Here is a 998,963-nt window from a genome sequence, read left to right as displayed (position 1 = left end):
TGTGGTTCATCAGAGAGAAACCAAGGCAGACAAGAGGGCAGTGGGAACCAGGAGTAGCTGGACCAAGTGGCAGGGGCTGCCAGCCCAGAGAGGTGGTGGAAGGGAAGTGGGTGGGAGGCAGATGGGAGGGCTGGAGGAGAGCTGTTATCGGGGATGTGGTGTCTGCAGCTGGGGCCAGGGAAGAGGTGTGCATACAGCTGATAAGGGACCTGGGAGAAGCAGTAGAGGGATCAGTTGTGTGCAGAGGTATTTTAAGCCAGAAATTCAAGGAGGGAACTGGGGCTCAGTAGAGAAACAGTCTGAGCTAAAGACAAGGAGAGAGGAGAGTCTCAGTGGAAATGCAATAAAGAGCAGAACACACACCATTTTTGACATTGACGGACTGAAAGCCTTGAACTGAGCAGGGAAACATGGGAGAAGGCAAAAAGAGTGGAATAAAAAGGAAGAGATATTCCAGGAAGGAAGGAATTTAAGGATACAAGCCTCTATCAACCACTACAGGCTCTGCTAGCTGAACCCCAAGAGAGCCCGAGTCTCATTCTGTCCTCTGCTGTCATAAAAAATACTCAAGAAGACTTTTATGCAGCATGTGTTTCAACCCCACAAGACCACAGCTTCCCACCAACCAGTCATCCTGGGCTCCTGGGACTCAGCTGGAAGAAGGTGGTGATGGTGAATCATGCAGACTGAATAAGCACTCAGTTTTGATCAGTTGGGTACTGTTGGGTACAGTTGGGTACGGGGAACTGCTCCAGAAGTACATATTAAAAGAAGTTTATTAGGGCTTTAAAGTTCTACCCTACATTAAAAAGTGCTAACCTGAAGTTAACTCACTCCAACCATTTTTCACTCATTTGGACCATGCGGTGAGCTTTGCTTAACTTGTGAGCAGCTCCTGCATCTTCTGTTTTCCTCTCTCTGCTCCTTGCTTGTATCCACACAGCTCAGCCCTGCTTCAAGGCCCATCAGGACCTCAGCTTTCCCAGGGCAGTCACTATATCCCAGCAGGAGCACTTCTCTTGGATCCCTTTTGTATTTGGAGCAGGACAGCAGGAGGGAGACTTTATTCCCTCCCCAGCTTGACAAGGAGTAAAATCTTCTAGGTCTCCTACTTCATGTGCTGTTTTTCAGAGGACTCGATATGTTCAAGTTCAGCTCATCCAGCATTGTACACTGACAGTGAGAATGTTAAGATAAATCTCTCAAATTAAATCCTCTCGGTAGTGCTTGGTCACAAAAATCAATTGAGAGGAAGTTTTACACTTAGAAAATAAAACAGTGCATACCCAAAGCAGGTAGGTTCCAAGCCATACACGCGGCTCTAGCAGAGATCATCAAAAGATAAAGGAGTTCCTATAGGAGGCAGCAGGTCTACCCAGTACTTGGGTACACTCAGGTACAAAGTATAGGGACATTTAGCTGTCTCTTCTCACACAATTGTCAGTGCAGGCCTCCTCTGCTCAAGCAAGGTGTAAATGTAAGTAAGGAACAAGCCAGTCATCATTAAAGTCAGCATCACTTGGCACTGAAGGAAACCAAGGCCAACTAGAGGGATATTAAATCCTCCCGGTGATACTGATTTCAACAGAGCCAACATTGGGGTGAGAATGATAGTAGAAGGGAAGCCCAAGGTACAATGAGCCTTAGAGATGATAACAGGGGGACCGCATATTCTGATGGGAATTATAGGGCCTGCAGTGAGGCTGCTCTTCTTCTCACCCAGAGAACTTCAAAGGCCATTCTGAGTGTGTTTTCATCATCGACTCAGTGTCTGAGATAGGGGCACATCTCTAGAGAAACAGATTTGAATGTGTGAACCACATGCTGGACATGAACTGACAACGCAGGCTATTAAGCAGAACATCTGGGGCACAGCTCAGATATCTAAAACTGAGTGTCTCTGAGGTGCCCTGGGCTACTCAAGCCTATTGGCAGATCTGAGACTTCAGGAGAGTTTTGCCTTTCCAAACAGCAGCCAGATGTCATGCAGGGCACTGAGGACATCTCAAAGGGCCTTATGCACCTACCTTTAGGCAACAGAGTCTAGCCTTAAAATAAGACATCAGTGTGTTTTAAATCCCGTGCAGTATGTCTAGTCACATCTTTCTTTACTCAAAACTTTGATCTGTGTCTGTTCTTTCAGATGGCTGAAAATGACTCTTAAGTCATTTGGATGATTTGGAAAATGTTATAGGTATCAGGCCAGATCCAGCCAGGAGTTTCACCTGTCTGGCCCTAATATTCTTTTCTCTCAGTTTTTACCTTCCACACCATAAATCCTTATCTGCTTCACGTGGGCTATGAATTGATGACTAATTAATGTTAAGTAAGTGCTTCCAGACCTCCAATTCATGCAGCTATACATAATTGCAAAATAATAATTCCTGTTTACTTATTATTGTAAAGCCAATAGCAAAACCAGCTCCTTATCTGCTTCAGCCATGACTCAGAAGGAAGATGAATGCTGATAGATGAATAGAGTTCGGATGATCCTGTATAGTGACACATGTGCATTTGTGTGTGTGTGTATGTGCATGTGCAAAGGCATCTGACAGCCCAAACTGGGCCACGTGGATGTCAAAGCCATGAGCACACTGAAAGTTCACAGAGATGAGCAAAAGTCCATCTTGCTGAAGAGCTCACTGGGGAAATGCAGGTCTAGCAATGTCTCCTGTGTTTTAAAATCATGTCTTTGAGAGAGAAACACCACATGACATGGAGAATTACAATAATAAATTAGTATGAATCGACACATTACTGCAGAATGACAGATGTGAGTTTTGAGCTGAACTTTGAACTGGCTTGTGGTCAGAGGACAGGAGCAGGGAGGGTGTTCTAGAAACAAGGACCAAACAGGTGGCATGCTCTGATTAACAAGTGTTTAGGGCTTACAGTGTGATGGAGCAAAAGTGGCTGACTTTATTGACAAAGAGGCAAATCTAGTCAAGTTCTAGTAGGTAGATTTAGGACTCTGAAGAGGGATTGGTGGCACTGAGCTCACTGAGGTAGACAGGATCTAGAGATTCTTGGAGGGAAGCACAGGCTGGGTTTGGAAAATACAATTAAGAGTTATGGTGCAAAGACTTCCATGGATTTTATAGGTACCTTGAAATTACTGTGCAATCTCAAAGGACCTACCATATCTCTTAGGTATTCTATCATCTCTAAACACCTCAACGTGCAGCCTAGCACTTACACAGATGTATAAAATTATCTTCCTAATGAGGGCATGAAAGAGCAACCTGGAATCCTATGGCTGCGCCTCCTGCTTGGCTACTTGTAGAGCACCAGCAGCAGCCTTTGAGCTATGGTGACTTTCCCCACTGTTCTGCTTAGTCCCAGGTGCATATATGGTACACAGCCTGGACAGCTCTCATATACTCAGGAAAGTACACAATATGCAGACAACTAAACTTCCCTGGAGAGGTCCTTAGGAGAACAGAAATGGTCCTAAGCTACAAATAAAGGATCCATGTGTATAAGCTAATTTGCTTTTAGGAGTCTTTTGTTAATACGAGTGACTATAATGTATTGGTCCAGAGGAGTTACACAAGATGGTGCTACTCTGTAATGTGAGAGATGAAACTGCTGACAAGCCATGAAATCAGATGCAGAGCAGGAATATTCAGAAGTCAATGGCAATGGCCATCAGTGTCCTTCACATGTAGAGGTATTAGCAAGTCACAAACTGCTTCATGGTCAAGAATCCATGGGCCCTCAAGCAATTTCCTCTCTTCCTTCCAAACCCCCAAACCAATTAGACCTAATCTAAAATGTGTTCTCCAGCTAGAGAACAAGGCCAGAAGACATGGTAGAGCCAATTGGTTTTGGTATGGAGATAGTGACACAGCTGTCACTGCAATACTCTGAGCAATTGTGTATCCCATCCATCATTCACCCGTGGTGGAGGACTAATGAGAACTGATGCCAAAGCAATCATGAGAGTTTTTCTGTGAGTACTTTAGTTTGTTTGGGCTTTTTTTTGTTTTTTTTTTGTTTTGGTTTTTTTTTTTTTTTTGTTTTTTTTGCTTCTGATTTTTGAAATTGGCTAATTTCTCAGAAGAAACAATAGTTCCCAATAGGAAATCACTTTTGTTCTCTGAGACACAATGATATAAGAACGTATCTTAGAGGTGTGGGGATCTAGCTCATGACTCTATCACTACCTCTGAGAAAAAGGACTAGCCTAAGGAGATACACCTAGGCCTCAGGGTGTCTGGGAGATATGATCAGTCTGGGAAGCCCCAGTCTGATTTGGAAGTCTCATTCTTATACTGAAGACAAAACATAGCACCCCTCCAAAGCTAGTCAGAATTGGGCACTCAAATATCTTTTGTCTGCAACCTGAACTAGCACACTGTTGCCTTTTCAGCCTTGTTGTACATATTGATTCCCCGTGCTCCTGGCTATGGTGAAATAAGTTTGAGCATCCTGAGCATCACAGATGTTAAATATTCTGCTGGTGTTTTCAGGATCACTGTTTGCTCTCAGTTACAATGCTGCTTTTAGGAGCAATGTTGTTCCTTATTACTTGTGGCTATCAAGCCTCCATCCCTCCACTATCACCTTGAGATTCCACCAGGTCTCTTGCACTCCCGGGATCCCATTGAAGGTTTGAGATGAACTTAATCATTCAGAGAACAAATATTTTGAAGATGGCTTGGCTTTCCAGGCATATCGTTTTATATGGCTACAGTGTTTTTTTTTTACTCATCTGTTAAAAGCACTTGAAACCATACATTTCCTAAATGCCTCAATGAACAAACTTTTAATGCCTTGACAATCATGCCTGGGCCCAGATCTCCATTAAGGGCTAACATTTATTGGGTTGCCTTCTCATGCAAACCAGCTGCTTACTTTCAACCTGAGAGCCCTCACCAGTTTTGATGGAAAATCTAAGTCTTAATAAGCAGAGTTTATTCTTGCAGCCTGACATGTCCATGCTTTAACACCAGTTCAGTCACAAAATCTAGGCCAATAGCTTTAATTACTTCAGTATAAGTAAGACTAAAGTGTGCTAAACAGAAATGAATGGATTAAAAGGTAGGCGTTGCGTTCAACTCTAGGCCTGCAGTCTGATCCTCTTCTGTCTGCTCTGCCTGGAGGTCCTGAGAGGAGACATGCCAGTGGCCACAAACACTTCTGACTCTAGGGTGTGGATCTTGAGATTACAGCAGAGATCATTAAAGAGGGAACTTGCCTGGCCCCCCAGTGAATGCAGAATCAAAACGTAAATTGCAGACATCCAATCTATCCCTTACTGTTCAAGAAGCAAAAGTAAATAAATGGTGAGTCACAGCATCTTCCTGTTTATACTTCTTCAGCAAAGAAGAGGTAGATTTCCATCTGAATAACTCCACCCCATCTATCTATTGTCTCGTTTGCCCTGGCTCCCATACTACTTTTGCACGCTCTCACACACCCCTTTGCATCTCATCTTGTTCCCTGTATCCGTGTTTTTCAAACAGGTGACCTCAGTTCACTTCAGAGAAGCTGAACATACCCCAGTGCCCTTCGTAAGGAGATTCCACTAGAAAACTCAGCGGTGCTATACATTGAGCCCTAGAGTGGACCTCTTTTTAGTGTTTCTGTGTTCAACTCAACCCTACTGATGAGGGCACGTTAGATCTAGCCATATTTTAGAAAATAACATCTACAAATTGTCCTGGACCCTTGTCAGGAGCATGCAAATATCCGAACTCTGCTCTAGCCGGCTTTTGTGCCATGGTGAAAGTTACAACACAAATGCAGAGAGGAAAGGAGGAGAAAGGAAATACCAATGCTGCCTCATGAAGGTGAGGCCACTTAATCCTCACCTTCCACCATCTATCAGATCTCACAGCTTCCTCTTCTAGACATCTCAAGTGGCTCTGACCAATGAGTTTGCACTGGAAGATGCCTCTGTCAAAACAGACAGGACTGACAGCTGCCTGCAGCATGTCAGGTAGAAACTCTCTTGTACGTTCTGCAAGCCAGAAGAGGCAATGACAAAAAAAACAGCAAGTTCTTTGCTTTTTCTGTCGGATCAAATTGAGCTGCCCTCTGCCAGCCTTCCTGTGTCACTTGTGCAGTTGGATCTCATGTGGCAGCAACAGAAAAAGGACAGAGACTCCAAACTGTGGATAATGTTTGGATAATGATATCCAAATGTGATAATGTTTGGGTTTTTTTAAAGGAGGTATGAACAAACTTGGGGAACTTACCTTAGGAAATAAAAGCCTAAGTCAATAAAGGAAGTGCAAGAGAGTCTGTGTGCTACCGAAAGATGTTATGAATTGTTTTGCATCATCACAGGAGATCAATTAGTGCATCAGGAGTCATTACAGCCAATAAGCTGGTGTGACAATTGACTGTATGCAAAAGATTAGTCCATTGTAAATGAAATTAAATGGGTTTGCTTAACCCAGACATGGAGGTGCTTAAACTAGCCCATTTAATTTCACAACCAGGACAGGCTCAAACACAGGGAGAGAGTCAATTACTATATTTCAGCTGACAGGTAATAATTTCTTATGATGTGTTGACTTAATTCTCTAGCAATCACATGAATATGCCCTTAGTTAAGCACGAAGACAAACTGTCCTGATGCACAAGGAAGAGAGGAAGTACAGGAATTGTTTAGACTGACAGCATCAGACGCCACTTGGTGACATGGGAATCACAAAGCAATTGTACAACAAATGGAAATGCTGTCATACATGTAATGATGAGCACAAAGGAAAAGCCCAGGGAGGCATGGATAAATTCAGATAGGCTGAAACACATGACAATTACACTGGAATAAGCAGAAGATGAATTAATACAGACCCATTATTTACAGAAAAGAAAAAAAAAATAATAGTAAGGAAGTGAGAGAAAGACGGTACAGCTGATGCTGTGCTTCACATCTAGGAAAAGGTTAATGGGCAAGCTGCTAGCAACTGAAATTGTTAATAAGGGATTGGAGAAGGATTCAGAACAGGAAAAGCACAGGTCGAATCCCAGTGTGCACAGTCTAATAAACTGAGGGTACTTAAGGAAACACATGGAGACACTTTGGACCCATTAGTGATTATCTCTGAGATCTCTTGGCATTCCCATTGGACTGCAGCAAGGTAAACACAATATCTATCTTTAAAAAACAGGCCCAGGAGGACATCAACAGACCAAGCTCGGTCAAGCTACCCTCTATACCTGGAAGGATCCCCAGCTGCTCTATTATGTGCTCCATTTGTAAGTGCCGGGAAAGCAATGAGATGATAGCTGCACCAACATGGGTTTGCCGAGAAGAAATCACGTGCAATCAAACCTGTTTCCTGGCAGATTACCCCATGTTCTGGAAGGAATCTGGAGATGAGATACCACTCTTGGCACTGTCCTGCATGAAATTCAACAGAGCACAGCTGCAATTCTGGTTAAAAAAAAAGCCTGTGTTCAGAAATATTGTTGTTACAATGCATTCTCAACTCTGGGAATGCCTCAAACAAAGGCTGAGATGGGAGCAGCCTTCTGGTCTGAGCTTTTACTAATTCACGGGCGGAAAAATAGGATGCTTACAAGGAAGTCTGGGAGAGCTCTGAAGAACAGGCTTGGGTAAGATATAAATGACCTTCTTAAACCAAAGGAAATCCAGGAAAATCAAATTCCACAGTCGGAGAGGAGGACGCAGATGCAAGATAACAAAAGCAGCATCTGGAGTCAGAGCAGGCTTGCTCACAAACTACAAGGCTTGTGCACAGGCAAAGAAAGGTAACTATTTTGTGGGTAATGTGGATCTGAGAGCTGGATCTGGGGCACAGGAAGCCGCTGTTTTGCTGTGCCTGTCACTGATGAGGCTGGGGATGTATTGCAGTGTTCAACTGCATATGCTACAACTCCAAAAAAGCACAGACGAGCTGGGGGAATCAAGGATGGACATGCAGACAGGGCTGGGGCACCTACAGAAGCAGGGGGCTCAATGACCCTTATGGGTTCCTTCCAAGTCAGCATATTCTGTTCAATGCTTCTCAGACAGAGTGAGGGTCCACAGTCACCGCCAAGGTGCTAATGGTGGCATTTGTGCTCTGCCAGCTCCAGCATGTGCTGGTATCACTTTCACAAATGAAGGCTTTACAAGTTGCTGAAAATGCAGGGGAAAGCAGCACTGGGCATACAAGGGCTTTGCATGGGAGAGGTATCTTTGCATTGCTCAGACAGACACAGGCACTGTGGTTTCCACTAGTCAAGACCCAACAGAAACTCTGTTTGTAACCTGCCTTCTCATATAAACCCAAGGGCAGGAGCCCCTGACTGGGAACCAGACACGTGCATGTGTTCAGCAGCCTGCATTTGGCTGAGGCAATACAGGGCAACAGGATGCCAGTGAGAGTGAGGAAAGTGCATTAAAAGGAAGAAGCAAGGAGTCACCACCACCCCTCTCTCCTGTTCTCTGACTAATGCCCTGCCTGCTACAACATAGGTGATTCAGTGAGGAGAACAGGACCGATATTACCAATATTACAGCACCCCTCTGCTTGAGTCCCAGCACAGGGACTCCATCCCCTTTCCACTGCCAGGCCCTGCCTTCACGCACTGATGGAGTCATGTCAGGCTGCTGCTGTAGTAGTCCAAATAAGAACTATGAAGGAGACTTCCCATGGGCTTGCTCCCAGGGAATATATTCATAGTGCAGAGAAATAACTTTTTTGTAGAGTTCTTTGGAGATGAGTCCATCTTTCAGACAAAACCACAACAGAACAACAGACCCCTCGGCACACTCAGCATGGTTTGCTGTACCCCTATTTATAAGGTGGAAGCAGTTACCCAATTATTCTCAAAGTCATCCCCAAATTTACAGGCAGAGTGTGAGAGACATTCTTCACCATCCCATCCACAGCTCCTTTGTCCTGAATGTGGATCTTTCTTGCACGTTCTTGTCCGAAAGTTGAAGGATTTGGTCATTATCCTGAAAGATAAATTTCAGCCCTACCCACACAGCTAGCTGGAATTTCAATCAAGTACAAGATAGCTGGGGCCACTTCCATCTTTTTTCCTAGCTATTCTTGTTCAGCCTAACCCTCTTCTCCATATCCCACAAAGAGGTAGGACATGTATGTAAACAAGGTTTGGTAGGAAACATTGTAGGAGCGGTCTGAAACCCCAGTGCTTCTGCATAGGTGATGTATTTTGGAAGCCATGAAAAATTCAAGCTGTTTTGTGTCCAGATAGAAAAAGAAACACAAATGACTCCAGGTGACTTGTGATGTAGTTTGGAAAGCAGTAAATTAGATGCTACCTTCTAGTCAAGACATAGAGCTGGAGTGTGTATTAATAGGCATGCAGAGCAAAGAAAGATCAAGACATTCACCTGTACTTGGTTGCAAGCCAAACAAAATAACCTTTGCAACTTGTAAACATAGCAGGTTTTAAAACCAGGGACCCTTTAGTCCAAAAGACAAGGAAACAATTAATTAATGTCGTCTTATGGAATGATACCTCCTACGCAGACATCAGATTTAATAGAGACACAACATCTACATACAGAAAGCAAGCTTTGTAAGATATTTTCAATGAGATCCTGTTGTGCAAGAAATATTACATGGCTTGTTGGCTGGGAGCAAAGAGGTAGGAAGGTGTTATTAGAGTCATTACCTGTGTCAGAAAAAACACAAGCCCACGTTCTCCTTGAGAAAGATGTTGGTTAGAGAAAAACAGTAGTTTAAGTAAGGAAACACATCTTGTATGAAAAATATATTCTGCCAGAGGAACTTTATAGCCTTGAAATATCTAAAAAGTGTGAGTAGTTGGAAAATTCTCTGCAGAATTTGGTTACCTTTCTGATTCAAGATTCTATATTGCTCTTGGTTATTTCTTAATAGACCATGATGACAAAACCCTTTGAAGAAGTTTAGTGTGGATTTTATTTTTTTTACCTGGCACAAATACTTCTGTGTAATTACCCCTTCATTGCTTGACTGTGTAAATCTGGGAAGCTGTATGCTGCATATGGCAAACTCCCTAGAAAAACAATTTTAAGCATGATCACTAACAGAATACTGAGCATTTGTATGAATCAGGAAATTGTTTGCTTGGCAGAGTGCAGACAACTTCCTTAGAAAATTCAGAAAGATCTGGAGGATTTCAGGAAAAAAAAAAAAAAAAAAAAGTGGATTTTTTAAGAAGGTGTCAAGAGCTTCTCTAATTAATGTCATTAAAAAGATTATATGCATGCTGGAGGATTTTCATACCAATAATACTGTCCTTCTAGTTCATCTGGAGTAAAATTTCCACACCTGTAAGACTCTAAGAGGTCTAGAATTACATCTCACCAATTGAAATCCTTTCACACGACCTCCCTGCTCAAGAAGAAAGGGAAACAAAACTTGCTTCTGCAAGAATGAAAGAGTCCAAAAAGCCACGAGCTGAAAATTTCAACAAGTTAATGCCATGAGGACACTGAGTCATCATAAGGACACTGAAGCAACACAGCATCTTGCTTCAGATCCAGACAAGAAGAAAAGAACTGTATTTTCTTTCTTCTGTGGGTCTTTGAAAAGTAGTGATTGTAAAAAGCCCTCTGAACTGAACATGTAAGTGTGTCCTCAATCCTCATCCCTCAGCACTTATCACACCCACTCTGCAAACAACCCTGGCAGGAGGGACAACTGAAATAAATGAGTTTATCTCGTAGCACAATTGTAAGACTCAGCAAAGTTTCAGCAAAATGATGTATTGAAGACTTCTCTAGTATGGGTGGGTCAAAGCTTTTAAACACCACCCCAGAATCAGATTGACGTCTTGATAGATGTTAATGAGTTTTTTAAACATTCTGTCTAATTCAGTGCCTTCCTGCTAATCTCCTGATTGTACGGGATATGTTTTCCTTGAGATGAAGCATGAACAACATTTCAATGAGAAGGAAAACCAACATGATTTAGTTTGTGCTTTGGCCATCATAAGATACATTTTTAGGTGACTTCTTTTTTTTTTTCAATAACAGGGTAAGACAAGGTCTTTGATTTCATGGCAATGATTAACAGCACTCATGCTTCTCCACTGAAACTAAGAGTTTATCCTTGACACACCCACAAGGATTCTCCAACAAGGAAATAGTACTGCTGTCTGAGAACCCTCTTTGCTACTGATGACACGATGCTGCATCTCATCTACTAATTTGGGCTAAAAGGTGAGCCTGCTTAGAGCCATAATCCCCACAAAGACTTTCTGGAGCCAATCCTTCGCAACTAGCATGAAACACCACTTTCTGTCTGCTTCAACAACAAATCACCCTACAAAATATCTTTGCCTGTGATCACAGAAGTCTTGGTCAGAGATACAAGTGAAATTCTCTGGGTTGGAAAACCCTGTCCACAAATCAGGATTAAAAGAGACTCTGTTAAGAAAAATCAGGCAGCAAATAGAAGTGCTTCCAGTGGTGTATGCACTGAGGTGAGATCCACTTGCACCAGCACCATTAAATCAGTGTGAGGCAATGAGTTACTGCACACTGAAAATGTGAAACGGCAATAATGCCCGCCCCACTGCTAAACTGTGCTACAGCTTTTCAAATTCTCTCAGACACAGCAGTGGAGGACTTCAGAGACAAGAAGTGAGCAAGAAAAGAAGCAGATGAACTGCAGTGAACGTATCTGAAATAGAATCAAAAGAGCAAAGAAAGCAAGCCCCAATCCCTGCACTATTCAGAGTTCTTGAACCTGTTCCTGCAACATGCAAGTGTCTCACCTCACCTGCCTCATCCTCATCTGATACACCTTCCAGGTCCATCAGCTCATCCATTCTTTGTCCTGCCTCTTGGTAAGGTCCCTCACAAAATGCATTGCTTCTCTAACAGAGCTATGTGCACAACAAGGCTTTTGCTCTGTTTCAGCTATCTCTCAAGTACCAGTATTGTTGTGAATAATTGCAACTCTTGCTTTCTTCAAACCACAGCAAATGTTTTTTGGGGGGAATTGGATCTTACTCTAGCGGAAGCAAAAGCATCACAGCCAAAGCGATGCCTAAAGGCCTGCCCTTCCTGGAACTGCATTTTCTGGTGCCAGGTCAAATTCAAACAGCACGAAGCAGAGGAGAGGTGGATAACACTATGAGAAATTAGCCTCAGATCAGATGCTGCAAACAAAGGGTATATGAGGTCACTCTATTTAACTCTCAGGATCAACATGCCAGTCTTGTGATGCAGAATCATAGAATAATGGAGATAGGGAGGTCTGCCCAGCAATTTGTTGATACTTGGGGTTGGATTAGTGTTGCTCAATACACTTTTGCTAATCCTGAAAAGGAAGCAAGCAGTTAGGTGATAACTTGATCATTGCTCACTTCCTTCTCAAGAGCATTTATGAATATATTGAATATCAGAGACTGCAAATTAGAACTATTTATAAAATAATAGAGAACTAGGATGCAGGATAACCTTAAGTGCCAGATTACTGAGAGATGTTTATCCCTTCTCTTTGAGATCCCTATGTCAGGAACCTCCAGACTGCCCCAATAAGACATTCCAGTACTTAGTAGTCCTGCTCTCTTTAACTTTTTCCCCCCTACCTCTCTACTGCTACAATGGAGTCAGAGCTGGGTTCAATCCTGTTCAACATCTTCATTAGTGACCTGAATGAAAGGGTAGAGTCCACAAAGCTCAGAGAAGTGGCAGAAACACTAGAACACTGCTACCATTCAGCTAGTCCTGGTCAGACTGGAGAACTGGACTGGGTGGAACCCAGTAAAATCTAGCAAGAGCAAGTGTAGAATCTTGCACCTGGGAAGGAATAATTGCATGCACCAGTACAGGTTAGGGGCTGACCTCCTGGAGATGAATTCTGGAGGACCTGGGGGTCCTGGTGGACAGCATGTTGGCCTCTAGTCAGCATTGTGTCCTGGTGGCCAAGAAACCAGTGATATCCTGTGGTTCATTAAAAAGAGTGTCACCAGCATGTTGAGGGAGGTGATCCTCCTCCTCTACTCTGCCCTGTTGAGGCCAAATGTAGAATACTGTATTCAGTTCTGGGCTCTCCAGTGCCAAGAAGACAAGGATCTTCTAGAAAGAATCCAGCAGAGGGCCACAATGATGATAAAGGGTCTGGAGCATCTCCTTTATGAGGAAAGACTGAATAACCTGGGTCTGTTCAGCCTGGGGAAGACTGAGAGGGGATCTGATAAAAGCTTATAAATATCTAAAGGGAGGGAGGTGGGAGGCAAATGGGTGAGGCCAGGCTCTTCTCTGTGGTGTGTAGTGATAGGACAAAGAGCAATGGCCTAAGACTTGAATCAACATGTGGAAGAACTCCCTTACAGTAAGGGTGACAGAGTCCTGGAGCAGGTTGCCAAGAGAGGTTGTGGAGTATCCCATGGAGATATTCAAGATCCATCTAGATGCCCACCTGTGTGACCTACTGCTTTAGCAGGGGAGTTGGACTCAACAATCTATTGAGGTCCCTTCCAACCCCTGCAATTCTGTGGTTCTGTGACTCTGTAGTGCACTCTCCTAACTTCCTGCCCTTCTCACCAGGAGCACAGCTCTCATCAGTCACATTTCATGCATTCAGAAACAGGCACTGTTTTGCACTTGAAGCCGTCTCTACAACAGCAGTAGCCTGCAATCTCTGAATTCAACATTGGACCCCAAAGAAGTTTTTCCGCAAGTACAGACCATTTTAGAGATATTGTGCTTGTAGACAGCTCAATAGCACATAGTAGCATGCTGCTCTGGGTTACCTCTCCCAGACCCTTTAAAAATAGACCAATAGACAACAGACCAGAGAACGAAAAATCTCTGCTCTAGACTAAACAACCCCAGACTCTCCAGTCCTTCTTCATGCGTCATGTTTTACACCCTCCAGTCACTTGAGTCACATTCCTCTGGACACTCTCCCAATGGTACATATCTTTCCTGTACTCTGGGCACTGCCCAGAGCTGGTCACATTACTAAAACACAGGCATTGTCTACAACAACAGCCTGTTGGAGCCATTTCAGGTGTCCTGTGAACAATCTGCTGTTTACACTTCTCAGGGATGTTTAACTTTTCCTTTCTTTTTTGCAACACCATGACACTGTTGACTTACGGTCAGCAGATAATTACTATAGCACTTGCAAAGCCTTTATGACACAGACACAATCTTCCAAACTGCTTGTCTTCTTCTCCCCCGTTTGTAAAAGGGACAGTGCCTTCATCCATACTGAATGCTGAGCCATAAGGTTGGAAAAGTCCTCTAAGATCACCAAGTCCAACCACTGACCCATTCCCACCATGCCCACTAACCATGTCCTTCAGTGCAGCATGCTGTACAGTGGTTTCTCCTATAACACCAACAGATGAAACCCTGTAATGACATCCACGAGGAAAAAAACAGCCTTTGAGTTATTCAGAACATTGCTTACTTTAACCACTCCATGGAGAGACCTGACCAATGCACCCTGTTCCATCTGCAGTGAGTCACACTGCTTATTTTTTATTTCAATCTTTACTTCTAAGTTGGTTGTTCTCTCAACACCTGCTGATTCTCTCATCTTTGGATTATGATGGCCAAAGAATGCATGTTTCATAACAACCTGCACAAGTGAACTTGTGTTTGTGATGCTGGCGTCGCAAGGTTTAAGTTGTCTTTGGGGAGCATAGAAGTTCACACAGAGATTCCCAGAAGCAGATGAGAAAAGCATGGCTTTCCTAATGCCCAAGCCATTACCCAGCACAACCTGCTCCATGGCAACACTCAACAAGGAAATCTGGCTTTGACATAACATTTTTTCACCTAACATTTCACCTGTACAAAGTTAATGACCTTGTGAGCTCCAAGATGGGGGGAACTTCCTGAGGCTCTGTGCCTTTGTAGGTAAGGTGGTTGAAAAAGCAATGGTGTCTCTCAGTAATCATGACCAGGAAACCATAATGATCTTGTAGGTCCTTTCCAACCTTGTGATTCTATGTCTCTATCTTCTATGTCTTCTATGTCCAGAACACAACACCTCCAGCAGAGGTGGTCAGGACAGGCCAAGCAGATCCATGAAGCATCAAGTAATGCCCATCTCATGAAATTTCCCTCTCTGATTTCTTTTTGCTCTGAACGATATTTTAACTCGTATCAAGCTTCTCAGACATTTCAGGTAACAGATTAATGTAAAGCAAAGGTCCGCCTAATTATCAGCATAACTTCCTTGCTTCTCATAATCACTAGGATTTCCCTTACTAATTAGGCTTCAGTTACTGTGGGGTGAGTGTTTTAGCACCCAAAAGCCCTGCAGCCTTCCCCACTGTTTTTTGTGCTCACACACCTGAAAACCCACCAGCCTCCCAGCTAACACACAGCCAAGTGTTAGGTTCTCCTTCCGCATCATTGTGAAATGCTTCTTATTTCAAGGAGCACAAAAGAATATGCCGTCCCCTATTTTACTCCACAAACAGCTTCTGCAGCACAAGAGAGAACGATGAGGACCCCCGGGCACCATGAAGCTGTGCAACCCACCGCACTTCAAGGCCCCTTCCAGCACATCCCCAGTGATCTCAGCAGGACCTGACCTCTTCCCCCAGGGTGAGGAAGGCTGCAAAGCACTGCTGGCAGCTCTGGGAGGCTGTGGGATTCTGTGCTGCCCCATTTTATCACTGCTTTCCTCAGCCCTGGGACAGCTTGCACACATCTGCATGAAGGCCCAGCAGCACTGCTGAGCCAGAGCATGTTTCATGAAAGGAGCCCAAAGGCCCTATAGCTATTTTTTATTATTTTTTTTAAATTTGGCATCTACATTTGCTGTTTCCAGCCCATTAGCTGTTCTGCCACAGCATGGGTGTGGATGCTTCCACTCCTCAGGCAAGGATGAGGCCCCATTCATGGATTAACCACCTCAGTGGGCAACGTGAACAGCGGACACGATTTGTGCAGTCAGGCTACAGCTGCCAGGAGGGACTGGGTTTTAATCTCATTCCACAGGGGTCATATCCTCAGCTTACAGCCTGAATCATATCCTCATTCTCCCACCTTACATTCCTGACCCAATTCTGGTACACTTCCAGCCCTCTTATTAGAGAGGAAGAGGTGGGGGTTGACTCCAAATGCCTCGTGATGCTGCCAGGAGGAAGGCTGTGCCTGGGCCTCCCTCTATAAGCAGAGGTTACAGCTGGGCCTCCTCCAGGCCTGGCCCTCAGAAGGAGCGACAGAAGCCTTCCCAACCTGGCACTCCAATCTGCATCCTGAAAAAGAGATTTGCTGCCTTCTTAGGAGAACTTTCTGAAGGTGGATGTGGACCAAGAGTCCCCGAACCCATGGCTAGATGGATTTGCTTCCACAGAACTGTGGATTCATTAAGACTGGAAAAGACTGCTAAGATCAACAGTACACATACCACCAATATTGCCCATTAAACAATGTCCCTCAGTACATGTTTCCTTAATACCTCCAGGGATGGTGACTCCACCACCTACCACCCTGGGCAGCCTGTTCCAATGCCTCACCACTCTTTTGTATACTCCCTCCAGCAGTGAGCAGACCAGAAATGATAAACACATCCCTGGCCATCCGCTTAGCCCTCTCCCATACACAAGGAATTGGTCTTTGATTCAGTGAATGCCTTGCAAATAAATTACATAAGAAAACTGTGATTACATAAAGTGCATTGCACAATGTATTATATAAAGCTCAGGTCATGTCCCAATCAACCACACTCGGCTCCGTTACATTGAGAACAAATAATCTGAGGAGCAGCAACGAGGGGAAAGGTAGAAGGAGGATGCTGTTCCCTGAAGCAGGTATGTGGCACACTCATGGCAAATGGGCCCCCCAAGTGCCCAAGAAGGGCAGCACCCAGATAAACCCCAGCTTTTGGCTCTAAGCCTGCCTGCAGGATACCTGAGCTTTTCTGGTTTGCTTTTCTGCAACTTCCTGATTTCAAACCAGCAGGTAGTAACTGTGAAGAATGTTTGAATTCTGAAAGGAGCAGAGCAAATTCTGTACCAGCAGATGGAAATCAAAATCAAGTGGGAATGCTCTATTCAGTCTAGTTGCAGAGATAGCCACAAGATGTACAATGAAGGCCAAAGACTTATTTATGTGCTCCAGTATTTGGATTTTTCCAGAAAAAAATTAGTTGGGATTCATAGATTTTAAAGCCAAAGATCTTAATAAAATTAGACCTGGAACTTCCAATCAATCCACCATAGGGACTGCAGGAGGGAATCTCTCCTTCTGGAGATCATAAAGCTACGTGTGGTTTTAGGGTTTTGTTGTTGTTTGTAGCTTTGACTGGTTTTGGATAAGATTTTGTGCTTGAAAGCACTTCGGGGCATGAAACATCCCTAAAGCTTCCATTGTGCCTTAGAAGGACCAGACCGAATGAGCAGGTATCTCAGTGCAGTTAACATGTTGCTGTTGTTTTTAGTGATAACAGCGTACATTTTAAAGGAAAAGCAATAGATCAAAGAGGAGAAGATAATCTTCAACAGTTGTGCCTTGAAGTACCATGGAAAGACAGAGGCAAAGAAAGGCTGGGAACCACTTGGTACATTGAGTCAGATCTGCAGAGAAGCTTCCTGTGCCAAGAGGGTGACTGAAAGGTGTCAGGAGATGAGAAATATCCTCCTTGGGCACTGGCTTTGCTGCTGGGCTTCTAAATGGAAGGCGATTTTCTGAAGAGCAAGAGGGAATTGTATGGAACAGCAGAAGTAGTGTAGGGGATTCCTGAGCATTGGAAGTAGGTGATATCTAGCAGCTCCTCCCTTGAGGAAGACCATGAGGAAAGCTGTGGTTCTGTGCATCATATCTCAACATTGGAACATTGAGGTGGCTAACAGTATTTAAAAAAATAAAATAGAATCCATTCCCAGCATGAAATCTTGCAAGCTGGAAGGAGACCCAGAGCAATTCCCCATTCCTTGTAACCAGCCCTCCCTACCTGGGGAGGGAGTTCCCAAGAGTCTCCTGCAGAAGTGAATGAGTCAAGAGTTTGTGCATGCAAATGCACACAGGCTGAGCAGGGATCCCAGCTGCCATCCTTGGGCAATGGAAATGGTGAAGATTATTCACGAGGCCTTATTACAGCCAAGAACTCCGTAGGCTGGGTCAGACAAGTCCTCAGGAGTGCAGACACCACAAGCATGTCCACATGCCAGCATCTGACTACAGAACGAGGCAAAACTCATAAAGGTGATGCCTACTGAGCTTGGTGGCCCTTGCTTCCACCCACCCTCCTTTTCTTCACAGAATGGTTTTAGCAAGGGGTTATTGAGTACACAAAGGTTTTTCTGGGCCAACGTTAGTTCACTGAGTCACTGGATGGAAAGCAAACCTGTGGCAGCAAGAGATAAGGGAGTGAGCTGCAAGCTTGCATAAGGTGCTCATTTCCCAATGATGACTGGCAGAAAGCTGCCAACTTTTGTACTCGAAGTGAAATTCCCCTGGAGGAGATGAGATGTGCCTGTGGGATGCTCTTGCTGGCTTCTCCTCTAGCTCTTCCAGCTGGCAAACTGGTTCTGAGGCAGGACCAGAGAAATCAGGCCATGGTGGTGCTCATAACAAATGCTCCTTTTGCATGGAGGGAGCACTGTTGAACAGCCACCTCCACTCACGCTTTCCTCAAAAAGACAAATTTACCACCCACACATCACAGACAAATCCTGTGTTCAGGAGATCCCCACTAATTACCAACGCAAACAGACTTCACTCTGGGACCTGCACAAGAGCAGGTAGGTAATCACAGGTCACGCTATTCTCATTAAGATCAGGCACGAAGCTCTTACTAACACAAAGCCCATAACTAAGTCAAACAAAAGACAAGAGATTTAGGCAAAATGGTCTCATAGTTGGTCCTGGCAAGCTTTAGGGAAAGTTGAGTAACCCAGATTCCCCACCTGACACACAGGGTGATGCACTGCAGGGCTTTTTGTCACCATGGGCAGCTGGCAATGGCCATGGTGTACAGGGTAGGGGTCCTTCCCTCCATGAAGTTAAGGAGAATGGAGATGGGGCATTTGGCTTAAACACCTTCATGCTCTGACTGCAGAACCTTGTGAATTTGGGTAGCATGGATCCCCTGCTGTGCACCACACAAAGGCCAGGGTCATTAATACCATTTATCCAAGATGGAGAAGGCTCCTGGGACTGGAGGTCATCCTGTCACATAGCAGTCCCCTTCTCCCCATTTATCTCTTTGCCTTGGAGGTACTGCCAGGATGGAGCTGTGCCACTGGCTCATTGCAGAGACTCACAGCAGCAGGATGGAGGTACAGAATCACTGGAGTCACCCACCTCCCTCTGGACCCAGATATGCCTCAAGTTGCCTGCTGGAGACAGGGTAAAGTATGGGAAGACCTTGGAAGCCAGTCCATGCTGTGAGGCCAAAACTAACTTCTCCATGGAAGCAGCTTCCACCCCCACCCTGCCAAAGACCCTGTCAGAATAAACTGTTTTTCCCTCCCATTGTACAGTCTGACTAAGGTATGGCAACAAAAAAGTGATGTATGTGTATATCTGGGGGAATGCAACAATAAAATTCTATGATTCTGTGACATTCACACTTACCATTGCCACAATAAAGTATTTTCCATTACCTCCATTAGTTACAACAAACGTTAGGGTGATTGCAGGGCTCTGATTTTCAGGCACAAGTTCACACACATTATGAAGCCATTATGGAAATGGTGCACACTGCATATTGGCAGAGTCCATGAGCTTGGCTGCCTGGTCCAACTTATCCAACAGACTTCTGGGTTTTAACAGCACTCCTGGTGCTGAGAAAATAGAGAACACTCTTAACCAAAAAAATTGTGTGCCTGGTTTTGACCAGAGCAGAAGCATCCACTGCTGAGCAGAGGCAAGGAGCTGAACAAGTCTAGTGATGCCCAGCTGTGGGGCTGGAGCCAGGCAGGGAGGGCAGAGCCACTGCTCTCTCTACTCTCCTGCAAGGGGCCTCTTTGGTCAAAGTTAATGAGGTGTTGCAAAACAAGTGAGGGTAACGCCTTCTTGAAGGCATCAGATATAGGCAGCCATGGACAGAGTAGGCAGATCACAGATGTAACATCGGAGCACTCACCCCCCTTCTTCAGGTCAGCCAGGCACTCCTTGCACCTCCAATTTGATGTTCACCCTCCTGGCTCCGCACACAGGCTTGGCTGCTCCTCACATCAAAATGATCAAAGTGGGGAATAAATAGGTAAAATAACTTGAGAAAGATCAGCTCATCACACCAAGTACAAACGCTGTCTACTCATCCAGACGCACCTTGCAATCTGCAAGCAGGAATGGAAAGAGATCCTCTTGCAATGGCTGAGCCTCCATACCACAAGCACACTGCCCTGGCCAAAACCACCTTCTGCATAGCTGGGTGTGAGTGCTGCTATCTGCCACCCCATCACAAATAGCCCAAATCTCTCATGGGCTACGGGGAACTCTCAAATTAGGGAGAATGGCAGCAGTGGCATCAGGTCTGTTGTCCTCCTTAGTTGAGCATGGCAGGGAAGATCACAACAAGAAAGGAGAGGGAAGAATGAGTTCAGAGAGCATTTGGACAACACTCCAAGACACAGAGTTTGAGTTCTGTGTGGTCCTGTGTCAGACTCAATGAGCCTTATGGGCCCCTTCCAACTTGAAGCAGTCTGTGATTCTGAGAGTCCAGGAGGGTCACCTGAACCCCACGGGAAATACAGAGGTGGGGAGGGTGTCCAGCGAAGTGGGTGTCCTCGTGCCTCACTCCCACCAACCACATTGGAGGAGAAAAGAACATCTTTTGGATCACTCAGGGAGAGGCAGTGTGGCAATGAGGCAGCAGGATGAAGCAATGATGTGGGCAATACAAGGCATAAGAAGGAGAACCTGCTCAAGGGTCAGATTCCTTAGACCATACCAGGGGACCCAGAGACATCCCATTCCTGACATTACTGTCACTGAGCCCTGCGGAGCAAACACTGTCACACAGAGATCTGACTCGAACCTTCAGCGCTGACCTCCAGCATCATCTAGACCAAGAAGCTCCACACCCAGCATTTCCTGCCCCAAGCAGCTTTTTCAAAAGGCCATGTCCCCCATGGTTGTGCTGGACAGAGAGGCCACAGCCAGCCTGCACAGTGTATGGCACCTAGAGGCTTGTCTTGCCTGACCAACATGTGCTGGGGCACTTCCCCTCCACAGGCTCCCACACCCCCAGTGTGAAAGATGCTCAGAGAGAGAGAAAAGCAAAGCAGCAGAGGACCTTCATCTGTCTTAAAAGGGCTCTGCATGAAACAGACCTGTTAGGGGTTCAGCTTAGAAGGTTCCAACCATTCTACCTTTCCCAGCCTCTCCCTGGTGTCCCGTAAGGCACAGCAGGATGCAGAAGTAAGTCACCATGACTATTGGTGTTGGTGGGAGCCAAGGGATGCAGGGGGTCCCACTCACCCCCAGGCCTAGAGTACACTCACCCAGACCCCAGAAGGATGGGGACAGGCAGGTGCTGACCTCCAGCCTGCCTGGCTGCTTCACCAGCTGAGATTACACTGCCCTGCAGAGGGTTCAAGGCATGAGCTCAATGGGCTCAACTTCTGTGTGAGTTTCTCCTCTCGGGATTTTTGTGGGTAACGCACCCTCAGCCCATCCCTTGTGAAGCCCGAGTTGAACTGTGGATGGGCTACAGAAGATACAACAAAAGTAGCATGAGTGAAGCAGAAAGTGCAAGCTCTCTGCTCCTCTCCCAGTACTACACCTATGTTCACCAAGCAACTGCCACTGTGAGGCTCTCTGCCTGGCCTGAACTCAGGTTTTCTTGTTAATTTGGCACCAGCGTATTGTAAACTCAATTTGGGGGCAAACAAAGCAGGTGTTAGAGCCACCCCAGCAGCTGCAGCACAGTGCTCAGGATGGTCTGTGTGTTGCTGGTTGATAGTTTATCTTGGAGAGTTTCTGAGCACCAGCAGTCCCGCGCCCCCAAGAACAAAGCCCTCTTGGCTGCTGCAAATGGCACTGTGTGTGCAGCAGCAATGACAGTAGGTTAAATATTGCCATGTCATGGAATGAGCTACTTATCAAACTCTTCCCATACTGCAAATCTCCCATACAGCTTCAGATCCTTTACAAGAGGGGACAAGTAGCTTGAGCCATTTCCCTGCTGCCAGCTGCTTGCCACGTGGTTCACCCCATGCCTCACAGCACCAGCTGAGGCAGAAAGATAAAGGCAACTGCGTCCCAACACAGCCAGACCCTCACTATGCTATGTTTTTATGGTGCTTGTCACAAACAGGTTGAAAAAAGGGCTCAGCAAGTCTTCTTGGTGTGACTCAGTATAAGAAGGACCAGCAGCCATCCTGTGATTCTGCTCCATCTGCCCTGGGTGACAAGTTCCCTCCACAGTGGCTCATTCTAGGGCTTCCCACCACAGCAGAACTGGGAAGTGCCACCCCATCCCCCCCCAAGACCCCACAGTCTCCACAGGGAATGCCCTTCTCACACTCCCCCAGCTGCCAAAGAGGTGATGGGGAAGGTGCAGGCATACCTACCCCGATACAAGAGACAGGCTTATCCTGAGGAAGGAAGAGATACATGAGTTATATTCTGAAGGGCACAGAGGAAAGAGAGGTCCATGGAAAGAATGGACCAGGCCTAGGTCCTGGTGCTACCAGCTGCAAGACCTGGAGATTACCCCCTCTGGAGCCCCAGGTTGACACAGGAGAGCGTGTGAGATTCATTTGCCTATTATTCCACCTGGCTGAGCCTTTAGAAAAGCTAATCCCCACCGACAAGATGTAACAACAAGAGCTGGCTCAGCCGTGTGCTGCAGGATGTCCTTCACACCAGTTCTACAAGTCCTGACTCCACTGGGTGAAGGACATGCTTCATCCCCTGTGTTTGGTGCAGTGCCTCATCTCAGTACGTGGTCTGTAGCTCCCTGGTGGAACTAGAAAGATATGAGATATTCCTCTAGCCATGCCCTGTAACACTACCACAGCAGAGCCACCACTGCTCTGGAAGGAAGAGACCCAGACCAATGCTCAATGGGAGCAAAGGGGAGATGCAGGCCGAGCAGCATCCCACGTTGTCCTTCTGTGAGAGCCCACTGCAATACCTTCAGCCACACACAGCACCTCCCCACCATGTTCATTTTGCTTCTATTGGCTGCCCAGCCTTTAGCACTCGTACTTGCTGCATAATCTGCATCCTGACACCTGCCAGTGATCTTACAGTTTAAGAAACCCAGTTTCACCCTGCTCCAGCTCACAGACGGGATGCCAGAGAACAGCATCACTTCCCCTGCTACAAACTGCTCTTACTTTGCCAGCCTCTGCCATGATGCCTCCAGCTTCAACCCGAAACACTTGTCGATCCCTCATCCACAATCCGCAGTACAGCCCATGAAATTCTATCCAGCCTCAAGGCCATCTGTGCACAGACTGGCCCCATCCTTAGAGTAAAATCCACTGAACCTTCAAAACTGGGCTGGCCACATCTACAACAGCCCTTCAGCAGCCAATATAGCACCTGGGAACTAATAGAGCAGTGGTGGTCAGCACTGTCCAAAACCACACAGTTTTGCTACCACTGCCACGTAATAGAGCCATTTTGCTATCAGCACCGCCAGGAAGCAACCACCTGGGCCAGGAAAGAAGATTCAGGTTCAGAATATTTTCCTAAGAATGGAATGCTATCAAAAAAGCAAGCTCCAAGCTGCTATAGGTTGCTGCGTAACTCCTGGGACTGTTCCTGTTTCCTTTTTTTTTTGCCAAGAACCAGACGACAACTCTTTCCGCAGCCAGCTGTGGCAACTCAGACTAAGTGGTATGAAGAATGACCAGTAATTCTGGCAAAATGTTCCTTGCAAATGCCTTTATTTCAAGGTAATACCCATCATCCTGCAGTCAGCCAAAGAGACCCACAACACTTTCAGAAAGATCTCAGCTGCCCAGACCAGCAAGGGTTGACCAGTTCAGCAGACCAGCAAGCCCCAAAGTAGTCAGACAGCTTGGATGAGATCAGTATCTTCCCAATCAGACACCCCACTCCCAGCTGCATCTTATCAGCTTGTTTCCTCAGTGTTGTTTCAAAAGTCCTGTGAGAGCTGCTGAGAGCTATGATGAGCACTGGGCAAACACAGGCCTGCTGCAAGCGGAAAGGTTCTGTCCATCACCCTCTCTTCAAAGCCAACACCAGTTGCCTCCCAGCAACTGCTTTTTTGTAGCGTATCTTTGGCAAAACATGAGTTGACCCTTTTAGGAAAAAGCTGCCTGAAGCTCAGATAGAGTTCAGATAAGACACATCATCTTTTGGGAACGTAAGCCAGAAAGCAGATACTGCTGAAACCTGCCTCAGCTGACCCTGTCCACTCCCCAAGCGTACCAACATCCCCTTATCACAGCCCAGCCTTTGCTTTGATTTGGGAGCACCTCTCCTTTTGTACTCATCCAACATGCACAAGACTCTCGGTAAAGAACTTCAAAGGTTTCCCATCATGTTATAGAATCAATATGGCAGCAACACCTGCACACTCAGACTGTCAGAGTGCTGACAATATTTTAAAACCCACTGCCATCACGTTTAGCTCCAGCACTTTTCTCCCCCAAGTCCTGCCTCTTGCACCATCCCACTGCTCTCGAAGGGCAGCTTTGTATACAGCTCTCGTTTCTCAGCAGACCACAAGTAAGCAAACACAGACAAACTTGCAAACAATTGAGTGCCCACTCACTGGAAGTGGAAACCCAGAACAGTTTGTCATCAAGCACGCTCTGAATAACCCAGGCCCTACCCCAGCTTTCACAACAACTATTTGTCAGGACACACCAACGAGCTGTAAATCAGGCAACAGGAGTTTGTGAGACCTCACTTGTCCTCTCTTATGTTTGTGTTGCCCAAGAGATCAGAGAGCATCAATGTGCAGTCAGTCCTTAAAAGAACCACAGAGAATGACGCCATAGCTTCCAAGATCCTTTGGCTTCACTAGTCCCTATAAGGGCACCTTTAGGAAACATCTGAGTTTCCAGAAACTTCAGAGCTGGTTTGGTCAAGTAAAGGAGCCTTATCCATCACCTCAAGAAAGACTGCCATTGTGGCAAGCAATCAATCTCTCATTCTCCCCATTATCCCAAGACGTGCTTCTCAGCATCATTCCCCAAGCTGAGGCTGATCCAGTGCTTCACATCTCCTAGACCACATCTGCACCCAGCAGGCTTTGGTGGTACTGAAGTCCTCTTACAAAAATCCAGCTCTTGAAGCAAAAGTGCCAACCAGGCCAGGTCAAGGAGGCCACAGCACTGACGCAGGGGATTCATCTTAACCTTGCATGTTCTTCTCTTCCCTTCCCACTTCTCTCATATGAACTTCTTTACAAAACAGTGGTTTGCTCAGCAAAGCCACCATCACGACCTTACTTTCACACAGCGATCATCTAAGCACTTGGCAGTGTCCCAGGTTGCCACTGTCCACCATCACTGGCCAACAAGACTAACTCTAGCTGGTGACGTGATCCAAAGCATTTAAAACATTTGACCTTGCAAACATGGGCTCCAGTAATGGCTTTTATATACTTGCAAACTGGGCGATTTGGGACACTAAGGACTTCCCTCTTCCTCTGAAAGAAGAGGGAGGAACCCATGGATCAGTCAATGCTCTGGCAACATGAGGAACACAGCTAGTTGGGTTAACATACTTGGGCAGTTTCTGCTCGAAGATGGATCGAAGTAATGACAGCTGGGCTAGCAGTGACCAGTGTTCCTTGTCTTAAATGTTTTGATGCCATTGCTGAAATACCCATGTCAGCCTCCAAAATGGACACTTAAAGCAGCAACCATCTGCACAGGCCTGACCTCAGCTCACAGCTGGCTGCTATGGCATAAGCTTGTGAAATACTAGCATGCTGGTGCTTGCATGAGGGATTGGTTACAAGGGAGTTCACTCATCCTCAGTTAACTCGACGTCATTATTTTTATAGGAGGCTAGACTGGACACTTCCCAGCCTTTTGCTGCATGCTGCAAACAGCATGTTCTACCCAACAACAAAGAGGACAGAGTACGGCAGTGCAGTCAGAGGTTTTACATCTTTGTAAGAACAAAAAGGGAATGGAGTGTAAAAACAATATCAGACATGGTAACACAAGCATATGAAAGGAAAGGTGTGCAGAGCTTCCCTTACAGGTTATATATTTCACACATCTCACAAACTGCCCTGATGGGGAGGACAGTTTAGGGAGGACTACAGAATGGTCCAGCTGCAGAAGCTATAAGCATCTCCCCGTGGCAGGGAACTAAACTAGCAAGCAGCAGCACTTCCTCACGTCCCATCCTATGACAGCCCCAGGAAAGGAGGGAAACAGGAACTCCCAGTTGGGGCAGAAGGTTTGGAGGAGCTCTGTTCCCCTGCAAGTTAACATGGTCTGCACCACATGCCTTTGGGTCTTAAGGAAAAGCACCCACAGATGCAGCAAGGAGAGCACCCCAGTTCCAGACTATTTACATCTAAAGCATACAGTAAGTGGAAAAGGAAGAGTATGACAGAGCACACAGGGAAGAGAACTCCAGCACATGCAACCAGTGCAGCAACTTGAGAGCTGTCCAACTTTTGTTGGCAAACTGACAGGATCACAGTGTCAAACTATAAAAGGCAGATAGGCACAAACCTGAGTACCCAGGAAGATTAGCCATTGCTAAAGGCAGACTGGGCAATACAAACACCTAGAGGACGATAAAACAAAATGAAGAAGCTTTAGAGATTAATTATTAACTGCTTCTGAAACCTGTTGAAATCACTGCCTGCATCATGTTTGCTAATAGATTTGTCATCAGTATCTTAACTACAGGGGTCACAGTAGCAACAGAAAGTGCCTCTTTGTTCTCAGATTTGATGCGTGCTTTGTACACTAAGTACTTTGGGTGTTTTCAGTTTAGGTGTTCCCAAAAAGATCTTGCAGGTAACAGATGTACAAAGGTTTTTACCCACAGCCTCTCTCAGCCACTGAGCTGGCACAAGGAAGAGAGAAAAATGCTTTTTGAGGCTTTAATAAACTAGGCATGCCCACTCCAAAACTAAGGATGCTACACATAAGTATCTAGGTCCCATATGACACACTGACACCAAACACTGGGCCAACGGGCACTAGCCATGCGGTATCAGCCCAGTATTCCATTCTCACCATAGCTTGCTTTGAAATGCACTTGAAGGAACACTTTCAAAAACATATTCCATCTTTATATTTTCTTCAAAATAAAAAGACAATAGTATTCTTAAAAACAATGAAGGTCCCAACACTTTTCTGGACAAGGCATACTAAGATAAATACAGTCAGATACACAATTCTGGTATTTAAAAAGCCAAAAGCTTTTCCTTGGATTGACTTATAAAATAAAATGGTTCCAGAGAGAATGAAATCTGCTTCAGGACAGGTCCTTCTTGAGCTTCTTAGTGGCCTCAGATAGTCCATTTCTCTGTACGAGCTTCTACTCTTTTGACCAGGCCTTCTCCCAATACCTCAAAGTCCTCCAGAATTGCTTCTATGTTGGGAACACAAACCAGCTCATTGTTCTGAGTTGTCACAGTATGTCCTTTCATATTGGAGACCTGCAAAGCATAAACAAACATCATACAAATGGCAACACCAGTTCAGAGCTGCTTCGCAACCTTTACAAACCCAAAATAACAGATGTAAATTGCTCTTCTGCCTTGTTATATCCAAACCCCACCACACCACTATACCACTTCTTGTCACCATCACTGCTCAGTGTTAGAGGTAATGCTGTGCCCTTGGAGCTGCAGCCTAAAGACTGCAAGGGAAGAAGAGAAACAACTGCCAGATACGGCGAAGATAGGAAAAGAGTATGTAGGCACATGGAGAACTCTGTGTGAACAGAACAGACGCAGAATGCCAAAGGCCAGGCACCACACCATGACCAAGGATTAAGAACTGGCTGAGCTCTGCTCTGTAGCTGGGTGTCAAGACCTTGAGTTCTGTGAGATTGCTAGCTCCACTAGGATAAGGAAAAAGAAAAAAAGAAAAAAAAAGAAAAAACACACCTCAGGTCTAATCAAGCTATACTCAACTCAGATGCCAGCATCTCCTCCTCTTATTTCACCACCATGAACAACCAGGTTTCACAACTTCAGCTAGGCTGAATGGCCAATGCCCCCTAGCCATGAAGAGGGGAGATAAATCACCCAGAGACTAACAGCAGAAGAACCTGGGCTGCCAACTCCATATTGTGAGTCACTTGTTAGTTTCTTTGCATCTTTCCTTCATAGAAAGCACCGTGAATCATTTCAGCATGTCTCACACCTAGTTTAATTACCCTCTGAAGATCACCAACCCACACAGCATGGATGGAATGCATCTCCATAGATTTACAGGACCTGAGCACTTCAAAGCTGGACCTGATACCTTAACCTCTTGTAGACTAGATGTTTCTGTTAAGAGACACCCAGAACCATGAGAAAAAGACAGCATGCTTCACACACCAAACATCTTTAGCAAACAATGCACTGCCCATCTACCAGAAGGGGACCGAAGAAGAGCACTTGGGACAGCGAGCTCTGTTTTGACAAAGTGATCACAATGCTACGGCTTGTCCAAGGACATAAGTTCCCCTCTTGACTCTGTTGATGATTGTAGGGAAACCATGGCCACATCCCTGCCCTAGTTTCACCCTTCCTAAGTCAGGGACAGAAGCATTTGTTCTGTTTCTCAGAGGGCTTTGGGACTGAGAGATGAGAATTCTCTGATGAGAATTAGACAGCAATTGCAGAAAAAAAGTCCTTCAAGCTTTTGGGGTATGAAGGCAACATGCCTTTAGCAGAATCAAACACTTACCTTAAAAGGCTGAGGCTGAAAGCTCGAAGGTTTCCACAAAACTGCAATCACTTCCCCACCATGCTTGTCATAGAAGAATAAGGCGAGATCACTGAAGGCTTCCTGGAGTGAAAACAAAGAGGTTGTGTCAGATAGCCCACAGTACCTCTGCATGAGCCGGGACCAAGCAGACAACATTTCCAGTGGATTAACAAGAAGGAAAACAGCATAAGGACAAATCGTGAATGCCTCCTGCTGCCTCTGTTCCCTCTGTTTGACATTCAGAGCCTCCAAGTTCTGCATGAAGATCTCACCTCTTGCTGTCCAAGACAGCCACCCTCCTTTAGGTCTGCAAGAACACTTAGAAAATGGAACCAAATTTAGACAGTTGGATCCCTTTGGCAGCAACACATTCTTCATCACTGTCCCCTTATCATCTGGACTTGGTAAGACCAAGCCTTCCAGACCTGAGGTCCAATTGCTGTGTCTAAGACACCACAGTACATCAGATGGTATGGGGCAGATCCTGCCCAGCAGGCCAATCAGACACACACAGTAAGTTTCACTAGAAGGTAGCAAAGATAAACCACAGACAAACCAAGGACCTATCACTGAAGGGCAAAATCTCAAGTCCTGCAACCTGTGCACCTAAAGTATCAAAAATCCTCCTTCTGCAGGACAAATCCCAGCTGCTCCTTCCTGTCTGTATGTATGTCTGGGATTCCTCTGGCCCAAGTGTAAAACCTTGCACTTTGCTATGTTGAACCTCTTCTCCTGGTGATCAACAGGATCATAGTAATCGTATCCCTTTAGCTTCCCCAGCTACACTGCTGTCATGACCTTACAAATGATTGTATTTGCTGGCATCATGTATGATGATATCTTCACACAGGTGTGCTTGGCAGAAAAAAAAAATTAAAAAAAAAAATCAATAAAAGCACATTTAACTTTAATGGACATGGCAGAATGGCAGTATGAGGTGGATTGAGTTGGTATTACCACTGATCCCAAGGGGTGGGGTGGCATTTTAAGTGTAAGGAGTCAATTAGCAGAGAGGTGCAGTGTTGTCTGCAACCTTCATAGACAGATTTATGAGTTTGGACTTGAACTAGCACAAAGAGGGCAACATGATTAGGTCAGCAGGCTGGGATGGTCTACAGAGCTGCCAGCTCATCCCACTCCATGGGATTTTCATGGAAGCAAGGCTGGTCAGAGCATTAACTGACCAAACCAGCTTGAAAAATCACTGTCTATAAATACATTGACAATGAGGATAACTTGCCCTGGTGTTTCTCACTTGAGATTAATGGGCATTGCTCACAGCCCAGTCTGAAAACTCCTTTCCTAGCTGGCAATCTAGGCATGGCAAAAAGCAAATGGAGAGAGGGAAGGAAAGCACAGCCAGTAAATCACTGAGCAGGCTGATTGCCATCATGCAGGTTTCCTCATCCAAGGGGACCAGAGCATGTGAGAACCTGAAAAAGACCCATTCATTTACTGTGTGAGGTCTCAAGTGCCGCACACTGCTCCTTATATTTTTACAAGCGTATCTTGTTGGACAGAAACCAGGAGCATTTGCAGGAAGGGAACCCTCCCAGGCTCAACTCATTTCCCGGTAAAGCCGTTGCTCTGCCTGATGCTCAGCACCTTTTAGATAAACAGGAGGGAGCAGAGAACATCAGAACAGCAGTGCCCAGTTCTAAACCCTGGCAAAAAAGAACCTCCTGCACATCTGCTGCTCCCAGAACTGCCCACAAGACAGCACTTCAGGCCATCTTCACCAAACTGCAGAGATGCAATTCAGCTCTTGAGAAACTGCAGCATCAAGATCTGGTGTGTTAGTCAACACGTTTCTGTTTGTTCACAGGCTTGAGGAACAAAATCAAACAGAGTTTGCTCCTTTTCCATTTCCCATGCCCTGTGCCCAGGGCCACTGGGCTTGCTTGTGCTTCCAAACACCTTTCTCAAGGGGAAGTTCACACACAAAAAATAAAATACAAATAAATCAATGAGAAAATGGTAGGGAACACATCTAAACGCATGGTTCCTTCTCACGCTGTTCTGTCTTTGGTCAGCATTCAGTTTTAATGATCCTACTCAGAAAGATCCCTACCACCAAACCCTACAGCCAGTTTCCTGCTTGCAGAGGTAAGAAGGAGCTTTACCATCCAGGAAAGGGCGAGCCTAAAAGACTAAACTCCCTGCAATCTGCAGGGAGCTGCCTGGGTGGAAGGACTGAAGAGACAAAGAAAGGTGGGGAGTAAAACAAAACCTCCCCAGAACATGGGATTACTGAATTTAGCCTTTCAGGCTGAAGTGTGGATTTTACAGTGAGTTAAGAACTTACACTACTTAAGCAACTACATTACTGTCGTTTAGAGGTGAGCATGGTTTGTTGTTGTTTTTTTTTCTTTTTTTTTCCAGCTAATCATTTATCCACTTATTTTTTTCACTGTTCCTACTTAAACCAGGAAACTGGGCTCTCATTGCACCACATCTGTTACAGAAACAGGAACTGTCTGTGGAGACCTCAGAAATGGGTCTGGCAGTTCTTGTTGGTGCAAGACAGTTCTGAAAGCAAACATATTCATCAACATTTGCTTAGTGCTCAGGACATTTTAAGTGCTCTCAATCAGATGCCTGGCATTATAAAACTATTAAAAGTAACTTACTTCCAGCAAACAACCACACGTGGTTAACACTTGTAAGTTCTTCTTGGTTTATTCAGTCCATCCAAACTGTTCTACCTTCTACTTGCTCGCCAGAACCACATGAGAATCCTGCTATGAAGGATTCATTTTAATGGAAAACAAGTATGGCAGGAAGGGAGGGGAAAATAAACCACCACAAAGAAAAAAAAAGGCAAAGAAAGAGAGAAAAGCAACCCTACACCTATGATCTCCTGGTTCCATCAGTAAATACACCTTGTCCAAAGATCCATGAGACAGAAGTCTTCAGTTTTTAACAAGGGATGAAGTAAAGCATTACCAAGACAGAAATGGGAGCAGAGCTGCCTCCTGATCTCAGCAGGAGCAGATGCTTCTGCTTCAGATATTCAAACACAAAGATTTACTCCATGTCATAAAAGCCAATAGAGCTTTTTAATTTTGCCTTTGCCTCTTCTGAAAAACACTATGGGAGGAGTCGTGCTTGTCCATCAAAACAGTAAAGGAGTAGTTTGACCTGAAATGATTTCACTGGTTCCAGCTACATCCCATAATCACAGCTGCTACACTGTACGCAATGCAGAACTTCTAACATTGTTAATTCATTCCTAACAAGCACTAGCAAGATACACATTCCTACACTGTGGGAGGAATAAAGGAAAGAACTGTAAGTCTTCCAAACAGGTCTTGTCTGAAGACGTAAGAAGTGCAAAACATTGCCTTAGAGGAAAGGATGTTTACTGTAAAGCAGGAAACATACTACTGCTCATCCGTGCAGAAAAAATCTCTTCTGTACAAGATGGGCAGCTCCTTTGCCATGAGCTCTTTGATAGGCAGGTGCAGCTAAATCTCAATGAAAGAGTGCTTCATATCCACTGATCTAGTAAGACCAATGACCTGGTAGAAAGAAGAAAAACAATTCCGTAAACACCCATTGCAGGTACAGAGACTTACAGGGCTCAGACAGCTTCATCCAGCTTTCCCTTTGATAAGAGAGCTGCTCTTTGTGGGACAGTAGGATTATTTGGGCTTTGTGAGATCCCAAAAGCATGCAGACAGACATGATAACTGCATCCACAGACTCAATGGATGCAGGCAGATTTTCTCTTTAAGAACAGAGGACCTTGAGCAAGAGCTGTGCTGACTGTTCCTTCCTATGCCACATACCCAGCAAACTCAGCAGATACAGAGGCAGTCCACAGTTCTGCTTGACAGCAGCCACAACACAAACCTACAGTCACAATGGGGGAAACCTTGGCTGAGTTGCTTAAAAACATAATTGTTTTGCTTGAAAATCCCTGTCAGGATGTGACCAGCTGTTTGATCACCAAAGTTCTCAGGACTGTAGGCAATGGGGAGTCTGGTTACAGGTCAAAGTTCCAGGGAAGCCCTCTTTGTGGGATGTTTGACACCTGCTTTGCTTCAAATCCATGTCTACAGAGTCTTCTCATCTGGACCAGCTCTCAGGACAGATCACCTTTTCCATTACATCTGTCTTGGAATTCAAGCATTCACTGTCTGAATGCCACAACTGGACTTTTGTCTTTACTCAGTCTCTCAGGCATGAGTGCAACTTGATCAGATCAGCTCCTGTAGCACATCTCCTTGAAGAAGGACAAATTGAAGCACACCCTCCTTTTATTTCTTCCTCTTAGACTGCTTAGGAAAGGCATGCAGTAACCTTCCAGCTCCAGAGCACTCCTCCTTAGCCTACCCCTTTGATTTGATAAAAACAGGACACAGAAAGCATAGAGAGAGGAGGCATGGGTCTCCTGGTTACTAGAGAAAGGTGCTCCTTGCCCCTTTCAGCTTAACATGTCCAGGCATCTAGAAACCTTTTCACGTGGCACTCTGAAAAGATGTTTCTTTTCCAGTCATAAAAGAGCACACAATCCCATAGAATTGCTGCATGGCAAATATCTCCCTTTGTTGTTATAAAACCACTACAGCTACACTGTCAGACACTACTAAAACCCCGTTGCTCAATTCTGTGGTTTGTGCTATTAAAGCAAAGCAAATTACTCTGAGTCAAAGCCAGCCACTTCTGTGTCCAAATGCCTTCTCAACCAGAGTCCCTTGTAAGGACTCATGGCTGTCACTGAGCTGTTCTCATAATCCCTTCCACCATCTGCATCTTGCTGCATTCACACCAGCCCAAGGGCTCCCAGCCTCATAGACAAGGAGGAGCTCAACACTGCTTTGAGCAGTAATAAACGGGGAAGGAAAAACACAAGGAACAACACAAAGCTACAACAAAGGCCTTGCTTCTAAGCAACATTAGCACCATGAGACATGGGGATGGACGACTTCTGACAGGGCAGTGTCTACCAACAGCTCCCCATCAGCTGATGGTGTTTGTGCACCATCACTCTGACACAGGTAAGCATGGCTGAGTAATCTGAGAGCAAAGGTGCCCAACAGCAACTCCTTCATGTGCAGCTGCTACCTTTGATTTTTCCAGAAAAAATACCAGTTTGCCCAGATTGAGATATTCATCAGCCTGATCCAGTCTGCCTGCTGCTGACCTGGATGCTCTGGGAGCAAAGCGAACTGGTATTGCAGGATACCTCCAATAAAATGGCCACAGGGAAACACGGATTGGTCTTCTGGGAAATCAGTAACCAGTTCCTGCTCTGCTCCTCCCAAACACTCTCAAGCTAAAGAACAAGAGCTGCATGCTCCTCTTTGGGAATGTAGCACTTCTTCCAGTGATGCAACATAACCATGGCTTTTATCCATGTTTCCTCACTGGGATGTCAGTATATTAGGGCCAGCTATAATTTGTAATCAAAACCAAACCCTACTCCAAGCCTGTTACTACCTGTGTAGGCAATGAAAGGCAGTAAAAATTCACTGTTTGGGTGCCATATTTGACTGGATCAAACAGTTTTGTTTTGTTTTTAAACAGGATAATTAAAACAGCTTTCCAAGGAAATTTCTTCTGCACTTTTCACTTTCTGGAGCCACTGCTGACACCTCCTTGAAGACATCAGGTTGACTGGAAGCACAGAAAAGTACTGTACACTGTTACGCGCCCTGATGAGTTTCCTTACAAAAGTTTCCTTGTAAAGCCAGATTTGCTGCAAGCCTATTAAAAACCTCCTCAAGGAGCCTGCTTTCCCCATCAGCTTTGCCAGTAGTCTCCAATTCCTCTTCAAGTAAGAAATGAACCTCTTGCCAGGTTTCCATAAAAGTCACTTAGCCCCGACCTCTCCGAAGTAGCTGTGCAGTAGCTCTGGCCTTGTTCACCTTGGCAGCTGCTGAAAGACTCCACTCAGCTCTAATCCTTCAAGTGTGGGATGGAGACAGATTTCAGGCTTAAGAAACTTCACTTCCTACCCAGATTCATGCCTCGTTTTCCAAGTTTTATGGTGGTAGGGGAAACTAATCATCAGGAGAACCAAAGAGGGGAGGCCTGGACCGATACTCCTCAGATCCAGACATCAGTAGAGAGTGAAATAACAAACAGCTCCCAGTCACTGGGCTTTCTGCTCCATTTCAGAAGTGCTGTACAAAATATTTTTTCCTCTTCTTGTATATCCTGGACCCTTAGAAATCCCCCAATGGTCTCTGCAATCTGAGCTTCCCAACCACCTTCTTTCTTGTAGGCAGGAGACCTCCTACCTCTCTCCTCCATATCATTCCACTTAAAAAAGCAGTGCCACTTGCAGGGACATTAGGGGACAATTACGATGCTTTCCTCAACTCGAAGACACCTTGATTACACTCCTGTCTTTTTCCTCCTCCCAGACAGCCTCAATCTGCTGTGGGTGACTGAGCATGCACACTGTTGTGTCTGACAGTTCTAGTGAAGCCAAAACATACTTACATGGACAGGGTGGAAATCAGTACACAATATGGTTGGCAGATAGGCCTGGGAGGTAATGAGGCTGTGCCCAGAGTGTGGAAACCCACAAAGAAACCTCCAGTTTCCTCTGGCAACCTCCTAAGCTATTTGATTTAAGGTGAAGGGGGAAGCTGCATGAGAAGGGCTCAGCATTTTCCAACTTCAATGGGAGTTTAAAGTGAAGCAGCTCTGCAGTTCCCTGTTTTGACCTGCAGGCCCTTCCTGCCATCTCTTTTGCAGCTACTGCCACCATCAAGCCTGGTAACAGCAGCAGTGAAAAATGCAGTGGCTGTGCACCATTAGGCAGCCCAGGGACAAGTAAATGCTGAATGCTGCAGGCGCAGAAAGATTAGAAGAGTACCCAAAATCTGCTTTCTTTTGTAGGCACATCTCCTGCCCTGACATGAGCTTGGAGAGAAACTGATACAGAACCTTCAGGCAAGCAAAGCACATGGGAAGGCAGACAAAGCCCTCCCAGCATGTTAGCTGGGAGAGGGGCAAAGGCCCCAGCACACCCTCACACCTGCCAGGAGCTACAAGAGCACAGCTCAAGTCCCCAGGGCTGACAGACCTAGTTTTGCCTTGCAAAAAGCCACCCCCAGAACTGTACAGCCCAGATGCCGCAGTGAGTTTCAGGAAGCAACATGCACTGCAACAACAGAAATTGTAATTAGATACTAAGAAGCAAATATTCAGAATACTGGTGACTAAATATTGGAACAAAGGATCAGGGGAGTGGGAAATTTCCAGACCTGGAGATATTCAGCACTTAGTAGGATTAGGCTTCTCTAATGTCAAAGCTCAATCTGCTCGCAGTGGGAAACAAGACTGGAAACCTTTGCAACACCTTCCTGCCAGACACAGCTTACAGTTCTTGTGTTCTAATACTGCTTACAACACTGTTGTAGGAGACAACAGCAGTTGAAAACCTTAGACAGTGTTTGAAAACAGGGCATCACAGCCTCACCTATATGCACACTGACATTCAGCTACTGAAAGCAAGGAAGGGAAATGCCAAAAAGCCATAGGCTGCACATCTGCAGAGCTCTGGCTTGGAAATCACCAGTGTCACTCAGCATCTTGCACATCTATTATGGCCACATGGTGGAAAAGCACTGGGTTGATGACTTTCAGACATAGATGTTTTCCGTTTACTCCTTTCACCAACTTCCTCTGTCATCACACATACAGCAAGGCCTGGATAAACCAAACCTGTGACTAGCATTCACCCCCTATGGCTCATGCAACCATCTGCCTTACAGCAGTGGGCCTACTGTTACCACACCATGGTTACTTATGGCAGACACTGCCTTGTACATCACCCCAGAAAACATGGGTAATTCTGCCTGCAATGCACTCCAGCTGGAGCAAGAAGTCAGGAAGAGTCAATTAATCGAATGGAAAGAAATGGCTTAAAAGATACTTATGCACTGAAATGTCATATTCCTCAAAAAAGCTCCAGATGCCTTACATCTGAGGTCATTCTCATTGCAGCAATGCTCATATTTCTAAGGAATGAGTGGTACGCTCAGCAGGTTTTCTGCTGAAGAACTGATTCCAGAGCATATAAAGAGTAACCATCACATGCAAAATACAAAGAATTGTGAAATGGTATTCATTGGAAGGGACCTTAAAGTCACCATGGCTAGTGACACCTTCCACTAGACCAGGTTTTCCAAAGCCCCACCCAAACCAGTCCTGAACACCACTAGGGATGGGGCATCTGCAGCTTCCCTGTGCAGCCTGTGCCACCACCTCACCAGCCCCTGTGTAAAGAATTTCTTCCTTACGTCTGATCTAATCTAGCTTCACCTGCAATGGCAGGCAACGAATGCCCTAAATCACAAAACACAGCTCTCCCTTAAACAGGCAGCCCATGTACCTTCCCAAAGGGCTATACTTACTCTCAGGTCCTGTAGGTAGCACTGTACAGGGTCATAATCCACCACAGGAAAGAGGATCCGCGCTGCAGCACTGTTCTTCACCACTCCCCGGGAAAATGACTTCACTGGCCAGTCCACACTCTCCAGATGTCGAGGAATCTGATTGGAATTCAAGTGGATGAGGACATCATAGAGGTCCAAGGGAGGGCGGAAGACAATCTGCAGGGAAAAAAAGGCCAGTACCACTTAATAGAGGACACAAGCAAGCAGGAGCGACGAGAGAGATTTGTCAAGCTCTTCTTCATAGAAAGCAGTGAAATCAGAGTTGAACTTTCATGAGAGCATGTCAGAAGTTTGCCAAAACATCCACAAGAAAACATGTCCATGGTGGACTGACATGGAGCTCCAAACCAAGCTGAAACACAACATCCCTGTCCCAGCACGAGCTCTGCTTATAACAGAGGGATGTGACCCTCACTCCCCTACACCCCATGTAAATGCTCTTCTGGTATACTGGCTACATGTTTCCTGGACCAGAAAAATGCACTGGGAAGGTTTCATGTTACTCCTGCAGTCCAACTGTCCAGAAAGCTGAACCCTTTAACAAGGGTGCTGCTCCCTAATCACACCAGACATCTAGACAGAAGGGCTACATCTTCTACCCTACTGATCTCCCAGATCTGCAGAAAGAGGTGACCATTATCGCCAGGACAGTCCCTAGAGAAGAACTTTCAAGAAGACCAAGCAGGTCCTCTCTAGTTCTGATCAATCTCCAGGAACATCACATGAAAGCACAACAGTGGGGTGGGAAATTCAGCAAGCTAAACAAGGTGACACATTGAATGCAGAGTCCCAGAACAAGAGAAAGAAACTGAGAAGTTAACAGAAGCCAAGCTAAACCCCAGAGGACACAAAGAGCCATCTAATAGGACAGCCCCATCTGCCCAACAGGCATTGCCCCAAGGGGCAGGAGCATCTTCCAGGAAGCAAAGAGGATGAGAACAAGCCCTGCTAATGGAAGAGAGCAATTCCAGACACAAATATTTGGACAGGAGGGCTCTGACATTCTATATACAGCTGTATTAAAATGGGAATCCTAAAATTATCTGTACATTTTCATAGAAGTGATGTGGGGACACATACAGAGCACTTGACAACACTCAGCATGAGTTGGGTTGTAGCCAGGCTGGGGAACACACATTAAGAACACTGACCAACATCAAATCTCAATGGTGGCCCAGCGAGAGCTGCTCTCCAACTCTTTTTAAGTCCACGGCTTTACTGTATTCTTGTGAGAGCAAAAAAGTGGAGCTCACAAACCCATTTTCTGCATCCACATGAGAACTGGCAGATCCTCAAGTGACCCAAACATAAGGGGCAAAAAATAAAATAAAAATAAAATTGAAAAGCCTTGAAGGACTCCATTATACATTTAAGAAGCACCTCCAAGTTGCTGTGGAAAGTTTTTTCCCCCTGCCCCAAGCTCATGCTTTGCTTACAAACAGATTAGCAGCCCTGGAAACACTATCCCAAGTTTATCCCCAGGGAACATGATAGGCCTGGGAGGACAGTGGTATAGACCAGAGAGATGAGGAGGAATCTCACTGCAATGGCTAAGAGGAAGGAAATGGGCTTAAGGACTGAGGAGACCAAGTCGAGGGTTTGGGAGAATGCTACGGTCAGTCAACAGGTTGTTTCAGGAACCAAACCCCTATGAACCCACCTCAAATGCATAGTTCTAGTCTCACATCTCTGCTGTGATTATGCCACACCAGGCAATTTCTCACACAGCCAACTCCTTACATACTCCTCCCCACAGCTCAGTTCAGACCTGAAGTCCTGAGAAAGGCCAGGTCCCCAATTCAGGTAACTCACTCTCGTCTCAGCACAATATAGTTGTAATGTGAGGTCAACTGTGAAAAACTGACACCCAAATAAGAGTTCTGTACCAGACCAGCAGTTGCAGTGATATCTCCTCCCTAACTCTGGGCTGTTTCTGTTCCTTACCTGTGCTGAACCAAAGGCTCCTGACAAGCAGTGGGTGGCCAGGACAGATGGGACTCAGAACTGAGGAAATGTTCCTGAAACCTTTTCCAAAGTCACTTCCCAGCCTCCAAACAAATGATGCTTTAAAAGGGGAAACTCATCCCAACAGCAACACTGCTTTGCTCCACCATACACAAAACTACCTGAGTTAATCTGCTATTTTCAGCTGCCCTATGGGCACTCACAAAACAAAGCAATGAGTTCAGAAAAAAATAAATAAATTCCTTTACAGCTCTGTAACAGACAATGCTCCCACCTCAGGTAAATTTCACCCCAGTGAAATTCTAGCAAAAGACAAACCAGAAGTGAAAGCAGTATCAGCAAGTCCATTTTTCATTGTCCAACCAGAAGAACAGCCATTCTAAACCCAGTATCTCCTATATCTAGATACTCTCAAAGCACGGCTCTCCAAGCCCTCTCAACTTCAACTGTCTACAACTTAGAACACCAAGACAAGCTCCCCTCCAAGACTGATGTTATCTCTTTTCAATGAAGAAATAAATGTAACTTAATCCTCCACACCCATTTGAGTAATGGATGTTTCAATCTCACAAAAAAATAAAAATAAAAAAAAATTTAAAAATCAGTGAGAAGGCAAATAGGGATAAAATACATACAGCCTTTCTCCTGTGCTCAAACTATAATAAAGCCTGCCTAAAGTGTACTAGCAAAACCCCACCACCCTGGGCTCAGACAGACAAGCACACAAGTCAAAGCTGCACAGCTATGCCAAGGCAGTGTCAGGTATTCTTTCCTCCAGCCATGCAATGTGACCAGTTCAGCACACAAACATCAAGCAGACAATCAGAGAATACAAAAAGCTTCAAGGTAAGAAAGTTTGGATTAAATATCATCAGTTAGGGCAGAGCTGCTGTGCACAGTCAGGTCTGCCAGAAGCCAAAGCACCAGCCTCTGTGCTCCCAACACAATTGCGCATGGCACAGGGTGAATCCTACTAAATGCTTCCCAACTGTCATGAGTAGAAGACCAAAGTTTGTGCTTGTCTTTTTGGTTTGATTTTTTTTTTAACCTAATGAACAATTTATTTCCTCCTTCAGACTATGGCTGCAGCTCAGCTTACCACAAACCAGACTCCTATTTGGGAGCAGAAGAGCTGGCAGATAAAGGGAGATGAAATGGCTGTTGATGGAGCTCCCTCCATCAACAAAAGCACCACTGGCTCACAGGCACAGAAGATGCCTTCATCTCTCCTCAGGAACTGGTAACTCAGCCTTGGCCAAAAGCAGATCCTCAAAACACCAGGATTCAGAACACCCTTCTGACATCCTAAATAGTAGAAAATAAGCCTGAAGCCCAAATTATCATTGTCATGGCCAGACACTGCGCAACTAGCATCAGCAACAGGAAACACTACACTGGATATGTCCACCTACCAGCAAGTCCAAAACCTCTTTTCTTCCCTCGCTAACATCACTCATACATCCATTTTCTAAAGTACAGGGAGTGTTGCAGGTAAATTCATCCCTCAAAAAGGCATCAGGAGCCAGTAGGTTTGTTTCCTTCAGCAGTAAGTAACAATGCAAGGAACAGAAAGCTACTAGTACAAAGCTTCCCCCCAAGGGGCTGCTCCAAGAAACCCACCCCAGCCCTAGGATCAGGACTAAAATAGATATCCAGAGCCCATAATGATACACAAGGGTGGTCAAAGTATTACAGGTAGCCATAATGCTAATTACAGATGACAAAGTGAAGCAATGGGAGGATCCAGGCAAATCTCAGCGGAAAGCAGCATATGGGTGAACGTAAGGCCCCTCTCTGGTGCTTCCTATTTTAATTATTGCGGGAAACATCACTACTGGGGCCACAACCCACCCCTGTGACCTCGGCCCTGACCTTTCTTGAGGCCTTGTACTGAGACTCAGTCTTCAGCCTAAATACAAGGTGTCTCCCACAGGACGGACTGACTGCAAATCGAGGCCCTTCTACCCAACTATCCAGGAGCACAAGAAGACCCTATCACCACCTTGCCTAGGAGCCAAGTGCAGGTAGCTGCAAATTCACACCAAGGGCAGACAATAACCACCCCATAACACAACATCCTGGATCCTTTTCAATCTGGAATTTGTCTGGCCATGAATCAGAAAGGAAGAGTAGTTACCGGCTATTCTGCCTGTTATCATCTTCCTCTTCCTCTATCCCACAATGGCCTCCCAACAGAAGGGGATGTAGTGGTTACTTGGTTAAGGGAAGGTGCAAAATCCGTATGCAGTGCCCAGGCAATCACCTTGCTCCATGTAGCTCTTCACTAGAAAGCAGCACACATCTTGGATGCAAGGAATGAATGTGTACCCTGCCTCTATCCTCACCCCTCCATGCCAAAATACCCTCATCCCCCCTGAGAAACATCAGGTTCAATTGAAAAGGCTTCTCAGCGCCCAAGTGTATGGCAGGAGTTATAAGAAAAGAATACATGTGGAAGAGAGGAGGATGCAACACCAAGCACTGCTACATGTCAGAGTCTCCTCCTCCTACCTGCATAGACCTTCCTCGTACTATTCTCATCCTCCTCAGAAGAAAATGCCAACTGCAACAGTATCAGCACCCGGGAGAGGAGGTCCAACAATCACAGCCATTCACAGCTCTTGGACAGCACAAGCCACTATTAAACATGAACAGCGCTGCCAAAAACAGCAGCGCCTGGCACAGCAGCCCTTCAACATCAGATCCACCAGCCCAGATCTCTGCTCAGCCACACTGCTCTTGGCTTTACAAGCAGCCCCATGCAAAATTAAAGGCTCTCACAGTGCTAAGCTGGTTGCTGCACTGAAAAATACTGTTTTGACAAACACTATGCATTGTATGCTGCAGATCTTAATGTAGGAGTTAGGTGTCTCAGAACATGTGTTTTATGGAGAAGCCTGGTACACTAAAACCAGCATCCCAGTCCCAGTGACTTCTGAGGTCAGTGACCTGGTCATGAGACAGGCTACAAAGCCAGCACTGAAAGCAACCACACTACAAATCGGAATAAAACCACAGAAATAAAGCACCTGTCGCATGGGCACAGAAAGAAATGATGCTCTTGTTTAACAGAAGAGGACACCAACAGAGACCTGAGGATTTTGCTCATGGTCTTGAGAGACAAGGAAAGAAACCTGATTTCCACATTTCAACTTGCTCTCCATGCAGCAAAGATGCAACAACTTGGATTTTAATTCGGCTGAAGGACCGTGGCTCAGGTACACAGGGGAACATACAGAGTTGAGCCCTCACTTCTCAGTCACGTATTTAAAGCATCTTTCTTTTTAAACCAGTTTAGGTAAACAGCCTGTTTGAAAAAGGTTAAAGGAGGCTGGAGGAAACAGGTAAAAAAAACTCCACATTCCTCTCACAAGTTTCTAACTGAAGCTGCTTCATTGCAAAAGTGCAGACCAAATTAATTTCAATTCTTTTGCTCACTGTTAAGACAACAATCAGGTCACACAAAACTAAATGCCATCAGAAGTTCTGTAGCAGCATTTGCCGCTGAGGTTAGTACAGATTAAACTAGAAAGGCTGGGGAGAAGCTTCTGATGCTCTGCAAAGTCACAGGACAAGCAGGGAGCCAGGATGAAATCTTATTCCACTGCAGGAGATGTGAAGAGAGAAAGGATTTACAAAATTGCAACTAAGCAGAAGTTTTGGAGCTCAGGCTGTGCACACATGACTGCACATGGGGTCAGGACTGGTTGGGCAGCCTCCAGCTTCTCTGGATAGATGGAACTCCCCCATGACCAGCTCCTCTCCCAGTCTGCTTTGCCAGAACCTGGAAGCCCTCACACTGTGGCCCAAGGGATTACCTTCACATCCTGACTGCTGAGTGGGTCCATGAGCTGCTCCTCCAGGGCCCGGACAGACTCCGAGGCCAAAACAAGAAGGCGCTGCAAGATCTGTGGGGGAAAAAGTTGGAGGGTGAAACTCATGACTCCTTGGATATGGCAGGAATCCCACTTAGCCACTGGGCTGGGTGGACTCACCAGCATTGGGAATATAGAAAAGCCCCCAGTGCACAGACAGAGGGCCCCAGCTCACCTGTGCAGAGGGTCGCTCCTGGGTCCATATTGAATTCCACTTGTCTTTAGGGGTGGCGATGAACATGACAGGAAGGCGAGAGCGAGCAGCCACAAACTTGTTCTTGATCTCTGTGCAGTCAGCATCTAGAGAGGGCAGGCAGATGGGTGAGATGCTCCACTGAGAGGTGGCAAGACCAGCAGCAGAACTACCTCTTGCCTATTCCCACCGAGCCTTGGCTGAAGCATGGCCTTAGCACTGCTCTGCTGGTGTGGCCATGTGAAGCTGGATGATGCTGGGGCAAAGACTGACTCCTGGATTTGCTAGGAAAGAAGCTAGTGGCACCCACCAAATGTTGAAGGATTTATCTCTACAGTAAAGCAACGATACCAGAAAATGCTGCAAGTGCAGTAGAAATTCTTTACAGTAAAGGTACTGCAAAAGATCGCCCAGAGAGGCTGTGGAATGTCCTTCTGTGGAGTTATTCCAGACCCTGTCTGGATGTCTAACTGCAAACTCATGTAGGATACCTGCTCTAGCAGCAGGTTAGGACTCAATGATCTCATGGTCCCTTCCAACCTCTGCAATTCTGATTCCCTGCTCTTGCATTTCACTCTGCGTTTGCTAATAAAGAACTGTGGAAACAGGATGCAAAACTCACTGATCTTTGCTCTGAGCTCATCTAGGCACTTTCACATGGGTGCAGTCACTGGGACTAGGATGAGCTGGGAACTCAGGCTGCAATCTAATGAAATAGTTGGTTCCCTAAATAATCTTCTGTTTCACAGTTGGGGACTGGTGACAGACCCTATGATGCGTGCTGCTCAGGAACCAAGACAGAAGGAGGCTTCAGACTTTCTTGTTTAAGAGCCCAGCTGCTCCACCAGCAGCCCAAAGGTGACTGGCTCCTCCCACACAACAAAATATTTGGCCTCAAACAATCAGGACAAAGCCTCAGGCCAAAATGCTGGCTATAGGTGAGTGGAAGACTTTAGAGACACAACTGCATTCAACACCGCCCAGTCTCATCTCAGATCTCAGCAAGAACAGAAATGGCAGAGCATTATAACCAAAATTCAGCTCTTCATAGGCAGATATATGGGGACAGGGAAGAAAGAACCTATTAAAAAATGAAAAAAACACACACAAACCCCAAAGCCAAGTTATACACAGCAAGATAAGAGGGAAGGAATGTACAGTCTTCTTGCCTTATCTAGAGGCTGTAAAGCCCTACATATTCAAGAGCCCTGGAAACAGTGCTGACCAAAGGACACAAGACCCTCACACTGTGGCCCTCCTACAGCTGTGGCCTGTGTGCTTCCTGCTTACCTGTGAGGCCAGCATTCAGGTTGACGATGAGCGGGCTATTTCTCCAGTCATGGGTTGCCAGCAGGTTGAGGAAGCGCAGAAACCCGACCTGTGGAGAACTAAGGCAAGACATACAGTTCAACACCAGCACTTTAGGTTTCTCCTAACTTGACACCCCCTTCTGGAACAGGGTTCAAGAGTGTCTTAGCACTGCCTAAACCACAGACAGCCCCTGAAGGGATTTACAAAGTGAATGGGGAAAGCCCAGGAGTACAGGGCACTTACCCCTTCACCAGGACATAAGTGAGAGTTCTTTCCCTTGTTCTCCCATAGCCCATGCTAAATGGCTTAAACTGGAAGATGGTAGGTTTAGACTAGATATTAGAAAGAAATTCTTTACTGTCAGGCTGGTGAGACACTGGAATAGGCTGTCCAGAGAGGCTGTGAATGCACCCACCCTGGAGGCACACAAGGCCAGGCAGGATGGGGCCTTGAGCAACCTAGTCTAGAGGGAGGTGCCCCTGCCTATAGCAGAGGAGCTGGAACTAGACATTAAAGGTCCCTTCCAACCCAAACCATCCTACAATTAGTCCCTTGTATATCCCAAAACCCAAGATCTCAGGAATGAAGCAAGGTTAAACTAGAGACAGGGCTTGTCCCATCTCCAGTACAGATCCAAATGATGCTGGGCAAGCCCTCACACCTGCCTTCCTGCAACCCAATTCACTCACAAAGCAAGGGATCTGGGAAGGTGGGGTTCTTGCTAGCAGTGTATTTTAGGACACAGGAAAGCTTTCCTGACATGTTGCTAATTCAGGAAGGAAAACAAATCTCTAGCACAGGTTAACATAACCTTTTGCCTCCACACAAAGCACAGAAGCAGCCTAACTTGATGCTTTAACATTCCACCTGCCAGAGGACAGCAAGCAATAGGCCCCAAGGGGATTATTTCTCAACACGCTGCTCTCTTCACCTTTCAGTGGCTGACCTTCTGCCTTTCCCTTGGGAGTTCTTCCCAGTACAAACACAAGCTGCAGCCATGAGCACTGCTTCCCAGGGAATCAATGAAGGCCAACAGTCTGCTTGCCACAACAGAGCATTCACCCCTGGTTCTCCCAGCAGTCACCCCTAGGACAGGGAGCCCCACCAGTCCTCAAGAAAACAGAAAGCACCCAGAGCCCACAAGGATGCTTGCTCCCATCCTAATCTGCCTTCCCCTCGCACACAGGGAAGTATATCCCCACAGCACCAAGTATTTTTCTCCTGTACTCATTCTGGCAGCACTGGCTCACAATTCACTGCTCCATGTCCTTCCAGCACCACCTGCCTGGCAGCATCACATCATGAAAGAAAAAGGCACTCAGTGTCCATTATTCCTCTCTGACACCTCATCCTCACCTGGGTGGCGTGAAGGGGGCTGGTTGGAGGAAGAGAAATGCCACAAGCAAGTCCACACACTCCTCAGAGATGCTGTCACTCAGGAGCTGGGCACTGATCCAGCGCTTGGCCAGCCGGCAAGTGCTGCCAAAGACAGGATGCTGCTGCTGGAGTCTGTAAGAAGGCAGACAAGTACCCATGACTGTTCAATAGATGCATCCCAGGACCCCAGACACCCTCTTTGCATTCAGGAGAGAAAAGAGAAATAAATCACTGTTAGGAACATGAGTCCAGCACCACAAGCATGAAGTACTCTGTGGGTGTTATGATTCTGGAATAATAAAGGGGAAATGCTGCTACATGCTTCCCTTTAACCATACCACTCTTTGGTACTTGATTTCCCATGCCAGCGGCCTTCCACGTCACAAAAGAGACAGCCACTTCCCCTCTCCCCTTCCACTAGCTTGCACAGAGGGTTGAAGAACTACTTCCATAGTAAGCTTCTCTCCCCATCACTGCCTTCCACCATGCAAGAGCACTTCCACTCTATACAGCTCCTGGCTGTACCCTGCAGCCCAGACTCCCCGCCTTGCCTACCCATGCAGTGAGCTGGTTAGATAGGGCTGATGCAATGTCTCGAGCTCCAGCCGCTGAGACTCCTCTGTGTCCTGGTACTTCAGCATCCCTTCTGGAGTGACTACTTCCTTCAAGATTAGAGGCTCACGATGATAGGCCACTTGGAGACGGAAAACATAGCCATCCTGAGGTGAAGACAGGTGGTGAAGTCAGCCTTGGTGCTACTACAACCAGACTGTTGTTTTATGCTGCACCCCAAGAAAACAACAGAAGCATCCCAGCAACACAGCAATATTTCAGTGCTACCAACTAATAAGCCAAGCAACCACATCCAGTTTTAGTTCACCATGACTACCACCATAACCCCCTGCCTATCTCCTCTACAGATCACCCATGGATATAAAGTAAGTCTCCACCAACTCCCCTACCTTGTATATGTCAGTGTGGGTGACTGCAGGTCTGCAGATCAACTGGTGCTGCTGCTGGAGAAGCTCAGCCAGCTGGAGGTGGAAAGCTGCCTTGATGCGCTTGATGGCATCTTTGTCCTGTGGCCACTGGCCACTGCCTTCCATGTGGCATATGACTGGATGCAAAAAGACAACAGGAAACCAGTGAGGCTCATGTAGAAGTGGGGCGCTGGATTTGGGTGGCTGGGACTAGAGGTTATGGCAGGAATGCAGGATGAGCTGGGGATTTGGTCCTGCCCACAGCACACAAACACAAAACTCAGCAACACCACTTCCCTCTGTTTCCCCCCACCAAATCATCTTCTGTTCACATCTCTCTCCACACTCACTTTTCAAAGGGGTTATATAAGCAGGACAGGGCTTCTCCTCTGAAGGAAGCAGCAAGTTCCTGGTCTTGTCTTGCTTATGGAATGAGTAAATTGGCTTCATTGGAATAGGAGGGAAGACCTGTGAGAAAGCAGTCATCAGGGCAACCGAAAACACATAGCACAAACCCAGTAGCACCACACAGCATCACCCCTAAACGTCCTGCAAAGCTTCCATATGAAGGGCTTGGCAACTTAAGCACAGTCAGCCCCACAGGCTGGACAGGAAAGAGCTGCATCACCCCAAGCACTCCCAATAAGCACAAAATAATGAATAATTCCCTCTATTCCCCCCCTCAATCCAAGACTCAGAATCAGAGTATCCCCCCAGTTCCCTACAGGCTATCCCATCTGTGTGCCATGCCCAGGCATACGTACATCCGTGTACCGAAGGGCCGGGTGGACACCTTGTACAGCTGTCACTGTTAGTGGCAGCCCCTCCAGGTTCCATAGCTTGCGGCTCAGGTCATCATAGGAGCAGACAACACTGACCATGTCCTCCTCACCCGTCCCTAATGCCTGCAGACATAAAGGGAAACTTTGCTTTTACTTTTACTCATGTGGCACAGGCACTCACCTCGCATTACTCATGGGGTGGCATTACAGCCAAGTTCTGAGGAACTGGGACTGCACCCCCAGCAGCTCCTGGACAGTGCACTCAGCAGAACAGGGAGGCAAAGGGGAGAGGAAACCCAATGGATAATCTTGTCTGGTAGCAGTTGCAGGCATACAAGACGCATTTCAAAAGGAAAATGAAACAATTTCTTGTGCAAGATACTAAAGCAGCAACGTGAGTTTTCTCCCTAGAAAGGGAGAAGACTGAAGTGATTTGGGGATAAAGAGATCACACACTACTTAAGAGTTCTATTGCTGCCTCCTGTTTGGTTGCTGCATCACAACCATAGGCAGCAGTTAACAGAACACTACTCTGACTACATCCTTAGAAAAGGCAGAGCTGTAAAGCATGGCAGAACCAAAGCCAGAAAATACCCAGAGCATCTCAGGAACCCTCAAGAGAGTATACAAGAAGCGCTGAAGGGAAAACTGCTGCTGTCTTTGCTGCTTCTACCATCCTGAAGAACATCAGAAAGGCCTAAAAGAGGAGGAAACATCACTAGTGTGAAACAGCTCTGCTCAGATACGACTGAATGGATACATACGCATTTGGCTTCCCCAGGCTTTACAGCAGAGCAGCAGCACCCTCTGCGGGGTGCACCACAGATGACAACCCCTTGCTGTGAGAGACTGCCTATTTCTAGAGCTGACTGCACTATCCATCTCCCCTCAAACATACCCTATGACCAAAAGCTCCCTAGACTGCCTGTACATGAAAATGAGAAAAGCAAAGACAATAAGACCCACCGACAGTCAGCATAAACAGGAATACATTTCTGCTTTGTTCCTGAAGGACTGGTTATAATCAGACTCCTGAACACCTTTCAGGCAAGCATCCCTTCTCACTATGGGATTTGTCAACCCTGCTTATCCCAGGCTAGTTTACAGCGAGAAAACGCACACAGATCTTACTGCATTATCACACAGTCAATACAAACTGCCATCTCATCCAAAAAACTGACACATGGCTCTGCCAAGACTGCAAGTGAAGTTTATTTCACATCACCAAGCTGGATTTAATAATGGTTCTGGTACAGAAGACTCATCAATCGCATTTGCTACTCTGTACTATTACAAAGATGAAAGGAACCCATTTCCTCTTCCCTTCAACAACCAGATAAAAGCCCCGGCTTTTACCAAACATCAGTAAAGTAGAGCTAAAGTACTTACACATCATCTCCAGACTTTAAGTTCACACCTTGAAGAGCAGAAGTACAGATGTGGACATTTCCTAGCCTACAAGGTGTATTTTCTCTGTTTCGAAGTGACATTTCTTTGTTTCAAGTGCACATTCACCAGCAGCACTAGGCAACACTAGGCATACATAGAATCATTGAATCACAGGGTTGGAAAGGACCTACAAGATCATTTAGTCCAACCATCCTTCTATAACCATTGCAACCATGGCTATAAACCGTATCTCCTAGCTCCCTATCCAGACGCCTTTCGAACACTGCCAAGGATGGCGACTCCACCACCTCCCTGTGCAGCCATTCCAGTGCCTGACCACTCTCTGAGAGAAAAAAGTTTTCCTGTATGTCTAATCTAAACCTCCTCTATTACAACTTGCGGCCATTTCTTTGGGTTTTTTTGTTGCCTGGGAGAAGAGGCCAAACCCCTCCTCATCACAACCTCCCTTCTGGAAGTTGTAGAGTGCAATGAGTATGTTGCCTTTGCTTTTTTGATCTGAATATGGGAAACATGGCAAGGAAAAGCCAGCTGCTTTGTCTGTGAGAGGCTGTTGAAATTGATCTGCAGGAATTTGGGCATTAGAAATGTAACCTGTTAAAGGCTTTTATGAAAGATCCCATGCTATTCTGGAATTTCATGTGTTGATCTTATTTTTCTACTGAGCTTTCATACAAGCTTTTCCAGCCTATGTTCATTATTTATTAAGCCAATTCAGGAAGTCTTTGGACTTCATGTATGGAGTCCTTCTGTGTTTGCCTATACATCAACTAATCTGACACAGTTATTGTATTCAGTGAAGAAGCTCTCCTAGGGTATTTTAACTGTTCTTTTGTTACAGTTTACCTGCTGTCCTTTCCTTAAGCAGGCAGCAATGAAGGAACAACTGATGTGTTGTGTATTATCCTAAATAAGTACTTTATTCAAGTGCACTGAAAGCATAAAATCCTTTATGAAAATTGGATAGGGGAAAACTTCTCTGAAATCAACCCTTCTAACTTTTCAATGATTCTGTAATACTTCTCAAGTATTTAGAAGCTCAGTAATCAATTGTTTATTTTCCCTAATTTTTAGTACATGATAATTTCAAATCTGTCTCTAATGTACTTGTGCTAATTATCTCTTCAGTGTCGCAGAGTGTTATGGCTACTTATTTTAGAGTAGCGTCACCGCGTTCTGTTCCATTGCATTAAAGAACTGTACTGAAGTAATCAAATCACATTGTGTGCTTTACAAAGGATGAGAATAAGCAAAAAAAAAAAAAAAAAAAAAAAGAAATGGGGAGCTCAAAGATTGCTTAAACTACATAATTGTATTTTGAGTATTATGGAAACTATGTGGCAGTCAACTGTTTTCTTGAAGTTATCCGCTTAAGGGGAGTTTGTGCCTTATACAGTGAATTCATCTGACCTGTATGTTTTTCTACTGGTGCTTAAAAATTCATGACTTGGACTTTTTTATTTTTAACTGACTAAAACATAACGTGTGTGTTTAAGAGCAGTTTGGATGCAGTGCTCAGAGATCACAGAATGACCCGGGTTGGAAGGGACCTCAAGGATCATGTAGTTCCAACCCCCTGCCTGGCAGGGCCACCAAACATACACCTTTACTAGATCAGGTTGCCCAGGGCCCCGTCCAACCTGGTCTTGAACGCCTCCAAGGACGGGGCATCCACAACCTCACTGGGCAGCCTGTTCCAGGGCCCAACGACTCTCCTAGTGAAGAACTTCCCCCTAACATCCAACCTAAATCTTCCCTCTTTTAACTTAAAACCATTTCTCCTAGTCCTGATATGATTTAGCAGAGGGTTGTTAGAGTTAGGGTACTATGGTTAGGCTGTGGTTGGACTTATGATCTTTCCAGGTCATTTCCAACCTGAGTAATTCTGATTCTATGATTCTATGAGGTCTCCCCTGAGCCTCCTCTTCTCCAGACTAAGCAATCCCAGCTCCTTCAGCTGCTCCTCATAAGCCCTGTGCTCCAGACCCCTCACCAGTTTTGTTGCCCTTCTCTGGACACGTTCCAGGGCCTCAATGTCTTTCTTGTAGTGAGGGGCCCAAAACTGAACACAGTACTCAAGATGCGGCCTCACCAGAGCTGAGTACAAGGGGATGATCACCTCTATGCTCCTGCTGGTCACACTGTTTCTAATGCAGGCCAGGATGGCACTGGCCCTCTTGGCCACCTGGGCACACTGTCAGCTGGTGTTCAGATGAGAATCGACCAACACCCCCAGGTCCCTTTCCTCTTCACAGTCATCCAGCCACTCAGCCCCAAGCCTATAGCGCTGCATGGGGTTATTGTGGCCAAAGTGCAGGACCCAGCACTTGGCCTTGTTGAACCTCATCACACTCACCTCAGCCCAGTGATGCAGCCTATCCAGATCCCTCTGAAGGGCCTCCCTACCCTCAGGCAGATCAACACCACCTCCCAACTTGGTGTCATCTGCAAACTTCAAACTGCATGACCAAGTACTTTGCACGGTGACAGGAAATACCCTCCTCCTGGGTTTCCCAGGTGAACTTGCAAGATGAAAACATAGCAGCAACCAGCCAGTGCCCTGAAGGATGCAAAATATGATGAGGTGCAGCCAGAGGATCACAGGAGGACCATGATGTAACCATAGATTATGTGGATATATCAAACACAAGCAGAATTGGAAAGCCAGAGGAATGCTTAGAATCACAGAATAGCCCAAGTTGGAAAAGACCCATAAGGATCATGGAGCTCAATTCCTAAAGCTTGCAGAGGATGCTTGCCAGAGCCAGGGTACTTCAGCGGCTATATCTCCAGTTAGCAGAAAAGACTTTGAATATCTACTGCCCTGCCTGTCTGAGTGCCTTACTCTCACTACCACCTCAAAACTTCCCTATCTGTGCCTGGTCCACAAAGCAAAGCTCTCTACAGCTCTTCTCAGATTATCTCCCTCACCCGAGAAACCAACAGCCCTATTTGGTGAGCAACTGTACCTTCTTCCCATTCTTGATCACAGACTCCAGCAGCGCTCCTGTGTAGCAGATGGATGATTCAGGAATGTCCGCATGGCTATGTGAAGGGAAACAACTGAGCATTAGAGCTAGGGCCTGCCAATCCACCCACCCTGCACTGGCTGCAGAGACAGGTGACAGCCCAAGCTAAGAAATCCCTCAGTACAGGAAAGTCATGGTGAGGAGATTAATATCTCTGAGTTCTTCGCATTCTCAATTTATCCCCTGAAAGCAGCACAACTCGTGCAGCTTCACAGGGCCCAAAGCCAAAGCTTGACAATACAGCCTTTCCTTGCAGAACTCCCCCTCGAGCTGGGATAAGAGGCCTAGGTCACCTCTTTTTAATGTGCAAGATCGTCCCACTTTTGACAAGTCTAAGCTTACACAGGTAGGGTCTTGGGAGATCCAACCTTGTTTACCATTACAGGGTCTCAGATTACTTCAGGAAATGTCCTAGGGTTAAAATGGAGTCTCTTCCCAGCACTGCCAACAATAAATGTCCCAACAGCCCCTTGGCATTTAAGGCAAGAACATTGCTTCCACCTTCCCCTTATCATATTGCAAGTAGCAGCTACTGCACTAAGCGCCTATTCTCACTACCACCTCCTAGAAAACAGCTAGCAGTATCAAGACCACAATACTGAAATGAATTCCACACTTCACAAATCTGAGATGACCTACAACTTTCCCCAAAGCGCAAATCTGTCAGTGGGGTTACCTTGGCACGAGCCAAGGAGCACAACAGTGAACTCATATACAGCCACAAGCTTCTCAGCCTCTGCTGCTGCTCAGCATTACTTACAGCTTCAATAGGTGCCTGACAATCTGCTCAGGAATGAGACGTTTCTGATGGCTGGTGCTGGCCTCCCACACCACAGCCTCGCAGATAGTGCCATCCTGGAATCGTCGCAGCTCAGACTTCTCCCCCCAGAAAGTCCGGAAATCTGTGGCCTGGTGGAAGACATTGGCCAAGACAGGCCAGGAGCATAAGTCACAACAGGGGCTGACAAAAGTACCCCTGTGACTGCCAACAACCCCTGCAGCTACTCATAGCTATAGCAGGGCACCTGGTATGCTCCAGCCCTTTAACTCCCTTAACCAAAAGGAAGTGTCAGGATGGGTGGAACAAAAGATCAGCTCTGGGGGCCTCCCACTGTTTCATCCATGCCCCATCCCTTCCTAATTATCATCCATTTCACAGTAAAAAGCCTCCTCACTCCTCACTGCTCTCCTCTGATACCTCTCAGATCATTAGAGTACTATCAGCTCAGTCTCCTCATCCTTGACCTACAATGGTTCACCCAAAGCAAGCACTCAAAAACACACATGACATCCCAAAAGCCACGAGTCTCCTCCATCTACTGCCATCCCACTCCACACACAGAAAGCTACACTCACCTCAGGGCGATCAGCCTGTGGTCCCTTCTCTAGTGTGCTAGCAGCAAACTCAGGGACAAACAGGATCCCAAACATCAGAGATCCGATATCCTTGTGTTTGGGGGGTTCAGTATCAATTGGCCACTGAAAAGAAACAGAATACGATGAAATACGAAATCATTGCAGTAGCAGCTGACAAGACAGATGCCTTCTGCTACAGAGGACATATAGAGACCATATTTAACACATCTTCCTGACAAGAAAGCCAATTCTTTTCACCCTGCAGCACTGCTGGGACAGGACTTCTGCCTAGACCTGGTTTCCCAGCAGTACTCTATACCAAAGTCAAGGGCTCCAGTCCCTGTGTCCACCACAAAAGTCCATTTTCTCCCCCGTGACCCAAGATTCCCGCCCCAGCATCCAGCAGTGCCACAGCATATATAAAAGACCTCACAGGCAGCAAAGGGTGCCGTGTCACTGCCCACTGTGTTACCTCAGGGGTCTGGGGCAGGGAGTGAGCCACAAGCAGTGCTCTTTTGGCCAGCCCACGGGTCAGCAGTGAGACAATGAAGGGAAGAGCTGCAGCCACATAGTTCCCACCCCGATCCATCAGCTCATTCAGCAGCTTCATCTTCTTGCAGGCACTTTGCAGTTTGGAGACATGTTTAAGGCTGCAGGAGGAGGAGAGAAGCCAGTTAACTCTGTCCCTCTGACACCTCCAACAAATCCCTCCTGAGACAGTGAGGCCCTAGAAGATGAGTGAAGTGAGGAGAAGAGGATCCCTGCCCAGGATGGGAGCTACAAGAAGGGAACAAGGAACTTTGGAATCCCAGGATGAAACACTGTCACCCTATTTCTCGGAAAAGTATCTTGGCAATAAAAATGGAAGGGCCAAATACAAGAGATACCATTATCCACCCAAGAGCTAGCAGGGCTATCTCCCATCAGACAGGTCTGAGTCCACCTTGGCTGGAAACAAGAAGTAGCCCACTCCTCTCCAAAGAGGCTCCCTCAGCACCACACAAACATGAGGAAACTCACTGGAAGACATGGTCAAAGGTTCTAAGCATGGGCTTTGAGGTCATGAGCAGTGCCTGGAAGCCATCCACCATTCTGTCATCCAGAATTTCCATGGAGCATTTGGCTTCAAACTGAACCTGAGCAAAGAGAGCAACAGCACATAGGGTGAGGAGGTAAGCAAATCATTCCAACAGCAGTTACCAGTGCTCTCCCATAAACTATGTTCACCTCAGCTCTGTGGTCACCAGCAGACTCTGAATCAAGAGAGCCTCTATCCTTAGCATGCTGTCAAGTGACCAGCATACATGCTGCTGTCCAAACAGCTGCTCATTAATATCTCTACCAACAAGGTACATTTTTTTCGGCTCTGAAACAATTATTTCTGCTAAACAGACACTCAACTTCATCCAAAGGCACCCACACAGAATAATTCTCCTCCACCATTCAAGCAAAATAGGTAAGCTGCAAATCCAAGACTTAAAATTTACTTCTAAGTCTTAGAGCTATGGAGAGATGTTAACATCTTAATATGTTCTTGTAAACCATCAGTACCTGGTGATATTTGCTGGCTGTCATATCCGCACAGAGGTTCACCAGTCCAGAGGGATCCACAAAGACCACTTCAAATGCATGGTGGAAGTCGGCCAGTGCAGGCTAAAACAACAGATTTTCTTCTTATTGCTAAAGCATAGGTACCAAAGCACCACCATGCCACCACATCCCCACAGCGAACATGTGCTTGTCACAGAAGTACTGACTGCACAGCCAAACACATACAGTTAGACAGCTACTCACCAGGCAGGTATCTGTGTCCTTTGCAAGGCTGATCCCTGTCACACTCAGGTCAGTGGTAGCTGGAGAAAAAGAGGAAACAGCAAGTCACGCTGCTATTTATTTCTCCTGCACAGGTCAGGGTGGTACAATCATTTACCATCTATAACTACAGTTGACTCAGTAGCATTAAACAGCGCTGGAATGTGATGCTGATCTCCACCACAGGAGATAGCATCTACCCATCCCACTCCTGTCTGTTCTACCTAAAGAGGGAGAAAAAACAATCTTCCCCATCCTCCACCCTGTTCAGGCATCATACAGACTCTAATGACACTAGCCTCCCATTATGCAGAAAGGCCCCTGGAAACTCACCTAGGAACTGCAGGACATTTCTCAGCACCTGGTACCCACTCATCACCTTGACAATCTTGCGTTTCACCACCAGGTAGGCAACAAGCATGGAGGCCAAAAAGCCACTGAAGCATCCGAAGCCCTGTGAAGGCAAACAGCTGAGTCAGCAAGAGCTCAGAAACACCACAAGCTGCAGAGCCCAGCCCAGACAGCTGCTCCTGGCCTCTCATTTTCAGCAAAGCAGCCCCAGAGCCCCAGCCCAGAAGATGTGGTGGAGAAGTCTTGTACAACAAGCAGAGATGTGGATCCCCCTGCACAAAGGCAACATTTCAGTATGCCAAGAAATGGAACAAGTCCCCTGACTCCTTTCCCACCATCCCACCCCTAACCAAAAAAAGAAAGCCAAAACACTACATCACTTCCAGGATCTCAACAAAGCATGAGCTGCTGGTTCACACAGACCCATCACAACACACAGGGCAGGACGGAGCTACCTGAAAACTAACTTAGCTCCAATGAGAGAACACCACCATCACCCACTATAGCCAAACTATCAGCTTTCCACCATTAGGAAGACAGAACACGCAGGAGGCACATTTACTGGGCAAAGCCTGCCCAGTCTCCTGAAAGGGAACTCACCTTGCTGAGCTGCCTCTGGTTCAGCCACACTTTGAGAAGCGCCAGGCCATCCTTCATGCCTGGAAAGTCAGTGGACACGCCAGACAAGAAGTGCAGGTGGGACAGCAGCACCGTGTCACAGAGAATGGAGTTGTTGTAGTGTGGGGTAGCAGGCTCAGGAGCTCCTGTGCAAGGAGATAACAGCATGCTGACCCAAACACAAACCTCCCATTCAAAGGAAAGGACTGCAGTGAACACAACTCCCAGCACTCTCTACAGGCTGCAGCTGAAATGAGCAGTCTCATGCTCCCCCAGCCCCAAGCCCTACCTTCTTTGGGTGTGCTCTGCTCCATGAACCAGGCTGTCCGGACATTGTTCTTGCTAGGATAAAAGCGGCTTGGCTTGAAGAAATCTGGGGCAGGACAGGCATGAAGTCGAACAGTAACCAGCTTTTCATCCTTGCCTGTAAGCATTAAGTGGCAGATACGTGGGAGGAAGAGATGACAGAGACCCAGAGGCTACAACTTAAGAAAAGGAAGCAGGCCCCAGCTGGAAAACAACAAATCTTCTTCCCAATGAAGCTCAGCAGTAATAGAAATCAACTCGGAGCAGAATGACCACATCCCAAAGCCAACAATAATCCATTGTTTAAGTGCAGTCATCCATCCCTGCTGACCAGTCAGGTACACATGCACTCCCCCAGGACCCTCTCGCCTGCAGTGACCTTGCCATACCATTGCCTGACCCAGATCCAAACCTGTTCTCTCTTTGGGTATACAGAAAACACAAACAACACTTAGTAGTCAATGCACTTCACATCATCTCAGAAAAGTGCCAGACTATATATAACAGTCTTGTGAATGCAATAGGATAGCAGTGAACAAGGAATGAGAAAAAGGGACAAGAAGAACAGTGCTAGACACAGCCATGTTTCTGTCTGCTTTACTTCATATAGTTCCCAAAGGGTGGTCCAGCCAGCAAGGCTGGGAGTACAGCCAGGCTGAAAAAACAGCTCAGGAACTGTATGAGCAAAAGAAACCTTTAAACTTGCACATGAGTAAAAAGAGAATAGAACCAAAAGCATCAAAGCTCCAAAAATTAATACCAATTGCAAGGACAATCCCAAAGTGACCCATCATCAAGAAGCCTGTTACACAGTGCAAGACCACTATTCTACACAGGCAATGCCAGTACCAGATTACAATCAACTGGGGTGAGAGACAAGCACTACCTTGTGGCCTCAGGAGCAGAATGGGCTTGAGATGGTTGCTGTTCATGTAGGCAAACTTAACGCTGCCAAAGATATTCTCCTTTGCTAAATGGTGGGCAATGTGGGCCAGATACAAAGCTCTCTTGCGGTGGTAGCGCTGGTTCAGGTTGTCTTTGTCCTGTAAGATCTCCTGCAAAGAGATGGAAAAGGGAATCAAACCTTTCCTGCCCCTGGAGCCTGATTAAGCCTAAGGCACTATAGCACTCACAACTTTCCATAGCCCCACAGAGCCCTGTCTCAGACATGCATCTACAGGCACAGAGAGTCCCAAGTCAGTCAGGAACACTACCTTGCTGACAGCTCAACACGCTCTAGAATCACAGATCGGAGCCATGTAACTTAGCAGGACATTATGATATATGAAATGCTGTTAGAACAAGAATAGACAGCAAGAAGATAGAACTCTGCTAACAGCCTACAAACACTCCTCTCCTTTTAACACAGACTTGGGAGTAGGGCCAAAGTGCAGTGCAGTACGAAGTCAAACTGCATCCAACATCACCAGCAGCATGGAAGTTTCAGTTGAAGCAGAAAGAATGAAGACTGTAAGGAGCTAAAATCAAAGCAGTTGAAAGCTTTAGATCTAGCACAAGTACTGAGATTGCATTGCCAGCTTCTCAGGAAAGATGACATTCTGGGTATTCAGACACTTTAACATTACTCACAAATCGAGACACAGGGCAAGGACCACAGGGAAAGGGAAGGGACGGGACTCAGGTAGGCACCAAGCTGCTTAGGAACCTTCACACCCAGACTCACCCGTGGCATGGTCACCGCCACATCCACATTGATCTCCGGCTTAATGCAGGTGCCCAGCAGGTAGCTGCCCACCACGCTCAGCTCATCTGGGGGAAGGAAGTGGAACTTCCCCTTCACATTGAAAGGCACTTGCAGGAATGGCACCTTCACACCATTGGGAAGCCAAGTCTGGTCAGTGATCTGAGAATAGGACAGATGAAATGCTGTAAGCGTCACCAACAACACAGACCAGCAACTCAAATGACACAGCTGGGTGCTGGCAACACCCGCACCCAGGTGATGGAGCATTCACCTCCTCCCTCCAAAGGAGGAGGGGAAAGGCCCAGTCACCAGCAGTGCCTCCTCCATCCCTCTAGCACCTACATCAGTTTCTGGAGACTCTGGGATGGCACTCAACAAGTTGTTAATTTCATGGAGGAAAGCATCGATCTTCTTCTTCTTTGTCTCCTTCAGTGTCACCTCCTTTAAAAGTTCTTCAATCTACAAGGGAAAGGGGAAAATTAAAGAGAGCTGCGACACTGAAACTGCACCTGCCATTCACCTTGGCTTCTGGCACTGATAATGAGCAAAGCAAAAACATGGCAGATGAGCAGTGAAGTATTCAGTTATCTCACAAAAGCACAAAGGGTTGGAACAGACCTCTGGAGAACATCAAGTCCAACCCCATGTTAAAGCAGGTTCCCTAAAGTAAGATGCACAAGTGAGGATCCAGATGGGTTTTCATTATCTCCTGAGTCAGTGACTCCATGACATCTCAGGGCATTCTGTTCCACTTCTCTGCCACCCTCACTGTAGAGTTTTCTCACATTTTTGAATGAAACTTCCTCTCTTCCAGCTTGTACCCAGTGCCCATTGTCCAGTCACTGGGCAACACCTGACAGGACTTGGTCTTCTCCACCAGACACCCACCCATAGAAATCTGAAAGCATTTATGAGATTGCCCTTTGAGACTTCTTCTCCAGCCTGAAAAGCTCCAGGTCTCTCAGCCTTTCCTTATAAGAGAGATACTCCAAGCCCCTCATTATCCCCATGTCTGTCTTCTGGACTCTCTAAGTTCTCCCTCTTTCCTGAACTGGGGAGCCCATACAAGACACAGTACTCACCAGGACAGAGAAGAGGGAGAGAAGAACCCTGCTGGCCATGCATCTTTTAACACACCCACGATATCACAGGCCTTTTTGTCCACAAGAGCACGCTGCTGGCTCATGGTCTACCTGTTGTCCATCAGGACACCCAGGTTCCTTCTCTGCAGAGCTCCTCTCCAGCAGGTCAGCCCCAACCTGTACTGATGCATGTGGTTTCTCCTCACCAGGTGATGGCCCTGCTGAACCTCATCAGGTTCCTCTCCACTCAACTCTCAGCCTGTCCAAGTCTTGCTCCTAACACAGACTACCTGTGTTCCCAGAACATGAAAGATTATGTCTGTGACATTCAGCTGCACCTGGTGACGTTACTTCCCCAATAAGCAACAGAACAGCCCTGGCTGGAGAGAGGCCTGATCGAGAGGGCTCAAGGGCCTGGCTGCAGCCGGGTGCTGCTTCTCACACAACACCCACACCCATTATGTGTATGTTTGGTGGCCCTGCCAGGCAGGGGGTTGGAACTACACGATCCTTGAGGTCCCTTCCAACCCGGGTCATTCTGTGTGACACCCCGTGCCGCGCTGCGGGCACACGCGTGTGTCTGACCTGCAGCCGGAGCAGGCTGGAGTGGAACAGGTCCTCGGTCTCCTTCAGCCGGTTCAGCTCCTCGCTGGTCGGAGGTTTGTACAGCTCGGCCCGGCTCAGCTTCACCGCCTGCAGCGCTGGGGCCGGGGCCGCCGCTTTCCTCTTCTTACCCCGCGCAGCGCCGCGCACTGGGGTGTGTGGGCCCTGCTCCACCTCCTCGGCCTCCGCCGCCTCTGCCGGCTCCTTAAAGCCCTGTGAAGAGAAACCAGCATCACTCAGACCGTCCGATCCCGGACCGACCCCACAGCCACCCCGACCCCTACAGCCACCCATACCGCCATGGCCGCCCGCTTCAGCCGCGTGCAGCAACACCCGCCCCAACAGCGGCGCCACGCCGCGCTCCCATTGGCTCCCACTCCGCAGCGCAACGCTTCCGATTGGCTGCGCAACGCTCCTCATCCCGCCCACGGGGCGGCCGATATTGATTGGGTGGAGCCTTCTGTCACTTTGCGGCATGTCGTGCGGGGAGCGGAGTGCTTTACGGCATGTCGTGAAGGGAACGGAGTGCTTTGCGGCATGTCGTGAAGGGAACTGAGTGCTTTGCGGCAGCGCCCCCTAATGTCGGGTGATGAAGGGGCGCTCTGAGCCATGGCCGCTCAGCAGTGGGACATGGCAGGCGGCTGATGCTCAGTTTGCCCTTCAGTTTGCCAGCCCCAGGCAGCTTCCTCCTGCAGGCACACACACTGCCCTGTGTGCATGCTGTACATATCTACACATACACATTACATACACACACACTGCCCCATGTGTATGCTGTACATATCTACACGTACACACTTACACACGTACACATTACATACACACACACACTGCCCTGTGTGCATGCTCTACATATCTACACATACACATTACATACACACACACTGCCCCGTGTGCATGCTGTACATATCTACACGTACACATTACATACACACACTGCCCCGTGTGCATGCTGTACATATCTACACGTACACACTTACATACGCACACACACGTGCTGTCCCAGGGTGGCCCGGCCGGCCCTACAACAGGTTATTTAACAAAGTGCTTCAGCACCAGCAAGTCATTAATTACGCCCCATCCTAACATGCTAATGCTAATAATCATCATTAAGAAATGACTTCCTATTACGCCACTCCCCTGTCCGCCCTCGCAAACACTGCTCACCTCACGCCACCGCACCAAGCCCAAAAAGACGTGGGATCCTATGGGATCCTATGTTGGGCTGTGCCCCAGGTCATCTCCCAGACAGCACCAGGGCTGGGAGGGATCCTTCCCCTGGCTCCAACCCCAGAAGCTCAGGGGTTTCCAGTCCAGGTGGTGCCATTCCCAGAGTGATGCCAGCATCACCTTGGCACAGCACCCCTGAGCTTTCCTAAGGGGTACGGGCAGGCAGAGAGCCAGCATCAGCACACACCTAGGGAAATCCTTCCATGCCAGCTATTCAGATGCTCTAGTCAGCTTGGCATCTTACAAATGACAAAACTCCAGAAAATAAAATTCATACTTCCTTATAAACTTCTAAAGTGCACTAAAGAAACCACAACACAGCTGCTGGCTATCGTCATTTGTCCTTGGCCAAGTCACCCAAATATGTGACCTGTCCCAAAATCCCAGAAATCCTAACACCACCAGCCCTTCCTGGGGCAACCACATCCCTTTGTTCCACACAGATAGAAACTGCATGGGGGTACTATGCAGGGAACAGGGTCTCTGAATGGGCTGAGACCCAGTGACAGCATCACATGCAGATGTCCCACATTTCCCACATGATAAACCAGCTCCCTACATGAGTTTTGCATACGGCCCCCCTGGTCACCCCATGGCCATAGAAAGTCACAACCCAGCCACACAAGGGAATGACACTTCTGGCCATGACTGTCCTGTGCCTGATCTATGCAACCAAGCCAAAAGTCAAATAGTATGGAGCTCACTAGTGTTTGGCTCTTGTTCTGATGTAGATCTTGCCAAGGTCACCCAACCCCAGGTCAGGTGCTACTCGAGTGATAGGCTGAAGGACTCAGGTCCCCATAGGAGGAAAGGTTGCAGGTCTTCTGCTGTGTCTCACCTGCACCAGCCACCATTAATGGCATGGCAGGACCATGACCTGCTTCATAGCACTGGGGTCCAGGTGATCCCACAACATCCAGAGCCCTCCTGGGGAGGAGCGTGCTCCAAGAGACCGCGTTACATGTTCCTCCTATGCAACAACAACAAAAAGAATCCTAGAAGGTGAAAAAAATAGAGAAAAACTATTCATGACTGCTCGAAGCCAGCAGCTCCAACAACTTTATCACAAAACTTGGATGACCAGAATTGCTCAAAAAGAACTGAAGGAAAGTTCTCATTTCATAGCATGCTACTAGCATCTATCTGCTTTTAAATTGCCACTTTGTTTTTTGCATAGATGGCTTTGTGTCCTTGTTTTTATTTGCTGCCTGCTTTTGGCTTGCTTTCTGTGACAGGCTAGAGAGTGAGCCTGTCTGACTTCGCTGCTGTTGCTGAGGGCTGTACACATAGCAACAAAGAGAAAAAAAAAACAAAAAACCTTTCTTTTTTCTTTTTCTTTTTCTTTTTTTTTTCTGATCCTGAGAAACAACCTGCAGCCTCCAAAAATCACACCAGGGGCGCCAAGGGATGGAAGGGACCTGCAGAGCTGTGATCCCTCTTGCTTTGCCATAGTGCAGAGCTTTATTGGCAATACTTTGTTTGCCACGATCCCACCAAAACAGCCCTTGGCAATCTCCCTGCAGCAGAATATTACTCCAATTTCCAAAACAAAGAGATAATTCAGTCTCTATGGCAGGTCCTGTGAGTGGCTGTGGTGGAGAGAACAAGGAAGATGAAATGCAGTGCTCATTCACCATGGCTTAAACCTGCCAGTCCCAAGGCACTTGGTGATGCACACATTCAACATTCCCTCTTTCGTGTGGTGCAGGCTGGAGTGGACAAATGGTGCTGAACTGGGGTGAGTGGTGCTAGTGTGAAGGAATCACCTTGGCAATAAGGAAAAGCATCAACAGGGTGAGGAAGATGCTGATGACTTGATTAATTGAAAGCATGCTTGGTTCAGATTTAACAGCTCTGGCTCTTCCCATCTCTGTCCTATTTCACTGTGGTCCTTCAAGACTCACCAGATAGAGAAACTGAGACACGGCAGAGGCAGGGATTGCCAGGGTACAAGAGAGCTGAGCCAGGGCTGGCACAGGTGGTCAGGCAGCTCACTTGCAGCTCTCATTCTGCTCTCACCTCCCACAGGAACAGAGAGAGATGATACAGCTATGCTGTTGTCACTGCCAGATTCTTCTTTGCTCTGAGCTTTGAATCCACAGAGCAGCTTCACCCTCAGGTGCAGGCAATTTAGAGACGTGCTGTGGAAACAACAGCTTAGCTGTGAGGAGAAGGACCAAAGGCATTTTCTTCACTAACAGGGAGCTTGTGGGTTGTACTCAACTGTATTAGCAGCTGCAGGAGGCTATACACAAGAGGGTGCTACTAGAAACCAGGTCTCAAAGCTCTGCCTCTCCAGAAGCATCTTGCAGAAGTGAGCAGGTACTGCTGTGCTCTGTACTCCCCAGTTATTTCAGGATTCCTTTGCCTCCCCAGTGCCCATTTTATGCCAACACAAATAGACAAATCACTCCAGTGCTGCAACCTGGGATAATTTTAAGATACCTGGGTGGTGACATTCACTTTGAGACATTTTCTCTTTCTTTATCTGTTAGACAATCTGTGAGTAAGGGGTGCACCCAAGACTCATGATCCTTATTATAAAAGGGATGGAGACAAAAGGGAAGTCACCTCCAGGTTATTTTAACACTGTTAAGTTCTCAGTATCAGTTATGCAGACTGTGACTCTCCTGTTCATGCAATATATGCAATGTGAAAGGTTATGGCAGAGTCCATAAAATTATGAGGGGCAGAAAACAGTTGGGTATAACAGGAGTGGTCATCATCTCCTCCAAAGTAAGAATGAGGGCATCAAAAAGGTGGCAGGATCAAAACAAACCAAAGGAAATGATTCTGCACCCAAACAGGTCATTAGACTGGGCAGCTATTTGCCACAGGATGTTGCAAATGCTTAAAATTTATCCGGCTTCAAAAATAACTATACAAAATTCCTGGGAGAAAAAAAATCTACTGAAGACTATTACATACAAAGACATATGGTGACTCAGGGAGAGGAACATCGCATCTTCTGACATCCTTCCATGGATGTTAAAAGATGGGCTTTCATGAAGAGAGGCATCGGGCTTGACAGACTATTTCAGCATTCAATAAAATGAAGATGTTTCAGAACTGGTTGTGATTTCCTTTTCTCTGCACTCACCACTGCAAATCCGTCTTTCTGCTGTAAGAGGAGATTGGGTCAGTTAACCACAGGCAGTAAAGTGGTCCCAGTTTCCCAATACTGAAACACCACATTGGTCATGATAAGTTTGTTATCTAGCTGTGCGAATGCAGCCTTGAAGCTCAACACAGAGCTGAGGCACAGAGCTTGCTTGGATCAGGGCACAACCAGGTGAAGCCTTCCCAAATAAACAGCACATGCAGACAGAGAGAAATGCTCTATAAAGAGCTGGAAGAGCAAATGTGCTGAGGGATGAGGGACACTGACTTGCACCAGCAAAACTTAAAGCTCTGGCAGCTTCAGAACCAGAACTTCAGGATATTTTCTGTCTGCAGAGCTGGGCAGCCATCTCTGGGAGGCACACATGAGTGGGAGGAGGAGATAGCACCTGTTTGGGGCCGTGTGTTCTGGCTGCCGAGATAGAGCAACATGGGATATCACTTGTTGCAGGAGCTTGATAGAGCACTAGCTGCTGAGATGCCGAGCCTGAAAGCCATGAGATAACACAAGAGAGGAGATCTGGCTTTGACCTGGCCATGGGTAATTCCACATCTCCCTTCTTGTTCCTGTAGTGTGGAACAAAATGAGTAGGAGAGAATAAGACAGGACAGAATAGAACTGAACAGAATAGAGTAAGTTTATTTTGTTGGGGACCTTCAAAGATAGCTGAGTCCAAGTGCCTGACCACTTTAGGGCTAGTCAAAAGTTAAAGCATGTTATTGAGAACATCATCCTGTACTGACAGGCTTAGGGCATAAACCACCTTGATAGGAAGCATGTCTAAGTATCCTCACAGAAAAAAGTAAAGGGAAGTGTTTTGTGCAATTAATGCACACTCAAGCAGGTCTAGTCCAGCTTAGGCTTCCCCAGACCTTAGGGTCTCAGGTTTCTTTATAGCCACCTCTAATGTCAGCAAAATGCAGTCAGCCATACTACCAGCAGGGTAGCCAAGAGACCAGGTGGTTAATGCCCCATCCATGCTGACATTCAAGATCAGACTGGACCATGCTCTGAGCACCATGAGCTCTGAGCTGTAGATGCCCCTATTCATTGCAGTGGAGCTAGACTAGATGGCCCAGGCCAAACTCTCCACTAACTCTCTACCAAACTCTCCCTTCTAATTTTCATTGTTCATACTTGTTCAGGTAAATGAAAATATGGCTCACTCTAGAAAAAAACTCTGCATTTCTGAGTCTGAGCAGGTGCTGTGCTGCCAAGGGAAGCATCTGAGTGCCCTGGCAATGCTCACCAGTGCTGCTCTCAAAGAGGACAAATAAAGGTAGAAATTTACTAAAAATAGATGCCAAGAGAAAATCACCCTTGAGACCGAGTAAAGAATTTATCCAATTTCTGTGGCCTTCACAGTATTTTTCATGCTTTGCAGTAGGAGAGATTTGCTCAGTGCACAATGTTTGCTTCTCCATGCAATTCTCTGTCTCCAATCCTTTGCCCCTCTCATACAAGAGGCAAACATTTAATACTTGCCTTTTGGGGTCCTTCCCACCAGCCAGCAAGTGCATTCAGAGGTGTTTTATTTTTCCTAGGGCAAGAGCAATGAAAGGTCCCCTGATGGTCTTAGAGATAAGGGCAGCACAAACCAGCCAGAACTGGGCTGCAGCCAGTTCACCCGGCTGAATGCCTCCTGCAGTGCTGGGAAATGCATCAGCCAACCTAACTGCATCCCAGCCTCTAGAGACAAGAACAAGGAAATTTTGTCTTACACCAGTTGGGCTGCAGAAATTAGGGTCCCGATGCAAAAGTTTGTGTTGGCTTTTAATCACCCTCCCTCCAAACCCTCGGGATTCCCTCATAAAGGTACAACAAACCCAAATGAAATAAAATCCTCCAGCTGACTGTTTCAGCAGCATCAGAGCCTTCCCCAACTCTGCAAGAGACCAAGGGGCTGGTGAAGAAAGGGGGACCAACATGGAGTGGCAGAAGGAAATATGAGGTGTATGGAAGCTGATGGGAACTAGGGACAAGACTTCAGCCCCTGACCTTGCAAGCTAGCAGTGAGCCTCATGTACCTGCATGGACTCTTCAGGAAGGTGTGTGAGCACTGCTCTGCCAACTGCACAAAGTTGGAGGCTTTAGGCCTTGTAAGATCAGACCAGTAATTTTCTGGATGATTTTTAAGACCCCTTAGAAGCACATCCCAAATTTCCAAAGTCCCTGGAGCGAAGATGATTGAACCATTCATTGCGTTCAGGTCAGGTAGCAAAACTTCTCCAGACTTGTTTGCCTGTCAAGGGAATTTGCATTAATTACCTGTTTGGTGATTCAGTCTCCAGCAGGAGCATTCAGCCTCCTCCTAGCCATACATGGACACACAGAGCAGAGTGCTGCTGCAGCAGTTCTCCCCCTTTATCCAGCCCACTGCTTCTGAGCAGGGCTTCACACACACCACTGTATTCAAGAGCTTAGAGCCTGATCATGTGCATGGATGAGTGAGATATTGTATCTGTCACACAAGCCCTGCAAACATTTCTTTAGAGGAACATCTCATTTTAGGAAGCTGGAAGTGGAGACTCAAAGGTAAAATCTTCTGTCTCATCTCTGGACCTTCTCACCAAAGCCAACCTGGAGCTCAATAGTTACAGTGCAGTTTTATTTCTTCCTTCTGAATCTGTTCATGATTGTTGTGAGAATGATTGTGGAAAAGCCAAAAGATCCTGGGCAGGATCTGAGTTGTGCATCTTCAGCTCCAGGAGCAATGTGAGTCCCAGAAGAACTTCCTTCTCCTGCTTGGTAGGTTTCTTTTTGCACTGTTTCAGGATACTCTGATGAGATGTCAAAGGAACATTTATCTCTGATGTAAGTATTATCACAGAATTGTGGAACCATGGAATGGCTTAGGTTGGAAGGGACTTCAAAGATCATCAAGCTGCAACTCCCTGCTGTGAAGAGGATTGACCCCCACCAGATCAAGCTGCCCATAGCCCATCCAACCTGGCCTTCTCATGTCTTTTCTCGTTTGTGCCTCCAAACCCACCTCTCTAACTTCCTGCTGCCATCTTCTCTAAGCTCTCCATCCAGCAAAGTATGAATGCATGGTATCTTCAAAGAAAAGCAGAGGTTACCAGTGGGATTTCTGGGTTACTGAGGTGCATTGCCTTCCCCTGACACAGGCAAGAGACTGATGCTGTTTTGAAGATGAACACAGGGTCTGATGCACACAGGAGCCCACCAAGCAACTGCCCCATGAGCTCTGGCCCTTGTCATCCCTCTCCCAGCACTTGCCTTGCCTGAGGATGGGGACAGTTGGAAGGCCCAGCCCAGTAGTTATGCATTCTAACAGAAAGTCATCCTTCCCCAAATAAACCACACCACCAGTCCTCAGCACGTAAACTGGATTGCATGGATATATTCAGGGACATTCCCATCAACAAAGTGAGACATTCTCCCAGAATGGAAGAAATCAGATCAGGAACCTCTGTGGACCACGGCACGTGCCAACACAGCTGGAGGACTGTTCCTGCAGCCAGCAGGTCCCACAGGCTCAGAGTGCACCGAGCACAGAACAGGAGGCGTAAGATGACCTGAACAGTGGGTTACACACACTCTTTGGAAATACAAACCACAGTCTGACAGGCATAAGGTCACCGTCGTCATGCCCCTGGGCTCTGGAATCACAGCTGAAATAGCATTGTAATGTGCTTATAATTTATTCATCAGCTGAACGAGAGCAGCAGAAGGCATTTTCATGGCACTCTTTTATCAAACCCTTCATCCTTTTAAAAGACCAAACTAGAGTAAAAAGGAAGGCAACTTTATTCCATTCAAATTTAAACAAGCAAGAGAAAGGGCAAATCAAAATGAAGAAAAAGAAAAAATATATACTTTTTTTTTTTTTACTTTTTTTTTTCTTTTCTTTTTTTCCATTTTTCTTCTGCTTTGTTCTGAATCTCTCAAACTTTGCATTTCTTTCCTGGTGGCTACTTTGATGCCTGAAGCCCCTGTTAATCCAGATGCTGCCAACTGCCTATCTAAAGCATCTCTTCATCTCTGTGGCAAATTCTACCCGAGGATCTGCTTGTCCCATTTTTAGGTGAAGCAGAGACAAAAGCTGAATTGTGACCAGACCTTTACCCTCAGAGGTTCACAGCTGCTTCTCCTCTCCCTATCACTATACATGTGAGAATTTCATATTGATTCCACTCACAAAATGCTTGGAGAGCTTTTGGAGAAATATTTCCTTGGCAATGAGACCTCAGTGCTTGGGATGAGCTCCATCACCATAGTACTGGGTTACCTCTGGTCTGGGACTAAGGTTTCAGCTGTACTTAACAGAAGAGATGCTGATGGTGGTAAATAATGGTGATAGATGGACAGTTGGACTGGATGATCTTGGAGGTCTTTTCCAACCCTGCTGATTCTGTGATTCTATGATATTCCTCTGTCACTGTTTTCTCCTTGGCAGAAAACCCAGTCTGTAATGTATGGTGGGAGATCTGCACCAACATGGATGACAGCACTCCAGAGAAGGGGTAGAGGAAATACACCCTGCTTGTTCTCCACATAACATCCATCTTACAGTGTCCAAACCCACACTGGGTTCCCAGAGCCCAAAGGGTTCTTGTTGTTGCTTCATCAGAGCAGATGATCAGGGAAGAGGCAGTAGGAGAGGAGATGGCTTCATCTTTTAGCCTAGTCAGGTCCTGTTTCCTGGAGGAAGGAGCAGATGCCTCATCCTCAGAGCCACTCAGGAAATAAACTGAATAAAGCTCTGCAGAGAATTATGTGAGATGATTGTGCCCTGGGATCTGAGCAGTGTAGGTGGGATTGGCCCTGTCTACCCACATCCTGTCCCCTCACTCTTCCAGCTTGTGGGGCAGCAACCCTCTAGTGTGACAGTGATGATGCATTTGCATTTTCAAAGCTCCTGTGGCAGAATTCTGCTGTTGCTAAGCAGAGGAGTTAACTCTCAGTTTGTCATTGTTTATGAATGCAGCACTCAGGAAGGAGGAAAGAGAAGAGGAAGAGAGATATTAAAAATAGATGAGAAGAACAAAGCAGAAAGGGCTTGAAGAGAAGTTTTCATCTCATTTTTACATAAAAGTCCTAGTGGTACCTGAGGTCAATCCAGTGTACAGCCAGCTCTGCACTGGAGTCTGGATGGAGGGCACATGCAGCTTTCTCTCAGCTGCTGCAGTTTCCCTTTACTGGAGCCATATTTTTCCACACCAGATTCTATTCCTCCTTTTCCAAGCCCAAAGAGCAAAGCAAGTCATTCAGAAAAATAAAAGCAAATCTGGAGAAAGAACAAGAGTGAGGTGTGTGAGAGCACACCACACTGAAAGATCAGTGCCATGGCTTCCCAGAGCTCTGTTTCTGTGACAGTTTCTATTTTCCTGTGAGAAGGGGTTGTTTCTGTGAAAGGGAGAAAAAAACAAACAAACAAGAAAAGAAACGAACATGTTTGAGGAAAAAGGGCAATATTCTCTATATATTATAGTCCTGACTGAAAAATTTCAGCCTGTCCTACTGAATACACCAGGGCTTTCTTTTCTTTCTGCATTGCATGACTACTTTGTTAACATTCGAGACAGGCAACAGTAAGTGCCTAATGGCAACAAAGTGCTTCTCCCATCTTTCCCAGCATTGGACCAGTTCTGACAAGGCCTGCAGTGGAAGCTAGACACAAGGAAAGGTGAAACTATCACCTTCAAAGTAGAGGCAAGCACAGTCCCAAAAGGGTTTGGCTTCAATCAGCTGGATCAAACTAAAGGGCTGAACAAAGCTGTTGTTTCTTCAGCAAGCTGTGGCATCATGTTAACAGAGTGGATAAGGACAGCAGTTATGGTCTAACATCAACAGTGAAGGGCACAGCACAGTGTTGTGGGTTGAGTGCTTTCCCAGACTCACCAGTGATGAAAGCAAAGCACATGAAAGGGCAACTAGAAGTAGACGCTGAGGCCTGTATGTCTAGGAATGATGCTGGCCATGGCACTAAACCTAGGTGTTTGGGAGATTAAGATGGTGAGGGTAGAAGTGTGAATGGTTCTAATGAGGCTTAGGAGCAGATGGGAGTAGGATGTTGGGCTTGAGGAGAAGTGGGATGAAACCAGAGTTTTGCTGTTGGATGGGGATGGGACAGGAAGGGATGAGGTGGGATGGGATAAACAGAGAAGTGCCTTCTCTGACTGCTGAGAGGCTGGAGTCCTTCCAGATGTGGCCAGATGTTGAAGCACTGAGAAGGGTGGCCAAACTTGCAGCACAGACTGCCCCAGCCACACCACACCACCAGACGCATGACATCCATCCCATGCATTCAGGGAAGCCCATGGGTCTGGAAAGGGCAGATGACAGTGCAATGGTCACCCATGCTGCTGTCCTCAGGATGGGAAAGCAGTGAGTGGTGGTGGAACAAAGTCAGAGGGGTTAAGCTACACAAGGGTAGGGGGATGGCTGGGCCCAGCTTCTTCACGAGTGTCCTGCTTGTGAGGGCCACTGTCATATGTAGTAGAATGAAAGCAGCACCTCTAACCTTAAGTTTGAAGTCTCCTACGAGTCCCATTCCTACTGAAGTAGTATCTGCTACAACTGGTACTCTTACAGTAAAGACACAGGTCTTGCTTCCAGTTCACAAGTAACATCCTGCAACAGCGAGTCCAGGGAAGGAATTGTTCTCTGTTACCATTTCCCAACTTCTGGGCTGTCCCCATGACTGCTCTGTTATTTTTAATTAACCTCATCTTTAAAGTAAGCTAGCCTCAATCCCTCTCTACACAGCAGCACCTCAAGGTCTTTAACCGTTTTATCCCCGCACTCTATGTAAACCAATGCCACTGAGGAATTACATTATTTTTACTTCTAATCATCCACAATTTTTATTTGTCCTCAAGTACAAAGACAGCAAACACTTCATAGAATTAAAGAATAGCTTGGGTTGGAAGGGACCTTAGAAATCATCCATTTCCAACCCCCCACCAAATCAGACTGCCAGGGCTCCATTGTGCAGCCCGTGCCAGTGCCTTGCTACTGTTTGAATAATACAAAAAAATCTTCTTGAATGAAACCTTCAACACCTTGCACTTAGCCTTGTTGAACCTTCAGATAGCTCTGGCATTTTGGGGGGCAAGGTAACTAAATCAGAACTCATCATAGCACATCAGCTATTAAAACTACTGCTGTTAATAATCCGATAAACCCCGGTTGGGGCAGGGCTTTCAGCACACTGTGCCCCCACATGCTGACAGACAGGTGTGTGCCTCAGTGCTTTCAGAAGCGAAACGCAGATCGGTGCCATCTGCAGACACGTTGTGCTGTTTGTCCTCCTTCTGGATCATTACTTTGTTATTTAATTTGTAAAGACTTGCTGCAGCACACTAGCTCTCTAAGAGGTCTGTGCTATCAGCTCTACCCGTGCAAGGCGATGCCTGCTTGGCTCTGGAAGCTTTTATGTGCCTCAAGGGGAATGGCAGGAGCGAGCCCAACTCTAATTCAGGGCTGTGGTACTTAGTGTATCTGTGGAGCGTTATGGAAACAGAGCCCATGTCTGAGCCAACATTCAGACCCACTGTTTCACTGCTGTTTGGCTGTGTGCTTGCTAAGGGATGCTGGCTCAGCACAAAGCCACTTACTAAGGCCTCTGTCTGCAAACTGCTCCTCAGCATCAGCCTCCCTATCCTCACAGCTCAGACAACGCTATGCTGGGGTCTATGCTGGGGTCTGTGCTGGGGTCTGTGCTGGGGTCTGTGCTGGGGTGGTGGCTGCCGACCATGCGTGCAGCTCTTGGTTCCTGCAGTCTCTGATCAGCAGGAAAGTGAACAGGCCGCTCCTTCACGACCGAGTGCCAACATGGCCGCGTACCACAGAAAGGACCTGACCTCACACACACGACCCCCCCACGTCACTCATAGGACCCCCCACGTCACTCATAGGACCCCCCACGTCACTCATAGGACCCCCCCCCCCCCCCCACGAACAAGATGGCGGCCGCGCTGAGGCGGCGCTGCCCCTTTAAGCCCCCCGGTGTGGGCGTGGCGTCTCGCGAGAGGGGCGGCGCGACGTGGGCGGGGCGCGTTGCGGCGCGCTGAGGTCAGCGGCGAGCGGGCGCCGTCACAAAAGGAAGTGGCGGCGGCGGCCGTCAGAGCGGGGAGGGGCGGGGGCCCGCGGAGCAGCGGCGGCAGCGGCGGCAGCAGGAGCTGAGGTCGGGGTTGGAGCGGCGGGGGCCGCGCCATGGCCCAGCAGCAGATGAGCAGCTCGCAGAAGGCGCTGATGCTGGAGCTGAAGTCGCTGCAGGAGGAGCCGGTGGAAGGCTTCCGCATCACCCTGGTCGACGAGTCCGACCTCTACAACTGGGAGGTGGCGATCTTCGGGCCCCCCAATACTCTGTACGAGGGTGGCTATTTCAAGGTAGGGCCCCGGGCGTCGTCGCCGCTTTCCGGCCCTCCCGGCCCCCACGGCTCGGCGGTCAGGGCCTGCACCGCGCGGCCTCGCTGTGGTCCCGGCTTTGCAGGGGCCCACCAGGCCCTGTGTGCGGCCCCCGGCGCTGGGTGGGCTCTCTCAGGGTTGTTCTTTGTGATTTACGTTGTTATTAACCTTGTCTTCTTACGAACTTCAGAGGACAGCCACGAGGGTGTTTAGCTTGTGGGGGTAGATACATGCTTTCGATTCCTCTCTCAATTTTCCTGTTTTTCTAAAAAATGAAGAAAAAAAAAAAAGCAGCAAACAAACCCAAACGAACAACTTTTGTGGTGGTGATTTCCCCTCTTGTATGTAGAGAAAGAAACAAATCTGGCATTTCCTTACCCAAAAAGAACTGAAGGGAGAAGACATGAAGAAGAATTGCATGGTTTCTTGAGAAGAAACAAAAGCTTGGAAGAAAAGCACTGGGCATATCCCTGTGCATTATGTGCCCACCTGGTTTCTGACAAAACAATGTCACCCCCAGCTCCTGTCTCCCAGTTTAGTTCCCGAGTCTTCCTTTCCCTCCCTGTCATGCTGGAAGAAAGCCTGGATGATGCCTTTGCTTGGCAAGCATGCATCGTCGGTGGCTCTTGGCCTCTGTGGATCGAGGTTTAAGCACTCTGCTCTACAAAACCAAAATAACCTGTAGCTTGGGGAATAATAGATTTGAGTCACGTTCAGTTTGGCCTCGTTGTTTGGAAGGAAGGGAACGTTTTGGCACAAGGCTTTCCTTTTGTGATGAGTTGGCTGGCTTACTCATGTAGGTGTGATGTGTGTATTCTTAGACTCACCTCCATTATTCCTCCCTCAGGAAGTCGCTGCAGTCTTGGATCAGTAACTGGGTCATTTGTGCATCAGAATGGACTGGTGACCTCTCTCTGCACTTACATTACTCATCAATTTTTCAGAAAACTCGCAAGGGGTCAAAATATTTGTTTGGTTTAGGACCTGCCTGGACCTTATGTCTGTAATCATTCTTGGAAAGTAAGCTGAAGCAGCCAGTGCAATAATCTGAGGATGTGCCTTCAGCAAGTGCAGGCTTTGGCAAGACTAGCAGTGTTGCCTTACCTCAGCACTGTGACTGCAGTGGCTTTCTGCTGTTTGTTGTCATCAAGCTGTAGTGCCTTTCGTCTAAATTCTTCTCCTCTATAAACAGTGATCCTTTGATACTAACATTGAGAATGGGAGGTTGCTTGATGCTTTTATCCTCTCTGCAGCTCAGCAATTACCTTCAAGCAGCGTGTTAAAGGTTGCTTTATGGAATTAATTTGCCTCTTTTTTCTCTGAGAAACCATGCCTGGTGGTTTTATTTTTGTAGCATGTGATCTTTGGTAATTCATCTTAAATTCTCCATTTCTGAAAAGATCAGTCTCAGCCCCTAATTCTGTCAGGAGAGTGAAGATTCCTGTTCTAATTGTGAAGTTCTTTGTTTGTCTTTGTGCTGGGTCACTAAGGCAAAGCTTTAAATATGTTTGGCTTGGCTTACTGAACATCTCGAAGTTTAGGATGTCAGCTGTATGTGATGGAGTTAATTTCATGATGTACACTTATATTTGAGGTGAATACTGGTTCAAAGACAGTGTATGGTGGGTTTTTTTTGTTTTTTTTTTGTTTGTTTGTTTTTTTGAGGTTTCTTGGCTTGATGACTTGAATATCTCTGCATTGTTTTGTATTTTAGGTTTCCCAATATTAAGTAAGTAGGCTTAGAAATAATAAAAAAAAAATTACATCCTGTAGTTGCATAGAACTTTGTGGCAACAAGGGTTTGAGAGCTTAGTTCCATTTGCTTGAGGTGTGTTTTGAGGGTAAGAGATGAAGGGAAAGCACAGAATCTTCTAGTTAAACTGAAGTGTAAATATTTTGAGGAGTTTGTGCATTTAAAGTGACTTTAATACAAAATAAACAAATGCTTGGTTCACGTTCGTGAAGCTTTTACCAGCATTGGCACCTTATTTATCCTTGGAGAAATATGACCTTTCTCTATGGATTGTTGAGCTAGCTGAATTAACTGAAATGAGGAAAGTGCTCTCTCTGCACCTCTTTGAGAGGCGCTACTGCTGTTCAAAGCTGGTGTAACATTTCAGCAGACTCTGGTTTCAGTTGCTAACCCAGGAATTGTACCAATCGATACATTTGAGCAGAAAACAGGTCTTGCTTAATTTTTGCAGGTAATTTATATTGGCTATCAGGACCTCAGTACAGGGCATAGTAAAATGAATAAGGACTTAAACTTTAGCGGCTGCTTGCACAAGCTTCAATCACTGATATCTATGTTGTCTTGCTCTGCTGCAGGGCCTCTCATCTGGGACAATGTACCCAAGTGATTGTTTGTGCAGAGTGTGGTATGGAACAGAGCAGTTCTGAACCACACATCCCTGTTACAGAACTAGCTGAAGTGGAGATTGTGCCATGACCCCTGGTGTGTTGGCGTGGCTTTCCTCTCTCCTGTTAATCTCTTGCTTACTTATTGAACTTAATACATAGCCATCCAGTACGACTGGGAATGTTTTGAGAAACCCTTTGCTTGAGTTCTGCACTGCCACCATCAGGGGGGCTGTTTGATTGTTTTGTCCACTGGCTGCCCCTTGTTCCTTGCAAAACTAGCTCATGGTCAGTGATGTGAAATCTTCCTCCAAAGAGGTCTCATGGTGAGAGCAACCATCTGATGATTCTCAGTTGCTGTCAGAAAGGACCTGTCCTTGGGTTTGACCAAAGTTTTTCCCTGTTTTACGGCCACAATCAGTTGCAGTTGGCTGTGGGTGCTTGATTGCTGCATGTTAAATTTCTTAATACCTGGTTTACTGAGTTTGCTTAAGCAAAAGGTGGGTAGACTTCACATATTTAAGGTGAGGATTTCCACACAATTTATTCAGTTACTGAGCTCACACGACATGTTCAGTCACTGAGTTCACAATTTATGACAATGTGACTGTTTCTCTGGCTTTGCAGTAGACAGCCAAATTGCACCGTAGTCTGCAGAACTGCATGTAAACAGTTTGTCCATGCTGTCTTTAAGCCATAGGCATCTTCACTTGAAAGGGCTCTTTACAATGTGGCTAGAGAACCCTTTTTTTTTCCCCCTTTGTTTGGCACCAGCTGCTTAAATAGGTAGCGATAGAAGAGAGGGTTGCTAAGCTGAAATCTGGTGATAGTAGGTGCTGGTTGTGATACTGTTTAGTAGTAGAGGCTTGTGTATGGTGGAACTTTCCCTGTCTCACTTCTCCCTTCTATGGATAACGTGTTCCTTTATCCAATGTCTTTCATGCTGGAGCCTTTGAAGTCAGTTACAACAAATGTTGTAACTGAGTGATGGTCTTGGGATACCAGCAGAATTACTGGAACATGCTTCCTGGTGGCTTACTAAGAGGGTCTGCACGTTCAGTGCAGTTGCGTCTTTGCAGCACATTTTTTGACTGCTTTTTTTTTTTTTTTAAATACTGGTAATTTTATAGCTGAGTAGTATTTGCTTGTGCTGTGAGCAAACCTTTTGGGTATTAAAAAAGAAACAAAAAAACTATACAAATAAAAACTTCATTATTAATTACATAGCACTGCCTAGAAGCACAGTTTGACCAAGAAGGCTGAGTCAAGAAACATGTTTCTTGTGGAGCAAGAGTCAATATCAAAAGCTCCTTCAGAGGTGATTTAGGCTGAGTAGATGAAAATGAGTACACACAACATGAAAGGAAACAAGTAAAATTTAAACTATATTGTTAGGGTTGCTATTTGATAGTTCTTTACTTAAGGCAATTTAATTCACAAGGTATTTCTGCTGCTTGAAGGAGCAAGTCTTGACTCATAAGTTGGATGAGGGGGGAAGCAAGCATTGTGCTTAATTTTCTTAAGTAAGGTGGGGGCTGGGATATTATTTTCTTTTTCTTTTTTTTTTTTTTTTTTTTTTGGTTTTTTTTTTTGTATATTTCCTTAGCTGTGGGCTCCTTTGAGTTTGGTGTTGTTGGATCTCTGCTTCTTTCAGTGGATTGGTTTTGAATTCAGAGCAATTTGTAGTATGTGAGAAAATGTTTTTCAGAGCAGGAGATCTATATAGAACTAGAAGATATAAAGGGTTGTGCTTAAAAGTTTGGCATCGTAGGTAACTTCCCTGATAGCCTGGAATTGGGCAAATGAAAATTTCTTGAGCACTTGAGTGTTCTCCTGGTTACATAACTCTTAACTTCACAAAAATATTACTTCATGCCAGGGAAAAATTGTGTGGTGCTGTCTGTACAAAATCTGAGCTCTGTGAGCCTCCTGGAGAATTTCTCTTGGTGTAGTTAATTTTCTGTTTCCCTTGCCTTTAGGTATCACTGATGCTAATAAGCAGAGGTTTGCAACAAAAGGGAATGGAATGGCGCATGAATTGTGTACAACTACTGCTGCAAATCTAAAGTGCACCCTGTTCAAGGACACTGTCTCCATAGTAAAAGAAAAGCTAAGCTGTCCACAGGCAGGGAAGGAAGAAATGAGTTTATCTTACTGACACTAAGCGCTGTTACGATCCCTGACTCTTAAAGCCAAAGAAGTACTTGTCTGACTCCTGCTCTGTTGTTGCATGTGGGTTTGTCTGATTACATTTATGGGCTGCATGGACTCCTCCAAATTGTGCTCACAGCCTGTCTGGGGCAGCTGCCTCCCCTCAGCAGGTAGTGGGCTAGGCAATGGCAGTAGCCAGCTCCTACTTCTTTCCTAGGGCTTTTCTCTTCCAATTCGAGTTATTGTGTATGCTATGGAGATTGATAATGGTTTGCTGTTCTGGTACTGCTTGAAAATACAAGTATATGTGCAATCTGACACCACTGTATGGCAAGAGAAGAGCTGTGGTGCAGCCTACCTCTGCCATTAGGCTTAAAAATGGAAAGCTTTCCATTTGGAAAGATTGAATATGTTAGCTTGCATATTTTTTTCCATTGTTTGGCTCTATTTCCATGAGCTTGCACAGAATGATCCTTGGAAAAGATTAAAAATAACATTTTTTTTTCTTGGATAGCAATGCAAAGAACTGCCTCTTGAAGGTTTGTGCCAGTTTGTTCAAGAGATAGTCTGAAACCATCTACATTCTTTGAATTACTATACTGTGAATAATTGGAAATTCTTTACTTTATAATGCTAGGAATGCATTCTTAATTTTTTTGTTCACCTAGTAAATCTTCAGGTTCTCAATTATTGCAATGACATTATGCAATGAATGTCAAACTTCCAACATTTAGTCATCAGTGTTCATTATTATGAATACCAGAGGACAGCCAAAAACTACATAGCCAAACTGCACATCACCAAAAACACCTCAGTTAAGGATCAACAGAGTTTTTGGGTTTTTTTTTCTTTTTTTTTTCTTCATGCAAAGTGAGCACCATGCAATGGAGACATAAAATGCTATTTAAAACCTGAATATAGTGGAAATTTGACTGAGATACAGATGGGTTGTATTGTGGATGGATTACGGGTTATGTGACTTATAACTTGGGGTATGTGTGACCAGATGTGCATGCATAGACATATATATGCAGAATTAGCTTTCTATTTCCAGTGTTCTAGTACTTCATTTTTAAAACCTTAGTATTTTATCCAGCAATATGAGTTAGAGGAATTATAGTTAATCTTACTAAGCTTTTGCTGTAGCTACTTGTGGAGAATGTCTAGTCTGACCAGACAAGTTTAACAGTACTAACATTGGTACTGTGTACCTTCCCCTGAAGTAGTAGTAGCTATGTCTAGCCTACCTGATTTTCTGAAATAGTTAAAATACATAGCTTTGACAAAAAAAGTCTGTAAATGGAAGGAAAAAGTGAAGCTACCAAATGGGGTGCCTGTAGGATACTTCATGATCAACTTGAAATGTGATTGTAGGACTTGCTGAAAATTATTTTTTGAGATGAGTCTGTCGCACACAGAACAAGGGGATCGTACAAGGGCTGTTGTAAGTGAATAACACTCTCAAATATTGTATCTGTGATTAACAAAGGCTGCCTGGCAGGCAGGAGATGTCTTAGTCCTCAAGGTATTAGTACTGAAGGAACATTGAGAGAGTGGCATGATATCCCTACTGGTCTATTTTCTTCTCTTAGAAGTATACAAGTAATTTAGAACTTCAGATGAAAGGCTTTTACTGAGAGATGAAACTTTGAAGTTGTAGGCATGTGACTCATCCTAGCTAAGATATATGTCCTGGATAAAGAACTTGTACATTTTTGTTAACTGTAGCAAAATGTTTGGAATGGTTATGAAAAACTGTCAGAATACAGAATAGTGTAAAGACTTAACAGGTTGTGCCACTTTGAATTTATCATTCAATAATTTTTTCTGTTTTGCGAAACTTCTTGGTTTTGAATTACTCCTTATGCTTTTCCACAATTGGAAACCTTCACTGTTCAACTTGAACAAAGGCTGAAGCCAAGATTCACTTCTCTATTGCTCCATTTGGCCTTGACAAAGCAGGGCAATGCAGTGGAGTATCTCCTGCTTGTGGCACATTCCATGAAGATGCGTTTGTTCCTGCATAGTCTGCTGGCCTACACTTCTAATTTATGGATGTAAACTATGCTAGTGTAAGAGCATTTGCTTATCTTGGCGAGAGTAACTATTTATAAAAGCACTCACCTCTTATTAGAAGGAAAGCCTTCTTATAATGTACTGAAGAAAACAATTTAATTTTGGTGCTCCTGTTTCTCTTGCAGAGTAGAAACTGTACCCATTTAGTAACTGGATGCCTTTCAGTAGTGCTTTAAGTAGCATAACCTGAGAGGTTAACATCTCTTTTGTATCTTCAGGTGTCCTGTAGCTATTATCTAAATCCTTTCTAATTTTTTTTTCATCTGGTAACAGAATGTCTAGATCTTTCAGATAAAGATATGTGGCACTTAATGATAAAGTTGGAAAGAGAGGGTCTTGTCTGTTCTTAATGATACTGCCACTTCAGCTGAATCTGTCTAACCTAATCTTTAAAATTTTCTGGCAGCAAGGCATATTATGGCCACAAGTTATTCAAAATGCTAAACAAAAAACGACGTGGAGGCTCAACTTGTCTTGAATACTTAAGTGTTAAAATTCTGTGAATGACAGTAACACTTCTCCTCTTGTATAATTCTGTAAGTGTCAAGTATCTGTTTCTTGGGAAAACCACAGCCATGTTTAAACAATCCTCTATAGAGGACCTGTTGTCACTTCCCTTATGAAAGTCTGGTGAACTTCTAAATGAAATTAGGCATCTTATATTGCTGGATGAAGCGTATAAAAATGAAAGCTCTGAGACCAACATATGGAATGATTTCCATTTCTCGATGGCTGCCAGAAACCCAAGAGCTTATGTGCTTCAAAATTTGACTAATATGCTTCTTATGAAATGTAACTTTTTTTTTTTCCCATTTTTCCATTTCCCTGCTGGTAGCAGCCTTTCATTTGTATGGAAGAAGTTTTAGCTGCCTTTAACCTGAAATACAGCAGTAGAAGTGCTACTAGGGGAACCTGAATAGGTAGACTTAAAGTGAGTGAATGTCTGGGCTTCTACACTGTGAAGCAGGCTGGAATATCTTTGAAGATTCATTATTAAGTTTGTTTTGACCCTCAGAGTTTTATGGGCAGACTCATCAGGAGCAAAACATCAGCCTAGGCAGGATATTTGTAGAAAGTCACTCTGTTGGAGTTCCGTTTTAAATGGCAGTAATAGCACAGTTCACTGTCATAAACACATCATTGATGGCTGTCCTCCAGTTGGAAAGATGCTGTAGTTGTATTGGCTTCTACTGATGAGAGATGAGATCAACAGGCAGCTGGTCTTGGCTGCTTTTTTTATATATATATATTATTCAATAAATCTGGTTTATATTGCTATTAGGGGTAATATTCAGATTTCACTGATTTGAAGCAGCCTACTTAAACTTTGAACAAATTTAACTTATATCCAAGTTGTAAGAATATCCTGTACCTACTAAATATGTAGATGTTCATTTCCCTGACGTAAGGCATATTCTTCCACTTTAACTTTTGAACTGAGGACCACATTTGACCTTCAAGGGGCAATTAAATAACATGCTGGTGGCCAACAGAAGCTGAAAAGCCATCCTCCTTGAGAGAAACATCTGTGGATACCACAGCTAAGCTGCCTGCAACAGGTACTGTATACCTGAGCCAGGGAGCTGCCTTCTGGAAGTGCAGATATGGTGCTGAGTGATGGATGATCAGGCTGTGTAGGAGCAAGAGTTGTGAGTAACCATTTCAAAGTGTGGTATTGCCTGCTCCTAGGCCTGATGAGGATACATTAAAATGCCACATTTTCTTCAACAGTTTTTGGCACACCATGTTTAAAAACTTCATTGCTGTCCAAGTAGATGTCACTTCACACTGTGAGGTCATGTGTTAATAGGTTATGATCTGCTCAGTGGCATTTGGGCATGGTTGGCCTTGAAAGATCTAGGGGTTTCTGGGGTCTTTTGGAATCCAAGCCCATCACAGGTGCCTTCCCTCTTCCTTCATCTCATTTCATGTACTGCCCTGACTATACTTAAGGGCATAACTGAAGGCTGACCTAAGGCTGCCACATGTGACCTCATGAGAGCTCCTGGTGACCTACCTGTGGTCTGTTGGTTCTGGTTTATCTTTCTTTCTGTAGCTATCAACTTTGCTGACAATGTGGATGACTTGCACCTGCTTTCAAGAAAGCAGTGAAGTATTTTTGGCCTGTCTGCGCTAATCAAGACTTCTAAGATGCCTAGTTTCTGCTATTAAAACAAGAACAAGTTTGCGGGTGAAGTTGGAGAAAACCTGCAAATTATGCTTCAGCGAGTCTAACAAAGCTCCAAGTGGAGGCTGGTGAACAGAACGATGCTCTTCAAGTGTTGGAGACTGCACTGATTATAGATTGAACTCTTGTGTGCAAGGACTTGTAACTAGCTGTACTGTTCAGTGTGAATTAATAGATGGGAATATTGATGAATGTGTTTTTTTCTTAAGTATAAATAAATTTTGTGTTCTATCAAGAAGATACATCATTTTTCCTAGATAAAACTCTTGCGTAAATGTCTTTTTTATTTTTATTTTTATTTTTCTTTTTTTTTTTTTTTACATTTTTGTAACCTAAACTGTTACAGCTTGCTTCTTATAATATATATGATACATGTACCCATATTTATATGAAGGATGCATTTTGTATCCAAAGAACATAATGATAGCACTGGAAAGAAGACTCTGTGTACTTAGCTGAGATATAATATGTAAATTGTAACTGTGGCGATACAATAAAACTGAGGACAAGAACATTTAGGCAGACCTTAAAGCCTGCTACCAGCTACCAATCCGTAGGTCATAATTTGCAGATTTGGAACTGGATGATGTCAACTAAAATGAAAGGGTTTTGGAAAGTGAACTTCTTCCTTTTAGGTGAAGGTTGTGTTACCTGGTGCTTTTGGAGCCAACCAAATATGTTTTTTGCAAGCCAGGAGAGACCTTCTTCAGACCTTGTTTTGTTGGTTTTTATTATTTTTTTTTTTTTCTTTTTTCCTTTTTGTATAAAGCTATTAAATACTGCTGTGTCTGGCAACAGTCTGATGTTAGACTGGGTGAAAAGGATGCACAGTCCAGAATTCATCCTCTGTTAGGCCCTTTGTGTGAGTGAAGCATTGCGCTAGTTGAGAACAGTCTGTGAACACTACAAAAACAGGATGAGATAACAATACATTGTTCTGCATTTGTTGATGTAAGAGGTGCTCTTCTGAAGTTCTTCTGGGGCTAGGATTAGTATAGTCCTGTAGAAATGTAAGGGTTTGGCATAAGCATGCCTCAGTACAAGGTAGGGCCAGAGTGTGCCCTGATGATAATAAGAGTATGATTTAGTGAACAGGTTATGAATTAAGTCTCTTATCTCTAATGGGTTTGTGTATATAATCTTTGAAAAATTAACATTTTTATATAAAATGGGTATATCTTACAATAGCCTAGTTGACTAAATCTGTAGATGGAAAATGTTTTGCTTATATATTAAAAATTAGTATGTTGGACAGCTTTCTTTCTAAGTAAATACAACATGTAAGTACAGTTAAATTTGGAAGTGCTGGAGAAGTTGTTAAGTAAATAACTTACAGGCTGCATAAGCACAAAAACAAAGGGTTTTTAGAATAAGAACAATAAGAACTTGTTATTCCTGGTATAAATAAAAAAGGGGGGGGGGGGAATAAATAAAGTAAAAACTGAGCAGTTTTCTGAGGCACCCCAGCACAGATCCTGATGTACTGACAAGTCACACTCCTCTGCACAGACTTTGTCCATGAGGCAGCTGTAGCAATTCTCTAAGAGCAAAAAATAAAGCTGGGGTTGTGTAACTTAACCTGGGGGAGGAGGAGGACATTCCTGGTGTTGAAGAAAAAGCTGTCAAGGCCTGGGCATGTAGGCTTGCTGGGGGAGACTTATGCTGTGCAGGCTTCACAGTTCTCACAAGCACTAGATTGGGAGGTAGTCTGGGTGAACTTCTGAGTGCTGGAGGAGGCAGATCTATTCCTTGGCTGTCTCATTGCTTCAAATGTCAGAGGGATCTGCACTGATTTCAGATCTACCCAGCTTCTGCATTTCTCACCTCTGGGATTCCTGTCCTGTACTGTCTTAATTGTTCCAGCTCCTGTGCTCTTCTACTAGAGCTGCCCCAGGACTTCTCTCCTGTGCTTTGAAGATTAGGTTCAAAATAAAGCCTCTCAGTGCAGTGAAATTGGCACGCAGGATTTGTGTCAAGAGTGGAAGTGTGGCACATCTCACAGCACTGTAGTATGGCCAGGAAGCAGCCTGGTGCCCTGCTTCATGGAGCTGGTGCTCTTGCAGAGTAGGATTGGTCTCTGGTAAGTTAAGATGGGGTTTAGAGTGTGTTATTGAATGCCTCTGAGTTCTGTTATGCTTGTCACCCCAAGTGCAATTACCCAGGCTATGCCACAACGCTGAGCTTAAAACATATGGGCAGAAAGCCAAATTCTACACTTAGCAAGCACTTTAAATAGAAAACTACAGCACAACTGACCTGCAGGTATGTTTTGTAAAGCTGGTGTTCCTAACTAAGGGCTTCTTCATTTAATCTTGATTGCACTGATAAATGCTCTTTCAAGAGTATGTATTCATCAAAGTAGTGTTTGGTCATAGCTTGAAGTAACTGCATTGTTGTGTTTGAGTTTTAGGCAGAGTATAAAATCTTTACCTGTTCTAATTTAGTTATGTTTGTATTATTAGGTACAGTGACAGGAACGCTCTCTACTTACTCTTCTAGCATTGTATAAACCATGGCAAATAGTCAAGGTTTACAGCACTAGACCATTTAGGTCACGTTATAGTGTTTAAGTATGTCGGCACTGCAGCAGTGGTGTAATGTACCCATCTCAAGCACTACACGGCCTGGCAGCAGCAGCATGGTATTTAAGACTGATTGTGAGGTGACCCAGTGTGCAAGTTGGTTTTACAGTCTGTACCTAATCCCGTGTTACCATGGCTAAACAACCACAAGAGCTGAGCTCATTGGGGCAGTGCTTGTGCAGGTGCTGTAAATGAGCGTGAGAGTTGCAGCCACAATAGCTTTGTAGGTGTAAACCTGAGAGACTGCTCTTACACTCCTTCAGGTGCTGATAGTATGGTAGCTTCCTGGCAGAAGAACTGTAGCTGGTTGCAGTGTTCCTGCTGGCTTTTCCTACATTTTAAAAGATGTAAATTGTGGTCAAAGTGTTGTACAGGGTCTCTTCTTCCCAACTTCTGTTTTCATGAAAGTAGTGGAATCTGAGGTCTTGGTCCCAGGCAGCAGCTTCCATGGTGACATAAGGATCAGAGGATGACAGGAACAACTTAGGCCTTGCTTTGTTAAAACATACACATCACTGTGGGGATTACTTAATTATTAATGTATTTGTGGAAGTTAGGTGATATTGAAATACAAATGTATATGGGCACTTATTTTGAAGACCTAGCTGAGTTTGACTGTTTTTTTTTTTAACACACTGAGTCACTTTCTGCTTTTCATGGTAACAGAAAACAAAGTAGAATGAGGCTTCAGTAAGTAATTGAAAGCTACTGCACAGGCATGCGTAAACTTGATTTAAAATTTAAAACCTCTGTGATCACAGTCTTCCCCTTTATCACCTCAGTACCCTGGAATTTAAGCATCAGGCTTCCAGCTTTACGGGAATCCTCACTTCCGAGGATGTAATCAAAACAAATCTGTTTCTACAGAGGAGGAAAAGTACCTATTAAGGGAATTTGAGTTTCTTGGGACAGGAGATCTCAAAGGCTAATAAAAGCTTAGGAAAGAAGGCTGATTTCAAAATGACTGCTGCTGGCACCCGGTTTCATAGAAGTCATGGTGAACTGAAAGGAAGCCCAAGATAGATGAGCTGAGGTGCTGGTGTTGATGAAGCAGTTGTCTTGGCAACTGCAGTCACTTAAATATCTCTAGGAAAATAACTAGTGAATATTCAGACTGGGAGATGTCAGAACAACCCGAAGTAATGAGTGGCTTGATTTATACAAGGAATGCACTTGACTACAATGGTAAGTAGCTGTTTTCAGTGGTGGGGTCCTTCAGCCATGCAGTGCTGATGGCTCTCCCTGTATAGCCATACCATGTCTGTTCGCTGTCTTGCTGCATGAAGCAAGGTCCTTGCAGGGGAAAAACATTGACCTCTCTGGATGCATTCATGCCCATAGTAATGGGAGATGAATGTACTGGGAATTCTGGAACTACTGGAGTGCTTCATTTTGTAGCCCTGCTGTTCAAAGGAGACACACGAATACTGCAGTAAAAACTGTTGTGTTGCATAGTTGCAAAAAACAAACAAGCAAAAACCTACATATGAGTGTTGTATTTTATTGTCAAATTGCAGAAGCTGCAACTGAGTCAAAAAACCTTTTTGAGGCTCTCTCAGTGCTTATCATGGTGAGAAATTGAGACTTCTTACAACGTGTATTTTGTTAATTGTGACAATACATGCTGTTTTGTGGTTCAGTAGGTAAGTTTTAATCTTTTCCTTGTGGAGCACTTAATTCTCCTTTATATTGGCACAAAAAACAAACCCCAGAGAAAGGCTGACTGAATAAAATGAGCAGAGTTTGAGCCAATTGTTTCCTGCTGCCACAAGCACATAACTGCCAACTATGACAGGTATTTCTACAGGCAGTGAATCTTAAGCAGAACGCCAGGTGCTAGTAGATGTTAGAGAAGACTACATGTACATTTTTTGCCTCTCATCTGAGAGCTGGCTTGTGAGCTTCTTTGTGTAACTTGTGTAATGTTGTGGTCAAAATCTTTCAGGTAAAGTGTGAACTCTGAAGTTGCTACTTATAGGAAAAGATAGTGTGGAGTGAAAGCTGGTGGTAGGATCCACTTCCTATCAACATTTTAAACTTTCCTGTTTTAGCAAGAAAAACCAATTTCTGCTGCAATAAGATCAATCATTATAGTCACATATGTCATTTTCTTGTGTATGTAAAATCTACCTGGCTCTACTGATGGTGTACAAGATACTAGGCGGGGCTGAAGTTCCTGTGATACAGATCCAGTTGGTGTTCTAGTTAATTCAGTCAAAGTATCCGCCATTTGATCAGCTATTTCTGCTTTAACTGTGCTAAAAAATACAGCAAGTCTCTTCTAACTTTCTCTACTAGCAATGTAAGCCAGTGTTACAATTTATAGTTGATTGGACTTCTGTATCCTTGCCAAATTAGAGGGAAGTTTTCCTTGGCAAGTGACATCAGCTTCTGCAGTACTGAAATGTTAAAGTGAAAAAATTCCAGTCCTTGGCATAATGCAGATAATGATGGCAGGTTTGGTTTTTTGGTGGTGATTTTTACTTATGTATTTATTTTTGTGACTTTAGCTGAAGGTGCAGTGGCAGAGATGCTTAGCCGTTTTTCCCCCTGTCTGGTTAATAAGCCTATAACCTCCTTCACATCTTCCTCTGAGCTTCCAAGGTGTTCTTATACCAGAGAGGTGCTAATAGCAGATGGTGTGCTTGAAGCTTTTAAGGCTTCTGAAACTTCATCTCACACTGTGATTAAGGTTCAAAAATCACCTTTGCAAATGGTGCTGCATCTTCCAAAATCATCTTATTGTGGGCAAAGAATACATTAATAAAAAGTGAGAGTACAGGATGAAATCTATATAACCTGATGTGAACTCTTTGAATTCTGCTCTAATAGTGAGCTGCTCAGCTGTTAGGATCTGCTGTTCTCATTTTGTCTACTTTGACTATTTTAATAGCTGAAAGTTCCAAAAAGGCCTGGTACAATCAAAACCACCCTCTTGTCAAAATGAAGCTCAATACAGGGAGCTTGATAAGCTTTGCTCATGAGTAGTCTGGGATTTCTGAAAAGAGCATATGGTAGCTGACACTTCAGTTGGAGATGACTTAGTAATTATAGCTTCTTTGTCAGAATTCCTTTGCCATTTCATGGGGCTAACAGCAAATTAAGCATCCTTTTGTATATGTAAGGAGAGGCAAGCTGCTAAAAATGTTTGGTTTCTGCACATCTTCAGTTATTCTATCCAATTGTATTGGGCCAAAAGCCTGGAGTCAAAGCTATGAGTTCTTCTAAAAAGTGTGAGTAATTCTATGGGTTGCAAGTTTTCTTCTGAATGGAGAGGGGTCTTTATTCTGTGGTTGAGCTGTTCAGAGGCACTACAAGGCAAACATGGTATTTATTCTGTGATTCTGTTATATGACTTTGTCATGAGTCTGTGATTTCCTAGAAATATTTTGTTTTAGTTTTTTATTGTAGCTTTCTGTAGTAGCTCATCACCAAAATCAGCAGTGATGATTTGGGTTGGATTTTGGTTGTTGTGATGATCAAGCTTTGAGGGTGGTTCCATCCATCAAATAGACTTAAACGTCTCTTTAAGTTCTACCTTATGTTGCAGGTGTTCGTCAGGTAAACAAGGCCTGAGTTGCTTTTATTCCTACATGAATGTAATTGCCACTGAAAAAAGCTCATGTAAATTTGAATCTGAGCAAGTGAAGTCTAGTTGTTTGGTGTGTTTTTTTGTAGTCTGATCCTTGGTATGATTTAGTGAGCAGTTGGTAGAACAATGAGTATGGTCTATACTACGCTACACATAGCAGAACAATCCAAAAGAACAATTAGAACAATTTAACTATGATATACTGGCTGACTCATGCCATAGAGCTTGGTATTCCTTTAATCCTTTTATAAACTGTTTTATCCTGGCTAATGTGATTGTGGATATTCTTATTGCCCATATAATGTCTAATCCCTTTTGAATTCTGCTAAACTGTTGACCTTAATGTTTCTTAGCAATTATTAACAAAATACAGGTGTTTTGTATATTGCTTAAGTGTTGATCAAAGCTTTGAGGTATTTTTGTGCCGACCTGTTACACGTAGGTTAGTAGTATTCCACTGTTTAACATGGTCTGATGGGTGCTCATATCAGTCTGATTGCCAGCCTTGTTCTTAGATGCTTTTTCTTTGGACAGTTTGCATTATGTTTTGCCCATGACATGGAAGGCTTTTAAGAGTGCTTGATGGTGTCCCTTCTAAGCTATGGAGTACTTTATACGCATCTTCAGATGCACTAAGAACACAAAGCATCTGCATCCATTTTTAAGCACACTCATGAGCTGCACAGCTGGAACTCGCTCTGCTATTTCCAGTTTAACACTGAGGTTAAGCTGAAGGATGATGCTTTTACCTGTGTAGCCTCTGTAGGGAGCCTGCTTTGCAAGAACTCAGTGATCTCTAGAGGTTCCTTCCAGCCCCTGCAGTTCTGTGATTCTCTCCTTCTGGGTGGCACTGATAAAAAAGGAATGGTAGCTGTCATTCCAATATGGTAGGTATCTGACCTGAAGAACATTTCGTTTTGCTAGGACTTTGGAGGAATCCTTGTGTTCTTGATTCTTGATGAATAATATGTTTCTTTTTCAAATGTGTTTCTTGGTGAATGAGACTGTTCCTCAAATGTGTTTGCCTGATAGGCAAGATTTGGTCTTTGAGGTCAAAGTTGTATTCAAAGAAAAGGAATAATTCACATTTCTAAAGTAAACCTTGCTTCATTTGTTCCAAGATTTTTATTATTTGCAACTCTCATCAAAGTTCTAGAAAAATCTCTAGTTAAAGTGAGAAGAAGAACTAAAATTGTGCAAAACTGCCAAGTGTGAACAGGTTCAGAATTGGTAAGCAGTGGTGAAGGCCACCCCCACCTTTTTAGGGTCCCATCTTTTTAGTGAGACTTGAAAGGGTTTCACCATTGCTTGTTTGGGGACAACTGCCCTACTCAAGGCTTTGTTTTGTACAAGAAGCTCAGTAAGTGGCTCTCAGCCAAAAGCAGTGGGTTATTGCTTAGAGAGAGATTCATTTCTCTCCTCATCTTGAAGAAATGAAGCCCTTTTCTGGGTGAGCATCATAGCCATGAAGCTGTCAGTTGCTGCAGGGTACTTTTTTATTCCATTTCCACTTGCTGAAACTTCACCTTCTGCGCAGGGGTGGGGCTGCACAGTGGGGTAGGATCAGCTCCCTTTCCAGTGTGAAATATTTATAATCCCAACAGCTTTTTTCCAAGCCCTGTGCTCTGCAGACTCCCCTGGCTCGAACCTGAGCATTCCTGTCTGGCCAGGAGCCTGATGCCAAGGGGCAGCCTGGCAAGCACTGTGCTCCGTGTCCTCCAGGGCAGGCTTCCACTCAGAGCTGGGCAAGTTCAAGTGCATTTGAGCCAAATGACACACTGCTAGCTGGGACTGAATAAGATGTCCCAATTTAGCTGCTTTTTGAGGAAATAGGCCAATCATCTGAACTGAATACGTGGTGAAGTTGGTCCTGTACAGGATTTCAGGCTCTGAGTCAGCCTTGTACCTCCTGGTAACCTTGAGTTCAGGATTAAGTTCATTGAGTTTGGGACACTTCAAGGCATTTCCTTTCCTGTCCTGCTATTGGGCAGTTCATCAAGCATTACTGAGGAGGGGTATATAGAGGATCCTGTGTTTAGGCTTGGGATTTCCTGTTGTGGATCCCTGGGTCAGCACTTGTCTCTCTGACGTACTCCATAAGTTCTGGGCTTGTAGTGCTCATCTGTCTTTCTTGCTTCAACACTGTCCAGATCTGTCTTTCCTGCTCCAGCACTGTCTAACTTGTCAAAGGACAAGCTACTTGTAAATAGCTATTAGTTAATAGCCTCTTCTGGAGAGTCCTTTTTGCTTGTATGTGTATCTTTTTGGAAGACACTGAGGGGATATGGGATAAGGCAGGAGTCTCAGCCATTTGCTGTTTTGAGCTCAGTGCTGTTGTGTATTTATGTGAGAAACAGTTTCATTGTAAAAGGAAGATGACTTTAAAATCCATCCTTAAATACCTTGTGATTTTTCTAATTTTATTGCAATTTTTATGCATATTTCATGTGGCTGACTTATTTGCATGTTAATTTTTAGTGAAATTTTCTGTTTGGTTTGCTATAGTCAGCTGTCTCTTGGATGAAGTTTTGGCATTAAAGAAATTATTTCACACTGGAAGCAACTTTAATGTCCTGTGATAACATGTACAAGAATGTCAAATCGGTCAGTGTTTAATTTGCAAATTAAAAATCTTGTTGTTGTGGCTTATTGTGTTAAGCTACTGAACTGTAGGGATAATGAACTAGTGATGCAGACTGCCATGATCATTAAACTGATATTGTGTTATCTGTGTTTTAGAGCAACTCTGCAGCAAAAAAGCAAATGAGCAATGTGTTACCTTAGATATAATTAGATATCCTGCTTTGTATGTTTATTTTAGAGAGTAGAGCAGAAGCACAAAAACGCCTTTGGTACAGTCTGCAGTGCCCATTGCTAAACTGACTGTACAGTGGATGTGAGTTCTGCAGCTCAGAGCTTAGGTAACTGTGTGAGTTACACGGCTTTGGATTTTATCAGAATTATTGTGTTTTTTTTTCCATGCTGATATGAGACTGACAGCATTTTAATCCTCCTGGATGTGCCCAATAAAATGGTCCTGCACAAAACATGCAATCTGTTGTCCTCACATGGGCTGCTCTAAAAGGCTGAGCATTATTTCAGCAAACACAAAGGAGCTCGTGCTGCATATGTTATATTCATATGCTTGAATATTACTGAGGTCACTTCCACAGCATCTGACTCCTTGGTTTTCCCTTTGAGGAATATCTGGAATATCTTTTGAAGCCTGAAATGCCATCCCATTTGCTATTACTGTGGGCTGTAAACAGCCACTATGCTCAACCTTTGTATCTCTGCAGGATTTTTATTTTGAAAAGATGGCACGACTTTGCTGAACTACTCTAAGCAGTAGTTAATTATGTAGATGTCTTCCAGATATTTGTTTCAAGCTAAGCACTTTGAAGGCATGAAATGTATTGGATCTGCAGCAACGCTGCCAGCACACTTGCCTTTAGGATGAGAGCCATTTTGCCTACAGGAATGTTGTTTTTCTTACATCTAAAAAATAAAAATTAAAAAAATTGCACCTTAACTTGCAGTTGAAGTGCTGTCACCAAGAACCTTGCAGTTTACTGCCCCACTATGGAATGCCTGAAGGTATATTCCTGAAACAGGGGCAGTGTGCCAGAGGCACTATTCTTTTTGCAGCTTGAGAGCACAACCATTACAAAAGGCTGCTGAGGTTGGTGTACGTGCTCACATGTACAGCTGTGATTGTGCACAGACAGCTGCAGTGTGATAACTGCTAGGGATAGTGCTAGAACCTGCAGTACCAAAACAAAGCTTGTTTGGCTTTGTAGTCCTCCAACAAGTGAGAAATAACAGGGACTATGTAAGCAGCTGGGTGCTCAGCAGGACAGCTGAGCACAGGATCCCAATCCAGAAACCCAGCACCACATTATATGTGGCTTGTAACACTGGGACAGAAGCAGAATTAATAAACCAGAGTTACCAAGCCAAAAATTTTTATTAAAATCTGAGTGAATAATGACATAGCACAGGTAGGACTGATACAGGCATCTGTACTCTGACCTGTCCCAAACAGAAGTGTGTGAACTGTTGTTTCTGCTCCTTGTACTGAACTGCGCTGTTATAAATCCTCAGTAACAATTCTTAAGGAAAAAACAAACAAAAAACCACTGTGTCCAAACACTGTAAGTTCTGAACAAGAAGTACAGTACATTGGGAAATGAGTACAAGTCACAGGAGCAGTTCTTCCACCTGAGCTGGCTTTAGTACTAGCACAGCAAACGAGGAAGTCACTCATTTTAACTTAAATTATTAGTGATCACTTCCAGCTTTATTTCCTAGATATGTATCAAGACTGTTGGCATAAGACTCTTCAACCAAGTTTACACCTTTTTTTTCCCCAGGTACTTATTCATGGGTTTCCTTCCTCCATCCCAATGCATAGGCAGGCTTGTGGGTAGTGACAGGGTGGAATAACTAAGTTAGTGACTTGCTCTATAGTGATAGCCAAACCAGCAATTTTGGCCATGCTTAGTGGTCACTTGATTTACAATGTAGATTTGAAAATTACGGCTTCAGCATCATCTGTTCCTCTACAGAGCATGTCATTAATGTGCCATGTTTAACTTTATGAAAGAATAGAATACACAAGTACTTGCCAGAAGCCAGCTTTTACATCACTTAGTTATAGCAAAAACCAGTCTTCTGTCAGCAACCTTCAGAATACACTGGCTTTCCAAAGAGCTTTGATTTACTAATGTTTGCATACCATAAGCTGTACAGTAACCAACGTATTTGCAGTTCATTAATAGCCCCTGACCTCTTGTTGCATTGTGGGCTGGCTTAACTTCCCAGATTTGGGAGCATCCAAGGACTCATGGCACTGAATTTTATGCCAGGTAATGCACATTTTGCCCCTAGGATAAGCCAAGGTTACTGTAGCCTACTGCAGCAGAAGGCGATTTACATGTTTCTTTGCTCTTATTATTGTTTGCTCTATTATTATAGAATCTTAGAATCACAGAATGGCCTGGGTTGAAAAGAGTCATAATGATCATTTAGTTTCAACCATCCTGCTATGTGCAGGGTTGCCAACCACCAGGCTGTCCAGAGCCACATCCAGCCTGGCCTTGAATGCCTCCAGGAATGGAGCATCCCCAGCCTCCTTGGGCAACCTGTTCCAGTGTATTGCCATCCTCTGAGTGAAAAACTTCCTTCTAATATCCAATCTAAACCTTTCCTGTCTCAGTTTAAAACCATTCCCCATGTCCCATCACTATCCACCCTTGCAAACAGCCATCTCTCCTTCTGTTTATATGTTCTTCAAGCATTGGAAGGCCACAATGAGGTCTCCCTGGAGCCTTCTTTTCTCCAAGCTAAACACTCCCAGTTCCCTCAACCATTCTATACAGGAGAGGTGCTCCAGCCCTCTGATCATCTTAGTGGCCCTCCTCTGGACCCGCTCCAAGAGCTCCATGTCTTTCATGTGCTGGGGGCCCCAGGTCTGGACACAGTACTGCAGATGGGGCCAAACAAGAGCTGAGCAGAGGGAGGCACTCACCTCTCTTTCCCTGCTGCCCACCCCTTTTTAACACAGCCCAGAAAACAGCTGGCCTTCCAGGCTGCAACTGCACACTGATGGTTCATGTCCAGCTTCTCATCTGCCAGGACTCCCATGTCCTTCTCCACAGGGCTGCTCTCAAGGAGGTCTTACCCCAGTTTGTATAAGCACCTGGAATTGCGCTGGCCCAAGTGCTGCCTCCTTTTTTCCAGTCGCTGTGGACTTCACTGGACAGCCTTGATTTTTCAAATATGATGGAGAGCGGCTTGGCATCCACTCCAGCCATCTCTTTCAGAACCAGCCTTGAGTACAAGATAGTTTGCTGCTGATTGAAACACTTAAGTTACTGCACGGTATTTTCAGTTAGCCTCTTCTCAATAAGGGATCATTCTAAGCAACCATCAATGTACTTGCTTAGAAAAAGAAAGGAAAAAAAAACAAAGAGAAACTGATGCAGGGCTACATATTACAATAAAATCTGGAACTGACTATATAACTGCTGGTGCTGTGTTAGTTTCAGCTTCAATTTCTTCTTTCTTTCTTCCTTTTTTCTTTTTCCTTTCACATATTGATGATGGCTTAGGTAGCAAGCAAGCTTGGTGCTTAGAAGCTGCATTATGTTCTTCAAAGATAGGTGAGGAAGGAGGATGTCTTTGCTAAAAAGAAATAAATGTACACAAGTTCAGGTTTCAGAAGAGATTTTGGACCTGTTTCAGTAGAGATTTATCAGATAGTAGCATGGAGACTTTTTGCTGTCATTTCTCCTGGAAAACTGTAACAGTAAAAGTGCACCGTGTTCTCTTGCCATTACCTTCTTAGCATTGAAATTTCTCTCTTCAACTGAGAAGATAGATACACATCTTTAATCTCCTTTTAAAACTTGTTTCTGTCTCTGTTCACCATCCGCTATGCCTTGAGCTTCCTGAGTGCTTTAATGAGTTCACTACAACGCTTTCTGTTATTTTAAAATGCCTTCTTGCTGTTGACAGGCTCCTCGTGCTATAGAACACTGAAGCTGATTGCACGGAAGCTAAGCTTGAAAAAATCTCCAGGTCTGTTCTTGGCATTAATATGCAGTTTCTTCTAAACAGCTGACACTTCAGTCTTGTCGTTATATTTTAGTTTGTTGTCTTTCTTGATACTGATTTATGCAGTAAATCAAAGTTGCGTGTCTTCACAGTCCACTATTCTGTTCCTGATACTAGCACATCTGTTTTTATTGAAAGGTAATGCAGCTACACTTGTATTGAGCTGCATATACTGGAAGGGAGGAAGAGAGTGCTAATAGAAAAGCTTTAGAAAAGAAGAAAGGCTTCAAGTACGGCTTGGTCACCTTGTGTAAATGATGATAGACATTTGTGCGCACAGTTACTTTCAGTATCAGATCTGCAGCCCCTTCTGCAGACATTCCAGAGACCTGAGGCTCAGTTGGGGTCTTTGCAGTGTTTTGATTGCCACAGTGCAGTGCAGGACTTCTCATCTCTTTCATATTTGCTGCAGGATAATTCACTGAATATCTCAGTTAACCTTATAAATCTGAATTTTCCCTCAGTCTTTTTTTTTTTTTAAACCATGTCATAACTGCTTGCTAAGTATTACTTGAACTGTGTAGCATGCTGAAAATAATATTGCTCTACATATGTATTTGTAAATGCATCCTTTAATGAGGACTCAGAAGTCAGTCTTCTGGCATTTACATAGTCTGATGTTTACCCTTCTGTATGAGAACTCCAGGGAAAACTCTTAAAGGCTGCAGGGTGGTAGACTGAAATGGTGTACATACAATGGCAGTGATTCTGTGAACATAATTCTTTGAATTACCTCGATTTCAGACTAGTCTATAGTATTCAAACTACTTTAGAATGTAGTGACCTAGCAGTTCAGTGAGTGGAGTTCATAGCACTTAGGACACTGAAATTTCAGGCTAAATACTACCAGGTGGAAAAACCATCCCCAAGAAGTTTTTTGATCACTGCCTAGGATGGGGTAAATGTTGATGAAGATGATAAGGAAGTTTCCTACAGTAACATGATCAAGGGGTGACAGGGCTATTCCAAACTAACAGGCTAGATGACCACTTGATTTCTGATAGCTTGCCATCACAAGCTCCCATGCTTCATTAGGCTGATCAGTGCAAGTGAGCTAGCTTTTATATTGAAGCCCCTGTAAATCTCGTGTAGTAAGTGCCTGCTACAGTTCAGCTGATGACCTAGCTGAAACATTTCTGAGACTGGAATGCCCTGACTTCACAGACATACTTTGCAATTGCATGCACAGCTCATGCTGCAGGTTCTACAGAGGAGCTGCTGCTCTGCCTTATAAACACTGCTTAGCAGTTGAAGAAATAGTGATTATTGGAGCTGAATTGCAGACATTTTTGCCATAGCACACAACTTGAACCAAGCAGCTGCAGCTGGTTTCCTGGGGTAGCAGAGCAGAGCCCTTGAGCAGGTGAAATATTCCCCTAGCTGTTGGACTCACTGACTGGTTTGTCAGTGTTGTCTAATCGCCTTGCTTTGCAGAGCCTCTCTGAAGTGTACAGTATCTGGAAAACATCGGCAAAATCAATGTGATAGCTTGTTTTGTAGTACATAAAATTGAAAACTGGTAATGCAGTCACCAGCAGTCATCTATCTGCTGTACTTTTGTGTAACTCCCTGGTATTATGTTAGCAAGGTTAAACATTCCTGGCAATGATGTGTATTAGGGCAAATGTGGTCTCTCTTAACACAACACATGATAACTAGTCAAGCCGTCTGCTTTTTTTTGATACCAAGATGACTTGTGTACTGTTCATACTTTAATACCAACACTTGCTTTTAGACAAGCTTTGGCCTGGCTGCTTCAAACGCTGAGAACATGAAAAGAACTCCTGAAGAAAACTGGTCTTTTTTAGAACTTCCCTCATAGTGGATGCAGATTGATAACCTTCAGTGTAAAGCTACCAGTCAGGAATGTGTAGGATATCTCCTGCCATTTGTGATGGTAATTGGAAGGAGAGCTCCAGCTTTCCAAACTTCAAAGCATAGTGTGCTAATTTGAAACTGCATTGAGTGTATTGAATTACAGTTAAATTAAAAAAAAATAAATAAAAATCTTATCCTGCTGCTAAAACCTAGATTGATTTGAATGCATACATAATACAGCCATCAATCAGAAAAAGGAGGGGTGACAAAAGAAAATAATTAGGCTGTAACTTTAGTTATGCATTCCTGTGCAAGGTGCGCTGTCCTTATGTGAACTAGAGTTGATATGTTTTGAAGTCCATCAGTATTGGAGTGGCCACGATATGGTGGCTGAGCATCCAGAGGTCTGTAGCTGGTGCACTCTTTGGGAGGGCAGAAGGTTCTTGTTGAGAAAGGTTCCTTCATTTCATCAGATTCTAAATCTGACTTGAAACAAAAGTATATATCATGAATGTTGTTGACAGTATATGCAGCTTCTTCTACTTCCTGTTACAGTAATTGCTTTGATACCCTCCGAAGTTCACATACCAGTGGTAAGTGAGCTGTCTCACTCTCCATCAGGTTTCAGAAAGCACCAGCTTCTGCTGACCTGATTGATGCCAAAGGTGATAATTAAGCTTTCTAAAAAGCTCTGAAGGCAGTCCTATTTGAGTAAGTATTCATGACTGTACTAATAGGTGGGCGCAAAGTGGGAGTTAAAAGGGATTCTCTTATCTCTGTGAGATTGCTTCACCATTGCCATGCAGGGGAGGAGAGCTCATCTGTTACTGCAGAGCATCTTGTAGTAAGGAGATCATAGTATTAAAATAGAAGCAGTGCCTGTGGGTATTTTCAGGTGCACCAAAGTGTAGCATTAAAAAAAAAAAAAAACACAAAAAACACACAAAACAAACAAACAAACAAACAAAAAAACCCAGAAAATAGCATTTTTACCTTCCGACTTGCAAGAAATTATTTTTTGATAACCAAATATATCCATTTATAAGAGCGGTGTGATTTCTTCCAAAATTAACAAGTTCGTGATGATAGTGCTTGTGAGCATTAAAATGAATGCAAGCAATGTTATTTGTCAGTGAACTTGGCAGCTGTTACTGTGTGCCTTTTTGTTGAACCAGTTTGTCCTTTAGATTGTGATAGGGTTGTTGAGTTCAAGAGGTTTGGTGTTTAAAAAAAAAAAAATAGCAAGTTTTTTGTCCTTCAGGGGTGTGAATTTGGGCTTCTGGTGGGATAGTTATACAGCAGGAGGTACTGCAGGATACTCTGGAACTAAAGTAAGCATGATGCTGAGCAGGCATGGATGGAGAATAAAGCTCAAATGTGCAGCAGGTTCTTACAGGCTCTCGTTGAGCTCTTCACATGCCCAATGTGGAAAATGAGCCCAGTGGCACAGCCAGGATCTGATAATCTGAAATCCTGCCTTGGTGTACCTTATAGGCATCACCAGGACTGTTTCTAGGAGACACAGCATCTTTATTTTGCAGGGCCATTTCGGGTGGGAGGGATATGGAGGCAGACTGCTGATCCATGACACCCGTATGCCTTCTGGTGCAGGAAGAGGGGCTCTCAGGTCTGACACTCAGCTCTGACTGCCAGCAAAGGTTACTGCTCTCACTGTCTCTGGTGGAAACCATTATGCTCAGCTGAAAATACTCCTCCTGAGAGGCTAAAAAAACTGGGACAGGGTGGTGTAGGAGAGACTGAGCTTCAGTTATATTCAATGCTGAATTCCCATGAGCGTGAACAAGAATGATTCTGGTGGTTGGTTTTTTTTCAGGGGAAATGTTTAGAATCAGTTCCTGCAACTGCCCCCCCTGCACCCATGCACAGGTATTTCCAGCATCAGTTACTCTTCAGCTCTGTGCAGTGTGATGGTTTGGTCAGCCGATCATGTTCTACAGTTGGTCCTTGTGGAACCAATGGTTAAATACTGTTTTAAACCAGAATCATATGTATAGCATAGTGCTCTTTCTACCCTAAAATTTCCATAACTTAGCTCTGGTTGCACAGACACAACTGAGTGAAGCATGGAGTAACATGGAACTGCAGGAAAGCAGCTGACAACTGTTGGTTCTCTCATCCCACTAAGTGGCACGTTGACCTCCCTCCAAATCTTCCAAGGCATGCCAAGCTCTAAATGTATGCTGTTGCATCTTTACTCCACAGCAGCATGTAAATTATTCTTTTTTTTTAAAAAAAAAAAAAGTAAATAAATGTCATGCAAGAGCATAGTTGTGACTAACCGGAACTATAGATTTGCAGACTACTTAGAAAGAAATTGTGTTTGGCTTCCAGTCAGTTTGCGGTGTAATTTTCATCCAGAGATCTAACAGAGCAGCAGGGTTTATTGTATTTATAATTTAAATAATACATGATACTTAGCTTTTTTATATATTATTTATTAAGCAGAGAATGCCTTAAGAGCTACACTTTCTCTTGTAGTATACCCAGGTCTTGTAAAGCAAGTCTTATCAAGTGGCAGTTGATGTAAGCACAGTGATCATGTGTTGATGGCTTTTCACTTGGTCTGCACGTAACTGTGTACTTTCTGATAGTATTTGAAAGATAATTTAACTTCAGTTCTGTTAATGATTTTTTTTGTGTGTGTGTGTGGAGTGTGTAAATTTTAGTTTGTATATCAAGTACAGTCATGAAGAAGATAGAAATCTTCAGTTTCTTGTGAGATAATTCTTCCAGCAGCTGAAAACCAAACCGCTCCAAAGTGCTTGGATATTAACTAGTCTGTAGTTGCTGTTGCGTAGTGCTGGAGCAGCATTAACCTTTGCAGCATCCAGACTTTTTAGCAGAAGTCAGCTGTTTTGTTCAGTACCTGATGCCATATGTCCCTTAAGTCCTCCAGTTCTTCAAGGATTGGTAGTGGAAAACAAATGGTATGCACATGGGTGCAAGCAAATCTCTGAATTATTTTGGACTTGGCTTTTTTTGCCCTGATGAATAAAGCATTATGATGTTGCAATTAGCATTTACTAAAAAGTACAATGTTTCCAGGCTCCCTGAAGGAATGAAATCAGATTGCAATATCCGAGAAATTGTGTAGCTTCTTTGTGTTCTCAGGCTTGCCAAATGTGGTGCAAACAAGAGCACTTAACGGTTGATACTGTCAAACAAAGTGCATGCTTTGGAAAAGTCATAGCAGCAAAGCATTCATTGGTCTGAGGATTTGTTTTTGCAGTGCACACCTTAATCATCCTTACTTTCTGTGTGCATAGTCACAGTTTAATTAAAAATAGTTTTCGACCTGTCAGTATGTGACTTGTGTAAATCAGATGCAATCACTGCTCCATGTGCTGAAAAACTTTTGGAATTCTTTGCTCGGTTTGTATTTTAAATGCAATCTGTAGACTGGGGAGGACAAGAATCTTCTGTATTGAGTCAAGGCAATGCAAAATTTGCAGGCAGAGCACCACTTAAGCCTACCTACTGGGTACCAAGTGTTATTCTGGCTTCCAGTTGCTGGCAGTCTGACTAGGAGCAGTGCATCTGTTGGCTAGTATGAGTGCCTGCAAGGTTGTTCACTTAAACTGGAGTATCTGTTAATTCATAATCACATCTGCTTTATCACCACTAGAGGCTCCTCCAAGTCATGCTTTGGATTTGTTTGTCTGAGGGGAAGCAGCTTGTTCTTTAAGTAGGATGCAGGTGTCTGACTCTGCCAGCCTAATACCTCTTTACAAGCAATGGACTAGTTTCTATTAAAAATAATAGCTCAGACTTTTGATGGAGTAGTTGAATAGGAATCATCAGTTGGAAATAATTACTATTAGCTACTGGTGAACTTTAAAATGGTGTTGAGTGGAAACTTGTAGAGTTGCTTACCATTAAGTAGAAAAAAAAGCTAGCACAAAAATGTTCGTGATGTTGAATGTGGGTAAATCATTTTCTTTTGACATCAACATATTTTATCATGGCGTAGATAAGACTATGATTACCAAGGCAGATTACTTCAGAGTTCAGATGTGTGTTGAGGGTGGGTTTCCCCTGGTAGGGCTGTGTACATATGTTCACAAAACATTGCTAGCTTCTGCTGCAGTCTGATTGTTACTGCTTTGCCACTTGGTAGGATGTAGGCATTTTACATCAGGTGCTGTCAAGCCAAGGTGCAAGGTTGCATCAAACAGCTGGACAACATTAGGACCAAGTCTTCAAAAATTAATGTCTTTGTGTGTTCATGGCTAATATACAAATCAGGATGCATCTTCTGTTCTCAGGCATTCCTGGGTTTTGATAGCCTCAACTTGGTCCATATAAAAGCCAGCAAGTCCTTTGCTCAGGTCGTAGGCTTCATAGATGTGCAGGTTTAGATTTTCTTAGAATTAAATAAGAGGTGTTAATTCCCAAGTGGATCATGTAGATGCTACATTTTGAGCACAACAGAATGCTGAAGCATGTACTGGAGACAGTGTGCATTCTTGTGGAGCAAGTGGCAGTGATCCATAGTCACAGATACTTGTGTGTGTTAATCATACCACTTTTTTAAGCAACAGAGGAGTGTTTAGATGAATCTTTGGAGGAAAACACTATGGTTTGTTTCTGTGGAGTCTTAGAAATATAAACGTGCTATGTGGTTTCTGTCATGCATGGGAGCACTTACAGGAAGGCTGGCTCTTCAGCCTTCAGCTAGTGTTCTTAAACTCCAGTGCCTTACAAAGAAAAGCTGAAATTGAAAAGTAGATCTTGCAAGATCCACTGGAGGGTTCTGGATAGAAAGCAATATCTCACAATGGAGAACTTGCTCTAAGTTCTTGAAAAAACAATTTCTTCAGGCACGACCTACTGCTGCACATCTCCATAAACACAGCTGTATCATATCTTGTTAAAAGTTCTATTTGAATCTACCTCTGCTGTTTAATCTTGCTGCTCCATGTGGATAGCACTGTTAGATTTTTGTTGCATCTTTTTCCAAGGTAGTATTTGAAATTGTTTCTTCAGCCACACTCCTGTTCTCACTAAATGCACACCATCAGTCTGCGATAACCAACCCTTCTCCTTCCTGATACGATTCTCTCCTTCTGTATGATTGCTTATTTGTCACTCAAGGTTCATTCAAAGCTAACTCAGACCTGCCACTTTAAATCAAGTGTATTATCTGTGACATACACTTAAATACAGAAACAAAATTAAGTTTAATTTCCTCCTTGTTCCTTTCCACTTACAGGTAGGAACTAGTGTGTAGTGTTGGAGCTGACTGAGAGTCATTGCTCATGCAATTGTTCAGGTTTCCTCTAGCCATCAGGCAAGGTCCAGCTTTCTCTGTGCATACACTCAGCAAGCCTGCATGTTCTCATCTTACACGTGCCTCCCTGCACTGCTCTGGTTTGACCTTGAGGACTGCTTGACCTGCAGTAGTCTGCACTGGTTCTTCCTGGCTGTTACTTTTACTAGCTATGCCTTACAAATTTAATATAAATGATTAAAATTAATTAGATATAACTTCGATTTCAAGGATATTTGTTCATGTACATAACTCAGCTTTTATCATCTTGCCTCTACTTTAATCAGAAGGGCAAAGGGTATCTGTGCTGCACTGCAGAGGAATCAGCCTTCCTTTCAACATTTTGCCAATGCTTTCAGGAGGTATTTCAGGAAACTGCAAATTCTGGCTTTATCTAGTTGTCATATTAGCCATTTACATAGTAACTTGTCGAAACACAGGTATGAATGCTAACTCTCAATTCTGTGTTATACTTTCTCTCATCAGGCCTGAAAGATGTTTTATTAATCATCCATGTGTTGATGATCAATAACAACCATTTTATAGATATTTTTCTCTCTACCTAATCTTGTAATTGGATTTTAAATGGTCTGTGGTCGCTATAACAGATGACTTGTTGGTGATCCTCTGAAGGTGAGGACTGCACAGGAACTTCAGTAACTTTTTCCATAAGGCCACTGCAAACATAAGGTCTGTACTACCCTGTGAGCTCCAAATCATCTAAAACACGTGGCAGGGTTGAAAAGAGGTAGAGAGTGACACAATGCTTAATGCTTCTTTAATTTGACTCACAACTAAAAAGAAGGAAAAAAAAAAAGCACCCTGTTACCATAGAAACAATAGCCTGAGGCATGAGGGTGGGTGTGTATCAGTTAAAGCACTTATTTTAGCTTAAACCTAAACTTGATCTCTTTGAATACCCTATGATAATGGAGCTGACAGGCACATCATTATGCAATAATTGAAAAAATGCTCAAATGTAGGCTTCTCAAGAGTGATTACCTCATGACTTGGTGCTGTTTTCTTCAGCCAGCTAGGGGACACTCAGTAGGAAGGCATGGGAGTATCAGAGTTTGCTTGCTTATACAGAATTAGGGACACTCTGCAGACAGCTGCATCATGCAGTTGCATTGGTACAGGATTATCAAGCTGCATGAATTTGGTCCTTGTCTCTGCTTTAGGAGACAGTGCTGATGTATTTACCTCTCTGGGTTGTTAGTGGTAGAGCCCTGCAGATGTGTTTGCTACTGCTGCTAAGTGTTACCTGCCTCTACTTGTGACCAGTTCCAAACTGAACAGCTCACAGCTGGTAATGCAGTGGTTGAAAGGTAAGCAGCATGGCTGCCCAGTGCTGTGTTGGCTTCTGTGTGTCAACCAGCTTAGGTAAGTTTCTTAGAGACTGCATTTCCTGAGTGCTGCAATTCAGTTGCTAGAAACTTATAAGTCTTGTTTAAATAAAAGCTGGTACACGAGCTTGAGAAATCTCTTGAGAAGAACTGCTGCTGGCTGTGATGAGAAACGCAAAATTGTGTAACACTGCAGCACTGTGCTTTGGTTTACACTTGCAATGCTATAAATATTCCTTTCCCCTTGCTGCTTATGAAAGAGGTGACTGCATCGAGGCCTGCCCGGAGTTTTTAGCAGAACATGTGATTGGTTTCCCTTGAGGAATGCTTTCCTCTTCATACAGACTGGATTGCATATGAAGAGAATCAAGGCAATTAGTCATTGACTGACTCATGAATGGTTAGGCTGGTATTTGTTTGAGAATTCTCTAAAAATAGTTAAACAGGCTGAAGCAAATGGTGTTTATTTATGAAACCAGTTTGGACATCATCTTCTGCCTCACTGAAAAATAGGATAATATACTGCATTTTAGTGAATGTGCAAACTGCTGGAGTGAGCAGTGGAATTCATAGAAACTCTGTCAAGCCTGACACAAAAGGTGGTGAAACTGATCTGTTCTGCTCCTAATCACTTGAATTTGTGCAAACTGAACTATAAAAATGACCAGGCTAATTCCCGAGTACGTCCTCGTGTCTGCAGTTCAGCTGTTCCATGTATGCTTGGAGTGCCTCTGTGTAAATCTGCTTACAGGAACTTACCAGATCACGGAAATTTAAAATGTGAGATTGAACAGGATACTGAATATGCTGTAGGCTAATGCAGCTCCTAATGAGATGTTCTGCTGGACCCTGAGGCCTGGCAAGTGGAGGCTGATGCTCTGGACTTACACACTTAGCTGGAGAGCTTTCAGACATGCTGCCAGAGATGCCAATAATGCAACACAAACCTTTCAATAAGCAGCTTCAAATATTCACAAATCTTGATTACTTTGGAAACAGAGTTAGATGGAAGCTTTAGGTGCAGCACTGCTGGGTGTCGTTAGCTCCTTCAGTAAGACCTAGACACTACAGGGAGACCTATGTTTCACACACTAGGAGTTATTCTTCCTATTCTGTCCAAACAAGGAAGTCTGTATTTTTGTACAGATATAAATAAGGAGTGAGTCAGCTGTTTCTGCCTGAAAAATAGTCACAGAGACCAGCCTCTTTGCAGAACACACTCCAAGTGAACCTGACTTTGTGTGATACATATTGTGTATAGACGACAGGGAAACTGGAAGCCATCAGTCCCAAGAACTTAGCCTCAACGTCAGGACTTCAGGGATCACAAAGGTCGTGTCATGTCTGGTCTGCCAAAATTTGATCCTGCTCTTAATCAGACCTGATTCTGGAGCAAGACTGAACTAGAAACAGAATCTAGTGATATTTCAGCATGGAAATTCCCAGGAAACTTCAGTGTGGCATCAGCTTTTTCGTGTGGGAATGTGAAATTGCTTTATCATTTGGCTACGTGGGTGAAGTTCAGCAGAGCTGTTGGGCCTGTTTGCAGTACAGAAGAGCACTAAGTCATTCTGTTTGGTTTTATGTCCTGTATAGTTGCTGGTAGCTGCCTCTTTTGTGATGAGATGGCAGACAAATGTAAAAGCCAATTAGGAAATGGACAGGTTGGAAATTTTTGTCTCTCCGTTTCCAACTCAGTAACTGTTTCTGGATGCTACCTCTCCTGCAGCCTAAAGCATGGTGCTGAGGCAGGAAAAACCTCTTTGCATCAGTGCTCAGGTACTGCAGGTTTGAATCCTGGGCAATTGGCAGTGGGCACTGGCTGGTGAAGCTGTGCTCAGCATTGTGATGGGGTATGAAACATCCTCACAAGTATGCAGGTGGTGTGCTGCCAAGGGCAGCCATTATTTGGTTTTCAGCTTGTCCCAGTCTCTCTGTCTGCAATAAACTTTCCAAAATCCAAGTGCTCGCAGCTGCCTTGTCTTCAGCTGGATGTTCCTAGCCTGAGAGCGCTGACAAGGAGCACTTTTAGCAGGAGCTGAAGTGGCTGTCTCAATTAGCTGGACAGTATTATGGAATATGCCTGCAGTAAAACTCACTGCAGGAAGGAAGGGTGTTCTCTTAACTGCTAAACTGCGTGAGATCCTAAGTGCAGCTGGCTGGTGCAGGCTAACTCAATCTCTCAGTGAGCAGCAGCTGTCACGGCCAGTTATCACAGTAAGGCTAAAATCTCCAGACTGAATTTCTAGGATATCAAACAGCAACAATATTTTAAAAAACAAAACAAAACCCCTTCTGTTTCTTTTGAGTAATGTTAGAAGAAAAAGGTCTGTTTTCCAGGCACTGCTTGTTCTGACTGACTTCATTGTTTAGAGCAGTTTTATTTACTCAGATCCCTTGAGATGCTCCAGACAGCTGAGCGTGAATGTATGAGATCACAGGAGCCTGGATGCAGTCCAGCTGAACAGGGATGCAGCACGTTCCCCACTCCAGGACCATTCAGTTTAGCCACAGGTTCATGTCAGTCGTTAGTGCTGTGATTTCAGATTGAAGAAGCTACTGACTGACATGGTGTTCAAAGCCATTACTTTAAAGGTATAATTGTACTTTGATGGTCGTATCACAGACTTGCTGCTTTGGTGTAGGTTTTGTGACTTAGCTGTCCCAACATATTTTTTTAAAGTTTTGCTTAAATGAATTCTGTTCTGTGTGTGAGTAGCCTTCTATTGAAGATGTTTGGTAATGCCCCAGCTAATTGCAATAGAAGAAATATGTAAGATATGACTTAGTTGGAGCAAGAATGGACTCTTCTGCCTGTCAAACCAGTCTCTGCTTTTGTAAGTTAATCTCATTTCTTGAGTCATCTTTGGCCTACCCACTTGTTGCTCTGTTATTTATTTTTTTTTTTACTTTGTTGAACTTAGTGTCTTTTTTGAGTTCTAGTTCACTTCACTTTCAGGTCTTCGTGATTTAAATTCCCTGTGAAGCAGATCAGGTGATACGTACCACAAAGCATGTAATGCTATTCGTATGGCCATTGCAGGGAGTTTTCTGAACTTGGAAGGCATAATTCTTCTAACCCACTAACTTGCACTAGAATCATAGAATCATAGAATGATTTGGGTCGGAAGGGACATTTAAGATCACCTACTTCTAATGCCCTGCTATAGGCAGGGACACCTCCCTCTAGACCAGGCTGCTTAAAGCCCTATCCAGCCTGGCTTTGAATGCCTCCAGAGACAGCACACCCACAGCCTTACTGGGCAACCTGTTCCTGTGCCTCACCACCCACACAGTAAAGAATTTCTTCTTAATACCTAGTCTGAATCTACCCTCTTTCATTTTAAAACCATTTCTCTCATTCTGTCACTATGTGCCTTATAAAAAGCCCTTCCCCTGCTTTTCTGTAGGCCTTTCAGGTACTGGAAGACTGCTATAATGTCCCCCCCCAGAGCCTTCTCTTATCCAGGCTGAAGAGCACCAGCTGTATTGTCTTGTCCTCATTAGGGAGGCCTAGGTAGATTATATCAGTTGCTCTTAAAGCTTTATCCACTGGTGCTGTAACTCCATCATAAGAGGTCACCAAGTTTGTCACCCACCACTTGCCTTTGGTGAAGCCATGCTAGTTACTACCAATCACCTCATTTTTATTTGCCATTTGCCTTAGTAGAGCCTCCAGGAGGGTCTGTTCCATGATCTTGCCAGGCACAAAGGGAAGACTGACTGGCCTGTAGTTCCCTGGATCTTCTTTTTCCCTTCTTGAAAATGGGGGCTAATATTCCCCTTTTCCAATCAGTGGGGACTTCACCAGACTGCCATGACATTTCAAATATGATGGACAGTGGCCTGGCAATTTCGTCTGCCAGTTCCCTCAGAACCCATGGATGGACCTCATCGAGTCCCATGGAGTCCTGCAGCTTCAGGTTCTTTACGTGGTGGAGATGTAGTCCTACTACTCTAAAATCACAGTCACTGTCAGTGCAGTGATCTGGTGCTGCTGGGAGGTGATGACAGAATGCGTAGAATCTCTGACTTGCTGTAGTTGGATGGGACTTAAAGAGATTGAGTCCAACCTCCATGCTAAAGCAGGTTCCCTGCAATAGATTGCACAGGTAGGCATCCAGATAGGTCATCTGCATAGGAGGAGACCCTACAGCCTCACTGAGCAACCTGTTCCTGTGCTCTGTCACCCTTACCATAGAGAAGTTCTTCAGCATGTTATTAGGGAACTTCCTGTGTTCAGGTTTTATGCCTTTGCTCCCTGTTCTGTCACTGCACACTGCCAAAAGGAGCCTGGCCTCACCCATTTGCCTCACTCCTCCCTTTAGATGTTTATAAACTTGTACCAGATCCCCTCTCAGTCTTTTCCCCAGGCTGAACAGACCCAGGATACAGACCAGGTTGCTCACCAGGGTTGTCCCCAGTTCTGCTACAGTAAGGTGCTTGGATCCTAGGTCACAATATCTGGAGCTGAAATAGCAACGTTGTTCTTGCATCCCTTATTACCTCTTCCAGTAATTGATCATTATTGGAAATTTAATATTGAGCCATTGCAATGTAGCTAGCCTTAGTGCTGCTTTTCTGGTTCTGAAGCTGAAGGACATCAGGGCGCTTTAAACCTCACTGGTGTGCAGAACAGGCTGCTGACCTCCACTAAACGTGTTTTCCAGCACATGGTGCTTAATACTGCATGCCATAATCCAGGCTTAATGTGGAAGAGGAAAATCCACTAGATGAATTGTATAAATGCTGGATGTGCTACGAGCAATAAAGGGCATTTTGTGGGATTACACATTAACACTAAACCCTGTGGTGGTCTTGTAGTTCCTGCTGTTGTTCGCTCTCTCTGTGTTAAATGTATGGTGCAGGTAGCACTGTGCTGGCAGGAGATGCACAAAATATATTAAAAATTCTCTTTGTATCTCAGCGACAGTTTTCAGGAGATGCTCAGTTTAACTTGTGCTGCGTGTTCGTAGGGCTTGTGTTGAGCTGGTGTTGTTACAAAATAGAAATTACATTAACCAGCACTGTCAGAAATGTCAAAAAGCTGCAGTTTCCATTGGCCACAGTTAAAAGCTTCTGGCTTTCCCACTATCACCAAATCAGGTCAGTTGTTGTGATGCTGGTGGCTTTCCAGGAAATGGGTACTCCCCCTGCTTCCCCCCTCCCTTGCCTTTATGCAGAGGACAGATAGCATGGATTCACTGTTCCTGCCTTCACTGCCTGAAAATGCAGCAAAGTTTTTCTCAGTATGAGAGAAGTAAACAAAAACAGTGTCAGACAACAAAATGTCATAACAGCTGGGCTGGAATAAATACTGGATTTCTAAACAGCCAAGTTAGGAGTGAGTCCTGCTTGTGTTAGTGCACCCCACCAAGAGGGAGATGGTATTAATATGTAAGTGTTGATTCAGTTACATGGCAAGACCTCTGGAAACTAGAAGTCAGTGCACTAAGTTATTCATAGTGACTGAATCAGGACTTACTTCAGCAGCTGGTAGAAGAACTGGGTTTGCATTTTCAGTCTGTTGTCTGACTTGGATATCTAGTAGGATTTTATTTTTCCTATGTGTGTATATTTCACTGCGGCTGTGCCTTAACAAATATGGAGTCTGAAGAAAACTTAAACAAATCTGAAGTGTAATCACCACTGACAATTCCAAGGAGCAGCAAGGCAGTAGAATAGGAAACAGCTGAAGTGAGGGTGCTGTCAACAATAATCTTAAAATGCTCTGTGGTTTGACTTGGAGGTTCAAGCTCTTGTGCAGTAGCAGTAGATGCCTGCAGAGGGCTGAATCTTCTGCCAGTCTTGTCTGTGTGACATAGCAGTCAGGGAGTCCATGCATTTCTTTCTAGGGTCTGTAAGTATGGCAAGGCATAAATTGGGGTGGGAGGAATGGATGAGTGACCTTGGTTCTGTCAGGTGCTTTCTGTGGTGCTGAGGAGCCAAAGGTGAGAAGGCAGCTGAAATCAGGACTCTGAAATAGGATTATGTCGGTAGGAGTGAAACACATGGTAAATGCAGTAGTGGTTGGAAACTTCTGGAGGTGTCTGTGGATGGAGATGAGTTAAATCTCGAGTACTAAGTTCATCTGTCTGGTTGCAGGCAGGCTGACAAAGAGCCGCCCTGCAGTTCTGCCACTTTCAGTATCTAGCAGTCCTGACTGGGCTTGCTGGGAATGGGAAGCAGTTTTGAGAGCTCAGCTTGAAAGTGTAGGAGGAACAGTGAGCTATTGCCTAGTTTCGTAAATAAAGTTATTGCCTAATTCAGTCTTTTTTGTTTGTTTGTTTTGTTTTGTTTTTTTTCCTCTTAATATTTTTAGCTTAACTTTACTTAAAACTTAAACTTAACTTTACTTTAAAAAAAAAAAAAAAAAAAGACTTGTGGCTGTTGCTTTATCTTTGCAAGCAGTCTTGCAGTTTGTTTTGGAAATTCTTGGCTAGCTTAGCCAATCAGGAACTCAAACAGCATTCGATGACTATGGAGTGGTGTTACATAATGTGGGATTTTCAGTTACAGGAGAGATGCAGAATAATTCTCTGGGTCTTGTTTGTAATGCTATGGAAAAACTGCTATTTCACTTTTCATCTTCTGAATGATCTCAGCATGGGGATCTGAAAGTGGCACTTACCAGGAAAAAATCCCTGCTTATAATTTGGAGTTTCCTGCTCCAGTGGCTTGTGGCTCTAGAGGTGCAGAGGCTTCATTTGCTTTATGCTTCAGCACAGCTTCATAATGTGCTGAACATGCAGGCTTGCTAGAAGCATCTCACAGAGTAGCCCTATGTTTCCTCTTAACAGGGCTGATTACAGGCAAGCTGGTGTCTCAGCTGCCTCTGCACGGATAGAAGTTTTCAGGAGCATTTTCTGGAGCTTGAGGTATTCTTCCCATAGTGAAACATCAGCTTTCATTAATTCTGTGATGATTGCTATTGCAGGCAGTCAGTCCAATTGCCCTGTTCTGTTGCAGACTTGTGACTGCAAAACAGTCCACAGAAACTAGAAGCCTTCTTCTGGTGTCTAAAACTTCATCATGACTCTGCCATGCACAGAGGCCAGAAGTTCTGCCTTGGTTTGGCTTTTCCAGTAGTCTTCCTGGGATGAAACTTTCAGGTTTAGATAACATGAGAGCAGAGGGTCCATACTGGCTTGAATGAGGTCTTCTTCTTAGCCCCCAGCCCCCCAAGGCTGAAATGCTACCAGTGAGGTTTTTTTTCAGTCAGTTAGGAACTGTATCTGTATGTAAGACACACATACAGCTCCTGCCAAGAGTTCTTCTAGCTAGCTCCATCCTGAGCTTTGTTGTCTCTTGTGTTTTTAATTTCAGTCCTTGGGCTGTTTCATGTCTTAGATCTCACGAAACTGCACGTAAGCACAGGAGTGGGCTTGGGAAAGCCCCAGTGGTCTGGAGGAGTCTGCACCTATGAAATGCAAGCACTTGAGCTGAACTAAACCTGCCCTGCCCTTTGTAAATCTTTGCTCCGCTCCCAGTCCCGGGCAGCACATTCCAGCTGCCTTGCTGCAGCACTTGCTTCTACAGCAGCATGGTGATAACAGGCTCTTGCCTGCTCTTATTGGAGCAGTGCCATTCATGTAACTGACCTTAAACCATGGGCTAGGATTGTTTAAGAAGATGTGAATCATTTGGCTGTGAATGTGTCAGGGCAAATTCTTGTGGTGTAAGGGTTTGATACTGCTGTAACATACCCATGTGCATTCACTAGCATGTGTGCAGCATGTAAGCCATGTGAGCTACTGAGCTTTTATTGACATTAGTTCTGCACTTGGTTACATGGCATTTTATCTTGATAAAATTTAAGGGTGGGGGGTGTTTCTCCTGGGTATCCCATCTGAGGCTGGTGGTGGGGCTCCAGGCAGGTTGAACTGTGCCGGGAACCTTTGGAGCTCTGCAGTGCCTGAGCTATTCCCTACTGGCTGTTTTTTTTCTGGCTGTTCTGAATGGCAGGACAGCATAGAAGTTAATAACCCAGCGCTGGGATCTCTACAGTCTCTGCACAACAGACTCGGTTCTGAGTCTTGTTCCACCATTGTCTGCTGACAGCACAGGTATGGGATGGCAATCTTTGCTGTCCTGGCCCATCAATATTTGGTTCATTGGTTTGCACAGATTTGTTAAACAGACACGAGGAGTGTTCAGGCTCGTTTGTTGTGGCAAGAAATACAGTGCTAGGAGCCTGGGCAGATGGACCAGTCCCTTTCTCATAAGAAAAGCAAAACCCCTTGGGACTCAGCTAAGCAAGTGTTTAAATCCCTTTTCCCCACAAAAAAGATTAGTTTAAAAGTTTTGCACTGGCGCATGTGAAACTGATATTCTCACTACAGCACATGTTTTTAGCCTGTTTCTGAACACAGTAAGAAACAGTGATAGCTTGAGTTTTGTCCTTTTGCATCTATTTTACCCTGCTGAACAACAGATGTTGGATAGTGGTGTTTGAATTAGGACATGGTAAATACCCCTTTTGTTTGTTTTCAGGGTTGACCTTGAGCTGCTAGAGCTCAGGCGCTCGAATTTTTACCTTGCTTAGTTACTGTTCTGTTCTGTCTGAAACTGTATTGTTGTATTGCAAGTCCGTGTGGGCACTGGTTTATAAAATGACTTTATGGCCTTGATGGAAATGGTAATGGTAGCTTGTTATCTCTCCTTTTGTCCTAACTAAGATGTTTTGCTTTTTCCAGGCTCATATTAAATTCCCTATTGACTATCCGTATTCACCACCTACTTTCAGATTCCTGACCAAAATGTGGCACCCCAACATTTATGAGGTAAGGGTTTGTTTGTCTGTTTTTTAAATAAGTTTTTTGCAGGCACGTGAGAAGGTTTTCTGGCTTTTGAAACTTATGTTGTTGGTGCTCAGTATCTCTGGCCATAACTGAAGCAGTTAGCTGGTTATGTTAAATTCCAGCTACGTGGTTGAACAATTAATTCTAAAACCTGTATGAAATACTGTTCCTTTAGGCAAGGATGGAGGCTTTATTACACTGGCAAGTTCAGCTGGCAGCCTCAGGTGAAGCACTGTACTGTGAATGCCAGCAGTTTAAAGGGGTTCTTGAATCAAGATGTCTTACCCTTCTGTGGTACATAAGCAACAAATGGTTGTTGGTGTGCTTTCATCCCACAGAACTGTGTAAAGCAACAATACAAAACAGGGAAAAGTCTTCTGCAGCAACAGGCCTACAGGGGGTTTGGACTTGGGGCACTCTGACTGCAGGAGAACTGGAGCTGAGCTGGAGTCCAGCTTCAGAAGTCTTGTGCAGCCTGGCCTCCAGTATGAAGCAGCCCTTAGGTCAGTTTGTGCATCAGTCACACTCAAAGGGTAATACCGTGGACTGACAAATCAATGTCTGCATCTTGATACGACTGATGGCAGCTTCTGAAGTGGAATATCTTTATATAAATGCTCTGTGTCAAGCAGCACGCCCTAGCTTGAAAGCATTGTCTTTGTGATGCAAAGTTGCTTGGAGCAACTTAAAGTGATTAGTGCAATTGGTTCAAAACCAACCAGTTTCAGAAGGCCATATTTGAAAGTTGAAGACCTGCTGTAAATCAGAACATGTCTTAAGCTTTTAGAGGCCAGTCAGATTGCTGCTAAACTTTTGAATGCTTCAGCCAAATGTCAGCCTGCTAGGACTGCTACCAGAATACTTCTCAAGATGCTAAAGGCCTTTCAAAAATGTTCCTATCACCTTGTCCTCCTGAAAGAGATTCTGCCGGCTTCCTATGGGTCCAAAGAGGAATGTCATTTGTCTTCCTCACTGTGAACAAACAATGGCTTCATTTGATGCCTTGGGCTTCGAAGGCCCTTTGCTAACAAGTCACTGCTGCTGGATGTTCGCCCTGGATGAGTGCTCTCCAAATGTCACACTGAACTTCACTGATCTTTTAGTCATAAATAGCCAAAAGCGTATCCAAACTCCAGTGCAAAACAGGATCGTAATTAGCTGTAATTACTGGATGCACAGGAGGACTACTGCCTTGTTATGCACAGAGTCTTCCTAAAAATCAGTCATCTGATAGTCTGCTGGCTTCAGTTTTGGACCTGACACCAAATCTGACATGTAGCCAAGGATAGCATTTCTCTTTTAGGATCTTTTTCAGTAGCATGAGAGTTCGATCTGTAAATAAGTTTAAAAAAAAGAAGTAAGTCTCAGCACCTGAAGATTATTGCAGAACTGTAGTGTGGATGTCTGAATCCGGACGTTCTCATGCAGGAGGTGAGTGGGAAATGGTTACCAAAATGAGTCTTGGAAAGGGCCTCTCCCAGTGTTAGTGGGAAAAATGAAAAATTGGCTCTAGAAACAGCTGAAGGTAGGAGGAGAAACTAACCCAAAACCTGATGGGTGTTCTTTGGGGTTACTCTTCAAATACTCCAACACTCATCTTTGTTCTTTATGTTAGTAGCGATATTTTTTGGAGCTGAGGGAATCTGAAACAGCTTGCAGGCTGTTTTGGAAACAACATTTAAGCATTGAAGATGAGGCACTGGGATAACTCCAAATGAAACTGAGAATAAATCAGCGAAGGGCTTGAGGTTTGAGGGTTTGTCAGGAGGGAAAAAAAAACATCTTTCAGTGTAGTGAAGATGAAAGAAAGTAACAGTTTGCAAAATCGGCTGGTGAGACCAGATGGAGAGGTTGAGGCTGACGTTCCAGTTCTGAGCAAAGACTTCAGTAACTTTGTATGTTTTCCTCATCACATTTGCTTGGTCATCTAGTTGAATTTCATTAAACTACACTGAGCTTTAGGTTGTTGTTTTTTGGTTTGTTTTTTTTGAGGTAACACAACCTTCTCATTCCATCATAATGGAGGTTTTATAAATATAGGCTTTTCCTTCCTCTGGTTGATAGAAACAAGGAAAGCGATACATTTATCTTTTGAAAACATATATAGGATGACTGCACTATCTACTTGACTACACTAAATCCTCGTGCTGACTTCATCAGTTCCCACCACACCTCTGCTCCTTCAGTCTCAGCCTTGAACTGTTTGTAGTCTCAAACATATAGCACTGACTGTAGCAAAAGAGAAGAATCCTTGCATCTTTCTTTATATTCTTACAACAGATATTTGCTGGCCCAGGTATTGCTTAACCTGATGATATGAGAGACTTCCTACAAGTGCTGCAGCTCTTTCTCATGGTCAGCAACACTTTTTCCGGGTCAACATCACTAAATTTTCCTGGGGAAATGTTTAAAGGAGAACCTGTGTAGACAAGAGGGAATTTGGAATACAGACAGAAGATAACATAAACATTACTTGAGTAAGGTTAATTTCACCTTAATGTGATAATAAAAATATTTATAGGTTGCACTAGTCTTTTGAGATCCAGAAGAAGAATCTGCCTTGTTATGGCAAATGGTTCCAGCAACATAAATGTGTGCTTGGGTATTCAGCAGCTCCAGGTGTTACTTAGCTTTTTGTAGTTCTGTTCTCGATGAAAAGATGCTTCAAGATTATGACAGCTTGCTAAATTAGTGTACCTGGCAGGTTCAGTGAGTAGCTGAATTCTGGATACCGATCACAAGCCTGCAGTGTTGAAGTAGGATCTCATTTGGCTATAAAACAAATGTCATTGTTTCAGCTTACTACGATGAACGTTTGGGGAGGCTCTTCAGGTGAGCTGCTGCTATCTGCAGCCGTGATCACTGGCTGGAGCTCAAAGGCACAGATGCTATCACTGAACATTGCTGCTTTGTGCTCCAGCTCCTGTGGGCAAAATAGTGTTTGGAGAGTCCTCAGGATGCAGCCACTTGGGAAGTTGCCCTACCAGTTTTCAGTCTTGGACCAAGCTCATCTGCAGTTCTTGTGTTGACATTATCAACCATTAGGTCGGGGTGACAAGGGGACAGCATGAACACTGCATAGGATGCCTGTGAGAGCTCATGAGTAATTCTCATAGCTGGCTGCAAGAGGCAGTAAGCCAGCAGAGCTTGGAGGCGTTGTCTTGGCTGGACATGAACCCATCTGTAGCTTCCTTTCATCCTGCACAAAGACACTCGGTGTCAGCTTTGCTGGGAAATGTCAGCTGTGATAGATATTGCTACAGCACTCCTATGAAGTAATCATATCAGGGTGCTGTAACAAGCAGAGAATTGGTTTTACAGGCTTCTTTAAGTATTTATAAGTTGTAGGCATTATGAAACTTTAAATCTGTATTCAGGCTATGGCATTGGTGAGTGAAACACAGGTTGAGGATTATGTGGCTGTATGGCTTCCGTATGCTTCCAAAATATTCTTCCTCTTGCATGCTGGGACGATTTTCAGTGGAACCTTCAGAGAGCATCTCCTGCTTTTTCACCTGATATTTCAAACAGCTCTGTCATCAGGGAGTAGCGTGAGCCTGCCCTGCACCATCTGTTTGACTTGGTACATCCCAGAGAAGCACTGCTTTGATACCTGAAGTAGGATAGCGTGCTAAATCCTTGGATTTAAAGATTCCTGTTGCTGACTTGGTCATCACTGGGGGAAAAAAGACATGAGGACATGGGGTCTCATGTGACTAAAGTTCATTTCTGTTACTGTGGTAGTATATGCTATCTAGAGACTAATAAGGTTTTATTAGCTACTATTGTTTTTGTTTGCTTTGCTACGTTCTTTGAAAACTCGTGGCCTGAGATTGTTTTGTACCAATCTGTAGACAAGCTCTAAGCAAGGAAAGCTTTTGAACGTGTTGATACAGTAGACACAGGAAGAACTGAGAACTGTTTGCAGTTCCTGCATGGTTTTTACTGTCTTTTGGGATGTTCATATCAAAGAGACTTCTATTTAAACATAGCCTGAGATTGAACTGAGTCTTCAGACTGTTAGCTGGGCTATTCTGAACGTTTTTCATTTCTGTCTTTCAGAATGGAGATGTATGTATTTCAATTCTCCACCCACCTGTAGATGATCCACAGAGTGGAGAGCTGCCATCTGAGAGGTGGAACCCTACCCAAAATGTCAGGTAACAGTGGGAAGCAGTGATACACAAAGCTGACCTCGAATTCCTGTCATCTGTCTCCTAAACTAAAACCTGTATTGGGAAAAAGCTTGGAACATAATCTAAGATTTAGGGAATGGTTTCAGGGCTTGAACCAGGTAGGAACCAGACTTAGCAAGCTGTCTGAAATAGTAGACACTGCATATCCTGCTGCCAGGTTAACAATGTAGAGTCTTCTGTACTCTTCACAGGCTTTCATGTTCTTAAAGCAGACACTTCCAAACCCTTCTAAGGTATCGTTCATCGAAAAGGGCATCCTTTAGTATTGAGGCCTGGTAGGAGTAACTTTGTGCATAATCCTACCTGTTGTGTACTGTCTAGTATAGGCCCATATCTCTTTCCTGTAGTTTGGTGTTTCGAGCAGCTAGCTATGTGTTTCTCTGGTACCAAAAAGAAAGGATCATTGGGCACCAGAGGCATTCAAGGCTAACGCTCCCATTTTTAAAAGCATAGCTGGGTTTTGTTCTAACCTTAAGACACTGCCAATAAAGAACTGACAAAACAAATATCAAATAACAAACCACTGACCTGTGTAGCAGTAGTGATGTAGTGGAAAATCCTTGAACTCGGGTATTTCTGTTCCAACTGTTTGATGCGATACATTATCCAAATAAGGTTGAAATAATTGCCCCTAGTTTTTCCCATATTGCATGGGAATTATACTTGTTTTCAGAGTGATTTGTTAGATGTTGGTTCTTTAAATCTCATTTTAATTGGTAGATCCAGCCAAAAGATCTCAGTCCCTGTGAGGGAATGCAGCAGTTTGAAAAGGGTTGTCTGAGAGTTTGGCTCTGCTTTTATCTGACTTAAATTAAAATCAAAACGAAATTAAATTCATTAGAAAAGAGGCTTTGTCAAAGCAAAGATCTAGCAAAGGGAAATTTATTGGATTCTTGACCCTTGGAATGGATTTGTAACATGCACTGCTTAGTGCTGAACTAGAACTAACATGGCAGGGAACTAGGGAAAGTTAACAGCAAATTTTAACAACTGATGCTCCCTCCTGGAGCACACTACTTCAGGGTTGAAAAGGCTCAAGCAGAATGGTGCATTTCAGCTGTGTGAAGCTGTGGAGGTCAAGGCAGGTGTTACCCAGTCCATCTGAAGTACAAGTCAGCATGAAGCAATCTTTCAAAAGTTCCATTTGAGATTTGTTTTTAATTTTCGTTTAAATAGCTTTTAAACTGTGTGTCACTGGGCTACATTCAGCTGTCCCTCTGCTCACCTGGCTGTTAAACTGTTCAGATATTTGATGTGGTTATCTCCTCCAGTTCTGCCGACTAGACAAGTCTCAATTCATAGCTAGGAAACAGATTAAGGCATTCATTATTTAGGTCACATGCACATTTTGACTATTTCGTCCTATGCAACACAAAACTTGACATGAGACTTAACCTTTCTGATTCTGATTGCTGCTTTTTCTTCCTGTGATGCAGTTTCCAGTGCTTATTCTCCCAGAAGGCATTGGCTTAAGGAGAAAGTGTTCTTTTTGGGGGATAAAACATTCCTCAGGTGCAAAATTTGTCCTTAACTGATGCCCCACTGCCAACATCACCCACTGGCCTAAGTGCTGCATACAGACCTTCCTGCTGGGGTCCCATCTGGTCCACAAGGCTCTGGAGTCTGTCAGATTGGAGGCAGAAGGACTGGAGGTGCATGAGGGAAGCACGTTTGTGTGTAATGAGCTGTGTGCACAGTCCAGGGCTTCTCTTCATTTTCTAAGTCCTGCTGAGTAGTGGCAGCTTACCACCATGCTTGAAGTGTCTGTAGCAGGGGGATATCATTCTTAACTTTAAGAGCATCTGTGCTCCCACCTGTGAAGGTGTCAAGCATAATTGTATTTTAAGCACAATTAATACAGACTTTCCTGTCACTCACAGCTGGATGAGTCATATATAAGTAAATTCAGCAGAAGTCCAGCAAGTTGTAAAGGAATGCTGCAGTTAGTGCTGCTCCTTCTCATGTCTAATGGGCCCAACAGCTGAGGAGGTGGTGGCAGGGCTTGGGAGCAGGAGACCTTTGATCATATTTGTTGCCCTTCTCAGTGTCTCCCCTGAGTCCACTGTGCCCTTTGGGGTGTTCAGTCCACAATATTTATCACCAAGTGCGTGCAGCCAGCACAGTGTCCAGGATGCTCGTGCTTCCATGTCTTGTGAAGACAGGTGATGCCCTGCCTTGCTGTTCTTTGCTTTCTGAGGATGCTAATTCCTCTTGGCTTTTTCAGCGGCCTTAGTGCTCACTGGTCTGATTGCAGAAGCTATCCAGACCTAACATTACTGTCAGTGAAGCCAAAGCCAATATTTTTTACTGGAAATAAGAATGTGCTGTACTTGCCTCTGACAGTGGCTCTGACAGAGTGACTGAATCCAGGTGCTGACTCCTCTCTTACCTGGATCTTCCCCAGTCTGTGCTCACTCTGCAGGAAAAACACTGCTGGAGCTGACCTGGCTTCACAGCCTGCCTGCTAGGAATCAAGATTTTAGATGTATCCTTGAAATGAAGTGGAGGATTCTTCTGCACATCATTTCAGCCTGGCAAAGCAGGTTTTTTTCCAGAGATGTCATTCTCTTCCTACTGAATTATATCTTTTGGAAAACGATCTGCAGAACACTCTTGGTAGCTGTGCTGAGCAGTCCGGCCAGATGTAAGTGTTTAGTTTCAAAGCCTTTCAAGGAGCAGAGCATCCAAATGACCGAGCATTTCCTGGAATTGTATCCCAGTTACGATCTGCTGGATGTGCTCAGCATGCAGTGCTCTGAGTGCCCCTCTAAATCACTGTGAGTACAATGGGGGCTGAGTCTCCTTCATCAAATTTTGCAGAGCAGTTGCTGTGTTCTGCTGTATTTCAAGCCACATTACTTGTCTTTGCTCTTTCCTTCCACTCAAGTGGCAGTGAGGCTGCTGCAGAGAGTCATAGGAAATGCAGGGGCTGGGTGAGAGGTGGTGCTTGCAGAGCAGTGTGCCCAGATAGCTCTGTGGACAGAAACCCAGGAGAGTTCTGTGCCAGGGCTATGCAAGTGGTTCATGCTGGTGTTGCTGAGGTGTTGCAGCTGAATCCAGCTGGGTGCTTCATGGTTTGCCTGGGTGTTAAAAAAGAACAAAAAAATCGGCATTGCCTTCCTGCTCCTGTGCTTGTCCATAAGTGCGTACTTTCCCTTCAGCTGTTGTTCGCTTATCCTTAGGTTAAGTTTTGACTTCAAACAATATGTTTTGATGCTTTTCTGATGCATCACCTATAGAAGCTGCCAGCACCCAGAGTTCATGAGTGCTTTTGCTCTGACCCTGCTGTTGTGGTTGCCTTTTTCAGGACTATCTTACTGAGTGTAATCTCTTTGCTTAATGAGCCCAACACATTCTCTCCTGCCAATGTGGATGCATCAGTCATGTTCAGAAAATGGAGGGACAGTAAAGGAAAAGACAAGGAGTATGCTGAAATCATACGGTAAGCAAGTTGTGCTGTGTGATGCTGTGCTACTCGCCTGCTGTTCTGAATCCTGCAGAACAGACTGCTCGCATAACTTGCTGAGACCAGCTCCCCTCTGTGGCTACTGCTTTAGAAATTAATTTTACAGTCTTATTCCAAGCCCAGGAGCGGGCAGGAGGGGGCAGCCTGACCCCTGATGCCCTAGAATCATAGAATCATAGAATCACCAGGGTTGGAAAAGACGCACAGGATCACCCAGTCCAACCGTCCACCTGTCACCAATAGCTCCCACTAAACCATGTTCCTCAACACAATGTCCAAACCTAACTTGAACACCTCCAGGGTCAGTGACTCCACCACCTCCCTGGGCAGCCCATTCCAGTGCCCCGTGGGCTGGTAGAGCTCCCCAGTATTGGGGTGCATCCATGCTGACTTTGTAAGGGTGCGTGCTGCAAACAGACTTGGAGTGCTCCCAGACACGCAGCGATGGGAACTCAATCTGTTGCTGCTGGCAGTGCCTCAAGTGGCTGCAGGCTGTGGGAGGTGGAGCCCCCTGCACCCGCTCACCCTGCTCTGTCCTCCCCCAGGAAACAGGTGTTGGCTACCAAAGCTGAGGCGGAGAAGGATGGCGTGAAAGTCCCCACTACGCTGGCAGAGTACTGCATCAAAACTAAAGTGCCTTCCAATGACAACAGTTCAGATTTGCTTTATGACGACTTGTATGATGACGACATTGATGATGAAGACGAGGAGGAGGAGGACGCCGACTGTTATGACGACGATGATTCTGGCAATGAGGAGTCGTGACCTGCTCCCTCTGTGCCCCTGTACTGCCCTGCCAACTCAGGCCAGAAGGGAGCAGCGGTAACCTAGCAGCAGTCCAGCAAAAAAGTGTGGGGGGGGGATCAAAAAACTTTTGTCTCCTGCTGTCTCCTGTTGTATGGATCTGTTTGCTCCTTTTTTATGGACCTCTTAGAGACCCTCCACAGAATGTCTGAATTCTTGCATTCTTAACCCTTTCATCACTGTATTACGATTTCTTTTTGAAAAAGAAAATCCCCTTTTCACTTCTCTACAAAACGCTCGCGGCAAAAAAGGTTTGCTCACATTTAGGTTCTTGAATTCAATACAGTCTTGCATTGGGGTGTTTGTTTAATGTATTTAAGGCTGGAACAAACACATTGGAAGGTGTGTTTTTGGGAGCTCAAGTGCTGCATTTACTGGGAAGAAAAAAATCCACACAAAGCAAATTGCCAAGGTTTAGCTGCTCCATTTACAATAATAGCGTGTGTACATTCGTTTAGCCTTGTGATGGTGGCTTTTCCTTTATAAGGTGGAGGGTGGAGAGTGTAAAGCTGCTGTGTGTTGAGCTTGATGGGATGTTACTGAAAGGTACAGTATTCCTTTTCAGCCTGCTCATGATAAGAAAGAGGTGGCTTGTGGTATGAACCCTAAAATAAACACTTAACACTTCATGTCTGTACAGCTGAGCCCTGGATTGCTATTTACTTCTTGTTTCCAGCCTAAGTTAGGGTTAAAAAGAAAGCCCCATTTAGCTATGCTGCTTCCAGAAACCTGCAGCCGGTGCTTATCCCCCAGACTGTCTTTGGCAGGGGGAGAGGCTGATGGCCACCTGTCCCTATGCTTGCTTGCGGCCCTGCTTCCTGCAGCCTGAATCCCGTGCTGGCCTTTTTCCTCTTACTTGTGTAGAGCAATGCTGTGCTGCTGTGGGCTCTGGGGGCAGGCAGAAAGGAAGGCTCCTGCATGTCCCTACGAGCTGTCAGCTCAGCTTGCAGCCCTCTTGGGCAGGGGATCCTACACACTGTCTTCTGCTGCACCCTCCTGTTCAGTCCCTCCACACCGTGACTCTTTTGCCATGTGCTCTTGTTTGGCTGTTGTGTTTTGGCTTGAATTGACCCTTCGGGTGGTGTTCAGCTTTCCTCCTGCCTCCACCCCAGCAGGGCAGACTCCCTGCTGAGACCGCCAGGCTCAAGCAGATGGTTGTGCCCTTTGTCTGCTGCGGTGTTCTCATGGTACGGCACCATCTGCAGCGTGGTGGTGGGAGCAAGCGCCGTCCTGGGTCTGCATGCATCCCCCAGAGCAGGCTGAGGGCAGAGTGGGATGCAGAGGGGCAGCGAAGCTGTTTGCAGAGTGCTGCAGCTGGGGGAAGGAGGGATGGAGGTTGGTGGCACCTCAGCCTGCAGCCCGCAGCGCGGCTCCGCTGCCCCAGCGCCATGTGCCTGCGTCCCACCTGCAGCCTCCCGCGGGGCTCGGGGCCGCGCTGCTGACCTGGTTGGAAATGAGGATACTGCATCTTTCAGGAGCTCCCGTGTACTATTGACCGTCTTCACTGTATACTCTCCAGTGACTCGTATTTTCAAGCTTGGTGTTGTAAGATGCATTATCATGATTCTTCTGTTACCCCTTTTTTTTAAAGACAAAAACAAAAAAAAAAAAAAAAAAAAGGAAAAAAAGAAAGAAAAAAAACCCCTTTTTTGAGAGCTCCTGCGTTACCCAGAGTGATTTCTCTTCCCGCTGTCCCTGCAGGGTCATTGCTTGTTGACTTGCTGGTTTCCTTTTTTAGAGATACAAACTGAGTGTGAGGGGTTTTCTTTGAAACTATTTAAGAGACGGAGGAGAAATGTTTACCTGAGCTGCGTCCCGGTTTTTCTTAACCCCCCTCTCCCCATCTCAGCCCATCTTAGCGTTTACATTTGCAACCACAGCCCCTTCAGATGCAGTTTTCACCCATTTTGAAACCAGCGGGTACCTTTAGGGTTCTTGGTAGTTTTCTTAGCTGAAACCCCAGATATTTTCCTTTTTTTTTTTTTTCCTTTTTTTTTTTTTTAATCCTTCGATATAATTTACCAGAGAGAATTAACTGATGCATTTTTGTGTTGTCTTCCCCTTCAGTAGTTATATTTTGTCTTTTCTGCACATCTGTCTACTAATAAAAAATGTGAAATGAAAACACCGCTGTTGAGTCACGTCGCTGTTCCTCGAGCTGCTGTTTGCATGGGGTTACTCAAAGCTTTGGGTCACGGCCGCGCTCTGTGTTGGGCATCTCTGTGCCGCGCATACAGGCACAGGTGTGGGGTGTGAGAGCAGCGGATCTGCTGCTCGTGAGCCCTGAGCAGGGATCTGAGCTCTTGGAGCAGTGCTGGGTTGGAGCCGAGTTCCCCCAAGGTGCTGGTGCAGGGTTGGGGGCTGTGCCCAGCCCATCCAGCAGGAGGAGGGACAATAAACGGATTTGGGCATGTTGGGTGCAGGGAGAGCTGCTTCTGTCATTGGTGGCCAAGTGCAAGCGGTGGGAAGCAGTGATGTATGGAGCTCGCTGCCAAAGTGATACCTCCTACTTGTCTCCATGGAAACTACAACAGGTACAGAGCGCACAGTAACGCTGCTCGATAGAGCAAGTTCTCAGCTACAAAACATGACACTCAACTTTTCGACAATAGTCGTCACTGTGAGCTCTGCATTTCTGACAGAGATGGGCCGTGCTGACAACAGTCTGCACCAGCAGAGGTGACCATTCGTCACTGCTGAATGCAACGCAGCACCCACTGCCTCGCTGTGCACAAACAGCCAGCAAACATCACTGGATGTTGGTGCGTGGTATTTTTAAATCTAGTCAGGCTGAGCAGTGAGCCCAGCTGAACCTGCTGAGGCTCAACAAATCCAAGGGTGAGGTGCTGCACCTGGGTTGTCCAACCCCCACTGCCAGCATGAGCCGGGGGATGTAGGGATAGAGCACAGCCCTGCCAGAAAGGGAAAATTAGGCTGGATATCAGAAGGATCAAGCACCACAGTCACGGTGGTGAGGCTCTGGCACAGGTTGCCCAGAGAAGTGGTGGATGCCTCTTCCATGAGACATTCAAGGTCAGGTTGGAGGGGCTGCGAGCACCTGATGCAGCTGTAGGTGTCCCTGCTCACTGCAGGGGAGCTGGACCACAAGGTCTCTTCCATCTCAATCCTGCTTTTTCCACACAAAGGAATAACAAACTAAGAAGCATTACTGCAGTAATGTAAGTGGAGTAATGGAGCTGCAGTAAGGCAATGTGGTGACACTGCTGGAAGCCCTCAGGGCTGAGCACACCTAAGGCCAGAGCTGGTGTCACCACCCTGTTTATTTCATCCTCCTGAGCTCCATGTCTGCTGCTTGGCCAGATAGAGCTGCACAGTGCGTGCTGTCACAAGCACTGCCAGGCTGCCTCTGCCTGCAGCAGCTCTGCCCCATGGGCACGAGGCCATGCTCCCTCCCGTCCCCTCTGCAGGCACCAGAATGGACGTGGTTGGAGCTGAAGGCAGGGTGGGCTGGTGGCAGGGTGCTGTGCCACAGCTCTGCTGCACCAACACAACCTTCCTTCAGCATCCTCCGTGTCCATCCCTGCTGAGCTTTGCCAGGAGGGCTGAGAAAATGGACACAGATGGCAGCGATACGATCAGAACTTAGGTGGAAGAAAGGCTAAGGAAATAAAATGAAAACTCCTAAAGCATCCACTGCACCGTGCGGGACCACAGCAGCGGGAGGTGCTGTCCTGGTCTTTGTTCAGTGAAGATCCATCCAGGAGCTTTGGCGCTCCTGGGCAGGGGGGGCTCAAAGCAAAAACAGGAACCAGACACAGTTCAGACTTTTATTTAGGAAACCGCTACATAGTTCTGCCTCACATGATGCAAAGGAGGTCGCAGGACACACTGAGCCATCCAGAGTCCCTGGCTCAAGGCAAAAGAAAAAAGAAAAAAAATAAAATAAGAAAAAAAAAAAAAAGTCATCTTTATTATTTATTGTATTCATTTATTTAGAAACTTGAAGAAAGAGGTGAGGGCAGAACTCCCCGCTCAGCGGCACTTCACTCACTGCGGCCGCTGCAAAGGGAGGAGGGAGACAAAAGAAAGTGGAAGGCCTAAAAAGCATCATCGTTTCTTTTTGCTGCTGTTTGTTTAAGAGTAACAGCTACACCGGGGCGTAGGAGCAGATATCCAACCCACAGGACATGCCTTGTTTGAAGGAGCCAGGCCTCCTTAATTGCCTGAATTTAGAACTGCATTAAACAAATGGGCTCTCATCAGCTCCACTGAGAATGGTGTGGTTTTGTTTCGGACAGTGATAGAAAGCCCACGGAGCTTAAAAAACAAGGAAGGATGTCCTGGTGCAGATGGGAAATGGATAATTAGTTTTTCTACAAAGAAAAAGACAGGCTGCAAGATGCAGAAAACCACATTTAGGCTCTATTACATTTACAAATACATACATAAATATATTACATAAACAGCAACTCAAAGAGGAAGCAGGCGAGTCACACAGAGGATGATGGCTGCAGTTCTCCCCGCACAGACATTTGGCTGAGCAGTTACTTCTCCTAATAATTCCAGGAATGAGCTTCGGCTTCTTTTTCTTTCTTTTCTTTTCTCTCTTTCTTTTTTGTTTTCTTTATTTCTTCTTTCTCCTTTCTTTCTCTCCCCCCTCCCCGGTTTCGGATTTAGTTTGTCCAGTATGCAGAAGTGCTGTAGGCGGTTTTGGTAGCCTGAGACTTTTGCTGCATGGTGCTGGGCTGGTTGCGCTGTCCAGATCCTCCCTAGAACCAGAAAGGAAGTGACACTGAGGCCATGCAATGTATCCAGAGCGGGGAAACAGCTGAGAGGGGTCTGGAACACAAGTCTGGAACACAAGTCTGGAACACAAGTCTTATGGGGGGGAACTAGGATTGCTCTGTCTGGAGAAACGCCAGGGGAGACCTCACCGCTCTCTTCAGCTCCCTGAAAGGAGGTCATGGAGAGGTGGGGTCGGCCTCTTCTCCCAGGTAGCAGTGACAGGATGAGGGGTGATGGCCTCAGCTTGCACCAGGGGAAGTTCAGGTTGGATATTAGCTAACATTTATTTTCTGACAGCGTGGTAATGCATGTACGGAGGGTGGTGGTGTCACCATCCCTGGAGGTGCTCAAGATACACGGATCTAGTGCAGACGGCTGATGGGGATGGGTTGGGGCTGGATTTGACAGCCTCCAAGGTCCTTTCCAACCTCATTGATTCTATGACATCAGTCACGGGACTGTGGCACCCATAGGCTGCACCTCTCTGTGCTGCTCCTGGCCAGACACGGGGCCAGCAGAACAGAAGGGCTGCAGAGGGTCCAGGAGCACTCTCAAGGCTAATGCAGCAGCCATGGATGTCAGCACACAGAGGGAGCAGTCATTTCCTCTTTATGGACTCTACAGCAGAACAGTTTTTTGGTTTTTTTTTTTTTTTCTCCCTCAGGGAAAATTTATAGTGAGGAAACACTCAGGCTGATGAAACCAGAAACTGGAGCTGTGATGCAATCAGCAAGCAGCAGTGCAAATGCTCGCTTCCAGAGAACAGCAACAGCTCACCCCTCTGCATCCACATCGCAATGGCCTCTTCTGAGCAGGACTCACTCCACAGCCCTCCCCAGTAACAAGCCTGCAATCCTGCCAGGGCACCTTCCCAATGGGCAAAGCCAAAACCAATCAACTCAGAATAAAGCAAAGATCCCACACCAAGAGGCGGGTGAGCACAAGGTGCACTTTGTGAAGGGGCTGGCTCACCTGCCCATCCTGCTGAAGGTGGTGATGCAGCATCTGGGAGTGAGGCTGCTGATGTGCAGGCAGGATGTGGAGAAAAGGGGCTGGAGCGTAACCCGGGGCAGCACCAGGGTTCAGGGGCCCAGTAGATCCAAGAGCAGAGGGCAGGCTGAAGGGAGGTGGTGTGCCAGCATGGAATCCCTGCTTGTCGAACGTCTGTACAAAGAGGCAACATGGACATGGTCAGAAAGCAGCAGGAATGTGCACAGACCAGACGAGAACAAGAGAACACAGATCCCTGTGCCTTTCCTACACCCCACGAGCAGGTCAGGCCAAACACCCACAAGCACTTCGGTAGATGATTTTCAACTGCTGTTCTCACTCCTATTTCTACTCTAATGCCTGTAACTTTTAAAAAATATCTATACTGCATTGATTACTGTGTTGCTTCCCCTGACCTCTTTTCACTTAGTGGGACACAGGATGGCAGCTCCCTGATATCGGCTCTTCACACCCTGAGAGGGCCAAGGCTACTCACGACAGCCTATCAAAAGTGCAAGAAATTGCACTAGCATTTTCCCTCCCCAGGCCAGAGCTCTGCCCTTGATGCTAAGCACGTCATGGGTCTGACCTGCAGTCGTGAGGCCCTGGCACTGCTGTCCAGGGGAGCTGTGTTGCCCCATCCCCAGAGGAGCTCAAGGCTGGGTTGGATGGGGCTTTGCTGGGCAGCCTGAACTGGTGGGGGCAACCAGCCCATGGCAGGAGCTGGGGCTGCATGCACTTTGAGGTTCCTTCCAACCCAAGCCATTCTCTGATTCTACGATCACAACCAGGCACATGGTGGGTCCCACTGTCCTGACAGGAAAACAGCAGCAAGGAGAGCCAGACCAAGGAAAGCCAAAGCTTCCTTGCCACTAATCAGCCTGGGACATGTTTCTGAGTAGCAGCATCCCACTGAGCCACTGGACAAGCCACTGAGAGGAGGGTCCAACATTCCTCACCTGAGTCTTGTTATAGACTGAGCCACTGATGTCAGGCACACCTGTGTTACTTGAGGTCACAGAAACACCTGGAAAACAAAAAGGAACTGACAATGAGAAAGCCAAGCAGCAGCCAGCCTGAACCCTGTGTGCTTGCTTTGCTGTTGGCGCCTTAGTTGAGGCACCCAAACCTGCAGCCTCTGCCCCATGCGCCTCCTGCTCTGCACTCTGAATCCCACAGCAGTGAGAGGATGGGCACAGCCTCTGCTCTTGCTGCAAAGCAGCAAACCAGCCCACTGGGATAGGTCATCCTCTACTCGTAGGTTACAGCTGGGATTCAAACTCACTCCTAGCTGTGCCAAACACTCATTTAGCTCACAAAACAACAGCTCTCTCCTAAGATTAGGGATACATTTGGCTCTATCACAGTGTTCAGGAGCTTTCCGGTAATGCGCTCACAGTGAGCCTCGGCATCTGCTACAGGCTTGTGTCCCTGTCCTTACATGGGAAGCTGAAGGGTGAGATCTGCAACATCCCTCTGCCCCTTTAGAATCAATATCACTGACTCTGGCTGGCTACACACAGATTATCCAGTGACACAGAAGGCTCAGAAACACTCTCACCAGCAAGTTGACTCAAATTGCCACTAATTCATGGGCTTACAAAGACAGAATCTGACAGCTTCTCCTGCATCACTACAAAAGCAGTAGTTTCTCCAACCAATGAACCACAGGCCCGGACCCAGTGGGTTGACACTGCCCTATGCTGCACCCTTCCTAGGAGACAGCTCATTTGCAGGCCACTGAGCAGAGCACCACTGGCTTTTGGTTGAAGGCCTGCATACTGACCAGCTGGTGTTCCAGATGCACACAAACTCTTGGTATCTGCTTAAGCCCAAAGATGAACTCGTTAGTGCCAAGCAATTCAGTATAAATTTCTCAGGTCTAACCAGCGTGTGCAGAACAAAGCTGTGTACATTCCTTAGCCTTGGCAGTTACAGAGGGAACATTTCCAGGCATGAAACAATGCAGTGAGTTACGGAGCATAACGGACAGCAGCTGAAACAACAGCCCAGAGATGTGTGAGCTGCCCTGCTCACTGAACACACTGCTAACTGAGGTGCCTACCAACAAACCCAAAATCCAAGTCAGCATTTGGCAGCTGACCATTTCAGCAGCAGCACCAGCTGCCTTGTCTTCAGCGACACAGCACTGCTGCAAGACTGCTTATTCTTCACCAAAAACAACTTTGGCAGGGAAAGCAGCTCACCACTTCTCCCACGTGTAACTGAGGACAAAGCAGTGCATCAGCCACACAGACCGTTATGCAAAGTTCAGGCATCAGGTTTAGAAGGAATTCTTGGGCCATTACAAGAAAAAAGCATTTTGTACACGGGAGATGGAGAAACAGCTTGGATCTTGACCCTCTTTAAAGCTGGCTGCTATGCTGACTGCACAGCACTGGCAATACTGGGAGTTTGCCCTGCTAAATCCCACTCAAGAGTAACCTCAAGTCTCATGTGTTACCTTTCCCAGGTCCAGTGCCAGCAGATTTGTTTTGTGCTTGAGATGACCCACTGTAGCCTCCTTTGCTGTAATCTCCAGCTGCCGTTCCCTGCGTTAAGTCATCATAGCCTGCCGGTGTGTACAAGACAATGTGTTACAGTGTGCAAGCAGCTCTGCAGACACTCCAGTGAAAAGCACAGTGATGAGAATACCTGCTCCGTAGCCATGCTGCCCGTAGCCACTCGCTTGCTGGAAAGGAGTCGAGGCAGTGTTCAGGTTGACTCCATGCTGCTTTGCTGATGCTGGAGGTACCTGAACAAAAGAGGAAATGAACAAAAGATGCTGTTGGCTGGGAGCTAAAAGCAAACTCCCTCTGCCACCTAGTGGGGAAGGCACCTTCAGCTCACACGGGAAAGGTAATTTGGAGCTGGAAACACACAACCACGTGGGAGGTGGTGCTCATGCTGCCAGCAGTAGATTGCTGCAGCAGATCCTTGCAAGACACAAGCCTCTTGCTACAGCTGCTTTGGTCCTGCATCACATGGCCTTTCTTCCCATTGCAGTGCAATCATATCCCAGAACAGGCTGCACACTTCTTTCATACATGTGAAAGTAGGAATCAGGTAAATAGGGGCCTTCCATGAAGTAAGTATCCTAGGCTTTGGAGAATGTCAGAAGAAAAGGACTAGTGGGACATGTCGACATTGCTAATACAGGTGGGATAGCACAGCTGAGTCTATAGTTAGGACAATACAGCTGGAAGAGAAAGGTAGCCAAAGAAACTGGCTTTGACTGATTGAGTAGAGGAGCTGGGTCAAAGTAACCTGAGGAAGACTTCTGACTTCATCCCAACGACCACCGGAGCGAGACCCCCACTACGGACTGTGCTCGCGTCAGTAGGAGGGACAGCATGTAAATGAGTTCCCAGATAAACAATGAATATGTTAATGATTTCTCAGAAATTTGATGAATATGTATACACTTGCTCAATAACTTTGTAACGCTCCTGCCTTTCGGTGAGCATGATAGGAGGAGTGATCCCCCATGTGCCCAGCGCTGAATAAACACATACCTGCTTTATAACCTATCTCTGGTTATAGAGTCTGATTCCTCACGTCACATGTAATAAAACTAATTGCAGGCAGCAAGTTCTTACCCAGAAACCGAAAAGGAGCAACCAAAATGCTCTCCAGAATCAAACAACACAACAACCAGTTCCCACCTGAGGCTGTTTCATAAAACTCAGTCCTACAATGTTCTAAAACAGATTCACCTACAGTTCTGCCTGAAGAACCAGACCCTGACAAATAATTTCCTCCCTCCTGAGACTACCAGTGCTGCTCCACTGCTTCATGGGGCGTCACTTCCTCTAAAAGATGCCGTAGGCACTCTCAACAGGCTGACTCAGCTTTTGGTCTCTGATTCTCTACAGACTGAGGGATTTCAGGAACACTAAAAATCCATAAGCTGCAGCTACCTGCTACGTACTGTAACCTGTGCCCATGGCCTTTCAAATTTCCTCTTCTCTTGGGGAAGGGCAGTAATTATTTTATCAAGCTTGAACTAAACTTTTGGAGATCCCTTGCAGGATGGAGAAGGTTTTGCTGGGAGAGTAAAACCAGAGAGGCACCAAGGCGAGTTATAGCCAAGGCTGTGACACTTACAAACATGGTTGGCCCATACTGGAATGCACTGGGTACACCTGGAACCCCAGCATAGTAAGGTAGCCCAGTGTAGCTGTAGCCTGGTGGCAGGGTTGGGTTGAGGAAGGGCTGCTGAGTTGTGTGGTGAGTCTGTGTCTGGTTCTGCTGTGGCTGAGCTAGCGTGGTTGCAGGAGCAGGAGAGGCAGAATCCCCACGGCCAAATTTTGTTACATCACCTGCAAAAGAACGAACTGATCAGAAGAACGATCAAAGCTTTTCCACGAGGAACTTCTGTGCACAAGTAAACAACTGAAAAGAAAAAATTAAACAAAAAGAGCACATCCTGTACTTGAAAGGCTGTGGGTTTCCATGGGAAAAACTCTCCTGGTTTCTGTTCCTGACAGTGAAGGCACATTGCCCTTTTGTGGCACAGAACTCTGTGCTGTGACTAAATACAGACACTGATACTTAGCTATTTCACACACTCTGAGTAGTTCATTACCATTAGACCATTGCAACAAAATACGCTAAAAGCAGAAGTATGGTAAATAGCCGAAGTGCAAATGGTTGTTGGGTTAAGTGTGACTCTCCTGGAGGTTAAACTGATTAGCCAAGCTTCATGGGCTGAGAGCAGTTAGGATTTAGAGGCAGCGATGGGCTTATTTTTGTCAGTGTCTGTTTATTTGTGAAGCATGACTAGTTAAAATATCTGGTTCCTCACACCACCAAAGTTCTGGAGACAGTAGCTGAAGGCCAGGAAAGCAAGGCTTGCATCGCGGACCACCTTATTGAAGAAGCAGGAAGGGAAATTTGGTTATTAACCCAAAATCAGCCTCCCAAGAGAAGTGACTATGATGCAGAAAACTTAAAAAAAAAAAAAAAAAATCTTCCTAATTTCTGACAGCACTCAGAACAGCCTGTTTATGTGTTTGGTTTTGTAACACATCTGCCACACATCTGTCTCCTCCTGACCACTCTTCCCTTTCCCTGGTTGCCAAGAAGCATGACAAGATTTAATACCCACATCAGAGAAATTATAATTCATATGGCTACAGTTTTAAGCTGTAATCAGATGGCAGCAGAAGAAAACCACTTGCTGAACGTGCTGCAACATAATCTCTGCACACTGATAAATGGAGAACAAATGCAGAAATCGAGATAGGGCTTCTTAGACCACTTCTGAGAATGAAGTCCATCAGATCAGGAAGAGGGCAAGTGACTGCAACAGACAGCGCCTGGTGGGGATCCTGAAGTGATAAAGTAGCAATAACTAAGAACATGGAGCTGCTGAGAAGTTTCTGAAAGGGTCTATTCCACTGCCAAAAGAAGCAAGCAAGCCAGAGCAATTTCAAGAAAACAGATTAAACTATCAGCTATTTTCCAAGCACCTGTATGTGCACGGGAAGGGCATGAGATGACACTGACATTTGTATTTTTAACAATTTTGCACTTGTTCTCAAACACCACCCAACTTCATCCCAGAACAGGCCCCATATGAATTATCAATCAGAACCATGCAGAAAAATCCATGTCAAAATAGCAAGTGAGAAGCTTGCTTTTATTTGCCTACTTTGCTTGGGTGGGTGTAATTGCCTGCAGAAGGAAAAACAACTTCTCTTTCAGCAACAGCTGGATGACCTGAATTTAAAAACCAGCCCATCTCACTTATCTCTGACTTTAAGCAGCACTCACCTGAGTATGGGTTGTTAGCAAGGCTCCCATCTCTGCCTGTCAAGGTTGCAGGAGCAGGGAATGTAATTCCATAGTAATCCTTAAAAAAATGAAACATCATTTATTAATAGTTGAAACCACAAAAGACCTGAATAGTTCCTACAAATTCTGTCTTCCAAACATAACAATTGCCACGGGTTAAGTGAAAATCTACCTGTAATGCTTCCCTACAATACGACACGATCCATTTGTGAATAGGGCAAATTTCATTTTCTGGTAGCTCATTGTATGGTGGGGCCTCTTTATGGTACCAGGAGTGGGGTTCAAACCCATGCGGACATACAAAACCATGACAACAATGTAAAAGCAAGAAGAGAAGCTATAAGGTCAGCTTCTGCTCACGCTTACAACAGAGCTGAAGATTTACTTGGATCCTTGATTTGAAACAATGAACAGAGACACACACAGCCAGATCCAGTCTTGCCTTGGAAGTCTCGAGGCAGCCTGTTCCAGTGCCTCAACAACCCCACTGTAAAAGACTTCTTCTTTGTATCTAACCCAAATCTACCCTCTAAACGGATGAACCCCTTTGGGCTCCGTAGTCTCACATGCATCTAGCCAGAGCAGCAAATCCCAAACAAGTTCAGAGCTCACAGGGCGCTTATTGTAATCCTAACTCATGATCTTCCACTCTGGGGGTCTCAGGTCAACGCTGAAGATGCAGTAAAGATGATACTAAATATCTCTGCTCAGACTATGCCCATACTTGTGATGTGATCATCCTCATCTAATAACAGACCTATGTTACCCTGGGTACGTATTAGGCTGTTAACATAACTTCAGAAGTACCAACCTATTTCAAACAATATAGCTATAACTTGACTAAGGCGTGCAGGAGAACACATCAAAAGTCAAAAAGGAGACATCAGGAATATTTCCTGAGAACAAGTGTGAGAGGAAAGGACTGAAAAACAAGAAGCGGTCTAACATTACAATTTAAACTTAATCAACTAGCACGTCAAGTACCACGCACACCAAAGTCTTTGGTCCCATCACCATGCTACCACACAGTCAGGCTACAACAGAGTAGAAGAAAAGATTACAGCAGACAAGATTATATAATCCAATAGCAGTCAGAATTTATCATGCTAACATGTACATTAAGAAGTTGAGTTTAAATTTAAAAAAAAAAAAAAAGAAGAAGAAGAAGAAAAGGCACAGTCCCCAAAAAGGTTGCATTCTGGTTGCATCAGTGCCTCTCATTGCTGGAAATATCCCAGATGTGGTGACGTCTGCAACTGAATCCCAGCCAACTTTCGTTTTCAGCATGCAAACAGACTGGCACCTTGAACACACTGGTATTCCCTGCTAGCGAATATGTTGTCTGCTACATATTGAGTAGTAGGAATTTCCCCCAGTGCAAATGCAAAATATAACAAATATATATGTATTTAAAAAATTAAATTAAATAAAAAAGAAACATAAGAAAGAAGAAGAAAGTAACAACCAGAATGAACACAAGAATGACTGATGACAAAACCTTCCCAACAGTAACTCAGATGGCACAAGGGAAATTACACTGGATTTTGGTAGGCAAGGAAGTGTACAAATAAAACTTAGAACTCTAAGTCCGTGAAAGCAACAAAAGAAAAACTCCAAAGCACACAAAGCGCAGTTGCCTCAAGAGCATCTGCCCCAGTGCTTTCACATCCAGCACTCAACCACAACAGCCTGGCTGCAAGCCAGCCCATAAGCAGGCACAGGAACATACTGCCTCTGCCTCCAATACAGCCACCACGTGGTCTCACCTTGCCTGACTCAAGAGAAGCCTGAAGGAAAAAAGCAAAGAGAAAGCAAAACTAAAAAGGGAAACAAGGGAACTCTCTGGATAATGATGAAAAGAAACATGCAACATCTCATAAAGCTGGCCTCACAGCAACACCTCAAACACCATCATGAAGATTTACCAGGCTGCTGCCCAGCACAACACAAGTCCCTCCAAGGCAATGCCTACAAAGCCTCAGACCCCAGGGAGGCACAGCATCCTACTGCTCTTGCTCTTTCTGCCAGCTTCCACCATTGCCTTCTCCTGCAACCACCTTCGCCACCAGGATGCCAACTTCTCTTGGGAAAGCCTCCAGCTCCTTAAGAATGCAGCTCCACCTCCACCACAGCCTTGCCCACAAGAAAATGTGCCTCTTCCATTTCCGGAAACCCTTTTGGAAAGCAAGGACAAGAAGCAAGCTGCTATCACCACGCTCCTCATCCTCCAACACCTCTTCAACTTGCTTAGCAGCCCACGCACTCCAGCACACTGGATTGACCATGCACACCACAGCCTCCTCAACAAGATACAGCACTACACCCATCACATTGAAAAATGCTTCGCAGACCAAAGCGTGCGCTCCCAGAGACGAAGGCCTCGCAACTCTCACCTCAGCATCAACAAATACTTCAAATCCATCCACAGCTTCCTCCAGCACAACAACTACAATGCCTGTACCTGGGACCATGTCCGCCTCCAGGCTCAAGACTGCTTCCGACACCTGGACACACTCATACGACAGATGAAAAGTCAAGCTCCTCTCACAACCCATTCCAAACGTCTCAACACCCAGTGACTGTCCCCAGCCAACAGCAATGGCCACCTATCAAGAGGAACCCGCCACAGCACTATTCACTCAGCCTTCCTCCACCCAATGGCTGCAGCAACTGGGACATAGGCATGACTGAGCCCAGCCCATTGGCATCATGTCACGGACTGAGCCTGGCGATGGCACAGCCCATCCTGCCACAGCACCTGGCCCACACCACAACCCAAACTTGTTTGGAATGGGAGGATGAAGTCTTTGCGATGCTGCACACCTGGGAGAGTGGGGATAGGATCAGCATTTACTTCTGAGGAAGTCTTGTAGACAGCCTCCCCTGATGGAGGGGGAAGGTCTCAATGGACACTGTTGTACTTGCACAGGCTGATGACTTGCTATTTATGACAGCACTTTATTTATTTGCCTATTTGTCCCTCATTCTTTTTTTATTATTATTTATTTATATTTATTAATTGGTTCACTTATTTATTCTTTTTTTTTTTTAAAATGGAAATAAAGACTTGATATTAAAAAAAACAAAAAGACCCCGTCATTCTGTACACATGCACAGAAAAAGGCAGGCTTCCTACCCATGGGCAGAGATTAGCCTCCTGACAGCTCCAGGCTGCTGACCGCTATCATGGACCACATGGCTTCAGGAGAGCAGCACATCCATGTACCCACTGACCCCAGGCGCTTCTCCCGCGGCAACAAGACCCCAGCAGTGCATGCCCACCACAACCACATATAACCACTTACGTTAGAAAAAAACCTCTACAAGTCCATATGCTACTCTAGAAATACTAAGTTCAACATTAAGCCATAGACATAAAACATTTTATATTACCTCGGCCACACCTAGTGAGAAGGAAATGTTTTGGGCTGCATATAACATAAAATATATAAATAATGTATATAAGTAACAAAACTTAATAAAAAATATTTTATTCCTAAAACATGCAACAAAACCAGTGGGATATCTGATATTTTCGGTGAAACTAGTGCACCAGTGTCGTTCAATGGAAGTGACCTCAATTTCTAGTGAGTTCTCAATACATTTGTCAGATTTTTAACAAAATTTTACTGTTTAGACTTAAACCTTGAAAACAGTTCACAACTGTAGGTACTGCCAGAAGCAACAACATGAATGTGGTGTGAATGGGAAATGCTATTAACACTGTTAATAGCATTTAGTTAATAGTTAAGCTATTAACACTGAACTGACCCAACACTGTAACCCCAACATGTACTGGATACAGCAGAGGTATTTACTGCTAACAGCACACAAACATTTGGCTGCAGCACAAACTGCATGAAGGGCCAGGCCACACCACTCAGTGTGGAAGAGTCATGGCTGTGACTGTGGGAGGCACGGGTAAAGCTGCAGGATAGTCTAGATTCCCATTCATACCAATCACACCTGTGAAAAACAATTTAAAAATATTTCACCAAAACATCCCATGGAATATTGCTGGAACAGGCCAACCTGTATAACCACATCATGCGTAGAAGATGATGACTACAAAATCACACCAGTCCCTATTCAAAAACATGCAATAAGTAACAAGCTCTCACCAGACAATCGAAATCTCTAGGCTATTTAACAACAACAGATTCAACCACCGTTTGAACAGATTCTCTATAGACCAAAAACCATCAGCTTCATAGATATACATGGAAAATGCAACCTGAACCCATATCCCAAAGCCACTGCTCTTCAACATCTTCATCGGCCACACAGCTGACGGAATCCACTGCACCCTCAGCAAGTTTGCAGACTTCACGCCCCAAGCTGAGCCATGCAGCTGACACGGCAGAAGGAACGGAGGCCATCCAAACGCACCTCGACAAATGCAAACCCACCTGGGCTCATGAATACCCAATGAGGTTCAACAAAGTCAAGTGCAAGGTGCCGCGCTTGGGCGGGGAAAACGCCAGATACCTACACAGCATGACAGATCAACGCCTTGACGGCAGACCTGCCGAGAAGAACTTAGGGGCCCCGGTAGATGAAAAACTTCAAGCGGGCTAGCAGCGAGCACCTGTGGCCCCCAAGGCCAACCGCATACTGGCCTGCACCGACAGGAGCGGCCAACAGGGTGGGGGAGGTGACTGTCCCCCAACGCAACCAATCTCCAATGCCCTCGCGACACCCCGTCTGGAGTAATGCGTTCAGGTCCATGGCCACCAGCTCAGGAAAGACGGGCAGACTTTGCAGAGAGGGCGACAAGAGCAGGGCCACAAGGATGACCAGAGGACTGGAGCACTTCTCCTACCAAGACAAGCTGAGGGAGCACTGCCTCTTCCGTCTGGACAAGACCAAGCACCAGGAAGACCACGTAGCAGCCTGCCGGCACTTAAAGGGATGTCCGTCATACGCAGGAGAGAAATCAACTTCTCACACGGGTAGGCAGTGATAGAACACGGCTTTAAAATGAAAAGGATCACGGTCAGATGCCAGGGGGAGACGGAGGTCAGGCACCACCGCGCGATGCCCAGGGAAGATTCTGGATCCCCCATTCCCCCAACCCGGAGGGGTTCGAGGCCAGGCTGAATGCAGCACTGGGAAGCCTGCTCTTACAGCTTGAGTTCCGCGGTCGGCAACCGTGCCGCCAGCAGTGAGTGGGAACAAGGTGACTGCCGAGGCCCCTTCCAAAGCAAGCCATTCTTTGACTCAAAGGGGGCCTACGGGACACCCGGAGTGGGAAACGTAAACACAGACTGCCATGGTAGGACAAGGGCCAGTGGCTTTCAACTAAAAGGCAGGAGGGTCACACTAGACGTCAGCAAGAGACTTTGTCCTCTGAGGGGCAGTGGAGCGCAGGAAAAGGTCACCCAGAGAAACCGAGGACGCCCCGGCACTGGAAGCCTCTCACAGCACGCTAGATGGGGCTTTGGGCACCCCGCTCTAGCGGAATGCGGCTCGGCCCACGGAAAGAGGGTGCTGGAAGCGCACGGCAGTTGTGGGCCCCTCCAACCCAAACCACCCTCTCACTCTGTCATCTCCTCCAGTCTCCTCATCCTCAAAAGGTGCTTAAAGAGCTACGGTGCTGGCCTCAGCTCCATCACGTTTGCGGACTCCTCCTGGAGAGCGACAAATCTTCGGCCTTTGCAACGCAAGATCCCTGGCTTACAACTGCCCGCCTGCTGCTACGTTTCCTCCTTCTCACCCGATGCCACAGGAAGCAAGGAAAAGACCATGGAGGAAGGCGACGCGTCGCCTGACAAGCACCACAGCCGCAGGCCACGCTCGGAAGGATACCTTCCCTTTCTCTTTCTTCCTCAACCACAAGCCTTTTCTACATATCCTCAGCAGCTTCCGACACAGGCGGCGCTGCCTCCTCCGACCGCAATAGCAGCCGGCCCAAAGTTCCTCACGCCGCCGGAAACTACCCAAGGTTCTTCCATCACGCATCGCTTGTCAATGCTTTGTGAAAAACAAACAGAAACGATGCACGGGAAGCAAACCACGGGAAACACACATCTCACTCAAGTCGAAAGACCAAGGCCAATTACAGCATTATGGCATTACGTAAGAAAAGCAGAGTCGAACAGGAAGAGGGATTTCACTGAAGGAATCACCACAGCTCTCGCTGCCCGCCTAAAGGAAAGGATGAAAAAAAAAGAAAAGTATCTGCACAACAGCTGGCCCAGAACATTCCGCCCCACCACTTTCACATCCCCCTTCCAACCCTTGCAGCCAGCCACCCCACAACACACCGCCGGACAAGCACCTCCACCAACCGCCCCACACACAGCCAAGCCACTTGCTCGCAGACCACAAAAACCAATAGCCAAAAGTGAAAGCCACGGGCAAAATCTCTCGGCAACAGGAAAGCGAGGAAGGGAAAGATGCCACACTACATAAAGCCGGCACCGCGGCAGCACACAGACCGCTGCCACCACCGGCACCGCCACCGAGCCCCACCAGCCTCCTGCCAAGCACAACGCCACTGCCACCATGCCTGTGCCTGCAAGCCCACAGCACCCACGGGGGTACGGCATCCTGCTCCTCACGCTCCTTCTGAAAGCTCTCGCCACCACCGCCACCGCCTCCGCCTGCAGCCACCTTCGCCCCCAGGACGCCACCTTCTCTCGCGACAGCCTCCAGCTCCTAGGGGACATGGCTCCCAGCCCACCCCAGCTGTGCCCACAGCACAGCGCGTCGCCTTGCTCCTTCAACGACACCATCCTGGACACCAGCAACATCTGGCAAACTGACAAAACCACCCACGACATTCTTCAGGACCTCTTCAGTATCCTCAGCGGACCAAGCACTCCACCCCACTGGATCGAAAGCCAACGCCAAAGCCTCCTCAGCCACATCCAGCGCTACACCCAGCACCTCGAGCAGTGCCTGGAAAAAAACAGCGACACGCGCTCCCGGACACGACGGCCTCGAAACCTTCACCTCACCATCAGCAAACACTTCAGCTGCCTCCGCACCTTCCTCAGCGATAACGACTACAGCGCCTGCGCCTGGGACCTCGTCCTCCTGCAAGCTCGTGAATGGTTCCGGCGCATCAACAACCTCACAGGCAACACGCGCACTTAGCCCCAAACGCACCTCCCACCCTCTTCCTACTTATCTATTTATTCAACTATTTATACAAACGTCTATTTATTCACCTATTTATTCTTTTATTTATTCCGACAAAATAAAAGTTCTCCTTTACAAAACTGCCTGCCACTGCCTCCTTTCGCTCAATCTCACAAGCCCCTTTCGGGGGAAACCCACCCCACGACTCTCACGCGCACCTTTGAAAACTCGCGTCAGCCCTGACGGTGGACGGACATCCACGAGTTCGGCACAAAAAGCAGCCAAAGGAGGGACACCCGCGGCGGCACGACCGTCCGGTTATGGCTAACGAGCTCGAAGGAATAAGCTGATCACCCCTTTCAGCACAGAAGCTCGATGGTCACAGCAGTACCGCAGTGACGGCTTGTGCCTCATTCGTGTGAAATTAGCCCCACACTTGACTCGCGTCTTGAGAACCACGACGGAGAACACGAAGGCGGCGTATGACCGCAGCGGTTGACTCTTCACGCAAATCCTGTCACACTCTCATCCCACAAAGAGAAACCCAAAAGCCTCAGCTTCTACGGGGAGGCAGAGCTATCTTGGGGAAGCAGAGAAGAGAAAGGCAGAGACGAGGAAGGAGACAAGAGAGCTAAGAGATGGGAAGCTACAGTCATCTTACGCCACCAAGACGGGGGCGCAGGGGGAGGGGATGCACCTGATTGGCAACCGCTCCGTCTCCCCTCTGGGTAGACAACCCGGGGACAGCATGCATTTGGATAGCGCTACGTCTTACTTTCAGCTGGGATAGAATGCCTTCCTTCAGAGCGCCTGCCACGATGCGGTGCCTTGGTTCTAGGAGAAAAACAATGCTGGTAACACTCCGACGCTTACTCGTGCTGCCAAGCGGTGCTGCACAGGGCCATAGCCATTGCCAGCAAAAGGCGCGAGGAGCTGGGAGGGAGCAGAACTAGGACAACTGACACCCCCTACCACACGTCATCAACAGAAGCAGTTTTGGGGAGGGTGGGAGTTCAACTTGTGCGCTCCTCCACGCCTCGCGTGGCTGCAAAGCCGCTCTGCGCCCTGTCAGAAAAGTCACGGCTGTCAGGCAAAGTCCCCGGTGACTGCAAAGAAGAAAACATCCCTCCCCGCTTTATGAAACGGAGGAAGGAACACGGCGGGAACCACGGGCCGGTGAGCCTCACCTCTGTGCCTAGGAAGATCATGGAGCAGACCTGCCAGGAACAGAGGGATGAGCAGGAGACCCCAGGCAGCCTGCACGGCTTCACCAAGGGCACATCGTGCCTGACTAACCAGGCGGCCTCCAACGACGGAGTGACCGCATCGCTGCACAACGGGAAGGCAACCCATGCCGTCTACGCTAAGGATTTCTGCAAGGCTTGCCCCGCACCCGTATCACTTAACTGGACAGACGTGGCTTCAAAGGGTGAGCTATTCGCTGGATGAGGAATGGGCTCCATGGTCGCGGCCTGGCGCTGCTGTCAATGGCTCTACGCCCAGGCGGAGGCCGGACACGAGCAGCGTCCCGCACGGTCCGGCCCGGGGCCACTGCTCTTCAATATCTTCATCGGCCACACAGCTGACGGAATCCACTGCACCCTCAGCAAGTTTGCAGACTTCACGCCCCAAGCTGAGCCATGCAGCTGACACGGCAGAAGGAACGGAGGCCATCCAAACGCACCTCGACAAATGCAAACCCACCTGGGCTCATGAATACCCAATAAGGTTCAACAAAGTCAAGTGCAAGGTGCCGCGCTTGGGCGGGGAAAACGCCAGATACCTACACAGCATGACAGATCAACACCTTGACGGCAGACCTGCCGAGAAGGACTTAGGGGCCCTGGTAGATGAAAAACTTCAAGCGGGCTAGCAGCGCGCACCTGCGGCCCCCAAGGCCAACCGCATACTGGCCTGCACCGACAGGAGCGGCCAACAGGGTGGGGGAGGTGACTGTCCCCCAACGCAACCAATCTCCAATGCCCTCGCGACACCCCGTCTGGAGTAATGCGTTCAGGTCCATGGCCACCAGCTCAGGAAAGACGGGCAGACTTTGCATAGAGGGCGACAAGAGCAGGGCCACAAGGATGACCAGAGGACTGGAGCACTTCTCCTACCAAGACAAGCTGAGGGAGCACTGCCTCTTCCGTCTGGACAAGACCAAGCACCAGGAAGACCACGTAGCAGCCTGCCGGCACTTAAAGGGATGTCCGTCATACGCAGGAGAGAAATCAACTTCTCACACGGGTAGACAGTGATAGAACACGGCTTTAAAATGAAAAGGATCACGGTCAGATGCCAGGGGGAGACGGAGGTCAGGCACCACCGCGCGATGCCCAGGGAAGATTCTGGATCCCCCATTCCCCCAACCCGGAGGGGTTCGAGGCCAGGCTGAATGCAGCACTGGGAAGCCTGCTCTTACAGCTTGAGTTCCGCGGTCGGCAACCGTGCCGCCAGCAGTGAGTGGGAACGAGGTGACTGCCGAGGCCCCTTCCAAAGCAAGCCATTCTTTGACTCAAAGGGGGCCTACGGGGCACCCGGAGTGGGAAACGTAAACACGGACTGCCATGGTAGGACAAGGGCCAGTGGCTTTCAACTAAAAGGCAGGAGGGTCACACTAGACGTCAGCAAGAGACTTTGTCCTCTGAGGGGCAGTGGAGCGCAGGAAAAGGTCACCCAGAGAAACCGAGGACGCCCCGGCACCGGAAGCCTCTCACAGCACGCTGGATGGGGCTTTGGGCACCCCGCTCTAGCGGAATGCGGCTCGGCCCACGGAAAGAGGGTGCTGGAAGCGCACGGCAGTTGTGGGCCCCTCCAACCCAAACCACCCTCTCACTCTGTCATCTCCTCCAGTCTCCTCATCCTCAAAAGGTGCTTAAAGAGCTACGGTGCTGGCCTCAGCTCCATCACGTTTGCGGACTCCTCCTGGACAGCGACAAATCTTCGGCCTTTGCAACGCAAGATCCCTGGCTTACAACTGCCCGCCTGCTGCTACGTTTCCTCCTTCTCACCCGATGCCACAGGAAGCAAGGAAAAGACCATGGAGGAAGGCGACGCGTCGCCTGACGAGCACCACAGCCGCAGGCCATGCTCGGAAGGATACCTTCCCTTTCTCTTTCTTCCTCAACCACAAGCCTTTTCTACATATCCTCAGCAGCTTCCGACACAGGCGGCGCTGCCTCCTCCGACCGCAACAGCAGCCGGCCCGAAGTTCCTCACGCCGCCGGAAACTACCCAAGGTTCTTCCATCACGCATCGCTTGTCAATGCTTTGTGAAAAACAAACAGAAACGATGCACGGGAAGCAAACCACGGGAAACACACATCTCACTCAAGTCGAAAGACCAAGGCCAATTACAGCATTATGGCATTACGTAAGAAAAGCAGAGTCGAACAGGAAGAGGGATTTCACTGAAGGAATCACCACAGCTCTCGCTGCCCGCCTAAAGGAAAGGATGAAAAAAAAAGAAAAGTATCTGCACAACAGCTGGCCCAGAACATTCCGCCCCACCACTTTCACATCCCCCTTCCAACCCTTGCAGCCAGCCACCCCACAACACACCGCCGGACAAGCACCTCCACCAACCGCCCCACACACAGCCAAGCCACTTGCTCGCAGACCACAAAAACCAATAGCCAAAAGTGAAAGCCACGGGCAAAATCTCTCGGCAACAGGAAAGCGAGGAAGGGAAAGATGCCACACTACATAAAGCCGGCACCGCGGCAGCACACAGACCGCTGCCACCACCGGCACCGCCACCGAGCCCCACCAGCCTCCTGCCCAGCACAACGCCACTGCCACCATGCCTGTGCCTGCAAGCCCACAGCACCCACGGGGGTACGGCATCCTGCTCCTCACGCTCCTTCTGAAAGCTCTCGCCACCACCGCCACCGCCTCCGCCTGCAGCCACCTTCGCCCCCAGGACGCCACCTTCTCTCGCGACAGCCTCCAGCTCCTAGGGGACATGGCTCCCAGCCCACCCCAGCTGTGCCCACAGCACAGCGCGTCGCCTTGCTCCTTCAACGACACCATCCTGGACACCAGCAACATCTGGCAAACTGACAAAACCACCCACGACATTCTTCAGGACCTCTTCAGTATCCTCAGCGGACCAAGCACTCCACCCCACTGGATCGAAAGCCAACGCCAAAGCCTCCTCAGCCACATCCAGCGCTACACCCAGCACCTCGAGCAGTGCCTGGAAAAAAACAGCGACACGCGCTCCCGGACACGACGGCCTCGAAACCTTCACCTCACCATCAGCAAACACTTCAGCTGCCTCCGCACCTTCCTCAGCGATAACGACTACAGCGACTGCGCCTGGGACCTCGTCCTCCTGCAAGCTCGTGAATGGTTCCGGCGCATCAACAACCTCACAGGCAACACGCGCACTTAGCCCCAAACGCACCTCCCACCCTCTTCCTACTTATCTATTTATTCAACTATTTATACAAACGCCTATTTATTCACCTATTTATTCTTTTATTTATTCCGACAAAATAAAAGTTCTCCTTTACAAAACTGCCTGCCACTGCCTCCTTTCGCTCAATCTCACAAGCCCCTTTCGGGGGAAACCCACCCCACGACTCTCACGCGCACCTTTGAAAACTCGCGTCAGCCCTGACGGTGGACGGACATCCACGAGTTCGGCACAAAAAGCAGCCAAAGGAGGGACACCCGCGGCGGCACGACCGTCCGGTTATGGCTAACGAGCTCGAAGGAATAAGCTGATCACCCCTTTCAGCACAGAAGCTCGATGGTCACAGCAGTACCGCAGTGACGGCTTGTGCCTCATTCGTGTGAAATTAGCCCCACACTTGACTCGCGTCTTGAGAACCACGACGGAGAACACGAAGGCGGCGTATGACCGCAGCGGTTGACTCTTCACGCAAATCCTGTCACACTCTCATCCCACAAAGAGAAACCCAAAAGCCTCAGCTTCTACGGGGAGGCAGAGCTATCTTGGGGAAGCAGAGAAGAGAAAGGCAGAGACGAGGAAGGAGACAAGAGAGCTAAGAGATGGGAAGCTACAGTCATCTTACGCCACCAAGACGGGGGCGCAGGGGGAGGGGATGCACCTGATTGGCAACCGCTCCGTCTCCCCTCTGGGTAGACAACCCGGGGACAGCATGCATGCATTTGGATAGCGCTACGTCTTACTTTCAGCTGGGATAGAATGCCTTCCTTCAGAGCGCCTGCCACGATGCGGTGCCTTGGTTCTAGGAGAAAAACAACGCTGGTAACACTCCGACGCTTACTCGTGCTGCCAAGCGGTGCTGCACAGGGCCATAGCCATTGCCAGCAAAAGGCGCGAGGAGCTGGGAGGGAGCAGAACTAGGACAACTGACACCCCCTACCACACGTCATCAACAGAAGCAGTTTTGGGGAGGGTGGGAGTTTAACTTGTGCGCTCCTCCACGCCTCGCGTGGCTGCAAAGCCGCTCTGCGCCCTGTCAGAAAAGTCACGGCTGTCAGGCAAAGTCCCCGGTGACTGCAAAGAAGAAAACATCCCTCCCCGCTTTATGAAACGGAGGAAGGAACACGGCGGGAACCACGGGCCGATGAGCCTCATCTCTGTGCCTAGGAAGATCATGGAGCAGACCTGCCAGGAACAGAGGGATGAGCAGGAGACCCCAGGCAGCCTGCACGGCTTCACCAAGGGCACATCGTGCCTGACTAACCAGGCGGCCTCCAACGACGGAGTGACCGCATCGCTGCACAACGGGAAGGCAACCCATGCCGTCTACGCTAAGGATTTCTGCAAGGCTTGCCCCGCACCCGTATCACTTAACTGGACAGACGTGGCTTCAAAGGGTGAGCTATTCGCTGGATGAGGAATGGGCTCCATGGTCGCGGCCTGGCGCTGCTGTCAATGGCTCTACGCCCAGGCGGAGGCCGGACACGAGCAGCGTCCCGCACGGTCCGGCCCGGGGCCACTGCTCTTCAACATCTTCATCGGCCACACAGCTGACGGAATCCACTGCACCCTCAGCAAGTTTGCAGACTTCACGCTCCAAGCTGAGCCATGCAGCTGACACGGCAGAAGGAACGGAGGCCATCCAAACGCACCTCGACAAATGCAAACCCACCTGGGCTCATGAATACCCAATAAGGTTCAACAAAGTCAAGTGCAAGGTGCCGCGCTTGGGCGGGGAAAACGCCAGATACCTACACAGCATGACAGATCAACACCTTGACGGCAGACCTGCCGAGAAGGACTTAGGGGCCCTGGTAGATGAAAAACTTCAAGCGGGCTAGCAGCGCGCACCTGCGGCCCCCAAGGCCAACCGCATACTGGCCTGCACCGACAGGAGCGGCCAACAGGGTGGGGGAGGTGACTGTCCCCCAACGCAACCAATCTCCAATGCCCTCGCGACACCCCGTCTGGAGTAATGCGTTCAGGTCCATGGCCACCAGCTCAGGAAAGACGGGCAGACTTTGCAGAGAGGGCGACAAGAGCAGGGCCACAAGGATGACCAGAGGACTGGAGCACTTCTCCTACCAAGACAAGCTGAGGGAGCACTGCCTCTTCCGTCTGGACAAGACCAAGCACCAGGAAGACCACGTAGCAGCCTGCCGGCACTTAAAGGGATGTCCGTCATACGCAGGAGAGAAATCAACTTCTCACACGGGTAGACAGTGATAGAACACGGCTTTAAAATGAAAAGGATCACGGTCAGATGCCAGGGGGAGACGGAGGTCAGGCACCACCGCGCGATGCCCAGGGAAGATTCTGGATCCCCCATTCCCCCAACCCGGAGGGGTTCGAGGCCAGGCTGAATGCAGCACTGGGAAGCCTGCTCTTACAGCTTGAGTTCCGCGGTCGGCAACCGTGCCGCCAGCAGTGAGTGGGAACGAGGTGACTGCCGAGGCCCCTTCCAAAGCAAGCCATTCTTTGACTCAAAGGGGGCCTACGGGGCACCCGGAGTGGGAAACGTAAACACGGACTGCCATGGTAGGACAAGGGCCAGTGGCTTTCAACTAAAAGGCAGGAGGGTCACACTAGACGTCAGCAAGAGACTTTGTCCTCTGAGGGGCAGTGGAGCGCAGGAAAAGGTCACCCAGAGAAACCGAGGACGCCCCGGCACCGGAAGCCTCTCACAGCACGCTGGATGGGGCTTTGGGCACCCCGCTCTAGCGGAATGCGGCTCGGCCCACGGAAAGAGGGTGCTGGAAGCGCACGGCAGTTGTGGGCCCCTCCAACCCAAACCACCCTCTCACTCTGTCATCTCCTCCAGTCTCCTCATCCTCAAAAGGTGCTTAAAGAGCTACGGTGCTGGCCTCAGCTCCATCACGTTTGCGGACTCCTCCTGGACAGCGACAAATCTTCGGCCTTTGCAACGCAAGATCCCTGGCTTACAACTGCCCGCCTGCTGCTACGTTTCCTCCTTCTCACCCGATGCCACAGGAAGCAAGGAAAAGACCATGGAGGAAGGCGACGCGTCGCCTGACGAGCACCACAGCCGCAGGCCATGCTCGGAAGGATACCTTCCCTTTCTCTTTCTTCCTCAACCACAAGCCTTTTCTACATATCCTCAGCAGCTTCCGACACAGGCGGCGCTGCCTCCTCCGACCGCAACAGCAGCCGGCCCGAAGTTCCTCACGCCGCCGGAAACTACCCAAGGTTCTTCCATCACGCATCGCTTGTCAATGCTTTGTGAAAAACAAACAGAAACGATGCACGGGAAGCAAACCACGGGAAACACACATCTCACTCAAGTCGAAAGACCAAGGCCAATTACAGCATTATGGCATTACGTAAGAAAAGCAGAGTCGAACAGGAAGAGGGATTTCACTGAAGGAATCACCACAGCTCTCGCTGCCCGCCTAAAGGAAAGGATGAAAAAAAAAGAAAAGTATCTGCACAACAGCTGGCCCAGAACATTCCGCCCCACCACTTTCACATCCCCCTTCCAACCCTTGCAGCCAGCCACCCCACAACACACCGCCGGACAAGCACCTCCACCAACCGCCCCACACACAGCCAAGCCACTTGCTCGCAGACCACAAAAACCAATAGCCAAAAGTGAAAGCCACGGGCAAAATCTCTCGGCAACAGGAAAGCGAGGAAGGGAAAGATGCCACACTACATAAAGCCGGCACCGCGGCAGCACACAGACCGCTGCCACCACCGGCACCGCCACCGAGCCCCACCAGCCTCCTGCCCAGCACAACGCCACTGCCACCATGCCTGTGCCTGCAAGCCCACAGCACCCACGGGGGTACGGCATCCTGCTCCTCACGCTCCTTCTGAAAGCTCTCGCCACCACCGCCACCGCCTCCGCCTGCAGCCACCTTCGCCCCCAGGACGCCACCTTCTCTCGCGACAGCCTCCAGCTCCTAGGGGACATGGCTCCCAGCCCACCCCAGCTGTGCCCACAGCACAGCGCGTCGCCTTGCTCCTTCAACGACACCATCCTGGACACCAGCAACATCTGGCAAACTGACAAAACCACCCACGACATTCTTCAGGACCTCTTCAGTATCCTCAGCGGACCAAGCACTCCACCCCACTGGATCGAAAGCCAACGCCAAAGCCTCCTCAGCCACATCCAGCGCTACACCCAGCACCTCGAGCAGTGCCTGGAAAAAAACAGCGACACGCGCTCCCGGACACGACGGCCTCGAAACCTTCACCTCACCATCAGCAAACACTTCAGCTGCCTCCGCACCTTCCTCAGCGATAACGACTACAGCGACTGCGCCTGGGACCTCGTCCTCCTGCAAGCTCGTGAATGGTTCCGGCGCATCAACAACCTCACAGGCAACATGCGCACTTAGCCCCAAACGCACCTCCCACCCTCTTCCTACTTATCTATTTATTCAACTATTTATACAAACGCCTATTTATTCACCTATTTATTCTTTTATTTATTCCGACAAAATAAAAGTTCTCCTTTACAAAACTGCCTGCCACTGCCTCCTTTCGCTCAATCTCACAAGCCCCTTTCGGGGGAAACCCACCCCACGACTCTCACGCGCACCTTTGAAAACTCGCGTCAGCCCTGACGGTGGACGGACATCCACGAGTTCGGCACAAAAAGCAGCCAAAGGAGGGACACCCGCGGCGGCACGACCGTCCGGTTATGGCTAACGAGCTCGAAGGAATAAGCTGATCACCCCTTTCAGCACAGAAGCTCGATGGTCACAGCAGTACCGCAGTGACGGCTTGTGCCTCATTCGTGTGAAATTAGCCCCACACTTGACTCGCGTCTTGAGAACCACGACGGAGAACACGAAGGCGGCGTATGACCGCAGCGGTTGACTCTTCACGCAAATCCTGTCACACTCTCATCCCACAAAGAGAAACCCAAAAGCCTCAGCTTCTACGGGGAGGCAGAGCTATCTTGGGGAAGCAGAGAAGAGAAAGGCAGAGACGAGGAAGGAGACAAGAGAGCTAAGAGATGGGAAGCTACAGTCATCTTACGCCACCAAGACGGGGGCGCAGGGGGAGGGGATGCACCTGATTGGCAACCGCTCCGTCTCCCCTCTGGGTAGACAACCCGGGGACAGCATGCATGCATTTGGATAGCGCTACGTCTTACTTTCAGCTGGGATAGAATGCCTTCCTTCAGAGCGCCTGCCACGATGCGGTGCCTTGGTTCTAGGAGAAAAACAACGCTGGTAACACTCCGACGCTTACTCGTGCTGCCAAGCGGTGCTGCACAGGGCCATAGCCATTGCCAGCAAAAGGCGCGAGGAGCTGGGAGGGAGCAGAACTAGGACAACTGACACCCCCTACCACACGTCATCAACAGAAGCAGTTTTGGGGAGGGTGGGAGTTTAACTTGTGCGCTCCTCCACGCCTCGCGTGGCTGCAAAGCCGCTCTGCGCCCTGTCAGAAAAGTCACGGCTGTCAGGCAAAGTCCCCGGTGACTGCAAAGAAGAAAACATCCCTCCCCGCTTTATGAAACGGAGGAAGGAACACGGCGGGAACCACGGGCCGATGAGCCTCACCTCTGTGCCTAGGAAGATCATGGAGCAGACCTGCCAGGAACAGAGGGATGAGCAGGAGACCCCAGGCAGCCTGCACGGCTTCACCAAGGGCACATCGTGCCTGACTAACCAGGCGGCCTCCAACGACGGAGTGACCGCATCGCTGCACAACGGGAAGGCAACCCATGCCGTCTACGCTAAGGATTTCTGCAAGGCTTGCCCCGCACCCGTATCACTTAACTGGACAGACGTGGCTTCAAAGGGTGAGCTATTCGCTGGATGAGGAATGGGCTCCATGGTCGCGGCCTGGCGCTGCTGTCAATGGCTCTACGCCCAGGCGGAGGCCGGACACGAGCAGCGTCCCGCACGGTCCGGCCCGGGGCCACTGCTCTTCAACATCTTCATCGGCCACACAGCTGACGGAATCCACTGCACCCTCAGCAAGTTTGCAGACTTCACGCCCCAAGCTGAGCCATGCAGCTGACACGGCAGAAGGAACGGAGGCCATCCAAACGCACCTCGACAAATGCAAACCCACCTGGGCTCATGAATACCCAATAAGGTTCAACAAAGTCAAGTGCAAGGTGCCGCGCTTGGGCGGGGAAAACGCCAGATACCTACACAGCATGACAGATCAACACCTTGACGGCAGACCTGCCGAGAAGGACTTAGGGGCCCTGGTAGATGAAAAACTTCAAGCGGGCTAGCAGCGCGCACCTGCGGCCCCCAAGGCCAACCGCATACTGGCCTGCACCGACAGGAGCGGCCAACAGGGTGGGGGAGGTGACTGTCCCCCAACGCAACCAATCTCCAATGCCCTCGCGACACCCCGTCTGGAGTAATGCGTTCAGGTCCATGGCCACCAGCTCAGGAAAGACGGGCAGACTTTGCAGAGAGGGCGACAAGAGCAGGGCCACAAGGATGACCAGAGGACTGGAGCACTTCTCCTACCAAGACAAGCTGAGGGAGCACTGCCTCTTCCGTCTGGACAAGACCAAGCACCAGGAAGACCACGTAGCAGCCTGCCGGCACTTAAAGGGATGTCCGTCATACGCAGGAGAGAAATCAACTTCTCACACGGGTAGACAGTGATAGAACACGGCTTTAAAATGAAAAGGATCACGGTCAGATGCCAGGGGGAGACGGAGGTCAGGCACCACCGCGCGATGCCCAGGGAAGATTCTGGATCCCCCATTCCCCCAACCCGGAGGGGTTCGAGGCCAGGCTGAATGCAGCACTGGGAAGCCTGCTCTTACAGCTTGAGTTCCGCGGTCGGCAACCGTGCCGCCAGCAGTGAGTGGGAACGAGGTGACTGCCGAGGCCCCTTCCAAAGCAAGCCATTCTTTGACTCAAAGGGGGCCTACGGGGCACCCGGAGTGGGAAACGTAAACACGGACTGCCATGGTAGGACAAGGGCCAGTGGCTTTCAACTAAAAGGCAGGAGGGTCACACTAGACGTCAGCAAGAGACTTTGTCCTCTGAGGGGCAGTGGAGCGCAGGAAAAGGTCACCCAGAGAAACCGAGGACGCCCCGGCACCGGAAGCCTCTCACAGCACGCTGGATGGGGCTTTGGGCACCCCGCTCTAGCGGAATGCGGCTCGGCCCACGGAAAGAGGGTGCTGGAAGCGCACGGCAGTTGTGGGCCCCTCCAACCCAAACCACCCTCTCACTCTGTCATCTCCTCCAGTCTCCTCATCCTCAAAAGGTGCTTAAAGAGCTACGGTGCTGGCCTCAGCTCCATCACGTTTGCGGACTCCTCCTGGACAGCGACAAATCTTCGGCCTTTGCAACGCAAGATCCCTGGCTTACAACTGCCCGCCTGCTGCTACGTTTCCTCCTTCTCACCCGATGCCACAGGAAGCAAGGAAAAGACCATGGAGGAAGGCGACGCGTCGCCTGACGAGCACCACAGCCGCAGGCCATGCTCGGAAGGATACCTTCCCTTTCTCTTTCTTCCTCAACCACAAGCCTTTTCTACATATCCTCAGCAGCTTCCGACACAGGCGGCGCTGCCTCCTCCGACCGCAACAGCAGCCGGCCCGAAGTTCCTCACGCCGCCGGAAACTACCCAAGGTTCTTCCATCACGCATCGCTTGTCAATGCTTTGTGAAAAACAAACAGAAACGATGCACGGGAAGCAAACCACGGGAAACACACATCTCACTCAAGTCGAAAGACCAAGGCCAATTACAGCATTATGGCATTACGTAAGAAAAGCAGAGTCGAACAGGAAGAGGGATTTCACTGAAGGAATCACCACAGCTCTCGCTGCCCGCCTAAAGGAAAGGATGAAAAAAAAAGAAAAGTATCTGCACAACAGCTGGCCCAGAACATTCCGCCCCACCACTTTCACATCCCCCTTCCAACCCTTGCAGCCAGCCACCCCACAACACACCGCCGGACAAGCACCTCCACCAACCGCCCCACACACAGCCAAGCCACTTGCTCGCAGACCACAAAAACCAATAGCCAAAAGTGAAAGCCACGGGCAAAATCTCTCGGCAACAGGAAAGCGAGGAAGGGAAAGATGCCACACTACATAAAGCCGGCACCGCGGCAGCACACAGACCGCTGCCACCACCGGCACCGCCACCGAGCCCCACCAGCCTCCTGCCCAGCACAACGCCACTGCCACCATGCCTGTGCCTGCAAGCCCACAGCACCCACGGGGGTACGGCATCCTGCTCCTCACGCTCCTTCTGAAAGCTCTCGCCACCACCGCCACCGCCTCCGCCTGCAGCCACCTTTGCCCCCAGGACGCCACCTTCTCTCGCGACAGCCTCCAGCTCCTAGGGGACATGGCTCCCAGCCCACCCCAGCTGTGCCCACAGCACAGCGCGTCGCCTTGCTCCTTCAACGACACCATCCTGGACACCAGCAACATCTGGCAAACTGACAAAACCACCCACGACATTCTTCAGGACCTCTTCAGTATCCTCAGCGGACCAAGCACTCCACCCCACTGGATCGAAAGCCAACGCCAAAGCCTCCTCAGCCACATCCAGCGCTACACCCAGCACCTCGAGCAGTGCCTGGAAAAAAACAGCGACACGCGCTCCCGGACACGACGGCCTCGAAACCTTCACCTCACCATCAGCAAACACTTCAGCTGCCTCCGCACCTTCCTCAGCGATAACGACTACAGCGCCTGCGCCTGGGACCTCGTCCTCCTGCAAGCTCGTGAATGGTTCCGGCGCATCAACAACCTCACAGGCAACACGCGCACTTAGCCCCAAACGCACCTCCCACCCTCTTCCTACTTATCTATTTATTCAACTATTTATACAAACGCCTATTTATTCACCTATTTATTCTTTTATTTATTCCGACAAAATAAAAGTTCTCCTTTACAAAACTGCCTGCCACTGCCTCCTTTCGCTCAATCTCACAAGCCCCTTTCGGGGGAAACCCACCCCACGACTCTCACGCGCACCTTTGAAAACTCGCGTCAGCCCTGACGGTGGACGGACATCCACGAGTTCGGCACAAAAAGCAGCCAAAGGAGGGACACCCGCGGCGGCACGACCGTCCGGTTATGGCTAACGAGCTCGAAGGAATAAGCTGATCACCCCTTTCAGCACAGAAGCTCGATGGTCACAGCAGTACCGCAGTGACGGCTTGTGCCTCATTCGTGTGAAATTAGCCCCACACTTGACTCGCGTCTTGAGAACCACGACAGAGAACACGAAGGCGGCGTATGACCGCAGCGGTTGACTCTTCACGCAAATCCTGTCACACTCTCATCCCACAAAGAGAAACCCAAAAGCCTCAGCTTCTACGGGGAGGCAGAGCTATCTTGGGGAAGCAGAGAAGAGAAAGGCAGAGACGAGGAAGGAGACAAGAGAGCTAAGAGATGGGAAGCTACAGTCATCTTACGCCACCAAGACGGGGGCGCAGGGGGAGGGGATGCACCTGATTGGCAACCGCTCCGTCTCCCCTCTGGGTAGACAACCCGGGGACAGCATGCATGCATTTGGATAGCGCTACGTCTTACTTTCAGCTGGGATAGAATGCCTTCCTTCAGAGCGCCTGCCACGATGCGGTGCCTTGGTTCTAGGAGAAAAACAACGCTGGTAACACTCCGACGCTTACTCGTGCTGCCAAGCGGTGCTGCACAGGGCCATAGCCATTGCCAGCAAAAGGCGCGAGGAGCTGGGAGGGAGCAGAACTAGGACAACTGACACCCCCTACCACACGTCATCAACAGAAGCAGTTTTGGGGAGGGTGGGAGTTTAACTTGTGCGCTCCTCCACGCCTCGCGTGGCTGCAAAGCCGCTCTGCGCCCTGTCAGAAAAGTCACGGCTGTCAGGCAAAGTCCCCGGTGACTGCAAAGAAGAAAACATCCCTCCCCGCTTTATGAAACGGAGGAAGGAACACGGCGGGAACCACGGGCCGATGAGCCTCACCTCTGTGCCTAGGAAGATCATGGAGCAGACCTGCCAGGAACAGAGGGATGAGCAGGAGACCCCAGGCAGCCTGCACGGCTTCACCAAGGGCACATCGTGCCTGACTAACCAGGCGGCCTCCAACGACGGAGTGACCGCATCGCTGCACAACGGGAAGGCAACCCATGCCGTCTACGCTAAGGATTTCTGCAAGGCTTGCCCCGCACCCGTATCACTTAACTGGACAGACGTGGCTTCAAAGGGTGAGCTATTCGCTGGATGAGGAATGGGCTCCATGGTCGCGGCCTGGCGCTGCTGTCAATGGCTCTACGCCCAGGCGGAGGCCGGACACGAGCAGCGTCCCGCACGGTCCGGCCCGGGGCCACTGCTCTTCAACATCTTCATCGGCCACACAGCTGACGGAATCCACTGCACCCTCAGCAAGTTTGCAGACTTCACGCCCCAAGCTGAGCCATGCAGCTGACACGGCAGAAGGAACGGAGGCCATCCAAACGCACCTCGACAAATGCAAACCCACCTGGGCTCATGAATACCCAATAAGGTTCAACAAAGTCAAGTGCAAGGTGCCGCGCTTGGGCGGGGAAAACGCCAGATACCTACACAGCATGACAGATCAACACCTTGACGGCAGACCTGCCGAGAAGGACTTAGGGGCCCTGGTAGATGAAAAACTTCAAGCGGGCTAGCAGCGCGCACCTGCGGCCCCCAAGGCCAACCGCATACTGGCCTGCACCGACAGGAGCGGCCAACAGGGTGGGGGAGGTGACTGTCCCCCAACGCAACCAATCTCCAATGCCCTCGCGACACCCCGTCTGGAGTAATGCGTTCAGGTCCATGGCCACCAGCTCAGGAAAGACGGGCAGACTTTGCAGAGAGGGCGACAAGAGCAGGGCCACAAGGATGACCAGAGGACTGGAGCACTTCTCCTACCAAGACAAGCTGAGGGAGCACTGCCTCTTCCGTCTGGACAAGACCAAGCACCAGGAAGACCACGTAGCAGCCTGCCGGCACTTAAAGGGATGTCCGTCATACGCAGGAGAGAAATCAACTTCTCACACGGGTAGACAGTGATAGAACACGGCTTTAAAATGAAAAGGATCACGGTCAGATGCCAGGGGGAGACGGAGGTCAGGCACCACCGCGCGATGCCCAGGGAAGATTCTGGATCCCCCATTCCCCCAACCCGGAGGGGTTCGAGGCCAGGCTGAATGCAGCACTGGGAAGCCTGCTCTTACAGCTTGAGTTCCGCGGTCGGCAACCGTGCCGCCAGCAGTGAGTGGGAACGAGGTGACTGCCGAGGCCCCTTCCAAAGCAAGCCATTCTTTGACTCAAAGGGGGCCTACGGGGCACCCGGAGTGGGAAACGTAAACACGGACTGCCATGGTAGGACAAGGGCCAGTGGCTTTCAACTAAAAGGCAGGAGGGTCACACTAGACGTCAGCAAGAGACTTTGTCCTCTGAGGGGCAGTGGAGCGCAGGAAAAGGTCACCCAGAGAAACCGAGGACGCCCCGGCACCGGAAGCCTCTCACAGCACGCTGGATGGGGCTTTGGGCACCCCGCTCTAGCGGAATGCGGCTCGGCCCACGGAAAGAGGGTGCTGGAAGCGCACGGCAGTTGTGGGCCCCTCCAACCCAAACCACCCTCTCACTCTGTCATCTCCTCCAGTCTCCTCATCCTCAAAAGGTGCTTAAAGAGCTACGGTGCTGGCCTCAGCTCCATCACGTTTGCGGACTCCTCCTGGACAGCGACAAATCTTCGGCCTTTGCAACGCAAGATCCCTGGCTTACAACTGCCCGCCTGCTGCTACGTTTCCTCCTTCTCACCCGATGCCACAGGAAGCAAGGAAAAGACCATGGAGGAAGGCGACGCGTCGCCTGACGAGCACCACAGCCGCAGGCCATGCTCGGAAGGATACCTTCCCTTTCTCTTTCTTCCTCAACCACAAGCCTTTTCTACATATCCTCAGCAGCTTCCGACACAGGCGGCGCTGCCTCCTCCGACCGCAACAGCAGCCGGCCCGAAGTTCCTCACGCCGCCGGAAACTACCCAAGGTTCTTCCATCACGCATCGCTTGTCAATGCTTTGTGAAAAACAAACAGAAACGATGCACGGGAAGCAAACCACGGGAAACACACATCTCACTCAAGTCGAAAGACCAAGGCCAATTACAGCATTATGGCATTACGTAAGAAAAGCAGAGTCGAACAGGAAGAGGGATTTCACTGAAGGAATCACCACAGCTCTCGCTGCCCGCCTAAAGGAAAGGATGAAAAAAAAAGAAAAGTATCTGCACAACAGCTGGCCCAGAACATTCCGCCCCACCACTTTCACATCCCCCTTCCAACCCTTGCAGCCAGCCACCCCACAACACACCGCCGGACAAGCACCTCCACCAACCGCCCCACACACAGCCAAGCCACTTGCTCGCAGACCACAAAAACCAATAGCCAAAAGTGAAAGCCACGGGCAAAATCTCTCGGCAACAGGAAAGCAAGGAAGGGAAAGATGCCACACTACATAAAGCCGGCACCGCGGCAGCACACAGACCGCTGCCACCACCGGCACCGCCACCGAGCCCCACCAGCCTCCTGCCCAGCACAACGCCACTGCCACCATGCCTGTGCCTGCAAGCCCACAGCACCCACGGGGGTACGGCATCCTGCTCCTCACGCTCCTTCTGAAAGCTCTCGCCACCACCGCCACCGCCTCCGCCTGCAGCCACCTTCGCCCCCAGGACGCCACCTTCTCTCGCGACAGCCTCCAGCTCCTAGGGGACATGGCTCCCAGCCCACCCCAGCTGTGCCCACAGCACAGCGCGTCGCCTTGCTCCTTCAACGACACCATCCTGGACACCAGCAACATCTGGCAAACTGACAAAACCACCCACGACATTCTTCAGGACCTCTTCAGTATCCTCAGCGGACCAAGCACTCCACCCCACTGGATCGAAAGCCAACGCCAAAGCCTCCTCAGCCACATCCAGCGCTACACCCAGCACCTCGAGCAGTGCCTGGAAAAAAACAGCGACACGCGCTCCCGGACACGACGGCCTCGAAACCTTCACCTCACCATCAGCAAACACTTCAGCTGCCTCCGCACCTTCCTCAGCGATAACGACTACAGCGACTGCGCCTGGGACCTCGTCCTCCTGCAAGCTCGTGAATGGTTCCGGCGCATCAACAACCTCACAGGCAACATGCGCACTTAGCCCCAAACGCACCTCCCACCCTCTTCCTACTTATCTATTTATTCAACTATTTATACAAACGCCTATTTATTCACCTATTTATTCTTTTATTTATTCCGACAAAATAAAAGTTCTCCTTTACAAAACTGCCTGCCACTGCCTCCTTTCGCTCAATCTCACAAGCCCCTTTCGGGGGAAACCCACCCCACGACTCTCACGCGCACCTTTGAAAACTCGCGTCAGCCCTGACGGTGGACGGACATCCACGAGTTCGGCACAAAAAGCAGCCAAAGGAGGGACACCCGCGGCGGCACGACCGTCCGGTTATGGCTAACGAGCTCGAAGGAATAAGCTGATCACCCCTTTCAGCACAGAAGCTCGATGGTCACAGCAGTACCGCAGTGACGGCTTGTGCCTCATTCGTGTGAAATTAGCCCCACACTTGACTCGCGTCTTGAGAACCACGACGGAGAACACGAAGGCGGCGTATGACCGCAGCGGTTGACTCTTCACGCAAATCCTGTCACACTCTCATCCCACAAAGAGAAACCCAAAAGCCTCAGCTTCTACGGGGAGGCAGAGCTATCTTGGGGAAGCAGAGAAGAGAAAGGCAGAGACGAGGAAGGAGACAAGAGAGCTAAGAGATGGGAAGCTACAGTCATCTTACGCCACCAAGACGGGGGCGCAGGGGGAGGGGATGCACCTGATTGGCAACCGCTCCGTCTCCCCTCTGGGTAGACAACCCGGGGACAGCATGCATGCATTTGGATAGCGCTACGTCTTACTTTCAGCTGGGATAGAATGCCTTCCTTCAGAGCGCCTGCCACGATGCGGTGCCTTGGTTCTAGGAGAAAAACAACGCTGGTAACACTCCGACGCTTACTCGTGCTGCCAAGCGGTGCTGCACAGGGCCATAGCCATTGCCAGCAAAAGGCGCGAGGAGCTGGGAGGGAGCAGAACTAGGACAACTGACACCCCCTACCACACGTCATCAACAAAAGCAGTTTTGGGGAGGGTGGGAGTTTAACTTGTGCGCTCCTCCACGCCTCGCGTGGCTGCAAAGCCGCTCTGCGCCCTGTCAGAAAAGTCACGGCTGTCAGGCAAAGTCCCCGGTGACTGCAAAGAAGAAAACATCCCTCCCCGCTTTATGAAACGGAGGAAGGAACACGGCGGGAACCACGGGCCGATGAGCCTCATCTCTGTGCCTAGGAAGATCATGGAGCAGACCTGCCAGGAACAGAGGGATGAGCAGGAGACCCCAGGCAGCCTGCACGGCTTCACCAAGGGCACATCGTGCCTGACTAACCAGGCGGCCTCCAACGACGGAGTGACCGCATCGCTGCACAACGGGAAGGCAACCCATGCCGTCTACGCTAAGGATTTCTGCAAGGCTTGCCCCGCACCCGTATCACTTAACTGGACAGACGTGGCTTCAAAGGGTGAGCTATTCGCTGGATGAGGAATGGGCTCCATGGTCGCGGCCTGGCGCTGCTGTCAATGGCTCTACGCCCAGGCGGAGGCCGGACACGAGCAGCGTCCCGCACGGTCCGGCCCGGGGCCACTGCTCTTCAACATCTTCATCGGCCACACAGCTGACGGAATCCACTGCACCCTCAGCAAGTTTGCAGACTTCACGCCCCAAGCTGAGCCATGCAGCTGACACGGCAGAAGGAACGGAGGCCATCCAAACGCACCTCGACAAATGCAAACCCACCTGGGCTCATGAATACCCAATAAGGTTCAACAAAGTCAAGTGCAAGGTGCCGCGCTTGGGTGGGGAAAACGCCAGATACCTACACAGCATGACAGATCAACACCTTGACGGCAGACCTGCCGAGAAGGACTTAGGGGCCCTGGTAGATGAAAAACTTCAAGCGGGCTAGCAGCACGCACCTGCGGCCCCCAAGGCCAACCGCATACTGGCCTGCACCGACAGGAGCGGCCAACAGGGTGGGGGAGGTGACTGTCCCCCAACGCAACCAATCTCCAATGCCCTCGCGACACCCCGTCTGGAGTAATGCGTTCAGGTCCATGGCCACCAGCTCAGGAAAGACGGGCAGACTTTGCAGAGAGGGCGACAAGAGCAGGGCCACAAGGATGACCAGAGGACTGGAGCACTTCTCCTACCAAGACAAGCTGAGGGAGCACTGCCTCTTCCGTCTGGACAAGACCAAGCACCAGGAAGACCACGTAGCAGCCTGCCGGCACTTAAAGGGATGTCCGTCATACGCAGGAGAGAAATCAACTTCTCACACGGGTAGACAGTGATAGAACACGGCTTTAAAATGAAAAGGATCACGGTCAGATGCCAGGGGGAGACGGTGGTCAGGCACCACCGCGCGATGCCCAGGGAAGATTCTGGATCCCCCATTCCCCCAACCCGGAGGGGTTCGAGGCCAGGCTGAATGCAGCACTGGGAAGCCTGCTCTTACAGCTTGAGTTCCGCGGTCGGCAACCGTGCTGCCAGCAGTGAGTGGGAACGAGGTGACTGCCGAGGCCCCTTCCAAAGCAAGCCATTCTTTGACTCAAAGGGGGCCTACGGGGCACCCGGAGTGGGAAACGTAAACACGGACTGCCATGGTAGGACAAGGGCCAGTGGCTTTCAACTAAAAGGCAGGAGGGTCACACTAGACGTCAGCAAGAGACTTTGTCCTCTGAGGGGCAGTGGAGCGCAGGAAAAGGTCACCCAGAGAAACCGAGGACGCCCCGGCACCGGAAGCCTCTCACAGCACGCTGGATGGGGCTTTGGGCACCCCGCTCTAGCGGAATGCGGCTCGGCCCACGGAAAGAGGGTGCTGGAAGCGCACGGCAGTTGTGGGCCCCTCCAACCCAAACCACCCTCTCACTCTGTCATCTCCTCCAGTCTCCTCATCCTCAAAAGGTGCTTAAAGAGCTACGGTGCTGGCCTCAGCTCCATCACGTTTGCGGACTCCTCCTGGACAGCGACAAATCTTCGGCCTTTGCAACGCAAGATCCCTGGCTTACAACTGCCCGCCTGCTGCTACGTTTCTTCCTTCTCACCCGATGCCACAGGAAGCAAGGAAAAGACCATGGAGGAAGGCGACGCGTCGCCTGACGAGCACCACAGCCGCAGGCCACGCTCGGAAGGATACCTTCCCTTTCTCTTTCTTCCTCAACCACAAGCCTTTTCTACATATCCTCAGCAGCTTCCGACACAGGCGGCGCTGCCTCCTCCGACCGCAACAGCAGCCGGCCCAAAGTTCCTCACGCCGCCGGAAACTACCCAAGGTTCTTCCATCACGCATCGCTTGTCAATGCTTTGTGAAAAACAAACAGAAACGATGCACGGGAAGCAAACCACGGGAAACACACATCTCACTCAAGTCGAAAGACCAAGGCCAATTACAGCATTATGGCATTACGTAAGAAAAGCAGAGTCGAACAGGAAGAGGGATTTCACTGAAGGAATCACCACAGCTCTCGCTGCCCGCCTAAAGGAAAGGATGAAAAAAAAAGAAAAGTATCTGCACAACAGCTGGCCCAGAACATTCCGCCCCACCACTTTCACATCCCCCTTCCAACCCTTGCAGCCAGCCACCCCACAACACACCGCCGGACAAGCACCTCCACCAACCGCCCCACACACAGCCAAGCCACTTGCTCGCAGACCACAAAAACCAATAGCCAAAAGTGAAAGCCACGGGCAAAATCTCTCGGCAACAGGAAAGCGAGGAAGGGAAAGATGCCACACTACATAAAGCCGGCACCGCGGCAGCACACAGACCGCTGCCACCACCGGCACCGCCACCGAGCCCCACCAGCCTCCTGCCCAGCACAACGCCACTGCCACCATGCCTGTGCCTGCAAGCCCACAGCACCCACGGGGGTACGGCATCCTGCTCCTCACGCTCCTTCTGAAAGCTCTCGCCACCACCGCCACCGCCTCCGCCTGCAGCCACCTTCGCCCCCAGGACGCCACCTTCTCTCGCGACAGCCTCCAGCTCCTAGGGGACATGGCTCCCAGCCCACCCCAGCTGTGCCCACAGCACAGCGCGTCGCCTTGCTCCTTCAACGACACCATCCTGGACACCAGCAACATCTGGCAAACTGACAAAACCACCCACGACATTCTTCAGGACCTCTTCAGTATCCTCAGCGGACCAAGCACTCCACCCCACTGGATCGAAAGCCAACGCCAAAGCCTCCTCAGCCACATCCAGCGCTACACCCAGCACCTCGAGCAGTGCCTGGAAAAAAACAGCGACACGCGCTCCCGGACACGACGGCCTCGAAACCTTCACCTCACCATCAGCAAACACTTCAGCTGCCTCCGCACCTTCCTCAGCGATAACGACTACAGCGACTGCGCCTGGGACCTCGTCCTCCTGCAAGCTCGTGAATGGTTCCGGCGCATCAACAACCTCACAGGCAACATGCGCACTTAGCCCCAAACGCACCTCCCACCCTCTTCCTACTTATCTATTTATTCAACTATTTATACAAACGCCTATTTATTCACCTATTTATTCTTTTATTTATTCCGACAAAATAAAAGTTCTCCTTTACAAAACTGCCTGCCACTGCCTCCTTTCGCTCAATCTCACAAGCCCCTTTCGGGGGAAACCCACCCCACGACTCTCACGCGCACCTTTGAAAACTCGCGTCAGCCCTGACGGTGGACGGACATCCACGAGTTCGGCACAAAAAGCAGCCAAAGGAGGGACACCCGCGGCGGCACGACCGTCCGGTTATGGCTAACGAGCTCGAAGGAATAAGCTGATCACCCCTTTCAGCACAGAAGCTCGATGGTCACAGCAGTACCGCAGTGACGGCTTGTGCCTCATTCGTGTGAAATTAGCCCCACACTTGACTCGCGTCTTGAGAACCACGACGGAGAACACGAAGGCGGCGTATGACCGCAGCGGTTGACTCTTCACGCAAATCCTGTCACACTCTCATCCCACAAAGAGAAACCCAAAAGCCTCAGCTTCTACGGGGAGGCAGAGCTATCTTGGGGAAGCAGAGAAGAGAAAGGCAGAGACGAGGAAGGAGACAAGAGAGCTAAGAGATGGGAAGCTACAGTCATCTTACGCCACCAAGACGGGGGCGCAGGGGGAGGGGATGCACCTGATTGGCAACCGCTCCGTCTCCCCTCTGGGTAGACAACCCGGGGACAGCATGCATGCATTTGGATAGCGCTACGTCTTACTTTCAGCTGGGATAGAATGCCTTCCTTCAGAGCGCCTGCCACGATGCGGTGCCTTGGTTCTAGGAGAAAAACAACGCTGGTAACACTCCGACGCTTACTCGTGCTGCCAAGCGGTGCTGCACAGGGCCATAGCCATTGCCAGCAAAAGGCGCGAGGAGCTGGGAGGGAGCAGAACTAGGACAACTGACACCCCCTACCACACGTCATCAACAGAAGCAGTTTTGGGGAGGGTGGGAGTTTAACTTGTGCGCTCCTCCACGCCTCGCGTGGCTGCAAAGCCGCTCTGCGCCCTGTCAGAAAAGTCACGGCTGTCAGGCAAAGTCCCCGGTGACTGCAAAGAAGAAAACATCCCTCCCCGCTTTATGAAACGGAGGAAGGAACACGGCGGGAACCACGGGCCGATGAGCCTCACCTCTGTGCCTAGGAAGATCATGGAGCAGACCTGCCAGGAACAGAGGGATGAGCAGGAGACCCCAGGCAGCCTGCACGGCTTCACCAAGGGCACATCGTGCCTGACTAACCAGGCGGCCTCCAACGACGGAGTGACCGCATCGCTGCACAACGGGAAGGCAACCCATGCCGTCTACGCTAAGGATTTCTGCAAGGCTTGCCCCGCACCCGTATCACTTAACTGGACAGACGTGGCTTCAAAGGGTGAGCTATTCGCTGGATGAGGAATGGGCTCCATGGTCGCGGCCTGGCGCTGCTGTCAATGGCTCTACGCCCAGGCGGAGGCCGGACACGAGCAGCGTCCCGCACGGTCCGGCCCGGGGCCACTGCTCTTCAACATCTTCATCGGCCACACAGCTGACGGAATCCACTGCACCCTCAGCAAGTTTGCAGACTTCACGCCCCAAGCTGAGCCATGCAGCTGACACGGCAGAAGGAACGGAGGCCATCCAAACGCACCTCGACAAATGCAAACCCACCTGGGCTCATGAATACCCAATAAGGTTCAACAAAGTCAAGTGCAAGGTGCCGCGCTTGGGTGGGGAAAACGCCAGATACCTACACAGCATGACAGATCAACACCTTGACGGCAGACCTGCCGAGAAGGACTTAGGGGCCCTGGTAGATGAAAAACTTCAAGCGGGCTAGCAGCGCGCACCTGCGGCCCCCAAGGCCAACCGCATACTGGCCTGCACCGACAGGAGCGGCCAACAGGGTGGGGGAGGTGACTGTCCCCCAACGCAACCAATCTCCAATGCCCTCGCGACACCCCGTCTGGAGTAATGCGTTCAGGTCCATGGCCACCAGCTCAGGAAAGACGGGCAGACTTTGCATAGAGGGCGACAAGAGCAGGGCCACAAGGATGACCAGAGGACTGGAGCACTTCTCCTACCAAGACAAGCTGAGGGAGCACTGCCTCTTCCGTCTGGACAAGACCAAGCACCAGGAAGACCACGTAGCAGCCTGCCGGCACTTAAAGGGATGTCCGTCATACGCAGGAGAGAAATCAACTTCTCACACGGGTAGACAGTGATAGAACACGGCTTTAAAATGAAAAGGATCACGGTCAGATGCCAGGGGGAGACGGAGGTCAGGCACCACCGCGCGATGCCCAGGGAAGATTCTGGATCCCCCATTCCCCCAACCCGGAGGGGTTCGAGGCCAGGCTGAATGCAGCACTGGGAAGCCTGCTCTTACAGCTTGAGTTCCGCGGTCGGCAACCGTGCCGCCAGCAGTGAGTGGGAACGAGGTGACTGCCGAGGCCCCTTCCAAAGCAAGCCATTCTTTGACTCAAAGGGGGCCTACGGGGCACCCGGAGTGGGAAACGTAAACACGGACTGCCATGGTAGGACAAGGGCCAGTGGCTTTCAACTAAAAGGCAGGAGGGTCACACTAGACGTCAGCAAGAGACTTTGTCCTCTGAGGGGCAGTGGAGCGCAGGAAAAGGTCACCCAGAGAAACCGAGGACGCCCCGGCACCGGAAGCCTCTCACAGCACGCTGGATGGGGCTTTGGGCACCCCGCTCTAGCGGAATGCGGCTCGGCCCACGGAAAGAGGGTGCTGGAAGCGCACGGCAGTTGTGGGCCCCTCCAACCCAAACCACCCTCTCACTCTGTCATCTCCTCCAGTCTCCTCATCCTCAAAAGGTGCTTAAAGAGCTACAGTGCTGGCCTCAGCTCCATCACGTTTGCGGACTCCTCCTGGACAGCGACAAATCTTCGGCCTTTGCAACGCAAGATCCCTGGCTTACAACTGCCCGCCTGCTGCTACGTTTCTTCCTTCTCACCCGATGCCACAGGAAGCAAGGAAAAGACCATGGAGGAAGGCGACGCGTCGCCTGACGAGCACCACAGCCGCAGGCCACGCTCGGAAGGATACCTTCCCTTTCTCTTTCTTCCTCAACCACAAGCCTTTTCTACATATCCTCAGCAGCTTCCGACACAGGCGGCGCTGCCTCCTCCGACCGCAACAGCAGCCGGCCCGAAGTTCCTCACGCCGCCGGAAACTACCCAAGGTTCTTCCATCACGCATCGCTTGTCAATGCTTTGTGAAAAACAAACAGAAACAATGCTCGGGAAGCAAACCACGGGAAACACACATCTCACTCAAGTCGAAAGACCAAGGCCAATTACAGCATTATGGCATTACGTAAGAAAAGCAGAGTCGAACAGGAAGAGGGATTTCACTGAAGGAATCACCACAGCTCTCGCTGCCCGCCTAAAGGAAAGGATGAAAAAAAAAGAAAAGTATCTGCACAACAGCTGGCCCAGAACATTCCGCCCCACCACTTTCACATCCCCCTTCCAACCCTTGCAGCCAGCCACCCCACAACACACCGCCGGACAAGCACCTCCACCAACCGCCCCACACACAGCCAAGCCACTTGCTCGCAGACCACAAAAACCAATAGCCAAAAGTGAAAGCCACGGGCAAAATCTCTCGGCAACAGGAAAGCGAGGAAGGGAAAGATGCCACACTACATAAAGCCGGCACCGCGGCAGCACACAGACCGCTGCCACCACCGGCACCGCCACCGAGCCCCACCAGCCTCCTGCCCAGCACAACGCCACTGCCACCATGCCTGTGCCTGCAAGCCCACAGCACCCACGGGGGTACGGCATCCTGCTCCTCACGCTCCTTCTGAAAGCTCTCGCCACCACCGCCACCGCCTCCGCCTGCAGCCACCTTCGCCCCCAGGACGCCACCTTCTCTCGCGACAGCCTCCAGCTCCTAGGGGACATGGCTCCCAGCCCACCCCAGCTGTGCCCACAGCACAGCGCGTCGCCTTGCTCCTTCAACGACACCATCCTGGACACCAGCAACATCTGGCAAACTGACAAAACCACCCACGACATTCTTCAGGACCTCTTCAGTATCCTCAGCGGACCAAGCACTCCACCCCACTGGATCGAAAGCCAACGCCAAAGCCTCCTCAGCCACATCCAGCGCTACACCCAGCACCTCGAGCAGTGCCTGGAAAAAAACAGCGACACGCGCTCCCGGACACGACGGCCTCGAAACCTTCACCTCACCATCAGCAAACACTTCAGCTGCCTCCGCACCTTCCTCAGCGATAACGACTACAGCGACTGCGCCTGGGACCTCGTCCTCCTGCAAGCTCGTGAATGGTTCCGGCGCATCAACAACCTCACAGGCAACATGCGCACTTAGCCCCAAACGCACCTCCCACCCTCTTCCTACTTATCTATTTATTCAACTATTTATACAAACGCCTATTTATTCACCTATTTATTCTTTTATTTATTCCGACAAAATAAAAGTTCTCCTTTACAAAACTGCCTGCCACTGCCTCCTTTCGCTCAATCTCACAAGCCCCTTTCGGGGGAAACCCACCCCACGACTCTCACGCGCACCTTTGAAAACTCGCGTCAGCCCTGACGGTGGACGGACATCCACGAGTTCGGCACAAAAAGCAGCCAAAGGAGGGACACCCGCGGCGGCACGACCGTCCGGTTATGGCTAACGAGCTCGAAGGAATAAGCTGATCACCCCTTTCAGCACAGAAGCTCGATGGTCACAGCAGTACCGCAGTGACGGCTTGTGCCTCATTCGTGTGAAATTAGCCCCACACTTGACTCGCGTCTTGAGAACCACGACGGAGAACACGAAGGCGGCGTATGACCGCAGCGGTTGACTCTTCACGCAAATCCTGTCACACTCTCATCCCACAAAGAGAAACCCAAAAGCCTCAGCTTCTACGGGGAGGCAGAGCTATCTTGGGGAAGCAGAGAAGAGAAAGGCAGAGACGAGGAAGGAGACAAGAGAGCTAAGAGATGGGAAGCTACAGTCATCTTACGCCACCAAGACGGGGGCGCAGGGGGAGGGGATGCACCTGATTGGCAACCGCTCCGTCTCCCCTCTGGGTAGACAACCCGGGGACAGCATGCATGCATTTGGATAGCGCTACGTCTTACTTTCAGCTGGGATAGAATGCCTTCCTTCAGAGCGCCTGCCACGATGCGGTGCCTTGGTTCTAGGAGAAAAACAACGCTGGTAACACTCCGACGCTTACTCGTGCTGCCAAGCGGTGCTGCACAGGGCCATAGCCATTGCCAGCAAAAGGCGCGAGGAGCTGGGAGGGAGCAGAACTAGGACAACTGACACCCCCTACCACACGTCATCAACAGAAGCAGTTTTGGGGAGGGTGGGAGTTTAACTTGTGCGCTCCTCCACGCCTCGCGTGGCTGCAAAGCCGCTCTGCGCCCTGTCAGAAAAGTCACGGCTGTCAGGCAAAGTCCCCGGTGACTGCAAAGAAGAAAACATCCCTCCCCGCTTTATGAAACGGAGGAAGGAACACGGCGGGAACCACGGGCCGATGAGCCTCACCTCTGTGCCTAGGAAGATCATGGAGCAGACCTGCCAGGAACAGAGGGATGAGCAGGAGACCCCAGGCAGCCTGCACGGCTTCACCAAGGGCACATCGTGCCTGACTAACCAGGCGGCCTCCAACGACGGAGTGACCGCATCGCTGCACAACGGGAAGGCAACCCATGCCGTCTACGCTAAGGATTTCTGCAAGGCTTGCCCCGCACCCGTATCACTTAACTGGACAGACGTGGCTTCAAAGGGTGAGCTATTCGCTGGATGAGGAATGGGCTCCATGGTCGCGGCCTGGCGCTGCTGTCAATGGCTCTACGCCCAGGCGGAGGCCGGACACGAGCAGCGTCCCGCACGGTCCGGCCCGGGGCCACTGCTCTTCAACATCTTCATCGGCCACACAGCTGACGGAATCCACTGCACCCTCAGCAAGTTTGCAGACTTCACGCCCCAAGCTGAGCCATGCAGCTGACACGGCAGAAGGAACGGAGGCCATCCAAACGCACCTCGACAAATGCAAACCCACCTGGGCTCATGAATACCCAATAAGGTTCAACAAAGTCAAGTGCAAGGTGCCGCGCTTGGGCGGGGAAAACGCCAGATACCTACACAGCATGACAGATCAACACCTTGACGGCAGACCTGCCGAGAAGGACTTAGGGGCCCTGGTAGATGAAAAACTTCAAGCGGGCTAGCAGCGCGCACCTGCGGCCCCCAAGGCCAACCGCATACTGGCCTGCACCGACAGGAGCGGCCAACAGGGTGGGGGAGGTGACTGTCCCCCAACGCAACCAATCTCCAATGCCCTCGCGACACCCCGTCTGGAGTAATGCGTTCAGGTCCATGGCCACCAGCTCAGGAAAGACGGGCAGACTTTGCAGAGAGGGCGACAAGAGCAGGGCCACAAGGATGACCAGAGGACTGGAGCACTTCTCCTACCAAGACAAGCTGAGGGAGCACTGCCTCTTCCGTCTGGACAAGACCAAGCACCAGGAAGACCACGTAGCAGCCTGCCGGCACTTAAAGGGATGTCCGTCATACGCAGGAGAGAAATCAACTTCTCACACGGGTAGACAGTGATAGAACACGGCTTTAAAATGAAAAGGATCACGGTCAGATGCCAGGGGGAGACGGAGGTCAGGCACCACCGCGCGATGCCCAGGGAAGATTCTGGATCCCCCATTCCCCCAACCCGGAGGGGTTCGAGGCCAGGCTGAATGCAGCACTGGGAAGCCTGCTCTTACAGCTTGAGTTCCGCGGTCGGCAACCGTGCCGCCAGCAGTGAGTGGGAACGAGGTGACTGCCGAGGCCCCTTCCAAAGCAAGCCATTCTTTGACTCAAAGGGGGCCTACGGGGCACCCGGAGTGGGAAACGTAAACACGGACTGCCATGGTAGGACAAGGGCCAGTGGCTTTCAACTAAAAGGCAGGAGGGTCACACTAGACGTCAGCAAGAGACTTTGTCCTCTGAGGGGCAGTGGAGCGCAGGAAAAGGTCACCCAGAGAAACCGAGGACGCCCCGGCACCGGAAGCCTCTCACAGCACGCTGGATGGGGCTTTGGGCACCCCGCTCTAGCGGAATGCGGCTCGGCCCACGGAAAGAGGGTGCTGGAAGCGCACGGCAGTTGTGGGCCCCTCCAACCCAAACCACCCTCTCACTCTGTCATCTCCTCCAGTCTCCTCATCCTCAAAAGGTGCTTAAAGAGCTACGGTGCTGGCCTCAGCTCCATCACGTTTGCGGACTCCTCCTGGACAGCGACAAATCTTCGGCCTTTGCAACGCAAGATCCCTGGCTTACAACTGCCCGCCTGCTGCTACGTTTCCTCCTTCTCACCCGATGCCACAGGAAGCAAGGAAAAGACCATGGAGGAAGGCGACGCGTCGCCTGACGAGCACCACAGCCGCAGGCCACGCTCGGAAGGATACCTTCCCTTTCTCTTTCTTCCTCAACCACAAGCCTTTTCTACATATCCTCAGCAGCTTCCGACACAGGCGGCGCTGCCTCCTCCGACCGCAACAGCAGCCGGCCCAAAGTTCCTCACGCCGCCGGAAACTACCCAAGGTTCTTCCATCACGCATCGCTTGTCAATGCTTTGTGAAAAACAAACAGAAACAATGCACGGGAAGCAAACCACGGGAAACACACATCTCACTCAAGTCGAAAGACCATGGCCAATTACAGCATTATGGCATTACGTAAGAAAAGCAGAGTCGAACAGGAAGAGGGATTTCACTGAAGGAATCACCACAGCTCTCGCTGCCCGCCTAAAGGAAAGGATGAAAAAAAAAGAAAAGTATCTGCACAACAGCTGGCCCAGAACATTCCGCCCCACCACTTTCACATCCCCCTTCCAACCCTTGCAGCCAGCCACCCCACAACACACCGCCGGACAAGCACCTCCACCAACCGCCCCACACACAGCCAAGCCACTTGCTCGCAGACCACAAAAACCAATAGCCAAAAGTGAAAGCCACGGGCAAAATCTCTCGGCAACAGGAAAGCGAGGAAGGGAAAGATGCCACACTACATAAAGCCGGCACCGCGGCAGCACACAGACCGCTGCCACCACCGGCACCGCCACCGAGCCCCACCAGCCTCCTGCCCAGCACAACGCCACTGCCACCATGCCTGTGCCTGCAAGCCCACAGCACCCACGGGGGTACGGCATCCTGCTCCTCACGCTCCTTCTGAAAGCTCTCGCCGCCACCGCCTCCGCCTGCAGCCACCTTCGCCCCCAGGACGCCACCTTCTCTCGCGACAGCCTCCAGCTCCTAGGGGACATGGCTCCCAGCCCACCCCAGCTGTGCCCACAGCACAGCGCGTCGCCTTGCTCCTTCAACGACACCATCCTGGACACCAGCAACATCTGGCAAACTGACAAAACCACCCACGACATTCTTCAGGACCTCTTCAGTATCCTCAGCGGACCAAGCACTCCACCCCACTGGATCGAAAGCCAACGCCAAAGCCTCCTCAGCCACATCCAGCGCTACACCCAGCACCTCGAGCAGTGCCTGGAAAAAAACAGCGACACGCGCTCCCGGACACGACGGCCTCGAAACCTTCACCTCACCATCAGCAAACACTTCAGCTGCCTCCGCACCTTCCTCAGCGATAACGACTACAGCGACTGCGCCTGGGACCTCGTCCTCCTGCAAGCTCGTGAATGGTTCCGGCGCATCAACAACCTCACAGGCAACACGCGCACTTAGCCCCAAACGCACCTCCCACCCTCTTCCTACTTATCTATTTATTCAACTATTTATACAAACGCCTATTTATTCACCTATTTATTCTTTTATTTATTCCGACAAAATAAAAGTTCTCCTTTACAAAACTGCCTGCCACTGCCTCCTTTCGCTCAATCTCACAAGCCCCTTTCGGGGGAAACCCACCCCACGACTCTCACGCGCACCTTTGAAAACTCGCGTCAGCCCTGACGGTGGACGGACATCCACGAGTTCGGCACAAAAAGCAGCCAAAGGAGGGACACCCGCGGCGGCACGACCGTCCGGTTATGGCTAACGAGCTCGAAGGAATAAGCTGATCACCCCTTTCAGCACAGAAGCTCGATGGTCACAGCAGTACCGCAGTGACGGCTTGTGCCTCATTCGTGTGAAATTAGCCCCACACTTGACTCGCGTCTTGAGAACCACGACGGAGAACACGAAGGCGGCGTATGACCGCAGCGGTTGACTCTTCACGCAAATCCTGTCACACTCTCATCCCACAAAGAGAAACCCAAAAGCCTCAGCTTCTACGGGGAGGCAGAGCTATCTTGGGGAAGCAGAGAAGAGAAAGGCAGAGACGAGGAAGGAGACAAGAGAGCTAAGAGATGGGAAGCTACAGTCATCTTACGCCACCAAGACGGGGGCGCAGGGGGAGGGGATGCACCTGATTGGCAACCGCTCCGTCTCCCCTCTGGGTAGACAACCCGGGGACAGCATGCATTTGGATAGCGCTACGTCTTACTTTCAGCTGGGATAGAATGCCTTCCTTCAGAGCGCCTGCCACGATGCGGTGCCTTGGTTCTAGGAGAAAAACAACGCTGGTAACACTCCGACGCTTACTCGTGCTGCCAAGCGGTGCTGCACAGGGCCATAGCCATTGCCAGCAAAAGGCGCGAGGAGCTGGGAGGGAGCAGAACTAGGACAACTGACACCCCCTACCACACGTCATCAACAGAAGCAGTTTTGGGGAGGGTGGGAGTTTAACTTGTGCGCTCCTCCACGCCTCGCGTGGCTGCAAAGCCGCTCTGCGCCCTGTCAGAAAAGTCACGGCTGTCAGGCAAAGTCCCTGGTGACTGCAAAGAAGAAAACATCCCTCCCCGCTTTATGAAACGGAGGAAGGAACACGGCGGGAACCACGGGCCGATGAGCCTCACCTCTGTGCCTAGGAAGATCATGGAGCAGACCTGCCAGGAACAGAGGGATGAGCAGGAGACCCCAGGCAGCCTGCACGGCTTCACCAAGGGCACATCGTGCCTGACTAACCAGGCGGCCTCCAACGACGGAGTGACCGCATCGCTGCACAACGGGAAGGCAACCCATGCCGTCTACGCTAAGGATTTCTGCAAGGCTTGCCCCGCACCCGTATCACTTAACTGGACAGACGTGGCTTCAAAGGGTGAGCTATTCGCTGGATGAGGAATGGGCTCCATGGTCGCGGCCTGGCGCTGCTGTCAATGGCTCTACGCCCAGGCGGAGGCCGGACACGAGCAGCGTCCCGCACGGTCCGGCCCGGGGCCACTGCTCTTCAACATCTTCATCGGCCACACAGCTGACGGAATCCACTGCACCCTCAGCAAGTTTGCAGACTTCACGCCCCAAGCTGAGCCATGCAGCTGACACGGCAGAAGGAACGGAGGCCATCCAAACGCACCTCGACAAATGCAAACCCACCTGGGCTCATGAATACCCAATAAGGTTCAACAAAGTCAAGTGCAAGGTGCCGCGCTTGGGCGGGGAAAACGCCAGATACCTACACAGCATGACAGATCAACACCTTGACGGCAGACCTGCCGAGAAGGACTTAGGGGCCCTGGTAGATGAAAAACTTCAAGCGGGCTAGCAGCGCGCACCTGCGGCCCCCAAGGCCAACCGTATACTGGCCTGCACCGACAGGAGCGGCCAACAGGGTGGGGGAGGTGACTGTTCCCCAACGCAACCAATCTCCAATGCCCTCGCGACACCCCGTCTGGAGTAATGCATTCAGGTCCATGGCCACCAGCTCAGGAAAGACGGGCAGACTTTGCATAGAGGGCGACAAGAGCAGGGCCACAAGGATGACCAGAGGACTGGAGCACTTCTCCTACCAAGACAAGCTGAGGGAGCACTGCCTCTTCCGTCTGGACAAGACCAAGCACCAGGAAGACCACGTAGCAGCCTGCCGGCACTTAAAGGGATGTCCGTCATACGCAGGAGAGAAATCAACTTCTCACACGGGTAGACAGTGATAGAACACGGCTTTAAAATGAAAAGGATCACGGTCAGATGCCAGGGGGAGACGGAGGTCAGGCACCACCGCGCGATGCCCAGGGAAGATTCTGGATCCCCCATTCCCCCAACCCGGAGGGGTTCGAGGCCAGGCTGAATGCAGCACTGGGAAGCCTGCTCTTACAGCTTGAGTTCCGCGGTCGGCAACCGTGCCGCCAGCAGTGAGTGGGAACGAGGTGACTGCCGAGGCCCCTTCCAAAGCAAGCCATTCTTTGACTCAAAGGGGGCCTACGGGGCACCCGGAGTAGGAAACGTAAACACGGACTGCCATGGTAGGACAAGGGCCAGTGGCTTTCAACTAAAAGGCAGGAGGGTCACACTAGACGTCAGCAAGAGACTTTGTCCTCTGAGGGGCAGTGGAGCGCAGGAAAAGGTCACCCAGAGAAACCGAGGACGCCCCGGCACCGGAAGCCTCTCACAGCACGCTGGATGGGGCTTTGGGCACCCCGCTCTAGCGGAATGCGGCTCGGCCCACGGAAAGAGGGTGCTGGAAGCGCACGGCAGTTGTGGGCCCCTCCAACCCAAACCACCCTCTCACTCTGTCATCTCCTCCAGTCTCCTCATCCTCAAAAGGTGCTTAAAGAGCTACGGTGCTGGCCTCAGCTCCATCACGTTTGCGGACTCCTCCTGGACAGCAACAAATCTTCGGCCTTTGCAACGCAAGATCCCTGGCTTACAACTGCCCGCCTGCTGCTACGTTTCCTCCTTCTCACCCGATGCCACAGGAAGCAAGGAAAAGACCATGGAGGAAGGCGACGCGTCGCCTGACGAGCACCACAGCCGCAGGCCATGCTCGGAAGGATACCTTCCCTTTCTCTTTCTTCCTCAACCACAAGCCTTTTCTACATATCCTCAGCAGCTTCCGACACAGGCGGCGCTGCCTCCTCCGACCGCAACAGCAGCCGGCCCAAAGTTCCTCACGCCGCCGGAAACTACCCAAGGTTCTTCCATCACGCATCGCTTGTCAATGCTTTGTGAAAAACAAACAGAAACGATGCACGGGAAGCAAACCACGGGAAACACACATCTCACTCAAGTCGAAAGACCAAGGCCAATTACAGCATTATGGCATTACGTAAGAAAAGCAGAGTCGAACAGGAAGAGGGATTTCACTGAAGGAATCACCACAGCTCTCGCTGCCCGCCTAAAGGAAAGGATGAAAAAAAAAGAAAAGTATCTGCACAACAGCTGGCCCAGAACATTCCGCCCCACCACTTTCACATCCCCCTTCCAACCCTTGCAGCCAGCCACCCCACAACACACCGCCGGACAAGCACCTCCACCAACCGCCCCACACACAGCCAAGCCACTTGCTCGCAGACCACAAAAACCAATAGCCAAAAGTGAAAGCCACGGGCAAAATCTCTCGGCAACAGGAAAGCGAGGAAGGGAAAGATGCCACACTACATAAAGCCGGCACCGCGGCAGCACACAGACCGCTGCCACCACCGGCACCGCCACCGAGCCCCACCAGCCTCCTGCCCAGCACAACGCCACTGCCACCATGCCTGTGCCTGCAAGCCCACAGCACCCACGGGGGTACGGCATCCTGCTCCTCACGCTCCTTCTGAAAGCTCTCGCCACCACCGCCACCGCCTCCGCCTGCAGCCACCTTCGCCCCCAGGACGCCACCTTCTCTCGCGACAGCCTCCAGCTCCTAGGGGACATGGCTCCCAGCCCACCCCAGCTGTGCCCACAGCACAGCGCGTCGCCTTGCTCCTTCAACGACACCATCCTGGACACCAGCAACATCTGGCAAACTGACAAAACCACCCACGACATTCTTCAGGACCTCTTCAGTATCCTCAGCGGACCAAGCACTCCACCCCACTGGATCGAAAGCCAACGCCAAAGCCTCCTCAGCCACATCCAGCGCTACACCCAGCACCTCGAGCAGTGCCTGGAAAAAAACAGCGACACGCGCTCCCGGACACGACGGCCTCGAAACCTTCACCTCACCATCAGCAAACACTTCAGCTGCCTCCGCACCTTCCTCAGCGATAACGACTACAGCGACTGCGCCTGGGACCTCGTCCTCCTGCAAGCTCGTGAATGGTTCCGGCGCATCAACAACCTCACAGGCAACACGCGCACTTAGCCCCAAACGCACCTCCCACCCTCTTCCTACTTATCTATTTATTCAACTATTTATACAAACGCCTATTTATTCACCTATTTATTCTTTTATTTATTCCGACAAAATAAAAGTTCTCCTTTACAAAACTGCCTGCCACTGCCTCCTTTCGCTCAATCTCACAAGCCCCTTTCGGGGGAAACCCACCCCACGACTCTCACGCGCACCTTTGAAAACTCGCGTCAGCCCTGACGGTGGACGGACATCCACGAGTTCGGCACAAAAAGCAGCCAAAGGAGGGACACCCGCGGCGGCACGACCGTCCGGTTATGGCTAACGAGCTCGAAGGAATAAGCTGATCACCCCTTTCAGCACAGAAGCTCGATGGTCACAGCAGTACCGCAGTGACGGCTTGTGCCTCATTCGTGTGAAATTAGCCCCACACTTGACTCGCGTCTTGAGAACCACGACGGAGAACACGAAGGCGGCGTATGACCGCAGCGGTTGACTCTTCACGCAAATCCTGTCACACTCTCATCCCACAAAGAGAAACCCAAAAGCCTCAGCTTCTACGGGGAGGCAGAGCTATCTTGGGGAAGCAGAGAAGAGAAAGGCAGAGACGAGGAAGGAGACAAGAGAGCTAAGAGATGGGAAGCTACAGTCATCTTACGCCACCAAGACGGGGGCGCAGGGGGAGGGGATGCACCTGATTGGCAACCGCTCCGTCTCCCCTCTGGGTAGACAACCCGGGGACAGCATGCATGCATTTGGATAGCGCTACGTCTTACTTTCAGCTGGGATAGAATGCCTTCCTTCAGAGCGCCTGCCACGATGCGGTGCCTTGGTTCTAGGAGAAAAACAACGCTGGTAACACTCCGACGCTTACTCGTGCTGCCAAGCGGTGCTGCACAGGGCCATAGCCATTGCCAGCAAAAGGCGCGAGGAGCTGGGAGGGAGCAGAACTAGGACAACTGACACCCCCTACCACACGTCATCAACAGAAGCAGTTTTGGGGAGGGTGGGAGTTTAACTTGTGCGCTCCTCCACGCCTCGCGTGGCTGCAAAGCCGCTCTGCGCCCTGTCAGAAAAGTCACGGCTGTCAGGCAAAGTCCCCGGTGACTGCAAAGAAGAAAACATCCCTCCCCGCTTTATGAAACGGAGGAAGGAACACGGCGGGAACCACGGGCCGATGAGCCTCACCTCTGTGCCTAGGAAGATCATGGAGCAGACCTGCCAGGAACAGAGGGATGAGCAGGAGACCCCAGGCAGCCTGCACGGCTTCACCAAGGGCACATCGTGCCTGACTAACCAGGCGGCCTCCAACGACGGAGTGACCGCATCGCTGCACAACGGGAAGGCAACCCATGCCGTCTACGCTAAGGATTTCTGCAAGGCTTGCCCCGCACCCGTATCACTTAACTGGACAGACGTGGCTTCAAAGGGTGAGCTATTCGCTGGATGAGGAATGGGCTCCATGGTCGCGGCCTGGCGCTGCTGTCAATGGCTCTACGCCCAGGCGGAGGCCGGACACGAGCAGCGTCCCGCACGGTCCGGCCCGGGGCCACTGCTCTTCAACATCTTCATCGGCCACACAGCTGACGGAATCCACTGCACCCTCAGCAAGTTTGCAGACTTCACGCCCCAAGCTGAGCCATGCAGCTGACACGGCAGAAGGAACGGAGGCCATCCAAACGCACCTCGACAAATGCAAACCCACCTGGGCTCATGAATACCCAATAAGGTTCAACAAAGTCAAGTGCAAGGTGCCGCGCTTGGGCGGGGAAAACGCCAGATACCTACACAGCATGACAGATCAACACCTTGACGGCAGACCTGCCGAGAAGGACTTAGGGGCCCTGGTAGATGAAAAACTTCAAGCGGGCTAGCAGCGCGCACCTGCGGCCCCCAAGGCCAACCGTATACTGGCCTGCACCGACAGGAGCGGCCAACAGGGTGGGGGAGGTGACTGTTCCCCAACGCAACCAATCTCCAATGCCCTCGCGACACCCCGTCTGGAGTAATGCATTCAGGTCCATGGCCACCAGCTCAGGAAAGACGGGCAGACTTTGCATAGAGGGCGACAAGAGCAGGGCCACAAGGATGACCAGAGGACTGGAGCACTTCTCCTACCAAGACAAGCTGAGGGAGCACTGCCTCTTCCGTCTGGACAAGACCAAGCACCAGGAAGACCACGTAGCAGCCTGCCGGCACTTAAAGGGATGTCCGTCATACGCAGGAGAGAAATCAACTTCTCACACGGGTAGACAGTGATAGAACACGGCTTTAAAATGAAAAGGATCACGGTCAGATGCCAGGGGGAGATGGAGGTCAGGCACCACCGCGCGATGCCCAGGGAAGATTCTGGATCCCCCATTCCCCCAACCCGGAGGGGTTCGAGGCCAGGCTGAATGCAGCACTGGGAAGCCTGCTCTTACAGCTTGAGTTCCGCGGTCGGCAACCGTGCCGCCAGCAGTGAGTGGGAACGAGGTGACTGCCGAGGCCCCTTCCAAAGCAAGCCATTCTTTGACTCAAAGGGGGCCTACGGGGCACCCGGAGTAGGAAACGTAAACACGGACTGCCATGGTAGGACAAGGGCCAGTGGCTTTCAACTAAAAGGCAGGAGGGTCACACTAGACGTCAGCAAGAGACTTTGTCCTCTGAGGGGCAGTGGAGCGCAGGAAAAGGTCACCCAGAGAAACCGAGGACGCCCCGGCACTGGAAGCCTCTCACAGCACGCTGGATGGGGCTTTGGGCACCCCGCTCTAGCGGAATGCGGCTCGGCCCACGGAAAGAGGGTGCTGGAAGCGCACGGCAGTTGTGGGCCCCTCCAACCCAAACCACCCTCTCACTCTGTCATCTCCTCCAGTCTCCTCATCCTCAAAAGGTGCTTAAAGAGCTACGGTGCTGGCCTCAGCTCCATCACGTTTGCGGACTCCTCCTGGACAGCGACAAATCTTCGGCCTTTGCAACGCAAGATCCCTGGCTTACAACTGCCCGCCTGCTGCTACGTTTCCTCCTTCTCACCCGATGCCACAGGAAGCAAGGAAAAGACCATGGAGGAAGGCGACGCGTCGCCTGACGAGCACCACAGCCGCAGGCCATGCTCGGAAGGATACCTTCCCTTTCTCTTTCTTCCTCAACCACAAGCCTTTTCTACATATCCTCAGCAGCTTCCGACACAGGCGGCGCTGCCTCCTCCGACCGCAACAGCAGCCGGCCCAAAGTTCCTCACGCCGCCGGAAACTACCCAAGGTTCTTCCATCACGCATCGCTTGTCAATGCTTTGTGAAAAACAAACAGAAACGATGCACGGGAAGCAAACCACGGGAAACACACATCTCACTCAAGTCGAAAGACCAAGGCCAATTACAGCATTATGGCATTACGTAAGAAAAGCAGAGTCGAACAGGAAGAGGGATTTCACTGAAGGAATCACCACAGCTCTCGCTGCCCGCCTAAAGGAAAGGATGAAAAAAAAAGAAAAGTATCTGCACAACAGCTGGCCCAGAACATTCTGCCCCACCACTTTCACATCCCCCTTCCAACCCTTGCAGCCAGCCACCCCACAACCCACCGCCGGACAAGCATCTCCACCAACCGCCCCACACACAGCCAAGCCACTTGCTCGCAGACCACAAAAACCAATAGCCAAAAGTGAAAGCCACGGGCAAAATCTCTGATGCTCGATTTGTGTAACTCCTTTTCCACTTTTCAAGAACTAAAGCTTAAAGAACTAGTTCCCATTTTCATCTCTTTAGCAGCATCTTCTGCCTTTATAGGTAAATGTAAACTACACCACCTTTCTGACACAAACGTCCATGGAAAAGTGTGAAGCAGGACATAAGCATGCTCCTTTCTACCAAGAGCAGCCAGAGGCTCAGACATGGGTTTGGAGCAGCATACATCTTTCTGTTATAGGAGGACTGGGTGCCCACACTGACCACAACCCAGGAAAGCCCACAGCTCTTGCACGTCTTGCTCATCTGTACCATGCACACTGCTGAGCCCAGACCACAGTTAATATTTGCACTCTCATCTCACATTTTTTTACCCATAGTGCACCAACCAAGGAACCCTTCCCACATTTCCAAGACTTTCTGTTCACTGCCTTACATGAACTAAAGTCAACACAGCTCTGTTTTGTGAAGTGAGCATCTGTTCTATCATCACAAACCTACTTTAACACTTTCTGCAGCACAGCTTTCATTACTAGTAGCTTTTCTATTTTTATCCAAGCGTGTTCTTGCTTGTGTCTGTTGCCCATTTCTTTACCTCACATTCATCAGATCAAATATTTCTCCCATACTTATTATTATTATTATTATTATTATTTTTCCCAATGCCACAGGGTTGTTTCTTGCTTCAGTACTACTACTCTTATTACCCTATTTCATTACAGGACCTCTGTGACTCCATCTTGTAACTCCATCTGTACTCCATCTGGCTAACTCCAAGACTCCGCACAGAAGACCTGGTACTTACTAGAACTTGACGAACACATTCACCCAATAATATCTCTTCTCTTCAGATCGCTGCTCATTGCTCCATTATTTATTTATTTATTTATTTATTTTCCCCCTTTATACACACATTGCACTGCTTTATCCTTTTTATTTTTCTGAGTTATATGCTACCATCCTCACCTCAGTTTTCAGGGTGAGGGGTAACAACTCTTCACCCTTTTACATTGTAGGCCAAGGATCCTTATGAGTCTAACTGCTTAGAATCTGAGTTTCTCTAACATGTCCTGTATATTCTGGAGTCAGTTTAAAAAAATTTTTCATACTTTCCCTTTTGCTGCTTATCTGTTGAAGTGTTTGCAACCATATCACATACTGCAAATATGTCAGATTCTAATAGCCTTCACAATATGTAACATGCACACAGTGGTTGTCAACGTGTATACTATGCCATTACAGATACCTGTTTGTGTACTATGTCACTCCTTGTTAGAAGTTCACACTCAGATTTCAATTAGAATTGATGATATTTCATACTGTTGTTTTAATACAGAAAAAAAGAATTCTAGTCAAAGCACAGAACATGCTTCTATATTCCATTTGCAGATGGTCAAATGGAATAATCGCTCTATATCAGTCTACAACATTTAGTGAAATCATTTCTAGATATTCAAAAAAACAGAACATGAAACATGCGGATAAGCTCTTAATCACCACTATATGAAGTAATTTGAATTGTACAGTAATTTGTGTGGCACAGATGATCAACACTGAAGATAACTTGTTGATAATGAAACAAACTCAAGCTATTTACTTACCATTGGCAGCCTGGATTGAAGCATCTGAAGATCATCATAACCATAAATCTGCTTGAAGACAGATAAAAATACAAAATTATAACACTTTTCTCTGATGTTGATGAATTCAGGGCTTTAAACAGCTTGATCTAGACTCAGCCTCAATTAATGGTGTAGGGCTAAATCTTTCACTGTGCAATGACAGAGCACCAAAGAATTTCCAGGCAAATAAGAGTCAGGCAGAGGCTGAAATGTTCTATCACTCTAATGTAGCTCAGTCAGGTCCGTAGAAACAATCCTGAAGTTTTCTATTATTATCAGTGAGCACCAATAAATATAATTCCTATTTCTTCAAAGTTTACAGCAAAAATTCCAGGTGCAATTCCTGTCAACTCAAATGCCTTGGCATAGACAGCAGCAGGTCTGGAGGGCCCACTTGCATCAAGGTTTAAGGACAAGTACAATTAAATTGCTTACTGGGTAGGCAGGTAGAAGTCCTCCAGGTCCCACAATATACTGGTTATGCAACAAGGGCGGTACACCCTGGGGCAGGTTGGGGGGAGCTTTGCCTGCAGAACCAAAATACAGACACTTAAAAACAAACAAACAAACAAAAAAATCTTTAGAAAAGGCTTCAGCACTGAGACAAGATAGCTCACAGGCCCTGGAGCTGCACTATCTCAGCTTTTAAAGAGCAGAACAATACAGAAGGATTTAATGCCGGTTAATTTAATGCTTCACATCCACATGTCAAGGAAAGGAAAGCACAAACTAATTTAGGCTGAAAACAATCCCATCAGGGAACAGTCCAATTTTGTTATTTAGTTCGGCAGAACTACAGGAAAGAAGTTCCCACAATTCTTAAGGTCTCTCTTGAAAGCAAAACTTTAGGCAATGCTCTTGATCTGAAAATAAATTCTTTCACTTTCTGCTCTGTCAGTACATTCCCCTTTGCTGCCAGCAATGGACAAGTAAGCACTAAATGCTGCAAGTGTACCTTTTGTGGGGAACTTGTTGCAGCTGGGAAAAGCAAAGAGAAGACTGGGACAGTTTCAGTTGCTTCCATGAAGCAGAGGGTAAAAGAAGGCACTTCAGTCAGTAAAATACTCAATTTACAGAGAATGGGAAATGACAAATTCTCACGTATAATTTTGATTTAAATACTTAAATTGTTCACTTCCCTCCACAGAGTCTCCTTTTAGCAAGTTAAGTTGATCAGAGAAGCAAGAGAGACATGTAGTATTGCTTCTACTTCAGTACAAGAAGCCTCCTGAGCTTCTCTGTCAGTAGACCCTTTTTCCAATATGGTTATTTTGCTGTAGAAAAACCCAAACATCCATCAGATACTTCTTTCCTCTATATATGTGGCAGTAGGGACATGATACAATAATCAAGCCACAGCAATGTATTTTAATACTGTCTAATGAACTCAAGTCATAGAGAAGTCTGAAATTAAAGCTAATGTGAACTCACAGTTAAGAGCTAATTACAACCTGGAATACGAACCAGGTAGATCCTAGTTCAAAACAAGTCAGAATTGTTCATGTCAATTTATAAAGTCTCTGAGGATAGAATGTGCTATGTAAGAGCCACACCACACCCTAACAAATTTCAAATACACAAAAGCAAGCAACTTTATTTTATAAGCCAGCAAATAAAGCATGCTGAAAATGCTAGTCAAAGAGTGTGGATTTCTTAGCACAGTAGTTATTGCTGGTGAGATGCTTGACTGACAGCCCTGCAGAATGAAGTCTTCTGTCTATCCACGTGATCTGTTAATACTGCGAACCTGAAGACACTAAGGGAGCTGCCCTTGTGGTGGCAGCTGGCATAGACACACTGGTAACGCTCAGGCCAAGGCTGTTTGTAGTGTTCATACTGCTTGCCATGCTGACAACCGATGATGTGGTGCTAGTGGCTGAGGTTGAAGCAGCTGAAAAGGTTGTTGCGGGTTGGAGCGAAGTTGTGTTCTCAACACTAGTGTGCTAGAAAGAAGACAAAAAGGATGAGGATCACAGAGCAAATAAACCACAGTGAAAGATGTTGAGGGAAAAAAACAACCATCTTTTAAGAAACATTAGCATGTGCAAGAGAATGCTTAATAGCATATGCAGTAAGTACATACCAAGCAAGCAACTAAGTCGCAAGCTTGTGATTTTTAAATATTCATGGAAATTCACTACAATAAATTCAAACAGCTATGAAATTAGAAAATTGTATCACAGAACTTCAAATGTCTGTCTATTGCATTATTTCTTGCTCTTGAGCTGCTATTTAAGCTAGCTCTTCTGTTAAATAAGCTCTTATATTCTTTTAAAAGATGGTAATGTTTTCAGAATTCAGTACAAAGCTCTTGGGATTTCCAGAGTGCACTTGTGCAACTGGAAAGATTAAAACTGCAACACCCCACAACAGACACAATGTGGTAAACAAATAGACCAGGTATATTACAGTAACATGTGACAGTAAGGGAGTTCATGGCTTGAAACCAGCATAATACAGTGCCTTAACTGTAAAAGCTGGCCACACTTGCAAAACACAACATCATCATCATCACCACCACACAGAAGCTGTAACAACTCATGCACGTGTCCTTCCTTCCTGTTGTGTGAATTTTCAAGTTACACATTCATTCAGAATAAAGAACACAAACTAAAATACACACACAAAGAAAAAACATACCTTAACTAAAATTGCACAGAAGTGTTCCATCACAGAACACCAAAGCCTGACTTATGTTTGTGCAACCTCATTTACAGCACTGTGTTCAATACCATTTGGCTTTTCTCAGAACTATTAAATACTCACATAACAACGCCATGTAATAAACTCTAATACCACCTGTCACGAGGCACTGTCATGATATATACCACTCTACTACTTGCATTTTCCCAGTTAACTTTTTTGGTGGAGATTGCTAGTATTCCACCTTTCAGAGCAGTTCCTAACAGCCACTTTTAAAGGCTATTTTTAATATATTTATTGCACGAATTCTCTCATTATTGCATTTCCCCTTCCTGGCACAAAAATATTCTCTACAGCTATGAAACTGGTCAGCCTCTAACAGTTATTCTCAATCGAGTACAAATCGTAACCAGTAATGACAACTAGAGGGCCAACAGTCCTCCTGTCCTGAGATAAACCTCATCTCAGTTCTTGCTGTACTGGGACACAACAAACTTCCTGATAATTAAGAATGTTTCAAAGTGACCATATGCTAAGTATATATTAAATGCTAACAGGACTTACTGTATGTGATGTGCCTGAAGATAACACTGAGACAGGGGAGAGGCTGCTTTGATGATTAGAAAGAGAGCTAGAAAGAAATTGCATAGGATTAGTACAATGAATTCTTCTTAGAAAACTTACATATACACACAACTCTATGTATACAGGGACATTCACATACGCATCCCTACAAGCAACCTTTTCTTGAGCCAATATCAAACTGCCTCATGCTTAAAAGCACCTTGTACAATGATTCAGAATAAATTACACACTCTGACTTAATAGCAAATGCTTATGTCAGTCCTTGAAAGCAATGGACCCCAGTAGCCTTGGCAATTTCACAGACTAGTCTTGCTTTAAGTGCTTTAAACTGTTCTCCATCTGCAGGAAATAGGACAACATCATTTCAGGCAGCAAGAAATGGTGAAGTCCAGCATATAAGAAGCTCCAACCCATCATCTGACGTACGGCAGTGACTCAAACAAGCTGCAGCACAGCCAAGCCAGACACACTTGGAATTCAAGCATCACCCTTTCATGGCACTCGGTGTTTGCTCAACTGTTAACAGCCCTCCAACCAAAATTTCTGCTAACATACACACAGCTTTTCAACAAGCTTAGGGATATGTTTTTTTCTTTTTCCCTAATTTTTGATGAAAACATTTTAGTTTGCTGACACTTTTACCATTTTATTCAACATCCATTAAAAGCAAAAAAAAAACCAAACCAAAACAAAATACCAACACTAGTGTAAAAGAGAATCCACCACACTCCATCTAGCCTACAGATGTGTTATCCCAACAAATTAGTTTTATTACATCAACAAATAAAGTATAAATGAGAGAATACAAACATGACAAATCAGTATAGCTCCAGGATGTCACCTCCCTGAGGAAAAAGCTTAAGTAACAGGGACAAAAAAAATGAGAGTGTAAATGAGCAGTTCTGCATAAACTTCGAGGAACACCAACCTCATATTTCAAGTGTCTTAAGGAAATGACTTACTGTGTGGTGTTTTGTTCATGCATAAATTCAAGCATAAAGCAGACACTGTGAACAAAGCAGGAAAAGCAAAGTGGAAGAATCAATTCCGCTAATTTAGCTGGTGATACTGAAGCAAGAGCCCATTGAAACATAGAAGCATTAATATGCCATGAAAATTTGATGGCAGCACTGTTCTGTCATTAACAAGCAGCCCATATTACCTACTCTGCAAGCAAAAAAACCTAGTCTCTTCTGAATCTGTCACTAAATCATAATTCATAACAGTAAAGGGAACCTCATTGTCTGACAGCTCCTATGTGCAATCACCCTTATATACACCTCTTACCCAAATTTCACTCCCTTCACAGTTTACCACAACTTCCACTGTACCTGCTTAGCTGGGAGAGTGAGCTGCTGGCCAAGTCGCTGGACTGAGGCAAGCTGGGCAACGTTGCCACATGCTGTGATGCTGAAGGCAGAAGCGCTGTGGTACTGGATACCACAGTAGGCAGCAAACCAGCAGAAGGTAGTGAGGGAGAAGGCTCTGTCTTAGACACTGAAACTGATGAAGTAGCTGCAATGAGTTGAAAAGAGACATTCAAAGACAAATTCCAACATATCTGACTCCCAAGGTGGGTTCAGAAACACCACATATAAGTATTTTACCTTTGTTTTAGAGAAATCTGACTGATAGGAGCCAGGGTCAGAATTAAATTATCTGGCTACTACGGAATGAAGGAATGACGACACAGTGATCAGTTTCTCTCCTTAAGTTCCTCACTTAGAATATGTTTGTGATTTTCACTGATACACATATTGTAAACTACAATCTTCAGCACATTATTTGCCACTACCTGCTCACGTGCTTCTGTTCAAAAGTTCACCCTCACTTTAAAATTCTTAGCATTACAGTTCAGTCCCTTTCCATAAATAAAAGTTGCTTGCACTCTTTAAGGTACTGCAAAAATCTACTTGTATCTACAGCTCCAGTTCTTCATTTCAACCTACAGTGCACTTTTGATGTTTGGGATTTTGATAGCTTGAGTACAGAGGCACAAATAACTAATTTGGAGTACTGATTCAAACGTGCATTGCAGTAGTATAAAAGAAGCTGTAATAAAATGTCAAAGCTGAGCAAAGCATTAAGCACAGTCAAACAGTTGTCAAATATTGTCTTTATTTAATCCAGACAACAGCAGGTGGTTAGCATTCCTAGCCTATATACAGTAGAACTTGTTTACCATAAATGTGCATTTACCATTACTAACATAATTCCCAACTCTTTCTCTCGTCCTCTGAAGAAGGATAATGCACAGAATTAGCCAAACACCGAAAGAAATCTTAGAAATAGTTGAGCGCCGTCACGTATAAGCCCTGCCAGGACCATGCCCTCACTCACCACCAGAGGGCACTACCGAGTTGATCTCTGGTATCTCACAATGCTTGTGAAATCACACACTCCTAGAAGCTCAACCTAAGTCAGATACTTGAAAAATGCTTCTGTTGACACTGTTCTTTCCCCTGAAGGACCCAAGTCAGTTTGCCAGACTGGGTGCCGTGCAAACAGAAAGCCAGAGGTCTTGATCTTGGCAATAAGCACAATGATGGCTGACAACAAAGAAGGAAATACAATTGATAAAATAAAAAGAAAGAGGGAAAAAAAAAAAAAAAAAAAGCATAGTTGAGGACACAACTGTATTACCTGAGAGCTCCTGATAACATTCATATTGTTATGTATATGAAGTAAACACTACTTAAAACTGTAATACATTTGTGCCAGGATTCACTTGAAATCAAAGTAGATGTCCCTAGTATGAGGGAAGAGTATCGCCATCTACTCTAAGACCTTTTAAATTATGCCTGAATATGGCATGCAAGAAAACTACGAGACAAACAGGATTGTCAGAATTACGATACTAACTTGTTCTGAGTTGCTATGAGCTTAAGAAGAACGAGACCTGGAAATTACAAAGCAAGAGCAGGAAAGACAAAGGATGAACAACAAATAATACTAGGAGCAAATATAGAAAACAAAAAGCCACTACCTTCAAGTGTTAATAAAAAGCAAGACAGTTTGGATGCATGAAACAGATACATGGGAGAAAACTGACCCCAGTATATGGGCCTGAGATAAACAGAAGTACTGTCAAAAGGCAGCTGGCACAGAAAAAGTTTAACTTAATAGCTATGGATTAACTACTGAAATATTAGAATTTCTCTGATCATTGCTTTCCATAGCAAAAACACAAACCCAGTAGTGAATTTAAAAATTCAGTTGTTAATTCTGTACATGACAAAGTTTTCTATGTCCAAAATTGTCCTGCGTATTACAGTCTTTTATAAGGTAAATCTTTGGACATGTATTCTCACTCCTGTTTACTTAAACTCAACCTGACATGAATAAAAAAAACTAATAAAATAAGTAGGTCTAAATACTCGAGCTCTTTCCATGTTGAAATTCAAAAAAGCTGGGCTATCCGAGAAGTTTAAGGGGAGAATAGACTAAGAAATGAAATGCTGCAATTCTAGAAGATATTTATTCAAGCAGCTGAGCTTGAAAATTTCCACAAAGCAGCATACAAAGGCCAGGAGAGCAAGAACTATATTTTAATTATTTTAACCCCAGGAAGAAAGCTTTAGGAGTGTGATTCTCACATAACACATGGTGACTGCTTATCTCTTTTGTAAGCCTTAGGGACAGAGATCTGCAAAGTCAGCACAAAACACAAATGAAGGAAGGAGTCTTTCAGCAACAAGCACAGTCCCATTTTGGCTAAAGCTTGCAGGAATGAACTGCTTGCGTTTCAACACAGAATCTAAAAGGCCACAATGCTCGCCTTTCATTTCATTAATATAAAACAAATATTAAGGTTAACATCCTTCAGTATGCTAATGAGCTTTAAGAAGAACCTGCTAAACACGTGACACATAACATGATACTCAACCCCCAGTGCACCCCTGTTAAACCATCACCCCATGGAAGGAAACAGACATGGCTTTAGTTCTAGGAGAAAGAAAGAATCTTGAAGGGGTGCAAAGAGGAGAAGAAGGAAGAGAAAGGCAGAGAAAACAAGGAGTGCAGAAAGTTAAGAGATAGGATATTGAGCTCTTCTTCCTCCACCAAGATGGAGACACCCCCTTGGAAATCACTGAGCCTCATCTTTGGGTGAAGAATAGCTGGGATACCTTGTGTTTAGCTAGCACTATTATCATATATTACTGCTACTACAGCTACAGCATTTATCAACAGCAAGCCCAATATGTCATGCCTGTCACTTCAATAAAGCATCTGTTCTTTTTTAAAGTTTGTGAAACTGTCCACTGAAAGCCCTTGTCTTGGGGAGGCTGGCAGGGAAAAATCAAAACTATATTCCTAAAGAGACAAGGAGTGTTACAAGTAAAATACCAGTCCCCAAGAGAAGAAAAAAGGGCTAAGATGAGAAGAAGCGCATCAAAGCACACTGTACTATTCCTCTAATGCAAGACTGCAGCCACCCAGCAGAGGGAGCATGCTGGTCACTGTTATTCTCTACCAGATTGCAACTGGACAACTGAGCACTATGCTCAACAAGAGGCGGTTTCAAAGAATGTGACTGTTTCTTTATTAACTAAAATGCTATGCTAATTGAATCTTTCCAAACAAAAATTGGAAAAAAAAAAAAAGTTAAGAAACCGTATATTAAATAGTTTCAGAATTTTTTTAAAGGAGAAAAAGCAGCAAAGCAGCTTTTCTAATGCTCAATACCGCTCAGTGTTGCATAGTAGGTATAGATTCTACAGAGCTGTTTCCATTTTTCAGCCTTCCAATAAGCAAGGAGTACATCCTGTGCAAGTGCAAAAATCAAGTCAGATTGATTAGTCAAAAAATTAAGCAGGGAGAATTACAGAAAGTCTTCAACCAGATGTCACTGCTAAAATTGCATGCATACCAAAACTTAAGGAAAGATTAGAAGGAGTCCTGTTAACAACCACACTCTGTAAACTTACTGTCAAGAGTTGCCTGTGTTCTGACACCGCTGTGCCCGTTCTGTAAACAAAGGAGAAATTAACACATTATCTTAGAAGTATGTTACACTTTCAGAATCAAACACACATGTAACATGCTTCATGCAAAATTTGATATTCATTCTAAATTGAAAGACAAGGCAGAAAATTAGCTTTTTACTGCCTTGAACAAAACCACGTAAGTTCTCAAGTGCAAAGTGTCCTGAGCATACATAATCCCACACACAGCCCATACGACACCCATCAGCAGGAGACTTTCCCTTGTACTGTATATTACAAACTTCAGGTTCACATCAATATGAAAGAATTGCATTAACATATAGGAAATGGTTGTGCTTTTGATCTAATGCAACTCACAATTTTAACTATCCAAGTTACACAGAGACGACAATTTTTTTCCATTGAAAGATAAGACTTGAGAAGCACCAGTTGCTTTTTGGATAACGCTGGAGAACAGAAGTGGATAGTCTATGCTTGATCCTCACCAGTACATAGGAGCTAGTGCAGAAGACAAGTGTGACTGAGCCATTACATAACACAGGCCAGAAGTAAATAAACTTATAAACTCTCACAAGTTCCTTAAATATTTAATAAATTCTCTTAAAACAAATTTACAAGAGCACCTACTCTCTCTGTATATGGAATGAGCATCTCCCAACAGGATTCCTCTCTGTCCTAAATCAGATCTCATCCCATGTGTTTTAAAATAAAACAGTATTAATTCCTAATGGTGTCTAAATCCAACAGAAGAATAATGCTGGAGGGGCCACAAACAGTTTGAGATCTATTGGCTAGATTCCTTAAGATTTAAAAAATTATTTACCTTTGGAAAGAAACCATCAGGTTACAGCAAAACACTGTGAGTGCTATTCACATAGAGAGTCTCCTTTTTAAAACCTAAGCCTCAGGAAAGGAAACTTAACTAGAATGTTAAGTACTACTAAAGGAAAGGATCAAACATCAACTTAGGATGCCAAGACCCACAAAATCAGAAGCATACACATTCTAAATACAGCATAGCCAAATAAAGGCTACACAATAGGAAAAGGGAACACAAATAACACAGCAGGTATTGGGAATCAAAGAAGCCACTTGGATTGGTTAGGAGTACTAATATAACAGGGTAAATTAAAGACTAAGAGGTATGAGAATATTTCACCTTTTCCAAAGTCTTTTTTCTGAAATTCACTCACCGTAACTGCAACTAGAGTTGGTTCTGATGGAGCCACAGAGCTTTGGTATGGTATCCTACTATGCACAGAGGTCTGCTCATAGGAAGAAGTTGTTGCTATTGGGCTAGTGCTCTGGGATGAGCAGGTTAGACTGGAAGAGGTGATGGCCGAGGTTGTGTAGGTGGACTCCTGTACTGTATTGGATATTGGCAAAGAGGTATTCAAAGGATCACTGGAAAAAGTAAAAATTATTTACCAAGATGGCAAATTAGATCTCAAACACCTTCATGAACATATCAGCTCCTACACAGGAGCTAATAAAAACAGTTAAGTAAAACACATAGTCAAATTTGCATTTTTTGTATTAGAAATTCTTGAATAAGTATATTCCTTCTCTGGCCTCCAGTAATCACTTCTCCTAATCCACCAGATGGATTAACCATCATTCACCCTCCTCCTACCAGACCAACCAAAACAAGAGTTGATACAAGCAATTTTCAGTCATTTTTCTCCCTCTCAAATGACAAACAACAATAATCTCTCTCTCTCTTAAAAAATTAGATCCACAAAGTCTGGTATATGATAAGAAACACCAAACCTCTTTTGACAATAGTATTCTATCACTGCAGTAACTATCTAACAGAATTAACTACAAGAAAAGGAAAAAAAAAAAAAAGAAAAAATACTTTGAAACATGCATTATGTTTTACTTTCTAAATAGCTTAATTCATTTATAAAACTAGAAATAAATGTGGAGGTCCACTTGTATTTCTGTATAAACTTCAGGAAGCTTTTTACCAATGACACTTTGTGAACAAGTAAGGAGGAAATAACTTTTTGATAAATACAAATGTATCAATATCAGTGTTAGCATTTCAGTAAAAGCTTCTGCATACTTAAAGTCTGGCTACTTTTATGATTCTGTAGGAGCATCATATCCACAATTTGCACCATCTACTGACATGAAGATGGTACCACGTTCAACTCTCCTTGATCAAATGCAAGAAAACTTGCACTGAGAGGAAAAGCCCTCCAGCAAATTTGAAAATCATGAAGCAATTACATTAAGACTAGCTTGCTTAAAGATTATTTACACTCAAGTCACCTCCAGCTTCAAATCAATCCATCTGGAAGATTTTGGCTGTTATTAAAGAGACTTCTCTTTCAACACAGTGTCCAGACAAAAGAAAGCCTTACAAGCCATCATGTTTCCCCCTTCTAATAGATGGCAATTGTGTCTTGACACATTCCACACAAATTTGATCCCTAAAGAGGATGTTTAAGAAGGTGAATGGGGAACGTGCACATACTTCACAGATTTTGAGTACAAGCTATTGTTGGTTGTCTGGCTGGCATTCTCGCTGCTAGAAGGTGATCCAAACTCGGGGAGTGCAGGCTCTGATCCAAACTCCAGAGCTCCAAACTGAACATTTAACCCTGTCATATCAGCTGATCCCGGCATCTCCACTGCAGAGGCAGGAATCTTAAATGGAGAAAAAAAAAAGCCACAACTTTTTATTTGCTATCTACATTAACTCCAGTAACTACAGGCTTCTTCAATTACTACCTCAGTCGTTGCTGGCAACTACATGTGTCACAACCCTCCAGTTTACATCACATAATTTTATTCTTGTAATCTCAAATTCACTTACTGATTCTGTGCCTTGATCTGCAGCTGAAGCCTAAGCCATGCTGCTTTGTGAAATGCAAGTATCATAGACATCTGCCTCCCTTCATCTAAGATTTACTTTTCGGCCATTTAAGTCAATCAAAAATCACTAAGCAACAGTCATTTTCCACATAGTGCAATCAGATATGTGCTTGGAAAAGACAACATCATTGTATTTTGGACTGTTGAGATATCTACTTAGAAATCCCTACTTCATAAACAGGAAGTGTGATGTCTTAACTCCTCTTCTCCCTAGTAACTCATGCGCATTTACTAAGAATCAGGTGCCAACAAATTACCCACCTTGGATGCTGGAGTTATTCTCCGCTTTGGTGGTTTTATTTGTTTCTGCTGGTTGTGATGGGGTGTCACTGCCTGGTTGTCCACAGACATAGTGGGGAGCTGTAACATCTTGCTGACAGTTGTGGAGGTGTCTACTGGTGAGGGCTCTCGCAGTTTTACCTGGGAGGAGAAGGACTCCAGCCCAAGAGGAGGTACAGGGAAAACCTGTGTTTGTTGCTGCTGTCGCTGGGTCAGCTGGCTCAGAATTGGGGATGGTTCCGGCTGGGATTTAAAGTCTGGGCAGAGTTTGGGAAGAGAAATCAAAATAGTAGCATTAAACTCAGCTCTTCATGCTCCTGCTCCTTAGCAAAAAATTTGTGACCTGACACACTTGAAAGCCAATGCTGCAAGTCTGCTGCAAGTCTCTTCCAAAAGTCATTACACAAGCTCTACATAGAACATTATCCTTGCAACAATAAGGCCAATATATTAAGTTCAGTACCTCAAATGACCAGTTTTTGTCAGGTATTTAGTTTTATTTAAAAATAAGGAATTAAACCCATTTATACAGTTTCATAAAAATATGCATTAGGTAACAAAAATTTTACTCATTATTTTGCCAAACGTGGTGCATTTCAGTGCAAGTAAATGTGCAAATAAACTCTGATAAGTTTCAAGGGGTTTGGACTTGCAATTTAGAAGTATTATGAGTTACAATTTCTTGCTTTACAAAGATTTTCAGCACAAACAGCAACTAATCTAAGATCTCCATGTGCTTGAAAGTCATCAGACACGGGACATCTACAACTTTTTCCCCAAGTCTTCCTCTTCCATAATTTTCAGATGCTGAAAGCCAACGAACAGGTTGGAGCACTATCTAATAACTGTAAGAGATCCAAAGCACTCATAAGCCAAAGGGGCTCTTTTATTCAGTTGCTTTTAATGCACTTTACCAACTTAAAATTTACATTATTTTTTTTTTTTTTTTTTTTTTTTTTTACAGAATCACTGCATACAAAAAATTACATATGTTACTAAACTGGCTGCTGATCTATTTGGCAACATGCACACACACACTCAGGATAGTAACAAGACACTCTTTACAGTGAGAACACTGCTATGAACTGTACAGCAAAAAAAAAAAGTTCCTGTCACAGTCACTACTGTTTCTGCCAATTATACAGAAATGAAAAATCTGTACAATTCCAAACTGACAAAATGGTTAATTTGCAACATTTTCAGCACATGCAGACTTCACACAGGGGAAGAACAGCAAGAAGATGCACACTATGACAACATTATGTAGTACTCAAAGTCCAAGTCATAGTTAAGAGAGAAAACAAGGAAAAGACAACAAGATACAAACTTGTATTCAGCTAGAAGCAGCAAAGGCAGAAAGACCAAGAGACTTATTCTCCTGGAACTGCTGAGAAACTAAGTCACATCAGAGCTCCACTTAAGTAGTCAGGCATGCTCAATTAAAGATATCACTACATGAAGGCTCCACAACCTCTGTAGACTAACACATTCTATGGATTCTGTGGATTTTTATGCCAACCAAAACACAGTTCGTAATATATTTTTAACAACTATTACCAGCAGATAAACTTTACTAAAATTTTGAAACCAGTTGAATCATTAGCATTATGTTTAAAGCAAAAAGCCTTTCATCAATGCAATTTTCAGCTGACATGAGGCTGAAGAGATTTTACAGACTAATAGAGAGAGATTATGTCAAACACTTACCAAACTGACTAAGGACAGAGGACTGAGAAATGGGCACTTTTAGATCCCAGGACGATGGGGTAGTTGTAGTAGTGGTGGTAGAGCTACTATTGGTTTGTTGAGAAGTAAACTGGCCCAGACCTGGAGATTTCAATTGGTCCAAAATTTGGGATCCTGTAGAGTTTGCCAATTTGGAGGATCCAAGATCACCAAAGCCAGAACAGAGAACTGCAGACTGACAAAAAACCAAGAAAACACAAAATAAAAAATTTAAAATAAACAAAGGCAGGGAGAAGGGGAGTTAAGTATTTCATTAATCATTTGAACATAATCATAAGGTCAGTGCCAACAGCTGCTATTTGGCAACAAGTAAAACCTCTTCAGCTCCAGATTGCTAATTTATAACAAGTGAAAAATTCAGCAGTTGTAGCACATGCCTGGATCCTCCTGTTATTATTGATACACAGGCTGTAATTACTTGAATTACAAGTAATTCAAAAAGACATTTCAAAAATACATTTGATTACTAATAGCTGAAAAGATTTTCAAAGATTCAACAGACCAATTTTAAATTCTAATAATTGTTAAAGAAGGGATGTCTTATCACTCCATATAAACTCAGAAATACTCATGTTCCCTCACAAAGCAGTCAGATACGTGCTTGGAAGTATTACATCGCAGTTTTCTGGCACTGAGCTCTTCATTATAAATAAATGATTTTGTTCTAAGTCCGTGTGTAAATGCACCTTTCTGTATTCAGAAGTTAATACAATAACTTCATGAAAACCAAGGAACAACTACACAGCAAGAACAAAGGAAGGCTTGTTTGTGAATGTGAAAGGATATCCTCAGTCCCATTTCTGTAGCATCTATAACCTGAATTTTACAAACTCAGAAGCATTTCATGAAATGACCGTTACTGGAGACACTGCTTAACTTGTAATATTTGCTAATGAAGAGTATTTAGAAAGCATAAGACAATTTTACCAGGCTCTGAGGGGAATAGGAGTTCACAGCACTGGAACTGCCAGCTCTTGATGCCATCTGGTTGCTGTGCTGAGAATTTGTGAAGACAAGTGCTTGGCCAAAGGTCTGCTGCCGAGAAGCCTCAAATGAGTTGCCTTCTGTCACTTGAGAAATCATTGGCTTTTGAAGCAGTGCCACCACATCAACACTGTAAGGAAAAGTTTGGCTAGAATCACAGAATTGCTCAGGTTGGAAAAGACCTTGAAGATCATCGAGTCCAACCAAAACCTAACCATGCTACCCTAACTCTAACAACCCTCTGCTAAATCATGTCCCTGAGCACCACATCCAAATGGTTTTTAAACATACCCAGGGATGGTAACTCAACAACCTCCCTGGGGAGCCCATTCCAGTGCTTTACAACCCTTTCTGTAAAGAAGTGTTTCCAGATATACAACCTAAACTTACCCTGTTGTCACTTGAGGCCATTTCCCCTCATCCTGTCACCAGTGAGACCAGCCCTGCTCTCACTGTAAGAACCTTTCAGATATTTGAAGAGAGCAATAAGGTCTCCCCTCAACCTCATTTTCCCCAGACTAAACAGCCCCAGTTCCTTCAGTTGCTCCTTGTGGGGCACATTCTCTAAGCCCTTCACAAGCCTTGTTGCCAAACAAATAGAAAATAAACACATGCTGAAACTGAAGACAATAGTAATGGTGTTAGATAAAGCTTCTGTACCAGCCATGTACCTATTGCATGGTAACACAAAAAGCCACAGAAGCAACTACCTGGAAGCAAGAGTTTTGCATTTAGCTTAACCACACTCTGACAGAGGCCATCCTCACATTATATCAACCCACCATTTGCTTTAATATGTACAAACTAACACTGCTTCACAAAGAGCTTTTTTTTTTTTTTTTAAGATATAGGAGAAAAAGCACAAGAGTTTACCTTTGCCCAGGAGCCACATGATTCTCAGCCGGAACAGAAGAAGCAGTAAAAACTTTCGTTTCAGAAAGCTGAAAAAGATTTTTTTTAAAAGAGTATTTTAATCATTCACACATTCATATTTCATTTTAACAACATTTTGAAGAAACTGTGTCTTGGTCATATACTTCCTGACAAAAGTAAATGTCAAGCAACTGTTACAGCCAGGTACACTGCAGCTCTAACAGACAAAAACAGTCAAATTTCTGCAAAGTCTTTTCCACAAAATCAAGAACCAATTTTACTGAAGTGTTCAGAAGTTTCATCTCTTAAACACATGGTGATATACCATGGTACCTACACGAATTTGGGCAATAACAACTGAAAAATATATACAAGTAGAAACTAACTAATGTGAGAGCTGGTATATCATCAGCATAAAAATACCTTACATAGATAAAATTTAAGATTCTACAATACAGCTCTTATAAATCATGTTGCAGAATTCTAACACACTGTACTGTTTCCATGTATATGTTCCCAGTTCATCTACTCTGTTTCATATTTCAGTTCATACTAACAGTGGAGGCAGATTTGCACTTGAATGTACATAGTGAGCTAGCATTCAGTGTTCCTTATTGGCAGATTTGCTAAGGGAAGCAGTAATGTCATAAACTGATTGCTCTGCAAGCATGAGCTGGAAAACAATGCATTTATTCAAGTACAACCAGTTACTCCATTCAAAGCAGAAGCCTTTACTGTTTTCACTTAGCGGGTAGCAAGGAAGAGAAAGGCTGGTTAGTTGGCATTCTAGGGGACTAAGAAGGTCCTGTTTTCTTTTTCAATACTTCTTGTTTTTTATTTAAAAAAATAGCATGATAGCTACAGCTTTATTGGGCTAACTCATGTCTATTGGCAGGAATGCTTACAAGCAGAACACATCTTAAACCAATACAGATTAGGTTTAACACGACAAAAAGCACGTCTGTGTAATCATCCTTTTCTGTATTAAATTTGCACAGAATCACCTTTATCTATTCAAGTATAAACCTGCTTTTAACCTAAAGTATAACTGACCTACTCAAAAAGTTATTAGGAATCCCTTTGGAATGTGACATTTGAATACAGTTCAAAGGATATTACACATTCTTAGTCCTGTATATTGCTACTGGGCCTATTTAAAGGGCATCACAGACACCAACCTTTTTCAACTGCCATGACAAGGACAGCTCTACAGGAAGCAAGTATATCCATACCCACATTCATCTGATTGAGATTCTCCTTAAAAAACACTGGTGATTTCAGAAGGACACAGCAGGGCTGAGTGGCAGCTATCATGCAACTCTCAGAAACAGCATCCAAATGTTCCCACACTGCCCAGGCACAAAGCTACCCCAGTGTCATGATTTAAAAAAAAACAAAACACCTTACAGAGTCTCCTTACATTTCCTTCCTTTCCCTTGAAGTTAATAAGATATACTTTATCCCCATCTTTCTGAAACACATTTCAAATCCATCCTACGCACAGAGCTACCAGCCTGAAAATCTCTGTACTAACCAAGACTAACAGGGAACTTTCAAGGTTATTAAGAGGCTATCTCTCAATTGTTTAGTCTTTTCCCCGCTGCAAGTGTTATTTTAGAACAACATGTACCGTACTTTTTACGGTGTTATGAGATTCTGACATCTTGCAGCATAAGGAGGTCAGATAATGGCAGAACAGTAGCCTATGATCTGCAATCTGTTTGTTAAAGATTAAATTCCTTGCAGTGTCAAAAACTCCTCATGCCGAAATAACCCAGGATAAGACCAGCTGTAGCCATAACACTGATGAATCCCCAAAACTAAGCAAATTAAGGAGCCATTCACAGAGTATAACGAAGGAAAAGTTCTCTACAAGTAAACTATCACGCAAAACAACTGCCAAGTCTCCAGTAAACAGTTCTACAACATTTAAACTTATCACACACTGTCCTTGGAGCAAACTAACTGCCACATACTTAAATCAGGCAATTAATTCTTAAGTCTGCAGGACTAATGGCATTCGTTAAAATACACAATTTCTTCAGCAGTTGAAAAAGGTTGTCTTTTGATTACACGGATGTATTTAACAGTTACTAGAGGTAGTATAATTATCTAAAATATTTACACCAAACCTAAAAATCCTTCAGCAAGGCAATGGCAATTTCGCAGAACAGAATTCAGGGTCATGACCTATTCACATACGGCAACTTCATTAGGGTATTTACTCCATCTGCAGTGAAATGCCCGGGCTTTTCTGCCTTTGTTGCTATGATAAACCCATTCTGCAGTAATTCAGCAGACAACATATCTAAGAATTAACTACCAACTCCGATAAACAGCCAATACACAACAGGAAACAGAAAATATACTTGAGCACCCTCATGAAAGTCCAACCTCTACAAATCAGAAATAATTAAATCTCATTACTGCTTCACACTGAAGTTAAGGCAATTGAAGCAAGCTCTTGTTCTGCTCCTAGGAAAAAAAAAACTATCACTAAAAAGCAAAGACAAACCAACCAGTCTGTTCTGAAATGTTTATGCTTCAAATCAAAGCAAAGAGCACTGCTATGGTGCAGAAAATCATTGTCTCTTTAAATATATTTGTACATTCTCCCTCTCCCAATTGTTTCTATGGTTAAATTACTTACTTTGATCAGGTGAATATGATCATAAATTTAATAGGAAGCTCCAGAGCTGTCAACAGCACTTCAAAGTTTGTCTTTACATTGTCATGTCCTGAATGCCTCATCAACAAAATAAAGTCTCCTATTTTCACCGAAGCAGTTTCCACAAACAAATAGAAATGTAAGCAGAGCACTTGGCTCCTCTGCTGTATTAAACTGTTTTTAATTTGAGCAGGTCAAGTCTAGCAGAAATACAAACTTCTCTCCATGAAAGACTCACTTTTATTCACTAACCTAATAAACTCAAAACTCCCCGAACATATTCATAGTTATTTTCTTTTTCACTTCCAAAGCATTGATAAAGTCACCAGACAGCATCTGGCCTGTGTCTGGGTTCCTTTGTAGCTCCCCTAGAAATTGTCCACGTTCAGCTCAGATACTGATGCAAAACTCTACGTGCCAAAACTGGCAGGACAGATCATTACCTACTAGATGGTTTTTCTGACATCCTGGGATTATTTGTTTTAAAAACAAAAGTCATAAAATCAAATGTCCTTTAAGGAAGTACTCCATCTTCACAGTTAACCTGTAACTTATTTAAAGATCAAGATCATCTTTATTAGAAATAGATTTGTTTTTCATAAAAAGATCATAAAATTGTAGAAAAATAAAACAAATAGCACAAACTGTACAAACTGTATTCTCTCTTTTTTTTTTTTTTTTAATAACGAGCACCCTCTATTTTTCCCAATTTGACTGCAGCTCTACATTTGATTCATTCTAAGCATCACCACATGAATAATCTTGCTACATTACAGGGACTTTCCCAGCATTCCAAAATTAATGGAAACTAACAACAGGCTTGAGATTTCACCTGCACCCTTCCAAAAGTCATATACAAACTACTCAGATTTAATAACGAAGAAATACATATCCCTAGGAAGCACTGCTCAATGTTTCTCCCGTGCTACAAATGCTGCGCTGTACCAGTGCCAAATAGTGTCGAGAAACAAAGCCAGAAATTCTCACTATCCTTAGCCCAACATTAGTAAATACAGAATAAAAAGGGGACAAAATAAAAAACAAGAACACAATATTTGATAGCAGCAACTGATACCAATAAGCTCAAACTAGTTAATATGTTTTTTGAATTCCTCTAATTTTCCTCAAAAGACACAGCAAGGAGTGAGGAGTTTTCCTATTTGTTAACGACCTGTTCACTCATTCCCAGGGATAATGGGATATCCCATAATGGGAATAATGACACATCACACTACAGAAGAAGGTAAATGGAATTCATCCAAAAATAATTTTGAGTTAATTGGTAGAAGACACTTCCACAGGAGATGAAAAAGGAATGAAACGGTAATGCTTCCTCTCCATATTTCTTGCTACCTCATTTGTTTTTGAGCTGCCTCAGCTTTATTACAATACACTGCAAACTCATAACAGCAAACGTTAGATGATAAATACATCAAATATTTTTCAGGCATGAAGCAGCGTCTCCTACCTATTAAAGAACAAACATTGCTACAGTACTTCAAACAACACAACATGATGAAATAACATAAATGAAGAAATTAAGTGCTAATTCAACACACTACTACCTCCTCTTAATATTCTGAACACAAAGATAACTAACTGGAAAAAAAAAAACAACGCACATTTCAAGCAAAAAGAATCATTAATAAGTCTAAACTTTAAAGTAAAGTAAACTTTAGCGTTTAAATAATTATATAAAGACTTGCCATAATATGACTTTTAAATTCCTACACAACATTAGGTGGAAATATGTAGATAATATCCATCACCATTATGCATTAAAGAACCATAATTCACTAATACTTAATCAGGGATAAAACCTAACACTTATTAACCATACATAGGCCACCATTCAAAATAAAATAATATTTATTGATTCAATTTTATGTAAGATTAAAGCTCATCCAAATATGTACTCTTTTAAAACAGAATTACAGCAGGAAGTGTTGTAAGAAGTGTCACTGCATAAATACAAGAAATAATACATTACAACATCTAGTTCTGAAAACAGTGCAGCGATTCTGAAAAGGTAAATAATGAATGCCACCTGTCCAAGAAGGTACACTTACATCCTCATTCCAGTCTTCTGCAGTCCATTCCTCTATTGAATTTTTCCATGCACCTAATGTAATTTGGGGAAGGAGAAAAAAAAAAAAAAAAAGCAGTTACAATCTGCAAGTACAATTACATATATCAACCCTTCTGCACTACAAACAATCTGTTTGGATTATTAGTTGAAACATGAAGTGAAGAGATGTTGGTTGGAAACATGAAAAGCCACAGAAAATTGGTCTGCAGATTTAAAAATTTGGGAGGTGTTTGGTTTTTTTTGTTTCTTTCAAACTTCAGTGTACGATTTCAGGCAATTCCTAGCCAGTATAGTAGTGGACAGTTTGTACAAATGCATGTCTGCAGCTGGTGATAAAACACTAAATATTGGCAAGAGCTCCCTCCTACACCTGTCACTGGTGACAAGGAGAAGTTACTCAGTCTCTCTCTGAGCTCCATACACAATTCCACACAACCAAAATACAACCAGAGCACTTGCTCTTACATTCATAATCCTATTTTTGACAAGCTCAAATTAAAAATCCAAGCTATTCCTCTGAAAGCTCCTCTGTTAATGCTCTCCTTAGGCCAGAACAACACACATCATTTCTTCTCACAAGATGATTTTTATCTTAAAACGTATAAAGATACAATGTCAACAGAAAAGTCAATAAGCTACCACTACAGATGCAAAGCTTTTCTTCCCAGCAGTATTTTGGCAAACATCAGAGCACGGTGTCTGACCTGCGGCATGCATCAAAGGTCAAACTGAACTAAGTGAGCCCGTGGGTTTAGAAACCTACTCCCTCCTATAGGAAACAGCAGACCTAGACATGCAGGAGTGATGAATGGACTGATAGCCTTGCCCACCAGCATGAGCACAGAGAAAGGGAAATCAGCAGCAGTTTAAGCTTTCACCTCACCTCAATCACAAGCCAACGAAACACAGCAGTAAAGTTTCTGGTACCATCCCCTCTGAACACACATAAAAGTAGAAGAACTTCTACCTTAATCATACGTAAAACTAGGAACCCTTTGAGATAAATTCTTTCCAAAACAAAGCCCCTTGAAGACAGCATCAATTGCCACTTACACTAAGGCAAACACTCACTGTATCAGCACAGTCTTTGTCAGGCTTTGAGCAAGCAGCACCCAGACCAGAACAGGGCAGAATGTCAGTAATCCCATGCCAGGAGCAGGACAACCACAGGGAGTTACATATGAGTCGAGAAGGGAGAGATTTTTTTACCTGTGGATCCAAAATTATTTGGTAGGACCTGAACAAAGTAACATCCACTCTATGCTGGTTCAGTGGGGCAATATAAGATTGCCTGAAACAACTCTTGCTCATCTTTTTACTAATCAGCTAATTAGGTGTTTTGGTTTTTTCTTACTGTAAAATACTGATGCAGTTGAAAAATAACTATGATTATAGGATAGCACATCAAAATTGTTACAATACCTCAAATTACTAGACCAACTCACATCTCAACAAAAGATCCTGGAAAGTAGACAAAGCCCTTTTAGCAGTACTACTGAGAAATTTGATATTGTTCTCCCTTCTCTTGACCAGAACAGGGTACCTTTGATGTTCCTTTCCTTTAAACAGATTCATCCCTGTATTTGTCCTGCCTGTATTTATCTCACATTGGACAGAGCAAGACTCATCTCTGCAGAAGATGAACACTTTGCACTACTGCCAGAAATCCAAGAGTAGAGCTCAGTCAAACAAAACCAACAAGAATAAGCCTTGGCAGAGGATACTCCACTTCTGTCTTACCCCCATAAACCTTTGAGAGATACGAGTTGTTTGGAACAATACGTAAGACATTTCCCAAACGTTACACATTGCTTCTAGTGATGATGCATTTCTGTGCATTTACTCTTTCCAAATATTTGACACAATTATTTTTATCAAGTTATTATTTTATCAAGTGTCCCTGGACAAGTTCGTTACTGTCACATATAACATTCTATGTACCAAAGTCAACCTTCCAGCCTCTGTTTACATGATCTCTGAATTTAATCCATACTGCTAACAGTTTCCTGGTATTGACAGGATTCTATTCACAAGTGTAACAATTGCCTTTTTGTTCAAAATCCACCTTGGCAAGAGTGTAACTCCACATATTCTCTTCATAACCTTTAACCTCATGCTCTGCAAAGTATTTCTATATAACAGTTCTGTTTTCCACTGAAATTATGCTTTGTTTTCAAAGATCCTTGTCATATCAACCTCAGCTTACACTTCCATCTGTGACCACTTTCTGCTCACTTCTGCAACAAGTTTAGTTATAGAAAGTTGTAAAGCTAAGAAGTATAACATAGGGTTTTGCCTCAACTGGAACTATTTTTTTGCCAATCCCTCACTTCATGTCACACTTTTTCCTCCTTTTTCAAATTATCAGCTAAATACATGTATTGGCACCCAGATTATTTTATCATTGTTCATCTCAAACTTCTGCACAAATCCTTCTCCATTGCTTCTACATTCCAGAATGACCTGAAGGATTCCTTAAAATGTTCCTCCCGACTTCTATTGCAATCCTAAATAAACAACTTCCTTGCAACTTTCAATTCCCTTCTATCGCCTGGACAGAAAAACTATAATTTCATTTCTCTTTGTTGGTTGTTATCCTACAGTTTCAGAGTCGTTTAAGGCTGTTCATAACCAAGATGAGATGAAGTTTTTCTGTGAGATTTATGAAACACTCAAAAATAACACATCAGTACTCCCCATCTTTCTGAAGGTAATCAGCACGATGCCTTCATAAACAAAGAGGAAATGCACTGAAGAACCATTCTCTCTGACAGTGAGAACTTGTAAAGCCAATCATGCCCACAGTGGGGGGACTGCAATTTTTTAAGTCCCTCTCAACCAAAACCATTCTGAGATCAGTAAGCCACCAACATGGATTTTATAATCTACTTTGAGAAGCGAGCATTTCCACCCTGATTTATTTTTAATCACTGATGCTATTTGTTGTTTGAGATCTCCCATTGCCTTGTACATCAGAAAAAGTAAGAACAAAGACTCAGAATGCTACTAGGGAAATACAAAACTGTTCAAGTACATCCCCTCTTGGAAGAGCACTGGTCATTTTGTTTCCTCCTACATGACCACTCTCTTTGACTCAACTGCTACACCTATAAGAACTAGGATGCTGGATACATTCAACACAATTACAAGAGAAAGTTATGAACCACTAAGATTCAACCTGTATTATCTTTCTATTTCAACTACCAACTCTAAGTTTTAGAACTATGGAACCAACTAGCCTTTCTATAAAATCACACAACAGTGCTTACAGAAAAACCTCTCAGGTTGCCAAGATTCCTCCCACATCTGCAATGATTCAGGTGAAGAAAGACCACAGCACTTCGAGAGCATGTGTGGGGCAAACTACACTACAGACACATACCATGTATTTCTTTTCAACAAGTTAGTCCTCTCACAGCACTGACTTAAAGAAGAATGATTCAATTTCACAAATGATTAAAATTCATAGCATGAATTTAAAAAGCATTTTGATTCAAAAACTGGTCTAGCTTCCCCAGGTAGTTGCCCACTATCTCCTTTTCAATTCCCCGAGTAGCAAGAATAAGCTAATTTTGTTTAGAAGACATCTCGCATTTTCTAACCCACTGCAGGCTCTCCATACAAATATATGCCTCATCATTCATCATTAGCATATACACATCGTTACATTATTACTGGAACTGCTAATATGTAATTAACAACACAGCTCTGTAGACTAAGAGGAACTAAGGAAAAAAAAAAATGAAAAGAAAAAAAGAGAGTACTCACACTTATGATTAGCAAACCAAAACAACAGCTCACCTTTGACCAGCTCTCTCCCAGCCCCATATCTCCTCTACCACTTCTGTTTCACCCCTCCTTCCCAGCACTGCTACTTCTGCTTTACAACAACCACCACATCTGCAGTCTCTTCTTAGTGACCCTTTAGTATGCTTCCCGGACAGCAGTTGGAAGTGCTTCCATTCTTGATTAAACTAAACAATTCTATTTTAAAGCATACTTTATTTTTTGTTGTTGTGTTTTGTTTTGTTTTTTAATTTTGTTGGGGAACAGCTTAGGGACTTTTCTGACATTTTCCAAGGACTTGCCTAAAGAAGCAGCTTTATAAATAAAACTCACTCTAAGCTGATATATACAGTTTAGTCAGCAATGGCAACTTCTCACTGAACGTAAAGCAAGATTAGCAGTAAAAAGGTACTTTGTGTCTATACAGAACTTCTACAGTAAACTACATAAAATTCATCAAATTATGATGAAGGACACTCCCTACATTAACAAACATTTCCTACGCTGCAGAAAAGTGCACTCACACAATCACTCATCCACACCCTGAAGGACCCAACAAAGCCAAGGAAACCTCTCACTGTGCTCCCCAAATTCCTATATATGCCTTAAGCTGCTTTGCTGAAATTCTGCACTGTTCTCACTGATGACTGTATGGTATAAGAGCAAAAACAGATGTGGCATTAAAAAGTTGCAGACGCAAGCCAGTACATTTTCAGTTTCCACTGATTTACTTAGCAACAAATCCCTTGTACATGGATTCATGCACTCTGGGCATTTGTTTAGCCACACCCAGCCACTCTATTATTCCCAAGTAAAACTCTTCTATTACTGAAGACTGAGGAGATAACCACAATAAGAAACAGAGTAGGCATACAATAGCTACACGGGTTACAAGGACAGTCAAAATATTCAAACTCACTTAGGAAGCAGAATTCAAGTCCAAGTTGTAAACCACAGCCTCCTAGCTGTGTGCATCAGTGAATAACTAGAGAACCTTTAACTCTGTCCCTGTCTCCAGATGCCTTTCTTGACTATTTCTTCAGTCAGTAAACTTATTGTTTCTCCAGGACTTGTGACAACACACAGTCTTCCACTACTGTGCAGCAAATACAAGCATATTCTTGCAGGTATTTGCAAGTCATTAGCTGCCCAACTCCTTACCCAGTAAATTAATTGAAAAATTAACACAAATTACATAAAAGATATGTTCCTGTTTGCACTACAGCACCACATCATTTTAAAAGTAATTCCCTGAAAAGACGCCATGTTTAGCAAGAGTTCCTTTTCAATAGCCATTAGAGTACTCAGCACCACCCTCTGACAGCAGACTACCAAACAGTCAGGAGTGAAACTGCCGAATAAACCCAACTAAACAACACATCCGACTTTTAGCTTCTCTGTTTAAGTGAAAAAATGGCTTTTTTGAAGTTTGTAAAGCTGCATCTCAACAGCACTGCAACGTTCAACAAACAAAACACCGATCTCCAGTATCAGTCTTTTCCTTCAACACTTGACAAAGGGGTTGTGAGAAAAGAAAAAAACAGTCAGCTTCAGCAATGAAAAAAGAAAGAAAGGTCACCCTTCCTGGCTGTTGATCTATTTTTTTTTAAATTCATCTGTTTGTTTAGAGTAGGGTTTTCTTGTTATTTTATTTTTAAGAAGTATCTTCTGTCAGCCAGTAGTTCCCAGGTGTGTATAATAATAATGTCATGGATCATGACATGTCTTGGCATCATGACACAGGCTTTCCTTTGTCTTCATCTCCTGCCATAGAATATGGGAAGCAGCAACCCATCTTGCTTTTTTCCAAATCACAGATAAACAGGCCGCATTCTTCAGCTCTGAATCACCATGAGATCACAGTTAAGAGGTTTCTTTCCAGTCTGTATTGTCTCTTGCCTTTAGCCAGGAGTGCACATTTAATACTCGAAACTTCATTTAGAAACACACATATGAATGCCTCTATCTTCAGGGAGGCAGACTGCCTTTCTGGCTTCCATTCAAGTGCCCCCTCTCCTGCTTTAGTAATTACTTCTTTTCAAAGGTGTCAGATATCAAACCTCTCCTCCATACCAGAGGAGACACTCAGGTTCTTATCTTGTATATATGGGGCTTCCATAGCCATCTCAGTGTCACCAAGTGGATTTACATTCATCAACAGATCTTCCATTTCTTTCTTTATTCTTCCGCTTAGGTATTCAGATGCTACAGCTCAAAGCCTGTGAACCAATCACTTTTAGTAGTACTTATACTCTTAACTATAATAACCTGAGATCCTAGGACGTACTTAAGATAACTAAACAATTCTTCACATATAAGGTTCTTCTGGTAACTCTTCAAAATCCCTTTGTCTCTGAAGGGATTGTTAGCATTAAACAAAAAAACTGCAATTACCTTCCACTCAATTGAACCAGAGTTGCTTGGGCTGCAGCATGTGCTCTGTAATTTAACAGCAGTTAAGCCACAAAAATGAACTAATACCTGTGCCACGTGAGATGTCTTCACAGTTTCACAAGTTAACGGAACACTAACAGAATGGTTATTTTAACTGCAGTTTACTACAGCTCTTCATTCCAATCCTTTCACTTCTGGAAGCATCTTACCAGTTCCATCATCTGCATCATTCTGACCAGTCTCCCAAATCTCTGATTTTGTCCCAAAGCCATCAGTGGCAGAAGACTCCATATAGTCTGCAGGGTTAAATGTCCTAGAGTTTTAAAAGTTGAGAAATGGAAGAGAATACATGGGTCATTCATTGTACACAAGTGCCATTATTTTTACTTGAAGTTGTGTTAGATTTAATATCTTGATTTCCACATATTTATCTTGACATTTTGGTTTCCAAGAGAAAACTTTCCTCTATCAGCAGACACGGATAAAAAAGGGAAAAAAGAGAAGTAATAGGAAGGGGAGGGGGAAAAGCAAGGAGACTGTTGAGAAACTGAACCAGAACAAGAATTCCTGAAAAAAACAGTTAACAGCAAACCTACTACCCCTCATCCTATAACACATCAGTTTATATGGTCAGCATTAAGCCTTTCTCAGTGGCAGACTGATAAGAAACCAGTATTATGTACTTTAAGAGCACCAGACTTGTGCAGGACAGCAGTCAGAACATCACTAAGAATTCAGAAGGAACTCCTAACACCAATGCCAAAAAACAGATGCTTGTGACAGATGGAAAGGACTAATTCAGAAAAACTTCCTTTCGGTTTATCACTGAAACTATGAACAATAAGGATCATTAGAAAAGTAAAAATACCCTTTTGTTCATTGTGACACCACTGGTGTTACATGAAATGTCATTTCAAGCAAACACTGAAAGCAGTGGAGGCTATGCTTCTCTGAATCAAGTTATTCTGACAAAACTGAAAATAATTTTTAGAACTAATGACTAACTTCCTTTGATTCTGTTTCAGAGCACATGTATGTCCAAACAGCCAAAGCACAAAAGCTCAAAAACAGGAGAAAGTTTATAATCACTAGTTGTTGTTTTATTTAGGGCTCACATGTTTCACATTACAATTAAACAAATATTTTTAAATTGGCTTTGGACAATAACCACTTCAGAGAACTTTCAGCCTCCTAGGCACTATGTGGCTGTTACTGACAGGTACAAATGAATTTGAGTTTGACACATTAACATTGAGTAAACTAAGATTAGGATATCCAATTAGAAATACTGGATTAAAACAATAGATTTATCATCTAACTGAGCTGTGAATTTCTGCATACATTCTGATTTACTCTACATACATCAATACGAATACATACAGTGGTGACCAATATTGCTGCTGAGCTTGAACCTCCCCAAAATCTGAGCTCTGCATGTTTCTTACCCCATGCCTTGGGCTGAAAACCTCCCCGCTCCTCTCCCTCTGCCACGTCCAAACCCTAGGAGAGAAAACACCATTTAACAGCAAAAGCAGAGAAGGAGCCAGTCACTAGTCTGTCACATAAGAAAATACCATGATTGAAGAGTAAACCACTGCAATTAGTTAAATATATATTCTCACAGGAGAACATTTCCCTAATATATGCAATCCCAGGCAACACGGTCTAGTACTTCATCTACCAGTAGGCAACCCTACCCATGGCAGGGCGGCAGCAACTAGATAATCTTTGAGGTCTCCTCCAGCCCAAGTTACCCTATGATTCAATTAAGTCACAGTTTACTGAATGCCTCAGCAGGACTTGCAGTTTGTTGGGTTTTTTTTTGCTAGCTTTCCTGTATCTAGAGAAGTAGCACAAAATTCTAACAATAGGACTTACCTAAAGCCTCATCACAAAGGAGGCTGCCATTGCCAAGTCATTAGACAATGCTCAAAAATTTGTTCCTATTTTCTCACTCCTGCCTTAGAGGCTCTAAAATCACAGCCTCCGTGCATGCTCAGAATGCTCCAGAAATGCTCTGCCCATGTGACAGGGGTGAGGGAAAGAGGGAACACAAGGGGAGAACTGTTTCAACAGAGGTCATCCCTACCTGGGACCCTATGCTCAACTCCCTTACCTGCACTCAGTTTTGCAAATACAGCCACAGATAAACCACAAAACCACCAACAAAACAGTTCACTGTTGGATGGGTTCTCTGAATCGGATCCCTCCTTGCTAACTGCCAGACAACCGGTCAACTTTTCATTTGGATAATTCACCAAAAATCAGGTAAATCGCTATTGCGATGCCTTCCTGCTTTTACTTTGTTGTTTGGTTGGCTTGGCTTTACCTTTTTTTGGCTTCCAGGCAATCTTCAAATGCAATAAGAGACACACAGCACCAACTTCTCTCTGCAGTAGTATCAGTTTATGCTGTATAAAGAGTACAACTAACAGTACTCTTAAAAGTTCTATGGATGCTTTCCACCATAAAGGTCAACATTTGCAAAAACTTACTTTTTTCTTTTCACATTTTGCTATTCTTCTACCAATATTTTATAAGAGAACAAACGACAAGACAGTAGCTCATTGAATCTTTCACTGAGACTGAAGGAACAGATTTTCTTACAACCATGCAGCATACTGAGCAAAAAGCAAACAGTGGACATTACAGAAAGAATAAAGTAACTGCCCCATCTCACACAAACACTCATAAAATTTCTTTCCACTTGGATCTAAAAGCAACAGCCTAAAATAAAGTCAATGTAATTCAGTCACCTCTGTTTCAGGAAACCAGGACTAGGGACCTATGCTTGAAGGTGATTCCAATTAACATTCCTATTACTATCCTACCCAACACCATAATTTTAAATGAACTATTTAAAATATTCTTCTGTTTCTTTAAGCTTTTAACTCTGCAAACCAGCATACTGTTAGTTCTCCTCCTCCTTTCCAGCACACCGCTTTCAGTCAGCTAGGTTCACTCTGGCTATAACTTGTTTTCATTTCAGTTCTCCAGCATTCACTCCAAAGCAGAAACAGGTGTTGAGTTTTTCTGACTCCAGTAAAATGCACTGGGGATTCAAAACTTCAATTATCAGAAAATCACCCCTGCACAGAAGGAATGGTTCATCCACTTCATTCAGAATGATTCTTCTCCTAACCACATGCTCACTTCTGGGAAGCACAAGATAAATGTAGGATTATCCACTAATTCTGTCTGTTTTGTAGAACACAGCTTAGCTTACAGATCTAAATTCCTCCCCTAGAACACATGCTCCACCTCAAAACTAAGAAAGGAGAAGAATACACAGGGTGGAACAGCAGATAATACCCCAAAGATGTGTTTATCTCAGACTACATAGCAGTTGGACAGACCAAGCTTCTGTTCTGGAAATGCAGAGCAAGCCAGACACTGAGAGATGAGGAGATAAAGGTCTACCACTTACAAATAAATAGCAAGGCAAATAAATAAATAGATGGTTTTCTATTCTGGGTATTCCATACTAAAAAAACAAACACTGAGGTTTTATCTGCAGAAATTCAAATCACAGTTATTATTAATCATCATAAAACTAGAAGCATTGGGTCAGTTTTATATACTGTATATTCTCTATTAACCATTTGGAAAAGCAAATGGAGAAAACTTCCAGTTCCACACTTAAACTGAAAAGAAATAAGTGACTTATGTTAAAACAAAGCAATGAGGAGAAAAAAATGAGGGACAGTATAGAAACACAAAGAGCTTTCTTGCCAATGCAAGCTAACTGCAGGAAAACTAAACAAACTTCAGACTGTGACCTCCCGAAGGTCTACTCTGCATTCATGTTTCAGGGAAGAAAAAAAAAAGCAACATCTTTGCTAGTTTTGGCAAAGAAAATTCAAAATATGCTCTATATGTTCTGTGCCAACTGTGCAAAGCTTGCTTTTTGTTTTTGTTTTTAAAGGAAAAAGAGCCTTTAGACATGCAGCTCTGGTTACAGAAGCTCATTTTCTTCCAGATAAAATCTTTCATCTAACAAAGGTTGTTTGGCCCATATTTTTTGTTGTTCCTAAGAGAGAGAGACAATGTACACAAGCTGAGCTGGTCTGATACTGACAAAAACGGTCAGCTGCTCTACTTTTTTTTTAAATATATCCAGAAAAACTTATAGAAGTTTGAAAGGCTCATCTGCAGGACCTTTCAAGCCCAAAATTAAAAGCTCATGTTTTTCCCCTTCACTTTTATTTCTGTTCTGCTAGAAGGAGCTCACTGTTGGTACTCTGATAGAATGATAAGGAAGATTGGTGCAATAAAGTGACAAATTCACTTTACAAATGAGGAAAATGACTACATATGAATCTAAAACTTTCTGTGCTAAACAAAGACCACAAGTACCTGCTATCCTGTTATCATCTATTAACTGTGAGATTTCTGTGGAACCATGCAAGAGCTGAAATCACAGCATAATCCCCCTGGGCATTCTCCTGGTCTTTAGCTATTTGTTGCTCAAAGACCCCATTTGACAGATAATTCACATAATTCATAGCTCTGGTTGGGTATTGGGTTGTGGTTTGTTGTTGTTGGTGGCAGCAGTGGTTGGTCCTGTCTCTTCACTGTGGTTCTTTTTTAGGATGATTTTGTCAAGAGTCTGCACATCTAAGTCTCCAGAATCTGTAACATCTTATAATAAAAATTTATCAGGATAACTACCTATAAGAACAGGTAGTTATCTCTGTATGCTCATTTTGAACCTGTAACATAATAATTTACTATTCTCTCATTCTCACATCAATTGATTGATCAATTTATTTACTCATAGAAAATTTCCTGCAGAAAATTTACAGATCCCTATCATACAAACATTTAGCCCTCTGATTTGCAGGCTGCAAAGCCGTATGCTGCCTGCTCCTCACAGCCCATAAAGGCCATCTTCCCAGTACCTCTCAAAGCCTTCTGTAATTCTGCCACTCCCATTTCAATGTGGGGCAGAGGACAGTGGGAAAAGCAGATGTAAGTTTAAAACCGAAGACGTAAGAACAGCACAAAACACCAATCTGAAAAATAAATACTGTGCCTATAAAATCTGTCAGTTTATATACAGCACTACAGCTGAATAAAACACAAATAAGTAAACAATCCTAAAGTTGCAATCTCCTCTCTTCCCAGTTCCTTCAGGAGATCCTATTCCAGACAGTTACAAGTCTTTACGCCAACAGAGAAATACAATTGTTACTACTATTATAGTGTTGTTTTTTTAACACCTAAATTACACTGATTCAAGAAATTCAGTTCTGAAAAGAAATACAGATGGGAAGGCCACCTTAAAAACATGAGTTCCTTGACTCTTTTCCAAATCAAGGTTTACAATCTGCTTAGCAAGCAAAGATTAGCAGCTGAGAAGCAGAGCGGTCCCAGCTGGGATGTGTCACAAAACACCTCCTGTGGAGCACTTTTGCTTTCTCTTCCGTGGTCAGTTAACACTTACCTACTTGAAATCCCTGATCTCATGCATGCCAGCAACCAGCACTGTTTGTACACTGTATACCTACCATCCCATAAAGTTGCAAGGAATGTCACACAGTCATTAACGGAAAATCTATTGTGTAAGGAAGTTAATGCCTATAGCACTAAGGTAAAATTTCTCAGTATCATGATTGGTGTTTTCTTCCCCAAGTGAACAGTGTGCTATCACCACTGAGTTAATTCAATTTCTTCTGTTCTCAGAGTGTCCTTTCTTAACATTAGATTCTTCTACAATGAAGCAGTAATACAGTGGGCCAACAATTTTCCCCATAGAAAGCAGCCAGTAAGATAATTCCAGCCTGAGACAGTAGCTTAAAATAGAGGAAGAGTGCGTTGCTCAGATATTAGCTGACCCCTACTTTTATACGATGCCTACACTCCTACACACCAAATGAAACACTTCTAAAAAAAGGGACCTGTGGTGATTACCAACCATCTATTTACTTTTAACTGAAGTACTTCACCCCTATATTTCCAAGAAGCTTTTATTTAAAATAAAACCTACTCACACTGAAAGAAAGTCACACATCCCTGAAATACTGAAAAGTAAATTATACAGCTTTAAATAATCTCCTGCGGATTTTGAGGGCTCACATTATAAAAATAAAATTCACTATTTCTACTGTATAATACACATACTTGTAACATAATGATCAGGAAAGCCATTCAAAGGGTTTATCACAGTTGAAAAGACTTCATCAAAGCACTTCACTCACATTAATGTAGAGTACGAAATACTTGGTAAAGAGGTACAGAAATGCTGTATACACTAACCCAGTAACAGAAACTGAATAAAGTTCTTCCCATTTCTTCAGTCAGGTATATTAGTTTGATACTGATGACTAAAAGCCTTAGCTTGAAACACAATATTCACCTGGAGGGTTTGTGCTGACAACAAATGCAATGTATTGTTCATGTGGCTACAAAAATACATGTGGCCATAAAAATACAGACTGAACTTGAAATTAACCTCAAAATTTCACACACAAAAAGTCCTACCTTTGTATTTACAATACGCATAAATAATTACTTTACAATAAAAACTAAAGCACTTAAATTCCGTCTGTGAACAGTGCATTATACCACAACCTCCTCTGCAAAGCTACTCTGTGAACATGTCATTTCTCAGCACCTCATTGACGTGCACAACAGAGTAATTCTCACAACCCTCATGAAGCTGTACATCTTTCCACTTTTCCATTCCTTCAGTATGGAAGATTTGGAGTATACAGATTTGGAGACAATGAGGTTTGATGTTCCAGTCAATGAATGCCTTGTTACTGGATATTCCAAATAAAAGAGTCTTTTGTAGGTAGAAACTCTTTTTTCCCCTATAAGTCAGACATTACTTATTAAGCTATTAGCTCTCCTGTGCACTTAACCAGTTTCACTTCTTTAATACCCATTTTCCCCACACAAGCTGTGCAGTTCCCATTACTTTTGCGCTAAGAAAAATGTTTCTTCCCACTAGCTCAAATGAAAATCTAAACCAACTATATATCTTGTTTCCACATCAAACAAAGGCCACCATCATTTCTATCTCTTCTAGAGACTACAATTACAGTTGTACCTATGAGTCCACAGGACCAAGTCCTTCCCTAGCTCTGTTCATCAATACTCTCATGCCAATTCTTTTTCTAAACAAAAAACCCTTAAGGCCACCAGTGCTCTCCAACTGGGTACCAAAAACAGAAGGCAAACCTAACAACAGGATCCACTACAACAAAATGGCACAAGAACATGTCAAATCCCTCCACAAGGGTTCTACAAAAGGAATCCTGCACTCTCCTGCTGCCAAGGTACATCTTGAGGAGTCCATTACACTACCACAGGCAGGAGGCTGTCACAAGCAAATTTGGAGATGAGGTCTCCATAGCCAGAAGACACAGGTCTATTACACAAAAAAATGCCATGAATGTGATGTGCTGATTCTCTTAAGCCATTATGAGACCAAATAATGGTCTCATTGTGGTTAGGGATGTCAAACAATGGTTGCAGAGGGAGAGTATCTAAACTTAAGGTGTCTGAGGTGCTCATGGATTCAAAGGATAACCAACAGATGCTTAAAAATAAGCTTTTAATCCAACACATGAGGGAGTTTCATTTCAGGAGATGAAATCACTCCCACACCAATGCCACCAATCTCACCTCTCCCACGGCCACGTTTGCCACGATCTGAAGGCCTTTCTCCTTGATTGTTGTCCACTCCATTTTCTTCAGTTCTGACTGGGGAGAGAAGACAGCTTAAGAGAAACTTTAGAGACTCACACAAGACAACACAGTCATCTGCTTAAGTTGAACCAAATAAGTCTTTGAGAGCACTAAAAGTCAAGATATCTCAGTCATCCTCTTGTTTTTGCAGCCCCAGACACAGGCAAGTTGTTTACTTTAAACTGGACAGCAGGAAGCAAAATATCTTTTAAGAGGGTTATGTCTTCCAGCAGACATAGCACTTGATTTTTAAACCCTGGTCTCAACTATCTAAAGAGGCAAGAAATTACCCTGCCTCGTGCTTGACTTTCCTGATAACATGCTGGTTGGCAACAGCAGAAGAGTGAGATAACCAGTAACACCAACTCTTCTCCTGTCCTTCAGTCCTGTGCCACATCTTCTGACTCCCTTAGAGACGAGGCTGGAAAGTGACTGACTACTTAGAGCACTGCTGAGAATTTTGTACTACACAACATATCCAGGTAGCACCATCATAACCATTAAAGAATGTACATAAAGGAAAGAGGAAAATATTAAGATTTGGTAATCATCCTTAGTTCACATTTCAAACAAGCAGCATATGGCCTTGCCAAGAAACGCCTCTCCGCATTTTCATTCTTCTACAAAGACTCACAATGCCTCCACTGACTGGCACAGTAACTGAATATATTACAGCTATGAGTTACAGAATTTTAGCTCAAACTGTAAATATTTGTCCTGCTTCTAAAGGAAAAGCTGTGGTTCTTCTGGTTGTGTTCTTTTTTATCCCCTCCATTTTCTACTCATTTATTAGTGTTAGGATAAATGTTTATGGATATCATAGGAGATACTGGTACCTTAGATAATTTCTGATAAAAACTTAAAGAAAAAAAAGACAATCTGTATACTCAGTGGTGATTTAATGAGATTCTACCTAATTCGGAAAACATCAGTTCTCTTTTGCACAACATACTGTTGTATCTGTATAAATGAGCAATTTAAATGTTTCTGTTCACAAAGTACTTCCTCTGTTGTAGAAACTCACCTGCAGCTGGGTTACATGAGTAGTATATGCCATAATATTGTTCCCAGCTTTTTTATTCCCTTTATGAGAACATGAGAACATCTCCAGGTTCTCTCACTAATAAAAGGAGATGGAGCCAAGCTACACTTTTTTTTTTCCATTAGAAGAAACAAAAAAACTATCAGCTGTGCAGTGACACATATTTGCTTTCAGGCAGTCATACAAAGACTCAGTTCTAAACCTTACATAAAGGACAGCAAGTTGTAAAAGACTGATTAACCAAAACCAACCCATTTAAATCAAACTGAGCTGTCTCAGACAAACAAAAGTAAAGGCCATCCCAAAAATCAAGTAGATAAATCAAGTATACCTGTCAAATAAACAAGGTATAATCATTTCAGTACTGAGCTTCAGCTCTGACAGACTTTGTTCCATTAAACATTCACTTTCAACCAGTTTCAGCTGCAGGAAAAACATCTGAGGCTTTTAAAATGAACCCCTATACGTACACTCTCGTCCACGGCTGCCTCCTCTTCCCCGTCTGTTGGAACTTCCCCGTCCACGACTCACTTCTCTGTCTCCTCGTTTTTCTCTGTTCTCTTTGTTTTCTGAACTTTCCTTTCCAAGGCTTTTCTTCTTTCCCCCTACAGTCTCCCAAGATGTCTATTCAGATAGAACAGAATTAGATACAGAAGTCAAAAAGGAAGAGAGCTCTCTATAATATCAACCCACACCTGTTCACTTCAAAGGAAAAAAGCAGGTATTTCTATAATAGTAGTCAGTAATACATACCAAGAACTACACTGGTATAACAGGAAAAATCTAGCTCTATTTTTGCAAAGATATGAGAAAGAAACGAGTATTAAAACTTAAATGCAGGCTAAGAACTTGAGAAAACACGGGTGGCCACAAATAACCAAACTACCCGCTCTCACAGCCACAGCTCATCACAGAGAGCAGAAGCCAAGAAATACTGTGTCTAGACACGAAAATAGACTAAGGTCCAAGACATCAGACCTCGGTTTTAATATAAAAATCCACCCTTGACATAAATTCAGTGATAATACAAGTTCCACATGAATATGTGTATGAGTTGAAAATAAAGTGACCGAAATACTTGCTAAAAACAATACAGTAATTTGTGCATTGTGCAATTGCATGGTTAGTCTACAGAGCAGAGTAAAAAAGAAAGGAATGATCTGCAAACAGTAAAGATGGCAAATACTTGCAACGTTTCTCTCTCTAAGAACCTATTGTCTAGATACAGCTTTCATACAGGAAATCTGCTTATGTAGTTAAGCTGCCATTAGCTATGAAGCACTAAGATAAAGACCATGATCTCACACCAACCACTGATTTTGGTAGTCTTATTTCTTCTCAATTCAACAACTAGAAGCCTTCACAAAGTAAGTAATGACCAGCTAATCCAGCTTGCCTAGAATTAAGAAAACTAGTGTTACTGAGCAAGCAGGTAGCAAAACAGTTCTCAAATGTTCCAATGCCCTGTCGTAGACAGTAAGCATTAGAACAGTCACAATTATTTTTTGAAGAAATGTGAGAAAGAAGGCTGAAATCACTACTCAATTTAATATCCAGTATTGAGAACTACACTGTCATAAACCAAGGGTGAAGCACAGCTGCTTGCAGATTAGAATCACAAAACAGTTGATTTGAGCAACACTTATCTGTGAGACAGAAAACTCAGCCTCCTCCAGTAATTACTGTATGAGGCCAGGCTCTTGTCTGTGGTGCCTGGTGACAGGATAAAGACCAGTGGCCTAAAATTTAAACATAATGTTCTGTACAAGCACCCAGAGTAACTTCTTTACTGTAAGGGTGATGGAGCATTGGAACAAGCTGTCCAGAGAGGTTGCAGCGCCTTCTTCTATGGTATTACACAAGACCCATCTGGACATCTACCTATGGAACCACTGTAGTGAGCCTGCTTTTGCACGGGGCATGAACTTGATCTTCCAACCCCTGCAATTCTCTATGCATGTGATTTCACCTGTCGTAGTGTGTAATGCAGTTACACAGGCTAAGTCACAGCAGAAGTACTAGAGATCTTTCAAAAGAAAATTAAACTTTTAATAAAACTGGCATCTGAAGAACCAAACCTAGATAGTTCAGAATGCACTATTATTTCATGCAGCACCAGGCTTTTAATCATTTTAAGAAATTTCCCAAACTGAAAGATTCTGCAAACCATATGTAAAAGTGGACACTCTATTAAAAAAGCTTTGTATAACCTGAAAAATATCAGTAAAAGGACAACAATGGAAGCATCACATTTCCACGCTTTCCCACAAATGAGGATTTCAGGCAATCACAAGATCTGGCAGTGTACCAAAGAATTTATAAATAGACACTGCCCACCACTCCATGCTCTTCTAATTCCTCAAACCGTATAGATATATCTATTAAATGAGGTAAAAATATTATTGTCCACTAAAGCAAAGTTCAAAACAGATTTGGCAATCAGTACTCAGGACAAGTAGCACCTCTGCTCCCAACCTTATATTATGCTGTTCTGGAGTACAATGGCCCTGCAACAAACCATTTCAAGCTGTGGGTCCATAATTCCACAAAGAATAATAAATGACTTCACACACTGATGCAGAGCTTGATAATTAATATCCTGTCACCCTTCCTCACTGAGCCCTTTAAGTTCTCTGTATTTCTTTGTGAGTTGCATTTCTTCTATGGAGAGCAATGTCTTCAGAGGGACTCTGTCCACAAGTGAAGGTATTGTATCCTATTGATAAATGAATTCATAAAGTTTATAACTTATCACCATCACTTATAACAATTTGCTAGGGTAAAAAAGCTTTTTTTTTCCCCAATTAAAAAACTCTTTTTCAACTGGAATATTACAAATACAAGAGGAGACAAAAGACAGCATGTTATGAAGCTTGTTATAATCAAGGTGAGTTGGTCTCTTCTAGTATAAGCTTACTTACATACTCAGCATTACAAACTGCTGTGCATTACGTGACTTCAACTCTTACGAATGAAAAAGGATAGAATAGAAAGTCCCCTTGGTTAGAATGTTATATGACTTAGATCTGTAGAGCACAAAGTAAAGCTTCCTCACTAACAATAAGCACACCCTGATAAATCACAGGAAGTAGTCAACATTCAACACTACGAAAGGAAGTTCAGATTTCTTTCCTGATTTATAAGAGATAGTAAACTGGATTCCATTTCAGATAAACCGTAAGAAGCCCCTCCAGCAAAAACTTAAAGCAGTTTTGTGAAAACCCCCTGTTGCCATGCACCAGTAAGTGATGTTGTTGCCACACATAGCTTAGATTCCTCTTTCTGTTACTCAATGATATCAGACAAATGAGCAACACAGTAACAAAAGAATTACTTGCTGTATCCTCTCTTGCTATTATTAGCTTTCTACTCATCTTTCAGATACAGACCTCAAAACTCTCATTACATTCCAACAAGAATTACATGTCTGCAAGTACATCCCTATCCTTTGAGATTTGAAGAGATTGTGGCAAACACATTACTACCTAAACCTCATGACTCACGACTGTGGAGGTGCTTCAGACCTGTGGAGGCTTTATGCTGACCTCAGCATAAAGCAAAAACACGTTCCAAAGAAAACAGATACACCTAAATAAAAGATGGAAGACTGGAGGACAAACACAGAAAATCCATGACTCTACTCTAAGGTGTGCACAAGGCAAAAGCTGCTTTGGTTCTCTTCATTTCTTTCAGAGGAACTTCAGTGGAGATATACAAATTTAAAGCTTCTAAATAGGACTTTCCCAATCACTATCTCAAAGTAGTAAGGTACAACAAGCAAAAAGATTAGTTGAATACTGAAGTAAAACCTTACCGTGTCTGAACTTCCTTCCAGCAGTATGTTGATTGCTCTGTTCACATCCCCATTACAATCATGTAGTGCCACTATGCACTCATCCTGGTTTTTCCCCGTCACTTCCATAAGCTGGCAGTAAAAGTCACACATGTTAAAATATTCAAATTACCATTATCTAGTTAAGAGTTAGTACCACCACAGATTCCAAACAAGTGTGCAGCTACTGTGTCAGAGCAATTTAAAATCCTAGATAAAGGTATCTACCTTGTATAGACCTGCTTAAAACTTAGATAAGAGACAGGTATAAATAACTATCAAGTAAGCATGGCTATACTTTTTTTTTTTCTTTTATACTTCATGCCTTCAACACGTGCTGTTATCCCCAAGACAACTCTTTATGGGTGTAAAAACACCCTCACCACTTGATCCCACTGTGTAAGCACAGCCATCAAGTAAAGCATGGTGGAGAATTCAGATCTAGAAAAACATCCAGAAAAGTTAACTTACTCAACTAGATCAGCTCCTTTGATCTATGTTAGCATGACCATGCAAATAGGCTAAGTGATGTCTGCTCAAGAAGAGCTGGTACTGAATAATGCCTTGTGGACCTGCTGTATGCACCCTGAGTAGTATGGGATAGATATAAACAAGTTCTGTCATGGGGTATCCAGTATGTTCTACCCACCAAGAAAAACAAAAACAAAAAAACAGCAACACATGATAGAAATAAACATGGACAAATAAGATTTTCTAGAACTCCTACAAAGAATTTAATTCTTAGCCTTCTGATCAGCAGAGCTACAGGCACTATTTCAGGGTCCTTAGGATCTACAGGACTTCACTCCTGGCATAGAACAACTTTATAGAAAAGAAAAACAAAAAGCAGTTAACAGTGCCTCATAGGAGGCTTCAGAAAGAAAAAAAATAAATAAGAAGCATGCTCCAGCTGCTGCAGCAATGAGTTTACGACAGCTCTTATTCTAGGTGTGCTCCTACATTCTACATGATCTGTGACGTGCTCACAAAGGTAAAATAACCAGTGCACTGAGCCAAACAGGTGTAGCTGAGTCCTCAGTACTCAGCTATAGCTGTGCAACTGAAGTCTGAAAGCATAAACTCAATGTTCAACATGATAGAGGAAAGAGTGTGATATTTCCCTTTAATGCACACACAAATCCAGGAGGTCAGGTTTTAAAAGAAAAAAAAAACCCACACCACTTCAGTTCACCTTTTGCTAATATTAGATTTTTGCTTCTCCTGAAAAACAGATGGTAATTTAGCAAACTCAGCTTACATTGGTGACCCGTTTTTCCCACGTGCATGTACATGCAGACAAACTGAACGCACTCATTAACTCTGAGACAGCTAAGCACCAGGACCATAGCAGAGACAGAGTTTGGAAGAAACATCAGCACAGATGGGTTTTGGCTAAAAGCCTTGTTTACAAAGGGAAATGCACCAGTATAACTATACAGTCAGCATTACGCTTCTACACAGTGTCTTACAAGCAGAATTTTACAGTGCAATAAGAGCACCTATTGCTAATTAAACGTTTATCAATCTGAAAATGGCTTCATCTAAATAATAATTGGTCACCCTAACTCCAAAATGTAAACCATCCTAGGAACACCTTATTTGCAGGGCATAAAAACTCTGTACCATAAGAAACATACTTGTTTCACTTTATCTTCAAAATCAGCATCATTCTTATCGTAGATCATCTGAGCAAGGCGAATCTGTTCTGCTGTTGCCTGAAAAACGCAAACACCCAATAAAGTTCACAGACTGTAACAATGTTCTTTAAGAGTATCTCCTAGAGTAACTATTTTTCTCTACAGACTCTCAGAAAGAATATATGCAGCAAATACAAAAGAGCTACAGAGAAGTGATAAACATTTTCTTCTCTATGTCCATTTTACAGTTAAAAAGTTTATTAGAACAGAAGCAATTTCAACATGCGGTTCTGATGTCCATGCCAAAGCTAAAAGTCACCACACAGACAATTATGTAATAGAATTTATTACACAAGTTTGTTTTCATATTATTACTTTTAGTTTTATATAGTATCACTCCAGAGTTGTTTTTATCATTAAAAAGCAGTAATGGTATTTTCCTAAATTAACCTATTCTTTAATGATTCCTGTTCCCATCACCTTCCCTTGACTCTCCAAATCTGACTCTGTAGACTTATAAATACTTAAACAGCAGGGTTGCACATCCAGATTCTGCCTGTGGACAGCTGCACTAGTTCTGGCCTCTGGAAAATGCTAAAGGATCTTACTACTTATGAAATATTTGGTGCCTCTGAAGCATTTCTGGACCACATAAGTACACTCACAACTTCTCCAGAAGTTGTCAGACTGAAACAGATGCAGTAAAGCACCATAAATCCTACTATGTGATGGATGCCCCACAGACAAAACTACTCAACACCGTTAATGTCTCCCCACACAGGGCTACTCTTCATAGCATGGCATTTGCAATCCACTTGAACTGCATTCCCCTGAAAATACCAAAGATAACTGTATGCTGCATGATCCTGGACCTAATTTGATTTCTCTCTACCGGAAAAAACATGCTATGGAAGGCTGATATTGAAGAGAACTAGTACCCAAAAAGCAATTAGAGGTGCTGCAAAATAATTCTTCATTAAGAAAGGGACCAGTTCATCCACTGAAATTCTTGAACAGAAGGATTCACCCTGAGTAGCTGGTCGAACCTCACCTTTTGAAGACTCACTTCAGAGAATACCAACATGAAGTTCTGAGCCCCAAGAGTTTGACTCATCAGCCTCAAATTGCATCGCTGTTGGAGTTTACCACAAATACAAGCTCTGGAGAAGGTCGCCAAGCACAAATGCTGAGAAGAGTCTAAAAATTACTCCACCATACACCATCAGCTGCTTATTTGCTGAGAAGTTACTGCAGCTGTCTCAGTTCCTTGAGGGAAGTGACATTTGCCATGCCGAGAGGCAATGTTCCAAGACAATTAGTGTTTGTAACAGAGTTAAGCACTCTGTGCTATTTCACATTTCCAAAGTATCATGCTGACAGCTTCATACATCAACTGGTAACACAAACGAGAGAATATTGCGGAATTCCCAGCTCCACGCCTTGTATTTCCCAGAGCACACCACACCTTCATGAAAGCCTCTCAGTTAGTAGGGTGCTCCGTGCAAAAACCCCCTTATTGGTGTCTGCCAGGTGAGCAGCAGAGAACAAAAAGATGTCCACCAGTTTCAGGACTTATGCCCTGTTGACACATCCTCTTCCTCTGACCAATTTCAGTTTCCTTGGGCCCACCACAATGTTTAAACTCAAGGCATTTCCTTTACAGGCATCCAAAGCAGAAAAATTCAGACAAGGTAATTTCAGTATAGACATGACCACATATTTGACCAAAAACAGGAAGCCATAAAAAAAAAAAAAAAAAATTGATCTTAAGTCCCCATCAGATGACCAAAATATACCAATTTAGTAACAATATAAAATGTGACAGCATCGTATTTTTTCCTGTGTAAGCAGAGGGCTTGGAAAACCACCAATATTTATGCCAGTGGACTACCTCCATAGAGAGCTCAAGATTCTAAGGAAAAATAAAGATGTCTTTATTACACAAACACCAAACCATTGTCACAAGTTTGGGGATTTTTTTTTTTGTTGTTGTTTTGTTTTTTTGCTGAATAACTTGTTGTTCTTCATTTTTTAAGACACCATCTTTACAAGTAATATTTTATTATCCTATAAAATAGTGTGAAACTTTACTCAGCCTTTCAAGATACATGATCTTTGCAGCGTTAGCACACAATATTGTGAATCAACAACTTACAACTCCCAGAAAACAGAAATGTACAAAGCACAAAATGAAGTGACAGTAGTAGGCCCAGATCTTATAAATAAAATGTTGTATTTATTATCCAGATGATACAGAAAATATCAGCAACGTAACTTCTTATCATAGGATTCTTATCATAGGATATAACAATGAAGAAATTTCCATTTAGGTAAGCAAAGTTCTTCTAGATTCAGAGAAAATAATCAGTAGTGATTAAACAGTAAAACAATGCATCTTTCTATTATCTCTCAGGTTTGCCTAAGTAGGAAAGTTCATCTGATTTCTAAATAATAACAACATACAGTGCAGTAAAGCTAGTTGTTGTATATTTTATGATCATCATTTCTACTGAACTGAGCAAACAAGTGTTTGTTATGCAAGTAGAAAGAATAAATGAATAAAACCCAGAATACATGCAGTGAGACCAAACCTCTGAATCATACCAGTTGGAAAGGTCCTCCAATAATACTTGTGCAACCTTCCACTGAGGGCAGGTCCCCATCAGAGAAGTTGCCTGGGGTCAGACAGAGATCTCACCACCTCTCCAACCCTTATCTCAGTATCTGTTAACTGTGAAGGCTGACTTTTTTCCCTCCCTCTCTCTTTTAACAGCTGGAGTTCCCAGTGTTCCAGCTCAAGCCATCAGACTTGATTCAGACTTCACCTCTTCCACAACCTCAAATTAGACATCTGAATAAAACCTTGCCTTTCCTGAAGGCTGAGCAAACCTAGCCTTCTTGATCACATCTTAATCATCTAAACTAATTTAATCATCTCTGGTTTCTCAGCCACTTCTTTACTAGACTTGCTCCCATCTGCTCAACACCTGTCTTGTATATGTCAGAAAAATAAAGGAGAAATCGTAACAGCACAGAATATTATAACAGAACGGTTTGGATTAAAGGGACCTTAAAGGTCATTCACTTCTAATCCCCTGCCATCAGCAAGGACACCTTCCAGTGGATTGTGCTGTCCAGGGCCCAGTCCAGTATAGCCATGAATGTCACTGGGGATAGAGCATCCACTTGTCTGGGCAAACTGTTCCTGTGCCTCACCATACCCATTGGAAATAATTTCTTCCACATCTTATCTAAATTTCTCCTTTTTTACTTCAAACCTATTGCTCCTTGTTCCATCACTAAACTTTTTATCTGGAAGTCCCTACCAGCTTTCTGGTACTCTTCAAGGCACTGGAAGGCCACTATAATGTCTCCCCAGAGCCTACTCTGCTCTGGGCTGAACAAGCCCAGCTCTCTCAGGCTGTCTCCACAGAAGAGGTGCTCCAGCCTCCTGTGGTCTCCATGCCCTTCTTGCGCTGGAATTCCAAAGCTGAATGCAGCACTGCTCTTCCCTTGGCCAACACTCAAGTTAGTTAGGTATGATTTGTCAGGCCATGCTAACCATTCACAGTCACCTCAATGATTTCAATGTGCCTTAATATGACTTCCAGGAGAATCTGTTCCATTGTTCTTCCCAGGCACAGAGGTGAGGCTGGCTAGCTTGCAGTATCCTGGATCTTCCTTTTCACCCTTTATAGAAATAGAGGTTATGTTTCCCTTTTTCCAGTCACTTAATCACAAGTTTTCAAGTAGTAGCTCAACCACTTCACCTGCCAGTTCTCTCAGGAACTGGGCAACTAACAGTGAAGACTGAGGCGAACAGCTGAGTATCCCAGCCCTCTCCATGTCAGTCAGAGTCAAGACCTTAACTCGCTCAGAGGCGATTTATCTTCCTTTGTTACCTTAGGTATCTGGAGAAACCCATCTTGCTGTATCTTACATTCCCAGCCAAGTCTAGCTCTAGGTACGCCTCAGATTTCCTAATCTCGTCCCTACACTTCTGAACCATGTCCTCCATGACGCTTGTCTCTGTCTACACATTTATTTTGTGTGCTTCTGTTTGGTTAAGAAGTCAACCTGCTCACCACCCCACTGCACACTAAATTATAATCAATCAAAAACAAATTCAGCTTCATCTATTGAAAGTCACTTTCATAATCCACATATTAGCATGAATCACCACTAAGTAAAACACTGCAATGCAAGGAGACTAGGGCTTGAGCTCACACAATTAATACTGTACAAAACAGGAAGGAAGTCTCTCTATGTTAAAGATCAGTCTGGAAAACAATAAAAGAGACTACTTCCCAAGGGAGCACCTCTAGACTGATGCATTCTTTGCCAGCAAAGAACTGAGCCAATTCTTGAACCGAGTCCAGTTTTGGAGAAGTACCTGACAGGAGAATAATGAGTTGCCAGAAGCAGAGAAACTCTGCACTCTCTGTAACCCAGAGAAGCACACAACTTAACTACTTGGTTGCTAGAAATCAAGACAATGGGCTAATCTCACATATGCTCTAAATACTTCCAGTCTACTGGTGGACAATCTTCACCATTTCACTTTGTGTGAAGACACTGCATAAGAAATACAGTATTATGTGACTTACAGATCTGCTGAATCATGCTGTCAAACACAGCATGTCTCTAATAAAGTTTTCCCCACCCACCCAAGTGCCTGCAAGAACCAGGAATCTTGTTGCACCATGAGGCTAGCATATGGAAGAGCTAAAATCTGAAGATGCTGAGGTCAAAGAATAAAAATCTTGACACACGCATAAGCACAGAATTCCTCACTGATGAAAACATTGCTGAAAAACACAAACTCATTTAGAGACAAGAACACAGGAACAATTAAATGCTGTGGTAAATTACTAGACAATTAAAGTGAGATATCAAATATTCTTCCAAAATAAGGCTATAATTTATTTTTTTTAGTTTTTACTGATTTTCGGAAGCACATTCCATTACATACTTTCAACTTACAGATTATTGCTCAGTAGCACATACCTGTACTACTTGTTTCACTTGTATTGGCTGTGTGGTTGAAATCTGTGTTCTGTCCCGAGTGCCCCGGGTACGTTCATTGCCCACCGAAGTCATCATATACAGTATATACAAAACAGTGTATGTACAAAATAGAAAATCTGAAAGAGAAAAAAAAGAGTGTGAGTTAAGACATGGCACTGATTCAATAACCAGGTAACATACAATGCAGTAGCTGTGGCTTTACTTGCCTTTAACAGGAACACTACACAAAGATTCCTGTGAAAGCAGCTCAGAAACACTACTACTGGATTTATCACAGTCTTTATAGTAAAAGGGAAATCTAGGGATAAAAAGTTTTCAGTTTTTCAGTTTTCAGTTGATCGGCATCTGTCTAGATCTGCAGATCCAGACAACAGCTACAACTCCTGGACTTTTCTTTCTGTTGCTCTGTTGAGATCGACAATCTCAACATGCATGACTCTAAATTTCTGCAATATCTCCTTTCCTGTTCTGATGCCTGGAACTTGAGCACGCTCATACCCATTCAGAACACTAATTAAATCATCGTTTTCACAAACCAGACAGATCCCTATCATTAAATCTCTTTTCTACATGTATAAAGAGGTCGCAGCTAGCATCTACTCCTCATCCCTCTCTCAAAAGAGAAATGATGATGATCCTTGCCTTTAAAAACAGCCTGTGGCAGTCAGCTTCTAGTTCAATGCATTTGATCATTAGAATAATAATCTTTGAAACAATAAAGTTATTATTTCTCCATGTACGTACAGCACCTAGCACTAAACTGACTGATGAAAAAGGTTTTTGGTAGGTATAACTAAAAACAGCTCTCAGAAAATTCATCTTGCTTGTTTTCTGTCCCTGCAACACTCTGAACCAAAACTACAAATACAGGGAAATAAAGATAATATATGCTTGCTGCCACCTGGGCAGAAGATGAGCAAAGTTGCAGCAAAGACTTTTCACTACTGCCTTGGTGCAAGAATGTGTCTCAGCACACAGCCTGACAGGGCAAGTAGCTTCAGCACAAGGCTGAGCTCATTCAGAACAAAATAACACTACAATTGAAACCCAGCAAATAACTGTGATTATGTGGACTAGGATGTGTTCAATATCCAGTTGCTCACTAGCCTTTACAAGCAATGCGTACTCTAAAACTGAAGATGCAATGAGATGTTTCTGATCTACAGAACTCAGAAGCCTCACCTAGATAACAAAGACAGTTAACACTGTTACGATCTTCAACTTAGAAATATGTTTTTGTTGGCCAAAATTGAACTCAACCCTGAACTGTTTTATGTGATTGTTAAAGCTATCTCAGGCTCTGTGCCTGATACATATTTCCACAAACTCTTACATATTTAACAAGAAAAGGCCTGCTTTTACCAGGAACCAGACATAGTATGATCAGAACAGGGACACAGTGTTTCCCCAGTTTTATGAATACATTCACCACAGCCAGTATGATTTGCAGTTTCTTAAGGTAATCTACCTTCACTGTCTTTTAAACTCATAAACAAACGGGCTTTCAGAGCGCTCTGCCTTGACATCTGAACAGCCACATACAGTCAGAAGTAATTCAAGCTCTTGCAAAATGATCCATGGAAAGCAAAATGTGAAGTAGCCATGGAGACAGTCTGAACAACAACTTCAATGCTTACCACCTTCTCTGGTCATAATCAGTGTCTGTCCACTGATATTTTAGACATTCCACACAACGTCCAATGAGTCTAAGTACTAAACTCAGAATGGCACAGAACACTAAGCATTACTTTCACTGTGTTAAAATCCATCGTAAGCTATGGTGACTGAACATCCAGTGCCTTAAGACTAACTCCATTTTATATAATGCCAATAATGACCTTTGGTTTTGTTTGAGGGTTGGCTTTGTTTTGTGATGAGCTGACTGATACTTTAAAACAACTTCAATAGGGTGATTACAAGTAATGATAAAAAGCCCTAGAGAGAATAAGGCAGAGAATAATAACTCATATGAAAGAGCAGCTAATAAACTATGACTGTCTACAATCCACACAGTGGATTGCTGAGGAAAGGGAACACCACTGGGTTTAAATCTGCTCATCATTTCTGACTTAAAGTTGTGCTCACAGAGATTTTGGTATCTAAAAAATTTCACAGGCCTAATTCTCTACTTTTGCTAAACAAAGCTCTTAAAAGTATTGAGATTCAAGCTTTGGATGTGACTGGAGTACACACATGTTAAGACAAGGTTTCTATCTGTAAAACATCTGTCTTGCCATGGCACACACTTGTGAGAGCTAGGCAACATGTGGATACAGGAAAGGATTGAACCTTTTCTGCCTATCCTAACACATGGTATGGTGCCTCGGTATCACAACTGTTTAAGTTATTATTGTTTTTCACAAGGAAAAGATATTTTAAGGAAAAAGGAAAGCAAATGACGTTTGAAACACTCCTGGGGAATGATGCTATGTAGCAAGATCAGCCTGCCAGTCAGAATGGAGCCAGATAATCTTATGGCATCACAGGATCTTTAGGTAAGATCCTAATCTTGCTGATCACACAGCACTGTGAGCAGCACCATGCGATTACACGTCTGAAGCAGAAAACAGCAAAGGTGAGAGCCTCTCTCCAGGAGCAGCATGGACTTGCTTCAGGCAAGCACAGAAACAAACACACCCTCAGTCTGAAGTTCCCATCAAGCCAACGAGGTCATGCTACAATCTATTTCAGTCACAAATCAGTTGTCTTAAAAGCACTGCTGACAGCAGCCACAGCAAGCCCCCAAGCAGCTGAAGGGCTGTGTCACACTGCTGGCAGTGCAGCGAGGAGAAACGTCCCACCATCCCACACCTCACAGCCAGACACAGCTGCGAGGTCCAAAGCAGCAGGCTGAAAGGAGGCAGATAGCCACTGCCTGCTAATTACCACAGTGACTAGGATGTCGAGCACTAAGTGGGATATTATTAATATAATTAATGAGATGGATATGAACAGGAACATTTCCTTGCTCGCAAAGCAGTTGTCATAGCAATAAGGTGGATATCACAAACTGATGTACTTAATTTGAACTGTACATCAGATGAGAAAAGAAGATTTGAGACTAGAGGAAGACAAACTCTTAATTAAAAATCTGTTCAATAAAGATTAAAAAAAAATATTCAGACAAGCAGATGTTTCAGTTTCCACACCAAGGTCCAGCTCAGGGCAAAAGTCCCTTATTCCCAGCTAGTACTTGACCTTGTAAACACACTGAAACTCAAGCAAGCAGCCAAAACAACTGTATTTGGAAGAAACAGATATATGTGAAACAAAACAGACCTTCAGAAAACTACCAGAAAGGAAGAACAAAGCATAGGAGATTAAAATTCCCAAAACTGTTGTGTAAAGTAACCACAGTCTCATAACTATAAAGATACATCTGTTTATAACACTGGAAAATAAAAGGTTTGTAATATTCCACTACCTCCACAGGAAGACTGCCTTTACGCAATGAAAAGGGAAACAGAAACCATAATCAATATTTACCAGAACTTCACTTCAACTATGTTTAATGTCTCACACACTAAGATACTCAAATCTCAGCCAATAACTACATTTTACACTTAAAAGTTAGAAGAAACAATCATTTAAAAGAAAAATCATCCTAAGTATCCAGGTTTTGTTGTACAGCAAGCCTTGTCCAAAAGCAGAGATGTGACTGCAGAAGTCAGCACCAGACTGGTAACAGAAAGGTAATGGTTATTTTAATGTCCAAAACCAGCTACTAAATATTGGTACCCTACAACAAACACTTCTAAGACTACAGAACTCCATCCCTACCAGTCTCCACACCAGAGTCACATTCAACACAGCTGCATTTTTGCAGTACACTTGAGAAAGAAGACCAAAAAAATAAAAATAAATCAAGAAGTAACAGAATGCATTGCCAACACAAAAAGCAGGTTTATCCTAATACTTTCTTTGATCTTTTGTTCAGCCTCCCTGGGCAAGAAATCTAGACTCCAGAAGTCAGAAAAATGAAGACACACTGAATATAAATCATTATGGCAGCGTGGCTGTCCCTGCAAGACACAGACAACCTATTGGTGAAATTTAGGGACAGACCCAACCCCACACAACGCCACCTGACTTTCAAAAACCCTCCTGAAGTTAAACATTCACTTCCACAACATAAATAAATCATTTGCAGTTTCAGTTCTCTTCCTGAGGCAGCCTCAAACAAGCCATTCTCTTGACTCTGGACAAGGAGGTGCAATAAAGAAGACTGCAGACACCTGTGTGAACAACACAGAACCACAGCTGTCCTTCTATCCTCACATCAAAGCTACTCAATCAAGAATCTATTACAAAGATATGGTTGGGAAATGGCTGCAGGATACTGTCTCATGATGGCATGACTACCATACATGTGCAACAAGTCCAGATTTTATTGCTAGGGCAATAGGGGGACAAGAGCATGAGGAAAAAGCACAGGGAAAAGATGATGGCTGGGAGTAGATCTCCACTACTGGCAGAACACCATAGGAGATGAAACTTGTACTATCTGTATGCTCTCATGTTGCTCCATGAAAATAAGAGTGCTGGGAGTGTCCAGCAGTCAGTGCAAGTACCAGCAAAACCCAACATACACACTCCCAACTGTCATCTAAAGCTCTTCCATTCACAAAGCTAAGGGAAGAGGCAACTGTATACTCTTAACTACCTTACTTATAACCAACTAAGTAACTGCTTGAAATTACTATTCTGCAATCCACTTGGTAAACCTGTAATTAAGGAAGAACACACCCCAGAGCTACAGAAATCCATCATTTCTCATCACGAGATTAAAACAAAAGGGGAAAAACAAAAAGAACAGGTGCTACAATAACAGACAGCATCCTTCCGTGAGAAAGAAGTGACCAGTTTTCAAAACACTGTACATTCAAAAAGGCTGGCCACGTATCCAGGGCACCTCTAGAAAGAGATGTGCTGGGGCAATGAACAGTGTGTGCTTGTCACTACAGCAGGTGTCAGCCATGAAGATTAAGTAATGCCATTAAGAAAATCTTCTAATCTCATAATATCAACCTTTGCTATTATCCTAGTGTTTCTGCTTAATAGACAGCACTTTACATTTTCTTACATGCTGGTGATTATCCCAGTTTTCATCAAAAATCTGCCAATTACATCCAACAAATTCATCCCTGTCCTCATCAGTTGTTCACAGATGTTCAAACTTACACAGAAACTCCAGAAGGGATAACCTGTACTCCCAAATCAGTAACATAACAGTCATACTAAACAACAGAAAATCCTTTCTTTTTTCATACTGCAAAGGTAATCTCCAGAATGAGAAAGCAGGAAGAAGAACAAAAACCAGCAAAAACTGCCTGGCTTCCCTGCTAACAGAGGACATATGTCAACAGTGATTATGGACAGCCAAACAGCACAGCATCCTAAAGATCCAGAGGATTCTGCCTGATGTTTCAGCCATCAATTCCCTACAAAGTCACTATTCTGAACTGCTGCTGCCATTCTACTGGAAGAACATGATTTTAGATAGAGGTTGGCTGGATTTCCACAAGCAAAAAAAGAACAAAGTCTTGCTGCCTGTCCTAACTATTTATAAACCCCATGTTCGCAAAGATTTGCCAGATGCATTAGTTATCTGCACTTAGCATCAACTGTAACAAAGCTTTAAGAAACAAAGAGACACAGAAAGAATAACTGAATGCTATTTCCCTCTAAGCAATCCCACTAGACTGTACTGAAGACCAGAACACAGTTGTTGACATGGACTCAAAAGAAAAGATGCCTGTGTTTGTTCACATATAAATGCAATTTACAGACAATAGGAACTCTCTTGAAGAAGCAGCCATCTACGGGTATCCTGTTAGCAAGGGGCAACAGTGAGATTACTTTTGAAACAGTTGTACAGTTCTCTGTCAAGAAATATTTAAAGAAAGGTCCCTTCCTGATATTCTAGCACCTGAAGGGAAAATCATGTGCAAGTTCTTGCTATCTTCCATAGAAAGACTTCATTTCTCATCCTCTTTCACAGAAACTGATTTCCTGAAGCTAACCCTCTCTAAATATCACAAAAGTCAAAGAGTCAGTCTCTTCATCACTGACCACGCCACATGCTCACCCTGAACTGTCAACTAAATCACCACCTTGGGCTGGGAAGCACATCAAGACAACAGTGGCTAAGAGGCTCCTGACACTGGCCCAGCCTCACACATACCCACATACTTCCCTAGGAAGTACCTACGGAAGGAAACTACCTACCCTATGGAAGGAAAGCAACACCTTTATTTCCAGGTGCTCAGGTCCCCTATTTCTAGCCTATGGAACTAGAATATTGGCCAAGTCAATACACATTATACACATAGTTTACTCCATCAGTTCTATATTCAGTGGTGAAGAACCAACAGTGTTTGCAAATCTCTTCATCTTTTTCTCCGGGTTTGCCTCATACAAATCAAAACACAAACAAACAAAAACCCACACAAACAACAACCTGATTAAAAAAAAAAGAATAGAAGGATCAGATCAGTTCATGTCGATAAAGTAAGTAAAACTCCTTGTCATTTTCCCTTCCAAAGTTTTCTAACATCTAACAAAAAGGAACTACAGCATCTTCTATTTCCAACAAAGAATCTGATAGCAGAACAATATTATGGTGCAGTCACCCCCTGCAACAAGCACTATGAATGATATCCTGCAATACTTACTTGGAAGCCAGTTTAAAATATATATATATATATTAACAAGTACTTCACAAAAGGAAAAACTGAACTAGCAGGTTTTTCAGGGTTGAAAATCATTACCTTCTGCAGACAGAACTAACATAAACCTTGACAAAGTCACAAGTAAACCAGGGACAGCTGCACAGTTTGGGACAAAATCTCCAAAGTTTTAGTTTTCCTGTGGAATTTCACTTGACGGGGATTTGGCTGTTCCATCTGTAGTGAGGGCAGAACCCAAAACATTTATTTCACTATGATGATGTTTCACCTTGCATTTAATACCAAGTACCAGCAGCCACCAAGCATGGCAGCCGTGCTCCCGGGCTCCCAACCACATAATATAGCTACTTCACTTCAGACCAACTAATGATCATGCAGCTGCAGAGCGAGTCAGTTCAGTAAGCTGATCCAAGAGCAAACTAAACCCCCTAAAACAAAACAGCAAGTCATTTGAATAAGTTTATCCAATGGAAAACTATGTGGCTATACAATTGCTGTATCTAACACAAGGGATAGGGATCATGTTCATGAGGAAAGAAGGAACCTGCACTTCAGCAGCCATGTGTCAAAAATAACACTTTGTTTTGTCTTTGCAGGATCCAGTACAGCAATACTTAATGCTAATCAGGCCCTCTGCACATAACAATAAAAATCACTAAAAGGCCTCAGATGGGGGGAAAAAAAACAGAACAAAAAATCACACAACCAAGCTTCACAGGAAAGGGCTATGAGCAGAGTGACCTTGAATGCATCACTATGTCAAAGCATACACACTCTTTTGATCACCAGTAAGATAACAGGGACTTGGATGATCTTTGATGAGGGAGGATTCTTCATGCCAAGGCACCCGGATGCCAGTTAGCATTCAGTAATTTGTAAATACTAACCTCACAAACGTTTGGAATTTCTTCCATCCAAGCAGGAAAGACGGATACAATCAACCAACATAAGGACAGTTTACCCAACACAGAATACGTAAATCTAGAATTCACTTATTACTCCAAAGTGCAGAAGCATCTTTCTGCATTCAGTTTTGGGCATTAATTCTAGAGACTCAAACAAGTTAAAGCAATTTTAATGGCAAGAGGAATCATTCAAGAATTTGTACACACCAACTTAGCTTTCACAGGACTAATGCACTTAATACCCACCCTTAACCCATCAAAAGCACCACCTTGAAAGGGCTGCTCCTCTGCCACTTCATTATCTCACTATATTCCTTCCAAGGGGAGGAGGAAAGACAGACAGACATGTTTGGAAGGACGGTGCCAGATGACTTGGGAGTTCTTTCAGCAAAAAAGCCACATGGCAAAGTCTCCCCCAGCTTTCTCTTTCACTTGAGTTGAGCCTGGGGGTCAGCTAGACACCCGGGTCAGTTTAGAGCACGTGAATATATTATATATCTAAAAAGCAGTTTAAGCATGGGCTACATCAGGATATTTTTATATATAGACACGCAGGTGAGGAAACAGCTGCAGAGTAAAAACTAAATGGGTTAGGTGTTATTCTCAAAGAAAACAGAGGAAGAGCATACAATCTTAGGTCACACTCTGATTATCAATACTACACAGAAGAAAGTATTTAAGTAGCAAAAGCACCTCACATACAACAGACTTAAACCACTAAAGCTGCACTGTGGTGTGTTCCCATACTGTGACTGACATCTCAAAACCACCATTACCCACACATCTAGTACCAGTGTCAGCAGGAACTTTCAGAACTGTTTAAATGTGGGCTACATCAGCACATACAGCACTAGCTACAAGCAAACATCAAGGGCATGTCAGGCTTGCATTTGCCAACATTGCTGAGATGTAAAGCACAACCATCAAAAGCAAATATTCAGTGCATCGCTGAACTACCAATTACCACAATTACAACCAAGTTAGCTACACTCAGAATCTGAGTAATTCTTGTAACACAAAAATAAACACCAGTTGTTAAAACACACACAAAAATAACTTATTATGAAAACTAATTACGTTAAAAACTGATACCAAATCTACCAAAATATGATGAACTGGGGTGGAGAGAGGGGTGTGTTAGTACTGTCAGCTTTGGCTACTGAAAAGCAGAAACATATTTCAGTTACTTGCTCTGATGCAGCTATCTGTATCTGAACAGCCTCTAACTGGGGTTATCCAGTTCAAACACTAAAACAAGCCTAAAAAGAACATAAAAGTTGGAACCCAGATACCCCAAATGACAGAAAGAAACAGCTAACGTGAGCTTGAAGACAGGACAACATCCAAAGCGAAGAATTTTCTTTGACAAAGGACCTTACAAAGAAGGTGGCATGCAGGAAAAGCACTCTGCGTAGGATTTCACACTGCCAGCGACCCACTGTGCACCCCTGCTGTCCCTGCCCCCGCCAGCTCAGTCCTGCATTGCTGAAACATGTTCTCCTCAAACAGCTTCCAAAGGAATTCTCTGAATAGAAACAGATACGAGCAACAGGAGTAAAAATAGCCAAGTAAGAGCTGAGACATTTATGACGTCCTCAAACTTGCAGAAACATGCTCAATTGCCTCAAAAACGGGCACACAGCTAATTCATAATGCCACTGACTGACAATGAGGAACAAAGTAGAAAGTGTCACTATTTAAAAAAGGTTGGAAGGGGAGGGGATAATTAAGACTTGCAACACCATCACCAGATCACATTACTACACTCAAGACAAAAAGCAATGGTTAAGTTACAATCCACAAGTGATATGACAGCAAACCAGTAGGTTGCACCTGTGATACGTGAAAAGCTCAAGACAGCAAATTTCTATATTCCATAGTATCTTTCTGCAGTTTACCTCAACACCACAGTACTCCCCAAGGTTCATCTCAAGAGAGGAATCTATCACAGTAAAACCATTTTTTTTTCCCAGCAAGTTATACCACTGAATAAAAAGTTCCCAAACAAGCAAGCTTCTAAGGCAGTGTTACAGGTTCACTTCATTAACAATCTTGTGCTCTTACTGTGCATAAAATATTGATGAAAACTCACAGCCTTTTAGTACAGCTTAGTTTCCCAAAAGTGAGAATCAAGAGCTCTTTTTTCAAACCTTCTGTCAGATGTTCAGACGTGAGCAGCCCCAGAAATGAAACAGACCTGAAAATCACATAGAACCATTTCAACTCTCTGCCCATTCCGGATTGCCCCTTCCACAGTGATGAACAGCATTAACATCTGTCAAGCTTTACTAGTTCCCTATGACATTAAACAAAATGATACTGAACTACAGAAGGATGCAGGATTAACAGCTTTCCCTACTTCCAACATACCAGAGAGGAACAGGCAAATAAAACTGTCCTCCAGACAGAATTCAAACCTAATTGGGACTCAAGTCATCCAGACTTGTTCTTGTGTGGTCAGTATTAAAACATCAAAACAAATTCTCTCTCTAGTGAGCTTCCTTTAAACAAGATAACCAAGGAGATGAGCCATTTAGACAGCATGTCAATCACCTAAGTTTTATTACATTCATTTATTTTCTCTCCAGTACAAGCAGGGAGAAAAAAACAGTCACCCTTCATTTCAACCCACACTCACTGTTCCAGCCCTCCACTTCCACCTTATTCTGCAAGTTCTGTCCACCATTCACTGTCTGTCAGTGATGAGAAGCTCTCACACTCCTCTACAGCTACTCTGGAAGAGCAGCTTATAATCCAACTGAAGGATGTGTACAGATTTGTTTTGCAAAATATGACTTTTTCCTTCCAAAACAACCTTCCAATAACTAGACTATTATAAACTTTGATTCCATGTAAGTTTACCCACTACTTTTTCTATTACTTACGTTCCATTTTAAATGTCTTTGTATTCTGGAAGGTCATTTATTATTATGCTAAACTGAACTACCAGTCTCAATTCCGCAAAGGTGAAAACTTTTCACTATGCAATGCAGCAGTAAAAGGTTTAAGCAGGAAATAAGTTTCTAAAACTTCTTAAGGTATCAGTCATTTATCTGTTCCACCAACCAACCTTTGCTGCAAGATCACTTGCGACAAAAAAGGTCCTTGCACTCTTCACCCCTCACAGTCTCTGATCCAGATAGCTTATTTATATTAATTGCAGCATCTCAGCCTGAACACACATGAATCCTGAGGCTGTGTGTGGAATACACATTCTCTTAATTGTAGCATAAAACTCTAGCAACAGCACTAAATAATACAGGTATCAGCTTCAGATATTATACTGCACCTATAAAAACGTCACTGAACAAATGCTTTGTCAATGATAGTCTTTAAAGCCATTTCAGTGCATATATTGTAAACATCAATCTTCTCCCAGTAAACAACACTGTATGTACATGAAAGTTAAACAAGGGATGAGCAAGGGATAAGCAAGATAAAAATTATAAGCTTTAAAAGTTGCATTACTGGGCTAATTAAGAACTTCCTAATCACAATAACAACTTTCAGACACTTACAGAATGTTACATAGAAGGGACTTGCTGTAAAAGCCACAATTACACCATAAATAAATGAAGAAAGTAAATGTAAGCAAGCTTTAGATGGAAAACATTTTAAATGTGTTTTTAATTTAACACACCAAGGTTGTTTTCATGTTTAGTTAAGCATCCTGCTCAAAAACCTGGCTTTTAACAACTGGTAAAAACAACCTGATACACTGGCATAAGGTGAAGATAATGCTGTAATTAAGAAAAAAAATCACACCTCGTCATTTTACATTCCTGTCCCAACAAAAGCAAAATTCCTTATAGAGAATACACATAGGAAATAGGGCAGCATTCACCAAAGGCTGTAATTAACAGCAGGTAAATGGCTAAAAAACACTCAATGTGTCTCCTTCCAGACACTGGTATACAGATATCCACAGGAGTCTGGGGAGGTCTTTACATGTAAATGAGCCTTGTAGATACAGGTACTGCTTGTTTCGGTCCCTACATTTTCACACACCTAAAATTTGAAGCACCATGCTTGCCAACCCTTCTGCTGTACCCTAAAGCTGCAGGGCAGACGGCATTAGCTTTTCTATAGTATTGTTAACACAGAAAGTACCTTGCCATGCAGTCCTATGGTTTTGACATCTGCAGTCATGAAAGTAACTGTAAGATCACAGCTACATCACCAGGATTTCTCCCCACAATCAAAAGTAAAAAACTCACGGGATGTGATAAAGCAGCTCTCAGTATTTAAACATTTAAACACCACTGAATGCATGGAACCCCGGACAGCAATTTTAAGGAGAAACTTTCATAAATATGTGGAAGTCCACGTGAACAGATGTGAACACATCCAAGAAAAATATTGTGCTCTATACAGTTTTTTTTAGGGTTTGTTTGCTTTTTTTTTTTTTTTTTTTTTCAGAGGAAAAGGAAGGGGAAGGAAAAAGCATGTTTAAATAGATTATCCTGTTCTCAAAGCCGAAGACATAAGGGAACTTCCCTTAAACCATTCTGACTTCTCAACAGTTATTCCCACTTCAAAAAATTCAAAGAATACAGAGCATCAGGAGTAAGGCCCTCCATATCAGTTTGACATCATTAGTAAGTATTATTAATTAATATTAATTTTCTAATATGCAACAACATTTGAGAACAAAGAACTTTGTTCAACTGAATTATTACAATTCCCATCAAATTATAAAATAAAAACAGAGCCAGAAGAATGCAATGGAATTAGGTGAGCATAAAGAGGAGAATTAATGCGAGGAACCAGAAATCAACAATATACACTCGTGTGAATCCACAGAAGGTTGTAATTTTACTTGAGAGGGAACTATAAATAAATGTTTATCTGGAACTCATTTGGCAGTAGAGATTTCAACATGAGTGAAATTCAAGTTGCTGTTCAAAAGCTAGGACACTGTTGTCAATCTAAAGTCCTCTTGCCATAAACAAGTATTTATTTGGCCAAATATCTAAAGAAATATCTAACTGCTGTGGAAGATTTAGAAGCTTAAATTCAGAGTTCCTTTTAAAAGAAAAGTCTAATCCTCGGTACCAGAAACTACCTTTCATCATCAGAACGATGGGTATTTTTAAACCACAATTTAATACTTGATCTATTTTATTACATTCAGTTTCTATCAAAGACAAGCACAACACTTTTAGTTAGCTTCAGATTCTTGGAGTCATTACATTTCAGATTTAAACTCAATTGAAAAAGATTCAAGGCATCTTCTTTGAGATGAGTTTCAGGAAGGATTTCATTATTATTATTATTCAAAACTTATTCTAAGTTGATTAAAATCTTCAATTTATATAGTTCTAGGAAAAAATATACTGATGGGTTCCTTCCACAGTTTATTAGAAACCTCGATTATTTTAAAAGCAATATAACTTTTGAATTAAAGGAATGGATGCTAAATACAGTAGGTCAGTATTTTAACAAAATTTGATACATCTCAGGAGCTGAGCTACTTGAAAATTCCATTTTAAACAGGCTGGAATAGCTAGGCCTGCCACTTCTTCCTCACTGCTCTTTAAAGATTTCAAGAAGGCAGTGCTCTCCACTGTTCTACCCATAAGATTTCATGACGGTATAAATGTGACAGAATCATAATATATCCAAAAATACCTTTGGAAAAAAAAAACAAAAACAAACAAACTAGTGTAAAACTCCATCTTTAGTCTCTCGGGCATTGCTGTCAGCTGAATCTTTGTAGGCTTTAACTATAATAAAATACATACAGCTTAGGTTCACAAATTAGCAAAGGTGTATCTAAGCTCTGCTTAAGTGAGGTATCTTCACCTGGAAGAGAAACCAAGAAGTCTGAAGTCACAGCTTTTCAGGAAATGTTAAGGGGTAAGGTGTAGGTTAGGAGTTCAATTTTAGCAAACAACATGAATCTCACCAACATTACAAAAAATACCAAAAGACAGCTTGCCCCTTTTCAACATTTTTTCCTCAAAAAACAACAAAGAGAAAAATCTTGGAGAAAAAAAAGACAACAGTATTTCAGTTACTCTGTTATACATAAACTTGTGGGGAAAAAAAAAAACCAAAAAAACAGTAACTCATCAACACCACACTGCATATATGTAAATACAGAACAGAAAAACACATACAGGAATACCAGGAGAAATAAGACTACACAAAACCCTGAACTTTCCATCTTGCATGACGGCAGCCCTAGCTAACAGAGCAACATCAGCTCTGGACAGAAGCACAGTCACAAGATCAAGCATTTCACTGTGTTGACTGAGCAACACAGGCAATGCAGGGAACAGGGGCCTCCTCGTACCTTGTGCTCTCCATAGCTATGCCAGCACCAGGATGGTGAGCCTTGCTATTTCACTGTTAGCTTTCATTGCAGCTCAAAGTAGGAATTCTGTTTGTTTGCAGAGACACACCTAAAGTTCCCCAGAATTAATGACTTCATTAGCAGCCAGACTCCAGATACCTCCAACACGAAAATCAAAGTAGCAGCCTATTCTATCAGAACAACATCAAACTCTTACCCCACTCCTTTCCCTCCCCAAAGTTGCCATGTAATTACCCCAAGCCACATCCACCTCCGCCGGCTCATCCACACACCACTCATTTTGTCTCTCAACATACCTCTTCATGACCTGTTTAGTCAGAGGGAAAATACTATCAAAAGAACACCCAACCATTCCTAACTTTTCTCTAACACCAAGCAGTAACTGGAAGGAGCACAAGAGCTGTGTGTCAGCCTTCAGCCAAGCTTTGTTGATGAAAGGAATTATAGCCATAAAAACAGTTCCTGGTCACCCACTGCTCCATCAGGTCCTGACGAGGAAAACAACTACACCAGATGCTCAACTCTCCCATCTGTTCTCTACTACATCCAGTTCCCATCCCAAAGAGCAAATTGTTGTTTGATAGATGGAAAAGCTTTTACTGACTCAATGTTCCAAACTTGCTTGTTCTAGCCCGCAAGGTGAGATGTGTCACAGTATGTTTTTACACTCAAATTTTGCTTAAGCATTAAAAACAGATAAAATTGGACGGTTCTGAGGTTCCTTGCCTTATGTTTCAGTGCATTTTCTAATAAGTAAATTTATAACTCAGAAACAATTAGTATGCCTTCTATTTATGTTATTCTAATGCTTTTTTGGTTTTTACAGAGGGATATACAAAAGCTAAAAATGTTTCTCCTCCCTCACTCCCATGACTCAAGTACTCAGAGCACTGCCCAGAAATCATCACAAACAGCAAGGCATAAGTCATAAATATTTGAGATAAGTTTCCCAGCAGAAATTAAATCTCACTGGTGTTTCATTTCAGAGGTCTGCACAAAAAGAGCTGTCCCAGCATTTCTCAGTTTCAAGAGCCCTAACCATGAAGCAGCTTTAGCCACCTAACTTCATTAGAACCTTTATCCACAGTTGCGGAAGTTGTAAGAGTAAGAAAAACAGGCAGATTCCATTCACTTTTGCTTTACCCAGATATGCCTAAACTATATAAAGTTCTGGGGTTAGTCTCATTAAAAAATATTTTCAAAAATTGTTTTATTGCATAGAGCTTTGTAAAATGAACTGCTCAGTAAAAAGAAGTACAGTAAGATTTCTGTCTAACTTTTCATGAACACTATGTGCACATTAAACCACCATTTACAATCCACATGATTCCTAAACATAACATACATAGGTAGGACTTGGGCAATTTTATCACTCTCAGGCAATCAAACACTCACCCTGTTTCCCTCAGAGAACTACTAAATTACAATCCTCAGTTCAGCTAGCACCAAGACACCCAATTATTCCTTATCTTCAAACAAAGAAATTACTCAGACTTCAAATATGCACCTTATTCCATTTTCATAGTATTCTTGTATGTGCATATCCATTCACCTTTCCGCCTACGAACAGTCAAGAACAACTTGTTACCACCATTCAATCCACCATCCACTGCCATCCAAAAGGTACATAAGGACACATGGCCTGAAGTTTGCCTGAAGGACTGCAGACTAGTTGAGAAATTTAACCTAGGGAAGGCAAGGCTCAAAGGTGGCAGCTCTCACTGGCATCTACAAATGCCCAAAGGCAGGGTGCACAGAGGACAAAGTAAGGCTCTTTCCAGTGGTGCCTGGTGTCAGGACACAAGGCAATGGGCAACAACTGGAACACAAGAGGCACCAACTGACCAAGAAGAAATGCTCCTTTACTGTCCAGGTGGCAGAACACCAAAACAGGCTATCCAGAAGTTCTTCAGTTACTCTACTCTTCACCAGTCTTCAACAGCCATCCAGATGTGGCTCTGGACAACCTGCTGCAGGAGGCTGTGCCTGGGGAGGGCTTGGGCAGCCCCTGCCAACCTCAGCCAGCCTTTGGTCATGCAAAGTGAAAAGAGAAGAAAGTCCTGAAGTTGCAAAGTTGTTCTCAAGGTTGTCTCACAAGCATCAAGCTCTACCTTCTAAGCTCAGATAGTCACAAAGAAAAGCGAAAGTCTAGCAACTAACACTGTTTCAACCTCCTCAAAAATGAATTTGAGATACCTGCCTTATAGCACTTTATCCCAGTTCAAAACACTCAGAAATCCATTCAGTCACTATTGAAAGAAAGAGAAGGACAAGGCTGGCACTGCTCCTCAGCACGTTTAGGCACCTGCAGTTGACATCAGTAAGTTAGGCCACTCTCCATCAGTGTCAAAATAGAGCACACCTGAAGAACATGAAAGTCAAAGTTGAAATAAAAGCCCAGTAACATAAGTCACCAGCTCCTTAGGGTACAGCCCAGTCAAAGCATGGACCAGAGTTTCCCAAACACAGTATACTACACGCTCTGTGTACAGTCCTGCAGTGTTCGGCATCAGGATTACTTCTGGATTCACACAGCTAAAACAGCATCTACAAAAACTTCTTAAAAACAAGCAAAAATGAGAAGGCAAAATTTCAAGCAAGAAAAAAATATATATCAATAATTTCCTCCAAGCACCAGAAACAAAGAGTGTAATAATAAGAAACATTACAGGCTTAAGGTTCACCATGAAATGGCCATGATTCCATTAGCATTTCAAACCAAATAGAAAAAGAGGAAAGAAAAGCCTTCTTTAATTAAAAAAATTATATGCTCCATTCCACATTATATCAACCGTTCTCAAAATATTCAACAAAACAAATACAGTAGCAAAAAACAAAGCAAAAAAAAATAACATTCTCTCTGCTTAAGATGAATCTCAATACAGTCTCTAAGGAATAATTCTTTGACCATCTACTTCTAGGAACAACACTGCAGTCACAGGAAATACAACTAAAGTGTTCAACACAAATCCACAGTGGAACTGTAGGACCTTCTTCCTGTGCAGCAAACCATTAGGAATATTAAGAAATGTGGATAACAAGCACAGAATTCAAGTCTTACACATTCAGCCACCGAGCTGCCTAACACAGTAAGGACTTATTTTCCATTAGATTAAAGAAGGGCAAATCTGATGGCTCAAATCTGCACATAACTTGAAATTCAAATACTGAATGATTCTGCTGAATCTGCATGTTCTGCAGATCTGGAATAAATTGTGTTTCCTGTATGATAAAGCAAGAAAAAAAAATCCATAATGTTCACCACACAAGTGCTATGTAGGGCAAGCCTCAGGTGCTGAGGAAGACCAAAGCTCTCCCAGTGTGGGAAACATTTCATTGTTTTTAATGCAAAAAATACCAGGACTAAACAAGTCAGAGACTCCTCCATGCTCATCTGCTGGAAACCTTGATTTCAACAAGCTGGGGAGGGAGGAGAAGAACACCTGGGAAGTTTATCTTCCAAAGAAGGTCAAACAAAAAAAGCATTTACAAAGAAAGCCACACAAAAGAATTTCCAGGGAACTGAGAGTTAGAAAGAGCTCCATTCAAGGAAGCAAAGCTGTTCATATAACCCATCCTGCCAGTTTTACAATATCCAGAGAATATCAATAAAACAACAAGCTCAGCAAAAGAGTTGCAATGTAGGAAAAGCAAGCTGAGCAAGCGATGAGATCTCAGGCGTCAGACCATACCACCTCTAATCTGTCTTAAGTCATCGTTCACTCTTCAGAGTATTGGGAAGTCACAGGGGAGAAGGGCTGCAGGTAACTCATAAAACAGATCAGAGGAACCCTGATGGCTGGCAGAAGTTGAAGAGCACAACTTCCATGTTAGAGCAGCAGAGAAAGCTTTCATACAATTCTTGGAAAATATGAACCTTGAGTAATTGCAAAGGAGCTACCTCAAAACCCTTCATCCCAGATCTCCCTTTAATGAACATAACCTGTTTATGGAAGCCATATGAAAAACAGCACAAATCGAAGCCAGGTCTCTGAGAAGCAAACAGGATGCATTGGTCTACAAACCAGCAGACTGTATCGGGGAGAAAAAGAAACAAAATAAATAAAATGTTAAGATTCAGCAGACCACCAACACTAAAGTATGGTTATTACTTGTATTTCCTCACACCTTCCCTCAACAGCTTTGAAGTACACAAATGTAACACAAAGTCTCTTCCAATCTGGCCTTTTGTAAAGGAGACAGTCCCTCAGCTTCTACCAAGGATATCAGGGCTGCTCCTGTGCTCTTACTTAGCACGAAACAAAGATAAGAAGATCCATATTTGTGTTCTCTCTTATTCTTTCACAAAGAACCTGGTCCAAGCACTGGTACTAACCATAACTGAAAGTACAAGTAAACATTACTATTAATACCAATTATTAACGTAATATCAATATTCCACCATGCAAACATCTGTCAAGTACCATCAAACAGCATATTGTTCTGCTATGAGCACTATCAATAGGGGGACACCAGCAACAAATATAAAACATACTAAGAATGGTGTCTTATGAGGAAAACATCACATAAAAGTGCATGGAAAAAAATAAAATATCCCAAAAGCAGAGCAAAGCAAAAACAGAAAGAGCAAGTTACAGTAACCAACAAGATTCTGTTGGTGGGATTTTCCTTGGCTTCCCCTACATTTTAGTGGTAAATCTGCACTTCCAACCTTGAAATCCTCTTGCAATCTCAGAAGCTTTCCTGAGGACTAGTCAAAACAACAGAAGTGGAACAGACCAAGGTTCTGAACTTCTGTGCTTTTGTCCGGGGGCGGCGGGGCCCCGTCTGTCCCTCCGTCCCTCAACAACAACTTTTGTTGTTGTTGTTGTTTCATTATTATAAACACTTTAAGTCAGTATGCTGATAAAATTGCAGCTAGAACAAAAGAGAACTGAGCATTCCCACTCCTCCCTCCCCCTTCCAACTTACAAAGACTGTTGAGGTTATAAACAAAAAGCATGCCCATTTTCCAGACTACACATCAAAATCAGTTCACACCAGTTAATCCAGTTTCTCCATGTAACACTCCTGGAGCCCCAAAACATCATCAATGCTGCTAAACGATTTGGCCTACCTTACTTTAAAGTTACCTAGCATAAGGTTAAAAATAAATTCTTTAAGCAAGTTAGGTCAAACCACCACAGAGAGATCAGGCTCGGGTATAAATAGTGAGTCACTCAGGTAAAAATGCAAACCCAGATTCCATCACAGGCCACGATATAACCGAGAGAATTGCTAGAAGGGGCTGGTAAATACTTAAAAAACAAACAAACAGGTTTCCAAAGGCTTAGCTGATGCTGTTTTCTGTGAAGGGCTCCATTTTCAATGGAAAGTGTTGCTCTAGGCCTGCACATCCTCCCTCTTCCTTCACTTCACTCACATCCAGCTCATATCTCTCCTTGAAAACAAATTAAAAAGCCACTCTCCCGCCAGGACAGCCCCTCCATTTCAGTAGTGACTGCCACCCCAGAGGGCACTGCCTTGATCTGCTGCTTTATTATAAGCCTCCATCACTTGCTCAAATTGAGATGACTAGGGCTTGATCACTGCTCCACGCTTGGCCCTTGTGAGCTTCCCCTCACACAGCTCAGCACAAAGCCACAACCTGCTCTTTCACGAAGCTCCTCTGAACACGATCAAGAGGACTGTGAGCACTCAGACACACAGCTGTACGAGGCTGTAAGCCACAACACCTGAGTGACCGCAGACACCACAGAACGCCTTCCTACATCTACAGCACCTTACAGAGCTCAGATCCAGCAGGACTCCAAGGCGCACCAGATCCCTCTATACACCCAGGTCCTTCCAGATGGGTTTCTCCAGGTCAACTTCCCTGCTGTAATTTCCTTCAGCAACAACAGCAAACAACTCTTATTATTACTATTAAGCGCAATATGACCAAGCTCCATAGCAAAGCCCTGACAGACTTCCCACGCATACCCAGGCTCACAGGGGCCCGTCCCCAGCCCTGTCCTCACACAACCCGCTGCGGGCCGTCCCGAGCACAGCCCCATCCCTATGGAGGCCCCCAGCGCGGATGTGGCATGGAAGCACAGCCCGGCACGGGGCTCAGACAGCAGACATCCATCCCACCAACGCCTCCCCACACCCCGACCCCCGAGGCCTCACCACGGGCCGCCTCCCAAGGCGGGAAGCAGCGCACCTCAGGGCCGAGCCGCCGCCTCACCAGGGCCGTGTGCCCGGCGACAGGGGGCGGGCCGCAGCTCCGGAGCAGCGGGCGGTGTGGAGGGCGCCCACAAAAGTAGGGCAGAGCCGCACGGCCCGGCCGGGCCTCGCCTCCCCCCGCCCACAGCGCTGAGGGACGGACCGGGCCCCGCCGCCCCCGGACAAAAGCGACCGTTGGGCCTCGGCGCTGCGAGGGCGGAGGGTGATGGAAGGGGGGGGGCACGTAACGGCCGCTCCAGAACGCCGGGGGTGTGAGGGGGGGGGGGGGGCGGCGGGTCCACAACGCCCCACGGCGGGTTCACAACGCCCCACGCGAGACGCGGCTGCCCCGTACCCCCGTACCCCTGTACCCCCATACCCCGTACCGCCGTACACCGTACCCCATACCCCCATACCCCCGTACACCGTACCCCATACCCCGTATCCCCGTACCCCGTACCGCCGTACCCCCGTACCCCTTACCCAATACCCCGTACCGCCGTACCCCGGTACCTGCACAGCGTGCTCACAAAGCAGCAGCAGCAGCGGCGGCGCCCACCCGCGTCACGTGACCGCCCCTCGCGCCGCTCCCTCCTCCTCGACTCCACGCGCGCGCGAGGCCGCTCCCCCGGCACGTGACGCGACGCGACGCGACGTGACGTGACGTGACGCGCCGCCGCGCCCCCCCCCCCCCCCCCCGTCCCGCTCCCCGCACGCACCAGCAGCGCGCCCATCCGCCGGCCCTTCCGCGGCACCACGTGACCACGGCGACGGGGCACGGCCTCTTCCTCGTCACGTGACCGCGGCTCCACCTCCCCGCCGGCCGGAAGTGGTCGGCCGGAAGTGGACCCGTCCACCACAGCGCGGGGTGTCGGTGTGGATGGGGCGCCCCTCGGTTACGGCCCGGTTCACTCGGTTCCTCAGCACGTCTGGGCTGTAATGGAGACCCTGCATTGAGCACAGCATCGGGCCTGGCAGGCAGATCCTCCCTATTCAGATATTTAATTCACTCTGTTCTGCTCATGTCTGCACTATATCTGCGGCCTCCCCAGTGTTACCGTTTGTTTATAAGGGATTTATCCGGTGAAGGTGCACATCCCCCCGGGCCGTGTGTTTAAACTCACCTCAACCTCGTTTTTCATAGTCACCCATTGCAGATGTCTTACATAGTTGGCTGGAAACCATCGTTTTAGTCTGTTGGTGTTGGCCAGTAACACTGAAAGGGGGAGAGAATGCTAATGTTAAGAAGGAGAGAATGCTAATGTTAAGAATATCACCCTGCTCCTGATTGAGAAGTCTGCTCTACTTCTGCGTTATTCTCTAAGGTCCCTTCCAACCCGCACAAGACTATGAGACTATGATGCTATCATTATAGGCAATAATCAGAAGGGTGGAACTACTGAAAGTCTTGAATTCAGTGTGAGTGTGCCAAGAGACGTTGCCTTTCCAGGGCAACAACCAGGGATTGCTGCTGCATTTAGGTTTGAGGTGAGTCTCCAAAGATCCTGTCTGGAAATGGAGTTACACACGACAGCGTGCTCAATTGTGTTAATGTGCATCCCAAGGCACAGCACCATTCAGCAGCATTTGTTCTGCCAAAGGTGACTGAGCTGTGGGTACCCTTCTGGCATATATGGCATTCACTGATTCATGGTGTTAAAGGCAGAAGGGGTGATGATATCATTGTCTACTCCTCATATAGACCAGGTCATTAAAATTCCTGGCATTCACAGGCCGCATTAGTCTGTTACATCTCAGCATCACCCTGCAAATTGATGCTGGACTGCCTGATGAGCCCTTCAGCATCACTTCATACCCAGAGACAGACCCTCTTCTGTAGGTGCTGCCTGCAGCCCTTGGTCCAGGTGTTCTCACCTTGACATTTGAGTTCATGGAAGAAGATGACATGTTTTCATGAGACTCAACTCTGGAATTGCTCTGTACAAATACATTATCCCCATTATTGGTTTATTTTCCTTCATTTTTTTCCCCACAAAATGTTTGCAGTGACTCTGTATTCATTGCAGATCGCTGAGGACACTTTAGCAAACCTGAGTCTGATTCAGATCCTGCAGGGCCCCACTTTAAACGCTCATTTTGGGGAAGATGGTGGCAGTTGTTCTGTACAGTGCATGCTCTGCTGATGGTGAGTGCTGAGTTAATTCTGTCATACTCCCCAGTTTAATTCTGTGACACACACACTGTTACCTTTATCAGCCAAAGAATCTCTAAGAGTTAATCAGGTTTCTTTTAGCAAGGCTTTTTTTTTACCCCCACACAACCCTGTGCATTAATTTCAATTAATTTTTCCTTGCATTAATTTTACGTCTAGTCATGTATTCTATATAAATCAAGAACCTTGTTAGCTTTCCATTATTTTGCCTGGGACATCAAGGAAGGTCATCTGCGGGTGTCTGGTCACCACTCTGTGCCCTGCTCAGACACTGGCATGCTTCCAGACTCTTACAGCTTCCCAAGATTAAAATTATCACCTTGAAGCCAGACGTTTTTCTGGGCAGGTCTAAAAGGACTCCTGGGTGTAGGCACCTAGGGTTAGTGATAGGAACCATTTCAGACAGTCAGATGTAACTTCTCACTACTCAGGGTGTAAGTTAACGACCAGCCATGTGCTCTGCCCTGCCGGATGTTGCACTGGTCTCTCATCCAGCTTCTTAGTGAATCAGATATTCTCAGAACACCATTATTTTTATAATCCTGTTAATTTTTCTAAAACTATCTACAGGTGGTCTCATACAATTACTAGGAACTGTTCTTTAAGAAGTAATCAGTTTTTAGAAGCAGAAAACAAAAATCTTTTTGCTGCTGTAGCTTATACCAGTCCCTCTAGCAGAATAATGTAAATGAACGTATCTGATCCATTTCTGATTCAAGTTACAGCAACACACAGTTTATCAACCAAGGACACCTGTTGTTTACATGGGAGTCCTCTCCTCTCCTCTCCTCTCCTCTCCTCTCCTCTCCTCTCCTCTCCTCTCCTCTCCTCTCCTCTCCTCTCCTCTCCTCTCCTCTCCTCTCCTCTCCTCTCCTCTCCTCTCCTCTCCTCTCCTCTCCTCTCCTCTCCTCTCCTCTCCTCTCCTCTCCTCTCCTCTCCTCTCCTCTCATACAATGTTGTGAAGAAGAACCTGGATGCACCTCTATTTGCAGTTTTTCTCTGAATTTCATCTTAGGATAAATTACAAATATTTTTATCCTTTATTATACTTAGGAGAACCTTCTGTACAGCATGTCCAACAGTATTTGCCAGCTCTAGTTAAAAGTCAATCATCCGCCTTGAATTCTAAAAAGAACACTTGTAGCTCCAGCAACTGGCAATGGCAAGAGCCAGTCAGCTTGAGTGAGGGTGGGGAACTACAGGCTGGTCAGCTTCACCTTTTGACTGCAGCTCCATGCTGAAGTCTCAGGGCTTCTCTCTTACTTCTCCCAGCTCATGATGCACTGTAATGCAGAGGGGAAGGTACTGCTGAGCGGGGCAGTGCTTTCAAGCAGCTGATCAGCAGTTTACAAATGCTGGGTTGGCATTCCTTGGGGTTGGCAGAGGCTGGAGCCATCCTGACATTTGTTCCTCCAGATGAGGAGGCTGGGGCCTAAGAAAGGTGGAAGTCAAGGGGCAGCTTTGTTTGTTTTCTAATGCACTGTGTGAACGTGCTTACTTTTTGCCTCTGACAGAATGGGCTGCCCTTATCCCAAGAACGCCTCCAGCAGTGTGTTCCTGGCATGTCTCTGTGTATGAATCTACTTACTGAATGATGGCAGCACCTCACACTGGGAAAGACTGCTGCTCCTCCATTCAGAAGCAGTCAGGATGAGTACGGCTTTGTTTAGGAAGAACCAGAGTGCCAGTGTGAAACCGCGGTCACATCGCTGCTCTGCTCTGGATTCCTTGTTCTGCTCAGAGGTGCCACCAGCCGGCAGGAGCGGACACTGAGCTACGTGATGGGAAAGAAAATGCTCCCGAGCTGGAGAGCGATGACTGCCAGGCAAACTTGGAGCAGCTGGGCTGGGAGGTGAGGGCAGGCAGCCGATGAAGCGCTCAAAGGGAGGACAGTGCGCACTGCCGTAGAGGTTGTAGTGCACAGCAAAAGCACGATGGAAAGCAGACCCAGACGATGGCAGGGGACCCATTCTGCACTGAGCAGAGATTGTCTATAGGAAATGTGACAATCCAAGTCACACTGTAGCCTCTTACACTTTGCATATAGTGCCAGTCTCTCCATGAGAAAATACAGTGGAAAGCAGCAGCTCATGGCAAGGCCAAGTGAGAGCAGCAGCATTTCACACGTAGTTCTATTTCCCAGCACAGAACTTTGGATGCCCTGAGGACATTTCTCCCAAACCAGTCTTCCTTCTTCTAAGGAGGGAAGCTGAGACAGAGGAATAGGATGGCTGGACCCTGCTCTTCTGAGCAATGAAAACATGGAGACAGATCTAGTGCTACTGATACAGCTCTGGAGCTCTCCTGTGAGCTTTAGTGCTATACAGCCAACATTGGTCTGTTCTATACCTAGAGGTATGTGTATAGTCTAGTGCTTCTAAGGGGAAATGCTGCTTCAAAGCAAACAAGGTACCAGAAGAAAGGAGAAAGGTGTTCTGAGGAGCCTGATAGTGTCAGCTCTGCCTTTAGACATATCCTCTATGGAAGCAAGGACTGTTACTGCAGCCATACGCAGAACACGACTGATGTTTAAAACTGTGGAAGAAGGCTGAGAACCTGTCCCTAGGGATCAGTGCAGTCACTGGCAAAGGGTGAAGGAACAAAACCAACAAACTAGTGCACTATTTCCTTTGAATCAGTCTTGTCTGCACACATGCCAGTCTGCAAAGCAGACAAACACAAGTCTGCTCACTGTCAAGCTGCCTTTGGCTTACTTTGTAGGAATGTTGTTTCTGCATTAGATATAGAAAGGGGGGAACTGACCTGAAGAAGTGGAGCACAACGTATTTGTATTTTGTAACTTGTCCTTAGAAACTGATGATGTGAAAAAGTAGAAATAATATACATGTATTAGTAGCTTATTTCAGAAATATAGTTGATGAATTACGTGATTAATTCTTGCTTGCAAAACTGCAATAGTTTTAAAATGTTCCAAGTAGCATGGGTATAATGTTATGGACTAGAAAGCATAATGTAGGGCTATTCTGTCTGCATAAGAGACCTTCAGCAAAAGAAAAACAGACTTTGCAAAAATGAAAGGAGCCAGAGCCTTCACACAAGGCTGGATTGCCTCGCCCTGTGGGTAGGTTGGAATGCAACAGGAGGACATCAAGATACCACCCTCTGTCCTCCTTCCAAACTTATCGCCGTGCAAGGACAAGCAAGTTGTTGAGAAACAACAACCAAGTGTTGAATGAGCAAATGTGAGAAGTTAACTAATAAGCGATATATACTTAGCTAGCAAAAATTTATCCAGTATACATATGTTTAGTTAGCATCAGGAAGATTGTGAACCTGAAGTACCCAGCCAATGAGGAACAAGGGGAGGAAGAGATAAGCATTGAGTAACAGAGCTGAGAGGAGGATACCAGCCGGGGGAGACATCAAGTTAACAGCAAGGTAACAACAACAGGCAGGTGGCGAGGCCCTGTGTCAGCACGCTGTTGTTCAAGCACAGAAGACTCAAACTGCAGCAGGGCTTGGACAGGAGGCCCCAAGCTTTACACGTCTGGTACCTGAGTATGCCATGAGGCAGCAAAGAACTTGCTGGAGTCCAGAGGAGCAGCAAGAAGGGAGCAAGGCTGAGACTGAGTATGGAGACAATGTATTCTGAATAAGGTGTCAGAGCCTGTCTGAAGGTTCTCATCCTGGCCTTTCTGCACCATTTCTGCACTGTAAGAGAAGGCCCAGCTGGCCTGGTACAGCCTTGCACACACAGCTGGTGCTGATTCAGCAGCAGCCAGGTGGATGGAGCTGCAGACAGAGCCCTTCTGCTCCATCCCAGCTGGAAGCACATGGAGGTGGCTGGCAGCAAAGCACAGTGCTCTAAATCATCATGAAAGCAAAGAGACAAGCGCACTGATAAGCTTCAGCAGGGAGGGAGGGAGGGAAGGAGCGAATGACTGAGCAGTTGTTCTTTCCCACATCATCTTCATAACTCATCTGAAGAGCAGTAGCTTTGCATGTTCTGGGAGCAGTTCTGTAGTGACATAAGCATTAATTACAATGGAGTAAAACCTCACGGCTTCCACTGCTCAAACACTGGCCCCTCTGAGTGCAGCAGCCTCAGGTATTACTGCTGGCCAAAGCAAATCGTAACAACTTGTGCCTTTTAAGCTAGAGATAACTCGTCTTACAGTGTGATTTTTTCCATAATCCATTAGATGCGAACACATGGAGAAAGCTTCTAAATGGGATTAAAAATCAGCACAAGGTCAGTGATGCATCCTCCTGTCTTTCTGCTCAGAGGATCTCTAGCTGTGATGTTGACCAAAATGCCACTGATAGATTAAACAAGCACTGCACCGATACTGGGCATCTCTATTTACCCCATGATCGGCTGACATCCGCTGTACAGCACAGGTGTGTGAGGATTTCAGTCTCTGTAGACTTTGCAAGAGCAAAGTCTCCATATCTGAGTTGGCCAGACAGTTCCAAACTGAACTGAAGTTTGAGGTAAAAGAACAGAGAGATCTCTCTGCTGCAGGCCACAGGCTCCTCTCACCCCAACCTGATATTTTCCAGACCTGGCAAGCAGCCTTCAAGACTGTTAGTTTGAATTAGGGAGAAATGTGAGAAGAGGAAAGCACTGAAGTTCACAAAACAAAGTGAAACCAATCTGTTCTACTGGGAATTGACTGTGATAAAAATGAGGCCTTAATTTTGAAGGAACTCTAGAGTTAATAAACCTTAAAGAAGTCCAGGTTAGATTCACATGGGGTACAATAGTCAGCTACAACGGGAAATACACAAACCTTAGAGCTCTGTGATGATGTATTAAGGTGAACAGGTTGATGGCTAGTCATGCTGCTTCTAAATACAGAGGTAGTCTCATGGATCAACAGAATTCAATACTTCAGTTTGTTATGGACATAAATGCCCACTTAAGGTGACAGGAAGCTAAGAACTGCTTGTGTTACCATGCTGTTAGGATTAGATTAACTGGGGATAGACATCTTGTATCAATCACATTCTATCTGCATAAAAGGCAGAAACCCAGCTCAGACTCCAGCTGTCCGTTTAAAAGCCAATTCCGAAAACAAAGCCAAATATGTTACACCTTTTTCTTGGAAAACAAAAAAAATCCCCTTTCAAAGAGGAAGAAATGTACAAGGAAACCCTGAGCACCCACCAGCAGACAGGCTGGTTCTTGCCTGCTCTCAGCAGTTTTCCCCTGCAAGCTGCATCAGTAACTTTAAACAGTTTTATAGTGCAGGTAAAAACATGCACTGTAATATTCGAAGAGAGCTGTTACTGCTGGCTCTGTACAGCGCCTGTGATCACTGAGGACACAGTGCTGCTGAACACAGCTCATGTCAGAAGAGCAAGCTGAGAAAGGCTCTGTTAAACAGATGGAATTGCAGTTTTAACATCAGAAACCAGAAACAGAACAAAAGCCAGCGAGTGTCAGCATGTCCTGATCTGCACCCCACCCTCTGAGCTTTGGAGCTTTAAACGTATTTGGGAATAAAAAACAACACAAAAACCCAACAACATTAGAAACAGTTCACTGCAAGACATTCCGCCCTCAGGCAACAAATTGTATCCAGCACACATCTTAAAACACCTTCTGCAGTCTGTGCATCATATGCAATTACGTCACAGGCGATGGGGAAGACCCAGCATCTGTGCACACGTTAACAAACAAGTGAGCACTGACAGAAGTCACAGGTAAGATTTATCCCAAGACAAACCAAAGCACTGATCTGTGCTGACACCAGACCCTAAAACAAATGAAACAAGTCACAGTTAACAGTACAAACCTGCCGCAGCTTCCACACATTCGTCTTAGAAAAAGACAACACATGCATTTTGAGTGGAGGCCACATCATGGGTGACCAGCAGCGCACAATGGGCAATTTTCACTTGACTTCAAGACAGAAAGGGTGCTTGTGGCTTGTGCAGCAGGGGCTACCAGGTCAGCTCTGCCTGCATCACATCACATTCCTAGGAATGAGCTGTACCCAAGGTGAGCAACTGAGTTATAGCAGCAATTGCAACAAACTGATTAAGAACCTCTCAGACACATCCAAAAAGTGGGTTTATAGAAAATAAGGGTATCAGACCACCACAAATAGATCTCAGAGCTTCCAGTGAATAGTGAGAAGGGACCACATAGTAGATGAAAAGGGAACATTTTGCTACAGAAAGGGAAAGGGGGCCTCACTAAGGCAAAGGGTAGTTACAGATAGATAGTTTATGTTATGGGGACCAGAGAGAGGGGGAATTGCAGACACTTAGTCTGACAAAACAAGGGGATGAAGGCCATGAAGATAAGGGTGGAACAGCCCGAGAACAGTGTGGTGATTAGATGTCCTCAGAGCAAGCTGGAAACAGTTTGGGGGGTGCCCCTCCTGAAGGGTTGAAAGTTTATGGCAAGGAAGATGATGAGCCTTCATCCCACCACCACCCCCACAGCTCAGTACGCAAGGGGGGAGGGACTGCGTGCTAAAGGGGTCTCAGAAATGTAATGAATATGTATCCAAATTCCTGCCAACTACTGCTGATGTATTAGTTCAGCCTATATCTGTTGCATGCTTTCTTTTGATGGTGTGCAAGTAAGGTGGAGCTATCCCCCTTGCACCAGGGTGTATGCGCATCACTCATTTAACATCCCTGCTTTATAACTACTTCGTGGTTATGGAGTTTGATTCCGCAAGTCAATTTGGCACCCCAGATGGGACCTCCTCTGTTTGGCTGCAGGACCAGCTGAGAAGGGGGACACATTCGGCACACCCCGAGATTTCTTGGAAGGACTCCCCTCCCTCATCTGATCACTGCAGGAGCAGACAAGAACATCTATCGGCGGACCAGGTATGTGAAACTGGGAAACAGGGGACCTGTAAGTTGTGAGGAGACGTCCTACAGAGGAGTCTGTGTGCTCCCCACTGAGGGATGTGAGCTCACAGGTTAGGTTAGGTTGCCAGCTGGGTTAGGAAGATTCCCTAGGGAGTGCCTACAAAGGGTCCAGTAAGTCATACGCATGGTAAAAGAGCTATTGCTCACAGTCAGGTGATTGCTAATAGGGCAGAGCTTGTCCGCTCTCCTACAGGGTGATTTGGGTAATCCTGGGATAATTGGTATCGTACAGCGCTGTCTATATAGGTGACCTACGTCAACAACTAGCACCGGTGTTCTTAACATCTTCGGTTAAGCTTAACAAATGATATATTGTAATTCTGTTTGAATTGTCGTGTGAGTGTGGTGTGTGAGACGCAGCACAGCTGCGGGGTGAGTGCAGAGTCCTGACCCGCGGTTCCGTCCTCCCGCGAGGGAAACGGCTGGGGACGGACGAAGCGAAAGTTGTCCCCCAATACTCGTTTGTCCTTGTTTTAATATGTGTTTATTCTCGTATTATAAATTACTGGTTATTGTAAAGTACATTGTCCTAAAACGCACATGGAGTTAGCTGGGAGGAGGTGTTGCTACTTGTGAAATAGTATGGTGGTTTAGATTAAGTTATGATGCGGGGATCACAGGGAAAGGAGGTTCCCAAGCATACACCCCAGGGGTTTATATTGGCACATTAGCGAGATATTGCTGGGGAACCAGGAGGAGCCCCGAGCCGGAAAACCCTGATTAAATATTGTAATCAGTGGTGGTTGGTGTACAAGCTGGAGGATGGGGACAATGAACATATAGAGGGATGTCTGTGTGGAATGAGTATCAACCCATTTATGTGATATTGTGTTCTGCTTGCAAAGAGGTGTAAGGGAGGTGGATCAGTCAGTGCTGATTCTGTGGTGAGATGTTTATAACTGAACGATACAGATTGCTAATGGGAAGTTATATGGTATTAAGGGTGTTTACGGAAACTGAAGAACTGTGTTGTTTAATCTGTGGGTTTTGAAAGGAATGGGACAAACTGTTTTGATGGTATAAGAAAGTGTAGTTGTTAATTGTGCATGGAAGTATAATTGAGGGTATGTGGAAGTGTAACTGAGGGTACAAATAGTGGAATAATGTACAAAGGAAAAAGGGTTAAAGAGAAAGTAAGTTTATCTGTGCTGGCATGAGAGCAACCCCCCCCCCCCCCCCCCCCCGCACCGATCCATGGCAAGCAGAACTCTGAGTGGGAGAGAGAGCCAGGGTCAGAGACTGCTGCTGTAAACAGTGAAGGGGGAGGTGGAGAGGACAGGGCACTGGAAGTGAGAATAGCCTTCATGTGCAGAGATCTAGGAAACCTGAAATCCCAGTGTTAGCACTGGACAGCTCTGGAGAGGAGGTGAAATGTAATGTTGGCAGTTTGGAAAGTGAGAAAGTTTGGGAAGGACACAGGTTGAGGATGGCAAAGATAAGCGAGATGTAGCTGGGATGTCAGGACTCAAGAGAGGTGTACGATAAGGGAAAAACAAAACAAAAAACAAACGAACAAACAAAAAAACTCAACACCTGATTGAGAAACAGAGATGTTCAGGGAACTGAGAATAATAACAGCTGTTACTGTTGTGGTGCTAGAGTAGGGCCATAGGACCCAGGGAACCGCCGCGAGGAAAGGGGGGGAGGGAGGCTTGAGCAGCCCAGGGAGGGCGCTGCCCAGCTGGAATGAAAGCAGTGTGCAAACTGCAATGGGACACTGGTAGAGAAATCCGACCAAGCTGAGTGAGAAGGAATTGTCTCTGATTGCAGAGCTGAACGATGAGAACTTGGGAAGCTGACCCTAGCAGATACACTGATGAAACTGCAGCTAGGGAAGCAGGATAAAGTTGTTCATTTTCTGATGGATATGGGAGCTTCTTACTACCCACAGACAGATTGGTAACAGTAGTAGAAACTACTGCCCAACAAGAAAAGTCTTACTTTTGGAATTAATTAAATATAAGCTAAGAAAACAAGGAGGAATACAGGAATTCTTGTACCTGTCAGGTTACCCTGGCAAGAAATTTAATAAAACTGGAGCTAAGGGTCAAACAATATTGGCTGATTAAGAATTGTAAGTCTGACTTTAACACAAACTGGGAAAAACAATGTTATACCCCCAGGAGCCACAGCAATCTCAAATAAGACACTTAAGGGTGTGGGCATCAGGGCCAAAAATTAAGCACTAAATAGAAGTTAAAAGCAAGAGCGCACCCAGTCAGGGTAAAATGGTGCCCTTTGAGGATATGTGACTGTAGAAGGATAAAAGAAATAATAGATTTATTTATTTATTTATTTATTTATTTATTTATTTATTTGAGTTTGAATTACTAATTGAATGGGAATCCAAGTACAAAACTCCAATTTTGCCAATTTGCTAAATTTTCAGATAGCAAGTGCTTTAGTTTGGTAGAAGACATGAGGGAAGTAATGGAATCGTTGAATGGATACACTCAGTGATGGAAAATCCATGCACTTTATCAACCAAGTTAAGGAATGAATAGGTGGAGTTCACCTTCTGGATTTGAGGGATGTCTCTTCTGCCAGGTTTGGCCAAAGGAAGCCTAAGGTTATTTGCCTTTGAATAGGAAAGCCCTAATAGAGGGAGAAGAGACTCAGTGAACCTGGACAGTGTTACCCAGGGCTGTGAGAACAGATTAATGATTTTTGAGAACTGGTCAACTCGTGAGCCTGAGACCTGGGATCCTCCATCCCAGGGTGGAACTTTACTGGGGCATGTGGATGCCACAGGAACAAAAGGACTGTGTACAATAGACTGAGAGTTTGCTGAGTTTCTTGGTTTACAGAAAGCACAAATAACTCAGCAGCAAGTGACATATTTGGGATATGAAATTACAGCTGGACTTTGAACCTTAAGGACTGCCAAGAAAGAAGCCATCTGCTCAACCCCTGAGCTGCAAACTGCCAAGGAACTTCATACGTTCCCAGGAATGACAGAAGGGTGCCGACCATGGATACACAGCTATGGACTGGTAAACCTCAAACAGCTTGAAGTGAGTAAGGGATGGCCAGGGTGCACTGGTGCTCAATATTCAAGAAGCCCATAAATCTACACTGGGCCAAAGGATACTAGTTTTAATATCTCAGGCAGTTGAAGAAGGCTTCAATTCCAGATGGTAAACTTAAAATCTCTGAACCCAAGTCAAAACCTGTAAAATATTCTGAAGAGGACAGGAGTCCAATTAATGATTTAGAAAGGAAGAGAGCAAGCTGACAGACAGGTGCATGCCCAAATGGACACATTGTTATGCCCTTTAGTATTTTATGGAAATTGGTTATAAGGGAAAATAAAAGAATATACTGGGCAAACCAACACTACAAAGTATGATCCCGGTACCAGGAACAGGGCACAAGTGGGCCTCACGGGAAAGGGCCTTCCAGGGCAACAATGGCAAATTGATTTCACAGAACTCCCATGAAAAGGGGGGTATCACTGTATGAAAATCTCTGTAACCTTAGGAAGAACTGAGGATGCTGCTGCAGATACCTGATGGACAATCCAAGAGGAGGTATCCTGTTTATCCAAAGTTGCATTGCAACATGGAGTAGGCAGGGATAACACCAATTGGGGAATGGTTTTCTCTGGACTATGAGATAAACTCACTAGTTGCCAAATTTAGGATGACTAAAACAGCTTTTCTTAGTCTGCATCACCTTGCTACTCTTGGCGTGCTTTACTTGTGTTGTTATAAGATGCTCTTTGTGTCTGTGCCAGGATACCAGAAGGGAATATGAGGTATAGGAGAGGCACGAGCTAAGAGAAAAGGTGGAGAGCGGGGCTTATTTCAGGACATGTCCAGAAAGACTAAAATGATCTAGCAAGTGGAAGCCCTGCTAGATTAAAGAAAAGGGGGGAAATGAATAGTGAAAAGGGACCACATAGTAGATGAAAAGGGAACACTTTGCTACAGAAAGGGAAAGGGGGCCTCACTAAGGCAAAGGGTAGTTACAGATAGATAGCTTATGTTATATGGACCAGAGAGAGGGGGAATTGCAGACACTTAGTCTGACAAAACAAGGGGATGAAGGCCATGAAGATAAGGGTGGAACAGCCCGAGAACAGTGTGGTGATCAGATGTCCACAGAGCAAGCTGGAAACAGTTTGGGGGGTGCCCCTCCCGAAGGGTTGAAAGTTTATGGCAAGGAAGATGATGAGCCTTCATCCCACCCCCACCGCTCAGTACACAAGGGGGGAGGGACTGCGTGCTAATGGGGTCTCAGAAATGTAATGAATATGTATCCAAATTCCTGCCAACTACTGCTGATGTATTAGTTCAGCCTATATCTGTTGCATGCTTTCTTTTGATGGTGTGCAAGTGAAGTGGAGCTATCCCCCTTGCACCAGGGTGTATGCGCATCACTCATTTAACATCCCTGCTTTATAACTACTTCGTGGTTATAGAGTTTGATTCTGCAAGTCACCAGTGAGCTGCTGTAAGATGTAAAATGCTGCTGCATTGCCAAGATGCAGTAACTGATGGCCAATCTGTTTGTGGTTTCTTGCAATCAAACAAAACAGGCAGCCACCACAAACAGTCTAAATACGCCTGCTTTATTTCACATTTGCACCAGATCAGGGACATCTGCTCATCACAAGGTCAGTCCCTCTCAGCTCAGGGGCAGAAAGTAAAACACCAAACCACCACTTAATATAGATGGAACACAACTTTAATTTTGTTACTCTGCAGCTGCAAGCTATATACAAAGCAAGTGCTCAAGTGAAGAAAGAGGTTGAAATTCTACAGAAGAGTAACTGATACACAATTATCTTAATCCTTAAGATACAAAAATGCTGCCAAAGACCTCAAACAGAGGCAGCAAAAATATCCCCATAATGAAATTCAGGAGTCTCCCTCATCAAGGGAGTCACAAGAATCACTCACAATACAAATGCAATCTTTGTGGACAGACTAAATCTGGTCAGGTCTCTGGGCACTCTTGCAAAGTATTTTAAAATGGATTTATGTGGAAAACGAACAACTGAGACTATGAACAAACACCTATTTACTATTCTTTGGTAATTTACTCACCTTGGACTAACACCAGTAGCACTGATGAAGGGACAAAACAATGGACTCAATACTTTACAACAGTCCCAGAAAACACCTGGGGAGAACAGTAGCGCTTCTCCTTGGCTGAGCTGGCTGTACAACAGGGAAGGCTGGAGAAATGACCAGGAACAAGGTGTCTGTGAAGAGAGTGGGCATCACCCACAATGCTACGCTCAAGTTAACATTGCATTGTAGATTCGGGTTCCATGGGAATGTCTGTTACCTAACACCTGATTGTTGTTGAGGGGTTGTTTCCCATCCCAGTACTGCAAGCTGCGCATTACTGAACATAAAGTCACTGGTTTGATTGCATGTGATTATAAAAATGAAAAATGAAGTCTACTTAAGAGGTGAGAGGTAAAACGAACAGCTTCCAATGATTTATAGCAGCACAAGATCCCACATTCCTGAAAAGCAGGAAGAAAGGGCTGAAGGTCTGCTACAATTGTTACCTTCCCTCCTAGATGCCTAAATGCCAGATAAACCAGCCTGTTCCCCCTCAGAAACAGACTGTTACATTGTGTAATCCCATCAGCAAAAGATGTAAGCCAGGGTCTCACTGCTTGGCATTATTGATGGAGGTGCTGTGTACAAAGACGAGAGGGACTGTGAGAGGACATAATCAGACTGTGGTAAGTAGTTCTGATAAACCTGGTAGGAACTCTTGCAGAAACTAGCTTCACTCTACTGTAGCAGCTGTAATCTCCAGCAGAGACAGAAGAGCACATCCCAGTCTTGCCTTTTCTCCTCGGCTTCAACTGCTCATTTGGCACCAAAGCAGCGAGGCCAAGGCATGCACTCATCTCCAGCATCCATCCCAGCAGAAGATGGTAAGAAGGAAAGAGTTCCTGGTGCCTGATGGAAGACCAGGGATAGCACTCTGGAGCCCTGCATTTTAGCCTAGTATTAGATAAGATCACCATACGTAAGTGCATACACTTCACAGCTGGACCCAAAAGGCACTGGATCTGTTCTCCCCACCCACAGTCCCAAGTAAAATTCAAGGGAGTTCAAATAGAGAAGGCAGTAGGGGAGTCTGGGGAAAGACTGAACATCTCCTATTGCAAGCTAGATGACAGAGGATACTAATGCAACATGAGCTAACAGCAAGTTATCTTGCTACGTGGTAAGCTTTAGCCTGCATTATACAAGTCTGAGACACACTCTTTAACCTTAGAGGAAAAAATAGTTTCTTTATTCCATTGGCTTATCATAGCAGATGGCTAACAACCCTAACAACCAGAATGGATTAAAAATGTTAAAAATTCCATAAGCTGGGACAAAACGCCTGGGCTTCAGGCTGTCTGAAAATAACCCATGAGCCACCACAGTGGCATACTTGGGAGTTCGCTTGGAAAACAAAAATAGTTTAGTTCACTTTTTCTTGTCCTTAAAGCTTGTATCCCTAGCCCCCATTTCCTTTCATCACCTCTGCAGGCCCCTCAATGTAATGTTATTCTGCAACAGCCACATTGCAGAACAGCCTATTCAAACTCCAGCTGTGCAAGCTGATACCTGGATCAAGTACAGGAACAGAAGATCATGTTTTTGCTCCTGGCACCGCTGAATACTACAATTAAAATGTAAATGCACTTTTGAGAACTCCTGTGCTTCTGCAGTTTGGGCTTGATGGGTAATACCCCTGGGGAGTCTATCCCTGGGCTCCAATGAGTACAGTACAAAATTACTGTATTCCTTTACATATAAACAGTATCATTAGACTTGTACTTTTAAAAAATAAGATCAACCCAGGCCAGGGCCAGGCTCTGCAGATAAAGTAGTAGCTTATCTCTTATAAATATTTTTAATATCTTTTAATTACAAGTAGTCCTCACTCCAGGTAATGTAACTGACACAAAGTACCTGCACACACGCAGCCCCCACGCTTTCACAGAAAGCACAGGAGCAACCACTCTATTAGAAAGGAATCCTACCTCACAGCAAAGTAGGGGAGGGGGCACGTGGCCAAGATAGCCTAAATGTGGAAAGTCATTTGGAGTAAATAAACTGGGATATCAAATACCTACCATATAAAGGATCAGGGAGGTCAAAGCAAAGAACTGGTTCAAAGAGATGTATAAAACTGTTGGAGGCCAACAGAAAACTCTGACCAAAAATAACTTGCATTTAAAACAAAATTGAATGGCATCACACAGTTTCATTCACTATTAGAACAGAGGAAAAGAAAGTAGAAAACTGTGTAAGGATCAGCATTTGTAAAGAGTTATCATTAGCTCCAGAGACCAGCGTAATTCCCGTGAAGTCCTGAAGGAAGAGGGCCGCCTGCCACAAAGAGCTTTGTTCCAGATGAGTCGTAGCAGTGTGTGTAAACAGCATTTGGGAAGAAGTTAATTTCAGAAAAATAATTCCTCCAGGTTTCATCGTGATTCTGTTAAAAGAAAGTTGAGATGGTTATTGTTGCCAAACAAACAGAAAGCCTTGTTTCGCAGCAGCAGAATGTAGTTTCCAGAGACTAAAAGTTATCTTTTCTGTTAATAATTTCAAAGCTTCAAACAGATCAGCTTTAACTGGAAGATACCAGAGACTCCCTGAAGCTTTTCCAGAGGTTTGCACAAGACACTGGAGGCAGATAGGGTGGAGGGTAGGGAACATAACAAGTTGCATTAGTTTCTGAAGTTGCACAATGATAGAAAAGATAAAGGCTTTGTCCAACTTCTCTTCATTATCTGCTTTATAGTGAAATACAGGAAACTGAACTCAAGTGCCTGCCATAGCATTACTTCAGGGAGGCACAGTTTTTAAAACTGTGCAGTTTAATTAAATCTCTTCATTTGAAAACCATGTTAAATTATCACTTCATCCAGAAAGACAATATTTGAAGTATTAACTACTACAAGTCTATGCTTTTGACTGTAATGAAAGACAAAATCTAGTGAGTCAGTGCATGAGCAGAACGGTCCGCCTTACATTCAAGCAAACAGCTACTCAGCACCCTTCATGAAGAGTCTGTGAAAACAATTTTGCAGCATTTCTTTGTTTTCATTATTACAGCTACGTGACCATGGTTTTACAGGCATGCATTTCATACAATTACCATAAAAACAACTCACTTGAGCTCTGTGGCTACATGCTACTCACCAGCCAACCTTTCCCTGTAGTCAGCTTCAGAATTTCACTTCCTCCTAACTTCTGCTTCTGTCCATAGCAGGCACGTGGGGGCCTTTCATCCAGGAACCTCTGGGCCCTAATGTCATAGAACAGTAAGGAACCATGCCCTGTTCCCACTGTGATGATGTGTTCATAGAAGCTCACTGATCGAATACCTGTCAAACAGAGAAGTGACATGCAGTTCAGTGAGAAGGGATGCTTTGGTTCTGCAGCGTCACTGCTTGACGTCTAATATTTTCTTTAGCAAAAACTATCTGCTAGTTTTCTCCACATCATACCAGTTTGCTCATTGCTGTGGAGCAGTGCAGATAAATCCCACTTGTACTACTGAAGCAGCAGCTTCAATTATGCATACTACTCCCCTTCTCCTCAGAGGCCATCTGCTCCACTGCCAGTGCACAGTACGATGCAACACTTTCAGCAGGCCACAGCTCTGCCAGATAAGCAGACATTGTAAGACACTTAAGATCAAGAAAAGCCTTGTTCTGACTGCAGTGAGCCTCTAGGTAAATGCAGCATAGAAGGTTGGCTCAGGTTGGAAAAGACCTCAGGGATCATCTAGTCCAACCACAACCCAACCACGCTACTCTAATCATGTCCCTGAGCATCACATCCAAATGGTTTTTAAACACACCCAGGGATGGTAACTCAACAGCCTCCCTGGAGAGCCCATTCCAGTGCTTAACAACACATTTCCCAGAAACAGTCCCAGGGAGGAGAACTTGCAAGATATCCTGTCATCTGCTCCCTACTTACTGTGCAAAGGTTTGCTCTGTGTAAGCACCCTACCCCGAGCCACCCGTTTATGCAGAAGAAATCCCACCATTTCCATGCTTTCAATTCCTGAACAACAAGATACTGGGCTGGGTTATACAGTCTTTGGTTTCTTAAGCCTGCTTAAAGCATCACTAAATTTAAAGTACTCAAACAGGAGGTTAAAAGATACACTTGCAAACTGCTGTCACTATACTGAGTGAAACTGGAAGTCACAGAGCTTGTATTATGCTAGAGTATAACCAAAAGATAAGGACACAGCCAGGGAGTTTCCACCTTTAGGGTCCTAACCAGAAACACACACTCATCCTTCCACTTCCACAACCTGATGTTATATCCACAGCCACATGCATCTGCAGCACATGATTAGGACAGGCAAAGCTGCATCAGCACACTTAAGAGATTAACTGAAGTCTGCACGATAACAGGTGGGAAACCACTGTGAAGTTCTCACACTTACTACATTAGATTTACCAGATGTATACAAGAATGTTCAATTTAATTCACAGCTATAAATGAACATGCGTAGGTCAGAGACACCTTTCTTCCCCTTGTAACAAGGTCCTGGCCCTGGCAGACAAATACATTCAGAAGGCTTTGAACACTGCAATCAGCAAAAGCCCAAGGAAGCCCAACATACTGCAGATATGCACTACACAAAGAGGAGAAACAGAATCTGAGCTTCATAAGCTCTGCCCACTATGTTAACATTGCTGCTGTCAGGATACAAGTCAAGGGCACAAGAAAATACGCTATATGCCAGCCAAGCAGAAAGCAGCTGCTCTTGCTGATCAAGGACTAGAGTTCAGGGCCCTGCATCTTCCTGTACAGCTGTTATGAAAAGCAACACTTGCAAGGCACAGTGAAAAGCTTTAACTGCCTTCTGTGGAGAGCAGGAGATGTTATACTGGGTAAAAAACCAGCCCCAATTCCAGACTTACTCTGTTACCATCTTTCTCTCACCTGGTTTTATATACAAAATCAGATGCTAAAGATAGGAAATTAGTGTGAGATTCACATATTTGTATTATTTATATCACATCACCAAATCCACCTCTTTTATCTATATTGGAGAGATAAGGGTTTTTAAGGGCACTCAGTAGATAAGGAATTGGTTGCAAGGTCACAGCAAGAAGGCTGTGGCCAACAGTTCTGTGTCCAGGTGGAGGCTGGTGATGAGTGCTGACCCCCAGGTGTCCCTCTTGGGACTGGAAGTCTTTAACATTTCTGTCAGTGACACAGGTGAAGGGATTGCACGTACCCTCAGCAAGTCTGCAGATCACATCAGGCTCCATGGCACAGCTGATACAGCAGAAAAAAAGGGATGCCAACCAAAGGGACCTTGACAAACTCCAACAGTGGACCCATGTAAACTTAATGAGGTTCAACAAGACCAAGTGCAAATGTTGTAGCTATGTCAGGGCAACATCAGACACGTATACAGACTGAGAGGATAACTCCTTGAGAGCAGCCATGCTGAGAAGGACTTGTAGGTTCTGGTACATGAAAGACATGACACGAGCCAGCAGTGTGTGCTTGTAGCCTGGAAGACCAACTATATCCTGTGTACATCAAAAGAGGGGTGGCCAGCAGAGCAACGGAGGCTACTGTCCCACTATACTCTGCCCTTGGTGACGTCCCACCTGGATTACTGCATCCAGGTCTGCGGCCCCCAACTCAGAGAAGTGGTGGAGTGGTCCAGAGGAGGACCACAAAGATGATCAGAAGGCTGAAGCACCTGTCCTTAGACAGACAGACTGAAGGATAAGGTTCAGTCTGGAGAAAAGAATGCTATGAGGGGACCTCACTGCAGCCTTTCTATATTTAAAGAGAGATCATAGACAAGAAGGAAATCAACTTTTACTTCTCAACAATTACTGGTTAGTACCTTCCATACAATTACATGGATTCATGGACCTTGGCTATTCTTGTCAAGCTGACAACACCCCCAAAGCATCCTGATTAATTTTCCCCTCAAGGCCTATTGGCTCTGGAAAGTCCCTGGTTAGGGAAACTACGTATTTATTCTTCTTATACCTACCACAATGGTAGCTCAGTTTGGTTAGAATTAGCCTTCAACAACAGCATCACTTTTTGGCAGGGAACATTTATGAGCAACTATTTTCAAGGATGAAATACAGGAAGAGTAAAATGTCATAAAAAATCTGATGAACACCTTGAGAACTCACGAAGAATAGCCCCCGTTTCCACTGAACCAGACAGATACACTAGCTTCACAAAAGCAAGATCAAATACCCCACTAGTTGCATGTTTTTGTTGCTCTTGTTATGTTTCAATTAGAAGATATTTTAAAATAAGTTTTGCTACTTCCAAACATTAACTATATTGAATCTTAAATGCAGCTCAAGACAATTCATCTTCACTCAGTATGGTCCTCGGACTCGCATGGTGCAGCTGATCATAAGAGATGATTTGATTTCAGAGCTTGGTTTACTCACCACTGCCTCGTTCTTTGGAACAGACAGATTTAACGTTGTGAGAAGGCTGCCTTGGATCCAGGAAGGAGACATGTGCCTGTGATCCCACTGCATACACTGACCACTCCTGACCATAAGCCAAACACACATTCTCCCTGCAGTATGGCAATTTCGTGGACAGTAACTGGAAACAAAGAAGAAAAAAAGTCAACTCATCACAACAAAAGAGAAAGAAATTAACAAAACAAAACAAATCTGTAAGTTATGTTCAAGGAGACAGCAGCACAAAAACTGCAGTTTAAAAAGTTCAACATGAAAGAGACATGACGCGTTACCTGAAGCAATCTGGGACGCTAAAGGCTGGGCTTCAGAATTTTGCAAAGAATGAATTGCCTTTTTCTCTGCTGCTGTTACTGCTGCAGCAGATAAACACACATACCTGCTCCCTGCTGAAAAGGCTTACCTTATATACAAACATTGGTAGGTCTTATTTTAATCTATAGTCACACCAGCATGTTTAACTTCCTTTTGAGAGGTGTATGCCCTATTTTACATAAGGCTTTTAAGTATTTTACACACACTGCTTTCCTCAAGCATTTAAAGCAGGTGAAAAACAGCAAATAACAGTAACTGCTGAACAACTTTCAAAACGTAAAACCAAAACAGAAAAGGTACCTTTGACAGTGTGTGCTCCGCTTTCCAAAGATGAAAGTACCCATCTAGTGACACAGCTCCCAGCTCCTATTAAACAAACAAGCAGAGTTAATTTCTGTGTTATAAAAGCCTTTAAAAACATCACACACTTCTGGGCGTGATACATATCCACCTGTAACCCTGTATGTGCTTTTATCATGGTAAATTTTCACTTTATATTGAACTTGATGGAACACAAACTACAAAGGTGCCAAAAATAACTTTGGATTTGAAGAGTAAAAGATGATTCACAGAAACAAAGGGTAAAGACAGTTTACAGAAGAGAATATGTGGAGTCTTCTAAAAGAATGGGGATGGCAACAAGCTGGGATTAGGACAGTATGGGGGGGGGGGAGGGGAGGCTGGAGGACATAAAGATAAATGTTTTGACAACACCTTGAGGACATTTAGTGAGTAAGTGATAAGATGCCCACAAGGCACCTTAGAACTGGTTTGGGGATACCTCTCACACAGGGTCAAAAGTTTACAGCAAGGAGGACAATGAGCCTTCATCCCATGACCACCAGGAGAAGACCCCAACTGCTCACAACAAATGCAGAAGGGGAGGGACCATATGCTAAGAGGTTCTCAGAAATACAATTAATACGTATACAAATTCTGGGAAAACCATTGATTATGTATTAGTTCTGTCTAAATCTGTACCAAACTTCTGCCCTATAGGGTGCAAGTCAGGAGGAGCGATCTCCCTTGAACCTGGCATATGTGCACCGCTGAATTAAACATACCTTCTCTGTATCTCTCGGGCTATAGAGTTTGATTTCCACACATCAGATTAGATCTTGTTGGATAAACAGGCAAATGATTAGATAGTATAAGCTGGAGTTGGCACCCAGCAGCTCACACACTCTGACCCTGGAATTACTCTACTTGAAAAAGCTGTACGAAGTCTCACATCCTCCATCAGAGGAGTGATTAGCATGGTGAAAGAGCCAAAAGGAGCACTGTGCTTCCTAAAGCACACTCTCATTGGCTTCAGATTTCTGTTATTTGAGGACAGAAATAAAAAAAGGAAGAGCTGCTCTCTACTTGCTCCAAATACAATTCATCTCCAGTAATAATAAGAGGTCAGCACTGGGAAGGTTAATATTTACTGTTTGTCACATGCCAGTAACACCGAAGCAAACACTGGTGCCTGTCCTTTGTGTCAACCACCCCACTTGCGGAACAATCCAGTAACAATTTAGGCATTAAATCAGGAACTATCTGAATATTAGCTCATCTTCATGAAAGGTGAAGGAAAACAACACAAGCACTCAAGGCTAGAGAGAACAGATGGTTTTGGTACTACTTCTGCTCCTTTTAAGTGCTCCTCCTTCCCTTCCAAAAGCCAGACTTGCAACAAAACTGCTCCTTCTCAAGAAGTACACAAGTCTTTTCACTTGCAAGGGAGGGGGCGAGAGGGGGGACAAGGCATAAGCAAACTTATGAAAACAACCATTTTACATAGGAAAGACACAAAAGGATCATGGAAAAAATTCATTACGTTGCCTCTCCAACACACTTGGCTTCAGAACACTTCATTTAGATTACTTTTTACTAGTACATCTGGACAATCTGAGGCATTTTCAACTATCCTGAGTATCTTACTGACCTTATTTTTATTGTTGAAAGCCAGTGCTCGTACTTTGCAGTTGTCAGGATTGGTGTTCTCTTTAGGGATATCCTTCAGTGCCCTGTGTGTTATGTGGGCATAGACAGGAACTTGAGACAAGTTATGCCTGGCATCACTTTTGGACAGCACATCCTCTGTGACTTCCCAGAGACCCATTGAACCATCTCGAGAGCCTGAATAAGTAATAACAGCATTTCATACATGTATACACATATATAAAATTCCCCCTGTAAAAAACAATCTGTAATAAACCGAGTCCAAAAGTGGGAAAGCAATCTACTGCTATTAGTTTAACTCAACTGAACACATTGTTGGGTGTGATTAGTTAGGATTAATAACATGATCTTCCTGAGCTATAAAGTTATAATATTGTGACCTCAGTTTGAAGTGTTTGGTTTTTTTTCCTATACTTTTTTCTAAGTCTGGAATTTATTTTCAAACAGGCCAGGATGCATTAAAAACAAACAAACAAACTTATACAATCACCATTAGCAATTCATAAGTGAAGTAAGCTCTGACATGACTGAACAGCCAACACATTTAGCCCAGATTACCAAGGCTAAACCTGATAACACAATACAAAAAGCCTCCAAGAAAAGTTACATTTATGCAAATTTTGGATCATTTGATTCCTCTCACTGCACAAGTATATGCATGAATACTTGTGAACTAAAATGAAACAGCCATTTTAAGTTACAATTTTACGGTAAAACAGATTTGATCCAAGCAGTACAAGTCACTTTGCTTAAACCTGTGCAATGTCTTCTTCAAAGAAGATAAGGAATTGAAGCTCAACAAGCAAGAAGTTGCATTTTTCTAAGGAATCAGAATTAAGACAAAATATGAATTAAAAAAAATAGTTGAAGAAAGCTCTGCTTCTTTGGTTCATAGGTCAATGAAGATTTAATCCTTTGCCTTATGCCCTTCTCTTCTGACATTTATATAATTGCATTTAAGTCAACCCTGACAGATTTGACTTAAAACTCAGTTTCTTCCCCACACCATATGGAAACCCCTTCTCTCACAAGGAAAGCCAAAGTCACATTTCCATGCCTTGAAGATGCCAAAAAGGCTGAACATCTTCATCAGCCTCTCAATGTATAGATTTCAGGACCTCATAAGGAGCAAGCTGCAAAAACAAGCAAAACATCTTCTTGCAGTAGTTTATACCAATACATCTTGTTGCAGTACTGCATAGATGTCTTTGCTCCTTGGCAGATGAATTCAGTCATTTCCCACTATCAGCCACTAGCCAGTCAGAAAAAGAACTTCCAGTGGCAAAGCATAGCAGCAGGTAGCAAATGACAAAACAACCTGCCACTCAATTTACACACTAATGGCTTCTAATTGCACCTAATCTTGTAATGGAGACTGAATGCCCAGCAGTAGAATTTCCAAATATCTCGAGTCACTTTAGGAGGAAGCTGTCCATTTTAATAACCCTAACAGCCATAAAAGACAATGTATGTTGTTTAACTGGTTAGCCCTGAAGCCAATAAGAGTATTATTTGTTAGCCTAGGCTCATTCTGAGAATTATTCACCCCATTTTGAAACTTTTGGCATGGAAATCTTTGTCCAGCAGTTAAGACATTCTCTTTCAATCATGGCTGCTTAAAGTTGGGCATTTTAATTTTATACTGAGGGAGCACTGTAATACACCGCTACGTGTTTCAGAAGCAAACCTTGCTCTTAGTGAAACTAAGAATTAAGACTAACCAAGACCATGGTCCAGTTTGCTCTCTTTCAACAGTTCTAACAGTGGTGAGACGATGTACTGTCAAAGCTCTAATGTCAGGCTAGAAGAAAACAGTATTTTATGTCAGAGGAACAAATGCTCATCTCCTGCTTTCACGTCATCTAACCTACACCAAGAAACACAAAAAGAGTTTTGAAACAAGAGTTCTACATTTAGTTTCTCAGTGCAAATAAAGATGTTTGCTAATTCCTCAGCATCTGGAGCTTAATTGTTCCTGCATCGTTGTTTCAGATAAAAGTATTCTTCTAATCATGCAGATTGAAGTAACTGACAGAGGTTAGTTGTAGATCGGTAAAGTTCTCAAGAATTCAGTTTAGCATTCAGACCTGCTACTTGCTTTTGATATGTTTTCCCTTGGTGACTCCCATCTGGAGGCTAGAACTGATATCCTGCTAGAATCTTCATACAAGAGTGAACATGGCACTTTTTTACTCACACCTCCACTCAACAGTAACGGGGCTATTTCACATGCTACACCCGAATGTGTCCTTATCTCACCACTGAAGAACTGTAATAATCTCTGCTGTTTTCCTTAGACTTAGTAGCAGACTTAAAATTATTTCTGCAATGCAGATCTTTAAATACAAAGATCGACATCAATAAATTCAAAATCAATTTCCAGGACAAGCTTTTTTTTTCCCCCCCTCTATAAAAGAAAATCCAAACCCAATTAACAATTACTGTTAATCTGATTTTTATATGGGACAGTCACAATATTCCATTATCTTTGTTTGACAACCACATAAAGCATTATATCCTGTCAGCACAGAAAGACAGTAGGCTACCATATAAATGCACTGGTGTGGGAATACAAGAAAAGCTGTTCAGAGCAGCAGCTGTGGAGCAAGATAAATAGAATGAGAACCAAGGACACCTCTGCAAGGAGAAGAAGAGTCTCACAGCTCTGATTGGATATGTGCCTGCATGGACAGTTGAAAAGTGTTTTGTGGAATGCTTTGTTGACATGTAAGGTGTTTGGGAAAGTTGTAAGGGCGGATGGGAAATTTAGAAAATAACAGCTTGTCCAGAGAGTAGCAGTCAATGACAATGTCTGGATGGAGATCAGTGACAAGAGGTGACCCCTAGGGGTCAGTGGTGGGACCAACACATCTTCATCAATGACAGAAAATCAAGTGAACCCTCAGCAAATCTGCTGATGACACCAAGCCGTGAAATGCAATCAGCACGACAGAAGGAGGGGATGCCACCCAGAAGGACCAAGACACATTAACAGTGTGGCCAGGTGAACCTCCTGAGGTTCAACAAATCCAAATGCAAGGTGTTAAATTAAGTTCTCATTAAAGAGTCTTCACAGGATTTCAGGAAAACAATATTGCACTGCTGTATTCCAAAGCCATTAACTCATAACTAATACCCCCTCTTGAAATTCTCCTTCATGTAGAATCCTTCTTTGTAAGTCACTGTTTACTAACCTACTCACGGCAACACCCATTGAAAAGACAGTAAATTCCGTCTGTTTCCAGAAAAATCATATCTAGGTCAGGGACCTGCATATAAAACAAAGCTAAGCACTGTACTAAATAAATAAATAAATAAAATAGTTCAAATAACTGAAGTAGTTCCAAATAGCTTCAAATGTAGCCGTATTCAAAACAGATCCTAATGACTTAAGAATTTAAGATAATTTAAGATACTAAAAAGCTACATGAAAATTATATACTATTTAGGGCTCAAAAATGGGAAACTGAAAGTTCTGAACTGAAGGTATGAATTCTAACAGGTTCTTCAAAGTTTTGCTTCTCATCTCCAAGATGATTTTTAAGCAATGACCCACAGAGCTCTACTCACAATACCAGGTATGCATCAAGAAAAACATTTATACAGATTGGATTTAAAGTTACTTCCTGGACCAGCATGAAACATTAAAGAAAATGGTTTAGTGATTACAGTGCATTGCTCAAGACACTTGGTTTCAGGCAAACTCAAGACTTAATTTGCCTAATCATAAAGCTACATTCAGACGTAGAAAAAGATAGAATTTAAACAGTGAATGGGCTGAAACCTCTTCTGAGAGGCTTCTTTTCTTTCACTGACTGAAAGAAGTCAAAGTAGTCATACTGTTGGTCAACTGAACTGATATAGTTAGCTGCAATGACTCTGAATGGCTAGGCACAGAGATGATTATCCTTCTCTCAAAGTAGGATCCATATAGACTCATTCTACTCTTCAGGTCTAATCATACCCAAAACCCAGCAAAGGACTTTCACATACAATATCAAGAACGCTGACACATGCTTCTCTCTCAGGCAGACATTGGGGATGAAGAAACACAAGGTCAGTGCCAAAAGGAGCCAAAGGAAGGAGTTTTGCAGCAGCAGAACTGTCCTGTTTTGGCTACAGACTGTGGAGCCTGTAGCTTGGTAATGTTTCAGTACAGAATACTGAAGGGCACAGTACACAGAATGAAACCCTATGCCTAATTAACCACAAAATTAATGCTAAATTTAACAATGAGCTCTTTCCTCCTCCCTCTGTAAATGCCGAAAATCAAACAGAAGCACTTGAAACAAGAATGCTGCCAGATGATTGCCACTGTTACAAATGCTCTGATGCACTGATAGAGGCATTTCCTTAAGGCTTGTACTGATGTAGTATACCAGTGTAATACAATACTGATAGGAAAAAAATGACTTTACCAGAAACAGCCATAGTATCACTGATCCATGCAATTGAAAATATCCAGTCCTTATGTCCATCCTAAAAGGAAAAAAAAAGTCAGACTTGCTGAGCCATTATATTCTCAAGTAGTCTCTCAAAATGGAGAAGTATCCTTCACTGTCCAGTTTAATACAAGCACAAAACCCCCCCCTGTACTTACATTAAAAATATCACACAGGTAAAATCCCAGTATCAAGCTGAAGCAGCTCACATATCCAGCAGTAATTTTAAATTTATTTTACTTTGATAAAGCTAACCATACAATTAACAGTTAGAGAGCACACAGGTAATAGAAAAGCAGGCCTCAAACCAAAGCCAAACTGATCTCAAAGCTAAGGACATAGATCTCCCATTTCAAAAGCAGTGTTCCTTACTTTCACAAAATAGATATTTCCTAAAACACATATGCCTACCACAAATAGTAACTAAAACATAATGTTTAAAATATATGAATAATTTTTCAAGACTATTAATTCAAGAATCTTTTATTTAGTATGTAAAGAAACCTGAGGGAGGAAAAGTCTCCAGGCCTCTAATTCTGTTTGAAAAGCTGCAAAGTCACAGCAGCATGCAAGCGAATAGCAAGTCATAGAAGTCTTCATAGTCAAGCCTTCCGGCAGCTGGTTATGTGCTACAGCTGAAACTCTGCCCTCTGCTGTTGTCACTAATGTCTTCATGAAGGCCTTATTCAAAAGGAAGGAGAAATGAGAGAAGGACTAACAGGACATCACTACGCTCATTTCAGCCCTTTTATTTTCAAGACTATTTTAAAAAAGCACGATGACATTTCAGAAATAGATTCTGGTACAGCTTACATCAAAGTGCCATAAGCCACAGAGTTAGAATTAATCTTCAAAGCCAAGTTCTGCTGCTGGAATAATGCATACGTAAGCTGCAGCGGAAAAGGAAAAACTTGAACAATGTGCATCATCTTTTCAGTTTCAAGAAGTTTTTCCACTAACAGTTTTGTGCCTCAGTTTCAATCTTCATCATCACAATTGGACTGACACTCTGGATTTTGTCACAATTTCAGTGCTTAAAAATAACCTGACGTGGACCCAAATGAAGGCAAGGAAAAGGAAATCAGAACTGTCTAACACATTTATGTTCACACTCGTATTTAAGACACTTTGTTTAAAAAAAGAGACTAAACCAAAAGTGCTTCAAAGCTTTCAAAAATTCAGAAATTCTTCACTCTTCACTACAAAACTCTGAAGTCTTAACCTTGCTCTGACTTTGGGCACTTCAAATAATTAATTCTTATAAGTAACAGAATAAACGTCCCCCAAATGTTCCCACTTACATCTCCCACGCAGACAGGATCAAGTGTAGGCAGACGATAAATTGCAAGACTGTTGGGGTTGTCTCCACCTGTAGCCAGAAGTGTCCGTGAGGGGTTGAGCTCAATGGCGTGAATCCCACAGCCCTGCTGGTTCACCATGCCGGGCTCACGGTCTTTCAGAATAGGAATCTTGGTAATTTGACCAGTCTGGACATCTACCACAAATAACTGGAAAAAATAATATGCAATTCACCATTAAACAAAGATCAGAAAAACAAAGCATTCAAAGACATTCTGTTTTGAATTACTCTTTCCTCTGTTTTCTCCCCAACTGAAATCCTGCAAGTATTACTGGAAAAAAAAAAAAAAGAAATAAAACCCACTTTAATTAAATTGGTTTATTTCAAAGATACTGTTTGGTTTGCAGAGCAATGAAACAAAAAAGGAGAGAAATTTTACATTGGAGGCTTCTCATTTAACCAAACACTCAAATCCAGAATGTATGATCCTGTTCAACACTTTGAGAAAACAGAACTGTTTTCAAGTTTCTCTTAACACCAGTGAGAAAGGCAGATCCACCTCAAAACAGTCAATAACCCAAGGGAATATAGAACAAGTCTCTGGCTGCGCAGACCAGTCACTGAACACCAAGTTATGTCAGTTCAAACATACAACTACAGTAAAGTTTACTTATTCCAATGGTAAACTATAGTTTAAACTACAATTACAGCAAAGTATGGCTTACATTGTCCAACAAAGCCTAACTTCATTTGCACTGGCTCATTTCACAAGTGTCCAGAGTGCAGCTGCACTAACAGACAAATTGATTTAACTGAAAAGAACACATAGCACAGGCCAACAGCCTTCAGCTTCCAGGAGAAAAATGTGCCAAATGAGCAGTTTATAAATGCTTAGCTAATGACAGTAGGCAACTTCTGTCAAGAGTGTTTTGTGTCAACAGAATCTCTGTCATTAGTGAGGTGACATCTGGAGTACTGTGCCCAGTTCTGGGCTTCCCAGTTCAAGAAACACAGGGAACTGCTGCACAGAATCCAGCAAAGGGCCACAGAGATGGCTGTAGACCTTCTGTATGAGGAACAGCAGAAAGAGCTGGGACTGTTCAGCCTGGAGAAGAGGGGACTGAGAGGGGATCCTACCAACACTTGGAAATAGCTAAAGATGACAAAAAAGGAAATGGAATATCATAGAGCAAACCTGGCTCCAAGAAAAGCCATGTATAATTGCAGATCAGGATCCAAGCAGAATTTAGTTCCCTTACCTACACCACCCCCAGGAGAGCAGTTTATATGTATAAGTTCTTTTTTTGGTGAACTCAAGAAAGAATATAGATCTGTTCTCTAACAAGCACCAGAAATTAAATAAAACTTAGTGGCATATCTATTACTTTTTTATCTACTGAGCTGAGAATAACAATGTCAAATCAAAATCTGTTCAAGTATCATACATTAATCATTCTGTAGAAAACGCTTCCATCTACATATGACTGTTTGTGCACTGTATGTAGACTTGCACCAACTTCAACCCACAACTCATTCTCATTTGTAGACAGCAGTCTTGCACAGAGATCACAGCTCCTACAGATGCTGAATTTTCACCTTCAGTTCTTTATTTTGATGCAGAGGGTGAGGGAACAGCTGAAGCGCAGTTGAGCACGAAGAGGAAGAGAACTGATGAACACTCAACATATGCAGCAGCCCTAACTTCATCCCTGAAAATTAGTTGCCCTGTTCCTGCAGTGCAGGCGTTAATTTCTTCTCCTCTCACCTTCATTCTTCCTTCAATATTTTCTTTCAACTGAAGATCTCAGTGCTTTCCCATGCCCTCCTTCAACAGTTCCTGGTGTCATCAGCAGGTCCTAAAGCTGCTACCAGAACTGCTCATTGGGAAAACACATCTGCATTTCAGGATGCCCATAGATTCAGAAAAAAAAAAATAATCTTCCAGCAGTTACAGATGCACAGTTCAAATGGCACCTCAACAGATAAGCAGACTGAAATTAAAATCTTCTATGTTCTCCAGCCTCACACCACTGTCACGCTGTGCCTGACACTAAGTTAATAAAAAACAAAAATACTTACCCTAATGTGAAATTACTTTAATAACGCTAAACTCCAAGGTAATCAAAAAGTCAAAGAAATTGGAAACATACAATACTGAAGTATCACAGAGCCTCACACTCAATTCAAGGGACAGGCTTTGAAAGTTCAGCTGTATGGTTTGAAGCAGCAACTACTGCACATAGTAAAAAACAGAACATAATGCAGACAGACTAAAACCACAATCCAGGAATAGAATAAACAAATGCTACCTGTGTAAATTATGACTTTTGCATCATCTGGGACACCGCAGGAAGACAGAAGCTCACACTTGCAAACAGAGGCATAGAATGCCAAGAAATCTTCCCTGTAAATACAGCGCACAGAAGCCAAACAGCTGTTCTTAGCATTTTTGCCTTTTGGGCTTTATACCAGCCTAAGATAGGCATCCAGCTAAGAATGCTGACAATTGCATGCTATTTTATGAGTTTTCAAGACACTACAGTAAATAAAGTGTAAAATACCTGACAGCTTATAAAAAAGTTTCAGCTACAACTCCAGCATGTAGTAAAATAAAAGGACCATGGCAGACTGATACAGCTATATAATACACTTGTCACAGTCACAAGTTTTTATGATCCGGTTATGATTTTCACATTCAATGAAATTACTAATTGTGTCCTTTTTATTACTATTATTTCAATTTGTATTGCAGAATAGCTAGAAATTCTTCTAGCAATTAACTTCTATACATTTTCTAAGAGGCTGCCCCTTGTCCTACTTTTTATGGTGTTTCACTTCATTAATGACAGAACTTAATTGATCAACAAGCCAAAAGCCAATTCCCTATAATGGGGAATCACATATCAGAAGACCTCATTCTAAACTGCAAAATCCATCCTCTGGGTGTCACTTTGTCAGAAGTCTGCTTTCATTTTTTGACTTGCCTTTAAGGGACAACAGTTTACGAGGACAAGGGAAAGAAAAGACACGCATTTCAGATACACACTGAAAGGATTTGACAGAGTAATACAGCAAATTATATTTCAGCCTATGCCATTTTAATGCTACATCTGATCTAACCATTACTTCAAGAAGCATTCTGGTCATATTTATTTTAGTGAGAACACTGAAACCTTGAAAATTCTCATCTTCGTATGCAGAGCAAGATAAAAAAAAATCTGACCAAAGAAATGCAATTTTCATGGTATCATGTGAAGAATATGTTGCATCTTCAGCTGCTACATTTGTGCACAGAATAGCATCCAGTTTAATCAGCTGAAAATTAAGGTTGCCTGTTCAAACCAATTTGAACAAACCAAAGCTTGTAACCCACAGCTACATTATGCTGTTATTTCAGAAACAGGACAGACCCAGATTCACAGGATACAAAGAACACACATGAAAGAGACTACTTATTCCTCACAGAAAAAGTACACACGATACGCACTGTGCTTCAGCTATTTACAGGCTGCTCTGAAATCACAGAGCATAATGCACTTTTATCATTCGTAAAGATATTTGAAAAAACTCCAAATAAACACACTGCCTCGCTAAAAAGAATTATTAAAAGAATAATCTGGGATAGAATTTCACAACTGGCTTAAGCCAACCTTTGGGAATCCACATGTACCTTCTTCACATACTCACCCTGTCTCACCACCTCTGCAACAACAACTGGTGTTCAGGTAGCTGCCAGGTCACTCAGACCTCTCTGCCTTTGGTAGAAACTAATCTTTGTCTCAATACAAAGCAGCAAGCTGACCCAGCTGACTCCTCAGCCATGTGAACATCAGTGCCAGCAAGAATGAGCAGGTGGGAACATCCTGTTCTGCAAGGCATGGCTAGCAACCAGCTGAACCTGATCACAACAATTTCACTCTCAGCCAAGCTGAAAAATGACATCATCATCTCTGAATTTTGTTTCACTAACAAAACAACAGAAACAAGACAATGCTTAGAGTGGATACACTAACACCACTGCTGGTTACTCTGACAAGCACAGAGTTCCCCACCCCATTTCTCAGTATTGTTTTCTGTTTGGACTGTAAGCATTTCTGTTCTTTAAGATCACAAAATGCTTCACATAAAGCTTTTCATTCCTATGGCAATACAGATTCACTAATGTATCATGCCAGGCCTTCAAGAAACATCGAACCTCCAAAGACTAAGAACTCAAACTGGTAGAATTCCTTTCCAGCTGAGCTCAGAACATGCACTAATCTTAACATGGAACATACTTACAGGTTGTGCAGTTAATCAGCACCACGGGGTAATGATCTTACACAAGTTCCTCAAAAGGGTCCAGAGTGAGAAAAAACAATCATGAGGAGTTAACTGCAGTAAAAAAAAAAAAGTCAGCAAGTTTACACTGAATTCCTATTTCCAGAGGCAGAGCAGTGCAAGCAAGCACTCCACCTGGATACGAAACTCTTAAGCCCTCACAGTTCCTGGGCATGCACTTTGATGCCACTAAATATGTTCAGTGCCAAAGTCACATTTGTCGGTTTTTATTTGCGTCTTGCCCTCCGTGTTTAATTTCAGGAGGCTGGCAGACAGTTAGTGCACGCTGACAGATGGCAGAGGATGGGGAAGCGAGAGACTTCACTTGCTACAGGGCATCTCTGCCACCCACACCATACCTGGCAAAGAAGCTAACAAATTCTGGAAACAGACATGGGCATCACACGCAGAGAGAAAACCTAACACTCCCTAGAGATGAGAAACAGAGTCTCACTGTGCCCTCACAAAACACTGAAACAAAGGTGAATTAAGGTGCTATTTACTGGTGTCGGAGGTCTATTTACAGTGAGCAAAGTACAGTGCTCAAGCAGAGTTATAAACTGTGAGAACATGACTTCTTCCCTCCTGGGAGCAAGAAACAAGCAGTCTATTTGATTCCTGACAGCATGGCCAAAACCAGGGGATACATTCACTTGCAAAGCAAGTAGAAAGCGTTTCCTCCTAGACCCTCCATATTCACAGATATAAGAACCATGAATTGAGTAGTTCAGGACTACAGACACCAGGACTAGAAGACTACAATTATATGAGGTGCGCTGAACAAACAAAAAATCCTTAAGCAGAAACAAGAGCTGGTCATTTACACTAGGGCACCCAAATCAGTGTGTGAATCTACCAAGGAGAAAAAGTGTCACTGAACTGGAAACCATTTGAGCCACAGAAAAGCCTCCTGAGAAATCAGATGAGAGCAAACAAGGAATTTGGGTAGTTCAGGTTTTTGTTTAAGTAGCTTTCCGTATTTAGGGAATGAATTTAAAGCTCTAGTGTTTTTACACACTTCATAATTAGCAAAAGAATTATGATACATAGAGCTAAGGATCAGAAGACACAAGAAAATGCTTAATTTCAGGAAACGGTAATGGATAGTATAAAGGGAAGAAACAGTTCAGTAACTCAGCATTTAGAGCTCTCTTCTGTCACAAGCTTGTTTCCTCCACCATCTCTTCAGTTTCTGAAAAGCCTGAGCACAACACACTAATTACAGACAGAATCTTCTGAGACTTCCTGGTACCAGCCTTTGGTAATTGAGATGCCACAATGACACACTATAAACACCTGCATGTCTCAGAGGTTTGTCTGTTTCCTCATTTGTTTTTCAACAACTTTAAGAAGCCCATTTTATACAAGACCAAGAAGATCCTCGCAAACACGAATCCCACTTCAGAAAGTCCCAGGTGATTGCATCTGACTTTGACATTTGAATGCTTGGATAGCTTCCATAATAAAGTATCTGGGAAAGAAAGTATGCACCTTTCATAAACCAAAACACTTAATTTGACATGCAATTGACTGACCATATACAAGCATTCAAGGATTCAATGGAAGTCAGTAAAGTTTTTTCACACACACAAACACTTCAGTGATAATCCTAAGTATAAGTTATCTGAAATAATAAAACTAGTTATAATTTCTATTAAAAAAGAACAACTGTGAGCTCTACAGTCTCTTCAGCATTTAGACTGACCAGTACTGTCAAATGATTAAAAGTAAAGCCTGTCTTATGACAAGAGCGTGTTTTTGTTTTGTTATTAAATTGGTGAATGCCTCTGGCACCGCATAGCCAAAGGTAATTTATAAATTAACTGCAAAAAGGCTCCCAGTGTCATATTCAAGCTTTGATTCAAGTAACTGGTTTGGTTTAATTTTTTGTTGCATTAGCTTTAATTACAAGCCATGCCAGTGTAACAAACCCCACTGAAGTTAAAGAAGTCATTACAAATTTACTCCCAAGTTCAGTGCATGAGAATAACCAAAAGAACTCATCTTTATAATGTTGCTTACTCAGGAGATGAGAAAGAAAATCTTATAATTAAAGTGTTGTTTAACACTCTAGTTGCTAAAATGTGAGCACAAAGCAACCAGACTAAGTATTCATAATTCATATATAATCTTCCATAATGACAAAGCTGACTTCTGTCATCAGGACAATGTCCATCAGTACTCCAAGTTCAGCTGTGGAAGCATATACCTCATTGCAGCATATGCAGTAGGAACAACAGTATGGCTGAATCCCTCTTCAGTTCTCTGATTGTTTGCTCACAAACAATTTTCCGCAAGCTTGCATTAACAATGCATTTGTCCATTTATCTTTGCTGCAGAGGCAATGGAACTACAGAAGTTACAGAACACAGCAAAACTGTTGCAGACGATAAAACCTGCAATGATCTTGCTAGAATAAGCAAGATTTTGAGGGCTGGAGTTTTAGCAGGAAGGGCTAAAACTCTGTTCCAGTTTTTGAAGGGCTGGCAGCTGATCAGCTGAGGCAGTGAGCACGCATGGAGAAAGAAAGCAAAGAGATTCTGCTCCAGGATTATTCCTATTACAACACTGTTTTGTTTATACAGCTAGGCCTTGATTCTTAAGAGCTACTGCATAGAAGTCTCCTCCTGTGCAACTATGAATAATTACAGAAAATTTGAAATGAAAAAAATATCACTGTCCTTTGCAAGTCAGACCACAGAGCGCAACTTCTACAAGTCATTAAAGCAAAGAAACGATCACAACAATTCATATACTTGGAAGATTACAAACTGTTTATACATTCCTTACAAAATTTGATTTGTTTCAGTAGCACTAAACAACCTGAAAAGAACAAATTCTGGATTTTACACTAACTCAATCAGGGCTTCCCATTAGCTGAAAAGGCCAGGCTACTAACTAATCCCATGTGAAGATATTAGTTAGTATGTACGATCGCCTCCATTTATTAAATAAGTAATATCCCATTTTAACATTCCCGTATAATGTTTAAAACCCAAATCATCACTTTAAGAGCCTGAGGAGTTTTCAGTGTTTGTTAAAGTATATGGAAGTACATGAACATACACAAACTAAAGAGATTTAGAGTGGAAAAAAATCATAAAGTAAACAAACAAAGGATAATCTTGAATACGTGAAATTCTTTTTTAAATCTCAGAATATTTACTCTGAAGAATACTGAGAGTTTAACAGGAGCTTTTAGTTCTGTAGTAATTTCTCAGTCATCGACAGAACAACACAAAAAAAAACCCAAAACACACTGAAGATGACAAAAAAACAGAGTCTTACCAGCATATTCTGCTAGACATCACATTATTTAGAAATTAGAGGTACAATCATTAACCAATCCTTCCTCCCCCCATCATCTGCAGCACAAGAAGAAAGAGTCAACCACACTGTTCCATTCTGTAGAAGAAGTAACTTAATACTGTGCAGATTAGAGCCTGTGCACAGGTACAGGTCTCAGTCTGGTTCACATCCACATGCACAGAGCCATGTTTTCAGATGAAAATGGGCCAGTCAAACCTTACACATATTCATGATTTATTAGATACAATTTTGACTCTAGTTCTAGTTACTTCCTAATATTCTCCTTAATAGCCTACATAAGATTACAAAAGGCACCAGCATGAGGAAAGGGAATTACAGAACAGAGGAAAGAAGCAAGAGAAGAGGTACTTACTGTGTTGCATTTTGTCCCACACACCACTTGCCGGTGGTTCAACCACTGGGAGGCAAACACTTTATTGAGGGTTCCAAGATGAAACTCCCTCTCCTTCAGGAGGCTGGGAAGCTGCTGGGCTGCATGTCCGTGCAACAGGCGGTGGTAGCTGGACTCATTCTGCATCCAGATCTCCCTCCCTTTTAGGTAATACACCAGGGACTGCTTCACTGGGGGAAGCCGCTTCCTTTTGTGCACTGAATGATCCCATCCATACTGTGGAAAACAAACATGGAAATTATATAGAAAAACAAAAAAAAAAACAACAACAGCAGTCTTCCAATTCAGATTGCTTAAGTCTTCTAAACTATCCATAAGAAATCATACAAGATCAACACAGAAGTGCTAGTACAGCCTTTACTTCACAGAATTAAACACATTTTGCTAAATAAGTGGTATCGCAGTGGTGCCACAGACAGTTTAGCACTGCTGAAGTGATAAAGGAGACACAAGAAACCTGAAAAATAAACATTATAAGCAGCTGAGAGCAGCCCCAGACTCCACCCCAGCGAAGTACAACCACACGGGGCGGGGGCCGCTCGGTACCGACCGCGGCATCCACAGCTCTCTTGCGGCCGACACCGGGCTCCATCCGCTGCATGGCCAAGGAGCCCTGCCCGGGACGCGGCCGTTACGGGCAAAACAACGGCTGAACCCAGCGGGACAGCGGGGATTCGAAGGGAACCTGACAGCAGCGGGAGGGCGACGCCCCCCGGCCCGTTACCGCCAGCTGCCCCCAATCACCCCCTATCAATCAGCGGCACACCGACATCCCCGAGCCCCACTAACCTTCTTTAACCCGGGCTCCACAACCACCGCTGACACCGACCCCCGCCCGCAGCCGGTGCCGGACTCACCGCGCTCAGTCACACCGGCCCCCGGGCCTACCTGCCCCCATAGAGCCCCCCGGCTCCCCACAGAGCCCCCGGGCCTACCTGCTCCCCATAGAGCCCCCCGGCTCCCCACAGAGCCCCTGGGCCTACCTGTTCCCCACAGAGCCCCCCGGGCCTACCTGCCCCCATAGAGCCTCCCTGCTCCCCACAGAGCCCCCAGGCCTACCTGCTCCCCATAGAGCCCCCCGGGCCCCGCGGCGGACGCCGACGCCGCTTTCCGCTTCCTGCTAACTGTTTTCCTGGCCATAGTAGAAAGAAAGTGAAGAAGTGAAGCCGAGAGCCCGGTGCGGACCCCACATGGAGCAGACGGAGCAGGCAGCCGCCACGACACGTAGCATGAAGCGCCGGCAGCCGAGCCCGGCCGCTCACTCCGCCGCAGGCCCCTCCGGACCGCCCTTCACGACATTTCCCCGTTTTACGGCAGTCGCAGCTTTACGGCAGCTCCGCGTCCCAGCGCACGGACGGCAGCGGGCACCGCCTCCACTGCGGTTGCCAGGCAACGCGCTGCGTGCCGGGCAGCGCCCCCTGGTGGCGGCAGGGAGTGGTGCAGGCTGCGCCGCCCCAGCCCGGCTTCCACAACGACTGTCCTGATGGAGGTTCATGATATTTCCTCAATTTCTGCCCCATTGCTCTTCATTGAATAGTTTGTAACACAGCCTGTGTTAAAACAGCCACTGCGCTCATGCCCTCTGTACACGCTTGTATTTTCACTGTAATTCAGAGCAAAAAAGCAATGCGCTGCATGTACACGTTACCCCAAGGGACACACAGCTGTACACAGGCACCTCCAGGCTGCGAATGGCTTAATGCACAGGGACAGTAATGCTGCTGAGAACATTAAAAAAAAGGGGTTTAAAAAAAAAAGGGGGGGGAGTTGTGAAGTGAATGGTCTGTTTAAAGGGGCACCTCCAGAGATCTGTTACAGACTGGCTCGTTATTTCTTTATCTCGTTATTTCTTTATCTCTGAGCCGTATGGAGCAGGGTCACCCTCGCACTGACGGGCGCTGCACACCAACACCCGCCCCGCCATGACGTCACCGCGGGGCCTGCAGGTGACGCTGCGTCGTGACGTCATCACGTCCCCGGGGCGGCGAGGCGGAGGGCAGGTACGCAAGATGGCGGCGCCCGGCGGCCGGGCCGGAGAGGGCGGCTTGGTGCGGCTGGCGTAGGGCCGGGCGGTGGGCAGGGGCTGCGGGGACAGTTACCAGCCAGGGGCCGGCAGGTAACGAGCGGGCCTGGCGGGGGGGAGGAGGAGGAGGAGGGGGGCAGCGGAGGCGTTTCACCAAGCTAGGCCGGCAGGCTCCGGTTCCCTTCCTCGTGCTGAGGGGCTGAGGGTGCGGCCCCTCCCCGGGCTCCCCGCCCGTTCTCGCTGTCCCGCCGTGATTCAGCAGCGGGGCCCGCTCGCTCCGTGACCGCGATGCAGGCGGAGGGCGGCTCCCGGCGCTGCGGGGTCAGGCCTGGTCCTGCCTCCGCTCCGTGCTGCCCCGTAGTTCCGGTGTCTGCCCGGTGCTGCCCCGCGGTGAAACTGCGCCCTCAGAGCTGCTGGGATTCGGGTACAGGGTGAGTGCCCACCAAGGAGCTTCCTTACTGCAGTAACCACATCTTATGTGGAAATCGGCATCTTCTGGTTTGGATGGGCTAAGAGCTGCGTGTGGATCTTGTCGAGCTGTCCTTCGGGTCAGTCTGTTTATTTGTGGTGCCTACGTTGTGAGATGAGTAGCGCTCAGTCATCCGTTTGATGTTAAATAACTGCTGTATTCCCTCTAGTCCTTGCAGGCTGACAAGCTGAAGTCTTGTTTACTGTATGGGTGGTAGCCTTCCGTATCTCACTTCATGCTCATTACCTATTTCTGGATCATTTCCAGTTAGCTGTTCCTCTTCTAAGTTGAAAAGAGGGCCACATCTTCTGCATTTGAGATGCAGACGCACTGTGGATGTACGCCATAGGGTAAGAATACTTCACCTCTGTAGTCTTTAACTTCCTGATAGTGCCTTGTGTGCTGTTAGCTCACAGTCACTCAGAGAAAAATGGTTAATTCTGTGATTAAGATATTTACTGTAACTTGAGGGTTGTCTTTCTGATTTTTCATAGAGCAAAGTCTCTGATTTTAAAAGGCGAGTTAGGAGTGTTTCCTTGTAAGTAATAGAAATGACAATAGTTGGAAGTGAGTAATTGCTTGGTAAAGAGTTTTTGTTCTCCATATCACTTTAGTTGCTAGACAAGACCAAGAAAAAAAAACACACACAGAAAAATATTGCCTCATATGCAGTGATAAGCAGGTGGACTCTGGCACTTTGCTTAATGACAGATGTAGCTGTTGTTTGAGTTTTGATAAAAATACAGTTGTGTCAGATGTGGATATTCATAGATGACAAGCATTGCCAAATTACGGACATCTCTTTCTTCGGACTTCAGTGTCTGTGTGACTGATAGAAGGCATCGGCATCTCAAAACTTGTTACTGGGTGAATGGGTTTTTGTGGGAGCTTGTTGGGAAGGAATCTGCTCCAATTTGTGGTCAAGATTGGGAAAGAAACTGAGGTGGTTCTGCAGTTAGCTACCTGCCTCATCTGCCTTGCCTGGTCGTGTCTGGAGTGTGGAACTTCACTAGTGCAGGCACTCCCATAACTACTTACTTCCCTACAACTGGTCTTGACTTCTCCGAGTTGCAGCAGTATTTTATTTTTTGATGTATTTTTTTTTCTCTGTTCAGAACAGAGTTATGCACATAGCTCTGTGCCATCTGAGGAAGATATGTGTGGTAGTGGGCTGATGTGTGCCAGGCCATGTGTTATGTATATTGTTAGGGGAGTGTTTGTTTCCTGCAGTATGGCAGTGCTGGTGTTGCTGGATGACTTCAGATTTTTTTCAATAAACACTGACTTGTAATTTGTAAGTGCCAGAGATGCTTTGGAGCACCACTGCAAATGAGTGACTTAAGCCTTTTAGACAAGATATTGATCCTAAGAATAGGGGAAGAGAAAATATAATCTTTAAACTTCATTGTTGCTAACTCATGGATTTGGTCTCAGAAGCAAAACTGAAAGTGATTGCACCTTTTTCTTCTCATTGCTGGATCCGGCCTGCTTTATTTTTTTTTTCTCTCCTGCTCATGCAATATGGAGCACAGGATTCAGGGCTGAAGTCACTTCTTCTAGGAAAAGAGATTTAACACAAGTAAAATGGAAACTAAAAGTTACCTGGAACATCATGCAGAAAGCGAGGAAGTATTAAATATTAGATATTTGAATGGATGATAAGTAAATGTTATTTCCTCTTTAATAGGCTTATATTTTCAGATTATTTTAATATGTTGACCTGTTGTTCAGCTGTGAGATTTATTAATTTCTTTGTTAGTTGGTGGCTAGCTAATATCTCAACAATCAGAATTATCAAAGGCATGTGAAGAGCTCCACCTCCATTGTTCTAACAGTATCTTGCAGTGCTCAGCACTTGTTATTTAAAGACAAAAATGTTTAGTTTGGAGACAACAAGTCAGGTTTCTGGAGCAGCCCGGCAGGCCGTCACATCTAACATTGTCATTGACAGCCCGAGCTGTTTTGCTGGTGCTGGTGGCAAAAGAACTGTAATGCCACAGTAGGCACCATCTTACTTGTTTTTAATTCCATTAGCGTGTGGCTTCATATTGCTTACACAAACTTTAGTGACTTCAGGGCATTAAGCACTCCTAACACTACTCAGTCTCCGTGTCATAAGCTTTTTGTCATCAGCTTGTTCTGTATTTCACAGTTGGTAATAGCATGAATATTTTGATAAACTGTTATGAGAGAAGTTCTGCTTTCTAACAGGAACTGCTATCCACCTTCCCTTGTATTTTGTTCCTATTGTAATTTCTTGCAGTCTTCTCTGTAAGTTGTGGACCTGAAATTATTAAATCCTTACTTAAAGGCTGTTCACATAAAGGCATTACTGTCTATTTAAAATGATAACTGTAATTCACATCAGTGACAGTGTAAAAATGGTCTCGTGGAGCCATAACTGAAAAAAAGCTCTGGAAGATGTTTTTGAAAACAGTTTTTTTCAGAGGAAAGGGTAGGAGGGGTTGTTTACAAGTTAGAAATAGCTTCCTGGTTTTAAAAAGTAGGTCTTCTAGGGTGTATCTGAGGGTGATTTATTTTCTTTGTATTCTCTGCTTGTTCTGGTAACAAGGAAGGCAATACTAATGATTTAATAGCATGTATCACTCTGCAGGCAATCTCTGCCCTCGAGGGGAGAGAAGGCCTTGTGAGAGATCTTGACAAATCCTATAGCATGAAGCTATAGATTGGCTGCCACAGTGTAAGAAGAACTCTTAACTGTTAGAGATCGCTGAAAGAAAGGCTCCAAAGGAGGGAAGGGTCTGGAGGACAAGGTATGTGCTGGGCCAGGGCAGAGGAGCTGGGGGGAGCCTCATGGCGGCTGCAGCTCCTCACCGGGAGCGGAGGGCAGCGCTGAGCTCTGCTCTGTGTGACAGGGAACGGCATGGAGCTGTGCCAGGGGAGGTTCGGGAAAGGCTCTGCCTTAGAGGGCGTGTAATGGGCTGCACAGGGCAGCGGGCACGGCCAGAGCTTGGGGAGTGTTTTGTCAGTGCTTTCAGATACAGCATTTGAATTTGCGTCCTGCATGGTGCCGGGAGTTGGTGTCAGAAATTCATGTGGTTGCAGTCAATTTAGGCATGCTCTGTCTGTGACTCTGTGCTTTGGATTGCTGTTGATCAATGCAGGCATAAGCTCGCTGTTTTACTGTTAGCTACCTAGGTGGGTAATCCGTTCTGGTATGCCAGTGCTCTGCTTTATGCTTTGACCCTGACTTGGTTCAAATAATCTCATGTTCTGTGCCCCTAGTGACCTTTTGCAGTCAGTGTAGTCTTGTTTGAGGCCTTCTAGAATGATCTAAGCAATGTTTTTTGTTTTGTTTTCTTTTCTCTCTCTTAAATGGCAAGTAACTCTAGATTTTTGCTTACATGGCAAAGGATTTTATAAGTGCAGGAAAGTACTCTGTGAGAGCTTAGGGAGAGAACAGCTTGCATGTCAGAACAAGCAATTTTCTGTTCCAAAGACTACAAGCTCTTTTCAGAAGTTTGTGCCATCCTTGTTTAAAACCTAGAATACAAAGGGGTAACAGAGTAACTGACTTAAGTTTAAACCTGTAGAAGGGAAAGTTGATTCAAAATATCATATTGTATCAGTTGTATTACGTCTTCTAAACAGGCGGAGTCCGAATGGGAATTCATAGTCTGTGATCTCTCAGTTACATTTTGACTGGAACACTTGGATCAGAGCAACTCTTTAAGTGGGCAAAGCGCAGCGTGAGTCCTGTGCATGAAGTAGTCAATTCTTCAGCTGGAAGAGGGTCCCTGTATGAACATACTTAAACTGCTCAGGTAGTCAGTTGTGTGGAAAGTACTAATGAACTAGAATTCTATTAGTTGTGATCTCTCCATTATGTTGCTGGAGGTGAGTATTCACCGTAGCTATGTACTAGATCCTGTCTTAGGTCGTTTTCTAATTTATGTGTTTGTGCTTTTTGGCATCTGTGGGGTCACAGCAGATGAAGATGTGAGATTTGTTCCCTCTGCTTTGGATGTTGGATTTGTAAGTGTCTTATCGTCATGCTGTGACAAGTGTTAGTGCTGTGCTTAATTGAGACACGGAGCCTGTGTGTTCAGTTTGATTTTTCCTCATCAACTTGACTCCAAACACAAATTAGATTCATAGTTTACAAACACTCTGCGAAGTAGTTGTCAAAGGATGTGTATTTCCTTTTCCAATGCAGCAGAGCTATCCACCCTATTCCACCCTAATGACTAACACTATCATGTGGCATCTTTGTACAGTAATGTATAACAATTTGAAATAGAGATATATCCTTGTAATTGGGAAAGGAATTTCTACTTTTCTTTCTGAGCTCCTTATATACCAAGATTAGCTATTAATCAAGCTGTAGTTCTGTCAGTGGTCACTGGCTGGCAGGACTTTGTACTTGCAATGAATTTACATCCAACCGTGTAACTGTTTGAAGTGTCACCTTCCAGAGGGATAACTGAAAGAAAATGTTTGGGTAAGAGAATTATTTTATCAAGCTTGAATCAGTCAGTGTTCTTGTTGCCATCTTTGATCCGTATCATTGTCAGACTTTGGAGCGAGAGGAGATGCATTTCAGAGCTCTTACAAACAATAGAGTCTCATATGATGTTAAAGTGACTGTCTCAGATGGTTCAGAAGTGCTGAGAGATGGCGGTGTGCAGAACAGTATTGCTTCAAGCCAGTGAACTATCTGTGAAAGAACTAGAGCTAGCGGGTATCTTGACAGAGGGTGGGTTTTAAATTCTGTAAAAACTGGCTTCCTTCTTGTTTGCAGAATCGAGTTTAATGCATTAGATTTCTGTAACTTACCCAGAGTTCTTTGGCTATCTGCTAAAACACCTGTAAGCGCACGTAGTGTATTTCTGGACATTTGCCTGAGCATGTGGATGTGACTTCTTTGCAAAGCAAGTGTAAATAGAGACAGTAGAGAGCTTGTTGCTTGAAGGTAACACTGTTTGGTTTGGCTTTATTTGCAAAGGGAAAGCTACCAAATTCAAGTGCAGATGGAAATGTGAAACTGTGTGTTCAATGATCTTTTCAAATTGAAGATGTTCAACTGGAAGTGCCTTAGTATTTACAGCTTACAAGAACCCACAAGTATGTTGTGTGATATAAAGTAAACAAGGACTAAGGTAAAGGAGCTGACTTTGTGAGCAGCTAGGTGATCTAAGCTGTTTTTGGAGCCAAGGATGAAATGCGTGTTCAGTGGGCAGAATGGTTGTACTACAGCTGTTTGTGTGACACAGTGTCATCCTTTTAATGTCTGAATGCATGTATTATGCTACAGAAATAAATTTGGAAGGTCTGCCACTCTTCTGGGGTGTTTTGTTTGTGCTTAAGTATTAGGCTGATGAAGAAATCCTGGTTCTCTTGCTCTTCGCTCTCCAGGAAATGGATGTTTGAAATATGCAAGTGTTCAGTGCAGGGATTTGGCAGTATTCTGTATAAGTTACTTCCACCCAGCAATATGAAGAAGGCTTTCTCTTCCAAGCTGAGAGAGAAGTTGTGTGTGTATCTTATTACAAACCTGCTCTGTAATTTGATATTACTGCAGTAATGTGAAAATGGTGCTTCTCTTATTAGGCAGCACTGGACTGATTCTCAGGTGTTGTTTTATCGTATCAGTTGAGGAGTGGTCAACTCATATAGACTTTCCACTTCACTTTTTTTTTAATAAGTAATGGTGACTCAATGAGATCTGCATATTGTTATCAGTCTCATATTGCTGTTTATCTGTTACTGTTAGACATTTGAAGAGGAAAAGCTGTGGACAGTACTGTTAGATGGTCATTGGCAATCTCATCCAGCAATTTACTCCATCTAGCTATATAAAAATAAGGCTGGATTGCTGCATCTGAGTCAGATCTGTCAAAGTGTCCTGAGGAAATGAAGCTAATGCATCTCTGAAGGCTTCTTTTGAATTTAAAATGAGCCATTTCCATTCAGTTATTCATTTCTTTAAGTGTTCTGAGGGGTTGCATTCATTAGCAATGCTGCTGAAATGCTTATTATGTTAAATGTCTTCTACCACCCAGCCGGACTGGAGATGGTGTAAAACAAAATTGCAAACTTAAATGAGTTTGAAGTAACCCAAGCTTAATTTCAAAGTTACTGAGCCCTGTTTCATGATATCAGTCCAGAAGAACATCCTTTATGTTTTTTTATAGTAAGATGGAAAACTGGAGGAGTGATTTGATACAGAAAATTGTGGGGCAGAGGTATTGGACCAAAATGGAGAGAAAGCAGTGAGATTCCTCGCATAGCTGTGGATGTAGGAGTCAGGAAGTGCAAGTTCTGTTCTGGTACAAGGAGAGCAGGGTGACTGTGGGCATACCGTTTCTTATTTGTTCCCTTCTCGTCACACCTACAAAACAGGTCTGTGTTCAGTGGGAGTAAAACTGTTCTGAAGAGTTCAAGAATTATATGTTGCTGGAGGCAAAATTATTTTCTGTTTGTTGTAAAGGTAGTGAATTAAAAATGTGTGTGTAAGGGTATTTGGTTCTGGATGGTATGAATATCCTTTCATACTCTGTTGGACAGCAATGTATTTCAGTGATTGTGGTTTTCTTTTCCATTTTTCACTCCTAATGAGCATGTAAAGGTGAGTTTAGCAACTGGAGCATTACTGAAACGTATCTCACGGATGGGCTCAGCTCTTTCTCAGAGGGTGACAGCTGCTGGCATGTTTGTACATCTTAACTGTGAGTAAGCTCAGCTGTGGCAGTTGCACAGATGTGCTGAATCTTTTTCCTGTTGCATGTGGCTTCCTTCCCTGATCTCTTTAGTCCGTTGTTGGACTACAGACTGAGCCTTATTTCCATTCACAGAGTCCTAAATACAGAGGCCTTTCCTGTTTGACTCCAAACTGGGACATTGCGAGGAGGGAGTCTCTGTTTCAGGACTGGAGCATGGGACTTGGAGGGAGCATAGCCACTGACTGAAGTTTTCTAACATGCAAAGCAGGTCCTTGACTTGTAGTCTGTTCTTGTAATAAATCAACTACTGTGGCTGAGAACAGTCTCAGCTGGACTTGTCTGTACAGAGCTAGATTTCTACTATTCTGCACTAGACAAACTCACAGAAGACAGCTTAAACTCCTGTGCTCCAGATGAGTTAAAATCCAGAAGTGTAATTAATGTGGGCATCACTGCTTTGCTGGGCCTGCTCTGATGTCTACTGCTGGTTTTATATGTCATTGTTTATTTTTGGTATGAGGTGGTGATACTTCTGTCCTGTGGGTTTCTGAAGAGCAAGACAGATCCTTTGCAATGAACTTCACTCTTTGCTCAAGTTAGCAAGCCTCTTTAAGAAGCAAATGGGATGTAAGCATTCACTTCTAAAAACATTTTCTGTTCTTTATGAGGTTACACATTCAGTCCATGTTTAATAAAAACTAGTGGAACCTGTTTATTTAAAACACAACTTGTGGCAGCAGGATTTAATTCAGTGTTGATTACTGATGTCATTTTGCTTCTGGATCATTTTTTCTAAAGGCATTCAGTTCTAAGTGAACTGGCCTGGAAAAAAAAAAAAAAGAAGGCAGACTTGGTTGGTACCTTGTCTGGAGAGGAAACGTTTCAGCATTGTCTAAATAAGAACTGATTTTATTGGTTTGTGTATGCTTGTGACTTAAGGATGGTTGTGTTTGTAGTGAAGTGCAGTCTTCCAGTCAACAGCAGCCCTCAAATTTGTTCATTTCATTTGTGTAGGTTTGCAGAAACAGTGAGTGCATTCGTACTGCTCTGTGTTCAAACATCACTGTGATGGAGCCAGTTCGTTTAGTGGCTTGTCTTGCTTATATTTCAATATCTTGTTCTCTTTTGCTTTAGTTTGGGAAGTTGTGTGGCACTGCTTGGACCTCAGAGGAGTGAACTTGTTATGTTTAAACCCAGCAAATATCTGAATACCACACAATTGTTTACTTACTCCCCCCCTTCCCAGTGGGATGGGGGTGGGAAAAAGTGGGCCTTTCTCAGAGAATGGCCCTGGCTCTGTACAATACTTCTTAGCAGCAAATATAAATATTGGCATGTCACCTATGTTGTTATTCTCTTGGAACCAAAACACCGCATGGTAGCAGGTGCTCTGAAGAAAACAATTCAATTCCTGCTGAAACAAAGACACTTGTGAAAATCACTGGAGGGAGCATTCACCTTGAACAGTAATCAGTCTTTTCCCTGTAAGTCCTGCAGCACAGTGGAACTTAAGGTCTTTTCAGATGGATTTTTCTTGTCTGTGCCTTGATAAGAAGGATTGAAGGAAGAAAAAAACCTACTGGCTAATGAGAAAATGAGTTGGCACTGAAAGCTCGAGCTGTAACATTTTGATTAATGGAATAAGTGACCAAAGCAGTTGTGCTAAAATGTGAAGGATGTCACAGTAGTGGCACTGGCCATGGCATTCACCTTTCTCTCATAAGCTTGCTTTGCTGGAAGGCTTGAGATGCTGTGTTTTTATACGGCTGGTTTGCAGAACAGCCCTGTGATGGGCTCTTAGGTACTTTGGTGATTGAAAATGTTGAGAATGTCTGCTCTTGTGCATGACAGCATGTGTAATCAGTGGAAGAAAAATGGATGTTCCAGTGGTGAATAGAAGTGTTTCTTGGAAAAGGCAGCGCTGAGAGCTTGGTGGAAGCTTTAAATGTTGGCTTCTAAATTCAGTTGAGTGTTCAGGGAATTTGGATCCTCAGAATGTGGCTCTTGTAGCTGAGAAGATGAGGCCTGTATGTGGAAAGCAGTGATGTCAGATGTCTGGGAGAGTTCAGCAGTGTTCAGCTCACTGTGGGAGCAGTCCTATGGGGAATGGGCAGATGCTTTTGGTGGGCTTGTTCGTTTAGGCTGCTTGGGCCAGGAGTGCAGTCAGGATTTGAAGCAGAAGCTTCCAAACTGAGCTCAGGGTTTTAGCTTGTGTTGTACAGGGCAGGCAGGGTTGTTTGTAGGTGGAGTGATTAATTCAACAGACTGTTTTCTGTCAGTAATGTGCTGTGTTTTGCTGAGGGAATACTGAGTGTGTGGTGAGAGTGGGTAGTGCATGTGACTGGAGTGTAAGAGGGAGAACTGGTGAATCTGTAGTGGTCTAACACTGCTCCCTTTATTCCTATGCAGTACAATGCACATGTATTTTACTGAGGTTTTAATATAGGGACCTGCTAGCAGATGATTGGTTTTAAAACTAATGACCTTTTACTTTTTTGCTATTTGTTACATCTGCTTTGTCTGAGTAATTCTGCAAGAATTTCTTTCACCAATTTTTTTAACCAAGAAGAAAATGTGGCAATAAATGATGCAGTTTTTATTCATAAACGTTAACAAGAAAAGCTAGCAGGGCTATAACTTTCTTTGGAATAGATTTTTTTTAATAGCAGTCAGTTGTTGTAGTGCTAAAACACATGGAGTCTTGGATCGTGTTGATGAAAAGAATATAAACTACCTTCTGCAACATGAGCAGAGTTATTGTGTTGGCATTGAGAGTAGTTCCTGGCATTGTGCAGTGTTGAACCCTTCTAGTAATAAAAGACCAACTATTTGTATACCTCTCTTGATCAAAGAACATAAGAAAAAGCTTGAAATGGCACAGACATTAAAAAGGGATTTCTGTAGAAGAGCAAAACAGCTTTGTCAATGCCATGTTGATAGCATAGAAGGAGTGTTCATCCAGCACACCTCATTCATAATTAGGAAGAGGATGAAGTATTAATAATCAAGTACTTCATAGCTGGCTTGTTGCGTACTGAGAAATCATTGCAACAATGAGAACAACATTTTAATGAGCTGAAGCTGCTCTGGATTCCGGACATGCATTGCAGACGTACAGGACACTTCAGAATTTATTCATGTGTGTTTATCAAAAGAACAGGGTAAGTGGGCTGTGAGAACTTTTTAAGTGACATGGAAAGGGTTATATTGAAATGCTGGCTTTATTCTAAGATGCATTAGCTATAGAAGTTAAAACCTGTGCTTGGCGCTGGCTGTGCTGAGATGACTGTTAAGGATGTAATTTGTTCATGGTGTCAAGTCTTGCGTCAACAAAGCCGAAGTAGCTGAATTTGTTGCAGGATTTTAGATGAAATCACCTGGATTTCTGGTTCTCAGAAATGTTAGGTATTTGCTGTCTGAAGTTTTAGATTCAGGGAAATATTAATTACAAGCAGTATCAAATGCAGAATTAGTTTCATTACTGTGTTGTGAGGTTATTGTAGCCCTCACCGATGGTACAAGTGCTGTATCACTTTCTCAGACATTGTAGGGTTTTCCCTTATTTCTCAGTGAAAATTGTGGCAAGTTGCCCTATAGCCCAGATACAGTGTCAGGATCTTAAAAAGCACAATAGGACTGTATTATCACTTGTGAGCATTAAGTCCTTAACTATTTCGAACAGCAGGTGCTTTTGACAAGAGCAGTGTCTTTAGTGAACAAAGTGGGGCATTAAATGGGGATTGCTACCAAACTGTGATTGTCTAATGTTAATGCAGTGGATCCATATGGGACAGCAGAATGAGGGATGCAATACTTTTTTGTTCAGAAGAGAGCTGTCTTCCAGTTTAACTTCCCCTTGACTGATGATACGGAAGCAGGCGGCCTAATTGCCCACTATGTTATGCTAAACAACTGAACAATTTAAAGAATCAATTTCTTCTAATGTTTGTCACTGCTAAGGAGATGCTATTCAGCATCTGCATGTAGAGGCCCTTAATGGATGTTACTGCCATCACTGAAGAGTGTTGTCTCATAGTCTGATAACATGATGTACAGATAGACCTACTCTTCAGGGGCTCTTTTCTCCCTCTTCACCCCATTAATGCATTCGAGATTTTTTTTTTCAAATAACTGCTCTTTTAGTTTCTGTCCCTCTGCCCTTCAATCACTGCCCTGAGAAGAATAAGCTAAATTAATTTGATGTTACAGGCTATCTTTCACATTCTAGATCTTTCTTCAAAATGCTTAGATGGTTGAAATGTGGGGTTTGTATGCTGCAGAGAGATCTTATCCCTGCCTCATACTCCCACTGTTCTTTGTAATTCCTATTCTGCATTTGGTTGAACATATCCTGACCACTCGTATCCTGTGAGGTGAAGACATGTCACTAGATTCATTTTAACCAGTGGCCATTGGAAACTGAATTAAAGGTGACATATCTGGTTTTAAAATGGCTTGATCCAAAGAACTGTTTTCAGTGGCTCAGTGTTGTTACGTGTAATAACGGGAGCTTACTGCACTCTGCAGCTTACTACGCTTACTGTTTGCAGAGCTGTTGGACGTATAAAGCAGAAACATCTGCAGCTTTGGGGGTAGTGTCACCAGTTTGCAATCCGCAGTGCCTGAAAGCCAGACCTGTTGTGTTCTGTGCGGGACTTCTGTCATCAGCTTTTGACTGTCAGTCCACATAAGGGATCTCAATTGTATAGCAATTACTTAACGTGCATATATGGGAAGCTCTGGATCTTATTTTATCCTAGCAGTGGGCACTGTCTAAATCTAGAAGTGTCATATAAAACTATATAGAGAATCTTGACACTGCCCGTAGATTCTGACTTACATTGGTATCAGTAGTTAGAGTAGAACTTTCAAAATGTCTGAAACTTTCCAATCTGAGCTCCTCCAGAAGGAGAGGAATGTAGACAGGAACAGATAGTAAATGGAGTATGGAAATAACTACAATAAAATGCAATTTCCCAGCATCTTCTCATGAGTCATTCTTGGTGGTAATTTGTGTTTTTTTTCCCTCATCTGTTGATGAGTCTGGCTCTTTGGTATTGTTTCTTTCACACAGTCTTTCACACAGAGTTTAAGTGGTGATGTGCCAGGTGGACTGTCAGGGGCATCTTCCTTCTCTCATGCAATGATTATCTGATTTCAACCCCCTGCTATATGCAGGGTCGCCAGCCAGCAGCCCAGGCTGCCCAGAGCCACATCCAGCCTGGCCTTGAATGCCTGCAGGGATGAGGCATCCACAGCCTCCTTGGGCAACCTGTTCCAGTGAGTCACCACCCTCTGTGTGAAAAACTTCCTCCTGATATCCAACATAAATCTCCCCTGTCTCAGTTTAAAACCATTCCCTATCACTATCCACCTTTGTAAACAGCTGTTCCCCTCCTGTTTATACATTCCTTTCAAGTATTGGAAGGCCACAGTGATGCCTCCCTGGAGCTGTCTCTTCTACATGCTAAGCGTGCCCAGTTCCCGCAACCTGTCTTCTCAGATACAAGTACATGCTGCTGTCTCATGTCCAGCTTCTCATCCACCAGGAATTGTTTCTTCAAGCTTTCCAGCTTGTCTCCTATTTCTGTGCCAGTTTTTTCTGTTATCATTTTTGTCTTAACAGTTATTTACTTCTGCATCTGCCTTGTTTTCTCTTCTGTGTTCCCTTCTATCTTCAGTTTCTAAGGTTCTATTTCCTCATTCTGGGTTCTACTACTCCATTTTTGTCTGTGTTTTTTTCTCACCCGGGAAAGATGCTGAAAATACCTTCATATAATAGAATGGGCTTTCTATTGATTTAAAACATGTAATGAAGTATCAGTCTGAAATCTGTGTGCCCCTGTGCCCCAAACAAAAATACCCTTCAGCATCTCTTGGTGTCTGGAGATGAAAGGCAGCAGTAGTAGGGCTGCCAGAATGAGTTGGAGGGAGGCTTTGGAAGTGAATCCTTCTGATCTCCAAAAGAGCAGTAATAAAGGTGAGCAAACCTTTGCTGCCCAGTGGAACAGCTTTGACCAAACCAAGATCCTTCTAGCCCAGAAGCACAGCAGCCACATTAGTAACCCTCAAACTTGTAACTGGCTGCGAATATGTATTTTTTCCTACATGGCAAGGGGGAGCAGCAAGATGCTTGTAATAGGCTCGGTAGCCTACCAAATCTGATTACTCAGGAGATACTAGTTTAATTAAACCCACTTTTCTGAAGAGAGGACAAAATGTGGTTGGAAACCTGTGTCAGCATTACTGCGTGCAGTGCTTAATGGTTCTGTTTGCTGACAGCAGTTGAAACTGTCTCAACCTGATCCCAAACATGTCAATTGCTACCAGGAAGCAGCTGAACATCTTTAGATACCCTTTCTTTAAGGGGACATCTGCAAGGGTAACATCCTTCTGAATCTGCAGGAGAAACTTGAAGAACAGGACCTTGTTTGGTGGAAGTTAGATGTGTTCCACGTTGTGGCTGGAGTGCTGTTGGCTGCTGGTGGGAGTGTGCTGGTTAATTCCATCGTTGTGAAGAGTGCCTGCTGGGTGCTGCAGTCTGTTAGCTGCAGGACTTCACAAAGAGCAGCTCTGAGCCTATGTCATATATAGCAGCATCACAGGAGGACTTAGAATGAGCTATTCAGGGAATTATGCTGTGGTGTTTTAAGAAAGATCTTGTGATATACTTGTAGTATAGCAAAAGAAGCAGATCTGCTATTGAACACACCACAGGCATTCTGGAGCAGGGCTTTAGCTGGCTGATCAAGTTTTTTGCAGCTCACTCTAGTCTAAAAACAGCTCGTTTCTCAGGGTCAGGCTGCTTAGTGTTACGTGCTGCCCGAACACTCCAACATCTTAATCATGGAGTATTTGTGTTAACTTCTCAAAAAAGTTGTTACTAAGATTCTGTTGGCACCAGACGGAAAATGTTACCATTGCTTCCTTGTGAAAACTTTATCTTCCTACCAGTTACTGTGTACCAGTTGTGTACGGTTATCAGTGTTTCACCCACTGTGTCCAGGCAGGCGCCATGTTGGCTGGCTGGCTCTGTGTACCGAATGCCAGTGTCCCTTTTTAGAGCAACGGGGATTAAACTGAAGAGGATCAGTGTGGTATTTCCAGTAGGAAAAGCTATTCTTAATAGTCCTGCAGGGGAGGCAGGTTGTGCTTGCTCACTGGGTCTGGGAAGGAGCAACTTCTGAGTACTGTGACCTAGAACTCTGCCTTCCTAATTAATCTGGCTGTCTCTTCTTGCCTTCTTAATTTTTTTTTTATTTTTTGCCACTTTGATTGTCAGACCCTGGGCTAAATTACTTACTGTCTTAATTATTGACATTTTAAAATAAGTTTGACTGTCTGTCTTGGCAATAGGATAAACATAGCAAGTGTCAGCGGCGTATCCTGTAATCCAGAGATAAGACTATAGAACTGCATAGGATTATGCAACACAGTATGTATAAATTTGCTAAAGCTGTTTTAAAATGTTTTTCAGGTTCTAAATGGCTTCTAAGAAGTTGGGATCCGACTCTCACGGTGAGTGGGATTTGTTGTCTTTGTCCTTTCAATCAGATGAATTAGTATTGCTGCTGACAAGAGACTTGGCTTAGAAAGGCCATGGAGACAAATCGTTCAGCCTCTGATGAGGTTTTTGTGTAAATGAAGTGCCTTGGCTTCCTCCTTGCATGCTTGCTGATGCTGTGCCTCTCCTCTAGTCAAACAGAAATAAAGCTGCTGATTATCCTCCATTACCCCCACCTTCCACTCATGGCAGACTAATACCTCGCCAACAATCCTCTTCAATATCAAAGGTGAACTGTAATTATGGTACTGATACGAAGATCACTGAAGCAGTCACTAATCTACAGCTTATTCTTATGAAAGTCAAGTGAACAGTTGGATTGAAAGTTGAGTTTTTAATATAGCATTGTGCCTGCTTTTTTCTTAGCAATGAATTTATTCCTAAACTGGGCTTTATTCCTAACTGCAAGCTATTAAGCTAGATAAGTGAAGAAGAGATTTTTATCTGAGATGTGTGATATCGTGCAGATGTTTGGTGTTATAAATAATTACTTTCTTGTGCATGTATTACTTTTAGAAAATGGGGTATAGATTTGAAAGCGTTCTTATTTCCTTAGAGAATCAAAGTTCAGTTTGTATATATAATAGAGATCCTTAAAAGAAGTAAATAAAAGCTGCACTGGGAGGCTCAAATGAAATTTCTAACACGATTGTTATAGAAAGAAGATTTTGTGTAAGGAAAAACAGGCATTCCTCTTCCCCCTGAGCATACTGTATGTTCTATCTCACAAGCATGAAATTGAGGTGCGTAGTAAGTTTAGGGCAAGTTAATATTGCTGCTGTATTGTCACTGACTCTGTACAGTCTAAAAGCTTTTAAATCCAGTTTCTGAAAGTCACATAACCTCAGTTTGTGTGACCACTAAAACTTAAATTGGTTTCAGAGCAGTTTGCAGTTCATTGCTGGTAACTGCACTGCATCTGAGCTGTTCTCCTTATGCTGTCACACTGCTTCATTATGCTGTTAGCCTGCTGTTTCTGCATCTAATGGAGTGGACAGAAGGCTTTTTCTCACTGCAGTAGTTCCTCTGTCCTGGAGTGTTGTGTAGCGTGTGGCTTCAGAGAGCAGGCAAGCAGCTACTGGGGCTGCTCTCACAGAGCCCTCCCCTCAGTACGTCATAAAGCCCTTAAAGGGGATGAAGGGGCTAACAGACTTAGAAAACAACAGCTAGAAAACCTTTCGTGGCTTTGCTTAAACCACTGAAACAATGGCTTGTTTGTATATGTAGGTTTTGCTTATTGTCTTGAATTTGCTGTTTGTGTCCTTCCCCATCAGAGTGTTGAGGCAGTGTGCTCATCTGTTTGGGGAAAAAGAAAAGGATTCTTTGCTTTCTGCTCAGTTTTTAGGTTAGCTGGACTAGTGCTGTTCTGACTGTTTTTTGTTGGTTTTTTTTCCTACTGTGCTAAAACAAACAGAGTTGCTGTGTAAACACCGCGGTGACTAGTGCCTATTTCAGGCAAACGAGTGTGTGTAAGGGGAGGTGTCTACCATCTACTGTGTTAATGCCTCTAGTAAGACTCTTATTTGCGTAGCATGTAACTGGGGCTGTGGGAGTAGTGCAAAGAGGTAATCCTGCTCCAGTTACATGCTGGGGTAACCTCTGCTAGAGTAGAACTAGTGCTGGTGGGACTAACTGGGGTGTGTTAGCAGCCAAGCTGGGCGCTCAGCGGTTTGGAGATGTGGCTGTCTCTGAGTCAGCCATAATTTACAGCTATAGTTCAAAGGCTGCAACAGTTCCTCTTTCTGCATAATCACACTGTGTCATATCCAGCTTCTCGGATAGTCAGCTCAGGTATTGCTTGGATGTCGTGTTAGTGGCCATTGAGGTGTGGTAAGCGTGCTGTGCTGTGCCTTACTTGAATGTGGTTCTCAGTAAGGGTCAGTGAAGGCAGTGACACATTGTGCGTGGGGTCCTTTTCTTCTTGTTTTGGTGGTACAGGCAGTTATTGAGCATGAAGATTTCAGAGCTGGGGAAAGAGCCACCCATGTCCTAGCAGGACTCAGACCAGCCAGTGCAGTTCATAGTATGAGGACTCACCTGATGACAGCACTTAAACATTTAACTCCAAATTAACAGGATATTCCTGTTTTCAAAGGCTGCTTGTCCTCTTGGAGCTTGAGGCTGTGTTACTGTAGATGAGTCAACAGTGAATGAACACAAATAGTACTTAAACTGTCATCCAAGTATGAAAATGGGTCAGATAAAAATGGCAAGGCGCAGCTCACTGAGCAAGAGGTTAGTCACTGAACAACATCCTAGATGTTGCCATTTAGGCCTGGTTGTATTTATACCATTGAAAGCAAAGTTAGTAGAAAACTATGAAGTCAAAACAGATTCACTGTGTTTCTCATGACACAACTTCCTTTGAGCTGAACGATGTAGCTGTGGCAACAGAGAAAGAACTGCTCCCAAATACAGAAATGTGAGGGGTGAATTGAAATGCTGAGGTTTTTGATAAAACTTCTTCTGATTTTTAGGACCTTTCAGCTATCTTGATGATGTCCCATTTAAGATAGGAGACAAATTTAAAACCCCTGCGAAGGTTGGATTACCCATTGGTTTCTGCCTGCCTGATTCTTTTCAGCTTGTCAGAGATGCCCAGGTAAGTGGGGTTTTTTTTGCCTTTATGGGGTCTTCCACATACGATGCTGTAAATTGCTTTCTACCTGCATGCTCAGATATTAGACTTGACTTTGCTGTAGTGGCACATCTTATGCCAGTAGTAGCAGAAGATCTGATGGTATGTATAATAATTTAAAAAATATTTTGCATGGTAAGCTGTGTTTAAAAAAAAAAAAAAAATCATAGAACCTAGAGCATCTGCTAGTGAGTTTTTCAAAGTCACTATGTTGGTAAATTGTGTGTCTTGCTTTTCAAAGCCTTAGTGCTAAGGGAAGGCAAGGCTTCGCTATACAGCTGAGATAACAGATCTCCAGGTTTTCACTGGAGCCCGCTATGGATAGGATGTGACGCAACGTGGTGAGTCTCAGGAAAACCTAGCAAAGGCATAGCAAGCCTTCCTGGTATATTGCTCTTTAGAGCTAGGGCTTTGCGGTGCTGTTGCAAGTGCAGTCCTGTTTAGTTATGTGACATCATTCTGGTAAGCAGGTTGTAATTTTTGTGAGTCACAGGCAGGGTACACCCTGCACATCGCTCATAGGCTTTGTTCTCTGAATGTTCCCTCATTGTTTAGAGGGCGCTGAGGATGTTTGGTTTACATAAGACATTAAAGCTGTAAATATGTTTAGTCTGTTGAGAACTTTGTATGCTGTTAGGCTGCCACAGTGGCTTGTGCAGTTAATAGCAGTAGCTTATTTAAGTGTCTCTCTATCCCTGTAAAAGCTGATTTTAAATGAGGAAAGCTTACAGGATCCAGCCACGCCAGTAACAGTGGCAAAAACTGCTGCTGTAGGTAGGTATCTCACCACAGTGGCCTGTATACTGTTTTCGCTGGTGAGCCATTGGCACTGGTGTGAGAATAGCAATACCTTTTCAGCCAGTGAGTATAAAACTGACATCAAATTCTATAGTCATCTTTTAGGGTGAACTGGTTAATTCTGTACTGGTCTTTGGATGCAAAAAATACGCTGTAGTGGTCTTGAATGTAGTTCATTAGTGCTGGATCGATGTGTGATGGTCCACGTGTGACATCAGTGTGACTAATGCGTTAGATTACCAGTAACTACATCTCCTCTTCTTCCTGAGAGGATGAGAGATTCTGTGATCATCAGTAGTTCTAATGGAAAACTAAACATAGGAAGAAGGCAAAATAGGAGGTTCTAATCCAGAGTGTAGCAGACCTTGCTGCTGGATACAAAATGAACTATTTCTGTTGTTTCCTAGTTCTGCCAGTCTGTAAGTTACAGGAGACACTGGAGAAAAAATGATGACTGTCTATGTTAATTCATGTAGCTCTTGCTCTGTTACTTTAGCTGCTGTTAAACGTAGTGACTGTGATTCTTACAGTTATGTTCATTTCTTTCCCATCTCCTTCCCTCTCAGTATGACTTCTCCCTGGAAAAGAAAACAATTGAGTGGGCTGAAGATATCAAAAAAATTCAAGCTGCCCAGAAGGAAGCTGAACGCAAGGCTGAAGAAGCAGTAGCAAACTCAAAGATGGCTCCAGAGGACAACAACAGAATGGGGTTCTCAGAGGGACCTTGCCCCGAGGCCATGCCTCCACCTATTAACCCCATACTTGCTAGTCTGCAGCACAATAGTATTCTTACTCCTACTCCAGCCAACAGTAGTGCTGTGAAGCAAAAAGTTCTTAGTCCGCCTCATCCAAAAGCAGATTTCAACCCAGCTGATTTTGAATGTGAAGAAGACCCATTTGACAAACTGGAACTAAAAACTATCGATGATAAGGAGGAATTAAAAAACATTCTTGAAATTCACGTTGGTACTACTGGGCCAGTTGTTGCCCAGCTGTTAGACAACAGCTTGCCCAAAGGAAGGTCTGAGTCTGTGTTACAGGATCAGGAAGTTTTGGCATCCATAGAAAGGGCCACGTTGGACCTGAAGCCCCTTCACAAACCCAATGGCTTTATCACTTTACCACAGCTGGGAAACTGTGAAAAGATGTCCTTGTCTTCCAAAGTGTCCCTGTCCCCTATCACTTCAGTGAGCAATATCAAATCCCTGTCCTTTCCTAAACTCGACTCAGATGAGGGTGATCAAAAGTCATCAAAGCTCATGAGCACTTTTCACAGCACTAGCTGTCTCCGCAATGGCACTTTTCTCAGCTCTTTGCAGGCCTGTGCTCAGAATAAAGCTAGCGAACTGAATGGACACCATATGGTTGATCTTTCTGCTGTAAACGAGGACAGTGGAATGGAGACATCAACATTATCCTCTTCATCCAGACTGCCGTCCCTGGCTTTGTCAACGCTGTGTACAGAAGAACAAAGCACAGTGACCACGGTAAAATACAGTGGATTAAAATTGTGTGTATGGGGGTAGTGCAGAGATGTGAAGGCAAATGTTGATTCTAAAGCATCTAGCAGCTTAGTTTTCAAGCTTCTTTTAATGTGAGTGCTGTGTAGGTAGGACAGATCACGTACAGTAGTTCTTCGTTAATGTTGGAAGTTCTTCAGTTCAGAAAGTCCTCATGTTGACAGTATGAACCTCAGACTGTTACACATAGATTTATTCACCCCATTTCCTCCTGACAAAAATCTGGTGTTTTGAAACCAATTCTGATGACTTTGTGCCAGCTTTTCCACTCCTGTTGTTTACAGTTGCGTGCCTGGTTTGTCACCTGTGAGGGTGAAAGTATTGCTTTTTGGATATGAAAGATCACAGATTTACAGATGCGAACTGCTGTACAGCTATGAGACAGGAGTATGAAACTTCATCGCCTCCAGCTTGTACCAAGTTTGGAGATGCTGAAGTTCAGCTGTTATATCACTGAGTAGAAGTCCTGATTTGAGTAGACTCATGGACTATGTTTTCCTAGGATCTGGACAATACCCATGAAGTCCAATGGAAAGTATGTAGTCAAGTCCCCTAGCCGGCCCTAAAACAATCTGAGAGACTGGAATTCTGTCTGATAAGCAGTGCATCAGTGGTTCTGAAGTCCTACTGGCATGCTGTTGGGTTTTTTTTTTATCCAACACCCTATGCTCCACAGCAAATGTCAGTGTTTCAGCCTCTTTGTTCTTTCATCTCTTTCTGGCTTAGGTTAATGCATTATTGAGAAATACAGTGTTCTGGCAATTCACGTGTTCTTCAGAGCACAGCAGAAGATGTGTTTATTGATCACAAGAGCAAGCATAACACAGTGAGCTTTGCAGAACTAGAAGTGTACTGAGCTAATGCTTACCACTACAAATCAAGTTTTTGGAGGAGGTCGTGTCATTGTATGTAGCTCAGAGCTGAACCCTTGAAGCATGGGGAGCCTCTAGGGATTAATGTGCAAGAGCACTTACAACTAGATAGATGGGCCTTAAAATAGCCAGTCTCTCACTGCAGGTATTTTAATCTTTATGCTAGAATGAATCATGATTGAGAGCAGTGATGTATTCTCCAGAATACTCTTTAAGAGAAGAAACAAAATGTGAAACAAGTCCAAAGACTTATTAGGAGGAGGAATATAGATCCGAATATAGATCAGAATTTGAATCCTTGTGTTTGGAAGTAACAAGCAAAGAAATAGGTGTGCTGACAGAACTAGTTCTTTCTGTTTGAGTTTGAAGGCTGTGAATTTACTTGTCTTATATTTCCTTATTAATGTTCCAGATGATGGAAAATTACCTGAGTTGCAAGAAACAGAAGTAAACAAAAATCCTCAGAGTATGGGAAGGAGAGAGACAAAAGTCAGAATCAAGCTGTTGTTTGTGCTCCTTGGCAGCTGGTTCTGCAGAAATGGAGCAGTTGTGCAGCCGTGGCGCAGGTTGAATCCCAGGCTGAGGTGGAGGTTGATGAGAACAGACAGGACATGGGTGGCCTCTCTGAGCAGGTGTCAGCAGTTTACGGGCTGAACATCTGGATGTTGTACTGAAGATGTGTAATTTCTGTGCTGCCTGGCTGGAACATCACAAAGTGGACCTGTTCTGTATTGCTTACTTTGCTGCTGCCAGATATTCAGTTATCGTTTAACATCTCATGTTTGTGATGAGTGACATGAAATAGTCCCATGAGGTGGTTTCTTGCAGTCTACCCCAGGTTTCTGCCCAGCTCAGGGCTGTTGGAATGGGACAAATAGAACCAAGAAGTAGACAAGTCATTAGGACCGGGCTGAGGTCAATGCAGGGCTTTTAGAAATAGGTGTGGGAGATGCTGGTTTTAGAAACCATGTCAGAGCTGAAGTAAGCACTTAGCTCCTTTTCAACCCAGCTAATATTTACTAAGAGAAAGCACCAGGTTTTGCTGTCCAAGATAAGTATTGTTAGCCATCGGGAATAGGATAGTTGGTGGAAAATGTACAACTGGTATGCTATTTTGTTTGAAAATGACATATGAAATGCCATGCTTTGAAAGTAGAGAAGATATGGGGATGTATGTTTCTCCTACCCCTTGCCAGAGGTGAAATATATATCTATTTATCTATCTATCTAAATTATTATTTATCTAATATTTATTATATATCTATCTGTGCACTGCGTCCACAGCTGGAGCACTCAGCACAGGAGGGACAAGGAGGGACACGGAAATGATCAGGGATGGAGCAGCTCCCTGCGAGGACAGGCTGAGAGAGCTGGGGCTGCAGGAGACCTGAGAGCAGCCTGCATGGAGCTAAAGGGAATGCAAGAAGGATTGGGAACAGACAGACAGACAGCAGGGTCTGTTCTGGTGGGACAAGGAGAAATGGTCTCAAGTGAAAAGTGGGGAGATCTAGGTTGGATATAAGGAGGAAGTTTTTTAAAAGGATGATGAGACACTGGAGCAGGCTGCTGGGGGTGGTAGTGCATGCCCTGTCCCTGGAGACACTCAGGCTGGATGGGGCTCTGAGCACTTGCTGGAGCTGTAGGTGTCCCTGCTCATTGCAAGGGTTTTGGACCAGGTGACCTTTAAAGGGTCCCTTGCAACTCAAATTATTCTGTGATTCTGTGGCTTTTTAATAATTAGGTATGTCAGCATAACTTGACTAACCTGCATACTTGCCATACCTGGTATGATAGCTGCCAGTCCCTGATCTCTTTGTGAAATCTTTTTCCCAGTAGTGGCAATGTGTAATGTTAATCACCTTATTTATATGTTGTTCAACAGGTACATGCAGACAAGGAGACAGAAATCCCTATGGTGAGTTATGACATCCTGCTTGGTCTTTATCCAAAGCTACTGAAGCTTAGGCAATGAGTGAACTTAGGGTAAGGGAAGCAATCTTCACGCTTCCTCCTAGGTAAAGGGATTGCCCATATCATATGGGTCTTTGCAGTTGCAAAGATTAGTTATTAGAAAGTTTTATTATATAGCAGGAAATCTGCGTAATTAAATGTCTCTTTGAGAGGAAAGTGTGTGGTGGGAGTTGAACTGTTTACAATGCTTTGCACCATCTTAATGGTGAATAACTTCCGAAGGGCAGCCCTGGAAGACTCCAACTAACTTATTTCTTTTTGTGGGATATCCTGCTTTGGCCGTAGCCAGGAGCAGGGAACTAAAAGAATGTAGAAGATGACCATCACCTGAGCTTCTGGGTTTTCCTTCCTAGGTAACACACCAAAATTTCCCAGTGTCTAAAGTGCCCAACAGCGCGACCTGCACAAAGCAGTCGGGTGTCTCTTTCCCAGAGTTACAGCAGGCTCTCTCTGCTAGTGAGAGGCAGTGTGTAGAGACAGTTGTCAGCATGGGCTATTCACCTGAGAATGTCCTGAAAGCCATGAAGAAGAAGGGGCAGAACATAGACCAGGTAAGAGCTTGCGTGGGGAAAATAGAACCTTCAAGTATTGATTCTGCTGAGATGCAGCCTTGGCTTTGCAAAATGGAGGAGAGGCAGTGCTTTATTTTAACAGTGGTTTTGCAGACCTGCCAAAGAACTTGTCAGCTCTCTGAAAAGGTTTCCAAAATAAATGAGCATCTACACAAGTTTTTGTTTGAGATACTGCCTGAGGCAGCCGTACCCGTGGGTGCTGCCTCACAGCTGAGGGTGGGAAAGGAGCCCTTAGGTCCAGTAAGGGCCAGGACATGTGCTCAGTCTCCCCAGGAACTACAAAACAATCCAGAGGAAGCTTAGCATGGATCTATGCCTCGTTTTGTGTAGTGTGATTAAAACCAAGCACATTCCCTTGTTCTAAGCACAAGGTGTTATTCTGATGATGACTTTCCCTGCAGGTTTGCTCTTGTGGCTTATTGCAACCAGAAAGTCACTCTGAGGCAGCAGTGACCGACTTTTTTGCATGCTCTGACTGTGGTGCTTCCTGCCTTGTGTTGCCTCAAACGCTTGCTAAAACCAGGTCACAGAGCATAAAGCTCAGTGGGTTGAAGTGTGGCTCTGGGTCGTGGATCAGCTTCAAACAAAGAAGTGTTCTGAAGCAAGAGGAGTGTGGCCAGACTTTATGTGCTGGCCTGGCCCTGTGCTCCCTGTGCATTGTGCAGAACATTACCTCGGGTGGAGGAACGTCTCTGTAGCTTCTGCTCTGTGTAGGATTTGGCTGCTTGTAGAGCTGCTTTTCTTGCCCACTGTCTGTGAACTGAGCTGTGTAAGAAGCTGTAGTGCCAAGCAGAAGAATGTCCACTTGGAGGGCAGTTTTAAATACTGTATTTCCAGGCTGCTTTCTCTCGTTCTTAGCACTACCTCTTTCTTAGATATCTGACCTTCTGCCCCTGCCTCTCAAAGCTGAGAACAGTTAAGAACAGTGGCCACACTTTCTGTGAGTGTGAGCTGGGATTTGCAGCTTGCTTGATGCGTTGGGATGTTCTTAAAAAGCTGACTGCTTTCAGGTTGCATTAGCGCTTCAGTTTGGGAAGAAAGTAAAAGCTGACTCAGGTTGACAGCTGAACCTACAGTATCACTAAAAATATGCGTAGTATAAAAAGCACAGTTAATCTTAAGTTCCTGCCCTTGCTCAGTGATTAGGAACAGGAGACTGGAAATGGAAGATGAAGCTGGTAGGAGAACAAAGGAAGACTTGTTTCCTATTTCTAAACAAACTCTTACAAGTCATCTCAGTATAGAGTAGGGAGAGTTTTATCTTATTCCCTGGGATGGAGTCCTGCTCGGTTCCTCTGGGTGTACAGAGAGTACAACCACACGTGTGGATGTCACTGTAAACTTCGTTTTTCTTTCCCTCAGGTTCTGGATTATCTGTTTGCACATGGACAGCTTTGTGAGAAGGGCTTTGATCCACTTCTTGTTGAAGCAGCTTTGGAGATGCACCAGTGTTCGGAGGAGAAGGTGAGGGCACATTGTCCCAGACACTGGTCAGAGTGCACCATAAAAGGGAATTCAGCAATAGTTCATCTAAAGCGATGGATGTAATTCCAGCTTCATGGCAATGCTGACCTGTTTTCAGAACTAACTACCAAAGAATATCCATGAGGTGATAATGTGTGTTGAAGTGTCACAGTTCTTCACTGCTATATTTACCATTACTTCATGTGTTTTTATTGGAAGGCTTTTTAAAGAGATGGTTTATTTTGGTTGCAGTGTTTTGAATATGTTGTTTTCTTCTGGGGAGGGAGCTTGGTTCAGAGACAGTTAATTTAAGAAGCAGCAAATTATTTCCAAAATCCTGCCAGCTTGTCTTGGCCATGAGTTTCTGTGTTGTATAAATGCATCTGCCTGGCTGAATGTTCATAGAAGTCTGAGTTGTTTTGCTACTTGTTAGTGTATTTCAGAGGTCAGTTAGGATTTGTGTTTGATGTTGGTAGTTTAGCACATGATGTCCAAAAGGATTCTGGTAATTTCCAAATCTAGGGCAAAACTGGGTTGAATCGTTTGATAGCAAAGTTATTGTGAAGTCAGAGTAATGTGAAAAAACTGCAGTAGCAATTAGTGGGAGTTGCTGGATGGGGGCAGGGAGACATTAATCAGCCTTTCTGGGAGTCTGAATTGGGCCAGGCTGATGGGGCACATTCCCACAGACTTAAGCTTTGGTACCTGCATTGAAGAGGACTGGGAAATTCAGAGCTGCAAATGCCAGAAATTGAAGGTGAAGCCCGGAGCGTTGCTGCATACAGAGAGAGAGAGCTCTGCTGGGCTGGATGGGCCGGGCAGTGGGCAGCAGGGAGGTGTCCCTGCCCATGGCTGGGGGCTGCAGCTGGGTGGTCCTAGATGTCCCTTCCAGCCCCAGCCATTCCGTGATTCTGACTGTCATGGGAGTAGACTTCTCTTCAGATTGAACTTGTATGGGCTGTACCTAGGGAGTGGGACCTGACCCTATGGGGTGGCTGATTGCTGTTGACTGTCTTTGTGCTAAATACCAGGTCTGAGTAAGACTGAGAGCTGATCCTTTGTTTTTCTTGCAAATAATTGTCTGTCTCTTTCAGATCACAGAACTTCTCCAGCTAATGAGTCAGTTTAAAGAAATGGGCTTTGAACTAAAGGACATTAAGGAGGTCTTATTATTACATAACAATGACCAACAAAATGCTTTGGAAGATCTAATGGCCCGTGCAGAAGCCAGCTGAAAGCACATTCCTGAGCTCTTGGCGTGCAGTGGAACAGCCCCTCCACCTTCACATTCAGTGTGACTTGCTCTCGGCAAGGAGTCCAGTTTTTTGCATACATGGGAAAATGACTGACCAAGCCCGCCTGCGTGCATCACTCCAGCATTTCTCTTTTCACTGGGAGCCAACTTTCTTTCTTAAATTAAATTTTTGAAGTGTCCTTTCCTAAGTTTCCTTTTTCTAGCTTGGCCACGGAGAGTCTAGACTGCCCAGCCGCTACTGGAATTGTATATAGTCAGAGACAGGAGTGGTCCTCCTCACTGTTGCACTGGAGTTGGACTGGGGATTACTAAATTTGTCCTGAAACATATGATACTTTGGTTCTTTGAAGCTGCTTTCTTGGTGTCTGCTTGTACTGAATTACTTGACTGTGTCACAGTCCAGATTATCTGGTTAAATTTGACCTTTAGTGCAATGGAGTTTTATTTTTTGGTTGAAAGTTAGCCTGTAACTTAGTGAAACACTGGTTTGGAAATTGTCGCCATGCATAAAGAGAGAAGCTGTTCCTCTTGTTTCTTCTTTAACCCGTGCATCCCACACTTCTGCCAGACATAAGTGTCCTATGCTAAGTGGTTATAAATTCTCTTGAAATATTACCTGCAGTTCTTGGTGGTTCTTGAACCTGAAGGCAGAGAGCTGGGGCTCAGCATTCTTAATCCTCCAGGCTTGTAGGATATTTAAGAAAACGCTCTGCTAGGAAATCAGTTATCTTTTGTTTTAAATAATACTCGGTGTGATGCAGGAGGTTTCTTTCAAGCACTTTCTTTAAAATAAACATACTCACTGCATTAGTTCCATTTTTCACACTGCTATAGAATTACATAGTAACACCTAGTACTAGAGATCAGGTAATCATAGAATCATAAGATAAGAATTGGAAGGGACCTCTGGAGACAGAATCCAACTGCTTGCTAAAGCAGGTTCCTTACAGTAGGTTGCATGGGAAAGTGTCCAGGTGGGTTTTGAAATCACCAGAGAAGGAAACTCCACCTCTCTGTGCAGCCTATCCCACACTTGTGGAATCCATCCAACAACAAAATGTCTGTTTCCTCAGAAAAATGTGGAAGCACAGAAAGCATGGTTAGAAGGGGCTTCTCCTACACCAGCTATTTAATAAGCAAGAAAAATCTGTGTCACTTCTGTTCTTAGTGAATTTACTCGATTTCCCAGAAGGCAAATCCTTTCAATGAATATCAGAGTAACTTGCAAGAAGCTGAAGTTCCAGAGATACAAGCATCAGCTCTGCACTTTTTCCTGGAGTTCCAATGCTGCCTCTTATTTCAGTCCAGTCGGATGGTACCAGGAGCGCTGCCTCTGCTGCTGGTTTTAACTCCTCTCGTTCCTTCTGGAGGACCTGCTGGAAGAGTTAATGTGCATACTGCTCTTGTGCTGACTGGTTGGTGTGGTGATGCTGCCAAGCATGTTGCTTGTTGATGTGAGATTATCTAAAAACACAGGAGGATAACACTCAGAGTCATCTGGGATTAGTGAAAAGAAATCCAAACCTATCCCATCTGAGGAAATGCTGGATATGGGAGGATAATGGAATGGCATGGCATAGCCTATTAACAGCGGAGGAATAGCAGCAATATCAACCCTTGACAGACGACGGCTGATGCATGAGACCCTCCTGGTTGGGCTTCCTTGTGTTTCCAACAAGATGTACTTCATTTTGGTGGGAGGATCTTCCACTTCATCAAAAGAGCTTTTTTAGTTGTCAAGTCACAGGTACCAACTTTCTTCTTGTTTTCCTCACTGCCCACCATCTTGGAACATGGCTTTCTAACAACACTGGATCATTCTGTTTTGGTGCACTGTGGACTTCAGATTATCACACCACCTTTTTTGGGCCTCGTGGGCTACAAGGAACCATCTTGGAGTTTAATCTCATCCACACCTAAACATTCATCAAGGATTTCCATGAAGAGCCCATCTAGTATTATAGCCCATCACAAGATGCCTTTTTGTTGCAGATGGAACAGATCCAGGTATGCTTCTTATGGAATCATTCATTTGAAAATGAAGAGTAGCATCAAAACATTGCAGGTGTGTGCGAGCCTGGCGCGGTATTGTCAGTCTCATTTTTCACACAGGGCACATCAGAGATAACTGCAGACCAGCAGTTTCACTGTCAGGATCCGTACTTAGTTTTTCTTTAATTAGTGCTCTAGGATAGTCAGGGTTTTGGGTACCTTTCACTTTTAACCTCTGCAAAAGCATAGCTGAAATGAGCTGACAAGTGAGATACACAGACATGGAGCAATGCTTTCCAATTTCAGAAGCACAGGAAATAGAAATCTATTCTGACACTGCTGATGACAACCTAGAATGAGATGTTACATTCAAGGGGCCTCCAGGTTCCTTCTGTTTAATTCCATTTGGTGACGATGGAGTGTATCCAACAGTGGAAACCATCTTCCTATTCACTTTAATGCACAAACTGTTAGGGTAAATTATCTTCTTGAGGGCAACTCGTCTCTGCTTGGCATAATCTGTTGTATTAGGGAAGTGTTCAGGCAGGTCTTGAATATCTCCAGAGCAGGAGACACCACAACGTCTCTGAGCAGCCTGTTCCAGTACTCCGTCACCCTCACTGTAGGAAAGTTCTATTACATGTTTGTATGGAATTTCTGTGTTTCCATTCAGGCCCACTGCCTCCTTTCCTGTCACTGGGCACTACCAAAAAGAGCCCACTCCCATCCACTTGACACCTGCCTACAGATATTTATAAGCATTGATGAGATCTCCCCCTCAGTCTTCTTCTCCAGGCTGAACAGCCCCTGGTCTCTCAGCTGATCCCCATACAGGAGGATCACAGCCGTGTCTGTCCCTCCACTGGACTCTGAGTAGTTCCCTGTCTTGAACTGGGCACAGCGCTCCAGGTGTGGCCTCACCAGGACAGAGAGGAATGATTGATGATGATGTTGAATGAGACTGGAACGAGCACCAACTCCTGGGGAGTACCAGTGGTTCCTGATTTATACCTGAACTGCTGGGTTGCAGCTGCTCTTCAGTAAGTGCAACCCGGAGGTCATTTCAGTCTGCTTTAATATGCCCAACGAAGCCCAACAACACTTATGGTTCAGAAACGTAAGAACTTTATGCTGTATTTTGCAGTTCCTTGCAATCTGCCATCTTCTACATACTGATAGCACCAAGAATTATGCTGTGCGTTGTTTGAGTTCTAAATACATAAAATATCAGCATAGCTAATAAAACCCTCTGACGTAGCTCCCAGTGCCATGGTTCCCATCTCTCATGCTCTTTGACTTCAGCTGATGAAGAACTTGCTCGATCCTACAAGCCCTGGTCCTGCTTTCTCCTCTAGGCATACATGGATGTGGTCTGCTTTGGGCAGAGATACCTGCAGTCTCCAGACAGGTCGATGCAGAGGTAGAAGGTGCTTCTTTCTTCTGTGGCTTATTTTTGTTTTATTAAAAAAGAAAAAAAAAAAAAAAAAAAGAAAAAAAAAAGAAAAAAAGAAAAAAGAAGAAGAAAAAAAAAGAAGAAGAAAAAAGAAGAAGAAAAAAAACAAAAAAAAAAAACTAACCAAAAAACAAAAACCAACCAAGCTTGGGGATCAAAACTGATGTTAGAACATGGAGCTGGGAGTATTGGACTCTGGGAGGGGAAGGCAGCCCAGCTCCTTACCTCAATTCACATTTTTCAGTAGTAAGTTTTTTAGTTCATCAGGACTCTGAAGGGGATTGCATTGGTTTCCATTGTTTTATTGAAATGCATCCAAAACATCTCATCCGGGTCAGTGTTAGCTCCTGGGATTCTCCTATGAAGTGCACGATATTCATTACTTTTATTTGAAATAGAATGATGTTGAAATGTAGCTGGCAAGCTTCTAGGAGATCTGGGGATAGACGATGAGCAGGACCAGGGCAGGCTTCCAATGCACTGTGTGCTGTAACACTGAGCCTCACCTCGCCAGCTTCCAGTGATGGGACTGAGATCAAAACTTGCGTAAGAAGGGCATTCCAGCTTGAAGGGACAACAATTAATTTCTAGTTTGGGGCTGCCCCTGCGGGTTCCGGGTAAAGAAGGTGCCCACCACCTTCTGTTTTTAAAAGTGAGAATGGAGATATCAGTCTGTAGTAGTGAAAGATGGAAAACGATACAGAGCCCTTGTTACTTATGAAGTCTCTTGTTAACCCAGAGAAATGCCTACAGGTGCTTTCCCTGCAGTGTTGCTCTTGCATCTGTAGTGAGTTTTCTGGATTCTGCATCATGGGGTGGCTGAGGCTGGAAGTTTGCTCCTGGGGTGGCCAATAGGGGATGAAGCTACGGAGTGCTGGGGATTAACCAAGTCTGGTAGGGGGAAGGTGCCTCTAAAGAAATGACATAATGCAATGAGATCTGGATGTCTTGTGCACCGTGTGTCATTAGTTACTCTGGTACTGTTACGAACAAAGCGCAGTCTGGAAGTGTCGGGTTGTGAGGCCGGGTCTCTGAGTTCAGCAGATTGATTCACGCGCCTGGTGAATGGCATTCAGCATTGTAACTTTGTCAGAGGATGTTCTGCCTTCTGTGGTAGCTGCTGCTGAATACCACGATCTGTGTGTCACAATGAGAAGCATGCAGGCAAAGTCCAAACTGCAGCTCGTGCTTGGAGCCAGAGCCCCTCTGCTGCCTGCTGGCGCTGCTGGCGCTGACCCTGCGCCTGCAAGTTGTCCTTGTGCTGTAGCGGGCGAGTTGGTTCCTGGTGCTGATGTGGGTTTGGTGTGACACCTGTCTGGGCAGCTCTCCCTGCCAGCTGGGCAGCAGCTCGCCTCTGCTGAGATGATCTTTTACAATCAAACATTTTTACAGTCATTTGGATCACGTCTACTTTAGAAGTTTTACCAGTTCTGTAGTAAACTGAATTTTATTTTAAATGATGTAAATTATTCAAATAAAATATCAAGCATCTGCCATGAGCATTAATAGTCTTTCTTACACCTGCATACAAACAAAAGTGATTCCGCTTTGATTTTATTTGATTGTATGGGGCCAGGCTCTCAAAATCAGCAAAAACCACACAGCCTGCTGTAACAAAAATCACACACATTCTTCACGCCGCAATGAAAACCATTCGTATCAGGAGTCAGTGCAGCATCAAACAGCTGGGGGGGCAGCACTGACACTGGCAGCACACTCACACGGGTTAAAGCAGCATCCAGGTAATAACCCTAAGGGTGGAGAGAGGATCGGCACTGTTTCCTGTAACTGTTTTGGTAGCTCCTTTTGCAAACCATAAGCCTGGCTTTGCTGTCTCATGGTGTGCAGCCCTTCAGGCACGGCAGCAGCCCTGTTATTGCTGACAAAAAGAAAGAGGCTGAACGTGTTTCTGCTGAGCAGAGAAGCAGGTCTGTCAAGAGGTCTTTGACAAGCAGTTCCCTACTGGGTTAAAGTGCACTCGACTGATCCTCGTGTCACAGCAGTCAAAGTACACGGAGGGAAAGTTTTCCCTCTCTTTCCACCCAGGCAGCATTGCATTGCTGGCAGGACAAGGGTGTTGGGAACTACTGTAATTTCTAGCATCTGTTTTTACTTCCAGAAGAAGCAAGGACTGCCTAGCTGCCATGTGTTCTCCTCACCTTATGTATGGGAAAGCCAGCCCTGTCTCCGAGACACTGAGACTGAATGATCTTGCTCCTGAATGCCTCAGTTCTCTGAGGAAGGCAGGTTTCTTAAAATGGGGCTGGGAGACCTCATTTCAGTGTTGCATGCTGGTAGTGGTGACCTGGATGTTGGCCATCAGCACGGGCCCTGCAGGGGCTCCAATCTCTGCTGCACAGGGGAATCCATTCTCACTTGCCAGATGGAAACTAATTCAGGCATATACCCTGATCCCGGAAGATCAGGGCACTGATGTAGGACTTTCTTCCTCAATTACATTTGTCACTCCTTCCCTTGCACTTCTGTTCCTCAGAATGCTTGCACCAAATAAGCAATCCAGATAAACTGTGTAACTGCTATTGCTGTAACTGCTGTTCTGCAAATCCTAGATCTGAGTAGCTGCAGAAGCAGGCAGCAACATTTACAGCTGGTCAGATGGCAGCCTCCCTAACCATTGGCATTTATACTACCAAGCATACTTTGAGCTACTACAGGCATAACTGAGGAAACACTGAGGTGGCCAATTATGCTGTGACAGCCCAAATCTTGGAGTGTGAGCACTTGCACATTGTTGTTTATGCTAAGCATGTTTCAAGGTCACTTGTGGCTTCAGGAAGAGGGCTTGTGTGATTCAGCCATGATGCACACACACAGCAGCAGGGATCCCACAGGGCTCCAACTGTTTGCTTGGTAGTTCTTGACTCAAACATCAGCTTCATGTTACAATAGCACTGTTAGCCTCTTAAGTCCAACATCTGTAACTGGACTCTCTTCTGATATGAAAATCAACTGCCAACCCAGCCATGCAGAGATCAGACAGCATGCAGAAAGTAAGCTTTTGGTCCTTACTGTTAGCACCGGTGTGAAATCCAAGTGCTTAGTAACATGCCAGAACCTACAGGATAAAGTCCCATGTACATAAGCCTTCTACTCAACCACTTGTTACTTCTCACCTAAGTGACTTTCTAAAAGTTTTGAAGCATTAGTCCCAAACAACAAATGCTCAAACAGCCATCCTTCTTCTGAAAGGACCAGTACATCTTGTCCTGCCTTGATTTTCATTCAGTTTTGGACTTGTTACTTCCGTGTGCTTTAACGGTGCCTTCTCTCTGTTCCCTCACTTCTGTTTGCAAACATTTTCAGATAACTTTTGAGCATTTCTATTTGTACTTGTATCTGGCTTCAAAATGTTGTTTCTTTTTTTTACTTACTCTTTAATTTTCATGGCAGAGCAGAATTGCCTCTTTCACGAGAAGCTATGAATACTGTGTACATGACTGCCTGCTGCTTGGTGAGACATTTAAAGGCTGCTGAATGTTACTCTTAAGGACATGGCTTACTGGTGTTAAAGAAATAGAAACCTTCAGGTGCCAAGTGGTCACCTTTCATTTACTGAGAATTCTCTCCAACCTTATCTAAAATGCACACTACTCACAAACATCAAACCAAAAGCTATCCCCTGTTCACCTGCACCCTGCAGCACCAACTGCAGTGAAATGCTGGCTGGTTCCAAAATTGTTCTTGTGCATGTGTAAGAAAGGAAGGTCTAAACTGGTGGAGACATTTGCAGGGATGTGTCAGGACTGAGAGAGTCAGATAAATAGAGCTGAAGCTGGGCTCTCATGGTTTGGATACACTTTGACTTCAGTACCAAGATTTCATCCAGCTTGATGATGAAATTCTGAAAATCCTAGGAAAGAAGGCAAAAAGAAAATTAGAGAACAAGAGTAGCAGCAACAGGCTGGAGAAAATCAGCATATTTTAGATATTGCATCAGTACTAAGAATGTTTTCCATTCTGCAGTGCAGTGCATTTATTGGGTGTTTCCTTCTTGATGTCCTGACTCTCACAAACAGCAAAACTCAATGCCTCTGAATACTGAATAGCAACCTACCACACAGCAGGACAAAATGGAACTGATTAAAACTGAAATGGATGCAGTTGTTTTTAAGTAGGACTTGCATTAACAAGGGAGCACTAGGAGCAGAATTTGGTGCCTTTGTTGAATGATCAGTATCAAAGAAGTTGGAAAGTGTCAGGGTCCTCAGGGCCTGGACTTCAACTACTGCCACATGAAAATTAATCATTCACAGCCTTCATCATTTAGCAGCACCCCAGCTATCTGGTGCACTCAGTGTCTTATGCACTGTCTTGTCCTCTGTCCTACAGGGACAATGACACTGTAATGAAACTGTCCCAGCTTATGTTTTGTAAGCACTTTAAACACTGTATGGTTCAGTGCATGGCTGGTCTTGGCAGGAATCTCTCCTGTGGCTGTTAAGTCTCATGGCTGGAAAAGCTGCAGCCATCTTTAAGTCGAAGGATATAAACTGGCATGGGGTCCAAACTTATTTCATTGGTCAAAGAAAGGTCATGCTCTGAAATATGCCCAGGAGTGTTAAGTTATTAATCCACTGCTGGGAGGCCTGGCAAGACTGACATAATTCTGCCAGCTAGAAAATAGTTGCTTGCTACAAGGGGCAAAGAAATGTCAGGGTGTGGGGTTGGCTGGGCTCCAGCTGGCTGGGATCAACTGACCCAACAATTACCAAGAAAAATCTCAAAATACAACTTCAAAAAGAAAAAAAGAAAAAAGGTTGCTTTTTATCACTGCATTTTCTGCCATGAAATTAATGCAGTTTATTGTTCTTGTGCTGCTTTGTAAGTTTTCATGTGTTATCTGGGAATACATCACATGCAGCTGGAAATCACAGCGTATAAACCACATGATGGCTCCGTTCCAAATTCCCTGAGGGAAAGGTGCCTGTAGCCATGTACAAATCTGAACAGTGAAAGCAATTAAGAGTCATTTTGGTAATGTGATGCAGTAATGGAATTTGGCTTTACTGGTAAGACAAAGGACTGAGAAGGGCAGGAAGCTGTCACTGAGAAATGTTAATTATTGAGGTGAGAGAAGAGATTTGCCACATGCTGCTGTGATGCACATCTACTAGTAGGCAGGAAAAACTGAAAATGGGAATTGCATGGCTAGTAGTGCAGTCATGCAGGTGCTGAGCTTTAGCTTTTACTAGTGTGATGATAAGCAGACAAGCCAAGGAACACTTGAGTGACAGAAGCTGGTGAAGGCCTTTGTCAAAGTAGTTATTGACTAAACTAGTTAGTTAGCACTCAGATTGAGTGGGGCTGGGGGTGGCATATCTGCAGCGTGATTAGCAATGGGATCCCTGAAGGAAGAGGCACTGGAGCACCCACTATACCACCAACTGTGGCATCCTATCTCATGTTTTATGGGTGTACTGTTTTCTGCAGCATTGATTTACTTAGTCCAGCCTGCGAGGAGGAAAATCTTGGCCTGGAAAGCTGCCCTGTTTGGTGTAGTCCAGTACCAATGACACAAAATAAAGTCATCTTATCAGAAAAAAGCAGTTCAGGGTTAGGCCATCAGCTCCCTTCTCCCACAGCAACCAGGCAGTGTGAGAACTAGCAAAGCCATGGTGAGTACTTAAAAGGTGCAGGCTCTGTTAGGACTCAGGGAGGCACCAGAGAATGACAGTAGAAACTCGCAAGCCATGTCACTTCACTAATTCAGGTTAACGATCTTCCAAATCAATTAAGCAGGTTCAATGGGCAGTGAAGTCTTCATCTACAACACTTACCGTTCCTGACATCTGATTTATCAAGTGTTCTTCCTTGAAGCACAAGGATGCCATTTCATCCAGCTGCTGCCGATGGGCCCGAATCATAGCCTGTCTGATAAACAGAGAACATACCCTTGGTTACACAGCCTGCTGCACTACCTTTAATTGCTATTAAGCACCAACAAACTTAAGGAGGGATGCCCCATAGGAAGCCTCACTGTCCTGTGGTCCCTGGCATTGAGGAAGTGCACACCAGTGCTCCTTGAAATGGACTGCAATCATATATATTTAAATAAGATAATGAACATAATTTATCATTAATCTTATTAAATAATTATTTCAGAGATTGATTTACCATCAATTTTTAGAGAGATCATTATATAAAAATAAAGGTGAATATACCACATGTCTAGAATTTATAAGCTTCAAAGCAAACATTAGTGACAAGCAAGACTTACTGTGCCTTTTCTAGGGCCTCCTTGTGCAGTTTTCCCACCTCTGGTACAGCACTTGGAGAGCCTGTGTTGCTGCCTGATGGGCTGTTGGCATTTGCTAACGGCTCAGTCACTTTGGTTGCAGATCCTGCATCTACAGCAAAAGTCTCTTGGGTAAAAATAGTCTGCATCAATTTGCTCTTAAGCAGCCCTGTTTCCTCACTGCCGAACAATGACTTGGCTGAGTCTTTAGAACAAGTGAAGTCCTCCTTTCTCAGTCCCGACATGGGCTGCAAGAGGCCACATTCCTGAGAGGGGGACTGGGCTGCATAATCTGTATTTCCCACAGTCAGAAAGCACGACGCACCTGAAAAACAGCTCTTCTCAGTTAGCTCAGTGTTTATTTTCTGAGACTTAACATTTGGTGTTTGACTTGGGAGAGCTTTTCCTGAACAACCAGTGCTCTCATTAACATCAGCATCACACTGTCTGCCATCCGAGTATTCTTCGCACTTTTTGCTACAGAGAAACAAAGCACCCTCTCTCTCTTCCCTGGCTTCTGTGGATTCAGCTGTGGATGTTTCTGTCAGGTCATTTTCAACAACAAAACTGTGAAGAACTCCTTGATTTGATGAACACGAGTTCTGAAGGCAGCAGCACGGCTTGACACCACAGCAGGTGGGTGAGAGCCACTTGTCCCCTTGTGGGGAATGCTGCAGGATGCAGTGCCTCGCACCGCGACGCGCTTGCTCCCTCAGTTCCAGCATGCTGTCTGTGAGAGCTCTGCTCCTGGTGCATTGCCAGGTCTCCTCCTCAAACCTTAACTGGGAGCTGCACACTTTCCTGCACAACATCTGTTTCACACGAGGAGACTTCACTCGTTTAGAAGAAACATTCTCTGTGTCAGATCCTTCCTCATAGTCAAGGAGAGACAGATCGAGAGGGGCCATTAGCTCAGAACTGAATTCTGAGGAACAACTGGAAGATCTGCAGTGGTTAACATCGTTTTTTCGACTCTTCCACTTAATATCTCCCGTAACAACATCCTGTCCATCCAAAGTAGATTCATCTTTCTCCTGCTGGAGGAGAATCTGTTTGGATTCTGGAGGTACCAATTTCAATATAGGAGAAGCATATGGGTTTGAAAGACCCTTTTCTGGAGTCAAGGTGTCTTCAGTGGAGTAAGTCAGACATCTGTGTTTGGATTTGTACTGGTTATGATCAGCTAGGAAGTCTGTGCTGTTATTCCAGTTACAAGCAGGATTGTCTTGTAAGCAGTAAGGTTTTTCTGCAGTGCTCAAAGATGACCCAGTAGCTAAGTCATAGCTCCAGTCAGATGGAGTTTTGCTGCAACCTGCGTTTTTAATGGATTCCTCCATCTTTGGTCTGCCCTCTCTAGCATCCCAGCCGTCCTCTATCTCATGTTCTTGTGTGGGTACTGCATGTTTAAAAATTAAGTCCTGTCGCTTTTGGCCTTTTTGCTCTTCCTCAGTTCCTTGTTCTCTTTGATGAAGGAAAAAGGAATGCTGACTGCATTTACTGCTGTTTCTTCTTTTTACACTCTTTTGGCTGCAGACAGGTGAGAAAGAATCTTCACTGAAATCACTGTCATCAAGATCTTCCAGCTGCATCCCCTCTTTGCTTGGTGCTTCAGTGGCAGTAGGACTTAGCTCCTGCTTTACTTGAATCTCCTGTGGCTTGTACTGTGTCAAAAACCTCTCAAGAGGTTGGTAGCTCTGTTTTTGCTTTAGAATAGGTGGCTGCTGAAATTGCTGGTGATAGAGGCGTAAATGCTCCTCCCTTTCTTTCTGAAATGGTGACAGATTTGTCCAGGCTTCAACGTACTGCTTAGCAAAGGTGTTTCCCCACTCTTGCCTGCTGTCAGAAGGCAGATTTCCATCTCCCAGGGAAAAATCATCTCTAGAAACAAACTGTTTCTGCACAGGTTTCATGGTCTGGACTTTAAGGCACTGGGCAGGTGCTCTGTCTTGTGTATATTTGTCTCTTTGGAGACTTTCTTTTGTTTCTGCTGTGACAGCATTTTTGATGATAAAATCCTTCTCAACATGGTTCTTCTCAGAGCAAGACGACAGATCATCAGTTTTCTTCTTCAGGTGATGTCCTACCCGTAGGACTCCCTTAATTGGACTACTTTGATGGAACCACAGTGCGCCAGAATTTCCTTTGTAGGCATGTCCTTTGTTGACTCCCTTGGGGGTAGAGGTCAAAGGGTTACTAAGGGGCAGGAGTGCTGGAGGGACTGTCTTTGTTTTTGCAGCACCTGAAGGATGGTGGAGGCCTAGTTTCACCTTCTTCGGAGAGCTTTTTTCTCCAGGTGTCACTGAGGGAGAGTTTTGGACGCGTTTTGGAGATACGTTTCCAGCTGTCCGACGTCTGTTTGTGACAGGTGTAGAACATTTAATCCCCTTCTTCAACTCTTTGACCCTGTAAATGAGGTTTGCTTTAAAAGCTGTCATGCTTTCAGATAAGTGTCATCAGAACAAACAAATGCTTTCACATATTAAAGCTAAACACTGTCTTGATTTTTGTTTTAATCATCAGCAATTGAGGTAGGCATCAGAACACACCTACCAAAATTCCTCAACAGGATAGGCCTGTAGCAATATTTTGAAGTGCTTCCTTGAAAAGTGAGTAAGAGTTGGATTTGGGTCACAGCAATCCCAGATACATGTACAGACTGGGAGAAAAATCATGAGAGCAGCCCTGTGGAGAAGGACTTGGTGGGTCCTGGTGGACAAAGATGTGGATGTGAGCCAGCTGCATCAGAAGAAGGGTGGCAGCAGGGAGAGGAAGGGGACTGTTTCCCTCTGCTCTGCCCTCATGAGGCCTCGTTTGCAGTACTGTGTAAGTCTGTGGCACAGGAGGGATGTGGAGCTGTTGGAGAGTCTATAGGAGTGCCACAAAGGGGATCAGAGGGCTGGAGCATCTCTGCTATGAAGACATGATGAAGGAGCATGGCTTGTTTAGCTAGTGGAAAGCTTCTCTGACACCTCATTTCAGCCTTCCAGTTCTTAAAGGGAGCTATAAATAGGATGGAGACAAACTTTTTACAATATCTGATAGTGGTAAGACAAAGGGGAATGGCTTTTAACTTAAAGGAGGTTTAGGTTAGATGTGAGGTGGAAATTCTTTACTGAGAGGGTGCTGAGGCACTGGCACAGGCTGCCCAGAGAAGATCTCAAGATCGTAGGTAAGAGTGGAGCAGGCAAGGATTTTATTTGCATTGTGAAAGTTTTATTTTTTGCTTTTACTTTTTTCGTGGTGTTTTTCACCTTGGCAAGACTGAACTTTATCTCCTACCTGTCAGCATATCGTAAAGTGTTCAGGGTATGCTCTGTAGCTATGTGGCTCGGTGATACATTGGCTATCATACAGGTCTTGGAATTGCCAATGAAAGAATCCTTTAGGACCTAGGATTAGAAGGAAAAACTAAGTTCAAGATCTTTAGCGATCCATATATTTATTTTTAATAATATGCTTGTTCTTATTTTACACAAAGTATGTGGCAAAATGATTGACTTTAGCATGGAACTTATGAAAAGCTAGATTAAGTTATCTTGCATTTCCAGTACATTAACAGTCTGTGCAGAGGCATTTTAAATGATGGGTGATGCACAGCAACTCTTTTCTTTTTTTTTTTAAATCGAGTTTTCCTGTCTGAATTCATCTTGACATTCTTTGTTTACAATTTGAAATGAATATGAGTGTTAATTAGTGCTTTTAACAAACCCTTGCACCATGTGTCACAAGGCTGCCCATATGCTTCTTTCCTCAAAACATATGCTACAACTGCAGTGAAGGAAAGATGATCAGAATTCCCATGACTGTTACTACACAGAAGATGTAAGATTGTTTACAGAGTGGGTGGAAATGGATGGAACTCTGAAAGAAAGTAGTTACACACAATGTGAATACCTGATTATGGCTAGTCCATGGTGCTCTTTATCTAAAAATACACACACATTATGTCTCACCGGGGAAGTAGTGTTGTTACCTTTCTGCTCCTTTTACCTGAGTTAATTTGCTTTGTCGGAAAGGTGTATGTGCATGCTCCTGATCCAAGGCCCGAATGCATTCCTTTAGCTATCAAGAAAAAAAACAACACACACACACACAAATTTCAGTTCCTCTAGCATGGAAATAAACTGCAGCAAACCTAAGCTTTTTACTATTTCCCTCATGCACCTTTAAATCCTACCACGTCCCTCAAAGGACTATTGCTGCCACAGCAATAAATGGTCAGCTTTGACTAGTTCAGCTATCAGCAGCAGGAAGAGCAGCTGAAGCACAGAGCCATTTATCCCAGCCTGCCAGTTCAGTGGGACAAAAAAATGAAACCCAAAAAAGCTTGGTATATTCAAGCATGTTCAACACACAGCTCCAGACTACTACAGACCTGCTGCTGCACCATAGCCAGTGAGTTTGCAGACAGACTGAGTGTACACCAGATTGCTGCAGCTTGTGTGCCAGGTGTACACTGGATTCATATACCTGTAACATCCTCAGAACAGAGCTTTTCACACTCCACCTTTTATTAACCTTTTTATTCTAAAATAAGCTCTTCCCCTGATGAAAATTAAACAAAATACCGCTGTTCAGATAACAAAAGTGCAGATCTCTGGTAACATTTAATACTTCCATGTTGTACAAGAGCCACTGTAAGCTAAACAAGGGCATATTCTTTCCCATAGTGATTCTAATCTGCAATATAGATATTTCTTTTAAGCACACTGCAAATGTGGGTACACTGGTCTGTCTTAGAATGTTGGCCTCCTTCTTCACTCCAGTGCAAAGCCTGAAACCCACTTACAATAGAGAAAAACAAACAAACAAAAAAAAACACACAAAAAACAAACAAAAAAAAACAAACCTACACAAAAAAAAGAAAGCAACAAGAAATGAGCTGTGGAGGCTGCTGTGTTCCAGCCCATGCTCAGAAGGCAGTACAGATGCAGCCCAAGTAAACATTTCACTTTGGTCATTGACAGGCTGATAAGGACTATACACAGAACATGGAGAATGAAGCGATGGACTACCCAAGGAGTGGAGATACTTCCTTCCAAGGGTAGAGAGCTTCCATTAAAAACAGCACAACATGTGCAGGTAGCTACACTCAAACCTTTCACAAAACACAGCAGATGCTCTCCATGTTAGTAACCATCAACAGAGGTGGCTAGTAGTTTCAAGGAATTATCTCTTGATTTGTTATCAGCAGTGGAAAAACATGTCATTTTCAAACAGATGTTTGTAGACAAAAAAGATGTTTTTTGTCCACTGGAATAAGCCCAGTAGCATCACATGCTGTATCAAGCCTGAACATGCCCTCACACTGTCAGAACGGACTGTATAGCCACAAGACAAGTCATTTATAAAGCAGAAATCAGAGGAAAAATGAGCAGATGACAGTATTGTGGTGACACAACCATGGAGCACCCTTTCTACATTTAAAGGAACAACACCCACTTGAAATGACAAGAATCTCTTGCATTTACTGCATTTTATGGTACCTCCAACAAGTACAGGATCAGGTATATTTTATACTGCTTCACATAACTGCAGTATCCAACTCCAAGTATCCTCTACTTGAAAACAAACATTCAAACCAGTAGCAAACTTCATATTTCATGTATTTTAAGACTAGAAGTGTGTGTCAGGATCATGAAGGACAGAGCTTTGTTTTATAGGCTGCATATCATGTAGAGTTACCCCGTGAAGCCTTTTATAGTTAATTAAATCACTACCTCTAGGCACCTAGATTGCTTATTTACTCCACTTCACAAAACAGCAAAAATGCTCACTCTGATTGTAAAGTTCCTTTTCAAGTAGTCTCATGAACCCATGTTACTCCAGTCCTCGTGAATCAGTGCTGCTCAGACACTGACCTCTATGCCACTCGCTTATTCAACAGCAAATAAGAAAGTGTGAGGCTCTAAACACATTCACTTCACATGCTGTCTCCCAGTTTAAATGCAATATTCTACAGCAGTAAAGCCTCTGCACAAAAAAAAACCAACCCTCTCCATTCTGAAAACAGAACAAGTCACCTATTTGCTGTGTGCTAAGAATGTCTACAAGATCATCATCTCCGTCTCACTTAGCAAAGCCCTCAGTCATCAGTGAGCTTTGTTCCTTTGAATTAAAGGAGGTACAAAACCTCCCGCACCATTCCTACTTAGAGGCAATTCTGCTTTATCTTAGAGGACAAATTTCTGCTCCCTGTCTCTTTTTGCGCAACTGTATACATTTCTATGAGGAGATGGTTTCCATTATGAATGCTTGTCTTCCTGTTCCTTTTTCCCCATACATGAAATTCTAGTTCCTGCACTCTTGAGTATTTGAGTCCTTTACACCTGCTTTGATAGAGGAGTCTGAGTTCAAGTGGTGAAAACAAGCAGCAAGAACAGATGTGCTTTTATGAAACACATTTGGCAACCCCATGCCAATACTCCTTGGAAGTAAAGCTGGATAGCATTTCTGTATAGAATATGATACAATTAGTATAATACAACTAACATTTTCCATGCTGTGTTTACTTCCTAAGAAAACTTGATATTCATCACAAACTCCTTCCTCTATTAAATCATCTTTCAGGCATGAGATAAATTAAACTAGAAAAACTTGGTATTCTGGATTTTTTGTTTCGTGCAAAACCTTCCCCAGAAATTAGAAGCTTACTGCTAAAAGACTTTGGTTTATTTCTGCTCCTTCCATTTTTGTTTGTCGATCTGAGTCTCTGGCATCAGCTGCCCTTTCACTGCCAGCCAAGTCAATGAATGATATCCTAGAAAAAAAACAAAGTAGTGTTTATCTTACAGAGTTGTTTTTTCTACTTTTTTTTTTTTTTTTTTCCTTTTTATTTCTTTTTTAAACCAGAGAAAAGCAACACATGACATCAGAAGAACAACCAGAAATTACTACCTTTGAATAATGAGAAATACCCACTGGAAATAGCTGGAGTGACAAAATATGCACAACAGCAGAACAGTGTCAGAGCGTTCTGGCACTAGTGTTACCATAACAGAAAGTACGACTGCATGTGGTGAGTTACTCCACAGTTTAACAGATAAGCTGTTTGAAGTGTAACACATTAATCACTCTGGATAATCACTCTGCTTGCAGCTTCCTAAGAACAAGGATAAAGAAATTAAATTTCTTAATTTTAGAAAAATAGAAATAGAAAACTGCCTTGTCAAATGGGAATTCAGGGCAATATGAACAGAAATTTCCAGCGTATTTCTTTCCATTAACTTCAAAGGTGATGAGCACACATGCAGATGTGTCCATTGCAAACATCTACCCTTGGGCAGACTAACACCCAGGACAGGGAAAAAAAAATTAACACTGAAGATGAAGGGAAAGATTTGATTGCCAGACTTCTTTGCTGAAGTTTTTACAAACAAAGTTGACAAACCTCTTTCATAGACATACACACTCCCCCTTGGAACAAAGAAACAACTATTGAACTTTTCTTATTCTGAGTACTATCTTCCGATTTAATTCACTGCTGCCCAGTAACACGATGCCTCCTCTTAGTCTGCCTCCCTGATGGCCCTACTCTTGACCTCTTCTCAAGTTTTGAGCAATCCCACTTCTAGCCATACCTCCCAAATGTCCTGTTGGCTGTGTCTTTAATTTGGATTTGTATGATAGCATGAGATCGAGAGGAATCTGAGTTGACTCCGGTAGCTCCTGTGCTACGCTCCTTTCCTCCCTTTAAAATGACCTGCGAAAAAAGAGGGATAAAATCCATACAAATTGTCAACAAAAATAAAGTCTCCCAGGAAGACATTTTGCCTTACCAAGATGAAGGTATATTAGGAGAAATGCTTCATTACAGCGTTGAAATTTTGGTGCAAGGTAGATGTCTCCCAGCGTTTATATCAGACCTCTGTATATGAATCTGTTTGCAGTGACACCACAGAGCTTAGAAGTTACACTGCAAATAAGAAGTTGCTGCACTGCACATTCACTCTGATTTGCAAAATATCCAGACTATAAAATTAAAAACAAACCTATGGCAGGATTGAAAGAAAGTAATACTGCACAGATAATCTAGGTGACTAATGGGATTGACTTGTTGCAGTTGTTTTCATTTCACTTTTTCATGTAGTAGAGTGGTACTATCATCCAGAAAATAATACAGAAAGTACCAAAGCCTTTCTTCATCTCCATAACTGAAAGGATAATGCAACAACATGGAAGAAAGTTAAAAGATTAATTGCACTCAATACAAAATAATAAAAAAACAAGGCACGATAGAAGAGCAAAGGATCCCTCACGATATAACTCCGGATTATTCACTGTAGCAAACTCTTAAGGACTATTACTAGAAGTCTAGCACAAGAGTACATTCATAAAACAGAGTCAATAATCTTATTTCTGGTGGAAAGAAAAAACTAAATGTTATCTATCAAGATCAATACATTCTTAGTTGACACATGTGCATTATTCGTGCCTTTCTGTGACCAGTTTTCAACCAGTAGCTGAACCAACTGCTTCAGCTCTTAAGAATTATGTTAGTGCTAAGTGCAAATAGTTTCTGAACCAAAGTCAACTTCAATAAATATTGAATAACTAGGTAAACACTCAAGACCCTTCCCTTATATCTGCTGCATATATAAGGGAACTACATATAATTCTGCTGTTCAGAAGCTCTGAGTTAAGCTAGAGACATTCATGTGTTCAAAAGAGCCTGCAGTCAATGTAAAATTATTTTTTTTGCTGAGATACCTGGGAGAATAAAGTCACTTAATGGTTCTTTTGTGTGTGGAATGTAAGAACATGGAGTAATGTGTTAATCAACCCTATAGCACATTTACACTCTAATTTACAGAAGCATCACCAGTGTGTCCCAAAGCTTGAAGTTAATGAGGATAAAGAACAGAGTTAAATGGAATATAAGAGGGAACATCGTGCCCATTTTAATGAGTCAATTACAATATCAGGCACCTTCAGTGTACAATTCCTTACTGAGAAATGGGTTAAGCTATTCAAGGTCAAGATAAAAAGAAGGCAGATTTAACCAGCTGTCTTGCCGCAGGACTGTGCAGGCAATTTGCTAGTGTTCTTGTTGGGCTCAGCCAGTCGAGGAAGGAAGACTGAAACTTTGCTTGTGCTGAATATCAGCTATTTTTTAAAGATACTATTTTTACACAGCTGTTATCACCCATCATTACATACTCATCGTCTAAAATTCTAACTCAGGTCTATTAATTTCCAACTTTGTATATTTTCTCACACATCTCTATATTTTATTTTTTTATAGAAAAGCTCATAGAACCCAAAGAAGTCACACTCTAAGAAAAATACAGATCCATCTTTCAGGGTTCCTTACTGGGACATCATTTGATTTCTGGAATAGTGGCCATGGTCTGTTTCTTGGAAAAGATCTTTCCATAAGGAGTGGCAGCAGAAACGACAGCTGTAGATAACAGCTTGTGTGTCCCTAACACAAGTGATGCTGACTCAAGGAAAACTTCTCGGAAAGAGTGGTCAGGCAGTGGAACAGACTGCCCTGGGAAGTGGTGGAGACACAGACACTGGAGGTATTCAAGAAAACATTAAATGTTGCACTGAGGGACATGGTTTACTGGGAAATATTGGTGGTAGGTAGGCAGCTGGGTTAGATGATCTTTGAGGTCTTTTCCAACCTTAATTATTCTATGATTCTCAGATGCTTACTTGAATAAAGGAACTTTTAACTCCTCAGTTATCTGCTTGAGGTTGTCAATTTTAGAACCCTTAACAAGCATACACATGTACAACAGATAAAAGAACAGTCTTTTCTGTACACAACTTAGCTTACAGATCTGTACATCAGGATCTAGGAGACAAAATAATGACAAATATTGAGGATACCTCCAACAGTAGGTCTACAGAGTCCACCTGGACCTCCCGCAGTCCAACTATTTGAACAACATGCTTGCTGTCTTCTCTTGCAAAAAGCCTGCAAACAAAACATCACAGAAGTGAGATTTCTGAAGTCCCAAATAGCAGCACTAAAAACACATTTCATTGCTATGACACTATGTGAAAAAGCCAAAGATACCAGTGATTAGGGGAAGGGGACTCCTGTCATTCCTGTAATTTCAGACCTAAGGAGCTATTTTATTTTCTCTATGCACCAAAGAAATTTCACTGTTAAAGAAACACTAGCAATGTATTTCTACAAGTTTGGGAATATATGAAAGCAAAGAAGTAAACTACCATGTCTACATTTTAGATTTCCTGAGGCTCTTTTGAACTGCTTCTCAGGCCTTCTTTAGGAAGCTCACTGTAACTCATGCAGTCATGCTCTGTTCAAGTTCCAATATTTTTCCACAGGAATTAAAAGCAGATCCCATGGCCATAGAGTCAGAGACCAGTGCAGCTTTGCTATGAACTGCACAAAATGTCACAGTTTAGAGGAAGAATACAGGCATGATGCTCATGGGAGGAAGCTAAATGCCCCCCTTCAATGGTCCATAAGATCTTCATCTGACCCCATGGCGCTGGGAGCTGCTTTAAAATCCTGTACAAAACTCTTGAGAGCCTGAACAGATTCACTTCTGGAGGCAGAAAACCTTTCTCTTGTGCCCTTGTCCAAACAAGACTGGGGCTGAGGGCCTACTACTGAGAGTGACGGCAGCATCACCTTCAGAGGTGTACTCTGGTTCAGATGCCAGGCTGCTGGGCAAATGAGCTCTGGGAGGAAGTGAGAAGACTTTGCAGTTTCAAGCATAAACTGGACATCAACAGGATCTTCGGAGACTGCAGTGGTAAGAGCATCAGCCCCACTGGCACAACAGTAGGGAATTAGAGAGGTTATATGTGAACAGAGACGGACAGCGACTCCACAACAGTTTGCATGAGAACTTCTGGTCACAGGAAGGCTCTTCCTTTAGCTATAAATGTTCAGCTACCTACGGATTTCTGTAGTGTAAGAAAAACAGCGTGAGCTTGTACATCACCCACAAGCCTTCATTCTTATCTATTTCCTCCCGCCAAGAGTTTGAACCAGGAGTCCTATCGATATCAGTCATATTTAGTGTCAAATTCTGCCTTCCTCCCCAGCTCTTAATAAATATGCAACATTTATTATAAAAGGTAGTTTTTTAAAAGCAATTGCATGGAATAGTAACAAACTGATTTATAAACAGCCCTAAGTTTACAGCAATCTATTTTTTATTTACATACCTCTTCCTTCCATTTAGTAGGTCATAAAGCTGTCCACAGTAGATCTCATAAAAACTAATCAAAACAAGGAGATCCTTCCTTGATGGTGATGCTTCCAGATGTCCAAAGATGTCCCTGGCAGCCAAGGCATAGAGTCCTGGGTTCCGTTGAGTACCTATCATTGTGTATGTCTTGCCAGCACCCGTCTGCCCATATGCAAAGCAGGTTGCATTGCCTCTGTAAAGATAACCCACATTTTTAATGCCACATCTGATTTATTTATTATTAAAAGAGATTGTAGAGTGTCAATATATATATATAGCTAACTTTTGCCACTGAAGCTTGGTTTTCTTCCCCATCTGAGAAACTGCAGAACACTAACAGTGATTCCCAGTCATGTCTTAAGAAAAGCTGGTGTGTCAAGGTTGCAGTGTCACTTCTTTTCTTCTACATTCTCAGAATACATTTCAGGAAGCTAAGAATTCAGTATTGTTCTTCCAGCTGTTTAGGTACTGTGATAGTACTGTAGAATTACCAATGGGAATATTTCCTTATGAATCACAGAGAAGAAGGACTGTGACATGAGGTGCAAAACAGCCACAAGTCAGGTTTTGAATTAACAGATATTGCACTTGATGAAGATGAGCAATTTACAGCAATGCAATTTACCAGGTGAGGTTAGTTTGCCTCAGATTGCAGTTCTAATGCAAAGTCAATCTAATGCCCTGCTGCTGCTGAGAGGAGGGTGCTGATCTTCCCTTCCTCTGCTCCCTGATGTGTGACCTGTCCTACTGACCTATTCTCCTCTGTGCTGGCTCTGATGTCTGACTTTACTGCACTGAAACAGCAGTAAGCTCTTCATTTTTTTGCAGGTTAATTTTCTGTTGTTTCAGTGGAGTAAAGTACCTCACAGAAGATCACAAAATATGGTCAAAGTGGCTTCACATAATCTATGGGCATATGTCCAGTAGGACAGGACAGAAGAGGACCGCCAACTTTCAGTGGTAGAGAGTATTTTATACACTCACTCCAACCAGTGTAACCACAATCTTAGTTTATTCCAGATTGCAGCATCTTTGTCATCATATCACTTTAATGTATGTGAAACACCAAGCAGGTCTCAGCATACAGCTCTGCCATGCTTCAAGCCCATCTAAATTGGTGTTACTGCATGCCTGCTTCCCCATCCCTGCTCTTGTACAAGCTGAGCTCACAAGTATGAGGTGAACAGACTTAGAGAGCTGAATCAGCCAAAAAAACCCAAACAACAACAACAAATCTACATAGTGATTGACTTACTTCCCTTCCATGCTTTGAAAGAAGTTTTTCAGCATATTCAAAACCTCCTGGATGTACAGAAGTGGGGAAAAACGTAGGACAGCAAAGGGCCCAGTGAATAATTTTTCCCCAGATTAGTTTGCTGAATTAGCTCACTAGGGGGTCAGACAAGGCATCCCTTTTCCTGGTATCACTAGATTAACCGTACTGTGCATTGTGTTTTTACTGATTACCATTATACAGCAAGATATAAGCCCCATTCTCCTTTTAAACTTCTCTTTCTCAAGAATGTGACACTGTTTCTACTGATGACAGTCCAAGATTTCCAGTAGCAGAATACTCCATTTTGTTATGCAGTCCTTTTCTTCAAAGATTCAAAAATGTAATTATATTCAAGTTTGTTACTTTGCATGACAAGAAGATCACCCCATGTAAAGTTACCATGAATTTCCAAATCAGGAGATATGTAATTACTTCAAAAATATATCAATAAAACCGAAGTAAATTACAAGTGAATTAATAATTTCTATTCTACTATCCATAAAATCAAAATAAATTACAAAGTTATTAATACATTTCTATTGCTCCGTGAAATGTAACTGATACATACAAAAATATCCCACAGCAGTCTCATGAAAGAGTCACAGAGAAGCAGAGAATTGTAGGGTATAGAAGGGACCTCTGGAGATCCTCCAGCCTCACCCTCAGCTAAAGTAGGCTCCCTACAATAGGTCACAAGGGAAAGCACCCAGGTGAGTTTTGAATATCTCCATAGAAGGAGACTCCACAGCCTCTCTGGGCAGTCTGTTCCTGTGCTCTGTCACATCACAGTAAAGAGGTTTTTCCTCATGTTCACAAGGAACTTTGTTTCCATTTGTGCCTCTTGCCCAATCACTGGGCATCAAAAAAAGCCTGGCCCATCCATGTGACACCTGCCCATCAGATGTTTATATGCACTGATGAATTACCCCCTCAGTCTTCGGGCTGAACAGCTCCTGGTCTCTCAGCCATTCCTCATACAGGAGATGCTCCAGGCCCACAGCCGTCTCTGTGGCCCCCGCTGGACTCTCTGCAGCAGTTCCTGTCTTGAACTGGGAGCTCAGAACTCCAGAATTCCCAGAGTGTTCCAGGTGTGGCCTTGCCAGAGCAGAGCAGAGGAGGATCAGCTCCCTCGACCTGCCTGCCACACTCTTTTTAATGCACCCCAGAATACCATTGGCCTTCTTGGCCACAAGGGCACACGAGCCCGTGGTCAACCTGTTCAGGACAACCAGGTCCTTCTCTGCAGAGCTCATTTTCAGCAGGTCAGCCCCTAACACGTATCGATGCATGCAAAGAGGTTGCATTACTCCTCAGCAGATTGATAAAGATGAGGCCCTACACAGTTTGCAGCATACCATAAAGGAGCCTTTCTTAGAGTAGAAATTAGAAGCCAGAAATCCTGGCAAACATTTATTTTAAAAGGTTGGCATTTTTTACAACTAAGGTCTAGTTTTAACCTCTCCTGTGATTTAGACTCCTCATTGAATGCAATGAAAGTAATGTAAGTGTCATCTGTTTTATTTTGGGGGAGGGTATGTAAAAAAGGATAGATGAATGCATTTTAAAAAATTAGAAAACAGTTAAGAGGAAAATGAAAGTGGTATATGAAACTGGAAAACATAAAGGTGGAAAAATAACAAATGAAAGCACAGATGCCCTACCCGTTAAAAATATGCTGAATCAGAGGATGAGCTGTCTTCATATACACATCTTGATTGGTACATGACTCCCCAAAGACTTCATCAAAGTAAAAAACATGCTGAAAAATAAATATGATCTTTACATGAAAATGAACATGTTTCATTTCCCTCCGCCTATATGCAAAGGCATGGTTAAATAACAGAAGTTTTCCCAGTGATTTCATATGGCTTTGGATCAGGTCCACAGTAATGCAGGACATTCAACATGCAGAACATCACAAGTAATCAAGAGACTAAGCGTAGGAAAGGAAAAGCAGAAGGTGCAGAAGCCTTCTGTCAGAAAAAAAAGCACACACACACAAAAAAAATAGAAATTAAAAGAAAAAAGAAAAAAATTAAAGAAAACCCTGATTGATTCCTGAAATGAATAAAATCTACTGATACACAGTAAAACTAGAACATTAAAAAGAACTCAAAAATTAGTCCTCGGTTGTGATTAACGGTCTCTGTTCTCCAGTCTTAGAATCTTTTTGCCCCCAAGAAGACAGAAGCTACTCCTAAATAAACCTGGAGCATATTATCTTAAAGGAAGGCAATAAAAGCCCAACTTCCCATGCTCCCGGTCTGACCCAAAGAAGCAGAGTGTCTAGAAAGACTGCAACTGTGTTCATGATGGGATTCTCTGAGGCTAAGAATGGTGTCTGCAAGGAAGGACAGCCACAAACAAACACCACATCCTCAAGACTCCACGAACTCAAGTTTAACATTGCAGCCTAATGATACACTGCAATGTAAATTAAGGTAGTAGGTATCTTGGACTGACAGTCATTTCCATGATGCACAAACCAGCCAGACTAGCAGACAGATTAAACCAGGAAGCTTCCGCAGCAGCGCTCAGCTCACAGTGAGCTCTGTGATGGGGCTGCAGTTTTGCTCCCCTTATTGTGGAGCTGGAGTATGCCCCACTACCCCTTTGGCCTGCACTCCCTGGTTTCCTACACACAAGAGACAGAGATGGTGGTAGGAAGCAGGGAACTTCTCCTGGGTCCTATAGAACAGAATAGCCTTTGCCATAGCATACTTCAGTTCAGAATACTCTGACCTATGGCAAAATTTCATTTCTTAGTACTGACAGAACAAAATTAACCTGCAGTTATTAAGCACCGAATAAATGTCAAATACAGCAAGTCAAATTGAAGGAGTGGGATGGAATCACCGCATGTGTTGCACCATAAAAGGTGGTACATAGATCTGAGAGAGCTGCAAACTGAGTTTTATTCTGAACAGTTGTTCACAGGACCCAAGCTGTAAAAATAACACCCAGTGGAGTGAGTATGGCTTGCTGCTCTCTAGAAATCAGCTCTGTTCCTGGTGCTGTCAGTCAAAACTGAGAATCTGAACTATGACAGCACAAGGTATTTGGGATTTAGAAACAAAGACCAAAGGAGAAATTAATTTTCAAAAGCATTTCAGAACAAAGGGAGGGAGGGGATGAGGGTATATGTGATTCACTGAATCAGAACTGCAGTGCTGAAATAGCAAAAAAGGGAACACCTCATTGAATTACTCTGGAGCAGACTCAGCAGCAGGCAGTTCTCTTGGAGCAACAGCATGTAGCAGAGTGTTTTACTTTGCCACATGTGAAGAAAGCTGCAAGAGACATGCTTTTGAAGGCTTAAAATTCTGGGCTCAGATTTTCTGCCATGGGCTGGGATAAATCAGAAGCAATTCAAATATAGCAACACTGAGCTGACAGAAAAGCCTACCATCTATTCCAGTACAAGAAATGCAGACAGCCCTGTTCTGATTGCTTACTGAAATTCCAAGTCCAGTTTGCTTTAATCCATCATGCAAGTAAGTGGCCCATAAATACAAAGTGCAAGCAAAGCATGTTACCTGTAAAATATACTGGGTGAGATCAACTGCCTCCTTCTTCTCATGAAGAAGCAAGGTCTCTTTGTCTTTCACTGTGATGATATTAACCTCTCCACGTCGCTCCTCTCTTTGGCCCAGGGGACGTTTTCGGACACATACTCTGATTTTTTCACTCTCTGTCCATGGAGTCTCTTTCTCAGAAGAACTGGATCTACAACAATATTGTAGGTTTGCACTTTGAAATCAGATAACTACAAAAACTAAAACACACAAAAATTTAACTTGGTTTTTTATCAGATAGAAGCTTATGTCTTTAAATGTTTATCAGGAAAGCCTCTCACTGTTATACAGTGGTGTTTCTGCTGTGTTGTTTGTTGGTTTGTTTGTTATTTGTTTTGTTTTTGCTAAATAGTATAAAACCTCTTGTGCGTTTCTGTTTAAAAACAGTTGTGCTTATGCAGCTGCATTCCTCAGCTTGTTGCTGGACTGGCATATTCTCAGTTGCCCACAAACTTGTGGTTCAAGTTGGCATAACGCAGAAGTTAACTTAATGAAATTTAATCTTGCTGAAATTATTTGCAGTCATGCATAGTCATTTAATTACAGATAAAATATGATCAGATCTTGGAAGGAAAAGAGTATAATATTTAGTTGCTTTTCCTCTTTTAATTACTTTCTCTTCTTTTGTTTTAGGCTGTCAAACAGGTTACAAGCATATGACATAAATTAGGAAATAAGACAGTATCACCCAGCTCTTAATAAGCTGAAAGACAATTTGAAACACCAGTCTCCTCGTTATTTCCCTTTCATCTTACAGCCTTGTTTGGTTTTTTTTAATTATTTGTTTTAATCATAAAAAAATATGTTTTCAAACCATGTGCAAAGTTGTGCTCTTATGTTTTGACAGGTCGATTTTAGGTCCCTTCCAGACACCTCAGGAGCATGAAGTCATTTAGTGTTCCACTGATTAACCTGCTGCTGAAATCATTTTTCAATGCAGCATATGGAATATGCCTGAATTCAGCCAAAATTGAGTCAATCTGACTTACACTTTGTCAAGGCATCTTCAGACAAGTGAGTAATGATTTTCAGCCTGGACCTGAACATCTATTTACTAGAAAAAGATCATTTTAACTAAGGCTTGAGTTGCTCAAAACCAGTATTTCTGCCATGCTACCCAAATGCCTTTCCAAAATCTCTTAATGTAGCAATTCAAAACTAATTTAGACAAGCTGCCTGTTAAATTAAAACAAAAAACACAGCAAGAGTGCAAGTTACTCAATATCTCATTACAGCTATAAGCTTGTAATATCATCATTCCAGTTGCCTTGCACAATTTCCAAGAAGCATACAACTTGTAAATATAAATCTTAAGACGTGTTCTTCAAAGACTACTTGCAAGCAATCTTTATTGTAACTGGAATACCATTAATTTTAGTATGGCTTTCCTATGCAGCCCTGTGTTTAGACAGAAAATTCTCTCCCCTGAAAAGAAAGGCCATGACCACTTGAAATAAAACGCTTCAAAATTTAGTGTGAGCTTATGGACATCCTTGAGCACCAGATGTTGTCCATCAAATGATCAGAGGCTCTGATGTTTAATTTTTGCATCACCAGAGGCCAAATTTAGTGACCTAAAGAAAGAGCTTTTCTTCTTCCTAAAAGCCTGAAAGAGAAAGGACTGATGGTAAGATCTGGGGAATGGTAACCATGATGGCTCAGAGGATCTATTTGTAAAAGTATAAGCACATACTCCTTCTATGAGGCATATTTAATGGAATGCATCTTGTATGGGAAAAGAACACGATTTAATTTTATACACTGGCCCTCAAGTTCAGATTGTTTTTTAACCTTTCTTAAATAGAAATTGCATTTTATAACTTAAAAAAATATATATATATATTACAAGGAAAAGAATCTCAAAAGAGATTGTTAGAAACCTGATTAAATAATAGGTCAGAAGAACAACTGTGTCCTCTCCACTGCAGTCAAGATCAAGCCTGCTATGGGCAAGTGGAAAATATAGCCAAACATATTGTAAGAGCTCTTCTATCCTTCTGCCATTCAAAATCATTTATTACTATTTTTTTGCATATGAGACTAGATAAGCCTTCACAGTGGTTAAATCACAAGGTGACATGGGAATTCAGTGAAGGAGCTGAGCACTTGCAAAACAGGAATCAGATACCCAAGCATCAGCAGACTGGCCCCAAGCCTGGAATGCAGAATATGCAGTCTGGTCAAAACAGGAGAAACTCAGGCATGTTAAGGAAAGTACAGGAAGCCTACAGTATGAGCTGCAACTATGAGTCAGAGATGAACGTGCTGAAGAAAAAAAGAGTAGAAGAAAAGAAAGACAATTGATATCATGGCTCTATCATGGGATTCAAACTCTTGAACTTCTTTAGCCAAACCATTAGATTGGTCATTTCTTACTTTCCAGCACTAAGAATCCTGCCCTCTTTGCTGCTCTGTGGCTCAGCTTCTGGGGAAAATGCTAAGATGGCTGATATATCAAGGTTTGCACACTCCTCTGGGAGGTGTGAATGGCAGGAATTATTTCAGTATCCCAGTTAAGGGGTTTAATATACTCTTTTGCTGCCTTTCTTTCTACCTTATTACTTATCCACTGTAGAAACAGCATCTGTCTCTTCCAGCTACATGCACACTCCAGAGAAGTTGTAACCAGCACCCTGACCACATGTCTTTTCTGTCACCTCAGCCTTCTCAGACCAAGCTTCAGCATCACACAGCTACCTCTCTCCTTCCTCCTGTATGCAAATCGTTACAGCTGCTGAAAACTCCATGCTCCCACTCCCACCTTCTTTCCATTGCACTTCTACAAGCCAGACCCATAACTCCAAGCTCCTTCATGCTGCATCACTCAGCATGAGTTTGGCAGCACATCTTCTGTACACACTGGATACAGTAATCATCTCTACATCAACAATTACTTGTTACTGAATAGACATCCTTTTTGAAGAAGCTCATGAACTTGTATATGTCCTGAATCTGGGAACTTCTGCACAATGTTATCATTTCAAACATAAGCACTGTAATAATCCTGAGAATTTCTTCATCACTACAGAAAAAGCCTGCCACAGCTGCATTGCAACAAACCATATTGTGGCAGCACATTTGCAGGGAGGTAAATTCTCTGTTTCCTGAACCAGGATCTTCAGGAGGATAGCTGTAGAAACAGCCAGTGCTTGGACACCAGCCAGGCTGCAAGCACAAGCCTGATGGTGCTCTGAATAGCACACATAGTAGTGTATCTCTGGACTTCTAAATAACCAAACCTGGGAGCCATCTACCAAGTTTGGATGCTTTAAAATACAGTGCTAGCTTATTCAGGCTTTTTTAGACTCCAGTTTTTGTCTCAAGCAATCAGTTTAGACAGTGCCTGAGAGTAAGCCAACAAAAACTATTTTGCGCTTTAAATATGTTTCCAGGGTAATTTACCAAGGGTTCAAGATAGCTGTAGCCCCTGTTAGCAGACACTGGGAGACATTATGAATGCTACAGATCGACTTTCAAGAAGCAGCTGCAAGGCATGCCTCTCACCAACATGTCTGTATTGTGCTCCAATTATATTCATTGTTTCTTTTTAAAGCACCACTTCAGAAATTTATTATAGCTATCACAGCACGTATCCATTTATAATGGGAAAATCTGGACAAACTTAAGAAGAGGAAACATTATTTTGGAAAAACAGTTTTGCAAAATTGTGTGAGGGAAAAAAAAAAAAGACTTGTCAAATCACCAAGAGAACAAAACCTTACATCCTGAAGGATAATGAAGATTATTCTTAGACAGCCTTGGTGAGTAGCAGCTGTTGAATTCAACTGATTCCTTCTAACAGACTTGGAGAGTCGTAAGTGCTTATTAATATCCCTCTTTTCCGTAACATTTCATATTGCTCTGTACAAAATCCGTAGTGTTAGTATTACTTGTTTGGAAGCTAGGAAGACACACCGTGCTCCCTAGTGAGGAATTAATTAATTACTTGAAATAATATAAAAGAAAGGTAACTGATCATTACCTGATGCAGGAATGAGGTAGTCCATAATTATACCCTGAAATATGAGTCACTCTCTGTATGATGGGAGTTTCGGAATCCCCCAGGAGAGGAGCAATATCATCAGAAACTGCTGCACAGTTCAGTTCAGTTTTTGTGTATATTCCAGCAGTATTTGCATCTCTTATAGTTAATCTGGTCAGGTCTGAATCATGTGGTTGAACATGTCTGAGCACATCCACAAGACTGTTCTTCTCTTCATTGGCATTGAAATCTGATGAACCATATGTCTCTGATTCTGACTCTTTAACTGTGCCACTGCTCTCCTTGAAGAAGGACTCAAAACGCAGCTGTCTGCGGGGACCTGTTCTGGTCACCTGAGGTTGAATGAAAAGGCCACTTGGTTGAAAATCTTGCTTGCTTAAGTCTCTTACAGCTTCCTCTTCTTGCATAATTTTGATTATTCTAATGAGCTGAAAGAGTCGTTTGCGATCATTCATGTCATGGACCCCCAGTTTGGTATAATCATTCATAGAAATCTTGGCAAGCTCATCAATCTTCTGCAGACCAAAGGCAGCAAAGTGAGGATAATATTTTTCAAGCTCTGCCTCACAAAGGCATTCATAAAGGCAAGATGCCATCTTCAAGCTCAAGCCTACATGAAATCAAACAAGAAAAGTACTCAAGTTATATGAAGCATCTTGGCAAAGACATAAATGAAGAAACAAAACATTTCTGTAGATAATATGACCTCAAGCTGGGCTAAAAGACTATTCTGCTCGCAATATTTTGGCCTGCCAAACACTATCAAATGTAGCAATACTAAAGATAAATTAAATATGAAGCAAATATTTTACCTCTAAAACTGTATTTTAAAGTTAAACCAATATACAAATATAGTAGGAAATGCACAATGTAGAGATACTTACTGCTGCAAAGTTCCTACACGCCCAATGCCTACTTGATGAATGCCACAGCTACCAAAACCCTGTCCTCAAGCTTCAGAATGTAAAATGCCTAATTTTAGATACTCAATTTAATATCAGCGCATGTGGTGTAATGTGGTTCAGCTATCACTGGTTAAGTAACCAAAGGAAAAGGAACTGCATTTGTCCTCACCTCAAGATGAAAAATGAAGACTGTTCATCCTGTTGATTAACTACCATGAAGTTACAGTTTTGCTGTGTAACTTTCTTTTGTAAGTCATGAATCTTGTGAGCATTTCTGGATATTCTTGACAGAATAGCCAAAATATTATGTGAAATCTGAAACACAGAATTTATCTAAATCTATAAATGTTACTGGAATGCCATAGCGGCATTCTTGGGAAACCCAAAAAAAGCAACATGCATCACTGAAAGGTGATGCAGACAGCTCCCCCAGCTGTCTGTATCCAGAGAGATTCATATTTGCAGATATTTTTATTTGTTGAATGAAAGGAGAGAAGAATAGCACCTCCATTATATTTTCCTCACTGCTCTCTTACTCTTTTTTTGAGTCTAGGATCTTAGCACATGCAAGTCTTTCCCACATTTTGAAGTTACAGTAACATTCAACAGAACCAAGCTAAGATCTTTCTTTTGGTAATTCAGGAGCAACAAACTTCAAGGCAAAACAATCATGTGGAGGTGGACTTATTAAATACACATATTATGTGACTTTGAATCTTGAGATAAAGCCAGATTCACTGTTCAGATTACTAGATTATGGTAGGGGGAAATTAAAACTGACAGAGAGGACAGCAAACCTAAAGATCATAGATTCTAACTGTGACACATACAGAGGTTTTTACAGACATTCACAGTTTTCCATGTTCTCTAATAGATAAAATTCCACAGAGGATTCACTATCTTTCAAGGGAAGTCAAATTTTTGAAAAGCTCCTGTCTCACATAAGGTAGTTCCAAGCACAAAAGCTGCAACAATACTACCATGGGAAATCTCTTTTCTTTCCTGAAATGAGAAGTTATAACACAAAAGAGAGACACCAGTCTGTTAAAGATTAAAACAATCCAGTAGCTTTGCCTATTCTTATCCTTGTATCCTAGATTTTACTTAAAACTTAGCATGTGCTTAGACTTAGGTTAAATATAAACAGAGTGGCCAAAAACTAGTGTAAGAAATAGATCTGGGTTAACGTCTATTTGAATGAGAGTTTTAAGGAGGAAAAAAAAGGGAGGGGGAGAGGGGGAATGGTTAAAAAAAAACAAAAAAGAGAATATTGAAACTTTTAAGCTCAAGATTCCAACTAAAAATTAAACAAAATATATTTAAACAGCTAGAAATGACTGTACAGGCAGATTTCTCAAAACACAGAACATCCAGGTGGTTTAGGTACTGCAGAACATACAAGAAGAGTAGTCCTGAGATACATAAGCAGCTCTGCATGGCTTATTGGCTAAGGCTCTTTGCCATGTAAAAGCCACTAAAAGGCTTCTTAATGAGAGATAGCCCTGAAAGTAGAATCATTACTTTTGCTTCCTCAGCTACAATAAATCTTGCTGGACCCAAATGGTTAAAGGATTAAATCCAGTGTCTCTCCATATCTGGAAGAGCTATTTCACAACTCAGGAAAACTCAACATTGAGCAATAAAGGCGTAACAAATTAATCAACCATGGAAAAAAAATAAGCCAAGGTCATAGTGATGGGTTCCAGCATTTCTGATAATTCTAAAACTCAAGAGTAGACAATGTTTAAAAGATTTAGTCTGGTTTGTACAGGAGAATTCAGGGGAATTACATTTGTTTGAATTGATGGACACAGTGAAATTCTCCAAGCCTTCTAAACATTAATGCTCTAAAAGAATAGTGTGTCTTCCTCCCCATAAAAAGAATACCTTAATTCATCCAACACTGCAGACTTCCAATTGTTTGGCAGCTTTTCTAAAACTTACATGCAATTCTTAAAAATAACTTTGTGAAGTAGTAAAGGCAGTATCAGTAGGTTTTCAAGAATCCTAAATTGGTAATGATAATGCCATCTTCTGGCAAAAAGAGAAAAGACCTTTACCTTTCCACAGCAAATAGCAGCTAAAACTTCACAGGCAATGCCAGGATCTAATTTATTCTTTTGAGACTACACTGTTTTCTGGTACAGACAAATGTAACATTGTTCAAGGTGATAGTCTGATATAAAAGTCCAACCAAACCTTGATCCCAGCAAAGCTACAAGTAACTTCACAGAAGGTAGGACAAAGACAAAGCCTCAGGTTCCTCAATATAGCTGAATAAAACCTCGGTTTTGAGAAGGAAGGAAGCAAGTTAGGAGGCACAGCTCACTATGAGCATGCTGTTCTAGTGCCAAAGAGAGACACTATAGCCATATTTTAAACTCCAGAAATTTAGTGGAAAAGAAATCTTCTGTGCCACTGCTAGCCTTACAAATGTAAACTAATGCAGCTATACATTTCACTCTGCAAGTAATCCATTGTCATCATTCTGTATCATAAACTGTGGTCTGACCGTTAAATTTGAGAAACAATTCTCAAAAGCATCTGATAAAAATAATCAACATCAAAAACTTAAACACTACCTTGTTTTCCCGTCTGTCACTCTGTATCACATAAATCTTTCCATTTCATAGCTTATAGAAACAAATGCTAAGAACCTAAAAAGTCCATAAACGTGTATATATGCTAACTTTCCTGACCACAACTATACCAAAGTACTGTACTCATCACTTGTAACCAGGTTACCCTAAAGATGTCTTCAGCACAGGCTCCAAGTCCACGTGTTTTTTTGAGTATAAAAGCAGAAGATCAAAATGAAGCCAATTTTTGCTGACAGTCCTGCAGGAGAGAAAAGGGAGACTTATTAACTCATTTTCCCAGTCACTTACCTTTATTTCTTATTCATCTGAGCACTGAGTTCTTGTCAGACTGTGATCCAAAGCCAAGCCTGATTGAGCCCTCCAGAAATGAACAGCTGATATGCTTCTCAAGAGTAGCACATCAAATGCCTTATCTTTAATTATTCTGATCCCATCTCTTGGACACGAGGGCATTACTGTGAAGAACAGGGTCATGGAGAGATTGCACATTTATAAATACAAGCTCCACAATAAGAGATATTACTAGAAATATTACCTACTAGAAAAAAGAAAAGACGATAAATATAATTTAAAGCAGTAGGTGTAGAGTTGTGAAACTCTATTTCAAACATTTATAGATCGCTGCAGCAGATTCATTAACATGATCACAAGATTACACTACAGAAATCTCCATACATGTACATGAGATACTAAACCCTTTTAGCTGACACAAGTGTTGTAGCAGTTTTGAAGATACAAGAAATAAAGCTGAATGCTACCAATAGATAACCATCTATAGTCTTTGTATAATCAAAGGGAAGGAGGAAGCACTTCTGGTGTTGACTGGCGACTGTTGTACAGCTGGGCCAAGATACAGGTCTCCTCCCTGCACCAATGCTATGGAGAAGCCTGAATTGCTTACTCTATGATTAACTTTTATATTCTCTGAAACAGACTTAAAAACTACCACTCAGTGTTGGTTATGGTGTTTTCAAACACCTTCTGATTTGCACAAGATGTTCGTTATGGAAATCATTCCTTTACACCAAGAATAGCGTGGTGAGCTCAGCACAAGAGCCCCCCTCCCACAGCTGACACCCGACAGCTGCTGGGAACAGCAGCTGCATGGAAACGGGAAGTGTCTAATATTCAACCACACGCCCAGAAAAGAATCCCCACAGTTAAATCGGGATGCTGATTATTTGAAAATTGTGCCTGGGATTCTCCTGCCAGTGAGATTTAACAAACGGCTCTCAGTATTTATTTTATAATTATACCTAAACAAGCTGCTGTGCATCTGGAATTACACTGCAAGACTCAGACGGGTCAACACACTTGTGGTTTGCCCCGGAGCAGGTTATAGCTCTCCAGGCTGCTTTTACTCCCAGGCAGACCATTGTTTGACCCCTGGAAGGTCAAACCCTTATGGGGAAACACAGGGCACAGCTCGAGGGGAAGGGATCGGACACTTACTTCAGGCCGGGAGCCGAGGAGCCGGCTCTCCAGCAAGGCCTGGCAATGAGATCAGAGCGTGCCCGCGGCCCGTAGCGCCCGCTCCGCTTCTCTCTGCTTCCTTCCAGGAGCCCACAGGAGGGGACGTGGCGGAGGGGCCGGGCACAGCACCCAGGGCGGCCGCCCACCGCCCTCACCCCTCCCGGCCCGCGGCACACACGGACACGGACACTGAGGCGGCGGCGGCGCCCAGGCCGCGTCTCCATAGCAACAGCGCCTTTCCCGCTTCAAACTCTCGCGCCCACCGCCAGCGAATGGAGGCGAAGGGGAGGCGGGGAGTGCTGTGATTGGTTGTGGTGGCTGTCAATCCCGCGGCAGTCCCGCCCACACCGGTGCTGGCTGACAGGTGAGGCCGCCATTGCTCCGCGCTGTGCGGCGTTGCGCTCTCTCCTCTCGTCCCACTTTCGTGCCGCTTCTCCCCTGCTCCCCTTCCCCTGCTCCCGGTAAGACGTGCACTGTGTGTCCTGGTACCACGGCCGGGGGGCTATTGGGGCCGTTGGGCCTGCTCCCCGCTGCTCAGGCCTAGTACGGCTCGCCCAGGAGGTGGAGCTGGTGCCCCGGCTGCGCTGTGTGAGGCTGCGGCCTCCTGTGGTGGTGGGTAGCGGTGGTTGGGATGATGGGCTGAAATGCTGGGCTGTAATTAAGCGAGCTGGCTGCATGCCGCACTGAGGATTTGTTGGTCAATGGTGCTACCCCCTGCTCCGAGCTCCCCATAGAGTTGTCACAGTGTTTCCCAGAACACTGAAGGGGAAAATAGTGCTGTGTAAATGTGTTATCTATTGTAATGTATTATCTATTGAAAACAGCAGTAACAAGTTCTACCTAAGGCTGTTTCTGAGCTGACTTGCTGTATCTTTTAAAATGGATTTCTCATCTCCATTGCCCTCAGAATTTAAGTACCAAATGCCTTGGCTACATCACTTCTTTGCTTACAGCACTCGTCACTTAAGAGATACGTGGTTGCTGTTTACATCAAATTAATGCTTCGCTTGCATGCCAAGAAGCTTTTAATTTTGTATCACAGCTTTATATCTAGGCCAGATAGAGTGCCCGTCGTCTGGCATGGTGTTGCTCAGCTTTGCCACTGACATCCTGAGGAACTCTGTGCTGCAAGGTGTCTGTGTTGGGTAGTTATTTCTGTCTGCCGCTCCCAGGTAATGTTGAGGTATTATTTTTGCACGCTGCCTTTAGATTTTTGCAGTGAGAAAGCTTCAGACTGTTACATTTCTGGCTTCTGCTTTACTTACATCATTTTACCTCCCTCTAGTATAGTATATAAAATAGCAACTGCAAAGAACTGGCACACAAGTCATATTTTGTGCTTCTTGAAAACTGTCTCTTTTTTTTAGCTTTATGTGAGGTTCTGGCTTTAAAATGAAAGAGCTTAGTTTTCACGTTGATAGTTCACATGGGTAGTCACTAAGATGCAGTTTATGTATTAACTGTGAAGGATTTGGATGACTTTTAGCCCGTGCTGGGAATATTTCCTGGATAAATATGGTTTGTCTGCTTGAGATCTGTGTTATTTCTGTGTGATCCTCTGTGCACTTCTGCTGCTCTCCTTACAGTTAAGAGGGGGACATGGCTGTAAGAGCTTGTGGCTTGATAATCTACAGAAGACTGCAGCCATCACCATCTTCTAAGGCTGCTGACAGTATTGAATACCTCCTCCTCCAGACATCCTATGGGACCCATCACTGGACCCCGCCAAAAGGTGATGTTTATTCTGATAACTTCAGTGTTGCTTGTGTCAGGAATGATATTTCTGACTGTTTGGTTGAATGCTCATAAGGTGAGCTTTGGGGGCTGTTAACCAGCTGACATTCACAGCTAATTGTACTCTTTGGGCACCAGAGTCAGGAGCTTTATGGCTGCACAGCAGAGCCAGTATTTGGTGGTACATGGTGGCAGCCCTGGTACCAGAAAAAACACAGCACAGAAGTATTTCAAGTACATTCTACACCTTTTTAAGTACTGTTTCTTCCCACTAGTTTGTTCTTCTTATTCTGTAAAATAGTGTTCTTAAAGCGTAGCACATGAATGGTTTGTAAATAGCAGCTTATGAATTGGGGGGGGGGGGAGGAAAAAGCTTTCCCTCTGTCCACTTCACCTAAAGCCTAGCTAAAAGAGTTTGCAACCTACTGGAAAACCAAGAGCCAGGGCTGTTATGAGAGGAGAGGCCCATCTGAAAAGATTTCCCAGGGAATGTGGAAATTCTGAACGTGCTTGCATGCTGGCAAGTGAAATGTCTCAAGACGTGCATGGTGTGCACTCAGATCATAATGTTAGAGGCATTACAGATCAAAAATGAAGGAGTTGTTACATTTTATGTTCTCTCCAGTGTGAGTGGTCTTCGAAGTAAGTTCCAGGTAGCAAAAACTTCTGTAAGATACAGATACAAACTTAAATTGATTATAATTTTTAATACGGGCTTCTGACACCTCTCCAAGTGCACACAGGACACTAGTCTACTTATGACTATAGCTGTACATTGATATCTTTAAAGTTCCCTAAGTGACCTTTATGGGATTAAACTCTACATGCCTGGTTTCCCCCACATAAACATCACTCTGATCTATGTTCTTAGAACTGCAACCTGGTACGAATTGAGTCTGGTGGGAAGGAGATGTAGGGATTGTTTTCCTCTTCTGCGTATTGGGACTGCATGAGTGTAAATGAATTTGAGGAGCTGAAAGCTGCAGTGATATGTTGTTAGTAGTCCTTTTCCTGGTAGGCGGAGTATACAAGTCAAAGCTGGAAACTTGCTGAGCTTAGGATAGAGATTAGCAGTAGTGGGGTGTGCTGTTTACATTTCCCTGTGCTGGCAGGCAAGTGGTCGCATCTGTGTCCTGAGAGTTGAAGTTGAACCCCAGCCTCCAGTTTCATTGCTACCTCAGCTCACTGCATCTTTGGTATTGATAGGTCATAATTGTCATAAACTGGTTCTTTACTGTTTGTGGGACTTGCTGTGGAGAAGATAAAAGAAATCCAGTTGTGCAGGTCTAGGTGGATTCTTTTTCTCAGCCATTAGTAAAAGTCCCATCTTTGGAAATACATGTATCTTTCAGAAAGAAGGAGACTTTGACTTGCAGTGCTGAGAGTCAGGGGAAATTGTTTTTACTTAAAGCTACATTGTGTTTGATCTCAAATATCTAAAACATCAAATGCAGTGTGAGATGCTGTTTTCTGCAGTTATTTTTTAAATAAAATTGTGTTTTACTTCAGAGAAAGTGTCACGTGAAAGGATGGTTGAGTTTCTGATACGTAAAGATGTGAGAGAGACCTTTTGGCAAAGCAAAACGAACTTCCCACATGTACCAAACTGTTCACTAAAAGGTGGCTTTGGGTACCTGAAACCTGAGGAAATACTTGTGTCTGTAATAAGTTGTGCCTATATGCAGACACCTAAATAGAAAAGGGAGTGATACTGGGGGCAAAATAAAGCTGCTTTTTTTTTCTTCCCTTGAAGCCTCCCAGTTCATTTTTCATTGCTTTTTTGAGATCTTGCTTGTCTTGTTCTATTTATGGTCTTGTCTGGATCTTTCATGAGAAAACAGAATCTGACATTTCTCAACAAAAGTACAAACAACTGGGGATATGTTATATTTATCCGTTGTTTGTAATGGCACCTCTCATTTTAAGCAATGTAAAACAAATAGGGTGTCCTGGACAACTAAAACAGCTGCTGGCAAGATTGGCATTTAGGTGTGCTGTACTTCACAGGGTAACATGGAAAAAAAAAATAAAAATACTCTTAAAATGCTGCATGGCGCAGTGCAGGAGAAAATACTGGTGGTCTCTAATAACTTAGCATCCAAGTGTTCCTAAGGTGGCTCAGGATTCGTAAGCATCTGACCTACTCTTGAAGTAAAGCAGTTTTAAGTATGAAGCACAGCAACCTTGTCTGTTTTCCAGTTAGTGATTTCATGATTGACTTCGTAGTGGTTTAGGATGTGCTGAAATAAGGGAATGCAGGAAGACAGTTTGGCTTTTAGTTTTGTAACTTTCACTTTTTTGGAGGAGAGGGGGCGGCCTATAAAATACTGTTGAAATGTTAGTGTTCAAGGTGTTGTCCTAAGCATCCTATCATGATGTTGTCCTAAAGCTTTTTTTTTTTTTTTTTTTTTTTTTGGTGGAACTCACCTTTCAAATGGAATTTGCTTTGTCTGGTGCCATTGTTTCTCTGTTGTTTTTGCAAGTAAGAGCTTTGTAGAACTGAGCCTTGAGCTTCAGTGGGAGGGAAGAAGTTGAGGGAGAGGACTAAGACTTCTGGAGATCAGCAGTCTCGTTTCTTACTGACTAAAGGGTAAACGTTCAATAAGCACACAGATCTTAGCCTGAAGTGTAATGTGAGGTGGACCATTGTGGGTGCATGGTGCTCCGGAAGAGGAGGGTAGGGCTGGGAAGAAAAGATTTCTCATGCTAAGAAGCCACTGGTTATTTTGAAAGATGCAGTATGAACAATTGTAAAAGCCACAGGAGCAAAATCAAGACATAAATGTTTGAGGAGCAACCTCTGTTCTCTGACACTAGCTTGATTCTTTGTCAGCTATTGTATCCTCCCTTCTCTCTCCTAATGTTTCTCCGTTGTCAAATGAAGAAACAGAATCATAGTTTTTGTCATGCTCTTGACAGGCCATGTGGATCCAGGAGAGGATGACTTGCAGACAGCCTTCAGGGAAACACAGGAAGAGGCAGGTCTTCAGGCCAGTCAGCTCACTCTTGTAGAAGGGTACAGGAAAGAACTGCAATATCCTGTCCATGGCAAACCCAAGACTGTTGTTTACTGGCTGGCAGAGGTGAAGGATTTTAACACAGAAATTAAGCTTTCTGAGGAGCACCAGGCTTTCCGCTGGCTGAAGCTGGAGGATGCTTGCAGATTTGCAGAATATGAGGATATGCAAGCAACACTGAAAGATGCACATCAGTTTCTCAGCTCCAAGAAGTAAGTGCTTTTTGTGAAGAACAAGAAGAATTCTTGGAGAAGCAGCCTAATTTTTTTTTTAAAAAAAAGCACTTAATTTTATTTTTTTGCCAGAAGAAATACAATATGACTGCAGAAATATACTTTCTTTTTGTTAATCTCTACAAACTCAGTGATGATACTTGTAGCTTTTAAAGAACTTACGCTTTTGTCTCCCATAGCTAATGTAAAAGCAATGTGGCTGAATTGTAAGCCAGAGATGTCCGAGTTGAAACCCTGAGCTAACAAAGTCTCCCTGTGTTCCTCTCTCTATCTTTTTTTCTTAAAGTGCTGAATAATTGTCTATTTTTGCAAGTCAAAACACTTGGTGTTTCTTGACTTGCTGATGTAAATCTGTAGTTTTGTAAAAATGAGCATATGGGGATTTTTTAATTGCAAAATATGTACTGCAGAAGTTAAATCTTGCATTTCAAATAGGGCAGCAGTAGTTCTGTTCCAAACTCCTCTGCTGATGTGCTGTAATAACTTGTCAAATCATTTCAAGTCTTGTTTGTATCATGCATTTATGTACATAATATTCTGTTATGAAAATAGCTGCTATCCAAGGAGTCTCAGTAAACTGTTGACATACAGTATTTAAATAGTAAACTTGAAGTTCTTTTTTTCCCTTTCCTTTTTGTTCTCTAAGAGCCACTTTGGCCATACATTATTCAAAAGGTTGTGACAAGGAAATCTATGGCTGCCTAATAGAGTATTTTCTGCACGGAGTATCTGAGCTAATAGGCCTTGCATCTGTTTGATAGCATCAGTGTTGGCTGCAGGCTGCGCATGCAGGGGCAGCAGGGTCATGTGTGTTGTCAGTGCTTTGCTGCAGATACTTCTGTTGAATGATCACAGTAGGCTCTGGTGGTACTTTTGGCTTCTGCATCTTCACCTGCACCAGCTTTTCTGCGAATCTCTCTTTTGTCATTGATGTGCTGGCACTCTGTATGGTCATTAATGTTCTGTTAGTAATGGTTCATAATCTTTTGGGTATTTTGGTATAGTAATACAAAAAAAGACTCATGGCATTGTTAAATTATTGTGTAAGAAGGCAAGTTTTCTAAATCCCAGGTAACTTTTACCCCTCCTTCCCCCACTACCACCCCCAGAAAAAAAAGTCCCTTACTCCCTTTGTCTTCTGTAGCATTTTCTGCTTTAGGGCATGAGAAAGGGGCTTCTGCTTCTGTTCTATCTTCCTACTTGCTTCAGGAGGTAAGATGGTAATTAACATCATATCAGCCCTGGTGAAGACCTTCAGTACTAGAGGTACAGCACGGATGGGCTGAAAAATGTGCTGCAGTTTAGTATTGTAATATTCTGCAGGTATGTGGTGCCCATCCTTTGGCACTTGTGGCAGTAATGTCATGTTTATCACTGTTATCTTGCCATGGATTGATTTACAAAAGTCTTCTCAAAGTGCAGTTTTTTTACAGATGTATAAAAACGAATAAATTCCAGTGTTATTCCATTTTACAGGTAAGTTTTATTTCAGCTGTGAACACTGTGTAAAAGCATTACATTCAGGTGATGGCAGGACGTGAACAGCACTCCAGTTTGTGCAACTGCTCTGTGTGTTACTCAGCTGGTGGATGGAAGGAGGTAGAGGGTGTCTTACAGTGTCACCTGGTCCATCCCCGACCCAAGGGCAAATCAGTTATTTCAGAGTCTTTCCTGTTGGACAACTTAAAATGTGATCTTTGGGTCTTCTCATGATGAAACGCCATGTTTATTAGCTCCCCTGCCCATATCTGGAAAAATTTGGTCCTGGCATATAATCTAAGTAAGACAATGAGAAGTATCTAAAAGATAACAACCAGCAAGGGGGAGGGGTAGAAAACAGATGCCTGTACAGTTTCACAGTATTGGTTTTTTACATTATTGTTTAAGCTGCCATTTAATCAGTGCTATGCAAACAGTTGTGTTATTGCCTTCATGTTTATGGGATAGATTTACATGTAAAGTATGAATTGCAGAGCATCTTTAACAAGTCATCTGTTTTGCCTGTTCAGCAGGAGTAAACATTTGCCTCTGTGGAAAGTGCAGCACTTGTTGAACTCTATGTATGTGTTCTAATGGCATTGCTCTGTGTGTAGCTCCCGAAGTGCGTTTTGGAGGTTAGTAAGTGCTGTGCACTGTAAGACAGGATGCTCCATAGACAGAATTTCAAGCATCCTAATTGAGAAAAAAAAGGTTAAAAGCTGTACAAGTGTGGTAATTGGTGAAGTGTTCTTGTGGGCATTTTGAGCAATGTGTGTACAGAATATGGGAAATGCTCCAGTAAAAAAATTAGAGAATAATATGTCTGGGGAAGACATTTATAACCAACTTCTGTGAGTTTACACCCTGAACTGGTAAGGTTTGTATTTTCTTTCTTTTAGGCCAGTTAAGTTCTCAATAACATAGCAATATAATATTCACCAGGTTGTGGGTCTGTGTTTAAAAGAGAAGGGAAAAAAAAAAAGGTCAGAGGCAAATTCCTTGGAGATCTTCTGTCTGCCATAGATTAAGTAAAACCAAACTGTAGAGAACTGCAAAGGGGATGGAGTCAGGTCTTTTTTCAGTTGTACCCAGTGCTAGGATGAAAGGCAACAGGTACCAACTGAAACACTAAAGGTTCTGTCTGAGCATCAAGAAACACTTCTGTGCTGTTTGAGTAACAGAGCATTAGCACACTTTGCCCATAGAGGTCGTGCAGTCTCCTCCCTGGAGATCTTCAACAGCTGCCTGGATGTGCTCCTGGCCAACCTGTTCTGTGTCCCCACTTGTCCTGGTTGGACCAGGTGGAGCCAGAGGTCCTGCCAACCTCACATTCAGTGATTTTGTGAAGTCCAGGCTCCACTGAAATCGCATGTCTTCACTTAGAAAAAAGTGAGAAATGTTGCTTATGTAAGGTAAGTTTCTCTTGCACTACTGAACAAATACAGTGATGCAGCTCATGCTTGTAACGTGCTGGTGTTAGTATTTCTCCAGATATTTCTGATTTATAGCGTCACAAGATCAGCAAGAAGGAAGGTATAAACTCATAAATGTCAGGAATGCTCTAAGACATCGCAAGTTTCACTGAGTACAGATCAGAATTGAACATGACAGGTTACAGATGATTATGCAAGTGCAAAAGCTGAAGAGTGTCTTCTTTCTAGAAAAAATAAAAACTACAAAATACAACAAAAACTGTTCCTGCTCTAGATGGGAGCAGTATATCTGTTCATTGACTGTTCCGTGTGACTACAGGAAATCAGACTGAAACTGGTATAAAATGGCCAGATAATATCCCCAACAAGCAGCACCATTAACTTGTCATTCTATGGAAAGGAAGAGGATGTGTATTGTAATAAGGTTCAATAAATCTTAAATACATAAACATGTTGAGAGACAGATACTCAGCAGGATTCTTGCAGTGATGCAGAATGGAATGGAGTGCAATTTTTTAAACTACAAAAAATGACTTGCTGTGTTAGCTTAGTGGGGGGAGTATTTTGGCAGATAGTCTGAAGGAGACTCATTTCTGAGTCCAGAAGACAGCACTTACCAGTGAAGTTCACACACTGACAAAGTAATTGACAGCCTTCTGTGACTGTTGGCAGCTAGTTTAAACTTAAAAGTATTAATAGATCACCAGAGCTTCTGTTTTCACATTATACTTTGCCTCCAACTATTTACTTTCTAGAAATTCAGGACAATAGATTTGCTATATCTGGGCTTTGTTACCTAGAAAATCCAAGCATTTAGGCATTGGGTGCCTAAACTAAAGTCTGCTCTGCTTGCTTCAACCTTGTGCTGTATAAGGTGATTTAATGTTCTCAAGTGTTTAAAGAAGGGGAAAAAAAAAAAACCCCCACAAAAAACCAGCTCTCACAACTCCCCAGCAAAATGGTTACGCCTGGGAGGAGGTTCATTATGGAGGCTTTCTTCTTGGTGAGAATGGTGACGAGTGACAAGCAAGGAAACAGCAGCTTTGTTATTTCAGTGCTAGTCCACCTGATAGTTGGCATTATCGAAAAGAGGAGTGACAGTTCCATCTTTCCACTCAATCAGTATCTCTCCATGCCGCAAGGAAGGGGAACGAGATGGTGGGAGGTATGGCTGGGGGCATCTTCGTAAGGGAGACGTCTCCTGTAAGTCAGCTCTATTGCTGCTGGCTGGGGGGTTCTTCAGAGCAGAGAGGATTTTCTTCTTTCTGGGGTAAAAGAAGCAAGAGTATGTAATGGCATGTGTCTGCCACTTTGTTGCTTAATTCCCTTAATAATCTTCAAGGATTATATCATACGCATAGAGAAGAGGTAGCCAACAGCAGTATTTATTTGGGATAGTGAGTGGGGAAGGCAATAGTAGAAAGGAGAAATAATCAATGACAGCATAAGCAAGCACAGCCATTTTCTGAAATGCCAGACAGAGGCAACAGCCTGAAAAACCATAACCTAACTTACTTGTTATAATGAACGTTGAGTGTCAGTATTATTAATCCCAGTATGAATGCCAGGGGGCTGAGGACTAGCATTGCCGTCTTCCAGTTGGTGCCTGGGAGGATGTAATAGAAAACAATCATGCCATGCCTATCCCCATTCTTATACAATAACCAGTGTTGCTGCAACAACACATGGAATGTCCCTGCGGACTAGCAGGTTACAGGAAAACTGCTTTTTTTTATAACATCAAAGCCATACAGCTGCATTAAGTTGCACAGTATCCCTCTGTTGAAGTTGGCCATAGGAAGATTTTATTTCTTGCCTGGAAGATGACAGCCATTCATGCTCTGGACCCACCTGCAAGCCTTGCCCCAGAGGTTTTCCCTCGATTTCCATGATGCTTTTTAGAGTGATTGTACAACACATCTGGGGGAAGAAGCAGAAAGACACAGGTTAGTGGTTCCTGTTGTTGGACCAAAGGAAGCTCTGTTTTTTTTCTAAGCTGAGCTTTAGCAGCATGTATGGAGCCAGAAAGGGGTAAAAGACTTGCTCCTCAGTGTTTCCCTGTGTCTTGCTCCAGTTGTTGGAGGAGACGCTTTGATATATGTACCCAATTATAGATTCCCTTTGCTCCTAGCACATCCTATGGCTTTGCCTTCAGGTTAAGGCTATGGCCATACACTGAACCACTTGTCAGGACAAACATCTCAATGTGTCTTGTGAGAGTAAAGTCTCAAGTTTCTCAGGTGTATACATGGAAGTTCTTCAGGAGTACCCAAGTGCTTAGCAATACTGAGAAAAAGAAAGCTCGAGTAATTGCTGGATGCTGCCCACACTTTCCCTCCTGCTGTTTTTGTATATGTGTTCAGAAAAGTGCTCACCCTCGCGTTCTGGAAGGTATGCCTGTTTGGTCTTCACAGGAACCACTGTGCTGTTCAATTTATTCACCAGAGGTGAGTCGGTCAAGCCCACAGAAGATTCCTTCTCCATGGCATCAGTCTTTGATGAATCGATGGTTTTACCTTGGCAGGAAATAAAGCACGTGGTTATAATAAACTTTTTGCACAGAAATCTGAATACATTCAGTGCCCAGCAAAGGAAGGGAACCCTGCCCAGCCGTGTTAGTCCTAACCCTGCAAAGCAAATGGGATGTAGCACAATAGCAGTCACCTCTTACTGTATATCAGAGGTCTTCCTCTTGGATTTCAAAGAATAAATTGATTTCTCAAGACTGAATCTAGAGCTGGAACAGAGTTTACAGTTAGTGTTACAGGTAACACTAACACAGCAGATGAAGAAATGGGCTCAAAAGGGTGGAAAACAGTCCTTATCTCTTGCAAGTGAATAAGATAAGCATGATTCCAGATATCAAATGTTGCTGATTATTTGAGAAATCTAGATACTGCAGAGTTTTTAGGCTGAATGAAAAGGTCACATCTGGCACACTGACTTCTGGAGGGGCTAGAGTGCCCTGCTTTGATCTAGATGCTGTTGGAATGCAAATAGGAATGCAAATGAAGGGGGGAAAAGCTTGTGTATCAGGTGGGCTTGCACAGTGTCTTCCAGGCACTGCTGCTGCAGTAACCTGAGCTGGACCCTGAAGTACTGCAGAGCATCTGACATGCAGAACAAGCTCTGACCAAAGGCAGGTGTTTCTGTGTGGCAGCCAGCTATCAGAGGCAGCAAACTGGCTGAAAACTCAATAGCATTTTTTGCCTTGACAGGCTTACAACACTGGTAGAGTGCAGGACAGCACCTACTGCTAGAAGGGAGGCTGTGTCAAATCTCATGGCAGCAGGACGCTCTCCTGCACTGATCCATGTGGCAAGAAAGCCAGGCCTGCCGTGGGGCTGGTAGAAAAGCTGTCAGTTTGACCAGGGAACACTAGTGCAATCTGATTTAAAGCCTGTCCTGTGTTTACCCTTGCAGCCTTATTTGGGGAGCCTGGCTCTGAGGCAGCCCTGGACTGCCAAGAACATTGCCTCAGGGAATGCAAATGCTCTTTTCACATGCCTTTTTCCCATATCTTAAATGTCGTATGCATGTCTTGGCCTATATTTAGCTTGCCTATTATTGTATTTGATTTTTATTTCCTGTATTTACCTTCATGCTAAACAAACATTAACGCTTGTGACTACTGGTCTGTGATAATTACACGTTAACTTTCTAGTAGGCTTATTAAAAACCTCATTAACAGACCATCTTGTCTACATGACAGCTGTAAAAGCTCTCATATTATCTCCTGTTTCCAATTAGATATAATGTGTTTGCGTCATAAGCATTTACTCTTTGTCCATTTGCTTTCGCCAAAAGAAAATCATCATATTTTTTTTTTGCTTTATTCATTTCTGCAAAGCCGAAAATCTCCCTGAGGACGTGAAACCTTCCTATGAGGGAAATAATTTCCCTTGAGCAAGATTGGGACCCTTGTCACCTACAGTGAACAAACACAGAAAAGTCATTACAAACACTGTATTTTGGTCCATGGAGTGGAAGAAGGGAGGGGAGAGGAAGAACTGAGTGTGATTTTTCAGGTCTCGATGTCTGCAGATGAGGCTGATGCGACCATGAGTTAGAATGAAGGATGAAAGCCTGGTGTTACGTGACCTGGCTGATGCCCAAAGTTAGCAGTTAGCTGTTTCTAACTCTACCTCATCTTACTTTCATATATCCACACCCGTGTGTCTACAACTCCTCGCACTGATTCAGCGGGTCTCAGAGTGGCAGCAGCACAGATGGTTTCATCCTCCAAGGTCTTCCACCTGCTGAATTTGTCCTTCTTCCTTGAGACAAAGACCTTGTGGCCTCCATCCTTGGTGCTGAGGTGGAAGCCCAAGCTTTGCAGAGTCAAGTGCCCCTTCTTGCTGCAGGTCCACACTTGGTGTTCCCTGTTCCCACAGGGCTCCATCTTGGCCAGGCCGTACTCCCTTGTCCTGTGGGCTGACAGGCACTGCTTGGTCTGCAGGCTGGTGATGGTCCCGCTGGCCGGGTCCCAGCTCCACCGCTGCTGCTGGGAGTGCGGCATGCACTCAGCCAGGCCGATGCCATCAGCCTCATGATGGGACACGTGGATGCATTTTTCCAGCCGGGTGTTCCTGATGAGGAAGCCTTGTCCCTCTGCTACTGCAGTACAACCAGAGCAGGGTTTAATATGGTACATCTCCAAGGCAAACACATCACCTGAGCACCAAGCACTGTAAAAGCCCTGGGGAAGGGAAATGTAATGCACCTAGATGGGCTTGGCTACATAAACCATTCACTCGGCCTCCTGATTCCTCAGAATGACAGTTCTTTAAAATTCAGAGCGCAAAATAAGTGGGGAGCAATACTGGAGGGAAGAAAGCAATGACAGTGCTGTGTGTCTAATTCCCATATAACTAAAAGGAAAAAAATGCACCATCCCTGGGAAATGGTACTTTCATGAAATATCTGTCTCTACACATTTGGTTTGTATTTGATGAACTGATTATAGGTTGAAAACAGCACCCATCTTTCTCTTCCTCCAAAATAATTGGATGGCCTGGATTTTTATTTTTTATTTTTTTACCCTTTTCTAATTCATTTTTTTTTTCATTTAAAAAGCAGTTGAAACCCTTGACTCTCTGAATGCTATCCGTCTGGGGCCAATTAGGCCACTTAGGCTATCGCTCCATTAAGTGTCTTCTTGTGCTACTGCAGGAACATTAAGATAAAACCGTACCCTGTTAGAAGTCTGCAAGCACTTGGCTGACACAACTCGGAATAAACATCAAACTAAACTGGCATTGGTCTGCACTTCCCAGACATGAATTTACCATTTTTAAGGGTCCCGCTGTAAAAGATGTTGCTGCTGTCCCATAGCAGACATGCCTTTTGAAATGGATATCATCCTGTTAGCTGGACAACTGTATCTACTTTCAGAACAAAATCAGCAGGTGTGGCCTGCAAACATCCTGAGCAAAATGTCAAATACAAAACCACACGTTGCTGACACAGATGTAGCTCCTTCCTTGTTCCGTATTTTATGCCTAAATTGCAGGCTGAGGGATAGAAAGAAGTGGTTCAGCTTCCACATTCTCAAAGATATTTTAGGTTTAATTACACTTAACAAGTAGTAACTTTCAGCTCCTGCAGTGACATTTTCAGCGCTTCCCCAGGAATCACAGCTTTAAAACCCTGTCAATATAAACCACTGAGTATAAAGAGGAGACTGAAAAATGGTATTAGACAAGAAGACCAATGTTTATCTGAACATCTATTTCTGCAGAATTTCCCCTCGCAAAGCAAGGAACAATGCTTTTCTTTGGCAGCAGGTATTTGGCTCAGTACTTGAAAAAAAAAAATAATGACAGTGTAAACAGGAGCTGGTACACAATACCAAGAATAGGAACAATAGCTTAAAAGAACTCTCATGTTTTCTTTCAGGAAATTCTAGGGGTCTGCTAGATTAATAGTGTCTGTAATCTGCTAAATCAGAAACAGCTTTGGGCCTTTTGGTCAGGTCTGAATGCATGGGGAGACTCAGGCAGAAATCACGGTACACCTCCTGCACCTGCCCTGGGAGAAAGCTGGATGTGTCCATGCAGGCAAATTCGGTTTTGTGGACCTGAGATAGTCACCAACCCAGGCAATCCCTGCCAAGAGCAGGTTCCTAAATGGCAATTAAATTTCTGGGAGATCTTTGGGTAGCACATGAGTCCCGTCATTTTTATTTCTTAGTGAGGGCTGGATAAAAACATTCAGTGCGCCTTAGGCTTGAATTTCTGCCTCAGACATGGGTTACTGCTAGGAGGAGAAATGTCTCATATACCAAAATGTCTCAATTAATCTCCCCTAATCTTTAGAAAATCCAAAGGGATGAATGCAATCCACTCCCCACCCCTCCTGCCCCCAATCTGTTTATTTTTAGGAGCTGAAATGCAGGATTCTCAGAAACACTTTGCTTCGTTTTAACTGAGAGAAATTAGTTTCAGAAGTGATGAACTGAGAGCCACATAAAAACGTAACAGGGGAACGTGAGAACCTGGTGGGTCAGATAAGGTATTTTCTGAGCACCTCATCCTGTCTCCAGCACTGAGTATCAGCGTTGGCTTGTAGGGAAGAGAGTAAAAATCAGGCAAGTAAAGAGAGCATGCAAGAGATATCTGCAAGTACTCCAGTGCTTCCTTCCCAAGCTGTATGAGAAAGCTAGGAGAGCATTGTTGGGTATCTATGATTAAAATCATTTCTCCCATGTACAATTACATCGTGTTTTCCACTCTAACGTTCAATAACCATTTTATTGCTCAATCAGTATCATGAGCTCCTTCTGCTGCTCCACACAGCCAGCCTCACTTTGGCTTATTCTGAGTAATTTCGTGCCATCAGCAAAATTTATTACTTCATTATTCACCCCATTTCCCAAGATCACTGTGCCATTGATCTTTGTCAGAGCCTGCAGATACCTCATTCTGCTGTGATCACTGTCAACTTATTCTGCCTCTTTGTTCCTCACCTTTATCCAGTTACCAGCCTGTGGGTGAAATCTCTCATTACCCTGTAAGGACTGAGTATTTAAGGTCCTCACAGAAGAATCTTTCTCAAAGCCTTTCGCAAATACAAGTGCAAGGTCTGGATCAGCTCACCATTTTCCAGGCCACTGATACCATCACTGATGTTAGTGATCCCACTACAAGATCTGCATTGGCTTTTCTCACACTTGTCTGTCTGTCTGCAGATTCTATTTCTTGTTTCTACTGATTTACCTGATTCCAAAATCGAATCCAGTGAACTGTGTTGTCCAAGCAGGTTGACACTTTGATGCTTAAAGGAGTCACTGATGGTTAGCTAAAGGTAACTGGCAACAGTCAATGTGACCCCACATAAATCATAAGCAATACAGACACCAAGAAAGCAGAAACATATTTACCTTGGGATACACATCAGGCACTGAGACTCCTAAGTCAGGACAAAAATGATTTTTTTCCTCCATAACTGTGGAGTCCCTGAAGCCCGATGAAGCAGATGAGGCTGTCTAACATTTTGGAAATGGTAGCCTGGAGCATGGTATCCAACTTACACCCTGGGGATGTCAGCACAGCCTCTGTGGAAAATGCCAGCCTTACCCACGGAGCTGGAATAGATGCCTGCTTTGATCTGCTTGTGCTTGAACATTTTGGCCTCTTTATATTTTTAGGAACAAAACAAACAATTTCTAGCAAAGGCACTTGATGCCAGCTTGTTCGTCCTATGACACTGCCACTCTGTCTGGTCACGAGAAAGAAAAACAAGCCAATGCAGTCCCTTGCCTCTCTGTGGCATAACCACCCTTGGGACAAGCTGCTCCTTACAGCACCAGCAGCAAAATCCATGCAACATTCCTAATTAAGGTAATGCTGTCAGGAGAGCCTCAGTTACCTGTAGCCCCAGTATTTATGGGAAAGTGTCTACTCTTTCTAAGCAGCGCCTTCACTGCTTGATCAAAGCCATTCAGGACATCGTGTGGGGCTGGTGCTTCCCTTTAACAGATATGCAGAGGCAGAAGATTAGTCAGAACAGAATGAGCGCAGATTTCCAAAATGGGTGAGCAAGGAACATGGAAATACGGAACCGACACTGACTTTGGCTTCTTTTGCCCTCCCCAGTCAGGATCCTAACTCTGACAATATGCCTCTGCTTGATTTCTCTTGCCAAGTTGCTGGGATTTTTTTTTTTTTTCTGAGGAGGAAATGACTGTGGAGTCACAGTGAGGAATCCACCTTCTCCTGCCTCTACCTGTTCTGGAAGGCAGGCAGCCACCTGTGCAGCTGCAGCATCGGCTGTAAAGGTTGCTTTGTGTGAATCCCCCACCATTCAGGAGAGCTCCCATGTCTTCTTGGGTGCCACCACAGCAGTGCAGAGAAAGGCAACTTTAGGTTCTCAGACATCACTGTGGTGATGGGGACAACACCAATCCCTATCCCGTACTGATACCTAACCCTCTTCCTTCAGGCAAGCACACTATCTCCCCTCATTGCTAGTACCTGTTCCAGTGCCTTATGCTGCTAATGCACAGCTACCACTCTTTTCTATCCAGACCCTTGATCACCAGGATTCGATTTCAGGACTAATCTTAAATTCAGACATTCCTGCTGACTCATTATAACACATCTGCAAAACCAGGCAGTCCAGAAGGTTGGTGGATGAGGGCTGAAGAGACTTTCATGGAATTAATCATAGCAACAGCAGCAATTTGCTGAGATGCCTGAAGCTATCATATCCTGCCATGAGCGAAAATGCAGCCTAATGCCTTTTCTGAACAGGAGGAAGCTGTTTCTGTGCTATTTGTTTCCATTTCCTACTGAGCGTCAGATCTTGATAGAAATGAGAAGATGCTGTGGCAAAACAAGAGGGAAGCTCCACTGAAGGTTGGAATGTTCCCCTGCAGATGTAACCTGGCACAAAACAAAGCCCTGTGAGATCACTTATAGGAACATTACTTTTAATTTAACTGAAGTAAGCAGCTTGAGGTGCTGTCAGTTATGGACAAACATAAACCAGTGAGAAGGAGCAGACCTGGATGCTGCCCAGAAATAGTTCCTTTTTACAAAATCCCACCAATGCAGGAGACCAGCCTGGGGTTGTGGGATGAGGAAATTAAAAATACCTTGTTGTCATAAGAGGAGTATGATGAAGCAGATGACCAAGACGCATTTGGTCAAAAGCAGGAAACCTAGATGCAGTGATAGCCATGGTGCTGGCCATCACACTGATCCAAAGGTGTCCAGTCTTTAGAAATGCCTCCGCTTTGGCAGTGTGTTTTGGTGTAGGAAAGACTGGGGTAACTGGTTAAATCTGAAGGTTGATCAAAGCCTTATAACCCCACTGAAATCCTGTGTGTTTACATAGGTGAAGGTCCACCCCACACCAGTCAGCAAGGCATGGACTAGGGAATGGCCCAAGAAGTGCTCATGAACTTACAGCATGTTTTTTTTCTTTAGGAACTTCCTGAAATTAGAGTATAAGAAGGGGACTGAACAGTCAGAGGGCTGTTTTCCAAGTAAGTCGGGTAGAGTAGGGCGGGTGTTCCCAAACGAGGGCCTGTTTTTCTGAGAGTTGTGGCTGAGAAATACCCTTACACTGTAACTGTGATTTATGCCCTCAACAGACCTTCATATGGCAGTTGTTTGAAAATCCACCTAGCTGACTTCCAGTTACTTTCTGCATCTATCCTCAACTCCAGGGCCTCCACTAACAGAAAGCAAATCATAGAATCATAGAACAGTTTGGGTTGGAAGGGACCTTTAAGATCACTTAGCTCCAACCCCCTGCTTTAGGGAGGGATACCTCTCACTACACCAGGTTGCTCACAGCCTCATCCAGCCAAGCATTGAATGCTTCCAGGGAGGAGGCATCCAGAGCCTCACTAGGCAACCTGTTCCAGTGTCTCACCACCCTCACAGTAAAGGATTTCTTCCTACCATCTAGTCTAAATTGACTCTGTTCCAGTTTAAAGCCATTTCCCCTCATCCTGTCACGACATGCCCTTATAAAAAGTCCCTCTGCTCAAGACTGCTGCTCCCAAGTGGTCTCTTAGAAACCAGTAGAGAACCTGCAGGGGTGATTTAAGACACATATTTCTCCCACAGAACGCAGATAGACACAAATCACTGCCTGTTTGAGGAACAGGGAACTGCAACTTCCATGCAGGATTCAGATGTTGTTCACACTGCCCAACTGCCAAGGCAGGTAGCTGAACTGTACAGCTGATATTAGATCATCATTTGCACTGATTTCATTCTTGCTATTGTCTTTCCCACACATTCTCTCCTGTTTGTCCTACGGTGACAGCTCCAAAGTTCTGAGAGCTTCTGTCCTTTGATTCATTGGACTTTTCTTGGGCATGGGGCAGCTTTGGAAATCTGTCATTATTTAAATCTGAGATCAGTATTCAGTGGACTAATATTCACTTTCTTTTTTTTCTTTTTCTCCTTTTTTTTTTTTTTTTTTTTTTTTTTAAATGGGGCAAAGGCAAACCTGGAGCTGAGCGAGCAGCTACCTGGCAACTGTGGCTTTATGGTGCACTATTTCCATCACTTCAGACAACAGATTAGCTCTCATCAAGTCATGTCATTTTTATAGGAGAGTCAACAAAGCCTGCTGATATTGCCAGTAATTAGCTGGCAATTTGCTTGTCAGGGCAAGCACCTGATTGCAAATACTTCTTGTTCTGCACTCAGATTACTTTCCAGCAACAAGGTAATCTGAGACTCATTTCCAGCTGTTGCTCTAGCAACAACATTGCCCTGTGTTTTTTCCTTACTATTGCAGTTTTCTTAGGAAAAACCTTATTTTTTGATTGACCAGCAAGTCTTCATTGCTCTTCTTACTGGTATAAGGTCTGCTTTTGGCTGAGTATCTAAGACACCAGAGCAGTTATAAAAACAAAGAGAAAGTTTTAGTGTAGTAATTGATGGGAAGCAGAGGCCAGCGAGGACAAAAAGCTGATGTATGTGGGGAAAAACAGTCCACGGAGGGAGATGTGGAGGAGATCTTTGTAATCCAGGAAGGTCAGACAGACTGGGTTGGAGCTGACTGGCCAGGAACCAGCTCCAAATGGAACTGGGGGTGCCAGGGGAAGGCAAACAGCATTAAGGAGTAGATGGCTCCATGCACACAGCATCCTTGCCATAGGAGAGTTTCCATGCAGGTGGAGGAGAGGAATCTGGTATCCACTGAAACACACTGGGGTGAGGAAATCCCCTGAACAGAAAACAGCTGGAGGCTGGAAAAATGTTTGGGGAAGAAAAAGTACTGGATACCATTGGGCTTTATTCCCTTTCCACAAATGAAGAAAAAAAAAAAACAAAAAACAAAACAGTGGAACTGGAGCAGCCAGCAGCGCAGACTGGGGAGAGGAGAGCATCACCTTAGGGGTTGTTGTAGGAGAAAGACCTATGCAGCCATTGCACTCAGCTCCCTTGAAGGCATCAGTGTGAAATGTGGCTTTACTTCAGCAGTTTTTTGTTTGCAGCTTCTGTCTGATCTCACAAGCAAAGGACAGTGTTCTGCTGGGGTGCTGTGAGACTTCACTTTGCAGGAAGACACTTCAGCTCCCCCACAGCTGGCAGGGAGTTTCCAAAGTTACCAGCAGCTTTTGCAATTCCAGGATTCCCATTTTCCAGCAGGAAAGTGAACCCTCTGAAGTCTGCCAGGAGCAAGTGCCTCTGTCCTGCTCAGTGCCTTAGGAACGCAGCTGCAGGTGGGATAGGCTGCAGATCACCCCAAACAGAGAACATTTGCTCCCTGCCCTCTGAGCTTGTTTTGAGCATTGACAGACACTAGAGAGATGCATTCAATTCTTGCAAAACCCCTGTGGTTTTATTTTATTAGCAGTTTAGCTGAAATGCAGCAACTGATCACACAATTACATCAACTGCATTTCACTGGAAAGGAACAGAAACTTGGTGGGAAACATCCTGTGATCCTCTTTAATTCACCAATAAACCAGCTGTGGGGCTCCTGTTGCATGACAGCAGCAAAGCAATGCTGCCTCCCAGCACTGGGCAATATCACTTATGGAGCAAAGAGAAAGACAAGATCCCTACAGCTTTACTGCAGTCCCAACATCCCAACGTCTCCTGCTCCTTCCCTGACCCACTGATGCACATCTCACTGCTCACTGGCACAACAAAATGCACGCATCCAGTCAGGGGCTTAAAAAGGAGAGGTGGAATTTGCTGGATTTACTTTAACTGAGGGTTTAGGGTCCAAAAAAAATGACTTGTGAGTCTGAGAGTTTTCTTCAGGGAATAAAAATCCCAGGTGCAGGGACAAAATTTTTGTCCAGGGAGCCTGAAAATCTCTAACCGTGCTGCTTGTAAAACCACAGGTCTCGTGTCCATGCAGTTCAGGGGTGAATGAACCCTGAAACACTTCTGGTGAAGCACTTTCAATAACCTGCATCCTCAGGCAGAACAACAAAATAAAAACAGAATTATTATTTCTGGGACTTTGCTGCCCACTGCCCATGACAGTTGGGCCAGCTGGGGGCCTTGTTCCTGGGAAACATTTCTCTGGCTCTGCAGGATGCTGCGTGCTAAGGCTTCTTCCTTTCTCTCCCCAGACCCCAGGCTGCTTGGCTCCCCAATCCTCCCGTGCCTGCAGGATGCTGTATTTCAGCGGCCTTGGCAGTAGGCAGTTACCCACTGGAGCACAGCATGATCTGTGCAGTGCTGAGTAGCACCAGGTCCCCAGCACATCCTGCTTCCCACTGACCACTATGCAGCAGGACCAGCACTGCAGGGTCCTGTCCCCTTTTCCACTGCATGACACCAGGACAGGACAAGGAAACCAACACCCAGGGATTAATTCACCCGCTGTTTGCCTGACTTGCTGTTAGAAGTGGCTGGTACGATGCTGCAGTGCCCCGCACGAACAGACCCCTTAAACACTTGTGTTACACCCTGTTTTAAATTTGAAATGCACCTGTGGGCACCTGTTCTACAGCCAGCGGGCTTAGAGCTTTGCAGGCAAAGCATCTCAGCAGAAAACTAGGTTAAGCTCCAGGAGGTGCCTCAGTTCTCCTTTTTCTGGCTGCCCCGAAGGAAGAGAAACTTACCCTCAAGCCAAGGCAGAAGGCAAATGCAACTCAGACTCAGCCTGAGAAGCTCCATTGTGTCCCAACTCGGGCGGGGAAGGAGCCTCGGGAGCTCTCTCTGTCATTCAAGGCAGAAAAAGCCTGCCAGGAGGAGGAATCTCCTCTTTTATCCTAGCGCTGGAGCCTTGGCAGTGGGCTTATCAGCGAAGCGTCGGCGTTGGGACGCGGTCCCGCTGGGCGTTATCCCGTAGGAGCAGCCCTACGGCGAGCAGGGCTGGAGGGCACAACGCACCGACCACGGCCGCTCGCTGCTCCTCGGCAACAGGAGCCGCATGTTAAAGAGCCTGGCGGGCTGCCCCGCGGGGCTGGGCCCGAGCAGGATGCGGGGCTCGCCCGGGAGGGAGAAGTAAAAGTGCGGAGGGGCGTGGGATGCCCAAACTTGGTTGGGGCGGGCGCTGTCACGTCGGCTCTCCGGGGTTGTTTTTCCGCGTGCATCAGTTTGAGCTCTGCGCTGCGGAAAGCCCCACGTTGCTCTCCGAGCAGCAGCAGCGGGGGGGAACAGCAGCCGGGGAGGCCTGAGGGATGGATTTGTCAGAGGTGCGCTCCGCCAGCCCCTCCTCGCTGCGCTTCCCTGTCTCACCTGCTCGCTGAAGCAGTTCCCCTCTGCATCCATCATTAACCGCAGAGGAGCCTCTTGTACAAAGACACTCCATTTCTCCTTTTGGCTCCCCAGCTCGATGGCATCAGCATCGTATTTCCCTGCTCTGCCCATGAGAACACGAGTCCCCTGGGGAGCTGCTCCTGCCTGACCATCGTGCTGCACTCATGGACAGTGCTGCAGAACTGCGGCTGCAGGGCTTCCCCATGGCAGTGCATCAAGTTGCACTGAACACCGGTGTTTTCAATTTAAAAAAAAAAACAGCACATATGTTATTATTAATATTATTATTATCCACATTACTGCTTTGCTCTCAAGTTTAAAATGTGAATGCTCTCTGTTGCATTCACTGAGAGTATCTCTTCTGCAGGAGGAGCAGAGGGAGGACCTTGTTTTCCTTCTCTTGATGGAGGTGCACTGCAGGCAGGTGGAGAATGTTCCCATGTATATCCTGAGGCAGAGGTTGCTATGCTCTTCTGTAGCTAATCACAGAATCATTCCTTTCCATGGAACTGGTACTTCACCTGGTTTTTCTCCTCCTGAGTCTTTGTTCTCCCAACCCACTGAATCACTGTTTCTTTTCAACCCCCAGAAAGGGTTTTCTGAGCCACACCAGGAAGGTGTTTTTCTCTTGCCCTGACATGGCACTTTAACACGACATTTAATATAACCTTGCTGGGTCAGTCCCCAGGCCTGAATCTGGTGAGGACTCAGAGTGGCTGTCCAAGGAAAAGTGAAAAATAACAATAAAGAGGTTTAAAATGTTCCTGCTGTTTTCATCTCAAATGTTTGTCCAGTGCTGGTGTTTTCAGGTCTGTGGTGCCTCAGATCACCAGAGGCAAATCCCCTTTTACCTAGTAATAAGTACAGAATATTCAGTGTGTCCCCACCAGCAGTGGGTGGAGGAGAGCCTAACCCAGAACACCATGGCATTTAACATGTATGAAAATGGTCGGTCTAAAAGTACAAGAGCCAGCACAGACTGAAACAAAACAGCTTAACATCAGCCGCTGAGATCTTTGGGTCTCCAGGAAGCAGATCTTTCTTATCCCTGACATGGAGAATGTCATCATTCTGCTCCTGTGCCTTTTAAAAGCCCCCACCCTCTTATGAAACTCTGACACCACTTTGGCCTTATTTCTTATACACAAAGGGAAGAATTTGCATACAAAATAACTCTGTTGCACCAGGGCCCATTCCTCTACAGTGCACTGGCTAACTGACAGCACAGATTAGCCTCTTCCATAACATTTCCATTACTTTCCTAAGCTTCCCTAGGAAGGAGCAAGCAACTTTCAAGCTGTGGTATCTCCCACATAGTGAAGGATAGTTCCCATGCAGAGAAGGACAGGTCCATAACTTCTGGCTCCCAGTCACATCAATTCAGTGTCCAGTTGGTCCTTGCTGACCTGTATCTCCTGGAACAGCATGGCTCCATCTGCACTTTGTTGAGTGCGTTGCATTTTCCTCTTCATTTTGCATGGTAACTTTAATCAGAGTGAAATGATAAGTCTTAAGGAAGCCTAAGCAGGACAAGAGGAAATGGTTTAAAACTAAAAGAGGGGAGAATTAGGCTGGATGTAAGGAAAAAGGCTTTTGTGATCAGGATGGTGAGACACCAGAACAGGTTGCCCAGAGAAATGGTGGATGCCTGTTCCTGGAGACACTCAAGATCAGGCTGGAGGGGCTGTGAGCACCTGCTGGAGCTGTAGGCATCCTTCCTCCTTGCAGGGAAATTGGACCAGATAACCTTTAATAGTCCCAACTAACTGAAACTATTCTGTGATTCTACGATTTTATCCTATGATTCTACGGAGCATTTGAGTCTGTGGCTTATTGTTACAAGAAATTAGAAACCAGAAATGAGGGCCTACAACCTGTTTTGCCTCAAGGAGAGCAGGCAGGGCTTACCCTCCAAACAGAGACTCCAGGGAGCCCAGGTCTGAGCGGTGGGAAATCCAGAGCAGAGCCAACTCCTGGCTTATTTCTCTACCTGGTACCAGCCCAGCGCACCGAACCTCTCAGGGTGGGCTGGGCACACTTTCCTTCCCCACTGGGCAGCACCAGAGCTCCATGTATTTCCTCACACCCGGAGCTGCTCGGCAAGGACCGTTCTGGCGCCCGGGCTGGCTCGGCAGATGGAGCTGCTCCCCAAGGATGCAGAGGAGCGCTGGGCTCAAACACCGCTTAAAGCGGAGCCCTGCGCTGGGCAAGGAGATTATTTCTGTTTTCTTTCTGCTGGATGGGGAAGGAAGGGTGTGTTTCTGTGAGGAGTGAACGACTGTGCAGCAAACTCTGCTCCATTCCTGCAGGCGAGGGGCTCTGAGGAACAGAAAAGCCCAGAAAATCTTTCTGCTCCGGACGCGATCTGGACCCGCCGGGCTCTAGGGGGGGTGTTTGCAATAAGCAAGAGCAAGCAGCGATCACAGTGAGATGAGCTATCAGCTCTCAGTGCAGAGGGCAGCGCAGGGACATCAAAACCCATGTTCCCGTTTACAGACCTCCCCCAGCCTCTGGCAATGCCTGCGTCCCCTCGCGCTAAGCCCTGCTGGCTTTGTAGCTAAGCTGTGCGATAGCCTTTGCCTTCCATCGCTCCATTTCCCCTGCAGCGACAGCGGAGCCTCTTTTCTCGCCGCAAGTAAGCTCACAGGGAGGGGGTCAAACCTGCACGGGCAGTCCTAAATCCCAGCACGGGCAGCACTTTGTGTGTGCCAGGCTGGAAGATGGGAGCTGATGAGAACTGCTTTTTGCTTGGGGTGTGTCTAGTGTCGAAAAGTCCCGCTTCGAGCAGTTGAAGAGGGGCTGGTGAATAATTAATCTGCTCTTGCAGAGCTGATAGAGCTATGGTTTGTTTATGAGTGTGACTTATATCTAGCTACCTATGGCACTTCTGGTCAGAATGTGCTGCACACTCTGCCTGCAAGTGCCTGACAGCAATGATGTGGTGTCTGACAACCCTTTAAAATGGATTTTTCACATAATAAACATTCCCTGTAGTTAAACGGGATTGTTTCACCACTGGAGATGCTCCCCCACTTCACCAGGGACAGGCAAACAGAGCTGAAGGCTCATTCCCTGCATTGTGAAGCCTGAAAGCCCAAGGGCTCAGGTATCACATGGCTGGGACATGGGCTGAGACCTGGCATACTCATAACATGTGTGCCAAGTTAGGGGGCAGATGTGGGTGGGTGCACCAAGGCGTGTGGCTTCCTTCTCTCTGTGTACTGTGCGCTTCCTCCCCTGATGCCCTCTAGCTTGTGTTTAAGAGGGTCTAAAGTCCTATCTCAGTTTCTGCATGCAAGGGTGGCAGCTATGTCAATATTTAATCTGCACACATTAAGGGCTACTCGTACCCTCAGGGTGAGGGACCGAGGCTCCTTGTGGAGGACAGCAGAATGGCTGGTGTGGCAGCACCCAGTAAACCAACCCAAATAAAGCACAGGTGTGCCCACTGCCTGCTCCCACCCTGTCTCTGTGCTCGGTTTGGCCCCTTGGAGAGTACAGGGGAGGGAAGAAAAGGGAACAAAAGAAAAGGGAAGAGGAGAGGAGAGGAGAGGAGAGGAGAGGAGAGGAGAAGAGAGGAGAGGAGAGGAGAGGAGAGGAGAGGAGAGGAGAGGAGAGGAGAGGAGAGGAGAGGAGAGGAGAGGAGAGGAGAGGAGAGGAGAGGAGAGGAGAGGAGAGGAGAGGAGAGGAGAGGAGAGGAGAGGAGAGGAGAGGAGAGGAGAGGAGAGGAGAGGAGAGGAGAGGAGAGGAGAGGAGAGGAGAGGAGAGGAGAGGAGAGGAGAGGAGAGGAGAGGAGAGGAGAGGAGAGGAGAGGAGGGTCAGGCAAGGGAAGGAAACGGAAGGGAAGGAAAAAGAAAAGGAAAGGAAAAAGAAAAAAGGAGGAACTCCTGAAATCCCTATTCCCCTTTATTTGTCTATGAAAAGCAGTGGTGTTCATCTTAGAGAAATCCCAGCTAGCAGGCAGGTTGGGAGGGCAAAAAGAGGAAGGAAGGAGAAAGAAGAAAACTCAAGGGCGGCAACTCAGGGCTGAGTACACAAAAACATCTTCAAAGCGAGGAGCTTGTTTTTCAAACACACCATGGTTTCGCTGGAAACAACCCGAGCTGAGCTGGGAGTGGGGCCAATCCCGGGGCTGCTGCCAGCCCTGAACCCTGGCAGCTCACCCTGAGTGTGCGTGTAACTCAACCTGCACCCAAATTGCCCCTGTCCCACACTGGGACCAGGCTGTCACCTCCCTGGGGCACTATGACCTTTCTTCTTCCTATTCCCTGCAGTCTCTTCCCCAAAGGAAGGGTTCCAGAACAGTGATATTTGCCCTTGATCCTTTTGTCCGTTCTGGCTCTTTTTCAGGGCCAAGCATTGCTCACCCCGACAGCTTGCTGTAAAAATATCCCAGTGTCTCCTTTTGGTGACAGCAAGGCTGCTGTGATCAATACCAAACACAGTGACCTCTGGTATTTCTAGTGGTTCCTTGGGCAGCTAATCATCTCCATATACTTAGGTACTGATGTCACAGTGGTGTGGGTGTGTATTCCCAACATATATTGCTTGGGAAAGCTGTGCCAAGCAAGATGGATTTCTTTCTTCTTCCCCTCCATATGCACTGCTCCTGCAAATTTGGGGTCCTGAGGATGCGTCCCAAGACTTGTGTAGTCTGCTCCATCTTTTGCCTATTTTTGCTGCCACTGGATGCTTTTTCAGATGCTGGGACCTTGGCAGCTCTTCATATAACTGAGCTGTGTATGGCATTATTGTGCACTTCTCAACAAACTAAGGTTTTTGGCTTTGCCATAGTCTTGGTCTGGCAACAATTCCAGTCTAGCACCCTAATCCCAAATTCTGTGCCGACACTCTGGCTTGGTGTAAGATATGTGCCCTGGGAGTTACAGGACTTTAATTAGGACAAGAAATGGTGGATTGGATGAAGGTAAATATCCTTCTTTTCCCCAGCTGGAGCAAGATGGGAAAACTTGGCAGAGCAAACATTTCATATAAAAACACCAGAATTCCATTCAAACTCTGCTGCCCAGCCCCAGTACCAGCTGGTACCAGTCCCCAGGTACCAGCCGTTCTTCCCAGCCCTGTTCCCTGGGCTCTAACAGGATGCAATATGGTGGTAGCCAAGGGATGGTCATGGGAATCCTGGCATCTCCCCGCTCCAAAAAAGTAACCTGCAAGTGGGCTACCACAGCAAAGAGAAAAGCAAGCCAGAGCCACAGGGCTGGAGATCCACAAGGATCGAGTGCTGTTAGAAAGAGTTAGTTGCTTTTTTTCATTGTTTATTATTCTCTGTTTTGTAAACTAACACAGCAGATGTGAGAGAAGTTGGAAAGGGAAACTGGGACCACTTTCACAGAGTACTGTGTCTCTTTCTTTCAACAGGAAGAAAACAAATTAAGCAGCAAGGTTCCTAACCAAGGGGAGATGGAAAGTCACATTACTCACCGCAAAGAAAAACATGGAAACACGCATAAAGGAGAGGACAAAGAAATCCATTGGACCAGAAATCTCACACCGGTGAAGCAGAAGCCATCCAAGGAGCTGAGGCCCATGCTGGGGGCTGTCACACTGGGCCTCATCCTGTTCATTGCCGCGGTGGTGGCCTGGTGCTACTACACAGTGTCCCTGCGGAAGGCGGAGCGGCTCAAGACGGAGCTGATGGACCTGCGGGCGGATGGCTTCGTCATCAGGAACCAGCACGGGGAGGTGGTGTTCCGCCTGGCGTTCCGCTCGGGGAGCCTGGACCTGGAGTCGTGCTCCAAGGAGGGCGAGATCCTGAGCTGCACGCGGTCGCACCGGGGGCCGCTCAACTTCTTCATACAGACGGTGAAGCCCAAGGACACAGTGATGTGCTACCGCGTGCGCTGGGAGGAGCTGGCAGCCGGCCCCGCGGTGGAGCATACCATGTTCTGGGAGGACGCCCACTGGTATGGGGGCTCGGAGATGAGCACCCAGCACTGGCCCATCCGCCTGGCGGGCTACCAGGAGCCCGTGCCCTACGTCACCAGCGATGTCTACTCTTTCCGCGACAGCTTTGGGGGCATCCTGGAGCGCTACTGGCTCTCCTCCAAGGCGGCGGCCATCAAGATCAACGACTCAGTGCCCTTCCACCTGGGCTTCAACGCCACCGAGCGCTCCCTCTTCTTCCAGGCCCGCTACAAGGACTCTCCCTACAAGCCCCCGCCGGGGCAGCAGCCCTTCCCCGAGCTGAGCTACCGGGTGTGCGTGGGCTCCGACGTCACCTCCATCCACAAGTACATGGTGCGCAGGTACTTCAACAAGCCCTCCAAGATCCCTGCTGAGAACGCCTTCCGCTACCCCATCTGGTCCACGTGGGCCCTCTACAAAAAAGATATCAATCAGGATAAAGTTCTACATTTTTCAAGAAACCTTAAGAAATACCGTTTCAACTGCAGCCACATTGAGATTGATGACATGTACACACAGGCGTACGGGGACTTTGACTTTGACCCTGTCAAGTTCCCCAATGTAACTGAGATGTTTGCAAAACTAAGGGAAGATGGGTTTAAAGTCACTCTGTGGATTCATCCCTTCATACATATGGATTCGTCCAATTTTGGTGTGGGTATTGAGCGTCAGCTCTTCATCAAGGAGCCTTCAGGGCGGCTGCCAGCCATGGTGGAGTGGTGGAATGGCATTGGGGCAATCCTGGACTTTACCAACCCAGCAGCCCGGGACTGGTTCCAGAGTCACCTGCGCCAGCTCCGTCACAAGTACGGCATCTCCTCCTTCAAATTTGATGCAGGTGAGACCAGCTACCTGCCCAAGCAGTTCAGCACTTTCCGGCCTCTCTCTGACCCCAGCATCTGGTCCCGGCGTTACACCGAGATGGCCATCCCCTTCTACGAGCTGGCCGAGGTACGGGTGGGCTACCAGTCACAGAACATCTCCTGCTTCTTCCGCATCATTGACCGTGACTCTGTGTGGGGCTATGAGCTTGGCCTCAAGTCCCTCATCCCCACAGTACTCACCATCAGCATGCTGGGCTATCCGTTTGTATTGCCAGACATGATTGGAGGAAACTTCCTCCCCAATAAGACGGACGGAGCCGTTGAGATCCCGGACCGGGAGCTGTACATCCGTTGGCTGGAGCTGTCGGCCTTCATGCCCTCCATGCAGTTCTCCATCCCACCATGGCTCTATGACAAGGAGGTGGTGGAGATCGCACAGAAGTTCACAGAGCTCCACGAGTCGCTGGTGGCCCCGCTGCTGCTGAAGCTGGCCAGGGAGGTGACCGATACGGGAGACCCCATCATCCGGCCCATCTGGTGGATCTCGCCCCGCGATGAGGCCACGCACCGCATCGACTCACAGTTCCTCATTGGGGACACCCTCATGGTAGCTCCCGTGCTGGAGATGGGCAAGCAGGAGCGTGACGTCTACCTGCCGGCGGGCAAATGGAGCAGCTACAAGGGGGAGCTCTTTGAAAAGACGCCGGTGCTGCTCACCGACTACCCCGTCGACCTGGACGAGGTCGCCTATTTCCTCTGGGTTTCCTAACGGGTTCCTCCATCTGCTGTGTTACTGTTCTATGGATTAATTAACACTTAATTTGAACTACCATAGAGTTTCAAGTTTTTTGATTATCATGAATGTAAGAAAAAATACTATTAACTCTCTTAATGTTGCAGTTGCTGTAGAGTAACTTAATGCAATATATTGAATGTATGTCTTGATTCTTTCTGTTTGACACCTACAATTGGGGATTGAGATTTTCTTTCTATTTTCCTGTCAACAAGGCCGTGTAAGTTTGTATTTTCCAAAAGAATTATATGGACTCCATTTGTATGCAGTTGTACTGCACCTGATCCCTTGAGATGTTTATAACCTCCCTTTGCTTAGTGGAGAAAGCAGTTGAAACCAAGAACTTTCTTAAAAAGAACAAAATAATAATAATTAAAAAATCCATGATTATCCCAAAGGGGGTTGCTCCAAATTATCAGCCTGTAAATCAGATGGGTGCTGAAGCAGGGTGAGTTTCCATTTCCCATGGACTGTGTTATCCAAGAAAGCAGAAAGAAGGTTTAGCACTTCTTAATACTGTGGCAATCATCTCCTCCTTTTAATGAAACAAATTACTGAGAAACATATCTCTGTTGTGTATTCAGACAAGCCCACAAACATTTGATGAAATCTCAATAGCAATCAAGACTAAAAAGTAGCAGCAAGTCACGCATGGTTGAAGACCATTAAGGGGATCTGTTTGTTTTTTGTGGTCTGGTTTAGACCCAACAGGTGCAGTCCAACCTCCACGAAGATTCCAGGAAAACACTTGGCAGTTGTCCTCTTGAGAGAGCTTGGATAAGTAACAAACCAGCCCAATACTCTCTTGCCTCAGTTTCCCCTGGAAGCTGTCCTCCCATGACACCAGCAGAGTAGATCCTAATGAACTGTCATCCCACAGACACGACTTTCCCTGTATAAAGGCATCTGGACAGCACTCGTGGGCTTGGGGAAATTGGGCTACCTCCGCTCTTAGTCCATTCTTCCTTACTTCTAAGCTAAGAGAAGTTTAAAGGTGACATGACTGAGAAGTTTAGCAGAGTCCTGCGGTCTCTGGGCTGAGGTGTTTCTTTCCAAAGCAAAAGGCTATTTCCTTTCCCAGAAGATAAGCTCTTTCTTTAGTGATTTGCTTTGGAGCCGGTTGATGTTATGAGCTAATGGGGGACTTAAGAGCATCACAGTCGCTCAGGAGCTTTTTTGATGCCCAGGCTCCATGGCCTCACCAGTGGGTCTGTCATGCTGCAGGATCAGGAACCAACACTCAGATTCATCTTGATGTGTGGGATCACTGGCTTCTTCTTATGAGCTCTGGGGACAGAAGAGCCTTAGTGAGCCCCTGGCTGGGGCCTCAGTGAGCCCTGGCTGTTGATTCAGTAGGAAAAAAGTTGACATTCTCTGTGGTGCTCACCCAAACCTTGCTGGTGCCCATGGTGGGGAGCTGGGTTCCAGCCTCCTCATGCAGCATCCCTGCCCCATATCTGTGTGTCTGGTGTACAGTCATGGGTCTGCTGCTGTCCTGAATCATAGGCTGGGGAAAAAAAGCTTCTTCAACTATTCTTCAACTCCTGGGGATGATACAGGCTGCTCTATCCTAAGCAGATCTTCCTGTGGAAGAGTTCAAGCCTGTTAGGCTGCAGAAATCCCTCTCCAAATCCCCATCCCTGTATGCTCTCCTCCTGTGTCTGTCCTTGTTGGGATGTGCACTGCTGGAGGAACATCTGGTTTTTCTCATGAAGCCTGAGTCTCTGTTGTTTTTTAGCACTCCCAGCTCTGAGCAAGTACTGTGTTTGCTGCAGGGACTGGTGACATGGGAACATCACTCACCCCAGGCTGCCTTTATGCTTTTATTTTTGGAGGGGATGTTTATTATCCTTGATGTTAGATGATTGCTGAGCTACAAATCACACATCCCCAGTAGCAAAAAAAAAAAAAAAAAAAAAAAAAAAAAAAAAAAAAAAAAAAAAAAAAATTAAAAAAAAACAAACAGTCCCTGTCTTTTTCTGCTTGGTTGGATTTAAAGTGGCTCAGCCCAGCTTGATGGCTTTCCTGGACTCCAGGACTAGCTGTTATGGAAGAGGCCATTTTTTCCCTAAGGCTGTCAGACTGGCTGCACACCCAGAGGGAATCTGTTGCTGTCAGCTTGTCCTTTCACCACAGCTCTCCATAGACCCGCGATGTTTTTTGTCTATTTTTTAATTCCCTTTTTTTCTGTTTTTCTTCCTTTTACAAAAAAACTGATCTTGTGAAGGGCTGGACCCATAGGCAACATTGCAGCCTAGTTTGAAACGCATTGGGCTTTTGCCAAGGCCTCAATGGGATTTGGAGTTGGCCATTAACACTCCTCCTCATTCCCTGCACAGCTCTCAGTGTATTTTTGAGTGCTGCCTGGTGTGTAGTTTGGCATCATCCCATGATCAGCAGGGTCCAACTCACACTAAGCTGGGACCCTGAGCAGTGCATGCTCCATGCAGCTGGGGAACCTCACTCACCTTTAGTGGACATGGCTCCAGATTTTGGGAAGTTGCAAAATAACCCAACAAAAACCCCACCCAAACCCCCCAGCTGCCAGGAAGGACTCCTGCATTACTGGGAATCTGCTGGAAGCTGGATTCAGCCTGTCACAGGGCTCCAGCTTCACTCCCCATAGGTGAGCATCAGTCTGGTGCATGGATACTGTGTACACCCAAGGGAGAAGGCAAAGGAAAAGCACCGAGAAAAGTATTTTTATTGCAAAAGCCCCCCTCATTTGAGCCATATGTGTTGTCTGTTGCTTGTGATGTCTGGGTGGCACAAAGCAGGCTCTGGCTCATACAGTAAGGCATTGGGAGAGGAGGAAAAACATTATTTGGGGTGAAGGGCTGGCGTGATGCAAAGCAGGCTCTTAATGACTTTCACAGGTCTGTTTCTGGTGCTCACACAGCCACAAACATCCACTCTGGCCCCTCTGCCCTGATAGAGTGGTGTGGGAAGGGGACCTGGGGACAGCAGGGACAGACAGAGTGACCTCCTGGGGCACATGCTGGAAGCAGTAAGCAGCCTCCTCTTCTACATCACCTGCACACAGACCACAGGTCTTCTGTATCATCATGGACCAGCAACACCCCAGGCTCCTCCCCTGACGCTTGCACTAGAGGACACCTTTTGAAGGCAATCAATCAGCAGGAATAAGGACACCATTCTGGTGTGATGCAGCAACAGGACCCAGGGCAGGTGGTTCATGATCCATCCCAGCCTGTGCTGAGGGAGAGGGCACTTTCAGCCCCATCTAAGCAGAATGCTGTCAGCTTATCGCTTCTAAACATCCATCAAAGCTTCAGAACACAAGCAGTGAATATATTAAATAAACCCACAGCCTCAACTCTAATTTCAATGAAGCCTGGGGTGAAAAAAAGCCCCAGATCTACCACCGCTCCCACCCACTTGGAATGGACAGACAAGTTAAACTTTGTTTTGTTTTCCAAAGTTTTTTATCAATCAAGGCAATTCAAGTTACAGCTCTGTTTTCATAACAATTAGAATTAGAAAAGTGGTTAAAAATGATCCCACCAGCACTGCAGTCCAACTCAGGAAAGCGTGTGAAATCCAACCACTCACTAAAGCTGACACACAACAAAACAAGCTTCAAAACCCAATCCCATGGGCATCACGCTGACCTGCTGCTCATCACCACCTGCTAGTGCTGACTGAACCAATCCCCAACACCTGTTTTGAGGCTTTTCCTTGGCTGAGTTAACCTGGTTTTGGACAGTGACCCAGTGTGTAACCCAGAGAAACCTCCCTGGGTATCGGTTCCCAAAGTGTCCGTGCACAGAGAGCTTGTGATCTGCAAAGTCTTATGGATGCTCAACCTGCACTGCAGCATAGTGTTAGAAACAGTGGTTTTGGTAAAAGGTTTGATGGAGAGAGCATCCCGGAGCTTATGAGATAGCTTGAGGGAGCATTGCTGAGCCTGTCCCCAAAATGGCTTGGTGCCATGGACCCAGAGAGTGACAGTCAGATGAGCCCTTGCTCCTAGGTTTCATCCCTGCCCTCCTCCCAGCTTCCCCCTCCTCCTAGCTGGAGCACTGAATGGCCATGACCATTTCTGACCTAACCACATTTAGAAAAATAAGGTTACTCTATAATCTTACTCATTTACAACTAGTTAATAAACACCTTTGACAACAGAACTCTTTCTTTCAAAGGACAGTGTGTCTAATGGAGATTTTCCCTCCTGACAGAGCCCTGTTGAATTTTGCTGCTTCCCTGGCACAAAGCTGCGAGGGTGCAGCCACACACAGGACTTTAAGATCCCACACCTCACAGGAATGACCCAGTCTGCCACCACTACCTGTGCAGTCCAGCTGCAGCACCAGCTTCTGCCTCCTTTGGCAGCTGGCACCTGACTCCCCTGAGCTGAGGGATGGAAGCAGAAGACACAAGTTCTTTCCATCTACTCTCACGCAAAGTATGATGGATTTTACTGACTTCTAAGAGGGGATCAAGGCACTCACACAGTTTCTGCCATCATTTTCACAGCAAAGGGATTCTACTAGGAAGGCACACACTTGTCAGAGTGTGTTTGTAGCGTGGAAAACCAGTGCTACTTGTACTGGGGACAGAGAGCAAACCTGAGCCCTCCACAGCTAAAAGCCACAAGAAACAGGCTTAGGGACTGAGCCTGGGACTTGTCTGTGCTCCTGCTGGACTTCAGAACTCCTTTAAGTCTTATTTTGAGGCCAAAACACCAAATTACACAGAGCAGATCCAGTCAGACATCAGGTTGGTTCCAAAGAGGCACAGATTCACAAAATGGCTGAGGTTGGAAGGGACCTCTGGAGCCCTTCAAGCAGGGGTCACCTGAAGCAGGTTGCCCAGGACCATGTGCAGACAGCTTCTGAAGATCTCCAAGGACAGCATCCTTCACACCAAACATTCTCACTTCCTTCCTAATGACAAAAACACTTTTGATATTTCCCCAAACGCCTGAGTTTCCACTTGAGGACACTATCACAACCCATAGGTGCATCTCCTTTTCTTCCTCCTGCAAACCCAGAGGCAGTTGGCCATTGAGAAATACCATCACTGGTATCCAGCTCTACCCAAAAAGCTGCTCCATCTCCCTGGGTGGTGGACTCATGCCTGGATGCAATCCCGTAAGAAGACCTGCAGCTGCTGTGCTTTCCTTGTCCTTTTCCCTCCCAGACAATGTGGCTCAGTTCTGAGCAGGCATATTAAAAATGAATGGGCTGAGAGATGCCAGTAGTCAGGGCACAGCAGGGAAAGTCCTGCCTCAGGGAGCAAGACCGTCAAACTGCAGACCTGCTTGTGGTTGCTTACAGTGGAGACTGCCTGTATCTCTATATGCACATATCCCTAAAGAAAACCAAACGGGAAAGCTGGGAAAGCATCCTGAAAAAGGAGGAGGCAGAAATGCTGAGAAAATCCCAAGTAGACAACAGAAGGAACCTGAGCCAAAGTCTTGCCCATCCTAGTGCTGGGGACTGCGGGCACAGGAAGACGTCACCCCATGTGCCATCCAGAAACCTCCAACAACAAGCCCAAAAGCTGATGAAGTCACCTCCATCTTCATGAGAGAGAGAAGGGCTGCTTCAGAAAAGCTCTACAGAGCATAATCATTTCTCAAACTCTAGCCCGAGACGGAGAGGGATATTAGCTTAATTTCATGCTACATGAGAACATTTCCTTGTGTGCAGTGAAAACACCCTCTGGCACAAAACCATCAATGCAAAAGCTGGTGCTTTTCACCCACCAGCAAGCTGGCTAGCAGCAAACATTACATCCATGACTCGTGCCGCGTGCAAGAACCTGCTGTTCCCAGGGAAGCGGCACACAGACCCTCAGAGATCAGCTTTGCTTCAGGCAGTCCTGCCAGCAACGAACCTGAAAGCCAATCTGTCCTTAAAAAAGATAAAAAGAATACCTGTTACTGTCCTGTAACAAAGCAGGACCATGATGCGTTAAGATTGATTGGGCACACTGGTATGAACAGTGATGCTACAGAAAGGCAGTGTTGACACCTGAAGTGAAACACACAGGAAAAGCCTTGCAGCAGCATCAGATGGGTGAGGAGGTGGGATGCAAGCAATATGTCGTCTGTTCAACTGAAATAACTGCATGTCATGTGAGTAACCTGGCCTGCCTGGTACCTGAGAAAATGGGCAGGTGTTAGTCCACTGCCATGCTATGGGGAGGGAAATAAATCTGTATATATATCTCTATATAATCTAGTCTCTTTGCTGCTCTTAAAAAGTCTTTTTAAATATACTTGCCATATTAGAAAATTTAAGGCAGGCTGTGCTGTAGCAACCCTCCCACATCATACACCCCCAAGCCAATGCTGGGTGCTCCCGTAGGACAAGAAATGCTCCCACAAGGCACTAACAAACCTCACCTCTTAAAATCCTATGGAATAAAAAAGGTATTAGGTTTGACTGCATGACAACTCCGTCTTCACATATAAAGAGACAATTCTGCCTACTACAACCCAACTGCAGCCTCCCACCAGCCTCAAATAAAATAAAAAAAACACCCAACAAATAGACCATCTTCCTCCAAAAACAATAAAAAATCCCCAAGGAGAACGAAGTCTATTTAATACGCTTCTGCAATCCAAGTCCAGGATGAAATGTGCAATTAGAACTATTATTTGTTAAAAAACTTGTAGCGTAAGGCATGGTTTCCCAAAGCAGATGGAGGAGCCCGTTAGGAAACCCAGAGGAAATAGGCGACTTCATCCAGGTCGACGGGGTAGTCGGTGAGCAGCACTGGTGTCTTCTCAAAGAGCTCCCCCTTGTAGCTGCGCCATTTGCCCGCCGGCAGGTAGACGTCACGCTCCTGCTTGCCCATCTCCAGCACGGGAGCCACCATGAGGGTGTCCCCAATGAGGAACTGCGAGTCGATGCGGTGCGTGGCCTCATCGCGGGGCGAGATCCACCAGATGGGCCGGATGATGGGGTCTCCCGTATCGGTCACCTCCCCGGCCAGCTCCAGCAGCAGCGGGGCCACCAGCGACTCATGGAGCTCTGTGAACTTCTGTGCAATCTCCACCACCTCCTTGTCATAGAGCCATGGTGGGATGGCAAATTGCATGGAGGGCATGAAGGCTGACAGCTCCAGCCAACGGATGTACAGCTCCCGGTCCGGGATCTCAACGGCTCCGTCCGTCTTATTGGGGAGGAAGTTTCCTCCAATCATGTCAGCAGATATAAAGGGGTAGCCCAGCATGCTGATGGTGAGTACTGTGGGGATGAGGGACTTGAGGCCAAGCTCATAGCCCCACACAGAGTCACGGTCAATGATGCGGAAGAAGCAGGAGATGTTCTGTGACTGGTAGCCCACCCGTACCTCGGCCAGCTCGTAGAAGGGGATGGCCATCTCGGTGTAACGCCGGGACCAGATGCTGGGGTCAGAGAGAGGCCGGAAAGTGCTGAACTGCTTGGGCAGGTAGCTGGTCTCACCTGCATCGAATTTGAAGGAGGAGATGCCGTACTTGTGACGGAGCTGGCGCAGGTGACTCTGGAACCAGTCCCGGGCTGCTGGGTTGGTAAAGTCCAGGATGGCCCCAATGCCATTCCACCACTCCACCATGGCAGGCAGCCGCCCTGAGGGCTCCTTGATGAAGAGCTGACGCTCAATACCCACACCAAAATTGGAGGAATTATAGTTTATGAAAGGGTGTGTCCACAGAGTGACTTTAAACCCATCTTCCCTTAGTTTTGCAAACATCTCAGTTACATTGGGGAACTTGACGGGGTCAAAGTCAAAGTCCCCGTACGCCTGTGTGTACATGTCATCAATCTCAATGTGGCTGCAGTTGAAACGGTATTTCTTAATCTTTTCAGCAAATCGTAAGAGTTTATCCTGATCTATATCATTTTTGTAGAGGGCCCACGTGGACCAGATGGGGTAGCGGAAGGCGTTCTCAGCAGGGATCTTGGAGGGCTTGTTGAAGTACCTGCGCACCATGTACTTGTGGATGGAGGTGACGTCGGAGCCCACGCACACCCGGTAGCTCAGCTCGGGGAAGGGCTGCTGCCCCGGCGGGGGCTTGTAGGGAGAGTCCTTGTAGCGGGCCTGGAAGAAGAGGGAGCGCTCGGTGGCGTTGAAGCCCAGGTGGAAGGGCACTGAGTCATTGATCTTGATGGCCGCCGCCTTGGAGGAGAGCCAGTAGCGCTCCAGGATGCCCCCAAAGCTGTCGCGGAAAGAGTAGACATCGCTGGTGACATAGGGCACGGGCTCCTGGTAGCCCGCCAGGCGGATGGGCCAGTGCTGGGTGCTCATCTCTGAGCCCCCGTACCAGTGGGCGTCCTCCCAGAACATGGTGTGCTCCACTGCAGGGCCGGCCGCCAGCTCCTCCCAGCGCACGCGGTAGCACATCACTGTGTCCTTGGGCTTCACCGTCTGGATGAAGAAGTTGAGCGGCCCCCGGTGCGACCGCGTGCAGCTCAGGATCTCGCCCTCCTTGGAGCATGACTCCAGGTCCAGGCTCCCCGAGCGGAACGCCAGGCGGAACACCACCTCCCCGTGCTGGTTCCTGATGACGAAGCCATCCGCTCGCAGGTCCATCAGCTCCGTCTTGAGCCGCTCCGCCTTCCGCAGGGACACCGTGTAGTAGCACCAGGCCACCACCGCAGCAATGAACAGGATGAGGCCCAGTGTGACAGCCCCCAGCATGGGCCTCAGCTCCTTGGATGGCTTCTGCTTCACCGGTGTGAAGTTTTCAGGCAGGAAAGTGTACATGGTGCTTGTTTTCTCTATCACTTCTTGCAGAGGAGTGGGAAGAGAGTTGTCTTTGCAGCCAGGCTGGGATTCTCAGGAGAAGAAAACAGAGAGTTCCCACCTCCACCGAGACCCAGTGCACATGTCTCTGAAAAAGAAGAGGATAAATATAGTCTGGGAAGAACCTCTGAAGCAAGGGATCACTTGTCACCTGCTTTCTGTCTCAGTTTCAGCTGCTCTCTTTGCCCCCCACACTGCCAGCTGGGATGTGCTGCATGCGGAGTGGAATCTACGGCCCCAAAACACCCTGCACATGACATGCCATGATCCCAGCCTGAAACACCCAAGCAGTATGAGCCTAAGCTTTTTGGCTGCAGCCCGCTCCCCCCTACATGGCCCCAAGGAGGAGGCTGCTCAGAGAGCCAAGAGCTGAGTGGCTTTCCCTGTGCTCTGACCAGCCAAGCACTGTGCTGTGGGTTCAGAGTCAAAAAGTGAAGCAAGGACACGGAAAGTGAGGAGCAAAACCAGGCAAAGAAGGAGCTGGGGTGGAGCGGAGCCACGGCGCTTCTGGTGCATGCCCTGAGCCCCATGATGCTGGGCTGTCTTGGGGGCTTGGCACAGGCAAGAGCAGGACTAAACACCTCTCCAGGCCACCCCAGGACTAGCAGCAGGGCAGCCCAGCTCCTTATCTTCCTGGGGATGTAGCAAGTGGGGGAAAACAAGGACCTGAAGATCTCCCAAGCCCTCTTTTCCAAGCAGGGACACTCAGGTGTGAGCCTGAACAGTCAGGCTGTGGAACCTGAGAATGGGCTTTACAACATGCACAGCACTCAGTATAAGCAGCTAGGGCAGATATTGCAGTTGGGGACCTTTTATTGCAAGAAGGAAGATCAGAGAGTAGGTTGCCAGGCAGAGGCGCAGAGACAAAGTACAACACAGACACAGGTTGTTTGGGGCAGGAGCAGCAACAAGGGAGGGATGGGATGCAGCTGCACAGTACGAGTGCTAGAGTGGCCACACCAACCTTCCACTGGGTGCCTGTGACTTTCCAGGCTGCCAGACACTTTAAATAGGATTACAGCAGCATTAGGAAGCGATTAGCAAGAGTGGGTGGTAGGTTGAGCTAAATGACCTGTCCCACAGCCAAGTCCCATTGAGCCGTTGCACAGACAGGAGCAGCTCTGGTCACCCTGCCCGTGTCACCCTGGGCAAGATGCTGCCTGCAGGAGGGGATGGGGCTGCGTCCCCCAGCACATGTGATGCACATCCAGCTGAGCCCAGCCACCAGAAAATGAGGCAAAAGAGAAATGGGGCAATAGAGCTCTTGGTATGAGATCCTGCACTGGCATTAAACCATACTCCTACATCAGCACCTCTTGGTGTTAGGGTTAAACAAAACCAACAGAGCTGAGCAATGTCATGGGGACACTGTGGTGCCCAACCTGGAGCTGCTTCCCATCTCCACCAGCTTGGGCATCCACAGCAGGCAGGAGGTTGCTGCCAGAACCAAACAACACATGGGGCCGATGCAAGTATCTGTGTGCTTCTGGACCTATAAGTGGGTGGGCATACCCCAAACAAGTTCCCTTCCTCCCTGCACTGGGGAGTTCTGGGATGCCAGTGACAGAGCTACTGCTATCAGAGGCAAGGCCGTGCCTTGTTTGGGAGCTGTCTTGGGACTGGGAGGCTTGAGAGGAGAAAAGAAAATGCATCCAGCCAGAGAGCAAAAATGATAAATTATTTGGGGAAAAGGATTTTTGGAAGCTGTCACGTTTCCTGAGAGAGGAAATAAATGGCTTTTTCTTTCCTGGGTCTCTTCTGGGGTTTTGTGCTCCAGAAATGGCTGATCCTGCCGCTCTCTTCCTCATCTCCACTTAAAACTGAGAGCAATAAAGCAGCCCCCTGCTCCAGGGGCTCTCCGGATTGTCATCACCCTCTCAGGAGGTTCGTTTATTATTTATGAACCACTTTGAATCTGCTCTATTTTTAGGCCGTTTCTTTTCCCCCCTCCATGGGTTGGTATTTGTGACGTGCATGGAGGAACCAGCACCGCTGCTGCCACTCGGGAGCAATGCAATGCAGTTTGTAGGAGAGGTTTTACACCCAATCTGCCTTGCAGTGGTTTGCAATCCTGGTGTCCAAGACAGTAGATGCAACCCAGTCTGTGGGTCCAGCCTGTCCATGGGTCTGGGGCACTGAAATGGGGATAAGGAGAGCAGTGCAGGGACAGCTGGCAATGGTACAGCATCGCTGTCTGACTCAGGGAGCCAGAATGCCTCCCTGCTTGCAGGATAGTAGCAAAGCCAACACAACAGCTGAGCCAGCCTCTGCGGCTTGGCTCAGGCAGCCCTCCATGCAGGCAGCCCACCGTCCTGCACTGTCCCACTGCAGAGGATGGCAACCTGCACACGCTATCAGTAGGCAGCACCCAAAAGTGCTGTGTGGCACCATGAAAAGATGCTCAGACCCCAATGAACAGCTGTAACTCAGCACCCATCAGCATCATCTCTGGCATCAAATGTTTATGGTGGGTGCAAATTATGCGCAGCCAAAATGGCTGAGAAATGAGTTTGCAGCCTTGGGACAGCAGAACTGTGCCAGGTAGAGCCTCACTCTGTGCCTGGCCCTGCACCTCCTGGGCTTTGTTAACAGAATGTGCGGCTCTCCAGCCTGTGATTAGTCCCAGAGCAAAGTCTTCCAAGCTCCCCTAAGATAAAGCCTGCCACCTCGCATGCAGAGAGCTGCCTGTACACGCAAAGCCTCTTTCAACATATTTTGGAATGCAACCTTGTTATTTTGCTCCAAGATGACATTGCTGTGACCTCCAGCTCCTCTAAAAAAAGAAAACAGGCAGGGAGGACGGCAAAGACGAGCAGCGTGGTCACAGCTTGCTGCGATGAAGCCTCCCAGCTGAACCAAAACAAAGCTTTTTCTTTCCCATTCCATGGAAACAGCCAGTTACCGTGCCTTGATCAGAGATGAAAGCACAGCATTCAAGCAGGACACACTCCATAGATTAAAAATAAAAATCCCTTTTTTGATCAGTTCTATTTTTACTGGTACAGCCACTGAATGTGGGCTGTGAGACCCACAGCACCATTAACCCTGGCACCTTCGTAATGAGGTCATTTGTTTAAAAATGGTCACCATCATCAAACCAGTCCCCATTGCCCCAAATCGTCAGCTCTGCACTGTGCTGGCACCAAGTCTGGGTCAACCTGCACTGATTTCCCAGGCCCAAATGCCAGGAATCTACATCCAAAGGGTGCAAGGTGCCACCACCTCCACAAACACCTGGCAGGTGTTGAGCAGATAGAACACCACAGTCTACACCACCAGGCATTTCCTTAAAAGAGCAGCAAATTAGGGTAGCAAAAAGGAAAATTACTTCTGCAAAGCGCCTACAGGGGAAAAACTGCCACTGAATGCATGGAGCCATCACCTTGCTAAAGGGTCTTAGAAGTCTACAAGCTGCAAATCTGAAAGTGGCTGGGATGAGCAAACCCTTCTGCATGTTTAGTTTATCAAACACTTGGGTGAAATTGCTGTCCCATCTGATGGGAGATAGAGGGACTCGTGGTGGGGGCATGGCTGCTCCATAGACACCATGCTCCTCACAGTGGCATCAGAGGCTTTCAAGAAGCAGAAAGGAAAAAATAATAAAATAAAATAAAATCCAGCTCCAAAATTAAAACTAAAACGACAAACAAAAAATCCAAACAAACATTATTTTTGTTGTTTTCCCCCTAAAGTCTAAACACAGCCATGATTCAGCACTATAACAATGCTGCCTCAAGCAAAAGGAAACAACCAACCCCTCTGCTGCTGGTCGCACCAGGCACGAGGATAAACCCCAAAGTGTGAGTACGGAGCTCACCAGCAAGGGCAGAAATGCTGCCAGGACATCACATGGTCTGCAGAAATGGGCTGCAACGTCCCCTCTGCTGAACCTTGAACACTTCACCTGTACTGCAGGAACTGGCACCCAACAGCTCAGTTATGCTCCTTAAAGCCGCCTGTATCAAGTGATGCTCTGAACCTAATTAAACACCTCAGGGGTGTTTGACCAGGTCTGCAGCACAAAAAAAGCCCCACAGTGAGTTAACCCTAGCAGATGTCTGAATATTTAATACATCTGGCAGTTCCCTCTTCACAACATCCCCTTTCTTTGCTCTTTGCCGTGTGCTAATTGGTAAATGAAGTTTTAATAGGCTGGTTTTAGCTGCACGCGCAGCACAGCCAGCTCACACCTAAACCACACCTACTCACAGTGCCCGAACCTCTCCGAGATGCTGAACTTGCAGGCCCACCATGCGAGGGAACGGAGAACTGAACAAACCCATCCCCAAAAGCCTCCAAGGTACCAATGCAAACAGCGATGCCTCACAAAGCGGCCGTGGGTCCGTGACACCAAGCGCTGTGTGTCTCCCGGGTCAGCCCTCAGCAGGACCGAGGCCCATTTTCCCCCCAGAGCCCATTTCAGCCTCCCAAGCAGCTCCACGACCTCGAGGCTCCGTCCCAACCCGTGCTGAGGACGCATCCCGTTCCGCCCCGCTGTGAGCAAACGTCAGCACGGCAGCAGCCGAAACCCGAGCCCACCGCAGCACCCAACCGCTACGATGCGATACGGGGGAGGAAACGGGAACCCCTGGCACAGCCTCTGCAATTTTCCAGCCTTCGGGTCGCCCTGCTGGTGACACGGCACGGGAACGCCCGCCCTCCAGCCCCGCACCAGCCAGAAAGGGGAAGCAGAGGGATGGCTGCGGGCACCGCTGCTGGCACCTGCCGGGGGAGGGAGGCAGGGCAGGAGGGCAGGGCAGGAGGGCAGGGCTGTCCCTGAGCCCACCGAGGACACCCCCGCCCCACCCGGGCACCCCCCGCGCCATCCGCAGCCCGCAGCCCGCACACTTACACGCAGCCCCCGGCCATGGCAGCGCTCCCCGCAGCTGCACTACCGCCTCCCGCCGCGGTTCCGGGGCTGGGCAGAACCGGAGGGTCCGCCCCGGCCCGCCCTGCCCTGCCCCCGGCCCGCCCCGCTGCCCCGGCCCGCCCCGAGCTCGGTGCCGGCGGTGCTGGAGGTGCCGGGGCTGCGGCTCGGGGCGACGCGGCTCTTCGTTCAGCGGACACCTTCGTGAATTACTCGCCTTCATCGGACGTCGCTCGCAGCCCCTTCTCTCTTGTTGAGCCCCTCGCTGGGGGATCTCAGCCCTGTGCCTGCATCACTTGTCAAAAGAAAGTGTGCCCGGAGTCCAGGGATGGGTGGCTGCTTCTATTTCTGGAGGTGTCACTGCGCCCCGAAAGCTCTTCTTGAGTGCTTTGCTTTGCAGCTTTTGTAACAGACCCCGAATACCATAGAACCTGGAAAGACTTGGGCTGGAAGGGACCTCGAAGCACACTTGCCTCGAGGCAACTGCCGTGGGCTGGTTGCCCCCACAGCTCAGGCTGCCCAGGGCCCCATCCAACCTGTTCTTGAGCCCCACTAGGGATGGGGCACCCATAACCAAGGTTTGTCCAAGTATAGCCCAAGGTCACAACATTTAATTGTCTCCCTTTTGCAGGAAACTCCCCATTTTGTAGGAATGGAGCTGCCAGGAGTGGTTGCCCAAAGTGGTTTTATTAAGAGCTCTTCTTCTCTTAGAGTGTCGGTTCACAGATCATCTCTGAGCAGAACTCAGGGTGAATGGTGTAGCTGCTCTTCTGGGCTCCCCCCATCTTCTTGAAGTGGCTGGAGTCCCACCTAGGAGAGAAGACATGCGGTGCTACATGGGCAGGATGAAGCTGTCCTGGCTGCCAGCACAGGAGAGTCAAGCTCTGCCCACACAGCCCCCCATCCTCTATCAGTGCCTCTGGGTGCTGAGGCTGAGCAGCAGAGCTGAAGGTCTGTGGCATTGCCATCTTGGTGAGGTCTCTCCCTGCCAACCCTGCTCCTTGCACTGTCCTTTTCCTAAAACCTTAATTTCCAGACCCATGTGAGTCCAAGAAAATGCACCTTGTTCTCAGTGGAGAAGACTTTGAGAACCATCTCACTGAGGTTTGGGCATGGGGACAGATACAGAGAAATCAGCACTGCCTGTTTGTTCTTGTTTGTTTTCAGTTTCTGGTCTCAGAATTTAAGACTGATCATTTCCTGATATTGCACGGGCAGTTGGTGCAATAGCACAATGACAAGGAAGCTGGAGAACAGCCTCCTCACCCCCTGGCTGCTTCCTGAGAGCCGCTCTAGGGAAACATCTGCTTCTGCAGTGGAAAGATCCCAAAGGCAAACAAACAGGGATTAAGGTGCTGCTGGAGCTGCAGCGGGTGAAGGACATGGCTAATTACTGTGTAAAGGGCAGCATGACTGGGGAACGGCTCCTTGGATGAGAAAAGCAGGCAATGGCAGGAAGCACAAGAGCTACGCAGGCAGCACTAATGTGGCACCAAAATCTGCCCGGTGCTAAGCCATCGACAGCCAGGTTCAGGGGCAGCACCCAGAGTTCAGGTGCTGTGTGGGATGCGATCAAGCACAGCAACACCCGCCCTTGAGGGATGAAATTTAGTGGCTTCTTTTTCAGAGATAGCAGTAATGTGCTCCAGCTCAGTGCCACTGTGGTGCCTGCTCTGCCTGGTTGTGGCCACTCCATCTATAAGACGGAGGAATAGTATTATCTGTGTTACTGACTGCATGACCACCATAATGGGACCCACTACCCCTCAGGATCTGCATTCTGCATCATCACCCCCAGAACAATCCTCTGAGCAATTCTGCTTCAAGCCCTAGCATAAAGGGACATAGGCTCTTGCCAGTGTTAGGTAAAATAATATCTCTGCACCAGGGCAACCTGCCCTTGTCTAGAGCATTCCCACATGTAGTCTGTTCATACCTAGGGTTCATAGAAGGGTATAAGGGCTGGGGGTGCTGTGTAGTTGCAGAGAACGTCTCCATGGGGCTGTAAGTGCAACATGGGGTGCTCCTGCAAGAGACAACAGAGGCAGTCAGTGGTGGCCCTTAGAATGGAGGGCATCTTTTTCCCAACCCCCTCAACCCACCCCAACCAACTGATCTCATCCTAACCCACCCAACCCAACTCATCTCACTTCAGCCCAGCTCATTTGAACCCAAGCCATCCCAATCCAAACCCAAACACCCGCTGATCCACTCACAGCCCAGCCCAGCCCAGCCCAGATCAACCTTACAGTCCGTTCTGCTAGTGCACTGATATGCCTTCTGATGGCAGGGTCCCCATCGACATAGTAGTCCATCCCTCGCAGGCAATAGTGGCGACCAGAGCATGGGCTGTAATAGCCCTGGAAGGGTCTCTTCCCTGACATAGTGTACACAGGCTGCACAGACGGTGGTGAGAGCCGCGACAGCTTGCGCAGCATGTCACCAACCACCTCCCTCTCTGCAAGTAGAGGGACAGACAGGGTAGCAAAAAGGAGGAGCAAATCAACCAGATGGCCACTGGCATGGCACAGGCACAGCACAGGATGAGGGCAGTTACCGTATTGGTTGAGGCAGGCGGGTTTTGGTGGGTATGGCACAGGTACGCTTTGAAGATAGGTCTCCATTCTCGTCTCCTGCAAGGAGTGATTGCAGCCTTTGCAGCATTGCCACCTTTTCACTGCAGAACCCAGGGTGCTGATGGCACCCAAAGTAGTTCCAGTTTTTCAGGGTAAAAGGGGCCAGGTCCTACCTTGGGTGGCAGCGGGAGGTAGGTGCTGTACTTGTTCCAGGCTGCGCTGCTGTAGGGACCTGTTCGCCAGGTGAGGTATTTGTCGTCATTGACAAAAACCGGGGTGTATTTCTCTGGAATGAGAAGCAGACAGGACTGCCCTGTCAGGCAGGTGGCTGCTGGTGGGGTCGGGGATGTGTGAGACACAGCTGGAACATCCCAGCTGCTCGCTGTGTCTCACAGACACAACACCATGGGTTCAGGGGTACTTCAGAGCTGCTGCTGCTGGATTCCTTGTTAAGGGCCATTAGGACCTTAGCAGGTGTTGGTGCCACCACCTCTATTCCACTGGTCAAGAGACAATGGAGGCAGGGTGAATGGTAGCCCTGGGAATGAAGGAGGGCATGTCCATTCCAGCTCAACCCAACTCATCCCAACCCAACCCTGGGGGCCAGGAGGGACGTGTCCTTCAGGCATCACTGACCACCAGTAAGTATTGAGGGGCTACCAGTGGGGTGAGCCCAAGAGACCTCAATGTGGGAGTGTTGATGGGTGGTTACAGCAAAACCTCAAGAGCAGATGGCAAATGAGGGGCCCCTTTGCACCATTGGGGAAATGCAGGATGTATAAGGAGGGGTGGGCAGAGTTACACCTGGCACAGGCAGCTCCCTGCCTTGTGGCCCTCAGTGACATGCCCTGTGTGACACAGGGGGACAGACAGAAACTCGCAGTACCTTCAGGTTTGGTCAGCCAGTACTTCTCAGGCCAGTAAGCAGTGGGGTCAACAGCATTCCGGTACAAATACTCCTGCATCACATCCCTAATCATCTTCTCAGGCTGACCTCGGTAAGATGTATTTTGGTCCTGGGACATTGTTAATCCCTAAAGACAGTGGAGAGTGAGGTGAGATACCCAGGTATTGCACCTGCCTTTGTCAGCAGTAGGGAATGTGGTGAAGCCAATTACTGATTATCAGGCAGGACCTAACACTGGAGACATGCCCCAAAACTCACCAGGAGGGTGAATATTCGCACAGAGGGTGTGCGCTGGAGACAGAGTGGCTGGGTACCACCACTTCTTCTCCTTTGCATTTGTGGGGTCTGAAGACATCCAGGTGCATTGCAAAGCAAAAGTGGGGGCAATAGGGCAGCTACGTCTAGGGCCAGCAGGGAAAGGAGCTGTGTCAGAAATCCCTACAGCTGGCAGAAGCCAAGAGGGCTGGGGTCTGCCAGGCTGCCCAGGCTGTAGGAGGTGCTTCTGTCCCTCTGTAGCTATGACATCCTTCTCCATGGCCTCTGCTGGCTCTCTAATTATAACACACATGTTAACGAGGCTGCAAGAGATAACCCATTTTGTGGTGTGCTTCACATCAGAGCCTGCCTGCTGGTTAGACCATCTGGGGTGTGCTGTATGGCTGTGGATGATAAGGGGTCCCCCCCTGGTGAGATCATGTCTCAGGGGTCTTGTCCTCCAGGAGCAGGGCTGGGAAATGTTCAGTTACACTCAGGACTGGACAAGCCTCGGGGCTGTGAGCTGGGGCACCTCTCTGTCCCCATTGCAACCACGTCACCCGGATGCCCTGCTTCAGTTTCCTCTTCCCAGTGCAGGCACTCTGAAACCTGCTGATGGCCAGGGATTATGTGTGAGAGCTTGGGCTTGTCTGCCCCATAAACACACTCCACAGATACACACCAAGCCCAGGGGACAAGAAGCCACAGGTACAGACATATTGCTGACCAGGGAACACGAGCATCCCCTGATACGGAGAGTGAGGTACCTGAGTTCCCCATGCCACCCCTCACCCAGCCCCAAACATCCTCAGCCAGGTCGGGGAAGAAACCCTGAGTCTATTACCTGGGTCACAAATGTGTTTTCCTTCCATAGCTGCTGTGGAGCCTGCTCATATAGTGCCTTTTTCATGGTGCATGGCGGCCGGTAAGAGTCGGTGTAGGTGCTGACGGGCGTCTTGAGCTTTTGGGCAAAGAGGAACATGGTGCTGCAGCCACGGGGACGCTGGGTCCTGGTAGATCGTGGGGTGGCTCAGGGGCACTGCAAAGGGCTGGAGTCTCCCAGCCCACACGGACCCGTGTGGGGATGTGTGCGGGAAGGGAAGGGAATGGGGCCCTAGTAGCTGTGTTCTGGAGGCTCCTGGGGGTGTTTATGTCATTGGTGACATCACAGTGTGGGATAAGGGAGATTTGTTCACATTCTGTTGGTGCTGTGGTGTATTCCAAAGGATACCAAGTCCTGGAGCAGTGCTCAGTAACTGCTCCCTGTAACCTTGCATCCCTCCCGTTGTTTCTCCATCCCTCCCACCATGGGCACCGACATGTTCCCGTGGTCCCAGCCTTCCTCCCCTCCCACAGGCAAATAGATTAACAAGGGTAAGAAACTGTTTCAGCTGGTCCCAGTCAAGGTCATTGCATTTTGGGAGGTGCAGGACCATTGCGTGGAGGCATTTTTGGGTTTCTAGGCCTTCTCTCTCCTGTATTGCCTTGAAAAACCCAGAGCAGCACCACACTGCTCCAGCCACCATAACGCATGGCACTGTCTGTCCAGCCCTGATTTCAGCATAGTGAGAGCTGGGGCATCTCGGGGCACCATCCTGGCTCTGTTCGTATCTCACACTCCACTCTCAGTTCACTCCAATGACAAAGGCTGGCAGGCTGTTTTTTTTGTATGTATGCTTTTTAATATCATTAATTGTTACACTACACACAACCAGTAACAATGATAAATACTGCCATGGAAATGTTAAAAAATAAAATAAAATAATAATAATATTATACGTTTCATGTTCCGTTTTTTTGTTTTTTGTTTTTTCAAAAACACATTTTTAAATAAATTAATGCATAAAACCGATGGTAGAAAAAAAAAAAAAAAAGAAAACCCAAAACAAACCACAACACAACTGATCTGTTTAAGGCAATACTCTACGTGGACAAGAACAGAAGTACAACATGTGCTACATGTTCTGAACAGGAAAAGAAGAGAAAGAAAGAACATACGAGATGCAGACTGATGCTTTGGGAGTGAAAAACTCCCCAAACCAGATAATAAAACCAATGGCCAAGTTAAGTGCAGCATTAATACACTCTGCATGTCACATGATTAGCAGGTTCCTAACATGGACTAAGGTCAAGCTACGACAAATTTATCTTCCTAATTAAAAGGTTATTCAGGTCAAACCCTACGTTTAACTCTACTTTGCATTTGGCTGTTTCAGCTATGTTTCACTATATGCAAGGACAGCTGGAAATTCATCCCCTGTTCTGAGATTAAGGAAAAGGTTGGGAGGTCTCTCCTAAAAGGCATTTCCATTAAATATATCCCAGAAGGATCCCATTTTCAGTGACCCACAAATGCCTCCGCTGGGCACCAGGCACTGCGTGGTGGAAGGAGACCTTGGAAGCATTTCCTTGGGTTTAGCTTCTTTCAAGCTGAGGACATGAAATGGACTTGATCTGAACACAGAAGAGGGCTGCCTCCCTGCCTGCCGGGTCACCCGGAGCCTGCTGGATGCACAGCCTGCTCTTTGCCAGCATGAGAGAAACTCAGCCACGGATACAGCCATGGCATTTGCTGTTGAAGTTGGTGTGAAGCTCCATACCTGCCCAGACAGCCCATCGACCCCAATTATTAATGCAGCCCAGAACTTGGCCACTATAAGGTGGACAATAATCTAAATGCCAAAAATATCCCCCTCTCCCTCCAAATTTAAAAGAAAAGGGACAGTAGCCACTCCCTGCCAGCTTCCCCTGGTGGATCCCCATCAGCTGTGACGCATGAAGTCAGCTCTCGCCAGCACTGACCCATACGTTCCCAGTAAGGTGCATGTCTGCAGGGTGCTGCCAGGGGGCAAAGAAGCTTCCTGGGACATGGTCAGAGCCTCTTGTACTGCCCTGCTGGGGTGCTTGTGGAGGAAGCTATAGTACACAAAGAAAGAAACTCAAGCGGAGTTACTAAAAATTAAGCCTTACGATAACCAACAGCTGTCTGGACTGCTTTGGGTTTGGGTAGGAGAGGGAGAATGCAGGATGGGGCTGAGAATCATTTTGGCGCAACTGCCTGTGTTGCCCAACGCCAGTTCAAGGTGGGGACGGGGGAAAGATGATGGCTGCTTTGAGAAAAGAGTGAAAGGAGGACGTATGCAATATAACAAGGCTTGCAATTCTAGAACTAATCATTGGACATAGATACCAAAGTTTACCTGTGACAACTACTTATACTTCTATCACTGCTGCTGCTTTCCTCGCTTCCTTGTCTAACCCTTCCGTAGTTTGGGAAGCTGTAGCTGTTGCAGTGATGGTCAGCTCTGGCTCTCCCTCCACGGCCCCACACAACACATGAGGGGACTCAGCTGCAGGACGCAGTGAGGTCTGGAAGTTGCAGGTTTAGACACAGAGCAGCTCCACATGCAAGTGGCGCCTGCTTTCAGAACCCTTCAGGAAAGCTATTTTGTAGTGGTTCATTCCTTTCTTTATAAAACTGAAGGTTTGGTAGACCCCGTGGAAGGATTTTAAATGGTTATAAGCGTGCGTAAGGGGAGAACGGGGAATATCTTTCTGGATTTTCTCCCCTGCAAAGACTCTGTCCTCTGCTAGAGCCTCTCTGCATAACTGCACCCCTGCCAGCATATGCTTCATAGCAGACAAGGGAACCACTGACAGATGTCCCAGCCATGCCTCCCATGGGTGTCAGGCTCACGCAGGGAGCTTGAGTCCCAGACCCTAGCAGGGTGATGATAAAACACCAAGGTTTTAGTATCACCTGGATGACCCTCAGCCCCACAGCATCCCTCTGGGCTGCTCAGGAGGGCAAAGGGAAATCCCGGCTGTCTCACTGGCTCTCCCACCATCACACTTGCTGCATCTCCTTCTGGGCTGCTGTAAGGAGAGCTGACCCAAGTTTTCCACCTCTCCATGGGTCTGTATCACATCACAGCTTATTGGAGACCTCACCTGGGGCAGGTAAATGGGCAGCTAGGGGAGGGCATGCACCTCAGCAAGCAAAGGACTTAGCATAGCCTTTTGGTGGCCCTTCTTTTCCTGTTGCTTACTGCTCTGTTCCCGGTGACACATCTGAAAGCAACATTTTAATGAAGCTTCAATGGTACCTTCCACTCCCGGATAATATAATTTCACTATGTTGCCCACCATTTGTTGCTATGGAAATGGCTGTTTCACAGACTGGGTGCAATCAGCAAGATGTGCTCCTTCCAGAAGCAAACGCATCTTTGGCTGAAGCAGCTTTTCACAGAAAGTCTCAGGCCCGCCACCAGTTTCTGCTGGCAATTTGGTCTGGGTAGCAATGGGAAGAGTTGCTCTCTATGTGTGCCAGGGAAAGCTGCAGACTGTCCTTGTGTGTGTGTGTTCTGCTCTGTGCCATGGCATTCTGCATGCTCTGCTCCACATAACCTCAGCTAGCCCTGGCCGTGGCCTTCCCAGCAAGCTGCCAGAGGAGTGCTCAGCCAGACAGCACCGAGCTGCTGTGATCCTGGGACTGCCACCAGTGTTTGGGGTCACGGGGAAAGGATATAGCTGCAGTTTTTGGGAAGCAAGGCACCATTCAGCTACACTACATGGGTAGTGAAATTGCAGGTGGTAGCCCCTGTGAGAAGCCGGTTACACCTGTTAGTGTGGCATTAACCTTCTGTATGCAATCCCAGGTCACAACTGAACCTTCTGTGCTAAGCTGATGGCCCTTCTGCTTCAGAGCTGAATGGCTCTGCAATGGGCAGGTCTGTTTGATGAAGTGCAGTTCAAGGCCTGGGGTGACCTCTTGCACAGGAAAGCCTTGACAGGAAATGACAAAGATGTTGTGTCGTCCTAGAGGACACACGGACCAACTATGGAAATGCACTTTCAAGACATGAAAAGCAGAGAGAGAGACAGAAGCTGTGAAGAGTCAGCTCTGAAGGACGCCAGAGGCCAAAACCAGGGTACATTCAGGGTGGCACATGCAGCCTGTGCTTGCTGAGCCCAACAGCAGCCAGGTGACAAAGCCGGTTTTGGTATAGGTAGGAGAGGCCATACCCCGTGTGCGCTTAAAGAATGCGAAAATGAAGGGAGAGACCAGACAAATAGATCTCATATTGTTACATAAGTGCTACAAATAAAAGCATGAAACTGCCCTGGGAATATCAGGAAAGAGCATTTCAGTGATCTCTGCCAATCAATTAGAGCTGAGCTGTAAAACCACCTGCACTCTGAAATCCCTTAACTCTGCTAGCAGGGGATGGTGCTGTTGGGCCACTGAATCTTACTACACATTCTCTGTGTCAGCGTGCACACTGAGTAGCCAGCTGTGCAAAGGCAGCAGCCAGATAACTGGGGAACACACCCCTGCCAAACATCTGCCCCTAAAGCTGCTTAATCTCTCTATTAAGCTCCACTCTGCAGCATTGTGACACAAGAATACAACCAGAAGCTGGTAAACTGAGGGAAAGAAGAGTTGTCTTGCTGTTCTTTGTAGAGTTATGAAATTGTGTGTTTATAGCGTGCTTTTTGTATCTTGCTTGCAGTGCTATCCTAATAATGGTGCCTGCTGTACACTCGGTAGCATCCATGCAAGGTGGCTGTGCCATGGGAAGGCAGATTTCTCCCCAGTGCAGCAGAAGGGAATGGATGTCTAGAGGGGATGTGACTTGCCTGAGGCTACAGGAAACATCTAACATGTGCCAAAAGCAGCAAGATTTCATTCCTGTGCTCTGATGGTCCAGCAGATTCTCTGCAGTAGTATTTGGCTGCCGTGCCAGCTCAGGGACACAGTGTTTTTTTGAGCGTGCATCTGAAAGCAAGATTTGCTCCTTGCTGGCATCAGCACTGTACTGAGTGCTGATAGATAAGCTTGTAATACTGGGGCCTGTCCTAGGCCAAGGAAGCAACTGGCAGCCTTTCCAGTTTTATTGCTTGTTTTCTTTCTATCATTCCATCTGGTGCTCAGCTGGGTCTCTCCTTCCTTCAAAAGCATCTTCAATTTGCTGTTGAGTCACATGCAGGGTGCTGCACTTTTCAAGCTTCCTGTGCACTGTTGTACAGCTTGCAGGCCACCCTGAGGACAAACTGCATGGAGAGAGAAGGTTTCTGCTCGGGATTTCAGACCAGTGTGTCAGCCAGCACACAGCTGAGCAGAGCAGCTGCCTCCTTCTGCAAAAGGAGATGGACAGCCAAACCACAGCAGCTGAGTCTGTCCTGTCCATGGGTGAGCACAGCACCTAGAAGTCCCTTATGAAGTCTGTGCTCCAGGCTTGGCCCTCTGCTTTTGCAGTTGCAAGGCATCTGCAGGCAAGATGGGCAGAGGAGAATAGCAGACTGGGCCAAATGCACACCTTGGGGGCTGACACGCAGTGACATCAGATTTGATACACTGCCTCTTCTAAAGGCTATCTTCAAGATAAGTCTGGTAAGATCAAAGGAGCCTTTGAGATGGTCATCTAGACATCAGCCTTCTTCCAGCTAAAGATTATACAGCCACCAGAAAAGCAGACCAGATCCTGCTAAGGACCTTCTTTGACAGTGGGAGGATAAACAGACATTTGGAAATGGGGAGTTTGCACACTGGAGAAACAGAGCTGAGCACTGAGACCTTGAAGTCCAAAGACAGCTCATGTGAAAGAGCACAGCTGATATCTGATATGAGGAAAGGATTTGCTTAAACTCCAGTAATTTGGAGACTAAAAGTACTTCAAATCCTAGCAAAAAGCCAGCCTGGCTTTAGGAGGCACCAAAGATTTTTGTTGGAGGTGCCGGTATCACTATAGAGAAGCTATCTTAATTGCTTGCCAATTTAGAGCAGTAATGCAACCTTTCATACTCAGTGGCATCCCTCTCTCTGGTATTCAGTACATTTTGGACTGAAAATAGGGCCTGAAAAGGCCATCTGGTATGGTGCAAACACTGGTGTAAAGAAATGATTCTCTTTCTTGCAAGCAAACTACAATTTGGAGAGTATCTAGCATCTCTACAGCCTTTATAGCTTTACAGCACTGCAGCAGAGTCAGGGGCTGTGCTCTTTGCTTCAGTGTTCTCCAGGCCATGGCAGCAGATAACCTGCTGGTGTGGTGTAAAGGAGCAGCAGCCACATTTGTGTATTCCTTCCCAGGAACCCATTACAACATAACCTTTAGTGAGGGCACGAGGAAAACCTTACAGCTGAAAGAAAGGTCTGAACACAAGAGCAGACAGGGAGAGCCAACCCAACCCACTGTTAGCACATAAGCTGGGCTGGCCATCATGTTCTGTAACAAGCCAACAACCACACCTCATGGTCATAACTGATTAAAGGGCTGCAGTTCAGAAGGGTTAGTGATCAGTTTTCTATGATAGCCACACGTGCATTGCCTTAATTCATTCAGCCTTCCTGATAATGACTCTACACAGGTAACTACTTATCCCCACCATTTCTACTTTAATCCCCTAATAAAATATATGAACACAAAGCATAGAGAGGAGAAGCCAAAAAATTGCCATTTTATGGTCCTGTTATCATGCCAAAACAGCTATTTGTGCAACCAAATCCTTCTGTGAGCAGAGAAAAACCCTGGGCCTGTGCTTCTCTCTATATCTGGAGGAAGCACGGCCTAGTTAACACTTAAATTAATCTCCCTTCCTTCCATGTGCAAGTGAATATCTGCCTCCAAGGGACTTCAAGGAGTTATGCTGGAAGCAGGTGCCCATCACACAATGCAAAGGGTGGAGGGTGGCTGCAGGAACTGGAAAATGCCTCAAGGCATGTGGCAGGCAGATAAAAGCAGCAACAGGCAAAAAAGGTACTTGGTTGAGATGCCATGGTGCAATGGTTACAGAGTGTTATAGTCCTGAGAAACTCATCTCAGTATGTCTCCTTTGATCCCTGTTGAAACATGAAGGTGGTGTGACGGTGACCTGTGGGATCTGCAGTTTGCAAGGGCTGACCCATGGAAACAGACATCTCACTGTTTGAGAAGCTCACCAAAGTGCTCCTGAGCAAGGGCTGCAGCAAAGGCTGAGTGTGGGCAGCCTGGCTAGAAGGCATAGACACTGACTCAGGAGGGTAAGCTCAATGAAGGTGTTGTACGGTACTGATGCTGAACTGCAAATTCCAGCTTTGGAAGTGTGAAGCTTTAAAGGGATTGGGCCACATGCAACAGGATTTACATGGGGCTTCTTTAAAGTTTTGACTACATTCTGCATTTGAAAACTTGATTCCTTGATATCTTCTCCCAGTGCAATGTCGTTAGAGCTCCCCTCATCCCTTCAGACAACTTGCTCATCTCATACCTAAGCGAGCACTGGAGAGGAAAGCAGGCACACAAAGGAAACAAGGGACTGGGGACTGAAAGCTTTGTGCTTCTTTAGAAACATTTTTGAAATATTCCCCCTCGTCACTTCTATATGATGAGAAGCTCAGAGGAGTTCTAATTGAGGAATGCTCTTTTCCTAGGGGAGCTGGCAAGTTAACAAGCACTTCTGCACTAGGAGGCAGAGATGCTCAGTAAACAAGCCTGCTCAGTTTCTTTCTGTTCCTTGGCAGACAGGGACAATATTCCTGTTTTAGGGAGGGGGAAAACATCTTTCATAGTTGCTTGAAACCAGCTACTGAATAAAGCCCAGGAGTCCTGAATGTCTGTTTTTATGCTTATGCTGTGCATGATGTCATGCCTTGCACTGCACTGAAAAATACCCAGGGTGTTAAGGGGCCTTCTCATCTCTAAGAGAGACGAGACTTCTTTAACAATCAAGTCATGATGTGTACATCTGAGGCAGGAGATCTGTACTTCAGGGCCAAGATCAGGCTCTTTCTTGTGGCCTGGGGAATTCTGATAGGAAACTTAGAACTGCCCTAACTTTTTCCCTCTACCAATCTCTAAAGCAAGTGCTGATGTAACACAGGCAGTCTTTCTGGCTGAGCAGAAAAGGACACAGTTGTGCTTGTGTCAAAAGTTTTCATCTCAGAGAATGATGCCAGCTCACCCACCATCTGTGTCCCACGTCTTCTGAAGCCAGCAGTGTAAAGCTGAGCAGGAAAGGACATATCTCCTAATTCCAGAAATCATTTTGCATTGAAAACAATCTGTTGGTGAGCTGGCAATGCAGTCCAGAAATGAAATGTAATGCCAGGTTTCCTGACATAAATGGTCCTGATGTGAGGCAGCTCTAACAGACAAAGCCTGGTTCGCAGCTTGGCAGAGATGTGATAAATAGATAAATAATGGTTTCCTCTTATGGATCTTTTTTCTCAGCTGAATCTGCTCATAATCCCCCTATTGCTCAAAATTCCCTTAATGTCTGACACCACAAGGTTAACAAATCTCTCCCACAGGCACCAAGAGATGCAGTGTCAAAAGAATTTCAACAGTCAAGCTCTGTAAAAATACGCTTTCTTCTGCTTGCTTTTTTGGTACTGACCTTCAGTTCCTGTCTTAGCAGGTTTCATTTTTTCTTCGTCGAACAAAGTTGGAGACTTTTGGAAGCAAATGGGTCTCACAGGAATTAAGCAGAAGCTGAAGTCAGTATATTCAACTGAACTAAATTCATGAGTATGGCATTCTCAGTCAAAGACTGAATCCCCTCAGAGCATGGATGCATTGTAGATCAAATGTGATGTGTTTGGTGATAACTTAATGTGATGCCAAAGGTAGATTGCACTGGATATGTGACACAACAGCTCTAGCTAGTACTGACTCACAGTGAAATGCCACCTATTCGTCCTCTTTGCAAGTGAATGAATTGTGTTAGTCCTAGCTACAGCTGCCATAAGAAAGGATGTCCTGCTTTGCTGACATTTGTGCCCCTGTTGTGGTGCAATTTTGGTGTCACAGATCAAATCACGCTTAGTGAATAAACTATGAACTGACCTCAGGTAGAACCCCTTGACACCTCAGATTCACTCAATTTTGCTGGCAGGATTAACTGTAGCCCAACTTTCTGTTCTGGAACTAACACCTTACAAAACATCTCTGGTGCCTACAAAAATCCCCTGAATGCTCTCTCGACCCTTCTGCATTCACTTTTCAGACCAGTGAGTTGTGTCCGGCATTGCCTGGCACTTTGAGCAACTTGTTTTTTGTTTAACCATAGTTTAAAATAACTTATCAATCAATCATAAAATGAATTTTTGGGTTTCTCCTGGCTCTATGAACACAAAGAGGTGCACGTCCTACCATAGGAGGAAGCAATGGCTGTTAAGTTTTACAGTTATAGTGGAAAGCACTGATCACAGCCTGCCGGCCTCACTACTGGATGTGACAGGCGGTGGAGGAGGTGGCTTGGCAACACATGCAGGTAGGGTTGACCGATTTAGGGGGGATTAGGTCAAGGTCCTCGTCATCTGGGATCTCATCTAACCGGTACCCATCCTTTAGCAGCTGGATGTTCAAGTCTTGGTTGATCTGCTACAGACAAAGAGACAAACAGTCAAACACTTGCAGTTTATTTCTTCTAATAAGTTAGACAGGGAAGCAGGTCTCCTATTCTGGAACATATTTCCCATACATAATATGTTAAATATATGATATTTTCCATCTATGAAATAGGAAACAAGAATAATCCAACTGGCAACTGTGCAGTCCACCCACTTAGTCTGGGGCATTAAAGAAGCTGAAAGCTGGTCAAGCCACTTGGTTCTTCGTAATCTAAGATTCAAGCACAACCTAGCCAGCTCTGAAGGAAAAACCCTTCAAGACAGGGCCCCCTGATAGCCCAGATAATTTCATCTGGTGTCCACCCTTAGGCACTTCTCAATGCTTCAGTGGTGTTTCTCCCCTAGCAAGGGATACAAGGGGGAAGAGTTTTCAATGGCTAATCTGCAGAATGGCTGCTCAGAACTTTGGGTATAAAATCAGATCCTACAGAAGCAGCAGCCAGAGGCTGAGCAACTAATTCTCTGGAGAATTTGGGAATAAATTTAGAAACAATACAAGGGAATAACAAGCCCAAACTTCCTGCCATTTCTCTTTGAGAGGTTAAGAGTTCATATTTGTAAGTCCTCCCTGGAATTTCTGCTTGATCCAAGCAAACACCCATCAGGCAACTCTGGCCCCCATAAGGACTGGAAATAACAGTGTGCTCCCAGGTCCTTTATTTGTGTCCTTGGCAAGCAAACAGTCACTGAGCTGCCATGACAGGCAAGTTGGTGCTTTTGTATTACATGGGGCAACACTGTGGTCTCAGCAGAACTGGGAAAAGCTTCAGTGAAACAATGGGTCAGAAGAGCTGATGGGCAGATTTGTGCCTGTGCCATGCCAGTACGGGGATGGAGCCAGCGAGGTCACTGAGAAGAAAGAAGCACGGCAGTTTCTGCCATGGATCCTTCTAAAGTTTACACCACCAGTAAATTCCTTGTGTAGCCATTTTTTGCTTCAAAAGGCCACTCTAAGCTGTTTCTCATTGCTCTACTATCAGCACTAATGGCAAGGATGGCAGGAGAGAGTGTAACTCACCTCAGCTGATGAGTATCCCGAGGAGGAATATCTGGACATGTCAAAGTCATCATCACTGCAGGGAAGGACAAGACAGAGCAAAGAAGAAAACAGTCAGAGAGCCCTGTATTCCCCAGTTAGTCCTCTCTAGTGCTGTGAAGCTGCCCTTTAGGCACAGAAAATTACATCAAGGGAATCTGGAGGGCAACTTTCATTTGTGAACCTCAGACATCTCCCCCAAAAAATGCTCTTTACTCTTGTCTCCTCCTGCTTCTTTACAAACACACACACAGACCAGTTAGGAAATCTGCTGTGAAAACTTGCTTGCACTGTAGTGTATATCATCTTATTTGCACTTTGCATACCTGTCCGTATCCAGGGCTACCAGTGGCTTTTCATCAGGACTCTGATCTAATGATGAATAGCCCTTGTTGGGAACGACGAGCCTGAAAAAATTAAAGGATGCCCATTAACCACACAGAACATCTCAGTAACACACATGGTTGTATCAAAGTCACACGGTAGATAAGATTTCTCCATTTCATTGCTTTGCACTGGACATGCCTTGGGAACATGCACTTCTCTGGAAGACAGAACTGTTGGGAAACTCTGGGTGTCATTTTAATTAACCTGTTCAGCAAGCAGTGCTTGCCTAATCAGTTGTTTTTTTTTTTCCCTAGCTTTGAGTACATGGCACTTGCAATAAGTCCCTACCAGTCCTCATAATACAGCACTACTGAGGTCCCGCTCTTAAATTCAGTAAGTAATGTGATAAATACGAGCTAGTGGGCACAGCACAGGAGCTGAGATGGAATAGCACTTCTTAAACCCCATTATTCTATGATAACTTTCAGTTAATCATAAGTGCTACAATGGCTGGTGATGACTTGGCACCTTTAATTGCCTGAGGGAGTCTCTGTAAAAGGAATATAGACTACAGAGCCTCTAAGATAAGGAAAATACATTATTTAATGGTATCCAGTTCACAACAGAGTTCTTTCATCCACAAAAATGCACAAAGACTTGAGCTCATATTTAAAATAAGATCAGCCAGACTGAGCAAATGGAGCAAGATACTATGCTTAGCAGGTGTGAACTCAAGAGTGTGATGAAAATCTCTTTGCTCAGTGGGTTAAAACAGATTCTCTCCAAACGAATGACTAGTCTTTAACAAGGGACTAAGACTTTGGGAAAGTCTGAAAACAATAATATGTCTCATTCGTGCTTCAATTACTCTATACCACCTGCACTGTTCTTCTTCTGCTCAGAAAAATTCCGGAAGCCATTATGATTTTAACAATATAAAGGCACTGCAGATAGGAAAGAATCAGGGATAGTAAAATATTTCAAATGTTACCACAAAGCAGATGTATATGCTCATGACTGGTTGCATTTTCTTATTGTGTTCAATGAAACTAAAGTCTAAATTAATTATAAAACTGATGCAGAATTTCCAACCTGCTGCACCAGGAAACTGCAGAAACTGGAATCCACTTGCAAAATACAGAAACCACAGCCCTTAAAGAGTCCTTCTGCTCCCCGCAAAGTACATGGGAAGGAATTAAAGAAGCAGAGATGTCTGAAGCTAAAACAGAAGCTGTGATCTGGCAGCAGCAGCTTGCCTACACTGATTTCAGCAGCACTGTCTTCCATATTTGCTCTTCAGTTTTCAAGCTTCTGCTCCATACACAGTCACTGACAGTTGTTACTGTACTGTGAGTGAACGAAGCACCACCAGAGGATCAAGAGAACAGCCCTTTGTGGTGTTATTTACTTGATTTAAATAACTCACTACATCTTTCTTGATAAATGTCTTTTTTTTTCTTAGTACAAGAACTACAGCTTTTCTACAGCAGACTGAAACTGTGATAATGTCCCTGACTCTGATTTAAGTTTCTTCTTCACATCCCAGTTGACCTTACTTTTGCTTTCCAGTGTCCTTGGAAAAAGCTGGGCTGCGATTATACTTAATTTAATCTGTGGAGACAAGCTTTTTGTCTCGGTTTTTGTCCCTTAACATGAAATACATTACAAAAACATCTAAATTTAGCTTATCCTCAGAGCAGACTACAGTATCTGTGTAGAAGGGGTGCAGATGGTGTTGCGAATTCTGCCAGTGCTTGTAATGATGCTGCCAGCATCACACCAACTTCGCTCACATTTTATTTGATGTTGGGGAGGCTGAGCGTGCTGTGGGTCCAGATCCATTCACCTCTACAGCTGTTTGTCTCCACAACTCAGGAGAAGACCAAATGGGAAAGGCAGCCTGGTATGTGAGGCTGGATTTCAGAAATTCATACAGATAATGCCAAAGAACAAAAGCATCAGAAAAGGAGAAGGAAGTGAGGCAGGGACAAGGAGAGGCAACACACTTCATCTGAATGAAGGAAAGCAGGAAAAGAGCAGAACCGTTAAAAGGGGAAATGGCTTTTGGTTTTCCTCATCCTGCAGAGACTGGAAGAAGCCAACAGTTCAGACTTAAAGAACCTAGATGTCTTGCAGTATATCCAACTGGAGTCTCTCACATTGTAATGCAGCCTTGTGATGGAGCCTGAGGCATTTCTGCCTTCCTGGCTGCCCTGTCTTTGGCAGGACAGAGGTTCCGAGGTTTTAGAAGGGCTGTGCCAATATGCTCTTTGTTCCCAGAAAACTAAAGGAGCTGGGGGATGAAGAACCTAAGCCAGACACCTCTCAGTTGTATAAGAACAATGCAGACTGGCTACATTTGCTACTAACCTAAAGGCTGAAAACCTCTGTTTTGCAGATCCTAAGGGACGCTTCTAAAAATGACATGAAAAGTGACTGAGAAATGCAAGCCTTTTGCTAGCAGGCTTAGTTTGGCTGTGTAGGGGTTTGCATACCCTCTGAACAGTGCTCAGATCTTCACAGATGGAAGAAAACTGAGCTGGCTGCACTAAAGCTTTTGTCAGTGGGTATCGCTGCTTAACCCTTTCACACCCAAATCACTCCTCCTTTTTCTGGCAGCTCTGAAGCAGCAGCCTCTCCAGTTAGAAGACTCATTTCACAGGTAGGCATCAGCACTTGCTCCATGTTCTCCACCTGATTATCTTCCCCCACTAATTTCAGTGTTTCTAAATCTCCTGAGTGCCAAATCTGCTACAATTGCTCTTGAGAAGCTAGCATGCAGCCTACTGCCAAAAGAATCCAAGTCTTCCCAGATAGCATTTGGAAACCAGTGAGGAGCAGTAGGCATGGAAAACCCATCTGAGAGCACTTGCTGAGATTCTTATTGCCACTAAGAACCTGCCTCCTTTATGTGGCAAATACAGAGCAGTGAGCAATGCAGTATCTTTCACCAGTGTCACAGGGGCTTGCAAATAAACGCTGACAAGGTCCTGGCATGATTTATGACTACTGCTGTGGGTTTTGGGAACTAATTTGAAACTGATCTGCTGGATGTGCTCAGAGAGAGGCTCTGACCTGCTGCTCCTGTATTACTTAGTATGTAGTAATCCATGACACCTTCTCATTCATCATTAAAAATGCAGCCTTCATGGTGTATTGGTTCAGCTGAGACAGAGCTGATTTTTTTTTCATACTGTATGACGTGATGCTATGTGTGGGATGAGGGAGAAAAATAATGTTAATTACACACCGATGTTTCAGTAGTTGCTGAACGGTGCTGGACAGAGCCAAGGACATTTCTGCTTCTCATACTGACCTGCCAGTGAGGGGGACTGTGGCACAAGGAACTGGAAGGGGACAGAACTAAGAGAGCTGACCCCACATTACATTATGCAATAAAAACACCATAAAACTGAGGGCAGTTGGACAAGGGAGCTACCAATGCCTGGGGACTGTCTGGGCATCAACCAGGGAGTGGTGAGCAATTGGTCTCTGCATCACTTGTTCTGTATAAATATGCATATATATAGACATATTATTATAATTCCTGTTATTTCTTCCTTCCTTTTCTGTCTTAGTCAATAGTGTTTATTCCAGCCTATGAGTTCTACCCATTTTTTTTCCAATTCTCTCCCTCATCACACCGTGAGGGGGGAGTGAGTGGGTGGCTGTGTGGTGTTCAGCTGTTTGCTGGCTCAAACCAGAACACATGTAGATTCTGCTGTCATTTTAAGTGTGATCCTTCAATAAAAATTACCACCTTTCCCATAGCATGCAAAATGTGCAATTCTGTTGACTCAGTGTGGTTCCTGCCCCCTGAATGCAGATAAGTGATACATTATTGTACAGAAGCCTGCATGGAAAAAAACAGAAATACACTAAAATAATATATTCATCTAAAAACTTCTTTGTTTACAGGGGACTGTAACATTGTCTGATAATTTCATACAGAGATGAACCAAAGCAGCTCCAGCTATGACCATGCTGTTCAAAGTAGAGAGGAGCTGTACAGCAAAGCACACATAGATGGATTCTACACAAGCCGTCATTAAGTTAATCAGTACGAGGAAGGGATCATTTTCAAAAAGAAGGAGAATTACCAGGATAAAAACAGCCAGGTCAGAACTAAGCTTTAAAACAATCTGCTGTTATGTGAAGCAGAAATGTACATTTTCCTGCTGGTAGGATTATTTATTATTCAGGGTTGCACAGAGCATCAAAGACAAACAAAACTCCTGATTTTCACCAGGCTAGGCTCACTGCTGTCTGCAGGCTCTATTATCACTGGTCCTGGGCCCACCTGTGCCTGCATCTTTCCATGGGACAAGATACAACAGAGGACAGAGCATTTGGGAAGGGCGATCACTGCTCTTGCAGTCTGTTTGGCAGCAAGGGAATGACAATTAACACCATCCTTGCCCACCTTAAGGTCACTAGGAATTAAAGCTTAGAGCACAGCTGAGTTTTCCTGTTCTTACCTTGTCCGTGCCATCACATTGTTCTTCTTGGGCTGCTGATTAACTGGGCTTCCCATGTTGCCGTTCTTCAGAGAGCCCTTCCGAGCCAGCTCCCTCTGCTTCTCTGCATGTGGGACAGACAGAAGAAAAGCAAAATTAGGGTAACAGCCTGGGTGGTCTCCATACAGCTATAGAAATCCAGATTTGATAGTAGCAGAAAGCATGGTGGAATTAATAGCATAGGGGATGAGCACTCCGCCTCCCAAGCATTGATACTGTGAAGGTTGGACGAGCTGTGTTCCATTGCTTCCAAGCTCATAAGGGGTTAAAGGTAGTATGCCTTGACACATAGCAGCTTGCTGGCAATGCCACACTAAGATGGTCATGGAGCTTCAGGATGAGATCTAGGACAAATCCTGTCTCTCTGCAGCTATGGACTCTAAAACAGTACTGTGGGCTGGGCAAGGAATTTATCCTTTTACATTTTCTTCTCTACAGACCACTACTGAGGGACCCAGCTGGGACAGAAAAGTGCCTCCATCAGTCCAGAACCATCATTTTAATTCTAGTCCAGCCTGGCTTGACACCAGAGTTATTACTTCCCAGGATGGCAACTCAATAGAATAACATCCCACAGGAGAAATGTTGCTGCTTTCTCTGCTTCTACTCATGATTGCCTGTGTTGCCCCCAGTGTGTCCTCTCTTATCTCACATTGAATCTTGCAAGCTTTAAGAAAAAAGTGAAGCCTTTCTCAGTTACATTTTTCAACAGCACATTGTTGCTTAATTTTCAGAGCATGTTCTGTTTGCTGCTGAAATGTACCTTAAATCTCTGACAGAGCACGGAGCTTTCTTTGTGCGTTCATTGCAAGAGGGGATTAAACTTAGTTTCTTGCATAGGAGAAGCTATTTCCCTGTTTAGTAACTTCTCACCACAGGATCATAACTAGAGATCAGGTGCAAAAGCTGAGCCTTCTGCAGGAAGGTAGAGTTTGTGCTATATCAATACTTTACTTTTACCAGGATAGGAAGGATAGAAGCCAGTGTGTGATGGGTTGTCATATAAATTGATATTTGAATTTCTGATTCAAAGTCTTTCCTTGCTTCTTTTGGCAAGTCAGTTGGGTTAAATCAGCGATTAGCCACAAAACTGAGCTTAGTGCCCCAGGCTCATCCTGAAGTGCCAGACAAGGCTTGTAGGGAAATGAAGACTGTGGGACCAGCAAGGCAGGACATGACTAAAAACGTTCTCTGGAGTGGTGAGAAAATGCTGGAAACTACTTTTGTGTCATGCCTGAATAATAAGGGTTTATCATACTACTGGCTGGGGAACCTGAATAGTGAATTCGTCTTGCTTCTGCTTCCCCTGTGGTGTGTGAAATGTGTTGATATATATTTTTTTCTCTTGCAGATTTTATTCCCCTTGTAGAGGAAAGCACCTGCTACTTGTTGTGGGAAAGCTGTGTGCTGTTAGGGTGTGCAATGCTTGGTGGCACAATCCCATTCTATCCATGGGGAAGGAGCAGGGAGACCTGTACAATGCTGCCTTTTTTTTAGGGATAAGCAAGAAGGGATGTCTCTAAACTGTGGTAATGAGCACAGATGAGGAAGTGGTAAATACAGACCATACCCAGCCCTGATCCTGCTGACATCAGAGGTGAATAAAAGCTCACTGAAGTTGGCAGGAAAAGGACCAGACCAATAACTCTCTCTGGCATGAGCAACAAAGAGACTGATACAGGATCGAAGGCAAAACCTTAAATCACAGTAATTTCTCATGACTGGAACTTGCAAATGCACTGGTTGTCATTGTCTCCAGAAAAAAAGGCTGACATTTCACAGGCCATGTGAATGTTGCTATTCAGTCGTAGAGGAATAAAGCACAGTTTTACGGAGGCAAAGGTTTACAACCCTAAATACAAAACAACTTCCCCCCATTCACATCAGAAGCTCCAGTGCTGACCACAAATCCACAGTGCTGAGACAAGTTGCCAATACTTTGAGGTGCTGTGTATTTCACAAAAAGCACCTGACTCACAAACAAGATTTCATTCCCTGTCAAGATGGTTAAGGCATGACTGAGCCTTTTAAGCGTACTGGCACTCTCTGATTTCTATTGATTACTCTTCACAAGCACTAATGCGCTTTTCCGATTCAGATTACTCATCCGGTTGATGAATCTGGACTAAGTGTCTTCTTCCTCCAATAGGTCTCCCCATGACTACTTCTATGCTCTCACTGAGTCTTAATTCAGTGTGTGGGCCTGACTGATAATAAATTTCCTATTTAGTAGCTTGGAGTGAGCATTCCCATAGCAATAGCACTGCAGGACAAAATGTGCCACTGTCACATTTACACCCAGACACATTCCTAAGCATGAATTGACATTTCAGTCCCCTCTTGGATGCTGTGAAACCTGAGGCCCTAATGGCCAAAAGCCAAGAGACAAAAGGGAGAATGGGAGGTCTACCCAGCCCAGGGGTAATAGGACAAGCTCCTGGAAGGTGATGGAGATGCATTTGAGTCTCTTTAGGCTTTGAGGCAAGGAAATGTGCTGCTCCCATATGCTTGTTTCAGGGCATTGGCTCCAAATGCTGTGTGTCAAAATTCCTTTTAGAAATACAGTTGACACAGCCAGTTCTGACAACATTACTTTCAGGGTCCAAAATGTCAACAAAAAAGGTGTAAATTCACAAATAAAGCAGTTCTAATAGAAGCTGAAATCAAATGCATGTAAAGAGTAAAGAGAAGGTGAGAGAGGGAACAACAACCTAAGATTGAGAAGCAAACATTTTTCTTTAAAGGCTGCCCCATATTGTCTGATGACAAGCACAAATCACATCATCACCACACTTCAGTTACCTAGCTGTGCTAACCCCTGTGTGAAACCTGGGAAGTGAGCCCCTGGGCAACTCTCATGGTTAGGACTACATAAAAAATGAAAGTGTTCTGTCATGAATCCCAGACTCTCTGGTATGTTACTCAGGTTTTCCCCATTGGTCTTAGATGACACCTTTGTTCCTGTACGTCTCCCTGAGCCTCAAGGCCACAGCTGGAGACGTGAGGGGCACAGTCCCACCACAGAGAATAGATTTAGTTTGTCCTCCACCTTAGGCAGCTTTTGGAACCAGACTTGCACAGGCTCTCTCTGGCCAGGTCTGCCTGTGCTGCCTGCTGTATTCCAATATGTGCACTGAACTTCCACGAAGGCAGTAGACTTGAGGGAAAATTGATACCAACACTACAAAACCACCTAATTCTGGGCAACCTGAAGGCACTAGAAGAATGAGGAAGGGTGGTTAACAGGTACTGCTGCCCATTACAGAGAAAATAGGACATAGAAGAAAAAATGAAGGAATGGAGGGCTGTGATTTCCAGACACCAGCTATTTCATGCCTGCTGAGTTTGCTGTTGGATGATCAGCAAAAAAAATAATACAGCAGAGATACAGCAGAGGTGAATGACAGAGACTTGGAGACTGGGAAACCAGAATGAAACAAGGCTGCTGTCATGGTTTTGTAATTTTGTAATTTTGCTATCAGTATTCCACATCATAACATCATGTCAAGTATGGATACTTCTGTTGAATGTGCAGTCCACAGAAGAAGACTACATATCCCAGAGAACAACAGGAGTAACAATAAGTCACGGGACCAGGACTCTATATAATCTCGTTCCCAGGCTGGAGTGCCCTCCTTCTTCTCTCGAACTTCTCGGAGAGTGGGAAGCGTTCCAGCCGTGTCGCCTAGAGTTCACAGTAGGCCTCTCGGTTTTCGGAGACTCTCTCTCTCTGTTTCGTTCGATTTTGTTAGCCTTAATTATATTATATTGTGTTATCTTGTATTTCGATATCATATTTAGTAAAATAAGTTTTTCCTCCTTAGATTGTCGCTGTTTTATCCCACTCCCCTTTTCCCCCTCCTTTCCGGGCCCCGGGGGGGGCGTGGGGTGGCTTCCCCTGTCACGGGCATAGGTAAATCTAAGTAACCCGTGACAGATTTTTTGGTGGAGAATGCGGGCATAGAGCTTTTTAGCTTTTAGAACAACTCTCTCTTTGCTCTTAAAGAGCTTCGTTACGGGAGTGTTCGGAGTGTTATCTTTCCGTAGCTGCTCACGGAGAACGTGACCTTGAAATACCAGACAAATTGTCAACATTAAGGGCTGCTGCACATTCTCAGCATTGCTATCTAACTTTTGTGTAGAAAACAAAGGGATTTCTTTCTCCCTTAGAGCAAAGCTAGCTAGCTCTGACTTTTACAGAGCCTGCCAGCTATGAATCCACTCTTCATCCCAGTTGCTCTGTTTAAGGGATTGAAAGCAATTATGATCTTCTTAAAGTATTGGTCAACTATTAACACCATAATTTGGTGTTGTGGAATTGTGCAGATATATAGCCTAATAAGGTGGATACTGATGGAGACACCTGCCTGGTACTTTTACGAGATGTGGTATGGTCAGAATTTTGGCATCTACACCCCAGATGGAATTGTGAATCTTACAAACACTTGCATCCCAGATGGAACAGGCAATTTTACAAATACTTGCATCCCAGATGGAACAGGCAATTTTACAAACACCACCATGTTTAATTCATTGTACAGGCTAAAAAAACCCTTTTTATTTAGGTTGTACTCTCAGATTTCCACACGCTTTTCAATAACTGAGATAGGGTTCATACTTGCATTCATGTTATCACTATCAATGCATGCATATATGTTCCTATGCATTCGTTCTATGCGGAAGTCTCCTCCAGAACCAGAGAATGATGACTGGCAGGGAATATGGAAAGGTTTAGGAAAAGTCTTAGAAGCATGGGGACCCGCAGTGTCATGGGATTTCACTCTTGAACACCTAAGGGACCCTAAGAAATTAAGTGAGTACTTGGGTCAGAGATCTAAGGAGGTAAACCTTATGTGGGGTTTGGCTTATGCATACCGTGCTTTGTATCATACTATTCTGGAGAGAGAGAGTTTCCGATCTGAGATTCAAGCCCAAGTTAATTCTGATCAGTCACAGGAGGCATCAGTAGCAATATCAGTTGCCCCTGTGGAAGGCAAGAAATGGAAACGGGTGTCCACGCGTCTAGAACGAAAAGAAGGAGAAGCACAGGGGGGGGCAACAGAAGACCCAGGTGCCGGGCATGGAGCAGTACCGAAAAAAGCAAAGGCAAAAACCAAGAGGCATGAAGAAGAGACTGATGATGAGGAGGAAATCACCTATTGTCGACCTCTGAAGCTGACTGAAATCCAAGGCTCAAGAAAGGAGTTTACACGGCGTCAAGATGAAGGTATCCTTGCTTGGTTGCTTCGCTGCTGGGACAACGGGGCCAACAGCTTGTCTCTAGATGGTAATGAAGCTCGCCAACTAGGAAGCATTGCCCAAGATGCAGGTATCGACAGAGGGATCAGCAGATGTTCGGATGGAGCTGCTACTCTCTGGTTGCGGCTGTTGGAAGCCGTGAGAGAAAGGTACCCCTATAAGGATGCTTTGAAGCCTAAATTTGATAGTTGGAATACCGTCCAAAAAGGTATTCAGCGCCTGAGGGAATTGGCCATGGCGAAAATGTTGTACAGCCCTGATCCAAGCGAACTTGACCCTGAGAGAGTGAGGGCCGATCCTGACATGTGGCAGAAAATCACAAGTACAGCACCAGAGAGAATTGCACAGTCATTGGTATCAGGATCTAAAGGATTCGTGGACAGATGGCCCCGAGTTGTTGAGCTGATTATAATGCTTCAAACCATCGATCAGCAGCTCCCCCAACTGCATGCCGCAGTTTCTGCCATCTCACGGCTAGAAAACCGAGTAGATGAAATGTGCAAGAAATTGTTTCCATCAACTAATTGTAATGATCCCGTAATAGTATCAGAAACAACTGATGAAGGTCAATCCTCGTACGGGCCACCAGGTCTAATGAAGGATCTGATCAAACTAGTCCAGTCCTACTCCCCACCTGCATCATCAAAAGTCTCAGCTGTTAAACGCACACGCTTCCCAGCTCGAGCAAAGAACAATAGTACGATTGCACCGCGTGTTTCCATGTGGCGCTACCTACGTGACCGTGGAGAAGACATGAGGAAGTGGCATGATCAGCCCACGTCTGCACTACGAGCACGGGTGAAAGAACTACTAGACATACCAACCACCAGTGGAGTTGCTCCAGTCATCACAGGTAACCAATAGAGGGGCCCTGCCCTCAGTCAGGGGAGGGAAAGGGATAATAGAGTTTATTGGACTGTGTGGATTCGATGGCCTGGCACATCAGAACCACAGGAATATAAGGCGCTGGTGGATACCGGTGCACAGTGCACCCTAATGCCCTCCAGTCATGAAGGGACAGAATCAATCCATATTTCTGGAGTGACTGGGGGCTCTCAAGAATTGACTGTGCTGGAGGCTGAAATAAGCCTCACTGGCAAAGACTGGCAAAAACATCCTATTGTGACTGGCCCAGGGGCTCCATGTATACTGGGTATTGATTACCTCAGAAGGGGGCATTTCAAGGATCCTAAGGGGTATCGATGGGCCTTTGGGATAGCTGCTGTAGACATGGACAACATTAAGCAGCTGTCTGTTTTGCCTGGCCTGTCAGAGGACCCGTCTGTTGTGGGGCTGCTACGAGTAAAAGAGCAGCAGGTACCGATTGCTACAAAGACAGTGCACAGACGGCAGTATCGCACCAACAGGGATTCCTTGCTCCCCATTCATGATTTGATTCGCCAGTTGGAGAATCAGGGAGTGATCAGTAAAACTCACTCACCTTTTAACAGCCCCATATGGCCAGTGCGTAAAGCCAGTGGAGAATGGAGGCTGACAGTAGACTACCGTGGCCTGAATGAGGTCACACCCCCATTGAGCGCTGCTGTGCCGGACATGTTGGAACTCCAGTACGAGCTGGAGTCAAAAGCAGCCAAATGGTATGCCACCATTGACATTGCCAATGCCTTCTTTTCTATTCCTTTGGCCGCAGAATGCAAGCCACAGTTTGCCTTCACCTGGAGGGGCATTCAGTATACTTGGAACCGTTTGCCCCAGGGGTGGAAACACAGCCCAACCATTTGCCATGGGTTGGTTCAAACTGTACTGGAACAGGGTGGTGCTCCTGAACACCTGCAGTACATTGATGACATTGTTGTGTGGGGTGATACAGCAGAAGAAGTTTTCACAAAAGGAGAGCAGATAATCCGGATTCTTCTACAAGCTGGCTTTGCTATTAAGCGAAGCAAAGTAAAAGGACCTGCCCAGGAAATTCAGTTCTTAGGTATAAAGTGGCAGGATGGACGTCGTCACATCCCAGCAGATGTGATCGACAAAATCACTGCCATGTCTCCACCAACTAGCAAGAAAGAGACACAATCTTTCCTGGGTGCAGTGGGCTTTTGGAGGATGCACATTCCAAACTACAGCCTCATTGTAAGCCCCCTTTATCAGGTAACGCGGAAGAAGAATGATTTTGCATGGGGCCCAGAGCAGCAGCAGGCTTTTGAACAGATTAAACAAGAGATAGCCCGTGCTGTAGCCCTGGGGCCAGTACGGACTGGACAGGATGTAAAGAACATCCTCTATACTGCTGCTGGAGAGAAAGGCCCCACTTGGAGTTTGTGGCAAAGAGCCTCAGGAGAGACCCGAGGCCGACCCCTGGGATTCTGGAGTCGATCATATAAGGGGTCTGAAGAGTGCTACACTCCAACTGAGAAGGAGATCTTAGCCGCGTATGAGGGGGTTCGGGCTGCTTCCGAAGTAGTTGGGACTGAAACACAGCTCCTTTTGGCACCTCGACTGCCAGTGCTGAACTGGATGTTCAAAGGACAGGTTCCCTCCACCCATCATGCTACCGATGTCACCTGGAGCAAGTGGATTACGCTGATTACACAGCGAGCGCGAATGGGAAACCTCAATCGTCCAGGAATCCTAGAGGTAATCATGGACTGGCCTGAAGATAAAAAGTTTGGAACATCACCAGCAGAAGAGGTATCACGTGCTAAAGAGGCCCCACCATACAACGAATTACCAGAAAATGAAAAGAAATATGCCCTATTCACTGACGGATCATGTCGCATTGTAGGGAAGCATCGCAAATGGAAAGCTGCTGTGTGGAGCCCCACACGACAGGTTGCAGAGGCCACTGAAGGTAAGGGAGAATCAAGTCAGTTTGCAGAGGTAAAAGCTGTCCAGCTGGCCTTAGATGTTGCTGAACGGGAGAGGTGGCCAATGCTGTATCTTTATACTGACTCATGGATGGTGGCAAATGCCTTATGGGGGTGGTTACAGCGGTGGGAACAAAATAACTGGCAACGGAGGGGAAAATTTGTTTGGGCCGCTGAACTATGGAAGGACATTGCTTCCCGAACAAAGAATATGGTTGTAAAGGTGCGTCATGTGGATGCACATGTGCCCAAAAGTCGGGCTACTGAAGAACAACAAAACAACCATCAGGTAGATAAAGCTGCCAAAATTGAGGTGGCTCAAATTGACTTGGACTGGCAGAATAAGGGTGAATTATTTCTAGCTCGATGGGCTCATGAGACCTCAGGCCATCAAGGAAGAGACGCAACATATAAGTGGGCCAGAGACCGAGGGGTGGACTTAACCATGGACGCTATTGCGCAGATTATTCATGATTGTGAAACATGTGCCATAATTAAACAAGCCAGAAGGATGAAACCTCTCTGGGAGGAAGGGCGATGGCAAAAGTATAAATATGGGGAGGCGTGGCAGGTTGATTATATCACCTTGCCACGATCTCGCAGTGGTAAGTGTTATGTACTCACTATGGTAGAGGCAACCACTGGGTGGCTTGAAACATACGCAGTACCCCATGCAACTGCTCGAAACACCATATTAGGTCTTGAGAAACAAGTCTTGTGGCGACATGGCACCCCAGAAAGAATTGAATCTGATAATGGGACACATTTCAAAAATTCTCTTATAAATACTTGGGCCAAAGATCATGGCATTGAGTGGATTTATCATATTCCCTACCATGCACCAGCTTCTGGTAAAATTGAACGATATAATGGGTTGTTGAAAACTATGTTGAAAGCAATGGGTGGTGGAACATTTAAGCACTGGGAGAAGAATCTGGCAGAAGCCACTTGGTTGGTCAATACTAGAGGATCTGTCAATCGTGATGGTCCTAGTCAATCTAGCCCCCTACACACTGTAGAAGGAGATAAGGTCCCTGTTATACATGTAAAGAACATGTTGGGAAAAGCTGTTTGGGTCCTTCCAGCTTCTGGAAAGGGCAAACCTATCCGTGGAACTGTCTTTGCCCAGGGACCTGGGTGCACTTGGTGGGTAATGCAGAAGGATGGGGATGTTCAATGTGTGCCACAAGGGAATTTGATGCTGGGGGAGTGCAGTCAATAATTTTATGTATCTATATATATATATATATGTTTGCATGTGTAGTGTATTTTAGTTATTATAGTTGTACATTTAGTTATGTTACATGCAATTCTACTATTTAGCTATCACAATTTTACATACGTGTATATATATGTATATATATGTATATATTAACCATGATGTAATAATGTAGAATAAGGGGTGGAATGTCATGGTTTTGTAATTTTGTAATTTTGCTATCAGTATTCCACATCATAACATCATGTCAAGTATGGATACTTCTGTTGAATGTGCAGTCCACAGAAGAAGACTACATATCCCAGAGAACAACAGGAGTAACAATAAGTCACGGGACCAGGACTCTATATAATCTCGTTCCCAGGCTGGAGTGCCCTCCTTCTTCTCTCGAACTTCTCGGAGAGTGGGAAGCGTTCCAGCCGTGTCGCCTAGAGTTCACAGTAGGCCTCTCGGTTTTCGGAGACTCTCTCTCTCTGTTTCGTTCGATTTTGTTAGCCTTAATTATATTATATTGTGTTATCTTGTATTTCGATATCATATTTAGTAAAATAAGTTTTTCCTCCTTAGATTGTCGCTGTTTTATCCCACTCCCCTTTTCCCCCTCCTTTCCGGGCCCCGGGGGGGGCGTGGGGTGGCTTCCCCTGTCACGGGCATAGGTAAATCTAAGTAACCCGTGACAGCTGCTCTCCAGCTATTTCAGGTAAATCACTAACTGTTTTCAGTAAAAGGCAGTTCTAATAGCAGGGCTCCAACAATGCTTTTACCATTTGCAAGTATTTGAAATGGGTTTTTAGCTTTCATTTCATTTAGCCGTTTTTATTTTTTTACCATTGCATCTATTTAAGTATTCACATGCAGGTGCTTTGCCATACCCTTCCCATGAAGTGCTTGGTTGTAGGTGACTGCGCACACTGTGAGTATAGAGGTGACAGCTAGCAGAGCCAACAAGCAAGCAGTCCCAGAAGGGCTGGCATAGCTGAGGGTGAGACAGCTTTATCCAAATCCAAGTCCCTGTTGGCTTTTCAGCAGTCATCCCAACAGGCACGTCCTGAAGAGGCTGGGAGGGTATGAAGTAGCCTGTGCTGCCTTTGACATTAAAAAGCATGCTCAATTAGGAGCTTGCAGGTTCTGTCTGATCACAAGCATCATTGCTGTGTTGGGTGCTCTGCCTGGCTCTGGGCTTGAATGGAGCCAAACTCCTGTTTCAGTGTAGAGTGTCATTCCACTCTAAGACACTTTGTCTCCTGTTGACATTAAAATCACCTATCAAAACAAGGTAAATCTGCTCAATGAGTAAGCTGTGCCTTTGTGCTAGCTTCACATCACCTTGCTCTGCCTCCTGACCCCACTGAGCATACAGCGTCTGCTCCACAGCTGCTTCAAGGCAAGCCCTGCTGGTGACCAGGCCCAAAGAACCATTACAAGCAATGTTGTATTACTCACTGCAGTTCAAAACTGTAATCTGTTCAACTAGCCGTACACGTCCAGCTTCTTTATGACAATGGAAGATGGCAATGGGCACGGGAAGCAGCATAGACTAACATGAGCATGCCCATGTGAAACTTCAGAATTGAGTAAATCCTTACAGTCATTCCTCTGTTTCACACTTCAAGCAAAACCCAAACTACTTCTAATTATGCTTTCCTGCTGTTGTTTATTTTAAAATGAAATGCTGAACAGCTTCTTTGGTACATGCTGCCATGTGTGGTAGTGGTTTTGTCACCCTGTCCTAACCAGCTAAGGTAAAAATAGCCATGTATTTTGGTCTACAAAGGGAGAATTACTGTTTTTGCAGCACTTAGCAAAGCAGATAGACCAGGAATTCAGCACGCACTATTCTGAAGATTTATTTGGATGTTTCAAACCCCAAAAGGTTAGGTTTAGGATGCCACCACCTCTCAGTGTTTGACTGCAAGCATCCTCCCATGAGACACAGCCTGATCAGCACAAATGCTGTTGTTTGGTGGCAGATGAGGCTGATTTGCTTCCTTAGCAGTGTGGGCTGGAAGCAGGCAGGCAGTGACTGCTCCTGTCTCTTTTCTGAGAGCTGAACCTCACTAACTCAATTGCTTTCGAGCCTGACTGAATGGGAGGAGATGGAGCTCCCGGACACAGGGAGAATGCATGGTGTGGGTCTCTGGGATTCAATGCAGTGGGAGGACAAAGAGAAATTAATCCATTGTGACAGAGTTGTATTTTTCCATCTTCGAGATGTACGAAATGAGATTTCAGGATGTATTTGCCCCTCTGTCCCCCACTGTCAGACAAGACCATTTCAGAAGCTGAGAATTTCAGCAGTTCCCTAATGAATTCCACCTTCTCAAGCAAGCTGAGAATTTAAATTACACAGTACATAACATTAGTCTGTCTGTTCACATCCCGCTGAATGATCAACAGAGTGGTGAACAAATGGAGGGAAAAAGAACAAAGTGCTGACTTCAGCTTCCACTCAGAGCCTGAGCCCCAGCCTCAACTTCGTGTCATTCAGCCCCAGGACATCGGCATGCATCTACTTAACACTGGAAGCCTTCCTGACTTCCACCTCCAACAGAGAGAATTTGGCAGCTGGGACTGTGCCACTTCTTGGAGAGGTTTCATAGCGCACATCAATGGGGCTCTGCCTGCAGGCTGAGGAGGGCTGGACAGAAGGGAGGTGAATGGATGCTGTGTACTGAGGCCATGCTGGTCCTTATGAACAGGGATTTGGATCATGCATGTGTGGCCACAGGCACTGAAAAGATTTCACATACGGAAGGGTCAGGCACCCAAGTCATCCAACCACCAACTTGGGAAAGTTGTCCAAGACAATATTTTCAGCCAATGTGTCTCATTTCTGCTGACCCAGACAAACTTGGGGAGATTAGTGAGCTATGTCCAACTGTGAGAACCCTCAAGCAAGAGCAGGCAAACAAATCTGTCCTCTGAGGTCCCTTCTAGACCAACTAGAATAGAACCAACCAAAGAACAACTTCACTATGTATATTCATTGCTAGGCTTTCATGTGGAGGAGAGCTGAACATCCAGTGCAGAACATACCTAGCAAAGCGAGTCTTATGGCTATAAACTTTAGGGAAAGTGTTTACTATTTTAAACACAGAGCATTTTACCTCCTCATGGCATGGTGTAATTGTGAATCACCTTTGTGAAGCAGCAAGCTGTACTTTACTGATGGGATAAACTATTTAAATGCTTTGCCTTAAAGCCACAAAAAGCATCTCTGACAGCAGGGATGCAGAGAATGGGTCTCCTGGCTCCCAGTGCTCTGCCTGGTCTGTCTGTGCAGCCATCTTACCCAGACAGGTTGTGACTGCGCAGCAGCAGGCAGCAGCCGATCCCTCTTCAGCTTTGAACATCTATCTGGGCTGATTTCAAATGCATCTACTGTCACAGTTCCCAGCTCACAAGGGCATTTTGTTGTGATTCAGCTTGTGCTTTTTCACTTAGTAAAGACCCAGACTTTTATTCCTAATGGCTGCAAAGTACTGAATATAAAGATTTCATCCATCACTGTCAAAACTGGAAAGCATGCACAGCATTTTATTTAAATTTATTTTTTTTTCTTCCTTCACATTTACCTTTAGAAAGGGATTTTTCATTTCATTTATTTATTTATTTATTTATTTATTTTTCAAATGCTTTTCAAAAAAACATTTTTCCTACCAGCCATATGAACAAAGTCAAATATCTGGGGAAGTGTTTGCAACCCGACAAGCACAGATAAAAAGTTTCATCTTATAAAGTGAACTCTACAAAACATAATCCGTAAATTTGAGCTACTCTCTCCCTTTATGCCTTTTAAAGGGACAGAGAAAATGAAGTAGTTTCATCTAGAAAGAATTCCTGCAAATGCTTCCTCCCTCATTGTATCTATTCAATTAAACACAGGTTTAGAACAAAGCCACTTGCTTGGTCTGAGTCTGCTCCATGGTATATTAGATTAAAAAATAGGAAAAAAAAAAAAAAAGAAAAAGAAAGGAGTCTCTCAAACACAATTTAGCTTTATCAGAAATAGCTCTCTTCATTTAAAACATCTCTCACTAAAGTCACAGCAATAATCAACCAGAGAAAAAATCATAATGCCCACATCACATTTGTTATGGGTCCTGATGTTCAGCGAAGAAGTATTAAGGTCACTGATGCATGCAGTGAGTGTGCTGTGTATCTAGGAGAGTAACACACAGACAGTACAAATTTGTTTAGCTGAATACTCCGGGCTTCAGTTACAGAAACCATTCTGTAGTGCATATTTGTATAAAAACCACTTGAATGGAGACTGACATAAGTAAGCTTGAACTGTATACACACTTAATCTAATTTCTGTGAGTCTAAAATACACACTAAATGGTTGGTCTATGTCAGGAAGCATGCGTTTTACAGCCTATACAAACTACAAATTTAATTTACTTTTAATATGTTGTGTTTAGGATGGCTTTCATGGGCTGGCAGATAACATGGGCTGAATGACCTGCTGAGATCCCATCCAGAAACCAAAACAAATAAAGATAGAAGTGCTAGTGCCACAGGCAACACATAGGCTTGGAGGGACACCCAGCTTGCTGACTGCAGCTTCATGCTTGGTAAGGCACTTGTGATTGTCCCTGATCCCAAGACACGACTTCCAGTCATGCTTCCAGCCTCAATTTAGCAGCCAAATGTCAAACATTAGATCCACTCTGTTTTATCACTTGCTGCACTAAGTTTCTGAAACCCTGTGCATGTCAAATAAAATCTTACATTTTTTACTTCATAAAATGAAATGCAATGGCAAAGGGGCTGGTTAACAAGCTGAACGGATGGGTGCTCCTTACTCCATCATGCTTTGATAAATCCCTGTTCTGCAGTATGGTACATGCTGCTTTCTTCCCTGGAAAAGGGAAAGCTTAGCACTGCTACGGACTTTCAGGCATTGTTTCACTAGATGCACTACATGTTTACTGCGAATCTTTGTGGGAGAACAGGATGCATACAGCCCAGCACGCCTCTTCCTGCTATTCAGTTTATCAACCTGAGTATGTGGAGCAGCAGCAGCTCAGCTGGTGAGCTGTCCCACACAGCAAATCCACTCCCTTAGTCGGATTACTGACGTGAACTCTCCCTTAGTGAGATTTCCATTGTCTGGAAATTTGACAAAGAGACTTACAGCTCAATTAGTTATTTAAGAAGTTTATGATTAGCCAATCTGCTGATTAAGCTTTGTTAATTAGGTTGGCAGGAATTCTGTTTCAGAGGATTGCTGGCCCCTACTTTAAGGTTTCCTCTTGGAGCTGGGTGAGGATCTATGTGTAAGTCCCATGAGTGGTACGCGTGCCCACAAAAGCTGTGATGCTCATGGGGCTGCTGGCAGAGCATTAGGGTGCCGTGGCCTGTGGGGACAGCTCAGTGCAGAAGCCTTGTCTTTGTAATGGGTGCAGACAGAAGTCTCCCACTGCTCATTTCTGATGTTTCGCCAGTTGGCAAGGAGAGAGACAGGCAGCATATCTAGGGTAGGCACAGACCTCACAAAAAGCCTGGCCTGGCATTTTGATGTTCACATTGCTCTCCAGCCCAAGCACTGAGCAGGAACTCTGTTCCTCTTCCTCCTAGCAGAGGGCTTGGAGAAAACTCATGGCTTCACATACCCTTATGTGCTCGAAGGGGTAGGGCCAGCTGGGTGCTGCAGTCCCCTCCTCATAAGGGAACTGGTGGAGAGGCAAGCAGGCTGCAGCCTTCCTCATCCAGGCTTGGTCTTGCTTGGGGATTAGCTGACATTTCCTTCCAGCTCATGCCTCAAATGCCAGAAGGAAACACAACTGGCCATAAAGAACTTATGTCCCCACTGAAACTCCTAAGAAAAGAGCCTGGAGAACCAGACAGATGAAAGAAGCCTCAAGGCGGCTGCTGCAGCTCCTGTGAGTGATGGAGGAGAAGCAGGGATGGGGAAAAGACAGCTCTTATCCCAAAACACAGAGCCCTGAAGCTGGTATGTACACTGCCAAGCCAAAGCCATTGTCTAAAGAGCAGCACTGCCGGCTGCAGGAAGAGTTCAAAGGGACTTGAAGAAAAGCCTGACTCATTCTGGAGGCAACATGTAGAGATGATGAAGAGATCCCTCACCAGGCTGCAGCTCAGAGCCCTGACTACCTGACTGCTCTTCTCAGTGACCTGGTGAGGTAGAAACTGTGGTAGATTGGCCATTTTACCCCCCATCAGCTGTACTGTACAGGGGAGAAAAATACTGGTGTGGATTTGTTTATCAAAAGCAACATGGAAATCATGGTAATTTCTGTACCCACAGCACGCATGGAGGTTTGTGTTGGGCCACAGTGCATATATATTCAGCTTCAGTTGGCAAATACATTTTTATGAGCTAAAATCTCCAACTGCATTACAAACAGACGGTTCATTGTGGTATAGCTGCATGTTTGACTGGAGCTGGGATGAAAGGAACAGAAGAGTTGTAAGAGCAGAAGGAAAGAGAGAAACAGCCTGAGGGGCTCAGCAAGCAGGGTTTTGTTCCACTAAGGGACTAGTGAGTGTGTGCATAAGACATAGTTCTTTGCCTGAGGAAATTAAGACAGAAAACAGAAAGCACATAAGCAGTACAGGCAGCTAAAATGGTAGGCGTTCCAGTCATGTACAACTCCAGCTGCTGCTTGAATTATCTTTCAATAATTAAGATTTACAACAGGTTTTAACTTCAGTGCACAGATTCCTAAACACAGGAAAAGCAGGATGAAGTTAACAACGAAGAAGTTAATGATGAAGAAGATTCCTAAACACAGGAAAAGCAGGATGAAGTTAATGATGAAGAAGTGGAGCATGGAGGGTCACCTTTTTTGTTGTTGTTGTTCCTGACAAAAACACTCAGCTCTGCCAGTCAGTGTTAATCCCTTTTAAAGGACTTGCCTGCCGTTCAGCTGGGTGGACAGGCAGGGTGAAAGGGAGGGAAGGGGATTTGACAGGAGGGAGAGGCTGACTGGGTACTGCTGGGGCAGCAGGATGTGCAAGGAGCAGAGCAACAGAATACAGCTCAGAGCAGAAGAGGTAACGAGCTGTCTTAAGCCACTGTGGTATTTCAGAAAGCCTTTGCAGAGATACAAGGCTGTTTTCATTTACTGGTTGGTACTTTTTTTAAAGAAACTAATCTGCCTGCTCATAATCTGTTTCGAATCAAGAACACAGACTTTCATTGCCAACCAATTGCATGCAAGCAGAGTTGTATCAACTGTCATCTTTTTTTGCCTTGTTATTTGTCTGTATGGAAGATTCAGCAGCTCCAAGGAACCCTGCATTTGAAATTACCCTGGGGACAGAAAGTCAGGGTGATGGGATTGGCTGGAAACAACTTCAGCAACATCAGAAACTCCCCAGATTCACAGGAAGGGGCCGGAGTCCTGAGCTTCTTGAGCTAAGTGCAGGGAGGATGAAGCAGCTGTAGTGTGTACACACACACATCCAAACCCTGCTCAATAACTCTTTCATGCCTAAAACTCTGTCTCACACACAATGCATTGGAAACAGTTTGGCTTTTGCCAAGACCCAAACAGAAATAGCTGTAACACTCAGATTTCCTGACAGTCTCTCCACCCCACTGATTCTGGCATGCACGATGTTCAGAAAGGATGGGAAAAAGCTGTAAGCAGAGGGAAAGGGTAGCAGAAAATACACTATATTTTCAGCAGGCTGGTTGCTAACAGCTGCAGTTGTGAGGTGATTGGAAGGGCAATGTCAAGCTTTGGGGAATAAAAAACCTTTAAAGTCTCTTCAGGTCACAGAACAGAGATGTGAAGGAAGCCTCAGCCTTTCCTGGCATGACTCTTAAGCAAAAATTTCAGGGCACTGGGATGCGCTGATCTATCTCCATGAGTTTCTCCATGGGCAGTGAGTGCATTTTCCGACCATCCGTCACATAACGCAGCAAAACCAGCCGAGTGAGGACATGCACTGTGCCTCCATGCACACAGGGACAAAAAATTAGGAGAGCCAGGAAAAAAAACCCTCCAGATCACATTTTTTTGCATCCCCTGCATGTTTCCCAGGCATGATAATTCAAGTCGGCTCAGACCAATGACAGGAACAAGTAATCCTCCTGCCACATCCACACAGGCCAGCAGCATATATGGGAGAGCAAGCTGCATCTTCTCTCCTGACCACGCTGACAAAGGTGTCAGAGCAGCAACCATGCCACTGCACCAACAGCAACCTTAGGTGGGAAAAGAGAGCCATCATTCTTCCACATTCCTCTAGAGAAGATGGAATTAAAAACCAAAGGCAGAAAGATTTTTCTTCTGTAATTTGCACCAATTTGATGCACAAAGCCAGTGAGCTGGAATAAAGAAGAACAGAGAAGGACCTGATGTGGGCCTGTTGGAGTGTGTCCAGAGGAGGGACACGGAAATGATCAGGGATGGAGCAGCTCCCTGTGAGGACAGGCTGAGAGAGCTGGGGCTGTGTAGCCTGGAGTAAAGAAGGCTGTGGGAGACCTGAGAGCAGCCTGCATGGAGCTAAAGGGGAGCTGTAAGAGAAATGGGGACAGACTCTTCAGCAGGGTCTGCTGCGACAGAACAAAAGGAAACAGCTCCAAATCAAAAGAGAGGAGATTTGGACTAGATATAAAGAAGTTTTTTACAGTAAAGGTAGTGAAGCCAGGGTGGTGGCAAATGCCCCGTCCCTGGAGACTTTCAAGGTCAGGTTGGACCTGTCTCTAAACACCTAATTGAGATGTAGTAGTTGGACCAGATGACCTTTAAAGGTCCCTTCCAATTCAAACTGTTCTATGATATCTTCCACAGACTGCAGCCTGAGACAGTTCTCATACTGTCAACAAACGGTTAACCACTGCTAAGGCCCCTCCTGAGTGCTTACTACATGATGAGTACTCAGGAAGTGTAAGTGAATAATCTGTTGAAGTAAAGGACCACAAAAAGTGTCCTCAAAAACCCTTATTTTTAGATTGTTTTTCTCTTCCCCCATCCTCCCCACCCGCCAAGTTCTGTGATTCTGCTTCTGTATAATAGAGCTGGTCTTTGAGGTCTGGCAAGTTGTTTTTTTAATTTAGGAAAGTTTTCTGCATTAGGAAAGTTTTAGCATTATTCTGTAACCTTGTTAGATACCACAATCAGCTTTTCGTAAGAATCTCTTTGTTCCAAACACTCCAAGACCATGAAAGAGAATTTCTTTCTTCTGGGCTATAAGCAATACATCTCAGTTTGCTCCAGAGCAGCATTCATTTTCTCCCAAGGGAACCTCTGCACCTCTAACAGTCTTGAACACCTGCCCACTGCCTCCACTGTTGTCCTAAATTCCTCTAAGAAGATCAAAACTGTGTTTTTCAAGTTATTAAAATAACAGACATCATTCTTCAGGATGTTTAAACTTTCTCTGCTTAAAAAATGCTCTTCTATTCAATGGAAAAAATGCTTGGGAAGTTCCCTTATAAAACAATATTACAGCAGACAAAAATTTCCCTACCAAGTTGACTCCAAACTGCCTTCCCAAAAGCAGCCCAAGACACCAGTGCCAAGAAGAGCCCAAACTGGTCTAAGAAATGGAGCTGTTGTGCTGCTTGTTTGCCAGCTGTACTGCACCTCACTCAAACACCCATCCAACCATCTCAAACTTGTTTCTGCTTTGTAATGTATCACTGTTAGACTTTGAGAACGTCCTTGTTCTGCTAGGATAGTAAGTGCAGGAAATCAGCTGCTTGCTGGTATTAAAAGATCACTTGACTTTGAAAAACTTGAATAAAATGCATGTCAGGAGACACATCTGTGACAGAACAAACTGTCTGTGTGCTGGAATCAATAAGAGATCAAAGCAAAGGAGAAAATTAATGCAGTCAATTTACAATTCAGGAAGTTTTGTGGATTAAAGAGGAAGAACAGAGAGCAAGACTCACAATTTGAAAAGAAAAATATCTGTAACAGTGAAAATGGAGCAGTGATTGGGTATCTCCTGTTTACCAGTGCATCTAGCATTTATGGAAGAAAACTGCCCTGAGCCAGTGCATTCAAGTTATCTAAATCAACCTCTGCAAATTCTACCACGTTTGTGCTGAGATGCCAAGAGAATAACTAGGTAGGACTTAAGACAGGCTTTTTCGGTAGTGATTAGAAAGTATCTGACATTTGAAAAAACAACTGCAGGTCAAATTAGGAATGGGATCATAGGATATTTCAAGTTGGAAGGCACCCCAGGAGGTTTCTAGCCCAGTATGTTGCTCAAAGCAGGATGACCAATTGGACTGGGTTGGAACTTTACTCAGTTAGGTTTCGAAGACCTCAAAGGACAGAGATGACACAGCCTCCCTGGGAAAAGCATTACAGTGTTTGGCTCTTCTTGCAGTGGAAAAGGTTTTCCTTACACTGATCAAGATGACAAAAGAAACATGCTGGGAATGAAGTACCCACAAGATGCTGCAGGCAATTTACTGCCAATTTGCACATATTGATATCACTCTTCACTACAGCTGAGGATGTTTCTTATGAGTCTCTCACAACTCTCCAGGCTATCCTGGAGATATCCCCCATCTAATGCTCATGACCAGGTAAATTCAGACAGCTGGCACAATCTTTTCTCCCTATTCCTGCCTTTCCTGTTTTTCTCTCTACCTTGCCCTGACGCACAGAAGGGTATTGCCTGGTTCTGCGTCAGGTGGACGTCCTGCCATTCAGACTGCCAGATGTTTGGGCAGGGAAGTCTGTCCTTGAGACCCCTTGAAGATGCTTCCATTCACCTCAGCAATTAGATAAGCCAGAGCCACAGCATTTTTAATGTAGCCATGACACCACTTACTCAGGAAGTTACTGATGGGTTGCCATGAACATTTAGCTGCAGACACAAAGAATAACGTTGTCAACAAACAACCTGAGATCTCTCCTCCTCATTTTGCTGATCACTCCCTTTCAATGACAGGTAACAGAACACTTCAAAAAGCCAAACCTAGGGCTATCCTATGCCACAGCTCTTCTGCACATTAACAGAACTGAGCCGGCTGTATGAGCCAGGAGGTACTAATAACACCTGCCTGCACTGAAACATCTACACCAAGGCTTTGTTTCCACATTTTGCAATCGATTTATGCCCAGTCCCAGAGATCAGAGGCTGAGTGAAGGCACATTTCAGCCAGGCAGTTAAAGCATTCAGGCAGAAAAAGGAATTGAACTTGCAACTCCCATGTTCTGAGTGAAAGTCTGTATTAGCAGCTAAAAAAGGCACAGCTGTGTTGTGACTTAAGGCTCCCAATATTTTATCGAGAAAATCACCTTGTAAATTAGACCAGGGCTTGTGAATACTTTTGGAATGAACAAGTCCGTATTCTCCCAGCCAGCATACAGAAAATGCTAGGGTTTACTAAGGACCTTGCTTGAGATACTTGTTTTTTCTTTAAAGATTTTAAACAAAACCTGAAACTCATAATTTTAAAGAGCGGATGCTGTTCTGGACTCAAGCAACTCAGACTTGACAGCATCCCTCTAACTATTAAATATGCCAGCCTTGTTCAGGATCTATTTTTAACACCGTGTCATTTAACATGTCAAGCTGTGCTTTTCAGATCAACCGATACAAAGCACAATTGTCTCACTTAGACTCTTCATTTCTTCTCCCACATTGCTAGTCCTACAACTAGGATCTAAAATAAATCAGAGCAAATTGTTCCTTTCTGACAACCGTCTCTTACATCTGGGCTGGGTAGTGGAGGCAGATCGAGAAGGGCTGTTTTCTGGCATGATGTTTCCTGAGAGCTCTGCTGCAGTGCAGGAGCTGCCAGCAGCCTGCAGGTCCAGAACACCTGGTGCTATTAAACTCTCTTCTAGCTGGATCACAGTTTACTTGCGGCTGAAAGCACTTCTAAGTTCACAAACTTCAGACTACTGAGCTATATGGGAGAACTGCATCACTCCTCCTAAAGGTATCAATGCCTGCTGACTTGATTATACCAATTTCATAGCAGGGAGCAAAAAAAATAAATAAATGGGAATGTATGTAGGTTGTCTGGAAAAAGCAGGGATTGTCTAGCATTTAGATCAGAAGGTAGAAAAAATCAAAGTTGCAGCAAACTTAATATGACGGCTTCATGTTTACAGTAGAATTGCCTTAAAATTCTGCAGATTTATTTTATGATATTATAAACACTGGTACTTTACAAGACAGGACTGAAATAGTTACACATCCAGAAGCTTAAGCATAATCAATTTAAACTCTTCCCAGAGTAAGAAGTGTGGGGGGAAAAAGGTACAGAGTAAAGAACTGGAGGAGTATAGGACAGAGGGGAAAGAAAAGATTTGGTCAGAGCACAAGGGACACAACGAGGAAGGCAGGATTTGGGGAGAGGCAATGGTTGAACTGTGTGGAATTTAAAGGTGTGGATGAGTGGTTTCACTGTTTAGGAAAGCAGGAAGAAAAAAAGGAGAGGAGCATTTAGCAAGGTGGAGAGAACAGGAGACCACCACTAGGACTGTGCCAAGGATGGAGGTACAAGGTTACAAAGAAGTTGGAGATGACTCTTTAAGTCTACGGAAAGCTGGAGCTACTTGACAAATTGCACCTGATGACCTCTTCTCATCTCCTAATCAGATATGGAGAAAGGAACAAAAAGGTTGTCTATGGAGCATGCTTTGTTTTCACATGTGACATTAGAAAGAGGGTGTGGGGAATGCTTATGTATTTTAGAAATGAAGAAATTCTGTTTTTCCTTCTGAAAAGTTTCCCAAAGGAGACTACGACTGTTTTGCACAGTACCAGAATGCAGTGTCTAATTTCCATGAATGATGCAATAAATACCTACTCTCAGCACAAGCTATTCAGCCATGATTCAGGCAGTAATTAAAGCTCTTTGAAGGATAGCTATGTTTAACAACTGCAGAAATGGGATCAGACTGTCCAATTACTGTGACTTTACAACTTTTACAATAAAATCTTGTCTCTGTAAGTATGTGGCATCTCTAAAAACAGCTTTCAGAGAGACCTGCTTTACCGAGCATAGCTGTCAAGTGGAACAGGAAAAAAGCTATGCGAAAAGTTTGAGGTTTGAAAGACAAGGAGGAGAGGTGCCAGAAGGCCTTCCACATGCAGCAGAGCAAAAAGGCTGCAATTGGTATGGCCTGTGGCCATTCCTGAAGAGGCCACCCCCTCACTGCTTCCAGAGGTGAAGTCAGGGAACAGGCAAAGCTCCCTCATAGTCCCAGCCAGGGCTTGCAAGACCCAGAAGCTGTGCCACACAACTGCCCTACCACCTGCACAGTAGCTTCATTCCTATTTCTAAAAGCTCTCCATGAAGCAGCAGTGCTGGCTTAAGAGGCTGATGCCACTGGATGCTAGATTTGAAGAATGTTTAGGGTTGTAGGCTCCCTGGATGTTCCTCTCTTCATGCTCACTTCAAGTCTTGCTTTCAAGAACACCAGGGTATCCTCACCTGACAAGGACCCTGCTATTGCCAGGACACATGATACTGATGACATCCTGTTTTCTGCTGCAACAAACTAAAGTTTGCATGTTTGCGTGAGCTCTGAGCTCCTTCAAAAGCTCAGAGAAACGACAAGGAGTCTCCAGGATCCTGACAGCATCCTCTGGATGTAAGGATAGCAGTTAAAAAACAAGGACTGCACTGAACTCCTACACAACACAAATCCCCTCCCTTTGAGAAAGTGTGTGCTGCTCTACTTGCCAGAGCCATGGTCTGCTGACAGAGCATTTTAACCCAACACCCAATAAGCAGTCAGTAACCTTTCCTGGTTAAGAGCTGAGTGAGCAGCACAGAAAAGACAAAGGGAGAGCCCACATCACTGAACAGTCAGAATAAATTCAGTTAACTGTCAGGTGCATGCTAAAGGCTCATCATTAATAAATCAAACACAGAAAAAAACCTGCATCATCCCATCTTGTCTGCGGATGCTGTGGTCTCTTCTGGAGCCAGCTGACACTAACTACATGAAGCTCTACTTGCTTTCCTTGCCTACTACACAGAAACCTCATCTAACTATAGAAACATTAGAAGGAATGATGAAAACAGTCACAAATGGGAGAGCATTTCTCGCAGAGAGCCGGAGGAGCCAGTGGAAGCTTGAGGACACAGGGCTTTGTCAGCCAGAAAATGAAGCATCATCATCCCAGTGTTGTTTTTGGCAGAGGTGCCAGCACTGGAGTGGGCAGCCTTGTCACCTCAGCTGACGTCAGGAAAAAAGTGCAAATCACTTTTAAAGCCAGGTCTGCGTTTGCTTCATAGAAAGCTGAGATGAGAGCAATATGTACCGTGAAATGAGACCTCTGAACAAACCAGGGTCTTATTACTGCCGTGGTGTTGCCTGTCGTGGTTAGGTTTTGCCAGACAGGGTAGTTTTTATTCTAATCACTACTTCAATTACCGTGTTTTTCTCTCGTTCTATCAGAGAGACTATGTAATTTGCTTAATTAGTTTTACCTCATGAGCTACTGCTAGTGAAATAAGCAGGACATGATGTGAGCTGCCTCTTATATTTGTGACAGATTATGGTGGGTCAGGGAAGTGCAAAAAAGAGAATCTGCAATTTGTAGTTCTGGTCTTCTGCCTCAAGCACAAAATCCCCATTCAGATACTTAGGCAAATTTTGATTGCAAAGTGAAATAACTGCACAGAAGAACTTCAGGATTAGCTTACTTTTCTGGATTATCAAATCTGTAGATGCTGTAAAAATTCAGAGGCCAAAGTGTTCACAGAAATTATTACCCATCAGAATAACTCACAGCCTCCTCCTTTTGATTTTTGACCTGAAGACATATTAGTAGTTGTGTGCAAAACAAGATGTGAGTGGGTGCACGTCTATGAGCTGGCGAGGAACCCAGGTACCCAGGGATATGTTACAGGAGAGGCACATGTACAATTGCAGAGGGCTGGGAAGGCCAGTAAAGCCATGAGCAGACTGCAGTGACAGAAAGATTAGGACTGTTATGTGTAAATAACACCATGTCACGCACATATTAATTTGCCCATGCTGTGCTCCTGGGCTTTGCTGACTGGTACCTTTCTTACATTCAACTCATCCACCTGCACATACTGTCCTGCCCAGAGATCTCCATTGAATCCCACTGAATTTCTCTTCTCCAATTTCTCGTAATGGATTTACTAATTACTGGAACTGGTGTCAGCCACAGCATCTCAGGCACCCCATCAATATTGCCCCTCTACTTCTCCTCTAACTAATCTACAATAACATGCCTGTCACAACCATTTTCCTGCCCTCATCTTTGCTACTCTGTCTGCAGACAGCCTTACTGCCCTTAATGTGATGCAGCTGTTCACCCTCTCATCCCTTTTGAAAAAGCCTTGAGATATCCTGCAGGAAGGATGTTGCAATAAATCTGCATATGCAATTTCTCTTACAAATGGAAAGAGTAATATCACACAAAATAATGTTTAAATAAATTCCCCTCAGTCCCAGGAGACCTCCAAGTGGTAGGCTACGCTTCTGTCTTCATGAAGAAAATCAATAGCTCTGCTATACTGCCACTGCTCTCTGGCTTCCACATTATTCATCCCTCTCCCTACAAAGTACAGACCATGTTCAAGGAAATAGGTGCTCCCAAGGAAGGAAAATGGCTTTGTGCACTTAAAGTAATGGTGTCACTTCAGGTCGCCACGCAAACAGTTACGTATATGTAAATCTGCAGTTTTGTCAATACAGCCAGAACCTCGGGACCTAGCTAAAGAGTTACAGCTTTTTTTTTAATGTTTCCCTAATTTACCTACAGAGCTCCTTCCCAGAAACAACAGCTGCTGTACCTAATTAACATTAATCGCCTTGTTACAGAAGAACAACTGGGAATAGTACAGTACTTGAGGTACTGACAAAAAGATACACTAATGGCATTGATTTGTCCAGTCTACTACAAACTTCCCTTATTATTCTGCTTTCTGCATGAAACATTTAGAAGTCACAAGCTGGGAAGCAGACTGGGAAGAGATAATGCAGAAAAGGAGCCAAGGTTTCATGCAGGTACCGAGCCATTCAGACTGCAGAAGCTGCCTGATACCTGATCCATATGGGACAGCATCTCCCAGCGCCACTTTTTCATCTTGATCTGTGGCAAAAGCAGCTCTCGAAGGAGGTCTCTGAGGGAGGCATCCTTTTAAACAGCATTGGGACCAATTACTCCACTGTGTGCTTTGTGGCTCTTCAAGAGAGCTGCTTTAAAACAAGCTCTGAGTTCCCACACAACTCTAAGAAGGTGGTTAAATGACTACACAAATTGAAAGATCAGTTTCAGGAGCAACATGGAGAATTCAAGGTAGCCTGTCCTTTACAGGGACGAGAGACCATCTGCAAAGTTTCAACCAGAAATGCACCAATTTTGTTATGCTGAACCCTGAGGGCTTTGCAGTTCTCAACTCATTAACTGATATTCCCAGTACTCCACCTCCCTGACAGTACAGCAATTTACTATCTGCCATGAATGTGCAGCAGCAAGCTAAAGGCAGGAGACAGTGCCACAGCTTGTGCCGTCATCCTCTGGCCCCCAAAGGATTATTTTTTCTGTTCACCCTAGTCTCTACAAAGATGGGGCCCAGTCATAAATAAGATTCTTAGTTTTCTACAAGTCAAGCACACCAGAGAACAACATGCTGTATGCCCCTGGGACAAGTTCTTTGTTGCTGCTCACCAAAGTTGCTTGCTGTAAGTGAACATTCCAGTTACCTGTTTGTGGTGTGGGAGACACTTGTTACAAACAGGAATCAATTCAGTAGCATAGGTGAAGTAATTTGGTGCTTGGAAATGGACACACCTAACTGGTGTCTCTGTGCAGAATCAATGTCCCCAGTGTGGGGACATACTGTGGAAGCCAATATAAATGAAATCCTCTTGCTGCCAATAGATAAAACCTCAGGACATTTGTGCACAGAGAAGTCCATGCGCAGAGTGATGAGCAACAGTAGGGATGGAGCATGTTTCCACAGGACATGGTTTTACACAGCTACTGCCCATGTCTTCACACACGATGCTCCAGCTCTGGGTACCAATGGGTTCCCTTTTCCCAATCAACAGCAAGCCTCTCAGCTTTAGCAAGATCAGCAACAATTTCGTGTAAAACTCAAGGACAATCCCTCTCAAAATCTAACATGGAGAGATGAGACTGATAGAGAAACAGACAAAAGAGCATCAGTAGTTTATCAGGGGATCTCATTTCTCTTGGAGGGTGAGCACTATGGTTATACATCAGAGAACAGTATTTTCTACTTCCCTCACTTCATGCTCAGCCACCTGCATGGCTCAGGCTCCACTGTGGCTGCTCAGCTGCTCTCGTCTCCTTGTCATCCAGAAAACCAAAAGGCCAAGCTGGGCTGACTCAAGAAGCTTTTACACTCTCCCTAGCAACACATCCAGGCTTCAGGCATGCAAAGCTTCCTTTCCTGCAGTATCTGGATGGAAGATGATCTGCTCTGATGTGTGCAATGTCTCTTGGAGAAAAAAGCAACATCCTACGATGCTACTGGCTGGAGAAAAGTGTTCATAGCCTATTAATTCATGAAACAGCTCTTTTCAGTGCTACGACAGCTCCTTGAAGAAAAGCAAGCTTCTGTTCAGGTTGGTAGACTATAATGGAGTGAAAGCAGCTTATATGAAAGGCAGCTTTGTGTCACCTATTTCTCCTTATGGGGCTGGCTAGTATCAGACACTCTGGTTTTTGGTACTGTGATAGATACTAGTATGAGATTTAAACTGGGAGGGCAACAAAACCATAGCTGGGTGTTACCCTGTCTGTTACAGCCATCTCCCTCCAGCCCACTAGGAGCATGGCCACGTATCACACCTTTGAGCACTGCAGTTCTCCTTCCCTCTGCGATGGCTGAGATCATAGAAAGCCAGCATGGAAGCTACCCTGCATACTAGTCACGGCCACTGAGTAAGAGAAGGAAACAAGTCTCAGAGGGACAAAGGCTGCTATGAGTAACTCCGTCTGTCTGCCTCTCTCTCATATGTTCAACTGCAGACAGGGATGTGGGGGATTTACTATCACACTCCCAGGATGTGCTGATAAAGATGGCACTGCCGCAGTCCCTCATCAGTGCTGTAGCCTGTGCTGCAACCAATTACCACACTGCTTATTTTGTTTTAATATAAAGTGTCACACTGACGGCTAGGTAAGTCAGACAGACTGTCTGGATCGGGATTTTAGAACAAAAAAGTGAAATAAAAAATGCAAAACAGAAAAGCAGATGGTGTAAGCTTCATTAAAATAGTATGTCATCTTCTGATATCCCATGGGGATCTGTTGCTTTCCAGTGGGTATGGAGCCCCCGAGATTTACACTTGGGGATTATTCTCCCTCTCTCCTTATCACAACTCTCTTCTGTTTTCAAAAGGCTTGCGGTACGCGCTCCATCTGGATATGCCTCCTAATAAGGATGTGCTGGAGACATCTCCTAAGCACTAATGGGCACCCAGCCCCCCACAGTGCTGTTGGGAGCCTCCATGTCAAGTAATTTGCAAGCAAGAAGCAGGCCAAGTCCTGAAGTCTCAAAAGAAAGACAAAGCAGGAGTGTTAGGAAAGTAAGAAATACATAATTAATATGGGTATAATACACGATGAGATACATGAACCGGATATTACTTCCCCTTGATGTGAAGTTCTATTTTCCGATACAGTACCAGAAGCAACCTAAATGTCTTCCTGCTCCATTTACAAGCCAGGTATAATGTTTAAGAAATCAATAAAAACAAAAGCCATCTGTGAAAATTTACCCATGTCTAACTGACCCCCAAACAATTGCGTGGCAATGAAATGTATTTACTAATACAGCAGAAAAACAGCCACAGCAGCAGGAGTTTGCAGCAAAGCACGCTCTTTCTGTCACACTTTAATCACTGTGGGCTGTAGAAGCAAAACTTGCATTCATGCTGGGCTGGTATTTAATTGAGCTCATTTGAACCATGCTTCCAGTAAGCACATATGACAGATTTATATATAAATCTTCACAGAGTATAAAATGACATTTATTAACCTTCCATCAGAGCATTTGACATTTGAACAATTGATTCTGATTTAACACTGTAAAGGGCCACTATCCATACGGAAAACTTGCGATAGGATTAAAACCCTAGTCACTACCATCCCCAACAATAGCTCTGACAGGTAAGCTACTAAATATTTACTACCTTAACTTTGCCTAGGCTTAAAGGGATTAAAAAACAATCAAAATCCTGATGAGTTTAATGTAGAAAAGACTAAGGACTGAGTTAGAAGAAAAAGAGCCAAAGCAGGGAGACGTGAGCCATTAAATTGCTTGAAAACTGCAAAGGTTGGGTGCATTTTAAGAATTACAGCAGTGGGAGCTGATGTGGATTAAAGGCATATTGCACTGGATGCAGACAATGCCATCAGTCTCGTTTTGCCCCAGGTAACCTTGCCCTCATCAGAGTATGGCTAAGGACAGAAAGCCAATCCAAATACCATTAAGTATGTGTTCACCTAATTAAAGAGGCACAGTGTATCCACAGGCAGACAGAGTTTTCTGAGCAGACTTTTCTCAGGAGCCCAGGCAGGAACATGTTCATCAGCCCTGTCAGATAATTCCTCCTAAGCTGGTAGATCTCACCCACAGTGTGGTCAGCACTGAATATTCACTGGGCAGCAGCACTAGCAGGACCTACAGGCAGCACTCCTCTGTAACGCTGCAAAGCTCTCACATAATACAAGTTCTGGGGGTTTTCTCTTTCTGTTATTCCCAGAAGAAACCAAGTGAAGCTGTTCTTACTTCAGTGGTTAAGCATGCTTCAGTTTTCAGATGTAACACAGCCCTCACAACTTAACACCAACTTTTCCAGTGCTGACACCATCTGCGTCAACTATTTTTTTTGTTCCTGATATTTACTCCCTGGAAGATTCATCTAAGGCAAGCAGATCTTTCTTTCTGTCCTGATTTTACTAAGTTCAATATGGCAAATTATTTTAGCTTTCTGTTCTATGACAGGCTTTCCAGATCCTTCATCTTACATCGTTCTCATCTCCACCTAGCCCATCCTGGATTCTTGCTGTTATACAGAACTTCATGTATCTTACACAGGTGAGACATTGCTACACCTTAATCTACTGGAAAAAATGGATTCATACTCATCTAATACCTACCCTTGCCACTTTGCTAGTGGCTAATTAATCAGTGGCCAAATAGAATACAATTTTCTTTATATGGTAATGCAAAAAATTCTAGCAGAAGAATGAATCTCTCTGCTGTACCCAGTGTTTGGAAAAAAGCTGGCAAATGCTGCAGAAGTGTGACTACTTCATGTATTAGTCCATTTTAATAACTTGCAATGTCTTGCAATGATGCCACAATTTCTTATTCACTTCCAGTTGGTAAATTCTAAAGCAGATTGTGTTTCTCATGTTTTTCTCACTTCTATTACTGCAGTTTTCATGTTTTTTCTCTCTGTTATTTCTGAGACTTTGTTGTACTGATGTCTCTCAGCTTTCTGAGCCAACTTCTAGTTTATGTGCCCTTGTCATTAATGGACTTAGAAATGAAATGACTGTTGAAGAAGTCCATTAACAATCTCTTTTTCTTCTGATACCTTCTCCTTCAACAATACCTGATGAATAATAATTCCTACAGTTCTCAATTCACTGGCTTTGCACAAGCACTTAGTTTATAAAGCTGAGGTCAGTTACAGACCTATTTTTAATTACCTTTACATTTACTCTGCATGAATAGAACTTGTTATCTCTGAATCCAAATCTATTTTTGATCATCAGATCTTCTATTATGTCCTCATTCATTACCAAAACCAAGTCTAAACCAGCACCATTTTCAGCACATTAGCAGAAGTACACTTTTATTGCCTAGAAATGCAAGAATACCTCAGACCTACCAATAATAGTATTAATTGCTCTCCAACCTGATTCCTGATGTTAAATTATCCCAAACAAATATCACAGTAGTAATTATCTCTCTAATAACAATACAGAATCCTTCTAGCAATGAAAAAGGATCGTAGTGGCATATGTCATGCTGGCAGTGATCATCTTTTACCAAACTGTGAGTTGAACTCTCATTAACACACACTGCTGTTTTCTTGCCTTTTCCTAAAAAGCAGCTGTCGTTTTTGGAGTACTCCTGACAGTTACTGCAGGAAAGACTTGCTGTCACAATGCACTTTTTCATATCCTCAATCAGTACTTCAAGATCTTCCACTTTGCTGCATTACCTTGCTGTGTACATCCAATTTTCTGTCCTCTCCTCTCTAGTCACTCAATCAGCAAGGTCATTATTCAGCTACTTTATTTTCCTTTGCTGTCTGTATGCCTACTCTGTGAAACCCCTTTATGCACTACCATGACCAATTTGTCTGACTGTTCAATTGCCCATATACTTCACGGGAGCTTTGAGACTCTGCAAATGCAAACCAGGCTTTTCCTGCTGTTTCTTTTAAGGCTCCTCTTACCAGTGAGGCCAACACCATTGTTTGCAGTGGTAGGTCCTTGAGTAAAACCTATTTACTTGACAAAAATCTCTTCATAACCATATAAAAATGTGCACCTAAGAGGAAATTTTCTAGGCTTAGATTATACATACATACATATATAAATATATATTTAAATCTGAGCAAAAAGCATACCAATCTTCTGACCTGTCCTTTGTCAGGATCTTGAATCTGTATGACATAACAGTGGTTAAGGCTTTGGAAATAAGATGGCCATGTGTGGATTGCTGTCCTGTTGTAAGAACTAGCCTTGTATTGTGGTAATAAATGGTACTGCTTCCAGAACTACAGAAATACTGCAGAGAAATAGCAGTGAACTATTACAAATCTATAATTCCTCCATCTCACAATAGCACAGCTCTGTCTTCTCCTGATAATGGACCAAGTGTCTTATCCTTTCCCTTTTGTTTGTAGTTATATTTTATTTTTATAGCTCTTCTATATTCATCCTTTTTTTTTTCTTTTTCTTTCTTTCTTTCTTTCTTTCTTTCTTTCTTTCTTTCTTTCTTTCTTTCTTTCTTTCTTTCTTTCTTTCTTTTTTTTTCTTTTTTTTTTTTCTTTTTCTGGACAATGTGATAAGATTCTGTAGGTTTGAAAAAATATACCTTCTTTTCAAAGAAGATTTATACCACATCCCAAGACAGAAAGTCCTTGAATGTTTATAGATCGGTTCCCTGAGCAGTAGAATCACACTGATAAACTGCTCTGTGAGTTTTCTGAGCTGAGCTGGCACGTACAGCTATATGAGTGGAGATCTGTACATGATCTCACTAGTACACCACTGTATTTCAGTCATTGGATTAAGCCTTTTCATACTCCAACAGCAAAGACTCACCTAATTTCACTTGGAGTGGGGACGGCTTATAGTTCATGGCTACAGTCTCTCCCTCTCTTGTATCACAATCTCTGTCCGAAATAGATGCAGCGGTTGGATCCTGTTGAGACAAAAAATGAAACAAAACAGAATGGTTTACAGAATCACAGAATCACAGAATTATCAAGGTTGGAAAAGACCTAGAAGATCATCTAGTCCAACCATTACCAATACTTCCCAGCTAAATCATATTCATCAACACAACATCCAAATGTTTAGCTACAGATTATGCAGTCACTTCTCTAACTGGCTGTTATACATGTCCAGATGTAGTTGTGTCCATCAGAGACACGCCAGGGGCTCTCATGTTCCATCTGGACAGCCAAGCTCACTGAGCGTGTGTAGGTTCCATGCACCTTTCCTCCTCCTTTAAAATTAGGGCACCTCTCAGGCCATAGGGCTCTCATCACCAGTTGGTCAGCATGGGACACTCTTAGAGTCAAAAAGCCCTGGCATTCTGCAATGTCTGTTTTCTTTTCTGAGCCCTTGAAAACAGGGGAACCCTGCATCTGGAGTTCCCATTACTGATCTATTTCTACCTTTATAAGCAGAGAATTCAGAGGAAAGAGGAGTGTAACTAGAGAGTATCTCCTCATCTGCCTTTGGGATGCATTGAGGAACTTTCTCAGAGGAGGACACACCTTCCTCCTACTAATACACTCTGTCTTCTTGGGACCTGGAGCTGATGGATTCTGATGTCTCTGATGGTGATATGGAGCCCACAGAGATGGATCCACTTCTGGAGGGATAAGTGATGGAGGATGGCTCCACCACCATCATAGCTGGGCAGGCATTACCATGGTGTGCCTGTTGTCAGACATACCTGTGTCCATTGTGGTGCATCAGGGGCTCTGCAGCTCCCCTGAAACATCCAGCTCATTTTCACCACTGAGAATCCCACCATTTCACCATCAGCTGGGAAGAGTTCTATCTCCATCAGCTCCTATGACCCTATGACAGGTCAGTGGTGGCCAGTGCCAGGACAAGAGTTAATGAACACAAACTGGAAGACAGGAGGTTCCTTCTGACCATCAGAAAGTACTTTCTGTGCCGTGCTGGTGGTGGAGCACTAGCACAGGCTGCCCAGAGAGGCTGTGGACTATCCTCCCTGGATATATCCATAAGCCATCTAGATATGGTCATGAACACCCTACTCTGGGTGTCTCTACTTGAGCAGAGGTTGGGCCAGATGGACACAGAGGTCCCTGCTAACTTCAGCTACTCTGTGATGCTCTCATTCTGTGAACCAGTGCCTCTTCCCCACCACAGCCTTCCTTCTCTTTGCTTTTTAAGATGCCTCAGCCCTGTTTACTACACTTCGTTTATTAGATAAAATGTGGTTCTTGAATTAGGCTTCATCTAAATAGAAACTCATCATATGACATACATTTTATTAAAACTCTGCTGCCTCACACTATTCAGCACTTTCTTTGACAGTACTTAAAATGGATGGTGCTTACAGGACTTGGACTCTGCATTCAATGACACAAAATACCACCAAAACTTCCCTTAAAATGCAGCCACTGCCAGGAGGAGTGTAGTTGCAGCTTAATGATTCAGTGAAAAAGGTCAGAGTAAGTTGTAAACAACCAAGCCAGGCTCCAAGAGAACACAATTAGACAAGAATGATGAATTACATCGATCTTAGGTTAAAAATTCTGCTTTTATGAAAAATACAAGATCTTTAATAACCACACCGAATGACAAAATACAGTAGCTGAAGGACAAAAATAAAACAGTTTAAATTAAATTAAGATAAAAGTGGCAGACAGAAGAAGAAAAATATCCAGATTTTGTAAATGAAATTATGAGCTGTATCTAGTTCCTGTCGCTCAAGGAACCTTGAGATCCTGGATGACAGATTGCAGAAGACCATAATAACAGATTCCTTAGCTGGGAAGAGACAATGGATGGGACGCCTGGGAGAAGTCTCAATAATCCTGAGCAGGATAAGGTGAAAAGTGATCAGCCAGCTTTTATTTAGTAGAATAGGATATCAACTAGTATTTAACAGGCGGCAGCTCAAAACAAACTCAGTATTCCATGTAATAGCTGATGGGTTGCTGTCAATACTAAAAAGGGCTCAGAAAAAGGTGAGATAGATGAATGGAAGGAATAACCTTCGAGGGCTGTCAAATTCAGCAGCACTGCTGCCGGCCTAGTCTGCCCCACGGGTACAGACTGCTGGAGGAAGTAAAGCAGGGAGGCAACACTGGGGGCTCAGCCCTTCTTGTTCTTATGGGGACATGACAAAAGGGTAGGTAAGACTTTATTTTCTGGCTTGAAACCTGGTTTATGAGCCTGAGCAACCACAGCTGTGGTGCATGACCAGGCCCACTCCCACCAGACCTCAGTGCCAGGAAAGGTTATGGAATAGGTATCTTGAGGGAGATTACACAGCATGTGTGGGACAGCTGGGGGGAATCGGGCCCAGCCAACATAGGTCTATGACCCATAGGTCTAGGTGACCCATCTGGTGAACGATATTTCTGTAGGAAATCTGTGTGGAGAAACGTTTGCATCACTGGTTTAGCCTTACACTACAAGCACACTGAGATTCACTTTGTGCTTTCCCTGATGGAATTCACCTTGTGATTTTATGCTTTTCTACAGGCCTTCCTTAGATGAGGTGCTTCATTTCCTTCCGCCACAGTCAACACCTCTAACATCTTGCAAGCTTGACAAACCTCTGCCTTCCACCTGATGACTCCTTTGGGACCTCAGTGCATGAGGATGGGAATCGGTACATGCAGTTTCTGTGGCTATGAGCTGCCCTAGTGAGCAGAGATGGTTACTGAGGTGTCTCCATGTACCCACCCTTCCCAACCCTTGACATAAGTCACTTCTGCAGTTCTACATTCTGTTCTCCATTGGAAATTGTCAGTAGGTGAATCGTGATGATCTGGCCACTCAGGAATGCCATCCATTTGCTTTGTGTCTCTTCAGTATTACAAGCCTGCTGTCTTCTACCCAACTTCAAGATATTGGAAGTCTTGGTACCAGTGCATGCATAACAGCTTATGAATGGATGCTTGCAGCCTAGCAGACTCCCGCTGTCTGATGCTGTCCATGTATAATACGTAGGCAAACAAGGCAAACAAATGCTAACAAGAAAGGACAGGCCCAAGTGTTCTGATTCTTTTCAACATCAGACACTGGATTCAAAAATTTGACTTAAGTTCCATGTATGGGAGACTGACTTCATGAGTATAAAATCAATCGAGAACCACATGGACTTAAAGGGCCTACATTCAGGTCACTAAGAAGTTTCTTTCACTCCCATTCCAGACTCCACAGAGGGAATGTATGGCAGAGATGTAACTTGCAGACCTCACAGAAGAGAACTTCATGCCCTGCTCTGTGTCCCTTAAGCTCTGACTTAAACATTCAGTGTAGAAGCCCATTATTTCAAGAAAGACATAATCTCCTCAGCACTCTTACAGATGAAAACTTAAAGGTACAGCCACCTGGAAATGCTAGAATAATGGGTTTATTTAGGAAAGAAAGAGGAAGACTGAGGAGTCAAATAGTAACTCTCTTCAGATACAAGAAAGGGCTGCTGCAGAGAAAAAAAACCACCTTGTTTCTCATGTTTCTGAACGAGAAACAACTGCTTTATGCTGCAGCAAAATTGCAAGGAAATATCAGGGAAAGGTGCAGAGGTAAGGCTAAGGAACTGTGCATTTGAATTGCAAAGTTGTGGAATTTCAATTACTGCAGAATTTTAAGCCCAGGTTTGAGGTAGATCTGTCAAATAGAAAGTCAACAGAACTGATGTGGTTTGAGAGCAGCTTAATCTGGATTTGGAGAAAGGCAGTAAGTTCTCCAAACTTTTTAGGTTCCTTTCAGCACTCCTTCCTAGCCACCTCAGATTGTTACATCTTGCTCAACTTCTTCATCTTTTTCCTTCTGTATGAGTCCAGATTCTAAAGAAGGGTTTGGAAAAGTTGTCTAGAGGATTCTCGCGTGTATGAAACATGGAATAGAAAAACTAGGAACTGTCTTCTTAAGTCAGACCAGAGGTCCAGGAATGTAAAAAAACACAACATGGTAAGAGTGGGTTACTATCACAGAATCAAAGAATTGTAAGGATTGGAAGGGACCTCTAGAGACCATTTAGACGAGCCTCCCCGCAAAGCTGGCCCCCTAAAGCAGGCTGCACAAGTAGGTGTCCAGGCAGGTCTTGAATATCTCCAGAGAAGGAGAATCCACAACCTCCCTGGGCAGCCTGTTCCAGTTCCATAGCTTTTACATCTCTAAATGACAGAATAAGCAATGGCAGACCTTGCATTTATGCAGAAGGGAATATAGGAGAGGATCAGCTTAGGAAAAACAAGCTATAGTGGTTATAGTGGCTCTGAGGCTTTGTAGTTTATCTGGCTTACAGTAGACAGCATTTGGGTGACAAAGCAACAGATGCTCCCCTGGTGCAGCAATCAATGGTGCTACAAAGCTGAACAAAACCAAAATACAAATACTCCAGCACTATTACTCAGGGCATCAGGGTGTGCTGCTGGGTCAAGGAACAAGGTGTGCAAATGCACAGCCTGTGTTTGTCCCATGCATGAGAGAAAAAACAGAAACCGTGGTGCTCTGTGCTTGGGTTAGAAAGTGTGTAAACTCCTTCAAACAGTGAAGTGTGATGCTGGTGCCAGGACACAGAGCTGAGCCTGGAGACCCCCAGCAGTCATCCATCCAGGCTGGGGAATGCAATGCTTCAGTGCACTCTGGCTGTTGCTCTTCAGCTTTTCTGGCACACATCCCGGATGGGATGACAAGAGCTGTAACGTCCTCAGGCTCTGACCTCTTTCCAGCTGCCCTTAGGATGCTTGGCACTGCTTCTAACCACTCTTCCCACATCCTTCTGAAGAGGAAAGGAACCTGCTTCTAACCCAGATGCATTAAGGCATAAAATCAGTTTATCCTGGGAAGAAGAAGTTATACAGACTTCCTTAGCCACTTCCAAGGGTCACTTCTCTCTGGGTGAGCCCGAGAAAAACATGCTTTTTTTAAGCCTGACATGCTGTAGGAGTTCACTTCGTGCTCACACAGTGACCGGAGCAGAAGGCTCCTATGACATCATGGTCACCACCTGTCACCCATGTGGGCACTTTCTGAACCTGAGGCAGTAACCACTGGTCTTACCAATAGCCACTCTGCACCTAGTGAAAATAAGTGGCATTTTGGTGACACGGAGACTGATGCACTAAAATAAACTCGGATAGTTACTGACTCACATTCAAAAAAGCAATAAGCAACAACTGTTTATTGACATTCTGCTAGCTCTGCCAATGCACCAGTCACAGCACTGCTGTCTTCTGAGCAGCAGCTGAATAAATCTTAGTTAAGAGTAACAAACAGGCCTTCAATATCCACTGCAGGATCCAGGTTTCCAACACAATTAGTTTACAATTATATACAGTACAAACCAGTAGCTAATCCATTTTTTTCCCAGCAACTTGAAAAGCCTGCAGTGTTAATATTGCTGCAAACCTCAAATCTTATTAACTAAACTAAGCCAGAACTACACTGCATTTATATTCCCCTCTGCACACCTGCAATAGGTGGAGCTCAATTCACCAGAAAGTAGCAGGAAGCTTAGGTCTTTATTTGTTTAAAATGGATCCAGGAGTGCCAGTCTGCTTTCCCTTGGCATGGTGATGAAAAGCTCTCTGAAAACCCTGGCCACAAAAGCACTGCCTGACCTCCACACTGAATCTGAACAAAATGCAACAAGCAGAATGTGTAAGCAGTGGAAAGTGAACAATAAGTTTCAAATGTCTGTTTTCCTAATCAGAAATGACATTTACAGCACAGGGAGGAACATCCCATTTTTTAGATGATGATGTATGACTAATTCTGGGAGTCTGCAGCATCAGAGGAAGCACCAACTCTTTAAGTAGACCAAATGCTTAGGGAAAGGAACTGGGGGACAAGGAAGAAAAATGGGAGTAATTACATGATCTCTGTTAGATTTCCCTCAGAGAAACCATCAGCACAAGCAGCCTCCAGTCTTTTCCTTTCCAACATGACAGAGTATATTTAACACTGTATTTCCCTCCAGGCTCTTCTCACACACAGGCACCAGCCATCCCTATTATCACATGCATTTATAGCTTTGATATCTTGCGCTAACTTTACATGACTTAAATTGGATCATTAACATTGCAAATCAGAGAAATGCCACATTGCACTCCACCGCCTGCAGCATTTGACAAGTGGATGATGTACAATAACTACTTAAAACCAGCTATTAACTTAGGTATGTTGCTTCAGTAATAAAACATTTTGTCCATAGAAAGGTTATATACAAGAGAGCATTACAACATATATACATCCACAGCTCTGAGAACCAACGAGGCACATGATTAAGGCACCACAAATACTTTGGTAGCTGACAGACAGCTAGGCTGTTCCAGCTGCATGTGGAAGATGAAACCAAAGCTTGCCTGTAGAAAACACTAAAAATGCTGTATGGTTCTGGTAGGTATTGCAGTGATGATAAATACTGACAAAAATGTCCCAGCACAATACAAGTGACAGAAGGAGAGCCCTGTTCAAGTGATGTAAGATCCCTCCAGCATCCTGGAGATGGGATAATCACCTCCATAGGCCATGGGCTGGATTCAGCATGGCAAATCCTGTGTCATAAGGCTTTTGGAGCCTCTGGCAGTAAGAACAATAGCAGGAAAAGGCTGGGTCGGCTCAACATCCGTACCTTTTACAGACCAAGGGCTCCAATCCACTGTTCAATGTCACAGTTATTACTAGCATACCTCCGGGGCCATCTGTTCTCCAGTTAGCAGTCAGGACATTTTTTCATAGAAAGGCAGCTGATTTTCACATGTTCAATTCCTACACATGTAAGATGAATGAGGTCTTGCTTTTTGCTCTGAAATACCACTGGCACTTTCAATCCATTTCCTTAATTTTTTTTTTTATTTTTTTTTTTTCCTGAGCTGCTTGATTGCTTCTCCTGTTCACTTCTCAGGCAATCGTTCTTTGTCCTGCCATGCTCTTGCCCCTTGTAAATCTCCTTTCCTGGAGGGCTGTGCATACTCCTTGCAGGATGTATTCACTGCACACCTACTCTGTGTTTGCCAGATCTACTCCCCTTCAATCCAAGATACCTCATGCAGGCTGCCTGCTGTATCAGAAGCTAAATTTGCACAACTCCACTATTCAGCCACTTCAGAAGCCTAAAAACCCAGGCTATTCCAGTGTGACCCAAACAGCGAACAGCTGCCCAAAGCTCACCCTCCAACACACATAGACAGCAGACAGGAGAAGATATCCGCAGTGACCGCAACCCTGTCCAGAGCAAGGGATTCTGCCAGCCCTTATGCACAGCTTGTACCTAGAATCAGAATAGTTTAGATTGGAAGGGGCCCCTTTAAGATCACCTAATTCCAAGCCCCCCACTAGACCAGGTTGCTTAAAGCCACATCCTGCCAGACAGGGGCCATCCATAGCCTCTCTGAGCAGCCTGTTCCAGTGTCTCACTGCTCTCATAGTAAAGAATTTCTTCCTATTATCTTGTCTAAATCTACTTTTTTTTTTCTTTAAAGCCATTTCCCCACATACTGTTGCTACGTGCCCTTATAAAAAGTCCCTCCCCAGCTTTCCTGCAGGGCCTCTCCAGGAAGGCTGCTATAGGATACCCCTGTAGCATTCTCTTCTCCAGTCTGAAGGCCCCAGCTCTCTCAGCCTGTCCCCATAGGGGAGTTGCTCCAGCCCTCTGATCATCATTGTGGCCATCATCACAGTGGATCATCTGGACCCACTGCAACAGCTCTATGTCCTTCTTGTGTTGGGGTCAGTAGAACTAGATGCAGTACTCCAGGTTGGGTATGAGAGCAGAGGGGCAGAATCACCTCCCTCAACCTGCTGGTCACATTTCTCTTGATGCAGTCCAGGATACGGTTGGCCCTCTGGGCTGCAAGCACACATTGCCAGCTCATATTGAGTCTTTTATCAACCAACATGCCCCAAACCCTTCTCCTCAGGGCTGCTCTCAAGCCATTCTCTGCCCAACCTGTATTTGTGCCTGACCCAGGTGCAGGATCTTGCACTTGGCCTTGTTGAACTTCATGAGGTTGGCATGGGCCCACCTCTCCAGCATGCCCAGGTCCCTCTGGATGGCATCTCTTCCCTCTATCATGTCAGCTGTGCCACTCAGCTTGGTGTCATCTGCAAACTTGCTGACAGTGCACTCAATCCATCTGGTTGGAAGGACTACTCTTGTTTTTACCTCACCATGCTTTTTTTCAAAGCCTTCACCACAATGCCCTGAGAACAGCCCAAGAGGTCACTTGCCTTGCCGGAAAAGGCAGATCCTAGCATGAAAAACTTGCTGTTTTCTTTCAGCTAGCACAGAAAACAAAGCTGCCAAGAAGAGTGCTTAGCAGCCTTTTTCTCTTCAGCACAGTGCTTTGAATTTGTCCCAAGAGATGGAGAGTTCAATCATCAGATTTCCATATTTATAAGGAGAGAGTTTCTGTTTAGCCAAGCCTGTGACAGAAATAACCCTACAAACAGGAGCAGCAACAGCAGCACAGCAGTCTGAGGGGTGGAGATGTGAAAGCCAAGGCAGATCTCCGGAAGCTCTACCTCAGTGCGGCTCTCCAGTCACACACAAGAAGTTCCAAAGGCACAAAACATTTTGGCTTCTAAAATAAGAGCCCACCTCACCCCCACGCCTGTGTCTCTGCTACTGAATAGCAGCTGAGGAATACAGATTCTCCTCTGATCAAGTGCTGTTTGGCTCAGCTTTCCCCTGATACTTGTATTAGAAGCATACTCCTTACGTGACTAACCAGGGAAACCGAGATGAAGGTGTTGCAGCTGATCTAAAGAGAAACTGCTGATTTTTATGAATGTAGCTTATAAATTATTCTGTCTCCAAGGGACAGAGATGCTTCCTCCCCTCCCATTCCTGGGGAAAAAAGCAAACAAAACAAAAAACAAAACAAAAACAAAAAATATGCAAAATTAAGATCTCTTAAGAAAAACTGATTTTTATTCCCAGAAGTGGCACCTCTCATTTCCTGCCTTATTAAAACAAGCAGCACTAAGCTGGCTTTATGTTCCCCTTGCTTACTGCAGTTTATCAGCTGCATGGGGCCAGGACAGCATGCCAGCCCATTGCTGCAGCTGGGGCTGGGCTCAGCATGGGGCTCAGCAGCAGCAGTGCTGCCAGAGGCTGAAGATGGAAAGCAACAAGGGTGGATGGGATTTTAGCATGCTGAGCTTCCATCCGGTGGGATGCAAAATGCCAGCCACATGCATGCAAAATGCCAGCCACATTCTTGAGAGCATCTGAAGTTATTTAGTTCTCTATCACATAGTGCAGCAGACTTGAACAAGGACCAGAGTATGTCTTAAATACTGAGGTAAATCCAGCTTGGCAGGAGCTGTTTGAAATAAGGGCAAAAAGACGCCATTTAACATTTTTGAAGAGAAGTTTGTTTCTCTCCATGCTCTCTGTAATGGAACTGGTCTCCATCCGGCCCCAGCTTGTCTTCTCACCTTCCGCAGACAGTGCCAGAAAGAGATATCACACCAGACAGTTTCCGCCTCACTTCTCCATTGAAGGCAGCTCCTTTATTAGGCTAAATCAAGCCATCTGTCCACTGGCCCCCTTCGAAGCAATGCAGCAGATTGGAGAGGAAACATCACACAAGGTGGAACTAAAAGCTCATGGAAGATCCTTCTTGGCACAAAAAGCTAAATAAGATCCCCTTCCTTCGGCAATGGGGAGATGCTATTTAGGTGGAAAAGGAAAGGGAAGGGTGAGCACAGCCATCAGGACTCCCTGGCTCTTGCTGCTTGCTTACCTCCCTATGGGTGCCTGCTTCTGCCTTAAAGCCCTGCGCAGGGCTCCAGAAATCTCTGTTGCAAGACACCAAGGGTTCTGCCTGCTTTGCTCAGTAAGCGTAACAGCCCACATCTTTTCATTGGGAGTTTCCGTCATTTGCCAGATATCTATCCACTGGAACAAAATTTTACATTCTGGACAGCAACTCATTTTATTTATTTATTTTTAAAGTATATTTATATATAGTGTAATACATAATTTTTTGTTGGAGTAGTGTGCTGGGAATATATTTTGGCACCTTCCCTGCTGGGTGACATCCCTCTCAGCAATTGCAGTATGAGGATGATGAGGGCAGGGAACTGGCAGGGGGTTGTCAGAAAGGAAGGGATGCAGTGTCTGCTGGGTGAACATGAACTGGATTGGAAAGGTTGGGAGAATAGAGGGGATGGGTGGCCATGAGGGTCTGAGGGACATTCAGTCCAAGATCCAAGAAAACAAAGAAGAGACAGTATAGGAACAGCAAACCTACCCTAGTGATAAGCTTCAAAAGCCTTCCTGAAATGATGAGAAATCAACAGATTTAGCAAGCTAGCTGTCCCTGTGGCCTGACCTTAGCTAAAGCTGGTGGCACAGAGGTGTGCGCTCCAATAGCCCTGAGCCATGACGGTGTTGCTGTGTCAGGCCATGCTGGACTTTCTTTACAGCTCATTTCCCTCTCTTAAAACTACAGGATACTGACATTACAGAAAAACAGCAGGGCTGGTTAGCCAAGCTCAACAATACAGCTGCTGCAGTTCCTGCAACCTATGTGCTTTAACAACACACTCGTGTAATCCCTTGTCCTTGGTAATTCAGGGGACACGCTGTAGATGAAGGTTAAGGCAGCCAGGGAAGAGAAGCCTAAGTACTGTGACTTCTTGCTGAAGCTGCAAGTCTCACAGGGAATGGGGGAGCAGAACACTCTGGAGGAAAGATAACCTTGCCCTTATACAAACCTAGGCTGTCCTAGAGAACAGGAACCTTTAATTCCATGGTCTTACATGAAACATGCCAAGTCTCCTAAACCATACTTCCAACATAAGTTTCACTAAATAAGGTCTCCATTCTTTGCTGGGCTCCTGGATCATAGCCCCGGAGTATGATTTGCTGAGTGCTTGCAACTTCTTCCAAAGTGATGTGCTGTGAACAGGTGAAGAAGTTATTAATCAGGGCTAAAAATAATCATCAGGCAATAGGCATATTGTGCTGAAAACCTCAAATGATATGCTGGCCTTAATGACAGTACGTTTCAAGCCCTTACTATAGAATTGTAAAATCACCAAGGCTGGTAAAGACATCCTAGTTAATCCAGTTGTCCACCTACCACCAATACTTCCCCACCAAACCAATGTTCTGTAGTACCACAGCCACCTATTCACCTAGCCTCAAAATCATGAGAGAGAAGGAAGAAATTCTGAAAGAATCATAGAATCATAGAATTATCAAGGTTGGAAAAGACCTTGAAGATCATCAAGTCCAACTGCAGCCTAACCATAGTACCCTAAGGATTCTTTGTGCTGAATAATCCATCTTCTCTCCTAGCAGGAGTGCTCAGGCACTGTTTGTCCTGCTAAATCACACAACAGCCCACTGAATGACTGACTTAGCTTGCTGGGGGAATTTTACTTGCTGTAAACAACACCTAGATACCTAACAGGTACAATGAGACTACAGTAGAATACTTGTGAACTGAATGAACTCTGTCTGCCTGAACAGAGAAATGGTCTTCAATCATAGGACCATGCAGTACTGACAGTGCCTAAGGTTGAAATCAGGGATGTTGAATTTTTGTAGGGGAGCTTCACTCGGCAGTTTGTATGCAGCTCTGGGCACTCTCCTCATCCATCAACTCTCCCCTTCTGGCAGGTGGAGCCTTGTGCCAGTGGGTCCACAAACCATAGGAATGGATTTGCATCACAGCCTCTCACTCCACCATGGGATGTGTTCAGCCTCACTAAGTTTTGTTTTGGAGGAGTCCAAGTACCAGCTAGCTCCTTATGTCCCTTTTCTGTCTCTTGGATTACTTTCTTCCTCTTAGAACACCTTCTAATATTTGCTTTCTCAAGAAGAACCAATCCCATTATTTTCACCATATCTTTCTTCTAACCAACTTTTTCTGGTTCTACAACATCTTTTTCAGAGTAGACCATCAGGAGCACGTGCAGTGTCACAGGCACCAAACTACCGATATATATCAGCCCCACTGCAATTTGTCTACTCTCTGAGGCATTTTCATCTTCCTGAACTTTTTTTGCCTTTCTGTCTCTGTTACCACATCACCCAGATAGCTTTCTTTGTGTTCCCTCTAGTGACACTAAGCTCTTTTTCATGTGTCTCAGCTCTTCTGTTCTCCTTTTTATCTTTCAAAATGTTCTTGAAAGAGGCGTCTGAATCATCACCATTTTATATGTGAGTACACTGGGATCCAGAGAGGTGAAGTTGTTCAACACAAAAGCAGGAAAGCTGGGTCCTCCTCCACGGTTCTGTCCTGTGAGATAAGACCATTTTCATAAATGCATTTCTTCTGAATACACTTGAGAGCACACACCAGAAGTAAGTACCTATACTACACTTCAAACTATGCCTCAGGGGAAAGAAAGTGGACAAGAGACCATTTTGTAGTCCTGAAAAGCGGTTCCTTCCTGCAAGTTTTTGATATTAAGCAGAAAATTACATAAACAAATCAAATGATTACAGGACAAATTGTGCCCCGGACATTTTGGTTCTTTTACTTTTCATCTTTTTCTAGAAGCGCCCCATGAATGGCTTCATGCTCTTTGCTGAATTAATTTTCCTCAGGAACTTAATTCCTTTCTCATTCTTGGTGCCATTCAGACAGAGCTCCCCAGTGTTTCAGTTACGGCACACAACTCTGATCAACATAGAGTCACCTCTTCACTGATCTGTCACATCTGACCATTTCCGCTCCTTGTGAGTTTAATTTATCTGAGGAGATCACAGTTAAAAAGGTAAGAGCAACACACGAGCTTAGAAAAAAAATAAAAAATACACAGCTTCCCTCAGTGTTTTGCCCTAAGGCACCTTTCAGTTCTATGTGTTAGGTTCACATTTGCATCTACCTTTTGCTGTGTAGAAACAGATCAACAAAACACAAGAATGAGATTTCTCTGAAGGGTTTCAATCTGGTTTCTAAGTTGCCTATAGAACTGATACATGGGGAAGCATTAAGAAGACCTCTCATTACCAATGAAATTTTTTAGCTTAATGAGGATGTCTTAAAAATACATTTGGATAAACAGTTTTTGTGAGAATGGTCCCTTGAGACTGTTTCTATCTCCTTATCCTCACAGCTTTCAGTTAACACTGTGAGTGGGCACAGAAACACTTCCATCTCGTTACTCTCTGTTCAAATGCTGGTGCACATGAGATACTTAGTTGAAACAGGCTTTTGCAGGTATCTTAAATTCCATTATCATCAAAGGGACAGACGCAGGAAAGAAATACTGTTTTCCTTACCTATTAGTTCCATCCTTTGCAAGGTTGAAGCAGTTTTGTGAATTAATTTAATGTTTGCAACATCTGCGCTGCTGGAAAAAGCTATCTGAAATGTACATCTTAAAAGCAGTGATAGATTTAAGCTGAACTCAGGCACTTCACTTACGGAAAATCACAAATCAGGAATGTTATTTGCTCAAATATCCACAAGCCTCCCCATGAAATATAAAATGGTAAATAAATTGGACTCTCTCTGGATGAGTGTTCTCATTATTTGGCTATTCAAGATAATAAGAGAAGCCAGTAAGAAAGGCTGTCGTTAGTTGTTAATTGAAGCACTTTCAGAAAGCCTTGTTTAAACTTGGGAAGATAAAATGTCTTCTCAACTACTACCTAATATGAATGTTAGGGATGTACTAAAGCAGTCTCATTAGGTGCTTGCTCCAAGCACCACTGCTGAAAGAGAGCTTCTAATATTTTATATGGAACTTTTGTTTTAAAAATCTCATCTACATAGAGCCTAATCCCTGGTTAAGATCTTCAGGATACTTCATTGCATATAGACCTACCTAAGCTGATGTTTGTGTAGTACAAACACAAGATACTTCAGTGCATTGTAATGACCTTCAGAAGCAGCAGTAGAGTCCTGGCCCATTATGGTGCCAAATCACATAATGTACTGATGACACAAATCATAATGATTAGGCTGTAAGGTAAGTGCAGCCATCTCAGGACACAATTTTAGGTTTGCTGGCTCTTTACAGCTTTTATGCACAACCTCTTTGGCTCTTACCATCTCCCTCTCCTTATTCTCAGACCTTTTATTTTGAACCTTAAGTAGCTCATGGCCCATAGCCGGGAACCCATTAGTCTCAAAGAGGGTCTCATGTGGAGACAACTATTGAGGGGTGAGAAACCTCAACTCCTCTGTAACAGCCTCCCTACCTGTAACCCGTGCTCCAGCCTGACAGAACTGAAACCGACTCTCAACTGAAACTGATTACACTGCCATTTAAACCATTTAAACACTGCTGTCTCTACAATGACTGAAGCAAAAACAACAAGAACAAAAAAACACTTATCACAATTTTACCTCCAAAACAACATTTTGTCTAAGTTACAAGATCAGTGTCTGGAAACTCAGAATCATGACAAAAGCTTACGTACTGTTACTACAGAACCTTGGGGTGATTCCAACACAGCACAACAAGGCTGTTCCAAGCCCAAGAGAACAAGATCACAGAGACAGAAATAGGGTCATGGATGAAAAACACCCATAAGAACTCAGAACACCAACAAATTAATTGTCTGTATGCCACTAGGATGAATTCTATATGCTAAGAATGACATCAAGATGGCATTATGTTTAGTCACAGGGCAACTGCTGTACATCTACAATACCCCTGTCTGTTTCTTGTGCTTCTACCTCTGCACTGTTTCCAAACATCTGAAGCAGAACAGTAGTCAACACTGCGTCCATAACAGTGCTTTAACAGGGAAATGTAATTCACTTGAATTTCCCACCTCAGTCATTTTGGCATTATTAAGAAGCTGAAAACTATTTCCTGTTTGCAGGAGGTAATAGACTTCAACATAATAAAATTAAATTATTCTGCTTTTACACTATGCATAATCCCTGTAGAATTGCTTCGAGCAGAAATGGATATTAAATTGCACAAACAGTACAGTTTAGGGCCATTTACTTCAACTGCTCCAAGATATAACTATTTTCCCAGCTATAAAAGGGCAGGATTCAGGGAATTGGTGAATGTTTTTGAAGTTTCTAAATACATCTGTATGGCTGCATTCCAGTTTGAGCTACCAGTTCTTGGATCCAGCTTTTGTATCAAGTAAATTACAGAGGTAGTTGTCTGCTGCTGTCACACCCGTGATAATCCTGAGGTGCTGACAGTGACGCATGCACCCATGCAAAGAGATAGTGTGGTTTCTTAATTATATAGGTTACCATGCCAAACACATTTGCAGTTACAACTAGACTTGGTACCTTGAACACAGACATTCCTGCTTGTTCTGCATAAACATTTCAGTAATTGTTCTCTGTTTCCATCACACCAGTAGGTCTCCAGTTGCATTAATATGTGACATTTAAAATTCAGAATTTAAAAAAAACGACACCCAGTAGAACAGAAGCTAGTATGATGGTTTTTGCAGAGCCAATACATCTCACAAAAGCGTGAGCATGCAATATCACACATGCTATGAAGATGCATTCTCCCTGTACATCAGTCTAATTGCTCACCGCTTTCACACCCTTCCCCAGCTAGCAACAACTGTACTTTATGGCTTCTTCTGAAGAACATTTTCACAGAGGCTGCCAGAAGAAGCCTAGGTCTTGTACCATCGATTGATCTTACAGGAGGCAATCAGATCTTGCAGAAGGCATTTTTTCATGGGAGAAGGTTGCAGCCCACTAACAGCATATAGGGTTTCTTACAAAGCCACGCCAGGACATCCTGCTGCTTCATAGTGTGGCTCCTTGAAACTCCTGCCTGGAAATTACTGCTAAAATCACTTTCTAATCATGTCTGCAGGGAGAGCACAAACTGATAGATGCAGGTGAGCACAGATGAGTCTATGACAATGACCTGAATCAAGATGTCATCTACTCAAGTGAGCCTCACACTACAAATGCAGTGCATTTGTCCTTCATCCACAACCAGCTGCAAGACTGACAAGTTATTCACCCACAAGTCCATGACATTTGCTTGCAGTATGTTTTGTATCTCTTGCACCACTTACAACAGCACAGTTCAGCTCGCAGCCCAGGCTGGCATGCTGTTTGTTTTTTTTTCTTGAAAGGAGAGGAACGAATTTTCTGGCAGCTCAGGCTATCTTAGTATCTGATCATCAATTCCAGCCTGGGGTACTCACAGACCTGGAGCCTGCACAGCTGCTGCACTCCCAGCAGGGATGTAGCAAGGCTGGTAAGTTGAAAAAAACACTCCTTTCATACATGCATGCAGCCTGGAGCTCATTGCTGGAGCCACATCTGCTGGCCCTCAAAGGCAGGATGCTTCTCCTTGAAACCGGTGCAGCTGGGCTGTGCTGATTCACAGATTCTGCTGTCACAGCAAAGGGAGGGCGTTGGCGTGTTGCTTGTCATATTTAGGATGACTGTCACAGAAACACTGCAGGTGAAAAAAAATCATTTCTTTAAGCATAAGACTCCTACAGCTGTTAAAGTCTGTGAGGTAAGAGTTTAGACATCAGTGCAGTGTGAAGACTCATCCCTGCTTCAGAAACAGGAGATTAAATGTTACTTGAGTAAGCCTGGTGTTCTATATGCAATCAATTACATGCTTCAGAGCCCCTTCTTTTTTTCTTTTCTTCATTTTTAATAAGCTTTCCTCACTGGATGCAATAGAAGGAAGAGAGTCTCAAGGTCTGAAGAGAGTATCTTTGATGGAGCCACACGCAAGACCACCCTCATAAAAGCATTTCCAGCTGAGGGAACTTCACATTTTCATTACAGTTTCTCTAGCTGAACATGTCGCACCAGTGCCAAGGTTTAAGGATAGTCAGTAATTTTGTTCCTTTGTTATAAAACTAAAATTAAAGGGCGAGTGGGACTTCAGTGCAGAACTGCAGGAGAGACACCATTCTTCGCAGTGCAAGGAGAACAGCAAAGACTTAACTAAGCACTGTCAAGATAACTGAATTTAAGAACAAACATACCACCTCAGGACATAAGAAGCTGCTTTTGTCCCAGCCAATTTGAGAACCATCTGTTAAGAGATTCACTTGCATTGTTGGAGGAACAATTCCACAGCTGTTCTCCATAAATTAAAAGAAAGTACAAACCTAAAGGAATAGTGAGCGTTTCGGGAGATGGTCAAACAATCTATTTTTCCTTGTAGCATTTCCAAAAAATACAAGGGAAATGCCACTAGCAAACTCCTCTTCCAGAAAAAGAGAGCAAACTGCTTTAAATCCAAGTACACCAGCAATATTCTACATCTTACAACTGAAGCATTTCATTTAACACACTGTATCCCATAACAAATCATTCAATAACTTTATTAAGATATTGACTATTAAGTACGCTTCCCCCATATAAGTGCATCCACAAATGAAGGACACCAAATATTGTTACCTGAAATCAGAAGTAGGATTAAGAGAAACAGAGCAGAAGGAAGATATCTCACCTCTTCCCCAGGAAAAGAGCTGTTAAATAGAGCTCTTCTATATATGTCAAGTGAAAGTTCCTCTCTTGTTTCTTTTTATTCTAATTACTATGACAAACTTCATCTGAACAGACACCTAATCAAATTCTAAACTGCAGGAGAACAAGATGTCAGTTTTAATGTCCTGTGTTCAAGCCAGCTAACATAATTACTGAAGACCCTATTCAAACCATCTCAACAGCATCTGAAATGCCCTTGGCTCCCATTGCAGCAAGCAGATGGAGGAGGGGCTGTATTCAGACAGCAGGCTCCAGATGTCAATCTTAGCCAGAATGACAACTTCTCTTAGAGAGCCAGGACAGGACAGCTTCAGACAGCTCTGAACTGTGCTCTGCTCTCTTGAGCCCAGATGCACATGGCCCCAGTTCCTGCCTGTTTCTGTATAGCTTTTGCTCTTTTCTTCATTTGCCAGGTGTGACATTGCCACTCTTGTTTCTCCGTGAACACTGTGACAAATCGAGTTGGCTGAAGGTGTGCATCACAGTCGTTAATCAGTACAGTCAGTAAACTGTTTTGGGAAAGCAGCAAATTTGGACCATAAGGTCGGACCATTCCTCATATAGCTCTGCATAAAGAAGGAGATTAAAATCCAAGCACAACTGTGGGACACAAGGATTTTAAATCACGATTATTATTACCCTACTCTATACAGAAATCCATATATAAATACTTTCTCTTTACCCTGCAGGTACTGAAACCATGACTGAAACTAATTAAATGTAGTCCGTTCAGAAAAACTGCTTAATGTATCTTGGTAAGGCAGAGAAAAAATATTTTCCATTTAAGCCAGACTAAAGTAGAAAAGCCTGGGAATATTCAAAACCAATAAAGAAACATAAAAGAATGTAATAATGACTTAATTTTATTTTTTTTTTAAACTAAACTGTTATGCTTTTAAGAGACTGTCCTTTCAACTTTATGGACTCACACAACATTACTGGACGTGTAGGCTGTGCAGCACCATAAACTGTAAAGATTAGGGCTACTGCTGCAGGCTAATAGTGTAATTTTCCACTGGATGGCTTTCATTTACAATTCACCTATTGTATCTTGAAGTCTAATTGTAGCCAAGCACATTTTCAGGCTGTTCAAGGTGTAATAAAGAAGCAAACAGCTTAGCAAGGCAGCTTTAACTTCATAATTAGAAACACTCCCTGTTTCAGGTGGCTTCCCCCCAGCATGTTTATAAGTTTGCTATTATAACTTTCAGCATGTTGTAGAAATATGCTGTGATGGGACACAGAGTGATTCATGGATATAGTCAGAAACAAGAATGAGAGAAAGAAAGGAAGAGTGTGGAAAACTGAGACAGTAGAGTATGAAAGAGTTGTTTGCATTCTATTCCCAGGTATGTAACATAAAGTAACAATGGAAATCAGTGCCCACTTCCCATGTATGAGTGCGAATGAGTTTATCAGCAGATCTGAAGTGGAGGGGGAGTTGGGAGGGAACAAAGGAGAGGGGATGGTATGGAGACCCCAGAAACGCTGGGCATTGGCAGCCACCATTCCACAGTAGCTGGCAGTTACTACTTGCTAAAGTAGCTCAAGGTACACCTGGGGCCTTATATCCCCAGCTAATCCTAATTCTCCAGACCCTTCAGAGCTGCCATCAGCAACTCAGTTTCTTCTTGAAGTGACTGACAGCAGCCTGTCATGCTTAGGGTAAAGCAGGTTATCCTGCAGAGCCATGCAGTCCTTCCAAGCCAAATGGTAACCTGTGAAAACAGATCTTTTGCTGATGAGGAACAGCAAACTGGAGTATGGCCAACAACGGCTTTCCTCTGCAGCTAGCAGTATTGCAGAATTTGGTCTTCCCAAAAATCTGTTGCTTTCTGTCCAAATAACAACTGCATTGTAATTATTCTTGGTATTATATATATAATTATTCCAGCCATTGCTGGACTGGAATTGGCAGTTGAAATGCAAGAAGTTATCTACCATCTCATCAATCCTATGACTCCATCTTTTGCCTCCTGGAAGGTTATGAGACTATGCAAGGGAGGACGGAGAAACCAGGAGCTGGAATTTTAAAAAGTGAAGAGTCAGTCTATTCCAAGAAGACACATAAATGGGAGGTTTAATAAAAATGTAAGTTCTCATTAGATTAAATTAGATTTTAAGACTTAACCCTTTTCCAGCGCTGCCCTGGACTGAATGTTATGGAACAGTGCTGACTAGTAAGCATTTCAGACCATTGTACTTTCTGCTCTGAATCAATACAAAATATTTTTGCTTTAAAATATCCAGGGTTATGGCTGCCTTTCTAGAATCATCAAGCGTCAGTTTTTCTGCATGTTCTTCTCCTGCTAGTACAGTCTGGGTGCTCCTGCAAGGACTCTGAAAGACACGGGTGATACAGATAAACACTCCTCAAGAGAATGCTTTACAAATATCTCTGACACCTACCAAAAAGGAAAGAGCTGAGTTCAAAGAGGAAACTGGACATAATCTCTTTGAGGAGTTCCACATGGCTGCAGAATTCTCTCAGTGCATTGTTATGAGCTATGCCAACAGCAGCCTCCTCCTGTCCATCCTGTGCACACACAGCCATCAACCAGCCACCAGCCAACAGCAAGACGTGGGTCAGGCTACACAAAAATTCAGTGAGCATAAGGGATGTGGCTTGGAGGGCTTCCCTTCCCTGTCACTGCTATTTTTCAGATGTTTTGTAAAAACAAGCAGGTCGCTGATGCTGCCTCTTTGGTTTTGTACCTGTCATCAGTATAAAGATTTCCACACCTGACCACACTGTACTCACAGCCCACCATTAAAACCCCTGAAGAAAAACCCCTTCCTTCAATAGCATCAGTTGAGATCCACAATAGCATTTCCACAGAGTGTTTTATGGAATGTTTCTGCAGCCTCTGCTGTCTTGCTAAGTACACTTATCACCGTCAAAACAGAATTATGAGAGAAGAGAATATAACATCTTCTTTTGGTATATCAGAGTATAAAGAGCTCTATACAATGAGCAAGGTGGAGAGAAAGATGTTGGAGGCTTCTGCACAGCATAGTATTGTAAGCTCTCCCTGTCAGGGTGCAAATGTCCACAGTGATCACAGGATGCAGGGCATTCCAGCTCACATTTCTCCCAACCACACAGACTTCCAGAAAACAATTATATCTTACAGAATATTCTCTTATGTTGACATGACTAGGTCTGTACTGAAAACAAAGTCCCATAGGCCTTGTTGTTTTTATATCTGCCTTAAGATGGCTCTGCCTGCACTGGGCACTGGTAGCATATGCAGAGTAGTCTGATCCACCTACAGACTGGAGATGCCTACATCCCACATCAGGCTCTGATACACAGTGCACATACACTCAAAACAGCAACTGACTGGCCATCCATGATCTGTGATGTGTATTGAACTGACCAGCATCTGCCCTGTGATATTCTGCAGAGAAAAGGATTTGGTTTATTGTACCTGCACAGCACAGTTTGTTCACTCTCAAGTTCTTCCTGTGTCTTCAGCTGGCTGCATTCCTGCCAACCATCACCTCGTCTCTGCCATACAAATGACATCTGCAGACAAAGGATCAGCTAGATGTCTCAAGAGAGGTGTGTCTGCTCTGAAGTAATATATTTATTTTATACTGCTTTCTGCAAGATCCTCAACAGGAGGAGGCAGGTATCCTCCAGAGACAAGTATGTCAGCTAACAGAGGGGCAGTTTCATGCCTGCCATGCTATTGTCCTTCTTTCCATCCAAGGAATGCTTTGACAATTTTCCCACCACCAGGTTGTTCAGTTCATCAGCAGAAAACACCTGAAGCTTTCCTGAGGCTATTTATCCAGAGATAAGAAAGAAAACTTAGGGATGAATAAGTAATAGCTAAAAAAAAATCAATGTAAAATGGTTGCAGATAACATTGTTGTGCTAGTAGACTGCAGCTGCCTGGGAGGAAAGAATAACTAGGCTATTTGAGAGTTAAAATCAAGCCACTGAGCCTGTATAAAGAGTTTTAGGGTCATAATACCCTGGCCATATGGTGAGCAACAGACACCTAGCCATCTCAGTTGCAGTTGTTTACAGAAGCTCACAGACGGGGGGCAAAAAAAGTGAATTTTCTTATGATCTTGTGCTATCTTTAATAGGATTCCCAAGCCTAAGGTAAAGAACCAGAAATGCAGGCAAAAGCAACAGCAGTGCTAGAGATTAACTAATTTTAGAATCAACCACACGCTGTTTGCTTGCAGCTGGTAAGTGACCTTTGCATTATTCACAGCTAGCAGGAAATTCCAATCTACATTAATAAGCAGAATATTGCTCACTCTTCAAACAAAGCCTGTTTTAAAGGTTTCCTTGCACATACGGTCCTCAGCCATTTTCTATCCTCTTGTTCTTCACACTGCTAACCTCAGTGCATCTGAATCAATGCAGTGGTAACTGCCATGTGGATGCTCTCCTACATGAAACGCTGGAGTCTGGAGTGCTATGTGCGAATGAAGTTCTTCATCCTTCATATCTATGCCACTGCAGGCATTTCCAGATGCCACTGCTACAAGACAGTTGCCAGGGATTCACCCCAAATTTGCTGAGAATATCAGAAAAGCAGTAGGAAAAAAATTCTGCTGCAGTGCTAAGCACAGGAATCCTGGCTTACGCTGGGTCTGAGGCATTCAAATCCCATAAGCATGTAGTCTTTCTCTTTTCTTGTAGGACAGCGTTTAACCAGCTAGGGAAAACAGCCAATTAAACATTTTCCTGCAGGTCATAACCATAGCTAGAAATCCTTAATTAACAAGTTAAAACTCATTTACAAAAGGCTTATTCATATTTTTAGGACCGGTGTTTGCTGCTTGCCAAACAGAAAAAAGCCTGAAACACTGTCCTGGAGTTACCAGAACAGAAGACTTCAGCAGATCAAATACAAAAGACTCCCTCTTTTATATTTAACGCCTTTTCCTTTTGCATTTGTCTCAACTCACATAACGCAGACTTCAGAAGGAAGCACGTAACTCGCTGAAGGTGAATTCAGCTATGGTGACTTTTTGAAAATGATAACTGAAAGAGTTTTTAAAACCATAGACTATCATTGTATTTGGAAACCACATCAACGTTTTTATTGTCAAAGACAATGATTTGAAGGCTTTGACTCATTTAAGGGTCAGTGGCTCCAACTGATTATCAAAATGCAAGGGCAATTAGATTAAAAAAAAAAGTCTTGACAGTTTGCCAATTCCTTTCATACGATTAACCCCAGTGACTCGATGTTGTAAGGCACTGATGAAGGATGACACAGCTTTTCACCTAAGTGCCCTGCTTTAAATTGTAGATTTTACTAGCAGCCATTATAAAGGCTGATACAGAAAGATTCAGCAACCCAGGGTTCAGCTCTTAACAAATGCTGGGAAAGCCAGTGTTCTACGCATCTGCTTGTGTCCTGCCCACCAGCCACACAGTGAAAACTGGCATTCCAGGTACTTCTGTCAGAGGGAGAGAAAAGGACAGTTAGAGATAAAACATAACAAAACTAGTTCTGTTTAACTTGGTTGATCTTGGAACAATCTGATTAGCAGCTATCAGCTATTGAAAAAGATCAAAAAAGGATGGGAACAACAGAAAATTGCTCATCCATGATGCCAAAAGCAAAGCGATAATACTCCTTTTGAGTGATGAAACCAACTGAAAGGTCCAGTTCAGATGCCATTCTCTTCTTTGTGGATGCAGACCAGGATCTGGTTGGCTTTCTGGGCCATGAGGGAACACTGCTGGCTCATGCCCAGCTTTCCATCCACCAGTACTCCCAGTTTTTTTTGGCAGAATCCTGGTGATACTGTATTGTGTACTGCCTAAATAAGAATCCAACATGCTAAAGAGCAGGGTGACTTTTGCAATTGTCCTGGTGCCTTTTTATTCCAGCAGCAGCCGTGAAAGAGTATGCACTGCCTGTCCAAGCATAGGGATATCATGGGTATAAGTCCTTCTGAGCCTTATATGAGTTCCACTACTACTCCACTACTCCACCTTATTCCAGTAATCTATATCATGGGAAACAAGCTTTTATAAGCTTGCTTCTTCTTGTTAAGTTTATAGAGCCATGTGATCTTGAAAGGGTGAGCAAATTTCTGGGAGAACAAACCTGTCCTGTGGTACTCTAGAACAGTATCCCCTCTGCTCTCCCTTCCCCACAGCTCGCCCTGTACTATCAGTAAGAAGGACCCCAGAAGGATTCACAGAGCACAGCAACTTAGGTTTTGTAGCTCCATCTGAACAGAAAGATGCTAAACCTTCCCTGCACTGCAGTGTTACAGAGAGCAGCTCTGAAATCTAAGATAATGGTAAAAAGCCACATCCACCAAAATTCCTCCTTCCCCTTTTAAATGAAAAATGGATTAGTGGTGAGCAGAACAGTCCTGGGAGCTGCAAGCTGGTGGCAGAACAGTTTGTCTTCACAGGGACACAGTGCAGTGAACTGCCCTCTCTGTAGAAAGGAAGCCAAGATTGGAGTAGCAGAGCTCAGTCCACCAGCACTGCAGTGACTGCTTTTCATCCATGGTGTTACTATCTCCACTGACTGCCTGCATCTGACCCACACTGTTTCCACAGTATCTTAATGGGATGGGAACATTTAGGACTTCTTTGTTACCGCCACAAGAAAATGTGTTTGCACAAAGTTCCTGGGGCATGAAGCACACTGAGATCACTACCCAGCAGTGCTGTGCAGAAGCAGATGGCCCATGCTGATTCTGGCTGGTAGCTGCCTTCCTGCACCAGGTGAGGGGCTGCACTCATTTGGGGTATGGAGCATGACTCCTCTGAGCGACACTGGCAGCAGCAAAGTCAGCTACAGGAGACTAGGAGCAAGGGCATTTTGCAATCATGTAATCACCAAGGTTGGAAAAGACCTCCAAGATCATCCAGTCCAACAGTCTACCTACCAATATTTCCACACAAAACCATGTCCCTTAGTACGACATCTAAATGTTTCTTGAATGCCTCCAGGGATGGTGACTGTTCTTGCACATGACTTTTTTCATCTAAACTAAAAAAAATAGTCTAAGACTTTCTAAGATTTAAAATGTAAAATAATTCTTACCTCAATCAGTACCTATACTAAAGATGTCAGACTGTGGCAACTGAAGCTATGACTCATTTTTCTTCCCAGTCCCAGGCTCTGGTGTCTGGTGGAGGTCAGATGGACCTTTGCCCCCGAGTGCTAGAGCTTTAAATAGGAATTAATTTTTATATTTATTCAGATTTTGACACAAGTCCGTAGAAGCAAAAAATGGAACTCTGCTAAAGAAAACACAGCACAGCGGGAGCTGAGCTGCTATACTATGTAATCCAGTCATTATGTGATGGACAGCTGATGGATTTAAAGAGCCTGAGACACCAGTGCAGGTTTCTCCTGAACCATGTTTTCATTCAATCTAAATTTGTGTGGGAGGGGGAAAAGCCAGCATTATTGTAACTGAGGCTTTCACAGAGCCATTTAATCTGTTGCTTAGATATTTTTTTCATCTGCTGCCTGAAGGAAATCACAATTCATCTTTGAAAGTATAAAAATCCACAACCAATATATAGAGGAACATTGGGCTACTGGGGACAATAGGAGATGCATCAGAGAACAGGAACAGAGAAGCTGAGACAGAGGGTAGAAGGAAGAAGCTTACAGCCTCAAAACATGAGCGTTAACAAAACACGATATTCAAAAGGGCCCTTCTGAATCATCTCATACAGTCTTAACCCAAAAGGCTGCGTTATCATATGGTTTAAGTTCACTCCTCATTAACATGCCCTGTGCCTTCTGAAAACATGCTGACATTTTCCTGTGTGCCGCAGAGGGGCTTGAAAGCAGCATTTAACACAGCTGAGAAAATGGAATTAAACAATAGCGTTCCGGGCCTTAACCTGCATTTTTACCACAAAGAAGTGCATTTCAGCGTTTATCTACAAATCTGAACACTACAGGCCATGGGCTTTTGTTCTCAAAAAATCAGGAGATATTAGAGAGAGGTTTTCCAGGGTCAGCTTTCTTCTCCCCCCCCATGCACACGTAATAATGCTTACGTCAAGACACAGTCTACATTAAATCCTTTTCTCCACACTCCAAGCTGTAGAAATGCAAGTTTCTAATTTCTAATTAGGCTCATTAGGCATAGATGTGCTTCTTCCAGACCTACTCAAGCATTTATAAGGGTCAGCCATCATAGCATTCTGGTCGTGCATAGAAATTAAAGCATAGCTCCACTTTCGGAAACCAATTCTAAAAATATTGCTGGATTCAAAGTTAGCACATCTCAGTAGACAGATTGAACATGCTCCACTCCAGTTCTCTAGGAACACTGCCTTGGTGAGCAGTACACAACATAATTTTGTGGCATGATCCTTTCCCCCACCAATAATTAAAGGGCTGAATGCTTTTGAAGATTCACAACCATATCCCACTAAAGAGAGGATGGTTAGTCTCACACTTGGCCCCAGTTTCCTTTAAGAATGATGGTACACGAAGCAGAGTCTTATGTGACCATCCAGCTCATGACTGAGTTGCTCTCAAAAGAACATTTCCCCACCCACACAGGTGAGTGTTAACCCAGCTAATAAATGTGAAACTTTATGTGCAGTCCTTTTCTCCACTTGCTCTGAACCCTACTGATGTCATCCAAGCCTGTCAGGGAACAAAGCTCAGCCAGAACTTATTTCCTCAAGAAAATCAGCCTTTGAATCATAGAAGTGTTCTTAGTAAAAATGTATTGTTTAAGAGCTTGGTAGGTTTCTTGGAGGAACCAGCCTGCCCTACATACAACCATATAGCAGAACCTGGGAGAACAAGCACAGCCGGGCAATGGCAGAGCCAGGGATCTCAGAGAAAAGAGAAACAGGATGCTTTATATTACAGCCCTTTCCCTTCAGTTCCACTAGGCACACTGAACTGTGCTTACGGCAATGCTAACGAAAGGACTTTCAGGCCTAAGACTCCAGGAATCCTCCTGTTCTCTGAGAACTGCAGCAAGCCAGGAGTGACATACTTTATGCCTTGAGATTGGGACTGCAGATACTGAATGAAGATTGACTATATTACTAAGATTGTTAGTCCATAGACAGCTATTTCAAGGTCGAAAGTTTATTTCACCTTTTTGCAGTGATTTCACAAGCAGACATTCCCCTATGGTGAAAGAAAGGAACTTTATTACAACAGCTGAATCTCTTAGCAGTAAGCTTTACAAAGCATCAAGTAGCACAGATAAGCACTTATTAACTAGTTTGTATGAAAGAAAGCCAGCAGTGTATATTGAAGCACTGTTTTACAGAACATGATAGTGGAGAGAAGGTTGTACTACACCCATCACAAGGGCGATAAGGCACAGGCCTTCACCAGGTTAGAATGACCTGAAGCACTGAACTGAAAAGTTCTTTTTGCTCCTCCCAGTAAATCTTTTGTAGGTCTGGTTGTTTTCACTGCCTTAAAGTACAAGATAAAGATTCATGACAAATTGGTATATTTAAGTGAATTATATTCTTACAGGTATCAGCGACTTTGAAAAAAATAAAAATTATTGAGTATGAACATAAATAACTCATTTACTAACTTTGGATTTATGTGTTTGCTTTCACTCTGATGACTGGTATTTTTTAACAAAGTCAACTTTCAATCTGCAGCTAAATCTAGTCATACTTTGTAGGTACTGTTTCTGCTCCCAGTAACAGCCTCCATACATACACTCCTCTTCATGTTTATCCACTTTCTGCTGTCATAACAAATTAATCTGATTTCCTTCCTCATACTAAACTTCTACTGCTAAAATTGCATTTCAATAGTAATTAGAGCCCAAGTGCATAAACACAACTATTAACAAGCAGCAAATTTCTTAAACTTTACATTTGAGATTATAAACGCACACAGAGTCAAGGTGTTGCAAATTTGATAAAGTTTCTGCCCATCGAGATTTCAAAACTGATTTCTGCCTCAGACCTCCTGCACAGTCTGAAGAGAAATAGCTTTCTTCGCATTTTCCAACATGCAATTGATTTCTCAGTGGGGAAATTATTATTCAACCACTTCATCTCAGTAACCTGAAAATCTTCCTCGTGCCTCTGAAGAGACGATTACCAAAGAAGCTGGTGTTTGTACATCAAACCTGAGTAACAAGCTTCCAGTCAGTGACTTTTCCAGTAAACTATTTGATTGTAAAGTCATATTCTTCTGAATGTTTTATTTACACAGTAGTAAATTTCTCTCACACAGATTATTTCTGAAATATTTGTCCCAAATCTTTAAAGTCAATGATTGCATATTTAAAATTAAATTCAATTAATCCAGTCAGTGAACTGGGTGGCAAGTTCCATATGATTAGATTATTCTAACACTTGACAGGCATCACTCTGTTGAGACTGCAAAAATGAGCATTAAGATCATAATCCGGAATTCTCCAGGAAAGTAGTGTTTCTGCATATCTCAGTAATTTCCCTTTCCCTACACTCCCAAGCATCTCCACTCTCTCCCCCTTACCTTTTCATTAAGCACTGTTAAATCCCCAAACACTTAATCTCCTGCCATTCAATCCCTGCCATGGATATTTTGTAGCTGCTCTTGTAGTCTGTGGCTACAAGAAAAGCAGCAAAGCTCAGGAAAATAGCACACACGTTAACCACTCCATCCCCTGTTTTGCTGGTAATACTCTATTGAATTTTCTTCAAACCCAGTACAAGAATTTATCTCTGCTTAAGTGCCTATTTCATACAAGAAATATAGTGCAGACCAAAAGAAGCCTTGCCACTTGTCTCCAGAGTGTAGAAATGCATCTTGATCAGATTGGAGCAGGACAAGGATAAAAACCTAACTAGAACGCTCCTATCATCCAGCAGAAGAAGCAAGTACTGCATACTCACAGCTGTGATAAAAAAAACAACAGCTTGCAATCTCAAGTATTTGAAGGAAAATAAAACCTCTCTGTTTTCAAATTCTGTTTTGCTGTCAGGCAGGTGTACAAAAGTGCACTGCAAAATAAGCAGGTGTCCCAAAGCCAGAGTCATTAATGCTTGGAGTGATTATCTGAGTGACTTATTTCCCCATGAACGTATTGACAAGTATTCCTCAAAGTGCCATTTTAAATTGCTGTAAATTACAACAAGGTCTTTTTGAGCTGCAAGTGCTTTGGTCTCTGACGCGCTGATTGCTATACCTATGCTGTGAAGAGGTTGGCCTTGGCTGTGCAGACCACTTTCCTGGAGCAAGAAATGAAGCGAACCCTAGCAGAAAGCAGAAACCTCTTCCCTCTGAATAATAAAAGAGTGGCAAATTTATACTGATGTTTAGAAAATAAGATATTGCTGAGAGGACCACTGCAGTTAACCACAGCAAAAAGGGCAATACATACACCAAAGTATTGTATTTATCATCCCCTGGAAATGTTCTGGATGATCATTGTGGTCTTTTTCAACCCAGGCCATTCTATGATTCTATGACAGTCCCTGGCAATTGCACACAACATATGAGGGAGTGGCACAGTATTAAAAACTATATGTGACTCAACAGCAATCTGAAATAACATGGGGTAGGAGGGCTAGCAAGAGAAATCTTAATCAGGAGAAGGCATAGCCAGAACAGCTCACTGTGCAGGAAAGCCTCAAGTCTCTGCTAAGTCCGATTGTACGTATGTCTGTGAATAGAAGGGTTCTTTTAGAGAGCCTGAGTTGTGCCCTAAGCACCTCAGAGATTGCTCAGGAAATAACACTGCATATTCAGTCCTTTGGGGCCACTTGCCCTTGAGAGACAAAACTCTTCACAGCAGCTCAAAGCCAGAAACAAGTCACAGCAATACTATGATTAGTCAGTTCTGACTTTTTACATCAGTCTTTTCCTTCCCCGGCACACAGTGACCCAGCAGTAGTCCAACAGAATTTTCTATTTTAACTCACACATTTTCATATTTGATATAATTTTCCTAGAACAAATGTATTAAAAAGTTCTTTGCACTTATTCAAATATAGTGCTCATAAAGCACCTAGAGACTTTTCCACCCAAGTCTCTGCTTGCCTACCTATTGAGTCACTTATTTTACAGACACAACCAAGGCAGACTTAGTTTAAAACTTGTACCAAATAGTTTTTGCAGGGGCATTTTGGACATCTTCCATTGTCAAAACAATACAGGAGTTCCCTGCAGAAATCAAAACATTTTAGAAATATTTTTACTGAGTAGAAGTCTTTCTACTACAGGCCAATCCACACAGTTTGTCCCATTCTTTTGCAAGAGCATAAGGATGCAAAGGTCCTCCATCCAGAACCCTTTTCTGACAATTGTTAGGAGAGAACAGTGCAGCACTGAAACTGTGCGGCAATGTCCTATTAGGATGCAGGAGTTGCACAGACTGTCGGCAGTAATCATCGCCTTGCACAAACAGAAAAGCAATGAAACTCTGTACAATATTCCACAGGGCAGAGAGATTGCTTGAAAACGTAATTACAGTTCAGTTCAGCAAATGACTTAGGATAAATCAAGTTTTCTTTTTTTTTTTTTTTTTTTTTTGGACTGAAAATATATGCCTGGCTTTCCACACTGCCTCCCTGCAGAGCTACCTACAAAATATATCCCTTAGGATCCATAAAACTCAATTCAACTAAGTGAACATCCAAAAGCAAATAAATAAATAAATAAAAATCCCACCAGGATCCAAGCAAACCTGAATATGTTAGTTAGCGAAAGACAACCGAGAGGCAATACAATCCGTGCATGACCAGCATGCACTCTTGCATAGCTTGGAGGCAAATCTTTTTCATGTAGCTAAACAAATTTCTGAGTGCTGAGGTACTTGCTACTAAGTTACTGCAGTGCAGCTGGAGTACAGCTACACTTAGCTTTAATCCAGTTACCTGAGGTACTCTCTACTCTCATACTGTGCAATCAGAAAAGCATGGTGCTCCCTGGAGGCTAAATCACCTGCTTCTGGGACAGATCTGTAGTCCTGCTGGGCTCCAGGGTGGTTTGCCTGGACAGAAATGCTTAAAGTTAACATTAATTCAGGAATCTGTGCTATGCTGGATTAGTTGATGTGGTTACAACACAGATGAACCTTCAAATGCTCCTGGGAAAGGAAACAGAACCACAGACCCACTAATTTTCTCACCTGGTATCAACAGCCATCACTACCACCAGTTTGACTCCATGCTGGACATACTGGTTAGGGACATAAAGGAATATGGATATCGCATTGATATCCCAAAAGTCTGTGTGTAGCCCACAGTGGCTGTTGACTATCATCCCATTTCAGTAAGAACAGCCGAAGTGTATTAGGGCAAACATCAGTGATGCAAGAATGCATCAGAAATTGCCTATGAAACACACATCTTGCCATTAGGACCCATCACATCCCCTACACTGTTTAAGTATCACTACAAGGATAGGATTCATTTTCCTCTGAGTTGTTTTGGCTGGAGAAATCCCACTGCTTCAGGGAGAGCCATGCACTGCTGAGCTCCAAATGAAAGCTGACACATGCAATCTCTTCATTTAGTGTTGTTTTGTCCTGAGTTTCCTTGTTGGTTTCTCAGGAAGGTGGCCAGCAGCTCCATGGGGAGACCAGCCAGAATCCAAGGCATTGCTGAAGTGGATCTCAAAATCTGCTTTCTAAACTAAGAGACACAGGCTGAACGTTGCACAGCTTCTGGTGTGTTTGCCCCTGACAACTCTGGAAGCAAAGGAAAGAGACTTAAACAGAAAACCTGTTCTGCAGTGGAAAGGCATTAAAAAATAATGAAGAACAGAAATAAAAATCCTTGATCTTGTTAGCATGGCTTCTGCACGATCTCAGGGCTGTCAGAGCGCTCCTCACCTATGGGAAGAAATCTTGTTTCTATCAAGGAGACCACAGAAATATTAAATTTAAATCTTATATTCAGTGGGTTTGCAATGTGTTGGTTGCCTATAGCAACACAAGGGCACCATCACCAGACTCTGGCTTAATTGTGACCACAATTTTAATCAATATTATCAGAGTGCACATCCAATCAAAGGTTCTGTGTTGACACAGAACTGACATTTAAGTACAGCTATTTGGTTCAAGAGCTATTTTTCAAACTTTCAGACCAGGCTATTTAAACAAAGATACTTGAAGATACAGTGGTACAGCACCACAACAGTTATCACGTTCTTAATCCAACACTGCATGAGAAATGTAAATTTACAACGGACAGTAATGAACAATCAGTTCTTGTGGAGAAAAAGGCTTTAAGGTTTTATATTGCCTTCCATTAGTTCCCTGGAAAATACAAGTGTCGACTTAACTTCTTATGCAATAACTTTTTTTGAGAGAAAGAAGAGTCCACAGAAGTTTGGCATGCTACAGCTTTTCTAATACATCAAGATGACAGTTCTCACAATGCAGTGACACATGACCCCAGGTAGACCTTAAGCCTCCTTCCTGGAAGCTTGGGAAGAGATAGATAGATGGAAAAGTTCTGCCAGCCGCAAGTAGCAAAGCAGGAAAAGAGGTTATAGTAAATGGCCTGAGCAGATATTATTGGATGCCTAGCAGCTGGCAACAGCTGGTAACAACACACCGCCTAAACCCCAAGTACTGCACATACGCTTTTGGAGTGACTCAAGACAATTTTTACTTTTTGGTACAGCTAAGAGCACACCTGCTACAACAAAACAGAGGAGAAGTTAATAAGAAGACTGTACACTGCACTCACTGACGTATTCCAGCTTACCTGAACTTGTCAGAGGCTTGAGGGTAGCAAAGGAGCCACAACATATGTACCTCGTAGACAATTAGGCAGATGGCAAGCTTGCAACAAAACCACAAGACAGTTCATGCTCCTGTTCAGTGGACCTTGTAATGCAGCTTAATTTCTCCAATCCAAATATTGGATCCTGAGAGCAACTATTTTGCTTGTTTTCTAGATGACATTAAGATTCTAGAGGGATCTGTTCGCATTAAAAATAGAATATATCACATTAAGCCATTGGCGCATTCTGTAAAAGCTGTGGAAAAGCTTCTCAAGAACACACTCTAAATACTGGTTTTCCTCTTCCCTTTGCATTTGAGGTGCATGGGGTAGTCAGAGCAGGGAAGGCTGCTCCTTTGGCTGTGCTGTAGTAATTAGAGTCCTGACCCTGCACCATAAATAGAGCTACATCTGTATAAAGCCTTCTATGAGCTATGACAAAGACAGGAATTCAAAGAGCAGCTCCACTAGAGATCAGGAAGAACTCCTGCTAGTTGCTTTAATAGCAACATTTAACCCAGCAACCTGGATTTGTTTTCTAAAGCTTTAGCAAAAGAGTTCCTCAGTATGCAGCATGAGACACAGCCTGACACTGGATCTGGTCACTGTCCTGTGTTGTTTCCTCTATGGCCCATAACTTCCATCCCTGACTATAACACCCAAGATCAACCACACAACTTGCTGTGGAACAAGTGACAGAAGCAGGCAGCAATGCCACATTAGGTGCAGGACAGCTAAGTTTACACTCATGTAAACAGAACTTAACCATGTGCCAAGGACACTGCTGAAGATCTTCCAAGAGTACAGCCCGTGTTTCCTTACTGCACAAAGTCTGTGCACCAATATATCTAGCCAATGTACTATGAAGTTACTTTTTGTTACAACAGAGATGTCATACAATCATTTTCAGATACTTGAATTGACTCCTTTTTTTCTCATATCTCAGCTGCTACAGGTATTACTGGAAGAGAGACATCCATCACCCAACACAATTTCAGCACAATACCAGAGCCAGAACTTTTTACATAACATTTTGTTTACATATAGACTCTGTCTGCCAATGACATACAGTTATCTCTGAAACTACATATATGACAAGGCAAGACAATAAGACTTATACCACTACCAATGAATTTTAAGTGCACAGCAGCATTTATGTGATCACAGCAATTTGAGAAGAGCCGCATCACTCAGTTTCCAAATTGTTCTGACTTTGCCTGGGATAGAGTTGATTTTCTTTGTGGGGGTTTGTATGATGCTGTGTATTGGATCTTTGATGAAGACTGTGATAGCACGTCCACATTTTGGTTCCTGTTGAGCAACGTTCACACAGTAAAGAACTACAGTGCTCCTCATACTACCCTACAAGTAAGGAGGCTGGGGGTGCACAAGGAGCTTGGAAGGGAAAGAACCAGGATAACTGACCCACACTGGCAAAGGGATGTTCCATACTTTATGGCATCATGTTTGGCAATAGAAGCTGGGGGAAAGAAGGAATGTTTGGAGTGATGGCACTGCTATATGTCAGGAGCTCTGCTTTCCTAAGAGTGGCTGAACATCTGCCTGTCTATGGGAAGTAGCAAATGAATTCCTTATTTTGCTTTGCTTGCATACACACTTCTGCTTTACCTAGTATGCTGTCTTTACTTCAACCCACGCTTTTATCTTTCTGGTTTTCTCCCCCATCCCACCAGGAGGAACTGAGATATATGAGATGTATGAAGTAGATATGTGGTGCTGAGCTTCCTTATCAGGGTTAAACCACAAAACAAAAAACTCAGCTTTGACCTACGATTTCTATGGAGCTCCTGTTGAACAGACCTGCACTGACACTTCCTTTGTCTATTTCTTCAAGAGAAGGTACAGTGAATTGCTACAGTTAACCAGTATTCTCCACTCATATCTCAAATCTGAAAGACTGTGTTTTCAAAAAGCCTCCAATTGTTATTATCAAAAGTAACTATGTATGGTAATACCATTTTCCTCCTTTAAGAAAGCACTCTGAAATGACAGCTGGACTAATTGATTTACTTACACTAGAGTCTTCCAGAAGAAAAAGGTGCATCAGTACAATCCTGACAGCACATCGCTTTTCAAAGTCCATGTTTACAAGGCTGAAAACAGGGCCTGGACACTTGTATTTAGCATAAAAAGATTCAAATATCCTTGTACATCCCTTCAGCACCCCATCTTCACTCACACAATCCCCCTGCCCATAGCTCACCTGTGCTTGTAAGCTTGTAGGGTCCTCCTTTGACGTAGTAAGGGATTTTTCTAACAGCTGCTCTGTTCCTGAAGCATCAGTCAACCTATGATCTCCCTTGATACCCACTTCAAGCTCTCCAGAGCACAACTTACAAGAAGTACAGGAAAGGCACACATCTCAGTAACAAACTGCTTCCTACCACGTGACTCAGAGGGATGACCTCCTCAAACTTGTAGCCAATTTAACTGTCTAGGTTTTGGTTTTTTGAATTTGAGATATATAAAGGGACTGGTATAGGTCTTCTATATGCTGGAGGGCACACTGGCTCTATTGAGAGCCCACTACCTTTGCACAAATGGAAACAAGGCTGCCTTTAGCCAGATCTGAATATTGCCCACCACCTGCAAAGTAAAGTAACATCAAGACTTTTGTTGAGCTATAGGCACACCACAGGATAACAGCTTACAAAGCTATCATTCTCTCCCTGTATCATTCATGATGAGATCTCAGAGGCCAACTCTTATATCCAGAATGACACCTTTGCTTTCCATTTAGAGTTTTTGATGTACACTCATTGCTCAGCACACCCCTCTGCTCTAAACATAGGCTTTGCTCTCTCTTGATACAAACCCAGGAGAGGTTCAGAGCAGCAAGCCAAGCCAGGAGACACTAATTAGACTGAAACATCCCCTGGACATGGTTGGTAGTTTTCCAAGGGGTCTGCTAAAATGAAGGAAGGCCAGATTTAAAGAACTACTTTCTACACTTCAGCAAGTAGTAAAACAATTTTTAATAAACCCTAGTGGTTTATTAGCCTTTTTCCATACTGCTGTAGATGAATTACCAAGACACCAGTAAACACTAGCAGGTAAAATCAGAACAAACTCAATCAGAACCTTTAATAAGTAGTTAAAATAGTAGCAAAAAATTCCTCTAAGATTTCATCTTTCTAGTCATTAATGAAATTTCTGTAACATAGAAGTAGCTTTTAAGGCTTCAGAAGACATCCATCTGGTTGCTCTAACCTTCAAGAAAAGTCTGTAACTAGAACTGTTGGCACACATAGAGCAGAACTAATTTGAATCTGAATCATAGGTGCTCTTTACACCATATTAGCTATATCTGTCAGGTGCCTTCTGCTCTGCCAAAGGGAGCAGTGCACCTCACAGTGTTCAGGCATTCAGTGACCACAGCACAATCCTTTCTTCCAAGTGGGGACAAATGTACAGAGGATGTGGATGAAGCACATTTGTTCAAGACTGAAAACTAACCGGTTAGGCCTGATTAAGAGAGCTGTATGTGCTCACTGCCTGAGCACTGCTTGCACCAGTTGACCTATAATAAAACTAGCTCAGACAGCATTCTTAGCACATGAGATATCATCTGAGGGTCAGTAAAACTTACCTGGAAACTCTGGAAGAGACAGACAACCAGCAACTTCTTAAAAGTCTGACCCACAGATATAAAGCAGTGACACAGCTCTTAGTAAACTGAGAAGAACGTGACATTTCCATGTGTGCAAGTCTTTTAGAGTTTGAGAGGATGCGGGTGGCAGCAGCAGATCCCTAACGGCTTTCAGCATACTGCAACACAGGAGATGTAGCACTGCAATCTGCCAGAGAAGCAGCCTTGTCTCTGAAGGCAGACAGACATCCATTTACAAAATTCCACTATGACACATCTTGGTAGTTATTCCAAAAGAAAATTCAGGATAAAGAGTTCTGCAGTTACCAAATGGCATTATTTAAGTGATGCCATTTAAGTGAATTTGATTAACCAGTTAAGATGACACTGCTCAACAACATCATTGGCAATCAACAGAATTAAGCCCCATATAATAGTAATGACCAAGAGAAAGCACCTTTGCATAATAAAAAAGGATAAACTGACTTCAGCCTTCAAAAATCAGAGGATTTGTCATGTTTATCAATTAAGATCACAGCCTGAAATACAATTTTAGACAAGAAGCACAACTACCTCCAGCCTGCTAAGCCAAATAACATGACTGAAATAATAAAAGAATAAAATCTCAGAGGTCCAACACACTTCAGAAGGTCATGCATGAAGTATTATGTAACGTGCCTGCCTTGACCATGACATTCAGCTCTCCCATGTGACAGCATGAAAACCTTATTGCTATCACTGTGGACTGCTATTAATTCCCTGTGATGTTAATGAATTTTGAATTTATGTAAAGTCTCCTCTGAGATGCTCCAAGAAGATGTGCTCCTGGAACTAGCTCGGCTCTAAACATGGAGGGGTCTTGTCCTTGACAATGAGGCAGAGATTTCCTTTCACACCCAGGGCTGCAGCCAAACAAAACCTCAGACAAGTCATAGTAAATACTTACTTTATTAGAATACAAGTGTACTAAATCACCAACCTACATTCCCATGTAATCAGTAAAATGCACAAGACAGAGAAAAATGATGATCATTATAATACTACTGCTGTGCTGGGTTCTTAGGAAAAGAGACTGACTGTAGGATTTATTAGACTGAACACTACAGACCCAAAAGGTCAGTTGCTCATATTAATGAATCTTATCAAGAAGGATACTGAAAAGATAACAAGAGGAAAAAGTGTCAGACAAGCATGAGATGAGATCCTGTATTGTGCCTGTGGAGAAAGGACTCCTGTCTAATGGCTCTGAACACCAAAAACCAAAAGAGAGACAGAAAGGATACAATAGTCTTTTCTGTAAGAACCTCAGAGAAGTGTGCAAGCACGGTGATCTCCAAATAAATGACAAGAAAGGCTAGAACTATGTCCTTTGGCACAGCACACCAACTCTAAAAGCTGTGGTCCAGCAGGGTTACAGTGCTGGGTTACAGGTTTCAACACTAATTCCATGGTGACTACTGTCTGAAGACTTGACCTACCTTACAGCCTTCTTAAGTCTTTTGTCCACCAACTCTAGACAGTAAGCTTGACAACCTCTGTAATAAAGCTGCTCATATGCAGTAGAACTTACTAAGTTCAGGGAAGAACTTCAAAGTGCCCTAGCAAAATAACCTGCTCACAGGCAGAAGACACATCTTCACTAGACAGCTTGCCAGTACTGCTGAACAGCTTTAAGACATAAGAAATAATGCTTTCCACTTTCCCTTTGGGACAGAAAATAAGGTCTTACACAGTAGGGTGAAGAAAATGCATTTCACTCATTTTTCTTTAAGAGTGTCAGTGGTCTTCTCCACTACTTCTGACCCACAGCTTTACTACTGAAAATGACAAACTTCTCTTAGTCCACAACTAAGAGGACTTTGCCACTAACTTAGTAAAAGCAATTAAGACATAACCACTATATGCCACAAGTATTTAAGAGAGCGTATCTTCCCAAAGAAGCAACAAGCCTCACAATCCTGTGAATTGATGGTGGACATTTCCCAAAGCCAAGCAGATTCCCCAGAAGCTTCTTCTCTTCAGAACTGAAGAAAATTTCCACCTACAATTTCATTTACTGCAGCTCATTGTCCCCAGGGCCAAAGTCGAGAAGAAAATAGTTGTTTTTTATTGTATACTCAAGAAGGGACACCATTCAACAAAAAAGATTACAATTCAAATTTCAGAAAGAAGAATAATGGTCAGGACATCTACACAGGGTTGGAGCTGAAACCCATTGATTTACAAGTTGTGATTGGCTGCATCTACTAAGATGCCAATTTTAGTGACAGGTACAGAATAATTCCACTTGGACCTTATATCCAAAATGGTGCAAAGCCCCACAGAAGATGTGTGGTGTGTGCAACGTGAGGGGAAAGTGTAGACACATTCTGGCAGACTGACTGTGGAAAGTGACAGGTAATTGATCTGCATAGAAGCAGAAAGACAACTGCTCCAGCCAAGGTCTTAAAGTGTCTGTAAGAAAACAGGCACACCACTGTGACTGACTGACTCCCAGCTATGCCTTTAGTCTGCTCCCTACTTCACCTCCCACCCACAGGCAAAGGTACTGATGGGGTCCCCTCATGTTTTCTTATCAAGTTCAGTCTTCAATTTGACAGCAAGGACGATACAGATTGAGCAAGGGTACGTGTGCTCTGCAGTCCTGTGGGCGAGCTGAGAGCTTTCTTTGAATGAAAGCTGCAGAAGTAAAGGCATGCACTGCTTTCCTCTCTTGCCCTAGAATTGTGCTCATCTTCTCTGACTCCTTACTGACCTGCCATCACGAGTGGCAGAGAGAATATACAGTAATTTCAGCACCAGAAGTTGGTGTCACAGTAGATATTACTATCAAGGTACAGCTAATGAGCTCCTGGGAAGTATGGAAGAATCCCAAGAGACTGTGCAGGTTTAATTCTCTGTTAAGTTCACAGCACCTCCCTTTTAACACTTCTCTTCACTAAGAAAAGGATCTCTGACTGACAGAACAACTACATTTGAGTTTGTGCACAGCAGTGGAAAAGAGGAAGCAGCACAGAGAGTCGGAGCTCTGGCACCCTAACAGATCACTCTCATTGCAGTCATTTGAGAGCCTGCGCTAGAATGGCTGCTCCAGTTCTACCCTGGATTGGGGGAAGAATGAAATTGCTCCTATACCTCTGTATCATAGGCCTGATACAATACGTGGGAACAACCACAACAGTATAAAAGTACTCCGGGAGATTGTTTCTAAGACTGCTGCTATAAATGACATTGCTGCACATCAAAACAGGTTGCATAACTAAAAGGAGCTCCTCTGGAATATTTCTATTTCAGGACTCATAGTAATGGGCCATTATAAGTATCACGTACAGCAGGCATTTACAGAACATATAGCTGTGTAAGCCCCTGGCTATGTTACAATGAATATACATAGGAATGACATTTTCATTTTAGAAGGCTTTTCCTTCTAGAAAGATGAGTTTCTTGTCTAGCTGCACTGGAGACCTAACGTTACATTTAACAGACTATTTCTAAGCCCTACAGGCACAACCTTTCATTTTTCTTATTAGTAATTCTTGCTTTTCTATTTCCAGTAAGAAAAAATAAAATAAAATAAAATAAAATAAATCTTAATACACAACATAACTTCCCTAGCCGGAGACAGTCAATATTTTCAAAAATTAAGAACACATTAAATAAGCATACCTCCAGGACCAGCACAGACTTGGCATTTTGGCTGGGAAGCCAACAGTGTTGCTGCAGGATGTGGTTAGTAAAAATCCTTTGGTTACCTCAGTAATCAGAACTCAAGCTGCCAGCCCAAGCAACCAACCAGACCATAAGAGTTCAGAACACCGTATAAGAACCATCAGCCCAATTTGTCTGAAAAGAGGTTCCATTTCCAAGTGAGCTGGGATCTCAAGAGAACCGGGAAATTAAAATACTGTGTTCCAGGTGCCACTTTCACAAATGAAGCCACAGTCTCAGTAGTTTGCAGGAAATCTCTCCTGAAGCTGCTGTGCTTTGGTAGGTGCTTACTTTAGGAAAAGTCATACTGATGCCATGTGGGGAAATGCACTTTTACTCTACTTGCATTTTCATGCTAAGAACAGCAACTGCAAAAGTGATGTGCAATCCAATCCCATCAGTTTGCTACCATACACCAGCCAGTTTGGGGAGGTTCCACATAGCAGCAGAATCCAACATACAACCCCCTGCATTTTGCTCAGTACATTTCACTTTAACAAAAAGAGTAAGGATTTTGCAAGAGTTTAGCCTATAGCACACACTGCACTTCTATGTTATGAGAAGAGCACGTAAGATAAGACTACAAATAATTCCAGGCTTCTCCATTCCAATTTCAGAGCTATTTAATGCTCTTCCTCCACATCATCCTCATTGTGCGGGTGCTGCAGAAATGCTGAGTTTGAGGCGTCACCACATTACACATCTCAGCCATGCTGCAAACTGATTTTATCTGAAAATAACTTGCTACACAGCAGCTACTGGGGAGCACCTTTCTTGTGAGTACAGAATTCTGACCAGACAGAGATCCAACCTGTGTTCAAGAAACGTTTAGATGTTGTACTAAGGGACATGGTTTAGTGGGGAAATATTAGTGGTAAATGGATGGCTGGAGTGGATCAACTTGGAGGTCTTTTACAACCTTGGTGATTCTGTGAAACTGAAAATAATTGGAAGAGTTTCCACAGTTGAGCTTATACCATGTTGAAAGATAAGATCTGATACTGAATTGTTAGAAGTGAACAAGACTCCAGGTAAATTAGTTTCTGTTAATTTGAAGAGGGAGCTATTTTGGAGGCAGAAGCCAAGAGCCAGCAGTCTCCAGGATAGGAATCTGGAATCAGGACTGCCCTATTCTCACGGAACATTGTACCACAATCTCAAAATACACAGAGTAGTATGTCTTGCAAAGATGAGAAACACTGGGCTTCATCTCATCGTATGACCTGCCAATGTCTAGTCAGGGTCTGTCAGCCATCCTGCCCATCTACCTGCAACAACTCCTCCATTAAGACTCCATTAAGACTTTTCCATAGGTTGACATTAGAGTACAGCAGTTCCCATAAAACATTTGTAGGGCTGAAGCAGAATCAGGACAGTCTGTGTGACTTGGTGATGCTTATTCAAATAGACTGAAAAGGGGGAGGGAAATGACTGCCCACCTTTGTAGCTTCACATCACTGCAATCGACGGGAAAGTCAGGGGAACTGCAGAGCCTGAGGTTGGTGGGACCTCTGGAGGCCATCTGGTCCAAGCCTCACCTTGAGACTCCTACAGACGACTACCCCAAAGACTTCTGAGTATCTCACTGTACCTTTGCTTGACAAAAATACACTCAGTTAGTAGGGTATGCAACAAGTGCACATCAGCTTGAATAGACAGTGTTCTTCCCCAGTGGAAAAGCCAGAAACTGAAGAACCAAACAATAAAAAACATGGAAATGTTTTCACCAAATTTGTCTACACTGTCACACCCCTTATGAATAACTGATCAATAACATATCAGGGGATGGTCTGGATGTTTATGGGCTTAGAATGGCTTCAGACTACATTCAAACATGGTTTTCCTTAAGCATTTACCAGCTGTATATATTTATTAATTCTGAAGAAACCTGGCTTTCAGGTAAGACCTGGAAAACAAGCTTCTATTTCAGCCCTTTGGATGGGGAAAACACAGCCAGAGTCCTTCAGCCTTCAACACTGGATAGAGATACAAAGGTTACTTTGTACTTAAAAGAGTAAGGAGAAGAGGCACAAGCTAAGAAGTAACCACCATACAATAAAGCAGCAGCATCGGGCAGAGCTGAGTTACCCAAGCAAAGAAGAATAGCCAACTACAGCCAAATCCCAAACTTGTTGTTTCTCACAAGAAACAATCCCTGCTTGCAAGGCACCAACCAAGAGCTACAAGGCAGACGAAGCCACTGAAAATGCTACACCAGGCTCAGCCTGTCACATGTCTGAGGCTATTACCAGCATTTCCAGGCACATGGAAGAATGTCACAGCACCCACTCACTGCAGCTGACCCTCACATGCACCAGTTTTCACTATGAGCACCCTTATTTAGAAGTCAACCGAAATTCTGAAGAACAGGAAGAAAACCTCTTTGAATGTGTCTTCAGAGTACTTTTAAGAAATACATAAAATCTCCTTGTGACATTTTCCAAATCGTTGGTTGCTAAAGAGAGGACGGAAACCTACTTAAACTTACTATCACTGATGCATGATGTGCCAACCTACCTTAGTTAGTTTTTCCGTTTGTGTGTTTGTTGTTGTTCTTCTTTTGGTCTGACAGCAGATTTACCAAACTTTCTCACCACACCAACAGGAATAATAAGGGCCACCCTTGCCATATCTTCTGCTTCTGCTGGACAAAGTAGGGCATGCAACAAGCCCACTTTGCACAGACAGTTTTCTTCCCTGCCATGAAAGCTACAGCTACGGAGCCAAAAAATAACCACAAAAAGAAACCAAACTAAAAAAAGGGTCAAGTTCTATTGCAAGAAACAAGAAATGCATTTTTCTTAGCACTCTGAAGTTTGCAGACCTTCGTAGGAAGGGTCCTTCTGTTCACAAGGCATTTGCTTTGTTCTCGGTGTTTTACCAGATGCAACAAGAGACCAAGGAACACCAACACAAGCTGCCAACACTCTGATGTTTCAGCAGACGAAACGCTAATGCTGACCTGCCAGTGACCCACCCCAACCTGCCGTCAGGAGGATCCACACACGTATTTCATGAAGGCTCCTACACCTCCCCAAACATTCCATGTTGCACCACCAGGTGCAGGGGTAGATCCAGGTAACCAAAGGGAATCAGTATCCTGGGGATGGGGGGTTCTGGCTGCTATCCAACACCAAAAGGTGAAACACATTTCTACAAGTCTCGGGTTACAATGAAGCATATAGAGAACGGAGAGCATAAAGAAGCACACGCGAAGGAGCCAACCCCTCGATGGGAAAACGGACAATGGCACAGAAGGGCTATTCGAGGGGCTGGGGAACAGCACAGCACAGCACAGCTCAGCACAGCACAGCACAACGAGCCCCCGGTACAGCGGCTCCAGGCGAGGAGCGGCGCTTCCCATATAGCGCTGCTACCGGAGCAGCCCCCGAGGCGCATCGCACCCATTGTGCCAACATTTCCCATCATCTCGCTCACCGTCTGAGCATAACCAAGGTACAAAACATCCCGGAATGAAAGAAATAAATAAATAAATAAATAAATCACAAAGACCATCCCTTGGAAAATAAATAAATAAATAACAATAAAATCAGCTCGTACCGACACAGGATTTATTTTTGAGATGCACAACTTTACGTGAGCACCGACAGACACCCACCCACCCCCCCCCTAACCCATCCCGCCCCTCACCCCCCGGCCGTGACACAGCAGCCCCCGCCCGTGCCGTGCGCTGTGGTACGGCTGTTATATAACGCCCCCCCTCCCCGCCGTTCCCAGCCCCCTCATCATAGAGGAGAAGCGGCGGCTCCCGGGCTCGGCTCGGCCCCGCCCGCCCCTCACCAGCGGCTGCATCTCGGCGCGCACGGCGGGCACCTGGAACCGGTCTATCTCCTCCATCATGGTGGCGGCGGGGGCGGGCGGGAAGGCCGCGGTGCTGCAGGCGCTGCCGGGGCTGCTCGGCTCCTCAGGACGCTCCTGCTGCCGCCGCCGCCCTCCACAGCTGCTGCCTCATCGCCGCTACCGCTCGCTACCGCGGTGACTCAGCCGCGCCGCTTCCGGGTCCGGCGCCGTGGCTGGTCCCGCCCCTGTCTGTGCATATCACGGGAGGCGTGGCCCCATGTCGGAGCACCCAGCCGCAGCGCCGCCTGTAGGATGTACCACTCCGCGCCTCCAACACGGGGACGGGGTACAAATAGTCCCCTGCCGCTTCCGCCGCGTTGCCACGGCTGCCGCTATCAACTTCCGTCCGGGCGGAGGCGGTTGGCGGTGCGTGGCCGTGCGGGGTAACGACACGCACAGCTATGCCGGCCAAGGCGGCTGACAGGCAGCGGCAGGTAAGGAAGGGCCTGTGTCCACAGCGGGCTCAGTGCACTGAGGCCACCTATGAGGTCTACCTGGACTTGTGCAAGGCCTTTGACATGGACCCCCACCACCTTTTTATCTCTAAATTGGAGAGATTTGAAGGATGGTCTGTTCAGGGGATAAAGAGTTCCCTTCTGAGTTAGGTCATGAGATTTTCCCACTGAGATCCTTTCAAAGACAGAACTAGCAGGTTGAAGCCTGATTTTAAAAATTAATTTATGTATATATATATATTTACACACTATACGTAGCTATATTTACACACTATACGTAGCTTTTGTCAGTTTCATTTTGTTTTACTCTTCGTTCTCTCAGTTCAGGCAATGAAATGAGATTGTCTCTGAACTGTTAAGGCCCTAACCCTGTTGTAGGATCAGCAGTCTGGGTGGATGTCTGCCCGTTGACCTTACTGCCTGCTTCAGGCTCTGGATTGGCATGGGAGGCTGCACACAAATTCTGCCTTACAGGAGGAAGGGCTCAGGTGCCTTCGCTCCTGGATCTCATGTACTTGACTTAAAATCAGGAGGCAATCTTGCAGCTGAAACCTTTCTCATCACGGGCTTTGATCAGTCCCAACGTTATTTGATCTCTGTAGGTCAGCATAGGTAATCCAGAAGCAACCCAGAACAAGCAGCCTGCTTCCTCAGTCCAGAGTGTTTGCCAGCAAACTGTAACTGACGAGGACAGGTGAAGGCGAAAGACAGACAGATGGAAGTATTCAAAGCTGTGAAGTGGTATCTGAAATCCCCAGACAAGCCTCAGTGATCCAAGTCCTGAGGGCAGCAGTGTACATACAACAACCAAGGAACAGAAAACATTGCTTCGCTTTCCTCATCTAGACTTCTTTATGGTCAAGTAACTTCTGTTTATTCAAGAGTGACTGATCTGTACTATGGTTTGTCTACACAGTGGCTGTATATAGTCTGTGTAGATCTATACAATTTACGAAGCTTGAGTCAGCTAAAGGTAGCAGGGCTAGATCAGACCTCCCAGCTCTTGTGGCTGAGGACTGGAGCGTGAAACTCAGAAGTATTGAGGTGGTTCTTTATAGGCTTGATGTCTTTGGAGCCACTGCATTTTTTCTGCACATACTAAGAGGGCTTCTGGGCTTTGGAGTTGAAAAAAGCAAGAGAGAGGATCACTGCAGTTTTCTTAATGCGTTTACTAAGAAGTACAGTTGTTGAGTTACAGAGGCTTTAAAAAGTTCACAAAGTACAGGAATTCAGAACCCAAGACTTCATTCAGTCCTTGATAATAAAGATGTTTATGCGAGACTGTAAAACCAAGTGTTAATAATAATGATATAAACTAAACTTGGGATTAAATACTTGCACATGCTAGTTTCTCTTAGTTTCAGAATTTTTATATAAGCATTTTCAAACATTTTGAGTAAGCTTTACCCCAAAGATTTTGAAATGTCTAAATTTTCATTCATGTGTTACTTGAAAAGCTTAATGTTCTGTAAAGGTGTTCAGTTCATATTAATGTTCCTGAAACATCATGAACTGTTTAAAGTTTGTATTTTTGGCTTTTCACTTAACTTTCATTACCATAATTGAAAAGAAAAATAAATTCTAACCTGCCCTGGATTTCCTTTCCTACATTTGCCTTGTGGTTGTTGCTGTTCCATGTACTTTCTTCTACAAGAACTTTCTAGCCTTGGAGGAACTGTGTGGATCACGAGCTGGCTCTGCAGCCCAGAATCTTCTGTCTTATTTCCACTGATTTAAAATCAAGCCCACAACACAGGGGCAGTGAGAATCACAGCATGGATGGCTGTGCCTCTGCACTACTCACTGCACCATCGGGGCCTGATTTCTATTTACTGAGGCCTGATGGCTACTATAAAATTAACTGGTGAGTCAAGGTCTAGATCTCAATTCTTGCCAAGAAATTCTGTTTTGAAAATAAATGCACTTCTGTCTCAGACACACGCCTACTCTCCGCTAATGTTCACAGCGAGGCAGGAAACAAGCCAGCTACTTGCTTTTGAGACTCTTTTCTACTGAGCATAATTTCCAATCTTTCCATTCTTGTCTCTTTCATTGCAAATTCTCCTCTAGCACTATGCTCTTTTCACCTGTCCCTGTGCTTTTCGTTCCTCTGATCTATTTTCTACGTGTCGCTTTGTTCTGCTGTGCCTCGCAGGATTTTTTTGTTGACTGCTTTCCCTTTGAAAGTTTTCTCCCTGAGATTGTTCTCAAAGTTGAGGTAGTTACCTGAACATTATCTGTTTCTTTCCTTTATCGTGTGTCACTTCCACCCTCTCCTTCTTTTTCATGGCTGTGTGCTCTTCAAGTGCTTTGTGATCAGTTCTTTTTCTTTTCCCTCAGAGGTGGTGGTTGCCGGTCCTTCTTCTGTGCCTGTCTTTTATTTTCTCTCTCCTTCTCCATCAGTTTCTTGCTTTGTTTCATTCTTCTGTCTCTTCATCCCAGTGACTTCAGCCTCCAGTTCAGTCTCCAGCCACCTGATGTTTTATGTATTTTTTTTTGGGGGGGTGGGGTCTCCCATACCCTTGGATGAAAATATGCCAAAAGCTCATTGACTGTCAGAGATGAAGGCAGTAGATGAAGTGGATTTAAAACAAATCATTTGATGTGACTTGAACCTTAATTAGAAGCATTGTTAGGCTTTGGTATATTTGTGGGTATTAATAAGAAACATTCCAGTATGCTTTGATCTATGTGTTTACAATGCAGCATTGTAAATAATAAGACTTTTGTATTCTGTACACTTTGCTAACATCCTTTCTTTCAGATCTGAAATTTCTTACACACAACTGAGACCCACAGCATTTTGAGAAAGTGCAGCATTATGGAAGGGCATTGGACGGTGTTTCGAATCGGGCTGAGATGGGTGGAAGAATCAGGTTCTCAGCTCTCTTGAAAAGGAGATCCTGAGTATGACATACAGGATGCTTTTTAAAACAGTATAATGTTTTAAAAATACAGACCTGATTGGCATGTACAAGAACCTGCAGAACGTTGTTGATAAGGCATGGGATTGCAAGTGATTAGCCCGGTGTCAGTCCTGTGCATGGTCCTGGGTGCTGAATATTCATAAAAACAGTTATTTTAACCATGGCTGTCAGGTTTGCTGTTGGAGGTATTGACTGTGCTGGATCCAGAGTTCAAGTTCCTAGTTTTGTAGCTCATCTTTGCTTTGTCTGAGCAGTGGAGCTGCTGTGTGGTGCTGTGTACTTCCACGGCTGAGCCCACAGATTTGCCTATGGCTTCTTAGCTGACACTGCATATTTTTCATTTACAGCAGATAAAACTGGACTTGCTAGATTGCCACAAAGGGTCAACACTGCTGTCAGAAAGAGGCAACTTGTGCCCTGTTAAGAAAACTTCTGAATTTGGACAGCAAGGCATTCCTCCTTACACTTGACACACTGGCCTGTTCACACTGACATGTCAGCAGATTCTTTGCTGCTCAGCAAGTTGCCAAGGAGAGACAGAGCCCCCCCCTCCCAAATGCAGATAGCAGACACATACGTTTTGCCAGCACAGGCCTGTAAGGTTCTTGTTGGCTCTTGAGCATGCATTAAACCATCCATGTAGTATAAAATAAACACTTGGTTTGGTGTCATTTTAAAATGTCTTGGCAAATAGCACTTAAATTGGCATCCCTAATGAGGTAAATGGATGTCTGCTGCAGGGCAGGCCACGAGTTGTTTTGCTTCCCTTGGCTTTGTTTTTGTGCCTTACTCCTCTGCTCATTTTGCCAAGCGGTATTTCACTATGGAGACTGCTAATACTGAAAACAAGAAGAGAAAGCTAGCAGGAGATTATTATTAAATGGTTTTACAGTAAACTCAAGTCCGCTGCTTGTAATGACTCTCCCTCTTCCCCTTCGGAATCCTACAAACAACTCTGTTCTCTTTTTCCCCTATGACTTGTTAACCTATTTGCTGAGCTCCAGAGGAAGCGGTAATGATGATGTCCGTGCTCAGGAAGATAAAGTAACCTTAGCAGGAGTGTTCTGTGATTGCTCAGCCTTGCAGTCTGATTGTCTTCTGAAGACAGCTGGCGTGGGGAGCAGAAAGGCTGCCAGAATATCTCTTTAAAATCTTAAAAAATATTTAGTCTGGGTTTGTCATCGTTCCACAATGAGCTTTTCATTAATAGGTAATCCATTTGCAGCCTTTGGAAGATTTGCTTAGTATGAACTGACAGTACAGTTTTGTAGTGTAACGAACCTCCATCATCCCTGCTGAGTTCTCTGGTGTTTTAGGCAGGATCTGCAAATCCAGATGTGTTCAACCCACTCTGTTCTTTAAGAATGAGGAGAAATTTCATGTTACTCAAGGAGTTACTGTATAGTGGTGTGCCTGGCTCCTCACCATGCCAGTTAGAAGATCTGGTGTGGAAGAAGTGGTCTAAGCTGAACCACTAGCAAAGGCTGAAGCAAGGAGCCTTGTCCTGAGAGGAGGACAGCACTCATGGTGATGTGGTTGTGTCTCCTACCTAATCAGTCAGGGCAGGCCTTAGGTCAGCATGTGAGCAGTACAGACATTTTTCCAGAGGGATTTCTGCAGTCATGACTGGAGGGTTTGACCTGGTTCTTAAATGAACGCTTGCTCATGAAATTAAATCTCTTCTTTCTTTGACAGCAGGGTAATTTATTTACCATCAGCATTGCCACTGACAATTCAGAGGTTTAATGCAGCGTAGGGTGAAATAATTAAGAAGCAGGTCCTTACAAAATGTCTGTTAAAAAAGAACTGGACATCTAGAAACCAGATGACTTGTAAAAAGCTTCAGAGCTTTTGCTATTGAGTCAAGAAGGCAGGTACCCATTGTTCTGTCCATTTTATATACAATGTGGATGAGTCTAAGATCAGCAATGAGTGGCTATCACATCACAACACTAACAGAAGGAGAGAGTAGTAATCATTGTGGATAGAATGAGCAAGATCTATGAGGCTTAAATGGATGTGTATCTTTCTTTATCTTCTTCATTTCTATCCAGGCTGGAAGTGCATTAATTCCAAAGTGTTTAGGGCAGAACTTCATAAAACTCCCATTACATGTTTCAGGGATACAGATAGAGGACAGCATTTCCTAAATGCCAGCCTGAAAGTGCTTCTTTGATATACAACTATGTCCCTTGGAAAGTGACAATTTATTTGTTCTTAGTATAGATTTCTTATTTTATACTTAAAATTATTTAGAGGAATTTCACTTGGAGTCAGTTGAAGCACTCTACCTAAAAAGAGTTAGAAATGCTTTCTGGAGAGGTCAGCAACAGGAAAACTTCCTGCTGAAGACTTGATTCTGCCTGTTTCCATCTCTTGGTAGCTTGTCTGCAGTAGAGGGAGCTGTAGCAAGGAGAAGGAAGCTTAGGTGGCATTTAAAGCATCAGTTTTCAGCTGTTTCTTCTCTTCAGTTGTATCATCCTGTTAGATTAATGTATCTTTACTGTAGCACAGTTGATTTGTCTTAGAGCATATTTGACATCTGACATAGCCCCGGAAAATAAGAGTCACCTGAGTTTTATATGTACACTTAATTTAGGCATTATGACTGTCATGGGCTTCTACTGCCTTTTCAGAGTGGGAACTACAATAATCAGTCAATTTATTTAACATAGGATGGTCATTAGAGTGAAACAATTTCAACATGCAGGAGTTCACACTTTGTCATTTTTCAGTGCTCTGACTTACGATGATGATCTGGAGGTAAGAAAATCCTTGCAACTATTTTGTTCCATCTATCTGTTCCTGATTTCCCTAGCAACAACGTCTCTTTTTCCCTAATATAAATTCCATATAATTATTCACACTTCTCTTCTTATTAGTTAGAATGGAATTTAACAATTATTAAAGGAATTTAATTAGAAGATTTACAAAGGCTTATGATGCTTTCGGTGGCATGGCTGTCTCCAGTTTATACAGAATTAGCTAAAATTTAGCTGTTTGGATTTAAGTGTTCTTTGCTGAGTGTTTGACTAGTTGCTGACCAACATAAACCAAAATACTTATAGCAACTTGTTGTCTCAACTCTGCCCATACTCTGCACCTGGGAGAGCTTAAGTGAGGCAGGGAAAGTATAAAAAAAAAAGGTGTGTGATTGTGCAGTTAAGCCATGTGTCATACTTGTGCCCAATGGGATGAATTGAAGGTTGCCCCAGCAACCTTAATTCTTGCATTTTCGTGCTTCTGAACACTTCTCTTTGAGGTCTTAATAAAATAGCATGCTAACTTTCTTATTTTATTTCTGTAGCTCATTATATAATAGCAAAAATGTGCTTGAATTTTAGAGATATGTATGTGAGGGCCAGCCCCCGTAATCAGCACCTTGCTGGCAAATACCTGATTAAGCTGATTCACAGTTCTATTTTATTATTTATGTGTCCAAATGCATTATGTGACCTTTCCCTTGTACAAACACTGTGTTATGTGAAAGAGAGAAATAGCTGTCAGCACAAAAGGATTACAGTTTAAATAACAGCTTATGTGTAACAGATTGAGAGAGCAGCAGAACGATGAAGAAACAGTGGTCATCATTCTCAGCTGTGGTGGCAAGACACCAGCTACCTGGGTGCTGCTGAGAGCTCTTTACAGCTAGCGTGACAGAAGGTTTTTAAGAAAAGATATGAGGAAGAACAATGTGCTGGTTTGGGAAAGCTCTACAGGAAGCTGGAGCTTGTGAAAGAATTAACAAAAGGACCAAGCACAGGCACAACAATGAAAACATCTGTCTTTTCCAGCAACTGGCACAGCTAGACTTCGTGCTATTGTCTGAATTGGAGGTGGTAAAATGTAAAATGGTTTTTATTCTTGGCTGACCCAATTTTATTCCTCACCTTACTTCTTTTAACAGTTTTAAGCAGATCTGTCAGTTTTAGTGCATCCTCCATGGTGCACATATTACCAAAATTTTAGCATCTTGTCACGTATCCCTCTATCTGTGTCACCTTCCAGCTGGATTGCAGCAATTTCAGGTATTTGGACATGAACCTTGCATTGCCTCGGGCACTTTGCCAGCATGGGCTGTTGTCACGCATCCCTGCAGGAATGATGTTTGCTTCCTGAATGCTGCCTTCTGCTTTTTGTATTGGCTTCTGTAGAATATTCTGTGCCTGTAACCCAGTATATCCAACAAATTCTACATTCAGATTTCTTGTCAGACTGGCTCTCTGTGTTAGCTGTGTAGCACTTGGCTTTGTATCTGTGTGATAGCCAAGTTGTCATGAGGTATTATTAGGACTTGGGGTGGTGGTGATGTGTTTTGTGGTTCAAGATACCAGAGATAAGAGGTGTGGTTTATAACTGTCCTACCAGTAGTGTCCTTGCCCCTTTCTGAGGGGAACTCAGTTTAGCTGCTAGTAGGACTCCCAGCAAGCTGCCTCAGGCACCATGTGGATGGTCAGAATATTTCTGTTCATAACAATATTAATAATGTAGTTAAAATTGTTGCATGCAAGCTTCATAGTTTTATGCCCCTTTTCTGGTGGTGTACTCACCTCTCCTGGTCCTTGGGTTCCAAGGTTGACAGCTTCATTTTGCTGTCACTGATCTTTGTGAACAGGGTGGAGAGATGTTGGCATCTGTGTCCTCCACTGGGAAGAATAAGATGTCCATGTTGATAGTTTCTTCTTCCTCATTCTGAGGCCTGACTGAGGTTTCTTTCTATGTTAACTAACACTCCTTTAACACCCTTGTTGGTGTATGGTTCAACATTGCACCTGAAGTTACAATGTGTGATGTTTTTCAACTTTTAGATTCCCCTTTTAAGCTAAGCCATTCTGTGATCCTGCTGTTTTTGTTTGTTTGTTTGCTTGCTTGCTTTTCACAGAATCACAGAATTACCAAGGTTGGAAAAGACCTAGAAGATCATCTAGTCCAACCATAAGTTACCTTTTGTTATCCCTAAAACCATCTGTGCCCAGGCCTGCAGGTCTGCATTTCTTCAGCTGACCAGTGGTGAACTGTTTGCAGCTGTGGAGTACCCAGTGCCAATTCCGTGCCCCATCATGAATCATCCTGTACTTGTGCTCCTGTTTGCTATGTTCTCTTTCTCTGCTTCCAGGGTCATACTTGTTGTAGGCCAAGAGTTCAGACAACCAGACAACCAGCTTCAGTCCTGAGGCTCTGCAATCTCAGTACAAAGCCCAGAACACGTTGCTAGCAATGACAATCCCATATTACAGGGCTGAGTTACAGGCATGCACAGCCCCATCAGGAAGGACATTCCTGAGCTGAGGTATTCAGAGAAGTGAGAGTGGGAGAATGACAGCAAGAAGACAAGATTTGCAGTCTGCCCTGTTACAGTGGTGATCTGTGCCTTTTTCACAGAGCTTTGGGTTTTGCTGCTGTTCATTTTCCTACAGTGTTCCTCACTTCTGTGCTGTGCTGGGTTATTGCTGCCTTTTTGATACCTGAGCTCACACTCTGTTCTTCAAAATTCTACACTGTGTGGGGAGTAGGGTAGGGTCTGTGCTCCTTCCAGACACTGTAATCAAATCCCAGCTCTCTTCAATGCCACTTTTGGATTTTAATACAGTTCCAGATATTTATTCACTTGTGGCTCTTTAGAGTATGTTAATTGAAATGTGTGCAACTGCCAAAACCAATTACCCTCAGATTGCCTCGTCAATGCCTTTACAGCTGGATAAATGCTTTTATACACTCATTTACGAAGGGTAATAGTGAGTAGGCTTTGTTTCCTCTTTAGAATTAAGAGTTTGGTTTTGATTCAGATCTAAATAATATTCTGCTCTGAAGCTCTGTTTTAAATTATGTTGCTTTTATCACATCTATTTCACATGTAATATCTTCCTTGCAGAACAGGAAGCTCTGTTGCTGAGCAGTGTCGTGGGGAAAGCAGGCTGTCTGTGTTATCCAGTGGTTTGAGTAGGGGCTGTGATGGCTGTGATGCCAAGGCTCCTCGACTCTCTGCTGTGCTCTGCTATCACCCCAATGGCGGTTTTTAAAGTAAATGTCATAATTATTTTTCTGATATTTTTTTCTTCTTGTGTGAGTCCATTTGACTAATAGCAATTTGTATTTTAAAGTAAGGCATGTTTTCTAAGCATAGAAATGTATCGGTCCTCTAATTTTTCATTGCTTTTAGTGTACATTTTCTGGAATAAAAATACTCACACTTCGTTAGTAACAGCTTGTATGATGGGAAACAATATTGGAAGGCACAGTCTCTCACCCCTGATTCACCTCATCTCATCTGAGAATACTTTCTTTCTTGGAAATGTCTTGCCACATCTTAATAAGTAATGGGACTTTAGAAATAAGGCTTGGAGATTCTGTGTGAAAGTGATTACAGGTAATTAATTTTTTAATACATAAAAAACAGAAGCAAATATTTATTCTTTATAATGAAGAGGAATCATGAGAGGATCCTAGGAATCTGTGCAGCATCTCATGCTTTTCAATTTATCAATAAGAAATACAGAAGAGGATTAACCAAAGATAATGTAAAACAAGGCTTTCCAGCTAGAGAACTGAGAAAACCAGATCAAAACAGCAACTAGCAGGCTTAAACAGCAAGCAGTGGTTCTTTGCATATACACATCCATGCTCCCATTAGCAAGGCTTGTACAAGTCCTTGATGTAGGGTGTTGTTCGTGCTAGAAGTGAGCATGTATTCCAAAGTGCCTGAGTAAGTTTGTGGAGAAAAAGGTTCACTGATATGAAACAAGAAAGATAATATTTCAGATTCAGAAATCCCCTTGAGGCTGGCTGGACCTTTGAACTGAGCTAAGAGGTATACTCTTATGTTCTTCTAAAGAAAATCAATAAACACATGGGAGCTTACCCCTCCACCTCTTTGTTTTTGTTCCTTCTTCTCTAGTATTTCCTTCTGGGTAACAAAATCAAATGCTTTTTCCAAGCAGAAACTCTGCTTTTCTCACCAGTCCCATCTGATGTTACCTGGGTCCATCCTTAAACTGTTCTTGTCAATATCTCTGATGTCTTCTCCTTTGTTTATCAGTTTTCCTCTTAAAATACAGTAGCCTCATTCTTTGCTTTCTGAGTTCTCCATCTCATCTGTCTCTCAGCATCTTCTCAAAAGGATCTTTCATTTCCTCTCTGCTTTCTGTAGAGTCTTCACAAATCTTTGTCACTGTTGTCCTTGCATTTTTTATTAACCTCTGGGCTACCTCCTTTAGAATTGCAGTATAAGCTCCCTGAAAACAACTGTCTTGTTCTCCTTAAAGCCTATCTTAAAATTTTTCTTTGCTGTGATTTGCTCAAGGAGGTTGTTGGTGCTTAAATTCCCAGTTATTGATCAGTTTTCCATGTTTTTTTTCAGTAATCCTCTCTTCGTAGGTGCTAACCTTCTATCTATGACCTCACTGTGACAGACAAGCATTTGGGGCAAGTTGGTCTTTTTGGTGTATCCGAGTGAGGAGCTAGAACGTGGTGTGTGTGACATAAATGTGAACCACAGATAAGGCATTGCATTTCTCCATTCCGTTGAACTTATATTTTGACTGTGGCTACCTTTCATTCAGACAACACTTAGAAAAAAGTACTGGTATATCTGGCTTTTGAAACATACCATTGCAGCAAACCTTAGCAAGCACATTAAAATGATATTCTACTCCAGTTAAATTGGGGAACACAGTGTTGTGAAGTTTTATGTTGGGTCTGTTCTCACTTCAGAGCCAAAGTGGACCTCAAGGAGGAAAGGCTGGACAACCGAGGCTTTCACTTAAAAAACGGGTAAGATCACAAATCTGGGAGTTTTAAAATGTCATTTTTTCTTCTTTGTCTATGAGATGCAAACTAGATTCTGCCTGAATAATGATTTTCTTTTATGGTGTTAGTAACATTCCAATTGATCTAACAATAAGGGGTAGCTCTAGAATATTCCACTGAAAAGGGAATTACACTAGCAAGGTAGAATAAAAATGGAAGCTGGAACAAAGGCAGAGTTTTGGTAAGCTGCAAAATGAAAATGTTTTTTGTTTTTTTTTTTAAGTATGTGATATAAATTCCAAACTATAAGCTGACAAAGGCTGTGAGAAAACTGCCTGCTCTGGTTGGAAAATTCAAAACATATTCCAGATTCATTTATTAACATAGGAATACAAGCATAAGAGAAAACATTGTTAACTTTTTGACTGTGGACCTCCTGATAATTCTTTCACTGGCAGGCAGATAAGTGCTTAGAATAACAACCTTAATCTACCTTCTTCTTTTATAGAGACAGAACACAAGCTGATGTAGATGGGTTTATCGCCATTGGTATGAATGGGGGAAGTACAATTTACATGCTTTTAAAGAGACCTTGTGACAAACAGTGTTTTACCTTCTTAGAGTAAATTATAGTCCTGTTATTTTCCCCCCTTTTTAGTCTCTTAAAAAGGAAGGTTATTGACTTTCAAATAAAAAATGAAAGAAACACAGAAAACCCAACACTATTTTTATCTTTGTCACTAGAAAAATAACAGCTCTGAACTAAGTGGCATTGAGTTGTGTATGATAAATGTCCTACAAGCAGGTGTTCATGTGGGTAGCATTAAATCACAGACAACTGTTCTGCCCTCATAGTCTTCTGAGAATTGAGGAGCCTGACCTTCCTTCTAGCTTGTTTCATTTTGGCTTCCTTTACCCTTAGAAGAAAAAGGTTGCAGCCTGTGAATTTCCCTGGCTTCTGGCATATGCAAAATTCTCTGTTACTTTAAGGCACTGCATGCTTTTACACATCGCTGTGCTTTTAACTTTGGTGGTGCTCTGCTGATAGCATAGCTTTGCTAGGTCTTGCAAACAGCCTTCACTTACACCCTGGATTAATTGGCAGCTCCATATGGCTATAAAGTTTAATAGACCAGAGAGACCTGTATTTAAAAAAGTGATTGATTTATTTTAAAACAACTCATTACACATTTCAGACTGAGGGAGAAACTTTATGCTGAGCAGTTAAACGCCATAATCAGCAACCTCGTGTTCTAGCAGTTTATCTGTAATGACCAGTAATTGAAATTCATCCCTTCTGTGATCCGTTTCCTATTAATGATACCATATCATGATATCAACCCTAGCCCAGCCCCAGGAGAGCAGCTTTCACCACTGTAGGCATACAGAGCTGCTGGACTTTGCAAGAAAACAGCATTCATCCAGAAGTCACATCCTAGCAGCTTAATATCTTAATCTAATTTCTAAATGTAGCTTATAACACTTAAGAAGTTATTAAAAGTACTTGAATTATGCCTTTGAATAGTGTTTAAGTATGGGTTATTTGGGTAATTATGTGGTCAAAAGAAACAACTGTCAACTTTTAAACTGAAATTCAAGTGGAGTTTCTTGAGTTTTGTTATTGGAATTGCTCCTGTTTTATAGTGGGCCTGGAATTACCTCCAGACAGGATCTCCTCCAACCCATTGAACTATTGTTGCCAAGTACTTACAAATTTGGGGCTATCTGGTCTGTTCTCTGCAAACATGATCAGGGAAATGCTGGTGGTCTTTGCACCATTCATACAGAAGTGCCTCTGTGAGTGAGCAAACCAATCACATTCCTGGTGTTTGAATTGACTTCCTTTCCCTGTGCTAGGATGAAGATACAGCCACTGAAGGTGGAGAAGGAGTGGATGAGTCAAATGTGGTCAGACCTCTAGGTCAGCTGGAACTGACTGAAGCCGTGAGTACAAAACAATGTCTGTTCTTGTCATGAGAGGTGTGCAAAATTACATAAACTGAAGCCTACCTCTTACCCTTTTTTTTTTTTTTTTGCCTTCTTTTTTTCCTTTTTTTTTTTTTTCTGGAGGAACTTCTGCAAGAGTAAGACTAATAGCTGTTAATCTACAGTGTCTGGAGCACAAACTAAAATGGCTTTCAGCAGGAAAGTGGGGAGAGTGTGCTTTGAAACAGCTCTGGGTTTGAGGCAAAGTAAATCTATATGGAATTGATCCAGGAGGGGAATGGGGCCAAGTCCTCCCTCAGATAAGGAAGACACCAGTGCTAACCCTGAGCTTTTCAGGAGCCCGAGTGAGTTTGACTCACAGAGTCATACATAGAGGGGGTCCTTTTGTTTTAAGGCCATTTCTTGCCCTCTTGGTTAATGCATTCAATCACCCTTCTAACATTATTTTTCTCTCTTCTAATGGCCGTATAAAACCATAGTGTTGCTTCCTGTCCTCCAAACATCTCTCAAAAGGAAGCTACGCATACTTCCTCCTCCTCAAGCAGTAAAATCTGTTGACACCAGTACTACTTTTTGTTTGAACTGGTTGAGCTTGCAAGAACTGCTACTGTGTTGAGTGTTTACTGGATTTATAGAATGTGTGTACTTCAAGACAAAGGTTTGTCATTTTTGCCATACAAATGCAGCTAGCATTTTTCAAGTGCTACCACAGCTTAGACAAAAATTAACGTGATGACTAAAGAATTCCAAGAAACCCACCAGAGTGTTACAATAGGAAGCAAGATGATTTTGTTCTTGATGCCGCTCTCAGCTACCTTGACTCACACCACTGTTCTTGTGGAGGCTTCAAATGCAAGCAATGTACTTGCAGCAAACATCTTAGAACTGAGTATAAAGAACCTGGTGATCTTTGTATGTTCTATTTTGTAATAACAGTGAAGTTTTCTTTATGATGCTATTTTGTTTCTCTTCCAAAGGAATTAAAAAAGGAAATTACACGTGTTCTGACAGCAAATAATCCACATGCTCCAAAGAATATCGTCAGATACAACTTTAAAGTAAGTGTGGAATGACCTCTAAAACAAGAATGAGGTTTTTTTGCAATTAACTGTTTCTGAGTTTTCTTTTTATTTCCTCCTATCAGGTGATTTATTTTTATACGGCTTCATCTTTTGCATATTTACTGGCAATACTTTCAAGAGGAAGTATTAGAGGATAAAAGGCAGTCATCTATTTGGTCTATAAGCAGTTATGCCTCAGTATCCTTAGATCAAGATTCAGTTGTTTGCATTAAAAAAATACAGAAAAAATCAGAAATATGTTTTATGAAATCAGTGACAAGGGCTCTATTAATGATGAGTAGGAATGAGCAGGGGAGGGTGCATCAAATACTGCCAGGAAACATCCAAGAGTCACACCTTCATATGTCTGTGTATGCTGCCTTACCCCGGAGAGGCTTTCTCCAGCTAGCATTTACTATGAGCAGCATAGGCAGGGGCAGAGGGGAAGGGTGGCTCTGCCTCCCCCCACTCCCTCAGAAGGGTCGCACCTCCTGAAAGAAATGAGAGTCCCTAGGGACAGCTCTTCCAGCTCTGGCTCGGATTAATGCCAGCTTTAGGCAGGGAACAGACAAGCAGGTGAAATAGACCTGAGCTTGTTTCATCTCTGCATTACTCTAAATAGTCTGACAACCATTACACTACATCACCAGAAAAATTCCGGTCTTCTGGAAGCTAGTGGGGTATCTTTCTCCTCTACTTGGGTGTTGATGTTTTCCATCTTTATGGGATATGAGCAGGCGACAAGCAGTCCATATCTTCAAGTCCTCCACAGTAAGTGAAGTGGGCTCAATACTATGCTCTCATGGATACAGGAAGCATTCATATTTTTAGAAGGAAACTACTGAAGCATCTGTGCTCTGCAGTTACTTCTGATTGCTTTTAGGCGTAGCTCTACGTCTTAATATGTAGTTTGAACCTGAGTGCATGACTGCTCTGTACGGTGACCTTCAAGCAAGTGCCAATAAAATTAGCTTCAAATAGCTGAATTAGTGTAGTGCTTATAAGCCTGAGCACAGTGCTAAGAGCTTGTACTGTTTCCAAATCAGAGCTGCTCTCTCTGTGTGGTGCTGCTCTCATATAGGAATGACAGCTCATTCAGGTATCTCAGCACAACAGAACATTGAAATCTTTTATGGAGTGCTGTGCAATAGAGATGTACTAGAATTATATTTAAACTCCCTTTCTATGGTTGTTTTGGAGAGCCTGAGGTTTCATGTTCTCACTTCTTTTCCTTGTATTTTTAATGTATGACTTTCAGTGTCTTGAGATATAAATAACTGCTGGAAGAAACTCAGTGTAAAAATGTTAACAGCAAACATTTTATCAGTATGGGACTTATTAGCTTTAGCAATTTAGGCCAAACAGTATTTCTGGCTTAAAAATATGTTTCACCATGCTGATCATATTGTTTTTTCATTTTTATAGGAACGAGCTTACAAGCCAATAAGCAATATAGATCAAACAGCCATTCACTTCTCTTTAAAGGGGAACCTGATACCCAAAGATTCTGATGAAGGCAGACGGCAGAGCCTGAGATCAGGTTGGTTTGTTTTCTGAAATCACAATCATTTTCATCTGGGCACTGGTATCATTTAAAATCACAGAATCACCAAAGTTGGAAAAGACCTGCAAGATCACCCACTTCAACCATCCACTTACCTACAACAGTTCTCACTAATTTATTCAATGTGAGGGATATAATCATACTTCACAACCGCAGAATTAAACAGATTGCATCTTCCTCAAGAAATGAAAATGGAAGAACATACACACAGCCAGATAGATGTTTGCCACGGTGTAGAAAACGATACCTGCTTTTGAAGCCAGGTTAACACCACCCGCTGACATTTTCAGAGCTATTCAATGTCTTTAAGTATCTTCTACTACAATTGGCTGGACATACATGTCCAAGCTCCTTATCCTGCTTTGAGAATTTCAGCCATGGTTTAAAGTCTTAAAGCAGATTTGTTCAGAGGCAAGATGAGTGTTTGGGAAACTGTTATATACTTGGCACATTCTTCCTCTCTTATCATGATATCGAGTAGACAGTGTGAGATATAAGACACTGAGCTAGTTGAACCTTTGATTTGAGCTAGTCATCTACATGAACTCGTGCAAAGCATTTGATGCTGTCCTGCATGACACCGTGGTTGCCAAATTGGAGAAAAATAGATTTGATGGACGAACCACTGGCTGGATGTGGAACTGGCTGGATGCTTGCACTCACCGAATTGTGGAACCACAGAATCGTAGGGATTGGAAGGGACTTCCAGAGATCATCAAGTCCAACCCCACTGCCAAAGCAGGTTCCCTACACCAGGTCGCACAGGTAGGTGTCCAGGCAGGTCTTGAATATCTCCAGATACTCCACAACACCCTGGGCAGCCTGTTTCAGTGCTCCATCACCCTTACCGTAAAGAACTTCTTGCGCATACTCGTGCAGAACTTCCTATGCTCCAGTTTCTGGCCGTTTCCCCTTGCCCTGTCTCCACACACTGCTGAGAAGAGTCTGGCCTCACCACTTTGACTCCCATACTTCAGATAGTTATAGACTTGGATCAGGTCCCTTCTCAGTTTTCTTAAGGCTAAACAGATCCAGTTCACTTAGCCTTTCTTCATGGGGGAGATGCTCCAGGCCCTTCACCATCTTTGTGGCCTTCCATTGAACTCTCTCCATGAGATCTATATCTTTTTTGTACTGGGGAGCCCAGAACTGGACACAGTACTCCAAATGAGGCCTTAACAGGGCAGAGTAGAGGGGGAGGATCACCTCCCTCGACCTGCTTGACATGCTCTTTTTAATACACCCCAGTATGCCGTTGGCCTTTTTGGCTGCAAAGGCACACTGCTGGCTCATGGCCAACCTGTCATCCACCAGGACACCCAGGTCCCTCTCAGCAGAGCTCCTCTCCAGCAGGTCATCCCCCAATCTTTACTGCTGCATGCAATTATTTCTCCCTAGGTGCAGGACTCTACACTTGCTTTTGTTAAACCTCATCTCATTTCTTAATGCCCAGCTCTCCAGCCTGTCCAGGTCTCACTGAATGGCAGCACAGCCTTCAGGCATGTCAGCCAATCCTCCCAACTTCGTATCATCAGCAAACTTGCTGAGGGTGGGCACTATCCTCTTGTCATGGTCATTGATGAAGATGCTGAACAAGACTGGACCCAGCACCTGTAACACCACTAGCTAAAGGTCTCCAACTGGACTCTGCACCGCTAATGATGATTCTCTGTGCTCCGCCAGTCATCCAGTTCTCAACCCACCTCATTGTCCACTCATCTATCCCTCACTTCCTCAGCTTTGTTATAAGGATGTTGTGGGAGACGGTATGAAATGCCTTGCTGAAATCAAGGTAGACTACATCCACTCTCCCCCCACCCACCCAGCTGGTGACAACATCATAGAAGGCCACCAGGCTGGTCGAGCACGACCTCCCCTTGGTGAACCCATGCTGAGTACTCCTGATTACTTCCTTTTCTCCCAGTTGTCTGGAGATGGCATCCAGCACAAGCTGTACCATCCAAGGACAGAGGTGAGGCTGACTGGCCTGTATTTACCCGTATCTTCCTTCTTGCCCTTTTTGAAGACTGGAGCAACACTGGCTATCCTCCAGTCTTCAGGCACCTCACCCATTCTCCGAGACTTCTCAAAGATGATATAGCAATCACCTCCATCAGTACCTGTGGATGCACCCTATTGGGTCCCATGGATTTATGAACGTTGGTGTTGCCTAGTCGCTCACAGGCCACCTCTTCCCACGTCTCCCATTCCCCAGACCCTCTCACTAACCTCCAGGGTCTGGGATTCCTGAGGGGGAGCTTTTTCACTGAAGACAGAAGCAAAGAAGTTGTTCAGTATCTCTGCCTTCCCAGCACCCATGTTATCAGAACACCCCCCTCACTTATAGGGGTCCCACATTCTCCCTAGTCTTCCTTTTACAGTTAACATACTTAAAAAAACCTTTTTTATTATCCTTTATCACTTTTGCCAGATTCAATTCCAAGTGGGCTTTAGCTTTCCTCGTTGCATCCCTGCAGGCCCTGACAACATTTCTATATTCTTCCTAACTGGTCAGACCCTTTTTTCACATTTCATGGACCTTCTTCTTCCCCTGTGGGGACAAGCTGAGAGAGCTGGGATTAATCCTGGAGCAGAGAATGCTCTGGGAACACCTTATAGTGGCCTTCCAGTACCTGAAGGAGGCCAACAGGAAGGCTGGGGAGGGATTTTTTACAAAGGTATATAGTTAGAGGATGAGAGGAAATGTATTTAAACAGAAGGAGAGTAGATTTAGGAAGAAATTCTGTGCTGTGAGGGTGGTGAGACACTGGAACAGGCTGCCTAGAGAGGCTGTGGATGCCTCTTCTCTGAAAGCATTCAAGGCCTGGCTGGATGGGGCTGTGAGCAGCCTGGTCTAATGAGATGAGTCCCTGCCTATAGCAGAGGGCTGGAACCAGATGGTCCTAACGATCCCCTCCAATGCAAACCATTCTGTGGCTCTAGTATTGCTATACTTATGTTACCTGTCAGGTAACATGCTTTAATCAGACACTAGGAAGCTGTGCTGTCAGGAAACATTCCTAGGTTAGGATTTTCCTCAGGGAAGAAGTGTTTAGTGATTTTTCTCATGTTGTGGCTGATTGAGAAAGAAGCTGTGCCACAAAGAATGTCCTGTCAAGGTGGTAACGCAATGATATCACTGTTCCTGAGAGCAGTTGTTACCAGTGGCCTTGGAGGGGTAGAGCCTCTTTTCTTTTACACTTAACAAAATACGTACAATGATTTGAAGTATGACAGAATGCTAAATAGAATTGTCATTGCCACAAATGCATGGATTGTTGGTGTTGGCAATGCTTTTCTTTGTGTGCAAATGAATCAGTTTAAACCAGCTCGATGCTAGCTAGCATCACTACACACTCAAGGCTGTGACTGGAATGTAGATATCCATCATTGTCTTAATATGGTGTTGTGGTTTAACCCAGCAGGCAGCTAGTACATTTATTTTTATCTGTATAAATAAGAACAAATCACACTATAGCTCTTCTGTACCTTGAGAGCATTGCTCATAGTTGTATGTAACAGCAGACATTTTTAGAGTGCAGCAAGGTCCAGAGCTGAAAGGATACTCCAGAAACAGTTATTCAGATCAGAATTCATTTCAGAATTTTTGAGTGAAAATCAGAGTTTTTATCACATTTCAGTGAGAATTATTGCAGTCTGGTCTAGTAATGCTGCTTTCTATGTCTTTGAGCAATCACCCTGCAAACTGGGAACTGGTTACTCTGTTGTCTAATGAGAAAGCATTAGAAAAGAATGTATTTCTATATTAATACTGAAGAAGATAGAACAGTCTGCAGAATATCATATATTGTATCCTATTATCCTAGATTCATTCACTTATCTTTTCTGTCATCAGAAAAAGCTCCTGAGACTTCTGCAGAGGTATCTCAACAGGCAGAGATTAAAGATGAAAAAAGCACAGAAGATACTCAGGTAATTCTCCATAGTCAGCTAAGAACTGTCCTTTTTATTTTTAATATTAGATTGGAAACCCTCTTTATTATAAAACGAGCTCACTGAAATGCTTCTATAATCTACTCTTTTGTACCTGAGATGCCTCAGCTGAGATCCTGCACTTTCTCCTGAATAGCTGGGATCCTTCTGCCTTTCCTTGGTTTGGAGAAGGTGTACACGGGATGGCAGGTCCCTTTATACTAGCTCTGTCTTCATCCAGATACTATGTCATGATGGATTGTAATTTGCTGGCACCTGGAATATTTCTGAACAGTATGTGAAATCTGTTTTTCCATGAATGGGAAGTTGGTTAAAAATAAAATGTGGAGAGATTAAAGCAGCAAGCACAACTAGCTTAACTGAGGTGTGGCTGACTTAGAAACAGTTGGCTGATCAGGAAAGGAATATGCTATGAACAGTTTGTTCTTACCAACACAGTGTCATGCCCTGTAATCAATTTCTAACTAGTTTCAGATAGAGTTGACTGTCTACAAAAGCAGTGAAAACATAAATTCATGGGACTCTAATACAGTCTTCTGATCCTCAGGTCCAATTTATTTTATCAAAGGCACTGATGCTATATTATCCTATTCATATCAGTATCTGCTTTAAAGTAACTTCATTTCCTGTTCCTCTCTTTCTCCATTTGGATACTTGTCCAGAACCTCCTTGCTCTGATAGCTAGAAGTCTCCTAATTATCATCTTTTATATTTTGATCTTAATTTTTTCCTTTGCCAACCTATTGCCATTTCAATAGGAACCAACATTGCTGTCTAGCTGAAACAGCTTTTGCTCTGTGATGTTACCCAACCTGCCCCCAGATCCTCTCAGCCACAGCTGGACTTACTCACTTATTTGCCTATTTCATTATTGTCCCCCTCCAAATCTTCAATAACAGCCTCTGCTCCTAGGCAGCAAAATTCCAGCAGTCTGGTAAGTGCTTCAAAAGAAAGGAGGAAGTACCTGATCCTTCTGGGGTTCTCTTGCAGGCTGCGGAAGAGGCAAAGGCAGAGGGGGCAGGTGAAGCAGAAGCAGCAGAAGAGCCTCCTCCGCCGAAAAAAAAGGAGAAGAAGCTTGCAAACCAGTTCAACTTCATTGAGAGATCTTCAAGGACGCGTGAAAACCCCTTGCGGGTACAACTGCTGCTGTATTTTCCTTCATTGACCCAGGGAACCTTTCCTTTGGGTGGGCAAGTGGAGCATCAGTTTGTATCATACTGTGTAGTCCTTGTAGATGCTGGTAAGAGAGGAAAACAAAAATCACATAAGTTTTTCAGTGTGGCAAAACAATATTTGACAATGGTAACACATTTGGGTTAAAGTGGTGACCAAAAAATTCTTGCCTTAAGGACTCCAGAACAGCCTATAAAAATTTGGTGCTACTTTAAATCCTTACACCTCTTCTTGGTCCACAAGAAAATCTGTATTTGCAACATAACCAGTAATGTTTGTGCAGTGATCTGGGGATTATTTGGACTCTGAATCAGTCCAAGATCAATATTATTCTCAGTACCTGCTATGAGAAGGTAGTTTCCACAGCTGGGCTATGTCACTGCACAGCGTCTCAGTGTATAAATTACACTTTTTTATGCTTTCTTTTTTCTTTTTTTAATTTAGGAAAGAGCATCCCAATCGGAGCCTACACCTTGTAAAAACTTTTCAGACACTGTTAACCAGGTATATCCTTTTGATTTCATTAACCATTTTGGAAAATATACAGGAAAATTGTTGTCTTCGCATTCTTTGTACTGGAATGAACTCCTGTATTGTGGCTTTGAGTTCTGGTTTGAACTGGAGAGCAAACAAACATGGTGCTATTTTCTGCTTTTATGGGTAAACTTTATTTCTGAGGTCAGGTGTCTGGTCAGCTGGTTTTGATTGATCATTCACCACCAACCCCCAGCTGGTTTGTTTTGAAAGGCTTTAAATATTTAGAAATGGAAAACCACACTGTGAAAATGGTTCTGGTTTCAGCAAGAGCTGAGCTGAGCTCTTCAGGAACTGCACCTACCTCCTAGAGGTACTCTAAGACTGGGACATGGCTGTCTTTAGGATGAGGAGCATTCTGTTGTTGATCATTTTCCATCAGTGCATGGCCAGTAAGCTGGTCATTTAGGAAGAACTGTGGTCCAACATTCTTCCCTTCCCCTTTCCCTCTGCTTCCCTCCCCTCCCCTCCTTCTTCCTTTCTTTTCTTTTTTACTTTTTTGACAATGAGGTGACCTCAGAATCAGAGAATATAAAAATTGTGCATGAAATTTTGAAAGCTAAGAAGAAATTCTTTTCTTTTTATTTTCCTGTCAAAAAATATTTTAACATAAGCTGTTTTTTCCGCAACTCTTTTGCCTCTTGTTCTTCCTTCTGCTCATAATTTCTTCTTACAAAGTCCCCTGTTCTGCTTCTTCTCTCGCTTTTTTCATCACATTTTTTGCCCTTCCCTTGATATTTGGAAAATCTTTTTCTTCTCACTTCCACCTGCAAATTTATGACACAATGCACATTCTATATTCCAACATTTTAGTCTCGTTTGTATCTGAGTCATACTCCTCTTAAGATGATGTGTCAGATTCAGATTACCATTTCTCTTTGCTGAAAGTAATATAACTGCTTCAGATTCAGTACTAGCACTGCAATACTAATGAATAATTCTCAAGTGGAAAAATTACTTTTGAATCTACTCAAGTAAGACATTCCTGGCATGTGGCTTAGCAGAAGATGTTAAACTGGTCTCAGTTTCCATTTCATCATATACTTCAGAGATAGAGTCCAAGATTTAAATCGTGTTAAGCAGCTACAATTTAATTTTCCAGCCACATGAGAAATGTCACAGAACAGATGTTTAATACATGTTTCCTATTAAACACTGTACATTAGCCAAACAGAATATCCTACTAAAAAGTTACAGAGTCAAAGCACCAAGGAGAGTGTTGGGGAAGGGAAATTATCAGTACTATAATACCTTATTCTCAAGAAGTGAGACATGCCACATCAAGCTTTGAATATGTAGATTTGACCCTTCACTGTTTTGCCCACTGGCTTTATGCTGATTCCAGTGACAAGGTTACTGTTTGTATTGTGTGGATGATTTTTTTCTGGAGCATAATCAAGTCCTTACAAATTCTGCCTCTTATCTGTCTCTCAGTGGAAGATCTATGATGCCTATGTGGTGGAGGTTGAGAAAATGGAAAAGTTAAAAGAGAAAGAAAAATCAAAAGGTCAGACAGCAAAGAAAGAGGAGAAGAAGAAGGAAAGAAAGTTAACTTCTATGGAATTACAGGTATATCTCACAGCTCTAAAAGCAGCTTTCTGATAGTGGTAGAGAACACTTCAATTATGCAGGCCAGGGAAATGTAGCAACTCATGCTGACTCTGCAGCAAGTTCTGTCAGTTGGCATGTAGCAGACCTAAGAAATGCAAGTAATGGTTTTTGCTAGGAACCATATTTCCAAAACAGGGATTTCTTCCATTTTTGATGTATTGTACTTTTTATAGGAGTGCAAAACAATGTGAAACTGTAATCTTGACTTCAAAGCTCATTTCAAAGAGCATTATCATGATTGTTTCTCATATTTTATTAGCATATGAGCCATATGAGGGATAAAGGAATAAAATAAGTTGAAACACTCTTTGAATTTGTACAGATTTTTCTGTGGGATGCATTAAGTCTTCTAATCTTAAAGGCAAAGAAATTTAGGATTTCTTCAAAATGCTACTAAAACAACATATTAGAATAAATTCTGCTACTTTTTATTATTTTAATGATAATGCAATATGATTATAATGTATTTATAGTTGTATACACATAAATTTTGTATAATAGGAGCACAGAGTTCAGTTCATAGCTTGCCCCTCCTGTATGTGCAACTCTATCAGTGTAACTAGGATACACTTCTGTAATGTAAGCTGGCTCCTGAAACAGAATAGAGCACACTTTCATACCATACACTGATTGGGCTGTAGAGGATTTGGCTGGCTGAGCTTTCTCAGTAGTCCTTAGGCCTTAAAAGTCTCGCAGTTTAAACAGACAAGAAACGTGTTCTGACATTCACCTCCTGTGTATAGTGCCACTGATACCCACAGTACTTTATAAAACTAATAAACCTTTCGCCTGAGTAAGTGTTGGGAAGTCAGCAATGCAGTTATGGGTTTAAAGAGTGGAGTTCTAAAAGCTGACCATTAAAGTGGAAAAAAAATTCTACCTATTAAACCACATTGTAAAAAAAACCCAAAACAAACAAAATTAAAAAAAAAAAAAATAATTACTGCATGTTCAACTGACAACAGTGGGAAGCTGAAATCTATGTATTTATGATCCTTCCCTTTGGTACTTTGTCTTTCACTTGTAGCACTTTACAGGGTGATTACAGGAAAACCAGAAAGTACAATAAGAAAGTGTAATGGAAATCCTCTTTAAGCAGAGCCAGTATTTGACATTGAAATGTACTGCGAGACTGGTGGGATGGTTCGACGTGTATGAAAAAGCTGATGAATTTTCCAGTTACTAACTGGAAACATACAATGTGGAGTAATCCAAAGCATCCAGGCACTACAATCTGATTACAAGTAGTTCTATACACATTCTGGAACTGCTATCATAAGGAGGATGTTGAGTTGCTCAAGTGTGTGCAGAGAAGAGCAACAGAACTGTAGAGGGGTCTAGAAAACAAGTATTACGAAGAGTAGCTGAGGGAACTGAAACTGCTTTGTCTGGAGGTGAGGAGGCTGAGGGGAGACCTTACTGTTCTCTGCAACTCCCTGAAAGGAGGTTGTAGTGAGAAGAGTGCAAGTCTTTTCTCTCAGGTGACAAGTGATGGGACACATCACTTGTGACATGATACAACAGCAGAGGTTTGTGTTGGACATTAGGAAGAATTTCTTCATGGAGAAGGTGGTGAAACATTGAAGCAGGTTACTCAAGAAGAGGTGGAGACCCCATCCTGAAGGTATTTTAAATACGTGGATGCGGCTCTACGGGATGTGTCTTAGTGATGTGACTTGGTAAATTAGGTTGGTAGATAATTCTGAAGGTGTTTTCCAACCTAGATGGTTCTATGGAAGTTACAGATTGATGGCATCACAATCTGTATCTCTTATCTCAAGTTAGCAAATGGAAAAGTGGGCTTCCAAATTCTAACTTACAGGTTATATAGTTCTGGTTACACATATCAATTTGAAAAAAGGCTTTTCCAGCTACACATTTTGTGCCTTTGGCTGTTGTTGAGGTGGAGATGTGGAATCACTAGCAGGAAATATAGGTGATCTGCACAATGGCTAAAATCAAGGAACCTGTGACTAGAAGCAGTTATTGATTCCCACTGTTATTTCGGTATCAACTAAGTAGACAGTGGAGCTACTGAGGCCATACTGGAATCAGCCCAAAGGGAGGAAGACAATAAAGAGAACAGATATTACCAGAGGCAGATCACTGATGGAAGCTTTTCCTGTGTTAAGAAGCTGTGAAAGAGAACATCAAGCTCTAGAGCTACAGTTTGAGACTATAGTAGAGTTAGGTGAGGAATTAGAAACATCAGAATAAAATAAAGGGAAAACAGTACTAGTACTGAGTTAGAGGTGAGAAGAACATGTGACTGACTGTGGAAGAAAGCAATCCATAAAAAAAATGCAGCCAAAGGCAGAGAAAAGAAAGAGCTTTGATAGTTGAACAGAAGGGCACTGCTATAGAAGGAGAGGTAGAGTTAGGTCATGCATGACACTGGGGAATGGGGAGAAAAATCAGAAAACAAATGGTTTGACAGAGCAGAGGGGAGTGGCAGGCAGCAGATGAAGCAATTGAGATAACCAAAATTATAGCTGAATGAAGGCTAAGAATGGTATAAGTGAATGAAAGACAGAAAGTGTTTGACTGGAGTCTAATAGACTTTTAGAAATGTCTCAATCTGCCTGTCATACAAATGGATCTAGAGAGGAGAGGAGAGGAGAGGAGAGGAGAGGAGAGGAGAGGAGAGGAGAGGAGAGGAGAGGAGAGGAGAGGAGAGGAGAGGAGAGGAGAGGAGAGGAGAGGAGAGGAGAGGAGAGGAGAGGAGAGGAGAGGAGAGGAGAGGAGAGGAGAGGAGAGGAGAGGAGAGGAGAGGAGAGGAGAGGAGAGGAGAGGAGAGGAGAGGAGAGGAGAGGAGAGGAGAGGAGAGGAGAGGAGAGGAGAGGAGAGGAGAGGAGAGGAGAGGAGAGGAGAGGAGAGGAGAGGAGAGGAGAGGAGAGGAGAGGAGAGGAGAGGAGAGGAGAGGAGAGGAGAGGAGAGGAGAGGAGAGGAGAGGAGAGGAGAGGAGAGGAGAGGAGAGGAGAGGAGAGGAGAGGAGAGGAGAGGAGAGGAGAGAAGAGAAGAGAAGAGAAGAGAAGAGAAGAGAAGAGAAGAGAAGAGAAGAGAAGAGAAGAGAAGAGAAGAGAAGAGAAGAGGATATGCTATGCTACATCCAAGAGCAGCAATATAATGTTTAATTTTTTTCCCTTAGTTTTCAGTAAAGGCAGCAAAATAGAACACAGAGAAGGCTGAATACCAAAGAGAAATTAAATGAAACCTGAAAATAGCTTAAAGTGGGGAGAGCTAAGCAGAAGTGTTGTATCTGCTTGTCCTGTTCTTACTGTTCCTGAGCCATCTGCTTATGCCTATGATTATAGAGTATCCCACCCCAGAGATAGTCTTGGTCTGATCCAGTATGACCCTCCTTATGTTGTTATGTGAGCATAGAAATTACCTTGTTTGACATGGATGCAACATTAAGAGACTAATGCTGTTGAGTTGATGCAAGCTAGCTCCTCTTACCCTTGAGATGACAAGACACAAAACCACATGTCCGACAATAAGGACTTCTAGCAGATCTATCAAGAGGAGAGTGAAACGATGCAGTTAGAGAATATCAAGGCCAGATGATGTGTAAGAGAAGAAAAAACAATTCCACTGGTCTAACCTTTAACAGTCCGTGGCAGTAGAGTTAATTTAGAGAGGAAGAATACAAAATTGGGAGTAAATATGAAATGGAGTATGTGTTTAGCAAAGTAGTCTGTGTCCAAATAATCTCATCTTCTTTTGATAAGGGAGAAGTTTTTTTCTTTAAAAATGGAAATACAATAAAGATAATCCTATTGATCTGTAGATCTATTGCTGTATAATGCCTTTGAGGAAATGATTAAGTAAACTGGAATGGCTGTTGCTAGTATAGATTGGGAAGGACTGGTGGAGTGGTAGGCTGTGCATTTTGGAGCATTGGAAAAAGTCTTGGATGAAGTGAGGGCTTACTGCTTGAAATGGAAGGGAGAAACATGAATCTGTCAGTGAGTTTGGTGTGGATATAAAAAGAAAGGTACATTGCTGGAAAATCTTGTGTGAGGGATAGCAGAGGAATAACATTTCTGTTACATCTGTCCTACTACAGCATTACTTCTTCCTGAGATATGTGCAGTGAGATAGCCCAGATCACAGGGTCATAATTGTAATTTGGAAGCTCTCGGACAATCACCAGTTATTTTTATAACAGCGGAAAACCAAATGCAATTAACCTTCTTATTAGTGTTTGCCTGCTGCTGTTCACCCAAAGGACAGGATGAGTTGTTACCAACATCCTTGTCTTCATTCTACTGTTTACACTGTGTCAGTATTAAAAGCAAGTAATAAAAATAAACAGAGAGTACAATTCTAGAAAGTAATAGCTGCTTGACAGGACTCAATGTGAAGGCCTCTGTTTGGGATTTGCAATAACTGTCTGCAGTGCATGGAGGTGCTGGCTGGACAACGTACCTGCTCTATGCTTTCTTTTTCAAAGCTTGGAATTCTTGTAGCAGCCATATATGTTGTAAGAGATATGAGCTGTTACTGCAGTGATTCTAGGGTGGAGTTTGCTAATACACTTATGGATCAGCAGAAGCCCTGTTCCATGCTCCAGTTAAGTGGAGTTGCATATTGCAACTGGCCAGTGGGAAACATGAAACAATTAGTGCTAATGAATAGTACAACAAACCCAGGACATATGGCCAGCAGGGAGAGGGAGATGACTGCCCCTCTACTCCGCCCATTTGAGGACCCATCTCGAGTACTGCATCCAAGCCTGGGGGCCCCCAATACAAGAAGGACAGCTATTGGAGAGGGTCTAGAGGAGGGCCACAAAGATGATCAGAGGGCTGGAGCACCTCCCCTACAAAGACAGACTGAGGGAGCTGGGCTTGTTCAGCCTGGAGAAAAGAAGGCTGTGGGGTGATGAAATTGCAGCCTTTCAGTACCTTAAGGGAGCCTATAAACAGGAGGGGAGTCAACTCTTTGTAAGGGCGGATAATAGCAGGACAAGGGGAAATGGATTTAAGTTGAAGGAAGGAAGATTTAGGTTGGATGTCAGGAGGAAGATCTTTACCATGAGAGTGGTGAGGTGCTGGAACAGGCTGCCCAGAGAGGCTCTGGATGCTCCGTCCCTGGACGTGTTCAAGGCCAGGTTGGATGGGGCCCTGGGCAGCCTGGTCTAGTATTAAATGTGGAGGCTGGTGACTCTGCCCGTGGCAGGGGGGGTTAGAGATTTATGATCCTTGAGGTCCCCTCCAACCCGAGCCATTCTGTGAGTCTGTGACATTTATTTTCAAAGTATTAACCCATTAACTATCTTAACAGATGATTCCAGTAACATTATTGCTGCTCAAGAAGTAATTTACTCACAGAAGCAAGTAAAACAAACATAATAGCTGATGAGCTCTCATTACATTTGTCTTGCTAAACCAGAGTTGCCCTACGAAGAAAAAAATAAGTTTCAAACAGATCCTTGAAAAAAGATAAATTAGGCCTATCGTTTCCGCTGAGGATTTATTTCAGTATGATTCAGTATAAATCAAACCTGAAATAGCAAAGGATTGAGTGAGAAAATAACTTACTCTGATACAGTTTAGTGCCAAAGATGTGGTTATTCATGACTGCATTGCTTACAGCATAGCTACCTAATAAAAAAGCTGACTTAAAGCTCTTTGAATTCATGTGGACAATTTCCTACATAGCAGAAAACCTTCAGTGAATGATGAACAGGCAGGAATGAAGATTGTTCCTGCCTGTACAGAGTTTTGTTGTTGTTTTTGTTTTGTTTTGTTTTAGTTTAAAGCCTATTTCCCACTGACAACAACAAGATTTTATAGATGTTTGAGGACCTGGCATTCATCTTTGAGAACACAATAAAGTAATCCTTGTCTTCTGCTCTACAGTGCAGAATGGATTCTCAGGCTGGAAATTCAGAAAGCTTGCAGTGCAGTTTTCATTGCATATGTAAGAGAAATGATCTACAGTACTGCTCATGTCTGATGGATACAACACTGCCATTCTTTCCCAGCTCCTTCCCACAGTACAAGCATGTTAAAAAAGAAAAGAATTTATCCTACTTAGTAGGTGAACAGAGGACAGCGTCGATAGCACTGCTGATAAACCAGGAGCACTCCAGGGGATCCATTCCTTATACCCAGTAACTATTACTTTTTCAGTGTTTATTGCTCTTCTCTTTCTCTAAATCAAGTTGTAACCTTTTCAGCACTTAACCTCTGTCAGCTAAGCTCGCTTAGAGCAATATGCTGGTGGCAGCCCACGCTATTTCTATAGACACGATCCCAATATCGCTGGAGAAGTGTTAGCAAGGTGAATTGCTATTTTTTCTATAGAGTGTTTCAGAGGAAGACATCTTGCTGTGGCAGAAGCAGTAACAGCAACTTAGAGTCAAAAGAGTGAAACCTCAGCAACTGGGAATATTGATTTCTACTTGGGTTGTTTCAAGTATCCCCTTTCTCTTCCTCTGATTTCTGTCAATACTTATGAAGTCGTAGTGCCTAAGGAATATTTTGCAGAAAATCAAACTGTGTTAAAATTTAAAAATATAAATCCCTGTGCTTTTTGAAATTCTGAATGTGACAGTAAATTCTATGCAGTTCTCAAGTTCTCCCACTGTCCTGGGCAAAAGCTGGAGAACATAATAGTGGTCACATTATGTGGCTGGGGCTCTAACCACAAGTGAATGTGTAAGAAAGGCTAAGAACGCAGCAAGTATGTATCATATCCTTCCCTGACCCAAATATTCGTCCAGCATTCAGCTACTTTCAGCTTTTTCCCAGAGTTGATGACTTTTGCATCTTCTACACCGTTTGATAAGGAGTTGCATAGGTGTCATCCTGTTGTGAATCACCTCATTTTCTTTGTTTCCAAGTTGACTTCCACTAACTTTTATTGACAGCCCTGGTTTTGTATTGGAAAAGGCAATAACTAGTCAACCACTGTCCATCCTTTCAGGACTATTTAGGACTGTAATGGAATCGTAGAATGGCCTGGGTTGAAAAGGACCACAATGATCATTTGGTTTCAGCCCTTCAGCTACATGCAGAGTTGCCAGCCACCAGACCAGGCTGCCTAGAGCCACATCCAGCCTGGCCTTGAATGCCTCCAGGGATGGGGCATCCACAGCCTCCTTGGGCAACCTGTTCCAGTGTGTCAGTGGACCTCACAGACTTGTCTCATGTCTTTCTAAGCCAACTCTTCTCCAGGCTGGCAAGTCCCAGCCTAACCAATTTTTCCTGGAACAGAAACTATCCTGGATCATGAGTCACCTTTACTGCCCTTCTGTGAACTCTTCCAAATTCTACTTTATCTTTTCTGAGGTGGGAGAAGACTGAACACATTAACAAAGATAGATGCAAGCTCTGTAATCGTAAAAAGTGTTGCAGATTATAGAATTATTTTTTTTCTTTTATCCTGCCACCTTTCTGTATGGGTTTTATGCTCTTTGCCACAAAACTTGTCTCTCTTGTGCCTGTTCAGGGCCCTCAAAAGAAACAGAGCATTGAGATGCACATAATCCACAGCTGTATTCTTGTTTCAGATTGTGACTGCACAGTGCAGTTTTGGCAAGTTGCTTCATTTTTAATTTTTCTGCTTAGGGCAATCTCTGGGCTGTGCCAAGAATGACAAGTTTCTTTTTACTGTCTTGACTGTAGGGGAAATCATACTGTGCTGGCAGTCACTGGTTCCTGGCAGGGGTTTGGAGATGAAAGGCTTTGAAACCCTGTTGGGGCTTTGGGGCAGCAGCAGGATTTAGAGGGGGTTTCAGGTCCTTGGAGCAACATGCTGTCAAAACACTTTGCATATACTTTGGCATTCTCACACCCTTTTGCAAAGCTGTTCTGGCATTGTCCTCACAGTCCCAAACTATCTGGGGAACTTCAAGCTCTGTCCCTCCAATTGCTGGCATAAAGATTTTGTCCTATTTTTGGTTAGCCCAGCTTGAATTTTGCTTCTGTTCACTTAAACACATGCACAGAATAGAGAACATACTAATACAGAAAAAAAAAAAGTAGTTAGGAACAGAGTTTAATAAGAAGATGGAATAAGAATGTTGTGTTTGGACACAGGGCTCAGTCAGACAAGTATATAGTTAACCAGGGACCACTGGCCTTGGAAAATGCCATTCCCAAGAGGTCTCCCTTGCTATACCTGAAGCACTTCCTGCACACATTCCCACATGCAGGTTTGCCCACTTTTGGTTTCCCTAGTGAGGGGAGTCAGATTTTAAAGAGTATCAAAACATTTTCCACAAAAGCTGGACAGCCAGCTGATACATTATCAAACACGATTGTATTGCTGAACTTAATGAATTGTTATCAAGTGACATGAGGGATGGATCGTGTGTGTGCTTTTAGCTCATCCCATCATAAAACAGATCGGATAGGTTGAGGAGATTAAGACTAACTGCTTTCATAGAGAAGCACCTTGCCATTGAGCTAAATCAGACACAAACACTGAAGTTAGTGTATCTCAGGGGTGAGTGGCACCTTGCTGAACTTAATATAGGTTTGTTGCTTTAATTCAAGTGCCATCATAATTAGGTGGCAGTATGAGGAGCTTCAATTTATCCTGTATTCAAGATGGAAAGACTCAAGCTTTTTCCATCACAGAAGATCTGTAAGACTTGTAACCTGTAGGATATAAATTTTCTCTTATTTGTTTATCTTTTCAACAGGGCGATGATATAAACAAGATATCCAGTGCAGCCAAAATAATGGAGCGGATGGTGAATCAGAACATATTTGATGACATTGCACAAGGTATGGCCCTACTGGGAGATGATCTTTGCTCTCAGAATAGAATTCCTGCAGATGAGTGGCCATAACTGTAGCAGAATTCACAACAGATCCTCTGGGAAAGCTGGCTCTTAGTAAAAGGAGCAGGCAGGGGTTTTGGCAAAAGATACCAAGTCAGTGATTAGCAGTGGAAGACTGGAGCACAGACTATGAAAACTAGTTTGTGCCTTATGTTATGCTGATGTCTCCAATGCTGAATGTTAGACAAATAGAGCTAAAATGAGCAGGGCTAGCAACCTGCTGGCTCACACAAGGCAAACAGGACAGCAAGCTGAGTCATTCAGAAGACATGCACATCAGCTCTGCTCTGTGCAGGCTGGGCCGGCAGGTCTGGCAGGCATCTTTCCTCAGCAGGTAGTTCCCTCCTTGATGCAGGTCTTGGTGTCAAAGCAGCCAGTGCAGAGCAATCCTCACACAATCACAGAATCATAGGATTTAAAAGGGACCTCTGGAGATCACTGACATATTTAGTACTGATGCTATTTTGCAAGGCTTTTTGTATCTTTGCTCAGCTCCCTCTTGAAAGTCTGCATCTAGCTCTGAGAATGACTTGAGGCTGCCTCTTGCACTCAGTGCTTTTTCCTTATTCGTTCTTTGTCTCCTTCAGACCATCAGCCTTTTGTGTGAGGGCCTGGTGCTTGGCAAACTGCAGTACTTAAGTGTTGTTTTGGAGCGAGATCGAGACAGCTTTTATACTAATAACTGTGTTGTATCGAAACTGTGAGAACGACAGAGATTCTTTTAAAGCTTATCTGGTACTCTATCATGGTTACATTTTTCAGACTTTTTCCACGAGACTTATTATTTGATTTTGGTTTTAGATTTTAAATATTTCGAGGATGCCTCCGATGAATACCGGGACCACAAGGGAACGCTCCTCCCGCTCTGGAAGTTCCAGTATGACAAAACCAAGAGACTTGCAGTTACTGCCATCTCCTGGTAAGTCTCCTTAACGCAAACTTGTTCTCAGTTTTGCAGAGTAGTGGAGTTAATTGTAGTGCCACCTTACAGGGCAGTGCTGGTTTCTGCGGAAACACTTTTTTGAGTAATTACAGTCATCTGCTTTGACAGCATCTAAACATTCCATGCACTTCTGGATTGGAAGCACCTCGTGTGAGGCTGAATGTGTCAAGGCTGGGACATTCAGCAAGAGGTGAGGACACGACAGGTGTGGGACAGTGCTAGAGCAAAGCGAGTGCAGCTAGCAGGGCAAATAAATGTCCTTTCTTGGGAAAGGTGAGAAGGGAAATATCTTTGGATAATATGCTGTAAGAATCAATCCAGAAAAGCCCAAGGAAGGAGAAGAGATGGTGCCATTCTTGACAAGAAATGTGAAGCAGCCAAAACTCTGAAAACTATCATTTGTACTTTCAAATCAGCTCACAGTCATTGGCATGAAAAAACTTCTCATCAACCTGAATGAATCCTTTACTTTTCAACATACCTGATCCTAGCACTGGCTTGTTCATGCAGTTGTGTGAGACTTACATAGCTCCTGCCCTGTGTTCTTCTACCTCCTCTTGATGGTGGTGCAGTGTGATCCATCTGTGTCTTGGCAAGGAGGATCTATAGTGAGACAGAGCAGGATTGCTGTCTTTCGTCCTTTCAGGCCATTGCAAGATTTATACTTTAATAGAATGTTGAGGAGCTTGTTGCATGAGAATACAAAATAATACTAAAATGAGATGTAAAATTGGGGAAAAGGCATCTTCTATATGTCATTTCTGTTGCTATTATTCCTGTCTCCAGAAGTTGGAAGAATGACCCCAAATTGCTTTATGTAACAAGCTTTTCTAATTTGATTTTTATTCTCACACTGCTGTCAGTGATGGTGCTTTTAGAGGACAGAACAGGAGCAAGAGCATTAAGATGTCTGGGTATTTACCCAAGTAAAAAAGGAGAAATATTTTCATTTTAGCAGTTCAGAATAGTTAGGGGAACACTCATTAGGTAAGTTTCACATCCATTCTTTTCAAGAGTTTATGGACAGCAACAGTATTGAACTGTCCATACGGAGCAGAAGTTTTAACAGTAGATGGTTTTCAGATAAGGGAACTTTTGAAGGTATAATAACTAATTACTCAGTCAATGTGCTTTTACAAAACTGACAACCAATTGAATCAGAAGGGAATTTCCTTTCCTGAGCTGTGGTGATGAAATTTTGAACTGAAACCTGTTTCTTGAATCATCCATTATTATTTAGTGATGGTGAAAGTAAACATATTGAGTGTTATTCTTCAGTGAGTTACAAACTCCTTTATTCAGGCTTCTGAAAGATGGAAGCCAGTACATTCCTGCCTTTCTCCTTTCTTCAAAGACCTCATCTTTAGAAGTAAACTTTACATAATCACTAAGTACATAAACCAAGAAATGCTGGAGATTGGCATCATATATAGGTCTGTGCCCTTTTTATCCTTTTCACCTACTGCTGTGGTCTTCAGATGTTATATTTATCTTGTGCATCTTGCATCCAGAAGAATTACTCATACATGAACTTTACTGGTGTATATATTCAAAAGGGTCTAGCCCTTACAGTGTATGTGGTCCCGTGAGAATGGGCCATGATATTAAAATGTGAAACACTGTGCATTCCTCTTGAATTATGCAGTTAATTATAAATGCTTTCTTACATGAATTTTCTCATTACAGGAATCCAAAGTACAAGGACCTGTTTGCAGTGGGGTATGGCTCTTGTAAGTAACAAATACAAAAGTGACATTGACAGATTTAAAATATTAAGCTGGTGCATTGAGGTTCAAACATAGCACACTGTGGGGCACGGACTACATCTTGTAGAAAGGACTCAATATATGTAAACTGAGATTGAATTCAAGATAGGAATTATTCATTTACATTCCATGACATGAACATTCACAAACGCATAGGCATAGACAGTGTTAGCCAGGATTTTTGGCATATGATAGTGCTGATTCTCCCTTTGGTCAAGGAGTCGTCCCCAGAGGCACCACTTAATCCTTTCAATCTCATCTGATGGACTGTGATTGTCATTCCCCTGTCCCAGCCCTTCTAAATGCTTAAAGACCAGGTCTGTTCTGTTTCACCAGAAGCCAATCATGAGAGACATCTCTAAGTATAAACAGTGTCCTCTTGGTGGGGAGCATCTTCCAGAGATGTCTGTAGAGGTAAGCTCTCCATTAGGACATGCCAGGATGTAGTACTGTGAAAAGGCACTTTTCCTTATGTAGTGTCTGGGATTAGATACAAATTATTATGAGCTATTATGGACATCTTTCTCACCCTTCTTATACTGTTTGTGAACCTTGTATCTACCTGTCTTACCATTCACTTTGAAATGAAGCAGAGAGTGTTAGAGAAAAGAATAACATTGCAAAGGCAGCAGAGCTTTCTCTGGGCTTACAGAAGAGGACAGACTACAGAATGGTTCTTGTAACTTGTAAGGACTGGGTTTGCTGACCCAGGCAATTTCTCCACTGTTTCTAGCAGGACAATTGAGCTCTTGTCTGAGTGTTAGAACTTACTTTTTGAAGTCAAAGCTGATTCCCCTATAGAGCACTAATAGTCCTCCGTCTGGCTTGAAATGAAAATCAGCCACGGGGCTATAGGTAAACAGTGATTGAGAAGTGCAAATAGCAGGATTAGTCACTGAATTTATTACCCTAAGCACTTCAACCCTGGGAGTTCTTTGTGGGTGATTGAGAGTCGAAGACAGGGAGCCAGAGACTGGTCTTTGGCTTTGCCCACCTGCCATTTCAGTTGCTCTGTATTTACTTGCAAACTGCAGATATATTTTTTTGCTAGCATTCTTCAGCAAGAAGACATTAGAGTCTGTTCTAGGTATTCTCTAATGACAAATTAAATTGTTTGGTGTTTATTTTTAGGGAACACCTATTTTGAATGGATGCTGAAGGATCTCAGTTATGATAAAATGACTAATGAAATTCACTGTTGGGAAACTAAGTCATGTGGAATAAGAAGCTCAGCACTGAGCTTCTTAAAACTGGCCAAGGGAGAGGGGATTTGATATGGGTCTATAGAGTCCTGAGCAGCAGAAGTGAAAAGGTCAAATATTCTCTATTGCCTGTAACTCAAGGATGAGGGAGACCATATGAAATTACTGAGCTAATGGACTAATACAAGTTTAAAATAGAATAAGATGATATGTAAAAAAATTGTGAACCTTTTCTTCCCGTTCTCCATGCCTTGGAGGAAAAAGCTATACATGGGGTCAAAGGATCAGTTCACAGAGGGGCAGTTTGCTGCTGGCCATTACCAAGAACAGATCATCTGGTTCAGTAAGTTCATAATTGCAAACTCCAAGAAACTCTGAAAATGAGGTAGTAGAGCAACTTTTGCTGTGATTCTTGTGCTCTTTAATCAGTTAGTACTCAGCACTCTTGGGGAGCAGACACTTGGCTACAGGGGCCTTTGGTGTGGACTCTAATAGTCTTTCTCTTGTATTTCTCTGTTCTGATAGGAAAACCAGATGGGTTGTCTTCATGTGCAGTGGTAAAGATTACATTCTGTGTGCAATATTCTAACATTTGATTTTTCTTTAAAATGACATTTTTTCTCTTGAAGTTCATTCCATCCAAGTCCAGGAAATGTTCCTGTTAGTTTGTTGAGAAACCAGAATTGGCCTGACAATTTCTTTAATCCAGCAGGCAGCAGGAATTCTAAAAACCAGATTAGAATTAGTCTTTGCAAAAGAAAGCATGGCAAGAAGTGCTCAGGATATTCTTCACCTTGTCCAGCAGAGTGAAATCTTACTGTGCTCACAGCCCCCATACTCAGACTGCAGGAATTAGGCAGGGCTTTCCCACTGCTCTGCCACCCAGGTGCGGAATGGGGATGAATCCTGGCCAGGGGAAATGGTCCTGTTGTCAATGGGGGACTGAGCTAGAGACACAAATAGAACTCAGCTCTTTGGATCTGTGGTGAGCATAATTACATCACCACTCTTTTGTGCAGCATGCGTTTGGTGGTGCTGCCAGGGTACAAGCAATACATTTGTCCTGCTGCCCAAAGTATTCTTTTTGAAACAGAAGATCCCTTGTTTTCTATGGGTCCATTTCACTCCATCATGGTGAATTCTTTACAAATAGGATCCTAGTTTATCTCTTGTTTTTGTATCCTATTGTTGCAGGTTTCATCAGTAATTTATTTGGATGAGGTTTCTGATGCTAATGGCATTTCTTTGGCATATGACAGTCTCCTCTGAACAAGGGAATACTGTCACTGCAATTTGCAATTCAGGGTCTTTGCTGCTTGGCTAGAATTAATTGTTATTCCCATCAGGAGGAGCTGTCTTTCTGGTTTTGTTTCCGCATAAATGAGATTGCTGGATTTCTGGCTAGACTGACAGCCTGCAGTGTGGGTTTCAGTGGGCTGTGGTGGGTGCTGGGCTTGTGCTTTGCCTTGCTCATGGGAGCACAACAAGCCCAGGCCTTAGCAATCACCTAAATTCATGTTTGAGGAGTAAGTGTGCTTCTGACAGCATTCAGAGATGGCTTTCTATGAGCAGCTCTCACCTGCATGTGAGACGAGAAGGAAAAAAAACAGTATCTGCCTGGGTAATGTACTTTCCCCTGTTCTTCCTTTGCACTCTGCGGGTGTAACTTGCCAGTTACCAGGATGCATGAGGAGTACAGGCTCACCCCCAGAACACTGAAGAATCTGTTATAGCTGTCTAATCCTTAGTTCGTCACTGTGAAATGACTGTATAATGGGGCCTAGCGGGAGCACAATTTGTCCTCTTTAAATTCAGGATGAACAGTGCTAATGCAGAGTGTGACTGCATCTAAAATAAAAGTTGTTATACCTTTATGACAGAATTAAATTGTTGTAAAATTCTGGCAAGAGGAATAACTACTTAGTAATAGATACCCTTGAGATTTGTGAAGCTGAGGATTTATGGTTGAACACTGAGACAACAGACCAGTTCTTATTGTGCTCTTCTATGTAGTGTCACAGGGAGAAGGGCATACCTGCAGTCTTGTATTTTTCATTTTCTCAAATGCACTGTCCAGTAAACATGGACATCTTTCATGTACTGCTCTCACTGAAACTGTTGGATAGACATTGCGATAAGGACATGGGGGACACAATGTCCCCATTTAGGACATACTCAATGTTCTTCAGAGATAACAGGGAGAAGAAAAATGGGCTGGGTTTCTTGCATTGCAACGTGCTGCAGCTTCACCTCAACATCCCACATTCTTCCTGAGCGCAAACATCATAATCAGACACACTGACCTAGTTTCTCTCATGTGTTTTTCATCAGAAGCAGAGTTTCACCTCCCCTGATGGTCCTCACAGTTCTAAACCAAGCCATTGTGTAATCACAGATCATGGCAATGGTAATGGCTGTCAACAATGACTGGCATCAGTCTTTGAGTTTTTGCTTCCCAAATTGTAGCTTTCTGTCCTTGATGGAACCTTCACTCACAAGAGGACACTTGCAGTGGTACCCATATGGGATCAGTGCATACCTAAAAAGTAGCTGCCTTTTTCATCATTTCTGTGCCAGCAGATGGTTTGCATCATTACACGGATTACAATAAAAATACCAAGCAGTGCAGAACTAGAAATGATGCCCATAAATCCACAATAGAAAGCATCTCTATTCATTTCTGTTTACAGCTCTGCTTTAGGCCCTGACAGTGAACCAGGTTTTAACCTTTCTAGTATGTGCTCTATTAAGTCCATACTGTGTAAGATTTAAATCAAGTGTTATGATGTACTTAACAGAATGCCAGGGGAATATACAGAGATATTCTTGTCAGCACAATTACTTCATCAGTTACCAGTTCATCACCAATTACTTCACCAGGGATGGCAGCTTTGACAAGACATTTACCCTCTCCATAGGTCTGGGGACCTTGGTAATAGAGGAGGCAGTTTAGCAGGAGGACTGGGATCCTCACATTGAAAGAATCTTACTGCATTTAGATAACGTCTGTGATCATTAATTTGTTTTAACTGCTTATTATAATACTACAGTGCTTTATCTGATCTTGAAATGTAGATAAAAATTGAAGTTTTCTCTAAGGTCTCAGTCCAATTACGGTACTAAAATTATCAAAAAAATATGAAGCCACAAGTCCATGGGGCCGGATGAGATTCACCCAAAAGCGCTGAGGGAACTGGAAGAGGTGATAGCCAAGGCTCTTTCCATCATCTGTCAGCACTCCTTGTTGACTGGTGAGGTCCCAGAAGACTGGAGGCTTGCCAGTGCAACTCCCATTTACAAGAAAGGTTGTAAGGAGGATCCAGGGAGCTACAGGCTTGTTAGCATGGCCTCGGTGCCAGGGAAGGTTATGGAGCAGATTGTCCTGAGGGAGATCACGCAGCATGTGAGGGACAACTGGGGGATCAGGCCTCACTGCAAGAAAGACATCGAGGGCCCGGAACATGTTCAAAGAAGGGCAACAAAGCTGTTGAGGGGTCTGGAGCACAATGGGGCCATATGAGGAGAGGCTGAAGGAGCTGGGAATGCTCAGCCTGGAGGAGGCTCAGGGGAGACCTCATTGCTCTCTATAACTTCCTGAAGGGAAGTTGTAGTGAGTTGGGGGTCAACCTCTTCTCTCGTGTCATTAGTGACAGGACCAGAGGGAATGGTTTCAAGCTGTGGCAGGGGAGATTCAAGCTGGACATTAGGAGGTTTTACTGCTCATAAAGGGTGGTCAGACATTGGAATGGACTGCCCAGGGAGGTGGTGGAGTCACTGACCCTGGGGGTGTTCAAGGAACGACTGGATGTTGTGTTGAGGGACATGGTTTAGTGGGAGCTATTGGTGATAGGAGAATGGTTGGACTGGATGGTCTTTTAGGTCTTTTCCAACCCTGGTGATTTTGTGGTTCTCAGTAAAAGCAGTAAGAAGACTGAGTAGTTCCTGAGGAATTCAGATCTCTGAACCAGATCACAGAAAGTCTCTTTCAGATGGCTTTTGGGATGTATTTATATTTAAATCACGCTCCCAATAGAGACAAAGAAGACTTGTGAGTGGAGTTCCCTACTAATCTTTCTGTAGACTGCATGAGTTTATTTCTATATTGATAATACTGAGGCTGAAAACATTGTCAGAGAGAGAAAATACCTTTCAGATTTATTAAGTGACTTTCCTTCTCTTGTGTAAGACTATGTGCATGTGATTCACATGAAGGGACTGCACTGGAGTTGGCCCTCCACTCATACACCAGCACCTGTGCTGGGCTGGGACCAGCAGGCAGCTTTGGCCTTATGAGACCCTGCAGTAAAACTGATGCTGTTATCTAAGTGTGATATCACAAAGGCTGGTTGGGATTCACATGGCGCACTGTTGCATGCACACACTTCAAAGGGAGACTGATACTGTGGTCTGGATTCAGTTTGCTATTTGGGCTTTATTTATGAAAAGGACTAAAATGACCTCACAAATCCCAGCTTTGAGAAGATGTCTCCATGTCAGTTCAAATGCTCGTGCTCAGCACTGATATAAAGTTGTTAAAGCTAAACGTGACCTCAGTGTTCAGAAACCCAGGAAAACCACTCTGACTTTTGGTAGCAGTTTTGATAGCTTTGTTGTGCCAGCATGGTGACTGAGCACTTCCTTCTAGCTGTTGGTGTGTTGCTTATTGACACTGGGTATTGCTATTCCAAGTTGAAAGGCTTATCAGTATTCGCAAATGCTGATGATGCCAGTTATTACTGGTGGTTGTTTTATTAGTGATATCTTAGAAATTTACTTGAGAAAGGAAAATGAGGCAATCAGAGTTAAAATACAATTGTTGCTTAGTTGCCAGTCATTTAAATTGGTTATATTTGTTATAAGCAGACAGAAGCCTTGCTAAATAATAAGCTAAATTGCTACTGTAAAGGAATATTATAATGCAGGAAACAAGTACAACCACATAAGCAAAGAGTGAAAATTAAAAGGGAATATGTGAGTCTTATTTGTGAAATGCTGTAGAACATTATGGACACTCAGTATGCCCAGAATAAAAAAGAAAGACCCTGGAGAACATGGGTCTGCTCTATTTAATTCATGAGTGCAGGGTGTGCTATGAGACTTTTTCATAGCTGTAAGGAGCTCTTTCATGACTACATTGTATTGATTAAAAGGGGCTGTTGGGGTTGGGGGGAGGGAAGGTAAGAAACAAAACATAGTATTTATATGCCCCTGAAGCAAACATAACAAAAGTAAGGAGGCCAGGCATGTCCGTCCTGCAGTCTGCAGGCTGCATGCGGCCCAGCACAGCTCACCATCATTTTGGCAGCTCTTGAGCTATCAGCCCATCTCTCAGCCATAACCAAACAGCGATGCATTATTAACCCCATCTGGGCTGAAACCAGGGCCTGGGCAGGGTGCAGTGCCAGCTAAAGTGATGGCACTTGAAGTTTATGCCTTCTAAGATATTGGCTAAACAGTGTCCTGTGAACAGCAAAAAATATGTAGCCATGCTTTCCATTTTGATAAAGGAATCTGAGAACAACTTTCAAGGTTGCCAACAATTATCTTTTTTTTTTTTTTTTCTCCTGTTTTTGACTCCATTTTCAGTCAACACGACCTTCAAATTTTCAAATGGAATCGAATACCCGTAATCAGATATTCAGCTTAAAAATCTCATTGTCTCCCTGCTGGACTTTTGTAAGCCCTGTCTTACCAGAGAAAAATACCTCTCACTTCACACATTATTCATGTCTTTGCTTTTTGGCATTACATACACTTGTGAACAACTTTTTTCAAGGATGAAGTGCAAGAGGAGTAAGATTTCATCAAAAATCTCCAACAAACACCGTGAGACCTCAGTAAGAATTGCAGCCATTGCCGTTGTACCAGACTGAGGTGGCCCAGGCAAGCCATAAGGTTGGACATGCACAAGTAGTCAGAAAATCGCTGCTGATATTTTGATAAGAGAAATATCTGAGAGGTGGTGAGAAATGGAATAATCAGATTGAAGATTATTTTAATCTCTTGGTAGGAGAGCACAGAAAATCAGTTTGTTTTATGGGGGGTTGGACTCGAGGATCTCTGAGGTCCCTTCCAACCTGCACGAGACTGTGAGACTGTGTCCAAGCATAGGCATGAAGAAATTCAAGGCATAATCTGTATGGAGGCAGCCCTACCTTGAGGAGCTGTGGTATTTTAAAATAGTGACCTCTGGCACAGGAGATTTTGCATAGGAACTCTGAGCCTTTTTTCACTTAGTGCTTAAATGATCCCCCTAGAAAGGCATGCTTACTTCTGGTTTTGAAATGCCAGGGAGAAGGAGTGACAAAATAGAAAGTGTGCAAGAAAGAATGAAGGAATCATCTAAGGAGAACTGACCTGGCAAAAGAAATGAAGGAGCTTGGTTTGTTCAGCTTGTCAAAGGAAAGCTGATTAGTAGGTTGGATCCTGGTCTGTTAACTCCCTGTACTGGGCAGACAGATCGTGTAACAAAGGGCTCTTTAATCTCCCAGACAAATGGTGTAACGAGATCAAAGAGAAGCTGGAGCTGTGTAAATTTAGGCCAGACAAAATGTGAGTTTTAATAGCAGGTGGATAATTGAGATCAATTAGTTTTGTTGCAATTAATTCCCAGTCTCTGGGAACTTTTAAATGTGGAAATTTTAAAGGTGTAATATTTGACTCCAAGCAAGCAATTTTTTTATTTAGAACAAGAATTAATGTAGAAAAATCTGAAGTTATTAATGTATTTTGTTCTTCAGGAGCCTGATTTATTCAGTCTTTCAGCCTTTGCAGAGGCTGTTATCAGCACTGTCTCATGGCAGAGACCTTGAAGTTCACTGGAAAAACATCTGTATCCTCCTCCATGGTCTGGAGGTCTTTAAAAATCCTCCCCCATCAAACTGATGCTGGAAATTTAAGCCATTGCACATCCTGTTTATTGAGATACCTAATTGTGGACAATTATGCATAATTACACTGAAAATTGCAACACTTTTAGTTCTGTTTTCCAAATACCAAATATCTCTTACCACATATACACGCTCTGGGATTGTTGAATTGATGTTACCTATATACCCGTCAACTCAGTAAATATAACCTTCTAAGTACAATATGTTATATGAATCATGTGAAAAATTAATTTCAGTTGCCATCTTAATTACTTGTAATTTAAATGCTCTTAGCTTTGCCTAACTTTTTTCTTGTCTCGACCTTTTGCTTTGTTTAACTTTAAGTTAAATCATAATGTAGTCTTTTGCTGTAGCATTTTGCTAAGCATTAAATAATAAAGGGCTCTGTTGATGCGTTTGGGGAAAATGACATTTTAAGAGATTTTTTTAGAGCCTGAGGATCAAAGGAACTGCTCAGCCATCCTGTTGTGTCTCTGGTGCATTGCAGGTCATTAACTTCTATCCACTTACCTGTCTGTCTAGCCCAGTTAGTTTAATTAATGCATTTTAATCCACAGGAGATGAAACATTTGTATGACATAGTCTTACCTGGTTGATAAAGGCAGACTGACTCTCCTTTTTTTTTTAGCTATGTCTCTGAGAACAGCTACATTTAAGTCACTCTGGGAGTGGTCTTGTGGTGCTGCATAACAGAAACTGGGTTGAAATCGTTTAACTGTCTTTGCCATTGATGTTAATTGATGTTAATTAAAGTGATGCTCTCATAACAGGAATCAGCTAAAAGACTGTCTTCCCTTCTACACTGGGAGACCCCTATGTTTGGCAAGAGATGATCAACAGATGATGAGGACAAGCAGAACAGCTCTATACACTCTTAAATATGTCATTAAACACTGCATGTATTTCAATGATGTTTTTGTTTTTCTGAAATATAGGTGTTCTTATGCCTTGTCTCTATGAGACAAAAGGCATTTATAGTTTGACTTTTCCATAGCACTGCCTAGAATCAAGTCTATTACTCACGCTGTTGTAAAAAAAGAGAGAAAAAAGTAGCAGAAGTATGAAGACCCAGTCTTTATTTATTTATTTGCATTAAGGCTTTGCAGTGGAGGTTCACAAATGTGTAAATGCACAAAGGATGGGAATGTTGTAAAATCCTTTTTTTACCAACCTGTATCACTGTCAATAAGCCAGAATTATATGTCACTCTCTTCAGAGGAATTCCAGAGCCTCTGTAGAAGGCTAAAAGAATTGCTTTGTTTAGCTTCCGTGCTGCTCTGTAAGTGTCTCACAGATGATAAATTGCAAGGAGGCCTAGGAGCCAGTGCGGGCACATAGAGTCATTTAAGGGAGAGTTTGGAATGCTATAGGTTTGCTGTGGTTGTCTGCCAGGAAATGTCTCTGAATTCAGTGACCTGAGAGATTTCTCCAAGTGTTCCTTCTCAGATACAACTGCAGTTGTGAAATCAGCCACATGGATAAGGATAACCATTGGCTTGATCAGATTTATTCAGTGCTTAATATGCATACTTTACTGTGGTTAATCAGCTCAAAAATTTCAAAGTCTTTGATAGGAAGACAGAGCTATTGTTAATCTTTTGTGGCTACAGGAAGCAGCATTAGTAGTGAGGTGCAGATAAATTCCATAGTCATGTAAATCATGTGTACAGAATTACATGATTTTTTTTCATGTTAGCTATTGCTGCAGTAGATGTGGTCAGGTGATGTGCATTCTTTAGTTGTATTCAAAGTCTTTCATGCTAAAGAGTCACTTTAATGCTGAATCCTTGTGTGGAGTCTGTAGTTCTGCAGGCAGCTCCTTGGGGCAAAAGACTGGGATTATCTTTGTGGGTTTCTTGTTTTTTTTAAGCTACAGAGAACATCCCCATTTCAGTCCTGTGATGTGGAAGGTATTACAGGAATTCCTAATGAGCACATCAGTGCGTGGCTGAGATGTAGGGGATGTACCAGCTTGCAATTAATTTGATGTTTTTCAGCTCTAATGCTTAAATACCCTTGAACACACTACTCCAATCAGTTTGTTGTGTTAGACTACACTGTGACGGTGCTTTCATATCAGAGCACTGAGGTGAAATCATCTGTCTTCTGTCTAACTCAAACTGGGGGGAAAAAAATCACAAACCATGAGGTCCACAGAACTTGTGGTCAGCCTTCTGTAAAGGCATCATGAACAGTGGTGTAACTGTAACTAGGACTAGACTGGCCAAAGATATGGGTCATTAACCAAAATGCCACTTTTACTGCTTTCTTGAGCTTATCTTGACAATGTGGTGAGTGCTGTAGAAGAGCCTGTAACAGAAAATGTGGATAATACAGCACTGCTGTATGTACCAGCATGAGCAGCATGCCTGCTAACAAACCATGCAGTGATATTATAGTGCAGAAAACTCTCAGACTGAAAACATATCAAAAAGTAAACAAAAAATCCTCTGTTTAGCTTCTCTCTGCAGCTTTATCTGCCCCTTGATGCGTGCCATAGTAGAGCAAGACCATATCTGTAACTGCTGTTTTTACAAACCACTATAGAGGAAAAGGTCTGTTTTTATGTAGTAATTTGTCAAGTATAATAACTAACAGTTGTCTCTCCTAACAGCTGTCCTTAAAGCTGTGAGGACAGTAAAGCGTATTTTTATTTGATAAAAGCAATGTATTTTAAGTCATTTTGAGTGCAGGGTACAGATTTATGAAGTCTTCAGAAAAAGGCTGTTTGACAAATGAAAGTGAGAAAAAAGGAAGAGCTACAAGTGAAAAAGGCAGTACTAATAAGCATTGGGAATTTATTTTTTAGGGAATAAGGAAAATTTCTTTGGCAGCCAGGAGAATTTACCCTGCGGGTGGTACGGTATTGCCACATCTTATTATTCAGAGATCACAAAAGGCAGGCTCTTAAAATCAGGAGATGATTACAAATGATAAGACTTGACTTCTTTTTATTTTCCTCCTGTGATTTCAGGGTAGAATATGTTTGGTGTTTTAAAGCCTTCCCTTATAGGCATGAAGGCTGGCTAAGGACATCTCATTCTGAAACAAAGTGAAACTTGTGTTTAAATACTGAGGATTTGGAAAAAATCTCCTGCCTCTGCAGCACATGCGATACAGCGGGAGTTTGCAGCCCTATTGTAGCTCCTGTCCATAAGATGCCCATCATGAACACAGAGTCATTGGTTCCCAGGTTAATGGACTTTTGACAAAAGGTCTGTGCCTGCGCAGATCTAATGAGTTTCAACCATTTCATGTGTTTTGTGAGACTGACTTGCAGCTGAACTCTGCTCCTTGGAATACAATTAAGAAATCACTGGTAAGTCGTGATCTGGCCCATCTTTGCTAGATTGGTACTCCTTGCTGTTCATTTGCTTTCTTTAATGTTATGCTTTCTTATCTGTTAGATTGCTGCTACGGCTGAACTACGATTTTTAATGAAATTTTCTGAATTTGACTTCCCACTGAGAAGGATGAGTTAAGTTTTGCAAAGGAGGATTTGAGCTGTATTTTCCCATTTGCAAAAAGGTTTTCAAGACTTCCAGCTAAATCTCAAGCCCCAGTGGGATCTTCCATACTTTAAAGGCACCAGAGCTTAGCTTCTTCCTATATGCCTGTTGTACTGCAGAATCTCTGACAGTCTGTAGTTCTTCCAGACTTCACAGCATGCCCTGAAAACTGCAATTTCCTTTTCTTACTTGAAACAAATTCTTATCATTTCTTGCATATGGTTTTACCGCTGACAGTCTGTAGTCCCTGCCTGAATACTAAGGCTGTAATGCTCTTCCTTGAGTTCTGCTACAGTGTATAAATGTCTTCAGTTAACTCTCAAAGTAGGAGCCACTGAAAAGGAATCCCCATTAATTTACAAATGATAGTCAGTTGGGACTGTGTTCTTTGTTGGCCACCAGCTGATTCACATTTTAACAAGCTACTGTCTTCCTAATTTGAACTGTATTATTTCTTGAATACTCAGCTTTCTCCAAGTCTCTCTGGTTGGCATTTGAACTATTCATAATGTATTTTTTCTTCTACTTAACACATGTATTTACATAACTGCAGATTTAGTTGAAAGAAAGGAAAAAAGTGTCACCTCCAACTGAATTAGAAAACAAAATTGTTGTCCATTTGGGCAAATGTCCTGTCTATCAACTGTTCACAGGCTGGATCTATGGATCTGCTGCCTTTGTAAGAACAGAGACACTGGTGAAGGGATTTGGTGTTGTACCACATATGTTAATGTTGTCTGACATACCTCTCTGTGTTACAAACATCCCTCTCAGATAGTGGAACAGCATTAATTTTTACATGTTTTCATGCCAAATTTGCTTGCCTTTTCTAATCAAATATTTACAAACAGTCTCACCATGCTGTCTGGCATCATGAGGCAGCTCTCTGAACGAAACCATTAATTTTATGCTGCTCAGCATCGGCTGATTAGATGCTTTGTGGAGGAAGAATTGATATGAAAGCACAGAAATGAAATCAACAATAGTCCTGCCAAGCACTGTAGCCTCTTGCTACATGTTGTTTTCATTCGCCAACTGGTTTTATTCATTTATCTGAGGGAACAGTGAGTGAATCTTACTAGAGAATTGCACAGGCTGTGAAGCAGCACTCAGGAGCCTGACAGTGTGTGGCTTCCTTGCTATTTTCTTTCTGCACCTCTGCTCCCATCACCAGAGGTCAGCTCTCTGCTGTTTGTTTGAAGCACCTTCTGCAACAGCTGTGACACCTAGCCATTACAAAATATAAGGAAACAAACAGGAAGATCTCAATCTCCTCCAGGCCAAACATTATTTGTGAGAAAGGTTGAAATAGGAATAGCTATGGGCCAGATAACCTGCACTGCACTTCTCCTACAAGTGCTAATTTGTAGTTGCCTTTGCCTTTCTGCCTTGTGCTGCAGTTAGTTTGTTCAGACTTACTTCAAAGCCTGTGGATCTGAGGGCTTCTGGGTGGTGCCCTGGGGTTGCAGAGGGAGCAGGATCTCTGCCTGTCTGTTTTAGATGTGTAAATAGTCTTTACTGTTCTGATACCTCAGTTCTTTCTGCCTTGATAGTCCATGTCTTTCCAGATGAGGGCGAGCAACCCTGCCTACATTCTTACTGATGAAAAAGCCAAGCCTGCATGCCAAGGGACATGCAGAAGACAGCATGTATCCAGAGCTGTATTAATCTCAGATCCCATAGGGTGGTCCTGGCAGCAAAAGGCTCTATTCCTATAATTCCCATTGAGGGAGAAGTGTCTCTGGAGTCTTGTTTTTCAGAGAGGTTATTCAGTGTTGAGTGCTGCTGCTCTGGGCCAGTACCCCATCACTGTGTATGTGTTTTGGAGAGCTCCTAAATAGTCCAAACCATCTTCTGTTCCCACAGAGAGCAGAAAACTCACTCACTCAGCTGTTCATCATCACTGGCTACTATCTAGCTCACGAGCTGTCACAAGGCAGCTTTGAAAACGAAGTCTTCTTTTGGTTTCATTTAAAACCTGCTAATTACATAGACTGAGTGTTATATGCATGTGATATCACCATCCGTGCTCTAAGATGATGATGCAATTCAAAATGAGTGGTTTTCATGCAGATGAGCAAGCACAGGGTCACAGAGTTAGAACAACAAGGGGTAAGAAGAGGTGGCAGAGAGAAATATATGAGCAGCCCATATTTGGATTGTGTTGTGTCTGTCATGAAACTGGACTTGAAAATATTCTTCTGCCTCAGTGTACACTCTGAAGTGGAATTCAGGGATATCAGAAAACTGGAAATGAATTGATTTTTCTAATAGCGGAAGTAAATAAGCATAGGGACATGTGCTGAATTATTTCATCACAACCATCTCTTCTGGCCTTAGAATTTACACATCTGCATAGGGCTCGTTCCATCATTAATTCTAGTGATATGTAAGTTACTTTGTAAGCTCCTGAGTTTAGATAGCTTGTCATTATTTGTAGGGCCGAATGGTACAAAGAAATTGCATAGTACTCCAATAAAGGCTTATTCTTCTAAGGCTTTTCTGTCTTTTGTTCTGGAGATGAAAAATGATCATTTTTCAACAGTGGGGATCAGTAAAAACCTGAAGGAAATCTGTCTAATGTAATGTTTTCATTAGAGCTGAAACTTGAGAGACATTAAAACTGTTTTTCAGCAGCCTTTTGGTTTTGCCACTCACAACAAAAATATGCATTATTCAGTATAACTTTTATCTGTACTGATCTGCAAGGTAGGGAATTAATTCATAGTTTTTGATTCTTAACTTCTTGCCTTATAGTGTTTGGCAGGCTGCTAAACCATCAGAACATGCCCAGGAATATCTGGATTTTTACCTCCACTGACTCGTATCATTGACCACCTTATGCTGTGATTCCATCAGGAACACTTAAAAAAATGGCCTCTGAAAAATAAGTACAGACAAAATTCTGAGGTTTTAGAAGAGAATCTTCTTCTAAATCTCTGCACTTTCTTTTTGTTTTTTCCCTATTTCAATGAGTGCCACGTTTTGTCCTCAAGGATATCAGTCTGCAGTGATATAGATGAGAGATGATAAAATGAGTTTTAGGATATTGTTACATGAAGTCAACTAGAGAAGGTAGGAATGAGATTTATTCGGAGACGTTTACAGCCCTGTATCAGGGAGAAATCTAATCTGCAAAACACTTCAACAGTTTTCAGTTGTTTCTTCGGTGACTTCTTTGCACTTCTGTTTTGCCAGCTACAAGACAGGAAGAACATGAATTTCCTGTGTGGAGAACTGGAGGTTTACTGTGTGCACAGAGCATCCTTATTTTTTCTAACAGTATTACACTGGATTCAGGTCACAGTTAAATTTTAGGAATGAATTGCTGTTGGAGTCTCACTTGCCATAAAAGACAGGCTGCAGGTATAGCTCAATGTGCTGTTGCCAACTTGTTCAGCCCTGAATTCATCGCATCAGATTCCTAAGGGTATAAGAGAAATGACTGGAGATCTGCTTCCAAATGGGATTCATTAGCATTTGTCAGCTCCTCTAACCACACGGTGCCTGATGAGCTGTTTTGCAGCACTACATAGGAGATATCTGTAGAGTGACAGTATCACCTGTTCTTACTGTTTGGTGAGTACATAAAAGAGAATATAGCACAGTAGATTCTCAAGGTACTAGAACTGTGGATGCCACATGGGTTGTTGGCTGTAGTTGGCCCTGCTTTAAGCATTGACTGGTTGCTTCCTTCCAACCTCAGCTATTCAGTGGTTATATGCTTCTTTCCTTTTTTCTTACCTTATTCCCATCATATCTAAACGTGAACTAAAAGTTGGCTCACGGTTTGCACAGGTGTTGGATGCTTTCTTTATGTGCCTTTCTGCCCGTTCCATTCTCTTATAACAAGTGATTGCTGTTCAGAAATTTCACTCTGAAAGATCCTCCCCTTGCTATAACTTTCATTTTTCCCTGTCTTTTGTTACCTGATCAAAGGATTGAAAGCTGTTGATTTGTTGCCATTTACTCCACAGGCTGACTTTATTCAAGACTGACAAGTTAGTTACTTTTATTTAAAAAGTTACTTTTATTTTAACTCAGTTTTTCAGAAAACGAATTGTTTTGCTCAGAGATCTACATTTAGTACTTCTTAAAAAACACTCATACGCGTACACTAATCACCAATTAAATTCTTCACAGATCTGCTTGAGATGTACCATATTTCATGCACTAAAAATAAAAGCAAGCCAAAAAGAAATAAGTTAATGTGAGAAGAACTGAATATCTGGCCTATATTCCAGCCATGTACAAACAGGAATGCTGAAAGATGCTGTCCAGAATTAATCAACAGTTGCCTTTTTCTGCACAGAACAGTGGGAGGAGGACCTTTGGGGACCTGAGGGATGCCTAATGACAAATTAATAAGGATTTAGACAGGATTCTGGAAAAAATATCACTTCATCAATGCCTTGTTTTTATACACTTTTCTAAGTATCTGATGTCAGCTGCTGCTGAAAATAGGACAGGGACAGGTGTCTGAGCCTTAATGGCTGCTCTCATATTCACTGTTACTGAAAGTGCACGCCTGTTCAAAACAGAACACAGGTTGACCTGTGCAGACATCTCTGCCGCTTCTGTGCTCCTCAGTGAAACCTAAGACTTCTGCCAAATGCCTTCAGGAAATTTCTCTGAGCTGTGGTATCATTTCTAATTGCCACCTCTGAGGTCTAGGCTGCACACGTCTGTCTCATCAGGCATCTGTCTGCTTTCAAGAGGCTGCAGCACCGTCATAAAACTCTAAAGTGTTTGTCCTTTAATTATAGAACACATCAGCATCTCCTGCAGCGTGTGCACCCCCCTCATTGCCCATCAGGCCAGGAGTACTGATCTGCCAGCAGCCTGGCTTGTTTGCAGTAACAGCAGGCTGGTGTGATTATCGGAAAGCGGAACATTTGTAGAGGTCTGTTTGTTGTGTGATCCAGGGGATTTCTGAATGATGTGCGCCTCCTCAAAGCCTCCTGCCGCTAAGAAGCTCTTCGCCACTTGATGGCACTCTTAAATATTTAGTGAGTTGCAAACGCCATAAAATATGCCCTTTTTTTTTCAGAACAGGGTTAGAGGATGTAGAGCCTCATGCATTAAATAATAAAACACTATAAAGTCTGCAGCTTAAGCTGACCAAAACAAGAAAGGCAGGAGCAAGAGTAGAGTCGGTTGTTCAGTGGCTGCCAGCTGTGTGCCAGCTGGTTCAGCACTAGTCTGACTTCCCAGCTCTGGAGTGCTCTGCAGAGATGAGTGTCCTGTTGAGTTTTGGGGTTTGGAATGTCCTTCACTACCTGGTTTCTGAGGAGCTATGTGTTATGTGAGACTGGTAACTTGTCTGTCTGAGGGTCATGAATATATTCCTGTAAACAGCAGGAGTGTTGCTCTTGACATTACTGATAGATATTACATAGCCCCCATCAGTCATCCTTTTCTTCTCCCTTCTGTGGTGTGTATCCTCAGGAGTCTATGAGAAGTATGGAGAAGAAAGAGCCTAGACCATGTTAGCTGGTCTGGAATACAAATCTCCCAGTTGCTGCTCTTCATTGTGTGGACTCTTTTTCCCTTTTATTTGAGTTTCTTCAGTGTGTATGTTAGTATTCACAACAATAGGTTGCACTGTTTACATTGCAAAACCAAATCTGCTAAACCTATAATGCAAAGCTCTTTCTCATCAGTATGAGAAAAGTCTGGCACTACTTATAGCTCTGTGAATTCAGCTCAGTTATGTACTTCTTTTCTTTCCACTGCTCACCTGCTCTCCTTCATGTGAACCAGAGGAGTGCTGAGCTGCAAGTCAAATACTCCTGCTGCTTTCAGGAAGGCACGGTATCTTTTCATCCTTTTTTCTGTTGTTCTTGTCTGCCTCTGAGACTCTCCAGTAGTATGCAGCAACAAACGTTGCCTTACTTGCACTTGTTTGCACTGCTGTTTCCAAATCTCTGTTTTTTGTTGTACCAGTTGACTGCAGTGTCTCTTGTATTTCTTTGCTGAACTGTGTTTTAGAGTAAGATGCAAACATGCGTGACAGCTTGTTTCCATTCCGGCTGTTTGTATCTATCAGTCTGGGTTTCTGGAGTCTGAGTCTTGATTCTGACACGTGTGGAGCCCATAGCAGTAATTACGGCTGTGGCATGGCCTCAGGTCGTGTGTAAATTACAGCCTTCCTTGTTGCCTGTCAATTTTGTCTTTTCTAAAATTTCCAAAAGACTTTAAAATCCTATTTTTTGTCTCTCTCCAATCGGAACTGCAAGTTCTGCGCTTCCCAAACAGAGCCAGAACTAATAACATTAACTTGATCAGGAGTACCAGGAGTTAGTTAGTCCAGCAGTTGGTGGAAGGTGTCAGGCAGAATACTAAATGTGACATTCCAACATCTGAATCAGCACAAACCAAAGTGGTCTGCAATTTGCCAGCGCTGGACTGAGGGGATTGCCCCAAGCTTGTAGAGCTTGCTGCTGACCAGAGGGCATCTGCTTATCCCTGGAGCTGGGAAATGCTCACTGAGCTCAGCCCAGCACAGGTGGTCTTAGCAGCGGGATTCAATTTCCACTGACAGATGGCAGAAAATAAATACTGGTGGAGTTATCAGCTCAGACAGCATCTTGGAGGGGATGCTGTTGAGTTCAGTGGTGGCCCTGGAGCTAGGCTTTATTTTTGTTGGTCCTCAAGATGGAAATACAAAGTCACAACAGAAGGAATGTGTGACTGATGAAAAGACAGGTGGAGCTGCAAATGCTTGGAACAGGGCTGTCAGTGATTAATTCTGTGGTCAACGGGAGTTACTCAAACCAAATGCATTTTAATGCATCCAAATATTACATTATACCTCTCTAAACAAGGAGGAGTGCTGTGTCTTGGAAGGCAGCAACTCCAAAAAAAAAAAAAAAAGAAAAAAAAAAGAAAAGAAAAAAAAAAGAAAAAGAAAAAGAAAGAGAAAAAGAAAGAGAAAAAGAAAAAGAAAAAGAAAAAGAAAAAGAAAAAGAAAAAGAAAAAGAAAAAGAAAAAGAAAAAGAAAAAGGAAAAGAAAAAGGAAAAGAAAAAGAAAAAAAAAGTAGGCTTTTGTGGACAAGCAATAAATTTGAGTTTCCAATGTGAGACTTTGGCAAGGAGGGTGGACATGATCTTGAAGTGCAAACAGTGAAGCCTGAGTGGCAGCAGAGAGATTACTTAAGCATTACTGAGACTGATACTGGAATACCACATTTGGTTCTGGAGCCAGTGCTTTTCAAAGAATGCATAAAAACCAGCAGATAGCTCAGAAAGAGCCCCAAGCTGTTTCAAGAGGTAGAGAAGTTGCTTTAAAGGTGGAGAGAGAACAACAGATCCAGTTGAAATCCAGGCTGAATGTGAATTTTGTCTGACCTAAGCACAAGTCCTGCCCACGTGAGCGACTCCGTGTCATTGGAAAATTCCTTAATATTCTACAATTCCCCACATAACTGAGAAGCAGATTTCTCTTTGCAGCTCTGAAGGCAGCACTTTTGGCTGGTAAGGCAAAACCCAGCTCTTTGCTGATCTCTGTGCCAATCTGGTGAAAATAAATCAACTTTTTTTTTCTTGAGACTGAGAAAGTTATCAAATAAGCACTGAATGCTGATTTACATTCAGTTTTAAGTAACTTAATGAAGAGCAATGCCAGGTATGAAAGAACTCCTCCATCCAACCAAGATAAGGAGAGTGAGAATTAATAGTGGCAAGACAGACAAGTCCAATAAGGAGTTAGGTGTGACTTCTTAATCACTTCACATTATTATGCATTCAAACTATAAAATGATTTGGCTTCTCTGTATCTCAAGATTTTCAAGTGAAGAATGCATGTGCAGCCAAAAACAAGTCATAGGGTTCAAAACAGGAAATACATGTAACACCAGTGAGCTGTGAAATAGAAAAGGCCAGGCTTTCTGACCCCGAGCTACAAATCAAGGAATTCTCAAAACATTTTCTTTTCTGAGAAGGGACTGTTTGGGTTGTTTGGTGTAAGCTGAATTTCCCCTGCCCACAGTGAGTTTCATGGCCACATCCACAGAGATAAAGGTTTGTGTCAAAACAGCAATATACTTGAGTGCTGGTGGCTGTTATAAGGAGTAGAAGCAGAGTGAGCTTCACTGATTCCATTTGAAATCTCTCAGGGGTCCTGGGCTGAGGCATCCTTGAGCAGAGCCCTGTGACGTCCTGGTTCTACTCCCAGTTCTACTCACAGCTTGCTGTGATGTCTTGGGCAGTCCCTCCATTCACCTTTCTCTTTCCCTTGGCTATGAGAAGTAGTGCTGCAGATGCTTAAAGAACTCTGATGTGCTATAAAATTTCCAGTTATTATTGTTAGTCCTCGTCAGCCTTTGAAAACGCATTCAACACATACTCAGATTCTCTGAGCTGCACAGAAAAATGTGCTCTTTCCTGATTTTTCTGAAGATTTGGCATACAGTAATGCTCGACTTGCCAGCCGTTTCACTTCTTACAAGCATGCCCATTCTGCAACTGCAGGGAAGTGTGGAGTTGCCAGAGCTATTTAAGTGAGTGAGGAGAGAGTCTTGCTGAAGCAGCACAAGCTCACCCAGTGTGTTTTGCAGCAGGGTAGATGAACCTGTGCTCAGTGTCACACTGCACAGGTTTTGTTCACTGATAGAAGAAAAATGTATTGAGAATTCATTAATTTGTGACTTGCTCAGTCGTCTGTGCTGTGCAGGTTGTAGCATGGGGATACGCTTAGACTATGCACAGGGTTTTATAACACTGAGTGATAATAATAATTTACTTGGGGACATTCAGTGGACTGCAGATAACCTTTTTTGTCCTCTACTGTTTAAACAGTTGAAAGGCAAGTAAGCAGCTGAGCTGCTTCTTTGGGTACCAGAACTTTTGTCATTGAAACTGATCTCTGCTCACTGGGGGATATCACATAGCTGGGTGAAAAGCACAGCCAGCCACGGCCCTTGGCTTCTCCAAAATCCACCCCTAAATGAGAGAGCCACAGCCAGCAAGCTCATCACAGTGTGGGCATATCTAGGAAAGGAATGTAGATGTGCTTCTGCAGCTGTGATGCTCAGATACAAGCAGCTGTTCGCAGCCGTTCTTCCCCATCTTGCTTCTTTTTATAGATGGGCAGATTTTAAGCAATGGTGTTTCCTTTTAGCGTGGTGATTTTTTGGTACAAGCTGTATCTGTGAGTCAGCTGGTGGTCTTGGTTTATAAAAAGACATGTATCTTAGGATTTAAGATAGAAGGCAGTGCTGTTTGGGGTTTTAAGCCCTCCAGAGATAAAATAGTTTGCAATATTAAGACACAAGAAACTGTAGCATTGCCTTCTTCTGTAGTAAAAAATCTCTACTTTAAGTCATGACCATTGAAGATTAAATTTTGATGAATACGGGATTTACCCCAAGCATTGTAACTGGCACTATTCTCTGGCTGTTGTGTTGAGCTTCCAGGTTTGGCCAACAACTATGTAGTAAAAAGTGGAGGAGAAACATGGATGGCTCATGATTTTTTAGGTGATCCGAAAGGAAAAGATGAAAAAAAAATGATTCTGTCCAATGAACATAATATCTTCATCTGACACTGAACACATAGTGATGATTTTAAGTTCAGCTATGGAATACTATAAATGAAAAAAAAATCTGTTAACGCAGACGCTTTGTAAACCTCAGAACAAAGGATTTATATGCATGAGCCATGGGATGATGGCAGATAGCAGGGTGGTATTTCAATGTACCGTTCTCCCTCTAAATCAGTATTTTTCTGAAAAGGCTTTGGGTCGAATCTGCCCAACTATATATGCAAATGCAGATTCATATTTTAGATTGCATTAATGGTTGGTTTGAAACCTATTTCTGATTGCATGAGATACTTTCAGGCTCAGTTCTCCCAGTTTAGACCAGTAATAATGCCGTTTGCATCTGTCATTAGCAAAGCTTCTCTTCCAAAAAGGACTTGTTATGTGTCAGGCTCTGATATGTAACCTCTGCTCAGTTGAACACTGAGGATCCTCATCACACACAGCTCTTACTCATTACAGCAAGAGTCTGTTCACTTCTCTTTTTGCTGCACTGCTTTGCATCTTCCTGTAAAGTGGAATACAACTCCTGCTGGCATGCTTGTCAGAATAACTGTCCAGTATCTCTAGTGTCTTCAGCCCTTATATCTCTGAAAAAGAGCCACATTTCAAGTTGCACCTTATGGGTCTGCAAAAGGCAGATGCTTTAACCTCTTCCAGTGTGTGCTGGCGTATCCATGCAGTGCAGAGCAGCACAGTGCAGCTGCTTCTGATCTGAAGTTGCTGCTTTTGACTCTAGCTGGGGTGCAGCAACTACTGCCAGTTCTTGAGTTTGCACCCTTTGCTTCACTGTGTTCTTACAACATTATCTCAGTAAGCTGCCTGCATCCTCAGTGGTGGCCTGGACAAGATTAATTCAAATCTTTGGTGGGCTGAATCACTCTCTGAAGCAGTGTCTCTCTGCTCTCTGCATAGAGAACACAAGAAACAGCCATCCAAAACACCTCAACTCAGTGCCAACAGGTAGAAAATGAACGCGCATCATGGAGATGTTGGAAATATGCCTGGTTGTTCAGCGCACCTCAGGAGAAGTAAGAGCACAATTCAGCTTGAGTTCAAAGGCTGTCCAACAGATGGGACTTTCTAGTCCATTTAATGTGAGTCACTCCTAGTAGGACATCTTTACAGCCTCCTGGATGTCTTTGCTTCTGAGGAGAGGAGGGATTCATCCTTGTCAGGACTGGACCTCAACCTAATCCCAGTTCAGTGACATTACTTGGCAAAGTCAGGTCTGTGGATTCTGAGGACAGGGAAAATCTCTGAAGGGGAAAACAAGTTTGCTTCCTTTTCATCTAGAATTCTAGGAAAATGTTTCTCCCTCTTCCAAAAAAAAATATGCTAATAATGCTGTTTGTGGTCAAATACATTTAAAGTGATGCTAGTTTTGGAATCTTGCCTTTCTGCAAAATAAGGAAACCGTTTTCCCTGCCTGGCTGTAGTGTACAGAAGGACCCATGAAAAGCATTGCAGCATACTTGGAAAGTCCACCAACCAAACACAATGCAGAAACAGTAGTTTTACTGATGTTTGAGTTAGTAAGGTAACTCTTTGGATGTTCTGTGTGGGCATGATAAACTTGAGGTCAGCAGTGCCTGTACCTACCTGCATGTTGATTTGGGTTCAGCCTCCTGACAAGGAGAGGACTCTGAAGTTAGTGTTATCACTACAGCACACATTTACCAAGTCCTTATACTACAGGGTGGTCAAAATGTTAGGCAAGGCAAGAAGCTCTGTTCTGGAAATAAGATGAGTATAGTGTACCTACAGCACAGAGAACAGTGAATTTGTTTCCTACATACATTCTCTCAGAGGGCATTTGACCATAAAAATAAAATGTTTGTAGAGATGGTTAGGATGCCCTGAGAGAGAGCACTTGGCTGATAGATTAGGAAAGCTCCTCTTTTGCTTGTGGAGAGGTTATCTACATCAGCAGCTTCTCTTCCCTGTTAGAAGAATTCAGAAATTGGTTTTTAGATGAGCAGAAAAACCTGCAGAGGACAGTCAGGACAGAATAGAAAAAGAAAACAAAAGAAAGATCATCGTATTGAGAATAGAAGAGAGAATTTCAGGCAGTGCAGAGGAGAGGTAAAAGTAGGCAGGAAAGGAAAAAAATGGAAAGTCTTATCTAGAAAGAACTTCTGTGCCACACAAAGAGCTGTAGGACATAAGCTGAACATAAAGGTGCAGTGACTTGTGCATTGTACAGTTTTCTGTATCAGCAGTAGATTTGATGCTTTACACGTACTTCAGCGAAATGCTCTTAATGAAAATGGGGAGATTTAGATTTCTAAAGGGCAGTGAGGCACTGGAACAGGTTGCCCAGAGAGGTGATGGATGCCTTATCCATGGAGTCACCCAAGGTCAGGCTGGAGGGGCTCTGAGGACCTGATGGAGCCATGGGTGCCCCTGCTCCATGAGACTATGATTCTAAGAAAGAGCGCGAGCTTTAACATCACGTATTGACAGTGCAGAACTGGAAATATATCTATCCTTGATTCTGCCTGAATGTGTGCAGTGTTAATGAAATCCAAACCTACAGAAAGAATTGTCATGGACATTGAAATGTGCTTTTCCTCCAAGGCCTCTCAAATTTCCATCCTAGAAAGAAAAGTTGCTAGAACAAGTAGTTTCTCTTCATACACACATTGTCCCTACATCTCTGACATATCAGTGGCGGAAAGGATGTTCAGATGCAGGCACCCCAACATGATCATTTGGTCCCACCACCAGCATGTTTCCCATAACCTTGCACGCAGGTTGGTTTGGGGCATAGGTGTTGTCAGATCATATATCTCAATAGCAGAGAATCTTAGGAATGGACTTAACAGCAAAACTCTTTTCTGTTTAGATGATTTCATGAAGCAAAGTCGTGGCATGCTTGTGCTCTACACTATGAAGAACCCTTCCTTCCCAGAGTATGTCTTCAGCAGTGAGAGTGGCATCATGTGCCTGGATATCCATAATGACCACCCCCACTTCATGGCAGTGGGCTTCTATGACGGAAACGTGGCCATCTACAACCTTAAGAAGGCAACTTCCCAGCCGAGCTACAAGAGCAGTGCTAAGTCAGGAAAGCACTCAGATCCAGTGTGGCAGGTGAGTGTTCTCTTTCCCCAAACAGAACGTTTAATTGAGCTGAGTTCAGGCACAGCAGGAAAATGTGCTGTATGGGCAGAAGTGTTGGCTTAATTCATGCATTAGTGTATGATACTTAAGTTGTATTTAAAGCTTGTTTTGAAATGCACAGGAAGGCAAAGAAATTGCTTGAATCCTTGGTCCTCAACAGAAACTGAACACGTTTACAAAATTTACTTACAGAATTATTTCTCCTTAGTTTTCATTATTATAAATTATTTACATTTGGGGAGAAACTGAACACCTCTGAATATACCAGCATACAGTGTTTTCTGTGCTCCAAACACAGAATCCAATGGCAGTAAGTAATGAGAACCATCTAAAACACATACCTCAGCCTTGAAAACGACTTCTTTTGAGCACAACAAACCCAAGGACAGCTGTCTGCAGAACTGACCGTCACTGAGATTCAAAACACAGCACCCTGTGGTTGACTGGGAAGTTTTCTAGTGAGCTAAGCATTGCAGTGTGCAGGTAATGCTCTTAAAGTAATGCCTTTTAAAATGCCTCCATAGCATCTGTCACAAAGAGGCTCCAGAGAGAGGATACTGTAAAGGACTGGAGTGAATATTTTGCTACATCCAGCTAGCTTTGTAGTTATGTCTACAGTATAATCTGAGTTAGGACTGGAGCACTAAAAGGAATATATGGGTCTGATCTTGTTCATAGCAGTGGAAGTGTGGCAGCACAGACTTTAGCACAGTCTGTATGAGTCTGCTGAGGTGCAGTTGTGCATATTGTGGTCTGGACTACAGGTTTGCTGGCACCTGATTTAGGCTTTGCTGCCTAATATAGACATACCTCTATGCACATGGTCAGTATTCTCTGTACTTTGTCACATAATGTATGATTTGTCCCCTAGTCATAGGTCCTTGTCATTTCATCTTTCAATTAAAAAATAAATAAATAAATCAAGGCATCCCAATGGGGCTTGCAGGTAAATGTGGGACCTGCCAGAAGCAACAGTGGTGTTTGTGATAAACAGATAAGTGATGCAAAAGTAACATGTTGGAGGACATCTAAATTTTGTATTTGCTGCCTGGACAAAGCTTTTCTTCCAGTGAACATTTTCAGCTCTTCTTACAGGTTAATGTGATACCCCAACATTGGATTGTTCTCACTGTACAGTGTGTTGTACTTAGACATACACAGAATCTATCTTTGCACATGCACACACCCAGAGGCAGAAAACTCCAAGCATCTCCAATTGCCATTCAGGCTTCCAGTAAAAAATAAATAAAATCAAAGTAGTAAATCCTACATGGAGCTTTCCATGACCTTGCTGCAGCATACTAGAGGTGGTCATGGTTGCTGCACTTTAGAGATGCCAGAATCACAGATCATTTGTGCCCTTGATAAAATGGGGAAAGACAGAGCATTCTTAAGTTGGCCTCATGCATACAGAACAGCAGCAGCTACATGCAGCAGTAGATGCAATCTGTAAGGAGCTTTTAGAAGTTGTAGTGTACTGCCTGACAGCTCAGAGGTGAAGAAAACTATTAGGCACTCCGGAGAGATATCTCTGCAAAGGAAAGAAACCACATAATGGATATGGATAGAAGTAGGTATGAGTAGCCTGAAGTTCCCATTTGTTTGTTTTATTTCCGGAGGTTGAGTGCTGAGAATTATTATCCTTATTTTTTCTCTTCAGTAAAGTACCTGTATTTTTAGTAAACTTTGGAGTGTCTGGCTTACCTTGCTGTAAAATGAGTGTGCAAAGTTAGTAATAAGGAGATAGCACAGCAATCTGGAAAAGAGCTTGTACACCTTGTTGGAATTATCTGAACTGTAGCTATTTGTCAATATTAGGCAAAAGGCTTATAGAGAGTTTTCTCTCCTTTTGTTGGGAGAAAATCAGTCCTGGAGGATGATTTGTTATGTTGAGACACTGTATTGTTCTTCGTCATCTAACATTTAATGGTTTTAGAAAGTGATGTCTTGTTTCTCAGATTTGGCTCAAAGAAGATGCTCTATTCTACCCACACCAGTACCCCCACCAGTCTAAAGCCTATTCTATGTCTAGACTATCCTCTGCAGTCCTCACTGATGTAGAGACTGCAAGCCTACAAAGACTAATTAGAAAAGTAACAAAATTCTCCAGAACAATTAAAAACCTTTGTTCTCTGGACTGCCTGGCTCCTTTGTTTTTGAAACAGTGCATTGTTTTTGCAATGAAAGCAAAATAGGAAGTGAGTAAAACAGCCTGACGGCTCTTTTCTTTAGCCATTTCATCTTCAGTAATTTAGTAGTATATCAGAAAGTTTGGATTAAAAAAAGCCAATGTAATAACCCATTATTAAGATAAAAAATAATCTAATGTAGAATTTATAATTCTGTTACCTATTAGTGAGTTCATCCATCTGATGCTGGCTCCCGCATTTTTGAAGATCCTAACAGTGGTTTCTTCTGGATTTGGCAAATGTCTTCTTTATATTTAGCTGTACTGCAATATAAAAGAAGGAAAATTTTGGCTTGTTTTAAAGAAGATATTTCTCACTCTTTACTACCAATTAAGTTCCAAAGTCAGAACTATGAAGAAAGAAAATAAAGGAATAAGCAATTACAAAGGCATACAAATGTATATACATACAACGCAGTGTGGCTATCACAGTCACCAAAGCTTTAGCTTTTATGGGAACATAAAATTGGAAATGATCTTGCAGATCAGTGAGGTCAGACCTCTGCCTAAAAGCTGTCATATCCTGGGAAGCTGTGCCAAACATACCATGCTCTGCTGGGCAAGAGTTTTTGTAGGGCTAGACTAAACCCCATTTTAATCGAAACAGTGCTCTGAACAAGCAGCACGCGCCTCAAACCCATCATCTCCATCACTGAGTACTCCTATAAAGCGTGCCCCTAGACAGGATATCTCCATCATTCAGACAGTGTCTCAGTCACAGAGCTTGGCTTTGGATCTTAACTAGGGTAGCCAAAGCGGCACAACTTGACCAGACTTTAGCATGTGGGACCCACAAAAGCAATCTCTTCCAGGTAGAAGAATCAACCTGCTGGGAAGAGACTTTCAGCACTGAGATCCCCTCCCATTGTCAGCCTTTGAGCTTTGTTTTCACTTCTCAACTTTAAAAAAAAAAGAAAGGCTTTTTGTTTTTTTCTTCACAGCTTAAAAGAGTGCTTTTCTTCTTACTCCTCATCATTTGAATATTTGAAATATTTTAGGTTTGAAGCATTTGGAAGCTGAAGCAGTTCAGAAACAGGGATTGGGTGATAAAGTATTTGCTGTGTCAAAGTTCTGCTGTTCACTCTCTCTTTTAAAGCACATCTTATTCAACAGATCTGTTTCTGCCACGTGCTTCTTGTCCACCTTCCCATAGGACTTTATTTCTGCTTGCTTCTGGGATTCGTACAGCGCCAGCACTGCTGCAGAGGACTGACATATTCTTTTTCACCTTTTTTTCCAGTTAGCAGCACTGACCAAACTCTCAGTGCAGAGCACTGACCCTAAGGTCTGTAAAGGGAATATTTATTTTGGCTGTGCTTGGAGCAAGTCTCAGCAGTGGCAGGCCAACCCATGAGCACAGCTTGGTTTGGGATTGCTATGGAGAGATCGTCGATCTGAAAAACAGCCCGGTTCTTTGTGCGTGTACTGTATCTGATCTGGCCAGCCGTGGTGCTGGCGCCATGGAGCTTCAGATGGCATCCTGAAAGAATTGTTTTCTGCATTCTGCTTGTACATGGGAGGAGGAAAGGCTGGCTGCTGCCTACTAACTCTTTGCCAAATGCCATTCAGGTTAAACATGATGCTCATGGTTAGCACAAAATGGGCAAGGCAGCACAGTAGTAGCCTGCGAACTCCTGAAGGAAACCTGAGTGAATGCCAGCTTGCATATTGCTTTTCCAGTTGAATGTGTGGAGTTGCAGCTTCTCACATGGAGCGGAGGGCAGCGCTGAGCTCTGCTCTGTGTGACAGCGATGGGCTGAGGGAACAGCACGGAGCTGTGCCAGGGAGGGCAGGGGTTTGGGAAAGGCTCTGCACCAGGGGGCGGTGGGCATGGAACGGGCTGCACAGGGCAGCGGGCACAGCCAGGGGTCCAGGAGTGTTTTGTTGGTGCTTTCAGATACAGAGTTTGAGTGTAGGTGGTCCTCGTGGAGCCAGGAGTTGGAGTGGTTGATCCTTACAGGTCCCTCCAAATATTCAGTGATTCTGAGTCTCTCTCACTGGAGCTTGCTCTGTAATTCTGTAATTGATTGATCTCTATCTCTGCTTTCTGTGGTAATAAATCCTTAAATAACTGCAGTGAATCATAGCAGTTCATGAAGCCACCCCAGGCTCACCTGGTGAGGTTTTGGCTTGCTGAAGAAAGTAAATGAGATCAGTTGCAGAGCTCCTTTAAAGCCAGTATGGCTTGCTGTTCTCCAGGCTGCTGGGCACAGCTTCACATGCAAACAAAAAAGGCCCCTCTAGGAAGCAGATTGTATTTGCTGCACTTACTTAGAAGCAAAAGCATTTTGTTCATAACCCACTGTCACACCAGCACATTTCTGATGGCCAGTCTCCTAAATCTGTCATCTGCAGTCAGACAAACAACTTTTGTGGGTTGCTTTGCTTCTAAGATGTTACTGCTTCGCATAATATTTTGTTTCTTTGGCTTCAGGCAAACAAAGAGTTTGTTGCAAAGAAAATAAAAGAAGAGGCAGAAGGTTGTTATCAAGGTCAGAATAAAGATCATCTGTCTCAGAAACAAGCTCGATTCTTCTGCTGTCACTCTCGCTGCTAAGAAGCCCAAACTATGTGTTTGTTGTGGGCAGTGCCATGGGAAAGCATTATTCAGCTCCATGGGGATACTGTTAGGGGATAAGTTCAATGGAGAAACAGAAATTTGGAGAAATAAGAGCAACACAGACCTTAGAACAAGAAGACTGGGCTGGAAATAGGGATGAAGAGAAGCAGGATGGCTTGTCATGTGAGCTGGCAAGTGAGAGAGTGTAGGGGATAAGGGAGACGAAACCTGATGGCAAGGGTCATTTAAAACAAAACTTATAGAATAATACAAGCAAACTGCATCTTGTACTGGGTCAGTTCAGTGTCTGCACCTGCATCTTTCTCCTACTTTTCTTCTGCTGCCAGCCTTGCTTTGCATTCCTGGCCCAACACAAACACTACATGTTTTGCTAACCTCTTATGTCCCAAGAGTGAAAGAGGCCCCTGTAGCCTCACATGAGAATGGCAGCTTGACTTCAGTCATTGAGTGCATGCACAGAAGTACAGAGGTTTGAGAAGAGTGTCCATGGAGCAAACTGGGGCTTTGGGGGCCACATGTCTGTCATAGTCTTCCTTGCTGGGGCAGCCCTTAGCTGCACTTCTGTTCCCAACAGTTAACTCAAATACCAGGGGCAGGCTGGGATTGCCATTTGCTTGCTGTAGAAAATGGTAAAGAACAGCAGTTTTCTGGTCATTGTTAGTGCTGGGAGAACTCACTGTGGTCATGGTTTTGCTGTAAGAAATCTTGTCCCCATGTAGACAATTTTCAGCGCTCTTCAGGGAATGCTCTGCTGAGCCACAGGAGTCTATCTCAAAGTTTTACACTCATTTAGAGTGATGGTGAAGGTGGTAGAAACTGCAAGGCAGTGCTGTGGTGGAAATGCTAGATAAAATCTTTTACATCATGTTTATACCTTGTTGAAATCCCTTTTGACACTTTGTGAGGCACTCTCAGGTTAGAAAAGGTAATGTCCAAATGCTTCTAAGTATCTTTGACAATAATAGACCAAGTTCTTTGTTTTTTAACTTCAATGTTAGATGTTTTGAGATGATATCAGACTGTATCTGCTAGAGATTTCATTTCTTTAACTATTCCTTTAAACTGCACCCTGAGTGGGGATTCTTGCAGGTTAGAAATTCTCTTGTAAAGCATTGCAGATCATGTAACATTTGTCTGAGAACAATTTTTTTTCCCCTTTGATGCTGCTTTTCCCTCTGTACTTCATACAGACGCTGAATTTATTTTCTTTCTTTTGCTCTGACCACTGCTTGCTAAAAAGATTCTTCTTTAGTGCTGTGTTGTTCTTCTCTCTCCCCATCCTTTTTACTCAAGAACCAGATCACTTCACCACTTCACTGTGGATTGCCAAGTTGTTTATTTCTTTTCAGTAACAGCAAGCAAAGTGTATGTAATTTGCTTTCTGCATGGGTTGTACTGGTGCTAGTTCACAGAGAAATCTTCACTCATGGAACATAAAGTCAGTTCTTGGGATGTTGTAAAATGTTAGCCTGAGGCTTCAAAGTCTGGAGAAGTTGTAATGCATTTGTTTGGTTACGTGGATCTCTGAATCTTCCTCTACTGCTTTATGGCTATCACAAACATTAACTAAATATTTAAAAGAAATTGAGAAGCTCCGTTGGGTCTCTGTGGAAAAAACATGGCCTGTAATACATGACTGCTGATAGCAGGATTTCCAAACTAGGTGTAGAAAGCACATGTGGGTCTTAACAACAGTGACACAGCCTGCAAAACAACAAGGAAGATGATGTAGAGGTAGGGACAGGGTAATGGTAGAGCAGGCTGCGCAGGTATGGTGAGGTCAAAGTCATGGTCTGCAGGGGGCAGGGGATGCCACAGCTCCCACCCCTCTCATGCTGCAGTGAGTATCTCAACTTGGTGTGCTTGGGGACAGAGCCCCAGCCCTGCAATGATGGGCACCTTCTGTCAGTAACACTGCAGATGCTGTCTCTGATTTAGCACCATCAGAAAGCTTGGGGATTTGGATGTGAGCCTGCCTGCCATGTGCTCTCCCTGCGCAAGGCGTGGGGAACTTCTTATTTTGTCTGTAAATTGAATATCTTGCCCAGTGAGCAGAGTCAGAATTGAAACCAGGAGCTGTGAATTCCAATTGGTCAAAATGCCTGAGTTTTCTGGCCTCTGGCACCCATCATTCAGCTGTGTTCTGTCTGACATGAAAACTCTACCACTGACAGGACAAACAAGAGAGAGTCTGATGGCTGGGTCTGTGCTCCTCAGCTGCTGGTGTACCAGCCTAATAAATGCAGCAAGGAGTGCTGTGAGGGGAATAAGCAAGCAGATCTCTGGTACAAAGCAGAGCAACCGCCTCCCAGCAGGAGGAAAACAAACTGAAAGTAGGGCCAGCCCTTATCCAGTGCTATTTATAACTGAACTCTGCTTCCTCCAGATAAATCTGAGGCTGTGAAGCATGAGCAATGCACAAGCCCCAGGCTGGGCCTTTGCCCTGTATCAGCGTCACTTCCATGCCATGCTTGCTGCTCAGCTTGGTGCTGAGTCCCTCTATCACCAAGTACACTCTTTGCTAGAGCTTTCTCTATCCTCTTTCTGCATCCCAGATTCATGTGTGGTGTTTGAAGGCACTGTGGTACAGTGGGTCTGATTCTTTACTACTGTAAGTTGATCTTGCACCCCTGGGTTTGTGGGCTTCCAAAATGTAGTGATTTCCAAAATGAGGGCATAAAGGTGGAAGGCAGTTGGTCCAGCTGTGGGGGAGAAGTGATTTTCCAAAGAGGAGCGTTTATGGGGTTAAATAAGATGTGGAAGTTTGTTTCACAAGGAGTCCTCGGTGTTGGTAAACATATCTGAAAGTTTTCTCTCAGCTATCAATAAGCTTTCAAGTACTAAAAAGAAAAAAAACAAAAACAACCATCATCAACAAAAAGGCTTTCAGAAAAGCTTGGTTCTTGCTATTGCCTCCAGCAAGTTCTATTTCATCAGATAAGCCTGTTGTTTGCTTGGACCTGTGAAATAGCCTACGCCATCCTCACAGCCATGGTGCAGGTGAGGGATGGTCTCTGGGAGCACCCAAATGCACCTGTGCTGTGCCTTCCTTTCCAGATGCTGAGGAATTCTTCCTTCCAGTTCTTTGCTTGGTGAAACGCAGTCCTGCCAGACTGGCTCAGGTGATGCCCAACTTCTTTGTAGGTGAAGAGGCCACCTTCATTTCAGTACCTGCTTACTGTTTTCCAGCCTGTAAGCCAGTCTAACCATTGTGATTGGCATATTTATTATCAGGAAAGCTGTGTTACACAAATGATGGTAGGTAGAGTTAGGAGGCGGCCAATTAAATCCCTGTTCTGCTTCCAGTGGGCAGTACCATAGACCAGAACTGCTCACTACAAATGCAAGAGAAAAGAAGGAAGCCCAAATTAGACTGAAGGGTATTGGGATCTCTGAACATTTTTACATTCATCAGCTGTCTAAACTATTTTCTCTCTAATACAATCGGTACATCCAAATGTTAAATATTACTCGCCTTTAGGAAGAGGTACTAATTACAAACCTTGTCTCTTTAGCAGCTGATGTCACGGGGACAAGTTTGCTTCCACTGCACTCTGATCTGATCCATTCTGCCCTGTTGCATAATTTTACAGCAAAGCATCGACATATTTCTCTACAGTGGAAGGAAGAGCGCCAAGGACTCTCCTCTGCTTAGCAGCTCCCATATCTCTAGTTTGCTGTCATAGCCAAAACATTTGCATTTAAAAGAAAATCCAGATTCCAAGATAGGAACATTCTTCACTGGGTTTATTTTTAAGTGTTTATTTATATGAATGTAAATCAAAGTAGTTTTTATTTATATCTTTCCATCAACTTTTTCTTACACTCAAAAGACTTGTCTGCTGTACAAAGCAGTCTCATCTATTGCAGTGGATGAAGCAGTCACAGTATGGTTGAACTCAACGTGCAGTACACTCATGAGAAGTGAGACTGAATTTAGAATCAGAGTGAGCCTTCATTTCTGGAAAAAGGAGACTGTTCCTGATTCACAGAAATGAGAATTGGCAGAGCCCTTGAGAGTGTCCTCTTCTTCTGCCTATGGTGTCACGGATTCTACAGTATCATTCCTGAAGTGCTTTCATCAAAATGAGTTTGTCTGGCTGTCTTCACCAGTACTGATGGACTGAAGTCATTATCTGGAAAGTCTTAGATGTAACATACCTGTTAATCCCTTTAAAAAAGATTTCTGTAATCCCCCTGACCTGGCAGTGTCACTTTGCTGATTCCTGCACCATCCTCTGATCCTTTTCTGCGCTACTGCCACTTAGCTAGAAATTCACTAATTTCCACTTATTTATGTGCTTTCTTCTTCCTGTGTACCTCTGTACTTGTCTTTATCAAATTTAGTCTTATTGTTTTCAGACTGAGTCTCCAATTTGTCAAGTTATCTTTGAGTTCTGATAATAATAACAGAAACCTTAGTCTCGTGTATTTTGCCATCCATTATGCAACTTACTAATGAAAATATTGAATAGAACAAGACCTGGGATGGTCCCTTGTGGGAACCATCTACTGTTGTTCTCTCTCAACTGGTCAGGAAGTCACTGGTCATTACTCTTGCAGATTCATTTTTTCAATCACTCATCCACTTCACTGTAATTACATCTAGACTTAATTTTCTTAGCTTGCTTCTAAAACATTGCAAGGAGTATGCCAAAAGCCTTACTAAATTAAAGGTAAATCACATCTGCTTCTTTCCTCTAATCCTGTAGACCCATTACCCTGTCAGAGAAGGAAATCAATTTTGTTTGAAAAGATCTTTCCTTGACAAGCCCATACTCACTGCTCCCTATCTTCTTGGACAATAGATGCATGCTGATGACTTAATACTTTGCTCCAGCTCTCAAGGTTCTGAGGTAGGCTTTTGTTTTGGGGTTTCTGGGGATGTTTTTGCCTTGTTCCTATCCTCCAGGACCTCTCCTAGCTTCCATAGATAATTATGTATGATTTAGAGATTGTTTCACCTGCTGCCTGAGCACCTCAGGGTGAATATCATCTGGTCTTGCTCAGTTGGGTATATCTGTCTTCGCATTCCAGCTGTGCTGCTTAAAGATCATTCTGTTAAGTATCTAGTCACAATATATTTTTGTATGGCAGTGATAGAAGGAGGGCTTTATTTGTGGCTCTTGGTGGCACCTGCCTTAATCTTTGTAAATGACAAACATGGTCTTATAGCTAGAGGCTCAGATGGATATTCCTGGGATATCTGATACAGGCTCCTGGCAGGCACTGGTCTCCTGTCCTGTGTCAGAAAGTCACATCCCTTGTGGAAGAGTCTCCAGCTTCTTCCCCACACAGACATCTCAGGCAGTAGTAGAAAGGTTTTATTAGTGGCACTGCACTCCTGACAGTTGCTTTCTTCTTGAGGTTTCTGGGTATGCAAAGACTCTTCAGCCTGAAAGAGGCAGCCCAACTTTCCCCATTCAGCAGACATGATTCTTCCTCTTGGGAGCAGCTGTTCCTCTTTAATTGCACCTGGATTCACCCATCTGCTCTGCTTTTACCAGCACCATGTCTAGAGAACAGGGATGGGGATGATGTTTTTACTGCAAGTCTTTTGAGAACAAAATCAAGTGCTAATGTATTTTGTGGTAATGTTGACAAAACCTATTATTTTGTCACATTCTTGCTAAATGTACCACAGCAGAAATGCTGTCTGGTTCCCAGTGTAATAGTCAAGAATGGTAAAAAGCCTCGATACAGCCCAGTGATCCCTTTGGCCAAGTGAGCACCTTGGGGCAGGATCCTGTTATGCTGTACCCAGACACTTCAGCTCCAGGATGGGCAAGCTGGCCGCCTCATTGTTCAGATCTTCTTCACTTAGAGACTGACTGGAGCCTACCATGGCTGCTTCCTTCCTGCCTGCTGTATTTACATCAAGCAGGAAGCTTAGACCCACAAGAAGCTATGACACAGCCATGTCTTCTCCTGACATAGTGATATCATATAGTCAAAGTACATTCTGGACCCAGGAGCAGCTTTTGCATGAAGACTTGGTGAAAAACATTGACTGGGCTCCTTTGACCTAAATCTTGGAGTAAGCAGTCTGCATGACGTTATCACAGCTCATTAAAATTGTCATTTTTGTTGCAAGTTGAGGTGAGTCATCTGGATTTAGCTCACTCTTTGCCTTTATCCCAACAAACCGTGGGAAGGAATCCTTTTGTCCTTTTGTGTTTTGACTAACACTGGAGTTACTTTGCATGTGAGCGAAGTAACCTGTGTTTTCTAGGTCAGACATTTTGGAGGGTCTCTTGTGACCAGTTTCAGGAGAGCAGCCTTGTTTCTTGCATGCTTTCCTCCAGGTGCCTGGCCTTGGCTTCACTTTTAATAGCTGGCAAGAGATTCTCAGTGAGGCAGCAAGGGCTATGAATGGGGCCAGTCTGGGAAGTCTGGTAAGCGGTAAATGAAGAATAGCTGGCAGTGCTTTGATGGAGGGCACTTGGGGAAGTTGTTATAGAGGTGCTACCTTGTCTTAGCAGCAAGGGGGGGACAAGCTATTCGCTCCAAGAAAACCAGAAGTCAACATACTTAGTCAGCTGATGGTCAGAAGAGACTTCCACCACAGCAGATCCCTCGGTTGGACACTGGAGGAGAGTGATACAGGGAGGGAAATAAAAAATAAAGGCAGCTTGTCATTAGCAGGAGGAGATTGTGAACGATTTCTTCTCTGCTGGTAATGAGCTGGTGTTTCTGGATGCCAGGAACCAACAAGAAACACATTTATTGTGATGGTGGAAAGAAATGAGAACTGCTTCCTGGCTCAAACTAAAGGTTGCTGTAGAGAAATCCAAGGAGTATTCACACCAGAACACAAGAGAGATCAGCCTGGCTCCAGAAGGTGTGACCTACAGAGCAATTTATTGCAGATCAGCCTGCAGCAGGCTGCTTTGGAAGGCTGAAAATAGGATAGCAATAAAATGGAAGAAGTCTCCTCTAAGCAGACCAAATGTGGCATGAAGACAAAGAAAATTAAAGGAGATGAAGGTACAAAATGAGCTGTAATTATCCAGGGTCATAAAAAGGAAAGGATGATATTTGGGAAGTGTATTGGAAGTTGGAGGAATGAAGAATATAGGTTCATTACTAAAACCAGCTTTCAGCTAATACTGAGTAGTATGGAGAAGAATGCACTACTTGATGCTATGTTGTTTAATCTTAAAATAAGTGTATAAGACTGACTGTTTAATGTGATTAATGTAAAAAGGGAGTGAAAGCACAGTTCAGAATAGGGAAGTGCAAGTTGAATAATGTTTTGATGAGACAGGTATGTGCTCATCATCAGGATCAGCTTAAACATACCCTGCAGTATTTGAAGAATTAGCCAGAGCAATTTTAGACCATTAGTGAGAATTTTAGGAAGTCTTTGTACTATATACATCCTTGATTTTAAGCAGAGAGTAGTGATTTTTTGTGCAAGCCCATATGCAGCTTCCAATCTAATTGAATACAAGACTCTACTCAGAGGCAGGACTCCCGAGGCATGGACAGAGGGAAGTGTTGTTCTGCTTTTTTCTGTGGATTGGGGCACATTCACATGTTTGTGGTGTGAACTGACCAAAAGAACAATAAATGTCGTCAGCAGATTTTCAGGGATTCCACAGAACTGGTGTCTGGCAAAAGACATTTCTGCATGTGATTTTCTTGAAGGTTGTATTCTTGAATGCAGAGGGGACATGGTATGGACAAGGTACCACAGACCAGAAACCAGTATCTGAACAATTTACCCATGCTGCAGGCATCCATAGTGACTTGCAAAGTGTAGATTATAACATAGCAGTGCATTAGTTGCACTAAAATGCTTGGCCTGTAGGACAAACATGGCTGTGAAAGGGAGGAGAGGTCGCAATGGACTGGAAGAATTTTAAAAAATCTAGGTTAAAATGTTAGGTTTGGACCAAGAAAATTATTGACCAGGCAGACCAATTTCAGTCACTGGAAAAACACTTAGACAAATGGCAGAGTGGTTTGTAAATGTCTAGATAATAAGGTAATTCAGAGAAGCCAACATGGATTTGTCCAGAATAAATTGTTAAGCTACTGTAATTTCTTTTTTTCTTTTGTCTCAGAGAAATAGACATCACGAAGAAGGGAAAGGCAGTCAACATTATCACCTCAATCCATCTTGACTTGACTAAAGCATTTGATCCAAGCTCCCACAGTGACATTCTTATTACCACTGTGTGGAAATATGAATTGGATAAAATCTCTGTAAAGAGTTTGTTTAGGTGGCTCAGCCCATGTGCTCCAAGAGCAGTATCCAGGGCTTGCTGTCACACCCTGAAGATGCTTCAAGTGAGACCCCCCAGCTATCAGCCCTGGTCGTCTTTTGATCAATACTTTCATTAACAACTCAGATTAAGAATAAGGAAGCCCTCTTGGGAGGCCCAAGCACTTTGCAGAACATGATTATGTTCAAAACCATCTTGATAATTGGAAGAATGGTCCAAAAATCAATGTGATGAAATTCAATAAAGACATGAGTAAATACTGCATTTAGAAAGGGAAAATTAAATGCACAGATAGAAACAAGGGAATAAGCAGTTAGGCAGCTGGGTTCCAGAAGGGGTAATAGCAGATCATCAGTGGTCAGCAATGCCATCCTGTTGCACAGAGGCACATAATTCTGATTTATTTGAAGGAATACAAGGTAGAGGAGATTGTAAATCCTGCTTGCTTGTGCCTAAGAGAGGAGGCCCTGTTCTGTATATTTCCAGCTGCATAGAAGGGCTGAAAGGGAAGAACTGGAATGCTTAGAGAGCATGAACTGGAAGGAATTTATGGTAAAGGAGATTTCCTCTATAAGGCCAGTTAAGTCCTGATGCTTGTGTAGGTGGCAGCTGTTGAGTGCCTGTTTTTGGAGGCTGGAGAGAACAGCAATGTGAACCACCACCAGTGGTCACGTGTATCCAACCCCACCTCAGAAGAGATGTCCTCTTTTGTTCCCCCAAACCCTTTGCTGCCACGACAGCTTTGCTTAGGACTGTACTGCTTGCCAGGTTGGTGCAGGGAGGATTTTGTCTCTGGGTCACATTGGCAGGGATTTTCTTCAGCAGCCTGGGGGCTCACTCACTTATCTGTGTGTGTATTACTCAGCTCCTCAGGGTTTCATAAGGCTTGTGTCATTCCCACTTCCTACCTCTGACAGACCTTATTCTATTTTTTAAGTTTGTATGACCCAAACTCCTTTGTTTCACCTTGGGCAGGAGTCAGCAGGGCGCAACATCCCAGTGTTGGCTAAGAGGTTCATGGAGGATAATTAATAGGAAGGAAAGGAATTGCTTGTTGTTTAATGTGTACGTGCCACATGTGGCTCCCCACAGCTGAGTCTCGGCAAGCCAGCAACCAGCCAAAGGGGCTGGTGCTTGCAGTAGCGTGTGTCCCCTTAGAAGAAAGGAAGGCAGATCCTGCCTGTGGCTGTCTGCGAAGTGCTCAGGTCAGCTTCATGGCCAGGGTGGCTTTGACCAATTTTATTTGTCAGCGTGAATGACTAACAGCCTCCATGCCAGGAAAAAATGATCAAGCACTATTTCTGTTCTAGGAATGACATTAGAAACATGGGAGTTTTCAAATCAGATTGGATAGATGGTCTAATCTTCTGCTGGACAGGAGCCACTGCCAGCTGCTATAGACAAAGATGATATTATTATCTTGCTAAGAGCTGATAGATTATTGCCCTGCTAACCTGCTGTACATAGCAGTGAACATGAAGCGTTTTACCTTTATTTTTCTGTGAACAAATAGTAGTTTTGAATAGCTTACATTTCTCTATGAATAACCAGGCTTTGCGAAATAAAACTTAAGAAATGATAGGCTTTTCTCACAGGTACCCCACAGCAACGTTTCACAAATTGACTTTGTACTGAAGGAGCAGTCAGGCTGAAGATAACTATAAAGATAACGGTATTATTTTTTATTTTATAGAGCCCATCAGGATCAGTCATTTGCAGTACTGTCTTTACCTGTCTCCTTTCCACTGTTGACATACACTTTTCTTTCTTGTGTGATACTTTGTTTTTACTATATCCTAATTGAACTTTTGCTTTAAGCCACCTCAGGCAGCCAAAATCCTGGGATCATTCTCACATGCTTCAAAAAAGAAAACCTTATTTCAGTCGCCTTCTTTTCTTGTCAAATGTGCCACTTCTCAGAGCATGGATACTGCTAATGGTTGGAGGCCATGCCACATTTGTGGGCCTCTGGGAGCAGGAGAAAGGCCAGTTCTAGGCAGATGCCTAATTTGATTGCAGTATCATGAAGGCTAATTACCTTAATAAGTGTTTGTGGAATTCAGAGATCAGGAGAAAAAAGATCATAAACAATATTAAAGCATCAGAGGTGTTGACAGCAAATTAAAAGTATCAAGTGCCTATTTCTGTTTCCTGAAATTCGGGCTAATGCTGTGGAGAGCTGCTGACAGTCACGTGAGGGCAGATCTTGATGCCCCAGAAAGCCTGAGTTCAAACCGCCTACATTATGTGCCTAACTCAGATGCTGTTAATGGTTTCAGGTTTAGGAGCAAGAGTACCCAAGAGAATCAGCCTACTTGCTTTTGACTCCACCATATAACAAATGAAGAGAAACAGTTGTGACGCTTAACTGATAACAGAAAACCTGCATAGATAACAGTCAGAGAGATGGTATTTGGAGTGAGCAAACCCTGAGTAAAGCTCTCTGGCTGGGAAATGCTGGAAGGAATTGGATTATGTAATAATCCCATAAGGTCGTTGAAGTGCTTGCCCTGTTGGATGCCTCCAGATGAGGTTTCTTCAACACACTGTGTGAGGATTCTAGAGCTGTCTGCAGTGTGATTAGAGGTGGACTCCAGCTGTTTTATTTGCACATTTTCCATTGATGTAACAGGCTGTTGCTTGGCTCTAGTTTGGGTGCAAAACATCTGCACTGTGCTTAGCCAGAGCAGAGCAGGGAACTCAGCTGCAGAGCTCCAGCAAAGCTCACTAGGGAGCACCTGGATCTGTGCTCTGGTAGTAGTCAGACTTGGGCTGTTCCCTTAGAGAAGTCTGGACCAGTTCAGCTCTTAGCACATGCAGTGTTTAAACTCCAAGCCTAATCTCAGACCCACGCTGCCTTCAGCACAGAGGTGTCTCTTGCATTTCCCTTCCCTGTGCAAATCAAGGCGTTGCTGGGTTCAACCTGCAGATGTCAGATTCTGGAGAACCCCTTTTCTTGACTTGTGACCCTTTCCTGATAGGAGATATTTAAGTTGCTTGTGTTAACTGCTTCCAGGTTTAAATGGATTTTTTTCTTTTCCACAGAAACCTACCTCAAGCTAAGCAACTTTGCCGTAGAGGAAGGTTGGGAAGTATGACTGATTTTTCCATATATTTGGGAAAGCAGAAAGTGCCTGAGTTAGAAGAGAGTCAAGTTAGACATACAAACAAGTGCACCTTATTATTGGACAAGTTTAGAGTGGCATTTTAAAAGGCTCTGATTTGAAGCACGTCTCTTTTCCTGTGCCCTTCATGAGACAAATAAGCCAACATGTTTGTTAACCAGTTCCTCAGAAGCCTGCATTTTTCTCTTTAAATTAAAATTCCTCACTACACCAACCTCATTATCTGAAGCAGCTGCTCATGGCCACCATGATCAGCAGCAGCTCATGATACTGGGGAGATGTTCCCGGAACAGATATATGCAGCACAAATGTGTGCAGTGGCCAGCACTAGAAATCACTGTTCTCTGTGTGTTACACTGGACCTGTTCTTTCATCACTAGCCATTTATTCTGAGCAATACTGGATTATGCCATTCCTTAATGTCAAACAGAAGTGGTTCCACTTGGAGTCTTTTGATTTCTGCAATGTGAGGATGGATGCTCAAAACTACTCAAGACTCTTTGGTCACATATTATGGCCTTGAAACTGTCATTGTGTGAGCATTCCCTTCCATTTTATTTCTCTTTCTGCAGAACAGTGTGTTCTAGGTAGGAAACAGGTTCACTAGAGAATTAATTACTCTTTAGTGAGTCTCTTGCTGAATTTTCATGCTCCAGAGAACTTCACGGTACAAACAATTTTGTAAAACAGAATTAACAGTTTTTCCAAGGAAGTAACATCAGGATACCCAATCCTGTGTAATTAAAGTATTGAGAACGCTTGCTTGCATTCTGGAATAGGTACCAGATAAAAAACTGTTCACAGATTGAGTATTTGATAAGCTCTGGGATTCTTGTGCCCATTTATCATAGATGATGTTCAGGGAAATGTGTCTGCTGCACTGCTTGGACAGGAACAAATATGCCTTTGAAAACCACAGCAGAACCTGCTGAAGTGCTTGTCCCTCTCCTGAACTGACAGATGCCCACAGGAGTTTATGCTGACAGGCCCAGTGGCAAGTCATCCTTTTCCCTTCAGTCTGATTGAATTCCAGATCTGAAAATCGAGCGTTCTTAATGCTTTTCGTCTAACTGCAATGTCTCTTCTAAACTGTAAGCCATTTATCTGAGTTCTAATCTCTCCTGCTGAGCTGTCACAGTCAAAAGGCAAATCTCCTTACTAGGCACACAGATGCTCTGAAGGTGTAGGGAGGATTTCAGTTTTAATGGAGACCTTTTGATCCCCCTAAAACAAAGTGCCCCAAAGACCCATGTCACACTTTGCTTGCAAGGGCTCATCTGTGTCCCACGCAGGCACAGAAAGCTAATTTGAGGTGAGCTGGCTGAAGGGTAGACATATAACGCTGTATTTGCAGTAATTAGCCAAATGGGAAGGGGTTCATTTGCACAGGGCAGTGATATGTCATCTGCAGCTTCCCTGTAGTACTGTGAGAGATGGGAGTTGTGGGGGCACTTGTGAAATTGCCTGTGAAGAATGGGGAGTGTGTTCATACATACTGTGAGCCAGCATCAGGACTCCAGGGTGGAAACCGGGTGCTCTTTACGAAGGGTGGGAAAGAACCCTGCTGAGGGCCAGTGGCTCTGCTGCTAGTTTAGAGTGCTCTGTACTAACTGGGGTTATCTGCTTGTTTGAAGGTGAAGTGGCAGAAAGATGACATGGACAACAATTTGAATTTCTTCTCTGTCTCCTCGGATGGACGGATTGTGTCATGGACTTTAGTTAAGGTAAACAGTAGGTGGCAATTTTCTTTCCTGGCCAAATTATAACCACTTTTTTTTCCAAAGCTCAATGGTGTATTAATTGTATTATTTATGATGAGCAAGATCTGAAAAGAAGTGAACGTTTCTGGTTCAATCACAGCTTGCTGATATCAACCTTCAGCTGAATGTGGAGCACTGTGTTAAACTCTGAACTGAGCAGAATTAGCCTACTTCTTGCTCAGGGCCCAACCATCCTACATGCACCTGCAGCATCCCATTGGCTTGATTATGAGAGAACATTTTTCTGCTTCACAGATGCTGAAACTCAAGACTTATCCTTGCTCTGAAACCTTCCTTGTTCCGGGAGGATCATACAGAGACAAGGTGGAATAATCTGCATTGATCTAGAGTTTCAAAATTCCTACTCCCAAAATGCTGCCTTACAGCCTGCAATTCAGAAAGGGAAAGGAGAATACATAAACTTTGCTCCTGCTCTGATAGAGTGGGTGACCAAAGTGGTACAGAGTAATTCAGGTTGCAAGACAGGAACTGGTAGCTGCTGCCCAGTTCCCCAGAGCAGCTGGTACAAGGAATATCAAGTTGAAATACTATGGCCATGGAGCAGGGAGAAAGCTTGTGTTTGCAGTGGGACAACAATGCACAACTGGACAGGCAGAGGGTTTCCCATTGCCTGCTTACACCCTAGAAAATCTGTTAACTCATTTGTGTTCCCCTCCTTTGATTACTTTTTCTTTTGCAGTACATGCATTGGCAGAAATGTTCGTAAACAACCCTTAGATTTAATTCTCTCAGTCTTAACGCATGCTTTCTCTACTGGGTACTTGATTTTACACTTTGAAGAGTTCAATTATTATTACTATTTTTATTTTTTTTTACTTGGGAAATAATCAAATTACACTGAATGGGAGTTTGAAGCAGCTGTCCCATTATTTCCCAGCTAGCAAAGAAATTTCTTTATATCCTTAGATACTCATTTCTTTAACCTTTCAAAGCCATTCAAAGCTTGTCTGTTCTGAGAGTTTCAGGCCTTGCCACCATGGGAAGGGTTTCATATCTAACATTATGTTTATTTTTAAGTCTCATGTTCACCTCAGGACTTGGAGCCCCTTCTAATGAACAAAGTAGGAATGTGCAGAGGGCACTGACAATTAGGTTCTTTCATAAACTCCTCCAGATTCATCCACACAGCTTTAGTTACAAAAATCCCTCCGCTAAGCATGTCCCAAGTCCTTTTCTGAAAAGAGTGCTCAGTGCTCCCCAGATAGAGACAGATGAAGACTGCTGCAGCATTCAACTCCTGTTTTATCCCCTGTATAGAAAAGCCAAAGGGATTTACGCTGGGTAATACCCTCTTAGAGGTGAACACAGCCAGGTAAGGTGACTTGGATGTTAACACCTATTGCCTGGGTCCCAGTGACTGGCTGTGGTCACATAACTGAGTGATCCAGTTTCACACAGGAGGTGGGACACACTGGATTAAATCTCTTTTACTTTAAACTTCCGAGAAGTGCTGCAGCTTGGATAACTAAGAATCTGCAGATTGGTTCTACTGACAACTCCCCTCTAAAGGGCTTTATGCAATGTTTCTGTGATTCAGCAGTGCTTAATTATGTTCCCACATCATAAGGCTGTTTTTTTCTCCTGTCCCTTGAACGTGTTGGTGTAGCTAGTTAAGAGTCACCTGGTATGACTTCTAAGACCAGGTCAGCACAGTGTTATTTCTACTTATTACTTGCACTTCTTGGCTACACCCCTGCATGAAATTGAGTTGAAGTTACCTCTGAAATTGCCAGAACTGATATGTGCTTAGCAGGCAGAGTGAAAAACAAGTTTTACATACATTCTTGTTTCTTTCTTCCAAGAGAAATTCCAAAGAGAAAGCAAGAAATAGAACAAAAAGGGTGCTTTGTAACAATCCATGGCTTTATGCACAGCAAGGAAGAATGAATGATTTGCTTGAAGTCCAGTCTTACAAGAGACTGATCTCCGAGTTTTATTTAGAATAAAATTAATGGTACCGCAGAGATTTTCTGTTTTGCAAATCCATTGTGCAAATATAGAATAAATGAAAGAGAGCTCAATTAATCTTTTTGACAGGACTATGCAGAAGTAAAGCTTCTTCAGACAGTGATAACTTTGACACTAACAAAGCTGAGAGCACAAAGTGAATAAATGAATTCTTACTTCCAGCTGGACAACTGGCAAGCACCACTCAAAATTTGGGTAGAAGTAATCGAATTTTAGCTAAGGATGGTTGAGCTGCCTTGGCTGTAGTTCTCGTCTCTGTTAAAAATGGACACGATCATTTTGGATGAGCTTTCTGAAATGTTCATGTGTCAGTGTTGTCATCTTGGCTTGGTTTTGGGTCATTGGGAAGGTGTAAAACTGAGGAAGAATGTGGAAATTCTGCAGCTTGGAAGCTGTGCTCTCCTTCCTTATATTCATGCAGTGACTTTTGAGGAGAGCTGTTGGAATGATGGCAGGAATGTTTTGGCTGGGATGCAGTCTGGCACTTCTTCTTGGGGTGATCCTCATTGCTCCTGGGTTTGACTAGCAGCCACAGCCCACCTTTCTTTTGTGACCTGGAGCTGAATTGCTGAATAGGTCCAGGTGGCCACCTTTGTCACTTGGGATTAGTAATAACAACTAAAGGGAAATGGGCAGCTGCAAGACCTAATTCTCTAATGCTTTCAAAATGCTTTACAGTTGTTCAGCAGAAGTAGCATATTATTGTTCAGTATTCCTGGAAGGCCAGGCTGTCAACAGTCTGTTTACCCAGAGGAATATGTGAATGGTTCTGTCGGTAAACAGCCCCAGGAACAGATGCATTTTACAGACTGCAAGGCTGTGTACTAAATAAATAAATAAATAAAAAGCAGCACAATGGGGATCACAGCATGTATAAGATCCTTTGTGAAGGCCGAAGCCTACAGAAGCTGCCTACAGTGTGGGCCTTGGCCTGGTGGAGGTGCTGGGAGGCATCTTCAAAGAAAGGCTGCAGAACAACTTGGGCTTGCTCTTTCCAGTTCTTGCACACACACACCAGCATATACGACCTCTTTCTTAATATTATTTCTGCCTATACCCACTGAATCTGACTGGTTTTATCCCATGTGCTGCAAGTAGAGTCACTAACAGAAGATAAGCCTTCATAGGCTGCAGGAGACTTCTTGCTGCAGTCTCATATAGAAGTTACTCCCATCAGTAGGCAAAGGTATGTGGTTAGTCAGCAGTGCAAGCTAATGAGGAGGAAGTAAATTATGTTACAGATTTTGACCTTTCTTGGACCTTCTGACAATATGTCCCCTCAAAATATGATTAAAACATCTTAGAAAACTGTCTCCTCTGAATGGTACTGAATAAATACTCTGAAGGCCTTCTCACCCATTCCTAATGCAAATCCCTGGGACGGACTTTTCCAGGCAAAATCTCTTTTTTTCACACAAGTCCTGCTCTGGGTTTAAGAATCTCCAACTAAAGCTTGATTCAGTGAGCTAAGAAGTTATGTTTTGTTCTCACAGTGCTCCAGTGGGAAATCTGCAGATTCATGAAAACATCCAGTCCTCAGCCCACACTTCTCACTAATTTAATCTTTAGTTCTTTGTTCTTTTTATTAGCCCCAGGGTATTCTTATATTCACAACCAACTCCAATCTGCAGAGGTATTTTAATTCCCAGAGCTAATCTAAGGATGAATCTTTGGCCTCTCTTTGTTTCCTCAGACAAACCCACATGGTGTCTATTTTCATCTGTCTTCTGCCTCCTACCTAGAGTGTAAACTCTTTGGGACAGAGCCTTTTTGCCCTATGTTCACACAAAACCCTGCACTGCAGTGTTGTGCCCTGCGATGCACTCCTTAGAGCTCTGTTGATAACAACATGGTGCACTTTAGCTGTTTGCTGGATATTCTTGTTGGCTGAATCTCAGAGTCTGAGAGGCTGAGTGTTAGAACCTGAGGCTGCTTTAGGGACAACAGGGAGATGGTAAGAAGAGAAACCTGGTGAGTTGGTTTGTTATTAACCCCAAGTGTGGGTTTTAGCTGTTGTACACAATACCCATCTTCCACTATGCAGAGGAATTTCACTTGTCACAATTCACACTGACAGTGTCACCCTGGACTTGAAAGTACTGACCTATAAACCCAAAGTTGTCCAGGTCAGATGCCTGTGCCTGTGAGATGTACAAGTGGCTCTCAGCACCAGTGCACCAAAGCATCGGTTTCCTGGAGGTCTTATGTAAAGCAGCATGTTAGCAAGTTGCCAGCTGTGGGCATGAAACATTAAACAATTTTTGGAAAGCTTTTTAAAATTCCTTCATAAAATTTGCCATTTGAAAGTACTGAATGTCTCTGTTTTGTTGCTGTAAAGCCTGTTATTCATGTGGAATCTCCTCTGCCTGCAGAATGAGCTGGTTCATACAGATGTCATCAAGCTGTCAGCAGAGAGAACAACGACGCAGGGGCCAGAGGGTCTGCAGCTGCAAACAATTGGTAGGAGCCCAAGTCCTCGCCATGCTGATTAACCACTGACTCAAAACCTCTTATCAGGCATTCTGGGGAATTAAATTGGGAATGGGATATTGAGGAAGAGAAGAGCAAAAGAAGGGTGACTCCTCCTGGCTTTGAACGTGTAGTAGGATAAAGGCTGTCTGTAGCAATGGCCACTGATTGAGTCAAGGTTTTCTGCTTGCCTCTACTTGCAGAATAAGATAAATATTAATTCTAAAAATAGGACTAGAGGGAATGGCCTCAATTTGCACCAGGGGAGATTCAGGCTGGATGTTGGGAAATGCTTCTTCTCTGAAGGAGTGGTCAGGGGCTGGAATGGGCTGCCCAGGGAGGTGGTGGAGTCACCGACCCTAGAGGTGTTCAAGGAATGTTTGGACGTTGTTGTTGAGGGATATGCTTTAGTGGGAGCTATTGGTGATAGGTGGACAGTTGGATGGATGATCTTGTAGGTCTTTTCCAACCTTGGTGTTTCTATGATTCTATGACATCTCGGTGCAGACATGGCAAGGGAATTACCTGTAGTACAGGATTAAATCAATTGTATTCCTCCTACCAGATGCTGATCTGAACTGGCCAAATCAAAATGAAAAGCAGCCTCTCCTGAGTGCACAGCTTACCCAACCTACAGTGTGATGTGCCTCATATGGCTTTGGCTCTCTAAAAGCACAATGCCTATTCTGAGCTACTGTGTTAGACTCCCTCCATGCAAGGTAGAGACTGCAGTTCTCTAGGTTGAATCCCCTTATCCTTACTATACTTACACTATCCTGTGTTTGGTATAAGATGAGATGAGTCAGCTGTGGAAGTCCCAGACTACACAGGGAGCCCTGAGGATTCCACTAATCATCCTACCATACCTTTTTCTTGCTTTGAAGCTGTGGTCTTGGTTTGCAGAAGGCACTTGCTCTGCATTTAGAAATGTTTCTAGGCTAGTAATTCCTGAATGTGTGATTGCAGAAAGTTTTGCATTGCCACACAGATTGTAAGAGACCAGCTAAAGCTGAACACTGCAGAACTCCCAGAGGCACCGGGATTATTTGTTAGTGTTGCTGGGAAATGGATTTTTCTAAGGCTTGCCTTGAATATTTAACAATCTATTTAAATGTTAAAAAATGCAGACAGTATTACAGGGTTGAAACAACCTTAGCAATTCCTTTGAGGTCTACATTTTTTTAACGTTTAAGACATAAAGCTATTTTCAGCTGCCTTTGCAGAAAGTTCTCTGTAATGATGTACTTCTGGACCTTCTTTGCTTGTTCTGATTCCTCCTCTGATGATTTCTGTGCATTTCCTTGCTGGTCAGCAGACCCAGATCGCTCTGGCACTGAGCAAACCTCCCATCTTCTGCTCAAGAACCTTACTGAAGTTTTCTTTCACCACCGCAAGAGTTTAGTTTCTTGGATGATGTTGCAGAAGATGGGAACAGAAGCCAGAGGATGTCAAGGAATCACATTCTGTTGTGATGGATGCTTGTTTTATTTATGGGTTACGGTGCTGCTTGATTTGAGGCTTTTGAAATAAGAAGAATCCTTGTGTGACTGCCAAAAGATTTGTTCTCAAATCACATCCTTTACTGTTGGGTTTACTGAAGTGAGCCTGCTAAGTGGCTTTGTAAACCATTTGCTACTCCCTCTATTGTGCTAGAGGATACTGATTTGCTGGAGGTCCAGATGTAACTGGAGTCTTGGTCACCTTAGAGATGTTTGGAATCAAAGACAGATACTAGACACAATAATGGGCTTGGTAGGACCAAAGAGCAGCAGTGACTGAGTGCAGAGTGCAATGCTGATCTGTGTTCTGTGTCTTGAAGTCCTTGAAGTTATATCTGAGAGAGGAGACTGAACCAGAAGCTGCAGTCTCTGATGGGGGCTGAAGTTGATCCCAAAGAGAACAATGGAGACTCCCTTGGGTGCCCTTGCCTTTAGAGGCCATCTGGCAGGCGCTGCTAATCACAGGTCTGTGTCAGTTCTTCTTGGATCACAGAGTTATTTTTTGTACAGACAGAATTCTCAGAGGCAATCTTAAGGCATTTGTTGCTTTAGAAAGCAAATGACATCCAGGGGTTGTTGTTATGCAAGGCTTTGGATCTCCTCACCAAGTGATCTTTGTGGCCAGCTTAGGGGAGACCCAGTGTGGGTAGAGCACAGGGCAACTGCTCCGAGAGCTAAATTTGCCACTGACCTACTGTGTGTTTTACTCCAAGTCTGTTCACCCTTCTTTCAATTCCCTTTCCCCTTTGTGCATGTTGTTTCATCATATGGAAGGTCCTGGAGAAAGGTACAGCTTGGAAAGGCTTTTAAGAAGGGGTGGCTCTAGCATTTTTGGGGAGCTTCTGGCTAATCAATCGCTTTTGGAAACTTTGGCAGTGTGCATGTATAATGGGCAGGGAACTGCACGGGTGAACCAATTTTCTGTATGACTCTTGTCTTTTTTTTCACAGTCTGTGGGACATCATTTGATTTTCACAAAAAGATAGACTATTTGTTTCTTGTTGGTACTGAAGAGGGGAAGATCTATAAGGTAAGAATGGCTTCTTTGTCCCTTGTTTTACATCCCCTGACCCACGCTTGTCTTTCTGGTTCATCATCTGAGCTGTTTGCACAGGCGGCAAAAAAGTACAACTTCAGAGGCTGGTCCTGCCCTCAGATCACTGTGGTGAGCCTGACAGAAGCACAGAGCCCCATAGGGTCACAGGGAGCTCTCTGCACAGACCCAATTAAAGCATTATTTTGCAGAAACGTTTTTCATGCAAACCATGTCCCAGAATGCTTTGCAGATTGCAGCTGTGCAAGTGAGGCACAAACCATGATCAGAGCAGAAGTTAAAAGGCATCGATCGTCTGTCCTTACGACTGTGGGGAAATGGCAGGAAAAATCTCATCTCTTTTTCTTTTTAGGCCTGTTGTGAGCAGTGAAACAAATGAAATCTTTTTTTTTTTTTTTTTTTTCCCTGCAGATTAATGTCCCCAGACCCTCCCTTTCCACAATTACATCCCAGCTCCTTTCTCATTGCCCTCCTATCTCCATTTTCTCACTGCCTCCTCTTATCCTTCCTCTCTCTTACCACCTCGATGCTGTCTGAACTCAATGACTATGTCCCACCTCTATGCTATAGCCCTCCTCCTGTTTGGTGCCTTCCTGCAGCCCGGTGCCACGTGGTGAGGACAGGGGGTGAGATTTGATCGCCTTTCCCTGATAGGGGCATTGTCCAGATGTTCGCATTCTGCAGCCATCCATTCTTACGAAATGCATAAGGCTTTAATGTTGCCAAGTCTGTGCAGCCAACTTTGGCTAAAATTGCTGGTGAGGTCAAAAGTTGTTTGAGATGAGAGAAACGGACAGCAGGAGACAGACATTATTTTTCTTAAGAAAACAAGATAAAAATAGGAACTTTTGATCTCTGCTATGTTTAGCTCTGAAAATTAAGCTTGTTACTATTTGAATTACTCATATAACTTTTGTTTGGCTTGCATTCCTCCAAGCTGGCGTTTTGTCTTTGTTAACATCATAGTCACTGCCCTTCAGAGGTAGGAATGGACCATCACTTGGAGGCTGGGACGCAGAGCGGAGCCATCCAGCCATCCCTTGAGGATGCTGCAAGCTCCCTGTGTGTTTCCTGCAAAATGGAAACAAAACAGAGAAAAAGAATCCAAACAGCTTTGAATTCTGAAATGAATCTCAATCATGTAGGCAAAACAAATAAGAAGTATTCCTTCCAGAGGGATGATGAAGGAAATTTGCTCCTCTTCCAGTTAATATCTGGGGAAGGTTTCTTTTGACAAGACAGATGCGGAAGGGAGCTGGGAGCAGTGGGGTGCTGAGCTGATGGGTGATGGACAGTGGTGTAGGTGCACTGGCTTTTCACTGATGCTCTCAAAGTACAAAGCATCTGTTCAGTTACAGGCAGATGTTCTGAGCTGGCTGATTGCCCACGGTAGTTGGTACCCTGGGTATTGTACTCTGATTTGTTTGAATAGTGTTGCATCAAGTCCTGATCAAAATGCAGGAACGCACCACAAGTTTTAGTTTTAGTTTTAGTTTCCTCTGTGCTAGACTGCTGGATGTGAGTACGAAAGTGGATGCTGGTGTTATGTGGAGCCATCAGTTAGCCTTCAGGAGACACGTCAGGTGTTGTCATGAGGAGGTGGCAATTGTCTGTCAGATAGTATGGAATAACCCAAAGATGAGAAATCTTCAGTGCTTAGACAAGTGAGTCTTTACAGAATCCGCACAAAAATAAGGGAGGGAAAGTGCTTGTACCCTCCAGGAGTTTTCTACAAGAAGCTTCAGAAGTTTTGGAATCAACAAGTTGCTGCTGCTCCAGACATTTCTCAGGGATTATTGCACACTTTAATTCCAGCTCTTACTGAAAACTGCACATTTGAACCTTATATGTTGTGTGAGCCAAGTATCAAACATGGAATGCTCTCTGCGCAGGCTGAATTTTAGATTATTTATTAAATAAATTGAGAAATGAATTTCAGAGAGGCATTTTTCCGAAGACCGTGCATGTCCACAAATAGCATTATAATATGTTAATGCTTCAGCTGCAGAATGATTACAGTGGATTTTTTAAAATGGCTTAGTTAATAGCGCTTCTGAAGCCAAGAAATCATTATCTTAATTATACACAGAACCATCTATTGCCCTTTTTCACAGAGGACAAATTGTTTCCGCATTAATGTGATTTTGTCATGCAAAACTGCCTCTTTGCATATCGTGTTTGCTGTTCAGGAATTGTTTGGCTTTGGTGCCAGAAAGGATTGGTCTCTGAGAATGATGTTAGAACATTCTCGTGGCTTCAGCTTTTTGGTCAGAATTACTATTTTTGATCAGCAGAGCTTCAAAGCAGACATACTGTGATAAAATTTGAGTATTTTCATACGAGAGAGGCTTTTTTTTTTCTATCTTAGTTGGTTTTGCTTGAGAATGAAACAAGTTAAGTCAACAGATCTCAGTGCAAGGCTGTATAGAAAAAAAGAGTGATTCTTATTTTAACAAAGCTGTTTTCACACACGCTCATACCAAGCACTGGGACATTTGTGTCTGTGTGGTCAGGCCCGGCAGTCCACAACACAGGACGCATTTATGTTGGCCATTTCTGAATTGCAGCTGGGTGTCCTGATCTGCCAGGGAATGCTGCCTACATGCTGTACTTTCTGTTTCCATATACAACACTCCTTTGAAGAATATTATTTATTTCACTTGAGTATTACCTTTAGCTTTGGTATTTCTGATAGAGAACTGTAGAAACACTCCACATTAAAATTAAGCACGTGCGTAACTGTCCATTCAATGTGGAAGCAGAGCAGTGTTGTGTTAGGTTAACATTTGGGATAAATCAAAGTACTTTTAATGAAGGTTATGAGTAAACTGTGTTCCTTCCAGTTGTCCTTTCCTCCCAGTATTCTTCCCATTTGTTTTGTAGCCTTGTTGCCAGACATCTTGTTACTTGCTTTCCGTATTACCTTCTTGCTTTCCTGTCCCATCATAAAAATACAATTTTCTGTTCACACACTGTCATAGTTTAATAATTTTGTATTTTTGCTATCAGTATTCCACATCATAACATCATGTAAAGCATGAATAATTTTACTGGATCTGCAATTTACAGAAGAAGACTACATCTCCCAGAGAGCATCACGGTCAGAGATAAGTCACGGGACCTGGACACTATATTATCTCTCTGGCAGGCTAGACTGACGTCTTTCGAGTTCTGGCGTTCAGGAGAGCCTGTGGGAGTCTGCCGTTTCGCCTAGAATTTACAGTAGGCCTCTCGGTTTTGAGACTCATTCTCTCTCCTATTTTGCTTGATTTGCTAGCTTAATTTCAATTATATTATATTATATTGTGTTATCCTGTATTTCGATATAGTATTAAGTAAATAAGTGTGCCTCCTTAGATCGTTGCCGCTGTTTTCTTTTCCTAATTAACTTTTCCTTTCTGCCCAGGGCCCCTGCGGGGCCCATGGCCCCCCCTGTCACGGCCGCAGGTAGATTTTTGTTTAAACCGTGACAGATTTTGGTGGAGAATGCAGGCAAATTGAGTTGCTGCTTTTCTGTGTTTTCTTCTGTTGCTCTTTTAGCTTTTAACAGAGCTACAAGTTTTTTTTCTTGTTAAGGAGCTATCTTAGGTTTACGTTTCTGCACCTGCGAGCTTGACCTTGAAAGTCCAGGCGGACTGCCAATACTCCGGGATTTTTGTAAATAACTGTTGAGCTCTGCTTTTTTGCTCTCTATTGGAAAAAAAAAAAAAAAAGAAAAAGAAAAAAAAAAGAAAATGTTTTCTCTAGTAGAATTGTTTTACAGGGGACTGCGTGCCATTGGTTCCTCCTTTGAGATGCTCTGAACATGTTGGATCTTGGAAGCTATAGATATATATAATCGATTGAAATCATGGTTAGCAATGCTTACTTGGTATCTGCATACAGCTCCAGAGGGAGCAAATAATGCAACTAATTGTACAGAAATGGTGGTTTTTGAGTGTGCTCCTCCTTCTTTCTATGCATCCTTTATGCAGTTTTTGAATGATCAGTTGACCACACCGTCAATCGTGTCAATGTCTCTGAACTTACTGTCAGTTATTGTAATAATCTCACTCAGTATCTGGATTTATAACATCTGGAGGAAGTCTTCCCCAGAACCTGAGAATACTGAGTGGCAGGGAGTGTGGAGAGGTTTTGGAGAGATTCTCAAAAGACAGACATCTTCAGTGTCATGGAGCTTTACTCCTGAACATTTGAAGAATCCTGAGAGTTTGATCGCATATTTGAGGCAGGAATGTTGTGGCTCAGGCAGATCTCAGGAGGCACAAATGATTTGGGGCCTAGCTAATGCTTATCGGGCCTTATTCAATACCATTCCTGAGAGGGAAGTTTTTGAGACTGAGAGAGAGAGTCTCAGGGCCGAGAATAAGAGTCTACTTGATGAGAAAGAATCCCTGCAATCCAAACTCGATGCCTTCCAATCTGAGCGCGACGCCCTCCAATCCAAGTGCGACGCCCTCCAGTCCGAGCATGACACTCTCCGGTCCGAGCACAACGCCCTCCAGTCCAAATACAACACTCTCCAGTCAGAGCACAACGCCCTCCAGTCCAAGCATGACACTCTGCAGTCCGAGCACAACATCCTCCGGTCCAAGTACAACACTCTCCAGTCAGAGCACAACGCCCTCCAGTCCGAGAGTGACACTCTCCAGCCCAAGCACGACACCTTCCAATCCGAACGCGACACCTTCCAGTCCAAGTACGATGCCCTCCAGTCCAAGTGCGACACCCTCCAGTCCGAGCATGACACTTTTCAGTCAGAGCACAACACTCTCCGGTCCGAGCATGGCACTCTCCGGTCCGAGCATGACACTCTCCGGTCCGAGCACGACACTCTCCAGACTGAGCACAACACCCTCCAGTCTAAGCATAACATCCTCCAGTTAGTGTGTAACACCCTCCAAACTGAGCGCAACATCCTCCAGTGGAAGTACGACAGCCTCAAGACTGAGTACGGCGCCGTCCAGTTTGATCGGAACATTCTCCGATCCGAGCTATGTACTCTCCGGGGTGAACTGAATGTATTCCAATTTGACCAACCACCGGGGGGCACCAGATGCAATGTTGGTTGCTCCCGTAAGAGGGCGAAAAACAAAACGAGTTTCAACTCAGTTAGAGAAAATGCAGAAGGAGTTAGAAGAGCAGAAGGAGTCAGAAGAGCAGGGGGAGACAGAAGAGCAGGGGGAGTCAGAAGAACAGGGGGAGTCAGAAGAGCAGAGGAGGTTAGAAGAGCAGAGGAGGTTAGAAAGGAGGAAAAAAAGAAAGAGTGAACTGGAGAAAATAGAAGAAGAAGAAGAAGAAGAGGAGCCAAAACCTAGTTTTTCTTTATGAGAATTTCTTGGCTCCGGAACTCTAAATGGGGTGGCCTCATCAACACAGTTGCCACCATCAACACCTGGGACTCTTGATAGAGCAAAAGGCAAGCAAAGTATTACAACCATTATTGATCCATCTTTAAAACTGAGTGAAATTTGGGATCTAAGAAAGGATTTCACGCATCAACCAAAAGAACATATAGTCAATTGGTTACTTTGATGTTGGGACAATGGGGCCAGCAGTGTGTGGCTCAATGGCAATGAAGCTCGCCAGCTGGGTGGTATTTCCAGGGACTCACGTGTGTCCTACACTCTGGAAGCGGATGTTGATAGCAGTAAAAGATAGATTCCCCTTTAAACAGGACTTGGAGCCTGAGAAAAAGAAATGAACTGATATAGAGAAAGGTATCCAATTTTTGAGAGAAAGTGCTCTGGTGGAAATGCTATACAGCTCCCACTTCATCCGTAATGACCGAAACCAATTACATGATCCTGAGACAACCACCAAGGTGAACTCTTCCAAAAGGGGGAAAGTTCCAGTTGCTGCAAGCCATCGAGGTAAACAATAGAGGGGCCCTGCCCCCAGCCGGGGGGGAAAGGGACAATAGAGTATACTGGACTGTGTGGATTAGGTGGCCTGGCACATCTCAACCACAGAAATATAAAGCCTTGGTGGACACTGGTGCACAATGCACCCTAATGCCCTCAAGTCACCAAGGGACACAACCAATATATATCCATGGAGTGACTGGGGGTTCCTAAGAATTGACTATGTTGGAGGCTGAAATAAGTCTCACTGGTAAAAACTGGCAAAAACACCCTATTGTGACTGGTCCAGAGGCTCCATGTATTTTGGGTATCAATTACCTTAGGATGGGATATTTTAAGGATCCCAAGGGGTATCGATGGGCCTTTGGGATAGCTGCTGTTAACACAAATGGTGTTAAGCAGCTGTCAGCTTTACCTGGTGTCTGATGATCCTTCTGCTGTGGGGTTGCTCCAGGTAAAAGACCAAGAGGTACCAATTGCCACCAAAGTGGTTCACAGATGGCAGTACTGCACCAATAGGGACTTATTGCTTCCCATTCACAAGCTAATTCGCCAATTAGAGAATCAGGGAGTGATTAGCAAAACTCACTCGCCTTTTAACAGCCCCATATGGCTAGTGCGTAAAGCCAGTGGAGAATGGAGGCTGAGGGTAGATTACCGTGGCCTGAATGAAGTCACACCTCCATTGAGTGCTGCTGTGCCAGACATGCTAGAACTCCAGTATGAACTGGAGTCAAAAGAAGCTAGGTGGTATGCCACCACTGACAGTGCTAATGCCTTCTTTTCCATCCCATTGGCTGCAAAATGTAGGCCACAGTTTGCTTTTACCTGGAGGGGTGTTCAGTATACCTGGAACCGTTTACCCCAAGGGTGGAAGCACAGCCCAACCATTTGCCATGAGTTGATCCAAGCTGTCTTGGAACAGGGTAATGCTCCTGAGCACTTGTAGTATATTGATGATATTGTCGTGTGGGGCCATACGGCAGCAGAGGTTTTCAAGAAAGGAAAACAGATAAACCAAATTCTTTTGCAAGCTGGTTTTGCCATTAAGCGCAGCAAGGTGAAGGGGCCTGCCCAGGAAATCCAGTTCTTAGGTATAAAATGGCAAGATGGGCAACGACACATCCCAGCAGATGTGATTGACAAAATCACTGCTATGTCTCCGCCCACCAACAAGACAGAGACCCAATCTTTTCTGGGAGTAGTGGGCTTTTGGAGAATGCATGTCCCAAACTACAGCCACATAGTGAGCCCCCTCTATCAGGTGACATGGAAGAAGAATAATTTCTCATGGGGTCCTGAGCAGCAGCAGGTTTTTGAGCAGATAAAGCAAGAGATAGCCCGCGCCGTGGCCTTGGGGCCAGTACGGACGGGACAGGACGTGAAGAACATCCTCTATACTGCTGCTGGAGAGAAAGGTCCCACCTGGAGTTTGTGGCAAAGAGCTTCAGGAGAGACCCGAGGCCGACCCCTGGGATTTTGGAGTCGAGCATATAAAGGGTCTGAGGAGCGCTACACTCTGACTGAGAAGGAGATCTTAGCCGTGTATGAGGGGGTTCAGGCTGCTTCTGAAGTAGTTGGGACAGAGGTTCACCTTCTTCTAGCACCTCGCTTGCCAGTAATAAACTGGATGTTTAAGGGACAGGTTCCTTCCACCCATCATGCTACTGATGCCTCTTGGAGTAAGTGGATTTCATTAATTACACAACAAGCTCGAATGGGAAAACTCAGCCGTCCTGGAATCCTAGAAGTGATCATGGACTGGCCTGAGAGTAAAAAAATTGAAACATCACCTACAGAAGAGGTGTCATGTGCTAAAGAGGCCCCACCATACAATGAGCTACCAGAAAATGAAATTTGCCCTATTCACAGACAGATCGTGTTGTATTGTAGGGAAGCATTGCAGATGGAAAGCTGTTGTATGGAGCCCCACACGACAAGTTGCTGAGGCCACTGAAGGTAAAGGAGAGTCAAGTCAATTTGCAGAGGTAAAGGCTGTTCAGCTGGCTTTAGATGTGGCTGAACGGGAGAGGTGGCCAATGCTTCATCTTTATACTGATTCATGGATGGTGGCAAATGCCTTATGGGGGTGGTTGCAGCAGTGGGAAGATGACAACTGGCAATGAAGGGGTAAACCTGTTTGGGCTGCTGAATTGTGGAAAGACATTGCTGCCAGAATAAGGAATGTTGGTGGTGGGTGCACTTGGTGGGTGATGGTCAAAAATGGGAATGTCCAATGTGTACAAGGGAATTTGATGTTGGGGGAGTGCAGCCAATAATTATTTGTATATATAAGTAGAGCCTCAGAAGATATTTGATGAATGTCCCATTAGGTACAAGACTTAAGATAGAGTGGATTAATGTTAAGGAAACACTTTTTCTGTATACCTTAACTAGGCTTTCTGTAAGCAAGTTTTCCATCTGGGCTCTATATCGTGCACTGGCCATGCATGTGTAGAGCACACATGGAAAAAAGTATAATTCAAAGGGAAATCTGCTGTGGTGGCTGGGAAAGGATGAGTGCACCTTGATGTGGGGGACGCCCTACTAGCGCTGCCTTTCCCCTCTACCGCTGTCATGTTTTCCTTTTTCAGGCAGTTTTGCCATTTTTCTCAAAATTAATAAATAATAGTGAGTTAGGTTATAGAGTTTTGTTCTCAACTTAGGGATTTGTATGGAATAGATATAAATTGTTAAGAAAATAAGGTTGCTGATTACTCACAACTATACATATGAGTGTGTATGTGTGTATAAGCATAATGTAATGATGTAGAATAAGGGGTGGAATGTCATGGTTTAATAATTTTGTAATGTTGCTATCAGTATTCCACATCATAACATCATGTAAAGCATGAATAATTTTACTGAATCTGCAACTTACAGAAGAACACTACATCTCCCAGAGAGCATCACGGTCGGAGATGGGTCACGGGACCTGGACACTATATTATCTCTCTGGCAGGCTGGACTGACGTCTTTCGAGTTCTGGCGTTCAGGGGAGTGTGTGGGAGCCTTCAGCCGTTTCGCCTAGAGTTTACAGTAGGCCTCTCAGTTTCCAAACTCATTCTCTCTCCTATTTTGCTTGATTTGTTAGCTTAATTTCAATTATATTATATTGTATTGTGTATTTCGATATAGTATTAAGTAAATAAGTGTGCCTCCTTAGATCGTTGCTGCTGTTTTCTTTTCCTAATTAACTTTTCCTTTCCACCCAGGGTCCCTGCGGGGCCCACAGCCCCCCCTGTCATGGACACAGGTAGATTTTCGTTTAAACCATGACACATACACGTACCGCCATTTAAACAGGAGAAAAACACCTTTCAGCATATTTGAGCAGCACTCTAGAGGATCAGACATGCTGCACAAATGCCTGCTCCCTGAATCAACTCATCCTCTTCAAAGCTGTCTTGTCAGAAGTTAAGCGTCACATTTTCCAGCAGTTTTGTTTTCGCCTTGACATGTGTCTAATAATGGTATAGTTTTTAAAATGAATAGCAGGAGAAGACTTTGCCAGCAGTTCTGTGTAACTCAGAAACTCACTCATTAAAGTCAAACTTCTTTCTGAACTAATTTCATGGTGTTCCTTCAAAGTGGGAAGTTACTTCCATGGCGTTCCTTCAAAGTTCCTTCCTCTTGGGAAGGCCGTGGCTGTGTGTCGCACATCAGAGATGTGTCACTGAAGGTCTGCATAGATGTGGTGTGCAGGATCAGCAGTGCCAGAGCACAGAGTATGGCACAAAGGGTCTGTTTTTCACAACACCAGCCAGGCCCTCCAGAACCCCTTTTGCTGCTTATTTAATGAGAAAACTGCAGGTGCCTTTCCTGCCAAGGCCTGGAGCTCAGCTCCAAGGCAAACTTGCAGGTTGCAAACCCTGTATTGAGGGTCAGAATATCCCAGGGTGTTTCCTACCATACTGGTGCTGGAGAGCTGCCCTGATCATGGACTCAACTCCAGCAAGGCTCTAAAAACAGAGCACTAAGCATGACAGATCTGTTGGATGCCGACAGATCTTGTTAAGATCTCACTGATCAAAGCCGTCAGGTATTAAGGACCTTCAATGGAAAGACAACTGAATAAAGCAACCTCTCTCTTGTGATGATTTACTTGTGACCTATTCTGTCTGTTCCCAGCAAAGCGACTTTCAAAACAAGCCAAGTATCAATTTTCCCAGCGACTGCACATTGTGAATTATGAAGCAAAGTTACGGAACGTGCCATTAAGGGCGATTTCGTTACCATAATTACATGCGAGCACAGTTGCTCAGAGCCACAGTGTGCACCAAACTATTAGCAAGCCGTGCGCACTGTCACTGAATTTCAGTGGGACATGAGCCCCATTCCTGTTTGTTTCCTGCCACAGCCACCCTCCTGGGGATGGTAGAGCTGATGTAATGCGGAGAGTTCAGCTTCTCTAATCCCGTACCTGTAGGATATTGTAAACAAAGCAGGTGAGAGTTACCAGGCAGTTACCAGGCAGTGAATATCGTGTGCAATGAATAGTTAAGCCTCCTGATTAGTTATAGCTTTGGTTTGCAAGAATTAAAGTCATGCAACACTTCAAGCAATCCTGCTGCTCAGGCAGATGATGTTTTGCTGCATTCTGCAGGGAGTAGAAAAAGGTGCTGAAAAGTCCTTGTAGTGACAGTACTGAGGCAGGCTGACAGAAAATCCTGAAACCACCCCAAACTTGCAGTGTAGATACAGCTTGCATGTGAAAGAAACATCCAAGAGAGCAATACTTGTGAGTGGGGATCCTTGTGGTTAATGAAGGGAGCCTTCTGTGGGAGGAAGGTGGGGGAGGATAACCTCATTTTTCTGTGAACATGGCACTGGCAGGATCCTGATGGAGACCCGTATCCTGTTAGTTCCAGCAGGTGGATCATCATTCCTCCTCCCATTCATGAGAAAGCACAGCGAGGCCCAGCAGCCCAATGGGAGCATTCCCCAGCCCTGGGCAACCTCCAGGGTTCTAACACCCTTCTGGGAAGTCATGAGCAGCATGGGAAGAGCCACAGGGCAGGGCTGTGTGGTGGAGCATGCTGCTGGGACAAGATGTCACAGGATGGTGGCAGAGAAGGGGCTGCAGGCATATTCCCAAAACTTGTTAGAGCCGAAGGGTCCAACAGATCCTTCTTATGCTGATAATACCATTACTGGAGTTTTTAATTGGAACAGTCCAAATGCACACTGCTGGTGTGCTCTTGTGCAACATGAGAGCTATTTTCCTCTGCCTTTCTGAGAGCCCATTACAGAGGCACTGCAGGAGGTGGGGGGAGCTCCTACAGTGGAGAATGGGCTCTGTATCCTGCCTCCAGCTTTAAATCCAGCCTATTCCCATCTGTATGTCTGGCTCAATATTGCCTGCAGTTGAGGTGAAACAGCATGTGCTAAATGATGTTTGTAGCACTTCTGGGTACCAGCTGCCTTTTCCCAGCCAGCCCAGATGAGCCTGGGAGGCCATACAAATATTTGCACACATCTTTCTCTGGGAATACAAGCTCTGGAAGAAGGTCTAGCTCTGATTACTGACTAGTTCTTTCCATTGCAGTGTTCAAAATGCTATTCAAACCAGTTTCTGGATGTGTTTGAAGCCCATCACATGGCTGTGGATTCGATCAGCTGGAATCCCTATCACTTGAAAATCTTCATTTCCTGCAGCTCTGACTGGACAGTCAAGATCTGGGATCACACCATCAAGTAGGTCCTACTGTGTCCTGGCATGGGTAGTAAGGTCCAGCCTAATCCAGTTGATTCTGCTTAAGCCTGAGTCTGTTTCACTCTAAGACGCCGATATTGCTGTCTTATCTCTGCTCTTGGTGGCTGATGAGTCAATCTAAAGGATGACGTACAAAGTTTAGCATTGCTTCAGAAATTTGCCAAGAAGTGCAGCTCAAGCAAACAACCTCACTGACTTGCCATGGAACTGTCTACCTTTCAGACTTGCTGTGGCAGGGTGATTCTTCAGGAGCGTTGGCATAGAGAAATGTCAGGAGCTGGTAGGTGGCCTCAGAGGCCAGACACCTCCTAATAGACAGAGGCAAAAATTAAAAAGAATTGGAACATTTAAAAATACATAATGAAGTTCAGGGTTAGTGCTTGAGAAATGTCTGGTTTCAATCAGGAAACCGATTTCGTTGTAAATCAGTCGGAGTCAAATATTTCCTGTTGCCAATACTACTCTAATATTCGATGTCAGAGGTACAGAGAGGGAAGATGACTTTTTTCTGTATGATTATTAAGCACAGAGTCTCCCTCTCACTGTGTGCAGTGAAAGCTTTCAAAATGTTTGCAGAAAGAAAGCAACATGCTTCTTTTCTTCTCACTGCAGAGGAATTAGATTGAGGTTCAGCTCTGCAACGCCCTTGGCTCAGACCCTGGCTAGTGTTTGGTGTAAGAAAGTATCCCACATCCCATTCCTGAAGATGGCATTTAGCACAGGCTGCAACATCCAAGTGTTTATATCTCAGTGTTTCAGAGTGATACGTTTTTAACTGAGCCTGGATCTCTCTTTACAGGACTCCGATGTTTGTTTATGACCTGAATGCCGCTGTAGGGGATGTTGCCTGGTCCCCTTACTCTTCCACGGTCTTTGCAGCAGTTACCACTGATTGCAAGGTAAATGACTGGGAGCAGCGGGAGAAAATGTCACGGGAGATGAAGACTTAGTATGAGGACAGGTCAGCCCAGTCCTGGCCAGGCACATCTGGGAGCATATAATTGGCTGCCAACAGGAATCCAGACCAGTGACTGAAGCTGGTTTTTCTGAGGCTTGCCTGGGCTTTGTAGAGAGGTGACTTGGGTGACTTGAGGCTCCAAAACTATTAATTCAGTTTTTTATCAGCCTGATTTCAGAGGACATGGATGTCCAGTGGAGCTGAGAAAACCCAGGCAGCAGCATTTCTTACTCCTCCTACCCAAGGGCCTTGCCACACTTATAAAAGCAACAGGGCAAGCTGTGCAGGCAAGGTGATGTTAAATCACAAATTGGTGAGCTCTTGGCTGATATTGAGAGTCAGCTGCATATCTTGTGCAGCTTAACAAAACCTTTATAGATGCATGTGGATATTCTTCTGTAAGTATGGATCCTTGATAGGACCCTGGAGATGGTGATTCTTAGAGGACAGAAAGGAAAACTAAACAGAAGCCTGGGAACAGAATGTTTTGACTATGCTCTCCTGCCCTTGGCATGCATAGTGCTGGGCATGCATTGTGATGCTTCTCTCCTTTCACTGAGATGAGTGCTGCAAACACATGCAAGTCCCAGCTTCTTCATGCTGACAGTATCAAAGGAGATGTACTGCTTGCAATGGTACATGCCAAGAGAAAAACACATAACTGTGTGAAAACAGCTCATTATGAGTGCTTCCCTGGAGATGGATAGATGGTGCTCAAGAGAAGAGCACCTCCAGCATGAGCTGATACACAGGCATTGATTCCAAATCTCCAAGGTACAGGGAAGCACCAGAATTAAGTGAATATATGCTTACAATGTTACAAAAAAAAAATAAAAAGAGATCAATTATAGTAACATACTGAGGCTCAGCCAACAGAACTTTGTTCTCATTAAATAAAATGAAATCAGCATTTTCCCTTTGTGTCAGGCTGTCTCCAAGAGTAATGACTTGATAATGAAGTGCTTAGAACAATCCTAATGTTGAGATGATGGCAGTTATATTTTTGCCCCCAGCCATCCGTTCTAGTAGCTCAGATGGTTAATTTGGGCCTGGCAAGTAGCCAGGGCACGTAACTATCAGTCAATAGTGTTTTTGTACTGTAAGACCACACTGCTCTGTCACCATGGGCTGCATGTTTTGCTGATGTAGATTGGAAAGTCTATGCAGTTTGGCCAAATTACTTCAGGAAAAAGATGGCCTTTATATATCCATATTGCTGAATTAGCAGCCTTATTGCAGTTTAACCTTTATATTGCAACAAAAAATTTATTTCACTGATACAGTGGCTGAGGCTGAGAATTTGTCTAGCTAAGTAATGGAGATACCCTTACTGGTGCACCTGGGCCTCCCTAAGAATTTCATGTTAGTGTAGCCTGAAGAAAGCAGTGTTGTTGCTTTCCCCCCTGTAGGCAGAATAGCTCGGGCCTTTATGCATTCCCCTTCTCCCATATAGCAAGTGTATTCCCTACAAGAGCACTTCTCTGAGCCGCGGGCCTGGCAGAATTCACTGAAAGCTGGGCTGAGCAGAGCAGAGATGTGTGTAGTTTATTTGTGTTCTTGGCATCCAGCTATGGGGAAGGGGAAGAGATGTCTGCAGGCAGTGAGAAGCCCTGGGCACTATTCACTTGAGCCAGGTTCTTTCTCAGATCTTTACCCATTGCAGAGAAGCTCCTATGGACTTGACATGTGCAATGAGGTGTTTCCATCCCTGCTCTTGTCTTAGCCACTGCTGTCATGGCTCTAATTATGTTGTTGCAGAGACACATTAGCTACGGTGTCTGTGAGCCTAGAGTTCTTATGGGGCTGTGGATAGGACAGAAAACTATCCTGTTTGGCAGTGCTGCCCCTAGGATATTTTATGCTGAGTAGGATCTAATCCTGCTTTATGCCTTTAATTTTTCAAAAGTGACCATCAGCCAGGAAGAGCCCATCATTGGGCTGTCTAGCAGGAAAGATTGATGTAAGAGCTGCCTTGTTGTTGCAGTAGACTGGTCAGGACTGCAGTCCTGGTCCTCTGCACTAACCAGCAGGATAAGTCTGAGACACAGTTTAGCTTCTGTTTTAAACAAAACCCATTCGATCTTCAGTGGAAGCGGTTGCTTACAGCCTTTTCATTCTGGGGGATATTTCACTCTGTAGTAGAACTTACTCTTTGGGAGTAACTTTGCACTTCACAAAGGACAGGTTCTACTAATGCTGGGGGGAAAAAAAATCTACATTAACAGGACATAGAAAACTACAGGACATGCATCCAGAAAATAAAACACTAAAGGCCTCCTGTTCTGAAACAGCCTCTAGTTTTGCATTCACATATAATTATGACTGCAAAACTCAAAGGTTGCCTGGAGGTGGTTTAAAAACCAGGCCCTTATTGCAGTCTTAAACAGATGTTGGTTATGTTTTGAAAAACACATTTCTTTACTCAAGTTGATGTGTCCAAAATGTATGTATTGGCCTCCCTGTTGATAAGACTGACTTGGAAATCATTCTAACAATCTCCTGGTACACACGACTCCAAGAGGTGCGTACTTAAGACAAGCTGCATATATCTGGAGCATTATATTAAATTTTGTGTGTTGGCAGCGGAGCATTTGCTTCAGACAGCACCACCTTTTCATAAATGACAAAGTGTGCACATTCTGCAGCTGGTACAATGGACAGTAAATACAGCAGTTTCTCTTTATCATGTTCTGGATAATTTCCTTAGTGTCCTGCCCTGCCTAATGGCCGTTTTATTTCTGAGTGAGCGTAAATGATTTGCAGTGAAAATTGAAATAAAGTAAAATGATCCCTGAGATGTGCACATCTGAGCCAACTCTGCTTGAAAAGAAGCTCCCAATTCGATAGCTAAATAAGTGGCTTGATTTTAAAAGGATAGACAGTCATCTGGTTTTGTGGGTGAGCTCAGAGTGGTTGCTAGTGGGCATTTGGCTTTGGTTTTAGTCAGTTTGCTAAGTCCAGTGCAGTTCTGTACTGTGACTGCATTTCAAATGACAGAATGTTCCTTGAAGACTCCACAGTATATTCTAAAGCAGTCAGGTGGAGATAGGTGTTATTTATGAACATGAGTCCTGCTGCACAGTTGGCTGGCTTCAGCTCTGTGGCCCCTCCAGGCCATCTCCTGCAGGGACCTGGGTGCAGATATTGATGTGATTAGCAATGAAATAAAATGAGGTTAGATAACACCTTGTTTCCATGGCTTTAGGCTGTAAATGGTGGAATCCTGACATGAAATAAAAAGGCTAGCTGATGTGTGAGGCCTGCTTTGGAAATAATAAAGTACTGCAAAGGTGGATTTGGATGCCTAACTCTTACATTTAGGGTGCAGGAGATCTAGTGACACTGGCCAGCTTATTGTAAGGACAGAAGACAGGGAAATGGGTGGGAGTGGGATTCATTCCCTGTGTCACTCAGATGGATTTTTATTTGGGATCTTGATTGGAGCCTATCTCAGACTTAGACTTAAAGCAGAAATAAATATTAAAACACATAAAAGCAGGACTCAGACCTGAAATCTCTCTCTTGGGATTCTTTCCTTCCTTTCCATAAGAAAAGAAAGTTAAGTTGGCAGGTTGTGCTGCACAGTAGCAATGGCACAGAACTCCAAGTCTGGCTCACTCATGTGAATGTTTTCTCCTTCTGAATTCATCCATGAGTTGTTATGCCTGCTAAAAAAGCCAGAGACTCCTGTTGCAAGTGTTCCCAAATGTCTGGATCCCAGGCCAGAGGCCACAGCCACCTTGTGGAATGACAAATGGTTCTGTTGAGCTGGACTTGGTCAGTGTGGAAAAGGAATGGATACCTAGCAGCAAACTCTCAGTGCCTATAAAGAGGTCATCAAGAAGTTAGAGCTGGGTTCTTCAGAGCAGTGCATGAAAGGATGATTCCATAAATTAAGAAATTATTTCTTGTGAGACTAGAATGGGCTGCCTGGAGAAAGTGTGGATGCCCCATCCCTGGAGATGTTCAGGACCAGGCTGGATGGGCCATTGTACAACTTGATTTAGAAGAAAGTGTCTGTGCCTATAACAGAGGGGTTGGAACTGGATGGTCTTTAAGGTCCCTTCCAACCCAAACCATTCAGTGAGGCTATGACAACAGCTGAAATGAGCTGAAATAAGAGTTTTGGACTGGATACAAGGAAAAACCTTTTAATAATAAAGGAAGTCAAGCAGTGCAGCATCTTACTTAAAGGGGGTGTACCATCTCTGTGCACAGAGTTCTTAAAAACCAAGGCTGGGCAGAGCCCTGAACAACCACATGTGATCAAAGGAGGCTGGACTAGAGACTTCTGGAGTCTCTTCTAGCCTAAATTACCTTCTAACCCTGAGACACTACATCCTGATGTGAGAAGGAGGATCCCAGGGCTTTTACAACAGGAGACATGCACTAAGTACAAGTCCATTTGCTCTTCTGTTTTTGTGGTTCGTGTCCTTCATGACTAATACAGCAAGGGCAGGGTGACGTTACAGTTATCCTTAGTAAATATTGATAGCTTTGAGATAAATGCCATCTGAGTATGCAGTCTGCAGAGAAAGCCACTCAGACGTATGATCCACCGTCCTTCCCCCACTACTGAAGTTGTTGACCTTTCAAGATATGAAATACTTGAGATGACCCAAACCTTCATGAAATTAACTAGTGCTTTGTGCTTCTCAGGAAGAGACTATACCCTTTCCTGATAATATAAACAGATTTTACTGAACAATTGTTTTGTATGAAAAGTCTTGAAGACAAGGTTTCTGTTGAATCTCATGTATGGGCTAAGATGCTGAAGAAATCCATCTCATCTTGATAGCCATCATTTATCAGGAGAGAAACACTTATTAAGCAATGCTGTGTGTGTATTTACAGAACAATTCACAGAGACTTTCTGCCTATTTAACTTTGACTGGAAGCAAAAAACAATCTCTGTCTTTGAAGCTTGTGTGACTTTGCAAGTAAGAGCCTTGCCTAACATTTCAGGTAGGCTGGTGTTTCTTTGGGTGTGTTGGACCTTCTCCAGCCTCACCTTACAGAACATGGGTCAGGCACACTGGCAGCCCTCTCAGCACTGTTCAGTGCTTTTGACCAGGAAAATGGAGGCTGTGAACTCCCAACAGCAGCAGATGTCTTTCCCTGCCATGTCCTTGTCTTTTCTCCTACACTTCTGTTGCAGCCTGCCTGAGCCTTGCATGGCCTCCACTATCTCTGCAAGGCTGGACAATCACTAGGGTGTGAAAACAGTGAGTACAGATCCCTTTATCATCATGCAGAAGGACCTCTGAGCAGTCTGAAGTGGGCAGAGATGTTCTTAAAATGGCTTCTAAATTGCATTCACAGCAAAGTGGTTGTTTTCCAGTAAAACTGTTCATTTTCTTCCACCACAAAACATAAAAGGCTCTTTCTTATTCCCTGCTGAATCTTTAAGATTGATGTGGATGGATGGGCAGACTCCTGTCTGCTTTAAAACACGGGCTGGTGACATGACAAAGCTAAGTGAAGTAGATGGGCAGAGTCCTTAGGATTAATGCTTCCTTCCTCGTACTCTGAGCCAACCAGACTGCCCTTGCTTCTCTTCCTCCAGCCAGCACATTCTCTTTGTACCAGAATATCTCTCCCCAGCAATTGCTTTAAGTCCAAAAAAGTGTTTGTGCAGGGTCTGATTCCTCACCTCTGCTGAAGCTCCCATGTTGTCATGGGGGTGTGCTGGTGGGCTCCAGACCTAAAGATGCATCAAGCAGCTCAGGACGTGTCTGCTCACTGCCTCACATCCCATAGCAGCTGTGTCACCGGTGAGGTAGTTCTGCGGGTATGGTGGTTGCTTTTGGAGAAAAAACAAACTGATGAATTTAAACCTCTTTCATCAGAGTTTGGTTTTATGGTGTTTTTGTTTTGTTTTGTTTTGTTTTGTTTTCCATGGATTGTTTTTTATTCAGATGCTCCCAGACCAGTTTTTCATTACTGCAGCTATTGCTCTTTTAGGTTATGAAATACAGCAGTTAAGCAAAACCCACCTGCTGAGACTAACTAGTTCATTCAGCCACACAGGAACCAAGTTTGCTCTTTTCTGCTTGTATGAATGTATGTGTAGGGACAAATGCCTTGGGCAGCATCTCCAAAGATATCTTTGATTAACCTGTTGGACTTTGCATGACTTTGCTTACTGAGCCAATCAGGAGTATCTGAAAGAGTTTAGAAAACTGCTCGTAGATGCTTTTCTGCTCTTTGCTATCAGCGGACACTAAAAATGACCCCTCACTTAGGTCTGAATTTGCAAGTGGAGACAGTTGGCATTAAGGCCACTAAGACCCCCTCAGCTGTATGCACCATCCTCCTGTACAGAGGCAGCAGCTCCTGAGCCTTGATGTTTATTGTTTGGCATTTTACAGTAACCTGAAATCTGTGCTGGTTCTTTTTAAATGCCAGTCTCCAAGCCATGACAGTTCAATATCTGTCTTATGAACAGCTTTGCTGGCCTGCCAAAGGGCAGACAGTGGCAGACAGCAAGGACTGCATGCCCCATCAGGCTGTGCTGCCTGTGCTTTTACCACTGCCTGTCTTCTCACCCACTCCAGCAACCAGTGCCTCCCTTATGGGGCATAGCCAGGAACCAGGGTGTATGAAGGGATGGAGCCTGATTGTGATCTAAGAAGAGTCAGTCTCAGCCTGACACTGAAGCTGGGCTGTGGGTCACTGTAGGAATGGAGCAGGGGTACTGGCACAACTGGTATGTATTTGTGTGGCATAGCCCAGGAACAAGTAAGAAACTGGTTGAAACAGTCCCTCAGTTCTTCACCAGCTATCTGAGATGGGATATCAGAGTAGGGAAGTTTTTGAGGACCGAAGGAAAGACTTTTTGCCCAGTCTTTAAGGGCATGACAGTGCAGGAGAGTTTAAGCAGCCTAAATACACTATCCAGAAAAATTCTGAATGGAATATTTGTAAGCCCTGCTAGATCAAAGACCCTCCAATCCAATAAGTCTTTTGTAAGGCCATATCACCTAAAACTGATCTAATACAGTTTTTGAGAGTAACAGCCCTGGTAGATCAGAGGAAAGATATACAAAACATCTATACAGGCTGATTTCAGGAACTCTGCTGGCACAAACCCATAAAGAAGGGTGAGGAGATGGATGTGGCAGAGTGGAAATCATCCTCAGCAGAGCGCACGAGGACTGGGGCTGGTGCTGAAACCCAGAAGCAATTATGGTAGGACTAAGTGGACAGGACTTAAAAGTGCTTTAGTGCCAGAACTGAAACTGTAAATGAGCTCAACAGCCTCAGCAGCAATTTGCAGTCAGTGAGATGAAATTCAATAAGGACACAAACCAAATGTGCAATATGAAATGAGCACTAACTGGGAAGCAGCAGGACCATAAGGCCAGGTCTGGCTGCACCACCATGCTCCTGCCAACACTGCAGCTGTGCTTCCAGCTCAGTCCCTGAGAGATGCTGGGAACACTCACCCCAGGAGCATGAGCAGGAGTCATCCTCAGACTGGATGTGCTGGACATCTCTTCTGTTAGTGCAGGGATGGCAGCACAGTGCGGAGGTACCAACTGCTTCTACCAGGCTGGCATCACGCAAGTTCACTGCAGATTAGTTGATCTGTTTGGCTCTGCCTTTCAGAAGTGATCTGAAAAGTAACAAATTAGATTTGGTATAATACCAGGGAGCAAAAGGAGGCTTTGTAAGGAGGTGTGAGAAACATTAGTTCAATTTGTGATTCATTCCAAATCATGCTATTAATGTTAGAGAGCAAAAAAATGAAAGAGTCATTGGTAACATAAGAAAATGTTATTAGACCAAACTGAAGTGCAACCAGCTCTGGCGTATGATGTATCAGCTATTTAGTGCCAGATAACAGCATTGAGGAGTGTGCAGGACCAAGACATGCAGGAGATTATCATAATCACTGAGACTGCCAGAGCAGAGATGGTTGGCAGGAAGTGCTGACTGACAGGAAAATTAGCTCAGATACACGAGCACTTTCTTGTAAAACAATGTGACAGGGTTTTCTGAGGAGGTTAAATGGTCCTCAGCCTGTCTGAATGAATAACAGCTCTTCCACATGCTGAGGCTTTGGTTTCCTGCTGCCTTGTGGGAGCTCAGTCAAATCAGCTGAGGTTGTTTTCCTACCATGTCAAATCAGGAGTGACCCAGTTCCTAGTGAATGAGGAAGGGAAGAGAGATGAAACCCTAACGAGAAGCTCTCCCCTCCAGCCCTGTGCTAAGCCAGGTGGTTCAGAACTTCTCTTCCTACTGTTGCACACCCCAGAGCAGCACGCAGAGATGCTGCAGTGCTGAGATACTGCAGACCTGGGGGATGTGCTTGGTTTTGTCCTGCACTCCAGGGTGTGCAGCCAGCCCTGGGTAGTGAACTTGCCCAGGCCAAGCAGTGGCTTTCATTGATACCTGCTCATCTTCCTGAGCTCAAAGCTAGCACAGAGGTTGCTGTAACAGAGCTGGGGCGGGTCCTTCTCCCCATAATGTAGCTGTAGGTCTGTCTGGTGCTGGTGTCAGGCAGCAGATCTGCATTCCTGAGCTGTCCCTGCAGAAGCAATGCAGCAATTAAAGTTTCCCAAGTCAGGTCCTCTGCGTTTCTGTGGAACCTCTGCCTGCCCCTGTGCATCAGAGGGACCAACGAGTGTCTTAAAACTCAGTCAAGTTACTAACGTAAACAGAAAACATCTTCTTACAGAAAACGAATGGTACTGGAGCTGCTCCCCGCATTGATCTGGCTGCAGTGAGAGTATAGAGACTGCATAAACTAAGCCCTCCACCACACGAGGCTGTTTGGCCTCAGTGCAAGCAGGGGCTGCCCTGCCTGCATAGTGCCTTTAGGAAGCTCCAGTGCAAGGTTTGGGGGTCACCTGCCAACTCGTTAAATATGTGACTTGAGAATTTGAAACAAGTCATCTGTGGAGTCTGCCGATGGGTGAGGTATCATGATTCAGTCAAGAAAATTAGGGAAATCCATCACACAGACAGCGAAAGCCAAGCAGTGAAAGAGATGTCAACAGGTAAAGGGCAGCGTGATATGCAGCATGATATTAAATCATCCCTCACCTTTTGCTCTTGCACCGATTTAATTCTTTGTTGCCAAGTTACCAGGTACATCTGCTTTGCTCTTACATACATACATAGTTTCCCCTAGCGTGGGTTTTGGTTGCTACCAGGTTGTTTTTGAGCACACAGGCATTGTTCTGGCCACACTGGTGGGGGACGAGGCCTTGTAAATCCAGGAGGAAATGACAGGAAAGGCTGCACCCACTGCAGACCCAGCTTCTGTTTGAGGCATGCAGTGGAGGCTTGGGGAGCTTGTGGGCCCCCATTTTCATAGGCCACAAAAGTTGAGTAGGCTCCTGTGCTGTAGGACACCTGGTGACAACTGGGTGAGGGCAGAGGGGTGCAGGTCACCTTGGAGCTGCTACATCTGCTGGTTTTTGAGCTGAAGGGACAGTTTGCAGAGTGAGCAGGGTGACGTGAAGCGTTTGAAATTAAGAACATGGTTTGATGCTGGAGCTATAGCAATAGCCTTGGATTTACGCTGTGCCAAACTTACAGAGGGGCCATGCAGAGACTCAGTGGGGAGCTGCTGGGTGTGGGATATATTTGCATGATTCTGGATGCGACTGAGCTGGATTTCTTCTCCAGCTGTCTGAGAGTCAGGCATCAAAGCAGCTCATTTGTGTTAAATATTTTCTGCAACTCTAACACAGCAGTTATAGCCATTATTGCCAGTACATCAAGCATGGAGACTCTGCTGTCACCTTTATCATAATTTAAAAAAAAAAAAAAAAAAGTTCTTATTGATTAAAAGCATCTCACAGAGATTTCAGGATACCCCTGATCCCATCTCAGAGATAGCTGGGCATCTTACTTAACTTCAGTGCTCCTCTTCAGGGGCTGCTGACTTATCAGGGACTTTGCCCTTCTGTCTAAGAGAAGTTTGCTTTGAACATCTGCCTAGCTCATCTACCATCAGTGTCAGGCTCCCTGGGGCTGTGAGTCCAGGTTTCCTCTGACAGCTGTTGATAGCAGCTCATAAATCCTCATGCTGTGAGGAACTGCCTAGCTGAACACGTTGGGCTTCTTTTGGAGTGTGGTAACTGTTCTCCTACATTTCTTTGGGGTGGGTGCACAGATTTACAAGGACCATAAATAAAAGAGCTGTTGGAGTTGCTGGTTGCTACCCAGTGCTTGCTCCTCTGCAGCTAAGCTGGGGACTGCAGATGGGGATTCTTGCCCTTTCCCATTACAGCAATTTACAGATTTCCTTTACCTCTCTCTTTACCTCTCCACAGGTTTCTTGTTCTCATGGTCTGATTTATGCTCCTCTAAGGAAGTGGCCACATATTGTTTCTAAGCAATCTATAGCAAGAGAACTGAAATGCCCTTTCCCATTCTCTCAGTGCTTGTTAGCATGAATGAAGATGTCTCCTGTGGTCTACAGGCAGCCAGACTGCTGCCCCTGCAGGCCCATGGTTTGCTCCTGCAGGAAATGCAGGAGATAGCAGAGAAAAGCAAGGACCATGAGCAAATTACTGTATTCTCCATGGATTCATTGAACTGTGAAGTGTCACATTGCGTGAAGCATCATTGCCTTGCTGTGTTGCTGGAGGTACAAGCCTGGGTGCTGCTATAGCACCGAGTGAGGAAGCATGTATGTGCATTTGTCTGCCATGTTGGAAAGCTATGCAAATATCAGCCTTCACCAGACCAATCTGCACCTGTGTGTATGTCTCTGTGTGTGTGGCAATGGGTCTGACACTGGAGTCACACACTGGGTGAAGTGACACTTATCTGAGGGCTCATCTTGTGGATACTCCTGAGGCATCAGTAACTGAGTTGTTCTGACCCCATTCCCCCCTCCCCTCACAGTGTCTGTCATCAAAGCCTCTGAAGTCCTTCCTAATGCCTGTGGGCCACCCCTCCATCTGGAGAGTCTACCAGCTGATACGATGCTGATACTTCCAGCTGAAGAACTGGAATTGTTTGTTCTTTTCCACAATTCCCTTGGCAAAAGAAAACAAGCCCATTTGTTTAGAAGCTCATAAAAGAGGAGCTTTATGGTAGGAACATTCATAAACTTGCTTGCTTTTGACCTTCTCCACTCTGCTCGTGGTTTTCGAGTTCTTGTCCTGGGCATTCTGCATGTCTGGGCTGTCACGGGCATTTTGGGAAAACAGCCTCACCCAGGATAATTTACATTGCTCAGCAATTGAGAACAGAGCAGTCAGACCACACCATCCTTGCTCCCCTGTGCTGCTGGCTGTGGTTTGCAGGTGTGATGCTTTGACAGCCCTATAAAACAGACCATGCTGCTGAAACAAAGCCTGGCCATTAATTCTGTGCTGCCTGTTTTAAATCTGGATTAATTGGTGCTGCTCTAGCAATGGACATTTCCTGGGCTCTCAGGTTACTAAGTACTGAGCATGTGTCATTGGTGGGAGAAGTGAATCATGCCCTTAAATTAATAAATATGTATTCTGTGAAGGCAAGCAATTAAACCTCTGGTGAGTGTGGGTCATGTGGGGCTGATGCACTTAAAAGAGAGCTTGTTTCTTTTCAGAGATAGGAAGACAACAGGATGCTAGGACATAAACTACTTATGTCTAGGGGTGGAAACTGGGATTACTTTGGCCTGAGTGTGGAACCTCAAGTTTCAGATCTAGATTCAGAATTCAGTTCTGATGTCTGAAATTTTGAGTGGATCAAACTGAAATCATTTTTTTCCCAGCCTGTTTTCTTGATGATGGGGGATAGGGGAAGTCTCTACAAACTGCAGGTTTTTATCTGTGTCTGATGCTTTGAATCCCCTCCTTGAATTACAGACTGCTGTGGATTTCTCTAAAACACAAGAGAAGCCTTTGCACTTCCCAAGCTCTTCCCTGTCCAGAAAGGTCTTACTTTACTTAAATCTGGAGCTCCTTCTTGCCATATTTTTAGCAGCTACGAACTCTTAGCTTGGTTCCCCAGCCCAGGACATCTCAAATGGGCTCTAAAGATGCAGTGGTGTTTGAGACTGCCTAGGACTTGTGTCCTGGGACCTCTTTGCTTTACACAGATCCAGATAAATTCACCAACTTGGCCGTGCATGATGAGAAAGTATATGTAATGATTTGAAACACGATCTTTCATGCTCTTTGGAAAAGGCTTTTATAGGATACTGCTGTCAGATTCCATATCATTCCTGGATTCAAATTGTGAGCGTGGCACAGTGTTGAAACAATACATGTCATCTGTCTCCTAGCTGCTGGTAAACAAGGTACAGCTGGCAGGAGATGCACACAAAGTTCAATTCTAATTTCTCCCATATTCCCACCGTACTTGTTAGCATAACATTTCCTTACTTAGTTTTTCTGAAGGTAATAAGGGGGAAAGGAAAATAAAGCTGGAAGTCTACACAATGGATTCAAGGTGGGAGCCCAGCATGCTGGAGAGTCCTTCAGCACTGGTGAGGAACGTCATGTTTTATTAGCATCTGCAGGCTGTAGCACCAACAGGAGCTAATTGCAATTATTGGGAGGCAACGTTAACACATTCTCTTGAGTATGCTCCACTGTTCCCATCGGAGTCATGCTGAAACATCCTCTGTCATGCAGTTAGTGATGTGCTCTGTATCAGTGCCGTAGCTCTGGGATCCATGCTAGAGGAAATCCTGCCCTTAGGTCTCTCTTCCTCCTTCTTGGCCTTTCTCACTTGCCCAACCCTTGACTATAAGTGCCATGGGGGTGCCATGCTGGCACAGCATCTGCAGCATCTGTTCTGGAGCAGGCTGCTTTCCCCACTCTGTCCTGTGCTTTGCAAAGTTTGCCTGTGCTTCACCCCACAGTACATCCTGAATCATACTGACCGTGTTCACATTATTTCCCTATTAATTACTGATCTGACTCTTAATTGTTATTATTAAGCTGGAGATATTGGAGAGGTCTGCAATAAAGGGTAGTCAATATTTCTGACAGCGTTTCCCACTTTGTGAGTCAGTGTATGTCAGACTGTGGATTCACACCTGGTTGACTCATTCCTTGCAGCACTGGGAAGGGAGGTTAGGACTTGTGGGGTCAGCAATGCCAGATTTGAGCTGTCTTTTGTCCAGATCAGGCGGAGCCTTGGGAAGAACTTGCACCAACATCAGCAAATGGGTTCTTACCCCGTGAGTTCCTGCAGTGAGGGGATGGTCTCTCAGAAGCAGCAGGCAGCTTCTGGACATAGCTTGCTTACAAGATGAAGCTTGTGATGTCAAGTGCTAATTGTGTGCAGAAGTTACCTTTCCCTAGAACCTTTTCTTTCTGTGATTTTTTTGGGAATAATTCTTCTGCTGAGGCTTCTTCTTGACCAGCTAATCCCTTTTGTGTTGTCTTTTTTTTTTTTTCTTCCCAGGCTCATGTATTTGATATGAATGTTAATAAGTACGAAGCTCTCTGCAGCCAGGTAGTGGTGGCCAAGAAGAAAAACAAAACAACCCATATCCAGTTTAACCCCGTGTACCCTGTTGTCATCGTCGGAGATGAGCGAGGCCAGGTTACCTGCCTGAAGCTCTCCCCCAATCTGCGCAAGATGCCCAAGGTAAGTTCAGCTGAGGGACCAAACCACGGCAGGTCTCTTCATGCCTTCACTGTCCTCTCTACTCTGTGCAGTGAGCTTGGCAAAGTGGCTCTCTCTTGCAGAGTGCTTAAGGTTACCAGAAGCCTTTTGAGCAGGATGTCTCGGATGTCAGATCCCTTCTTCTGTTTTTGTTGGAGTAAAAAGGCTTAATCCACTTCTGTGCAGGAGCGGGGAGTGGTGGTAAGGCAGTTTTCTCTCCTGTGGATGAGAAAGAACTTTCTTATAGTGCTACAGACGAACCTGTGAACTATACAGAGGTTCAGAGGTTTCCCAAACATTGTGTCTTTTCTGAGCTTTGGGTTTTGTTTGCAAAACTCCTGGAAACTTGAGGTGATATCAGCTCCTCCATGCAGAGCCCATGCTGCCTGTCTTCTTGCTATTCTGGATCATCAGATTCTCTGCCCTGACCATTTTGTCACCCCTCCTGTGAATGAGCAAGTGCTATCTTTATTTAGCAAAGTGTCTTGGAATCCTAATGTTGAGAGAAAGCAATGAGATGTACATGCCTGTATGAGTTGGCAGAGCCCCTTTTCCCACCCAGCCACCAGTGCTAGTCTTGCAGGATGCTGAACATCTCCCACACAGTTCCTTTATTAGACTTTCTGGGCTTCCTCCAGCCACAAACTCTATTCCTGCAAATGCAGCATCATTTCTGAGCCCATGTAATTCTCATAGCAAGTTGTCCCTTGCTTAACAGAGCTTTTTCAGTTTCAGGCTTTTTAGAATTGATCCAAGAAAGCAATATCTCAGGACAATCATTTTTTATTTATATACCTCCAAAGGTTTTATATATTCTACCAGTCAGCTGTGTAAGGCGAGGTCTTTGGCCAGAAACTAATCACCCTGGTGTCAGTCTAGAATGTTCTGACTGATTTTTAATAAGTCCTTTCTTCTGGACACCAATGGAAATGCCTTGCATTCAGAGAGCATAGAAAACTGAACAGCGTGGCAGTCTATCAAAAGGTGATGGAGCAGTGGAGGAGAGCGTCTCATGAGCTCCATGCTTTCATATTTCCATCAAGACTACCACCTGAGATTACCCAGTCTCTCAGGGTTGCCACCAGCTTGACTGAGTACAAGTTTCCTAGCTGATTTATGAGTCCTTCCTGACATGGGTGAGCACTCTGTCTGCCACTGGCCCTGGATTCATGAGTGTTCACCAATGGAGATAGGTTACAGGCACAGATGTGTCTGCCCACCATCACACACCTAGCTATGGGGTGACGAGCACCCAGCAATACTCTGCCATGGGTCAGAATAAATCTGAATGTCTCCTTTACTTCTTGTGGCCAGCAGCAACCCTCCAGACAGGCAAAAATGTCATTAACTCTCAAATTCTCTCCCTTTGCAAACTTTCTGCAGAAGCAAACTGCATGTTGTTGACAAAGCTGACCTCACAAGTGGCACAATCACTGCTGTCCTTAAGCCTATAGGTACCATATCCCAGGCAACATATAAATGGAATGGAAATGGACTCTGCTGCTCTGATGTTATTAAGCTGTCTATTTTCCACTTCTTGGTTTGGTTTGAAGGGGCACTGAACACTGAATTAAATGTTTCCTCCACATGTGGAGAAAAAGGAGGAATGTTCAGGCATGGCTGGTGGTGTGTGCAACTCCCCTGGCTACAGCCAGCACTTCTCAGAGAGTGAAGAGAAATTGAAACAGATGGCATGCAGGGTGGAAGCAGAGTGGTTGGTGATGGATTACAAGTGGATAAGTGAGCAGGGTTGCCAGGCCCATCATTTGTGGCCAGATGATGGTGACCACAACCCTATGCTGAGGAATCTTGGCTACTGTGAAAAGGTGATTTGAAAGTGGTAAGGGAAGCCCTGGCAGAGCAAGCAGTGCCATCCACTTCATCTCCTGTCCTCCTCCTTGCTGTGCTAGCATCAGCCTCCACATGCATAGTGCAAACCTCCAGCTGTAGTGGCACATGCATCATCTCGCCATGGGGGTCCAGATGCACTTTAACAGTATTGATCCCGGTCCTTTTGAAGATCAAATCAGTGTACTCTTTAAACCCTTACACTGTGCTGTCAGCTTTCCTCTCTAAAATGAAGAGGACTTCTTCCTCTTCTTCTGGGAGTCACCAGAGTTAACAGGAGCAGAATATCCGTATTCCCTTGAATGTGCGGAGAGTTTAGAAGGATGTGAAGGAGCCGTTGCATCCCAGATGTCTCATGCAGGCAGACAAACCTGTTTGCACCTGGGTGAATATCTGGGTTCCCCGGTCCACTCTCTCCACTGCCTGATCACAGAATCACAGAACTGTAGGGGCTGGAAGGGACCTCCAAAGATCATCTAATACAATCCCCCTGACAAAGCAGGCTCTCTAGACCACGTCACACGGGTAGGCATCCAGGGGGTTTTGAATATCTCCAGAGAAGGAGATATTCACCACACCCCCCTTGAGCAGCCTGTCCCAGTGCTCCGTCACCCTCACCATGAAGAAGTTCTTGAGCACATTTGGTTGGAACTTTCTGTGCTTCAGTTTGTGGATGTTTCCCCTTGTCCTATCACTACGCATCACTGAAAAGAGTCTGGCCTTGTCCCTTTGCCTCCCACACCTTAGATATTTGTAGACATTGATCTGATCCCCTTTCAGGCTGAACAGACCCAGGTTGCCCATTCTTTCCTCTTAAGAGTGGTACTCCAGAGTCTTTATCATCTTTTTGGCCATCCACTTAACTCTTTCCAGGAGATGCCCACCTTTTTTTGTACCAGAGAGCCCAGACCTGGATGCAGTACTCCAGGTGAAGCTTCACCAGAGGGGGCCTGTTGGCCACTCTTCTTAATGCACCTCAGGATGCCATTGGCCAAATCTCTGCAGAGCCCTATGGCAAAAACTACCTGAAACCCAAAAGGAACCAGAGATGGTGTTCCTGGGGGTTGTGACCTTCACATCAACTCCAGCACCTGCTAACTCAGCTGCCTGTTTCCGTCAGAGATGGAGTGATCTTGCAGAGCTCAGTGTGTCAATGGGGCACGACAGCCACAGGCTCATCCACATCCCACAGCCTCTCTGTTTCGATGTCACAGGGGTTTGCCTGTGAAGCATCTCTGCCAGCATCCCACACAGCTGGGATAGCAGCTTTTGACAGGTATGACTAGCAGACTAATCACCCTTTTTAGAGAGAGCTCTTAATAGCCACATGTCATCCCTAATCCTCTTTCTTTCCCTAAAAATAGACATGGTGCTGTCTGCTCCACGTGCTGCACACTGCTCAGCTGCCACTGGGCTTCCAGGATAGAGCTCATTGGGAGAGGCTGAGCTAACTTCATCCCAGTGGGATTTCAGCAGCTCTGAATGTATTCTGGTTTGCCAGATAGTTAATAGTGTGATGGGTTACTGGAAATGGGGAGAGTCAGGACTCTTGGGTTCTCATCAGGCTTTAGTTCATTCCTTTGTTCACATCCTTGAGATATAAGGGGAGGTTCAAGAGCTCAAAAAACAATTTCCTGATTTGATATGCAGCTTAATTAGCTCATGTTTGTAAAATGCTTCGGGATCTTTAAGAAGTGTTATTTAATCGTCCAAGTTTTGCTGTCAGCAGCAATATCACAGCCCTGTTTATGAGCACTTGGCAGAAAAAAGTCAACAGGGGAACTTTTTGAAAGCACTCAGGTAGCGTTTTTGGAAGTGACTTTCACCAAGGCAGAGAAGAAACAGCTTCAGAAATGCCTGAAACTCCCTGTGGGCTTTGGCCTCCTAAATCCTTCAGTGGCACGCAGGAACAGTTGCCCTTGATGTAGAGAGAAAGCCAGGGGCAGGGTCTCTGCCACCTACCAGGCTGTGCTGAGGGCACATCTGTACACACACTGGGTACCAAGTCTTGTGCCAAGCAGAGCAAGTATCCTACACCCTCACTTCAGTAATCTGGGGCCCGGAGCCATCCCCACAATCTGAGGTCTCTGGTGCAGGGACTTCTCCATGCCTCAAGGAAGCAAGCTGTATTTTACTGGGTTGTGAGCCTGGTAGAGGCTTTCTGTGCCTATCACTTTTGTGTCCTGGGATCATATGAGGCTTTGGAAACACATCAGGGAACTGCTAAGTATCAGCTCCAACAGCCTGGAGAGCATGGAATTTGGGGAGGGAAATGACCGAGCACAAACCTTGTGGGAAGAGCAACCACAAGGCAGAGAGTGGAGCTTGCAATCATCATTGCAAAATTGAAGTCTGCGTTTAAACTGCCACCAGCATGGCCCTTCACTCTGCATGCCAAGCGCCCGTCTCCCCAGGCATCCATCCCTGCTTGGGCAGAAAGCTCATTACAGCAGATAAGCTGCTACCCAAGCAGAGAATCTTGGTGAAACTGTTTTGGATGCTTCTGCTGAGAGCTCAGAAGTGGGGGCAGAAGTACTTGTGGCATTTTAAGATGCAGCACCAAGAACGAGTGGCTCTCTGCTGTCATCCAGGCCGCTTTTGGGCTCCTAGTGCTCCTTAAATATTACAGTAGTCGTTAGGCAAGAGTTGTTTAACTAATAAAATATTGTTCCTAATTTATAACGACCTTGGTGGTTGAGTTCACCCGAGGGAAGCATTGCTGGCAGAGCTGTTTAATTAGTAAGCCTTTCGGGTTTCATTCCTGAAAAGAAATTAAAGCATTTTGTCATCACAGTCAGAAGAATGTAGCTGCTTGTGGGCTTTGGTTTGTTTGTAAAAAAAAAAGCACTGCTGAAATAGCCTGGTACAACCCATCAAGGCCAAAGGCAAACAGGAGAGAATCAAACAAACAGTAAGTGTTTTCAGAAATGTTGGGAGAGCATGTCAGAGTGGGAGAAAAGAAGAAAGCAAGTCAAACAAAGGGCGTAAAACAGCATTTGCTGAGGCTAAATGAAATTTCTTGGACAGTGCCCAGGCTTACAGCCAGGGAGGCAGCCAGCCTCTTGGTCTGGTGCTTGTCTTGGATATTTATGCTGGATTATCTAGGATTATTATTTCAGCCTCTGTACTTGCAGGCACGTGTGTGAGTCCAATGCAGGCTGCAGTGATGCTGCTTCTGGTTGTTGCAGGGGGTGTTGCAGCATCTGTTGAGGATGAACCCGACCAGCACAGGGAGTGGCACCTGTACTCCATCCTTATGTCCCTAGATGTGCAACCCATCTGCTTGTGGGGTTAGTTTGTGTTTACAGAATCCTCAGACTAGATGCACTCTCCAAGGTCACATCAGTGCTGGACTAGTGAGTGGCATGTCTCTGGAGAAAGTACATTTTGTCCCCAAAGTTACTATTTCAGCGGCTGTGAAGTGTTATCATTCCATTTAAGAGAAAACCACTCACCTTTCCTTTCCAAATGTTTCAAGAGTTTCGTACTTCTAGTGGTGCTATTCCCAGTCCTGCTGTTTCCATGCAAATGCTGCTCTATCATTGAGATTCACACAGTCACTTCTGTGCAGCTTGAGCGATGGCAGGATTTCCTTGTGTCTCTTCAGGGCTGGCTAATTGCGCAGTGACCCAAAAGCACTGAGCACAAGCAGTGCTGGAGGAATTCAGCACCGAGTGCTGCTGCGCCTTGCCTGCATCAGGGCTGTTGCCTCTGGATGCAGCTCGGCCCCCTGATAAGGAGGCACATGCAAATAAGCTTGAATCTCATGAAAACTGACCTGCAGCTTGATGGCTTTTCTTCCTCTGAGGTTTATCAAAGCTTTTTTGATTTCCTTTCAGTCATTCCCCTGTTATTTGGTCTGGCTGCAGATAGCTGCTCTCTGCACTGCTAGGGGAGCAGGTGAGCACTGCGAGGTGGATCCAGGGACTCATGAAACCCCACGTCTGCCCTTTCACAGCTCTCTGTATTGCTTGCATAGTTCATTTAAGGACAGATAATTTAGGCTGTGGTGCACAACATCTCAGCAGTGAGCAAGCACTAGTTTGCTTTAACTCTGGAGTTCACTGCCTTAAAGCTTTCATTTTCTGGTGGCTCAGGGTGCTGCAGGGATGCCCCAGTTCTATGGTATCTTTGAAACACTCAGGTGCCATGACCGTGAGTTACGTCTGCACTGTTCCTGTGTGTTGCTGCCACGGAGAGAGTTGGGGCTCTCCCTTAAGTCAATGTTTTGGATTAGGAGAACTCTTGGTGACTTGCCCATTGGCACTTGTCCATTGAGGTTTATATGTATCTGGGCAGAGCAGTTTGCAGGCCAGGTCTGGAGGGCAGCAGCAAGTGATGTGCTTACACTGTGGCCTCACTGTGATTTCTGCACTCACCTGGCTGGAACTGGGCTTTGATGCACAGAGGTCCTGACACTTTCTCAGCTCTTTCACTGCTGGGGTATGAGAGCTCAGGCTGTCTCTTCTCCCAGAACTAACCCTGCAGATCAAATCCAAATTATCTCAGTTAGAACAATGATAAACTCTACAGACATCAGGAGAACAATTACCTTAGTCACAGTGGTCATTATTTCCCCTCTGCCTGGATAGCCAGTGTCTAGCTCATTAAAGCAGCATGCACTCCATCTTGTACCCAGTCTGCTGAGTCCTAGGATTCTGTGCTTTCCTGCTTTTCTCCCTTCCCTGGCATCCTGTGCTGTAACCTTCTGTCCAGGCCAAGCTCACACAAACTGCTGCTGCAGAGAGGAAGGCAACAGCCTGGTCTGTGCATGGGTGGTACGTCAGACATGGGCTCTGAGCTGCAAGAAAGACTGAGAACAGAATATAGGAGAGAAGGATGAGCTGGGAGGGCTCCAGCACTGACCTTGATGCTGGAAAGGAGCCCAGCAGTGCTCCAGGCCCAGATGTGTCCCAGGCCAGGGGCACATCTTTAGGGATGGGTTATTGAGCCTGCCTTGGAGTGGGATGGCTGAGGCAGTACCCATAGTTCTGGCCCTAGTGCACACTGAGGCCAGCAAGGGGCCATGTGTGCAGCTTGCCAGTGCATGTGCAGCATTGCTTACATCCTCTGGCCATTCTGCTATGAAGAACTGTGACTCACAATTGTAAATTCACATCTACCGAGAGGAATATTGACATGAGCTGGCAAAAGCACACTCCCCTACCCCTTTCTCCCTGCTCCATCCTCTACGCTTCCTGCACTACCTGGGGAAACACATTGGTAGGGAGAGCTCCACAGCCTCTCAGGATCCTTCTCCACTGTCCACCACTGGAATAGCTCCTGTTTTGGGATTGCAAGCCCCATACAATATCATGGGGCTGTGAAGCAGTGGGGAGCTGTTTCAGCAGTTTCTCATCCTTCTTGACCAGAATTCGAAGCCTATGGATATCTGTCTGGACATCCTGGGTCTATTCGCTATGCACAGGAGAGTAGGTAGATCTGTAGCACAAATCGAGATGTCTGATTGTGCCACACTACAGATACAGAGAGTTCTGTATCCAGGGCAGAGATGTGACAACCTTAGACAGCAGCACTGCAAGGAGAGCTAACCCAAACAAGCCATCAGGAGACCTAAAGGGCTTGACTCTTCTTTCATCAAACCAGTTATTTTCATAATCAGTGCAACAGCTGCTGGCTTGCATTGAAGTATGAGGCAGGAGAAAAGTGCTCTGTCTAACTGTGGGATTGCTGAAACCCAAGGTCAAAGAACTGAAGGTTTTCTTCTTTTTATCGTTCCTGGCCACGTGGCTCCAATCTTGTTTTTGTTGTGTAATGCCACTTGCTGTGACCTCTCCCTTTGGCAGTTGGTGGAAAGACATCATCGTATTTACAGGTTATTTTAAGCTAAAGTCAATTCTCAGCGGTCTGGATGAAGCGTGTGTAGTATGTGAAATGGTAACACTGTCAATTGGAGCAAGAAAAGATCCCAATTTAGGAAAATTCAATAGTACTTATAAATTATTTCTAAGGTTCAGGCCTTATCCTACGAGATGCTGAGGTTGCTGTCTGGGGGATATTGTACATGAGCTGGGACTGGCTTTAACTTACTAGTTTCCTCTTTGAATATCTGCATAACAAAAGGTTGGCCTGCATTTGAAAGTGGTGCAAGGCTGCTCATTGCATTGCTAGGGATTTGGAGAGACTCTGGTTCGTGTGATCAATAATAATCCAATCACTGAGTGAATGTCCTTCTCTTGAAATAAATCCGGTGTCTTTCCATTGAATTTGTTATTTTTTGGGGGGTAGTCAGGAGTAACTGAGCTCTGAATTGGGACAAGTAAGATAGTTGTGGTGGTGCCTTTTTTTTTTTTTTTTTGCTCCTTTCTTTGCATTTCTCCACGCTGGTGCAGTTATGTTGCCAAAAGAACTGCTTTGTGTGAAGGCTTTGCATCCACTTCCTCATGGACAGATGGTGTCTGTGCTTTGGCGTCCTCCTGGCAGCCTGGGCATCGCTCCTGTGCTGTCAGAGGAACCCATCACTTCCTGCCCTGGGAAATGCCTAATGCATGAGAATAAGGAGTCCTGATTTACATCCTCAGAAAGCTTTCATTTTGAGATTGCCTGAATGTGTCTGTTCAGCTTCCACAGCTCCTTGGAGCCGAAGTCTCTGCTTTCTCCCACACCTCACAGAGAGCTGTTTGGCGCAGAGAAGTGGGCACAGCTCAGCACAGTGGCAAGAGAGGCACTTCCCAGCCCCTCAGGCAGCTTGGCTTGCCTCTCTTCCCCATTTCTTTCTTTAGCTACCCTCTGTGTGTTCCTTTCTGTGCACATGATTTAAATCCTTTCCAGAAAATTGGGAGATCCTTAGAAACCACCACTTCTGTAGGTGAATGACAGCCCCAGCACAAAGACAGAGTGAGCTCACGCCAGCCAGAGCCTCGTGGGAACAGGCTGCTCTCAAAGCATGCCCTTGGCAGCACCAGTGAAGGAGGCTGTTTGGGATGCTGCCTGCCTGCAGCCTCTTGGGCAGAGCTTTTCCATGCTCAGCCACCATGGATCTGCTCCCCTACAGCCCCTCTTCTCCATATCCCTCCTGAGTGCTTTGGGAATACATCTGACACACTCATACCTCAGCAGAGGAGCTGATGTTGGGGTGTACTGGTGGAGAACCCTGTCCTACCAAGGTCCATCACCTGCTGAGGCCTCCTGTCTCCCTGCATTGTCCATCACTGGAAGAAAGCTGGATGAAGGGACAGGACTCACTCAGCAGGGATGACAAACGGGACCCAGGTCTTTGTGGCATGGCCCAGTTGTGTCTTTTTGCATTGCTCCACTGACCTGAGCAATGTCACAAGCAAGTGCGGAGCTCACTGAAAGTGGGTTTTTACTCTTCTCCAAGCTTTTTGTTGCTTGTGATGTTGCATATCTTAATCCTGTGCATTGTAACTCCTTGGAGAGCTTTTGGCATTGGCTTCAGCAACAAAATCAGGAAATTTGACATGGCCTGGAATGGGAAGGATTATGGCTATAAGGGCCAGAGGAACAGCTTGAGATTTGGCATATGCCAGTAACTCCTCCCCAGGCTGCTGCCAGAGCCTGACACAGCCTTCCCCAGCAGCCAGCCTGGGCTGAAATGTGTTGAAGCTGCCAGAGGAGACAGAGAGGGCAAGTGTGCCTGTAAGGCTGTAAAACACATCCCAAACACATGGCTGCAAAATGTCCCTTGCTTGCAGACTTTGCCTGCTTGACTCTGGATGCTGAGATTTATAGAGCTCTCTGCCCCTGCTAAACCTCCGTGTCGCCACACTGAGCTGATCAGCCTGTGCTGCTCCCAGCCCATGCCAAGCACACTCATGCCATCCACCAGCCTCCTCTGAAAGAAAAGGAGACACCTGCGCCAGCGGGCTGGCCAAATAATGGCCCTTGCTCAAATTAATTTGATGGGCTCAATGGGGAATTGTTTAAATGAGAGAAAGGAAGGAATTGGAGATGAATAAAATGTTTCGCTGTTCATGGTGATGGAGCTGACGCAAGAGGATTATTTTTATCCCATGGCAAAAAGGAAGAGAAGAGCCTTCCTTGCACAGTCGAGGAGAAGAGGGGCTGTGTGGCAGTGCTGCTGGCTGCAGGAGTGGCAGTCACAGCATCTCAAAAGCTTTCCCAGAGGGAAGCTGCTACCCTTAGATTCACTGGCTATTTCTGTGATGCAGGATGCCTAATGCTGACTGTGAAGGGCCATCTCAGGGCAGAGTCCCCCTGCTGTTCCCTACTTCCACCTCCTGATGGGGAGATGCCTCCAATCCCACAGCTTCTGATCTAGGGAAGTCTGAGCTCCTCACCCCCATCCTGGTCAGTGTAGATCTTTCTTACCTGTGCTGTTCCTCATCTCCTTGGGCTGAAACCCCTGTTGTTTTTTTTTTTTACATCCCAGACTGGATCCCATGAGCCGTGTCCTTGATGCATGGTTTAAATTCCCATTCTGCCTTCCTGGACACCTGCAGCCTTCCCATCTGTCCCAGTGTCCAAGCACAGCAGGGGTGCTGGCCAGATCCCCAGTAGCCCATGTGTGTTACACACAACACAGCCCTCTGTGCTGGCAGCTCTAGGTACAGCCATTAGGAGAGGTTTTGCCAGCTTTAACCCATCTTACCTAGATCTTATGCTTTACCTGAGAATCAGCTTGTCAAAGTAGGTGGTGGCATCTCCTAAAGTTGAAGTAAATATCATCTGTGTCTTTCCTGTCCACAGGATCTATTGTGTTGTTGCAGAATTAAATCAGACTGGTTCCTTTGTGACTTATTTGGTACAAATCCTTGTTAGCTGCAGTGCATCTCCTTGCAGATACTTACAAACAGATTGTTGACTTGTTCTACATGTCTCCCATAAAGCAAGGTTAAGCTGATGGGTCTCACATTCTCCTTTTTAGCATAGTTACCACATTTGCCATTTTCAGCTTTTCAATCCCTGTTATCCTTTGGTATTCCTCAAGACAAGTGCTTCAGATTAAGCCTTCTAGGTCAAGCCTGTGTGAAGACAGCTGCCTCTCTAATGGGCTGTGGCTGTTGTGTCCAGAATGGTCTAACACTGTCAGTAAACCAACGCCTGTGGGCAGGCAGAGATAACATCCTTTATTAGACAAACATGCATGGGAAGAAAAGACAAGTGCATGCGCCCTACAGCTTGTTCTTTATTTTCTAGGTATTAGTTCAGCTAATAAAAGGCATTGCCTCTCTGCCAGCCTGCACTGAGTGCAATCCAGCCTGTGCCTTGCTAGAGCTGAAGTCTCAGCACTTGTTGCTGATATTGCTGTGATATCCTGAGGATCAGAATCTGCAGGAAAGGGGAAGCCCCAGGAGCGCAGAAGGAGCGTTGGCGTGAGCACTGCTTGGTCTCTGCTCTTTCATGCACCTGCCTCCTCTGTCTTCCTGGTGATGATGTTGAGTTGGTGTCAGAAGTCAGGTACCAAAACCAAAATGACCAGAAACTGAGTGTGTGACTGCAGCTGAGACTGGAGAATAAGGTCTCCCCCTCTGATTTGCTTGGAAGAAACCCACTAAGCCAGGGAAAGGAGCTCAAAGGCACTCATTTTATCTGGCCTGGGCAAACCACAGGACAGCCAGTGGGAGTGCAGGATGTTAATAATTTAGTTTCTTTCATGCCATTAAAAAAAAAGCGCTGAGGTTTGCTGCACAGTTAGTGTTTGTAATAGAGCAGAGCCAGGGAGCAAAAGGCTCTTGGGTTTCAATTACAACTGCTTGTTCAAGGAGAAAAGCTGTGCTATGAAAGCATGGCATCCCTGATGCTTCCTGCAGCCCAGGGACTGGGAAACGAGGGAGAAGAGAATTCAGGCTGGAACTGGAGGAGCTAAAAGAGGATTGAAGGTTGTAGAGGAAAGCATGAACTCGCAACTTGATGCTGAACCACAGAGCCAGACACAGCCTGGCTGCCTCTCGGGGGGTAATTCAGAGCAGGAGTGAAACCACTGCCTGGGAGCAGCAGTAGTAAATCCATCGGTGGCTGCAGTGCACAACTCTGGGTTTGACACTTCAGTGGAGGTGATGAAAAATGCAAACTAAGTCTGGGAGGAACAACAAGGTTGATCCGAGGTCTGGAAAACATAATTTCATGGAGCTCTTCAGGGCCCTGCAAATAAATTAAGCAATGACTTGATCTCAGCCTAAAAGCACCTGCAAATGGAAGGGATTTGCAACAGTGGAAGGCTCTTTAAATTAGCAGAAAAGAGATATAACAGGATTTTGCAGCTGACTGCAGCTAAACATTTTCAAACAAGGACGAGAGCCTGCACATTTAGAGCAGCACTAACATGTCTGCATCCCCCAAGCTCCTTCAAATCAAAGCTCCCTGTTGTGTTTTATCCCCAAGAGAAGTCATTGGTGTGATGAGTTTACTGACTGTCTCTGTGTGGATCGTAAAGGTTCCACAACTTCTATTAAATCTGCTTCTGCCTTTGGTCTTCTTGAAGTTATCTGGGATTGATGGATAGCATTGCAGAGGGAGATTTGCAGCTTTTATAAAGAGCAGTTCACACCTTGGAACAGCCCAGGTTGCTTTATATGAAGAGATTTACAGGCTCTGGGACCCTTCATTTCTCTTGATTCTGGCTTATTTACTAGCTTCTGTATTAGAAAATCAAACCGTGAGCACTTAGAGATAACAAGGTGTTACTGTATCAGCAAGGACCGGTCTGCCAAGGACGAGACACATTAAATCAGTGTTATCCCTGTCTGCCATTGAAATAAGCCTAGTGGGAAAAGATAGACTTGCCCCACAAGCATGGGGAGCACATAATCTCCCATCTTAGTTTCTTTCAGACTGGAGCTTTCCCAGTTGTCAGTAAGCACAGGGAAATAGTCCTCACCTCCTGGTCCCTGGGATGTCAGCTCTCAAAGACACAGTGTTCTCCTGGGTCCTCTGGCCATCTGCTCTCCGTGGGCATTCTCCACTGCTTCCTGGTTGCCGCTGAAAGACCCCCTTCCTTCCTCTCTTTATTCCCCCCCGACACAATCCTTCAGATTGGTACATCTGCCCCCAGCCTTGGGATAGCCTGAAAAGAGAGGTCTGGGCAGCCTGTCTCCTGGTACAGTATGCAAGCATTCCCTAGGGGCTGAGAATTGCCCTATGGAGGGCATGATTGCTCCAGTCCTGACTAGGTTCAAGTCAGAGCCATCTCTGTTTCAGTTTGTGGCTGTTGTGTCTCTTTTTCCTGCTGTGCACTCCTGTGAAGATCCATTCTGTCTTCTTGCTATCCACCTCCTGGGTGCAGGCAGACTCCTGATAGGTCCCCAAAGTGCTCCGGGCTAAACCATCCCAGCTCCTGCAGTGCCTCCCCAGGATCCCTAGCCCCAGGCCATCTTGGTGGTCTCTTCTGGGCTCAATCTGGTTTACTGCCATCTCATTTCAGGCAAACTACCTCCTACTTTCCTTCCCTCAGGTGAAACTGGAATTCTCCATTAACTGAAAATTAAGAATTTTACATTATTTATTTATTTATTTATTTATTTATTTTCTTTTCCTCACCAGGGCAATGAACAGAAGCACTTTGCCAGCATAGCCACCATCTCTTTATCTTGCCTCTTTTCTCCCTGGGAAGCTTCTTTTCTTTTTTTTTTCCAGTGACTGTGTGTGTGACAGCAGATAGCCCTAGGGACAGGAGGTGAGAAGGTTCAGCCTCTTCTAGCTCCCACCTCACAAAGCTTCTTTCATTAACTACTCTCACCTTGTGTTTCTTAATTAGCACATACTGCCTTTGAGCAGCCTGCTTGCAGTAGATCCTTCAGAAGAAAATCTACTTAAGCTTTATCCAGCGTAGGACACAATATTCGGAACATTACTAGACTGGCAGCTAGTCTTACTCCATAGCACTGCACAGGAGTTGAGCGTGATTAACACCTTTGGACCCTGTAGCTTTCTTAGGCTTTACATGTCTCTCCCAAGGGAGCCTTCTCACTAAGTTGGGTAATTGCCTTTCTTCAGACTTTTGATGCTCATCCACATGACAAGTGCCTGGCTGAGCTAAGCTTACAGGGGGCTGTGAGTGTTATCCCCGGAGTGGAGTGAATGAAAGGCTGAAAAATCACTCCAAAGAGTATTTGTCAGGGGTTTGCTCTCAGTCTGGGATGATATCTCAGAATAGAATCGTCTTGCAGGGCAGTTTATTGACCTCACCAGCATTTCAGCCTTTCCATTCACACCGTGGATGATCCAGGAGAGAACTGAGTTTAAAAGTCTGCAGGCAAGGATCGTAATGATTATAGAAGATTTTGGGTCAGATGTCTGTGTGACCTTGGAACACCGGGGAGATGGACCGAGGGTGGTGAATTCTGCAGAGACCTGCTCAAGGTACTAAGCCCATCTGCCAGCTGTGTTTGATCCCTCTTCATTGCAGAGCTCAGAATAAGTTCCTGCAGTCCAAGGACCCAGAATTGCATTAAGAAGTCGAACTTGATGAGTAAACCCATGCCTACCCTTGAGGCTGGCACGTGGTCCCAGGGCTGCATGGTTTCACACTCTGGCTGTTCTGATGTCCTGTGCCACAGGACAGGACCAGCCATAGCAACTTGTTGCAGTCTCCATCGTGGTGTTATTTCAGTGGTGAGAAGTTCAGGTTGAGCTGTACTTGCTGCATTGGCCCTCAAGCCCCAGATGGTAGCATAGGAAGCAGTGCATTTGTCTGTAGTTATATCAGGGGAGGCTGGAATAAATCAGCTCTGTTACAGGTTTTCTGCTGCTCTCACTGGATTTCTGGCTGTCTGGCTCATTTACAGATGATTGCTGTGGGAGTTAAATTACAAGCAATAACCATTCACAACGATCCAGGCTTCTTAAGGATTTTATGGGCTAGGGGAGGGCACTATTTCCCCAGTTACCTTCTTTTCACCTTCAGAGCAATTGCAGCTCTCACTTAGGGATTTTATGCATCTTTATGGCAAATAGGGTGCTAATGAAGGTGTAATTACTGGAATTAAATCTGGATTTAATTTTTGAAGCACAAATGGCCATTTTCTTTCTTTTGTTTCCTGCTTGATTGCCAGCTGTGAAAACATATTTCAGGATTGTTCTTGGTGCAGAGTTACTTGGACAGTGCAGGGCATGCTGTGAAGCAGTGAGCTCGGCCCCTGCAAGGCTGTGTTTCATCCAGCTCTGGAATGATTCTAAGTACCCCCACAACATGATCAGCAGAGTACCTGGAGAAGGCACTCAGGCCATCCTTGCCCATATGTTAAGGTTTCCAGCCTGAGTAAGGTGACAGGTTTTATAGTGCTGTTGTTCTTTTAATGTAGGTTGTCTGCCTACTATGCATTAGGTGTGTGCATCAGTTTCAGTTAAACTCTGCTAGTAGGATACTTCTAGTCCTTAAATTTGTCTATTACATGTCAAACACCTGCTGCTGCCAGATGCTAGCTGCTGGCTGACCTTCTGCTATCAGTGGTGCTGGTGAGACTAACTGGGCCATAGAGTCCACCCTTCAAATCCATACCTCCCCCATTTAGCGATAAGGATGTGGTGTGGAAACATGTCAAAGGCCTTGAGGAAGTCCAGGTAGATGATATCAGTTGCTTTCCCTTGTCTACTGATGCTGTCATTCTATCATAGAAGGCCACCAGATTGCTCAGGCATGATGATGCCTTTGGTGCCTTTGGTGAAGCCATGCTGGCTGTCTCGGATCACCTGCTCATCTTGTAAGTGCTTTAACATGGCTTGCAGGAAGATCTGCTCCTTGATCTTCCCCAGTTCTTTCTTTATTCCCTTATTAAAAATGGGGAAGGGCAATATTCTGATGCAAAGAAGCTCCACTGGTTGAACAGTTGGTTGAGCAGCAATGAAGGCAATGAAGGAATTGTGTTTGGTACAACAGAGACACAACAGTGAATGTATGTAATTAATTCAGGTGCAGCATCCTGGTCAGCAACCCAAAGCAATCTATTCCAAGCAATGTGCTTTAGCAGGGTACTGGACTGGGTAATCTCCAGAGGATCCATCCCACCCCTATGGTTCTGTGATTCTCTGATGGCCTGTTCCTTCCTTGATTACACATTAGCATCAGGGAGATTGATTACTGCTTGCATTTCTCATCTGATTCTGTTATAAATAAAATGGTATTATATGCATGAAGCAATTAGATCTTAATAATGCTTTTCTAAACAGGATGTCAGGGATCTTAGTGGAAAGGGCTGAGATAGAGTCAAATCAGCATTTTAAGACTAGATTGTCATTTAAACTGCTGCCAGCTGCCTGGACAGCTTACACAAACACAGGGTCCAGCTCTGCTTTTCAGTCAGGGTGCCCCTCATTGTGTTCAGACACAGCCCTAACACGTGCTGTGAGCATCCTGCAGTTAGCAGCACTGTGCCAAACCTATCTTCGGGAGAGGGCTGGCACCAAGGCTTCTGAACAGGAGCTCTAAGAGCAGGTTACAGCTGTGCTTCGTCTGCTTTGCGGCAGGAAGGGACTTCTCAGCCTCTGTCACAGAGCCAGGTCCAAGGGAAGAGCAGCAGCTTTCATGGCTGTGTTTACCATGTTCGTTCTGTGTCCAGCTTCTCACTGACCAATTTGAAGCTGTGATCTTCACGCCTCAGCATAACTCAATCCCAGACTGTGCAGCTTTGCCTGACTTCCTGCAGAGTCCAGAGCATGAGTGTATGTATCTTATCTGTTTTAGTGAGTGTTTGTATGGCATCTGTGCTAGGCTGTTTCCTCTGCAGCAGGCAAGGAAAACCCCTGCAAGACATTCCATTTGTGGCAAGCGGGAGACACGGTCTGAAGTAAACAGGATGCACTTCAGTGAGAATGGAGGTGAAATGGGAGGGAAGGGGAAGGAAATGGAAATAATCCACCAGGGAGGTTTGCAGGAAAAGATCCCGGACAGTTGCCAGCAGTTGCTCTGCTGTAGCAGCAGGGGAGAACAGCAAGGAAAGAAGGAAAACCCACTGCTCAGGGCATGCTGTGCCAGCACCCAAAGTATAGTTTGAGTGCTGCACAAGCATCCATCATAAGCTTTTAAGCAGACACTCTCACGATGGACCAGGGCAGATAAGCGGGTGCTGGAGGGCTTCTGCTTGCCGTGGCCCAGGGGGTGCTGTGATTTATCTCAAGGTACTCACAGGGATGTGTGGTTGAACTGACACAATTGTTTGCACAGCTGAAATACCTCGTGCTATTTCTGGAGCATCCCTGAGTTCAAGTGCAGTCATGGAGAGAGGGGAAGAGTGCTGTGGGGTGACTTTATATTTCAGATTGAGCTCTTTCAATACCACAGTGTCAATCATAATGCAACTTTCATGCCACTGGCACTTAATATCATTAAATGAGTGGCACCCGGGAAAGGAAATGTTTAATTCACATCTATTTATAGCAAAACTCACTTTCCAGTGTATTTGTGTTTATCCAGAGTGAAATATACTCACACACTAGTACATTACGTTAGTAGCAAACAAGAATGCATCCTGGAGAAGAGAAGGCTCCAGAAAGACCTCATTGTGTCCTTCCACTACTTGAAGAGAGCTCATAGGGAGGAGGGAGACCCACTTTTTACACAGTCTGATAGTGAAAGAGGAAGGGAGAGTAGCCAGGTTGGAGCAGGTAAAATGCAATGGCAGGAGATGTGTATTAACAGTAGCAGTTGAAGTAAGAGATATTCAAGAAAAAAAATGTTTAACTTGTCTTTAGAATATACTGCTCATACATCTGCAAGTGACCTCGTGGTTTTATCCTCTGTGAGATCACAGCATTATTAAGGTATTTCTAGAATTGCATGCCCACATCCACATTTGTTTGGTTTTACTGAAATCTAATCCATAATGGCTTACTGAGCTGTTCTACAAAGACACTAAAGTAAAACTGAAATACAAAAAAGAGATGCTGAGTGATGAAGAAGTGTTGCAACGTGACTGACAGTGCTACCTGCCAGCTGGCATCAAGGTTTGTGGAGTAGGACTGCTGGGTTGATGCTTCCTGCAGGGCATCTCCTTGATCCATCCAAAGGGTGGACTGTTGTTGGAGCCCATTAGAGATGGGTCCGGCTGAAAAGCACCTGTTGCTGATGTTCATTCCCTGCAGCACCAGTGCAGGGCAGAGTTAAGGTGATGTGCCTCACTGCCCTGTCAGACTGATGGATCTTGGGTAACTTTCAAATGCAGCCTTAACTTTGAAGCTTTTACTTTGCAGATACTTGAGCTGAGGCTTGCAACCACATCCCTATTGTAAAGCCCTAAATGACAGATACAGCAAAGGCAGCAGAGAGAATGTTTTAAATGTCTTCTGTGGTTTCCTGGACTAGCAGTGCCTGATCTGGGGGAGCTCTGGGGGCCCTTCCTGTGCTCAGCTCCAGCTCTCCAAAGTTCGGCACAACAGCTAAATGTGGACTTCTTGTGCCTATATTTAGGTGCCTAAATTAGTGGTGTGTCAGAGAGGTTGCTTATGGCTCTCAGAGAGCATTCAGCATGGCTGAAAGCCCAGTCTCTTCTTTTTCTACTTAAACAGCAGAGCCTGGGACTGATCCTTCCTTACTCCACAGGTGTACATGGCCTTTCTGTATGCCTTGGGATGCTCCCAGCCTCTCGGAGGTCTGATCTGGCATTGTGTGCACACAGCTAAGTCTTGCTCCTGCACTTTCCCTGGCAGATGGTGCAGTGGGTCTTGAGCTAGGCAGCTGCTCCCATCACAGTGTCTTTGCTGGTTCCAGTAGATTCACTGTCAGTTTCCAGTGTCACCTATGGCCACCAGACCTGCATCCCCAGCTGTGTCCTGATATGGCCTTTTACAGGTTCTGTGAATCAAATGTGTGAGCTGCAGAAAGGAGAGGGGGCTGCCCTGTGCAACACAGGTTTTAGCTGAAGCTGTCAGGATGAGTATCTTTGTTGTGGGAAGCACAAAGCCCCGAGATTTTGCCTGGTTGCTGACGTCTGAATGACCCAGCCATCCCCTGGGCTTTTCTGCCAGTTTCATTCCCCACAAGCAGAACATTTCCTGCGTCATTTATTTCCAAACAGTAGCAAAATAAGCCTAAATCCTTATCTCTCGTCAGTCAGCTAATCCTTCTGAGGGCTAGGAGCAATGCTGTCAAATCTAGCTGCAAGTGTGGCTTGAGGCTCTCTGTGACTGCAGAGCGCCTTGCTGCTGCATGTAGATGGCACCTCAGGAGCATGTGGTCCTGCCACAGTGTAGTGTGATCTCTACCTTACATCACAGCATCAGATAGCAATGGAGACATGGCGGAGAATGTCTTGGACACTTGGGATCTGCAGATCCCGCATCACTTGAATACTTCCAGGGTTGGTGACTCCACCACCCCTCTGTGCAGCCTGTGCCAATGGTGCTGGGTCACTGGGATGCTGTGTCCAGACATCATGCTCTGCTGGGAATGGCAGGAGCTGGAAGCACCACCTTGACCAGCTCTCAGCAGGGACAGGTCCCCTCTGCTCCTGGGGAAGCTGTAAGGAATTTTCCACTGATATTCGTGCCAGCATAGTTAACTTTCTTGCTACTTTAAAACACAAATATGTTTTGCTTTGTTAAGGCGAAACCTTACAGCAGATGTTTTATGATTATTCCACCACTGGGGAAAAAAAAAAAAGGGGGGAAAAAAAGATGCTGAAAAGTGCCAGCATCGTGAGTTTATGGGAGAGTTTATTAACTTGGTGGTTTACTGTTCAGCACAGGAATGAGGGCGTCAGCCAAAGCAGTGTCTCCAGTGTATATGACTGCCAAATCCTGGATGCAGAGCTCAGGTTGTGGCAGCACCAGGGGTGCTGGGACTAGGGGCAGTGGGGTCTCCAAACAGCTGGTGCTGGTCCTGATCCTTGTTCTCAGCTCTATGTCTCCACCTCAGTCATCTTCCACACTCTGCACAGTAACCTCCCTGCTGAGAACCATGCACGGTGCTGCAGCAACTGTGTCCACACTGCCCTGTGTTTCAGTTTCCCTCTCTGGGGAGCCTGAGTGTAGAGCAAAGTGAATGTGAAAGCAGTGTGGGTGCTCGGCCCATCCAGTGTACAGGCATGCAGAGCAGCAGAGTCATTCCTAACACATCCCCATTGCTGTTTCCTCCAAGAGCATGTTGCTCTCTTGCTGGGAAGCATTAACAGTAAAATTGATGCAAATGCTGCTGTGAGCAGCTCCAGTACCCATCTGATGAGCTCCTCAGGGACAGACCTCCCATGTAAGTTCAGCTCTACATCTGTTGGCTCCATGGGGGGGATGCTCTGCCCCAGCTCCTTATGAGCCCATGTGGATGCCTTGCAGGCAGAGAGCAAGCAGGGGAAGGACCCCACAAGTGCATCACTGTCTGTCACAGGGGATGTGTTGCAGTTGCATGGGTGGTGATGCTTCTCTGTGCCCAGGGATGCTGCACACAGCTTTGAGAGCTGCTGCTCCCTGGGGCACAGGGGAGTGAATGCCGTGGACCTGCATGAGGCCAAGCTGTAACAACTGCCCTGGGAAGAAAGTGTGGAGGGAAACCTCTTTCTGGTCCAGTGCCCCAGAAAGGGCTTCACAAGGAGGTGTCAGACAGGGACCCCACTGCTGCTTAGGATCTCAGCAGGGTGGTAGGGACATCCCAGCTTCTCCCTTTCCCAGCGGAGCAAAGCCACTGCCCTCTTCTCCCATCCCAAGGGCCCGTGCACAGTGCTGTGTGCTGCGCAGGGTGCCAAAGGGAGGGTTCTGCACGCTGTCACACAGCAAAGCGGCTTTTCTGCAGAAATAGCTAAGTCCTGAAATACCCCGAGCAGCTGTGTTTATCCCAACGCTCCCGCTTAGAGAGATGCTCAGCTGTGACGTGGGCCATTAGCACAAACATCGCTCTGAGTGCCCGGAGCACAGCCAGGAAGGGCGTTGCTCAGTTTGCAGAGTTAATGCAAACCAGACCTGTCCCAAGATGTGATCTGTGAGCTGGGAAAATGAAAACCATGCAGCCTTGTCCCAGCTGAAGAGGGGATCTTTCCTGAACAGAGCGCGAGCAGAAAGCAAGCAGCCTCCTTGCTCATGTGCTACGTTCAGGCCACCCCAGAGCATCCCATGCAGTGCTGCCAGGAGCAGGCACAGGGCCCTGTGCTCACAGCCCAGACTGGTGGAGTCCCCATGGCTCTGCCATAGCTCAGGGACCCGTGACACCTCTCTAGCGCTGCGCTTACCCATGTCCCCTGCTTCCTGGGGTGCTCACAGTCATGCTGGGCATAAATGAGCTTCCCCTAACATCAAAACCAAGGATGAGGTTCAGGTATTTCATTCAGAGCCCCGGAGCAGCGTTGAGCTGTGGGCATTTGGCAGCAGATGCTCCTTTGGAGGAATACAGTAAATGCTGAGCTACACAGCTCCCACCACTTTGGGCTCAAAACAGAGGGACAGGCAGGTGCACCCCACACAACTGAGTGCCTCTCTGCTGACATCTTGGCTTTGCTCTCCCTGCAGCAAAAGAAGGGCCAGGAGGTAAAGCTGGGTCCCGAGGTGGAGATTCCTAAGCTGGACAAGCTGCTGATGCTGGTACGGGAGCCGGACAGCAGGGACTAGGGGCAGGCAGACAAAGCCCGGCTTTGACCAGCAGCTGCTTGGCGTGCTCTGCCCTCTCACAGCACTTCGCCCCCATGCCTGGGAGAATAAAGAGTGGCACTGAAAGTGCTGTGGTGTGTCGTTGTGCCATCCTGGTTCTGCCGTGAGCACTGCACATATGGGTCAGTTACACATGGGAACCCCACTGTTTCAGGGCTGTGCAGCACAGGGGTCAGCTGCTGTGGTGAAAGCAGGAGCCGTGGTGGCCTTGCTACAAGCTGATGAGCAGGGATACCCTGCCACCGTCTTGTGCACAGCCAGGAATAGGAACTTGTGGTGCCCATTCGTGACATGGCCATGGGTGTACTCCATGTCCAAATACATCCCCTGCACGTGCCATGTGCTCTGTAGGGGTGGAAGCCACGGTACCACCATCACCAGGGCTGTTCAGTTCACTGCTGCCTGCCCCAGGTGAGCACCTGGCTGGTCTTCTCACCCAGCATTCAGAGACTCAGAGGGACCCAGCACAGAGCCCACAGCCCCGAGGGACAGTCCCAGAGCACCACACAGCACCAGGGGCAGGAAATGAGGCAACCCCCATGTCCTCATGTGCAGGACAGAGCTCAGAGACACCTCCTGGGTCCTACGATCTGTTTATTAATCTAAAAAACAAAAAACAAACAAACAAAAAAAACCCACAACTGCAAAGGGACATGTTAGCTACACCTGATATGGGAAGGAGCCAGTCCTGGCAGAAGGACCCCAGCCCGCATCCCTGCCAGCACAGCCCCCCCCCCACCTCCAGCCCTTATTGCAGCAGACCAGGCACCCCAGGGCCTCACTCTGGCTATTGCTTGGCTCTAGGATGGGCAGGGCAGAGCCCCAACAGACCCACAAGCAAAACAGGGGGGGATGCTGACCACATCCTTTGCTGCACAGCCACTGTGGCACCAGAGAGGGGTCCAGGCTGCACCCATGTCCCCGGGTGCTGGAAGACCCTTTGGTGTCGCTGCACCAGGCACACAAACTGACCCCACAGCTTTGAAATATCCCCATCTTTCTGTGGGCTCAGGTGGGCAGCAGCGAGACACGGGGTGGTGCCAGTGATCCCCAACCAACACAGCACACACAGACGTGCCCATCACGGCAGCAAAAGGGACAGCAACGGGAAGAAGGAGCAACAGTCCCCGCTCAGGAGCTGCCCCCGGCTGCGGGCAGGCTCAGGGAGGGCAGAGCATGAGCAGACCCTAATGGACAGATCCAGGACAAACAGACACACTGAGCAGCCCTGGCGACTCCCCATAGCAAACCCAGGGCAGGTGTGTGCCGGGTGCCCGCTGCTCCCCACAGCCCGCAGCCACCCTGGTCGCCGCGGTGCTGCAGGGCTCCCCCGGGTCGGTGTCACACCGCAGCAGCCTCCTGCAGGGGACGGGGCTCGTACTGGCCCTGCTGGGCTCCGTGGCACAGCGAGGTGCTGGCGGCTGCCCCTCCACGTGCTGCTGTCCCCGAGGTGAAGGCAGCGCGCATCCCCCGGGCCGGGCTGTCCCCACTCTCCAGGTGACACCGAGGACGGCGCACGTCCCCAGCCGCCGTGTCTCCATCCACGCACCGGGACCGCGGGGCCGCAGGGCTCCGCTCGGTGTCACGTCCCGTCCGCTGCCATGGCCGCGCTCAGGGCTGCAGGAGGTACTTCTCCTCGTTCCTCGCCTCGTCCGCGTCGGACGCCGGGCTCTTCTTGGGGCACGACGGGGTCCTGCAGGCCTTGCAGAGGATGTGGAAGAGGATGAGGATGAGCAGAGCGATGATGCAGTTAAAAGAGATGGCAACGACCGCTCCGGTGGACAGAGCCGCCCCCATCGCCGCCGCTCCGCGGGACGAAGCGGAGCCCCCGGCTCGGGACGCGGCCTCCGCCCGATGGCATTGGGGGGCACGGAGCGCACGGCGGCGGTGCCGGCGGCGAGCGGCGGGACGGCGTCACCCCGGAACGGCCCGGACGGCGCCGCTGCGGCCTCGGCGGCGCGGGAGCGTCGGGGCGGCTCGTCGGGCGGCGCTGCGGCAGCGCGGGGTCTGCTCGGCCGGGCACCTGGGAGCAGAGCGGAGCGTTACCGGCGGCACGACGGCACGGCACGGCACGGCGCGGCGCGGCACGGCACGGCACGGCACGGCGCGGCGCGGCACGGCACGGCACGGCACGGCACGGCGCGGCACGGCTCGGCACGGCACGGCACGGCGCGGCACGGCACGGCACGGCACGGCACGGCACGGCACGGCACGGCGCGGCACGGCACGGCACGGCGCAGCACAGAACGGCACGGCACGGCACGGCACGGCACGGCACGGCACGGCGCAGCACAGAACGGCACGGCACGGCACGGCACGGCACGGCGCGGCACGGCACGGCACGGCACGGCACGGCATGGCGCGGCGCAGCACGCGGCGGGCAGCGCCGGCTCCTTCGCACATCGCAGCCCCGACGGACCCGCGGGAAGGAGACGCCGACCTCCCTCCCCATCCCGCAACCGCAACAAGTCCCGTCCCGGCCCCGCACTGACCCGCTGCCGCCGCGCCCCGGGATCCGCCGCTCGGAGCCGCGTCCGCTGCTCGCTGTCCCGGCGCGGAGCGGCGCCGTGTCCCGCAGCCCGACTCGCTCCTCCCCCCGCTCCGAGGGGCGGCCCGGGCCCCGCACACACCCCGCCCACAACCGCCGGCTGCGGCCCCGCCCCCCCGCGCCGCGCACAGGCCGCGTGGTGCGTGCGCTGCACCGGGCGGGGATGGAGCAGCGGCTGCGATGGCTGAGCGACACGGCACAAAACACAACAACCGTCCCGGCACCTACACGTGCTTCCAAAGGCACCTCTGCGCCGCCGGCCGCAGGCGTGGGGCTGCGCTGTCCGCCCACGAGTGACCAGCGCGGCCCCGTGCAGTGCAAAGCGTCGGGGACGGTCCGAGCGGCTGCACCGAGGAACGAGCCCGGCACAGCTCCGTCCTGCAGCGGGTACGATGCAGATCCGCCGGGCAGCTGGGGACCCCTCGTGGCTGCCAGCAGCACACACAGCTGCGGGCTCTGCTGGCTGCTCCTGGTGGGCTTCGCTCGGGGAGATGCTCCATAGCCCACGGATAGAGGCCACGCTGGCACAGCAGCGCTGTGTATGGCCACGGCCCTGCGGCTCCTTCCTGCCCAGCATCACCTCCCACAGCTGATCCAGGAGCTGAGCAGTGGCACACGACGTGATGCTCCATCCCCTGCTCCATCCAGTCACATTCACACCAAGTATTCTCAAGTCTGCTCTTACAGACAGATAAAATACACCCTTGGCTTTCCCATTGCTAGAAGAGGTGAATGGCAAAGGAAAGCTTTCATCAGGGCCCACCTACAGGAGAAAAACGCCTGCAGCTGCACCCCATCAGTAATGCTGAGGGTGACCCCCAGTGCAACGTGGAACACATCACACATCTTTTGTCACTTACAAACTTTATTTTAAACCCATTCCTATGCATTACAAAGGAGTAGAAAGGGGAAACAAGCATCCTTTGGAGCTCACCATTACCACCCCTGTGCATTTGCCCCTGCCTACATGGTTTCAGGATGGTGATGACATTAGTTGACTCCTGCCAGAGGTGTAACCATCAGCACCAGAGGGGAAGTGAGAGGACAGAAAGGGATTGGCAGAATCTTTGCAGAAGATGATTGGCACACAGTGAGTTGCACCCCTGCAGTCCCACATCTAAACCATCAGAACACTGGAAGGCTTGAGCAGAAAATGGCTTCTCAGGCACGGGTGAAGTGTCCAATCCAGCCCTGAGCTGTGCCATCCACACAGAGGAGCTGCAATGATGGGCTGGCAGCCCAACCTGGGACACATCTCCCCTCTAGGAGCTGCCTCGTCTCCTGCCCATGCAAAGCACTGCCATACCTGGAATGCCTCTTTGGGCTCACTAACTGGATGCCAGCAATCCTCGCCCAAAAAGGTAAATCCCATATTTTCATCTCATCCCTGAGCCACAGGCTATGGAGTGAAGCCTGGCACCATCTGACAAGGAAACTTGCCAAAACACAATTTAGACAGCTACAATTTTGTCAATTTTGGAACAGTGAGTTCTCCTGTCTACCCCCCTAACAGATCTGGAAGCCTGTGTTCAGCAGCAGCTTTCCAGCCAGAGCAGCTGGCTGGTTTTTGTAACATCCCCAAGCTACACCCACAAGTGTCTCTGTCTCAGGACTTCACTCAGGACTCCCCAGGCCCTCCACTGGCACGAGGGTGCTTTCCCATGCTGCCAGTTCCCCTTCCTGCACCCTGCTTCCTCTTCATTTGGGCCTGGGACTCTGCTTTAAGTGTCTCAATCCAGAAGGCGTCAAAAGAGCCCGGAGCCTGATATCCAGGTTCCTGGGGATCGAGGGCGTCTTTGCTCAGCAGGACACATATGGCAGGAATGTTTCTCTTCACTGTCAAGGAATCCAGACCTGCCTCAGGCACGATGGGTTCCCAGATCTCCTCGATCTGTTTGAAAAGCACTTTGGTGATCTGGTGGAGTTCTTTGAGCCTTCTTTTCATGATCTCCACACACGTGATGGTTTTGCTGACAGCCTTGCCTGAGCCAGTGAAAAGGATCTGCCTCACTGAGTCCAGTTCCATCTTGCCAATGGCGTAGCCCATCAGATTTCTTATTTTACTTCCATCTTTCACTTTCATTTCAATGATATCAGGAGGCAGGTCAGTGAAAGGAAGAGGACAAGGCTTCTCCACGATTTTGGTCTTCTTATAGTTTTCCATTCTGCTGCACTGAAAAGGAAAAGCGACCCATGAATACCTGCAATTAGTGCTAATAAAAACCAGCCACTGTGGGCTTTCCCACTCAGCGAGAAGCGCAGCTGCAACTGTGGCTTCCAGCAACCTGTGCCAGCACAGCAGGGCTCAAAACTGAGGCTGCCATTGGCATCATTTCAGCCTCTGGCCACCAGGAAAGTCTCAGCAGCTCCACACACCTGTACCTGAGAAACTTCTAAAGGCTGCACAAAGGGCTTCTCGCTCCAATTACGTGCAGTCTTTGCTCCAAAGGGCACTGTCAGATTCTGTCAGCCGGACAGGGCAGATACAAACTATCCACCAGAACACCCCGATGTGCAGCAGTGCAAAGCACAGCAGTCATTTCCAGCAGCGGCAGCTCAGACACCGGCGGGCAACATGAATGCTGCCACAGGGGTCGGGACTGGAAGGAGCAGCGCTGGTTCAGCTGGCGGAATCCTTAGAAAAAGCAAATAATAAATGAAAGAACTCAGGTAAACGGGCCCACGCTCAACCCCCACCCCCAGGCCCACAGAGTCACACGGCTCCCCCCACAGGCACGGTGAAGGCCTCGGGCGGAGAGCTCCGACAAGGGGAGGCGGCCCAGCTCCACCATCCGGGTCCGGGGTGACGGGAACCGCTGTCCGGGCGGCTCTGCGGGTGCGGGAGGCGGACGGGCGGACGGGCTGCGGGGCGGGATGGGGGACGGGCGGCAGGACGGGCTGCGGGGCGGACGGAAAGCACGCTCACCTGCCGGCACGGCGACACTCGACGCAAAATGGCGGCCGACGCCAGGCGTGCGCATGCGCGGGGAGGGAGGCGGAGCGATGGCGCCGGGCCTGGGCGGGCTGTGAGGGCGGGGTGGGCCCGCATCTCCCAGCGCACAGCTGGGCTCTGGGCTTCACTAAAGATATGTTCACAACTCAGTAATTCTGTGTTCTGTACCTGGATAAATTGCACAGCCCAGGCACTACAGGCAGGGGGCAGCAAATAACTCTTTCTGAATAAGAAAGGACCGGCTGCGGCTCTGACTCGCTGCTGCCATTCTGATCAGCAAAGGCACGAGTTCCCATTCCCACAGGGCACCAGGAACCACCCCAAGAAGGGACACACAGATCACTGCTTCTACTTCATGCCAGGCGTAACGTTTCCTTATGACACATCAGCCACGGGCTGTTGGCAGCACGCGGATCTGCCCTCCTGAGCTTAACCAGGCATTCTGTGCCACTGATGCATTCACGGGAGGAAAAGACAAGCCAGACCAGTGTATTAGGGCTTTACTGTGATCCACAATAAGAGCAACAAGGGACTTTAAAAGTACATTACTAGCTTGAAAACATTAAAATAAAAGATAACATATTAATAACAGTGGCATATTAAGAGAAAACTATATGCGAACAGTGGCATATTGATGGTGCTGCTTTGATTGAGGGCCACAAAGCCAGGGTGCCCCCAGGAGTCTGTGACACCATTTGCAGTATACTCACACTAAGTATAAAGATACTGAGGCAAGAGGATGCAAGCAGCTGCTGTGTTCTCTTCTGAATAATGCAAGGCCAACAGGATCCTAGGACTTTGGTCTTCGCCCTCCCTGCTCTGCCATCACTCTGCTGCAGGTTTCACTTCCCTGGCTGCTTCCAGCTGTGTTAGTATTTCATTCCACTGGACAAACTGCTTGGAGAGAAGCAGAGTCTGGTTGTTCCTCTTAAGGAAAGAGAAGCAAAAACTTCTAGGAGGAAATAAAGGTTAGAGAATAGCCGGAGCACCCATCAGCCTGACAGTGCTGATCCAAAACCAATTCCTTGGAGGAGAAAAGGGTGAAGAAAACTGTGTCTACACAGCCTGCATAGACTCATACCAACTACACACCACTTCTAAGCACTGCATAGTGCTGCAAATTAAAGGTCTTGCTTCAGAAAAGAACATAACTACCCCACCCACTATAGTTCAGGATGTGTTTCAGCACTGGTATGAGATGAACTGCAAGGCTCTGGCAGGTCACAGGCACATTCAACTGACATGCCAGCTCCTTTGTGCTAAGCCACACTGTAAGCAGATCCATCACAAAAGCTTTGACTCACAGACGACACCCTGCCCTTCCTGTCTCGGATGGATAGTTCTGTCCCTCGGCACTGTAACAGGACTTCACTCCTGAGGTAAGTATAATAACAGGAACACAAACATCACTACACCAGAAAAGGTACCGGCCATTAAACCTAAGGCTGGGGATTGCCTGCTTCCAGCTACCTCTGACAGGGTGAGGTGGCACAAGAGACAGGTGGGCAGTTCAATCCAAGGCACCAGCTAAAAGGATACTGTCTTGTTGTAGTTTTCCAAGAGCATCTTGACTTCATCAGTAAACTGCTCACACTGCTCCTGCAAAAAACAGTGCCTTGGTGAATAAGCAATAAATAACTTAAAGGACATCTGTAATTCCAGGCAAGTCAGGAATTGTCCAAGGCCAGTACCAAGATTAAAACTCAGGCCCTGGCCATGACCACTCACTGTGCCTGAAAGAGTTTCAATAGTTGAAGGAAAGGCTATGAAGAAACACTCATGCTCATACAGTGCAAGAGCATCCATGCTAGACCGATGTGTGCTTTTTCTCAGCATCCATGCTCTGCCTGACTCCGAATGAAAACTCACAGCAAAACACAAAAAGGGGGCATGAAGTGCAACCCAGGCTACACCCTCAAGGGGTACTCAGATGGGGAAGGAAAGAGACAAGGTGGCAGCACTGATAGCCATATAGATAGACGTGCAACATTTCAGTGTCCTGGTGAAAAGCAGAACAGCAGCTGGTTAAACACACTTCTGCTTATTGAGACCACCTCTGTTTTAAGCAGGCTTATGGTAGGTAAAAAGCTTTTCCAACTCATAATCAATTGTTAGTAACCCTTCTTAAACTTTTTCCTTTTTTTTCCTTTTTTTTTTTTCTTGCTGCAGTTTTAAAGATGTGGTATAAATATGTCATCAGTACATCCACTATCAAATGGTTCCTTTTTCTGGCTAGTCAAGACTGTCATGAACATTCACATTACCTGTTGTTGTATCTGGATTTGAGAGAGTCGCTGTATTTTGGCTGCATGTTCAGGAGCCGCTGAAAGCACAGAAACCCATTTTTTTTGTTTTACATCACATAGGTTTAATTATAACAAAAAAACAAACAACCAAAAACCCCCCAACAAAACAGAACATTACTTCTTCAAGGGCAAGTCACAGCAAAGTTCTGCTCAGTGAATTGCTGATTGTGCTCCACACCACAAACGTGTTTTTAACACAACTGAAAAAAAAAACCCTACTAGCAGATAAAGCCACATAGCTACACTGCACATCAAATAACAAGTTTACTTGCTAACTACTCAAATTAGGGCGAGTTAACAGATGTCAACAATTAGATGAACACTGTAGTAAACATTAAGAGAAGCATCTCTGCCTACACAAGGAACACTGGTGTTCTGGATATAAGACAGCTCATAAGCAGAACCCAGAGAGTTACCATGGCCTGGGCATTGTACACAGTGCTTAGTCACAGTTTCGCACCTTTTGCCAAGCCACTGCCTCTAACCTCTTTATTAAACTATACAGTCACCTCCCTGACCCATTGGTGCAGGGGCCACATTCCCACCCCAGGTGTGTTTGGTAATAGCTAAGACATTCAGCAGTGTTCTATTAGACAGCAGAGACTAGACATGGAACGTAAGAGCAATGTAAGGGAGGAGCAGATATACCACCGTGTACCTATTTTACTCACAATAAGTTGTGTGCTTAGCTGTTCTCAAGTCTGAGGCTCATGAAAAAATAAACAATACTACACTTGGAGGATAGCGTTTGCAACTCAGACACCTGGAGAAGAAGCGGCATACCTTGGATACTGGCACTGTCTAAGATGGGCTCTAGGTTCTTCACCTGCTCCAGGAGGGCTACTCGGGAAGGAAGAGACTGTTCCTCTGATCAGGGAGAGATAATAAGAAATATTAGGAAACAAGACAGCACTTTGGCTTCTCACAAATATTGGTGTGTTAGTGGGTATGAACCTGTTTTCTGAACCATTTACACCCAACACACCATCAAGCAGCTTGGTAAATATAGAAAACAAAACTCATAGCCAAAGCTAGAGTAAAGGCATGAAAGTCTCTGACTACAGACTCGGAAATTCCCAAGTTACAGGAGCTCTTAAACAGGTCAGCTGTAGGCTTCACCTTGAAAAGGGACTTGTCCTACTCCAAGCTGTTGGCCAGCTGGAACTGACACTTGTATTCCAGCTCCCTTTTTTCAGTTATCTACCTATACAAAAAGAAGAGCTTGTTTCTGATTTCATTCAGCCTTTAGTGACGCTCATGACTACATTCTCATTCGTAATAACTTAGGTCAGAAGTATCTCCATGAAAATCCATTAACTATAACCACGACAAAGCTGAATGAAGTTATTTAGAGGCAAAGAAGAATGACGCTAGGAGGTATTTAATATATATCCAAAATCCTCCCATTTTTCTTGCAGCTCTCAGAGTATTTAAAAAAAAGGGCGAGGAAAACAGTTCAAGCTCCATCTTTTTCTTTTCAGCCTCATGTTAATTTAAAGATAAATTAATCTATAGTTAGAAGATCAAAAGAGATAAAATGACAGCATGGACATGCACAGGGGGCACAATGGGTGACAGACATCCTCATAGAAATCACATTTTAAGTAGCTCTAAAGAAATTTGCTTTTCCTTATATTTCTAACTAAACAAAATAACTCATCCCAATCCAGTTTAAAAAGGCAGCTTCTGTAGTACTAAAAATCTGTTTCCTCTCATTTTAAGCCATACCTGCCAAGATGAACTGCAGCTTCATAGTGTCTGGAACAGCCATTCTGTCAATGTACTGAGGGTCTAGGTATTTTATTACATCTTCAACTAAAGCAAAAAAATAGATTTGAAGACAAAAAGTAAGAAAAATGTTATTGCTTTTACAAGTGGAATTCCCCACTGTGCTACATCACACAAGGTTGCTTTGTAAACACTTTACATTTAGGGTTATTCTCATTCAGATTTGTGAATGCTTGCAGCACTTGAGGTGACTTTGGAAAGCTTTGACCAAGAACTTATAAATGACTCAAGCCAAATAACTGCTTTGTTACAGACATCTCCATCACTTACTTTTTGTTTGGCTAACAATACCAATTAAATCTGCTTCTTCCTGCTCTTGAAACAAAGCCAGAGAACTCTACCTCACCCTGGTTCCTAAAATTATTTAGGAATATACTGTTATTGTTTCCACACCTAACACTTATCACATACTTGGACCACACCAGAACTCCCAGTGCTGCTCACATGGTGCCAGGCCATGATTCTTGGCCATGCAGAAGCTCTGTCTTCACATTTGATGGTCCCTGGCTTAGAGAAGGCTCCACAGACATGATCAGCTGTGCTGGGACGGCATTTCTAGGGCTCCCACCACACACACGAGGGAGAGATGGTCTGGTGAGTGGTTGCTCACTACCCACAGGAAGTCTTTTCAGAAACTCAGGCCCTAGAAAACTTCCAGATGAATATTAGGCATGGCTGTGTAAAGCAAAGAGCGGGCTGCAGCAGTCTGTTCCCCACCTCCAGCAGCTCAGTGGATTAATCACATTACATACCAAACTCAAATGACATGCTGCAAGTTTAAAGCCAAATCAGCCCACTGTCAACTATCATCCACAGATCCATTTCCACCAGGCAGCTTTCCAGCCTCTCTCCCCCATAGACTGTGGTGCTGCATGGGACTGTTCTGAACAAAGTGCAGGACACTTGGACTTCTTGAACTTCATCCCACCAGCCTCAGCCCAGCAACTCAGCCTGTCCAGATCCCTCTGCAAAGCCATCCAGACAGATTTTTACCCAGAGAAAGGTACACCTGTTTAAGCCACACGCTGTCAACTTCTCCAGTAGAATACTGTGGGAGGCACTGTCAAAGGCTTTGCTAAAGTCTGAGCAAACTGCACCCATAGCCTTTCCCTCATCTACCAGGCAGGTCACCAGGTCATTGAAGGAGATCAGGTTAGCAAAGTATGTCCTGCCTTTTGTGAACTCATGTTGGCTAGGCCTGATCTCCTGGTTGTCTTGCACAAGCTGTGTAATCACACTCAAAGACAATCTGCTCCATAACTTTCCTCAATACTAAGGCCAATCTGACAGGCAGTTTCCTAGATGCTTCTTCTGATATTTCTTCTAGATAAGTGCCACAAGTCTCTAGTGAGGTACAGATCCAAGGACATTTCAGCTTCTCATTCTGTCTTGCCTGTCAGGGGGGTTGAGGGAACACAAGTCGATGGGAGGGAACAGAGCCAGAACAGCTGACCTTATCATTATGAGCTTTGAATTCCAGAGAACTAACTACATTAGTTAGAGAGCCACCCCACTAACTCTCCTCCCCAGCTTCTCTCTTCTAAAGGGCTTATAGCCCTCCACTGCAGCACTCTAGTTACAAAAGCAATTGTACCACTTCAGTGATAGTGACCATGTCATAGTTCTTGTGCTGCACAATGGCTTCTATTTTCTGCTTCTTGCCCTTATGTGGCAATTGATGTAAATGCTCTTCAGCTGAGGTGTTGTTCTCAGCCCTAGCTCTGATATGCTGCACCTAAACTCATTTCTAACAAGCCTGGTTTGTTCCCTCAATACCTTCAAACCTAGTTTAAAGCCATCTCAGTAAACTCCACCAACAGCTGGGCTGGAATATTTCCCCCCCATTCAGACAGGTGGATCTCATCTGTCATCATTTTCCTGCTCTTTTCAGTACTTTGCCCTGTTACTGAAGGAACTGAGGAAAGTGACTGTTAATGAGGGTGGACAGTGATAGAACAAGGGGGAATGGTTTTAAACTAGAACAGGGGAGGTTTACGTGAGATATTAGGAGGAAGTTTTCCAGGGTGGTGACGCATTGTTACAGGTTGCCCAAGGAGGCTGTGGACGCCCCATCCCTGCAGGCATTCAAGGCCAGGCTGGATGTGGCTCTGGGCAGCCTGGTCTGGTGGTTGGAGACCATGCACATAGCAGGGGGTTGAAACAAGATGATCATTGTGGTCCATTCTATGATTCAGCGAAACCACCACCTGAGCTCCTGCCCCTTCACCTAACCACCCCAATGCTGTGAATATAAGCAACCAGATGCCCCTCGCACTTTTCTGCTTCTAGGCAAAGCATGCCGAACCAGAACCACAAAGGAGCCATCTGATCCCTAAGGAGGGTTTACAACAGGCACCAATCACCCTCACCACCGCTCCCTGTCTGAGCCCAGCACGGCGCCCCACTCACTTTTCTTAAACAGGATCTTGATCCTCTCCCTCTTGCCCGCAATGTTGCTCAGCGCCACTTGCACCTTGACGAGCTCATCGGCCACCTGCATAAGGAACAGACCTGTCAGCCGCCAGGCCCAGGGGCAGTTGGATGGAGTAAGAACAGAATCCCGACCTTTGTCGGCTCGCAGGTTCCGACGCCCATACGCTGCTCCAGCTCCTCCATCCTCCACTGCAGCTGCTGCAGAGCCGCCATCTCCGCCGCCATCTTGCACCGGTAGCCGCTCAGCTTCACTTCCGTCCCGCCTCGGCCGGGTCCCGCCCCATCGCCATGGCGGCGCGTTGCTAAGGGAGGACATCGCCATGGCGATGGATGGACACCCCGGGCGGGAGGAGGAGGGAGGGCTGCTCTGAGACCCCCGGGGGCGGCGGGGCGGTCGATGCTGATTTGCACTGCAGAGAGATGGTTGTTGCTTCATTCCGGCGCCGTCCTTCAGGCGAGAGGCACTCGGGTGTGTTAAAAGCAACAGAGCGATGTCGGGACCTGAGCACACAGAGCCTTTGAAATCCAGGAGCCGCCTCGGGCTTTCCCCCAGGCCCCGGCCTGCCCGCATTCACCTTCCTCACATCGACCGCAGACACGTGGCGAGGAGCTGGGGAAGGCAGCAGCTGTCCCCCCCCTGCACTCACAGCCATAGGAACCCCTGGAAGGGCCGGGATGGATCCATGGACCACATGGACCACAGACAGAGGATTCCCAGGATGCAGAGACCCCAGAGCACCTCTCTGTCCCCCATGCTGAGAGGATGGGACTCCTTTTGCACCAGGGAGACCTGGGGGGTTAATGCCTCTAGGCCAAAGCCATCTGCTAATAGGAAGTACTTCAACAGCATTGCCAGCAACGCAATGGCTGAAGGTTGAGAGCAAAGCTATGCCCTGAAAAAGCCTTGCCCTTCTACAGGGCTGCTCTAAAAGCAATGCCTCCTGTTTTACTCTGTAGGCTTGCAATATCATAGGCTGATGTTGATGGTATGGCTTTGGAGGCTGAGCCCTCCCCACAGCATCCTGTTACATTTTGTTGACATGTGACAGATGGCAGCAGTTTGGCAAACGGTTGTCTGACATGGGAGTGTGTATGAAGGAAGGATGTGTCATTGAATTCCTTCCTGCAGAATCAGTTGTATTCGGTGACATTCGACAACACCTGCTGAACATTTATGGAAACCAAACAGTGGATCTGAGGTGGGAGGTTGTGCATTTCAGCAGTGGTGACAGTGACAGTGTGTCACCTCTGCTCATACAGATAGTTATGAGAGCAGCATCAGGCTCTTGTTCATTGCTGATGAAGATGCAGAGTTAACAGTGGTGGCTATTTTGCAAAAGCACTGTTTTGTAGCTGAGAATTTGCTCTATCAAATGGTGTTGTTGTGCTCTTTGCATCCATTGTCGTTTCAGTGGAAATAAATAGGAGATATTGCTTTTGGAGAAACCTACAGAGATGTGTTATGGCGGGGAGCTCTATGCAGCCACCAGAAGGAAGCTATAGAATGGCTCAGGGATCCAGCAACATTTGTAGCCCCTAAAAACTCCCTTGCAGAAGCTGAGCAAAGTGTTTGGGTGGGGAGAGCAGGCTGAGATCCAGTGCTGTGCCTTTCTTCCCAAGGATCGATAGCTGGGCTGTGGAAGAAGCATCTTCAGAGGGGAAGAGCTGTGCTTTGTTCCACAAAGGCAACAATTAGAAACTGCCTCGTTAGCAGAAGTGGCTGGGGGGCTGAAGCAGAGCTGGGAGGCTGAGGAACACCGTGCTGGTCTGCTTTTAGGGAGGAACAGCTCTACTGCAGCCTATGCCCAGCAGGGTGGGTGAATCCTATGAATGCCCAGATCCCTGTGCTAGATCATTGAAGATAACCCACCCCAAAAAGTGAGAAATTCAGGCTGGGGTTCAGGCACTGGGGCTTCAGGGTCAGGGGACAAGCCTGAAGCCACTGGCAGCCCACAGTCTTGCATGGTGCATAGTGAATCTCCCCCAATCCAAGTCCTGGAGGTTGCCAGGAGGACTCTTTCCCCATGCCCATCCGCACCCCTATCCCCAGCCATATCCCTATCTCCATCCCCATCCCTGTGGTGACACACTGGTGCCATGGCCACCTGCCTCCATCCTGCTGCTGAAGCTGGATCCAGTGCTCCTCCTGCGAGGCTGGATCGCCCCTCCACCCCTCCACCTCCTCCCTCCTGCTCAATTATGTTCCCTGTGGGATGCGGGAAGTGGCATCGATCAGGGCTGGTTACTCAGGTGACAGCAGCTGTGTCCCTGAGCCCCCCAGGGAGCGTGACATTGCACATCACCCCCTGAGCTGTGTAACAAGGGAGGATGCTGGCCCACCTGTACACTCGTGGCCCCCTGGGGCCTTGGCGCTCAATGTGCTATGGTCGGCACTGCTCAGCAGTGACAAGGGACACAAGACCCCAATTAAGGCTGCATCGATCTCACTGCAGCCCCGCTTGGCAAGCTGTGCTGGGCTTACAGGAGTTCTGTCAGGGCTGAGCTGTCTCACACCCATGCAGCGCTGGCACCCAGATCCCAGCACCCAGCACAAGCTCCCTGGGTGCACCTTGCAGTCTGGGACACATGCTGGCACATGGACACAGGCACACAGGCACAGAAACCTATCCACTCACACTCACGACCCTTGCACCTTCACATCCAGCTATCAGACTCGATGATCATCACGAGTCCTTTCCAACTCGGGGTAATTTATGATTCTGTGCAGCCCATCTCCCTTACGCTGCAGCACCACGGCCAGCGCCAGAACCAGCCGTGGGGTCCCACGGGGCGTGGGGGTATCCCAAGGACAAGGCTGTCCTCGGAGGATGACTCCACTGCCGTCTTCCATACAGGAGGTGATGTTCCCGTGGGCACCAAGGACCGAGCCTCACCGGTGCTGGGGGGTTTGCTCCCATGGGTGCTGTTCGGGACTCAGTATTGGAACCCTGTGTCTGGAGTTTGGTGTCGCTATGGGTGCTGGAGGCTCGTGCTCAGGACTACCATCTGAGGGGGTGTCTCTGTTCACACTTTTCCCCTGTGCACCCCATAACATACATGCCTGTGAGCACCTGTGAGTGTACCAGTGACTCCAGGCCCAGCAGTGCTGTCATCTCAGGGTGCAATGCGGCAGTAGTTACCCAGCCAGCTTCTAACCATATCCCCACATGCACAGGGATTTTTCACACATGGTTAGTTTGTGTGAAGCCTCGTAGCCCCCAGCCAGGCTGGATTTGGTGCCCATCCTGCTCTGTGCATGAGGAGGCACCAAGTTGCACTCCAGAAGCCAAGGAGTGGGAACAGTCCTAGAGTAGAGGCAACCACAGCATGGGCTGTGGAGCCTTGGCTGGCACAGACACCACCCCAGGGTGTCACAGGTGTACTGAACCCCAATCTGCCCCCATCCCAACCACCGACGCTTGTGGTATCCCCAGTGTCACCCTCAGCTCCAGCATGGTTCAGTTCAGTTCCTTTAATAGACACACAGCCACGCTGCTGTGGGGGTGGCACAGGCAGCACCGAACCCCCATTGAGGTAGAGGCGAGCATTGCCTCGTGCTCATTTGCTTTGGCTCCCAGGGGTGTGGGTGGGTGCAGGAGCCACTCCCTTCCCCCCTGCCCCAACGAGGTAGTTCAGGGCCCCCCATCTCCCTGTCCCCACGTAGGGACCCCGGCATCTGTGTCTGTGGTGGGAGGCACTGCTGGGCCACCCCACTCTGCCCCCAGCAAGCCCCTCCCAGTGCATTACCCCCACCCGCTGGCGTTAAGTCCCACCCACAGCCCTACCCCAATAGGCCCCACCCCCATTCTCAGCTCGCCCCCCCCCACCAGTCCCACCAGTATCCCCAATGTGTGCCTCCCAACGCAACCCTCCCCCCCCAAGCTGGGGGCTTGAGGTGTCCCCAGCGCTGGGTGCCACTGCCCTCGGGTGACCCCGGGGGTGTCACAGGGTGGGCAGCATGGGGGGAGTGAGGAGGAGGGCCGCAGCAATTGCTCTGAGTGTGTGTGGAGGGTGAATGATGTGTATGGGGAATGTGTAGGGGACACAATGTGCACCAGGGGGGTGGACAGGGGTCACTGTAGGGGGTGTATTGGTGATGCTGTGTGCGGGAGATGTAGGGTATGCACTGCCAGCATGAGTAAGGAGTACACTGTGCAAAGAGATGTGTATAAGGAATGCGGTATGTCAGACAGCATTGCAATGTGCAGGGGACAGTATGCATCAAGGTGTGCATAGGGGCTGCAGTGTGTGCACTGAGGTCACTACAGAGGATGCAGAGTGTGCACTGAGGTGTGTACAGGGGGATGCAAAATGAGCATCAAGGTGTACAGTCTGTAGCAGCTGAGGTATACATAGGGGCTGCAGTGAGTGTACTGAGGCAAGTATGAGGAATGCAGTGACTGCATCAAGGGGATGCAATCTGCAGGGTGCTGGGGTTCCAGGCCAGCAGGAACTGCATGGGGGTCACAGGAGATGCATGTTTTGGGGGTCCACATGGGTGAGGGGCTGCACACCAGTGGGTGAGGGATGAAAGGGCCCCCCACAGTTGCTTGCTGCACTGCCACAGCCCCACACTGAAACAAGAGGATCCCCAGGCCCTCATGGGCACATCCCTTCCCCACTGGGCACATCTTTGCCCCATGTTTGGGAGTGCAGCTCTTTGAGGAGCACTGCCCCTAAGGTGCAGTGCCAGTGGGAGTGTGGCTTTGTGAGGGGGCTGGTGGCAGTGGGTTTGGGGTGGCTGCAGGGTTTGGCCCACTTTGGGTGCCCCCTCCACCAGGTGCCAAGGGTCCTGCAGGACGGCGAGCAAACAGGACACCTGGAGAGTGAGAGAAAAAGGGTTACGGGCAGGAAACAGCACCTCGGGGGGCAGCAGCCCCACATCACTCCTAGTGACACCCCTGTCCTCATGTTCCCTTGCCCAGCTACCAGGGTGGTCAGAATCATTTGGTTGGTGGCTGTGCACACTCACAAGCCCTGACCTTTGTGGTTCGTTAAGTATTTACGTGATTAAGGAGAACTTATCTGTCTTAATTGGGGAGTCTCAGCAGGGCAGGCTTGGGTAGAGTGACCTGATTAGCCAGCATGAGAGCTGTGTCACCATGCAGGGAGGGCTCCTGTGCCCCATAGTGTGCTGTCAGTGAGACAGGTGCTTGAGCATCCCCTCTGGGGCACCTGCATCCTCTTCACCACCCCAACACTATCCTCTGCGCACCTTTCCATAGGGGACTCCAAGCCCTAAATCCCAAATCCCATGGTGAGGATGACCACAAGCCTTTTAGCACCACTCAGACCAACTCTGTCCATCCATCTGTCTATCCCCCTCTTTGGGCATTCACTGCAGGGTCCCACTGTGGTCCCAGCCTCACCACCCCCCTTCTCTGTCTGCTCCCTCTCTCCTGCCCCTGCCACTTTGTTACAATGGATTTTATAGTAAAGACATCAGATTGAAGGAAGGACTTGCTGGCCAGGCAGTGGCTATAAGTTATTGGATTTCCTGGCCGCAATTACACAGGCCAAGCGGCCCTTCTATTTACCTGTGTAGACAACTCCATTTATTTCTATTGACATGTTGATACTGCTAATGCCGTTGGTGGACAGGTTCAATGCGGTCTCCTGTCTGTCATCTGGGGAAAGGAAATACCAATATAAGAACGAAGCGAAACAGAAGCTGTATGGAGCAGAAGGGCTCCGTTCTGACTGTGCATCCTTGCTCTGCCCCAGTGTCCCTGGTATGCCAGGGGATGGGGTGACCACACTGGGAGCTGCAGTGCTACCTCGGTTGGAGACTCTGATGTTCATGGGGAACTGGGAGGCTACAGCCAGGAGGTTGTGCTGCAGGGCGTGCTGCATCAGTCGCTGCTGCTCCTCCACCGTCAGGGCCACCTTCTTCTCCGGGGGCTCACCAGTCTCCAGCTTGTCCCGCAACTGCTCCAGCACTGCTGCCTGTGAGGCTGCAGCCACTTGGGCTGCTGTGAGGTGGTGGCTGGACAGCCCCGCTGGGATGGTGATGCGCCCAGGCACTGTGCCATCCTCTGCAACAACAGCGAGAGGTCAGCTGGACTCCCCTGCTCCACCCCATCGCAGCATCCACACCACAGGGTTGGGTGGGCACTGAGATGGAGAGCATCCCCTGAGGTGGAGACGTACTCCTCACCTACCTTTCTTCACACCGTGCACTTGGCTAATCTGGCTGCAGCTATGGGTGGAGATGCTGAGACCCGGCAAGGGTATTTTAGGGGAGCCCAGCAGGGTTGGGGTGCCAGTGGGAGAGTAGTTGAAGAGTGCGGTGCCAAATGTCTGCCTTCGCCCCTCCCGCCGGTTGCTGTCAATGGCAGCCTGAAGCTCCCCAGGTGAGCTGAGAGCCCGCTTCTCACATTCATAGGGATACAGATACTTCATGTATCTGTGGGGAATAGAACTGGCATCAACTTTCTGCTGAGCAGTGCCAGGCAGGGATGGAGCCCTCCTTCCCCTGTGGGGTACCCCATGCTCTCACTGTGTGCGGAGGGTGAAGGCAGCACTAGTGATGGAGGTAGGTAGGTTGAGACCCTTGGTGATCTCACGCCAGATCTTCTTGTTGATGACCTCCACCAGGCCACCCTTGTCTGTCACCAGCCGATACAGCGTGTAGAGGTCCAGCACTTGTTTGGCCATGATGGGGATGCGGTTCACAGGCGTTCCTTCCAGTGAGCACAGAGGGAAAGAGCAAAGAAGTCAAGATGAGCCTACATCCATCCCCTTGGGGACATGGCCCCCATGGGTACCGGCTCTCAGCACCACAGCTCCTCCAGAGCCCCTCACAACTGTCTCCCTATGAAACTCCTGCAGCTTCCTGTGGAGCATCTGCAAATTTCTTAGGGCACCCTAAGAGGCATCATCTTAACACTGAGCGCGTGTACCACTGGGCATGTGTACCAGGGGTCTCTGCTCCCCACAGGGGGACACTGTTCACCAGAACTCTGCAAGCCCAGCACAGATCAGCATGGTCCCCCAAAGCCATCAGGTCTTACTATAACCATCTCTCCCATCCCCATGGTGCCTGGAGGCAGGCACCATGGCAGTGACTCGAGGCAAAGGAGGGATGAGCATCCTGTCCTGTCCCATCCTGTCCCATCCCATCCCATATTTATTCCCTGGCAGGCTTTGGGCAGTATTGGAAAGCCATCCATTCTGCTGGGGAGGCTGTCACGGCTGCGCTTCGCCCCTCAAACGAAGCCGTCATTCACCGCCATCCTCCAGCATCCCTAATTTATGGCCCCGATATTGGCTTGGCTTCTTCGCATAAGCCTGAAAAATGAGCTCTTTTTATTCCTTTACTGAGTTCATTTAACTTTTTTTTTTTTTCTTTTTTTTTCTTTTTTTTCCCTTTGTGTTGTTTGCCAGGTTGGGAAGGGGTAGTTTTTACTCCTGGGAAAAAGGTAAAGATATCTACCTGTGGTCCTCCATCAGCCCTGCCCAGCACAACCTCATTACCTGATCTGGGGGCTCCCCATCACCCCAGAAGCTATGATTGTATTTGTGGGGTCTCAGGATCCAATCAATGCCCTCTAGCTTTCTTCTCTCCCCCCTCCATGGCTAATGAAAGCAGATGCCATTAATCTTGGGGCTGTGCAATGCTGACGGCCAGTGCCCATCCCACTGACAAAGGGACCTGTCTGTGTCCCTGTAGAGTGATGACCCTGGTTCTGGCTGGGGTGCATGGCACAAAAGCCTAAGGAGGTGGTAGGGCCATTGTGCTGCTGCAATTAGTTCCTCAATTGATTAATGGTGCTCTGTTATCAGCAGGGCCCTTGCTCTGGGAGGGGGCAAATGCAAGGGATGTGCAGCTGCCTCCTGGGGCTCACTGTCCCTTCCCAACCTGCTGCCACTTTGGGGATGTCCCTCCTGTCTGTACACCCCTGGGTGCCCATGGGATGTGAGTAGTCACCCTGTGAACCACAAGACACCCAGCACCCCCAGGGTCACCCTGAGCTGCCCCCCACCCGGGTAGGGGAAAGGAGTGGAACAGGGGAGCATCCGGCTCCCTCCCTCCTCCTTGCACCACCAGGCTCTCACTTAATTAGCCCAGGCCCCAATAGCAAGGGAGTTAATTAGCTCTGGAAAGAGAGATAATGAAGCTGCCTAGCAGCCCATGAATCTTGTGGCTGAGGGATGCTGGGGGGTGGAGGGGCAGAGGGAAGCCACTGCTCCCCCAGCTCTCTCCCACCTGCTCCACCGCTGGGGTCATGCAGTGCCCATGGGGCAGCACCTAAATCTCCCTCTGCTTCCAGCCCCACAGCCCTGAAAGGAATCTGTGGGCACTCAGCACCACCAAGAGTTGGGTGCCGCTGGCCCACGGGTGAGAACCCCCTCTCCCTGATGATCCCTAAGGCAGATCTGGGTCTGACTGCCCCTCTCTGCCCAGCATCAAAGCCCTTCCTGCCCTCCCCCCACTTCCCCCCCCCCCCCCCCACCCTGCAGCCTTCCCCCGTTAATTAGCTCGGCATTAACCTCTGCCTGGGGTTTACTGGCTATTGAGCGGCATGTTCATTAATCCACACACTGGCAAAAGGCTCTAATTAATACAGCCAGCCGCACGCCCGTGTTCGGCAACTTTTAATTGTTGCGGGCCTGGATGGTGAGGGCGAAGGTTAAAGCATTTATCGAATCCCCAGGAGCTGGCTCGTCCCTCTGCCGATAGCAAAGATTTCCAATGGTCTGGGTGGGCTGCAGGGCTTTAACCCCTGGGCACCCAGTGCTGCTCCCGCAGCCCTGGGGCAATGCTCGTATATGGCCATGATGACCCACAAAGGTTAACAAGGATCACTAGTGGGCACTGCTAACAGGCATTGCTAATGGGCATCTCTGCTGGGCATCACCAATGGACACCGGTAACAGGCATCATTATTGAGCATCTGTACTGGACATCGCCAGTGGGCATTGCTAGCAGGAATCTTCAGCGGGCATCCCTGTCAGCCATCACTAATGGCTACAATTAATGGCTTTTTCTAATAGATACAGCCCAAGGGCACTAGTGACTGGCACCACTGCTGCACATCTCTGCTGGTTGTTGTTGGGCATCAGCAACGGGCTTCACCACTAGCCCAAATTTGGGAGTCCCAGAGGAGCCCCTCTATCTGACAGCATCCCAAGATGGGTTGTTGTCTTTGGATCAGGGGGCAAACGTGTGCATGTGTAAGTGTGAGAGTATAGGATGTGGTGTGCATATTTAAAGGTGCATACCAGGAGACACAGGGTGTGCAAGCAGAGATGAGTTCATGTGATAGTGACACACGTGAGTCTGTCTGTGCTCATTGAGCCTCAGGGGCTTCAGAGACCTGAAGCCACTTAGTGCACCAGTGCTTCTACCATGAACCCCCCTTAGCCAAAGCACCCACCCACACCACCCACCTTTACCTCTCTTCTGCATGAAGCTGAAGAGGTCATCCAGGAACTCCTTGCGCTTCGGATCCTCATCCAGTTCATAGAGCTGAGGACAGGGATGAGAGGGGTCAGTGATGCACCAGGCATGTATCAGCATGAAGGATGGAGACACTGATGGCATCATCCACTCTGTGCCCAGGGCTGCTGTGGGCTCCCCAGCATCAACAGCACCAATTTGCTCCCTCTGTTCCTCAGTTTCCCCACCCCAGAGTGTAGCAGGTCAGGATGCACCCATGCCGTGCAGCTGACTTGATTCCAGCACAGCGCTTCGGTGACCATGACAAATTGGAGCCCGCCAGATCGATGGCCCAGCAGTAAAAGTCAGAGCACACGAAGGAAAAATTAGCACCAATCGAAGGCGCTATAGACACCAATTCCTCCCAGTGAGCCTGGTAAGAATTTAAAGCCATTGAAAAGAAACAAAACTCAGCAGTCCAGAATGGATTTCCAAAACATATACAAAGAAATGCAAGCTGGAAAACAAAGTCAGGCACAAAATAGAGTCGTTTAAAAAACAATTGTGTAAGGAAAGGCTGTTAAAAACCAATAGAAAGAGATCCCCCCCCACCTCCACACAACACATAATTCACAGGCAGATAAAAGGAGTGAGGCTGTGTGGAGGTGATGGCAGCAGGAATGCAGAGATCTGCGGACACGGGGATGGGGGGCAGAAGGACACAGGCATGCATGGATGCAAGGACATGGGGACACAAACACGGGGTTGTGAAGAGATGGGGATGTGAGAAGGGGATGCAGGGACATGAGGACATGGGGATGCAGAGATGTGTGGAGGTGAGGACATGGAACAAGGGTCTGCTCTGACAGCCACAGAGCCCCAGGAACTCTTGTTTCCCTGCCTGGCCACCAGCCCACCCCATCCATCCCTTCCAGCATGGGAAATCAGGACTAGCCCCTCACACTAACCGCTGCTGCCAGTCCAGGGACACATCCTTCCCAGGGGTCAGACAGCAGAGAGATCTGGCTGGACCCCTGCTGCCGTATCCATCTCTGCTCCTGAAGCTCCCAGGCAGGTGCTACCTCCCATCATCAGAATCTGTCCTCCACCATTTATTAACCCCTCACCTTTTATCTGTTGTGCAAAGACACGTTACATCAGGCCAAGAGCAAAGGTTGGCTTTAAGTGGAGCAAGGAAAAGGGGATACAGTGGGCATCCCACATAGTTTGGGGATGCTCAGCTGGAGAGGGGCTGGGCACTGTGGTCTCCTCCTGCCTCTAAGGGAACAACCATTGGAGTGGCAGATCACGGCCCCCACAGAAGCACAAACAACCTTGCACAGGTGTGCACAACCCTGCATCAGAGCACATGCAGCCCATACGGGTATGCAGAGCCCTGTATATGTATGCAAAAATATCACAAGGACAAGCCTCCACACGGGCATATACAACACTTACATGGGCATATGCAACCCCAGATAGGCACACACAACCCTGTACATCCATGCACAACCCTATATGGGTGCAATTACTCCCTCTCAGCAGGCACAACCCTGCAGATGCATGCACAGCCCTGCATGGTACGGACCCCAAGTAAGCACACACATTCCTAATGGGGACGTACACCCCCAGATGGGTACACAGACCCCCAAATGGGGACACCTCACACACAGCTCCAGCAGCTGTCAGCCTTGCTCAGGGGGCAATTGTGCAACACGAGCAGCAGCTCCTGCTTGCAGTGACCTATGAGCAAGGACCCTTTTAATCGTGTTTGTATTGATATAATTAGTAACTCATTTAACGCCATCGATGTAACTATATTCCTCTATAAACACAAGTATTAAACTGTCAAGCCTGGGGATCGATATCCCTCTGGTGCGCGGCTCTGCTCTGCTCTACTGACCTCAGGACCCCATCTGTGAGGTTCTGACCCCTCTCCTCCCCCAGAAAAAAACCCACAACCCCCAACACCAACAAAGCACAACTCTTGGGGTGTCCCTGTCCTGAAACCACTGCAGGTGCTGTTGTGGGCACCCTGCTCCCTGCCAGCACCCCACGCCATGCCATGGTGACATCCTCATTCCTTAAGGAACGTGGATAACGGGGCTGCTTCAGGTTAAAGGGCAGCAGGTCGAACATAGCTTATTAAAGGCATGTGAATAGACCTCACGCCTCCCCTGCCACCTCACCACAATTAAATAACATTGTTAGCACACTTGGTCCCCCCGAAGTTGTCTCTCCCTGATCTGGGGGTGTAGGGACAGAGCAGACCCCATGGTCCAGCCCATCCTGCAGAAGATGGAAGCAGGGAGGTGGAAGAGCCCCTCCATCCCCACAGCGCTGCCAAGGGAAGCATTCACAGCGGGACCCCTGCTCAGCTGCTACCTCCCACGGGCAGCCAGGGCTTAGATCTGCCACCGGGATTTAATCCACTTAATATGGGCTGCATCGATCCCAAACCCTGCTCGGCTTCCCCCCTGCTTCGCATAGCCCCCCCCAGCCCTCAGCCACTTAATATGCACCACATTGATTAGCCTCCCTGCTAATTTCTCCATCTGTCCACTGCTCACACAGGAGATGCTCTTCCTACACCCACCCTCCACCCTGGCATGCTGCCGGTGGTCATTCGGGGACCTTAGTCTCCTTTGAGAACTACACAGCCCTTTGGAGCATAACTGTACTGCGGTCCCACTGCACAGCCGGGAACCACGTACCTGGTATCCATCATGCCAATGGGGTGAGGGAGCCACCAGTGCCTCAGTTTACCCACGGGTTACAAGTCAGGGACCCAGGAGCTTTAGGACCCCATGATGGGAACCCCCCAATCCCATCCCACCGCTGGGAGCAGCTCACTCACTCCCCGCTGGGCACCATCCACCCCTGACCTTGCAGGCGCCTGGCCCCGCGCCGTTAATAAGTTAATGGTTATGGGACAGCACTGCCTGGATGCTTGCTGCATCTGAAAGCACTGCCAGCTGCTGGGGGGCTGTGCCCCAATCCCACAGCCCCCACCAGGGCCACACTGACCGCAGCGTCCCCACTCTCATCACTGTTCCATTACCACAACCAGACACCCCCCACTCTGTATCTCCCCAGCCCGCTCCAAGTGCCCCCCCTCAAACCATTCACTGTGCTTAATATTTAACGGGGCTTTACAGAGCAACAGGTTTAATCAGCGCTGATAGCGCAGCAGATCCGGCAGGCCATTAAAACCCCCTCCCCGCCACCGCTGTTGGTTCTGGGGGAGCTGCCTGCTGCAAACATTAACCCAGCTCGGGGCAAGGTGAGGGATGTTTGCTCGTGGCACTGGCCTTGGGATGGCAGCCCCCTGCCCTGGGGAGACAGGGGTTCACAGGGTCCCCAGCAACATCCCTAGACCATTTAGCAGGAGGGAAAACTGAGGCACAGAGCACCAGAATGGCTCACTATTGGTGTTAGAGCTGTGCATGCGGAAGAAATGTGACGCATGATGCCACTGTGGCATCGTCACCATATCCCAGTCCTGGGGACTCTGGACAGGGGACTCTGCTGTATCTGCTGTAGGGAACCTGTTACAGCAGGGAGTTGGACTAGATGATCTTCCAGCCCCTACAATTATGAGACTCTGGTGACACTACAAGGCAGAGCGACCCCAGTAATGCTCCATGCCCCCACGAACATCAGTGAACACACCCACGTGTCCCTCGGTGCTTCCATGCATACACATTCACCCCCCATGCACATGCTGTATGTTTGCACAGCCCCCTCCTGTTCATATTCCCTCACACACACTCTCTCTGTGCACACACACCCTGTGCACACTCACACACCCCTTATACACATTCTCCTTGTGTAAACTCACACCCCCACTACGCTGCAGTCCCAAATGTGCACTCACCCCACACACACCTGTACCTGCTCCCACACCCCTGCACAGCTGCACACCCCCATAGGACCAAAACCCACCTCTCCGGGGTTCCATGCTTCCCCACTGAAGCAGCTGTGTTTCCATCATCAACCTAATTAATGGATTACTGCAGGTTAAAACCCACTAGAGGGTCCACCTCGCAAACCCATCACTCTCATCTGACTGCTGTGCACAGAGCCAGGGGAACGCATAGGGTCCTGCCAGACCCATTTCAGCCTTTTCTCCTTTCCCCGAGCTCGGGCACATGACTATCCCCACCTCCCCGCACACTCGTCCCCAGCTCCCGCGCTGCCCGCACTGCTGGCACCTTTCTTCTCACACCCTTGATTAGTTTTTACACCTCCTCCTCGGAGCCCCGACACCGAGCTCCCGGGAGCTGCAGTCTGGGAGCTGGGGCTGAGGTGGACAAGGGCGCTCCCGGCACCCCCAAACCGCACCAGGGCAGGGGTTGAGTCACCCCAAGGTCCTGGACGACATGGGATGGGACAGGGATTGAGCCCCGGCACTCAGCCCCGCTCACTTCTCAGCTCCTTTGCCGCAGGTGGTCCCCTCCTCACGTTTGTGGTTGGGAAACCTCTGGCAGCCGCGGCGAGGAGCGGACTCTGCGCCCTCATGCCGCGGTGTAACCAGAGAGCCTCTAATTTAGACCCAGAGCCCTGAGGGGCTCCTCTGCACCTGGGTGGAGATGCACCGGGAGGAGGGATGCGTCAGGGCCAGAGCTCCTTCCTTGCAGAGGTCTCGGCAGCCGTCCCAGACAGCGGGGAGACCGCTGGGACCTTGGTTCGCGCTTCGTTACCGAGCGGACACGAACGACTGCGGGGCTGGTGCAAGGGGCAGGGCAAGGGGTTTCCCGACCCGCCGGTATCACAGCAGCTCGCAGAGCAAAGGTCTCTCTGCGTCCACAAACTGCGGGTGCCCAAAACCATTTCCCTTGCATGGGTTTCCCGAGCGAATCGCTCGTTTCTCCCATTAATCCTCACAGATCCCCTCCGCAGCTCCTTCCTCCCGGCCCCGAGCGGGGAACCTGTTCTCCAGGTCAGATACAGCCTCGGGGATACGTCCCCTTCCCGACAACGACAGAGGAAGGCTAGCTATCCCGCAGCCCCCCAGGGCACCGCGCCCTGCCCCAAACCACAAAGCTCCTTTCCCCTCTTTCCACCTCATCCTATCTGAGCCATCCTCTGGCAATAGGGTCCCTTTGTCCCTGTGCACCCGGAGGCACTGGAGGTAAGGGATGCTCTTCTGTCCTCAGGGCTGGATGGGTAAAGACAAGCTACCAGCTGGAAAACCCAGGAACGGCAGCGACTCGTCTTCTTGGGGCTGAGGAGGAAGACGTGAGGAAGCCGGCAAGCTACAGTTATCACCCCGCCCCGACGTCCTCTGTGATCTGTCCCCCCGTATTTACACCGCGATTTGCAGCCGCACTAACGAGGGGCAGGGCGCGGGGCCGAAGGAAGAGAGAAATGCCTGGGATGCTTTCTCTCTGCAAAGCCTCCCCGGGGCCGGGAGCGAGGGAGGAGCCGCGTCCCACCTCCCGCCTGACCCCGGGAACCGGACAGTCAGCCTTTTTCAGCGCAGCGGGCTGTAACGTAACACTTCCCCGCCGAGCTATTCGACCTATGCAGCGCACCCACCCTGGAGGTGGCCCAGTGCGTGTACCGGGGACCAGAACCATACTGCGCTGTGCAATACCTGAACAGAAAGTCTGGTCCCTGCAGCCATTTCCATCTCCCTAAGTCCCCAAGCACTGGACATAAGGAACGTCTAGCTGAGCCCCAAGCAGCCCCACCACAGAAAGCCACACACCTTAGCACAGGGACATCTCAGCAAAGCCGAGACAGAGTTGTGCAAACCACACTTGCATCCCTGCAGCAGCCTCGTGCAAAGTGAGAGAAGCACAACCCAGCAGGAGGGAATCTATGCAAGCGGGCACGATATTAAACACAGAGATCCACTCTCCACCCCAGAACCCACAGGCCCTATGACCTCCCCAGATCCCTGCAGAAACGGTCACAGGTGGGCACAGGGATGTGCCAGATTCTGGGCACCCCGCTGTCCCCCAGGGCACCCTCCCAACCCCATGGGGTAGAAGGGCCTGGGGCTATCCAAGCACAGTGGAGAGTGCAGGGAGCTGGGAGAGAGGCACAGGGGACACTGGGGAGGTGAAGCATACCAGGGTTGGCTGGGATGGGTCTTGGTGGTAGGGGATAGGGGGGCACAAGGAGTCCATTTGGAATGCAACAGTGTATAGGGTGGTGGGAAATGGGGAGCTCAAAAGGATACCTGGTCCAGGTATGGCAGCAGTGGAATATTCATGAGGTGCCCATCTTGGGAGGGATGGTGATTTAGGATAGGGGTGCTGGGATGCACTAGTTGTACTTGTCTGGCATGCAGTTTGGGGGCAGAGGTGGGGGACTCAGGGAGGGTCTCATTTAGGGTGGCATGAAGGTGATATTTGGGGGCAATGGGAGATATGGGAAATGTCTTCTTGGGCTACAGTTGGGATGGGGCTGGGGGGCAATGAGGTGGCTGGAGATGGTCTGCGGGGATGGGGAGAAGAGAGTATAAGCAACATCTATTTGGGGAAAGCTGGGATCAGAGTTAAAGGGCGGTGAGGGGACTGCTGGTGGGACTGGAGCTGGTGCCGGCGTGGCAGATGCTTCTTACCTGCTTGAACTGCTCCTCGTAGGTCCACTCGTGGTGCGGGGGCGGCGGCGGGTCGCAGGGATCCCCTTCCTCCTCCTCCTCTTCATCTTCCTCTTCCTCTTCCTCCTCCCCCGCTGCGGCGGGCAGCGGGCGTGGGCCGGGGGTCGGGCGGCGGCGGGGGGCGGCGGGCGACGGAGCGGGACCGGGACCAGGAGCAGCTTCGAGCGGCAGCCGTCGGGGTGCGCCGTCGGGGCCGCGGGCCAGGCGGGCCGCCTGCTGCCGCTGCAGGCTTTCCATCACCGCCGCCAGGCGCAGCCCCCCTGCCGCCCCGGGCCCCCGCGGTGGGGCGGCCGGCTGCGGGCACAGGGCACGGCCTCAGCACCGCCACCGGAGGAGGAGGAGAAAGAAGCACCCCCACTCTCTCTGCCCCCTCCCGACCGGGGGCCCTGCCCCGAAGTTGCCCGCACCCGCTTTCGGGGTTAGGGGTGGGGGGAGCGAGGGGGGAGCACCTCATCCCCGCGGCTCAGTACCCCTCGGGGCACATCCCAGCGGGGATCCCCGTCCCTGCCTTTCAATCCCAAAAAGATCCCGCTCCACCGGGGAACCCCCACTCCTGGTACCACCCCCGCGGTCCTACCGGAGAGCCCCGTTCGCTTCCATCGGGGCGCCCCCACCCCGTTTCCCCGCGGTCGCGGAGCCCCTCCGGCCCGTCCCGTCGCGGCGCGGCCCTCACCGGGGCGGCTCTGCCCGCCAGGCTGGGGTTCTCCACCATAGCGCCGGCTCCGAGCGCCGCCCGGGGCTCGCCCCGCCGTCCCGGGGGCACGGCCGCTGCTCCGCCCGGCCCCGGCCCGCCGCTCACATGGCGCCGCGCCCGCCGATATTTCTTTTATTCCGCAGCAGATGAGGGTGGGTGGGATTTTTTTTTTTTTCCCCCTCTTTTCTTTCTTTCTCTCTTTCTTCCTTTTTTTTTTTTTTTTCCCTTTTTTTTTTTTTTTTCCTTCCTTGCAACAAGTGGCAGGCAGGCAGCAACACCCCTCCCCTCTCCCATTTGCTAGCGCACGTCAAGGGAGGCAGCCGGGGAGGGCCGGCCCTGCGCAGCCCCAGGGGAGCCCCGGGACCGGCCCGAGGAGAGCGCGGGGCTGCAGAAGCGGCTGTGTATGTGTGTGTGTGTGAGTGTGAGTGCGTGTGTGTGCACGGGGGTCTGTGCTCCTCTGTAGGAGCGTGCCCTGCCTACGTGTGTGTGTGTGTGTGTGCAAAAGGCTTCTGCCTGCACGTATCTGCATGTTGCTCTGCTGGAGATCCGTGCATTTGTGCACAACGAGGATGGTGAACACCTTGTGTGTGTGTGTATGCAGGGAAATGTGTGAACACCTGGTGGGGGAGTGCCCTGCACTCGTGTGTGTGTGTGCAGATGGGCTGTACTTGCATGTGTATGTGTGTATGTGTGTATGTGTGTTCGTGCAGGGTGTCAGCACGCATGTTCTTGTGTGTGAGCTCCTTGTGTGCGTGTGAGTGTGCAGGGCAATCTGTGCAGATGGTGTGTGTGTGTGTGCACGGTGTTTAAGGTGTGCGTTCACCCCACGGGAGCAGAACTCGTGCATGCATCGTGCAGAGTTGTTCACATGCACACATGCAGCATTGTCGGAGGAGCTGAACGTGTGTGCTTTGTGTGTGTGCTTTGTGTGTGTGCACGTTTTCACACCGCTGGGGACAATGATGTGTTTACCTGGACGTGCTGGGGCTGGGTGTGTGCGGTTTGTGTGCTTATCTGCAGCAATCCGTGTCGGGAGGGGTGGGCATGTGCTCTATGTGCACAGGTAGGTGTGTGCACATGTGTGTCAGGGGCGGGGGGGGGGTGGAGAGGAGGCCGGGGTGCACCCTGTCCCTGGGCGGTACAAAGGGGAGGCTGAAGCCAGTGGAAATCGCCGAGCCCTGCCCGTGGGCTGGGGCCAGGACCCGCAGCGTCCCGCAGCTCCTGTCCTTGCGCTGCCTCCCTGTGCGGGGAGCAGCGGCCGCTCACCGCCGTGCTGCTCGGTGCTCGTGCGGCAATGCAGCACTCCGACCCCGCAGGGCCCCCGGGCGCTGTTTATCTTTGCACAGGAGATAAAGCAGCTGTCGGCCATCCCGTTTCGGGGCTGGACAGCTGTAGCTCGCCTCGGCCCATCCTTTCCCAGCACTTCTGACACCAGATTAAGGGTAGCCCCACGGTTTGGTGCACCCGAGGGTGCTCGCACCTCGTCTGCTGGGCTGTGCCCATCCACTTGTGCACCAGGCTGAGATGTCCCCCATCACTTTATGGGGACTGTACCTGTTTGAACCTTCAAGGGCTGTGTTCCCTCAACATACTCTGCATTGTGCAGTTCTGGGATCTGGCAGTGCTGGAGAGAAAAGAGAAATCCACCAGACAAATGTGTATCGATAGCTGCGGTGGAGGCGGCACAGGTAGATACTGTAGGTATAGACGGGCACAGCAGACAGCAGAGTTAGATTGAGAGATACTCTGAGCAGAGAAATACTGCAGGAGGAATTGGGAGATAGATCCTGCGGGCTGATCGATACCTTCTGCGTGTGGAGGGACAGCAAGATAGAGCAGGCTGCAGCGGGAAGGTGCGTGTTGGGCTGCGAAGTGCATTTGTCCTGCGATGGCTCTGAGGAGCTGCAGCTGGACCCACATCGCAGTCCCTCTGGCCACCTCTGAGGTGCCCTGGGATCCTCACCTGGCTTCTGTGTGCCAAAGGCTGCAGTTCTCCCATGTGTCCAGGCTGCTTGGTGCCTAGGTGCAGGCAGCTGAAGGGCTCTGACCACAAGCCCCAGCTCCAGGACAGGGACTGTGCTCGAGTCGGTATCAGCAGGGGAGTGTGTGCCCTGCTCTGTGCCTCAGCTTCCCCATATGAATCAAGTGGTGGTTAAGGACAACTCCTCCCAGAGGCACTCAGCAAAACCCCTTGAGCTGCTCACTTCCACTGCTGAACACACCTAGGGGTGATAAGGGCACCCCTGGAGCATCCCCACAGGGACCCCTGCTCACCACCGTGTTATTGACACAGGAGCTACAGAAAACACTGCTGAGATTGTTCACACTAATGTTATTTAGCAGCAATATTTCCGTAATAAAAGAAATCAATGGGCAAGAGAAAAGACCTGTCCAGAGCTTTGATTTTCTCATTTTAATGGCATACTTATTTACTCCCACCAGCGTGCCCATCGGATTTTCATTACGTGGCCTTCGCTGTAAGTGGAGTGGTATTGATACGAGCTGCTGAGTTAGCGCCTTCCTGCGCGGGCCAGAGCAGGATCACTCATGTTCCTCGACAGGCCTGCAGAGCACACACATAAACACAGCCATGTGCACGTGTGTGCATGTACGTACACCTGTGCATTTGAATGGGACATATGCCTAGAGGTGCACAAACACACACAGCTTTCCTGCCTACGCACATCCATACACACATGCACAATATGCTATGCACACTTTTCAGTCCATACAGATGCGATTGCCCTGCATATACATACACATGCACACACCTGTCCTCTACCTACCTGCACACTTTTAATCACACACACTTATGCACTGCTAATGAATATGCATAGAGCCCTGCTTGCACCCCTGCACACTTCAAACACCCCAGGATCACCTCCCATACCCTCCTCACACCCATGTGCAGACACACTGCTCTCCCCACGCTCCTGCCCATGCCCCTGTGCCATTGTGCCCCCATGGCTGTCCCCAGGACTCCCACTCCAGCCCCAGCCCCATACCCCTTGCTGGGGGCTCTGCACACACCACACACCCAAGCAGGTGGGATGACGATGTTTATTACTGCCATCTCTTTTGGGGTGACAAAAGACAATGTAGCCCATGCACAGGGCTGCCAGTTGGAGGGGTAAGGAGAGATGTACTGTGGGCTGGTGGCCTGGGGACACAGATTATGCTGGGAACAGAACAGAGCTGGAAGCCCTCTGCTGAGCTCACATGGGCATGGGGCTGTGAGCAGAGTGCACCCCCCCACTTGGCCAGGGACCCTGCTGGCTCTCAGCCAGGGTTAGTGTTTTGAGGGGCAAAGTCCCATCCTGAGCTGATTCAGAGTTTTGGGCACCCACAGACACTCAGTATGTGCACAGCCTGGAGGCCATGCTTGGTTAAGGCGACAGATGGTGGCTGTCCCCCCCTGGGAGGCACAAGGAAGGGATCTCTTCCACCCAAGGGGCAGGTGACACAGCAGGGATAGATGCCAGGACAGACCTTCAGCACAGAGGCTGATCATCCCCATACTGCCTGGGCATCCTCCCGCGGTGCTTGGGGACATTGTGTGCTGCCAGCACCTGGGAGCCATGGTGGGAGCTGCCAGCTGGACACTGTGCTCCGTGCTGACCATAGCTGCGGCTGCCTGCTAGCCTGGATGGCACACAGGGAACCTCCCAGGGGCTGCTTGGTGCTGGATGCACCAGCATCCTCACCCCCAGGTTTTGGGATCTGCAGCCCAGAGAAGAGAGGGAGGAGAAGGAAGGGGGAGGAAGGCTGTTGGGGAACACTGTCCAGCCGGGCTCAGCAGCCCAAAGTGCCGAAGAAGGCATTGGCTTCCAGGAGGAGGCCCTTGGTGTAGGCGCGCAGGGTGTAGAAGAGGGTGGTGAAGTCCTGAGTGCTGAAGATGGTGTCTGCCAGTGCGAAGGCAAGTGTAGAGGGGACAAAGCCTCGGCCGTACTCCACCATCCAGGTACCCGCACTCCACTGCACTGACGTGGCCTCTCCTGCCTGGTGCACAATGGTGTCCCCTGCCAACACAAATGGCATCACTCCCAGTAGCTGTTCCACATCATGTCCAAGGCGGAGATGTGTGGGGCTGGGAGATGCAGCACTCAGCCCCTCCCCATCCATTCCCTGTGGCCAGCTGCCACCCCTCTATTATTGACACCATTATGGTGCAGGGGACATGGAGATCCTCATCCCCCTCTCTAAGCTGTTGCCAGCTGGAAGGAAGAGGCAGCGTGACAGTGCAGAGCGGCCATACTGCAGGATGGGGATGCAGCCCTCATGTCATGCTTACCAGGATAATAGACCTCACTTCTGGTGGTTCCCTCTTTCCACTGTCGGAAAGTGCCTGAGATGATGGTGTCGTAGATTTCTGCAAAGTAGCGACCTGCAAAGGGCAAAGCACCGCTCATCATGTCCCTGTAGGGGTGAGAGGGCTGCCAGTCCCTGGGATGGACCGTCCCAGAAGGAGAGAGGCTAAAAGAGCACAGAGACACCCTCTGCCCCACATACCTGAGTGCCCCCCGGTGTCGATGGCTGTCCCAAAGAGCAGCACGTACTCAGTGAGGGAGGCATGCAGCAGGCACATGGAGCCCATCCAGCCGCCCGCGTTCACAAACACCCACTGCAGGTCCTCATCAGGCAGGATGTGCCCCGGGTGCTTCTTCCGCAGCTCCACGATGATCTTGGAGAAAGCCAGCTCGTGATCCAGCCCTGCAGTACCGGGGTCAGCCTGAATCCCAGGCACGGAACAAGCCCTAACAGCCCCCCTACACTGCATCCTTAGCCACGGGGTCCCAGCATGGCCTCTGGCGGCTCTACCAGGAGGTGAAAACTCCCTTCCCAGTTCCAGCCCCACTGCCTCCTCAACTGCTGAAGGATGTACGGGACTAAGAGCCCCAGGGCCCAGCTGCAGCGGGACCCCGAGCAGACAGCGGCCCTGTCTCGGCAGCGTGCAGCCCCCAGCTCTGACCCTGCGGGACTCCCCACGGGAGCTGATGCCCGTCCCGTCCCACCGCCCCCAGTACCAAATCCTCCCGCCCCCGTTCCCCTACCGCTGCTCCCTCACTGACCCTTTTCCCCTTCTCGGTTCCGCTTCCCGTCTCCCCCCACCCCCACATACCCGCGTGGTGCCGGGCGAGCTCGGCGATCTCGGCGGGCTGGAACTCGTACCGCTTGCAGGCCAGCCAGCCCCGCAGTCCCTGCAGAAGCAAGGCCAGCGCTCCCAGCCCCAGCCCGACCCGCAGCACCCACGGCCCCGCCACCCCCATGCTGCCGCTCCTCTCCGCCCGCGGGGACGACCCGGGTCCGCCCCGTCGAGGCCACGCCGCTCCCGGCCGCAGCGCTGCGCCGGCGCGAAGGGGCGGGACGGAGCCGGCACCGCCCGGCGGGGACGGGGCTTCCGGGCGGCGGCGGAGGCATGGAGGCGGCGGGGGGAGGAGGAGGAGCCGGCTTCCGTGCCAGCGGTACGGCGGGGACGGGCGGCGGGCGGGAGGAGGCGCGGTGCCCGCCCCCTCGTGTCATCCCACTCGTGTCCCACTTCTTTGTGTCCCACCACTCGTGTCCCCAGCCCCACTCGAGTCCCACCACCCGTGTTCCTCGTTAGTTGTCCCCCGCCCCACTCGCGTCCCCACGCTCACGTTCCCCACGTCGAGTTCTCCCACTCGTGTCCCCATAGCGCTCTCTCCCCGTCTGCCTCACGTTCCTCCACTCCCGTCCCCGTCAGTCGTGCCCCACTCGTGTCACCAAACTTACGCCCCTCACTCGTGTCCCCCCCTTGTGACCACCCTACCCATGTCTCCCATCTCTGACCCCACTCATGTTCCCCCACTCATCTCACACACTCGTGACCATGACCCACCTGTGGCTTCCATCCGTGTCCTCCTAGTCATGTCCCTCAGCAGCGACCCCCACTCACGCCCCCCTTGTGACCCTGCTGCCCTCCCACAGAGCACCAGCACTGCCGCTACAACCCGCTGCGGGATGAGTGGGTGCTGGTGTCCGCACACCGTGTGAAGCGGCCCTGGCAGGGACAGCTGGAGAAGCCCCCAAACGAGGACGTGCCCCGCTGGGACCCCAAGAACCCTCTCTGCCCTGGAGCCACACGGGCCAACGGCGAGGTACCACGGTGCACCCTGATCCTCCTCCCTCCCCCCTGTGAGCCTCAGCCCCATCCCCAGACTCCATTTCTCACCCCTACAGGTGAACCCACACTACGAAGGCACCTTTGTCTTCCCCAACGACTTCCCTGCATTGCAGCCCGATGCCCCTGAACCTGGTAACTGCTGCAGGGGTTCTGCGGGGCTATAGGGGCGTAGATGCTGCCCAAATCCCATCCCTACTCTCTGTCCCCTGCAGATGACAGTGGCCACCCCCTGTTCCGAGCGGCAGCTGCCCGGGGTGTGTGGTGAGTACTCCCAGCTCTGGGAACAGGCAGCTCTGTTGCTTTCCTTTGCCCTCCTGTTCTGATTTTGGGGCTTTTTCCCCAGCAAGGTGATGTGCTTCCACCCACACTCCGACTTGACGCTGCCTCTCATGTCGCTGCTGGAGATCCGGGCAGTGATTGATGCATGGGCTGAGCTGGAGGCAGAGCTGGGGGCATCGTACCCCTGGGTGCAGGTCTGTTGGGGACAGGGGACACGTGTGTCTGTCTGCACTGCTCTCTACGTGTCTTTACACTGCTTCCTCCACAGATCTTCGAGAACAAAGGGGCGATGATGGGCTGCTCCAACCCGCACCCGCACTGCCAGGTGAGGCTGTGACCCCAGGGGCGGCTGTAGGACAAAGCCCCTCGGAAGATGGGAGCGCAGCGGGGTCGGTCCCCTCCTTGTCCCCCCTCTGCTGGGGGTTGTTGCTACGTGCTGGACTGCCCACCAGGTGGCAGCACGGAACCGTGGTTGGTCGGTGTAGGGTTGGGTTTAGGTGCTTTGGGGCTCCTGGGGGGCGCGATGGGGCCGGCTAACAAGGGACAGTCCTGTGTCCTTGCCAGGTGTGGGCCAGCAGCTTCCTCCCCAACGAGGCACGTTTGGAGGAGCGGACGCAGCGGCAGCACCACAGGCAGCACGGTGTGCCCATGCTGCTGGAGTACGCCGAGCAGGAGGCACAGCGTAAGGTGAGGACATGGCTGTCCCCTTGTCCCTAAGTGGAGGATGTCCCTGTCACCATCCCCTGAGTGCTGTGTCCCACAGGAGCGGCTGGTGGTGGAGAACGAGGACTGGCTGGTGGTTGTACCCTACTGGGCCACCTGGCCTTTCCAGACCCTGCTCCTGCCCCGCCGCCATGTCCTCCGCCTGCAGGACCTGTGTGACAGTGAGAGGGACAGTGAGTGATGCCCTGGGATAATTTCTGGGAGGGATCTCTATGGGGTTTTGTGGCAGTGAAGGATGTGGTGCTCCACGCTCTTGGGGTGCTGTCCCTCAGGCTTGTCACCAGTGCCTGGTGTCACTGGGGTCCTGGCTGGTTCTGGGTGCACTCACTGCCCCCCAACCCCACAGGCCTGGCCTCCATCATGTGGCGGCTGCTGATCAAGTATGACAACCTCTTCCAAGTCTCCTTCCCCTACTCTATGGGCTGGCATGGTGAGCATTCCCTCTCCTCTGCTGCTCTGTCCTCATCTCTCCTATTGCACACCTGACCCCATACCCTGCTCAGGAGCCCCTACAGGCCCCCACCTGCAGGAGGACTGTGGGCACTGGCAGCTCCATGCCCATTACTACCCGCCGCTGCTCCGCTCTGCCACTGTCCGCAAGTTCATGGTGGGCTACGAGATGCTGGCACAGGCGCAGCGGGACCTCACCCCTGAGCAGGTGAGGAGCTGGGTCTGTCAGGGGGAGCTCAGGGAGTGGCTTGGCTGCTTGCTGAGCTGTTGCAGCCTCATTTCTGGTCCCTGCAGGCTGCAGAGCGGCTGAGAGCCCTCCCGGAGGTGCACTACAAGCTGAGGCCTCAGGAGACGGTGTGTGATGCTGCCCAGGCCTGAGGCGAAGTGGAGGGCTCAGCTGAGACCTGTCAGCTTCTTCTGAGCTCCCTCATGGACTGTGGCTTCCCCAGCCCTCATCCTGCCCAGTCCCTGCTTGGTCATCATGCCAAAAGTCTTATCTTCCTCCCAGTCTGGTCTTAGTGGTGGAATGGGGAGCGATGCCCAATAAACCCACTAGCAAAGTGCCTCTGGCTGTACCCTGCTGGCTTCTGGCCTGTTAGGAGGAACCCCAGGTGCTGGGAGGGGAGATAACCAGGGGGGTGCAGGGGATGAGCTGCTCACTGCTGTCTCTGCATTGCCTCCTTGTCCTCCCTGGGGGGAGCTCTGAGCCTGCTGAGCTGCCTTGCAGGCTGAGGAGCAGGAGGCTGCCCCAGGTGCATCCATCTCCTAGGCAGGGCTGGAGGCTGGCAAATTCCTTCTAATGGTCTGGGGATATAGCCCTCATCCTGTCTGCCTGGGTACTTGGGATGCAGCGTGTGGGCTGGGGGTTGCATCAGGCAGCTCTCTGCTCTGTTCCTCCCTGCAGTCCCATCCCCTCTGTGATGCCCCACAGCTGGTCTGGGGGTTTGTCCTGTGGGGATGCCTGGTGTATGGAGCACCATCTGCCGCCACATCCTCATGCAATTCTATTTTAATTGTCACCAAAGAGCCATTCTAATAACTCCCTAATGAGGCCTGTAGCGTTTTGAAGTCTGAGAGTGGTCCCCTGGGGGCCAGAAATCTCTTGCAAGCAGGGAGATTCTCCTCTCCAGGACTGATCTGCTACCTCCAAGACAGCGCCTTCTGGGAAGTGCCACGTGTCCCTGTCTATGCATTGTTCTCACATCCCAGCCTGTGGAAGGCTGGATGCTGTCTCCATCCTCCCTGTGGTATTCCCATATCTCCTGATGTCCCCATCGCCTCCAGTCTCCCGCTCCTCTGTCCCTGTCCCTTCCAGTGTCCCCATCCTGCCCCTGACATCCCCATTGCAGAGACATCCCTACCATTATTCCACTTCTATTCCCCATACCCAGCAGGTCCTGGAATTTTTGGGAGGAGGTGGTGGATGGCAGCACATTGGGGTGATGACCACCACCGTCACAGCCCCCCTGTTCACCTTCTTCCTTGCAACAAGTGCATGCTCACAGCAATCAGACCCTGCCCAGCTCTTTCCCAGGGCCCTGGAAAAGCAGCGATGAATTGGCTTAAATGTGGGAATCCAGATTGGGGTAATTAGCCGCTGAACTGGTTGTAACGAGGCTCGTCATCCCCCTGCACGCGCAGTTAGCTCTGATTTAATAGCCCACCAGCGCTCAGCCCGGGCCGCCGTGCGTCAGCCCGGGGCCGTAAATGAAACTTGCAGTAAGTCAAGCGGTATTAAACTTTACAGTCACCGTCTTTAAAAACAAGACTCTTTCTCTAATAAATCAGAGCAAGTGGGATTGTAAATATCAGGGCAGGATCTGTATTGCTTAATTAAACAGAACCTAATGAACAGCCTGTTTGTTGTGTTGTGATTTAGGATGAAAGCTGGGGAGAGGAGGTGTGTGCAGAGGAGCGCAGGTACTGCTGAAACAACGCTGAGACACTGTGAGGGCTTCATTTTATTTAATTTATTCTTTTTATTTCCCCCCCCAGGAAGGCAAAAGATTAAAGGGGGGACATCATATGGATTTATAGGAGGAAGGGATTGGCTTGTTAGGGGCCTGGTACCTTTAAGTGAGGTGTGAAGGGATGGGAAAACACAGCCAGGAGAGATGCAGCCATGCTTGCATCACAGGGAGAGTGTGATTTTGGGAGACGAGCTGGAGCTTAGTGCAGGATTGTTGCTGTGTCTTCCCAGCTCTGCACAGCCTGCAGCCCCCAGCCCCGCTGTCTGCAGGCTCAGTGTGACATTGTCACAGTGCATGGGACCCCTTTGGTGCCAGCTCTGAAGCCCAAACCCTACTGCCCTCAGAGCTCCTCCTTCCCTCCCTCCCAGCACAGGTGAGACAATAAATACTGTGTGAAAGAAGTTAATCTGTGACCAGAGCATTTTAATCAGAAAAAAGAAAAAAAGGAAAAGGTATTAGTGCAGGCCTGCTGGCTCCTGCCAAACTGCACTTTTACTGTCCCTGCCGGTACAGGGTTTATGGCTGTCATTTCATTCCAGTTTTACTGTTGTTTTTGCCTTTATTGTCGAGTTTCCCCTTGCCTCCAGTTGCCTGTGATTGAATTGATGGAGGGGAGATAGAGAAGGGGGAGAAAAGGGGGGAGGAGGAGGGGAGAGATGAAGGCCCTGTAGCTCTTGGGGAAAGGGAGCGGCCCAAACCCCTCTGTTTCTATCTGAAAGACACCATCAGGCACTTAACGTGAAAAGTAATTACAGATATTTAAGCAGATGCTGAGCACCCCCGTGCCCTGCAGCAATCAGTTCCCTGTTAAGGGCAGCCCTGTATGCCAGGAGAATGAAAACCAAAACCCCCAATCCCTCCCGAACTGCTCTTGGCACAGCACCCAACTTATCCTGGGCAGCCCAAAGCAATGCTGGGTGTCTGTGGGCTCTGGGAACGCAGCCCCATGTGATCTTATTTGTTACGCACCTGAAATGGGTGTTGATTGAGCTGCATCACCCTGCAGCAACCGTGTAGGCAGCAAGCAGGGAGTTCCCCTATCACCCCGAATTTCCAGGTGCTGAGGACATACTGCTCCACCACGAAGAGCTCTCATAAATAACCCCTTGCTGCTTTTTAACCCTCTCCACCCCATTTTCAAGTTCCCCTGAGGATCAGGGATGCTCAAAAAGCAACGGGCAGATTCCAGCTGCTTCTGCTGCATGTCAGTAATGGCAGGACCTATCCCAGCTCCTTAGAAATGCTGGCACAGGAGAACAGAAACGAAGCCCTCGCCCCTGCCAACATCCGACCCCCCCCACCCCCCAGCCTGGATCAGCCGTCGCATCGGGGACTTGCAGTGATTATGATAAAACCTGCAGGACACCAAGGGCATCACTATGATTTGTGCTGTCTAAATGTTAATCAGAATAATAATGCCTATTGAGACAGCTGTTTTAAAAGGCTGTGATGTCGGAGTAAAAATTCCAATAAAACTCTATTAGCCCTTCCTCGTTACACTAATGGTGCCTGCTGCTAAAAGCCCCCCGCTATAGACACCCGTATTAATGGGCTTATTACAGGAAATAAAATCCAAGCCTGAACATTACAGTGAAGCCTGATTAATTCAGCAAGGTAATCTTTTCCTTTTTTTTCCCTTTTTTTTTCCCCCTTTTCCCTCCCCTCCTCTCTCCCTTTCCTCCCTTCCACCCTTTAGTTAATGAAATGTGCTTGTTGAAGTGCCAACTTGTAGCTTTGCATGGAGTCTGGTGATGTTTTTAAACTTACTTTCTTGATGTGGAGAAGAAGGACTCCTTGGGGACATCCATCAGAGCTGGTGACACAGCAGTGCAGGGTGACAGGGGCTGTCCCACGGGTGGCCGTGACTTGGTCACCAGCCCTGCTGTTTGTCCCCAGGTCTGCTGCTGCCATGCCCAGCACATGGTGTGGGGCAGAAATATGGGGCACGCACATGGCTGCTCGTCCAGCCTATAAATAACTTCCATAAAAATCCTCTTCCCAGCCTTTTTTGTGCGCAGCCAAACCCTGCCAATGGCAGAGGAGACGGCATCTATTTTATAGGCGGCTGGAAGCAGGCTTTGCATTTTTCTGGCTCATGTAATCCCACAGGTACCCTCGTTTCTTCTCTTTTTTAACAGCCTTTTGCTTCATGTTCCTCCCAGCCACATTCAATTATGGCCTCCGCTCCTGCTGCCTGGGAAAGGAGAGGGGAGAGGGATGGAGGGAAGGAAGGAGAAAGTAGGAAGGTGCAGCATCACTTTGTGCCCTGTCCTGGGAAGCCTGGAGAGATACACAGATCACCACCTGATGATGACTGCATTTATTAGCCTCCCTACTTTTACTGACTGCAATGAGAAGCTATTGGGAGTATCTGGGTGTTCCTGGTGGTCAGGTGTCCCCATCTCCCCATCACCGTGGGCTGGTGTGATCCCTGTGTGATGCTGAGTGCTGCCAGCTCTTATATTCTGATCCTGCATGGCAAGGAATTCCTCCCAGATCTACTGCAGCCATTGAGTTAACCACCCTGTACAGTGCAGGCATCCCTTACTGCTTGTATGATGGACACAGCCAGCGCCAACATACCCTGCAGTTACATCTCCCCCCCACCCCCCCCAACAGAAGCTCTCAGCATCTGTCCCTCAGCTCTCCTTGCCCAGGGGTTTGCTGTGGTCACTGCCCCATTGCAGTCCTTACTCTGCTGTCGGGTGATGAAGGCAGTGGTCCCCATGGGCTGGTGAGCAGGGAGGTGAAAATACAGAGGAAGGGAAGAGAGGGAAAAAAAAAAAAAAAAAAAAAAAAGAAGAAGAAATCAATTTAGTTGCAATAAAGCCTCTTACTGTATTAGCTGCTAATCCACAAATACACAAACACACAGAGGGAGTCCTTGGAATAAAGGCATTTAATTACACTGTTTGCTTGAATCTGGCTCAGAATGGTCTGACATGATGGCGAAGCAGGCACAGCAGGACCTAGGGAGATGCTGAGACCTTCCCCTTCATTGTAGGCCATGCAGCAGAGCTGTTCCCCTCCATGGGGACATGGGTTACCTCTCCATCCACCTCCAGACCTCCCCAAAGTCCCTGTGGGGGCCACTTGTGGGTCCAGAGGGGGGTTGTAATGGCTGCTCCCAGCTGGGACAGCACTGTGGGTGTCATGGGGCTGTTTGCTCTTTCTTCCTCTTTTTCTCACTTCCTCATGGGAGGGGTCTGTGGGGGGGCTATAACTCTTCTCCACTCCTGTTTGATCTGCCAGCGGGCTCAGCAGGGGAAGACCCTGCCTCGGCACGCTGCCCATGAGATAAAAGGCACAGAGGGCCCAGCCAAGACATTTTTTCCACTGTTCCCCCACCCGTTCACCCCTTCCTGCATCCCCCCAGTTTTCTTGGCAGAGGACGAAACGGGAAAATGAGCGTACGCCTTTCAAAGCCCTTCTTCTTTCAATATTGAATGGGGCCTGCATCCCCTTCTGGATGCTGGATTGCTGGCATTCCCGCTCTCCACGCAGCCTAAACTGTAACAGCTGAGGGCTGAGGGTGACAGCTGGGGGCTGCCAGCATGGACCCCAACTGAAGGCAACCAGGGGGCAAAATCCAATGGGAAAGAGCTGCCCAAAGTTAGCATGGCTCTACTGCCCCGAGGTGCTCACCAGGATGCAGGAATCCCATCCTGCCCCTAGCAAGGATTATAACCATGCCAAGACCCGGCAGGGCACAGCCCGGCTCTGCCTGCTGCTTCCGACCCAGCTGATTGTTTCACTTTAACGTGTTCCAGAGATTTTCTTTTGATGTCACCCTTTCCTATTTGATTTTTTTTTTTCTTTTTTTTTGAAGATGATAATGATCTTCCATTTCCAAATGAAAAGTCATTTGGCACTCATGGGGGGGTGGAAGAAGGAAAGATTTATTTTTTCACTTAAAGCTGTTGAACAGGACAGTTAAACCATTGTATGTCTTTTTTTCTTTTCTTTCTTTTTTTTTTTTTCCTTCCCCACAAGATTTTTGAAAAGAGAAATTCCTTTTTTTTTTTTTTTTTTAATTGGGAAGTGTTTTGATAAACTGGCATTTTTGGGATGAAAAAGCATTTCTGTCCAAAGTGCCTTTTAGGATGGAATGATGGCAATGAGGGACAAGGGAAGAGCAACAGATTCAGTCTACTTGGTCCTTAACAAGGCCTTTGGTCTGGCTCCCGACAACATGCAAACCACAAAACAGGGGATGTGGATTTGTTTGATGAACTTTTAGAGGCTTACAAGAGCCTAGCTGCATCACAGCAATGTTTTCATCCCTCACCACCAAATTCATAATCTCTGTGAAAAATTAGAGCAAGCCAGACTGACAATCCCTATTCTCCTCAAGCCCTGAAAGCAGGGCCTTAGTTATTCTACCTTTAAATCTTTAATCACCAGCCACCTCTGATTCTTCCTGCAGGATTTGGATGCACAAATGCTTTCAAACTCTGGTACTGGCAGTGGTACTCATACAGAATGCAACAGCTTTGAATTGCTGTGTGGTTTTTGGGGTGCTGGATACTCTTCTGGGGTGTCCCATGCCTGCAGGTCCTTGGTGGCTGCGACTCTTCCTGCAGTACCAGCAGGTGGTGGTGATGTATAACTGATTCTTCCCATCTTTTTCTTATCGGAGGCTTTTAATGTTGTGCTAGCAACAGGTTGGCACTGGACTTTCCATAGGCGCTTGCTCCGTGGTAAGGCATTTCCTTCAGTGTTTCCTGAGCTGGATGCAGGCACTCACTTCTTTCTCTTGGTCCCCAGCTCATGCCACTGCCAGACAGCAGCAATCATCTGGAGGAAAAACAGGCAAAACCTCTTATCACGCCTACAGGTCTGGCTGACACAGTCTTTCCACTCTCTGATTGTGTTTAATACCTTCCATTTCACATCTTTCAGCACTTCACAATAGGACTGAAAACTGTAATATCTCTAATAACGCCAGCTCTGAAGGGACATGTGGAGGTGATGGTGGATGAAGGACGAGGGCAGGGCAGCAGGGAGGGCTTTTTGCTGGGGGTCAGCACCCTCCCTGTGTTTAACCCCGCAGATGATGAGGGCTGGAGCTTCAGCTGACATGTCTGGGGCACACTCTGTGCTCAGGAGGTGCTGTAATGTTTGCAGGTGGTTTGCAGGTAGTTTGGGGTACATAGGGTGAACTGCCAAGCCAGGATGCCCTCATCCATCCTCTCAGCTTGAAAAACAGCACCTAAGCTTCCACACCTTCCAGGTGTTTTTCTGGGCTAGCTTTTGGCATCTGGGGCAGAGGCTGGGAGAGACCTAGGGAAAACCCATTCTTTCTCTCATTGCTTTCTGCTGTGGAACTGAACACTACAGATGACAGAGAGATGTGCTGGAAGAGGAATTGGAGAGGACAGGAGCAGGGCTACAGAAATGTTTGGCCTCAAGAAGTTGAGACAGGCAGAAGAAGGGCAGAAGAGTGAGGACGTATGGTCCAGGAGCTCCTCAATCAATGGGAACATGACTGACAGCAACTTAATGGAGACACCAAAGGTATTCACACTCAAAATCCCAAATGGACCTGATGACACTGCTTTGCATAGGGAACATTTTACTCTTTGCTGTGTTTATGTTCATGTGTTTAACTCTGACCTTGGATCAATTTCTTGCTCAAAGTTATCCATTTTCCATGACAAGGGACTCAGGGATGATAAAAAATTGACATGGTATAATAGAAGAGCCTCTGGATCTGTAGCCAGTCTCTCCTGTGGTGTGGAAATGAAGTGCTCTGCAGAAGCTGCAGAACAGCTGAGCAAATCCTGGACTCTCTCATTATATGTGTATATGTATGAAAACACGTATTGGTATGAATAAGTGCGTAGCTTCATACATGTTTGTATTAATATTCTCCACCCATTTCATTGCAGCATCTGGCCTTCAGAAACAAAGCTCCTTGTGCCAGGGGCTAATGGGAGATGTTTTTATTTGTCCTTGTTATAAAATAGGTATCTCCGTATTAACTTTGCAGGGCATTATATTGATGTAGTGCAGTAAACTTTATGGCTGATTTCACAACCCTGTTAAGTGCATCGTCTTAGATGGTAATAACCAGCCAGGAAGACAAGAAAAGTCCTTGCGAATGATACATTGCCTGGGGAGCAGAGAGGTGATGCTGGTCCTGCGGGGCACCCAGAGAAAGCAGGATGCTCCCCACATCCTGGGTGGGGGGGTTTTTGCTCTCCTGGAGTTTCCCAGAGCCACACAGTGATTGAATGCTCCCAGTTTCTATCTGTCTGCTCAGGCAGCTGTTTGCTCTCCTCCCTCCCTGCCTTCCTTGCCCCCAGTAAATTTAATGTGATGCACACGTGTCCGCCAGTCACAGATAACTGCTTAGCTTAAATCCTGCTCGAGTTCTCTTCATTTATCTGCTAAATGGGATCTTGGTTATAAATAGAGTCCTGTGGTCACGGGGGCTGATTTGGGCAGGGGTTTGTTTGGCAAAGAGTTTTACAGAAATCTGAGCAAATTGCTGGGAGAAGCTGAGAGATAATAACACGGAAAATGATATTAAACTGACTTCACTGCTCGTCCCTCATCCAGCTGCCAGCAGCCTATGGGGAGAGCACAGATCTCAGGCAGGCAAGATAGTACAGGTGAAAGCAGATTGGGTATGAAGTGTGCGTGCAGAGGCTAGAGCAGGAAAGGAGTTCTTGGTCATGAATTCAGCATCTGCAAAAGACAACTGGCCAGATGTGCGGTGTGGGCCCATAGCTTGTACAGGAGATAAGCCCCACTGATGCTCCATCCATAGAATCACTGAGGGAAGGACCACTAAGATCATCCAGTCCAACCCCAACCTGCCCCCAATGTGCCCACTAACCATGTCCTTCAGTGCCACATCTTCACATCTCTTGAACACCTCCTGGGATGATGACATGGTGTGGAGCAGGTGGGAAGAGCAAGATGCAGTTTGACGGAGGGCAATTTGGGTAGAATGTGAGAGCAGGTTTGTTTCCAGCCTTGAAACACCTCCATTGGGAGTGCAGGGGCTGATACTTTTGGACAAGAGAGGCAGAGAATTTGATTTTCTAACAAACGGGAACTGGCAGAGCTCAGAGCTTTTGCTCTGATTGCCTTGCTTCCTCTGAGCTCAGCTATGGCTTTTTTTCTTCTCCTTTAATTTTTTTTTTTTTTTCCCCTTTTAATTTATTGAAATCCTCTGGATCTTGATTCACTTTCTTTGCTCTTTATTTCTTATTGCTTTGGCTGAAACGCTCAATCCTCAGTACAGCTGGGATCGGGGCATGAATAAAAATAGTTTTGTGGAAAAACAAACCCAAACCAACAAGGACATGAAAACAAGTCCTCGGTTTTGGTAGCAGAGGGTGGGTGACAGTGAGAAAGATGAGGACAGGGGGGTGGCACAAAAGGCTGTTATGGGTCCAGCTGGTGGGCTGCCCCTGGCTCCCAGCAGGAGGGGTCTTTGCCAAAATTGGCCTCCTGCCTCGATGGGCAGGATAAGGGAGAAATGTCCCTGCCAATGGGTGAGGCCGGAGGTTCCTCCTGTGGTGCTGAGAAGGAAATCTTGCCTTGTGAAATGTCAGCCACCGGGGCACAGTGGTGCACGCCAATGGCCTCCTGCCCACCTGCTGTGACAGCAAAGAGCATCCTTTGTCACCAGAGGAGGAAACTGAGGCAGCGGGGTGGCTTTGGCAGGAGGGTATCACTGAGCATTGGCCCCTTCCTGTGCAGTCACCGTGCTGAGCTGCTCCCCTTCCATCAGCCTGAAACCATCATTTGGAGAGGGGGAAAAGGAATACAAACCTTCAAGAAGTCACTCAGGCTGTTGTCTGAGACCTGTTGTCTTTGTTTATTGTTTTGTTGTTGTTGTTGTTTAAATCAAAGAAACAGATATTTCGTTTTGACATTTTCAGGGCTGTGTGGCTGCATCCTACTCTTGTTTCCAGCACTGTGAATATAGAGCACATCCACAGTGAACCCAGAATCCACTCCTCTCCTCTCAGCAGCTCCACAGGCAGAGTCTGGCCCCTGAAATTTTGGAGAAGAGGTTTTCCCCTCTTTTTGTGACACCATCCTATTAATGCGATTAGTAACAGCTGCCTGCTGTGGTGCTGCTGTGGAAACATTTCTCCTCTCTGATGTCATGCCTATCTCAAAATAGGGCTTGCTGCTGCCCTGATAGCTGGGTGGAGAGGCTGCTCTCATTTTGCTGCAGCCTCTCCACAGCTCTGGCTCATCTTCAGATTAAATGGTGCTTTTCTAGCATCCCCATGGCTGCCCATGGCTCACGGCAGCTCATCTTGCAGCTTTCCTGGGGCAAACCATCTCCCAAAGCTCCACTCAGCCATAGCCCTTTTCTCAACCTCAGCAGCTGTAAGCAGCACCCTGCATGGAGGGGCTGGTTTGGAGAATGCAATTCAGCAGCAGATGGAGATTATCGTTGCAGGATGTGGCTCTTTTTGCATTTCAGTTGCAAAGGAGCAATTGAAACAGAAAAATTGAAATTGCAAAGGAGTTCCCCTGCTTATGACCTTGGAGCATGGGACCAAGAGCTTATGTTAGGATGAACCACCCTGCCAGGGTCTGATTCTGCCACTGACAGTCTCTGTTTTGCTCCTGGTAAATGAGTTGAGAACTCTAGAGCTTGAGCAGTATGGAAAAACTGGTTCCTTGTTACTGCCCTCCCCAAAACAGACCACTGCCCTATGGATCGTAACAGCTGCTGGTATCTGCTCCCAGTGCTGCCTGCCTGGAGATTCCCACCCCAGCAGAGGGGGAAGGCAGCACCTCAGAAATGCTTTGTCCTGCACTCCAGACAGCGCTCATCAGCAGCATCCCAGGGGGCTGCTGTTTTTCTCCCTCCAGCTTTAACTCCTGCTCTGAGAGAGGTGTGTTGCCCAGGAAAAAGAGGGGAGTGCTGCTCTCAATCCTGCTGCAAACAATGTTCTCCATCCCTCCAGCACTGCAGACATCCTAACAAAGCCAGAACGGCTCCCTGAGGATGCTGGGCACTTTTCAGTAAAGGTTTTGCACTCCCTGATCAATACCCAGAGCCTCCTGCTGCTCCGTATTACAGCTGAGGTGCGGGGAACGCAGCTGATTAGTCAGAGAAGAAAGCTCTGGGCTGGATCAGAGGCATCCAAGATGTCAGATCCTCTTCACTCATCAAAATACAAAAGCAAGAATCTCATCTGGCTGCTTGGCTGTGCTGAAATAATAGCTCATTCAGGAGGTGGAATTTAAGCCTAAAAGCTAACATTTGTGGTGTGTATTTATAACAGGCAGGCACAGGGAACCTATCCATACTCCATTTAATTTCTTTCACAAGCTCCTTTGATCCAGGCATTATTGTCCAGGCAAAATTGGCACAAATTTCACTGCAGACATCACCAGCCGTGCTGCTGAGAGCTGCCCAGCATCAGGGCTGAGAGGAGCTGCATTATAATTCATTTTAATTGAGTGTTTGGGCTAGCTGTGCTGGCCAGCTCTCCCTCTTCAGCTGGTCACCACCAGCTCATTACTTCCCATACCCAAGGGCTTGCCTTACCTGCAGACAGGAGGTGAGGGAATCATGCCTGTGGGTCTCAGTTTTTTGCAATGATTTGAGTGATGCAGGGAGAGAGATGAGACACCTGCCCATGGACCTTGTGGGTATTTGTGGGGGCTGATGAATGCTCATAGGATGTGAGGTCAAACCCAAACAGAGAAGGGGATGCATTCTGGGTTTCCAGGCTTGCTTGCTCTCCTGCCCTGGGGTGAGCAGGACCATGATCCCTGGGTAAATGTGGCTTCTGCTTCCCACTGCAGACTGCTGGAGCAGGCAGTCCTGCTCCAGCCTCTGTCCCACACCTTGGGTCACTTCCATTTGGTCTTTTTGAGCAGAGTGAGCAGCAGGACAAACCTCCCTGCTCCTACCTGGGGTGCTGCCTTCCTTTAGTGATCATTGTGCTGTTGGTCTTACTGCTTGCATTAAATCTGCCAGAGTCTACATATTCTTAGTTCCTTGGTTTCAAAGAGCTACCAAAGCCATGACTGGAAGGGATTTTGAAGGAGTACTTCAAGCTGGAAATGAGCAATGGTGTCTTTTTACCTACATGAAATCACTTTCCGTGGTTGTTTTGGAGACAAATGGATGTTCAGCCTGCAAAAATGACTGGTGTGTGGGGAAAGACAGGCCTTCTTTCAGAGTCCTTGCTATCAACCGTTGCTTGTGCAAGAGAGGTGGCCTCTTCATTAGAAATCTTGCAGCTTTCAGTGCCAGCTGCCCACAGCTGATGCTGTTTGCATGCTCTGGGCAGTCCCCATGATCACTCATGCTGTCCCAAGAGCTGTCCCCCAACCATGTTACTTTACCCCCGTTACTTTACGCCTGCAGCAGTCTCAGCACTCAAAGTCAATATGTACACATGGTAAGCTTCAGCGTAGCTGGTGGGATCTACCAGGCTTGTCCCCAGACCATGGATGTTTCTTCTAGGTCTTCAAAGTTCCCACCTCCTTTGGAAACTATATAATGGGTGGGGAGATCTGTGTGAGTGTGGATGGGGTGGGAGTCTCTCAGGGAATATGTCCAGCCCTGCTGTGGCTTCCTGGGTCTACATTCCTGGGTCCATGTCTTACTGTGGATCTGCATGCCTGGGTCCATGTCTCATATGGGGTGCTGGGATCAGGCAGGAGGGAGGCCAGTGGGATGAGCTCCAAGTCCAGCAGCTCACTAGTTGTCTCTGTTCATTGCAGAGCTCAGCTGAGGCCAAGACGGGGAGTCTTTAGCACTGGGATCAGCCAGATGAGCAGGGGTCTTGCAGTATTAATTAAACATCTGGAGAATTTGGCAGACAGCCCACCTAATTACCCCTAGTGCTCAAGGATGCTTTCAGGAGTCCTCCCCTCCTTTCCCTGCTCTCATGGCTTCTTCCTTCCAGCACATCACTATTTGTCTTCCCAAGAGAGACCTTCACTCCTGGTCCTGTGGGGAAGCTTCTGCTCCAAGAAGAGTCTTTCAGCTACCAGGCATGCTGCAGGTACAACAGGGTATTGGGCAAGGCAGAATAAGGTGCTCTGCTGTTCTTGTGAATAGCCCTGTGATTTGTTTTGGGGTGTCCCAGAAAGAAGTTGTATGTCTCCAATCAAACACAGCACTTGCAGTGCGTTTTTTTTTTCCTGGTGTGAGTCAGGGCATGGGCAGCTGAGTTAAACAGCTCAGTGTTTCAGAACCCCTCAGGCTCAGAGCGCATCTGCTCCTCTGCTCTGGGATGTGTTTCCAGCTGTGTGTCACCCAAAACTTGTGCAAGCAGCTCTCCATGGAGCAGGACATCCAATTGTCTTGTCCCATGCCCTAAAATGAAGCTGGCAGGGCAAAAAGGTCTTGGCATAGATGAAGGGAGCTTTGAAGTGCTACTAACAAAAATGGGGACAGCCAGTCCTTCGATGCTACTACTTGGAGGGTGTGTGCAGAAGCGTGAAAAGCACTGGCAAAACACATCTGCCACCTGGATCCTTCCTAAACTGTGAAAGTGGTAGGCTGTGGGAGACAGTTATTTTCCAATTAGTAGGCGGGAGGCACAATGAGACAATTAGCCACCAGTTAACAGGATGAATGTGATGACCACATTCCCTGCTTACTGATGTTTGGCTAATTTACCATTGGTGGCCTTGTTAAGCAGCTATGAATTGCATAGGAGGCACAGTGGGCTGGAACATGCGATAGGGATGCAGTAATGCGTGGCTCATGCTGGTGACATTCATTGCTCCTCAGGGTGACAGCCTCCATCCCATACGGCTGTCCCCTTTCCCATGTGGCTCTGCCAGCTCTATTTACTGGGCTTGTACTCAGATTGGCTGAATATAGACATGTCTCTTGTGAGTGGTGTCATGGGGAGATTGCATAGCACCAGGAAAGGCAGAGAAGAGGGGAAACGTTTGTGATGGCCATTAGGGAACCCGTAGGATGGGTTCTACATCTGCATGATACAGAAGCTGTAAATTCCTTCTCAACCCTGAAGAACTCCTAGAAAGAGGGAATGGCTGAGAAACATCAGGATGCCTTGATAACCTGGGATGTTTTTGGGCACTACTTGGGCAGCACAGCTTCTGTGGCAGACCTGAATGCAGTACTTCAGATGGGTCTTACAATGGGTAAAGCAGAGAGGGATGATCCCTTCCCTCACCCTGAGAGGTGAGGTCTTGCTCTGGGCAGGTCCCCATATCTGCAATAGCTCATTTGGTACCTCTCATCTCCAAGGAAGGGAAGGGAAGAAGCAATGCTCAGCCCAACCCTGAGATAGGCAGAGGGTGATGTGCCTACATATGTTTGTGTACCTGTGCCGGAGCTGTGCCACATCACTTTCTAGAGGAAGTTAGCTGGAGCCCAGTGTGATGCTGCAGGGTACTGTGGGGAGAAGATGCCTGAGATATTCTGAGGGCATATGGCTAAGCAACCTGTTAAACACTTCTACAAATCTAACAAGATAACCAGCCCCCTGGGAAGCTGAGCAAACAGTTGTATTTCCACTTGGAGGGGGTGAGTGACCTCCACAAACGTTGAGCTGTTCGCTGGGAGACGTGGGGGCAGCACGGGAAGAGCTCCCCGGGGTCATGGAATGGAAACTCAGAAAGCAGCTTGTCTTCAGTGATTTGCCTCTTTTCTTCCTGCCTCGAACGAGAAGCTGCAGAGACAGCATGAAAATGAAATATAACCAGTAGGGATACCCCATTTTAGTTCTCCTGCATCTCTTACGGCTCCCTGCGGTCCCTGCTGCCTGTCTGCAGAAGTCCATAGCAAAGTGTTATTGAGCTGCTGGAGCTGATTGAATTTTTTTCATATCCTCAAAGGGCCACATTGACGAGTGCTGCTTTGAACAAGAGAGGACATCGTTAGCCACTTGGCAGACCTGGTCCTCACGAGACTCACACAGAGCCTGGCTGGGGCTGCTGAATGAGCAGGGCCAGTTCTCTGCTGCCAGGTGGGAAGTGATGCAGGCATCTGCAGCAAGGATGGAGGCTTAGATTAAACCCACCTTGTTACCGTGCTCTACTAATACTCTTGCTTCCCACAGCCTCTCTGTGCCCCAGATCTTTTCTGGAGAGTAGAACTCTTCTGTCCTTCAGCTGTGATTCCATCTGGAGGGATTTGGTGGGCTCCAGATAGATGCTTGGGATTAAATTGTTTTGGGAAATGGACCTTTCTGGTCCTGGCTTGGGACTTTATGTGCTCAGCTTGTTTCTGAGCTGCTCACCTGTTGGCAGGCTCTGGGGACTATCCACCTCCATGAGAGGCAGAGAGAGACAACACATGGCTTTAAGTAGGAGTCTGAGCCCCACAGAACCCCACAGCAGATTAATGGGTGAGCACAGACTCAGAGACATTGTCAGGGATGGCCTTCAGGTGCTTGGCTGGTCTCTAGGGATTCTGTGTTGCGCAGTTCTGGTAGTGAGGGCACGTCCCTCCTCATGCTTCAGGAAGCACAAGGGTTCCTGAACCTTAGGTATGGAGGAAGAAGAAGCACTCAGCTTTTGCTGTTTGCAGAGCACGCATCTATCCATGTTTTTCTGACTCCTGTCACTTTTAACACAAGAGCTGAGCCATGGTCTGCAGTGCCTTTCTTCTCTAGGGACTCCATCTGTGTCCCTTTGGCTTTCTTCTGTGTGGTGTTGCCCAGTAATCCATGCACAGGGATGGCCAGAGAGTGGGAGCCAATGCTGCTCCGGCCTGGCATGGATGCTTTGGTGACCACAGATTGATCTATGAGCGGGGCTGGCTCAGGAGCACATGTGCTGTCATCCAGCTGGCTCCACCAAAGGGAGGAGTAGAGACCTGGCTGCTGGAACCTGTTTCCACCTCCTCATTGTGTTCTCTGGGGGAAAGAAAGCTGGGGCCAACATCTCAAAGAGCTTATGCTGAGATGCCATGTGCAAGGAGGCTGGCGGTGGGGCTGGATAGAACACACAGGAGCTGGGTCAAAGCAGTCTGCTGAAGGGCAGTGGCAGTTTGTACGTCCTCCTCCCTGTTCCTTGGGAGCAAAGAACAATCTCAGCTCCACATTTCTGTGGTTTCTTTGCTCATTATAGGAAAAATGGAGGGTGAAGACAGGTCAATGAATCATTACTGTTTGGTTTGGCTGCACCACTGCACCGTGTTTAGGAATGGCTGATATTTTTTCTTCTTGTGAGTTGTTCTCTCTTCCCCTGCTCCTTCGGGTTTTGGGGTTGTTTTGTATTTTTTTTTTCCCCGCGATTATCCTGAATTATTGCAAGATGGTGAAACAGCAGAAATCCTCTTCTCTTTGGGTTGGCTTCCCCCACAGCAGATGTCAAATGAAAGAGCCTGGCTTTTGGATAGCTCATCCCAAAAGGGGGTTGTTGCATCCTGGATCCTTCACCCGTCCCATGCTGAGACATTGCAGGGAACCATTGGCGCAGCCGTCAGACTCATGACAGCACTTTCCAGGGGGAAAAAGAAAAAAAAACACAAAAAACAACACAGCAACAACAAAGTAAAAAGGAACAGAATTCCTCTATCTATTTCTTAAATATGTATTTTTCAGGTCCTTGCTGAAACATCTGTTCTGCATTTGCACAAGAGACACTAATATCTCTACATTTGTTCCTTCCTTCGCTGTTGGGATGCTGGGCTTGCATGGCAAGAAGGGGCACACCCTGCAGTACATGGGGGCAAGGAAGTGCCTGTTTTGGAGTGTAGTGTCCCTGTGTGCTGTGCTGGAGGCCCACACGCCTCCTGCCACAGTAAGAGTGGTCCTGGAGACACAGAGGGCAATTTTCTCATTTGAATCTCTCCTGGGTTATAATTTGTAATAATTCCTTACCTGTTGTGACACATAATCTGTGAAGGAGAGCTTCTTGCACATCACTCCCTGATTACATGGTGTCACAAGAACTTTCCAAAAATTATACCATGTAGGTGGCACTGTCTGGAAGAGGACATGGCAGGGAGCCCATGCAGCTCTTGCAGTACTGAGATGTGCTGAGGACAAGGAGAAGGGGACACCCAGCACTCTCAGAAGTGGAAAAAAACCCACTCGTTTGGGATGAGCTGGATGGGGAAAGGCAAATCTCACTTGGAAGTCAGTTGCCCAGATGGTATTGTCCATGTTTCTGATGACTGAGATGGGGCAGTACGGATATGGAGCAAAGCTGTTGACTAAGGCAGGAGAGCACTTAACCACAGGTAACTCTGCAATAGGATTGTCCTCCAGGTAGATGTAAGACTGATCAGGGAGCAAGCCATGGGAGATGCATCCAAACCAGAGGTGAAGTCTGCAACATCTGCACATGCATTGGCAAAACAGGGTCTGCTCTCCCTGAAGGAAGGCTCTGAGGATGTGTCTGCACCATGGGCTGGAGGAATAGCTGCCTAATACTAGTTGGTGCATGACCCATTGAGTTGAACTCCATGACCTTTATTGATCTCTTTCAATTTGCAATATTCTATGCTTCTTTTCTTCTCCTCTGAGAGGTTTGGGTGCTGCCATAAACACCTTTTCATTATGTCCCTTATTGCTGTTGTGGGGGTAGCCTGAATTAAAGCTGCCTTCCAGCTCACCTACTTACAGGTACTGAAACAGCTTTGCCTGTCCTCTGAGGCCCCTCTCAAGTTCATAAGGAGCAGAGGGGGTCTGATGATGGATGTGGCAGGAGAGCACGAATAGATAACATGGTAGGTCGGGAATAAATTAGCAATGGGCAGTGCCTCACCTAGCTCCCTCTAGCCCAGTCCTCCTGCAGCACAAACATTCTCCCCATCTGCATCTCTGGATATGCTATTTCATCTGGTTTCAAATGTCCCAGGCTTTCCTTGGGATAAACTTCTCTACAGACTCATAAATCTTCTTGTCAGGAAGTTTTTATTTATTTTTTTTTTTCCTTGCTACAGATCCAAAATCTTCTCTCACCTTGTTTCACTTGTCTCAGTGTATCTGGGGAGAAAGGCTTCTTGCCCTGGCCCACAACCATCCCTTCATGAGACATCAGCCTGCAACAGTTCTCAGGGTGACAAGGGGTTGGGTCTGAAAGTCCTTTGGGCTCTCTGTGCTGCTGCTTGTGTGCAGCAGACAGACAAGCCTGGAGGAGCACCTTGCAGGTTAATCTCGAGACTCTGAATGCAGCCAGGTTGTGTTGCAGATGTTGATGCCAGAGTGTATTTGTTCATTTCACAGTTTTGCTTATTTATCAGATCCTGTGATCATTAAATTGTGCATTACCATTTGGCATGTGGCAGGTTTTAATTCCTATGGCTGGTTTATGCCCTCTGCAGGTATTAGCCTAAATGCATTTCCTGACAAGTGATGGATGCTCCAAAAAGCCGTGGCAACATATTTATTGATCAGAGCTCTCTGTAACCCCAGCTCACTAATGCAAGCTCTCACAGCGCCAGGAACTATTGTCTCCTCAGACTGTTTCATTAACTCAGATGTGAGGGTTTGGACTTTCCTTTCACGCAGGAAGGAGTAAATCTTGAGCGGTGTCAGCTCTAACAACAACTCCAGCTCAGTAAGTAGGGCAGACCTGGCCTGTGCTTGGCATGGGGTCCTCTGGTATCCTCCCATGACAAGAAGCGACAGATAACCTGTGCTGTGCTAACAGGTCCACTGTGAGCTCCTTGCCTTCCCAAACACACAGCTGAGTGTGTTGCTGACATCCCTTTTCCTCAGATGCAAAGCACTGACCTTGCCTGCTCTTCCCAAATCTGGCATGAAGGAATCCAAGGGATAAGAACCAGAAACCTTTAAATATGTTCTTCTCTGAGAGAATGGGGAATACAAATGAAGGATGTCCTGTCACATCCACAGTCCATCAAAAGCAGGTGCTTTATTAGATGCAATGGCCTTGTAAGCAGGCTGTGACCAGAACTGTTGGTCCTGGGTGATCTGCAAACCTCCTCTTCAAAATCTGGTAATTGCTTCATATCTGTAGCAAAGCATGGCAGGCAGCTTCTCAGCACCCCAACCTTACAAGATCTTGTGGTTATGAGAGCCTTGCTTGGGGCAGTTGCTGACAGCTCCACAACTTCTGTTGCCTCTGTCCTCAGCTCCAGTGACAAGAGATTTCCTCACTCCAGCAGCAAAATACAGTGTGTGCTGTAAGTTGTCCCATTGGCTTCCAAAGCCAGATTTTTTAGACTGTCCTACTTGGACCTTATAGAACCATAGAATCATTTTAGTCAGATGGGACACTTAAAGGCAGTCTAATACAACTCCCCTGCAATGAACAGGACATCTACAGATTGACCAGGTTTCTCAGAGCCTGGCCTTGAATATCTCCAGGAACCACCACACATGGAACTTGGGTTCAGCCATCCCACTCTGCTCCCAAGGGCCATGACAAAACGTCAGCGCTGCACCATGCTATGGGATGGCATCATCCAGGGGGCTCATTGCAGTTCAGAGCCTTGCAGGGATAGGTCTATGGTGCAGGAACACCACTGTGGGGAGTGGAGCAGATGCCGGTGAAGCTGCCAAAGTCAGATGGGAGGAGATGAGAGATAGTGGAGAACTGGTGGGAGGTAGGGTGGGCTTCAGTTTCTCGGTTGTGGGAAATGCCGTCTGATTCAAACCTGCTGGCAGGGATGTTGTTGGCTTCTGGAAAAGCAGTCTCTGCTCACACTGGAGCTGAGCAGCAGCCCACATGTTGCAAACATTTCCAGAAATCAGCTCCTCGCCCTTTCTCCTGAGGTTTGCATGACCCCAACACTCATGGTGGGAATAGAGTAGACTGTCGGGAAGGAGAGTCCCAGTGGTGGGGTGATGCTGGAGTGCTGCACATGCCTGGCTCTGCTCCCTCTGGCCAACAAACAGCAATGGAAGGGCAAAAGGAGGTGAGTATGGGGCAAAAAGAGGTTGATTTGGTGCAAAAGGATGGGGATTTGGTGGTGCCACCACTTGCAAACTGATGCCCTCTGCTCTGATTGTGTTCCTGTCTCTCCTCTGCCAGAGGTCCCCATATTTATCACCAGCAGCCCAATAGGTATTTCAGCTTCCAGTTGTCCACACCACTTGGTTCTAAATATTAAGGAAAGAGGTCCTCAGGGGACTCTGAGGCTCTCCCCATCTTCCTCACCTATCCTAGGGAACTGACTTTTGTGAGTGGTTGGGCTATGTGATCTCTGGTTGGGCTGGATGATACATGGCTCTGTAATTCTGTGATTCCCTGTCCCCTTGTGGAAGCTGGTAAGGAGAAGGAAATATTTTATAGAAGTAAACTGGGTCCCATATTAATAGAGAGAGATTGCAGCTTAATGCAAGATAAAGAATGAAGCCAAGTGACACGTTAAAGCAGTGAGGGGGAATCTTTATTGTTAAGCAGTGTTTCAGAACAAACAGTGTTGTGCTTGTGTTCTGGAAACTTTATTCCACCATCATAAATCAGGTTTTTGTGATCCCATAATTTCAGCCTTACCTCCTGTTTAGAGCTGGCCTGGTAGAGACACATGAAAGCGGGGAAGCACTGCTGCCTGCACAGCTTCAGGAAGGGCAGGAAATGCACCAGGAAATGCAAAAGCACTTTTATAAGAGTTTAAACAACAGCAACAACGAAACAAATATCCCAAGCCCAAACTTGAAACAGTTCGTTTTAATTTCCAGAGAAGGATGGTGCCCAGCTGGGTTCCTCCTGTGCCTGTGTCCCTTTGAGGTCAGGGTCAGAACCTCGTGGCTACTGTAGCATCCCAACCTGATCTGTAATTAATAGAGTGGCAGCTGTTGTGTGCAGTGCTCTGCTTTCAGGCTTCAGTTGCTGATTGAGGTGAGAGCCATTGCTCACCAGGTAGAGGAAATCAGGCTAGCATCAGAATATAAAGGATTGTTTTAATTAAACCTGGTATTTCCGAGCAGCAGCAAAACAGAGGAAGAAGTTGGAGTCAGGCAGAAAATTCCATGCACAGTAAGGAACTTTTTCCTCCATAAATGGAGCAGGGCAGAGATAGAATGAGCCTTGTCCTTTGCCTGGAGAAGTATTTGCCTCTCAGCCCTGTGGGATGGGGACTTCAGGTTGGGCATCAAAGAAGGGCAGCTGCTTTAGGATGCTGTGGAGGAAAAACTCAATGCCCTGAGATGCTCCAAGGACTTTTTTTGCTCATCTAACATGAGGATAAGATTGAGGGACACACCTCACACTCTGCTTCTGGCTGCATTTCCTACATCTGCCATGGTGATGAAATCCCCATTTGGAGATGTGAACCTTTGAGCTGGTTTCTATGTGCAGGACGTGCTCTGAGCACAGATCTCCTCCTGCATCCTTCCAGGTTCCTACCTCACAGAAGCAATCCAGGCAAGAGTGATTTTTGGTTCTGTATAACAGGGTAAATAACAGAATTCCCAAACAGCACAGCTGGCCTGGGAGTAGAGTTGGATTTAGAGTTGAACGTCACCAATCTGTTGGACAAGAGATCACTGCAACCAAATAAATTCAGAAGGACACACTGACAGATGAGGAGCTCTGTGTACCTGGGTGGTATGCTCATTGCACTGGGCTGTACCTGGGAAATGGGCTCTTCAGAGACTTTGGAGATCACAGAATCACAGAATTGCAGAATTACAGGGTTTGGGAGAGACCTCAAGAGATCACTGAGTCCAACCCACCTGCTAAAGCTGATAGCATACAATAAATTGTGGGCTGCACAGATAGATGTCCAGGAAGGCTTGAATATCTCCTGAGAAGGAGACTCCGCAGCCACTTTGGACAACCTGTTCCAGTGCTCCATCACCCTTAACATAAAGAAGTTCTTCAGCAGGTCATCCCTTAACCTGTACTGATTCATGCAGTTAATCCTACCCAGGTGCAAGACTCCATATTTACTCTTGTTAAACTTCATCAGTTTCCCCCCTGCTCAACTCTCCAGTCTGTCCAGGCCTTGTTGAATGTCAGCACAGCCTTCTGGCATGTCAGCCACCCCCTTCAGCTTTGCATCATCATCAGGCTTGCTGAGAGTGGACTCTATCCCATCATCCAGTTAGTTGATGAAGATGTTGAACAAGACCAGACCCACCACTGACCTCTGGTGAGCACCACTAGTTACAGACATCCAGTCAGGATTTATGCCACTGATGACAGCCCTCTGAGCTCTGCTGGTCAGCCAGTTGTCAGTCCACCTCAGCGTACACTCATCTATTCCGCACTGTCTATATTTCATAACAAGAATGCTGTGGGAATGGTGTCAAACACCTTGCTGAAGTCAAGGTACACAGCATCCACTGCTCTCTTCACATCTACCCAGACACAGACATCATAGAAAGCTAACAGGTTGGTCAAGCGTGATTTCCCCTTGGTGTATCCATGCTGCTTACTCCTGATAAGTGCCTTCTCTTCTAATTGCTTGGAGAGGGGTATCCAGAACAAGTTGTTCCATTGCTTTTCCAGGGATGGAGATGAAGCTGACTGGCCTGTAGTTTCCTGGATCCTCCTTCTTGCTCTACTTGAAGACTGTAGTGACATCGGCTGTCCTCCAGTCTTCAGGCACATCTCCTGTTTGCCAAGAGAATGCTCAGGGGCTCCAGGACCACAAGCATGGGCCAGGAGCAAAGCTGGGCGTGGGATGTTTCACAGAACAATCAGCCCATAGGGCCCAAGATGGAAACTTCCCAGCTTGTTTTGTGCAACTTGTTGATGTTAAATCCTCAGTCTCATGCTTAAAATAAACACAATTGAGCAAAATACATAAAAATATGCTTGTATCCACAGGCTGGGATACACTTACACGCCACATATCTGGAGTTTCAAACGTTGTGTTTTGCCCAGAATGCAGCTTCAGCAAAACCAAAATTATTTGCAGAACGGAGTCAGTTACAAAAATCTTTCCCAGCTCAGAAATTCTGGGGGCAAAAGCAACAGTGACTATTCAAGTGAAATTGTCTGGCACAGTTTTTTTTTTCAAGCCAGAGAGCTGCAGTTGAAATGAAATGGGGCTGCTTCAGAAATGGAGCAAATCTAAACAAACAAACAAGTACACTAAGATTTGCATGAAACTACTTGAAATGATCAAATGGAGATACATCAGTGGCTGTCCTTCTGCCCTTGAACTGCTGCTTGGTAGGAAGAGAGAAGATATCACATTCTTGTCTCAGTGTGAGACCGGAGACATTCCTTAAATCTCAAATATTTCTATGGATCAGAAAACACTTCTTTTTTTCTTTCTTTCTTTTCTTTTCTTTCTTTCTTTTTTTTTTTTTTTCCTTGACAGTGTCTCATCTTCTGATGTGGCTTAATGGGTACTTCTGCCAGGATGTTTTCATAGTGCAGCAGAGAGGTTTGTCAGCTGTCTGAGTCCCTTCCACAGCTGCAACGAGCTGATTTAAAGCACATATGAAAATCTTAATTAATCAGCAATTAAGAAATGGCAGCTTGTCAGTTTGCATAGCCTGGCACCTCAAGGTGCAGGCTCTGACCGTGTGCTTTCAGCCCTGAAGCAAGGATACACTTCTAAACTCTTTGCTTTGCATACATCCAACCCAATGTTAAGGAACAGAAAATGAATAGAGATTTGTTGGTAAGGTGACCCAGATCCTGAAGGGGCTGTGAGCTGTTATCCCTATTCCATGTCCAGCATCTGGAAGGTCATTGGGATAGCTGGGGCCCATGGTTCCCTAAGGCCTCTCTGGTCCTACAGCTCATGCCTTGTGTCCCTTATTCCATGTGCCACCACCAGCCAGTCCAGTTGGAGCAAAGCACTTTTGTTCCACCCAGCCTGCAAAAACTCATCGGATTACTTTGTTTTGGAGGCTTCTGCACTTCTTCTGGCACATTTCTGAGATGAGATGCAGAACTCTGATGTGTGACCTCTCAGTGAAACCCAGAGAGGCTGTGGAGTCTCTTCTTTGGAGATCTTCAACAGCCACCCATGGATATCCCTGGCTGAGCTGGGGTTGGGCTGCATATAGATGGTTACAGAAGTACTGTCAACCTCAGACACTCTGTGATGCTGTGGTTCTGTGTTGAAGCTCACTAACCATTGCTGTGGTCCTTTCTGTAAATGCCATGAGCTGCCCACATGTCCTCCAAACCTCTGGGACTTATTGGAAAATGCTGACCTGCAACTCCCCATGAAATATTCAACATGTGAGACAGCAGCGTAAAGACAAATGACAAGAAAGGGTGCCCATGCTGGCTTATACTTAAAGCCTTACCTACCAGAAGACTCCTGGGAGCAATGGTGAGAGACATCCAGGAGACCCTCATGAGGATATTATTGTGCTGCTGTGATTTTAATACTCTTAGACAGGAGATAACCCATCTCCACAGATAAGAAACAGGAACTCGGCATGAAAAATGCAGCCATTACCCAACTAGACACAGTTTCCTCAGCTCTGGGAAGCTCTGAGTGGAAGTAAATGTGCGCAGGATTGAAATTTCAGTCCCCTCCAACTTCCTCCTGGGGCCAGAGATATGCGGAGAAAAAGAAAAAGATTTACATCTTTCAGAAGAAGCTTAGAGTTCTTTACATATGTGCCTGGTGCGGCATGCTGACCAGGTCTGCGCATTTCATCTCATTTCATCTCATTTCGTTAGAGCTTTAATCATGTTAATGACAGCCCTAACATTTCGGGATGGCTCTGGATCAGCTGCTGAGCTCCAGGCTTTTTGCTGCAATGGGGAGAGTGCCAGCAGCTGGATGCTGCTCTTGAGCATCCTGGCTTCCCTGCTGCTCTGCACCAGCACCTCCGAAATAGCTTCTGCAGGGATGGGGACATGACCACTGATGGGGATGAGAGCCCTCTGTCCATATACCTGCCTCTTTTTCCATTCCAACTTTCTCTGGAGCACTTTCTGCATCTTGTGCTATTTTCTGTAGGCTTGTAGTTTTGGGTTCAAGCAGGCCAATGGTGTTCTCTTTTTCCTTTGACCTTTGAATCACCACAGTACCACAGACTTTCATAGACTTTTCAAATATGAAAATAACCCAACAGCTATCAGGGAAAGTGTTTTGCAAAAATAAAGACCACTTGATCCAGCTGCTTTTGGGAGGGGAGCAACAAGGCAAATCTTGATAAATCTTGATGTATTGATGGGTGTTTCATAAGTATCACTGAATTACCCTCTTGCTGGATCTTGCCACAGCCTTGGACAACTTGCTCCACCCCTCCTTGCTTGCAGTGGCTGCACATGGGGAATCAGAGCAGTGAGCCCCAGAGAAGGGAGGAGGTGAGACCCTGTTGCATGGCAAGGGCAGCTGCAGGGCTCTGTCCAATGGCATCACAGATACACACACTATAAATGAATGAAAGGCACAAATCCCATTGGCACTTCTCTTCTGCCTCTCAGGACTCAGCACTGCAGCAGATGCAGAGAAGTCTCACAGGGACAGAATAGGTTTCAGTGCAACTGGAAGCTGATGAGATGAAATTCCTTGCTGAACTTTGAGCTGTACTGTACACCCCCTGAAATGCAAAAAGCTCTCTGCTGGAAGTAAATCTCCATCATGTTTTCCCCACAGAAGCTCCAGACCAGCACAAGGGCACATTTTCATTTCAGACTTGAGTTTTCTCTCAGCAGAAATAGGGTGAACCTGGCACAGAACTGGGAACATGAAATGTTATCTCTAAGCAGCAACTGCACATTCTATTATTGTACCTGGGTGCCTCACTCCTGGGCAGCTCTCATTCTCAGCACATAATTCACAGGTACCTCACTGCAACCAGTAAGCCTCAAACACTTATTTAATTGTCTGATATTCATCTCTTTTTGAATCATTAATTACTATGATCTTGTTTGTGTTCACATTTATACAACTAGACAGATGCCAGACAACATCGTGCTTATTCTGCCACACTATTTACCTGTCTTTTTCTTGCATAGTGGCTGAATATTTCCTTTTTTCAAATGAATTTTATCCCTGGCATTGTCCTGGCTTTACAGACAAGGCACTAAGCATGTAATATAGCAACTCATCAGCCTCCAGCTACTCAGTGTCTGAAGCCCATGGGTTTTCTAGACTGTGTCATCTTGTCAGCTCCTGCAGTCAGAACATTTTCTCAGCACCTGCTGAAGAGCTGGTTGGACCCATAATCTGTGATGCATTGGAAGGAAAATGTTTTTTGTGGTAGGGGCTGTGAAGCACTGGGACAGGCTGCACAGAGATGTGGTGGATGCCTGTCTCTGCAGACAGTCAAGGTCAGGGCAGAAGGACTGTCAGAATCTGATGGAGCTGTAGGTGTTCCCTGCTTATTGCACAGGATTTGGACCAGGTGACCTTTAAATGGCTCCTACAACTCTGTAATTCTATGGTGTGCCTTCTTCCCCATTGCCTCCAGCAGATTTTTTTCCTCCTGGAGGTCACATATTCAATATCATGGAATCATAGAATGGCCTGGGTTGAAAAGGACTATAATGATTATCTAGTTTCAACCCTCTTGCTATGTGCAGGGTCTCCAGATACCAGACCAGGCTGCCCAGAGCCACATCCAGCCTGGCTTTGAATGCCTCCAGGGATGGGGCATCCACAATCTCCTTGGGCAACTGCACAATAAAACTATACAATAAACCATGGTAGGCCTCATCCTGATGCCATCTCCTGAGGCCAGTTTCACATTTCCTGCCAACTGAACTCCATGATAATCATTGGCGTTCTCGTCTGCTGCATGCAGCTCCAATATGAGCTATTTGCTTGCAGGCTGGCAAGGGCAGGAGCTCAGCCTGTGACCTCAGCCAGGCCCAGCACCAATTGCTTTGTACAGGCTTTTAGAGCTCTTTCAGCTGCACTCAGCTTTGATTGTGTCTGATCAAAATGCACACGGCCAGCTTTGATAATCGCTGATGATCAGAACCTTTTAGGTGGCAAGTGACAGGGCCAGCACTAGCATGATGGATTGGGTCATTATGAACAGCTGTTTCCCCTTTCTCTGCCTTTTGAAGAGTCCATGTTTTTCCATGCTGCTCTATAGGGCTATATGAGGGTGACATGGGGCTTGCTCTCAAAGCACAGGAGCACAAGGAATCCTGCACTCACCCCTGCCTGCTTCGTGTGGCTCTGTGGTGAAGATGTGCTAGATCTCTCACTTTCTCTGGGGATTTCCACCCCCTGGCTCCTTCAGGACAGGGAAGCAATTGCAATGACCACCCAACAATGTAAAAGAGCATAAACACAATGGCTGTAAATACCTCCCTACTTTGGAGGAAGCAAGATGCTGCCAGCAGTTAGTGATATTGTTAGGACCCCCGAACATCATCCCAGCCCACCTCCTGCTGCCTTGCCCCTTTCCCTTACCTCCTTAGGATCTCTGAGCTGCAGCTTGGTAAGCTGGTGTGTTTTGGGAGAATTGATTCTCAAAATTTTGCCTTAGAATCACAGAATCATTAAGGTTGGAAACCTGTAAGAGCATCTATTCCAACCTTCAACCCACACCCACCATGCCACTAAGTTTTGTCCCTCAGAGCCACATCTACATTTTCTTGAACACTTTTAGGGGTGGTGACTCCGGCACTGCCCTGGCCAGCCTATGCCAATGCCTCACCACTCTTTCTGAAAAGGAATTTTCCTAATATCCAACCTGAACTTCTCCTGGAGTAACTTGAGGCTATTACCTCACTGCAGCTTTCCAGCCACTCAGCCCCAATCCTGGAGCACTGCCTGGGGTTGTTGTGACCAAAACTCAGGACCCAGCACTTGATCATCATCCTGTCGGCCTCAGCCCAGTGACCCAGCCCATCCAAACACCTCTGTAGTACCTTCCTACCCGCAGGCAAAGAATGCTTCACCCCAACTTGGTGACATCTGCAAACTTATGAAGGGGTGCACATAATCCCCTCCTTCAGATCAACAATATTAAACAGGGCTAGCACCAAAACCAACCCCTACCTTTGGTAGGATTCTGTGAAGCAGTTTGTTCCTGGCTTGTCTTTGGGGGTGGATGTGCAGGAGACAAGAGGCACAGAGAAGTGCCGTGTTCCTCACTCAGGACACATCACTCAACCCTCCTGCTCTTCTGAGATGCCCTCAGTTTAAGAATTAATTATATATGTGGATTGGAAAAAAAAAAATCATTTTGTTTAAAAAAAAGAAAAAGTTGTGTGCGCACGCGTGTGTGTGTGTGTGTGTGTGTGTGTATGTGGGGGGGGGGGGTGTTCAGTCAGGGAGAGAGAGGAAATTTAATAGAGCCATACATTATAAACAAATTATGCTCAGCAGGCAGGTGAGCCAAGGCCCACCAGGCAATTGGGAAGGCAGCGTGCAAATGGTAATTGAAAAATGCGAGACACACACACACACACACACACTTGAATGGCTGCCCTGGAGCCAGGGCAGGGACAGAGCTGTACTGGGTCTCTTCTGTCCCCTTGTCACTGTGCTGGGGTGCCATTCTTGGGAGCGATGTCAGCAGTGATGCCTGGTTGTGCTCAGGTCACCCCTGTGTTTGTTAAATGTCTGTGAATGAGTGCCAGGGACTCCCTTTATAGCCCAAATGATGGGTTATTGCGGAGCACTAACGTTAAAAGCCTGCTGCAGAGAGTTGTGCCGCCCCTCTGCATGCTGCTGCCTTCTCTTCCTGACTTCTGCCTCACTGTGGGGATGCAGCAGGGCCTGGGGATGTTTCCTATCATTCTGCTCCACCTGGACCATTTCTGCACAGCAGTGACCAGTTCCAGGTGCCTGAAGGATTAGATGCATGCATCAGGCTCTAGGATCACCGAAGTGAGGTGCTGCCCCTGGGAGCCCACAGCCCTGGGGTGGGAGACCAGACACCCGGAGAGGGTGACAGCCTGCACCATGTCACACAGATGACCCTGGGAGGGGAGCAGTCCCAACCTGTGGCCCTCTGTTAGGCACAGGGAGTGCTAAAAACAAGACAAACTAAGTGCAGCTGGCATAAAATCCATGCAGTACATTGAACTGTAATGATTCTGACAATAAAGCAACCCAATAAATATTATGAAATGAAAACAGCCCTCCGGGAGCGTTTGCTATCGATTGCTGAGAGCTGGCATTTGTGCAGCAGATTACGTGCGAGACAGGTTCTCGCTGGCTTTTCTTCCTTTCTTTTCAAATGCAGAATGAGAAGAGCTCTCTGGAGGGCGCCTTAGGGGGGCACTTCCCCCCTCCCTGTGCTGGGGCTCTGTCAGGAAGGAGAGAAAGATGCAAGCAAGCTGGGACATGGGAGAAGGTACAGGTGTGAGCTGGGTGCAATGCACCTTCTGTCCTTGCAAGTATCCTGCCGTTAGAGCCTGCAGAACTGGATGTCCCCCAAACCCTCGTGTGCACACTGTCAGTGTCCTGGAGGTGGAGCTGGCTGGTGTGTGGGTCTGAGCAGTGGGGTCAGAACTCTGTCCTGTGCTGGGAGAGATTTGGTAAGGCTGGGAGGGTGATATTCACTACTGGCAACTTGCATAGCTGCTGTCCTTGCTGCCTTGCCTCCCTTGTCCTTACCCAAAGCATATAAGACAGTAAATGCTCCTCAGCTGGCCCTGCATCTTGTCCTTGCAGCTCTGGCATCCTGAGCATCCTGGTCATCCCTGGGTGACCTGGTCATTCCTGGCCATCATGGACAACCTGGGCACTCTGGGCACCTCAGGCAGCCCCAAGTCCCAGACCTTGCACTCTCCTGAATTTCTCTGTCTCTTGCCTGCTGTTTCATGACTCTCCACCTTCCCTCTGCTAATTAACCCTGTTTCCAACCAGAACCTGCCTGCTGATGCCAATTACAAGAACACTAGCCTGTGAGAAAAGTGTAAGGGGATGCTTTGTCCCTTGCTTTCTAACAAGGATACACAAACTCTCAGGAGATGGAAGGATGTAAGGGAATCGCTCATAAAGCCAAGATTTATGAGACTAAAGACTAGTTATCCCTCATTGGAAAGAGGACAAAATAGCTCCATCTATTGCAGGCACTTCGTATGGCGATGCTGTGACTGACCTCTGTGTAGATGAAAAGAATGGACCTGAATCTGCTCACAGATGTTTACCAGGATAAAGGTGAAATATCTGTGCTGATGTCAATAGTTATTACTTGGGATTTTTATCAGTGCAAGCAATAGTAAATGAAGGTTTTTTCAAAGCATTCCAACCCCCCTCCAAAAAAAAAAAAAAAAAAAAAAAAAAAAAAAGAAAGAAAGAAAGAAAGAAGGAAAAACCCAACAGGAAAAACACATACATGCTGGCTAAAGAGAGATACAGTTCTTTGCTAACTGGAAATAATCATACGCATTTTGCTATCAGTGCCTGCTAAATAACTCCGGGACTGTGTATTAATGAGGGCATTACAAGAACTTTGGAGGGCAGCTCCAGCATTCACAATGATGGGGGTGGGTGGGAGGCACTGTCTAGAATCAGCCAGAGGAAATTCAGTACCTGGGAGGGATAAACGGATGCATGGAGAGGCAGCAGGATGGCAGGAGTGGATCTGGGGGCTGAGACGGATCACTGACTTAGTGTGAGTCAATAGTGTGATGGTTTAGCAGAAAGGGCAGCTCACCTGGGATGCATTAATGTGGGCTGCTGGATGGGAGCCAGGGAGAGCTGCAGCGCTGTGTTCTGTGCTGTGTCCAGGTCCTGGTGCTGCAGCTGAAGGCACCTGCAGCTGTAGTGGAGAACAGCGGGGTGCTTGAGGTCAGTAATGCTGGTGTGGGACAGTGCTTTTGCTGTCCCTCAGGCTCTCCTCCCAGGCCACTGACACTTGTCCTGGTGGGATCCATCATTCCACGTACACAATTTTTTGGGGGGTATGTCTTATCCCATGGATGAAGCCACCCCCTGTGCTCTTTGCAGAGCACCTCCACTCCCACCCATATTCCTCATGTCCACCTGAGCAGACCTGAGCTCAGTGACAAGACAGGGAGCCCACCTTCAGCCTCTGTGCTCTGGGCTTTCCCTTGGCTCCCTTTCTGTGAGGAGCAGAAGAGGGGCAAACATGGAGTTTCTGTCCAGAAACCTGGTAGCGTTGGAGCCATGCACCATTCATCCATGCTACATTTTAGGTTACAGACCCCTCTCCCACTATGCAAAGATGTGTGTCTGGTTCCCAAGGACGCATCAACAAACCACACTGATACCGTGAAGTGGAATGGCCCTGTGGCTGCCCTTCCCTCTGCATCCTCAGCACCCAGCCCCACTCTGCTCCTTCCCTTCTGCATAACGATGGCTCCTTGCTGACCTAAACCCCAAGAAATCACTGGTGGATGGGAGAAGTAGATTGTTACCTGCTGTTTAATGAAAGCAAGGGGCAGATTGCTCCACACCAGCCCTGTTCTGCTTGTGATGCATTGTGCGCAGCGGCTTCTGGGTGACATTAGCACTGAGGCAGTGTGCATACACTGGAGGAATGCACTAACACCAAGCACACCCCAGGGTGGTGATGCAGCCTCAGGATTAAGCTCTTCTCTCAGCAATATTAGTTGAAACCTGCAGGAAGTCTCTTGAAATCAGAGGGGCATCCAGTCTGCACCACCTCAGCAGCCCCATGCAGGGGCAGCAGTGCTGGGGCTGTGCAAGGGGCACCCTCTGGGATCAGGTGAGTGTGTCCTTCCCCAGCGCGGGGTGAAGTGCTCTGCAGCTCTCAGCAGGAGCCGGGACATATCAGCACTTGCAGGAGCCACAGCACTCAGATACTGGGTGCTTAACAGGGCTCACGAGCAGTGTCTGAAGTGCAGGTGCTCAAATGAGATTTGTCCTCTTCAGAGGACTGTGCTTCTGAATGGCTTTTCATTCCTCCATGCTTTTTTCCTTTCCATTTTACTTTTTTTTCCTCTTTCTTTTTTTCCCCCTGTTAGCAGTGAGGCAGGTGCTGGAGCGTGACGTGCTGTTTGCTTTTAAGGATGCTGTTTGCAGCGGGTGGTGATGCTCCTGAGGTGCCCCATTCCATCTGCCAGGGATGGATGTGGGAGTGAATGTCACCCAGGCCCACACAGTGCGGGGACACACATACACATGGGTCAGACCATAGCTGCATGCTGTCTCTCCCACACACAGCATGAAAAATCCCCTGCCATACCTCCACATCATCTGAACGCTTTGCTGAGCATCCCTTTGCACCCAAACACATCTCAAGTGGATGGGACCTGTTGGCTGAGTGTTCTGCTTATCACACACATCACCTCTCCCATGTGCTTCTCCAAAGGAACAGAAGAATGCTTGCGGAAGCTCAGTCTTTGTACGCTGTTACCCAGCTTCCCCCACCCACACCTTCCGTCCCATCCTCCTGCCCTGGTGCAGTCCCTGGTAGATGTCTTTTTAGGGTCATATCTCCTTGTGCTTTGATCTTTCTTTGTGCTTTCTTTGTGCTTCTGCAGCAAAGTGAAAACAAAAGGAAGGAGGAGAGGCATTGCTGGGGCACAACTCCCTGCTCGGGTGTGCATGAGCTGCAATAAGCCAGGGATGTTAGAGAGATGGGCAGGAGGGAGAAAGGAAGAGGGGGGGAATGCCAGGGGAGACAGGAAAGGCAATTAAGACCTGGAGAAAGAAGGAAGTGAGACCTTAAAGGTAACTGACTAGAAAATTAAAATTACTCAGCTGCAGAAAAATAGATCTCGTGGCCTCCATGCCTGGCAGATCTGCACAAGCAGCACATGAGGAAGGGTCTCCTTAGAACATCTGGGGATGGACGGGAGACCCAGGTGCCTCAGATTCTCCTTTTATTGAGACCATCTCAATGAGCTGGGACATCCTAAGCTCACACCAACACCGATTCATCAAAATGAGAAGGGGTGATGAGCATCCTTGCTGGGAGAGAGAGGCATGGGACCAGGTTTGGAGCACTAGGGGGGCACTGGTGGCTGGGAGGACAAAATGGTGAATGCCACCAGGTGCTATTCGATGGCTGTGGGGGGACATCTCATTCGCCTTCCACTGCATTTCTACACCATATTCTGTCTCTCTTTTCATTCTGCCTGGGCTCTCAACTGCTTGTATCCCAAAGGCATGCAGGGAAAACATAGCATATTGTAGAATGAGAAATGGTAAACATGGGTTTCTTGCTAGTTTTTCATTATTTTTATTTTTTTTTTCTTTTGGTGAACATCAACTAAATCCACAGGGATGGGGTATTTAATTAAAGAATTGTCTTTCACCTGCCTTTAGGCTCCGTGGAGTCTTTTCATCCCAGCGAGGCTCAGATTTTCTGGGGAAGTAACAGGTTCACCTCCCCACGGTTATCACTTTGCTGGGGCTGGGACATGTGGGAGAGGATGGGGAAATCCCAGACCCGTCCTAGGGCAGTTTCCAGGCAGGAGACAGATCCCAATAGGCTCTGTTTGATCCCAGCAGATTTTCCCTCTGAGACAATCCTGCCTCATGGCCCTGTCTCTCTTTAACATAATGTCCCTGAAAAATTACCTATGATTTGCGCTCAATGCATTGCAGCGTCTTCCCCTGGAGGGTTCCCAGGCTCTTTACACACTCTAATTAATAATAATCTTCTTTATCATCACAGTAATTTATTTATTCAGCACCACGGGGCAGGCCTGCTGTCTCGCAGATGAAAATACCCCTACATCCTTTCAGAAGTGCTGGTGGAAGATGGAAGACTTGCTTTGAAATCAAGATCATGGCTGAGAGCCTGAGCAAGGAGAACAGCTGGTGCAGAGACTGCAGCCAGTTTTCATCCTGCTACTGGGCTGTGTGGGGCTGAGCAGAGCTACTCTCAGTCCCCTTTGCAACCTGCTGCTTTGTTACTGTGCCATGACCTCTAAAGGGTGTCTTGGATCTTGCACTGGGTTTGCAGGGTTGCAGGAGTCTCTCTCCTAGGGATTCAGGTGGTGATGCTCAGACACATCCTGATCTTGTGAATAAAAGGAGAGATGGATAGGTGGATGGATGGAAGGATGAATGGATAAAAGGATGGATGGATGAACTGTTGGGTTGGATAGATGAATGGATGGACAGATGCATGATGCCCCAGGGCTTTTAACCCTGCTGTACCCCCTGCCTCTTTGGGATGCCTCGAGTACTGTGCTGGAGCATCAGGACAGTGGGAGGATTTTGGTTGGTGATGCTTGAACACATCCCAGTCTTATGAATGTGTGGTTGGATGGATGGATGGATGGATGGATGGATGGATGGATGGATGGATGGATAGATGAATAGATGGACAAATGGATAGGAGGACAGATGGATAGATTAATGGACAGATGCACAGATTGACGAACTGATGAGTGGACAGATGGATGGTGCCCCAGTGCATTTACCCCTGCTGTGCCCCTTGCTGTCCAGCTGCTGGGTGAACACAGCTGTAAAGCCTCAGCTCAGCCCTTCCCATCCACTCATGAGCAGAGAGGTGGGAGAGGGGCAGCCGATAAGCTGAGAGGTGCAGGATACCTGGGAAGATTTATTGTGTCATGTTTTCAGTTCACACATAGACACAAGACAAACAGATGAGGTTTCAGTACAGCAGGCTCAATTAATCAGGGCTTTGACAGCTGTGAAGCTGGACATCATTAAGCCCTTTTGCAGACAGGATGGAGGGATAATAATTACACTTCCCCCCAGAAAAAGAAAGGACTGTCCTGCTGCTGCTCCTCCTCTCCCTATAAGAACCTTTCCTGACTGTAGTCTCCAATACTGCTATGCTACCTGTAAAAATAATTCAGCTCACACATTACTTGCAAAATGGGAAACAAAATGCATGACCTCAAATTCTGAGAATATTTTTGGGGCTGAGAGGTTTGTTGGGCACCCACAGCCAGGCTCTGGAGAGGCAAGAGCTGATCACATTTCCCCATGTGTGGATGCAACTACAAGTGGGTGCACTGTGGTGGTGTGTGGGTGAAGGGAAAGCTGTGAATTTGGGATGCAGGGCAGAGTATGATGGGACAGACATGGGGCTATCTATGGGCACAGTGACTGGACGTGGGTATCTTCTCTGCCACCGTGAACCCCATTTTCTCTGTCCAGAGAAGGCAGCATGGCTGACGCAGTGTCAATCCACCATGTCTCCAGACAATGTCATCTTCCAAGCGGGAGACATTTAAACAGTGAAATGCCAAAGGAGCAGCGTGGTATTTAAAGGCAAAGATGCAATTACCCAAGTTCTCAGGAGAGCAAGCACATAAATGAGGGAGGTTCAGGAGAGGTTGTTTATCCTGCTCCTAATTCCATGTGCTGGGTAGGAAGGGGCTGTGCAAACACAGGGCTGAGTAGACCGTCTCCAGAGGGGATGGGTTTGTTTGACAGTTTTCCATTAGAGCCTCTGAAAAACCTGACATTGCCTGCAGCCACGGGGATGGTGACAAGCTGTGCTTTCCATAGCATTACACCTGACTGAAGCCTCATTGCAATCATTAGTGGTGGAAGGGATTGGTTTGCATCTGTACCCAGCAGGTGGGAGGGGAAAATAACTGGGCAAAAGGCATCTGTAGTAGAGTAGTTTCTGGGCTGGAGCTCAGAGCTGGCCTCAGATGCTGCTTCCCTAAGTCTCTCACAGCAAATTTTGCATCCTCTCCCTCATCATTGGCAGCAGGATGCAGTGGCCAGCAGGGTGTGTTGTGGATGGAAATGGGGCTGTCTTTGTGTTGCTGGGGACGCTCCATGCTGAGACAGTAAGAGATGGGGGAATGATACTGGCATGATGTCGGCATCACACTCTTTTGCCTTTCTGATGAGGTTGGTGAAGCAGTGACTGGGGGCACAGGCTCTCCCTGGCTGCTTCTTCCCACATTTCAGTCTTGGATGCATTAGAAAGCTTCCTCTCAAAAATCCAGCCCAAACCTTTGCTCTTCTGCATCTGTCAAGAGCCTTTGGTGCTGGATAACACTAAATAATGCTAATTTTATTCCAACTGCCTTGCCTGTGCTTAAAAACATGCCTGCAGAGGAAGAAAAATCAACATCAGTTGGAAGTGCCATCTTTGAGGGAGAAATGTCAGAGGCTCAGTGAAGGGATGAGGCTGAAAGCTGAGGGAGATAGAGGCAGAAGAAGGAATAAGACACTTCCAGGGGTTCCCTTTGCACTGCAGATTCCTGCATACTGCAGAGAATTGGTCCTGGTGGCCCTCTGGCTTCACCTTCTGCTTGAGACCTCAAAACAAAAAAAACCCCAAACCAAAACCCAGGGACCAGTTGCTGCCTGTGGAGGGATAGACACAATTGCAGCACTGCAGGAGGATGCCTGCCTGTGTGAGGAGTTCCCACCTCAGCCCTGGGTCAGCATGGGGTGTTATTTTATGTGACTGTAATCTTTTATTGAGGGCTGGGCTAAGTGGAGAGGAAGGTAGACTTGTCCCCCCTCCCTGCTGGAGGTTATCACAGACATCGTTTCCTGCCCTCTTGGGTGGGTTATGCCTGGAGTTTGTCAACTCAAATTAAGTCTCAGTTGGGTGCTCTGTGGGAGGCCAGGGCAGAGGGGTGAGCAGCTGCAGGCAGGGAGGGGCAAGGGGCAGGGATGGGGAGGGATGGACAGGGCAGGGGCTGTCTCTGTGCCTGGGGAGGGACAGAGAGGGAAGAGAGGGGAAAGGAGAAGAGGGAAAGTGAGGGAAAAAAGGCAGAATAAAGGGAAATAAAAAGCAAGAAAACAGGAGAGAGAGAGAGAAATAAAAAGCAATGAAGAAGGGAAGAAGAAATGCAAGAAAAGAGAGGAAAAAAAGAGAAAGCTGATAAAAAGAGAAGGGAAAAGGGAAGAGAGGAGAGGAGAAGAGGAGGGAGAGGAGAGGAGAAGAGAGGAGAGGAGAGGAGAGGAGAGGAGAGGAGAGGAGAGGAGAGGAGAGGAGAGGAGAGGAGAGGAGAGGAGAGGAGAGGAGCTGGTCTGACCTCCTGCATGATTGAAGCCATTGAAATAGAAATGAGCAAACACATGGGGAAAAAAAAATCCCTGAATATTTGTTTGCCTAGAAGAATGAATTTGCCTGGTCTGGGTTGTGCCCTCCTGTGTGTTTGCTTTCTGCAAATATCCAGCCTGCAGGTCGTACCTGTGCAGACTTGGGCAGAGCCAATTGCAGCCTTGTGCACACAAATTAGCACCATGTTGAACTGATTGTTTCCAAACTGCCCCGGTCAGCCTAACCACCACTATGGGCTGCCAGCACCGGCCTTGTACTGGATGGTTTTAGAAAGACCACAGATTTTAACAGCATGTTAAATAATTATGACTCGCCATCTGCATCTCAGGAGTCTGTGATCTACTTTCAGACATACCTGAGGTAAAAAATGGGAGGATAGATTTCCTTGGAGTGGAGGTTTGACTGCTCATGTTAGAAATGACCTCTAAGATCATCACATTCAGCTATCAATCTCCTGTGGCACTGCTGTGTGCTCCTGGTGACCTCGAGCAGCTGTGGGGACTCTCCCAGTGGTACTTCTCTCAGTTCCCCATAGATGGGAGCAGAGGTCTCCTTTTCCTCCTGACTTAATGGAACAGAGCAGACCCTCTTGGAGCTGGAGGTTTCTGTCCTTAGGAGGAGGGAATGTGATGCTTCACAGTCACCGGTTTGCCTTGGAGCAGACCCTCACCTGACAGAGAGGATGACTTGCACCCACACATAGGCCCATCCATGCCATAGGCTGGTTTGTTTCTCCTACCCATTGCCCTCTTGCATTATCTGCAATGCTGTGCAAGCCACAGCTAATTATACTTAGTGTTTTCTAGCTCCAGAGTGAACTGCACGTATATGCTAATTAATCCTTGCAGCATCCCTCCATGATGAAGATAATGTGTTGCCAGCTTGACTTGCCAGCCCTTCTTCTGCAGGACAGTGCCGAACTGTTCCTTTGCACCTTGCCAGCCCCATGACATAGCAGAGAGCACACAGACATGGGGGGGTTGGTCACGATAAGGTTTGTGGAGACATATTCTCATTTATCTTCTCCTGTAGATACTGGACATAGAAGATGAAGCCTGGGAAGGGGTTAAAATAGAGAGTTCTGCAGCTGCAAACAAGGAGCAAGAAGCAGATCATTTTTACTCAAAGCAATTTTCGTGGTAGCTCATTTTCCCACCTCCCCTCTGCTGTTATGGCAGTAATTGCATCTGGATGACAACATGGTTGCTCCTTTCTCAGTCCTGCATTTTCTCCTGCTTTATCTTGCGGCCAAATTGCAAACCCCACTGCTGAAGATGTTGTGTCCTGTGATGCAGCCAGTGGCTTCCTCGCAGGGTACAGCAGTGGAGGACGGTGGGGAGAACTTTATGGGATACTATCCTAGGTGCCTGCACTCCTGTATCTCCTGCATGAACGCTGTGCCTCAGCTTGGAAAGGGCCATTTACCTTCAGGTTTTTGAGAAAAGCAGAGTTGGATGGTGGCTTTGGGGTGCAGTGAGGGGGACCTGGCTCTCCCCAGCTGGCAGAGTCCTTGTCTGTCCCTCTGCCTTTTCCATTGCATGTCCTGGAGCTGTGGAACAGCCCCCCTTGGCTCCTTGGGCTCATTACAGGGACTTAGCGGTGCCCTCTTGACACTTATAACGCAGGAGCACATGCCTTCAGAAAGCCAGGCCCTGGCCATATCCCCTGGCTTTCCTTCCCCTGCTCTCACAGCCCTCCCATGAAGGGCTGTAAATCTGACTGGAGCTGCATTGTTTCCAGACCGACCCTGTATCGTGTTTCCCCTGCCATCAGCTAAAGTGTCACCCCTTCCCTCTAGCCTCTCTTGTCCCCCCCCCCTTCCTTCTTGCTCCCATTGTTTCTTGCTGTTTTGCTCTGCTCACTTCCCAGGAACTGGGGTCCTCATCAGGCACAGGTATGCCTGGGAACAGTACTTTGGATAACCCACATGCCTGTGCTGCCCTTTCATCAGGGATTTTTTGGGGGATGCTCCATGCCCAGGGTTTGTATGGGAGCGATGCTCACATCGTGCTCTTTCTTCCCCACAGAAAAACACATCTGGAAAAATCACTGCAGCTCACTGCTTGCAGTGTGACTCAACATTCCCATAAGTCCTCACCCTCTGTTATCCAGGGCCATGAGCTTTATGTCTCAGGATGCCAAGCCCCTTGCTCCCTCCAGACATCCTGCTCTCCCCATTGCTGTATGGGAATCAACCTCACTGGGACTGCAGTGCAAGCCTGGCCCTCCCTATCCCTCCTCTTTTTCAGAAGTTTTTTTGGCAGAAAGCAGAGCAGTTACTCACTCCTTGCACCCACCTTGTCCCTGGTGCCCAAGGAACGCAGCCCTCACTTGGAGGACCTCAAAGGCTCATTGCTCATTAGCCCCACCAGAGAGTTTTCTGGCAATTAATTTTGAATGGATTGAAAAACTCTCCTCCTAACTCCACTTACTTCAGAAGAGGCCTCCAAAGCCTTTGCTCAACCTCTTGATGTTTCTAATCATTATCTCTTACATTCCTTTGGCTGCTTTAAAGACCAAAGCCAAGGAAGAAATTGGGAATAGTTATTATTTCATTTGGGTTAAGAAGTACTGCTTGGCATCCTGCTCCTCCTGGGCACAATCATCAGCATATCTGAACTGGGAACATCTGCCCTCATCACCTGTTCCTGCCCTGCGGAAAGCTCAGGGGAGAAGAAAGCAGTGAGGCTGTTGGTGCATCCTGTTTCTGTCCTCCAAGAGTTTTATTTCCTAGGGATATTTGCATAAAAAGAGGATCTTTGTTTCTGCAGGTTGTGCCAGCTCCCGCTGCATGTCCCCATCTGGAAGCACAATCCTTTCCCTGCAGATGCATTTTGGACCACAGCTGGTTGGGTTTTGGAGAGCATCCGTGACTCCCCCACCCTCTTTCCACCTCCCAGGGGTGCTCTGTTTTGCCCTCAGTGCTTCTTGGAGCACTGATGTGAGATGCTGGGGTGGCATCTGGTTTCACATGTCACTTTACACAAGCCTCAGTTTCCCTGTGCAGGGCTGTACAGGTGTGCACCGGCTTCAGAGAGTGGCTGTGTGGATTAATTACCACCTACCACGTTATTTGACTGACAGATGCACAAACAATGAAAGCAATTTGTGCAGCGCTCATAGGGAATGAGATGTTAAATTAGTCTCACAGCAAACACCACATAACCATACATCAAACCAGACTGATGCAGGGACTAGTAATGTTCCAGCAGCCCAGCCACCTCCAGACTCACCGGCTGTGAGAATTTTTACCACTCAGCTGGTTAAAACTCATTACCTTATTTAATTCTTTATTAAATCATGCATGAATGTCCTCTTCTTTTTCTTCTTCTTTTCTTCTTTTTCCTCTTCATTTCTTCTTTGTGCTCTTTCCTTCTCTTTCTTTTTCTCTTCTTCTTTTCCCGCCTTTCTTTTCTTCTTCCTCTTCTTCCTCGTCCTCTTTTCATCCTTCTTTTATTATTTATTTATTTTATCTGAGATGAGAAAGAGACCTGGTACAGATTTTCAAAGTACAGTCTTTGGTAAAAATAACCACTAAAAAAAAGAGAAAGAAATGGAATGAAGGAGAGGAGAGGAGAGGAGAGGAGAGGAGAGGAGAGGAGAGGAGAGGAGAGGAGAGGAGAGGAGAGGAGAGGAGAGGAGAGGAGAGGAGAGGAGAGGAGAGGAGAGGAGAGGAGAGGAGGCATTCTTCATGCTTAGCCCTCTAACAATGGAAATCCTTTTGACAAAACGAAATTTTCCCATATAAAAACTTATTTATTTATTTACTTTGTTAAGAAAGCAAATCTTATCCCATCTGCTCATAAAAGTGATTTTGAGGTGAAGAACATCTTGTGGAGCTGCAGGAGCCCTCAGCCTCCACGGTCAGTGATGTATATAGGGAGGGAAACAGCACGGTAAGGTTCCTTGGATATCCCCCGAGGGTAAACTCAGGGCTGCTCTGATATTGGTTTTATTTCGGACATCTTCTGTCTTCAGAGTCACCTCTTTTAACTCAACACGGGCTGAGGGGGATGCGCTGCATCTGCTGAGTGGGAGCTTGGAGCAAAACCTCGGGCTGCTCCATCCAAACGCGCCCAGCCACCCCCAAAGCTCTGGAAACGAGGAGAGATGCTCCACCTGCTGGCACTCATGGTATTGCCTAGGGGGGAAAAGGGGAAAACCACCCATGACCACGGAGGTGAGCCTCCAGAGCTGCGTGCATATGAGCGAAACCCTTCCCAGAGTTTTGCAGTGGGGCTGCAGCCTCAGGGAAGCAATAAATGTGGATCCCCACGTTCGTGCTTCAAAGCATTGCGGGGTTGTCAGTCAAAAACCGAGGAATGGGCTGCAGTGGAAAGTGCGTTTTGAATGAATGGAGTTCTTCCCGCAGCATTTGTGAGTGCAGCTGGTTTCAGACAGCATTTTTTTTCCCCCCTTGTTGAAAATGCCAAACTGTTGAAAGCAAAACAGCTTGTGAAAATGAGTAGATTTTGAGGGAACTTCATTCTCACAGAAAGAAAAAGGGAGGAAGTGGTCAAAACTTCAAAATGCATGTGCATAATGCACTGTAATGTATGTAAAATAATTTAATAGTAATGGGTAATCAAAATCAGGACAAAACATTTTGATTTTATCCAACTGTGCCGAGGAACTCAGAACGATTCAATTCCAGCTCTCAGGGAGAGCTCAGCCTTTGTTTTGCTCTGCTTTCTGCAATGACAGTCCTCAGTGTTGGCGACACCACCAAGGATGGGTGCACAACTACGACGGTCTCCATCCTCCTTTCATATGCGCTGCTCGCAAGTCGTGAGCAGATCAGAGATAGCGAGCGCCTATCTCAGAGCACAGCTGAGGGAAGATAGGCCGCCTTTTATGGTTAATTACTCATTAATTCATTTACATTAAAAGAAACACTGCTTTCTGTTTCCTCACTGTGGGCTTTCTTCTGTTTGCTGTTTGAGCATGGCAATGAATACGTTTAGGCAAATGGGCTTTCAAAGTGTCATTGTGAAAAGGAAACTTGAGTCTTGCAAATGTAACTCTCGTTTTGTTGCTTTTTTGGTGGTTAGTGGTGGTGTTTTTTTGTTTGTTTTTTTTACTCTTCCCCTGATTAAACTACATGCCATCCTTAGCTGTCATGCTTTCATACAGTGCCAGAAGATGTGAGGGCGGGTGTGAGAAGTCGTCTCCCACTCATTCCAAGGACAGCTTTGAGACCCTTGCATCCCTGAAGAAAGGAACTTTCTCTCCATTAGGCTTCTGGGGATGTCTGCAGCTAGGTCATGAACTTATTTACAGTAGTTAACAAGTAGTTAATAAGCATTTACATAGAGCAAGCACACTCAGGGAGAAGTTTAGGGTCAGGGTTAAGGTTAAAGTTAAGGTTAGGGTTAAGGTCAGGATTACAATTATGGTTACTGTTATGGTTAAGGTTAAGAAGGGGGTTGGCTGGTCCTCCCTGTGCCAACATTCCTATGACTTCAGTCCTTCCTCCACCAGTTCTTTCTTTTACTGGGTCAGTTCAGATTCCTGCTTCCAACAGCAAGGAAATTTGTTTTTTTTTGTGTGTCCACATGCAGAAATCTCCAATTTGGTTATCTGATCTGAGCCGGTTTCCCTCAGTGTCAGTGAGACAAAACTGCTATTTGTTATTCTGGGGCAGGATTTCTCTTCCCTGCCAGCTCCAAGATAAGGCCCCATCTTGGGAGTCACTTCCCCTTGGCTCATAACAGCATGGTAGCACTGTGCTGGAGAAGCTGAGTCCAGAGGCAGCTGGTTGCACCTCAAGGTCACAGGCAGGGCTGCTACCAGCCCAGTCCCTTCCATCATTCCCACACACCATCCAGACCCACCTCAGCAGGCAGTACCCCCCACCCCGCACCCTGGTGTCCTTTGCTTCAGTTCTCCAGTTTCTTTTTATTGCTCTTCACATCTACTGCAGTTTATTTGGGTCTGAATGTGATAAACTGCACATTTGGGCTTCTTTTTAAAAGCCAAATATTTGTGGAAAGTAATACTTAGCCAGACCCATATTCCATCCTTAACACAAATCTAATCCAGATATAAGCCAAACATTAGAACTGCAACTGCTCTTAATACTCAATGTGTTTCCAGCTTCAGAGCTTTCATCAAGGAGAGGAGACATCAGCACTTTGGTGGCACCGGGCTTCCCTGGTCTCCCTGCCCTCCTTCCCCTCGCACTGATCTCTCCATGCCCCCATCTTCTCCACTAAAACCAGGCCTTCCAATAAAACCAAACTGTCTTTGTGGGAAGACTCAGAGATGGTAAGTGATGGAGGTGACTGTGTTTTCAAAGAGGATTAATCTATTAATTTAATTTAGTCTATTAATTAATTTTGATTTGGTCTATTAATTTTCAGGCTTGGTACTGATAATCTCTTTTTTATCCCTCTCATGCTCTCTAAAGGTTTCCTTTTGCATCTGCCTACTGAGCCCCAGTGATGCTCCTGTGCTAAGTGGTGCAAATGCGATTTGCAATTCCAGGCGTTCCTGCTCGAGCTCAGAAAGCGGTGCTAATCCACTGGGGTGATTAACTAAAAGGCTCTGCTTCAGCAAGGGGGCTGGAAGGACACTGATGTAGGAACAGCTCCTGGGCCTTTCTGTCTCAGCCATTCCCAGATTTCCCCTGTCCAACGCATGCTACCAGAAGACACTGCTGGAGCAGGTGGGTTGACCAGGTGACACAGGTCATCCCTATTAGATGCCACAGGGTCTCTCTGTTGTCCATCACAGAGAGGTTACAGAGATACCACAATGTCGAGATACTTCTCTGCCTTCCCCCATGCCCCTCAATATGTTTTGTTTCCAAGGAGTCCCATTGTGTGATAAAGACTTGCCTTTGATTGAAACTCCATCTGGAAGACTTCTCCATCTCCTTTCCACATTCCTGAACTTGAGCTGAGCTCAGTTCTAAAGTCAGGAGCAGTCACCATGAAAACTCGTTGCTCGTTCAGCTTTCCAGTACTTCACAGAGCTCTCACTGAACCTTTATCTCAGAGAGACACTACAGAAGTCTCACAAAGGATAATCAGATGTGTGTGAGAGTCCCCTTTTGACTGATACTCAAGTAACTTTTGGACGCAGTCTGGGACAAAGATGACTGAAGAAAACCTGACAGGAGAAGTGGGAAGGAGGCAGGAAGCCAAGTGAGAAGCAGAGGCTGCAGGAGATTGCAGGTAGGTGTTGCAAGCAAGAGATGCTTCCTAGTGCAAGGTGTGCTGGATGTGTGAGGGTGGTTGGTGTACAACAGTGCAAGTCGTAAAAGTTTGCAAAGGTTTAAGGAGACACTGGAGAAATCATAGACAAAAATGTCCTTAGGGTCTGTGACTAATCACAGTTGTGGCTTGGGATGGCTCCCAGCTAAATGAGGAGGAAAGGGTGCTGGAAGGATTTACTGCAACATGCTTGCCTTGATCTTACAGGCTCCCCGGGATGGCAGGAGGTGGGTGTTTGCACCTACCCAGAGTGCTCTTCCTGCTCTTTGTAAGATAGTGTCCCCTTGCACTGAAGCAGCCCAGGTAGTGTGGGTGCACTGTGGGGTGGGGGTGGAGCTGGCATCCACCAGGCACTGGTTCCTCCCACATGCACTGCTGGGGATGAGACTACTTTTGGGTGACTGGAGTGGGTTATCTGCTGACTCTGGGATCCAGCCCACATGCTGGATCACTGCACATGGAACACTGCTACCAGTGGGTCAGTGGGCTGCACGCTGCCGTGACACTGTTTGCAGCTGCCATCTCATCTGCCTGTCCCCTGCACAGAGCTCCTGCTTGCTGTTCAGTGGAGCATGGCCTCTCTTTGTCATCCATTTCCACACCTTTTCCAGGGAAGCACTTTGCTCTCACTCCTTTGTTTCCCAGGCAGCACTTCACAACCCTTCCTGCCTTCCACCCCACACCTTCCTTCGTTGCCAGCTGTGAGTGATTCAATTTAGCCACTGCAAAACACTCGAATGCTGATGTGCCTGTGATGTAGAGCATTAACTCCTCTCCAGATGTTTTCAGAGACCTGGGGAGTAAAGCACATCATGGAGCAGGTGCTTTCTTCTCCTTTTTAGGTTTCAGAGGATAGAGAGATTTCAGAGGGTTCCTCCAACCAGCTACAAGCGTTTGAGCTGAGAAGGCAGGTAGAACTTGGAGCTCTGAAGGTGATGTCTTTGCATATTAGTAGGACAATATCAACACCACTCAAGGGGTCTTTCTTGCCTTTTTTGGGACTACAGCTAAAAGCTGCATTGTATCTTGGTGTGCAGACCCTCATGGTGGCTGGAGAGGACCAGGAGACACCCAGGGGCTGATGCTGGAACAGCTGCAGGAGTCAGAGGGAGCATGCTGCACCAGTGAGAGCCAGTGACAATTAGTACAAACCACGACAAACTGTAATCACTGAATTGTTCTGGAATAATTATGTCTTGATAACAACATTACATTTTCTATTTTCTTTATTGCTGTTCCTGTTAAATGTAATTACCATGCAAATTGCACAGCATAAGCAAGCCCAGGTGATTAACAGGGCCATAAAGGCCTTGGGAGCAGACTGGGGTGACTGCTAGTACATATCTCTGCTTGCTTTCTTGTCTGTCCATAACTGCCCATGGGAGACATCATCATGTGATCAAGAGATACAAAGTGAGGTCTGTTTAGAAGAGTGAGGATGGGAGACTGGGAGAGAGGTGGCTCCAGGCTGACCAGAGGGGCTGGGGCAAGGTCGGATGTGAAGACTTCTGGTGTGGTACAAACCCAGGTCTGATTTCTCATAGTTGATCTATATGAGATTGCCCTAGTCTGAAGGGTTCCCCTACAATCCGTGAGTACTGGCCAATATGGTGCCCATCCTGTGACCTTCATCACAGTGCCTGGGTGCCCACTGAGCTTTGTGTGCACCTGCATTTTGTGGTTCATCTTCCAGCTCCCACCCTGCATCCACCTACACAGGTAAGAGATAAGAGAGGATGCCCTTTTCTTTCTTCTTTCCCATCTCATCAGCACAGAGGCTTGTGAAGGACGTGAGCAGGATGGCAGGGGAGGTTCTGCTAAGCATAATAAAGTGTAGGAGGATGACAGGAACTGCTGAACAGAGTTCCCAGGAGAGTACTGGGAGCATCATTACCTGAGTCAGTGAAAAAGTTGCTGAGCACACCTGCAGTGGGGAAGGACAATGTGGCAGCTGCCCGATGGGACAAGGACAGCTCCTTGTGCTGTGAGTTGGGATGCTCAGCATGGGACCTGCTCAGGGTTCACCTTTGGCATGCTCTCTCACAACATCCTTGTCTGCCTTCTCCTGAGTTTATAGATACGGCTTCTTTCAAACCTGTATTGGTGAATCCCTGCACCTCACCTTGTTCTCACTTCTCTTGAAACACTGGCACTGCTCACCCAGAGAGGTGGTAGATACCAGTACGTGCCCCTGCTCATTGCAGGGGATTTTGACCAGGTGACCTTTAAAGGTCCTTTCCAATTCAAATGATTCTATGATTCTTTGAACTTGGGCCATCACATGTTCACTAGTCTGGGATTTTGCAGTGAACTGGTGCCACAGGTCTCCCATAGTCTGCTATAAACCAAATCAGATCCATTAATCATCATCCCAGGGCTGCAAGAGGGACAAGGGCAGGCTGGGTGCCTTTCCTCTTCTCCACTGGTTCTCAGAAAGATGCTGGGCAGTCTCTTCCCTCAGCACCAAGCTGAAAACAGCCTCTCAAGAGCACCGTGACTCCTGGAGCAGCCGTGAGACCTTGCTAATTAAAGGGCTTTCAGCTTCTCAGATGAAATTCTCTTTCTATATGTACATACATACATACATATGTGCACCGAGTTTATTATTATTACCATGCCAGACAATCCTTCTTCATTATGCCTTGGAATTTGCTTTCGATGCTTTCAGTCAGATCTTTAACATTATTTAAACACAGTGGGTTTGGAAGAGCTTTTGCTATTTGTAATGCAGACCAGATTTTGCTGGGGTAGGAGAACAGAGAAGTTCTCCTTCCCAAGTGAGGAGCCGCCTCCCCATCTGCTGGAACCAGGAAGGTCCTCGCTTCAGCTCCTCCAAAACTCCAGCAAAAGGAGGACAGCAGATGAGTCCCTTATCCCTCTGTTGGCACTGGAGAATGGTGATGAGCACAGCTGGCAGTGCTTCCATGCTGGGATACACATCGAGCAGGCACTGCCTCTCCTTTGGTATCCCTGTGTGTGATACCAACACAGGTATACCTGTGATACCTGCACAGGAGGATGTCAGGAGCGCATCTGGCATGCCCACATACTCAGCACAGATGGGCTGCACATCTGCTGGCTTGGAATACCATCCACACTATGTGGCCCAGCTGCTGTGGCAGGAGCTCACCTCTCTGGGATCCAATACGTCAGAGACATCTCAGCCAGATCCCCACCCAGATGGGGAGGTACACTAGTCTTGAAGCAAGGAGATGCTAGTGGAGGGTGGAGGGAGCCAGCTGAGGCTTTCATGCCGGGGGACGGGGCCATATCCAAGTTGTCCTGGCAAAGGAAGAGCAGGAAAAGCCTGATTTTCTGGTTACTTCCATCCAAGTGTCACTTAATGCAAGTTCTGTGGAAGAAAATTGTTCTGGTCAGTCCAGAAGATCCCCCAGATGATACTATTCTCTGATATCATTAAGAAGGATTCAAAGGAAGGAAGGAAATGGAAGGAAAGAGAATATAAAAGAGAGAGAGACAGAGACAACGTGAAAGAAGGAAAGAAGAGAAAGATACGTAAAGGAAGATGTACTGAAAAAGAGAATAATAGCCATCACATTCTCTCACCTGCTGAAAAACAGATACAATTTGGGTGTCAGAATAACATTTCTTCCAGAAAGCGGAAAAAAACCCCAATACCATTGTAATACCATTTTACAATATATACCATTTCTGGTATATAAGATACCAGGGAGATGAGAACAAACCACCATCTTGCAGAGGTGCTCAGGTGCAAGGGAAAGCATTTAAAGATGAAATAAAATATTGGCACTAGAACAAACATGTATAAATGGACCATGAATAAATATAAGCTGGAGATGAGAGAAAACTACCCAACCAACAAGAGTCCTGGAACGGCATTCTGCAGAGCAGTGAGGGGGAGAGAGAGATTAAAGAGAATGCAGAGTGGGTCTCAAGCCTAAATGAGCATTTTGCCTTGTTTCTTTGATAAGACCAGCACTGCTGCCCATGGGAGCAAAGGCGGGAAGCATAATTAGAAGTGAGGGTATGGAAATTATCACAGCCTGTCTGGTAGCAAAGCCTGATGAGCTCAATGCTCTGAGCTCAGTGGGTCTGGGCAACTTCTGTTCTGGTGAAGTAGGGCTTGGCTTATAGGCACATCCCAGGGCATTGGACATGATGGGGTGGGATGGGATTGACTAGGCTGCAACTGAGTGTGTTAGGCTCTGAGGGGCTGCTGGTGCTGGGGGCCAGGCAGTAGATGCTGGCAGGGATGGAGGTGCAGCCCTGGAAGTTGGTAAGACTGCTGGAATTACAAGCCCCATGTTAGAACCTGGGGTTTTCAGAGCTGGAGGTGTCCTCAGCAGTCCCCGCTCCTCCACCTCTGCTTTCCAAACTGCTGCCTCCCTTGGCATCATCAGTCGAGAGAGCTGCCATCCACTTGAGGCTCTCTCCTTCTTCTTGTCCTGATTATTATGATCATTACTGTCTCATTTCAAGCTGTAAATCAGAAATATTGTGCCTCGTATTTTTCCTCCCCAGGGAACGCATAACTAGGGGTGAGATTGGCTGTGAAGTTCAGTGCTGTTCTGCTGAAAAACTGCCTCGACAAATCGAAACTGTCTCACTTTTTAGAAGAAGTTTTGATTGGAATCAATCTTTTTTTTTTTTTTTTTTTTTTTTTTTTTTTTTTTTATGAGCATAAAAAGGGAGTAGTTAAAAGTAAGATTTATTCCAAATTCATCTTATCAGCTCTGAGACATTCAATTTTGTAATCAATTCCCACAGGGGCTCCACCAAGAAGCCCATATTCAGAATCAATCTTGTATTTCATTAGGTTATTTCTGGTGTTAAAAAATAAGATTGATTTTTACTTTATGTTATAGCGCTACAGCAATTTATTTTTTAATGATATGAGGTAAGAATCAATCTCTGGCTTCTTCCTTTTTTCTTTTTTTTTTTTTTTTTTTTGCTTCCTATATCCTGCTTTTCCTGCATTGCTTTCGTTAGAGCTGAGAGATTTCAGCAGCTTTTGAAGGATTTTCAGATTATTCTTGTGCAAATGTAGATCCTGCCAGACTCAGCCCACTGCTCAGAGGAGCACTGTTCAAGACCAGGTTGGACGGGGCCCTGGGCAACCTGATCTAGTAAAGGCGTATGTTTGGTGGCCCTGCTAGGCAGGGGGGTTGGAACTACATGACCCTTGAGGTCCCTTCCAACCCGGGTAATTCTGTGATTCTGTGATTGTGTGATTCTGTGGTGCCCCATCTGGAGGTGCTCAAGGCCAGGTTGGATGGGGCCCTGGGCAGCCTGAGCTGTTGGGGGCAACCAGCCCATGGCCGTGGCTGGGGCTGTGTGGGCTTTGAGGTCTTTTCCAATCTAAGCCATGATTCTATGATTCTATGATCTGAAGAGCACCAAGAGTCCTGGCGTGTGGCATCCTCTGCCCTACCCTGGGATTTCTGTAGCATTCTTCTGGAATTTGCTGCTGGCATCACTTCACATTGCCCCAAACCCCTTCCTGCCAGAGTGCAAAATGCAGACCCCAGCAGGGCTCTGCTGCCCATCTTTTGGAGGGCTCTTGTGCCCCATCAACTCCCATCACTCACCTCTTTGCCCAATGGCGCTGGTTGTTAGCCATTCCTGTAATTGCAATGACAATAATTATGCATGACTAAATTAATCCGTAACAATTTATAATGAGTTGTGAGTCATCACAAGTGATTCAGAGGTTATTCAAACAAGCACAGGTGCTTTTCATGGGTAGCTGGAAATTACCTCGCCTGCGGCACCAGGGCTTGCATGCACTGTGGGATTTCAGTGTGCTGCCATTTGCCTGGCTGCTTTCAAGAGGTTTGGGGTTAGGCAGTGGGACTATTTGAAGGCTGGTTGCCTTTCATGTCCCATTCTCAGTCCTGACTTCAGTGGAGGGAATCCTTTTGCCTTCAGACAGTTGGAAGCAGCAGACATTGTTGGAACCTTCCCTTTTTTCCTTGTTTCTCTTAGGGTTAGTGGTCCCTAGGAACAGTCATGCAATGTATATATAAATGAAGTCAGCCAAGCACCATGTCTTGGCTGCAGTAAGAAAGATGGAGGCATGAGGCTGTATGTTGGAAAGGTCCTTTGCAGTAAGGAAAGTCTTGTCATATTTCTGGATTTCTGAACCAGCATATATGGGCTGGGAGATGCAGGAAACACCAGCAGCTGCAGATGCTTGGAAGCTGCATGCCTCTATGTGTGGTTTGAGGGGTCTGTGCAAAGCAGGGACCCCTCCAGCCTCACTCTCATGTCCCTGTGCATGTCATGGTGCTCATCTCCTGTTTCCTCCCTCTCCATCTGCCTGCTTCTCTGCCTGTCTCCTCATCCGTGTCACTTGCTCGTCTCTATCTTTGTCACTCTGTATATATCTGTCTGTCTGTTGCTCTGTTAGTCTTCAAAGGCCCCAAGTTCATTTGATTTCATTATCATTTCCCATCTCTTGAGCCCTATCTCTTTGTTTTTTCCCCTTTTCTCATTATAATTTACATGCGGCTTGGGCGCATGCTGGAAATGAAATGTGAATTTGATAAAGCAGCCATGGCTCTCGCTCCCAGCCATGGCCTGAAAGCCCCAAACCCCTTGGAGAAAATCAGACTCTTTTTTTTTCTTTCTTTCTCTCGTTCTTTCTTTCTTTCTTTTCTTTCTTTTTTTTTTTTTTTCCATAAAGGGGGAAAAAAAATTGATTTTTTTTCCATTGCACTGTCACAGAATGAAATTCTTCCAGCAATTACCAGGAGATAATGGCCTGAAATTAAACAGTCCTATCTCACCCCCTAACTGTAGGACTTTTTATTTTTTCAAACTATTGAATACCAAGTGAATAGTAATCAGGCAGGCATTAGGCATTCATACTCAGGCTACCTGGGACATGAAAGTACATACACATGGCAGAGCTCCTTTTATTGTTTGTTATTAACTGCAAACTGCCAAGATCCACAGCTCTAAATGCAAATGGAGAGACACATCAGCATTACTCTGTGTTGCAAAATCAGCTATAGGTACAGATATAGCTGTAGGTATAACAAAGGTTGTCTCACTCACGGGCACACGTGAGTGATACAGAGCCTGCCTTGCACCATGCAGATGAAGGAACAGGAGATAGGGTCACGGGGCTGTTCTGGATAGAGTAGAAACTTACTAGATGTCCCAGCCCCAGTCAATCTGCAGGTGATGACATCTCTTTTCTTGCAGTTGCAGGGCTCTGGCATGGCCATGGAGGTGACACGTAGTGTCTGAATAGAGCCTGGCAGAGCTGGAGCCAGCACACTGCTTCCTGCTGAGCCAATCTCACTCAAATTACCCACAAGAGCTCAGCAGAAGTGTAATTGAGCTGCCCTGATTTAGACACAGTTTGATGCTCAAGGGGAAGGGAAGAAATACAGGAGGGTGGAGCACGGCTCCTAAAACTAACAAAGAATGAAAAGAGGAGATGAGATGGAGCATCTTGCCCCCTGTCCTGCTGCCCTTGCTCTACAAAAGGTTCACAAGGAGAAGCAGAGGGCAGAAGTGCATCTGGCTGGGAGGAAGGACCTTCCACCACGGATCATCCAAGCTGCTGGAGGTGATGGTTGGGGATGCTCTGCTCTGAATCATCGGATTAATCTCACCTGAACTCCTTCTGCTTCAGAAATGTTTGTATAAGAGCCCTTAAAGAATACTGAAAATATCTCTTTTGATACCTACATGAAACAGGACATTTTCTTTGCCTGGAAGTACCTTCACTCTGTAATACCTGTCAATTCATAGTCACAACTGCTAATCAAAACTGCAAGTGAAATCACATCAAGTATTCCCAAACTTACCAGCTGACGTGGTCTGTTTCCAAGTAAGTGGGACTAATGCTGGATTACAGTTCCCAGGTGTGGCTTTTTTTCCTGAGGTGGAGTGGGGAGATGAGCATTTCAAGAAGTTGTTCTGGGCATGGCAGGGGACACATGGGAGAGCTCCAGCAGCTTTCTGACTGACTGAGGGTGCATGGAAGCAAGCAGGGGATTTTCACCCCCTAACAAGAGCTGGGAACCCTGCAGAAGGGTTAACAAGATAACAGGGAACAGCGGAGTCAGGGCTATAATTTATTTAAGCTTTCAAAAGGCTTTTGATAAAGTCCCTCATAGGAGGCTATTAAGGAAACTTGGTAACCACAGGATGAGAGGAAAAACCAAGGCACGGATTAGAGGCAAGATAAGGTGGGGCAGGAAGGGAAGGCGCAAACGTCCAATTCTCAGCAGGCTGAAAGGTTAATAGTGGGGAGCCCCAAGGTCACCAGTGACACTGTGTGGATTGATGCATTTATTAATGCATGCACAGCAGGGATGGGACCAGTGTAAGAGTTACTGTGGTGGGTCCTGATGAGGGTGAGTGGGATGAGATGGAATAGAAGGCAGTGGGTGGGGGAAAGATGGGTCAGCATCATCACTGATGTTGCCCCACATTGGGGCTGGTACCCACAGTGGGAGCCAGTTCATATCCAGCACAGGGACAAATGTTGTATGAAAACAACACCAAAAATACATATCCCTTTGTGTCGGTAGGACTGATATGTGGCAGCTGAAGCAGTTCCGCAAAGATCCAGTGACACCCACCAGCTCAGGTGGCATTTATTGGGTGGCACCTCCTGCTCCCCAGCAGGCAGGACTGCAGTGCTGAGAGCTGTGCAAAAGCCAAGGCTGTGAATTTAAATATTCACCCAAGGGATCAATGAGGTCCAAAGGAGAGGTCTGAGAAAACTCACTGATGAGCATAAAGAGGAATATTGGCTATTGACTCAGTGAATATTATCCATCCTGTGCAAACAGCCCTGTGGAGCAAACAATCTGTGGGCACCTGATTAAACAGTGTTTATGATAACCGATGGAGAATGTCTTTTTAATCACTTTTGTAGGAGGTAATGCAGATTTATGTGGGGTCTTTTTTTCGTTTTTTTTTTTTTCTTTTTTTCTTTTTTTTTCTTTTTTTTTTTTTTCTAGGGCACAACCATCTTGAGAAACTTTCTAATTTGAGAAGCAGCTGCACAAAAGGGTTTGGAAACTGGAAGATTTTGGTCTTTTCTATGAAAGAAAAGGAAGACTGCAGGCTCAAAATGCCTCTTCTTCTTAAAAAATGACTTAAATGTAGCTTGAAAGGAAACTAGAAAGAAAAAATCCAACCTGGTGGAATCCATTCTGCAACAATTGATTTATGGCTCCAGAATCATGGAATCATGGAATTGTTTGACTCGGAGGAGACCCTTAAAGGCCACATAGTCCAACTCCCAGTGAACAGAGACATCCACAGCTAGGCCAGGGTGCTCTCAGATAGTGTATTTTCCAATATTCTCGTGAAGTCAAACCACCTTTATTCAATTTTCCTCTCTTTTTCTTTACTTTAGAAAAGTAAGGTTTGGAAAAATTGTGAGACTTTTGGTGAGAAAGTCTTGGAGAGAAAATTGCTCCTCTTTCCAATCTATGTAAAGATGACCCATGTGAGAAGGAATTAAATCGCAGCACTAATCTCAGTCCTGGGGTTTCCTAATTGTGATCTCCACATTTCTGCACACTTTTAATGGATTTTCCTAGGTTGATTATACAATTATTTCACCGTGCATGTGTAAAACTAGCCGTTCAAAGTCAACTGTAAATGAAAATTGCAGTTGTTAAATCGCTGGGGTGGCTAACTTGCTGGCTGCAAAACAAAACTGGCACCCACTAATTGGCCTGTAAACAAGGATTGAGGGTAAATGTTGTGATACATTTCTAGCATCCACCGGGCACTATCTGACAGTGAGAGAAGTGTATGGAAAGCAAAAGTCACTTGAAAGGCCTTCTCCTGCCAAGGTCATCAAGTTGCCCAAGCTGCCATGGTGGCCCAAGGGGACCATCTGGGAGGCTGAGCTGTGCACAAACTTTCCTTCCTCTCCCAGGTCATTTGCTGCCTGCAATGTTAATTATCCATTAGGAAAACAAACAAGCAAGCCCATCTCTCTGCCCAAGGTGACTCCAGAGGATGGAGGAGCCCTTCCTGCTATGCTGGAGATGGTGGCGGGAGGATGATGTAAACCTGATCTGTGCCCACAGCATTGCTGGCAACAATTCCACAATAAAGGCAGATATACAAGGAAAAAACATCCAAGGGATGAACTTTCCAGCTCTGCTGTTTATCTAGATCAAGATGAGGCAGTTCAAGGTTTTTCAGCCTTTATGGATCCTAGTGTTTGTCTTTGCTTTCTCCCTCTTCTTCATCCTCACCCTCATTAGAGATTGACAGGAGGAGTGAACAATCAGTCCTTCAGATGTCTTTGCCACCTTGTGGATGCTGCAGTGTTTTGCAGAGCATGGTGGCAGAGTGCAGCAGGAGGTGAGCTGTGTTTGCTGAAGCCTCAACTGTTCTGCCGCCATGCACTTGGCTTTCCCCACTCCTCATGGGTCAGGTATGAGTTGGACAAATAATGACAATTCAGCTGCATGGGTCTTATGGGCTGCCAGTCCACAATGGTTTGCACAGACTCTGTCTCCTCCTCTGAAAAGTCCTTTGTACATTGTTTTAAATTCTGAACCAGAACAAGGTCAAAGTATCCAAATCTGCCAGGGAGAAACAGAGTTATTGTCTTCCACCAGGCAAGCATTATGTTAAGTGGAAACCAGTGCTGCAGCTATATTTAGTTGTATCTCTGTAACTTGTGATGGCAGTCCCCATGAAACTTGATTGAGGGCTGGAGCATCATTGTCCTTGGGCTCTGGAGAACACTCCCTCCAGCTTCCCTCCAGCAGGTGAGGCAAAGGCAGAGCCATAGGCTGGGATAAAAGCAGGTAAAACAGACTTCAACTCTCTTGGCTGATTCTGGAAGGACTATTTGATGGACATCATGCAGACAGGGAACTGGAAAGGACCATCAAGGGCTTTTTAGGCTGTTCCCTGCCCGGGGGCAGATGCAGCACTACTGAAGCCAAGCATGGGATTTTTGCGTCATACTACAGAACTCAGACAACATCCCACACAGCCTCAACAAAATCTTCCTTGTAGAGGAGAGAAATTTAAAAGGAAGATAAAAATTACATATACCAAAGAACAGTGTCCCATCCTTGATTTGAGTTCTCAGATATATGAGTTCTCCATCGCTTCATGTCCTTCTGCAGATACTGCTGATAAATATTGTGAAGTCCTTGCATCAGGACCTTCTGCTGTACTGCACTGGTATCCATCTGCAGCAACATCTGAGCACTGAGGGAGGACAGCTTGGGTCTGTTCCTGTCTGAGCATCCCATATTGCCCCTCATCCCCCCAGCCTTTGCCAAATTAGCCCTGTGCCATCAGTGGCAAGCCAAAATCACGATTTAGAGTTAAAGAATCATAGAATCACAGAATAACCCGAGTTGAAAGATACCAAATCCAGCTCCTGGCTCCATACAGAACCACTCAGAAATCAAAACCTATGTTTTAGAGCATACAAACATTTCTTAAACTTCAGCAGCTTGGGGCCCTGGGGAGCCTGTTCCATGCCCATACACCTCCTGCTGAAGATCCAGACTCCTTCCTCCTCATTCAGCTCTCAGTAAGGAAGTTTTACTCAGGCCATCAGCTTGCCCTGTGGAGATGTATTTGCCTTGCTAGTCCTTTCCATGGTTCTACTGCCAGGACGTAGGCGGTACTTAATGCAGATGGGTCCCTGTGCCCCATACTAAGATGACTCAACCATCTTTCAACTCTTGTAGCTCTTTCAGCATCAGCTTTGGTGTTTTGTCACTGGGTTCAAGAGACCTGTCGCAAAGGAGTGCATGTGTAAGCTGAGGGAAAATGAGTTTTAGTTCAGCTGCAGATTTAAGGGGGAATTTACTCTGGGGGAATTTCAGGGACACCAGCATGAGTTGAAAACAGCAGAAAGTTATAAAGCAAACTCCATGCCTCATCTGGTTTTTGCATTGCTCAGCAAGGTAGCAGTCCCATTTAACATATTTATTAATGATGTGGAAGGAGAAGTAAACAGCTTGTTAATTACATTCTCCTGCCTCGGTTGGGAGGCATTGCGAATGCCTGCACAGATTGGGTAATAATAGAAAGAGACACCAGAGATGTTAGAAAGACAGGAAGGAAAGAAAATGAAATTCCTCTTGGGCTCAGGCAAAGTACAAAAATATCCCGGGTTGGGAAACATGGCAGGAACTATGAGCTAGTTCTGAAAAAGAGAAGTGGCCAGCATAGAAGAGAGGGGTTTTAGTGCAGGCAAAGCTGTGGAGGTGATCTTGGGGGGGATGGCATGCGGCAGTGAGGAGGGGATTGTTCCCATCCCCTTGTTGTGATAAGCTGATGCTATCTCAAAGTAGAGCTACAAATATGATCAGAGACCCCGGGGAGAAGAGAGTTGCCTACCTATGTCAAACCTGGTGAAATGAAACGCGAGGGAGGTAGGACGGCAGGTGGCAAATGTTTGAAGAGCACACATCTGGAGGAGAGTGGGCTATAAATATGAGATGGGAGCTTGTATGAGATGTGGGTTTCCCTTTGGATATTCAGAACAGCTGTAACATGGTGGGTCAGGGAGGCTGCAGTTCCTCTGTGACTGCTCCTCAGCACCAGGAATGAGATACAGAAGGGAAGAGTTGAATGTGAAATACCCATTTATATTACCAGGAATTATGGTTCTTGGGGACCTCTGGCCCAGAAATGCCCTGCTTGCCTCTAGGAACTGAGACTGGGAAGATCAGTGCATGACTACAAATAAAGCCGATGTTGCAAGGTTGCACAGAGCTGTCTGATGCTTCCTTTCCTGCCAAACAGAAGCTTTTAATTTTGGGGTGAAAAAGGATGTTCCAGGGAGAAATAAAAGCTGCAACACAGGGACTGATATGTGAGGAAAGATTTGTGTAAAACTCCAGAGGGTGCGTTTTGTCAGAGAGAGTGACAAGCAGTGTGGAAATAAGAACACATTTGTCATTGGGGAGCAATGCTGAGTACCATCAATACCTCTCCACAGCCTGTTCTGGCCCTTAAGTTTTTGTGCTTTGACACCAGTGGCTCAGACAGCTCCTCAAACCTGTCACTGGGGACACTTCAGCTATTTTATGGTTTCACTAGGGAAAAATGTGCTTCTCTATAGTCCTTCTACCAGCATAGGTGGAAGGCTCTGTAGAAGTGAGAATAGAGTATTTGTTTTGGTTTTGCTTGGGAGTCACTGCTTTGGTGAAACAATGGTGTCAGAAATAAAGCATCAGTAACCAGAATCTTTCCTGTGAGCCCTGGAAGTACATTGCTGGCAGTTTGAGAACACTCAGCTGGTGCAGGTCAGGAGTGATGGGTCCCCCTGAATCTCCCCTGTGCTGCCTTTTTTACCCAGCCCTGGTCAGGATCTTCCTTCCACTGCAGAAAGTTTCCTAAACAACACAAGGAAAGTCACTGGTGCAAGAGTCTTTTGCAGAAAAAATTGGGTAAAACTTTTGCCTTTCACAGAACACTCCTTGGTGGGTTTGGAGAAATGGGCAAGCTAATCCGATGGAGCTTTCCGGTACTAAATATGCAAAATGACTTCTTTTTTTTTAATGCATGGCACACTAACCTTCCTGGTGCTTGTGGTCTCCTCATACCTGCTTGTGAAAAACTCATCTGCCACTTCAGAATGCATCTGTCTGAGAGATCCTCTCAAAAAGGCAAGCCCTCTGTGCACTGATAGCTGAGAAGTGTTCTTTCAGACTTAAGATCCTCTTCTGCAGCTCCTGCTAAATACAGCACTTAGAGCCTTTATGGTGCTTTTCATTTTCAAAGTGCTTTACAAACATTAATAATACAACACACATGAACTCCACTGCCACAGTAATACCCTAAATCCTTTCTCTTATCTGCTCTTTGTGCTCAGAACTTCCAGCCCGACAGAAGCCCACAAGCTCTGGAGTTCCCTGACAAATAAACACCATTAAAAATAATCTCTGGTTTTTCACTTCTTCCTCTTTTGAAAGTATCTCTCTGCAGTCCTCCATACCAATAATCCATTAACCCTGTCATCTGCAGGGTTATTCACTGTGTATCGCAGTTGGCTTGCAGAATACTGTGTTCTGAGCCAGAGCTCTCTGCACTTACCTTTGCAGCAGCCTCATAGAGGTACTCCATGCAAGGACTGCAGCCTTGTGATCTTAAGTCTCAGTGTAGGCGTTGGATTTTCCATCCTTAGAGCTCAGCTCAGGTCAAGCAGCAGAGCAGAGTCTATGAGCCAGCAAGCTCCTTACTGCAAGATTGGCTGGTGCAAACTGTCCTTGTGCATCACAGTGAGGATGAGCTCCTGGTCCTGCTGCCTGCTGCATGTATGCCATATGGAGTGGGTAGCAGCTCAGCAAGCAAGGCTGACCCACTGCAAAGCTTCTCCCCCTTACTTTTATGGAAAGATGGAATTGGGGGTGATTTGCCTAAATGTCTGCAAACTGCAGCAGTTGTGTGGCTGTTTCATGAGCACCCTGAAGACCTCACCAGTGCAGCTGTCCCAAGGTGAAAGCCAACAGCCATGCAGTTGTGTTCCATGGTGGGATTCCAGACTTATTCCTTTAAGGAAACTACATGTCCTGGATTGTATTCTCTTCAGTATTCCTGCCTATTGCTGTGTGGATACACGTTGAATGATCATAGTTTATATCTGCAGAACAGACAGCAGGAAAAGAACCAGCCAGTTTTCAGGCAAGGCGTGATAATGCTAAGGAGTCAGCACTGGCCTGGCTCTCCTCTAATTATGGCAGGTCCACAGTCTTTGTGACTCTGCCAGAGACAACCTGGGTCACTGTTAAGTGCTTCGGAGAAGCTGTGGGTCAAATGGGCAGGAACATGGCTGGATGCCAGCTCAGCAGTGGTCCGGTGTCCTCACCACAAAACCATCATTTTCTGGGTCATGCCTTGCTTTCAGCTTGCCGTGGTTAGCAATGATCTCTGCAGACACCTATACAGCATCTGTCTCTAATGCTTCTCTGCACATCTTTTTCTGTCTTTGACCCTGCTCAAATTTCACCATCCTTAAATCACAGTTTCAATCTCTTGCCTTGATTTTGCATTCAGATTTAGCAACCTGCATCTCAAATTTATGCTTAATAATTCTCCTTATCAAACCATCAAGTAATTTTCCTCCCTCAAATTGCTGCCTCCCCCACCTTCTCTTCGACTCCTCCTCCTCCTCTTTCTCCATCTCTCTTTTGTATCTGGCAATATTTCAGACTCCTTCCGTAATTTGCTTGACTGTGTAATTGATCAGAATAACTCAGTTTTACTACAATTTGCTTGAAATCCCTTTGTTAGCAATTAGAACACTTTGTTTAAAGACAAATAAGATTTAATGCGACTCTCTCTCTTCCTTGGCAGACTCCCAGTCTGGTCTTTCCATGCCTCCTTGCGGCTGTCTGTTCTCTGCTATCCTCCTCAGCTTCTGACAGTGAATTGTTTGCCTCCTGCCTCTGGAAATTTGCCCTGTGCTTCTCCTTGGTGTTGCCACAGACACCATCCTCACTGATGCAACAAGGCTTGTTGCATTGTCATGGAGCAGGCTGCATTCCTTCCCTCCCTTTACTGACGTATCTCCCTGGAGCTCCCACTGCAGAAGCAAATGGGTCTGAATGGGTCATCGTGACACTGAGGTGGTTTGGGGCCATCTGAGGAACAGCCTCATGCCCAGTGGGCAGAGAAACTGATTGCTGTCAGAGAACACGTATGATCACAGATGGGTAGGTGATGTGCATGCTTGTAGATTTAAAGACTCATTCATAGATGCATGCTGTGACAGTGCCTTGGTTGTATCTTGGGTATGTTCTCCTGAACAACCTTGACACCCTCCGCTTGCTCAAAACTGTCCACAGGTGGTAAATCTCAGAGAAGAGCTGTCATCCCCATTGGAACATGGCTCTGCATTCTTGTGGATTACTGCAGCCTCAAAGCAGTCAGTGTCCTCTATGGTGCTCTCCTGTTTCATTCAGACACCTCCTATATCTGTGGCTGAAGATGACGGCCAGCTGCAGCCTGGCAGCTCTCACAAAGGTTGCTCCTTCATGCTAAAAGGGAACTGATGTTAAGAATGGGGTAGAAAATACTGCTGCAGGACCTGGGGCTCAGAGTCTCCATTTTGGTCTTAACTTCACTTGGCCATGACTTGATATAGAGTAGTTTTGATGAATGTGGGGTAGTTCAGGCAAAGTGTAGGAGCTGATGGATAGCATGTGGTGTAGGGTAGATGGGACAGTGACAAGCAGACAGAGGATGTGGGATTAAGCAGTCAACTACATTGGACCCAGTTTGTGCTCAGTGCTTCCCTTCAAGATCCCCCTCACAATCCTTACACCGATAAGCGGAGCCTTGTATTTGTGATTCACATGCTAAGTCCCTGCCCCATACCAGGTGACAGAGTGGGGCAGATCCCAGGGCAGGGATTCCACTCCAATTGCATGAATGCTTTCTCCACATGTAGCTGGGCAGATGAGAGGTGGTCAGGTACCCTCTGCATTTCAGCTGTGGGGACTCAGCACCAATCCAGTCCTTACAGAATCACAGAATTTTAGTGGTTGGAAGGGACAGCTGGAGATTACCCAGTCCAAGCCCTGCTAAAGCAGGTTCCTTGCAGTAGGCAGGGACAAGATAGGACCAGGTAGGAGGCACTGCCTGCCATCTGAGATCTGCTGGGCTGGCGATCCATTGCCAACACACTGCAACATCTGTGTCTTAAGCCGGGTGAGAGGAAAACTCCTTTCTGTTGTGGAACAGTGTCAAGTGTGGGGCTAACCTATTTCCCCCTTCCCCCACCCTGTCAGATGCTCCTTAGAAGTATCATGTTCAGTGTCTGCCTTGCCTGAGGAAACTGCATATGCATCTGCCTGGGAGGACGCAGCCGTGCAGGCTCCAGAACAGTGGTTATTTACCCCAGGGGATTTGGGATCTAGCAGTGTACTTTCAATAGCCTGAAGCTTTGTGTGCTTCAGGGGGGAAGGGCTCATCCAGAGGCTGTTCCTTCTGCCCCAGCGGCTAGCTGTGTCAGTCAAAGCAGCAGAGGAAACCCATGTGGTTAGCGCGGTGTGTCACGGAATATCAAAACATGCCACAGGATTTCCGGCCAAAATGTCAAGTAGGGTCTCATGAAAATATCTGACACCGGAATTACCCCGTGCCAGAGCTCAGTGGGATCGTGCTGCGGCTGGACAGTGAGAACCTGTTATTTGCAGCCGGCTCAGAGCTGCTCTGGGATTTGGGCTGCTGAGTCGCTTCCAAGTGTGTTTCATAAACTTGGGTTTAGCGTCTCGCTCAGAGAGAGCTTTCTGCAGAGCAGCCTGGGTTCTGCTGCAGGCCCTGTCCATATTTCAAACAAAGAAAGGCAATGCTTAAAATATTTCAGCTCAGAACAAATGTAGGTGAGCAGGGATGTAGGATCTGTGGTTTCATAGGAGCTGTGATGGGCTGATTGCAAAGCCCCTGGCTGGCTAGCTGGCTTTTTAATAGTCTAAATTGATATGAGTCTTTCAGTTAAATGGTCAAGAAGAGGAAAAAGATATTGAATGCTGGCATGCAGAATGGCTTGCTGCAAGCTGACCATCTAAGAGAAGTCTGTCTGGGTTGGAATTCCTCTCTTTTATATCAGCATTTCCATGTCTGGCCTGAATAGTCACCTGGGATCAACCCAAAGGACAGTGGGGGATGGAGGGAGGGAATGGCCTGGATTCTGGTACCAAAACACAGCGCAGTACTATAGCCACAGCTGCTGTCTCTCTTGACCAAGAGGTCTGGTGATACCCAGGAGCAGTGGAGGGACTTAGCAGCTGGAGGCACCACAGCATTTATTTCCATCATGTCTGGGTTTAATTCCTACTTCCAGCTAGCTGAGATGCAGTTTGAAATGAACATGCCGTTTTTGTTCATCTATTTTGGACCTCTTGGAAAATGAATGCATTGAAGAGGTACAATTAGAAGTGCAGTGGTGAGAAAAAATTGTAGGTTGCTTTCTGCAGGAAATTTCTCCAAATGACTTGTTTTCCCTCAGGCTGCTTCTGGTGTCCCCCTGCCAGTGAGGCATAAGCAATATTTTTCTTTTCCAGAATGACTTATTAAGAAAAATACATACTGATGAGGTATGAAAGCTGGGTATGGGAGGATTATGTTACTCCTTGGGCTGTAGGAAGGAAAGCTGAAGTTGCCAGAAGACAGTCAGCAGCTTTTAGTGCTCGCTGTCCATGAGAGCAAGAGCGCCAGTTCTCAGTGGTAAAACACATCCCTGGAAAACAAGGATGCTGTAGACACCGGTAGAGACTGGCTGAGGGCAGATGTTGTAGGGTAGATGCTCCTGTATTGTCTCAGTCCCTGCAGGCTTTCTGAAGTGGATTTCTTTGGGATTCTCAGAGAAGAGATAAGGAGAATTATCCCCTTCCCATACTGAAGGTGGCTGGTTTGACACTTGTATTTCTGAGTGGCACCTTTCATTCCGATGAAACAGAATTTTTGAGTAGAGCAAGGGTGGATCTCACAGTCCATTCCCCCATATGGTGAATCTCAAATGCAGTCATCAATGAGCTAAGCTACCATGCACCTCTAGATTCAGATTTTACTGATCTTTGGTCTCAGTGCAGGATGTTTGGTCTGGTGTGAACATCACTGTCTCTTAGACTGAAGTGGATGTCAGTTGTCTGGCCCTGGCATCCCTTCAGACTCTTCTTGCACAGGGTGAAAACCCATGTGGTCTCAATCTCCTTTGTCTCCAGATTCAAGGATCCAAGGTGAAGGAGAGGAGCAACAAAACTGCTTCTATTTATCACATGCTTCCCTAAACATTCTTGAGGCCCTAAAGCATGAGTCTTGCCCCACATATAGCATTTCCTCTGCAGAGCTCCTGGCTGGTCAGGACAGCCCTGAAGCAAAGTCAGCCTGTGGAGCCAAGACAGCAAGATGCAGAGGAGCAGAGCAAGCAGTTTGTGCAGTAAATCCCAATCCCTGTAAAACAGATAGGCGAGATTCAAATCCACCCCCCTTTGCAATCTGAGTACTCATCACACACGCTCTTCTTCCTTCCCTCTGTTCCCCAGTGGGTCCAGAGGCCAGTTATAAAATGTTCCTGTCCCTGATCTCATCCCAATGGCTCCCGATGCAACACCACATTCCTCCCTGCCCGCGGCCCAAGCTCCTCTGGCTCAGGGGACGGGAATCCGGAAGGCTGATGCGTGCCTGTGTTTATTTTTTACACACTCTTGCTGTTTTATGGTGTTTTTTGTGGTCGAGGGGTCAGCTGGGAGCAGAAGTAATTTGCCTGCCTTGGGAAAAGAAATGTATCCATTAGCGTTCTTGGCTCTGGATGGAAATGCTCCACTCCTCCCTCCCGCCTGCTGAAGAGGCAAAGCATCTTCAAACAGCCCTGGGGATGGCAAAGTGCTTGCTGTGTCCAAGTGGTGGCTGGCAGCACCTCTGGGTTGTGCTGTTAGAGTGGCTCCTGGTGGGTCCCCAGCAGCCACAAGCCTCAGAAATTGGCAGGAAATTTGCTTCTTCCCTAGTAGGGATGGGTTCTGCCCCAAAAGTATTGTGGTCTGTTCTCTAGGGCCTGAGCTGGAAAAGCTTCTTGTATTTCCCTCAGTTCTGCTCTAGAAGGTGAGCTGGCAGTAACCATGCTCCTTCTCCAAAGGCTTCAGTCGTTTCCTCTGTCTGTTCTGCCTGGAACTGCTGATCAGGCCTCACACGATGGTGAGCACAGGCAAAACACAGGAGTGCCAGATACCTCCTCTCTTTTTCTGGGAGTGGAAACCTTGCCAGGCAATGCCTTTCCAAACCACCTCAGCTTCTGCCTCCCTCTCATCAGCAGGACCAGTGTCAGTGCCACTGCTGAACAAAGAGATAAAACAGGGACCTCAGCCCAGAGATCTGCTCTGCTGTGTTCAGTATCCCGTGAGCTAATTGCGAAGGAGACATTTGCCCCATCAACATCCATGCAGCTCGTCCTTTTACAAGCTGTAGAGCACCCCAAGACCTGATATATTTGAGAAGGCACCTCCTTACAAGGAGCCTGAGCCCCACATCAGGACTTGGCTTTGGTTTTTTGCAGGTCTCAAGGATCAGTTTCTACACTTATCCATCAGTCAGGGGGAAAAACAAAGGAAGAGAAATGGTCTCCACAACCTCAGCACAGGGCAGAGGAGCTGAGCTCTGAAAGAAAACTGCTCCCGGCCAGCTGCTCCCAGCCAAAGATGTCTTTCTGCCTCTACACTCCCATGTCCTAAAACTACTTGGCTGATCACCAGGCAGAAGAGCTGATAAGCTGGGAAACTGCAGGGGACAGAGCCAGAAGCTGTGTGAAGAAGTTAGAGGAGAGATAAAAGATGAATCCTCTCTATGCCACGACAAAGCTCTTCCTCTGCGGCTGCAAGCATCATGCTGACAGATGCTTTGCCATTCTCATCCTCCTCCCTGCTATTAAAGTGAATTTTTTGCCAGTGTGTGGCCTCAGTTTGACAGTCCTGGAGAGCGCGATGCTCTGTATTGTCCTGCAGAGGCAGGGAATAGACAGGAGCCTCCTACCCCAAGATGTTCCAGCCATGTCCAGAACAGGGGAGACAGATGCATGAGGGTAGTGGGTCAGAGTCCGGGCTTCATGCTGAATTCAGTGAAGGGAAAATGTGCAGGGCTCACTGCAGGCCGGGTGCCAACAGTCTTGTCTCCTTTAGGAAGAAGTCCAACCCCAACTGAGTTCTTCCACATGTCTGAGGAGAGTGGACATTATTAGGACAGTATTTAGTGTGCATTCAGTGTGATAGATGATACGTCAGGGATGTCATTGCTATAAATAAGTGGGGATGGAACTATAACCATGGTAGAAGAGACAATTATTCCCAAGCAGAATGGTGTTTCTATTGCACCTCTGTGCTACTGAAAGCCTTGAAAACATCTCCACTGTCAGAGGTAAAGTGTCTCCAAATCATGTACCTAGCTGTGCTTTGCCATCATGTTGTGATAGCTCTAAGTCCAGCCCATTGCAGCAATCTTGGACACAGTCATTTAGATGCATCAAAAGTGGTAGAGATTGTACTTCCAGTCTGGCAAGTATAAAAGCCAACATTCTCTATACTTCTCCAGCCTGAAGAGGCTTGAACAGCCTGTGTGCACATCAATCAGAGGTCACACTTGGTTGTGCTGGGTAGCTGCACAAAATTCCTCATGTTCTATAGTATCTCCATCAGTGACATGGACAGTGGGATGTGGTGCACCCTCAGCAGGTTGCGGATGACACCCTGCAGGACCTGGGGGTATTGGTGGATACAGCTGGGTGTGAGCCAGCAGTGTGCCCTGTGGCTCTGCCAGCCAGCCGGATCCTGGGCTGCATCCAAAGCATTTGGAGGGAGGGGATCCTGCCCCTCTGCTCTGTGCTGTGACACCTCACCTGGAGCACTGTGCCCACAGCTGGAGTGATCAGGAGAGACAGAGGCCTGTTGTGCCCCATCCCTGCAGATAGTAGAGGTGAGGCTGGAGGGTCTCAAGTACCTCATGGAGCTGTAGGTGTCCCTGTTCATTGCAGAGGTGTTGAACTAGAGGATATTTTAGTGTTCCTTACAACTCACAGAATCCTATGACTATTCTGTGATATCAGAAGTTCCTACTTCTTAAAATCAGGGGTGATTTGGTAGCTGAAATTTCAAGATGTTAGGAACTGGCAGTTCCTGCCAAGATGACCTGTCAGGGAAGCTGCAGGTGACAACGTCTTAGTGTTGGCCAAAAGAAGGGACATAGATCCCCCAAAATTGATGGGTTTTGCTACTGTGTTGCTTGCACACTCTGCATAGCAAGACAGGAGTTTGAATATGAGTCAGCACTGCAAGGAGAATGTCTGAGCTGCCACATGTTCCTCTGTCAGCAGTGACGTTCACAGACATGATGGATGTGACACCGAACACCTTGAGTGCACTTCAGATTCAAGAAGTTTGGGGGTTTCCATGTATCACAGGGAGGAAATGATCCTTCAGTAATTAATCAAGGAAGTGATTAATGCGCTTTTACCTCAGCTGAGATTTAGCAATGTTATTTCCCAGTCACAGCTGGAGGGAAGGAAGATAATAAATCCTGAGTGGCAGGGGGAGCGGGTACAGGGAGAAGTCACTCATTGTCCTTCACAGCACAAGTACTGGGGGCATAGTGAGATTGGCAGGTGGCAGATTCAGAACAACCGTCTAGATTAGCTGTGGGATGTTGTGGGTGCAAAGGCTTGAACAGGTTCAGGAAAGCTGCTGGAGACATCAGTGAAAAGCCACTTTTATGGCAGAAAGCCATAGAATCGCAGGATCTTTTTAGCAGGAAAGGACCCTTAAAGGTCATCTGGCCCAGCTCCCCTGCAATGAACAGGGAACCACAGCTCCATCAGGAGCTCAGAGCCCCTCCAGCCTGACCTTGAGTGCCTCCAGGGATGGGGCATCTACCACCTCTCTGGGAAACCTGTTCTGGTGCCTCACTACCCTAATAATAAAAAAACCATTTCTCTATATCCAATCTAAATCTCCCCTCTGTTAGTTTGAAGCCATTTCTCCTTGTCTATCACAGCAGATAGACAGACCCTGCTGAAGAGTCTGTCCCCTTCTTTCCAACCTGTGGATCCCTTTAGATCCACACAGGCTGCCCTCAGGTCTCCCTGGAGCCTTCTCTTCTCCAGGCTGCGTGGCCCCTGCTCTCTCAGCCTGTCCTTGCAGGGATCTGTTCTGTTGAAACACAAGTTAAAATTCAGTGAGAAATATCGATTAGGTATGCTGGCTCATGCTCTTGCTCCTCTCTTGGCATCTGTGTTGCTGTGTTGGCCACATGGATGCAGAGCTTTGGGATGATTAAACAAAGCCGCTTTCGTGCCGCATTTGATGGGAAGGCTGGTGGAAGTCCAGGCGTCCTGCTGTCCTCTCCCCACTGGGAACTGTGGGGCAGCTCATGCAGCTCCAGCTGTGCAGCTGCATCAAACACGTCCCCTCCGCCCACCTCCCCCAGCTGTCCCCGTGTGATCATCTGCTGCGGCACTGTCTGCGGCAAAGACAGTCTTGTTCGTTAAATGAAACGAGTCCAAGAAGATTTGTCATTTGCATCACCGAGACTAAACAAAACCCTTTATTTGAGAAAATAATGAAATAAAATGAAATCATTACCAGCACTGTTACTTCAAACTTGTAGTGATAAACACCCAGACAGAGCTTTGCTAAATAATCTTGCAGCCTTACTTCTGCAGCAGGCGATAAAGCAAGAAAAACAAACTACCTGGAATTGGCAATACACCAGCCGCCACTCCGTCAGCTCAGATAGGAGTTAATTATTTCCTATCGGCCGGCTAGGGCTGGGAAATAAGGGGCAATGATTTCAAGGCTCTCCTTGTTAAGCAACAGCGACAAAAAAAGGAGGATATTAGGATTATTGTCTGCCTCTTTCATGGAGAGTAACAGGGATGGTTGGAGCAGAGCAATTAGGGAAGAAGGGATTTCATCTCGAGCAACTGAGTTAATGAAACAAGAGAGATGTCTGTGAGAGGAATCCTTGAAAATACTGAGGATAATGCAGTTTATCATGAGAAGGATATTTGAATAACAAAGATTTCAGCCCCTCATTGTATTGCATTGATGGAGACACACAGCAGTGAGAGAAACACACCCCTGGACCTTGAACTGAGTGTATTCTGCCAGGAATTATTCCACCCCTGGTGTATTTTCCCTTCACAGCCTTCCCATCACATTCACTCATTCCTCCAATGTGGGAGGGATGGACATGGGGGACCTGCTTCTAAGCCCTTCCCTACACCACATCAATGATGGCAAATGGGGCTGTTCTCTTTCACTGGACCATGACCACGAGGCAGAATATTTTTTCCATACATACTTCTGTGTGACGTCCAAAGCAAACGAGTATACGGCAGCATGCATTGTGGATGCATCTTAAGTCTGCAAATAAGCATCCAAAAGCTCTTTACCTACACAGATGGCTTCCAGACCAGAATTTTCTGTCTCTACACTAAGATTTCTCTCCGCATTTCAGCTGTGTCTCCATTAGCAGCGTGAGTTTTACCAGTTAACGCTATGCCACAAAACGCCTTGATGTGAATTTGATTTATACCTTTGGAGTTATTCCTCTTCACAGATGGAAATAGTTACATGGGCATAAGGCGCCTTTATCCTGACATAACCAAGTCCATGCAGAGCAGGTTGTACCACGCTAAACAATACCAGCCCTGTTGGAGAGCTAAGCGTAGACAAGCCCCGTGCGAGAAATTCCTTTTAAGACTTCTGTTTTTTATAAAAATGGCACTCCTTTCTTCTCTAGGACTAATGAAATATGATACAGGAAATCAACAAGGCATTGGATATTTATTAGAAATGTAACCTAAACCTGAGAAACATGTCACTGCGATAAAAATACAGATTTGCAAAGACAACAGAACATGACCAAATGCATCATAAGAAATAAATCAGACTACCTTCAACTTATAATCAGAAAGGTGACTGTTCTTGATTCAATTTAATCACTATTCCTCAAAATAAGACCTCATTTATACCAGGAAGAAGCTGCCAAGGGTTATATTGCATTCACCTTCTAGCGAATTCTTCACATCGGATGCGAAGATGCTTTCCTTTGCTGAGGACAGACTGACAGAGTCATTACAGGATGTCTGGGCAGGCTGCAGCGGGGTCACGGTGCCATCGCTTGCCCCTTCTGACCACACCACCCAAGGCACTGTAACAACAGCGGAACAAGATCTTCTCCAAGTGGCGATGGTGCTGCAAGAAGAATTACAGACGCGTCCAGTTAATTATTTATAGCCCAGTTCACAAAGGTCCTTGTGTCAGACGTGGATTTATGGGAAGTCACACATATACATACTTGCAGGCGTGTAACTTCTGCCCTGGGTCTGTGCCAACCCCACATTACCTATTAAGCAGCCACCGATGGTGTTTATCATCTCAGACAGCAAAGCTTTATCATCCCCAATGAATATCACTGCCTTGCTGCTCCCTTTGTGTGATTCTGTGTGATCCGCATTGGGCGTGGAGTCTCTGAACACCTGTGGTGTGGGCTGGGGCAATCTGGTCTGAGAGGTTTTATGGGCACACTGCAGACTGGGGTGATCTTGAGGGACATCCTTGCTCCCATCAGGAAACTGAGGACAACTAAATGCAACCATGGGTGTGCCTGCGAGACCTCAGTGAGTCAAACCAGCCATCAGTCCCAGGCAAAGGGGACACATGGAGACAGTGAAACCTCCCTTCCGTGCCCTCATCTGGCTGGGTGGACTGAGCAAACAGCCCTTGAGCATAGCAGTGCGATCTGGATAGTGCAAAGCATCTCCCAGATGTGCTGGGACAGTGCCAAAGCATTGCAACCGGGCTGGCTCTATCTCTTCTACCACCTGTGACCAAGTTCTCTGGAAGTTCCATGGGAGTGGGGATGGGTCTGTGTTCCCAGGAATTCCACTTAGAAAGCTTTGTTCATCTGAAACCTCTGACCTTCAGGAATATAGAAACATTGGGGCAGAAACTGCTTTGTGAAAGGCAGATGCTGAAATGAGAGAAATTCATTGAGGAGATGAATTCTTCTTTTCAAGGAGCTCTACAACAACCCTTGGTAGATTTTTAACATAATGTTTTGGAGATGAACTGTTATCTAAGCCATGCCAAGCTGGACACTGCAGGGGAAATCATAGAATCATGGAAATGGTAAGGTTGGAAGCAACTTCTAAGATCACCTAGTCCAGCCTCAACCCATGCCCACTATGCCCACTAACCACATCCCTCAGAGTGACATCTACACATTTCTTGAACATCTCCAGGGATGCAGACTCCATCCCCTTCCTTTTTCCCTAATATCCAACCTGAAATGCATCCTTGTTCTCTGGGCTCTCACACAGAGCCTTAAGTGCTTCCAAGAAACTGCTGTGCCCACACCGAAGCTGGACACCTGTGTGCACATATTGCATATTTAGATCATCTGATTCCATCAACTCCAGTACCAAAATCCAGTATCAGATATCATTCAAAGCTTCTGTCCTCCAACCTTACCCTTGGAGTCTGTGATATCCCAGCAGCCATTACTTTAGCATCCCATCAGAACTTGGCTGCAGTCAATGGCTCTCCTGGGCTGCTGCCTGTATAAATGCCTTCAGCACAGAAGGTTGAGGTGGTGTTCCTATTGCTGTGGTTTCTCTTCCAAGCACATGAGATTTTCCAGCTGGGGCTGAAAAAACATGAAGTCTCTTATCCCCTAGCAGGCTAAGGGTATTGTGACTGCTTGGTCTGAACCATAATCTCTGCTTTGTATCTGTCTCAGTTATTTGTGCTTGGTATTTGGGTTGGTCTGTCCAACTGGGAGTGCTCAGACATGCATCTGTAAACCTAGCTTGCTATTATGCATTGTATTTTATTTTATTTTATTTTGTGAATAATATAGATGAATAGGTTTGCATTTTTTAAAAGGTAGACCATAATTCACCCAGCTAAAACACAAAGCTGTAGTTTGGCTGTTATTTGTGTATGTGATGCCTGATAGAACTAATTCTGCACAGCTCCCAGGCTACATAGATGAGTCAGACAAAGCATGGGGGGAAGAGCAAAGGGAGAAATATCCTCCCAGCGAGGACCTAGCAATAGTGTCACCCTCTGTGTTCACCTCAGCCATTAAACAGTGCTGTGGTTATGTTTTCCCATCCCTGCATGGTGCTCTGCCCTGGGGTGGCGTTGTTATGAGTGATGGATAGTGCCAAAGGAACGACCTGCTGTATGTTTTATTGTAGCACACAAAAGAAAACCTCCACCTTTCCCCTGCCCAGCCCTTCCAGGGTCAATCAAAAGCCACACAATCTCAAGCCCTGACTGTAAACACAGTTCCTCAAAGGAGCTCCCCAAATGTCACTTGTTTTGCATCTGCACCTGCTCACTCCCCCTGCCAAAACACGGCCATGAATATTTGGCCTTTGAGGCCAAGACCTTGTGTTCCTGCGTTGTCTCCAATGAATGCACTCACCTTTTATCAGCCAAAACACGTTTAAATAGTGTGTGTTGTTGATGCTTCTTTGCTCTTGTACTCGTTTAACAGAAGCAGAAATGGGCATTACTCTTGTGCTGCTGCTCACAGCCATACAAACTCTTCTTCTGACGGCTTTCCCCTTCCTGGGAAGCCTGGCTCACCTTCCGTAAAGTTGCACTGAAACTTTGAAGCAGCTGCCTTCCCCAAATCAGCTTGCTTTTTCTATCCAAAGGATTTATTTGGGCTTGTTCCTTCATGTTGCACACCAGTTATTTATATGTCAGGGTGCGACACGGCGGCATTGAACCACAATATCTGTTTTGTACCTGCACTGAAAGATTGGCACCGTAGTAGCATTTGTTTGAACTTGCCCAAGAGCAGCCTGTTACGCTGGAAGACGGCGAGGCTGCAGTGTGGGGCTGTTGGCTTTGATTTGGCTCTGAATCGCTGGCTCATCTCCAGTAGCTTAATGGTCTTCCTGCAAAGGTACCAGAGCAAGCAGAAGGGGTAGGGAACAGAGGCTTTATTTAAAAGTGGGGCTCTGATCCATGCAGGGGCTGAATGTATGCTAAGTAAGAGCTCACAGAAAGGCCAGCCTTAGGTAATGCTGGCCCCAAGCAAGATTTCAGCTCTGAGCAGAACAACTATGATTTTTTATTTATTTATTTTTTAACAAAATAAGCTCCACATGCAGAGTGCAGCATTGCTCCTCGGATTACATCTGCGCAGGAGGAATTTCCTGTAGGACAGCGCTGGTTGGAGGTCACCACTCACCACAACCACATCAACGCATCCAGAAGTTTGTAGCCTGCACTCAGCCCTTTCTCTTAAGGACTCAGCTAGAAGTTCAGCCTGCACGAGGTCATTTGAGGTCGCTGGTACCTTTCTGGAAGAAGGATGTGCTATGTTAGCTGTCTTGGCACAGAACTGCTGTGTGGTGGGTGGCAGGATCTGTCCACTACAGTGTACCAATGTAAATTGATGAGGATGGAGCCCTTGATGCCTCATGAAGACTCTTCTGTTGATATCAACATCTTGGCAGGCTTGGGTCATCCAGGAGGTGACTGAAAGTTTTTCTGTGTCTTGAAAGTTGTTTTTTCCAGCTTGGTTGGGCACCAGAAAATCGTGGCTAAGCCTCCAAGAAGGGACACACTGTGCAGGGTCAGCACAGCTTACTGTACACATCAACCGAGGGCAAACAAGAGGCAAATAGTAACAACAGCATCCTTGGTCACCATGCCCAGGAGCAGAGTTCTCAGCATGTCTGAGCCCTTCAGGGAAGAGTATGTGTGCTGGCACAGTCACCAAACATAGAATAGGCAACCTTATTATTTGAATATCCCACCTCTAAAGAAAAAACTCCACCTCTTCATTCCCCAGGGTAGTAATTAATGGCACCTCATCCTGAGGTCCCTTCCAACACAAGCCAGCCTATGATCCTATGATTTTATGTCAGACCTTATCCCTTCTCAGCACAGGACACGTTTTGCAAATATTCCTGTCAAATATCAGCCATTCAAGAATATTTATTCTTTGGTTATTTTTCATAAAGCTCCCCATATCTTGTGACACTGTGCAAGAAAGTGGGAATTAATGTGGCGCTGCTCAGCTTCTCTCCCTTTCAGCAAACACTGATTGTTTTTTTTTGTGGTTTTCTCACGTCTTGGCAGGTTTATTTCTCATACATGCTCATGATTGACTCCAGTTCTGGTGAAGGAAGGTGGACTGACAGCCAGCCCCAGGGAATTAGAGCAGAGGATGCAACAGCAAAGGCAAATCCTTCTTCCTGCACAATCTGGCTCTCCTCAACCCAGGTGCCCCTTCTTAACACAAAAGTACTAATGCCTGCTGCTTGTGTGGAGCTGCAAAGAGCAAACCTGAAAGGAAAGAAAAAAATAAAATATATCGTAGTCGGTGCTTGAAGCAAACTTCCCTGGGAGCAAAGGAGCAGGTCAGCTCGCAGCAGCTCTGCATCCTGTCCCCAGCCAGGCTGTGTTCATGACTAATCCTTGCAAAGCCCCAGGTAGGGGTCGATAGGCAAATGTTATTCCCCAGGAGGGCAGCAGGGAAATTGAACCTCTGTGACTCATTCAGCCCTTGGCCCTGCTGCTGAGATGGCTGTGATGGAAATGCAGAGCGCTGCAAGCACGGACTTCTGAAGTGATGCACTTAAATGTAGACTCTGGCCCCAGGTAAATGGTCTGATTGGAAACCAAGGGGAGCTGCGGTGGCAAATTGCTGCTTGGCTTTGCCTCATGCGGGCTGGACATTGCATGGCTAATGAAGCAGGGCTCGTGCTGACAAGGATGAAAACCAACTTTGTGGCAATCACCCTCTACCTGTGACCCACAGGATGGCTATCTTCATCTATCACAACTGTGGCTGTGACACTGGCACCCAGCTGCGGACGGAGTCCTTCCCTTGCATCTGACAATGCCAGTTGCTTGGCACTGACAGAATTTTGGCAACCTCTTTTCCCACTCATTCTGGGCTTAGATGTAGGCAGCCCCATGCAGATCTCACCTGGGAATTTCCTAACTTGCATCTGACATGTCAGGCTGTTTAAAAAACTGTTTAACTCGCAGGAAAAATGTTTCTGGATCAAACTGCCAAACTTAGGATGTGATTCCACAGGGTGCTGGGTGCACACAGTGTGTCACCTGGGCAAGTGGGGACTGGTGGCTGGTTCCCTTCCTCCTAATGCTGCTGTAGTTGAAGTGTGACCATTGTATGTGAGATTCTTGCAGAGATGGACAGCGAGGGGAGGACTTCAGGGCATGTTTTCATACAGGCGCTGATTGAGTCTGCAGATCAGCCTTATACTCAGCACTGAAGCTGTGCTTGCTGTGCTAAGACAGCAGGGACGCTTTGTGCATCCACACAAGATTATAGTACACGTGTGTAAATATATGTCTGTGATATCTGTGTAAAACAGTGCTACCTTTGTTGCAGTTCTGCAGCGTGCTGAATGTGCTTGGCCAGGATATGAGAGTGTGCATGTGCCAGCAATTTGCCTGTGAATATTCCACCTCTGCTAATGTGTGTCTGTGCTCACAGCCAGTGCCCGGGCACTGCGTGCATAAGTAAATGACTTTCTGTATGCTCAGGGTGTGTGTATTCCTGGGACACACAGGCACCCTGCCTGCGTGTGCCTGCTAAGTGGTGTTTGCATGCATTGTGCTGTTTGTGCACTCAGGCAGACCTGCCTGCCTTTCCCTCCACGCTGTGAATTTGCCTGCTGGCTGCTCGTGCCTCCTCCCCTCTCCCTCTCATTTCCAGCCATCTCTACACCGTGCTTCAAAAAAAACGGTGCAGTTTGTTGGCCTGTCTCTCACAGATCGAGCGAAGGAGGCTGACTGTCAAACCCCTGTCATGAGACAAGGTTGTCTTCTTCCTGGACAGTTGCAGTTGTAACCTTGTTGTAGGTGCCTCAGGAAATGGAGATTCCACCTCTTCTTTCCCAGGTAACTAGCAGTAGGCAAAAGGTGATGGCTTCAAGTTGCACTGGGGGGGTTCAAATTGGATATTAGGAAAAACTTCTCAGAAAGAGCAGTGCGGCAGTGGCACAGGCTGCCCAGGGAGGTGAGGCAGTCACTGTCCCTGGAGGTGTCCAAGAACTGTGGAGATGTGGCACTGAGGGATGTGGTCAGTGGGCATGGTGGGGATGGGCTGTGGTTAAACTGGATGATCTTAATGTTCTTTTCCAACCTTAATAATTCTATGACTCAGTGATTCTATTATTCTCCAGACAACTTGTCCTAGCACTTCATTATCTGCAGTGCTAGAGGTTTCCTAAAGTCTAACCTGAACCTCCCTCCTAGACTAGGATTTGTGTCCCATCCCCAGCGCCCACGAACAATTCTTTTCTTATTTGAAACAGCTTTTTAAACATTTAAGAGCTATGCTCGTGTCTTGGGTTTCTCTTTCAAGACTAAAAAGCCCCAGTGCCTTTGATCTTTTCTTACATTGTTTTCACTGCATTTCCCTGGACAGCTGCCAAAAGGTCCATCTGTCTTCTGAAATACCGTGCACACCTTGGACACAGTTTCGCCTCTATCCGGATGTCCAGGTTTCTGGACCACTGCATCTATTCAAAATTCAGGGCACGTTCATAGTGGATGAGAAATGAGTGGTAGAGGTGAGCAGGGAAACGCGCAGTGGGAAATCCTATGTCAGTGGCACCTCAGTGTTTTTCTCCTCCCAGTGCAGGAGGAGAGCTCAGCACATGGGAACTATTCATGAAATGCACTCCTGGTTCCTGAGCACACAGCCCTGTTCTGAAGGCAGCTGCATTTCATCCCTGGCTCAGAATCAGGGTTGGGGTACAGTACGTATCCTGTCTGTCATGTCCCCAGACAGAGGGGCAGGGATCTCCATCTCTGTCTCCCCCTCCCTGCGGGGCTGAGCTGCCCTCAGGATGCTTTGTGCTGGAATGGCAAGCTAGCAGACAGTCAGCTCACTCAGGTGAGGGTGAAACCCCAGTTTCCAGGGGGGATTCTGAGATGTTTTGACTGCCTGCTCTGTGGAACAGACCTGAGGCACTGAGACAAAGCATAACATGCATGATTTTCAAGGGACATATGCTCACCAGCTCCTACAAGACCCATTTGCATGCCGTACCCTCAGCAGGTGAATGCAGAAACCATGAAATCCCTGTTTAACACAAAGGAGTGCTGCCTGTGCCGCTCTCCTTTGCAGTAATAAGGATGAGAAAAAGCCCTGCTTTTATTCCCCTGCTCCACACACTCCATCAGTGCACGACCAGCTCTGTGCTCCCCCGGTGCTCTGCTTCCCTTGCTGCTTGTGGGGTTCATCTCTCCATGGGGAGCAGGGTGACCTTGCCTCAGCATTGCACAATGCCGGCAGATGCTTCAGTGAGATGTTTCTTTCAGTGGAAGGAAACCAGTTTGGCTGGGAAGCGCAAAGCTGGTGATTTTGCCCTTTATTGGCAAGGTGTGTTTTTGTTTTTTTTATTTGTTCCCCTCGCTCATAGATGTTTTAAAAAAGGGAGAGAGGGAGAGAAAGTGAATGAATGAAAATCCATTAAATCTACCCAGTAGCTTAAATGTTTGTGTCGTGTCTAACTGCCTGATCCTGCCATTACTTTCCTCTGCATCCTGCTGTACCTGCAATTCAAGAAAATTGCCTCCCAAATTGCCATCTTTAGTTTGAGATCCACGTACAACTTGGCTGTAAGCAGCGGATGGAAATGAAATGGACTAAAAATTTAATCCAGCCAGGATTTCCTTGTGTTTTTCAATAGTCCTTGCTGTCAAAATGTAAGTCCTGCTTATTAAAGGTCATGCATTTTAGAGAAGGAGGCAGGGAGAATTACAGAAACTGACATCTTTAGCGGTGCGACTAAATAAAAAAAATTGATCTTTGCCTGCATCTGCACATTTGCCTTTGTATACAGGCAGACAGAGCTATCCGGAGTTGTGTTTGTTACAGTGACACGTACATGCAGAAACCTTTGGGAGAAAGCTTCAACATCCAAGCTGTTCTGTGATTTGCCCTTAGAACGGGTCTAAAATCCCTTTGCTTCACACCTTGGTGATCAGATTTCATCTCCTAATTTGACCTAGCAGCCTCTGGAGATTAATGAAAATGTCCATGTATGATTTTTTTTTCCGAGTGAAGTGCCCCTCCACCCTTGCCATCCCCAAGGAGGTTGTTAAAAAATACCCTTTTTGGAAATGTGGTCTTGGTTATTCCACCTTTACTGGAGATTTTCTAGCTAAACCACAACTGTCCTAGTTTCTAGTAAACTCTGCTTCACACACAGATGCATGCACTAATGTCTCGGTTGCTAAACTGGCCCTCAGATCATCTGCAACGAGTTCTTCAGTTCCCAAAGGGCAAACCCTTGCCTCTAACTCTCTTTCTCTTCCTTTCTCCACTTCTTCTCTTCTCTCAGCCTCCTTCCAGTAAATCACTTATTTTTAGGACCATTAATTTGAAGGTTCCAAAACTCAAAGGCATAAAAAATAAATGTAAAAGAAAGAAAACTCATTGCTTCGGAGAGCAGTGGTGAGCCTGGGGAGACATGAAGGATGTGGATGAAACAGAAGGATGGAGCAAATTCATGGAAGAACGGTCCTGTGGAGAATCATTAATTGCCGATATATCATTTGTAGCTCAAGATGTCCCTGATTCTCAAATTGCTGAGATCTGGGACAGCAGAATCATAGAATCATAGAATGGGTTGGATTGGAAGGGACCTTAAGGATCATTGAGGTCCATTGCCCTGCCATGGGCTACTTGCTACCCACCAGGCCAGGCTGCCAAGGGCTGCAGCCAACCTGGACCTGAGTGCCTCCAGGGATGGTGCATCCACAGCAGGCTTGCATAATTCTTCTAATCTTGTCTAGATATCTTCTGTTGGCCATTCTTAAGGATGGGGACTTTGGGAATGGCTCAGGTATGATGATGGATCCAGAATATTGAGCCCCTCAGGATCTTGAAGAGTGTTATGGCATCTACTTGTGGTCTCCTAGCACAGGAGAAGACACCAGGACCACGTTCTGTCACAGCAGGAAGAGATGGAGTTACCTCCAGATCTGCAGTCTCATGGTGTATTTATCACATACTGGAGCTGCCTGCCTCCTGCCTCAGGGTCCCTGCATTGCTGTTTTGGGGACAGACTACAGATGGAGAGCCTGGCATGCCAGCCCCCATATGCTGACATCACCAGTAATTGTCCTGTGGACAAGGGTTGAATGCTTCTGCCCTGTCCCACTTCTGCGGGCTACCTCATTGTCCCCCCACAGAAAGGACAGGCACAATAAGTATTCATCATGCTTGCACTTATGGGTCTATTAAAAGCTACAATTTTTCCCCCTAGGTAAGTTCCTCTATTCTGATTATGCTAACGGCCTACCAAATCACTCTCTCTAAATATGCTGTCGCCCCAGTGATGAATGCAGCCGTTGGAGTGGGTCCTCTCTGGCGTTAATCGAATGCTTTAATGAAGTCAGCATGCTGTTCATATGCATTAAAATACTTGGTCCCAGCCTGAAGAGGCGCAGTGGCTCTCTGGCTCTCGTGCCTCTGCACCAGAGGTAAATAAAACACTTAAGGCTTGTGCTGGGGAGGGATGAATATCTAATGCAGTTTTTATTGCTGCTCATCCTTTTAGCTTCCTTCACCACTACTTTTTTAAGTATTAATGGTCTTTCATGCCTCCCCTCCCAGAATTACATGGGTAAGCAGCACAGGCAGGCTCTGATGGCTATTTGTTCTCTCTCATTCCCATTATGTGAGACAAACTGGTGTGACTTTGGCTTCAGAGCTCTCATTACAGGCCAGTATCTTCTTGGTGAAGCAAGGGCATGGACCAGAGTGGGAGAGCAAGGAGGGTAGAAACAGAGAGACAGGGAAGCCCAGTGGGATGGTGACATCCTGTGTCCAGGTTCCCTACCTCTATATGCATGAGGGTTGTGGTGAGCTTATGGGAATGCGAGCATGATAGTGGCTTTGCTGAGGAATCCCAAGCAGGATGAGAGAATGTTTGATTTCAGAAGCATTCAAGATCACTTGTGTGGTCAGTAATTTGAATGAGTAAGCAAAGAAGACATCAAGGGAGGTAAATTGAATTATAAACACTTGTGTTGTGTGTTATTCAGAAAGCCTACAAACCATCAGCAACATAAGGGGGTAAGTAGATAACATTAGACATCTAGACATTAGGGAACTGGATATCCAGGCTAGTGTGGCAGTTCAGAGTGTTATTTCTCCAACCCTGACTTAGACACAGACATTTAGTTAACTGTATTACTCTTTCTCATTGGTTTAAGCATACAAGTCTCCACTGTGGGTGTATGCATGTAAGCTGGGTGCATCTTCATCTTTTATGGAATTTAAGCTCCCACTGTGTTCCTGCTACCGCTGACTGAATCACAAGTTACACTCACATAGGACTCTAAACTTACAGAGGATGTGTGGAATCCCTTTGGACTTCCTACTGGCCTAGAAAGAAGGCTGTCCTATTGATCCTTGCATTTCCAAGCCCTGTGTGGATTTTTGGATATAATGAGATATCTTAAATGTTTATGGGTAGGCAGCTGAACGGAGCTCCATTTCCCTGAGAGCTCAAATGGCCAAGGCAGATCACTACATGCAGAGATCAGAATTCAGGTAGTTGACAACCACCCAAGACATGTGTCATCCCTGACTGAATGTGAAGAGCTGGAAGGGAACTTCAGACTCTGTGACAAACTTAGGCATGGGAATATTTGTTGGTGAGATGTGAACAATTTATTCCCTATGACCAGAAAGGACCCATCAACAAATTTTATGTAGGTTACAGAATAACGGCTGCAAGCATCACTACTGTGTTGAGATAGAAATGCTCAAGGGAAACAACGAGGTTATATGCACTTCCCACGCCCTAAGCATCTTCTTTTTACTAATTTCAATTCCATTTTTTACCAAGAATGGTACGGTCCTCTGCTGGGAGCTGAGTCTCATGGAAGGTTCTGTCTTGTACCACATTATCAGTGAGTGTTGTCCAATTGAGTGAAGACAGTTTGAAGACATCTGATTGCTCTCCCATTCCCACTTGTAGCTGGTGCACATGTAGTTTTAATCTATAATCCATTCTTTGAACTGAGTCTCTCCTCCCATTGGTCCTGCCTTTTTCTCTCACCCTTGTTTGCCTTCATGGATTGGATATTCATTCACAAGTTGGAATTTGCAACCAGCTGGAAAAATGATGTTGCAAAAGGACTAGACAAGTGGTGCAGATATAAGAGGAATCTTGTCCTTGTCAAGCAGACTCAAAAATGCATAGGGTTTAAGTTGATCCCTATAAAGAACCATTAAATCTTACATTCTCCCTGATTTTGTCTCAGTTATTTGTGCTTAGTTTGAATAACATTTCTGGAATGGTATTATGTGAATTGAAAGCATCAGAAGATAGAAGCTTAAGTGCTTCTCATCAGTGTTTTCTCCATTCATCTTTTGAATTTAAAATTAGGATGCATTTCCAAACTTGAATTTGACTTCAGATTCTTGACCCTGGCTCCTGTCATGCCTCTCTCATTACGTTGAACAGCTCCTGAAAACCTCTTCTAACAGTGATTGTCCTTGTTAGATGTGCATGAACAGCTGTGACATACCTCTTGACCTAATTTTTGCTAACCTACAGAGGCAAGACTCAGACCACCTGCTTAGGTGGGCAGTAAGGAAAGTAAACAGAATTCATGCCCTTAAACTGGAGCTAGCAATTTGGAAAACTTGTTTCCAGCTTCACACATCCTTGGAGAGAAATTTGGCTTGTCATACCCCAGGGGGAGCATTCAGAGTTCACTTTTCATGCCTTACCCTAAGCTTCCAAGGCAGAGACTTTTGTTCTCTTTCACACTGGGTTCATTTTTTGTTTGTAGTGCTCAAGTAACAGTTTCACTGAGCCCATTTCCGAAGTTTCAATGCAATTTCTATTCTTAATCTTGCTTCTGTTACTGCAATTTATTTCTGCTCTTGCTTCCACCTTGTGCTGTGCTCGTCTATCCAAATCTCACACACGAAATCTGCCATTAAAGAAAGAACTGATGATAAGTTACTTGCTCTTTACAAGATGTTTTTTTCTTATCCCTCATCTCTGCTTTGGAGAGAAATCATGTTATGGTGAAAGTGCTTCTTAATCGTCCTCAACTGAGGTGTCCCAGCTTCATTTCTTGCTGTAGAAAAATAGAGTCAAATGGGCCCAGTTGCTCAGCTTGGAATGGGTGTCCTGTCCTCATTAAACACTGACCACCTTGCTCATCTTTATGTCACTCAATAACTTCATTAGCAGCAATTTTGTTTTTCCTCCCAGATTATGGATGACGAGACACAATCATGCCAGATTTCCTCCCAGCTCCTACGGACCTTCTCAGAAACACCCCCATCTGCCCTTGATGCCTTATAAACCATCTCTTCTTAGGAGATCAGCTAGCAGCTCCTAATCCATTTAAGGAGTGTTTCATGGGCATTGCATCACATTTCTTTTTTTTTAATCAAACTGTAATGAGCTGCAAAGTCAAAGCTTTATAAAAGTCTAAATGTATTACATCTGGTTAGTCACCTTTATCATCCCAACTTTTTATTTCATCAGAGTGTTTGACAAGTCCTATTTTCTATTAGTCTGTGTTAACTGGCCCTAATTATGTTCCTACACATTAATTCTGTATTGATTGACTCCTGTATTAGTTTTTCCATTATTGTGATGAGATAATGTCAGGCTTGCCACCCTAGATTTAGACCACTTTCCCTTTTCTAATGCTGGCACATTAGTGAGAAGTCTTCAGCTCCTCTGGAACTTCCCTAGTGTTCCAGGAGTTATCCAAGATTGGTGTCAAAGGGTCACAAATTTCTTCAGCCAGTTCTAGGAAGACTCTTGGCTGCAAGTCTGCAGATCCTGTTCGTATAAAATGTGTTTATTCCTAGAAGATGTTGCTTAACTTCCTTCTTGGTTGCTAGTAGAGTGGAAAGTATTTCGACATCCATGTGTGATATAAACACATCCTCTTCTTTCTTTCCAAACTCGGAGTAAACATATTTATTGAACATTTTTGTTTTCTCTAAATCATTTTTCACTTTTTTTCTGTCTCCACATGCTTGGCCTGTGTCACCACTGGCATTTCTTTTTCCTTAATTAGCCCACAGAACTCCTTTCTGATCAATAATTTGGATCATTCCTTATGACCTTTAGCATCTCTTTTCCATTTTATGTACTTCTTGTTTTAAATTTTTTTGCCAATTTGCATTTCTCCTTCTTTGTTTTGCTTTACTGTTCTAGTACTAATTGCTGCTTTCATGTCAACACTGAACTACAATGAGCATTTGGCCAAAATTGTCCTGGTTGTTATTGTTTCATTTCATTTCTTATGAAATCATAGAATTTAGGCCCTTGTAAATTTTCATTAAAACTTTCCTGATAAATAGACAGGCATACTTAAAATATGTGTGTATATATAACTGTGTATAAATGTTTTTCTCATTTATGCTCATATTTTCCCACAGTTTTGGGAAACTCTCTTCTGAAACCATGTTGTACACCTCTCAGAGGGCTTTTTATTGTCTTTATTAGGCATCATGAACAAGTGTCCAAGGACCAGAATGTTCTGGATGTTTGATGTGCCCCAGCAGACGATTCATTGTGCCCTGCAGGGCTTTTATACTTTGTAGAGATGGATGTGGCTGAATATGCCTGCTCAGGAGCTGGAAAAGGTCTCCCCATGGGCTAATCAGCCATACAAATCCTCATGTTTTCTTGCTCATTCCACCTTCTTCAAAGTGACTTCCTGGCTTACAGTACATTTTGAATCTAAAATGCTCCTATAAAGGTTATACTTTATGGCAGTTCCCAGGATAGTTCTGCTGATATGTATTGTTTGCTGTCTACTGAACATGTCCATTTCATAAGATTCATTTGGAACACTAGACTGTTCTTGACCAGGAATTCAAAAAGTTGGAATATCCTTGCAAAGAGTAGAGATAGTCTAGGTATCCAGAGGAGAAATGTCTTTTACTTTATAGACTGGATTGATGAGTTGAGGCCAATGGGATGAAGGATCAAGTATCAGGTTCTGTGTTTTGGTGAGAACAACTCCATGCAGTGGCTGAGGGCTGATAGGCTGCATAGAGACAATGGCCTCAAGTTGTGCCCGGGAAACTTTAGCTTAGATATTAGAGAAAATCTATTCTCTGAAATAGTGGTAATGCATCAGAACAGGCTGCCCATGGAGCTGGTGGAGTCTCTATCCCCGGGGGTGTTCAAGGACTGTGGAGATGTGCTACTGAGGGACATGGCTTAGTGGGCAATATTGGTGGTAGGTGGGCAGTTGGACTGCATGATCTCAGAGATCTTTTCCAACCATAATGATTCTATGATCAGTTCTATCATCAATTCAAGGAAAACACAGGGAACTTAAGATGAATTTTCTTAGTCAAAGTCTTGCTTGAAGATTTCTTGACTCCGTTTATTGAACGATTCTAAATGACCATAAGTGTTGGTAATCCCAGCTCCTAGGAGAATTACTATGAGTTCAGAACTTCCACAGCTATTATGACTTTACCCTTTTATGAGTATGAGGAATACTCAACAATGACAGCCAGTTTTGCTTGTTGGCAATCTCTGTGTGTTTTGAATGTCTGTAAGGGTGCCAGAAGATGCTTTATCAGGCTTAGAGCTGTGGGAATAGGAAATACTTTGGCAAAGTGAGAAGGAGTTGTTGGTGAAATAACTGACATAAGACATGTTGTCACTGATAGATACGCTCTAAGAATGATTACAGATGAAGTTCAGTACATGGAAGGAATAAAACCCCGTCAGCTTAGTGGTAAACCGTGTGTCTGGAATGGATGTTTCAAGTCATGGTTAATTTATTCAAATCAGCCTTTCATCTTAGTGTGATAGACAGGAACAATATGCCTATCCCCCTTCAGCATTTTAAATAGTTCTCAAAAAAATGCATCAAATTGAGTTTCACCACTAGTAATAATGCAGAACATTGACCTGTGACATCTGAAAATAAATGATTGGAGCATAAATGCACTCCTTCTCAAGCAATCATGCTTTTCATACAGGTGAAACATTTTTGTTCCAAAACCATTTTGTTCCATCTATACCACCCGACTCATGTCAATCACGCTGAAGATTCAAAGAGCTTCACTTATTCAAAACAAACAGAAGGGAGCAGTTCATCTCACAACATATAATTAAGCTGCTGAACTCTCTGCCTCAGGATGCTGTGGATGATAAGAGTTTTTCTGAGTTTAAAAAGTGACTCAACACATTCATGGGAGAGTGCGCTAGCACCAGCTATTAAGCACCACATCCTCACCTACCTCTGGATGTCTGTAAGATGGAAATTACTGGAGCCTTGAAGATTTGCCCTGGGGAAATATCACTACATCCTTGCCATGCTCTTGCATTTCCCATGTAGGCATCTGCTGCTGGCCACTGCCAGAGATATGTTAGTGCTGCAATGGACCACTGGTCCGAGTAAGTACAACATTTCTTATATTCCTAATCAAATCCAGTGGAAATTCTTGATCATGATTAAAACAGGGTTGGGAATGGGTTCAGGATGCCTAAAAGTTTGGCATGGCAGATCTTCATCCAAGAGAGTGTCACAAAAGCTGATGTATAACCTGGTGCAGTGCTGCATTTACAACAAAACAAATGTCCTTCTTGGTCTGGGATTTCATAGCTGAGCTTGCACTCTCCTCGGCAGACACGATCTTAATGGTGAATGAACTTCAGGGTAGACTGCATTTGATGCAAGATAGCAGTCATTATTCAAGCTGACATTGACAAAATGACAGAGTGGTAGAGTAATGGCACATTCTTTGATATTGCCTTCAGGGTCAGGATACTTACTGTTATAGGATAGCTTATCGACCAGCCTTGCAATTTTTAGAGCCCAGACAAGATGTCAGAAGGAAGTTGCAACTGGAGAATAACAAGAATTAAAGGACTTAGCACTGGTTCATGGCCTTCACAAAGTGTGAAGGCTGGTTTTCTTGTGACCTCTGAGTAAATGACCTAAAACTTGTGTTTCTCCCAGATGATGATGCCATAGGATAGAAGATACTTTTGACAGCCAGCGGCTTTCCTGTTGATGATCTCATCATTTTATTCCTCTGAGGAATGGATCTCATTTTGGGGCCCACAGTGACACAAAGGAACAGCTCTGATTTCATAGCTGCATGCTTTTCTCTGACATATGAAGGTTTATGCGAAGTCTTGGTGTACAAGGAAAGACGCCAAGCCAAATGTATTTTTAACAGTTCAGACAGCTGGCTTTCTTGTGTCTGCACGAATTCTCTGCTTTTCTCCATAAAGAGGATCAGAAACATCACTCTTGCAAAAGTTGTCAGTTAAATGCCCATAATAATGGGTAAATCCAAAGGTGCTGTAATCATCCCCTCTGAGGAGATGACATATCCAGAGAGTTGCAACACAGCAAACCATTTGTCTTCTATATATAGCACATTTTTTTCAAGCATCATTAGGAGAAGACCAGAAACGTCCATCTAGGCAACCAGGACCGATCCTGATACAACCACGGAGAAGTTACTGATGTAAAACACCAACGGCAATAGTCTGAGCAACATCAGTAAATATCCAAAGTAAACAAGCTCTACATAGACTAAAACCTCCTAGTCAACACCTTCATAAATACACACCATGCTGCAAATTCTGTTAAAGCCCAACTTCATAAACACGCTGGCACTCTGTGTCCTTTTCAACATTCATTAATTAATGACAGATGATGACATTTGGTTTTGATCATTATTTATTTTTTCACGATTTGATGCAGTTGACAACAAGGCGTAGAGATCTGCCCCTTCTTAACAAGCAAGAGGCAGACAGATGAGTGAATGAAATTCTTTGTTAGGCTTTTTTCAAGGTGTTCTTGTGGGGGTTTGAAATTTAGGCTGGAGAAGAAGATATTTCAAATGAAGTGATGGATCCAAAATTCAAACTTTCTGGGTATGACTGAAACTGAACTAAAGGGCCAAGCAGCTTTCATTCAGCTGTTCTTTTGGAGGTCTGGGCAAGATGTTCACTGGAGTTTTGAGGGGTTGATGGAAACGGGTGTGGTTTAACATGACCAAATTTCCATGACATCACCAAAGTATAAAAAAAGAAAAGGCCACTCTGGACAAACTGTGTCTGTACTGAAGGCATTTCTGTGAAATGTGGAGGTGATGCAATGCAAGCAAGAGATGCCAGTACCAAGAGAATGCAACATGACAGTTGGATCAGGGAGTTGTCACAAGGTGGTCTGGGACTGGGAATTGGTGAACTCAGTCTGATGCAACAACCACCAGATCCGGCAAGATCAGGAGGGGCTCCAGTTCTGCTGGGACAGAAAACCAAGCTGCAGGGTAGCCATGAGGTTCCCAGATGTGACAAAGCCATTCAGGAGAACTGTGAGGCACAGCTAAGAAGAGTTGACGTAGTGTGGACGGAAACCCAGCTTAGCAGAGCTATTGGCTTTCACTATGGTTGGGTGTTCTGCACATTTCCTTGTCTTGAAATCCATTAAAAATACAGATTTTTTTTTGACCATGATAAAACAAAGCCCAAGGAAAACTGTACTGAATAGAAAACACAGGGTCTTTTCTGATGCTTTCCTGCCACATCAGCTGACCCCAGTATGAATGCAGGTTCTGCATGAGGGATGGCTGATTGTGGGGAGCATGAGGACGATGATGGAAGTGACACTTTCTTTGCCCTTGTTGCCGGTCAAATCTTTTATGCCCTGCAGGTCTGTCTGCAGAGTTCAAGTAAGGATGTGTTCAGGTCCAGCACGTTGACCACAGCCAACTCAATCCCTTGTTTTATTGTCAGTTTTGGCAGAAACAGACTATGTGAGGGATCTCGGTCTCCTCCCAGTCAAGAACTGTGCACAACAGATCAAAGCAGGACAGACACTGTGCATCATTTGCCAAGAAGACCAGGTGGCAGAAAGCTTCTCACATGTCAACAGGCAGTAGGAGAAGTTTGGGAAATATTTATAAGCAACTGATGTCTTCATGGAGATGTCAGGCTGCAGCTTTTAGGAGTTCACTACACCTCCAAGGACAGCTGCCGAGGAGGCAGGGCACATGCAGATGGGTGGGATGCAGCACTGAGCAGCAGCTTGCATCCCTTCCTGGAGCAGGTTGAAGCAAAGGTGACAAGTGAGAGCTGGTCAGGAGGTGAGGCAGATGGCAGAGAAGAAATACTAGTCCTTGTAACCATGATCAGATGCTTTGCCTTTCTTCAAATCATAAGCAAGTGCTGAAGAGAGACTTGTCCTCTTCTCAAGGTTGCTTTGGTGGTCTGGAATAGAATCCAGGAATTGCATCCGGTCAGCTGTCTGCTCCTACGCCCGGCTTGTGAGTGGATGATGCCCCAAATCTTAGAGGAATTTAAATGGAAAAAGGGCAAAAAGGCTAATCTAGGGAGGGAGTCAGGAATACATTCAGATGCAGGAACACATTAAAGCAAAATATTGTTCCTAACAGCACTTTTGTTCTCCTCCCTAGGATCAAGGATTAAATGGGACAGAGCTGCTTCTGCTTGTCACATGTTGAATTTTATTTTCCTATTTAATTTTATTTATTTATTATTATTATTTTATTTTTTTCTTTTCATTTGGGAAGTGACCCAAGAAACTGTGTTTCCCACATAGACATTTCAAAGGAAATTTGATGCTGCAACAAGGGCCCTGGGGGAAACACTTAGGGAAAACAACACCAGCTCTGTCCTTCCTTTCTCTCTTTCTCACTCTCTTTTCTTCTCATTATTTTGTAGGAAAGAATAAAAAATAAAGAAGGGGGAAGGGGTGAGGAGAGGAGCCCTCACTGTGGGAAGATGTGAAACTGGGGGAGATTGTGTTTCAGAGAAGCAGTGGTGAGGCTGCTTCATTTGTTCCTTGAGCCAAGGACTCTCAGCCTCTGCTCAGCCATGGGAATACCTCACTCCTTTAGGCTAATAGTTTTGTGATTCCATTTTGTGTCCTTTTACCTCTGTTGGAAGACTCCATAGAACCTTTCCTGAAAGCACTGGGAACAGCAGAATGGTTTCGGGATGCTGAGACATGATTCCTACCTGCCTTCCTCAGGGGCTAAGCACAGTCTGCTTTGGTGAGGAGAAAGTGTTGCTTCATGGTGTGGCCGGGCAGCCCTTGGTACCCTCCTGGAGGCCCAGGAATGGGTCTGCTCACACACCCCACAACTCCAGAGCAAAGGTGCATGTGTTTCCCAGGTTCACAGTGATCATCTGACAGACAAGGCTGCTTCAGGGCCTGATCTTTACTGTCCTGAAGAGAAAGATTGCCCTCCCCAGAAAACCCCAGTTTGCAAAATGATCCCTCACACCTATGCTGGAGCTGGGTGAGGCTGGAGAAAGGAGGAAAGAGCCATTCCACAGCAGGAGTAGGTCCAGCTATTTCCTTCGCTTCAGATAACTAAGCAAGAGCTTTGATCAAAGCTGCTCAGCATGAGCATTCACCCTTGCCTCTGAAATGCAGCTTTGGAGGGATGCTGGAGGCTGGTAGGAGCCATCACAGTGTGTGAGGTATGTCCATCCCTCCTGCTGCCTAGGTGAGGTGGGGGTGCAAGTGCTTGTCATTTGCTCCTGGGCAGGAAGGGCTCTGACAGCTCTGGAGCCAAAAGCAAGTGGGTACTGAGCTATGGATGCTGACTTACCCTGCAAAGGGCTCTGACCCTGCAGAACTAGAGAAACACTAATGCTTCCCCACATGGTTCTCTGTCATCCTGCTTTGTCGTTTGGGGATATCGTCGTATAGTGGTAGCATGGTGATGGGTCATACAGAAATGCCCTGAAGCAATCAACTATTCACCAAAACTCACAACTTCAGGTTCATCTCCCCTTATCCTTCCTGCTCACAGTGGCATGCAGAGTGCTGATGAGAGCCTGGATCGATTCATTGGCTCCAGGCAATGACGGCAGAAGCCCCATCCTGCTCTCCCAGGATCTCTATGTATCTATCCATCTGCTCCTTCCAATGAGCTGTCCCTAAACAGAGCAGAGCACTGATAGGATGTCCATGCCCATTTTCCAAAGCACAGCACACAGGTGAGTTCCAGCTCTCACTTCTACCACCCATGCTGATGCCTGGAGGGTTTCTTGGTGCATTTCCATGTTTTCTCCTCACTGACCCCCCCATCCTACATCCTGCAGCCTATGCAGGGGGCTGGGAGCCAGCAGAGCAGGGGCTGCAGGACCAACACTTGTGGCCACAGGACATTTAGATAAGATCAGTATATTTTTGCAATGCAGAGATTCATTCATGGGGAACGGACAGAGATCCATGAAACTCATTTTGTGGATGGCTCTGAACAGCTGCGACACAGAAACAACTTTGCAGTGCTCTCAGCCTGGCTGCATCTGAGCGAGTGTCCTCAAGGCCTGATTTACTTTCTAATCCATCTACCTAGATATTTCGCATGCATCACCACTGCAGCATCTCTGTGTTGGCTTAGCTCCGTATCCTATTGCATATTCCCAAATGATATTGAGTAATGTGTCTCCAATATTACTTTTTAAGTAACCTTAATTGTCTGATTTTGATTTGCGTTTAAATTGCACTTTCCTCTGCAACCCGAGAGGCATCAGAATTGGGCACGTAGTGTTTAGGTTACGGCGAGGAAGGTATTTTTGTGTGCTCGTCAAGCAAGCGCTCCTATTGGAGGGCAAATGCATGAGGGGCAGAGGAAAGGCTTCAGGGGGAAGATCAACTTCTGAATTTCCTGAGGTTTATGAGATTAAAACCTCACATTTAATGTTGCATTAAAAGAGAGCTGTCAGGTTCTATTTCACAGAAGATGTTGTTTTTGTGAAAAGTGCTTTTTATGAAACATATGGCTAAGGTAATTGTTTGGGTTTAGGGGGAGAAGAGGGAGTTATTCCCGGGAAAGCGTGTCTTTTGAACAGCTCTGGCCTGGAGAATTTGGAGCCCTTTGTTAATGCATGGAAATGAAGCTGACTTCATAGAGGATCCACATTTGTTCTCCTGCACTCTCCACTGGGAGCACTGTGCCGTACCCAAATGCAAGGTGTAGGCATCTCCCCTGGCTTCAGCTCACCTGGAGTGGGGCTGAGACGCCACAGCCCAGATGGTGACGGCCTGCTTGCACATGGGCGCGTTTAACAAGCAACACGCTTTGCTCATTACATGCCTTCCTCTTAAAATCATAAAAGATTTCACGAGGGCTTTTCCTTTCCAAACATATGTAGATGGGTTGCTTCCCTTTAAGGTGGCTTTTGTGTTCGCAGCAGAGTGAAATGCTCAGCCAGGCTGAGGCTCAGGGCTGACATCAGTGGGAGCTTTCGTTAATTGAATTACTGTTTTGTGGCAGAGTGTTTTAAAAATAAGCGGAAATGTCCCACATACTTTTTTGGCTGAGAGATCAAATGTATCCAAAGGAATTCAATAATATTCCTACATCTGTGAGTCCTGTCTGTCCCTGGAGAAAAAAAAAGTCAGATTCAGTCTCCACCATTGTTTGTGTTCATTATATTCCCTTATCGTCTTTTTGGCTCGTGGGCAGCAGGGGGGAACCAGCAGAGTTCCTCAGGCCTCAAATGGAAACATATAGAGTCATATGCATATCACAAGAGCAGGAAGGACAGTATCAGAAAAAAAGACTCCTCCGCTATTCATCTGAATAAGAGCCGTGATTTTCTTTGAAGACGTTCACCTCCCCCATCACTCGCCTCAGCTCATTGCAGCAGCATCTGGGCTGAAAAGGTGTGGGTAAAATAGCAAAGCGCAAGGTGAGATGCTTTGAACCTGAATTCACATGCAGAGCTGCATGTGGATATGTATTTTCAGGCAAGTGTATCTTCAGATACGTATTGACAGGCAAATCCCAAAGCAAGTACTTGCTCTTATATGAACTGATGAGGATTTATCTAAGAATTTGCTGGCAAAAGAATACTCATGTGAGCCCTTATTCAGAGATACCCTAGCAGGGAAATACTTGTTCACAGCCTTGTCCACAAATGCATTAGCTGCAAATTCCTGTGTAAATCCTGGAGCTACAATCCCTACGTGCATGGCTGGGTAAGGGAATGCATGTGCTCGTGTAGCAAGCTAGGCAAGTCACACGCAAATGAGAATGAAAATACAAAAAGTCAGAGGAAAACAGTGTCTGATACCGTGCAAATGAATTGGATGCTTATATAAAGGCTGTGTGTGTGTGACCTGGGGTGCTGAGGTGCAAATGTATCCAGACAGGGCTTTCCTCTGATGAGCACTCATACAAATTGGCCGTGCAGTCCAGGGTTAACATCATAGACCCATTTTCTGTCCAGTGTTCTGGTGCAAAGGTATTAATGGACACTTCTGAGGTGGCTCAGGAAAACAAGGGCAGTGAGGGCTGGGGTGGCCAACCCTTCAGTGCTGCTTCAGGAAACTTCCAGGATCCTCCCTGCAGAAGTCACACAGCTCACACACCAAAGAGGAATTGCCTTAGCTCAGGTCTACACCTAACTCACAAAGAAGGTAACGAATTAAAAACAAGCCCTGGTGCCAAGATGTCAGTCAGAAGACAGGAGTCCCTCTGGGTACATTTGATCTCCTTTGCCAAAATATTAATAATAATTTAAAAAAAAAAAAAAAAAAAAAAAAAGCCTAAACCCAAACAACACCATTTGGGACATTTCAGCTTATTTTTAAAACCTTCCTCCCCTAAACAGTAACTTGAAGAGCTAAATCTCACTCTGACATCAGCTCCGAGCTTCAGTGTTAGGTCAAGTTTTATTTAATCTGCCTTAAACAGACACTGCCAAGTTGGAAAGACAAATATTGTATGAAAAATCTGATACTTAAAAGAGTCATTTCTGACAAAGCCAGTACTCACCCCATCCCCCAAGAACTGCATCACTGCCGTTCAGGGTAGGATTTATCAGGGGAAATAAGGGGCTGAACCCCCTTTCTCCAAAGGTTCCATTGAAGGAAAACCAGACTAGCTAGTGCCAAGCTTCCCACCGATTGCAGAGGGCTTAATGTGCTGCAAAACACTCAAAACCTCTGCACTGTTTGTTGCTGATTTAGAGCCTTTCACATTCTGTGTATCTGGACAGGAAAGTGAGCCATAGATTTGTGGAAGAGCCAGCGTGGTGCCAAGACCCATCCTCTGTGATGTCTCCAAGCTCCTGTTGCTAAGCCCATGGAAAATAATGCAATTACCACTCTAAATTAAAGTGCATCTGAAAAGTGCACTTGATTAAACATGCTCTAATGGACTAAGTTTGTTGGTATAACTCTGGCAGTGCTATGCGCTCCTCTCCTTTGCTTATACTCCATCATTAACAAGCGCTCTACCAGATTAATGACCTACTAATAGGCCCTGGAGATGCTTTGACTTAGATTTATCCCACCTAATCTGTACAGATTTCACTGAGGCAAATAAATTAGGAACAGAGCTACCAATCCAATGTGATGAACAGCTCCAAGAGGGCAGCAGGTCTTCTAAGGCTGCAACACCTGGAGAGTGACAAACTCAGCTTGCAGGAAGAGATTTGGAGATAACTTTTAGCAGAGCTTTGTAAAAGCAGGTAATGGAGGAGCTGGCTGCAAGTATCTAGTTCCAGTTACACTTCTGAAGCAAAGTCCCTTGGGGATCCACCTCTGCTCACACTGCTGCTGCCCTGCAAGCTGCTGATCCTTGGTAAGGCAGGTGCCGGGGCTGGCAAGGTGGAATTTCTGTGCTGGGAAAATGTTCTGAAATAGCAGGATGTGGGTTGCTCCTCTTGCCCTTCTCTTTTCAAATGATTCATCTTCTCACACCTGTATCGGGCTCATTCCTCTCATCCTGCTCACCTGAGTGGTCCCACTCCCTGTACTAAGACCTCTGGGTGGAGTAGGAAAATGGGTCTATGATGTAGGATGCTGTAATGATCCTTTACTTGTACTACAGAAGCAGGGGTTTCTGTGGTGTGTTTTTAACATCTCAGACCCCTGCTTTTTTTTTTTTTTTTTTTGCAAAGGAGCCATTGATTCCACTCTCCTGGTTTTACAGGAAAGGGAGGGAAAACAGGACACAAAGAGGGAAAGAAAAGCCTTTGTTCAGGGCTGTGCAGCAAGCCAGCAGCAGAGTAAGGGAGGGACACAGCTTTCCGATCACCAAGCACATCTCCCACTTTGTGTTTGCTGGAAGTGAGTGGCTAAAGCCAAATGAGTTTAATGGGGGTCATGGTCCCCTTCTCCCCCTATATGCTGTGCAAGTTGAAGAAGGATAGCAGCTCTGTCTGTACAGCTGTCAGCTTCACTGCTTTCATGTCTGTGCTAGCATGTGGGAAACCCAGTCTCTGTAAGTGGGAAAGAACAAATGTTAGCAAGGAAGGGCAGAGGAATTTGCTTCTGCATCTTTGGAGAGGGTTTTGTATTGTTTCCATTGACAGAACAGCTCACACTGCTCATCAGAAAAGCCTCTGGACTCCATCAGAGATTGCAATGAGCATCACTAATGTCTTTCTGCCATGCACCCACCAGCCCCAACATGTCTGCAGATGGCAGGGTTCATGGGGCCAGATGCCCCAGTTCTCTTCAGTCTGCAGGTTCTTCACTGCCTTATGATATGGTTAATGAAGTAACTTCTCCCCTACACGGGACATCACCAAGGGCTGCCCCTCCTGATGGAGAGTCACCACTAGCCTCTAACACTATAGGTTCCCAGCATCTCAGTGGACTTCGTGCCTGAGCCTGACTTGGGTGAAATTACCCAAAGCATTTGAAAGACAGGCAAACAACCTTGTTTCCTTAGGAAAGTCCCATACTAAGCACGTTGCTTTGAAGAATCATTTTCTCTCTCCTCAGATACACAGCCCATTTGCAAGTTGTCAGCCTTTATCATGATTCAGGTTTGCCGAGGTTTCAGTTGTACAAATAGGAGCTGAAGAAATTGAAGGCTGAATCAAAGCAAGGGGGAAGAACACAGATCTCGTCTGAATGATGATCCACTTCATCTGGTCCACATTATATCTGCAGACACTCATTTCGTTAATTAGAGCTCCCAGAGCTGGGCACATTTGAAGACTACAACTGTCTTCACGACACAACGTGCTCTCTGCTTAAGAGCCACCCTCCTCATGTCATCCCCTTGCAGCCATCCCAATCCTGGGGTCATCTGTCCAGGCACGGGCTGGGGCTGCTGTGGGCAGAGGATCCACCTTTCACATCCTCACTCTGCTCCAGCGTTTGATAGATCACTGTCTTTCTTAGATGAATTCCTCTTGCTTAAACTTCCAGCAGAGAGGCTTTCTTACAGCCTTCAGTGGTAGATTAAAGATCTCTTTGGTACTCATAGCTTCTTCTGAAAGTGCTTAGATACTATTATCCACTCACCTCTTCATCTTCTTTTTGATCCACTGAATAGGTTTGGTGATTTAAATCTCTCTCTCCAAGACATCTTTGTCCATTGCTTGAATTATTCTTCAATCTTCTCTGTTCTCTTTCAGACTTTCCATGTCCTTTTTAAAATGCGGGCTCCAGAACTGGAGTTTAGAGGCTCAGTTACAAATGGCTACAAACCATTTTTGCTATCTTGGGAAAACTCTCGAGATTTTGTCGTGTTTTCCTGTCTGCAATGAGGAGAGATGTCAAACCTTTGATAAATGCAGTGACATCATGACCCCAGAAAAAATTGTTTTGGAGGAGGGTAAATATTTCATATTGACCTTTTTAACCATATTTTAGGAAACCTTCTGCTTTTCAATTTCTTTTTTTTTTAATTTTTTTTTTTTTTTTAATTTTGCTTGCTCAATTTCTTAGACAGCAATTTTGAAGCAAAAAAGAGGAACTCGCACCTCTGAAGACATGTTGGAAAAGATTGTGCTAATTTTTAACTTCCTGTATTTATTTCTCAGATTGATAAATGCACCACTTCGCCGCTCCTCCGCAGATTTTTCTTTCTCTTGTAGTTAACCACATTTTAGAAACCCGGACTCTTTGTTCCAGTTTCTCACATTTCCCTCATCAATACAGAGATGAGCTGCTCTAGCTGACTCTGAGCTCGGGGTGTGGACATGGTGATCTCCAGAGATACTTCCCAGCCTCAGCGCTCAGAGCTGACAGGTCACTTAGCAACCCAGAGCAAATCTCTTTTAATTATGGCCAATTATGTTCACATTTCATGTGAACAGGCACAGGGGAGATCAAGTCTTGCTTAGATGAAGTCTGTTCCCAGTCTGTGGAAGAGAAGGAAAACCATGGTGACTTCTGGATTGGATTGCAATGTGCAGATTTCCTGCATGCCCACACTCAGAGTTCTGAGTACGTGATAACTGCGATCCCAAGTCCATACCCCCATATTTCCCACTCCCACAGATTCTTTGCTCCCTATGGCATCTGGTGTCACTGTCGGGTATCAGAACAACCTAGAATCATAGAATTATTAAGATAGGGAAAGATAATTAAGGTCATCTAGTCCAATGTCTGCCTGTAACCAATATTGCCTACTAAACCATGTCCCTAAGAACCACATCTCCATGTTTCTTGAACACATTCAGGGACAGTGACTCCAACATCTCCCTGGGCAGCCTGTGCCAATGCCTCACCACTCTTTCTGAGAAGCCATTTTTCCTAATATCCAACCTGAACTTCTCCTGGAGCAACTGAAGACAATTCCCTCTCATCCTACCTCTGTTACCTGGGAGAAGAGGCTGAACCCCATCTCACCACAACCCCCTTTCATGTAATAGCAGAGAACAATAAGGTCTCCCGTGAGTCCCCTCCAGGCTAAACAATCCCACCTCTCTCAGCTACTCCTCATAAGGCATGTTCTGTGGACCCCTCACAGCTTTGTTTCCCTTCTCTTTCGGCATACAGGCAGAATGTGAACCTATCAAACAGGAGCTCTCAGAGAAAGCAGGCAAGATGATTTGTGTTCTTCTTTTCCCGACATCTCACCAGGCTTACAGGGCATTTCACTACCCTTGCACAGGACCATGAAAGCAGGAGGACCAAACCCCTGCTCTTAGCTCTCATGCCAATAGCCCTGTTGAATTCAGAAGGGCTGCTGGGCAATGGGGTCTCAGTGCGGACTGCTGGCTTGGTCTCTGTGCCATGGACATTTTCCAGCTGGATAATTGCATCCTGCCTCTATAAATTCTCCCTGGAAATTCACTTGGATGCAGCATCTTCTCTCCCTACCTCTCTTCAGCAATGGTGGGGAACGAATCTAGGCAGTGAAGCAGCTGCTGCGTGCTGTCTCAGAGATGGCTGCATTCCAGTTGCAGACAAATGATCTCTGTGCTCATCAGGTTTGCAAAATTGCTAGCAGGGAAGAAGGATGTCAATGTATGATGTGCTACTGGGCACTGGAGCCCTGAGGTAACACACGAACTTCCTGCTCTGTGCTGTGGCCCTGTTGCAGCCCTAAAAGCTTGCTGCTGTGCACTGGGATGTCAGCTTGAAATGCAATCAAAGAAGCACGATGGACTGACATTTGCATCCTTCTCATCTGAGCCCTTCAGAGCAAGGCAAATATTTGCTGCTGATATTGATACCATCTTAAAACTGCAGAAACAAGGCCTGGTAAATACATGTTAGATCACATGCTGCCATTAAAGGGGCAGGGTGGTTCCCTGAGGGAGTCTGGAGAAATCTCCAGGCTTATCCAGTCTCATTTCAGCAATCCAGAGGACCATTCACCATAGGCAGGGATACAGATGTTGCTTCTTTAATGGCTTGGGTGTCTGTGAGGCAGCCTGGTTGGAACACTTCTTGGACTCAAGCCTCAGTCCTAACGAGGAATTGATAAGATGATGATAAAGATAGAATAACTGCTTCTATGTAATTTAACACTTATTTTCACACCGAGCATGGTTCTCAGTGCAATGCAACGTGGCATCATGCCTACATCCCTGTAGGCACCCAGTGTGCAAAACATGTCTGGGATGGGCCTTGAAGAGGGTGAAGGTGATGGGAATGCGTGCTCCCTGGATCTGGCTTTGGACTACATCTTCTCCTCTCATGCTGTCTTTATCTGCCTTCCTCTTTTTGTACAGCTCTGCTTTCCATCTCCTTGCAGCCCATGTATGCACGTCGTAAAGCACTTGTGGTGCCCACCTTGCCTTTCCCCACAGCCCTGCAGAAGCACAGCCTGCAAACACACCTTTCTCATCATCATCCGCTGGTGTGCACCCCCTCCATGCAAAAACAGGCAGCCAGGCTCCCCGAATGTGAGCTCAGGGAGTTATAAAAAGGTAGATGTGTTTGTCAGGAACGTGAGCAGCCCAGCTGAGCACAACTTCAAGGGGGCCACTTCTCGCTCCCTTTCGTTTCCACTCCAAAGAGCGAGTGAATGATGTCCGGTGGGAACAAGCACGCCAAGAAAAATGCAGCTGAACCTCCATCGGAAGGGCTGTGTGCTTCACACCATAAAACCTGGAGTGGAAGAGCCGTGTGAGAATCTAAGACCCTCACGCACAGGCCATAATGTTCTTTTCTGCTTTGAAGTGGATTTAAGGCTGGCTTAGCCTCTCTGGGGGCTGGAGGCTGCTGCTTATCCATGCAGCCTAGCAGCAGCAATAAGCAGCTGAACAGCCGTGAGCATCCTCCATACGGAGAGCAGAGAGCACTCCCCAGCCCTCTGGCTCCCAAGCAGTGGCTGCAATCAAGGAATCACAGGCTGGATCCCTTCTCAGCTCTTCAGCATATTTGAGACCTGAATTCTCTCAGTTTGAGGTCTTGCCAGCACCTCCTCCTTTTGAGCCTTTCTTTCTGACCGGGAGAAACTTGTAGGGCACCAAAGATGGGATTCTGTGGCCTTCCCACAGGTTGTCTCCAGGTGAAGATCTTTGAGGAGAGCATTTCTATAGAATCAGACAATCAGAGAATATCCCAAGTTGGAAGGGACCCACAAGGATCACTGAGTCCAGCTCCTGATTCAATGAAGGACCACCCCAAAATCTGGCCATAATATCCTGATATCTCCCCTCCATTTTTCTTGTAATGCAGTGCAGCCTTGGTTTTTTTCTCTCTCTTCCCTCCCTGTTGAAGACAAATGAGTGTTCAGCTGCAAATGGATGCCATCTGTTGTTTCTAAGATCCCAACAAGTAAGGTCTGTCACCTGGTGCTGGTATCCTGGGGATTCATGGCAGAGGGCAAGAGCTCTGGTCAGAGCAGATGCATGTAACTATAGCACACGTTTATAGGAACAGTCCATGGGAGCAGGACACAGTGCAAGAAACCCCAAGAGTGGGACACTGTGGAGTGCCCATTGTGATGTTTATTTTTCTCATCTGTCCCCATCAGAGGGTAGGGAAATGAGATTTAGAGGGAAATATATACCCACGTATTTGGGATACTTGCTTCAGTGCAAGCTATGGCTTTAAAGGAGTGGTCACCACAGCAAACACTGATGATGGAATAGGACTCAGAAGTTAAATCCTGAGTTGGCCAAGGAAGCCAGCCACATCAGGGCTCCTGTACAGCCCTTCAGGGGGCTGCAAGAACAAGCAGCTACCATTCTTTCCACCAAATGAGCTAATTTTCTCTCCACCAGAGCTCAGCATCTAATTTGCACTTGTCATCTGAGATATCTCCTGTTTGTGGAACACCTTTTGATGCAGACTCACCCAGTCTGTCTAACACCCTTACTTGAAAAAGGGATGAGTTTTTCCCTGAAGATTCTGATTTCTCTCCACTGACTGTGAAAAGAGGAACAGAGCAGCTCCACTGTCGATCAGAAACATAGCATTAAAGCAGCCAAAAATAGGTGGGACAAGTCCTGCTGTCTGTGTCAGATGGGAGGTCACCTCTGTATCATGGTGCATGCCCTATCTAGCTGTTTTTCTGTAAAACGAAATTTCTAGTGGTTCTGCTTCAGTCAGATCTCAGCGAGTTTCTAGCATAGAGACACTCCCAGGTGCCTCTGAGAGACAGCACTGATATTTTCAGTAGCCTTTCAAGGATATTTGTGGCTGGTCTCAGAGTTATCCAAATTAACACATCCCAGCCAGGTCTGCTAGAAATTTCTTGCTTCATTAATGTGAACAGGGGTAGCTGAGAACAGTTTGGAAGAGTTTCCTTCAGTACAGGCAGTGCTGGTCCTTCAGGTAGCATACAGAGATTAGGGGAAAATTGATGAAGTTGCTGCCCAGGAAACACTTTCTCACTCAATTGCAGTTGCTTAAAATTGGTTGGAATTTTGTTCACTGCTGTTCACTAAAGATACTTGTTGTTCATATCTCCACTGCATGCATTAGGAACATTCAGATGGACATCTGGGGCTGATAACAGACCTGGGGGATGACCTCAGGTTGAACTGTAGGGAAAAGAAATTGTTTTCTCATTAATATCTCAGCAAAATAAATGTCAAGTGGAAAAAACAGTTTCTCTGTAATCAATCTTGGTGCATAGACACTGGGCTCTGACAATTTCTCTTGTGGAAAGGAACGTATTTCCCATAGATCTGTAGTGTTTCATACATTATATCTCTCATAATAGCAAAATCCAGTGCTTGGGCTACATCGAGCTTTTCTTTCTAACCCTTTGGTTTCACATGACCATAATTCTCTGAATTTTTTTTTTTCTGCTCCAACTAAAAGTTTCACACTTTGTACAGGGCAAGAAATGATGATTTTTCTTTCACTGAAGAAAATCCTTTTAGCTATCTTTGATTTATTGGAATGTGTGTAGGGGAGAATTACGCTTTTATGGTGTTTTAAAATGTATTTTTCTTCTTGGCAACTAACAAGGCTAGAAAAGCTGTTTTCCTAACCTGCTTGGCATTCTCCTTATGGAGAAGCTGAGTTTGTGTTGGGATCAGGTGCTAGGGAAGTCATCTACAACAACAATTCAAATATCACCTCCAAGCAAGGTTAGCTGAGACAGAGTGGGATTGGGAGGAGAAAGAGAAGTGTTGAGATCTATTCCTTTCAAGACAACATCATATACAGAATCTACTACTGAGCCCGAGGCTGGTTTATGTTGGTCACTGGGTTAAGGACAGGAACATGTGACGGAATGACAGATGGATCTGCCTCAAATGCATAAAGAAGGGGCATCTCTGCTCACAGCCTTATCGGGCTGTGTGTTTTGGATGCTGAAGACATTCAGTTTTGCTGTTTTTCTTCTGAAAAGCTCAGAGAGTCAAGTGATACAAAAGAATCTCATGTATCATTGCGAGGAAAGCACTTTCTCCACTTATCTTTATGCAGAAAAGTGTGAAAGCACAGCCTGGCAAGGCTCCAGGGCTTCTCAGATCTCTCATATGCTGAGAACTGGTTCCATCTTCCTCTCTGGCCTTTCCCGGCTGCCCACGGCAGAGACAAGTGGTTGCTAAATCATAGATCAAGTGGCTGTGAGAAAGGGTCCTTTCTTGCTGCAAGCCATACATCTGCTGTGCCAACGCCGTGTGCCATGGGCATGTGGCCATTGTCCCAGGCCTCTCAAGAGGGGTGGGCGGAATTGGGCCCAGTGAAATGTGCAAAAGCTTGAGTTGAATGAAAGAACTTTGCATTTTCAATAAACACATTTTAATCAGTATCAAAGTGGCCTGATGAATACGTTTGAGGACCAGACTTGGCCAAACCCATGAGCTCACTCCTTTCCAAAGGGAGCAGGAAACAAGAGAAGTACAAACAGCTGCACAGTGCTTTCTTCTACCCATATTTTCCCTTACAACCAGTAAACGAGAAAATTTCATGTGAAAAGACTGTTAATGTGACAATAGGATGATGTATTTGTACAGTGAAGGACAGGAGGAGGCTGAGAGGTTGATCCCATCACAGCCATATTTATTTGTTGTCCCCATTTGTAGTGCTGTCTGCCTCCAGTCTTGGTGACTGCAGCATCTGGTTCTTAAAGAATTTCAGCAGAACTCTGAGAATCTTATCTGAAAAGCAAATTCCTTACCACCACTGGTATTTTTAAAATACACAGGAATTTGAGCTCCGATTACTGCCTTGCTTTCTGACCTGTGCAATGTAGCTCACTCTGTTGATCTAGCCTTTTCTTTTGTACATCCTACATACTCCTTGTATCTGTTTGGAGATTGGATTCACCCTGCTACTACAGAGCTTTTACCTCTGAGACTTCTCCTTCCTATGAAAGGATGTTCTAGATGGTATTTCCAGTCCTGGTAACTGGATCCAGGCATTGATCTGTTCAGGGTAGTTAGCAACCTCACAGAGATCCCTTCACATTGTAATGTTTGTCCTTGGAGATCTTAATTGCAGTCTTGTTGCTGACTACTCTTGTTGGAATTTAAACCAAAGATGACAGCAACTGCTTGAGCACAACCTACAGCCTGCAACACATTCTTCTACAAAATCATTATTACTTACCCAAAGTCAGCTCTTAAACAACACCGTACCACTAATATCTCAATGTACCTGGGAGAAAAAAAAACAAAAAAACAAAAAAAACTCTGCCATCTGCATGTTCTCAACAATCTGGCCTGGCTAAAATAGATGGCCCACGAAAAATCTATTAAAAGGATTACGTGATGCATTTCTCATGGGCTGTCAGTCGACCTCTCCAGCACTGAGACAATATATTACACTGACTCAGATCAGAGGGCAGCCTGTGGTTACATGGTCATAAGTAGACGTTATGGAGGAAGACACAGGCTGGCAGATAAGCCCTACTGTGTTCCCACCAGTGCCTAAAAAATGAAATGTAAAATCCTCTCCAAAAGTCATTGTCCCTCAGACTGAATATAGTTGGTGTTTTACTACTTGCACCAGTAACCCCAGATGACATCAAGAATCCACCAGCCAGAGTTTGGATCTGCTTCTATCAGTGTTTTCTGGTGGCACAGAGCTGCATGGCTCAGTGTCCTGTCCTACAGCCTGCTTGCAGTCTGCCCATCAATCTCTGGGGCAATCTATAGGGTTAACAGTGCCCTGACCTGGGCCCACATGCTGTACACTTGAAATACAGCCAAACAAGCGAGTGGTCAGGGAATGTCGAGTCAGGTAGGAACACATTTTAAGACTACAACTCTTTGTATTAAAATATATTTACTGCATAAAAAGCCCCGTGCTGTATTTCAAAGATCAGTGAGATAGGGATAGTTCTGGTGACATTTGAAGTCCATCTCCTGGGCTGTCACATTCATCCGAAGAACGCCTGCTGTGCACTCAGATCCACCCCCATCCAGACTGTTGGGAACATGGTGCTCTCCCCATATGGGGCTAATCTCCGGGAAGGCGGAGGGAGCACATGGTACCAATTCCTGCACACTTTGGTCCCTTAACTCAGTCCTGAAGGCAGTGGGCTGAGATGGGGGTGGGGGGCAGCACTCTGCTGTCACCATCTTTTCCTTGCAGGTCCTTTGCTTCCAGGTGTTCTCTGAGGGAGCGATGCCCTGGGATGTGAAATCCCCAATGGAAATGCTGAAATAAATAAATAAATAAATAAATAAATAAATAAAAATCTGCCGATCTCTCCAAATTTCTGGGAAACAACAACAAACTACATTAATCCCAGAAACAGCCAAGTCCTTCAAACCCAACTGCGTGGGGAAATACATGTGTTCCACAGAAAAAGGAGCATTGAAGGGAGAAATCTGACTTGCAGCAGCAGGATGTCCACTGCGAAGGAGTGCTTTCAGCCCTGGAGGGCCCAGGCTGAACCTATGGCACCCTGCACACACACCTGTGGGTGCTAAAGAATGGGTGAGGGAATACCACTTCTGGCAGGAGGGGAGCTGCAGTGATGACAGCACTGGGAGATCTGCCTGAGAACTGAAACTGAGAGGTAAAATTAGAGTTATAAGATTTTTATTGGCTGTGCCTAATTAATTGTAAAAAATAAATTGTGGGTCAGCCAATCTTGCTTTTTTTAATTTTAATTTTTATTTATTTTTTTTTTTTTTCAGTTTACCTGCTTCTTTTCTTTCATTCTCGAGGAAAAGAAAATAGTAGTAAAAGGGAAGAAAAAGTGTTAGGATTAAATTTAGGGTTATAGTTGGGAGCAGGGTTATGGTTAGGGTGAGGGTTGAGGTTAGAACAAGGGTTGGGGTTAGATCTAGGGTTAGGCTTGGGGTTAGGTTTAGGGTTGGGATTGGATTTAGTGCCAGAGTTATTGTGGGTCATGAAGGAAAACTGAAAAATCACTATTTTCAGAGGAACACAGAAGTCAGGGGAGTGTGTGGGAAGAGGATCTCTGTTGCTTAAAATTTTGAAACAATAAATCCTGCAGTCTGTATGTTTTTCGGTCATACTTTGTTGATGGTTAGTCTTCCAGTTGCATTAGGCAAAAGTAGATGCTGGGAAAACCCATGATGAGAGGGAGTTGGAGCTGTGCGTGTTCTCATCAGGTGTGAGATTTCATAGAATCATAGAATTACTCAGGTTGGAAAAGACCTCAAAGATCATCAAGTCAAACCACAAGTTTTCTTGGCTTCCCTGAGACATTCACTTTGCAGTGTCTCAGGTCACTTGCATGAAGATTGTGCTCAAGTTGTGCTCATCTTGTTCTGTACAGACTGATGCAGGCCCTCTTCTGCTGCTTCTGCACATTGAAATTTCTGAACTAAGGGGCTGGGATCTGTTGAAAGAAAGTCCACTCAGTTCTTGTCCTTCCAAGAAGATCCCTGCTGCACATGTGCACAGTCTTGGTGAGGAGGTATCTATTCATCTGAGGTGTTTCACTGCTGTATTTCAGAAGGAAATTATTAATTCATAAAATTATCAAAACATTAAGATTGGAAAAGATCACTAAGATCTTTAGCTACAGCTGTTCAACTGTCCACCAAGTCCAACCCATCCCATCACGCCTACTAAGCCATGATTCTCAGTGCCACATCTACATGTTTCTTGAACACCATCAGGGACAATGACTCCACCACCTCCCTGGGCAGCCTATGCCAACACATTATTGATTAATCTCACCTAACTTTAAATACTAATAGTGAATACTGTATTTCAGACCTCATCTCCCTTACACAGTAAGAGCAGAGATGTTGTCTTAGCAATGGGACTTCCCACCACCTATGGTTAGATCTGCACCAGAAGGTGCTGCTTGTCCTCAAAACCAAACAGCAGCTCAGTGATTTTTAGATGTATGTCAGGAAAGCAGACTCCTGTCCTGGGATAATGGAGACCATGCAGAGTTGAATGTAGGAAATAAACTCTGGGTACCACCACTCCTTGTTTATGCTCCAACTGCATCCACTTGCCTCTTCTGTCAGTTCTCAAATGCTTCAAGCATCTTCACCAAACTTTAATTACGTGATGGCAATCTGTCCAAGATTTTTATGACATTAATAAGAATGTTCCTAATTAGCATTTATTGTTTATATTATTGAAATTCCAAATTACACGACCAATTGATTTTTCCCCGTCGCCCTCATTAAATCACAGCAAAATGCATTTTAAAATAGATTGGCATTTAATACCTTTAGAAAGCACTGATTAGATCAAGGGCCTGTTTCACTGCATTTGGTTGTATGAAGCAGCGTTAGGTTTTAATTTCTCCTTGTTAGTATGAAGCTGAGTCACCGACTGTGTTCCTCTTCCCCTGCTACACAGGCATCTACTGGAAAAATCCCCCTCTGAGGCTAAGGCCAGGACTCTGGAATAAATGAAAGCAAAGTGAATGTCTCCAGACAGTAAATTCAACGTGAGATGAAACACAAAGCTCAGCTGACTGTTGGAAGTGTCCAGCTTGCTCCATAAACCCAATGGGTAGGGAAAGAAACCTGGAGTGATTAAGGAATTGCAGTGTTCGGGTTTTTTTTGGGTTTTTTTTTTTTTTTTTTGTTAATTTCATAACTTGGTCTTCTCCCGTCACCTCAGAAAAGGCCTGCTGCAATTGACTGAATCTGCATGAATGTGTGGGGAACTTTGTGTTTCTAAAATGTTAAGGCCAGTTTTCCTGTAAGCATGTTCCAACTCATCAGGACAACCTCACTGTCCTGGGGCTTTATCTTCTGTAGACATGGTCAGGGAAGCATCCCAGACTGTAGGAAATGAGCTTTTTCAGCACATTTCCTGGTTGTACCTGGGTACCCCCGCACATAGTGAGGCATCCGGATGGCTAAACACTATGCTGCAATAGGAGATAAAGGCATGGATGCCTGGTTTGACTCCTCTCAAAGCTCTTTTCAGAGCTGCTACAGGTTTTCCTTCTCCTGCGTGCTGATAACTCAGTACTTCTTCCCTGTAAATCCAGAAAGAGATTTGCCAAATTGTCTTTCAGGGATGAAAGATGACACTCGATGGGCCCACACAATGACTGCAGCTGTTCATGCCAGGCTGTGAGCACGAAGCTGGTGGCACAGGGCACTGCTCCCAGGCTGGTGTCACCTCCTACTCCTGCAGTGTGTGGCTGAGAACACAACTGGTGACAAAAATGCCTGCTGCTGGGTCTCCACTCATGCTGGATGACAAAACCTATTTTTTTTTTATGTAGGCTTTTATGCAAACTTGTGTTTTTTTGGTTTGGGGTTTTCTTTTTCTTTTCTTTTTTTTTCTTTTTTTTCTTTTTCTTTTTGTTATTTTTAAGATAGAAATGTTTACTTCTTAATTTGTCAGAGTTGTTTTTTTTTTTTTCCTGCATCAAAGTACGCAGCTGCTCCAAATAGAGTGGGGAATTGTCTGCTGTAAATGCTACTAGAAGTAAAAATAACTAAATAAATTACTTTCCACCACATCTGCCTGTATGGGAAGAAAACACATTACCCTAAATCTTCACCAGTGTCACACAGTCACCAGTGAGATCCGCGAGCAAAACCAGAGCTTACCATGCACTTCTCTCCTTTCCTTTTATCAAGTTGACAATGACAGCACAACAAAACTCTCATTCCACACCATGTTTGCTATAATCTAGCTCTGGAAACAGATGATGCTGTAGAGGGGTAAACTGAGTCACAGAGCATCAGAGCATTTGCTTTGGAGTTGTGCCAGAACTGGGAAGAAATCCAAGGATCCTGATTGCTGAGCTCTTGACCCAGACACCACCCCATGCAGGCTCTTTATTAAGCATCCTCTAAGATGTCTTTAAAAAATCCCACAGAAAGGCTCCCTTGTTCTCTTGCATGCTGTGTATTAGCATCTGAAACAACCGTGCTGAATTTGAAGAGGGAAGGGGAGGTGAAAATGCATGAGCAGCTACTTTGATTAGGTAATAAAGTATCAATTTATTTTCTATAAACGCGGAGAAAATTCAAACCAGCTGGAACCTGCAGTACCTCTTTGCACGCGACATTTCCAGCAAAATTTCCTCCCATCCCCTGGAATCCATTCAAGGCGTTGCCATGCCCTTAGTTGTGTAGATCTTTGCTGCAGTCCCTTTGCTGGTTAGTGGGGTTTACAGGAAGGCTTGGAGCAGAAAGACTTTGAAACTGCTTTTACTGAATGTTTTCCCTCTTGAATGCTGAGGGTATCACCCATGAGGGATGCACGGCCCATTGCACAGGGGCTTTGGGAAGAGTGGGTTATATCTCTGACAGCTCTCAGTACTGCATTGCTGCAGATGATGTGAAGATGCTTATGAAGATGCGTTTGGAAGCGTATGTGGGGTGTGCAGGCTCTTCGGTGACTGCTGCTCTGTTGTTCATGTGTGAGCACCAATCTATGTCACTCCAACATGACTCAAGGAGAGAAGGCTGAGGAGAGAGTGAGAGTGACCTGCAGCCCACATGCAAGAGGGAAGAAATAGGTCTAAACTGCAGGAAGGGGGTTTCAAGTGAGCTACAAGTAAATGGAGGAGACAAGGATCAAGTGTTTGCTAATGGTCTGGAGAGAAGCAATCTTCTTGTTCGGGGGAATTGACAAGAATAAGTATCTAACAAGAAAGGCTGGAAAAGGATGGTTCTGGTGAGGGGTGACTGATCGTTACCTGACTCGTTTCCAGCTCTCATAGCTTGGACTTCACATCCCAGTGACTTGGGGTGAAAGAACACAGATTATACCATCTTCATATTGATCAAAGAATAAGTGATACAGGATGGAGCAGAATGATGCTGGTATTGGATGGGACTGCCAGTGAGGTTTGAGTACTTGGTACATGCCTGCCCAATACTGTGCAGCACATCATAGGAAGCCTGTAAGAACTCTTCAGATCTTTCACTGTTTGCAATTATTTTCTATTACGAAGGCTATACTTTGCAACACATTGAACTTCACAAACAAACTAGGATTCTATTTTAGACTCCAAATTGATGTATCCAACCGGCAAGGAAATTAGCATGCATTAATTAGAGGGAAGATGAAAGACTTCAGTAAGCAGTGTTATGAGCTACAACGTTTATTAAAGCTCCACAATGCGTTTTCCTCTTATCATAAGGTATAGCATGCAATCTGAGCACACCACTGACTGGGACTGACAGGATCATACCAGCATTTAACTAGAGGCTCCCTTGGTTCTGCAATTGTGTGCTTTGCTTGCCAGAGGTAGTTTCATCTCCTGACCCCTGCTCTACCATACCTTTAGCCCAGCCCCATGCTACAGCCTCTCAGAAAATTCAGCCTCCCATAAACAAGCACCACTGATAAAGAAGCTAACCAGCAATCTGATAAGTAATAGCTTAGCTGGCAAACAACTTGTCATGAAAACAAAATGTTTAAGGAGAGAGGTGGAAAAACAGCAAGCAGAACCTTGAGAGCTTAGCTGCTCCATGCTGTCAGTAAGGCGGCATGTGGATTTGCAAGGATATATAGTGCTTCTCCTCTCCATAGTCTCACACAGTGCAGGCACTGGACTCTATTGCAGTTTCCTGGTGTTTCAGCTTGTGTTGGTAACTTTCACTTCAGGGCTCTGTCTTCCGCCTTTTCCCAATGTTCTGGAAGGATGTAGGAACTGAGATAACAGAATTGTGGGCAGTTAATTAGTGGAATGCTCTGTGTCCTGTAACCTTGCCTTCAGCTCATTGTGTCATTTTGAGAAGATAGATAACATGCATATTGTGCTTTGATCTGCCAGGAGGGCAGCTCATTTTAATGAGAGATCCTGCAGGTTTACCCCTGTCGATTTGTAGGAATTCCTTGACTCCTCTGTTGTACCCTCCTTTGTCTCCTCTTCCTTCTACTCTTTAATTGCTCCTTCCCACCCCCTGCTGCTCCCCTAGACCGATCAACCCCTGCTAGCCTTCAGATACACTTTATATATTTCCACTTATTTGGGTTTAGACTGTTAACTATTTGCTCTTTCAATTCCCTCCTGGCCCTCAAGTTTCCACCATAAATGCGATAAGTTACAACATCTGTTCCTCCAGGGCTGGGCTTCCACGCTCACAGGATTGTTCTTTTGCCTGAAAAAGACCCAGAGTTCCCCCTCCTGCTAATTCTTCTCTCTGTTTTGAGGTTCTGATCCCTGCAGCCTCTCGCGCTGCATTTTTCAGTCACACTGTTGAGGCAAAATTGAAAAAAGAAGCAAAGGACACAAAATGTTTTGCTTGTCCAAAGCTAATTCTCAGCCAAGTTTCTTGACTGTATTTATATGCATATGGCAACTTTGCATGATAACCAACAGCACTGTGGCAATCAGCCCACAGCAAGATGGTTGGAAATAGATAGTCTTCGAGGCCCCTTCCAACACAATCTATGATTCTGTGACCCTATCACTTCTGTGTGCTGGGGGCACCTCAAGGATCAAAGTTTTCTAGAGTGAAAAGCATGGCCTCAAAGGGCTTCCATAAGCAGTAGAAGACATGAGATGTCCCACACACCAGTTCACAAAGCAGGAAGGTAGCAAAAATCTGGTCCTTCTCCCACCTCCTGACAGCTCTGATGCAATCCACCTGACCCATGGCTTGTAAAAGTGCCTTATCAACATGTCGGTGCTGATGGTGGAGAAATAACACTGAGGATCATGCCAGGAAGGAGGGAGAGTTGACTGCAGGGATGCTGGTGTCATGATGGAGTGGACACACATGGCATGGGCTCCTGAGTGCGCAGACCTGCCAGAGTTACTTCTGCTACTATTGCTGTTATGCATCTCCCAGCAGAAGCAATGCAGTGATATTCACGGCTGTGAAAGGCCAGTGTTTTCTCTTCCTGCACAGTTCAAAATATGCAAGGTTCTGAATCAGCCTCATTTTTTAGCACAGCTTACCTTGGACTAGGAGGGTTATATGGGGCAGCTAGAGGATCAGAAAGTGCTCTGGGCTTCAGTCCCTTGGCTTAGAACTGTAGAGGTTGTTCCCAGGAAGGAGGAAACAATGGAGGAGCTTGGGCTAAGACTAAAGTTTCTGCCTTCTTAAAGAAAACAGCAGGGTAAAAGGGAAGATGTGGGGGTCAGTCAAGGGATTCTGCTTCTGTTTCTGCATTTTTTTTTCTTCCTTTTCGTTTTTGCATTTGGTTTTTCAGCATTTTGCTTTTTTGAAAGAGGAATATTCAATTGGAAAGACTGCAGTTCAGAAGACCCAAAAGAAGCATTTCAACTTTATCAAAGTGCTCTTTGTCTTTTACTTCTTTCTTTTCTTTTTCTTCCTTATCCCAAAAATGAGTTTTGTGCCCAGTGTAAGATTTTTCAATGAAATACTCTGCTTCCCATAAATCACTCATTTCCCCTGGGATACCCTTTTAGTGGAAGGTGGTTATAAAGTTTGGGAGGAAATCTGGAATACCTTTGGTGCCTGTACCTCTAAGGAAAGAGCTCAAGCACCTTTTCCTTCTAGCCTTGCATGTTGTATCCTTGGAAAAGGCGGAAGAGATCTGTCCCCAGCCACCTTGTCCTTGTCCATGATGTTTTAGAGTGTCTGGATTCCTGTCTTACCTCTCCTCAGTCATACCTTACATGGAGTCCTAATTTGCTGCTCTAGGCAGAGAGCTTTCAGCTCTGCAGGGTTACAGCTCCTGGTCCTCAATTAGTCTTCAACTTGAAGAAGTCCCAGTTAACACCAGTTCTCAAATATTAAAGAAAGAAGGGAAAAAAAGAAAAAAAGAGAAGAAAAAGAAGCTGATCTGTGTCTCTGTAACTTTGATCCTTCCTTTCTTATTTAGGAGAATGCATGTCTCCTGGAGTCTCTTACACAATGCCAAAATTGCTTCCATTCTGAGCTGAAGTAGATGACTTTTTCTTTTGAAACTTTTTCTTCTTTTCCTTCCAAAAATACAGCTTGAGCTGATAGAGGTAGTTCTGATATTTTTATCAATTCTGCCAAATAACTTCATTCTGAAAAGACACCAAAAAGCTTTTCTGAAAGGTTAGAACTTATCAATTCTGCGTTTACAGAGTGAAGCCTTTGCATTTTTCATCAATGTTGCATTTCATTAAAGAAAAAATGAAAGAGAAAGAAAATATTTCCTATTTGCTTAGGGGCAACCCTTTCCTCCTTACTGTAGAGAAGCAGTAATGGAAGGGACCTGCTACTGCCAGGCACTGGGGGTCATTTGTTAGGCTGGGAAAGCAATATGTCTAGGAGTGAAGAAATGTCCAGCACAATAGAATTTGGCAACAGGTTCCAAACTGTACAAACTGTGTGCTCTTAAGTCTTCTTTCCAAGAAAGAAAACATACTTGGCAAAGGGACTCAAGCACCCAGATCTCATTCTGACAGCCTAAATCCACACAGCTTCATTCAGGATGCTAGTGGTGCCCTGGACATCACCGCATTCATTTGGGTTTGATATCAGCCAGGAAGGAGCAAACTGCTCCAAGGAGAGATCAGGCTGCAATTACAGGTTCTTACATGAATTTCCACAAGCTGTTGGCTCCCTAGAATATCTGATTGTGAAACACCACTGCACTGCTTCTCACAGGAGGTGATGCTCAGATGGCTACAACATATTGACAAGGTGAAGATGATGGTAAGAGGGGAGTGATTCTTGTCCACTGTGTTCCTGAACAACTGTTTAAATCATTTAATGGTGAATAAATTACAGTGGAATTTAGCTGCATAGCATTGCGTGCTCAATTAGTCCCACTTCAGATAGAGACAGTCCTCTATGGAGAGCAAAACTCAGGAATTTCAGTCTACACGTGGAAAAAAAGCCCTATCTTTAGAGATAAGGGAGTAACTATGGCAACAACACAACTCTCTGGGAAAAGCAGGGATGAGAGGTGTCATGGTTTAACTGGCTAAAATGGAGGAAAAGGTAGATAAGAGACTGGCTGTCAACAGCCACTCTTTGACAAAGATATATCTACTGGCAAAATGTTGTTGGCAGTAGCCAGATGGCAGTCTCCAGGTCTACAATGGAAGCATGGTCACCTCTGCCAAAACAAATCCAAGAGGCTGGTATAGTGACTGATGAATGACAAAGGAAAGACATCAGGCCCTTCAGCCAACATCCTGCAGGAGAAATCTGGTGGGGAAGACAGAGGGATGGGGAGGTCATAGCAGAATCTGGAGATCCAGCAGGGCTGGATATGATTTTGTTACCCACAGCATGACCTAGTCAGCTGTGACATCCTGTCCTTGGTACCGACCATGGTGCAAAGGCACTGGTGAGGACATCAGTGTGTAAGGGACCTGGGATCATTGGGGAACCCTCTTCCTCTTGTTCATCTCCATCACCAATTACATCTGAGCAGCTGAGATGAGAGCTATTCATTAACACTGATGAGATGCCCCCTCAGTCTTCTCCAGGTTGTTCAGCTCCAGGTCTCTGAGCCTTTCCTCAAGCAGTCAGTTTGTGCAGTCAGAGCAGAGGGGAAGGATCGCCCTCCTCAACCTGCTGGCCATGTTCTTTTTCATGCACTCCAGGATCCCATTGGCCTTCTTGGTACGCTGCTGGCTCATGGTCAATCTGTCATCCACCAGGACACCCAGGTCCTTCTCCACAGAGCTCCTCTCCAGCAGGACAGCCCCAACCTGTACTGACGCACGTGGTTATTCCTCACCATGTGATGTCCATGTTGACTACTTCTGATAACCCATTTTTCTTCCTTTTCTCTTTGAGATCAGAGGCCTGTGGTGTCTGTTTTGCACAACCCTGTTCTCATGCCATGACGAAGGAAGCAATTCCTCAGACTAATGCATCTCTGACAGTAGGCATTTCCTGATGTTGATATGCAATTTATCTTGCTGGATTTCATTCCTTTCCTCCCAGCGAAACCATAAGGGGACAGTAGATTACCTTCTCTCTGCTTCCAAATTCTTGCAGTGCCCCCTTGTTAATTCTCTTTAGGAGAATCATCATGCCTGCCCATTTCTTCCCATCCCACAGGCACAGGCCACAGGAGCAACTTGATTCAAGCATCAACTCACACAAGACCTGTGTGTAAGTAGGTGGCACACCCAGCTATCTCCCTAATCCACTGTAATGTCAGGATCATGCCAGCCTTTCTTCTTGGCCTTACCTTTGTTTGTAACAAAACAACATGAAGAGGAACCCCTCTTGCCTTGTCTTCTTACTGGACTCCCAGCACCTGGTGTCCACTGCTTCCTGGACTGTCTGAGCCCCTCTTTCAGCTTTAAGTCTGGATGCATTTACCTTCAGATTGAGCTGGCAAGAATACCTCTCAGGAGATGTGTTCTGTGCTCCTGATACCAGACTGCCTCAGCTTAAGATGAGTCTCTGCTGCTGAAAAAGGTGCTTGATTCATGACCAGAAACATATTTAACAAGCACAGAGAGGAGTAAAATACTCCTAAAAGGGAGCACAGTGTAAGCTTCCTTCTGTAAGAGGCTCCTGCAGGTATGGGAATAAAACAGGAGCTGCTCGGTATAGATCTTAACCACAGGTGTGGAAAATGCATGAGGAGCAACAGACCGTGCCTTGAAATGACAGACAGGAGTGTGATGTAATTACAGATGCTGGAATGGCAAACATCACAAACCCAAGTACCCCACAGTATCTAGACAGGACAAGTGGAGAGTAAAGCAGATCCCAGAATTAAGGCTGTAGAGAGGATATAATAAAAAGCTTAGCAGATATGGCAGTAGTTGTGGAATGAAAGGAAATGAGATGCAGCATAAGGCATTTAAACATCCTTCTTCAGCCAAGTAATTCTGGAAAAAACTTACTGTTTATCATGGCCCACTCTTGTCAGGAATCACACTGATCTGACCAGGCCGTCTTAGAGGAAGACATCCCTTCTTCCAGAGATGTGATGAAATCACCATGTCCCAGAAGTTACCACATCTCTGGGATTTTGACTGATTGTCTGGTCACATTTTCTGCCACAAATCTGTGCCTGAATTGTTGCTGGAATCTGTCTGACCTTAATTTCCAGCTGCTGGCTCTTGTGTGCCTTTCTCCATGTGATTGAAGAGACTTTCGCACCTTGTATTTTCTTCCTGGGAAGGTACTTTCACACTGCAATCAGTTAAATCTCAAACTTCTTTTTGATGGGCTGAACAGACTTCTAAGCCTCTCATTGCAAGGCTGTTTTTCTTCCAGCTCCACAGATATTTTAGCAACTCTTTCCTGCCCTGTCTCCACTTGTTCAAAATTCAACACCTAGTTTACCTGCCCTCATGTTCCTCCCAAACAGTTTTGCTCATAATTTCCTCAAGATGTGTAAAATAGTCCTCCCAAAGCAATGAGCTTATGTGTGTATTATATTTTTGCAGCTGGGGCTGTTCTTTGAAAGATGCCACAAATGACATCAAACTGTGATTGCTGGTATCAAGCAATCACCAATTTCTGAAGCCGTGATCTTGCTGATCACTTTGCACTTATCAGTCCCTCTTACTGTCAGAGCTCCCTTTTCCCCCCATACAATACTTCTGAGGCTGAGAGAAAACATCTCTAACTTTCAACATTTGCCTAAAACTTCCTTGGAAGAGTTTGGTGTCTTGAGGGAAGCATTTAGTTGTGACACTGTAGCTGTACTACTGCCTGTTGGACATGCATATTAGTGACCCTTCCTAAGACTAAACAGGTTCCCAAAAGGCATGGGATTTGTCCCAGATGGGCTTTCCCTCAGTATCTTATGACATTCATCTTATGCCTTTTGCCTGGGCTCCTCTTCTTGGCACCATTCTCCTCCAAAATCCTCTCACCCAGTGCCTGTGCCTCGACCCCTCGATAACAAATTCATTTGACCTTGACCTTGATAAGAAAAATAGAACAACTCTTCTTTCACGACTTTCTGTTCTCCACTCTGTCTATGGACTTGTGCTGCTTAGTATCATCCCAGGACATTATTAATGAGTTGTTTACTTCTCTCTCCCTATCATTAATAAAGATGTTAAACTAAACCAGCTGTAACATCGATTCCTGTGGCACCTTCTGGACATCCCCCTCCTCGCATGGCCCCCTGTACTTTATCATGGATTGGTGTTTACTCACCTTAAGTCAATTTTCCATCAGGTGTCTCAGCCTGTAACCACTCCAATTGGAATTCATTTGCCAGGTAAGATTTTGCAAGACACTACATCAAACACTTTATTAAATGTGGCCTGTAGACATTTGCATTTTTCTTCTCTTAATATAAAAAGCTTCATCTGAGGAGATAATGTGCAGGTTGGAAAACATCTGAAAGAAGACAGAGCTAAGCTTTGTATACAGTCAGTGGGTATCACTGAGTGTGCTTCAGATCAGGTCCATTAGGGAATGATGATTAAGCTACTGCTGCTTGTTGGGGGTTTGATTCTAGTCACTTTTCCTTGTGTGAGTATTTGTTTAGTTTTATTCTGTTTTGTTTTGATTTAATTTGTTGCTTGTTTTTGTTGCTGTTGTTGTTTGGTTTTTTTGTTTGTTTGTTTGGTTGGTTGGTTTTGTTTTGGTTTTTTTTGGATGGTAAGTTAGTTTTGTTTGGCTTTAAGGGTAGCTATTATTTTCTAAAGACTTTCCACATCCGGTATTTTATAGAATCTTTTAAGTTGAAAAGGATCCCTAAAGGACATCTGGCACAACTCCCCTGCAGTCACCAGGGACACCTATGGCTTCCCCGCAGCTCCTCCAGCCTGACCTTGAATGTATCCAGGATGGGGCATCCAGCACTTCTCAGGGCAATCTGTTCTCTCAAATATCTAAAGGCTCCTCTATCCATCTAATACCATGACCCAGACAGCACAGGTCATGACAGATCTCCTCTATCCATGCAACACAGTCAACCAGGTCTCCAATGTAGCAATAGATCTTTTCTGCCCATTCAGTACCCTAGCCTGGATCACTCAAGAAGCAACACAAACCCTCTTTCTATGCGGAATCCCTACCCACATCGCTCAAGTAACAGCTCCCGTGTCCATCCAAAACTCCCACCCATGTCTCTCAAGTAGACATTAAGTCCCCTCTTCACATCATGTACCCCCACCCAGATACCTCAAGTAGCAACATGTACCCTTTTTCTGTCACATAGCCCCACCAAGATCTGTCAAGCAATGGAACAGCTCCTCTATCAGTCCACTATTCCCACACAGACCCCTCAAGTAACTGTATATCCCTTCTGTCCTTTAGATACCCCAGTCTGAGAGTGACTGCATTCCCATTGCCCTACTACGTTGTTTTCTCTTTCTTCCAGCAGTGCCCTTCACTATAAAATGCACAAGTTAGGCAGAACAGCCCATCTCCCATTTGTGTGTGTGTGTGCAATCATTTTTCTCCTCTGTCAGAAGGCAAAGCCAGCTTGTGAAGAAGCCATTAATCTGAGCCCATGTCTCATGCTCCTTTTCTGCTGTATAGGACTCTGGAGGACTTGCTGGAATGAGCTGCTCTGCTGTGCTAATGCCTCCTAATCTCCCCCCCTACCCCGATAGTCTCTGGCAAACTCTCTCTGAGCTCTGTAGCTATACGTCTTCACGGCTGCTCACAAGGGGCATCATTAGGAAAGGGCTCTTAAATGGCTTGACATTCTCAGCCTCCCAGAGGAACAGGGCCGCTGACAGATCTCTCCATTTGGAGTATGAAATCTATTTGTTCAGATGCATAATGACCGATTTGTCTTCTTGGAGGAGCTCTTGTTGAGTTCTGGGACAGCCAGTTACGGTGCTAGGGGCTAGCAGCTGTGTGCTGAAACCACAGTGGGGCCAGACCTAAGCGACACTGATTAGAGGAGACGGTAAAAAATCACCCCTGGATGGCAGAAGGTGGAGAATTATGGGCTTTGCTGGGGATGGAGAAGGTCTGGAGAAAAAGAGAGGCCCAAAACATTCAATTGAAAGTGTGCAGAAGCTCACTGAAGCCAAGAGAGAACTGAAGCCTGAAGATGCTGATTTCTTGTGCTGTTTCCCATAAGAAACCTTGATTGCAGCCACTTTTCCTTATTTGTGACCAGCATCTGTGCACCTTGTATGGTACCTAAGCACTCGTATTGTGCTGATAGCAAGCAGCAGTAGGTTCTGTCAGCTCCGTCACTGCAAGGTGGAGGACAAAGAGGAATAGAAAATTAGTGTGGTGCACTGAAAGGGGCACACTACTTCATTGTACCTGGCTTTGGCAGAGAAGGTGGCAGTGGCAGGCAGCCCTTCTCCTCCCTGTTTCATCCCACTCAGCAACTGGAGTAGCAGGCTGACAGCAAGGAAGGGGCAGAGAGCCCTGCTAAGAAAGTGGATATGTATGGGCCCTCAGGAAGAATGGAGGAAGAAAAAGACATTGTACTTGTATGATCTGTAGTAGGGAGCAAAGGGAAGACACAACAAAGGGAGAATATGAGAAAGCAGGAGAATCCTTTCTGAGCCCTGGAGAAGCAGCTTGGAAACAGGGCTCATTATGCAAGTGGTCTGACTGGGAGCAGAGGTGGCAGCTGCTTCCTGAGGAACAAGGGCAGGAGGTGCCCGGGGCACCAAAAGTCCCCTGTCAGCCTTTGTGAGAAGCCCAGCTACATCACTGCAGGACCACATCCCCTGCCACCCTTCTGCATCAAGGCACTGACTTCTCCCACTGAGACGTGGGATTTTCGCTCCGAGGGGAATCCCAACATTTCAGCGTCTGCCTGTTTTTCCCCAAAAGGGCTGGAACAGTTGCCGTTACGAAATTTTCCACAGAACAACAATTAAACAAACAAACAAACAAAATCAGAAACAACAGAAAGTTTGGACGGCAGCAAAGTGTTTTGATGCCGTGAGAAGGTCCAACAGAGCTGGACTTGTGTGGTGCAGAAAAATGCAGGCTGGGGGCATTTGGGAAGCTTATGCAAAATTATTCCCAGATCTGTTCTCCCTCGATACCCCCACATCTTGGCATCGGCAGGTCAGAAGAGGAAAAGGCATCTCAGGACAGCATTGTACCTGCTGCTTCAGCGCCAAAGCATCTGTGCTTGGTCTGCCTCCCACCTTCCACCACGGATGAATTCATTTTCAAAGCAGAAAACAACTGAAGGCGCCTGGGCTTGTTCCTGCGCTGCTGGGAGGGCTGCCCAGGCACACAGAGCTCTGCCTGCTGTAAATGACCCCAGCCCCGCTGCCTGCAAAATCAGAAACAGGATAATTGAATAAAAGGAGTGGCAGAGAAAAGCCCCTTCTCTGCTCTTCTGGGCTCCATCAGTACAGTAGTTGTCTCTTTCCCAGAGTCTGAGGCAGCACTGATTGCAGGATTGTTTGCCTTCTTCATTACAAACAACTCCACGGAGATGGCCAATGAATTCAAGGCCACCTTTCATACCAGGATTTCTATGTTTGCTTAGGGTTGTCAGTGTACCATGAATTTCTGGGCACATGAATCAGGGCTGGGGACCAGGGAGGGCAGAACAGCAGGAAGTGCCAGGCTGAGTTTTCCATCTGATAGAGCCAGGTCTAGTGCTTGTCCTGGCCAGTAAAAATAAACACAGGGTCTTGGTGGGGAGACATAGGGTCTGATTCAAAGTTGTGACAGTCTGCTCGTTCAGCTTGGAGAAGACTAAGTGGAGACCTCATTGTGGCCTGGAATTACTCAAAGTGAGTTTACAAACAGGAGAGAGATGGGCATTCACGCATTTTGATAGTGATAGGACAAGGTTGGATGGCTTTAAACTAAAAGAGGGGATATTTAGAATAGATATATGGAAGAAATTGCTTACTCTGAGGGTGGTGAAGTGATGGCAGAGAGCTCAGAGAGCTGTGGTTCTCCATCCCTGGAGGTGCTCAAGGCCAGGGCAGTCTGAGCTGGTTGGGGCAACCACCTTACAGCAGGGAGTTGGGGCTGGGTGGGCTTTAAGGGCCCTTCCAACCCAAAGCATTCTGTGATTCTATGGTCCCACCTCCACCACTATCTCCACGCCCCACAGGTACAGCCTGACTCCAACCCTGGCAGCCTCTCAGTCTCAGTGCCATGCCACACATCATGCACCATGACATCTCATTTCTGGGATCTCCATCCATTTTGCCCAGGGCAAAGCTGGAAGATTTGCATATCAACATGTTCTGCTTCCACATTACTCCTCACTCGGCTGGGCAGCTTTAAGAGAAGGATGGAAGTGTCACTTCACATGCAACATGATGAAGCCTGGGAAGACAGGACTATATGGCAAGGGTAGTGCCAGTAGCAAGAATGAGGAGGAGATAGCAAGCAGGGCACCCAGTGCTCTCTGGGGATGGCCCTTCAGTTTCCAGTGTGTGAAACAGCACGCGTGTCCCAGCACAGAGAGAAAAGAGAAGTGACCCAGCACACTTCTTCCCACCTAAACAAAACAAACCTGAGCAAAATGCAGCCTCTGTGAGCAGGTTATCCCTGTCACAAAAGGGTGAGAAAGCAAAAAGCAAGTCAGGCAGGTTGTCACTAATGAGTTAGAAGGTGCCCAGCGTGCAGCATCTGGCTGGAGCCACACCTGAAGGTCTGTGCAAGTGTGATAAAAACTGTGCGTGTACATTTATTTTCTCACTGCACATCCCTTGCAGAGTGTTAAGATGTTGCAATCTCCATCTGCCTGGCATTAAACTTTATTCTGAGAGGGAAGTTTGGTGCTTGTGTGGTTCTTGTTTTTCTCCCTCCTCTTAGCTTCACTTCACAGCAGTGCAATCACTACATCTTTTAGGTGAGATGTGGTCAAAGCCTCTGTGCTGCACACCTGTCATCACAGCTTTTATTCACCCCAGGTGTCCCTGCATGGTTTTGCTGCTCATGCTGGGGTCTTGAGTGCACCTTCTGTTTGGCATTTTCATTCTCACCAAGATGCAGATGTAAATGGTTGTGAGATGACAATAGTTGTGAGTTGCGAGTTGCCAGCAGCAGAGAAGAAGCCAAAAAAGGTTCTAAAAGAGGGGTCTAAACGCATCCCCAAAGCCTGATACACCATCCTGCTTTGCCCCTCAGCCCCATAGGAAGCAGCTGCCCCAGTAGTGCGGACATGCTGCTATCACTTCCAGCTTCTCTGTCTCCCTCTCCCTACCCTCCAGGACACCGATGCGTGCTTAGGAGAGGTACAAAATGTCTTGCAGTCTTGGCCCCATGCTTTGTGTTTGACTCAGGAATATATACCTACTGCTTAACTAACAGAGCTGAGCTGCCAAATAAATGCCTGGTTTCTTTACTGCAGATTTCTAGCAATGAAAGAGTCCTAAACCTTATGTCCTGAGTGAGAGTTGCAGAGCAGAGGAGCATACTACCTATACTTTTTATTTCTTCTCTTTGCTTTGGGGTTTTGTTTCCCCTTTCACTGTGGTGAAATCATGATGGCTGCCTTATTTCTACACATGTGCTGCAGCCTTTCTCTCCATGGGCTCCTTCCAAGGGGTGTCCTGCACCTCTGTTCATCACAGGGGATTTGGACCAGAAGATCTTTAAGGGTCCCTCCCATCTCAAATGATTCAGTGACTTTATAATTCACCCAGGCATCTTTGTGAAGACCACAAGCTTGTATCTCCACGCAGTGACCTGAGGAGCTCTGGGGAAACAGCTAAGAGATGTTTGTTCTCCACCTTTGGGAAGAAATGCCAGAGCACAGTTTGCCTTTCTGCTTCCCCTAAGGGCAACAGGAAATCACTCAGACCAAGGAAGCCAATTCTCTTGTGTGATTCCTGTGTTTTCAGCACTTCCCTGGCAGTGTTTTCTGAAGTCTCACCTGCATTTGTTCTCCAGCATCCATGTGTTGTTGGGGGCTCCTTTTGTTCCTTCCCCACATGTTCTCCTCCTCCCTCTCTGGACTTGCCTGCCAAATGGATCGTGACTGCCTTTACCCAGAGATCAAGCACTGCTCTCTCTCATTAAATGTAGTATTTATTGTACTGGCACTCAAATGACCCCAGTGCAGCAACAACCACTGAAGAATCCCTTTAACTGCTATGCCAAAGACAAATATTTGCTGGTACAAAGTGCTCAGGTTGATGTTATGTGGATTCTTTCTGCACACAGCAGACGTGCAAAAAAGCTGACGTCTTATCACCAAGTTGCAAATACATCTCACCTGTCAGAAAAGCTGGAAAGTCAGTTTTGTTTTGTAGGGTAAATAAATATGTCAGAACTTCCTCTTTCCTTCCCCTTCCTTTCCCTTTCTTCCCTTCCCCTCCTCTCCCTCTTTGTTCTCTTTTCTTTTCTTTTTTCTTTTCTCTTTTCTTTTCTTTTCTTTTCTTTTCTTTTCTTTTCTTTTCTTTTCTTTTCTTTTCTTTTCTTTTCTTTTCTTTTCTTTTCTTTTCTTTTCTTTTCTTTTCTTTTCTTTTCTTTTCTTTTCTTTTCTTTTCTTTTCTTTTCTTTTCTTTTCTTTTCTTTTCTTTTCTTTTCTTTTCTTTTCTTTTCTTTTCTCCTCTCTTCTCCTCTCTTCTCCTCTCTTCTCCTCTCTTCTCCTCTCTTCTCCTCTCTTCTCCTTCTCTTCTCCTTCTCTTCTCTTCTCTTCTCTTCTCTTCTCTTCTCTTCTCTTCTCTTCTCTTCTCTTCTCTTCTCTTCTCTTCTCTTCTCTTCTCTTCTCTTCTCTTCTCTTCTCTTCTCTTCTCTTCTCTTCTCTTCTCTTCTCTTCTCTTCTCTTCTCTTCTCCTTTTCCTTTTCTCATTTTCTTTTTCCTGAACTGGAATAAACCCAAGATTTTAAATTTTATTTCTAATGCATTTCTAGGTTGTGAGAAATGAAATGGGAAGAGCACTGGCCCGTGACCGGTTACCACTCCTTGGTGTAAGAGAAATGAATTCAGTCCTAGATAAACTGATTAACTCTTCTCTACCCTGAGCGCTATGACTTCTGTGCTGTTGCCTAATTTGTGTTTCCTTGATTTTTGTCTGAAAATTTTGCCAAATTCCTGTCAATCTTCCCATCAAAACAGGTACATCATTATTTTGTGATTTGGTTTATTTATTTATTTACTTGGGCAAAATAGTGGACAACGTTCGTCACAAGTATAAGGAAAATCAATGACTACTTCAAGCTGGGAAAGAGGCATAAAGGTGCATTTTGTGTAGGGTTTCTTTTCTTTGCAGTGACAAGGGGAAATGATTTCAAACTAAAAGAGGGAAGATTTGGGTTGGATATAAGAAATAATGCTTTTTACAGTCAGGGCGGTGAGGCACTGGAATAGGTTACCCAGAGAAGTGGTGGGTGCCCCATCCTTGGAGACACACAAGGTCAGGCTGGAGGGGCTCTGGGCACCTGATAAAGCTGTGGGTGTCCCTGTTCACTGCAGGGGAGTTGGGTCAGATGACATCTGAAGGACCCAACTAACTCAGATGGTTTTATGGGTTTTCCAAATTTTGGCAGGAAGCAGCAATTGTAGAAATGAAGTTAGTATCCTTTCCCAGTTGCAGACTGTTCTGTGAGCAACTTGAGCTCTGTAACTAGAGCAAAGAATCACTGTCCTTTCTTCAAGCATCGTGTCTGCAAACTCTGCATGTAGCACACAGAACAGGAGAACCTAAGCATGAATGCTTTCTATTGAGCAGAGAAGCACAGTTTTCAGAGGGGTGCCACTGGTTGTATCTATGTTAAATACTGAGCAGGTGGTATTTTATTTTATTCTTTCCAAAGAATCCAGCCAAAGTTATAGATGATGAAGGCAGAGATAACAGTTTTTCACTACTGGGAGCAGGTGGGATGGGAAGGCCCTCCTCACAGCTGCCTTCTTCCAGATCTGCTCTCATTTACAGGAGTGTTCATTTTCAAAGGCTAATGAGGCACACTGATTCCACAGTTGGGAATTTCTTACGTAATGATAATTAGCATCCTTTGCCCTTCTCTATCTGCTTCTAATAGGAGACCCCTAGGTCTCCAACTGGTAATAGATCTTGCCTTGCCAACCCTTCTGCAGGCATACAGATGGTCTCTCTTTCACAGACAAAGAAGACAAGCCTGGGTAAAAGTGATGAGCATTTCTTCCCATCATCATTGGCCTCTCCAGATCTTTTCCTTGAAGCCTGTTCTCCCTCTAGCTTGTTTGTGTTGCTGTGTGCATTGGCTGTTGCACTTTGAGCTGATTTTCTCTGCAGCATACAGCCATTGCACAAGGAACAGCACAGCAGCACACAGCCATGCTCCTGATCCAGCTTCTCCAGGCCTCTCTCCTACCTCTGGCCAGGCAGAAGAGTGGAGTCCATTGCTGTGCTCATCCTCAGCAGAGCACTTCTAATCCCACAACCCGTATGACCATGAATGTCATACCAATGTCTCTGGGGGAACACATTGTGACATTCTACCACTCTGTTCTCACCAGGCAGCAGCAAAGGTGAAGGGACCAGCTGGACAATCCTTCCAGAAACAGGATCACTCATGCTTCCTCTCAAATTGGTGTTCTTATCTTCTCATCTCCCCATTCCCAGTGCTTGTTGTGTGGAGGGCTTGCAAGTTTCTAATAACATACTCTAGCCCAAACAATATTTTTTCTGTAGAATAAAGCTCTAGAAATAAATACTCTTGAGTCCATTCTTAAAAAAAAAAAAATACAGTACCTTTCAAATACACACCCCCAACACCCCAGTTTCCCACACAGGCTCAACTGCACTTAATTTGCTGAGCAGCAAGAGGTTTTGGGAGGTCTTTGCCAGGTCCCTGCTGCTACCAGCATTACCGGATTAGTGCTCTTAGGGCTTCAAACCTTGCTCTAAACATCACACAGTGCCTACCCCAGGAGCACTGGGAGCTGGATAGAGGAAAATGCAGCTTGATTTCCCATCTATCAACTCTCTGCTGTGTCTCTTAAAGCCACAACCTGCCCTTTCCCACTGCACGGACAAAACTGTGACTGTAATGGGTGACTTCTTTCCCCATCCAGCTGCTTGGGAGCTGGTAATGACACAGCAGAACATCTCCTGCTCTGCATATCCTTCTTTCAAGTTACATTAGGGTCATTCTTTTTTTGTGAGAAGGAGATGAGAGGGGAGAAGGGAACGATTCTGAGGAAGAAGATAAATAATCTTCAAAGAGAACAATTAACAATCAGTTGCAGTACCACTGTAGAGCAGAGATAGACACATATTTCTGGCTTTTATTTCTGATTAATGTGGGAGAGGCCTGGCATCCCCTCTCCCCAGTCCAGAGAAAATGGTCTCTTGATTGTGTCACAACTGCTCTGCAATTGTTCTCTCTGAAGATTATTTATCTCTTTTCTTCATGATTGCCTGCTCTGAGACCTTAATAAATTGGATCCAGTCAGAAACAGTGCTAGCTAATTTCCCCCTGAAGAGGATTTGAGTTTTTGTCAAGCTCTCAGAGCATTCGTTTGCTTGGTTTCTGCTGCTTTTGAAGGGGCTCTGTTTAAAATAAATAAATAAATAAAATTGTTTTCCACCATTGTAGCATCAAGGTTATTGGCAGTTATGAATTTACACTGGATTGAATTGGCAGCAGGGTCCCACACTGATGAGTGCTGCTCTGTGCCAGGTGCTGTACACGGGCGACCTTGGCAAAAATTGTCTGCAAGGTCCCATTTCTGCATGCTGTGGAGAGCAACTTGCTCTTCTTCCTAGCCGGCAGCATGGAAAAGCCCTGGGATGAGCCAAATGGAGCCTAGCCAGGCTGCAGGATGAGCACAAAGCACAAAGCAGGGGAATATGGGGTGGTGAAGAAAGGCAAAGCATAAACTCAAATGACAGAGATGCTCTGAGCCAAACCCACAAGCTGTAGGTCCTGTGCTGGGTTGGCAGACTTGGGGTAGAGCAGCTCTCTGGGATGAAGTTCCAGCTCTGTATTTCAGAGCAGGCTACTTCCTACATCTTGGAGTGGGTTCCAGCCCCACATTTTGGAAGGAACTCTGTTTTCATGGGTATCACTGCACTCAGAGCATCCCCAGAGGCTCTCCCAGGATCCTAGGTGAACTGAGGGTTTAGTTCTGCAAGGGATTTGTCTTGCCACCACCCTGCAATGTGCTTTCTTATTCTGAATGGCATGTATTGCATTAGATATGCAGCCTCTCAGTATCTAAAGGGGAGCTTTAAGAAAGATAGGGGCAGACTCTTGTGCAGTATCTGTTGTGTTAGGACAAGAGGAAATGGCTTCAAACTAAAAGTGGGGAGGTTTATGCTGGATACAAGGAAGAAGGTTTTTACAGTCAGGGTAGGGAGGCACTGAACCATGCTGCCCAAAGATGTGGTAGATCCCCCCTCCCTGAATACATTCATGGTCAGGCTGAAGGGTCTCTAAGCATGTGATGGAGATGTAGGTGTCCCTGACCACTGAAGGGGAGTTTAACCAGGTGACCTTTAAGGGTACCTTCCATTTCAAAAGATTCTATGATTCAATGACTTTACATGCTGTGAAGCTCCCTTCCTTCTCAGAGCCACTCTCTTGTAAAGAGTGTGTGGTGTCCATTCCTGTGGGTAGCACAGAGGTGTGGATGCTCCTGTTTGTTGTTCCAAAGTGTAATTAAAGCCTTTGTGCCTTGCTGTCTTCCCATTCTCAAGGCAAGGCTCTGTGTGTGCATCTGTGTCTGTGCAAGCGACTCTGTTATTGCCTGTGTACACTCAAGGGCTCAACTTCCATTAATGCAGCCAGATGAGGAGCCTTCCTTGGGGAATCATCCCCCACTGTTTTTATTTTAATACAGCAAACATTGCGTGCTTGAGTGGTAAATGAGATGGTGTTATTCCTCTGGCTTCCTTTACGTTCTTGTCCTAATCTTTGATCCTATTTCAAGTTGTTGCTACAAACCTTCTCCCTCCAGTTCCTTTTCCCTGAGACTCTCATCCTTCAGATGTTTAGGCTAGGTGTCTCTGTGGAGTCTGATGGGATCAGCTTCATAAACCCCCCTGCTCTTAGCTTTCCTAGGAGAAAGGCCATGGGAAGCAGAGTTACTGAAGACCAGGCTATCCCCTGGGCCGTATACTGTAGCCTGCTTTGTGATCTGACTACTTCCTCTTGGTTCAGAGTGATGAAAGCTACACCCCCAAAAACCCGCATAAATATTTCAACTGGAAAAAAAAGAAGAAAAAAAAAAAAGAAAAAAGAAAAAAAATAATTACAAGAAGAAAGGAGAGCCGACTGCTACGCCAGCTCTGCTGGAAACAGCAAACTGAGACGTGGGTGCTCTAAAGGTCACTCTGAGCCAGAGAAAGCCTTGAATGAATTCAAAATGCTTTACCTCCTTGTTGGTAGAAGCTCATGTGCTTGCAGACTGTCTTAAGATCTCCCTCTGATAAATTTTGTTTCCCTTTTATTGGTTCTAGCATTACTCTCCAGACTGTATCAGGATGGCAGCTCTCCCTTTTTCGGTTGTCACAGCCTGGTATGGGAGAAAACTCATCATTTCTTGTATCCACGCAGCTAGATCTGGTTGCAAGATGACATCTGGCCTCATCCTTTCCAGCACTAGCCATACAGTCAGATGGGGAAGCTGCCATGCCTGTCCATTGTTAGAAATCTGGCAATTTGGAAATGCCCCTCCTGCTCTGCTCTGGTAAGATGCCCTCATGTCATCTCACTACAGAATCATGCATTATAGGCAAAGACCTTTTTGGGCACCTGTGCACTCCCAGGTGTGGCTGCCTCCTCCATGCCAGCACTGGAAGAATAGGCTTGGGCATAGGGTATCTAAAAGAAAACATGTACCACTCTGTCTTGAAATGTAATGGGATTATTAGTGTAGCTGCAGCAGCCTGTGAATGGCAAAGCCTTGATTTAGAATTAACTTGACATTTTATTCCAAGCCTATACTGTGTTATAGGCGCTGCTCACCCAGCCCTGACCAGCACTTGGAAAATTGATAGGGGTTGAAGGCTTTCTCACCAGTTGTGAGCTGCAAGGTGGATATGAAATGCCAAGGTGTTAAATGGAAGGGCTAGCTGATCTCCTGAATGCATGGCTGGGTCTGCAGTCTGCTTTGAAACACGAGAAACCAGTGATATCAGCAGTGATAACTGTTGCAAAACTGCATGCCAGGTTTAGATCTTGAGCTGTCTTGCCCAGAGATGTGTACTTACCTCTTCCCCACTGCACCTGTACTTGCATTTCTCTGCAGGACACCCCTGTCAGGTGGCTGATGGTCACCTTCAGGTGGGATGTTGTAGGTATTTCTGAGAGGATGCATATATGATGCGTGTACATTTGGGAAGTGCTTCCTCAGAAATCCCCATCAATCCCAGTAGTTCAGAACATAAAACATTATATAAGGGGTGAGACACAAATCTCAATAAATCTTGGTGCCACACTAGACATTTTCTTCCTCCTGGCTCTAATAGACCTTGTGTCAACCACTAACAGGCATAGGACGAGCAGTCTGGAAAGATGCCTTATTTTTGGTAATACCACTATCCTAAGCACTAATTCTGCAGTTCCATCTCCTAAGCATCAAAACTTGACTTGTCAGCTCAGGTTCCTCTGCTCATCATTGTGGAGAAATACTGTCCTACAATCAACCTCACCCTACAGCAGGAGGGAGCTCAGGAAAGGTTTGCTCACCCACATTTGAAAAGGGAGGTAGAGATGGCTGCTTCTGACTTAAATGTTACATTTTTCAGTGTGCAGCTCTGGGAAGGTGGACCCACTCCATCACTACTGACCCTGGCACCACTCAGCTGCTCTACTGTCAAGTGAGGATTCTCCTGTTGTTACCATTGACTGTTAGAATCATTAAGGCTGGAGAAAAACAATAAGATCATCTAATCCAACTATCAGATTATCTTGTTTATGGTATCGTCATCAGATTACCATTGTGTAACATGGGTTAGAAAGAAGCGAAACCAATGGTGAAGATGTTGGACAACTGGAAGAGGTTAGTCAGGCCAACTTTCAATTGTGAACCTTGGTCTTGCTCAACAGAAACCATAATTCAAAACCCCGAATCTACTAAAACCAACAAAAATGAGGCCAACTATCCCAGCTACTAATGACCAACCTCATCTACATGAGGCCAAGAAACCATGGTCAGTCTCGCTCCTGAAGAATTCAACCCAAATCCTGACCAACTCAAACTTATTCCAATCCAGGTCATCTGGAAGGGGCCAATCCCAGATGTCTGACACAAACTGAAGAACAATCCCAAATCTGGACTAAGTAATCACCTAAATTCAAGGTAGAGATGCAAAAAGACAATCAAATCTGACCCAGCACAAATATCAACTCAGGTCTTGACCTATCTGGTCAGTAGAGAACTTGTCCTGCCTCCTGTTCCCTCATGTCTCTCTGTGTCCCCTTGTGCCCTCACTGTGATAGGCATTCTGAATGCCACCACAATGTTCAGCAAAGTGGATCAAACATTAAAATCTCTCACCACCTTTCCACACAATTATGATTCTATGATTCTAAATCCACAGCGGCATCAGGATTTCCATGAGTGGCCGATCCAGCCCCATGCACTGGTTGGTGGGACCTTCAGAACAGTCCAGGCTCAGGAGGGAGCTGGTGTCTTGCACCCATGTCCCTTTCACCCTGGATGTGTCCATTGGATGTGGTGGTAGACCCACGGAGACCTCCAGGATGAAGAACAGTTCACTCTTCTTCTCAGTGAGTGGCTCTCATTACACAGAGAAAGTGCCAGGAAATACCAGGGATGTACGGCTTCTCTTGCTAATGGGGAGGTCTGGACCAACAGCTGCAAAAATGTGTTATTTTTTGCAGCTTCCATGCCTGCAACTGCGTGGAGTATAACAGGGAAAATTATCTTGACAGCTCTCTTACCTTATTCTCTCATTACAGCTCATCCAGCAAGGATGGGGGTGCAGTAAAGCAATTTTAGGAGGCTGCGCATTTTTTATAGTTATGTCTTATGATGTGTTAATTTGCCAAATCAAATATATGTCTCAGCACTTCCACCTTTTACCTCCCGCATGCCTGCAAAATAAATAGTCATATTAATCACACTTTGCCTTTCTCCCCGGGGATTAGAAAGCAATTTGCAAGGATGGGTTAGGCTGACCGTGCAACTTGAAGTGAGGATGTGTGGCTGCCATTATTGCATGAATGAGGAAACTGAGGCACAGAGCAGGCAGAGCAGCAAGATGTGAGGGATCCCAGTGGTGGAAGAAGGATGGAAAAAGGGGCACTGAGGGGATGCTTCCCTCATGGGAAAGCGTCCCCATAGGAATTTAAATTGGAGCTGCAAGAGAGGGACTTGTTCAGCTGCAGACAGCTGAGGCTGAATATTGAAGGTAGGAACTGTAATGCTTTAGGATGGGGTCTGTTCTGCTTCCCCCTTCCATCTCCTCCCACCTGCTTGCTAAAATAATCTCTCTTCCCCCTGCAGCCCTGTCTGTGCCTGCTTTTCCTCTTTTGTAGCCTTTGATGACTTCATTCACACCAGCTCGCTGTCTGCTGACACCTGCCATCAGCTCTGAGCCTCAGTGCTGGCACACTGTGTGACTTGTGGGCTCTGGCATGGTGCAAGAGGTTATTAATAAAGTTATCCAGCAGTGATGTAAGTCAGGAAAAAAAAAATAAAATCATTTTCTGTCCACTGTTTCCACTAATGGACACATTTATAAGGATGTGGAATGAAGAGAACCACCAGGTCCATGCTGATCTGAGGTGGCCATATTCCTCACCAGAATTCCCAAGTTGGAGCTGGTGCCTGCCCACCATTCACTTGGGAACATGTGGCCCATGTGTTTTGCTGAGATGTGAGCAGCGTGACACTGAAGGCGGTCTCTAAGCGTTTGGAACCAAGAAAACATGACCTGGAAAAGGTTCTCTAGGTTGCCTGCTTTACCACTAGTGTATCTTCACACAATCAAAAGAACTGCATGTGCAAAAAATCCCAATGAACCTGCAAGTGAGGGGGCTAACAGAGGTTTGGAGGTGCCTGAGGGAGGCTGGGAGAGAGCTGCATGGTGTTTGTGTGCCTCACCACAAGATCACGTCCATCCATGAGCCTGGCCCCTCAGTACCACACTGCCCTGTCTGATGATAGAAGGACCACACCAGAGTGCAACTGCAAGGAAACATTTCTATGGGCATTCTTATGTCTGCTCCGGCAGCCTCCCAGGTAGAGTTGTCTGTTAATCAGAATTGATCCTAAGTAGCATTGGTACATGACATGCCAAAGCTGTGCTGACAGAGAGGGAGGTCAAGGGGAAATCTGACTGTGTGGGAAGTGAAAGAAGATGACAATGTAATTAGCAACCCTTGGAGACCTAGGTTGCTTGCCTAGAGGTCAAAAGCCATAAGCCATGCCAAGCATGGGGCTGAGACCCCCAGTTACAGCTGAAATGCCAACACAGCAATATCTCTTCCATACCTCCAGGGACGCTGGTTGCTGTCCAGACTCCCAGCAACACAAGCACACCATGGCAGCATTTAGGGACGTGTCTGGAGATTTACGCTGAGGAGCCACTGAGCAGACGATATGCTTCTGTAATTAACACAGGCTGATGGATTACCACCATTCTGGCAAGATCTGCCAGAAGACCCTGTTTCATTCCTCAGAGGAAACCTGGCACGATGAGCATGATAGCCCTCCTGGCTTTCAATGCTTTGGCCAAGAACTGAAGCCACACAACGTGTTGTCTACATGCTTTATTAGTCTTTGAGGCACAATCACTCCCAGGGCTGCCAGCTCCATGACAAATAGGCTATATTTGTTCTGTGCATTCTATTGTGTCCTCCCTGGTGAATACTTTCTCTTGCCATCCTGGCTGCTCCTAGCACCTCTCCTATGTCCCTTCAGTGCACTGACTAGTAGTCCTCTATCAAGAGGCTTTTCCCTGTGTAAGGAACAAGATCTAGTTGCAATAACCTGACAGATTATTACCTTGATCTTTGTATTAAGATAGTGTGATGAAACCACACAGGACCAAAAGCTCTTACACTTTCCAGTGGGGAAAAACTGGATGATGCAGGCCTAGACTCTTTTGGGTACTTCACATTCAGGGTAGGATAGGACCCATCCTTCTACTTCACAAGGGAAAGGAAGTGCTGGAGATCTCTGCTTCCCCGCATGTGCTTGAAATTGCAGTCACTCAGCAGTCCTGTCATGCAGCAGCCCCAGGAAGGAATCTGCCATGCAAGGTATCCTGCAGAACATCATGTTCAGGGAGGCAACACAGGTTTTGTGCAAATGTGTGCCCCTGGAGGCTGTGGTGAGCAGAGGCCAACTAAACTCCAGTGCAGCTTGCAGAGTGTGTTGTCTGAATGAGCAGAGAGGCTGAGGCAAGAAGTAGTAATAGGAATTAGAATCACAGTTTCCAGGTAAATTGTGAGCCAGGGATGGAGCCATCCATCAGTAATTGTCTCCTTAGTATACAGTTCTCCAACTGCTTTACATTTTGTGGACTAATGTATACATTACAGTGGAAGGTACAACCTCCTGTGCCCTTGGGTAGACCCTCAAGGATCTAAAACACCTGCCTTGGGCTGACAGATAGAACAGAGAGCCCAACCTTGTGCTCCCGTATGGAGGCCACATGGGGTGGACACCTCCACCACACACGTGAATTGCTCCCCTGAGATCACAGAGCAGAAAGGCAGCTGGAGACAGTTCAGATTTCCACCTTCTAAACAAGATGGGCATTTTCTAAGGAGTAAAACCCTTTTATTTATTTAATTATTATATATATATTTTTTTTTCTCCAGGAATTTCACCAGGAATAAAAGATGCTTTTCCTTTTGAAAACTCTTCCTTGGTACTCTAAACTGATGTGTACAGACAGCAAAAATATCTTGACGCCCCCTGCATTTTTATTTTTTGCACATCAGAAGATTTGCATATGTTAGCATATGTATTTGATATATAATAGATATATATACTCTGAAAAGTAATTAGTATTTTTTTCTACCAGCTGCAATGATCACATGTTCCTCGGCTTCATGCTGGCATAATTGGATGAAATTATTGTACGTGTTTTACTGCTGGTTAGAAGAGCTGATCTGAAGCTCCCATCTGGCCTTAAGATTTCGGGATTTCTGTCAGTGCTTTACAGCAGCTCTGCTGCAGCCAAAAGGTCAGTGCAATGCAGGAGGCTGCCAAGGGCTGAGCCTGGCTGCTGGAGGTCACGTCCAAACCCACCATCCAAATTTCTATTAAGGAGCTGGAGGAGAGAAAGGAGCTTTGAAAGCCCCAGTCCCTGGCGGCACACCTGAAGCACAGGGCTTTGGCTTAAATAATCTTGTTACTGCCTGTTTTCGGTTATCACCTAATGCAGCTAAACCCAGAAAGCCACTGCTGCCTGCAACACATCATGGAAGAAATGGTTTCTTCTGAGGATGCTTTCTGAAGATAAAGAGCAAGGCTCATGACACGTGCTAAAGAAGCCGTGGCACGGCGGGAGGGCTGTTCAAAGGAAGGCTCCACATATTGCTGGAAGTAGGAAATCAGTGCTCAGAACTGACTACCAACACATTCCTGCTGTGGTTGGGTGAGTGTGCATCTTCATCCTCCACCCTGGCTGGAAGATGTCACAAGGGAGACAGCAAGGGGCAAGATGCAAGGATTAATTACATCGTAGTGCTGGATTTTACCTTTTAATCAGTGGATTTAAAGTGTTTCAAGCTTTGTGGGGACGTTTGGTTGAGAGAAGTTATTAAGTAAGAGAGGACAAAGTTTGCTTTCAAGTCCTGCTCCACCAGGAGTTCTGCTGATGCCTGTGAGCATGGCACTTCAGCTCCGATGGGGGCTAAATTCCCCATCTATGTAATGAGGTCAGTCATACAAGTCCACATTGCAAAGACAAGTGCTCACTACTGCTGAGACGCTACAGCAATCACATATCCGCTTGAATTAGATGGCCTCACAGTTGCCCAGGGGCAGCAGTTTGCCAGTTGGAAACTCACTGAATCAAGAGGTTGAGCATCAAAGCAAACTCAGCAAGTGCAGTGAATGTTGTGCCTGTGGGTCAGGAGTGAGGGATGCTATGCTGTAAGGAGACAGAGCAGCAGGCTTTGAAACAAGCAAGTTTTGGTAGTCATACTGAAGGCTAGGACAAGGTTATTTGCTGCTTGCGATGTGCTTGTCAGAAATCAGGCTCCAGCCACGAGACAGCACAGATCTTCATCCTGGATATCAATGAGGAATGCTTGTGGTGGTTTCTCTCAATACAAATTTGAACTACCTGCAAAGTGTGAAGGATGACGGACAGCAGCAGAAAACATGCCTGACAACAGCAGTCTGGGGAGAAGGTATTGCCTGTTCAGGAGGTCTTGACACCACAAAGAAAACACTGGTTCCCTTCCTGTCAGAACTCATCAAGAAAATGTAGCTACTCTCTTAACATAGTGCAGAACCCAAAATATTAAATATTGAGAAATTTAATCCTCACAGATGGAATGGGGATAAGAAATTCAGGAAAAAAAAAAACAACCACTGTTTTCCTCAGCCACACTTACTGATAAAGTACCAGTGCTGCCCTGGATTTCTGACTGTTGAAAACATTGAAGCTATTGCTCTGTACCTCTATCTGGGGGGACCAGAGCTTTGTGGACATCCACTGGTCAGCACAAGAATGACTCATCTTGGTGCAAGTGCTGTCAGTGTGCTGGCTTCTGGTGCAAGAGAAGGATGTGCAGCAGCATAGCATACAAAATGCTGGTCCTGCAATGCCAGCTCTCTGTTCTTGCTCCAAGAGGCTGTGCCAGAAGGCATATTTAGTCAGGGGACATCTATGGCCAGGAGAATCTCTGACTACTTTGTCTTTCTCCAGTCTCCTTTCCTACTGGCCAATATACTCAATTTCAGGTCCAGAGGAAGCATTCAGAGCTGCATAAACTGCTAAAGCCATTGGCTATCTCTGGACATCCAAAAACTGAGGGTTGCAGCACTTCTTTCTTCCCAGACTGGATCATAGAATTCTTAGAGTAGAAAGGGATCCTTGAAAGCTGTCACATGCAACCCAGTGCTCTGAGATGTCCAAGGGTTTTGCATGTAAACCCCACCTTTCCAACAACTTGCAAAAGTCTGAAGCAGACCTGTCCTCCCACTGACACCCCTCAGTAAGCTGTCCTTGTGGCCATGGTGGCATGAAATAAGTGGTTCTCAAACCTGCTCATCTCATACCCTTGTGAGAGAGACACAATGGCACCAACACTTCTTAGACAGTCTTGCAGGTATTCCAGTCCCTCTATCCCATCTCCACTGACACAACAAGAAGAGACTCATTCCCAGTGATAGGTTAAACATGTTGCCTTCTGGCAGGGTGTTAGACTTTAGGGGACTGCTTTTAATTTGTCTTTTCCCGACTCCAGCAGCTACTGACCACAGCTGACTCTTTGTTCTGTCGGATGCCATGGCAGAAAGCTGGCTTTCTCCTCAGAATACTCTGCTAGATGAAGTTTATCCCTATGAAGTGCAGACAGGTTTCCATGGCTGCCCAGTTTTGCATTTATCTCATTTAAAACTGTCCAGCTGTTTCATCTCCCACTTTGACTCAATCTTTCTAGAGTTTCTCACAATTCTTCATATTTCTCCCCTTCTTTCACCGGATTCTTTCTTTAACAAATGAAAACCAGAATAGTTTGGTGTCAGCTGGACAGATTTCACCTCTTGCTCCGTTCCCTCAATTCTCCAAATCGTTAATAAATATTTTCAGTAACACCCCTTCCAAAGCTGTTCCCTGAAGTCCCTCCTATTTAACCTCCCTCTGCTCTGAGGACCATTCATTCACTCCAACCCTTTGTATCCCGTCACTTGAGCAGTTTTTGACCCACAACAGGATGCTGCCCCTTACCCTCTGGATATTTATTTTCCTTAAGAGTCTCCTGTGAGGGACTCCATCAAAAAGCCTTTAGAAAAATTCAAGTAAATTACGTCCAGAAGTGCCCTTCATCCCATTTGCTGGATTAACTCTTTCCCAGGTTTTGGCAAGCTCTGGAGTTTCAGTTCCCTGTGTCTGCTGTATTCACTTTCCTCACTCGTGCCATCAGTTCACACTGGAGCAGATTTCTGCAGGGCTGAGATGACCTGAGGTGCTCACCCAGTGCAGAATCCCTCAGAATCCCACCAAATCAAAGACCTGAAGGACCCCAGAACGTGGCATTGTCTTATCACATGGGGGGAATTAATAATAAGAGCAAAACTGTGGAGTTCAGATGATGCTTTCTACTTTCATAAAACTGATCTCTCTTAAGGGAAGTGTATTGAGAAAAGTTACTTCCTATAGTTACTTTCAGATTTGGATCAGTTTTCTGCATCATCTCCTTTTTGCTGCTTTTGTTTCCTTTTTAAGTTTCTGCTTATGTCAGAGCTTGCTTGTTATTTTCGTGTTTTTGTTTAAGCTCCATACTGGAATCTTTTAGACAATCAGAAAAAAAAAATCACTTTCAAATGAAAAAAAAAAAAAAGCAAAAAAAAAAGCAAAAAGAACCAACAAAAAACAAAAATAAAACCCACAACATCATAGATTTGAAAAGAAATATGAATTAAATTCAAGGATAAAAGGCAAATGTATTATTATTTTGAAAAACAGCCGAACATTTTCAGGCACAGTATGGAGATGCAGTTAGAATTGAAACAAGGCATTGTGATTTCTTAGTGCGTAAGATATTGGTAAGGTATTTATTTGAACATCATCTTTAAGTCTGGTGTTCAGCTTTGAGAAGGATATTGAAAACTGAATATGTGAACGAAGAGCTGCAGAAAAGATTGGAGGTCTGGAAAAAACCTGAGTGTGAAGGAAGTTATTCTACTCATCTTACCAGAGTGAAGGGTAAAAACCAATTTGACCCATAGGTATCCACCCAGAATGATGGTATTTGATATTACAGTGCTCTTTAATTGAGCAGAATGAGGTACAGTGGCTGGAAGATGAATCTGGAAAAATTAAAGGTGGAAATAAGGTTCAGATTTTTTTTTTTTTTTTTTTTTTTTAGTAGGCAGAGCAATTAACCACTGGAGCAATTTACAAGAATGGAGGAGATTATCTATCATTCGAGGTCCTGAAGTCAAGACTGGATGGCTTTCTGAAGTGCACGTCCCACGTCAGTGCCCAGTTGCGAGCACCATGCACGACTGCAGTAATTCCACAGATCAGATCCTCCAGGATGTCAAAACCAATTATCATAATTGCACTGTCTGACTTCAATTCCTTGAATCTCCACAGTCCTTTTTCTGCTGCACTTCTAAGACATGCCTATTAGCATCCACACAGCAGAAACCTTTTTAGGTTGAAAATAGACACAAAAGAAGCATTTCCACCATGTCCTTTTCCTCCCTTCTCCACCTTTGGGAATGCAGAGGTGGCACTGGCTCTCATAGTGATGCCAAACAGCCAAGGTACCTTTTCCTACCACTTTTGGCTTGCATGGAAATGCTCAGTTTTCAAGGCTGACAGTGGCTGATCCCTCCCTGCCCATCACCTCCCACCAACCACTGACTCACTTTTAACATATACCCCAGGACAGATCTTTCAAAGTCAGCCTTCAGTGTGTGCCTTGTTTGTCAATTCCCTTCACCACGTTCTCGTCTGCTGTGATGCTCACCCCAATACCAGTAAACCATGGCTCTCTGTGCCCTACGATCACTGCCTGAACACAATCTTATTGTTTTCATGCATTTCCCCCTTGTCTTTGCCCCTTCCTCATGTTTGTTGTTGTTGTTCTTTTTTTGCCTTGCATTAGGAAAGCAAGCTTTTCATATGAACATCAAACTGACCAGACTGAGGCGACCCAAAGAGCCTCTTACACTTATTGATTCTCTCTGACAAAAGCTGAAGAGGGTAAGAACAGGAAGGGGACACACTCTTGTGCACCAGGTTTCCAGGGAACTCTCCTTGTTGTGAGCTTTATAGAACACCCCCAGAGGCGTTCTGCAATGCAAGTTCCTTGGGGGCAAGTTCCTTGGTTCCTAAGAGGAACCATCACCATACATTATTGCAATTATTGCAATTACAATAATTATTATTCTGTCACTAAGATTTGAGCAATTAATTTTTCCACTGTCTAGTTTAAGGCACTTTCTCTCTGCCAGATGCTGATCACAGCAAGAGCAAGGTGCAGTGTCTGCTGCTGGTCAGAGTTTGCTTTAACTCATAAAGCACCGTGGAGTCAGCCATCTGGGAAAGCACAGAGCTGAATCTCTCTCACCTGAAAGATGGAGCTGGTAGCATGACCTCCATGCTCCCTGTAAGGCATGACCTGAATCTGGGGATACAGAATAAGGTTTTCAGCTAGCTGGATTGGGAAGGCTGGGTTTGAATATTTCAAAGCCAGGACATCCAGGACACCAGGCTAACTGTTTTATCATATTAACATGAAGAGTGGAATAAGACATTATTCATCTTTATGCAGTTAAAGGCTGTGTGCCTTTGCTAAAGTAATCATCTAACAACCCACAAAGAGAGCCTGAGGAGAAGTTCATCCTATCCTCAAGCAGTGCCTGATCTGCACTTCACCTCATCTTTGGAGGTACCTGCTTTTCTCCACTGAATGTAGAGAAGCCCAAGGTGTTCGTTTAGACCAGACACCTAACTAAAGTGGGAGAAGATGAAACCCGACCTTCATGTTCTCAATTGTAGGTCTGATGATAAGAAACCTTGATATGTGAGAAGGATCCATCAATTCAGTGGCTTGGGAACCACCAATTCAAGATAAATGAAGGAAGGGCAAAGCCTGCAGTGGTTTCCTCTCATCTCCCACCATCAGGTGACACTAATAACACACTGCCATGGCATAAATGAATGCACAGGATCCAGGTCATCTTCCTGAGTGACAACTCTGAGACCTAAAATGAGTGTCAGTTGGACAAGTCCATTGAGAAGTATTTAGCAATTTCCATTTGCATCAGCTGGAGCTGACTTACACCATATTCAGGATGTAACATTAATCTCATACAATGAAATGCTCTTTCCTCGGGCATGACTGCTGCTCCCATTAATAAGCCCTCTTCTATTACAAGCTCTATTGAGGAATTTCACATCCAGGCCAGCAAACCTTAAAATGAAGGCAGGGAACTATATCTCAGAAAGCAGTGACTCTTGAAATGACTGAAGGTTCATAATAGATATTCAGTTCACTGAGGGCTGTCTTTGCACTGCTGTGAGGAAGGGAATAAATGATATCTTCGAATCTTTCAGCAACAAGACAGTAGGCAGGAACTAGAAGATTGCTGTTATCTCCACACTTAATATTGTGTCCAATTCTGGGTTTCTGCTTTCAAAAGGGAACTTTAATTAATTAGAAGAGGATGAGAAAATTGCTGCTGTAATGACTTGATTTGGGAGAAGGTTGTCTTCTAGTGAGAAATTCACTTATGTTATTTATCCAAGAGAAGATTAAGAGGCAATTTGGTCATGGCCTATGGGTCTGGGCATTGAAAAAAGGTCTGGGGAAATAAATGGTACTTTGATCTATTGGGAAAAGGCAGATAAATATCCAGTGGTAAGAAACAGAAATACAGTCACAGTGGGAAAGGAGTGCAAAAACTGAGTGGATAACCAGAGGGGCTTTTTTGGGTGTCCCTTACTCACATTTAAGACTAGTCTGGGGTCATGCTCTGTTGCACACAAATATTGCTTGACTGATGCAGAAATTAGTGGGGTGGGCCTTTGCCCTCCTCACCACTTTTGGTTGTGTTGGATTCTTTAATTGGATTCCTAGGGCTACAAACCATTGCAGTACTTCTGTGAGAGTAGATATAAAGCCCATCTCATCTACAGCAGTATGAGATAACGGTACAGAAAAGAGTCTGCCATTTGGGAACCATATCTATTGGGACAGTATCTGCTCATTAAAAGACAATACTAAACTACGACATATCTACTCTCTTGAATGTTTCTTGGTCATCCATGAAAACAGTTTTGGAGAAGAATTAAAATAAACGAACCAGAAAAAAAGGTAAAAAAAACACCTTCATGTCAAATTTAGGAGGAACACAAAGGGCCAGCTTCTTCAGAGTCCATCAATAAGGGCCATGTTCAAGGCCACATAGACCAGGAGCAAGGTCTCTATCATTTTAGTAAGCTTTCTGTTTATTCTGATTAGCAAAGGTTCCACTGCTGAAAAAGAAAAGGACAATAATCAGATTTTTTCTTATTGAATCCTTTAGCCGTTGACAAAGGTGCAAGAGACTGGGGGATGGAACCCCACAGTGGTCCCAGGCTAAAAGGTCCCAGTGAATGCATCTTGGAAAGGCTTTAGAGTAGAAAGGATGGAAGGCTGGGAGAAAAATAAGAGCCAGCTCAAGTGAAGGTGGCTGAAAAGAAAGAAAGAAAAAAGATGAAGAGGTGAGGAAATAAACTGTGTATATATCTTCATGAGGAATAAGTACCTTCTCTTTCATCTAGTGGGTACCAGCCAGAAGCAGCAACTAGCCTTTAAAGGGAAGCAAAATTCAATTCAGAAGGAAAGCACACGTTTCTCACAGTGAGACTGATTAACTGGATGCTTTCCCAGCTCTGTTCGCACGCTGTTCTGCATGAGACACCTCAGGCAACCCCATGCGGACCCAACGCAGGGTGGAAATGTGAAGTGAGGGATCGCCTCCTAGTTGACAACAAGGGGGCAGAGTGAATGATCACATGGACTTCTTTGCTTTTTCAAACACAGACAGGACTTTGTAAGTAGGAGCACTCAAAGGCATTTATTTCAGCAGGTTCTGCTTAGCTACAATTGCATAATGAAGTCCTTTAAGGAGTAAATGTTTCTGTTTAGTTCAATAACAGAGCTTCATTAAGAGCCTTTATAGACCAAAAGGGGAAAAGTAACCCAATCAAAGGTTTCTGATGAAGAGAAAACAGCACAGTAGGAAAATAGGTTTACTGTGTGAGCCCATTCCCGGCAGTGAACTGAGATGTAGTTACTTCTCTTGCTCACAAGGACGTTTAGTGATGATTTGCACAATGAACATGTGCACAAAGGCAGAGATAGGTGTGCAAATTATGTCCAACAGAAAACTGTGGGACAAAAATTGCCACTGGAAAGGACCTCCTAAGCTGCTACAGTCACTCACCCGCAAGAACCAAAGACTCTAATCCCATTACGAAACTTATCTTTCCTGATGGACAAAAAAGCTTTCTCCCATCAAACGTCTATTCTGATGGAAATCTTTGTACCAGAACTGTGTCTCACAAAGGGCCAGGGTGCAATCTAAGCCTTTGATGTTGTGTTTGGAGGATAATGAAAGGCATTAATTTGAATAGAATTATTGAAATGGCATGTCTGTTTCTGCTATTAATAGAAAAGAGTCTTAAAACAATGAGCAGCAGAGATGGGGTCTATTGCAGCGAACAGGAACAAAGGCAGAGCATTTTGCTTTGGTTGTTGCTTTACAGGAATGGCCTGAGGTCACTAATGTGCTAGGCTCTGTACAGACCAGAAATGACAAACCTTATGGAGGCTGAAAGACAAAATACGGGGAGCTGGGCTCTGGCTGCAGATCTCATCCAGCTCAGGAGCTGTGGGGCATTAAATGAAGCTGGCACAGAGAAAATTCAAAATAAATCAGAGGTGATGGGTCTTCATTTAGTTGGGGAACTCCCTGTCGGAGAATGCTGAGGTTGCTATAGGTTTACCTGTGGGCAGGGGGAAACTGGATGAGTTATTGAAAGAGAGATCCACTAAGGGTGAAGACCTGAAGTCTCTAATATTATTAGCCTGGCAAGAGTGCAGAAGAGGAGCATTATATCTGCTCGTCCAGATGTTGTGTCTTCCCTGCGCATACGTTTTTGAGAGGATTCTGAGATATCTCAGTTTTGATCTGACTTAATAAAATTGCTCTGGCAGCCTCGAGTTCCTCTGATCCCTTAGTCTAGTGGAGTTGTATTTTTATATCTGTGCAGCTCTGTGTAGTAAACTGAAAATCAGAGAAGTGGGTGGATTCTTCTGTGAAAAAATAAATAAATAAATAAAAAATAAATAACAACCCTTCCCGGGGGCTTGAATTTGTAATGGATTTTCTCTTTGCCTTTTGTGTTTGCTCCCGGGGAACAGGATGGCAGAGAAATGAAGTGACGTGTGCCCATATGAAGGTGTAACCTGGGAGCAGAGCTGGTGAGGTGGTATGAAGCAACACAGGCTTTCCCGTGCTGGTTTCCCAGGGATGGGAAACATGCTGAGGAACATTAACTGCATGGGGCAAAGTGAGACACCTCCCCTGGGGTCCAGGAGGAGACCTAGACAGCCTCTAGAGAGATGGCAGAAATGTCCTCACTGTGTGATGAAAGACTAGCCCAACAGAAGAAGCCAGGAACTGCTCTCAGGAAGACACTACCTCATGGTATATGCTCCAGGTCCCAGCGATGCTGCTGGGAGATATTCAGATGAAATAAGGACAGCAGGGTCCTGAGCAGGGGCTTTATGCATCCCTAAGTGGAACAGACTTTTCCCCAGGACCATCCAGCCTCACCATGGAGCTGGATGGTTGGGCACAGTGCAACTTAACTTTGGTAAGTGGCCAAGGATGCCAATGGCAGCGTGGAGGTTGGGGACAGGCTGGGGGAGGACCCTGGAGAAAGGCCACCCAAAGGCTGCCCTTCCCCAGTGTTTTCTCCTGCTTTCCACCATGCATGATTCAAAATGACCTTCACAAAGGTGCTCAGAGAGCCCTGTACAGCTTTGTTTGCTCCCCAGGGCAAAAGAAGCCAGGCTTGCCTTGTCTTTACCTCCTTTCCAGCTTCAGCTGGAGGGACTCAAGAGTGAAAACAGCCCAGGGTGCAGTCAGAAAGCAGAGAAACCAGGACTGCAGATCAGAAAAGCAAGTGACAAGAGATGAGAGGCTGGATAGCATTGGTTGAATGGATATTGAGCATCCTGATCTAGTGCCTGGTTCAGTGTCTGACAACCTTGCCTATGGCAGAAGGGTTTGGAACTAGATGATATCTGAGGTCTCTTCCAACCCAAATAATTCTATGATTCCATGAAAACTGAAGCTGTGACATGGGAGAGACCAGAAGCAGCTCAGATCAGGAGGCAGCACTGCAACTTCTGATCTGATTCTGATTTCAGAGCAAAGCAGCAACACACCCATCCTTGTGCTGAGGTATTCTTTACTATTTTTCCACTGACATCAATAGCAGTTTCTCCTTCTCTAGTGGGACAGAAGGTTTGCATCAATGGGAAGGGTCATCTTGATCAGTAGCTCTGGTGTGCATGCTGCTGCTCTGTGCTTTCACCAGCTGAGGTGAGCAGAATCCTGCCTGCCATCCCTTTGTGTGAGCCAGCCCTGCTCCCTGTGGTCCAGATACTCTTGGCCACTGCACGCAGCGCTTACCTCCTGGGGAGATGCTGCAGTAGCACAAAGCATTTTGTCTCCACTCTGTAGAAGCAATACAGCTCAGACCCCCTGCTTGAAAACCCTGAGCTGCTATCACTACCGTATCACCACTGCTTTTGTATGCTGCTGTTGCTAGCCAGCGCTGTGAACAGCTCATGGCATGCATTGAGGAGTTGAGAACAAACCCCAGTGTGGTGTGCATGAAGTTCAGCTGGGAAAATGGAAGCAGAAGCACTGCCTCAGCCTGCCTTGGCACAAAGCTGCACCTCCTACTAGGACAGTTCCACGTATCAATCCAGCATGGCCCCTAGGTCCTGCTGTGTGTGAGGTGCTGCATCCCTCCCTGCCCATCCTGCAACCAGACCTGCCCCTGCATGCCTTTATTTTACTGAACTTAGCCCTCAGCTGCTGTTATTCACATGGCTGCATCTGAAGCAGGGCTCTGCGTGGCTTTTGGGGGGCATGTAGGTCTGTGTAGCCTGACACAAAACAGATGCAGAGGCATGCTTTACCTGAAGAATTTGCAAGCTGTAAACCTCCCCCTGTTCCCTTGCCTGGCTGGCCAGCAGCTGGGTTCTCACACCTTTTCAGAGTGAGCAGAGAGGGCTGGAAACCAATGCAAAATGACAAAGACCAATGAAATTTTTAACAGATTCAAACAGAGCCTCTGCAGCTGAAGCAGGCAGAAAGATGGTACCAATTGTTTATTTAAGAGACATAACAGGAATGCATCTTTGCAACCTCCCTTCCTTTCCCTTCCCTGAAACCCATGTTTGCAGAAAGAAATGTAAGACCCACAGATCTGCGGTGTGCTGTGAACCTAGCTCTGGATGCAGCAGTGCTGGCATCATAGTAGGGCCCACTCTGCACCTCCCTGTCCTGAACTTATGGAAAGAGGGAGACAGAACCCTCCAAATGAGCAGGCTTCAAGCAGGTGCTTCATCTATTGATTTCTCTGCTGGCCTTTTGGTCTGCAGGGTTCACGCGTTCAAGCTCAGCTATTTAATCACAAGGGCTGTACATAAAACAAACGTTATAATTTTTCACAAGACCACAATCGCCAGAAGCTTTAAGAAAACAAAGCACCAAGCAGCCCCTAAGTCCCCAGGACATACACAGAGAAGGCTGAAGCCCACAGACATTTCTCCAGCAGCCATGCAGGGGAATCCACTTCTGCTGTCCCCGCATGATTTCCCCAGATGTGTTTGCACAGCTGGTCTTGAGGCCAATGAACTGGATAAGGGAGTCGATCTGGCTTACACAGAGCTGCACAAGAGTATTTTCTTATTGCTGTATATACACCTATGCAAGCAGCTCCCTTTGTTTCATTTCCCTGCCTGAATTCATTGTGCGGTTTCACGATGATGGAATTCTTTCCCCTAATTTCCATCATTTGCCATGAACAACCACTGAGATCTGTCTGGCCTGACCTTAAGTCAGCATCTCTCTGACACTTTCCTGTGGATAGTGTTTGATAACCAAACACATCTCCCTCCAAGAGCAAGAGTGCTCTCATCTTCAGCATAAATTTATGTTTCCCTCTGCTTTTATCCCCTCCTTGTGCAGGAGAGCTGGGGTACAGTGGGTGTTTTATTTATGTCAGCTCTTTCAGGCAAAACCTCTTGGAGTTAAATACTGGAATCAACCAAAATGTCTCGTTGCAGGGGCTGAAGCTGTGAGCCCGGGGCAACCTGATACCCTTGAGGACATATGGAAAGAGCGAAGGCAAATGAGTGCCAAGAGGCAAATCTGCAACCAGGCTGGAAAGTGTTGCTACAGGCAAGGAGCAGAGCTTTGTGCTGGCTGCCTGAAGTCAACAGGGGACCATCAGGAGCTGCTGAAGGTCAACTGCTCTAAACTCCTTTTTCCATTGCCAAAAGCATAACGAAGAGACAGATGTAGGTGAGTGTTTTGGCCGAGGATACAAGGGTGCTGTGTTCTCGATCCTGCTGCCAGCTGCTCCCCAGTGCACTCTTTGTCCTGCTCACGGCAGAGCACGTCACTGTGCCTCACAGGGCTCCGTGTACAGCCAGAAGTGGCTGTTTGGATGCAGGGTTGAAACGTCAGCCAAGAACAAAACAGCTGCTTTTTCCCACCTGCTGGCACCTACCGTCCGCGCTGTAAAAGCTGCCCCATAATAAAATTGCTACTACCAAAATTACTGCTCAGAGAGAGCAACGGGGGTTTAGCAGAATGAGAACTGTGCACCACTGTCTGATGTTTTTGCTTCATCTGGGACTCCATCTCCTTTCTGTAAAGCTGGAGTCTGCAGTCATCTTTTGGGGTTCTGCAATTTGGTGGGTGATCCTCCTGTTGCTCGCACTGGGCAGGAGACAGCTGGGTCAGAGCTGCACCTGGGTGGACCTTCTTTGGGCTGGAAAGATGGGGGGCTATAAAACAGAAGGGGACAGTAGGAGCTGTTGCAGTGACACAAAGATAAATGGTTTCAGTCTAAAAGCAGGAAGATTTAGATTGGATATAAGGAAGACATTTTTTACAGTAAGGATGGTGAGGCACTGGAGCAGGTTGCCCAGAGATTTGGTGGCATCCCCATCCCTGGAGACTTCAGGCTGGAGGAGCTCTGAGCACCGTATGGAGCTGTATGTGTCCGTGCTTATTGCAGAGGAGTTGTACTAGATGTTCTTTAAAGGTCTCTTCCAGCTCAAATGATTTTGTGATTCTATGTGTGAATTATCACCACATTACAGCTGAGCTTTGCTGTACTGAGGAACATTAACAGGATTCCTCTCCTTTACCTGATGAACTCTGCAACATCTCAGAGACTTTTCACTTTTTGCTTTCCCCAGCTCTGCTCAAATGTATTGGTAGTGGTCTGAGTGCTCTGAAAGGATGAGGAGACACAGGAGCCCCATGCACAGCAATGGATAAAGAGAGTGCTACATTCTTTAAGCAGGGGGAGATGGAAATGTGCGACATGGCAGGAGAAAAACCAGGGACAATTTCAGCAAGACAGGTGGTAAAATGCAATTTCATATCCCATGAAGGCAAGGGAAAAAAATTTAAAAAAAGACTGAGAAGTCTAAATTATTTCCTGTTTTGGAATGCTTAATTTTTCATCTTCTCCAAAGTATTTGCATAATCTTTTTTATTTGTTTGGTTTGGTTTTGCTTCGCTAGGGGATTTTTTAAAAATGAAACCTTTCTTGCCTGTGCTACCTTGGCAGCCTCTGTCTGAGCACTAACATAATATTCTGTGTTTGCTGTCATCAGAAAAATTGAGCTCCCACTCCTGGGAGCTTTGCAGCACAATTACAACCAAAGTATTAGAGGGGAGAGGTGCTGTGCACAGGGAGGTCCCCACTTTGGCTGGAGCTGTTGTCCCCATGGAGCAAATCCCACTTGGCAAATCCCATCCCCAGCTCACAGGCACCTGCACATCCCCACAGCCCATTCCTGCGGCACTTTGGAGGGTCCCTCTGGGTTTAAAGCTGGGGGCTCTGGGTTCAGGATGGAGGTGTGCCCCATGGAGATATGTTGGGCAGAGACAGATCTGAAGGCTCAGTCTGTATCTCCTGATCAGAAAGTACGGAACCCCAGATGCTCTGAGTGAAGGCTGTGCCAGAATGTTTCAGCCAGCTATGGACATCTCTCACTAAGCCCCTCCAGCACAATATTGGGCTGAGAAAGACCAGAAAAAAACAAAAGCAAACAAACAAACAAACAAAAAACACCCTGAATAAAATGGAAACATTTCATTTAGAAATTTTGCTGAAACCCAACATTCAGCCTCCTCCACAAGCAAATGTGATTAAACATCCCATCTCCACTTTGGAAACGTTTGCCAGATTTCATCTGGAAGATCACTATCCCTCTCCCTGTGCATATTTTCTGAGGAACAAGCTGTGTACCCCCTCCCCCCCCACCATGCAGAAAAATCAGATCATGGCAGCACCGTACCACTGTGATTGTTGTGTCTGGGTGCTGGGACAGACCTGCTCTCAGCTGCTCTGTTCAAAGAACCACAGCCATAGAACCATAGAATGGCTCACACTGAAGGAGACCCTAAATCCCCAACCCCTGGCATGGGCTGGTTGCCCCCACCAGCTCAGGCTGCCCAGGGCCCATCCAACCCAGCCTTGAGCAGCTCCAGGGATGGGGTACCACAGCTCCATGGGCAGCAGAGTCAACACGTCACTGTCCGATGAGACAGAAGTTTCTTCATAACATCTACCCTAAATCTACCTGTGGTTTCCCTACATGCACATAATCATGGTGGAAATCTCCAAGCGACAAATTTGCACCACCTGGAGAAGGGAAATGGAAGGACACTTCCAATGGGCAAATTGTGTTAAATTGATCAAAAACAAACAAACAAACAAACAAAACTCTTGAAATAAAAGTGAGCAGTTTTCCAGCTCATTGGTTACCTTGAAGCAGGACAGGATGCGTGCCCTGATGGCCAGCACAGAGCAATCTCAGCCCTTCAGATCTTCATCACCCCAACCCGATGGGAATATTTATTCTGTGTTGACAGCAGCGTGCTCTGGTGTGGGAGCTAATATTAATTACATGACAAACACATCCTTGGCCAGTGATTTGCATGCGGCCTTCCATCAGACAACTCAAGGTCCTGCAGAAGGGGAGCGGAGTATCTCCCTGCTCCCTGCTGCATACTGAGTGACTCCCAGCACAGCACCTGATGCTGTGACCTTCGGGAAGGTCTGAGCGTGTCTCCAGCCCCTGCATACCCAAGCAGGTGTTGGGATTGTCCTGGCGGTGCTCTTCAGTTTGGAGGATCTCTTGTGAAATGATTGCAGGGGTTGCCACCAACTCTCAGGCTGCTCCTTCAAGCAGTGCCATATTTACAGCTTTATTGCCTGCAAAGAGCAGCTGGTGCTTCGTCCCGCAGAGAGACTCTCTAACTCGCAGGCTGATTTACGGAGCGTGTCTTCCTCTTCCAAATAAAAATTACAAACAGCACCAAAAAGAGGGAAAGAAAAGTGACTGAGTCTCCTCGTTTTGGGCTCTGCCATTGTAACTGACAGGTAAAAGGGTGGATGGGAAAATACCTGCTGAGAGTGAGAGAAGATGCACTGAGCTGAGATCCATCTCAATTCCTCGTGAGGTTATCAGTGCCTTGGTGATCAGACTATGAAAATGACACATTGTCAGAGCCAGGTGCCAGCAGAGGAATAGCCCAGCAGTACCAGGGCTCAAACAGAAACAAATCTGGTGTGTTTGAAGTGACCCAGCTGAGGGATATCTGATCCCAGAGCTGTCTCTTATTTTGCTTATCCATTTCATTACCCTTCATTTCATTCGTGCCTTTCACTGCCAGAAGACAGGGAAATAGCACCGTGAAATCCACTGGCTCAAGGGGATCTGTGCGGAGATGTTCAGGAAATCTTACGGTTTTTTTCCTTCCATCCAAAATAATAAATAAATTCAGATTTCTCAGAATGAAAACTTGCCTTGGGAAATGGTCGGGTTTGATGGATTTCCCATCTTAGAAAGCAATCATTCCCAATACTTTTTGGAACTGTAAAATGAAGGGTCTCTGATTTCTTTCAGTGCTCACTTAGAAATGCAACCCCTGGGTAACAGAAATGTTTGAGGCAAGAGCAAAGCAGTTTGCAATGACAGGGCTGAAACATTTCGATTATACCAAGCTGGAAGTGAAGGATTATTATTCCAGATTGAGACCAATTTTGTTTATTTTCCTTTACTTTTAAAAAATTATTATTATTTTTACTGTCTTACAAATGTCCACAGGTGGGGGAAATGGCTTTGCTCAAAGCTCCTGTTCTGCTGGAGTCCCATTATCTGTGTGGACACTGTGAGGATGTGTTACTGGTAGGAAACCGCAGTGAGGTAGGATACTAAAAGCCATAGTGTTGCTTCATTGGAGAGGAGCTGTTTTTGTCCTAGTGATGTTAGATTTGGGAAAGCCACGGATGAAGCAGGAGAGATGGAAAATGATCAGGTGCATTAAATCAAGTGTGTCTTCTCAGGAAGATCAGTGATGCTCTGGAATAGTCTGCCCAGGGGAGAGATGGTTTCACTGTCTCTGGAGGTGTTCAAGAATTGCTGGGGTGTGGAGCTGAGAGATGTGGTTAGTGGGCATAGTGGGAATGGGTTGGTGATTGGACGAGAGGTCTTTTCCAACCTTAATGATTCTATCATTCTTTGGGGTGGTGGGACAAACCTCAGTGACTTGAAAATAGGTATAATTTGTGTGGGTTGGCCTAGGGAGTTCTTACAAGATATCTGTCATCCAAAAATGGATTCTCACATCACTTTTTTTCCTTGAAATCTCTGCCTCCAATATGAGCATTTGCTGGTACTTTATTAGTTTTCAAGTATCCCTGAGTTTCTCTGCTTTAAATTGGGATTTAAGACCTACAGCCCCAACTCTGAGTACTCACTGGAGAAATTCTTTTTCTCTAGGGAAGTGCAAAGCTTTTGGTCTTGTCATGCCCCTCCACAGCCCCAGTCATACTGGAAACACTACAGAGTAAGTGCAGGGTGATTCTTAGCTGCAGCCAAATGGAGCCTCCCTATCAGTCATAGACAGAGAGGATGTTTGGCCAGGCAGTTACCTGATACCTCATCTAGTCAAGTCACAGTGCTGCAAAACAAAAAGGAGGGGAGTAGGAGAAGATGTTGGCTGCTGCTGATGTCACTCTGGAAGTCCCATTGTCAGGTGATGGAATAGAAAGGGAAGGCTGAAACAGAGAGAGGAAAGAGAAAAATCTGAGGATGAAAGAGGATGGCAGCTGCGGGGGCAGGGTGGCTTTGATGGAGAAAAGACACACACAGTTGCAAAGATTCCTCTCCACCTTCATGTGTGACAAGTCATGTGAATTATTTAATGAGCAGATTTACATATTTTCAAATAATTTTCAATTCTCTCTTCCGCTGCTTCTCACGCTGCTGTTGTTGCTGGAAGCTGCTGATGATCTTGGAGCTCTTTTGGGGTATGGATTTATAAGAGGAGATGCTTGCTGAGAGACTGCTGTTCCTTCCAGGAATGTGCAGAGAATGGGACAGACCCAGAGAGTAGATGAGATTTCTCTTGGGACCGCACCATTGCCCCATTTCCCAGACAAAATACAATCATTTGCAGACTCCATTAACTCTGAGGAGGGAAGGTGAGCCTACATGGGTACAAGAACCAGAGGGATTGGAGCATGAGGGGGGTTGGGATACTTCCCATAGCTTTCTATAAATATGTCCAAGGAGTAAGCACTACGGAGGGAGGAGAGCTATTTCAGCCAAAGGACAGTTCTGGCATAAGAACAAATGGATATAAACTGGCCATGAATAAACTAGGCTGGAAATTAGTTGAGGGCTTTGAACCATTAAAGCAATCACGTTTGGAGCGGCCGCCCTGTAGGAGGCAGGAGGGCAGAAATCCAAAGAGCTTTTAAGAAAGTGTGGACTCTAGCTCTAAAAGGGCATCATGATGTCCATTGGCTGCAACAGCAAGGATTGGATTTGGCAAGCCTGGAAGTCCTTGCCAGACCTCTGTTCTTGAGTTTCAGGCATTTGGAAGTTTTGACTTCTTTTTGTAGATGAATATGTCTTCATGAGCAAAAGCAAATAAACTGCTGCTGGAAAAATATACTTGGACACTTTTCAAGATGTTTTAAGAGTGGAATGTAGAAGTTGAAAAGCCAGCTCTCACCTCCCAGTCACTGCTTTGACAGCATGGGCTGTCCTGTCCAGATGGGAGAAGATGATGAACAAGGATGTGATGAAATGTCATCAACCTGTGGGCTCAGAAAGATGTGGCACCTCTGGATGGTGCTGGCTGGGATGTAGGAGGTTCACTCTTGGGCAAAAGAAGTGTCCCACTAGAGGAAACCTAATGGTGGAAGGGATTCAGCTGAATTTCTGCAGCAAACAAATCTCTGTCTTAATATTTTGCTTATCAGAGGCTCTGGTTCACGTTCCCAGACCAGCATCTGATTTCTGATCTGCTCCAGCTGATTTTTTTTTTTCCTGCTATTTCCCACCAGCTAACATCAACATAGGGATGTGGTGATATTCCTTCCATCTTAGAGCGGGACCAACTACAAAGTCCAAGGACAATGACAATGGTTATAAGGTTCTCTCAGACATCTCAAACCTGTGCAGGTATCCTTGTAGATAAAAGCCACAATAAGGTTTCCCCGCAACCCTTTCTTGTCATTTATTCTTGAACCCCTGTAGATGTTTTGTATCAACAGTATCACGCAGTAAGTAGTTCTACAGGCTAATGATCTGCTGTTTAAAAAGACCTATCTTAATTTATTTACAGTCTGCTACCTGTAGTTTTCATTTGATGCCTCCTAATTCTTCCATTTTAAGGCATGGCAAATACCTAACTCCTCTACATCCCTTCCTTTCTTAATGTTTGGTTTGCAGTTCTTAAATCTAAGCCTATTTGTTTGTTCTTCATACTGTTGCAGTTCTAGTGTTTTGCTTGCTCTGTTTTTGCCCTTCTCCAAATCTTTTCCTAAGCTTCTCATTGTGGGGGAGCACCACAGATTCAAAAACAGTAGCACCAAAAAACTCCAATCTAAAAGCAGCATAAGACATGCCAAATGAATTTATAGTCTCCAAGACATGTGATAGAAGATGAATTTGAGGTCATGGGGACCAGTGAGGAGCTGCGGTGACTGGGGAGTTGATGGACCAACTGAGTGCTTTGAGATGTTGTATCTACTCAGTTCCACCAAGAGGATCAACTTCATGGAGGGGCTCCAATTGGACCTCCAAGGCTCTAGGAGCCTTAACTACCCACCTGTGGAAACTGGCTGAATATCATTAAACTCTCTGTCCCTTTGGGGCCAGAGACAGATCTATCCAAATTCATTTCTAACAGACTCAGAGCATAGTGTAGTCAGGGCTACACAGCAGCTTCTGTGGTGGGAGGCCTGAAAACAGTTATCAAGGCTTTCCTACACGTCTCCCACACTCCTTCCACTGGTGAAGCTCTCTTTGTTTGGACCCATCATTTCCTGACATATGACTGGAGAAACAGCAACTGCCACAACTGCTGAAGCACTGTAATTTAGTGCCCCGGTTGCTGGGCAGCAATTTAAACCACTATAATTTCAGGGGACCCACAAAGGAACCCTTCTCTAATTGAGTCTTTTCACTCCAGTTGCCCAAGAATGCTTATAGAGGGGACAATGAGCCACTACAGGAAACATCAATGTAAGAAGTTGTTGGAGAGAGAGAAGAAAGAGTCAAAGCTGCTTGTAAATTGACCGCAGATTTGAACATAACAACAGCATTTCACAAGACCTCATATGAAGATCAGCCTCCTTTAACACATTTTTGACAGTTCCTGGTTAAAAAAAAAAAAAAGAAAATGAAAAAAAAAAAGAAAAATAGAAAAGAAAAAAAGAAAAGAGAAGAAAAAGAAAAAAGAAAAAAAAAAAAGGAGGTAGGAGGTGAAGTAAATAAACCATAGTAATTCTCCCTGTTGCAGACTGCTTTCTGGCTCATGGAGATGAAGTGAAAGGGAATATGAAGCAGAGATGGCTATGAGCTCCTTGACTTAAAGGAAGCAGAGGACAAAGCCTTGCTAAATTCCTGATCAAAGCTACCTGTGGTGTGTGAGTACAGCCTTGGGGCAGGGCTGTGTCCCACCACCAATATCCATCACCTTGAGACCACTTCTGCTTTGAGTCTGTGGCAGCAAAGGAAGCCAGATATGAACCTGCACCTCAGCCCATGTCGTTTGTGTTTCCTCCTTAATACAATCCTTGCTTCTTGCCCTCCCCTCCTGCCTCTAGCCCCCAGTATTCCCTCTTTTCACTCTAGCCTCCATCCAGCATGCTTTGGCTGCTTCTGAAAACCCTAATTAAGAGCAGTTGCCCACCAGTCCCCCCTGAGAGCAGCGCAATCCAGTTCGCGGCTGAGCGTCTTTTCAGTATTCATCAAGCTTCATTCTTTGGCACTTGGCGACAATTTCATCTTCCTCTGGGGACACAAAGGAAGGAGAGATGATATTGCTGTAAAGAGATGCTAATCATGCTATGGGGATCTCCAGAAGAAATCATGGAGACCTTTGTTGCGCGACGCCAGGTCTTGTTGTCCTCAGCTCTTTGTTTCTCCACTGATTTCTGAAAGATGCCGGGCGGGCAGGGAGGGAGGGTAGAATTTATAACAATATTGAAGGGCAAGGGAAGGGCAGAGCTTTATTTTATGACACAAAGAATGCTACGAGCTATTCTGAATTGGGTCTGCCTTTTCACTGCAAATGCATGCAGTGCCAAGCTGGTGGGGATGGATGGGGATCTGCTCTCACCCCCATCTGTGGGGTAAGTACTTTTGTTACAATTATGATTTCTGGTTTCTGGCTTGCTGGGAGCTGCATACGGATCAGATGGGCCCCCAAGTGTCTGGAAAGCTCTGGCTGCACAACAGTGTTTCCTCTTCTGGAGTTTAAGGGGCGCTCAGGGAGCCTCTTGAGGAACATGTGGAGCCAGGAGTGGAAGAAGGATGCTTCTGGATTGACAGTGACTGATGGCTTATGCTGAGTGGGTCTCTTGCAGCGGTGCCAGCAGCAGAAACCACCTCTTAATGACAGAACCCAGGGGCTGTGCGTTCCTCCTCCAATGCAGTGTGCACAGCCTGGGGCAGCCTCGTACAGCCTGCAGTGAGATGCGTCCAAGATCTGCTTCTCTACTCTCCTGCAAAGCCTGAGGAAAAGGTCACCTTCTGCTTGGGTCTTGGTTGTAGAGAACAGCAACCAGCTGGATGGCGGGTTGCAGGTAGAAACTGAGTACTCCCTTTGAATGGTAGGATCCTAAAAGAATATAAAAATTAAGAAAAAAGAATCACGTTGCTTTGCTATGCCCACTGCCAGTGATTTCTCCAGCTTCTTTTCTGTCCCCACAGATGAAGTTGGGTAAACATGGTCTTGCCTTCCAGTTTGACCCAGTGCCTATGAGGTGCATCCTATAGTTCTAACAGTGCTCACTGTCTGCTCACCCTTTGCCATGATTGCTTAGGTACATGTCACAGCCCAACATGCTCTGTGGGCTGACAGATTTGGTGCCTGCAGAGGTCTTCAAAGAGTTAACTTCCCTCCAGATACTCTCAGCAGCTCCCTGAGCACAGTGACTTGAAACGCGCCGGCCGTGCAGCAACACAGCAAAGACTGGAGCAAACCATATGCTTCTGCACAAGAATAACTGCATCATTAAAATCCTGAACCAAGAACTCAAAGGAGCATTTGAAGAGTACACAGCAGCAGGTCCTGAATCCTAACTATCAGCTTCTTTTCCCCTTGAATCCTTTGCATGGGCTGAATGTGAAAGCAAAATGTATAATCAATCACAACAACCCACTTCCTTCCTCCTTGAGTGACTCTCCAGGCATATGCCCACCTCAGGAGTGAGCCATAGTCTGTAACAGCAGGGAAACAGAGGGGAACAAACAGGTAAAATAGCAAAGAGAGAAAGAGTACATGAGAGAGAGAGACAGACTCCGGTCACTGCTTAAACTTTGCTTATTTACAGCAGCAGCATACATATGAAGATCTATGGCACTTACACCCAAATAAATCCTCCCCTGGAGACAGGTGGCAGATTTCCCCCTCCATTATTTACAGCCACTTCTCAGTGAAAACTGCAAGCTGTAAAATGCCCATACAGTGCTGGAGAGATTTATGGTCCTCCTGTATTTCACACACTGCCTAGGCCTGCCGTGCTGCCTTTGGGGAGACATGGCAAATGGACTCCAAGGTGTTTGACAAAGATGAAGTCTCATTTATTACTTGATGCTTTGGAGAGAAGTATTTGTACGCTGCAGCCTACACAGGTGGCAAAGGTTAATCCTCTCCCCTGCTGTCAATTCAGCTTTTTATGAGCACCGGGAAAGGCGATGTGCTGGGGAAGGAGAGGAGCAAATGAGGAGAGGCTTGGAACGGCACCTGCAACTTGCTTCACCCCATGCCCTTGACCAGAACTGAAGGAGACCTGGGACATCATCATATCACCAGCCCACCACACAGCCAAGCCTGATCTCTGTGCAGTCTTTGGTCCTATGAGAGGGGAGCTGATGTTTCCACGTCTTCACAGCGGATGGGATTTCCTTTTGGCTTGCAGGCAGTGTAGCATCCCAGACAACCATCCCCCTCATCCCAGCATGATGTGACTCCATCTGACAGAGAGGTGTATGGAAGCATGAGGACTTCAGGACCCTCAGCTTCAGAGTACCTTATACAAGCTTGGACCTCCAGAAATACATATTTTCACCCATTGCTGATGGCAGAACCAGCACGAGATAGGACCACTGTACAGTGTGAGTGAAGCCAAAGCAGACAGCCAGCACGGTGCCAGCGTGCTGCCTTCTCTGAGTACAGAGGGCTTCAATCTCCGGCTCTGTCGATAGAGTGCTTTTCAGCAGCACTAAATTCTTGCAAAAACTCGAACATGAAAACATAAAAATAAAAACATGGCATAAAAAACACACAATAAAAATACAATACCAAATATATCACTTAACTAAAACCGCTGACCCAGCAGCTTTGATGTTAATGCATTGTCTGTAACAGCATGGCATTCCAGCTGAATACTAACGGGCTGCAGAGCCTCAGCCCAGCCTTGCTTCAGAGGGTTCTGATTTTACTACTCTGATTTCTGCAGTCAGCCCTCCTCTCCTGGGGTTTATTAGGTCTCCTTCCCACCATAATCAGCCAAGAGCTGTTGTCACTTTCTCCCCAGCGTTAATTAAAGCTGAGGAGGAAGTAACCCCCTGAAGACCCCTTGGAGGAAGAAGAGGGAGAGGAAAGCTGAACCCAGCATGCCTACAGAGCTAGTTCAGAGGAGCACTGTGTTAACAAGAGCCCTGTGGATGTGAGAGGGATGAGCAGTCGGCAGGATGGCAGGAACAGATGGTACCCAGTTACGTGCAGCGTGGCTCCTGGTCTGTGGGATGTGCAGTATCTTCTGCTCACAGCACTGGCTGCCTCGTGCCTAATGGCAGCACCAGGCACAGCCTCTGCAGAGCTATCCTTATGTGTTCTCTTCCATGCAGCAAGGAGACACCTCAGTAAGGGTCCTCTGCTGCTCAGCCCTTGCATGGTGCCAGCAGGAAGCTGCTGAGATGAGTGCAATGCTCCTGTGCAGATCTGACTTATGAGTGGCATCTCTGTACTCTTATTCAGTGCCTGCATGCAGGAGAAAGGTCAAGTGAAAGCCTTCATGAAGCAAGACAGAAGTAGAGTCTCCAGCAGTTTGAAACCATGAATGCCCTGAATCAGAAGATGCACCAAATTATAGAATCATAGAATCTTGGTAGGTTGGAAAAGATCTCCAAGATCATCCAGTCCAGCTGTTTACCTCCCACTAATATGTCCTACTAAACCACATCCCTCAGTACAACATCAAAATGTTTCTTAAACACCTCCAGGGCTGGTGACCCCACCACCTCCCTGGGCAAACAGTTCCAACACCTTTCTGAGAAGTTTCTTCCACCACTCGTTCAGAGAAGTTTCTCCTAATATCCAAGTTGAATTTCTCCTGGTGCAACTTCAGGCCATTCCCTAAGAAGGTTCACACCACTTTGATGATAGAGAACCTGGTGGGATCCAGCATAGAATTTCACTGCTGACTGCTGCTAGATGAGAATGGGGTGAAGATGACCTTCTTACTGTTCAGTCAAACCACTGCATTTCAGCAGCAGTTGAGCATAGAAACAGTGAGAACTGAATCTGGAGGCTTTCACTGCAGACAAACTACTTTCAGCTACAGCTAAAGCTATCAGTCCTAGAAGGTGATGGCTCTGTGTAGCCCTGACTGAGATCACGTTCCCTGCTCAGTCAGTAATTGCCAGGCAGGCGGCTTGTGACAGCTACCATCCAAAGCCTCTAAATCCACATTGTGAGCATTTCCAGCCACACTCTGTCCTTTGATTCCAGCAGCTGGAGTCATCTGAAACAAAGCAATCTATGTTTTCCCTTCCTCTAATGTCACGGTGACCAGTCTCCAAAGGACAGCATCCCATCTGTGCATGGCTCCTTGGTGAGGTAGAAGGTAGATGATGCCTCTTCTGTCCCCAGCTGAGCCAGCACTTACTTCCATGAACATTCTTCTTCCATATTGCATTTTTATTCACCGACATAAACCAGCAATAGGAATGTGACCAAGGCAGAAGCTCCAGGGAGCTATAGCCCAGTCCCAGAGCCTTCCAAAAGTTTCACTGGAAGAGTAACTTGCCCTTCTTTCCTCCATCTTCCTCATCCTTTTCCTGCCTTGGTGCAGATGGCAGTGCTGGGCTGAGGTCTGTGCTGAGCAAACTGAGATGTGCTTGCTGTCTTTAGTCAAACAACAGGGACTGCAGCTGGGATCTGCTGAAGGTAGAATGGCCTCCCCCACTCTGTGAGCTTCGATGCCCTCTAGGGAGGGTAAGACACTGGTTATCAGAGGCAGACTATTGTGAAGAAAGTGTCTCACTTAGAATCATAGAATCATTAAGACTGGAATAGGCCTCTGGGATCACCTAGTCCAATCACCAACCCATCACCACCACTTGACCTACTAGAATGAGAGGGAAAACTAAAAAGTTGCTGAAACATCCAAGGAGGAACCTTAATAGTAAGTACAATTTTGAAAGCTTAACCTTTTATTTTCCTGGCAATGTATTCATCATTGCAACCTGGTATTTGTTCTTCCTTTAACCTAGCTCTAGGCCTTGTGTGACCCAACCATGGCAAGCTTCCCTCCCACAGGCACAGCATATCATGACACAATGTGCTTGCAGAGCTGTGCAGAGCCACTTATTTCCTCCATAAACACCAAAGTGTCTGGTGGTGCTGCTATTTAGCATTATGGGGTAATGGGTGTCGGGAGGAGGAGAAATGTTTCCCAGTAATGGGTAGAGAGCAGGAAAATACATCCAGTAAGTGTATAAATCGACTCACTGGTGTAAGGGAGCACGAGCAGCACTCTCACACCAAGGGCATGAGGTTTGCCTGCCTCTCTGGACAAGCAAGGGCCTCTCCTGCAAGAGCTTCTCAGACCACACACCTTCTAAGTAGGACAGAGATGATCATCACTCTCCATCTCATGGCTCCATTATTGGACAGACCAGCACTCCCATTTACACCACCCCAGGAACAACATTTGGACGTGAGGCTGGAACTGGGGAAGCCCCAAGATAGACTATTCTCAGAACTGCTTTCTCACTTCCCAGTCCTATCAGAGGTCCCCATGGTGCTCCATGTAGGACTTCACTTGCCTTGCTGTGTGCTGCCCGCAGTTCCTCATGCTGGAAGTGCTCCCTAGTTTTAATTAAGGATTTGAAGACCCAAGTCAGTAAGAAAGAGGAGAAAATGCTAAGAACAGCTAATTTCTTAAACTGCTCTCTGGCACCTTTTAAAACTTACCTCATGTAGCAAATTAAAAATGCTAATAGATAGCCTATAAAAAAAAAAATCCTTTCTTCTCCATAATTTTAGTGAGCCGAATGGCTCTGTGCATCAATTAGCTATGGAAAATGAGATTTTGTCCATTGGGAAAGGACCAGGTTGAAGGCACAAACTCACAGGCTGGCTTCTGAAGTGCTTCACTCTCCAAAATGCTTTTAGCAAAGCCATGTGGGGCCATGCTGAGCTGCTCCTTTCACTTGTATAGCCCTTACAGACTTATTACTCCTCCTTACCTTTTGTCCCAGGGTAGACTGTGAGTCTGGTCATTCAAATGGGAATGGAGACTTGGAGCAAGAATGGTCCCTTGTCGTATTTGAGAGAGCTTGGTCTCATCTGGGTACTGCTGTAACAGTAGTAATTAATACAAAATGAGAGCTGACACATAGGCACAACACTTCCATCGCCTCAAGTTGTCTTTGGAGAGATGCTATCTGTTGTGTTCTACTACTCGCAAGCAGCGCTTATTGCTGCAGGGACTTCAGCTTGTGTTAAGCTGGTATCACAGCAGCTTTACAAAATTAGAGAGCAATTGAGTTTTGAAGGTTTTGCAGATCCCAGGGGCAAGGGTTGGGAAAATCACTTCAGCCACTGTCCATCAGGTTTGCAGGTAGAAAATAGAAAAAAAACTTTTTACCCAGAGGATGGTGAGGCGCTGTCACAGCTGCTCAGAGGGCTATGGTGCCCCATCCCTGGAAGTGCTCAAGGCTGGGTTCGATAGGGCCTTGGGCAGCCTGAGCTTGTGGGACAACCAGCCCATGGCAGAGGTTGGGTTTGGGTGGGCTTTAAGGTCCCTTCCAATGTAAGACATTCTGTGATTCACTGCAGTCAGAGATTTGAGTGCTAGACTCCCACTGGTGAAACAAGCACTCTACTCAATCAATTCAGAGAGCCTTGAAGGAAGGATTGAGAATAATGAATGGTTTACCCAAAGCAGGGCAGACATAAGAACAGAAATGGATTTGGACACCATCTGCAGATCATGCCTTGTGTACCCACATAGCATTCAAGTGAAGCAGATGAGAGACGGATTTTGAGTCCCCAACTCACAACTGACTGCCCAGACATCAGAATGACTGTGAAACATGAAAATATCCATGGTCACTGGATCTTCCAGGATACACATCAGTAGTATGTGATTGGTCCTGGAGCAAGAAGGCAGACTACACTATTACTACTCAACAAAAGCTTATTCCCCTCTCATGTTAATGTTTACATCCTTTTCAGTCTTGTCTCCCAGTTGTCTTCTCCGAGAAATAACCAGTTGTCATGTATGTCTTGGAAACCCTGGACCAAGATAAGTGCTCTGTTAAATACATTGCACAGCGTATTGATTTTATGGGTCAGGTGGTGAACCTTGGAGGCAAAGAGTCCAGGGAGCCTGAAGGAGGTCATGGACAGCATCACAGTCACACAATTTGGATCATATCCAGCGGCTCTGCACTTAAAAGCTTTCAGGCAACTAAAAGTAGCCTTGGACAACCAGGAAGGTTTGAATACTAACTCTGGAGCATGGTTAATGAAGCTTCTGGGTTTGATGTATTTCAGCCATGTCGTGCGTTCCTTCTCCTTCCACCCTCCCATCACTGCAAGAGAGTGGATGGGGAAGAATGAGAAGATTACAAGTGGAAGTTTCCACTTTCCCTCTGAAATCCTCTTGACTTTCGAGTCCCTTGAGGACTGTGCAAGTTCATGGCAAAGCAGACCTGTCCAAATGAGCAGTGACACTTTGGTAATTGCACAGGGCAGGAGAGCTGCTGCAGGAGGCAGCAGGCAGGAGGAGGTGGATTCCCACATGCCCTGATCCTGACATCATTGCTTTCAGGGAGTGTAGAAATAAGGCAACACTGGTGACCCTGGGGATGCAGTGGATTTTCTGAGCTGTTGAAAGCTGTTGTGGCCAAGGAGCCCCTCTGTGACAGCACAAAGCAGCGTTCACATCAGGTGCCCTGACAGGGTGTAGTCAGACTCGCAGGCACTGGGCTCTAGGATACAGCGAAAGATACGATGAAGTTATCCAGACTCAAGTTGTTGAATGTTTCTTCTCCTGGCTGACAGACAGTGTTAACCTCCTACCTCAATGGGCTTTGCAGCTTCGTAGCAAAGATGTGTCAGGCTCACCAGTAGCCGTTACATACATAGATGCATAAGAACTAGAGAAGGGCAAGTCTACGGCTCCACATGTACCCAGGAGGAAAGGGGAAAAAACACACAGGTCTGAAGGACCCTGATGGTCGGCATGGCAGCAAATGATGTCCAGATGGTGACGGCATTTGCCAGCACTGATGAGCAACACAACATGCAGGCGAGTCATTACTCTCAGGTGATGGTTGGAAACATTGTGAAAGCAATGCCTTTTGGGTGGGTTGTGAAGATTCACCTTCACCCTTGATGTCTCTCCAGTTCCCCAGCAGGAGGTGAACACTCTATGACCATACCATACTTGGGAAGCTAGCAGCCACAGGTGAACCAGCATGAAACCAAAGTACTCAGGGCTATAAGCTTTTTATCTTATACAAACATGAAGTTCACTTTAATACAAAGGAGAGAAAAATGAGATTTATATCTTCCATGTTATGCTGGCTTGGGATATAAACTTAATTAGAAAGACTGAAATGTCATCATCTCCTAGAGGAGTGAGCATTTTTTCCACACCCTGAGCATCTTTCTCAGTTTCAGAGCATTTGCTGGCCAAATAGATGTGATTTGCTATTTCTTAAAGTACAACGTCTCACTGTAAAGAGTGTGGAACTGACCCCGTGGATAATACTGAGCTCATTCTGTGCTCTGTTTAGGGAAAATTCTTGACCCATCCTAGCCTGACCTGGATCGTGTATGGACACGAGTGTGTTTTGCAGCCATGAAAAGCCCTGGGAGGAGGGCTGCAGGCATAGCATCTCTGAGCCATGTAGCTCCCGGCTGTGGCAGCAGCTGCTGGCAAGCAGAAAGCATATGGAGGTACATAGGTCAGTGCCTCCTGGAGCCTGTCTTAGCTGCGCAGATCACGAGCTGAGCAGAGCTGCAGTGACAAGCAATGATCTTGTGCTAGTAGACACTGACATCTCCAAGGGGCTGTGAATTTTGTAAGCGATTATTTAATCTAGGACGTGATGCATAATCTGACCTGTACATCTTTCTAATGCAATATGCAGCGCTCATACTTGCAGGACTTCAGGGATATGGTTACCAAAAAGGGGCCTGATGCCTACAGCACAGTGATGAAGCTGTGTACCTGAGGTTGTTCTTGGGAAGTGTATCAGTATACATCTCTTCCTTGAGGGTGCAAACAGCCTTAAAACTTCTTCCATCTTCCATGGGACAGGAGCCAAGTTCTGACTGTTCCAATGGAGAAGACAAGTCATGACAGTGCATCTGACAGCATCATCTCCTGTTTTCCATTCTATTTTCTGTTCCATTCTATGAAACTTCTCTCACAGCATGGGCAGGGTGTGTTCAGGATGGAAACTTGGGAAGAATGGTCATGTGAGAGTAGTGTCCAAGATGGAAAGCATAGATAAAGTGCAAAGCAGGGGATGGGTCCACTTACAGAAGGTGAAACATGCATTAGAAGATCAGGGAGGAGGTGGCCCTGAGAAATGAGCTTAGAGGTGTCTGACACAAGTCTGCCTTATTGCTTTGCTAAGCCCAGATACTGGCATTCATGCAGCTTGGAAAGAAGGCTGGACACATATCTATGTGAACATAAAGGCATGATCTAGACATGGCCATGCAAGGAGAAGCTGTTTCCAGAGGTATAGCCAAAGTGCTTTGGAGGGAATCATAAAATCAAAGTACCATAGAATGGCTTGTGTTGGAATGCACCTTAAAGACTGTTCTGTTCTAACACCCAGGAAGGCTTGGAGGTTTCTTCTAATGCTGTGACCGAGTCAGAATGAGCCCTAAACCTTGTGCCCAGCAGCAGTGACATCTGTGCCCAAGCATGGCCCACAAAACACACACTCCTTCCAGCTGAACCCCATTAAATCATCAATTTCTCAGTTTCCCTTAATTACTGAGATCAATGACTACATAGCCCTGCTTTCCTTCATACATTTCCTGCTTCTTCTGAATGTGGAGCAGCTAATTGCAGTTCACTGCTCATCCTAATGTTTCCTCTCTCGCTTACTTTCTCTCTCTTCTGTAATTTACTGGCATTTCCTCAGCACATTTAGGCCATGTTGGCAGCTGGATTCTGCGATAAGGTTGTTTTGACATCTAGTGATTGTTGGTCGATAACATTTCTATCCCATAATGAATAGAGGACGGGGACAGCGAGAGGAAGAGCGAGGAAGGAGTGATCTTCAACAGTTAGGAGATGAGATCATTATCTCCTGGAAATATGGGAAAGGCAAAGTGAGAGGAGAGAAGCGAGGCTGTCTTCACAGCTGAGAACAACCTAATAATCGCCTTTCACAAGGAAGGGATGGCTCAGTACAAACATGGGGACCCTGGGTACTTTCTGCATTCCTGGCTCCAACCACAGCAATTGGATCAGACTGTAGGGATGGGGCCAGGCAGGGGATATACAGGTCTGACTCTCCCTCTAGCTAGAGATATTGATTGCTATTGGATCTACCCATATGCTCTTTGGTGCTGGTGTGGTATCAGCCCACTATGGGGATCCCAGAGTGAGGAGGGTAATGAGAATCTTCACCTATGTGGGAGCCTTTGCCTTTCCCTCTCATCCAGCTGATAGAGTTTAAAGTCCATCTGCAATGACGGACTTCAGCTTGCGAAGTCCTGCCTTGCTGGTTTGCTCATTGCAGGCAGAGGCAGCAGGCTTCTCATGCCTAGTTGCTATCCAAGCAAATAAGGCCTGTTAAATTCAGGATTTGTATGAAGAACAAACTGCACCAGACCTGAGATGGCAAGGCTTTACTCCCTCCACTGCCCATGTGGACTTAGTGTTTGCCTTGGCTCTAGGACCTCTGTGCCATTCTCTGTTTCCAAGATGGACAGGCTTTGAATAAACACCTGGATGGAAATGCTGTCTCTAATGACAAAGCCAAGCTATTTAGCACACACACTGTTGGGTAGGCTGGTGATCATAGGCAAGACAAGCACTCGGTATGGACTTTCATCACTCTTAGTCCTCCCCAGGCTGAGAAGTGATGATGCTTCACAGTCAGGGCCATTTTTCTGGTCAGCAGCTGTCCAGTTCCTGCCTGGCACACCAGAGCTCTAATCTGCCACTTTCCAGCACAGAATCACAGAATCACCAAGGTTGGAAAAGACCTAAAAGATCATCCAGTCCAACCGTTCACCTATTGCCAATAGCTCCTACTAAAACATGTCCAGATATCAAAGCTGATTTTGCCTTCCTGTCCTCATGCTTGTGACACGGGTCTCACTGTGTGAGCATTCCTGGGTTCTGATCCATGCCTTCAGCAACAGGCAGCAGTAAGCTCAACTGGTCAGGGCAGTGCCACCATCCTGGGCATTGCAAACTGATGCTCATATGGAGCAACAGGCGGTGAGACAGCACAGTGTTGCTGGCTCTGCGCCCAGGTGGAATAAATCAGAGATCCACAGCACGCAGGGACTCAACAGGCAGCTGGGCAACTGCCCATCACTCTCCAACAGCATTGCAGCCTTTTGTAGCCATAAAATCAGTGACAGAGTTCACAAAGAAAGGACTGCTCATTGCTGAGGAAGTCCCAGCACAGCTGAGAGGATGTGCTGGGAAGGCAGTGCTATGCATTTGTGCTGTTGTATCTGTCTGAGGTGGACACTGCTGGCTGCTGTCAGGGGCTTCTGTGAGCCTCAGTGCAGCTGTCCTTATCACCTGCCCTTTGACATTGCTTCTGTCTCTGTTGGCTGTAGAGAGGTTTGAAAGCCATGGCACGGTCTTGTTAAAGAGCTAAGATGAAATGTAGACAGGATGGAGCTGAACTCAGATTTCTGCCACTTGCTTCAGGTTTTCCTGGATTTGAGTCTGAGTGGTGCTTACCCCTGCTTCTTCCCAAGCCCTGTCCACAGAGCTTTTCCCACAAGGACAGGCAGCAAGGGGCAGAAACAGCTTTTCCTCCCAAATTTGCCTTCTGTCTCCTGTCACCAGTGAGAGTTTTGGAGAGAAGCACAACAGACAGGGTGCATATGGCCATGCCCTCCCTGCTCCCAAGCCTCTCGGGTGGTGTTTTTGCCCTTAATAGCTCTCGATGGGATTCTCTTTTTCCCTCTAATTTGTTTAGTCATTTGTGGAAGCAGTCAGAACTCTTGTATCTATCAGATCTGTTGGCATCAAGATCTGCAATTTGAACACTTACTGAGAAAACAAAAAGCACCCTTTTGTACCTGGTGAATTCCCTGGGTGCTTCTTTGCCCTTGCACTGTAAGAAACAGCAGAGAGAAATACTTCATTTGCTACCTCCTTTAACCTGTCAGGCTTTTCCCAGTGTCTCCATTCAGCTTTTTTCCTCAGCTGCAGAACCCTAACTGATTTCGTCACTTGGTGTTCAGTGTTGTTCGCTAGCTCTGATCAGTTCTGTCACCTCTCCCTGCGCTGTTTCCAGCTCTGTGCCTTATCTGAGCAAGGGGCTGAGGCCGCAAGCAGAATGGGATATGTGGCTTCAGCCAGTGAATGTGCACAGCCATCACTTGCCATGCTCTCCCCCCAGAAGCACATCTTTCTGCTTGCTTCCTTGACTGCTAATGAGCAGGAATATGAAGGGTTTTTTGTGGTTTTTTTTTTTTGTACACCTGTCTGCAGCAGCTCCACTTTGCAAGGTTGAAGGCATGTTCTTGGCACATCTCTACTGGATAGAGCTGTGTGGGATTTTTCCCAGGTGCGTTGCCTTGCTCTTGCACGAGGTCTTGTGGAGACAATGTGCTGTTCCTTGCAGCCTTCATAACAGAGTCAAGTCACAGTATGGAAACAATAACCTAACTCTGCCTCAGGGCTTCTGAACCCCAAATCAGGAAGGGCAAAGCCGGACTAGTCTTGCTTTAGGTTGGTGAAATATTAATGACTCTGCTGCTTCTTGAGCTGTATTTTAACAATGTTTTAATACACACTCCTCAACTCAGCAGCTGTCTCTCTGGAAGATAAATCCTGTGCTTCCTCACCAACCCTTACTTCCTCATCCTCCTTCATCAGCACATTCTACATTCCTCTTCTTCCTCCCACTGCTTGTAATTTGGTCCCTCATTCCTTGGGTCAAGAAAAGAGTACATTCTGCACATTCTCACCTAACACCTTGGATAAAATTAATGAGATTTTGGGCTGAGAGGACTCAGGAAGGGATATTTTATCTGATGCTGAGAAACACAACTGCATGCCTCAGACTAATGAAGAATTACTCGTTAAGAACCAGAGATCTAGAAGAAGAGTTGCTGGATATTCTGTTCAGTTGTTAATATCATTCAACTACTAAAAACTCCCAATTTCTGCAGCTTAAAAAAGAATTGCAACATCTCAAAAATGGGATAAGTTTGCTCTTGACTATTTTAGTAATACATTGCCAAGCTTTCCTCCACAAGCAGGAAGCTAAAGGCTTTACCCTGGACACTAAAATAAAACAAGGTGACACACCTGGGAAGGAGGGCTTAAGAAAAGGCAACATCACTAAATGGAGTGACTGAATGGCCAGAAGTGTGCATTGTCCTTCCATTTGAACAGCCTGTGGGGCAGCAAGAAGAAAGGCAGGGGACAATGGTGCCTGGGGAAGGAGGTTTCTGGAGGTGGTAATGGGAAGGATACTACAGGGGACGACACATCTGATTTGTGCATCCTCATCGGCTAGGAGAATGAGCTCGAAGGCATTTCTTCGCTGTCCTCCCAGCAGAGGGAACTGTCGGTCCTAGCTGGAGACAGCTCACCTTCAGTCCTTGCAGATCTCCAGGGCACATGGAGCGGGGGGTGCTGCAGGCTGTCCTGGGGCACTGAGCCCTGAACTGTGTGATGAAGGAGTGAGAGGTGTTTGAAAACACAGGTCGCTGTTGAGTGCTGTAAATAAGAACCCATACAGCAGAAGCCAAGCGTTTTCTGGCCACAGGTAGGAAAGCAGCAGTTCCTGCTTCTAAGTGACTCTGTGCACCAAGGCACCTCTCCTCTCTTCCACATCCTGTTAGAAAAGCAAAGGTAGAATGGATGCTCCAACTCTCCTCTGACACAAACACTGCCTGGGTTTGGTATCTCATGCCCAAAGGCAAAGTGAATTTTGGCCCTCTTCCTACCATCCATGCTCCTAATATAACTTCATTTTTCTTTAGGAGGTTCTAGAAAAATGTATAAACAACACCAAAACCTGGTATGTATAGCAGAGAAGCTGCGTGTAAGGCAGCAAAATTAAGCACACCAGATTTGCTATTGCCTAAGCACTTTATTTCTGTCCCTTCCCACTTCTACATGACAGCACAGATTTACTATTATTTATAGATCCCCGTATCTCATTCCATGCAGCACAAAGAGGACCAATTAAAGCTACGCAGATAACAACAAATTCCCCTTTTCCCACTTCTTGTCTGCTCAGTCCTGTAGCTGGAGGAAGGCTCTTTGAGGGCAGCTCTTTTAGGGCAGCTGTGGTGCAGTGCTGCTGTGGCTGTGTGAGCAACCACAGCCTGCTGCGCTTGTGGCAGTGTTAACACACCAGTGGTCTGCAGATCTCCCTGATGCCCAGCTGCCATGCTGGTTGTGCCCAGTCCTTCCCAACCCACCTCCCTGTATTTTTGGCATTGCTATCCTTCAGTCCACCTATCCACACATCCCTGGCATTTGTTTTCTGGTCCCAGCAATACAGGGTTCCCTACGTGGATGTCTTGTAATGCATGTCACACCTAGGAGAGGAAGAGTCAGCTAGGCAATTAGGGCTGGTTCGTTAGCATTCATTAGGCACATATCATTACTGGAACTGTGGGACATCTGGGCTCTGACAGACTGTGACACTTACCATTTCTGCCAGCAATTCCCTTTCCTTCTTTGTCTTCCCAGATTCTTACAAGTGTTTCTCCTCTTCTGACCACCTCCCCTCTGACATAGGACTCTGCTGTTGACAAAGCCTGACATTTCCATTGGAGATGCAGAAGAGCCATAGCCTCACTACCTGCCTCCCTCCTGAAAACCAGCCCTCTGACAGTGTCCACCAGAACATTTCTACCTTTATCTTCCCAAAAGAAGAGGAACAGACTGCACCCCACACAGTACACAGCCCAGTCCATCAATACAATGGCACCGGTAAATTTGTTCTCTGTTCTTTCCCAGCATTCCTTCCCTTTCATTTTGCAGTTTCTACCACCACAGTTCACCAAGTCAGTGTTGCATGGAGCAGTCCATGGTCACAAAAGTTTTAATTAGGATAAAGGAAGGGAAACCTTTTCAATGTTCTTCCAGCAGGCTGATGGGGCAGTGGGAGGGACTCTTCATTAACGCTGCCACATTAAGCACACAAGTGCACAGTGCAGAATGTCACGGAATTATATGATCATAGCATTGTTTGAGTTGGAAGGAACCTTTAAAGGTCTTCTGGTCCAGCTACCCTGCAATAAGCAGGGACACCTACAGCTCCATCAGGTACTCAGAGCCCCTCATCCTGACCTTGAGTGCCTCCAGGGATGGGGCATCTACCACCTCTCTGGGCGACCTGTTCCAATACCTCACTATCCTGATCACAGAAAACATCTTCCATGCATTCAGTCTAAATCTCCCCTCCTTCAGTTTAGAACCATTTCCCTTTGTCCTGTCACAACAGACCCTACTAAAGAGTCTGTCCCCTTCTTTCCTACAGCCCATAGATACAGCTCAGTTTACAGAAGGGCTGTGGGGAACTGGCTGCCCAAAATGTCCACACTGAAAGATGAGCATAAGGGCACTTTAGATGTCCATGGCAACCAACAAGTTAATAAAGGAGAGACAAAGTCCTGCCTAAATATATCCACCGTGCATCATGGCCAAGTGATGTCTGCAGCAGGTCATTCTGGTCCTGGCCTGACCTAGTCGCAGGGACACAAATAGCCATCTCTAAGTTTTGATGTGGAAAATATTACTAATTACAATAATAATAATAATAATAATAATAATAATAATGAAAAAGAAAAAAAAGGAAAAAAGAAAGAAAAGCAAAACATCTGTAGTCAGCAGCATCTGTTACTCTTGCTTATTCGGGGCATCATGCTCGGAAACTTTAAAACCAGAAGATATTTTTAGTTTGAAAAAAAAAAAAAAAAATTAGAAGCATAGTTTTAAAATTAAAAAGCTTTTATTTTCTTCCCCATGGCTCTCCTGCAGCCTGGGAGAAGTTCTCTGAATGCCCATCCAAGGAGCTGAGCTCAGTAAGGGAGCAGGGTGGTTGTCCCATCCCTCTGCATCCAGGCTGAGCTTCCTCCTCCAAAATCTAGGGGGGCTGCCATGAATTGTCAGCCCTTCTAATGTCACGTGAGTTAGCACCAACGTGTTGTTAATTAGCACTGGGCTGGGCAGAGGCAGCATGAAGAAAACTGGTCCCTCCTGCCTCTTGCTTCATCTTGTCTTAGCAGCCCCACAGCATGCACATGTCTTGCTCTCCACCTCCTGCCCCATCACAGCCAGCACGTCTTTGGGGCTGGAGGTTCACTTGCCTGAAGATAGTTCTGGCTGTGTTCTGCTTATCAGTTCAATGCCTTCAGCATCTGGGCTGGGCTGACTGGGAAATGGTAAGGATTTTCTAAAGGGCAGAAGAATTAGTTTAGGTTTTGCTCATGAATATTTTCAAGATTCTTTTTGATTATTACAATTTTTATTTATTAATTTATTTAGTGGATGTTAAAATTACCCTGGGGCTTGCCTGGTTGCTTTCTTTTTTTTTTTATCTTGAGTTTTTTGCAGCTTTTAATTGGGAACCTGAAAGATTGTGAAGGAAGTGAAAATCTTTGTCTGGAGTTCTGGGTCTGCAAGTAAGGAAAGCCTAGGGAGCTGGCAATGAGCTCTAAGCATCTCTGTAATTCTGCACCATACTCCACGGGCAACTTGCTTCCAGGACATCGATTGTCCACGGTGGTGGCTCTGGCCTTTGAGAACAGGCTTGTCACTTCCTTTCTGTGTTGACACAGTAGAAGGAAGAGATGCCATTCAGAGGGACCTCAACAGACTTCAAAGGTGGGCCTGGGTGAATCTAATGAGGTTCAATACAGCAAAGTGCAAGGTTTTGTGCTTGGGCCGAAGGAACCCCAGATATCCATGCCAACAGAAAGGAGCAGCCCTTGAGAGCAGCCCTGCAGAGAACAACCTGGGGGTCCTGGTGGATGAAAAACATGAGCCAGCAGTGCACTCTTGCAGCTAGGAAAGCAAATGGTATCCTGGGCTCCATCAGACGAAGGGTGGCCAGCAGGGACAGGGAGGTAACTGTCACTCTCTACTCTGCCCTTGTGAGTCCCCATCTGGAGTACTGTGTCTAGGTATGGAGCTCCCAGTACAAGAAAGACAGAGCTGTTGGAGAGGGTCCAGAGGAGGGCCACAAAGATGATCAGGGGGCTGGTGCACCTCCCCTGCAAAGACAGGCTGAGGGAGCTGGGTTTGTTCAGCCTGGAGAAAAGAAGGCTACGAGGAGACCTAATTGCAGCCTTTCAGTAGCTAAAGAGACACTACAAACAGGAGGGGAATCAGCTCTTTGAAAGGGTGGATAATAGCAGGACAAAGGGTTTTAAGTTGAAGGAGGGAAGGTTTTAAGGTTTTAAGTTGAAGGAGGGGAGATTTAGGTTGGGTGTCAGGGGGAAGTTCTTTACCATGAGAATGGTGAGGTGCTGGAACAGGCTGCCCATAGAGGCTGTGGATGCCATGTGTTCCCATGGAGGCTGCCAAGATGCAAGGCATCTTCTCCAGCCAAGGCTGACTTTGGAAGATCCATGCAGGAAATGCCAGGGTTTGTATAGTGGATCCGGCACTACACTTTGCTTCACTTTGTCAGCAGGCTTTTCTTTGTTATGGAATATCTAGAGAAATGATATCTAGCATAAACCTGTGAGGCACAATTCATTCTCACTTGCATTTAAATGTCTAAATGTGTGTTGAAGTCCAAACACCACTGCAGAGACCCAGGAGAGATGTTTACTTCCCTCCACAGATGCCTCCATCTACTGAAGCATGGTGGAGAAGGGCCCTGACCAGGAGCTCAGACCTGACCACCACCTTCTCCTTATGTTCTGCTTGTCACCTGAGCCACAGCTGAGACTCTGGGATGCTGCCCTGTCACAGGATGCTCTTTACCTCTCTAAATATTTAGTAAAATGATGATGATAACTCTGAAAGTCCCTGAGCATCCCAGAAAGGAGGCACTTTGCTGTTGTCCTATTATCATTGGAGTTTGGCTTGCTTTTTCAGGCAACCCTCTGAAGAAAAGCCAACAAAGAAAGCCTTCCTGAGACCACCCCAGAGCTCTGCAGGATACAGGAGCCATGCTGCTGTTGAGCGGTCATCACTGGACTGTTATTGTATTGTCTCTTAGAACAACAGAATTGTTAAGATTGGAAAAGACCTCTAAGATCATCATCTCCAAGCATTAACTCACCCCCACCACTCCCACTAACCGCGTCCCTCAGTACCACATCTCTGTGTTCCTTAAACACCCACAGGGACAGTGACTCCACTAGCTCCCTGGGCAGCCTGTTCCAATGCCTCACCACTTTTTCTGAAAGACATTTTTCCTAATACCCAACCTGAGCAGCTATTGGCCATTACCTTGAAGCAGCGTGCTCTTGAGAGTACAAGGAGCAAAGCCGAGGTGACACTCACAAGGATGCGCGGTGAATGCCAGAGTGAAAGGCATGAGATGCCCTGAGCCTGTTTCTTATGCAAACGGAGACATGCTTTTTGGTGGATTTGGGGGCTTTTGACCATTTTCTGGAGGTTTTCAGGCTCTGCAGAAGGAGAGCCCCTGCAGACGCACACCCGTGAAAGCAGGAAGCTGTTTCGGGGACATGAGTGCAGCTCCGCGTCGCCTCAGCTGCAGCCCATTAGCTGACCATGCTCTCCGCTCCTAAATCATTTCCTGAAGGGCTTTTTCAAGCCGAAAAGAAAAAATTCCCCCTCAAGACGAGGGAGGGGGTGGGGGCGAAGGGGGGGGAATGGTGAAAAGTTCAAACCCAGCCTGGTGCTCGGGTGTCCCGGTGCTGCGCTGCCAGGAACGCTGCCCGGGCGGGCAGCAGGCAGCGGCGTGCCGGCGAGCCCTCCCCTCCGCGGGGGTGGGAGCCCAGGGACCCCGGCTGAAGGTTTTGCCTTTTTTTTCCTGCTTGTGACTTTTTAGCAGTCCTTAGGGGACATTCCAAGTATGTGGCCAGGCATGGAGATAGTTTAAAACACATTAAGTTCACGGACAAGGTGTCATTAGGGCTTCTTTGGAGGGGGGGGGGGGTGAGGAGGGGTGGGGGGAGAAGGAGGAATTATTTGATGTTCATTTGCCCAGAGGGAGTGCTCTCTGAAGAGGAATGGTTTTGGGGCACGGCGGGGCGGTTTCAGGGTTTTTGCTCTTCCTGCGGCTTCGAGGAGCTCTTTCTTTTGAAGATGACGGCTGCTACGGTGAGGGACGGGGGGGAGCAGAGAGCATTTCGTCTGCTCTGCCTTTAAAGTTGCTCCCAGCAAGCTGTCCAGGAGAGCTGGTCAGAGCTCCAGAGTCCTGTTTCGTGGGAAATATTGACCTCTTTGTTGTTGTTGTTCCAAATAGGAATGAAAAATGTAAATTTTTGGTCAAGCAAACATTCCTCAGGGCTGTTCTGGAAAATTGAAGTGACACTTTCTCAGCATTTTTGTTATATTAACATTCAGCATGCAAATTGGGTCTGTGATATATATTACATAACATATTATGAGCAAATCGCAATAGAATATAAAGCATAAACCTCAACTTTGAACTGAGTGTTTTACTCTAAGTATGTCACTGAAATGATACCTTTCTGGCAAGAGGTTCGGATCCTACTGAAACAGCTTCTTTTCCTTTGTTTTGGAAAACTCCCCTGTTGCAAATAAATCCGAGCCATCCGCAGGCACCATCCCAAGCCAAGCCTGCCCTTTCTTGGGGCTGAATTTCCACTGGGGCCATCTCAGCTGGGAGGAGGGCTTGGATTCCCAATGGCAGGGGCAGGAGCTGAGCTTTCCATGGTCTGTTGGGCTCTGGGCTCCTCTCCATACCTGACACCCTCCTTCTGGAGGAGGCAAAGGAAAATTGGCTCGACCTGGAAGAACTCCTCAGCATTTTTTTTCCCAATGTAATAAATCTGAAACAAGTTTATTTCTTTTCTTTTCTCCTTTATATATATATTTTTTCTTTTGTGTGTGTGTGTGCTGTTCTCCATTTGAGGGCTGATGCAAGGCAGCTTTTTATAAGCCTTCTCAAGGAGAAATGCTGCTGCAGTGCACGTTACCAAGGTTGGTAGACTTGATGAGAACTTCTCCAGCTCACTGCAAGGCCCAAAGGTTAGCCCTTAGTGCACAAGACACTCATCTCTTAGGGCTTTTGGTTACTGGAACCCTACTGGATTTTGTCATTTTAAAAAACTTAAGAAGTGAAAACTGCCAAGGCTCGTTCAGGGTGGGAGCTGGGCTTTCTTGGGCTGTTATCTATAGGGTTGATGAGTCTGTCCACAGAGACCTCATTTACACGACATGACCCAGCTACAGCTCAGTGTGCCCTGCCAGGGCTGCAGCAGGGTCTTGTGCATGGTCAAGGATCTGGCCCACAGGGGTCCTGCAGAGACACTGAGTGACACTGCATGGACTGGGAAACACCCTGTGCCTGTGCCTGCCTCATTTCTCTGCACTGGAATGAGGGGAGATGAAGGTGTGCATCTGCACACAGCTGCTGATGGCAGAGCCTCCCTGGCTCAGGAATAGCTCTGGGTCAATAAGCTCCATAGAAACCTGGGTCTGTTCCCATTGGTGAGAGAGACAGGAGGAGATTTCCAAGCTGCCAGCTTCCTGAGGGACTTGGTATTCACACTGTGCACAAGATTGGCCATAACTGCTGAGAATCTGCCCAAGGTTTGGGAGGTACATAAATCTGAGCATCCTATACTGTGCTTCACTTCTTGCACCTTGATGGATCTCAGAGGAGTCTGCAGGGAAGGGACATGCTGCAGACTCCAGCATGGACCTGAACCCAGAGCAAAGTGGCTGTGATCAATGCCTCATGTAGGAGAATGCTGACAGCAAACCAATGCTTTGATGAGGCACTGCTGGAACAGGAGCAAGCAGGGCATCCCCCAGCAGGTATCACCATCCACTTCTCAGCATCTGTCTTTTCATCAGTCCCTGTCCTGTTCCAATGTATCACCTTGGGTAGCAAGATGCAGACCTCACATTGTGCCCTGTAGAGTTGTAGGAAACCCCTGATGCTCTGCTGTGGCTGCAGTCAGCTTCCCCAGGACAGAGGTGAAAAAGAGTGATGTAGGCTTTTTACAACTGGGGTGATGAGGCATAGGAGTATGTTACCCAGAGAGAGGTGGTAGATGCTCCATCCCTAGAGACACACAAGGTCAGGCTGGAGGAGCTCTAAGCACCTGATGGAGTTGTGTGTGTCCCTGTGCATTGCAGAGGAGTTTGGACCAGGTGACCTTTAAGGGTCCTTTCCAACTCAAACAATTCTATTATTCTAGGATTTAATTAGCTGCAATCTAAAGGACAGCAATTAACATTAGTTCCCCCATCTCTGCATAGAGCAGTCTGTGTATGTCATCTGCTTAGAATGGCTCAGAGACACAACATGACATAGGATGCTGTGGCTGGAGGCTGAAAACCAGTGGGCAGCTGGGGGATAGCTGTGAGCAACACAACAAGCACAGCTACCAGCACATACAGCGAGGAGGTGGCAGCAGCCTCACTGCTGTGAGCACAGAGGCAAAGGCAGAATGTCTATCTGACCAGCATAGTTGGAGGAAAAAAGAAAAGCCCACAAAACTGAACAACAGTTTTTGGGAGCACACCAGACATTATTCAGATCTCACGTACAAGGAGAAAACTTCAAAGGGAAACGCAAATTGGGAAGGGTGGCTGGGAGTTTAATTGGACTTGTTAATCAGCTAGACCTTTGGAGAGAAGATACCTGCAGTGATGGGGGGGAGAGCCTGGCCCCTGCCCCACGAGCTAATGAAGCAGAATGCTAATGAACTCCAGATCAGAGAGGAGGAGGCATCTGTAGTCGAAGCTTGAGCTTTGTAAGCAACCATGATTAAAAAAGTATAAATTGCCCACTCACCTGCCCTGTGTGAGGAGCAGGGTGCTGTGAACAGGCTCTGCCTGCTCTCACCCAGGACTGTGGCACATGGACGGGGCTGTGTCCTGAGGAGCTGCAGAGCAATGCTGGGCTGAGCACTCCAGCTGGTGGCAGGTGGCCTTGTTTGTCTTCGCAGGGATGCCAGGGGTATCTAGGGAAGTGGGCTCCCTTTCTTCTGAAGCCTCTGCTCTTTCTCTGGTAAAGGCATCATCAGAGACCTCACCAACCCACTGCTTTGACACAACTGGATGGATACAGGAATGCCTGCCTGCACAGCAGGAGAATGGGAAGAGGCATCTCCAAGTCCTAACAATACCTGAACTATGCTCAAAAGTTCCATATCTAGGAAGTACAGAGGTCACTTTCTCTTCTTTTTCTTACAGGAGAACCTTGGTTACTGGGAGGCTCTTGTGGCACAGCATTATCAACACTGAGGCTGCCTCATGAACAGTGAGGTTTTGAGGGAAGACAGCCCCAGGAGAAGTTAATTACATGTCCACAGGGAAGGCAGTCCCTTTCAGGGATGCTCTGGCTCAGATGCTATTCCTCATCTCCTTTGCACAGTAAGAAGTGTGGCAACATCTCACCAAGCTGGAGATGTGAGTTCCCATCATTCCAGCAGGCAGTGGGGGGCAGAGCTGTGTGCTGGGGCAGTGGCAGCAGCAGTGTGTGACTGGCAGGAACCTACTTGAATAATTGGGTGTCACGTCTCTATTTTTCTTTCAGTTAAGCTACATGTGCAATTAATTAAAATAATAACTTAAACAGCCTCCTGCTGGGGCCGTGTTTGCTGCTCTGCTTCAGCCTGCCATCAGCACTGCTGTAGGTTTTATCGAGAGCCACTTCTTGCTGAGAGGAGCGTGAGTGGAGGAAGGCTCTCTCTGCAGATAGAGCTTTACTGCTCTCAATGCCTGCACTCTTCCCACTCATGCTGTCTGGGTGGTGGATAAACGAGAAATAGGGCTTTAATGCAACACTTCCCATATTCACAGCTCCCAGCATGGAGAACTGCACTGTGCACATCAAGGGACATGCGGATCCCATCCCACACCCAGTGCAGGATGTCTCACCTCCCACCTGTTGTGCTTTCCTTTGCAAGAAGACAATGAGGAAATTATCCAGCAATCTTCATTCACAATACTTGTTAAGCAAATACTAAAACTTTGGTGTGCGCTGTGCTGACCCATCCTTTACAAGATGATGCTGGTGGATGTTGCAAACTGAAGGTGTCTGCAGAAGACATGAAGTTACTTGGGGAACTAAGCTTCCTCTTCTCACACTCCTCTCAGGTGACCTGCATCCACAAGTGCGTGCTACAGCAGCAGCAGAAACATGCTTTAAAATCATAGAATCAAAGAATCATTAAGACTAAGATAATCTAGTTCAATCACCAACCCACCCCCACCATGCCCACTAAGCATGTCCTTCAGTGCCACATCTCCATGGTTATTGAGCACTTCCAGGGTCAGTGACTCCATCAATTCCCTGGACAAAAAATCTTAGGGACAGAGATTTTCAGGACTGAAGCCTAAATCCAAAGCCTTTTCCTGTTATGTTTGCTGCTGGTACAAGAAACAGCTGAACGCATTCACATCTCATCCTGCTCCTTTACCCACTTCTTTTTCCTGCCTGGTTGACTCTCTCTCAGCAGCCAACACTAATCCACCTCTGGCAATCCTTCCCTTTCCTGCTTCAGCTTGGGATACAGGGTATTGACAACAGCTGTGACCATCCTTCCACGCAGCCCCCCAGCCCAAATCCTCTGCCTGTCTGTCACAGAGTTTGGGTGCAAGCTGGCAGGTGGAGATACCTGCCCTGAGATGGCCCCTTCTGCCTGTGTTTGCTCAGAGAAGGCTGAAGACGCCTGAACTAGATGGGCAACAGAAGACATTGTTAGAGATTAAAGTGCCTGGCTGGCAGGAGGGAGGTGATAAACTTGTCCAGACAAAATTGAATTGGGATTTAGCTGAACGGGAAAGCAATCAAAATTCAAAGGTCTTTTGCTTAAACCAACTGACCAAAGCAGAGCTCCCAACCCTTTAGGCTGTGTTCATAAACTTTAAGGCCAGGGAGAACCATTTGATTATCTGCTCTAATTTCTGGCTCAGTGCAAACCTGCTCCCTCCTGACAGCCTGAGAACTCCTGCATCAAGCACTGGACTTTTGTACCTCCCTAAGGAAAACAACCTAACTAGATTTACAGCAAAGATCAGTCTCCCACACTATTCTGTGGCACATGCTGGATACTAGGCTGATTTATCAGGACTTTGAATAAGAGGCTGCCTCTTGATTGTTGCAGAGATGTTGAGGACATTTGCACCCAGCTCTGGGTGGGGCAGCTTCCTCCTCTTTGTGCCCCCACAGGTGTCCCAGTGCCATTTCCCAGTGACAGCCAAGCCCTGCCCTGGGTGCCTCCCTGCTGCTGCAGTCTGTGTATGGCAGAGCTCTCATGCTCCTGAATCCCACTGTCCTCGTTCAGAAGTGAAACTGCTGTGTGCAGCCCCTGGTCCTTTGATGGATGTAGCATGGTTCTCAGATGGGAAGAAGCTGATGCTGCTCAGCGCTCCTTCTGCTGCACGATCCTGCTGCTCTTCAGCAGGAACTCGGGGCCAATTGCTTGGGGGAATGGAGAAAAAGAACAAACCCATCACTTCAAGCACAGGCAGGGATGTAGTGACGAGCTGAGGACTGCACTGAGAACTCCTGTAGGATGTTTACACCACACCACAATGTCCAGCACCACCCTTTCTGTCCAGACTCAACACTTCAAAGGACACCTCTCAGATCAGTGCAAAGAAAGGGCCGAAAAAGCTGATTTTTTTCCCCTTTGCAAGCCCAGCCCCTCAGCACTCAGCCCAGCCCCTGCCAGCCGAGCGGAGCAGCCCCGGCTGAGCGCTGCCCTCTCGGATCGCGTCCCGCAGCCGTCGCGGTCCCCGAGCAGCCCCTGCCGGGAGATGGCACTGCGAGCACGGAGAAGCGGCGCGGCGCGGTGCGATGCGGTGCGGGCGGGCGCGCCCGGAGCCAAAGCCGCCCTTCGCTTTTCGTGTTCTTCCTCCTTTCACGGGGATGCTGCTGGAAAATCACTCCTGTTGTCACCTGTGAAGGATGCATTCTCGCTGTTTAGGAGGTGGGTTTTTTTCGAGTCAAGCAAAACTTGCTGCTAAAGGGGCAACAGTGATAGGGATGGTTAGAAGCAGGAGGCGTGTCGCCATCTGCGTATGAGCAAGGAAACGGGGGGGAAACAGTCCTGCCCTGTCCCTAGGGACAAACTTCCCACCCCACATTGGGTTTTGAAGACCCTGCTTTAAGCTCTGGAGCATCAGTGTTCCAACTGCTAATTTCTCTATTTCCAAAATCACCCGAAATTTCTCTGCAAAAAGGTTTTTGTTTTTCCAGTTCGAACAAAGAAGCTGAGTAAACGTAACGAAGATCCCCCCCTCTAAATGGGAAGTTTTACTTAAGTGGTTATTGGGGAATCAAAACTCACAGTGCTTGAATTTTTTGCTCATTTCACCTCGAGGTTTAGGGGGAGATGCATTTTTCCCCCATCTCTCATGAGAACTCGAATCTCCACCTGGATGAAATTGAGAAATTTCGGCAACCTTTTGTGATGCCAGCCCAATTTCCTAAGGAAATTTCATTGGCCTTTCCGCACCCTGCCAGATTTTTCAACACCTCTCTGGAAGTCACAGCTGAATGCTTTCGGACGGGATATTTTTGCTCTTTGGGGAGAATATTTGCATCATTAGGTATCTTCGGCAGATAGCTGTTGGACACCCCCAGGACTGACATTTCCACAGTCTTGACCAGAACATTGTTCCAGGCAGCAAGATGATCCCAAAATAGGCACTATGCAATGAGAAGACACCCAACAATCCTCTTGTGAAAACAGATGTGTTTGGGCTCTGATAAAAGTCTTATGGATGAGGCTGTTTGAAAATTTTCTGGGGGGAAAGGATACTTTTTTTTTCCACTGGAAGTTCTCAGAAACTCAGAAGTTCCAGTTTTGAGAAGTTCCTGGAACAGGCACACATTGGTGCTCTTTCCGCTCTGAAGAGGTGATAAAGAGCTGCATAAGTCCCATTCTTTTGCAAAGAAAGGTTCTGTTTCTCAGTTCTGAGTAGGACAGATGAATGTAGGGTGAAGAAATACAGATGAATGCATAGTGAAGAAAAGTGTTGCATTCTAGAGTGATGACAGAAACATTTCAATGTGGGGTAGGCAGGGGGATGTGCTTAACTCTGCACCGTTTTTGACAAGCTGTGGAGAGAAAAGCAAACTTTTGTCCAGCTTTGGAGAAGGAAAGGATGGCCGATGAAGGGAAGGTCCTCTTGATACAGATATGCCTCATATAGGGACAAAGAGGAGCTCTGGGGCAAGGATGGAGCTTAGCCCAAGAAGGTCTCATTGATTTCAATGATGTTCCAAGCCCTAAGGATAAACCCTAAGGGGGAGAAACTCAACAAATCATTACAAGAAATGCATTGCTGAATGTTTAATACTCACTGAGAGCCAAGTAGTGGGAAAGGAGGTGGTAGTGGCAACCCTTACCATGCACAGCATTGGGATGGTTTCTACTCATCCACTGAATGCAGCAAACAGGAGCTTCTGAGGCTGCTGGGGTGCTGGGGTGATGGGGATCACTCCATCCTCTCCCTGCCTGCTCCCCCAGCCCAGTACTGATGTTTCCCAGGTGTTTCTGACTTGCAGAGCTTGAAACTGAGTCATCTTCGATTTTTCCTGATATTGCCCAGAATTTTTATTTTTTTTTTATGGCAGCATTACGATTACCCCAAATGTGGTTTTCTGAAAGAAACGTGCTCTTCACCTAAGAGAAAAAAAGAGAGAGGGAGAGATAAAAGAGAAATAAAATGAATCTCCCACCCCTCAAAAAAAAAAAAAAAAAAAAAAAGCCTTTTGAAAATCATGGGAGCAGCGGGGCTGCAAGAATTCCTCACCAAAAGACATTCAAAAAGCAGCTCTTTCACTTTTTTCCTTTTAACCTGACCTTTTCATGCTAAAAACTTCAAGCCGCTCTAATCCCTGGCTCCTGCTTTCTATGCGCGGACGAAGGCTGCTATTAGAAGCAGGAGGAGGAGGAAGGAGCCACGCTGTGGCAGATGCTCCCTGCCTTGAGGTGTTGTCTGCAGGGGTGAAGTGGGAATGTGCTGCCAAAGCCCATAGGCTGGGATAGGCTCTCAGAGAAGGGTTTGGTGGCAAATCCAATCCAAGAGCCAGGCCATTAGAATGTCTTTGCTTTCTGCACGGTCATTAGGGAATGTGGGCGATGTGTAAAATATTGTAAAATAACATAATGGGATGTGTTATCTCATTAAATAGCATCCTGCTGCATCCTCTCCTGAAGATGAGCACCGTGTGCCTCGTGGCAGCATCTCTATGCACACCTCTATGTCTCCATCCACAGCAGCAGGACGGCATTCACTTCCCCTCTAAACAGAGCTGAGATCCAAAAGGGGAGAAAAGGAAAAAAAGCATCATGCAGGATTGTGGTGCTGAATTCCCAGTTCCAGGAACATTGTGACTCCTCTCCATGCAAGTCAGTATATTCATGAAACAGAGATGCCAAAAAAAAGTTGGCTGTAAGGTCTCAGTTCTTGACTGAGATTACATGGGGCTGTACTTTTGGCGTGCAGTGGAAAAGTAAAGGGGAGAGCCATTTCCAGACCCCTATCCTGTTCCTCACTCGGAAGGATGTGCGAAAATGTATTTTAAATAAGGCACACTGGGCCTCTTTTGAGCGTGGTGCTGGCAACAGAGGGCCATGTGCTGAGGGTGTTGGGATGGATGTTATTAAAACAGGTGTCAGGACACACTTTGTCATTGAAATCTTACCTAGAAGAAGCAGCGAGGGGGCTTGCTGTGAGCCAGTCACTGTTCCCCAGCAGCAGTCTGGTAATGCCCACGAGTGTGGGCGCACCAAGGGCAGCATTTCCTCCCCCGTAAACCTTTGCATACTGACGTGACCGCATCCCCACGGCTGCTCTTTACTGCGTGCACACACACAGATGCTCCCCACCACCATCCTCCCCAGGAACGTGGGTTGCAGCTGGGAAGCCACCACTGAGCCCTGAGTTTATTATCTCTGCCTTTGTCTTCCACACATGCACCTCCCTCTGTCCCTTTCCATCTCCACAGGAAGAACTTTGGCAAATGTAATAAAGACAAGGTGAAGCTTTACATAAAATAATCTCTCCTGCCATGAGTCCCGAGGAATTTTAATCAGTCCAGGAGCACTGGCAGAATTCCTTTGCCTGCAATCTTTTCATGATCTGCTTTCCCCTCCTGCTCCTCGTGGGGAGCATTTGCTGGGAAGATGATTAAATCGGGCTGGTAAAGAGCTCGCAGGTTCTGCCGCTCTCGTATTTTCCTGCTTCTTTGCGAGATCATTTGTACTTTTTTATGACCTGCAACACGCCAGGTCAGCCACTTTCTTTGCCTCCCCTGTAGGTTTCCTCACCATTGTTGTGGGGTTTTCCCCCTCCGGAGAATCTCTTTTGTACAAAGGTGAAAGACAAGGCTCCCAGCTCAGCCTGCTGTGTTGTTGTTTGCCTCTAGTCCAGCAGGAATTCAAGGAATGGTTCCCCACGTCTCCTATTCACCTTGCTCCTGCCGATGGCAAAGATTTGATCAGAGGCAGAGGGGTGGGGGGTGGGAGGGAAGGATGTTTTTGGGAAGTGATGAATGAGGAGGCAACATGAACTCGGTGGAGTGGGGATTTTGGAGCGCTGTGCTTTGGCTGCCAGTAGTTCACTGCAGGAATCTGAGCATTTTCCTTTGAGCAAATGATTCACCAGCAATCACTCAATCAACTCTCTCCATGGTTGAATAATCTGTGAGTAATTTAGTCAGATGTTTGCTATGAATTATCAAATAAATGCTTGGAAAGACACTGGCCTGGAATTTCCCCTTACATGTACATGACCAGGTGAATGCCAACCCTTGAGGTGTCCGAGGGATCTGTGATGACATCTGGCCAAAGAGCTCAGGCTCTAACCAAGATTCAGCTCCACCCTTCCTTTTCTATGAACTCTCCTGCTTGGGGTACCCTGCTGCTGGAGGCAGATGGGTGCCTGCAATGGGGCAGAGCAGCAGTTTTGGTTGTGGTCTTCTGGTCAGACATCAGCATACAGTCTATCAGCATACAGTGAGCCCCTACTGCCTGCAAGCAGCTCCCATCAGGAGATGTATGGGAGGCACAGCCCATGGCAGTGCCCTGGTGCTGCTAAGGGAGAGCCACTTCCACAGGTCCAGCTCTGCCCCTCTTGGTGCTGCAGTTTTCCATCCCTTTCCCATTGGTTTCTGAGGGATGCTGCTGCCCTCACAGCTTTTTCTCCTTTTATTATTTATTTTTATTTTTTATTTTTTCCAACCTCAAACTTGGCTGATAGAGGGGCTGGAGGGATGAGTAAGAGAAGGGAAAGGATTGGGATTTTCTTTTCCTTTCTTACATTTTGTGGCTTCACTTGGTCCAGAGCATCCGGGCAGGAGGTTCTTCCTCCAGTACTTCTGTTCAATAGCCCTGGGCACAGCCTCTCTCCTCTCGGCTTCTCCTTCTGTGTTGTGCATTCAGGATCTGCTATTATCCATCACAGACTTCCCCAGAGCTCCTACCTACTGGTTGTTCTTCAAGAGGAAAAACAGTAAAAATGAACTGATGATTTATTACAGAAAAAAAACCTCCACTATTTCCACCCAACTAATAGTGGCTTTTAGCAGTATCAATGAAAAACTGTATTCAAACTGGCTCCCACTCGGACTGTCACAGTGTCAGCACGAGGCCACGACTGCGGGGAGAGGAGGCATCTTTCACGCCATCAGCTTGTATCTCTTTGGGATAAAACAGAGTGGTCTTTGTAGACTTGTTTTCCTTTTTCCTTTTTGCTTTAGCAGGAAGAGCAGAAAGTTTTGTTGTTGTGAGTTCTGTTGTTTTGTGCAGCCCTGGGATGTCAGGGAGGGTGAGAGCATGCCACTATTTCTCCCAAACCCTCTGCAGTTTTGTTGCATGCATTGCTTCTCGAGTCACAGTGATTTGTCCAGCAGTGCTCGGGTGCCTGGATGGTGAAGCAGACCTTGCTGCTGACTGCAGGGCTGATGTTTCCCAGCTTACAGAACCCAGCCCTGCTGCAGCTCCCACTAGGACTCCCCAAATATTAGCTTTATCACCCTGGTGGGGGCTCTCCAAATAAGAGCTCTCTGTCCCTGGTGGCACCAAAACCCTTGCAGTGATTGGCGTAATGTGGGCATTTGTCTCACTCACAAGTGGGGAAACTGAGGCACGTATCCACACAGCTGCCACCAGCTGGGGGTGTGGTGGGGAGATCAGCCCAACTGCTGCCCCTGTGGTGCCATCTCCGCTTTCCTCAAAGCCCTACCAGGCACTGGCAGTGCCCACAGAGGTGACAGCTCACTCCTTGCCTCCTGCCCACGCTGCCCTTCCTTGCCTCGGGGCTGTCCTTGCTCACCCTCCTCTTTGGCTCCTGCTCCCTTGGCCTCACAGCCACTTTAATTTTAGCAATTCCTTGGAAAGAGTCCTTTTCCATAACTCAGCTCGCAGCAAACCTCTCTGCTTGCCAGCTCTGTCTTCTCCCACGTGTTGCTGGCGTGCCCCAGCAGCACACGCCTGCACCTGCCCAGCCAGGCCTGTCCCAGCCTTCTGCACACCCAAACCTCACGCCCGGCTCCCGTCCCCTCCTGGCACATTTAATCCTGGCACTCCCGAATTGAGCTACTGGAGCAGCCTCTGCCTTGTGTGGAGGCTCTGTGCATGACACGTCTGTCCTCCTTGTGCTGCAGAACCCCCACCTCTTTGGTGACAGCTTTGGTGTAATGGGGAGTGGGGTTACCCCTATAGCCAGGGGGTGCAGAGGATGGGCAAGGTGTGCAGTGTGGGTGTGCAACATGCACCAGTGGGTTGCACGGGAGTGGGAAAAGTGGGTGCATGCAGGATTCTCTGCTTGTGCACTGGTAGTGCAAGACCAGTGTGAGCACTGATCTATGTGCTCTGGTTGTGCAAGAGGGGGGTGTGAGCATGGACCTGTGCGCTGAGTTGTGCACTGTGTGCATGTGTGAGTGTGCTTTTATTTTGGTCTGGTATTTTGGTGCGGTGAGAGGGATACTTGGAGTCATTGTGCAACGGGCTGTGCACAGCCATGTGTGTGCCTGTCACTCACAAGTGCAACGTGTGTGTGTGTGTTCACGGGATGCATGTGAGCACAGTGCCTTCCTTTGGCTCTGCACCCCTGGGGGTGCTGCGTGCCTGCAGGGTGCGTTGTGAACGGCTGCGCGTGCAAAACGGGGCACGCGTGTGTGTGCGCGTGCAAGGAGCTGTGTGTGTCGAGTGGGCTGCGTCTCCCTGCACGGGCGCGCGTGCAAAGGTGCGTGTGCAAGGGCAGGCGCGTGGATGTGTGTGTGTGTGTGTGTGTGTGCGTGTGTGCGGGCGTGGGGCGGGAGCGCGCGGCGAGGCCGGGAGCGCGGCCGCGGCGCTGTGCCGGGGGGTGCGGGCTGAGCTCATCGCTGGCTCCCCGGCGCTCCTTACCAGTGGCTTCTGCGGTCACATGGGTTATGTGCTGGAGTTTAAAAGAGCTTATAGCCCCCGAGCCGGTGCAGAAGCAGTCGGTGGTTGCATGGGGTAGAGCCGGGAGCGGCGGCGAGGAGGGCACCGTGAGTACGGGGGCGGCCGGGGCCGGGGTGGGCGGTGCAGGGTGGCCCCCAGCCGCGAGGGTCGAGCCCCGGTGCCAGCCGCCCTGCGCGGAACCAACGCCGCCTTTCTGGTGGGCGAGGAGGGAAAGGGGGAAGGGGGGTGGGGGGGCATGGATCAGCGCCTCCCTCCCACGCCCCGCTATTTCCCCCGCGCGCACCTTCCCACGCGTGTCCGTGCTCCGCCGCGGGCCGCGCCGCCGCCGCCAACCCGAAACCCACGAGGAAACGATTCGGGCAAGTTAGTTTCCTGCTCCGTGTGTCCGTGTGTCCGTCCGTCCGCGCGTCCGCCCCGCGCCGACACCGCGCGTCCCCCCGTCCCCCCCGGCGGCACCGCGGGACCTTCGTCCCCGTCCCCGTCCCCGAGCCGGGCGGGCATCGCGGCCGCACCGCCGCGCCAGGTTGAAGCTGCGCCTTGCCGAGCCGCTGCCTGCTGCATCGCATTAGGCGAGCTGGAGCCGAGCTCGCGGGGGGGCTCTTTGTCAGCTGCAGCCTGTGGATTTCCCGGGCGGGAGAACAGAGTTTTTCCTTCTTGCCCCAAAGGCGCAACCTGCCCTCCCCGCTGTGGCAGCGGTGATTTTCATCCTTTTTTTTCTTAATTTCTTCCTTCCTTTCTTCCTTTTCTTTCTCTCTTTCTTTTTCTTTATTTTCTTCTTCTTCTTCTTTTTTTTTTTTTTTTTTTTTTTTCGGGGGGAGAGTTGATTTTATAAGAATATCATCTGCTTGGCGCGCTGTGGATCTGCTGTCCCGGGCTCGGCAGCTCACCCCGAGCACGATGAGGGCTGCTTTCCAGAATTGCATAACACACACCGTTCCCTGTGTGCACAAACTCCCTGACATCCCCTGATCCCGGTGACTTCCTTTCTAAATCCAGACCGGGGCTCCAGCCGCCGCTGTGCTGCCTTTGCAGGGGATGGGACCTGGGCTGCAGGTTTCGGCTCTCCCAGGCTCTTCCAGCCGTTGTTTTTTAAGGCACTAAACTTTCTTCTTTTTTGGTGTAAAGACTGGCAGTTCTCCCTCCCCCTCCGATAAACAGTTTTCCCCTTTCTTCCCCACCCTGTGCTCATAGACACGTGTCTGTAGCGCAGGTTGTGGAGAGGGGATTGACTGCCGAGCTGTTTGTTTCCCTTCTCAGGTCTCTTTGTGTGTTTATTTGTCAGTTAACCCAGGAGGTCCTTTCCTCAGGTTGCATTTTGCTCCAGACCTTTCTGACTCCTGCTCGGATCTTGCAAATTTTGCTCTGGTGGCCGTTCTCTCTCCTTTCTCCCTCCCTGTCGTGAGCAGCCAAGCTCTGCTCTGATGGCTCTGGGCATCTGCGAGGGATGCTCATGGCCATGCATCTTGCTGGGACCAGGTGCTGGGATGGGGGTTTCTGTGGAGGGAGTACTGCCTATGCATGGGTTGTGCTTTGGCAGTGAGAGACCCATACCCACCAGACTTCTTTGCAGCAACCCTTTTGGATAACTTAATCCGAACCCACTGTCAAAACAGGCCAAGCTGTGAGCTTTGTGCTGTCTTTGGTCTGATTAACCCTGTGTGGATCTGCTCCAGCTGAGCCACTGAGTCCCCAGTGCAGAATGTGCCCCCGCCTCCTGTGCTGGGGAGGAAGGCGCCTCGGTGCCGCGGAGCTGCAGAGCTCGTGGTGCATGTATGGTTACAGATAACTGTGGTGGGGCTCAGCTTTTAGAAATGGTTCTGCAAAACGGGGAGCTCTGAGGGTGCTACCATCCTTTTCCCCCCGCCAATCCCACGTGGAGCTGGAGGAGCACATCCTGCTGCTGCTGGGGAGCTTGGCTCCGTCGTTTATGATTGCAGCCGCTGCCATTACGCCTGACAGACGGGAGTTGCTGAGTAATGTGCTGTTTGTGTGTAAATAACTGAGTGCTCACCATCGCGCGCTCTGCCGTGGCTCTGCAGCGAGCTGCCTCAGCACCTCTGCTTGTGCAGACCCCAGTGAGCATCCTCCATTCCTCCTCCCCATGCCCTGCACATCGCTCCCAAAGTGCCAGTCTGCTGCCATGGGTCAGGGGGAGGCCGTGCTCCTACCTGGGTGCAGACTAGGGCCAGAAAGGGCTCTGTGTATGAGTGCATGTGTGTGTGTCTCCATGTGCCTTGGGTACAGGGATGCTGGCCTAGAGTTTGCAGAAGTGTGTTTTGCTATAAAGTAACTCACGGACAACTAGGAAAGCAGCTCTGTTTCACTGTGCTGGTTTGTTACATGTTTTTTCCAAACCTAGATACTCAGTCCCGAGTCCCCCTTAATTTCGTCCCATTACCACTGAAGATGCTGAATTATTCCTTCCTGTATCATTTTCATCCCATTTGCAGATTAGCATCCGACTCCCACTGTCAGTGCTTGCTCAGCTCAGCTAGACTGATCACAGCTCCTTTAATCTCCCCTTGTAAATCAATCCCTTCTGCCTCCCCATCATTTTTGTCGCTCGTTTTTCTGAAATCCCTCCAATTTGTCCATTTTGTGCTGGTGACGTATGCCTGGCCCTAAACATGATGTATACCAGGCATGGCAGCATGAGGGAAGGACACCTCCTCCCCTCCCACCCGCTGGGGCATGTGATGCTTTGTCAGCATTGAACTGAGTTACTTCCCCATTATTCTAAGCTATAGTTCCTGCTCGGTGTTGCAGAAGGAAGCAGCATACCCAGGTCAGTGCCCTGGGGGGAATCCCTCCAAATTTTGGTGGTGGGTTGGCAAGCTGGGTTTGTATGCTGCTATTGCACACTGGTGCTCCAGGTGCTGTGCTGGGGGCATCAGGAGAACACTGTGCCTCTTCCTGAAAAAGCTGATGGTCGAACAAGGTAAGGTGAGCAAAACGAGTGAAGACAAACTGTATGGGGCAGGATGGATGGGGAAACTGAGGTCCATGCAAGGCTCAACGCATGTTCCCTCGAATGCATGAGGACTTCACGTAGAGGCAGCACTTTGTACAGCTGTGCACTTTGAAGTTTCCTTGTCCCAAACCTGGAACTCTCAGCACTGTGCGTTCCCACTAGTTGGGAGGGCCGTGCCCTTCCAGGGACCATCTATTTTTAGGAGGAGCCATGTTCTGGACAGTGGCCACTGCAGATGCTCTCTGCCTCCTCCTCTTGGCCCCTCTCCAGGAGATCTGCTGGTGGGGAGGGTTTTGCTGAGACTGCGGGAGCTCGGGGGAGGTGGCACCACGCAGAGCACAGGGACACCTCAGGGGATGTCACTGCCCAGGGGTCTCAGTGGAGCTGCACTGCCCTTCACCTGAGTGGGGATGCAGCATTGGCTGAGGTCTGGGGACCAGCAGGACATGGCACGTATGTCTGCCTCTGGCTGTGATGCAGGGTACGTCCCTGGAGTAAGAGTGCAGTCTGGGTGGGTGCACAAGAGGGGTGACCGTGGTGGTCCTGGTTGGGTGCCGGTCCCTTCACCAGGATGACACTAGGGGGCACGAGATGTGCTGGAATCCCCTTTGTTGGGAATGGGAAGGAAGGATGCTATGTGAAAGCCACTCTGGACCATTCTACCTCCTGCATGATACCTCTGCACATTTTGCAGGAATCTGAGCATGAATACCCTGCGGAGCCCACGGGCTGATGCTGGTGGCAAATCCTCAGTCCCTTGCCCTTAGTCTCTGTCTGTGGTCCCTTGTCCTACTGAGTGGAGGACGCGTCCATCCGGCTGCGCGCACTGTGCTGCTCGTGGCCGTGGGAGCAGCAGGAGTGGAGATGGGAGCACTGAGCTGGAAGCATCATGGAAGTGAGGAGGTTGTGGACTTGAACAGAGGGTCTCTGGGGAGTTAGGGAAATCCAAGAAACACCTAGCATGGTTTTAATTCCTCCCAGAGGCTTTGTCCAGACAGAATCGGGTAAGGCTGGGAAGATGGACTGCACTTTGGTTTCATTTTCTGCTGGATGTTAAATCCACGTGAGATACCTCCTCAGGGTCGTGTTTTCCCAAAGCAGCAGAAACTTTAGAGAGTCAGCTGTGATGGGCAATCCTGATCGATCTGGAACATGTGTATATTTATGTATTAGATTTGTGTCCACATATATCTGGGTAAGGTTTCAAAGAATGTGTTTTTTAAGGTGTGTTTATTCATTTCGGCATTAATTCAACTGTCGTATTGCCTTTCGTCCTTAAAGTCTATTATTCCAGCTGTGAATGCATGTATATGTATGAAAGCACTGTATACTGCAGTCCTTCTCTTGTTATAACAAACCTTGTGAAAAAGCAAATAAAGAGACATTGCTCTCATAGTGGGTTTGGAAGGATTTAATATTTATCTGCTATGAATTTTGATAGTTTTTGTTCAGCATGTTTGCAGGTTGTGGTATTTCTTTTTCTTCTTCTTCTTTTCTTCTTTTTTTTTTTTTTTTCTTTTTTTTTCTTTAAGGTTATCTGCTAAAAAATTTGTACAAGCAAAAAACAAAACAAAACAAAAAAACTGAGAACATCCAGATACACTGAGTTTATTCATTACTTAATGAGCACAGAAGTCGAGCTTTTGGTCTAAAATGATGCTTGATAACAGCCTGGCACATCCATTTCTGCCCAGTCAGTTCTCAGTGCTTTTTGGCTGCCAGACCCGGGATCCAAGCTGCTGCTTCTCTCTTAAACCCCCAGGCAACAATATTAGGACACCGAAGCAATGCAAATGCACCCATCCTCCCGGAGCAGAGCTGGGAAGGTGGGGTGGGAGTACGGAGGAGATGCTGTGCTGCTGTTTGCTCTCTATGCTCAGCCACCCACAGCCCAGTGTGTGGTTCTGTGGATTTTGGGCTGTGCTGGGTCTGCTTTTAAAGTGCCGAGTCTGCTTTTAAGTCAATTAGGGATGATGTCTGAAGGCGGTGTTGTGGTTTGAGGAGGGGAGGTTATTTGTCTGAAGGTGTTACCTAATTAGAGGGTGTAGTGAGGGCTCTAATTAGCCGTGACACCCTAAAGATGTCATTGATGCCCTGTCCCATCAGCCTTGCGTTGCCCTCTGGGGCTGCTGCTGTTTTCCAGTGATGCCTATACAGTCGTAGAGCAAAAGGAAGCTGCAGCAGATGGAACCATTAATACGAGCACTCAGTGGGGGAAATGTCCCCTCCCTTTCCCCCGGGGGGGTGGGTTTGTGCTGCTCCCTGCACAAGGGAAGGGCGGGTGAGGGAGGCTGGAGAGGTTTGCAAGAAATGGTACTGTGATAGAGGGGTGATTGCATGGGACCAGCTGAAACCTCACCCAACCTGAGGGGCTGAGTACCTGAAAGAGAAAGGTCGGGGGCACCTCCAAGACTGCTGCTTCCTGCTCAGGTCACTTTGCAGTTTTGGGGTCGGGAAACAGAATGAATTGCTCCTTTGCTGCTGGTGCTGAGCATCAGCAGGAGTCAGGTGGAACTGGGGGGCTGGCTGGCAGACAGGGACAGGGAGCGGTGTTGCCCTGCCCAGCATCACCCAGCGACAGCATCCTGTGGTGCCAGGGCTGAGCTCACCCCTGGAGCTGCCAACATCCAAATGCTGCCTAAAGGAGATGCTCAGCCCCAGGGCAGATGTGCAGTCCTGGGAGGGCTCAGAGCTCCTTTGGAGGAAGAAGCTACTGCGGTTCTTCTTTGGATTGGAGAAGGGGATTCTCAGAGCTCAGCTCCTTCTTTTCTCAGTGCTGTGAGCAGCCCCACTCTGCAGAGGGGCTTTGGTGTTGTAGGCAGTGCCACTGTTCCCCTAAAGCAAATGCTCAGCCAGGCGCATCCCCACGCTGGTAATTACCAAGGGATGTGTCTGCTTTTAATTATGAGGGTGTTAAGGGAGTGCATGCATTTTGTTCACTGAGTTGCAGCCTGTTATTTTCCTATATCTCGTGGTCTCCGGTGGCTTTCACAATCCCTGGAGCATGGTATAGGGTAACGTGGTCATGGTGACCTGCAAGACCCTGATTGCCCACTCATGAAATGAAGCAGCTGCTTGCATTACAGGTATTCGCTCAGCACCACGATCATTTTGTCCATGAACTAAAAATAATGCTGGTGACAATGAGGACACATCATCTGCTGCCGTCAGACCTGGATGCAGAGGCAGGAAGGCTGTCCCAGGCTCTGCCAGTGTGTGATTTGTCCTCCTTTGTGCATCACCTCCCTGGCCTCCCAACTGGTGACTGAAAAATAAATACATTTTAAAAAAGGAGAGAACAAAATGCTGCCGCTGCTCTGAGGTTTGATCAAAAGCGCTCTGCAGACCTTCGGACTCATCACATAGCCAAGAGCTCCAGAAATAAGTTTTATGGCAAAGGTGCACCAGCACATAGCTATTATTTTGGGAAGGGGATGGCTTTGCTCCGGAGGCACCTGGAGGAGGTGCGTTTTGCAGGGTGTGCTGCAGGCTGTGTCAGCTGGAGGCTGCTTTATTTGCTCTCTTTTGGTCGCTGTTTGCCCCAGCTTTGCTGCACAGCACAGTTTCCTCCCGCTGCACACCCAACACGTGTTGCACAGACACGTTCCCCTGCTCTCTGTGCTGTGCCTGCCCACCTATTTGCAGCTGAAGGAACTGAAACTTCTTTTCTTTCTTTCTTTCTTTCTTTCTTTCTTTCTTTCTTTCTTTCTTTCTTTCTTTCTTTCTTTCTTTCTTTCTTTCTTTCTTTCTTTCTTTCTTTCTTTCTTTCTTTCTTTCTTTCTTTCTTTCTTTCTTTCTTTCTTTTCTTTCTTTCTTTTTCTTTCTTCTTTTCTCTTTCTTCTTTCTCTCTTTCTCTCTTTCTCTCTTTCTCTCTCTTCTCTCTTTCTCTCTTTCTTTCTCTCTCTTTCTCTCTTCTCTCTTCTCTCTTCTCCTTTCTCTCTTTCCTCCTTCCTCCCTTCCTCCCTTCCTCCCTTCTCCTTCCTCCCTCCTCCCTTCCTCCCTTCCTCCCTTCCTCCCTTCCTCCCTTCCTCCCTTCTCCCTTCCCCTCCCTCCCTCCCTCCCTCCCTCCCTCCCTCCCTCCCTCCCTCCCTCCCTCCCTCCCTCCCTCCCTCCCTCCCTCCTCCCTCCCTCCCTCCCTCCCTCCTCCCTCCCTCCCTCCCTCCCTCCCTCCCTCCCTCCCTCCCTCCCTCCCTCCCTTCCTCCCTTCCTCCCTTCCTCCCTTCCTCCCTTCCTCCCTTCATCCCTTCCTTCCTTCCTTCCTTCCTTCCTTCCTTCCTTCCTTCCTTCCTTCCTTCCTTCCTCCTTCCTTCCTTCCTTCCTTCCTTCCTTCCTTCCTTCCTTCCTTCCTTCCTTCCTTCCTTCCTTCCTTCCTTCCTTCCTTCCTCCCTTCCTCCCTTCCTCCCTTCCTCCCTTCCTCCCTTCCTCCCTTCCTCCCTTCCTCCCTTCCTCCCTTCCTCCCTTCCTCCCTTCCTCCCTTCCTCCCTTCCTCCCTTCCTCCCTTCCTCCCTTCCTCCCTTCCTCCCTTCCTCCCTTCCCTCCCTTCCTCCCTTCCTCCCTTCCTCCCTTCCTCCCTTCCTCCCTTCCTCCCTTCCTCCTTCCTCCCTTCTCCCTTCCTCCCTTCCTCCCTTCCTCCCTTCCTCCCTTCCTCCCTTCCTCCCTTCCTCCCTTCCTCCCTTCCTCCCTTCCTCCCTTCCTCCCTTCCTCCCTTCCTCCCTTCCTCCCTTCCTCCCTTCCTCCCTTCCTCCCTTCCTCCCTTCCTCCCTTCCTCCCTTCCTCCCTTCCTCCCTTCCTCCCTTCCTCCCTTCCTCCCTTCCTCCCTTCCTCCCTTCCTCCCTTCCTCCCTTCCTCCCTTCCTCCCTTCCTCCCTTCCTCCCTTCCTTCCTTCCTTCCTTCCTTCCTTCCTTCCTTCCTTCCTTCCTTCCTTCCTTCCTTCCTTCCTTCCTTTTTTTTTCTTTTTTTTTCTTGTGATTCATAAAAAGTCTCTCTCTCTGAGGATGGAGTTGTCTGTGCTTTTATTGACTTGGTTCCGGGAACGGCAGTGACTTTTCCATCTCCTGTGTACATGATTTCTGCGAGAGCTCTGGAGCAGGGGCCAGCCCTCTCTGCTGCTGTATCTCCAGTCCTAACGTTGTTAGTCTGACAGGCCCATTGGATATGTAGGTGCATATAGTTTTATCTTGTGCATGAAAGCAAGGTCTGTAGCAGGGCACAAAGCATCTCCAAAGGTGATACAGGAGGGAGCACATTGGCTTGACAGCATTGTTGGCCATACCACAGTAGTGCTGTGCCAACTGGCAGAAGCCCCTGACTCTTGTACTGGGATGTTTCTGCATGTCTCCACTCTCAAGCCATTCTGGGGAGCTCCCCTCTTAGCAGTTGCAGCTGGGCTCTGTGGAGTTCAGTGCTGCAGGATAGCCCACACATTTGCATGGGGATTCCCAATGATGTCATCCGTCCCTTCAAAACCCAGCGAGGTGCCATCAGCAGAAAGGCTATTTTCCACCTGTGCACCCTGCATGCTGGGCTCTTGCTTCATGCACATTGTACTCTCTATTCTGAGATACACTGACCAAGCTGGTGGAGCTCATTTGGCTGGGATGAGTCTCACAGATGCCCTGCATCTCCACCCTGCAGTTTTTTCACTGTATATACACATTTGCCGCCCCTCATCTATCTTTAGATCAGTTGCTTTGAGTCCATGACTCCATTGCTCCTCCAGGAAACAGGGGTGAAAGGTAATGTCTTTAGGACCTAAGATGGGTCCCTGACTTGAAGAGCATTCAGCATTTGTGCTTCCTAGTTTTGGCACATCTTTACCTGTAGCCAGGCCAGCAGTGTTGTTCTTTTTCCAGGTGGATCTTTCCACCTCCCCAGGGCTGAGAAAGGGAGAAGGCAATGAAGCACCTCTGCCCAGGTCAGAGGTATCACTGGCAAGGGAAGGGGCTTGGTGGTTTCAGCTTTCCCCCACATGGGATGGATTGAGATTGTCTGACCAGTGTTTGGGTTTAGGTTCTGGGAAATGTGGTGTATGTGCACAGTGATACCTGTGTCTGCGTTTAGTTCTGTGGTATTTGCCATGGCACATTACCACAGTCAGCAGTGAACCTTGCCACAGTGTGGGGATGCAGGAAAGTATCATTGCCTGCAGAGGGGAAACTGCAGGCTGGAATGGCTTTGGGATTTCCTGGAGGTCCCAGAGCAGAGATGGTGGCAGAAAACCAGACTTACTGAGTTACAGATGGATCGTGCCAGCTGTGGGACACACCAGAATACTCTTTCCCTAGAGCAACGCAGGATGTCCACCCCTCCGTGCAGTGCTGTGTGCTTATCTGTCTACCTCTTTGGCAGTTGAACCCCTGAAATGACATTTGAAGGCTTTACATTTATTCTCTCCTGCCAGTTCCAGATTGGATTTGCTGAGTTGTCAGGCAGAAGATGCTTTTCTCCTAAGCGCTGGCCCTGCAGCAGCTCCCTCTGCTCCATCCCTTCTTGGAGCAGAGCAGCTGGGTTCCTTCTGCCTCCACTGTCACCAAGCAGAGATGTGTGGGGGCTGGAGCCACAGCTTTGCCAGTGGGTGCATGAAGAGAAACAGATTTCAGCTTCCTTCTTCTCCTCTTGTTTGGGCCATGCTGGGATCAGCTGACAGTGGGTGCTGAAAAGCGACAGACAGGGCTTGCTCTGGGAAAGAGATGCTGTGGTGGAGAGGGTGAGGGTACTCGGTGCAATCACATCCTCCTGCAGCTGGCTGATGCATCTGACCTAGGTGTGTGCAATGAGCTGGTGGGTTCTCAGCACTCAGCCCCAGCAGGCGGGATGCCTGCCTGCAGATAACCGGGACGAGTGACACTAACAAGCAGCTCGTCCGCCAGCTCTCTGCGAGGAAGGCGAGCGCTTGTCCATGCATGGCGAATAAATTGTGCCTTTGTCCCCGGAGGCTGTCACTCTGACACTCTGCCGTGCTCTGCTAGCATAGAGCAGCACTGGGGGCTTGCCTTGGCAAGCAGAGCAGAGACACGTGTCCCAGCTGGAAGAGAGAAATGAGAAACCTCCCTGAGAAGGCATTTGCAAGTGGCAATGTGACCGTGCATGCTGCTGGGGTCCAAGTGGACAGCAGTGTCCCTGAGCTGGAGCAGAGCTGGGAACAGCCTGCTGTGTGCTGGTCCTTGAGTGCTGCCGAGGACTTTGTGCGCTATGGTTGCACAGCAGTAACAGCGAGGCTGGCAGCTCAGTGGGTACCACATAACTCAGAGCAGCAGTGATGCTTTGACCCCTGCACATGGGTAGGATGCCCCACAGCTGTTGCACAAACAGAGCCCACGCTCAAGGGCAGAGCCACCACGTGTGGGTGCAGAGAGGCTGTGACACAGGCAAATTCAGTGTTGGCTGCAACGAGCAGCACATCCGAGGTTGCTGCTGTCACCCAGGCTGGGAGATGGAGGAATTTAATTATCCTTCTAACTTCTTCCAGAAGGGGCTTGGATGCCATAGCAGCAGACAGCTTTCTAAGTAGGGAGGGGAAGAAAGACAAAGCACCTTCCTTTGCTGAGTCCTGGCCATTCACTCTCCTAGTCATCCCACCCCAGACAGCATGAATGGGCTTTGGAGGAACCGTGGGCAAAGGGCACAGCCATGTCAGTGACACCTCCTCCCCTCTGCAGGATGTGATCTGCTGGAGGTAGAGTTCTGTAGGGCTCTGCTTCACAGCCCTGCTGCATGCTGTCTCCCCTCAATCGCTGCCGTGGACATTAATTTTTCCCAGATTTCTGCTTTCCTTTGAATATCTCTGCTGTGGATCATTTTCCTTGCATGTGTTAGCTGGTATTTTCCCAAAGCTGAGTCCTGAGCTATTTCCTGCCTGTCTTTCTGTGATTTCTTGTGCTCCCTCTTCTGTTGTGCATACACCCACCTTGGTACTTGCCATTGTCACTGGGTATGGAGGAGACTTCTTGCTCCTCTGATTCAAAAAGCCTGCAGGAGGAGAGGAGCTGCCCATTACAAAGATTGCAAAGCCTACTTTGCTCCTGCTTACACCTCTTCAGATTTGAGCATAGTGGCTTAAGTCCTGTGGTAGCCACAGTGGGAGAACACAGAGTTTTGGGATGGGGAGAGCTTTGTGGAGAGGGGAAGGAGGGTGCTGCAGGGCAGGATGCTGAGGGTCTGTCGAGCTGCAGGCTGGAGCTCGAGGATGCGATGAGAAGGGAGAAGCAGGTAGCTACTGCCCTGAGGGTCTGTGGGAACAGGAGGCAATAAGAGGATGTAGGGGCTGTGGGGTGTCCTCTCTACAGTGCTGTGGGTTTTATGCTTGGAAGTGCCTCTGTGAGCCCCTTTCTTCCCTCCTTGCCTTGTACACTTCACCAGAGTACCAGGACAATGCTGCTTTTCCCGAAGCCTGCGGAGGATCCCCACCTCGTGCTGCACACTCAGGAGCCAGACAGCAGCTTAAAGACTAAATATATCTGCTGCTGCAGCTCTTGGCTCCTATAAAAATAAATCTTACCGAGGTAACTTTGTGCTGTGCAGTTCTTAGAGCTTGCTTTGCTGTGGTTTCCACTGAGATAGCATTTGGCTAACACAGCCAAACATGAGCAGAACAAGCCTGGAGCTGTATAGAAAGTGATAAGATAAGGCAGGGCTATGATTTGCCTGTCTGATCCTGAAGCTTTGTGCATTATTTAGTGTGTGTAGTGAGAGGTCAGTAGCCTCCTGATAATTTTCATTAGATTAGTCAGGCAGGGTAATCACCTGCTCAGAAAAACCAACTTGACACTGTCTGTTCAATAGTTGGGGTTTAACTGAAAATAAATAGCCTTGTAATTATAAGGACACTGCCAAGGTCAAAAGGCTCAAAGATTCTCTTTCTTTTCTCCCTCTGATATGTTTACAGAGATCTTGCTATTCTTTGTGAGTTTCTTTTTCTTTTTTCTTTTTTTTCTTTTTTTTTTTTTTTTTTTTTTCCCCTCCCTTAAATTCAAATCAAAAGCTTCAGAGCTCTTAAAGGAAATTCAACACTTCCACAGCAGTGGACGTGAGTGGTGTTGCAATAGCCAAATGATGCCTCTGACCCCATGCTAATGAGCGGGGCACTCATTAGTGCACTGGAGTGTGTGCTGTGCGCCCAGGCAGGGCGGGGATGCGCTTCCCTCCTCATCTGTGCTAATTCTGGGATGGATCCAGCCTACAAAACCTGGCTGCAGGTTGCTCCCTGCTTATGTAGCAGACTGCATCCTTCTTCGGGTGATGTCAACCCAGCCCAAGTGCTGTCCTGTTGGAGGTGTGCATTAGCTCTTGGAGTTGACTCTGCTGCTGTAGTTGGATGCTGCTCCTTCTCAGAGAGCCCAGGGAGGAAGAATGGAAATGATGCTGATTCTGCTCAGCTTTAATCAGTACCAATGAGCTCTGCAAAGGGGTTCATCCATTGTAGCAAATGGGATATTAAAGCTGGGGTCGGTGTGTGTGCACTGATGAAAACCTTGCCCTTTTCCAGCTTCAGGTGGTTGTGCTTGCTATTTATCTTCCTCAACTGCATGTGAACACTAATGTCTGGAGGGATCTTTGTAATCTTGTCCTTCTGCAGGACTTATGGTTTCTGGATGAGAGCTGGGGAAGATGCTGATGCTCAGGGTGTGTTCAGAGCTGCTGGTGCCAGAAGTGATGGAGAGGTTATTGTGTTCTGTGCACTGTGACCCGGGCACCTTGCTTTGCCCGGCAGTTGGGTGAAGCAAGCAGTGATGCTTTCTGTCCTGAGCTTGTCTGTGAGCCAGGAGACCTGCTGCCTGCTTCAAACCTGGGTACCTACATGTCACAAAAGGCAATGTTTGCATGCTGATGTCATCACAGAGCTGTGTGCATCCTTGCTTTGGTGAGCTCCCATCCCAGCCGGATGAGTTAGCACATTCAGCCCCAGCAGATCCTGGATTTTGTTTTATTTCCTCCATCCTGATGGACCATAAATAGGGATCCTTATCACGGAGCTGGTGGGGCTGATGCTTGGCCCATCTTTGCAGGAGTCTGTTGCTCTCATTCTCTGTCACAGGCTTTGACGGATGCCTCGGGGATAAGAAGGGCAGGGCAGGGACCGATGTGCCAAATGACGGATGGTGCGGTCTGGTGAGTGACGCCGCGCGGCCGCGTGCGGGTGCTGCCTCCACGGGAGGAGAGGGGCTGCCTTGACAGCTTGTTTTGAAAGCAGAATGACTTCAGGGCTGGATTCTTTTTTTGTCCTCCCTTCCAGCTTTATTCCCACCCCCAAATCCCCCTCTTTTTTTTTTTTTTTTTTTTCCTTCCCTTTTGCCTGACAGAAAAAGCATAACTTGTCTTTGTTTAATTGGTGCTTTGTGCCTGTCTCCTGCCAGAACTTAACGGAGAGGGGGCTGGCTGGATCAAAGCGGCTCGAAGTTGGGAAGCTGTTATACATCCAGCCTGCCTGTTTAAAGCAAAACCCCACTTTTATTTCCCCCCCTCCCTCCCAGCTGCAAGCCAGTTCCTGGCACATAGTGAAAGCGGTACATTGGCTGCTGCTGTGAGCCCCCCTTGGAGCAGCCTGGTGGCATGGGGATAAGCATTGGTGTACTGCTTGGAGCATCGAATCGACAAGTGCTTGTGAGGCTTCAGTCTGTTTCATGATCTTACAAATAAGACCTGCTGGCGTCTGAAACACAAAACAAATGCATTGTGGATTGAGCGAGGAAGCAGTGTAGTGTGGGCAGACCTGGACGTGCTGTCTGTAGGGCAGAGCAGGGTTAGAGCAGAGCTCCAGCTCCCCAGGTGTCCCTGGTTTCTGTCTCATCACTGTTGAACATCCGTGATGTGAGGCCAGGTAACTTCTTGCAGTAAGGTCTGTAGACCGGAGAGAGTTCATGCCCTTGTGTTGTACTCAGCCTCTGTCTCTGGCAGAGAACAGCGTGGGATTGCCCATGCTATGAGACCTACTGCAGCCTTTGCAGAATGGTCTTACCCTGCTTTTTGTGGAGCAAAAGCAGCAAAGTGAACTGCTGCAGTGTGTGACTGGTGCCCGGCTGTGTGCTCGCTCCTGCAAGGGGCTATGTACTTCCCAGCGCTGCTTGCTGCAGCCTTGCCTGGACTCAAGGATGGGCTTAGGGTCCTTTCATGGTTCCTCCCAGCTGGACCTGTCCCTGTGCAAAGGGCATAGTCAATTGAATTGATTTTTTTTTTTATTATTTTTATTGTCAAATTTTCTTCTGCCATTTGCAGGGGCATCCAGCCACTCATAGCTTGTTCTGGTTGCAGGGAGCATCCTTACCTTGCTGGGCTGTGCTTCTTGCTGTCTTCATTATGTGACCATGGGTAGTTTTTCTGTACAGCCCTGGCACATATGGTGGTTGCAGGTGGCTTTGGTACAGCAGAAACAAGGTGCCTGCTTATCTCTGGTGCATCTGAGCAAAGCTGCTGGAAGGGTATAGGTCTGTGGGAGTCCCTGGGCTCTTCCTTAGCAAGACAGGAGCAAAGCATGAAGCAATTTACCTACGAACATCAGGTTCCCCATGGCACCTTTGGGAACTTTGCTACAGACAGTGAAGGACCTGCTGCAGTGAGTGGGTGGTGATTGGAATGGAGATGTGGGGGCTGTAAAGGCATTTGGGGAGAGAGCTGAGAGTGCAGCTTGTGCTGGGCTGAACTAAAATTGACGGCTGGGTGTTCATGAGAAGATATCAGTGATGCCTGCACAGTCTGAAAGCCCTCACTTTGCCACCAAAGGGCTGTGGATGGAGTCTAAATAGTGTTTGGTGAGTGCTCCTCTGCAGAGAGGAGGGCTGGAGTGAGTCCTGTCTGGACTGGTGCAAATGCAGGGTCAGAGAGTGTGTGCTCATCCCTTATTATCCTATCCTGCTCAGATGGAGACAGGTAAGGAGAGCAAACCACATCTATCAGAGACCAGAGCCCTGATGGAATATGAGCGTTGAGAGAGGGAGATACAGTATTTATACTGTGGTCAGGGCAGGATGCCCAAAGGAAGAGGTATTTCAGAGAATACCCTTGGGGCTTATTCCTTGTTTTCTTGGGAGCTTTGGATGCTTTCATGGGAGAGTGTTTAAAAAAAAAATAATCAGCTCCATTGCAGTAGGATCCTAGTTTGCTCCTGCAGGGCTGATCTGTCTGCCTGTCCCATCTCCAGCCTCTCTTCTTGCAGAGCTTCTCCCAGTGTGTCTTTGCTCCCAGCTGAGTGAAGCACTAAAGCTCTGGATCTGTCTTTCCTCTATACTGGCAAAATTTATTCAGCAGATTCAGCCCCTTCTCAGAGTTGTTGCCTGTATTGATCTGTGGGAAGAGGGGAAAAGCAGCATCCACCCTCATGAGCTATTTCTTTCCTATTTTCAGCTTTAGGCTTGCAGCTGCTAGGCTCTGACCACACCGTGCTGACAGCCATGGTTACCTCTTAGGGATGCTTGGAGCAGAGCAGGGCAGGTGGTCTCACCTGTTAGTGATGGGATGAGCCCTTTCTGCTTTCTTCTGACCCTCCTTCTGCCTGTGCTTTTGTTGCTGTGCTCTTGTCAGTGGAAAATGACTGGTGTATATACCTATTCTTAAGTCCCTGAGGAGCCTTAACCTTATTTCTAAGCTGGAAATACCATGCTCCATAGGGCAGAAATTGAGGGCTGCAGTAATTCCAGCGTTACACCGAAGCCTCTGGGGAGCAGCCGGCTGCTTCCCTGGGACTGCAGCAAGTCAGAGGCTGTGGCGGGGCTGATATCTCCTGCCTCATGCTGCCAGATGTGTGATGGACAGGGGCGATGGGGAGGAGTGCAGGTTTCCAGCACGTGGAAGCTTTGTGCTTTTCTCCTTGCCCAGGGGATCAACTTGCTGCTCCATCACCTAGTGAGAGCTCAACCTGCTGCAAGCTTTGGCTGGATGGCCTCTTCCTGCATCCCCATTTCTCATCGCTGGGGTTCAAAGCCGGGGTGGGGGGGGGGCCCTAATTGCCCCTCTTCCCAAGGCTCCTGCCTGTGTTAACGACCTGTAATGGGATGGGCCATGTTAGCCTATTAAGCCCCAATGGAGTTCCTTGTAGACTTAAGTGTGAGGAATTTCGCTCAACCATGTTAAAACATTTCCACCCCCTGTAATAGCTTCATGCATTGATTTAACCCTATGGCAGCTGGGATTGTTCGCTGGGAACAGCCATATGGAGAGCTGTCCTGCTGTCACGCAGCTCCTTTGGCCGGGGCTTACATTTCAGGGGGATCTGATTAGCACCGGGGCTGCTCTTGCTCTTGCCTCCTCCTGCCTGAGCCCTTGCGGGAAGCAATTTTCTTTCCACTGCGCTGAGCCTGGCTTTGCTGCTTTTAATGAGAGTAATTTTGCCCTGGCTTGTATCAGCCGCAGCCCACCTGCGCTGCCAATTACCCCGGCAGATCTGGCGTGACCTGTGGAGCTGGGAGCAGCCTGTCCGAGCTTTAAGTGTTTCTGAGCTGTAAGGTGTGAAAAATCTCACCAGTGTCCAAATGGAGATGGAGGGGAAATGGCTTTCCGGGTTATGAACGACCTCAGGACAGCACTGGCATCAGGTGCTGCGGATCTCGGTGGGATTTGCAGAGAATCAAGGGCTCACTAATGGCAGGCACTTTGCCAGCGTTTTGGGAAAGATGTTCTTCCTAATTGCAGGCTGCCTGCCCTAATTTTTGTTGTTGTTATTGAATTAGTTAAATGTGTATTGTAACACCCCGGTGCCTGGACAGACCTGGAGAGCCGTGTGTGCAAACATGCTGAAAGGGCTCTGCAGGATGGAGAACGGTGGTTCTGCTGTATAAACACAGTGCATCTGTCACGTTTATAGAGAAGCCAGTGTCCATGCCAGTTCTGACCAAGGCATTGCACAGATTTACCTTCTGCAGTGTCTGTGTGGGCATGACCTCCTCATGGCTGGAGGGTAGTGCTCAGATGCCTTCCAGCCTCCTTGGGATTGCTGTCATTGTCATCGCTTCTGACATACCTGAAGGAGAAAACAGGGCTGACTGCACCCTTTGGGCCCCTCTGTGGTGCAGGTAGTGGGATGGCTGTAACACTGATGCAGCAAAGCCTGTTGTAAGGCTCAGTGCCCGTGCCCATGTTTCTGCTGCAGCCCCAGTGTGCAAATACACTGATAAAAGGTGTGCATATAAAGTTATCTGTGAGCCTGTGGGCAATCAGTATAAAATGACCAAGCAAAGAGGGAGGAGTTTGAAAAGGAGCACAGAACAGACTGTTAACCTCAGATATCTCTGAGATGTCATTGTACGAAGAGGCGGTTCTTTGGGAATCAAACAGCAACTTAATTTGTCTACCCAAATTTCAGTATTGCTTCTATTCAGCAAGGCCAGGGAGTTTGAGGTAACAGATTATTATCGACATGGTCAACGCACACCTAGGGATTAGCAGGAGAATAGATGATCTCCTGAGGTCCTTTCTGGTCCCTACTGCTCTGTGATTTTGGAGGCTGGCTGGGCAGCACAGTGACCACTTGAGTGCTGTGGTCTTGGTGCAGAGGAGAGGGTGCTGGGGACAGAGCTGTGGCAGCACGGCTGTGCATTAAGTGACTTATTATAGCAATAACAAATGGGGTTAACTCTAACTAGCTGGGGTCTTGGGAAGAGGGGAAAGGGGCAGGCTGCAGTTTGCATTGTCATAGGAGAGCAGTGCTCAAAAGGCTGCACGTGAGGGTAGTTGGTGACATTTTGGGTGAAAGCTGTGCTTGCTCTTTGCCTGTGTGTGGGCCAGCTGTCTCCTTGATGTGTCATTCAAAAGTGTGGTGCTTGATAATTAATGCCGCTGTGATTAAACATAGGAAAGGGCTTCACATTCTCAAGGTGGGCCAGCTGGAGTGGGAGCTATGAAGGACTGGGGAGGTGATGGCAGACTCAGTCCTCCAAGCAGCAAAGGGGAGGAAACGGATGCGTTTTGAAATGTGAGGATGCCGTTGATGAAATGAAAGCTAGCTTCAATTTCAAAGCTTTACAGCCTCTCTGGATACCCTGGCGTAGCCTGGCCCGGGTCTGTTGTTTCTTGGCAAGGATATTCTTGCAAATGGAAATGCTGGCCTGGGTGACCTTCTGTGTCTGGCTGCTGGAGGAAATGTGCTGAGCAGAAACAAGCATTTCCAGAGCTCAGCTCTCAGGCTGGGCTCTGTTGATCTCCCTGCTGGGATACAGGGGCTGGCAGCCGGGCTCCATCCTTCTCCAGCGCCTGGGCTTGCTCCCAGCCTGGGCCCATCAGTCGGCTCATGATACCAGCTTGCTTCTGACTCTGAAGGTCAAATGGCTCACTGCAGGGTGACAAAGGAGCCCTTGATCTGAAAGAGGGATTGTTCTTGTGCCTCGCCCCAGGAGGGGTCTTTGGGCTGGGATGCGTGCGGGCTGAAAGGAATGCTTAAAATGTCCTTTCTCTGCTCCTGTCAAAAGCCTTTGGAGCTGTGAATCAAAATATCTGCCCTAGTGCCTTTCCCGCTGCATGCTTCAAGCTGGTTTATTCCTTCCGAATGGCCTGATCCAGCGCAGCCAAATGTCCTGGCAGCCAGTCTGACAGTGGGCAGCAGTGGATGTGCAAGGAAAAAGGGCTCTGAACAGGGTGAGCGTGCACAGGGGAAACCCCAGCCTTTGGTAAAGAGAAATTTTTAGGTTCAACAAATCAAGTTTTAATCATGCACAGCATCCTCCAGCCAGGAGGCCTGCAGCTCTGTTGCCCCTCTTGCCCAAAGCTGGCTGGGGTCCTGCTGTGGGGCACTCGGGTGCTGCAAGGGGCTGAGTCAGGCAGTAGTGTATGCCTGTGCTTGTGGATTCCTGTCCCTATGGATGCCTTCGGTTCAGAGGTGTGAGGAGTCTTGCACGCTGTCCTCATGCGGCATAACCTCCCAGCCCAGCTTGTTTCTGCAGGGAGGCTGCGGCTGTATGATGGCTGAATGCTGCTCATGGGGTCTCATGTGAAGGTGTCAGAGCATTGCACTGCAGCCATGAGGCACATGTCACAACATCTCCCTGAGATCCTGCCTGGCTCTTTCCATTCTTGGAACTTCATTCAATTATGCCTTGGCAGTGCAGCAACCAAGGACTCAAATACTGGGCAAATGAGATATCAGCATAGGCAGAAAAAAAGAAAAAGAAAGAAAAAAAAAAAAAAGCAACTCTTGAAATTTCTCTGTACAACTTTAAATTAAAAAAGAAAAGGCTCCAACAAACTACATCTATTTTGGTGTACCTGTGTCAGTGCCCTTTGATTGGGAGGAGACTTTTGCATTGTGAGGAGTTGTGCTGGAGCTGAAAGGAGGCTGTGATCACTAGATTGATCATCCACTCTTAATCTATTGGCGGTGTGTTAATTACTCTCATCATGTGTTAATGTGACACTTGTACCTGGGTGTCATACCCCTAGTTTCTTGCAAGCCATACTGGTGTTCACTACCACTCCTGTCACATTGACTGCAAATCGAAGACAGTGTGTAGGTCCCTGGGAGGCAGTGAGTCTGCTTGCGAATGTCAAAGGGCTGGCAGCTGGAGCAATGTGACCCATGTTGCATTTGTCGCTTGATTTGGACCCTTCCTGCTCTGCTTTTGCTGCAAATATGGCTTACTACCATCTGCTTGCCCTTGCCACAGGCTGCAGTGCTCCTAGCCCCAGCCATGATGCGTGATGATGCTTGTGAAGCAGGGACAAGCTGCCTTGTGGCTGAATGGAAAATGCTTTCAGGTTAAGATGCTCGGAGCTCCCAGCTGTGCTGCATGACTGTTGTGCTTTGATGGGGGTGTCTCAGGGTTCTTTAGCAGGTGGGAATGCTTTGCTCCCCTTCCCCAGCTGCTCCAGGCTTGTTCCATTTTAACTGCAGGGAAAAAAAAAAGCAATTTACAGGCTCTTGCTCCCATGCAGATCACAATTTTTGGGTGCTTTCCTATGAGGGTGTTCCTCACCTGGGTCTAACCTGTGGATGTGCTGTGTCACAGCCTTGGTGACAGTGCTTCTGCATGCCCGGTTAACAAAAATCTGTGTGATTGTAGTTCTTCTCATGGAAGGAAGCAGGTCCCTGCTGGATAGTGAGCTCCCTGGGTGAGACGGGGCTGAGCAGGCAAACTGCAGCTGGTGCAAAGCATGTTCCCTATGTGCTGCCTCACACCTTGATATTGCAGCTGGCTGTGAAGCATTACAGGGATTTTTCTGCTTTCTCTATTTGAGTACGATGCAATATCTAAACTATGTAAAGTGCAGGACTGCCTTCTCTCTCCTCACCCCATGACTAAATCATGGACGGTCACTTAAAAATCACAGCTCTCCTCTTTCAATCAGCTGGAGGAGGCTGTGACCCGCAGCTGCTGCCCAAGCAGGTGAGCAGAGAGATAAAGTCTCTTTTTTGCCCTCCTGTTCCTTGCACCCTGCCTTTGTGCTATTTAGGGAGTGCATGGTCAGGAGGCTGGCAAGGGTGGGAGGACAAGGATGAGCTGTCACTCGGCACTGGTCCAGGGTACCCAAGGATCTTGTGCAGGGCTGCCCAAGAGTTACTGCTTGTGGGGGCTGTGAGGGAGAGGTGTCAGCAGTGTCAGGGCTGTCAGCAGATGATGGATGGCCATGCTGTACCCAGCTTCTTGTATCTGCTAACACCCTTAGCTTGGAACAGGCACCTGCCAAGGGGCACTTTTACTTTCTGTTCTATTTGCAGGGCATTCAGATGCAATGTTGCCAGGTTTCTGCAGTACCTCCCAGCTCCGGGGGGACAGGTCTGCCCTGGCTGGCCCTAGTGCCCACCCGTGTAAGTCAGGACATAGGAGAAAAGTGACAGAGGAACAGAAAGGAGATGAAAGTTAACAGAGGGACTGAGAGGTCGGGGCTCAAAATCGAGTGAAGAGAAGATGATGTGCTTGCGGGAGAATGGTGCTGTAATGGGCAGTCTAACTTGGGCAGTGCAGATTGCTGCTGTCCCTCTACCAGGGCACTTTCAAGAGGTGCTGACAAGGTTGAGCTCCAGGTGCAGTGCATGAAGCCCTGTGTTTGGGTTATGCTTGGGGCAGCAAACTGAAGGTTTACCCCTGGGCAGAGCACAAAGCAGGTTTCTCCAAAACGTTGCAAAAGGAGTGAAATCACCCCTCCTGATTTTAAATCCTCCTCTGTTGAGATGAGTGTCAGCATGACAGTGCTGTGACCATCTGGATGATAACTTCAGCTTTCATCTTGAGCAATGGAAAGAGCCAGTCAAAACTTTGCTTGGAGGAAATGAACTTAAAAAGATGATTGCCTGTTTCTTTGAAGCTGTGTTTCCTCTTTGGATCTTTTTTGGCTGTACAGGAGCTTATGCTAGCAGAACCTGAGGTGGATCAAGCTCCTGTTCTGGTGCTCAAATGCATAAGAACATCCTGTCCTGCTGCTACTGCCTGTACATCACCTGCATCATTGCTGCAATGGGGAGGCAGTGTTCTAAGGAGGTTATAAGGCTCTTTTCTCTCTTGGTTTTGCTGTGGCCACAAGGATCAGAGCCTGCAGGGCTGTATTCATAGACTGCAAACCTCACCTGTTCTGGCAAACACCCATAGGCTGGATGGGGAAGTGTTGAGACATTTCTTCACTTAGAAACTTTCACTCTCCCTCATCTGCTTGTGAGCACACATGTTCCTGCCTGTGGATGTGCAGTTTTGCTTTAGCAGCATTACTTGCAGTGCTTGTTGATGCCTTGAATGTCCTGAGTTGAGAAATGCTGGTGTGGGAACTGGGCTGGCAAGGGTGATTATCACCTGGAAAACATGTCCTCCTAGCACAGTGCTTGTCTCCTTGTGCAGTCAGCAATACTCAGCGGAGCTCATCTTCTGAGCTACTCTAATATGCTTCCACATGCGCTTGTTTTTGTGTTATTACTTCTTTTTTCAGAGCTGTCCCAAGCTTGGAGCACTAACCTCTTCAGGACTGAATGCTCCTGTGTTATCATTCAGAAAACATCAGAGAGTTTGAGGGGGGTGCGACAGTGACCTGTTTGTGTTTGAGGTCAATGAAACATCAATCCCCTGCTCTGTTGGGGCAAGTGGGAGGGAGAAGCCTTTACTTCAGGGAAGGATACTTTGCATCATGCAAAGGTACTTGCAGCCACCAACACCCTGTGGGATTTACCCTGGGGGATGAGTCTTCTCCTGCTTCTACTGGGGAAGTTGCAGATAGAAGGGAAAGCTTTCTTCATTATGTAGATTTCGAGCTCCTTGTGTGCAGTAGCACAAAGGGCCCCTGCTGCTCCTGGAAGATGAACTGTACCAGGCTTCAGCTTCAGACTGGTTCCTTTGGACTGGTCCTTTGAGCCATGCCACCAGCCAGGAGACATCAGACCTGGAGTCCATCAGGGCACAGTGCAGGAGCTTCTCTTGGCACTTGCTCCCCAGCTATTGGCTGTGAGCCTCTCTGGTGTCTGCCATTTGTGCTCAGAGGGGGCGAGCATACTTTGGGGTTCATCTTAACTGCTCCTGGCAATAGCTCATTTTAATTTCCATAATGGACCTGGTTCTTGCAGAGTTGGTTCAGGGGGAGGCAAATCATGGGGCCTGGAGAAGAGTGGTGGGGGTAGCAAGTGAAGGAAGAGCCCATCTAGATCCAATTCAGTTTCTTTCTCTGTCTCTTACCTTTGCCAAAGCAGACCTGCTTCCTGTGGTCCTGGATGCTCTCCAGTATCTTATAGTTTACCAGGCTGGAGTTGATATAAATCAAACTCAGAAGATGCTGAACCAAAGAGTTTCCTGACTCTAATGGGGGAAGAGGAGCAAGAAGGGCTGGAAAGAGGAGAGAGCTGAAACCATGTGTAAGAAGGAGATGATTTCTGGGTAAACAGGAACATTAAGCAAGCAGAAGCACTGCTCAGCATGTGGCATGGCTGCTGGAGAGAAGGTGATGCTTTGCTGTAGTGTCACTGCTGCTTCCCATCTCTGCTTTCCCACCTGTCCCACATGCTCAGCATTTGGTGCAGGCAGTGGCTTGGTAGTGGTTCCAGATCAGTGTTGGTGCATCCAAGCATCCAGCAAGGGAAAACAACACTTCTGGGGACAGACGTGTGAGTACCACCTTGCATCTTCACTGCTTTTCTGAGACTTCAGCCATAGAAATGTTGTCTTGACTCATGTTTGTGCAGTGTCTTGCATTACAGGTCTCCACTGGATGAAAGCACTTGGATTGTGCTGCCAAAAAAATTCTCCTGTCTTCCCTGCTTTTTTTCTGCATCTATACTAACACTCTCTGTATTCAAAGAAGCCAAAGCTCTGCAGGAGATTGTGCACTTGCATTAGGGGAAAAAAAAAAAAAAAAAAAGACCCCCAAACTTCTCCAAGCTATTTCTTTCAGACTGACCAGCACAGTGCTGTTACCTAGTTGAGGAGGACAGAATAAAACCCACACAAATCAATGGGCAAATGGGAATTTAACTCTGCCTCTGGTGCTCCAGCTCTGCCCTGCTCAGCCAATCTCTTGCATTAGCTCTGGGAGCAGCACAGGCTGTATGAATGACCCTGGGGTCTTGATGCCCTGGATGAAGCTCAGGTCCATGTGTCTGTGGCTGCAAGTCCTTCAGGGGCTGTTAAGTGGCTCGGTTTGGGTTGCAGCCCAACTTGGTAGCTCTTCTGCCCCTTTTTTCTGTGCCACAGTCTTTTCTGTTTTGTAGAGAGCCGGTGGAGACCAGAATGAGCTTCGCTGCTTGTAATAAGCATGGATAATACGGATCAGAAGTGCTCTGGGAAATGATGTTTTTCTTCAATTATCTGTGCTTGTTACTTGTGGCAAGGGAAGGAAGCGCCCATGAAGGTGAAGGGCGGGCAGAGTTCATGCAAAAACAAAACTGCCTTTTCTCTGCTGATGCTCTAGATGATTCCCTCTCTCCTTAGCCATTCCTTTGCTCTGATGCTCAAAAGCAGCACTTGTGCAAAGATGCTTGAGCTGAGTTGCTCCCATCTTCATCATTCCTACAGGAGTGGCTGCAAATGAGCACATCGGGCAGTGGAGAAGGAGCAGAGAGTGCAGCAAGATTAGCCTTCAACTAGCTGCTTTCCTCTCTCGAGTTTTTTTTCCACCTGCTGTCTATACAGGCTGTAAATCTTTTGCATTAGTGTTAGAACCAGGAAAGGAAGACACTCAGGGGGCAAAATGCAGCAGTGAGGGATGTGAAATGGGTGAAGACTTAAGGGTGTGTATGTATTTTTGGGAGGATTAGGAAGAGTGGTCAAGCCCTTAAAAACCTAGTAATATCAGCAGGGGTGCAGCTGGGTGAGAGAGGGGTTGGGGGGGGTGGGAGCAGGGAGTGACTGAATGCAACAGGATGAGTCTGCAAGTTACAGTGCAGAGGTGTTGGGGCTGTGTGATCAGCCCTTCCCAGCAGAAAGGCTTTTTTTTTTCCCACAGTACTGCTAGGGAGAAGAAAATGTAAGGGAGACAATAGTTCTATTAAATAGAATTGGTTTCTCACCAATTTCTTCTTCCTTCTCGGAAGGCTGAGATCCTGAACGTCTTTTTATACCTGTCTTTAGCAAGATTACAAGAGCCAAAAGGCCTGGGGGTGGGGGAGTGGAACAAAAGAAGACTGCATTGTAATAGCTCTTGAGGAAGGAGTGAGGATACTATGCAAGCCTCTCAAACGCTTGGCTAGCCTTGATAAGAATTTTTGAAGACATTAGGGGAGTTACTGATTGAATGTAAATAATGAGTGTCACTTCCCTTTAAAAGAGGGGAGCTTGGTGCCAGGGGTGGGCAGCAGGCAGAGGGACAGGACAGGCTGCTGGGATGTGCTGCCCAGAAGGTCACTCCTGTCCCTGCAGGGAGCAACGTGATGTGTCTGCTTGCAGCCTGGCTCTTCCAGGATGCGGCTCTGATGGGATTACAGCTCCGATCTGGCAGCTGCTCATCTGTGCCATATATGACTCAACTCAAGCAGGCATCCTGGGCAGCCTTGTTTGAAAGGTGAAGTGAGTGCTGTAATTGGAGAGAGGAGTGGAGGGCAGGGTTTGGGTTTGCAGCCAGGCTTTAGGACAGTGTCTGAAGCAAAGCTTCAGGTGTTCCCTGGTTTCAATATGCAAGTAGGGATGAAAAGACAGTGAGTCTTCAAAAGTGCTGGAGAAGCACATGGGATTCCTGTTCTGATCTCTTGAGGCTGCTGGTATGTCCTAATCTATCTTCCCGCTGATCCAGTGAGGAAAGCTGACTTGCATTTTAAGAACAACATAATATGCATTACCTCTTTCCAAATCACCATTGGCCTGATTGTCTTTGAGAAAACTTACGCTGTCTCCTTTGGCAAGTTTTTCATGCAAAATACTGACTCAGTGGAAAGTACAGGAGCACCTTGGGCTGCGCTGTTGGAAGATGCCCCAGATGCTGCCACATAGTTGGGCTTTTAGTTCATCTTTGTAGCTGGTGGGAAGGGACCAGAGCATCTCCACAGCTCATGTGCCCTCCTCAATCACTGCTTGGAACTTAATGATGGGAACTTACTGATGGCTTATGAATGGATCCAGGAACTTGGCAAAACACTCCCAAACCCCAGACCAGTTTGTTCTCTTGTTGACCTACAAGTAGAGTTGTCTCCTTTGCCTTTGTGCTGCAGGACCTGAGCCCTTTCTAAGCTTGCCCTGCCCTTTGCATACCTTGTGTTGCATGACCGGGACAGTGACAATTCTTGTAGCTGTGGCCCCTTATCTTGAGCAGGGCAATTAGCAGGTGATAGAATTAGGGCAGATATGACCTGTTTCCCATTGGCAGCCCCTTGGTGAGGTCCACGCTGCCAACAGAAATCCCTTCCCTATGCCAGCACTTCTGTTTGCATTGATTAAGACCTCTCCTGATCGTCTCTTGGCTAAGCTGAACCAAGTGAGCACTTGAGCCTGTGACTGCACAGCAGGCTTTCTAGATCCTGACTCATTCTCCTAATTTTTCTTGGAAGCAGTTCCACTTCTACAACCTTTTTTTACAGCCAGGAGTAACATCACCGGTCTATAGCAATTGCAAATACTGTGCCTGTGCTGTTCAGGATATACTGGCTGGTGTATGCAGGGAATTTTTTCCCCTTAATTATACCACTGCCCTTGAGCAGCCTGGCTTTTGTATAGGAGACTTGGAGCTGCACTTCCAGATACGTGAGGCTCAGTGTTGCAGCATTTGGCCATACTCAGGCTAGGAGGGGACACAGCAAGGTGCAGGGGGGAGTTGGGTGCCCTTGTGACCCAGGGCTGATGCAGCAGGGTTTTGTATGTACCACAGCCTCATGTCTGAGGGTAGGGATGAAATAGCAATGATTACTTGGGAGGATCTGCTTTCCACTGAGCAAGTAGGTGGAAAGTCAGACAACAAAATTAGCTGAACACACAAACAGTCTGGGCTGGAAGAGGCTCTCTCCCAAGGGGAAGATTAAGACATGCGGTGTCTTATATAGTGAATCACAGACACATGGAATGGTTTGCTTTAGAAGGGACCTTAAAGATCATCCAGTTCCAAGCCTGTGCCATGGACAGGGCTGCCAACCAATAGATCAAGCTACCAAGGGCCCCATGCAACTTGGCCTTCAGCGCTTCCATAGGTGGGGCACCCACAGCTTCTTTGGGCAACGTGTTCTTGTGCCTCACAAGAGCAGAGTACAGCAGGACAGTCACGTCCTTCATCCTGCTGCCATCCCCATTTTGATACTGTTGGCCTTCCCAGCTGCAGGCTGGCTTGTGTCCGGATTTTTGTCCACCAGAACTCCAAAGTCCTTCTCCACAGGGTTGCTCTCAATAAATTCTTCTCCCAGCCTGTAGACATATCTGAGATTGCCCCGACCCAAATGCAGCACCTTGCACTTGCCTTCTTGAACCTTATTAGGTTCTCATTGTGAGAAACACTCAAAGTTGGTGAGGGAGAAATTGTACCTGTTATTGCAATAGCAAATAAACTTTGCTGCTCTCACAGAGATCCTTCCCTCACCTGAAAATTTTGAGTGTTTCTCACATCATGAACCCTCTTTTCAAGCGTGTCCAGGTTCCCTTGGATGGCATCTTTTCCTTCTGTCATACTGACTGCCCCACTCAGCTTGGTGTCATCACAAACATGTTGAAGGTGCACTTGATCCCACTGGCTATGTTGCTGACAAAGATGTTGTAGTGTACTGGTCCCAAGACAGACCTTTGCGGGACACCACTCGTGACTGGCTTCTACCTGGACACGGAGCCTTTGACCACAACCATCTGGCTGCAACTATCCAACCAATTCTTTGTACACCAAATAGTTCACCCTTCGAAGCCGTATTTCTCCAATTTAGAGGTAAGAATGTGGGGTGGGATCATATTTAAGGTCTTGCACAAGTCCAAGTAGAAGTTGTCACTTGCTCTTCCATTGTCCACCATTATTGTCACTCCATCATAGGAGGCTACCAGATTGGTCAGACGTAATCTGCTATTGATTAAGACATGCTGGCTGTCTTGGATAACCTCCTTGTCTTTTGATTGCTTTAGTATGGCTTCCAGGAGGATCTGTTCCACAATCTTCCCAGGCACAGAGGTGAAGCACACTGGCCTGTAGTTACCCACATCTTCCTTTTTCCCTTTCTTAAAATTGAGAGTGATGTTTCCCTTTTTCTAGCCACTGGGGAATTTATCTGGCAGCACTGACTTTTTAAATATGATGGAGAGCAGCTTGGCAGTCACATCACCTAGCTCCTTCAGAACTATGGGATCCATGTTGTTGGGCCCCATCAACTTGTACACATTCAGTTTCATCAGGTTGTCTTGAATTTGGTCTTTGCTTGCTGTGGGAGGGATTTTGCTCCCCAAGTTTTGCTCCCAAGACTGAGACAAAGAACTTACTGAGTACTTCAACAACTCCATGTCTGTTTTTGCCATTTCTCTCTTCTCATTTATCAGAGGAGATGCTCTCTCTTTGGCCTTTCTCTTCTGTCTCATGCACCTGTAGAATCTCTCCTTGTTGTTTTTCACATCCCCTGCCAACTTCAGTTCTGTCAGTGCCTTGGCTTCCCTGATCCCTTCTCTGCACATCTGGATGGCATCCCTGTATTCTTACCAGGCCACATGTCCCTGCTTCCACTGTCTGCACATGTATGTCCTTGCTCAGCCATACTGGTTTTGTGCCTGCACTGCTTTATTTTTTAATCTGGGGGACAGATAGCTCTTAGAAAGGTATCTCAAGAGTTACTAGCTCTATTCCATTCCTTTGGCCCTAAGGACAGCTTCCCAGAGGACGTTATCCAGTAATTCCTTAGAACAGCTTTAAGATCACTTTCCTAAATTTCGGAGTCCTGACTCTGCTCATCTCCAGTCCCATATTCCTTGATATCACAAATTGATAATGATATCAGGTCATTGCTACAGGCTGTCTCGAGTCTTAACTTCTTTAATGATCTCTTCCTGTTTCTGCTGGTTGCTATATTTCTGATGGAAACCAGGATGCCATTGGCCTACCTATCCACCTGGGCTCACTACTTACTCATGTTTAGCCAAGCATTGATCAGCATCCCCAGCTCCATTTCTTCCAGCCACTGTGCCCCATGCCTGTAGCACTGGGTTACTGTGGCCATAGTCCAAGACCTGACATTTGGTCTTGTTGAACCACATCACACTGGCCTCAGCCCAGAGATTCAGTCTGTGCAGGCCTTGTCACTGTGCTGCTACCCTGTGCCATCTGAGCTTCTAGCAGTAGGGGCTGTACCTGTGAGCATCATATGAGATTTCACAGATAACTTTGCGTTTATACAGCCTCCCTGGGCATCAGGTCCTGATCACTGAGCAACCAACATCTCTCAGCCTGAAGCATGGGATTGCAGACAGTGCAGTGGGGCATGGCAATGGAAAGCTGCAGGTGCTCAGTGGTTTGGCTTTCAGGCACGTAGAAATCAGCAGGACACTGGCCTTGGCACAGGTTGATGCGTGGTGATTTTCCTTGTCTCTCTGTGGTTGTTATGCTGTGGGAGACCGCAGCTCAGTTTCCTGTGCTGGTAGGGTACATCCTACCTAAATCCTGTAAAAGGAGAGAAATACAATCACTTGTTGCTTGTTTTTACTGTGAATGGGTCATATCTGCTGCTCACCAAAGCCTCAAGGTGATCTTTCAGAGAAGGATGAGTGCTTTTCCTCCAAAACACACAGCATGATGCAGATAGAGCCCTTTGGTGGGTCAGAACTTGTTGCTTGTGGTGAGGCAACGAGAGGTGTGAAAATGTTTCACTTAGTGTTGCAAAGAATCTCTAATTCTGCTTCTAATTTGCTTTCTGTTGAGCCAGGAGGACTAGCAGAAGCCTTGAAGGTTTGCTCTTGTAATTTGCAAGTGAGATGAAATTTGAGGATTGACCAGAAAAAAAAAAAAAAAAAAAGCAAACTCCAAAAAACTAGCAAGAATGCAAAAGGAGAGTAAGGAAATTGTAAATGGAGAGGATGAGGAATGAAAACTGTTAGAGGGGAATTCATCCTGAAAGCATGAGGACTTTTGCAGGACATTTCCTGCATTGGAAGCATCAGGCTCAGAGTTGTGCAATCCTACACTAGGGTTGGCTTTCCTCTTGCAGAGCTTGGCCACCCAACTCCAAATATGTGAGTTCTCCATTGCCTCTGTGTACTAGGAAAACTCATTCTGGGAAAACCCTAGGAGGTGCCTTGGACGTGCTTTCCACCACTGCTGGGGAGGGCAGATTTGGAGCTGCATCTCTTCCTTCCTACATTTGCCCAGAGACCCCCACATCCTCAGCTAGTAAATTACCAGCCTAAACTTCTCCACAGCAAACTTGCAAAGTAAATAAATATTCTCCTATAGAAACCTCTTTTCCCAGTTAAATCGACCCCCTTGGTTACTTTCATGCATTTCAAGAAGTCGGAACAGTTCACAATTGAAAACAAGCAGTGTTTAGCTCCCGCTGTGAAGGGAAATAGTCAGGCACCAGAAAGACTGTCATTTTAGCCGTGCACTGACAAAGGAGGGTGTTACAGTAAACTTGCTTATTTCACTGAGGGAGAATTCAGCAGGCTTGACGGAAACCGGATGAGACAGGCACGGTAAATGGATTTTGCTGGCCGAATTGAAAGCAAAGAAACATGCATGTGCAGTGGCTGGTCAAGAATTGACTGCATCGTGCAGAAACCAGGAATGAATTAGGGACAGGGAATTAGTGAGCCTTGAAACAACATCTGTGCAGCTGTGTTCAGGGTTCCATTCACCTGTGGCATGCCTCTGGTGCCAAATGGGTGCATGGAGCAGGCAGAGCTGTTTAACTGCTGTGCTACCTTTGGTCTCTGTGCTGGAAGGGATGGAGGTGGCTCCCTGACGTCCATCACATGGGCTGGGTGTGAAGCAGTCCAAGGGGCCTGCTGCTGGATGCAGAGCAGCAGCATCCCTTGTTGTCAGCCAACTGGTCAGGAGCTGGTGAGGACCATTAGAGTAGAGTAAGGGAAAGAATGGATGTCTGACCCCTGACAGCTGTGGGGCAGGGGGCTGGAACACCTGGGGGCTGTGCAGTGTCTTGTCTGTCACCTGCAGCAGCTTGCTGTCTGCAGTGCAAGACCAAGGCTCGAGTCCTGCAGGCTTCTGAGCAAAGCTGCCTGTTGCTCCATCTTGTAGCCATCTTGTAGGACTGATGCCACCTTCCTTTCTGCACTGCAGGGGTCCCTTTTTCTCCCAGGGATGTGGAGGGGATCTGAGCTTCAGTCTCTCATTGGGGTGATGAGGTGGAGCCCAGACAGGCAGCGAGTAGTATGACGGGGTGTGCTGTGTTTCCACCCTACCCTGTGCAGGAGCCCCAGAGCTGCTGAGGGCTCTGGTTAGTGTGCAAGGACAGCTACAGCAAAACAGCCTTTCTGGTGTTATTCTAAGGTAAACCAGTCTGGCAGGAGAAAAATCCAAATGCCAGAATGAAATGTCTCCTTAATCACACCCCAATGTGTTCTCCCAATGCACTCCCCTTTCCTTACCAGGGGTGACATTGTCCAGGTCCAGTGCACAACAGAAGACTTTTGTGTAGCAAATGTGACCCAAAGTTTTAGGAAGGTAGGCGTAGTTCCTCTGTATCGAGAACAGTCTGGCCTCCTCTGTAAGCACTGAGGCAGAAACGTGCTCTTTAAAGATAATAATGAAATACTCATCTTGGTAGTGGCTTTATTTACTCCTCTAAAAAGGTGTTATGTTCTCCATCAGGAGAACATAAATCAGGAACATTGCCAGTGCTGTGTCCCTTGGCAGGCTGCTGAGCCACAGTGAGAGATGAAGAGCAGAAAGGCTTAAGCAGCAAACTGTGGAGTCGAGTGAAAATCAAAACAGGGTTAGGGGCTCTCAACATTTGGGAAGCTGTTTGTATGCAGGTGGTTTGGGAAGTGCTTGAAGTGCCTGTTTACCATTAAGAGAGTATGTCCTACAGTGTAAGCCATGATGCGTTTTGATATGTGGGCTGATAATCCAGAAATGGCTCTTCAGCAGTTGTTTTGCATTTTGTGAGCATTTGAAGTCGAAACAGCTGAGTCTCTCTGGATCGCAGACCCTTCTGTATGAGGTGCAAACTGGAGCTGTGTGTGGATGCAGAGCCTTGGCTACCTGGATCGTGCTGGTTGTGTCTGTATTGGTTCAGCATTGTGTTTTCTGGAATGGAAGTCTCATGCTTTGGGACGGTGTTGGGAGCGGGTGGAGGGGAGAGCTGTATTATGCTGGTCTCAGTGGCAAGCATAAATTAATTGCCTCTTTGACCAGAAGCAAAATTTTTCGGCTTGATGTGCATCAGCAGAACCCCAGCTTTGCAGTGGCATCAGCATGCCTCCTGTTTTCAAGGTAGTTTCGTGCTGTGTGTTTCTGCATGGTGCTGAGACTGCTTTCCTCTGGTCTCATCCCATGCACCCCATGGCCGTGGTGTCTGGCTTTCTCTGTTCCTGCCTGGGTGCTGCTTGTATCCTGCCTGGCACAGGCACCTGGCAGTGTCCTGGAAGGAAACAGAGCTGCGTGGGGGTCCAGGCAGATGGAACCTTAGGCGCTATCACTTTCCAGCTGCTGTCGTGTTGGCATGTTGTCAAGCTGGACGTGGAGCCACAGCTGCTGTGGGACTTGGGGAGGGCTCTCTGTTTTGCTGCAAGGTTTGTAGCCTCCTTGTGTTAAAGCTTTTGGCCCAGTGAGGTCTGGAGAATGCAAGATCGTTGTGAATTGTGCTCTGGGAAACGCATCTCTCAGCACTGGGTTGTGGCTGCTTGTTGCAGGGTAGAAGCACGATTATAACCTAGTGCACCAGAGCTGCACTAATCCAGAGGTTCGTCGGCTTTGACAGCATCCATGCTGACCCAGGAGGATGCTGGCAGTGCTACACGTGGGAGCATCCCACTGTGTGTGCCGTCTTGCTATGGCTCCTGCTCTCCCCTTGCACAACCATCATCCTCGTGTATCCCAGCCCACACCAGTGCCACCTCTCTGACCAGATGCTACCCATGGGTGCCATCTCCTCTGGGTTCGCAGGGGCACAGGAAGGCCATCGCGTGCCTTTTGCCCGGAGACTGAGCCTGCTCATCGGGGCCCGGAGGACAATGAAGGCGCTGAAGCAGCCAGAGCACGGCCGGGGGCAGAGGGGGACAGGCAGGGAAGGGGAAGCCATGCAAATGGAGACTTTGATGTGGCTGCGAGGAGCGGGGCTGGAGCATTGTTCCTATCACATCACATCAGTTTCACATTCCTCATGCAGGAGTGATCAACGCTTTCAGGGCCAGACAAAAGAGTGGGGAGATGAACAAAAGCGAGAGGGGGCCTTACCTACTGCAGAATAGAGGCAGAGGATGAATTGCTCTCTTGGCAAGCCATGGAGATGGGCTGGCAGTTGCTGTGCTTTAAAGCACCAGCTTAAAATTTTTCTTTCATTTAAAGGAGAAAGGAAAAAAAAAAAAAAAAAAAAAGGAAAAAGAAAAAAAAAAAGGTAGGGGAAAGGGTTTCCCGTGTGCAGAAAGGAGAATAAATAAGGTGGCGTGACAAAGATCTGTGATCTTTCTGCATTCCCCTGCCTGGTCTCCCTAAGTGATGATTTTCGGCTTATTGCAGAGGTGCAGAGCTCTCGGTAGGATGGGCTGGTAAACATGGGCTTGACCCAGCTGTAAGGTGAGGGTCCCTTGAAAGGAACTTGCTCCCAAAATCATCAGATGGGCTAAGGTGGGGGTTGGCTGCATTCGTCTGAACACAGATCTATGGAGGGTGTTAGCATCAGACCTGGAGCAGGGGGAGAAGCAGGGATGGAGGGGGATGTGGGTCATATCCAGCTCTCCTAAGCAGGGAGCAATGGGAAGATGAAGATCAAGTGCTCAGTCTTTTCTGTCAGCTGCTGTGGAGCTTCTGTATGTTGTGTTGCTTCTTGGGAAACTCACTGACCTCCCTTCACTGGGCTGGTTTTGCTGAGGTTAGAGAGTGGGGATATGGGGCAGCAGGCAGAATATGGCATAGAGCACACACGTACATCTGTCTTTTTGGCCCCTATGTTCTCCAGTTCATCTTTTGCCACTGTTAAGCAGAACTGCATCCCCTGATGGATGCTCTAACCTCTCCCACCCGCCCCCCAGAGATCTTTTCCCTTGGAAGATCAAACCTGAGCATCCTCCCCACCTTGCGGCTGTCCATCCCTGCCCTCCCAGCCCCTCGCATGGCATTGGCTCCCCCCCCAGCCCTGACCTGTGCCCCCCTCCCCTCCAGCCCCAGGCCTCTCCGCATGAAAGGCTGTCAATCATGCCGAATTGTCTGCTAGTTTTGTGATGTGGAAAGACTCCCACCAAGGAGTCAAGGGCCAGGCTGAGACCTTTAAACTCGATCCTATTTGTGTCTTAAACAGGAACCCAAGTCCTGGGATGGAGGGGGGTCGGTAAGGGGATGCAGAGGCTTGAAAGCCTCTGCTGCACCTCCCAAGAACTTTCTTGGATCCTCCTCCCATTCCTCACGTGAAGTGCTTACCCATGGTCCTGGAGTTTAAGGCTTGTTTCCTTGCAAGCCCTTGGAGGGATGAAAGCCCTGGGCAGTTATCCTGGATCCCACGTGGGGAATGGTGTATGTCAGGAGCCTGAGCCTCGCAGTGTACTGGCCCTAGCCTGTGTGGGGCTCCATCTCTTCTTGGCAGAGGTAACGCTGCCTTCCACAGCAGGCTGAGGTTCTTATTTCCCCCCCTACCCCCCATTTTATTTCCTCTGACAGCAGTAAAGTTGGCAGTGCCCAGCTGGACCAGGGCTGAGCCCTGTCCTCATCATCCCTTCAGTGCTGCTGGCAGGGAAGAGATGACAGAGACTGGCTGGGAGTTGGCAGCTCAACCTGTGGCTTACTCTGCATTCCTGTGAGTGAAGTTATTGCCATTTTTTTTGTTTCCTTTCCAACTCCTGTCCAAGGTCCACATAGTTGAGAGATTTCATTTTTCTTCCCGGGGGAAAGCGACGAATCTCTCTTCCCCTGCTGGAGCCGTGTTTTCAGGAGAAGCCTGGAGCTGCCTCAGACACGTACATGCTCAGAAATGCAGTGGCTGTGTTTGTTTTTGTGTTCTGGGCAAAGCCAGGGCTGCTGCGAGTGCTAAGTAAATACAGAGCTGCCCTGATGAGAGGCTGCAGTAGCCAGGGCCACGCTCGCTGCCTGCATGAAGCCGGATGGATCTGTCTGGGGACTCCAGCAGCAGCCTTCCTGCCACTAGCACAGGCAGAGCCACTGGCGTTTGGATTACCAGCTCTCCTGTGCTTTTAACAGAGTGCCAATGTTTGACAAAACCATTAAGTTAAATTAAGCCCTACGCATTTCAAATGGATTTGGAGACTTCTGGCTGACTCGCTATTAGCAGAGCTGTCTCTTCTCCCTTTCGTCTTTCTCTATGTTTTTTTTTTTTTTTCCTCTCCCCTTTCCCTCCTCCTCCATTAAATTCCCTCTGTGTAGCTGGTTTTACTGCTGACATTTAAAAGCAACTGGGGATGGCAGCGCTGTGAGTGCAGGCAGCAGGTAGAGTGCCTGGATGGCATTTGCTTGGGTCCAGCCCTATGTCCTGCAGGATGTGGGCTGGGAGAGGAGGTTTGGGGTCCTGCAGGCTGCTCCCCTCTTTCCCATTGATGGTGCTTGTTGTTTATGGCATGGGCAGCTGCTTCATTGAGCAGTTTCGTGACAGTGCTTGGAGGGGTATGGGAGGGAGCATGAGCAGCTGGACCTGTGCTTGTTTATCTCAGGCAAAAGCAAAAGGTTTGAAGAGATGTAGGGCAGTGATGTTGTAAATGGCTGTATGACACACCCCTGTCTCGTGCAGGTTGCTCTGTGTTCCTGGCAAGGCTTTGTGCCTGTGGGGGGCCACTGAAACTGAGTGTGATTGCCATGGTCTCATCTGCCCACCTCAGTGTGAAAGTCACTGGGAGGAGGAGCACCATCCACCTTCTCCCTGTCCATTTACTGTTGTTTTGGGAACTGAAGGATAGGGTCAGGAAAGTGGGGGAGCTTGTAGGCTAAGGTTAGAACAGTGTTTGATGTTACAGCATGGGAGAGAAGACTTTTCAGTTAGTAAACATGCTGAGGCAGATGTGATGGACCTTATGGCTGAGGGAGAAGATGCCAGTAGGAAGGGGATCTAAAGCTAGAAATGGCTTGCTGGTGTGTGAGGTCTGCAACATCTGTCTGCTTTCCCATGGTCCAGGAAGTACAGCATGCTGAGTGCCAGCCAGCAAATACCAGCCCACACAGTGGCTCCTGGTGTTTTGCCTGCAAACTTCACATTGTTTGTGGGTGATGTGGGCATCTCAAGCCTGGAGAGTGATGGGTTGCTCTGCTGGAACACCTCTGCTGAGCACCTCTGCTTTCATGCACCCTCTGGCCCCGTATTTTCAGGCTGCTCCAAGATGTGCCCTCCCAATAGAGAACATCCTTCAGTGGATGGACCAAGTGGTAGCCATGGCTGGAGCAGTGAGGCATGAGGAGCACCTCTGGGTGAAGGGCATGGCACTGTGGAGCCTGCTCATGTTGAGCCTGTAGCTGACTTATCCTGATGGGTGCAGCTCCCCCATCGGTGTCTTGTTTCTCTGGGTGCTCTCATTGTTTCCATCTTCATTAATGCTGATATGCTCAATTGCATCAGCTCATTTCCAGGGCCCAAGTGCAATCCTGCTCCTTCATTTGCAACCCTGCTGCCTAGCTGTTGCCCAGGCAATGCCAGGTGGTTTGACATCATTACCCAGCCAACTGGCATCCTCTCTGCCCCATTAGCCTTCCTGTAATTGACTTAGGACTGAAGGAAGGGGAGGAGGAACCATGTTGAAGCAGCAGTTGTTTGCACCGCAGCAGAGCAGGGCTCTTCGTTTGGGGAAGGTGTGCTGAGGTGCAGCCTGTCCTTGTTAGAATCACCAGTCAGGCAACAGAAGGTTCTTTTTCCCACCAGGGGGGTCCAGCATCCTTTTTCTCAGTTTAACTCAAGTGTTGGAATAGGAAAAGACTCCAGAGGAGCTTTGTGCTAATTTAAGGTAGGGCTGGTATTTGTCAGTTTTCAGTTTGCTCCCTTTTGGGCCAGAGTTGCTCAAACAAATGCTTTGCTCCTGCACCTTTTCCACTGAATTAACGCCATCCGATGAGCTTCACTGCACAGTTTGATGTCAGCCTGAGCCGCTTTTATTTATTCACCTCTCACCTGCACAGCACCTTCATGAGCAAGGTCCTCCTGTGCTTACTTGTGTCTTGAGCTGGATGTCATTCTTCTGGCTTGGTAAAGCTGTCCTAGCAGATCAAGGGAATGGAGAGCTCCAGCAAGTGCTGGGAGCTTTACATGGGCTTCAGAGGTGTGCAGTATTTCAGACTTTATTATCCCTTATTAATGAAAGATCGGTGTGAGCAGCAGGAGCTGGAATTGAGGGGACATCAGACCCCTTGTGTATCTGTTGCAGTCACTGCAGCATTGGTGCGTGGGGCTCAGCTCTGCCTCTGTTTCACCCAGACCTATCAGAGCTTGGTATCAATTAGTGGCTTAATTTGTTATTAAGAGCATGCTTTCTTTTTTATATTTGCTTATGGAGGGGAGTGGCAAGACGCCCACATGGTCTGCAACACACCACCATCAGCTGCTGTGCAGCTTTTGCCAGCTCTAGGCTACAGCATGGACCTCCCTGCACCTATGCCCCTTCAGCCCCTCCCTCTCTTATCTCCCATCCCTGGGGTCCTGAGTATGGGACCCCTCTCCCCATCACACTGGATTGTCCCTTTGTTTTGGGAGAGCAGCTCTTACAAGATGCTGTTCTTGTAGTGTTCTGTGCCATCCAGATGGGGATCGATCCCCATGCTGCTCTGACTCTGCACCCTGCAGGAACTGGGCACCAGGAGCTGGTACTTGGGTATCATGAGTTAGCAACACAACACAGGGTTCTTATGCCAGGAAAATTTCTTCATTGCTGTGATGATCATGATCATAATGCTCTATATGTTCCTCTCATTCTTCTAAGCAAGCCTTTTTATACTCTTAAGACATGTATGCTGTACATTTCCACTAGCAATCCACTGCCTAGAAAGCAAGCAAATTCCATAACAAGTCTTCATAATCAGCAGAGTTCATCTTATGCCTAGGTACAAGACATCCCTGTTTGTTCAGACCTTCTGTCTCCTTTCCAGAGCCTCAATATCAGCCAGTCAGTATTTGATGATGCCCAGCTGACCTCTCCATCTCCCATACCTGGGGTCACTTGTCTTTGGAGATCTCCCATTGCCATGGGCTGTGAAGCTATACCTAAGTTTCAAGCAGAGAACAATGAAGTGATTTGTTTGTATCCCTTTTTGGTCCATGGGGTCAACTCTTCCAGTACTGATCTTGTGCTTGTTGCTGCCTGGAGCATTCTGAAGTTTAGGGATAGGTTTTGATATGGAGGTTGGTTGGAAAACAGGAAATAGACCTGGCAGGATTGCTGCTGCCTGGGACATTCCTGCCTTTGCATCTAGGAGTACTAGCTGATCACCTGGGGCAAACCTTGCTCTGTTTGCTCTGTGGCAACTGAAGTCCTGCTGGCATAAGGAAGAAGTTGAAGAAGTTTTTTACAGTCAGGTTGGTGAAGCACCAGAACAGGCTGCCCAGAGAGTAGTGGATGCCCCATCCCTAGAGACACTCAAGGTCAGGCTGGAGTGGCTCTGAGCATCTCAATGGAGCCTTAGGTGTCCCTGCTTGTTGCTGGGGAGTTGGACCAAGTGACCTTTAAGGGTCCCTTCCAACTCAAACAATTCTAAGATACTGTGATTCTGTGACTCCTGCCCTGTGCCTTCCTCCATCCCTTGCATGGGCTGTGTATACGGTTCTTCTCTTCATCATCTTTTCCTGCTTGCTGCTTCCTTTTTGAAAACTGCCAAAATAGTGAATATATTGTGGGTAGGGAAGAAAAAACGCTTCTGCACTTCACCTGGTGGAGGAGACAGAATAGAAACCGTGCAGTGGATGTGAGTGGCTGTGGGAACATAGGGAGAGCAGTAACAGGATGGATGGCAGTGCTGGGCATGTCCTGGGTTGGGTGGGACATGATGTGTGAGGGACAGCCAGTCTGATGTCACTCCATCCACACCTTCTGGTGTGTGTGAGCAATGCAGCTGAGCTCAAGTTGCTTTTTTTTTTTTTTTTTTGGTTCTCTTCCTATTTCAAGGCTTTTTAATGCTCAGCTGTCTTAATCAAGTGTTCCCATAGCATTTGAGTCTCTTTCTGTGTGTGGAATGATTTGTCTGAGATGCTTGGCATTTGTTTGAAGTGCAGTGAGTCTCATGTCTGGAAAGGTCTGCAGTCGGGGCAGGAGCTGAGTTAATTTGCACTGGAAGGCAGGAACGCTCTGCTTTGCATGTTGGTTTCTCCTTGCAGAAATCCCATTTGAGGTATTTGCTCTTTTCTATTATTGAAGCTATGTTAAGGGGGATGGCAGCCTCCTGCAAGGCTGGAAGAAGAGGGAGCGAGCCAGAAAGGTGCAAATTAAACCTGCGCTCTGCTGTAAACAAGCACAGCTAATATGGGCCCTTTTCCAGAGTTCTGATGCTCTTTGCATGCAACTGAGGAAGGAGTTCTCCTGGAAACAGCGCTGTAGGGTGCAACACAGGTGCCAGAGCTCAATTTGCAGTTTGATGGTATAAAATGCTTCTGAACATGAAGAAAATGTGCTAAAGGATTTTAAAATCTCTTGAATCCGTTCCAGAAATGGTCAGGACATGGCCTTTTGTTGCAGCTTGCCTAAATGGAGGGATTCTTTGGAGGACTGGATGGGTTAGAGGCCATGGTGCTGCACTGAGGGGCATCTACTTGGTCTGGAGCATCGTGACACTGACTTGGTTCTCCTCTACCCAGTTCAGGGTAGTCATCTCCCATGATCAGGGAGTCATCTCCCATGTCTTCCACTGGCTGCTTTTTTCTGGGGATGCTCCTCTGTCCCCTCACTTGTCCCAGCCCCCACGTGCTCCCTTTTCACACCCTGCAGCACCATTCACTTTGTCAGATGGCACAGAGTGTCAAGGGCTGGCAGATGGTCTTTGGGGTTCGGGGTCGTCATGCGGTGGCGATGGGTCATTGGTGGTGGTCAAGGAATGGCCGAAGGGCATTAGAGTTAGACATAATCCGTTGAGGGTGGTCAAAAGGTGGCCAGAAAGCATTGGAGATGGCCAGAATGCTCTGGGAGTGGTCAAAGGATGGCCAAAGGGCATTGGAAATGGACAAAATCCTTTGGAGTGGTCAGGGGATGTCCAAAAGGGATTGAGGTGGCCAGAATCCTTTGGACGTGATCAGAATCCTTTGGGGGTGATCAAGATTCACGTGGCTTTGGTGGGTGATGACTACAGGCTGGCACTGACATGCAGTCTTTCCTTGGGGTCCTGAAGGAGGGAGATGTGGGGCTGGAGCTGGCTGCGGGCTGCGCAGGGTTAAGCAGACATTGACAGAAAACAGGAAGAGGACAAAAGCAAGTCTGCTGTAATTATGTAGCATTTATTATTAATACGCTGGAATTGCTGGAAGCAGCCTCTGTAATGTGAATACTGATACAGAGGTTCAGAAGACAATTTAGCTCTCATCTGTCTGTTTATTAGCTCCCTCAGCTCTGACAGCAACAAACCAAAGCCTCATTTGCTCCTGCCTTGTTGCACCCGCTCCCTTTCCCCCTAAACTGTTTTCTCTTTCCATGAGAAAACCTGTTCTTTCTTTGTGCTCCTGTGGAGATGTGCAGAGTTATCCCTTATAGCAGGACAGGGCTTCATCCTTGACCTGCACATTCAGGAAGCTGTGAAATAATTAAAGGCCACTGGGGTGCAGAGGGTGAGAAAGTAAGCCAGGAGGTGCAACAAGCTTCCTTTCTCTTGTAGCATACCAGGAGCTGTCACTTCAGCTTTTGCCCAAGTTACTGAGCTTCAGCCCATTGGGTTTTTTCTTGTGTGTGGTGGCTGGGTTTTTTTGCACATATCCCAAGCATATAGGACATCCATCCCCCTTATGTATTATAGAGTGGTTTAAAGATGATTAAGACAATAGCTAATCTAGATGATGAATGATGTAGATTGCTCAGTCTCAGAGCCACCAGGGCTTTTCATGCACATAGATTAGTCAGCTCAGTAGCTAAATATTGGGGCAAACAGTGTAAATCCATGCAGATAAGCCTCACTGGCTTTAATAGGATAGAAGGATTTCAGAATGGGTTTTGACACTGCTCCATGTCTTGTCTTGGTGTCTGTGGCCGCGTTGCTGACACTGCTGCTGCAGGAGGCTGGTTGAAGAAGTAAAGCATGGGGTGGCTGTTCGCTGGGTGAGATAACGTGGGCTGGCAGGGTTTGGGCTGTAGGAAGGGACAGCAGGAGGCTGGTCCCTGTTTGTCCTCCTCCTGTCATCAGGATGTAGCTGGCAGCACCTGGGGAGCGCAGCCCATAGGGAAGAGCTTGTTGCAGCGTGGGGCTGACAGCGGGTTTTCCTTAAGCACTGAAGCGTAAGGGTTTAAATCTTTTATTTATGTCTGGTTGAGTCTGTCAGAGTTGTGTCAAATATTTCTGACAAGCAAAAACGCCATTTGCTTCAGTTTAATGAAAAATGATTTTTTTTTTTTCCTTTCTTTTATTTTCTCTTCTCCCCCCTCTCTCCCCCCCCACCCTGCTGGGAACTAAAAGAATTATAGTTTCAATTGCAAACCCAAAAAGCTCCTCGGGAAGAGAAAAATAATAAATCCACGAAGAGCCTTCAGAAAGTTGTGAGAGTTGGGTTTTACAAGACTCTCTTGGTTGGTGTTTTGAATCTGTGTAAAATGAGAGTCTGGAGAGCATTCAATCATATGATATCTCCTTTTATGAAGCTTTCTGGGCATATTATTCTAATGATGTTTAATGGCAGTGATTTCTTCATCTTAACTGAGTCTGTCTTTTCCCAGTCCCGTGTCATTTTTAATTCGTTGCTTTTAGGAGAAGTAAGAGAGCACGAGACTGGCTCGGGTGTCCTGTCTCTGCTATAGAATCACACAGTCACTAAGGTTGTAGTCACTGTAGGAGAGATGGGGACAGACTCTTCAGTGGGGTCTGTGGTGACAGGACAAGGGAAAAATAGCTTCAAACTAAAAGAGGGGTGATATAAATTGGGTATGAGGAAGAGGTTTTTTTACAGTCAAGGTGGTACTGGCACAGGTTACCCAGAGAGGTCATGGATGCTCCATCTCTGGAGACACACCAGGTCAGGCTGGAGGGGCTCTGAGCAGCTGGTGGAGCTGTGGGTGTCCCTGTTCATTGCAGGGGAGTTGGGCCACGTGTCCTTTGAGGGTCCCATCCAACTCAAACAATTTTGTGATTCTGTGATTCTATTTTGTGGGCTGCTGGTACAGCTTCTAGCAGATCTGGGTTTAAATTCAGCCTGGGTCATGGCTGGCTCTGAAGGTGTGGGTGCAGTGGTTGGTAGTAAGTTGCACCCAGGGCTTTCAACAGGCTGGCCTGAAACACAGGATACTACAGACATAGGTTACAAGATAGGAAGAAGGAAAAAAGGTCATTTTTTTCCTCCTGAGAGAAGAACAAATCAGGTTTTGCCTGTGCTATCGGGACACATTATTTGTAATGGAGCTTCATGCTCAGCATGGGAGACCCCTTCTTGGGCTAGGAGGACAGCACAGTGGGACAAGCCCACAACCCTGCTTGTGCCCCGCTGCTGATCCTGAGCTAGGATCAGGCTCTGTCACATCCCGATCCCCTGTCACCTCTGTGGCCTCTCCTTATGTCCCCTGGGAGCTGTCAGGAGGCTGCCTGCGCCGTGCGGTAACACAGGTCTCGGGGATGCAATCAAGGTCAGATGTCTGCTCAGAAATAAGATTGGCGATGATGCCACCGGTGCTGACAAATGGCCTGTCACTGCTCTGTGACTCACAGCAGCGGAGAGGGCAGCTGTGGAAGAAACCCATGAGGTCACTCGTAGCCTCGCTCCCCCCTGGGAGCTGTGTGCAGCCATCACCAGGGGAGTGCAGGGCTGGGCAGGGCTCTTCCTACAGCCTTCCCTCTGTGTGCCTGTATGTGGGTTTAGGCACATGGCACAGGTCTGGTTTAGCTCCTGCACTCACCCAGGGAGCTTGGTCCTGTAGTGCAGCTGGTGTCCACTCTGCAGCCCCTGCTGGGATCTTGGTTCCTGGATGGGACACCCCTCAGAACAGCAGCACTGTGAGCAAGGTGAGGGCTGATACAATACTTGTGCTTTCAGCCTATTGCAATGCTACTGCAGTGTACAAATGTGGTGCTGCCAAGAACTGAGGGCCCTGCAGAGCTAGCCTGGCACTGGGATGCTCCAGCCTGGACCATACTCTGTACTGGAGCATTGGGAGGGGTCAGCTCAGCCTGCCTTTCTTCTCTCACGTTGAGACTTTCTATGCTCTTAAAAAGAACTTTGTTCTCAGTTGCAAAAGGCTCCGTGTGCATCACAGCCAAAGCAACCAGCACCAGATGCATGCTGCTGGAGATGCTGTGCCCACCACTAAACCATGGGGGCAGTTTGCATTTTTGGGGACAGTATGGGGGTTATGGGTTTTGTGAGGAGCTGGTGACCTAAACTCTCTGAATAATTTGGAGGAATATCCGAGTTCCAGTAATCTATTGAAATCTATTATTCTGCATCTACATGCTTCGTCATCTTAGCCAGCTACTGGGGAGTAATGGCACAGTTGGGAAGGGTGGGATGGGGTTTCTGCACCACCTCTCTGAGCTGGGTGCAGGTGGTACCTATGCACCACTGCTTGGAGCTGGCATCCTTCTTCCTACAAGTACACCTGTCCTAAAAACCTGAACCCTTCCATGAAATGCAAATGCATGGACCCTCCTGCCTTAAGAATCCATCATGGGCTTCTTGTCTCCGTCTTGATTGCTTCCATTGAGGTCAACTTTTTTTAATAACTTCTGGACTTCAGCAGGGAAAACTCATTCCTGCAGGAAATAATATAATTAAGTTTGCCTGACACTTGTGACTATAAGACCCTGTCTTCAGTTGCTTGAAACTGTGCCAGTCTTTAACCTTGTGGACTGAAACTTCGCATGTCTCTGCCTCCAGCTGAACTTTTCTGGAAACTTTTAGCAAAAGAAGGGTTTTAAGCTGCTGTCAGTACAAGCTTTGGGGGGAAGAAAAGGGCATTACTTTATCTGCAGCTTAAAAAATATGTGCTTCCAGTAAGGCTGAAGAAACTCTTGTACCTTTGCATTGTGAGACCAGGGCAGACTGCTGTCAGGAATGCATAAAGTGTCTGTGCAGAGATGTTGCTTGCATCTCTGCTCCCAGCAGGACCTGCAGTGCTTTGAGCATGAGGGACAGCCAAGTCCATGGCTCGACTGATGCAAGCCTGTCTGTGCTGTGATCAGAGTTGTCTCCTGTTTTCTGGGCAGCTCAGCTCACTGATACTCACTTCCTGAAGGTTGCCCTGAGTTAGAGCCTTCAGCTGCACACCTGCTCTGCACACACCTGCTGATCCCCTCCAGAACCTGAGCTGGTCCTCAGTTTGAGTTTTGAGAAGCAAAGAGGAGAAGGTGAGGCTCTGGGGTCTGTACCAGAGGTGGCTTGTCCCAACAGAACAGGGCTTGGGGATATCCTGGAGACACCTAATGTCAGGCTGAGGGGACTTTGGGCACCAGATTGGCATCCCTGTCTGTGAAGGAGACTTGGACCTTTGAAGGTCCCTTTCAGCTCAGATGGTTCTGTGATCCTGAGCCCATCCTCATGGTGTGAGCAGGTCCTAAGGACACCCTTCATCCTGGTTGCAACAGAGCATCCTCGCAGCTAGCTTTGCACTGCCTTCCTCTGCTCTGCTCCATCCGCAGCTTAAAAAAAACCCACCCAAACAACAAAATAAAAGCATCATTGGCATTGCAGAGCAAAGGAGCTCAGTGAGAGGAGGAGCCCTCCCCTCCTCATACACCCTGTCAGCCTGGGGTGCCTGGCGGGGCGGCTGGTGAGTGATGGGGCGTTGTGTGTGTTGGGCTCGGGGCAGCCACGGATAAATTTCCTGGTGGCTGACACCTGACAAGCATGATAAATTGCAGCACGCCACGCGCTGCCGGTGTGACAAACGGTCCGTTGCCCTCCTTTTAAGCTCTGGGAAAACTTTTTAATTATTTCCCAGCGCTTTGCAAATGAGTGTTTCTCAATCAGGCGCTCTGAGAAGTTTATTTTTATTTCTTTTTTTTTTTTTTGGGGGGGGGGGGTGGGTGCCTTCTTTGTTTGAGTTTTGGATGGGGGTGGGCAGGGGCTGCAGTTTGGGTTTGTGCAGTGTTTGGATGGGGTCCTGCAGAGGGTTGGGATGGAGCTCGTCAGCTCGGGTGCTAATTAAAGCACATCGTGTTCCAGGCTTGCAGTCGCCCGTGGGAAAACATCTCCTCAAGAGTGGCGCTGAGGCTTCTCCTCTTGCCAGTGGAGTTTGGCTCCTTCTATTTTTCATATTTAATAATGCAGAACCATCGTACTTTTTTATTTTTTATTTTTTTTTTACTTTTTCTTATTATTTTAATCTTCACAAAGCGCTTAAAAAGGAGGGAGGGAACCAAAGAAGCTCAGCCACAAGAGCTAGATAATGAGTGCAGATCTTGGCTGATAATTTGTTTGTCTAACACAAGAAGTGTATTTGCTGCTGTAACCAATGGCACCAAATGCCCCAGACTCCATCTCCCTGGGCAGCACATCACACAGCATCTCTTGCACATTTGTAGTCCTGGGAACCTGTGCCACAAAGCTGTGTGTGCTTCTTTCCTTCCCTTGATGCACAGTGTAACTGTGTGTAAGGCCCTGCAGGATTAGGGCTTACGCACCAGGAGACACACGGGCAAGTGCCTGGATGCTGGGCTGACATTTTGGTCCTGCTACACTGTTTTGGATTGCGACTGTTGCTGTCTTGAAAGATGATTAGAGATGCCCCAAGCTGCTGTATTTTTCCCCCTCTCCTGTTTCGTGTGTCTAAATCAAAATAATTAAGCAGATGCATGCTTTGGGGCTGGACTGGGATGCTCCTGCAGGAGGGCTGTGCATCTGTACAAGCTTTGTGTCACCCCTGGCTGCCAGGGCTGGGAAACAGATGCCCCCTCCCTTGTTGATTGCCTATGCTTGGAGCAAACACAGCGCTGCACCTGATAACCTGACAAACTGTCTCTTCTGCTTTGTAGAAGAAACTCCCAGATCCGAGCGACGGGGTTCAGCCGATCGTGAGAAACCAGAAGAATCTCAGAGACTTTGATGATAAATTGGGGACGCCCCCAGGACTCAGGACCGGAGGAGAGGTGAGATGTAAACTGAAGTGCTCACTTACCTGCCTTGCCTTCAGTTCACGTGCTCTGAGCATCAGAGCTGGTGTCCTTTCTGTTCACACCTTCCTGTACAGAGGATACAGCATCTCTCTTATGCCCAGCTCTGTCCCGTTGATGCTGTGGGGTTGCGTCCCCTTAGGAAAACACCATGGCTATCAACAGTGGTCCAAAGGTTGTCAGATTTTCTATTCATGCCTTGTATGGGGATGTGATAATCTAGCATCATTCTTTTTAGAGGTCTGGGAGCAGAGAAAGAGTGGTGATGGTACTGCATTGACTGGGGACATGGGCCATGCTGAGACTTGGTAGGGATTGAGAAGGCCAGTGCTTGCTGCTGCTGGGCTTGAAAAATGAAAGTGATGGATTAAATTTTTTAATGGGTCTGTAACTGCCAAGCAAGGGCATCTTAAATGAGAATTGTCACTGTTTGACTAGCACAGCATCCCACTTAGCAAAAATCGTGTGGTTTTAATGGTGCTGATCTTGGAAAAACAATCACTTGCACCAAAGAAGTGAACACCAAGTGTCAGGAATTCTCCCTGCCTGCTTCTACTGTCCTCCTCCTCCATGCAGCCCATTTCCCAGGGATGTTTTGCAGCCTCTTTCACTCTGCATCAGCCAAATCATTGTCCCCTGAGCCCCAAGCAAGGACGGAAATGCTCCCTGCAAGTGCATGCGAGGCTGGATGCAGGCACTGGATGTAGCTGAAGGGGAGAAACCACAGTGGGTGGCACCTGGTGGAGCACATTGGTCTGCAGCAGCAAAACTGCCATCAGCGCTGCCTGGGGGTGGCGTCTGTGGGATGGTGTGGAATAAGGACCCCTTCCCATCCCTCCTCATCCTCCACCCAGCAACAGTTCTCCTTGCGGCTCTGCAAATAGAGAGCAGCACAAGGAGGGTACGTTGCTAATAATACCAATTACTGTTACACGCTGGCTACAAGGTACGCTGGCAGTAATGGGATCCGGGGGGATGAAATGAAAGCGATATAATATGGTGAGATAAATTAGCATTGTAAAATTAGCCATGGGTCTAGTCGGGGATCTGACAAATGTGTTGCAGCTTCGTTACAAGCTCTGAGCTCTGCCGAATTGGATTTAGTGGCCCAGAGCAAAGCAGACGGGAGCAAGGGAAAAGAGAGTTTATTAGGGGTCTCCGTACACACATGCTAATGGTTAACGCTGTTTGTTGCTTCCTTGACTTTGCTGAATGATACGTCCCCTGGCGCCTGCTTGTACGCTGCAGTGCAGGAATAAAAGCCCAACCCTGCTGATGTGCTGCCGGAGCAGCTCAAGCCTGGCAGAGGAATGGGAAGCGGATGGAGGGGTGTGGGTTTGGGGTCAGGTGGGACGTGGGGAAGGTGTTCACGTTTTAGCATGTGTTTCAGGCTGTAGGAAAGGCTGGAGGCTGCGACCCTACACATTTCCCATGGCCCAGGCTGGGCTCTGGGGCAACTCGAGCTGAGCATCCCACTGCTCCCCCTGTTCATCAAGGATACATCACCAACTTTAGGGGTCCAGATGCACATATTATCCTTCCTTCTCTGAAAGGGAAGGCTGTTTGTGCCTCAGGAACGGCTGTGGCCAGATCCACTGGGGCCTGCTGCCTGGAGGCTCGTTAGGCAGCAGCGGAGGCAAACGGTCCCGCTGTGAGCAGCGCATGGATTTGTGAATGCAGACTAATTGCATGTTTAATGGCTGATGCATTACACAGGATCTAGGGAGGGGCAGGCATGATTTAGGTCTGGTTTAATAAGGCACGTCATGTGGCTCATTTAATAATAATAAAAGCAAAGGAGGAAAGCACAGAATGCTTTGTAGAGCACTGTGGTGGAGCTGAAGGGTTTGCAAGGAGGTCCGTGCTAAGGCTTCTACAAGCTGTGCCACCATGGTGCGAGAGGAGTGGTGGGTACATGGCAGACATGTCCATAGGTGGGATGAGTTCCTGCAGACTATGGAGGGCAGGCCATTGCTCTGTGTTGTTCTGGAGATCAGTGCACATATACTTGTTGTGTAATGTACACAATTTGATGCTGCCAGGAGGGTCCCCTGGACAGCAGCATTGGCTGGAGCAATGGTTGCCATAGGACCATCTCAGCAACACCCAAACCTAGGAGCATTCCAAGAAACCCAAATGGGTTTGTGTGCTCAGCACAGGCTGATGGGAACCCAAGGAGCACCAGTCAGTGGGAGATCTGTCTGCTGGTGCAGCTGCCCATGTCTGTGTGTTTGCAGAGCAAGATGCAGCTGTGATGCGTGTACAGAGCATCAGATCCCAACCAGCTCCAGATACAGCCAAAGGGTTCCTGAAAGCAGATCCTTTGGCCCTATCTTCTCTGCTGGAGAAGCAATGCAGGACCACAGAAGAGGGATGGCGAGCCTGTGGTGCGGTGCTTGTAGAAGCATAGATAGAAATACGACTTCTCAGGCTCTTGTGCAACAATGATATATCTTGTTTCTATTGACTTTTTCTCAACCTCTAAAATACTTTGTAGATTGATCTACAAATCTGCAAAAAGCACCTGTTTGGTTTTTTTTTTAGTTTTTTTTTTTTTTAAGTTTTTTTTTTTTTTTTTTTTAAGTCTAAAGCAATTTTCTGCCTGCTCCTTGTGGTTGGCTCCGAACAGACACATGTTCTCTTGTCCTCTTTGAGGCTGGCATGCTGCCACGGTAGTAGGAAGTTTAGTAATACTTGAGCTGGATCGATGCAAGCCCATTATCTGTGCTGCCTGGGACTTGGAAGAGATGGGGAAAAAAAATGCTCTCCCCAAACGCATCAAAGCCCTGCGATAAGGACAGGCGGCGGAGCGCTATTTATAGATGGACAGATGTCTTGCCAGAGCTCTGGTGCTGTCACTTGTTTATGCAGTTTTTGAGCGTTTAGCAGAGCTTATGAGGGTCTGAAGGGAAATCTGTCCTACCTTCTGTCTGAGATGGAGCCCTCCAGGCACAGCCAGTGATGGTGGCTCATTTGCTCGAGGGTTTTGTCCTTGTTCTGAAGGAGGGACCTGCCTTTCAGATGGTGGTTGAGAGGCCCCGTGGTGCTCTGTGACCAAAAATAAGGTGTGACCAGCGATCTCATCTCCTTGCATTGCTGCAGGCCCACATGGACCTTGCAGGTCTATAGTTCAGAGCAGAACGATCACCAGCTCTGTGACAGGTCAGGTGTGGCTGTGAGTCTTCACATATTGAGGGTCTCCATCCTCTGACTCCTGGGATTCTGGCACAAGAAGGTGTTTTTTTCCTACGGGTTTGTTTTTTATTCCTGTATCCAGTGCCATTTTCTTTCTTGTAAAAGTCTTCATCCCTCATCAAGTGGCACAGAGAGCACTTGAATTGGTACAAGCCATTCAGCTTCAGTGTCAGGAGTGGTTCCTAAGCCCGGTTAGGTCTTGCAGTGTATGTCTTCAGTGAGTGCAAGTGCCTGGGCCATTCCTCCATCTGGCCCTCAGGACAGGCAGAAATTTCTCCTTGCATCCAGCGGGAGCTCTTTCTTTCAGCTGCACCACATTGCCTCTCATCCTCTTGCCACACACTGCTGCAGAGAGCCTAGCTCAGTCATTTCCATAACTCCCCCATCCATCTTGGTGACCTCTGCTGGCTTTTCTCTAATTAACAGCTTGTTGCTGGGGCTCCCAAGACCAGCCATGGTTGTGGGCTGGAATTATCCCAGCAAATGCTTCAGTTGCCTGGGGCTGCAGGAAGGAAGGAGGTGCCTGCAGGCAGTTTTAGGGTCCCAAACCTTACTGTATTTTATCACACCCCTCTTGATCAGTTACAGGATGCCTCATTCCTGAGCTGGGGAGTGGGGAGATTCTGCCCCCAGTAATGTGTCCATCTACACAGTCTGCAAGCATCCCTTGCTCTCTTCTCAACTTCAGCCTGTCTCCAGGGTGCCACTTTGCTCTGGCCATATATTCCTCTGACTTGTGGGCAAGCCAGGAAGCAGATACCTTTGTAACAAAACCACATGTGGGCTGTCAGCTGGTGATGACACTTCCTTAAGCTCTCCATCTAGTGAATGTGCATTCCCCGGCATGTTTGTATTCACAGGCATGATACTTAGCTGTGCAGGTGGGCCGTAGATGTACAGAAAGATGTCAGTGCCAGGAGGAGACTTTAATGCAAGCCTTTCTGCTATGCTGTGTGATGGGTGGCAGGTGAGATCCTAATGTGCCAGAGGCCATGGGAGGGGGGTGGCTTCCAGAGTGAGGCACGGGAGATGTGGCTCAGCCAAGAGGCAGCAGGAGTGCTGGGGATGGCTTTTTACTGCTGAGCTACAGCATGACCGCGACAATCATTCAGTAAATGAGGGCTCTAATGGAGCCAAGCAGTGTTTTCCAATTAAAAGAAACAACCATCAGTAATGGGGACAGTACTCCCTCTGAAATACTATGTGCTCACCGGATTGCATCACAGGCGCTGTGGGTCTTGGCTCCAGGAGAACTGCAGTGATGGATGCCCGATGCTCTGCTCCTTAGGGCAGATGTGGGGCACTTCTGGGGTGGGAGCTGCCCTGTGAGCTAAGGCTGCGTGCAAGGCAGGCACATGCTGCATTACCTTGTGTCCTTCCCAATGGGGAAGGGGTGCCAGTGGGGAGCTCCTCTCTTTCTAACAGCAGGATGGTTCCAGGCAGCTGGGATACCACGCTGCTCCAGGGCAATTAGCAGCACACGCTAGGCTTGGTGTTACAGCCTCTAACAAGTTTGGCTCAGCGCTGCCCTTCACTGAGATCACATTGCTGGCTCTTTTTCCTCCCCTTGCCCTAAATCGTAGCGCTTACATAAAAAAGGAGGGGCACACATGTGGGGCCTGCACAATTTATGGATCAGAGATTTATATGCCGCTGGGATGCTGTATTTTTTCCCCACCGTGACACTTTATTGCCACAAATTACCAAACAGGCAAGGTTACACGAGTGACAGCAGGCAGGGCTGTAAAGGACAGGAACAAACGGCAGCGGGAGAAGTACTCAGAGGAGAGGGGGAGGTCGGGCACAAGGCAGAAATAAAGCGAGGCGGGAGGCGAACGTGCGTCAGAAATCTGCCCGTGCTGCAGCGAGCTGTGTGGGTGAGGGCTGGGGAATTGGCGTGCCACCTCGCACACGTGTGCCCATGCTGACAGTGCCGTGCAGATGAGGAGCAGCTGGTGGTAGGGCACATGTCAGGGTTTGCAGGCTGTGAGCCCACCCCAGAGATGTGTAGCGCATCTGCCCGCTGACTTTTTGGGGTGTGAACGACAGGTTTTGAGTTGCGGAGGGATATTTATTCTATATGCTCGGCTGCTTGGTGGTACCTTGAGGTCAAAGCATCCTTAGAAAGTGAGACTTCAACTCCCTTTGAAGCATCCTCCATCCCAAGCAGTGCTCAGTCTGCAGCAGGTGTGGTGGGGGGTCCCTGCTCCTGACTTCTCACCAGCAGTTAGCAAAAACATGATGTGCTACACGATGTGTTACACAAAACAAACACACCTGGCTTCTGCATGGTGGGCAGCAGACCTTGCTTTGACAAACTTCAGTGCAGTTATCCCCTCTGAAGCATCTTCAGCGCTGCAGTCACAGCCCCTCCAGGCAAACCCAGGCAGCACAGGGGCTCCCATGTGGAAGTTTTTTGCAGTCAGCTTTCTCTGCTTGCTTTCTGGCTCTTGGTGTCTGTGCTGCAGGGATGGTTGGGCTGTCTTCTGTTTTGGCTTGGGTGTCTGTCCCAGATGTGGAGACTGAAGGCTACGGGTGCTGATTTTCTATACAAGTGGTGGAGGGAAGGAGGTGCTCGTGGGAGATGCTCTGCTGGAGGAGTGAGTGCTGGGTTTGCTAGCTTTGTGATTGAAGGATGGGGAAGGTCTCAGATGTGCCCCTAGGTGGGCCAGGATGGGCACTTTTGTCTGTCTTAATATGTCTGAGTGGTGCTTGGGGAGAGCAGGTAGTGAGCATCATCCCCTGGCCAGAGAGGTGTCAGTGCTGCTGAGTGTCTGTTGCAGCCTCTCTGCGATGCGCTCCGGTTGAGCAACTCTGTCTGCACCCAGTCGCCCAAGTTAGATCAGCTTAACTTCAAACAAATGTAAGAACTGAAAGGTGTGGGAGCAGTGAGGTATTAAGGCTGCTTTTGAGCTGGGGATGCTACGCAGAGCTGCCGGGAAGCTGTCACTCCATTGTTATTACAAGATGCTACTGGGGGAGCTGAGAGGTGCAGAGACAGGACTGCTTTTAGCATGCAGAGATGTGCTACATGGCCTTGGGATGTGCTGTGGCAGCCTTGCGGGGAGCAAGCACGGGTGCAAAGCAGCAGGCACTTGGCCCTGGTACCACAATGGACAATGGGGCAATTCAATGTGCTCATTCCTTTGCTAGTCAAAAAATAATAATAATGATTTTCCTTGATTCCCATTGCCATAAGCCAGGTATTTAATCTTGCTTGAAGGGAGCATCTCTAACATACACAGGGCATCGCAAACAATGGTAAGCAATCAATAGGCTAAGTCCTGAGGTCTCTTACCCAGACTTTGCCGGGGTAAAGGTTGACAAAGTGCTGAGTAGTTATTCGAGGCTTCAGCCCCATGCTGAGGGCAGGAGAAGTGATTGACAGATTTATTGATGATACATTTCTCTATGAATCCCGTCTGACTGTTGCTCACAAATGCTCATTTGAGCATAAATCCTGCCTGGGCAGCGTAGCAGATAGCTGCTCCTTAAGCAGAGCTGGGTAGAAGAGTTTCAGATGAATCACATATTTGGTGAAAAATAGCTTCAGATTAACAGGAATAGCTTGTGTTTCTGTGTTGTGTTTGGCAAATAGCCTCAGCTGAAGAAAGTGAAAGCCCACTTGTGAAAAAGATCAAGCGCAGGGTTTTGACACGATGTTTAGATCTCATTTCAAATCAGTTTTGGGTTTTCTTCCAAAATCAAAAAGCCAGACAAGCTTCAGAAGATCCCTCTGAAACCCTTTCATTCCTCGCCTTCTGCTTCTGCCGCAGCGTGGGGAAATGTGGCACTGCTCGCGCGGCGCGCTGTCAGCTCTGACTTCATCTGTTTTCTGCTCGCCCCGTGGTGTGAGGGCTGTGTTTGGTGCAGGCTGAGCCATGTTGGGCAGTTCGTACTCCAGAAAAAATAAGCCACCTCCATGCCATGTTCTTCTCTTCTTGCTCTGATGTTTCTTTGTTTTGCACCTGGCTGCAGCTCGCTACCTCTGCCGCAGCACCTGCCTGTGCCTGCGATAGGTGCCGTAGGAAATCGCTCAGACAGATTTGTGCATGTGTGTATGCCTCTCTAAGTATTTCCCATTAATTAATGGAGGCTGGAGTCTGTCGTCTGTAACGAGCTCTCTCTGGCGGGTGATGAATGGCTTGTATGACAAGATGGCAATGAGAGCTGGGTGAGCCGCTGCTGGCGCTGGGCTTGAGAGAACTGCGGTCGGTACCTGGGTCAGAAGAGGGGTGAAAAACAGACAAATTTCTGCATGGGGGAGGAAGGAGGAAGGGACTTGCACCGTGGTGGCCACCCCAGTCCCATTGAGTTGTTTGTGCTCTGCTCCTGACCTCTGCTGTGCTGGGTTTTGCTGCTGCTTCATCCCCAGAGAAGGATCTGTGTGCCCACATTTAGTTTTTGTGCTCCAGCAGCGCCTTTCTGCAAGCTGTGCTCAGGAGCTGGAGTGCATCACAGTGGTGCCAGTACCTGGTGTCTCCAGCATGCCTTACCTGCTGGCAGTGGTCATATCCATGCAAGACAGATGCTTTGGGTTCATTGTTGCAGTGTGGTGTGAGGCTGGTCCTTATGGATATGCTGGCATGAGGAGCTGGGTTTGGTGGATGTGAGTTCCTGGTGCTTGCAGCCTTCTTAGTGGTAGCCAGATACATCCTCTACTGAGCCCAAAGTTTTTAAGTTAGAACACTGTCTTCTGCTGCACACTGATCAAAGGGAAACAGCACTGCCCCTAATATCTGCAGCCTCTAGGGTAGGCATAGTAGGAATAATCCCCGCAGCATCTCTCTGGACCCACCGTGAAAGCTGTGCACTGATGGTCCATTTCTGTTTAAGCTGGTTCTGGCTGCTTGTTGGGGCTGTGGCTGCAGGGATGCTGCTTGGAAGAACAGCGTGGGTGCTGTGTGTATGCTGCATAGTGACCCCATGCCCCATCACTCTGGTGAGGTTGCAGGGGGAGCAGCCTGCCTTTGCTGGGGAACTGAATTATCTGCTTCCCCAAGTGGGGAAAATAATAATAATAATAATAAAAAAAGTGCCTTCCACTAGGTCATGAGCCATTACCTCGAGGGGCCCTTCATCAGCTGATGAATTCTACTTAATAAAATAAATACTGAGAGAAAATGTAATTGGATTTCATTTATTACCCAGTTCCGCCTAGCAGCCCCAGATTATACAAAAGCAATTAGAGAAAGCTCTCCATTAATAGCTATCTTCAAGCCGCCCAATGGGCTCATTCCATCAAACCTTCTGGCTCGTGTAATTTCCTTTCTTGGAGCTGGCTCCTGGCTGGGGGAGGGACGTGGGGTGCCCAGCACTATTGCCAGCAGTCTGTAAACAACAGCAGCCCTGTTTCCATCACCCTCGTGTAAGGCTAGGTCTGCAAAAGGGTCTCCTTATCTGGGGAGGGATGCCAGAGCACCTGGGTGGTTTGGCGGAGGATTGGGCTTGGTTGTGCCTTCTCTGTGCTGGGAGCATCCCATAACTGTGTGGTCAATCAGTCTGGCTTGGAAGCTGGGATGTGTAGCCCTGCAGGGGAATTTGGTGTAATCCCATACCCCTGCAGATACAGCTACTTCTCTCCAGTGCTGATTTTCCCCCTAATGCTGGCAGTTTGCACATCAGCTCCTGTCTGCCAGCCGGTGGGATGCAGGAGAGCATTCCTGCTTCCATGTGTTCTGCTGGGATCAGGAGGACCAAAGACAGCAAGCAGGTTAACCTGTAGCAGATGCTCAGTCCCACATCTTTTCACAAGGCTGGATGAGGAAAAACGGTGACAGTGATTTGGCTTGTGGATGCTGGTTGATATCAGCACTTAGTAGCTGGTGAGTGCTCCAGCCTGGAGTGGAGTAGGAAAGATGTATTTGTTGTGCATGCATCAGCAGCTGGATGCTGCATTGCAGGAGGTGAGGGATGTGCTGGTAGGGCATGAAGCCATGTGTCACGGGGAGAGGTGACAAATGCTTGGCACTGATGTGCATGTTGCTGTGCGGGTACTTTTCCCCACAACAGTGAGTTCATGCCTGCGGTGCTGCGGATGGAGGAGATGAGGCTTGGCTGCTTGTTTTCTTTATTGGCTTGGGGTTGGGGGAGTAGCCCATGACAGCACGGAGTGCTGTCACTGATGCACCCATGGCTTGTCAAATGAAGGATATCTATTCAGGGGAGAAGAGAGTGAGGTGTTGGAGACCACGAGGGAGGGGATGTAGTTGGGACACATCGGTGCAGAGGGAGGGGATAGGTCTTGGCCATTGAGGTGGCTGACAACATGGAAACTCTGTTCTTGGAGGGGGAACATAAGAAGATGAGTCTGTTGAACTGAGAGTAGAACTAGGTATGAGGAGGCAGGAGAGATCTTCCCAATAGGAAATAAGGGAGGTGGGAAGATCAAAGAACAGCTGTTGGTCTGGAAATGTGGGGATGTAGCTGGAAGCGTTGCACAGGGATGGCACACTTCTTACAGCCACTCAGCTGCTTTGCCTCTGCAAACACAGTGATGGCTGAAAGTTGGGGAGCTTTTCTGACTTTATGGGCAGTCATTCCATCCGGCCTGGGAATGACTCTGGACTCGGCCCTGTGATGGCAGGAAAGGCTGTCAAAGAGACAAATCCACCATCCAGAGAAAAAGGGACCTTCTCAGAGCTGTTTTTTCAAGCCATACAAATGCAGTGACCATGCAAAACCTTCCTTTTCATCTCACTGTTTATTTTTTCACAGGGCTTTTATTTATACCCTCTTAACATCCGTGCCGTTAAAGCAGCCTTATTAGGATGCTGCCCTTCACCAAGGAACTCTGCTCTCGAAAAAGAGCATTAAAGATTCAACAAATAGCTGAGAATTGGGATTGATCCTAACCTCCCATAAATGGGAGTACCTTCCCCCATTAATCAGCCTTGGTTTTCACTTACAGGATGATGGCCTCAGTGCTACACTTCTTCAGGACTAAAAGCACGTTAAATATTTATCACAGCTGAGTATTCACTTCCCCCTCTATTGCCAACTGTGCTCCACCGCATAAGCCTGCGTCGGCTTGACAGGTTGTGTAGCGAGGTGGCATGCCATTAGGAAACCTCTTGTGCCAGCATGCTCCAGTCATTTGCTGCGCTAAGCACGAAGAAATGGTGGCATCTCTCATCTTGAAGCACGGTCAGCATGGGACTGTATTATAAAGTCTCGCTGCCTGCATTTGCACTAGTAAATTTAACATGCCCAGGTCTGCTCTTTAGCAGAGGCTGGTGATGATGCGTGCTCAGCATCCGTGCTCCACTGCTACTCTTTAGCCTCCAAAATGGGATGATCATCTGCACGCTGCTCAGCGGGAGCAGCCCAGAGTCTCTGCTGAGGCTTTGCCCCACACTACCATTAGTGCTGGCCATTCAGAGCGTGGCATTACATTGCAATGCTGGGAAATGCTCCCTCGCTTACGGCTGTGCACATGGCTCCAGTGCTGTCCTGCTGCTCTGGAGGAAGCCGGCAGCACTCTGCACTTTGCTGGCACGCTGGGAGGAAGCTTTTAGTGCCTTACGAGGCTTGAAATGCCGGCAGGGTGTTTAGCGGTCCAGTTGGTCTAAACATATGCAAGAACGTCCTTGATAATTGTGCCAGGTGTGCCATAGTATTTCAGGGAGAGGCTATTTTAGGAGCATCTCTGAGATCGCTTTTTCCTTTTTTGCTCGCTGATTCTGACTGCCAGCATTTCTCAAAGGCAGCTCTGGCTTCAGGAGCTGCTGAGAACCTTACAGCTGGGACAGCCTGATACCAGTGCCCTCAGGCAGTGCTGAAATGAGAGCCTTTCATGGTGCCTCTTCCTGGGTTATAGCTGGTAAGCAGGAGCTCCCTATGATGCTAGGAAGAGTTTTGCTTCTTGGGGCATGCTCCACTTGGCCAACCCCGGCAGCTGCAATTGAGCTGTTGTTGCTGGGTTAGTGCTTTTTCTTAATGCCTTGGCATCGTCGTGATGCATCTTCCCCCATCTCCCTCTCCCCCTCTCCGCCTCCAGCTTGAGTTGCTGATGTGCGCAGCCTTGTTATAGCCGTTTACATGTACAGACGCACAATGTGTTTCATTATCCATGTATCAAACTTGTTTTGCTGCTGTCACGCACCAGAAAAGTTAAACACGTCTGATCAAAGGCATGTAAACACAGCTTCAAAACAAATGCCCTCGAGTCCTGCCAAAAGCACAGAGCTGTCTCGAGCAAACCCCCATCTCCTGTTCCCACATGTGCACCTCCCGCTCCTTCTCTGAACAGGAATGAGATGCCAGGTGGTTTCTGAGTGCTGAGAGCACTCGGTGGCAGTGAGACCAGTTGTCATCTGGCCAAGCAAGTGTGGCCATGGTGCACAGCAGTGGGGCTGGGGACTGGCTGGAAGTGGGGGCAGCTGGGTGCATCCTTTGACCCCTACTGAGAAGGGAAGAAAATTAACTCTCAGTTGAGGGACCAGGGATGGTCCTAGAGTAGGAGCTGCCTTTGCTCTGCCTGTTTTATGCCCCTGAATTACTGAGAAGGGAAAACAGAGGTATGCATCCCTGGCTCAGGGTCTCCAGTGGCACAAATCACCTGCGAAACTGTGAAATTGCTTAAAGATTGGGAATTTTCCCACTTTTCAATGCTGGAGGCATGTATGCTGTCAGAATGTGTCACTGTGGACAAGCTGAGTTTTCACTTTAGTCCAGCCTACAGAAGGACTAGATATGTTCCTTCAGTGGGGATGGAAATCCATGGGATTTTGCAGGCTCCAAGGGCAGGTGTTTTAAGAAAACACTGTCTCCCTTGAAATAAGCCAAAGTCCTATTCAGTGCTTGGCTATGAGCACAGAGAGTAGTTTGGGAATTCATAAGCTTGTGAACTGACCCAGACACTGGAAATTAGTTGCCCAAGGTCTTTGCCAAATGCCTTTGAATAATGGACGTGTCAGAACCAGATGGGATTGCAAATGGTGAGTTATTACTGCCCCGTGCCTGTGCCAAGTCTGTGGGGCTTGTCCCCCAAACCAGCGCTGTGCTGTACCCCTGGCCGGGTTGCCACATGTAAGGCGATGCAGTGAGCTCCCCTCATCACACCCAGCTGTGCTAAGGGGACAGATAGAGCTGCAGTCATCCACCGCCGTGCTGCTGGACAGTGTGGGCAGGTTGTGAAATGCCCTGCAGGCAGTGGGGACATGGTCAGAGGTTAACGATGGTGTCAGCCTTCATAAATCATCCCTAATGAGGCTTGGGAAAATGATGGTTTGGAGCCTGCCATGCGCGACTGCACTGAGCTGTCTTTCCTTTCCTTTGGACTTGGTTCCCATTCAGTTTTTCAGGGCTATATTTGGGGGAAACCCTCACATGCCTGAGGGTGCTGGAGGCTTTCCCACCACTTTGAGTAATGAGTGGTTCTGCGTTCTGCCTGCACCACAACTGTGGGCAATGGCTGGCTGATTTGCTGAAGTCTAAATACATTCTACATTTTTTCTCCCCATTATTTTGTCCCCATAGTTTTTTTCCCCAGCAGAAGTCTCAGGCTGGAAGGCAATGATGTCTTGGTATGTGGCATGGTGCTGCTATGGTCAGGCTTGATGTGTTCAAGCCATGGGGCAGTCAGAGAGTCATGTAACCTTCTTCTAGAGTGCCATCCTAGCATGGGAACCATGTGATGGGGACACAATCGAGTCAAAGCAATTGGAGAGAAACTCATTTGTCCAGGATGGCAGGACCCCAAAAAAGACAGAAGCGGGAGGCGGAGGTCACCAAGATTCCCTAAAATAAAACAGATCTGGTGCTGACGATGGTGGGCTGCTCTGGACCATGTGTGGTCCCCAGGAAAGCTGACAGCCACCGGGATGCTGAGAGGAGCACAACAGGATTGCTGTGAATATTCCTGTATTATTTATAAAGTACTGCCACAGCCCTGGAAGTGTTGGGACTCTCAGAAAAGCTGGAGGAATGCACTAATTAAGGAACACAATGGGAATGTAAATTCGGAAAGATCCCCAGAGGGATGCAGCCCTGAGGGGGAGCTAATTTGCCATTCCCTGCTCCTCCCCTGCAAACTGGCTGAAACACTGGAGCAATTAAGGAGGAATTTGAGTGTTAAATATAATCTGGAATTGTGTTTTGGGCTTTTTTTGTAATTGGTTTATTTTTCTCTTGAGTAACTGTGTTTCCAGTTCTGTAATTGGGACTTTAACCCACTGTTCTGCTACGATTGCGAAGTTTGGGGGCCGTTTTGGGGTGATTGTCTGGTGTTGAAAACAGCTTCAGGTATATGTCACCAATGGGATGGCACATCCCTTCTTGAGAAGTGGCATGACTGGATGGAGCTGTCCTGCTCCATGAGCCCAAGGCCAATATGGGAGCCTTCTGGTGGGTGGCTTTGGGAGCTGTGAGCACCAAACTGGTACAAGGAAGAAGACATGGGACGTGGGGGGTAGAGCTGGTCAGATCTGGTGAGGGACAGCCCTTGCCTTTGGTGTAAAATGTATGTTGTCAGAACTGTCTCCAGAAATCAGTCCTAAGGATGCACTTGCTGTTTGTTTGTTGCCTTTGTTTTCTTGCCTACCCATTTCTTTTCTGCATGGTTTGCTTCCCTTGCTTTGACTTGTCTTACCCTTTCAGGAAGTAAATGTGGTTGTGATCATTTGAATTATAGCAAGAAGAGCTGACTCAAGGTAGTGACTGCAATTTATTTGTCTTTCCGGGGTGAGAAAACAGCCTGGGAGACTGCATTAAGGATGTGAGGCAACACAAAGACATGCTTAACTATGGTGGGATGACCATCACCTCCTGTCTCATTTGGTATTGTGGTTTTGGGTTGGCCATGTCTCTGTGGCTGAATTCAGAGTTGAATGAAGAGTTTGTGTTTTCAGGTGTTGGGTTTTTCAGTTGTCGTCACCTTGAGCTGACCCTTTGACATGTTTTGTGTCAGAAGGTGTGCCCAGAGCTTGCAGAATGGTTTGGAGATGTAAAGCTGATGTGATTGCTGTGGTGGTTTGGTTGCTGAATCTTGTGGAGATGATGCTCCTGATGTCAGGCAGGAAATAATACGTTGCAGGTTCACTTTTATTTCTATTCATCTGATTATCTTAAATATTTAGGTTATTTTTTCCATCAGCATTGATTGCTAAAGATTCTCATCCACTGCAAGCTCCTATTTGGTGAAGGAGAGGAGGGCTCTCCAAGCTGACACTTGAAAATACGATCTGTGCCTTCCTGTGATGTGAGTACCCTCAATACTTAGCATTTTGCACGGCTGTGGGTGCGGAATTGCTGACTTGCTCAGTACCTCCTCCTACAATAGCATCCTTGATCCTCGCCCCACACCAGTTGAATTCAGTCTCCTTGTTGCGTTTCCCCTGCCTGGGGATTTCTCACTGCTCCCCATCCTCTCTCCCCATCTGGATCCAATTGCTGCATGTACTGAGAAGTCACCACCAGCCCAGGACCAGCACACTGCCACTGCTGTCCCCATCTCCTGCGGTGGAAGAGCAGGATTGGGGTTTCAGTGGTGTCAGGAAGTCCTTACCAGGAACAAGAGCTCTCCCAGCAGTCCCTCTGCATTTATTGCCATTTGTTCTGGTTTATTTTTCCAAAAATAAATGTTGGTTGAACGAACACAAAAGCTTGGGAGAAAACAGTTTGTGGGGAGGCTGGGGAAACAAATATTGAGGGATGTCACAGGGTCCCACCTCTAAAAAATACAGGATTATAAATCTCTGTTTTCTGCAGGACCTACAGACTGCTTCTGTGGCCTGTGCTGGGCAGCCTGGGGAGGCAGAACAGCAGAAATCAGGCTTCCCCCTGCATTCTGAAAGGGAAGGTCAGAGCTGGGAGCACCTTTACTGCCACACAGCCTGGAGCAAACCCACACCTCACAGGTCTGTGGTCAGAGCTTGCTGTTTCTTTCCTGCCTGCAGCACCAGGGAAAGCCTTTTGGGGGCTGGGCTGAGACCTGCCAACACTCAGTTTCACATCCATGGCGCTTTCCTGTGCGACCTCCAACCCTGAGGCATCCCATTTCCCCCACCCCCCCCACCCCAGCTCTGCTGCGGATAATTCTCCCTTCCTCTCTCCCTCACCATCTGAAGTTAGTTTCCTCTAGATGACAGGGGTCAGGAGGACTCGGGTGCTGAAAGATCAGCATGTGCTTTCCTGGATTGGGGCCTTGCATTCCTCCTGAGCGGCCAACTGGATGCTGGACCCCTCCTGGGATGCTGCACTGAGTTGTGCAATGCCGGACGCTCTTCCAGACCCTTGGGATCACTTTGGGACAGAGCCCTCAATGGCTTCTCTATCACCCAGAGTGATTTTATGGAGGATAGCAGGCTGCACTGCCTCTGCTAGAAACACTGAGCTTAGCATAGGAAAAGAACCTGGCCTTGCCATTCTGCTGCTGCCTGTGCTCACGTGGGTTTTTGGGGGATGCCGTGATGAGGGATGAGAATGAAGTTGTGCCCTGCCACACAGGGCTGCACAGCTTTTCTGTTGGCAGGAAAACTAGACTTGAACTAGACAAGGATAAACCTGAGATTTAAAAGCGAGGTGCAAATGCTGTGGGCTGGGTTGATGATGGCTGTCGGTGTTCAGTCCTGTCCTGAGCTAACACAGTACTTGTTTGAGACAGCAGCTTGAGTCTCTGCCCTGCTGCAACAGTGCTCATCCCAACTAATATGATGAACACTTGGGAGGATCTTGGAGAGGGACAAGGTAAGTCACCACCTGGGCAGGTTGTTCATAGGGCTGTGTATACTCATGCCTGCTGTAGCAGCTCCACACTGTCCCTTTTGCCCAGTACCCAGCACTGTATCCTCCACACGAAGCTCAGCACCCAACCGGTCCATCACATTCCATGGGCCATGCTGACCACATCTCTGCAGGCAGTGCAGTGGAACTGGTTGGAGTGTGCTGCTCCTGCCTCACTGCATCTCTCCTGCTCGCCAGCCCTGGCCCCACCACCTCCGGGTGCTGACAGCCCGCAGCACGGAGCCTGTGCTGTCACCCAGCCCTTTGTTCGCTGTGTCTCCAGCCCTTCGCTGTGTGCGTTTTATGGTGCCTCTGACAACCTGCTGACATCCACATTTATTTTATTTTTTCAAGTTTTGCTCTGCTGCCTCCATCACCCCGAAGCCCAGCACCGGGTCCAACTCCCTGTTAGCGGTGACTTCTTTGCCATTCCTCGCTGCTCTGCAGAGCTCTGCAGAGGGCTTTAAGGCTGCCCCTGTGTGTCCTGAGGCTGGCACAGTGCACTGGGGCAGCTGCTTGCACTGGCCCTGGGATTTACTACAGGCAGTTTGTTTTCCCAAGGAAGTTAGTTTCCAAAATAGCATCTGGTTTTTATGAGCTCTGATCAAATAAGGTGGTATGAGTGTGTGTGGGTGGTGTTTTTATGTTTGTATACATGTTGTTGGTTTGGGGTTTTTTTTAGCTTTTAACGTTAAGTTGCTTAACTTCTTCGTCTCTTTTGACCGTGGCTTTGTGAAATGACTACTGCATCCAGAAAGCAAGCCGTATCTCTGACCTGAGCAAAGGGCAATGTGGATAAGCACCTTGCAGTGTGTTAGCATTGGCAAGCGTACTTCATGTTGGATGCTACGAAGAATTTCTTCTCAGAAAGAGTGATCACGTGCTGGCACAGGCTGCCCAGGGAGCTGGTGGAGTCACCATCCGTGGAGATGTCCAAGAACTGTGGAGATGTGGTGCTTAGGAATGTGGCTTAGTGTATAATATTGGTGGTAGGGGGATGGTTGGACTAGATGGCCTTAGAGGTCTTTTCCAACTGTAATGATTCTATGGTGATTCTACGATACTGTTATTTTCAACACTATTGCAGAATTACTCTATAATGCGTTGTCCGTGGCTGGAGGCTGTGGATGAAAGCTGGGTAATTTTGCAAGCAACTTGCAGTCCCTCTGGAACTACCCAGCAGATAGTAACAGAGCCATAATGTGTTCTGTGGGGTCTGAGCTCATTTTGCAAATGGTTTGCCTGGGATAAAAGAATGTTGGAGGCTTGAATGTGCTTTTGTGGGCAGAGCTGCAAAGGAAAGCTGTGTACAAGTGTCCAAAGGGGCTCTGGGCTTTCCTCAAGTCCTGCGTTGAGGAAATGGTAAAAAGGACCAGAGGGAAGCCTGCTGCGGAGAGGGCTCTGCTTGTTTTTGTTTCTTTTAGATCTTCCAACTGAAAGGAGGAAAAAGATAAATGAAAACTGTTTTGTGTTGGTGTTAGAAGGGATTTCTTGGGAGAAGATTGGAGAGGGGAAGAGAAATCACCAAAAAATAATACGGTGGTGGGTGGGACTCTTGTCTGCATCCCCTTTGTTAATGGAGAATTAATAAGTGATGTGCTAATGGTGTACGGGGACCTGGTTATTTGTGGCTTCCCATTTGGGTGGGTTTAAAAGTGTCTGCAGAGCCATCTCATCTCATCTCATATATATTTCAGTGCCATCATCTCCCCTCTTCCTTCTCCAACCCTTCCTCCACATGTCAACCCCTTCACTCCTCCTGTATCGGCCCAGGAGTGGGACACGGGGCAGTCCCCTCTCATGCCACCATGGACGCATCCATCTCCTTCAGGTCCCACTGGTGCCTTTGGTACAGCCATCCTGGCCAGGGCTGCCCTCCTGCTGGCCCTCTCCCCAGCAGCTCCATGAGATGCCGGTGGTTAATCCCGTCTCCCGCCGAGCCCACCCTGCTGACGGGATCACGGCACATCCTCAGCTCTGGGATTTGTTTTTCATTTCCGCTCTCTCCTCTCGCCCCCCTTTGAGACACAGGGGTTTGGCAGCAGATCCCATCACCCCCTTTGCTTTCCCGCAGAGAATCATGTCTGGGGGGGGGGGGTGATGTCTTAGCAGTGATGGGGGTCTGAGACAGATCCTCTGGATGTCTTCTCAGGGAAGACATAAAAAGCCAGCCTGTGCCTTCTCCCTCCTTGCTGCTCCCTGAGGACCACCACCAGGCTTCCCCAGCCCCTTCCTTGTTCTGCACTTTAGTTTTTCCCACAAATGTTTTCCAAAAACTGATGCAGAAAGATGAGGCGAAGCATCACCCCTCTGACACAGACCAGCAGCACAGCTGGTATTTCCACTACCACTCGCTGGAACCAGGATTTTCTTTGCAATATCAGAAAAGCAGTGCCTCCATGCAAGGAGATTGCCTTCTTGTTGGGCTGTGGGATCCATGGGTGATTTAGCATCTACACTCAGACCTTGTCTGAGTCATTCCCAACTCAGTACCAGGTGTCCTGGAGGCATCACTGAAACACTGTCCGTATTATGAGAGTATGATGCTACCACTCAGACACTTGCTTTATGAAGACAGGAGTGGCTGATGCTTCACGCAGTGAAATTCTCCTCTTTCTGCTATGAGAACAGCTAGGAAGCAGGTTTTGTAGTGGGGAGAGTTTGAGGGACAGGGAGCCCATGTGTGCATGTGTTTATAAGGGAGCTGGGAAAGGTAAAGCCACCTGACAGTTTGACGAAGAGCCTAAGAAAACAGAGCACTGAGCTCTAATTGAAAGCCTGGATGCTGCTTTACCCAGAAAAGGCTACTTATGATGTTTGTGTTGCTGCAAGTTATTTACCCGCTGTCTCTGCCAGCACAGATTTGCATCTCCCAGGAGCAGCTTGCTTGCACAGGAGCACTGCTGGAATGCAGGGATACCAGGGCTCCAGGCTGATGGGTAGCACCAGGCCCCATAGCACCCATACCTTTCTGCACCAAATCTACCATATACATTCTCATGTCTGTGGCTTCTGGGGGCTGTTTTGCAAGTCATCCCCCTCCCATGTGCATTTCTTACCTTTAGCTCCAGTATTTCTGGAAAGCAGATGCAAAGTTTTCATGGGAAATTATCAGAAAGTATTTGTTCAGCTCCGGTCATGCTTGGTGGAGGAGCAAGCAGTGCCTTGCTGTGACCCAGGAGTCCCCACTCAATTATTTGCCCATCCAGATAAGAGATAGCTGCCGTATGTTGCACACTTGTTTTTCCCAGCCTCTCATATGGGATGAGGTGAGCAAAAGTGAGGATTCATTTGTTAAGCTGTGACAGTTCATTAAAAACTTCTTGGACTTCTTCTTCTTTGCATTTCCTCTTCAGACACTGCTCTGTGTGTGTGTGTGTGTGTGTGTGTGTGCGCAGATATTCCGTGACAAAACAGCAGTGGACATTTTCATGATTTCAGTTTCCAGATGCCCTTATCTGTATGCGGAGCCCAGAGAACGCCTCTGAAAACTGCTGCATTTCACTGCTTCTATTTCTAAAAGCCCATGGAAGCAAAGTTCATTTTTCTTGGCTTTTTTTCTACCTTGAAGCAAGCCTCTTTTTTTTTATTTTTTTATTTTTTTTTAAAGTTGAAAACTCTTGGCTTAGATGTGCAAAACTTGGTGAAATTAATGGGAGCCATGCCCTGAGTCTCCTGCGCAGCTTTTAAATTCTCTGACTTGTAAACAAGGAGTCTGGTTTGCAGAGGGCTTTCAAGCCTACTGGAATAAAACCCTAAAGTTTGAAGGTAAAATGAGGGATGCTTGCAGCGCTGCCCTACTCCTCCACTAACGACCTTTGGCATTAATTGCTGTGCCTAGAGCCTGGCACTGAGAGGGGCCAGAGCACTATGCAGCCTTAGGCTTTGCAAGGACACTGTGGTTTTGGGACTCAGTACAGCTCTAGCAAAAGTTTGGTTGTCTTTTTGGGTCTCCCAGCATAGGAATATGCTGCCGCTTGTGTTTTTCCGATGTGAAAACCCGTCTTTCAGGAGAAATTATTTGCATGCAAAGCTGTGCTACCCCATGATGGGCTTCACCCTGCACGGAGCACAGAAGGGGCAGCTGAAGGGGAAACGTGTGAGCATCTCTGTGTGGCTACAGAAATCTCATTTGATCCTCTCTGGTGGGAAAGGAAATGGAGCAATAACCCAGGACAGTTTAATAGAGTTGGGGTGAAATACGGCTGTTTTTGTTAGCTGGTCTCTTTGCAGTGAGGGCTCTTTAGCCCGTTTTGTTGTGCTTGGCTCCACTCTGGATGTTGGCACCAGCTGCTCTGCAGGTGCACATGTCTTTGGCAGGAAGGAGCTGGGATTTGGGGATTCGCCTTGGTCGGGCTGGGGAAAAGAGGAAAAAAAGCAATGAGAGATGATGTTTGTCTCTAGCAAGAGAGGGAGACAGATCAGGGGAGTGGAGGCATCAGGGAAAGGAAGCAGATTTAGCTACCCTGTGGTGAGAAAAGGGCATTTTTGGGGAGTGTGTGTGTTTTGTGAGGACCAGCACCCTGCAAGGGAAGAGCATGAATTCGAGGTGCCCCTTCTTTAGGGTTTAAGCAGGTGATTTCTGTATGGCTCCTCACCTGCCAAGCTGTGGGATCTCACCAAACCCAGGAATGGTGGGGGGCTGGAGCTGGGCTTTGCCATCCCTTTCCTCCCTGCAGACCCCAACTCCACACCACCCTCAGGGCAGACTCATACTGGGAGCCCCCAGGCTGGGCCTGTTGGACCCCACAGAGAAGAAGAAGGGGGGAAACGTCCAGCATTTTCCCTCAGCAAAACTCCACAGTAGAGCCAGCAGTGGCAAACCTCTGAGCGCTGGCAGGGACCCAAGGCGTATTTTCTTCCTGCCACCCTTTCAAATTAAGAAAACGATTCATTTTATTTCTTTAATTTTCCAAATGGAAGCGAATTGGCCGTGCTGGCAGGTGCCTGATGGATGTTCCCTGCCACCTTGCAGAGGGGATGGAGCTCACCCACCATCCTCCTCCTCCTCCTCCTGCACAGGGCCCTCACCCAGCACGGTTGCTTGGGACATGGGGACCACTAGGAGCAAATGCAGAGCACCCTGCTGTCCTGCATTGGGTAACACAGTGTCTGTGCTAAGACTTTTCAGTCCTTTGGGGCTGCAGAATGTGACAAAACAAGCTGCAGTCCCTATCAGCTCCCCCTGTTCAGTGTATTATGAATGTGGCTTTTCCCCTTGCTTTTATTATGCTTACTGGAGTGTTTCTCATGCATCTGCATAGCCCCTTGCCTGCCTCAAGGGGACACTATCAATAAATGGCACTGGCTTAACCAGGCAGGCAGTGAGAAGGGCTGAGTGCACCCGTGCAAGGATGCACAGAGATGGGATGTTGATGTTGCCCAGCACCTGGCTGGGTGCATGCTCACTCTCCAGCTCTGCTGACCTTGGGGCTTGGAGATGGCAGGGTGAAGATTATCCCATCTATGTGGCAGCAATTATCAAATCTATACACTGCATCAGTGACATGAACTGCAGTGGATGGGCAGGAGCACATGACGTGCAATTAGGTCTGGCTGCCCAATCTCTGTTAAATCTACAAGATCCCTTCTTAATCTCCTGCACCATAACTTCTTTCTTCCACCTGCTGCTGTCTTCTGCTCCGTGCTGTCTTCTGCCTCACCTGCCCTCCATGGGGCCCCAGGGGGCACAGCAGCCCTGGATGTGCTCACAGCCCTGCAGCACCATTGTATTGTGGTGATGGTTGCAGCCTGGCTATTAAAATAAGCAGTTTAATTTTGATGGGGAAAAACCTCACCCCTTGGGAAGGAAAGTCTTATTAAACATGTTTTGTCCTCAGGGACAAACTGCTGCCCCTCTACTCACAGAGTGTGGGTGGTTTTGGTGATGGGGAAACTGAGGCACAGTGTGCTTATGTAATGCAAGGCTGCTCTGCTCTGTGCAAACCCCCCGGGTGATGGGGTGCTGCCAGACCCTTCTCTGAAGAGCTGTGTGCCAGCAGCCAGGGGTGAGCTCTGCAACGCTGCAGCACTTTAGAGCAGCGGGAAACAAGGCTTAGAAGCATGCCCTGCCCATGGAGATAGAAGCTTTGTTCTCTTAACGGTGAGGTACATTCTATCTCTTGCTAATTTTGGGATAAAAAGGAAACTCGGCAGCTGGGTTTTATAATCCAGTGCGGGTGAGGTTCTCTGGGAGATGCTGGCACCGGGGATGTGACAACTTAATTGCAGAGAGTTCTCTGGAGGGGGAGCGGAAATCAATAGGTGTTGGTAAGGCGCTCGTTTTGAGATAAAGTCTATTTGTAAATTACAGTCATTTGTCTCCTTGCTGCCTCCAGAGCAGTTAATTGTCAGTTGCCCAAGGCCCAGAGGGGTGCTGGGTTCTGCCCTGGAGCCAGAGCACAGGGTGCCCACAGTGCAGTGGGCAGAGTGATTGGCCCTGCAGGCTGGAGGTTGTGAATTCATGCCCTAATGTGTGTCCTGTAATCCCTTTCCTGGCCGGGAGGAGCTCAGCCTATTTAGTTACCAGGGCACAGAGGGCTGGCTGCAGGGTGTGTGTCTCCCAAAGGGCAGCCCTAGGCTGGAGGGAGAGCGGCCAAAAATACTCTGCTGCTTTGGGCACTGCCTTACAAGGCTGGAGCACAGTTTGTTAAACAGAAAACACATCAAAATGAGGGATTGTGCTTTGTGCACTGGGATAAAGGAGCAGCTGCTCTGCCCCATTGGGTGCTGAGACAGACCTGCTTCCTTCCCAGTTCCTTCCCAGCCCCGCAGGATCAAAGCCCTCCTGGTGCTGATGCTGCTCAGACATTGCCCTACAGATCAGCTGTGTGTTTTGGTTTGGGGCACGCTGCACACAGGGGATTAAGGACAAGTTGTTGCCCTGGATGTGGCACAGAGGGGCTCTTGGCTCACATTTAGCATTGCATGGATGGGCAAACACATTCCCTGCATCCCAGGTGCATGCGGCAGTGCCCAGCTCCTGGGGTATGAGGAGTGAGAGGATCTCAGGACCACCCCTCTGCACAGCTGCCTCAGGAAGATGGGACAGCCAGGGGTGGTGGGAAACACCTGCAGGAAACAAGTCCACCAGCCCCGTGTGAGTCCCCCCCAGAAATATCTGTATCTCTGTGTATTTCCAGCAGGTGGGAAGATATGAACCAACGCCACATGCTTTCTATTCAACACTTTGCTTAGGGCATCCTTTATTTTGTCTGTCTGTCTTTTCTGGCGCGTCCTTCTCTTCCCAGCTGTGTGAACATGACCTCCCACAGCCCCAAACCTGTGTTCCCAGAATTGGGCTCAGCACCAGCGCCCAAAATCAGCAAGAGGCTGTGCAGAACAGTACTGAGAAAAGTGAATTCGGCATAGGAAGGGATAGGCTGTGCATATGTACCCTATGAGTAACATATCTGAGTATGTTACTCAGATTGTTTGCTGCTCTGAGTTTGGATGCACAGAGCCTTCTCTGGACAGGAAAGCTAGCGATGGAGGCATGGAGAATGGAAGAAGCGTTGCTCAAACCTCCTTTTGGAGGCTGCTGGAGAAACCATGCATGCGGCAAAGTGAACACCAGGGTTGTTTGCAGGCAGGTCCAGCAGAGTGCTATGTGCATGGGCAGGCATGCATCAAGGCGGTGAGGGCCACATGTTGTGTTTGTACATGTGAGCACGTACAGGGGAGGGACGCCCGCACCTTGCACCGTGGCGCAGAGGAGGCTGGCTGCACGTGACGGTATCCATGCCTTGCACGCCGGCCACGTTGATCTCATGTGCTGAGCTTCTTGCAGGCACCCAAAGGAGTCATCGAGCGTGCGCTGATCGCTGTGCACTGCCAAAATACTCTGGAATCTGCTCCCCTGCGTCGCCCCTTCCCAGGTCAGCGGCGGGGGCTGCGGCAGCAGGTGCTGAAACCCGTCCCTCCCCGCGACCTGCCTCGCTTGCTTTTCCAGCACATTTTCCGGAGGTCAGCCGTCCCCTCCCTGCCGCTGGATTGCTTTCCTGCCCTTCCCACCTGCTCCTTCCACCCGGCAGATTGTTTGGAGAGCGGCTTTCAAGGAGGCAGTGTTGGGGGAACATGAGTCGAAGGAGAAATCAATCCTGTCCTTGCTGGGGCTGAGATCTTGGAAATGCCGTTCTCCCATCCAGTGGCTCTCGAAGAATCGGAGCTGAGCATGGCACAGCTATTTCTGGCCGCTGGCAGCTATTCCTGGCCCTGACCTGAAGCTCAGTCGTTTCCCTCTCTGTGCCCATGCATGAGGGCTGAGTTTAGTGTGCAGGGCAGGCAGGGAAGGCTCAAAATATCAGCAGCCACTGGGAGAGGCGCTGAGCAGAAAGCATCCTGGCTCCATGGCAGGCAGCATCCCCTGCCCCATCCCCTTCCCAGAGTGAGCAGGATGCTACAGGGCCAGTGCTCTGCTTTTTCCATAGGACTTTATGAGGGGAGGGATGGATCTGAGCTGTCCATCCACCCTGCACTCATAGGGTTCGGTAGTTCACCCATCTCCTGTGCACAGGGTGAGCTCAACCCATGTCTACTGATGGTGCTATGCAGCTCAGAGCTTCCTGAGCGCATTCCTCCTGCTTTCCATCCTGCTTTGATTATCTCCGCCCTCGCTTTCTGTCCTACTGTCTTTCCAGCTTTCTTCTGCTGCCACCTTCCCTCCCCATCTCTCCCCCATTTCCTATGCTTTTCACCTCTCCTTTTCTCTCCCCATCACTCCCACCTGCTCCCACCACTACTCCCGCTATGTTTGCCCTCCTACCTCATCTCCTTTCTCTCCTCTCTGCAGCCAGGTACCGTTTTGCTCCACACACACCAGCTGCTCTGTTTTTCTTGTGTTGCAGTTAATGTTTCCACAGAGCTGTGGAGATCTCCAGAGCTGCTGAACAAAGAGACCTTTCATTTTAGCAGCAGGGTAGAGAGCAGCCGTGCTGCTGGGCCGAGGGGTCTGCAGCCAGGGGACTCCCATGACTGCCTCCACCCCCTGGGTGAGAATCAGGGCAGGGAGGGATGGAGCAATTTGGGGTTTTGGTTGTTCCCCCTCCCTCCTCTCCTGCTGCAAACCTGGTGTAATTGTAGCAGGAAATTAAACATTTGAAGCGTTAACGTGATAATCTGCGGGTTTAGGCTTTGCGGGCTGGGGGCTGGGAGCTGAGCGTGTTTCTGCTACTTGGGGTGCTGGGAATGGGTAGGGGGCACGATGGTGGTGGTGTGTTCCCAGATGTCCCCACTCTCTGGCAAAACCTCAGGGGATGTTCTCCTTCGGCTCTCTTTGTCTTCAGCCCATCTTTGGGTTCCCAATTGAAGCTTTTCTTTTGATCGTATCTCATTGCTCATGGTGGTGGGACAGGAACCAGTGGTTACACTTGGTGCCTGCGCTGAGTTTGTCTGTGTTCTGCTGATGCTGGTGGGGGACCAGTCAGCTTGGGACCTGTGCATGCCCCACATCCCTGTCACCGTGGGTCAGCAAAGGAGAAAAAAAAAAGGCTATCAGTTTTTGGAGATGCAAGTAAATCTGTGGAAAATTGTCTCCTGTGTCCATGGGGCACTGGGCCCCAAATACAATGCTGGTTCAAGCAGAACTCCTGGAGTTCTGTTCCTTATAGGAGGGTTGGGTGTGTGTCTGATGTGACTACTAGGAGAGGAGGTTGGGCTGTCTGTCATTAGAGGAGGTGAGGATCAGGGCAGACCCTGTCAACATGGCTGTGCATAGGCAGGATGGAGGGTGCATGGCTCTGGGTGGACTGGGGATGCCAGCAGACAGTTGAGCATGGGTGTCCCAGTGCCTTGTTTGAGCTCCTCCATGGTTTATAAAGATGGCTGGCATGAACATATTATGTTTTTTTAATTCCTTTTTTATGTCAGGCTTGGATTGTCTAATAGATGCTTGCATTGTAATTTTTTACTTTAATAGGAATCATTTGTAGAGAGATGTGCTGAGCTCAGCATCCCGGCTGGAGCTTTTGCATTATCGGGAGTTGCTGTCTTTGCAGATGGATGAGTTTCAAGGATTTCTAAATACACAGGCCTATCTGTCTAAACAAAAGTTCAAACGCCGTGCAGTTCACTGGTTTGGAGCAAATGTCAAACAGGCAGGGACTGGGCTGTCGCTGCTAAACAAACCTCTGTCCTGTTTTCTTTTGCGCCAGCTGTGCCAGGGTGATTTTCTTTCAGCATTGCTTAGCTGTGAATCTGGGGGTGAGCAGATTTAAGAAAACCTATTTAGCCCTGGGCAAGGCAGAGCCTGTTCGGCTGTGAGTGGAGGAAGGAAGGGAGGGAGCCCTGATCTTCGCCATTGGCCATGGACACTCATCTTGTCTTTTCCTAAGTATATCCCAGAGCTGCATCCATAGCTGCTGGCTGTGAATGTAGCCATGAGTTTTAACTGTCCCATCTTTGATAAAGATGCGGTTGTTTGCAGAAAGGTGTATCAGCTTTGGGCTGATGATTAACTTTGACCTGACCCAGTACCTTGCTCCCATGGCATGGGGACAGCGCATTCCCCTGTTGAGCCTGGGATGAAAGTGACAATGGTTTGCAAACAGGTCCCAGGTCACATCCTGCACTGCTTCTTCGCTCAGTCCCTGGCAGCAGGCTTTGTGGGATGGAGATAGCATCCTGGCGTGGGAGACAGGAGACCTTTCTCCCCGACACCTGCATATGGTGCGACTTCGGCACGGCCTCTCGCGTCCGGTGTTTTTTGTGTGTTTTCCGAGACACTTCACATTAGCTCCTTGGCCAGTGCTGGGAGGACTGGATTGGAAAGGAAAGGGATTTTCATACTTCATCTTTTTCTCGACGGAGCCTGAAACGTGAGCGCCTCCAAGGCGTTACCGAATGAGGTGGTAATGTGTTCATCAGCTGGGAAATCACCGGCCTTTGGAAAAATGGGGAGGGGAGAGATGGAGAGATGCGCAGGGACTTGAACCAACGCATCCACCCCTGGACAGCTATGGCTTTGGGCTGCAGCAGGGATGCATGGAGCGTGGTGTTGTGGAGCATCCCAATGGTGCTGGGGCTGCTCCTGCCTCCGTTTCCCCACCACAAGCTGTGGTTGTCATGGGGCCCATGAGGATGCACTGGATGCCATGTCCCTCAAATGGGGCTGAGGGAGGGATGGAAAGAAAGGAAGCAAATTGAATAAGCCAGGTGCTGCTTGGAGTTGTAGTGGAGAGCCTGCCTGCCTTAGGCTGTGCGCTCACCATTGGCTGTGCCCAGCTGAGAGCCAGCTCCTGCCGTGGTGAGTTGTGTTCTGGTTGGATGTGTTCTGGATGTGGGTTGGATCTGCAGGACCTCGTGCTGCCCACAGGGATGGTGTTGCGCTTTGTCTCCCCCAGCATACAATAGTGCTACCGTGCACCATTAGGCATAGAATCATAGACAAATTGTGTGAATTGAAAGGGACCCTTAAGGGCCATCAAGTCCAACTGCCCTGCAGTGAGCAGGGACATCTGCAGTTATCCTCGGAGCATTTTAGTTGTATTCTTGCCTGGGGCTGTGCAGTGCTTGGGGCTGGCTCTGCACCTGTGTGTAAAAAGATCATCCTCAGGTGCCTTCCCTTTTCAGTTTTGTGAACTCTTCTGCCCTTGCAATACATGAGGGTAAACAGGAGCATTCGCTGCTGTCTTTTGCTGCTCAGCAGCCCTCCTTCCTCTTCCTGTTCATCCGCCTCCTTCTCTAATTAAAGTTTCCAACTTCTCAGTCTCGCACTCTGTTGTTTCTCTGCATCTCATTGCTTTTATTGCCCATCTCAAAGCAGAAACCCTTTTTCTCTGCTTTTTTTTTTTTTTATTATTATTATTATTTTCCTTTTTATGCAGGATATCCAGAATTGATCGAAGCATTCCAGGTCAGGCCACGCCATTGATTTACGTCGTCACGTATTTTATAATCCTCTGCCTTCATATATAACCTAACATTTTGTTTGCCATTTGAGCAGCGACTGCAGAGCAAAGGCTGACATCACTTTGCTGGCCGGTTTCAGCTAATTTAGACTGCAGCAACGTGTGTGATTAGTTCAGAGCACTCCTTGCAGCGAGCGGTGCATTGCATTTATCACCACACCGGGCTCCCTCGCTGCCTTGTGCTTTGAAGGGCTTTGCCATCCGTCATACTCTTGATTAGCCCAAATAATATTGTCATCTGCCAGTTTTTCCTCCTCGTTGCTCAGCCCTCTTCAAAGCATTAATAAACAGATTAAAGCGCATTCATCCTCATCCAGGGTGCCGAGGTGCTTCTCCAACAGGCTGCTGCCATGCAGAAAGCGTTCAGACCTTTCCAAGGGGCTGCGTGAGGATGCACCTGTTTTTTTTGCAGAGGAGATATTGGGTCGCCTCACCAGGAAGTGACCCACCCCAGAGTTTTGTAATTAAGAGCACAGCAAAAGGGGTCAGAGAAAACGCTGCTGTTTTTATCCATAATAAATCTGTGATCTCTATTTTCTGAGATTCCTACAGCTCTGCCCCGTTTATACTGTGAGTGCTTAATATTGGTCTGCGTAACCAAATATGGTCTTCGTGTTAATACTTTCAAATGCAGCCATCGTGAGTTTAAATAGCAAGGGCCTTTTTAGCAAAATACTTAGGATTTTGGTTTCGTGGGAATAGCAGAGTTTAATATGAAAAGTGGAGAGTATTATTGATGGGCAATATGGTGAAATTATGTATGTGGACATGTGCTTACAGTTAGATCAATAAATGTTATTAATGTGTAAAGATATCATTTTTATGTTTCTTTTTTTTTCCAAAGGGTTTTGTGGTTAGCTTATTTTTTGAGCTTATTGATGAAAGAATAGTATTTATTTTGAAAAGTCAATGATTCAAATCAGGGCAATTTTTTAATGGGCTGTAACTTTTAAACAGAGTAATAAATTTTTGTTGTCATTCACAGAAATATTCGCACTTGAGATAAATGTAGCAGCCTGCAGGTCAATGGCTTGGCTCTCCCCGAAGGTAAATTCTGGAGGTGCTGAGCAGGGCTCTTCTCAGTGGAAGCCAATTGCAGCTGAAATGTCATTGAATTTTGTGTTATTCGGGAAAGGAAGCTAAGGAAGAGTGATCACAACCGGCTTCACCATTTCTCTACATATTGCCCAAATTGAGATATATGTAAGTTGTAAAGGACATAAGAAATAGCGTGACCGCGCCACGGTTTGTAACCTTCAGCTTCTTACAAGCAGTTGCTACTCCGGAGGCATCAGCATCAGCAACCTTGTGCTTCTTTGAGGTCTCTCTTCTGTTCTGCACTTGGGTTGCTTTTCTGCTCATAGAGTGTGCCCTGGCAGAGACTTCTGCTGGGTGTTGGTGCGCAAAATAATACGAGAGCTGTGTCTGCTGTCCTGCCTTGTCACCTGATGTCCCAGCTCACAAAATGCTGAGGAAAACGGTGCTGTGGGCGTTCGGCCAGATGGGAGCTGAGCACCACAAGCATTGCTCTGGCTTGGACATGCTCCTTGGGAAATGGGAGGAGAACAACATTCTCTGGAGGCTGTAGGTGTCGTGTCTTCTCCATTGGCTGCTTTCCACCTGGGTCATGCCAACAGTGCTCTTTGCAAGGCTGGGAAAGATTGGTTTTGTTTGTCCATGCACCAGTGAGACTGACCTTATGCTCTGCTCATGAGTTCAGCTCTCATCCTTGCTGTCCAGACTCCCACTTGGTCCTGTAAAAACTAGGAGGTGTTTTTTGCTCATTTCTCCTTTTAGAGGATGGTGGTAGCTCTCCTCCACTCTGATTCTGCTCAGCAAATAGGATGAAAACAGATGAGGTATGTTGCGTCTATACCGGCAGATTTGGCCTCCATTTTCTGTTTACTAGGGCTGCATTAGTTGTGAATAATGGCGCGTCAAACCACTCGCTCCAAGCAATTTATTCATGGGATTTGGCCCCGCGTGCTGTCTGCGAGCTGCCTGCCAGCAGGATATGATTTTTAAAATACACTTGCAAACACTCAGCTGTGCGCCCTGTCAGTTCACAAACACATCTGGGTGCTGCAGGGTGGGAATGGCATTGCCATGGAGGCAGCACGGCCATCCCCAGCATCCCCAGTGCGGTGCAGAGTGGGGCAGGCAGTGCCTCTTTGAAGCAGGGTGCAGTTAGATGAGATGGAAGATGAGAAGTCACAAGAGACCTGAAATATTCTTCCTTCTCCTTTTGCCCCGGGGACATCATTATGTTAAGCTTCGCGCACGCACACGATCCCAGATCTTTAAGACAGGAATTCCTCCCCAACTTGGGAGAGATGGCAACAGTTTCGAGCTCTTTTCTTGCCGTCTGGCAGATTTTACGTCTAAGTTTTGCTCTGTCACGTCCCTGTGGAATAACCATTGATTTATATCGCAGCCGAGCCCAGAACAAATGCTTTTGCTGGAGGACGGATACCTGTGTTCTCTCCAAGAAAGAAAGGTTCCTGCTCCCCAAGCTTTGATAGAAAGGCCAGAGCTAAAGAAACTCTTGGTCACTGTGATGTCTGTGCAGAAGGGAGCACAATAGCCCATGCGTGAAGGGAGGCAATCGCAGGTCAGGTTTGCTCACCCGCTGTCAGTATGATGTGCACCACTCGCTATTGTTTTCTGGGGTATTGCACTTTTGATTGATTGCTTAATTTGTGCACTTGTGTGATAGTTATTGTCATGTGATGGCTCTTTTGTCGTGCTGGACTGAACATTTTTATTCTTGGGAGACAGTTCAGGCTCCAAGATGCTTCCCAAGAATGCTCAGGCTGATGTTCCCAGGGGCCATATTTGGAAATCCCAACAGTTTTCACTTGGCCAAAAGCACCAATTGGTTTTAAGGGACGTTTTGTTTGTGTTACAGTGTGAGTTGTTGGCCCGTGGTGTTCTTGAAGGGGAAAAAAAAAGAAAAAAAGAGAATTCCCAGCTCACAAGACATTTGCACTAATTAAACAGCAGGGAATTTGTTGTTCTTCACTGGTTTGTTGTTTCAGCTTCTGTCAGGCTTTTTGTACTTGGGTTTCCACAAGCCTTGTTCATGCGGTTGGTGGTTGTCACGCAGAGACAGGTGAACTCTTCCTCGCTTCTGCAGGACAAGGTCAGTGGGATACAGAACACAGAAGGGCACATCTCCACCCCCATTTGACTCCCTCGTGGTCAAGGTTGCTTCCATAGCCTGTTCTAAAGGAGATGCCCTAGTTTATTTGGGGTCTCTTGTCTTGCTGACCATTGAGGGAACTTTGGGAGAACATCAGGAGCTGCAGAGCTCCCATAGGGACCACATTGCACCTGGAAGCTTGATAATTTTTTTTACCTTTTTGGCAAGGAGAAGCAGCCCAGGGGAGGCTGGACTTTCTTTCCCATTCAAGCCAGTGGTGCAGTGTCAGATTATCTGCTTTCCCCACCTGGGGTGGCCGTCAATATAAATCTCTGTCTTGTTTTCCTCTTCCATGAAGTTTATTTCTGCATAGAAACACTGTGTTCTGATGCTGTTGGTTTGGAGCAATGTCTTAAATCTCCCCACCCACAGAGGGGTAAGTACCTACTGCTGATTCCATCTTCTCAAATTCCCCTCCTGCCCCTGCACAGTTCACCCTAAAATGCTTCACTCCAGGAGAGTCTGCAGGATTTCTTTTCCCTCCTCCCATACAAAATCTTTCCCAGTGCTAATCCTCGGTTATGCAGGAGGACTCATCTGGCCCCACGGTAGTAGGGGGGAGACAGATGTTCAGCAGACAATTAGTGCAGTTGTGCAGCTCCTTCCTGCTCAGAGCCCCCAAATAAATCACTGTGTGTGTGCCGGCATTGCCTTGTGCCACCAGACCTCTGCAAAGCGAGCGCAGGTGGGTCAGGCTAGGATGAGGGACACTGTGCTCTGCAGGAAAGGTCGCTTTTTGCTCAGTTTTCTTGAGACATTTCTCTCCTTAGCTTAACCACTGCTGAACCTTTCTGAAGCCTTCGCCTTACAAGTTATCCCCCCAAAAAGGCTTCCTTCCCCCCCCCTTTTTTTTTCTTTTTTTTCTATTTTAAACTTTCCTGGAGGTTCTCCAAAGTGAAGGGTTAAGTTTCGGGAAAGAACCGGCTCTGTCCCAGTGAGGATAGAAGCAATGAAGGTGAAGGGAAGTGGCAATTTCAGCACAAGGCAGGGAAACACTAGTGGCTTTTAGAAGTCTTGTACTGTAATGAAATGTTCCAGTGGCTTTAGGAAGTGTCCAGTAACCAAACAGGGCAGTTTGAGCTGAAAAAAGGGGAAAAACAAGCAAAAAAAAAAAAAAAAGAAGAAGAAAAAAAAAAGCTCCGTTTGGTTAAAATCAACCACAGAAATCAGGCTCAGCCTTGAGCAGGTGGTTCCCTTTCCCCTTTCTTCATGGTGGTTATGAGGTGCACCGCCAGCTTAATTGTTTCCTAGTAATTGGATAGTGTGGGCGTGATGGCATCTTTACAAACCCAGGTCATCCGCGGGACAGCTGGGCAGTGCACGCCCTGAGCTCCCAGCAAAGATGCGATGCTCAGAGGTGCCTGCCCTGCTAAAAGAGTTTCACTCTCTTGCCATAATGATGAGAGGTTTCTATGCCTTGTTTACCCTCAGGTGGAAAGGAGTGGGGATGGGGAATGATATTCCCAGGGCATCAGGATGGGATGCTCTGCGCCCACCTAAAGTGGAGGGGACAGTGGGGATGGGGATGGCCCGAGAGTAGCCCTGACCCCAATGCTCGGAGGAGTTCAGCAACCGGAGAGCCCCAAACCAGAGCCAAATTGCTTATCCTTCCTCCGCTCTCCTTTGGGCAGCCTTGAGCTTGCTCAGTATTCACTTTGCAGCACAAATGGAGCCTGTGCAGCACCTAGCGCTGTAAGATTTGGGGGTTTGGGTTTTTTTTTTTTATTCTTTGTTTAAGAGAAATCCTTTCAAGGAAAAAAAAAAAGGGAAACTTTTGAAGCGTATCATTCTTCCCCTCTTGCATATGTTCATTTTTGATTCAAACACACTGTCGAGACCTTTCTTCCCTTCCAGAGCAGAATCCCCTGGAAAGGAGCAGAGCCTGCTTTTGTGCATTTATTTTTACCAGATCTTGAAATAATTTGTGACTTAAAAGGAGAGGGGGGGAAAAAAAGAAAAAAAAAGAAAAAAAAGAAAAAAAAACAAAAGCCTGTTCCTGATTGAGGCCTCTGAGCATTACTGTTATAGAAACAAAAGTAATAAGGTAACGAGCGACTCTAACCTTAGCTTAATTAACACGTCGTTAAGATCAAGTGCCCAGAAAGGTAGCGGCTCTGTGCTCTCATGGATGAACCTGGAGGCTTGGCGACCCAAGAAATGCACTGCAATTTATTTCTTATTAAAGTGTTTGTTCTCTACCCTGGTGAGTAACCTCAGCCGTTTCTCCAGGGGAGAGCCGCGAAGCGCTCGTAGCAATTTTCAGGTAGGAGTGAGAAGAAATGAGCGATCTGCTGAGCATGGGGGAAGGAAGGGATCGCTGGGAGCCGCCTGTGCGAGCAGGTCAGGAGCGCGGGCTGCGTCCCGGGATGATGAGAGCAGTCAGGAAAATGGGAGCTGACTGCAACCTTTTAGTACCAGAGCTATTTCTTGACATACGATGCAGATCGCTTTCTGATCTCATCTCCCCCCGCGCTCAGCTTGGAACCAGAAGGGGAGGTAAATGGGTCAGGGTTCCCAAGGGGGCTGTGAGAAGGGCCAAAAAGCAGACGTCCGCAGGGGGAAAACAGTCGATTTGGCAGGTCTGGAGTTCATTGAGAAGTTATTGCTTTGGAAGGCACAGGAATATCTGTTGGGAGTCATTGAAGAGTTATTGGTGTTGGAAGTTATGATGTAGAATTATGGTGGAGGATATAGAGACCCTTATAGAAGCTCAGCAAACCTGTGAATCCATCTATCTAAGCACCCTCAATTCCCACTGAAATCCTCTTGGAACAATAATAATCATTTAACAAAGGAAATGGTTTTTGACCCAGACAACTAAATGCATTTCCGCTTAGTGCTTCCCAGCCCTCGCCTGATACTCAGCCGTGTGTTGAGGTTGCCTGTTATTTTCCCAGACATCAAAAGGTTCGAAGGAAAATGCAGCTTGGGAAAATTGATTGTTTGCCATGAAAATCTCCCCTGAAAGAGCAGTCTGAAGAACAATTAGTTGAAGGCATGTGAGCAGATTGCAAAGCAAAGATACAACATTGGCGCATGGGTGAGGATCCTCTGGGAGAGGTGGTGCGATGTCCTGGTGATCCCAGGGCTGTTCTGGGGGATGATGAGGGCACTGCAGTGCTGTTAACTGTTTCCTTTCATTGGCTTTCATCAAATATCACCATTAAGGGTGGTGAGGCACTGGGACAGGTTGCCTAGAGATTTGCTAGCTTCCCCATCCCTGGAGATGCTCAGGGTCAGGCTGGAGGGGTTCTGAGCACGTGGTGGAGCTGTAGGTGCCTCTGTTTGTGGCTGGGGAGTTGGGTCAGTTCACCTCGGACGGTCCCTTCCAACTCAAGTGGTTCCGTGCTTCTTTGGTTCTGTGATCCTGAGTTGGAAGGGACCCATATGGATCATGAGGTACCACTCCCGACTCATCACCAGCTTTCATGATGACAGTGATTATTGGAGGGAGGACCTCTCCCTATTGACTGCTATTGGGATGGATAGTGTGAAGCCAAGGAGCGTTGTTCTGCCTTGAGCCCAGGTCCAGGGCTTATCACAAAGCCTGAAGTGCAAAGTTGGAGTGAGCTGCTTTAATAACTTCCTGCAGGATTTCCTCCTGATCGCCTCATTCCTGCTGAGCGGTTTGATTTTCTCAGAAGTAACACATGGTGGCAGAGAACTTTCAAATTGGAAGTGTCACTAGGCTTTACATGGGGAGGGAAAAGTGAGCATCGTCATGCCTGGTTGGGTAACAAATATTTAATGTATTTAATGCTAAATGTTAATCTGAGGCTATGAAAGGTAGCACTCCACCTGCAAGAATTGGCTTCCTTAGAATCATAGAATCATTAAGGTTGGAAAAGACGACAGAGATCACCTAGTGCAGCCATCAACCCATCCCCACCATGAGGATGAAGGAGAGGGATGGGGGAAGTAAATCCAGCCTTCTATGGCTGGGGCTAGGAAGGAGCACCTTGCAGCACCAAGATCATTTTGCCATTGCCAGCTCATTATTTTATTTTTGTGTATTTTGTACCCAAAAGAACGACTGTGCCGAGGAGGGATCAATAGCTCAGCCGAGCATCCAAGTTATTAACTCACAAACAAACAGCATCGGGCTGAGGGGAGGGAGGAAGAATGTCAATTTTCTGTGCAAATGTTATTGTGGGGAGCCTTCAAGGAGTGTTTTATTTAGCAAATAAGGGCTATCAGAGACAGTTACTCCCATGCTGAGAAGGAGGAGAGCAGGGAATTGAATAATTTATCTGGGAAAGTGTCCTGGGGAGGTAGACATTCAAGTTTAAGGACAATCTAAAGGGACTGTGTTGGCTGGTGAGGAGTAGTCCTGTGTTCCCCCTTCTTGCTCCTTCTTGCTTTGCTCACACCAGTGGGATGTTACTGAGCAGTTTGGGGAATGCTGGCATTTAGAGGCGAAGGCAATGAACCTGCCTTGAATTTTACCATAACGGGAAGAAGGGGCTGTGAAAGTTGTCCTGCCTCGGGGGTGGGAAATAACAGCAGGGTCACCCCATCAGCCACACTTCTACACCTTATGGATTCCTGAGGAGGGCTACACTGCTTTGTCCCAGGTATCCCTGCATTGGGATGAAATTGCGATCAAAACAGAGGGGCAGAGTGGGGCTATCCCAGCTCTCAGCAGATTCAGCCAGGCATTAAAGTCATTGAAATCCCAGCCCTTTTCCCTTGTTATTTTCGGAGTCAGTGGTGACTCAATATGTGAAAAATATTACCCAGGCTGGAGCTTACGCTTGAAATCTCAGCTGCTACGGAGGAGGTGGTTTTGCAACACATAAAATTCAGTTGGTGTTCTGCCACATCCCAAAGTTGCAATGTACCGTGCAGTACAGAGTATTTAAGAAGGAGATGGAGAAAATCTCTGTTTCATTTCCCTCTGCTCTGCTTTTTTCCTGCTGTTAAACCCTGCAACAAAGCCAGAGGGGTTAAGGCTTGGGGGTTTTTCTGTTGTGGTGTGGCTCTGTCGTATGTAAGCTTTACAGCCTGTCATTATCCAACCACAGTGAGCGAGGGCTTTTCCCTCCAGGTCAGCAGAGACCCGGGGAGCTGCGCTGCTGTCCCATCCCTTCTTCTGTCCAAAGACCCAGGCAAACACGGTCTTAAAGTTTCCATGTGCCTCTGGGTGAAAAGTATGTGTCTGCCTCAGATCAGCGCTCCTGCATCAGGAAATGACCAGCGGGGATCAGGCTGCTGCATGCCACCGTCTGCATTTGATTGTAAGGGGCTGTGCTTGAGGCTTTCTCCCTCGGGTGCACTGCAAGGATGCGGAGTTCACAGCAGTGATACCACTGGGAAGTGTGATCGGTGTTAATCCCCCGGTGCTCTGCTTGGCGGTGCCTGATACTGAGTGTGCAGACTGTCACCTTAGTGCATGGGGATGGGGTGTCAGTGCCCGGTGAATAGGTCACGGTGGTGGTCTTCCCCCCTCCCCCATCCCATCGCCCTCCTCTCCATGCTGACAGATGGCAGGTCCTCGGGAAAAAGGAGCTGACATTTCCAGGGAGCTCACGGCCACGTTGCATTTGCAAGTCATAAAAGCAGAGTGGAGAAAGTGCCCTCCTGCTGCCACACAGGCACCTGACATTTAGGAAAACGGCATGCGATTAAAGCAAACATCTGCCAGCAGGAGGTTTGCGCCGTGCATTCAAGGTCTTTGATTCCTCTGTTTCCGGAGGGAGCCCTGTCTCTGCGCTGGGCGAAAGAATCCGTTTGCAGGCAAACTGCTGGATGCAAACTTTGATGGGAAAAAAAAAAAAAAAAAAAAAGGAGGTTGGCTTTGGCTTCCTAAGCAGCAAACTTCTGCTGGTGCTGGATTGCTGCACAGCATCCTGCAGGGTCCAGACAGGGATCATCTGAGGTGGGCAGTGCCTTAGTGAGCAGCAGCCCTATCCTGGAAAGCTATTCGGAGTCATTTTTCTCACTTAGAAAAGCTCCTATCTACAAACACAGCCTTCCAGTGCTGCACTCACTGTGCCCTGGCTCATGTGCCAGAAGAGTAAGAGAGGATGTTGCAGGGCAGAAGAAGAAACACGTGAATCAGCAAAAAAAAAAATTGCCCTTGGATGAAGCTGCAAAATCTGGCCATAAAGCCCAACATTTTATTCCATGTGCAGCAATTCATTTATTTAAAAAAAGAAAAAAAAAAAAGAAAAGAAAAAAGGGGAAAAACCAGAAAGAGCCAACCCATCATATTTCTGCAGAGCTCTGGTCCCAATCAAATAGCTGGACCGGGAGAGACATTAGAAAAAGAGGGAACAATCTCATGTTAGTCCACTGGGAAAGCTAATAGACCTTTTCCATCCCAAGTTTGCAGGATTCTGGGATTTTCACAATAGCTGCTCCACTTAAACCACTGCTCTGTGCATTGCCTCGCTCAAACTGACGGCTCCTTCCCCTGCAGAGGCCCCGCTTGTCTCATTACAGCTCCCACCTTTCCGCTGCTGAACTGAAAATCAACAAAGGGAAATTTAGGCTGGATATCAGGAACAATTTCCTCAAGTTGACTATGAAAGTGCCTCCAGGGAGCAGCAGTGGAGACTTTGCTGCTCGCAGCTTTTAATGGGTTTCCCATCTCATTGTGGGAGGGAGGCAGGGTGGCGAGGGATCCTGGGTTCTCCCAGCGATCCTCACAGAGGGCTGGGAAGCAACGGGGAGGGATTGTGTGAGCACAGTGCTTGGGAGATGAAGGTGGTGACCATCCCTACCACCGTCCAGTGCTGCAGGCAGCCCCCACCATGCTTTTGGGTGCATTTATCCATATGGGGTGCAGGGGACCTGCCTCATGTCCTGGTATGGTGACTGCTTTAGGCATGGGGCCCTGGCGCTGATTTTTATCAGAGGTACTCCTAAAGCATAGAGTCATAGAATAACCTGAGTAGGAAGGGACCAATAAAGATCAAGTCTAACATCTGGGTCTGGATTTGGCCAAACCCCTCCGGTGTCTGTGAAACACACAGAGGAGGGAGGTGAGGGAATGTTTATTTGCAAAACATTGGCCAAAATGAAATGCTATGGCAGGTTGAGCCTTTAATTTCTAATTAGGCTCTAAGAGTAATGGTTTCAGTTGGAAATGAAGTGTCTTGTGTCTGTCTGCCTGGAATTCTGAGCTGATGGTGCACGTGGGAGCAGCTTGCACACAGCAGGGTTTGGGTTTAAGGTGAAGGCAGGAATGGAGCCCTGAGGGTGGTAGGATCCCAAGTAGCAGACTTTGTGGTTAAGCAGTTGACAAGGCATATAGTTGCTGTTGCAGGAGCTTTGAAATAGGAAAACAACAGGTATGTGGTACGAGGGTTAGATGAGTGCTGCTGTGGTTCCTGTTCTTTTGCATTCTTCTTGCTTCTACATCGGAATCTTATGTCTGGCCACGGGCTTTCCTCTTGCAGTCATCCTGTGTCGACTGTATCTAAGGACAAGGAGGAACACCATGGCATCCACATACCTTTGTTTCATGGCATTGATATGTGATATCCTCCAGTGACTTTGATTTTTCTGGGTAGCGCATCCTTTCTTTCCCACCCTCCTCATGTCACTGATGCTGGAGGAATGCAGAGCAGGATGTACAGTCCTGTCCTTAAATAATTTCACAGTCCAAGGGTAAAGGCTACAGATGAGTATGGGCTGTGGGAATGGGGAATACACAGAGGTCCAGGTCAGTGTGGCAGGCAGCGGTGTTACTGTAGAGTCACCAAGCTGCTTTACAGCAGAGCCCTCTCTGGACAGCTTTTAAAAACGTATGTGATAACTTAGAAGAAAAAAAAACGTGGCTGGGGTGTGGATTCCAGCTGTGCACTTCAGAGATTTCCAGTCTTCTGTTTCCCGTGCATGAACCCAGCACAGCACTCTGCAGCCCAGGCTCTGACTCTGCTCCTTGCTGAGCTGTGCCGGGAAGCAGGACGCCATATGGGACCCCAATGGGCTCACCAAGAGTGATCAAGAGAGAAGAGGGGGAAGGGAATGGATTTTTGTGCCTTAGCCTTCAGAACACTGCATGTTGCATGGGGTGCTGTAAGGAGATGGGAGGGACCTTCAGTGCCCTTCCAATGGGTGACCTTGTGTGGCAGAGAGCATGACATAACTGGCCAAAATGCTGATGGTTTCACCTGCTGAGTGAGCACCTCCTGCCCATCCTGGGGGCTGCTCAGAACCACATGTTGGCTGTACAGCTGTACATGCATGTGAAGTCAAAGGGTTTCTTTGGAGGAAGAAGCCAAGTGAAGCGCAGTCAGCTTCTCTGTGGTTCCCATTCTTTTGCTTTCTTCTTGGTGCCACACTGGCACTGAATGGCTGTTCATGGGCTTTCCTCTTGCAGTGATTTTGTGTGGCTCTAAATAGGATGGGAAGAGGAATCCCAGTTTTTCTGGGTACCTTTGTTTCATGGTGTTGGTACATGATATCATACAGCAAATATTATTTATCTGGGTAATGCATCCTTCCTCTCCCAAAAGTTGAGAGTCAGCTCCATTCCCTTGCAAAGTGCAGTGCATGACAGAGGAAGGAACTACACGTTCACGTCAAGCGAAGTGTTTTGCAGGAGCTCTCCCTGTTTGAGGCTGTTCCGTTGCAGACGTGTTGTGTCCAAGCCACAAGCAACCAAATATCCACAGTTGGGAGTGTTACCAGGCATCCCGGGGGCAGAGCAGGCTGTCTGGGTATGCTCCCTGAATGCCCCAACCACATTTTGTACTCTTCCCAACATCCTCATCCTCACCATGTCAGGATTTCATGTCTCAAAGTGGATACGCTTCTCTTGGCTCAAGCTTTATTCCTTCTGAGGGCAGCTGATTTTTGCAGAGGAAGTGACATTTGTTTTCTGCAAGGGTGACACTTTGCCCTTCCAGAGCTGCCTGAATTCCTGCTAATCCTCCCCTCATTCATTTTGCACATTTTTCTTCACTCTACTCCTAGACTATGGCGCTGTGCTAAGCATCATAGTCAGCAGCAGGTAATTTAAGCACACATCTGCTTGCAATCTGGGAGGAAGGAGAGAGGCACTTTGTCTTTGTTAGGAGCCCAGCAGTCCTGCCTCCATGTGTACCTGGTTGCATTATAGTTCTGTGGTCACTCCAGGGGGGGCCAGGTGGGACTCATTGGATGGGACGGGGACAAGGTGCTGTGCTGGGATCTCTCTGCCAAATGGCAGTGAGGCTTTGACATCCAGGGAGGCATCCCCAAGAGAAGGCAGACCTCGTCAGTGCATTTTGGGTAAGCCCTGGAGTCCCCTCACCTCCCCACTGGTGAGCCAAAGGACGAGGCATGAGCAGGAGGAGGTCATAACTATTGCTGTCGGTGTAGGGAGGATTAAGAGGCGCAAGTCCATAGGAAATCAGGGCTTTTCTCCTCCCAGTGCTTCAAAGCAAACTTCTTTTAGTTAATCCTCCATAGGCTGCTGCTACTCCCTCCATTTGTTACCCTTCTAATACACCAAGCCCCCACTGCTTCTGGGGCTGCATCGGGGTGGGGATGTGCAGAGAATGCAGGGGATGTGCAGAGATTTTAGTGGGTGAATAGAGGTTGCAGGGGATATGCAAGGGGTGAGCAGAGGTTGCAGAGGATGTGCATAGGATGCTATCAGCAAGAGTAGAGCTTGGTGCCTTCCTCCCCTGCTCCCTCTTTCATCTGAGCACCAGCTGAATCTCCTCTCTGCAGTTCCCTGTCTGTGAAATGGGATAATAGCATTGCTTCATCAAGGCTAAATAACTGCCTTCAAGAGTGGGAAGAGCACAGTGTCTGCCCTGCCTGTCAGTGCTGCTGCGGTGCCATTATCCCCAGGACAGGACAGGGCAGAGAGGAAGGGGAGGGAGCTGCTGGCTTTCTTCATGGCACTACCTGCTTCCCACCAGCAGCACAGAGATGCAGGGGGGTCCACATGTCAGGCTGAAGGTGGGTGAATCAGGAGATAACGCTGATTTTCCTGGAAAAATGAGCACTCAATGTGGCATTTTTCTAAGAAGCCTGAGCCGGTGATGTGATAGGAGTCAGGAAAGGATGCTTTCTCCAAACCCTCCTCGCCGCACACAGCCCTTGCAGACCTCTACCTTCCCTTTTGATTGCCTGCAACGAGTTTTAAAATGCATCAAGCCCTTTCCACGTGTTTTGCTAAGTTTAGACTGCCTGCCTTTTCCCTCGGTATCCCAAAACAGCTGCTGAATGAAAGGCAGTCATGTTCTGATATTCAATACCATAAGCAGGAGTGATTTGAAAATGTGTTGATTCCTTAGACTGTGGGAAAAAGACCTGTACTGCTGGCTAAACGGGGCTGGAAACTAATGGGGGGTTTTTCAAGTTGCTTTTTTTCATTTGTTTTTGGTTGTTTTTTTTTATTTTCTCTCTTTTTGATGGGTTCGTAGAAAAGCAACTCATAATTCTTCATTGCTTTGAATTTTCCCTGGAGGCTTCCATGGGGCTGAAGTCTTGCATTTATACACACTTGTTTGCAGAGCAGGCGAAATGCAGTGGATTCATGTGAAAGCCTTGGATTTGACAGTATTGGAAAAGAGGGATCTGACTAATGCCCCTCAGCAGAGTTGTTTTAGCCCACAGATGCCAGACATCCCACAGGGAGCCTCATCCCAAAATTAGCTGAACTCAAACCCTCATCAGTGGAGAGAGGTGGAAGAGCTCTCCAGTGTCTGCTCTGGGGCAGATATTTGCTGTCACACCGGGGTCTGCTGCTGGCAGCTGTGGCAGAGGCATCCTCCAGGGAAATGGACCTACAATAAGGCTCAACCCTCCTTGAAGAGCACAGGTGAGGTGCAAACACCTGGGCTAAGTCCGGATGCTACACTGCTGGTCCTGCTTGGGCGCTCCTCCATCCATCCGCTCTGCTCGGCAGCTTCAAGTCCTCTGAAGACTGCATGTTTGAGATATGTGTAATATTAGTCCCCATAAATCACATCAAACCTATAGCTTCCAGCACTGCTGGCTGGGGTCCTGGCAGCCTCTCTTGCTGTCACTCAGACGTGGGATGTCTAGGTTAGCTTAATGAGGAAGCCAGACTAAGATGAAATAATTAATGCAGCTGTAGAGTAGAGATGTAGGAGTCCTCAGGGGATAAGGCAGATTGGCCCAAATCTTTCTCCCCAGCCGAGATGAGCCAGGCCTTTGTGGAGGTTGGGAAATGCTCCATTTCTATGGCGTATCTCATGGAGCTCTGTTTCCCATTTCCAATGGGTACCCTATGGAGCTTTGTGCCCTTTTCCAATGGGTATCCTGTGGAGTTCCATGCCCATTTTTAGTGGGTACGGTTTGGAACTCTGTTTCCATTTCCAGTGGGTATCCCAAGAAGCTCTGCCCCCATTTCCAATGGATACTCCATGGAGCTCCGTGCCCAAATGGCCCAGGGTGATACAGTGCACCAGAGGCTGTGTGGGTTCAGGGCAGCCAGGGTTGGGCTGCTTGCTGGGAGCATGGTTTGTGTGAATGGCATCCTCTGGCTTGCACAAGCTCAATTAAAGCTGGTTTATTTAGTAAACACGTTCCAGGATAAAGCCTTTGATTTATAGACGCCCCGATAGCGCTCCAAGGAGGACTTGTACAACTTTAACTGCGTTTTCTCAGCATCACACCAGCCCAATAAAAGTGAGTTCATATGCGCTACACAAATTCTCACTTCCAATATAAAAAAGATTTTATGAGACTGGAAGTCTCGTCGGCTCTGCGGGGCCGGGCGTATTGGCGGATACTCCGCATGACAGACCCTCTATTCCTCTTTGAGTTGTCAGACTTCAGTAGCATTTACAGCTATTTAGCTATCAAATTTTATGTGCGGCTCTGAGAGAAATGTGTCTTTTAAATACTGCTCCGTCTCATAAACAGCAGTCTGTTAAACCATGTCAATTGTACAAGTGTTTCACCAAGCAGTCCAATGAAATCACACACAGCTTTGGTCATTACCTGAGCAGCAAAGTGCTGAACAGCACCCCCAGCTTAATTCTCTGAGGCGGTCTTCTCAACCGGGCATCACCTTCCCAAGTCAAGGCAGTAAATGGTGGTGTTCCAGCACCAGTGTAAGAAAGACACTGGTTTATAGACTGTGTTAGAAAATTTTGCCGGAAAGGATGGGAGGCACGGAAAGTGTTTGACCAAATTGATTTTGGATGCTCCATACTTAGGAGTGTTCAAATCCAGCTTGGATGAGCTTTGGGCAACCTGAGTGGGAGATCACTCTGCTTTTGGCAGTGGGTTAGACTAGGTGGTCTATAAACGTCCCTTCCAACCCAAACCATTCCACGATTCTGTGATCACATCCCCAGTACTTCAACTCCATGCTCTGCCTTCCTTACCTGGTTGGCTCCTCTCTATTCTTCTCCCATCAGCAATACTGGGGAAGAGCATGCACTGCTGTGCAGTTTATTTGGTGACCCAAGCTGAGCCTGTGAGCACTGGACAAGGAACAGATGCTTGCTCCCCCTTTTCCGCCTGATCTCCCTCTTTGCTGATGGTGCATTCGCGCCAGCTCTGCTTTGGATATAATTTACAGACTCCTAGCAGAGTTTCGGAGAGGAGCCAGGCTTGAGTTTTCAGCCTCTTTCATTGTTTTCTTCTATTTCATTTCACTGTTATTTGGGTGTAAAGCAGTAATGCTCTGTGTATTTCCAAGCCCATAGCCTCTTGGAAAGCACAGGTGGTGCAAGTGGGTCTGTGGGTGCCTGCACCCAGAGGTGCGGGGTAACGAGATACACGGGATGTCTAATTGCTGCCGCACGCTGCGCACTGGGAGGTTTGCTCTCCCAGCGCTGCTGTTTCCGCATGCAATGAGCTGGGAGCCAAGGAGGAAGAAATATATGTGCGTGTGCAGCATGGTTATTTTCAAATATGAAATTGCACCTGCAAAAATAGAAGCCAGGAAGGGACTGGCGAGCAGCTCCGAGCTGGGAGGCGCGATGCATGGAGAGCAGGGGATGGGGACGGTGTCTCCGAATTTCTTTCCCATGCTAGCTCTGGCTGATAGTTTCAGCGGACGTTACTTTTCCTCCTGCATGCATTTCCATTAATCATCTGCTTGTCAGCGCTCTTCCCCCCACCTCCCCTCCACTGCCAAGTCTCACCGAGCAGTGCGCACGCACACAAGCGCCCATGCACGCAGTGTGCGTGCTGATGAGCTTGGCTGCTCGTTAATCACTTACTGGTGTTGTATGAGTTGTGTTCCAAACCACAGAAGGTTTGGAAGTGGGGAGGAAGGCTGTTCCCTTGAGGCCAGGGCTGTGCCATGGTGTAGCTCTGTGGTCTCCATCCAAGATGCAGTAGTGAGTGAAGAAGCCGTTCAGGTTCATTCAGACACATTTCACTGGGTTGTTGGAAAGAATCGTGTATTGGATAGGAGTGCCAAAGTGAGCTGTCCCACTCCCAGAATTCATAAGGGACTTATTTGTGTTTAATTTTTCCTAGCGATAATGTGCTTCTGCAGCCATCCTGGCTAGAAGTAACCTTGGGAGGTCTGTAGCCCAGTGCCAAGCAGGGTGAGTGCTGCATTATGAGCTGTTTGCTTCTCCCACCTGGGTCTTGAAAACCTCCAAGGCCACAGATCCCATGATGTTGTCCTGTGTGACAGTTCCCAGGGGGAAACTTCATAGAATCATGAGATTGGAGAGGACCACTAAGTTCATCAAGTCCAACTGTCAACCCAGCCATACTGTGCCCACTATCCATGTCCCTCAGTGCCACATCTCTACCATTCTTGAACACCTCCAGGGATGCTGACTCCACCACCAACCTGGGTAGCCAATGCTGTTGCATCTCCACTCTTTCAGAGAATAAATGTTTCTTAACATCCAATCTGAACCTCCCTTGGCACAACTTAAGGCCATTCCCTCTTGTTCTATTCCTGTCACTTGGTAGGAGAGGCTGACCCCACACTTTAACATAGCTTCCTCTAAGGGCACTGTAGGGATCAATAAGGTCTCGCCTGAGCCTTCTCTTCTCCAGAATGAGCAATCCCCGTTCCCTCAATCACCCCTCATAAGTTTCAGCCTTGTGACCACAATAATTGTCACTGGACTTACAAGGATCAGCATTGCCCACTGTGTAGTGGAGTTGCCCCAGAACAGCAGTGTCTCAGAGGCTCTTTAAGGTGTGCTTTCTTCTCTCCTTGAATAATTTTCTCCTTAGTGAGATCTGGCTGACCCTGTGTAGGCATTAACCTGGCACCAGACTTCCTTTCTGTTTGGGACAGATTGCCAAAGTAATAAAATTGATAGCAGGTATGAATGTATGTGTGTGTCTGTATGCTCATGCATACAGGTATGAACATTTTGTTCAGAAATTCTGATTGAAAGATTCAGTAGTTTTTACTCCTTTCATGTGTGTTTCAGAAGTAGTGTTTGACTGGCTCCTCTATCCAGGTAGGGAATTAATGGATACTGTATCACAGAATGGCTTGGGTTGGAAGGGACCTCAAAGACCATCCAGTTTCAATACCTTCCCTAGGCAGGTTTGCCATCTACCTGATCAGGTTGCCCAGGGCCCTATCTAATGTGACACTGAGTATCTAGGAGGGAGCAAAAAGGGGGCAGAAGTGTGTTTTTCCCCTGTTTACTGCCCATCCGTGGTGTTGTCCTGCTGATGGAGGTGGGTGGACCAGCCAGTGGCTGGCTCAGCTTTTCATTTTTTCTGCCGTTGAGGAATAGTTGGAGACAGAAGGCGAAGTACAGCACTTTCTTCTTCCAAAAAAAAGAAAAAAGAGGAAAAAAAAAAAAAGTGAAGGCAAAGGAAAGGAAGGAGCCTGTCTTGCACACTGCACCAGCAAACGCTCATCATCCTGTAACAGGAGGCCAGCGCACATGAATATTCCTGTGTAATATGCGCGAGTGATGAGCCCCATATGCAGACCTTGGGAGAAATTAAATATTTTCTATGGCGTTTTCCAGAGAGCCTTTCTATCAAAGTGCTCGGTCGGGAGCCAAAACGCCACAGCTTTTGCAGCCCCAGCTGGTTGACACTTTAAAAATTATTATTATTTTTAAATGCTGATTAATATTTTCTAATTAAAAAACAAATAAACAAACAAGCCATGTCCCAGCAGGTCGAATTCAGGCAGAGTTTTGGAAGGGGCTGGAGGCCACTGGTATTTTTTGGGGGGTTTGTTGTTTGTTTTTTGGTTTTTTTTTGGTGGAAGGCTCTGGAGCCTGCAGGAAGGGTCCAGAGTTAAAGCACACACATGGTCGGCATCTGTCCGGCCACAAGCAGTGGGGAGGCTGCTGGAAGCACAGCTCAGGTACAGGAAGGCCCCTGGGGCCAGATCAGGGATGGAGTGTCTGGAGGGAACAGGCTGGGTCTGACCTGTTTTGAACATGGATATAGGGCTTGCAGACATAGGCACAGGTATCATTTTTGGAGCATCCACTCAAACCCTCACATGGACAACAGACACCACATGCAGATCACTGGCGCCTGTTCACTGAGGGATTGATTTCTCTGGGAAGGCTGGAAATGGCTGAAGATTGGCTGCTCAAGTCTCCCCCACTGAGCTGTATGAAAATGCAGCTGATTACTGGGGATCCTGTGCTTGCAGAGGTGTAAGCAGTGCAGTGATCACTGGGAAGGAGCCTGAGGAGGGAAACCCATGGGTGGTGGTGGTGAACCTTCTGATGATGGTTTGTTGTGAGCACAGGAGCGCTGCAGTTGGATAGTTATAAGACAGATGGAAGGGGCATGGCTGGATATGAGCTGTCTTGTTTGGGCTTGGGAATGGGAGAGGAGGGCTAGAAGAGAGGAGAAGGGCTTGGGGAAAATGTTCTGGAATCTAACAAAGTGGAGCTTGGTTGTTTTTCTTTCAAGTAGGCAGACAGGCTTCAGACCATCTTTTGCTTGCTGTTGTTGGTAGGTAAGAAAGTAGTGTGGATACTATACCTCAGTTTGGCACTGACAGGGGGATGAATCAGTTCCTGGGCTTGCCAACAGTATTTGTGCCTTTTCTTCCTTGCAGGGCTAGAAACAAATTTCATTTTAACCAGTTTTTCCTCATTATTGAATATCTATTTAATTGCTGTCTTTCAATTGCAAACTCTTATTGCAGACATCTTGTTCTCTCTTTCCTTTTTGGCAGCACACCTGGAAAGAGACCGAGAGCTGAGACATCGTCCAAGCACATATTAATCATAAAATTACAGAATCACAGAGTTGATTGGGTTGGAAGGGACCTTAAGAGGGGACCTCAAAGACTGTGCAGTTTCAGTGCCCAGGCTCAGCTGACAGCAGCTCCGTGCCATGATTTTGGGCTCATTGCCTCAACCCAAAAGGGATGTTCACTTCCAAAGTTGTATTTACCAGTGCTGCTCATGCACTGGGGGTGGTTTTGCACTGCGGGCATGCTAGACCCATGCACTTCCAGGCTGCTCTGTGGTCCCCTGTTGCCTCCCAGCCCTGCTGCTGGGCTCACCATGCTGTTCAGGCACGTGTTTGCAGCACAGCTGCCCCATCCCCCCCTCCTCACCCCCATGGAACTGCCTCCCTGATGTCAAACAGCTAATACCCCCTAACAAACATGCTAATTTAAGAGCTGTTAAAGCCAGGGGCCAGCATGAGGTCACAGTCCACACAAACAGATGGTGTTTTGTCCTTGATAATTAAATTTTCCTGTAGTTTTGGGTGAGAGGCTTTCGTGCCTTTTATTTCAGCGCAGCTGCTTCAGGACAGCCCTGCTTCTTCCTCCTTGTTCTCTGCTTGCTCCCGCTGGTGTGGTGCATCAGGACCTCGGGCAGGGGACCCTGGGGAGGACTTGGAGGTGGTCTGGGAGGCTGCAGGGTTGGGAAGCCCTTCGAAAACTCATTGGAGGCCAGGTGAGCTGTGTCAGCCTCTGGCCCTTTTTGGCATTGCTGGTGGAGTGCAGCATTGGTGTATGCTCCTGTGTAGCAATGCTTGGCAGGCCCAGATCTTGCTGAAAATGCTGCCAACATAGCAGGCAAAGAAGGATGCTTGGGGGTGCAAAGGAAAGGTTCCTCCTCTTGCTGTCCAGGGAGGCTGTTCTTGGGGCAAGCATGTCACTCTGGTCTTTTCACTGTCCTTCACATCCCTGCTGCTGTCAGAGGGCTGCTGGCAGCCCCTGGTATTGCTGGCTGTCACCAAAGGTGAAAATGAGCTTCCCCACAATGCTGCCTTGAGGAATCACTGGGCAGCCCCATGCCTCGGATTCCTCCTCAGTCACTGCTTTACTTGCCTAGTCAAAACACTGAGGGCTGCTGTGGCATGTGGGGGCAGTGTGGGGCCATTGGGATAAAGAAAGAGCAGTGAGTAGACAGATATCCCCAAAGTACCAAAGAAGTATGGGGAGTACTGGTCCCCAGCATCCCAAGCCACCACCTGCACCCAGCATCCCACGGAGAACAGCCCGATCCTCCTGCACTAAGAAAGCAAAAGCAGCAGCAGTTGGAACTGTTTGGAACTCTGCTTTTCCACCATGCCAGAGCAACAATACAAACAGGGTTTCTGATGCAAAATGTTAGCATGTCATTCTGGGCTTCCCCCTCCTTCCCTAATTGTGTTTTTTCCTTTCCTCTCTGCTTCGCTTAGAACTACGTGTGACTGTGACATGGTGTTTGACTTTAATGCTGTGATGTCTTTCTCTGCCCTGGAGCTTTTTAAGGCATGTTTGTGAGTTCATAAGGCAGCTTGGCCACAGACTGTCCTCAGGGCAAAAAGCAGGGTTTTGAGCAAAATCATGGGAGAAATTGAAGGGTGATGTTGCCCTATGAACAGCAAAAGAAGTGCTGCAAGCGTTGACTGGATATCACAGGCTGAACCTAGACTGCAGCAACAGGGACTTCCTAAAAGTTCTGGAGCTTTTTACTTAGAGACATTTTTTAGGGTCTGTTTTTTATGTTTGTTTGTTTTGTTTTTTTCCCCATCATCATTATTTTTTTGTTTTCATGCCTGAATACTGAAAGTTCATATACTAAAATCCATTGCAGCATTAGGAGTGTTTTCCTGGAGAAGTGGAAGGAGCAGGACCTTCCACCAAACACAATGGTCATGGTGATTTCTCCACCTTCCTGGGAGGTGCACTGGGAAACATGGGATCCTTGAGAATCTCCTGTCACCTATCGGTGCATCTCCCTTGGATGCGAAGAAGAAGAACCTCTGGAAAAGTACAACCCAAGGCCCAAAACAGAGGCTCTAAAAAAGCTATGGCACTTCTTTCATAGAAGCTAACTCTTGATTGACTCCTGCAGCACATCTATGCAGAGAGTCAGGAAGTGCTCAGTGTGGGAGAAAGTTGATGAAAAAGGGGGGAACACACAACAGTGACTGAAAAAAAATGCCATTTGTTCTTGTTTCCTCCATCTCAGCGCATCAGTTTGGAGGGGAAAGGATTGGGTTTCATGTATACATGCTCACCATCGCTTCATGCCCTGTGTGCACTGGGTTGGTGAAGAACAGGCTCAGGGGTGATGTTTCTCTACAACCCATGTCTGTAAGGATTCAGCCTCCTCCTGCCCTCCTATGCTTTCTCCCAGAACCAATTTTGAAGACACGCATCGCTTATTAGTATGCCAAGCTTTGTGTTGCCTTTTATCACCGCTGGAACAGATGGCTGGGCTTGGACCGCTGCCCTCCGCTTGCAGATAGGCTGGTTCATTTGGTGGCAGTGGTGAGGACAGGTACAAGCTGCAGGAAACATCCCTCTGTGAGGCAGGAAGAGGGGACAGACAGCATCAGGCAGCTGCCCATGCGTTAGACTGGAACGATGGCTGTGTAGCCAAGGGCTGTTCATAAACAGGGCTGCTGGAGATGATCCCAGTAATGTGCTTGGGTGATCTTTAAGAAGGTTGGGCATGCCTGGCAGAGAGCCATGCTGCAAGCATGGTCCCCTTCCTGTCCTTGGAGGAGAGCAGGTTGTAGCACCTATTGGCCATTTCTTAGGGACAAGGTGTTGTCCACGGAGTCCTGATGTGGTGAGACTCAACTTTGTCATTTTGCAGAGGGCTGGCTTGAAAGGAAAGGTACCCATCCTGTTCCTGGAGCAGAGATGCTCCCAGCCCTGCAGACACAGGGCAGTGGCTGAGATTGGTTGTCCTGGGGATCTCCAGTCCAGAGCTCCCTGCCCATCACGTGTCTGTGATCCACACAAGCCAGAAATTACCTGTCCTGGAGTCCAAGCAGGCAGTTCCCCTACCAGCCTGTGATGTTTCCTGGGATGCTCACATTCGTGTGGTAGAGCCAAGAGCCCTTCAAGCAGCTGGACTAGATGGTCTTAGTAGTCTCTTCCAACCTTAGTGATTCTAAGCGTGTGGCTGCCTTGATGCGCGTGTCTTCAACCAAAACAGATGGGAATTTTTCTGAAAGACTTCCCTTCATTTTCCATCCATCTTTCCTTCTTCCAGGCAGGAAAGAGATGGAATCCTTAAGATCAAGGAGTCAATTAATTTCAACTGGCCCAGCAGTGCTTGGTCTGAGTGAACAGTGTGCTGATCACCATTTTGACAGTGGGAAGTCAAATTAGATTTAAGGAGCCCTTTCAAGTGACAGGGCTGACCCTGCCGATGAGGCTTTATGAAGCACATATTAAGAGATCCTACAGCCTGTCTTCTCTTGAGCTAAAAAATGAGGTCCAATGAAGATGGAGCACTGTAAAGCAACAGAGCTTTAGGTCTGCAACTGTGCCTCTCATGTTATATGTTGAGCAACAAGGGTATTGTTGTCTGTTTTCCCCCATTATACTGTCACAAGAAGTGAAATCCCTGTGGGAACCAGTGGTGGGGATTTCAGGTTGCCCAAAGAGGTTGTGGATGCCCCGTCCCTGGAGGCACTAAGGGCCAGGCTGGATGTGGCTCTGGGCAGCCTGGTCTGGTGGTTGGTGACCCTGCACATGGTGGGGGGGTTGAAATTGGATGATCATCGTGGTCCTTTTCAACCCAGGCCATTCTGTGGTTCTGTATGATTCTATGTACTGCTTGCAGTCATTATCTGCAGTATGGGTGTAGCATCATGCCCCAAAAGTAGGAAAAATTGTCACAGCTCCTCAGGATGTAGATGTTCTGGGGTGTCCAAAGTCAGCACCTGCAGTGCAGGCAGACAATAGCATTTACAGCCAGCATCTGTAGGACAGGTGTGCTGTAACATCAGCAGTCAGCATCTGTAGTGCAGGTGTGCTGCAGTGTTGTTATGGGCACCTGCAGCACAGGCAGAGCTTCATGCCTACCATCAGTGCAGGTGTACCACAGCAGCTGCAGTTGGTGTCTGCAGTGTGGGCTCACCACAATGCCTGGAGTGCCGGCACTGCAGAGCCCATGGACGGCTCTTGGCAGAGCTGCAATGGAGACACATAGGGAGGAAATGAGTTAATTGAGGTTTTTGGTTTTTTTCTCTCCTGGATCACCACTTGAGAGCTGGGCCCTGTAACAGCAGAGCTGGGAGGAATTTACTGACAGAAGGCTGTCGTGCAAGCATGAGGTTTGGAAACCAAGGCTTTTTCTACACATTTCTGGCAGATGCTCGCAGGATGGCCAAGCAGCTTTCAGCAGGCCATAGCTGGTTGCTACCTCATTAACCAGCAAGTGTCTCCATGGCTTTAGGGATCCTATTAATAGGAGGTGGGAAGGGATCTCAGCCAATGCAGAGGAAGACCCTGGGAATATGAAGAAGAGGTTGGCATTTCGCTTTCTGGCTAGATACCCACTCCCCATCCTTCTGCTGCCAGTCCTACCCCATCACACCACACCAGTTCACATCCCAACACTGTGCCCCTCACCCTAGTTCAGGAACAGCCTCCAGTCCTGTCTTTACATCTTAGTTCTGGCCACAAATTGCTTATACAGGGCCTGTCTGACCCAGGGGAAGCACTGCTGGTGGCACATTTGGTGTAGAATGGGAACTGCTGGAGGGAACCGTGTTCATGTCCACATTGAAACAGCCTCTAAGAATGACCATCAGAGCTCCACTTTCCACTCTGCTGCCAAGAAATGATTCACCACAGGGGCAAATCAAATATTGTCCAGACTGCTTTTCTGCAGAAGATTGAGTTCCCCACCACTGGGTTTGCTGTGATATAAATGTGGTTCCCCACTGTCACCTTTCATATGTTTCCTGCAGGAGCAGGGACACAGCCTAGGGTCCCTCCTGTTTGAGCACGGCTGGTGCTCTGCTGCTTGCTGCCCCATGCACCTGCCTGCTAGGGTGCAGGCATCTGTTAGAAACACCATTAGATGTAAGCACATGCAGCCAACAGAAATTTGCATTGGAAGCATCTGCAGAAATGCTGAAGGTTTTATTATGTATGTGGAAAAAGCATAATAATGGCTTTGGGCAGAAGAGGCAAACGAAGTAAATGCTGCATGGGAAATTGTGATTTGAGTGAGGAGAAGTTGGTTTTGTTTAGATGTTTCACACTGAAATAGCTCCAATTCCTGCCTGGCTGCAGGGCTTGTCTATGAGATGAGTCTCATGTCTGTGAGTTTTGCAGGGGAAAAAACTGAGTAGTGGGATCTCTGTGCTGGCTGTGGGCACTGTGGGCTCCCAGAAGACCTTGGCTATTTCCCCACTCTCTCTTCTGCCCTTGTAAGCCATGCAGCATCACCTTTGAGAGTCCCCTCCCCATAGTACCCATCTGTGTATGGGTCTTGCCTCAGGGGAGGCTGCCAGGCAGGCAGGCAGAAGCAGAAGCAATTATTTTAATGACTTGATAAGATGAGAAACAGGGAGGGTGGGAGGTTGTGATCCCCAGGAGGAGCAGTAGATGTGAAATGGGGAATGCGATGCTTGGGATAACATCGGCACTGAGGCTGCAGTGAGCAGGGGGGTCACCTGGGGGGCTGCATCCCCACTGGGATGGGGACACAAATGGCAGCAGTGTCACAGAGGGTGTGGTGAGGATGAGTGCAGGTTGCAGTCTGGGGAGCAGGCATGGGGGAAGGAGGAGCAGGACAGAAGCACAGTGAGTGATAACAATGTAGTAATTAGCACTCAGTGCTTCTCCACTGGAGCTTTCAAAGGCCATTATCTCTACTTTGCAGGCAGGGAAACTGAGGCACAGGGAGAGCAATTTGCACAGGGTGACCTGGGAGGACTGGGTCTGCTCTCACCACATGCCCTTGTGGTGCAAACCCTTTGCCATCAATCCAGCAGTAATGTCCTGTCTCTTCTCTGCACTCCCCATTCTCAGTACCCCAATTACTGCCCTGGAGAGACATTTGGAGCTGGGCTCCCACTGCCCTTCAAAACCTGTGTGCCCAGCCACATTTGCCTCTCTGTCCAGCCCCCAAAATCTCATGTCCTGCTGCAAACTCGAAGCCATCTGGGCTCCTGCATGGGCTGTGTTGCTAATGGAATATGTTTTGCTGTTTTGTTTTGTTGGGTTTTTTTTTGTTGTTGTTGTTGTTTTTTTTTTTTTGCTGGCCGATGCAGCTTCCCCTTTATTTAGGTCTAAATGGATGCCATCTGGCTAACGAGCCTATACTCATGTTCTAGATTAAAAGGCAATCCTCCACACGTTACCAGTACGGTGCTTTAGATTAGAGAGGTTTAAATGGTTGTGAAGGTGTAATTTGCTTTTCACACAGTGCTGTTCATCTCCTAGCAGACAGGCTGGCATCACTGCCATATCCCCAGCAGCTCCCTCCTACCCTGGTCCCCTGCATGACCCCCTTGCTGTGTGACCAGGAAGGGTCATGCTGTTTCTTGTCATCCCAGAAATGCTGCAGCAGGGATGACATCTGCATCTTGCATATCCTAAGCACGGAGGACTGCTATGAGAGGGTGGGGTATGGCTCTGTCTCTTATGGAGGAAAGATAACTCCTGGTTACTTATCTTGATTGGGTTACACATACCTCCCTGTAGTCCATTTGCAGGCAGGTGCTGAAGGGAGCCCAGCCCCAGGGCTTGACTTCTTGGGGAGAAGTTGAAAAGCAGAGGAGAAAAAGAGAGCAGTTGTGCAAGGTGTATCATAGCCTGCAGGCACCTGGATCTGCTGGCAGCTCTGTTGGAAAGTGCCACAGGCCATGGAACCATGAAGCGAGTGCTGACAAAACGCTTCCTTTTGCTATAAGTTCTCCCTCTGCTGAGCTAAAATCTTGCTGTGCGGTATCCCCTCGCTCCTGCCCTGCAGGGTCCAGCTCTGGGTGCACTGCTTGCAGTCTCTCCTATGGCAAACCCTGACCGCTCCTGCCTGTGCTTGCTTCCACAGATGGCCAATCCTGTCCCGTCAGCCTGCTGCGTGGTGCTCGCCGCGGTGGTGGTGGTGTATGCTCAGAGGCACAGCCAGCAGGGTGAGTCTCATCCCAGCTCCAGGGGGATCCCAACAAATGCAGGTGCTGTTCCTCTGGCCTCTCTCCTAACATGAGCTGGATGTGCTTTCTGCATTTGCCTGATGTTTTATTTCTGGATGTCATTGTTTTCTCCTCCACTTGGTGTGTGCATCTCCTCCTGCCGATGCTGGGGGTTTGGACAGCCTGTGTCCCACCAGTGTCTACTGGTCTCTCTTGGAGCAGTTCCCCTGCCCAGCCCCCTGCTTGTTCCAGGATGCCTCTGCCACCTTTCCCATCCCCTTAACTCCTCTTTTTCTGCACCATGAAGGGAAGGAAGGGTGGGAAGAAGCAGAGCCTGACAGCCCCAATCCCATGGCTATCACTGCTGCCCCACTGTACTGTCATCTCCTTGGGGTGAGTTTGGCCTCATGTCACATCTGCTCACACCATTAGTTCACGCTTCTCTAGGTGAGCAGAGGATCTGGGGCTTCGGAGATATGATATTTTAGAGTCACTGATGGTACTGTGAGCTGGAGTACCCCATGCCACCCTGGGTCCAGACCTGAGTGGGCTGTTTTTGGGCAGCAGACTGGGTTCCTCTATGGTGTCACCCGTGGTAGCCCTGCAAAAGTGGATGGAATGGGGATGCCCCCATAGCTTTGTGCAGCTCTGCAGCTGGGGTTTGGTGGTGTGTGGGTTTGCTTGTTTTACCTGCCTAGAGTTCACCCCTTGCTCATAGCTGCAGCCTCATCCCCTGCCCTCATCCCCTGCCACTTGGGCTGGGAAGTGGGGCTGGAGGAAGAATGAATCCCACTGATGGCAGTGACTGGATGGAGTGGGGGAAGATGCAGGTGTAGAGTCCATTTATAATGCGCTTGAGGCATGCTCAACTTTAATAGCTCATGAAGCACTTTTAAGAGATGCATTAGCGCTGAATACGTGAGCGAGGAGGATGTGACAAGCTGTTAAGCAAGCAGGAGTGCAGCGCAGTGGGGCTGGCCACCCGCTTCTGGCTCTCACGTGCTCACTGGTGATTATTGGAGCATCCTGCAAAGTGCCACATGAATTTATAAAAGCAGCATTGAGTACAATAGTGGTGAGGTTGCTCATGTGTTAACTCCTCTGATGCTCATTTGTGCACCTTTCCTTGGAGCTGGAGGAGTAAAGGGCACATTTGTTTGCGATGCAACTTCCCAAGCCCTGCGGTTTCGGGGATGGAGGTGGTCATACCTGAGGGGACCTGTATCAGCTGCCCTTCCTCCATCCCTCCCTAGGACAGTCTTGTTCCAGGGAACCATTTGTTTCTGGTGATGCCCACCCATGCTTGTTTTACCTGAGCATAGGTTAATAATCACCATGCCTGAGTACGTGATCCTTGCAGGCTGCCCAGTTACCTTTGCTTTGTATCCACAGCAGATTGCTGAAGGCAAGTGTCAAGCATTAGACAAAAGGTCACGCTGCACTGTGGATCCCATCATGTTGTGTTGCTGTGCTGTGCACAGTATGCTGCACCAGCCTTAGTGGTGCTGCAGCAATCCATGCAAGAGGCAGCTCTTAGGTCTTTGGTGCCACCACCGGAGAGAGTCCTGTCCCCATCAGTCAGCCTTGCCAGAGTTATATCTGTGGCTGTTCCAGATTGAGATTTCTCTTCTTTTAAAAGAGGAGTAATTCTGTTTTATTGATCCTCACCTTGCTGAATTAACTCATGTTTAAACAATAATTATGTTTTCACATGGGAGAGGAGAGAAAGAGATGAACGTCTCTGGAAATGAATGCATTTCAGGCGCCGCAAGCTGGGGTTAATTTATTGATGAGCGGAGAAGCCACTATCTCCTCTGTTACTCACCAGTAACAGGCAATTAGCCCCCATCCTTCCTCAACCGAGGAAAAGACAGAGATTTTGTTTCATCAGTTTCCCTCCTCTCCTGCTCCCTTCAGCCCCAGCACTAATCGTTTGCAATCGGTTCTGCTGCAAAGCCTCCCAGGAGCTCCCATCCGCACGCGCCTCGTTAGAGATGCTGCCCACATTGCAGCTAAGACAAAGCCTGAGCCGATAAACAGCCTTTGAAATGCACAGCAAAGCCATGCAAATCGGCTTCTCTGAGAGCAGGTTGACTGTGGATACCTTCTTTTCTCCCCTTTACTTCATGTGATGTTTATGTTGGCTGACAAGGATGTGACCAATTCTGTTCCTGCATCACTCGGCCCATGCAGGTCCCTGGAGCATCAGCCTGGCAAGGTTAAACCAGTTGCTTTGCTTCTTTAGGTTTTGCCTTTGTTCCTCTGTAAGGGTGGTGTTTATTTTCATGCAGGTGCATGATTGGTTTGTAGACATGCATATGGTTTCTGATAGTGATTCAGATGACTCGCAGTTAAAAGTGCTGGGATGAAAGTCAGTCCCCATTGTGGACAACCCAGTCCTTACTGGCCTTCCAGTGGGGCTCAGGGGGTTCCTTTGTGGCAGCCTCTGCACTTATGCTGCCAGACACGATGGTACCCATATCCTACACACAGGGAGGACTGAGCCCATGGAGGCATCCAGGAGGATGTGCGTTTTTAGTGTACTACTGGAGTGGGAGTCTCAAGGCTCCTGGATGAGAGATGCATTCAGCACAGCATGCTGACAATGCCTCTGGGCCTGCAGTGCCACTTTACAATGCAGAGTGCACTTACATGGCAGGTTTTAGGGAGATATGGGACCACTAGAGACACAATTTGTGCATGTTTGGGAACAGAGGGAGGTGTATTTTTCTGCAGCAATATAATTTGGAATTTCAGTATTTCAGTAGTGCTGGGACAGGAGAGAAAAGTTTGGGATGATTTTTAATTCCCTTTTTTTCTCCCTGTTCACAGCTGGAGTATTCCTATTCCTGTACATCACTGAATTTTCAGAGCTGGGGCTGTGATCCTCTTCCCTCTTCCATCTCTTGCTGTTTCTCTTGCATCTGATTTTACTTACCTGCTCGGCAGGTTGGACTATCTTAGGATCCCTCTGTGCCCCCCAGGACAAACAGTTTTGCTTCCTCTGATCACTTCAGAAACAGGGTTTGCAAAGCCTCAGGCATCCGGCCATTCTTTTTGCCTGATTTTGTCCCATTATTAACTGTTGAAAGAAAAAGCAGAAATATAGTTACCTGTGTGATTCCTGGGATGACTGTGCACCATTTCTGGAGGCTGGCAGGGAGTATGGGGGATGCATCCCTCCTGCCTACCTTCTTTTTGGACTCTGCTCTGCCAAGGGGCAGATGATGCTGTGCTTTTCTCTTGCTTTTCCCTGCAGCAGCCGGTGTTCATGTCAACCCAGAACACACTTCATGGATGCTGAAGCCCTGCTCCAGGCTGGTCGTAATGACTGACAGCTCTGCTCTGTATCATTCATGTTATAAATAACTGATCTGTAAAACTCTTTTAAGAAAGCAAGTGGCTGCCATCAGTGAGATGTGCTGCTGCACAAGGTGCAAGAAACCCAGTACGAGGCAGTTCTCCAGAGGTTAGGGATTGTCTTAAGAGTTTTTCTCACCTCTTTGCTCTTTCAAAGACATGAGATTAAAGGGAAGCCTCAGCATCCAGTCTTTGGACCCCCTTGTGCTTTTCTCTGCTAGATTTCAGGGTACAGACGTTACCACCAGATAAGTACCTACAGACCCCAGCCAGACCAATGGCTGGGCTTCTCCTCAGCATCCTCTTAGTCAAGCCCAGTTCTTGCTTCTTCCCTTTTGCTCCTAACAGCCTTCACTGATACTGTTTGAAGCCATCCTTTCTGAAACGCATTTACTGGATCTAAAGCGGCAATGCGGGAGCAGTCCCTCCAAGCCCACATCTATTCTCTGCTCTTATCAGCTATCAGAGTGCCGTGCAGTCATGCATTAAGCGACATGACAAACATCTGTCATGTGTTGTTTGTTTGGTTTCCCATCCTTTCTCCAGGGTGAGATGTGTGTGCAATGGAGTGTTTTGGAATTTCTGTAAACGCCCGTACGCAGCTGCTCGCTGTTTGCTGTGGGGAAGACAAGGTCAGAAGGACAACACACATGTGTGAGCGGGAGACTGCCATGGTGCAGGCTTTCCTCTGAGTGAGCTCTGCCTTCTTGTTGCCTTGCATGGCAGCTCTGCCCATGGGTTGAAGATCTTTAAGTTATTTTCAGGTTCGTTCCAACCCAGTTCATTCTATAATTTTATGATTGCACCCTCCCACCTCCTGGCATCTCCATGTGTCTCAGGCCATGTTTTGCTTTGGTGTTTCAGCTCTAGATAGCTCTTGCAAGGCCATTTTGGAATTGTCAGCATCCATACACTGCCCTAACTGAAAATGGGCTCGTGGACGATGGACTTGTCCTTTCTGCTCTATGTATCAACCTTCATGTTCCTTGTAAACCTTTCCAACGCCAGGTTTATGCTGCCTGCAAGATACTTGATAAGGCGAGCGATTAGCAGTGGGCCAAGAGCAGATTTCTGCAGGACCACGCTGGGAGCACCCTCCTGCAATGATGACTCCCCATTAACAATTAATTCCACATTAGCAATCACATTTTTTTAATCTTCTCTGTTATAATTCTGGATGCTGTCATTATCCAGCTGACTAAAATGCCAGCTTTGCTCAGTGCATGAGCTGGTTGCAGAGCACTCCTGGTTGGGGAGCAAGGCTTGGCACAGCCTTTACCTGCCCTGCATCTTTCCCTCTTTGTGAGCCATCTCAAAGCCAAAATGCTGCTCACATGGGCTTCATGGAGAGCTCAAAGAGCTGGAACCAAGGTATTGTGCTGGATCAATAAGAGGACACATCCTGGCATTGGAAAGACATTATCAGTGTTTGTTCAGCCCATACTCAGACTAAACAAGCTTTGGTTCTTGTTGATTTTCCTATTTTCTGTTCCTGGAAGAGCTTAGTCCCAAGGCATACATAAAGAGATGCTCCTGACTTATTTCACACTGCCAGGGGTGAAGGTGTAGGAGGCATAGTGTAGGGATGCCTTTGCAAGGAAGATCCATAATCTCCTCCCTAGGTATCCATCATTGTGACAGTTTTCCCACTGCATCCCCATCTTCCCTGCCAGCCCACAGCCTCAGGGAAGCAACAAGGACAACGATTCACTCCTATCTGGGCAGGTACCCTAGATGCGGCCCGTTAAACATCACTGCATGCCACTACAACATTAGGTACTTCATAAAGGCTTGGGGTCCCATCACTGCCTTGATCTTCTTGCCTTACTGTGAAGGTGAGTCAGGAAGCAAAGCCACATGCTGTAGCTTCTCCAGCTGTCCCCCATTTTCTCCCTCCCCTCCCTCTGGCCCAGAACACTTGGCTACTTGTGCAGCACAAACTGCATCTCCTGAAGAATACACTGTCTGCAGAGCAGGAGAAAACAGCAAAAATATCCCCAGCTCCTGGAACATCTCTTTCTATTACTGGATGTCCCTCTGAGCTGAAGTAGACTTCCTGCCCAGACACGGAGTGAATTATGGCCAGGCTCTCGGAGGCTGACCTTGTGGTCAGCCAGGGCACGGGCTTGCTAATAAATGTGGTCATCCCCTACCGCAGACAGCCTATTTTTAGTGCCTCTGTTTCCTTGCGTGCTGCCTTGCAGCCCTGCCCAGTGGCCCTGCAGATCCCAAGCTGGCCACCCTGGCAGCATGGCTCATGCTGTGGGATAGCCCTGCTGGGAGCAAAAGCCTCGCTCCTCCCACCTGGGACATGAGACATTCAGGGAAACCATTTTATGTGGTGCCTGTTAGTTTTGCATGCACACAGCAGCGTGGCTTTTCCGGCTGGGATGTGCTATGGGACTGTGGCTGCACTCCATGTCTTCTGGGCAAGGAGCTGGGTAAGGTCTCACCTTGGAAGTTGCATACGGCCAGCCCAGAAGCCAGCACCTCACACTGCCAGCGCATCCTGCTCCCACCAGCACTGGGACACTCAGTGTTTGTCCCCTTCTAAGGGCTTCCAGCATCTGAAGTCCTGGATTGCAGGCAACCTTGGCACTACAAAGCCCATCTCAGGTTGGAATGAAGGAGCAAAGCACAGTGACATTGGGCATCACTTGCAGGGCTCTAGCAAAGGGGGATGCAGCAGTGTCCAAACAAAACCCTGTGTAGCAACAACACAGTTGCAGTGAGAAACTGAGACGAGGTATCCTCCTGTTTTACTAGGAGAGTTTTACTAGGGTGGAAGCAGAGTGAAGGAATCTCAAAATGGGCTCAGGAGGGCAGGTCTTGTACACAACATGTACAGAAGGAGCAGAAGAGCGACTTGCAAGATGTGCAGTCTGTCCTGTGTCTGAAAAGAGCATCTTTCAGGATAAGCAGTGTTGGGCTGCACTAAATGGAGTGGATCCATGCAGAGAAGCCAATATAATTGTGGCATATTAAAAGGAAAAGAAGAAGGATTGAGCAGGGTCTGTGTCAGGCTTGTTACTGAGAGGAAAAGCAATGCATGTCACCTTGTAATGAGTGCTCTAGCAAGACCAATCAGGTGGAGAAGTGAAGTGAGACTGCAAGGCAATCGACAGTGATGGAGGCAGGAGGGGCTGCTGCAGTATTAACCGATGTACAGATCACTGATCTCTTGGTGTAGGATTTTCTGGAGAAGATTGTTATTTAGGTTTAGGTGCCACCTGGTGCTAATTGAAGCTGAAGAGCCTGGAGCCTTTTCCTTGCACTGCTGCATATATCAGTCTGCAGGATTAGTCTTTGGCCCTGGGCGGGATGCATCCACCTATGGTGCAAAAATCCCTGTGGATAGAGTAGAGCCTTACTATAGGGTGGCAGCAGTCAGCAGAGCCATGTGCTGCCCTTCATCCCAGGTTCAACACACCATGATGTGCTCTTCCTAACTTTTTTGGTATGCAAAGCCTGGAGTGTTTTCCCCAGTGTATATCTTGATTAGCTGATATAAACCAGGCTCTTCTTAGTTATCTTTTTCTGGCTGTTACAAAGCAGCCAGAGGTCTGCAGCACCCAAGCTGAAAAACACTGACCTGCAAGGCTGGGAGGCTGAAGCACTTCTGCCAGCAATGAGTTTGTGCTTTGTAGACAGGAGGGAGATGGCACCATCACACCGAGGGCCTGGCTGGGATGCAGGAGCTAAAGCAGAGCTATGACATGCAGAATAGCTCGTTTGGCCCCTGCTGAATTTGCTGAACTATAACAAGGTGTGTTCTGCTGGCTGGGAAAGGGTGCTTTGCTATGCTGCAGTGTGCTTCTGCTTTGGAGAAAGACAGGAGCACACATACACAGGCAGTGCACAGGGGTCTGCTGCAGTGGTCAGCCTGGTACTCCCATGTCCATTTGGATGAGTGCTGTGCTCCATCTGTGCTCCCAGGAGCACAGGAAGCACAGACCAGAACAGACCCCAGGGGAGCCTCCAGCTGGAGCTGTGAACACTGGACTGCTTGGGATGAGTCACAGAGAGCTTCCAGCTCCATCCAAGCCGCAAACCCCAGCGAGTCAGGCCCTGCCATGCTGGTACTGTGCCTGTGCTGTGGTTGCTTCATCTGAGTGTGTGCAGTGCTGGGGAGAAACGAAGGCATGTAGGAGCAAGTGTGTCAAATCCCAAAGTTGACATCTGTCTGTCTGCTCCTGCCTCTCAATTTCCCATGGGAAGTCTCTGCTCCTGGCCAGCACTGAGAGCTGGAGAACTGCCACAACCCATGCCAGCCACTGGGAGAACTGGGAAGGACTGGGACAGGAAAATGCAATGGCACAGCTTAGGAGTGGAGAGAGGCTGCTGAGTTGATCAGTGTGGCTGCTCTTTGGAAGGGATGGAGGCACACAGCAATGCATGATGTGACTGCATCCTGCCTTCTGTGCCCATCAGATCTGAAAATTAATTCTACCATCATAATGAAGGGCACGGGGTGACTGATGTGCCTTTCTCCTTTTGCTTTCAGTGGAGGTCTTGTCCCCTTTAGGAGAAGGACAGTAGAAGAGCTTGGGGGCTTGGGTCTGCACTGGTGCTTCCAAGTTTGTAGGGCATCATGTCAGCCTCTTGAAGGGGAGAAGAAGTCCCAAAAGCAGCTGTGGGCTTGCTTGATACTAGAGACTCACCACACCGTTTCCACTTGTGCTCCCAATGGGATTTTGTTCATGTTACTGGTACTTACGACCATAGAATGACTTGGGTTGGAAGAGACCTCAAAATCATCTACTCCCAACCTCCCATGTTCCTTTATGCCGTATCTGTCTCTGGGGTGTTGTCTCTGCCAGCTTTGCCTTCTAACAACCCGTCCCTCTCCCAGCACTGCAGAGCACAGCCCTTTGAGTGGCAAGAGAAAGGATGTCCTGGTGGAGGATGCTGGGTCTTGGTTGGTATATTGGCTCTGACAGAATCACAGAGTGTCCCAAATTGGAAGGGACTAATGAGGATTGCCAGGTCCACCTCTTGGCTCCACAAAGGACCACCCAAAATTCAAACCCTATATCTGAGATCATTCTCCAAGTACTCCTTGGGTTTAAGGCTGTTGCCACTGCCCTGGACAGACCTTGGCAAGGTGAAGAACCTTCCCTTAATACCCAGCCATTGGTTGACACCACTGACATCTGTAGGCAGATTTACTGCCCTTCCTACCATGTGCTGGGGCACGTCAGATCTGCCCCACATGGGCAGCTCCTCCAGCTCTCAGCCCTGAGTGCTAAGTGACCCTGCTGTCTGTCCTCCCAGCTTGGAGGCTGAATTTCTGCTGTTCTCAACCCATGTTGATGGAGTTTGATCTTTACCTCCTCACTTTGTCGGAGAGCGAGCCCTGAATATTCAAGGAACAGCGCTGAACTCAGTGTGACCATGGTTGGTGGGTTCTGGCCCTTAATTAATTAGCATTGATCGTGCTTCACATTCAGCAGCAGAGAAGGGAGCTGCGACTCAGGGAAGCAGCAAAGTGTAGCAACACAATCGCTGCAGCCATTTTCATGCTGCTGGTCAGTGCTCTTCCAAACTTATATTGCGGCATTTATTTCTCCTTACTTTTGCAATTACATTCTTGGCAGCCCTAGAGAGATGGGTGTGGGCGTCCTATCAGCCCACAAGTAGGACTTTGGGATGCAGACCCTGGAGGAGCATTTCAGGATTCAGGTGGTGCATTTAATGCTGGCCCGGTGTTTAATCCTGCCCTAAATCACAGCTTGAAAGTGAAGACCATACAGTGAGAAACAGCAAGAATGGAGGCACACGTGGCAGAGTTTTGAGCATAAAGACATAGAAAGTTCCATGTGAACATGGGAGAGCTTCTTTACTGTCAGGGTGATAAAGCACAGGAGCAGGCTGTGCAGAGAGTTTGTGGTCATCTTCTCTGGGGGTACTCAGTGCCCACCTGGACACTGTTCTTTGCCTTTCTGTAGGGAACCTGCTTTAGCAGGGCACTGGGCTTGATCTCCAGAGGACCTTTTCAACCCCTAAGATGCTTTGATTCTGTGAATGTGTTGCGTGACACTTGGTGGTGTAGATGAGCAGGGAGCTCCCAGCAGGTGCATGACATTGGTTAGGACTGAGTTCCTCTGTCTCTTGCACAGCTGGAGCTAGGCAGACTGATGTGCCAGGTGCCACAGGGACAGAAGGAAAACCCACTTGGGCAAGTCACTTCTTCTCATTTCAGGACTTGGGCTCTCATTTGTAAGACACTGCCTCTGTTTCCTCTCTGAGTTGTCAGCTCACTAAGGCACCTCTCACTGCCTGCCTGTCCCATGGGTCTGCAGCCTGAGCAGTGGGGAAGAGCAGAGCACACCCCTCAGGAGCTCTGTCTGCTGCTGCACACCCCAGAGCTGCTGAGGAAATCCTCCGGGGAACTTTTTTCTGCTGGAAAATGAAGTCCTGTCAGCATCCTTGTCTTTCATGAAACCATATTTCTTCATCAGAGGAAAAAGGGGAGAAAAGCAGAAGTGGAAAGAGGGGACAGGCTGCAAAAACGGTTTTAATTGACACCTCTTCCTCCTGCACAGAAGGGTTGTAAAGCCTTTCTACAACACAGCGAGCTGCTTAAAAAGCACCAAACGCTTCTGGTTCCATTCTGAAGGAATCCAAGCTTTCTGGTGGTTCATTGGTGCCTTTTTTGTTTGCTTGTTTGTTTGTTTGTTTTTCAGTGTAGAGAATTTTTGGAAGTTGATGCTTTTGCACCAGAGCTGCACCTCATCCTTATCCCGAGCCTCCCTGCAGCATCCCCAGGGCTGAGAGGTGCTGTCAGCGCTTTGAGAGCATCCCTCCAGCCCCACCGCCCTGTGTGGGCTGCAGCCAGCCCCAGCTCCCGGCCTGTTTTTGCTTTGCCTTTAGAAAATAAACAGGCGTAGAGCCCAATGCCGCTGTGACCGGCAGAGAAGGGGGGGTGACCGGCAGAGTTGAAAAGATTGTTTTCTATTCATGGCCTCCAGCATGAGGTAGGGAAAAAGCCACTTTCTGCCTGCACATGCATAGATTTGCATTGATTGAAGGCAGAGATGCTGCCTCCCTGTGCCCTTTCTCTCCTTTTGGGCTCCCTCAGGTCCTCCCTTCCCATGAGCCCGTTCAGCAGGGACACACACAGCTCTTGCCTGAGGCTCTTCCATCACTGCCCATTGCCTCTTCCCTCCTTTCCCCCTCTCCTGACAGCAGCTTCCCACAGCCGACTCATTTCAGAGATGTTTTTTCGCTGCTCCAGCCAACATTTTTCTCTCCCCCATTACGTTTAGCTTCCCCCTCCCTCTTCCAAACTATTTTTTTAAGCAATAAATAATTTCGGCGTGCTGAAGAAGCATGCAAAGTCAGCGTTAGGCTACGGCAAAACGCTCCATTTGTTCTAGGAGCCCTTTTCCCCTCAGAAAGCTTCCCCTAGTGTTTAATTTTAAAGCATGTCATTATTATTATTTGTTTTCCTACTTTCCAGAAGAGATTCCCATATTTTTTCGGCTTGTCTGGAGATTTCCACATGCACACACGAACTTTTCCTTTGGCTTTTCTCCCCTGCTTGCTTTCTTTTTGCTGGGGTTAAAAGCCCCAAGTCAGCAAGGTACTTAAACACATGCTGAAAGTTAAGAGCTCGCCTAAGTGCTTTGCTGACTGGGAGCCAAGGATATTTTCTCGAGCCCTTTAAATGCTTCAGAACCTGAATTCAAAACGTTTTGCAGAAAATCCAGAATTCAAGTGTCTCTTGTGCTAATGGTGGCTGTAATTCAGGAGTGCTGTCAGATAAGGGCTGCACTCTTCCTCCTGGAGCTGGTGTATCCCCTCGCAGGAAATGCTTCCCTAAAGTCTTTCACCACTTCAGGGAGCTCTCCAGAGATCTGGGCATGTGCTTTTGTTTCACTCAGTGATCATGTTGGCATTTTGGTATTTGTTTTGCTTGACACTTGATGCTTCTAAGTATTGAAATGTTGAGAGGAGCAGTTCCTTGAAGTCACACTGAGCAAATATCTGCAGCTGAACTGATGCTTTCTCATCATCCCAAACACAGAGGGAGGAAAACAGAAAGAAGCTAACCAAAAAAAAACCACCCAAAACACACACATACAAATACAAACACTACATATATATATATAATATATAATATATATATATATAAACAGAAACAACAACAACAATAAAAGGAATAAAAAACCCTGAAAGTGGAGAGCTCTGTGATGCTGCAGCATCACTAACTGGAGGTCAGGAGGAACACTGAAAGTGGAACCGTGCTTCCCTTCAGAGGGATCATCAGAGGGACTGTAGTAATGTTTGTACAGAGAGGGAATAGTGGTGAGCAGAGAAGCAGGAAAGGCTGTGCAGAGAGGAGGTGCTTCCAGAAGTGGAGAGTCAGTCAGCATCAAAGAGAAATAGTGGCTCTGCTGGTTGGGGCTCAGCTCAATGGATGCAAGTCTTCGCCACCAGTCAGTTGTGGGTCTGCTTTAAAATGCTTATCTGCATAATGGGGAGCATTTTGGCTTTTTCTCCCCCATCCCCCTCACCCCCCCTTTTTAAAAAAAAAAGATTATTGAAATTTTAGGTGTGCACTTCAGCATGAGTCAGCCTTCAAAGTCTCTACCTGCTAGGTGCAAAGCAGCCAGTGCTTGTGGTCCCATGCTTCAGGCATTCATCTCCCTTTATCTCTCTCATGGCAGCATAGCTCTTTCAGGCATGCAATGCTGTCAGGGCTGCACCCAAATGATGCTTCGTATGGCTGTCAGGATGCAGCTCTCCAGTTGTGCAAGGCTCAGCACTGCTCGTCGCTTCCAGGCTTGGCTTTGCTTGAGCACCCTTTGGAGTGAAAGGCATGAAATGCAAATGTAATATCTTCTTATTACACAAGCAGATCCTGAGACCTTGGCTTAATTGTTAATACAGCCCCTCGTGGGCAGAGTAGATTGTTGCTTTATTATTAATATTGCTTTGAAATTATCTTGGCTACAGGAGTACAAGTGTTGCTCGGAGAAATGACTGATGACGACTGAGTAAGAAAAAAAAAAACAAGAAAAGATTTGGGAAAGTGCTTCCCATTGTATCAGCATCTGTAATTCCACATGTGTGTGTCCTGCACTGGCAGCTTAGAATCATGGGATCTTTAAGGTTGAAAAAGTTGGTTATCTAGTCCAACCATCAGCCCACCCCCACTATGCCCACTAACCATGTTCCTCAGAGCCACATCTCCACGATTCTTGAACACCTCCAGGGATGGTGAAGATGTCAGTTCCTCTGCTATCCCATTGTTCAAGAGCACAAGGAAAAATCTTGGGGCTGATGCAGGTGAAAGAAATCCCTCTGTTGGTTAGAAGCAAGTTCTGGAGTCTCACCTCTAGGTGTTTAAGGGTGCAGGCAGAAGAGTTAGAACTTCTCCTGGTCATTCCCAGGCACAAGACATCATATTTTTGAGTAACAGAGTCTAGATTCGTACAGTGGCTTAAGTTGGAAGGGACCTTAGAGATTATCAAGGTCCAGTCCCCAGCCATGGGCTGGTTGCCCCCACCAGGTCAGGGTGTCCTGGGCCCCATCCAACCTGGCCTTGAGCACTTCCAGGGATGAGGCAGCACAGCTCTCTGAGCAGCTGTGCTGGTGCCTCACTGCCCTCTGAGTGAGGAATTTCTTCTGAACATCTAACCCAAATCTTCATTTAGTTTTAAGCCATTCCCCCTCATCCTATCACTATTAACCTGTGTAAGATGCCAGTCCTCCAGTGAGGTGACTCCACCAGGACATAGAACTGTTGACTACAACCCTCTGGCTGCAACCACACAATCAATTCCTTACCCTCTGAGTAGTCCACCCTTCAAATCCATCTCTTTCCAAGTTAGAGATAAGGATATGCTGTGGGACCATGTCAAATGCCTTGCACAAGACCAGGTAGATGACATCAGTTACCCTTCTGATGTGTACCCATGCCATCACTCATCACACTCCTGGCCTTGTGCCTCATCCCTGAGAGGCCGAGCCTCCCATACCTGTTGTTGAGGCTGCAGAGGAGTTTTTCCAGGTCAGGATAAAGAAGTTCACAAATTAAGCTGCAGCATCTCCAGCTTCAAGCCCAGCTGCTGCTGATCTGCCCAGGGGCGTGAGCATTGCATCAAGCAGCAAAGAGCCACTGGCCTACAGCAGGCAAAAGCCAAGCCAACAGGCAGACAGAGATAGACTGAGGGGCTGAATTTCAGAGCTATTAAATGTTTAAATGAAAAAAAAAAAAAAAGAAAGAAAGAAAGAAAAAAAAAGTTAATTTAGCATCGCGGTTGTGATTTTACACACCCAAGAGCCTGGAAATTGAGAGCTCTGCTTCTCACACAGGGATCGTAACTTGGCACTACGCAGATTGTACAGTATGTAAAATTAGACTGGAGAAATAGTAAATATGCTGCAGGGACCAATACTGTCTTGGCAGAAGGAGGATGGACTGAGTGGGACCCAACAGGTCTTTTACGCCTCTGACTTCCATAATTCTGTGGCCATAAAAAAACAAAACCAAAACGCTCACATAGTGCCTGGTGCAAAGCACAGCCCACAGCAGGACAGAGTGGGAGTGGGACTGCCCCAGTGTTTGTGCTCCAAGGATGCTAAGGGGGGGTGCATGGGCACCAGCTAGGAGCAATGGGGAGGCTCTGTAGGCAGCTCCTGGGTGCCTAACATCTCTATCTGCCTCTTCCTCTTCTCCCTGTGTGGTAAATACAGGCGTCCTCATGCTGTTGCTGAACCACAATGGGCTTTTCTTCTGTTTACGGCTGTGATTTGGGCACCTAATTCTGAATCCTATTGATTTCCTCTTAAACGGCGTTGAAAAGCCTGATCTAAGCACTCTTTTGTGGCCTAAGTTATTTGTCCTGTTGGCAGGAAAAAGCAGAAGCAGAAAACAAGCCTGTAATTCATCCACAGTGCTAACTCCTGTCACCTGGCCATGGAGGGTGAGAGCTCAAGCACACACGGCTTTAGTGCTCCTGGTGGGCTTTCTCTACCATGCACTTGTTGTCCCTGTTGCCATTTGTCCCCCTCTGGCCCTCTGAGCCTTTGCTTTCTGTGTCATCCTGCATGCTGGGGTAAGGAACCTGAACCTGCAAGGACCAGCCCAGCTTTCCTTTTGCCTTAGGATGGAAGAAGAGGCATTGCTCAGGTTCTCCTGGCAAAGAGAATGCTTGCAATCCCAGAGCTTGGGCAGAAGAGGTCTTAGAAAAGAGTTGGGGAATCATATGGTTGTTTGAGTTAGAAAGGACCTTTAAAGGCCTTCTCATCCAGCTTGCCTGAGATGAACAGGGACATCCACAGTGAGATCAGGGTGCTCAGAGCCTGGTCAGACTGGAGCTGGCCAGGAGCTGACCATGGTGGAACGAGAGGGAAATGCCTCATTTCTAGTGCCCTTAAAGCAAACCTGCTTCCAGAGATCTGCTTCCAGGCTATCGGGAAGTGATTGAGTACAAGTCCTTTAGCACCCATCTGTTATCTCTTAATTAAAGTTTCTTGCTAATTATTTTTTCTTGTCAAGAAAGCAAAGCTGCTGACTCCAGGGATTTACCAAAGTAGAGCAAACAAATGCGGACTCTGCTTGCTGCAATTCTTCATTAATGGACAAAATTAACTTGGAACAGTCCATATCTTTGGCTACATCAATGACACTTAATTATGCCTGTTTCCTTACAAAGATGTATTTAGTTTTAAATCACTTGTGGAAGAACTGCCTCCTTGAGCATGAAATTCCTTCCTCTGGCAGGGAAGGTTTCTGCTGGAAAGGAAAGCTCTGCAAAAGACCAAGCAACACCAGAGGAAACAGGTGTGAAGAGATGAGGGGTAAGGATGTGCTTTGGGGAGGTGTTGTAGGGAAACCCTCTCCAGTGCAGGTGGCTGTTTCATCTCAGGAAGAGGCCGTGATGCTGCAGATGGGAGCAGAGCCACCTGCATCCCAGAGCATGGTCAGTGATATGCAGACTGGCCAACAAGATGCTGGAGCAAGAGAGAGGACACAGGGTTGTGCTACTGCACACCCCAAGGCCAGTGGAAACCAGAGACATCCCACTGATCCCATTGCTCTACTGGTCTCATTTACAGTAGGAAGTTGCAAAGTGTGAGGTCTTGCTGCTTCATCTACTCAGAAAGCTCTCAGCATACCCCCAGCACCTTGTAAATATTAAATGTATAATTTATGAATACATACACAGAGATCTAATTATCCACTCGGATTATTTCTCATGGCTTGCACACAGCTCTGGGTGGGGGGTACGTAGGCTAAAGGAGTGATAGACACTTTAGGATAGATACCTCTGTCCTCAGGCACAAATGTGTTTCTCCATCCCGCTGCAGAAGCTCTCCACATCTTAGTGGGGATACGGGGATGTATCCTTTTCTCACTGCCTCAGTTACCCCATCCTCAGGGGCAGAGCCAAAGTCCATGCAGAGGAGAAGAGTGCAGTGGGTGCAGAACGCTTGTGTATGTCCCCAGAAATGCTTTGGATCCCTCAGGTGGGATCCTGCCCATACCCAGTCTGTGGGAAATTTGAGTCTCTGTATCTCCTGGCTCTGGATGCCTTCACTGTTCTCATCCAAAAGCAGTACTGATGTCTGTAGCACAGGACAGGCAAAAGGAGGTGATAGCTGCCATCAGGGTGTCATATGTTCACATGGTGATGTGGCTGGATGTGCTGGGACAGGAGGGATCTGGGGACCTGGATTCACTCCAGTGAGTGGCTCTGTAAACCTGTCTGAGAGAACTGCCTGCTCTGTTACTGAGCTTTGGTTTCTTCTTTGTCAGCCTTAAATCATTGCCCTGGGAAAGAGCGTAGCTTTCAAAGACCTGTCTTCCAGGAAAGGCTCCCTCACCCTTTCTGAACACATGCCAGCATGTTTGTGCTGTGTTTAAGGACAAATAGGAAATAATTCAAGTTGCTTTTACCCCCCTTTCCAGCCTAGTCCTGACATTCCCATCTACAGACAAGTCCTCATACACAGACCCAAGAAGTAGGGCTGGGACCCCCAGAGCTTTACTCTGCCCCAGGCATTCCTCCTGGGCCCAAGTTAGGCAGCTTTGTTGGCCCGTTGCTGCAATGAACTTTCCTTCCTGCAGGGCTGGTGGGTGATGTGGCGTCTCTCAGCATCTGTCTCTGCCCAGCAGGTCTCTGGGTGTGAGGACAGGAGGAATAATGGCCTTTTGTGAGACAGCAAGAAAGGGGAAAGTAAAATGTCTTTAATTTGTGTGAAAGAAAATAATAGAGGAGAACCTGAGTAAGATGCTGGGACTCATACTGGAGGTCTGTGATCTGTATCCATCTTCCCATCTGCCTCGTCATCTGTCCATCCATTCATCTGCCCAGCCATTTGAACAGCCAGCCATGCACCCACACCCACTGTCGTTCATTGATCTTTTTCTCCCTCCTTCCAACCGCCCACCCAAGCATTCACCCACCCAATCTGTCCATTCATCCCTCCATCCACACATGCAGCCAGCCAGCCAGATGTTTGTATGCTCAGTCCTTTATCCTCTTACATCTCTGCATCCCCAGATACACTCATCCATCCATCCGCTTGCATGGTCATCCATCATTTCTTCTTCATGTGCTTCCCTCCATCCCAGCTGTGCCCATCCAGCCAGCTATCCATCTGTTTGCAAGCACACGCTCGTTCATCTGCCCACCCATCCATCTCCTTCCACACTTCTGCCTATCAGCCCATTTATCTGTGCCCATTCCAGCTATTTCTCCTCTCACAGTCTCCTCGGCTGGGAAGCTCTTCCTTCTTTCTATCAGCAGGCTTTTTTAACATGCTCAGAACAAACTATAGGTCTGTGTAGCCCCTGTTCTACCTACCAGCAGGACACAGGAGCTGTTATCTGGAGAGAAAGGAGTAGGACAAGTGTTGGAGTGCTTCTCCATCCCTCCCCACTATTGGCTACTGTCAGCCTCACTGGTGCATCTCCACCATGAGTGGAGTCCTCTGCTATGGGTTCATTTAATCACTGTTTTCCCCTCGATTTTGGCATTCATAGCAACGGATGGATGTGGTTTTCTCTAATTTAATCACACATTGTGTGAAAAAAAAAAGAAGAAAAAGAAAGAAGGCACTTTCTCTTTCTTACTTTCATTTGCTGCCCCTTAATTATTTTATTAGGAGAAAGAGCCAGCAGTCCTTCTCTATTCATCCTCTTCGTGTCATTCAGCGTCGCTCAGGTGTCCATCACGCCTCCAACCAGTGCCTCATTGCAGGAATGAAGAGATTGAGTCTGTCAAGCCATCCCTTACACAGAGGCTGCTTTCAGCCTTTGTTCTCTCACGTTTCCTTCCTCAGCTCCATTTTCGTCTTAATGGCACAGGCTCAGATTTGTGTGCTGCTTTCTAGGGTACACAACTTCCCATTCTCAGTCCCGTTCTTAATAATTCTTAACATTGCATTTGCGTCTTTGATTGCCACTGAGCTGATGTTGTCAGGAACGCGATCACTCCAAGATACGTTTCCATGGAGGCTGCAGCTAATTTGGAGCCATGACTGTGCAGGGAAAGCTGCTTCCTTGTGCGTTCATCAACACAACACATACTGTGATGCTCTTTGGGATGCTCTTGCCCCCAGCTTTAACTTTGCTGCCCTGACAGCCTCAGCTGTCTGCTTGCGCTGCCTTGGCCCATGAGTTATGAATGAGCTGGGTAGCTCAGGTCCAGCTCTGAGCTCTGTCAAACCTCACCAGTGACGTCTTCCTCGGCCAAGCCTGACCGCCTCTTCTCACCTTTGGTCTCTTGACCTTTAGCTGCTATAAATCCTCGCAAGGACTCTCGTGAGTTCAGGGATGCTCGGTTTCCCTGGGAGCCTGAGTGGGGCACCTTGTCAAAAGTGATTTGGAAACCCAGGAGTGTTTTGAGACCTGAAGAGGCTGTTGAAACATGGAATGAGATGCTCACACCCAGCTCAATCGCCGTCCTGCTTCACCCCACATCATACATTCACAAAAATGTTTTCATCCTTGCCACATACAGCTCAGAGAACAGCCTGTGTAGCAGCACAGGAAAGATTCAATTGCCAAGCATCATTAATGAATGTCGGCTCGAACTCCTGTCCAGAAACCTGAGAAAATTCAATTAGGCAGCTGGTGCCCAATGAGCTGTGTTGCTACACTCATGAGATGCTAAATCAAACAGCTCAGCAAGGCATCGTGTTATTGTAGAGAGAGAGAAAGAGGGAAAAAAAGGCAGGGAGATAAACAACGTAGCATGTGCCAAGCAGCTGCCCCTTTCCAAGGCATGGCTCAGGTAAGCTACAATCCTCCCACCTCATTTGGTAGGCAGGGAATTGAAGGCAGCTGCCTACTTCCCACTTCTGCTAGTGAATAACTCAAAGTTCGCTAATGACAAGTCTTGGGGCTCTGTCGCCTCTCTCCTCTGGGAATTCCTGGTGTGTGCATTTGATTTGCGTCTTGCAATGAGGCATGAGGGTGCAGGAGTGGCAGTGACTTGTTGACACAAAAAACTGGATGTGTTCTGGGACATTTGGACAGTGAGCCATGCAGATGGTCCTATTGTGCCCTCTCCAAGGCAAAGGTGGGAGAAAAGCATCCTATGAAATCATCCTATCCTCCCTGAAAGGAGACTGTGACAAGGTGGGATCAGCCTCTTCTCCCAGGTAACAGTGATAGGATGAGAGAGTCGTGCCAGGTGAGGTTCAGGTTGTGTATTAGGAAAATTTCTTCTCAAAAGACGTGATGAATTGCAGCATGCTGTCCTGGAAGGTGATGGAGTCACAGTCCCTGGATGTGTTCACAGAACTGTGGAGGTGTGTCACTGAGGGTCATGGTTAGTGGGCATGGTGGTAATTGGGTAGTTGAACTAAATGATTTTAGAGATCTTTCCCAACTTTAACAGTTCTCTGATTCAGTGAGATAGACGTGATCCATGAGTCCCAGTTCACTGGTCCTTGTCAGCTGATCCACTCCAGTACTCCGGTCAAAAGTCAAAATAAACTATTACCTGGACCAGAAGGAGAATGTGAACTTCCCTGGCCATCATGTCAGCCCATGCTCCAGTCCTTCCCATCCTTACTGTTCATGGTAAGATCTTGTTCCCAAGGTAGCCCACAGGCTCTGATCTTACCTGCTCTTTTTCTCTACAGACAGCCACATCCAGTATGAGCGGGTAGGTGCCGATGTGACCATGAAGTGTGGCTCCATGGACTGGGATGCAGCCGTGACCTGGACGGCCAATGGCACCGACATCGATGACTCCCACCTAAATGGGTCCTACCTGATCCTGAAGAACGTGGACCTGACACAGAGTGGCCAGTACTCCTGCTATGAGGGCTCCTCCTGGCACCTCAAGTACCAGACCTACCTTAGGGTGGGAGGTGAGCACCCTGCTGTGTGATGTTGTGGGGAACAGGGGACACAACCACACCTTTGGCTCCTTACACTGACCCCTCACTGCACCCTCCATGCATGCCAGTCCCAATGCTGTCCATATGTATGGTTTTCTGCTGCACCCTGCAGCACAACCTACCAGCAGTGTATGAATCCTAGCAGCAGGATGCTGGAATCAGCCTTTCCTGTGCCAGACTTTGAGTCAAAGCTGGTAATGATGCCCACAAAATAATTTAGGGAGTAATGCTGCTTCACCAGCCAGCCCAGTGCCATGGTACAGCAGAATGGGCATTGTCTAAAGGTGGAAAGTGTCTGTAGATGGCCGTGGTGGGGGGCAGCTGCATGTTTCACAGGATTTTGCATATCTTAAGTGAGAAATGCGCTGATTCACAGGTCTCTCTGTGGGAGATGAGAAGTGTGCTATATTTCACACCACGCTGATAGCTGATAGCAGCTGTGTGTTTTGCGGGCTGCAATGTTTGTACAGCTGATAGCAACTGTGGTTTTCACACTTGCAGCTGAGGGCTGGGGCAGTGTTTGGCATGTCTGGTGATGGGGTAGGGGTTGCTGCAGAAGATGCTGAGAAGCACCAGTTGTAAGACACCGAATATGTGCTTGGTAGGTGGCTGTTCCTGCATGTGGGAGATGGGGCAAAGCGTTTCTCTGCTTGTTGTCTCACCTTCAGCACCCTGCAGGTGCATCTCTACCATGGACCATGGGCCAGGCAGAAGGGTTACCGTGTCATGGATAAGCCCTGCAAATTGGGCAAAAAGGGCCCTCTGCAGGAGTAGTTCCAAGTTTTGGGAATGTGGCATGGTGTTGACCTTGTAGTGCTGGTGTCTAATGGGAGGGATGTTGGCACACAGTATAGGTTTGCTGGAAGAAGCTGGATGTCAAGGAGAGAAGCACGCAAGTGGGCAAATGGAAGCAGAGAGGATGGCAGTGAATAGCACGCAGCAGACAAGTGTGTGGCCAGAGACTTCTTGGCCATGTTACTGGGCTGAGATGGTGGTCTAGGACTATTGGTCAGGGTGTCACCAGCACCTGGTACTCCAAGCAGGGGCTGCAACCCAAATCTAGAGCTAATGAGGGGAATATTGTCTCCAAACATCTCTGCAGCTGTGGCATCTCTAAGACCCTGTGATGATTCTTACCTCTGCTCAGCACCTTGCTAATAGTAAACCCTGTCAGTCTGCCCTGGGGCCCATGGGAACTGCACAGCATTACAGCTGAAATCCCACTGTTTCCAATTACAGTGTGTTCCTGTCCACTGCCTGCTCCTGGCCCTGCTGGGCACTGGGCAGCTGAAGGGCACTCTCAGACATCACAGGGACCACGAGCAATAAATAAATGAGTGCCCGGTGTTCTTAATGCAATTAAGTATGCAAGGAACCTAATCAGATGAGACCCTTTTAGTGGTAATTAATTTAATTGCCTGGATTTAATTTAATGTTCTCTCTGAAGTTTCTTTTCCCAGCACCTCTGCTGCCTCTGGCCCCTGCTTGCTCCCCTTTCCTGCCCTCTACAGAGCCGGCTGGTACCCCAAGGTGTGCAGGGAGCAGGTTTGGGAGCATCCTTGCATCCAAGGATGCAAGGATGATAGTTGTGTTTTGCAGCATTCCCATGGTAGCTAATAATTGGGATGTTTGCTGTGTTCAGCTGGGCATGCGGAGTGAGTGCCTGCAAGGACCACAGAGGAGAACCTGTGATTTGTAGGATCTTGGACTCGTTTAAATTGGATGGGAAGTTAAGTGAAAACAGGCCTGTGGCTGCATTTTCATGTCTTTAACAGGGCAGAGCAGCAAAATTAAAGCAGTGCTAGCTATATGAATAAAGAGAGAACAAGGAGAGAAATGAGCTGTGCAGGCAGGCTGGAGGGGAGCTTAGAGGTAACAGAGGTAGAACACGGTCCTGAGTGATGGCTGGGGAAAAAGGGGAGGAGAAAACCTGAAGGTGGTCATTAGCCAGGTTGATTAGTGTCTGAGGCTGCCATTGGTGGTACCCAGTGGGAACACAGGGAAAGGCAGCATGTCTCCTGTGCTTTGGAAAAGTAAAAATCCTGACCACAGCATCACAGGGTGCGCTCAGGAGAAAGAACAATTAAAGATATGGAGGCAAATGGAAAATGGGAGAAAATAAAATGGAGGCTTGCCAACAATATATCACGGCAGATTAACCTGATAGCTCTCTTTGATAAGGGAACTGATTTCCTAGGCCCAGAAATGCGTCCGATGTAATCTGTCTTGACTTCAGTGAAGTATTTTGTTATGATGCCACATGGGAAATTATGAGTTAAACCAGAGAAAATGTGGATTAGTATGGGAATTGGAACATGGCTTAGGAAATGGCTAAAGGGGATCAGATTGTGCTGAAAGGGGAGCTGCTGGGAGGGCTGGGGGAACTGCAGCATCAGCCTTCGGACTGTGCTGCGATGTTTTCCATAGTGGCTCTGGACCAGGAGGAGGAGGGAGCGCGGGTTGAACATGGCTGTGGGGTCAGCTTAGAAGGGCCAGAATGCAAGTGGGGCAAAAGACACAAAGCACACAAAGGTGGCTCACTGATGTGCTTTCACAGTCTAGTCCTAAGGGTGGGATTTGATATCTAGGTCTAGCTCTTAGGGAATGTGGCCGGGAGCTCGGCAGCACCCAGTGGAGTGCAGATGTTTTGGGGTAGCCTGGCTGTCCCGTAGCTGCAGACACAGGGATGCTGGCACACAGGCAGTGGGAGCAGCGTGTGTCCAGGGATGTGGTAACCGAGACATGGACAGCCCACTTGGGAGAGCAGGAACAGGCATGTTTATAAATGGGAGTCCATGCACTAGGCACACAACATCTAGGGGGACAGTGTCTCTTTTCTAGGACAGCTTCTTCCTGAGGGCTTTGGGCAGCAACATGTAGACTTTCAGCCTTTCATCAAGTGGTGGCAACTGAGTATGGGGTGAGCCATAGGATGGCAACCACAGTGCGTATCTCTGATAGTCTTCCCCATAACCTGGAGCGTGGTGGGTTCTAAGCGTGGGCTGGAAGCAGTGGGCAATGGAGCCATGGGCTTTTCAGTGCTCTGGGTACTGGGCTCCCAGCTACCCCCGTGAGCTGCAGCATTTGGAAACATGCGGCCTGAGGGCCCATGGATGGATGTAACAAAGACATTGGGAAATAATGCGCTCTTGAGGTTTGGCACACGGCTCCGTGCATTACAGAATGTTATAAAAATACTGCTAATGGGCCAGAGAGGAGTGGAAACGCACGGTGGAGAGGCTGCCAGAAGCCGGAGAGCGCACATGGGAGCAAGGAGGCCTTGTGTGCAGGATGGGGAGGGAGGCAGCAGCCAGGCGGGCGTCCATCCTTCTACTCCCATCTAACCTGCTTGTCTCTGTGCTCTGATGGCATTTGCACTCCTCCTGCCCCTCTGCCCTAGGATGCTGGAGAGCTCTGCTTGCCCCATCACTGACAGGGATGCAAGTTGGGATGTTGGCTCTGGGATGGGGATGTGAGGCCACGTGCTCATCCAGATCCTGCCTGCAGCAATGGGAGGTGGGCAGGCTCCAGGCTGGCTTCCTTCCTCCCCGTGTCTGTCACTGCAGTGGCTGGCAAGAGAAAGGGAAAAAACATGCGGTTTGACAGAAAACGACATGGAAAAACAACCAAATTAACAGAAAAACAAACAAAGCAAAACCAGAGGGGGGGGGGGGGGGGGCAGTGGGGGGTGGAGGGGAGGGACAGGGCAAAGCAACAGGAACCACATGTGAGCAGGGAGGCTGAGAGAGCTCGAGTGTGTTCTCTGGGCTGATTAGCAAGCGATCAAACATCGGCCACTAATAAATAATCAGAGCCTCCCTTCTCTCTGCCTTAGAAGTCCCTTTCCTCCCAGCTGGGCTCCAGCTGCGACTGGAGGATTGGACTGCAGTATGCTTCTTTTTTTTGTGTGTGTGTGTGTAACGTTTCTTTTTTTCTTCCTTTTCACCCATCCAAAATGAAGAAACAAAGGAGGTAACAACCTCACACTATGACACATTCTTCTCTGGTTCCCCAGCTCAGGATGGAGCAGCAGGCAGGTGTGAGCATCCCATGATGGGCACTGACTCCATGAGGTGGCTCTCTGCCCAGCCTCCTCTGGGGCTTGATTTGATGTGAAAAATGGCACTGACTGTGCACCCACGCCCTCAGCCACCCGTGTGAATGTGCATGGGGTTAGTCTGGTGCTCCCGCTGGTGTAGGGTCTGTATGTGCAAATATTTTCCTTCTTGTGTCCAGTGATCTGTGATATAGGGATTGTTTTTTTTCTAAAAGCCTTTTTGATGGATTTTTCCCCCATGAGTTTAGCCAATCCTTTCCCGTGGCCATGTAAACTTGAGGCTATTTCAAGAGCAGCAAGTTAAACATGGCAGTGGCTGCTGCCGGGCACCAGGGCCAGCTGGCAGCACCAGCACTCTGTCCTTCTCTCCTTCCAAACTGGGCACCCACATCCCTTCTGCCCCTTGAGAGCAGCACTCAGTTGGCTGGACCCAGGCAGAAATGCATTGACCTGGAGCAAAACCACACTGAGGAAAGCATTGATAAATCAAAGCACGTGGCTACTGATGTTCCAGCATCAGGAGATGTACCAAAAATCTGTCAGCTTTATGCCTGTGCACTTTTCCATAGGAGTCTGTTGCACTGGGGGATGCACAGGTGGGCAAAGGGCTACTGCCACATCCCTGGAAGCATTCAAGCCCTTAATGGGGCCCTGGGCAGCCTGATCTGGTGGGGGACAACCAGCCCACAGCAGGGGTTAGGGTTGTGAGGACATTAAGGTCCCTTTCAAGCCAAGCCATTCTCTGATTCTAAGATTCCATGACAGCACATGGGGCTGATCAGATTGCAGGAGTGCCTCATTTGTAGAAGTGCAGCTTCATTTCATGGGCCATGTAGGCTATCCGCATGCCCAGCTTTGCTGTTTGCTTGTGGCTGGGAAAACTCAATGAAGGAACTTTGCTGCCTGTGCCTTGATTTTGGATCTTGGCCCAAAGGCGAGTTGGTTATGATATTCAAGTCACCATCCCAGCTTTTTAAGCAGCAGGCCAAAAAATACCCTAACAAAAAGCCCAACCACGCTCTCAAATGCAATTAGTGCTAATTGGATTAGGAGCTGGGCTAGAAAAACAAAACACTTCCAGTGGCAGCAGGCGATCTCTCTGCCGGCCACATGGGAGAGGATGGATGAAGCTCTGCCCGCAGGCCCAGTGTGCACACTCATGTACATTTGCATGCTCACACCCATGCATTGCACGCACCCGCACACCACTGCCTTCTCCCATCCTTCCCTGCGCTGTGCTCGGCAGCCTGCCCAGCTGCAGCATAGCAGAGTGATGCTTCCTTGGCTCGCCGCATAAAATATGATAATCTGGGGCAGCCGGTGTCAGAAACAATAAAAATATCCCCTCTCCCACCCTGGCGGCCCCCCTGCACTCATGGGAGCTGGGGGCGGAGGGGCTCAGCGGCACGTGGCATTTATTAGGTGCTGCAGCATGGACTCGCAGCGCCTGTAGGTCTGCCCCAGAGCAGGGAGGAGGTCGGCACATGCAGGGTCCTGGATCCCCATGACCCAGAGGGACCTGGCCCCATGCTTGACCATAGGGACCCATGAGCTCATGGCAGCTTGGTGTTGATGGAGGGCTGCACCCTGAGCCTGAGTCATGCAGGAACATCCCATGGCACAAGGTCACAGAGAAGCCACCGCTTCTCCTGGGAGCTCCTATCACTGGGTCATTTCAATTATGGATGTTCTGCTGCCCATCCTCTGCTTGCTGCCATCTGCTCCCAGACTGCTTTTCCCTCCCAGCACACCCTTTTCCCTGGGATGGGGTGAGAGGAGAAGAGGAAGACGAGCTTTGAGGCACCATCCCCATACAGCACAGCTGGGTTCTGGGGACTGTGCCATGCCAGTGTCCCATGTTACAGCCTCCTCCTCTCTTCTGAGGTTTGTTTATTACTTATTAACATGACAAAAACAGCCTGGTAATTAGCAAAGCCCAAGTCCAGTCTAAACAGCTTCCCAAAGCCTGGGTTCCACAGCGCCAGGAATGAGGGATGTGCGGTGCCGGATGGACGGAGCCTCTCTCTCTTTGGCCAGGGGACAGCAGCTGCGGGCCGAGGCTGTGCGTGCTGGGGGACACGCGCTGGCGGCACTGGGCTCTGCTTACACCAGGAAGGATTTCATCTTGGCCTCTCCTAAGTGCCCCTTGTCAAAATATTTAGTGCGAGCTTCCTGCTGCCTGCCCGCGGTGGGTCCTCGGCTCCGGGAGGTGATGGAGGGGAAGGATGGGGATGCAGCCACTGCCTATCTCAGAGCTGTAGGACATGTCTGCAGGGAGCCATGGTGCTAAGACCCCATGCTGGGGATCCCCAGAGCTGGTCAGGAGGACCACAGTAGTATGAACAGATTCTGAAGGAGGGAATGTGATAATAATTCCTAATTTTTCCCATCTCTCGGTGCTTTTCCATCCCTCCATCCCCAGTGGTGGCACCCGGGCAGCAGTGAGGTTCCAGCACCCGATGTACTTCAGCGTGAAAGACATTGTCATTAGGGATGGTTTCCCAAGCCCGTGTGCCTGCTGTGAATAATTTAAAAGAACTAAATGTGTGCTAACAGCAGGTCTGCGTGGTCAGGAAGAGGAGGAGAGGAGGGGAAGAGGGTCTGGAAAGTAGAGCAGGGAGTGATGTGAGATTATTTTCCTACTGTTTGCAGGACAGGGTGGTGTTTCCCCCCACCCCCCTCTTCCCCCAGCCACGGAAAAGGAGTCAAAGGGTTCCCATGCCCGATGGATCCCTTCGCTCCCTGTCCCCTCCCGAGCTGTCAGCATTGGTACCAGAGGCAACCGCAGGACAATTTCCAGTTGCTCTTGCTCCAAGCACTTTAATGCTGTTTAAACAATTACGCAGTTGATAAATTTTGACAACAAGAGATAGAAATAGCCTGGGAGAGCCGCGCATTAGAAATGCTCTAAACAGATGTCCCTTTTCTCCCCCTCCCCTGCTCCCTGGGGGTCTTTATCATTCGCTGCCAACTAAACAAGACTGTGTTTGCTCGAGTTGGGACAGTGCGGAGGGGGGAGCAAAATGCCATATTAAAATGGTTTATGATACCGTCCCTGCAGTGACGGCTGCTTGTTTTCACTCCAGAATGATGTCCTCTGCACCGACGGGAGCCATGCACAGCCTGTGAATACCACAGTGATGTTTGCCCCTCTTGCTGGCTCACTGGCTACTGGTTTCGACAGCCTCTTGGGTGCTAAGGGGCCACTTGTCCTAGGCCAGAGATACAGGGCATGGAGTGAGCAGCATCCATGGGGGATGCTTGATTTCTTGCATGGCTGAGCTCAGGTGTACAGGGAGAGGAGAGAGATGCTGCTGGCTGTACCCAGAATCACCACACTTTGTATTTTCCTTAACACAACCGCTCACCCCACCATCCCTCACTTCCCCGGTTCTCAATCCAGGTACATTTGCTTTCTGCAAAGGCTTCTTCCTTTAACTTCTTCCTCCTCTTTCTCCCTTGCTTGCACACAGTGGAATGCAGATCTTCTCTCTTTGCTCATCTTGGGGGTTTGGAGCTGAGCACGGCTGCAGGCTGCAGCTTTACTTTTGCTCTTCTTCTGCTCTTTGCAGAAATTCCCAGTCACTCCAATCCAAGCAGGAGCCCCTCTCTACCCGCGAGGCCCCTGGGGGTTCCTGCAGCAGTGCAGGAAGGCACCATGTTTGCATGGGATGTTTTGCACAGTGCCAGCACTGGCACATCTGCAGAAGCCCTGTGTGCACTGGGCTGTTCAGTGGCATGAGGGTCTCAAGTAGAGGGGCTGGACTCTTTTCCTGGTGCTATCAAGTGCGTGGGTGGTGTTCAATCTGGCCAGGCTCCCTGCAGGAAGGAGCCCACCAGGGCTCTCAGCACAGCTGCTGGTCTGCTGCTCTTGCACAGAGGCAGGTCTCCAAATCATCTGCAGCTCCAGCTTGCACGGGCTCCAACATAAACAGCCTGGGCACAGGTGTGTGGAGTTTCCTCCAGCTTTCAGAGCAGAGCCCCATGTGGGGCTCCCCAGCCCAAGGAGAGCACCTGCAGCACACAGAGCACTCTGAAGCAGGGTACGTGTTGTGGGAGTCTGCTCCAGGCTGCATCCCCCCCTGCACCATCACTGCTTTTTTTTGCAAATAATAACAATAATAATAATGCAGTGTGTCCAAGCAGAAAAAGAATTTGCAGCTGGGGTAAGAAGCACTGAAGTGGAGTGAGCTCCTTCATGTCATTTTTGCTAGTCTGCAGCAGGGAGATAAATGCACAAAGAGGGATTTCCTGTAACCCCAGCTCACCTACTGCATGGGACAGAAATGGTGAAGTAAGGTCCTGTTGTCAGATCCTTGCACTCTTCCTAGAGAAGAGAGTGTGAAGGGAGGTAGTGAGCCCCATAGACCCCTGTGCTGTTCTTATTTGCAAACCGAACTTGACTTTCTTGCACACCAGCAACAGTGTAATCACCTCCAGGTAGAAGAAACAATACAGACTTTTTCTGTCTGAAAAGGTAGTGTTTGTGAGCGTGATTTTTGTCCTTGTGATCAGTGCTGCATTTGCAGTCTCTCCAGGGCTGCCACTGACTGCTGTGTTCATCTTTGCAAAGTTCTGCTTAGAAAAAGGGTGGTGGGCTTCTTCACTGGCATTAAGCCCATCAGCTGCTGTGATTTATGGTTTGTGTGGGTGTAACTTTACTGTATTCCCTTCCCTTACTTCCCCATCTCTAGTGCCTGGGATTTGGGGATAGAGGTCAGGGGCAAATGGAATCAAAGGGCTTAATTGTGATGGGGGAAAAAAAAGGCAGAAGAGATACCTCTTACGCAAGGGTGGCAGGATAGAGACAGCATAAACTGAGATTGAATTGGGACAGAGCAGTCTGGGGCTGCATGCAGAGCCAAGGCAGAGCCAGCCCCACCAAACACTGCATGTGTGTCAGGAGGTGGCAGTTTTACTTCTTTGCGGATTGGATCTGGGACATCATTGCCCTCTGTTGCAGTTGCACTAGTTAATATGTGAGGGTTCCTTCTAACTGCACTATACTACTCTATAGTGAGTAATTGGAGGAGGACCTTAGAAAAGCAGGGAAAGTGCAGAAAGATGCAAAGGATGCAGGGGAAGCTGCTGTAAGGGAGAACACTTAAAATAGTCTGCTTGGTGGCTTCAAAAGGAGCTGGAAGGATGCCCTGACTCTGGCTGGTAATTGCCTCCAAGCGGAGAAGACACTGGGTACTAAACTAGCAAGCAAAGCCATAACTAGAGCCAATGACTGGAAGCTGAGCATAGCCACATTCAAATTAGAAATGAGGCTCATATTTTTAATAGAAAAAATGATTAAGCATTGGAACAAACTGCCGAAAGCCATGGTGGCTCCTCTGCTGCTTGTTATCTGCAGAGCAAGGCTGGCTGCCTCTCTGAAGGATGATTGAGTCAAACACGAGTTATTGGGCTCAATGGAGGGGTAACAGAGGGATGTAATGGCCTGTGCAACCCAGGAGGTCAGGTGAGATGAACTAATTTTCTCCCGTGGCCTTCAAGCCTGTGAGTTAAGGAAGGTGTGCCTTCCTGTCTTGCAGATTTAGCTTCATGGACAGTTTTCTGCTGATTGGCACCCTGATAATGTGCATTCGGTGGTCAGAGCTGGGCTGTGTGACACCTGGGGGGTGCTGCACATCACTGTATGGGAAAGGACAAAGGCAGCCCTGAGGGTGCATCACTACAGTGTGGAGTGTGGCTGGGGCCACTTCTCTCTTCTTTGAGCCCTCCAGGAATAAGAAGAGTAATGCATCGCCCACTGGAAGCCACTCACTCCACGTGCTGTGTCCTTATCCAAAGCAGAGGATGCTGTACAGAAAGATGCAGCACAAGGCAAGAGGAATTAGCACAAAGCAGCAGGTTGGGTGGGTTGTCCTGTGGCTGAGCTGGGGACATGGAGCTGGCATTGTCTGTGAGCAGTGTCACCGCCCCTGGAGCCTGCACAGAATGTGGCAGCGTGGCAGGGACACAAGAGGAGGTAAATGCAGCCTGCTGCTGAGCAATTTTTCTCCTGGAAGGAAGCTAAATCCGCATTGGCAGGAGGAGCTGGCTCTCTCCTCTGGCTCAGGGGGGCCAAGCCCCAGTCACCTCCCGCTCCCCAGCGCTCCCTGCTTTGCATGAAAGAGGCGCTTTGATTGCTGACATCTGTAGACAATCAGATAAGAATTAGAGTTATTCCTCTCGGCATAAATGGTATTTCTAATCTCATAATCCCTTAATATTGTTCTCACCGGGATATGGCCGCTGCTAATCCCTGAGAACTTGTTGTTGGGCAAATTTCAGGGAGGTGCCATGGAGAGGGTTTGGCTGCCTTCCCCCTGCCCTGAGGACCTCAGGGAAAGGATTGGAAGTTGTGCACCGTGTAAGCACCGCAGGCATGAGCCAGTGCATCGCTCATCCCCGCTGTGTCTGTCCTTCCCCAGCACACCACACATGCTGAGCAGAGCCCTGTGCTGGGCGTGCAGCCACATTCCCAATTTAGAAGAAGGTGTATGAGAATGCTCTATGCAAGAGGGTATCCCCAAAGCCCACCCTCCCTGGGAAGCACAATCCATGTCCCTCTCCCAGCTGTGTTTGTGCAGGAGGCTTGTACCAGCATCTCTCCCCCTGCCAGGCTGAAACCTGTACATCATTTCCTCTTAGACCTGAGTGGTTTGTTACTATAGCTACGTTGCTCCAAACTCAGGTCTCTGCAGGGCTGAGGTCTCGATGGCATTTCTGCGCAGCTGAGAGGAGAGGGCTTAGCCTCAAGGTCAGACAGTGCAGACTGTGCTGTGGGGATGCTGGGACTGTAGGCTTAGATGCAGTGGTGCAACTTGTCCGGGAGCTCTCAAACATCAAAACTCTGCAAGATCCCATGAAAGGATGTGTGGATGTTGCTGGTTCGCAGTTAGGCAGCATAACTCATTGTAGTGCATTTGTTTGCTACTGCCTGAAGTCTGGTATGTGGATAAGGAGCTGGTGGGCACCCTTGCTGCACTAATTTTTGGGAGGATTTCCTGAGGGTTTTTCCACCAGGAGAATAGGTGAAACGGTTGGGTTTTGTGGTTCACTGGCAACTTTGGAAAAATGCTCCAGAAATCAATCAGATGAACATTTTTAATGAATTGGAAAATTAGAGAATTAAACACTTGGGCTCAGGATTTCATTGGTTTTATTCTTGTTTTAAGAGATACGTGTATCAAAGGGAGCTCCTAAAGGGAAAGCCCTGGAAACTTGGCCCTTCCCTTAAAAACACCAGCAGTGAAAACAATGCTGCCGTTGTGTTTCCTTTAGAAGCAAAGCAGACACAAGCATGTGAACCCCTATGGCATGGCCGGATGTGTGGTGCTCCCTGCAGCAGTAACATGGGTTAGGGTTTGCCCCATCCTAGTTGGAGTGTCTCCTTGGCTGCAAATTATGCTGCCTCCAGGTGTACCTGGTGGTTGTCTGACAGTGAATCTCCTGTCACCATCCATCTCTGCCCCTGCCATATTACTCCTTCTCCATCCCTTGCTGAGATATTGCATTCCTCCTTCCCTAAATATCCCCTCCAGTGAGGCCACCACCCCACTGTCCCTTACCCTGTATCAAACCCTGAGGGCAGGTAGATATTCTGATTTACGTCTTTGCCTAGCCTGGGGCGATGTTTCAGCCCCAGGCTGTGCCAGCATCCTGAGGGATGCTGTAGGATGCGTCTGTGACCAGAGGGCTGTGACAGCATCCACTGCAGTGAGTGACCTCTGGCAGCAGCATGCACCTGTGCTATCTCCATCCCTGCAAACAGCCCATCCCTGGGCTGGGGGAGCAAATGCAGCAAGGCAGTCATCCTGCTGAGACCTCTTTCGTGGGCAATGGGGAGAAATTTCAGCTTTGATGTTACCTATAGCAGCTGCTGGTATGTGGCTGCTGAGCCAGGGACCGCTCCCCCCGTCCGGCCATGCCTCTCTGCCTTATCATTTTCAATCCTATCAGAAACAAAACTGCTGCTGCTTAATGCTTCATTACAGGCTGTTATGTGTCTCCTGCGCTGCCCAGGAGAGCAGCAAGGAGGGCTCTGACTCTATTTAATAACTGTTTCATGGTTCCTAATTGACAGATAAAAACGCTACTAACTTGGTTTCATCAAACATAATCTATGGGCAGGAGCAGTGCTGCCCTTCTGGAGGCTGGGCGGCAGCACAAGTTTGGATCCATTATTTTGAAATGGGAAATCCATAACGTGCTGATGTGCCATGCTGATGACAAGTTTATGCCTTGCTCTTTCCTCTATTGGTTTTGGCTTTGACCATACTGGGGGAAGCCAGCGCTGCTGGCCCCATCCCCAAGACTGTCACCCCTGGGGCTGTCAGCCTTGGGGCTGTCACATCAGGCTCTGCTCGTACTGGGAAAGAGCACCAAACCTTGTAGCTCTGACAGGAAAGCATTCTCACTGATGAACCAGGAAAGGCTTTTTTTTCTTGCAAATTCAGAGATATCGGGAAAGCAGGATGTTTCTCCAGCACTGTGCTTTTAGCAGAAGTTCGCTGTCTCTGGGGACTTTACCCTGCCCCTTTCTGCTGACTCAGGTGACCAAGTGACCCAGGCTCCTTCCACTCTCTGCAGTGAGAAATGCCAAACAGACAAACCTCTGCTCTCCCCAGAGATGGCATTGCAAAGCCAAGATTGTGGATGCAGTGCCTGCCAATGGTAATGAGAAGGGTTGCAGAGGTGGGGTTCAAAGCCACGCATCTGACTGAAAAGTTGTCATGCAGTGAGAACATTTGAGGATTTGCTATTGGAAATCTAAATGAGGATATCTGTTGGAAATCCGGCTTTTAAAGAGTTTTCTCCTCCCATCATGGTGTCTGGAAACTTAAATACAAGCTGGAAGCGTGGCAGGTATTTGTAAGGTAGTGGAAGGGTAAATTGCAGCCTGTGACCAGGAGTCAAGGAGGAATCAGCTCCTTGGACTTGCAGAAATGGTTTTGATTTTTTTCCTGCAACCAGTGCTGCTCTCTCAGGCCAAGGATGTGTAAGCTGCTTGATGTCCAAGATTGGTAACCAAGGTGAGGGCCAGGCCATCAGCTGCACTGGGTGCACGGCAGAACTGGAAGAGCTTCACCACCAAATGTTCTGCTTGGGCAACTCTCACCTTTACCTCTGGTGCTCTGAAACCCAGCAGAGCCGCTGAGATCAGGGGATACACGTGGAGAGCTGGAGATGGATGGAGAGTGATGCTTTTGGGCAAGTGTAGAGCAATCTGACTGCAGCTATAGCCATCCTGAGGATCTGTCATCCAGAGTAGAGAGGTAATACATAGACAAGGCTGATCTAAATAAAAAGCACTGGAATAGCAACTCCAGCAGGACTCTGTGGGTCACTTGGAGGAAGATCAGAGGTAGCAAAGTGGCACTGCTGGCATTCTTGGTGTCAAAATGATGCTGGAGTGAGCCAGAAGTGGTGCATGTGGGAGCAGGGATGGGGGCCAAGATGCAGGTGCTGAGCTGGGTGCTCAACACACAGCAGGATGCAAGCAGAACATCACTGCAGCAAGGTTGGAGACCAGCTCAGTGTGAGCAGGAGAACAAACCGGACTGTTTCCAGCACTGCCAGGAGTTGTGGAGCCAGGAGATGGATGTCCGTGATCTCAGCAAGCAGCAGGGCCGCGGTGGAGGTCGGATTCCCATGCTGTGAGTCAGGCACATTCCTCCCTAGGGTCACTGAGCAGCATGGGGCTTCAGTGGCCTCGGCTGCCTCCAGCCTGCATTTGCCATGATTAACTACGTGGAAGAAGCTCAGTTTGAGGGATGAAGCAGAGGCTAAGGGGCTCCAGCCGGCTGGGAACAGCTTCAGCCACTCATCCATGGGAAAGGGGAAGATTGGTTTCTTGGCCACCCTTCATACCAAGAGTCCTTTTATCAGTGGGGTGTGAAGAGCTGATGAAATGCCACCAGCTCTCCCTGCAGACAGTTAATCCGTGGTTATGGATTTAATGTTAGGACATCCAGCAGACCTGTGCAGCTTCTTGTAGCCATGTGTAGTTCTCATGGTACAGCCCAGCTGCAACACCAACTGCTCTCACCAGGATACAGAGTCGTGTTGTGCCCTGCTTGTAGCTATGGGGGACGTGATGCAAGATAACAGCCAAACCATGGAGATAAAATGAGTCTGAGCACGCAGCAGAAGTGCTTCTCCACTCAAATAATTTTTCTGCTTGAAGTTTTTTGTGTGTGTTTTTCTCTGTGTTTCTTCCGACTCGCTGTGCATAGGAATCTGGCATTTTGCAGAGAAAGCCTCCCATGCCCTTCAGCCTTCCCAGCAAACAGACCATCTGCAGGACCTGCAGCATGGCCATGCTGAGGTCTCTGTGCATTGCCAGACCTCTGTCACTGCGCACAGTCCTGCTCAGAACGCCTGGAGCAGCTCCCTCTGCGCGGACGCCTCCAGCAGCCTGGCGCCTGCACCCAGCAGCCTGCATTGCGTGTAAGACTTGCCCGGAGCACTCAGGCTGAATTGCAGTGGGTGAGTGAAGACACAGCTACAGTGGGACTGTCTCAGGAGGATTGCAGAACGAAGGAGATGGGCAGCCCCCCTCTCTGCCTGCTGTAGCTGCAAATTTTGCCCCTACTAGGAGTGGGCAAACGGCGGGAGCTGTGGCTGGGAGGTGCCTGGTGCTTTGCAAGGCACCACAGTATCTCAGCCTCCCCTTGAACACAGGGTTTGATTTCCCCATGAATGACGTGCCTGTTTTATTTTTTCTCCCCAAATATCACAACCTTCCTATAGGAGCGTTGCTGCCCGTGCAGTGTGTGGGGCATTCTGCAGCCTGGTGAAGAAGACTTTGTGCTCCTGCAAACACCTCAGGGTGTTCATTTCAACTTCAAAAGCCTCAAATGTGGCAAAACCAACCAAGAAACAGAACCCGACTGTCTGGTGCTGCACAAGCCCTGCTGTCAGTGAGTCGCAGTGAGCAGTGCCATGAGCCTGGTGTCAGACAGCGTCTGCAGTGTGGATATGGGTGCTAGCAGCACTCATGGTGTCTGCAGTGCTGGGATACACTCCAGCCAAACCTCTCAGATTCAGATTACTATTAACTCACCTCATTTCCTTATTTGTTTTAATTTCCCAGCAGAAATGAAGGTATAGGCTGCTTTGACCAGATCACTTCCCAGAATTAAATGTTTGGCTCCTGAAAAAATGGTAGTCCTGGACTGGCTTGTTCCATTGGCTGACCTGAGCACCCTCAAGCTATGGCAGGGGCAGGTGTGTGCATCTCCTTGATACATCCTTGGCCCATGCCTCACCAAAGGGCAGTAGAGAAGCTAGGAGATGAGAAGTTCTTAGTAGAATGGAATCCAATGGATTCTTTGGTGAGATCCTCTTCTTTTTCATTTACCATTTTTCAGCTTTTCCTTGATTGCCTCTGTGATTGGAGGATAGGGAGGTCTGGGTCCAGCCCACGCTTTTCATCTGCAGTGCTGGTGCCATACTGACTTTGCACATTGTGCCCACCTACTAATGAATTGGCATCAAGTTTGCAAAGTTAAGGAGCACTCCTGTACAGTCATGAAACTGCTGTGGGCTGTCACATGCTCCATGAAGAGGAGTGATTGAAGTGGTTGTCATGGGGTCATTGCATTAAAGCTGTGCAGGGAAGTTGGGTCTGCAGCTGCATCCTGCTGTGAGCACAGCCTGGCCATGGTGCATGGCATCCCCACACATCCCAGCACCCAGACATCCCATTTTCCCAAATTCAACCTTGTTTTGTGCCTTAAGAAGCAACTCCCATCTCAGGAGGCTGTTGGCTGTTCTCAGGACAGCACCTCCATCTCTGCCTCATGCAGAGCCTTCCTCCCATTTCCAGCTCTTCACTGTGTGCTCTGCACAGGGATTTCAGGTGGCTTTCCTTACCAAAACGTAGCGATAGAGTTACTTTTAATAGCACATACGTGACATGGAGTGGGATTGACCACTCCGACTCCGGCTGGCACGTTATAAATCTCAGGGAAACAAAAAAAAAATTAAAAAATGCAATAGGCCAGAAGGGTGGGGGGTGAAAAAAAACAGAAGGAACAACGGTTTTCCCAGAGCCCGAAGCAGTGCGGGGTGGGGAGCTGGAGAGGCAGGGTCGTGCGGCTCGCCGGGGCAGAGTGTGCAGTTGTTTATATTGGAAATGAGTTTCTGTTTATTGCAAGCTATGGTGGGGAGACCACAAAGTGAACGTAAAACAAAATGGGAAGGGTGTGGAGAAAGGCAGAGGAAGGGGGGGCGGGTGCCTTTGACAAACTCCAGAAGTCACGTCCAGTAATAAATCAAGCCGGGATCCGTCCCGGGGAACGGGACCCAGAACATCTGCTGAGGTGGAAGGGAAGGAGGGCGATCAAGGAGGGAGGACAGGGCTGGAGCACCCCCTTTGGGGTGATGCCTGTGGGGTGAAGAGGTCACTTACGGCCATACCTCAGCTGCTCGGCACCTCCATCTCCTCAGGTGGCTTTTCCCCATCTGTCACTTCCACCCAACTTCCAAGTGCTGGATGGGAGGAAACAGCACGGTGATGGTGTAGGTGCCACCAGGCAGGGTGGTCCTCTACCTTCTCCTGAAAATTAGTGTGTTAATGGGGCTGTTGCCAGTGAAATCAGAGACAAATCTCCTGATAACCCCACCGGGGCCAACATCACATCCATTCTTTGCACAAGGCTTTGAGGGTATTAAGTGCTAAGTATTTTAGTTTGACATCTGAATCCAGCTGCATTGTTGTGAGAAGCCCTGACAGATTATTGCTCTAGACCAACCTTTCATATATAATCTATTGCCACGGATTTAGCGCTTCAGAAGGGGTGATGGACGTTTGTTTTACAGATTTAAGCTTTCCCCTCCTCTCCTTCCTTTTCTTTCCCCTTCCTTGGAAAATGGATCCTATTAACCGCTACAGATGACACAACACATGCCAATACATTTGCAACCCATTTGGCTCACATCAAGGTCTGCATTCAAGCTACAAACTTCCCCAAGAGTCCAAGTAAAGCATTGGGATGAGGAGAAGAGACAAAGATTGTGCTTCTGTCCTCTGGGTCCTTCCCCAGTTCTTTCCAGCCCATATTAGTGCAGAAAACAGGAGATGCAGCCACTGAAACGTGTGTGTATGTTTACTATGATCTCAAGATTCATTTGCATCTCATTACACTGGGCCATGGCTGGGTTGCTTTGCCATTACACCACGGCTGCTGCAGGACCCACTCTTGGAAGATGCCCACGTGCAGTTTTGGGGCATGAGGCAGGTACCAAACTGTGCCTCCAGCACCTCCCTTTTGCAGACAAACCTCACATTCACCCTGCAGGTTCATCTGAATAACCCACCTAATGCCAGGTGTACCGTTGTCCTCCCCATGCTGTTGGTGGCATATACAGATGGGGAGGACCCAGAAGGATTGACATGAACCCAACCAGAGTTGCTTTCTCCACTCCAGGAGAGGATGGCAAAGTAAATCCACGACTGCCCTGACCTTCTATTCCCCATCACCTCCTTGCAGGCTTTTCTCTCAGCCACGTCCCTACCATTGAGCCTATCCCCTGTTCTCAGGAGAATGCTGAGCCACACCATGGTGTTGAGGGTGGGTTTGTTCCTGCTGCATGGGGCATTTGCAGTGCAAGGAACAACGCTACATGCCCCATCCATGGCAGGGTGGAAACAACACAGCATCTTTCTGCCACAGGCTGTGTGCCAATCTCAGAGCCAGGTCCAAAGCATAGGACTTGCTATTCTGCAATTTTCTGTGCAACGCTTCAGAGAGTGCAGAAAAATCCTTCAGTGACTCTAATAATGTTTCCCTCCAAAGCTCTTGGGTATTTTTCCCCTGTACCTGTGAAGTCATGCTTCAAGCCTGCAGAAATCCGATCAAATACCTCCTGAAATCCTCTGGAGCCCCTATGACGTTTTATTGAGAGTCCAGGACTGTTTGACCTTGGAGAGTGGAGAAAAAAAGCACAAGAAGAAAGCCATGGCTTCCCTGCAAAACTCCTCCTTTCTAAAGAGGAAAATGAACCCCAATCACTGGGTCTTGGAGTCTGCTCCTAATTTCTAGCTGTTTGTCTCAGTATGAGCAATGCAGTTGCACTGCTGTGGAGTGGAGAGCAGGAAAAATAATGTTGTATTAGGCAAAAAAAAAAACTACAAAAGAATTTCTTATTTGTTCTCCTATGGAAGAAAATGAGTAGATGCTTGTGAAGCTGCTAGAAGGGATTGTCTGCACGCAGGGCTGCTGGCTGCATGCTTTTAGGGCTGTAAGGATGGATGGTGCCAGGCACCCAGGCTGTCACTGCCCCGGTTGGGCAGCAGTGGTGCTGCTATGGTGGTGGAGAGGCTTTGGGATGCTGCGTTCACTTCTGGGTGCCTCACCATTCGAAGGTCATCAATAAATTACAAGGGGTCCAGGGAAAAATTTATTAAAAGATTAGAAGGTAGTGTAGGACTGAAAGGGGAGATGAAGGGAATGTGGTAGGATGCTGAGCTGAGGGAAACAAGGAGGGGGGGAAATGAAGGAAACATTGCAAACATTTTATAGAGGATTATTAGAGAGGGCACAAGCAGTCACTGGGAGTGTTCATGTCAGGTAGTGCTTCTCACTTTGTTTTGCAGAGCTTCAGGTGGGTGGAAAGGGGCTCCCTGAGCTCCTGAAGCTGCTGCTACTACCTAGGCTGTGCACATTGGGAGCATCCCATGGGGTTTGCCTGTTGCAAGCCCTAGGGATTTAATCATCGTGGTGTGGCTTGAGGAAAATGAGCATCGTTTTTATAAAGCAAAGAGCCTTCCTTAGCTCCACTTCTTCACAGGTGGGCTGAATAATGGGACTTCCCTTGATGTCATCTGTGCTAAAGATTCAGCTATTATTTCCAAGTGCAATTACATGTAGGGTTGTGTGACTTATATCATCCCATGGATCTCATTGTCGTAGATAAGAATGAGGCCAGGGCCTAATTCAGTCCAGAGTATTATGAAAAAGAAAAAAGGGAAAAAAAAGAAAAACAGACGAAATAAAAAAGGAGAGCAGGATAAGACAGGTTTGTAACAAGATGACTTTTAAGTAAGAATGAAGATACAGGTCTAGGACTAGGGATAAAGCTGCTCTTATAGGATAGGAGCTAGCCTGCAAGGTATGGGAGAAAACAAGGGGAGCTGGCATTCTTCTCCATGCAGAACACCCTTTGGGTGAGCTGCAGAGGTGCTCTGGCGATGGTCTCCCTCCACCTGCCTGCTTCCACCTAACCCCACAGTGCCATCAGCACAGGGAAGGAATCTGCCTCAAGCATGAGACCCTCCTGCTGTTAGCTGCGGATCTTTATGGTGTTTTCTTAAAGCAGGAGGATGGATACTGAGCGATTGGTATGGAGACTTCATGTCTTGGGACAAATTGAGCATCTACCCAGGCACACATAATTACTGGCAAAGGCAGCATCCCTGGGCAGCCTGAACAGCAGCATCAGGCAGAGGTGTCTGTCTTGGTCCCATCATCCACAGAGTCCGTGCTGGGATTTTCTAGGATATGTTATGCAAAAGGACATCTGGGAAGGAGCCAGGTGGCTTTGCTGTCCATGCTAGTGAGGGTGGCTGCTGCTGCTGCAAGTTACTCGTGTGGCTTTGAGGTGTGAACAGCATAGAGACAGTCCATATGAGGCACATTGTGGTCATATGTGAGCTCCCTACAGCTGACTCCAGCGTGTCTAGGGGACCTCTGGCTTCAGCCTAGCCATTTTCTTGTGGAGTCTGCAGATAATTTGCCAGCTGGCATGAAGAAGAAGCCACCGGTACTGTGGAATGGGCATGGGAGGATATAAGGCAGAGTCCTGGCATGTTGAGAATGAACAGAAGAAAAACACAAATACGTCCCTTTCTCTCCTTCAGAAAGCCAGAAATCTCCTCCTCCTTCCTCTCCATCCCCTGTGGCGTCAGATACCCATCCATGGGTTAGTGGGGCAGCATGCTGCAGTGCAGAGCTGGGGATGCATCCAGGCTGCCACTTGAGCAGGATGAGGAGAGAAAGGCAATTTTGGAAAGCTGCTGGCTGTCAGGGGCAGTCTGCTCTTCCCCAGCTGGGAGCAAAAGCTGGTAATATTTGCAGCACTCCTGCTGCTCAGTACATGACAGAGAGCTTGTAGCATCTCTCAAGAGGCTCCTCCTGGATGAATTTACAGTTTCCAGGAGTTCTGGTGGGACAGCTTTGCTCAGGATACATGACTGCCGATGGTCTCAGTTTCCTCTGATTGCACTGGGTATTTTCCCTGTCTTCTCCATCTGGAATGGTGGGGAGGAAGGACTGCTTGCTTGCAAAGTAAGGTGATGTAGAGGGCAGGGGATCTGCGTGGTGTGGATTCTGTGGGTTTTTGTGCCTGGAACCTGGAAAAGAGGAAGGAGGGGGATTCTGAGTCCTTCAGCAAATACCACAGGCATGGAGAACCGTGGCACAGACCCTCAGGCTCTCCAGTGTCCTCATGCAGGGATGCTCCCTTGCTGCTGCTTCTAGCAGAGCTTGTGGGGAATGTTTCTGCACAGGCTGTTTCCAGGTCTGTGTGTGACTCATGATGAGTCTGGGCACAGCAGCAAACAAATGCTTTGGAGCAGCTTTGGATCACCCAGACCTTTTATTAAGGGATACATGCAGCAGGGGTAGCCACTCTTCTCCAGAGGTTGGGACTGTGATGCAACCCTACTTGTACCAGCCATGAGCAATTTGAGAGGAGGAACAAGCACTGGAAGACATGTCCAGGTACAAGGAGTCACTTGGTCCCTGCATCAGTTTGGCACTGTGCATCCGTCCCCAGATGGAAGAGAGGGGCTGGGAAATGAAGGATGATGGATGCCCTCTGGATCAGAGGATATTTTTACAAAATGGAAGATGCTATGGAGTTCATTCCCTTCATTCTTCCCAGACTTTTCAAAGGGGATAAACTCAGGATTTGGGTGAGAGCTGCAGAGGTTGCATCAAGCTCTGTTTGCCAAGTCAGAAGGTTAGAAAAACCCCAGAGGTGAGTAAGCAGTGAGCAACCCAGGATGCTCCAGACCTGTGCTGTGGATGGGGACACACTCTACGTCCCTTTGTCTCCATTTGCCAGCACCTCCCTCACTGGGATCATACCTCAGGGATGTGCACAGCTCCCTGTACAGGACCTGGCTGGAGTCCCAGCACGCCTGGTCCCAGAGGCTGCTGAGCAGCTGGTAAGGAGGTTTGGTCATTCCTGCCCCAGGCTATGTGCGAACCAGTGACCTGGCTCTGAAATGGTTTATGTTACACACAAATCTCCTCACAGAGGTGCTGAGGGAGGAAAGCTGGCCTGGACATGAACTCCCCAGGCTGGAGAGCAAATCCCAGCCCTGCCGTGATCTCCCTATGCCCAACATGCTGCTCCAGCGGCTACATCCTGTCCTGCTCCACCAGTCCCTGCTCCTGTGGGCACGCAGTGCTGTGGGTCCTGTCCTCATCCAAGAGCTGGCGGTGCTACCGTTATACACAAAACAATAATCAGCTGCCGTAACAGGGACGCGGAGTAGCTGAGCTGGCTTCCCCGCTGTTGTGCCGGCTCCAAGTAGAAACAGCTGCATTTGGTTTGGTTAAATGTTTTATTTACTCCCAATTATCCCAGATAACAGATTTGCTTGCCTTTGTTCAATATTTAATACTGTTGCAGAGCAAAGCTGCTCTGTGCTTTCTGATGGAGGGAAGGCTGATGGCAAAGCTCTGCTGCAGTGTGGCACCAGGGGACATGGGGGTCCCAGGGACCCCCCAGCACCCTCCCAGCGTAGCAATCCCAGTGGCACCTGTATCCCAAACAGGGTCACCTGCAGGACTTGTGGGGCTCTCACTCATCTCTCCAACCTGCTGAGAGGTGGCTTTTAGGGCTCGGAGCTTTGCACTGCGCTTTGAGCTTAAAGCAGAGCTGTGAACTCTCTTATGGGTGAGTAATGCTGTGTGCCTCTTCCCCAAATTTACAGCGCTGCCTCTCGGTGTGAATTTTCTGCAAGGGAAATGAGAAAATCCATAGCTTGGTTTATGAGCTCTAATCAGTGTAAAACAGGGCCTTTAAGAAATTTATCTTTTGCTGAGTCCACCCTTTTATTCGGCACCTTCCAGGGAATAAATTCTCTCTCCTTGAGGCTGGGGAGCTGGCTGCAGGTGGAAGCAGGTTATGGGGGCTTCAGTCACAGCCTCAGGTCCCTGCAGGGGGAACAGGCAGGGCCACCATCTCTCTGGCCCATTTGGGAGCATCCCAGAGAAGAACAACCAAGAGTTTTTGTATGTGCACTGATGTTGTCACAGGAGGGTTTGGAGCTGGACCTGGGTGTCTCTGGTGCTCACTTGTGATGGCTCAGGTACCAGAGGGATCTCTCGTTTTGGTACATATTTCCAAATGAGAGGATGTTCACTGGAAATGTCCGTTGCTAAGGCTGGGGTGGCTTACAATGGCTTGGAAATTGGTTGTGCATCTGGGAAACCCCGTCACAAGAACATCACAGTCCAGGCTTAACAGAGCAAAGAGAAGCACAATCAGAGCATCACCTACTTCCCTTGTGCAAGCAATGGGACAGGGACACATCCCAACCTTTGGGGCAGCAGAATGGACCATCCCAGTGACATCTGTGCTACTGGGAGCACACAGGTGTGCGGCTGATGGATGTTTCCCTGCTCAGCTGGGCAGCAGAAATATAATTTATTCATTGCTATTTTCTTTGTTGTTTCCTACCAGTCTGTTTTACGGAGACAATTTTGGAAAAGTGGCATTAGATAAATAATGCATAGTGTTTGCAGCCAGTCTGTGTGCAACAAATGGGCATGGCCAGGTGTGTGTGCTGGCCTGCTGCTCCTGCATGCCGAGCTGATGTCTGTGCTCCAGGCAGAATATCCAACTTGGTTGGGTCCTTGCTGTGCCCTCAGGTTTGCTTTTTGGGTGCATTTGTACTTATGCACAGTTGCTTGCAAATGATCCAAGTGCTACTACAGGGTGGAGGTAATTGTGCAAAAACCATCATTGGTTGGAGGGGGCTTTGTAGAAGTAGGGCAAAGGAGAGGCAGGAGTGAGCGTTGTGCTGGAGCTGCCCCCTGCATGGGCAACACGCCTGCACGCGGGCGGGCTGTGTAACAGCCGGAGATCTGCCACAAGCACACGATGCTGTCATGGGCCCTGGAGGTTTTGCTGGCACGAGCTGGGGTTGATGAGTTATGCAGGTCATCCCGTGAGCGCACTGTAACATCGGTATCCCCTGCAGCCCGGGGTCTGAATGTGCCCCAAGTGAAAGAGAAGAAATACCTCCTACAGAAGTGTTTTAGAGACCTCTTAAAAGTTTTATGGGTACTATTTTTTTGTGTCCCTCCACCTGTGGAACAAGGCATCTTTAGTACATTCAGCCCTCAGCAGGAGAGGAAAATTACAACTGATCCATTTCAGAAACCTCTAAAAATGACCTAAAATAACTTTTCTATATATAAAAATGCCACAATTTTAATGTCCATTATCTCATGACCTAGCAGGGCTAGGAAAAGCTATTGTAGATCATTTTTAGTGGTTTCTAAAATGGATCAGTTACACTTTTTTCCCTACTCAGTGGGACTCAGGGTACAAAGGCAACTGGGCTTTAGAGGTGGCAGGAGAGCTAGAACCATGTGTTGGGCTTCCTAAAACCCCTAGGAAGGGATACTTTAATCCTCGGGAGCCGTCCTGTGCTGTCCCCAGCCAGGCAGAGTGCTGGCACTGCTCAGGCAGCAGTGATTCCTAATGAGCCAGATGGGCATTGGTCAGAAGGACACAGTGCAGGACGGGGTATTCTGCAGGGTTTGCAGCACAGTAGTGATGGCTGAAAAGATTTTACTACCTGACAGAGTTGTGCATTTTGCAAGGACATTGCATGAGTGAATGCATCCCTGTGAGAGGGATGAGCCTGTTCAGCCCCTGGAGCTTTTTGCAGCAGCTGTGCAGAGGAGGTAATGGGGGTAATGGGCTTGGGAAGGAGCCGTGGCCCAAGCATTAGCCACCCCAGGCGTGCAGAGCGGACATCAGCAGAGCACGTGGGAGAGGTGGCTTCCTGCCATGCAAGAGGTTAATAGGCAGATTAGAGAGGGCAGGCAGTGTTTGCAGCTAGAGGAAAGGAGCTGTGCCTTGATGGAGCTCGGCAGCTCCACAAGGCGACAGGGAAGTAAATATTTGCCAGGATTAGGGAGGCTGCAGGCGGTCACTCCCATGTGCCTCTGAGAAGTGCCCGTGCTGTAGGAGGCTGAGCCTTGAGCCTGGGCTCTAGGGGCTATGTAAGGCCATTGCTGGGCTGGGGGATGCTGGGGCTCGGAGCTGGACATCAGCCTGGTGGGACTGGGAAAGGAAAGGTGGAACTGGGTTCTGTGCACCCAGACACACTGCCCGAAGCCTTCTGAGATCCTCAGGACAGAAAAAACCTTTAATGCTCCCTGATGGCTCAGTTTCCCTTTGCTGCTTTTCTTGCTCTCTCTATCGGTTGTCAGCCTGGCCCACCTCCAAAGACAGCATTATGGAGTGCAGGATCGATTGGAGCCTGCTATTTTATTTGCTGTCTGTAAGAGCCTTTGATGGGTAGGATGAGCTGTGCTGGCAAGGATTTTTCTTGCCAAGGCTGGTAGAGGAGCGGGGTTGCAGGTTCCTATCTGCCATAGAGTGATGGGACTTGCCACCAGCTCAGGAAGGGTGGCCGTGACCCTCTCCTGGTGCACCATCTCATCTCACAAAGGGCTTGGTACTCCTTCCTTAGTGGCACCTGGGGTCATGACCATAGCGAGCCATGCAGTCTCCCAGTCATCTCTCCAGGTGGCACATCATCCTGGCTTTGCACTGGCTGAGTATAGGCATGATGGAGGCAGAGACTCAGGCTGAATGGCTGAGGCTGCCACAAGCACAGAAGCTGGGGGCTGAGTCCATGCCCCTGAAGCCTGTGTGGTGCACAGGGAGCCTATGAAGATTCCCTTTGCAGACTGCTGCAGAGCAGGGATGGGAATGTGCAACAGTGAGCAGTCCCCTGCCTCTGGCAAAGCAAATCAGGGACATGAGGCCAACACAGAGCTGAATCTGATGTAATTGCAAAAATAAATTATTATCAACTGGTCTAATTGCAGACAGGGCAAGGCACCATGAGGGGCATTGGAGTTGCCCTATATCCAGAGCCTGGACTGGCTTCTGCTGCCCCACAGGATCTGTGCAGCACTGAACAAAGCAGGAGAGTCCCATGGCATCCTCTTAGCACTGCCATACCCCGATCCCCATTCCCATCCCTATCCCAACCACCGTGCCAGGTGCTGTGAGCCCACACTGCCACCCCGCGGTCACTGGGACACCAGAGCGTGTCCCGAAGTCCCCCTGCACTACTTCACCCCTCAGAAACATCTTCCAGGGGTCCCCAGAGCCTTCCTATTGACCCCTGCAACGGGTGATGCTGCCCTCAGCTTGTTGCAGGCTCACCCTTAGAGTATCTGTGGGGCAGGGAAGGGTTAAGAATGGCCAGAGGAGGAGGAGGAGAAGAAATGTAGCGGGGAGAAGGCCCTTGTCTCTGGCCTTGTGATTAGCTGCGGAGGATCTGCTTAAATAATTTACCTGGGAGGCTCATTATGAGGCTCTGGCCTTCGTCTGCTGTCTGAAGGCTGAAATAGCCATTAGGGGGAACACACATCTCCTATCAGAGCAGTGTGTTGACCCCTCTGCATCCCACACCCTGTTTATGCTGCTTATTCTGTGCTGCCTGCTTGCTCCATCCTGCCCCAGAGCAATGAGGCATGTACAAGCCCCATGCCTCAGTTTCCCCCTTCCAGCCAAGGGAGTTCGTCTTATTCCAAGGTGCCATGCTATGGTGCTGCTCTTAGCAGTGGAAGAGTGCAGGTACTGAAAGGAGTTAACTTCAGTAATTTTAGCGTGTTACTAACCTGCAAGGGCAAAATTTATCAGCTGAAAGGTATCACAGTTCCTCCTCCCACATGAGTGTTTCACGGAGGTTTCCTGCCACTCTGCTGCACTCCTGCATGCTGTTTGATCTTTGCTTGCATGTTTGGGAAAGCCAAGTGCAGCACGAGCACTTGGAGACAGGATGCTCTGCCTTGCTGCTGAGAGCAATAGTACAGCTGTTCCTGCAGGGCTGGATTTTCCCCGCTGTTTTCAGGCTGCTTCTCTGCATCTTGTCATAAGCAATCCTTCTCCATCCCTTTAAGGACCTCAGGTCTTCCTGAGGATCATCCCTCAACAAGAAGTTTAGCACTCCCTGGGGACATGGCGGAGAAAGCCGTGAGCACTGCAGCTTAATGGGGTCAAGAGAGCAGCACATCCTCCCCATCAGAAACATCTCTGTGTAGCTGTCTTGGAGATAATTTCCCCAGTACCTGCCAACCTTCTTTGCCACCCTTTATGTCATCAGGGCTGGTGACCTGCTGGGGGAGGAGGCAAGCTCTCAGCTGGACCTTGGGGTGTGCTTGGAGGGGAGGGACCTCTCCATGTTCAGGAGCTGGTGATAAGCCCACCTGGATGAATAATTCCTCTTTCTCTTTCCTTGGCAGTCCCCCCAAAAGAGCCACTGCTGACGTGTCGGTCCAACAACTACCCAAAAGGTTTCTACTGCGTCTGGCACCTGCCCAGCCCTACCTACATCCCCAACTCCTTCAACATCTCTGTCATGTAAGTGCCTGAGAGGGAGAGCACTTTGTTCCCTACAGCCCCGAGCAGGTTCCAAATAGTGCTCTGGGACAGCTGTGCTTAGCACACACTGTCAGCATCTGAAAGATGGCCCCTAGGAGGGATGCTCTGGAGACATCCACACTTGACATGGGGGCTTTGTCCCAAGGAAGATCCCATATCCCCAGAGGTTACGGCCAGCAGCCTCTAGAATCCTAGAGGCCTGGCGGGTTGACGATGAGGCGTAAAATCCTTTAGGCCTCAGGGCAGGCATAGAAGGAAGAACTGAAGCCTAGAAGCCCCAATAACTAGGGTGTAAACTAGAGTTCTTAAGCTCTAGAGGGAGACCTATGGGCCTAGGTGTGGATCTGGGGGCCTAGAGGCTTTGAGGCTAACTCCTAGATCCCCTTCCCCATTCCCCTGAAGTTCATCCTGTCCATACCTCTCCCCTGTGGTGGAAGTTATATTTTCCATTATTCAGCAGTTTTGGCACAGCCGAGCTCCCTCCTGAAAACTGGCTGTTGCCAGTTTTTGCCATGCCATGGCATCACCCACTGCCCTGTGCAGGGGTCCTGGAACTACTTCTAATACCATGCCTTTGCTTTTGAGGCTTGTTTACTGAGCAGAAGGAAGACAGATCCTGATAATCCCACAGGACAGGCAGAACCAACCCTAGCCCCCATAAGGTCTCACCCTTGCAGCAGCACAGGGGAAGAGCAGCAGCAGTTTCTGGGAGCCAGCACAAACACCTTCACCCCAGTCTCTGCAGGCTTCCATCCAAAATAACACATTCCCATGTGAAATTCTGTCCCATGAGAATGGCAGCAGGGGGTTCTGGCGTTTGGGAACCTTGGGCAGAGTGGGTGCACCACATGGCTCCTCTCCAGCTGTGTGAGTGCATCCCCACCCTGAGTGCTGGTCTGTAGCTAACAGCTCTTCTCTTCCTACTTCCAGACATGGCACAAGAGAGATGGTCTGTGAGAAGGACATCTTCCCCAAAAACAGGTGTCACATCAGATACCTCCAGCTCTTCTCAACAGTGAAGTACAAGGTGACTCTGACAGTCACGAATGCTCTGGGCAAAAGCTCCACCACTCTCACCTTTGACGAGTTCGCCATAGGTAACTTCCACGGCAGCAGCTGGCTTCTCCTGTGTTGGGTTTGATTTGATCTGTGCACTGCATGTCCCACTGCACCAATGGGCGAGGGAAGCATCAGGCTTCCCAAGTCTCTGTCTGCCCATGCATGAGATAGAGCTGGGGTAGAAACCATGCTTGCATCTCACCAGAGCCCCCTCATCCTCTGGGCCCTGCCATAACCACCCAAGGGATTGGGATATTTGGGTTTTGCTGTGGGATGTGTACTCCTTCTTAGGGGTGTGTGGTGGAGGGGCTACCATGTGGGGATACTGGCACCTGGGCATCCTGGGGGAGCAGGGCAGGGTGCAGATGGGCAGCCCCCATGGTGGTCCATGATGTTTTTCCTGGTCCTGTCTTCTGTGGTCCAGGTCTCCTGGGGTGTTAAGCTTCTCTTAGCTAGGGGCTGGGGAAGCAGTTGTCATGTACCAGGGCAGAGGGCTGGGGAATCACAGCACTACCCTTCTCACACCTCTGAATATTGCTAAAACAGAAGTTTTTTCTTCATGTTTGAAGCAGATTTGCAAGAATTAGCATTGGAAGACAATTATGTGTGCATGCATAGCACAGGCACAGCCCAGACATGGTAGCAAAACTGACCTTCTGTGGCTGCTGTGGTCCTCTGAGCATCCTGCATCACCCTGGCTGTAAATACCCAGCAGAGCTCTGCAGAGCATCAGGAACAGCCACGGTGCCGTACCAGCCCTGCATGTGTGCTGCCCCATCTTCCAGACCTTTGCAAGGCTACCGCTAAGCCTCTGTCTGGCACCAGTAGAGACAGAGAGGGCTCAGCTCTGCTGATGGCACTCCTCCAATAGTGGACCATTATGGAGCAGGCAGTTCAGTGGGACAGTGGCAAAGCAGAGGGCTGAGCATGGCTCTTTTGCCACCTGCTAAAGGCAAACCGTAGCTGGTGAGGAGACAAGATTGTCCGTTTTCAAAGAGCAGGAAAAATGAGAGAGAGGAATTCAGGAACAAGCCTAAAAACAATTTGCTGTTTACATAAGGCAATTACTGGACCAGAGAATCAAATAAATGAATCCCTGAAATGCAGCCAGTAGTCAGTCAGTGCTATGGACATGCTGCGTGTGCCAGTCCTGAGCAGCCAGAATTGCCAGAGTGCAGGAAGAAGAGCTCTGCTTCTGTCCCAGATTTTCCCTTTCTGCTCTAAGTCCTGGAAAATATCAAGCAAGAAACAAGGTGCCAGTTCTGTCCTTTTGTGTCCCCGCTGCTGTGGTTCATGTCCAAAGTTCCTATTCTTTAGTGCACTGTGAATATTAATAACAAAGCAAGGAGCTTAGAAGGGAAGTGGTGGAGTTTTAGTCACTTGGGTGTTTTTAAAATGGAAATTATTGTCTTTGTGGAAGATACACTCCTTAAATGAAGGTAACCTCCGGACAACAGACCCAGGGCAGCAATTAAGCTGCATTTTCCGAGTTCCTTGCATTCCCTCCTCCAGGAGTTCAGGGCATCCTCCTGTAACATCTGCATCCCACCCATGCCCTGCCTGGCTTGGAGAACATCTGGTGCCACTCCTGAGTAAAGCAGCCGGCACCACCTCTGCAGGAAGAATCTGCCCGTCCCCCTCCAGCAAACAGGGGCATCCCCCCTGGGAAGCACACCCGGCCCAGCACCCGCACAATCCAGATCCAGCCTGAGAGCCTGAACCCAGCTGGGTCACAGCAGCAATGAGCAGGGCCATCTGCTAGCATGGGTGCGATACCACTGCCTTTGACCAGATGTGTTCCAGCTGTTGCGGGGGTGTGAGACCCCCAGTACCCCATGGCAGATGCTCAAAGGCACTTAAGGAAGGGGTAATGGCACACCACAGTGCTTCACTATCTTACGGCCTTAAAATCTCTGAGTTCTGCGCGGCTGTGAAATTTTCCCCCTGAGGATTTTTTATGGCTCTAGTATGTAAGAAGTGCAGAGGTGAGCAAGCAGGCAGTCAGCAGGAGTAGCAGAGATGTTCCAGGATGAACTCAGCAACAGCCACATATCCTGCATCGAGCTTCTCCTTGAGCCTTCCCAATGTTGTTTTTGATTAAAACAAGTGTGCTGCCCTACTGTACTTTGCCTGGCAATTCTGCCTGGGTGACTTCTGGTTGCCTTGCATGTCTGTGCTTCTAGGAAGTCTGCTCTTTGCAGCTGCAACTGCAGCAGTGCAGGGTAGAGCCTGTGCCCCAACGTGGTTGGTGGGACCCAGCAGGTCAGATCAGTCACCAGTCAGAGAGTTCATCTTTGAATTCTGCTTTGCTAGGTGGAGGTGCAGAGAAACCTCGGGCTTGAAACAGAGCTATTGCACTGGTTCATTGCAAAGGTCTCAGGGGTGTGAAGCCCTTACTTCATGCCTGCTGGGACCACCCGCTGGCAAGCCACAAAAAGACCCCTGGGAAGAGGTGATCTCTTTGGTTTTGCTTCCTTCCTCCTCCACCGGAGTCCTCAGCAGCAAATCCCTTCCCCAGCCGCTTGGAAGATGGACTCTAATTGAGTGGAAAATGAGTGGTGCTTTCTTTTGATATCCGGAGCCGATGCCGTGCTGGCAGTCACACGACGCTGCCTGTTAGCAGCCAGCTGCAAGGGGCTGCTCTCTGTTTCCATTTCCAGTGATGACTAGAAGAAGGTTTCCAGCCCTCTGACCCCCATTTTTCATTGCTAGGACATCCGGGCTGCCTCCTTGCCCTGTCTCGCTGCTGGAAATTGTTTTCATAATTATGTTTTCTGCAAAGGTATAAATATTAATAAAGGTGAATGTGGTGAGGGCAGGGCTGTGCAAAACCTTGCAGGCATCACATCTCCAGTCCCCAGCCAGGAGGGGGAAAGGCTGGAGGAAGAGAGGAGAGGGTTTGAGGCAGAGGAAGGTGCCAGGCAGTGATGCAGTGTGCTAGGGGCTACCCTTCCCCTTCATGGTGGCTGGGAACACTGATGTCCTTCTGGGATGAATCCCCCACTTCCAAGAGCATACTGCCGCAGAGCAGGGACAGCACCACAGTGCCAGCATCCCAGCTTGGTGGCAATGCCTTCCTTTCTTTTAATGTAAACATGGTGCAGATTAGCAGGAGAAGATGTACAGCATTAAAAATGTATTGGCAACACTGATTATTCTGGTGAGATGGTAGGGCTACAGCCAAGCAAGGGAGCACGAAGGGACTTGCTTAGGTTGCCCAGAAAGAGTTAAGTGGGTAATAACCAAAGGGTTATTGTTGGATTTTCTTTCCTCACCCCATGCCAGGCTGCTGGGACATGCTCAGGACAGGAGGAAAGTGGCAGCACAGGCCGTGGTGTCATTCCACATCTGCTATGCGCCCCTTGTGTGACCCCAGGGAGGTCGTACAATTGTCCACACCGCAGCTCCAGGGCAATGAATGCATAGAGTGTTGCAGAGGGGCTTTGTGAGGATGAACATGCTGTCCCCTGTAAGAAATTCAGTCCCTGAGCACGGGTATACAGTTGCCTAGACAGAAGGTCAGTTCAATTCATACTACTTAGGAAGGCAGAATTAAATTACGTAGACTGACATTTGGCTAAGACATGGAGTTTAATGTCCCTCTTCTCGGGGAAAATGCCAGGGGATATTTAACAGCCGCAAGGCATCCATTTCAGCATGGGGCAGAAGGATGGATGCGTGATGTGTGCTCAAGCAGCACCTTCTTTGATGAGCACTTGTGGTCCAGCATGAGCCTGCAGAACCTTTAGGCAAAGCCTGGCCTGTTCCAAAAACCAGAGATAACCGCAAGGCCCTTTCTGAGCCTGAAAGTGAAGCAGGATGAGCTGTGAGCTGCCTCCCAGCCAAATCCCATGTCTCCTTCTCAGGAATGTTTGGAGATGCTCCCTCAGCTCTGCAGGATAATATTACATCTGGTTTTGCAGCCGCTTAACCAATACTCAGCCTAATGCCCATCGTCCATTATTATTATTATTACTATTATTACTTATATTACATTACTGCCTGCGGGCCTGTGCTGAGGACGCAGCTCCATTATGCTTGCTGATGTACGGCCAGACAGCCCCTGCCTCGCAATTTGCTGTCTAAATGGACTGGGCAGACAAAGGCTGGGGGAAGGAGGAGTGGGGAGCAGTGACTTGGGATGCTGTGGAGGATGAAGCACTCCTTCAAGGTCAAGCACTGGACCAGTTGCAGAGGAGGTGTAGAGCCCCGTGTACTGTCCCCCACATCCCTGCAGTGATGGAGCGACGTGGCAGGAGCAGCTCCAGCTCTTTTCTGGGAGGGGCTGGCACTGCCTCACCTCTCTTAGGTCTGGGCAGGAGCCCAGAGCCGGGGGGGCACATGGGGAGGCAGCCACAGCCCTCGTGATGGTTTTCCCATTAAGACACAGTGACGTTTGAAGGCTCACTACAGCCAGGAGCTCTACCACACTCATGTTGAGCCAGCACAGCTCTCCTCTAATGGCTGCTGACCTGTGTGAGGGGGGCACGTCCCTGAAAAACAGAGAGATGATTTCCCCCTCAGCACCTTCTTTGCTCTCCTCCAACCTGCCTCAGTGGCATTTCCCATTCCCTGCATTACGCCAGGGCTCTGCTCACAGCTGTGACATCCTATAGTGTCCATCCCCACCCTGGTGCTTTTATCCCTTGCTGTGGAGCCACAATTTGCTTTCATCTGCATTCATTCAGCCAAACAGATTGTTGTTTTGCAAACCCAGCCTGCTGAGCCAGCACTGGATTTATATTTTTCCGTATGTGTTTGGACTCCAAGGCCCCGTGGATGGAAGCCGATGTCCAGCCCAAGCCCAGGGATTCAAAGTGAGCAAGGGAATTACACAGCCATCTGGAGTAGCTCAGTGTTGCAGTCCCAGCAAATCATCCCTCCCACCACAGCTCCTGCCTGCCTCACACAGTTACTGTCCTCAAATGAGATGATCCCAAAAACATTGTGCACTGATTGCCTGCACTGCCCAGCTTCAACCCACCCCTTGCAAAGTGGCGGTGAGTGGCATACACACGACTCCCTTTGCAGCTGTGCCATCCCAGATGAGCACCCAGTCCCATACAGCTTCAAGCCTGCAGCTCACTTGTTGCCTTCATTGACCAGAGGGTGCGAAGCCACTGTGGAAATGGCATCTCTATGGGGCCAGCAGGGAGGAGATGGCTCTGAATGCATGGCAGGAGCTTTGTCAGGCTCCTCCCAAACCCGGAATCCCCCCTGCATGCTTGGAATCAGAGATGGTGCCTTCACAAGTTTCTGGTCAGTGTAGGAGGACATTGCTTTATCTGGTGGTTTTCAGGCAGAAGTGACAGTATCTTCCTTCAGTCTCCATGTGGATTTTGGGAGTGTTGAGAGCTCTCCCAGGGCAGCACCATTTTGTGATTCTGTGATTCAGTGACCACCTGCATCACAATTCTTAGTGAGCGCAGAGAGCCTTGTGAGATGTCCCATGGAAATCCTTCGCCTTCCCAGCTCCCAGGTCTGCAGCAGAGCTTCAGGATATCTCCACACACAGCTGCTCAGGAGGCATGTGCTTTAACAAGGCTGCCAGGTCTCTGCACAGCCCATATTTTGGACATCTCAGAGCTTTGCTGCTGCAAATTGAGAGTCTGAGCTGCTGGGGTCTGGGCAGACTTTTGGTGAGGAGCAAAACTGACTCTGTAAGAGGCAATACTGTTCATCACAGCCTGTCTGGGTTTTGATCCCAGCACTTTAAAGTAGCAGCAACTTCAGAGCATATTGCATAGCTAACAGTCAATTAATATTCACTTGAAATACTTGTTGCATAGTGAAAGAATATCCCTGTGTCTCAAAAGTAGAACAGGAGAAAGAGACTTAGGGTGGAAGATGATCACCACAGGGTTCTCCTGTGCTGCATAAAATGAGCCAGTACTTGGAATCCCCAGCCCTAAACTCTGCAATCTGCTAAGAGGTGAGTGGGTTTGATGGCAGGTCAGACTCACAGCCATCTGGAGGAGCAAGGAAAGCATGGGGTTAGGGCTAGCTCCCTGCTCTCACCCAGGTACCTGCGGGGTGGAGGGATGCTCTCTATTCTGTCCAGGTGCTGGCATCTCCTTGGTGCTGGTTACTCTGAGGCAGGACATTCCTGACCCATGGATACTAAAAGGTGATTTTCTGTGGCTCAGGAGCCATCACATGGGCTTATTCATCCCCAGAGCACATCACTTAGGTGGGCTTTTCACCCACCTCCCCATTGTAAGTCCCATTGCATCCTTTTAGTGGGACTTTAACAGCCATTCTTTTCCCTTCCAGTAAAGCCAGATCCTCCAGAGTTCGTGGTGGCCAAGCCTGTGCCCAATAACCCTCGGCGGCTGGAAGTGTCATGGCAGAACCCTTCATCCTGGCCCGACCCCGAGTCCTTCCCACTCAAGTTCTTCCTGCGCTATCGACCCCTCATCCTGGACCAGTGGCAGCACGTAAGTGATGCTGAGCAGGAGGCAGCAGGTTGGCAACATGAGGTGGCCAGGGACCGAGGAATGTCTGTTCACTTCCCTGTCAAGACAGCCCCTTTTCCTCTCTTTTTTTTCCACATCCCTTTTCTTCCTCTTTCTTTTAAGTCATATTCTGCCTACAAATGGCTCTGCAGACTCTCCCCTCTCTGCATTTTAATCCGCGGCCTGTATCTGTTTTCCATACATATGTTCTATATAAAACCTGCCAACAAGATGTAAAAGGCATTTAAAGTATAAATGTCACTGCATTTAAATGTGCCTCTGCCACATTTAGATTTTGAGCCGAAGATAAAATACCGTTCGCCGTAACTCAGGGCACAGTCGGCAATGGAGCGATCGCCACGATGTTATCGTATTTCTTACTTTTATTTCTTGTTTCTTTTAAAAAAAAAAATTGCCAGTGCAATCCTTGGCAGCCCGCAGGACAGATTTCATTTGTTAGCAGCAGGAAGATAACGAACAGGAGATTTTTTTTTCTTCTTCTTTGCTATATGCTGCTGCTTGCATGCTCCAGTTATGAAGGAAAGCAATCTGCTGTTGGATGAGAGGTGCTGCTGCACCGGTGTGGCTCATCCCTAGATCTCTGAGATGGGCCAGAGGAAAGCCAATTAGGCAAGCGTGGCGGCAGTTTGCTTGATGAGGCATTTTGCCCAGAAAAGAGACAAATGGGAGCAAACGTTCCATCCCCAAGGAGCTCACCTGCGATGCGGAGCCGAGAGGGATTTTCTGCCAGACAGCTCTTCTTAGGGAGAAAAACGTTTCAAAAAGGGGATGAGAGGCTTTGTGCTGCGCTGGTGTCTCTGTAAGACGTCATCATCCCAGTGGGTTTTTCTCTTTCAGTTGCTTTTCTTTGATAAGGTAGCGGCGCAGGTCTTGTTTCAGACTGAAGCATTTTGCTGATGGCTTTGAAAACCAGACAGGTGCCAGTAGAGTCTTCTCCCACTTGTCTCTCCTTGCCCTTCTCTTCTCAGAGGGAGGGAGGGAGCATCTGCCAAGCGCTCTGCTGGGGTAAGTGAGCGATGGGAGAGCTTGGATATTCACGTGGTTGGAAGAGTTTTTTTTCATTTTGAGGAGGAAGGCATTCAAATTGTGGGGAAGGGTGGAAAGTGCATGGGAAATACAAAATGCAAAGTCATTTATTTCAGTTTATGAAACCATTGTGAAAAAGGCTGGTGTTTTCCCCAGCTGCAGCCTGGTCCTCACGATACACATGCCAATGGGCTGCTTCCTGCCTTGATGTTGGGCTGGGGCTAAGCCCATGAGGGGACAGAATGTCACACAGCCATGGTGGGAAATACATGAAGGTGTTGGAGACACTGGCACGAGGCACCCTGTCAGCAAAAGTCAGCTTCAGGGCAGTCAGAAATTGGCTTCCCAATCTGCAGAGCATGAATAGTCCTGAGGATGAGATCTGGAAATTTCACCATCCCAGGAGGGCACAGTAGTCCCAGTGGTGTCACTCTTTATCCGTGGCCACTTGCAGGACATGTTTTCTCAGTCAATGGCTGATGGAGAAGTGTCTTTGGGGAATAATTTGCTCGATAAGCAAGTGCAGACATTCAGTGAGCAAGGTACTAGCCTTACTTTCTGACTCCCTACCCCACTGGCTGCATAATGAAAAATCTGATTTATGGGTGATTTGAGGAAAACTGCCACTATTCATCAAATGAACTATTTGCAAAACCTAAATCAGTCAGCTCCCAAACACCAGGAATGGCAGTGCTGCAGCAGCAAGAGCCCCGGACCTCCTGGGTGTGCTCAGCCACAGCCCTCCTTAGCCCATCTGAACACCTTGCAGATACTGGGGTTTGCATCCAAAAGTGAGTTGCCAGATGCTATGAGCCCTAGAGGTTTACCATCCCTGGAGGCATTGAGAAACAAGATGTGGTACTGAGGGACAAGATTAGTGGGCATGGCAGTGATGGGTTGACCGTTGAGTTGATGGGTGGACTAGATGATCTTAGTGGTCTTTTCAACCTTAATGATTTTGTGATTCTAAAAGCTCTGCTTTTCTAGACCCATTGCTTGTTGGCATCTTGAGAGTATCCAAGGAGCACCCAAAGTCCATCCAGGAGAGGGAAAGTCATAGCTTGGTGAAGCCAAGGCCAGCTCAGCATGACCTAAGTTGGTGGTAGGTCTCTCCCTATAGGGACAGGTGTCCTGAGATAGGATGCAACAGGACCTGTATTTACACAGCAAGGTGTTAATTTGTGCTGAGGTGAATATTTCCTGAGTACTATGTGGAATGTAATGTCTGTTGCTGTGGAAGCAGGGCTAGAGGGCAGCTCCAGAGATTGGCCAGAGACTCAGCCCTTCATGCTCACATTGCACGTGGCATTTCTTGGCAAAAGCTGCAATTCCTTCCTCCCCTCCACCTCCCATTATCTGCACAGGGGCTGATTTATGCACAGCACCTCAGCAGACAGGACTGAATGAGCACTAATAGGATCAGATGGATGTCGAGCTGTCGAATACTGTAGGGCCTGATTCAATCAGCGTCTGCTTTCTCCCAGGCTCTTCCTTTCAGGATTTTAATAATGCCAGGCCTTGGCACCAGAAGATGAAGCCGTCCGTGGCGGGAGCAGTGGATCTTATCGAGAGTGCTGCTGGGTGAGCCAGCTATCATTGCACAGCATCTTCCCCAGGGACAGCCAGCCTGGGCGGTGCAGAGCAAGGGACACAGTGGGGACCCTCCTCCCCATCTTGATGTGGCAGAGTGCTCACAAAGGTGCGTGTCAGCCTCAGCACGCTGTTTGCCCTCCCTTTCCCTGGGTTCAGCAGTGAATTTCCGCTCAGGCCACTTAGCAGCTCTTGTGTTGGAGTTTGCTCTGGGAGTTATTACTGCATGCTCTGGGATTTATTAGCACAGAGAGACGATGAGTGTCCACGTGTGCGGGATGCTGCTTGCAGCAGGGCTGTCATGCCACCTCACAGCAGCTCTGCTGAACCCAGGCACGGGCATTTGCCAGCTGTGCAGGACACACAGCCACACTGTCATGTCAGGTGGTCACTCGGTCCCACCGACACTGAGCTCACCCAGAAGGCAGAGCAGCTTCAACGTCACTCTCTTCCCTTCTGGAAGAGGGGCTGGCAGTTTCTTTCCTGCATGAAGAGAGATGAGATATTTGTAGCCTAAACAGGTTTTTCCATTCTCTCCTTTTGGCAGAATCTCATGTTCTGTCTCCTAAATATAAAACATTAAATGTTCAGGGTATCCTTTATTTTTCTCCTGCTTTTAAGTTTGTAATTCAAGCCAGATTAGCATGGTTTCCTCTTCTGTTTTATAGCCCCATCCTGGCCCCAAGCGAGCTCTCCTAATGCTCTCAGATGTTCCTCTAATGGATTACCTAGGCTGGAACTGGATACCCTTTCCTAATGGATTGCTAATAGCCTGTTTCTGGTTTTACAGGCTCCTTCGGTTAACTCGCAACAGCAGCTATCTCTGTGCACTCCTGCAGGCTGCCCGTGAGCACGGCTGCATGCACACTCATGGATGCGGTGGCATGCAGGTCCTCGGCCATGATACATGCCCCCCCACACACACAGCTGGGGATGCCCCGGGTGACTTCATGGAGCCCAACACAGCTCATGTACCAAATTACTCCTGCTCTGGGGTATCACCTGGATCAGGACCTCTCCATTGTTGTTTCTAGTGGAGGTGGTGTGCGCTGAGCACCAACAGGGTTGGTGCACAGGCGCAGGAACGTGACAGTGCTCGGAGGTAGTTGTATTGCTGGCAGCCAAGGGAGGAAAGGAGGATTTCCTCTGGTGAGTTGCCAGCAATTTGCAGATGCTGTCGTGAAGTTTAATTGAACGCATTGGCCGTGCTGACAACACGAAATGTTAACGAACCGTGCGTCTTCAGATTTGCAGAAAAAGGTCATGGGATGTTTAAAGCTAATAATGCGGTGGGGTTTTCTCCTTCATCTTCTGTTTTGGAAGCATTAGAGACGTGTCTGTAAGCATTTGCAAAGGCTGGAAACAGCTTTCTTAGAACGTCTAGTAGAGATCTTCATGCCATGCCGGGATGTTCGGTGGCTGTGAGCAGCGGTCTGTGCAGGGTCTGTTGTGATACCTCCCCCAAGCAAAGCAATGTTTTCTACCAGATGTATGGCTCTTACGGGCTAACATAGCACGCAAGTATGTCCTAATCCTACACATCACTGCCCATGATAGGTAAGGAGAAGGAAGGAGCTGGGAAAGCAATTAGTGTGACCGCCGGCTGCAGCCGCATTCCCATCAGGGTGGCAGCAGTGTCACTTTGTGACACCACATTTCTTTGTGTCTCTTTACATCCCCGTGCTGCTTTGCCTGCGTTTCCCCTCTTCTCCAGGCAGCTTTGGCAGGGAGGTCACCCTGACCCTGTGCCGTTAAAGCTTCACGCCTGGTCGCTTTTACTGCAACAATTCTCTTCCTTCCCCTCCTGGCTGCAAAGTCAGTGATTAAAAAAGAGAAGGAAAAAAAAATTAATAGAAGGTAGGAGGGAGTGAAATGTTGAGGCTGGAATAATGTCGCTCGCATCTTGGTGTGAGACAGGCAGAGCAGAGGTGCCCAGAGCTGGGAGTCTCATCTGTTGTAGTTCCTCTGCATTGGCCCCAGTGATAGGAGGAAGCTTTTGTATGGTAAATGTATCTGCAGCAAGAGCCTAGAGATTGGTGCTGAGTGCCCTGAGCATCCCAGCCCCATCCTCCTGTGGCTGCAAGTGAAGCGAGCTCTGACAGTTGTCGCTTGGCAGGAGGGAAAGGCGCATCCGGAGACAGAGTCCCATTATTAACGAGATTACAGCTGTGCTTTCAAAGATGCTCTTTATTTTAAGCCAGAAGGGAGCCATTCAGCCTCATCTGGTGCGAGACAAGCCAAGCTGCGGAGGAGCCCTGCAATAATTCGTCCTCCCCAGCCAATAGCTGGGGCTGAGCTGTGTGCTGCAGTCTTTTTGGTGGGGTGACTGCAGGGACGATGGCTTGGACCCCACTGGGCTGCTCCACTGCCTGGCTTGCAGGGAGGAGGCACAGAGGGAGGAGGGTCCTTCACTTTTCCCAACCTTTCGGTTATCAGTGAAGGAGAGAGAAAGTTTTGTCTGAGGTTAACCAAACTGATTCCCACAGTGCCACAGGAGGAGGTGTTTGGGGGCTCTTTTATTAGTAATTGATATCAGACCTATATGATTTCCAGACAAAAATGGGAAAGCAAAATCTTTCTTTGCCTCTGCTGACACCATTTCACAGGCAGCAGCAACTTGTTTGCTACGACCCAGCTCTCGGGGTTAACCCTGGTTTGGAGCAGGAGAAAGCCCACCAGGAGCAGGTGGGCTGCAGAGAGCAAAGGCACCTAAAGCAGCAGCTTATGCAAGAAGGCACAGTGCCTGGTGATTGTTGGCCACAACCTGGGGGGCTTTCCTTCTGCATTCCCCTACTCACTCACGTGATGGGACCTAAGCAGATGAGCTTCCAAGGCACCTTGACCAGACAGACTAGGGGAGCACAGGGGGAAGTCACTACCTTAACCTCCACTGCACTGGGTGGGTGGTTACAGTGCCCTTAAAACTTCTGTTATCTGTGAGAAGAGAGGTGGGCACTGCTCCCAGGGATGGGGACCTGCAGGATGCCAGCCCATGCTGCCCTAGGCAAGCTGTAGGCTGAATTACTGCTGAATTACTGCGGCTCAAGGGCTCTTTTTTATTTCTCTCTGGTGGGTTTTTTTTGTTGTTGTTTTGGTGGGGTTTTTTTGCAATGCTAATAGCTCTGCACTGCACTGGCTGCTCATCCCTCATTAATCTGGGCAGCGCTTCACAGCCAGCCAGAGTGACTTTTGGCAGGTGCACAAAGGCAGGCTGCAAAATGTGGACCCCTCCAGCCAAAAAAAAATAAATTACCATGCACAGCCTTCCTCCAACTTTTGTCTCTGTGTGGCAGGGATGCGGATTAAGGAATTTCTCCCTCTCCCTTTGATGCTGTGTGCCCAACCATCCCTCCACGTCCTCCCCAGTCTGTCCTCGCTGCCTCTCCCTTCCTGTGTCCAGTTGGACCCGCTCCCTGTGTGTTTTCCCATCTGCTGTTGCTGCTGCATTTCTGTGCTGAGACACGGGCACCTGCTCATGGACTTTCTCATCAGCCATGACAAAGCTGTTCCCTCTTTGGATATATCCCCTAGCTCAGAAATGCATCTTGGAAAACCCAAACTGCACTTCAGGACATTCTGTGTAAGGGGGGAGATGGGTGCTGTACCCTACACCTTCCTTTTTTATCTGCTGTCTAAATAGCTTAGGACAGCATCCTCCAAGTTGCTTCATCCTGGTTCTTGGGAAGTGTCCCCTGTGACACCAAAGTGCCATCTGCAAACATTAAGCTGCAGACCAGTTGCATCTGGGGGCAGCAGAAGAAGCAGGTGCTGAGATCATCCCCTCAGTGCTGGATGTGCAGTGCTGGGTGCTAGGAGCCTGTCCCTACTGGGCACCCTGATCCAGCTTGTTTTTGGGGCAGAGGAACTCAAACCCTTTTCCTGGGAAGGGAGCAACTAACCCTGGCCATAGAGATAAGAAGCAACACAGGGCTGGTTATCTGCCTCTTCGTCAGGCTGGAAAACCAGTAAAGCTGCACCTGTGCCTGGTCAGACCCCAGCTCAGTGCTTTTGCTCTTCCCTGCAGAGTTCATGCCACATGTGCAGAGATAAGCAGGGATCAGCGTCCCCCTGCCCAGCCCCAAAAGTGCAACACTGAGACAGACACACACCTTTCTCCCTGCTCCCCTGTGGATTTGATAGCAACTTTGCACCTTGCGAGCTGTAGGAGGCCCTTTGCTCCAGATGTGCTGCAGATGTGGGGCTCCACGCCACTGGGAGCAGCTGGGATCACAGAGCCTGGCTTGTGGCAGGCTGCAGGCAGCACTCAGAGGGAATAGGGGCAGAAAGGTTTTTGCCCACAGTGAGAAAGCAAAGCATCCCCTTCTCTGGTGGGGAACTTTAGAGTGTCTCTATAAAAGCTGAGGGTGATATCTGTGTAATGAAAGGATTAAATCTGTGCTGGGATGTTGAACATGCTGTGCAGGTGAGATGGGAGGAGGGATGATTGTTTTTCAAAATGGATTCCTTCCTTTCTGGTATTCCTGCAAGGAGCTGGGTGATGGCTTTGACCACACCAGACACTAGCCAGGAAGTGCTGCCAAGGCACACATCCCTGGCTGGGACAGTGTCCTCATGCATGCCAAGCTGCAGTGTCAGGACATCCTTGCCACATCAGCACACTGTGCTATGGTGCAGCCTCTCTTGGCTGTTCAGTTCTTTTCAGCTTTTTGGGATGCAAGCAAGAACCAGGCAGAAGTTTTCATCTCTATCTTGCTCCTTAAAAACCAAGTTCTTAATAAAATCCAGCTGTCAGTGTTACCCTGGACAGTGGGATGCTGTCCTGCAGCCTTCCGTTCCTGGCAGCATCACCCACTTTGCTGCTGTCTCGTGGAGCCTCAGCCACCATCTGCTCCCACTCTTCAGATGTGAACCCTGGCTGAGTTCTGGGGCTCACTGAGAACAAAGATGCTGTGGCATCTTCCTTGCATAATGCCATTGAATCATAGAATCTTTAGAGTTGGAAGACTTTAAAAGTTCATCTATTTCAACCCCTTGCAATGAGCAGGAACATCTACAGCTAGATCAGGTTGCCAAAGGCTTGATCCAGCCTCGCCTTGAAAGTTTCAAAGGATGGGGCATCATCCACATCTTCTAGGTGACTTGTTCCAGTGCCTCACCACCCTCACTGTAAAAGAAATTTTCCTTATATCCAACCTAAATCTACCCCCTTTGAGTTTGAAGCCATTTCTCCTTCTGTCATCACAGATGCTGCTAAAGAGTCTGTCCTCTTCATTCCTGTAGCTCCCCTTCAGTTATTGAATGGCTGCTCTCAGGTCACCTCATAGCCTTCTCTTCTCCAAGCTGAACAGCCCCAACAATCAAAGCCTGTCCTTGTAGGAGTGCTGTTCCAGCTTTTGGATCATATTTGTGGCCCTCCTCTGGGTGTGCTCCAACAGGTCTATGTCCCTCCTGTGCTGAGGACTCCACATCTGGACACAGATGTCCCTGCCCCCAGAGCTGCGCAGAGCCACTGGGACCACAGTGCTTGGCTTGAAGCCATCAACAGGCTCAGAGGCCAAGCACCATGTCCCCCCTTTGCCTCCTGAGCAGATGGGCTGTGTCAGCCCCTCATCCCCCCTGGACATGTTTATTATCAACATGTGTTGCAAGGGAAGGTGGTTTGTGTCAGCTGGACGAGTGGGGAGGACAAGGCTGCACAAAGGGGTGTCCATGGTCATACAGGCCCCGCACTACTCCATGCCAGACACAACTGGAATGGATGGGAAGTGAAACCTGTGGCTATGAATGATGAACCTCAAGGAAGGGTGCACAGTGATGCACAGTGCTCTCCTGCAGTGATCCCTTTGGTGACCACAGGAGTCCGATACAGCTTGGCGTTATCCTTGGCATGTTGTGTCAGCACTGAGCTTTCTACTGCTGTCAGTACCATGTGTTTGCTCACTAATGGCCCTGCAGTGTGGATGCATTTCTATCAGGACAGGTCTCCAAGTGGATCAGATGTCCCCAGAAGGTCTGGACTAAGATTGGAGTTAAACTGCTACATCAGCAGCCACACGGCCAGGAGTCTCCAGTGGCCCAGGGAGCAGTGACAACATGACAGTGGGCTTTCTTTCTAGGAAAGACAATTGGACATGAGTTTATCCTTGTACAAATGGCCAGCCAGAGGGCTGCAAGCCCAGGACTGGGGCTGCTGGAGGTATGCAAGGGAACCTCCTCCCAGTCCTGAAAGCATGTGCATGGACAGTCAGTGCCACGGCTGCCCTGATCCCCACAACCCAACATGTCCAAGCAGAGCTACCCACACATTTACTAGTTTCTGGTGACCTCTAGAGGAAGCAATTCCTCTCTGGTTCTGCAGATCTGGGGACTCACTGCACCCTTAGCTTAGCTGGAGCTGGAGCATCACCCTGTGTCCCTGTGCTGCACAGTGGTCATACCTCTGGCCCAAACCACCCCAGAAAAACCTCCAGGCTGGTTTGGTGGATGAATGGTGGCACGTGGATATCAGGGTTAACACTCTGCCCATTGCCATTTATGCACATCCAGCTTCAATCCCAGCCCTTTACCCCCTCGCTTTGCCTTCTAGATATTTTCTCCCTTTGGTGATAAAAAATGTGACACAAACTAGTCTCTTTGTCATCCTCTAGCTGGGCTAAACACACTGATCATCTCATACCTCCCACTGCCAGTTGCTCTTCTGGCTGCTTCCCATCCCTAGCAACCCCTGCCTGATCCCCACCTACCCCACAGGTAGAGCTGTCGGATGGGACATCACACACCATCACAGATGCCTATGCTGGCAAGGAGTACATCATCCAGGTGGCCGCCAAAGACAATGATATTGGAACGTGGAGCGACTGGAGTGTAGCTGTGCATGCCACCCCCTGGACAGAGGAGCCCAAGCACCTCACCACGGAGGTCCAGATCACAGGTGAGACCCTCACCCAGCACAAAAACTCTGCACTCAGGGGTCCTGGGAATGGAGGCCATAGTACTAGAGGGGGGGGGAAGAGGGGAACAGCCCTTTACCATGTACCTTCACACCCCTGTGGCCCTGTAGCTTGGTTGGAATGGCTCAGGAGGTGCTGACTCAGCACACCCAGCTCTGGCATCTTCCTCACTGGGGTGCTCCAAGAGCCACAACAGAACTCTGGATTTATTATTTGCTGGAGCACTGCCCCCCACCATCTCCAGCTCTGCCTCCCCTCCACACCTCCGACCCCACACAATGGCTCGGAGCGATGCCAATTAGAAATAAAAGCCACCAAGTTAACAAGCCTCTGTTTCTAGGAAAGAGCTGGGACCGTGTCCAAATGCACGTTATCAGCCCTTGGCTTCCCAGAAGGATGGGAGCATGCCCTGCGCCGGTTCTCCTGACTGGCACCAGCTGTGGGGTGGCTGGGAAGCACTGGGGGACACTCATTGCCGGGCACTCTGGAACCCTCTGGGTCTACTGTTAGAGAAGGGAAAGTTCCACAGACCACATTGGCACCATTCTCTTAACCTTGCCCATCCAGCTTGGCCCTAGTGTAGCACAGCTGGGCAGTTTGGGGGTAGGATGGTGCCATGTTCCTGTGGGAAACATCCTAGGGTGCCCCAGCTTCCCTCACCACCCACTCTTCCTCCCTGCAGAGACGACGAGCACCAGCACTTCCTCTTTCATGCCACCCCCCACCACCAAGATCTGTGACAAGGGGGCCGGTGTGGGCAGTGGGGCCGTGGCAGTGTGTTGGACAGCTGGACTGGTCTTGGCGGCCTATGGTGTCCTCTTTATTTAGTGAGTATGCCCCAAATGGGGGGAATGAGAGATGGGGTTGGGTGCTGGAAGGGCATGAAGAGCTCAGGACCTCTACAGTAGTTGGGAAAGAGACACTGACCAGCCTGTGGATGATGGCTGTTTGGTAGAAGGCATTTGGGTTTGCTTGCAGTTCTTTGTCAATAAACCCAATATGGCTGCTTTTCTAAATTAGGCATTCTGGTGAAGATGGCTGAAGGTGTTTTTTCAGAAACTTTCTGCAAAGCTTGTAAAGGAGTTGGGCTTAGACGCTCATGTTCAGCAGAGATGGGGCATAAAGGATGTGCCACCCACCAATGTGCTACTCAGGGACATGATTTAGCAGAAGGTTGTTAGGGTAGCATGGTTGCGTTGAGGTTGGACTAGATGATCTCTGAGGTCTTCTCCAACCTGAGCAGGGTCTGCTGGGAGGAGGAGGTGGACATGATGGCTTTGTGTGCTTGGGTTCTGAGGAGGTGTGCATTTCCTCTTGGGCAAAAAGCCATATTCAGATCAGTGTACCCCCAGAGCTATGGCAGTAGCTGGGCATGGCCAAGCTGGCAATAGGATGAGTGACCCTTCTCTTCCCCATCACAGATCCCCATCCGTCGCAGCCCAGCGGAGTCAACCTCCCACAGCCACCACCACCGCCACCACCACACTCCCTCCTCACCCTGCCCGTTTTGAGTCTCTTTATCTCTTCGATTTTGCACACGTTGAGGACGTATCACGCTTCTCGCCGTCGCTGCGGAGGAGGACAGAGCCACCATCCCTCCCTCCAGGGGGACCTGCCCCAAAATACCTCGCCGAGAGCCCAGAGCGAGGACACGCACTTGTCCCCATGTCACCCACCCCGTCTCCACTCCCAGCAAGGCGCAACGAGCCCGGGCACCGTGCTGCAGCCCTGGACCCTGCGGGCCAGCCCCGCCATCGCTCATACAGCTAACCCGCCACGCCAAAGACGTGCCACTGCCGCTCCACCACGCCATCGGGACGCGGGTGATAGAGAGCGTGATGGCACGCTCGGAAGAGGGGACGGGAAACAGGGACAGGGATGGAGGGATGCACTCAACCTGTGGCCAAAGGGGGCACCCCGAGGACCGGACTCACTCCCCCCTGAGCTCTTGATGGCGTGGAAAACCTGGAGGGGTGCAGGATGAGGGCTCGGTCCCCTCCGAGGGGATGGTGGAGGGATGAACTGGTGGCTTTCAGGAGTGCAATGGGGATTCGGGAGCTGGCTCGGTTTTCATGGGGATAAAAGGGGATCAAAACAGCGACAAAAGCTTAGGCTCCCCACAGCAGCCCCTTGCAGAGCATCGCGGAGCCTGCCCCTCCGGCCAGCGCCCAGCAGCACCCAGAGGAGCCTTCACCACCCCTTCCCCATGCCCCCATACTCTTTTAACCACGTTGGATACAGGGAATCACTTCCATCAACATCTTTGTCTTACTCTTCAGCAAAATAAGAATAGCTTTGCTGTCCCCGTAGAGCTGGAGCCCCGCAGACTTGTCCCCCGCTGTCCTTGGCTGTCCCCATCCCACTCTGCTCTCCTCCCCATCCCACCCCAGGCCGTTTTGTAAAGACAGCTCCTCTTGTCCCTGCCCCAAACCTGAGCGCAGTATTTAATACCGTACGTCCTAGTATTCCAACTGTTGACATGCTGTATTTGAATTTTTTATAGATGTATATATATTAAAAAAAAAAAAACCTAAAAAAAAAACAAAAAACAAAAAAACCAAAAAAAACAACAGAAAAAGAAACAAAAAAATGGAGGGAAGGAAAAAAAAAAAAAAAAAAAGCCCACAGAGACACACGCACACACACACACACACAAAAGCCAGGAGAGACGGTCTTCATTAAATGATCATTTCATGACCACTGGCAGCCCTGGGCATTATTTTCTCTCTGGGTGGGTGGGTTTGGCTGGGTGCACAAAACCTACACCTTGAGAAGGTGTAAGGATGGTAGTGGGGTGCCCACCCCTTGAAACCCCTGTCAGCACCCCATGTGGCATCCACGCTGTGTGGGGAAGTCGCTGGCTGCTACTTGTACCCATTCATGGGTAGTGTGTGCCCAAGCTCTGGCTGCACTTTGGTACCTCCTAGGAAAATGGGAGAACAGAGCTGTGGACATCTCCAGAGACAAGAGATGACACAGTCTCAATTAATGTACTTTCCTTGTCTGATTAATAATTTGACATCAGAAAAATGGCACTAGCCCAGATGCTTTGAATTAAATTTCCATGAGACAGTGCTGACAGGGATTGGGTGTGGGGACAGCCTGCACTGATGGCTTGGACTTAGGAGCAGGATGCAGTGCAATGGGGTCTGTGCCTCCGTTTTCCCAGTCTGTGTCCCAGTTTCCTACCACTGCAGTGGCTGGTGGGCATGTGTGTTCATATGCATATGGAGCACAGGCAGCCTGTGCTGGTCGCAGATCAGGGAACACCAGCAATCCCTTTGCCCTTTTGTTTTGTCCAGGTCTGCTGGGGAGGGATGGGAAGGAAGTAGGCACATGGGAGTAGCCTTTGTGCTGTCCTCATCTGGCCTTGCCTTTGCCTGATTCTGGGCCTCAAGCCTTTCAAAGAAGGATGGATGGATGGGTGGATGGATGGATGGATGGATGGATGGATGGATGGATGGATGGATGGATGGATGGATGGAAGTTAACATGACCACAGCCCTGGGTGTTCACAGCCTTGAAGGCAGCACCAAGTGAGCCATCAGCTCCCACCGGGTTCTCACTGTGGTTTTTGCTGTGCTGAGGCTTTATCAGAGGAGAGCTCAGCGCCATGCAGCCCTGCCTCCTGCTCAGACAGCACTACCCTGCATGCTGGCTTGGTTCACTGGTTAATGTCCCATTACCAGACAACATGCCTCCATCATTTATTAATGTTTCATTAGTGTTAAAAACATCTGGTAATTAATTATGCACTAATTATGGATTCACAGCATTAAAAGCCAGGGTAATCAACCATAGCAGATGGCTCTCGGGGCAGGGGGAAGAGGCATCTCTTGGCAGAGAAGAAAATGTCAGGCCCAGCCTTTTCCTGGAGGGAAGTATCCCAGACAGATTGCCTTCATCTTCATCAGGCTCTCTCAGTCCATGCTAGGTATGACTGGGAACCAGCTGCAAGTGTATGGGCTCAGGCCTTTAAACAGAGAGGAAGCCTGCTCCTCTCCAGCCACTTTAGAGACCAAGGGAGCAGTGTTCCTGTACTCAAGGCTGATGGAGACTGGTGGCTTCTGTACCCAGTCCCAGGCACTCTCCGTCACCTGGAGTCCCGCTGCCAGCTGCAGGAAGCTGTTTGTCAGCCCCTCCACTGTGCCTGTCTGCACTGAGCAGCAGTCCATAAAGTAAGGGGTGTTATAAAAGCCCACTCATGGGGTGCCCCAGCGATATTGCCTACAGATGTGCAGAGATGTTTCTAACTCAAGAAGGTCCCCAGGGAGCATCCCTGCCAAGCAGAAAATCCATCCACTTAGCAGTATAAATCCATACAGGAAGAAAGAAGGAATTGCAGTGCTCAGAGAGCCCTGTGCATCGTATAACGTGAAATCCAATACATCAGCCAGGCTGAATGGGTCCCCGCATCTTCCCAGCACATATGTGGCAGTAAATCCCACCTTAGGTGTTGCTTTCGGCTGTGGCTGATGTGAGAGCAGCTTTTCGCTGCACTCCCCAGGCAGGCAGGCTCAGGAGCTATTTCCTGGCCGTGAGGCCATGTAAGAAGCAGAATGCTGCCTCACTCAAGGGATGGGCTTAGCAGCCAACATATGGCTTCAGTGGGGTTCTGCGCTTTGGTGGATGGAGGAAGAGCAGCAGGCATGGTGGTTTGTGTTTGGGCTCTGGCAGAGCATCAATCCCAGATGAGAAGGATGATGCAGAGGGGTAAAAATCAGAAAGAACACCAAGACAGCTTCACAGACAGACCTGGACATGCATATGTCCTGTCAAACTGGCTGGAATGCAAGGTGGGATCTGCCAAGCCATCTGGGACAGGAGAGCTGCTGCTCCTTGGAGCAGACATCAACCTGGTCTCAGAAGGGCAAACGTCACAGCAAGAGGTGGGGAGAGAAGCACAAGCAGCAGGAGCTGGAGTGAGGTGCTTGTGGTGGGAGGGTGAAGAGCAGCACCTACAAGAGCAAAGGAAGCAAATGAAGTCAATGTGATTTTTGGGAGCTGCTGGTCCACAACTTGCAACAGTCCCAAGTCCAGCAATGTGCAAGATCCCTCCTAAAACCACAGGGCATATGATTAAAAACCACCTGCTGCTCCTGTGCCAACAGAGATAGAGTGCCAGATGCCCTTGGCAGGTTGCAGCCTTCCTTCCAGGACTTTTCTCCCAGTGACTCAGGAACAAGGTTCTGCTGCCAGGAGAGGCTTCTGCAAAGTGCTGGTGATGCAGGAATGAGTCTGGGTGGTTCAGCCACCACCTCACAAAGAAGCAGAGGAGATGCAGTTAGCAGACGTGGGGGTAAAGAGATCATACCTGGGCACCCTCACAATGATGCAAGGCAAAGATTTGTAGCAGCAGGAAGTGACAGTCACAGCAGGTTGCCAATGACAGCCTTGGAATGTCTGTCTTCGTTGGCTCCAGGCTGGGACCTCAGGCCTTGATGCCTCTCCAAACGAGGATATCTGTTGTCTGAAGTGCCTAAAGGACACTCCTCTTCCTCATCTCCACCCTGAACAGACGAGGATCTGCCCTGGCACTGTGTCCCTGGTCCTTAGACAGCTTATCCTTTACTTCTATACCCTCTCTTCCCCTTCAGACCAGTCCTGACAACA

The 998,963-nt window shown here is 46.4% G+C and overlaps 30 protein-coding genes, 2 long non-coding RNA genes, 1 other non-coding gene and 1 pseudogene across 107 annotated transcripts; 19 read left to right on the top strand and 15 right to left on the bottom strand.

Moving 5' to 3' along the window:
- Positions 1-26,892: 26,892 nt before the first annotated feature.
- On the bottom strand, positions 26,893-60,290 carry NOL6 (nucleolar protein 6). The gene is made up of 26 exons (XM_015848278.3): positions 60,197-60,290; positions 59,883-60,113; positions 58,558-58,674; positions 58,195-58,374; positions 57,397-57,565; positions 56,494-56,628; positions 56,187-56,350; positions 55,569-55,689; positions 55,218-55,276; positions 54,975-55,076; positions 54,444-54,559; positions 53,896-54,073; positions 53,424-53,546; positions 52,828-52,976; positions 52,008-52,083; positions 47,614-47,754; positions 47,200-47,317; positions 46,832-46,986; positions 46,425-46,588; positions 45,849-46,001; positions 44,472-44,569; positions 43,164-43,288; positions 42,932-43,021; positions 37,107-37,304; positions 28,711-28,812; positions 26,893-27,467 (listed from the first exon to the last, which is right to left on the bottom strand). Exons 1-26 carry the CDS (start codon positions 60,200-60,202, stop codon positions 27,318-27,320), a joined length of 3,420 nt encoding a protein of 1,139 aa, XP_015703764.2. The 5' UTR covers positions 60,203-60,290; the 3' UTR covers positions 26,893-27,317.
- Positions 60,291-72,342: 12,052 nt separating this feature from the next.
- Positions 72,343-122,038, top strand: LOC107305747 (ubiquitin-conjugating enzyme E2 R2). Its single transcript, XM_015848272.3, has 5 exons — positions 72,343-72,609; positions 111,343-111,429; positions 115,510-115,607; positions 118,951-119,085; positions 119,655-122,038. The coding sequence occupies exons 1-5, from the start codon at positions 72,433-72,435 to the stop codon at positions 119,872-119,874; spliced, it is 717 nt and encodes a 238-aa protein (XP_015703758.1). The 5' UTR covers positions 72,343-72,432; the 3' UTR covers positions 119,875-122,038.
- A 1,649-nt stretch (positions 122,039-123,687) lies between these two features.
- On the bottom strand, positions 123,688-244,850 carry UBAP2 (ubiquitin associated protein 2). 29 transcript variants are annotated; one of them, XM_085529749.1, is made up of 28 exons: positions 244,801-244,850; positions 223,980-224,116; positions 218,973-219,050; positions 217,318-217,428; positions 213,974-214,127; positions 212,399-212,476; positions 206,212-206,266; positions 204,976-205,079; positions 198,567-198,619; positions 193,830-193,897; positions 192,900-193,086; positions 191,934-192,147; positions 190,209-190,483; positions 189,547-189,719; positions 188,258-188,468; positions 187,047-187,086; positions 183,450-183,633; positions 182,098-182,164; positions 180,638-180,833; positions 179,326-179,417; positions 178,870-178,920; positions 131,428-131,506; positions 129,757-129,971; positions 128,305-128,404; positions 128,114-128,221; positions 126,609-126,676; positions 125,632-125,823; positions 123,688-124,643 (listed from the first exon to the last, which is right to left on the bottom strand). In XM_085529749.1, exons 2-28 carry the CDS (start codon positions 224,073-224,075, stop codon positions 124,548-124,550), a joined length of 3,345 nt encoding a protein of 1,114 aa, XP_085385875.1. In that variant the 5' UTR covers positions 224,076-224,116; positions 244,801-244,850; the 3' UTR covers positions 123,688-124,547. The 29 variants fall into 29 exon arrangements, 27 of the variants coding, with proteins under 27 accessions (XP_085385875.1, XP_085385880.1, XP_085385876.1 ...); XM_085529754.1 differs by having other exon boundaries at positions 178,870-178,917; XM_085529750.1 differs by lacking the exon at positions 244,801-244,850 and adding an exon at positions 244,587-244,651.
- On the top strand, positions 133,362-134,027 carry LOC107305745 (interferon type B-like). The gene has a single exon (XM_015848271.3). It carries the CDS (start codon positions 133,362-133,364, stop codon positions 134,025-134,027), a length of 666 nt encoding a protein of 221 aa, XP_015703757.2.
- On the top strand, positions 134,094-138,681 carry LOC146754181 (interferon type A1/A2-like). The gene has a single exon (XM_085529790.1). The coding sequence runs from the start codon at positions 137,956-137,958 to the stop codon at positions 138,547-138,549; it is 594 nt and encodes a 197-aa protein (XP_085385916.1). The 5' UTR covers positions 134,094-137,955; the 3' UTR covers positions 138,550-138,681.
- Positions 140,818-143,062, top strand: LOC146754180 (interferon type A1/A2-like). The gene has a single exon (XM_085529789.1). It carries the CDS (start codon positions 142,337-142,339, stop codon positions 142,928-142,930), a length of 594 nt encoding a protein of 197 aa, XP_085385915.1. The 5' UTR covers positions 140,818-142,336; the 3' UTR covers positions 142,931-143,062.
- On the top strand, positions 146,722-147,447 carry LOC146754179 (interferon type A1/A2-like). The gene has a single exon (XM_085529787.1). The coding sequence runs from the start codon at positions 146,722-146,724 to the stop codon at positions 147,313-147,315; it is 594 nt and encodes a 197-aa protein (XP_085385913.1). The 3' UTR covers positions 147,316-147,447.
- Positions 151,107-151,840, top strand: LOC146754178 (interferon type A1/A2-like). Its single transcript, XM_085529786.1, has one exon. It carries the CDS (start codon positions 151,107-151,109, stop codon positions 151,698-151,700), a length of 594 nt encoding a protein of 197 aa, XP_085385912.1. The 3' UTR covers positions 151,701-151,840.
- LOC146754177 (interferon type A1/A2-like) lies at positions 155,136-157,197 on the top strand. Its single transcript, XM_085529791.1, has one exon. It carries the CDS (start codon positions 155,492-155,494, stop codon positions 156,083-156,085), a length of 594 nt encoding a protein of 197 aa, XP_085385917.1. The 5' UTR covers positions 155,136-155,491; the 3' UTR covers positions 156,086-157,197.
- On the top strand, positions 159,728-161,355 carry LOC146754176 (interferon type A1/A2-like). The gene has a single exon (XM_085529792.1). The coding sequence runs from the start codon at positions 159,877-159,879 to the stop codon at positions 160,468-160,470; it is 594 nt and encodes a 197-aa protein (XP_085385918.1). The 5' UTR covers positions 159,728-159,876; the 3' UTR covers positions 160,471-161,355.
- On the top strand, positions 164,116-164,987 carry LOC146754175 (interferon type A1/A2-like). The gene has a single exon (XM_085529793.1). It carries the CDS (start codon positions 164,262-164,264, stop codon positions 164,853-164,855), a length of 594 nt encoding a protein of 197 aa, XP_085385919.1. The 5' UTR covers positions 164,116-164,261; the 3' UTR covers positions 164,856-164,987.
- Positions 167,128-169,421, top strand: LOC146754174 (interferon type A1/A2-like). The gene has a single exon (XM_085529794.1). It carries the CDS (start codon positions 168,647-168,649, stop codon positions 169,232-169,234), a length of 588 nt encoding a protein of 195 aa, XP_085385920.1. The 5' UTR covers positions 167,128-168,646; the 3' UTR covers positions 169,235-169,421.
- LOC146754173 (interferon type A1/A2-like) lies at positions 171,010-175,204 on the top strand. Its single transcript, XM_085529788.1, has one exon. It carries the CDS (start codon positions 173,022-173,024, stop codon positions 173,613-173,615), a length of 594 nt encoding a protein of 197 aa, XP_085385914.1. The 5' UTR covers positions 171,010-173,021; the 3' UTR covers positions 173,616-175,204.
- Positions 190,004-190,088, bottom strand: LOC116652576 (small nucleolar RNA SNORD121A). Its single transcript, XR_004305736.2, has one exon. It is a non-coding gene; the product is annotated as a small nucleolar RNA SNORD121A (small nucleolar RNA).
- Positions 244,851-244,902: 52 nt separating the features above from the next.
- On the top strand, positions 244,903-251,324 carry LOC146754172 (uncharacterized). The gene is made up of 3 exons (XR_014939713.1): positions 244,903-245,569; positions 246,109-246,227; positions 247,769-251,324. It is a non-coding gene; the product is annotated as an uncharacterized LOC146754172 (long non-coding RNA).
- A 6,459-nt stretch (positions 251,325-257,783) lies between these two features.
- DCAF12 (DDB1 and CUL4 associated factor 12) lies at positions 257,784-281,915 on the bottom strand. 6 transcript variants are annotated; one of them, XM_085529782.1, is made up of 11 exons: positions 281,723-281,915; positions 281,566-281,589; positions 280,592-280,846; positions 272,591-272,797; positions 271,794-271,970; positions 271,266-271,326; positions 266,831-267,024; positions 265,201-265,266; positions 264,547-264,709; positions 261,284-261,468; positions 257,784-260,573 (listed from the first exon to the last, which is right to left on the bottom strand). In XM_085529782.1, exons 1-11 carry the CDS (start codon positions 281,768-281,770, stop codon positions 260,415-260,417), a joined length of 1,539 nt encoding a protein of 512 aa, XP_085385908.1. In that variant the 5' UTR covers positions 281,771-281,915; the 3' UTR covers positions 257,784-260,414. The 6 variants fall into 6 exon arrangements, with proteins under 6 accessions (XP_085385908.1, XP_085385907.1, XP_085385910.1 ...); XM_085529781.1 differs by lacking the exon at positions 281,566-281,589 and having other exon boundaries at positions 281,690-281,915; XM_085529784.1 differs by lacking the exon at positions 271,794-271,970.
- Positions 281,916-282,600: 685 nt separating this feature from the next.
- UBAP1 (ubiquitin associated protein 1) lies at positions 282,601-309,074 on the top strand. Of its 9 annotated transcripts, none has more exons than XR_014939712.1 (8): positions 282,601-282,630; positions 297,283-297,323; positions 299,847-299,971; positions 301,372-302,292; positions 305,080-305,112; positions 305,522-305,719; positions 307,103-307,349; positions 308,299-309,074. XR_014939712.1 is itself a non-coding variant. In XM_015848249.3 (8 exons), the coding sequence occupies exons 2-8, from the start codon at positions 297,290-297,292 to the stop codon at positions 308,437-308,439; spliced, it is 1,554 nt and encodes a 517-aa protein (XP_015703735.1). In that variant the 5' UTR covers positions 282,601-282,630; positions 297,283-297,289; the 3' UTR covers positions 308,440-309,074. The 9 variants fall into 9 exon arrangements, 8 of the variants coding, with proteins under 8 accessions (XP_015703735.1, XP_015703734.1, XP_085385906.1 ...); XM_015848249.3 differs by having other exon boundaries at positions 307,103-307,204; XM_015848248.2 differs by having other exon boundaries at positions 282,601-282,746; positions 307,103-307,204.
- Positions 309,075-309,619: 545 nt separating this feature from the next.
- On the bottom strand, positions 309,620-310,947 carry LOC107305731 (E3 SUMO-protein ligase PIAS2 pseudogene; annotated as a pseudogene).
- Positions 310,948-313,332: 2,385 nt separating this feature from the next.
- Positions 313,333-343,386, bottom strand: KIF24 (kinesin family member 24). 4 transcript variants are annotated; one of them, XM_085529745.1, is made up of 15 exons: positions 343,149-343,284; positions 341,842-341,934; positions 339,266-339,411; positions 338,171-338,801; positions 334,150-334,339; positions 332,275-332,372; positions 329,315-329,530; positions 327,998-328,085; positions 325,741-325,862; positions 324,815-324,920; positions 322,151-322,222; positions 321,440-321,549; positions 318,143-320,563; positions 317,703-317,796; positions 313,333-315,775 (listed from the first exon to the last, which is right to left on the bottom strand). In XM_085529745.1, the coding sequence occupies exons 4-15, from the start codon at positions 338,785-338,787 to the stop codon at positions 315,632-315,634; spliced, it is 4,278 nt and encodes a 1,425-aa protein (XP_085385871.1). In that variant the 5' UTR covers positions 338,788-338,801; positions 339,266-339,411; positions 341,842-341,934; positions 343,149-343,284; the 3' UTR covers positions 313,333-315,631. The 4 variants fall into 4 exon arrangements, with proteins under 4 accessions (XP_085385871.1, XP_085385870.1, XP_085385872.1 ...); XM_085529744.1 differs by lacking the exon at positions 339,266-339,411 and having other exon boundaries at positions 343,149-343,386; XM_085529746.1 differs by lacking the exon at positions 339,266-339,411 and having other exon boundaries at positions 341,679-341,934.
- A 117-nt stretch (positions 343,387-343,503) lies between these two features.
- Positions 343,504-348,746, top strand: NUDT2 (nudix hydrolase 2). 4 transcript variants are annotated; one of them, XM_015848260.3, is made up of 4 exons: positions 343,504-343,533; positions 344,212-344,341; positions 344,756-344,901; positions 347,823-348,746. In XM_015848260.3, exons 3-4 carry the CDS (start codon positions 344,769-344,771, stop codon positions 348,134-348,136), a joined length of 447 nt encoding a protein of 148 aa, XP_015703746.2. In that variant the 5' UTR covers positions 343,504-343,533; positions 344,212-344,341; positions 344,756-344,768; the 3' UTR covers positions 348,137-348,746. The 4 variants fall into 4 exon arrangements, with proteins under 4 accessions (XP_015703746.2, XP_015703745.2, XP_015703744.2 ...); XM_015848259.3 differs by having other exon boundaries at positions 343,504-343,630; XM_015848258.3 differs by lacking the exon at positions 344,212-344,341.
- An 870-nt stretch (positions 348,747-349,616) lies between these two features.
- Positions 349,617-364,477, bottom strand: LOC107305738 (uncharacterized). 3 transcript variants are annotated; one of them, XM_015848254.3, is made up of 6 exons: positions 364,117-364,477; positions 355,221-355,682; positions 353,441-353,581; positions 352,917-352,985; positions 352,581-352,671; positions 349,617-352,330 (listed from the first exon to the last, which is right to left on the bottom strand). In XM_015848254.3, exons 1-6 carry the CDS (start codon positions 364,169-364,171, stop codon positions 352,123-352,125), a joined length of 1,026 nt encoding a protein of 341 aa, XP_015703740.2. In that variant the 5' UTR covers positions 364,172-364,477; the 3' UTR covers positions 349,617-352,122. The 3 variants fall into 3 exon arrangements, with proteins under 3 accessions (XP_015703740.2, XP_015703741.2, XP_085385911.1); XM_015848255.3 differs by having other exon boundaries at positions 355,221-355,679; XM_085529785.1 differs by lacking the exon at positions 355,221-355,682.
- LOC107305735 (alpha-galactosidase MYORG-like) lies at positions 357,782-374,264 on the top strand. Of its 2 annotated transcripts, none has more exons than XM_015848246.3 (2): positions 357,782-360,555; positions 370,139-374,264. In XM_015848246.3, exon 2 carries the CDS (start codon positions 370,181-370,183, stop codon positions 372,275-372,277), a length of 2,097 nt encoding a protein of 698 aa, XP_015703732.2. In that variant the 5' UTR covers positions 357,782-360,555; positions 370,139-370,180; the 3' UTR covers positions 372,278-374,264. The 2 variants fall into 2 exon arrangements, with proteins under 2 accessions (XP_015703732.2, XP_015703731.3); XM_015848245.3 differs by lacking the exon at positions 357,782-360,555 and adding an exon at positions 366,916-367,391.
- Positions 374,265-375,724: 1,460 nt separating this feature from the next.
- On the bottom strand, positions 375,725-386,015 carry MYORG (myogenesis regulating glycosidase). 3 transcript variants are annotated; one of them, XM_085529775.1, is made up of 2 exons: positions 385,914-386,015; positions 375,725-381,149 (listed from the first exon to the last, which is right to left on the bottom strand). In XM_085529775.1, exon 2 carries the CDS (start codon positions 381,020-381,022, stop codon positions 378,986-378,988), a length of 2,037 nt encoding a protein of 678 aa, XP_085385901.1. In that variant the 5' UTR covers positions 381,023-381,149; positions 385,914-386,015; the 3' UTR covers positions 375,725-378,985. The 3 variants fall into 3 exon arrangements, with proteins under 3 accessions (XP_085385901.1, XP_015703908.2, XP_015703906.2); XM_015848422.3 differs by lacking the exon at positions 385,914-386,015 and adding an exon at positions 385,389-385,529; XM_015848420.3 differs by lacking the exon at positions 385,914-386,015 and adding an exon at positions 385,271-385,411.
- Positions 386,016-386,596: 581 nt separating this feature from the next.
- Positions 386,597-391,332, bottom strand: SPMIP6 (sperm microtubule inner protein 6). Of its 2 annotated transcripts, none has more exons than XM_015848295.3 (7): positions 390,511-391,332; positions 389,391-389,538; positions 388,678-388,790; positions 388,486-388,561; positions 388,173-388,386; positions 387,865-387,954; positions 386,597-386,738 (listed from the first exon to the last, which is right to left on the bottom strand). In XM_015848295.3, the coding sequence occupies exons 1-7, from the start codon at positions 390,646-390,648 to the stop codon at positions 386,636-386,638; spliced, it is 882 nt and encodes a 293-aa protein (XP_015703781.1). In that variant the 5' UTR covers positions 390,649-391,332; the 3' UTR covers positions 386,597-386,635. The 2 variants fall into 2 exon arrangements, with proteins under 2 accessions (XP_015703781.1, XP_015703782.1); XM_015848296.3 differs by having other exon boundaries at positions 388,178-388,386.
- On the bottom strand, positions 391,326-481,088 carry FAM219A (family with sequence similarity 219 member A). 4 transcript variants are annotated; one of them, XM_015848297.3, is made up of 6 exons: positions 480,866-481,088; positions 437,512-437,611; positions 405,901-406,003; positions 401,422-401,502; positions 401,078-401,132; positions 391,326-400,030 (listed from the first exon to the last, which is right to left on the bottom strand). In XM_015848297.3, exons 1-6 carry the CDS (start codon positions 480,923-480,925, stop codon positions 399,872-399,874), a joined length of 558 nt encoding a protein of 185 aa, XP_015703783.1. In that variant the 5' UTR covers positions 480,926-481,088; the 3' UTR covers positions 391,326-399,871. The 4 variants fall into 4 exon arrangements, with proteins under 4 accessions (XP_015703783.1, XP_015703784.1, XP_015703786.1 ...); XM_015848298.3 differs by having other exon boundaries at positions 391,326-400,027; XM_015848300.3 differs by having other exon boundaries at positions 480,899-481,088.
- Positions 481,089-481,259: 171 nt separating this feature from the next.
- On the top strand, positions 481,260-612,103 carry DNAI1 (dynein axonemal intermediate chain 1). Of its 10 annotated transcripts, XM_085529732.1 has the most exons (20): positions 481,260-481,359; positions 492,018-492,077; positions 493,911-493,997; positions 494,978-495,058; positions 496,487-496,601; positions 500,482-500,558; positions 501,570-501,713; positions 502,197-502,256; positions 503,721-503,855; positions 512,557-512,641; positions 513,499-513,616; positions 515,327-515,370; positions 539,397-539,644; positions 557,434-557,523; positions 561,921-562,008; positions 564,467-564,546; positions 575,983-576,131; positions 576,950-577,049; positions 590,477-590,662; positions 611,897-612,103. In XM_085529732.1, the coding sequence occupies exons 1-20, from the start codon at positions 481,327-481,329 to the stop codon at positions 611,993-611,995; spliced, it is 2,079 nt and encodes a 692-aa protein (XP_085385858.1). In that variant the 5' UTR covers positions 481,260-481,326; the 3' UTR covers positions 611,996-612,103. The 10 variants fall into 10 exon arrangements, with proteins under 10 accessions (XP_085385858.1, XP_085385859.1, XP_085385860.1 ...); XM_085529733.1 differs by lacking the exon at positions 503,721-503,855; XM_085529734.1 differs by lacking the exons at positions 575,983-576,131; positions 576,950-577,049.
- Positions 612,104-613,503: 1,400 nt separating this feature from the next.
- On the bottom strand, positions 613,504-613,966 carry ENHO (energy homeostasis associated). The gene has a single exon (XM_085529743.1). It carries the CDS (start codon positions 613,829-613,831, stop codon positions 613,646-613,648), a length of 186 nt encoding a protein of 61 aa, XP_085385869.1. The 5' UTR covers positions 613,832-613,966; the 3' UTR covers positions 613,504-613,645.
- A 1,463-nt stretch (positions 613,967-615,429) lies between these two features.
- On the bottom strand, positions 615,430-617,563 carry RPP25L (ribonuclease P/MRP subunit p25 like). Of its 3 annotated transcripts, none has more exons than XM_015848416.3 (3): positions 617,509-617,563; positions 616,959-617,217; positions 615,430-616,755 (listed from the first exon to the last, which is right to left on the bottom strand). In XM_015848416.3, exon 3 carries the CDS (start codon positions 616,744-616,746, stop codon positions 616,201-616,203), a length of 546 nt encoding a protein of 181 aa, XP_015703902.2. In that variant the 5' UTR covers positions 616,747-616,755; positions 616,959-617,217; positions 617,509-617,563; the 3' UTR covers positions 615,430-616,200. The 3 variants fall into 3 exon arrangements, with proteins under 3 accessions (XP_015703902.2, XP_015703901.2, XP_015703903.2); XM_015848415.3 differs by having other exon boundaries at positions 616,965-617,217; XM_015848417.3 differs by lacking the exon at positions 616,959-617,217.
- A 455-nt stretch (positions 617,564-618,018) lies between these two features.
- DCTN3 (dynactin subunit 3) lies at positions 618,019-624,312 on the bottom strand. Its single transcript, XM_015848414.3, has 7 exons — positions 624,195-624,312; positions 624,039-624,123; positions 621,570-621,656; positions 620,625-620,708; positions 619,800-619,858; positions 619,075-619,134; positions 618,019-618,450 (listed from the first exon to the last, which is right to left on the bottom strand). Exons 1-7 carry the CDS (start codon positions 624,285-624,287, stop codon positions 618,361-618,363), a joined length of 558 nt encoding a protein of 185 aa, XP_015703900.1. The 5' UTR covers positions 624,288-624,312; the 3' UTR covers positions 618,019-618,360.
- Positions 624,313-627,519: 3,207 nt separating this feature from the next.
- On the bottom strand, positions 627,520-640,912 carry ARID3C (AT-rich interaction domain 3C). 3 transcript variants are annotated; one of them, XM_015848286.3, is made up of 8 exons: positions 640,635-640,912; positions 640,019-640,351; positions 633,462-633,534; positions 630,562-630,745; positions 630,224-630,468; positions 629,840-630,097; positions 629,600-629,689; positions 627,520-628,881 (listed from the first exon to the last, which is right to left on the bottom strand). In XM_015848286.3, the coding sequence occupies exons 1-8, from the start codon at positions 640,767-640,769 to the stop codon at positions 628,739-628,741; spliced, it is 1,461 nt and encodes a 486-aa protein (XP_015703772.2). In that variant the 5' UTR covers positions 640,770-640,912; the 3' UTR covers positions 627,520-628,738. The 3 variants fall into 3 exon arrangements, with proteins under 3 accessions (XP_015703772.2, XP_085386295.1, XP_085386296.1); XM_085530169.1 differs by having other exon boundaries at positions 640,731-640,912; XM_085530170.1 differs by lacking the exons at positions 640,019-640,351; positions 640,635-640,912 and adding an exon at positions 636,159-636,325.
- A 2,885-nt stretch (positions 640,913-643,797) lies between these two features.
- Positions 643,798-646,071, bottom strand: SIGMAR1 (sigma non-opioid intracellular receptor 1). Its single transcript, XM_015848424.3, has 4 exons — positions 645,871-646,071; positions 645,261-645,461; positions 645,043-645,135; positions 643,798-644,770 (listed from the first exon to the last, which is right to left on the bottom strand). Exons 1-4 carry the CDS (start codon positions 646,016-646,018, stop codon positions 644,544-644,546), a joined length of 669 nt encoding a protein of 222 aa, XP_015703910.1. The 5' UTR covers positions 646,019-646,071; the 3' UTR covers positions 643,798-644,543.
- A 71-nt stretch (positions 646,072-646,142) lies between these two features.
- Positions 646,143-650,199, top strand: GALT (galactose-1-phosphate uridylyltransferase). The gene is made up of 11 exons (XM_032441359.2): positions 646,143-646,213; positions 646,698-646,867; positions 646,950-647,025; positions 647,106-647,154; positions 647,237-647,366; positions 647,441-647,497; positions 647,737-647,859; positions 647,936-648,068; positions 648,242-648,325; positions 648,399-648,553; positions 648,640-650,199. The coding sequence occupies exons 1-11, from the start codon at positions 646,168-646,170 to the stop codon at positions 648,721-648,723; spliced, it is 1,107 nt and encodes a 368-aa protein (XP_032297250.2). The 5' UTR covers positions 646,143-646,167; the 3' UTR covers positions 648,724-650,199.
- A 156,006-nt stretch (positions 650,200-806,205) lies between these two features.
- Positions 806,206-806,784, top strand: LOC116652517 (uncharacterized). Its single transcript, XR_004305618.2, has 2 exons — positions 806,206-806,550; positions 806,631-806,784. It is a non-coding gene; the product is annotated as an uncharacterized LOC116652517 (long non-coding RNA).
- A 23,238-nt stretch (positions 806,785-830,022) lies between these two features.
- Positions 830,023-996,047, top strand: CNTFR (ciliary neurotrophic factor receptor). Of its 6 annotated transcripts, none has more exons than XM_015848429.3 (10): positions 830,023-830,080; positions 875,476-875,589; positions 929,775-929,856; positions 949,324-949,554; positions 976,150-976,267; positions 977,219-977,385; positions 983,621-983,784; positions 993,151-993,331; positions 994,033-994,177; positions 994,772-996,047. In XM_015848429.3, coding segments are annotated over exons 3-10 (1,089 nt in total). In that variant the 5' UTR covers positions 830,023-830,080; positions 875,476-875,589; the 3' UTR covers positions 994,773-996,047. The 6 variants fall into 6 exon arrangements, with proteins under 6 accessions (XP_015703915.2, XP_032297177.1, XP_085385592.1 ...); XM_032441286.2 differs by having other exon boundaries at positions 830,023-830,357; XM_085529467.1 differs by lacking the exon at positions 830,023-830,080 and adding an exon at positions 830,221-830,353.
- The last annotated feature ends 2,916 nt before the right edge of the window (positions 996,048-998,963 follow it).

The sequence above is a fragment of the Coturnix japonica genome, chromosome Z (genome assembly GCF_054131305.1).
Source record: "Coturnix japonica strain WE chromosome Z, WE-NBRP24, whole genome shotgun sequence".
NCBI lineage: Eukaryota > Metazoa > Chordata > Aves > Galliformes > Phasianidae > Coturnix > Coturnix japonica.
The sequence above is the reverse complement of the archived record's forward strand: the minus strand, read 5'-3'. Positions and strand labels throughout refer to the sequence as shown.

Bases quoted from the DNA above. Each gene is read 5' to 3' on its own strand.
- NOL6 (XM_015848278.3), bottom strand. The intron at 54,560-54,974 runs GTACTGATGGTT...CTCTTTGCTCAG, and splicing joins CAGCCAGCAAATATCACCAG to GTTCAGTTTGAAGCCAAATG. The intron at 53,547-53,895 runs GTAACACAGTGG...GTTTCTTTTCAG, and splicing joins CCCTGCCCCAGACCCCTGAG to TGGCCAATTGATACTGAACC.
- LOC107305747 (XM_015848272.3), top strand. From the start codon at position 72,433: ATGGCCCAGCAGCAGATGAGCAGCTCGCAGAAGGCGCTGATGCTGGAG. The intron at 111,430-115,509 runs GTAAGGGTTTGT...TCTGTCTTTCAG, and splicing joins GGCACCCCAACATTTATGAG to AATGGAGATGTATGTATTTC. The intron at 115,608-118,950 runs GTAACAGTGGGA...TGCCTTTTTCAG, and splicing joins AACCCTACCCAAAATGTCAG to GACTATCTTACTGAGTGTAA.
- LOC107305745 (XM_015848271.3), top strand. From the start codon at position 133,362: ATGAAGATTTACCAGGCTGCTGCCCAGCACAACACAAGTCCCTCCAAG.
- LOC146754181 (XM_085529790.1), top strand. From the start codon at position 137,956: ATGCCTGTGCCTGCAAGCCCACAGCACCCACGGGGGTACGGCATCCTG.
- LOC146754180 (XM_085529789.1), top strand. From the start codon at position 142,337: ATGCCTGTGCCTGCAAGCCCACAGCACCCACGGGGGTACGGCATCCTG.
- LOC146754179 (XM_085529787.1), top strand. From the start codon at position 146,722: ATGCCTGTGCCTGCAAGCCCACAGCACCCACGGGGGTACGGCATCCTG.
- LOC146754178 (XM_085529786.1), top strand. From the start codon at position 151,107: ATGCCTGTGCCTGCAAGCCCACAGCACCCACGGGGGTACGGCATCCTG.
- LOC146754177 (XM_085529791.1), top strand. From the start codon at position 155,492: ATGCCTGTGCCTGCAAGCCCACAGCACCCACGGGGGTACGGCATCCTG.
- LOC146754176 (XM_085529792.1), top strand. From the start codon at position 159,877: ATGCCTGTGCCTGCAAGCCCACAGCACCCACGGGGGTACGGCATCCTG.
- LOC146754175 (XM_085529793.1), top strand. From the start codon at position 164,262: ATGCCTGTGCCTGCAAGCCCACAGCACCCACGGGGGTACGGCATCCTG.
- LOC146754174 (XM_085529794.1), top strand. From the start codon at position 168,647: ATGCCTGTGCCTGCAAGCCCACAGCACCCACGGGGGTACGGCATCCTG.
- LOC146754173 (XM_085529788.1), top strand. From the start codon at position 173,022: ATGCCTGTGCCTGCAAGCCCACAGCACCCACGGGGGTACGGCATCCTG.
- UBAP2 (XM_085529749.1), bottom strand. From the start codon at position 224,075: ATGATGACTTCGGTGGGCAATGAACGTACCCGGGGCACTCGGGACAGA. The intron at 129,972-131,427 runs GTGAGTGCTGCT...GTTCTTTTGCAG, and splicing joins TGCTAACAACCCATACTCAG to GTGATGTAACAAAATTTGGC. The intron at 126,677-128,113 runs GTAACACATGAG...TTTGTTTTCCAG, and splicing joins TGGCACTGGACCTGGGAAAG to GTGTTTCTGTGACCTCAAGT.
- DCAF12 (XM_085529781.1), bottom strand. From the start codon at position 281,770: ATGGCCAGGAAAACAGTTAGCAGGAAGCGGAAAGCGGCGTCGGCGTCC. The intron at 280,847-281,689 runs GTAGGCCTGGGG...TGTTTTCCACAG, and splicing joins GGGGGCTCTATGGGGAGCAG to TATGGATGGGATCATTCAGT. The intron at 260,574-261,283 runs GTGAGTAGCATG...TTCTTTTAACAG, and splicing joins CTACAGGGAAAGGTTGGCTG to AATCACGATGAAACCTGGAG.
- UBAP1 (XM_015848249.3), top strand. From the start codon at position 297,290: ATGGCTTCTAAGAAGTTGGGATCCGACTCTCACG. The intron at 305,113-305,521 runs GTGAGTTATGAC...TTTCCTTCCTAG, and splicing joins AGGAGACAGAAATCCCTATG to GTAACACACCAAAATTTCCC. The intron at 307,205-308,298 runs GTGAGGGCACAT...TGTCTCTTTCAG, and splicing joins ACCAGTGTTCGGAGGAGAAG to ATCACAGAACTTCTCCAGCT.
- KIF24 (XM_085529744.1), bottom strand. From the start codon at position 338,787: ATGGCATCTTGCCTTTATGAATGCCTTTGTGAGGCAGAGCTTGAAAAA. The intron at 325,863-327,997 runs GTATCCTCAATA...CTTTTTTCGCAG, and splicing joins CTGTAGACCTACTGTTGGAG to GTCATTTTAAAGGGAGGAAA. The intron at 315,776-317,702 runs GTAAGTGTTGTA...CTTCTTTCCTAG, and splicing joins TAAATCAGATGTCAGGAACG to GATTTTCAGAATTTCATCAT.
- NUDT2 (XM_015848258.3), top strand. From the start codon at position 344,769: ATGGCTGTAAGAGCTTGTGGCTTGATAATCTACAGAAGACTGCAGCCA. The intron at 344,902-347,822 runs GTGATGTTTATT...TGCTCTTGACAG, and splicing joins TCACTGGACCCCGCCAAAAG to GCCATGTGGATCCAGGAGAG.
- LOC107305738 (XM_015848254.3), bottom strand. From the start codon at position 364,171: ATGGAGCTTCTCAGGCTGAGTCTGAGTTGCATTTGCCTTCTGCCTTGG. The intron at 355,683-364,116 runs GTAAGTTTCTCT...GTTGTACTGCAG, and splicing joins CCTTCTGCCTTGGCTTGAGG to TAGCAGAGGGACAAGGCTTC. The intron at 353,582-355,220 runs GTAAGATGAGGT...TTTCCTGCCAAG, and splicing joins ACGGGTGTGGATATATGAAA to GTAAAACCATCGATTCATCA.
- LOC107305735 (XM_015848246.3), top strand. From the start codon at position 370,181: ATGGAAAGTCACATTACTCACCGCAAAGAAAAACATGGAAACACGCAT.
- MYORG (XM_085529775.1), bottom strand. From the start codon at position 381,022: ATGTACACTTTCCTGCCTGAAAACTTCACACCGGTGAAGCAGAAGCCA.
- SPMIP6 (XM_015848295.3), bottom strand. From the start codon at position 390,648: ATGTTCCTCTTTGCCCAAAAGCTCAAGACGCCCGTCAGCACCTACACC. The intron at 388,791-389,390 runs GTACTGCGAGTT...TTCTCATTCCAG, and splicing joins CTGGCTGACCAAACCTGAAG to AGAAATACACCCCGGTTTTT. The intron at 387,955-388,172 runs GTTGATCTGGGC...TGTCTCTTGCAG, and splicing joins CTAGCAGAACGGACTGTAAG to GAGCACCCCATGTTGCACTT.
- FAM219A (XM_015848297.3), bottom strand. From the start codon at position 480,925: ATGATGGAGGAGATAGACCGGTTCCAGGTGCCCGCCGTGCGCGCCGAG. The intron at 401,503-405,900 runs GTAAGAACAGGA...TAATTTTTTCAG, and splicing joins AATGTGATGGCACGGACAAG to GCTCGTCGTTCCCAACAAGG. The intron at 400,031-401,077 runs GTGAGTTACACT...CTTTGTCTGTAG, and splicing joins CGGGATACTCATCAGCTGAG to CAGATCAACCAAGACTTGAA.
- DNAI1 (XM_085529732.1), top strand. From the start codon at position 481,327: ATGCCGGCCAAGGCGGCTGACAGGCAGCGGCAG. The intron at 513,617-515,326 runs GTAAGTCTCCTT...TTCTCATTACAG, and splicing joins GCAGTTACTGCCATCTCCTG to GAATCCAAAGTACAAGGACC. The intron at 562,009-564,466 runs GTAGGAGCCCAA...TTTTTTTCACAG, and splicing joins TCTGCAGCTGCAAACAATTG to TCTGTGGGACATCATTTGAT.
- ENHO (XM_085529743.1), bottom strand. From the start codon at position 613,831: ATGGGGGCGGCTCTGTCCACCGGAGCGGTCGTTGCCATCTCTTTTAAC.
- RPP25L (XM_015848416.3), bottom strand. From the start codon at position 616,746: ATGGAAAACTATAAGAAGACCAAAATCGTGGAGAAGCCTTGTCCTCTT.
- DCTN3 (XM_015848414.3), bottom strand. From the start codon at position 624,287: ATGGCGGCGGAGATGGCGGCTCTGCAGCAGCTGCAGTGGAGGATGGAG. The intron at 619,859-620,624 runs GTATGCCGCTTC...CTGTGCTTTCAG, and splicing joins AGACAGTGCCAGTATCCAAG to CGGCTCCTGAACATGCAGCC. The intron at 618,451-619,074 runs GTATCCTTTTAG...AGGAACAACCAG, and splicing joins TGGAAAACTACAACAAGACA to ACTCTGCTTCTCTCCAAGCA.
- ARID3C (XM_015848286.3), bottom strand. From the start codon at position 640,769: ATGGTGGAGAACCCCAGCCTGGCGGGCAGAGCCGCCCCGGTGAGGGCC. The intron at 630,469-630,561 runs GTGAGAGCATGG...TATTCCCCACAG, and splicing joins GCCTTCACCCTCCGCACACA to ATACATGAAGTATCTGTATC. The intron at 630,098-630,223 runs GTAGGTGAGGAG...CTGTTGTTGCAG, and splicing joins AGTGCACGGTGTGAAGAAAG to AGGATGGCACAGTGCCTGGG.
- SIGMAR1 (XM_015848424.3), bottom strand. From the start codon at position 646,018: ATGGGGGTGGCGGGGCCGTGGGTGCTGCGGGTCGGGCTGGGGCTGGGA. The intron at 645,136-645,260 runs GTATGTGGGGCA...TGCCCTTTGCAG, and splicing joins CGACACCGGGGGGCACTCAG to GTCGCTACTTTGCAGAAATC. The intron at 644,771-645,042 runs GTAAGCATGACA...TTGTGTTGGCAG, and splicing joins AAGTGAGGTCTATTATCCTG to GGGACACCATTGTGCACCAG.
- GALT (XM_032441359.2), top strand. From the start codon at position 646,168: ATGGAGGCGGCGGGGGGAGGAGGAGGAGCCGGCTTCCGTGCCAGCG. The intron at 646,214-646,697 runs GTACGGCGGGGA...GCCCTCCCACAG, and splicing joins AGCCGGCTTCCGTGCCAGCG to AGCACCAGCACTGCCGCTAC. The intron at 648,554-648,639 runs GTGAGGAGCTGG...TGGTCCCTGCAG, and splicing joins GGGACCTCACCCCTGAGCAG to GCTGCAGAGCGGCTGAGAGC.
- CNTFR (XM_085529466.1), top strand. From the start codon at position 929,775: ATGGCCAATCCTGTCCCGTCAGCCTGCTGCGTGGTGCTCGCCGCGGTG. The intron at 949,555-976,149 runs GTGAGCACCCTG...TTTCCTTGGCAG, and splicing joins GACCTACCTTAGGGTGGGAG to TCCCCCCAAAAGAGCCACTG. The intron at 983,785-993,150 runs GTAAGTGATGCT...CCTACCCCACAG, and splicing joins TCCTGGACCAGTGGCAGCAC to GTAGAGCTGTCGGATGGGAC.